We start from the raw sequence: 1,042,687 nt of genomic DNA on the forward strand, positions 1-1,042,687 counted from the left end.
CAATTTGAGAGTCCATAAAGTTACTTTACTCGGTCAAGAAATAGTCTGGCACATAACTCCTCATAAAACGGCATAAAAAGATAAATGTGACCTGTTAATTATTGAACTGGAAAGCTGGATTTGTTCTCTCTGCAAGAAAATGTCTATTGAAGACTTCACCAATGCTGACAGACCTTACAGACCAACATAGGGAAACATCTTGTCACTTTATATTACCTGGTTATGGTGTGTTACAACAAGCTGCACCATAAATGGTCTGGCAACAATTTACATCATCCTAGCCATTCAAAAAAAATAAAAAAATCCCTTTGTACTTTAACGTAACTCCTGCACAAATGACTATGAACCGGCTCCTCCTCTCCAGAGACATGTTCTAGTTTTCACTAATCATTTCCATTTAGAAAAGGTGGTGCGGGTCATGACTCTAGTCCTGCCAGCGTGACTGCACTTTGCTAAAATGTAGAGCTCATTCATCTGAATGTACACCGAGGCCAGAAGTATCATATGAAGTATAATTAAGTTAGTGTGAGCTAATGTGTGTGCTGACAAATTCACGGTGCTCTGATGTCAGTGTGAGAGCATCTGGAGTTTGTAGAGTGTCCCATATGATTTACAGTAGAATACTCAGAAACAAAGAAGGCAAATGAAGCCATAGGAGGGTTGTGGGAGTTATGGGAACACATATTGGTGTAATTTTGTTGATTAAAATTCTTTTGTTTTATGTCAGTTTACAATTGCACAACATCTCCCCTCCTCCACCCTCCTCGTCCTCACAGTGAGGCTCTCTGTGGCAGCACACCTACCGAAGGGGTAACCTGAACCGCCCCCCTCGGTCTGTGTTTAGATCACAGTGTGCACCTTGTTTCTCTCCTCTGGCCGCCACGGAGCAGCTCTGCCGGCTCTCAGGATGTGGAGGGAAAGGGTTGCTCCTGCTGCCAGATGCCTCGGTGCTTCCGAGTCCTCCTCATCAAACCTTTTCTTTCAGCCTCTGAAAGCCGGAGGGAGGGAGACGAAGCTGAGGGAAAAGTGAACCCCTGACCTCAACTGTCACCCGTCCAGCAGCAAACACTGAACCCAGTCATCGCACACCCCCACCTTCACCCAGAGACGCCACACAACACAGCCTCAGCTCTGCAGTGGGCCCTGTGTGTGCAGCCCACAGTGACACAGATTTTCTGATGCCTCTGTGGTGCGAGTCCTCTGGTTAAAGTGGATAATGTGATAATGGCTGTGGGAGGCATCATTCAGAAACCTCACCGTAAAACGTAGCCACTCATAGCGGATAGCGCCAGATGGTGGAGCGTAAGTCATGGCATTATTGTTAATGTAATTTTCATGAATGGTCTTCACACCTTCAGTAGTTTGGCATGCAATCCTCTCAAAGTGAAAGTTAAGAGATTAGAGTGACTGGCAGCGCTTCTCGTGCCGTCAGTGTCGAGGACAGCTGCTACTGAGATTACACTGCAGCTAAGGAGGAACGTGCATTCAGCAGGTGCTAAAGGCAACAAAAAGGAGCTGTGACTATCAACAGCAGACATGAGACAAGTGTGTGAAGGCAGGATCTTGCAACCAGTCTCTAATAGTCCAGACATTTATGATGAGATTTGCTAAACTAAGCACAAAGCGGTGACATGCGCTGCACACCGCACAATGCTCAGGTGTCAGCACGTTACAGGAAGACATTAAGATTAGCTTAAATCTCGCCTGTATGCTTTGGCACGTGTGTGTGTGTGTGTGTGTGAAGCTTGGCGATCACGCTGCAGCCACAGTAGGCCACTGTATCATTAGGCTTATGATGATTACTCTCTCTCCTACTCCTTCTCCCTCTCTCTGTGTCGAGTGAAGCCTGGGATGTGAGGTTAAAAGCTCACAATTTTCCAAATGGAAAATCACAGACACAGATACTATTATGGAGGTGTGTGTTAAAGGCTACGAGCTGTCTGAGGGCAACAAAGCCTCTCTTCACAGAGGACATACACCAGGTCAAGAGCCCAATACACACTCTCTCTCCCTGTCACTGAACGAGAGGCACAGGGACCGCTTGTATGAAGGCTCCACAGAGTGTGGAGGTAAATGGCTTGTCTGTCATTTTTTGGGTCAATCTGTGCATGATTAGTACGTCTTTTCACAGGAATACATTTTTCTATACTTCCTTGTTGGTTCACAGCTATTTGAAGACACTAAATCTTGGCTAACCCAGTGTAACATATCTTGACGTGAGCCTCTGGACAGAGAGGTTTGTCAGAATCTGGCCTTTTATATTTTGTCTCCAAAAGTGGCTGTTGGACTTTAACAATATGCCCATCAACTTTTTGCTCATTTTCAGAAACAGGGCAGCTAATTTGAAGGAACATCCATCTGGCCTGCAGGTGAACATGGCATAGGTCCAGTAACTAAACCCTATTAACCACCTACAACATGTTCACACCTCTTTTTCAAAGGGTTTAAAGTCTACATTCCTGTGACCTGATGGGTCAGTTGATAATTTGGATGAGATGTGAGATGGATATTAAACATGACGTGTCCAATAAGACCTGGACAATGTGATAACTTCACTCCACAGACTCGCGGTGCAGCTCTGAGATTTGTGAGGTGCTCCTCATAAGGTGAAGGTTTCTGAAATCCCTCAGTGAAGCTCACAGTTCATGCAGTGACTTTACCACAGGTACAAAGACTGGACTGTTTTTCCTCTTCCCTCTTGCACCAAAACAGTTCCATGCCTCACCAAGGAAAGCCTGCAGCCGCAGAGATTGTTGCTTAAAATATAATTTTTAAGTCAAGTGCATAATGTTTCAGAGCTTTAGTTTTTTCTGTCTTTCTTTCTGGGTTTTATGAAATATCTCACAGGAAAAGAGCACTTTGTTACTGGTCTTATCTGCAACTATTATACTCAGGAGAAAGAGGCCGCAATGTTGTTTGAAATACTTTTTGGATAATACCTTATAACAAACACCCATAGGAAAAGAAGATGAATGGTTCAGTATGTATTTAAAAGCAAGTGAACACAGGCTCTGTGTCGAGCGATGTGGATTGGTTTTGTGGCTCAAGATCTTTGGCTCTGAACCACATGCAAACATTTATTTGGGCACTGGGTCCGGTTTGCAATTTCTCCTCCAGCGTCTGTTTGTTTAAGCAGGTAACTTATGTAAGTAGGTCTCATTTAGGGCTGAACACACGCCTTTCCCGAAGGAGTCTGCACATCAGTCTTGACACGAGGAGATATTTTGCCAAAATATGGATGCGGAAATGTAAAATCCGCAAATAAAACTCCACATCCTGTTGGGATACGGACACAATTGGATGCAGAGGACGTGGATCTTTTCCAAAGGTAAACTGAAGCACACACTCATGCCCTCAGAGATTACCAAGGATCTTTGAATTGACACCCTTTCTGCCTGGTCCAGATGTTTGATGTCTGACAGTCTGAAGTTTACCTGCAGTAGCTGGCAGCCTTGAAGCACTGTTTGGCACAGTGGAGAGAGCACAGATTGCTTTTTGCTCCAGCCTCCTTGGTCTGAGTGAAAGGTTTGTGCTCTGACACTGGACCCTGGATACTCTCCTCGGGCCTTCTGGGGATTGAGGAGATTAGTGACCTTGCTCCTCTGAGGAGCTACAGCTGCAGGAGGCTGACAAACTGACAACATATCACACTGCAGATCTCTTCGGACATCTCGAGGGAAGTCCACCTGTCCCCCAACCTGATGTGTTGCAACACACGGGCGTTTCTGTCGATGGTGGAAAGGAGTAAACATGCTTGAAACTGTCAGTCAGGATCAAAGTCACATCAAACGAGCATTTCAAATCTCCTTAAAAACGTGTGACCGTGTTACCAGATGCCTGATCAGGGTCGGTGAGGTGACCCGTGTGTGACAGGGGGTTAATGGGCTGCGCCATTATCCTCTCCCTCAGCAAAAACTTGTTATCCTTAAAGATGACCCTCTCGCTACACCTGATGACCCATGACACAGGCCTGTTTGGGCCTAATTAAGAAGGAAGAAGACAACTTTCAAACTGACCTGCTGCCCACTGGGTGAATGTGGCCCCTTCAAGGCCCCGTTAAAACCTCAGTTTGTAAATTACTAAATTTCAGATGAAGCTCAACATGTTTAGAGGATGAAGAACATGATAGAAATGTGACTGGACTAGACCAATTGAATCACCACACTCTGTGGTCTTCGCTCTGTCATTAGATAAACAGTTTCTAGAAAGTTTCTGCTCCCAGCCAAGAAATAGTTCAGCACAAAACCATTCATTAAACCACATGTCATTGTTTTTAAACTTTGTAAACTGTACAAATTAAATAAATATCATTTAATGTCTGAATTTGTGAACTGGTAGCTGTTTCCCCCTGTTTCCAGTCTTTATGCTAAACTAAGCCAGCTCCCAAAATATCAGGCTAGTAGCAAATGTAAATCAGGACGTGCAAATCATGAGGCCATCACGGAAAAGCCAATACAGTTTGCCTTCTGTTTATTGATCCCTGAGGAGTAAATAGGTCACTGCAGTGACAGAGATAAATACTAGGGGAATACGGACAAGTGCAGAACAAGTGGATTCAAGTCTCCAGCACGAGCTGCTCACATTGTAATGGTACTCATACATCATTAGACATGAAAAATGTGTTTAAACACGCAGACACTCTTTGTAAACTATCTTGATGTTATTGTATTGTTTTTCATTCTTAACTAGAGAATGTACTTTCTCCGCATGTCCAGAAATATGCACAGATCATGTGCATAAAGACAGGTAATAAATGCACATGATGTATAGAGATGGATAGATGCCCAGAGTTCATGGTGAATTTAAGGAAACAAGTTCTTAAAAAGTATTTTCAGCTACTACTATCTCCAACTTGTTTCCATATGTGAAGGTTAAACCTTCTGAGGCCTGGTCTCACTTAAAAGGAAGCGCTTCCCTGACCACCTGGGCAACATACCAGACAGTCCTTATAGTGACTCACTTAAGCATTCAACGCCCAGCTGGAGAACACCTGGCAAGATCTGGACTTCCACTTAAAATACCAGCCACATGGTATTATATGTTAACAGTGTGTGTGTTCTTGATATAACAGCTGAGCCAATAGATCAAACAGACACTGTCCTGATCTTCCCTATCTCAATTAAAATCTGTCTAACCATTTCTCATTACAGTCTGTTTCAGAAGTGTAGTTAAAATTTACCTGTCACATTAATCAGGAAAATAACACCACGTAGAAATCAGAGCTGTCGTAAATCTGTTCAATGAAAGGGGAGTGAGGACGGATACAATAAATTTACTGATCCTTTGAGGATCCCAGTGGCATGTGTCCCATAAATAATGCCTCCTGATATTACATCACTCCATTTATTAATCTAATCACAGTAAGTTAAGCTCTTCCTTTCTCTCAGTATTGCACAGGTGAAAGAGCTTGAACAGCTTGAGTACAAACAGTAGCTTCTTTGATCCACAATGTCTGAAATTTGACCACATTATCTGGTTTGAGTTGTGTTTCTGAGCACCTGATGAATATTTACTTTCTTTTCACTCCTTTTTTGGTCTCTACCCACTCCTGAGGGAAATATATGACTCTTTGCTAAACATTAAATACTCTATGCTGCTGTTTTTGTGCTGAGCAGGAAGCATAGAGCAGGTTTCTGAGCTTTTTACTGCCTGCTGTGGCCAAAAATGACGCTATGGGGGCAAAGAGAGATGTTGCAGATTCAGGTGGTAATTCTCTGTAATCTTCATCACTGTAAGTGATACATATTGTTTTCAGAAAATAGCCACATACAGTATGAGCTTAGCAAGCTCTGTGGCGTCTAAGCTTGGATGGCTATGCGACATGACTCCAGTTATCAGTAGCACCACTGGGCACATTGCAGAGGTTAATTCACACTACTCTAATTATATAGTGATTTACACAGGATGCTGCAATGGTGCACATTAAACTTTATAACCCTTGGTTCTGTGCTACCCTGTGATATCTCAAAATCACCATCTCAAACATCTAATAATCACTGCAGTCATTTACTAGCTCAGGTTTTCTTCCTGTTCCTGATGAGGTAGTTTCTCAGATGGCAACACTTTAAATGTAATTTCCAGACGCAGCTTTTCCTGTGACTCAGCCCCTCGTACATCTCTCCTCAGTGACATTTCATCTCAAGTTCAGGTTCCTCAGAAAATCACTGTGTAAGTTGATGTGATAGATTTCCAAAACACTATCCCTCCAAGTGACCCCCTTTCCCCTTCCCACCCCCACCCAGCAGACACTTTGTGGTCCTTTGCAGTGGATAAGGAGACCTCTGTTTTACAGGTCATGTAACAGAGGTCAAGGTCTGCTCCTCAAATGAGGCAACAAGTACAGTTTCAAGGCTTAGGCTTCATCACAATCTGATCCAGCGGTAATAGATTCTCTATCATGGCAGCCACTCCTGGTAATACAAGTTCGTCAAACCAGTGCTAGCAGAGTTGTAAATATGTTTATAGAAGTCATGGATTTTGACCCTAAAGGAATGTTCTTAGAGTGAAACGGAGTACCACGAAGTAAAGATCTACAAAATACCACAAATTGTGTGTGTGTGTGATGTGTGTATTATGTTGTGAGACCCTGTGAGATGCTGTAGGACACAGAGAGATGAAAGAGCTGCAGGCCTGTTCCCGGGCATGTGGCCAGGACAGTCTGCTTTGAAACAAGCTGATGAAACTAAACTTCTCCATAGGCCCATTTCGCCAGGACGTCTTTGATAGATCTTTATGTCCTACAAAAATGGACTCGAATATGTGATCAAATGCCTGAGAACAAGATAAACAGGGACACATGACATCTAGCAGTCGCCCAGAAGGAATGCACAATGTTAAAAGGTCTTGTTGAAGCCGTATTACAGTTCACGTCTATAAATAAGTTCCCTGAGTACAGTATGTTTTATTCGGTCGGTGAGGTTTACAGATTGTGTGCCAACATGTTCAGATTTGCAAACCTGTGAGTCTGCAAACTGCTTCGGTCCTTTCAGGTCTATTGCTAATACCAGGGCAGGAATGTGTGTTTTTAACTGTGTGCTTAACTCCCTCAATACCTGCCAAAGCAAATCATATTCACGGGGCCTACATTTAATTGCTTTCATCTTTGTACATGTGTTGAGTGTTTGGATAAGAACAGCTGTGTGTGTTTTGCGATCTTGATTTTATAGAGTTAGAAAGCCATTAGTAAGACGCTTAAGATATTATTTAAGTGAGAAGAATAATTGATTTGCCGATTGATGGCCCTCCTCTGTGTCAGATCAATCAATTTGCTTTGATTAGATTCAATTTTTAGCCATTCCTTAACCAACTATTGGTTGGTCCACTGCTGTGGTCCAGACTATTGATTGATATGACATTTCATACAGGCATTCATGATCCCCAGAGGATGAATCCTGCTGACTTTAGTGATGCCCTGATGTTTAGTTTTCAGTGAAATATCTATTTTGTAGAGACATTCAAGGCTCCTACAGGATGAGTTCTAACGATGTTGGTGATCCTCTGACTTTGACAGGTCAAAATTAATTTGTCCTGTATTTTGATTCATGAACAAATGCCTGTAATAGCAACATTTCTGTAAAGCCTCAGCTTTACTTAATTAGCATAAAAGTACTTTGTCAAAGTACAGCCTGACAGAGCTGCTAGCACTGCCGTAGACTCTTGTTTAATCCTAGTTTATGACTGACTAGTCACCTGGTCTCTCCTTTTAGCGCTTTATGTGGACGTAGCTATAAAGAGAGGTGACAGTTTAGGACTCTTTGTCCTGTGTGAGTTCACCAAAAGTGCAACTGAAGGTCATCATCACTGTCAGTTGAAGACATTTGCCCAGTGACTGACATATGACTACCATCTCCTATAATCTATATATAATATATATAATGATCATCATTTGTTCTCCTTTTGAAGTATTAGATTTAATCCTGGGTTCAGGGTTCATATTAACCATGTGGTGTGAAATGGTAACCGGCTGGTTGTCTGAACAGTGAACCTGACCGGGGTCAGAGGTGGAGCTGAACAACCGCTCCTGTCCTCACATGAATGACCCGAGGGAAGGGCAACAAAGGGATAAAAAGGGGAGGACAAGGGGAGTGGGAAAGCAGCATGACAGACAGACAGAGCATTATTCTTGTGAAAATGCTCAGTCCTCACTGCACTTTCACTTTTCATCAAGTGTTTTGGCTGCACACGAGTTGAAGGAATGCACCGTGGGGCAGCCTGCAGCTCATCCTGACAGCACACCGTTCCCCTCAGCATCGTATCCCCACCCCTCCCTGTGTCAAACCCACGTCCCGACATGTCCACCTTAGTCCAAAATCAATATGCATCCTGAGCATCATCTGGGGAGGATATCTTCCCTCTCAAAGGAAGGAAATCATTGTTCTTTTTCATTAAATAGATGCCTGTTGCCTTACTTAGCTTTTACACAAACCCTATCTGATGTTTTGTCTAGAGGGCCTCCGGACGTGAGACTGAAAACAGACCTTTTTAGAGATGTGTTGACAAGCTGCATCGGCTAATGTCAAGTCTAATACATCTGCACAGCTCCTATGAAGTCAAAGACAAGGGGTTTGGCTCCTGATCACCTCACAGAGGTTATGGAGATTAATGGCTTTGCAGGTCATGTGCGGGCATGACAGAGTTTGCTCCCCTCTGTCCACCTCTGTCTTTTACAGCTTTGTGGCTGCAGGGTGCAGTGGGAGAGAAAATACATGAGCTTAACTTAGTTCACTTCAAGGCATGCTGACATAAGATAGAAAAAAACCCACCCATGGGCTCAAACAGTCCTCTCCCTCTGTTGATTAATCATCTGCACACATGCTACAACGTTTTAAAAAATGTTGCTTTTCCACAAACTGTTTCCTCTCTGCACCTTGTGATAAAACAAACATGCTGGCCTCCAAATTAGATAGCAAGGCTGTAAGACCAGCTATTACCGACCTTAACACAGACTTATCTCCCTGCTAGAGTGAAAATTTAACACACAGTCAGGCGTTTACTGTAAACTCTTTCCATGAATACAAATGGGCAGCAAAAACAAACATCTCCTTGGGGCTCCTAATGAGCCAAAACCATATACACTACTCTCATTTTAGCTTTACGACATGGCATCTTGAACTGAGAGTGGATGGCAGACTTTCAGACATGTTATTTTTGTTACTGTTTTCAACAATTCCCACTGCTTACACATCATAGCTGACCATGATTTAGATTTCTAATTATGTAGTTTTAGCTGAGTGACAGTCAGTGACAGTCAGTATTTGAAGGGCTACAATCTTTAAAAGTAAAGACATTCTGCAGAAAGACGATGATGTTTATGATTTTAGAAGACAGCTAAAGGAAACAGTTAAAGGAACGGTTATATTTGGGGAAACAGAGTTAAATGAGAGGATTGATAGCACTCTCCTGTGTGCATGGTTAGCCTGTTAGTTTAGCTTAGCATAAAGACTTGAAGTGTAAAAACAACACGTTGCTATTTTACAACTGGTTGCGACCAAAAAGTTGCCTGCCAATCCTCATAAGACCACAAGGTGTCATGTTTACACTTTGTTTTTTGTATAGATTAAACAAATAATATTTAATAGTTAATTAGTGATCTTTAGAAGCGCTTGTAGGCCGCTTTATTACTTTTGGACAGAGCCATGCTAGCTGTTTCCCTCTGTTTACAGGCTTTATGCTAAGCTAAGCTAACTGTAGTCACTGTACAGACATGAGAGCAGTATTGATCTTAATCGTCAAACTCTTGGCATTAAAACAATTTTCCTAAAGATTTGCTTTTTAAAACACTAAACTTCACATGATCTAGTCAGGCTTTCCTTATTGCTCAAAGCTAAGGCTAACCTAACATAAATAAGCCCATGTTCGCATACGTATATATGAACAAATCTAAATACCAACACCCCATTTTTTTCCCTCCCTCACACACCCAACGATACACACTCCATAAATAAACAGTGAGCAAGAAAAATAAATTTGCTCATAAAAGCCAGATGTTGCCATTGGATACAAGATTAGACTTGGCTTCTTGCCTCCCATGAGAGAGAAAGATAACACTCCCATGGTAAATGAACTTATGTATTGGGTGTGCAGACCAGTGGAACAGTAGCAGCCAGTGCTGGAAAGGTGAACACGACTCAGCCCTGAAGGCGTTCCACTGTGTAAGCCCTGAATCACATCTTTAAACCGAGGGTGATAAAAGGGCCAAATCCCAAATTTTGAAGGAAATCCCTTTCCACCAGCTCAACAATTTACAATCAGGCTTTTCTTATAAAATCTCAGAGCCACTCTCCAACATGGTGCTGCACACAGCCAGTGCACTGTCTGTTGGTCTTTCAGCCTCTAATGTACTACTGTAGGGCAGAACAACTGACAAATTATGCCCAATTTATAATTAAGACCTCCACAAACTCAAAGGATAATCCCTTCTAGCAGCCTTTAAGTGAGACACGTGCTCCCAGTATAACAAAACCCTCCCATCCGCATACTGTTTTCATAATGGACCACTTGAAGAAACACTCAAAGACTGTTTGCTCAGTCAGTGAGAGGTCTTCACTGTGTTGACTATTATTTTACTCTCTACAGGGTGGGCTGTTTCACTGGAGGTATCAAATGATCACCTATTCTGTTTTCCCTTGAGTAGATGTCGTGGTCAAAGCATCAATGAGCCACTGTGGAAGTGCAGGACTCTGACACGCAACCAAAAAGGGAAGCTGTCAATCATCTACAAAGTTTAAACCACCTCAATAATACTCTGTCCTCTGTCAGCTACAAAATTTAAAGCACATCATATCCATATGGTAATCAGTTTCTGGTGTAATTACAGGTTATATTAAAAGAAATTACCCACAAGAATGCTAATGTGAGGTGATTAGCTCGTTATACCCCCTGCAGGCACATCTTTTACACTCAGACATGAAAGTTGAAAGGTGGGAAATAACATGACTAAATGGTCCTCCAGCTAGCCCATCATAAAGACCATTTGTTTACTGTGCAGGATGCTCTCAGTGAAGAGTAAACAGAAAAAAAGGTGATGACTAAACCCTAACCCCTAACACTCTCCATTCCTGTCTGGCATCGGGAAAGAAGCTCTTCAGTCATGACAAGTTAAAAAACACACACTCCAGCCAACATTTCTCCCCTGGGGGGAAGAGAGTAGTCCTAGGTGTGGTTGCAGCTCAGGGAGAGAGTGCCTTGCATGAGACTTTAAAAAAAAAAACATTATTATTATTTCTTCTCATGATAACCTCAAGTAGAGGACAAGCTCGACAAACTTTAACTGCGGAAAATGTTTGCATCTGCAGGGTCTGCAAACATCTGCAGGAACAGATGATGCAGCTGCTGGGCCACATAAACCACAGGCAGCACCACCAGCTGACCATAGGAAGGGCCTTTGGGAGAGAGGTGGGATTTAAAATAAAGATCTATGACTGACCACAAGCATTCACCAAGCTTGAGTCAACCACGTCCCTGACAGCTGGTGACCCCTGAGTCTCCAGCCTTATGCGATGGGATCTTGACCGCAATGCGGCAACTTCACTGATCGCCACCTTTTCTCTGCTGCCCCTGCATGTGTGTACACGAGCGCGCCAAGGCTCTTACAAGCGTAGTTATTGCTGCATACCCAGAACTGCAAACTTATTCCAATCTATCATTCAAGCTGACAGGCAACACAGCAGAACATGGCCTTTATTTTCATTAATGGCAATTTACTGCATTCCACACATCTGTAGTTGCAGGCAAAATGTCTTTCAACTTGAAGTCACAGAGAGGACTCAAGGAATGCAAAAACTGAACTGTAGCACCATCTACCTATGAGAGTGAAGCATTTAGAGAAGCTTCAGGAGCCTGAGGTATTTCAAGGTCTGTCCCACGTGTAAATTAGGAGTCTTATGTTTGTGGATGTGTTTTTAAATTTGTAAAAAGATCATTTTCGTGTATGGGTTTAGTGATAAAGGTAGCCATAAAGATGTTGGAGAGAGAGAGATCCCTGCACTTTATCAGGGTAGTTTAAGTTGGTATTCTGATTTGCACATGAATTAACTCTGAATTTTCTTTCCTTTTTCTTTTCTGTGTGTCTTCCAAGTCAAGTCAGATTTTATTTCTATAGCGCCAATTCACAACAGAAGTTATCTCGAGGCACTGTACATATAGAATATATATATTCCATACAAAAAAAGAGATAAGCTCTTATCTGTGTAAAAGCACTACTCTGATGATTCTGCAGTTAGTATAGTATTTTAAAGAAAAGGCCTCTGTTATCAAGGAAAAAATGAAGCTGCAGTCACTTTAATAAATGTATTTATTGATGCATGAGGAAAGTGGGAGGTCATTACACTTCTGCTCAATCAAATACTTTTCAACTAAACATCATAAGACACTATGAAAAAAAAATCCTACTGTCAAATACAAGTGAAGTATTTGTATCTACAAACAGTAAGTGCAAATGGACAAACGTTCTTATAATACAAAAGCACCATACGGTGAATCTTCTCCCAATTATTATCACTCTTGCACATGTACAAGTACAGAGAGCACTTGGTGATCAATACCATCAACATGTCATTACATCAGGAAACTAATGGAGGCGTAAAATGATCTAATTCAGTGAGGTTAAGTCAGGATTTGTAGAAACTTGCTGCCCTCGTGAAGCAAGAGAAAGATCGTTTAGAAATTTGCACGACATTCTTGAGAATAAATAGCACAATTTCAAGTAGCGAGTGTTTTAGGAGTATAATGATACAGTAAAGAAATTCATGAGGATCTTAATGGCAAAGCCTTTCCATAAAACAGGAAATTTACCCATAATGCTTCCAAATGTCATAATATTTATACATTATACCCGTAAGGCTTTACCAAACCCAAGAGGTTTGTTGCAGGTTTTACAGTTCATTAATAGTAATGACATTTTGTATTTGTAGAGTAACAGGAGAATCAACTGCTATTTTATTGTCAGTAGCTTTTTTGTTGTGTGAGAATGAATTATCAAATTCAAAAAGCTGTTGTGTCACCAAAATCTTTGTTCCATTTGGTATACATATCGAGAGTGGCTGGGCTAACACTGGGCTTGATGCGCTTCAGGGAATCCTCAAAGTCTTTCATCTTGATGTTACGCATCTGTGAATGCACACAAGAGCGTTACTCTACAGATAAATATGATTACGTAACAGTAAATGTGTATAAATGTGATATTTGAAGTACCTCATTAGCAGCCATACAGCGGACTTGCTCTGGTCCCAACTCTGTGTAAGAGAGATTTCCCATTAAAATAAAGCATCCAGCCTGTCATGGAGGCTGGATCTGCTGAAGTATGAGTATGTGATCAATACAGTAATGTGACATACCTCTAATCGGCCCAAGTGCAGCATCTTTGGCTAATGATGTCAGATCGCTTCCTGAATATCCCGCAGTCTTTCTGTTAAGTTATACATCCAGAATTTAGTGCAGAGTAACAACAAGAAATGACTTTGTTAACATTTTGTTGTGTAAATATCAAACTCACTTCGCAAGAGTGGACAGCTCATTTTTGCTCAGTGGATTCCCGTGCTTTCCCAAAAGATTTTTCAGCAGCGTGACTCTTGTCTGGAGGAGCGACAGTAACACAATATAACTTAATGAACTGAAAAAAGTGAAAAGCTCACATTTGAAACCTAACAAAAGAGAGTCAGTGTGTGAACTGAGGTGAATTTTCCACAGTAAATACCTGCTCATCTGGCAGTGCCACATAAACCCTCTTAGCAAAGCGCCTGTAGATAAACACAAGAGAAAACTAGTGGTGACCTTGTCCAAATAAACACCCCAGTAAAGAATGTATTATTTTACTGTGGATGCAGGATTACATAATCTACCTTAATACTGCTTCATCAAGCTCCTGAGGCCTATTTGTTGCTCCCATTACAAGCACCCTATCATCCCCTCCTGACTGCACCTAAAACCAAGAGGTACTGCTATGAAAATAATACCAGTGCTCTTTGAGACAACAATGACTTGCATGCTTAGAGGATAGTTCATGATCAAATTTCAGAGGCTGCTCTTACCCCATCAAACTCGATGAGGAACTCGGTTTTTAATCGACGAGAGGCTTCGTGTTCCCCCTCCCTCCTTTCACAAAGCAAGCTATCCACTTCATCTGAGTGTCAAATAAAAACAACCAGAGGTTTATTTATGAGCTGAAATCTGGATGATACAAATTGCTATTTGGGGCACATCTACTCTATAAACAGTAATACAAGTACAAGAGTAATACAAACCGATAAAGATGACAGAGGGCTGTAATTCTCTGGCAACCGCAAAAAGTGCTCGTACAAGCTTCTCACCTTCTCCCACCTGTGATGGAGGTGACAGGAAAGGTTAAAAAACACACAGAGCTACTCTAGGAAAAAAGAGCACTGTGAATGTTTTCTTACATATTTAGAGGTCAAACTGGCAGCGCTGATGTTGAAGAATTTGGCATCGGACTCAGCTGCGACTGCTTTGGCCTTGTAAGAGGAAGTGCAGGCCGTGATTTAATTAATATCAACACAGCACGACTATCAGCAGCTATATGCAAATGATAAAGCAAAGTCTGGTCTGGATGAAACAGTTTGTTGTAACTTACCAGCATGGTTTTTCCATTTCCAGGTGGGCCAAATAAAAGCAAACCACGTGCTGGAGCTCTCAGGCCAGTAAAGAGCTAAATGGCAAAATGTGAGAAGGTATTATGAAAATGTGAAAAAGCATAAACATGCAAGAACAAGATGTTTATCAGTGATTACCTCCGGTCTTAACGCAGGGAGGATGACAATCTCTTGGAGTGCTTGCTTGGCCAGATTCTGTCCAGCAATGTCTTCAAAGCGTATAGACGCTCCACTGCAATGAACAGAGCAAACTATTTTAACTGCAGTGAGTTTCAGTAACAGAAAGATTAATGAGAGCTGCACAGCGTTGGGTTTTTTGATACCTGTCAACAATTTCATTCAGAATCAAATTTGCCAATTTGCTATCCACATTCTTGAAGTTCTTCATATCCCTCTTCGGCGGCGGCGGCCTCGTCGCTGCAGGTTTCCCATTCTGAGCTCTTCCCGGCCGTGGCGTCACCTTTAGCAGAAACAAAAACATCCCGACAGAATTACACACTTCATCAGGAGCAGACATCTTGAAATAACAAATGACTGAACAACTAAATAAAAAGAAACTAAACCTTTGGTTCAGTGAATCTGGCCGAGGGTCTGACAGCACTGGAGGGTCTGGTGTTAGTGGACGCCGCAGGCTGGCTTTTAGGTACAGGCTTTGGTTGTGGGGGGACATGGTTTAAGGTCTTCTTAGGATCACTCCTCCTTTTAGACGCCAGCGTTGCCTCTGTGAAACAAGAACAGTATTGATCTTGTGCAGCCCTCTTCAGCTTGTGAACAGAGTCTGGACTTCAGGATGTCAGAGCAACCAAGATGCCTCTTACCTAAAAGGGCAAGCCTGTCTTTTGCCATGGTGAGGTTGTTGACCATTTTATCTTGAAGTCTCTTTGCTCGGTCATACTGCTCTCCCGCTAACAAAACACGGAGTGTTAGGCTAATGCATGTCAACACTGCACACCATATACATCTGGATGTTTGTTTGCATGTTACCTTGTCCCGTTATCTCCACGGCAATACCCCTCTCAAGCTCAGCAATACCTTTCTTGTACCACTGCACAGCCTCCTCCTTCTCACCTGTCATCACAGAGAGGAGGTGTCCATTACAAGCTGTCACACACCACAACACACCAGCTAACGACTCATAAACTCAAACAAACAAACCTGAATCATCTTCGTCGATCCTCAGGGCCTTCGATATATACTCAAACGCCTGCTTGTGGTAGTTTTTAATAACTTCACCGCTGTCTTTGCCTTTACTCGCGATTGTTTTGGCCGACATTACTCTCGCGTTACTGTCTTCGTAACTGGTTCTCAGAGTTAGCCACTTATAAAAGAGGAAACGGTCGAGTTTACCTTTTAAATCGCATTTATAAACGTCTCTATCCGCAGTTTGTGGTTTGTAAAACAGTCTTTTAGTCACATATATAACAGTAGTATTTATTCCACAGCACTACACAAACATCTCCACAGCTGGCTTCCGCTTTCCCGTGTGTACGCTTGATAACAGTCCCCGGCCTCCCCTTCTGCGAACACACATAAAGAGGACACCTTCCGGTTCGATTTTCAGAATAAAAGCACTTTCCCATCCAAGTTGCTAAACTTTCTTGTATTGCAAAAAGATCAGTTTACAAACACATTTATAAACACTAAATGTGCTCATAGATAAAACAGATTTTTCCTTTTCAGTTGTCTTAAAGCACTGAGATGATTGTCCATGTGATCTTTTTTTAATACAGAAAACAAGGGTTTGGTGTTATTTTATTTAAATCTGTGAATACACAATTTAGGCTAAATCATTTTTTCTTATTATTCTTGCGCAATGCCACCGACCACCACTTTATTTCTGAGGGGAGCACAGCGATGACTTCTGGTTGACTTCCTGCTGACGGTCTTGTTTGTGTCACCACACTGTACCCGCTCACCTGACGGGCAGAGCAACTTCATAACCAAACCATCATCTTAGTAACAGACGCGCCTCCTGGATTTTTTCCACAAATCACCTTGCGTTTGTCAACCTAGCAACCAATCAGAATGCCCTGACGTCACTGTGATTTCCGTGTCAGAGACGCCCCTCACCTGGCTCGACAGACAAACCAGTAATCCTCAGATCCTGAGTGTGACAGCTTCTGCGCTTGGTTTTGCTCCTCCGGCTGTTCAGTATTAGCACAATACAAGCATTTTGTAGTTTGTGCCTTTCCAGATTTGCACGATAATTTCGCCAGGCGTTACACCAATTGACTGTTAGCAGCTCTTTCCGGCTAACTTATTAACCGGTAAACAACACAACGGCCAGCTGACGGAGCACTGAGCTGTTAGCCTACTAGCCCAGCTGTCTTTCCAGTCGGACTGCCCTTTGTCTTTACAAGCAAGTGAGCTAGCAGGCGTTGTTTCTTCTCTGGGTCAGCTAACACCGGCTTTTGCAATTTTATTTTTCGCCTGACAAGAGTTAAGCAAACCAAGATAGGCGGCTTGGGAACCAAGATGTCGAACCGAGTGGTGTGCAGAGAAGCAAGTCACGCCGGGAGCTGGTACTCTGCTTCGGGTAACTGTCAACAGAGCACCGTTCGCGTTAGCAAACTGTATGCTAGCTGGCTGTTGTTGTTTTTTCTCATGGCTGTGTGTTGAATTGATTTTGTTGTTTTTTCGTTTTGTATAACCATCATTATCTCTAAATGAAAAACTGTCGAATCCGTGTCTTGCCACAACAGACGGTGATAGCTAACGTTAGAGCTGTAACGCTAATCCATCTGATGAAAAGTCGGCTAGCTAACATTTAGCTTGTATTGACTGCCTCATCTCTTGTTATCCCATTTGATGCATGGTTGGTTTGAGCTTATTCAGCATTTCCTCCTCGGGTGGTCGATTGAAATGTTTCTAAACAAACGGAACATTTGCTGCTCAGCATTTTTTGACAAGTAGTGAAACCTGTCAACTCAACAACAGCTAACTTGGCTAATATTGCAGAACTTCCTGGCCTACCTGCTGTCTGGCTAGATATTTCTCGACACAGCCTGCCTACAACTGTTTTAACTGAAGCTGCTGGTGTTGCCGTGGTCTTGTTGGTGTTTGACCCCAAGTTATTTGTAGAAATACTCCCTGCCATGGAACAAAGGACTGCGTAGGGCAGGGCAGAAAATTGAAGGTTCATGTTGCACCCCTTCCCCCATTTTACTAGCTAGCCGCTAGTTTTTTCTGTTAAACCCCACAAGCCTGCCTTTTTATCCCTTTAAAACGTATCTTACTGCATTGTTAGTAATAACCGTTTTCGACAGAACATATACAGTGGTGAAACACTACAGAAATGTTTACATAAACAATAGCATGTCCATATGCTCATCTCAAGGCTGAGCTAACGTTAATCTCTCCTGATCCCGATGTCCTTGTTGTTTTTTTGTTTTTTTTACGAAACTAATTATATCGGGTGTTTGTTTTTTCTGCAGATTTAGTTATATAAATCATCGAGCTACATTTGATTTATGTTGACATAACGTTATCAGCTATGGACACAGGTAAAGAGTAGCACTGGTAGTTTGTGCAGTAAAACTGTGCTCTGTCTTCATGTACAAAAACAGTAAGCACTCTGTGGGGAATTATTACAGTGACATACTGATACCGAAAATAACCTTGATCTTAATGATCTGTGTTTGTGGCTTTCCTGTGTCTTATCAAATCCTATTTGCACTGATCAGACAAATCTGTTTTTGGTGTTATTTGTTTGTGCTGTAGGGAGGAGTAGGGAGAGCAGTACGAGTCGGTTGCTCCTCTTTAATAATCCACTGATGTGAAATGAATTGCATTTTAAAAATTAGCTTTTTTTTTAATTCTACCTATTCAGGATCCCAGCTGAATGCACAACTAGAGGGCTGGCTGTCCCAAGCACAGTCCACGATCAGACCTGCTAGAGCCATCATAGCGCCGTAAGCACATGTTGACAGTTGGAAAAAAAATCTATAATCTGAGCAGGTCAGATGGTATCTGTGATGCCATCTCATCCCGATTTGACATGTTTTTCTTTGCAGGCATGCAGGGTATACCTACTGTGGTGCTTGCGCAGCACATGCCTACAAGCAGGTTGATCCCTCTATTACGTAAGTCATTCAGTTTTCTATCTCTTGTCCTTATTTGAGAAAATGCTTTGTATGACCATTTCTTATCTTGCATTACCTCCCCCACAGAATGAACAGATGTTAGGTTAGATAGTAGAATATAGTTCCGGTGGTGTGCCTTAAAGAAAGTGCCTTAGATAAAGTCCTGTTGCCCTTCAGTCGTAGGGTGTTCATCCTGGGACCTTCACACCATGTGCCCCTCTCCCGCTGTGCCCTGTCACCTGCAGACATCTATAGAACACCTCTCTATGACCTGAGAATCGACCAGAAGGGTATTTACTGTTTTCATTGCATTGTGATTCCTTTTTTTGTGTGTGTTTGTTGCTCAGTCTCACGTGACAAAACATTTTTACTTGTCAGTTATTTAGGTGATTCAAGGCTGATGTGAGGGAGTAATATAACCACAGTTTGGTTTGTAGTTTGCAGTATTTATCAGTCATTTTGGAACATTGCACTTAAAAAAAAGGTGAAAAATACAACTGTAGAGCTATGTTTGACCTTCTCTTTATCTTAACTGTTCTAGTCTAGCCTGAATAGAGCTCTGACATGCAGACCTCAAGCAGTCTTGGGAGATGATACGCTTTTAATCATCCTCCAGGGACCAGACAGTTCCCTGACTCTTAGGATACATGCTTTGCTCAGCTAGGCACTTGTCAGGATTCCCAATTTAAATGAGCTCCAAAAACAACTTAATCAGTAGACATGGCCATAATAACATGCACAAATTAAAGTGAAACTCACCTCTGTTTTACAGTTTATGCTGACCTCTGGAAAACTGGGTTGTTTGAGCGGATGAGTCTGCAGACAGATGAAGATGAGCACAGTATTGAAATGCACTTGCCTTACACTGCTAAAGCCATGGAGAGGTAATGTACATGGGAGTGGCACTCACTGAACCAAAGAATTGATACTGCACACATTCACAGGGAACAGTCTCACAGAATGAAGCTTTTTCTCAACTAGTATTGACCAGACAAGAACACAGTAAAAGCTCTTTTAGCTCTGCTCTTTCTTTTTATTGTCTTTCTATACATACTGTGAACCAGAGTCACACTGGTGCAGGAACACATAGAAAGCATGATGCATAATTGATACAGCCTTCTGTTCGGCTGGCAGGAGTTAAAGGCATTTTCTTGGTTCAGAAAAGCAGGGATCAGGTAGTATGAAGTGAACCGAGTGCCTTTTCTCAACACATACTGTCCATTCAAGTTTAACTAAAACCTGTGGAGAAACAGTCATAATGTAGGTGTATGGCTATATGAAGGCGCAACCCACTATCCAACTGTATTAATGCAGATTTTTATTTCCACCCATGCCCACTTGAGACAGTTTAGACTGCGAGGTTCAGGTTGTTAATTCAACTCATTTCTGATGTTGCAGCCACAAAGACGAGTTTAGCATCGTCCCTGTGCTTGTGGGAGCCCTGAGTGAATCTAAGGAGCAGGAATATGGGAAGCTGCTCAGCAAGTATCTGGCAGACCCCTCCAACCTTTTCATCATCTCATCTGACTTCTGCCACTGGGGTAGGTACTGACAAATAAAGGCTAATTAAATTAACACTCCTTCTGTGATATATTATCCTGTCGATAGAAGTATAGTTTGTCTGTGTCCAGCTTTGCACTGATGTCCCTTTCTTCTCTGAAGGTCAGCGGTTCCGTTACACATACTATGATGAATCTCAAGGGGAGATCTACAGGTCTATCGAGCATCTTGATAAAATGGTAACCACTGAGATATATTTTGTTCAAATGTGAGATCACTTGTGGAACAAAATTTGTAAGAAAAACATTTTCACTATCATCAGCCACATGTACAGCTGTTCTGGTAATGAAATACCTATAAATGAGACATTAATGCTACATTGACACCCATATGTCTTATATGAAAGATGGCATTGGCATTCTAATGTGACTGTGTGTTCAGTATACCTGCTATAATTCATGTTTCAGGAAGTTTAAAAAACAGACGGGCACAGAGAAGATTTTTTTCTTGCTTTCCTCTGGCCAGCTTGTTTTCTTGGACATAGCCCACAGGAAGCACTGCTGTTATAAGACCATTAAAAAGTAATGTAAACATAATTACGTTGAGAAATGTGACATAACAACAGAACAGTTTGAAACATGAAAAGTAATAGTTTTAAAAAAATGTTAAAACATATTGGCATGTCAACGTTTTATAACTTTTGTTCCACTTTTTCTCTGCTTGTGAAGGGGATGGGCATTATAGAGCAGCTGGATCCCATGTCTTTCACCAACTACTTGAAGAAGTACCGCAACACCATCTGTGGGCGTCACCCGATTGGAGTGCTGCTAAATGTAAGTACCACAGAAGAAGAGACTCACACAGTCCATATAGAGTTTGTCATGATAACGGTGGCACGTTTACCTCCTGTCCACAGACAACAGACCACTGTGACCAAATTCTTTTTTTCATACAGTATATTGTGCTCAAATACTGAGGCTAACAGCCTGAATTGTATATATGTAATGCTGCTTATACTGCAGGTCTGCTACATTCAGGACTGTTGCTAAGCTGTGATTGGCAAATCATCGTTTGGGGGTTTCACAGTCAATTAACAGTGAAGAACAGCAAGTTGAGAAATGTATCTCCTGTAATGAGAGTGAGACATTCTGTCCTTGTTTCCTGTGTGTGTGTGTGTGTGTGTGTGTGTAAACACACTTGGCATGCCACATGGTGTGAATCCGTGACCAAATGGATGTTTCTGTTTTGCAGGCTGTGGCTGAGCTGAGGAAGTCTGGTTTAGAAATGAACTTCACTTTCCTGAACTACGCCCAGTCAAGTGAGTGCAGGAACTGGCAGGACAGCTCCGTGAGTTACGCTGCTGGGGCGCTCATCGTTCATTGAGGTCGACTTTCGCAGGGGCCACTGCAGCGCCGTCCTGTCCTTACTATCTATCGCCATAACCTGACCCTGACACCCTCCCTCTCACCCCGCCCCACCTCCCCAGTTATGCCCACTATTTGCAGGAAGGACCTACACACTCGAAAGCCAATACAGTCTTCTTTCTCTGTCTCTCCCTCGGCTCTCCTCCACCTTTCTCTCAGTTTGAAGTGTGTCTCAGAGCTTTTGGTTGATACATTTTGCTTGAAGTGCAGTTTTGAGATTATGTTGGAGCAAATGGTTTGAGGAAATGTGAGGAGTACATATTGATTTGGCTCCGAGTAAGCGTTGGGGAGGGGGAAATCTTATTTGGGTTTTTGCAAGGACTGTAGTTGTCCTCTTAGTCCAGGGGTGTCAAACTCAATTTCATCTCGGGGCCACGTCACCATTGTGGTTGACTTCAAAGGGCCAGTTCTAACTATAAGACTATATTAAATGTATCTACTCTCTCATACCACATAATTTCCTCTGCAATCAATTATTATTAGTTTTAATAATAACTTCACTTTCACCAGTCCAACCAAGCCAGTTATTTACTACACATGGCAGGCACGCCATCGATAATAAGCCCCACCAACTTCAACTTGTATTTTATAATGATCATAGTCTTTGGGTCACATAAAATGAAGTGGCAGGCCTTGAGTTTGACACCTCTGTCTTAGTCCCTTTTTCTTTTCCTGACAAAAGATGATGAGTTGTAATGAAATCTTTACATTTGGACTCTTGGCAATCTGTGCTCATGTAATTTGCCTCAGAAAAGGAATGAAAATAAAACTGCAGATCTTAATGGAGAATACTGAAATGTTGCCAGATGAAAATGAAACGAGTCTTTTGACTGACTGCTTTAAGCTACATGCAACTTAAATTTTGAAAAGTGTCATAGGTAATTACTACTGTCTCATAACATATTGTAGTTGCTAACAAAGGGCTGCAACAAAGTTCACTAACCCCCTACTGTACAAAACCAAAAACATTATTACTCTCATATTAGTTTATTAAATATTATCGTTTACTCATATTATATTCCTTTTATTTCTCCCTTTTTTAGTAGTTTTACTAGATGTGAGTATTTACTCAAGTAGTGTGTAGACTTGATGAAAAGCAGTGCTGTCCATTTAGCTCTAAAGCCAACAACATGGTTTACCCGTTAAATTAGTGCGTGCAACACTGCTCCCAGATTCCAATTATACGCTTGTAGCATTATAGATATGTTCTACTAGGGCCAGACTGCAGCTGTGGGTGCCACCAAAATGTAATCAAAGCTGGATATTGTGTAAATGACTCCAACACTTGACACCTCTAGTCTTTGTTTACACTGCCACCTTGAATCTCTGTAGTTATTGAATTGTCCGTATAGGAGACTTGAGCAAAGATTTCCTTTTTTTTTTTTTGCTAGTCTTGTAGAAAATGTCTTTTGTTACTTATTCAGCAGAGTTTTTGTTTTGGCCTGAACAAAGTAGCAAGGTCATAAAGGCATAGACGGTCTGCTTAAATTGTAGGAAGTGTTACTAAATCTGTTTACTAGTTAATAATTAACATGTCTTTTTGTTAATATGTTTTGATTTAAGAATGCCAAATGTTATTGGGAAGATTTAAAGTCTTCATCCTTATTTCCCAGTTTTGTTACCTCTCAGTCAATGAGAATTCACCTCACTCTTGAGGAAGTAAGTTTTAAGATCAGGGCACAGTCATAATCATTTAGGTTTAAAAATCTGTCCAGGAAAGTGACAGCTGTTGCTCCCTGCTCTATTTTGGATTTATTGGATGTGAACCTGTAAAAAACAACAACATGAATTTATGAAAAGTCAAGCAAAATGGTCACAGTCATTAAGAAAAGAAATGAAAATGAAACGAATCTTTTTCACAGTTAGTAGCTAGCTGTGTAGTCCAGCTGCCTGTAATATTTTCATAGGTTAACAAACTGCACACAAAACCTGGTGATTCATAGTGGCAGTACAGGCTTTCAGTGACAGTACATGACAGTCACATCACTCATCACTGACTGACTTTTGCTGCTGAAGTCAAGTATTCCCATTGAAATGATGCAGTCCTCTAACATTGGTCCCCCTCTCTTGGCACCATAAGCATTAAGCTACGATATCTGGCTGAACCAAGTGAGCACAGACTGAAAGATGAATCCCCAGACTCACTTGACCTCTGACGTTTAAGGGAAACTAGTTAAGCATGACACACTGTGCTATTGTGCCTTTTATCACTGTTGCACATATACATATAAAGCGTATTCTCACTTTTAGTCTTATTTTAGAATGTGTATTTTCAGTTTTTGTTTTTCCACATGTACCCCCCCTTACTCCCCACCCCCCTTTTTTGCCCAGTGCCCGACAATTGTCTCCAGCTCACCCAGCACTCCGGGAGTGTTTGACCTGTCCCTCTCATCTGTTGGTCTAAAATGGCACCAACTGTTATCTCCTTTCTCCAGCAGGGAGTGGTGTTCTGTTTTCTCCACCTCACCTCATTCCTGTAGAGAGAGACAAAGGCTGAACCTCAACACTGTTTTTTGTTTATGGATCTTTGTTTGTCTTTTAGAAATGGTTTTTTGTATTATTATGATTTTTTTTCTTGCTTAGAGAATGGGAACTTACACGTCACAAACCTAAAATATACTACTTAACTACTCCATCAATGGAGTTGTTTTGATCTCAGGTTCCACTGACAAAGCATCCCACAAGGCTCTTCAGATGAGGCCGAGGATTCATGTTACAAAACAAGTAAAATGTACTGAAAAGCATGTCTGCTCTGGTGTCTTGTTCTTCAAGTATTTACAATCACACAGAATGTTGGCCTGGTTTATACATTTTATTTTTAATCACTGGCTTAAATGAACATGTTGTTTACTCCTCCAGAGTTGCAAAAGATTAATAACCACCTCTAATTTAAGCACTGCAACAGATGTAAACTGTGCACTTTTCCACCCAGCATACAAAGTGTGAGGCAGAACTGCAGTGCAGTGCTGCATACTGTATACTACTAATGTCTACATTACTCACTAGTATCCTAGTTAGAATACATGTCTACTGTGTTTATCCAGTGTCCATTTACAGTGGAGATATTGAGAAATGTCACCAGCAGATGGTGCTGGGTGGTTGGAGGAATATTGTGAAATTAACACACAGTTCCTTCATTTCAGGAACTAAAAACTGTCCAGAGACTGTATTTATAGTTGGCAGTTTATTAGGTACACCTAGCTCAAATTAATGCAGTCTGAAACAAAATCCTCTTCTTATGGAGATTATATTGTTCAGTGCTGTTGTGCTGGAGTTTGCGTCCTCTTCTATCAGTGAGGGAAGGCTACATATCAGAAACAAAGTTGAATCAACACCTCTGGAAACACTTTGCTTACTTTATTTCCAGATTTTCTAACAGTTAATTGCTTTTTTTTTTTAAATTCTGCCCACTGACGTCAAATCACTAACAGCATAATTGAGTGTATTATGAAAATATGTGTCCTGCAGCTGACACTTAATTATTGAATATAGTTGCTGGGACAACATGCATGAGGTTTTGCAGCAATAAGGCCACCCAAATGCTGCAGCTGCCTTTAAAGTGACTCCAGACTAGCATCAGTTGGAGGCAGGAGGTTGTATAGTACACGCTGTAGTTGATAAGAAATATCCTAGTTGATGGATTATGTTGGATAAGTGAATGTCAAACACAGCACTGGTTCAGTTTTCATATAATGTATAATCACAGCTCACAAAATACAGAATCCCCCTGATTATTAGAGGAACAGTTGTATATCAGGGAATCTTTTTATCATTCACCTACTGATTATGTAGTATGTGCACACCCAGTTAGCAAACTCTGCATCTGGACTTCACTGTGAAGTTATGGTGAATTTAGTCAGTCCCCCTGCTCAAGTGCTCTCCACCTACTCTTTCATAAAGAGTATGGTTGAGATCACTGCAAATGCTCTGCTGTGTGAACAAGATGGACAGGCAGAGCAGGTATGCAGCGGGGAACTGCAGACCCAGGCAGATTTCTAGCATCTGATGTTATTCTTACTACAATATTCCATTAAATTCTGTTTGCCCCTATTGGACCTTTGGGAAATTCAACAACTTAACATGAGCACTTGCATTCCTAGGTGGAAAGGGTAAACATAACCTCACCTCTAGTGATGTTTGTACCCAGGCTGTGAAATAGGGAGCACTCTCATGTTACTGTAGGCTGACACACCTCTCTCTTTGCTTTGGGAGGAGTCAGAGAGGCTTTTATGATCCATTCAACTTCATCCAGAAGCATAAGATAGCATAAGTATAAGCAAGAAAGATTACTACAGCGCTCACTGACTCTGAGGTGCAGACCTGCAAGATGCGCTGCCATGGGGACTTGGTCAACTGTCTCAGCTGTGGGATCATCCTGATAGGACTCTGGCACTTTGTCCATCACAGGAAGACGCAAACCTCCTACGGGCGCCACATGGTGGTCTCTCCTCCGGCCAGGACAGTCCCAGCCAGACTAGCCTGGTTCCTCCAGGAGATGCCAGCTCTCCTCATCCCCTTACTTTTAACACTTACCCCGCACAAACCCTCCAGTGTGGGGAAGTACCTGCTGCTTGGGACCTTTTGCACGCACTACTTTCTAAGGTAAAAACAGCGACGCGAGCCTGGGATGGTGTGTGTACACCGCTGTTCATTCAAAATATCTGTTACTTGTCACACTGGTTTGATGAGGTTCATTGTTTTTAATCGTATGGATCATCATGGATCTAGCATTCATAACAAGATCAATCAGTGAAACAGGAAACAGACTGAATGTTTTTAAAGTTTAAACTCCTGTTCTTAATGCATGGTTAATAATGATTGCAGCCCATCATTTTGTGTTTCTTGACAAAAAACAAGTTATCATCATCATCTATCACTATCATCTGTTCTCATTATTTTGCCAGCATACCTGCAGCTACTTGAACGAACAGTTTGTATTCAGCTACTTTGTAAGTCAGTGCAGGAACAAAATTACAAACATTTTTGCAGATGGAGACAGTGGAAAAAGGAGCTTTGAAAATGAGATCTCCTGCTGTTATAATCTGAAGGCAAAAACACTGTGAGGAATGCATCAGGGCCTATGAAATGCCTACGAAAAATCCCTCCTCTTTGTTGTAAAACATATTCTCTGCTGTACCAGCTTGGGTAAAGAGAAGTATTACCCTCTTCTTTTTCCACCTACTGTATCTTCTATCTGCTCGTCAATCACAGGACGTTTGTCTACTCCCTGCTGACCAGAGGAAAGCCTTTCCCACTGGGTGTGATGGTGGCAGCAGGTTTCTTCTGCTCCCTGAATGGTTTCCTGCAGGGACACTACCTGCTGCACTGTGCTCAGTTTGATGATGAATGGTCAGCTGACTATCGCTATAAAACTGGTAGGAGCACTGTTTTTTCTTTGCTCATTTGAAGTAATTTTTAGAACATAAAATACATATATATAATCATGAAATGTAATAGTTTTTAAGTCAGTATTTCTTCCAGGTTTAGTACTGTTTTACGTGGGAATGGCCATCAATATACACAGTGACCATATTCTACGTAAACTGAGGAAACCAGGAGAAGTCATTTACAAGATTCCTACAGGTAAGAAACAGAGGTTACAAAATTTACCTCAATTCTGTGCCCGTGGTGACCTGTGGTTTTCTTAATCTCCTGCAGGAGGTCTGTTTGAATATGTGTCTGGTGCCAACTACTTAGGAGAGATCGTGGAGTGGTTTGGTTTTGCCGTGGCCACCTGGTCCCTTCCGGCCCTGTCGTTTGCCTTGTTTAGCCTGAGTTTCATCGGACCAAGAGCCTATTACCATCACAGGTGACTAAGATGTTCCCACAAAGCTGAGCAATCCTGACACAACACGCTTGCCTGTCAAACTACCACTATTATCACATGCCATTTCAAAGTGATGGTTATCTCCCCCTCTCTCTGTTACAGGTTTTACCAAGAGAAATTCAAAGACTATCCCAAGTTACGAAAGGCTTTAATTCCATTCATCTTCTGAGAGAAAAAGCACCCGGTGGACATCTTGTCAGGACAGGCAGTAGTTGAACTGACAGCAGAAGATAAGCAAAGAAATCTGTTCTCCTGTTGGTGTATTTTTAAGCAGAAAATTACAGTCATTTTACTGGAAGAATGTGTTTTGCTTGCAGTCAAACATAGCTATTACTACATAGTATTATACAACACCATTAGAAACCTGCAAACAGACACTGACAGAATAACTTGGTGCACATAGGAAGAGATTTGTGACAAGAAATAACGGTTTATTTTTATCCACAATATGCAAAACTAATGTATATAACAGCATATCTCATTACTCTGATTGTAACTTCAGATATTTATAGTCTATGTTGGCAAAAAAATACAGTGTGGCTGCATCTGTTGCAGCACCTCCTTGTGCTGACCAAAGGCAGCTGCAGCACAAACAGGATATTGTGATGGTTTGATAAATTGCTCCATAGAAGCTTCATTTTTGTAAATCAAACTTGTATACTCTCTCAGATATCATTAAAAAGTCCTTTTAAATTGAATGAATTGAATTAGAAACGTTTTTTGGATAGCCTGTACAGATGAAATTAACAAAAAGGTGACAGATTATTAATAGTAATCTGTATTTTTTTAGTAATATTACTGACAAATTAGTCAATTACTTAACATAGAGGTTAAGCATAAGACTACAGCAATAGGATAAAGGTACCTGAACTGTGCCTCTGAAAAGTGAAAACAGCTTTCTTTCCTCACTTTGACCATAACAAACTAGAATCCAACGCTAGACAAAAAAAACTTTTCTACTAGTTCACATCTTGAATTATATATCTCACATCTAGTGCAAGATTAGCAGTTTCTACAGCCACATGTAATGCATTGAGTTTAGCAGTGAAGGAGTCCAGCACGCGTGGCTGCACAGTAGTGTCTCTAGACAGAGTTGCAGGCGAGAACTCTGTGTATTTAGTGTTGAGATAAGTCCACTTATTACTTGGGCTACTTCCCACCAGTCCACAGCCACAAAAGCCCAAACTATCCTCCATATGTCCTCTTGTGACATCTGCAGGGAGGGTCCAGTGGTGAGCATGAGTCAGATCGATTAAGGAGTTCCCACCATTGTGCTCCAGCGCTGTGGCCACAGACTCCAGAGAGTGGCAGAATCTCTCCACACCAAGACGGTACTCAGTCTGTGAGCACCCTAACGCAGACTCTGTTACTTCATGCAGGCTCTAAGACGAAAATATAACAAGAAAGGTTTTAAAGAGAGTGAAGTGAAAAGATGTGAAATCAATAAATACAGATTGGTTTAAATAGTAAGTATTGGATCTCACCTTGTGTCTGATGTAAGCAGCTAAGTGGGTCTCAGTACACCCACCTCCGAGTAAGGCAGATGGTTCCTTTAGGCTGAGCCTCAACACATTTTCTGCTTTCTGGCACACCACCTTTAACAGACAGACACTAACACATCAGTTCAGCTAATGTTTGTGTGTAAAATCATTTTTTAGGTGTCTCAAAATAACCTTTAAATATCTGATGGCAGGTAGAGGATGGTTTCATCAGAGAACTGAATCTCTCCACCTTGCTTGCGTTAGTACAACACTTAGTGGGAGAGAGATCCATCCGGTGTTATAAACTGAACACTCCTCGCTTCGTCTTACCTTCAGCTCACATAGCATTGTCTCGTTCCTGTGGCAGAGGACCATTGTGCAGACTGCTGACTCCCCAGCAGGGTGTAAATGCAGCATTGTCTTGGATCCAAACTGCCTTACACTGATGTCCCTCACCCTCCCATAGGCTTTGACTGGGAGTGTTGTATGTAACGTGGCCACAGGTTGAGCACCTATTTGTTAAAATAGCCAGATGTGAAACAGGATCTCTCACACAGATATACAGGTATATACTGCCTGGACGGGAGACTATGTTTATGTAACACACATGTGCTTATTCCAGTGCTTCCTTAAGGCTACATATATACGCTGAGAGACATATCTTTAGTTCTGTAATATTACATCTGTTACATTACTTTAACAATATCACTATACATGCAATGTGATGATCTTTACCAGCATTAAAAATAAAGTTTCCATGCCTACCTGTCAGCTGAATAAGTGGCTCCATGAGAGTGATTCCCAGTCTCTCTATCACAATAATGCCTTGACTCCTCAGGTACTGTTGCAGGACTGGGTGGATGACCTTCTGGCATGCAAAGAGCTGCACCTCATCTTTAACTGCCTGCTTGCCGAGCTCCAGGAGCTGATCCAGGATCTGTGAGTCTGTGTCTACACCTGGGTGCACCTCAATTATCCCATCTCCTAGTTCAGAAAGGTCTCCAGCGAGGGATGCACTGAACAACACCACGCGCAGTGGATTTGGATTCTGGTTCTCTGGCTTGTTGAGGCAAAAAGCATCAGTAATGTCCAACAGTAAACCTGGAAACACTGCAGAGTTTAGCACAGACTGGCCCTCAACAGGGACAGTCACTGTTCTGCCCAGTGTGACTGTACCTGGGTTGTCACAAGGAACAGTCAGCAAAAAGGCTTGCACAGCCAACTTGCTGATGTGAAGTGTCTCTTGCTCTGTTAGCACACACGCTGGTTTGCTGGAGATAATACTGCGAGCTAATGTGACCAGGTTCTGGCTGCTGCAAAAGTCCAGTTTCACTTTGCAACCACAGTCCTCCCGTTGGAGGTAACTGGTGCACAGACTCAGCAAGTGCTTATTCAGTCTGATAGACACATTTCCTCCGAGGCCAGATTGCTTTGCTTGCTCAATAAGATCCAAACAAAGAATGGCAGCAAACAAACCACAGTCACTGAAACGAGAAACGTGGTTGAGAATCGAGGTTTTGATCAGATTGACAAGAGGCTGTGAGGACGAAATGGCTGGAAGGAGAACCGAGGAGGTCGAAGTGGTAACAACGTGCCCTCCGATGTTGTTATGAACTTGTTTCAGTCTACCTGTAGGACCAAAACAAGATGACAGAAGCTGCCTCAGCAATCTAAACTTACTACAAATATCAGTGTCGTCCAGTGGCAGATCAGTACATACAGATGGAGATTTCTTGACGAGTCGAGACATCATTTACGCTGCTAAATTTTTCGAAACACTTGTAAAGCAAGTTCACCTTGTCGCTTGTCATATCGTTTAACACCAAGTTAAGTCAAGACAAGTTATAGCGTTATTACTACATATGCTTCCATGTTATGCGCCTTTGCTTGCGAAGACTCGGATAGGGAGACCTACAGCATTGCCTGACCAAAATAACGCAAATGTTTTGCATATAACCGCTATTTAGCGCACTAAATCAAACAAAATTACGCTTATTTTATATAATATTGGCTACATTTTGTCAAATTAATATTTATACACTATTTGACAATGTATACGCCGGCGTTTTAAAAAAAGGGTTTTTCAGTACGCAACTCGTTTCCATGGTAGCGGTCAGAGCGTTGGGTCCTACTCGAATAACAGTCGCATCATATCTCTGATCGTTAGAAATTGTTGCTGTCAAGACAGAAAATCGTCTAAAACATTCTTAACTCCAGTTCTCCGCTTTGTAACAGAGGAGGGTGGCCGTTTAGCTTCTTCATTCAGTGTTTCTGATGTATTTTTTGTCGTCAGAAAGCCGCCGAAGCAGCCGAGTCAGAATGGCTTTGCCGTTATAGGACTACAAACGGGATGTGGCGTCATTTCCTGCCGCCCCGTCTCGCTTGACAAACTTTCAAATCCGTTGGCGGTATGAAATCTTTTGTTACTGTTTAACGCACTTACACAACATTATACCAATATTTGTTCATTACGCTTTTGTCGTGTAGTTAGGGTGTCGCTTTGCTAAGTATGTCTTAACATCAGAGCCATCCTGGTGTTTCAAAGCGGTAATGAGTTGAACCTATAAACCACTCGATACTATTAAACCCTGTCGTTGCAACAACCAGATAAAGTCTATTATTGTGCGGCTAAAATGCTTAAGTTTTAATCTAACTGTACTTGCAGGAGCCACGCAATGTAGTGTAGGTTGAACTGCACAACCAGGTCAAAACATGCGTTTACAAGAAGCCTAATAAATATCTGTAAGAAACTGAATAATGTGTCGCACTGCAACAGATGAATGTAGCAGGAATATATGGGTATGGTCGCTATAAACCAGGTCTGTGGTACTCCACAGTAATTTCAAGTAGCAATGATCAGCTAGGGGTTATTTTCCTAGGAGGGTGGTAAACTAAGCTTTTTTTTTTTTACTGTATGTTCTCAACAATGTATAATCATTGGAGAGTTGTTTTTAGGCTAATCCATGATTATATACTTGTTTCAGGTGAAACTGATTGCTGTGTTTACTGCAATGGCTCCTCTCAAATTTGTCATCAAGGTGAGTGAAAACGAAATATATAGTATACAGACCCTTATAGTGCGACGCTGCATTAAATAAATATACTGTACACTCTGGTGTTATTTCAATGAACATACCTAGAGGAAACTGCATTCAAAAACTCAAAATGCATCCCAGAAAAACAAACTTAGATAGCCCTTGATACCTCATAAAACCCAGTGTCCAGTTTGGCATGAAAACTTTTAAATATAAGTAAAAGGTTATCATCTAAACATGTGTTAATCATATTTTTTAGTATCTTGTGAACATGTCATATGTTAGAAAATATTGTGCTCCTGGTCAAAGGAGATTTTGTGCGGCTTTCACTGACCACAAAACCTCATAATTACTTTAAACAAAATGTTTTCCCACATAGAATGCACACAAGATGCTAAAGAATAAAGAATAAGATGAATCTGCATTTGATTAAGGGTTTTCAGCTTCTATTGCCAGCATTCATGATAAACAACTGTGTTTGTGCTACTGCCAAACAGTAGAACTGCTTCACACACTACTTCCAGCAAGTGGTTTAAGTTATTATGGTCTATGTTAAACCACTGAAAAGCTGTTGTGAAGTTAGGGAAAATGTGCAACACAGCAATAAATGCTTGCTTCTCTAACATTTACAGTATTAATATTCCTTTTCAATTTGTGTTTTGCCAGTATTTGTTGTATTCTCCTCCTCAGAAGCAAATTATTTGGCCACTAGGGGGAGGTACAGATACATGTGTGAACTGTCTTATCTCCACATTCTGATGTTGTTATTCACCCCTAAGAAGATGTTATTCAGAGTTTCTGGTCACCTTTTGTAAATCTCAACTGACTGCCTCCCTGTGAGCCTTTTGTCAATGGACGCCGACACAGAGCAGAGGAAACTCATTCCTTTAAAAAGCCGAGCTGTTCATCCTGAGTCTGATGCTCTGTCAGATATAATGCACATCAGATGTTTTTGTTAAGTGCAGGGAAAGCCACTGGTCTCTCCTTTGTTGATGTTTCATTTATTGAGAGTTTCGGACGAGGGCTGCAGACATTTGCGCTGATCTCTCACATCCTCCATAATGCCATGTGTGCCTAGTTGACCAGATATTGCATTCACTCCTCTTTATTTGTTTCATATGCATGCCTGCATACAGGCTGCCCTGACACCCCCCGTCAGTTGGTTGTGGGAGAGTAAAACCCTGGAGGTTCACGGAAGGTTCCTTCCCACTGGGCACATAATGATACTGTTGTGTTACACTGCCTGAGAAAATGCACACAGCCTCTACCATGCTTAACCAACTAACCACAAACAAGTATGTTAGAAGGGATCAGTCCAAACAATAGCATTTAAGGCGCTACCCTGGGCTCCTCTTTTGCAAAACAAACACCACTATCCCCCATGTTTTTTAATGAATGAATTAACTTCTCAGAGTATTTAAGAACAGATATCTGCACAGAGAGAATGTTGTCTCAAAGGCATGTTGCAAACTCTATTTGCCGGCTTGCACAGAGAGCGAGGATTATTGAGGCAGTTAGGAGTTATGTTCTTGGATTCCCCATGCCATGTTTTGTAGGCTGTTCAGCGGTGTGTTTTATGATCCTTTCTCCTAAAATGTTTTCAAAGCAGCTCCCTCCCTGGCCTGTGGAACTGCAGGAGGTGCTGGTATGCTCCTTCTTAAATAGGCTTAGACTATATAGTGACCTGCCACTTCTCAGACCTCCCGAAAAGGGCCTGCGGGCTAAAACGCTGATCCACTGAAGCGCTTGCTCTCTGCCAGGACATTACCACTGCAGAACCCTGCAATCTGCCTTCTATTAGCAACATGCACTGCTGACTTTCTAACCGTCTAATGTAGTAGGTTGAGACGGAGACCAAAGTGTTTTTTAAGAATAAAATGTTTGAGGTATCACAGAGCAGTTTAATGTCAGAGGTTTATGTGCTGTTTAGTGTTGTTGTCACTCTGTAGATGAGCTCATATCGGACCACACATCATGCTTCTGTACAAAATCATTGCAGTCTGATTAGAAACATTTTGACACTTTCCAGCTTGGGGAATCTTTAACAAGAGAAGGTGACAGAAGTAACAAAAAAAGAAGAAGAAGAAGAAGAAAAGAAAAGCCCCCTTTCATCTCAGCACTGCACTACATTGCCTCATAGAATTCACATTTCCTAATGAGGCCAAACACTTCTCTGCCTGCTGTTTCTGTCTATCTACCAGTTTCTCAAGGATGTAACTGCCTGAGTTTCGTTTGCCGTGTGTTACCTGGAGATATTCCTGTCTGTTCTTGCTGCTGGAATTCCACTCCTGGGTTGTGTCTCTTTTTATCATCAAATAAAGAGGACTCAGGTGTGCTAACATTCACCTGAATGAAGGGAGCTTTGCATGCAAAACAGTTCTGCACTCTATCTGTAAATAACATTTGCCTCAGTAATAATCAAGTCTCTAGCTTCACTGCTCAGTATCTGGCAGTTTGAAAAATTGGAAAAGAGAAATGTCTTTTTTTTAAAGGGGAAACCCAGGTGACTCACAGCACAGAGAGAGCTGGGAATGAGGCAAATAAAGCCTGAGAGCAAGGTTGTCACACCCACAGATCTAAAGAGCTCCCCTGGGTTCTTTGCAGACTTGCAGGAAAGAGAGAGAAAGTCAGAAAAAGAGAGAGACAAAGGGAGAGGGGGAGAGATGCAAGTTTTATTGAGTGAGACCGCATCTGCTGCCCCTTCTCTCCCAATGTAAACATCTGTGGCTGGTTAGTGTTAGCCTCTGAGCTAAGTGCAGTCCGAGAAGGTCTGGTTCTTATACGGCGCGATAGCAATGGCAAAGGGCAGCAAGGTGGGGAGGCGGGTGAAGCTGCTCATAGAGTTTGGGCCCCGTGCCCAACTTGGAGCAGCACAGGCGGGAGGATGGAGAGCCGGGTCTGGGAGAGAGATAAGGGAAGGTAGAGAGTGTTTTGGGAACTGAGAGTGATATAGACCAGAGCTCTGAAGACCAGAAAAGGGAAAGGAGACATCAGTGAGTCTGAGTCAGGAGTTGTTTATTTACAGACACGAAATATAAAGTATATATAGAGGATGTTACTGATGTTGTGCTACGGGAAACTTTTGTCTCAAATGTTTCAAATTTTTTTGTCTTTGTTAGGTCTTTTTTTCCTGCAGGTCATAGTTATCAGATTGGCAGTGGAGAGAATTAGGATAGAGAAGTTGAGCTTCGCCTGCAGGAAGACTCAGTGCTATTCATTCAGTGTGTGACGGCACACAAAAGATGGCACAATAAAGGATTTGGTATTAAGTAGCGCTCCTTGCTGCCTCTCATTCAGCCTTCAGCCTCTGTTCATAACTCTAAAAAGCCTGTGCAAGACTGAGGACAAAGCAGTGCTGGCCCACTTTAGTGTGTATGAAAAGAGTAACTTCCTCCAGAACTTGGCCCTTTATCAAACCTTTCTTTCCAACAACAGCGACAGTTGCTCAGAGTATCGTCTTAAATGTGTCAAAGCAAAATACGCAAAACAGGATAGCTTCAGTGAGCATACTGGGTTTTTTAGGTACTTTCAGATTACTTTGCTCAAGGAAGATAGGGTTCTTGTGGTCTGTATTACCACATCTACAAAGTATTAGGCTGCTTGCTGAGCTCTCGCTAAAGAGGGACCATAGCTGGGCTTTGGGGGGGAGGGGGGGTACACGGAGGTCATAGTTCATGGCAGAGTTCAGCTTAGAGATCCACTGGTCAGTCTTTGTGCTGGGAGTTGACAAATTTAGACCACATGATGTGATTGTAGTCAGAGCCTTTGTGTAAAATTAGATTCTGCTGCTTTTTTGTCTTATCTGCCACACTCAACACAAATGTCCTTTGTAAAAGCACCGATAGCTGCACCTAAACAGCTCAGTCTGGACTCAAAGATTGACACTTTAGAGGTAAATTTGCACCTCCAGCCGACCGCCAGATTTGCTGGACAAATTAATTGTTTTCTCATTAGTGTGATTGCATTAGTTTGCATTCCTGACAAAATCCCCCCCATTCCTGAGAGGCTCAGGGAATCACATGCTGTTTTTGTGTAAGGGGCAGACCAATGTTTATCATTAATGTCCAGTTCCCAGTCGAGTCCTGTCTGCTGCTCTAATGTGATAAAAGGAGGTTAGTCTAAGGCTTGCTAGATGTCTGGCGTTCAGCCCAAAACACAATCAGAAGTTCAGAAACCACTTTAGGGGATTCTCCCTGGTGTGCTTCTCAATAAGGGCTGCGCTCCAAACCCTGTACTGCTCCCTTCGTTCCAAGATATTGATCTAATTAACCTTGTGTCACTCTTTAGAGTTTGTATAATTTTGAGCCATATACAGTCCTGAAAGATTTAATGTGCTCCCTGTGAGGCTTCACACACATGTAGGGAGCAGAATATTAGAAACACCGCAGGGCTATTAAACCAGGTAAACTGGTAACTCATGCAGAGAGTGGCAGAGTTCCTATATACATTTCTAAAGTAATTCTTAGGTCTAAACACGGTCAAAAACACATCTACAAACTCAAACACATCCAGCATGTCCAACCCCAAGAAACCACTGTGGTCCACTAGTGGGTCCCCATTTCGATTGACAAGGTCTTGACCCTCTGTTGCTAGGCTCTCCCACACACTGGTAATTGTTGGGGGCAGTCAGCTGAGGCCACCAGTCATCCGTGGACCGATGTGAGACAAAGGGCAGAGGATGGAGAGAATACTGATCTATAGGGACGAGCTGATGCTGACAGGCAACATGCACATATTTTATACACAAGAAGCTGGCACATAAAGGGGAGGGGGCTCTGTTCTGTTCTGGTCTGTGGTGTTTTTGCCTTTGTGAAAGTGACAGCTGGTTATTATTGTGTTTTGTGCAGAGAATATTTACTGCTTATCAATTTTCTATTTTTGTGGCTCTTGATGTTTGGACTTTTGTAGTCCATCATGCTCTGACTCATTTCAAGACATGGAGGGATGAGTCAGAGCATCACAGATTAATGCACTGTCTTTATAAGAGACTATAACAACATTAATTTCCCATTCATCTTGGTGACACTGATGCTGAGACATACTTTACTACAAGTTGGCACACATTAGGGGATTAGGACTTGACATATTTTGCAGAGGAACAGAAAAAGCTTTTACTGAAACAGACTGAAACATTCACTGATCAGTCATATGGTGGCGCCCTATCCTCTATTTGACCTGCAAGAAGAAGTAAGAGAAGCAGCTTCAATACAATTATGATTTTCAGTAAGACAATGAGAGAGGAAAATGCTGTTATGGGAAAAAAATTCAAAATATTAGACAGATTTGCTCTGAGCCATTATGTAGACTTTTAATGCCTATTAATCTCCTCCTTTAAGAAAGGAGCTAACCCAACTCATTCCAAAGAAGAGGAGGAGACAACTGGACAGAGTTTGGAGCTGGGAAATGTAGACTTGTGTCCAGAATTAGGACATAAGTAGCAGGGGCCTTTCCAAACACACCCTGTTCATTCATTCTCTCCCGTCATCCTGAGAGCGAGGCTGTAGGAACATCCCTCAAGTCTGGGTTGTAGAATTTAGTCATTCTGTCTGCGATACTTCAGCCCAGGGGACGAGCCTGGCTCAAAACAAAGCTTTTAGTGTGCATAAGTATTCCCTATTACTAAATGAATAACCTCTTCTGTTTGTCCAGACTCTTTTTCAGTTCTACACTGTGGGCTTGAAATCAGTGTCTGGTTTTGTCTTTATATGACTGTGTATTTTTGCTACCCCATTCAGTTCAATGCTTTTTTTTGCTTCATTATCACACTGGGTTTTAGGGCAGTACTTGTTGCTCCTCTGTGTCATGTTGTGGGTGGTCTCAGTCCATCCATTACTTCCTTGTCCAGGGAGAGGCGAAGTTCACACGAGACCCACATCCATTTGCTCTGTGCAGCGGGCAGCTTTTGCACTCATGTGTAAACCATAATCAGGCTAGCCTGAGAAAGATGTAACAGCAACTTAACCAGCCGCGGCATTTCTGGCCTCCCTGTCCCTTGTAGCTTATTGTCGTTGACACAATGACGTAGTGCTTCAGGAATCCACTCTGCAGCCACTCAGCTTTCTACACCACTCAGAAGTGGTAGTGCAGAAGTGCAGAAACATGGAGTGCTTTAGGGTAGATCTAAGTTTTATTACCACTCTTGTACAAAATAGGATAATCCTCATTTATGTGGTACATCTTTAGACTATTCTGTGCAGCCTGTTGTGACCTGAGGCAGTGACAGCCTATAGAACAGGATAATACTTTTTACGCTGAGAGAGAGGGAAACATGAGGAGACAGGGCTATACTATTTTTTTGTTTTTTTTTAAGAGATTGGTAGCGAGATGGCTAGACAGAGAAGCAGGAGGGAGGGCACTTACTGTGAGAGGCCTGGGGTGATGTTTGAGGACATAGGGGGCCGTTGTGGTTTGTCTCGCTGTCAATCACCCACACTCTGATTTCCTTTGTTGTCTGTGAGCTCAATGCCCCTCAGCAACCTGTGGCTGTCCTTCCTCTTTGTGTTACAGTGTGGGAACTTTGCCGTGCTGGTGGATCTCCACGTACTGCCCCTGGGCGGCCAAGAGGACGCCAGCTGGTTTACTACGGACCACATCGAGGTACAGACGCAGGGAGAAGGGCGTGTGTGTGAATAAGTGTGTGAGTGAATATATGGCTTCTGTTCGCCTGGGGGCCTTTTCAAAAGACAGCAGCAGCGTGGAATCTAAAATGACTTTGAGCTCTCTGTCTTTTCTTCTTTGGGTTTTTCATTGTTGCAAAACTGTTCCCGTCTCTCCACCTTGCCACCTGTGGAGTCTGTTGCCTTACAGGCCTTTCACGTGGTACTGCCAAATCAAAACTTTCATTCTCTCAGCATCTTGATGCACAAAAATATCTCCACACTGTTTGTAGGAGGTTACAGCCCTGGTTAAAGATGCTGTGGACCAGAGGGTTAAGCAGTACACAGAGTCCCTCCACAATAGAAGACGGCTCAAACAGAAGAGGGAGCTGCCACCTGCTCCGGCCTTTGTTGCGAAAGGTAACTCACCATCATGTGACTCTCATTACGCTGCACCACGGCTCAATATTATGGGTAGCTGTCATAGTATAATTCGTTCTTTACAATCCATTATTGTCATTGGCTTTTTCATCTGTTTACTTGGAATATTAATCAATACAATTACATTGTTGTTTGATAATCCACACACATTATATTTACTCTGTTCTGAATTCACTGTTGCTCATTCCTCTGGAATGCAGTCATCTTTGTCTTCCCTTTCCTTGTCTTAGGTGTGTCTGTCATTAACTCTTGAGTGAAATGGTTTATTTTGGATATGAACTCAAAACCATTATTTATTCACTTGGACGTCGGTGTGGAGATATGACTTTGCATGGAAGTGGGCCATTGAGCTCTGTGAGCAGGATGGGAATGAAGTTACAAAACTGAAAAAATATGTCAAGGATACCTTTTTGAGGAGAGTGTGGGTGGAGAGACAACAGAACTAGTTGGGACATGGTGGCTATCTACGCCCAGGGTGTAACCAGCGGAGGCAAGAGCTGATAGAAGTTTTTATATTGTGTTACACTGTTTAACTTGGCACGTCTCAGATGCTTTTGTACATGCAAGATGTTTAGTCCATTAAAATGGCTAATCTTTGTTACCCTCCTCGGTAATGTGACGTTGACACACCTGTGTTTATCTGTACTTGTACCTAACTGGATGACACTAAAAACAGTTGCCCTGACACATACAACCATACACACAGAGAGAAATATCAATAAATTATGCTGCACTGTGAATAAGCCAATTCAGTTCATCCACATTCATCCAATGAGAGTACATTCCCCCAGCCACCCACACACATGCCTTTGAAGCACTGTAAGCCTAGCTTCAGAGGAACCCCCAGCTGCGTGTTGTAAGGCAGAAAGGTTTGTCACAGGTAGCAGTTAAGGGCAGTTAAACTGGGCTCACTCAGCAGGGCAGGCCTGACTGTGAGAGTGGGATTAGAGGGCAGTCAGCTCCATAAAGTTTCTCCTGTGGCTGCAGCTCTGCCTCTCACGCTACTCCCCTCCACTTAAACGGTGTATTCACGGTGTGTGCGTTTGTTTTTATACACACATGCGTGTGCAACTTTTGTCATTGTCTTGATAAACATAGAGTCAATGTAAGCAGGTTCACACGCATGCAACTAGGCGCTCGTACACATCAGACGCAGTGAGAATCAGAAGGAGCGATAGTGTGTTGGAGAGATATATCCTCCCCTTGGGCAAGGTGCGAACAGGCTGACAGTGTAAGGTTACTGAAAAGCCTGACTCATATTCCCCATGACAGACTGAGGAGAGACAGACATGTCTAATGATGGAGATCACAGACTGAGGCTCCACACAAACACACACACACACATTTACGTGCACACATTCACTCCACTGTACGAACAAGGGGGACTATCAGTATTTCAGCAGTGAAATATGCATGTAAAAATGATTAAGCTCCTTGCAACTCTGCCAAGAAGAATGTAACCAGTGGAACATGACTCCATACCATATCTGAGAATTTCCCCTTCTCAGAACATGAAAAGGTATAGCGCCTGAAACAGGCCTGCACAGTTCACGTGCTATAGTCCTATTAAAGGTCTTAAGTGAGTGTAATGACATTCTTGGTCTTTTCATTGTCCCATGTGAGGAAGGCGGCAGAGCAGTAAAGGTGGAGACTGTGACTGTGAGAAGTGAGCAGGCAGGCAGGAGCCATAAAAAGGGGAGGACAGACTATAGGCTTAGGGAGGGAAGCCCAGCAAACCTCAGGGTGGGTATTAAGTATTGGGGTCGCCTGTTCTGGAAGCAGGTCAAACGCTAACCTGCTAATCCTCACAGGACTTTGAGACTGTCCATAGCAGGGAGTGGAAGCTGTTTTCGTTTTTTTTTTTTTTTTTTTTTTCATGTATCTGTTTCAGCAGAAGACCTATTTGCATCCGTGTGTGTCTGTGTGCAGCATTATGTTATTTGAGAGCAGAATTAAAGCTGGATGTCCCGAAGTGAGACGTGTATGTGCTGGAAACACGTGCACATGCATGTTGTTGCATATAGAGAGAAAGGTGTCGGGGTAGTGCTGGTGTCTGGGCCAAGAATAGGCGGATGGAGTGTGGTGCTATGTGTGGGACGGTATGGGAGGGGGGCCTGCGGGTCTTGTATGAGGCGGTGTTTGAGCTGGTGCCAGTGTGAAATCACAGGGGCTTCCGCCAACAGACAGCAGTAAGAACAGCGTAACAGCCTCAGCTGTTGGCACTTCAAATGAGCCATCAACAGCTTTTAACATTCCAAGGCCCTTTAGTGCAAGTGTTTGTATCGGAGTTATCTCTATGGGTTATTGTATTTATGTGCTTATGCTATGTTGGGTGCATATGTGTGTGTGTATAGCACCCAGTGAACATGTCAGAGAGGGGTTTATCCCATGTCTTCTGCCAACATAAATCCAAGCCATTTTTTCAAATCTCAGCTGCAGAGGCCAATTTCCAACTGTCAGTCCCCAACCCCCCCCCCCTTTTTTTTTTTTACCCAGGCTACTTGAGACTTCATGATTAGCTCATAGTGATGTGATTTATTTATGTTTTTAGAGAGATGAACAGAGGGAACTTTTCCCACCAAACATTTTGGCTCCGGACAAGCAGAATGGACTTGTTAGACCTTAGAAGCCCAGGGAAGGGGAGCTTGGGAGAGGCCTTTTTGCATTCTCCCTGGTAGACCGTGTTGAACACACCCACATTTCTCAGAGTAATTACAGATTGAAAATGAGTGGATAATGGGTTCTCTGTGCTTTGAAAAATACATTTTTGTCATTCGATATGTTATTCGAGTAAAGAGGTTGGTGGTTGTGCTCTACAACAAAAAGAGCGTCACAGTTATCTTTATGGAGATGCCACTGTTCTGCAGAAAACCTGTTCATGTCAGACATGGTCTTCCTGAACTGTTAGATTAGATGTCATGTACTTCCAGTGCAGATTGTGCACTATCTTGATTTTCATTCGCTCTGGTATTGTTTTAACTCAAGGGGATATTAATTTTGTAGTTTATAATGGGGCATATATTTGTGCATATGTGTAGAGTGTAAACTGAGAAGGCCCATTTTACACGGATTTAGTTAGCATGCCATTTCAAACTGCCAAAGCACATTACCAGATGTCTTACGTCTACTTTTAGTATTGATACAGCCACATTGATCTCTGTTTGTGAGGCAGAGCTCGGGTATGGTTTAGCCTGGTGTTTCAGAGTCTTCCTGCCAGTCAGAGGAGTTAGAGGAGCCCTGGCAAAGTGGTACCTAGAGTTCGTTTTAGCCCATGGCAGAGCTGGTTCCTTCTTCCTCTCCCTGCACAGGTGCCAGGGCTTAGAGGGAGGGAACACCTGCCAGCCTGTTTCCCCATGGCCACGGCAGGCTGGAGAGGCATTTTCCCAGGCTCCCCAGATGAATGGTCACTAATAGCCGTGGGAGAGGGCTTTGCGAGTGCTGCACAGTGTACCACTGACTCCTCTTGGCAGCCCCATGAAGGGGGCTTAAGGCAGCCTGGCCACGGCCATTGCAGGAAAAGCACAAGTGTTGCTGGATAGCTTTACTGTTGGAGAATGTGTTTACGGATGACCATCTCCCTCGCTATGAAGAATGCGGAGGATGTGTATAGACTAAAAGGGAGATGGTTCATTTTTTGCTCTGCCCTGTCGTAGATTCAGCTTTGTTTATCTTCTCTGGCTCTTTGAAGGTCTGCAGCCCCAGGCTAAAACTGTTTATCAAACTTGGAAAAACTGTTCAGTAAAAATGTGAATGAGGCTTTCTGTGTACAAAGTGCATTTGATGTCCACTTTTTGGGAGAATCGATACCCGCCATCTTCTCAGCCTCCTGCTGTGACAATTCACTGTGCTTTTCTGACAACACAGAAGTAATTTTGTGGAGACAACCTGCATTAACCCTCCTTGTTTCTTCTCAGTGCTACCACAACTATTACTATTTATGTGAGTGGCTGTTATGTGGGGACTGGTCTGTAAATAGAGAGGCATGCCTGTGGCAGAGTTACCTGCCCTGCTCTGTGTTACTGGGCGTGAGGCAGGCTGGGATTAAGGCGAGGGGGAAATGGAGACCTGTGACAGGAACAAAGGAATTCCAAGGCCCAGGCTGGAAATGGATCCTGATCAGAGTAGCCGCTCCAGCCAGCCTGCCCCTCTCCCTGCTCGCCCTCCCTCCTCTAGCCCCTGCTGGGCAACCCCCTTCCCCCTGGTGCATTGTGGTGTTGCTGTGGCTCTTTAAATCCTTCCTATAAGCCCCTGGCCTTACTCAGCAGCGACACATAGGACAGTCTGACTCCACTGTTAACCCCCGTCCCTATTATTGTACACGTACATACACTTTTGTCTCTTTTTTTGTCAATTACATTTCATGCACTCATGCACCCTCGCCTCTCGTCTCCTCTCGTGTGCCCTCCATGTCTGCTCTTCTCCGCTGTCCTCATGTCGACTCTTGATGTTTTCTCACTTTCTCTCCTTTTCCTTCTCCGTCTCCGCAGGGTCAGCTGCAGTCTCTTAGGACACAACCGCAATCCCCGCCATAGCTGTCACACCACACTCTGTTCCCATATAATTAGGGCCTGAGCCTGAGCCTGAGCACGGATCACATTCATGTGACTGTTCCCCTTTACCACAATCTGGTCTGGGAGACGGCACACACTGTCTTGAACTCATGCTAAGTGTTCAGCCTGACCAGAATGCCTTGTTTCAGGAATTACTGAAACTTTTCAGAGGATGTCCATGTTTTTCTCTGCCCTTTCCTTCACTTCAAAAGAAGAGGGCCTTTTGTCACATGCTCTTGTGAGCGGTGTGGTTTTTCCTGTGGGCAGGTGTCGTTGTAGTGCAGACTGGCAAATTTGTCTTGTGTTGTCAAGAAAGGCCTGCCTCGGATGGCCTTAAGAAAAGAAGCACACTTTAATTGTAGACATTAATGCTTTCCAGGCCTTTTGTTTGCAAAAGGCCAGTGCGTTATATCATTTTAACATCTTTTAAAAATAACAATAAAATTCAGATCTTTAGTCAGTTCAGCAGTTCAGTTCTTCTTCTCATTGTCTTGCCCGCCTTTTATCATTAAATACTGGTAGCAAAACCTAGATAGAATCACCATGTGTGCCATGGTTCATCTATTTGGATTTATATTCACAGGCGAGCAGATTTACAGAGGGCCCAGCTAGCAGAGACAGCCTGCTTCCATTGAGACCTTGATCTGAGTTTTAAAGGGCCAGAACAGTGCATAACTCAAGTCCACAAACTGCTCTGCACAACATTAATCCAAAGGAGCTTAATGCAATATAAGCAGTTTGCATCCTCTTCATTCTGAATGCTCTTTAATATAAACAGAGGCAGCACTTTGAGAGATTTGTGGCCTCTTGGGCTAATTAAGATATAATGATGATTGAATGTGACATTTTGTATTGTGACTGCATTTCTCTCATCAGATTATGTTTCTGAGAAATAGATTTTTTTCCCTTGATAATTGTTCTGTGCTCCAAAATGCTCCCCACCACTTTAGTCACATGCTGCATTATGGGTTGGCCTGAGCTACCATGCTGCGGCGTATTTTGTAACTGCGATGAAGGGGTCACCCAAATGTTAAATTGAACACTCATGTGCAAATATTGTTTCAGGTGGACGTTGTGCAGGATGATAAGGCACAGTGCTCCGCTACGGCCGTAGTTACAGTTACACACAGAGTGATGTCCTTCCAGGAAAGCCCCCACTTACATATGGGTAACTTCCTCATGCTCTCTCATCCTTCACCACTCCACCCCTCTCTCTCGCTCTAAGCCCCAACTCTCCACCCACACTTGAGGACAGAGGGAGGGGGTCCACATCAAAGCAGAGATGTCAAAAGAGCAGGATTCTCAGGCACTGATGTCTGACTGTCCTGCTGATTCAACTCCTGTTCATAAAGGGGTTTGCGTGGGAATTGCAGTTCTCCTGACACACAGTCACTACATTTACATGCACACTAGAAACACAGTTAATGAGACAAATCAGGTTACTGCAGGAAATTGGAGAATGGCTTTACATGCACTGCAATAACCGGGTTACTGTAAAGTCTGCATTTACATGCAGCTGGTGGGTAGTCAGATTTCTCTCCTCGCTTTCTCGCCATGTTTTTGAACCAGCGCTGGCATAATTTAAGTGTAGTAATGATATATAATACTTCGGCCTGAAGAGTTGTTTTTGGTGGAAACATTTGGACTAACTGACTGAAAAGCCACTCATTTTTTCCTTATTGTGCACAAGCCTGAATTTTAAAAATAATCTTCTGTTCATCTGTGGAAACTGTCTAATTTAGACTTATTTACTTCAGTTTTGATTTTAAGGCTTTGGATTTAAGAATTTTGCATAGAAGGATGCATCACTGCAAATGATCATTTTTCCCTTGACCCGTTGGCACTGTTGCCACCATGATACTTTCCTCATGTGTCTGGAGTATCATCATGCACATCTGCTTTTGTAAAAAATTCTGTTAGAAACTCTGTTAAGCATGTACACTTCCAGGAAATTGGATTCCTCCAGCAGAAATCTTGTGCTGTGTTAAATAGGTTTTTATTTAATGTCTTACCCCTATTATAGAAATCAAATTTCTCTTCTACTTGACTTCAATGAAGTCAGGTGACCAAAGAAAAATTAGGGTAAACAGGTAAATTATGAGCATATAAATGCACAAGAGGTTATTCCTCCCTTTGCCAGCATGGCAAGGACCTGCTAGGAACACTGGAAAATCCTCCATATATCAGAGCAGAAATTCTTATGGATTCTTGAATGAGTCACAACAGCATGTGTTGTCAGGAATGCAGATTGTGAGAAGAAAGGGGCCATGTTTTCTATAGCTTTTTTAATGATCTCCTCAGGATATGACTGAAGTTAATGAAGTCTTTTCCATGGGGACTTACCTTTGACCCTGGTCTGAATGTTTCTCACCCCTGTCTGTTCAAGTTTACAGTCCCAGTCACTCTGGATGCCTTTTGGTTTGTTGTCTTTTCTTTCCTCTCATTGTTTTCCCAGGAAGTGGTGAAAGCTGTGATGTGTGTGTGTGTGTGCTTGTGTCTATGTCTTAGAAGTACAGTATTCTAGCCTTGGCACCAGCCCTGTGGAGTCTGTGTCTTTTTTCTGCAGTTGTCCTGCGGTATGTTACAAGATGGTAGAAGTCTCTGCATACAAATGGTTACAATATTATCTACCACATTTCTGAAAACATGGCGTGCTAGCTTGTTTACGGTTTGATTTGACCTGTCATAATATTGTTGTGCATTGGGTTTCAAAACAATTAAGCAAGACTATCTTCTCCTGAAGGAAGTACAAATGAAACCCTTTAAAGTCTCTACGCTGCACATTTGGGTATTGCACCACTGTGGGCCACAGTTGCCACAGAAAGGGGCCGCTCATTCCCAGAGGAGGCACCAGCAAACTGTTTGTTAGAGAGAAACATGAATGTAAGCTTAGCACGAGAGAACCCGGGCAGAGGGCCAAGAGCAACTCTGCGCCACGCAGGACGTTATAAAGTTGGAGCAACAGCTGATGTCTCGGGCCATGATGTTGCACTGGTTCCCAACTCTGTGTCCAGACATCCCTGTCAAAGTTGTCCTGGGAATTGGCAAGCTCAACCCACCAGGGAAAGCAATGAGAATAGTTGTAGAGCTAGACATGAGGCTAAAGAGTCCAACGGACTAAATCAAAGCTTCTAAAAACATAGAAAGCCATGAGTGTGCAATGAAAGATGCCTGATTCTTGGACCCAGAATGGGCAGAGAAAACAAAACAGAGATACAGATCTGCATTCCTCTCTGGGTAGACATCCAGAATGGACGATAGATGACCACTACTTTGCTATTTAAAGAATGGCAGAATATCAGAATTTTTTTTCCCAATAAAGGAATGCTGATATTGTTAACTACAACCATGTTCTTCGTACCCATAGAGTGTGTTTATTCAATTTCCCTTTGGGATTAATGAAATGTTCTATTTAAAGATTGTCGGCTTATCAAGTATTATTACATACTTCATGCAAACCAAGTATTAAAGGGACAGACTTCCAAAGACACCAACTCTAAAGACAGTTCAGTGAGGGAGGTACTCCAGTAGCATATGTACTCATATGGTTCAACACCATATCCACCCGCACAGTCCATATCCACTGACACATTTTTGTTGTTTTGGCTCCAGCAAATTGGATTTTCAATGATCATAAGTTAAAGTACCAACATGCAACTTTACATTTAAGGTGTTTACATCCACCTTAGATAAAGTGTGTAGTAATTTTAGCTGCTTTACACAGTGTCCCAGTTTTATGCTATGCCAAACTACTTTTGTAATTTGCTGCTTGCATGTTTCTTTAGAGATTGTGTCTCATTTCATTGTTAATTCTTGCACACACACAAAAGCGTGGGGTTTTTTTTTGTGTTGTCGTTTGTTTGTTTTTTGTTCTACCACTGGACATTGATCTTAAACTTACAGCCAAACAACCATGGAGCTTTTAGAGCTCAACAGTGGAATGTTTTTGCAAGGCCATGTCAATCACCTGACCTCATTCCACCATGTGTCTTACTTGTTGAAGATCAGACTTAAGCCCCCAAAGCCCACCAAACAACTAAAAACTGAAGACGAGTGCTTTAGAGGCCTGAAAGAGCACCACTAGAGAAGTTATCACGCTGAGGTCAATAGCTAATTCCCTTCAGGTGACACTGGCTGCAAAGGATTTGCTATAAAAGGTGCTGTATTTACCGACATACAGAGTTACCTGGGGCCTTGTTTGACAAAACAGTGAGTAAAATGATTCCTATATTCCTATTTATCATCCACCAATGATAAAGGGTGTAGTGTGTAGCAAGGTCCTCTTGTTGCGAGGCAGGTGACCTTAATCCCAGGCTGCAGATCCTGGAGCCAGACTGATTCTCTGCGCTCACGACTAGTTAAATGCTTTGAGTTGTTATCTCAGGTATTGTAATTAGCTGCTAGAATGAAAAATAATGGAGCCTGAGGAAGAAGACTAACAGTTGCTGACCTGACATGTTATGAAACAGATGTGCAGCAAGTTAACAAACAAGCACTGTTTTGAACTGTTGCCAAGTCTCATCAAAGTTTATTCCTGATATGTTACTCATCCTCACGTGTGGGCGAGGAGCCTACTTTTAATTGTTCGGATTGGTGAGGCTGTTTTTGTTCTGTCTCTGAGAGATCTTGATGTATGTTGACAAATACTGACTAAGCTGTCTATGTGAATTTTGCTGCAGGCCAAATTTCGACTTAATAGCTTTTGAGGATCAGATGCATTCCCATCGGTGCTAAACTGACAAGTCTTAGAGCCTGTCACCTGGCTAACCTTTTTACCCTATTCACAAAAATATTGATTGTAATTGCTTAGTATCATAGTAACAAACTGGTATCTTTATTTCAGAAACCTTAACAGCCCTTTGACTTGATTTTTCCCTTTAGCTTCATTTTAATGGAGTTTGGGACGTATCTTTAGTTGACAGACTGATTTGACTGACTGTTTCATTAATTCATTTCTTTCCTTATTCATCTAAGTTTGCACTGTTTTGCTACATTCTTCACTGAAGTAGTGACCCTGGTAGCAAATTCAGCCACACAGAGAAAAAGAAAGCCATTAATGCCATTAATCACTGACCAGTGGGCTTAACTGTATACCTGTGACAGTTTTGTGACAAACTGTCTCTGTAATTGCATGTCATTATCCCGAGAATCACAAGGCGGCTCCTTTTTTCAGGGCAATAATTAGATGCTTGGAGTTGGTGCTGAGATGACATCAGCTATCAGAGAAAGGGGAAATGTTCATACAGGCTCCTTCACACGTGTGTGTGTGCCTGTGCTGTTAATACGCTGCCTGCTCTGTGTGTTGAATGTTCATGCTAACACGCTGCATATTTGTACTAGCTGTAAATTAACCTTTGGAGGAGACTAGTGCAAGTTTTTCTAAGTTTTATTGCAGAGTGACTGTCAGTGTTGTTACCGATGGGTGAAAACCTCCCCCCTCTTCCAAAATGTCAGCTTTACAGAGACCAAGACAGCCTCATTTCTGTGTATCTGACATTATCCAGGGAGTTTCGAAAGAGCCTTGAGTGCAAGAGATCAGGATGTCCTCAAACTGTGGAGGACCTGTAATCCTTTAATTGAAGTTAAAATACTAAAATCCCTGTAGTTAGCAGTTAATGAGTTTTTCACACGGCAACAGCAATATGAGAATGCCAACTAAGAATAAGAAGTAATACAGAGGTTGCGTTAAAGTCAAAAAGGTCTTTACAGTCACTGAATCGAGAGAAAGAAAAGGGCACCAACAAGGTACCAGAGGGTGAGCGGGCTCTGTCAGCTTCCTAGCACTGTTGTCTTGTTTACAAAGAACAACTGGATAGCGTGTTAGCCAGACCCTTGCTTTTAGTCAACAAATTCCTACAAGATTAGGCAACAGGCCACTTTTTCTGCCCAGCACATCTTAACATACCGTGACAAACATTCCATGACAAACAGAGCAGAGGCTCGGGACATGGTTTCTTGCTTGTGCCAAACTGGGAGGTCAGTAAAATCAAAACAGAACGAACAGTTTCTCACTCTATAAATCACTTAGCTGGTTTTGTAGTATGCTGGGCCTTTGACCGAATATTCTGCAGTCAGTATGTCTATTGTGCTTCTGCAGTACATTATGTGGTGGAGTGCCACTAGTGGAACTCATATGAAGGGCTTTATATTGGATCAAAAATATTTGTATAGTGTGTCCTGTGTTTAACCACTTTATCTCACTGTCTGAATCACATTTGCACGACCAAAAAATGATTTGACTGCCAACAGCGACCTTTTTGTGCCATGATAGTAAATTGAATAAATTGTTATCAGTGTATCAGGGGATGCCAACATTTCAGCATGCACCATCCACAACTAAACCACTGGTGTCTGTTGTGGTGCTTTTCTACCCTTGGAAAGCTGTAACATGTACAGCAATTTTGCTTATGTGTCCTTCTCTTTTTTTTTTTACTGTTGGCTGAATTTCTGTTTTGTTTCTTTATAGGGAAAAATTTCAACCTGGTTGCCAATTTTTTGAAGCGGCACTTCAACCTCAGATGTCTTTCCAAACAGCTCTATGGGGGTATGTAACATACGTTGTTTTAAATGAATCAATTTCCAGCTAAATTAATCAGAAATAGGCATCTCAATGACTCATACACGGGCAAATTTCCCACAGAAAGAGCAAGTCATCTGTGGTTTGCATGTTGATTTTTCTCCCCCTCACTTGTTTTTATGTCCTGTCCCTACCTGCTCGGGGTGTTGTTGAGAACAGGCAGTCATTAAGTGGTTCCCTTGAGCGGCTACTGAGAGTGGGAGAGAGAAAGACTGGAGGGCTGTCTATGGAGGGCAGTGAGAATCTATCTCCATGGCCCATCTAGCGCCTGTGACCCTTGGCCACCTTTTCATGGGACCAACATGGCTCTCTTCCTGTCAGTAAAGTTAATATCTGCTCCCGAGGGGCCTGGATGTTAAAGCACTGCTGACCTGCTGCAGACAGAGATGACTGCTTCTCTCAGCAGGTCCGTTACACATCAAATTAGATCCAGTCTTCTGGGGTCAAAGGTTGTGTAATTTGGTCCACTGAGTAAGCTGTACATAGTGGTCAGGTCATGTCAAAATTTTAATAATAATAAGATCTCTCTTCTAACTGGCTGGTTATATATGCCAAATGTTTTAAGACCACAGGGCTAAAACTTTTTTTTACTTTAATCAGAATACAGGCTTATTTTCTGATGCTGCTTATTGTCATCTCACTGCAAGACACAAAACTACTGAAAGAAATGAACAGTAATGCTGCCACTTTTTATGGTCTCAAGCCACTACCAGTGGGGCAGAATTTTCTTAAAATACAAAGGGTCAATTTGGTGGATAAATTTCCCCTTTATATTATCTAATAACTATCTAAATCTAATTCTTGTGAACTTTAAATGTTGACATGGGTGGGTGGCATGTGGAATATCCAAAATAAAAAGGTTTCGTCTTCTGGAAAGCATGAATTTTCTTAGTGAATTTCATGTGGTTTTTCTGTTAGATTTTTGAAATGTGTAAGAGTGAAAATTCTGGCTCGATATTCTGGCTTCAAATGCCAAGAATTCCCACGGCAAATTTCATGGGAATCTGTCAAGTAGTTAATGAACATCAGTCAACGTCCAAACCCTCCCATTTACACAGTCATCCTTAGTCACCATAGCCACATACTCCACACAAAGTATGCATACACTAATGCAAACTGTGCCTGCTTAACAAATGTGCATGCATTGGCTGTGTTTACGAACCACTAATCCACACAACTGAACCAAAACCTGTGTATTTAAAAGTGGCCACTGAGGGAGAATACCAGATTTAACAGACTAAAGTCACCACTGCGGCAAAACCTTTGAAGGTTACGTAGTTTAAGAATGCAAGATGAAGAATATTCTTGGATTTTGCTGCTGTTAATTTGTTCATGCAGGAAGTTCCTACGTCATCAGTAGTTTCTTCTTCTCACTTTACTTCTGAATCAGTATTTTTTTCATCAAACGCTCGATTAGAAATTAGAAATTTTGGATTTGATTTTTGTGTTATTTTTTCTTACACACGGAGGGCTACGTGACAGGTCGTAGATCAGATATTGGCCGGCTTGGCTGTCCAGTTGAGGTGATATGTCGAGCTCAGTTCATCTGGGGAGCTTACGGACAATTAGATTTATTAGAGTAATCTAATAGTTTTATTGTTGTAAATGGTCTTTGCCTTTGAACCAGAAGAAACAGTCAGTAAACCCAGGAGCCACCATTAACATAAAATGTTCTAATATTTCATGCTGTTTACACGGCTCATAAAGGTTAGCAGTTATCTGTAAACTGACATTTTCATTCCTGGTCTGAGGGATAGTAAATACTTGGTGTTTGTAGATGTAAATTCAAACCCCCACCACAATTCCCTCTGTCTGACTGTGATTCATAATTAGAGGTGAGCCCACGTTATTAACTAGTCTGTGCTGTTTCTTTGCCTGCCTTCAGATTTGCGTGTGTTTCCTGAACGATATGTTGTGTGTGTGAGCTGTCCAGAGGATGCCTCAGCACACCATGGAAACCCGAGCCTGGCCGCGGTGAGTGCTGTTTATACTCCTCTATTTCCTCTTCCAGTCGCCTGGCAAAAAGTCCTGCATGGGTCTGTGTGTTATTATAGGGATGTGTTGCCAAATTGTGCTCTCACTGTATATATGCTGATCTTCTTTATGTGAGCTGGGGGGGGCTAGTGAGAAGGAAAGAGAGGATGACAGGAGGTCGGGTGGAGTGAGGTGGGGTCCGATGCTGCACCGTCTGCTCCCAGGTTCTGCCAGTTCACCTCAGTTGTACAGTTTTAGTTTGTCAAACTCAAACATGGAATTGTTGTAAACCTCAATGTTATTGGGTAGACAGAAATTATAGCCAAAAGTAATTTTGTACACTTTAGCTCTTTAGAGAGTATAAATACTTGTAGAAGTTTCATGCACTCAAGATTTGTTTTGGAAAAATGTGGCAGGGAACAGCAAAATGCTCCTACTTTCATCCAAGCTCACTGTGGGACTGCAGTTAATGTGGACATCGTCAGAACCTAAAATTTATCTTATAGAAAAATCATAGTTTTCCTTACCCTTTAACCACCTCACTTTAAGTGTAAATACTTAATATATACTCATTAATATATCATATTTTCCATTACACAGCATTCATGGTTCAAGAAAACAACACTCTTCATCATTCTGCCAGACATACTGTACATTGTTTAGGTTTGTAATGTAATTGTCTGCAGCTCGATGTCATGTGCCTTGATTTATTGGACTCAGATAAAGTTGGGGTCAGTGGGTATTTCCCTGTAAGAGTCCATGCTGTGTATATCATGTCGTACTCTTGCCCATGTCATAAGACCTACTACTATAGTTCTTTTCTGTCTATTCACATTGCAGACAACTGCCCTTCGGCCAGTGCTCACTTGATCCCAAACTCCCCAGAGCATTCTGGGAAATAGTGGTGGAGCCTCTCACCTTGGCACTCACATCAAGGACAGACATCTCTCACATCACATCCCATGATCAGTGACCCGCTGCTTTTCTATGGGGTTTTTGCTATTGTTTCCCTTTGAAATGTCTCTGCACTCTCCACAGTTTGGCTTCCAATGAAAGCAGCGATTGTAATATTTTTAGTGGAGCAATACAGTCGTCAGTGAAAAGTTCAGATTGTGTAACCAATTTTCCAGTTCAAGGAGGCATTGCTGTCGATTGCGTTCCTCTCCTCAGGATGTGGTTCTTTGGGCTCATACACTACAAGCTCTGGGAATTGGAGGGTGGGAGTCTTGTGGTGGAGCTCTCACTAGCCCAGCCTCGAGCGTGGTTTGTAAGGGAAAGATACCAGACAGCAAGGCTGAAGTTTTTCACATGACAAAAACAATTATTTGTTTACATCTCCTGCTCTGTTGTAATTTGTCAGATAGGGGGGTTTTTGCCATTTTAATGTTGCCAAGAAAGTCAAAAATCTAAATGAAAAAAGTTTAAGCAGTGAGTCACAGCTGATGTAAGGCATAATAATGTTGCTGTCTAAAAATAATGGGGTTTTTGGACTTTTTTGTCAAAGCTGGTAATATGTTAAAGAAGGGGTCTTTTATCCCACAACTCTTGACAGCACAAGCCTACTAGTCCCAAAAAAAATGCCACGTTTCCCTGTATTTAGGGAGGTTTCGGTTTTTGTTGTTAGGAATCAGTTTGTGTGACTTGTTGAACAAAAATCCTTAACCGCAGTGGAAATGTAGACTCATCAAATTAGCACTTCTCATAAGGTCAAGGGGTCATGTTGTGAGGGAACAAAGGTGACATCATGGTTGGCCTTTTGTCCTGTGAAAGCCAATGTCTCTTTCCCACACTTGAACATGCTGTGTGTGTCTTGTATACTGTGTGCTCTTATTAGTCATATTTTCAGCTGTGGTTCAGTTATTATAGGAGATGGTGAGATTTAGTCATTTCCAGTAGTGTAGAATGAACTAGGATGACGTTCATTAGTTATTTTCAGTACTTAATACCTAAACCTATGTACAAAGCTATACCCGACTTGGAATTTTATCAGTCTAATCAGATTTGGTTGTTCAATAATTTTTTTCTTTTTTTTTAGTCTTAAAATTGGCATATGCCACAGCTCAGTTATGAAATCCTACCACACCACGGAGTGTCTCTCCTGCCGGGTTGCTGACAGCATTGTCAGCTGGTGTTAGCTCAGCATAACACCAGTAGTTTCTTCTTAAGCAGTACGCATTCCCCTGGACATGCAGAACTCAACATAACACCTCACATTTTGTGAGTCAGCTCTGGGTCTTCTCAATGGATGCATTGGTTCATCAACTTTCGTGGGGAGCCATACTTACATGTTTGTGTCGAGACTACAGTTTGTACAGTAGATGTTTTTTGTTTTGTTTTGGCAGGAGAATAGAACTCTTAATGCTAATAGTCAAATTTATGACAAAAAGCTTTAAGAAAAGGTCAAACCTTGTTTACTTTCTCACCTTTGCACACCTGGCTAATCACTGTATGAAGTGGACATGATTGCCAAATTGTCAGTTTCACAAAGTTGCAAATGTTGTTGGACATGGCTCCCTGAATTCCAGTGTTGGGAACCAACAGGCGGAGAGGGTTTCATGTGCTGTTCAAATGCTTTGGTTTGATCATACTGATGCTCAAAGGAGTGAAATTAATCCTGACATCCACCAGATCTGTGGGGGCGACATTAACTGTTTGATTTGATCTATTGAAAGATGAATATCAGCCTCATGTACTCTGTCTGTCTTACGACCCAGAAATCTAGAACTGACTGTTGGGGTAGGGCTGTTTCAATTACTATGTTTGCATGAGACAGCAGGAAGCAAACAAAAGGCATCTCTTAAGCAATGTTATTTTCTTCTTGACATTTGAAGATTGATGTCCTTCATAAAAAGCTGCTCCTATTGTGAGTCAGCACCAACAGTGCGGAGGGCAGCATGGGAAGGAAGAGCTAGTGTTTAGGATTGCGGCCGTTGTTTTCTAGTCAGGCACAGAGTGGGCAGCTGAGGTGAGTGGCGTGCTGGGCTGCAGAAGTTTGGATCAAAGGCAGAGCAGATGTGTTTCCAGTCCCCCCCCCTCTTCTGAGCTCTGGACAAGCCTGTGTGTTTACTCATGACCTCAGCACGCCTCTGTTCTTCACAGATCGCAACAGCTAGCAGCAGCACTTTCCCAAGCGTCCAGTGTCTGCTGATCTCCTCTCCACCTTGGCCAAATACATTGCCACAATCTCACATACCATGTCCCTTCATTCTAACCTGTCTTAAACTGCTTTCACTCATTTGCACGAATTGAGTCAAAACAGCTAAGAGCTTGTCTTAATCCTTACACATGGGTGGATCCAAAAAACTTTTGTCATTGTTCAGGGATAAAAACTGACCTCTATTTTAGACAAGTATGTGCCCATGCATGTTTGTTGACTTTGTTGCAGGGAAGATGTGGTGAGCTTAGACAAACAGGGCATGTTTCCTCTGTGGGAGTAGGGTGGGTGGAGGGTGAGGGGTGGAATTTGTGGACTTGTTTCACGAACATCTCTGCAGGAGGTATTTCTGCCCTGACAGTTGAATAGTGTTGTTATTTCTTGGTTCATGTTAGAGGGTTTGTATACTCAGTTTTGCCATCACAAAGCTGTTCAAAAGCTTTTCAGTGAAAATAATAGTTGAATTTTTATGCCTTGGCACTGGCAACAGTCATGGCCCGAGGCATTATGTTTTTGGGTTATCCGTCCGTCTGTCTGTACATCCCATTCTCACTAATGTCTTGAGGGAATTTCTTGAAATTTGGGGAAAAAAGTTCACTTGGACTCAAGGATGAACTTGGTAGTATTTGGTGGTCAAAGTTTAAAGGTTAAGTTCACTCTGACATCACAAAATATGTTTTTGGCTTTGTGAACGTGATATTTCCGTAACACAGGGAATTTCTTCAAATTTGGTGTTAACATCCACTTGGACTAAGAGCTGATTTGATTTTTGTAGTTAAAGGTCAACGTCACTGTTACCACACAAAACATGTTGTTGGCCATAATTCAAGAATTCACATGCTTATTAACTGCAGCTGGACTGGTTGGCATACAACCATGAGAGTAATTCTAGTATCGTATAGATTGAATCTTTGGATTATTGAGACTGTTTCATCTGTGTGTAAGTAGTATTAATGTTGTAACTATTAACTGCTTTTTATGCTGTACAGGTTGGGTACTGCCTACTACTGAAAATCAAATGGAATTCTCCCACTTCCTGTGTGACAGTCTGTCCTTTTATGTGGTGGTAGCAAAGACACATTTGGGTTATCATTAATTAGAATAATTGACCATGAATTTAGATTTAAATGTAGTCATAAATGCATATCGTATATCGTGAATGTATATCGTGAAGACCCTCTCTGCCCTTTGTGCCTGTTACTTGGAGTGTGGTTGCTTTCTTTGCAGGTACTGAGAGAGGCATGACAGTAGGGGAATCTGGGCTCATTAGTGACCCTGGCACACCTGGGCCCTGTGTGTCAGTGATCCTTAAAAACCCTCAGTTTTAGTTCTCTCTCCTCCCCGAGACACCCATCTGGTTTTGGTTGGTGTTGCTGCACCATACAACATTGCTGTTTAGACCAGGGCAAGCAAAGTTTGAGGTTGTGGGTTTAAGCCAGACATGATTGCTTAAGTTTTAAATGTCATTGTTCAGTAAGCTGTGTTACAGTGTTAAGATTCAGTTGTGTGACTGCGTAAGGGTTTGATTGCTCTACTGAGCCTTGTAAGATTCGTACCCTCAACCTCACAGTTCTCAAGCAGGCTTTTAAGAGCCTGAGCTACTTGGCCAGAGACACTTAGAGTCTTTTCCTCAGAGCCCTTAAGACTTTCACTTTAGATGTTGGACTAAGATTCAAACCCTCCACCCCAGAGCCCAAGCAGGCTTTTAACCTCCTGAGCTATTTGACCAGAGACACTTAGAGTCGGACTGCCAAGGCTCATAAGAATCGAACCCTCAACCTCAGAACTCTCAAGCAAGTTATTAGCAGCCTAAGTTATTTGACCAAAGACACTTAGAGTCTTTGAGTCTCTTTTTGTGTGTGTTAGGTGAGATACAAAGTCAAACAAACTGTGTGAGTGATAGTTGACTAGAGCGCTCAATGTTGACTTGTCATCTTATTTTCTTTCTGGCAATTTTGTATAATTTTGTATAACTTTACCTCTGTGTTGCTGAGTCCCCATGCAAAACCCAATGGATAAACTGAAAAACGCAAGTCATCAAACTGCAAAGAAGTTTTTTTCTTGCTTCATAAAGCATTGTTATTGTTTTCTGCAGATGAATGACCATTGGCATTTATGAAGCTTATATAGTGCAAAACCCCACTATATGCCAATATAGCTTGGGATACTAAATACAGTAAGTGAAGTTTTCAAATACCAAGAGAGTCTTTGTCATCCTTTGCAGCAGTGGAATATTTTAGACCATTCAGAGACTGTTTGGTCATATCAGTACATTACTTTCAAGTGCAGCTGCATTAAAAGATAACCAGCATAATCTTCCTATCTGTGTTCCTACCTTATCTTCGATGGCAGAGGAGAAACTGTTCATTCCCTGTACTTTATGGAGCCTGTATTTGGTTATCTTTTTGAAGTTGTTTCCAGGAGTCATTCAAAGTAGGGGCAAGCTATGAGATTCGGTACTGGTATCCTTTTAAACCAAATGATTCATTTTTCTGCTCTCTTTGCCCTTTGCCAGGCTTATCTCTATAATCTGACATCCAGATGTACTGTCTTGTTGCAGCTCCTGTGGTGGAGCCATGTTGTTTTGGAGGCTCTGGAGCCTGGGAGGGCACTGTTAGTCTACTCTATGTGTTGCATCATGAGAAGTGTTTTTCAGCTTTGTGTGGGGGCGAGCAGACTGGCTGGCGGTGGGGGGGTTAAATCCTTGTTACCGAGGGAGAGGTGGTAGCGGTGGCTGGTAGACGTTCTTATTTACGACCATCCCTCCCTCCTTTTTCATGGGACTTTGTCCAGCTTCTAAGAGTTTGCATCATTCCGTACAAGATTAGGCCACATCGGTTCCCACACAATACTTACTGCTTTATCCACATAGCTTGTGGTAATTTTTATGTAGTTCATGCACCATCTCTCTCTTTCTTTCCCTCTTTATCTTTAATCCCTTTTCTCTCTTCTCTAGTCGCTATATACAGAATGTCTGACCCCTGGACCCCTGGTGATAATAATTCATGCACCATATCTCTCTGCCTGACTTTCTATCTATCTTTCTTCTAATAGCTATGCATATCCAGCCTCTTCCTCTCCTCATGCATAACTTTCTATCCCTCTGTTCTTTCACTCTCTCTTTTTAAATCTTTTGAAGTCATGCCGACAGGAACAGAAAGGAACCAAACTTTCCCAGAGAACCTCCCATTGGCTTCTTGTTGATTTTTCTTTCAAGTTCATTTTCAAACAGCATTTATTCATATTAAACAGATGAGAATACATATCAAGGCATTACAATGCAAATGATGGCACCCACATCTTTCACAGAATTGTTGTTGTTGGGGTGGGTGTGTGAGTGCGTAGGAAAATGCAAGTTTGTATGTGTGTCACTGTCCCAATTCCAAGGCTAGCTGTAGTTCTGGGTATAACAGAGCGTAAAGACTGAACCTCTGCCCACACTCTAGCATGACTCCATCTCTATACAAAGGGCAGCCTGTGGAGAACTTCCTGTGTGAGGATTCTTGTGTTTGTGGGCATGCTGGAGAGACTGTTGAGGTCAGGCAATATGACTCTGGGGGGTACCTTCTCCTTTGTTGTGCTCTCCTCTTAATGCTTTCTCGTATTCATTCTGTAGTATCTTGTCCCTTGTTTCTTGTCGTCTCCGCCTCCTTCCCTGCTGCCCAGCCTCCCTATTCACTCCCCTCTCTTAGTCTGGCCTCTTTATTCCGTCCACCACACCACAGACCAGATTGCAGTTGCTAGGTCTCAACACCCAGTGCAAAGCCACAATGCCCCAGCTTGCCCTTGCAGCTTGGGACAATTACTCCTCCCTCCCCCCCGTGTGTCGGGTCATACGTTGTCACTGGTATCATGACAAGTGGGAGAGGACATTAATGATTTTTTTTTTCTCTGTGTTCACAGCAACTGGTGCATGCCAGAGCTTACCACATTGGCTTTCCCCATCTTAGAGTGCACATTGATCATTTTACCAACCAGTTTATGGAATAGTAATGATCTGAAAAATGGCTGATATTAAATAAACATAGTGGCCACAACCTCGAATTTTCCAAGATTTAACTTCTGTCTGGTTGTTTTTTCCCACTGAAATAGTCTATAGAGTTTTTAGCCATGCTAGCAGCCTGGCTCTGTGGATGGCAATGTCATTCAGTTCACTTTGATTCAGACTGAAACATCTAAACAACTATTGGACAGATTACCCCATGATGTGGCACACACACGGTGGCCAGAGGATGAATCCTAATGACTCTGGTGAACCCCTGACTTTTTATCAGACACCACCAGCTGGTGAAACTTTTCATTTCTCAGTGAACTATCTCAACATCTACAATGAGGATCGGCACAAACTTTTGTACAGACACTCAGATAAACTTTGGAGATCCCTCACTTTTCCTCCAGCTCCCTAGTGAGGTTTGATCTGAATTGTGTTTTTGAGTGAAATATCTCAACAACTATGAGATGAATTGCTATGAAACTTGGTACACACATTCATATGCACCTGAAGATAAACTATAATAACTTTGGTGATCCATTAACTTTTTACCTAATGCCATCATCAGGTCAAAATTCCAGTTTGTCAACCAATACACTGGTTTCTGACCCAATACCTGCAAAACTAATGACATTTGCATTAGCATCAGCTGTACTGTGTGTTTAGAATAATAATTGTTAGCATGCTAACATCCTAATGATAGTAACAATGCTTGCTAAACATTTCCATGTTAGCATGCTGACATTAGCTGAATGCACCACTGTTCCTAAGTTTAGGTTTATTAGTTTCAGTGTCACTCAAATCATGAAACACTTCACCTGTGTGCTGCTTATTCCGTTTAAATAAGTGTGCTTCATCTCTGAACCAGAGCTACTTTGAAAGTCCCCCACCAACTTTTTTGATGCAATTAATTTATGATAAATTGACAGGCTTTCAACCCTTAGGTTCTGCTCAATTTACCACCAGCGTCTCGTTCTCTCATAAACCCAGAGTCTGTTCTAGGTCAGCCAAGGAAAAGACCTGTGATTAACCTTCATTAGTGGCCTGTTGAGGGCACATGTTGGTGAGATCCAATCTTTGGCCTGTTCCTTGTTCCGCTTCATAGGGTCCTTTTAATATGGGGGTATGTTGAAATTTCAACCCAGAGTTAACCATTTTAGCCAATTTGCTTTTTACGGAGGCTCAGGTGTATAGTGGCATATGAAGTAAAGGTTTTATACCAAGAGGTATTCAGACATGAAGCCCTCCACAGTCATACTGCCTTGCTCAATAACAATGTCAAAATGGTGATTGTGAAGAGTGAAGCGGAGGCTTCTGTCTGTCCAGGTTATTCTACGGTTTGTGTTGAAACTAGTGAACCTAAAACTCAAACAGCTGCTGCAGTCTACCATGAGGCTGCTTTCACTAACTTGTTTATATCTTACCCCTGGTCCTCTGAGATGTTTTTACTCTATTTTTGCATTTTTCCATTCCCATGCCTAAACTACATTTTTTCCTCTGCTTTGCTCCATCGTCTTATTAACAAGCATCCTTTAATCACTGTTTTAACTTGTCAACATGGTTTGACCATTTAGTAATTCTGCCTCAGGCTGCAGCGATCACTCCAAGCCTCAGACAGAGGAGACTATGAAACACATGTCACACTATGACACGTCAGTGATTATTTTCTGAAGCCTTTGAGGTGGTTGTTTTGGACAGTAGTAAGTGGGGGACTAATTCTTTGTGCCAGCTGGGGTGTCTCTGAAGTGTCTCTGAAGTATTATAGAAAACATTCCTCTTGTATGATATCATAGTTCAAATAGTAAGGTGAGAGCATAATTTGGAATTCGGGTCAGAAGAGGATAGATTTTTATAAACTTTATCTGTTGATCATATTTAATTATTTTCACTTATAATTGTATTCTTTATATTATGATTTTTACAGCAGTCTAGTGATTGTTTTTAATGTCCTACAATTCCAGATGATGACAACAGTCTGCTGTGGATCCCAACTTTTCCAGGGGATGCCAGGAATAATATTTTTTGTTTACACCGATTCTGTTTGTCCTCTCTAGACTGAGCTGAGCGAACAAAGCAGATCAGAATATTTTTCCAGAGTGGGAGAAACCCAAGAGCCTTTAAACAGCCCCACAAAAACAAAGAAGACTGTGCTTCAAAAGATGTAAGTATGATCTAATGCAGAACTTTCCAACCCCACCAGTCAGAGAGGACACTCAAGTATCTGTTCATATCCTCTTATCCTTTCAACTTTTTCAGAGCCAAACAAGCCAGTGTCCAGCAAGAGCTCTGTGGTTCCAGTATGGGGGAGCAGCAAATTGACCAGAGAGCCTGTCCAAAAGACCAAAGAGCTGGAGAGTCAGAATCAAGCCCAAAAGAAACTGTGTCCAGCTCTGGACTGAAGGTCCCCCCGGAGGCAGACCACAAGGTGCCTTGTCCAAACGCCTTAACTGAAGCCATGGCTCAGATTGGGACTACTAGAAAGCAGGGCCTGACCCAGGAGCAGCAAACTGAGAATAGTTGTCCAGACAGCATCAACCCAACTGGGGCCTCAGTAGTTTTCTGCCAACAACAAGAAATCAGTCAGGAGACCAGCAAGAGCAAGAGGTGCAAGCTCAGCGATGCAGGGGAAGACCCTCACCCACAGAGGGCCAAGAGGACGTGCCTTGGAAGTCCTCCAGCCGCAATGCAAACTCTCTCCACCGAGTGCTCCACACAAACATCCAAGCATGACCTTCTTCCTCTGCCGCCCCTTCCTCCAGTTGAAGCCAAGGCAGAGTCCAAGGCTTTCCCAGTCTCCAAGTGCAAGAAAACCACACTGGAAGTAGAGCTGCTTACTCCAGGGAAACGGGCCCAGAGGCTCCCCCTCACAAGCAATAACACGGCACAGACAAACCAAAACAGGCTGGCCGCAAGTCTGAGGGGCCTATCTGTCAAGCCTGCATCCTCAGGCTCCTCTATTAGTTCCAGATCCACACTAGGAGAGGAGGGGAGTGAAAGTGTGCCCAGAACCTCTAGATTACGACGACTGAAGAGGTCCTGAGGGGGAGAGACAAGCTACAGTAAAGATGCCTGACGCCACAGAGATAGAGATGATATTGTGTCAGGCTACATGTTTACCCCATGCAGTCTCCTCTGTTGACTTGCATTTGTACACGTGTCACATTTTACTATAATATCAGTTTGGTTCACATGTGCTGTACAGACACATACACATACACACACACACAGATCAAATGCTGAACACATTATGGCAATTGATACACGAGCATTTGAGTTACGCTTTGTCAAATACTTGAAACAGACTTTGCCTCCACCCATAAGTAGTGGTGGTCAAGAGAGGCTCGCAAATGAAAGTCAAAAACCTTTAATTGGAGTTTAGATTTGGTTTTGTGTTAAAGATTGGGGATTTCAGACAGGCAGGAGCCATGCAGTACGTCATGGCTTTCAGTCTGAAATACTGGCTCCTATGTGTCTGAAAAGTGTCCAGTTTCCCCCGCTGAAACTCTGGTGTGATTGATTGCTGTTTCCAGATTTATTTCATCACTCCGTTCTCAAAAATGTCTTTTTGTAGTTAGATTTCATTCATATACAATTTGCCTAGTGCTTAGTTGCTAAGCACCTGAAATGTATCTTTAAATTTGAGGGTATTATGCAGCTTTTATGTTGAACTCAACCCAAATATGTGTGGGTATATGAGCAGTAGTGAAGTATTAGTGGTTTTATTTTGGACGTCTACAGTATCACAGGTTAAAATGTAGCTGCTGTCGTCGCCCCAACACTTGATGGGGCTGTTCATGTCACTCAATTGGCCCCGGCCTGAGAGCATGGGGCAACTAGGGGCCAACAGTCACTCATACCCTGTAAAGCCTGAGATGTTCCATCTGATGACATAATGTTGCATGAATACATTACAGTTTTATTTTTATTTTACTGAGAAGATGTTTTATCATATAAATAAATGTGTTTTCCTTGGGGAAAAAAACCTCTCTGAATATTTGTGGAAATATGCAAACTGAATTTTGAATGTTCTGGAAACAGCAAGCATTAAATAACATCTAGATCTCTGAGCTTTGTTTTGCTCACACACCATCCAGACTGGCTGATGGTTGTGGCATTTTGACAGTGAGTCTGTCCAACAAGAGAGATGTTAGTAATAAACCAGTGCTTCTCTGTTCCCACCCTCTGTCAGTATTAGTGAGTGTAACCTGAGACAAGTCGATAGCAGAAGCCAGTTCTATTCAAGACAGAGACAATGTGGTGGACTAGTGAAACTGGCCCCATGTTTTCCTAAGTCCTAATATGTCTAAAGTTATTCTCTATGCAGGGGCAAACAAATGTCTTCCCCCCTCACATCAGAATTTTAATAGATTACCCACAAATTAAATGCGCTAAAAGTTAAGGCAATTAATCGCAGTAGTTCAAAAGTCCGACAAAGGAGATACCAGTTTTACACCGAATCTCTCTATCCCTCCAATCAGGGGCGGTTGCTAGGCGGAACAGAGTCAGCTGGCCAATTGGCGGTTTTTCTTTCGTCGTTGGCTTGCGTGCGTTCTCATTGGCCGCGTCGTTTGTCGTCATCGGCCATGCGCAGACGCAGAGAGGCGGAGAAACGAAATCGGGAAACAAATTTAAATCAACATTTGAACTGCTGCCTCGGTTTGCCAGTACTGTGAGAAAACTTAATGACCGAAGAAGATTGGATGCTAAAACAAGCTTTGGAGCTGCTTATTTGTCGAATACGACTGAGGCTGGACGCTGAACACACCTGCGGCGCGAAGGTAAGGCTAAGGAGCGAACTAGCTAGCGGCTAGCGTTAGCACTACCCTTTTCACCATATTTCCATCTTCAGTCGTTTTTATCGCTTGGGTAAGAGTGTGTTTGTGTTTCCGTGACTGAGGCGTCCCTGATATGAGTTGTAGACCCCTAAAGAGGACGGATGAAACCACAATGAGCGTGTCATAGTTATAGTTTAAATCCCTTTTGTAATTGTTTACAGTAATTTTACCGATATGCTGCATCTATTCGCAATGTTGAGTTCCATCTTGGTCATTTTAACTCCGTCTATCTGGCTGCTTTACACCTGTATGTCTGCATTAGCAACAGTACATTTGAGGTGCACACGGTCACGCGCTTTGACGAAAACGCAAGCTTGTGATAACTTTTAATCATAAAGGCCTTAACAGTGTACTGACAGAGTTTGAAGTCGATATGATTAAATCTCTAGGGGTTCGTTCCAATACAATGTCCCGAAATGGCGAAAAATGTGTATTAAAGTCCAAATGGCTTCGTAACGTAGTCCACAATACATCAAGTAAGGCCTCAAAAACTCTCATAGTAAGGCGTCAAAAAATGCCATAGCATAGTAAGTCATCAAAATCAGTCCAAAAAATGTCATAATATAGTAAGGCGTCAGAAAATTTAATAATATAGTAAGGTGTGAAAAAATGTCATAGTATAGTAAACTGTCAAAGGTCGAATTGTGAAATAATAATTCTGTATGTGTCTGTGCTGGAAGAAATAATCAGACTTTACTGAAGTATAATAAAGAACACAAGTTAAAATCTGGCATTCAAAGATTTATTTAATTGACAGTGTTTATTATTGTTGTGCAGTTCACAGTAACATACATCATTGCTTCAGTGATTAGTTGATAGACACACAATTAATAATCATTTTACTTTTTCCCAAGTAATTGTTGTTCTTAGTTACTTCAGGAGGTGATGATAGCCAATGGTTCATTTTCTGAAACAGCCCTCTAATGTTTGGAAAGCTGTTGAATATTTATCTGTGTTTTCATGGTTAAACTGTTGATGAGGAGTAGGTAGTAGTGTATTGATCATTTTCCTTCATATGTTTCTATTTGATCTCCTCCAGGTGTCACCACTTTGTCCACGACGGCAGAGACATGGTCCATGATCGGAGAGACATTGTTGAGGATGAGGGAGACATCGTCCACAATCAGAGACATTGTCTATGATCGCAGAGACCTTGTCAAAGATGAGAGAGACGTTGTCCGTGATCAGAGACATTGTCCATGCTTCGTAGAGACCTTGCGATAGAATCGGCGGAGACGGGGGTCACCGATTTGACGGCATTGCCCGCGATCAGGGACATTGTCGATGACCACAGAGACACCGTCTATGATCTCAGAGACATCGTCCACGATCACAAAGACATAGTCCATGATCGCAGAGACATTGTCCATAATCTCAGAGACATTGTCCGCGATCACAGAGACGTAGTCCACGATCACAGAGATGTAGTTCAAGATCACAGAGAGTCTTCGTACAATGAAGAAGTTCTTTCAGACCAGGACAGAGGCCTCCAGGTAAGTCACAAACAGCTTTACATCTAGTAAAACCTCAAAAACTGTTAGAAAAAATGTCATAGTATAGTAAGGTGTCAAAAATGGTCAAAAATATCATAGTATAGTAAGGCATGAAAAATGTTCAAAAAAATGTCATAGTATAGTAAGGGGTCAGAAATGGTCAAAAAATATAGTCTAGTAAGGCATCGAAAAATGGTCAGAAAATGTCATAGTATAGTAAACTGTGAAAGGTTGAATTGTGAAATAATAATTCTGTATGTGTCTGTGCTGGAAGAAATAATCAGACTTTACTGAAGTATAATAAAAAACACAAGTTAAAATCTGGCATTCAAATATTTACTTAATTGACAGTGTTTATTATTGTTGTGCAGTTCACAGTAACAAACATCATTGCTTCAGTGATTAGTTGATAGACACAATTAATAATCATTTTACTTTTTCCCAAGTAATTGTTGTTCTTAGTTACTTCAGGAGGTGATGATAGCCAATGGTTCATTTTCTGAAACAGCCCTCTAATGTTTGGAAAGCTGTTGAATATTTATCTGTGTTTTCATGGTTAAACTGTTGATGAGGAGTAGGTAGTAGTGTATTGATCATTTTCCTTCATATGTTTCTATTTGATCTCCTCCAGGTGTCACCACTTTGTCCACGACGGCAGAGACATGGTCCATGATCGGAGAGACATTGTTGAGGATGAGGGAGACATTGTCCACGATCAGAGACATTGTCTATGATCGCAGAGACCTTGTCAAAGATGAGAGAGACGTTGTCCGTGATCAGAGACATTGTCCATGCTTCGTAGAGACCTTGCGATAGAATCGGCGGAGACGGGGGTCACCGATTTGACGGCATTGCCCGCGATCAGGGACATTGTCGATGACCACAGAGACACCGTCTATGATCTCAGAGACATCGTCCACGATCACAAAGACATAGTCTATGATCGCAGAGACATTGTCCATAATCTCAGAGACATTGTCCGCGATCACAGAGATGTAGTCCAAGATCACAGAGAGTCTTCGTACAATGAAGAAGTTCTTTCAGACCAGGACAGAGGCCTCCAGGTAAGTCACAAACAGCTTTATATCTAGTAACACCACAAAAACTGTTAAAAAAATGTCTTAGTATAGTAAGGTGTCAGAAATTATCAAAACATGTCATAGTCTAGTAAGGCATGAAAAAATGTCATAGTATAGTAAGATGTCAAAAATGTATAGTATGCCATCAAAATGGTCCAAAAATGTCATTGTATAGTAAGGCGTGAAAAAATGTCAAAAATGTCATAGTATAGTATGGCATTAAAAATGGTCAAAAACAGTCCAAAAATATCATAGTAAGGTGTCAGAAAATGTCATAGTATAATATGCCGTCAAAACGGTCCAAAAATGTCATAGTATAGTAAGGGATCAAAAACAGTCCAAAAATATCATAGAATAGTATGGCATTAAAAATGGTCAAAAACGGTCAGAAAATGTCACAGTATAGTATGACGTCAAAACGGTCCAAAAATGTCATAGTATAGTAAGGTGTCAGAAATGATCAAAAAATGTCATTATATAGTGAGGCGTGAAAAAATGTCATAGTATAGTAAGGGGTCAGAAATGGTCAAAAAAATATCCTAGTATAGTAAGGCATCAAAAACAGTCAAAAAATGTCATAATATAGTAAGGCGTGAAAAAATGTCATAGTAAACTGTCAAAGGTTGAATTGTGAAATAATAATTCTGTATGTGACCGTCTGTGATGGAAGAAATAATCAGACTTTACTGAAGTATAATAAAGAACACAAGTTAAAATCTGGCATTCAAAGATTTACTTAATTGACAGTGTTTATTATTGTTGTGCAGTTCACAGTAACAAACATCATTGCTTCAGTGATTAGTTGATAGACACAATTAATAATCATTTTACTTTTTCCCAAGTAATTGTTGTTCTTAGTTACTTCAGGAGGTGATGATAGCCAATGGTTCATTTTCTGAAACAGCCCTCTAATGTTTGGAAAGCTGTTGAATATTTATCTGTGTTTTCATGGTTAAACTGTTGATGAGGAGTAGGTAGTAGTGTATCGATCATTTTCCTTCATATGTTTCTATTTGATCTCCTCCAGGTGTCACCACTTCGTCCACGACATCGTCCACAATCGCAAAGACATGGTCCATGATCAGAGAGACATTGTTAAGGATGAGGGAGACACTGAAGTTCTTTGAGACCAGGACAGAGACCTCCAGGTAAGTCACAAACAGCTTTACATCTAGTAAGATGTCAAAAACTGTCAAAAAATGTCATAGTACAATATGGCGTCAAAAACGGTCCAAAAATGTCATAGTATAGTAAGGCATGAAAAACGCTCAAAAAATGTCATAGTATAGTAAGGCATGAAAAATGCTCAAAAAATGTCATAGTATAGTAAGGCATGAAAAACGCTCAAAAAATGTCATAGTATAGTAAGATGTCAAAAATGGTCAAAAAATGTCATAGTATAGTAAGGCCTGAAAAACGCTCAAAAATGTCATAGTATAGTAAGATGTCAAAAATGGTCAAAAATGTCATAGTATAGTAAGGCATGAAAAATGCTCAAAAAATGTCATAGTATAGTAAGGCATGAAAAACGCTCAAAAAATGTCATAGTATAGTAAGATCGTCAAAAATGGTCAAAAAATGTCATAGTATAGTAAGATGTCAAAAATGGTCAAAAAATGTCATAAAGTATAGTAAGATGTCAAAAATGGTCAAAAAATCGTCAAAGAAACAGTGTACTGAGGCGCCAAAAATATTGTAGTATAGTATGATGTCAAAAATGATTTAGAAAGACTGATTTAAATCTTTGGACAGTTTCTGTGATTAACCTATTCTGTCTCTGCAGGAGGAGAGGACTGCATCACCTGAAGAGGATAACAAAAGTAGTTAGATGTTTAGAGCTGTATAAGTCTTTAACAAGTTTACCCTGAAGTGTGCTCATCATTCAATGTGTGACAAGACTAAAAAAAGTGCCTCCAAGTGGTCAAACACCTGTCATTCGCTGTGTTTTGTCAACTCTTGTCTTGAACAGAATCAATAAAGTTCTGTAGTGAAACTTGAGTTGAGATTCTGTATTTTCGAAAAATTAAGTTCTATCCGCTGGCTACAAATATTCCCTTTCCATAGAAGGTGGCTCTAACCAGCTCTAACAAATGTTTCCTTGTGGTCAAATGTCTGTCATTATCTTTGCTGCGACTTGTTAAATGTTGTCTGGAATAAAATCATTAAAAGGTTCTTTCTAAACTTTTGAGTTGCATTTCTCACATTTTGAAATGATATTATAACAAATAATTTTACTGCATTTTAAGAAAAATGTCATAATTCTAATGTTTTAATTTTTTAGACCTAATTTTAAACATTTAAAAAATAGCTTCTGTTATATGTATTTTTTATGGTTTATACTTAACTTTTAGAAGGTTTTACACTCATCGTTAAGAAATATTTTTAAAGGGAGTTTAATTAATTTTAGTGTCATATGTACCTTTCAAATATATTTTTAAAGGTTTCAGATTTTTTTTAAAGGCTTTATACCTGTTTTTTAGACTTCTTTTGTACTTTTTATGGGCTTGATACTTATTGTTTAGACATTTTTAAGGTTCTAAATTTATAGGTTTCATGCTTAATTCTATTTAAGCTACAGTTTTAAATATATACATTTTTTAAAGGTTGAGTATTTAAAGGTTTTGACCTTATTTATCAAACCTGTTTAATAAGGTTTTTTAAATGTTTTATCCAATTTTTTTTAGACCTATTAGCCTTTAAGGTTTTACATTTAATTTTTATAGGTCTTATACTTACGTTAGACATATTTTTTGAAGATTTATACTTAATATTTAGAGGTTTTCAATTTCAGTTTTTTTTTAATGATTTCTATTCTATTCCATTCTAAACTAAGCTTTTAGAATTTCTGCATTATTTATATATTGTTATACATATGTTTTTAGACTTATTTCTTGCAACTACATTATTGAAAAATACTAATTAATACTAACTAAAACTGATAAGTTACAGCAGCATTTATTTGTTGCCATTTGTTCCAGACAAGGTTTTAAAATGTCAAACTGCAGCTGAGATAATGACAGAGTCAGACTGAAAAGAAGAGACTAACACTGACCTTCTGGAAATGTCTTCACATCTGTCTCTTCTTTCTGTGATATAATGGTTGATGCTTGAATCCTGTGGAGAAAAACACAACAAACATTAATATAAAGATGTGACTTTTAACACATCAAAAGAAAACCTCAGAAAACTTCTGGGTATTGAATTTCAAACTGTCAAAAGATAGAGACGACACTAACTCTACAAAGAAACCAGCGTGTGGACTAACTGGTTCTGGACTAATTCAGAACTAATTCAAGAGTTAAATTTGCTTTATACAAAACAACAGAAGAAGCTGCTCTGACTGAAGAACTGACTCCACCAGCTCCTGATATTCACACAACAGCAGTGGATGGAAATGTTTGTTTCTCCAAAGTCTGTTACAATGTGAACTAAATAAATGACTGTTTCCAATGTGACACTGAACTGAATAGTTTTTTTAAAACATTTTTTTGAGTTAATGAGAAAGACAGAGGGAGAGACAGAGAAAGAGAGAATGAGACACTGGCAAAGAGAGAGAAAGTGTGTGTGTGTGTGTGTGTGTGGAGGGGGGCAAAGATAGAGAGAAAGCGTGAGTGAGTGAGTGAGAGAGCAAGGAAGAGAAAAAGAGAGTGAGTAGGAGGCAGAGAGAATTAGAGAGAGAGAGTAAAGTGGGTTTCACACCAAAAGGTAATTGAGCCGATTATCCTGACCAATCAGGAAGCAAGCTGACTGAAGATGGAAGCACAACAAACGAGACATCGTTGTTCACCATGTTTGTTAACTCTAAAGTTGTGAGATTTGGAGTTGTGAGAGTCCAGACTCTGGTTCTTGTTGGTGAATCTGTTAGTGTGTGGTGTGGCTGTGTTGGTCTTCTCATTGCACATCACACACTATAAGAACAAAACGGTGAAATCTGACATTATTTGTTGTCATGTATGTGATCTCTCACATCTTCTACATCACGTAAGATTTAAAAAATCATTTAGTGTGTGCCAGAGCGACGGAGAGAGAGCGAGCTGATGTTTAAATTCTTCATTTTCTTTGAACTGTACATTCATGAACTATGTAAATACATTTTAATAATGAGTTATGTGTTTCTGTGACAAAAACTATTCAGATTTCAGATCAGTTACTGAAGATATATAATTTAATGTCAGTGCTCTGTGTTGGACAGTTGATGATTAATTACCTGGAGGCCTCAGTCCTGGTTTCAAAGAACTTCTTCATTGATTGTGGCCAAAGTAGTGACACCTGTAGAATATAAAAAGAGAAATATATAAAGGAAAATGATCAATACACTATGACCTAACATTTTAATTATGAAAATACAGATAAATATTCAATATTACAGCTGAACCAGAACATTTTCTAAACGTTAGAGGGGTGTTTACTGTCACATATGACATTGCACCTTTGAGAATCAATAATAATAAATTCTCAGGAAAAATGAACCAAAATGATTATCTTAAATCTTACATTGCTATATTATTATTTTTAATTATACTTCATTCCAGGGCTGCAAGATATTAGGAAAACATACAATATGTGATATCACTGTTGAATACTGCGGTAACAATATGACTTGTGATAAATTAACAAATATTCAGTATACAGTGCTAACGTCTGTCTGCTTTGAATTGAATTGAACAGTGAGCAGGCTTTACTAACACTGAAAAAATTTAATGCATTACAGGGGAGGACTTAATTATATCCTTTCAAGATCACTGGCCCCACCATTGTAACAACTGGCCTGGGAACATTACTTTTAATTTGGCAGATAACAGTAAAAAAAATTACACTCTTAATGAAGAAAATGTTTTTTTGCTGCTCTCTGCCTCTCCACACACAACTTGTGTGAGGTACTGTTCTCATGAAGGTCAAAGCCTGTGCAACACTCTGCTATCTGACCCTTGAAGAGTGCAGAATCCCAACAATAAACAAATGCTTATGAGAATAATTATTACGCATTTTCGTTGCTTACTACCATTGTCAGCAGACAGTATGTTTAGCCAGCCCAGCATTGTGATTGTGCTACCATAGCTACAACAGCAGATCTCCTGATTGATGTACACATCAGAAAACATGCCATTCCAACCCTGTGTGAGCATTTTGTTGTGACACCTCGCTAGCAAAACATAAGCCAGTCATGCGTTGTTGACCGTGAATACTTTTGGAGTAGCACAGAGTTAAAATCTAGTTTGTTTTCAAGCTTGTATGTAGCACAAAACTGAGCTCAATAAATTCTCAAATCACCACAAACAAATTTCTAATCAATAATATACACAGCAGGGAATCAATGGATGACAAAGAGGCAAAAGAAACAGAGTCGCAAAATGATCACAATGAGATGCTTAACTGCCACACTGAAGCACAAAATGATCACAAAGACACGTTAAATTACCTGGAATAGACACAAATCTCCATACATAAAATACGATGCCAAACAACCACAAAGAAGCTGACCATAAGTAAAAGTAGTACAGGAGGCTAGATACGCAAAACGATGCAATACCATTACCAATAGTCACAAAATGATCATATCAACATGATAATCCGACGAAAACTAACGTAAAATGACTAAGATGTCGCACAAAATTACAAAAAAGCAGTCAAATGTTTGCAGAGTAAGTCTGCAGACGGAGTCGTAAACAGACAAATTGACTACTACACAGATACCACCCTCCACACTTAAACCTACGCAAATAAAACGAGGCCAAGAAGGGAAAAGCCTCAAAAACACTATTAAAAGATATGGCTAATGCTAACGCCCGACTCTAATGTTAATTGCTCGCCACTAAGGCTAATGCTAACACTCAGGTGTAAAACAGCCACGTAAAGACGCATAATGATATAAACTGACCACAATTGGGTACCAACGACATGATAAACCACCATAAACTGAGTTAAAATGGCCAGGATGGAACAGAAAATGACAGAGACGCAAAATGTTGGTAGATTGAAAACAAATACTAACAGGGATTCACTCAGATCGCCAAAAGCCCGTTGGGTTAGCATGTGTACGCGTTAGGGGTCCGCAACTAATATCAGGGACGCATCAGTCACAGAAACACAAACACACTCTTACCAACGCGATGTAAACGACTGAAAATGGAGTTAAACCATATCCTTTACAAGGTAATGGTAACGCTAACGCTAATGCCAACGCTAGCCGCTAACGCTCTCTGCTAACGCTAACGCCAACGCTAGCTGCTACGCTCTCTGCTAACGCTAATGCCAACGCTAGCCGCTAACTGTTTGCCTTACCTTCGCGTCGCAGGCGTGTTCAGTGTCCAGCATCCAGTCTCACTCGTATTCGACAAGCAAGCAGTTCCAGAGTTTATTTGACCCAGACCTCTTCGGCAACGACGTTCTCTCACACTACTGGCAAACAGAGGCAGTGATTTAGACTTGGTTTAAATCTGTTTTCCGACTTCGTTTCTCCGCCTCTCTGGGCTCCTCCCTGAAGATCGTGGCCAATAAAAAGACACATTGCCACCGATGACGAGTTACGGAAGAAAAACGCTGATTGGGTGGGAACTTCAGGTGGAGGTACTGCAGGTCCTGCTTTATCACTGTGACCAGCTCCATCCGTGATCTTCTACATGATGAGGATTTACCACACTGAGACAGTTATAAATAAATAAACAAGAATTTAGGTTTAATGAACTTAAATAAGCTACTGCACACTGACATATATCACATATAAGGAAAATGGCTTACCCTGAAGAAAACTGGTGGAAGTTATGAAAAATCCCCTACAGTGTCATATCAGTGAATCCTTATGAGGCGACAAGTGACTGATAAATGCAACGCTAAACCACAAAATCAAAATATAATACTGTATGAAAATAAAGCCTTTGCTTTGAGTCATTTATTCAGTTTGACCTTTAATTTTACACATCACATCACTGTGGTCTTATTGTTAAGTTCAAATTTGGAGAATTAGGCTCATCCAATTGAGAAACTGTGTGTTATGGTGTTAATTGTTAAAATCTAGATGACCCTGGGAGTTATTCCAGCAGAAGTTAGTCTTCACGTGGGCCACCCAAGCTGGACAGGTCATAGGGTCGAGGCCTGACAAAATGTAATCCAATTCTCCAAGTTGGGCGTTGGATTCATAGCTAATAACCCAGTTCCATGGAGAAAACACTGTCATGTGTGTAAAATACTCCCCCAGAAAATTGCTGCTGTAGATTGATATGCACCCATGATGCTCCCTTCACATTTCTGACTGCCCCCTCATATATACCTGCCAAGAACCAACCCTGTTCTCAAGAGGTGTTGATAATCGCCTGCCTTGGCTTTAACGGTCTTAAAATCAGCTCATCTCTAACGTAGGTGTCTCAGGCCTTTTAGCTTGAAAGGTTTTAGTCAAACCTGTTACCTAAACTGGACCAACAATGGCAACATTGTCTAGGGATCATGAGGTGCAAGAATATTTTTGTCCCCAGGATTGACTTAATATGAAGAGGGCTTGCTACAATGCAATTAGCTGTAAACACATTTGGACAGAGACCTTGCTCAAGCCTATGATGGCTCTCCAGCTGCAGCTCCCACGGTAGCTGCATGAGAAACCTTTCATGTGCTCACACATGTTTGATACTCGATGCGTCACAGACAGAGTCTTCACTCGCTCTCCAGAACAAAGACAACTTTAATTCTCTTTTCATACAAAATATTTAATAAATATGACTTTCAAAAATATATTGCCAGATCAACACATAATTCTCAAGTTCATAACACAAAGTCAAAAATAGGACAAAATGTTGCCATGATCTCAAAGAGTTAACAAATGAGATAAAACATGTTTGTCTTTAAGAGCCTCATTTTTAAAAAGAAACAAATGTGCACAGAAACAAAGCAGACTCTTGCAGAGCAAGGCAGTGTATTTTATCGGATTCTACAGTGTTCCCATTGCCCCCCTACTGTTCAAGTACTCATGGTCTAGCTTATGATATTACGCTGACTAAAGCAGATGGGAATTCTGGCGTGTCTCTGTTGATGTGACTTGCGTTGCAAGTTGGTGGATTTTGACAGCCTTTGAAATATGTCAATGGGCTAAACTGAAGCTGCTGAAGGATTTTTGTTCCCTTAAGTATTTATCCATTAGTGGCAAGCAATATGTCTGCCACCATGTCCATCCCTCGCAGCAGTCATGATCTTTTGTTGTCCTAACCTCACTTGCCTTCAATCAAGGTCCTGGCAACAAATAATGAAATGTCAAATGCATGGAAAAACAAACAAAAAATTATTTCTTTCAGGCCCGAAGTGCCTATCTTTTGTGTTCTTTGAAGTTCTTTGAAATTTGGCTTTTATATAATGCGTTAAAAAAAAATTAAGTCACTGAAAGAAATGGTAGGCTTCCACAGCTATCAAAACCTTCAAACTAGACAGAACATAAATAAAAAGGAATGATATCTTAAGGCTCTTGATTATTAAGTTAATAAATCAAATATACACAATGATTAATAAAAAAAATGTACATATCTACATGTTCTAAATCGACACATAAATTCTTCATATTGGCAGCAACTGCTGACATTGAACCCGTCCCTCCCCCTCCCCTCCCCACCCAAAAAATAAAAATAAATAATAAAGTTGATCTTTTTTCTCATTTGACAGTTGCTGAAGTCTAAAGCTGAAAAGGCACTTTCTCCAAATGGAACTAGAAAGAATTCAAACACATACTAAAAATAATTAGCTCTAGTGTTGAACACGTCGGGTAGTTTTAGTCATTGAACAACAATTACACCAGGAGCCCCTTCCATGTGTCCACTAAATTAAAAAAAAAAAAAAAAAAAAGGGAAATGAAATGCATAGGCAGACACTTTTGCACCTAGTTCTACAGTGAAATGTATACCAGTGCCTTGTGTTTCCAGCCAACCAAAGCAACTGTCACTGCCAGTGTAAGCCAGCTTGTCAAAACTTAAATTAACACGGGGAATATCTGAAAATACTGTGGGGTCACGACTGACACGACAGTTTACTAACTACACATGCCAAAGCTCCCCCGTTTCACCCACCACCGGGGTGTGAAGGCATAAGGCTTGGTTGCACAGCAACACAGCTGTCTGCTATACAATGTAGTCCATCCTGTTTATGCTGTTTGCCGTCTCCAAGTCTCTGTTGTCCTGTTTATTAGTCCAATTAGGGTGTTTGGATGTGGAGTTGGGATTGGAGATGGGCGTCTTCTCGTCCCTCTCCACCAGTGTGTATGCTGGCTGTTTGGCAAAGCGGCCCTTCTGCAAGTGCCTCTCCTTGTCGTCCTCATCCCCCTCGGGATGATTTGTCCTTATTTTGGCAATGATGGAGTTCTTGTTTTCATAGTCTTTGATGGCCACCGTGAGGCCCACGTGCTTCTCTATAGGGTTCTTGATCTGGTTAAGTTGCTCCCGCACATTGTTGGTCGTGTTGTCCTCGGAGCCGGCGGCCGACGTCCCGTTGTGGTTGCTCTGTTTCCGCCGGCGGCGCATGCACCACAACAAAATGGAGACCAGCACGAGGACCCAGATTACAATAAAGATGGAGCTGAGGAGGGGCACAAGGTAATCTGATGGAAGAAAACACGACAACCACAGGTCAAAGAGATGCCGTGAATGGAAAAGAATTAAGCTCCTGTTAAACAATACACAATAGGTTTATTATAGGACTACGTCAAGCTTGCTAAATCATTAGCATGCTTTGGCCAGTGCAACCTGACCTCTGAGCCCTGAACAGGGGAGGGGGCTGCTTCTATTTGGCCGTGGCGGCAGTCTGCTGTCACCGTGTTGATGAATGGTGGACACATGCGGGAGTCTTACTACGAGTCCAGCCAGTCACAGTATGAGCCAATCTGAGGCCGCATAGCCAAGCAGCTCTGCTCTTTCCATCGAAATGCTGGCTAGGTTCTTTTTAAGCTCCATTACAACTGCCATGAGATGGCAGACCTGGGCGGCTCGAGTTGTGTGGGAGGGCCAGGAATTATTTTTCATACATGCACATTTTTCTTTCTTCAGTGCTGCCATATTCAGGGCTTGGCTCTATCTCATCTGATCTTTAAAAAAAAAAAAAAAGACAAAAAAATCCTCCCACCCACTTCTACACATGCAAGTGTGTGCAAGTCTGGAAAACTTCAGAGGCAACTTCAGAGTTTGGAGGCGGTTCATACCAGTTTTGCTGGGGCTTGGCACGCGCACTTCTGCGATGGCAGAGATGATGGTGTTGTTCCCGTTGTGTTTGCTAACCAGGTCGATTATCCTCTCTGTGATATCTTTAATGGGGCTCCGATCCAAGCAATGGTCCTCAGTAGACTAGGAGTGCCAGAAAGAAAGTGAGGTTTGAAATCTTTTGGCTTAGGTCTATGTTTTGTCTTGTCGTCTGCCATTGATTGTGTTTACTTGCTGTCAAACTGATGACACAAAACAACCAAACCTAAATCCACCACATTAGAGCATGTCTTGGTGCTGCTAAGAATGCACGCTGCAGGCTATCAGTCAACAAGGATTTTTTTTGACTGTGCATTAATAGAGGCAGACAAACATATGGCAGACTTGGAGTAGGAGAAGGTACTTACGATGCAGACGTGGATCTCGTTGCTGGCTGAGTATGAGGGGTCACAGGTTATGGACACAGAATGCTCCAAGGAGAAATTCTTTACTTCGTACAAGTGCCTCAGCTGCTTACACACTTCCTCCACAGTCAAACCCTGGACAGGAAGAAGGAATGAAGCAAATGTTAGCGCACATGGAAAAATAGAGGGTAATTAGGAGGAAAAAGGAAGAGCTAGGCCTGCAGTTTGGCAGTAGGCTCAACATGCTATCTGGTTGGGATCCACCTCATTTAGATTAAAAACCACAGGCTCATATGCCTGTCACTATCTGCTGTCATGCTTGTTAGGCCACTGGCGAGTGATAATCTTGTGTGGTGACAGAGTCGCCAGTGGTCCTGTTTAGCTCAAATCCATATGATCCTGAAATTAATCTCTCAGTGCGGTGGGGTTAAGAGGGGGTTGGCATAAGCTGCAAAGTCATGAATGCCTGATTTTAAGGAGGAACTTGAGAGAGAAGTGAAATATCCAAGATTTTTTTCTTCTTGGAGCACATTCAAATACATGACTGAATTGTTTATAAGTCTTGGACAAGAAATCTTTTTGCCCAGGAGGGATGGTTGAGCACTTCTGAAAACCTGATCTTTCACAGTTTGCTGCTCCCATTCATTTAAGAGCAGTGGTGGAGGAGAGGCATGAAAAATGACCCCAGAAGCCTTTAATTCAATCTCTCCCTCCCTGGTGCCTAGGTAACTCACTCGAGGCATGATCTCCTTGTTGAAGGTGAAGGTGATGTTGGCGCAGCTGTTGTCTTGGTAACTGGAGCTGGGGTGGCATTTGGTGGGAGGTGGGGGAGGGTTGGAGGGCCAGCACTCTCCAAAGTCAGTGCAGGGCTTCACAAAGCAGTGGCCCTCCCTGATGGGGATGCAGCTCTGTCCTGAAGGACAGCCACCTCGACCTTTGGCGCCCAGTCTGCAAGATGCTGGGCCACACCACATCTGGAGAGAAAAACATGGCCAGGTAAACACACACACTTTTCTTTAAATGAAGCAGACAGGACTAGGACTAGTGTGGGCTCCAGAGTCAACGATGAGTCTTCCCCCCACTTTAGTCCAGACTAAAATGTCTCAACAGCTACAGAATGGCATTCTGTATCTACATTCCTGGTCCTCAGAGGATAATTCACACAGAGTTTAGTGATCTCCTCACTTTTCCCTCCTCACTTACCTAATGATAAACATGATAAACAAACCTGCTGAACATTTAGCTCAAAGGACCTCTGTGCCTCATTCCATTCTCACTGCCCTGCAGGCATGGCTGTGGACTCTTGTTGTCTTGTTTTGACAAGTATAAACAGATTTCTTTCTGTAAAATCCTCTTTTAATAAACAGAAGAAGCCAAAGTTCTCAAATGTTTCAGATTTTCTAAACACAAACAGCCACACAAGAGTCTAACCCCCACCCCAAAAACAGAAAAATAATCTTGTCAAAATATTCATTTAATAGCTGTTGTGTCTTGATTGATTAATATAAATGTCAAAACCCTAGATCTACAGCCTGACCCATTAAAATCTTCAACACTCATTTGAAGCCAGATTTTGAAAGTTTATACCTCTATGGTACCAACTGAAATGTGTCTGTTAGGGACTGAATACCCAGCCCTGAGCAGGACTGTAAACTGGATTGGAATCAGTGACACTGGTTTTTCCCAGTCAGGGATATTAGCAATTTTGTAAAGATTCATTTTTCTCAATTTCACGTCAAGGGATATGCTTCTATAATCTGCATGAAACACATGAGACACTGTTAGAAACAGCACACTAAAACCAACACGTGTGTTCCCATATCGGAGTATGTTAAACATGGTAGCCTATACTGTGCCTTATAGACTTAGATCATTTTCACCCCATGAAGCATTCTCTTCCTTGAGGGGGAGCTGTATCAGTGAGGTGTATTGTTCATTTGGTGGGTTAAACAAGCATGATAATGATAGCAGTACTTCAGGCCCCTGCTGTAAATCACCCAATCTTCTGCACAGTGTGACTTTGGGAGATTCTGAACTAACATCTGACACCTATTTCTAAACAGTGCCATTGTGTTTCTACTCAAAACAAATGGCATCATCTCTGTATAGAATTCAACACTCCCGAACCAGCTCCACCCATTGCCAGAGTGTTACTGTGGCCCAACATGGCTCTACCTGAGATCTCTGAATGCAGTGCAGTCTGAGACACAACCACCTACACACCCTTTGAGTCTATCGCTCTTTATTACAGTTATTCACCACAACCACTCTCCCATTAGTAAACACTGACATCATGTACTTGAGCCATCATAAATACTTCATTTTTCAGCACTTCTACATTCAGTTTGTTTAAGACATACCTTTGTGCACACAACTTTCCCATTGGAACAGTGGCAGGTGTTGCAATCTTCGTCCCATTTGACTCCATCAGCGGTGATGTGTCCGTTAACAGAGCAGGGTTTTCTTGTCACTGTATTAAATACAACCATATCGTTAGAAATACACAAGAAATTGTGTGTTTGTGATGTGGATCTTTATCGTCACGTGAGGATTTGTACCTTCTTGACAGTGGGGCCCGGTCCTGTCTGGTGGACACAAGCAGCGATATCCATTGATCTCATCCACACAAGTTGAGCCAAAGGCACACGGAGAGGACTGGCACTCATTAATATCTGTCAGGGGGAGAGCGAGAGGTAAGAAATGGCTTCTTTATGAAATAAAGAGCACAGCCAGACAGCACACAAATATTGGGTTAAGCAGTCAGCACACAAATCTAATTCCTAGGCTAAATTCACTGAGGTCATGTGTCATTTGAACAGTACATACACATACACACCAGTTGGTAAAAAACAAGCAAACATGCTTTAAATCAGCCCTGGTCGTTTTTGCCCCATGCAGCTTTATTAAAAGCAGCATCATTAGCAGGTATGCAGGAGCTAAAGGCTGGACTTAGCAGAACAAAGGGTTTGCAATGGGAAAGAATGTGGCCATCTGAAAGCCTTTAAGAGGGAAAACAATCTGTGTAATCAGTGTCAGAGATCATGGCTGATTAGCTGTTGGCCTGCTAAGCCGGTTTCCCCCGGGGACAGCAGCAAGGCCTGCTGAGGTGACACCAAAATGGTTCGGCCTGGCCTGCAGCCCAATACACAGATAATTGGCCGGCTAGACCTTCCATTTGGAGCGACTGGGACGGTCCCCGCGGCCTGGGCCTGCTCTAGCTGACGGCTCAAACAGGGATCAGGGAGGAGCGGGAGGCAGGGTTAATACTCACTGATCCGACAGTCTGGACCCGCAAATCCTGGGGCGCACTCGCAGCGGTACCAGTTATCCCCGTCGACGCAGGTTCCGCTGTTGTAGCTGCAGAACAAAAAAAACAGGGGGAGTGAGACTTCAGTTTGTATCTCAGGACACCCCTACCCCCAGGCTTAGAGACTGATGTCTATCCACACTTCTTTTATATCGAACCATTTCAGGCTGGAATTTTCTCACCAGTCAACATATAATAACTATTCTCAAAGGCAATTAAGGCAATCAGACTTGTTCTTTTTATTGGACAAGTGTGCATGGGTTTGGGAGTGAGCTCCAGTGGTGTGTGGTTAAATAAGAGTCGCGCCTGGGAGTTCACAAAAGAAGGTTAGCTGATTGCACCCCAGGAATGACAGGGAAGGGTGTATGCCTGGTTCTCAACAGAGACACGGTGAGAAAGAAAGCCTGCAGGTGAGAAACTACGACACAGGGGGGAGAGGCCTGTTTACATCTGTCTAAATCTACAGGAAATGTTTTGGCTTCTACTTACCATGGGTGGGGACTGCAGTCGTTGGTATCTGAAAGAGAAAAAAATAGAGAAAGGGAGGGAGAGACAGAAAGTAGTGAGTGTGTTGTTTTCTTTTCCTCTTTCTCTCATGTTGTGTTTAGTGCACATGACAGCGAAGAGCACGTCTGAGCTTGCGTGTGCAGAGGCATGTTGGGCTGGTTGGGCCTGGACTGATTACGCTGCCTTATTAACAACACAGAGCAAAAAACCAAGTCGACTCTCACTCTGAGAAAAAAAAAAAAAAGACTTCCCCACCACCAACACCGCCCCTGCTGCCGCCACCTACAACACCTCCACACCCAGATCCCCACCTCAGCTGTTTCTCCCCTTGCAAAAGTTGGGGAATTTATGTTTTGGAGTACATGCATACAGGGCAGGGATCCCAGGGAAGTCAGGGAAATGGAGGAGGGCTGTAGAACAAGCAGACATGACACTGTTTGGACAGGAATGCAACGACGAGAGGGGAGAGTGGGGTGTGTGTTGGAGGAGGAGGAGGAGTGTGGGGGGGGAGAAACATCTGTCTCCACTTTCCTTAGCCCCTTTCTCCCTCCTCCTTCTCTTTCTCCTCTCATGGCCGGCAGCAGCCAGGGAGAGAGGAAGGAGATAAAAAAATAAATAGAAAGGTATAGATCAAGAGAGGATGAGAGAGCCAGATTTAATCAGATGCAGGACTTCACCTCTGCACTGCGCAGCAAGAGGTTTATCATCATTTAATAGCAAGTAACTGTCCACTTTTATCCCTTCCACCGATCCCCATTAAAGAGCACTTACTCTGGGTGCACGTGGGACCCTCCCAGCCTTCCTTGCAGACACAGGTGAACGACTCCCCGGCCACCACACAGGTACCTCCATTCTCACACGGGTTTGGAAGACAACTTGAGTTTTTGGCTGATAGACAGAAAGACAGAGAGAGAGAAAAAAGTTTAGTTTTTGTCAGTTTTACCCAACATTACAGAGGATTATCAGTGCAATCATAAACCTTAAACAGTCACAGGAGACTGCTGTTGGTTTGGCCTTTTTCGGTCAGGTTTCCGTTTTCTCTGAGGGAATCTACATTCCACAACTTTGAAGTGTATTGTCAGTGCAATCAGGGGTTTTAAGCGGATATCTGTCAGCACTCACAGGAGAGGGAGAAATGGGCGAGGGGCGAGATGGGAAGAGAGGGAGAGTGCTGACAGAGTGAAGGGATAAAAACTGTTTGCCAACCTTGCAGACCTGACAGATCTGATTAATATCTGAGACGAGACGGAGCTCTCCCACAGAGCAATCATCTTCTGCTTGTGTGTGTTAATAAGAAACATTAAACCAAACCGCAGTGACTGTGTGACTCACCTATGTTGCACGTCGTACCCTCCCACCCTGGCGAACACTTGCACTGGAACGTGTCGCCCTCGTCGTGGCAGGTGCCTCCATTGTTGCATGTGGCTTCGTCACACTGACTTTCGCCTGGTGGGAGCATTTCAAATCTTAGGGTTGCTTAAGATGCGTACTTACATGAGTCTCAATAAGCACACACTGTACAGAAGCTTGGGTAATTATATATATCTATAAGCACATACCATCAGCCTACACACACAGACTAAATGGGTGTGGAGAAAAAAAGGGCTCTTACGGGAGTGGCACGTCTTTCCCTTCCAGCCATTCTTGCATTCACAGAAGAAATCAGTCACCAGGTCTCGACATGTCCCTCCATTATGACAGGGGTTGGTGCTGCAGTCATCGATGTCTGGTGGAGACATTAGCGAGGAGAGTGATTTATGTGCATGAACACATCAAACAGACTTTTATGTTAGAACAGTAACATGAGGAGTTGCTGTGGGTTTGTTTTGACATCACAGGACAAACAGTCCTACTCACTGATTTCGCAGTGGTCGCCCTCCCAGCCGTCGCCGCAGATGCACTGGTACACGCTGACTTTGTCAATGCAGGTGCCTCCGTTGCGGCACGGGTTACTCTCACAATCATTGATGTCTGAAATTTAAGAAAAGGGGAAAGGTCAAGAAAAATGGGAAACGAGAATGTTTTTTGATACGTCATGATCAGTTGTGCTTTGTGCTCCATATTGTGTGTGAAATCTTACTCTCGTGACAGTAGGTGCCCCTGAAGCCCTCCTGGCATTCGCAGCTGAATTGGCCTCCGGCCTGGCTCCGGCAGCGGCCGTGAGGTCCACACACATTTGACGAAATGTAGCGTTCTCCTCCCGGTGTGCTGTTGGACGCCACAGCGACTGTGCAGCTGTCAATCACTGCAGACAGAGAGGCGGTTAGACAGTAAAACAACGGGCGAAGCCTGTTTAAACAAATCCTTGTTCCAAATCATAATATGTGGTTTGTGTTCCAAGTGATAAGGAAGAATGGGGATTTAGGTGATTGCTGGTAAACAGATGACAATTATGGAAACATCTACTTGTCTATACTAAAAGGGGAAAGAGACAGCTGAAGGAAAGAGAAACAGAGAGAAAGAGAGAGGATGAGATCTAAAAGGAAAATCTATAAGGTAACAGGCCTTTACACATAATAATGGCAACAAGTGGGTGACAATTTCCCATCCTGTGAAACAGTGTCAGTGTTAGAATGTGAAAAAAAACACTGAATGATAACAGAAACAGCGATAAGCTGTTATGCTTTCATAAGCAATTCAGAGTGATCTTTTTCACTCTGCACTGAAATCCCTTCCTTTCCCCCTGTCTGATCAGGTTAGGAGCGCGGGGTGAATTTGCTCCCCTGTAATCACTTAATTCTTGCCAAGAGCAGAGAGAATCTCAACGTCTGGTATCTGACTCCGTGGTTGGTCCACTCACTCAATTACATACACACACTTGCACACACACACACACACACACACAGAAAAATGTGCACATTTACTGAGGGGGAAAAAGAAGAGGTAGCCCACCAAGTCATTACCAAGAACACACACAGTGCTATCAGCCTTTTGCCAGATTTTCAGTGAACTCAGAGGAGGGGAGAATCATTGGAAAAGCTTTGCTGAGGAGATGGAGGGGGGCATTCATCAAGGGAGCTACACTCAAAAAAAAAACTGCTCACCTTGGCCAAGAAACTTCAGCGCACGAAACTAAAATATAGGTATTGCCCTCATGGGAAAAAAGTGGGCAAAGTGCTCAGGCAAATGGTGAAGACCTGGCCTTATTCAGCATTTTACTACAGCACGCTATGCAGATCACCTTTCAGAAACGTTCTGGAAAAAGACAAAAAAGCGAAAGGCTTGTGGTTATTGCCTGCAGGAGACGTACCTTTACACGTGGTGGTGCGACAGTGGTCTTTGAGGTGAGAGCAGTTTTTGCCCTCATAGTCCTCTGGGCAAGCGCAGTAGTAGTCGGTGGCCCGGTTGAAGCAGGGCGCTCCATTCTGACATGGGTTGGGTGAGCAGTAATCGATATCCAGCTAGGGCAGAAAGGTATTGAATAGAGAGTGGTGAACCTGATAGCTGACATAGTTTCTGCTACACTAAACAGAGCAAAACCCACAGCATCCTCCCTATAGGCTGTGCCAGGAAATAACACACGCACAGTGCTTGGAGGAAGGGGAAAAACAAGGCAGAGACATAGGAGCCGTCCTCTGAGTCTGGGCTTCAGCGCTGAGGAATGTATCCCGCTGTAGCCAGGAGCAGCTTCAACAAAGCACTCCCTTTTAAGAAGGAGGACTGTGGAACAACAGCCATTTAAGAGGGTGGGGCAGGAAAACTTTACAACGAACCCAAAGATACAGCAATGCTGGTTGAAAAGGGGTTGGGGGGGGCAGCAAGGGCTTAAGATGCTGAATGATAACAGGGAGGATGCATACATGTGTGCTTAATTGTGTGTGGGATGGTGGTGGGAGTCATGTCTCACCTGGCAGAGATTTCCTGAGAAGCCAGCCAGACACAGGCACTGGAAGCCGTTCACTTCGTCCTGACAGCGGCCGCCGTTCAGACAGGGGGAGCTCGCACACTCATCAATGTCTCTCTCACAGTGCTCGCCGGTGAAGCCAGGGGAGCACATGCAACGATAGCCGTTTACCAAGTCCTGAGAGGGAGAAAGCAGGGTTAACCTCACGCAGCCACAAATTTGATCAATGTTTTCAACAGGGTGGGGTCCAAACAATAACTGTCAAACCAGGGAAAAGAATGAAGAGCGAGGCTGAGGGTAAGGGTGGCGGGGTGGGGAAACTCGCGACAAGTTTAGAGGAACATTATCACAGCTCTGCATTTATTTCAACACATTTTCCTGGCACGGGTTCAACACAATAATGTTTATGGTAATTCAATCTAGTGTGGTGAAGGAACTTGTGTGTCCCTCCCTTAGAAACCCCTCTGAACCCACTCCCCTCAGATTTGATTTCAGAGAGGAATTCCACAACAATTCCCTGTCAGTTTGGAGAGAACAGCTTACTGCAGCTATTTATATAACCACTGTAAATATCTCAGACTTTGGCAAAAAAAAAAAACAATAAAAACAAACAAACAAGCAAGCTGGCAAACAAAACAGTGATACCAGATAAAGCTGGTCGGTTTTTGACCCAACACGTACCTTGCAAGTTCCCCCATTCTGGCACTGGTCCCTGCAGTCGTTTGTATCTGCACGGGAAAACAAATCTGAGGATTAATTCTGAACAGCTTGACTAAACAGTCTGTCTTTGAAAACAAGTCTGTGCTTTATGTTTCCCATGCTAGGGGCCTTTAAAAACATAGTCAGAGCAGAGAGAGTGCTCTGTAAGAGTTGGATAATGTGGCTGCAGAATCAGTGCAACACAGAGTATTGAGCAATCCTGTCTGCTGCCAAGTGAAACCAGTGCTGGGATTGTTTTGAGCCACCTCTAATCACCACAGCCTTGGCCACACACAGGGCTAATAATGATACAGCAGATTCATTTACACTGCAGGAAAAGGCTGTGCTCATTCAACTGCTTCACGCCTTCATGTTACAGCTTTAATTCAGGCTGCACTGAAAGGACAGAGAGGAATAGATAATAGGAGGCAGGAGCTGGACAGGTGTCCCGTTCCACAGCTGCTCCTGACAGCCTTCAACTCACCGACGTCGCAGTTCAGCCCCTCCCAACCAGAGATGCACTCGCAGAAGTATCCACCAATCAGGTTGCGGCACGAGTTGGAATTGACACAGGGCTTGCTGTCGCATTCGTTGGCATCTAGAGGGGAGAGAGGGGGTTAGTGGCATTTGCATGTGCAGTTGACAGGCATGAAGTGGTGGAAAGAGGCCGAGTGGCTCACCTATCAAACACGTCTTCCCTGTCCACTGCGAGGGACAGTGACACTTGTAACCGTTGACCATATCCTGGCAGGTACCTCCGTGATTACAAGGGTTTGGAGAGCAGTCGTCAACATCTGTGCGAGAGAAGTCAATTCTTGTTATTCGACGTGACATTTTCGATGAGAGCGCTGACATTTAATGGGTGCTGGTTGAGTGCAATCTTACTGATAGTGCAGGAGGGGCCGCTCCAGCCGAGTGCGCACTGACATTCGTAGCCCTGACTGGTTTCGGAGCAGCTCCCTCCATTAGAGCATGGGTTGGACAAACAGGCATGTTCCGCTAGAAAGAGAGAGAGCGTTTTGCAAACAGGTCTCACACACACCCTCATGAGTCATTTTACGAGGGAAATATCCACCCCCAGATTACTTTTGTCAGTTCATGGCACTTATTTTGTGACTTAATCACAAAATCTATCTTGTGTTGCATGGACTTTTTGGTAGGTAACTTAATATTTAGGTTGGTGTACTTCTGCTTGTGTAGCTGCCCTGAGAGTATTTCATTGTGACATCATGTGATTCAACATTAGCCATATTCTTCACAAAAAACAACAAACAAATCAGTTTTAAAAATGCATTTCCCTGGAAAACCTCTCACTCCTCTGCCACTCTGTCAGCAGAACACACCCAGGGGTCAACTCACTCCTTCACCCATCCCGTACCCCCCCCCCCCAAAAGCCCGCCCAAATTCCCCCCATCTCACTCGCATTACCCGCCTGGCAGACCACACCACCAGGAAATCATCTTTCATGCTAAGTTGACCTGACCAACGCACCGTGACTTCCCTCCGACTCCCCGCCATTCTTCTTCTGAGAGGCGGCTCAAGATGAGAGAGTGGCGGGAGGGAGAGTGGGGGGAGGGGTGGGGGGTGGAGTGGGGGAGGACAGTGGGGGTAGCTCAGCCCTGGACTTTCCCCTTTATGGACGAGTTAAGGATGAGTGGGTCCCAAATGAATCAAAAATGAATGATTGACTCTGGGAATAAGCAGGCGGTTGGAGGTGATCTGCGGATGGCTCTTGGTATGCCATGGGGAGGAGGGAGGAGGGGAGAGGATGCAGCGTTGTACCCTGGGGCCTCTGTGTTACAATAGCCTGACGTTTCCCCTGGTCTGCGGACCTCCTGTTACGAAGGCCACGGTTTCCTGACATCTCTGCAGTTAAGCTGTCAGCACCCCGCGAGGCTCAGATTTAATGAGGAAAAAACCATCATCTCCATGGTAAGTGTTCACAGCAGCTGAACCTTAGCACCACACCCATATGTCTGGAGTGCCCGAGGAGCAGAGGGATGAACGGCCCCTGAAGATCAAACTGGTGGATTACCTGACTTGGGGGCCACTCATGCTGAAGTGGAAACCGATTATTGCCAAGTTACCACCTCCTCTGATTACAAACTGAAGGCACCTCTGACCTTTTGTCTGAGGGCTCAGCGAGCCAACAACCTTCCCTCTTACTATTACTGCGAGCATGAGTTTATATGCCCTTATCCATAACACAGATAGTCTTAAAATAAAAAAAGAAGTTGGGGGGAATCTTGGCTGTTTGCTGCATTTTGTCTGACAATAACTCTTAAAAATAAGATTGAGCCAGAGCCACATGAAGCGAATTCCTTCACTCTCTGATCCCAAAGTCAAACAGAGTGGTCAAGACTGAAGCAGCAGAGGCCTCAGTGGATCTTACATTTCTAATAATACAACCTGAGAGCATCTTGCACTGGACCCTCCACACCTGTTTAATGTCAGTGTGATTCATACTACCAACTGCAATTCATAACATAAACTGGTAAAGCTTTAAAGGTTTAAGTTCAATCTGAGATAACAGAACTACAGAAGACATTAAACACCAGTTTTCAAAGGATGAGCATGTAAAACTGAACGCCCTTTACAGCTCACTCACACTCACCTCTCTCACAGTTTGCACCAGAGTAACCCTCAGCGCAGGTACACTGGTACTTGTCAGGTCCTGTGTTGATACATGTCCCTCCATTCAGGCAGGGCTGGTGAGTGCCACAGTAGTTCAGATCTGGGAAAGGAGAGTTTCACACAGCTTTAGTTTGTTTTGACACAACACGTACCACTCCTACAGCGACAGCAACTGAAATAAGAGAGAGCAATTAACCTTTATCGCAAAGGTGGCCGCCCCAGTTGGTGTCGCAGAGGCACTGCCACGGCTCCACACAGGTGCCATGCACACAGCCTGGATGGGGGATGCACTTATCGCAGTACTGGCCCTGCCAGCCATACAGACACCTGCAAGACACACAGAGGACCATGCCATCAGCCTGAGAAGTGGGTCATCAATCAAAATCAGCCCAAACACATGCACACACACCACAATGACTCATGCAGAATATTGAGGCCAGTTCTCAACAACAAGATCAAATAATCCCTGTGTTATCTGAATATGTTAATATCTTAAATCTTCTGTTTATTCCAAAATCCTTCATGAGCAGTACTGTGATTATTGGAGCTTAATGAAGTACACATCAGTGTATATAGCATGGTGCTGCACGAATGAAACAAACAAAGAGGCAGTATTCTTGTTCTCACAACTGGGCTGCGTCTTAAAAGACCACAAATGAATCTTAAGTAGTAGGGTGTTTATGCAACAGCTTTTAAACAATACTTGGGGACAGGGAAACAGAGGAGTATTTAGCATTTTACCAAACAGAAAAAAAACAAAACACTAAATTACAGTTCCAATGGGACTTTTAGCACGGCTAACATTAGCATGCGGCCAGACGCTCCCTTTAACAACACTCTGCCTGTGGCTTGGCAGCAGTGACATCCTTGCAGAGAGGAGTGTTCAGCCCTCCTCTCGGCTGTTACACTGCTGCTCATCCTGGTTCCCATGAGTCAAGAGCCCCAAGGCCAAGGAGGGGAACACAGGCTGCTGACCACTGAAATGTCCAGGTCCATAATTACACTGATAATGCTGCCCTTTTCTTCCTGGGCTCCATAATTAAGACGGCAATCCAGCCTGACTGATAAGTCTGCTCTTTAAAGGTGGTGAAGTGGTGATACAGTTGCTGCTGTGGAGCCTAGCGACAGGAAACAAAGTGTCCCTCTGGGGGAGCAGCGCACTGATTAGCCCCCAGAAACGGATGGACTGTAAAAATAAACGCGGTGGTTAAGTAAACCTCAGTCTGTGATTAAAGAGGCTATTCTTAAAAGTGTGCTAATCCTCTCCATGAGAAGCGGAGCAGGATTCCTCAGCAGGATCCCAAATCATTTAGAGTTATTACACAGCCAAATTACTGGGGAATGTGACATTACATTGTGCCGCACTGCTGATGCACATAAAGATTTTAACCCTCAACATGAAAACAGACCTCTTTTCAGAATCTGTGTGTTGTGGCTGTGCAGTTAATGCTTTTCAAACCAGTTTTCTACCGTGGCAATCGTGGTCCACAGGTGCACTGTTATTACTCCATTAGTAACAATGAAAGCTGCCGGTGTCATTAAAAACTTTGGCTGGAAGGAAATCCCACGGCGCGTCATTAGCTGTGGTTCTGCTGACATAAAGTCAGTGACAAGGCGGCTGCCCTAGCCTCCAGCCAATGTTGCTATGTACTGCTGTTGTTTAACACTCTACAACAGTGGCCCAACGATGGGAAACTACTCACTGACTACCACAGTAGTAGAGCTTGCTTGGAGAGTTTGTTGGCAGACTGCATATAAACAGAGTTAAACCCAGAGCTTTAAATATAACCACACCTGTGCAGAAACCAAAGCAATTCAACCTCTTGTTCTGCCAGTGGCCACACAAGCACTTACAAGAAACCTGATGATGTCAAAAGCTTGGGAAAAACAACAAAGCTGGCGCACAAAACGAACAAACCTGATCGTCCCTGTGCTTGATTCACGGCCAAATCAGACAACTAAGAAAGCAACCAATGCCTGAGCTGTGGGAAGAGTCGGGCAGTGCAGGGCCTCCTCCAGGATGAGGATGAGATACAACAGTGACTGCACACAATGCCCCAGCTATGATATCCATCTGCGCCTGGCTTTTCCTCTGGCTGTGTGCATAAACAGCATTAGGAAGCCATTAACTACACAAACAATACACTTTAAGGCTCATCCGAATGTTACACGCGATTTGACTGATAACGCCGGCCTCATTAGAGAGAAACACATTTCCAACATGGAGCCTTGGCACTTCTGGGCCTCTCCTTTCTCCAGACTGGCAGCTCCGGTCAAAAGCTCCACGAGAGATTTACAAGCAGCTCAGGCTGCATCTCTGCTAAAGCCTGGGTACTGATAGTCTCCTGGCCACAAAACCAAGCACGTACAGGGAAAGATCCATGCCATGACAGAACCGGTGCTTGGACACAATCCCTACATATCTGAATGATCCACACCACAGGCCTCTGGCACCAGCCTCCATAGTGAGTAAAGGCACTTGAACAAACCATGTTTGACATTACACACAATAAAAATACAGTAAAATCACTGATAAGAGACTAATAAATCATACAGAGCAGGCTCAGTCACTTACTTGCATCCACCTGGCTCCTTACATGATCCATGTTCAGTGCTGCAGCCTTGTCGACATATAGCTAAAGGAGGAAGAAGAGGAATTTTACTGCCTGGCAACTTGATTCAGCTCAATTTTTAGCACATTTTAATTAGAGCAGTAAATGATATAATTACTACCCTCTATGATATCCTATGAGAGTAAACACGGGTGTGGATAAACAAAAAAGCTGGCTCTGCCATTTAACACAGTAAAATATTTAATGAGAAATTGCCCCTGAGTGCCTGTGGATAAGAGTCTCTTCCTGGTCAATGAATAGCTTTATGTGAGTGGAAAAGGAGAGAGGAAAATGCAGTTAGGAGCTCGGAAACAAAGTCTTCCATTCAATGTAAACCACACAGCAGACAGTGTATCAGTGTGAATCACTGATTACAGTCTGGCTGATAGTTTTAGAAGACTCACTCACACTCATAAATACCACTCAGACTGTCTTAAGCTGATGTATGACCTCAGCAGGGCTTACCTGTGTTGCAGTCAGGTCCGGACCAGCCTTCCAGACAGGTCTTGTTTCCATTGTAGTCGCATGTGTAATGCCCGAAGAACTCGTCCCTGGGTCGGCAAAACTTGTTGCAGCCGAAGCCGTAGTAGTGCTCATCACAGCTGACGCGGATCTGGTACTCGAACTGGGCCACGGGGCCGTTGTGAGTCAGCTTCTGCCAGTGTGGGCTGGGGTTGATCATGCCAGAATGAGAGGCTTTCTCTATCAACTTCCCATCCGCACCTAAAACATCAGTTGTGACACTGTCAGCCTTCACTGCAAAACTGTTGTTATTTATTAATTTATTTTCCCTCAGCTAAGTTTGTCTGATTCAAATGTTTGGGTCAGGGAGTGTGTGGAATGCAGCATCCTACATTGCGCATTTGGGAGTTGCAATGTTCGCCCTGATCACACAGTGGGAACCCAAAAATGCCCCAAAAATTCTGACACAAATTGCAGAAGATCTCTGAGATAGAACATTATATATAATTAAATCAACTATGTGTGCTGGAAAGGAAGAAAAGTACAAGGAGGAAATGAAGAAAAAAGGAAAGGACTGCCTGTAATGAGCACTCTTAACGGCTTTTTTTCTCACGCTCTCTCTCCAGCTCTCCCTGGATGGTTTCTGATTCTCAGGTTTACAGCTTGAGGATATTACTGGTCTCACATGCTGCCTTTTGCATCTGCTCAGGCGAGGACAGAACCGCAGCCACCATAAATTACAGTGTGAGGACACCGATGCCACAGTCACTGCTGGGAAGCCTGCCAGTGTGCCATCAGCACTTTTTTACCCAGGCTGCTTTTCTCACATACATTCTTGTACTAACAGCAGTCAAAACGATCTCGAGTCAGATCTTTTCCACACACTTACAAGTATATCTACACTTGTGGTTGTGCAATACTTAGGGAGACTTACAAACACACAGACTTAGACCCAGAAACCGACCTATTTTCATGTCAAACAAGAAGAGGTCACGGCTCTGTGAAATGGGCAAGGACTGACCTGGGAGCCAAGGACTGTAATGAGCTTCACACACAGGGCAAACACAGTCAAACTGAGCAAACATGCTCGGCCCAATCTCCAGACACCACACTGTACACATACATACAAGCCCTGCGCATTAACACCACTCACTCACTCGCACATGTAGCACTCGCTACTTGATATCTAAATCTTCCACCTGGGAGAGAATGAAAAATGTGTCACAGATGTTATTTACTGCGCTCACACGAGCAGAGGTGGCTGACCGCGGGGTGAATCGCTCCTCTGTGTAGTATGATGCAATGCGATGCAGTGGGGGATGGCCTGCTGTCATTTATTTACTGTGCTGTGGTGTGTATAGGGGGGACCAGGGGGGGTGTACTGAAGTCACAGTGCCTGGTAACATTTCGCAGTGGTCTGGAATCCAGAGCTTTGCTGTGTGGCATTTCTCTACCGACTGCTGGCCTGCAGTGTCAGGAGTAGCACATCCTCACTACCTGATGCTGGGCTCAGAGATAAGCATAAATCAGACAAGCTTTATAAAGCTCAGAAAGGTCATGCCTGAGCACCAGATTAATTTTATACAGAGAAAATCCAAACTTTTAAGCTGTAAAGAAGGAACTACTTTTCTCAAACACTGGACAAACACCGATAAAAAAGTGATCTGAAGCTTAACTTAGAAAATATTAGTGTTTGCAAATTTACATGTGTGTAAAACTAACACCAAGCTTTTTACTTTGATAAGGAATCAAAGTAAGTCAAATATCCCTTGTGATAGTCACGGCATATGAAGCTAACAGAGCTGTGAGCTAGCCTGGTGGAGCTCAGAGGGGCTTAACCAGCATTGACTGTGTACATTCAGGGGGCTTTTCACACCAATGCCCTAATAGCTCTCTGGGGAGCGGCAAATACAGCAGAAAAGGCCGAAACCTTGCTGACCTCGAACAGACCTGCATAAACAAGCATGGGATAAGACCCTCCCTCCGCTGGAATTATCACGCTGTGGCCAATCAGAGCGCCAACCAGCAGAAACCCCCGGCATAGTTAACGACAGAAACCAAACCTGGCAACCAGAATTTAGATGCAGCGTGTTACCACTGCATTCTTCCCACATTGATGGGAGCCACACTCCTCAAGCAGTAGGCTAAGAAGAGCCCTCTTCTTCTTCTGAGCTCAGACGGCAGCCAGAGGTAACTTTAACCTGTGGGACAGCGTAAGCTCAGAGGCCTCGCCCCCCCACCTGGTTGTAGCGGCGAGATGCGCGGCCGGATGAACTCTCTGTTTCACGCCTCAGTGACAGTGAGACAGTGTGACCCCGACCCTGGCTGGCAGCACCTGCCATCAGTCATCGGTTGAATGAAAACATTTTCATAGTCGTCTACCTCCCCACACTTCCACACACACACACACCACACACACACACACACACCTCCCCCACTCCTGTCTGCCCTGTCCCCACTTCTGCTTCTTCTTCCTCCCCTTCGCTTCCCTCTCCTGCTCTCCCACCTCACAGGCACCTGTCAACACACTTTCTTAACACAGACACACACCCCCCCAGTGGACCATGTGGAAGAGGGCAGGGGGTTCAGGAGGAATAAACTTCCTTTTCTGACCCTCGACACAACTCCTCCCAGGCGTTGCCTTGAGGGAGGGGGGTGGGGGGGGACAGAAAAGAGTGGAGAAAAGCAAGATGGAGACGCCATACTCACCGGTGGTTTCATTGATGGAGTCTAAGGCTTCCACTATCAAAGTGTAGGACCTCTGCAGAAGACAAGACAAAGACATAAGAAGTGTTAGCCAAGAGCCAAATCATCAAGCAATCACTGTGTCATAAAACAAATCTATAAACATTACCATTCAGTGATTAAGTGATAAGTATTTTGTAAAAAGTTCTGACTGTGTAGAAAACCGCAGATCAGCTGACATCCCTTTGTTTGTTAGCAACCATGCAAACTAACTTGCAGGGGGTTCCCGCACATGTTTCCACTTTGAAAAATATCACATAAACATAAATCACCTTACCAACCTTATCAACGGTCAGGTTTGATGTTAAATAAACAAAGGCAGGACAAGTTGTCCTTGTTTTCAATACTTACAAAAAAAAATAAAAAATCCAAATTCAAGACTTCCCTGTGACCTCAACAGCCTTGCCAATGAGGTTTCATCTCCCTCTCACTGAGGTAGCTTACAATGAGGCCTAGTACAGGAGCTGCTAACTGTTAACTTATAATAATGGTCCCGTTGATCTGATTAAGAGAGGATAAGCTTGCGGTGGGGCAGAGGTCTCCGGATCGCAGCGATTAGGATGACAGACACATGGGCAGTGGACACCCACCCAGCAGGAGGGCGTCTGATGCACGAATAAACGAGCCCAACAGAGCTGGCCCGCAGAGGATAGACTCTCCAGTAATGACTAGAATAAGTCAAAATAAAGGATAGCACATAGAATAGGATACCTCACCCTGCAGTGCCAAAAATATGTCTTCATCTCAGCCACGGTAACCTTGCGCTCTTTAGAAACAGCTTTTCCCAAACACAGTTTTTCCACATGTTTAGAAAATGTGGCGAGTGAAGTCAGTGGATGATTTCCAGCGTTCTGAGAAAGCACATAGTTGGTTTTTGTTTTGCAATGTATATGGGATTTTCAATTTCATGCTAATTTATGAACCTATGCCAGAGTGCTATGAATGCTGTGAACAATCCAGACTGCAAATGCTTCAGGACAGCACAAAAAAGAAGAAGTGTATGTGGCGGATGGTGAGGCAGTAAAAAAAATTTGCAGGAAAGGAGAGACAGAGAGAGACTGAATAAGTGCTACACTCTGGAGGGCCTGTCTTGATTTCAGCACTCCCAAAAACGCTTTGTCTGATTCAGGGTCGGTAGCGCTCACACCAATATCAGCTTACACATTCACAGTGCCCTGTGCCACAGTCATGAGGGAGTGAACAATGTGTCTGCGAGCACGAACCACACACTCGGAGAGAAAGTATGCGATTGTGAGGGAATGTAATCCACTCACAGTGTTCGAGCATCCACTAGAAACACCTACTTGTTTAAATTCACACACATGCTCGCTCCTAGCAGCCTTGCTTGGAGGCATTTCAGAAATTCTGTGTTGCCGCGATGTCCCTGTTCGCTGTGATGACTTCATGGTAAACAAACCTGCTCAAAGGAAAACCCCCGTTCACTTCCCACAGAAAGAAAGAAAAGGGTATGACTCACTCCTGAAGTTTTTTTTATGGCTTTACCTTGTTTTGTCAGCCATTCAACTTTCCATCTTTCCTGGAGCTATTTGTCTCATCCTGTGCCAGTGTTTCACTGCAATCAGGGCAGCTATTATTTAAAAGGCAGTGCTCATCAGCAACACAGGCTGCACAGTATATCCTGACTCACAACTGGCTGCAATCACTTGACGCAGAGTTCCAGTGAGTGAGTCAGTGGTAATGTGATACCTAATCATCTATTACTACAACCCAATGTACAGCTAGTTATGTTAACACTAAGAACAAGAGTCCTCTGGCTTCTCTTCAAGCATTAAGCTGTATCATGTTACTGCTTTGGTATTTCTCCAGCCTCTGCACAACAGCACTTGAATGCATCATTCCAGTATCTGCACTTCCAACTGCATGTCCACGAAGACTTTTGAAACATTTTTGTTTCAAAAGTCTGCCTTCTCAAGCCTGTTTGAGAAGGCCACCCACCTCTGATCCATACATTTATGACACACAGCGATACCAGTGCTGAGCTCATCCTAAAAACAGGAACTCAAATGCAACATTACTGTCATCCTACTCATGAACTCATGAGTCTATTATCTGTCTCTTTTAGGTTTTAAAATTAGTCATGATTGCAACATTTAATTGGCGTGGTTGTGACTAATAAGAGAAACTATATGTAGTAAAAAAAAAAAAAAAAAAAGCAGAATTTGTACCCTTCATTGACCTCTTGTCTTGAATGATCTGAACATTTTTGAACGGCACACTTCAGTTACACAGGGAGAAACAATGGATCCTTGCCAACTGAAAACATCAACAAGCCTCATTCACCTGCTACACAACACAACTTCAGTGTGTCCAGGACTAGTGGGAAAAAAAACAATGATTAAATCACTTTGTGTCACGGTTGTCAGGAGGCGTAAGGTTGAAAGGGTTAATGGCTGATTCCTTTAAAAGAAGCAGATCTACAACACACCCACATTTTGCACGATTCAGACTTGCCTCAACATGGAAGCTATTGCAGCTTTGTGATCATCATCACCACAGACGAATCATGTATTTGTCCTCTATTAACATTGAGGCCAATACCATAAAACAATAATGAAAAAAGGTTCAAAGTTTTGCTGCTCTCATAATGTTGCTGTATCACTAACAGCATATGGAGTAAAATGTCATAATGGTTTGATCTAACAAGAAGCCTCACCATTACTGGGATATTTAGTTCCAGACCAAATAACTGCTCCCAGAAAAGTGAGATACTGCCTGACTCCTCATTCACTAACACTCCATAACTCCTCAGCGGTTATCAGCTTGGAACCGTCTGCCACTGCCAGGTTCACTTTTCCCAGGCTCCCAGCTGACTCACAACTTCTCTTTGAACTACAGAGCACACACTCTCTCTCTCTCCCTCCCTCTCTCTCCGTCTCACACACACACACACACACACTCACGTCCAAGTGCAATAAGTGTGGCCATATGTCTTCTTATCTTTCCTGGCCAAGCAGACACTGTCCAACAGACAAGCAACATAAGCGATAAAGATCATTCCAGTTCGGATCACAATGACTTGCCAAAGAACACTACTGAATCCTCTCAGTAGGGGAATTTTCCCAATACACACTCACTCAGGCCTTTCACCCTGCCCTCGACTGAAAATGGAGCCATCTGATGTATCATTACAAGGAAATCTAACAAAAAAAAAAGAGAGGTAAGTCTCACGGACAGGCAAAGGCCATTACAGGCAAAAGCCAAAGGTCTAAATAAAGGCAAGGCACAACAGATTAGACTGGTCTAGGCCTCCACTCTGCACAGAGGCAATGTAAACAGTCTAGTCAAAGGGATGTTGACCTTCTGTATCAGTTTTCCTGAGTCAATCACTTCAATAGTATCAAACTGAGATCTATCCAATGATTGGGACGGCTTAGCAACACACCCTGTTAGCCATACAACCAAGGCTAAAGTCATGAAAGGACGACCCACATAATCACCTTCAAAGCCACTGAGTGCACTGATGGACTGGAAGGAAGGAACGCAATGTTTGCCAGGAGATTTTCATCACAACAAGAGCTGGAGAAAGACTGTTGTACAATCAACAGCTTATTAAATATCCTGCGAAGGTTCATCAGTCCGCGATACCTCACCCCGAAGAAAGAATTTCACCTTTTGCCAACTAAAACAAACGACACGGCAAACAGATTTTGGATCTCTCGCAAGGCAAACAAGATCAAAACATGAACCCGGGACCAGGATTGAAAGTCATACCAAGCATTTAACTAAACAAGCAGCCACTCATCTGTGTTTTGCAAGGGTCACCAACCATTGAGGGAAACACAAATAAGGCACAGGTGATCCCAATTAAATGTATTTTCAATGCATGTCACGTTTCCTTACAGCTTGAAACAACTCTGATAAGGTGCAAAGCATCAGAAGCCATTATGTAACGTCACACTGACACAGCACTGACAAAGCCCTTGTTAAAGCAGAGGACTGGGTGAAGTGCAGAGAGAAAAAAAAAGAGAATTCATTTCTTTTTCCTCTTTCACTTGAGTAATTTGCACTTAACTGCCACATCAGAGCACACTATATAAAACAAACATGTCATTACTTCTGCAGCTGCCAGCAGCACTTAACATCAAGGCTGAGCTGACTATTGTTCTGCAAATCACCTGGACCCAGTTCTCAGACTGCTCTGACTTGACAACAAATCAATCATGCCAACGCATCCCAGGTCATAAACGACACGCCACCTTTGTGCTAAATGAAAGATGGAGGAAAATTATGCTATAAAATATTTAGGCATAATTAAATCAGAAGTGAGAATAACAAGGTGCCAGATCAACTCAGGCCTGAGATGAAAGGAGGAGGAGTTAATCAAGAAAGAAGCTTGTTGGCAGTTGAGCAGAGAGGTGCCAATAAAAGTTCAATCTCACCCCTAAAGGAATGACCCAGTCTAATTAAAAAAAAAAAAAAAAAGGTCTTGTCTTTTCTTGTGTAGGTGTAACATGAGTGAAATATGCTGAGGTGGCTACATAGGCAAGGTCACTGTTCACCCGAGAGCCAACTTCATCACTGCTGAGTCTACTACAACTGCTTCCTGTTGCTTGCCCTGCACTGGCATTACAGCTGCACTGTCTCTATTATGCTCTGTAATCCTCACTGTAGTCACTGAGGGCACACTATTGTCCCTGCTTGATACACTGTGAGGACCCGGGTAGCTGGGCCCTCACTCCTCTGTGGAATAAAAAGCATGAGGCAGACACCGGTTGAATCCGTGCAGGCCTCTAAAACACAGATGTGCTCATGTTAAAGATGTCCAGCCGACGGCATTCAGCTGGACGCCCGGCTCTCGCCCTACCTGATCTAAGCACATGTGTGTAGCCTCATTAAGTGCAGCAGTTACTGTGGGTGGCAAGGTTAAAGCGATGAAATGCCTGGGGTCCAACCGAGCGTGACTTAAACAAAGCCCTTGGCCTGGACAAGAGGCCAACTTCATGCAGCTCACAAGAGAGGATGAAGGGGAGGGAGGGCGGGGGGGCGGTCGGGGGCTTCATGAACTCAGAGTACCCAACAACCCAGTGGCACCACACTGCCATCTGTCCACAACAGCCAATCAACTTATGAAAAGGACAAAGAGTGATATCATACCTAACCTGACGATTGTTAATGTGCACTGAAGTAAAGCACTTCAAGTGAAGGACGAGAGAGTTTAACGAGCAGCTCCTACACTTGTATTAAAATGAGTTACTAAACCTGAGATATGTTAGCTGACCCAGTGACTGTACAGAACTTTAACAGAAAAAAAGGTAACACTGTAAAATCTTTACACAATTTTCTACAAGTTTCACTCAGTAGTTCTAGTATTTCTTTGTATCTGCACTTTTTTCTTATTCTTCACTGGTTCAGGGCTGTTTTTTGGAGAGAAGTATTCATATCAGTGTGGAAGAAAAGAAACATGAGTAAAGCCAGAACAGTCCTCAAACTTGAAATGGCACCAGTTTTCATTTCAATGTCAACAAGTGCTGTTTTCAAGTAGGAATGATTTTCAACCAGTAAGATGAAACTAATCTGACTCTCAGCGTTCATGCCAGCTTAGTGTTGCCATAGTTTGAACATAAACAGAAACCTTTGTCTTTTAAAAAGGTGTGAGGCGCCAGCGTCTAAGTGGAGAGCAAATAAAAAATACAGACCATATCAAATTGCATGCTACCCTGCTGAGAACATTGTTTTACTGGCTATCAGATCATAGGGAAAACACAAATACAAATTATCTGCTCTGCCCCTCAGGTAACACACATAAAACTGTATGACATGAAAGGAAATCGCTCCTGATCTTCCAGCTCTTTTCACTTATTCTGGCTGTTTGAGGCCACCTCTGCACAAGAACTTCCATCAAGATTGAGGTAAAAATAGCCTTGATGTAATTGGACACACACATACCAGCGGACTGTGCCTTTCACCCATCAGGCACAGTGGAGGAGTTTGCGGGCCAAGCTGTGGGGCCAGTCAGTCTGTGCACAGTCCCACTTTTTTTTCACTACATCGAAATGCGCTCCAGCATGACAAATCATATCTCTCGCTGAGCTACAACACTCCCACAGTCCTGTCAGGCCCATTTATTTACTCTATGAAGAAGAGCTGACACTTGAGGAAACCAGAAAGTGGGTTTTCACTCTGGAGTTACTGTACTGTGCAACATGAGCAGCTGCCAGGGAGGCAGAGGAGGAGGAAATCTGTGAGAGTGAAGCTCATCCAACTTTTTTATCTGTTGAATCATGCCAGACAATGGGAAAATATTTGTGAGGAACATTTCCAGACTGCAGTGTGTAAAGTACTATCCAACCAGTTTAGAGAGTCATAAACTAAAAATTCATATTTCTCTTCTTCCTTTTGAATTTCTGGTTTGAATTAACTCGAACACTTTTTTATTTCTCACTGCATGGTTGTACCCATAAGCCTATTTCTAAAACCTGAGGTTGTATGATACAAAGTAGTTTTAACACTACCATTATTTAGATAACACAGACAGGTCTAGGCCTGATGGAGAAAAATACCTGCAGCTGGTTAATAGGCGCAGATAATGAGGAGACCAGGGGGTCCTTCCTCAAAAGGATAATTCACAGAGCGCTAACAGCCAAAAAGAGATTTCATTCTTTGCTTGTTGTGCTTTCTGTCCGCTTTTTGGGGGGTGGGAATGACTGATGGACAGTAATTGCACAGAATTGCCCTGAAAACACACATTTTCTTTTCTCTTTTTTTCCGTTTGAAGAAGCGCGTCGGGAAGCACATAAAGTTTTTTTTTTTAACTCTCCAACTCACCGGCCAGGCAAAGTTGAAGGGCAAAACTATCCTGGATTTGTCATTCCTGACAGAGCTCTTGAAAGAAAAGGTATTCCCTCCGAGGACAGGCGTAGTTCCCATTCCGAAGCTGCAGGGCCCCGCAACAGAAACTCTCGACTGGTATTCCTTCAGGCAAACTTTAAAAAACGTATCGCACTCGTCCCGTGTGCATTTTCTATCCGCCGTGTTCCGTGTGCCGTCGCAACACATGCCGTTCAGCAGCTCTCCGTTCACATTGTGCATCGATAAGATTTGCAACTCGAATTGTCCAGATCCCTCTGACACCTGTTGGAGACAGAACAGTGAATGCAATGGAAAACTTTAACCTCATTACAAGAAAAGTTTTTACAACTAAACAGGCAGTTTTTCTGTTGGTTACTCTACATGATTGTTGCACTTGCAGCAGGCTAACTAGACACAGTTTTGCATGAGGCATGGGTACAAGTAATGTTAGCATAGCCGTGCGCGTAAAACGCCACACACATGTAATCAAAGTACATCCACACAGCTGAAGTGAGCGACCCTTCCCGCTGAAGTAATCCACGTACCTTCACGAGAAGGCAGAGCAAAAAGGCAGCAACGACTGAGCCCCGTCTCAAAATCATGCCTCCGGACTGCTGTTGCCACTCGTTTGTACTAGTCGTCTGGCCGACACACGGCACCAGAGCTCTCCTCTGGTTTAAACATGCACGAGTGGGGAACAACACTTTGATCAGCGGAGCACAGGTTCCCGATTCATAGAAGACCTCTTCTTAGTATGTCCCTCAACCTCTCCGAGCGTCTGCGCTTCTTCCTTATCCGACAGTTTCCACTTGTTGTTGAAGAAAGTTTACACAGTAGCCATGCGGCAGCCGAGCCCACTGCTTGCTGACTGACTGAGTGACTGACTGACTGCTGGTCCGAGCTGGAGCTGGCTACACAAGTTCAACAGGGAGGGGAGTGTCTGCGGACCCCTGCGCCTCCATATTCATGAGCAGAGCGCGCTGAGCCCGCCCCTCTCACAGTATGAGGATAATCATACACTCTAGATTGCTGCTAAGGACTCTTTGGCAGTGATGAGTTGGAAAATAAAAGTGGAAATAAACTATGGCCCGCAGTCATATTGATAATCATAAGTCATCACAACCGCAAACCTAAACATAAATGAGTTATATTTTCAGACAAGCATCAATTTATACCTCTGCCCTCCTTTCAGAGACCTTATCTTCCTGCATCCTGCATTAGTTGCATTCTATACTCACCACAATTTCTACTATTATTTTACCTCATAAAGATTTATGTCAGCTTAAAAGGTGGGTAGACCGACTTTAGCTGGTTTTTACTCTCTACATTTGTGCCATTGACTAACGCACTAAATCATCTGGATTATAAAATGAGCTCGCACCAAGGCCAATAGCTGAGTCAAGGGCATTTTGTTAAATGCACGGTATGTTAGACATCTTCCCTCGTGTAATGCAAGCCTTGGAGAAAAAGCATTAAATTCCACTCCAAAATATCCAATATCCAGCATATTTTTCCTGATTGAAAAGACTAAAAATAAACTGTTAACTGTGAACAGCATGATGGCATCAGGAGTGCACACAACAGTGCCCCAGAGTGGCAGACCTGCAGGTTTTATGCCTGCTTGAGGAATTGTTCCCAACAATCAGCCTCTAGTTTATTGTAAAACATAATACCAGGATGGATATGAGTGTGGTGAAACCCTTGCAGACCACATTAACACACTGTTGTGGCCACAGAAACACACAGACACACTGCTGAAAGATATTATTTCCCTCCAGTATCCTTATGGTGTCGAAGGGCAATTGCGACCAGGTGTATCTCTGCAAGAAGGTAATCTGTGGAGTGGATCAGTGGCTGCACACACACACATATGAGAAGATGAGAACCCCCTCCTCCTCTGTGGTTAGTGATTTGTGCGGACCAATTACACAGGTCATTCAATGGGTCACAATCAAGGAAACACAGTCGGGAACTGCGGCACTGCAGAAAGAGGTGTTTATCAATCAGTAACTACATAATGTTTCACCATCATGCTTTACAGCCGTTTATGAGGGTTTCACACGTCTCACCTGTATGAGTTTGTACCTGATAAGCAGTAAGGTCTGGCATTTTCTTACTATTTTTGTTTGATGGCGTACAGGTAACTAAGGTCTTGTTCATTTTTTTCACTGGAGCAGCAAAGCTTATCTTATCTTTAGATGCCTCAGTGACACAAAGATGTGGACAGTAGCTTCTGCAGGGAGAGCCTCAAAGAGCTTGTTTAGAAGTTGCTGTAGTAGTAGCAGTGGAGTGAACTGGATTCATATTCAAAGAGGGAAGTTTCTGAGTGTTGTTTCCACCATCTTAAATCACTGCTGTCAATACTCAGACGTCACGTTTCCTGTGGTTGAACTTCAAGATGAAAGGTACGGCTTCCTCCCCGCGCCCTGCCTCAGTCGCTGCACTGATAGACATCTCAGGTTACAGGCCTCACTGAAATGCTCTCTCTGGGTAATTAGGGTTAATTGAAGAAGTTTTTAACCCTAGGGAGCATTTTTTTTTTTTTTTTTTTGCTTTGACGGCAAAGACCAAATTGAGTCTAGAGATTGTAGAAGTTTTTTTGGGGGGGGGGGGCAGATTCCCATCTGCTGTGCCCCTGTGACCTGCCCAGAGGTGATGCTTGTGTTGGGATAAGGAGGGTGGGAGAGCAGTCACAGTGCATTAAAAAAGAAACTATGAGACATATGATCCAATTGGTTTATTCTAATTGAGAGAACAAATCATTTAGACATCATCTTGTCCAAACACATGAAGTCCAAAATGTGTATACACATTAAAAAATATTTGGTCTTATGTCTATATCTTTGGTAAAAAATATTTTGCATTTGCCAGTAACATGTTCTCCAGGATAAGCTAAGGAGGGATGACCCTTTGGTTTATGCAGCTCTTCCACTTGACTGCCATCTCACCCATCTATCACACAACTAATGGGTATCTAAGCAGCGTGTTCACTGTTCCCTATAAGCATAGTCTATAGTCGTCATGGAGCACAGACAGGGTTTCTCCTCTGAGGCCATGGTGCTAATCTCCTGCAGCCTTAATGTGATTATGGTAATGATCACACAAATGACCCCTGGGCTTTGGGGGATCCGTGGTTCACACATTCTCACACACAGGCTGCACAGGCGCTGTGACTCCACTGGCCCGCATGCGAGACCACCAGACTGAGCCAGTCCTGGTGGCCTGCTCCTGTTCTTCTGTCCTCGCCGGGCTTGGAAGAGTGGAGTGAATGACCAAATAAATTCCAGCCGCCAACAAAAGAGCTGAACGGCCATGAGAGAGATGGATATCTTTTGTTGTCTGATACCCAGTGCTGTATTCCAATCCAATTACCTCAGCCTTTTGCAACCCCTGCTATCGCAGTGCATGGCATTGAAGCCTGCCTGAATTCAGACTCGGACCCCTAACAAGAATGAGGTGGATTAGGTGCTTAGTGAGCATTCCCTTCCCCCACCTTTACTGAAATCTGTGTTGCACTCTCTCCTAAAAAGATTTAAAACTACCAGCCATCTATTTAAATTTTTATCCCATTTGTTTTAATGTCATTACCGCCTGGTTCCCAAAGACAGAGAACAGAATAATAAGTGATGTGGCTCTCTGGCTTCAACAAGGACTTCTGTGGTGGAAGTGAAGTGTACATCAGCTGCTTCAGAAATGCACCCACACATCAGGGCTATGGGGGAGACCTGAGCTGTGATGGGTCATCTGGGGCTACACGAGTATTCTCCCGCTTGTTTCTGCTTCTGGTAGAGATTGTTGATACTGACGACTTGTGTGGAGCAAGTTTAAAGTCTGCCTCCACTTAGAAATGTGGTTTGTTTATTGTTGCTTCATCTGCATGTTTGACCTTCACTGTGCAGAATGATGTGTGTGAGCAGTGTTTTCACATTCATCTGCAGAAGAAATCTCTCTCTAACACACATGACAAATTAGATGAATTTGCGACACTGTCAGTTAGTTGACACTGCCAACACTGAGGCTTTTCAAGTGAAAAATATTTGGATATTCATAGAGTCTACATTTTTCAATGTGGGAGAAGGATGAAAAAACCAGATGAGGCACAAATTATTATTCAAAGCAGAGCATGTTGATCTATTGTCTGATCTGTTTGTAGTAATGCAGTGGTGGAAGATAACTACATATATTTACTTTATATTATATTATATCACTACTTCATTACAGGTTTGATGGACTTTACTTGAGTATTTCAGTTGTATTCTACTTTACAATTCTAATATGCCACATTCCAGATGGAAATAGTTATACCAGTTACTGGTTAGATTAAAATTTAAATTCTACATGACAAACTTCTATAAATACAATGTGTTGTTAAAAATTAAACCAGTAGTTCTCAAGTTTTTTGGCTTCAGTCACTAGTTAGGGCTCTGGTCATAGACGTCTGAGTTGTTTATTTAAATAAATAGATTTGAGGCCAAAAAGGTAAAACTCCCCATTGTTTCATTAAAAAAATCTAAGGATAGAAAAAAGTAAAAAAATAAAAATAAAAACAAAGTGTTAAAGTGTTGCAGTAATGCAGAACTTTGTGTTTTCCTCTTCCATCTCCCATTAATCATCTCATGACCCCTGAGATTTGCCTTCAGGGGGACCTATCCCCTACAGTTAAAACTGTACCACCTCAAGCAAATACAGCAGCGCCTCCTCCACCACTGACTGAGCAGATATAGCCTACGGTATATTTTTTAATCCGATAAAACCATTTCCAGTAAAAAACTCCACTGTCACAAAGCGAATCAAAGAACATGAACACGATCAGTTCAGGTTCACAGTGAATGCTTAGGCCTCATAACGTTCAGCTCTGGTTCTGTGGTGGTGCTGGATCAGTCAGAAAGCCAGAGATGTGTAAGCATAAAGACATATAGTGAGTTAATGAATTTACATGTGAGGAGGAGCTGAGTGTTAAGGTCACTGCAGAGCAAAAAAGGGAGGATCTCTGTGTAGTCCAGCGTTTGGCCCTTTTAAAAGTATCACAGTGTTTACATGGTGTGTTTATGGAAGCTGCTTTTACACAACGTGTTACAGATGGTATCAGCAATCGTCACTCAGATAAATATTATTTTCCACTGTTAAAGGTGGCCGCTTTGTTATTTTCAACATTTATTCGAAAGCCTGCTCTGCGAGGTGATGGTATTTTGATGTTTGAGTGTATGTGGGTAAGTACCTCAGTGCGGTTAGTGTGCAGGGAGTCCAGCTGCTATGTGGAGGTTAAGTAAAAATTGGATTATAGAGGGTTAGGTTGAGAGCATGGGTTTTGATTTTCATTGGTTCAAACTGTGCTTAATTGCTGTGGTGATGCTGTGGGTGAGTCATTTATGTCATGTTTATTCTGGTTGTCTTGCTTTCATTTTTTTCTCTTCCCAGCTTGCGCTGTGTTTGCCTGTGACACTGAGGAACTGCGGGGATTTAGACGGTTACTTTTCATGTCAACAGCATCATATGAAACGACTGGATCAGCACTCTGGATGAGCGCATATGTGTCAGGTTAAGAAGCTGTGAATGGATCATCAGTCTGTGTGTGTCCTTGCACATCCTTAATGGCCAGGGAGGTGTTTGATCCTCTCAGGGGAGGGGAGGCCAGCTGTAGTCAGTGAAACAAATCAGATTATCCCTGCTTAGGCTAGTAGCCTACTACTCACCAGCGTAGCATTTCCACCTGGCTAAGAATACCAGGTCTCATACTGCTGAGCTGACCCTTGTGATCATGTGATTCAGTGATTTGTGTGTGAGTGTGTAAAATGTCATAGCACAGTTGCTTCGCTGTGGAGAGTCAAATCTGTGTTTGATTAGATTTGTCCCCGCAGTGGAAAAGGCAGGCTGAGAATAAGCTGTAATGCTGAGGAATGTTTACAGCTTAAATCACTGATCAATGACACAATGTCTCAGGTGGGAGGACGCAAACTATTCAGGCAGGAAGATTAGATCCTGTGTCCATCATGCCACCCGAGGTGGCCTCCCAGAGTTAGGAGGGCCTGTGTGTGCTGCCCTCAGGATCACTGAGTTAGAACAGTGCTCTCTTCAAACAGGATATTGAGCCTCGCTCGAGGTGAGTGTGGCTAATTACCTGAACTTCCTATCTGGAGGAGGTGACACTGATAAAACTCTTCCTCTCTTTTGTCCCTGTTTGTCGATGACGTTACACTTTGGATCATGCTGGCGTGTGTCAGAGGGAAGAAAGAGAGATGATTATTCTTCCTATTCCAAACTCTCAGATAAATGACCTGTAGACTTGTTGAGAGGAACTAGAACATGTACATAAGCTCAGTCAAAATTATGTCCATTGCCAGCTTTGAAGGAAAATATTGATGCTGGCATCACTTGACGTCCCTTGCACCATGACGTAGCGTTTTTTCCATGACACGTTTGATGATTGCTTCCAAATGGGCCTGTCAGTTTTAATATAGGCGACCCTGGCATTTCACTTTCCTCTAAAGTAAACAAAAATCCACCAGCTCTCCCACACACACACACACACACACACGTACCGAAAGCATGATTGCACACACCAGCAACGAGTCTTGAGATAGAACAGGCATTCGTGAGCTGATGTATGTTTTCATGTTCAATCTTCTCGCTCTTGAATGAGGAGGTTTGAATTGATGTTGTTTTTGTACGTTTGCAGATTGAAAGCCACAGTGTTATTTCAGGAAAGTGGAAGTAAGTCCATGATATGACATAAAAACTAGTATTTGGTGGTAGGAAGTTTAAACAAAGGAACAATATGAGATTTAAATTCAAAAGAAGAAGCCTGTCAGAGTGTTTACTTTACACTTTTCCTCACAGTAATAAATTGAAATACAGCTTCAGCGTGCTCTGTAAATTTTATATGACAATAAACTCATTCCTTGTCGTACTTAGTGCTGGGCTTAGACCCAATGCCAACATTTAGTGAGTCAATATACTGACAATTAGATTATACAGTGTCAACTAACAAGGGAAGGACAAGATTCAGTTTGTTTATAGACGTGTGTGCGACTGCGCCGCAGGAGAAGTGGAGCAGTCACAAAGAGCGTGGAAATATGTGGGAACAGCTCGCTTACAAGACACATGGCAAAGCTGAATACTGGACGGGTCCACTCCACTGGAGCATGTCAACTACCTGTTAATGTTAAACTAATGAGCCCACTTTCATTTCCATTGTGAAGGTTGCTGCTAGTTTAAAAGATCTGGCACATGACGTAAATCACCATGTACAAGTCTAATGGTAGAACAGGGATGATATATGTTTTTTTCCCCTGTTTTATTTTGAGTCTGCAGACAGGAGTGAGCTATTAAACAAACTCACAGCTGAATAACACACAGCCTCGGCCAAGTATTGGAAGCTGCAGTACTAACATCTGCCTGTTAATTTTTTTGACTTGAGCTGACAGACTTTGACTTTATATGTTGTTACCGTGTCCTGTATTTGAGACAAATCACATGTTTTTCAGACAGTTTGTGAAGACAAAGAAAATGTCACGCTCCTGTTCAGTCTGGACAAAAGGGAGCAGTGACACATGATCAATGGTAAACCTCAGTATGGTTAAATTTCACTATGGTTTAATAGGCAGCAGGAGCGTTTTATTGCCATCTCTTTTTTTTCTTGGCCATGACTCTCAATATGCTGTGTGAAGTAGTCATAAAGCTGTCAGTAGAAGCAATATTTTCCACACAGCATGATGACAAATAGCATGTCGGCAATGTATGTGTGGGTGTCATACAGACAACATACTGTAATGTGTAATACTCTGTCTAATTATCAGTTTGGCTCATTGGATTGAACTCTGAAGGCTGCTTGTTTTGGTGGTGTAGGAGAAAATAACAAATAACTGCCTGGTTAGACTATATTACATTACATTACTACAGTCTTCTGGCTGAGCTAAACCTAAATGGAGTCAAAGGTTTTAGTTACTTAATCACACACAGGTTCAGTCCAAAAGGCATGTGCTTAAAGAGCTAATTAGAGGTTAATGTAACTCAGTAAACAGGAGACGGTGGATAAAAATAATTTACACAACGAACAATGAAGAAATACACACATGCCGCTATCTTGTTACCAGTTCTTTTTCACTATCACTATTCAAGTACTGTCAAGATTTTTTTAAAAAAAAAAGTCAGACTTCTCTATCCTCAAGAAATCCTCCATGTTGTCTGCAGCTGAACATGTTGGCTACATGATTTTGTTTCCGACATCACGTGAAGGCGGGGAAATTCTGTGCACAACAGCGCTGCATCCAAGAAATCATGAAAAGTGAGAAATGGGAATGTTCAGGCTCATAATTTCCTTCTTCCTATACCTCAGAGCATTCCAGTGGTTGAAGTGGGAATAAAAAAGACACCCAGAAAAAAAAAGGCTGCAGAGATTTGGCTGCTTTCAGAGCACACAGGTAGAAAAAAAAAGAAAGAGAGGAAAAAAAGGTGTAGAGTAGTATCCTGTTCTCTTGAATTAAGCCAAGTTTAGATGCCTGAACGCGTTGCTGTTTCTTCATTTATAGCGCTGTCAAGCTAAACATCCAATCAGCTTTAAGTGTGAGAACAACTCTTGCCTTTTGAACTCAGGTCAGAAAGAGGATACCTCTGCATGGTTGGCAGAGTTGCAGTCCTTTGAAGAGGAGTCAGTTTGCAACAAACTGGCATCTCTGCCTGGTTCTGTCCTCTTGTGGTTACTCCACATTAAATGGTCCAAAACACCAAAGCAGAGTGTTCCCATTAGCAACAAACGGGACAGAGACAAAAAAATTATATTCAACTATTGATAAGCAAAGTAAAAATGTGACAAGGCCGCATGTGTTAATAGAACGATTCAATGTTTCAAATTGCACTCATTACACTTTTAAGTGAAAGTAGTTTTGGAAAGAGAAACTAAAAGACGGGGGAGTGCATGGAGGAGCTTCACAAACCATTTAACAGTATAAATATATGACTGTTGAATAGACTTGGCTGTATTTCTTACAATGATGAGATATATTGTTCTTTTAATATATTACATATGTTTTCATACACAAGCTTGTGAGGTATATACTTGAATATATAATGTTGATTTTGAGTGTGACAGTGTAACTGTGCCTCGCTGCATGCTGTCTGGGGCTGGCTACAGGCCGGCAGAGGCAGACAGTGTTTTGACATGAGGGTGCCTGTCTGTCACTGGCCGAGTCGACTTGTGCTGAAAGAGAGCGAACCGCTGGCAAGTCTCACAGGATCTGTGAATCAAGGTCGGCACAGCAGAAGGGGCCCAGTGTTTTCTTAATTCACTGACAGACACTGCTAACTCTGTTTATGATGACGGCTAAACAAAAACAGTCTGGAAACCATAGACTCCAAACCTTGTTTTAATTATTTCTATTTGATAATGTTTTTCATTCTGGCCTAATCAGAATCCCTGAATGCATTTTAATGTGGTGTGCGAATGCTCGAATGTCTCATCTCCCTCGGTGCATTATACTTTATGTAAATCATGGAGAAAAAAGGGATATCTTTTGTGTCAGCACATCTGACATTCCTTTGTGCTAAGTTAAAGGCTTGTCTTGTGAAATCAAGCTTCACCGCTATTGTGGATTTGTGGTTTGTGCCTGTTCATTACGAGGAGCTTGTGAGTGACATGATGTTAGCTCTTAGGGTTGAAAGTGAGAGGTTGTGCTCATTAACAGGCTCTGAATGAGTCCCAGTCTGGGACCAGTCTGTCCAGTCCTAACACTAACCCTTCATAATGATGTCTGCTATGCAAAAAATGAATAAATTAAGGACAGCATGAACATTTAGTCATGGTTATTGGATGCTACCAGCAAGTTTCCTTGCCAACTTATGAAAAAACACAAAAAACTTCATATTAATTCTGGCTCAATTAATACAGAGTGCATTCACGTTAACCAGCAATCATTACGCTCCAGTGATCTAAAGGCCATTGTCACACAGGCCCTTGAAGAAGTCTTTTGTGTAACAGAAGAATGGCAAAGTGACCCCCGGCAGAGCAGAGCAAGGCCAGGGAGACGTTTCTTCAGCCCCACCGCCCGCTCCTCTCAGCAGCCCGGAGTAAAATTTCAGGGTCCGAGTGGCCATGAGTGTTGCTGAGTGATAGGCAGAGAGAGGAGACCCTAAACCCAATAGCTTTGATGATTGAAACAAAACACAGAGTCCCCCCAGACGATGGCCTGCAGGTCTGTGACTAAGCACGCTGCCATGCTTGCATGAGGGTTGCAGATCCCCAGGTTTGGGTATATGTGCGCCTTTTCTTCTTGTAAGTGTTTCGTCTAGATGTGTGTACAATAACAACTCACTCCCAAAGCTAGAGATGAGACAGGCTCTAATACAGAGTCCACTATCATCAGTCAACAGTTGCGGCGGTTGTCTCGTTGATGGAGAGGAGAGGACCAGACAGTCTTGACAATGACAGTGATTTTGCGAGGCCAAAGGTGAATCTGCTGGGTCACAATTCTTTGACCTTCTATGAAATAAAATGCTATTTTCATCCCCATTCATTCCGCCTCTCCAATCCAGGGAATCCAGGGAACGTGCTGTTGAGCTCAGGCTACTAAAACCAGTTGTTGAGCTCAGGCTACTAAATACTCATGCATCAAATCAGTGTTGACTTTTTTCTCTTTCTACCCAAGACCATGATCTCTTTCTAACCATAACCAATCATTAAAACGTTGATTAGGGAAGACTAATTTAACACATTGTGCAGAGTTATTGTGAACATTTCAGTCTAACAAACAGGCCCCTTAATGGCAGGATGACATAATGTGTCAGTGTCATTCATTTCAGGAAGGTAACAAAAAGGAAAGTGGGAAGCAGCAGCTGATTTTCATGATGTACCAGAGTTAGAGAAAAGCAAGTAATGCTCTTTTGTAATTTTGTTGCAACTCCCTCTCAACAGTATAGTTAATGGATTTTTTTGGCCAGTGAAATATTTGTTTACCCAACACATGGATGTGAATAATTTTTTCAATATTTTGAGGCATAAACCATGTCCTGTGGGTGTGTTTCCTATAGGTGTGGCGACCAGCACTCAGCTGGTTGTGGCTATTGAGGCTAGTGGCCGCAATGTTGGGAAATCACACAACAATAATAAAAGCAGTACCAAGAAAAAGCATTACGAAGAAGAAAAAAGAAAAAAAAAAAGAAGCATGTTTCACCTCAGCCTCAGTCTGCATGTTGATTCAAAGTTGACAGCTTTTCAAAGATAAGTGGTGTGTGTTGGGGTGGGAGGGGGAGGTGGAGGGGGAGGGGGAGACGTAATGATAATAATGATAAGGATCTTGCTGACTCAAAGTGAAAAACTGAATATTCTAAATGCTCAACAGTCTGACAAAGTTTCCCAGAGGAAAAAAAAAACACTTTTACTATTTAGTGTTTTCTGTATTTCAGTAGTAAAAAGACACAGTATAACATATATATTTATGTGGACTGACTTCTTCCTATAGACTGTGTCACTGACTGATATGCAAGTGTCTTCCAAAATGCATCTGATCATTAATTATTTATGGTTGGTAACAGACAAAAGGTTGACTCTTGTAGTTAGTTGGTTGAAAATCTTGTGTTGTAAGTGATACACTCCACATAAATGCTTTTGTATTATGTTGCTGTTGCATGAGGATTATGCAAACGAAATGATTTGTAATTTTCGTTTCAAATTTTCGTTTTCTTTAAAGTGAAGCTCTTTTACGTGGTTTCAGGCTATATGCACTGTCATTAACAAATGTTCAACATGAAAAGCTAAATGAATCTGAATCTCTTTGATGCTTCAAAAGAAAATAATTCTCCAAGACTCTCAACTCTGCTGCACGCTTCATGTCTTCAGGATATATGAGAGAGAAAACACTGGATGACAAAATGTTCCAGGTTCAGGGGATGTGTTTAAATCTCTGCTGTTGCTCAATCCAAGAACAGATAGCGGCTCCTTCTCATTTTATTACCCTTTAGAAACATACTCAGAGTATTATGTTATCAAACTGGGGAAAGGGAGGGAGCCCACAAGACAGCTGAACAAAGGCAATGCAAACAGCTGTGCCAGTGCAAACAACAGTTGGATTATTTGCGAGGGAAAAGTTAGGCAGGCCGCGCTAACATAACACTGCAATCAAATCACAGCAGCCATAAAGTGCTCTTCAACTGTGTTTGTATGTGGATTTGTTATTTGCATTCTTTCTCAGCAACTTTTCAAGAGGTTGACAATTGTGTTGAATTGATATTGCTCATTAAACTAGACTTTAGTCCTTGGTATCAAACCCCGATTAGTTCAATATCCCACTCAGCTGAATGACAATGGCTTTGCCTCATGTCTGCTCAAGTGCACTCAGAGGACGGTTTGCAGACTCGATGGTTTCTCACTTGACGTGGCTGGCTGCAGTAGGAGGATCAGTGTTGATACAGCTGATCTCTGTTATTCCAAGTGAAATATATGGCCCTGTTTGTTTTCAGAGATAGACCCAATGCTTTGCTTCAAGTTCATATTTATCTATCGAGGGAAATATGTCAGTGCAGATCCAATTTGTGCCTTTTACACAGTCTCTACTCCTCATTCTGCTACTGAAGAAGAATTCATTTGCATTTATTACATTTGAAGGTTTTGCTAAGTGTCCCATTTCTTAATGGAAAAGCTTATACATAAGATTTATGTTCAGACTGTGAGTTCGCCTAGAAACTGAGTAAAAACACCTCAATTACAAACAATTATTCCCCTGTGAACAGCATATGATGAGAAGAGGTAGATTTTATGAGCCATGTTCCAACAGATATGAACAGTGTTACCCACACTGATCTGGGCTTGATAGAAATGACATCCCTCAACACCCTGAAGGTGTTGAATCAGCGCCAGTATCAGTGGAGAGCAGTAATTTTAGAGTTGCGTGCAAGACACAATACCTCGTGGAGCTGCTGCACACCCATGTGATGGATTTCCCCTCAAGAAGGTTTGATTGGTATCTATCAGGGGGAAAAACACGAAAATGAGTAAAAGCATTGTTCGATACTCTTGGCAGGAGTCAAGGTAATGCTCTCTGTTGGAGAACTCTCAGCAGACTAATGTTACAACCAGAAAAAAACATGCACCGTGAGATGTGTTTAGATGCAACAATAATCCAAGAATTATGGTAATGTTATTGCTTTCAATTTTCATAGGACAAATTGGTCTTTGCATATACTCTCACACAATGTGGTTTGAGCACATTAGATGATATTCAGGTTAGATTTTGCAGCATGTGGTTGAAGTAATGATATTACCTCAGTGGTGCATGAGGCAATACAGTATTCTTCTACGTCTTTGGAGGGAAGGGGAAGTCCCCGCGTCTGTGTGCTGTTTGACTGGACGGGTTGAGTAATGCAGCCTGGGATTAGGTGGAGCAGCCTCACAGCAGCAAACCCTCCCTCACACTGATCTGTCTGGACCTACACAAGTGAACGGCTGGATCAGAACCACAGCTGGCCTATGTCCCTCCACTGTGCCAAACCATTCATACACTAGTGTTAAAGTTGGAACATACAAGTGTAAAGTAGTTATAAATGAACAAATAAACAGGAGGTATGAGAGGCCATCTGATTTATGTTCACTGGCTATGTTTTGTTCTGCTGCAGGAGGAGTAACATTCATATCCCACTGAGGATTCATCATGACAGTAAAATATGTAATTGTTGTATCGCCAGCACAAAACGCCAATGCAAATTAGATGAATATGAACAAAATTTTTAGGAGACAGACTTGACATTAACAGCGTGTGCCTCCATGACTCTGTGTGTACACTTCTAATTCCCCTGTAGGCCACAATATGGCTTTTAAATGAGCAGGTTTCCACCTGTTTTATGAGCATTTTAAAATTTGTGTAAGAAAACCTGACTGGTAATGTAAATCAGTTTGCGTGGACAAAATATTTGCATTCTACAGAAAAGTAAATTTGCAAAAATAAATATTTGGGAGATACATAAGTCCAGAATGTGTTGAAAGAGTGAGTGAAGACGCACGGGAGAAAAGAGCTACATATTCAAAAAGGTAAACTTGCAAAAACAAAGATTTGCTGAGCTGCAAGAACCTTTACTCTCTTGTTTTGTTTCACCAGAGTCACAGCAAAGCTAGTGGCGCTCACTGGCAATTTCTGAATGTTTAACATAAGTTGATGGATTTTTTTGGCCAGTGAAATATTTGTTTACCCAACATACGGATGTGAATAATGATTTCAATATTTTGAGGTATAAACCATGTCCTGTGGGCGTGTTTCCTATAGGTGTGGTGACCAGCAGCCAGATGGGTTGTGGCTGTTGAGGCTAGTGGCCGCAATGTTGGGAAATCACAGCACAATAACACATGCAGAAAGCAGTGCAAAGCAGAAAAAGCAGCAAAGACTGACATTTCTTTAGCTGAATGCTAATTCAGGGTTGACAGCTTATCAAGATAAGTAGGATGTTGGGGTGGGAAGGAAGAGGGGGAGACATAATGATAATAATGATAAGGATCTTGCTGACCGACAGTAAAAAATTGGACATTTTCACATCTTACTAAGCAGTCTGGCTTATCATTGTGTTAAGTATATATGACCTTTTTTTTTTTAACAAAAGATTTTGTACATTAACACGTTTTGGTAATTTAAAACACAAAACCAGCCACCCCATTAGTGTAACTGTAGTAAAGGGCCATACACGTTAGTGGACGGACTTTCCAGACGCGCTCGTCACAGAATGTGCCCAGGCTTCACCATATCAAATCTAATACGACACGGAGCACTAATTTGGTTAAGATGAATTACAACGCTTCATTGCATCAAAGCATCAGACTATATCAGTGGCAGAAAAACAACTCACTGTGTAATATGTCAACATTAAATCATTAGACAGATGTTGAGGGTGGCAGTTTAAAGGCACACTTAAAAAATGATTAATGCTGGGATGTGACAGAATGAGAATTAATGAGCAATCCAATCATATACGTGGTTAAACAAACTGCCAAAGACTGAAAACACCCCTCATTTAGTGTTGAAAGACAGCAGCAAATATGTGACAGCCCCCTCCCAGCTTCATAGCTATCTTGCAACATCTCAATGGAAAACTAATCAGGCTGTAATTTACAAATGCACAATTGTGTATACAAAACTGTGTTTGCCTAATTAAAAAAGAAACAATGATTAGTCTGTGAGACAAAGTAGCAGGGAGGAGAAAACTATGCAGAACATCTTGATGAAAGCTTCACCATTCGATTGTTTATACTTCACCACTGGGACTTGTCACATGTGTTTCATGAAGTTGGTTGATACTGAAGGAGGCGTGAACTACTCTGCTAACTCTGCACCAATCGGCTGTATGTAACTATGTGGAAATTGGCTGTATGTTATCAAAAGATTACAATCTAAGCTGTGTGGTGTGTGCATGTAATTCATGCCATATCCTGTGAGGGCCTCGGGTAAAACAAGCCAACTTAAGCTACATGAGCGAGACTTCAATCACTGTGAGGCCCCATTGAGATACTGAGGAGAATTTGCTGCTGGCCGTGTATCATGAATGACTTTAGTTTAGACAGGAATGGAACAGAAATGATTGAGAAAATATGTTAGTTACAGTTTTGAAAGGTGCTTTGATGAAGAAATCACATTTTTACTTGAGATTTCGGTGACTGAAGTGAAGGATTGGGTGTGTGTGTGGCACACAGCTGGTTTGTGTGTTTCCTGAGGCAGAAGTGGCAGCCTCTTTAGGGTGTCTACAGTTTAGCGTCCTTGGAAAGGCTCAGCTGGACTCCCACATTCAGGTCCAGGCTTTAGTCCCAGCATGCAGCAGTGTGGAGTGACAGATTGAAACGCTGAGGGAAGTGTTTAACCCTTGCCACCCCTCCAATTAACCAACTTGTGTCCCATTTCCTAAAGGGTCTTGAGAACATATTTATTGGAGACGGGCTTTATGTGGGCATGAAAGGGTGAGATCTTCCTGTCCCCACGTTTAGCTGGATGGTTTGGTTTGGCCTATTTTTAGTCTTTCGGGTTTGGGTTAATAAAGAAGGGTTTGACTTAAATCTGCTGCAGGTGAGGCAGAGGGGATGTGTTTGAATAAGGCAATATAAACAATAATGATAGGACAGTTATTCAAATGGAACGTGTGAGCAGGTTATGAATGAGAGGTTGGGTACATGGTGCGTGAGCTGAACTGAGCTAAAGGCGTATGGGTGCCAATCCATATAGATATGACACTAATCAGTTGAAAGCAAATATTTACATCGAGAATATGATTTTGGTTTGTGTTCAAACACAAAACAGGAAGTGACAGATGCACTTTCTCCGCCTGCTGTTGCTGAACTAAAGAAGACAAAGGTGAAACAACATCTTTGGTCTGAAGAGGAAATGCAACAGTGTTCAGAGATAATGACCCTTTTCTTAAAGGCTCCCAAGCTGCCAATCAGCACCTGATTAACACCAAAGGCCTCCTCCTTTCCCCTCCCTGCTTTCATCTCCACACTGATCTACCCTCTGAGTGAAACAGAGACTGTGGACTTGTCAAAACCGAGTCTGTGGACAGTCTGCGTCTTGTTATTAGCACCTCAACAGGTTTTACTGAAGCCAAGTAGGAATAAAACTTGGACGTTGTCTTGTGTTTTTTCTCCCCCCTCCTCTTCTCCTCAAAGCTTACAGCGGCAAGGAAATGATCATTATGCTTCATCATAACCCCATCGTGGCTCCTTTGAAAAACGTTCAAAACCCAGCTCTTAAGTTCACTTATTTTCTTGGACCTTTCTACCTACTCGACATGATTGCTTTGAACTTGAGCGTCAGAAAAAGAGAAATTCAATCTGATCCACTCGAATGCTTTTCACCGACATCCAAAGAAAATCCTCAGAGGTTAATGATAGGTCAGCGCTGAATGGAGGACTTAGGCCTATACATTTACCGAGTCCCGAGAGAGGGGCTATCTAATAGTCCATCTGGTTAGCAGATATAATGGGACTGGGTCACAGGTGAGCCACAGATGGTAGATATATGTGTATCAGTGTATTTTGATCTTAATGGTTCCACTGATTCATAAACTACTGTTGGAGGAGTGCAGGCTTACATTTCATTGAAACAGGCAGCTTACAGTACTTTGCTGTTTCATTTTCACATGCTGTTTCATTTCACATGGACCACACAGTGTTTAAAACTGCACCTTAGTACAACATAGAATTAATACAGCTCTGACATACAACTCAAAATTAAAGAGTTGATTTGAGTTGATGCTTTATGTCTGATCCAAAAGTTAAAGGTTTTTGGGCTCACGGATATCTGTGGTATTTCTATCCAAAGGTTTTACAAAACCTGTGAGAGAGAAAAAATGTAAAACATTTGCCCTAATTAACAAAAATCTGGATAATTCTAAAGCTGCATTGAAACAGTCCTTAAGGAGAGAACGTAACTTGCTGAGCTGCAACCACTACAGTAATAAATGACAATTATGGGATAATGCTCAACCTTCAGTAATTGTAACAGAAGTGGAGATACATGAGAATCTGTCAATAATTTGTTAACAGCAGCCACCGTAAGCTAATAGTCGGGCTGTGAATGCACCCCTGAGTTTGCCAAATTATGCAAAGATGCTTTTGATCACTTATAAATGTAAATCCTCATCTGTAAGAAGAAGAGCTCACATGGCTTTGCTTTAAAGTTAAGAGACAATAGAGCAGGGCTATCACGCTCAAATTTCAGTGGCTCTATGCTAATCACAGGTTTATGCAGCCCTATGCTCCCAAAGTGACTTCAAAAATTAAAAACATACACATTTTTGAGGAGAGAAGTCATGTTTTTTTATGTTGTCTGCACTGCGGTATTTCCATATGTGATGTCTAGTTAATAAAAACCTTGTCAAAATATGTGCACGGATAAAGGAACACAGAAACACACACACAAACTGAATGATATTTCTGATGACAGGGCACTTTTGGTAGGTTTACCACATTCAGCTCTATTAGGAGCATGTTTATTTGAGTCCAGCTCAACAACACATGCATATAGTATTTTATTACTAAAGCATCGCCATAGGACTTTAAGGGGAGATTTGGGGTGTGCTTTCAGGAAAACACAACCACTTATTAAAGTCTAGACGCAACATAAAACCATCAGAAGTCCTGGAGTAAGCACTCACAGGACAGAGCTGTCAGTGTCTGCTCAACCACGCTGGTTTTCTGCTGCTGTCTGTGCAGTGTTAGAAGAGATTTAGTGCAAACTTCAGTAGATCGAACTGTAATGGATAGTAACAGAGAGAAAGGAAGGAACTTGGATCAAACAATAGTGTGACAACAAGAGGACAAACAAATCCTAGACCATTGTCTTATCCAACATTTTACAATATAAGCTGTGGTGATAATCATACTGTAAATGGCCTACAACAAAATGATTTAATGCACAATATCCTTCTAATCCTTCAGCATGCAAACATAGAAGCATAAAAACATTTTCCTTGAAGATTACCCAAGCTAACTTGTGCTATTTACAGCCCTAACAGAAAGTTTTTTACTGATGGTTTCCTTCGCAGCAGAGCCAAGACATTCCACAATATCCAGAGGTCTCCCACCTGCAGCACAGCGAAGATATCCGAGCTAGATTTACAAGCTCTGAAACAGCATTCTAGTGGCTGAACCTGCATGCAGAGGAAAATAACCCTGCAGGCAGGGCTCAAGGGAGTAAGAAACCTTTGGTTTCAAAACCTAAGTTTTTATCCCAGTATCTCCAACAGGTAAGGACACATAGAGCTATAGCCTCCTCACAACGGATTCTCTGATAAAGATAAACCCATAAGTTTAAACAAATCATCCTAATATCATTAGGATTAGTCAGGAAAGCTAGAACTTATTTTTGGAGTCTCAGCAGAGGGTGCAGTCCTTAATTTGGCGGCTTCTTATGTAATATAACGACTTTGGTGTCCTTTTTCAACCTGTAGTTCACGTAACAAAAGAGCCGAGAGATTACAGCACAAGTAAAGTGCATCTGATGAGTCCATGAGTATGAGTCTTGTCATTTCAAACTGTGAGTCACCATGGCGATAACCATGACTTGGTGACCTTGAACAAAAGGGGGAAGAACACTGAGGGCTGTTTGCCTCAGCCTCGTTCAGTATCTTGACATTCAAAGAGAAATCGTGAGCACTTTTGGAATGAAAGCATTTCTCTAATCTTTTAGCGAGACATTGAGATAGAGAACATAGCAAGGTGAAAGGAATGGGGCTGCCTGTGTCTGCGCACAGGAACAGGTCTCAGGAGTCCGGAGGTCTGGCCCACTCTTCAAATGGCACAGTGTTTGTTGGGGAATGTGCAATTATGGAGGCCAGGCCTTTGATCCAGGTTTTCCATCAGGGCTAAATTGTCCTCACATTGAGCGCTGCAGTGTATCCTTGGGCACTCCTTTATATTCTGCTGCTCTTTCATGTGCACCCCTCTGGAACTCAAAGCATCCCCTCTTGAAAAGTGAGCTTTGGCCTGTCCATGCTCCAGTGCGGTAGGGGGAAAGACTGGCCACTACATCTATGTGTGTGTGTGTGTGTGTGTGTGTGCAAATGACCATACACTATTTAACAAGTCATCTTATAGAAGAGTTGAGAGATTGTTTGTGTAAGAGGCGAGTTGTGCAGTAACACAGCAAATAAAAGTGCTGGTGTATATGGTTATGTTTGGATGGGTAGAATTTCATATTGCATGTGTGGAATAAGTGTTTGTGGTAGGAAGTTTGTGTGCCTGCACTTGCGTGTGTTTGAATCTGTGATTGTGATTCTTTCCACATGCTCTCATGTGTTATCTGTCCTCTTCATAATAACTACCACCGCTGTCAGATTAACCAGAGGGACTTTCTCTCTCTTTCTTCTTCGTCTAGCGACCTCAGTTACTCCTTTTTTTCCTAACATCAAGGACGAGCAATCGTCGAGGCTATTCATACCCCACGGACACCTCCGATCATTAGATTGGCTTCCTAACAAGATGGAGATTATGTCCTGTCCTCTCTGTGTGTCCTCATGTGACTTAATCGTGTGACATGACACTACAAGTAAGGCTCCATAATGATGAACCGCAAAGTGAGACCAGATGTTTTATAAGGAAGTGAAATAACAGTGCCTATAGAGGTGTTTCACTGGAATGTTCCTCACATGAGCCTTCAGATTGCTGAATGTTGTACGCTTTCATTTACAATCATTTGCAGTCTAAACTTGCTGTAACCATGTGTACTTTGGAATACTTTACTTTGAAGTCTACGTGCATCTGTGGAGGAATAAAAACATTTCTCGAGTCCATCAAGCCGTGACTAATGCAGAGTTTCATTCAAAGTGTCCCTGAGAGAAATGAAGCATTGGTGTGTGTTTTTTTTTTTTTTTGCAAAAAAACAGTTCAGAGGAATGATTTAGTCTTTGAGGAAACTATCTGGCCAAAGGTAATAGCTCTTTAGATGTCAAACTGTCTCTAGACATGCATCATCATCACAGCAACGGCAATGAATCTAAAAACTAAAACATCATCCAACTTCAGATAATACTAAGTCTTATGTTTGACCTTTTTAGTCATGCTAGCAGCACAGCTCCAGGGGGTGACAGTGTCGGTCTATCCAATGGATTGCCATGAAATTATATTGAGACATTCATGGTTCCCAGAGGATAAATCCTAATGACCTCGGTAGTCCCTCAAACTTTGCTCCTTTACTTTTTGAATAAGAGACAATATGCTCAGTAATAAGTCTACAGAGCCTACCTGAGGCACCTGTCAGTCTGTGGCATTACAGACCATTCATTCTCTAAAATAAATACATGGAGAAAAAGTGAATCACAATGTTTTCTATAGGTGTGTCAGTGTATAGCTGCAAGATGAGTACATATGGCTCTCACAAGCTTCTACTTGTCATAGACATAAAAGTTTTATGCCACCATTCAGATTGCTTACCACTGCAATTTTAAGGATGAGGACATCATGTGCCAGAGGGTCGGCTTCTAGGTTTGTAATCATAGTTTGTACTGATTGCAAGTCACTCTGTGCTTTCCTGTTTTTCCTCATGTGATGTGTCGTTTAAGCCTTTGTAATGAGCTGACAGTGATAACTAACACCGTCCAAAAATTAAATTCAAGATACGAGTTTGGCTAGAATACCTACGCAGGAACACACAGCTTCAACAGGGGGCTTGGGGGAAATTACTAGGTTTCACATTTCATCTACTTCCTGTGGTTGAGGTAATAGCTTAATCCCGCAGCCCCTCACACTGTAGCGGCCTCCTGCACCCCGACCCCAAGCAGTTCAACTGCTCTCAGAGTTTGGAAGACCTCAGCTGTTGAGCTGCGTTGAGCCGCTGTGTTAAATAGCTGCAGGAATGTGTTTTAAGTGGTCTCTGAGTTTTGGATGAGGCGAAGGCCAGGCTCCGCACTTAAACCCCCCACCCTCCCTCTCCGCTGGCGAGGTGCCAGGCTCTGCTACAGGGTGGTGGGTCCCCTCTGAAGGTGATGGTGTGAGAGAGTGCGCATTACAAGCATGTTGTTTAGGCCGAGTCTTCGTTAGTGGCTCCCACTGTGGTGAGGAGAGCTCTGACGTGATGTCTCCTGTCTCTGAAGTCTGGGTCTTTGTGCCGTGTTCACTGTCACTCAACTCCAAAATAAACATGTATCTTCTACACACCCAGAGACCATGGGTAACCTGCACCATGTCTCAGAATATCCACTTGGCTCTTTAATAGATTTTTACTGTGCTTTATCCACCGCCAGCTGCACATTACACTCTCCAGACAGCGAACTGCAACAGAGGAGTCAAGACGGAGAAATTAATGTTTTATCTCTCAGGGGAATAAGCCACTATGAGTATTAAATAACAATTAAATGAGTCAGACATCCCTTTTTATCACACTAACTTCAGACAACTGTGAGACAGCGTCATCTTGTTTGGATTTACCAACGCAGCCACAAAGACAGAAAGAAATCCTTGATGCCTCTGCTGTTGCTCTGAAGGTTTCAGGAAGCGTGAATGGAAAGAGATATTTCAGTCCTATGAGACACATTCCCTTGTGATAAAAGTGCATTACCACAGACAAAAGGAGGTGCATGGTAGAATTAGATCGGGCTGGGACTGGTGCCGATGAGAGCTTGGCTGGCTGCCCTGGAAAGCCACACATGAGCGTATTTAATTGCCAGACAGACCAGAATAATTCTTCCATAATCTGAATTTATACAGTCACTTGAGTGGGGCCATAACACGCTGACAGTGTGTGTTGGATATCAAGACAGAGCGCCTGGTGCACATCAGTAGAGGCAGAGAAAGACGGATAATGTGGGTATTGTCAAGTGGAAGGGCCCCATCACTGTACCAGCGACTGTAATAGCCGTGAACAAGCACTCCTTCAGAGACGACCTTCCATGTCTCCGTCAGACAGCGACAGGCAGACATAAAAACGGCCCTCAGCCCTTGACAGAGCACACTTGTCTGGGGACAGCTTTTCAATCTGGTTATCTGGTGAAACGCAGACGTGCGAGGGCCTCTCTGTGCCCTGCAAAGTCAGTGGTAGGAGTGAGAGTGGCCTTGCTTCCTCTCAAGGGTCTTCTGAGTGCCACATTCATTAGAGACCTCCTGTCATGAAAAGAGTATAGACAAGTGTGTGTGTGGGTTACTTCTTTGTGCATGTCCGGGCATCTGTATATATATATGTGTGTGTGTGTGCGTCTGGTAGAGTGCCAACATCTTCAGTGAATGATAGATACCTCCAGTAAGGTCAGCACTCCCCTAGCCCCACGGCGTCCCTGTGTTTTTACTTGACCCTTTCAAGAGGTCGCCTTGCCTTGTTGCATCTGTCCCACTCTGGAGACACTCAAGGAGAGCCAGTGCTTTTTAAAAGGCAGGGTGCAAGGCTAGGTTTCTCTGCCAGTTGTAGATCTCTCATGCCTGAGTGGCTCCGGCCTTGAAGAGCCATGAAGGATTATTCTGTGTGGTCCAAACTTTCCCTGATGACAGGTCTGTCAATGCAACCTTAATCTGCAAGTTCCTTCAAGTGCATCTAGACATGATTCTTGGGGCAAAACTTTAAAACATTTTCAAAGTAATGGTTGGCTAGAGGAACGTGTTCCTTATTTAGATTAGATGATATTCAGTGATAGTCAAAATCCCACCTGCTGGCACTTCCGAAATCCTGAAAGACTTCTCTGAGGGCCTTGGAAACAATTTTATTTCCTTTTCAGCTCTAGTTATTTACATAAGAAGCTGCAGGAGGACATTTACATTAAGAGTAAACAGTTATTTAACCATTCCTAGTTCCATCCAACAAACTGAAAGGAAAGGAAAATGCTTTGAATACTGCATAGACTACTGTAATTTTGATTTCTGTTTCCCCTGCACATATTTGTCATGCAGGTTAGGTTTTCAGCTGAAATCTGGCCACAGACAATTGAATTTGTTTTATATCATTTTCTCCGACATCTTCCAAATGTAATTTTACTGAACATGGGTTGCTCTACAGTAAAATTGAGAGTTTTGAATCTGTGGGTGAATCTTGTCATCTGGAAAGCACATAATAGAGGTCCATCTGCAGGTCCATCTGCTATCCACATCCAGCCCATGCACGACATTAGATATTATCTTCCGGATGAGGTGGATGTGTTCTTGGTTTGGAGGCAATCTGATGATTTTTTGATTTACTGAATGTATTCTCTCCTTGACCAGGGGGTATGTTTTCATCCGTCCCTCTTTTCTGTGTGATGAGTGGTCTGGCCTCAAGTGAGCAGTAAGTAGTTTTCATTGCTGAAAGCAGTGCACAGTACCTACTGTAGAGCCAAACATAGCGGTTATTGCTCAACGCCAGCTATTCCACAGTCTGTATGTTCAACTGAAGGTGAAGGATACACAAGCATGTGTATAAACCTCCCCCCTCACGCATTTTCAGTACTAATCTCTCCCCTGAGAATCAGTCCTAATTAGAGCCCACTACCTCAGGTGGCAAATCAGTAACATAATCCCATCCAGAATTACGACTAATTGAAGGTGGGTGACCAGAGGTGACTCTGAGGCTTAGCTTCCCAATAATAATTAATTTAGCCCACCATCAAGCGATTGCAGAATAAGAGACACAACCTTGCCAACTCAGTAACAAATTCAACTGCAAGCTTTCCATCTTCAAACACTAACGATACAACTCTGAAAATATAAAATATATTAGATATTCTTATTATTCTATTATTGTGGTTAGCCATGAAATTGCAAACTGCAACACAGAATTTTCCAGGGTTGTACAACTACATGATAAATGTGGCTGACACATACAATAGCTTGGCTCTTGGAAACTTCCATGCAACATGGAGCAGAAACTTGAGGCCTCGCTTGTGAAGTGATGGGCTGGACGCTGCAGAGGAACCCCCTGCTTGGAAGCAATTTAGGCTGAAGAGATGCACTCTAAATCATCTGTCTGTGGCCTGCAACAAAGGAGAAATGTGCTTAACAACGATAGCCTTTCAGTGCACTAACCCTCTTGTCTCTGCAGAAATGTTACTGACTTTCTTTCTTAAGCTAATAATAACACAGGGAGAGTTTTCTTTCCTGTATTCAGTCATAAGGCTGTGTGTAGTCTGCATGAGTCAGCAGAATTATTCGCGTTGCTAGATGGTACAAGGATTTCCAAATACAAAACAATTCTCATTTACTGTGAGACTAATAGCCTCTGTTTGATTTGTTGAATTATAAGAGTGCAGAGACAAGAAACAACAGCACATGAAGGAAAAAAAATAACACATAAAGGATTGTGGAATGTTTTAATTACAGTAATTTGGATGAGGAATTACATGTGGCTACTGCACTCGGGGTGAAATGTATTGTATGTACTCCATGGCTAGGCTATCATTAGTGAATGTGTGGGAGGACCTTCACAGCACGGAGCTGACCTCACACTGTAATCAAATGGATCCATAGGTTAATAAATATTCGCTGCCGAGGAGCAAAACAAAGGTGGTTTGCAACCTTCTAAAGCCACTTCTAAACCCCTGCTTTATCATTATGGAGGCTGTTTGGCTTTGTCTGCTGTAGTAGTTTTGCCACAGCATCTTACAGCCCTAGTGTGTTGTTGTCTGCAACAGTGTCAAAGTTTATAATCGGTCACAGGATGTTGGGCTGTGAGAAATCTGCGTACGAGAGAATACATGAAAGCAAAAGCAGGGCACTGCGGTTGACAAAACTACATATTGTGATAGAGATTGAGAGAATGAGGACACGGGCGAGGAAATGGGAGAGAGGAGGGGAGAGTTCAACAGTGAGGGAGTTAGTGGGGAGGGCAGAGGGAGGGATAAAAGCAGGAGGCCCAGACAGGCTAGAACAAGAAAGCAAAGAAAAATATCTAATTGGAATCAAGTGTCCTGACAGAGTGCGTGGGCGACCGAATTCCGCAAAGCGTGCTGCTTTTCCACTTGCAAAAAAGTGAAGTGCGAGAGTGTAAGAGAGAAAGGAGGGAAAAAAATAATTGAAAATCCCCTTTGCATTTGAGTAATTTTATTTCTGGGCGGGTTTGGTTAAAACAAATGATAGAAGGGTGTGGAGGTCGGCCACAACAGCATTTCCATTTTAAACTCCTTTTTTGCTAACAGGCATTGGACACCATGCTGCCTGAGTGGTTGGCTGAAACCACTAATTAAATTTCCAAGTCTCTAATGAATCCTAATTGCTAATGAGCGTAAGGAGTGTGTGTTTCTGTGCATGTCTAGACGTTTGTTCCTGTGAGGAAGGATGGAAGGGGTCAGAGGGCACTGCTGCCTTTTAAGGGGTCAGTTTCTGAGGCTGTTTTCTCTGATTCTACACTCTCTGTTGTTCATCTGGAAAAATGCTGAGGAGGTTTGATTTGTTGGCTTATTCCTGAACACATATATCTCTGGATTAAGATCATAACTGCAAGTGGGGGAGAATATTTGAATAATGATTTAAAAGAAGAGGCATCTGACCAGAACATTAGAGGTGAATCGTAACTCACTGCAAACTAAACTACTTAAAGGAATAACTCAGTGAAAGGCTTGATATCCACTCTTATGTCTGAGCACTAAAATAAAACTATAAAACCAGTGCCTCTATCTTCAGCCTGCAGACCTGAGAGTCAAAATCATATAGGAGAACTTAGTATAAACTCATAGCCACATTTTTGTTTCGACCTGCAGGCATATGTGTACAGTAGGTGGTCGTTGCTGAGCGTATGATCCTTCATGACACATTCATATCTCTTCACACATTCCCTCATGTGGTTAAAAGTAGATCAAGGCTTTGAGCTGCAATGTGGAAATGATATCTCAGCCAAAGGAACGATCTCCTCTCTGTCCAGTGACCTTTCCTTGTCCAAGGTGAAGCTTGCAGTCTGCTTCCAAGTCCTGGTGAGGGATTTGGGGCCCCTGCAGACACCCCTGCCTGACCACCAGGCAGAACCACAGGATATAGCTTTACACATGACATATCGCAAAGGAAGTTGGCCAGATTTGAGCATGATATGTATGTCAGTGTTTTTCTCTGAGTTTCTGTTATAACTGATGAAAATCAATCCGTAGATGTTTTCCCATTGTGCTGTACTGTACTGTTGTTCCTGCTGTGTGGGCTTCCCCTTCAGAGTCCTCTGGTGGAGCACCGTGGTTCTGGTTTAGGAGATCAGACACAATAATCTCTCTCTCTGTCTCTTACTCTCTGTGTCTCTTACTCGTTCTCTTGAGCACAAACCTCCTTGAGAGGGAAGTTTGTGTTCTACTTTGGTGGCTCGCAGCCCCCCCAAATAACACATGTAATACAGATGAGTGTGGCGGGAGAGAGGGGCGGGTGGGGCTTTGTAATATTACTGTACATACTCTAAGACCCCCCCAAAGCAATATGGGGCCACCCTGGCAAATACCAACCGCAAGGTGACAGAAACTTAAAGTGTATAAGCTCCAGTTTAGCTGTGTCAACAATCAAGATAAGAACTGTTTTAACTTTTGCAAACATCAAGAAAATTAGCATCAGTCTTTGCACCCAGTTCTATATTTACAATATAATGAGTGAAATGCAGTGTAATGACAGCCAACTGTATTCTTTGGTTATGTTATGTGTTAATTAGTTCCACTTCTGCTGTAATTAGTGGTTAGAAGAGCAGAGACATTGTTAGTTCGGAGTGACGTTGGTGCAGCAGGAGTCACATCTGTAACCATAAAACATTCCAAACAAACAGGGCTCAGAGCTGAGTTTTTCCCACATATTTTCTTAAATGGAACACCAGGTTTTTGCCCCTCTACATATATCCCACCACCTGTGACAGGGGGAGTGATCAGGGACCACTTTGAGAGTGTAATTGAAAACCTAAGGCTCTCTCTGCGGTGGACACGCTATTTGAGACTCACAGGGCACAGAGGGAAACTTAACTCCAGTTATTGTTCGCCGTATAACCATAATCAAGGGAACACCCTTTCTCACTATAAAGTCAAAAATAGTGGTATGAAGTGAGAGTTCTCTGCTGATAAAAATGCATTACGTGCAATATAGAGTTATTTGAGGACCTTGTGGTTAGTTGGGAAAAAAAAAAGACAGAATGGAAATCTAGCGTATTGGAGCAGCTCTGTGGGGCCACTTGTGCTCCAGCTGCAGACAGGAGGTCATTTTTCATTAGAGACGGTGTTGTTGCTGCATTGTTCTGCAGCATATCCACACTTGACATTCAGCTCTAGCCGTGAGGCAGGGTGTACCTCCCTTTCTCTTAAAGAATCTCAGCCGTTCACTCTCATCCTGACACACCCCTTAAAGCATAAACATTAGGGGATTCCAGGATGATAGCTGGACAGTCCCTCTCGGGAAAGGCCACCCTTGACAGTTCATTCATCCTGTTCAGTCACAGGTCAAAGCGAAGCCCTTGGAGGCTGGTTGTAGGTCATGTCACTTTAGAAATCTCTAAATCTGTGTGAGATGAAAATGCACCTAACAACTCATTTAATCCCTTGTTGTTAAATATTATACTGCATATGTACAATGAAGTATATTGCTCTGGTGCAGAGTTGCTTTTGACCAATCTTTGCTTTCAGTCTCTGAACACCAATAATTTTACCCAAATGAGCCATAAAAATACTTTCTTGATACATGGATTATTAGAGAAAAATACATTTTGCATGCTGACCTACCCACTGACCACAACAGCTGACAGTTGCTACCACAGTCCCCTGAAAAATAGTCTTTGCATGTCTTTTAGATACACACAAGTAAAGACTGTGCTAGTTTCACTGGAAGTGTGACATACAGAGAAAATCTTGCTTTTGTAAAGAGAAATGAAAGGAGTTGCTTAATTATAATCAGTCATTCTCACACATTCCCATTCAGGGAAAATAACCTATCATCAAGAGACTTATTTCATACACCGCTAAACAAATTATTGACATTCTTTTATGCTCATGTGGCAAACACTATTTAGGGCACCTGTAGTGTGTCCTCAAGGCATGCATAGCAGTACACCACAGCTCCAAAAGAAAGAAAAAAGTTACCTATCCTGTGAGGTCCATGTCCTCTGGAATACCTGTGAGAGTTTGCCCCTAATTCTCATTTCCACTGGTTTATAACTGATGCTTTTTTCCCCTACATATGAAGTATATTGCAATATAGCTTTAAAACTACTTTTAGAAAAGCCTTCACCTTTCTGATGATAAACATTTTAGTTGCACTCGGACTGAATGTGAATATGTGAAGGACACAGGTTCTCATTGAGGATTTGCAGTTTGCCGACTTGTTCTACTATGTAGTTATAGAAACACTGCTGCAAGTGTTAAATAAATTGACAGACCTGTTGCACAGCCTGATATATTGTATCCCTGAACATTCTTCTGACTTAATAATCTAATAGACTATCTAGCTTTGTGGAAGCTCAGCTATATTTTTATGAGCAGAGAGGGCTTTTTAAACCTCTGCATTTAACACGACTTTGTCCAAGCTAATTAAACAGTCCCGCATCACCTCTTGAAAACCGAACCGCACTCATCGTGCCATGGCACATAAACGAGCATAATGTTTGTTTTCTGACCTCTGAGGAGAGCTCACCGTGTCTGTTACTGCTAACTAATGGCAAAGAACTTGCGCTGCCTTGCCCCTAACCCTGTCCAGATGGGATGTCTGAACACTGGATTGGAAAAGTTAAAAATAGTCCTCAAAGTAACACTTCATCTATCATTCTCGGCCCTGTGGCAACCAGCTGAAAGAGTACAAACCACGTCACTTTTTCTCAACAATGAAGGAGATGCTGGAAGAGCTCTGACATTTACAGAGATGTTGTTTTCTTTTTTGTGGAGCAGAGAAAAGAAATTCCTCAAACATTTAATTCAGACCATCCCTCCTTTAAAATGTCAGATTCAAGCATGTTGAACGCAGAAGCATTTTTCCAGCACGCTGCAACGGGCTAATTCATTAAATCCAACATGGAGCTGGGATTATTTTACTTTGCTGTTAACACTAACAGCTTTTATGGTAAAGCACTGCTGCCAAGCTGAGTATATTTAAGTAACTGTTAAATTACATGATACTCTAAAAGGGAAAGTGAATCAGGACCATTTTTGTCCTTGACTTGGCTTGTAAGATGATTCAAGCAGGGGGCTGTGTTCACAGGAGTTTCACAGAGGCTCTGTTTTTGCTCAGGTGTGATGGTGATATGTGCCTCAGGCCCAGAGACATGCTATTTTCAACAGCGTGCATGTCATGACATATTTTTAGTACAAGGTTGGTTGGTTGTACATGCAAAATGGCTGCTGCAGGTGTGTATGTAACGTTTTATCTTACAGGAGAGAGCGAGGGAGGAAGCAGGAGGACGAGAAAAATGAAGTGAGGGAGGAAAAGCGAGAGTCGGATCAAGCTCAACACGGTTCACCACAGATGGTTATTGTTTAGAATTCCAGGGTCATGATCTCATGCTGCGCTCTCCCTCTATCTCACAGACCCTGTAGGCTATGAATTAATCAAACGAAACACTAGCCTTGATATTGTAAGTACTCTCCTATCAGATTACCAACTACAGCCCCTGTCAACAGAAATCGGATTACTTCAGCAATAGGCAGAGACACTTGTGATTATAGTTGTAGCCAGCAGCCCTTTGGAGAAGAGCACCAGCCCTGCCAAAGCTCAGGAACTAATGTTTTATACATCGAAGGACATCTGCAAGCACCTCACCTCGAGTCTGTGCAGCAGAGGTAGACTTCCTTTCTCTCTCTTTCTACTCTGTTTACTTTGCTGTTAACCACGGGGGATATCCTGTCGGTGCACGCTCTCTTTCTTCTTTCTCTGTCTCCTCAGCCAATCACAGTCACGGGTGCACTGAGGATGTCAGCAGGAGAAGCCGCTGATAGATAACGCTCCAAAAAAGCCTCTTTGTTTGCACAAGACGACCAGCGAAAAGCCTTTGAAGGGATGAAGTGTCCCGCCCGTCGCCCACCGCCTCACACCTCCCATTATCTCCGTCTCCTCCTCCCTGTGTGTGTTCCCCGTGCACAGAGACGCGGGGCTGAAGCATTTAGCTGCTGTCAGTCAGCGAGAACAGGACTGCGGAAGAGGACATAGAGGGGCTGTCTTGGCTGACTGCTGGCAAACGAGCCACAGAGGCCCCATTACTTTCCCTGCTTGTCAGGAAGGAGTTAACCCCAGGAGGGGAGGGGGGGGAGGCCAAACATTAGGTTCAATGGTAACTGAGTGTGTAATTAATGCCGCAATGTGTCCAGTCCCCAGGACCTTCTCAACCTCGAGACCCTTTCTCAGAGTCTGGAAGAGAGGGAGAGGTCAGCAGGAGGAGAGGGGGGCATCCGGGCCCCCCTTATGCCACTGCATCTGTCCAGAGAGGGGATATAGTCTCGGATGGGGCCTCAGGCAAATGACCCTTGTCAGCCATGAAGTTATGGGAGACAACAGATTGCTCTCTGATGACGGATGTGCGGAGGGAGAGCATTTCATAGTCCCATGATTTACATTGACTTTGTTTCCCAAAACTATTGATGTTTGGTGGAAAAAAGGATTTAATTGCCTGACCACAACATAACTGACTCAATTAAATCACTTTGGTAATTGTTTTCTTGTTGGCGCTTGTGAAACAATTTTTCACATTCCAGCTGGTGTATTATTTATGCTGGCATTTCATGAGCTCTCTTTCAAAAAGCTATTTAAGGAACAAGCATCATTTTGAGAATGTGCGCTTACAGTATGAATAATAGATTCATATAAAGATTTTTGGCACAATTGCTCAGGGTAACAAATTCCTTTGGCTCTATCTCTCTAGACTATTAATATTAAAATAACAGACGGCCCAATCACTGCAGCATCAATCAGGATGAATGTTTTTCTTTTTGGTAGGAAGACTGCTATAAAACAGTTTCTGCTGTCCATCAATTAACACATTGTAGATATTGTCAGTATTGTTTGACTTGGCCAGTTTGATGAAGTAGATGAGTTTAGACATGTTTGACTCTGGATGGACAGGTAAACTACTGAGGACTGTGTGCAGATAGCTGCTGGGCATTGTGTGTCGATGGGTGATGTTGGTCTGCCTGGTTCTGAGTTAAAACGTCTATTGATTAATGTCTTTACAGCTAAGACTGATCTTATCGTGGCTCATATTTTATTTGGCGCTACACTTTGGTTCCTAAACTTCCTTACTTGTTCATTTTTTGGCCAAATCCTGCTCTTCAGGAAGAGATAGTTACGTCTGAGTTAACTTTGGCCTCACGGAGGCTGTGAGAGAATTTCTGAGTTGTATAAATAAATATGGAAAGACGTTCATAGAATTACACTTGATCTGGGAAACGTTGCTGTCGGCCATGTCATTCCATGTTTGTTTCAGATGCTGGTAACTGGTGATTAAGTGCATTTTTGGCCCCAGCCGAGATCAGTCAGCCAGTAAACAATAGTGTGATTGGTTGCTTCGTCAGAGTTTGGAGTAAACAAATAACACGCTTTAGTAAGAGACTTGAGCCAGAAAGGAAACTGGCATCAGCAACCACGGCTTCAAGTCTTGAAGTCAAATGGCCTCCTATGTAGCTCTCCCCACCAGGAATCTTGATGACCAAAAGCCATCTAACTCTCTTGTCAATGGTGGTGAGAGCCGCTCCACCACATGTGAGCATTCCTGGGGCACCACGGCCTCGCCACAAGCTCATATTTATCGTGTGTGGTTGAAACACCACAGAGGAGCCCACAGCCAACACATAGCTCAAGGAACACACACACACACACACGCTGTATTCTGTCTGGCCTCGCTCTGCAATGTCTCTCCTGCTCCTCTCCTTTATAATATAGACAGAATCAGCAATATTGTCAATGTCAGCAGTCCCTTTCCTGTAAAACAAGTCTGCAAAGACGTCTGGCAGCCATGAGCAGCCTCCCATCAAGATCAGTGTGCTGGAACTTGCTTAGAGGGTGACCTACCAGGCTGGTGCAGGGTAATTACTGCCTTTCTGAGTCTTTTGTATTTTAATTAACCCAAAGTTAATGGAGTTTAATCACTAACACCGAAAAAGTTCCCCCTCTTTACAATGCATGGAGTGTGTGTTATAAGAGATATAACGACTGTCAGATAGGTTGTCTCTGACACACACAGGCCATTAGCAGCCAGTAAGAAGTGCGGGGAGTCCTTCCTCTGGGCCCTTTGATTGTGGACTGTCTTAGTAGTTTTAGTGGTGCTCGGCTATTATCATCCTCCAAGGTAACATGCAACGGTGCTTTTATGTCTTCCCTGAACTTTGGACCCAGCTGGATGTGTTTAGAACTGTTATAATGTAACAGAGGTTCAAAAGATTTCACTACCTTCCATTTAGCTCTCCTGCTGACACTGTTGGGCCACTTTAATATGCTTCCACACAGGGTCTGGATCTCATCAAGGCCATATGAGGGAAGGGAGAAAGGTGGGTGGGTTGACAGGGGGCTGGCTTTACAGGGAGAATCAATGTGATAAAGTACGGATCCATTAGCTGCAGTGGTGCTGAAGCCTGACAGATGCAACTGGCTTGCGGCTTGATTAGCACGTCAAGAGAACGGCAATACATGAAGGACATGATGTTGCGATAATTGCCATCGACTGGGGAACAGTCCTTTGTTTTGACTGGATTTTAGCAGCTTACTTCTGCGTTTAAGGTGTGATATTTGACTGCAGTGACATTTGGAGTTGTTTGAAAGAAAAGCAATATCGAAAACCACACTTTCACAGTTTCAAGATACCTCACAGCCCCTGACTCTACCGCACCAGAGTGTCAGCCCAGGCATGAGTACAGAGTATTTTCCTAGGCTATGGCGTCACTTTCCCCTGGCCTCTCTGGAGAGTGTGGTGGGACGCTGTAAAACTTTACTGAGGGGAGTAGTGCGACATGGGAGTGTCTCACCTCCATTAAAGCCCTTGCCAGGGTGCTGTGGCATTTAAACACTCATAAATAAATAACGGTGAGATCTACAAACCTCTAACATGGAGTTCCCCCACTCTAAGGGGGAATAGCAGGGGGGAACGCAAGGGGTAGGAGAGAGAGGGAAGGGTCAGTGAAGGCGTGCTGGTCTAATACCAAACTAAATGACTCTCAAAAAGACTTTACAGTAACCACTAATACCCACTGGCCCTGTGTAGTCGCACAGAGCCTCAGCCAAGCCTCTGCTCCCTGGGAGAACGAGGCCACCAATATAGTCATCATAACCAGGGTGTTTTTCTTACTCTTGTTTTACAGGCGAGGGGTTAAGTCACCAGCATCTGGAGGCCCATGCTGCAATTGAGGGAAGGTCAGTGCAGGAGCAGGCTTTTTCAATACTGTGAAATAAATTGCTGAACCAAAGAGTAACGTTGGAGTGGGTAAAGGCAGCTTGCACAATGTAAATTTCAGTCAGGTGTGACATTAATAGGCTATATCCTGCTCTTGGCAGAATGAGTTTGTGCCTGTTGTTGGGAAAGTGATGAGTGTGGTGGGGAGCCATGGATTAATCTGCTGGCAGGACTTACTTACAGAGTGAGGGGGAGAAAGTGGCAGAAAGCTGTTAGCACCAGAGCAGGCTGACATCACCAGAGCTGATACAATCAAAGTTCTGATTGTAAACGAGGCCCTGCAGTCCAGAGCGCAGGGGCTGGGCTATGTCAGCCTCCTGAGGTAATGCACACTGCTGTGAGTCCTGCTTGCTCTGCAATGAGGAGGATTTGGGGGGATTTTGGGAGGGCCTTTTGCTGTGGCGTCCCTCTGGTGTCTAGATGGACAGTGCTGGTGAAGTGAGATTGATCTGCGGTTGGAGCTGAGCCCTGTGAGCCTGACAGTGAGCAAAACGAAGAATGAAGACAAAAGAGGGCCCCATGCAACAGCCAATGATCTTCATCGGTTGCACTGAGAGACAGAGAGCGAACAGGACAAGAGCTAGAGCGTAGTGTGTTTACCCAGGTGTGTGTTGTAGCTTGCCAGCTGCTGTGGAACAATTCTGAAAGCAGACCACAAGCTTAGCTGTATGTACAAACCTGAGCAAGAAGAGTGTGTCCTTCACAAAAATGGCTTGGTTTATTATTTTCTGAAGGCAAATCAAGGCTGGGCTCTCCCTCACAAACATGCCTTTCTTAAAACCCCTGCACTGTCTTCCCATACTTGCACGTTTCTTATCTAGGAAAAGGACATTTTCCACAATTGAGATGATTTGTTACAAAGTTTGGTCTAACTGCTCAACTTAACACAGGCTGCTTCAAAGTATTCACAGAAGTGACATAACTGAATTGAAACGTCAATTAATCCAAGCAGTTTGGCCCCTTTTTTCAGAAATGCTCCAACTGTGTTATACTTTTCCACAGAACATCTATTCACACTTAAAGCTGCTCAGTGAGTTAAATAGGACCAGAAATGCAGAGGTGGTTTTGCAGAAAAGTTTCTGGCTTGCCTCCTTAGTGTATATCTGTAACACAGTGGATTCATATTCCCAACCCCAAATTTTCACTCTGCATGAGAGAAGTATTGCAACAGCTATTGGCAAAAGAGCCTGACTACAAGCTCTTTTTTCACTTCAGTGTATGAAAGTATTAGTATAGTGGTCATGCCAGGAAAAGTAAATCCTCCAAAGCTCCGTACATGCACATACAAGTGTGTGCATGTACATTCACAAATGCATAAGCATGTACTTATAGATGTGTGTGTGCAGACGGAGACAAAATCAATCTCATCAATTCAGTAGGGTATTTCCAGCGAGTCCACTGCTTCTAATTACAATAGACCTTGCAGTCATTGTCTATGTTCTCTTTCTTTCATTTGTCTGCCATCAGCTTCATATGGTTGTAGTTTGCATTAATTCATATGTGGTCCACATTTGTGTTTGTAGCCTCAGTAGTTTAATCTCAGCCGACTCACAACAGAAAGGTATGTTCCGGATGCTTCTAAGAGTGATCCCATCCCTGCCCTCTGGATATATAGAAGAGTAGCTATAGTCTCACATGCCTATGCAATAAATATGCCAGAACACACACACACACACACACACACACAGACACACACACAGACATACACGCACTTTGCGTTTAAGCAAAACAGAGCACTACAATATGAAATTGTTTAAAACACAAAGATGAGAACTTGAAATGAGAGCAGTTATGGTTTGCAAAGTGAGTAAGTATCCATATGGTACATGGATGCCTTCTTTATGTTAAAGAAAACAATGTACAGAATGTTTTGCGTTGCACAGGGTTCTGAAAGCTGCACACATGGAAGGAGGTCATGCCATTTGCATTCAAAGGAATCTACAAATGAAAAACAAACTTTACTGCAGGCCACTTATTCTGCAAAAATATTATTTCTTAAAGCAGTGTATATATATGTATGTGGACTATGGTGTCCATAGTAAGTCTTCCATGTCCCTGCACACAGTATGTGAGGTCCTGTGGTCCTTGTTCTACTGTATGTTCTGTTAAACTCTGTATATTGTCCATCTGCTTCTGCACTACCGGAGCCAAGACAAATTCCTGTACATTTATTTGTCTTGGCAATTAAAGCCCCATTGCTCCTTTATTCAGAAAGTGGAAGTCATTGCAGCGCAGGCCAAAAATGGAATTAATCCTCCGGCCAACAATCGAATATGACAATGAAAAAAAAAGAAGCAATATCTGTATGATTAGTGGGATTGTAGGGAATCAGATCATTTTATTGCTCTCCTAATGAGGGCCAATCAGGGCAATAATGAATGTTACTGGGGCTGGTGTGGTGCCACATGCTGCAAATGTGACAAATTGGCTCTCGTAGTCAGTGCAGTTTTCCATAGGGTTGATCTGACGTGACATTTGAGGGGGTATTCCTCTTTTGGCAGAGACTGTGGAAGATAATGGCAGCCATATTACATCAACATAGTGCCATGCCAACTGCTCAACTGATGACACATCCCATGATGCAAAGCTTTAATACGCTTCCCGTCAATGGTTGTCATACGGCTCTCAATACTGGTTATTCCTCAAGCTGTGTTGTAACAGATAGTTACACAATAAGTCACTTTTAAAGTGCACAGAGCGAGTTCCAAAGGGATTATAGAGACATTATCATATATTTCATGTCTATTGAATTTGTCTTTATTAAAACATGTATCAGTATTAATGTGTCAGTCTTATAAATCTCCGGTGACACTGTCTGCATATCAAATTATCTCATGTGTGGTCCAAAGTGAAAAAGAAACATTAGCAATGAGAGATGGAAAAGATCTCACATTTATCCAACTAAACAGAGATCCATGTTCTTTAGGAGAGAATTGATTCATCACTTTACATAGACAGAAGTATCTACATCAGGAACTGGGATTATCATGTAAAATACAGTGGTGAATGTATGGATTTTCTGTTGCTCCATCATAAACTCTGACCTTCCATAGTCCATTTTTAAATGTAACAATACATGTAACAAAATACATCTTAAATTGCCTTTATCTACCACAATGTTCTTGCCAGAAAAAAAAAACTACACACAAAAATCCTGTGCTTTAGTTCTCTTTGTGTACAGTAAGTGCACTGCTGTAACACTGGTAAACAGAATCAGTCTGGAAGAGAGTTTATTCAAGGTCTTGTTCCACCCCCGAAGAACTATGCAAGAAGAAGATTATTCTATTTACTTAACCACATTAATCATCCCTGAGCCCTTGTTGGATTTATTCTCCTGGAAACTATCTGTCGATCAGCATTTTGCTTCCCTCGTGAGCCAGACCGCTATATATTGTTTACTATTGTTAGAGCAAAAATATCCCTCAAACCCTGTGGTGAGCTGTTAAATAGTTATCCTGACTTTTCAAGAGTGTGTAAAAATCAAAAAGCAAATCCCTGTTCACCTAATGCCTGCCTTTTTTATTGGATATTACTCTGGATTGTCAGGTGTGGGTGGGCTTGGCTGTTCTTCAGCCTATTAGCTTCAAGCCACAGACTCTCATCTTGCCAGTTTATAAGTCACAGCCAGCCAAGACAAGGTGGTGGTCTAGATTTCCAGAAATCAAAGCAGATTGTTGTAAATCGTGATCATCACTTCCTTTTTGCATCCAAGGAAAGCATTTTGGAGGTGGTAGGAGATTATTCTACCAGACGCTGGTGTAATGTAGTATGTTTGGCTTTACCTATCCATCTGGAACACATTACACAACACAAGGTACACACTGTCATGGCAACATGGGCAACATAGTCCCAGGACCACAGCCAGATCATCGAGGTCGACGTTCAAAGAAAACAACTGATGTCACTCAAAGTGTCAAGTGGAGACGTCAGGTACGTTTTAGATTAGTGAGAAGATCAACGCTTGTGTACCATGTTATCCTCTACATCCTCATACAGTGAATGCATGAAAGTGCTGCACAGTTGCATACTAGTGACCGCAGAGTCTTTTAGCTCAGTGGCTGTGGTGAGCAGACTCCCTGCTGGGTGCTGTTGGGAAGGGGCCACTCTGTGGTTAATTAGCAGGCAGTGATTTGGCCCCAAGAGGACCAGGTCGGCCCACCAGTGAGCTCACTTCCCTTCGTCTTCACACTCACATGCACGGCCGCTCCCCAGCTATGAGTCAGCCTGTGGAGAGCGAGGCAGCGAGAGGGAGAGCGAGAAACAGGAAGTCATTTTACCCACATCGGGCCCATCTCCAGTCTCATCGCCTGCCAACTCTGAGTAGTGTGATTACAGGCGAAACTGATTAAAACAAAACAACTTAGCCTCGTACCCCCCCTTCCTCCTCCACACATATACAGTACACATGGACTGTGACCCCCACACACACACACACACACACACACACACACAGGATGTTAGCAGGATCCTGGATGTGATCTTTTTAGACTCTAATGGCATCCTGATGGAACACAGGTGCCTCCCTGAGAGTTGCAGCACTTACACTGAATACACAAGATGACTCAGTGCCCGCTTTCCTGGTTTAATCATTTAATGATTATTATGTCTTTAGGTATTTCCTCATGCTTGTGCTTTGGTACCGCTCAGGAGCTTCAGTCTGGTTTCTTACAGACAGTTAAAAGACTTGATAATAAAGTGATGAGAAAGCAGGTCTCTGTGGCAGCCACATAAACTGCCTCTGACTTTTAAAGGATTTTCCTTGAGACATCGGATGCAGGTGCTCTACTGAGATCAAAGAGGCCAAGTAAAACCTACTTATGTTGAGAATTCCAAGAGAGCTGATTAATTCAGCCAGTCCCACTGTAAAAATGTCCTGTAGTTTGGTTGAGAACCTCCAGCTAATGATGTTGTATTCCTTCAGAGCAGTTGGGGATGGTTAAGTTTCTTTTACTGTAATAGAAAAAAAAATACAATGGGGAATGTGCTGGTCACCTGTATTGGATTTCTCATTTTTAATGGCTGTGTATGGAATGCACCATAATTTTGGTCATCAGATCTGATACCTTGCTGTCTTACATTTCCTTTCAAAAATACAGTGCATCATGGCACATATGACTTTAATTATAAGCTAATGCATCAATAAACTTCAGTACCTATCACTGCCATGTGCTCAAGGCTGAGGAATTCTGCATTTTGGAAAGTTAAAGGAATGCACTCAGTGAACGCAAAAATGTCACATTATGTCTCCAATGACCCTGTCACACCAGCTACATTATGTTGTTTTTAATACGGCATTTTAGCTTACAGTGTAGACCAGAGAATTGGGTCAGAACTGGACTGTTTCCAAAACGCATTTGCTGTTCGCTCATCAAATCCACCAAACATGTGAGTCCAACCCAAGGCAGTGAACCAGTGAGGGTGAGGAAGCCATCCGGCAAACAAATAAGGCTTTCACTGTAGAGCCTCTCCATTGCCATGGGAACTGTGTGTTTTACTGTGCAAATCAAACATAATAAAGTATAATAATGTGAGTTAATACAAGTGTACAGTATTGCAGTAGACCAGAGTGCATCAGAGCAGGGCAGAGAAGGGGCAAGTAGAGCCAAAAAGGAGTGCAAAGACATGGCAACTTCACCCAAGCTGAGGATGTTTAACATTAACAACAAAATAAAGCAAAAATTCTCTTGTGTAGATGCCACTTTTGTCTTAAAGGACGTCCAGCTTGCTACACAGTCGCATTTGTGTTGAAACCCTGTGTTATGAGAGCAACCAAACCCTCTCCAAAAACCTCCAGCTAATGTTGCATGTGAAGTTTAACAAATAAAAATATGACGTCAACACAAATTCCTCTGTAATCGTAAGTACCCTAAAGGAAATTAATCACCATAGTATGATCATCATCTATTATTCAGTCCCATCCCTGGGGTGATACTGTCATGCCAGTAGTGACTCTAAGTTTTGGCAAAAGCCGATATGCAAGAATGTTTGATCTGTCAATACATGCTTGAATTTCCACTGAATCAGTGGATTTACTGTGTCATTGCATCATAGGCAGTGGGATGGCAGAGCATTCAGGTTCAAGCCATGATGGCAGGGAACGGCCCTGATGAGCCTACGTTTGACCAGGGCACTGAAACTCAAAAAGCTGCAGGGCTGCTGACTGCTACCTTTGGTATTTCTGTGCTGTTTAGTGTATATATGGTATTTTTTCTTCAGTGTGACAGCATTATGTCTACTCTTTCTATTACTGCTAATTTTTTAACAAACTCCTCATTCACAAACTTTCTGTTTAAGGCAAGCATTCAGTGGTCCTTAAAATATTCCAAACCATGTTTCTCATCCTCTGCAAATGAAAAATCCTCTCACTGCAATGTCAAGCAGCTTTTTGAACTGAGATTTATCCTCTTGGTATGTTTATGCCAAGTACTTGGAGTTGGCTTCCGCGTGCACAGTTCCTGTATGAGCATCTGTCAAAGTGGCCATAAATAATATTTATTCAGTACTGAAACGGCTTTTCCTCCTGGAGACTTCCAGTGGGATAAAAGATAAATGCCTTACACAAACTCATGACTTCGAATCAGCATGTACAAACACAAATATGAACAAACACTTATGGTATGCACACACTTGTACATTAACTTTTACCTGTGTGATCTCCACCCAACCCTGTTCTGGCACATTTCACTCAGTGTGCTCACAAATCTAGATACACCCTACTTCTCATATCTGTATAGTAGTGATAATGAAGCTGGACAGATTACAAAAACTCCTTCAACAATGCTTGATATTGTACTCAGCACTTCTATGGAGTTGAGAGCATGAGGATCGTGGACCTAAACACTGCAAACATAAATGAGATCAGTCCCTATGGATGACATGCACCCAGTCATTATGGAGCTTAAGGATCAGAGCTTTGGCTTTGTTCCCATGTCATGGTGTTTTAAGGTTGAAATCCTCAGTACTGTGAGTTGTGAGTTGTGATGAGACCTCCTCACCTCAAACACCACCCAGTTGCATATCACGTCAACATACCACATCTAATGGTCACCTCAGGGATGAGTGGATTTTCTGCCTGGTTTGTCCCCAATGCAGCCTCCTGTAACTGCTTGTATCCCCGCTGAGTGAATGTTTCACAGACATCCTCATAGGGAGTTGACACAGGACAACACAGAGCTCGTACTACAGCCCAAACTGTTTTACAAGGAGGGGCGAACCAGAGGTGAAGTGTTGCTGAGAGCGATAGGGGTGAAGGGACACAAAGCAGCAGCTAGCAATGTAAATACTGCGATGAGAAGGAGAGGAGGCTCATAGGATAGTTACCTGCAAGGACTGAACTTCTTGTTTTGACATGCACAATACATACCCCAGAAGGGAATACTAGAGACATGAGGGTAATGGTGAAGGGTGGAGTGATTGAGCACCTCTATACTATGTACAGTCACCTGAGTATACACGCAAAGCCTTCTGCAGAGTATGCAGTAGCCATCTATTTTACTGTCTATTGTCTGTCTTTTACTTTAAATTCACAAAACATTCTGTGCTACAACCGAAACTGAGACCAGATATAAGATGTATAAGATATATATAACATCTGCTGACAATGATCATGTGATAAAACTGAAAGCTACTAAATGGATCTTAAGGTGAGACTGTTTTGCTTTTGAAACTGCAAGGGAAACAAATGAGCTTTGAAACTCAACTTTTAAGACACTGACCACCGACCATTTGTTGCCTGTCATTTTTAGTCTCTCTCCTCTAATTTCCTGTCAGCTATCTCCTGCTGGCTATGAATTAAGACTTAAAATTCCCCACAAAATGAAGGAAAATGAATCTGAAAAATGGTGTTTATCACTCCAGTGGACTTCTACAGACTTGGCAAGGTGAAGTGAGGCTGTTCTGGAGGCTTGTGGTGGCTCAGCACCTTTCTAAGACACTTTATGTTTGTCATCTCTCTGTACTCATGCTAAATGCCTGTTGTTGATACACACTACTGCAATACTACCACCAGTCACATTGCTTGTAAATATGCACTTGGCTAATAAAGGTAATACTGATTCTTACACATTATTTTTTGTAACCAGATTACTGTAATCCAGTTCCATTAACTTCACAACTCTCAGAATAAGAACAAAGGGGACTTCATGGCCTGAATGACCAGTGGCCTTAAATGGCATGTAATGATAAGCACTCAATTACAGATATACAGATCCTGAGGATGAAGAGTCCAGGCCTAATAGCTAAAGAGACTGGCTTGGCTACAGCCACTAATTTGTAGTATAGCGGTCGTTACTGAGAGACAGCAGCCAGCTGTGGTGTACTGCTGCTTATCTAGAGGTAATGAGAGGTAACATGGGTGTAATGCTGCTCCATGCGCACATATTTGTCTCCACATCCAGAGTGTCTCTTGACTCTCTCTCTCTCTCCTTTCTCCTTCTGTCAAATAAATCCTCTGTGGCTGTTTTGAAAAATCCCTCCACCTTTTCTTTCTGCCAAACATTCTTTCTCCCTCTCTTTCCCCTATTCCTCATTAAACTCGCGAAGAAGAAAGCGAGTTTAGTGCGAGCCCAGGGGCCCCCCAGCTCAGTTGTGGGAAGGGAACTGTAATGGTTAATGGAGGGAGGTCTGACCCAGGGAGTAGAAGACACACACATCCAACGCACAAACACACACACACACAGATCAGAGAGCAGCAATGTTTTCTGGGTGATGTCAAAGGCGGCAGATGAACAGAGCATGTCTCGAGGAGCAGCGGGACCCCTGATGGGACTCAGGTGATGGAGGGGAGAAGGAGAGAGGAATAGCCCAAGGAGACATGGCGCTTGTCTGGCCTGTTTCCCGGCCTCCCGTGTTGGAGCATGAAAAGGAGCAGGTCGTTTACACCCCAGTGAAAAAAGCCACCATAGCCACAGCAGCACCTGGATGTTATTTGGGCTAATGGACTCAGGGCTTACTCAATAGTAATCAACTTGGGGGGGCTTGTCGCTTTGTTTCATGCGCCACCTTTCTCCAGCACTCCCTTTCTTTGTCTTACACAACTTTTCTCTGCACTTTTTTTCCTCCTACCTGCTCCCACTGGCTCCCTCCCTGTTCTTATCTCTCCCCACCCTCTCCTTTCGCCTCCTCATGTGTTTATTTTATTTTGCGGAGTGCTGTGTTATGACAAAGACTTCACTCCCCGGATGTATGCAGTCAGTACTTGTGTCATGCCCTTATGAGGTATGGGGGCCCTCATAGCTCTGCCAGCCCCACCCGGCCTGCCCTTCCCAGGCAGAGAGGGCTGGGAGGAGGGGCTGGGCAAGGGTGGAAGAGGTGACTCCTGTCCTCCTGTTGATGGAGCCTTCACGCACGCACACAAACACACACACACACACACAACCACATAAGCAGTAAGAGGATATCTAGAATCATGCAGCAAGATTATTATTTTTTCTTTCTCTTTTGTTCTCATGGACAGTTGAAAATGCTGACATGAGACTTCCTGGCACAGTCCATTTTCCTCTCTCGCTGCTATTACCTCATTCATGCAAGCTTCAGTATGGTTCAGGATTGTTTACCATCCATCACCAGGTCCCAGAGGGCTAAGACCTTTAGCTGAAGTCATGTAAGGCTCCATAGCAGCATAGTATACTTCATGCAGCAGACTCATTTATCCTGGTTCTTTTCATTCAAATCACCAGAGGGGTTATTTTTGAGTGAGAACGCACGCCTTCTCTGTGGAGTGTTTTCTATTACAGCGGTTCATTCTCGATGTCTATTTCTTTCATCCTCTTTGACAAAAATGACAAACACATTTCTTTTGTTCACCATGAAATTTGCTTCATTTGTCATATCATGTAAGAATCTCTCATCCCAAGACCCAAAGAGCAGAGGCAAGGGGGATTTCTGGTCTTCTGCAAACAGCAGCTCATGAATGGATACAAATGGAAAGTTGAGGTGAAGTAATGAAAGATTGAAATTGGGCTGTAAAAATATTTTGTTTCTCACATCTTCTTCACTTTACTGGTGAGACAACTGGTTGATCTCAAACCCAAGGATGCCACCCAAGACATACCACTTAACATGGACTCTTCAGAGAGCTGTTTAAGAGGGAAAAAAGGGACAGTGCTTTAGAAATAAGCCCAGTATGATAAAAGTTGTCAAATGTGTTTCCATCAGCCTCATCTTCTCTCCCTTTTCTAACAGCTTGAATGTGAAAAAAGCCTTTAGCAAAATGTTACATTTCATCATTTTTCCATTCTTTAATTTTCACCACAAAGCCTGACATGTTTTAAGAGGTGCAACCTAATATTGCCTGAACTCCAGGACCTACCACAAAGATCTCTGGGTAAATGGGAGGGAAGGAAGTGCACAGACAGGAGGATGGGCGTGGATGGAAAAGTGCGCAGTAACTTGGCTGCAGCACACCCTTAAGTAACACCACATGGCAGTGGAGGAATTCCTCATTCGCGGACACTCTGCATGAGCAAGGATGGGAAAGGCTGTCCACTCGGCTCGCACCGAACGGCCGGCCGGTTCCGAATAGGAAGCTGATAAGGCTCTGCCATACCTAATTCCTTTCCATGTTCTCATCTTGAGTAGGCATCACAATGGGCATGATTCATGGGGGTAATTCCGCCAGCTACTGACTTGGCTCCTGCCTGCATTTGGGAAGAATGTGACCTCACAATACGCCTCTTTCAGGCCCATCCCTGTCTGACTTCGACCAGCCTCTCCTTGAAGCCCTCTTCTGTTAAAGACTGCAGAGTGAGGACAAGGGAATGCAGCAGAAAGGCAAGGAAGAGAGGCTAAGTTGAGGGGGAAAAAATCTTGCAAAACATACTCCTCCTTCCCTGATCTTCTCTCTTCCTACATCACTCTCTCCCTCCTTGTCTAATAACTAAATGATGTGCAGTGAGGAGGGGAATTTAAAACAATGAACTTGAAAGTCAACCACCGTGACGACCACAGGGACGAGCCTTGATTGCACAGGGGAAGTTGTAGGTGTGATGCCTGTTTTATGTTTCCATATATCAGCCACAGGGACTACCACAAGTCTAGCCGTGTGATGATCTGAACAAGAACACGTGATGCAAAACAGTGTTTTGTAACATGAGACCCCTGAAGCATTCTCCATCTAGTGCTTAAACAAACTGCAATCATCGTGGGTAATTATTTAGCTGTATTAGGCCATTTGAAGCTCAGTTAATTCCTGGTTACATTCCATCTGTCACAGACACAAAGGCCCTTGTCTTTATCTGCAGTCAGCGCTGAAATATAAATTACACTGCGGAGTGGCTCAGGCAAAAGTAAGCTTACAAAGGATGGAACATAAAAGTGTATAATCACAATCACTGCCAATACTGAGTTAAGAAAACATGTGGTCTACAAAGGCCTTAAAAACGATAAGGATATAATAGTATTTTTTGATGGCCTAGACCAGCGCATTCTTCATTTCAAACAAGATTAACTGAGCAGCCAAAGAGAGGAAGAATGTTTACATTTTGTCTTTTAATTGTATCAAGGCTTCAAGGCTGAATGTGAGGCGATCACAAGCAAACTAATTTAAACTGAAAAAAGAGAGGGCAAGAATATATCTTAACTAGGGGAAACTATATCCTTTAATGCAGAATGCACATTAGGCATAACCCTGGTCATCAACGGCTTTCTCTTGGATGTAGAGCTCTCGCTAAAAATGAGCTATTCTACCTCTTTAAGAAAGTTCAGAGAAAATAGAATAATGGCTCAGTGGTCCAATAAATCTCGTTTTTATTCAAGCCATTCACCCCTGCCCTATTTAACTTCACTACAGAGGAAAATGACTTTACAGACGTGCACCATCATCAAACGCTGAACACACATGATCATAAACACATACAATCTGGCGCAAGAAGCGTCATGCCCACGCTGGCACACACACGCTCTCACACCACACACATATAAAGGGCGTTGACACATACACGTTCATAAGCAGAGGTGGTTTTGTCATGTCACCCTCTTTAACATCCTGCTGCAGTCTGCCTCATAGGAGGAGAAAATATGGTGTGATGTCACCTCTGGCATGGCCCCGGTGTCTGAAAACTTTTCATGCGCCGCCCCAATGAATGAGAGGCAGACATTACTCAGAATAAGAGTGGAGACTATCTGTTCTCTACAGTTAAAGCTGGTATTTGTTAGCGTGGACCGCTGCCAGAGCCGGGCCACTGTCTGTTGACTGCAGATCAACACAATGCAGGATCATTCAGACTCCACAAAACATCCTCACTATGTAGCTGTGCCACTCACAAGTCTTCCCTGTCACTCATACTGGCAGGGTCACACTGCTCCACCAGCACCACTTGCAATGCTAAAGCAGCCTGGCGGCACCGTCTAAAAACCACCAAGAGGGGTTAGTCATAATAGAGCTTCATCTGGCCATCAATCTTCATGCTCTCCCCCTGTGAGCAGCACGGACCGCGTCTTGTGTTGCAGTTAAAAGCCTTGGCACTGGTCTACCAGGCCTGTGATAAATTGATTGCTCTATGAAGCCTGTGGAGAATGTTTGGAGATCCCGATCCATCCTCGCTGTTTGTCACTGTGCATTAGCAGAGAATGAGGGGATTCCTGAACCCTGACTCATAAGCTCCCTGGGCAGGCACCTTTCAAATAAAATTTAGCAAGAAACAGTCAACTGGAAATGTAAATTGCACACCCATTTAGAACCTTTGATATTTTTTCCAAAGTTTGAGTGAAAAACAAAAGCCAGAGGCATTCTGGGCAAACAATGTGTCAGCAGTCGAAAGAAATAGACTGCTGAAGGACCAATAAAATAATAGATTTTGGGCAATTCATCAAATGCACGCACTCCCTGCTTTTCATCACAGGGGGAAGCAAAGGAGAGTGCTCACCCAAGTCTGCTCGTTTTTCATTTCTGAAATCAGTTTTCTTTTTCTTTTCCAACTATTGTTCCTAAGCTAAGTAATTTTTTTATTTGGCAAAAATACTCCCAAGTCGATATAAAAATTATTGTGGTGACATTACAATTGCTTCAGTTCTTTAATAATATGTGCAGGACTTTCCAAAATGTCACAGGCTTATTTCTAATTGTTGTACACAATCATATGAAGCTTTTATTTTTCTGTTTATGTGAACTACGTCTTTGTTTAAATATTTGAATTTAAATCAACACAACTCCTCAATTATGCTCAATAAATCTGTGTGTTCCGTGCATGCCTGCAAATCTAGATCAGATATCATTGTTATCTCACCCGTACTTATGGCTGTATCAACATTCCTATTCAAGCTGACAGGTCTATTGAACTGTAAAGTCAAATAACAGAACGGAAGAGTGCCTTTTTTTTTTTTCTCCAACCATGAGAAAGTACACTCATCCTGTGGGTAGGACAGGGTTGACACTCAGCTAAATCCATTCTGTGTTTCTATTTTCGCGCAGCGTCTAGACATAAAAACATTTTACTAGAGACCAAAAGCCACAGCTGGGTTCTGCAAAGCTGGACTAAACTTGGACTGGCCAGAAAACATTGTCCTACATAAATGCAAGTCTATGCTATTGGTTCTCTGCTAAGCACCTTGCAGGGTGTATATCTTAATTCTAGAGATAAAATATAGATGATGAAGTCATGTGTTTACTTCCTATGATGTCTCTGTGCTGGGGAAAAGATTGTCTGCAGTCATAAAATGTTTATATTAGTGTCTTTTATGGGATGTCCCTTGTATACATAATTGTTCGCAGGGTCATAAAAAACAAGGCCGACAAAGTGCAAATTAAGGGGTTTGTGGGGGTACTGACCACCTATTTTCCACACTCCAGAGTCACAACATCTGTAAATAAAGTAAATGTGTTCAGCCATCAACACACACCCAAAAGTGTGACCACAAATGATGTCATTCCAGGGTAATGAACATTTGGAGCCTGGTACTGTGCATTCAATTAAAGATAAGGTTTCTGATTATTTTCTTTTAAAACCTTTGTTCCCTTTAAATGTATTTTTGGCAGAATAAGCAAGTCTCAAAAGCCCAAACTACACTAATTTAACGTCTAACTGTAGTGTGTATGAAATTTTTATATCCATGCGATGGTTTATACTTATTTGTACTTGTGCACAAACAATGCTAAAGTCATTTGCACCTGCAATGGGCAGAGTCACAGGGAGAGGCCAAAACTGTTGGAAAAACCCTCATTTACAAAATTAAAAGCTGATTTCTAAGTGATGATGAAAGCGTTTGGATGTTGTTTTTTTCCCCAAACAGCCTTTGTGAATCATCAGTATAATTATGCTGAGTGCTTCACTTCCCTTTTAGGGCTTCCTCTGTTTCCTGCAGCTGCTGAGTGAATCTCAAACGTCAGCATCTTCTGAGTCTCTACTCTACACTTCCCCATGTACACATTCATAAAGTGGCACCATTCATGCCTGATTTGAGCTATGATAGAAGGAGGAGCATGGGACACGTCAGAGCCACAGTTTACTTTCGAAAGAAATGCAGATGCACACACACACACACACACACACACACGCACCCTTCTAACATTTGACTGAACTTCCTTCCTGAGCTCTCTTCTTTACATGACTTCACTAGACCACATTTGTGCACACACTGAGGAGAGTAAAAGTAAAAAACCTTACCTCCACACACCTAAGACATGAAAAAAAAAGTCACAGTATATGATTATAGTGTGATGGCAGGCTTTTCACAGTCTCTGTCCCAAGCTTACCTAACACTAAGGTTTTAATATGCAATGTGTAAAAGCACTTCTTAACAGAAAAAGAAAAAGAAGAGAAAAACAGGTTTAGGGATTTCCAAAGTTATTACAATTCAATCTGAGGGGAATGTGAATGGCAGGGGATCACCAAAGTTATTAAGACACATCATCCGAGAACTTTAATGTTTGTACAAAATTTCATAACAATTTGCAGAGATATTTTAGTCTGTCGGCAGATGGCCATCCCTAGCAGCAGTTTTAACCCGCTGATGAGGTTTGAAAATTACTTCATATTCTAAATTCCCAAAGATTGTTTAAAGGCTCCTCTTCTAAATTTTCTCGTTTCAATGTTCGGCAAAGTACCTAAAAACTAATTATTAGCAGATCTACTGTTGGATTGAACATCAAACACAATATGCACTTATATGACTGATTTCTTTCCTCCTGCAGAACAAATTCTATTTTTGTTCTAATCTTGAGGAAACATATCGGTGTGGGTAACCTGCGACCAGCAGAACAATAATGACTGAAATGCCTGTCTTGATTAAAAAAAGACTAAATTAAGCCAAACTCATATACAGTAAATGGGAACAGAAAACACAAAGAGTAAGCAGGAAGAAAGGGCCTCCATTAGCCTTCACCATAGCCGCTGATGATTGATATGATAGCAAGCCCATTCAAACTGCAAATTTTACACATGATTGAGGCTCTATTGGATGTAATGAAATGGCCTTCCTGAATATTGCACTTGAGTGACTGTGTGACCACCAGCACAATAGCTGCTATTATAGTTTTGGGCCTTCAACCCATTTTTTATTGTACCAGGTCCATCATGTTATTATTGCAGAACTCAGAGTGAACCCGCGGCTTTGGTTTCTTGTTGTTACGGATGTGACCGTTCTCTCCACCAGGAGCAATTCACAGAGTGTTAATTGACCACCGCAATCACTCAGCAGATTTATGGAAAGTCTGAAGGGGTCACAGGAGACTTCCAAGGGAGGCTGTCCAGGGAGCGGGGCCAGTCCCAGAGCTGCAACTGGGGGATTTCTGGCCTTAGTGACTACACTACAGGTTCATAAACTCCCTGCCTTCCTATAATGACCTCAGAGGAAATATACATAATAAAGAAATATGATATTTAAATGAGCCGTAAAGGACAACAAAATCATCTTGTGAGTTTCCTTGTGTGGGGTTTTGCATTGATCAACTTGTAATCTTACACTAATAATTCCACAGCCATGATCATGATGCAAAAAACTGAAAAACAACCACTATACACACAACATTTGATCCATTATCTTCAAATACAGGCATGACCCAGTTTGTGTCTCTTTGTCAACCACTCATACAGATGTGTCTCATTCGCTGGGGGAGGAGTTGTAGCACAGACAGACTAGGCGTGGGCACTGGGGTCCATCTGGCCGATTATAATCAGCTTTAAACAACAGAGCTACAGACAAGGAAACGGTACAAGGCGCATGTGTAAAAACAGAGACTTGACTGTTAGCCACAGCAGCTAGCATCCAAATATATTTATTTACATGTGCTGATTTGTGAAGATGCAGCATGCAAGTACTCATAAGACACAATGTGAGGATGGGTATTGGTGCTGAGCGTTGAGAGAATGATGATAATGGTTATGAGCACTGTTTATCCTCCCATGCAGTGTGCCAGTATGTCCTGGTATTAGTTTGAACGGCTGTGCATGTGGCCCTGCATCTGGACACTCTTAATACTGTTTAATCCCCTCCTGTCAGGCAGCCAGGGTTGTCCTCATGCCAACACACTACCTACAGTGTGTCACTTATCTTCAAGCAGAGAAAGTGAGCATCCAACAATGTCTTCACTTTATCTGGACCCTCCTGGAGCATCAACGGTCTAGGACCTGTTTGTATTAAGGTAAGCATAAACCTTCTTGATACATTCACCTTTTAATCCAGCCTTCTCCTGCAGTATTGATAATAATGGATATGTGGAGTGCTATGAAAACAGGAGGCAAAACAATGCAGCCACTTTTCTAAAGGTGGAGTGAAGGCAGTGCACTTCAGCTTATAATAATTTACAAACCCTGGCATCATTTTGAATTTAATGGCTCGTTTTTGTGGACAGAATAGTTAGGAAATTGCTCTGACAGTTTAACATGAAGCATTTGAGAATAATTGCCTTGGGCATGCCAATAATTTTACAGTGATTATGTGATAAGCTGTATCATTTCTTTTGATGAAATGTGTAACTGGCTTTTTGTGCGAGTTGCCCAGATCTGATGATTTACAAGCCTGTAAGCCTGTGTTTTGCTGCATGGAGCCTGCATGGTGCATGGAGCCCGAATGCCATGCTCGCTTACACAGAAACACAGCACTAATGGGTTTGTGTTACATTGCTAAATCAACTCGAGCTGTGAAGCGGCTCCCAGCAAACCTTTATGATCCATTAACCACCAGGCATGGTTTTGCCAGGGTGCCTGTGCCAGCTGGCAGAAACCATCAAGCCTGTATCACGAGCAGCCTCTGCCAGCGATAGCTTTACTGAGGTTTGCAGAATTCCCCCCTTTCTGTTGAGCTGATTACATACATGTTGTTTTCTCATTAGCCAAGGCTCCTCGTGGTCCTGTCTTGTGGAAATGGTTGATGGAACGAAGGTAAATGCAGTGTGTACAATATGGTAGACTTGATGTCTGCAGAGAGCTCGGGAAGAGAGACAAGTCTGTGGAGTGGTTTGAGTTTGGGTGGAGACAGCAGCATTTACTGTAGAACTGCAGACAAATATGCATGGACCCCACCCTAGGCTAGTGATCAACTCCTCTGTCATCAGTGTCTTTATCACGCAGACAGAGATTGATATCCAAGGATCAGATTCCTCGGGATCCTTCTTGCGAAAGAAAGTCCCATTTTTCAAACATTTGGAAACTTGAAAGATTTCTGTAGCGCTGTTTGACTGTTTTATTGTGTTATTCATGAAAGGCTGGCAGTGCTCTGCAACATCTACACACAAATAAGCTCCCGATTTTCCAAGTTGCTTTTCGACAGTTGTCAGAGCAAAGCTTATTTCTGAAAACGCACAATGAAATTTTTATGACATTTTTTGCAGCCATGTAGTTATGAGGCTGTTATTGTTAAATATTGCAATCATATTTGCCAAGCTTTTCTCCTGAGTACACTCGTATCTAAGCTCTTTGTGGATGACTAATTGTCTCATGTTTCATGGCTCATGTTTAATGGGCAAGTAAAGGCAAGGAAAAAACTACAAAAGGCATCTATACAAACTGACAAATTTATAGGATTTTCCTTACATTGTAATTGATAATCATTTGGATTACATGTAATCCTACCGTTGTAATACTTTATTCCTAAATCCTGCTTCTTCCCCTTAAGTGAATGTGATCTACCTACACACCCATGGTTTTCAAATGCATTTGTTTTGTGACTCTGCAGTCAGATGGATGCAGGGGAATTCCGAGTAGAGTTTTATCAGATTAAAAACACTAGCGAGCTGGTATGAATCCTGTTACATTGACATGTATTCATTGAGTGGACACTGTTATCTAGGTCACAGGTAGATGAGATAGGCAAATTAGAAAGAGTGAGCCACTTTCACTGTGTGGGATAGTGGGTGAGATATCAGGGAGCAGAGGAGGAGCAGAGGGTCATGGTGGGCATGAGCAATAGAGGGAAGGAGGCTAACAACAATAGTTCAAAGCCTCTTGGTTTGTATTTGATCCATTGTCCCTGCTGGTCTTTAGAGACCACCACCAACAAGGCATCGTCTTACTCAGGTTGACAGGGTTTTGTATAGCGAAGATGCCCTGGGAGATTAGGTTCAGGTGAAGCCCAGGTTTAGAGAAGAGAGGGAGAAACAGTATTTCATCATTGTTTTAGGACTGTTGCTGTGAGAACTGAAGACAGTTTGGTGAGACTACACTTGTTCACATGATAAATTTTGAGTTTTATCTGCAATGGAAGCTGTAATTACGTACATCGTTTTGTTAGATGGTTGAAAAAAATGTGTGTAATGAGAAAAAAGCCAGATAAGCAAATGACTGTTTCTCTATCTGATAGGGATTGTAAATCCCTCCATGAGGATTATCACAATGGCCCATTTTATTCCCCACCAGATTTCCCTCCTGTGTAATTACCATTTGCCTCTATATCTCTCTCTCTCTCTCAGTGGCAAAATTGATGGGTGGAATATCTTGAGAAATATGTGAGTAAAAGCCAAAGAGGGAAACATCGCAGAGGCACACCACAATGAATGAGAATTTGGAGGATGCTAATTAAACAATGTCATGATTTATTGTCAGTAACAAAACATTTAGTGTTTCAATCCCAAAGGCTTGGCTTCCTGGAAAATGTATCATTTGGTCACAGCTCTGTTAACTTCTTTGCTACAGTTCTGGTTGTAACTGAGGGTTTAGAAAGTCAAGACCTCCAGTGTTCTATGGCTTGTCTCAGGGGACCTATGTATATTTATTTAAACAAAACCTATAAGATAGATTATAGCTTCTAGGTAAGCTTTTCCCTTTCTCTATTAATGACTCTTATCCTCGGGCTGTGTTTGGATGTTGAAAAACTATTCAAGGTAAGAAAATCAATCAGCAGCCACAGAAAGCCAGACTAGTTTAAACAGCCAATGAGTTCATTACAAGCTGTCAAGAAAGATTTCTTATCTTTCCAAACTTAAAACGTGTTGCTGTTGGTCAAACCTTTGTCTAGAGTCACATATTTAAATTGAAAAGACTTCCTAGAAAGCTTCTCTACATCAACATGTGCAGCACCCCGGCTGCAGGACACGGGCTTTTGGCTCATGAATGGATGGGACAGAGATGTTATCTGGCCTTAGGGAGGATGTTTGGAGAGTGGGAGTGGAAGGCTGTGGGGCTTCAGTGTGCTAATGCAGCTAACAGCCAGGAAGGCAGAGTGTTGACTCTGCAGATTTCAGCCAGCTACTGATGACTATGGGGCTAAATACTGACCCCATGGACTAATAAAGAAAATCACCTCAGGCACGAGCCGCAGGGGTCAGAGGTAACGGCATGGCTGGGAAAAACACAGGCCGTGGCTTTCGATCACTCCTCTGCCTAATTGAAATGACAGTTGAAGACCGGTGGGGGTAACAGTGTTTATTTACGTCTTTGTTACGCGGTGAGCAAGCACAAAGATATGCCTGGCCTGGCCAGGGATGACATCGCTCCCGTATGCTGTCTGGCTCCGGGATCTCTGCGCTAGTACAATAAGGACTTCCTGTCTGCCATCAGATTCCCCTGCATTCCACCCGGGCCCGGGATGAGGCGATGGGGCTGCTGGGGATGTGGTTTTGTGAAAGAGTATGAGTCCTAATCAAACTGACAATACGGACCTGTTCCCTTCTTTTCACCCCCGAGCTGATCCTGGGTCTGAGCTGCTATCTATCTGGGGGGCTGGAACAGTAGTGGTGAGGCTGGTTTCCCGTGCTTAAACAGATGTTCAGAGATGGCCTTAGGGAGACGCTGGGTCTGACTGTCAACACCCTGTTTTCACTGTGCTGATACATCTATTTTTATGACGGCTCTGCACCCAGTCTTGTTGCAAGTTAGTTACTGTACAGCCATTAATAAAGTATGTGTACAAACAGCAGGTTGACAACTATTTTTTACTAATACTTCTAATATTATTATAGCATTCATCAAATTGTAATTTCGTATGTCATACTTAACATATTTCATTTGAATTGATAATTCAAATAAAACATTTTTGTGGTTCATGAAAAGACATGAAAAGCCAGGACACTATGAAACTATGTGGGTGGACTTTTTCTTCCAAGTGTCATGTCTGGAAAAAATGTCCGGGTGACAATGAGGACATGCCCCCAGTAGCTCTTAATGACCCAAAGGTATATTGCTGATACAACAAACAGTGAAATATAAGAAGGCTGCACCGACTCAGAGGCTTAACCCCGTATTGCTCTCAATAACAACCAGGGAAAACAGAGAGTGGAGGCAAAGGATAAAAAAAGGAAAGAACAGCAAATAATGGAAAATGACACATACATAGGTGTAATGTGATTATAAGTCCTACTGAGTACACTGAAACAGTTGCTTTCCGGTTGACAATACTGGTGTGAAACAAAAACCCCTGATGTTGCTATTTGAAGAAATGGGGGAAGACCGCATTTGAGCTCTCCTGTTTCAGTGGGGTCAAGGTGAGAGAGCAACCTTCAGCAACCTGAGTAACAAAGCAGCCTGCTGCCGTCTAGCGTGACTAGACATTTGGCATTAATGGCCTCCTGAGAGAGGACCGTCAGCGCGGGAGGAAAAGAACACAAATACTCCTCTCTCACACCCCAGCAGCGCAGAGGACAGAGGAGATTATGTGTGTCTGACAGCACTCTACAAGAATGTGGTTTAAAGGATTACACTGATTTTAGATCCAGTGTCAATTCATTCTTAAAATTAGAGCACAGACACCAAAGTGATGTCTCCAAAGTGGATCACTGACCTAGATGCTCCACACTAACTCTCTGACAGAAACTATTATCTGGACGATGAACAACGTACATGATTTCTCACACAAAGGAAAAATGTGGATGGGATTAATTAATGGAACTGAATTAATAAACCATCAGACAATGTATTTAAAAGGATAGCAATTTCCTGTGTTAAGTGACAGCAATCCCATTTCTACAAATAGGACATTGACAGGAACAGCCCCTTTGTGTCATGCAATTCTGATAGTGGTAGAAGATGAATAAGCTTGTGGTCATTTCAGAGGTCTATTCAGAACAGGAAATGAGCAACTATTGTGCTGCCTTTTTTCTAATTTAGCCGCTGAGAAGGTTCGGGTTTCTATCGACACCTCATTCTGTGAAATTAAAGGATCACTGCCTTGGTTTCTCATATGTTGGTGACGTGCGTGAACATTGACAGTCGTCACAGGTGATTAACAAGTATACAGTACATTTGATCCCATTGTGCCTGCAGGTTTTTGTTAAAGCCATTCTGATTACTTGTGATATTGCGGCCTCAAAGGTGGCCTTTGTGCCATCCTGTGCTGCCAGACCTTTATGAATAGTTTTCAGTGAGAGATGGAGGGAAGAGAGAGAAATGAACTATTCAGTATCAGATACAGATTTTGTCCAGTCTCTTGTTTGTTTTCCAGTCTTGAATGGACTTTTTCCTCGCCTGAGATATATGGAGAGAAGTGCACACATGACACACTTGACATCACAGAACATGCTGTATTTAATGTTTATAGCATAATAATTCACGCAGCACCAATCAGACAGGTTGGTACAGTGAAGTGGATAAACAGGCTCAAACGTCTTCTGTGTATTTATTTTTAGATCTGGTCTGATTTCCCTTACACATGAACAAAACAGTGGCAGAGAAAAATCAGTCCATACTTCACTCATCAACTATAAACAATCCTCTCTCACACTGATGTCTACCACACATTTTAATATTATTATTTATGTCAGACACAAAGTCTTCCTCATGAAGACGACTGCCAATAAGTGCAGCCAGAGAACAGGACCTTGCAACACTTGGACCTTTTTCTTTCACATCCCTGTCATCTGAACACCCCCCCACCACTAATCTCTAAACATATGGCAGTGCAGATACGTCATTATATGTTTACAATACTGAGTGATTATCCACAATAAGCATTAGACTGGAGACTGCTGCACAGGCTGTATATATTTCAGCCACTGTTTATTACTCAAGGTTTTGGCCTCAAGTTAAAGACAAAGGGAGCTATACTGTTACAACAGGGCTAAGCACAGAATAATAGCTGCTTTATAAACGACGGTAACTCACTTTGAAAGTCTGGTAGATAACTTGTCTGTTAGAACTCTGTGAATCTTTCTTTACTTCTTTACAGTCGATGAAAGAGTTTCAGGATTTCTCCCCGGTCCCATTTGTTTAATTCATGGCTATTTCCAAAAAGTAAACACATTCCCCTCTCATTCAGCCGTGGCATGAATCTAATTAGAAGTTTAGCCTGTGCTCCCAAAAAGGGTCACCAACTTTCCAAAAGATTAGATTTATGTAGCCTTAAATGGAGGTGATTTATTTGTGTAAAAAAAACTTGGTCGTTATTCAAATATGGTTCTCATTCTGCTCCCATAGTGGTAGCCAGCAGACAAATTCAGACTTGCCTCCAACTCTTTGTCTTCATAAATGTCTCCCATGAACTGTGTAAACTACAAATTAGTCATCTTATGACCTGATCAAAAACAATCACAAATCCTTGTAGCTTTTAACTGGTTAGCCACTATTTACATTCCCTTCGATTACGATAGGACGACGGAGGATAATTTTTCCTGACTGACCCACATGCTGACATGTATAAACGTTGGTCGACCATGTCAATACTTGTTTAACATGAAATGATATGCAGTCAATGAAGTTTAAAGACATTAAGCACATTTCCTGTACAACAAAAAATCACCTTCTCCCAAGAATCAAACTGACAAAATGTTAGCAGACAAAACAAATCTTTCACGGTGTCACAGTTAGTTTGAATAAAATATTCTGATGCTTTGGACCTCTGTCATGTCTCTAATGCCATTGACCTGTTGGCAAGCTTCACCTCCTAGTGCTAACACTTCAATGAAAACCTCATGAGGCCACGGTAAATTTATCCCAAAGAAAAGATGTCCATGAGCAGTGCTGATTGTGGTGAGGCCCGTGACTGTTGTTGCCATCTGCTCACTATTTCCTCCGGCATAGAAGATAATTGAATCTGAAATCACTTTTCTCTCTTGGTTTAAGAGTGAGGGTCGTGTTTGTCACTGAAGTCTCCACCACAATAGTTTGGGCCCTTGTTTGTATTCATTATAGAGCTATTTCCCCCTGGTTGTCTCTTGCAACATCTGCCCTAACTTTCCAGATCAATATGGACCATCTAATAACCTGCCACACTTAATTAAAACCCCATTGCTGCCTTTATGAGAGGCATCAAAGGGCACTGTGCCCAAAGGGGGTCACGCAGATAAGACTTCAATGGTGTGCTTTGCAGGGCCTCAGCACAATAGAGGATGCTAAAAAATCTTTAAGCTGGTTTGGTGAAAATAGGTCAGTGTTGGCAGCTGTGGGTAATGTGTCCCAAGCCTGGCCTGTGGTCCAGCATGCTGCTTGCCATATTTAACACCCTTTGTGCCATCCTCTCGGCACTAATCTGTCTTTTCACTGAGTGTTAAAATTAATTTGCGGTGATTTCTATGAGGGCACAGGCATCGTTAGGAAACCTCAAAGGGGCTACCAAGTGGAGAAGTTGCCAGTAGCGGGCCTTTGTCTTTGGTCTGCCCCTTTCTAAATGCCCATGACAGCAGCTTTGAAATGCCTGCCTGATGAGGCTCAGATGCTCTGGCTGCGGACATCACAGTGACCATACTTGTCTGGCTGTGAAAAACATCTCATGACAAAGACAAACCCAGCAGAGCAAACAATACCATGGACTGGATTTCAAAACTGCCCGAGTCCAGAGTCCAGCCTGCATAGCTCAGTGATGTATCATGATAATCCTTGTTGGCTCTGAAATTACAGATAAAGATTAATTTGAGTTGACTTTATTTCCTCAAAGCTATGACAACAGTGCAAGTCCCAAAGGGGGACATCAGTGAAAAGAGATAACCGTATCACTTTCAGAGTGCTTGGCATCTACACAAAATTTCCCATGGGAAAGTTGGAGACACAACTGTTTAGTTGAAGCTTTCCAGTGGTGCTCATAATACCATTAATTGTGTGCAGGGAGAGTTGGAGAAAGGACTAGCCATGGAGAGCCCTGGAGGAAGCCACATCTTGTAAAGCAGGTTTGTGTGACCCTGCTGCAGACTGCTATGTTGTATGGAGTCAGAGCTATTGTATCCATGCTTCTCTGGCTCATATCTTCTGTCTTTTATTCTTCCTTCCTCTTTTATCTTTCTTTAATCTTCCTCTCCATGTATATCTCTCTCACTCTCTCCCCCTCACACATAAACTGTCTCTCACTGCCTTGCTGCCCTCGAGCCATTAAACAAGGGGGGAGAATTAATGACACAAACATTTCTGACATCTCTGTTAGCCTCAATCTCACTCTATAAAAAAAGATAAACCTGTAAACTTAAAGGAGAGAGGCAGAAGAATTGGAGATGGAGAGGAAAAAGAGAGCAACAGAATAAAAGTGAGAGGAGGGCAGTTGTGGGTGGGTGTGGTGGGAGAGTTCCTCTCTTCAAATTAAACTTCCATCACCGTCAAAGACATACTCAGATTCCAGCAAGCCAATCAGCCAATCTAAGACAAATGATTTCGTTGAGCTTTCCTGCCACACTGGGCGTGGGAACAGCACAGATTCTCATAAAAAAAAGAGCCTGTAAATTATTTCCCTCCTGCTTCAAAGACCTGAACAAGAAAAAAGGTTTGTGTTTATGTGTGGTGTTTCCCTGTTGTTGTCTTAGAGCCTGTTGGTCTCGGCTGGTTTCTACTGTGCATGAGTGAATGTAAACAATATTTGGGATCTACAGCTGTCCGCTCACGTGCAACAGTTTGAGAGACAAAATACAAAAGGATGCCGTCTTTCATTCTTATAGATAAATAAAACTGTTCAAGGGTCATTTAAACCAGGGGGGTCCTGTTGCGTTTTGCTTTTCTCGAGGCAGCGTTCTGATCAAAGCCATTTGCAGGGCCGCTTTCCTCTCCCTTTCCCCCATGCGCCACCCTCCCAGCCTCCCACATCCCACACTCAAACCCCCAAAACCACGTCTGCCTTGCTGCTGCTAATCATTGGTGGTCTCCTGACTGCCAACAGTAATTGATTAGGGAGCGGAGGACTGGCGGGTGAGGGAGGGGTGGAGGGGAAAGTTCAACGCAGAAGTTCTCAAGGTCAGTGCCCTCTCCTTCCCCCCACCCAACTCCTTTTCTCATGCTATTAGGTATCAGCCACAGGGGAAACTGCAAATATTTGGCACACTTGGTCCAACTTCCAAGAGGTTTGGTGGTGGCGAGCACAAACAGGAAGATCTGTGTAAGCAAAATGGATGCATCTGTTTAAGAGAAACTCCGTGGTGAAAAGGCTTGATTCGTGATGTGTTGATTTATCTGTTCAATCAGTAACTCAACATCCTCGGTTGAATATGCTTATTTTTGCAGACCCCCCTCGCTGCTCTAAGAATGCCGCCGCGTTGTTTGGCCCTCTGCGGTTGCTCAAAATCCTTGACAATATAAAGAGGGCTGTGGATGTTATTCTGAAGTAATAAGTCCCTCCATTCCTCCTGGTTTCACAGGAAGAGGTGACATTCCTTCCCTCTGGAAAGTGACTCATGCTGCTGTCTTGTTTAGTAAATGCAATTACAGACTGGTTGAAGCATTCTCCTCTTCTGTGAATTAGAGCAGAGAAAAAGCCTCTATTTCTTTTCTTTTTTTTTTGGTGAGTGTGTGCCTGTGTGAGTTCTCCAAACAGGGTCATGTTCACCACAGGACTACTGACTAGTCCAGCCCATACTCTGATTAAGGACCCAAGATTCTTGATGCCTATGGAAACATGACTGTCACAGGAAATGTTCGACATGTTTCACAGTGCTGCAGCTGAGCACGAGGTGAGGGTGTTTAAGAAAGGAGCCCTCCCAGAGCTGAGGGCCGGTGTTGATGTTGGCTGCACAGCCGTCTGGGGGCTGTCCAGAATCTACCACTCTCTGGCTGTGAGACCAGTAAAAACACACTCAAGAGCATGCTCACATACTCACAGACCTATGTCTGGACATGTAGACTAATTCACTAAGTGCAATGAAGTCTGGTGATGCAACCTCACAAATGCACGCAGAGAGCAGCACAAACCCAAGAGGCTCAGTTAAAGATAAATAATTGGAAGAGAGTTTACATCGTCACTCAGAGAACAGGGACCAGTGGGTTTCCATGTCTGTCTCAGTCATCTCTCCCTCAAATGGCCTCTGGCTATGGCAGCTGTGAAACATTCATCTTTGTCTGCTCTGTCACTTACACTGTCTCTCAGCATTATTCATAAGGAACTCATTTTTCATAAATCTGCCAGTAAGGTCACAGATTTTCAGCTAATTTCAAACATAACCCGTATAAAGGAGATGGAACATTAATCCTACATATATCTTTTCGTTCCCCTACTGCTTGTGTATATTCAAACAACATGTAAAAAGGATTATGACAAAACTTGATATTCTTGCAAATACCAGATCAAGATATCATGAAAGCCGGCCTCACTAGGCTGCGAATGAAAAGCACTTGTGTGGTTTAACTTTATCCAGACATGTGAATACCAGAGGAGGTTGTTCTAAGAAGTGGTGGGTTCTGTTTTATGTCTTGTCAGTGTTGTGCATCCGTTCTCTACTGCCCCCCGTTGTTGGGCACGCAGTACTGACCAGGATTATGTCACAGACCCCTACTTTACTACTTTTCTCCCCTTTATAGTGTACTGCAGTCTTTCAGTTTACATACATTATATGTTTTTCACTTGAATGTTTAATTTCAAAAATGGTTTGCAGCTGTTTTTAAGTGCAGGGCAGCTTTTCTTTTTCTAATGCATGTCCTCCTCACCTCTGTAAATGTACTGTAACTCTCAGCTTGCAATCTGGCCTTTTAGCTTTGCTCTTTCATGCTCAAATCTGAAGTAAACTGAACCCAAATAGTTTCTCATCTGCCACTAATTTGGAGGCCATGTTGTTGACTTCATGTCACCTTTTCTCCTGGTGGAAACCATCACGTGGGTCTTTGAGTGACATGGGTATAAAAGCACTTTTCACTCTACTACAAAGAGTCTTCAGCCCTGCACTAAGTCTGTCAATAGTCAGCTGGCCTCCCACTGAAATCACCTCGAGGTGCTGTAATTTGTGCCTAGCAACAAAGTCTCTCTGGAACTTTACTACCTGAAAAGCTTGGGGTGGCTAGAAAAACAGAATGATCTACTTTTGCTTGTATCTGCTGCCAGTGTGCAGAAATTATGCTTCTGCACGCCAACAAATTGTTTAGACTTATTTAAGATAGTTATTGTGTCTGAGGGCAGCTTTTATTTGGGAAAAAAATAGTCAGTGTTGTTAAAATGCCAATTAAGGCAACCGTTGTGGTAGATTTTAATTTAAACACAGAGCTGAGTTTTCCATAGGAACATGGGTAATATAATATGTTGGCGCTTACTTTAATGACAGAAGAAAGATATGTAGAGTAACTTTAAAACACTAGGAAGTTAAAATGGATTGGAACTGTCGGCAGGAAAATGTGTTGCCTTTTGAAAACTTGATTGTAAATGCAGGAGCTACCCTTTTTGAAGGGGAGAACCAGCAAGGGACTGAAGAAAGTAATGGCGCACTTAAAGAAACAAACAGTAGCAGCTTCCTTTTCACTATAAAGAGAGGCCGCACAGGTGAGAGGTGGATACTGCCGGAGGAGTAATCATTCCCATCACTCTACTGTCACTTTTGGGCGTGAGAGAAAACCATGGATATCATCTTTTTATAGAAGCCCTCAATGTGGGTGGTGTGGCAAAATGGTTTTAAGCCAGTGCTGGATGACTTATCATGTAGCAGAGAACAGGACTGGGCCTGTGGAATGAAGGAAATGTCATCTGATGCCATAGGGGTTGTATGAGCCAAGCATCCGCCAGCCCATATTCTCACCTGTTTCCAAACATGCTGTAAGTCCCCGACAGACGACCCGCAAAGAAACTGAACACTGACTTATAATAGTATAATCACATGCCCGGACACAAGCGCTCATATGCACACACACTATATAATTATACACACGCATGACTGATTTTATTTTTAGCAATTTACTTTTCTTGTTATTATCTACAATACATGTAGTTTATGCCAAGATTTTATTTTGGCAGGATATTGCTGTCTTATTACAGCCCTTTGAAACCAGAGCTGTATCTACAATGTTGCTGCTTAACATATCAAAGCATGCTGATTAGGCTCAGCATTCATTTCAAGTGTTCACCTGACCCTGTGAGCATGAATTGGTCCATTTTTTTCACTCCTCTCCTAAGCAACACATGTTGCAGATGAGTGTTTGTGTTGTGTGCAGATGCTGTGGCTTCTATCACAGGGCAGTTTTTTCATCCCAGAGGAGTGGATGGTTTTTTATTTTCCCTTCAGTGTGCAGAGGTTTATCTGATCAAACTGAAGAATGGTGTGTTTAGCAGTATAGCTGGTGTATGGTCAGACAGCCACTGCTATGGCGAGTGTAAATGTAGATAAACAGCAGCCTCGTAGGCACCCATGGAGGAAGAGCACTCAGCGTCTTTCACGCAGGCTGCTCTGCTGCTCATGTTTGCGAGGTGAGGAGAAGGATCCTCTGCAGGAGCAGGAAATGAAGATTAATGGGGGCCCTCAGCATCCAAACTTGGATCAACGGGGATCAGGTGAGAGGGAGGCTATCCAGATTACAGTGGAGGATCTGGGGATAGTTAACACCAGCTTCAGTCTGCTTGATGAGGACCCCCTGACCCCGAGAAACAGCATGGCCCGCTCAGCCAGCTCTGTGTCTGCCTGCCCAAGGGCTCTGACAAAGAAACGACTGAAGCCCCTGTCTTCACTCCCTATACAGTCTCAGGCCGAAACAGCCATTACATCTACCAGCGGAGAAGATGATGAAGACGAGGAGGAAGACCCACTGCTGTATGAGAGTGGCACTGATAGCACACCAGCCTCTGGAAGTCTCCTGACACCACCTGTCATTAATCTGATCCCACCCACTCCCTCTGATGTCATAGACGATGATCAGTTCTTTGACATTAATTCTGAGGAAAGTGTGGCACATACGTCCGGCAGTGACGGAAGCTTTGCTGCTGGTGACCAGGAGAGTTACGAGGAGAAGATGGAGAGTGTGGAGGCAGAGGAGTCAAAGGAGGGATTCACACAGGCTGAGAATAGGGTCAGTGCTGACAGTGCAGCTGAGCCAGAAGAGAGCCAAAGTGATCAGTTTGGAGAGGAAAAAGAGGCTGTGCCAACCACAGAGGGGGACAAAGAGAAAACAAAACCTAGGTTCTTACGTGCCTACCAGGTGGCTCCTCTCCCTGAATACCCTCAGAGAAGTGAGTGTAACAGTGATAACATCTCTAGTGCCGTTTCATTGAAATTCACACTCTAATATGCTGGGAAATTTGGTTGTTTGCTTTTTTACTAGGAGATAGATGAGAAGATTAATGTCAGATTAGCTTCTGTGTGTTCAATGGTGAGGAAGCTCTGTGATGTTTAGCCAAACACTCTTTAGGCTAAAAACTCCCTGGACAATTAGGCCTTTTTCACAGAGGACGTTTTGACATGTCACAGTAAGAAAAGCACAGGCATAAATAATGAAATTTCCTATGTGAGAAGTCGAAGTGTCTGCTTATGAAAAAGTCCTATCTCTTGACTTGACATAGGTCTCCTCATCTGACTTCAGGTAAAACAAGCATATTTACCAAAATGTTGGAGTGTTTCTTTACAATTCTTTTTTTATTTGAAAGGATATTTTTGTCACAGTGGTCGTCTTCATTTCTTTCTCTGTCACAGGGAGCTTCAACACTGGAATAAAACTTTTGTCATTTACTGAGCACAACTTGGGTGAGTTTTCTTGAGGTAAATTAGCAAAGTATTTGAATTTAAAGTTTGTTTCCATTTAGACAAACTCTAGGTGAGAGGTAAATGGCACCAGATGATGGTTCGCTTCATCCAGCTGTTGAGCTCATGTGTTGCCTCTTCGTTTTGATCTCAGTCCCCTTTCAGATGAAATTGCAGTCATTATGTGACATGGCTACAGTACCTCGAACGCCTCCTTTGGGAGTTGCAGAAGTTCCCCTTTGTTGGAATCCCTTTTTAGCCATTGTGCGTATTCCCAGTGCGTGGCTGGGCAGGCGGTTCCCAGGTTTTGGGTTCCTGTGACTCAGCATGCTCTCCTCCCTCAGTCATCTCTCAAAGAGCTTAGTTTCTTTTCAAACCAGAGGAAGACAATAATACTGGAAACGATAACCATCGCATTTGACTATCCATTACATAAATGTGCTGAAAAGTTCTGACTCTAAAGCTCTGCTTTGTCATTAACCCTGTGTGTGTCTGTGTGTGAATAGTTGTCAAACTTTGTCACGAACAAAACCTGGATCGCTCAGCCTGTCTGTCTGTCTGTGCGTGCAGGGATGCAATATGTTTGTCTATGCCACCCAGTCAGGGGTGAGAGAACTCACTCATGCTTTGACTTGTCCTGACTGAGCCAACTCAGACTGGGAACAATGTCCATCTCTGCATTTGTGGTGATTTCACCCTTTAAGGCAACATCAGACTGTGTCCCTGAGCATGCCCTAAATTTCCTGTCCTCCTTTGTTTTGATTGGGTTTTTCCTGGAAGACTGTGGCTGTGTGAAGTCTGAACATGGCTGTGGTAGGGTGGGTGTACTGCTACCCTCCATTACCATTCTCAGACAGCTCTCCATATTGTGTCCCTTCTCCCATGCATGGTGAAAAGAAGTCACAGAGTGACTGGAAGTCATTTTCTAAGAATTTCAAAGACACGCTGTTATGTCTGAGGTCAGCTAGATGAGGGTACTCTTACATGTCTTCATGTTTAGTCAAGACTCATCACTTCTCTCTCTTGACTGTTCTAGTCAAAAGACAGTTGTGTTTTGTACTGGGAGTGTTATGAATTTGGAACCCGTAGGCCAGACTTAATGATCCTCGACAGAGTGAGTAACAGGCTAGCCAGGTGATGAAGAGAGTGCCAACTCGCTGCCCCCCTCCTTGTACTCCACTGTCTCTCCAGGACCCAGACAAGATTCCACTGCTGACACACATAAACCAATTACACTGTCTTATCTGATTCTGACTCCATCTAAACTCCCATCCATGTCAAACCAACCTTTCAGAAACAGGCCACTGAAATGAAAAACATGTGTTTAAGAAATTAAGCTAAATTTTTTTGTTAGTGAGCTCTTTGACTACTGTTTTTTCAACGGTAAAGGGGGTCCTGATGCTTCAATTTGTAAAGGTATAAAAGTTGAAGTAGCTACAGCTCAGAACTGAACACATTCCAACATCTATCATGATCACATCACAGTGCTGTGTTGCCTGAGAAAGCCAGGGCCTTGCTTGGATGCCATATTCTCAGCCTCATTCGTCACGCTTGTTATGATAGTAGAAAAAAAAAGATATCTGCTCGCTGACCAAATGACATTTGGAAAATGTACGAATATGTGCTTTCTGTGGGAAAGAACTTGGATTGTCAGAAAAGTATGTCATCGACCAGACGAACAGTAGTGTGTCTGACAGGTTGCCAGGCAACCCCATCTAACTGCATCCAGTATCAGTACCAGCTAATGCACTGCAAATAGACCTGGTGACCTATACGCAGAGAAGGCCTAAAACCATAAGAACAGAGTGACTTAAAAGGGTGAAAACAAAGACTTAATTGAATGGATTAACTAATGTATTCTTATGCATTTGTTGACTTATTGTCTCTATTACTGTGCAGACGACCTGAGCAACAGAGATGTGAGCTGCTCCGACATACTGAAGGCTGAACTTTGCCTGCTTCCAGACGCTACCAACATGGACACATTTACTCACCAAAGGGTAAAGACCATGCAATGGAACCTTTTTGACCAAAGGGTTTTCTCATGATCTGTTCATAGCATATCACATGCCCCATCTACAGCCAAGGCCCACACATGCACCTTTAATGTATTTATAGGTATCTACAGAAAGTCACTACACATTCCTGGAAGAAATGTGCTTTATCTGATTTAGACTGTGACTGTGTATTACGACTCATGAAGTTAAAAATACTGACTGACTGTAAATTGATTAGACTGGTCTGGATTCTAGTCCAACGTTAACTGAAACGTGTATTATGTGACAGAGACCGATAACTCGCTCCTGCAGTCTTGGGGATACGCTGACCAGGAGCGCCACCTTCCATGCTTTAACCCAGACCACAGACCAACACCAGGAAGAGGAGGGGTCGCCACGACAACGACGAATAACTGTTGGTGAGTCTGGTATTATTATATAACAGGGAAAACAAGATTCTTCCAATAATACTACTGTAATGATTGATATATGATTCAAAAACTACTTTCCAATTCTGTTTTTCTTTATGCCCCTTTCATGCAGCATCATATATGCCTCAGTCTAAGGATCAGAATGGAAACTTCCCTGAGAAGGTACCGTAAACCATCAAAGCAGGGCCTTCAGGGTGGCATCAGCACACAGCCCAGAGCTGCTGCAATTACAGAATATGCTCTGTTTATATTTCCCAGCTCCCTTGATCTGTCAAAGCAATGACTCTGCAAATAGTCTCAGGATCTTAGTCTTTGTGTCCAGGATTTGCCAAGCAAGATTGCTCGTATCCTTAGCAATCCATGTGTTAGCTGAAACACAAAACGGAAAGAAAAAGAAACATTTTCTTAAAGGCAAATTGCTCACGTCCTGCTCTTATTATCTCCATGCATTATCAGCTGTCTTATTTTCCTCTGGTACCCCATCAATTACATATGAGTCATTTATGCAACATGTATCTTAAGCGGCCACACCTTACTCTATAGCCCCACACTGGGACCTCAAATTAAATAGAATGACTGAAACTATGGATTATTTATGTGGGTTTAGGTGAATTATGATCTAATAAGATTTTTTCTTTCTTACAGTCTCTGTGTTTTATAACATAATAGTGAAATCCCTTAGACAAGGAAAACCTCTCACCCCAATTTACCTAATCACTCCACAGTCACCTTGTAAAGCCTGTACTGGCAGCAAGGAACACTGTAGTTTTCTTCCCAGGAACACCATAAACAGAGAAACTGTCACTAAGGCAACAATTACATAGAAACCTGTGTTTAGGTTCTCTACTAAAGTAAACATTTCTTTGTCCTTTTTAAACATTTGTTTACAGTTAAACACACAAATGTGTTTATTTGCTGTAATATGTCGAAACATGGATATCCAACACAGTTAGACTCACTTTGAATGAATCAGTGGCACAGACAATGACGAACTGCCTTGGAGTTTAACCATGTTTTGTCTTGATGTCTTGCCACCTACTAAACAGATTTTTGCATGCAGCAGTCTGAGTCTGAATCATCTTTGGGCATTATGTCCCACTCTCTTTGCAATTCCCAACAACTGCTTTTTTTCTTTTTTCTTTTTTGGATTGAGAAAATTTGAAATATACTATACATACTGTATATGAGTGTATCACATCACCACATAACAGTGGCTTAAAGAATATGTTACTTGTGTATAGCTTACTATGATAAAATGATATAGGGCAATACATGTTTTAATGTAGTGTGGTGTTTTCCCTGTGGCTCTTGCCCCATGCTCATGCAGAATGTGGTATAAGCAGCAGGTATGTAACCTCTACTTCTCCCCAGGACATGGACAGACAAGTGGCCAAATCTCTAGGGGAGCTGAACACAGATGAAATCTGCCAGTGGTTTACCAATATTGGACTGCAGAAATGTCTCCCTTTCATCAGAGGTAAAACACATTCTTCTGTCTCCTCTCCCAGCCCTGTGGCTGCATAATAAAGGGAGACATTGCCAATTTGATTTATCTTTACCACAGATCAAATAAACTGTTTTCTTTTTTATGACTGGTTAAGAGGAGAAGGAGATGTGGATAATGTAAAATCAAACCTGACAAATGCATAAGAAAAATCCCATTTAAGCTTAATGTACCAGAGGTTTATGCAGAAATATTTGTCTATCCTGAGTATCTCAGTCTATGTTCTGCGTTACAATATTAGGTATTTGCATCTGTTTCCTTCAGTTTCCTCATTACTTAAAACATTGCTACATTCAGACATGTCTTTGTAATGTGACATATTATCTTACATTCCCCTTAAAAAAATAATTTTCAAAGACAGACAAAATTAAGTTATGCAAAGACTCAAAATTTTTAGATAGAAGCTGCCTTCAATAATGTTTGTCAGGTCTCTTTCAAATGTTTGTTCTGAATTATAGTTTACTGTCGCTGGGACATTACTGAGCTGTCTTGATGAATGTACTGTAGGTGTATGACTAAATGCTTCTCTTTTAGAGGCAAAACTGTGTGGTGCAGACATAGCCTCAGTAGATGTGAACACTTTGGACATCCTCCATATCACTGCACTAGAAGATAGAGAGCAGCTGCTGTCAGCTATTTATAATGAGCTGCACCCTCCCAGCACCATCACCCAGAGACTCGACTCTCTGCTCGGTACACTTTTATCTTTACAGCACGACAAATAAACATTTTTCTTATAGTATTTGTGCAAATGAAAAATGTCCAAGAGATGTTTACTGATGTTTCTTTATTTTGATAATAGAATCCTTAGGGCCCAATAATGTTGAGACATTCACTGCAACATTGGTGTCAATGAGCAAGTCTAAGTCCTCTCCTCATGTGAGCTGCTTGAGCATGAACCGACGTTCCCTCAAACTCAGGTACAGCCTCTCCTTTTATATATATATATATATATATATATATATATATATATATATATATATATATATATTGTACACTACACTGTATACTGAACATTTCAAACCAATAAAACATCAGCTTCATATTCTAATCCCTTGACTTTTGCCATTGCAGAAACAACAGCCAGAACTATATGGTACAGAGGAATTCTCAGCTGATAGAGATCACTATCAATGGTGAGGAAGAGAATCTGTGGGACAGCTGTAGCTTTTATATTCATAATTGATACATATGTGAGGATAACACTTACGTAAGGTGTCTACATTACTTCTGATTGTCATCCTGTGTTACAGCATCAGAGCGGATCGTTCATCTTAGAACCCCAAAGGAAACAACAGTAGGAAAAATCATGGATTCCTGTATCAAAATGATGGGGGTGACAGAAGATAAAAGTCTATTCACACTGAAAGAAAAGCCAGGTGTGCAACACATGAATTACACCACATAATGTCGTCACAAACACACAAAAAAGATATACTTCATGTGTGCTGCCCATATGCTTTGATTTTAAGGCTCTTCAGAGGAGCTCTCACCAAATCAGCAGATAGGGAGTCTGCTGACATCCGAGAACAGACAGCTGGAGCTGCACTTGTGTAAAATGGTATACTTCTCAGACATAAATTTTATTATACTGCATGCTAGATACCAGCCCACATAAAAAAGAGCCCTGTATGCTTCGCATTACAGGAAAAACCAACAAGTCCTGGCCCCAAAACAGTCCAGAAGTCAGCAGCTCCAATGAAAATGGTAACACCAACAAAAATATCCAAGGGAACCAGCCAGCTAAAGAAGAGAGGATTAGGGAGCTAAACCAACAGGTGGACTCACTGCAAAATGTCATCCTGCAGGTCACTATCTCTACTACATCTACAGCCGTATGCAATAGGCTTAGATTTGCACTACAAGTACAAACACTTGATTCATTAATAATAAGTATAATGACCAAGTTGACCTCTTTGACCCCAAAGGTCCAGGAGCTCCACCACGGCCTGGTAGCATTTTGTTCTGAGTTAAAGAACATGGATGGAGATGTGAGTATAGACAGGCTTGGCTCTGCAGAGCTGAAGCAGAGGCTGGAGTTGCTCAGATGCCGACTGAACGACAAGAGGCAGAGCCTGCAGACCCTCAGAGACAACATTAACAACTCAGCTGCTCACAAGAAGAAGTAGGTGGACTGTCTCTGTTAATTAGAAGCTTGTTCAACAATACATAAAAACCTCCAAAGACATAAAAAGCAGTAAAATTACAGACTCCAAGATGCCCATTGATCTGACTATAAATGTAACTGTCTACTGTCTAGTTGTGAGTGTTTGACTGCCATTCCCATTTGATGATGATGTGAAGTTACTGTAAAGCTAAAAAGGAACCGGGGAATAGAAAAAGTTGATGAATAAGTAAATACATAGCAATTTCTATGTAGCTGTGACAACTTCTCTTGGACATATGGAGTCAAAGATACTAAAGCATTGCTACCCCAAGGAAAATAAACCATCTTCTATGTTATTTACCTTTACACAAACCTACCGAACTACACTTGAAAACTTTCACATATAACTACAAATTTCATAAACCATTCTATATGTCTTTGACCTTTGACCTGAAATGTGACCTCTCGCTGTTCAGACAGTTGGAGGTCCGTCTCTTGGAAAAGATGAAGCTGAACTGCCAAGTGTTTAAGGAGGAAATTTCCATGGTGCATCTCAACCGACAAGTGGCTCACCTGCAAAATGCTCTGCAGGAAAGCAAGGTACTATTGATCAAATTACAACCACTGACATCTTACACTGATTATTTGCACTACTGAAGAATTAAATCAAACAAGTTGAAGGTCTGGAGCTCAGTCAGCAGAGTTTAATCAACAGCATGTGAAACACAGTTACACCAAAATGTGGGAAAGCTGTATGGTCTGAGTCAGAGAATGTTTTGATTGCTAAAAATACACAATGAGAACTGAGATTTGCACCAAAACAAGACTAGTTACTGAGAAAAGCATGTGTGGTATGGGATACGAAAATCATACTTTTGCTCAAGAAAGTACAGTCAAATTTGGTGTTTTTGGACCAAGATGCGAATGCTGTTTTGCCTCTGTTTTTAACCACATGAGAACAACTTGTGCAATATAAACAGGATAATAATCACAGAGCCAATGGACAAATTAATCTTCAGAACATGTGACGTTCACATATTTGTTCATTTAATTGTCCAACTGTACAATTAACAGCGACTAAAAAAGGTGAGAACAGCTTCCTGATGTGGTAGACCTTTACTGAACACTATTATGTCAATCATCTTTGATCTTCTCTTCACTGTTCGCCTGATTGACACACACAATGCCCCTTTCAGTCCTCTCTGTTTCGTTAAGCTGTGCAGTTAGTCCCGTTGTGAGAGTGGGTATAGAAGGCTGAGTGAAGTCCTTTGGATGAACATGCACTTTTTCTGAGAAAATGATGTTTAGTGCTGACATCCGAGAGCCTGTGACCATACCAACAATGGAATGTGTGTGACAAAAGCCAGTGGAGGAGTGCAATGGAGAAATGGGCCAGAGTGTGTAAAACTATCTGCACCTATCCCCGGAGGAGCCCACTTCTTTTTTAATGTGGCTCTTTTATCCCGTTGGAGAAGCCCTAACGAGGTGCCATGAAAGGACACACGCGGCTTCAGCTTTGAAAGGTGCCCCGTGTCACGTTGCCGCCCTGGGGCCACGCTTTTTTAGGTGCTGAGTTTGTGGGAAAAGCAGCAGCGCTAATGTTTATCATATGACCTAATCAGAGTTAACACACAGGTCAGAGCTGAGGAGCAGCCTGGGAACTGATGGAGCTGCTGCTCTAATAAGGAGCAGACCGCCCTTTGTTTGGTCTTGTAGGCTGCCCCGCATTACAGACAATAAGGAAATATTTCATCATCAGCAGTCTAATCTCCAGGATCTATTGCAACTGGAGAGCATCAATAAAGCAGCTGAGAGGGAAGGAGAAAGAGAAACAGAGGGAGAGAGTGAAGGACAACAAATGGCGGAAATTATTTTAAATACGCAGTTTAGCTTGGACAACTCAGAAACTTCAGACAGACTATTAAAGAGGGGAAATTGGGAGAATTATTGTTTCACCCGATCTTTAGTCTCACATGTTCTTTGAGGATGGATTGAGGTTTGAGAAAAATCTGCCACCTCTTTGCCACAGCATGCCCCTGAGTTTAAGAAAAGGATAGGGTGTCTCCAGTTTTTATATAGAAACAGCTATGATTTGAGTTGTGGTTGATCAATGTGGTCAAATTGTCTCCCATTACCTCCATTTTCTACCCCAAGGTTGATTGTGTTAAAGATCTCTGCTGTTAGAGCAGCCAAGGCGTCCGCATTCAGAATGACAGCACTGAGTTTAAAACATCGAACACCCATCATTGTAAATGAAATGCGATCCCTTCTACTTAGCATCTATGTTGTCTGGCCTGTCAGAGAATCATTTCTCACACTGGGTGAAACAAAGTCCTTGCACAGATCATGTTGTAGCTTCCTATGATGGAGGGGGAAAATTATTCTCTTTAAGAGATTTGCAAGGGGGAAAGTAACCAAACTCTTTTTTAGTGAAAAAAAAACAGATTACTTCTCCTCTCATCACCTTTGTAATCTTCAGTAACAGTGGTTTAATTGCCTACACTCAGTTCAATATGTGCCCTGTGTCTGGCCCAGGTAGGTTAGGATTTGATCAGATCTTGTGGATCAACAAGAAGAATATGAAGAGAAAATTCCTTGGACTCTTGGAGTGTGTCCAACATTGAGGCAAATTAAAAGGGAAAATGATGTGTATTAGAGTGGGTTTTTTGAAGGGGCTTCAGCTGTGTTTCCGTAGATATATCCTGTCTGGCCCACTTGTCTGAGCAGAGAGAAGCCTTAGCTTTGACCCCTGACCCTGGCAAGGCGGCATCTATTGCTGCAAGGCATTCACACGCCATTCAGGGAGAGGGGGGAGTATGCCAAGAGGCTGGATAAGGGAGCATTGGAATTCAGTGGTCAGACTCACAAGTTATTTCTGATCCCTGCAAGCTACTAGTGGCGTGATCTCTTCCAAAGCTAATCATTACATCTTGGTGGTCTCCTGGCTTTGACGCTGTCTCAGTCTTATCTCTTGGGGACTAAAGGTATCTCTGATCATTAAGGCTTCATTTCTAGGAATATGGTTACAATTTTATCTCAAGGAAATGATAACTTAAGTTAGTTTCATGTTGAAGAGGTACTGAAAAACAGCTTCATCAGTTTTAAAGATCCTTGACTCAACACGGTTGTGATATACATAACAATACACTTGCACTTGGTTACTTTTGAACCTCATTAACTATCTGACATTTCCCATTTGAAAATATACTTATTTGTTTTCTTGCTGATTGTTGGATGAGACAATTAATACCACTCTCATATCTGTCCGTTTAACACAGCGAGCTTGGCTCTGTCCAAAGAAAAAAAAACCTGTGTATGTATATGTATATATATATATGTATGTATGTATGTATATGTGTATGTTGTTGCTGTGTCTGCATTCAGGAGGAAGCTCGGAAAAAGAGTTTGGCTATCAGCAGCCTGAGCCAGCTGGTTTCACCGCAGTCTCCAGCCATGCTGCTGGTTGTGCAAGAGAACCAGGGCCCTGATGGCCATTATGGCTTTGCATGTTGCTACAGAGAAGACAGTGGACTAGTGGTGGTAAAGGTGGACAACACTAACCTCTGTGTCGATGACAGGTAACACACAAACACACAAAAGGAATTTTTCCAGGCTTAATGACGAAAACTTTGTAAGTGTTCACAGAGGCCACTTAGTTAGTGAGAGCAGTATTCAGTGTCTCAGTCATCCCACCCATTTCTTTCTTCGCTCTATTTTTCTATGCTTGGTAGCTATGGAAACCCATCAGATATTGGCCCCAAAACAAGCAAACATTGTAATGTAATACTTGGATACAGAAGAGAGTGAGAATGGGGAGATAAAAAAAACTTCATATAATTAAGCAATTACTGCATTACAACAACAAGTACATACCCAGATACCTAGATACACAGCACTCTCAAACCCATGTATTCACACACACACACACACACACACACACACACACACACTGCAGCTGACATCTCTCTATGAGACAATTCTGCCAAAGGAAGAAAAGTCTGCATGACAGTGCAGAGACACAACCACAGAAGCTAAAAAGAGTCTTCGTGCCTCACTGTGTGGGTTCACTTATCAAATCTGTGCCAATGCTCTTTACACAGCTAATGAAAAAATACAAAGGTTTGCTATTTCCCTGTCAGTTTTATCCGGGTGGCTATAAATAAAAACTAATGAAGGGAAATTTTTTAATGAGCTCCGTGTAAAGGTGATGTTTTTTAATATTTCACACTCAGTGATTTGTGAATCCTATGATATTATTTGTTGCTTGTTAAATAAGCATTACAGCCATCCTGCCTTTACCTGCCAAATAGATATTTGATATATTGCAAGAAGGAGTTGAGAGAGAATTACCCCATCAGTTTTTCAGTTATGAGCTTATAAGTACAATACATTCTTTATGTTATCAAATAAAAACTTCTTCTAACTTTTTAACTCTAATGAGATGACGCCAAACTTCAATAGTGAAAGTTTAACTCTCACTGTTTCTACATTGTTCCTTTGACATGTATGTGTATGTATTTTTGCATGTGTGTGTGTCCACCCGGCCTCATAGACTGGTGGAGGTGAATGGCGTAGCCAGTGGTCAACTCTACACAGGAAGAGCTGACGGACCTCCTGCTGCAGGGGCCCAGCGCTCAAATTGTTGTCCTTCGCCAGCCCCCGTCCACCCTCACCTCCCAGCAGCAGCACCCTCTGCCCCCGCAGCACATGGTCAGCCCTGATCTCATGCAAACAATCTGCCCAGAAAGGGATGCGGTCACCATGGAAACCCCTCCACGGCGGAAAGTGATGGCCATCTGATAGTATGATGGAGAGAAATATAGTGACAACTACTGAGACTGAGAAAAACAGTTGTGATAAGGATTGAGCAATTGATGTCTGTCTGTAGAACGACCTATAATGTGAAATGCCATGTCATCTTTTGTTAGTAAGTTATTTACCTCCATAAGTGAACATGTTATATTATGTTATATTGATAAAATGTTGGTCATAGATCGTTGCCAAATGCATTTTGGTTAGGAATGTCAAACTGTAAAATTACTTCACCTAACTTTGTTCTTGGTGGATAGTAATGCATAATCCATATTGTTTCAATGTATGCACTGAACAATGCCTATAAAAAAACATGTTTTTGGAAAAAAGGAAAGAATACAAAGAAAGACTACAGTCACTTCTTTTTTCTATTTGGATCTCTCCTCATTTTACATCATATTTGTGGCATGAGGGAAAATGAAAAGGAAAAAGAAGAAACACAGAAGGAGACAGAGCTTTGCTCCACTGGATATGTGATAAGCATTTCTTTATTTAGTAGCTATTCCTGAGGGTACAACAATGTAAGCCTGATGAGGACTCTGTATGCTTCACCTTTTCAAAAAACAGATAGAATCAGAAAATATGTGACGTAGTGTAGTGTAAAGACAAGCTTTGTATCCTGTCTGCAAGCTTCCTCTTTGCAGATTAGACACTAAGATGGTCTGGAACAGCGTCCAGGGCAGAAGATTTCTTAAAAAATGAGTCACGTCTCCCCTTTGTATGTTGTAATGTAATCCACTGTGCTGTAGGAATAAACCCTTGGGCCCGGAAATGCCTCATTTCTCAGCCTTGTTCTCCCTCGTTAAGTGGCAGTGGATCATGCAAGTCTGACAGAAAAGCTACCAAACCCTGACCCAGACCCCGGAGGTCCAAAGAGCCTGAGAGGAGAAGTGATGAGACCAGTTTCACTTGTCAGTTGATGAGAAAGGTCACAGTTCAGTCACCAATACATTTGCACGTTAATGGTTTTGCAATCAAAGGCAAATGAGCTCCATATAATCCAGATGAGATGAGAGAGATGGTATTTTCTGGTTGCCAAATAGACCCACAGGGAGGGAGGAGTATGATACTGGCAAGCTGGAGATTTGAGAGACTTAGTCGCAGACATGGGAAATTGAAGTCAACCATGCCACAACGTGTTCATTTACCCACTGACACAGATGAACCATAATCACATACCCCAGGAAGCCTAACAATATAGTGAGAAGTTATCCAAAACCACAAAATAATGCAATAGCAGGGTGTACACATGAACAGCGTCAGAGAGAGGCTGAGGGAAGTAGAGGGGAGACATGGAGGGGAAGAGACAGAGAGAAATTTACAATGATGATCATGCTTATTGTCAAAATAACCATGCAACAGGGACTGAGGTCAATCCAGTCTATTCTTCCATTCAGTGCAGAGACAGGGAGAGAAACTCATAGCTCAGTAAAGTCAAGCCACACAGAGACACAAGGCAGAGGAGAGAATGTGTCATGGCTGCCTTTATGGAAATAAATTAACACTGGAGAAAATGAGACAAAATCCTATAAACACTGCCGCTGGCAAGAGTAGAAAGACACCGTGGGATTCCCAGTGACCAACACACCCCAGAACACACACCAACAGGCTTTGATACTCCAGCTATAAACCACTGCAAGTTGTCAATCTAAAAAGCAGAAGAAATCCATTGGAGTGAGTAACTGAAGTGACACCATGAAACCTTCAAAACCTTTCAAAGATGCTGTCAAGTCAACAGGGTGAACCGCAGGACCCAGCACTCTACTGTATGCTAGTAAGGAACATCTGCAGTGAGTTTGAACTGTACAGTGGCCTCCTCCTATACCTCCAAGGCACCTCAGGTTGACCCAGGCTGTACCTGACACATAGTGGCACAGAGCAACCTTCACTGCATCTGGTTTGCCTTAGCAGCCTCTCCAAAGCTACATCCAGCACACACTGATAAACTCTGAGGCCAGCCCGGTGTGGCTGGATTTCTCTCTTTCGCCCTGTGAGCCCCAGCGTCTCACTCCTCAATCCCCCTCCCTCCCTCCTCCTTCAACTCTCTAACCACCCCATGACATTTAAGGGTGCCTGGCATCCGTTTGAAGTGGGAGAGGGGGCATTAGCTCTGGTTTCCTGCCCAAATCCCACACAAGCCAATAAAATGCATGCAGGTCTGAAGCAAACCAAAGGAATTCCTGTCCACTAAACATTAAACAAACAAGATTGGCATTTAGCCTTATATTATACTTGTTGCTTAATGCAGAAACTATTGTATCTTCCTGTTTTGATAATAATCCCTTGTGTGTTTGTGACTGTGTCTGCTCCATGGGACTCTAAATTAGAGTTAATGAGGCAGAGAGTGAGATGTTAATTATAAGATAATAGTTATTAATATATGTAAATCACCTCACATTTGGAATTTCATGTAGCTTTGTGCTGTAAAGCATTATGTGGTTAATACAGCACCAACACCTCTAGCCTCTTATATTTCAGCAATCACTCAGCAGCAGTGAAGGCCGGGAAGGTCAGCGTCAAATCCCAGGGGCTTCTGATTTCATTTTGCTGAGGTGGAAATGGGACTTCTGCCTTTTCCTCTGGCAAATCTCACACTAAGTAGTGGCACTAGGCACTTGAGAAAGTCCCCGGAGATATTTATGTGTTGACCCTCTCCTGGTCAACACTGCTGTGTTATTTGACCTCTGTCCCTGGTATAGTCTCACTGCAGTCACTGCCAGGTCAGGTCTGCTGGGGAAGTACTGCCATCTACTGGCAGCCTCACACACTTCACTCCATTGTCTTGAATGTGTGTACAGATGAGAATGCCTCTTGGGGTTGATTATGGAGAGATTCTGATTAGATCCTATTATTCATACAGAGGAGGCAGTGTATAGCAGTTATCTTCCATGTCAGGGTGAATACCCAAGGTCTGGAAAATCACATGCTTCACACTATAATCAGTGATGTAATCCTGTGGTAGATTTATCTGATTAGTGTTCAAAACACACACATCGTTCCAGCCCAGGTGCTGAGTCCAAAAACATATAACCTTAATTTCTTAGATAAAAGGTACAATGTTTTGAAACTGGCTCAGTACAGAGGAATCAGATTGTTACGTCCCCTAAAAAAATTCTGGAGAAAATCTGATTAAAATAAAACATCCTCTCATCAACAATGTACCTACCATATGTCCAGACAATATAACAAGCACTCAGCTTTATATGACATGTGTTTTACACTAGTTATTCTAAATTACAGACAGCATTTCATAATGAGATTGTTAAAATCCTGCTGTTAATGTAATTATATTTATTTTCCTCCAATCCTGTGACACACACATGGCTGCTATGTAAATGGTAAGCCAGACTCTTCTCATTCAACAGATTTACTATATCACACAGTCAGATTAAGAATAAAATGGATAGAACACTCATGATTGATGACTTCACTTGGAGGTTAACGTGGGTTTAACAACCCCAAATGAATGTGTATAGGCTGGATCTGACGTGGGGCTACTTTTCAAAAGCTGCTGAGAGACATTTAACGCTCTCTATGCTACTCAATTAAAAAGCTAATGAAAAGGCTATTAGGATTAAGTCTAAGGTGTGCTTTGGATGAGATAAATATGTTGGTGAAATTGCTCTGCATAGCCTTGCCAGCAGGCAGCGAATTGAGAAAGGTCAGCATAAGGTATTAGTCATTTTCCAATCCATTCTCTCTGAAATATAGAGAGGATAATGGCCTGTGTCTCTGTCCAATAAAGGCTTTAATTAAAGCAAGATGAAAATGGTGATTAGGAGAATCATTGTGGAACACAATCAGCAAATAGTGGCTAGGATATTTTGAATTGTGTGGTAGAAGCATAGCACAGACTACAAAGGAAGAAAAATTCGTAACAAGAGGAAGAAATCAAATGGAAAAATGAGGTGGATAATACATCAAAAGGGTTTTAAGCCTCTGATGATCCTTGGCTTTCTCTCTATTTTCTTGGTAGAGAGTGTTGGGTTTACTTGTATAATAAAAAGAAAAATCTTCCCACACTCTGAACAACAAGTAGTTCATTTATAAACCTCTGGGCAATTTCTGGCACCAGGAACTGTTCTGGCATTACTTCTGTGCTGTGTGCAGTAGGCTCATCTAGGAAGGAGGCGGAGAAGCAAAAGTAGAGAAGGAAAAAAATCCACAAAAGACAAAAGAGAAAAGGCAAAATCATGTTGTCTGCTGGAGTAAATACTGTAATCAGAATGTTTCAGATACACAAAGGAGCAAACATGGGGGAAATGATACATGTCTAAGTTAGGACTTGTTACGTGTGCATACACGGCTGAGCTACTTTATTTGAGGTATTACATGCAAATCATTTAAACAATATTAGAAATCTCTTCTAACCTCACAGCCTTCTCTCATGAACCACCTGCAATTACACTCTAGATGGCAGTATAAGTCTCAGTATTCTTCCTGTCAGCTACACTACACACGCTCGAAAGTCTCTCAGTGAAACCCAACACTTGCAGAAAAGGATGTTTCACAAGCATCCACGTTTGAGAGACTGCCAGGCAAATCCTCAGCTCAGGCTGATTATTTTGCTCCTCGATGGTTTGGAAACTAGGCCAAGGCACCACTGACTCTGATTTGCAATAAAGGTCTGACACAAGTGACAGACATAAAATTTATCATATGTTGAAGAAAAACACAATTGTTACATCCTGTTTTGTTTTGGTGTTTCTTGCTTCAAGCTTCACCTTGATCAGCTGATTGACAGGCACCTGCTCTGACTTGTGGGCTGAGGTCCTTTGTTCAGCTCTCTCTCTCTCTCTCCATCCTGCTGCTGCAGCACCTTTGTGGTACTTGGCATCTGCTTTTCATTCATTTATTCATCTATTTCAACAAACCTTCATGCAGTAAACCTCTATCCTGGTGTTGTGTCCATTATAATACTTGGTGTTTGAGCCAACACAAGAACAACGTGAATGCAGGATATTCCATCTGATGCCACGTTCATCAGAAATCAGAAAGAATGACTAAAGGCTCTTCATCCTCTTGCTCAGCTAATTTATTCTAGGTGCACTGCCAGCTAATGGAGCAGCTAAGAGTACAGTAAATGCTGCACTCGAATTAGCAGAAGGGAGTAACACTTGCTAACAGCAGCAGACATAAAGTTGTCACGTAAGAAATCTACAGTCAAATACTTGTTGCCTTCAACACGTGATGTATGAAACATTAAATAAAACATAATTTGCTGCTTTGACATTAAAGTGTGACAGTGTAGATTTTATAACCCAGCTCTGCTTATTTAAAACTGGATATCACAACCCATTTACTTCACAATACACACTGTGTTACATCCTTTTTGTGAGATAATATATATATAGTCACACTGACACCTGAACACACACATAAATAAACAATGTGTATACGTAAGAACAGGTTACATTTAGTAGTATGTATTCCTATACATATGCTACATCTATGTACTACACACTGAGGCTCAAACACACACACACACACACACACACACACACACACAAATAAAAGGGTTTATGGAGAGCGGTTGATGGTGAGTGAACAGGCCAGAGGAGATGGAAGAAGCACACCGGGGGGAATGATGAGAGGAAATGATGCGCATGATGAGTGCTGAATGGTTGGCCAGTGGGACAGACCTTGTCAGACTGTCTGCTGAAGGGGTGGAAGACAGAGAGAGAGAGAGTACTGTAGAGAGGACAAGAAGGAGAGATAAAGCAGGAGTAAAATGATGATCAGTGTCAAAATACTATTACCCTGTGACAACTAAGGTTTTCCCTGTCTTGCGCTTCATGACCACTGTGATTGTGCTGCATTTCTGCCACACAGCCACAGCCAACCAATGAATGATAACTAACTTGAAGGTTTCAGATATGGAAAAGCGGGCCAGCAGCATGTTTTATTCAGCTCTTATTACATAAATTCTGTGTTGCTGTTCCGATTCCTTCTTTGCACAAGTGTTTCTGTAGCCCAGAAATGTCTAGAGCTCCTGGTGCTGTATTGAGCGTCGTTTGCTCCTCTTGTCTTCAAGCTTTTCATGTGCAGAGCGGGCCCTCACACAGAAACAATGATGACCCAGTTCTGAGTTTGTCTCTGTCTTACAGCCAGTTCTCTTCTGTCCTAATCATAGTCCCTCAGCTCTGAGAGCTGCTGCGCTACCAAGACAGGGAGTGAGAGAGGGGGAGGAGAAGACAAGGAGAGATAAAAAGAGAGAGAGAGAGACGGAAAGAAAGTCTGCATGAGAGGGAGGGAAGAGAGCTAATCTCCAAGGAGGAAGAAGAGAAAGGATGACAAAATATAAGGATGGATAGATGCGTTCACAGATAGAAATAAAAAGAGAAAGAAAGACAGAGAAGGTTAAACCACTGCACCTTCTCTGATTCGTTCCCTATGGAGAGCACATCTAAAGGCAGGATTGATTCCATGACAGGTTGTAGAAGAAGGGAAATGGAGGCCCGATGCACCGCACTCCTTCATCTGCACAGATGTCTCTAGAGATACAGGAAATCAGGTCATTCTGTTCATCATCAGGTGTGACTATAGATTTGCTAGCAGGGTTCAGGAACCCCTGTTGTGCTTATGTAATATATGATATAGGACCACATGTTGCATTAGCATACCTGAATATTAAATAAGCAAATGCATATATGCATACAAATGGTCTATTTTTCTGATGAGCTGATTTTGAGAGAATTAAAATAAAGATGTTGGAGTGACATTAAAGGTTGAGACATTATAACCCAGTAAACTAACTGATTGAAATCACTGGATCAGGGCTTTTCTTGGAAGCCTTTAGTGTGAAAAACTGCATCTTCAGTGAGCTAATTTCACAGTTCTCTCTCGATAATCTGCTCAGATGGGTTACATATACGGCACTAAGTCTCTGTTAATTTCACTGGCATGTATTTCAAAGACGCCTTTGAGGTGCGGAACAATGTGGAGTGAGGCAGGAACACAGAGTTCTTATACTCCTGCATAAATATACTGTGCATTGGAGCATTTGGCAAGTGAAAAGATGTAAATCAACAGGTATAAATACACTTCCAATTCCCAATTTGTGTCTCAGAACTTCTGAGTCAAAATGTGTTTGTAAAGTGATGACACTCTGTTGCTGTTTTGGAGGTTTCAACTTTGGTTTTTCAGTTAAAGGAATATTTGGAACATTTTGGGAAATACACTTACATGTATTTGCTTCCTTGCCCAGAGTTAGATGAGAAGATGAATACCACATTCATATGTGGTTAGCTTAGCATAAAGACTAAAGGCAGTGGGAAACAAAGTGTTGACCTCTTCCTTTAACATAAAAAATTACTAGCTTAAGGTTACAGTAAGGTTTAACTTTGAGTGGTGATTAGAGGATGAATGTCATAAATGAAAAGTCCTCATAATACAAAGACACTGCTGTATGCGTAGTGCTGAACACGTATCTTGTGAAATCATGCGTGCAGTACACCATGTGCAGAATTCGGGAAAGGATTTCAAGGCTTACCAAGAAAAAAAAAAGCAATAGCATCCTGTGACAGTGGCTTCATGTTGGTGTCACTCAGGTCTACTGTCGGTGATGCAAATGGACAGGGGAGTAAACACTGGACAAATTGTGCATCCAGCCTGAAAATGTCTCCCTCTCCCAAACACCCTTGTCACTGGGGCTAGTGCCAGCTGGGGACTATGGGGATGGATCTGACCTTGCCTGTCTCCCCATATCTGGCACAGCACCTAGGAAAAGGGTGATGCTGGATGATGATAGAAAATGTGGTGTATTAGAAAAAAAAAGGTACAAAAAACTGAGTGACTCAGTTTGAGAATGCACAAAATGTCCCCTCACACAGCCCTGTCTATCATCATTACATGTAATGTTACCAGACAGGATGGTTGAAGTGGTGTGAACCATACACTGCCTCACTGTATCCTCTGACTCTGGGGGAGGGGAGGTGTGAATGAGACTAGAGTCAACAGTCAAGGGTGCCAAAGCTGGAGATGCACAGAGTTGGCACTGTGCTGGCAACGAGCTGGTATTGGGGGGGGATTCCTTGCCTGGCAGCGTCTGTCTATAGGAGTAGAGGGACCACATCTCAATGACTTCTAAGCTGTCTGTATTATGCTAAGACATGTATCCTTGAGGGAGCATGGCTTGGAGTTCAAAGTCACACAAGGACGGAGATTTAGCAGAGCCAATAAGAAGATACCAGCTTCACGTCCTGGGTGACATACAGCGCTGCATCTGCATTCATTTGTTTGATTAGTTATGTTTATTCATCCTATTAACAAATCAATACGAGATGATACTTTTTATAGTGATGCAATGAAAAGAGAAATTTACAACAATGCATGATTTATAGGAATAAACACAGAATTGACAGTCTTCAGATGCATGGTTTAATGGGCTCATAAATATAGACATCTGTGCTATGTTTGTGTTTGCGTTAGCTGTGAGTTTAACTGCATGTGTTTCGATTGCTACCATGTGATATAAATCTCTGACATGAAGAGATGAATTACACCCTCAGCTCATTTCCTCCTCCTTCCCAACCTTTACACAAGGTGACCTTGCATGTAACACAATTTACAACTGAATGACATGTTTGCTGTTCATAGGGCTGCCAGGCTGCATCAACACTGCTAGAGTTGTGACACATTGCTTAGCTGCTCTGTAATACTAAATGGTACAATTCAATGAGGGGGGGAATTGCCTTTGCTTCCATATGCCTTCCATCTGCTTTGCTTACACTGATCCTTTCTTTCTACAATGAGACTGCAAACAATTATGGCATGTATGGGTGGATAAACAAAGCGCAGATGTCAATTCAGCGTGATCAACAACCTCCAACTCATCTTCCTGTAAAGTGTGAGCTGAACCGCTGCAGAGCAGAGTGACTAAACGCAGATTCACACTGAAACAGAACGAGATACTCCCCAATGACACCCAACTTTTAATTATCTCTACAATACCTATTGTAAGATGCAGACACTAAGCCCTAACTGGACTTCCATGACTTCTCCAGCGGTCTAAATCACTGACAGTATTGGCTGCACCTCGTCATCCTGTCCCCATGCTCCACCAACCAGTGGCTGATGATGTGAAATATTGATTTGCATGTCCACCCATATCACCACGCCTTGGCTTTGCTGTCAAGTTCATTTAGAAGGAGCCTCTTTAATGGCCCTTTGATGCCAAGCTTGTGGCAGTAGCCAGTGCAGAGGTGGAGAGGGAGGGGGAAGAATCCCTCAGGGTGGAAAACATAATGTACACAAGAAGGCAAATAAACACAACATAATGCTGTGTAGAGATTCTCATAATCTAGTGTTGGGTTTAAAATGAACAATACACTGGCTATAGTTCTGCAAGAAGCTACATGTAAGTGAGGTATTTAGGGCATAAACCTGCAGTTATTCATGCAGAGGGAATAAGTTGCTTGGTGCATCAAATGAGGTTGTACACTATATTTCCCAATTAGTCATTTCAGCATGGATACACTCTTCTGCTTCATATAAACAGCCAACAGCCTTGCCTGAACTTAGACACACACACAGACAGAGATACACGCACAAATGGATACACACAGGCACATACACTCAGAGGGTAAGAAACACTGGTTTATGAGTTGCTTTGGAGACAGGATGGCCTTTGCAGAAAACATGAGGTAAAAGGTTAGTCTCCCATCACAGAGTGAGGGTCAGTGTTACGTCCCTGGTTCAGTGGTTTATAGACAGATTTCAGACTGAAAACTAATGCCACAGGAGACCATGTGAGACATAACAAGGTGACCTTTTCATGCACAGGATCTAAATGACAAATTGATGTTAATGCCTTGACTCAAACCCCCTTTAGTCTTGTTCCAAACAGCGAGGGTTTTTGGTTTCATTTTTCTTAACATAGGAGGACTACTGCAGCCCAGGCTGAAGAACCCAGCCTGTGAAAGTTTCACACAAATCAGTTGCTGCTGATAGTTGATGGGTTTGTTTTCCACTTTTTTTTTCTCCCTCAGTGAATTTTAGAGGCTGCTTCAGTCAGACAATGACAGTTCATCATGAAGCGAGAGAAACCAGTGGCCTTTATTCTCACTGCCATGGTCCCTGACATCGTCTGAATGGCAGAGTGGAGAAGAAATCTACTGAGACAACAGAGGGAGGAAGACAGGGTGGAGGGAGGAGAGGGTGCCGACAGAGGCAGAAAAAAGAAGATAGACAGACATGGGTAAGGGACAGAATGAAGGAGAAAGGCCACATCACCGTCAATGAGACAAAGACTCCAGAAACCACCTTGTGTCAACGTCCTGGTGCTTGAAAAACACACCACTACATGAAAGCCAAGGCATTCTCTGTGCTGAGCCTGAAGTGTGCAGAGAGAGAGGTGAATCACAATATACACTTGAACTGGGAGAGGCCAATTCAAACACGGCCATGCTGGGACGGATACTGCAGGCGGCATTGTGGGATAGACTGATAATGGGGGAAGAGGAAAGGAGTGGGTGAGAGAATGAGTAAGACAGGATTGGTCTCCATTACGCTCTCAGTGTGAAATCCAAAGACTTTATTGTTATAATGTCATTAGCTCATTCTGTGTCCCACTTCTGAAGATTTGCATCATCTTCCCTAAACCCCTGTTTATTTATTTATTTTCATGGAAAATATAGGTCATGCATTCATACAGAGACCATACATTTTTAATAGTTTTGCAGCTTTAATTCAAATGTCTGCAATCTGCCCCTGTGAGCCAATCTGCTGCAGACACTGAGTATGTATTAAGCACAAACAACACAAACAATGCACAGCAGTGCAGGGTGTCTTTTCAAAAGCCTGAGGTGTTTAGAAATACCCTTGCTAATACGTCTATGAAGTGATTAAAAACATGCTCCTTTCTAAATGCATGCTATGATATTTGAGGTGAAGAGAGGAGAAGCTCTGCTTATAAATGTAGCTGATGAACAAGCCCAGGATTCTTACTCCATGGTGGACATGTTGCAATTTGTGAGAGTCACATTGGATGACAAAATCAGGCAAAATCCAAACAAGTTAAATAGAAATGTAAAATGTCCATGCACCTCCAGTTTGTCATACAAACCTGGCAATAAACCAGTGACTACCAGGACAAAAAGACACACATTTAGCGAGGACAATTTTTGAACACAACCACAGAGTATTTGATCTGTGTTTGTGTTGATCAGTCAAGCTTCATTTCTAGGAGGCATAAGGGAGCCCAGAGGCAGAAACTGGCCTTTTCCCTCCCACAGGATGCTCTATCATTTCCACTGTTCCATCTATCACTGAAGAGAAATGGAGAAAGGGCACTCTGTCTGCGTCTTCAGCACCAATCATCACCACTGTGATTATATGAGTCTAACATGGATGCTAAGTCAAATAAGCACCCTGAATCTGCCAAGCTAAAAAAAATAAAAAAATTCTGAAGACAGTGTAGAGGACAAGTTATCTTTGAATGTGACTCAAAGTTTCATGCAGTTATGAAAATCCTGAAAGTCATGGAGACTTCCTCAGGCAAGTGGTCTGCTTACATTGTCTATATCAACCATAAAATATGGGCAAGGGTAAGAAGGACAATGCACAAACCAATTCCATGTGGTAGATCAGACAAGATAACAGCTTAAGTGTGTAGAATATGAGCGGTTTGGATGATGCACTAGCACTGGAGTGCTGCTACCACAGCAACATTTCTGTGGTATTTTAGTGGAAAGAAAAGAACAGGATTGATATTGTGGTTCCACTGGTTCATTTTACATCCATTTAAATCTGATTAGTCTGTGATCTGCAGCCCTCTGTTTGAGAATAAGGGAATAGTGTCTTCATTTTTAAACAAGGCTTCTTCTGGGAGGCAACTAAGCGATAACTGTTTCTCAGATGATAACAGGAGATAAAACGACAGCGAGAGAGAGACGTTAAGAATGATTCGATTCCTCATTTACTACTTTTCTCACATCAGCAGTTTGCCAAATGACACTGCATTTCAGTTACCACTATTTGTCCCCTATGGTTAAAGCCCATTGCTTTAAATGTCTGCCAAATTACCACTGTCTGCCAAATTTGTTGCTTCTGATCTCAGTGGACTGGAATTGCATCTGTTTAAAACTAGTTCACATAAGTGTCTATTCTAATCATGATTGATTATATCTAACTGCAAACAAAAGGATGATAATAGGGGAATGCATGCAAGCTTTAAAATCAATATCATATACAGTATAGTTAGTGGTATGCACACTGAAAATTCAACAGGCTCTCTAACATCTTTATGCAGCGCAGGCATAGCCACTTCTTCAAGACAACCATCATCCTTCTGCAGCAACAATGCTCCAAATGAAATGTAAGCTGTTATTTTATGCTTGATAAGAGAGAGATAGACAGGTTCCTCAGCTGAGTGGAGCCATAGTATTATATCTTGAATGCATTAAATGGGCAAAAATCAATAAATGCCTGCACTGTCAGCCTGCCAGACCGGAAAAACAGATTTTTTATTTCACGCTCTGTCTAAAAATGAAATTGCCAAGAAAACAGAATTTAACCATGGTTAAGTTAAGACATTAGAAATGGTTACTTTCACTGTGCAGCCACACTCTCTGCCCACCAATCCTCTGATTGCAGCTTCCAGCTCGAGGCTTAGAAGCACATAAGAGGAGAAATATGATCACAAAACATCAGAATTGCAATTGATTACTTTGGCATAGCAAATTCCTACCATAATAAATTCTGTAGCTTATAAATTTATCATACTGCATGGGTGAGCATTTATCTGCTATGTGTTTCTAAATATTTCTGGAACAATAACACAGTTTTTTCCAGCGTACAATGTCAGGAGGCATTAACTGTCAATTATGTGATAAAGATAACACGTCTTAAACACAATTAGCTACAGGAAAAGTAACTTGCGTCATGACAGAATTACAAAATCAATTATAAGATGTAGTCTTACATTTACAGGATGGTGTTGGCAAGTTGCTCCATCTCATCTCTTCACAAATTGCAGCTCAAACTTTCCTCTTGTTTAAAACTTCAGTTAAAGATATCGATTCCTATTAGCCACAGCTGTACTTCAGACTTAATGCTAACATATATATGCTACATATATGCTAATATATCTACTGTTCATGTAGATATATTTGCATGAGTGAATGTGTCCACGTGTCCATGTTATAATGTCAGCCCACTGGCAGCAACAACAGTGGCATCTGTATCATGCTCGCTTAATGAAACTGGACTGAAATAAACAGTATATAGCATCAAGACAGCTGCAATCGATAGCGTACAATTTGTACTCTCTGGCACAGAGCAGCTTGTATCAGAGAACCAGCAGTCAAAAATAGTAGTGAGTACTGTGTGATTAGAACACGTTTCTGGAAAAGCAGTGTTATTTAATCATTGTTATCACCAATTTCTCACTAAAAAAGAATGATATACATTTGCTTTTCTTGTTTATTTTCATGCTTTACCCCGGCAGCACGGTGGGTGCTCAGTACACGCAGCATCCCAGCTGTTATAAAAGAAAAATCAAAAGCCAGCTTGGTTCACAGTTTATCAGGTTACAGTATAATGTCATTATATCATAAGTTAGTGGGAGCAGCTGGAGAGGAGGAAAAGGGCAGAGAGAGAGAGATCGTACTGATGAAGCACAACACTGATGCTTTGGTGAGTCAGTGCTCTGATTATGTGTGCTCTCAGTCTGAAAGAAGAACAGTGCACTATCTTGTAAAACTCATTCACTAGAGAGGCGTCCTATAAGTCCCTCACCTCAAACTTTCATGTGCAACTTACAGCTGGAGAAAATGTATTGTTTTGTCTGCATTATAAAAGTAGTGGGGAATGTGCTACATTTAAAATCCTAAAAATGAAACCCAACACTTATGGAACAGGCCACCTGTATGCCTCAATAATCATTAGTAAGGGAATGTGGGAATTAAAAGGTAATGTGGAATGCAAAGAATAAAGAGTAAAAATTATAATTATTTTCATATTGATTTGGATCTTATTAAAGCTGTAACTGTCAGTTTGATAACATACTAATTATGATCAAAAAATTATTGAGTGTCACCAGGAAGTGGACTGTTTTTTGTCACTGGATGTGAATATTCTGGTAAAACAAATTATTCTACCTGCAGTGTGTTCATGTATCATTACATCTGGCTGTGACATGACCATGTTAATTCATGAGCAGTCAGTATTTCAGTGTTTTTATACTTGGAATTTAACATTTATGTAACATGATTACAGATCTCGTGTCCATGGCAAAGCTGGGAGAGACAATGATATATTTCATTCGATTATTTTACATGTGTAGGAGAATGCATGTCAGCATCTCTGACTGTGTGGGCAAGTATACATGTGTGTATATGTTTTTGTCTGAGTGAGCGCTGCAGTAAAACAGCAGAGCTGACAAGCGCACCACTGGCCCTCGGTGGCACATCAGGGACAGCTGGATGTTGTCAGGCAGCCATAACGCTGATGGAAATGGGCTGATTGCAGCTCACGGGCCCCTCCCTCTTATAAATCAGCCTCACAGCACTCAGGGGTGGAATACAGCAGCGACAGGCTGCACCACACCTACTGTACAGTACAAGAAACCCTGCAGCAAACAGTATGTGCAAATGTTTGTTTTACTCTCTTGGCAGATGGATGGGAGTTACTGCATCAAGGTAGTTTTAGTGGTGTTGTACTTGGGCATTTAAAATACTCTAAATTACACTCATGTTAGATGTTTTTCACATTTGCTAAGCTGCCTTTTGTTAAAAACACAAAACAGTTCAATCATATTCTATATCTAATACTGAATACATGTATCACAGATTAAACCCCATGTAGAGTATGTTATTTAAAACTGGATGTCTGCTGTTTTAGATATGCAACGCTTATCCTACAGGTTTCAATCTACGTGACAAAAAATAAATAAATCAATAAACAAATAAATGTCTTGCACCATCTTATGCTGTGATGATGTTCTTCTCATAATAAGTATGTGCAGTCTTTTCTTTTGGCATGGCGAATGTGAGCTGCCAGGCACCACCCACATAGGCTGCACCACTGTCAGACAAATCTGAAATTAGAAAGCAAAACTGTAGCATGCAGCTCTAAAAGCAGAATCATTCTAATTAGACACCTTTGGCTCCTATTCCAAAATAAATTAAGATGTGAAAGGTCTGAATAGATTGTTTTGGACCCATTGTGGCGTTGGATTTGACTGACATTAGTGCTTGCAATATGAAGATTTTAGAAACCACAATGCAACACTGCTTCAGGGTAGCAACACTTATCCTGTGTACCTAAACTTCTTGGCAGTCAGGAGTATAAACGAGTGTTTTAATGTGCTTCAGTGCAATCACTCATACTTCAGTGAGATGCATAAAGCATGAGCACATAGATCCATTCATCCATTAGCTATACCGCTTATCCTTGAGGGTCACAGGTGGCTGGAGCCAATCCAAGCTGACAGTGGGCGAGAGGCAGGGTACAAACTGGACAGATCGCCAGTCTATCACAGTTCTGACATATAAAGACAAACAACCATCCACACATGCAGGCAATTTAGAGTCACCTATTTACCTAACCTGTATGTCTTTAGACCTCATGAGAGCATGGAGGAAACCCATAGAGACACACAGGGAGACCATGCAAACACCACACTGAAAGGTTGTGGCTGGCCAACAGATCCTATCCCACAACCTTCTTGATAACCAATGATAACCAGTACACCACCATGCCACCTAAAAATATACAGAATATTTTTAAATTTCCTGCCAGTAAAAAACTGATGGTGAAAATATGCATTGTATTAGTGTCGATTCACTATCTCACTTGGTCACAGAAAAAACATCTTAATTAAAACGAGCCACAATCCATAATTCACTGCTGACCTTTTAACAAAGTTTACTCAAATTAATTGCACTGAGAAATTACCAGATGCCCAGGGACTTAGCACACACAACAAAGAAGAAAAATACATAGAATCTTTGAGTTGGCAGATCTAATTGGCACTGTGCATATGTTTGATTTGCATGCATGTAAAGGTTAGACACTGATTGTCCACAGTGTCACTGCAAGCTCTGTAAACAATGTACAGGTGGGGCAACATGTCAGGAAATATGAGACGTACCTCACTAGAAAAACAACAGCACTGATTATTTGCCCAATGCCTAATCTCTCAGACGCTAAGACAGACTATTATTTTAACCGTTGCCTCAGTATTTCCCTTCCCTGCCCAAATAGTTTCTGTACCTAAACCGAAACAAATTTTGACCACAGAGGTAGCAGTTCAGAAACCACATGACCACATATGTCACATGAGATCATGTGATTCCTTTAGCAATCATTAGCATTTTGGGAGACACTGACAAAAGATGTTGTCCTGCCAATAAGGACAGCAGATTGGAAGGCAATGACAAATGAGCTATTTTAGCATTTAGTCAGGAGGGTTTGTTGGGAGTTGTTCTCCATCAGGGCAGCTGGCCATCAGGACTGTTTAAGTGGCTTTAATAACCTCTGTTCCTACTCCCTCTTTCAGTCCTCCACCAACTGTTTTGCTTACTGTTTTGTTCTCTCAGCCATACACTGCCATTATAATTGACTATCCCTGTTATGTTTATCATCTTAAATCCTTTTTTTTAAATTAATAAGGTAAAAATAAAATTAATTCAAATTCAGGTCAACCTGTGTGGTGTCTGCTGTTGTCACTTATTCTAGCTCTTTTTGTGAAATCGTCACATATAGGATGTCTCTCAAGGGCACACAAATGCTTTTGTTTCAAATAGCCATTATTTTGTCTTTGCCTGGAGCAACAAACCAAAAGCTGTCTTAAAGATGCCTCTGTGCTGCTGGATGGACAATCAACTGAACAAAAGTTCACAATCTTCCACAGCAATCTCTGCAACAGGTTTAGTGCTTTAGTTGTTCAAACTCAGTGAATATAACACATTGAACAGCTGCCAGAGAATATGCTGGAGAAAAAAAATCCTACCACAAAGCCAAAAGGAACATGCATTGAAAATAAAGCTAAGTATATGATCAGTTTTCATTACTGTCATCTATCGCTACAAATCGAAATGGAATGAAATGTTTTTTAAAGGTGCCAGCACATTATCCTTGATTAGTGTCATTTTGTTTGTGTGGCTGATAATAAAATTGGAAAAGGTCAGATTTTACCCCTGTGGGGCTGCAGTGCAGCTTTGGAGAAATCATGAGAAATTAGCCGTGAGAAGGTTAAACCATCCTCTCCCATCCCAGCAGTAGGTAATTAGTATAAATGAATAAATCTAGGTGGTCGTGGCGTACACTAGATTCAAATTGCTGTGAAAAATTTAAATGTTAATGCAGTGTCAGAGATTAAATTGAGGGAAGGAGAAAGGAGGAGGTCTGTGGTAGAAAAAGGATTAAGAATCAGCTTTGAAGGGCTTTTCCCATGTGCTCCACAGAACCATATCTCACTTTTTGCTTTTCCATGGCTGTCTATAGGGACTGTTTTCACTCAGTTCAGACAACCCAATCTCCTCTCTGACCTTCTCTTGCCCAGCGGTTTCTGTTGATTAGCACTCACACACAAACAATTTCATGTTGCAATATAGAATATTGGGGTCACCTGACAGCATCCACATTGCAATAACCTACAGCATCTGAACACAATGCTACAGCATCTCAACAGCAGCATCTCAGTGTATGTAGAGGTCCACACTGTAACATGTTCACTACATGTTTACATGTTATTGCTCTCCACCATTCTATCTCCCTCTCTCTTTGTATAAATGCCATGGATATAATCTAGACAGCCGAGCACATCATTACTGTTATCCCACTGCCATTCTCCTCCCGCTTTGTTAAGACAGTAAGATGTCCCCTCCTCTCTCGACAGAAGGACCCTCATTACAAACTATCTCTATATCTCTGTTCCATCTGTCTGCTCCCTCTCTCTCTCCTTCCTCTCTCTCTTTGTTTTCTCTACGCCTGCATGTGCCTGGTCAGCACTCTGCTCCTCTGGGGCTCTTTTGGCGCAGCTTGAACACATAAGGAGTCTGTTTAGATACTCATATACATATTTATCACAATCCAAGACAGCACAAGTCCTATGATAATTTGCGGCTCAAAAATGTATAAGCTGAAGATACAGTAATATTTATATTATGACAATAGACCAGTTCGTGCATCTGCATGGGATGCAGACATTTAAATCACATCATAGGATGGACCATATGGCCAGCCTCTCCAGCATCAGTGGGAGTCCTGCCAACACTGAAACAGCTTTGTCAACACCTTGCTTTCCATATTTTAGGTACAGTGGAGCATGGTACTGCACTGTAGGGATAGGCAACCATGTGCTTTGTAGGTCTCAGAGCATGCATGTTTTAGCCCCTAAAGATCACTAAGCTGCTGATTTTATATGACAAGCACCTCCTGGTTGACATTATGCTAATCTGTAAAATCACCTGGTGTGATGTTTGGTTGGAATTAAAACTTGCAGGATTTAAACCCTGTCACCGACTTAAATCTTTTAAATTTAACAACTGAGTGATGGTGCAGATGAGTTAATGTTGGTGAGTAAGACTGGAAGTCTGTGAAATCTGACACTAAACCAACAGAGGTCTTGGATGCTAGTGTGGGTGGGATGTAGACCCCCACTACATCTCCAAAGCCAATGAAAAGATGGTAAGCCGTATATAAATATCTGAATGGAAATTAGATGAAACTGGCATCAACTTTGAATAAGTTTGGCTGAAAGCTGAATATTTTAAAGCAGAGTATCCAGTACCCAACACTTCAGTAGCATCTCCTCGTGGAGAACACAGTCCTTGCCTGACATCAAAACTCATGTCAGCAGAACATTTAGTATTTTCACTGCAGAGTTTTGCAAGCTCAGTACCTCAGTGATATATGCAAAGGACATAAGCTGTGTCCAGACTGGAGTAGTATTGCAGAACAACCAATGTTAGTTATGTAATTTAGTACATTCCACGTCAGTGACTTTAATGGACGGTATCAGCTCATAAAGTAGTGCTTTATTACTATAATAAATTAGTGAAGAAGCATATCCTGCAGCCAAATGTATTTGTAATTTATGAATTACATATTGATCTTGATGGTAGTAGAATTAGAGAGAGAATAACAGAGATCCTAGCATTTATATTTCCTGTGTGGGAAAATAATAAGTAATAATCACAAATAATCTTGATCTTCACAGGACTGAGCACACTGAAATTCACCAATAAAAGTTCACACTGCTTGATATTCTTGGCAACACTAAATGCTATTCAGAGGGCTTTTCAGTCACTCCAGGCTACAGCGCTGCTTATTAAGTAGAGGGTGTGTTTGTCAGGATTTGTTCAAAGTGTACATTTCACCTTTTAAAAATATCCCCAGTCAAATTTCAGCATTTCCCCATCCCCACTGAGCAATATCTTCCCTCATACAACGCTTTACCAGATCCTCTTTATGGTATAAAATTCAGAGACTAAAAATGATTAGCCATTACTTTTCTGAACTGTTCCCAGAGCTGAGATGTCCCTTCTCTAACAGCAGGTTTTCCGGTCTCTGTGGCCTGCCTGTTCCTGTGTGCTTAATCAATGCAAACCAGAACCCCCATCTTCTGCTTAGCATCGCTAGATTTTGATGGTGATGGCTGGATTTTGTCTCAATCAGACTTTCAGGTCAGATATTTTGGACACGAGTTATTTTAACCTCATGTCCCCAACCTTCTGCACAAAACAAAATAATCGGATTCATTACCTGTACCGCAACTTGAAAACTTGTTTACTGCCTATCATTACCATCTGTTACAGCTCATCACCGGGTCTTCATCAGCTGCCTGCTGACTGCCCACTTAATTACTCCTGCTATGCTTCTGAAGCTTTGTTCTCCCACAGCACACATGCGGATTATAGTGACAATGGTGGAAGATTTACCATGTGATATAAAGCTACATGTCCCAGGCTAAAAGCCACACAAAAATTACTGAGCACCATTTTCTTATCCTGCATTAATAATACTAAGCTTTTGCCATACACGTATTGCAGTTATGACAGTTATTTGACATAACCCTCTTAGGATGCTTAGTGCCAGGTTATACTATAAAGAGGTGATTTGTACAACACGCTCCAAACGGTCACACTCAAAGGTAGTGAAAACCTGTCCTTCATAGAAAGGGATGAGACACAATATTGTTAAAAATGGGGATAGCAGTACTTATTTTCAGTCTCTGATGACATTCACAGTGATGCACTTGGTTGTTCACAGAAAAAGTGGCAGACATAATTGTGTCTTAAAGGTGTGGGGAGAAGAGGTTTCCAAAGCTATTCAACCATCTGACAAGCAATTATATGGAGTATACTGTCACCTTTAGCTTGGAGAAAAACATACAAAAGCACAGAGTTCAAGATGCTTTGTTGTTCATGTGGTCAATCTGTAAGTTTGGTTCACTTTTAACACTTCAAGAGAAAAGGCTCTGAGAAGGGTGACAACAGTACTGAGAAGCTACCATTACACTACACTCAGATATAGTAACCCGCCTCCACACAGCTAGCTAGCTAAACATGCTAATGTTTGCAGCTTACATTGGGGCAGAGAAACACACTTTCTAATCCATTCCTTACACTTGAGCTCTTGTGTTTTCAGTTGGAGAGGCATGCACACTACTTCAATCAGCATACTGAGAAATCCAAAGCATGACAGACCTGCCATTCCTAGTGACAGTAGTTAAGCTGTGGGTTTAGTGAATAGTCAATAATTATGGTGGACCATCAATTTTTAGACCAAATTCTCCATGTCACAGTCATAAGCTTCTTTGCACCTGAACAGGGTATTTGATAGGAATGATTAAACAGCACCATATCTAAGAGCCAACTGCAACAGATGTCAGTACTCCCTTCATCAGTGAGATTTCATTCTTCTTCTTCTTTTTCTAACATTTTGCATGTCTACCTTTAGTTTTGTTGACAGATTCAATAGTCCTGGGCATGGATGATACCAGTCTTGCACAAATCTTTGGAGAGATGTTCGGCCATTTTTCACAAATTGTTCTCTTCAGCTGCTCTTTGCTGGAGGGGTTTTGTTGCTCTACATTTCACTTTGAAATACTCCAAAGGTGTGCTATTGGATTGCAGTCAAGGGACACACTTGGCCAAGTTGTTGTTTTTGTTTTTTTCCTCTTTACAAACTTGTGTGATTTTTCAGTGTGTTTTTTATTGTCATATTGGAAAAATCCTCTCCTGCAAAGCCTCTTGAGACTTTGACTAATCTTTCAATTCAGTATTTGTGTGTACAAACTTGCATTCATAGTCCCATCTGTAACTGTCATCTCCCCTACAACTTTTGCACTCATATCAGCACACTCCCACCTCCATGTTTAATGGTAGGCACTATGCAGTCACTGTGGTGGTTCTGGTCAAGTCCATGCCAAACATGCTGGACCCCATCTGATCCAAACAAATTTATTTTGGTTTAATTTGACCAAAGAATGTGCTGCCAATATTCATCAGGCTTCTTTTCATGTTCTTTGGCAAAGTTTAATCTTGCAGTTTTGTGCTGTTTTGTAGCAATGTTTTTCTTCTTGGATGCCACCCGTAGAGCTTCATTTCATGCAATGCCCTCCACACTGTCTGATCAGTTGTATAAATTTCCAAAGATGATCCTTGTGCCAAGTCAAGCAGCACTTATCCTTATGTTTTTCACTGCAAGGTTGTGTAAAGAGGCGTCACTTTTCAAGGATGGCCATTGTGCCTTCTGTTATTGGTAGAATGGCTCTTTCTATAGCTCCTAACAACTGCTGCAAATGTGTTTCAGCTTGAGCTCAGTAACCTATTGATGCTCTTGTACCCTCTCCTATCTTTAAGAAGTTGCAGAATCTAGTTTCTTGCTTGTTCAGGCAGTTCCTTTCCCTGTGGAGCCATGTTGCATTAAACACAACCTAGACCAAAACTGCAGAAGCTGTGATATTCACAAGTTATCTTATAAACTTGTTCATGCAATTAGTTTTAACTGGAACTCACAGGTGAAGTCACATTTGTGTAGTCTATCTAACCAGTTTGTTATTAATATACATACAACTATATGTCAACTTAAAAATAATACAGTTACTGTAGGATGGTACATTCTTGAATCATTTAACATTTTGATGATATTACACTAGGGTGTTCTCAGTTTTGTTCCATATTGTAAATATGAGGCTAGAAGGTAAAACACCAATTAGGTGTTACACATACAAACCAAGACGAGCCTCAGACAACTCCCATCTCCTACAGTCAGTGGACTGGCCCCTCTACACAAAAACAACTGTGATATCCTCTAGGGGGGGACCAAACTGTTCTCAAACAAATAAACTGAAATTAACCGCAGGGCAGAATATGTGACACAACTGAAAAGTCCACCTCATACCACGTGCAAAAGATTTAATCACACAGAAAATTATGACTATCAAGTTATGACAGCAGAGAGAAGGCGATGAGTGAGCAATGGTAGAAAGTGTGTGGGAGTCATCGTGTGAACATGTGGTGGGCCAGGGTTATAAGGTCTTCTCTACACTGTCATTACTGTGTCCACGCACTCAGCAGCACACATTAGCGCACACACACACACATACAGATATACAGATACCGTATGGGTGGTGTGAATGTGCCTATGTTAAAATGGCTGCTCTTGTGCATGTAATCCACTGAGGCTCGTCGCTCTTGCAGCCATCGTACAGTCTCTGGCTTCTCTGTGCTCTCGAGGCAAGTGAAATTACCCCCATACATCTTCTGACTGTGACATATTGATTGTAAGCCGAAGGAGAGGCTATCATCTCATCTATGGTGTTGTTGTCTTCTCTGGTCAGTTTAAGTGTGTTAGGCCATTTGCTGGACAAGACATTGTTAAAAAATTCATTCAGAACAATACATGATTGGTCTTTTTAAGTAAATGTTTTATCTTGTCGTTGTTAAAAAGCTGTTATTCAATTCAAATTTTGACAAGCTGATTATGCAAGGGAAGCTAAATCTGAGGTGACTGGCAAAATTACTGCTGTGATGGTCCAGAAAAGAAAGATGGAGACACAGTCCAGAGTCAGAAAGAGAGCCCGGCTCAACCACAAGTTTCAGTTTCATAAACACATTAACTTGCATATAGACATTTACTTTCATATACACACACACACAAACATCACACTGTTCTTGTGCATGACTGCAGGCTCTCTCCCAGACCCCGCTGACTAACAGTTCTCTTTTTCAGGAGTTCTAAGCCCCGTCTCTGGGCAGACGCCATCGCTTCCGCCCCTTCCACCTGTCAGGTGCCCTTGCCTGCTTTAATGGTGGTGGAGGAGAGGGCAGGCGGCTGTGTGGGGGGATGGAGTTGGAGGGGGGGTGCACTGGACGAGCTGCTGGATCCCGTCCCTGCCTCTATGTGCCAGGCCTGCATCACAGTTCATTTCCCAGCCTCCCCTCTCCTCCGCTGCGCTCAGCCAAGCTTCTCAGCAGGCGTCTCTCTGCAGAAGAGTTCTGCCACTACACAGGGACAAGTCTCTATGCTCAAGCTAAGAATGGCAAGCAGTCAACTCCACAACATAACTACTGACTTCAATAATCAGTGACTTTGAGGCAAAATAGTAAGATCTTACTGCCAAACTCAAGGAGGACTGCACCACTTTTGATCACTAAAACAGCGTTTTTATACTGAAAAATTACCAGCACTTTAATTTTTTAAATAGAATTACAAATTGATGTGTTGAATTTTACTGAGAGCACAGGCCAGTCATTATAATTCACCATCTAAAAGACACTAATGCATGTTTTCTTTTTATTCTGATACCAAAAATATATATATTATATATTAAATATACTTATTTAATTATTTATGAATTATCCATTATGCAATAATCTTGAAATATGATGTGTAATCTTTTCGCACACAACATAGAAAAAGGAAGTGCTGGTGTCAACAACAGGGATACAGAGTAACTGTATATATTTGAGATACCTGACTATTTCTACTTTTTCCATCTCTTCTGTCTTGTATGTATTTTGCACCAACTGCAGTTACTTCTTAAAAGATGAAGGTGTCCTGCTGTAACTACTTTGAAGATAAAGGTGCTGCACTGAGTACTGTCATCAGGAAGCAATCAACAAAAGCACAGCCGGACGTCTGCTGCTTTTTAACTTCACCTTTTGAAGTTAATACACTGAGGCTGGAGTATTGCCAAGTGCCAAAATATGAGGGAAATGTTTAAACTGTGTACTTGGGTCAGAAAATAAAGTGATCCAATATCTTAGTGCACACAGTTTTGGTGCCATTATCTCAAAAACCTAAAAGATCTACATCAAAATGGCTACTAAATATATTTTAAATTTTTGCGCATGCTTACATCAACTTGTATTTGTGTTTATTATTTTATCATTAATGATGAACTGAGGACTAGCGGCCTTTGTCGACCATAATGCTGATTGCTGTGCTACTACAGTCGTACTAATGTTTTCCTTTTCTGTGAATATGTGTGACTGCGTGATGACAAAGTGTGAGACAAAGGTGATGTTGACGCTGTGACAACACCATCATTACTTCCTCCTCTCACTCCTACCTCTGAATGTGTGAATAACAAGATTACATTTTCTGCTGATGAATGGAGAGAAAATGCAATTAAAGAAAGCAGGAAGCCATTTAGGCTAATACAGAATGACATCCTATTTATCATATGGGCTGCTAGACTGCAATGCCAGATAAATCACAAAACTGTTGGTTTAACATGTGTACACTGTCACCAGTTATCAATGTTGCTTTTTAAACATTACGGTTTCAGTTTATTGGTTAGTAAGAGCACTGGATGGCTGGATTCACAGCATAAACGTATATCTAAATTAAGATTGCTTGTGGTTCACTGTGAAATAAATAATTGTTAAAAGCTGCAGAGGGGTATTAGGACATCTCCTTTACCATTAACATTGTTTTTATGTCTGTATACCACATTTCTATCCCACTGTTGCTTGTGGATGTGGTTACCAAGGTAACATCTCTAGTGGCCTGCAATTTGAGAGTATGGTGCCCTGTAATGTTGGCTCCATGTTACCATAGCAAATTTCTCTGTTCTACAGCACACACTGTATGAGGGGGCTTAGTGGGCTAATGCTCCTCAGTGCAGCAAACACTAAGACAGTTAATTAGGGTTCATGGAAAAATCAATATTGTGACAGTGGTTCAAGGAAGACCTTCTCAATTAAATCTATTCACCTCATTCTGCTCTTTTTGTAAGTTTGATTTTCAATCTTTAAAATATAATATACCGTGCAAATAAATTATTACTATTTGCAGTGGTAATAGTGCTATTAAAGACAATACTGTTACCAGTGCAAGGTCTACGGTAGCAGTATTAACAAAACATCATAAAAGGAGACATAAAACACCAACCTACTGTTGGACAAAATATGACAGCACTTCAAAACATCTTAAACCACCAGCACCGAAAAGCTTAATCATCCCAGCACTTTAAATAGAAAACCCACGGAGCACAGGCCCAACTAGACAAGAGAAGCAAAGAAACTGTATGCATTATACATTGTGCAAAGAGTGCATTACATTTATAGCCCCATGCACTCTCCTGAAGAGATGACTTAACAAGAAAGCTTAAGTACAAGCACATATTCTTGGTTGGGACCGGGAGCAATTCGCTTTTTTTTAAAAAGAAACTCTCTGGGAAAACGTCTCTGGTATTACAAAGCAGTTTCTCAAATCTGAAATGCAAAATCTGAAAGTTGAATCTAATTAAATATTAAATACTATATATTAAATAAATACTATATATTAAATATTTAAGAATACAGGAATATCAGCACATTGCAATATGCTACGTTATCAAATTCTAGAGGTATAAGAATGGCTTGTGTAGTGTGTATGTGATGTTGATTTTACACATTATGTATATATTTGCAATTCAACTGTTTGTATACATTTATGAAAAGCTCATTAAAAAAGAAGTATGACTGTCAGAGGATGCATGAATTAAGCAAATTCTGCCCTTACAAAGAGCATGGAAATTTGCATTGCCCTTTTGAATTATGGAGGCTATGTTTGCTGTAGTACAAACTGAATACTGTGGTTTCAGGTAAAGCAAACAAGAGGAAGTAAAACTGTAGATGAATATATCATTCTTATGGAGCATGGCTGTCACTTTAATTGAGACGTTGACCATTGAATATTCAAGTATGTGCTGCACTAGCCTGCATTAGCCAATCATAAATGCTGTGCGCTGCCATTGGCTGAGCCCCGGAGAGAGCTGTGTACTGTGCTTTGAGGGGCGGGTGGGGGTTCTCTATCTCCTCTGCACTCTCCCATTCAACCTCTGTAGTCAGCAGAACGAGTAGCTCAGCAGAGTAACACAGCATCCACGGCTACAGCATCCTGCAGATGACTGTGCTCCACGGAGGAGAGGGAGGGGGGAAAAAAGAGCAAGTGTTGGAGAGAAAAAGGGTAGATTCAAAGATGAGTACAGACTGAGAGAAACACAGAAGGAGTAAGAGGGAAATGAAACGAATTGAGTAAACGCCGCTGCCCGCCTGAGGACCACTGCAGCTGTACTAAATCTGGGGCTGTCAGGCCAACGCTCAGCAGAGCAGTGAGTGAGAGCAGAGGGAGCAGAGGAGAAAAAGAAGTGATTTGAAGAGCTGATCACATCACTCTGGACAAGCAGGGATGGGAACTCAGAGAGCCTCTCCATCAGCAGATCAAACTTCACACAGGAAAAGTGCCTTCGGATCACCAGTCTGAACCTGCCTCTTCAGAGGAGTGAAGAAAACGGGTAAAACAAGAGAGTTATTCTCTTAGTTCCCAAAAGGTGAAACCTTGCACAGGATCTCTGACGACTGCACTGCTGAGTTCAGCTCAAGTCTCTGCTGTCCTCTTCCCAAGCCCCCCCCAGGTCCTCCCTCGCACCTGCCTGCTCTCGGTGAATGTCTTCTCTGTGTGCACTTCCACTGCTCGGCAGTTGAACACACTCATGGTCGATGCCAAGGGAAGGAACATGAAATGTCTGACTTTCTTCTTAATGCTTCCAGAGTCAGTGAAAAGCAAGTCGAGTAAAAGCTCCAAGAAAGGGAATGCCAGTGGCAGCTCCAAGCTGCCCCCAGTCTGTTATGAGATAATCACTCTGAGGAGCAAAAAGAAGAAGAAGATGGCAGCGGATATTTTTCCCACCAAAAAGCCAGCATCCACCACGACAGTGCAACAGTACCAGCAGCAGAACCTCAACAACAACAACACCATACAGAACTGTAACTGGCAGGGACTCTACTCTACTATAAGAGAAAGGTAGGCACAACCAGCGAGCATCTGCAAGCACTAGAAATCATTACTGTTGATGCCAGCAGTTTTCACCAACATTACATTCAGGGGAGATGAATTTGAAATTTGAATCTTAAAATTTGTTGAAAGTTCAACAGAGTACAACTGAATTTCAATGTTCTGAACAGAACCTCCAATAAATTTTAAAAATGTATCACAAAACACTTAACTGCTCAAGTATGTGTGTGTGTGTGTGTGTGTGTGGTGTGTGTGTGTGCGTGAGGATGGGTGGGTGCCCTCAATCTGCTGGGGGTATCTCTGTTTACACCCACTCTGCTCCTGCAGACTTTGTCGCTCTGACATAACAGAGGGCGGACAGGCACCGGGTGCGTTTGATATGCACAACAGGCAAAAGCTGCTCTGCACTAAAAGCAAAATATTTACCTTGGCCTATCAGTAAAAGACCCCAGCTGTCCAGAGCAAAGTGTGTGCTTTCTGACCTGGCTTTGTTGTCTCTCCAGAACATCATGGGGCTGTTTACCCACCCCTGTGACATGTTCCACCACTCAATAATATATGAACGCAGCTTTATTGTTGGTCCCATTCTTTCACAGTAGGGATTTTCCATTCAGTTCATTGTCTCATTTGTCTGTCTTTATGGAGATATAAAGAGTCTAAGTTGAAAAATGATTTAGCAATGAACTCATTTTTGTGTTTTAGTGTGCTCTACAAGACTTTTAAACTAATAAAATGTCTTCAGACTTGCCTGAAGCTACTGGGACTCTTTATACAATCATAAAACTCTGCTTTTTAGAGTAGCAGAGAAGATGAACATACAAATAAATTACTATTTTTGCTTGGACATCATCTAAAGACTCTTTTGTTATTTGTTCAAAATACACAATAATGAGTTTATGTGCATTGATCCTCCTTAATATCTTCAACATATGCATTTTGTGCATTGCCACCTTCTTCTCTAAAACAAAGGTACTGAGTAATTTATGTAAAATTCATTTTCTACTGTTTTTTGTGTGTTTCTTTGCCTTTTTAGAAATTCAGTAATGTTCAACAATGAGCTGATGGCAGATGTTCACTTTGTGGTGGGTCAGCCTGGAAGAACCCAGCGGCTGCCGGGACACAGAGTAAGGATTTCATCAACCAGTAAAATCATGGTGGCAGAGGGGAAATTAACAAACAAGCAATCAGCTAGTCTGGGCCAGTGTTCTTCATATCATATCAGCAAAAAAACAATCTTCCTCATTGCCAGCAGTGATGGAACTGAAATCCTTTGTGCTCCCCTCTCACTTCCGCACCATGTGTCTTTTCGAGACAGTCCTCAATTATTTATGTAAATGAGGCTGAAAGATAGAGGCGCAGAGTGAGCGAAGGAGGACGGGATATCCTCTTCAGCAGTCATCTCACACAGAATAGATCGCCTTTGTCTCCGCTTTAGCTCAGCTTTTCAAAAACTGCTCTGCAATTACTCAACTTTTAATCAAACGCATCCAACAGAACACAGTAACAATGATAAGGCATAGAGTAAGGTTCATTCAACTCTGCATCTCGCATGCTAGAAATACTTTTGTGCTCATTTACTTGATTAGCTTTTGAATTTTGGAGTGACAGTTCATTGAATCTACTATAAATAGCTTTGATTATTATAATCGCGCCCACATTCAACCTGTTTATCCCTATAATAACCTGGAGGTTGACATCCTCTGACTTCTTTGTTTAGTCCACCCTCTGACCTCATTGCTCTTTCAAGATGTTCACATAAATGATTTATTAAGGTTTACAGTTGTCTAGACCTTGTACCTCATCTAAAAACGCATCATAATGTCTACTCTATCTGAATATGATTATAACATTCACATTAAATCTGGTAAGTGATTTTGTAGCCATGAATATGGCTCAGCTATTCATTCCACATCCACGCTGTCAGATGAGCCCTCCATGGGTCATCTTTTCTGTTCTTTATATGGGACCCTGATGTACTATCTGTGATTGGTAGCTGCAGTGCACTTTGTGCATTTATAGAATGCAGTTATGGAAGGACATTGTGGATGACTTGACTGCACTTTATGCTGAGACATAATGCCACTGGGATATAATGACGTTCAGCTTAGCAATCTTTCTTGTGTCCATTTGGCAGGAAGTCAGATAACAAAGTTATATCCTTCCAAGATGGAGGCCGCAGCCAGCAGCTAAAAGCAGTAATATATGTGAACATCTGTAAAATACAATGGATCAAGAGGTGGGACTCATCTTATTCTAATATACAATATTTATATACTAGTCCCTAAATCCACATAAAAGAGCTACAGTCTTTCAACTGACCTCTCCCTATGAAAAAACAAACATGAATTTCATTGTGTAACAACAATAACAACATTGTTTTCAGAAATTCATGTTTGCAGGCTTTATTTTAGAATGGGTTCACTGCAATTTAATCACTTTAAAGAAAGTCTGTGTGCCTTTTTTGAGAAAATTTATACCACCCACATATCCACCCACACATGCTTGTGGTGCACACACACACACACACACACACAACACAGACATGCGCGCACAGACCTAAAACATGGATTTTGCTTGAGTATAATTACAGGATTTACAGCGCGTATTACTGAAATTATTAGTAGCTTTGTGTTGCATCTGATTTCATCATAAGTTCAGATAAGTCATTAATTTCAGTAAATTGAACTTTTGTTGCACTCTATTCAGTTGTGTTATTAGGATTTCCTGCTTTTTCTTTTTCTTTTTTATCGAAGGCAATCTTGTTCATTAGAAATCTGCCTCCCTGTCCTCAGGGGAAATAGTAACTGGCTGATTATGTGAGAAACTCAACAGGGTCAATCTCTCCAGTGATTAGAATTGAAGCATTGTTCAATATCCACGAAGAGATTTGTGTTTTTATGTAAAGAGCAAGAGCTACATGTGATCTAATTGGATTTGGTACAATTCCCATTTCAAATAACATTTCTGTTTTATTTATTTATTTATTTTTACTACACATCACGTGGTTTCCAATGAAATCACCAACAAACTATGGCATATTTTCTTTTCTCTTTTCCCTCTGTCACTTTGTTTTCTCTTCTTAATCCAACAGTATGTTTTGGCTGTGGGCAGCTCAGTGTTCCACGCCATGTTTTATGGTGAACTGGCTGAAAACAAGGATGAAATCCATATTCCAGATGTGGAACCGGCAGCATTTCTGGCAATGTTGAAGTAAGAATTCTCCTCCATCTAAACTCTATAATATTCTGTACTTCTGTTCTATTCTGTAAGGTTTGATGAAACTGGTCTGTATCTATCTCTGACACATCTTGGATCAAACTGCTTATCACTTAACCTGCCATACAAATGAGTTTCTTCCTGTATCTCAGAGATAGAATCTATATCTATTTTCATTTCATTATACATTCTATTTTTCATGCTGAATCAGTCCATATTGTTCTCCATCTCCTCCTCCTTGTTGTTCCTCCATCACTTTTATGTATGGGTTTTGTTTTCTGCGTCTTTGCAGGCTGCTGTAGGTGGTAGACGAGGGTGTAGGAGGAATACTGTTTTGTTGGTCGGTTTGATTAGTTTGCACAGTGAATTCACTGTTTAAAATCACACTTCATTGTCTTCCAACGTGTTTTGAACAGATGCAGTGATTCAATTGCTTAAATACTGTAAAATCAGTCAGTTTCAACCATTATTATCTAAATACTTCAAATGAAGTAACAAACATGTTTACTCCATATCACTTCTTTAGTGTTTGATGTGTATATAAAGCTGAGAAAGACACATTTTTATGTCAACAGGTACATTTACTGTGATGAGATTGACCTGAGTGCTGACACAGTGTTGGCCACTCTTTATGCTGCCAAAAAGTACATTGTCCCTCACCTGGCACGTGCCTGCGTCAACTTCCTGGAGACCAGCCTGAGTGCCAAGAATGCCTGCGTGTTGCTCTCCCAGAGCTGCCTGTTCGAGGAGCCGGAGCTGACACAGCGCTGCTGGGAAGTGATTGATGCCCAGGCTGAGCTGGCGTTACGCTCTGAGGGCTTTTGTGACATCGACGCCCAGACCCTGGAGAGTATCCTACAGCGAGAGACACTCAACGCTAAAGAGATAGTGGTATTTGAGGCGGCACTCAGTTGGGCTGAGGCTGAATGCCAGAGACAGGAGCTCACCTCTTCGACTGACAACAAGCGTAAGGTTTTGGGCAAGGCCATGTACCTGATACGTATCCCTACAATGGCTCTGGATGATTTTGCCAATGGAGCAGCCCAGTCGGGCGTGTTGACGCTTAATGAGACCAATGACATCTTCCTGTGGTACACGGCAGCTAAGAAACCTGAGCTGCAGTTTGTCAGCCAGCCCAGGAAGGGCTTGACACCCCAGCGCTGCCACAGATTCCAGTCCTGTGCCTATAGGAGCAATCAGTGGCGCTATCGGGGCCGCTGTGACAGTATACAGTTTGCAGTGGATAAAAGAGTTTTTATTGCTGGGTTTGGACTGTACGGATCTAGCTGTGGCTCAGCAGAGTACAGTGCCAAGATTGAGCTGAAACGTCAAGGAGTACTGCTGGGACAAAACCTCAACAAATACTTCTCTGATGGTTCCAGCAACACCTTCCCAGTGTGGTTTGAGTATCCAGTCCAGATTGAGCCTGATACATTCTACACTGCCAGTGTGGTTCTGGATGGAAATGAGCTGAGCTACTTTGGACAGGAAGGGATGACAGAGGTGCAGTGTGGGAAAGTGACATTTCAGTTCCAGTGCTCCTCAGATAGCACTAACGGCACAGGGGTGCAAGGGGGACAGATTCCTGAGCTCATCTTCTACGCTTGACAAGCCCTGTGCATATATTTGACAGATTTTAAATGCACTTATGGAAAATAGAAAATGATCACTTTGTGCATAGTGTCACTTTCTGTTATTTATTTTTGTCACGACTGTGCAAAAAAAAAATCTGATCTCAGACCTGTGAGAGGGTCTTATGTGGTTTTGATTTTAGTAAATGGTCCACTTGAGTAGGACCAACTCTATTTCAAGATGTTGGATTGTTAAAATACACAGATGAACAAAAGTCCTAAAAGATTAAAAAATATCTTGCACTAGATGTGCATGTATATATATGAATATATGTAAATTCTGAAATGTATATGATGCCACAATTGTGGTCAACTCTGGCCACAAAGATATCTTATATGATGAATATGCTACAGTATGTTTATTATGTCTATGCTTCAGTGACTGATAAAAAGATAGACGATATCTCAGCTCTCCAAAGGTGAAGCCAAAACATCTTGATCGCCCCCTGGTGGCTGGATGTAGTATAGGTCATAAACCCCGCCCTTGCTCTTTAGCGGATGGAACAAAATTTTAAAAAAATCAAGGCACAACTCAAATAATTTTTTCTCAAAGATGGTGTTTGTCATTTTAGGTAGTCCTTATCATGCTGGTGTTTGTTCAAATGTTCATTTTTCGTATAACTTTGGTTTTAATTTAATAGTATAAAAACAGGATGTGACATCATGACTGACAGTTGTGACTGACTCACAGTTAGTAGAGTGGGTGTATGGGTGGGAATTGGATACCATAACAGCACCAACACATGATCACTACCGCCTAGACTCTGGCTCCAAATGACGTCAGTGGCACAAGATGGCTGCATTCATATCTGGGCTGTTTTGGCTTCATTTAGGCAAAGTGGGGGGGGGGGGGGGGGTGGAAATGTGTTGTCCATCTTTATATATAGTCATTGCTATGCTTGCATAGAATGCACACATAGAGCAGCAATACTTCACATTCTATATTCTACAATGAGCATTTCCTGTCATGACTCAGTCTGGACCATCAGCATTATAATGGAAGTCAAAAAGGCTGTATGATACTCAAAGCAACATTTCAAGCCATGATTATGGTTACAAACACTTTTTGTCCTGTTGTAGTGTGTAATACCCATTAGGCATTCATATTTGAGTGGTTTCAATTGAATCTACAGCTTTCTGATACTTTGAATATAGTAATGGGGCACTTAGAGAGGGCTTGAGGGGGTCTTAGATTAGGGAGCACTAGATATAATGACACACATAACCCCTACAGTATCTCTCTGTAGCATGTTGCTCTGCACCTACAGTCATCTCAGTCACTCCAGTGAGTTATAATTTAGATCAGTGTCATTATGTTTACAGTGAAAATTAACTTAAAGTGATCACCATTCATCACTACGAGGTGGAGTGAAAGATTTCTTTGGTTTACTATTGGGATCTGTCTGCACTGCAAATACTTACAGCATGGGCAGAACGGTTCCATTTCATCTGACATATACTACTAATTGTTACTGCACCTTGGTTTAGTTTACAGCAGAAAAGATCAACAACTGGTTCAGTGTTAGAAGCTGTTTATCTTATGGACATTTACTTCTCTTTGTTAAAAACCCCGTGCACTCTGAACTGCTGAGCACTCCCTCTCAATGTGATCATACAGTATCAGTATTTGCAGAAGCATACTGTATATGCTCCAGAATTGCACTGATGTTGGTTTGTAACTGAATTTGTTATTTTGTTTTTCTTGTTATTTTCAATGAGGCAGATTTTTTGATTTAATGTGCTATTGAATATTCTTTCTGGTGTAGGATAAACATCCACAGGCTTGTCTGCAGATGACAATGGATGGGCAAACTGGTGTTCATGTCCTGTGTTTACGTGCTACAGTGCTGGGAGACCAACGAATGTGTATGACTGTTGATGATTCAAATAAACAAAACAAGTGGTACATACTGGTTGTATACACCATCTGTAAAAGGCAGTGCTGTCAAACTCTACATACTTTGCCTGAAATTAAGAGATGGGGACAGATGATGCCCTTCGGCACTGCAGTGATTTACAATGCCAAGGAGAGCTGTCTGTTGATTGATGATCCCTGTCTTGATGTCACTTATACAGCCTGCTTTTTGTCTGTCAAACTCTAACTCTATCTGCATCCCACTGAACTATGCAACACTAAACTTCCCCCTCCCAAATAAGAATTTTAATAGGCTACAACTCTAAAGTATGGCTTTTTGATGTGCAATCACTTCTGTAATGGTGTGAAGTAATAGACAGCACGGCAAGCAATCTCCACAACCTTGAATTTTTACAGACTGCAGTCAAAAAGAATGGCTCCTTGACATGACCATCACATGTTTTCAAGCTTCAGGAGATAAAGAAAGAATGATATTATGATCTCAAATGTCTAAAACTCATGAAGTGTTGAATTCCTAAGATACAGCAGTGGCTGTTTGACCCTCAGTCGATCTTGATGTGTCTGTCTGCAGATAAGAAAAAGACAGCGAGTCTCTAAAGAGGGTTTCTAGTCCTGTTCATATCTTTGTCTTAAAGACATCCTTTAGAAGTGGTGCACTTGTATTGTAGATGGAGTTAAAAATTCTAGTCACAGATACAATTGCTCATACACTGACAAAACAATGAATTAACAAAGACACTTTATAGATTTTTGAGTGGCTGATATGCTGTAAAATTCAAAAACAAGATGAGTCATTTACTGAATCTCAAGACAAATCATATCTCTTCGTGAACTGTATGTTCAAAAAGATAATCACTCCTGGGAGCTTATGGCAGGTACTTGATTACCAAGGCACTCAATAATGCTGAGACCAAGTTTGACATCGCCAATGAGCGTGAAGCCCTTGATGAATTGAACTCAATATGTTGGGGGACTTGGAGCTGTGGTGCGATTTTTCATGATTGTGGCGCTAATGTTGTAAGCAAGATCATTAATTGCACAGGAGGCAGCAGGGAACTGGAATGTGCCAGGAGTCAGAAGCAGGCCTGCTCTCCACTCACACACACTCACAAATTTTCATTTTGCAAATGCAACTGGTCTATGGCAGCAAAAATACAATTCAGGTACCGTTCAGATACAGTGAGATGTAAAGAAGGACACACTCTCTCTCATTTTGTTCGCCCAGAACAATTCCTACTCAAGTCTATTGACTGACATTTTTTGGTGCTGGTCAAAGTCAGTTCAGAAAGCAGGAGTGCTGCCAGAGGCTACCAGCTCACTGCCATAACTGAGGCAGGAACAGCTCTGCTCTTCATGGAGCATATTACCAAAAATACTGCTGAATCAATACCAAGACTTCAATCAGTAGATGTGTTGGAAGCTCTAATTACTTGTTATCGCAAAGCAGATATTAGTCTTTCCAGAGAGATGTAAATCAATCATTGACACATTATGTGATGAGGCTATACTTAGGGAAAACAGTGTATTTTTTAATTTATGAGAGGTGACAATTATTGTGGGAAACCATTTTAATTGTATAAATAAATGCAAATAAATCCTATGGGGATAAGAATAAAATGCATGATTTGGTATCTAATTATGATTAGTTTGTCAGGAAAGGAAAACATAAAGAAAAACCTATTGGTGACTTTGTCATCAATACACTAAAAGTAAAAGTTAAATATCTCCTGCATTTTTTAGGTTTTACTTGCTCACATATACAGTTTCTGGCATCCTGTTTGGTTTTATCACTGAGATTTTAATATATAATTCAAAGTGTTTACAGTCTTACATCTGTTTATCAGAGTATAGAGGAAGATGACATGTAATATTCATAATTAATCACAAATGTGACTGAATTCTTTATATAACAGGCAAACTTTGGAATTAAAATATGGTTTAGCGTTGGACAGGAAAAGTGAAAAATAGAGTTGGTGGATACTGACTCAGACTGGGCACATATTGGACAGGAAAGTCTCAATGAGGGTTTAATTACTGTTCAATAAGAATTAAGGATGAAAAGATTCAGTCTGACTTGAGGGAGGGCTGTGGATTACCACTGATTAACATTCTTAATGCTCTCTCAGATTGATTGTTCCAAGTGCAGATAAGTCTGTGAACAGACCCAAAAGGTCTCACGGTATCTAAGAGGGATGGTGTTGTTTCTGTACTGTATGGTTAAAATACTGCAGATAATCACATCACTACTACTTTTCATATTAATGTGGTGCAGGGTTAAACAAGAGAGGAATGTCTCCTAAATTCACCCAACTGAAAATCACAGTTCACAGCTACAAGGGGAAAGAAAATGGTAAGAGGAACCGCATTCTGTTTTTACCATATTAAACATCAGTCTGTTCACTGCAGGCAATCACATATCCACTCCTCAACATCCTGATAATTTCCATCCTTGCAAAATGTCAATGAATTAATAATGGCCAAAGAGACGAGAGAAACACAGCTGTGGGTTTAAAGAATTCATCAAAGAAAATAATTTAAAAATATGTTTTTTAATTCAACAAATCTCATAGGAAATCTCAAAGCCCTTTTCCCCTACCTCCCCTTAAACCATATGTTTTCTCTAAAGGTTTACACACATATGTACATCAGTGTTGAAAGCACAGGCTATGCTACATACTGTACTGGTGCATTCGAAGTACAAAAACTGCCCAGTAAGTGTTATGAGAGTGTCTGGCAAGGGCTCCTGAAGGTTAAAATGAATTGCTTTAATCCAGACAGATGTAAGGGTATCTGAGCCCCCTGCCACTCTTATGGCACTAACCTCAGCCTATTGGCAGCCAGTCAAACAAGAGCAAGGCAGGGGGTGAGAGGAGAATGGAAAGGGGGAGGCAGAGGTGAGTGGCAAGTCTGGCCCGACAAGTATTCAGGTGATGCAGTCATTCCCTTGATAATTATCACATAGATAATCAGTGGACAGCCAAAGTAGCAATTAATCACATATGAGTATGGCAAAGGGTCACAAAGTTCAGACACAAAGTGCAGGTGGAGGCAAGAGGAAGACAGGGAGTTTGACTGATAATAGCTACCCTCACTTCTCTGTCATCCCCATTCCCAACCCTGCAGTGCTAAAGACCTGCAAAATGTAAAGGATATTATCCCAAATAATCTCCTATCTCAGGGCCGTTGCCTCCAGTCACATGCAGTTGGGATGTGCTGCAGGATTGAGCCTGCGATTGTGTGTCTCATTTATCTATTTATTTATTCATTGCTACCAGGCAGAGCTAAATCGCTTCAACAGGCTGGGGCATTGAGAGGCCAGCTTTTATGTTAGATTAGCCTGTTTATAGCTATGTCGCCCGGCTCCAGATGGATCAATATGGCTGGGATTTCTGGAGGTAAGCGCTCCGAGTATCAGGTGAATTATGATTGCTGAAAAGAGTGGAAATACGCTTTTGTTGGACAATGGTTGCTGCAGAGCCTATTCAAAGCAGCCAAAAATACAGACAACATAGTGACAGGGTATCGGGCACACACTGCTAGTAAATTATATTACCTTCCAATAGTGCAGAGGTAAATACCCTGTTTACATAATTGTGCGTTTGTCCTATGAAAAATGATCCCAGAAGGTATATGAATGCTGTACTCGGGCAAAAACTAGTTCTTTCACGCACTGTGAAAACTGAATTTGTTGGTGATGCATTATGCTAATCAAGCTATTTATTCCCACAACTATGGTCTCGTATACCTGTCACCCACAGCCATTATGGCAAGGCTTGATCAAAACCTTGAATGTTGGCAGCTTCCCACTGAGAGAGGTGATGAGGGCTGAGCATGCTACTTTTTGTATGCACTCTAGAGCCTCTATTCATACTGAAGCATGTCCTCTAAGGCAGCTCCGTGGCTTTGATAGTATGGAGTGAGAGGTCCCTCCTCTCCCCAGGGTCTGATATAATGAGAGTGAGCTTACTAAACATGATCTGCGGCTCTCTCAAATACGCTACTTGAAACAGCTCGAGCCTGGAAGAGTACAACAAACAGCACTGATTCATTTGTACACATGCTCTCACTCCCTCTCGCTCTCTCTCTCTTTCTCTGTGAACTATATGGGGGGGGCGGCTAATGTGTTTTAATGTGTGATCGAGAGTGATACAGAGATAGAGAAAGAGAGCAGAGAGGCACAAGAGTCTAGGTTTATGTCCATTCATTCATAACACAGGAAATCTGGCTTCTCAGTTCAATTATTTCCAAAGAAAACATGAAGTGACAGATTTTAACTGATTGCATTCATGGTTTTCATTTAGACAAATATGAATAGAAATGTACTATATGGTTATTGCCAGAATAATAGTTTAACTGTGCCATTTCTCATATTCAGTCATTATCTTCTTCTGGATCTTATCACATGGCAGCAGGGTAATCAACAGAGACATCACACTGGCAACAAGGTATTTCTTTTGTCAAACAAGTCAGAAATATCAACTAGACTGAGAGTCAGCACAATTGAACAACAGGAATGCATTTCCTGTCTGTGAATACACATTGACAAGAGTGAATTTTATTTGCTGAATGCCCATTTTCTCTCTGTTTAACCTTAAAGTGACCAAACATTTTCTCTCACTGGCAATTTCTGTTTGAATTATTGCAAGGTGTACAATAACATCTATGGCAGAGTGATACTGGCTCTGGGTTCTTTGAAATCCAACTGAGCTCTACAAGCCTGCTTTCCTGGCCTAATTTAAGAAGTGGAGCGCTATCTCCTGTTCCTCTGCCCTTTTTATGTCCTGCTTACCACAGGGAAAACCAGTTACTGTGTCTAAAAGTCCATACAATTAGCATCGTTCAAAAAGGCATTACCTAGGCAATTCGGTCTTAAAGTGTAGTGCAAAAGCTAGCAATTCATTATAACTAAAGGCAGAGATTCTATGTTCAATCAAAGGAGGATGGAGAGTAATCCACCTGCATTCACAGCAGCTCCACATTTCTATAATCTGTCTACATAAACATCCCCACAGCTGCATGATCTGGGCCTAATTGTCAAGCTGATGATGAGTCTGATGTTGGCGAAGCAAAGAATCTTTTCTCATCTTACCAGTAACTCAGATAATTAGCCACAGCTGCCTCAACTGTCAGAGAGAAAACCAGTTTCAAAGTCATTCTCAAGTGTCAGAAGTTATTTCTTTATGTTGAATCAGATAAAGAAAAATAACAGTCAAAGTTTAAATGCACGGTAACAACAAAATATGAGACAGATATCGTGTCTAATTGGCAGGTGATGGTGGGAATTCAATGTTCTGCAGCTTTAGATAATTTCAGAGGTTTATAGAAGCTGCCATCAGTGTTCATCTGACCTAACTAAAACTCTTTCTGCCTATGCTTTTTTGAGTCGAGCCACACACTATTCCCTCACTGCCCTCAATAATGGCCTCAATTTAAGCTTTACTGTGTCTTACCTTCCCCTTATTTTCGCTTCCCTTTGAGATACCAAAGCTACCAAAGCTCGCTCTGAGCTGCTGGAAATAATCACACGACATGAGATGAATAAAAGTGTTGTGTTTTGTGGAAGTTTTCTTGGTTTGACTTTGTGTGTTTTGTATTCTTGTGCAGATGGTCTAGCTCTAACTTAACGTATTAAACGTGCTTTGTAGGGAAGAAAGCAGGTGACAGCTCTGATAAATGCTGGCGCCTGTACTGTGGGTCCTATGAAAATAATGAAATTACCTGTGAATGATAGATAAAGAGAGCATCAGACCTTTATTTGAAGCGCTCATCCCAAACAAACCCGCTGTCTGTGTGACTGTGAGTAATGTGTGTTTATACTGGCAGGAAGACATACATGTACACAGGCTATAACATTACAGATTCCTTCAGGGGAGGTGGAATATACACTTCATATGTTTTTTCACATGCTCATAAAGCAGGGAGAACACTATATGATTACATGACTGACAATGTGTGAGCAGATGAGCAGTCATTTCAGTGGCATTTCCGCTGAACCTATTTTGCTGTCGTGTCTATCTAAAGATAGAAGTGGAATTAAAGGTAAAATAACAACTGTACAGTATAATCATGTACACAACATAAAATGAGTTTTACATTTTTGTTGTGACACGTATCAAACTATAATAAAATCTGGGCTTAATATATCTGTTGCTTACATATTTAGTATTTAATTTAATTGTGATTAATTTGTTTCTGTAAAACAATTTATAAGTTTATGACTGCTTGAGAGGAATATACAGAAAATAAAACAGGATGAATCCTTCTGTTGTGGAAGATCTTGACCACCCCAAGGCAAAAAAGAGTCAGAGATGTAATATCAACCAACCAGTAATGCATCTAATTCCAACATAATTTCTTCAGCTATCAATTATTATATTGTCACCCAAGGGAGCACTAAAGCAAACAGAGCAAGAACAGAACATTTGCAAGCATCCACTGCTAAAATACAACTGTTTGCAGTTCTTGCAGAATTAGCATTCACGAATAAAGGTGGAACAATGGAAAGTAGTTAAATATGCTCAAAATGTGCAAGGTCAGGAAATGTGCTCTGATACAGTAAGCAAGATACTATGTGAATAATTAATATCTTTCATCAAAGTACCAAGAGTAGGTTCATTGAAGAGGCACATCCTGTTGTTTCTTCTCTAACTTGCACATCCACAGTATTCTCAGTTTATTGGGAAAATGAACTGGCATGAATACAGGGTTGCCAGCCCTGAACATCCCCCCTTAGCATCTCTCTGCCCATCCCTCTATTGCATAGAAGAGACACATGAAATATCAAAAGGCCAAGTACGTCAGAGCTCAACAAGATTGGAGTGGAGGGGATTTTCCGCCAGTGTGCAGAGCTGCACCTCCAGCAACACTCATGACCATGAGGAGGAGGAGGGGCAGCTGGAATTCCATTTCTCAATGATGAAATTCTTTTCATCATGCCTCTTTTGCATAACAAAGGTGCATAAAATGTATTACATATGGCAATGTGTAACTGTAAACCGCCATAAGAAGGCTGTCTTCCCAATGCGGTCCTCTTATTCCAGGAACAGAAGCAAACAATTGTGCACAATATCTGCCACTGTCTTTGAGAGGTTAGATATATCAACCCACCACCACCACCACCTCAGCATGACAAGTGTGTAAGAGGTCACTAACCATACATTTAATGTGATTAAAGTGCTCATGTAATTTCAAAAGTAATTTATCTAGTGACTACAATATGTGAGGATTGCAGACAGTCTCCTATTTCCTGATGTTATTCATTCCTGTTTGAATACATCCTTTTAATTTGCTCGATCATTAAAGCCTCATGAACCAATGACTTGTTTCTTTTGACCACACACACAGTTCAGTGAAGCACAGAGAAGGAGATGTAGGATTGTAATATTTCATCAGTGGTCTATTATGCTGATAAAAGGGATGGGATGAAAAGAGGGGCCATTACAGCTGAGGATCCATGCCAGGTGTCACTCTAATTTAATCGAGCCACTAAAGACAAAGAGGCGGCCTGAGGGAAGCCTCTCAATAACAGGCCTGACGGCAGATGACAAGTGGCACAGTAACCTGTGATTGAGGGGACAGACAGGCGGCTTCTGGGCAGCCTCACCCTGCACAAATGACTAGACTGAGTGGATTAACAGGCTCAAAATAAAAAAGTGTTTCTTCTTTTTCAGAGTGACTATAAATTAGAAATAAAATTTTCAGTGTAACAGATTTGCACATTTGTTATTCCCTCTGAAATCAGCACATGCAGTGTCACAGCTTCTAAACAAAGAGAAGAGGCAGTTTGTTTTCATGGTAAACATTAGGGCTGTGGGAGGTAGAGCATATGTGCAGGATTCACTCAGCTCTTGATAAAGAAGATATTTCACTGTCTCTGTGCCATATTGGATTTATATTGGATAGCTGAACCAACTGTGATCAATATCTTCAGATGTTTCTCTATCTGGAGCCGTGTATCATTGCTATTTAGATCAAACTAATCCCTGATAAGGTCTGAACAGATCAGAGAGGCCCTGAAAACAATAGTCTTGGCAAGCAGCAGATAATGCAACACAGGCTTAAAGCTTTTGTGCCAAGACTTTAGTGGGCACTGCAGCCTAAATATATCTTGATAGGAGAAAGGTTGACTGATCTCGAAAAATCACCGGGCACTAGCAGGAATGAATGTGGACACAGGTAGATGCATTACATAAATTATGCTTAAGCAGTGCTATCCGAGTCATTCAAATATTCAATACAGCACTTCAGGACCTCAAGAAGATTTGCAGGATTAGAGGTTGTAAGCCAAGCGAGCTCGATATATTGATCCCCCCCTCACTGAGAGCTGCATTCAATTTCCCAACAATTAGATGCACCTGAAGGTTAATATGGTGCTTTGTTAATCTGTTGTGCGTTGTGTTGTCTAAAACTAACTCTCCTTCTTTCCCTGTTTGTTTTTTCTGCATATGCTGATGCCACTCTGCCAATCTGTGTGGCTAAAAGGCTGAAAATCTCTGGCAGCGCACGATCCATGCTGGATTTTACAGAGGTCAGTTAGTAATTAGTAATTCTATGACAATAACGCATTAGAGGAGAAGCTTTCTCTCACACTACTGCAAGGTAAGTGCTCCAGATCATTTCTAGGCAACATTATTGGCCAAAGTAAATTAGGTTGGTCCCCACTATGACCTTGTAACCACACTAACTCCTCCCATGACCACACTATGTTTTTAATAGGGCTGCCTATTATACCCAAAGGCAATTTTGTTTCCATCCATCCCGCTGGTAGATTTCATATTCTGAGGATGTTGCTAGACTTAGGGCCATGTGAGAATGAAATTTCTCTCATGGGATCTGGGGGATATTTCTCCGGTGTGGCATACATTGGGCTCAGAGAAGTAGAAATGACAGCAACATTACATGGTTGAAATGAAACCCCCATAATGTTATCCATTTTTATTCATAAGAAGCTATGACATGCCTCTCATTGGTTTCTGTGTATGAATGCAGAGCGGTAGAGGGGATTTTGTAGCAATTCTCACTTATAAATCATGTACAACTGAGAATTATGGGGTCAACAGAAATATAAAGTGATCCATGGATGTGCAGCACACATGGCTTGATACAAGGCTCACATGTGTTCATTTTATACAACTACAGCCACAACCAGCCCAATGAATTCATACATCCTAATCTTTGCTGAAAGTGAGCGGCAGAGCGAGGAAGGGGCTGATACTGACCAACTAGGAAGGAGATTAGCTACAGAGGATTTTGCTGCCGTCTGCTATTTTAGGGGAAACTAATGGCAACTGAAAAGGGAAACAATGACTCCAGATCCAGAGCAAAAGTAGCTGGAGTGTACATGGGGAAAAAAGACCTTCATTCAATACCTTTCCAGGTGAAAATGTAAGATAATGCTTGTAGTTACTGTCACAAATGCTCTCATCTATAATTCTTGCTCTGGGCACATTATTACCATTAAGCCAAGCACACCTAACTTTTCCATCAAAGAGCCTTTTTCCATCAAAGCTGATATTTTAAGCAGTCTGTACTAATAGAGTGTAATGATTGGCTGTTTTAAAACAGCTTTCCTCTGTTCCAGCACAGTAAAAGGATTTCACATGCCAGCCATGCAGAGGCCACAGTCATCTACAGTGTTCACGCTAGCTGTGCAAGCTGGGAAATAATGTAGAAATTAGGCCTGATGGAAAATCTATTATAATAACTATCCCTTTTTTGCTCTTAAAAGCCTCAGTTTTATAGTTCCTGGTACAACTATTCACACTTTCTTATTCTGCTCAAAAACACACCTTCAGTGGTCAACCACTTTGAGCTGCTTACCTCATAGAGAAGTGACAGTACTGCTTACTAGTACAGTTAGTATTCATCATGTTTTTTCCCCCCGAACAACATAAACCTCCAATGCAATCAGTGTGAAAAGGTGACCGTAAATCCAAATCATTGGTTCATTGTCCTTGCCGGGTTTCAGTCATTTTCACCTGCACCATCCTCCCCTCAACACCATCATACTTTCACCTCTGCTACAGCTGATTCTGCAAAACTGAGAAATGAGATAGGGTGTGCGGGTGGCTTTACTGCATGTGTATATGTCTGTGTGTGCATGTGACAGTACTCCACAATGTGTGTATATCACCATGGATGCTACAAACTCAAATGTCTCTAATCAGTCAATATTTCAATAAGATTGATCTTGCTGCTTTGCCATTTAAAGGCCGCTGTCCTCAATGATGACTGATAATCCATGAGGTAGTCAATGACTCATGCACAGAAGTGTAAATCCTACATGAGTGTATGACATCTATGTGCTCCCTCAAGGATACTGATTCACATTATATTCTACTTCAGCTGACGTCACACTACCATTTTTGAGGAGCGCAGTGCATGTGAGAGGTCCCTTCAGGGAAATATCTACTGTAGCATACATTTGTCCATGCGCATCAGGATGGCAGTAAGAGCAAGGGTAAATAAAAGTCAGCTCTCTTACTTTCACTGTAAGGTGTATATAGCAGAAACTACAATGCAGACAACCCTCACCTTCAATTTTACTCTATCCTGTCGAACTGCTAATTTAAACCATTAATTCAAACTCACACTGTTCTCTGAATCCTTCCATTTTCTTGTCTCCTCATCCACCCCCCTACTTTGCCTGCTGGTGGCGGATGGAGAAGCAGTTGGGGGTACTGACTCAGTAATTGGAGAAACCTTCTGAAACATGCAGATGAAGAAGGGTGAGAAGGAGAGGAGTGAAAAGTGGAAAAGGAAAATGGACCAGATTCCTAATTATCCATCCCTTTTCTCCTATTCCCTCTTTCTGGCTCTGACAGGGTTAGAGCAGTGCAATGGAGGCTCCTTCTACATCTCACGCTGGCCTCGGCATAATTAGGCGTAGTGTACAGGGCTGAAGAGGGATTGATGCTCACATAAAGGCCTGAGTGAGAAGGGGGTTCAGAGGGAAGCTGGAGCTTTGATGAGAGGGTTAAGAGCACTGTCAGCACACTCACTCATACACATGTTACCATGAAACACCCTGTCAGCTGACACACAAGCTGCCTCACATGAAACTTGGGACACACAGTTGCAATTGAAATGTGTATGTGTACATGAGGCACAATATGGTCTGAAACATCAAATGCATTTTTGCATTAAGAGACCTAAAGGTTATCAAAGGCCAGTGCAGTTCAGTGCATTTTCAAATGGGGGATAGAAAAGGCAGCCCCTTATAGCAAATAGACATCTGAAATAATATTATTCCTCTGCCATGAAAGAGAGCCAATTTCAATGAGGTGACATTCATTTCCTTTCAGGTGGTGAGAGGAGGATGAGATAGGCTGTCTGCTTTTAATATATCTAACAGTGTCAGAGCCCGTGGTAGCACACAGCAGAGGCAAGCACATAGGGAGATACTGTATACTGTAGTCGACTGTATTTTCCAAAGCACAGTACTGAAATTGTTGCTATTTGCATAAACATAAAGTACAATTTGGATAAATATCACATTTTGTGTCAGATGATTGTGTCTCTGTGAGTGTGTTTTGGTGCTTGTGTGCTTGTCTCAGTGTGTACAAAGTCTACTCATGCATATGTGAGTGAATGTTAAATTTAGGATGTAAATTTTCTTTTGCCTTATGAAACGACTAGCAGCAACCAGCTGTTGCTACAATTCAGTGAGTCAGGAGGAGGAGATGCAATTTTACTTTTAATTCTACATAAAAGTCTAGATGCCAAAATGAATTGTGGGAATAAATAAGCCAAATAACATTTGGTAAAGACAGTATTTCTATGAGCTGTGCAGTGTTCCTGAAAGTGAAAATGTAAAGCAGATGACCACTGATATAGCATTATTTTTTGTTCTACAACTTAAAATGCAGTTGTTTTCTCTACAGTTGTGACCAATCTATTTTCTGCCCTATTTTTTTTTTTTTTTTACTTCAATGTCTATTTCAATGTCTTTTATGCTACAAATAATTTGACAGCCCTATTCTGGTTTATTTTTCTCCAGGCAATTTAATCTTTGATAAACAAACACCTCTTTGCAAAAGCTAATTCCAGCTGAAATGATGAGAGCAAAAGCTCTGTGGAGCATTCTTCCCATAGTTAAACCACCTACCGCAGCTAAAGGAGGCTCAGCACTACACCTCTTGGAGGGCGCCAAGCTGCTCTTATCGCCCCACCACGAGGCCGTAGAGGGGTAATAGGATTGTGACTCACGAAAGTGAAAGTGCCATGCTCACCAAGCAGGGGAGGGCTGAGGCACAAGTGTGAAGGGCCTCTGCGGCTGTCCAGCATCATGAAAGCAGAGAGGAGCAGGCAGGGAGGATGTGTTCTCCTCGCTCCATAAATAACCCTGCTAAATTGCAGGCTTTGGAGGGTCAGTGGGACACTTGTCTGCCAGTGTATATCTGAAGGCCTGGATATAACCGGTAATCCTGCAGCCCAGAAAACGAACAGCACAGCAGTTACAGCAAAATGTCTTTTCTGCAAAATGGAAGCCTGGACGTTTATGAGCTTGGAAAGAGGGAGACAGAGAAAGAAAGGAGAGAGAGTGAGAGAGTCGAGGCAGGATGGGGGTGATTTTATAGTTTGTAGTGCAGCGTCTGAGTGGTAGACTCCTTCCTCGGCTGGCTGGGTCCCAGCGGCAGCACAGCATTCACTTTGTACTCAGAGGAGGAAGATGAAAGCAGCACTGGGTCAAATAGGGATGGAAGGGGAGGGGGAGGAAAGGCAGATGCGCGGGGGAGAGGGGTGGGGGGTGGCTTTATTTGACAGACAGCCTGGATCACTTTGGTTTCGGATGCCGGCTGGGTGTGACTGTACCCTTCAGTAAGAACTCTTGGGGTTAAGCAAGCATTCAAAGATTAAATACTGACTTTAAAAGTTGCACTGATTCTCTGTGATGATTTAAAATCAGAATCCTGGGGCACCAAAGTGAAACAATGTTTTTCTGTTTGCCCCTTAACAGTGTGTTCAGCGCTGCAGGGAAAGCCATTCCACCTGTCGGCAGTTAGGTGAGTGGGTCTGTATTTTAGTTACTGTACATCAGTGCCCTGAAGCTCATGGGAAGGGCAGTAAAAGGCACTGCAGGTGGTGGAAGGCTGAGATGCCCGTGCTGGTTGTTTTGATAGAATATAAGTGGCCTGAGGCAGTGAGCAGCGGATGGTGGAATATAGTGAAGATTTAGGGTTATTATTGAGAGGAAGGCATGGTGTAACACTCGGGCATGGACTTGATATCTCTATCAGATATAGAATTCTTTCCCTGCAGGACTGATTACTTTATCTGGAGGACCATAAAGCAGACAACAGGTGTAAACTATGGTAACAGTAATAAATATAGCGTACACCAAGATTAAAAGTGTTGCACACAGAATCTTTAATACAATTACTGATAAGAAATTATATGTGCTCACTCTTGTTTTGCTGTACTAGATAAGCATGATGTGACTGGAATGATTGGAAATGATTGGCGATTTGGCATGCATACAAGTACTGGAATGCAGTAGCATAGTGATGGGCACACAAGCAAGTGAGTTTCTGATTATGCTGAAGTGCCCTCTCATCTGCATGCCCTATTATGCCATAAGCTGTTGCATTGCCCATCTTATTTAGTTTGATTGATGGTACTGTTTACTGCTCACACCCCCATCACAACGCTTTCATTCATATCAAATGCCCTGGATGATGGCAAGTCACTAGCTGATGCTAAGAAAGTCAGTGTCGGGATATTCCTGTCCTCATGGATTAAGGACTGTTTTGTTTTTCTGGAGGACTGTACAAAACACATCTCCGTCACAAAGTATCTGTGAAAATAGGATTTGAAAATGCAGAGAGGGAGAAAGCGCAAGAGTTCATCACTGTGCGCTTAAGAGTTCAACAGTGTGGGTGACCACGTTTGCAGAGCTGCAGAAACAGCTGGAAGCCGGAGCGGTGAAAGATCATGGAATCAGCACTTCCACCCCCCTGGTCATCTATACTGGAGTAAATAAGCTTTCTCAGGAACACTTGTCTCCAGACCAACATTTTTCTGTGAGCAGATATTCTTACTGATGGCTTATAGTGTTCAGACAACTGAACACTATAAGCCATGTGTTCAGTTGTCAAACATGTAACAGATGACTAGTCTCTCTTGCTGACCTATTACAGATTTTTTTAAAATCACGCTTTCTCTGCTTCCTAAATCTGACTTCAGGTACCAAATCTGTGATCTGTTTGAAGAGGACCATTTTAAAACTAGTTGAATTGTCTGTTTTCATCTTTTTCACCAAGTCTGACATACTTTCATAAAACTTATGATTAAAAAACTATAGTTTAAGAAAGATTATTTTGAAAAAAAAAACAAAAAACCTCCATAATCCTAGATCTGTTTTTCCTTTCAGTTCTTTAGCTCTGCAAATTAAAATTTCAGCAGCAATTACATGTGTAATGCGTATCGCATCAAAATGATGGAATTTCATTTTTCACAATTTGAAAGGCAACACCATTACATTATCAAACCAAAGCTGTGCTTCAAACTGTAATTAATCTCAAAATGCACATGCATGAAATTATCGAGGCATTCGTAGCAAAACAAGACCAGATCAGCCAATGTCATATGAGCCACAAAGGACATGGCTTCTGTTTTCCCGGCGTTTGCTACATTCCACTTATTTCTTGACAGGCTTGATGAGATAAAGTGACGAGTGGTGCGAGACGGTTGTCAGGGGGAGACAGGGTCTTTCTTCTGGCTGTTCTTTGGTGGCTATCAGGACTTCTGATCAGGCTGAGAGCATGCCTGCCACACTGAGAGGGTCAATAGCCCTCACCCTGCAACAAAACAGTTTTTTGTTCTGTGACTGACACTGTTTCACTACACATATAAGTGGTGCTAAGTGTATAAATGTCTTAATGGGAAAAAAGGATTTCACCTGCTGTGGATGAAAGAAAAAATAAATAATAAGCTTAAGGAGCAGCCTGAACTGGAAATGCATTATCTATAAGTGTAAACTGGGAGATGACTATCAAAGTGACAATGTTAGAATAGGTAATATTAAAAAGATACACCAGTGTGTCATGGTGACACTGATCAGATGCAGCTCGAGAGTTTTCACTGTTATCTACCAACACATGTGTCGCTGTATGACAGGACCTCCAGTACAGGGCAAGCAGAAAGAGAAGCCTTCAGTGTTACTGGTGGAGTTCACAGATTTATGCAATTACGTGTCAGCGTGTGTTTATATGTATAGTTTGGACATTTAAATAATAAGCTGTCATAGCTATTGTCACATACTGCATTTCAATATTCAAATGTAGCAAGTATACTTTTATACTTTTATTGTACGAAATTGTCATTTGTACATTCCCTGTTTCTATTTTGCACAGTTGTTGATGGTCACTTGACAACAGGAGGTATCTTTTTGTCATCAAAGGATTCAGCTTTCTTTGCACAAAGATTTCCTCTCCTCTATTATTATGTATGGATACATTTTCTCTTTTCATTTATGTCTCCCAACTTGTCACATGAAAGGACGTTATCTCTAAATCTTCTAAAAATTCTACTGTCTCATGTCTGAAAGATCCACTGGTCTGATCCACAGGGATACAATATGACTTTGATATCTTCTGTATAATCGGATATTTGCTCTGTATAGTGAGGCTTCTTTCAAATACATATTATCATATTCATCTTCCTCTTCCTCCTTCTGGTTTTCTTGTCTGTCCCTCCATTTCTTTTTTCTCTCTTATGTGCAAGAAGTAGACATACTGTACTTTGTCACTGGGTGAGCTTATGCTTCAAGACACACAATCCTGTTAGGAATTGGCACAGCTATGTCCATTTGATGCCAGTCAAAATATTACAGTCTGTTCACTGATATAATGAGCTATGGGCATAATGCAGCCCATAATGAGGCTTGTTTATATGTCTACCTGGTGCAGTATGTATTGGAACAATGCCATATTGGTTAAGCACCCAAATCTGTTTACCTTGTTTTACAGTTTTGAGTGTGTACGTGCATGTGTGTGTGTGCATGGGTGTTTGAACCTCAGCAGCAAGACGCGGATGCTATCGTGTCAAAGTGATGGGCTTCACTAATATGGGCCAACAGTCTGATCAGGATTCAGCAGGTGTTCTGCGTAGAGGAGACTGACGTCTGCTTGGGACCATCCATCAGAGCTAAATGGCAGATGGTCCTCTCTGTGGCCAGGCAGGAAGTGCACTAACACAATCGCTGCAGAAACACAGGGAGCACTCTACCTGCTGATAATCCACTTACGCACAGACAAAGCTGCTTTAATCTGCCCGCTCCTTTCCTGCTCACCCCCTCACCACATGACAAGGCCAGGCTCCATGCTGGAGAATCACCACTGATCCACTGCACACATGAACACAGTCTGAGCACTGACAGGCCATGTTATAATGAATCCCTAATCACTCTCATATGTGACAACAGGATCACGGACAATGAACACAAATGCTTAAAAATCATCAGAAGATTACAACTTCAGTTTTTCCTGCTGCTTAATTAATTCATTTTCTGCAAATGCTATGTATGTATATGGTGAGCACTAGACCCATATATTAAGGATCATTTGACAATTACACTTACAAGGTCCCATTTATCACTGCAAAGGTTGATGTGTATTGTGCTATCATCAAATTTCATGTATTTTATGTTGCTACTCTTGTATCTAAAACATATTACTTACAGTTCAGTGCCATTAAAAGACCATCTTACAATAAATGAGTGTAAAAAGCAGATTGACCAGTACTATATGAGCAGAGACGGAAGAGAACTAAGTCTGCAGCTTAACAGACAACTGTGAAATCATCCCTGAATTATGGAGCATAAAACCAAATTAAGCATGTTTTGTGAACTTTGTTGTGCTTGTATGTTTTTTCTGATTTAGTGCACTTTAATTAGGCAGGATGATTATTAGAGAAGTAAGTCTTGGAGTTGGACCCTGAGGTGCATCAGGCCAAGACCTGGAAGTCCCACAGGGAGTCATTAGGTAAGAAGATGAAGTTTGATTGAAATCCTTTGCCAGGTTGTTCATGTTGATTGGGTTTTATTTAACAACACAGACTTATTAAAGCTGAGCAAGAGGGTGTTATGTTTATCATTTTGGCATCAGAAAGGTCTACTGCACTGAAACACTGCCTGGATCAAAACGGATTTATAACGAGTGTCACTGTTTCTGTATCCTGGGGTGCAGAGCCGTTCTTGCTTATGAACTCATCTGTTTAACAGTTTGAATAACGAGTTGTCCTCTTTTCTCAAGGCGTGAGCACCGGAGCTCTACGGGGAGGAGGTGTCAGAGCGGAATAAGAGGGAGAGAAGGAATGAACAATTAGTGTAGAGTGGTGGAAGAGTTCCACGACGAGGCAGAGGCGAAGTGGGGGGAGGGAGCCCTGAAAGAGGCCAGGTGCAATATCACATCCTTCCTGTCAGAGGGCTTAAAAGGAGAGCAGAGGAAGCGCATTTAGCTCCAAGGGACGCATGTGGAATGCTGACCACAGGTTGGAAGAATCGACTATTCAGAGAGCGTCTCTTCCATGTGCCCTATCAGGTCAGGGAGGTATCTGCCAAGTAAAAACTCTTGCCAACGTCTTCTGAGGTGCTTGGAATACCGACAAGGAAAATCAGGTCTGGAGGGTGAGAGCTGACCTTGATCACAACAACTGTGATACTGTGCTGAGGCTGCATGCCAGTCAAAAGAAGCCTAAGACACCATAAATTTGCCCTTTTTTTTTTTGTGTGCTTTACATCGTTACGTTTTAAGGAGAATTTTTCTTTTAACTGTCTTTCTTCTATACTGATCTCTCTGCCATAGTCGTTTCTCTCTGTGACCACATCTGCTTTATTTGCACTGTATTTCATAAAAATCAATACAGGTTACATTTGTAGTATGTCAGCAGATACGCTATAAATGCTTTTTCATACCACTCAAATGATGAGGAATTGTAAGTGCCGCTATATTCAACTTCCTGCCAAACTTATCATCATCCAACATTTGTATCCATGAGGGAAATGTTACCGTGTTACTTTATATATCATATAAAATATGAATTGAATATTGAGACAACATATTCAAGTAAAATTCACAAAAGTGTTGCTTTTATATCTTGAAAACAACCCCACAGAGATTGAATTTTGAAAAATGGCAACATAGGAAGATCAGAGGGGAGGGTATAAGGTTGCAGAAAACAATAGACAAAGATGAAGAGCTTTTTACATATGTCCACATTTGGTGAATCAGACCAAAACTTTTTGATTAGATATTACTTCCAACAATCAGCGCAATTGTTTGCCTGATTATCTATAACTCCTTCAGTTAGAGCTGTCCTTTGATTTCTTGTTTTATGCTTTGTTCATGTATTGTTAAAAAAAAAAAGTGTTGTCATTCAGCTTTTTGGCCTGCCTTATTTTCTGTGTTACAGGGTGTCTATGTACATGGTTGTGCATCAATTTGTTTTCCATCAAACAACTAAGTATAGTGTATATATTTCATATATATAAAATTGTACCTCACTGGCACACATCAAATCTCTCTTATCGACTCTGCAATGGCCATGAGTCCAAGTAAAGGCTAACACTTAATGGTCTTTTAATTTCTGATTGCCTGTCTCTTTGATTGGCCATAAGTGCTACCCCATCTACTTTCAGTGGTGATTACTATGGAAACTTGTAAGACTGGTTAATTGGTTCTATTAGTAGACTTTTTCTTGAAAGGGCTTCCTGTTTCTCCCAAGGGCAGCAGGTGTTGAAAGAGCAACACTTCAGCCCCCTGATGCTAGGAGGACCGGTCCAAATTACATTCATTAAGGCAATTCAAATGTAAGGGCACTTATATAATTATGTGTTATTAAAGAACTCAAATATATCTGAGATTAGTTTAGGCCAAGTCAAACTGGTGCTACAGAGTTTTAGCTGTACCAGGGTATCCAGGGTATTCTATGGACTTTAAATCCTAGAAAATAATTATTTACCAAGTACATGAGCTCACAGGTTCACAGGCTGCACTACAGAGGTTGCTGTTCCTTCAGCATAGCTAGCAGTAGCCACATTGCTGGTGTCACATGCTGCCATTAATGAAGATCTTATAGGCAGGCTGTTGCACATGCAGCATGTTTTACGCTCTTGTTAGTCCAAAGCCATGTATCCCATTGTCCCCAGCTGGAAAGATTTTTGGGGAAAAAAAACAGCATTGAGCCACATGGTCATTGCCTGTAACAGGCTTGACCCACTTATATTTTGGATTCTGCTGCCACTAAGGGTTCTAACAGCACTTAGTCTATTGCCTATTCTGTGGCAATGGGTTAGCTTAGCTTGCTGTAGCGAGGTGTGAGATCTTTTTTAAATGACAACTAACTGATTGCACCAATTCACACAGTCCACAGTCAAGAGTGTAAAGCAACACACTGATGCAAACAGCAGCTGTGCTGACACTATGGTATTTATCTAATCCTTTGAAAGAACAAGACAAAAAATGTAAGACCTTTGTGAACAAAATTCAATACTTTTAAGGCCTTATTTTGAATAAAGCAACAATGCTTTTTTAAAAACCTTTAAGACCCCAAGGTTAGCCTGTTGTAGTCTCACACAGAGAGAAGATTTTAACTTGTGCCTTGAATGTCAAAGGAGCAGTTTTTGTCACGGCCATGGCCGTGCCTCCAGTTTATTTTTTTGTGTTTCTAGTATTACCCTTTCCCCTGTGCCTCCTGTGCACCCCTGTTTGTCTCTCTCAATGTATGCGTGTTGTGGGCGTGGTGCTCCTCTCCCTCTACTGGCTCCCTGGTCGCTGATCAGCCTGGCACGCCTTCAATACATCTACTCATCAACACAGCAGTATATCAGCCCTGGTTCTTCATCCACTCACTGTCAGATTATTATTTCAGGCAGTTAGGTAGATCACATTCTCAAACCACTTAGAACCACGCATTCTAAGCTTGCTGAACTAATCCATGTTTCCCTGCGCCACAGTATCATTCCTACACTGTCCTGCTTCGCCAGCCACCAGCTTCCCTCAGCCCTCTGCCTTCCCTGGCCCTGATCCTCACCTACTTCCACCTTTACTCCCTGAGAGCAGACAAACTTTTTCTTATTCTTGTTAACTCTGAGTCTGTGTCCTGCATTTGGGTTCCCCCATTGATCATAACAGTTTTGCTTTTTAATCATCAATGTGCTTTAAAATATTGGCGGTGTCTTTTGTTTCTGTTCAGTGAGCAACCACAGGATGTCCTTGCTTGGTCCTTTTCTGAAGCAGACCAAAATCCCTGCTGAGAATTTGTGGTGTTTGTCCATCATTGATTAGGTGGTCTGTTAACAGCATGTGCTAACATCTCAATTCTCTGGAGGGATGAGTGCTTCGTTCAATAACCACCCTCTGCTCTCATAGTCAGAGTGTCTTTTTGCTTGTCACAAGTATGCAAAGCATTGTCTTTCAGTCTTCATTGACATTTTTCTTCCAAAGTCAATATCACCCACTTATTCACTCAGTCACAAGTACAGAACAGGTCTTGTGGGTAAAAAAAAAACAAACAAAAAAAAAAAAACAAGGACACAATGTTCTTTAAAAGTTTTGCCTTTCAAGGCAGCTGAACAGTTCTTGTCATTTCTGGAAAAGCCTTTCTCCCTTCTAACAATCTGGGGTGAAAAATAGAAAATACTGGTACTTTCTACAAAAGGAAATGTCAGTTTCATGGCACTCGACAGCTGCAGAAATAACAACAAGAGACCGACAGATTAGTGTTGCCAAGAGAGAAAGTATACCTTCTCACACAGCTGCTTATCCTCAGACAGACTCTGTACATCTATTGATCAGTTTGGAGACCTTAACCGATGAGAACTGACAAGGTAGAGGACGCGTTCTTGTATTAGGCACTGAAGGACACTTACATCTAGTCTTAATGTATCTCATTAGGCTACTATTTTGGACAACAAATGTACTCTCTCTGATGCCTCTGGGCGGCCCCATTTGTTCTTGGAGGACAATGTACAACACACTGAAAACTTTTAGTTAGGAGGGATGAACTGTGGCCCAGTAATACACTAAGCAGGCCACATAGACTAATGACCACACTGACTTGGGATGGGACAAAACCAAAGCCTGGCTTTTCTCACAGTTGGCTTGCTGGTTCTGAGGAAGTTCTTGTGGATCTAAACCTTCAAGAACAATTTTTTGTGAGACAGCAGGACACAGCTCAGACATAATGGGTAAAAGAGCAGCTGTGTAAAGCCCAATTATGCAGCTATAGCGACTGAGTGGAAAAAGAGAGCACTTCATATCTTCTGCAGGTAGACAACTGAAGCAAATGAACTGAACCCTCAAGGGTGTGAAGTGATTATTAAGGACTTATGAGAATCAGTGACACGTATGGCCCACTGCTGAAAAGAAAATCAAACTGCACTGTCCATCAAAAACAGCTTGTGTTTGTCTATGTAGTGATTCCACTCTGAAAGCCAATACATGATACAACTCAAAAGCTATTTGGTACTGGATTTAATGAGCAAACCATAATAGACATTTTTTTCCAGCAGCAATTGAGGTGTCTGCGGATATTCTTTAGGGCTCTCTAATGAATAAATGGCCGAGCAAATGCAGCTTGACTTAGGAACATGCTGCTGCTGGGCTCCAGAGTCAAAGGCCCAAAGTGAGATTAATCACTGCTGCTGAGGGGGATGATACTCTTTGTTTCTGTTAATTTACAGTCTCTTTACAACCAAAACCCTGAACCAACATCATGTCTCTCACATACTGTACATACTCTGCCACTTATCATCAACAGCTCCTTAGGCATCTCTTTAGCAAATTTTCACAGCAACAAGATGAGTTGCACATAAACAAGATATCAGGGCTAATGTGCTGTTGCTTACATGAAAGGTGCTTGCAGCTGTTATTCTGCACTTGTGCTTTCTCTTTATCTATCTATCTACACTATTCTTTCCTTCACCCATTCAAGAGTTAGGTAAGAACTAGTCGATGTTGCTGTAAGATAGAAAGACAAGGCTAGCATAGTATGACAGAAAAAGACTAGCGTATATGAAACTGGCTTGGCATGGGGAGAGACAGCTTTTAGTCAGGAGGCCGAGCAGAGGATCAAAGTGAACAGCGACTCCTCTCAGCCAGGTCTGATCTGGGAACAGGACAGTTGAGCATGGCTCTCCTCACAATCTGAACATGACTCACGGTATGGTGAATATTTCATGGCAGGCGTCACAGAGCTGATGGTAGCGCTGGCCCAAGGGCAGCTCTGATAGAAGAAAGTGGGTACAGTGAGGTGCTGGGGTGTTAATATGTGCCATATATGAACACAAGTGCACACACCACATAAAGTATAGATGGACACATTCAACTCTAACACTCCAACACAATAGAAACACAATCTCACACAACTCAGTTTCTTTCCTGGCTTTATAAGGCAGCTGAGACTTGGAGCAGTCACTTACTGATAAATAAAAATTCCCCTTTAGGCCTATTAAAGAACTTCTCTTGAAAACACTCCTCCTCCTGAAGCAGAGCGTACACTTTAAACATTGTATAACACAAAGATATGCCACATTTATCTGGTTAATAAGGTGCCTGGTTATGTACTATTTCATTGTCACCCACACATTTTCATTTTTGTTTAACACAGAGCTTACATAACTGCACCGCATTAAGCGAAACCATTAAATGCATTGTTGGTCTTCCAATAGTTTCAGAGGCCAGCATTCAGCATTGACTGCGCTGTGACAGCCTCTCTGGAGAGGCCAAATCATGTAGTCTTATTATAGAGGAGACAAATCAAGTGTACCAAAACCCTCCCCTCCAGCCCTACTTTCTCAAGGTTATTTTCAAAGATAGCTCATGTCTTGGTACAGTATGTGGGTTGGGCTTTAAGTAAGCCCTGCCACTAGAGACATAGTGTAACCCTATGCAGTAAAAGTAAGGGGGTTTCAGAGGCCACAGAGAGACAGGGGTGTGACTAATTTAAACCCCTGGGAGGCCTGAATGGGTGCAGACTTTTGTCCTGGCAGAATAAAGTCAGGCCATGTTAGGTCTGGGTATGTTGTGCTTCACACACAGCAAAGGACTGTTGAATCGCATGTCAGCATTATAGCACTTAAAGGTAATGAGATTTAGAATTTCTGCATCATAAAGTATGACTGCCTTGAGAAACCCTTGAGACAATGGTGCCTATGTTCTGCCTAGAAGCACAAAACAGACTTACATCATATCAGAATCGCCACATTCCACAGTGAAATATGATTATGGGCTCGAGAGAGGCATGCTCCTTCTGTCAGTGATATTGTAGCTGTCCCACAGTATATCTCTAAACAGCATGCTGACTAGCTCCACTTCCGCTTGCGGGAAGGAATACCACTTTTACAGCTCACTGAATTCAAAGAGATGAATCTGCAAACACTCTGCCCACTCTGATAAGGATGTTCTTATTTACTCAATTCAGGATCATTCATCAGCAATATCTCTTAATAAAAACAGTCATATTTTCTATTTTTAAACATATTGCACTGTGGACGTGAAAGTGAGCTGACTGCTGCTGCATTGTATCCCTTTTGGTGGGAAGCCAGGCATCACTAACATTGATTTCTTTTATTTTACAGTGCAGTATAATGAGCTACCTTCAGTTAAGATCTGTCACCATGCATTACTGTCTGACTGCACCAAATGAAAGCTATGCTGCCTTTCAGGCACTTTTAAATGTCCATATAATGCCACCCCTAGATGACGACATGCTGGAAAACAGGCACAGTGTGCAAGCTGCTTGCATTTGCTCATCTCTGCTTCTTCATCTCATGTGATTAAAGTCTAATGTTTGTTCAGTTTTATTCATTCCATATATACACAAGGTATTTTGAGAGGAAAACAGAGATAAAGGGCAGCACCTGAGGGTAAGATGTATATGGATGTTCTGTTCCTAACATTATATCACAACTTTAGCTGTGGGAGTCTAACTTCACGCTGTTGGAACAGTTTTCTTCTGAATACATACATTAGTGTTGCCCTGCATTGGCAACACAATGTGGAGACCTGAATTTATTAACTCTTTATTATTTATTTATCAATATAATATGGTTCCCTCATTCATATTAAAATGTTTACTCCTTTCTCTCCAGTGAGTGGACATAATTTTCCTTTCCTCTCTTAAGAAATGACTCTCAAGACTTGAGTGATTAAATTGCAAAAGTTGTAGGAGCTAGAGGACCAGATACATGTGGCCAAGAAAAGGTGCATGCATTAGCATGTCATCAAAGCAAGCAAAATGGGCTTGCCAAATCTGACTTATTAAGAATATGACTTGGTGCGCAAGAGGTTACCTTTTTCGCGCGTACAGTCCAGATTATAAATATTTGGGTCATTACACATTTTTTAATTTTCAAGTTCTGAAGAACATTAAAGGAGTTCTTGTGTCTCGGAGTTGACTGAGAGATGAGAGGTGCCATTTAGATTGAGACTGAAGAAGATGATAATGAAGCCAAAATAAAAGAAAAAAAATCTACCAAAGATAGTGGGTTTGCCAAAAGAAACACCTGGATACACTCTAAAAAAGCAAAAGTGCACAGGAAAACTTGAAAACGCCTCAAAAACAGAAAGGCCAGTTCCAGTTCACAAAACACAGAGAAGATGAAACCAGTAGAGTTGTGGAACAAAGATCTGTGGACAGATGAAATAAAAATCAACCTCTATCAAAGAGAGTCAGTCACCTGATCTCAATCTGACTGAGCTGCGCTCCAACTACTGAAGGCCAGACTAAAGGCAGAGAGACCTCACAAGAAGACCTGAAGTGAGAGTGGCTGCAGCGAAGGCCTACAAAGCATCTGCTACTGTCTGTAGGGTGAAGACTTCAGACACCTACTGACTGCAGAGGATTTTGTGCAAAAATTACTTCTGAACCCCCGAACTCTAGGCACTATGTGTTAAAAGGCTATATGTGACACACAATTTTGATTTAAAGTAATCCCACTCAAATTAAAGCTGAGACTTGACAGTGTACTATCTGTTATCTTATTTCAAATTAAATGTGCTGAAGCAGAGAGTCAGAAGAACAAAAAATGTGTAACTGTCTAAACAGTCGGGGGTGTATATTTAAGAGAAGGAACTTCTCCTAAATGGTGTGAAAACATTAAAACAGAAGGTTCCAAAATGTGGAGGCAATAAATATCTTGAGTGCATCTGTTGTATAACTGTTATATAAAGAACAAAACCAAACTATGCAGCATCTAGATTACAGGAGGGCAGCCCTTCATGGCCAATCTGGCCTGAGGCTGAGATAAGGAAACATCCAGATGGCAAGCCTTTCTCTCTCTCTCTACTAGTCCCCATCCAACTCCAGACTGCTGTTCAAATCCTATTTTGTGTGTCTTGCTTAATAGTGATGCCATGTGGACATATCAATTATAATGCAACTACCCACTAAATGTCTGCTTCTCAGATCTCCCTCACACTTACGGAACACGCTTTTGTCAATGTCACGCATTACTTCCAAGATCTAAAATATATTATTATTAAGCATTTTACTAAATATACACAGACAACACTACTATGTCAACTATGACACATTTGAATCATGTTTATATTTGTTCCAGAACTTACTGAATTATACATGCTGGAAAAAGTAACATCAAACAACACGCTTGAGATGCAGCATGTCTAATGGTAGTTCAGTGGTTGATACTGGTGCCAGGCTTCGCAGCAGATGCACTGGCCTCTTCACGTGTATGCACTAAGCAGGAGTAAAGAATCGTCATCCAGGCAGGTAATTGGCTGCTGTTTACATTGCCGTCGGCATACCCCTCCTCCCCTGCTTGACACATCTGTAGTGTTCATTAGAGCCGAGGAGCTCTGTGCTACACTGTGTTATCAAATCTGGCTTCTCAGGCCGTTCACTTTGCAACGTTCCAATTTCAGTCATCGGATCAGTGCTCAGTGCTCAGTGCTCACAGTCGCATTGGGTAAAATCTAACACTTAAAAGTACTTTTAGAAAAGTAAACATAATGTAAATGTATTATGGTGTAAAATATAGAAGACAGTGGAGGAGCTGAAGAAGGAGGGAAGAAAAACAAAGCGGACAGAAATGGAAAATCGGTTTACACAGGGAGACGGAAAGGCAGGGAAAAGCAGTTTACAGGGAAAGGCTTACCCCAGGTGCTCCAATGCCAGATGGAGAAACAGCTGAATCAAGTCCAAGGAAATAGACTTGTCATCAGCTCCAGCGTCAAAATCTGCATTGAAACCCAAACCAAAGTGAAATAGGCAAAGTAAGGGAGAAGGATAGATGTAAATGCTAACAACAGCTTGTGAAAGGACAAATTAAAATTCAAAGTGGTTTCACGGCAGAGCGATTTGACTCTGAAATCCAAGGCTTAATAGATTAAATCAAAGAATTATGTGCGTGCCAACCTTTCTATTAATTACTGATTTCAGAACATATTAATTATACAACCACAGTTTGTGTGTGAGCAGTAATTCGAGGAGAAAGGGATGAGTGCTCTTTATTATCTTCATTATGGAAGTTGGAATATTATTCAACAAATGCATCCTTTAATGAATTACACTATGTATATCATATCATTAGGGGGACTTATCACACCACATTCTCTCCTGCCTTATTGAGAATGCAAATTACATAGCTTTAATCACTGACATGGCTCACTGTGATTATTATTATTATCACAAAGGTGATGCAAAAGGTGTGTAATGCAGACACAAGTACTATTAAATATATTATGGCTCATATATGGTTACAAGAACAGAAGATGGAAATAAAAATTATATGAGATGCAAAATAGATCTGCTCAGTGACTATGATGTTGTTACCACAAGCCATAAAGCAACTATTAAAGCATAGATTGTTAAACTTTGTACAATTTCTCTGCATGATTTAAAATCTTTTAAATCTTTTTTTTCTAAAATGGTGCATGGTGTCAAATATTTAACTCAGGTCTTTAATGCAGCCATTAACATTATGTTACATTCTGTCACTGGATTATAGTTACATCCAATAACAGAATATCTGTTTAACACAAACTGAAAATTCTCTTTTATACACCAGAACACATTTAGTGCTACACTCTTTCTTCTCTAATGTGTAATACCACTGACAGTACCTTTTTTTTTCTCATTTTCTTCCTCTATACCCGTATCTATGACAATTCATTAGTATCTGCTCCACCTGCTGATATCCCTGGATGTTTTGTATAAGTGATCTGATCAGAGCAGGTACACCTGTAGCTTGTGGTTTTGCCCTATTAATTAAAATCTTTTGTAATTCTACACAAGTGTAGTTTTAATTGGAAACAAACACAGTTTCACTGTAGAAAAACAACATTTCTGACAAGTACTTTCACATTAATTAAATATTACATCAGTGGACTAAGGTGCCTACCGTGCACAGACAGCACTTGCTTGAATGTGCCTCATTATGTTCCGCACAGCAGTTTACGTGGTCCACAGCACTTCGCCATATCTTTCCTGTCTCTTTCTGCCACTCTCCAATTTAAGCAAAATTATGTTCAACAGGCCAGTGGGAAATCATTTCATTTGTGGCTCTGGGAACACAACAATGGGCTGTAATGACACATGACCTGCAAGGTGTGAGGTGACAGCACAAACCCTTTCCAAGGACAGCCAGCCACAGCCAAACCAGCAGGTGTTTGTGTGTGAGAGAGGGATTGCAGGAGAGAAAAAAGAGAAAGAGAGATTGTCATTTTCAGGGCACCATGTGGAGTTTTAATTATAAGCAGCCATGGTTTTGTTCTCATTTAACATTTTTCACAAAAATGCATTGCGTGTATATTGAAGGTCTAACTAACATGTTGAAGTCTTTGTTATTCAATGCTCTAAACGCTGCACCATTACTACACTGACTCTTCTGTTTTATTGGTGTATTGCTACTTTTAGCACACATTACTGCCACCAACTGTTAACAGCCTATGCAGCTGGCAGCAATGTGCATCACGTTGTCCCGTGATCATGTTCTGCACATGCAGTCTAGTAAACACATTAGAAAACATACAGATACAAATTATACATGGTCACATCAGCCTCAGTAGTGGTCAAAATTATATCAGCTTGTGTCAGATTAGCTTGTAAGGGCATAACCAATGCATGTATATGTATACATATGGTGTTGTATTCACCCATATCCAACTAGAAGTCCACATTTACCCATTTGAACCTTGAGAAGATATTTCAGTTAGTTCTTTCCTTTGTTCAAGTCCCTCTCGACAAGGACAGTATACCTGCACATTTTAGTTGCCATTATTGCTAAGGTGTTGCTCATTAGTGCTGCCTGACCCCCAAATGGAAACAAGCATGCTTCTGATGCCGGAATATTGTTGCTTACCTACAGATATCTGTATTTCAATGAATGCAGCCATGTAATTCATATTAGATGTAACTAGCGTAGGTTCAAATTTAACCATATATCCCATATCAGGTATGTGTGAGAGAGTTTGAAAGGACACCAAAAACTGTCCTTGAAAGTCAGTCACAGTCTGGCCCCATCACTGCTATGTCAGGGCCTGGACAGCCCCATTCAGGGACCCTGCACTCATTCTATTTCCTTCCTGATTGCCATGGGAGATTAGCTGACCTCACGACCTGAGAGGGGCTGGTATTACTCACCTTGACCATGCCCTCTCTGCTCTGCAGGATTCCAATCAGAACTGGTGCCAAGCTCCCATTCCCCAGCAACCGCACTCGGAGGTCATGGTTCTCTGGAACATCTGCTTGTGACAAATGGCTGCTGGAGGGCTGGCCCATGGAGACAACACTTGAGGATCTGTGTAATGGAGACAGGGAGAAAAGGTAGAGTATGTGAACAGGACTGGTCTAGTGAGTGGAGAGCCCCCAGGCAGGGGAACGAACCTCCAGGCAGCCCTTGTGCAAAGCACTGAAAGAGAGGAGACAATGTCACAGTTGTAGAATATCACACTGAGCAGTTCACGGAGTTAAACTAAGAAGTAAAACACAGGGTGCTAATAATCTTGTGGTTTTTTGTTCAATTGCAATAATCATCAAATATTCATTTTTGGGGGTGGAGGATTTATACACTGAAAGATTTTATTCTGAGCAAACAGGCCTGTAATTTTTAATAATATCAAGAAGGGTTGAGTAGCTTTTCTACGGTCCAGCCTCCTGACTTTGATCATGCATGCTCACTCTTGAGAATTTCTGGTATAGTCCTTTCTGATTACCATCTTAGCGTATGTCTTACCTTCAGTTCACCTCAAAACTTTCAGAAAACACACACAAGGAAGGAAAGACAAAGAGGGGGAGCAAGAGTGAGACAGGGAGAGATAGCAAGTCCAAAGATGTTTTAAACATGAGCGGGTTTTGTTGCCTGTGTTTTGCTCTCAGCCATAATTAAATTCTTAATTAGCGAGCCCTGTGGAAGAAATACATGAAGATGGAATTCAATTTAGAGCCCTAACTCATTTGGCCAACAGTAAAGGAGAAGAGAGAGGGGAAGTGACAGTGTGGAGGTAAAGAGGCAAACCTAGAGGCAACAAATGAGCATATCGTTTTAACTTTAACTTGCTGTGTTAATGCTCCTCCTGCAAATGAAGTTGTATCTACATGTACATCCTAATGAAGATCTCAGGGAACCTCTGTTGCCTGTATCGCCTCCATCTACAACAGCCTCAAGAGGGATAGAAGAGAGACAGAGGGAATGTTATTATTAATTTCTTGGTGTCAATGACAGTGTTGGTGCTGCATTGATGGACTACTTGCTGTGCACCAGACCTGTCCTGGTGTACTTGGGTACAGATGTGATGGACAGAGAAAATGGTTAAGTTTGAATTTTTAGAAAACTAACTTTAGGCAAAAAAAGTAGGAGTATAAGGTAGTGTTGCACTTAAAATTCATTCATCACATCTACCCCGTCATGCACATCTTATGATCCAGATCATCTCTCTCCTTTTCCCTCTAAGTTAACCATGCCATGCTAGACCAGGAAACCATCAAGGTCTACCTACAGGCTGGCCCGATGACTTTAACTCATCGAAGTGGGAAATAGAGAATCCATTTTTTAATATGTCTGCTGAGGTCTTTAGTCATGCCTGGCCTCTCCCTGCGCCTGTCTGGCCTACCCCAAGAACGGCTGTGACATAGCTGTGAGGCTCTGAGGAGGAGTGTGGATTTGCCGCAGCCCTTTGATGTGTCAGCAGTGCGTTGGCGGCACACCTCTGTGCAATATTGAAATGTGATGCAATGACGATAGGTGAGAGTAAAGAAGTGCCAGCGGCTAATTGAATATGCTCTGCCCTGCACGGTATTCGTTGGCTCTAGGTCCTCAATTCACCCCTTGAAATTGCAGATGTGTTGTGTGTTTGTGTATGCGTGGGTGGGTGTGGGTGTGAGAGTAAGTGTGTGTATGTATACGTTTGTGTAGACATGTTTTTGTACTACAAATGAGTGTATGTTTGCATGTGGCAAGTAAGTATGTAGGAGTTCAAATGCAGTGACTGAAACACAAACTCCAAATGTTCCTCTGACGTGTTTTTTTATCTAAAATATATTTATACTGAAAAATCCTCACTCCAGTCAGAACGCCTGACTCCATGAACTGATGGTGAGCTAGAGGGTCAACTCCCAGGTGATCCTGTGTACACAGAGGCAAGCTGACAAATTTACTCCTGGTCCGACGTTTGCGACCACTGCAGAGCTCTGCTGATCTGGAAGTAAGCAGCCGGCATCCTGGGAGAATGGAGGCCTCATGGCCGGTGGAGTGGAGCTGAGAATGAGGGGGATGATTGTGCAGTCAGATCAGCTCTGCGGAGGCGAGGGTTTAGAGGCTTTAACGTGTACGCAGCACATGTAATCCCCGAACCCCAGGGTAGGACTGTGTGCCAGTAGGATTCTCAGTAGCACTGCCATCCTGACGAGGATAAAGATATTTAATCATAAATATATTCATGTATTTAATTGTTTTAGGATGCACCAGTCTCCCTCTTCTTATTCTCCACAAAGTCCAACAGACTAAGGTTTCTGATGTTTATCTCCTAGCTATATCATAAAGTACTCCTGGAGGCACAGTTTGTCTAGTTGCATCTCTCCTACATGTGGGTTTGCTTTGATTCATCAAACAAAATCAGCAGGTTTAATGAGTGTGTGTAGAGATCCTGTTATAACCACAGTGTGCAGCTCTGCATGATAACTCCATCATCTAATCAACTTATTAGAAATACTACTCAGAACATCATGGGTAATGGATTATTAATACATCATTTCCTCTACAAAAACTGGACTGGAAACTCTGATATCCAGAACAAGAAGATGAGGACATTGTGCTCATTGAGCTTTACTGCGTTCTCTGCCTCCTCTTTCTCCTGTCTCTACCTTTCCCTTGGTTCACACCTCCCAGCAGGAGGGTGAGGAAACCACGCATCAGCAATGCTGCATCGTGCAAGAAAAAGACTCTTTGCAGAATATTGCTGTCTTGTAAGACATAAATATGGTAAGAGTTATTCATTATTTTATGCAGAATCTGTGACAAAAAAGACAAATCTTCTACTTAGTGCATTGCTGCTTAGAAACATCAGCTGCAGGATGCAGTTACACAGCATGAGTCTCTATATCTCAAATTTTATTTTGAGTTCAGTGCAATGCAATTTATGTTACATTCTGCACATAGACACGAAATTCACATTATTTCAGTGCTTTAAATAATGGTAGAAGACTTGATTGTAACAGTCCACTTGTAAAAATCTTTACTTTTCCACCTACTGTTAACACAAGAATATTCTTAAAATTGAGCCAATCAGTCTCCAATGCACGTCCATTTTAACTTTAAGAATTTGAGATGCAACTGAGAGTGCAACTTGAAATCTAGTGAATTTTACCATCATAAGTTTGATTAATCATTGTGAGGAGTTGATAATTTCCTTTTCAAAGCAGCATTACTTCCCCGCCTGCAATCATATCAATCATCCTTGAATTAATTTCCCCCTTTTCTTACTAAGCAGCCATTTCGTGACATATTGTGAGCAACAGATGATCCAGCTCGTAATTTATGCCATCAGATACATGCTTGAGCTACTGAGAGGATTTTGATCTGCTAAGAGGTCTTCAGAGGAAATCAATCTCACAAGAATGTGATCTGATCGGATAGAATACACAGGGGTTAATGTTGGCTCATTTTCATAATAACTATAGCATCCATAAGTCAGTTTGCCATTTTGAAGAAAATGGGTCGAACATGGTATGTGTGTCCAACACAGTAGGAGTTCAAACCCACAGTGATATGCATGAACAAATGAACAGTCACATTAAATCTGATTATTAGATTAAAGGCAAAGTGTAATCAGGATCTTACGCATTGGTGAAGATTCTTAAAAGTGGCGTGTGATGTGGGTGCTCATTCATCTCTAAGGAAATGATGGAAGCTGTTTAGCCAATGGAAAATTACACCTTATGATGTCTTACAAGTGGCTATCTGTGCAAGAATAAATAAAGCACCTTGGTGTTGTGCTGCCATAGAAGCAAAAGCCATGGTTCAGGGCATTAATTGTTTCTCTGCTATTCAATAAGTGATGCTCATTTTGGCAACAAGAGAAGCTCTTATTTTTTAGAATTTATGTGTTTCGTGTGAAGTACCTGTCAGCCATGAGACTGCCTTGAGACAAGCTTATTCATTCTGTCACCTGTCTACTACATTTCTCTGAACATTTGCCCTGTGTGCCGCCAGCTTGACATGCTGCAGGGAGTGCATGATATCTCCCTCTATTAGAAACACAGCTTTAACATAGGGTGCAACTCCATGCTGACATGCAGAGCAGACTGATGGGTGCTGTGCTACTTTTAAATATAATTTTCTACTGGTTTGAGGGGGTTAATTATATCTAGGTCACTGTTTTTCGATGAGATCTAAGGATGTGTACCAACAGACACACAAAAAAGCTGCATATAAGCAAAAACTAAATATAGAAAAAACAAAACAAAACAAAATACAGGAATGTATTTGCATGTGTGCATGCACACATAGACAATGGACATAAACACACTTGTGCACATGCACACAAACACAAGCACATAGACAGTGCATAGTGAATTCACAAATACAACATTCAGAAGCCTCCAGAGCAACTAAGCCACTGGATGGATGCCTGGAAACTGGGTCATCTAAAGCCTTAAATGCAGTCTTTTTTTAAATTCCAAGTAATTCGTCTAATCTTCAACATCTTGCATTTGAATCTGCGCTAGATGCTGGAGAATATGTTGAGCAGTGTAACAAGCAAAGACTGTCCCAGATTCCAGTCAGAGAAGAACTGGTGCCCCACAACAGTGTTGAACTGTGTGACAGAACTCTGTGACCAAGCAAAAATCTGATGTAAGTGTTACCACTGAAGGATACAGATCAAGATCACAAAGTGTAGTATATCCAGTCGAAGATAAAGAGCATGTACTGTATTGTCTGGCATAAGTCCACATCATCCTCCAAGCACTGCAGAGTAATCCAAGGATTACAATACAAAGAGGCAAAAAGACTCACTTTCTGCTATCTTAATATTTCTTAACATACTTAAACACCATAGACAGATCTTTCCACATGCTTTTGCTGTAAAAATGTAAACAGAGCAATCTGAGGTGACATCAGCAGTGTGACCCCTCATGCTGTGTCCGTCTAACATCTCATCCCCTCCTTGGTCAGTTAATTAGGTCATTCTCAGTGGGGGTTGTTAATATAACCCTTGATATTATCACATAGTGTAAGCTTAATAATTACAATTTGCATTGGTTTTCTGCTTAACCCAACAATCTACATTCATATGCAGCTTTACGTTGTACTGAACTCCTTCCTGTGCAATGCTGCCTTTCTGAAGAATCTGGATACATGTATGCACTATATGATCTCTGCTGTTTAACTCACTGTCCTCTGGAGATTAATGTATGGTCCTGCTGTTGCAGCACAATAAAAAATACAATTGCAATGTTCTAGCACTGATGTCACCAAGATAAATCCAAGTGCATTTCTCATACTGGGTAAATAAATTCATATTCTGATTAATGAAACTCAGTACTTTTATGTTCCCTTGAGTAATTTTTAAAGAACATCTCCCTACTTGCAAGTGAGCAATTTTTAGAATAATGAGTACAAAGATCTGTCCTTTAGGGTGGCAAAACACATTATTCTGGACTCTACGATGATCAAAATAGAAACCATCTATAATAGTTGCGCTGATATGAAACACCTTCACCCATCAAATTGTGAGAATGTTGACTTTGAAACACACAAAATGTTACTGAATAAGGAAAGTTAAGTAATGCTATCCAAAACAACAATAAACTTTTTAAAAAATCTTCTAAGTAATTTTATGATGCCTCAAAAAACAGCTCTCACAGACACAGAAAGATCCTATGGTTCAGTTTGTTATGAGTCCAAATATAATCAGAACCATTAGGAAATTAGTTAATTAGGAGAACCCTTCAAGCACAAGCTGTTATGGATATTCTGGGACCATCGACAGATAGCCAGCAGCTCCTAATGTTTGGAAAACTTAGAATACTTAAACTTGCCAAGAGCCAACTTGAAGTGCCTTCTCAATATACAGGCAGAGTATGCCAAGGAGCACATTTGCAAACTCCCTGAAAGTGCTTAACTGGCATGAACACAGCACAAGGTTAATTGGGAGTGCAGACGAATCAGTTTATTGCCTTCAACCACAGTTTGGTCCATAGAAAACAAACTGTAAGCATGATTCAGCCATTAGAGAGGTATAGCCCTACACTCGTTCTTCTCTCACAGGAACATCTTAGCATTTAACTTCACAGTGACAGTAGCCATTTCCCAAATACTGATCACCAACTTCATCAGCTGGAACATCATTATGCAGATACTGTTCTGAATTCCTATCTGCAATTTGCAGACGCACCCTGGAGTGTTGCATTATTAGGTTGCTGCTCTGATTTATTCTCGCTGATGCTGTAGATCAATCTAAATGATGCCTTTCATTTCATGGGTTGTTTGGAATGATGCATGTTACCGCTCTTTAATTGAGATGTTCAGCCCCTCCCCAGTGTCCCTTCCTGACATTTACTGGGGGTTCCAATGAAAAAAGGAATTTGCATATCAAACACTGGTTAAACCATTCTCCCGGGAAATACTTTTTTCCATATAACACAGTCATTTTCTCTGTTGTTTGTTTATCTATTATTTTTCGCATTATGATTATTTAATTATTTTAAAATGAATGTGTCAGGAATGTTTACAGCATGAGGGTAGATGATGTGAGGAGCTGGAATGATCTAAGGGTTGCCGTTTTGATGTTCACTAAACTGTGTGCAACACATGTTGGGAAGAGGTCCCTACTTGAGTGCAATGTTGGCGGTAGAACTTAAAATCTACATAATAATATCTGAAAGGACACATTACACACTGAAAGCACAAATTACACAAAAGAAACTGTCCTCAAACAAAAAATGTCTGTCTGGCGAACCAGGGGGCTCAGTGCATGCCCCTATGTGTACTGGTCAGATCAGAACCACAACAGCTAAAAAGTCAGTCTTTTCTCTTACAGTAAGAATGCCTCATCACATGTGGCAACATCCCCCTCTCTTCTCCTATCACCACCACTAACCTTCATAAATAATTAAAGATTTAATCTGTGATATTTTCAAAGGTCAGATGCACAACAAAGAAAGAGAAATGCCAGTCCCTCCTCTGCAGGAGCACATTCGGTAATCACTCCACACTGGGTTTATGTTTTCACCTGAAACCTCTATCAAGTGGGCCAGAAGATATGATGATGTGTCTGAAGGGGGGTGGAGTGGAGTGAGAAAGAAAAGGCAGGGAGGCCATCATAACCAAACAACACTGAATCTGCCATTGTGGTAAGGACACCTCATGAATGTTTCATTCTTTTGTCTGGAACTGGGCGGGACTGATGTCTGGGGGAGCCGCTGTGTCCCTGAGACCAGAGCTACTGTACTCGGTGACAACCTGGAGAGGACAGCCCCCACTTAGCCTGGCCGCGGGTTCAGAGCCAGAGGCCACGGGTACTTTCATGCATAAATGTCTACTTCATGCATTAAATGGATGCGGTCTTGATGGATTTCTTCTGCTGATGCATTATCAATGAGACTCGCTCTCTGCATCACAGCCCCAGTCCAGACATCTATTTCCCTCTTCAGTGCCTCTCTCAACTAAGAAGCAATGGAAGTTTAAACAGACGCCTCAAGGTGAGGTTTGAATCTTTAAGTAGTGAGGAATTATTGAGGTTCTTATATTTTTTGCAAGACAGCTGTTTTGCCCAGTTGAAATAGTAATTAGAAAATATATCTGCCTATCATGTACATAATAAAAACATAGACAACTGATTGAAAAACACAGAGGAAGTTGCATCTGACCTCCTGTATCTAATCCTCTCATTATTTTTCCCTTTCTTTAGTTAGACATATTATGCTTAAGTTTCAAACTAGTCAATCTGAGTAACTATACTTGGAACTGAAAATCCAGGACTTCTACAGTAGAGAGTTGTTATTGAAATCATATTCATATGCCGTCCACTCTGTTAGTGCAGCTGGCTCATCTGCTTGTTCTTTCCCTCAGATTTCAGCTCAGAGTCGAAGGTTTCAGCTTGTCATGCCACCCTAGCAGTAAAATGTTAGACTTCATGGGAGTAAAAGTTTCCCTACACTTCAGTGGCGTTGAAGGTAGCCTTAGTCTCTCTCTCCCTCTCTCATTCACATTCACACTTCATGACACACTTGACTAGCATTCCCTTTGTGCTGTCTCCTCCATAAAGCTGGAAGAGTGGGATGCTGTCAGACAGATATGAGAGGCTGATTGTGTTTATCTTGCAAACACAGAGTAAAAGACTTTGATTTGATGTTGTTTGTGCCTTTATAGTCAAACATGGCATCAGCAAACTGGTGGAGGTTTTGTTTCAGGGATATGATGTGTGTGTATGTATGTGTGTGTTTGTTTGTCTCTTGTTTTTTATAAATCTGGTAATTGTTATACACATTACTGTCCACCTGCCAAACCAGCACCTCCTCCGCCGCACATTTTCTCACTATTTCATGTGCAATCTCAGTTCACTCTCAAACCCAATTATCTATCCCATTTTCCCATCATCTTTTAATATTATCATTGCCTGCTGCAAAATGCTTCTCGCGACTGTCTTCTTTTGTACTTTGTTCAAGGTGTTTTGTGACTAGAGTATAAATTATAGTAGGTAGAAAATACAAGGAGACACAAAAAGTGTCAGTGGAGTGCAGCTTGTGGGCTAGACTGTAAGAAAGACATTGTGGTAATGACATCTCACCACAGCAGTACATCCTGTTGTTCCCGTTCTCTGTACAAAGTCCCCCTCTCATTTTCTACTTTGTCCTCACCCATGCTTTTTCACTCTGCCTGAGCTTGGCATTTGTCATTGTAGTTATCTAGCTATCTATCTAGTGTTCTTGAGTGATACCTGATGGCATTAATTGATATGGCATGGGTCATACTGCCAGTAAAAGCTGAACAAGGCCAAGGATCCAATTTACAGGGATAAAATGTAAGTTCAAAATGTGTGCATGTGAGCGAGACAAAGCCAGAGTGGGTCATGTCAATGGGTCTGTCTGCATAATTGCATGCCTCCCTCATCTGATACTCACCTGCTTTCTGTGGGTCTGAGGGGTGTTTACTTGTCAGAGGTTGTGTCGGGTGTCCTCTGTTTGTAGCACCCACTGTTTTTAACCTCCACTCTGCCTTTGAGTTAGTATGTTTCTGTCAGGCAGCAAACCTAGCTTGGCAGGCCCAAAACAGCCGGCCTTTCCATTAAACATTCATGAACTGCAGTGTAGTGGCACCAATGCAGAAAGGTCACTCAAGAATAATCGGTTTAGTCAGGTATATCTCTGCAAATCAACACACCAACCTATAATAAATAAATACGTTCCCTACAGACCTGCACCTGGTAGCCTGTTCCTCTCATAATAGAAAAAGAAAATCCTATTGTTGCATGTTGTTCCTACTGAATATGGTATTGATGCAACTGATTGGCTGCAGCCAAATATAAGTCACTCACTCCAATCCAACATCTGTGTCTTTGAAAAACAAGGCCAATGATTGTGTCATTACAATGGAAACTTCGCTCAAAAACACAATGGAACTTATTCTTTCTCAAACAGTAAGTGATTGCTCCCGTATCAATGGACTCATAAGTGTATGATTTATGGCATCAAAAGTCCTAAAATATGCACTTGTAAATTCAAATATTAATGTGTCTTGTTGAGAATAGTTTCCCCCTTCTACATGGAGCTAAACAGCTGGCAGCCGTGATTTGGTAACAAACAGTGCTCAAAAAAAAGATCACAATGAAGACTGTGGATTTCTGTGAGTGACCATGTCATTACATTTAGAAATAGATATGCATATTGACTTTTTCTAAATTAATTCTTTGGCGCTTCAAGCATCAAAGCAGGCATGTTATATTGGGATGAAAATATCACCAGACTCTTCTAACTCACATTGCTGTAGTGCGCAATTATGTTCAGTGAATGATGGTGAATGATGGCTATAGGCTTTTAATGAACTGAGAGAGAGGACTCTCGCTGTGTATACCCTACAAGGACAGGTCTCTGTGTGAGCACTTCTCCTAACTATAGCTCCTTGTTGTTTGCTCCTTTGCTTACACAGATTCACCTGCAACACTCAGAGGGTTAAGTGATTATTTAAGCAAAAAAACTGAAGTAAAAATATGGACATGCACCAGAAGAAAATGGTGTTGCAACAGCATCAGCCCTCTGGCTTTGCATCTGCTGGAACAGTCACTGTATTTAAGGACAGTTATCTTAAGTACACTGCAGTGGTGCTGTAAAGACAGACTGTTTAAACGGTTATTCACTTTGCATTGTGTCATTGCAGCATTAACCTTATCATTTTATCTTCGGCAGTTGTGGGTTGTTTAAAGTACACAGACGTAACTGAGGCCATTAGAGAGTAATCGCAGGGGATCTGATTCAATGGACTGGGAAGGGCTGCTGGAAGGGCCAGCAAAACAAATCACATTATACCTCAATTAACACCAGGGAGGCCTCTGGAGTCCAGTTTCAGTCTCAGCAATAAAACTCCCTCAGTAACACACTGTCCACATGCAAATAATCTACATAGTGTACATCTGATTAAATGAGAGCAGGAGAGAAGAGACACATGTGCTGTACATGCATGATCGCGGCTTCAGCAGAGCTAGTTACAGTACAGAACTGCAGTGTCTCTCTGACCCTGCTCGTCTCACTTGGTTAATTATGAAATGCTGCATCTGGCACAGAGGGCAGCGAGCTGATAAGTCCGCCCTGTGGAGCGGCCGACGTCCCCATCACGAGACAAGGACAGTCCCACTGAGTGCCCACGGTACAGCTCAGGGCCAATTACCCACCTGCTTCATGACTGCGGCTCTGAGGTGTCACTTCATGCTAATACCAGTCCCATAATTGCTGTTGTTTTCCCAGTTAGAGGCTTATGGAAATGAGATCTTAGCAGGTTTTAAAAGCCACTCAAACTGGACCATATAACTGGTTGGCTTTGTTCGGATCGTTAGATTCAAGAGCAGGAATTACTGAGGAGAGACAGTGCCAACTGCTAGTATTAAACAATCATTAAAAAGAGACTGGAACTTTTTGGCGGCATATTAATCTAATTATATGGTAAATTAAGCTTAATTATACCTGTTGAAGCTTAGTTTTGCAGTTATTTGAAAGCAATGTTTAATTTGTATGAAGAGGGAAAAAAACAAGAATAATTTATTATGTAAAATTTTATTATTTTGTCATCAAACTACAATTGTCTACTGCAGCTACAGTTTTATCCCACTGTTGCTGTAGTCAGGGGTGATCACAAAAAAGTAAAGAAAGTGGTAAATACATACAACAGTATCAAGAGCACTTACTATTTCATTACCTGCTTTGTTATCGCTGTCACTATCTGTTTTTCACACTGGTTAAGCAGCGTGCTGGAATAACGTGTCTCCCATTAATTTCACAGTCAATTCCAGAGGCTGCGTCCTGCTCTCCATCTCCTCAGCGTTATTTCCCTCAGGACATCACATGAAGGGTTCTGAAAGAAGGGAACAAATCAAGGTCAGATAGAAATTGTAGATGGTGGAAGGCCAAGACCTGTATTTTATTATGACCATCATGACAATACATGGCAATGCTATTATTACAGGACTGATTCACTTTTGCACAGGTTGTGCAAAAGAGAAAAAAAATATCAGTCCAAGACTTGGTCTCACAGGGTTGCTCTCAGAAATTGCCTTGCAATTTAAATGTACAGATGTTCAATAATTAAAGCAGACAGCTTTGTGTTCAGCGGCACAGTGTGGTACCAATCGAGTGGACGAGTGGAGATGCATCCTTCCCCTGACTCTTGTGACTAATCATTCAGTTCTATGCTTGAACTGGCTTTTGCCTCCAAACAAATTAATGAAGATGATGATGAGTGACATGAACTTTTACATCTCGCCCCAATTAGCGAGCCAGCCTTGTCCCCCCCAACATTTACTATAGGAAGAAGGCTGACACATGCCCATCAGTCACTCACCTCTCCTTTTTCCCCTCCCACTGCCTGCACACAACCCTCCCCCCCTTGCCTCCAGACTCAGACAGACAAGCCTGTTGCCACCAGTGTCACAGCCAGCCGCCATCATTCTCAATGTCTCATGTCCCTTTTTCAACTGCAGAGTGAGACTAAGCAAAGAGAAATCAAAAGTGTATGTGCATATATCACCACATGTGAGAGTCCAGTCAGTACTTTTTAATACTGGAAGATCTTTTTAATCATTAGCTTGTTTACAAATATTTTTGCTAAAATAAAGAAGTGTTACCCTACCACTGAATAGGAGGGGGAAGTTCTGAATAGGTGCTAATTGGTTTCATGCTCACCGAAAAATAAAACACAAACTGAATACTTTCATGTTTTTGCCGTGACAATAGTTAATATCAGTGCAAGGACTATCAGCACACAATACTGGCTATCAACAGCTTCAACCACAACGTGTGTGTGTAGCCATCCAGCAGATGCCCATGGTGATGGTAACATGAGGAGACACACTGCAGGAATGTCATTTCTCAGGTCTGAGCACGAAATAGGGCATTACTCTGTATAAATAGTGAGGTTTTAGCAATCCAGGTTTTAGCACCAAATTAGGGGCAAGATTTTGAAAAACAGCATTTTACAGTGTGAGTTTTTTCTACTGTAACTATGACAAGAAATATTGTAAACCACTTAGGAGTGATGTGATCGGGGGAGGAGAATGTGTTTCTTCATGGTGCAGCTGACATTCAAAGCAAAACATTTTTTAACAAATTCACACTAACTTCATATATAAATGCCATCAAGCCCAACCCCTACTGTCTTTTGTTCTTTTTTTTAAGGACACACCTGACATTTGAGAAATACTGTGTTAAATGCATCCATTTGTGTTATTGATCTCTCTTTCACAGGGTGAAAGTGAACCATTAACTTCTTTCTTTGCTCTGGGAGTTTACCTGTATTGACCTGTTCTTCTCTGGGACTCTTCCAAAGAGAGAATACTGAGAGTGAAGCAAATGGATGAGCAGAAAGAAAGAAAAATTTCATGTCTGTGTTCACCCAAAAAAAAAAAAAAATCAAAATACAGGTCTATTAGTCTATCTGTTGCATTTAATGGACATGAGAGGAGCTGATATGACTGGCTGTTACTGAAGCCCACCAGAAATCCACCTGTTGATAAGGTCTTCCTCCCTCCTCCTTACAATAATTACTTAGTCTTTAGCTTGTGGCCCCAGTTAGCACTACCCACTGCATTTACACCCAGTTTTAGAAAAATAACAGGCATGAGAGTCAAGCTCTCACCATGTGTTGCCTCGCACAAGCCAGGATAAAACCTGCAGTGCAGTGACAAGGAGTCAAAGCTCTGGATGGCTTTTAAGGCTTATTAACATTCCTCTCCGGCTGAAGCTGGAAGAATAACAAATACTGAATGTGACTTTTAAATACAGTAACTATGATATTCCTATTTGAGGACTGGCAGCGTGTTGTAAATGAGTAGAACAGCAGTGTGTCGTAATGTGGATTGATACTCTCATAAACAACTGTGCTTGACTAAGCAGGCTTTCAAAAAAAGAGCCCCTTCAGCTATCTGTCTCTCTTGCTCTTTTTATTTCTCTTTCACTTTTTGTAGTAATGCAAATTTGACAGCATGGCAGACCAGCTCAAAGCACAACTGGTCCCATTTCTCTGATATGCAAGATTGTGAATGACTTCATATTTTTGCTTATTGTGTTCAGTGTCACTTAATTGTCATGTTTTAATAAACTTTTGTTGAAGACAAAATTGTGGTGTGTTGCATAATTAACAGTCATCTTTCAACCTGTTCCACTGATATTTCATTTTAGTTACAAAAGCCATGCATTGATTTGAAATGTGTTTCATTTATTTTTGGACAACAACCTAAAAAACAAATCAATATTTCAAACTAAAAGCCAAATCTTTCATCATCATCCCTTCTCTGCCTGCAACAAAGCTCAATGAAATGTTTTAAATCTCCTTTAAATTCATGTCCTGTAAAAAGACCTTTTCCACATAAAGGAAGCACAAAGCCCCAAAACATTGTTGTAAACTGAAATATTTGCTACTAAAATTCAACAGTCCTCCCAGTCAATTGGTCCCAGATTGAGTACTTGTTATTTTACATTACTGGAAACAAATGGAATGCGAAACATCCACATACCCATCGATCGAGGATATTGTTGATGCTGTAAGCTCTCTATTGTCTTCTTTTCAAGCGCTTCAAGATTGTTTGTTTCAAGATTGTTTTCTACCTGAAACTACATGTGGTGTTGTTGCTGTATTAACCATATCTTCCTAGCAAAAGAAACATGGATCAAACTAATTATAATATATCTACAGCACCTGCACTCATAAAACACATGCAAAAGCACAATGCTGCACATCTGAGCGGTAACAACTAACACCTCCCACCACATATCCTCATTTATTCCTTTTCTTGACAGCCCAGCTCCTATAAACTTCTTTTTACAGCAGGAAAATGGCTGTCTGCGCCACTGTGTGTCTCATCAGCCATGTGTCCAAAAGACAACATTTTCTCCACCCTATCTTGAACACAGCAAACTCCCATCTATTCTCCCGGACACATTTGCCCAGTGTGACAATGACTTCAGAGGGGCCCGGTGTGGGAGGAAAGACCATCCGTTAAAATCAGCCCATGTTGGTCCATACATCAAACACCCTGGGGAGGAGCTCGCTTCCAGGAGGCCCTGCCTTTTTCTGGCTGTCCAGCTACCTATCTGGATGGCTGACTGGGAACATCAAGGAGATTTAGTGCAGAGTCTCAGTGGGCCTGGTAGGGACAATCCCGGTAGATAGGAGACAGTAATTACTGGCTGGGGGGGGGCTCGCTGGGACTCTGTAGCCTTGCAGAGATGTGATGTCACAAGGCCAATAGATTCCTGGGTGCCTGGAACAAATGGTTGCTTCAGTTGTCAGAGCAGAAAAAGAGCTACAGATTTGGGGAAATCTGACTTCAGAGGAGGTGATTTACTGGTTTAGCTGTCTGCTTGTGACATAATTCTAGCCGGATAGGAATATTAAGACTTTGAGTTCACATTCTGACTTATGTATGAGATATTCAACATTAATAACGCTTCTGCAAAGCCCATTTCACTTAAACTGACTACGCTAATAAACGCAGCTACCTATATTATTTCTGCAGCATATGAATATTTCAGATTCTCTTGTGGTAATAATAATCTGCTTTTAGGATCAGCACAGCAAAGTAATGCTTATAGAGCGATAAGGGGATGATGCAGTGGGGAAACAATGAACATACAAATGCAGGACATAAGAAGATATTTTCTCTAGCCCTTCAGTGACTCACAATAATCTGCAGGACTTAATTAGGGTCAGCACAGACAATAAAGCACCAACCTGACCTACAGAGACACATAAATTTGCAGCAGGGTCCACACAGCCTCTGGTGATGTCTGCAACATCATCCAAATCTAAATCTTCTTGCTTCATCTTTATTCTCCACCACCTCCCTGTTTCACCCGACAACTCTGTCATTCTCCCTCTCTGTCATTCTGCCGCTTCCTCTTACTTTAACCTTTCAAGCCACAATCTCACTTTCTCCCACTCTCTCTATAAATATCTGTCTCTGAGTCGTCCCCCCACCCCTCACCCCCCACTCCCGCTCGCATCTGAGGAGAACAGGGGAATCTTCCATCCCCTGTGGATGTGAACACCCACTCAAGGTTAGGAGTACTGCAGCTGCAGGAGCTAACTGTTTCGACAGTCGCACAGGACTAATTGAAGACATTTGTAGAGTCCACAGCATTAATAGCCCATACTGTCAAACACAAACTCACTTATCTGCTAAAAGAACCTAAAGCTTAATTGAATTTTATGGTCTATAAGGCTCTAATACAAAGTGATGTTTCAGCATGTTCCCTCTTTCCCCAAAATAATACAGCGAAACACAATTAAAGTTTTATATCCTATTTAGCTGAGTGAAAAACACTCTCTGTATTCTTATCCCCAGCAAAACAAAACACAACAAATACAACCATTTTATGCATCAACCTTTTATGATTTTCTCATTTCTCTTGGAGGTCCAAATGGATTGAGCTCTTTGCAGAACTATACATAGTCACGCTGGCAGCCAAGACTAACACACATCCGTATCACAACACATAATATCATGCTCCTGCTATTCCAACATCCAAATGTAAAGAATTTGAGCTTATTCTACTTGCAAGTCTTACATGATAAGAATGTCTAAAAAGGGCTTAAATGTAAAATATAAATTTAAGATAGCACAGTAGATACAGAATTCAATATTCCTTTTTTCAATGTTTCTTCTTAATGCTGTCTGATGTGGGTATTAAAATGAGGTCAGCCAGGCCTGACGAAGAAATTACATGATTTAATGGCACCCCAGGGGAAGTTTAAATATAGCTCTGCATTACAACTGGCCTCCAACAGCACAGCATGACATGAGTTCATCCATAAACACTTTAAATCCTGGATGGGTCAAACTCTGAGCACAAGCATTACAGTGAGCAAATACTACATGTCAGTAAGGATCTGTCTGTCTCCTAAGACAAACATATATGCGGTTTGCATATAATCAAATATTTCAGTGTAGGGAAAACACGGGTGAGGTGTAGGCAAGTGAAGATGGGGCTTTATGTTGTGTGTGTAGACTGATGTGCTGTCCCCTACACTGCCACTAGGTGGAGGGACAACCCATACCTCTTGAGAGTTACTCATCAAAAATCTTAATTGGTGTGGGCAGTCTGGACTGGAGAGTTTTCTAAACACACGCTGTCTTCTTTTGAAATCAATGAACATCCAAACACAGAAATAAATTCATGTGGCAAACTAATTCTTAGGAAAAAATAGATTTTATCCAATCCAGTAGAATTGTGAACATACCAAAAACATGCAAGCAGATCATAGATGGATTAGTATTCATCTTGTACTTAAGGAAGGTCCATTTTACGTGACATTCACATGAAAGCAATGTAGATGGAGACATCCCACTGAGAGCTGCAGGCAGCGTATTCCCTATAGACACCATTTTCACAATTCATCTGTATTCAAGGTAGGAAATCTCTTTCATGGAGGCTTCAAAATAATTTTCCTCATCATATCTTAAAAAGGGAGACTGCATCTAATAACATTAAATGCTGATGTGAGAAGCTTAGGTGAGAAATACACGGATCAATCCTGTTAGGAAATTAAAACATCAATCAATATCAAACGGGATACATTTCAAGCAAAGAAATGAAGTCCAATCTTCAGTCGCACTGAAAAACATGAAAGCCGCCTGCTGAAGTGTAAAATGGAGAATTTCCCTGTAGAGATTAGCCTAATTTTGCAACCCTCCTTAAACTTTAGTTAAACTCACAATGACAGTTTGTTTAACCACAGGATAAAGTGTGACTTTGAGTTCAGTGCTGGAAACTTTACATGGCAAATCATAATTGCCTAAATATGGAAACTGAAAATAAGTTTTAACAAAAACAAAACATTTGTGAAGCGAGAATGAACAGTGCTATCCAGATTGACATAGCTAATGAAGCCTGGCAGATGTAGGTTACATCTGGTCCCACTGGTAAAAAGCAATCCTGTAGTGAAGGCAGGGAGGCACCAGCCGCTGTGACAGCTCCATTCAAGACTCCAAGCTGAGCTAAGAGGAGGTGAGAGCTGCGGATACCTTTAATTAACTAAGACTGCGGTATGCTACCCTCCATTCAATCATTCTCTCTGTAACAGTTGGATGCAGGCCGACTAATCCGGATTCACAATGTGTCGTTTTCTCTCTGCTTCACTCAAACTGCAATACCCAGGATCTCCCAGCACTCTTCTGTCAGCCTTCCTAGTTTACCCTCATGCAAGTGTCAGCCTGCGTTCCCCCCCTCCCTCCCTGACAGGGGTCTTGAGTTATTAGACAACACCAACCCTCATCAGTTCGTGTGAAGTGAAGGCAGCTCTGAAGTGATGGCAGATGACACGTATCATCCCACAGGGCTTGAGTGTTTTCAGCCAAAACATCACACAATGCATTCAAAGAAAGCCTGTTTCTACCAGCTTTGCAATTTAAATGAAGACTTAAGACCTCTAGACACATGTCAAAGAGACAGCACTATTTCCGATTGAGGAGGGCTGGGAAAGGAGGAAATGATGCCTGTCAAAGGGTGAACAGTTGTGAAGGATAGAGTCTCCTACCTATAGTGATAAATGATTTGCGTAAAAATGACATGGAAATGGAATATATCAGACAGGTTGTAAAATGTTCCATATTGCAGTTGTTCAATCTAATGTACACCCTGTCCAAACACACACACCAGCGGGAGAGCCCAACAAAAAGTAAGTAGAGAGTGTACGGCGGATACTGTCATCCAAAACATCTCATGGCATAATGTTCAGACATGCACTTGCATTCCAAACTTCAGCTTCCCTTTAACATTATCACTTGGCCTATCTGCTTCTCATATTCTACTTGTGCACACCCACCAAGAGGCAAGCTCTCCAAAACAGGAATAGGTCAATGTCAGAATGCAAAGAAAACCCTTATTAAACTTACTGTCACCCCTCTGTGCATATTCCGATTTACTGTGCACCCACAAACTAAGTGCACCACAAGACTTCTGTGTAGGCATTGACCTTTTACCAACAAACAATCTCTTTGTGTTTGCCCAGGGGGGAAAATTTCAACAATGCAGCAGACACCAAATTGTCAACAGCCTGCATACAGAAGTAAGTTTACAAGGCAATGTTGATGTGACCTATGCCAATAACTGTCTGATTTATGACACTTCAGTAAATCATCAACTACAAAGACCAACCACAGCAACAGCAAATTGTACACTTTTGTGCTCTAAAAGTGGAGGGTGTTTGTGCTCTGCAAAAACAATACCACAGAGCTAGACTGTTACATATTACTGCTTAAAGCTGTAGCATGTATCATAATCTATCCGCACATACATGTAGCCAATAATATTTTCTTTTTACATACTATGTGTTTAGGACAGCAGTCCAGCACACTGAAAAGGTTCAAGCAGTTCAAGTAGCTCAAGCAGTTCAAGTCCTGACAAGCCCCCACATTAGTCCTGAGGAGTCCGTGAGCCAGATATTGATATTCTCAGCTCCAGATGTAGCTAAGCCTGACCACTGACCTGTGAGAGCATGAAGACAAGTTCTGCATCAAGATCAAAACAAGTACCATAATAAATCATAGACAACTCATTTTTCAGCAGTTTAATTATTTTTTGTTTATACTGTGTAATCTGAATGTCAGTGCACATGCTTAAACAATCTGTTCATGTGACTGAGAGGACTATTATTATTATTACTTTACAAATCAAATCATGCACACTACTAATGATGCATTTGGGTGTGTACTGCTACTGTACCACCACTGGACTGACCATACTCTAAGATAAGGCTACAATAATTTACATGTGCAAACAATTCATGGGTGCAATAGAATATTCTACATTCACCAGTCCTTTCCTTTTTAGTAGCCTGACCTGAAACTAGATGAATAAATGACAATATAAATGTTTACTTTTAAATGCATTTTTACATCACTGTAAACATACTCAAGTATAAGTAAAAGCACCAAAGTATTATTAACAAAATTTACTTTCAGAATTAAGAGTATAAGTACAGGAATGTACTTATGTACAGTATTGCTGTAGTTGGTTGATGTGTAGCTATTTTTAACTACATATACTGTCTAATAGTTGTATAACAAAGCATCATATTTCAGGAGATCATATTATGTTTCGTATGTACAGCCTGCAACAACTGACTCCAGGTGTCTAATAAATGTAGTGGAGTCTAAAATTTAGTGCAGAAGAAACATTAAAAGCATTCAATTGAAATATTCAAGTAAATGTCTCAAAATTCAACTTAAATAATTGAACAAAAGTACTACTTTCCACTGATGGAAAGATAAGAATATCATAGCAAGATAAACTGTAGAACATACACTCAAAAACAAAACAAAAATTAGACGAACAGTATATGAGAAGTGGGGAGTTGGAATAAGGGGAAGAGGAAGTTGGCACATTTGCACGATATCGAAACAGTAAGGTGACTGAAACTGTAACTGAACGATGTTCAGGCAACAATTCTTAAGAGGCTGGACCGGCGCAACAAAAGGAGGAAGTCACCTTTCTAAGTTCAGCAAAGCACACCGGTTTATACCTGGCAGTCAAACGGAGGAGGCAGTCGCAGCTGTGCTTTCAGGAACATGTCAAGAACTGCTGCCAACAGCAACTCAAAAACACATTTGAATCAGAATGGACTGAAAAGCGAAGATATCAAGAAAAATGTCTACCACAACAACAGAGAGGTACGTCTGTCAGCGGCTGGGTTTATTTACAGAAAATATACTTGTGCGCCACAGTACGCCCGCTTTACGGCTCTAGGAGTCAGGTACTCTACAATTTCCGTGGGACTGTTTACCTGAAACGACCCCTGTGACGTAGGCATACTTTATACCTGACAGAAACTGATCACCTGCTGAATATGAACAGCTAAGGTTTACATCTAACTCACTGCCATATGCTACATGCATGTAAAGGATAATTATGTCATTTGGTTTTGAATCCCCTATGGAAGTTGTAGAATGTACATATAGCTGGCTCATCAAATGTCTACCTAATTTGATTTTTTTTTTTTTTAAATGAAAAACATACTATATAAGGATACCGTTGTGTTTACAGAGGTTTGAATCGCTCCTTTTTTTTTTTTTTTTTTTTTTTGGAAACGAACAACCTAAACAGCAGTGAGTGAACTGGCGACCCCGCCCCGAAATTCTTCCTTTTCTCTAATGCAAATAATATGTGCCTTCAGGCCAGTTAGGTGAGGACGGTACTAGCTCTCTGTGTGTTTATCTCTGTACACTGTAGCCTATATATAATTCTGACATGTGAGCTACCAGTGAGTTAGCTGTAACAAGTGGTTTGTCTTTGCAGAAAATACACCTGGCTCGTTCACCTGGTTTGTTCACCTGGTTGTTCTAGTTTTGTTTTTTACGGATGTGTGAATTTTGATGTTACACAATGTCCACATTACTCACCAGCTGTGATGAAATGCAACACCACCTGTATCTGCTTCGGTTACTCCTGCAACGTAGCTCGTTAATGTGTGTTTTTTTTTTTTTTTTTGATACGCCAGACATTCAGGCTCTAATAAAAGCATAATATTTAGCCAACAATTGGGGGGTAGCTTATCTCATAAGCATAGACTGTATTAGTCCTCCATCTAGAACCCACAGAGCATTTAAGAATCTTTGTTTGTTTGTTTGTTTTACATTTTATTCATTGATTACATGGCTGTTAGCATTTTAGCGATCTCTGTTAAAGCTAGCTGGAAGAGTGACTTTTAAAAAAACAGTTACATGTAGTAACACTTACCGCTGCTTAAAGACAGAATTTCCTGCCAAAATGCTTTAAAAAGATAATTATTCCGTCTGCTGCTCTTGCATCGACGTTTTATTAAAGCACGCAAGTCGCGGCTGATAAACCAAAAAAACATGGCAGCCGGAAGTGACATATCTATGGTGGCGTCTAACGGCGTATTATCATGCGCAGATTGCAAGTGTTCCCTCATGAGTCTTATGTAAATATTACTGATATTTTCATATTCATATTTTGGGTATGTATTCTATAATTGCATATTTTTTTATGATAGTCATATAATTTACATACATTTTAAAAAATCATAGTTTCCCATAGAGTCCTTATGACACTTCTGGTGTCCATCTTTGGTTTAAGTAGGATTCTTACTTCAGAAATGGCTGAAAATATTCTTCATTGTGCATCAGTAGGGATGTTTCTGTTCAAGATGGACAGAAATGACTTTGAAAACTGTGGAAATGCGGTCATAAAAACCAGTCAATTATTTTAATCAAGTGACAATTTCTGAAAAACAGTTGCTAGCTTTGTGACTCCGATGCAAATGCCTCACTGTAAAAAAGTGGCACAGACTGGGGCTACTAACCCAGTCATCTGGAAATTTGCTCTGTTGAATAGTATAGGGAATTTTTGTAATATCTTGTTTTAGTTGCATCTTGATTAGTGATAGCTGCCAGGAATGTTTCACAATAAAAACTATTTAACAATCTCTGTAATTCAACAGTTTTACATGTGATTTTTGCTTCCCAAAGGCAAGACTTTGCTCCCTTTAAATTCCCATAGAATTTTTTTGAACCCACTGCATTCCCAATGCAAAATGCAAGTCTTAAATTGAATTGGTGTAGTATTACTGAGGATAGTCCAGTTTGTCTTGCTTCAGTGTTGAATAATATGTTTTAGTAGTCACTTCTGTAAGTGTAACAGTGTCTGTCTCCTTTTTATTCAGGTTAATTGGTGTGTTAACCACAACCCTTTGCTTTTATTCAAATGGAATTGTTTTCTCTTGTCTCATCTGCAATGTAAGACAGCTCATGTGGGCCTCTTGTTGTATAGAAAAATGGCCCAGGGACTGGTGTTGCCTCCGGGCAGCACAGGCAGGAGTCCTTTGAACAGGCGCCCATGTACGTGGCTGTCATGACATACCTGGGCTTTGGCATTGTCACCCTGTTTGGCTACCTCAGAGATTTCCTCAGAGCTGTGGGCTTAGAGAAGTGCCACCTTGCCCAGGAGAGAGAGGAACAGAAGGTAGGTAAACCATGCAGTCAGCACAAACATAGGCATATTGTCAGGCATACTCACAGACTGTAGACACACACATGCACCCAAACAGTTGGAGGAGAGGAGCATGCCTTGGGTGTCAACACATATTGTTTTCCCCTAATTATTTCAATTTTTGCTCTTAAGCTCTCCCTCAGCCCTCTCCCTTCATGTTCTTCTGTGCTACAGTGTTGCCATGGGTGAGACAGGACACCACAGAGAATATCTGTTGAAGACCTAATTAAATCTCAGAGGATTCAAGTTCTTTCCTTGTTACTGTGCTTAAGATTGTAGATAAGGCCTGAACACTGCCACATACGAGCCATTGTGTTGCCATAGATTTCATTTCTAAAATCCAAAGATTGCAGTTAAGATAAGTTGTTAGTTGTTAATGATTTGTTTTGTGCAGCACATATCAAAAAAGCTATAAACTTTAAAAAAAAAAGAAGTGCTGTGTCGATATTTTTTGGTAAGGCAGGTACTGTACGTCTGAGACAATAAAGAAGTCTTTAGGAAGAGAAAAGAGCTGTGGGCTCTGTTGTGATGGTGACTTAATTAGATCAGACATACAGAGAAGGTTACTGAAGGCAAAGGCGCTAATAATCTTGGTAAATACTGTTGTTAGGGCATCCGTGTGAAGATTGTCTTGAAGTACTACAAAAATATACGGTATGTGTAAAGACTACAGTACTGAAAATCTGACTTTTCTATCAACGTAATAGCTGAAGATGTGGCCTGAGTGATTGTAAGATAATTGCAAAAGATGTAGTGTAAAGCTGAATGAACCTTTATGGTCTTGAAGGGTTAGAATATCAAATACAAATTATGAACTATATGTATGGAGGAGCCCTGCTCACATGGCAAACCACCAAAACTGGGCATGTGTTCTTTTGTTATTTAAGACCACAATTACTAAGAAGGTGTTAGAATTTATTTCAATACAGCTTTTTGTAATTTTATTTTATTTTTGTTCTTGATTGTTGGCTTTGTTCTAGAGCTTGCTCAAGTAGCTCTTAGTGTAACCAAAGTGTTCAGAACTCAAGAAGTCACTCTTCTTACTTTTTTTCTTACTTTTTCTTCTTCCTTTGTGACATCCTAGTTATTAATAATGTTCCTCTCTGCCTTCAGGATTTTGTACCACTTTACCAAGATTTTGAGAACTTCTACACTCGAAACCTATACATGAGAGTACGAGACAACTGGAACCGTCCCATATGCAGCCTGCCTGGACCAGTCTTTGACCTGATGGAGAGGGTGTCTGATGACTACAACTGGACATTCAGGTGCTGTAACCAAGTCATGATAAACATACTGTAGGTGAGACATACTGTTGGCTTATAATCATTTATACTATGCAACTGAAAGAATTTATTTCAGTTTTTTCACCTTGAGACAGGCCTGCACAATCATCTCGCTTCTGGTGCTAGAAATTAGGCAGCCAAGATTTAATTGGAAAGATCAAGCTCCTCTCTGATGAGCTAATAGGGGAAGATAGAACATAAAACACATGGGCATTTGTCATTAGGAAGGATATGTCAGTCCTGAATGTCTGGACCACAGTTGAGATTACTCTGTGCTGCACGGCAGGGTCACAGAATTTATCATGAATAGGAATATGAAAAGAGCCATGGGGAGGGGATATGACATTATGAATCAAGAAAGAGGGGTAAGCATGGATTACATGTTTAAAGAGGTTTAATGTGACTGGAAAAAGTAGAAATGGGGCAGTCAGCTTGTCTTTTGTGGTGAAGTGTGGTGAATGGGTAAAGAGACATGCAGATGGGTTTTGTAGTGGTGTGCAGGTTTACATGAGCAGTGCAAAGAAGTAGGTCAGTTGATGAAATGAAGCAGCTCCCTTAAAATACTTTTAAAGCTCTGATGATGAACAGCAGACATGTGCACTGTTAACTAACCATGTGAACTTTGATGTTGATGGTTACCCGAATGTGCGTTGATTCCAAGACATTATTACACTTGGACTTTCCATCTATTATCAGTGTACTGACAATGGAGTAGCGTGTGTAATTTCATTTTACAGGGCTGTGTTGACACCAAATCTCTTGAGTCTGGCTAAAATGAGTTGTGAATATTTAATCATGTACATAACATCCAAGGAAATGAAAATGAGAAATGGCTGATTCTGCATGCAGTCACTGTTGTTTACCTTAAATAAACATTATTATAATTGCACTTCTCATGAACAGAACTCTACTGATGAAGTAACAAGTTTATGATAAGCAATTATATTTAATTGAATGCTGATTACTTTTTACAGCATCTAATTAATTCTCAGAGTGCGCGTATGTGTAGAAAAAACAGAAAAGCTAATTGATTCCTAATGTTTACATGCTTGCAGGTTAACCGGGAGGACGATACACAATGCCATCAACATGGGCTCTTACAACTACCTCGGTTTTGCTGAGAACAAGGCTGATTTCCTGAAAACTGTGGCAGACAAAACGCGCCAGTATGGGGTTGGGGTTTGCAGCACAAGACAGGAAATAGGTGAGATTTGTGGTCAGTGTAACGTTAAACAGGAAAGAAAATGTGTTAAAAATGTGTGGCACATTTAACTCTTGAGCTAGTTTCTGCAAGGGCAATCATTTTATCTTGAGCAAAATGTCCACCTCACGACTGAAGTTAATCGCATTGGTGGTGTCTCTTTTATTTAATCTTACAGTGCTTCAAATTTCTTACACGTGCATCCATTTTAAAAGTTTCTGGCAGACCCCAGTGACACTGAATAGGTTGAGTATCAAACTGGAAATAAAACTCCATCTCCCTCATCACATATGCCATCATTTATTATCTATCTCCTGAATTATACTGCCCACATGTTTAATTATCTTTCAGTGGCTACAGTGTAATATGAATTATTCAACCTTTGTTAAATTATGTACCGTTTGGGCATAAGCTGAGATCATTACATACTGGTCCACACTGCAGAGTGCTGGAAATGATATCATAGTGGAATGTAACATTATGAAACACCCTGGACATTAAGAAGGGTGCAAAAAGAATATATGTGATGAAAGTGTTAGAACAGCAAGGATCAGAAAGTAGGATCTGGGGCTTTAGATGAATTTTGAATGGTGTTTTATCCTCTGAACTTGGGCCATTCCTCCAATGGTGTTTAAGTGGCTGTGTGTGCCAGGATCTCATGTTACAGCGTATCAGTGGTTCAGCTGTGAAATCTAATGATTGGCTGTCAGCTGTGTGTTTTTCTTGGTCAAAACCTGTTGATGGGTTAACATTTTGGAGTTCACTGAACAGGCCACACTTAGAGAAGTTTAGGCTAGTGCAGTGCAGGCTAGCAGGAGGTTAGCAGGCTCAGAGCGAGCTGAGTCACTGCATAGTGCTGCATGATATCAGCAGTTTGACAAGAACAGAGAGAACCAGAGGAATTAAAGGGCATGTGATCATTAGTTATACGTATGTTTGTCAGAGTGCAAGTACATCCACCCACCACACACACACACACACACACACTCCACACCATCCATTATTCATTTGTGTGATTTATTTATATGTTTATTTCTCTTTCGAAATGGGTCTGTTTTTCCCTGGGTTTGTAATCTGTGTTTCAGCTGGCTCACTGAGAGGGTTAAGGAATAACAAGTATTTCTCCCATGAGACCTTATTAAAGCGTCAATTATTAAAGACCACAGTGTCTCTGTAGCAGGAATGACGGCATCATCACTAGCGTTTTAGTTCACATGCTGCAATTTGTATAGGTGAAAATCCTCAAAACCTAAATTTCTATATTTCTTGGAGGTGTCTTTACTGAATATGCCAACGACTCACTTTATTCAAACCGAAAACCTGATTGAAAAAATTATTTAAATTCTTCTTACACTTCACTCTTCATTGTACTCCTGACTTCCTCCCAAAGTCATGTTCAGTTCAGTCAACTGAACTTACGAATCATTTTCCCACACTGTGCTAAGTGCACAGAGTGCAGTTTGAGGTGTTTTATTTTAATAAGCATGAGTAACTGGATTCAAAGTGCACTGAAAGCACGCCTTGTGAGTAAACACACGTGTCAAACATTCCTGGATTTGTATTAATGGATAGCTCACTGTTCCTGCCTTTCCTGCAATCATTAACATACCATAAATTTGATAATGATGTCATGGATTCAAATGAGTGACAAATTAATGGGAAATACTGTGTACACCATAATACACACACTTGCAGACTATAGGCTGTTTTGCATTTTTACCAAGCCATATGTGCTGTATTTGTCTGATGATTAACTCTTCTCTCTTTTTTGCCTTGTTGTAAAGGTTTTGATGGAAAATCTCAGTCACAGGTTTACAATGAAACTGACGATTTAGCTGTGAGGTTTATGAGCACAATCTTTATTGTCTCCCCACAATAACGCTTTCAACCATGGCAATAGTTATTTAGCTTTCTCAGCAACAAGTTTTAATGATTGTAGAGGCAGGAAGGTGACTTTGGTAATTCAGAGGAAAAGTAACCATGTTTAACGGGATGTATATGACAATGAAGGCACCACTTTATTTCAGCTAACTCAAATAAGCAAAGCTGATAAGGCCTCCGTTCTCTCTTAGCTGAAGAGTATGCAGACCTAAAGCAGCCTTGTGAGGTTACCATATCAATAAGTAGGCAGAGCATGCCTAGCTACAGCTAGGTAAAATGTTCTATAAAGAGAGCAAATGCCAGTGCAGTCTGATTAAAAAAACCTGCACATGCAAGCAGGGTCTGTGAGTGGTTGAGGAAATGTATGAATCGATTTGACTTGGTGCAAGGCCTGATGGAAGGCACCGAATGGGAATCACCATAAAGACAGAGCTGCTTCACTGCATTATGGTTTTAAACACATCACTCAATACCCATTTTCTAATCCTTCCTTAAACATTTGGTCTGTTTAAAACTTTTTACTGCCTGCTCTCCTTGGTTACTGATTATTATTGATTATAACTACAATGATAACTGTTTCATGTATATGTATTTCATGCATCTTTTTCTTATGAAGATAGCCTTAAAGCCATCACAACATCTTAATACCAGGCTTCATTTTCATTTACAGTGCTGATGCTATCTGAAATAATGGTTTTCATTTTGTAGTTTTTCAAATAACTAGATATAAATATGTTTAAATCAGTATCTCTTTAGTGAGAGTTTACTATATTTCTTGTCTGTGATTGTAAATGTACAGTAACAGTCTCTAAAATATTGAGGATGAATGGGGTAATGTACTGTATTTTTGAAACAACTGCTACTACTGCTATAGTATGGTATAGTATACTAAGTATAGAGTGTATTAAAGTTTACTGTGCTCATATGTTACTATTTCTATCATACACAGAGCCAGCAGAAAAAATAGAGTATATGAACCTTACTGCCCATCTCTATAACTCACAATTATAACAGTAATTCTTATTTTACCAACTGACCACAAGAGCAGTGGAAGCACTCCAGAGATACCTGAAACCTCCACTTTTATTGCACAAAATAGAAAAACACCATGTCAGGTGACAGATTACAATCTGATCAATTTTCTAAATGAATTCTGGTCCCAACCTGTCACATTAGGTTATAACCAACTGCCTCAGTCCCAGACTGTGCTGCAGAATCATTTTAGACCTTGCAGGACTTGCCTTGAAATTGCCTGGGATGAAAAAGGGTAGTTGAACAAAATTACAAATTGACCACATCTCGAATCTTTATAAATCTCTTACAATCCCCAGAGAGCAAGAGGCGCTGACTCTATATGTGCTGATAGTCCAAGCTTTTGTCTGTGGGTCTTATGAAACTTGTGATTGGAGGACAAAGACCAGTAAAATCCATGGACTAAAGGACTACCAGATAAATCAGCAGGTACAGTGACCATGTCAGGGTGAGTTATCTTTTTGTGATCTCTGTCTTGTAGGTAACCTGAACATCCATGAAGAGCTGGAGAAACTGGTAGCCAGTTTCCTTGGAGTAGAGTCCTCCATGACATTTGGGATGGGTTTTGCCACCAATTCAATGAACATTCCAGCACTTGTTGGCAAGGTATGCAATTTTACACACTAAATGCCACACAGTGTGTATAGGAAATCCTACTGTACGTGGGTGTAGTATTCACAGCGCAGCAGAAATTAATCTAATTAGCTTAGCTTTTGTTCCTTTCTTGCATATGGCCTAAATTAATGAATAACAGTCAACTAAACTCAGCTGCAAGCAACTCCTGATCCACCCTCATTAATTAAAATCATAATTAAACATTACAGTAGCCAGGAGGGCGAGGCTCTGGGCATGCATAGCTGCTTTCAGACACATTGACAAGGAAGGGCAGGTTTTGTTAAGAGCACCACTCAAGGGGATGATTACCCATACTCTGGCCTATCGGCACACCAGCCTGGCTCACACAGAGGGACATGGGTTACCAGGGGCAACACACAGCATGAATATCTGTGATTGAACTGGACAGGAGGAAGGGGAGGTTGATGGTTTAAGCGACGAGAATGGGGTCACTTATGCAGCCCCTTAGGCTGCAACCCCCACAGTAACCCTGCAGGGGCTGGGTCAACCCACACTGCCAACTCTGTCCTACAGGGACAGGCTGTGCCAGGACAGGCCTCACTGTGCAGGCAGAGTGGCAGCTGCTGGTAGACCAGGGACAAGGCCAGCTGCACCCCAGGCCAAACCAAGGGTATCTGTCACTGAGACGGTGTCAACATACTCTCTACAAGGGTTCATTCAAACTAATGCAGTCAAATGCTTGGAGCTTCAGTGTTAAATATGTTAATGTACTGGGGAACAGCTGAATTCATTTGCATTCAGATTTTTATGGAATATGAAGTACCGTATTCTCCATTATGAAAATTGTGATGTGTCTGTTGGTCAAAACTTCATTAGACATGAAAGAAGTGAAAAATGACATTTACATCACATACAACCATTACCATACATATAGGACCCTAGACATTATGAGTCATTGTAATTTAAGCCCAGATGGGGGCAGGGCAAGAGGAATGGGCTGATAGATAATTGGCCTGGTAAATCTTTTTAGCACACGTTATACAAAAATACAAAATAAAAGCATGAAAGATATGTTGAAATACATTTTTTTTTTTAAACAGTTTTTTAGAAAACAAATAAAACAGGTAGGTGGGTAGAACACACTGCTATGATTTTAATCCATGATACTGATGATGGTGTTTACTGTTTTCAAGGTAATTATTTTTTCTGTACCCAAGGGAGAGTCTAATTGGCTCTCTCAGTAAGCATGAACCACTAAATGCAAAATGCCATCATACACCATCTATTCAAACCTATCCATATTCAAAGATTACTACCCGATAGAATCAGAAACGTTGTGGAATGAAGAAAATTTTAATTTCAATGATGTAGGAACATGTGCTTCAGCTAGTACACTGCAACTGAAAATCTTTCCTAAGGAAATTTGAATGAAGTCTTTTCTCTCTGCTGGTTTTCAGGGTTGTTTGATTTTGAGTGATGAGCTCAACCACACATCTCTCATCTTAGGGGCCAGACTGTCAGGAGCAACCATCCGGGTATTCAAACACAACAGTAAGTGCCAGTAACTGTCTAATATGAACATGAGTCATAGTGTTTCTTGTTAACAAGAATACAATACACAGCACTATTGAAGTTACAAACAGTGTAAGCCATATTGTTTCCACTTGCCAACATTTGTGGTGCTTAACACTCTTCTTGCTCCTGCCTTGTACCTGCCAGAACATAAAAACTCTACGTCTTTTTTGTCCTGAGATTATCTGTTGATAAAATTTGAATTTCTGTTCTGCATCCTCAGTGAATACTGCTGCTCACAGTATCCACTTTTTCTTCTAGTCATTCCAAACTGTTGCCACCCTGAGAAATACATCACTTTCTGTGCAGCACAGGATTTGCCTTAGGAAAGACCTACTTAACATTCTGTGTTTAGAGCAGCAAATGTAAAAGCTTTAATGAAATGGGTTCAGTTTACAGTCACGACTGTGTTTTATCCACCAGCGAGCAGAGCAGCAAAACAGAAGTTAACTCAGATGAAAATGTCATCTCACTTAAACTTTCTGTTCTCTATTATAATAGCAAATTACATATTGTGAATAGATGATAAGGGATGATTATTAGGCATGAATGATACAACATTCATTGTGCTTGCATTGGAAACATTCCCCTGCTCTTTCAGGAGACGGGACAAATGAGCCAGTCCTCTGGCAGCAAATGTGTCCTGACAGGTACAAGCAGAGTCAGTTATGGGTCCTCCAAGCAGATCCCAGAGGCCTGTCTAAAGGCAAAGAGCCCTCAGGCACCTGAGTAGTTGACCCCTCCCTGTCTCTATACCTCTAGCACCGGGCTCATACACTCTTTTATTAGTACAAAGCCAGTATTTACTAACATGGTTTAACCAGTCAATGCAGCTACAACAAAAGATAAGCAAAAATACAAAAATATATAGTGATTTTTGCAGCAATTGGTGTACTCTCTCTGTGATCCTCTGTTTATGTTTTGAAATGTTAAAGGTTTTAAGTGGCTTATCTGTAACAGAGATGGAATGTCATAGCAGAGAGAAGATGAACTGGTTGGTCCAGTCTAGCGATATGTAGGGTGTGTGTCAGGCAGAAATACTTAAAATACTCATAGATAAAGGACACTCCTTTTGATGGTTAGCGTTATTCTTTCAAATAATTCAAATGTTTTTATTGAAGGTTAGGCTTTGTTTATTAAGCTAGTAGCATTTGTGCAACCCCATTATCAGCACAGGATAATACAATTTTACAGATTTTCTCAACTGTATGCATGTCGTGTGTAGAAACAAAGACAAATGTTCTACTCATTCCAGACAGACAGTATCTCATATCAGACCGTGTCTCATCTTAAATCACTGCTTAACTGTGAAACAATCTTTCTCTCATTCTTGTATACAAAGCAAGCCACTGTGGGTTCCTCTTTCACTAGCAGGTTTCCCCATTGCTGACACTGAGAACATTAGATTTATAATAGCGTGTTGAGCTTCAGGAAGTGATTTTATGAGACCAGCATCCTCTGCCTTTTAAGCAAATCTGTTTTTGTGTGGAGGCAGCGATATCAATCATCTATAACAGATTATTAGATATGACAGGTTTACTAGCTGCTCAGCTGGAAATGGTTGGATTGCAGTCATACTTTGAATAGTGCTCCCTTTAAGCTACAGCTATTCAATACTGCCATCTGCTGGCGTGCAGTCAAGGATCATTAATAGTGTCACTCGTACCTGTTGTAAACTCTAAATGCCACTGGGAAATTATTTAGTTGAAGCCAAAATTTCAATCATAATCTTAAGCAACCATGCAGACTGTGCTGAACAGACCTTTAGCCAAAGCCATATTTAGCTCTGTTAGTAATCCCCTCTGATACAGATTTTGCAGGTGCTCATTAGCATCAGAGTGCCAAGGTATTTCCTGTGTGTGATGTTTGTGGAGGGTGTTTCTGTCAGATAATGTAGTGCCTTGTGTACTCTGTGAACTGCCCTGCCCTGCAGAAATTATCACTGTTGTTTGCTTTAGTTGGTGTTCCTCTGATTTGATAATTGAAGTTTTTATACTGTATGTTTTGTACATATAAAGTGTTTGGTTGCATATGATTTCATTGTATAAGCCTAAAGTACTATTTAAAATGTGGTTTGTCAAAGATCTATAAGACTGTTGAGTTCTTGCCTGCTTTTATAAACTCTCTTTCACCCTCCTCTGTGTGTGTGTGTGTGTGTGTGTGTGTGTGTCTGACAGACATGCACAGTCTGGATAAGATGCTAAAAGAGGCGGTTTGCTCAGGGCAGCCTCGGACTCACAGGCCTTGGAGGAAGATCCTCATCATGGTGGAAGGCATCTATAGGTCAGTCGTCATTATACAACCCACACACATATTAGTGTAGTCTCTCTCTTGCAGACACATATCAGCTGAGCTGATGTATCAGTCTTTGTCAGTATGGGCCTCCAGGTGGATTTGAGCAGAGTTTCACACAGCCCAACTCAGGTAGAAACCTTAATTTGTAACCTGAGGAGAGCTTTCAGCCCGTGTTTAGCAGTCCCTGTAATGGTCTCTTTTTCAATTGCTTCCCTCTCCACCCTTGAATAATAGATAGTTTGTGTGTGTGCGTATGTGTGTGTGTTCGTGTGTGTCAGTGTATGGTTGGGTACCGTTTGATTACTGGAGAGAGGAGAAAGGTATTGTGTGTCTCTCCCGGCAATGAGCTATCCTGAGTCTTAGTGACCCTCTCCATCTGCTCATTAGCTCCAAATCAAGGCCAAATGAAGCCACAGAGATTGACTTGGCTACACCCCCAGCTCCAACTGTTTATCATGGCCGTTTTCTTTTCTCCTTTCTTCCCTCTTTTTGCCCTCATTTGCCGCTTATATTTCAGGCCCTCTGAACTAAAACCTGACATATTCATTGTGCTTTTTATCAACATTATTTTTTTCCCCCAACACATGTATTCATATTCAGTCAGCTGTGACCGTTACTTAATTGTTTTATGCCAGTCCTCTTATCAAAAGAGAGGAAACTTTAAACATGGCCATTTGGTATTTATACAATGATTAGTTCCACAACAGTCCTGGTAATTTGAGAGACAGCTTAATTGCACATCATCAGACTGCCTTTATCAGGCAATAATGTCTAATGTCAGGCTCAAACATTAGAGAGAAATGCTGCCTTTCGGTTTGGCACTGAAAGAACTAATTCTAATCTATCATCTCCCGGTGACATCAGAAAGCCTGGATAAGGAGTAAGCATGCTTTAGCTATATCCTCGGCCTGTCTTTGATGTCCACATTGGTCCTGGTGAAACCCTGTCTTTTGTCATTTGTGCTGCAGACGGTCTTAGCTGTAGCAAGGATCGCAGGTCTGGGATTGCTCCATTCCCCAGCCATATACTCACTCATGCTGTCTATTTGTAGCCTTAAAAGGCTTGCATCAGAGGGGAGGAAGAGATTGGAAAGAGGTGGGAGTAAGTGGAAGAGGGCAGCGGAAAGATTCTTGGAAGATTGGGGCATGTCAAATTATGTAATATGCATTTACAGACATACAGATGCTCTGCAGTGGATAAAGTGATGTCTGTTCAGGGTCTTTTACTTTCAAATTTTATTATTTTAAGAGTTTTGTTTATAATTGATGAAATGTGTGCGTCCATCTTGTTCCTTTTAAGCATAGTCAGTGTTTGTGTGATTCTCTGTCATTAGCATGGAAGGCTCAGTGGTTCAACTACCTGAGATCATCGCTCTGAAGAAGAAGTATAAAGCTTATCTGTACCTGGATGAAGCCCACAGTATTGGAGCAGTGGGACCAACAGGCCGGGGAGTGACTGAGCTGTTTGGAGTGAACCCAGCTGATGTGGACGTGATGATGGGAACCTTCACCAAGAGCTTTGGGGCTGCCGGAGGCTATATTGCGGGGAAAAAGGTTCCTGTAGATCTTTGGATTTTCTCTTTCAGTTTTCTCTGCCTTCTTTTTATCAATTGTAGTAATAAGTAGTAATATATTTATATCACAGTTTTGTCACTATGAATGTATCCAAATATTGGAAATTTCCCACAGATTTTAATCATATTTAACACAACACTTTTATACCTGAGATATTTTAAAGACTTCATCTTCTTCCATGCATGTGTTATCAAGGTAGGCCTGCTCAGAATACTTTGTCACCTCAAATTAAAATAAAATAAAATAGAGCAAAAGAATGAGCTACAATTGATAGTTCAGCTCTAGTTGGAGCAGACCTCCAGGGGGGGGTTGACATGCAGTAAAGGTCCTCAGCAGAACACTGCTGGAGGAGTCACAGGTTTATCAGGTGTCACTGGATACTCTGATATGAAACAGCAACCTATCTTCTCATAGCACAACATGATATTGATAGAAGCAGTGGTGGATTACTTTTTAAAAACCCTAAAGTTTAATTACCCTCCATCATCACTCTTCATTTGCCTCTATATCAGTCATAGCTCACCTGTAAAACTAGTTGATTGCTATGCAAAATTAATCATCTTGGACCAAAACACGGTTGAGATAAATTTAAGATAAGTGTTGGTGGAATTAATCACATTGAAACAATTCCAGCAGCCTTGGGTAAGTTACCATTCTTAGAAAGTCAAATGAGCTGAGTCTCTGATACTCGCTGATGTTGTTTTAACATCCTGGCAACCACTGTCTGTGTAACAACGTTAACCTGTTTGGCTCCAAACCAGGTTAAAATACATCACATACTATTTTACCCAGGTCTGTTTTTAAGTGTGTTTGGGCCTCAATCAAATATCCCACCTCTCTCGTAGCTATCATGTGTCCAACAAATGTTCCCCGGGCTGTGACTCTGGCCTTTGTAATTCCTTTTTACTCCATTAAAAAGTACACTTTAGTACATAACCACATCGGTTTTGTGGCAGTTGATTAGAAAGCAACTGAGGAAACGGCCATGTTGTTTGAATTATGTATTCAGAGAGGGACCTTTCCTGCTGTTGCCTTATGTTGGCTCAGCCCTGCTCTGCCATAATAAGAAGGTAAAGCTGGCAGAGGGCCAGCCCCTTCTTGTGGCAGGCGTCGGAACTGCGCTCCAGATTTAACAGGATGACTTTTAACAAGCATGATAATGTTTGAAGTATGAACACTCTGCCTGGTTTGACAGCTGGCTGTAGTAAACTGCTGAAAGAACAGGCAGGAAGAGAGAGAAAGCCTTTAGATTTGACGCGTTTGTTGTTGTGGTGAAATCCCCCAAATCTTACATTAAGTACATTTGGGTTGACCGACAAAACACTCAGCAGATGTGTTCTGGAAAACAGTCATGTTATAGCTATTTTATGAGAGTACCAAAAATAAATACCCCAATAAATACACTCCAACCTCCTTCTAATTCTCTTCAACCTTGCATGAAGAAGACATTACTCATTCACTCTTTACTTAAAGCCTGGATTGCACTGAAGGTTATTAAATACATCCATTCAGGAACCAAGTATGTGTAAGCATGTGTGCTGCTCTGGCACAGCTCCACCTCTGTGGCATTGTGGACATGTATTGCCACATCAGTACTGTGGCCACAGTGTGGCTAAGGAAACACTCTGAACTGTCACTCCACGCCCCAGACGTGAGATGGATTTCGGACATGTTCTCTTAACTGGTTTATCTTGGTCGCAACAAAATCCTGCAGGGCCCTAAAGCGGTGAAAATCCCCTGCCTTAAACGAAAACAGATGTAAGGTTGTTTCAGGGTTCTTATCCTACGTTTGAGCATTTCCCCCAAAATCCCTTCCCCTCGTGTGTGTGAGGAAGCCGCAGCCGCCGCCCAGTGGGGACAGATGGCAGTGAGTGGAAATGGTGGCCAGACAGCATCTCCGGCTACGTGTCATCACCCCACACCCGCTGGCCACCACACAGCCACCGAGCAGCAGCCCATCACAGCTTCAGGCCTGCTCCCAACCTCAGACCACTTACACACACGTGCTTTGGGGACCCATAACTGAATCAGTTTCCTGAAATCCTGCTCTTCTCTTGACAAGCACTAGCAGAATTAATCTCCTGCTGACATTTAGGAATAATGAGCATGACAGTCCTCATTCTGGCTCATTTCAGCATTGGTTCTTTCTCAAATTAGTCTACTGGCTGCCTCAGAGAAGAGAGCAGGAAAGGATCCAGAGCTATTTTACAGCCAATGCCAAGATTGTTATAGTGACAGAGAAATGACCTGAGGTATTTTAATTGATTCTCAGGTGCAGACTATACATGAGCTCTCTCTAGTGGTACTAAAAGACAAGTGCAGGGCCTCACTCCTGTTTCAGAGAATATCTGAGAGTAACATTTTGTCTAAAAATACATACTATAGTATTTCTGCTGGTTATCTGTGTGACACTGTGTGCTAAATTGCAGGAGCTGGTGGACTACCTGCGCAGTCATTCTCACAGCGCAGTATACGCCTCAGCCATGTCCCCTCCTGTCACCGAGCAGATCTTACGCGCCATGAAGTGCATTATGGGAAAAGACGGGAGCACAGAGGGTGAGTTATCTGAGCACGCTGGGTCTCCATCCAGTGAATGTCACCCTTAATCCCAGTCTTATTATCCATGTACTTGTCAAGCCTGATGTTCTTTACACAGACAAATATTATGGCTGGCATATAAAATTTTTTACACCTTTTATATAATTTTTATGGAAACAATAGCAAACCAAACCCAGAGGACAGTACCAATGTTAACATTAGGAGTAAGTCCAGACCTGCAGGGAAAGACAAACAGCTGCTTGGTCAGAAAATGTGGTAGCAATTACAGGGGTCTGCAGCAGCAGAGAGAGGGGGGACGTGCAGTCCCTGAGCACACGTGACCCTAACGTAGAGGAAATCATTTTCATGTGTGTGTTGTGAGGAACGCTGTACCTCTGAAAAGTTTCTGCTTTAATGGCATCAGACACTAGGGCAGGGAAGTAGTCATTACCGGACTAGTCCTGATACCGCCAGAGCAATTCTTCTTGAGTTATTGTAGTTGTAGTCCTGGTAGTGGCTGTAATAGAAGGAGTATTAATGGCAGTAATGTTAGTTCACGTTACCCAAATCTGTGGGACGGAAGGCAAAAACAGGCAGCCATGTAAACTGTGTGGCAAACAAAAATCCAGAATGTGCCTATCGCAGAGTGCTATGATGGGTTAATCACTCTAAGGACTAAAGCCTAGTGTCTTATGGTTGAGCTATATTGTAGTTTCATGTCGAGATGAGTAACTTTCTCATCTGGCTCTGAACCAGACATGCTTTGGATCTGACGTAGCCCAGTGAAATAGCTGTTGTGGAGAAATCAGTCTTGACCTGTCTGATAGAAGGGAGGGAACACAGCAAACAGTGCAGTCTTTCAAAACATCAGATCCAGTGTCCATCAAAACACTATAAAAGCGAACCATGACAAGAAATGTCACATACTGTTTGCACATATGTCTGATAAGTTTTTAATTCCTCTCTCTCTCAGTCCTTCCTCTGTCCTCACTGCCTTTCCCTTTGATGTTGAATTTCACACTTTAAAGCAAACTGGTGGTAACAGTTCTGAAATGGGGAAAAACTCAGACAGACAGACACATCCACGCATTCTCACCTACTCATATGATTTGTGTCTGACAGCAGGTTTTTGACCTCCATGCCCTCTATCTTAGCAGAGAGGAACAATTTACAAAATGGGGCCTGTGCTTTTTGGCAGATGCCCGAATGTTATGTCCCCCTCCTCTCTCTCTGCTGAGATAAGGGGATTTAAAGTGCTCTCTTACATCCCTTTGAAAGAACTGCCAATCTGTTCCCAGGTAATCAAAGGGAAACAGAGTTTGTGTTCCAAGGCTGGGCCATGCCAAACTCTGCTGCAGCCACAGAGCAACCAGGTTCCCCAGCGATTCACATCATTAGGGAACACAGGGGGTTAGCAGAACATATTGCCTCTGCTGACTTTGATTTGTTTTCTAATATATTTACAATATCTGTACTACATGTGATGCTTAAGCATTATTTGTATTCAGTTTCAGTCATGGCTACGCTCCAGTGGCAGTCCACAGTCACTCATTTTGCGCAAAATCCATCGTATCCAATTTGCAAACCCTCATTTTGGCACAGTGCAAGTGCATATACCATGCCGTCAGGCAGACAAAACTGAACCATCTGCTGGCGCAGCTGAGTTGTAATCATGAGCAAGTTCATAGTGGAGGCTGGAATGGCCCAGATGGAGGCGCAGGACTCAGGATGAGATGGCACAGCAAAGAACGCTACACACTACATTAGCCACGACTGACAGGTGATGTCCCTCCATGCAGGGGACAGTTGAAATATGGACGGAAACAGCAGTGAGTTGGTGCTTTACCCATGTACATCTGGTGGTGTCCTTTCTTTAATTGGAGGCATTAGACGGATCCGCCAATTGGCAGAGAACACCAGATACTTCAGGGCCAGACTGAAGGAGATGGGCTTCATCATCTACGGCAATGATGACTCACCTGTGGTTCCAATCCTGCTCTACATGCCAGGCAAAGTGGTGTAAGTACATTTAAACTTTCCCCAAAAACATTCACCTCTTTTAGAGGAAGATTATCAGAATATTTATTGTGCACAGATGAGTTTTAAATCAATAAGTACTCTTCTCTATCGGTTGTCATAAACAATTTCAGGTCAGCTCACCATGAAACATCTGAGTGATTTGGATGGCTGCCATTTTACACACTCCAAAGTTTCCATGAATCAGTAGTGTAGACCATGTAGACTGGGTATCTGTAACCACTTTAGAGAAAACATCAGGTATTGATTAGTTATAGCCTGGGATTTTTTGAGCCACTCAGGTGTAATCAAATGGGTATAAAATGTCTGTCAGTGCCAGTCAATGTTAACATCCACGAGAAGATCAGTCCAGCCCAGTCACCACCATAATCAGAAGCTACTATCATATTTTGCCACAGTAGTAGCTTCTGATTTTACATCACTTAGCAATGGTTTCACCAGCCTTATTGTAAATGATATTTGGAAAAACAGACATTTCTCAAACAATTACAGTGTTACTTTTTGTTATTTAGAGTTTTCAAAATCTACAGTATTGTTTCTGTATCTACCCTATTACCTATTAGCATTGTTTCTGGCCTTTACTTTGTTAACCGTTTTGGATTACCATTGTCCTGATGATATATAGCAGGTCTTACAGATGCTGGTGTTAGATTGGGGTTCTGCACACCCAGCAACAGTTGTCTTGAAAATACAAAACTGTAAAACCATCTAAACCATTTTCTGAACTTTTTTAAAGGTCTGAACTCTCTAAACTGTCCACTTTGCCACAAAATGAGGAATCATTCATTGCCTGGCCTCAGTGACGTAAAAGACATCAATGATGGGAATTGATAGTCATGAGTTAGCTTTTTTTTTTTTTTTTTTGAAAAAATTATTGTGCTTTGCAGGAATTATTGCAAGTCATTCATACCACACATCCCAACCACATGATTAAGGATTTGGAAGGGACAGAAAGAGCAACATTCTTTATGACTCTTTAATGTGATGAGGCAAAGCGGCAGATGCTTCCTCTTTCTGAGGAGGCTTGTAGGGTCACTGCACATTTTGGAGGCTTCAAACCTAAACTGTGATAAGCATGTGAGAAATGTGAGATATGTTGTTGTATAGTTTTATATTTGTTATAACGCCCCGATCCAGCTCTCTGGTCAGTTGGACTTTGTACAAATCAGAAAAGACATAAATAGGAGAAACAATCCTAGTTCTGCACATTTAGCATTGGTAACTATAAATTTGATCAGGATATTTTAATTCAGTCATTTTAAGGAATATAATCCTGACATTTATACACATTTATACACTAGAAAATATACAAACTTGTAGTTTCTTTTTTTGCTGACCAGGGCTTTTGCTCGAGAAATGCTGGAGAGAAAAATTGGTGTGGTGGTAGTCGGCTTCCCAGCCACACCGATTACAGAGGCCCGAGCTCGCTTCTGTTTGTCTGCAGCACACACCAGAACCATGCTGGACCAGGTACACACACACACACACACACTGAGGGAAATTTACCAACAGTTCCTCTCTGAGGCCTTGGAAATTTTTTCCATCTGAATCAAGCATTTACTTTTCCCTTGTCCTCAGGTGCTGCACCATCTGAACGAGGTGGGAGACACTCTCTGTCTGAAGTTCTCACGGCGAAAATATTCCCCTCAGCCTGACCTCTGTGATGAGACAGACTTTGAGCTGGACAGCTGATATGACCCTTGACACCTTCACTTCACAGTGTCAAAATTAAGTCTAAGTGTCCATGCCACAGAAGACCCATAAATGCACAACATAAAGTAACACCCATGTCTCACTGCAGAAAAGGGGCCAAATGTTTGGCAGCTGCTTTTTATACATTTGTAAAATATTGTGATTTAACAGAACGCTTATTTTTGCTTCTTAAAACTATATGAACTCTTGAAATACATTTATTTGTGAAAACATACATGAATTATTGCACAAGAATTGATGTATTGGTCTCAAATCTTAGTTATTTTTCTTTTTATACTGAGACAAATCACACATTTAAAGCTCAGTTTGGAAGTCCAGTTAGTCTGCACATTTGAAGATTGCACATTTAAAATTTTAGATCAATAGAGGGCTCTTCTTTTTACACAGTGTTTACTTGTCTATATTTAGACGTTATAAACTTTATGGAAGCATTTTTTGCTTCTCATAAATCCATATTAGACATATTTCTTTAAAAAGCTTGTGGTGGTTATTATTAGAGAGTGTAAGAATTAAGATGGAAAGATCTCAGTTACTAAAGTAATAGTATGATGATGAAAAAAGCATTTGTAGTTTGAGTTGAATTTCCCCTCTGGTGTGCAGCTGCATTACTAAAATTTTGAGTCTGCTGATTTTCATTTTCATTTTCATTTCTATCTAATAAAACACAACCATCACACATGAGAACCTCCTGCATGTGTTTTGGAAAAGGAGGGTTGATTAATTATCCAAACAACAGGTTTCTAAAAGTCCTGACCCTTCCCCATGGAACTGTATTAATTTCCTGACACACTAAATTGAATGATCAAAAGATGACAAAGATTCCTTTCCAGTGTTCCATAGTGAATCGGTTTTATAAAAAATGTCCTCTATGTAACACCACTTTCATCTCAGGATTAAATGATAACCTTCCTGTAACTAATAGATCATGGAGCAATTACTTTGTTGACATACCATTAAATCTCAACAACTCCTGCGCAGAATAAAAAAGGTGTTATGGCTTGTTTTGTGGCGAGACTGCTCATATTCACCAAGTCTTAAGAGCTTAATTGTTGATGTGTTAAAGACCTGCTGTTCTCTCTCACACACAAAACTGCGTAACAGTTGTGAAGGTAAGCATGCAGAGTATGCAGCACCTGAGCCAACAGAAACCTAACCTAGCAATTAGCACTGAACTTTAAATTCTTGTGGTATGGGGTAATCATTTGATTAACACAGAGAGGATTATAGATGCATGATAAATGTGTTTTCACAGTGTGTCAGATTGGGACTAGTCGACACTTGTTTGCCCTCAGGATGTTACCATGTTTGTGTTTTTGCCCCCCATAAACACACCGCGATAACATTTTTACAACATGGAGCAAAAATACAATATGTAATCTTTGGGGAAAACATGGTAGATGAACTGCAGACACCAATGTAGTGAAAAAAGTAAAGAAAAGATAAAGAAGAAAGTCCTTTATCCCTAAAGGAGAAAAGTATTGAAATGCTCTATAGTGGATCACTTTGTTCTGTAAGTGAATAATCAACATCTGGCTCCTATAGCCAGAAACAATACAAAACAGTTTCTTTAATCCTCAGATCTGTGATGTCATACCAGTGTACTGTTCCATAAAGATCTGGGCGAGATGGGAAAAGGTGGCCTCAAATGTTGCATTGGGGTGCACTGACGCCCTCAGGATGTCTGTTATTAATTTGTGTTTACTTTCACCTTTGGACTAAATGTGAACATTGTTAAATTCATTGCAGGTTTACAGCAGAGGACAGATGTGTGTAAAGAGAAACTCAAAAGCTTGAATTCATTCTCAAACATAACACGATGTGTTACAGACACACGGTGTTTAAACACTAAGCTGCACTGTGATTATGCAGAAAGGCAAACTCTAACTTGCTGAGATTTACCAGCAACATTTTTGTACAGCTGCACAGCAGGAAAATGCTTGTTCTAAGAATCTCATGTTTGAGAATTAAATTCAGTTTGAAGAAGATATCACATTGATCACTTTTTAAAAACCGCTTTTTGCTTTAGATAGTATTCAGACTTAACATGTGAGTAACTGAATCACAGTAACTTCTGGAAGACAAATCTGCATGCAGGCCTTACATAACCCTCAACATGAAAAATGGCTCTAACAGAATTTGACCTTTATCTACTTCAGTGTTTTTAATTGCTATTTTTTGGAAAGCGCAGAGAAATTTGGTCAAATATATCAGACCCTGTATATTAGAACATTCGTGCTGACAGTCAGCCCATTTCAGTCTTTCAAAAAAAAAACTATATATTTTAAAATATATTTCTGATGGATTATTAAATGTACAGTTAGTGGCAAAGTATGGTAATACACACTGACTGTCAGGCAAGGTGGGAAACATGTGTCTTGCCAAACTTCCCTCCCGTCACTTCTAACTGCCCTCAGTTTCAGCAGAAGTGGCAAATGGTCTGTGCTGGCATTCAAAACATCTGTGCAGCCAGACTACTGGTGGCAAGGCCCCAGAGACCTGCCTGCCTGCACCAGCCCCTTTTGAACTGCAGATCCGAATACACTGCACTTATTGGAATGGCATGTAGCTGCTATTCTGAAGGGGGATCCTCTGCTACGCCTTTGATGTCCACCACTGTGTCCAAAGCAGGCAAGCCATTCTCAGTGCTCTCTGTTTTCCATTTAGACAGAGATTTTTCTATTCTGGAAAGAGATTTTTGAAGTGAAGCAGACAAAAGACAGATTTACATGGTTTAGACAGCAATGCTGTGCCTGGAGTAAGTAAGACTGAAAGACTGTGTAACTGAAGACTGCAGTAAAGCTGTATACTGGGAACCACTCGTTAACTGGGGCCATAATGAAGTTGGTCAAGGTGGTGTATTTCATTAGTACAGAAGACTCTTGGATATTTTCAGCCTCACTCAGACATTTGACATTCAACGTTTTTCATCAAAAACATAGAACTGCTCCATCCTGTTCATCACCACTGACTCTTTAGAATAAAGACTGAGCTGCTTCCTGACACACATGGGCATCAGATGGGCTCGTGGGAGTTACAGTATATCTCAGCTGCAGTTAAGTTTCAGGGCCCGAGTTTACAAAACTTGTCAGAATTACGATGGATTCAGTGAAAGACATCGTCGTTGAATAAAGAATGAAATGAATGATGATCCTTAGTGGGTTTTTCTTGGCTTGTGTTCAACATGTTCATTACTCAACACACTGGTCAGTTTATATAGAAACTGTGATGCAGGAAACATGACATTAAATGCGGAAAATAACGCCCCACTCATTCATTTTTAAGTTTAAATAGTGCTATAACTGTGGTGATTCTCTGGCTCTGCTGCTCCCACTGTCAGGATCCTGCCAGAGCTGTGCGTTAAGCGCCATTTGGCCATAACATCAAGGATCATGTGTGCGCACAACCAAATAATCAGGGTGTTCATGCTGTGGATTGGAGTATGTCCTCAACTAATCTCTGAAAAGGGATTTTGTGCCAGTTGTTATGACACTTACAAATAAGCTATGACACTTAGTTAGTCACCGTCAGTAACGTTATTGTTCCACTTGTGCCCAAACGAAATGCGTTGACTTCAAAGGTGACAAATGATATTAGAGGCACAGTCTTTTTCCGTGCCGCGGGGTTCAGTGAACTGTCACCCATGCTGGAGCAGCAGCAGCAGCAGCAGCATCCCTGCTTGGTGCATAATTTGACACAGCGACCTGTCCTTTGAAGAGGACAATAAAAAGTCCCACGAGGGCTAATCACATTACGCACCATTTGTCTTGCTTAAGTGAAGTGTCACAGCACCTTCCGTAGTGATGCTTTAGTCACAGGCTGAGACAAGGCTGCTGCTGTACACATGTCAACAGGAGAGGCAGACCTCCTGTAAAGAGCCTCCGGGTGTCCTCCTCTGCGCCACGACCTGCCGGTGTGCCCAGTGCGCCTCCGGGGACCACCAAGGTTTCTTAAGGTTGTTTCGGAGGGTCATTATTGTGCTTATACGGAGGTATGTTTTCAATATCAAAGCGGGTAGGGATGACTTAATGGGCACAGATATAAGTGATGTAATGTCTATTTAAATGGGAAAATAATGCTCCTTAGGATATTTATTCGTAGAAGGAGATCATGTCATTTTGATCTTATGACTAGAAATAAATGTGTGTCATCTGCAGCAGGAAGTGGAGCATAATGTTTCTCACTCAAACTTCTTCAAGAGTATTTGGTGTTAAACCTGGTTGGACTCCAGTTCTGGGGAGGACTAGTCGAGAGGGACGAAAGAGTTAAACAGGGGGGAGGGCGCCTGCACAGGGGCGTATAGTATAAAACCACCTCAAGAGCGCACAACAAGAACAGCGTGTGTGTTAGTAAGCCGTAGGTGGATATGGTTTGACTTGTTTCCTCCAACAGGACTTCTTAGAGACGCACACCAGCCCGCGTCTTCATTTCGGTGGGCTCACAATGCGCAGCATAATGGATGAATACTGTTTTTGAAACAGAACTCCACCGTTAAGTCTCAACTGGGACGATCTATTTTTAACTACCTGTACTTTTTTTCTCCTCCAAAGGTAATCTCGTCGAATAACGCGTTGGATAGAGCAGAATGTGGACAAAACAAGAAGTGCGTAAAGCGGCTGAAGTGGAAGTGAGGAAAAGTGAAGTGTGAGGCTGAGAATGTGACGGGGACACCACCGGGCAACTGGGCTGCAAGTTTCCTGAGCTTGGAGATTTGGCGAGGGCGCAACAAGAGCGGAAAGTGTTAAAGCTGCGCGCTGGATCAGTCCTGCACTACTACAGTACTACACTGTGTTAATTGGCAGATCAGCGCATGAACTCATATCATATTTGGCTTAATATCAAACTTTATGAACAATCAGTAAACGGGGATAAATCTTAATTTTGGATAAATTCACAGTTTACAATCCACTGAATCCACTGGGTCAAATTCATCTAGGCTACAGCACTTTTTTCCCCCCCAAATTATTCGACTTCCCCCCTTCGATCCTTTTCCCTTCATTTTTGCAATTCTGATTCCCGAAGTGGCTCCGAAGTGGTGTTGCGGCTCCTCGTCCCCGGCGGATCCGGAGATTGGAGTCTGTGCACCGGGAGGAGGCGGAGTCGGAGCTCCGGCCACACCGCAGGCTCCCAAGAGCGGCCGCGTCAAAAGGATGGTGCGACTGGCGGCGGAACTGCTGCTGCTCCTGGGACTACTTCTCCTTACCTTACACATCACGGTGCTGCGGAGCAGTCCGCTGCCCCAGGGAAATGTAACTCTGAGCTTGGATCAGGACACAGCACTTACAGAGGTAAGTTAGGAAATCTACTTTTAGAGACGTGCCTTCCATCAGAGAGATTTCTTTGGGGAAATTAGATGCAAAAGGTGATATCTAAGGAGACTCGTTTTGGTCACAGATGGGTTTGATAAAACGCTCATATGAGCCAACGGCCCAGGTAATATAAATCATCCATTCCTGTGAGTCTTTGGGCATTGTTGACATACACACGGATATGGTCTCCCTAGGGTGTCCCCCGGGAATGGCAGGGAGCCAGTGGAGGGATGGAAGATGAGGCAGGGTCAGAGATCAGCCCCTTAAACCAGACACACCTCCCTATTGTTGGGAGTTAAATGCTAGCTGCAGGCACTTCTCTGTCATCATGGGCTCATCACTGTCACCCAAGTGTTCAGTTGATGGGGCTGAGGGTCAGAGCTGGACCCCTGTGGTTGCCCCCCTGTGTCCCCCCCCCAAACACCCATTCTCCAGAGTTATGTTTGGGAGAAGAGTCTAGCATCAAACTGACCTCAGATCAAACCTTAAACCTAACTTGTTGTAGTTGAACTTGTACTATACTCAGGTGTGGACAAGGCCACATGAACGCACATTCAGTGTTGAGGAAAAGACAACAAATGCAACAATATAAGAAAATCAAATTAGTGCTGGAAATCTTTTTGATCTGGTGTAGTCTGGATTAATGAGGCCTTTTTGGGTTCCGGTTCACTTTAGACTGTGCCGCAACAAAATTTCACAAGGAGCACATTTGTCAACATGACACCACTTAAGACAGGTTTAATAGTTTAACTGCCCATTTTAACATCAGCATAAAGCACACAGACTCCAGCAGAGCCCCAAATCCTGACCCAAGGGTTAAGACGGGTCTGGGATCAACAGGCTTTTTAGAGAGTGTTAAGCATCCTTCAGCTGCTTTTTGATGTATATTTAGCATGCTACTGAAATACTGTCTTCATGTCCCAGTGATAAATGGGTATTTATGTCAACTGGAATGGTGTCCCTTTATAAATGCTTTATTGGGGTATGGGGGGAAATGAATGGAAAGAATTTTTCCTTCAACAGATGATGGTGAGAGTAATTTCTCTTATCTCTGTTGTGACTGCCATCACTGTAGACTGAGTGTATGTGCAACAGCAGGCCTGTGTTCAGCTGGATATTAGGACATGCAAAGCTGAGGAAATATTCCAGGAATTTATCGAATATTTGTCACACAGCCAAACGCTGGATCGGACAAGCAGGATGAGCACCAGGAGGCGGTTTCTCCTGAGGAATCACAGTGAAAAATACTGAGCGCATGCCGCCCATTCCAACCTCAACATAAGTTTACATTTACATAGAGATTCTGGCTTGTGATGAAAGAGCCCGACATTGCCACCCATGCCCCATGTTGAGGCAAGCACTGAATGTTTTTTCTGCTCATGAATGCTCTGACTATGTGCAGATATGCTTCACTGGTCTGCCACTGAAGACAGTGATGTCATCTTTCAACCGGGCTTGTCACGGCCCAGGGGGTGTATTGTCACCCCAAGGTGTCATATTTAAAATGCCATTCACAGAAACACAAATGACAGGATGCGGCTCCATGCACCTGTGGTGAAGAGAGAAAACTCTTTGGTCTGAGGCAAATTATCATCACTGACCCAGGGAGGGGGATTCATCCCCTGTAGCAGTGTATAGTTAGTGTGATATCAGATTTGAAAAGTTCCTCAGACAAGAGCTGCAACTACCAGAAAAAAAGATGTGATTAGTAATGTCTTGAGTAAATGGTGTCCTTCTCAACTGCTTTTCTATCATCAATCCTCCAAGTTTGATAATGTAAATAAACACATATGAACATCCAGTATGAGGCGTGTGACAGGGGAAAGATAGTTTTCTCTTCCACCTACATAAGTGTAGTGCTGAAAAGCATCTGGCACAATGTGCACTGCCTTCATTTCCTGCCAGCGTCCCCGGGGGGAAGGACCCCTGAGTTGCTCCCAATTGAAAATGGAGTCATGCCCCTTTAAGCAGCCCTCACAAAGTGAAAAAGGGGGAAGCGGGAAAAGAAGAGGAGATACTGTGAGGAGGGAGAGGGGGTGGCTTGTGTATGCAAGTGTTCATTCATGGCTTTTGAGAGTGGGGGGTGACATCCTGGGAGGCCCCAGATGAACTGAGGAATGGTGTGTCACTTTTGATCTCCAAATTAAAGCACGTTCCTCGCTGAGGAAGATCTCAGACGAGTGATAGGGACTGTAAAGGAGCCCGCCATCAAAGTTCAGAGTTATTCCTGTGCACGGTTACAGTCAGAGCTGTATCAGAGAAAAATGAGCAAACTGCATGTTTTTCTCATTAAGCTTTGTAAAAAAGCTCCACTGAGTCATTTGGAAAAGACAGAAAGCGGTGTTTATGTCGACATTATCAGGAACTGACAGACTTTACACAACTGATACACAACTGCCATTCCTTTCTGATGAGCTATTCCTATGTTCCCTGTGCATTCTTTCCATTATTTTCAACTCAACTGACTGTCCTCAATCATTCTGCTGAAAAACTGATTGAGACAAAAAACAAAGTCAGTAATTTGGACGTATAAAATTTCATGGTTTGTCCTTCTCACTGCTGAGCTCCCAGATGGAAATATAGATTTAGTGAAATCTCAGTGCTTATGGGACAAAACAGCTTAGATTTCCCTGTTTCTGTCCAGTTTTCAGCAGCGCTATCTCACAATTTTCCTATTTACATTTTCTGCTTAAGGCTTTAATGAACAGCATTTTATTTGAGGCTGATATTTTTCTATGCATTGGCAAGATTATATGAAGAAAATCAGCATCTGTTCTGTTGGCACCAAAGAAAGTGAGACAATAACACACATTCCTGTGGCATCTATTGTCTCAGCTTTGACTGTTTGGTGCCCGAGAACAAAAATGTTTATTTGTACAAATATGTACAAGGAAAATGATCACAAAACATTACTCTAGTCTTGGGTCCTTTGTGTATGATACTTATAGATGAGTGAAAAAAGTCTTGTATATTTGAATTTAATCACTGGTATTGGACAGCTCTGCATTAGGAAAGATTCTAACTCACTTAAATGTAGCTATGCTAGGCAGCTCTCATATTTATGCATTGGACAAATAAAGGTGGAAAAAGTGATAGGATACATTGTTAAGTGGCAGCTGGTCTTTTTCATTTTTCTGGCTCACTTTGTAACCTGTGTAGCCTTTTACAGCTGACAGTCCATGTAAAACTGTCCACAGTGATAACACCTGCTGTCAGCATAGCACATCAGAAAATACCAGACAGTTCAAAGGAGCGTGATTCAGACAGTTTAACACATCATTTTAACATGAAACTCACTGCACAGATGACTGGTGGTCACAGTGGTTTATGGAAGATCAGTTTGATCTATGTTTCTTTCCTAGTTCCTAACCAGTTTGATAACAAATTATTACCACTAGTTTTCTTCAAACTTGCAGCACTTCTGCAATATTCAGTGTATATTTTTGTTTAAAGAATGTACACTGAGCAGATAATCTACAGCTACACATAAATCAAATCGTGTTTGTGCTGAGACTCCTGCACTTGCCCACAAACTGACAAACTGTCTGTGTTTACAAGCGGGCTTCAGCTCCCAGACTGAGTGAAACATCATCACAAGTGCAGCTCTGGGATTAATCTGAATACTTTGAAGTTTGACTTTAAATAAACCAAATTCATGTCAGGATTAGATTATCTGCCTGCCATGTGTAATACAGCATAATATGACACAACAGAAGATTCAGATAGGATTAGACTGGATAATGGAGGATTAATCTGCCTGTAAACACTCTGACTGGGTTTCATGACCTGACAGTTTGCTGAAACATTTGTGGTGGCATCTGCTTTCTTTTAAAAGACCAACTCATGAAGAAAGTAGTAAGTCATTACTCAATAACAGTCATTTTTTGTTTTAGTCAGTAGCCTGAGCATCTCTGTATGACTTCCTTTAAATGACAGGTGTTGTGGATGAAAACACATCTCAGTCTTTTGATGGCATAACAAGAGAAACTGTCTGTCTTCATTGGCTGTGAAATGTGTGATAGTTACATGTGTTCTAGTAGCTGATTTAAAGACTATTTGTAGTATCAATATCATAAAACAGTAATGCCTGGACTGAAGAGCAGCTGCAGTTAAACATAATGCAGAAAATAGAATCCAGAGAGAGCTTAACGACACCTCTATTTACAATGTATGTACTGTATGTATTTACATTGTGACTGAAGCTGTGAGTGTTGTGTTGTGTTGGGGCTGCTCCCTCAGTGGAGCTCAGTTACAGCCACTGAGTGACTTCTGAGGGCTGGGAACTTGAAAGGCAGGGTTATCACATGGTCATCTCAAAGCCCAAGTACTTGCGATAGAACCGAAGAGGTTCCTGTGATGTTCACAAAAACGGTCGATAGCTGACACACAGGCTATGCTGCTGAAATGATCTTCTTCTGAACCAAACACTCAGCCATAATTGTCTGGGTGTGGAAAAGACATTTGTGGTTTTAATTGGAATCTTTTTTGCTCTAATTTTTTAATTTTTAACATAAAAATCCATCATCGTATCTACAGTAAAACCTTTCCGTCTTTTTATTTGGTGGGTACAGACCAAATGTAGAATCATCTACTCTTCTTCCTCAAAATTACAGACAATTGTATAACCATTGCAATTATGGCAGTTGTTCACATTAAGAAATATGATGTGAAAGTTTTTAAGTTCTTTGAAATGCATCATATTATCATATTAACTCCATCTGGTCTCTGGGGTAGTTAAGAGGATTCCTAAATGGATAGGGAGGTCTTTCTGTTCAGCCAGCCGCTGTCCCCTCTGTGGCTGAATTCAAGTTACATGTACATTTATAATCCTTCCTCCCGTGCTGTGCAGCTCCATTTACAGCGCCTATATTGTCCCAGAGTGCACCTTGGCTGGACGCAAACAGCTCCACTGGGGGCTTTTATGCCCACCACAATGTGGCTGAGCTGACACTTTGTCTGTGACTGGCCACCGCAACTGTACAGCACTGCTGCCATATTCTCAGGCCTCAGCCCGGCCACAAAAACACTAGGGAGGAAGAAAGGGGACATGAAAAAAAGAAAACAAGGAGCATGATTGATGGCATTCTTTGATCTTATTTTCTGCCACCCCACAATGGATGATTGCTGACTACTTATGGCTATCTGTCCTATTGAGGAGTAATTGTTCCTTCTGTGCATACCTGACAGGGGACATATGCCTTAACTGCTCTTTTGGGACGGATTTACAACCCCCCTGTCAGAGGACCAAATGTTTTTCTGTCTACGAGAAGGCAGATGTAATTATTTTGCAGTGTTTGCTTACGTTTCTCTGCATAACCCCAGTGCAAGAAAACCATCAGTCTTACATAGCTCTTTTCTGCCAGCCAGCACCAGCACGTGCTATATATGTCCACATCATATTGCTATGGTAAAGCAGCAGCATAGTCAGTTAAAAATGGAAAAATATACAGTCTAACTGGCTCTAAAAGCAGGCTCTAGACGGATTGTATTTTGGTGGAAGCAGACAGTCGCCCAGAGCTCTGGGTGATGTTTGTCCCACTGTTTCAGTGGCTCCTTCGTTTTGGGTCCCTAGCAGTCGAGAGTCCACTGTCTGCAGGATTTATGACAGAGGTCATGGCCACATGAACCTCTGTCAACATGAGAGATCAATCTAATGTTGCTGAGTGTGCAGACTCTGTAGTGACATACAGGGCCATGACTCCTAACATTCACACAAATGATTTTTATTTAATTTTACTTGGTACGCATTCTAATATTTTATCATGAACGCACAAACCAACAATAAATTAATATAATGTTCCTTTCTCTCCTCAGCAGAACAACATAAATGCAAAAAGCAGCTCGTCTGCCCAGCTGGTTCCTGAGGACCGGAGGTCTGGTCCAGAACACCGGTTGGCCCTGCCCTGGGCACAAGGCAGCAACATACACAGGGATGGCCCTGGCACTTTCCTCCTAGATCTGCACAATTTCCCCGACCTCTCCAAAGCAGATATCAATGGACAGAATCCCAACATACAGGTGATCATGTGTGTCTGTGCACCTGTCAGTGTGCTTTGATGCTTTCACTCACTTGTAAGACATGGCTACCCAAGCACATAGGAGAGGAAGAGCAAACAGGAAGAAGGAGAATAGTTTGGTGCACATCACTACCCCCTTTTTCTCCCCCTGTCCCCTTTCACACTTCCTGGCTCATAGTGAAGCTTAAGATCGATACTGAGGTCTCACGTCCATCATAATGACAGCTAAAAGGCAGGCGCTAACCACCAACACCTCACTACTAACCCATGTGCAGGAAGACAGACGGCAGCTTATGTAAATGTGTGGTAGGCCTGTAAGTCCCTCAGTGGTGCAGATGGTCGAGTAACTGCTGCCATGTTTAAATCATTCTCCGGTCTAATCCAGCTAGGGGGTCTTTCCATTTCTGAGAGCATCACTGCTAAATCCGAGCACGAACAAAGTGTATTAACATCTCAAGATGTGGGAAGAGAGCGGAGCAACCAATTGAGCAAGGGCGTGAGGCTGTGGGAGAAGGGGAGGAAGAGGAGGGGGGGTGTCTTTGATCCTGGGATTCATCTGGCTTTCATGGTCTGGAGGAGGCTGAGTAGCCCTTTGAACTTTGTGTTTAGGTGGAGAGGGCCTGAGAGGTGGGAGGGTGGCTGTGGGGCAGGGGTGGTGGTCCCCCCTCATCTGGGAGGCACATGTGTTAGGACAGAAAGGAGGCGGGGGTAATATTGTGTTGAGGGGGTATCAGAATTTGTCACCTCACAGCACCCAATCAACAAATGCTATTTAAGTGTCTTCTTTGATGACTCCGTATTGAAAACTGACTTTAGATTGACTTCCGTTCTTTAATACAGGTGACCATTGAAGTGGTGGATGGACTGGAGGGCCACGAGCCAGAGAAAGGCCTCCGTAAGGAAAGCAAACCCAACTGGGCTTCTCCTAACTGGAGAAACTGGTGGCCTCATACCTCTTCATCCTCCTCCTCTTCCACCACTCATCAAACAGAGGAGCACGATCGCTCCTACGGGAGCAACAGTGAGGACAGCAACTTCCTCAGGCCACCGGCAGACTGGGACAGGAGAGGAGGCACTGGGGGAGGAAGCAAAGCTCAAACTGAATACGGTGAGACTGACAGGAGGGTGTGTTGCGTGTTTGCAAGGAAATGAATGCACAATGCCTATTGCAGAATATTTAGCAGGATCCATAGGCTCTTATTCGAGTGCTGGTCCAGCGTTTCCACAGATGGTTATGGTCTGATGTAGAATCTGTAATTTGCAGATTTGCTGATTTAAGCTGTCACTATAATAAGTGCAGTCATCCCAGGCGAGTCTCTGGGAGCCCCTGATTGAAGCCTTTAACACTCTTTTATGAGATGGATTCCTCTGTGGTGCGGAGCTAGCTACGTGACACAGTTTAAACGCCTCACGACATCAAAGTTCAGCAGCAGGAATGGGGCCAGAAGCACTGCCACACCATTCTCACAACACTCTCCAAAAGTAACCCCACAGATAAATCTGCCGTGGAAGAATTTACACTCACTGTCATACAGTGTGCGTCCGGCCCGTGTTGCAGCATGCCCAAACCAATATGGTTGAACAGGAATGCTTGTGCTGTGGAAAATGTCATTTTATCCACTTGCACTTGCACTACAGCGGTTAGGAAGGCGATTTTATAATCTTTTTTTGTCAAACCAAAGCCCATGTTTAATGTTTCTGGCTTATCACTGCGGTCAGCTCTCATTCATCGTCTATTTCATACCACACTAATGGACAAGGAAATATTTTATCATCATTACTGTCCTGGTTTTAAACCTAATAATCATAATTGTGGACAAGCAGTGAGGGTCATCTATCACATGCCATTCATAACACATTCAGTTGTGGGCTGAGGGCAGGTTATTATCAAGTTTTCTAAATTCTGAGTTTTGTCTGAGTGGCCACCAGCTCTTTGGCTGTAATAAGCTATGAAAGGGGGACAGGAGCGGCACTAGACAGCTATCTGGCCTGTATTCATATAAAATGCTCATAATGAGGGGCAGATGGCAGCAGGGGGAATTACTTCCATCCCAACATGCCCACATTAATTCTGCTTATTGATGGAGTACTTCTTTCAAGATGTGTGTGTGTGTGTGTTTGCGTGCGGTGGAGATGGGTGATGGTGGTGGTGGGGTGAGGTGGTCGTAGAGTCTCGCGTAACCATTTCCATGTATACCCATTACAGTGATCTACTCAATGATAATTGGAGTTAAAGAGGATTTCTCGCCATTTCACTTCCCATTTTCAAACCAATGAATCACAGATAGAGCAACTGAATGGTGTCCTGTGTCAGGGATACTCAGGCAGCGCAGAAAATTTCAATTTGTAAATTGCCTGCTGGATTCCCTGTAGCTTTGTTGGAATTTGCAAAATGCTTCCCCTACTGAACACACACACTGTGCTCTTTGCCTTGAACTCTTTGGCTCAATAACGCCTATGTTAGCATGTACAACATAGTGTATGCATGTGTGTGTTTGTGTGTTTGTGTGTGTGTGTGTGTGTGTGTGTGTAGACAGGCTTGCGTGGTGTCTGCTTTGAGGGGCAAAGTCAAAGAGAACTTGGAGCTCCCCTACTTCCCCTTTCATGTCCTCCCCCAACTTATTATTAGTGAGGCATGCTAACAGGCCTGAGTAAGTTCAGCATGTGGCCTGCATCAGAGCTGAGGATCTCTCTCGCGCTTTCTCTCCAATCCAGACTACATGGATGGAGAGGGGGACTGGAGTAACTGGTCTGCGTGCAGTGTGACCTGTGGAAATGGCAACCAGAAGAGGACCAGGTCATGTGGTTATGCCTGCACAGCCACAGAGTCCAGGACTTGTGATATGCCCAACTGTCCAGGTAAAGTCTGTTTAAAGTTAATAGATGTTAGAGAATAGTTTGCAAGTGTGAGTGTTGATTCTGTGGATTTAATCTTCTGATCCACCTTTCACTGTTCATCTCTCTAAAGGTATTGAAGATGCCTTCAAGACAGCAGCTACTGAAGTCAGCCTGTTAGCTGGAACAGATGAGTTCAATGCCACAGAACTCTTTGGTGTTGGTAAGATTCTGCCTACTCTTGTCTTACTGCAGACTATCCTTCATTCAGATGTTCTTACATTATCAAAGGCAGTTCATCCATCTGGCAGCAGAGTTCCTGCACACACTTAGCATTCCTCATGCTCAGGCTGCGGTCCATTACTGTGCAGAGATGAAAATGTGCAGCAGGGCAGGAAGAGCACAGTATGCTGCTGCCACTCTGTCTTTATCTGTTCTTCATCAGCCCAGTGAAAACACACCTTCATGTTAAACATCACACCTTCTGGTTTCGTCTCTGGTGTTGGGGAGTGATGGGAAAGAGATGTAGCATTTAATAGTGTCTTCTTTTCTCCCAGACACAGACAGCTGCGAGCGCTGGATGAACTGCAAGAGCGACTTCTTGAAGAAGTACATGACCAAGGTGGCAAACGACCTTCCCAGCTGCCCTTGCTCTTACCCAACTGAAGTGGCGTACAGCACAGCAGACGTACACGATGCTCCCACGCGCCGAAATTTCCGCTGGAAGGATGCCAGTGGGCCAAAAGAGAAGCTGGAGATCTACAAGCCCACAGCCCGTTACTGCATCCGCTCCATGCTGACGCTAGAGTCCACCACGCTGGCCGCACAACACTGCTGCTACGATGACAACATGAAGCTCATCACTCGCGGCAAAGGGGCCGGCACGCCTAACCTCATCAGCACAGAGTTCTCGGCCGACCTGCACTATAAGGTGGACATCCTGCCCTGGATCATCTGCAAAGGGGACTGGAGCCGCTATAACCAGGCCAGGCCGCCAAATAACGGGCAGAAATGTCCAGACAACCCTCAGGACGAGGACTACTACAAACAGTTTGAAGAGGCAAGGGAATTCTAGCCCGCTGTAGAGTGAAAGGAAAAAACACACTGCTTAAAAATTCAGCTAAACCTCAAAAATGGTGCTGAAACCATTTTTTATTCTGTTTTAGGTCAAATAACAAATGAACTTTTAGGCTCTGAGGAACAAGACTTAACTGCTCTTTTGAACTGGGAGGAATAAAAATCCAACAGAGTCAGACCCCTTACTTGGTCACAAGGAACTTTTCTTGACTTAACTAAAAACAGGCACAAAATGTTGCTTTGTTTTTAAATTTTTTTTATAAAATATGCCTCTGAAATTTTGCCAGTAATTGATTTGCCAATTATAACTCAGTCAGATTTGGTCACTAAAGGGAGAGCTTACTTTGTATTCTTAAAAAGGGAAAATTGTAATTCTAGGAATGTCCGTTTAGATTGTGTCTGCGTTCGTCTCCATAGTTTGTTTATGTTTGGTGAATCTGAGAAGCCTGTGATAATAGAATAATGAGATCCTTCAGGAATGGGCTGTGGTGGGGACAGAGGACAGAGTGCAAAACTTCCCATTTTCTCCCATTTTATCAATTGCAATATCCAGGCTCTCATGTAAGCTTGTGAATATGTTTATTTAGCATGCATTTAAAAAAAATGTTACCAATAATTTACAACTGTGTCCCTCGTGTCTCTGAGGCAGATCTTCATTGTAAAAAGCCTGCATTATTTTTGTAAAGTATTTATTAAGCTGTAGCTGCGTCTGAGTTGGGTGTCTATGACTGTGGTTTCTGATTCACATACTGTATGGCTGAATGCTAACTTGAGATTCCTCCCTAGCTCAAACTTTGCCATCACCGTGCATATCCCTGTCTCAAGTTAGGATTAAACCGTTATAGACCGTAAAGAATGTGTGAATACAACTGTACGGAAAGATGAAATATAAATCTATAAATAAATGCTAAAAAATGCCAATGAATGTGTTGCTAGAAAGAAAATCTTTGCATTGCTGATCTTCATAGTAAATATTGACAGAATTTAAAGCAAAGTTTCATCAGCTGCTGTGAGATTTCCCTCCTGTCGTCAGAGGAAATTCATCTGCAGGGGGGAAAAAAATCATCTCATCTCATCAATTAAGCTCCTCCAACAGGCTTAAGCCAGTGCACAAGACTTCCATTAGTTCCATCCAGTGAGGCTCTCAGGCCTTTTGATGGGATTGTGATATTTCTTCAGAGGGAGAGGAGGGTAACATTCCCTTGAATGCGACTCAAATTATTTGTCTTTGGCATGTATCCTCAAATTCCTGAGTAATTTCTCAGTGTACACACGCACTCACATACGCACACACTCAATGCTGCCTGTCCATAGCAGGGACCTCTGACCATTCCCTCTCTGCTAAGTGCTGCAGTCATTGTCACACAGAGAAAGCCATTCATGGTGCCCTCATTCCTGCAGTCTTGTGTGCGGCACAGCTGCCCGGGTGCAGGGCTTGTCTTTATAATGAAGCAGGCCCCAGCACGTTCCACACCCCTGAGGCGCTACTTGCAACCGCCTAGTTGCTTCACTAGTCATACAAAATTCCTCCACACGCGTCCTTCAACCCATTTATCCCAAAAAATAACCTTTTGTCAATAACCCATCCTAAAAAACTCACTGTACATCACTCAGATACTCTTTTGAAGTGTAGACACACTCCTCCCTCAGACACACAGTATAAAATATAAAGCACAGTTACAGTATAAAGCTCTGTTTTCTGTCCGTCTCTCCAGTAAAAGCATGGTTCGAGGCTAAGATTACAGTAACTGGCATGGATCGTTATCTTAGCAGACTGTCTGCTGAGCAGGCCATGAAGATCAAAGCAAGGTGTTCGTCTTTATTTTGAAACATTAAGGCCAAGCTTAAATTGATGACATACCCCCACCAGCCCCCCTCCAAGCCCAGTATCTCTTCTCCAGACAGGCTCCACGTGTCTCGAGAGCAGGCAATTACTCGTACACCCTCCTCACTTTTCATCTCTCATTTCTTCTCCCCTCCCCTACAAACACTAGCTCGACTTGCAATGTGATTCCTGTGCCAAAGCGCAGGTAGGAATACAGACACAAGAGTTGAGAGTCTGAGGTGCCTCAACTGGTGTGAAAATGTGTGAGAGGGCAGACATATTGTAAAACGAGCGAGTACAGAAAGTACAGAGAAAACTTGTTGCGTTGGCTGTGGGATGTCTATGAGGCCTCGCTTTTGTGTTACTATTTCTAGGACTCTACTCTGGTATGTTTCAAAGGATGCAAAGCACCATATTAGTGGTATATTGTCAAGGATCCGAAAGGGCTCATTAAGCATCACCAAGATATGATTGTTGGTATTTTGCCTCTATTTTTGTTATGAGAAGGAAATTATGTCCAATGTACTTACACTGTTTTAGACCAAGTTTGACAGGGCTGGCTCTGGGATTTCTCAGTAGATCTCCACACAAGAGCTAACATGGGAATATGAAAACAAGAGGAGTTAAAAAGAAGAAGAAAGCAGTGGAAACTTGGATGGTTTAATGTAGCAATAAATGAGGAGAAAGCTCAGCTGTTCTCCAGCTCCCTATTTCACATTAGAACAAGGTGGTTTGTCCATGCTGGAGCTCACTGTAAGGATCTCCATAAGTAAATAACTGGGGTGTATGATAGCAATCAGGCATCTCTTTGTTTTGTGGCGTGGTGCAGATGTGGCAGAACCATTTTTAGCCTCACTCCCTCACTTTCTTTCACTCACTCTCTCTCTCTGCTACTTTATGGGTGGTGTAGCACAATGCAGGAAGTGTCTGGGCCGCAATACCGCAGGGCCCTAACTGCACGGCAAACCTAATTAAAAGGTTTTTCTTTGGTCTTCTAATCTGGAATAGCTGACCTGGACCAGGAGGCTGCTTATCTAGCCACACTGTTCCTCCCTCTCAACCTTCACCCCCAACGTCCTACCAGCAAAACAGGGGTGGGGCCGCTGGCTCTCTGCCTGCCATAGGCTCGCATCTTTGGCACAGCACAGTCAAGGAGGGGAGGAGTGGGGGTGGGGGTGGGGGGGCAAACATGTGCCTGGGTGTGCAGCTGAACAAACAGGTCAAGTAGCTGTGGAGCATCTGAGAGGGCAGACTTCCTTACTTAACCCCTGCTGCCAGGACATCGCTGAGATGCTGCAGGGATCTGCAGCCACACCATCTATGGCAGAGCAGTGACAAAGCACACAAAGTAAATGCTCCAATTCACTTGGACATATAGAATCACCGTGCAATGAATATCATCTTGTAAGATGGCTGTTGTGGCTTGAGTGGTGCCTGCCCCGGCTCATGTCTTCTATACCAGTTCAAACAAAAGCTAAAATAACATGCATCCGCTCATAAATTCACACACACAAAGCTGTCAACAGAGGAAAAAAAAATCTGCTTTGCCCCCTCATAAAAGACTTATTATATTCAGTCATGCTTTTCATTGAGCTAAATGTATGACTAATGTACCACCACATTTTATATGCTCTGCTAGCATCATGTGCTAATAGAAGTGAGTGGAAATCACTTTCACTCAAATGTAAATTGACTTTTAAGAGGCAGCTATTATTTTAAATCCAATGGATCATTACATAGAAAAATAATCTACATTTTGAGTCTCCATTCACATACACATACATTTCATTATGAGAAATAAAACAGGAACAGTGAAATTCTGCACCATAACCTGAGAGGCGAGTCTGAATAAACCACTATGATACCACTGAAATGCTGAGCAGTTTGGCTCACTGCTCTGAGAGTGATAAGAGTAAATCCTGATGTGGATAAAGGTGAGAGAAGTCTGGCTCCTCTGATTCCTCAGGGTCAGTTCTGGCTTGGTTTGACAAAGGCAGCTCCACACACTGTCTGGTTTTAACCCTGTGTTTGTGTGTTGATGTTAGACACTGGCATAGACAAGCGGTAACAGTGTCAAAGGGGTTGGTGGCCCTGAGGTGGTGAGGGAGGGAGGAGGGTACGGGGGGAGGGTGTCAGCGTGAGCACGGAAGCTGCATGGCTGTGATTCACTGTGACAGCACCGCTTGGCATGTGAGGACAGCAGGCCAGGCAGGCAAGGCTGCTGCCTTTGATCTTTATTTGCTCCACCGTCTGTTTTGCATTTAAGAGCCTTGCTGAGCGCGAGGCATTGGATACACCTTGAATGGCTCAGGACCCCGTCCACTTTTTAAAGACCCAGGATCCTTTTTCAAAGCTAAGGGGATCCAGGACAGAGAGGGATGATGTTTGAAGGGGAAGGTTCTGTGCTGAAGAGGACCAAGGGTCTCCCAGCAACACAGATTAGCTCTGAGGAAAACAGAGCACTCTGTAATAACATATAATCAAGCTAATGGAGAACGGTGTGAGTGTGGGTGAGGGGCAAGGTAACATAGGTCTCCTTTTAGATGGACCCTCAAGATCAAACCGGGGTCACAGGGCTGCAGGAACAAAAACAAACATGCACAGCACCTCCCCAGCCAACCTTCTGCTGCTCCTCCTGACCTGTCACATACATTTTGCACGTTAGTGACGTCAAAAGACTGTGACATCTTACACCTGAGAGGCAAAGCGGCTGGATATCATCAATACTATCCCACAGCCAGACATAATGCACTGACAGGGAGGCATCCCTCTCTTCAAACAGTGAATATATTTATCTTCTTGAACATCTCTATTGCACATTCCTCTCAGACACTACAGTGGCCATGATCCAGAGCCAGCAGCTGGACAAACTCTTGCCCTGGGGACTGATAAAATTGATATAAATAACTGCCCCCTCTAATCAGCCTTTAAAAGTATATTTATGAGGAATCAAATCAACACAGCTCAGAGGAAGAAAGTATTGTGACAAACACTGGAGAGTAGAAACTTGTGGTTATATAATCCACACTTTTTAAATGAGAAGAGGGCTGAAATGTCAAAAAACAGTAGCTCAGAGAAAGGAACATCTTGTGTGTGTGTGTGGCAGAAATGCACAGCACACATATTTAATATTGACAGAGGTTCCTCAAGAAACATACTTCTGTATTCCCCCTCTCACGTTGAAATATTTTAACATGCTCACAGGTCCCTCTGCAGAATTCTTTCTCCACTCCAGTTACTGTCCAGCATGTAATTTATTCCCAGACTATACATTTTTGGCAGTCCACAGTTCAGATGATGATATTTATGCTGCCTGTTGGGGCTTACACAAACTGCTCCCCAAATAGCAATGTATGTCTTTTTTGGAAAAGGTACAGTTGGAAGAATATATCTCATGTCAGGGAGTTCAAAAGACTAAAGATAGATGCAAAGATGTAGCAACATAAATTTTATTTTCTTATTGAGCACTGGAGACAGCTGTGCACATAGCTTATACCGTTTTATATTAGTTGCATTTCAAGTAAAGAATATTTGTTGAGACTGGAATTCTTAGTAGTAACTGAGTGAAACAGCAAAACCAGAGAAACTGATTATCCCAACAGACGTATCAATTTTAGGCCATTTCTCCATTCAAGTACAATTCTCAACAGCACCATTTCATGGGCTTGATGCATAAATTAGTTCTTAGTTTGTTATTTTTTAGCAAGAAAATACATGTCTCTGTCAATGTGACTATACAAATATAAATTGTATCTTTAAATGATGACTAACAGTCATGTTTGGCGGTGGGGTCAAATGCTGCTACCTGAGCACTATATATATGTATGTATGTATCAGCTTCACTCTGGAAGTGCATAGCTTCCTTCTTCTGGATCAACTCTATGCCTGTCAGAGAACACAAAGTGGCTTACTGTAGATTTTGTACATGCAATAGCTATGCATTCACATTTTAAAACAATCAAAGCAAAGCATCCTATGGCTGAAAAGGTTAAAAAAATGTGTCATGATCTAAGATGCACATTATGCTACATTATACGGTATGCTGGAGGATTAATAACAATACATAAGCACGAGTACATGGAAGTTGGTCTGTACATGTTTACCTTGTAAATTGCTTTTCTCATCATTGTTCAATTCTCGCAGCTATAAATGCTTCATTCATCACAATTATTTTTAGTAGCAGGCATTCCGCAAGGAGCAATCTGACATCTTTTTAAATGTGAAAAGTACTTTAAGAACAAAATAAGGTCTTGCATTTGAAATTCCTAAAAATTTGAAAATAGTCACATCTGTTCAGCAATACAAAATAAAATGAACATCCACCCTGTTTTCCTAAATCATAGCTTATATACAAAAGGAAGGACGCCACTTTTAGTTGGAAAAGAGTAACAAAGAAAAAATGGTGCATCAAGTCTAATCCAGGTGACACCAGAGAGCCTGGGGCGGTACGTTGGCATAGAGTACATGCTAGAGGCAGAGAGAGGCAAAGGGAAGTCCTGTAAGTGCACTAAGTAGAAGCTAACACCCCTCCCTCCATCCTGGACACCTGTTAAAACAGCTAAAGCTCATTACTTCTGGCATCAAAAAGGTGGTGGGGAGGTAAGGGTGGTGTGTGTGTGTTTGTGGGCGGGTGGAAGGGTAATGTATTGGAGTATTGCTGAAGAAGCCCAGAAGAAGGGCGAATGCGGCTCACTCCACTACGCTCATCAGTCGACACACACCTCCCTCGATGGCCAAAGACTGTCCAGGAACAGTCCCGGGTGGTAATCTGGATATGTGTGTCTGCAGGCAATAAAAGAACACACACACACAGGACACACACACACAATGAGAAAATATCTAAGGAAATACATGTTGAGGCAGAGCCATGAAAGATATTGAAGAGTACAGCAATGTCCAAGTTGCTCTGGAAGTGATCTTATGTCCAAATACGATGTAATGCACAGTCCATGCCTAGTACAGAAAGTCTTCTAACAAACTACTGTTCAGGTTGTGATCAGGTAGGTTGTTCCTCCCAGGCATCCTCTGTCAAGCTTCTGTGTCATTGCTGTTAAACTTTTCAAGCAGAGCTATGGAGTCCCATCTCCAGGACCCCACTCAGAGACTCCAAGATCAAGACTAGGACCAACTGGGAGACAGTTCTAGGAATTATTGTGCCTGGCACTGCACAACTCCAAGGGGTAATGGGTACACCCAAACCCCACAACCACAACTGAGTTTTTAACTGCTTGCTTGGGAAAACAGATATGTTTTTCAGAAAAGATGAATCTTGGTGTTAAAACAATTGAAATCTAATTTAAATAACACCACAGAAGAGGGTGATAAATACAATGCAACCAGAGTATGTAGTATGTACGAAGATGCCAAGTGAACATTTATAGAGAGGGAGAGAGGGAGTAAGTGGAGAAAGGGAACACACTGCTAGTGTTTTGTGTCAGACTGGAGACAGAGAGGAGTAAGAGGAGGAGGGAAGGGGCAAACACAGCTGTGAAGACGGGAGTGATACTTCCACTGGGGGATCAAAGGTGACTGACTCTCCCTGTGCCAATAACGGCTGTCATCCTCCTTCCTCTCTCACTCTCTCTCTCTCCACAGAGGGTAACACTGGCTCCAGCCTTGGGGGGAAAAGAGTCCATCCACTTATCGACCAGACCACTGAATTGGCCTGACATCACTCCTTCAGTCGCAGGAGCCTTCATCTTCACTGGACTTCTTTTTGTGTAGGCCTGAACTATGGCCCCTGGCACCCTGAGGGCAACTGCTGTCACTACAATGGGACAACAGCCAGACAAGACCATGCACACATGGCAACACTCTCAGGGGCTATTATGCCTCCAGTACCCCTCTCTGTGTTCATCCTCTCCCCTTCATCTTATAAAAATGGGGTTAAAGAAAGGCCTTATTTAAACTGTTCTGAGTGAAGGTCCATAGCTGAGTCATAATCGACTAATGGTGACATGCTAAATGTTTTCCTTGTGATGTCTGGGGGAAAGAGCTTTGCAATGTTCTTTTAAATTCCTACCACATTGAATACACAGCTGAAAATACACTACTAAGCACAATTAGCAGCTAGGTCTATGACTTCATATATTTTGCAAGAAAACCGTGTCTGACAATGACAACAATGTGCCCTGAACCTCAAGACCTTAATTTTTGTTTCATATCTTTGATAGAATGGACAACATGAGTGAGTAAGCAGGAAGGGTTAAGGGCTTACTAAACCAAACAAGTGAGTAATTATGCCACAACAGTGCTAAGAGCACCACGTGTCTTTCACAAGTTGTGGTGCTAGTTCATAACTCCAGGTTACAGGGACACAGGAGTGAGGATGAGTATAGTGCTTTAGGCTCAGAAGTCACACAACAGATGTCCTGACACTTGTGTGACACCACACAGTCTGGTCAGCATCAGACAGATAATGCTGTAGCTTTATGTGTAAATTCTAAATGCCAAATTATTAAATACGTTTTTTTATACTGTGCCAACCTTTACTATCACTCTGATTTTATCTTTTGATTATTAGTCTGCAACTGTGATTTGATTCACATGAAGAAAAAGCTTTTAAATCTTTTGGCAATTCTGCTCAATGTTCAATACCAAAGGACTTAAACTGTCAGTTGCTGTGCTAGCCCCAAAACATGGGAAATTTTTTGATTATTTCAGTGGGTTATTATTATTACCATTGCAATCACAAACATGATCTGTCCATTTATACACCATTTTAGCTGCAATGTCCATCTCAACATCTCCATCACTATGTACCGTGTCATAACTCCTGTTCCCATTTACTTGCTTAATGAAACCTTGTTGTGTAATCCATGTTTACAGAAGCAGTGTAAACTAATTATAAAGTCAGTGGGGTACATAGGAAAAAAAAACTGAACACGCAAACCTACAGTGAGCCTGTTGTCAGCTTGTTACCCAGAGACTGAAGTGACCACATGACAGGACTACGGCTGAGTCAAAACATAATGTGAAAAACACAGTTCCATTGTATCTTTCAGAGAAAAACAACATTCTTTGGTGATATGAATGTGTTTAGGAGCTAGAGAAGCCGCACATTAACACCACAGTGTAGGCCAAAGGATAATTTTAGCTATGACTATGCTGCTGTTTTTGTGCTGTGGTTTTGACATTCTTTTCTTTTAAAATAAAAAAACACAGACACAAAAAAAAACAATCATATGCTATTTATTCTCCACAGCAAAATGGATAATAAAAACAAAATGTACCATAATAAAAACCATTTATCGTGTAATATACAAAGCAGACAATAACCAGGTCTGAACTGCAAGCCATTTGATTTTCTCTGGCCTTACACGATTTGAGCAGCAAAAGCTTTATAGTGGTAATGACCAGTGTCCAGGAGGAGGGACCTGAGCCATAGTGGTGGTGCTGTGTATCCTACACTTCTCTTTCATCTGTCTGATAATGAAAAACAATAAGTCAGAAGTATCCAGATAATATGGCTTGATGTTGTGATGTCCTATCCAGTGCAGACGCAGGTGAGTGTCTGAATAAAACCAGATGATCTCACACTGCAGCAGTGCTGCTTTGCAGTCTAATGTCAAAAGGAATAGGGTGCAGACTCAACTTGCCCCAGAAACAAACTCTGACTGGAGAGTAAGAAAAACTGAGAAGAGCTGCCAGTACAATGTCTGAAAAACTGCTCTGACATCCAACACATTTTGGACGGAGCTACATCATTCTTCACTGTTCTCTCACTGGTTTTACAAAAACTATCTGTCAGAAAAAATATATACATAAAATCTGAGAATTTAAAGACTGTGGAAGAGAGGTAGACATGCCTCAATACAAATCCAGCCTGACCTCTGTCCTAAATACTCCTGCTACTGTGTATCAGCCCTTTTATGTTCTTATCACAGAAAAGCAGTGGAAGATGGACTCTGACTGGCTGGTTAGAAACGCCCAGTGGGATGCTAATAGGAATGGGAGGAATGTCTGTGGAATAGCAGCTGAGGCAGTGGATGGCTGTGGCCCTGTGCGCTTAGCAATCTCTGCAACTCAGTGCACCGGAAAATCTGTACGAGCTCAAGTGTGGATGAATTATTCAGGCAAATATTAAAGTGCAATGGGAACACTGATCCATATCAAGTTTTGTTCACCAAGTGTTTATGACAACACAGGAACAGGGAAGTCTTCACTAGAAGAACTACTGCTGCAGCCTGATCACCAGCATCACGCCTCACCAGCACTGCTCCCAGACAGTGAAAAATGGCAAAAACTTGACACTAATGAAATAACATTTTTGTTTATCACCCCAGAATATGCCCAGGTGCCAACTCCTGGGCCTCCATGGCATACAGTCCACGTGAGTGGAGCATTAAGTTCTCATCCTGGTTTTGAACTTCACCAGATTGGAGAGAAAACAGATGCTGTCCTCTCAAAGGACAACATGTTGGCAGTGAGTGGTGGCCAACTCTGGGAGAAACCTTGTTTTGCACCCAGTCTGGAGCCATGAGGGACAGAACAGACAGATTCTCTGGTATGCAGATGGTGTGGGCCACAGAGGCGCAAGGGGGCTTCACAGCTTCAGCCCCACAACTAGTTGCTCAGCCTCTGACAGAGCAGTGTGAGGTTTGGTGGAGCAGCTGTGTTCTTGGCTTCACTCTCCAATATCACTGTGTCACCAATGGCCCCCTCAAGAGGAAGTGGATACCCTCTCCCAGGAGATCCAGAAACCACTACTGACAGATGATATTTCTGGATCTGCACCCACTGGGGCCATTAATTTTATAAAGAACATTGTGCATGCACATCTTAATGAAGTGATCCTGGACAACTAGTTCACCACAATAGATTTTATTATTTTATAGATGCTTACTTTAATGCTTCTGTGGTGCCCAGACCCCAGATGTTTCTGCAGTTTAAGTTTTAGGGGACAGTCTGTGAGTGCTATAGATTGCTGTTCTTTTCCTCCCTAGATCTTGCACTATTTCTGTGTGTGGACAGAGCAGCTTGAACTATAGTGGGGAAAAAGAAAATTTGCACGAAGAGTGAAACTGAGAGCGCAGGATTTGGTTATTCCTCTAATGAGGACAACATTTGCAACCAGATTTTCCACTCTAGTGGAACTCTAGTTACTATCACAAAATCTTCTTCTGACACCAGTCACAGGATGTTATTTTTAACTTCATTTTTATTAATATTTTTAAATTTTTAAATTTATTCATTTATGTTAATAATATTAACATAAATACCACTGTACTCCTGTATTTTTTACTGTGACAGCCATAAAGGCTGTTGTCACATTCACAGTAAGGCTAACTGAGGGCACTAGGTAGATTGCTAGATAACAGTAGGGACATCAAGGAGAAACTGACATTATAGGCTTATGTCTTCTATATACTGCCAGTAATACCACCCTCCACTAATGCCTGCTACTATATATACATTATATTAGAATGGAAACTAAACAGAAACTTACAAACAAAAGCAATGTTTGGTGACTGAAAGTGCCCCTGAATTGTACACAGTTCACTGTGTTCTGCTCGCCACTTTACATTGGCACAGGCGTGAAAGGAGAGCTTGCACGCTCACATTCCACCACAAAGCCCAATACACAGAGCACATCTGACAAATATGCAGATTGATACTGATATCCCCAGTGGTACATGACTTTCAGTAAACTTTATGGTACTTTAGGACCAGGTAGGGCCAGAGAGGGGGAGTGACGAGAGAGATAGACCAAGAGACAGAGAGGAGAATGGGTGAGGGGAGCAGGGAGGCGGAATGGAGGGCAAGGACTTTGAAATATGAACCAGGCTTGAACAACAGTGCCCTCTCTTCATACAGAGTGACAGCGATACATTAGCCAAACAAATCAGTCTGAGCTGAGACTCCACTTAGAGCCAGGGGACCAGAGCATTAAGCTCTGCTGCTTAAAAGGGAACACAGACTGATTCAAATCACAATTTATGTAGCTGGAGGTTTTGCTAATCATTTTTAGTGAGTTAAGGTCCTGGAGGAGGATCACAAAGCCAACCTCAAATATGCATGATCTAGTCACTTACTTTACACAAAACTGCAAACATAATGTCTACTTAAAACAGTGCAAAGATTTTTAGTTCCATATTCCAAAAGCCAAGGTCACCATCAGACTACATACCAAATAAGACAGCAAGCACAGGTGGTGCTGGGGAAAGATTCTTGTCTACGACCACAGGGACCTGGGGTTTGGCTTGGTTGTGCCTTCCAGTGACACAAAAACCTTCAGTGTTTGCAGGGGGGAAGGCCGTGATGGATTTAGTACTTGTCATTACACTAGCAGCTCCTACTGGTTGGGAATGATGGAGATGGTGTGATACTGTGCATTACACCCTATCTGTAAAACCCATGGTTAACAGGTGAAAAGCAGTAGCTACACCCTTTGTATCATGATCTTATACTCTCACCAGGTCAACAGTGGAGTTAACAGGGACAGGGCCTGCTTTAGAGCACTTTGACCTTCTAAATTTGGAGCAAAAAGTGGTAGCAAAAAAGGACAAAAACAGGACAATGTAAAAGGTGAAAAAATATGAGTAAGTCATAATTCAGATTCATCCCTGTTACAAAACATTGGCAGCGACTACCTGTAAAATCAACATAATGACTCTGACTTGTGCTAGTTAAATTCAACAATCAGCACAAAAATGATTTTAAATAAATAAATCATGATTATGTATTTCTATATATGTCAGGGTACAGGGTATATGTCAAAAGTACACAGACGTGAAAAAGATGCTAACAATCCTGAAGAAAATACAATAAAATACTGTTCTTCGTTCACAAATCAAATCACTAGTGTGTCAGTCACAATTTTGATACTGGTCCAGATATAAATGACATTTACAGGCCAAGACATGTGACCTGACTAATATATCATGCATCCTAATATGAAAAGTTAAATAATTTCTTAGGATGAATTCAACAGCAAACAACTGCCAGGAGTCTCACTCTAATACACTTCTATTCATGCATTCTGAAATATATTTCTGGAATGTTAGTTAAACCAGCATTTTTAAATGATGTTTTACCAATTAACATTAATTATCCTGTAAAAAATTATGTAAAACAGTCAAATCTATGGCTTTAACAGCAAATCAAAATGGGAGAATTATCAAAGGAACAGATTTATGTATCACTGGTCAGTGATACATAAATATTATACAGTACATTTTATGAACTCTATAATATGAGACTACACCCACGGACTGTGTTAAAGTTTTGTTAATTAGGTAAAAAATGGATATAATCTTATATATAACCTGAATGTCTTTGAAAGATATTTTGTCTGTCAAGCTAACTGGGAGGCTCACCTTTGCTTTGCTGTCTTGGGCAGACATGTAGCCAACACACATGCTCTCTGTGGTGTGACTCCAAAGGAACTCCACTGTGAAAATGTACAGATAAAAAGGTTCATTACAGAAGTGGAAGAGTGAAAAAGAGAAAACTAATTATAAACAGACATGTATATAAATGTCATCACATAAATAAAAAGAGCATGGAGACAGAAGGATGGGTGGGGAGAGAACAGACTGTTACTAAAGTTCAGAAAATGAACAGAAATCAAGAGCATTTCCATCTGCTAGAGGAAAAAAAATGGCAGGTGACTCAGCATGTTAAACTGCAGTAAACTCTGAGCATGCCCATGATTATGAAAATATATGACTTGCAGTTGTGACAAAACTGCAGAGGAAGGTAGAACTTGTGAGTTGGATTAGAAACGCAATTGCAGCACCAAAAGGATGTGGTTGACACACTGTTTATTCTTCTAAATCAACACAGAGCCCTTTGCAGTCCACAGTAATCTGAGGTAGTCCACAGTCGAGTGCACAAGGCTTACACTCCTTAAAGAGCATCAAACAGGGCCTGGACATTACTGAGTAAGCTGTACTTTGGAACACTTGTATTTTTCAAGCTGACCTAATGTATCATATAAATAGCAATTCACCTCACATTTGCCATAATGTTTAATTTGAGATCAAGATGTCATCCCCTCCTACATTAGAGAAACATCTGCTCTACTCTGAGAGTGAATTTGAACTCATCCACTGGTTTCTTTGAAACTGAGGGTTTGATGCACATTACATTGAAATTAACACAAGAAGTGCAAAGACAAAAACCTGCTAGTGAGTCGTATGGCCTAAAACTCAGAGCTCAAAATTCCATGATGATAGATTTGTGAAGGGAAGGAGCTCCAGGTAGAGAAACAAGATCCACCAATACAATCAGCCAAACTGGGCAGTATTCAGAAGGCCTCCATTTGTCTGAAGATTAGCGGTTGATTCCATAGTGGGAGGTCTCTGTTTGAATCTGAGATGAAGGGTGTGAAACCAGAGCCTGATTGTGCGAGTTAAAACACAGACCACCCGCCAGGAAAGCCGCAGTACCTCCTCCCCCTACCCATCCCGACAATCTGAGGATGGATTTTAAAATATTAACGGCCAAATCTTTGCCAACCATCAGCTGTAGCATGGGAGTTTGAGAGTGATCGGGCTTGAAATGATTAATGTCTTACCCAGTATACCCTGAATATTTTGAGATGGTGGAGCTTCTACACATCTGCAGCACCGCAAGACAATTACTCCACCCAAAACACGATCTTCACTGGCCAGAAAGGGGGAGCCTGGACACACAAAGAAAACAGCACACTTGAGATGACTAAAAATGGCATAAATATGGTAAGAATGACAAGTTTCTCCTCAATCAATAAAGCCTCTTGTATACTTTTAGTTCTCCACTCTAACATGTCGAACCAAGGATAACACATGAAAAGACTAGACAAAACACAGCCATTTTAAATCAAATTCAGGTGATCTATGAGAAAAAATCCTTCTATTCAAGTTGTTTGCCTTTTTGGCCAAGTTAAACAACTGAAAGCAATTATTCTGTCCTGATGTATTTATTTTATTTAGCAGGCTGTTAAATAAAAATATTTCACTCCATTTGTATGGGCAGGTTTTAGCACATAATAGGTTAATGACAGGTAGTGTAATTTTTAACTCCCTGTACTGTATGCATTACTGTAACTCAATATATAATTTAAAGAAAAACATCCAGCTATATAACGCTCAGAGACCTTTAAGCTTACTTTCAAAAAGCAAGCTGGAAAATGCTTTGTGTGGAATGAGAACCTTTCCTGCCCCCTGACTAAACTTCAGAAGAGGCAAACTTGAATGAGGTGTTTTGTATACAAAAAAAGTTGGATTGGCTGATTAGTGTGAGCAATAAAAGAAAAGAGGGCTTGGCTTGGAAAAGAACAAACTAAAAACAGCCACAGTATGTTTTGAAATGTCTCCTCAAAGCAACAAGTAAAAGAAAAACAGGTCCAATTGATGAAAATATTGTTGTGTCTGCATGCCATTGTTTCTTTGTTGCATTTCACACAGATTTTGGTTCCATGTTGTAATGTTCCCTTCACTCTATAAAACACTTTTTTCAGTGTAGCTTGGACAACATTCACACAAAATCCCGGTATTTGTTCTACATTTAAAAGGCTCTTAACTCTCTTTTGTTAAACATTCCATAATAACTCTGACACTCACACACTACACTCACTGAGCATTTTATTAGGAATACCATACTAATACTGGGTAGGGCCTCTATTAGCTGTCAAAGCTGACTCAATTCTTTGTGGCATGGATTCCACAAGATGTTGGAAACATTCTTTTGGGAGTCTGCTACATGTTGACATGATTGCATCACATAATTTCAACAGTTTTGTCAGCTGCACATTCATGCTGCCAATCTCCCACTCTACTATATCCCAAAGGTGTTCTACTGGATTCAGATCTGGTGACTGGGGAGGCCACTCAAGTACACTGAACTCATTATCGTGTTTATGAAACCAGTTTGAGATGAGTAGTCATCAGTAGTCATCATAAGATGGGTAAATTGTGGACTTTGCAAACTGCACCCAAATGATGATTGCCTGGTATTAATGGGCACAAAGTGTGCCAAGAAAACATTCCCACCATCATTCCACCTCCACCACCACCAGCCCGGACTATTTACACAAGGCAGGTTGGGTCCACGGATTCATGCTGTTGATGCCAAATTCTGACCCTGCCTTCTGCATGTCTCAGCAAAAATCCAGATTCACTGGAACATGCTACATTATTCCAGTCTTCAACTGTCTAGTTCTGGTGAGCCCGCGCCCACCAAAGCCTTAGATCTCTGTTCTTGGCTGACAGGGGTGGAACCTGATTTGAGCCTCTGTTATTGTAGCCCATCCACCTCAAGGTTTGATTTGTTGTCCATTCTGAGATGCTTTTCCACTCACCACAGTTGTAAGAGTGGTTGTGTGAGTTACCATAGCCTCTCTGTCAGTTCCAACCAGTCTGGCCATTCTCCTCTAAGCTCTCATCAATAAGAAGTTTCCACCCACAGAACTGCCGCTCTCTGTTTTTTGTTCTCTCTAGAGAGTGTTGTGCATGAAAATCCCAGGAGATCAGCATTTTGAGAAATACTCAAACCAGCCACCAACAATCTGGCACCAACAATCATGCCACAGTCAAAGTAATCGAGATCACATTTTGTCATGCTCCTGACCTGTATGTGCATGATTTTATGCATTGCACTTCTGCCACATGACTGCTTAGCTCAGCTGATTAGATAACTGCATGAATAAGCAGGTACAGGTGTTCCTAAGTGCACAGTGAGTGTATCTGCATGTTGTAAACATAAGAGAAGTTCAACCATTACCTTAATGTTCACCATCATCTTAACCATGACAATAAAAGAAGCATAAATTGATGGGATTTAACTATTTTGTGTGTCTGTTTGACAGGTGTAGTCATTATATTACACAAAAATACTGATGGTGTTTTCAAGAAAGATTCTGTATTTAAAGAACCTGACTTAAATGTCTCATGGAAGTGGAGTGAGAGGCCTCCACATCACAGACACTGTCATCATTGCTCCTGCTAAGGCAGGATTTATGGAGCTTTGTTTAACTTAATGTGAACCTTGAAGGGAAACAACAGAAGAATTAACTTCAAACTGACTTCATCCAGCCTGTCCAAATGTCTTGGTGTTACAGATGTCCATGACAAAGCCAAACTGGGACGGACTTCTAAAGGAGGCCAGAAGAAGGCAGAAACCACCACATGTTTCCACATGTCCTTTCTTCCTCTGCTGTCTTCTCTGAGCTATCCCAGTGGTCATTCATAGGCGCAGCAAACATAGTTAACAAGACTTTCTAAAATTGACCACTTCTGAGAATATGGTAAAAAAAAAATTACATCTTCACATGAACTTTCAACAAAACAATTATGTCTTCCAAAATTATCTGTGGCTGTCAGCTATGATGTGTGGAACATTTGAAGGCCTTGTTTAAAGAGTGAAAAGGATCCATAAATCAAAAGCCGTCTATTCTGATTCCATTATTTCAAATGTTTCCAGTTGTTAGCTCATTCCTTACGTTATGCAACATCTGTTTGTTAGTTTTATTCTCTCTGTGCATAACTGTGTTCTTTGCAAACACGTTCTTGGCTGACAAATCTGTGTGTATGGAAATGAGTGGGAATCAGGCTACATGTGGGTGACTCACTGATGAACTTGTTTTGCATAGCCTCCAGCAGTGCTTGGTGGGCATCTTCAGACTGCATGGCAGCAGAGCATTCCCGTGCCAGCATGGTGCGAATCAGATGCTCTCCACAGCCTGGCAAAAGACACACAGACACAGCAGAACCTGTAAAATTAACTTATATTAACTAATTTCTTTGCTCGAAGCACGTTTTTATAGCACAGAGTCTCCAGTGAGTTAACACTGAGTGAGTTGTAGCACATGTAGTACAAACCATTTACACCCAACAATCTGAGGCACATAAAAAACCTGACTTTTAAAACATTAGTTGTGTATGGTATTAATCACATTTTGATGTTTCACATCTTGATGTTTAAGTAAATTTTGAAGAGATCAGTATGTACAAGCACTTCCTGATTACCATTTATAATGCTACGCTTTGATATTCAAAACCTATTTAAAAGATCACATTTTTCCTCTATATATTGTTATTAAGTTACATAATGGAAAATATTGCAAAATTAAAGGATTTACTGTTTCAGCTCATACTAAACATTTTGTGTTACTGCAGTCATTCTTCTCAGCATAATTAAGCTTTATTATTTCAGGTAAAGTACAGTACAGCTGTACAGCTGCCTTGCTCAAGGGCACATTGACAGTAATTGCTGAGGGAGGGTTTGAGTTTCTCATTCAGTTTCCCTGCCCAGATTCCCAGCTGGTCTGGGAATTTGAAACAGCAACCATCCAGTATTAATTCCACCTCTGTAAACTCTGTGCTCTGGCTGGCTCACTGTGTAACTGCAGTTTGTGCATGCCTACCTGCAACATGTATCACCATTACACATTTCTGCATCAATCTTATGTTAATAGGTTTTATATTCAAGTGGTACTATTAAATGTATTCTTAGAAACATGATTTTCCCAGAAAGGCTTAAATGGACAAACACCAAAAATATTATTTATTTAAATGTGGAGGCAAACAAGAGGAAACTATTTTTATATTGACTAACAGTAGGGAGTTAAAACATGAAACAATGGTAGGACATAAGTGACTGCATGCCAAATGTAACACTAACAATTTTATCTTAACTTCTTTTACAATACACAGAAACAAAACTCCAGTTTAGAAGTTGTGTTAAAAGGTGATTGTGTTAAACCCTAATTCTCTGATTTAATTTAATTTAAATCTGATTTAATTTAATTTAAATCAGAGAAGTGCCAGCAGAGTGTGCTCCAGTGGACTCCAATTAGCACCTGAATTTGTCTGAGGCTCTTTAGTTACGCTGCATGTGGTATATAGAAAAGTCCAAGGAGAGAAACAAAGCATTTCATTAAGCATTTAAGCAAACCGGGAACCATAAAAAGCATGGGCAGCTTATACTAATGTCTCACTTCTCAAATGTAAACTCAGCCCATACTCAGGAAAAAGACAAGAAATCTAAAAGTGAAAACAAAACACATCTGGCAAAAGCTCCTGTGAGAACCCATAAAGACTTAAGAATATAGCCTTGTTTTTTCTGTAAACACAAATGAAGGCCCCATAAAATATCAGGTAACTACAACAGAACTGAGTGCAGGTCTGTAACTGTGGAGACCAGATGCCTGGAGCAATCTGAAGTTCTTTTTAATGAGAGCAGAATGTCGGATTGGCCAGGTACTGTGCTTTTTGTACTGTGTTTACCATAACCCACTCTGTCCCAGGAGGACTCGATATTATGGCAGCACAAACACAGGAGAGCTGGAACTGGAGCAAGAAGTCCAGACTAAAGCAGCAACGCAACAGAAGAGAAATGTAAAACTTAAAGGGCCAACAAATGAAGATACAGTGTGTGACAGCCAACAGCACCAAGAGTAAACAGTGAAGTTCATGAGCTGTTCTTTCACTGGCCACAACAAAGAAAAGGCCAGATGAAGCAGTCAACACACATAAAACAAAGACCCACATGAGCCGCACATTACAAAACAGACAAGAAATGAGGGGCAGAGTGGTGGTGAGGTAAAGGGAAGGAAGAGTGACATATAGGGTGAGGATCATACTCTGCGTGTCAGAATGAAAATGATTGTTTTTCTGTTTCTTTCGATGGGAATGCCTTTCATGTTAGGAAATTAAAAACAGGTGTTGCACTGGAACACACATTATGCTCCCCATACCCATAAGGAAATCTTTTTTTAAGTAACATCAAAGGCAAAGCCACAATATAGGAAGACAGGATGAGGTAAAAATACATACACAGCAAATACCTATACTTCATTTACTGGAATAATTGATGAACAGCAGATTATTACCAAGATGATGGCTTTATACTGCTTGTTTAATATTATAAACACAGTATGGATCAGTTGAGATCAGGCCAGACTACTTATCACCTTTAGACTGCAGACTACAAGTGAATGACAGACCTTTAATACCAAATGATACAAATATACATGGAACAAAATTAAAATCACTATTTATAACACTATTTACTTCTCAGGCCATGTCAAACACAAGTAGATAAAATAATAGAAACTATCTGTTTGTAAACAATGTAGAAAAATGATTTAAATGGACTAAATATTTGTGATTACAGTACAACATCTTAAGAACTGTTTATACTGAATAATAGGTTTGGTGTAACTGTTGTTGTTACATAGGCCTAGAATTATCACCAACTGCTCATCATATAAACAGGCAAGCTTTACAGTGCAAAATGCTGGCTGTATTAGTGGTCGAAGTACATATGGCTCAAGCTTTAGCCTGTCTGATCAAATCAGCCTGTCTGCACTGAGATGCATTAGGCTTCAGATCCACATCAAAAGGTTTTAATTTCCCCCAGAAGCTATGTTGCAGACGTCGACTCATTTTAAAGAAGTAGGCTAATATACTGTAGTCTCTCTACCTCACATACAAAATCATACAGCTCACAACCAGCATTGTTGTTTTCATCTAAAACATGCATTCATTTTGTATATGTTGTATAAATATGCTAAAGAATAAAGGAAAGGATGTCTTTGTGCAATTGTCTCTCTGTATTAGCTTAAACCCAAAAGAGCCACTGCTTCAAAAGACTCCCTCCATGTTCCTGTGTGTTGTGTCAGCAAAGGATAGGAAGAAGCAGGAAATTAGCTGCTGTCTAACAGAGTTTAAAAGTGAAAAAATATTTTCTGAATTTTAAATTGTTTGCTGTAGTTGTGAATGTATCAAGATAATTTACATGTTTTTTTGCAATCTTCCTATCATTGAATATGCAGTTTAAAAGCATTGTTCTGTGTGATAAATGTGATATGACAACAGGTAGCCAGAGCTCTGATTGATTTCCAGTGATAAATTATTGACGAGGTTTAACAGATTGTGAAATCTTAAACCCTGATGACCACTACTAATCACAACGGAGACCCAGCAAGATTTGTAGTTCAACCCAGTTGGAGTAGTTCAGCTGTCCACCTCTGCATGAAGTGAAACAATAGCAACCACCTACTTCCTCCCACTCCTCCTCCTGAAGCTGACACTGCAGACACAGCAGAAAGAAAGACAGGGAGGAGGACAAGCAGTATGTGACAGGTGACAACTATAAATCATTGCTGTGGCACAATTTGTCTTTGGTGGTGGTGGTGGTGGTAGGGGGGTGGGGGTGGGGGTAGTGTGAGGTGAGAGGCTGTCTACAAATAAAACAAGAGACAGAGCAGAAGATCTGAGTTAAGCACTTACTATACATGAACTGTACTAATTATACAAAACTGTAACTGCAATACATTACAAGTAAAGGCAGTAAAGAAATACATTACCTCAACTGGCAATTCTGGGTTCAAGTCTTTTTGTGCTCAGCAAAAAGAAGCAACTCAATAAGGCCAAAATTAAAGCTATAGGCACCAGTTTAATTCTGTTTAAAGGAGTGAGGCCAAGTGCACACCTATTTCATCATCACAAAGCCTGCAACTTTTCAATAATTGCACACTCAATGTTCAGCCATTTGTCACCCCTTCATCAGATGTGAATGAAAGTCTATTCATTCTATATATTCAGGAGATAAGGCAGGATGTTTCCGGTGAGTTTAATCAGGATTGCTTAAAGGCATCTTGAGTTATGAGCACATATGTGATATTGTATCAGTGACTATGTATCTATCTCTCTGCCCCATCGGGGCTTGAACCCTAATACAGCTGAATGCAGAAATTCAATAAAAGTTTTTCCTTCTTGTTTTAAACTTTGCACTGGCATAAGCATATTGTTAATAGTCTTTTTAAAGCAAAACATCTGTTTACTGTAAACTGCTGTGAACAGAACCCAGAGGCAGCAGAAAACAAAACATTCTGATACTAGGAAAATACTGTAAAATCTGCATGAATCTTGATAGCTGCAGTTTAAGTGTGCAAATATACCATCTTTCTGCTGCACTCTGAACGGTTCTCCTTCTATCATATCTACAACAGGTGTCCAATGTCAAATGTCATGGCAAATCCAAAGAGCTTTGCAATGCACCTGGCATGCAGCTGACTAACAAAGAGCGGAGAATGATGACTCAATCAGCTGAGGAAGTGACTGATGAGAATCACCCAGCAGGAATGGTTGGAGGTCATTGGAAAGTATTATCAGCCTTTTTGTAGCTTGACTCACTGAGGCTAAATAAGAGGCTTCAGATTCATATAATCTCCAAAACAAAAAGTAGGCTAGTGGTAAACATTAGCAGTGAGAAGTCATATACACACAATGGTGAAGTAGGTGTAGAGAGTATGCTGTGGTATACCTGAGGTACTCACTGCTGTAGAGTAAGGGTTCATATTACAGGCATTTTCAGCCCAGCAGCCACATCCATAATGAGCAGCCTGTGAAAAGGGAGAACACAAAAGCATTTTAGATACCATGAAGTTGTATTGTTGTTTTAGTCTTAATATTTCTGTTTAGCAAATATTATAAATATCATAAATTCTCAAATAATAACTTGGAGTAAGGCATACTCTAATATCAACAAAAACAGCTAAACTAAAGGGTATGGGGTGGCCATTTCAGCCTAATTTTTACATTTCCACATCATTAACTACATAATAATTGTGTGCTATACTCCCTTATGCTCTTTTTAGCATTAAAAGTGTTAACAAGGTTAGGGCAGTAAATCCAACTGGTTCATTCATTCTGCTCAGCTCCTATTGTTAAGTTGTTGATTTTTCCAGTTAAGCTCCTGTTAATGCAAACTCATAACGTCTTGCAGGTGCCTCAAAGTAAAAGACTTCCAGCAAGAAATATTTTACTGAGATTGTTGAGTTTACTGTTAAAAAATGGGGCACAGGACATGAGGATGATAAGAGTGAATTCTACTATGTTAGCTTGCCTCATTAAGTAAAAGTTTGGCTCAATTAGCAGTAATGTCAGATTAACACAGCAAAGAGGAAAATAAAGCTGATGGGCTTCTTTGGTAACAGCTTCTCTTTGTTTGCAACTCTCTCTTTGCTGCTTTGAGTCTTTCTAAAGCTGCACTAATAAGTTAATTTTTAGCCACTAGAAAGTATAAAAGCTCCAAAACAAAAAGTCCTGGCACATTATCATCTTAAACTGTTAAAGGCTAATTTGATGGCAAGAAAAAGTCTGTTTACATGTCAAACAGACACAATTTTTTCACTGGCTTTGTGTTTATGGCCGCTTGAGGAGTCTAAAGGGCAATCTTTATAGCTCTGGTTTGGTTGTATAATTTAGTTTTCTCAGTACTGCACTGTATAAGCTATGTCTTTACAAAATAAATTATACATTATGGTACAAAACTTTTTTCTTTAGAGGACACACTGAAATAATGACATTTCCAATAATAGTTCAATTCAATCTTTACTTAAGTTACATAGAATTTCCTATTTACTGAATAACAAAGACAAAGGAGAAGACAGTCTGTACCTGGCCAACCCTGCCGGAATGTTTCATGGCCAGGCCTCCACTGGACACCGCTGCAGCTACATTCCCCTCCAGGTCTACCACAACAGCTCCAACTGTGTCAAGACATCCTGAACCATTTTCCTACATCAGAGACATATAAAGAGAAAAAACAAATCGTGTATCTACAAATGGATATTTTCAAATAAGAAATGTTTTCCAGTGACAATATAGGCACATTCTGAAGCAGAGACATCTGTGTGACTAAGGACATTTCCAAAATTAAGAATGTATTGCATGAATTTATCACTCTTACTTGCCCTTCATATTTCATCAAAAAATGTGCTTTTGTGATTTCATTCAGCTGTTTTCCATCCCTGATTGTAGTTTGCATTGGAAGTGGCTTGTTTGTGAGCCATCATGACTCAGACTGCATGATTAATACAGCTCTAAAGAGAAAATGTGCAAAATGGCATCATGATATATGATCAGAGCTCTACTCCTACCAGAAACTGAAAAATTTCATTGAACCCTGGATGAAAAAGGCAGAGAAAAAGGAGGCAACAGCATTTCTCATGTGTCTTATACTCTGCTAAATCAGCCCTGTCTCCAGGCTTTTGAGGCCAAAATGAACCAGAGCCAGCTATTTCAAAATGCCACAAAGACCATCTTGTCACTCCTTATCAGTGTCCTTAAATGAAAGAAATCCATAGTAAAACACCAGGGAATCTTTGGAATTAAAATGATATGGTTTCTGTTTTCCTAAACAACACTGCAATGATACACCATCATGAGACAGGTGTGTATATTGCCCTGAAAAAAGAATGGAAAGATTTTATTGCTTGGCAAGAAGGCAGAGGCATTAAAAGAACACTGTGTATGAAAATTAAAACCAGATTTGCTGCAATAAGGTTTTCTGTTGAACTCACAAGTCTATAACAGCCATTCTTAACACAAAAATTATTTATTTCCTTTGATTTCATATGTCAATGGAATAGTAAAAATAAAAGATAAGGTTGTTGCCAAAGTCTGAAACATCTAAAACTCTGAACATGGCATGCATGTGAACAGTCATCGTCTGAGTATCATGTCCAAATCAGTGGTGGCTTAACTGCACAAATTGTCACATATTAATCTTTAATAGGTCATGCAGTTTTTTGTAAACATGTAAGACACAGATGAGAACAGAGGCCAAATCAAACCTTAAATTCTCATTAGGCAAACCAGCCATTTGACACAAAAATCAATCATTTAATCATATATCACTTTAACATGCCTAAGTCAATAAAGAGTCCATCTTGGTTGATTTTCTTTTTATGGGTGTATCATTAATATTGAGGATTGATGTAACTTACCTAAAGAAACAATAATGCTGTTCAAGAACAGGTGTAATGAAGCGTAACAGGCTGTGGCCATTTACAAGTTTTACGCCACTTAACACAACTTGCACCCGAACCAAGACAAACTCTCCCACCCTCTTCTGTGCTGCTGCCACTGCTCATGACTTGAGAGCAATCTACTCTCAGCTGCTTTCAACTCAGCTCATCATCAGGCCACTCTCCAGTTGTGCTGCTCAGTGCCCTGTAACTTTGCACTACCCCTTGTCAACACTTTCATCATTTCTTGGAACCATCTGTGCAAATAGTAATGACATTACCTTTGATGACCCTGTGAGAAGGTGAAATCCTTAACTGTCAAAACATATCTTGATGTCTTAGTTGTGTGTAGTTAGTTGTTTAATTCTTTTTCTATTTTTTATTTAATGTTTCTTGCCATCTCTTAAATTTGATGCCATATTTCCTCATGCAAAACTTAGAATCTGGACCATAGGGACCACACCAGTTTCATTACTAACAATAGCCTCAGTTTGTTCTGTTCTTTTCTTCACATAGTGGCAAGTGTACTCAGTAGACCTTGCCTTTAATAGCTTAATTGCCAACACCTGCTGCTGTGAGAAAAACAGGTTTGAAAGACTCACTTACTTTCTTAATAATTCTTAATAATTAAAAAGAGTGAGAGTTTTAATTCAAGAATACACTTAATGCCAAAAAATAAGCATTCTTACTAATAACAAAATACTCACATTTTCACTTGATTGTCGCCTTTTCTTTGTCTGATTATGTCCCGTATCCATTTTCTCTGCCAGCTCCATCTTTCGCTTGTTCCTCTTGTATGCAGATAAACTGAACTCTGTGGGTGACAAAATATTCTCTTTCTACTGCATCCACATGAGTTGATGTTTTTAAAGTGTTTGGCTCAGTTTTGCAGCTACAGAACATGCATTTCTTAGATGGAGAGTATTTCTGAGTCAGTGCAACAATACTCACTAGTGGCCATTTTCTCTGACAGGCATGGTGGTATTCCATGGCTGACGGCCCAGTCATGTGCTCCTCGTCCCACTAAAAAGCTGACAAAAGAAAAAAAATTAACAAGTGGATATAGTCACGTTAATACAACATTAGTTAATAACCATGATAATCACCAGGGTGGTATTCTGCCAGCCGATAGTTTCCCTTTCTGTGCTTCACTCAGTAGACGGTTTGCAACTAAGACTGGGTTCTTAATACCTGAAGGAAAAGTCAGAGTTATCACAGGGCTGGCAGTTCATTCCATGTGTAAAAAATTCAAGATACTCAACTCATGGTTAAATTTTGCCAAAACATACAGTAATCTTTTGTTCAAATCAATATAGGCAAAATAATGGATTCTAAATCGAAAGACCAAATCCTATTGATTTTCTGCATATTGTTAATATTTGTTTTGTTTATTTTCACACACGGTGTATTCACTGACATTTCTAGTGTGGCACATTTTCCTTACTTTGCCATTGTTACACAAGCACTTATGAATACTGGGTTGCTTTCAGTGTACTTAAACACATCTTATTGAATTCTGAGACCATATGAAGAACACGAGTTGGCAAGTGCGCACAAAATTTCATTCATCATGTACAAATTATATGGCTAACTGTTACATTACGCAGACGTGGGAATAAAAACAATCTGTTGTCGTTTGGACTGGATTTAAAATGCTTGCACTGACTTCTGGGGCTGCTTGGAGTAAATAAAAAAATGCTTCAAGCCTTAAAGGAAAATTAACTGTGAGTATGATGATGTGTACATATTAATAGCATTTATTGGTTGTCCTCCAAGTAGAAGGTGGGTGGTCCCTCATTGTAAGGATTTGTGATGCCAATTCTCTCCAGTAATCTCTAAAAACTCTGAGATAGTAGAATGTAAATCAGTAAAACATAAGACAGATAGAGCCTTGGCCTGTGGCCATTACTTCCAGGTGTGTGAACTTCACTGCCACAACTACATAGCAGCATTGCATAAATATCAACACATACACAGTAACTTACCACTAATTGAGCCTACGGCTCCGTAGTGCAGTGATTTCCCATCCATGATACTCGCATCACATTCAATTTCCCCTGACAAATTAAGGTTGGAACCCATGCCCGCGTTTGTAAAAGGAGAATCCTGAGAAGAATTAAAACACGCAGAATCTAGAATAAAACTTTATTCGCAATGAGGCATACTGTCAATGTTAATATGCTGAAGGAAAGTCATTCTTTTGTAGATAGTTTAACCAAGACAAAAAGAGTCCATCTTTGTTATGGTCCTTAGTCTTCATGTAATGGCATGTTTCCCAGACAATACAGAACGAGCATGTACTGTTCAATTTATGCAGTTGTCAATGTGCCTGGGTTCAGACTTTGCATGTTACAGTATAAGGTTAATCTAATCTATTCTAATCTTAATCTAGCTCTGAGAAAACTACTCCATGCTGCACATGCTCTGCACATTTTTGCAGCTGCAGAGAGTTCATCAGAGTCATTATTCTTTATTCCAACTCTACCCTGAGGAAAATAATCTCTTACATCATCCATGTGCGTATATGCATCAGGGGCTGGAGTTTTGAATAAACACATACACATGTCAAATTAAGTTTCATAGATTAGATTAGATTGATACTTTATTAATCTGCAAGAGAAATTCTTATCTTTACTGAACACTTTTTGGATGATGTTTTTTTTTTTCACTTTGATCTGGGCCTAAAAAAAATACTGTTCCACATATGTACATAGATTGTTAGTAAATTTAGTTTGAAAAAGTTAATGAAAATTATCTTTATATAAAGACACCTGGATCATAATCAACCCACCTCAAGTTCAACCAGTGCTGCAGCCACTGCTTCCACTGCAAGTGCCCCTGCTTTGAGCTGGTCCACAGCCTGTAAAAGACAGATAGAGACATCTTACTGAAAGCACAACAACTTCCAAGTCAAAACACCAAATCAAGTCAAGTCAAGTCACCTTTATTTGTCAGTTCTGCCATATGTACAGGACATATAGAGAATCGAAATATACAAAAACAGCAAACATTTAACATCATTATCTAGAGTATCTAGAGTATAAACAATATAGAACATAAAGTAAAAAAAGTATAAAACGGTAATATCAGTATCAATACACCCTCATGCTCATTTCAGCATTTGTACGGTAGTTTCATTACCTACCTTCATTGACGTCAGTTACATATTCGATAAGATAAGATATAGACAGAAATGAAATATTTTTATTTTTTCCATGGCACTTACTTTGTTTCCTAGAACCTACACAAACACACTACAGTGCATTTATTGGAATATATATCCTGCCACTACCTGAACACCTAAAAACATAATCTTCTAATCATAATCTTTGGGAAAGGTAATTAGGGTTTAGGCTTCATCGAAAGGTCAAACTAAGATAAACCTATTGTAAAGAAAGAATGATGGTAGAACCATGGGGTTGTTTTTCAGTTGTAAGGATGTTAAGAGCTAGAAAGAACGGAAGGGACAATGAATGAAACTAAATATAAGGAAATTCTTGGGAAGAACCTGTTTTAGAGTGCCAAAGAACAAAGACTTCACTTACAAATGTAAAATGATCTTAATACAGCCAAATGAACACTGGAATGACTTCAAAACAAGAACATCACAATGCTTGAGTGGTACAGCCAATACACTGATTGGAATCCCACTGACAATATACAGAATGACAGTTGTTAACAGATGCTCTTCATTCAATATTTGTAAAACATTCAACATATGCAGCAGGTTAGGTGGTTTGATTGAAAAACGATACACTATCTGAAGACACTGGGCCCAGTGAAAAAATGTAGCAGAGAGGAATTTAAACACTATTCAGTATTTAGCAACTTTCAGTTACCTAACTGAATTTTATGTTGTGAGAGCAAGTAATTTATATTATATCTAAGTTTTAGACTTACTTCATTGTATGAATGAAAGTATATTAATTCAATTTTTACCACATTGAAAAACACAAACAAAAAACATTTATTTCTGTCAGATGCATGGGTTCTTTGGTACTGTGATGTTACTCTTACCAATATATTTTTAATATTTTAGACTGTAAAGTGCCAAATTATCAAGATTGTTGTGACTGTGATTATCACGACTTTATTTCCATTAAGAATGAGACAGTTTCCCTGCATGAGAAATACAGGGTTATGTTGCTTGTTTGCATACATACACATACAAATTACTACAGTAATATCCATAAAGTAAACTTACTCGCTGGCAGGCTCTTTTGCAAACATGCTTGTACTCCTTGGCCTTTGATTCAGAATGGTATCCTGCTCCTGAAAACAAAGAAAGAAAAAAGCGTTGCTAGTTGACCCACTCAAGGGAAGAGACTATATTGGGATAAGTAATATTTCAGTCAGTTTAGTTTCTCTCAGTTCTACTTGTTAATTAAAGTGTGCACACACACTTACCTGCATGCACTAAGACAAATCCACCAACACTTTTTGGCTTCTGATTCTTGCTTGATTCCTGTTTTTTGGACCATGAATTGGCCAGGGGAGAGGAGGGTTGCTGCTCCTCAGCAGAATTCATTAGACTTTCCATAACCCCTGCATAGCTTGACAAGCCTATCATGGCCTATCACACAGTGGTAAGAAAATCATTTTCATGGCACACCTGTGACAAAAAAGGGAATGCAAATATCACAGGATTAATATAGGACATGACAATTCTTAGCTACAGTTGTATGAAAAAGTTTAGGCAACCATGGATGAATAATGAATAAATATATTTTGTTGTTTTTTAAGTGAAAAGAAGTAAATATTTCTACAGCAAACAGACATTTTGTAATTTTAAAAAAATACATAAATAGTAATTGTGGCATTTGCAAAGTTTGGGCACAAAGTCAGCACTTTGAACCCCCCCCCCCCTTCTTTTGCTTTGCTGTTAAGCACGAGGGTGACACAGGAAACACTGCACAGATAGAGGGAAGAAAGGTTTCCACTTAACATCACCACATTCTGGATTCAACTGTTCTGCAGTCAATCTAGAAAGTGAAACTAAAATGTTGCAAAGCAAACCTGAGAATCCACCATGAACTACTTAAATACACACAAGTCGAACATTTTTGAATGGTCATCACAGTCTACTGACCTGACACGTTACATTTACGTTACTCAAGTACCAACAGGTACATAGACCATGCTCGTAATGTCTTCATTGTAACTAATATCATCTAAAAACACGCTATTCGCCGTCCCGATCCACAAGACTACAATTCAAAGCTCGCATCTAACATTACGCTTTCACACATCTCGTTAACGTAAGTTGACGTTATCAACTTTCCAAGCAATCCGTTTTTAGAGAATCTTTACATGTCATTTTAAAGTATGCGATGTTTATCAAGCAGTACTTAATTCATGTTACTTCTCCGTTTAACGAATAAAGAATGACAGTATATTTAAGACAAATAAGTTATGTCAAGTCAAGCTAACTGTATTATGTTTTCGTTAGCTTGTTAGCTAACAGCTCGCTAACCAACAAAACAATCTCAACTTACGGTTTTCACTCCTCCCCTCTCACCGACACAACTGTCCGTTAACCACGACGTTACCTGACATGTGTTTAACACACACGAACGGTAGCTGGACTCATTAATCTAACTAAGACAAACTTTGCTGTCACACACTTTCACTCCTCTGTGCTAGCCATAGCTAGTTAGCTACGGCGTACAAAAGCACTTCCTGGTTCAGATACACGTTGCTAAGGAAGTGCGCTCAGTGCAAACATTGGTACACGTGGATGAAGCGGCACAAAATAGACTTTGGTGTTGTTGGAGGAGAATGAAATAAAGTAAAATTCGCCTGCAAATGTACATTCTACTCCTTCTTACAGCATACACAAAATATACACACTCAGTGAGGAATACACTGCATGGAAAATAAATATAAATCAGGAATCTAATAAATGAAGTAATTTTCTTTGTTTTTCATGTACAGTCTAAGGGCACTAAAATTAAAGTGTGAGTCACCCCAGTTACCGAGAAATAGATTTTTTAAAGTAATAGTTCCATGCTGTTTGGACAGGGAAATAATTCATAACAAAGTGGGGATTTGTTCAGGATAATTTATAACTGCAGTATAGTGTGGATTCTGCTTTACATTAAAGTTTGACTTTAGTAACAACAGCAGTGTGTTTTTCCTGCTGTGACTGACAAAATGCCTGCAGACTATTGACTATTGACTATTGACGGTGAGGGAATTAGTGTCCCTTATATGCTTCAACAACACATTTCTCCCTGTATGACTTTGAATGTCACTGAAAAATGATAAGAATAAAAACATGTTCTCTGTCTCAGATTCTGATGATTTTGCACCAAAATTGGAGCTGTTAAAAACAACACCACAACAACAAAAAACTTCTCCCATCAGGACATCTCAGTGGGTGCCTGTGACATCTGTGTGGGATCTGAAAATGATTATATTCATGTGCACTAGCTAGCTTGGAATCTAATGTCTACCATTATCAGAGTTTTGGTGTTTCTTAGTTATGTTTTCTGTACATTCTGGACCTGCAAGTTGCCTGTCAGGTTAGATAACTGAGTATTTAAACAGAGGCCATATTTTTAGTGCAGGTTTAGGTCCCACAGCTGCAAATCAAGCCTACAATAATGACTTTGCTTTCTTCAGGACAATACATATGGGGGTAGGAAGAAGAATGGGATGTGCTTTTAGTGAGATATGGACATTCTGAAATTTTGTGCTGAGCCTGTGAGGCAGCTGATAACTAAAACCCTGAAGAAAAATATTCTTGCTCATGGTGAAGAATGACTAAGTATTACTTCAGACACAGATAAATGCACAGCCTTATAAGTCAGTTGTTACTATGCAGTTAGAATTCTCCAGCCATTTTCCTCTTTCAACTTCTCCCTGTCTACACATGAAAGATGTTTTCTTTAAATCATAGTTAAAAAGACGTGTTACAGTGAGGTGAACTGGAAAGGACAAGATCCATAGCAGTCTTCAATTTTCTCAGATATACTGTAGGTCTAGTGATGAATTTAAATAACCAGGAGTTATGAACTGAATATACACGACTTTGCCGCATTTTGTAGGAATATTTCTGAATGTGGTACGGTATAGACCAATGGTAACTGCTTTTTTCACTGCAATATCTGACATAGAAAATATGACAACAAAAAGGTATAGAACAGGATGTCAGTGAAAGATCTTCAGTTTATTCAAACAACATTTTTATGTCCTTGAAGAATCTCATGGGGGAGCAATATTATTATTGATCTGAGACAGGCGCTTTTAAGTTTATGGTCCAAGCAGAGGTTGTATGGGTGGACCAAAACAAGCACATTCTTTAATCTTAATGTGCAGCGTAATGTTATTTGCTTTGGATCAAGTCAAAAGAGATGAAAGAGTGCCGTTGAGCAATTAATGGAGGGAGAGCTGGGGCCAGGGAGCAGAGTGCTTAAGAGGGGCCAGCAAGCCTTTAGGGGGTGGCTTTAGTATCGCATGCCATCAAATCTCTGTGGAAACTTCTTCTTGCTGTTGTTAATGGTGTGCAGAGGAAAACGGCCAGTCCAGTTTTAACAGATGTGTTATCTGTTATGACCACACAGATTGCAGACATGATTCATTTGAGGCCAGCTCCACTTGAGATCTCATCTCCAGACAAATTCACACTCACACAGGCTATATGTGAGCCGAAGCAAACTATACTGTGGCTATAGAATGACCCCATCATAGCCTCTAAAATCAAGCACCTTAACAATTTGGTTGCCACATAACCTGATCTTTTAAGATATCATGAGAAAGTGCAATGGTAGTCTTCCCACCAAAGAAAACTTAGACCTGAAAATACTTTGAAAAACAATTTCTCCTATAACAGGCAGATTGCTGAAGCATAGTGTCATTGTGTTGTGTTGTATTGTGGTGTTCTGGCATGGATCGGAGGTCAGAAGCAGAAAAACAGAGGTCAAGAATCCAAGACTTCTGCAGTATTAAGAGTGAGCGATATAGTTTCTGTGATGGCATTTTTCCTGTGGAATTTCATCTGGCCTCAAATATTCTGCTCAGGCACCTAGCAGAGATGGTAGTCATTGGAGAGATGGCTCATTTGGATAAGTAAGTCTGTCTATGAGTATTTGCATAGTCAGAGGGATCACGTGATATTTTGATTTGTTTCAGAAATAGATCCACCTTTCTATTAATGCTTTAGTCTTTTGTTTAATTTAAGAAAAGGAAAAAGTTTAAAAAAAAAAACACCATAGCATCATATATAAAAGAATTATTGTACTGGGAAAAAAGGAAATGTAATGCAACAGACCAACACCGTATGAGCAGAATTATCCCTCTAAGAAAATTGTTGATACATAGAAGCCATAACAGTTTAGATCATTTTTGTGCATATGCTTTGAACATCTGAACATCTATCCACACTAAATCTATTCAACTTGAGTTCAGCCAGCGAGCAGGAAGGAATTCCTGCTGCTTTAAGCAGGCAGAGAGCAGGCATGCTCTGGTGTGAAGAGACATGCTGGATGGGGGCTTTATTAAATAGAGTAAAATAAACAGAGGGAGCCATTGCAACACATTTTGCCAAAGCTACAACCCACAGGAATCCTGCAGGAAAAGAATACTCACAGTGTGATGCTTTTTTAATCCAACCTCAAACCCATTCTGAGGATGTAGACTAAACAAAGTACCACTCAGTAAACCACTACATTCACATCAATACAGCACAATGCATCTCATGACAAATTGCTCTTACAGATGAATTACAGACTAGAGGCGATGGAGACCTATGACAAAAATTGCTTGTAATCATGAATAAAGCAGATGCCAAAGCCAGAAATAAGAAATTCTGTAGGAAATTGGAAATATAAGACTATAATCTCTAATTCTGAGATACAGAACAGTAACCAGAGCAACAGAAACAAATGTAAAACAGACCAGAATATACTGAAAAAAACCTTTGTGACAAAACATGTAAAATTGTGCAAAAATTATCAAAAATGTCTTTAACACCCTTTCATGCAAGTGCATATGTCCATCAGATGTCTAATTTTGTAAGTTACTGGAGCTTTTGTTTGGTCTATAGTTAATAACATGTAATTCTATTCATTACTCCCTTTCCAGATGAGTCAGGGCACAGGTGCATGCTGCAGAACATCACTCCTGAAGCTTATTTTGTATCTTTGGAAAAGACAAAGTTTGAGCAACAAAACACAACTGTATTTTTACATAAGTCATTTACACACACACCACACACACGTATATGTGTATGTATACGCTATATATTTATTTATTTATAAATATATTTTTTTTCTTGTGTACTGCAAAGTACATAATGAGCTCTTAACCAGTATATTGTTTGCAGACAGGTGTGTATCAGATTAAGTCTATTATTATTCTATGCACAAATAAGCTAGTCTCTGTGGAGTTACTTGATGAAAGTTTTTGGCTCTTTTTGATCAGAATAGTGAGCCGCTGCTCACATCTGTGGAACAGATGAGCATAATATATAGCAGGACACAATAAATGATATAGGCAGACAAATGTTTGATTGAGAAGGTTGAAAAGAACCCACACAAACCACCACACTATACAGTGTTTTCATGTTCAGGGTAGGCAGTGCGTCAAAGACAGTGCTAAGTGATCACAGTACAGATTCTCTCAGTGTCTCTCAGACACTCAGGAAGCTCTACAAAACCACTTCCCCCTCTATTGACTGTTATTAACTAACTGTTAACTATTATATATGCTTACAAATTCACGTGAAAAACTGTGGTATGTCTATGTGTATGCAAGGAACTGGCTGAAGAATTGTTTTATTTCCCAGAAATCACCTTTACAAACAGGCTCTAACATGCTTTCAGGCTCTAACATGCTTTCTATGGATGCACACTGTCAAACCTTATCTAAGGCTAATAAAAGATGTTCCCTGTACCCCTTTTATTATCATTGGCAGGATATGAAAAATTATGTAAACATTAAATATTTCAAGGGCTCCGCTGAAAGCCTTGAGGGCCAGTTGCACATAAATGGCTTAAGCCCAGTTTTTCACTGGAGATCAGCATTTATTCTACTAGAGGCTTGAGCTATGACTATAAAACCACCAATTATTGCACTAAACAAATCAAGTGTTTTATCATTAGGCACTGACTGAGAACAGACATGATGATATAATTTTCCTTCACAGAAAATTATACTTACGGATATTGACATAAGAACACATAAACAATTGCCATAATTATGATTCCTACAGCCTCTGGGCACACTTTAATTTAGGGATCAGTTTGTGCATTTGTCTGTAGATAATTGTGTTGCCTACTGTAATTATGTTGCTATGATCATAAGTGGGATATGAAAAACATACGTATCAAGCCAACAGCAGATTAGACGATGCAATGTTCTTGCTAGTGACTTGTAGGTGCAGCCGCTGGCTTAATCTCCTTGTGCTGTAACCATGACAATAACAATTGCCTACGCAGTCTTACACAAATAGATCCTTCTCTGTTTGGAGTACACAGATTGCCCTGCAGAACCAACTATTCACTGGGAGTAGTCAGCCAAGTTTTATATTTTTGCTGCTCATCAGACATCAGAACAATGACTGAGCTACAAAGATCATACATACAGTATTTAGCAAATGCAAATGACCCTGAACATTGTTATCTCAAATCATTCTCAACTGAAACAACAAGAATACAGAGTACAGTTCAGACAGCACAGTATTATTCTTAGTTGGTTTGTAATTGGTGAAAAAAAAGCCACTTATTACGATGGTAAGTAGATTCACAACACAGCATTTAATAACATGTTAAGGCCCTCTACACCCACACAAGTGCTTTAAGTTACTCTGACTGATTAGACCTCTCGTCAGTTTAAAACTGGTAGAGCTATATTTGAAATGATGTGATGCCACAGAACCCTGAGGACCAAAAAGAATGATAACAGAGTATAGTATCCCGAGTCCCAAGAAGAGGTCTAATTAGGCAACATAAGAGAAAACACCTGTGTGAGTAGACTATGAGTGTGAGCTTGAACTTAAATTGCAGTTGTAGTATAACTGACCAACATGTTAGTATAGTTCAGAACAAGTGGTCACTGTGACAAGCCTCAAAGGTCAAAATAAGAAGTCAGAGGTCAGGATCACACAATTTGGATTCAGATTCTTTTCTCCTGTAAAGGAGTTTGAGCCTGGTTCCTCTCATTGAAGTCCGGTCTCTTACTTAATATATTATACATTTCTAAGTGGTTTCTGAACAGGTTCACTCTCACTGTACACTGCTGCTTATAATGTTGCAAGATCGACATCTAGTGGTTTGGTTTGAATAGTACAGAGGGAAAATTGCAATGGCCACTTCATTCAAATCCCACCTTGGTGAAGATACAGGACAGCAGAAAACACCTTAGAGTTTGATATCCTCCATGTGCAATATGGGCTGTACACAAAAAATTATGGCAAATATCCCATTAGGGTTTTAATTACAGCAAACACTAATACATTGTTCTAATATTTTGTAAATCTGAATTAGGTGGTTAAAGTGGAAACTAATTAAAATATTACAAGAACAAATTAAGAATTTCTGTGCCAGATACAAGAGCTGATTGCTTTGTCTTAATTTCCTTAAAAAGGGCAGCAGCTCAATGAGATACAGATCTTTAATTTGACTGCAACACAGGATGTCTTGTGAATGCTGTAAGAGATTATTGCCGCTGTGGTCCAAAATGTTAATCTTTTTGCCCTTTGTAATATGAGTTTTAGATATAATAAGCCCAAATGAAAAAGAACAAAGCCTCCACCTATACTGACAGTTTGCCGTTAAAGTTATGAATATATTTACGCAATATTTTCATTTGGTTGTAGTGGCTGAACTGTTCAAATAAACCCCAATTTTTTAAAAATCTGGATCTGGATCAGAGTACAGCTTGGATGAAAGGCATTTTCCACTCTCAGATAATGTCAGCGGTTTTAGGGAGCAGATGGGTCTGGACCAGAGCAGAGCTAACACAACAGATGACAGACGGTGGTCTCTGGAACCAGGCTCTCACATATGACAGCCTGATTTACTGGTTTGATCTGGTTTATCCTGTGAGATGCTGTCTTCTACCGTGAACAAGGGCAGGTTACTATGCATCTGTGTCCATTTGTCTTTTACGGTCATAGTTATTAACAGTCACATAATAACAGCTATGTCAGATACTACTAACCAGAACTGTCATCAAAACTGCCATCATTACACAGCGATTTGGGCATTTTGTGCAAGTAAACCCATCTTATCATAAGCGTTCTTCTAAACAGTGAGAATTTTAGTTGTTACTATCAAATGGGTTGCAACTTAAGGCCAATAACTCTTTAGAAAGGGCTCCTGTTTCTATAGTTTTAAATTATCTGCCTCTATTCTTCTTTGATCATTTTTTAATTTTCAATTTTAAATATAAGACATAGGTTTTAAGGTTAGAAATAGCAAGAAGTATAGGATATATATGGATTATAAATAAATTAAATTCAGTGCAAACTACCACTATTATCAGTGTACGCACCTACAATGATACTGCAAAACACACTGAGGTATGTTGCACAAAATAAACCTATAAATAAAGTATTTCTTTATGAATATACAGGACTGTTTACTTGCAGTGACACAGAGTCGGATCAACTCTGTGCTGCTTACATCCGACTGGCCCGGCGTTACTAGCCCTGTACCGCCTCACGCGCCAGGAGGACGACCCGCCGGAAACAACCTACCATTCCTCCCCAGTGTGTGGACCTTCTCTGACTGACTCAGCGGCTGGACCAATCGCACGCCTAGTTCCCCATTCTCGCGGGCCAATCGTTTCGCCAGAATTTGTACACATAATTTACGGCGCATTCACGCTAGGTTGAGCCGACACAGCTCCATAGAAATTTGACAGCTTCACAGGTGAGACAACCGTCCAGAGGCTGTTTCACTTTACATTTCAGTTTTTTCCCGGAACACCATTCACTGTGAGCCTGGGGTTGCCACAGTCAAAAAACAACCTTTCGAAGTCTAATCATTCCGGCAGCATGAGCAAAAAGAAAAAGGACTGGAAGACTGAAAAAGGTAAGGCTTGTTTTGGGGGGGAATGAGGCTATCATGTCCATGGCAGACAGCATGAATTCTAACCATGCCAGAGGACTGACAGCCACTCTTCCTGTTTTCTCCGTATTACTGTGATACTACTCACTCACCAGACTATTCGCTAATGCCACTCGGTGACTGTACAGATGTTAAAATGATATTGCGACTCTGTTTGGCTGCCGTAATGCATGTTTGACATTCGCAGCAACACTGTTCACATAGTGCCCCTTGCCTGCTCATTAGCTTGCATTTAAGGTGCTCACTGATTTTTCCGGAATCCTTACTTTATCTGTTCGACTAGCCTGCCCCTAACTAACACGTCTAACCTTCCACCTGTGTGATACGCCAACAGTAGCTAACGGAGTTGCAAAACAACCTTCTCTGCAACTAAATGTTTCTGCAGCCAAACAGCAGTCACACCTCAGTATAACAATGGAGATAGCTTAAAACGTGATTATTTGTAATTTGTTAGAGGACACAAAGAGACGGTTTCCTTGTTACGAACACACAGCGAAAGTTGCATTCAGTGCTAAGCATGAAACTTGTCCATTTGACTCTAAAGTGCTTTGGGTTTCAGGGACATGTACAGTATAGACCTGCTGTGCGTTAAAGGGCAAACAAATACAAACAAAACCCTGTCTGTAGTTACTATGCTATTCACAGGTCATCTGTTTCTTGATACAGTAGAGTTTTTTTCATGCTAGATGTTTTCACTTGTCATAACAGACTCGGCGCAGGTGTAATTAATCACATTAATTAGTGATGGCTCCATTCTGTTAATGCCACCTTATCCATTCATGTCACTGAGGGAGCATGCGCAGCCCCAGAGCCTTGAAACTAGTAAGCCAAATTGTTATGCAGCCATCTTTAATGATATTGATTGCACCTGTGGTCTTCCTGCTTAGACATGTTAGACTGTCTGTCATAATAAAGATGTGTTCACTGCCACTTTTAGTCTGAGACCTTAGTAACAGAAACAGGACTGTATGTGATTAAATTGTGTTTCTCACTGGGTGAAGTAGACCACTGCTGCAGACAAATTTTCAGCCCTGACCTCTATTAACCAGGGATGTGGCTTCAATTAATAACCAAAACAAAGCTTATTTGTAATCATTTGTGTCATTGTTGGTGAAATATTACTTTGAATTTTATGGTAGTTAAATTTTTTTGTGAAATACTACAGTTAAGTCTTGTCATCAAACTTGCTGACTCACGACTAATTTTTTTGAGTGTATTGGGAACTTTTCATAATGGCTATTAAAATTCTCTCAGCAGAGGTAATAATTAATCTTAGCCAGTCATTTCTAGTCCTAACAGGTAGCAGCACAGAATGAACATCAAAGTAAATCAGATTTCATATTCTGAGCATATACACCTCTAGCTCAAATTGCTTTAAGAGGAGATCAAGGCAAGTCAAAATGTGAAAGAAATTCTGAAACTTAAGGAATCTAATATGATTATTTTTTTAGATAGTGGTTTGGCCCAGGGCTCGCTTGTAGGGTGAAATTGTAACATGTAGTGCCACCAAAGGTAGATTATTGTAAGTCATGTTGGCACCTGTGGTTTATTCTTTGGCAAAGTCAGCCTTGTTTTTAAAATGGGCAAAAACATGCAGAATTGTACCAGGATGCAGACTATTCTGAGGTGGGAGAACTTTCTTAAACAAAATGAATAAGGAAACAAGAATTTTAATACTTTAAAAAAGCACTCTGTAAAAGGAGATTTTATGTGACAGGTAGTTACATCTCGCTCTCTGTTTGTAGAATTTGGTTCAGGGATGTCTGCAGCATTACGGTGACCGGTCTTCCCATCTAGAACTCAATAGGTACAGAAAGATCATATAGGGCTTTGCATTAGTGACACGGTGGCTCCTGTAACACAACCTTTGTATACAGATACTCATATTTTATAAAGCACATTTTGAGTCCATCTTGTTCTCATGACAACTAAGCTAAGCTTTGGGATTCTTCAGTGACTAAAAGTTCCACAGAGTAACGAAGTGCTTTAGTGTAGTTCAGAGAGCTTTGTTGTGTTCAACCTCAGAACTGCCTTTTTATTCATCCATGTAGAAGAAAAGCAGCCTTGGGAATGACAGGAGTGGGCAAGAAGGAGAGAAAATACATAAGGGGATAGAACAGATATCCCCCACTGTAGAAATACCTTTGACATAAGCCTTACCTACTGTGGGATGTTGCCAAATGATGACTTAAGGAACCTTGTATTTTTTACTGAAATATAGTCAGTTACTGCCTGAATATTTCAGACTTTCATTTGAGCCAAGTCTCATAACTCAAAGTCCCTTTAAGAAAAACAGTACAGAGTTCTTATGATGCAGGCTATTGTTATATGTGAAGCATCAAAGCCTAGACCTCAACATGTTTTAAAAAGAACCTAGTTTAGTAAACTATTATCCTGTGTTTGTGTGGTGTCATATCACATCGAGCTTACTTAAACTGTTCTACAGAGGGCATGTTTTAATTGACCAAAGTCTACACTGTGTGCACGGGAGTATAATGTGGTGAAGACTTCACAGTGAAGCACATAATTAGGATGAAGCTTGTTTTGCAGAGCAGCTCAGTGCTGTGTGGAGAAACAGCAGCAGGCTGAGGATCTTTTGCAGTCAGTGGAGATGAACATGAGGACACAAGCGGTGAAGACTAAAGAGTGATAACAGCAGTGCATAGGTTAATTATCAGCGTTGTGATCTACTACTGTCAAGCAATTATGTTGGAGTTTGTCTAATAACAAAGTACTTATGCTGCACTGTTCAGGAGCTTATAACGTACAGTACAAACAGCGAGTCACTACAAATTCAAAAACAGCTCATTTAACCTCTTCAGCACTATTGATGATAAAGTTACAAAAACCTAGTGCAGGAGCAGAGCAGTACAGAGTTGTAACAAGCTAGGACAAACAGTTCAGAGTGCAATTAAGCTTAGGTAATATAGTGCAGTAGTTCTCAGCTCAGAGTCATGGAGACCATGGAGAGTCATGGAGTATGCACATTTCATTCCAGCTAATTCAAGCGACTTCCAGATTCACTAATTAATAAGCACAGTCAAGAACCAGGGACTAATGAGCAAAATCAGCTATGGTGTCTGATTGGAGCAAGAACCTGCATTGTTTTGGGTCTCCATGGCACATTGCTAAGGACACAGATGTAGTAAGCACGATAGACCATCATTCAATCACAGCCCTCGTGTTCAGACATCTTGGATGGCAAGCAGCTACCTTACTGAAGTGTGTTTGAGCAATACTCAGAATCCCTACCACCTCCAGGGGTGCTCTTTTATTTCTGATCCTTTACTTTGTACCATGGAAGCCAAAAGAGGATTTCAGTGCATGAAGCAGGATCACATTATCAAAGATCACATTATTAAGCATCACATTTTTCATAAAGTAAATTTAGAGATTCAGAGAGGGGTGGAACAGAAGCCATGAGGAGCAGGGCACAAATGATGATAATGACGATAGTACTGGTTGAGTGGTGGAGGAGGAGCCTGGTTCAAAGCAACACCTGCGACTACTGCTGATATGGATGGTGGTCAGTTAAAGTAAAGGAAAGGCACTGGTAGACAGTATGATGTGATATTAAGGGAAGAAAATAGTCACTCAGCTAATGGAGATTTAAGATTTAAAAAGTTTGTGACCTTGTTATCACCAGTCTCTGCCAGTACCAAGTTTATTTCCATCCATTCATCCATTATTCATTCTTCCTAATCTTTGAGGGTTGTGGGGGGGCTGTAGCCTGGCAAGAGGTGAGGTGCGCTCTGGATAGGTTGCCAGTCAGTTGTAGGGCTGGCATGTAGAGACAGACAACCATTCATAATCACATTCATGCCTAGGGGCAATATAGAGTCACCAATTAACCTGCATGTCTTTGGACTGTGGGAGGAAGCTGGAGTGCCTGAAGGAAACCCACTCAGACACATGGAGAACATGCAAACAGCACACAAAAAAGGCCCAGGTAAGCCTTTTCCAACTCAGAACCTACTTGCTGTGGGGTGTCAGGGCTAATGGCTACGCCACCATGCTGCCCTAAGTTTTTTCCCTCTTTCTTATCTCTTTTGATCTTCAGTGTAGTGTACCAGTGTTATTCTTGCTAAAATATCTGGTTACTTTCCTCTACAGAGAGACTGCTCCGTCTAGATCGGGAGGAGAGACGTAAGGAGTATCGTCGTCAAGATTTTATATCTCTGGACAAGATTAAAACCTGGAGAGAGGAAAACAGAGGTAAAAGAGCTTGTTGTTTGTCAATTTTGTGTTTTGTGCTTGAATATTTCGCTTATTCTTGTGCATTTAGCCACACCTTTTTTATCATGTACAGTACAGTAGTACACCATAATCCCCATATAAAATATAACAAGCAAAAGTACTTCTTTGTCATAGATTTCTGTAGACAGGCAAACAGAATAGGCCCATTAATGAATTGGATGATGTGGAAAAGATGATTTGTTGCCAAAACAAAACTATATAAATATATAAATCTAATTAATTGGAAAACATAACATAAACCCTGTATATCCAGAGTTGAATTAAAGGTAAGAGTAAAGGTAAGTGTTGTTATAAAGGGGACATGCAACAGTAGAAAGTCTTAACACAGTAACAAAAATCTATAAAATAAAAAAAAACCTCTGAGGAATATACTTCTTAAATGAAGCTTTGTTACTGTTACTTGCCAGCCAACAGTAACATTTTCAAAAGTACTTACAGTATTCTTAAATTGTTTAATTATTTATTATAAATCATAACTAGTGATGCTGCAAAGTTACTCTTAGTAAGTTGCTTAAGTACTTTTGCAACCACCTTAGAAATATCTAGTAGCATTGCATTTTGTTCAAGGAACAGCATGTTTTTGGTTTGAGACTCTATAGGAGTTCTGCATATTTCTCCCTTTAAATAATGTGTTTCAGTAAAAAGAAAGAAGTTATTAAAAGGGAGCAATAACTGAAAGACTGATATAAAGTTATTAGTTTACTTAGCTTAACATGTAATGTGAGGATGCTCATGTGTACCTGATGCTGCAGGTAGATCATGTTTAGAAAAGAATGAGGGTATTAGATGATGTATGCAAGGGAGAAGTTTACAAGAACTTCAAAGCATACGGTAGTTTATAGTTATGGAAATTTGTAGGACTGTTTAGTGCTTGGTGATGACATCTGTCATAGTGTTTTTCTCTACATAAAATTAAACAAGGTGTAATAACTTTATATGGCAGCATGGGGGGGTCTTAGCTGACATCCTTCTTGGTTCAACTTTTACAAGAAGAATGCAAAACAGTCATGGCAAAACTGAGTTGTTATCCACAGTTCTTACTAACTAATGGAATGGTAGCTCATATTACAACTCACAATTTGAATTTAGGAGTATGCAAATTTAAAGTTCCTGTAAAACACTGTCTGGACTCTTGACTGTATAGTAAGTATGTTATTGTCTATTTTTAAGTATTGCTACACTGATGGAGAGGGGGGTGCTTTATCTGCAATAGTGTTTAGTTGCATGGTACATGTAAAAGTGACACTCAGATGAATACCAGGACCCAACTGAATATTTTGTCTTTTCAACTATACATGAACCTACTCTGTGTGTATTCAAAGGAACAAATATTGTGTTGAATTATTGAGTGACTCCTCCTTATGTTTATGATCTGTCTTGAATTAATACATTAAAGTCAAAGTTATTTTTTTCTTTTTAAGCCAATGACAAAGAAGAGGGGAAGGAGACAGGTGGAGGAGGGCTGACTGATAAAGTATCTCTCTACAAAGGAGATATTACCGTCTTGGAGGTGGATGCCATAGTCAATGCTGGTAAGGATTCTATCCTTTAACCTTTGGGAGCTAGTGGATGTGTTTGCTGCTTCAAGGCAGCTGAGCTGTTAAATTGTCTGTGACTGCCCTCTACTGTTAAGATTCAGAAAGTGCTGGTTCATGAAGCATTGAACAAGTGATGATTGTGACTGAGAAACATTCAGAGCACAAGTCTTAACTGGACATGTGCTCATGTTGATCTGACTTCTCATTGACTGAAATCCAGTGAATGTTACAATCAGGTTCAGTAATTTTTCTCACTTACTTAAAATATTGGCAATTCCAGCTCTTTCAGCTAAATGTTGATGACTGAATTAATTTTGATTTAAAGATTTATAGTTTATAGACAGTTACTGTTCATCTCATTTGTCATTAATGTGGAATGTGTGTGCTGTGATGATTAGTAGTCACAAAACCAGTGGTGCTGTTGGGAAAAAAACTTGGTAAAGATGTGTTATAGTGAGTAAAAGACAGGATGTAGAAGCAGAGATTTGTGCTACTGTTATGTAATTTTCTGCAGTCTGCTCACAACCTACACACTGTTAGAGGTGCTAAAAGATTGCTTTACCTGTTGCTCCTGCAGCTGATGCTCGGGATCATTTTGCTGCTACTGTATAGAGTTCACAATCCCACACCATGGCTGTACAGTTGCTGCATATTGACATGGTATACTTCTGCTTTCTGCAGCTCAGTTTTATAACTTTTCCCTCCTCCTGCAGTGTTTGAAAACGTGCACACACACACATTGCAGTCTACTAAGCAGTGTGCATCTTGTGTGAAATTAAGGCTTTATAATTTATGCAAGATTAATAGATGTGAAAAACAGACTGCTCTGTTGGATAAGGCTAATGAATTTAATCTATTATGTAAATACTCATCCTGCTGACGATAGGGTGACATGACATTCTGAATCATCATCATTATCATGTAAAAGACAAAGATGTGGTTTAATACACCTAACAGACTCCTGACACCTCACACAACTAAATGTCATGGCAATTGTCTTGTTTTATCTAGTTTTTGACCTTTATAAATGAAACACCTTTAGTAGTTATTATACTGTTTAGGTCATAATGCTCTATATCAACAGTCACTGTTTGTATTTTATACATGGAAACAGTACATACTGGTGTTCATAGTATGCATTTCTGATATTGTATACACACTTTCCCCCCATTTTATTGTATGCAAATCTTGGGTCCATGTCCTTTACAGTCAATATTTTAAACAAATCAAGGTTAAGGCAGTGGGTGAAGTGAACAGTATTTCTATAAAGTGACTAGAGAATTCAGTCATATGACAATGGAAATGAGATTCAGGGGGGAATAATGCAGGTTTTTGTTTTAAACTAGTGAATACCTTTGTCGCCAAGCCTGGCAGTTTACTCCAGCAGTTAATGCTGTCAGACATCCGGGCTCTGATTGAGCTACATATTAGCCAGGAGGCAATTCGTTCTGTTTAGGAGACTGTCAGAGGCACTGAAAGGTTGAAAGAACTGCTAAAGCCTTTTATAATTTTCAGAGGGTCTCAGGCAGTTGGCCCACTGCTGCTCTATTCATACTGCAGAACTAGTTGATAAGAACATATAGCAGTGGATGTTGTTGTCCGGTGTTGTGGCAGCTCTGTTCAACAACAGTAGTCGGGAATGTAAATTTTTATGTCAATGGAACAACCTAGACCATGTTTTTTCAGTTTATTGGTAACAAAAGACTTTTGGAAAAGACTATTAGACTAAAATCATTTTACAGTATGACACAATGGTTGCAAACTATTTATTTTTTAAATAGGCTGGATATGCTCTGGCTATGGTGGCACTTGTCCAGATTTCAGTGAGTAACACAGTCCTGAGCTGCATGTGAACAAACATTGCGGATGTTGGGCAACGTACATTGATAAGATCTTTGGATAGTTTGTTCAACTTCTTTCCTTTCATCTATTCACTGCTTCCAATCTCCAGTCTGCAGTACTTCCATTTTCTCATGCTGTTTTTCATTCAGGTTTGGCACCAGGACACTGCCGTGTATGAAGTGTAGGGACTTTTTGAGCACTGTGAAAGTATTAGTCACAAGCTTAATAAACTGTCAGAATGTCTTTTTCTCACGAATCAGAAGTGAAGTGCAGGGATACTAATTATGTGTATTGTAGGTAAATGTAAAGGTCGGTGGAAAAAACTATGGAAACTTTGTCTACTTGTTATACCCTTTTGTGTGTTCAGTGGACATGAATTGAGTAACAGCCAGAGTTTGGACTGTTTGGTCCTGCAGTTCCTAGATAACTAGATAATTCAACATATTACTATAATAGTGATACTGTAAAGTGTGACACAGTATTGAAATTTTGGTCATGACACATTATGACACAGCTTAAATGTTGTTTTCTTATCTTTAAGACTGCATTAGCATTTTCCAAATACATTAAATCTAATTCAGTTGGAATTAACAATGACACATCTTCAGGAAATAATAAAAGCTGCAGTGTTTCTGCCTGTGTGCAGCAGACATGTTATTTATTCATTTATTTTTATCACATAACATTTTGAATATATTTTATAAACCAGAGGCTCTTTGAAAATTAATGCAACAAGGTTTAGTCATGACAGTAGCAGTATGTGGGTAAAGGATTGTAGGGAACATGAGCCAGCTTGGTACTGCTGTTATGGTGGCTGCCTATAGCTTTTAGAGGGTGTCAAGTTGCTTTATGTCCTCCATTAAAGTTTAATTATTAGGCTCATTGAGTTTTTAATTCTTCCTTAATTCTGTTTGGCTGGAGGTTGGACAGAAGGTGCTCAAACTGTCACCTGGGTGAGAGCCTGGAGAGAGCAGGACAGAAGGGGCTGTGGTGAACTGCAGGGGTGGAGGGCAGGATGGCCATATCATGAGAAGGTGGCTTGGGCTGTGGCCCAGCAGATGGTCTAACTCAGTCTTCTGTTTAGAATGAGCCTGAATTGGCCACCACTCTGCATAAAATGTTTGACCAACCATGCTCATACTCCTTGTTTTCCTGCTGTTCTTAAAGGATGAAAGCAACAGGAAAACAGCAGCTCTTTTGTCCAGGGCATTGATTCCCTTGGTATGGAGGACTTTCTGCCCAGATTCTTATGCAGGGTGTGTTTTTCTCTTGTGTATAAACGCTGTAGTGTATTCAGTATGCAATTGTTTATACCCTGTTGTTCTGTAATTTTGTCAAACACCCAGCAATTTCCCTGATTGCTAATTCATCGACTCCAGTAGCCCATGTCTTTGGCATATACTGTATCTTTGGATTGGTATCGGACAATGATAAATGGAAAGAGCAGACAATCACAGTTAATCAAGACATGTTTAATAGAAAATTGCTGGGTTCACTAAAAGTTGAAAGGACACTCAAACTGGGTTTTAAATTTAATGTCTGTCATTACAGTTGCTTTTACATGGCAAACACAAGATGATGTCTTCCATTTTTCACTTTGTGTGTGGAGTTCACGTGAGTGTCACCATTCCTCTCAGATTAGAATGAGGTCGTAAAGATAGCTGTGAGAGGTGGAGAGGACTTCTCTTATCATGATGACTATGGTAATTATGCAGAGGGGTTGACTCCTAATCCATTACCTGCTGTAAACCTTTCCCATCTTTCTGTATTAGATCATTTTTTACAGGAGCCAATTTAGTGTGCACAGGGAATCTGGTTATGAACACTATAAAGAACCTGAAGGGTTTGAAAAGAGTGCGAGAGAGGCAATTGGTATTCCATTGTATGGAGTCACTTGTGCTGCAGTCATCATAGGTTTGATGAGAGCGATGACCCTCAGAGGGCAGAATACCATGATCCACTGGAGATTGACTTTTATAAGTTCTTGATATGCAGTCGTTTCAAACAGTATTTGCCTGCGGGGTTACTTGGCACACAGGCAGCATTGTTTACCTTCATGGCCATTCATGCATAATGTACAGGGCAGAAGGCCACATGCCCCGTTCAATACTGATTAGGACACAATGTTATTCTATAGTCAGAGCAAGGTAGCATGTATCACAGCTGTTTTTTATGTTTTATGGGTAATGTCAATCAATATAAAACTCAAAATTAATTCCTGACCAATGTTTCAGCCATTTCAAGGACTGAAGCTTTCCCATGTGTAACGCCAGGTGAGTGTTTAAGAAAACAAAATTGGCTTCGGGATCTTCTAGTCTAGATCTTCTTGTGTAAATGAAACCAGAGCATGACATGGATTTTGCTATTTGGTTGTCTGAGATAAGTTTTGAATAAGATGAACAAATGGAAAAACAACAAAATTGCAAAATCAGAGTCAGCCAGCATCGTGTGTTATGAAAAACAACAGTACAGACGAGCATCTCTTATGGGGTTACTTTGTTTTAGAAGTGAGAAAAGGGTATGTGGTGGTTGTGGTTCATCCTCCCTTCTTATTGAAAACCTCAGTAGTTGTGGCAGCCCAGCAACAGTGCAGGATAATGGTGTGTAATGTTCAGAGAATATTATGTGGTTCTCTGAGTCACAAGCCTTAATGGAGAGCACTGCCTTATTTATTAGGGAATGACTCTCTGAGTGCTCTGGTAATATTTTAGCCTCTGCAAAGCAGAAGGCTTTCCAGAATGAAAAGTAGATGTGGCATTTTTATTCTCTCGCTGAGCTCTTCGTCTATAGACAGACTCTAAAAAGACAGGCATTTCATTGTCACTCTTCACAACTTTAGGGTGCTTTTAAAGGTTTAGTTGTAATATATGACAACATATTCTCCTTCTCTACTTTGTGAAAGCCAATGCTCTTTTGTGAAATTGATTTGCTGTCCAAATCCTTATCCTCGATCTGTCTAAAATGTTGTTGCGACACTACATTACTCTGAAAAAACAGGAACATTTTTTCAATCATTAGATAGCTTGTCTCACTAAAAAGTCCATATGAACTAAGATCAGACTGTGGTGTGAAAGTCCAAGGAATTGTGTCAAATTTACGATTTACTTTTTACTTTTTCATTTCCCCTAGTGATTGATAAAGCCTATGACTTCTGGTTTGCTTCCTACTGTTTGGGGATCTTGTCAGCGTCGACTCTTCATTAGATTTTCTGTCAGGCCATGGATGTGCTGCACAACACGTTCAGCCCCTGGAGAATCTGGCTCGACGGGTCTATCTGTCTCTCTGCAGATTCACACCCTGTGCCATAACCTCCCTGAGTGATGCAGCCATGCTCCCAGCAATATGACTGCAATTCAGCATCTCTCACTCTCTCTCTGTTCTCTCTTTCACTCTGCTGCCAGTTGTGTATACATGAAAGTACACACTGACACACACACACACACACACACACTAGAAATCATGACAGAGGACTGGTAACTTCTTGAGCAAACTTGTGATTGTTGCACTGTCACACCAAGAATGAAAATCAATGCCCCTGGCTGAGAGAACTTGCTGCTCTGTTGAACAGTGAAATGACTCCGGTGAGTGGGTTGCATTGGGTCCTGCACTAAAAGGTCCAGTTAATCGTATCAGTTCTGAGAGAAATACAGCACAAGGACAGAGTTTTCCCTGCCATCAGGGTGTAAATGTGAACTGAAGTGACAAACCAGCTGGAGAGCTTCCCCTTCTTCCGATTTCAGTTCGATTTCTCCCTTCCCAGTGTCCAGACTGTGAGTAGCCTTGCAGCCTGCCTCAGTGTTTGGTCAATGTCAAAACTGTTTACCTAATCTCCTTGGCCTGCATAGTGCCAACATGACCAAATAGAAATAATTTTTCATGAGGTGTGGCTAATGGAAAGTAATCATGGGAATCTTTGCTGTCAGTGTGTATCTGGCTGGCACTTAGAAAAATGTGTCCCATTGCTTGGACTGCTAATGGTCTGTATTGAGTGTTTGGGAGAATGAGCCTCCCTTTCCTTAACAGTCACGCATTTTCTGACCCAGCCAGCACCCTCACTCTCTAACACTCACACTTAAACAGAAACACCACACACACACACACACACACACACACACACACACACACACACACACACACACACACACACACTCACAAAGTGGTTTTCAGGCCATGAAACTGTCTCTGTCTTTGGAGACAGTTGCCATTGCTCATGAAGAGGCCCGTCATTCAGGTCAGATCCTCACTTGTCTCTCCGGTCGACAGAGAACTTAAGTCATTGTTGTCAAGGTCAGAAAGTCGCTGTTTGCATCCCTGTTTTTCTTCCTGCCCCCTTCCTCTCTGCTCTGTTCCATCTACCCCTCCCTGTCCTGAAACAAACATTTCAAAACACCCTGCCTTACGCTGCACACACGCCAAATCCCATCTATCAGGCCTGTGAGTAATTGAGAGGGTATTCAGATGGGAACACAGGGGAAGAGGCTCTCACCACCTTCTGTTTCTCTTTTCCTTTGTCCCATACCAGTTGAGGATCTTTGATAATAATTATAGCTGTAGAGGCCATTTATAAGACATGGAGAGGCTAATACGAATTTAAAAAGAAATCTAAGGATTATTTTTACAAAAACAAAAAACATAATGGTTTCTGAGTGGGACCATGGTGGTTGCAAAATGAATCACGTCCTACCCCTGTGCATGAAGTACAAGAAGGCCCGCCTGTGTGTGCATGTATGTGTGTGTTTGCTGGGGATACAGTCCTCTCAAGCAGATTAATAAAATGTTTTGTAGCAGTATAAAGCAGGTAAAGCTTTCATTTAGCAGTTAACATAGCAGGAAGATCTCCAGATGAATGGATTCAGTGCTCACAAAACTTATGCATCTATTGACCTGTAGGGGGCACTGTGGCTCCACCTAAGAATTACTGGCATCTGATAGCAGAGTAAGTTTGAGAAGTGGGATGACTGAGCTGGTTCTGCATTTCAGATGGATAAATCCCTTTTTTCTGCTCCCCCTTCACAGATGTTTGCGGTGACAACTAGAAATTCCAAGGCATCTTATAGATTTTCAGCATCTGCTTCTTCAGTAGCCTAGAAAAATGTCCAATATTGTGCTGTTTTTGGAACAAAATGAAACATTTTCAGATGTTACAGTATTATTAGCATGGAAGAAGTGAGAGTGAGGCTGTGTGTTTGTGGAGATAGAGCATGTGTGCTGCTGTGTAGTTTTATGCATGAAGGGGGAGCAAGTTTTTTTTTTTTAAGTCTGTAAGAGAATGTGGGGAAATGTTGGGTGAGACTAGCTAGGGGTGAAAGAAGAGGGTTGGAGAAATCAACCCCTGACTACTGACTGTGTGTCTGCACAATCCCCAGGCAGTTTGCTCTGCATGGTCGTCAGCAGGCGATTCACTGGTCTTCACAATACCCCACTTTGAACACCAGTTCATTTGCCCTGCCTCTGTTCTCCCAGTGTTTTCCTCACTACACTCATTTCAGTTATACTCCGAATACTGTAAACCTTTGTGGAAACAAACAAATGCAAGCCATGTACACTGAGAGCCGAGAAAAGTGTGCACCTTAGCAGAAATACTGATGAGCTACTCGGTTACAGGCCTGCAGTGGCAAGGTTTTCTATAATGGCTTCCTATGTATAATAGCTAGGTAATGGTAATGGTGGAGGTAATGAGCAACATAATGTAACAAGTAAGTAAAGGAATATAAAGCACACATTTTGGCAAGGGCATTTTCTTTGAGGGATGTAATTTTCTTTCACCAGACACTCCATTTGATAATTTTATGCTTAAGCTTCACAGTATCCATTTCGTCAGAGGGGATGCAGTGGTTAAAATAAATTCATACTTTTGGAACATGTAGTCATGTTGTAGCAGAAATAAAATAATCCAATGCAGCGTTACTGTGACTAAGTCTCTGTCAAAAATTCACCTAGAACATCAGTGCTTTATGGAGATATGAAATTGTGTCCTCCTCACTATTTCCCTGTTTGCTAAACAGAAAAGTCACTCCATATAAGAATGGCTCCAAGCAACTGAAATGAAAGACTGTGATGTTTGCTGAGTAGCTTTAAATGAGAATACAATTCCTATAACCCAGGGCAGTTCATTCAATATTTGTGAGCACGTTCAAGTTTGTCTCAAAGCTGAGGAACCAGGAGCCGTGTTCATAAAAATAACTCTCAGCTGGCCATTTTGAATGCATTTTAAAATAACTGATGTTTCTCTCCTAGTTTTAAAACTTTTATTAAAGAGTAATTCTCAAAGGAATATGGTGCTGTTACATTTCCAGAAGCTTATTCATAAGTCCTTCTAAGGCGAAGGTTTGCCTCTAACTAAGCAATTAGGGAATAAACACCATGAGGAGATGCCATTTCACTTCTTAACTACAAATGTTTCTCTCAAAGAATTTTGAAGAGACTTAGCTGGAAGTACTCAAGCATATAGTTAACATTTTCAGTGGTGTATGTAATAACAGTGATGCTCAGAAGCCTTAGGTAGATGTCGTTATAAGGGAGGATCATGACAATGTTAGTATTTGTTTTCTCAAATCCAAGATTCATCTGTCTCATAAATATAAATCAAACAAAATATTCAGTTTGTGACAATGCATCTTTTCTTTCAGTATTTTTAGACTTAATTAAGGTGTTTAACAGCTTAGTGTTTGTCTACAGAATTATCTTCTGTGTGACAGGTAATTTTGTTACTTAAACTGTAAAACATGATTATCCACATAGATGCACGTAGAGCATAGCTGTCACATGTATCTCATATCAGGTTGACTCATATCAGTTTCTACTTTTATACAACAGATAGAAGAAACAGCTGCATGTGTTCATTAAAACTTCATTTCCAGAATCAGAAAATGCTAAATTGAACACTTTTAATCACTGCTACCATAATATTTTTTCAGACTCCTGAAAGTTAGACTAAGTGGCTAGTTTTTAAAAATAGGACCTTAGAATAAACATTAAGCTGGACATACTATATGTGTCTGCTGCTTGACATAACGTCAGACTGTGATCGGTAATCTATTAAAATGCAAGGTCCATTGTGCAGGATAAGTTTACAGATTCTGAATATTTTTAGACTGTTCTGTATTGCTAGTGCTGTTTTATAGCAGCACTAGCAATACAGAACCAGAAATCATACACATTATCCTAGAAAATCACCCTAAGGTAATATCAGAGAGACCTTTTCCATTCTCTGTAATGAACCTGGTTCATAACAATAGCAGCCTTTCCTAGATTGAAGTACAGAAGGTATAAATTCAAAACAACATAACTTTTGAAACCTTGCAAAAATACAATAAATATGAGATGAAAATTTGTCGTAATGCTGTTTGGGAAACAATCAGTGGGTTGACAGTGACAAAAAGCTCTAATCTGTAATGGCCCTGACCTTAAAGAACACTGCAGAATGCTCATCAATAGAAATTAGACTGTTCCAAGGAAAACCTGCTGACTGTCAGTGGTTTTTATATGTACATCTATATGTATACAGGAACTTAATGATTCTCGAGCTTGTCTTAATTTCTGCCAGTAATGTGGATCTTCATAAGACATGATGAATTACAGAAATAGAACAGTAATCTTACCTTTGCTCTGTTGCTCTGTTTGTTCTGTCTCTACCATACCTCTGTAATATGAAGTTATGTTATGGTGTTGGAGAACTGGTATGATGCAGCATGACATTGTGATGAACTGACCTGTGATGACGTTTTTAATTGACCATACTCTTATCTATTGTGCAGTCATAATGGAAATACTATGCCAAATGCACTGACGGACAAATGTACTCTCAGAGGCTACATGGCTGTGCAGTTGTTGCCCTTCTGTATGGTAATGAAGCACTGACTGGACATCCTGATGAAATGGATTTCCCTTCTGTTGACACAAGTGATTGTGTGGTTACTGTAGGGCTTAGTGAATGTGGACAAGACCTTCTTTCAGCGGAATGGTAATAGAAATGAGGCTAGGTTCTGTTAGCAGTGATGAACGGTAAGCTGTATGTGAAATGTCGGGAGATGTGATTCTATTAGGCATGATGGAGTTATTATTTTGACAGGACTTACAGCTTCCAAGTCAGTGTTTGATGTAACTACCCTGCAAACAATGAGTACTAATGAACTCCATTAGTTTTCCAAAACCAGAATCCATTTGGGCTCATTTATGACAAAATAATCTCAACATTGTTCACTGAATTACAGGAGGTACTGTATACAGCAGGATTTTATTTCTTCACTTGGTTATTTAAGTCAATTATTAGGGTAGCAAGGTCTTGCATATTGAGAATATTCAGTCAGATTTTTGGCATGTCATACTGTAGTACGAACATTTGCAAAGAACAAAGAGATTTCAGGTTGACCAAGAAGTTAGATTGGATTTTCATTTCAATAACAGCCACTACATGAGAGGGAATTTTCGATAAGAGCAGAGAACAAGGAGACTGAAAAGAAAATATTCATGTCTTGAGTGACAGTGAGCGAAGAGGTGGTTAATGCAGCAGGGTTCAGAGGGTTGCTCATATAGAGTAGTTATAGACAAGCTGATGATTTGTTGTGATGTACAGGGGGAGAGCAGTGAGACCTGACTTGGAGGCAGTGTGACCTCAAACAAACTGCATTTGTTTAACCTCGCTCAGCTGTGGCGCTATAATGGGATGATGGCTGCTGCCATTAGCATGATGAAATGGACAAATAAGTGACTTTAGTGAAACCCACTCAAGTAAGGGGCTGCAATTTGGTTGGCCTTTGATGCTTCAGTTGGCTATGGAAACAATTTAATCTCTTTAATAGAATCTTACCCCCCCTCCATGCACAAACAAAGCAGATTAAGGTTCCCAATAAGGCGAAGCTTGCACAGTCTTTGTGATGGAACAGAATTCCCAATACTGTGGGTGGTATTGGGGTTCTTGTGTGCCATGTGTAGACACTGGCGAGAGACACCCTTGACACAAAAGCAATGCTCCAGTTTTGGTCCATTGTTATAGCTCACTTTATTCAAGTTATTTAAGCAGGGTTATGAGCTTGGATTTCTTTTATGAGTGAGACCCCACTAGGACAACGGCGGGGCATTACGTATTACATTAAGCTATGGAGAGAACAATATACGGGTTGAGCAAAAAATAGTTGAGTTGAAAGATAGGATATAAGATACATAAAACATGAAATAGATTTTTACACAGATAAAATAAGGCATATTACCGTGTCTGCAGAGCGATGAAATCTCCCTGTACTATAAGCTATATCTAGGTTACTGCATTATTGTGTTGTGCTTCAGTATGATGGTGAAGCTAATTATATCTCGAGTGGCTGAAACTCAGGCTGTTGTAAATAGTCAGCTCCTAAGCAGCTTCCACACAGTTCCTGTCTTTGATATGAGCACTGAGGAAGCGATCCACCATCCTCTTTTTCTTGCCTCTCCTGCCATGAGCAGGTGTTGATTGATTTGTAAGAATGTAATTTGCTGTGGATGAATGTAGAGGAGGAAAAGGTAGAATAAAGGATAAGATCTTGCTTTTGTCATCTGAGTTTTTTTTTTGTCATGGGTTGTGTCACTTAGACAAACATGCAGACAAGGTGCTAAGACACTGTATATTTATAGGTATACTTTGAACTGATTGATCTGGTGGGTTAGGGAAAAGAATAAGAAGGAAGAGAGATAGGGGGAAGTTATAACAGGCAGAAGACTCGGAGGAGAATGTTGTGTGTTCTCAGCAGATTTAATTTCTCATTTTCCCTGGATAATCAGGCACTACTTGGCCATCCTCCAGCCACCACAGTCCCTCAGGGGCTGTGCTGTGTTGTTGATGAAACACATCACATTACACTTGATATAGGTGCATTTATCATAGACTGGTGTCTTGAGTGGTAGAAAAGACAGAACAAGTTAGCTTCATACTGTTTGTCCAAACGCTTTGAAAACTTTTTGCCAGTAGACACAATTACCCCTTTAATCACAGGATATCTGTTCAGGATCTAAGTCCAAATCAACACAAGGCAGAAGCACAGACATTCAGATACAGTATTGCTGGCTATTATGTATATTTCTGCTTGCTAATTAGAGTGGGAAATAATTTTGGCCCTAAGATTTTTGATTGATAGAATTTACTCTGATCTTTTCATCAGCTGCCAATACTTCTAGCTATTACAACTTGCTATCTAACCCACAACAAAAATTCACTGTTTGCATGTTAGGATTCTCCCCTTTTCCTCATCTTCCCTACCCTACTTGTACTCTCTTTCATAGTTGTCTTTCACAACAGTGGAAAGCCATTGAGTCATTGCCTTGTTGACAAGTCTAAACAGAAAATGACAAATTATTGCTTATTGCTTATGTGTATTATAGACAACTGTAACTCAGGAGTTGCAGGGTTGAGATATAGTGACATGAATTTTAAAACACTGCATACAGTATTTAACTGTTTGTATGACTATACTTTTTGAATGCAGGTATTTAGGTATGTACACAAATATTTCTAATTTTGGATGGGTACAATAAAATACAGCTATTGCTGGTGTTCTTTCCACATTCATAACTGTAGGTTGGGGCATGCACATTTAATTACTTGTACACTTACTTGTCACTATATCCACAATCCACTCTAAGCCAAAATACAATTCCACTTACATCACAAAAGCAACTTGTCACAGGGAGAGTGTATCATGATCTTTGGGGTACAATTTCATGCATTCATATCAAAAAACAATTACTTCATTGTATCATTTTACTACTGACTGCAGGCTCTGTTAATCATGCTAATTGTCATCTGACTGAACTCATGAATTCCGAATTGAAATATAATTAAATTGAAATGATACAAAACACAGGGTAAAACAATTCTGCCTGTCTTGTGTTCAGCAAAATAACTTTTTAGAGCTTTCCATCTGATGCAAGGCATTGCACATAGTTACAGAGCAGGTAAACATATTTAGGAGAGTATATCAATTTTGACTGCACTTTGAGCTTGAATATTGCAAATTACTTACTCTGACGTCTCCCCTCCTTCTTTTCCTTTATCCCCCTTGAGGTGGTCCCTCAAGGTGGTTCACAAAGAGAACTAGACATCACACAGACTGAGAGTTTCTGCAACACATAAGATATCAGTAATATCTGTATGTATGCTACTGAGAAAATCAGTGCTGTGAATCATTATAAAGGTTACTGAAGTCATGGAGTCATCACATTTCAAGAGCTGTTTTTACCTCTTAGTGTAAGTTTCCAGTTTACAATCTTTATATGTCCAACAGGATAGCACTGCAATAATGCTAATTTGGCATTACTATTGTATTCGACAGAATTGTATTGAGATGCATTTCTAATATCATGTCCATTAATGCATGTAAATGGGTGGGGATAAAACACTACGAACACTTCTCAGTATGATGCAATGCAATACAACAGCACCACTAACTATATAGTTGGAAAAACAGTCATAGAGTTGAGCATCTCTCACATTGTCAACAACAACTGACCAAGTTTCACAAAGGTTTTATTGCACAGCTATTTTTTGAACAGCAATACATTGTTTGCTATTAAAGTACTGCAGTAACTGTGCATATACCACTGCATTTCTTAACGTAGCTTTGTGGCATTGAGGAGCATTCAAACAACATTCTCTTAAATTTCTCTTATTTTCTTCTCAATTTTCTGTCAAGAGAAATGATAAGAGCCGTCTGCTCTTACCCTGGCGTACTGAATGATGCATCCCACTTGATCATAAATTAGAGGTGCATAGTTGGTATAGGTAACGTGCCCTAAACACTATGTTATATAAGGGCAGGTGTTTTGCCATGTGCAAGTATTCTGGCAAATGCCCAAGACTTGGAGATTCCACCAAAAAAAAAGGCTGTAAGAAGGATAACTTCAGCAGTAGTGGAATTGAAGTATTGTTAAATAAACTTAAACATAGTAAATGTGACTTTCCAGAATGTCAGTACTGGCATTACAGGAAAATCTCTGTAAGGCCTGGATGACCAAAGCATCTCAGAGTATGTAAGCCATTCAGAAGCTGAATGCAAGCAATATCATCCAAGGGATTTTTTAGTCTTAATTGGCATCATTGGACCAATATTATTTCTTTAGCTCACAACTTTGATAATCCAGTCATTGTCTAAAATTGATTATATAATATTGCTACCCTTTTTTCAGATTTAAAACTTAAATGAGGCCCATTGTCTAAAACAGGTGAACAGATAAATCACTTAGTATGTGATTTCACTGCAGAGTTAAAAGGGTTATGTGGACATAGTAACCTGTGATAATTGTTTCTGTAAGTGTTTTACATTACACAGGAACACTGGTATGTTAATGGAGTAAAGTCCTGAAAACAGCTACACAGTGATTTCCATTTAGGAGACAACTCAATTAACTGCTGGCCAATTAATGCTGCCAGTGCTCCTGAAATTAATGAAGAGGCATGTCAGTGCAGGCCAGCAGGATGGAAGGAGAAGCAGAAGGTCAAGCAGTATTTTCATTGATGATTTTGTCCTGTGCAATGCTTTGTCGAATCTGAAATTTTTGATGATTTGTAAACAGGACATGTTAAAAGGGATTCTAAAATGAAGCTAGAGAGGTCAAAATGTCTGTGATACAATAAAGTGTCCCTGTCATAGTTTTCAAGTAATCACTTTTCTATGCCCCACCACAACCAGCAACTTAAACTTTGCTTAACTAACAGAGGAGACTGAAAGCATACATGAACGAGGGATGAGAATACTTAAGTACTTAATACTACTACTCAAGTACTTAATACTTAAAACAACTTGAAACATAAAAACACCAATTCTTTTTTCCAGTAATAAACTCTAACTTTTTGCTTTGTTCTAATGCTAGGTGTGTGAAGAAAAAGGATTTCACAGTTTGCCTGAGGCAGCTGATAGCTTAAAGACAGACTCTGACTTTTCTGCAAGATACTGTTCTGGGATTTGCCAGAATGAAAAACCAGAGATCTGGATTGTGTGTCATGGGATGATACAACTTTTAGGCATTTTGCTGATCTTGTAAATTTTAAAAAAAATTCTTACATTCTTAAAAAAAGGAACTTGCTTTAAGAAGCTAGGTTTGACTGACTGGCGGGCTATCCCCCAAATGATGTCTCTGATGAAATAGAACACAACAGTCAGAGTTGAGAAGCAAGTGGAGGTTGTCAGCTGGCAGAAGATTGATGTGATTCAAAACAATGAGTAAAGTCCACTGTCCCTTTGTGGCAAGTCAGCACAGCCTAGATTCAAAGTGTGAGAGTAAGTTAGAGTTTTGGGATTTGGTCATTAAGGGCAGAGAGGAGCAGGGCAACATCATTTTAGAACAGATACTGTGATGCTTGCTGTTAGCCATAATAAGCACATTTTAATTCATGTTATTTATTGTAATTGTCTTGGAACAGACTTTCTGTTCTGAAGAAGCAGTCCATAAACAAACAAATAAACTATGTCCAACAGAGAGAGGGGCAAAATTATGTTTACCCATCCTCAGACAATTTGGCACCACAAAACACATTTTTTTGTTGTTTTGTTAGATTCATGCAAGTTGGCATCAAATCGTCAATCATTTTTTTAGTGGAGCTTACTCAAGCTGTGCAAACACACCCAGCGCCACTTTGTAGTAGCAACCAGGGAGATCCTGTGTTTGTCCCAAAAATCCATGTGCGTATGTTTCAGGTTTGGAAGTGTGAAGAAGCCAAGTAAAGCAGCATGGCATGAGGAGTGCATTGCCTCCCTCTGAGAGCTTCATTATGGTAAACTAGGTTTAGGCTTTCACTCTAAACACCAGCTGGTGTCTCAATCACAGCCGTCTGCTGTGTGTGTCAACATATTTAGATGTTAACAGTTTCTTTTTTGTGACAGTTTTTTTTCCAGACAAGAAATGCCTGGGACAGAGTATTAAATTTAATCTGCTTTACAGTCATTTTTAATTTGAATACTGGAACATGATAGTTTTGTATACTGCTGTATTGTTAGATTAAGTTTCCATAAGGTTTGTTAGGAGAAGTAGTCACTGTCAACAGTAATTTCTCCACAACTTTGGCTTGTGAGTTACTATAGAATTTCCACAAAACTCCAGACAGCACCATTGACAATATTGACAATATTCCTGATGTTGTTAATTCCGAATCGGCTCAATTACTCCTGCATCGTGAAGGCAATTATCTTGTATGCCATTGAAAGCAAGGTGTAGCACAATCCAATTTCAGCTGATATATCCCTCATTTATTCATGGTATTTCTGTCAGTTAAGGTCAGACAGACCTCTGTTTTGTGCTGTGCATGCTACTGTACAGTCAACATTAGCCCCTTCACTTTCATTTGACCCAGAGCTATGGAGCTGCAGGCAGTCATGGAATGAAATGGTGACAAAGTCATCTGATGTTGATTCTGCTGAGTACAGTAAAGCTGTTGTTAGATTGAAATCCGTCTCTATCTCGTAGTTTTTCTTGAAGGCAAAACTTTCTAAAATGTTTTCAACTTAGCTGCTGCTGTGTACATTTCCCTCTTGTTTTCTTTCTTCAAGGGAGCTGGGTTGTTTTAAGAGTTACACATATGAGTAGCCTAGATGGAATTTTGTTTTCACTTTTACCCCATCTCTCATAGCTGTGTTTGTTCCTCTCCCCTGTGAAGAATCGACTTAACAGCCTTGTCCTTGTCTGAGACATGTTCTTCTTTCATAGCAGGGTGTGAGGAGGGCAAAGATACATGTGCACACATTGTTTTTCAGGCTCATTCCTGAGTTCCTGCAACCAGAGAGTTGATGGAGAGGTCTCGAAAACCTGTGTGCTTGGAGATTAATCATCATAAAAGACAACAGGCTTATACTTTTTACTGCCAAATGGCACATAGGACAATACACTACTCCTGCCTGCATTCTTTGGCTGCGTGTTTCATTCACTTTCTTTCCTTTCCCACGGCAAAGAATTTGTAAAAACAGCTTTGTTGGTTACAAGTTATGTTAATAATCTAAAAAAGGAATATGTTGGCATCTCATACCAACAGTTACAAAGGCCAAGAAGCACATATTCACACATGCCCACATAATATTTTGCGCGTAGGCAAACATTAGGGTCAGGTCTGGACTTCATTAGGGAAATGCACTCAATTGCAATTAGTGGTGAACATATTCTTCCGTTCACTTACCCTTTGATTGCATTGTTATTGCACAAAGGCAAGATAGATGGCTGTATATTTGACGCTGTGTACTTTTCCAATTAGCAAAGTTTTCTGGGTCTATGGCTATGTGTCCCATGGGCACAGTATACGTGAAGCAGACAACCTGACTAGAGCAAAGTTAGGTTTGAATTCATTAACAATTAGCTGAACTAAAACACATTGGATGTTACAAATGGAGATTAGATGGTACAAATGGAGGATTTTGTGGTTTCTCCCAGTCTTTTTAGCACAAAGTTCACCATCTTCCTATATAACCAGCCTTCAGGTCTGAATAATTTAATATGCAGGCTTGTCCTTCAAGAGACTGCAGTCAAGTGGCAAATCTGACAGTTTTTGACAAATGTGACATAATTATTTCATCTTCCAGAGCATGGGAAGCAAAAAACATTCAATATTAAGCAATTTCAGTGGTGGCAGTGCTAATAAAACAATTTGTTGCAGTAGCAGCAGAGCGACAGGAGGTTTTACTCATTCATTTGTACATTTATGACTGTGAAGCAGTGTCCTCCCAGTCAGGGCCACAGCAAGAGGCCAGGAGGCGGAAGATGAATACCTGATAGCTACACTCCCCAGACATTACTAAATGAGCAAACTGGCAGTTTACAGCTACCTCTCAACGTAACCTGCATGTTTTATAGATGAGAAGAATCTCACTAACTGTCAGAGAATGAAAGCACCTCTCAGGATGGTACCATAATGGCCTCTCACTAAAATGAGACAGGGCTTTATGGGTGTTTATCATTGCACATTTCACCAACTTTCTTTTACGGCCCAAAAGGAGATGGCAACAAAGCTTGAGAGAATGTTGAAGCTTTTATTTCATTAGCCAATATGTCAGATTGATCAGAGAGCACGAGGAATGTTCCGGTGCTTTATCATTCAGACAGCAATTAAAGGGAGAGCACTACTGTAAAAAGATCAAGTAAATACCTACTGGTGTCTACTAACTGTTCCATTCCCCACAGGAGTTATAATGTTATGCTTGTTTCATGTGCTGTTTACGTGTTCATGATGAGGAGCCTTGGTGTCTTTGTGTTTATATTGCATTCATCAATTCTGTCACTCCTCACTTGACTTTGCATTTACTAGTGATGAGCAGCGATATTAGTATGCAAGCAGCGCTGTTCTTTTTAAATGGTGGTGCTAATAAAATTGTTTTTAGACTAAATTCAAAGATGGCCAGAATGTCAGTAATTGAAATCTTTTAATTTGGCTATTTGCATGTCAAAAATATGCAGATTTTGTCCCTGAGCTGTTTTCTTGTAAGTGTGAAAAAACAGAAACTGCATTAAACCTCAGGACAAAACTCTGAAAAGCTCTGTCAATCTAAACTAATGAAATTCCCTTATGGTAAACTGCTTCTTAAGGCAGGGTGTTTTAAAAATAACTGTTTTACAAAAAACATTACATACCAGTTACACCAGTGAATATAATGTGAGGGAGGAAAATTAAGTTTACTTAATATTTTCAAGATAGCGGTATGGAGCTGAATATGAAAAATAAGAGCCTTCTAGCATCTTTTAATCATTTACCATCAAGATTTAGCCTCCCATATGACCCTGTCTGTTTTGGAAACAATGCAGGAAGTATCCAAAGGTCACAGGATAAATGGTCACAAGTTTCCAGCCAAATCATAAGGTCTCCATACATTTTACTCCTTACCACTGGGAGGTCATCAGGAGCTCATATGCTTGAGAAATGCTGAATTAGCATTGAGTGGACAAAGATGGAGACTCACAAGGAATTAGCAAGCAGGTAGAACAAAAGGGCTTTCTTGGAAGCTAACAGGGCTCATCAGTTTTCTCAATTAGTTGGCTGCTAGGAGACAGCCACTGAAACGACTTTGGCAAAGAAGGTTTATTACCGTTACTTAAAATGGATGGCCAAGGAGGTGGAGTCTTAATAATTCCTACATTATAGGATAGTGGTGTAATAAAAGCATAATCAGTAATCAGTTTGATGGTTTTGCTGTATTCCAGCATGCATAGCAATTAAGCAGCAAACCTTATACAGATACACACATTCCATGTGTGTGTAGAAATTGTAGTTTTCTATCCAAACTTAATGTAGTGCAGTTCAGGATCTTTCACTTAGCGTCAGTGGTAACCTTGCATGTGAAGACTGAGATTGTGATCAACATTAGTCCTTAACCACTGTCAGAGTCAGGTGTGAGAGGGCAGATGTCACATGCCTGTGATACAGACCAGGCACCAGTGGGAGAAAGACTAGAGCTGCTGGCCCTGTTATTGCCTCACTAATGCCTCGAGCCATCAAGCAAACATGCACCCCATCACAGTAACTCAATAGCTCTCTCCACACCACTCTTCAATGTCTCAACACCTTTCCAAGGTTGAAAAATGCCTCACACCAGTTAGCTCTCCAGGATGTTGACCCGGCAGTGCAGGTCATCACTCTGAGACAAAGAGATTCTTATCAGCCCAGTCGCCCTATCCTCACCCAACTCCATCCCCTGCCCCTCACACGGTGAGCGATGACTTCTCTGAAACTTAATATCAGTGATATCATCAAGGTGCTTCTTTACCCCCCCCCCCCCTTAGGATTGAGAGGGGTGTTGTGAAAAAATACCATCAGGCTCTTGGCTGACGGAGGGCGCCTCCAGGGAGTGTTGGTCAGTTTGGTGCCATTAAGTGCTGTGTAATACAAGACTGAGAGAGACAGACTGAGAGAGGCAGGGGGATAATTGTGAATGAAGAGGTTAATGCTCCATAACTCATTTTCCTCTTTTCTCCCCCCAGTAATTCAACAGCAGGGAGAAATTACAAGCTGTTCAGTCCATTATGTTTCTCTTTGAAACTGTTTTGCATTTTTAGTATGCCTAGCTCTACCACTGTATTTTTAAAGCAAAAAACAAAAAAAAGAGAGATGTGGATATTTCTTATGCAGTTTCCCACAGTACATGAGGTGAAAACCTGTATATTTCACTAAAACTGCGAAACATATGCCCCTCACTTCACTTCAAACATACAGTATTCCTTTACGTGAGCTAACAAAGTTGTCCGAATATTAGCATGAAATATTACCACGGAAATCAAATTGTGTTGATCGTAAAACACAACAGTAATTGGGCTAAAGTGTTTATATGCCTCAGTATACCAGATAATATCCCAGCTCTTATATTCAGGCTTCTAGCAACTGGGATATGAATTTAACTGGGTTATTATAAACAGGACATGATGGTTGGCATACGGAAGCATCCTAGATATTGTGGAAACTCTGCCATGCATGTAAATGTTTCTACCAAGACTTGAATTAAATAACATATTTACAAGATTTTTTCCCCTGTGATACCACTGAGATTAAATTCTTATTTTTGTACATGACTAAGAAGAATATGTGTAGATATACAAAATCTTTTGATGATGATAGTGATGAACTGACTGCTGACTGCTGTTCTCATGGATTTGAAGAAAAGGTTTATTTTAGTGGGGACAATGCTTTGTTCTTTGTACTAAACTCACTTTGTTGTTCATCAGTAGCAAAGCACAATGCAATTTACCATTTACTCATTATCCAAATAAGATATGCCTGCCATGGACAGGCACATTTCTTTGTCTTTCTTTTAACAACTTAACAACACACTTTCATCCTCTTGCACAAATTAAAACTGAAGTTTTCTCCTCTAGCCTTTCAGATGAAGTAATCACGTTAATAGCAGGATAATATGCAAAAATGAGGCAAATATTATCCATCAATATTTGTACTATGATGCATCTGTCTGCCTCCACTGTGCACTACCTCTACAGAGTATCCACATTTATATTCAGTCCCTCAGAGTGCATTCATAAAGTTTTCATGAGGGGTGAATTAATTTGATCCCTGAATACTTAGCTATTACAACTCGTATTGTGGCTGTCAACATGCATCGAAAGCCTGGACAGAAGAGATGTCTAAGACCCAGGCAACCTCATTACAAATCGCTGAGAGCTCCTTTCAGAGATATTGTTTTTATTGCAGTCATCCTCAGTTGAAGTATGAGACTCATATGTTTTTTCTACATTATGCACCAAAATGTTAAAATGATTTAATAATAAATCTCTGTGCGTATCAACTTGTGGCTCATTGGAAGATCAAAAAGTGCCCATTTTTCATCCCCTTTCACAACCACTCATCTGATCTGATGAATCCACTGTCTTTAAGTCAATCAGCCAAGCTCACACAGATTATGTACCCAATATCCACTCTGCTTATCAACTAATCACAACAGAGTGCTATAATCAAATAATCAATGAGCCATTTGACCAGAGTCCGTATCCCACCTTCTGAAGCTGCCAATTTAGGTTTCCATTTATCAGCCTGATTTGACAATTCGGTCAATAAAACATCCTTTCATACTATATAGCCCAATTACATGATCAGTTTGCTTTAACCCAGCTATGTCTGCTAAACAGATAACTGTCATTATGTGGCCAATTTGTTCTCTGGAGAGCTTAGAAAATGGACAGTGTGTAAAAATTGACAGACTTTTCTATTTGGCTACCATTTACCCCTGAGGATCAGTGTAATGTACTGTGGATGGGAGGCATAATGGGCAGTTACATTTGTCACACTAATCTAGAGTGACATACAGTGAGGAAAACAACAGCATGAGCTCAAATGCTTTGTTTACTGGCATTATAAGTAGTGCAGTGTCATAAGAGAACAATGGCCAAAGTCACAGCTCAGAAACTATAGATCTAACACTTGCAATATTCGTGTTTAATGGTACAGGGGAATAAGTAGGGGCTGGGCAGAAAAGTGATGTTATTTCTTTTCTTTTATCTGTAGTGCTGGAGAGAAAAGTGGCACAGGACATCAAACACATGGCTATTATGTCCCTGAGGCTGTAGACAGCTCTGAAATTGAGGAAAAATAGCAGGCTCCCCATCTCTGAAAGCTAGCCTCAGCTGTCTTTTCACATGGCAGGTCTTGACATTGGGATGTCTCCGCTCCCTCGTAATGAACACGGCTGTCTGCTTTGGTTGCGGGCCAGAGGTGGTGTGGCGTGGATAGAGAGCTGGTTTCATTAGCAGGGGTGAATAGCCAAATTTTGGGTCTCTGATGGACTGTGACATGGTAGGCCAAGTTTTTCTTTTGGGTAGCACAGGGTCTGAACTCTCTGGAACTAAGCCGCTGTCAGTCCAGATGGGGTCTGGCCACAGCAGATTACCACTCCTTCACTAGAATGCTATTGGCTCTGAAGAATTATTCAGAAAGTAATACAGTGTAATCCCTCACTTCACCATGACATTTGCCATTCATGGCACACAATCCCTTTGACACCTGTCACAGTCCCCAAAACATGGGACTACTATGCCCAATGCAGAATTTGAGATGGAAGTGGTTTGTAATTGTGTGGATAGTGGTATAAAATAGCAGAAAATACAGAAATCCGTAATAACTAATACCATGTTAATATATTTCATTACAACAAAGTCTATTCATTTTCTGAACAGGTATTAATGGAAGGTGCAAGAGTATAATGACATACTCAAATTAGTTTTAGTCATTAGTCATTTTCCCATTGTGAGTAACCATAGCAGACATGGATAACAAAAAAAAAACAGCCTTAGAATTATGATCCAGATGGGATCATTATAAAAACTTACCTTTTTTCATTTAAACGAATTTGTGATTTTATCTAAACGATGACACATAAGTGCACCCTGTTTGTTAGAGTGCAGCATAACGTTTGTTTCTTAGGTTGACATGATCACTGTGGCATTACTGTACTACTCAGTCAGTCTTTCATTTTCAGCTCAGTATACAGTATGAAAAGCAGATATCATTAATTGATTACCTTGCCATACGCTCGCACACCGGTACGCACCTAGCTTAGCCTAATGCTGGGTTCTAAAAGAGAGTGTTAAAAATTTTTTTTCACTAGATATCTTATATGTTCAGTAGCTCATCAGGGAAACTCCCACTACCCCAGATGGCCTGTCCACCTCTATTCAGTACAAAGTGAAACAGGAATTTTGAGACATATGGCTCCTCTGTAGTAAATGCGCTAAGCAAAGATTGAAGCACAAGCTGGACATGCCTCATTGTTGAGGGCTCTTGTTTGGTTTTTCTTCTTGTCACTGAACACACCCAGGACAGTGGAAGACTGTCTGAGGTTAAGCTCTTCAAAACAGATGGCTAAAATCTGCTCAACTCTAGGGTTAAATACCCTCTTTATTTCCACAGGTACTCTAAGTGGTATTTGTGTTTTACGGAAAGCTAGTGACATCAGGGTCAAACTATTGGCGAGTTGAGTGTTTGTAAATACTTTACTGCCTCAAGTTAATCTTGGCATTTACTTCTACATCTCTGTGTTCCTGGAGTCATATGGCCGGGGGGAAGCATCTGAACTAAAGCCACATAAATAAGTGTGAGGATGCCTTGTACACTGAATAAATACCACCCATAGTCTTGTGGAGGTATACATCTTTGGGGAATTGTGGGAAAGCATCTCCTCTTGACAGAGGAGGGGAGCACGGAAGGGTGAGCAGCTCAGAGAGCCAGGATGGGAACTAGTTAAAGGGGTTAGTGCACAAGGGAGGAGGGAAATAACAGAGGGCGTGGATGGACTTTTACACAGCCTGGGCTTAGAGAAAAGAACCTGGAGGATTTCAAAGAAGCTCCTCCACATTGAGCGGTTCAGTGCCTCTCACTGCATCCCCTTGTCATTCACACAGCAGAGCAACTCGATGGACAGCTGGGCTTCGGCTCAACCAGTAGCTGGGAGTGATATGGGCTATGAAAGCGATGGGCTGAGTCCAAGTCATGCTGTGGTACTAGGAAGAAAGGGAAGATGAGTAGAAGAATCAGGGGATTTGTCAGAGTGGCCATTAAGCCCAATTGAACCTTTAGTTTGTAATAACCATGATTACTGGCTGGACTCTCAAGCAGTGTAGAGTGACAGGGCCATGACCTGCTCACACTCTCTGTCTAGCATGAGTGGCATCACAAGGAAAGACACAACAGGGCACATGAAAAAAAACAAAACAAAACAAAGCATTCTTAGACTTCTTACAGTAACATACTAAATATCTTGTAGCATGCATTGTAAAGTGAAACATTGGATTTTCTCTGTGTGTCTTAAGCCAACAATCTTTTAACCTTATTCATTTAATTTTTCTCTTGTATTTAATCAGGGTAGGTTTTTTGAGCTCTAATGCTCTTTTTAGCAACACCTTTGCTCCCAGAATCAGCAAAGTAAAACCACAGTGTTGTTTGACCACTGAGCAGTTTGGGGGTTAAGTGAACAATAGTACTAATCCTTGCCCAGATTTATCCCTCCAGTCTGGGATCAAACCAGTTACCTTTTGGCCACAAGCCTGCTTCTTTAACTAGGCTACCAATAAATGTCTGACAAGTCTTTATAGCTGCAAACTTGCTTTACGATTTTAAGAGAGACAATAGGATCAGATTGGTAATCATAAATGTCCCAGTGATTTGTATTTGTGTGTCAGCATGCATTTCTACATTTGAATTTGTGTTGTTCCTCTGTCACAATTTGTCCATCATGTATATCAGTAGTGTTCAGTGGGTAGTGTACGTGATGTGGGTGACGCTAATGCTTATCCCCCTGATCAAAGCAGACCCAAGAGAGCAGTGTGAATGATGCAGGAAAGTAGTCTGTCATGGAACATACATCATGTCCAATATGGTTCTGACGAATGTCAGACTAGCAGAGCTCGAGTGGGAGAAGTAAAAGGTTGTCAGGAAAGGTCCCTGCCCGGTGAATTAAATAAATGTTTCATGAATTTTAAACAGCTTGCTGTTTGTCCGCCTGCAGTTTTAAAAGACCAAAGGTTTAGAAAAAAACAGAGTACAGGCTGATAGAAGGAATCTGCATATATTTGCATTCATTTTGCAACATGTTAATTTGCCTCCTTCTCTTAGAAGTGCATTTACAGTGTATGTGTCTCCTGTGCTTCTTTCTCCACCGTGCCTCTATATTGGAACAAAATAGTCTTTCTAGCATGTCATTCTCCTCTCTTAATCTCAGATCTTTTAATTTGTTGAGAAAATTGAATCTTTCTACTCTGACTTTTATTTGGCTTTTCAAAATGTTGCTTTCACTTTCAGTCAAGGTAAAATCCTGGTTTGGTTGTAGTAGAGGTGTGAGGGTCTGGTGCAAATTCATTCAGTTGTCTTCTGTCTCAGTCCTTATAATTGCTTTAGTATTATGTTTTATAATATCAGATTCAGCTCTCATAAGAAGTCAACTGTTGGTTCCAGTTAAAAACTATAAATACTTACCTTATATCTTATAGCTAATGCACTGCTCTTTGGGTTACAGGTACCATTAGGCTACTGTGACTCATTAGACAAAGAAACAGATGCTGCTGAACTTTATACTTTATGCTTATACCCATACCCTCCTCCATCTTGCTTATCCAGGCCTTTTTTTTTAATGCATGTTGCTTTTAAAGAGCTTCCCATCTCACCTTTGAGGAATTCCAGCTCTGTGACCCAATTTACTTTGAAACATTGCCTGTCGGTGGAATGCTATTTCCCCTTTAATTCTGAGGCTCCATTTGTGGTTACTTAGTTTAGCCATTCATATACTGACTTTATGGAGAGATCTAATTAGATATCTTTTCACATTATCTGTAAAAATACTATTACTAATATTACCTAAGAATAGTTGGTTGTTAAATAGGATACCAGGGTTCATACCACCAAGTGCTTAAGCTGTCCCATGAGTAACCACATCTCTATAATACTCGACAGGCAAAACCTGATGAAGCACGAATAGCTAAACTAAATCAATATATAAAAAAATGAATGCATGAGAAGTCACGTCATTATATATGTGAAGACAGTATGGAATTTGGTGCTGCCATCCTTTTCATGTTCTGTAGTAGTCCAGATAGAGGGGCATGATCGTGTTGACAGCAGGGAGGGGGAGGTCTATACAGAGTTAATACTGATTGCTCCTTGATTATAAGATCTCCAGCAGGTGCAGATGAGAGCGCTCATTTTCTGCTTACTTGAGTCTCCCCAGAAACTGTTTTAATCCTTAATAGCTATGTTTACATGCACAGAGAATTCTGATCTTTAATCTGTTAGTAATATGCTTTTTTTGATCTACACATGTAAATGTGTAAATGTTGTGACATAACTTGCGTTGAAGGGACAATTGTTTGTTGTGCATCAAGATAGACTTCATATACTGTTACTGTAGACAACAGAAGATTTAATATTTTTTTAGGTTGGAGGCGGATAAAATAATAAACATCCCCTCATGGGCTCTGATTTCTGGCATTGGATGCTATGCCAGCTACATTTATACCATATGAACACACAGTCAGGTTCCAGAGACACTTACTCAGTTATTACTGTAATTGCTTTTCTGTTGTCTTTGGCAGCAGTTGTTTCTTTTGTTTAATCTTTGAAGAAGAATTCAAGGTCCTCGAAGTTCCTCTGTTCCAGCATCAGCAGCAGAATAAAACATAAATTGTGAGATGGAAATGGTTGTATGATATCTGAATTAGCTGGTAAAAGACAATATTCTGCACCTGGACAGAGAAGAATCTGGACATACTCCCCATATCACTAATACACTTAAGACTGAAAATTGAGATATGTTCTTTTTAGAATATACTCTAATGAGGAGAAACAAGATAAAGAAGCCTGATTTTGTTCTTCACTAAGTTTAGGGTAACTTGTGAATAAATGCAAATGCAAAGGTTAAATTAGCTCTATGGTGTCAGAGGAACAGCTTTTTGAGGTCCCCAGTTGTACTCATAATGCTGTAGAAACATTCATGTGCATGACGTCCTAAAATTGACCTTCTGCCCTTTGCTAAGTTTATTCATCAGATAAAATAGAACATTAATTCAACTTTATAATGAAACAAAATTGAATCTGAAATTGCTTCAAGCTCATAGGTTGGTTTTTGTACTGGATTTAAACACTCATTCTTGTCTTCTCCTCTGCCCAAGGGACAAAGGATACGTCTGAGCCAGCCACATTGAACCCTGACACATCTTACTCTTATTGGGTAATGGCTTGAGACAGGCCTTATTGACCTGCCTGACTGATGCAGCTCCACAAGGTTTTCATTACAAACCTTCCAGCTTACTAAAAGGTCTTTTATATTAGCTGTGACTCTATCTCTATTTGAGAGACATACTTGTAATAACTATTTGAGGGGAAATTACATTGCTTTATTGAACCACGGGTTAATTCAATAGCCAAGTGTTGACAGAACCTGTAACTCCTGTTTCTGCCGATGACCTCAGACTGAATATGTGCTAATGCCAGTCTGCAAGTATTAATATTGTAGTAGCACAGGAAGTAGTTAACCATTTATGTTGGTCCTTTGACCACATGAACTCTGTTGTACATTACACATTATTAGATTGACTCAGTTTGTGTCTCAGCACATATTCTCTAATGGATACCAGGAAAGGCAAACTTGTAAGGACTCAATAAGTTTCAATTCAGCCATCACTGAGAGAGATGTGATGAAATATGATGTGATACATTACAACATGATTTAGTTAAAGGTGTCCCGGGTGTCCCAAGCAACCTGTACCCACATGTTGTTTTTCAAATGTTTCCACTGTCAAACTGGCTCGCTCAGAAGTAATGTTGTCCTCTGTGCATTACACAGAAGACAACATTACTGTTTGGGCTGATGGACTTAAATATAGTCAAAAAAGTGAGCAAATTTTCTATCCATCTGTTTTGTTACTGCCCATGTGTTTCTGTTTATCTTGTTTTTAAATTATACAGTACAAAGCCACAAACCCTGGAGAACAATATGCATGCAGTGTTATTGTAATTTGTCTTACCATTCAAACATGGGAACATCTGAATTTAATTCCCTTTTTAAAATGAAACCATTAAGCAAAGGAATGCAACTGCATGAGTATTTTATTATGTTTAAAACTAATCTGGATCTTCAGTATCACATTTTATTTGTTTAGGACTGACACATTATCTCATTTGTCAGTTTGTTTGTATTATATCTAGTGTTGAGACATCACTTTAGAATTATGAGATTAACCTAATACATATTTTTACTGTCAGTTGTTTTTGTTGATTAAAACAAAATGAGCTTTGGCATCACTTCTCTATTTAACAGTTTAAAACTGAAAATATGTTCCTTTGCAGAGGAGTAGACTGTTTCTTCAGTTCAAGAAGAACCCAAAGATGAAAGTAAAATTACTTCTGTGGCTTATGGTATAGAAATATCACAGATATGAGAGAGGATAATAGTGGAGTGAATGCAGAGTATAAGTGTTAAAGCCAGAGTGAAGAAGGTGGGCTGATATCAACCAAATGCATAGTTCAGTAATGTCTGCTCTAGTGTTGGTAAGGTTGATAAGCTACCAGCCATGTGATTTCAACTAATCTATTTTTGACATTACTTTTCTCGTCTAGTGCATCACACCAAGTCTGATAGTAATGTCTGATATTTTAGCTGTAAAACAACCACAGTCAAATAGCATAAACTGCAGACAAGGGAAAGAAAAAAAAAGTATTTATATGAAGTTCTCAAAAGACCTGTGCATCATGCTGAATGTATCAATAACAAAGACATATATACACAGATTTGGGGAACTCGTGTCCTCTTTAGTCACTGTGTTATCTGTAAGTTGTGTTTCCATTAACATAAATCAGCCATTAATCATTACATTTGTATACAATACACACAATAGAACAGTGATAAGTGAGAGATCGACACATCTGCAAACAACCTCACTCACTTGGACTTGCTAAACATTGCCTATTAAATGAATAGTGAGGAAGATTATAGACATCTGAAAGTATTCTTTTGCAGATGAGTTACAGTAGCACTTGTGCTGCTATGGGTTACAACCTTCAGCACAGCATGAAAATGCTGGAAACTGCAGTCACTGAGTTTTTCTCAGGAACAACTAGAACAGGAGACAGTATTTTAAGGCAAATTTGGTAATATAGGTGAGAGACAGCAGGTGTTAATGAGACAGAAATGTGTCTTGTCTCTTCTGCCTCTCATCACTGTAATTGTAGGAGGCCTTTTGTTGACAGTCCCTGGAGGAAAATTGCAGGCACTCTCTGACGCCTGGGCAGTCTGATCCTATTACCTGACTCCATGCTAACATCAGCTTCAATCAGCAGGTAGCGCACTACCACATACTCCCCTCATTCTGCTACTCTTGTCTGAAAGGCCAGATATTCTGTGTAGAGTAATTAGAATAGCCTACTGTTAAATTACAAACTACAAAACCTGTACCTAGATTTTCTACGCCATCAACCATCATTAATTTCCTCTTGTGCATATTTGCACCTGTTAAGATTTGTCAGGTAATAATTTTTTTCTCTAACCTGCAATTTTGATGTAATTCCTAATTTACTAAATGTATTAAATACTAATGGAAGAAAACAAACCATTTTACATACACATGTATACCGTATAAAATATGTCTTGTCATGCCAATCGATTAAGTTGCTTGGTATGGCTTAACTTAAAAAAATTATTAATTAAATACTAATAAAATACTAATTAATAAAAATCAGGGTTGACTGATACATCGCCTAATACACAAACAGTCTACTATAAACTCCTCTGCTCTTAAAAGTTATTTATCTGTGGTACTTTTGATGATCCTCTAAGTCATCATTTGTTGGATTGGAAAGTTGGAAACTTACCCTGTTACTCAGTTGCAAGACAGAATAACTGAATTAGATGACAGTTTTTCCTTATTTTCTCCCTAAGCTGTCACATTTGATTTGTCAGAATACTCAAGAAAAAAAAATCTCAAAACACTCTTTCGCTCATGTTATGTAAAGCTTATATAATAGAAGGATGGGAGAGGCTTGTCTGAGAAGGTGACTCTGCTCTGGGATGGGGAACAATTTAAATGTCCCTCCTCATGACTCTTCCAAATCCCTCCATTAATCATGAACTCCCTTCTATAAAATATTAAATCTGGATGTAGTTGTGAGTGTTGGAGCAGAACTGCCTGGCTTTCCCTTGGCCCTCTCCTTTGTTATCTGGTACTTACTAGGCATAGACGTCCAAGATGGTTCAAGACAAATGGACCAAGAGGGAGGCCAAGTAATCAGCCATGAATTTCAGGTTTGAAAGAGTGAGGTCTAATTAAATTTGACTTGGCCTGATAAGAAGTTTAAGTCCAAGGTTAGCATGAAGAATGAATGGAGTAAAAATAAAAACTCAATTTCTCCCTAAAGCCAGAGGCAATTGTAAATACAACTGTTGGAGGTGTGAAAAGGTTTTTTTTTTTTTTTACTCATCCTATTAGATGTTTTCAAAAATGGTAATGATAGCAATGTAATGAGCGAGATTGCTATACCCCACATTTCTTTTTAAACATATTGTTAATAAACTGCCTTCTGTGGACCATGTGTTCACGCACCCAGGCCTAGTCAGCCATCGAAACAAATAGCTGCGTTGTGGTTATTAGCTATACAATGCACTGTATGTCATGTGAAAATGCATTTCTCAGATGAGTTGTCTTGGAAATGTATGGCTTCTTTCTCTCTGTGCAGCGATGAGTCAGTTAGAACAGTAATGAAGTTATTTTTCCACAGAGTGAGAAATGGGAGAAAGAAAGGGAAATCAATAGTGATATCTTGAAGCTAGAGTCTGCCATCTAATCTCTCAGTGGTACTGGAAGTGCTTCATTTGGCCTTTTTGATGCTTCCCCACCCACACTCTGCTCACAAAACACCTACTCCCCAGTGTTTTTTATAAGTAAACATGCATAAATGGACCTCATACAAGTTTGAAATATCAGCTTACCCATGCAGTGGAAATGTAGGGAGGTGGAGACAAGTTTCAAATGGAAGTCCTGTAAGAATTCAGCACAGACTGGGTGCTAAAATATGAATTCTTTTTATCTCCTCTGTTAATCATATTTTATTCAGTTGCAATGTTTCCACTTTATCCATTTTGGTGCCCAGCTGCAAAATTACTTATATTGTATTATCAAAGGATTTTTACACATTCAGGAAAAGAAGTTTGACAGCAGTGGTAAATGACCTAGCACAAACATGTAGGTCCTGTCTGCTGTATGTTGATTAACCCTTTCCCACACATATTACTGGCTGCCTGTGAAGAGTCTGCACAGCTCTGGTTACAGCACTGTGTCAGCTGAGGAATGTAAATCAGGAGTAATGGATGAGGGCCCATAAAAGCACCTGCACATGTGATGTTAATGCTCTGCTTCACATGATCCAGCATCTGAAAGGGTGAATCTAAAGGCCATGAATAAATCACACGCTTTCCGGCAAGTAGATCTTTTGCTTTTTACATTTGCTGGCCTTTTTCATTGCGAGAACGGGCAGAGTTGTTTTGGTTCTCTGCCTTTACACAAACCATAAAGCACAACCACAGTCTTGGTGTGAGTGTCTGGGTTGAGCTGAGGCAGGCAGCCAGCACCAATGTAGCCTTTAAGTAACATGACATGAAAGACTAGCAGATCCTCTCTTAATCTTTGTGGCAGGAGTGGCTGTGGTGTTGGAAGACAGCAACCACCATATCATAATATGAAAGCTTTCTGAGAGGCTGAGAAATACTAATGCTTTTTTTCAAGAGCCTGTTTCCACTCAGGCATGTCTACCTCTGAATTTCACTCTCAAGTTGCTCATAGCCAATAGCATAAATAAGAACTGCCATAGTTCTGAATTAGTCGACTTTTGTCATCTGTGTTTCTCACCTTGTACCCGTTACTGTTAACCTCACAAGTAAGACACATCTTAAAGGGAACTGGATGGTGTCAGTAGACAAGGAAGATTTTATCTGCTGTGATCTACTGAGCTGAGCCAGAACTGTGTGACTAATTGCTTGGCACATAATTTACACTGAGACAGTGACAGTTGGTGTCCAGTCATTCATCAGAGAGAGCAACACAAGTGAATGATATCAACCGAAGCAAGATTACTCAGCTCAGAAGGGGCGTACTCCAATCAGAACAAAAGCAACCTCCTCATTACTGATTAGGTCCACAAGCTGTCAACTACATGTTGTTCTGCTTCCTCTTCTTTCTTTTTTTTCTGTTTTTTTTTTTTTGAAAGGGGCGGGGGGTAATGATCATGTCAGGGTCAGACTAATATATTTGCTATTAATCCAGTGACAGTTTAATTTCTTAACTACCCTTAATGGAAATATCGTAATGTTTAAACGATTATTTAGTGCAAAGTACTACTGTTACTCATACACAGCCAAATTTAATTCTGTTAACAATTACTGTAATGAAAAAATGGGACTGAGAAGAAGTTGGTAAAGCAATCAGCTTGAAGGCTTTACCCTGGCAGTTACTGCCCATGTCAACTTATTAACTTATTTAGAGGAGGAAAAGCTGTTGGATTCAAATTGTGAGGCCTCGTTCTCAAATGTTATAGATGTTTCAGTGGCAGAGAAGCTCTTACCTACTCTGTGTGTGAGTGTAGAGCTGAATACTACTGCTGGTCCTCAGTTAAAACTCCATGTCCAAGGGGAGATTTCAGACACTCACAGTGAGGTGAAGTTCTCGGCCTCTCTTATCAAGCTCCCTTCCTCCTCCTCCTTGGCTCACTTTCTTCTGAATTTTTCACCCACTCCACCACCTCCTCTCTTCTCTGGTTGCTTGCTTTCACAAAGTCCTCAGATTCAGGTCAGAGGGAACTGACAGTCTGCCTTTAGCAGCTATTAAAGTAAGGTTCAGCAGATAAAGGCCTCCAAGAATAGCCATCCATCAGGGAAGGTAAAAGTGGGAAAGGTCCATTCTGGTTTCTCATTAGAAAGGTGTTGTTGGAAATCACAAAATATAGGATTGTTCGGTCTGAATACTTTCACCCCCAGAGTTTAAATGTTTCAACCTTTAAATCCCACATTTCTCCCACCACCTCCAACCCAGTGGACTATACATTTGAATGTCATTATGGTCTGATCCACAGAGCTCAACATCCCTGGCTCCGAGGGGCTATATGCCTTAACTGGGGTTCTTGAGGACTTTGCCTCTCTACCCACGGGACCGAGGTGACTTCTTCCTCTTTTCCTTCAGGCCACATGTTAACTCAGCCTCTCTATCTGACTAAACTCAATTTCCTCCTCCACTGCCTCGAACTGCATCATCAGAATAGGGCGCAGCAGAGCCAGAGTGTATTCCCAATGGCCAGATTTGCATACGTGCCACTGTACAAAAATCCACTCTCTCTCAGAGTCGTTTCAGAGGCCTGTACCTCTGCCTCTTTCATTCCACTAAGCTGTCTTTTTTCCTCTGCTCCTTCATTTCCCATGTCTACAGATTTATCTTATGGGTAGCAGATTGTGCGTGAACTTGCATTTATAAGTTTTTGTATCTGCAGCCAATTCATGTCTGGATTGCGATGACTACCAGAACAGGAAGGAGACTGGCAACAGCAAAACAGGATGTAAGCCAATATGAGTAAACAGTTTTTGCAGGTGCCACATTAGACTGGGAATGTCTGCTGGCCACATGCCTGGGAAAGCCCCAATTAACAACTATGCTTTGTGTATGCCTCAAAGTGGCTAAAGTCGACAGGCCTTTTGTGGAACAAAAGAAGGTCACTACCAAAAGCAGCCTCATAGACTACAGAGATTCCCTTAAATACAGTCCTTGTAGCTGCACACTGTGGAACTGATCTGACAGCCAAACCTCAACAACTCAACTTAATGTTGATGGATCATTACACTAAAGTTTTAATACGATTTTAATGTGCAGGAGATGATTGTCCGATTAGACTGGCAGCTTTTCTGTTGCCAATGCCTTGTAAAGGCATTTGCAGTTGATTGTTGTTTTGATCCTCTCAACTCTATTGCACGTGTCTAATATAATTTAAACAGGATGATGCCTTTCCAAGAGGCAAAGAGGCATCCTTTGAGGCAAAATAAAATCTGATAGAGCATAAAGGGTAATTTGATTTCTGCTTAGGAGCTATCAATTGTGTTCATCTCTTTGGAGTCCTGGTAGCTTTGAGCGCCCTTTCAGTGAGTGAAGCAGGGATCTCCAAATAAAAATGAGCACATTGTATTTGTGACAGCTCAGAATGTCCATGGGAAGCCTTGAGTATCCAGATGAGCACACGAGTGATGTTTGAGGTCCTTGGTGTTAGACCTCACAGAGTGAATGTATACGTGTATGCAGAAGTAGAGACAAGGGGGTGGTGATGGGATGTGGAGAAGGTAGCAACAGGACCAGTCTTTGACTAAGTCATGGACACACACACACACACACACACACACACACACACAATGCTTGCTGCATGGGTGGCAGTCCCAGGCGTACTCATATTTTTACAGCTGGACCCACATCCCATGGCTTCCACAGATGCTCCAAGGCATTGTTCAAAACCTCTGTTGAGGACACATGCATGTTGGCATGTTTCACTAAAGGGACATCAAGCTATCCCACAAACTGAACCTGAATGTGTATCATTTGTATCGTTAACCACTGAATATGGACCATGACAATACATAAAATCCTGTCTATTGACTGACTTGAAATATGCATTAATCTCACATGCAAAACAAATGCTTAAGCAACTGGCTATAGGCTATTTTATTTAGTTACATTTCAAATTGCTTAGCAATGCAACTTGGAAGGACACATTTGAGCTTGGACTTGTTCATTGATTCCTCTGAATAATTATGCTGCATCAGGCTCTGTGTGTTTCCTGATATCTAAGTGTGGGTGTATACCTATATGTGGCCTGTTGTATTTAACAAACTCCCAGGCTCTCTCCGTCAATGGGATTTGAGTGCAGGCAGGGGAGACTGAGATATGAGCTCATGAGAGATTAAAGTTTAGTATATTTGATTGTTTCTCTTGTGTGGTGGGGTTTTTACAATGGGTCTGGCCAGACGATTCAGTCTGAATTAGCCGTAGCAGGAGGGAAAGAAGGGCTGCTGAGAGGGGCCACAGCTAATCCCAGGATATTGAGCAGGATTCCTAGGTTGAGGCTTCGCTCCTTTGCTTTCCCAAGTGTGACGGTGGGGAGTGCGGGGGGATGAGGGAAGAAGGTGGATTTGGGGTCTCTTTCTCTCCTCAGTCCCTATTGTGCAGAGAGTTTTCACAGTTTAGGGGCACAGTGTCTAGGATTCTCTGTCCACTGAAGTGAGTCTTTTTTGGGGGGAAACGGCCAGGCAGTGCTGGCCCCTGAGGATTAGGCCTACTGGGATAATCAGGATCAGTTCACAGTGTCCTCGAAGGGGGTCTTAGTCTATGTCCAACAGAGTAGGAGAAGGGACGCCACTGTCCTGTGTAGTTGCTGGCTCTGCCCACATCCCCCTCATACCCTAATGACATCTGCTTCCCCTTTTTTCCCCTTCATTGTGTCCAACTCCTCAACTATGAACCTGTTCGTATTCTGAATGAAATCAAATCTAGTTTGGCTTTATAAATAATATCTGTCCAGTCCTCCAATGACTGAAAATTATATGGTAAAATATGTTAAAGATTGATAATTATCCAGATTTTCGCTTCATCTGAATTAGAATACCAGACTTTCCTTAAATGCTGTTGGGTTTTTTACCTTTTGTGTAGAACGTAATGTGGCATTTATGTCAAAAATGGACATCCTGTCCTCTCCTTTGATTGTAATAACACATGTTATTTTCCTCTGTGTGGACCTAAAAACAAAAAGTTGCATGAGTAACAGATGCCATTTTGTTGGTTGCCACATCTGTTTTTCATATCTCTCCATACCTTTTCATGTCCTATGTGAAAAACTCTACTCAAAACAAAAGCCCGGGAAATGCGTGGAACTGAACAAGACAGTCACCCAGCTTGTACAATAAAGGGAATGCTGACGCAAACTGTTACCCAGGTGGTGCAACCATTTTCATTTCTTGTAGCATTCACATCTAGAAATAAAGCAGGAAAGTACACCTTTTTGTATGGCACCATTGTTTTAGTTTGAACCTGAATTTTGAACACACCCTGTGCACAAACTTGGCAAAACCTCATATTTTCAGTGGCTCTCTGACATTTTATCAACAGTTTTATTTTCTCTGAGATAGACAGCAGACTTGGTTCTTTGACTCTGTCATCCTCAATTATTTCTACAGTAAGATCCACCACGTAATGTCACACAGCCTTGTACTGTTACTAAGATACGGGCGCGAACAACCGCAAGTATGCAGTTGAGCTGGTGAGCAGCTCCAGCACGCGCACAGACAGAGCAGTTTGCTGCACAAAGGCCAACAAATAAGTGCTTTCATATCTACCCCCCCTCCCCCCTGCGGAACAGTTGAGGGGTTGAATGGAAAGCAGGGTTTTGCGTGTGGGGGGTCACTGGGTAGTATAGGGAAAACAGTGTTAGGAACATTGTGTTGTTGGATTTCATGGCTCTATGTTCATCTTCTCTCTTTGGTTGCATCTCTGTGACGATGAAATCATCTTGTTTATCTGTTGTACATCTTTGTCAGCATTCAGCTGCCACCATTATTCAGTGTTAATCATCATTTTTCAAAACTCAAGACGCAAATTAACATCTCCACGCTCAAATGTGTTGTTTCTTTGTGAGGGTGACAACACTCAAAACGTGTGGCATTTTGTGGTTGCTCTTATGACTCCCATTCACATAGCAAGTGATGCTTTAATTAATGCTGTAGTTTGGTTTGTATTAGATTTTTCTCTCAAAACCCAAGTCCTGCATGTCAGTTTCACCTGATAAGACTTAGGTTAGAATGTAGATGTGTAAAAGTTTTATGTCATATAAGCATCTGACAGCAGGTTTTTGTTAATAGAGAAATTAAACAATCCCAGACTGATGCATTGAGGAATTTTACTTCTTAGTGTCTGTGCTGCACACATGACTGAACTATGACTGAAGAGAAATGTATATCTGTAGCCACATGTACATCAAAATTGTACATGAATCTGAATGTAACTAAATCTAAAATACATCTGAGCATGTAGTAAAAAATTACGATTTTCTTTTTATTTGTAATTTATCTACAGTGCATCATACGGGTATACTACTTGTTGCTACTGTCAGTTTGTGCTGCATACTGTTCTAAAATGTCGCAACAGCACATCTTGTGGTGTAATTTCATAGCAGTATAGCTATCCTTTGGGGCAGGTGTAACAATATAAGCAGAAATGGCAGCATGCTATTAGTCTTATGCTCTTCTGGCAGGCACTCTGTCTCAATAGACCCCACTGCAGTCAGACAGTGTAGCTTATGCAGCATTGAGAAAAGGGTTGGTGCTCCCCTAACACACAACATCTATTCTATTCCCTCTGCTCACAAGACCAGACCCACTTACTGGATGTTGTCAGAATCACGACTCCGAGCATTGCAAGTTTTTAAATGTGGTACTTTTTCATACTTCTGTGTAATTTCATGATAAACAACACTACCAAGGGCATTAAAGTAAAACATTACATGTATTATGTATTACTTCACTTTAACTGTAATAAATTGAATTACATTAACCATTGCTCCTTGGGAAAAGTATTTGACTCTTTACTTTTGTTACACCCTAGAACTCATACAATATGCTATTGTTCCTGCACCTAGCAGTCTCAAAATAATGTCACATACCTGCACCCTTCAATTGTTACCACTCCTGTCGTTGCCATTTCTTGTCCTTTTCATCTCATTGTCTCTCATGTCTTGTGTGCGTCCTGTGTTTGTGCATGTGTAAATAGGGATAAGATGAAAGGAAAACACAGCCTACATGAAAATATTTTTCCACTGTAATATTGATAGCAATGACATGAAAGTTAAAATTCTGAATCTATAGGACAAGTAATGGGGCCTTGACGTTAGCTCGTCTGTAACTGTAATGTGATTGGGCCACTGAAATTTGAACAGTAATGCCTTTCATTATTCCACTCCCGAAAAGGTAATGCAATTACACTTTCTTCTTTGTGTCATATTACCCCCCTACACTAATAATACTCTCATCACCACAATAAATATAAATCTTATCCCTTCTTCTCCTTCACTCCCACAGCAAGAGATTTCATATTTTTATATCACCTATTCCCCACATGATATATTTTCAATTAATGTTTGCGGTGTAGGCCTCTTCCTTTGCTGAGTACATACAGTAGGCAGCATGTATGCTACATTTCATCTTGTAAAAGTAGTTTTGGTTTGTCATTCCCATCCTTTCTCCCACAGTGGAAATAACAGAGGGCCAGCTTCAGCGTTGGCTGGTCTGTGATGCACAGCTGCTGTATTGCCGCTTTATTAATGGGATTCAGGAGCTCATCTGAGCGTTCTGATAATGGAACAATGGAGGACCCCGCTTTGACAATCCTTCATCTCTGAGATGCTACAATTGATCACCAATTCAATTGCTAACTGTAGAAAATTGAATTTCTAGCCCTAACATTGTTCGTTAACCACGGTGCCGATGAGATGGCCATCCAGATTAATGATAATGGGAGGCTGAGATGGCTTCTGAGACGGCCTGTGAATTTGATTAGCTCCAGACGGCTGTGGAGACAAAGAGCAGCCAGTCAGACTCTTATGTGGAAGTACTTAATGAAAACCCTGCATGGGAGGTAATTGGGAAATGTTTGTCTGGCTGCACGCTTCTCAACTTACTGTACGCAGTCTTTAAACCTATCTCGCTTCAATCTCACTCTCACTGTTGCTTTTGAACACACACATACACACACAATTCATCTTTCTTATTAAAATAAAGAAACCATCTTAAAAAAACAATACTACACAAATGAAATGATCCTGTTTTTTTTTTGTTTTTTTTTTAGCTCTGGTGCTGTTGATGGTTTTGGTTTTCATGCTCAGTGGCAAGTTTAAGTATGGTGCTTTTAAATAGATTCACCAATATCAAGATATTATATTTTTCATAAACATTTTAAATAGGGCTGTAGAGTAATTGCAACCTAACAATTTTTTTTTTTTCATATGCTAACCCGAGTCTTTATTTATAATGACTATTTTGGTTAGTGTTCATGGCTGACAATTACTGTTATTTATAATCAAAAATCATATTTTAGGCATTTCTGAATGATGTTCTTTTTCTATATTTTTCCACTCCACTGCATTTTCTCTCTCTCATAGCAATGATGAATTCCTCCAGCAGTGCTGCCCTTGCCCCTAACTCTTTCTCTCTGCTTGGGGACGGCCACATTCCTCCTCCTACACATGGAGTTATGTGGAGTCACATCCTAACACCTGACAAACATGTATGCCATGTATATAATGCCTCTTGGGTTCAAGGGTTATACAGTTTAAAAAAAAAAAAATCTAATAAATGTGACTAGTGGCAAATGGATTAGTTGACTTATCTTTTGTAGCTCAAGTTGTAGCAGAATTGGAGCTGGAAGAGGTTGTGTTATTGTTTTAATGTATCTCTTTGTATTTTATTACACTCATTTGACATGTGTTGTCCATTTAATGCTTAATCATCATTATTAGAATATTCTTTTTTCAACCATTATTTGTAGATAGATTTTATAAACAAAAAACCTGTTCAGAGGATTTTCCCCAGAAAGGTTTTGGTCCTTATTCCCTTGCTGCAGTTTAAGAGAAGCACCACTTTGTGTGTTTGTTTAATTTTTATATGGTGTCTTTGTTCTTTAATTGCTGGTAAATTTGTTTTTAGGGCTGCACTGATAGAACAAGGAGGGCAGCATAATACAATTTTTTTTGTATACATTTTTATATCTGTGGAAGTTTATGACCAATTCAGCATGACTGTTACATGTCTGAACTGCTTTACAAATTGTTGTGAGGTTGCTCTAAAAACAAGCCAGTTCTATGTCATTTTCCAGTAACAATTATTATTATTTTATTAGAATTTGTGTTTAAGACAAAAAAGATGAGTGACTCGTGACTGCAACAGACTTACCCTGTTTCCCTGACAGTCCTACTCCTGTGTCTCAGCACTGACTGTTCTCCCCTGGTGTCAGCAGTGCTAGTCAAACTCTGCCAATTAAGCAGTGGTAGAAATGGCTCATATTCCCTTCCCCTCTCCTCAAAATGAGACCGACTCATTTAGACTATTGAACAGAGGGATAGTGTTTAATATGGTAATTCTACCTCTGTGTTTGACAGGGTAGAGCAGATATCTCCAGTGTTTTGATGTGATCTCAGAGTGCCATTTCATTGTTATATGTGGGGGCAAGCAGCTATGAACAGCTTTCCTTTCATCGTAGAAACACATCTATATTTTATTTATGTACATCAATACGACCCAATGAAAAATAATGACATTGAACATACTTCAGCTGAGATAAACAAATTCACAGCTGAGGCTGGTACATGCTTCTTTGACCCTTTATTACTACAAGAATGGAGATTCTCTGCATTGGAGATTAATTGTCTTGTTTAATTACACCTTAGTGATTAGAGAAGGGAGGAAGTGAAATCCCTGTTGCTGAATCTGTATAATATACGCACCCTCAAAGTCAAAGCCTGTATTTTCAAGGATACCGCTTCCTAAATCTGCACTTAATGGACAGAGACAAGGCTGTAGTCAGCACCTCTGAGGAGCATGCAAGTGTGACAAGTGGCATGTGAGTTTGTATTTGTTTTGCGTGACTGTGTATTAATTTTGTGTGCTGATGGTGCAAATAGACACTGCAGAGAGTTGAGAGAGATGGAGAGGGTGGTGCTGCTGTGGAGCAGAGACCCCTCACTGATGACGAATGCCTGTAGACAAATGTTCTTTCTCTTCTGACTGGGATTCATCCAGTGTGGGCACATCTTAAGATGGGACACACTGTACATTGTTGCTGTTCTCATTGTTACATCTGTGTCTATTTCCTCTGATAGAGGCTGCTCTGTTTTGACCACCAGGTCATTTGACTCCAGGGGCAGAACCACGGGATCTGTGTCCTGACAGTTTTTTTAGAAAAGTGTCTTTTGGTTTGGAGATAAGTGTTCAGCTACTTTGTAATCAAGGCACAACTCATGCTAAGCATCTTTCTTCTCTAAGCTTGTGAATAGCGTTCTGGAGCCAAAATTGATTAACAAACCTGTTACATTTTGGGTGCAGAAGGTAGCCAAGGTTAATTTACTGGATGAGGAGGCCGTTATAACCCTCCCTTCAGCAAGTCTCTTCATTGGCCTATTTTAAATCCCCCCAGAAAACAGGAGTTAATTAGGAACACCAACAGAAGAGAAATCCAAGGCAGGACACCAGCTTTTATTTTAGACTGAAAAAGCACAAATGCGTTTGCATCCGCACTCAATTACTTGCCAACACATTTTTGAAGTGCTTGTCTTGGACAGTGTGTTTTGCACTAATTCATTTACATGGGGCAATATTATTAAAAAGTAAACACAATAGAAGCTCTTTGTGAGGTTAAACCTGCTTCTAATTAACAAAGAGCAAATTTGAAACGGGAATTAGTCTTTGAAAGGGAGCTTGTTAATGAAGTGTGTGAATAGAATGAAAGAAGAATGCACGCAGCCTTCCCTGCTGGAGAAAGGTTAATGACTGTATAGAGCAGACCAGGAGAGTCTTTCCTCTCACTGTGCCCTGGGTCCTTATCCTCAGGGCTTCCAGTCTTGTTGGACCTTTGTTTTGCATGAAACATCACTGTTTCAAAACACCCCACTATGTCCAATTACTATCATCTTAATATTAATAACATGGCTTCATTATTTAATTATATGTTTGTTAAGCAGGTCCATGTCATATAGTACTCAAACTGATATTCTGACATGCTGGCACAGTTTTTACATTTAACATGCAGTACTATGAAGTGAATGTGTGGATCTGCCAAAAGAGTCGCCCTATGAACAAAATATCACATACTGTGAGTTTTTTGTCATGCTATCAGTCTTGCTCTGTGGATGGCAATATTGGTTGGTCACCTCACCTGAGGTAAGTAACAACTATTGGATAGATTCCTTCCTTTTTCATGGTCCCCAGAGGATGTGGCCAACTCACTTTGGTTATTCACTGACCTTTTTTCTAGCACCACTATTAGGTTAATATTTTTGTTTTTTAGTTAAATGTCTTGATAATTATTGGATGAATTGCAGTGAAATTTGAGCCTCACAGAAGCACAAGCATGGCTGTCATCTCGTTGCCTTGTTTTGTATATGAACTAATCAAGAAGCTGTGACAGTCTGAGACTGTATTAATTTAAACAGCTGCTGCCAGCTTTTGACATGTTCCCATACACATCACTATATCAGTCTTGCTTCACAAACGCACATTCATCTCATGACGCAAGAGTGTTTGGACACACTCTGAGTTTATTATACTCATTTTAGCCCGTAACAAATTGTTAGGTAAATCTGGATTTCCAAAAGTATGAAAGTTTTTAATATTGCCAAAGCTTGTGAATAATACCAGCATCATAAATGGATTACCAAATGGTTCTTGCAGATATGAAAATGCCTTGTCTGTCACAACAAAACACTGTATGAAGCAAACTGTAGTAGCAGCTTTCTCTCCGTTTTCTGTCCTGATACTTGGGCTGCTAATATAAGATTGTAAAGGGTAAAAGAGTTTTTGAGGAAAACAAAACCAAATCATTAAAAGTATTGGTAAGACTAATGTTTAGATTTGAAGCTGCATGTTAATAGTGAAGCTATGTGTGAATAGTGTTTTTTGCTGTCACCTAGAGAGACTGATTTAGTGACTGAGAAGAGAAACAAGAGACTTGTAGATTTTTTGATTTCTTCTGATGGCAAGATAGGTTCTGCAATTTCCATGTATATAAATATCCTATCATGGTTCATACATCATCAACCTATCCCCCTTCCACTGCGTTAATTTTACATTGCTTATGAAGTTGTTACAGTCACTGTTTTTAATGAATGCTCACTGTCAAAACTTTGCTCATTTAACTCCACCACACTGTCTGAAGTCATGCTGATTGATTTTAATTGTCCCTGACTCAGAGATGAAGCTGAACACAGACAAAGTATTGAATTTTCATCCTTCATTTCAAACAATAAAAAGCCACTGGGCGTAGTTTTCATTAGGATGGTGATTGATTAAGCCCATGTGCCACAGGCATAGGTGAGGATCTCAGTTCTACCTGTCCAAGATTTTCACTTTTTTCACTACTTAAACCTGAGACAATGGTTCATTAAATAACCAGCAATGGTAACATATTTAACCTCTCCAACACCTCTTACATCCTACCTTCATCTGTTTAGAAGTGGTTAGAACCTGATGAAGAAATAAAAACCAAATACATATTTCTAAGACACAACACAATCTGACATGTTGAAAAAAAAAAATGTAGATATTGGAGTGTCAAGTAGTAAGTGTCTACATTGTACCCTGGTAATGTACCACTGTTATATTTTGTACTGTGCATTTGCCGGCAGGCCCAAATATTTCAATTTAACAGATGTCAGTACAAGACATTCTTGCCCATTCTCATAATCCCCTGATGATAGATTAGTCCTTTACTGGTATTTTACAAATTTTTGCCTTGTTTCACATCTCACTGCCAAAGCCTCTGTTGGATTTCATCCATGTAAAGAATTTTTGAAATCTTCATTTTGGCAACTTGTAGCCCTGAGCTTTGTTTCTTGTCAGTGTGGGTTTGATGTGCATAACCAGTCAATGTAGACTTTACCACTAAGGATATTGGGATATATAAGGATAAATTTAGAAGAGTAATGCGCTCTTTAGTTGGCAAAAGATCATTTAATGGCTTTTGAGTCTATCAAAGAGCCCTTTAAGGACAAGGTTTTCATGCCAAAGATTTCATCTTGCAGTTGGCACAGTCTGCTATTTTTTAGTACGGCTTTTGCAGTGGTGTATTAACCATAACTGTGAAAACTGCATGCATGCTATTCCCACATACTTACTATGCATATAAAAAGTCATAGCGTTAGAGGGAACACCTGTAAAGCTTTGCTCTGGATCTTTTCTTCGTCCTCTATCCAGCTGGCCTTGATGCTCTCGCTGAGGCCAGGCACACTCTCACCCTGGTTTTCCATGTTGGCAGGGATGTCTTGTTGTCTTAGGAGAATACACTCTTTAACTACGGCTTCTGGGGCTCAAAGCTTCTGAGGTTTCTCTTACAACTTGGCCCACCTCCTCATCAACCCCATTGCAAACCAAAATAGACTCTATAATTTATCCCAGCCAATCCAGGAAGAACGTAAATAAAGAACAAAAGTTGCCTGTTCTACACATATCAGTGGGCCTCACTGGGAATAGAGCTTTCTTAAAACTGATCCTGCTGCAGGCCTGACCCTGGCCATTTCTCTCCACTCCATTTTTCTAAAGCAACAGTACAGGGCAGCGCGCCATAGTCTCTGTACTGTCCTTATCGCACATTGGCAGACACTGGGTCTCCCCGTAGTCTGGATTTCTGTCTGAGCCTGAGCTCTTGTGGCCTGGCCGTTCCTCTCTCATCTGCATGGCCATCTTCTCCTTCAATCTGCCTCAAACTAATTGACTTTAATTTGTCTTTTTTGCCCTCCTACAATGAAGTGTACCTTATGAATTCGTCAGTCGTAGCAAGTGTCAATTAAAAAGGCATCACCCAATAAAATCTGTGAACAACTGATGTTAATTAATATCAGAGGTTTATGGTGTGTGGCATAGGTCCCGGTATGGCTCTTAGCACTTGATAACCATTTGGCCATGCAGTTTGAGTGCCATTTTGGAGGCTGAGACTAATGAAGCTTGTCGGCTAACATGAAGCCAGACTTAGAAATGGCCTCATCAGGTACATTATCTTAACACAATCGGAGCATTAGCACATTCATTTGGACGTAGTCTCATTTTCAATTTTTTTTGTCTGCCATCAAAATCACAGGGCTTAAATTAATATTGAAACTATAAAGTCTTCCTCAGGAATCTGTGTAAAATATCATCCAAAAGTATTATATGAAAGAAGATCTAGGTAATGTATTACACAGATTTTCATGCAGTTATTTATTACTCCTCCATTATTTTTCTCTCTGGTTAGTGTCTTAAATGTCCCACTTTTGTAAGAGTCAAATTGCCAGTGTCATATTTCAATGTTATATAATAACACATTATCAATGTTATACTAATCACACTTGCAAAATCTCCATTGATGCCTAGTGAGTGCTAGTGCTTTAAGATTAGGCTTAAAGAATTTTTCACTACTCATTCAACACTTCCTGAAGTGATTCATAATATTGCAAGAAGCATAATGCATATGTTGAATAACTGCAAAGGGTGAACTAAGGGTGAAGGGCTTGACGAAGAAGTCATTTAGAGAATTCAATCTGCTGCTTGTACTGAATAATTGAATAACTCACTCCTTGGCCTGGCACCAGTTTATGATGATTCCACATAATGAATTTTCAAGGTGCAGTAGACGACACAAAGCTTGTTTTTTGCATTCTGCATTACTAACATAGTTTTTAAATACTACACTAATATTAACTCAATTTAACAGTAAAAACAGAAAAACATACTCAATCACAAGTATATGATACTTCACACTTGTGTGTTCACAATAAATACCAGAACAACGCACCTTGAAGATCTGCCTGTGCAGCATGGCGTCTCAAACATCTGACAGGAAGGACAGTTGTGACCCAGCCCTGGTCCAATTCATTAGCTCCTCAGCACCAGCCTCACCAGCAAGCTTATCAAAGATTTTCTAACAAAGGAAATGTCAAAGAAGATAATGTCTACAAACACTGTGGCTTGCAGGGAATTTCAGTTGTTTTGATTCATTGTCTAGTATCAAGTAGACGTTTTTAGAATCTTAATAGGCCACACTTTACATGAGTCTTGTTTCATACTTTCTAATATCCATAAAGATTTGAACTTGGCCAATTTTTGGAGTGCTCAAAACTGAATCTTTAGGCTGACGTTTCCAAGACGGCTCTGTATTTTGTAACATGAATAAGTTGTTGAATAGTTGGTTTCCCAACATCCAAGACAGATTCATAAAAGCTTTGAAAATAAGAGACAGTCTTATTCAGCAGTTTTTAGCAGAACTTTCTTAAATCCTAATGTCTGCAATCTTGTCAGAAAATCACAGTCTGTCTTATAAAGTCAGATTTGAATATATCAAAATTTTAGTTGAAGAGTATACTAAGTGTATAATGTTTGCAGCTTCATGGCCGTCATTTAACTACTTGGTGAAGCTGGTGCTAGAGATATCACTCATGTTCAAATAACAACACGTTTACAGTTAATACACAGCAGTAATTACATGTTTCATTATACTTGATTATTATAATGAATATGAATCAGTCACTGAGCATGAGTAGTCATTTATGAAGCACAATGTCATCCATAGAAACAAGGTCAACCATTTCTTAGCTTAGATTTCTATTCATTTTCTACTAAAGTTGATCTCAGCATCTTCTTGAATAGTCAGAACATAGAGAATAATAGAGGATAAAAGAGAAACTCTTAGCTAGGAACTGCTATTAGAGAACTCAAGTGTAAGATAAACCTGAGTTTAATGTATTGCCAACTTAACATTTTGAAGTGTGCATGCCTGGAGGCTGAAGCCAGAATGACCATCACTAGGGACATGGTCTTGTTTCCATTATTCCTCAATTTAATGTATCACTCTTCTTCTTCTTGGGCACATCACCATGTGTGTTTTCACAGGTTTATATTAATGCTGTATTGCAGCCATTTCTTCCCACAGGGACGTATGTTTGTAACAATATCTTATGTTATTCTCTCCCTTTCTGTGCGTAGTGGCTGCTATGACTGTTCTCATCCATTAACATATTTTGCCATCCACTCACCCTAGCTGAGTGTGTGCTCACTTGTGTGTTTACACACAAACACACCCACACAAAACACATGTACAAACATCCCTTGGTAGGTTGTACATAGTCTCTCTCCTTGACAGGTCGACTCAGGAAGGGAGGCTGTGCATGGCTGTAAAACTAAACAGTTTCTATTTTAATGCTCAGATCCTCTTCTCTCAATTGTTCTTGTATTCCTTTCATTCTTAGTCTGCTGTTTGCAAGCCATATGTTTGTACTATTTACAGTCAACCAAAGATGGTTTCCTTTGAACTGAAAAGATAAACATTGTGCTGTGTAAGTCATATGGAATGTTATTGAGACAAAGTGGTGAGTGTTTATGTCTTAGCTGATTGCATGATGTGGGTAATTAGTAGCTTGCTACCTACAATAGCTGTCCCTTATGAGCAGGTTGCCAGTATTACTGTAAATGGACAGCTGTGTAACCAGTAATTTCATGTGTCAGTAAATGAGGGAAAAAATGGGTAACTGTTCACACTATTTTCAAAAACACTAAGTTTACTTAACACGTATTGGCTGACTGACTCAAAAAAGAAACCCTTGCAGAACCTTGGCAACAAGCATCTTAATCATCTCTGGTGACTGTTTTCATATAGAAACAACATATGTTGTGATATGTGTGTGTGTGTGTGTGTATATATATATATATATATGTATGAGATATACTTTCATTCATTTCATTTATATTCTTATCTCCTCTCTTGCTCTTGGTCTCACCATTTTTCTACCCTTCTGTAGCTTATAATACTGCCACGATCATCTGCTGGCAGTATGAGAGAAGCACTCTGACAGTATTGTAAACTAAAGCACTTGAGCCTCTGAACAAAAGCTGCCTTTACCATTTTACATTCCTCTGTGTCTCTTATTTCACAACAGCTAAGTGAGAAACCTCGCTCTTTTTCAGCAGCCTCTGTGATCTGCTATAAAACCTGTTAATTGCTGTCTCTTAAATGACAGGCATCCAATGAAGCCCATTGTCTTGGTCAAGCATCCAGTCAATACATCAGCCATTTGCTCTGCTGATTGTCAGTCTCTAACAATGTTGCCATGTGGCCTGTAATACTGATGTATATTTCTGTTATAATCGCTGGCCTCATTGCACATGACCATGTACATTTCAATCTAAGACTGAAAGACAGATGGGCCACAGCCTTGAGGGTTGGAGGGGCAGATGTTATTTGAGTACCCTATGCACTCGTATGTAATCATGCCACTTATTGGCAGATAAGTGAAAAGTGCATTTCAGAGTACAGCTATTATTATTATTATTGTTATTATTATTATTGTTATTAGCAATAGCAGTAGTAGTAGTAGTATTCATAATTCCTGATATATGTCTTGCTTTGCCTGTTGACCTTACACTGTGTGTGTCCGTATGTACTGTGAAACTTTTCTCCACACAGAAATTTGTCACTGAGACAAATTCCTCTGCATTTATCGCACTTATCGCTTAAAGTAATTCTCAGTTGACTCGGAAATACAATTTTCTCATAGTGACATGGTCATACTGTTCACCTTCACAGTGTTTAGTATTGTGGCCAGACATGATTAAGCATGGACAAGCCGGCCCACATTTTTACTCTTAACGTGTGCAGTCACCCACCCTGGCCTGCTCCAGGGCATGAAACAATGGCCACTACATTTAAGGTTTCAATTAATCACCTCAAAGAAGATTTGCATTTCTCAAGGATTTCTTTAGATGTGTAAATGTATGACCAACTTTATATTCAAATCACACTTTGTGTGAAATGTGAGCTCAAATGGTCATTGAAATGACAAATTTCACTAGGCAAAGAAACCAGTAGTAATAATACATCTTCTACGCTCTGTCAGATAAACATTAAAGCTGTTCAAATTAACTGCACCTCTGGACAAGACCAGGAGTCAGGGAAATGAACAGGCAATCTTAGCAAACTGCCAACTGGTACATTTCTAACCTGTCATAGAAAAGGCTGAAACGTAAGTAAATGTTTGGTTTTATTGTACTCATTAGAAATTCATAACATTTACCAGAGGCAACTCAGGCCATGTGTTTCTCCCTTTCTGGTCATGCGCGTCAGATTTGTGGTGACAGACGGTTGCTTTGTGTGGTTAGGGAGTTGGCGGGTGACCCCAGAAGGAGCACCTGTCCAAGAGTGGACCTGCTGCTCGCTGTGTTATGCCTTTGGGTGGGTTTGGCATTAACCCCACCGTCATGTTCCTCTCTCCTCACTACCCTCTCACCCCAGCCCTAAGACATACATAACCTGCCAGATCCACTCTGTCATCATGGATTCATTAAAATGCTACACAGCGAAGGCGCTGGATCACTTTAGGGCTGTGGTATATGCATGAATGACATACACATGTGTAAGTGCCCACACACACATTGAGTGCTGTGTGACACAGTGCCACAAGTTGTTGTGATTAGTCACCTCAGGGGACATGTAACCAAATGATCACCTCCAGTGATGGATGGATCGGTCTCACCTCAGCATCTCTTTTTTTCAGATGTTGTCCAATCATGCATTGGCCATATTTATTATGTGAGACATTACTTATGCCTGACTAAGTGAATTTGCCCAAAACTATGACCATCTGGCTCATGCTGAGGATTTGCATTTGCATAGTTTTTTTTGCAGTGACAACTATGTTGTCAGAGGTTCCAAATTACCTACTCTCGTTGTGTTTAATTCATGCCTCTCTCACAAGGCACGCTATTCATTTGAGGGGGTTCAAATAAATTGAGAAGAAAAGGGGGTTACTTATTTATCCCAGGCCCCAGTGATGCCCCGGCAAAGAGACAATAGGGGTGAGGGATACTAAATGAATTCTGTTGTCCTGTGTGCTATCCCTGGCTATCAACATAATTTGATTAGTGACCTGGTAACTGTGAATGTGTGGGACCCCTTCATTCAAGTCCACTGGGGCTCCTGGGGCAAGAGTCCATGTTACAGGGCTCCACCCCTCATCCATTGCGATCCTGCCCTCTTGTCATGTATGCATACAACCGGGCGACTGGGTGATTAATGACCAAGCTCGTGGTGCCATTGACAACTTCTGGTGACTCTACACAAAAGCCATCACCCTTGTCACATTAGCACCGGTCTGGCAACATTTGGCCGTATGCTGCTGGCCTGAAACACAGCAAATATGTTGTGGACAGATGTATGTATAAAATAGTGTGTCTGCCTCAAGCTCAGAAGTGTCATAGTAAAAAATAAATAACATTATTCCAGTATTTTTTGAATTTCAGAGAAAACTCAGAAAAGGCTCCAAGTTGGCCTCTGCACCATGAACAGTAGAATCCCTTTATAATAACATCATCTGCTCTGCATGAATTTCCTGGCATCTCCTGATTTCATTAGTGCACTACTTCCATCAATGTATGTCTTCTTCGTCAGTTGTGTCTCCAGCTAATAATAATCCAGCATAATTAGAAAATGAAGAATGGGCCTGCCAGCATTCCCAGCAGTGTTTTCTGAAACTGGAAACTTTCCTCTTCTGCCTAAGTTTTTGTTTAAATGAAATGTCTGCATATTAAAGGAGATGAATAATTAGTAGCCTTAAAGCTTCTGGTTATATTAAATTTTCATCTGACTCCTGAAGAGCTTTAATTTGTGAGATGCTCACAATCTTTGGTTTATTAGGTGGTACGGAGAACAGTCTCACAAATGGGGAAAAAAATGGGTATCATTTAGTGAGTGTGATTATTTTTCCCTGATGAAACAGCTGCCAAACTGAGATCACATACATGTGCGTGCGTTCTATTTTCCAAACTGTCTCAGTGTTTTTAGATCTATCTTCCTTCTACAGGAAGACTGAAGTGTGAATTAATAAGCCCCATTGCTGCCTTCCTCATCTACAGTATCCTGTTTTCACCACAGCTATCACCTTTAACAAGAATTGTTGTTAATGACATCTGTGGCTGGGGTGTAACCTTTAGCACTCCAACCCGGTTGCTGTATGTCTCACTCTGACAACACTAAGAACAGGTGGGATGTCTTTCAAAATTTCCCAAGATATTTTCATTTTACTTTTCAACTGTGCCATAAATGGATCAACTTAATCTGCAATTAAAACCTTCAAAGAAATGCAGACAGAAGTGCTAGAATCTGGCACACTGCGTATGGCTGATGCATGTAGATGTCAGCTGGCTGTTCCACCTGTCTGTGAGGAGAATGTGATGTATGTTTTACAGATTGTAAACATTACCAAAACAACCAAGCTCTAGTTACATAAGGATTATGTATCTTCACATTATAGGTGGTAAAACTGGAGAATGCTTTACCTTTTTGCTTGAAAAAATGTTAATTGATTTTCAAAATGTTGTTTTGTGATTTGACAATCGTTTCAGTATATTGGTTGCAACAAAGGGATTACTGAGCAGCGCAACAAATAAGTGGAAAGTTAGATATGGTAACATTGCCAGATGTTAGTTTAAGCTGCATGAGTGTGATCGTGTCTATAGACACACATATCACCCTGTTAACTTGAGCAGGTTTTAAGCAGCTGCAAGCTTAGGATTACAGTGGCTTAGATCCTTTGACCTCCCCCTCCCACGGGCCCAGTGTACCACTCGATTGAAATAGATTCAGCAGACTTTTATTCAAAAACAAAAGAATTTCTCCTCATCCTTCTTCTCCCACCCCCTGCCCTTTCCTTCCTTTTGGATTTTCAAATTCCTCTGAATGAAAAATGATTCCCTCTTTCTTGGTATTTTGTACAACAGACGGTCCCATTTTGCTCCCCCCTCAGTGGGGAGGAAATGAGTTGTGGGAGCAGATTCTTCTCACACAGAGATCTCAGTAATCGTGTGGCTCCGTGTCACCAGCGCACCACAGTGACAGCAGCTTTTAATTAATCCCACATCTCACCACCCTACCCTGCCCATTGGTGGCTTCTCCCCCAAACTTTTTCCTCTTAACTTTTATCTGTGTTTGTCACTGTGTGTGTTTGGTTGCTGCGGTAGGGGCATTCCTCTGACTGCAGTCTCTCAAACCGCTGCAGCGTTGTGTGCATAACTGGTATAGTTACAAGATGACACTGCTGTCACTTTTCCACACTTCTGAAAGCGAGTGTTAGTCTGCTAACTGCATTTACTTGTTTAAACCCTCTGATGCCAACTCCAACAACTCCAAGAGTCTCCAAGAGTTTGGTAACTGACTGAAACTATGTGAGTGCACCAAGCCTACATGAGATCTTAATTACCTTTACTGGCCTACACTGGGTCAGGAATGCTACTCCTTTGCTGCACTGCAGTGATCTTATGGCGAGGTGTTTGAGGACGCCGAAATAATGAGGCCTTGAAGTGTCTGCGTTCTCCTTTTGGTGCCCTGATGAATGGTGACAGGTTGTATTTACAATCCTAAAAGGTGCTGACACTGTTAAATTCTGCACTTCTTGGAGAAGTACCAAAACATTGCTACCCTTGAGCAAATGTCTATGTGTTCGCCCTGGCTGAGGTGTGGAGGAGCTGTTGTCTGAGTGAATGAAGGGAATGATGGACTTCTCTGGAGAGATGGACTGAGCTTTTGCCTGAAGGTCAGACTGTCAGAAGGGTAATATCAGACCTGCTGAGGTAGAGTTCTGCCCTGCTCACAACACCTTGGGAGACCAAAGTCAGGCTGAACGCTTCCTGTCATTTCTGATGAGCTAATTATGCTAGGTTGCTATGTTCTCTGTGTTTTCCCCCTGATAGCCAAAGTGAATAAGACAGCTGCAGCCGAACATTGCAGATACAAGCCTTGGCTTGCTGTTCAGTATGACTTGGCTGTAGCAACCATTAGGTTAGCAAAGCGGGCTAAACTTGCATGCGATTAGGCTGTCAACATCTGAAAATAACGAGCTGCAGACAGAGCCACACTGGCATGCAAATACTGTACTGACATTTAAAGCTGGCTTAACATAAATGAGAGAAGAGAATGGATCGAAGAGGAGCTCTGGCTTCCCACTGCAGAGCTGTAGATTTTCTGGGGGTAATGGACAAGTTGGACCCCTCAGAACCTTTAGGAATTAAATAATTATTCCTCTGCATCAGACTTCATGGACAAATGGGACTGAGGGTCGATTAAGTTCTAGGGGGGACGTGGTGTTGATCTCATAAAGGGCATCAGGAGATGTATGGCCTCTTCCAAGATCATTTAAACCACTTAATGGAGGACAGGAATTAATGGCTGCCATAGAGGAGAGTCAATTATATGGATATTTTCATAACATATTGTGTATAATTCATAGTGTAATGGCACTGACACCAATCAGCCTCTCTGCTTTTGTTTTGGTTATAGCCTGTTTTAAATGAGATTATTGAGTGTGTTTTGGGGTATAGAATAAGTTGCTGTTCTCATACAGTGATTTAGATGTACTGTCATTGTCTGCCACTGTGTGGTGGCACAGTCTTGATGGCAGTGGCTCTTGTTAATTTGTATTAATGTCAGATAATTTAGAGTTTCCATGGATGTATGTGCACGCCTTGTGCTCTCAGGCAAAAAATTGGATTCATTAAGAAGACGAAGGAGCTGGTTAGGTTTTTTGGCCCTGTGGTTTCAGGTCACTGAGTAATGTGAAGAGATGGAGAGGGTCCTGGCCTGGAGGATGGGGGGAGCTGGTCAGAGACAGAGGGGAGAGGACAACACCCTCACATAGGAGCACATCACTCACACTGACACAACTCTCACCGGACATCGCTGTTTTCGCCCTACGCTCTTTTAAAGCTAGAACAGACTGTGCTTGTGACGGAAAAAATGACAAATTCACGTGACAGTCTTGGGACAACTGTAGGATGGAAGGGAGGTAATAGCTTTTGGTTCATCTGCTTACACGCATATCAATCAGTATCTGTTTGTGTTAATTAGATGTGTGGACAATGTGCACTGGTTCACATGAAAACACAAGCAATTATAACCACTGTAATTCCTAATTGCACATATGTAGACAAAGAACACAGACGTGTGCATAGTTTAGAGGGAACATCTGGTCAAATGCAGACATGAATGTGTGATGAAGATGCCTTGAAAATCAAAAGTAGCCTGTGCCTTTTGTGTAAGACTTGTTTGCTTGTTAGTTTTCACCTCCTTTACTTCATTGCAAAATGTACAGGAATAGTCAAATGGCAGTTGAAAGTCTGTTGACACATCCTTGTGGATTCCTCCCCAGTCTATAATTCCCAGCGTAGACACTTATTTGCATGTATCATCAGTGACCACACCTAGACATTCACACGCATATTTGCATTGATAACCGCCAATAAGAAGATTGAGAGCTAAAGATATTAAGTATGTATGTATGTATGTATGTATGTGAATGAACCATACACACAGTGCCAAATGATAAAAGTAAAGGGCAAATACTTCACATCAGGTCATCAACAGTCATAGTTTCTTCTTATGCCTAACTTTGACTTGAACACACAGACACACATACATACACAGACACACAATATATGCAAATTTTACACACTGGCAAAAGTACAGACTTTGTAGGAGGCCCTGAGCCTTGGCTTGGTGTCTGACCTCAGCACTGCTCTGCTCAGCATTTAGAGGCCATTAAATCATGGATCTGTTTGATGTGCAGGCTGTGTGCAACAGGATGTGAGGGAGAGGGAACAGCAAGCACCCCTTTTATTTTGTTTGGTTGTTTTTGGCATCCCAGTCTATGTGCTGATGAAGCATACTTTTTACAAGAGTTTTAAAACAAGGGGCTTTTATCCTGTGCTAAACTTTTTATAGAAGAAAATGCTTAGATTTTGTAAGACACCCTCTTTGATTGTACATTACGACTATTAGGCTCTAGCCTAGTGTGCCTAATCAAGTTGATAAACCATTCCACTTGAAAATCGCAAAGGAAAGAAAAAAACCTCAAATTGTTTCTCTCTGTATCAACTCATTGGCTTAACCTTATGCTGTGAGCCTTTTGTATGGTTCTGAAGGCAATTAAGCCATTAGCTAAACATCTGACCTTTTCTTCGAAGTGTTTTTCCCCATGATTTCTGGCATTTCTTCTAAGAATGCTCTATAATGAATGCCAGCGGGTTTCTCCTGAGCAGAGCATCCTTATGGTGGACAGGTTGCCTATCAGAGTCCCTGATGATTGGTTGTATTTTGCGGGCACTAATATGCATCTATTTTTCATCTCTTGAGATCCTTGAACTGAGAATGACCTGACTTCACTGACCTCTAATCAGTCATAGGGTCACATGACCTGTGCTTTTTTGATCCTGCTAATGGTGCTGATGGAGAAGAACCATGCCCAGCTACTGGCCACGATGAGGTCATCCAGGGGTGCTTTGATACGAGCATCTATAGGAATGCAAATGTGACCGGCTGCCTGACCAGTACATTACAATGGGAATAACAGCAGCCTGGGGCAGACAGTGCAGCTGCCCCCATTAGTTTAATCTCTAGGTTACATAAAAGACAAACATAATTAGGTTCTGTGTGTGTCACACAGGAGACAAATGCATGTGGCATCTTGTGTTGTCTAAAGACTTGTCTGTCCCCAGTGAGAACAACAAGAGTGATTAAATAATTGTTTAAATGGACTGATAGGTCAAGGGTCATGAGTGATAAGTGAGGTCACAGAGGGTCGTCAGCAGTCTGGTTCATCAATTTTGCCTCATACTTGGGTCAGCCAAACTGCACAAAGCCGCTCTGTTTAATGTATTATTTTCAGTGAAAGTCACAACAATAGCATGCTCCTTTCACCATTAACTATCATTTATCACACAGGTGAGAGAATATGTGAGAGCGGCTGGCTCATTCTCCGAGCTTTAAAGTAGTCAGCATACATCAGTCACTGCAAACCCATGTGAGTAATTTACTCAATCTCAAAAGTCAACCAATAACGTGAAAGATCGTTGTCCTACTTAAAGAAATTTCAGTGATCTCATCAACACACTGTTTGTAGTCTCTCTAGCTCAAAAATATCACTTAAAGAGGTTCCTGCTATTACTGTACATATGGATGCTGTAATCAAGAAATACTAAGCACATTTCCATTTCTCAGCGTTTGCAGAGCCGTCTAATTCATCAGCGAGAAGCTGATGCTGTGAAGCCAGCTGAAATCTCTGCTTACACATTTTCATTCAGGCTGATAAACTGTAAAACTTTTTGTTTAGTGCAATTTACCTAAAAACAGATCATAGTATATTATATTATGTCATTTATATTTCTGAAGAGGGCCACTATAGAAGTATGATTAATGTTATCTTTTTTAGGATGCTTTCTCACTTTAGCAGAACAAATTACAACATTCAAGTTATATCATGTAGTTTCCTTTTTGCCCAGAGGTTCTTTAATCAAATAAGAGATAGGATTAAGGCTGAACAAGAGCAAAAAAACGTTGACAGCATTCATATGGAAACTATTACTATTCTAAAAGTAGTCCCTCTGCTTACTTTAATTCCAAGTTAATGTGATATATATTTAGTGTACAGGGCATGGTTAGCGTATACTTAAGGTTTGGATCACTTGCGCAGCTTTTAGCGGCTCCCCTTACAGTAATTAAAGCTTTCACTGTGTTAAGAGCTTGTGGGTGTGTGAGAGTGGGTATGCAGTATTTTTTGTGATACGTAGTGAATACTCATGTGCTTTTGTGTAAGAGTATGGTCAGTGTTAGAATCTAGAGAGTGTAATCTGAAATACATTAACTGTATCTTAGCTCTCACAAGATATTTTGTTTTATACATTTGTAAAATGGGGAAACAGACTATTTTACCACTTTTGCATGTGCACCTTTTGTGGGCCCTTGCCCGGGTGAGCTGCAACCATGTCATTAAGTGTGCTGCCTGGAGCCCGGAGCAGTGTATATATACTCTGTCCTCTGCAGGGACGGGCATCCCCAGCAGGGTCTGCCTGTACCACCCTCCATATGGTGGCTCGTCATTAGTTTTCTGTTGCCCCAGTGCCTGGGAGGTTCATCAAACCCTAGAGTCCAATCTCTCCACAGCCCTATTTCTACTCTACTGTGATATTTCTCTCTCTGGCCAATCGGATAAGTCACACATGGCTTCACTGCACGAAAGAACAACAGCAGCCTCAAGCAGATGTTGCTCTGCAGACTGCTCATAGAGTGGAAACTGGTTCAAGAACACTATTGGAGTTATTGGTAAAGAGTTCACTGTGTCTTGGATTGGGAGATGTGGTTTCAAGGCTATGAGCTAAGGCCTCAGAGTTCAGATCTTTGTAAAGGATAAAAATGCAGTAGGTTATGTTTTCATCTCCAAGCATTTTCAGATTGTGTGCCTAGATAGTAATTTGAGATATGAATTAATAAAACAGGTCGCCTGTAGCCTTCTCTTCCACTGCAGGGCAGTTCACATTCGTGCAAAGATAGAATTCTTTAGTAGCAAAAAATAAATTGAGCAATCACTGCAAAGTAGTATTATTTTGAGTGGGGTTTGTTGTATTCAGTTTAAGACAGAGCAAAGTTATTTTTGTCCACTTTTATTCTGTAATATGACCAATATTTTTCATATTCAAGTGTGTATGAAAAAAAGTCACTGGTTTCTTAAAAAGCTAAATACAATAAGCATTGGATCAAGGCACATACAAGACTGGCCAAAGGGCATACAATGCACTTTGGTTTTCAATTGTAAAGAACAGTTAACTTCAAATTGTGGCAACATAAAAGTGTGTCATTTGAAAAATAATACAAAATAATACTCATAACAAGGAGTTGCTGACACGGTGGTAATTCTAATGAAAGCCAACATGTTTTGTCTTTTTGGCCTGGTGACTAGAATGACGTATGGTACATGGTACTAAAGAATGCCGCCATTGTCGCTTGGCCATTGTTGGCTTGTACAAATAGAGATAGTGGGGGGTCCTCTGTGTCAGCCTGTCCAGTCTGCTTGTTTTGAGGAGCAGAGCTCCTTAAGGTCAGTGTGCTTTATCTGCCCTGTGCTGTGGCCTACAGTCCATTCAGAAACACCGGAACCCTGCTTGGGTTGCTTTGCTGTGTTTCCTCTTCTTGCAAACAGAAAAAAATCACACACTGAACAAAGCAGAGAAATAAAGCATGGCACCTCATCTTTAGTTATACGTTCTCAATACCAGGTGAATACTAGCGCAAGACATTCTGTCCGTAGTGTGTGGAGACAGTTGCTGACTGCTCGTTCTTTCAGAGGGCAACATGCCTGCTTTGCAAATTAGTTGATCAGCTGTGCCTTAGTTTACGTCATGTCATTTTTTTGCCTTTTTGTTTTTCAGACAGCCACAAAGTTAAAAGAATGACCTGTGCTTATACTACAAGGTTTTCTAAAGTCTGATTGTTCAACACAGCAATGAAAACCCACTTTCACAGTTGACAAGTCATCATATCTCAGTAGAACACAGAGTTTCTTTTAGTTGGTCGATAACCTTAAGCAAAGGAAATACAGTACAAATTACTACAAATCCCTAAAATATAGAATTGCAGTTAGTTACAATACCCACTGGTGGATCAGTGATGGCCTGCAACTGGAACGTTCTCCGTCTTCATAAAATGTCCTTAAATATAAATTATATGGCAAATGTACAGAACATTGCTTCCTTAGTCTTATAGATCCAGTGTTTTGTGAGAGTCTTGCCACTCTGTTTAAATCACGCACTCATCATGAATGTCCATGCGCAATATCATGAATGGGAATGGTCTGAATCTGGTATTCCACTGTCTCTGTAGCTCCTGTTGTTAATACTGTTCTCGGTATGTGGGCTTTTGTATAAACTCAGGCCATTGGGTGGGAAAATCGTGTGTATCACAAACTCCTCCTTGGACACAGGCAGGTGATTTATAGGTATCATTTGAAAAGAAGTCTCTCGTATTTCTAGGATGGAGTTGTCCTTCTTAGTGCCAGCCTCAGCATAGTCATCCTTTCTCCGACGACCTTTGTTGTAGGTGCAGTTCCTTGAAAAAAGTGACCCATTCCTGTGGACGTACCAACACACCAGTGCCAACATGATTATTGCCAAAAGAGCCACAGCCCCTCCGATGATAGCAGCCAAAGGCAGACTGGAATTTTTGTAAGGCTCTTTCTCCTGCTCTCTGTTTAAAGTTGTAGTTGGGTTGTAGGATTTATGAGAACCGGTCTCTGTCTCTATGCAAACAGGGGTCTCATCTGACAGGTAAATGTTGCTGGTCTCCATGGGAACCATGCATATCCGATAGGAAGACTCTGGCTCCAGTGCAGTGAGCAGGTACTCCGTTCTCTCCCCCTGCACAATGGTCTCAGTGATGGAGCCAAAAGCAGGGCTGTGTCCCAGCTTTAGCCAGCTAAGCCGTAGGGCAGTCATGGGCTGTGACACCCTCCATGATATGTGTATTGTATCTGCACTACTTGACTTCACACTGATGGTGATAATCTTTCTGCCTGAAGAAGTGGTAGTGCTATGGTAATTCTTACCAATGTCAGGCCCTTTTACTACAGGCCTCCTAGTCACAAACGAGGGCCACTGGGGCTGTGAGGGGTGTAAAGTGTTGGAGACTGTGCTGGTCTCATACGTGGGGATGAGCTCTGAATCTGTGCAGTCAAACATGTCTGTAGTTAGGTCTTTAATTGCCATGCCTTTGACCTTATCAGGACCCTGGCACATGAAGCCACGTACATTCACCTTAGACGGCAACGACCGCAGCCAGTCACGCACCCATTTCATCCTGCAAGTGCATTGCCACGGGTTGTTGCGTAGGAGAAGCTGTGTGAGATTGTCCAGATCTTCAAATACACCCTGTGGGAGGCTGCTCAGGTTGTTACCGGACAGGTCCAGGCGATACAATTGCCTAAGGAAGGCAAAAGCCCCGGGCGGGACCCGATTAATGTGATTATCTTGGAGCTGCAGCTTCTCCAAGCTTGTGCCTGGCAAGTTGGCTGGTGGCGATGTCAGTGAGTTTCTCACTAGTGAGAGCTCAGTCAGGTTGATCAGGTTGATGAAAGCCATCTCCCCAATCCCACGGTTGTTGAGCAGGTTACCATCCAGGATTAGTCGCTTCAGGTTGATGAGATCTTGCAGTGACTGCTCTGAGATGGAGGAGATGCGGTTGTCATCAAAGCGCAGCTCCTCAATGCTCATGGGTAGGCCTGAAGGGATAGTACTTAGGTGGTTTCTGGAGAGAAAAAGGAGTCTGAGGTGATTACTGTCCCTGAAGGCCCCCTCCTCTATGCTGACTGCTGATACAGAGTTATCATCCAGGTGCAGCTCCTCAATGTAGGGAATTTGGGCTAAAGAGGAATGGGTAATCATCCGAATGTTGTTCTCCTGAAGGTGGAGCTCTTTTAGCCCAAGAGGAAGGTTAGTGGGGAACTCATCCAGATTGTTGCAGTAAAGGTAGATCTTCTCCACATTTGTGAGCCTGCGGAGCTCTGCAGGAATGCCTGAACTCTTAATGCGATTGTTTTGCAGAAAGAGCACTGTAGCATCCTGGGGCATACCAGTGGGGATAGAAGTCAGGCCACGGTCATTACAGTAGATGAAGGTCCCATCACAGCGGCAGGCTGAGGGACATGAGGCGGAGGTCACCAGGGGGTTAGCAAGACCCAGCAGCAGCCCGATCCTGATGAGGAAGAGGATAAAGGCCTTGCATTGATGCACCATCTTGAAGCTGTGTTGCCTGGCAGTCTAATCACTCAAGAGCCCCTGGGGAGAAGACACAAGGGTACATTTAATGCACAAGGCCTTTAAAGGAGAGCCAAATTCCTGTTCTCATAATTGCTGGGTGTTTGAAATGCTGCCTGCAGCACTTTCTAGATTAAATAACAGCTGAAAGAATTCAGTTTGTATTCCTCTTATTAAATTGATATGAACTGATCATTTGGAAAGCCAGACAGTGAAAATATAGTGTATTGTGTTTTCAAGAAACAGTTTTCCTGCAGAGATAACTTTACATAATTTACTAGATTATAGATTTCCTTGGATTAGAACCTGCATTAGAAAAAGCTGCTTTTTTGTTTGCTTCGTTTTGATAAGAAATGTTCCAACTTCTAAACTCTGTGAATTGAATCCCTGTGCTTTTTGCCCCTGACTTGTGAAATGTAATAGCATTCCCTAGTTGTTTTACACGTTTCTGTATCTCAAGGCTGCCTTTCATCACTACAGACCATGAGGGTGAACAAAGTCAGGCTTTGTTGATGAACTGTTGTAGAACCGACATACTCTTAAGTCCTATTAGACCATTACCCATGCCTCTTGCCATTCAAATTCTGGGGTTTAACTGGCCTCTTGCAAGGTAGGGAAGAAATATCTCTGCTCGCAGAAGAGGTTTTTAGCACATTAATATCCAAAAAACATGTTTTTTAAGTCAGTTTCCTGAGGGTACGCTTTGATATGTGATCCTCATTTGTCCTTGCATAGCACTATGTTATTGATCTTTGCTGTAATTATGGTATGTTTAAAATTTTGAAAATGTGCCTCAAATAAAATTTTTAAATAACAAGATATTGAATTTCACAATTTATAAACTTACAGCAGATAGCCTTTAAATTAACAAAAATTTTGCGCAAAGCAGAAGGTGCCAACTGGTTGTCTGTCTCTTTTTTCTTTTTTTTCCACCGTCAGTGCATAGTTCCCTTTTAATTAGGCTAATACTGATTTATTGCTTTAGTTATGCACTCCTGCCATGACCTCTCTTCCTGCACGTCTCATTAGAAATTGTGGTCTGGTCAGTGAAGTAGAAAGAAGCAAAGCCATCCGTATTTGTCATACCTGATTTATACGATGTGGTAAATCCTTTCCAGCCACCAAAAATCCAATCAAGATTTCCTCTTGAATTTCCTCTTATCCTTTCTGAAAGGAAAAGTTTGTCCAAGGGGTTTCTAGTGATATCCTGACCTGGTCAGTATTTGCTGAGCTGATCCTTGTTTGGACGATGGCCTCCTCTCTGTTGTCAGAGGCTCATGCTTTCAATGCCTTTACCATGGCAGATAAGCCTGTAGAAAAAGCATCCCCTCTCACTGACAAAGCATGCCCTCTCAGGTAATATTAAAAATCCTAATGGGTGTTGAAATTGTCTAGCTCAACAGCCATAACCGCAAATTAGATTTTTTGGATGTTGTATAGTGATCCGTGCACAGGACGGGGTGAGTTTTCGGGCTCCTTTCTGCAATCAGGCCCGACAGGCATGATGAGTTGACACAAAGCTGGTCTGAGCCATGCCAATCCCCTGTGCCACAGGCTCAATCCAGGCCTGTTCACTTGTGTACTCCAGGTCTACAGGTAACCCAGAATCCTCTGCTCCCTTGTCGAGCCTGTATACGCATTAATCCAGGGCTCTGGTCCCTTTTCCTGGAGCAGATAACCAATGTTCTCTTCTCATCTAAGGGGCAAAACAGGGCAAGGGTGCTTATCCTTCTGGGCCCAGCCTCCCTCACTCATGTGCAACTTGACTCATACTGCACCCTCCACACACCTGGGTTTATGTTCTGAAAAATAAACAGAGACAAACATATTTAGTGCCCATATACACTTATTACAAAATAATGTTTTGATGACCAGACAACAAGAGAATAATGTCAAGTTAAATTAAAGAGTATTTATTTTACATTTAAGTAAATACCACATGCTATAAAATGTTGGTGTACATTATAATTTTGTTTTTCATTATCTCTCTCATACATTGTTAATGCCCATTTAGGAATACGCTTTCTTCTTGGCTATGATTTAGCCTGTTGACCTTTTACAGCCAGTTACTCTACCAGACCACATTTCCTTTCTATGGTGACACAAGAAAGAATGTCTATGCATATGAAGGACAACAGTGATGTAGGCCCCATCACAATGGCTGAGGGTGGAGCCCCTGTGCCCTTCTCAGCCCAGTTCACTGCTTAGCTGGGCTTTTGGTGTTTAACAAGAGAACTAGTCCTGCGATTAAAAAATGCAGTCTGTGCGAATTTTAAAATGAGGCTAGTCCAGATTCCACATGAGATTGAAAAAACGATCCAGTCGGTGCTTACTGAATTGCTCACATTGTTAAAAAGCATTCATGACAAATGAGGCCCATTTGAATTTCGTATGGAGAAGAGGATGGTTGTTGCATACATCTCTGTCACTCCTCTCTGTGTCTCCTAACCCCCACACCATCCTTTCTCTACGTTCTATGAATGTTGTTTCTGTTAGTAAAAATAGAATTTCCTTTGCCAAAGAAAATGCTATGTTTCCTATTACAACACAATAGCTTTGTGTCCTTATATGTAACCATCCATGTGACCTGCTGGCAGCCACAGAGTGCTGTAAAACATGGAAAGGTAAATTAGGAACAAGGGGCCCAGCCATTTAACAGTTGTAGTCCATGACAAGGAGAAGATTAGGGAATTGAGAGGCTTGTAACTCGATTACAACTCCTGAGATGCTGTCTAATAATAACGCCCCCCTTCCTTCTGTTCCATCTAAACATGGGCCCTTAGTCCAGTATTACATTAGTAGTAGATTAGAGTCTGGGGAAAAAGCACCAGATGTGACCTCTACCAACTTCTGGAATAAAGGAGTCTGACAAGGGAAAAAAAAAGATGAAATTCAGTAATGGAGTTTTATAAAATGGCGGGATGATGGAGGGATGTGTGCTATCTGTCTGCAGAAATGAACTTTTAATGCAGCACTTAGTCAAGCTATTTCAATTTTGAATAGCCCTTTTCACCTCATTTTGTAAAGTTCTCCATCCTCTGAATATTGTTAAGTATGTGGTCTTTATTTGAATCCTTGAATTCTTAACATTACATAAAAGAAGGTAATTGTCTCCGCATTTCTGTCTTATCAAGAGAACTATCTGCAGCACGAATAACAGGCGTTAGTGTTGTTTGACAGCATGATTCTCTGCATAAGTAGCCTCATGTATGATATGGTGCTGCATTTTTTGGTAGCTTGCCTTTCTTTGGCCACGGCAACTTTGAAAAAACAGACTCTGCCTCAGTGTCCAGTGGAAGAGGCAAGGGACATGATTATTCATTTATGAATGCTGGTGTAAATATAGTCAGAAAGAACAAAAACATACTGTATACTGCATCATAGGTCTCTGTGTGATATGTTATATTGTGTGTGATTTATCAGAAGTCTGCTTTGAACTAAGCACATCATGCGTACTTTACAAGGAGCAAAGGCGGCCTTGATGCTTTGCTATTTTTTCCCCTTTTCTTTTTCCACACTCATCGGATTTCAGGAGAGTGGCCCCTCTCTATTGTTTGCTACAAGGCAAGCATGTGGGCCTTGTAGTCTCAACAGAGGGTGTTTATGTATTAAAATGTATTATTCAGGCAATTTAAAAATTCCTCTACTTTTAACAGTTTGTTTAGCAAGTCTTTCTACTGCTTTTACTAAGAACATATACCCATACAAATGTGTGCACCCGCCTACACACATGCTACGTTCATGTGCACACAATCATTTTGAGAGCAGTGAGGGCTGAGTTAAACATTTTTAGTGATGGATGTCTTTCTCCATCGTTCTAATAAGCTCCGTCGGCCAGACAGGAGATTTCTTTAGCAGTCAAAGTGGCTTCTGCTTCATTTAATCTGAACTGGCAAAGTTAAATTGAGCATCCTGGTAAAGTTGTGTGTGTGTACAGCCAGTTACCTTTCAGTGGAGAGCGTGGGAGGCTCACACAAAGCTGGACACTGATAGCCATTGTGAACTCAACACGCATAAATGCACATTAGTCTGCAATAACAGAGCCTTAGACTTTGTGCCCCCCAGTCATACACTGCACAAGAAAGGCTTTGGAAAAACTCAAATAGAAACAATTTCATGCCTGTCAAAAGTATTGCAGATTATAATGACTTTTAGTTCCATAAAATACAGAATAATATTACATGGGCTGCATTTAGGGAGGAAAGAGCTGTAGAAGTAGTAATGGCTGCCTGTTAAATTATTCATGAGCCCTGAAATTAATTTTGAACCACAGTACAGCTCTCCATTGGGAAATCAATGCTGTTTGTATCTGCTGTTGATTATTCCTTCTAATTCATAATATAGTTTTGAAGTATGATTGATTGCACAGAAAGTAGTTATTTTGGATTATATATTTTCAGGTTGTGGTCTAAAATTTTGTATTTTGTCTGCCATGTTGGTTGGTTTTAAGTAAACACTCAAATAAAACCTGAAAACGTTACGTGTTTAGGGTTGTATGATCATGCAAATATGTGTACTTAACTAACCTAATATGAAAGCAAAATGTTGTGTATTTTCTTGTATTTAAATTTTTTGTTTCATGATTTTCTGCTCTTAACTGAGGTGAGTTTTTATTTATTTTTGTGTGTGCAGTGAAATGTTGTGTCTGCTATTTATTTACATATTAGTAAGTTGTGTGTCAGGACATTGGGCAGCGGCCTGCTGTCGTGCTGAGACACAATGGAACATTCATGGTCACATCTGACTTCACAGAGACACAGAACACATTTCAGCCAAAAAGAAAATAGGCAAAAATCTCTGGTAGTTTCACAGATTTGGTATGTGGCCTCCTGGCGCTGTTTTTAGATGGGCTGAACAGATGATACTTTTGCTGGCCCATTAAGAGCACAGAGAAGCCTGCAACAGACGGGGGTCTCTCTTTTGTAAGAGCCTGAAAAGAGAGATCTGTAGCAGCTGCAGTGGTTTTTCCCCACATGGGGGTGGTAGGCACTACCGTTTTTTCCTGAGTCATATTGCTTGCAAAGGTTCCTCCTGCAGTGTTTATGCTTTGAAGCCATATTTACACCTTTACTTTTAGTCACCAGTGTGAAATTATTTGTCTTTTAAAGTTTGGAGTAGATGGTAAAAAAGACACTGCTCTGTGGCTAAATAAATTATGAATAAAACTGATTTAGGCCTCCTCAAAGTACAGTGTTGAATCTGAAAAGCGTCTTGGTAGTTATGTCTAATTATTACTTTTTTCCTAACATGTCATTCATATTTTATGCCGTAGCGTTTCTGCCAATAGAAGATTCTGTCTGTAGTGACCTGGTTAGTTGTTAATCTGCAATGTGAATTCCCTCTGAAAGCAATTGATGGGGGACTTCTGCCTCAGGCAGTCATCAGTGAAGACAATTGGGTCTGTCCTAATGTCTACCACGTTTAACAGGCTATTTATTTTTTGTCTCTGAAAACACACTGAACAACAAAGAGATACCGTTACAAAGCTTGACAGCTGAAGTCAGGTTTGCATCCACTATTGGCGATTAACTGAAATCAGGCTATAGCTATATTTATCAGTGATTTTTTAAAGCCTGGATGACCTTATCATTTCATGGAGATAAAAGGCTATGTTAAATTGGATTAACAAATGTCCCTGCCCTGGTGTTGCCTCTAAGACATACAGCTTATATACAGTGCATGAGAATTGAAGGCGCCCGCTTTATTGTATTGATTTAATGTGGTAAATATCATGTTTGTATGGAGAAACGAACAGGGTACTTTGATTGATTAGCATCATAGATTTACATTAGTGTGGAGATTGTGCTATCAGTCGGCCATATGGGCAAGCGCTATTATCTTACTGTAAACCGCGTTTATTTCTGGAAGCTTATAAATACGACAGTCATAACAGATCTGAAACTGTACAGAAATGTCAGATGTGTGTTTTGAGTGGCTGCTAATGTAACGCACAGTGTGCTATGTGCGTGAAATGAGCCGCTGCTTGTGTGCGAACTGGTGTGTATGAAACTTCAATTGATTTTATTCTGTGGATTTTCAGGGGACCGTCATGACTGCGCCCCAGCAGCATATAGCTCTCTCAGTCTATGCTCAGTCTTTTTTTTTTTTAGGATGGACGTGTATTATCGGCAGACAAGCTTATAGCTGTACACGGTAAATTTCAGTGGGGTAGATGTGAATAGGAGTTGGTCAGAGTCTTCCAGACAGTGACGCCGGAGACGCATTTAGCGGAGTTTCTCCAGCTGCCCCTTCATGTCCAACTCCGCGGGATCTGCGCTGCAATTTCGGCTGCACGCCGGGGTGCCTCCTCGAGCTGCGACACCGAGACTAAATCACACAGTCCCCTAATCCTATCAAGTTTGCGTATTCGCCACTGTTTATTTTCCCACAGCTTAAGGAATATCAATAGCTGTGTTAAGGAACGAAAAGATTGTATCACGTTCCTGTTGCTCTCTGAGTGCTTTACACATGTTTTGACCAATCTTCTGAGGCCGAGTATGAATGTGATCGAAAAGCAAATTTAGTGTGTCGCAACAAGAAATTCATTTCTACAGTCCGAGTGGAAAAACGGGGGAAAGGAAACAGATCTGATGCCTGTGGTCTCTTTTAGTCACACGCAGAGTAAAGAGGGACGCATTTCAGGATCGAAGCAGCAACTTGAAGGCATGAGAGAAGCTTGTGATGACGAGATAGATGAACAGTCTGTTTAAGTCTGGTTTTTATCTGCCGAGCTGAGCAGAATGGTTTACTCTGCATAAACTCACGGAAGAGCTTAATGGTTATATTGAAAGAAAAGTGCACTCACGATTTTTCATCACTGTCGCTTAAAGCGTTAATAAGCCTGTGAGACAACCACCTCAGAGATACCAATATTTTTCGGCTGGGCCAAGCAATAAAAAATAAAAGGGGGAAAATATGGAAACTAATTAGATATAAGCAACTCCTGAGGATTCCGAATGACTTTACATTCCGTCTGCCAGAAAGAAGATCCAAAAAGATAAAAAGGATGCATTCCCAACAGGACTGTACCAGCAAAAAACGCACTTACCTCTATAATCAACCAAAAAAAGGAAAGTAACAGGTATCCTCTTAAATTGGGGTTCACAACGGGGAAAAAAATAATAATCCAATCCGGGCTATGAGGATTTAAATTCAGATCCAAAAAAGCTCCTCTCACTCACAAGGCTAGAGCTATTTGGAGTTTATCTGTAGCAGTACTGCTGTGTTTGCTGGTGCCCCCCCTCAAACACACACACACAATCTGTAGGCTGTGCAAGGGCATAGGTGCACGGGTAGATCTCAATACAAATGTGGAGTTGTGTTTGCCTCTAGCTTTGCTTCAATAGAGCACTGATGTCATCTGGAGGAGGGGTCTCTCTCTCTCTCTCTCTCTCTCTCTCTCTCTCTCTCTCTCTCTCTCTCTCTCTCTCTCTCTCTCTCTCTCTCTGGGTGTTTGGGAGATGCATAGGAAAGATGCAGTGTTGAATGGATACACTAGGGGGAGTGGAGGAAAGGGGAAAGGCACTCACATCCTTGTCAGATGTGTGCACTTGAGAGGAGTGAGTAGTCACTGGTTGGAAAGCATTGCTCACTGGCAGAAAAAGAGGGAGAGGAAAAAAAAGTGGAAGTGTACAGTATGTGTGTGCATGTTGGTGAGAAAGAGATACACCAAACCTTTTACTTCTAGTGGTTTGTTTTAGGCAGCATGTGGTTTTGTTAGCTCTGGTTAAAATCTAATTTGCATATTTGTTTGAGATGTGTCAGGATAATTTATAATTTGAGTTTTGGCTTCATTACAGAGGTTATGATTTGTCAGTTAGCTCTGGTGCTCTTTTTATCTACACATTGTATAACATTTATATCTATCAAAATTTTGATTAAAAACATTGCTTTCATGTTTAAATGAAGCCAAACAGTGAATTTGCTCCCTTTGAGGCCCAAAGCAGCAGTGAGTCACCCTGTTAGTCAAAGGGTTGTACAGCAGAGCTGACCCAGCCAACACTCTCTCCTGCCCTGCGTCATCTCCAGTGTCTCCCCCTCCGGCTACCTGACAAGGCAGACACCACAGCCCAGCTCACTGAGCTGCAATGGAGCAGCTCTGTTCATCTGTTGCTGAATATCAGCTTCCTGTTGATGCCAGTGGGTCAATGATCAGATCTGTGTGACGTATGCATCTGTCTGTGTAATGTGGAGACTCCTCCCTGACATGTCATTCACTACTGCCAATACTACTTTTTGTTAATTACGTCAGTCCTATTTTGTCACTGGTGAATGCCTGGAGGGTCTGCATTCATTTTCAGTAAACAAGCAGGTTCGTTAGAGAGGCATTATTCACTTATTGTGGGGATGGTAAAATATCTAGCTGAAATTTATCATGTTTTCTGTTTGTTGAGAAAATAGCTGCCCTGTAATAATTAATGACAGTTCAGAAAGACTAAAGAGCAACGTTTGTCAGTAAACTGGCATTAGAAACCCAACAATATTTTACTCTGACAAGAGAAGCCAGACTTTGCAATATGCTGCAAATAACCCCAGTTTACACAGACTGGTATACTGTAATTCTAAATGCTGGTCATGCTTGTAACCTCCTGACATTCAAACAACAGCACAACTCATTTAATATCACCATTTACACTCCATAGCTCTCTCTCTATTCTGTTCTCATATTGTCTGCTCATGAGCTGATGTGGACCTTTACTCCTAGCAATTGTTATGGCCTGATTAGAATTGTGCATACTACACAAGAGTGACTGTCTAAGTATCTGACCACCACTGACATCCCATGCTTTGTTATTTTGCCAGGACAGAACATGGTCCAACTCCACCCTGAACACATCAGCACTCGGTTAAACCACGATTGTCATCTTAACTGGAGTGCCTAATTGAACAGACACTTAAGCCTGGCGCATCTGCCAAAACTACTTAGACCTCCAGTGGAGTTTTTCAGATTTGTTTGCTTTCCAGCTGGAGTGGCTCTCACTTTTGTTCAAAATCCAATGGGATTCCGAGACAAATATAAATTGTCTGACTGTATGTTGTTTATTTGCAGGCATATCAGTATGAAATAGAATTTCTGTTGTGTCATAAAGTTTTCACTGAGGCTTAATGTTTTGCTAGCGTGTTAATGAGCTTAACTATCTTATCACATTAGTCCAGGTGTTGTATGCCAAAGACTGCAAGGTGAGAAAAGGTCAGTCTCGGACATCCTGAGTTGATCCTTGTCTTCCCTCCAGCAAAACAGAGCAGAGAAACCTGTGCCTGACCTCACTGTGGTTTCCTCTCCTAAATCAACTGCAGACACATCTGTCAGCAGCTGCTGATTGGCCCTCTCTCAGACATACAAAGAGCCCCACTGGAGGACAACGGTGTTGGGTTTCTGTTATCTCAAGACCAGAGAAAATCTGTTGCCTTGTTCATCTTTTGTTCAGCGGGATAGGTGCTCTTCTTTCCCAAGGATGCACTCCAGTCTGTCTGGCCAATTTCACTGCGTTTAGACAACAGACAGGTTGTTTCCTACCCTGTTGTGTGTGTTTGCAAAGCAGGACAGCATAGCTAAATATATTAAGCCACTTGATTTTGCTAAGTGCTGGCTAAAGTGCCTTTTGGCTCTGGTGGCAACAAAACAACTGTTAAGTGTGCACTTGGTCTTGTTCTATATCAGACTGTCCTTTGCCCAGTTTTGTCTCTCATGACAAACATTCGACCAGATAATTGATTTACTTCTTTGCTCTTGCTGTGGTCAATAGACAGGACTTGCAGTTGGCGGCCTGTGGTGTCCTACTTCCTGGACTGTTTGCAAAAACACACAGACACAGTCTGATTGGTACTATGTAAGCTTGCTGTTATGGATATTATTTTATCTTTCTCAATTTTCAGTTCATCTGTCACTTAAGCTTAGTGTGCATTCGTTGAAAAGCTGTGAAATACAATAGGCCCCAAAACTGCTCAGGGGCTCACAGGGGAAAAATGGAGACTGATTTCCTCTCATGTCTACTTCCTTGCTCTGACTTGAATTCATTATTGATAGACTTTCCGTGTTCTTAACCAATGCCAAATTAAAGGAAACATGCAAAAGGCTGCTGCCAAAACCCCCGCTTTGTTTTTCATTTACCTTCTGCTTTATTTGCATATTCATCCTCTACAGGCAATCAGCAGCAATCTTTGCTGTGGGCCTTTCATCTCCGCTCTGCCATCCTGACAGGCAGCTTTTCAGTATCACAACAGTTTAACTAGGATTTGTGGATGAGAGGTGCTGTTGGTTATGCTAGAGTATTCACATTTTTGATTTGCAGAGGATGTAATGTGTGTGACAGGGATAGAAAGAGGGTTTATGGAAAAAATATAAATCAGTGAATGGGTAAATATGTCGGCAGATGATGGATTTCATTAGTGTGGGTTTGTATAAATGTAAATGTAGGCATCATGATTTTCCTCAAAATGGAAAGCTTTGACTGATGCATCTTTATGCATAAGAATGCCGATGTCAGTTGCATGAAACAGGCTCTTGCTATAGGCATGATTGTTACTATGCCACGCAGTAAGGTACTAGTCTTTTTTGATGCAGATCCCAGATGTTGAGGGATAGGTTGACCCCTTCATCTCTTGGGAATAGGATGCATCCCAGAGAAAGAAAACAACATGCAGAGACTAAAGGGGCCGACATCCTGCTGCTCTGGCAAGCCCGGGGCCTCGGTCAGTAGTCATTTGGGCTGTGTGTTTGTGGAAGAATGACAAGCCATGCAAATAGCTCCGTCGGCTGTTTTTCCCCTTGTCTTTTGTTTTCTTTGGTTGTTTTTGTGGTTACTGTTGTGTTGTCTGTAGAGATAGAGGAACTCAGGGTTGACTGAGTTCCATAAAAAAGGTAGAGGGGGGTGGGAGCTGACTTGTCAACCTTAGGACCTCCCATAGGTTAATGACCCCAAACACAATGCTCTGTGATCAGATTAGATAGAGCACTCTCCCCCCACTGCACTAATCAGCACAATAAAAGGGATAAAAGATAGAATTACCATACAGTGTTTTCACAGTCCAGCATATATCTAATGTTGCTAATTGATGCCCTTCTCTCTCGCTTTGTAACTGGTTTACTATTCCTGCACTAAATCTGTAATTAGCCAACTTAGCATCTTTTCTCCAGCCTTAGTTAAATGGTAGCATTTATCTTTACAATAGACTCTACATGCTTGTGTAAGCATTGACAGAACCTTAAAGACAAACATGCAGCTTTCTGGTTCCTTAACTCAGTAGCACATTCCTGCAGTATATGGGTGAATGTAGTGCTTTAGTACTTTAGGATTAGGAGTTTGAGTGTTTTATGAAAGGGTCAGTTAGGGTTTAGAGCTGTATGGAGAGGAAGTCAGGGCTAATGTTATCTCGTCAAGCAAACTTTGCTGCTCTAAATAAGATAAGATACTTTATACAATACCTCAAGGTCTGTAATGGCCCTGTTGATTGGAAAACATACAGGAAGTAGGCAACAGCATTTTGGGTAAAGAGAAGGGGGTTACTAGAGAAGTGATTTCTTGTCACACAGACCTGCCATCACCATGATCAAAGTGTTCACTTATCTGTGCCAAACACTGACTCTGACTTTGGTTTCTCTATGATTCTCTATGACTTTGTTTACTCTCATGAGTCATGTCTAAAAATTACCCTTTTTAATGATTTCTCAGCTCCCCTTTTTCCACTGCTGAACACAAAGAAGAACTGCTTGGAAAATACAAAAACATGAGAAATTTTTATATGTTTATGCGTTTTTAGAGCAGACTCTGTAACATCAGTGCTCTCAACTCAGAGCCAATGCTTCAATCACTGGCTTAAAATACTCTCTCATTATTCAGTTCCACAGTTGTATACGGTTGTCTAGAGTGATATAATCCACTTTGCATCATTATGTTGTTATCTGTCAAAGCTGAGTAGAGTAATGTTGACATTTTGTCTTTGTGGTGGTGAGAAGCGTCTTCTGTTTAAGCTATTGTGAAAACCAGAGGAACTGGAGCCACTTAATTGGCATTAAACTCCACCTGAAGGTGTTTTTAGGTAACACCTCCAAACATCCCAATAACAGGAAGGTGTCTACACCTCAGCGTCTGACACCAGTGCTTTGGCTCTTATCCTGAGTGACTTGGATATCAGATATCTTATTCCTCTCCATCTTGGAGCCACATTCAAAGGAAACCTATAGAGAGTGATGATGGGGGAATAAAGGCCTGGTTGAGATGAGGGGACGTCTATGGATTTCCTGAAAGAAGTGCGCGTAGACTGCCCGCCCACCTATTAGCGCAAGAGTGTAAGGTGCTTGTGGTGGAGTTGTGAATGACATGTTTTGGGTAAAACTGGATGTAATAGGAGTAGACCCTTTTTACCTCACTCTTTTGCTGAGGTATTTCTGAGGTTAACCTTCGGCAAGAGGAGGTGCATGTGTGTGTAGGTGTGTATTACATTGGTGGTTATGGGGATGAGGTGTGGTGGATTGGTAGTGTGACACTGACATTCTCCTCTACATGTGTATAACATCACAGAAACTTTGGACATACCTATTTTTGTCATTATGTCATTGCTACAAGGAAGAAACTTGATTTCTTCCACTTACTACCATGTAAATGAGTCATTCAATATATAAGATATCATGGTAAGTTTTATGTAATAATTCATTTTTGTTAAAAAGAGCATATAATAATACCATTAAGACAGAAGTGACAAAAACACCTCCCCAATCTTTTCTAAAATGAAGAAAGAAAAATGCACCAAAACCCTTTTCACAGGAGTAATGGAGCTAGGCAAACCATGGGAAAGGATCACAGGAGGACTTTCCTCACTTAAGTGCTGATAGGTGCCAGTTGCACAGAATGACAAAAAGCAGATCACTGATATAGATGAAACATGACAAGTGTACTTGTATATAGCCCTTTGCTGCTTACCTGTATCATTTAGTGATAATCAGCAGTAAGAATTTTTATTGCTTATTAACATGACATTTTTTCACATGTTTAAATTCTTACATTTTTGAAGATGTGGGAAGATGTGTCCCTACAAAGCGACAGAAGTAGAAAAGATATGTGGTGTATTTTGAGGTCTGGGCCCAGAGCAGGGCTTTCCACTTTGCAGATCATAGCCTTGAAATATACCTTTCTATGCTCCAATTTCACAAACGAACTATAAAGACGAAGCTGTGACATTTCACAGGCCAGTAAGAACTCCTTTAAGCTGACCCATCAAAGACAACTAATAAAAGGTAGAGGAAGTCAACCAGCAAATCACTGACAGAGGAGATGGGTAGATGTGTTGGGTAAATAGAAGTAGTGTCATTATAACCAACATCAATCACACAGGCAATAACAGAGATGTGAATTTATACGCAGCGATAGGGAGAAACACTAGTGGCAGGAGCTGCCAGACTTTGGCAGCCGCTGATGCTGTCTCAGTCTTAGTGTGAAAATGGCTGTGATTTGAAATGGAAATGGTCCCTTTACTCTTGCGAGTGTTACTGGTGAACAGTCTTTCTGTTGATTGAATTGTATCTGCCTGCATCAAGTTTCTGCATAACATTGCTATAGGCTCTCAAAAACACATTTCTCTCCTGTAAAGGTCACTGTTAATGCAGAAAATGCCAGCATTTCCTGTTTGGAAACATTCATCTCTGTGAATCATTTGCAAAAGCTATTCTGTCTGTACCCAGCAGTTCACAGTCTACATTTCCACATCTTTTTATGATCATGTTCGCTTATAATGCATTTTTGCACAGTTGCACACAATCTTGTTTATTTTTTTATGCTGATAGTATGAACAGCTGCAAACATAGAACATAGGTATTTGCTAAATTCTTTGACTGTGTTCTACAAAGCAACACAGTTGGTGAATTATTATTTTGTCTGCTGCAGTGCTCCAACTATTTTCTTATTGTACTCTTCTCTTGTCTTACTGTGAATTGTTTTGCATTTAATTTTCCATACTTACTTATCTATAACTACCTCTCTGCTGCTCCAGTGACCCAATTTCCCCACTGTGATCATTAAAATTTCATTATCATTCTAGTCATCAGCAGCATTTCCCTTATTCTTGCCTATCACCTGGGTATCTGCCATAGGAAGCCTTGACTGTAAGCAGATACAAACCCCACATGAACTGTTTTAACACTGTTTCAACGTTGCATTACTAGTTTTGAGCTAGAATTCCTTTGTGCAGTTTATAAAAGTTGAGCCAAAATTCTGCCAAATACATTAAAGTTCAGTGTGCGCTGCAGCAGCAGCCGCCCCCAGCTCTCTCAGGATGGGGAAACCCCAGAGGAGGCTCCATTTAACCCCTAAGGATTAGTGCTCATGCCTACTTTAGCAATGGTAAAAGGGAAAACGTCTCAGCACATTGAGTCAATAGGGATTCAGGCCCGCTCTACTGGCTTCCCACACAAAAACAGACAAAGAAAGAAAAAAGTGAAGCTTCAGCTCTGCATTGAATAGGGCTAGATGTTTGCCCAGCCTGCTTCACCATTTGCCCTTCCCCTGCCTTCACAGTACATTACCAGACCAAAAATATGAGGCTGTAATCTCAACAATATATTCAAAGCGAGTACCTGCAGCCTGCGTTGAATATTTTGTCTGCACCAGTTATTCCATTTAAAACGGAAGGAAGATTTCTAATTGTGTTTTGTTTTTTTAATACCAGCACAGTATGGAAATGGACATTCTCATATTCTAGCTGTACTTGTTCAGTGGTTTGTTTGAACAGTGTCTACCCCTGGCCTTCTATAATCCTGTATGCTGAGTTGACTTGCTTCTGCTTGGAAGGGTAAAAAAAGAAAAAAAAAAAAGGCATTTTTGTGCTTGTATTTTGTCTCCTTTCTCTGTCTTCCCCCCTCTCTCTGTCACATAATTCACATTCTCCTCACATGTCTTTATACTCTATCAGAAAACATAATTGTCCCTGTGTTGAATATTCTTCTGTCTTGCTGGTAGAGGTTGATGGAGAGGAACGGTGTGGAGAGACAGTCCGGTGCCGTGTTGGAGGGCACGGCCTCTCTCACAGGGGTCCCTGGCAGAGTCGAGGCTCTGTCTGTTGACTTTAGTCCTCGGATGACATTCCCTTGTGTTTGTCAAAGCTTTCAAACAAGTGCCAGCAACTGATAAAACACATGCTCTCACTAACTCACCCTGAAGTACACACACACACACACACACAGTGACACATGGGCAGACTTTGATTTGACTTCATAGCAACAGGTGATGCCCCATAATGGAGTCATAGCTATAGCAGCTGTATTGTGTGTTTCCAGGACAATTCTTGTAAAAATGTCATAGGACTTTTAAGTTTGAGTGCATTAACAGCTGTTCAGAATGGGGAATGATATCTGTCTCCAGCATTGTCCTCCATTGTCCATTGTCTCCTGCTGCCAGAATACAGTAGCTAGATGTTTTTGCTTGTTAATTTGATTCTGAGATTCTGGAGAGTACTGGAGTAAAATATCAGAGGACTGGTTATGTCTTTCATTCTCTAGGAGGGAAAAAAAACAGCTGTGTTTATACATTTGGCCCCGTTACTCTGCCTTGTGCATTTTTTTCTGTCTGAGTTGAAGAGTTGGAGCCAACCAACAGGAATTTATCTGCCAGTCAAGCAGGAAGAGTGTCTTCTCCTTGTGTGGATTGCCGTCTGTTCTCTTGTGTGGATGGCTTTCCAGCCCGCCAAATTTCACGCCTGCTCTGGTGCCTCAGAGGTGCAGTAGGAGGAGCAGAGAACGCAGGGTGCTGGGTCGGTAGCAGTAGGGGTGTAGGCTGAGAGTGACGTCACAGCCGCAGGAAGGGAGAGCGTTATCATCACAGTGTGGTTGTGATGTTAAGAAGCGAGGGTTTCACAAACCAGGTGCAACCCACACCTGCTTGTATTCCTTCCACCTTGCTTAATTAGAGTTCAGTATCCTCCTAATAAATATTCTCTCTCCTGTCTCTTCTGTGTTTGTGTGTGTATGTATGTGCGTGTGGGTGGGAGCCGATGGGCTCAATTGGGAATTATCTACCATTCCCTTGAGGAAGCCTCTTTTTCCTCCTCTCTGTTTATCCACAAGAGCATATTCACTTCTGAATTATCTGTGCAGACTCAATAGCTCATTACTGATCTCTTGATCTGTTGTCAGAATTGGTTCAGTGTAAATATGTCTTGTCTATGTTCTTAACCTTACTTTTCTTGTTAAAACCCAACTGTCATCTCAGACTATGTGGAGTTAGAAATGAATGCCTGGTGTAAGTGAGTTACAGTTGCATAGTCAGACTGCTTTCACTGTTGTTTGCTATGCCAGCAGGAGATTCTTATTCTTGCACAAGCCCAAGTGCAGAGAGAAACAGTTCTTGTCTGTCACCAGATCTGTCAGCAGGTTGGTGGGGATCAGTCACATCACTTGTCAGATCTGAGGCTGAATGTGGCAGAAGTAATAGAAGAGTATTCATTTTTCCCCTTACCGTAGTGTAATATTGCTCTGTATGAAGTGCAGTCATTTACTAGGTTATAATTGGGGCTAAGGCTGCTGAACCCCTGCATGACTCTTCTGAATGTAGTGACATAGAATACTCCATTGAGACTCAGTGTGTGATTTTTCTCATAGTCTGACAGGCATTTGAAGCTTCTCACATATCCAGCAGTCAGTTTACCTGAGACTTTACGTCTGTTTTTGTCATTGTGAGACTTGTGTATGACTGTGGGGATACAAGTGTCAAGCATCAGTTTACGCCACACAAGGTCTACTAGGTGTTCTGCTCATGATGTCAGTTAACTACAACAAAAGAAAAGTTTTCTCACATTGGCTCTCCAGCCTAGACTCTGTAGCAGCAACATAAGGTTATTAAGTCAAAGAAGCTCTTTTATTACTTTTATGCAACCACCGATTGCTGCCACTACCACCCACATCACATGGTCAGCTGACCTTGCCCCCGCCATGTTTAACAAACTCTCTGCCTTTGTTCATTCAGCCATGTTTCCATGGTGACTGGGCTGAATCTATCCAAACAGCATGGCCAGGCAGTCTCAGAAGGCCTAGCCTCACAAGTCCATGGTTTCACAATATTCTTGGGACATGGTATTAATGTACTGAGGATGAAACACATCAAAGCCTTGTAGCACAGTCGAATGGCAATGAGCACTCTTTGAGATACCCTTGTGCTTTTGATAGCTGTCTGGAGACCAATATGATGGTCTGCGTTGTTGTGAGAGAAAGAATAGCGAAAGCCAGTTGTGTTTACGGTTCACCAAGTGGGCAATTGCCAAGCTGTTTGCTTAGAAATGTGGCTACCTCTTTCTAAGCAAGGGTTTCTTTGGTCATCTCAATGGTGCCTCATGGAATATGATACAGATTGCACTATGAATTTAGAACCCTGCTGGCTCATCTATTTACCCATTGCCAGTGGGCTCTTTCAGTCAAAAAATGCAAGAAACACACAGCAGTCTGGGTTTCTCCTGAGCTGGAGCTCCTAGTGTGGTGTTAGCTGAGACCGGGGAATTGAAAAGGGACCAGAAGCCCCTGATGTACTCAAACAGGCATGACACTGATAGTTGTATACTACTTGGACTGCATAGGCAGACATGCACATACATGTTCACTTAGGGAGTATGGATTGTACGCTCATAAATTTTATGCTGTGGACCCTTGCAGACATGGGCAGATAACAAAATTTATGTCATACACCCTTGTGACTGTGTGGACACAGAATTATTTGAGCTTAATGCCCCTGTGAAACATGCTCCCTAAATGCACCAGCAATTTCACAGTACTGTCTGCTGATAATGAATAATGTCTGCATCATTTTTGAAAAAGACTTTGAGTCTGGTTTTGTAAAAGTCACACAAGTAGTCTGACTTGCAAAGACCTTTCCATTGAATTGAATGCAGTCACATTAACAGAAAGGCCACAGCATTTACATGGTTAAATACACATATTAAAGAGAGATATTTAAAGTGATATTTTGCCGTCTTGCCACTGTGATAAAGTTCTCATTTTTTATCATTTGGAAATTAAATCAGTTTAATAAACCATGAAATACTGCAAATGAGCCAATTTTAAGTTTTAGAGGAGAAGCTCTTCTTGCATTAGGTAAACCTATTTTTAGAGATGTTTTTTGATTTGTTTTTTTTCTCCCTTTGTGTTGCAGGGGAACAGAAAAAAAAATGAATTTAAAAGTTTAGTTCATGCCAGCTACTTTTAGGATAGAACTTTAGCAAAGCACTGTATATAAACTATGTGAGCAAATACAGAAATAAGAGCCATAAACTATCCTTGAGCTCTGTTGGACTTTGTAAAACAGGCAGCAGAATTATGAATGTCACAACGAATAGGTGATGAAATTGATGAGAAGATGTATGGGTTGCTAGAGTGTGCAGTGTTGTGAGCCTCCTGCAGTGCTGACATTGACTGTTGATCATGGTGATGAACAGTTCAACTGCAAAATTTATCAAACTGTGAGGGAACTGGGGACACACTTCTTCTTTGATATCATTGTTTTCTAACTCTCTGCTGTTCTCTATCAGTGCTGCCTACAGTGAGATCAGAAAGGGTTTTAGAGCTCTCTCTTACATGCTAGATACCAAATATAATATATCTCTTTATTTTTATATATTAGTACATATATTGGGCTCTTTCTTTTATTGGACTGCCCTTTAATCTTGTAGTTTTTTTTCATTCTCTGCTGATAAAAAGCTTATTATACATCTCTGTGGAAGAGTTTTCTTTACTTTAATTCTATTTATGACTTTGTTATTTAACAGTGTTGAAAGACAAAGCTAAATAGATTCAATAAGGGATTTGAAAATACTTAGATTTGATGAGAAGATTCAATAGAGGATTTAGATTTGATTAGATGCTATTGAACTCCTAGCCTAATACATCCTCTGTTGCACCGAATCAGGTAGCAATATAATGACTTTTTGTATAAGAAACTGATTTTGCATGAAGTATTCTGAGATTTACAGCTTTACCATGCTGATAGTTAGCTTTAGTGTTCAACAATAGTTAGAATTTTACACTTTTGGTTGTGTTGGCTGTCAGCTTTAATTCCACCAGGTTTCACATGGAAATTGCAGAAGAGACAGTTTTTCTCATTAGCTTGTCAGAGTTTGTGCACCACTAAACTAGCTGTTTGTTTGTGGCACTTCTGCAGGTGTGTCTTTGGCTTCACGGTGGCCATGGTGAGATTGGCTGTGTGACTGTAATTACTAATTTCGCTAAAGTGCAGGGAAAACAAACAGAGCAGGAAAAGCTGGAATGATCAGACGATAGCTCTCTCCAGCTGCCTCCAGCTCTAATCTGCTCAGGTAATTCTCCTCAAGCCCATTGATTCCATGCAAGCGATTGAATTTCAATGCATCTCTGATGAGATGGGGGGGAAAAAACAGACAACCTACCTGAGCACTCAGATGGATTGGCAAGCAGATGCTTGGTCAAAGTGACAGGTGATAAGTGCTTTGGCAAGCTTTAAGTGAAATCTTTATGCATGTATTGCTGTATGTAGCCCTGCTGTCAAAGCCCATCTTTCATATGGCCCCTCTCATTTGCAGTGCCCCTCAGAGCATTTTCTCAGCTACAGAGCAAGCAGCCCTCAAAGTCTGATAAGCACCTGTGACCTTTCAGATGAAGTGTTCTGTTTATTTAAGTGACTACTTCACAACTGTCTACTTCACAAAGTGGTGTGTAGAGAAATGAAATAGGCAACTCCTCTACTCCTGGCACTTCATCAGTGTTGACCCTACCGGCCTTATATGGTAATTTCTTGTTGAAATGGATTTTAATTTATACTTCTAATGCAAAGATAATAATTCCAATCAAAGCCTGTATCAGGGAGTTGCTCTCAGACTGAATGGAAGAAATAAACAACAGTTGGACTCAAAGTTGTTGTGTTGGAAACCAAACCAAAGGTGAATATACCGTAAAGGCCATTTGAGTGTGGCATGAATAGAAGCTTGTCTGCGTTCGAGTGCATGCAGAAACCATGAAGTGGCCTTCAGAGGCAACATGCTATCCAGCTAATAATTTGATAATCAGAAAGCTTTATGGGACTTGTCCTCATGTAGCAGCTACACAGCTATTTTAACCCACACTCCACACATTACTCCTCCAAACCAGCAACCTTAATTTGTATGTGCCCTGACTTGTATTTACTATGAGAGGTAAATGCAGTCCTTTATCTTGTAGTGGTGCAGCTTTACTGCTTGTGCATACACTATACAGTATCTTTCACATTTGCCTCAGGATTATGTGTGGAACAGGCTGCATTTTATCCTAACTGCTGCATCCTTTTTATTGGAATGCAGAGCACCTGACAAATTTTACACCTCTTATAGAACAGTGGTCAGTTGAGATAACACTTTCTCTGGGAAAAACAACAACAATGCATGTTTACTTATTGGCTTTAATCTCTGAAGTGTAATTTGCTGCAGTGTATGTACTCAAACAGCCACACGTCTAATAAACAGTGCTCTTCCTGTCTTTTTTGACCGTTACTTTTCCTTTTATCTGTGCTTTCTCTGGTTGTGGTAACCAGAGGGCTCATTTTTAAATACTTAATCACCTTTCTCAATGTATTTGCCATGGAACCAGCAGGCACTGCAGCACATGCAGAGCAGCTTAAGATGCTTTGGCCTGTATTTAGCCTGTTGTGTATGGCAATTTGAAGCCCCCCTAATTGGAGTCCAGGGGAGAATCTCTGGGAGCGCTCTCCTAAGTACTGCCCTACAATTGTCTGCAGGTCAGAGGGCAGCTCAGAGATTTGCATGAAGTTCCAAGCCAGAAAGCGCGTTTAAGCCAAGCGCTTCATTTTAAGCAGCAGCCAAATGCAGTGCAATAGCTCTTCATTCCTCACACGAAATGGCCTCAGCCACCTTCATTTATTTCCCTCCTCACTTCATCTCACTGTATGCGTTTTTCATCTGTGTGGATCAGGAGCAGTTGGTGTTTTCAGCTGGAGACCCTGACACCAATCATATCGTAACAAATCTCTGCAAAATGGACGACTCAAGGCGCTGTCTCAACATCTGAAATTGATGGCAATCAGTAAATTGCTGTCTTAAGTGCAATGGTAATGCATTAGTAATGGGTTGTGATCATAACCAGAGAGCTGTGGATCAGAGCAGCTAAGCCTATTGTCTCTAAGGACAAAGCAGGGGTTGGAACAGGCATGGGTGACTATTCTAACTCCTTTCCTAAGCCCACAAAGTTGAATTTCCCTGATCCAAGGGTCTAATCCCCCTTTTCCCAGTCCAGCTCTCAGTCAGTCAGCCATCTCTTTTTTCCTGTGGACGCTCGCGCTTGCATGGCATCATTAGCTGAGGCTCAGTCCTACCCTGTCTTTAGCCCCCTATGAAGTCCCTGTTGCTCTTTTTAGGAATGGTCACTGTCTCCAGTAGCATTAAGTCTTTGGCTGTTGGACTGTAAAACTCTAATACCAGCATCTTAAGGAGTTTTTAATCCTCTTGAGCAAAGACCCATAAAACATGGTGATGAGACAACCCATGCATGTATCCCTCACAGCTGCCTACATCCACTACTGTAGCTGCACCATTATTCAGAAGGAATGAAAACCTTTTTATCTGTGTGTTTTTCATGTTTCCATTGTCCAATCTGTTTCTTTACCTTGCATGCTGTTAAAAGACAAAGTCAGGTCCATTCAGACGCTTTTGAGAAAGAAATATTTTACAATGTATCAGGTTGCACAATGCTAATGGTTACCATGCAATTTAGACAGATGTAAAATGCAAATGTAATGTTTGGATAGAAAAAATAAACACTGTATGTCACACACTCTCAGTCTGTTCCAGATTTGTGCATGTGGCTGTAATGTTCTTTACACCAGAAAGGCAGGAGCTTTCTCAGGGCATTAATGCTAAATAGAAATTGGATTTAACAGCAACACATAGATGTTCTTTCAGGACGATTAGGGCTGCAGCCAGGCATGGTGTCCTTCTACACTCGACTGTTTAGTGTGAGACTCAGCCACTCCAAACCTGCACATTCACCTTTCCTTCCTACACCAAAGTGTTTTTGGAATGTCTCTTCTTCCCTTACTAAGGGGTTGGGTCATTAAGGAGCATATTGCTATACAAATGAGAGTGGAAATGAAAAGTGCATTATAGGACACATGGCCCCTCTAAGCAGCTTCTCTTGAATTCAGTCATCAGATTTAGGTGCTTTGCAAAGTGATACTCAAAGTTCAGCTGAGAGGGGTCACCAGACATATTTTTGTTTGATGTGACAAAGTAGCCATTCATTTGTTAATGGTTACTATTATCCCTCTGGTTTGTTCAGATTAATGTCTTCTGGATTGTTCAGGGACTTTTTTCAGTAAAATCTGTAAGTGCTGTAAATGAGTTTTTACTGGTGCCAAGAGCTCTTATTTCAATACTGTAATTAGGAGCACCGGTACTTTTCATGAGGTGGTGAGTGACTCTATGTGTTGGTCACATTTTTGCATCTGTTAAGGACTTAGACAGTGAAGGTGATGCATTTACAGCGGGCTGAGCTCTAAATAGCCTGCTCATATTGTAGGTGGAACAAACGTCCTGTTGTACTAATTCCCAATCTGGCCTAAAGCATTATTTATGTAATGTAATCATTTGGGAAACAAGGACGTGGTGCATGCTGGTGACTGCAAAGCTGTTAGCTACACTAATAATCAAAATAATATGGCAGAGGTTATTTAGTCATTAGCTGGTAATTTTTTAAATTAATGGCATATTTTTAAAATGCGTTTGAGATATAGCAGGTGTATTATCACAACACAGGAATCTACACAGTGTGCAACCTAATTTTGACTGATGAAGAATATGTTTTTTTATATTTCATTCCTTTTAATGAAATATAAAATGATGGAAGTCTAAGGGATACAGTCTGATTTATCATATTTATGTATGACACAGCATACATATTATATGGTATGTTTAGCATAATGTGTACATTTCTCATTTCTCTACATCATTTACACACTCACTTAATACATCTGCATTATTTCACTTTGTACACTTTTCTGTCATATTAAATCATATGTTGTGCCACATCAAATCCATCTGAAAGGAATAAGAAACACAATTAAATCAACTATTTATCCAAGAGATGGTATGTTTATTAGTGAAAAAGAAATGTCGGCTGTGTGGTATCACTTCCATCTAAATGGAACCATCTGCACGAGGATATACTACTAATAACAACACTATTGCTGGTGCAACAAAGTTGATATATTTGTTATGGCAAATTGCAGTAATATACAATGTGCCCCTTTGCACACAGAGAGCTGATGACTGTTTTTTCAAAACTGTGTCGAGGTTTCTTATTGCCAGACTCTCTCCTTCTGCCTTTCTATAATAAAGACATGAAATAAAATAAACAACCATGCTGCACTCAATTTTCTTCCTGTTTTGCATAGCAAAATATACAGAACAGAATCCCATAGAGGGCTAGTAATGTGGTTCAATAGTTAAGTTTCCCTCACTGAATAGAATAAAGATAAGTACCTCTCAAAAGTTGAACCTGATACAGTCAGACAAGGGGAACAAGAAGGAGAGTGAAAATACCTCCAATGTTGCCCCATTTTGTAGAAATTCCGTCATGACTTTAGGAGGCAATTAATCTCAGAGGAAATAATTGAGCTTGTTCTGCCAAAAATACTCAAGCAGCACTTGAAAGATGACACAGCCCGCTGAAGATAATGTACCACAGAGTAGGGTAAACATGGAAGTTGATGGCTTATATATCTCATTAATTAGGCAAGGCATTCTTATTTTTCAAAAGCTGAAGGCATCTCACTGATTTATTTAAATCCTTACGTTAAACTCAAGCCATTACAACATATCAAACAAAGTGGCATGACTCCTTTTTGTTTTTGATTTTAATTATATACAGTATAATGTCCTATGAGGTATCCAACAATAGTATTTAAATTAATACTACACATAACATTTGATTGTCTTTGTATGTTGGCCCAGTGATGGACTGGCGATCTGTCCAGGCTGTACCCTGCCTCTCGCCCAGTGTTAGCTGGGTTGGGCTCCAGCTCCCCTGTGACCCTTAAGGATAAGCAGTATAGATAATGGATGGGTATACACACAACATAGTGTGTATAGTTGTAGATTATATTTTGGGAGCATTGTTTTAATGAAAATAAGATTATAGAGTGGGGCCAGGATCAATTGATAGTGTAATAAATTGAATGTACATAATTCACTTTCTCAAAAAGTAGATTTAGTGTTAAGTTCCTCTTTAACGTCAGTTGTTGCCCCTTATCGTTTACTCAAATGTCTTACATAAATGTAATAAAACCGCATTGCATGATTGGTTCAGGACTGTTTTCTATGCATTGGTTGGGAAATTAATGCGTACTATTAACCTGTGCTCTGCTGTGGGCAAGATAAAGATGGTTGGAAACCATAAAATGCTGTGCAGGATCTTCCTACATTGACCACATAGATCTGACCCTTGGTTCCCTGCCACATGCTCTGCAATCAGATTGTGAGCATAGAAAATCTGGTATTAGCTATTCAGAGTACATCTGTGATCATACCAACTCAACAGGGTCCTTGTTTGTGTGTAAATAGTTATTCAATTATTACCCCTGCTAATGAGCATAATTTTACCAATCCGAGGAAATGTTTAGCAGAGAGATAATGATCTGCTGATATTCAGTATTCTTGTGTTTCTACATACTATAATTATTGACTTGGTGTCAGCTGTACCCATTCCTAGAAGCTACAAGTTATTTCTGTGCTCCTCCCACAGAAATACAGTATGTGTATACAGTATGTTGAATATTGAGTTAGGAGGTACAGAGAGTAAGTGACCAACAAAATATGGCACATTAACATATTAACAATACATTTCAGCCATTTCATTTTGGGTAATTTGATGCCATATTTCTCATTTCAGAGAGACTGTATACAACCAGGCCAGGACAAGTTGCAACAACACTGACAAATCTCTAATCTTGCACCCGACTCTTTCACTCCCTTCACATCCAAAATCATTAACTTGGTATTATTTTATTGCCTCCAAAATGTCTTTTAAATGTTAACTAAGCTTTTGGTGTGTTTTGTGTTGTAGGCCACGAATCAGGCACAAATATATGGAAATTGCAGGGTTGTGTACTTGATAAACTTGATTACCAATACCTCTTCCCTTATATAGGCTAGGTGAAAGCTGCTGAGGCTGCATACTGACCAGCTGCTTTGTGCTATTGTTTTTGATGAGTCGGTGCATGTGTACAGCTGTGAAAAATCAGCCTATATATTTGATAATTGTCTCTACCCATTTACTTGAGTCATAGGCACTAACAAAGAAAATTATTTGTGTTGTGTTGAGTTCAGCATTTGTAGAAATCTGGAATTACCATATGTATTGTTATAATGTTCTTGCTGCATTGTTGATGACACTGAAGATGGGGAAAAATAGCTTTGGTAAATGTTTGTGCTTTCAATGAGCTGATAGAGGACAGATTTCTTTTCAAGTCACCTGAAATTGATTCATCTTGGTGTCACAGCTGTTTCATCTACTCGAGGTTCAAGGTGGGAATAATATGAAACAGTAAAATGGGAAAAATAGAGCCCAAGCCAACATGTAAAAAGTGTTACCAGTCACATGAAGCTGTCAACCAGTGGCAGACAGCGGTGTACCAGGAGAATGGTGAGAATAGTGATTGAGATTGCAATTCAACAGGTTCTTAGAGAGTGTCTGTGCTGTCTGATGGTCATAGCAATTAGCATTTTCAATAGCAAATCAACCATCCTGCCAATGTGAATACACCAGTTTGGATTTTGATTTTCAAATCTTTACATTTTTGATACAATAGCTTTAAAATAACCTTGAATCAGCACAAAGAAAGTCACAAGTAAAAAGATTTTTTTAAGCTAATTAAAGGACAGATCCAAGAGAGCAGAATATGTCACAATCCAAAATACTCCAATAATAATATTGAGTTATCATTTTTTTTTGGCTTGAAGACATATTGTGTTCTCAGGTTGTGTGTGTTAGGATGCCAGACGCTAACTTATAGCACCACACTTCATCAAAGAATGGCTTTTTGGGAGTTAGATGGGGAATTAGGCCTGTCTTGAAAATACAATTTGTAGGGAATGTGTGTGCCAAAACAGAGTAGGTTCTGGAAAGTGAGTTTTAAAAAGCCAATAGTCTCTTCAGCTGGAAAAGTAGTCATTTGTCATTGGTATTGATCAACAACTCTATCAAGGCCCTCAGTATATTATCAGATATAAAGTGCATTAGCAAAATATTTGTATTGTCCTCATGCATAGAAGTCCCAAGGTCTCCTAGAAGTCCTCTTTAATTACAGTATTCTAATATGTTAACATCTGAAAAAAATGGTTTGACACACAAAGGCAGCATTGCTTAAGACTTGATCATAAAATGACCTCATGGAGACATGACATAATTATAAGAGTTTACAGCTCATTTTGACAGGAGGGATGAACATGTATGGGCGTGCTTCCTGTTGAAAGCCACTGAACAATGGAATTATCTGATCAGATTTGCTAAAGTGAACATCCTTCCGCTGTCTTACTACACAAATGTCATTTCATTTTTTACTGGACCTCCTGTTCCCTCACTTGGCAGCCCATTTCCTGGCTGCATGCACTGCTGTTTCCTGCTCTTTGAGTCAGAACGAACAGTGGTGTGTTTCTGCTGGACCGACTGCAGAGAGATCTGAAGGGAAGCTACAGGCTGCTGGTCTTGAGAAGTTAAACAAGTAAAATCGAATCACAGCTGAGTTAATTTTAATAGCTTTGGGAATCACACATCACTCATGCACACAATTAACTTGGGCTTTCTGTTAGGGCATTCCTGCACAGGTACTCTGTTTATTTTAAACTTTGTACCTCAGATGACTTCAGGATTTTTAAAACCTCAGCACGTATTATTTACCAGTGGAAATCAATTGATTATATATACCACACCATACATTATTAGCAACCAAAGCTTTCAAATATACCGTTATCTAATTCAATCAGCCGTCACTGTGATTTGGGCAATGAAATGTTTCAGGCCAGACATGTTTATTATTGCTGCTGAATAACAGCACTTTGATTGAATGTTTTAAGAGCAGTGGCCACTTTTTTCCTCCATATATTGATGTTTACTGAGCCCTTTGCACCTCCTGTGGTTTTAGAGTTAAATGTCTCCAATTTCAATTCAATACTTAATATATACACATACATTTCAGTGAGGAATTTGTTATGGTGAAATCAGTGAATGTAACCAGAGTCAGTCTTGTTGACCTCAAACAAAGTTTGCTTAAAATTTAAAGTCAAAGGTGTCTCCTGACTTGAACAAAACAATATGCGTGTCAGTCGATTGTATGAGTGTTGCTGCAGCGCTCCAGATGGGCAGGGTTGTATCTGCTGTTAGCGGGCTCGGAGGCATGAGGCCTGCGTGGAGCCTAAACAGATGCTGCTCTTTAAACGAGACTTCTGACATTAACAGCGGTTAGTGCACTCCTGTGAGGCCTCCCTTTACAGCTGTTCTGAGGCCATTTCGTCTTTTAATTGGGATGGGAGAGATCATAGATTACATTAGTCGAGCAGGAGACACTGCGGGCCAATGGGCTCCCACAATGGGACCCCTCCCTGTATTTCTTGTCCTTTGGGCTGCTAGCTTAAACGTAGCCTCCTGCTTAATCAGCCTCCCATATGGAGCATTGGCCCGCACAGACCAACAGAACTATTAGCGTGCGAGAGACAACTGTATGCGAAGGTTTTGCAGGGAGAGCGTGTCTGTTCGCTCCCTATGTATGTGTATGTTGGCAAGAGGGGAATATGTGTGTTTGTTTTAAGAATGTAATATTGGAATCAGTGCTTTATTTCCACCACATTTCTGTTACAAAATGTCACCCTTAAAGAGAAGATACATAAATACATATCATTTTTCTCAAAGCTAGTATGCCGCCTGTCTAGACTGGGTGGCTGTAACCAATACCTGCTGTCTGGCCAGCAGTGACATATTATATATTTGCAGGAGACAATCCCTGTATTTATGTATGAGTTAAATGTACCCAAGAGACAGCACTGGAGATTACATATCTGCAACCAGAGTGCTAGAAAAGATTGACACACGGCTGTTAACTCGATTCAAACTTGATTAGGCCAAATTGAAGAATGAATGTCCCCTCTCTTTGAGCAATGAGGGGGAGGAAAGGAGAAGAGAGGTATTGACGGTGTATCAGTGCTGCCTGTGCAGCCCACAGAGCTTGAAGACTGTGTTTTATACCTCAAAGGCTTCAGGGAAGGGGGTCAGACTTTGTAACTAGAGCATACTGTATATCCACTGAAGTTGTAGAGCAAGTGTTTGTACACCCTGTTAGTTGGGGGGAAAAACAACCAAAAAATCAAAACAATGTCAGGATATCCAATCCCATCAGTCAAGAGTGTATCTTTCCCAACGCTCTTTCATGTGGCGCCAGAGAGATACACGTCTGCCCCACCAAACAGACACGCTAGCACAACAGATAACACTGACCAGAGGACAATGAATTTGGGCCGATCCATTTCATTTAAGCACAGGGTGCTTGGAGAGGTTAATCCTACACTACTGGCATTGCTCTTGAGTTTCCACCTCCCCTGTCTGTATTCTGGTTCTACTTCAGTTAGCTCACTCTCTCTCTCACTCTCTCTCTCTCTCTCTCTCTCTCTCTCTCTTTCTCTCTCTCAAAGCTTTGTCTGAGGGACTGCCACAGCTAACCACAAAAAATAATTTGTTGCAGTCTTAATGGTTTGTGTATATCACTTTATCACACAGCATCTATTGTGTTAGTATGTGCAGTTTGGCAGGCCTGCATTGTGTTCTTAGCAGCTACCACAGGATCCTGCTTCATCCTGCATCAGATCTCATTAAAGATTGAAGTGAAGATTAAACTGCATCCTCTTTTGCACACTGCAGCACTGGGCAGGAGGCATCCACTTCCCTTGTATTACTCATAAATAAGATTGAACAGACAGTTCCTCCAGTGGCAAAAATAATAGTTATTTGACACACCAGGGTTTATTTCATCAGACAATCTGACAAATGCTCTGGACACCATAATCAGGACTTTACTGTAGCAGCCCAGGAACACAGTAGGTTTTGCAGAAAGACATAGAATGAATCACAGTTGGATTTAAGCTTGTGGTGAGAATTATATCAAGAATGCATTTGAAAGCTTCTCAAGAGGTATCATGCATACTACACCACCTCTCTAAATTATACTGATCTGGACCTAGTCAAGATTTTTTGCTGTCTGCTACCTTATGTTTTCATGAATTATGCTTTTTCTCAGTCAATACTACTTAAAGTATTAAATATCCAGTCTTACTGATTAGTAAGTTATGTGACTTTACTGTGTAACACAGACTTATGTCGGTTTGTCAGACAGTGTTCCTCTGAATGGAGCTGAAGCCATGTTTCTTGTGTGCCTCTATGTAGCAGAAGAGATAAGCCAATTAAACACTTTGGAGGGTAGAAACCGTAGTCTAGCTTTATAAATGATAAATGCTGCAAGAGCTAGCATTGGTCCTTTCCTGGTGTCTCCTCAGTAATTAGAAGTTCCATTAATGATCACAAAGTCCCTCTTCTTTGAAGTGGTGCCTTAATCCAGACAGTGTCACATTCTTTCAGTGTATTCATGGGGAAAGCTCAAAGACACTAATCTGATGCCAAATCTGAATTTACGGTTATTATGCTGTAAGAGGGATGCCTCCGTCTTGGCATTTAATTAAAAAGATTGAAAGAATTTGGCTCTGCTTTCAATAATCTTGTCAGCTTTCGTTAATATTTTGTGGTTTCTGTTTGTGCCCAAATTCTTCATGTACAATGTGAAATCCATGCTCAGTAATTACATCTTTGGTTTAATCATTGGCTTAATTTTTTTCAGATTTTTAACTAGCGACAACTGTGATACTGTGGGGCAAATCGAAAGCCAATGATGTACACCAGTTTGGTCAGACTTAGTGTACCTGTGCAGCTGCAGATTCCATTTAGGTCATTCATCCCTCTCACCCTCCCCAACTGAATTGAATTTTAATCATGTATACTTTTAGCCATCTGTGGCTTCAGTTCTCTCTCTTCTTCACAATGTACTTACATTTACTATTTAGAGACACATAAACAGGAGGCCTTTTGTTCACTGACTGGACTGCCTCATGGTTGAGGTGACCTTGGAAAACAGATAGATCTCTGCCTCTCATAGAGGTCACAGCAACATATCCATCCCTCACATTTCTAAAAAAGATTTTTTCAAACAAATGTTTCACAATTAGATTGTATTTGTCTAACATGTGGCTGACTGACCTGTGAGATCTTTCAAGCAATTTATCATGTTTGTCTCTTGCCCTATGAGCTGGTAAACATATAAAAGGCAGACAGAGGAGTGCTATGTATTTGTGTGTCGGGACTTGGGACCTGTCCCTACTCATACTCCCTGATTGGTTGGTGACAGGAAAGACTAGCTGAGGTTAATTCTGGAAAAAAGGATATATCACAGCACTGTGGCACCCAATGCATTTCAAATGATGTGTCCTTGGGATGCAAGGGTACTACTGAGTCCTTCTCTCACTAGGAACAAGCTATATAACCAGAGGTATTATTGAATGGGCCTGACAACGAAAAGGTCTTGTTGACTTGTGCAGAGTGTGTGGTTACACAGAAGGTCTGTCTGCCCTCTGACATTATTGTTGGGATGAATTTTCCAAAGCTCATTTCTGTGCAGTGATTCACCTTATTAAGACTTCCACTGCAAAAGCTTTCATGTGCTATAAGTAGTCCTAGGGCCAGCTGGTTGAGTTTGGCTTCTTTGGCCATACTGGTGGGGTACTCAGTGATAGAATAGAGCAGTGGTTACTGGCATGATTGGTCTTTAATATTATGACTGTAGCAATATTACCTCTAGTATATGCACCAAAGCAATCATACTGTTGTCTGTAAAATTAGTAATTATGTCACACTGGATAAAAACAAACAAACAAAAATATGGTGTAGTGCATTTTATTTTATGGAGTTCTTCTCAGCAAACTAGGAGAATTAATCCTCTGCCTCTGTCAGTTTTTCTCCTTCCATTTTTGGCCTCTCAATCTGAATTACAAACAAAATCCTGTACACCTCTCCTGGCTTTTATTTTATGACTTTGTATTTGATTTTATGCATAATTCTTCTACAGGCTGTCTGGTGCTGTCATTTCATCCTTTCCCACATTTCCAGATTCAGGTTTTTCCTCATTTCCAGGCACCTGCCTGCAAGAGATTTTTCTTAGTCTTGTGTGAGGGTGAGGAGGGATTTATATTTTTTTCACTGGATCTAGTATGTCTTTAGAAAATGTCCAGTTAAGGCCATTAAAACTCAATGTTAATGTTGGATTCTTCATGCTGATTTCACGTTGCATTCTGTGGCACTTTTCCATCTATTAAGCTAAATGCAAGGAAAAGGAATTATAAAGAGTAGTGAGTTAAATTAATCTTCAAGTGGTGCCTCCCCACATTTCCTTTTCCTTTAACATTAAGCTCAACAGTCAGCCTTACAGTTAGTGTTTCTGCCTCATAGAACCTTTTTTCTTCAGCATGTGTAAAAGCCACATAAATTGGCTCTCCAGAGGTGACAGTCTCTTCACAACGTAACTAGTGTGCTATCGTGATTTTAGTGTTTGATTAGTGTTTTGGAGCTGCCAAAGTGAAGCAGCTCTGTCTTCACTGCCCCACCTCCTATTGTAGGGACTCTGACACAGGAACATTAAAGCTCACAGTCTCATGTAAAACTGGCCTGAATTGGCTACAAGTACCAAAGGGTTTGCGTCATTACCCATATCCTCTCTAATGGTAGATGTAAACTGTCGAGTTAGTGCTATTTTAGAAGGACACATTGTAGTCCTGTACTGGACCTTCCTGACAAAACGGCTGTCTATTTGTGCTGGCACCCTCACTTAAACTTTCCCGGTGGGAAAGCCAGTGGCTCTCACAGGGGGTTTTCATAAACGAGCAGGAAATCCTAAAGCCACACTAACACTCGTCCATTTATTTTCCACACAATTGTTAACACACATCCTTTTCAGCAGTACATCAGTGGGAGAAACTCTTGTGTAAATCTTGACTTTAGCACATAACCCAACATTAAGATGGCTACAATTTGTGTGTGTGTGTGGGGTTCAGCGATGAAATAAAGAGCTTGGAGGCAAGCCAATTGACGGTTGCAATTAAGCAACACTGCAAAGTTCAGCAGGAGGACAGCAATATCATTTAGAGAGATATAACCATTGTCAGTCTATTCTCCTAGTTAAGCATCCCCAAGATAACTATTTCAGTCTAGCAGCCTGCAACACATCTGTCAATTATTTAGTTTGGTGTGGTTGATTATGTGTCCCATTCTCATGTGTGTATGTAAGAGGAAACGGTTACAAAATGCTGAAGTGAAATGCATTATTTGTATAAACAAGCTGAGGTAGGCTTACCTACTTTATCCAGTGGAAATGATGTGTAATTAGCCATGTCCTGGTCACACCTAGTTTTTCAAACATAGATAGCTGAGGAGTCTGGTGAATATGTACAAAGGATGATTTTAGTTGTTCAGGCAAATGTGAATAAAAGACTTCACATTATTCTTTGGCTAATATCCTCTGATGAGTTAGAGAGGTTCTATTAAGCCAGACTGTGTCCGCTGTTTAAATCTCATTAAAAGGTAGTCAAAAGATGACTTCAGACTGGATAATGAGACAAAGAGAGGTTCTAATACAGAATGAGAGTCAGCCAGACAGCATGTTTTCAGATCAGTGAGATGTACTGTAAACGTGATTTGAGAAGACCGGTGAATTGAATCAATGCAGTCAACATAAACTGAATGAGTCTTAAAATGATACATCAAGAACCACAGTGGGAAAATCCTGAAAGATAGAATATTTAACTCTTTTACACTCTTCATCTTGCCAGTTCAATGTTTTATTCAAGCCCAGATTTATTTGGTGACAATGCCAAAAGGAAAACACTCTGCATGTCTGATTGTATAATTCTCATGGTGTCAGTGCTGTGCTTTACTATTTCATAGGGTGTGTGTGTATTTTTTTCAAATCTCCTCGAATAAGCAGTTTAAGCAGGTTGTCTCTTTGTTTCGCTGTAACAAAAGGCCACAGATACCAGTAAGCAGGAATTTATCCGTTGGGATTCTGTGTGGATGTGTTTGTGGGGAAAAAAACAGATGCTGTTTGAAGACGCACTGAAGTGAACATTGTGTGATCCATATGCGATTCAAAAGAAACAAGCTCAAAACAATAGTACGCTATTATTGTTCCAGACCATGACATCTCTGTACCCAAGCTAATTCCACTGATGTTCAAAAGGCAGGAACTGAGAGGTAATTATGTGTGTGAAATAGATATTTTGCTTTTAGTGTCCTAGTATCAGTAAGATGCAATATCTTACAGATTTCATGTAACAGAGAGACACAATATTCAATCCAGTCTCTTCTTTTTTGATCTTTAATGATTATAGGGCAAGAAAGAAATAACCCCAACAGCTTCAATCTTCATTTAAAAACATGTTTGTAGAGCTACACTTTTTTGCAGTTTTGTTGCCTGTTAATGTGGCCAGTGATTTGGGACAACTGTGATTTAGAGATGACACAATGGAAGACACTGTCTTTGAGGTGCAAAATGGTTTTATTTCCATCACAAAGTAAAGGAAATAAATAACTGTCTCAAAGTAAATACCTCCCATTATGATCAAACCATTACCACTGTCACTGTTAATGCTAATACAGGTATGATTATTTATGAGATCATCTCTCATCCAAGAGGGACTGGCCTGTCTTGGTAAGAGCTTTCATCATGTACTTCAGTAGACAGGACTGACGTGTCTTCATTTAGACTCTGTTACACATGATTTAGGAGCAGTTTCTACAAGTGCTGTGTTTTTAGGCTAAAGGAATGTCTGATATTTTTGCAGTAAAACCTCAATATATGCAGCCACCCATCATTTTATAATGTAGTCAGTTTCTCTGTTACATACTGTAGGTTGTTGTTTATCGTTGTACATTAGTAAGTCATTGGAGCTCCCCAAACTGCATGCATTAAGTACAATACAACTTGTTTTACTAAGCAGAGAAGGAGATGCCTTTGTGGAAATATTTTTTCACCATGGTAACATGTTTAATTTGGTGTATCTCTTCTGGACTTATGATTGAGTTGCTCCAGCCTGATTGCCGTTGCCGCTCCAGGGAGATGAGTCTCTGTGACATAAATGCAGTACTTCTGGAGCCAGGGCTTACTTCACACATCACCTCAACACTTACACCACTGTGATCAAATAGACGCTGGTGGGAATGGATTCTCTTAAGTGCCGGTTAAGTGCATTTTACTAAGGAAGTAAGAGAAGTTAAAATACAGTTAGTGTTAAAAAAGACATTGCACTCTTCCTTAATGCAATGTTCTGCACTTAAGCTATATGGACTCTAATTCTGAGTGTGTATACCTTGGTCTGGCTATCAAGGGCAAGACCCTCATTTCCAGACTTCTATTTTCTGCGAAGAGAAAGCAGTGATATGTAAAAAGGAAGTCGATTCAGAAACCACACTTCAGTTGCTGAGGATCTCCAATTTAATGCTGTCCTGGCTCTTCCGTCTGGAGAAATCCCAGCCATGTTATTTTGGATATAGTGTGGGGAACTGTCTGGCTGCCTAGTGGGTACCTAGCTGGGGGTAGTGGACTGTGAAGGCCCTGAGGAGCCATGCAAGTCTTTACCATACCAACAGGCCTGATCATCAGTAAGGAAGAGGCTACATTAACGCAAGGCTGATAAATCCAGAAATGAGACTGGATAAATCCATAATATGCAGCTGCTGGCCCAAATCCTGCCCCTGCTCTGCAGTGACACTGGGCCCTGTGAAGTTTAGAGATAACCTATTTCATCTCAACCAGAAAATGATGGTGCCTCTTCAAAGTTGGCACACATGCACAGAGTTGGAGAATATCAGAATATCTTGCTGTTATATGACATTGTGCAACAAAGTGAACAAAGCATGACTTGATTTGGTAATGGATTTTTCTCAGTATGCATTAGTCATTAACAGTTATGTGCTGGAAATGTCTCATGTGTCTTAAGTGTTCTGAAGGATTGCCTAAGGCCTGTGAGCAATGAACTGCACTGAGATGTCAAGACTTACGTTGAAATATGTGAAAATATTCTACTGTAAACATAAACACGTGTCATTAACTGGTTTAATTTGTGTACTTAAATCTGAGTATTAGTGTGGATATTTGTGGCACTTGCTATCTCCGGCAGACATTATTTCATATTATCATTTAAGTTGTCAGGCATTTCTTTGCAGGGCTCTCAACACCCTGTCTTTATTAATAACATGTGGAACTCAGTTCCACATTTCCAGATTCTCTAAACTCAGCTTTAGTCCTAGTGTCTCAGTGTGGTTGAAATATAATAGAGCAAATAAATAATTGAATGTGTTGTTTTTCTGAGATTGTGTTTGTGGTTTTCTCACAAACCGCAGATATTTTTCTGTTGTTGTGACAACCACAGCGTGTTTGTGATTAAAATAGTGGGAATGGATCGAAACAACTTCATTAATGAACCCTGCTCTCTCCACTGTGCCCCAGCATCCTGCCTTCAGAGCCCTTGCATTGAGTCTTTGTCCTTCTTGTTCTTAGATGGTGTCTTTAGTGTTGAAAACAATTATTAAGTAACACTTCAGTTGTTAGAAAGTTGTTTTCTGTGTCTAACTTTGGTGGCATTGACTTTCCCTTGGTGTCAACTTCAGAAGAAATACAAACTTGTGCTTTGCGGAGCCCACCCACAGCTTTATTTTCTTGTAATTTCTCCAAGCTTCCTTCTCAGGTTTGGGGGTTGAGCAGATGCAGGTAGATGTATATTTATGAGGGGGATGTGTATTTCAGGGAGAAGCAGTGTTGTGAAAGGTGACCTTGTTAGATAAAAGGAGGGCTTGGAAGCCAAATGATGAAAGAGAATGGGATCATCCTGGGCTCATTAATGTGGATTTGAAGGTCAGGTAATTATAACAATAGACGTGTGGGCTGGCTTTGGCATCTGGTATTGTTGCTTTGTTATGAAGGTGACAAGCCTGCGGAGGAAAGGGATTAATCACTGTGACACCAGCCTGTTGTCACATTGATACATTCAGACATCATAACACTACTGCTATAGTTCTTGAAAGAAGCTGCAAAAACAACATAATTCTAAGCATCAACAGCATATGACAAGTACTGTTAGAAATATGAATATGTTTAAGAGGCCACCTACAGTCTTCTGATATTGTAATAAGTTAAATCAAACCAAAATAGAATTCACATTACTCTTACTGCATTGATTTTAATCATTTAAGCCTTGGTTTTTTAGACATAAAACAAGTATATGGCAAAGCATAGTGACAGTGTCACAAGTCAAACGCTGTTTCACATACCAACAAATCCACACAGCTGAGGCTGGTATGGTAACACACAAGCCATGGTATTCTGCAGTGAAAATAACAAGAAATTTCACAGTCATCAACTGCACCTTGGAGTGAGATGAGCTTTTAATAGGTTGAACTTAAAATACTACAGAGCAGCTGAAAGTTCAACCCATCATGCAACTTAATGGATATTTTGTTTGTGCTTGACGCTGACAGAGTATCAATACACATGAGAAATGAGACCTGCGTTATATTTCCCACACCAAATCAATTTAACATAACGATCTAATGAATGGGAAAAAAGGTTTGCAGCACTGTCCCCTTAAAGGTTTTGAAAGCAGAAAAACACTGTAAATGACTGTAAGCTGGGGTGGAAGATGGGGGATATAAGGCTTGCAGTATACTCTAAATTAAATTAAATGTGGTATGTTCTGCTGGCGAACATAGTGCAACTCCATTTAAGAGTTTTCTAAAATAGAGAAGAAGAAACAGAAACAACTTGCAAGTTTATGAAAACAAGTACTTAAAATAGATTAAAACAGTAGAATTCACATTATGTGAACACTCACATTTTCTTACGCATACAGATTAAACTACCAGACTATGTGACAACCAAAATATTAGAACCTGTCAAGATGGTAATAGGTAGTAGTAGGAGGCTCTGAAATTCTAGCTGCTCAACCTTCATACACTAGATATTAAAGCAAAATATAGTGTTTCTTTTTGGTTGCAAACCCACAATTTTTCCATTGCTGAAATGCCAAATTCCATTTGTTTGCTGTAAACTTTAAGATTTATACTTTCACACTTCTCTTGATTTACAAGCTCCATATAATTATTCCACAGTCATTTTGTCCCTTGTTCCTTGTAGTCCCCTTACCACTGACATTGGAAAATTAAGTCATGTCAGTGGAATGTGATAAATATTTCATTTAATACTTGGTGTCAATATGGAGAAAATGCTTTGATAGTTATTGTGTGGAACACAATCTTGCTTACTTGTTTCAGCCACAGTTGCATCATTTTGACACCCCTGCATTTTATCCCACATGAAACACGAGTCAGGCTTTAGGCTTTTTTTGTGTGAATTTGCTGCTGGGATCGCACCAACTCTACCACAAGTTTGTCTGGCTCAGTCAGGCTCCTCAGGGACCACTACAAGCTATAAAGAACAAAAATGCCAACCAGTATTATCAGGCAAGGCAGCATGTGTGGTGTAGCATGCATTTTTAATGTGCCACAAATAAGAAATACCACTGTTGCCTCTCTTCTCTCATCCCACAACTGGTGGCTCTTTAAGTTTTATTTGTATTTGTGTGAATTTCGGCAGCTACTAAAAGAAAAAGGAGCCCCCATCGTGAAAGGTTAGAATTGCCTCGATTTAACACAGAGTTCCACAGACATGAGATCGGTTGCTCTAGATATCAAACCCTAGCCTGAATATTTCCAGTTGTGTTGAGTTGTGTAAGTGTGCATGTGCACACTTATGCATGTGATGCTGTGTCTGTGTGTGCACAGGCAGTAGCAATGCTTGTTAGTGGCGCTGGTGAAGTGGAAAAGTGCCTGTGTGTGGAGCAGCACATTATTCCACTCAAAAAGAATTTGCCAAAGTCTTTCACTCCACTGACTCTTTGAACATCGACATTCAGAGCTGACATGTTAGACATCAGAACACTGTGAAGAGGAACATCTAATGACCATCTAAGTGTCAACCAAGTCTACAAATGATCGTCTTTTTGTTTCTCTGAACAGGCCTTCTATTTGCAGTTCATTGTGTAGTAGATGCTAATTTGCGCCTGTCAAATTAGCTGTGAATGTGAGTTCTAATTAAAGCAGAATAATAAAAGAAAAAAAGGTATGACTTGCAAACAAAGAGCAGCTCTGTTGACCTACTTTGTGCTTTTACTTGGGACAGTTTTGTGAAATCAGAATTTTGTCTTTATGGACAGGTACGATGCTTCAAAAGCAGCAGTGAGTGATACTGAAATCTGCTGATATAAAGCACCATACAGTTGCTATACAACACAGCAAAGATCATCCACATCACAGTAAAATTCACTCAGATATATTTACTGAAAATCCTGCTAAAATACCTGTAAGATTTACAGACACAGATAGGCTGGTAGCATTATATTGCAGTGGCAGCCCTGGTTGATTTGAAAAATTGCAACAAGATTTTTTTTTGACTCAGCAACCTATCTATTTGCAACAGAGCAGGCAACCTGAACCATAAAACTTTTTTATTAGTTTCTGTACCCCACCTTTTATCCTGGAGTCACAGCAGAGTACACTATTAACCTCTGAGCTTATTGAGAAGCATGTGAGAGGCTGCTAAGGATAAGGTGGGTGTGTATTGGAAGGAGCGCATTTAAAGGGTTCATTGAAGGCGGCAGGGACCAGAAGGTAGACAGTGGATCTGTTTACTGCCTTGAGGTTTTGTGGTTATGCACTAGCACTTCCCATTTAACTGCATGATCTAGGACTCTGCTGACGACACATAACACGCAACCCAGATCCATGCCTCGCTGCCTCCTGTACACACAGGGCTTACACACTGAAGTGCACACAAGCCACTTTTATGAATGCTCTGCAAATGTATGGTCACACTGAGACAAGAAGGTGGTTTCAGCATTCCTTTTCACTGTGTTTGTGTCTGTGCCGGCTTCTTGACGCAGTGCCATGATTCATAAACTGTGCCTGTCACACTCTCTGGCTAGTGCTCTGTTATCAATATTTTCTAACTGACAATATACAGCAGTAGCCTCACTGCATTTCCATTGGCTGAGGGATATAGGAGGTTGCTGTGAGGGTTAAGAGTTCAAAGGGCAGACAGGAAGTGGGTGTTCCCACAGTGACAGTTCAGACATGTGTTTGATGCGCCACCCTAATGCTGTGGACCAGCAGTTCCTAATGACCTGCCATCTCCAGGGCGTCTGGGGAGCCCCTCCACTGAGATTTATGGCCCATGTTGTGGTTACTACTGGGACGACTCTCAACAGCACTCCTGACAAACTCTAAGTCATGCCCTACTCCTTTGGCTTTGCTCTTTCTTCTCATTAACTGGGTCATTGCAAACCTTCAAGGCTTATCTTTACTACTACAAGAAATATTCAGGTTCTAAGAAATATTAAAGCTCAAAAATCACTGCAGTATTTTGGATCCTTGTAGTTGTTTTATAAGTGGAGATGTGGTGTGTTCTGTCCTTGAAGAAAATTTGATTCATGAAATTCTTTAGGGGTCACACACTGGCGGACATTAGAAAGAAGTTAGCAAAGTCAAAAACCCATTAAACGTGCATTCAAAGAGACAACTCCACATGTAGGCGCTGTAGAAGAAACAGATAATGGTCTTCTGATAATACTAATTGTTGGCTCTCCCACTGTTTCCCTAAAGGCAGAAATGTGTTGATCCACCACAAGATAGCCAGACTGAGCCCAGGGCAGGCATGAACAGCAAGGAGAGCTAGTTTATAATTAATACACACACTATAAAATATACATCATTGGGTGGATGTGGCCAAATATGGATTTCTGTTTTGATTTTCACTCAGGATAATTGAAGCACTTTTCAGGCAAGTCATACTGAATAAGCTCACAACCTTTGGTACCAAGAATGTAGTGCTTCTGCTATAGGTTAGTACCTCTCACAGCTGTTTCTTATTTGTCTCATGCTTGAAGACAGATTGTTAAAATAAGTCCCCAACCATTTTTGGATTTTAATATCTCCCTTGATATGTATCACTGTGGGCTGATGTTATGAATATTTTGTGCGCAAAAGCGGCACAGTGTGCTTAAAGATAAACTGCCAAAACATATGTCATGACATTCTGATCATTAAAGCAGAAGATGCAGGGAGAGCTGAAATGAAAAGGCATAAAGCAGCATTTTTCCCCCTCCCTACTTCCATATTTATCAAACCCACCGCAGAGATGAGATAGCTGTCGAACGCTCTTCATCTCCCAGCGGGCAATTGCCGTGATCACACCAAGTCACATGTGGTTAGAAAGCATCTAACATCTCAACCTCCAGACTACCCCGTTCACTACTACACTACCCCACCTTACACACATACACACACAGGAGAGTTGTGTCAGACTGATTAGCAACCACATCTCCAATCCCTGATTAGGTGTAGAGTAAATGAAGCGCCCCCCTCAGGTATGCATTTCCATAATGTCAGGTAATTAAACCCCAGTGTTTTAATAGCTCAGGAATAGGAAGACTCCCCAGGAGACTAGACAATGATGATAGACTTTTCTGAAAACTAGCATACTATTAGCTTGCTTTGAACTGGCTCTGAAACTACTACTTTCATTGTACTGATAATAGATGACAACAAGCTTAACACATCTACATCATACTAAAACTGCTGCTTGGCATGTCTTACACTGCATGTTTCTATGCATTTGCCTTCAAATGAAAGGTTTCTGTGGTAATAAAGCCTCAAAATCTTCACCACATTGGTCCATGGTTTTAAAAATGTGAACAGAAAAATTTCCAAAATGCTTTCCAAAGGCTGTTCTGGACATGATGCACATTTGAGTTGTGTGCTTGCTGTTGATAGCTGACAGATTCCAGAGCTAAACAAAAGCAGGGAGAGCATCATCATCTTTTTCATCACAGAAAAACCTGGAGAGGTGCTATTGTAAACATGACAGTGGATTGTCAGTACACCCCTGTTTGAGTTGTTGTTTTTTGTGTGTGTATGTTATGCTCATCCTGTATGTGCACACACATACACACACATACATAACAAAAGCCCTTTGATGAAACAGATTCTGCAGTGGGAGAGCTTTCTTTGTCCCTGTGCCCACTCAAATGTGTGGTGCTCAAATGAGAACAATGCAAAGCCATAATGGTGCCACAGAAAGGTGTGGAAACTGAGTGAACTCCAGAAGGTCCCCTTCTACACATAATCAGGCAAAAAATAATAATAGCCACGGGACTGTGCTGTGATTGGAGAGCCCTCCTTGATACCACATGTCCACTATCTGTTGCTTGTGCACCAAAATGGTTTTGAGAAATAATAAGCTTTTAATGGGGCAGTGTTCACTGCTAATGATAGCCAATGCTATTGCTGTAACTGAAGATCATTAAAAGTGTGTTGCAGTGTATGATTCTTCCAGTGCCCTCTGTATGAACTTCACTTCAAACACATAGGCTACCTACTTTCAGTAGTAACCAAATTAACAGATGTACTTTAAATCCTCTCTAATCTTTCTCCTCTTATGTGCAGTGGATGTCTCTAACTGACAGATAGAGCAAAATGAAAATAGTTCCATTTTTAATGATGCACTCCACTTAGCAGTGTGATGTTACCTTCTGTTGAACTGATAAACTGTGGTTAATGTTGGAGCACATGAACTGTACAGTTGAGTGTTTGTGAACTAAACTGTCTTAAAGCTGACAGGAGAATAACAACGAACAAGGCTTTACTCTGAGGGTGTTCTACGTATCTATGTCACATGTGAGAACTAAGTCTCACTCTGTACGATTGCAAGCCTTGTGCTGAAGAGCTCCTCTCAGCTCATGTCCATCAGTTTGTCTGATATGTCTCTCTAAGAAACAACCATACCCCACAAAGCTTGGGTGAAATCTGTATTTCCCTGCTGTACAGCAGTAGATACAACTGTCTCAAACTACAGGCCACTGTTAATTGTTTTTAATGAACCACATGTTTTATTGAGCATAACCTTTGTCATATTGCCAAAGAAGAAATTTGCCAAGGAGAGTATATTTAAATTAGCTGCTGACTGAATCGCACGTTTGATGCCAACTTGTTAATTTAATATTGAAAGAAAAACATCACCACACACAATGATCATTTCTGTCTATTGGAGATGTGATAAGCAAACTATTGGATGATATTCTTGTTACTTGTTATCATTGGATGACTGTGGTGTTGTTGGAAGCTACTATCAAAATGCTAAATCATGTACTGCTAGACACAGATATTCAAATGCGTGATTACACATTTAGCTGAGAAAGTGATATAAAAATTTGTAACATAACTGCATAATCATTTGAGCCAATTTCAGGCTCTTCTTGGCACTTTATACCAACACTATCCTCATCTCTTCCCCATATAATCCCCCTCGCAGCTACTGCTGTGATCACAAAAATAAAACAAAGCAAGACAATAAAAGAAACTTCTCTAGTTTTCTTTTTAGTGCTGTGAAAACATACTGAATGTGTTCATGAATCACTGTGTTCTCTTCTCAATCTCAGTGACTTTTTGTCAGTAGTAGCTCTATTCACTAGGTGATATATATGACACACCTTATAAATTATGACTTCGGGTTTAGATAGTCAAAAATGTGTTTATGAAAAAATCAGACTTATGCAGTTTAAGAATCCAAACTAAAAATGGCTGACTCAACTGAATTATCCATATTTGCTTACTCTTTGAAGTTTACTGACTTATTTTTTCCTCTTTTCAGCAAACTCCAGTCTTCTGGGAGGAGGGGGAGGTGAGTGAGCGACTTTGTTTTTCATTATATCATCTCATTGTTTGTTCCTCTGATATTAAAGCAATTAAAGTTGCACTCATCAGATCTGGCATATGGCACATCTGTAGTCTTCTGTGGGTTCATGGCAGACCTTAGTGTCTATTTAGTTTCAAGTGTCTGTGTTAAATGTGGCTGAACGTAAGGCCAAAACATTGGAGCGTGGTGCAGAGCAACCTTGCACTGTGCCACACTCAGAGATGGTCATTACTTTAGTGGCCTGCCGAAAAACATTATCATCAAAGCAGCGGAGGAAATCTGAGGCAGCCAACCATGGTGTGGGAATAATGGGTAGGGAACTCCAGTAGAATGGTACTGCCCAATCCCACTGTTCTTTTCTGAATTTGACTTTTACAGTGACATGATTGAAATAATCGTTCTTCACTATGGTAAGATGAGTTGGGGTAAAACGCACCCAGTTAGATGTGGAATGTTAATTTCTAGTCTAATGGAGAATTTTTGATGATATGTGGGAATGGTATGACAATGAAATAAGGTCACTGCTTTAGCCTTATCTGTTTATCCATCTGTGCTGGCTGTCACTTTGAATGCGTCACTGTCTCCTGACAGCTTCAGCTGTACAGACCGATTCATCTGTCGAATACATCTAATACATCTTATCAAATATAAAACATACACAAAACAACACACTGTCCTTCCATACAGTAGTTTTGGAAAGTGGCTTTTACCTAAAACAGTATGTCAGGAAATAATATTTCACTTTGCTGCTGCTCTTTTTTCTGTACTTATTTATTTATTTATTTATTAGGATGTGACCACCTGGCATGAAATATAACTAATCAGAGGCGAGGGATGGGCAGAGAGCAACATCAAAGCCACAGCGTAGTTAACCGCTCAGTGCGCATAGAGTCCATTAGAGTGTACACAGAGCTGTTGAACACCTAATCATGCAGCCTGGAGTGGCCCTCATCTTGTCTGATACATGGTTAAGACTGCAAACTTTCCAGCCATTGTTGCATAGCGGTGCAGCATCCCAGTCTGAATCAATGACAAGGAGAGGCCCTCAGCGCGCTACCATCTAAAGAACTTCTGTGATTGAGGTCAGAGGTCACGAACATGCATCTCCATAACCAAGCCAGGCCCTGTAAAGTGGGGTACACTGTCCTTCTGATTGGTGTCTATCTCTGCTGCAGTCAACTCTCAGTATTGATTTGCCACGTACAGAGAAATACAAGAAGCAATTTTCTTTGCTATTATGTTTTCATTATTGTTATTTTGTGGCAAATCACCTTTTTATAGTTCTCTGAATCTTTGAACACGCAGCCTTGATGATTGATCCAGGTTCTTCTTCAACTGATAATAGATGTCAGGGAATTACAGACTGCTCCGTTCCAACACAGCCACAACAAAAATGTAGTTGAATTTGCAGCTGGCAACACTGGAACATGAGATCTTATGCGTCAATTAATGTCATACTTTGCAAGAAAACATTTCAGTTGATTGTGACCTGCAGCTGTGCTTATTAACTCCAGAGGAATTCTAATTGTAGCAAGTGCCATTTTTTTGAGAGCAGAGCCTCCTTTCATTCTTAATTGACTTCCAGCGATGCTATTCCTGCCAAGTTACTGGCACAAGATACAAGGTCAATTAACTTTAAAATGTTTAGACTCTCATTTTCTCGTGTTAATAATGACCACAACAAATCTCTGTTATTTTATTATTTCTTGTGTGTATTCTTGTGCAGCTTGTTTTTCTTATTTTGGCCACGCTTAAAAATGAGGAGATGATTATAATCGGGGAGAGATAACTTATCTATCAGAGTGCTGAATTTTTTTTCTCTAAAACAAAGCTCTACACCGTTTGTCTTTTATCTGCATGGGGCCAAGAAGGGTTTTATCTTCGTGTCTTTATCACTCGAAGGTTGCTGCTAAACCTGCGAAACTGTTCTCTCTCTTCTCACCCTGGCCCTCCCTCTACCTCTATCTATGGTTTGGCATGTGAAGACCTCCTGCCTTGGTGGCGGCGAGGATCGATGTGAAGAGGAGATGTGTTCTCATACAGGGCCCTCCTTATCTCCCAGCTGTCTTCTCAGGCCTCTGCAGAGGGGCAGCTTCACAACAGGATGATCCATCATGCTGGCCTCACACACCTGAGCCATGTTTAGTTTTCGCAGCTCTGGAGGTGGGCCTCCCGCCAGTCTGTGAAAACTGGACAAAGTCTTTGTGTATGGAAAGTTAGTCTACCACCCACACACTTTTGGAAGTTCTCCTGACTTTACATGGCTTTTAGGACTTTTTGTTACTCCACTATATGTGTGGGTATATTTTGTGAGAAAAGTTTCACCTTTCCGTATACATTAATTCAAGTGTGATATATGTGGTCATAGTAGAGAAGTAATCTTTTGTTGGCTTTCAGCCACAGTAGCGTGAATACGGTGGAAATAAGTGAGAATTTAAAGCCCTGGGTGAGATTTGTCCTGTACCCCAAAAAAACCACATGATCATATTCCTAGTGTTAGTTATGGAGACAAAAGAAACCCTAGAAAAGATTGTTATGCCCTGATGCTCTATTAAATCCTTAGAAATCACTGATAGGAATTCTCTCTGGGTTGTATGTCTCAAGTATTATGTACACAATGGGGTTAACGAAAATAGCATTGTTATCTATGTTAGACATGTTGGTCTCACTGGGATTCCATACATACATAGAGGGAAATAACAATGATCTCTGATAATAGCACGCTAAATGAGGCCTCTGTGAATAGAGGGTAATTAAGAATGGTACCAGGTTGCTCGTGTGATGTGTGTCACAGCATGGCTGGATGCTGGCACAGTCCCAAAAGAATAGACCAAATGTAAACATTGTGTTGTCTGTCTCTCCTTTCCCCCTATTTGTCTGTTTCTCACACACCCACTGAGACACACAAACACAAGCATACAAGCACACACCGAGCCATGTAATGATACCATGAAGCCCTGTGTAGCCAGAGAGAGGGAGCTCCACTTGCCTTTGATGTCTCCATCCAGGAGGGGAATTGGCTCATTAGCATTCTAACCAGAACCATTGCCCATTTAGCACTAGGCTTTAACTAGACCACCCATACAAATCGTTCTTCTCAGGTTGGGCCTCCTTTCTCTGCTCCAGTCAAGCAGCAGGGCACATGCACGGTTGTTTTGTACGTTCTGACTTGAGCTAATTTAGCCATGGGCTGCTAACGCTCACTGAACTCACCAGCCTTTGTCATTGCTTACATAACATAGGCTGTAGCGCTGTGTGCCCCCAGCCCTCCTCTCTCATAAGTTTCCTAAACACTGGTGTGAGTCATAGCAAGTACCAACACATTCATATATATGGGATTAATTATGCTTGCTGTGATTATGCATGGCTGTAGTGGTGCTCACATAGTACTTAATGTTCCATTACAACTTAAGATATCCTTGGATGTAGTTGAGTCACAATGACATGACTCTGCTGAGAAAATGACGTGAACACAGGCTTGTAAATTAGAAATCTAATTAACAGAAGGAGTATAATGTCCTATCTGTGACCTTTGTGTGAAATGTGAGAAGAGGTGCCTATAGTAAATTTATCTAACCACAAAACCACAACATCAGCACTGCAATTTCAGCAGACCTACACAGTAACTGTGGGACAGGCACTTCCTACAACAGAGTGCTCCACCATGCTTAACAAAAGAAAATGTATCCAGTTTTGGACATTTGGGTAATCCTTTATCAAGATTCCTAAGTGCTTCACTGTGCTTATCTCTGTCGCCATTCGTTATGCAAAGAGCTCTGTTTTCTTTTCCTGTCACCTCCAGGTGAACCATTATCCTCTGTCTGGCTCCTGCCCGAGGCTTGTTTATTGAGTAGATTGGAGGGGGTCGGGGCATGGTGCTCTGTGCAGGGGGAGGGGAGGTTGAGATATAGGACAGTGTTGGGTGACGGTTTAGGCTAGGTGGCCTTATGTCCCTGCTGCAGCCATCTCAGCTCTCTGGAAGCACCAGAGCTCCCCTATATGATTAATCACTCAAAGATGACATACTGTTCTCATAACTCATAGATTGCACACTATGCTTGACTGATGGTCCTCAGTTCACAGATGGTAGTAACAGCCATTAGCATAACTTATGACAGAGATAGTGTATTTCCCCATGGAGTAGCCTAAATAATGTAAAATGATAAATTGAATGCAAAGATTCCTCAGTCAGCACAGTTCCCTCGGGATTTATTTATCTCCTCATATTTAGCGGGCAGTTAGTGACACTCTAATCTAGGTCCACCTTGTGTGTGCTTTTTTGAGTGTGTTTGAGACAGCATCAATATAAATGTGTCTCTGTCCTCCTCTTAATAACCCTGCTACAAGGAACTGTATACAAGGTAAACTCACAGCATACATACATTTGTTTTCTCTTTTCCTGGCTTTGTATATGTGATTTTAAGTAAATATATTTACATCTCATTTCAGTAGGTTGTGTTCATGCCAGGGATTTGCAATTGGACTTTTCATGGTTGCTTTTCATTGTGCCATCCAAGTATGGGAGTGCCGTTGCTGTGGCTTGAGCCAGTAATATTCATTTAAATAATTAAAATAAAAAAATCCTTATTTGAATTGGCCTTGTTCTTGCATAAGCAGAGAAGTAATTTTGTAAATTGCACTTACTTAGTAAAATTATAAAACAACTTAATGCTACACATCAAGTGTAGTGCACTTCTAAGTGAGTTTATGCATTAACACTGCACTGTAAGCTACCATTCAAGTGTTGCCTTGCCCTTAATGTGTAACCCAGTATGGTGACTGCATAATATATAAGAAAGCATCTTTGGCAAGTAGATGTATTTATTGTTTTATCAACAAAAGTTCACTCAATGTCTTGCAGGAAATATGATAGTATGTTCTATAATATTGCTTGCATTGTTAATGGAAAGTGGTAAAAATTGACCATCAGTATACAATTATGTCATGATGACATCTCTGTGGATAGCTAAGGGGAAACATCAGTCATCATATTGAAAAATTAGTATATGGGAAGTACCCCATGCTGTCAGATCATTTCACCCAATTATTACTGAGATGACGTAATTTAGAGGGCATCCCACTGAAATTAGCAAGACAAGGTCATCTGGTGGACAGCAGTTTGCGGTACCCAAATAGTGATGGAAATTGCATTTCAGCGTGAAAGTGCTCTCTATTGCCATCTCTTTCTCCCTCCTGCCACCTCAGAGAACAGTCACCATGAACACCCCCCCCCCTCCAATCAGTAGTGATGGATGGACTAATTGATGCAGAATGAGTAGGCCATTCATTTTAGCCTACAACAGTGGGTTCCATATTTAGGATTAGCATTGCATTATAATAGAAAGGGAAGAAGAAATGGTCAGGGAGTCAGTGAAGAGGGACAGTTATAAAAAAAAGTAGAAACAAAAGGAGGGAGAGAACGATTATGAACAGTGATAACAGGACTGGTCAGTTGTGTAATTCTGAGCTTATGAGACATAAGAGAGTGCTCCAAGGGATTTATGGAGAGGTGTGTATCTGCAAGCAAGAGGGAGCGAGAGGGGCATATAGCTGCCACACGTCCTGGTATCCCTCTCTTAGCCTATGAATCATTCATCTCTGTCCCTATGTATAAATCAAGCTGCCGGCCGTCGCCTGCGGCAGTCATGTCATTAGCTAGTTGACGGCATCACTTGATCTCTAGCACTGCAGTGTGGGTGAGGGAAAGGACCTAAGTTTAAACAGCACACATATCAGCATATCAAACTGCATGGAGCCTTCTGTGTCTGGCTGTGTTGTAGCAAGCTTTGTGGGGCTAACCAGGACCACACAGAGACACTCTTACTTCTCTGACAGTTACAACAGTTACGCTTTGCTATCAAATGGATATTTTCCTGGAAACCACTCTAGAGTATATATTTGTGTAATTCAGAGCTTTTAGGAAGTGTCTGTGTAATGCACATTGTATTTTAGTTTGTTGTTGATTGTACTTGACAGCTGTATTTTCCTGCATGTGTAAAACAGTTTTTTTAACACTATAATTTAAATGAATTAGTGATAAGTGCTTTTGATTTCTGAAAACACAAGCGGACTACAAGGCTCTTATTGACTGGATAAATGTATTTTTTTCTTTTGCTCAGGCTCTAAAACATATTAAAACATGCAGCTTTTAGTCTTTTTTTTTAGTTTGTTGTGAATTTAAAAATATAAGAAACTGAGGGGGGGAAAGAGGTTGTATCTGTGATGGAGAATTGCACCAGAAATTCTCAGTATCCTACCCATCTATTTTCTGTATAATTTTCAGACCAACACAGAATCTCAATGCCTTTCGCCACCAAGGGGTCATTTGAGGTGGAGGAGTCCACTTCTCTAGAATCTCTCCCATCGCTTATTGAACCAGAGGACGGACAAAGTCTGGAGCTTTATCAGTTTGAAATGCTAGCCCTGCCAGCTGCAGCTCAAAACCTTGGGGCAATAGCCAAGCCCCGAGGCAGTTGAGGCTAGGTCTAGGCTGAGTCTCTGAGTGTTGTAACATTTTGGCTTACTGTCCTGTTACAAAGTCTTAAAAATTATCATAAAACAATTTATATAAGCAATTCCTGTTGTTTTGAAAGTTCTAGTATGTTCATTTTTCTGCTTATCAGCCATAATCGGCCATCTTAACTTCTCAGAATCATTTAGTTGGAAAAATAAATACATGTGATATTGCAGTCAGGTCCTTCCCTTCCCTCAGGGTTGCTGTTGTAAACATATTGCAGCTGCTTGTTTTCCTTTGTGTTTGACCTCTGTAGCCTCTCTCTCTGTTTTCTGCTCTCTCTCCTGCTCTCTCTGTAAGGAAATGAACGTGACCTTTGATTTTAGTCAGGGGACAAACAGAGTGATATTCTTCAATCCCACAGCACCCTTACATATATATCAACCAGTTAGTTATTCACTTGCTTTTGTACAACAAAGGACTGGCACCCCAGTTTAAGGACTGGCCACCTTATTCTGTCTCCCCTCATTGTACGTAAAGTGAGAATACCACCACAGGGCTCTAGAAGTGGGCAAGAAAGTGTCAATTTAGTTCTCTTCCACATTGCATCACACGACCCCCCTTCCACCGCCCAATCGCTCTGTGCACCAGCATTTCTGGGTCAGTTGTTGAGATTTTAGACAACTCAAAGCATTACCAACCCCAGTGTCAGAGCACATTTGTGTCCAACACTGGCTTTATTGTGGCTGTTTTGGGGGTAGATCGTGCATTTGGTCTGTCCATTTTCTTTTGCATGCAAGTATCTGTGTGTATGTGACTGCATGCCAGTGACTGTGAGTGTGAACCTGACTATGCACGAATTTGCTCGCATGAAGGCATGTCTGTGTGTCTGTCTGAATTTTAAAGTGAGTGTGTGTGTATGTGTGTGTGTGTGTGTGAGATTCTTATTCTGGGATAACGGGATGCTGAGCTGTCTTGTCAGTTGACTCAGTGGTCAGTTTTGGTCCCGCTGCCCCCAGCAATGCAGGATGGAGTGATGAGATCTGACAGACGGGGACAGTTCTTAGCAGGGCACTACCCTATCCCATAGTCTCACCAATCATGGCAAGGCTGCTACAAGGACATCACAAGAGGCTCTGAGAGCTTAGCCACATGCTCACAAATGATTCAGAGACGACTGACATGCCAATATACCAATCATAAGAAACCCTATTATTTTCAAAATGTTTACTTAGATTGCACAGTGGAGAAATTCTTGCAAAGTATATATTAGGACGACAGGACACATCCAGTAACAGACAGGTCAGACAACAAGGTAAACAGAAATTGAGAAATACACACTCCACCATTTGATGAAATCTGGATTGTATTTGGATGTACAACTTGAACAGAACACTGAAACTCTATGAAATGTGGAAGAAGTTTAACATCACTGTTTTTTGCTTTGCTTTGAAGTTTAATAGAATTCCTTAACACAGGGGGTCCCTCTGTACCATCCACTCTCAATATCTAATGGTGGTGAAGGTAATTGAGGAACCAGTGGAGATCAATGGAAGAAATTAGCAGGATGTTGCCATTAAGCAGAGCCATTAAATCAATAAACACCCACTAGGCCAGGCCAAATAACCTTGTTCTATCAGCAATTAAGTTTGGAGAAACTGGTAATTCTACTGTTTATATGAATATTGTACGCACTTTACACACACACATTATGCATTTTTTTCATTAGATGAAATGTGCAAGAGTTGTCTGCTTTGGATTCAGTTGACAGGGTCTGCTGTGCTTGTCCTGAGTCTGGGTGTGGATGCTCCATAATGTGATGGCATTGTTCTCGTTTATAGTATCAATTTGAGCATATAGTATGAGACCATGCACGATTTGTTGGAGGGAGGAAGCTACATTGACTGTTAACATCAAATGGGTGTGAAGGCGCACATTTTATTTAATTACAACAGTTACTAAATTGCAGAGTTCTGTTTTGATGGAAATGTACCATGTACCATTCTGGTATGTAAACTAAAGCTGGCTTATGAACTTTTATTGTATTGCTCACTTTATAGCAGAGGTATCCATGAACACTGCTCTTGGGGTTTCACGCTGTCTAAACAGCACATTCCATTATTCCACTAACTACTAGGCATCACAAAAGCATAAACGAACAAACACAGAGTGCTGATTGCTCTCAAGTACCCAATATTTACAGTAGCGCTGGAGTAGTACATAGATTTGAGGCTTGAATATATGGCAGTGCATGGATAATAATGGGTCTTAATAATGGAACTTGCAGCTGGTGTAGAGGATGAAGAATATTTACGTGGACATCTCTAAAGAGCTGGTTAGTGGATGATTAGTGGCACTTCTTTGACACTTTCTGTGCAGTGACTGACCTGCCTTTTGCCAACTAGTAACCAACTGTCAAGATTTCTGCATCTCTCATGGGGCAGCCTAGTTAGCTGTGTCTGACAGGCCACTTGCCTACAAGTGAGGTTTCAGCCCATGGAGGGCAGAGCAAGCTCCAGAGGAAAGCTGTCATCTTTTTGTCAGACCACAGGGAAGAGGAGGAGTTTCTTTCTCCCTCTCTTCTTCTGTCTCTCTCTCACCCTCTATCTATCTTTTTGTCTGTGTCAGCCTGTTCCCCTGGTGAAGATCTTCACTTTCCCTGTGCCTGTTATGCTCCTCTCAGCCTGGCTGTGCAGAATAAACAGACGGGTGTCAGAGGATGAAACGCCAAGTGTCCCTTAGGAGCTGGGCCCGTCGTTGCGTTAACCCCCTCACTGTTGCCTCCTGAGGGCCACAGCAGCCATCCCAGTATGCTAGCTGAGAGTGACACAGAGACATCCAGTTGGACTGAGGTGAAAGACACTCCATGTGTCCTTCCTGAGGGAGAGATGAGCGTTTATACCGCAGGGATGATGCCCACCACTCCACCTAATCCTCTTTTCCCAGACACTTCATTATCACTCGCACTCTGTAGCTGCAGTATGTGTGTGCAGAAAGATCTCAGAGGAGAGCCACAGAATCTCATGTAAAGGTGGAGGGAGAGGAAGAAGTATTGAAGAAGAGGGAAAAAGGTGAGGAAAAATGAGGGAGGAGGAGGGTGGTATGAAGAATGACAGTGGGATACGCAGAGTAAAAAGTGTGGTGGAGGTGGAGAACAGATGTCAGACGTAGTGGGTGGTAGTGAGAGGAAAACAGTTTGCGTAATGTCTTCTCATTTTCCCTTGCATATTCATGTATTTTCACTACAGAAGCACATAGCAGGCAAAACTGAAAAGGAATAAGGGGAAAACAGATCCTCTCTCCTTCAAACACCAGACTTAATCAAATATATTACACAGACTGTTTTGATGATTGACTAGCTTAACAGTCAAATAATGAGCAGGTTTTGTAGGGTGAAAAATAATACCAGTTAAATGTACCATCTATGTGTAGAATCCTGTGTGTTCAGGGAGCAAATCTTTAGGAAGAGAGGTTTCAGAAATTAAGTTTTCAATTTACACAAACCAATTAATGCTGGTATATGTGTTGCTTTCTGTGTTGGGCATGTGCAGAGGTGTCTGCTGGGAAGAAGATTAATTTCTGAGTGGGAGAGTGCAGCAAAGCTATTTGAGCCCACTGAAACATGTTGGCTCTCTACTGTGAGACTCGCATTAGCACATGCCATAATTGATGGAGGAGCATACTTAGCAGTAATAATGGGCATTATAGGGGGTGGTATCAAGACATTATTTTCAGAAAGCTCTAATTAAGCTTTTTGCTGTGGCTTTGGCATAGCACTAACTGTCCAGTATCATCAGGAATGCTTTCTAGGCTTCTGATAAACACACTGCTTGCCAATCAGCTTGTTCTGGGCCTCCCATGTGCAGGGAAAATAAACAAGTTCATCAAACAGTGAGAGACAGAGCTCCTCTCCACTGACTCTAGTCCTGGCCCTGATGAAACAGCAATCAGCTCAGTACCATAGGGAGCCATTGTGTTTACAGTCGGTGGGTGGATAGACTGCTAAGGGAGATTAGACCTTTGAGACCAGCTGGGACATTCCCACCACCAGCCAGCTCCACCTGTGAAATTGCAAACAAGACCTTGTCCCTTCCCGTCAACCTCCACAGCCGCTGGAGTGATCAGCACCATACTGACACTTTCCCAAGGCACTTCAATCAAGTATTAGGGGGGTTGGTGGCTCAAATAAAATAGAGAGCTGGCATACATGTGCCGGCATGTGATTGTCTTGGTGGTAGAGGCAAAGCACACACAGCTGTAGTGCTGATCTCTGATTGTATCTAAAATGTGTGTATGACCCCCTCAAAAGGTCAAGATGTGGGTGGGATAGGGTTAAAGCAGAGGAAACAGTTGACCTTGATGCCACTTCTCCAACAACTTTACCTTCACTTCCCCCCTTGTTAATTGTTCTACATTTGCTTCTTCAAATTTTCCTGGCAGTACCACAAAGACTGAGCACACATTATTCCACAGTAGCTGTTTTCAGACACTGTGTTCTGTGTATCACAGAAAAAAGTAAGCCTGAAGGAAATACTGCAGGATAGAGTGTGAATGCAAGCCTCAGCTGACAGCCCATGGAACGTGTTTCTACCCCTCGGTGGGCAGCGGAGAAAACCTCACCAAGCGTGACAATAACAGAATGCCAAAACATGGATTGGGCCAAATGAGCTGTGAACGCAAACAAAGTAGCGAATTTGTTCTGTGGCTTTTGGGGTGGACATGTGTCCTCTCAGCATGTTAAATACTGCACACAGTCTTACTGACAGACAGGCAGGCAGTGAAAAAGGAAGAATAATTAAGGAGAGATAAAAGACAAGACAGAAGGTAAAGAGAGCACAACAAAGCAGTAATGACGATGTCAGCCCAAGGATGTGTATGTTAATCATTCTAGTGCTGCAGTGTTTGAGAGCTTTTGTGTAGGAATGCTATTTGTCTGGATCCCACCTGAGATTTGTCATGCCTTATGGTAAATTTTTGAAGCGTGAGCTACGCCATTGGAATGGCTGTTCTGTTTTGTCGTCCCCCAGAGAATCTCTCTTTTTTTGGTCTGTGTTTAACTTCTCATTAACTTATGAGAATTAATATATGTTATATGTGTCTGACTTGTCTTTGAGTGTCTCTGTTTCGATGAGCTCTATGTGCTATTCCTGGGCCAGGCAGGATGCCCACACTGTCTCTGCAATTCTGAGTCTAGCGCAGCTGTTAAATGTTTTATTTACTGAGCCTTGATGAGATAAGAGCCGAGTGTTTTGGAATGTCTGTCTGAGGACATCAGCCTGCTTCTCTCTGTGTGTATGCTTCTTTTAAGTGCTGATTGGTCATTTGGCATCCATCCCCCAACACCTAAATGGACTCTTAGAGCAACTCAGGAAGGCCATAAACATAAGCAGCTGATGGTGGGGTTAGCCTGAAAGAAAAAAAAAAATCCTAATAATACACAACTCTTCTGAATTGTTCCGCTGGGCTATTCTACAAATGGATTTTCAAACTTTTAAGTGTGTTGCTGTTTAGCTCAGAGCTTCACATTTTGTAGGGCTGGACTGTTGTGCATATTACATTGTTTTACTCCCTCTCTTCCTCCATGTGAGACTGAGGCAGACCAGTTAAGGAATCAAAAGGGCCAAACTGCATGGAAAATGGATCTGTGCTGCGTGGCTTGTTAATTCCCCAGCGTGCCTCCTGAGGTGAATCGCTCTCGATGCGGACGCTGCCTTTGATCATTCACAAAGCATGTCGCAGCAAGGTCCGCACCGGCACCCAACAGCTGGTCATTAAATCATGCGTTTTATTTTACTGGAGCTTTTTACATTCCTGCAAGATCTGTGTGCTTTTATTGCTGCCATTTAGGAAGGCTACCATGCTGATTAGAAACATGCAGAGGCTTTTTGTGAGTATGCCAATAGACCTGATAGAAAAACTATGTGCATACTAACATTTCATTAATTCTCTCAGCACTGTTTTCCCTATTGCAGGGGTATTTTACTCTCAGAGCACACATAGGCGTAGGTGTTATACAGGATTAGCCAGTGTTTTTTTGTATTGATTACTGGAGGTGCTGTAGGTACTTCAGAATGAGTCCTTAACATTTTTATCCAGTATATGTGGAAATATGTTTAAGGTATGCATTGTAAGCAGTATGAAGTGTATTGTGGTCTGTTCTGAGGAGGGCTACAGATTCAATGCCATCAAATCCTACAGAACCTAGTTCATCATTGGGATGATAATGACAGATTTCTCACCTCTAGCCAACTGTCCAAATCCTGAAAATCTTAATGCCAGTCAGCTTTATAGAGACAGAAATGCCTAATTAACTCTGCGTGACTGGCTGCTGAGCAGAATAGGAAATCCACCCTAATGATGTATGTCATCTGGTAAGCATTTAAATCGCTGACCTTCACTGGCTACCTCAGTGAGGAAAGAAACAAACAATCAAATCTTCTCAAGTCAATTATGGTTTGGATCTGTAGGCAGAGAAAAGGAAAGCTTGTGAGTACAAATACGACAATTATAGGAAATAATGAAAACATGTTGATACAGTAAGTATCAGAAGTTATAACAATTTGTGTACTATCTACAACCTGAGCCAGTGAGTTTGTGGTTTAGTGGGAATTTGGTGCTTATAGGAATATAGGAATTGGTATTTTCACTGGGTCTCTTCAACATAGCTGTTTATCTCCACATATATCCAAGGATTTGTTTTCATTTGCTCCTGAATGTGATGGTAAAGCAGGATTTTTGTTTTTTCTTTTCCAGACCTCTGTTCATAAGGAATTTGGAATATTTACCACTTGCTGTGTTTGTAACCAGAGTTTATAATCATCTCTTTATATTCTTGCTCATTTAAAAGCACATATGCGTGTGCCTCCCTCTTTTATCCTGCTTCAGTTTGAATATGCATTTATTTGCATCAAAAGTAAATCTTTATTGCATGTCAAACTGTTGCAAATGAAATGTTCTGAAGCAAACACCCACACAACCTCCTCCACTAAGTAATGTTATTGTTTTGTAGTGAGAATTGAGTTGCACCATATACCCTCTGCGCCCCCTTTTTATATTAACAGGCAAGATGAGGGACAAAAGCAGTGTATTATATTGGCATGGGGGCCAAGGTTCCTGACATGGCAATTTGCTGTCTTTTCTTTTGGGTGAGTGGTGACAATAGGCCGCTGTAGGCTCATTCAGGTCCCCATGTACTGCAGTGTGAAAGCGGCTTGGCTTTTTGCCCCAAGGGTCAGTGCAGGGATCTCAAACACCACGACTGATGAGCACTAATCTGGCCTCCTCGGCAAACACAAGCCTTTCTCTGTAACCTTCAAGCCGTGAAACGCAATTTACAGAGGTGGCAGGGGGTTGAGGGGACCATGATGTCAACAAGCAAATGGGGGAAGGGTTTTAGAGTGTACACAATTCCCAGTACATTTACATGCACTGTAGCAATCTGATGATCTCCCGCTTTCAACTGCAATCTGATTTAAAAAATGTCAATGTAAATAACAGACATTGTAACCTGGATATACCATGAGTAGAATATTTTTGGAGAAACCCGCTTATTTGACAATAAAATCATAACTGGTTGCAGTCACATTTTGTTAAGTGTTCACATTTTCATGTAAAAATGTGTTGGAAAGTTGCTTTGTTGTGGATACGCTTCATAGTATGTTGTTTGGCAATAATTATTTAGAAGGTATCAGTTATTTTAAGTGTTTGCTTGTGGTTGCTAATTATGGAGTGAAACATAATTGTTACAGAGGACTGACACTAAACTGGTTCATGCAGTCCAATACAATAGCCTTGCAATGAATACTAATTTGTAAATGTGATCCAGTTTTGTTAGTCCACTTTTTTCCAACTATCATAAAGAGGTTGGTTCATCTGTGTAGTCATTTTTGAGGTTGTAGCTTATATTGATGCTTTCATGCATTACATTATATTGTAAGTCATTTCTAACATTCTCTCCTTCCACATATGCAAATGTGGGTGTACAAACTTCAACCTCACAGAAAAGTGTAATTTAAAACAACTCCACTATATTATAAGTTCCACCAATGTGGAACTTATTGAAGGTCTTTTGTATTGGACTTTATGTCTATGTGCACCATTAGTGGAATACACAGTATATTGTATATAGATTTTGTTTTACTAGTGTCAAGTAAAATAACAACTTGCATCAGAAAGAAATTGTATCAGTGCAAATATAAGTAAGTAATTTTTCTCAAAAGTGCAAGTAGTGTGTATTCTTTTTCTAAATATCTGTTAATTAGAGTAATAAATCTAACCTTTATAAATATATATTATTAAAATGCAAATTGTGACATGTTTGGAGAAGCATTAAATAAAGATAAAAATGTTCATTTTCTCGGTTTTACTATTGTGCCCACAGATAATCTTCAACACTGAAGTTAAATGTGGCTCACGTCTTTTTTGTGTTTTTCCTAGTAACCATTTTGGTGGGGCTTTGTGTTAACTCCTTATTTGATATTCATGGAAATGTCTGCACCTGCATATATCTGTAAGGAGCAGCACTCCCCTCATGCAGCTAATACAGAGGTTGATTAAAGAATTTAAATGGTCCATTTAACCCCTAACACAGGCGAGGCCTACCTGTGTGATAGTACCATTACTTTGCAGTAATTCCTTCAGGCGGCAGCTCGAATTGATCCCCTCTCAGCCATCAGGAAGTTTTAGTGCTGCTATGTGTGTGTTCAAAGCCCAGTTTAATAAAGCTAGCCGGTCATGAGCCGTTAAAGCAGAGAAGGACAATAAATAAACAGGCCTGCTCTGTCCTGCTCAACTCCTTCCCCCACTTCCTTCTCCACCACACCTCTGTCCAACCACATGGTGGATTTGTTCCATGCAGTGTTCAGCATCTCGTCATGAGTGGCTTACAGCTGCAAGCAGGCACTGAACCCCTAAGTGCTGGTGTTCAGATAGCACAGCAGGGTGCTCACTCTTTAAGAGGGCTCGATTGTCTCCCTTTGGAAACAGACACAGATCATACATGTATTACAATAAAAAAGTTTTTTTAATCTAAAATGACATGCTGCATAAAACATTGGTGTTTTTATTATTATGCATAAGCAGGGTGGTGGGAATGTGTTATGAGACTGCCTCCACAACACTGGCCATCAGCAAGGCAGATTGATGTTGAGGGGCCTGGGCGATGGAGATAGAGTTTATCCTGCTGCAGGCTGGGATATGAAATCTAATCACATGAGTGCCAGGTGAGGAAGTGCAGCCACAGATGAGCCTCTAACGCACACCATCACACTTGTATTCAACAAATGGCGAGGAATTTCTCTTTGCAGGGTTGAGACAGGCGATAAGACAGCCTCAGACAAGAACTCTCTCACTCTATAGATCTGTCTTTCAGGGAGAGCATAGAGAAATAGAATGAAAGAGGACAGTGAGAGAAAGCATTAGAGAGAGGGAGAGAGGTACTGGGAAAAGGTTAGCCATGGAAAATTGATAAGAATTATCTGAATTCAGACCAGTTAAAATAATGCGAACAGCCTAAAATAATGAACCTCCTTGGCCTGTTTTTTGCATTGTTGATTCTCCACATCGTGATTGGAATGCTGACCTGATGATCTGTTTTTCTCTTTGCACTTGGCTGTGGTCAGTGAGTGGCTTCTATCACTATCTAAGATAAGTGAGGGTTATAAAACACTCTTCATTGTTGAATAATGGATTTTTGTTTTGCATAGTACATCCTCCCAACAAACATACAAAGACCCCTATACATATGCGTTAACCCAAGGTTCACCCACAGCTCAGCACCACTGCAGCTGGAAGGGCTTCAGTTGTCTGCACTTCAGTTGTATTGACAGACACCACAAATGAGAATTGAGTGCTCTTCAGTCTCTCAAGTACTAGTCTAGCCTACTCATATATTATTTGAAACAAACAAAGGGGGTCATCTCAGTTTTTCCAATCACCTGCATTCTGTGTTACATCTTTATTTGAAAGGCACTATAACATCTTAACTGAGATATGGCAACTGAGATAGGGTTTAGCCCACCATATCCCATAGTCATGCATAGGGCGTATACTTCTTAGGCTAAAGGAATTGGTTGAATTTTTGAAATAAGGTGATATGGGTTACTAAACATTAGTTATATCAGTGCATTAACATAAGCTCACGCAAGTAGTCACAGAAATTAACACAGAACACAAGGGCAAGTCATAAAAACCATCCACCAAAACCACAACACAGAGAAACCTTAGGTACCTAGACAGACAGAAAGACAGACAGACAGACTTCATTGATCCTGTGAACAATAAAAGAGATTAAAAAACGTAGGAGCTACTGCTCTCTCTACTGCTGCTGCCACTCTTATGGCGCCATTTTGCTAATCTTGCTAAGCTTCACCAGGAGGTCATAATGTGTACAGAGGTTCACACTTTCCTCAAAATCCCACTGCCCAATGAGAGATGCAGTGCAGTGCCAAGAAAGGATCTCTCGCTGGCTTCCCACCTACAAACACTGCTAAACATGTGTTCGATGGAGGACCTAGCCAAGCCAAGCCAGAGGCAACAAACTCAGAGTTTTAACCTCTGATCCTTGCTTCTCCTCTCAAACATCTCTGTATCTTGTTTTTTTTTTTTGAAAGCATGCTGGTTTATTACCACTTACTGCAGCCCCCTCCCTTATAAACATGATAGTGAAGCCTGACAGGAAAGTAAAACATTGAAAACACAACAAAGATGTATGATATAAGATGGTGGCCTGTCTGTCTGTCTGTCTGTCTATCTATCTATCTATCTATCTATCTATCTATCTATCTATCTATCTATCTATCTATCTATCTATCTATCTATCTATCTATCATTAGGATTATTAAGATTACAAGATTACAAATAACAAAATACACAGTAAACAAGCTTCTCCATATATATTGGACACATATTATCTGCTATGTTTTAACTTAATCTTTATTGTGATGTTACAACACCACTATATAAAGAGGCACAGGAACAGCCATTACCAAACATATTTCCATTCAGTAAGTTCATCTCTCACTGAGGTTACTACTTAACAGGTTTTGAATGTGATCCCATGAATATTATAGTAGGGCTATTTATAGCTGGACCGCAAGGCTATGAAAATGCTGGAAAACACTTATATAACATGAAAGTGGGTGAAAAAATTGATGGCTAAGGACAGTGGTTTTCAAAAACTTTGTACCAGTCTGTGAAAAGTTGGCTACAGAGATGTTATGTAACAAATTCAGACTACTCAGTTAATGAGAGTGATCATTTGGACAGGACTTTCAGACAGCAGGAAGGAGGAGAAATGTAACTTCAGAAGAAACATGAACAAATTAAAGAAATCAGTTTTACGGAATCCGAATTTAAATTTTTCCCTGAATGTTAGACCTGTAGTTTCACCATGAAGCTCTGTGATTTTTCGCCTTGATGAAATTCCTAAATAAAGAATGCATTAAAATGAATTATTTAAAGTTCAGTGTTGTTGAGAATTAAAATGAGAATTTCAATGCAGTAACTGATGCCTGGTGCCTTGCTCTAAGGTGTTAGGTTTCTGGACTGCAGTGTTTTGGACACAGTTGTAAATCTTTAGAGACAAAAAGGTTGAGAGCCCCTTGGCTAATATATTTGTCAGAACATGTACTAGCTATGCTGTGTATTAGCTACTAAATATTTAATCCCATTTGTCCCAAGTCACTGTATATAGTGTACAAAGCGAGGGAGTGTTAAAGGGCGTGAGAGTGACGATGACCTCTTCACCTGGTCAGAGACAGAGCCATCTGATCTCTTTAGGGAAAACCTGCTGGACACATCTCTATCCGCTCTGCCTTTCCAGAATTCCTACCCTTCAACACCCTTCCACACATCCTTCAGGCTCCTGCTGAACTGACGACCCCAGAGTTGGGGTGCTATGCCATCCATTTGCCAACAGGGAGATTGTTTTCCAGCCCTTGAAATTCTAGCCCACAAGATCAATGTTGCAGCTGGCTTGAGAGTTCAAGGCACAAAAGGCCAGAGGGTAGGGTCTTCTCTGAGGCTCCCCGTGGTGTGTTTAGGGAAAGATAGGTAACTCTGAAATCACTCTTTTCACTGACAGCTGAGGTTTAGTTTCCAACCAGGTTGATATTCTTAGATCCTCCTGGATATAAACTGCCAGCTATAAATGTTGCTCATGAACAGCTCAGATGACATCTTACTTTGACCAGCTGTACTGTCTTAGCTTGCAAATAAACCAGTTAATATATTTTTTTCTGTGCTTAGGCTGGTAATTCCCAAACTACAATGCTGTGATATTCCCCTCCCCTTCTCATTAACTAATCTGTGTAGGAAGAGGAATCTGATTTTGCTAGGCCCTCTTACATACCCACCCGGCACCCATCCCCCACATGTACTCTTATACACACACACACACACACACACACACACACACACACGCACTCACTTTTTATCTGCAATTATAAAACTGGACTGAAGCAGAGCGATTTCATGCTTTCAGCTTAGTAATGGCATTATGCAAAATACCATTACCCTGCAAAGGACACTCCAACGTGTGGAAGCAGGTCAAGTGCTCATTTTAAAAGGGGGAATCTGTGGAGTTGTACAAAACAACACAAACAGCCATGTCTTCTTACTCTGAGCTTTAAGAGCCATTTAAGAGGGAGACATTTTAGCTAGAATGATGGTGAGCAAAGGTTTCTTGTAACCAATGGTCATTGTTAGTTTTCTTTAAAAAGCACACTAGATGGAAACACCTAGAGCTCCCATACAATATTTCCCTTTCTGCTTTCACTCTCTTCCCTTTTCTCAGTCTCACACTCAGTGTGTAAAGGTGCTGTCGAGATTTTGGTGAATATGGCATAATGGAAGCTCTTTGTTTGCTCAGGTGCCGATCCTTCACAATGTGGGGATAATAGAGGAACCCTTTAAAGACAGATGTTCCCTCTTCATCACACTCTTCAGTTTGACCCTCTTAGGAAGCAAAGTGATGGAAACAGAGCACAAGATCACTTTAACCCACTAGGCTGTCCTCAATTCTTTTGCACCAAGATTAGCTGTTAACATGTGGAAAGTTTAATCTGACGTAGCTGTTTACATTTCCTGAAGGAACAGACGACCTTAGAAATGGCATCAGACTGCCCATTGCTCATGTCAACCGCATTAATTTGTTTAAATCAATCAACCTTTGTTTTGCACTGTAAATGAAAGGTATCCCCACAGCTCAATGAATGTTCAATAACTAAGTGTAAATAAACACAGCTATAGACCTAGACAATGGCAAACAGAGGAATATTTTTAGGTTGCTGCATGACACACTTTTCCAGGAGTGTTTATTAGTTATGGGTCACCTTGAAGGCAGAAGACTAGATGGAGGGCAATCAATAGCTAAGCCAATAAGGAAGCAAGAGGCTAAGGTTAAGAGGGTAATCCTTGATGGTAAAGCAGGAAATCTATAAAATAAATGATTTCTCCACTCCACTGCAGGGTGGAGGAGGCTATTTATTGGAACAACTTTGGGCACTGACTGGGTTACACAAAAGTGAAAACAAATAGACAAAAACCATGAAATTCAATCTGAACACATGGCAATTTGCAGGAAGCAATACAAAAACCATTACACCATGTCTTTCAAAATCCTTCACAAAAGTTTCAACAGCCATAAGATAGTCAGATAGCTGAAACTGGAGGGAGGTTGGCTGTGGTAGGAGACAATGCCTGTGATTCTAGAGGTAAGAATTTCAAGCTGCATGTCGTTGTTTTTCACCAGACAGAGGTATTGTCATGAAAAACAGTTTTTTCAGAAGATTCTTAACTTGATTTGTAGCCATGGTATTTGTAAACTGATAAATGATTGCTTACCAGCCAGTATAAAAAATCCACACTGTATATCAGTATAAAAGCAGCATCAGCAATATCCATACTAAGTATCTTGTCCGTAAATAGTCTTTCTACTGTTAAGCTTTTTAATACTTCTAATAATAACAATTGATTGTCTCTAGCTCTCCTCAGCTTTACAGAGCTTCATACTGAGTTCAGCTCATTGTTTAGCTGCCCGCACCTTCACTGTTTATCACTCTCCCCGCTTTCATAGTTTTTTTTCTTTTCTTTTTTTTGGCCTTTAACCTTGAAACTCCTGACTGTGATACTAGAAGAGGTGCTTTCTGGTGCTTTTAAGCCCCTATGAGCTCTAGTTTTTAATGCCAGCATGAGTACATGTTTTACAGAAAATTATCAGCATCTGGCTTCACTTGTTGAGTGAGGGTGTGTCTTATAAAACCAGTCTTAAATATCTCTGCTCTAAAAGTAAGGTGTCCTCTTTTTTCTCCTAGTCAGAATGTTGTTATACTGGGTTTTTAATTGAGCAGCTGGGATGAGGCACTAATGGTTTTTTCAGCAGCATACGTTAAGTGTCTCAGCATTTGAAGTCTGACCTGTCAGTGAAAGCAACAGGGCAACATTTTCCTCAGTAAATAATTAACATCACCATTCTCTCTTTCGCTGTGCTCGATGCATATTGATACAAGCAATTTGTTCCCTCATCTAAGCACTCAGGTTTCTTCTGTTAGAGGAACACATGGCATACTCAGTGTATAATGGCCACAGCAATAGCTTGTTAGAATAGCTACAGAACCTGTTTTCCCCCTGTTTTCTTATACAACACTTTTGCAAATGGTCTGAGACAAGCGGATATTGCAGCCATCATTACTACAATCTAGAAATAACATTTTCCACTGTATCTGGGCTAGCTTTGCATTAACAGCATTGATGTGGATTGACCACAGGGTGACGAAAAATGTGTTTTCAAGTAGACAAGACAGACAACCTGAGTCACAGCATCTCATGGCTGGTTGAATAATCAAAACAGCACAAAGAATGCCATATCTGGACACATCAACCCAGGCACACCAGAAACAGGGTAGAGGTCCTCAACGTCAGAAATGATTCATTTCCTTTGATAGGAATGTGCACAGTGTAATCTACTGCATTTTTTCTCTTATTCTGTCAAATTCTTACAATGGCATGCTGTGAATTACTTGTGCCATCAAAATATCCTGTAACTGAAAGAAATCATCAGATAGTACCAGCATGCTGGCATCGATTTCAGTTCTCTGGATAGTAATTAACAACTCTGAAATTACAACTGTAGCACAAAAGAACTGCAGCTTTCTTCTGTCTTTGTCAGACGAGGATGACAGATGCAAGACAAGTCTTGTCTCTGTGTCGTTTAAAAAATTTGCTGCCTTTCTGGCTGGTCGCATGTGCTTTCCATTGTACTTCTAGAGTAGTGTTTTGTTCAGCAGGCTGAGTGGCCAGTGTGGAGCTGACTGTCAGCTCCTGTCAGTTGCAGCGTCAGTGAGTGGCTGGGTGTCTTTTCGTGCTCCAGTCATCTCACTGTCTGAGATGGCTGCTTCCACTCCACAAAGCCTAAGCTCTCAAACATCCCATTAGCACCTGCTAAGTCAACCCGAAACTTTTTAAGGCCAGTCTGACTTTGTGCATGTAATTACTCTCTCTCTCTTGCTGTTTAAACCCAAAGACCTCTTATTCCCTGTAAAGACATTTGGCTAGGTCAATGAAGATTACTGACTTAACTTTCTCTCTCATTCATTAGCAAAGTCATTCAAATGATACAATGCCTTAGACTTAAGACCTGTACTACTTCTGATTCTATTTTTCCAGTCACTCCATTTAAAAGAAATAATTCAGTGTTTAATTTATTTGAACAGGCTATGCTGCTTTTAAAGCTTGTATCTGTTTAAATATAAACATTGTGAGGTGTTCAACAGGATACCTAAGAAGATACACCGGCTTGTTCACTGATATCTTTTAGTTATGTAGCTCCTTTGCAGTACTGCAGTGGAACATCTTCCTTTGTGCACACCTTAGGGACTTGTACCTGTCAAATCAGCCTCTCTGTCAATTGTAAAATGATAAAATATGTCTTTTTGGCACAGCACAGCGCTGTGATAGTAGACATTTATACTGCATAGGTTATGTGGCATCTGAAGTTGTGTTAGTGTTTTATAGTGATGCTTTGGCCACTGAGCTACAACAGTTGACAACTCAGATTGTGAAATACGTTGCCCTCATTAAATAATAACAGACATGTAGTTAGATGTTGTCCAAACAGCATCGTTTATTTGCTAAAATGAAATACAGATTTTGATTAAACTTTTGCTGGAGGATTTATTCACCAGCCACTTGAGAGTAAAGTGATTCTACATTTGAACATTTTCATTCACATTCTCATTAAGCAGTTGGACTGCTCAGTTTATGTGAATGAAGATTCCTGTTTGCATGCACCAGAATGTTTTATTTTTCACCGTCTCTAATGAATGTCCTTGTGTGCTTGAGAACCACTGATGTACTTGTCACAGCTAATTTTTCACCAATTCTAATCTCATTGAAAAAATGCTTGCCAGATGCTAGCGGTCTTTTGACACATGATTTCAAATGATGCTAAATGGCCTCATGGGCTGATGTATCCAGGGGTTAAGCAGGGTTGTCCTGATCAACCTCTGACACCAGGGTCATTCATAAGGTTGTGCTCCAGGCACGGCTCCATTGATAAGGGTCATTGAAAGGGTCATCCTCTCTCCCTCTTTAGTTCTACCCAGTTAAAGCATCAGCAGCTGAATCAGTGCCGGGTGTTCATTGGAACATTAATTGTGCTCATTGATTGGCATGTAGTTCAACTAAGTGTCCTCTGAGCGCTACACAATGACAGGGTTGTTTTCTCATCTTGACCAACAGTCATTGTGTTGTCAGCTCTCACGTAAAGGCTTGTAACATGGTTACTTGAAAAAAGTATGCTCTAAATCAGATGGGCGTCACAGACTGCAAAATATGAGGACACTCTCAGCTTTTCTGTTTGCCTTTAGCCTACTATTAGATCCCATATCCTGGCTGTGATACTTTCTTCAGTGCAGGTGAGGGGCTGTCTGGCATCACTTTGGAGTGATTTCCAATCATCCACTCGATTTACAAGCCATGGGGGAGGCACAGCCTGTTATTGTACTCTTCACTTGAGCACATATTGAGACTGAAAAAAGACAAGAAGCATAGTCTGTATTTTTGTCAGCACTTTGCTCAACCATAAAAAAAGAAAAAAACAACCATTCTAAATTACTGACTGATTTATGGATTTCTATTCATTATGGTGTATGCTATTGAATTTGGAACCTGAGGATGTCCCTACCAATCCCCCAAATTAAATTTTTGTCAACTCTCAAATGAATGCCATGAATAGTGTGCAGAGTCGATGACATAAGATGACTGTTATTGCCACAAAATTTTAAAGTTTTAAAATGCTTACACATCGTAACTTTTCCTCAGGAAGTTAAATCATGAGGAACTAATGTGTTGAATTTGTAACTGTAGAGAAAGTTTACTACTAAACAATTTGATTTAATTACCTTGATTTTTACCATACTATTTAACTATTATATGCATGCGTAGTGATTATAGGATGACATTACAAAGGAAATGCAATGTCCTTTGAGATACACCATTGCATGAACAGTGGTGTATGCATAATAATGATGTTCATGGAGATGGGTTTTGGCTTGTTTTGCCTCACACTTCTCAAGCTTATTAAAATGCACAATTATCATGTATTTTAGAGTAGCCTATGCGCCAAAGCTTTTAAATGCAACTTCACAAAGACTGTTCAGTTTCAGAACTGGGACAACACCCCCACCCGTTTGAAAATCTAATTAAACTAAACTAGTTTTTATCTGTTCTAAATGACTTCAGAGAAGCCATTCATTATGCCTGCCCTCCAGTCCTGTCACAAATACACTCCAATATTACATTTATTTAATAAATAGGTTACTAAATGTTTTTTCTGCCCCCCCCCCCTTTTTGTTGTTTTCTCTCACGCCTGCTTTGGAAGCGGAGACTCTCACCCTTGATGTCACCACTTTTATTGAACTTTTTAATCTAGCTTGTTGTGAGGCCACCAATCCAATAACACATTTCACCTTAACCACCAGATATGATGAAAGTATAACCAAGTGATCAATGATGGGATTTACACTTTGCCTCCCATTTTTCCTGCCGCACTGCAACCATAGCAACAGGACCAGGATAAATCTACTATTTAGTGAAACGACACAAGAATCACCCCTGGATTTGATCAGCTGCTTTTCACTATTCCTCTTTTCCCCCTCTGCCAGGCTTCAGCAGAAATTATGTGGGAGACAGATTGGAGAAAAAGAGAAATGAATCACTTGCCTGATTTTAGGAAAAGCAATGTGAACTGGAATGATTACATTTAGCCTGTAACCAGGAAACCTGGTTCATCTTTTCCTCTGCTGAGATGGAGAGGGGTATGCACATCATTTCCTAGGATATCAACACTAGTGGTTCAGAGTGACTTTGTTGTAAGTGGCAGACACACGTCATGAAGCAATGAATGAGATAATCATGAGAGGCTAGAGGATAAATAGTGGAAATGTCAAGATTCTTTAGTCTTTAGCAGCCAAAATCTAGTTGAGCATTTGTTGGTGAGACTCCTGACTCCTCTGTTGCACCATAGTGTGCTAATAGTCAGTTTATATAAAACTGGTCTTCTCTGTATTGACCATATACTGTAGTAGATCTGCTATGCTGCTAACAAATTAGTCACTAACTTTATTGAGTAAACTGAATAGACTAGTGACACTACTAGTAAAGTACATTTCATGTATATGTAATTTCAGCTGTTTTGGGATTGTCCAAAATCTGCAACAAGAAATTCAAAGCCATGGTTAATCACAGTCATACTGGAATGTAAAGAAATGTGTAAATGCTTTTATCTGTTAGTAGGCAAGTAGTTCTCAATAAAAGTATGCTAAAAGCACTAGCCTTCTCTAATATTGGCTGTGCAGTCTTTAACATATTCAGCAATTAAGCCATCTGTTGTAGCAAAAGAAACTAAAAAGAAATCATTGTTAACAACTGATTGAGATGATGGTATATTGGTGCTCCTGTCCTCCATCACGCTGCCTGCTCCGGGGATCCCCGTCTAATTAGAGCAATGGCGATGAGATGGCTACAGCACCTGACAGAGAAGGATGGCTACTCAGGAAAAAAGAGATCATTTCAACACTGACTGCTCAGTGTCAGGCTGTTATGCAGTGCTGCTACACTGGCCACACACTGTTGATTGATTTGCATTGCAGATTGCATAGACTTGGAGAGGACCTGGCGAGCTTTCCTGGCTGTCGCTGTCTTAAACCCAGCATAATCCTTGGCTGGAAGCCCAGTATGTTGCTCACCCCTTCATTAACATGGGAGTGCCATACACCTGGCCACCAGACAAACATTTGAAGCAGCCGCAAATGAAGTAAATCAGTCATGGCATCTCACTGGTGACTGGTGACATTTGTCCTCTTCTGTTTGGCTTTTAGTCTCCATGGTAACCATTCAGCTGCAACTTGTCCAGAGATTTCCTTATAAAAACAAACTTATGTAGAGGATAGCATCATTATATGACTTTACAATATAACTTGTCTTACAGTTATCACCACTACTTCCACTACTACCAATAATATAATTCAATTACACTTTATCAGCCTTTATGAATATAAAAGGTCATCTCAGTCATGATTTGTGAATATTAACACAAGGTCAACATCATCGACATCTCAACATTTGTATAAACAAAACACAGTAAACTGTAGATTAGCGTGTCAGAGAAACATTATAGGTTGTGAAAAACAGATGCATTTTAGGCAGCTTTTTTAAAGGTTTGTGTGTAGTGTGCTCTCCAAAGCTAGAGTAAACAAAGCTGAAGGTTGGTGCACTCATTGCACTGAGATAGTGTAGGTCAGTGGGATGGAGAAGGTCAGCTGATACTAAGTGCAGAGAGCAGGAGGGGATGTATTTCTGGAGAATGCCCAATTGGATCTATAGTATCTGAAGTCTGTGTACAGCTAACTTATGCAAATTGGAGTAATGTGGTTATTTAATTCAGTGCAGGTTTCATTACTATTGTTGATGCTTAACATTTATCTGTGTATGTACATTTAGTTCAGTACATACAGTTATTAACAGTGCAGTGTCAACCTTCAAGTTGTATATTTTGTCTGCTGACATGCAACTTTTGATTTATCTGTTTTAAGAGTCAGAGAGAACAGCTCATTTTCATTAGGCAGTGCTATAGAGAAGTGGAATTGCAGTGAGATATAAAGCATGTGAAAATTAAAAATTTGTGTCAGTTTTCCTTATTGCACAACTTATATGCCACTTTTCATATGCATACTAAAATATACACATGCACTTTATCCCATAGGATGTAAGTTTTGGATGAAAAGAAGAAGTGGCATCAGCCCCTAGTTTTACAACAGTGTAATATATCTTTTCATAGACATTAGTAATGTATTTGTATACATAGTTATTTTGATAAAATCCAGATCCAACTGACATTTTATTAGTATGTAGTTGTAATAGTAAGTACTGCCTGTGCCTAATTTGTTGTTTTGTTAGACAAAGAAAGAAAAACTGGTTGAAATACAAAAGAAATGTCAGACAAATAAATGATGGTGACACATCAAATGCTTTATTTGCATTTTGAGCACTGTAGTACAGCACGCTGTCATCTTTGAGTAGTGAAGCTGACAAAGTGAATTTCATGTGCTATTTTTGAGCAATTGATGAACACATTGTTGCCTATCTAAATTTTGATACTGATCAGTAAAATATTTGTGTGCCAAGGTTTTACTGCGCCAGTCATATGTTCAGGAACATAAATGTGGCCATCTATCAAGCACTGATAAGTAACCTAATGAATGTTTAAATTGGATAAGTTAGAAAACAATCTCTTTGTTGTTATACAAAGGAAATATTTTGGGATGTCACAGTGTATAATGTTGGAAATTGCTCCAGTAATGCATACTGCACCAATTTTCAGCCATAACTGTCTAAAATTGAGGTTTATTTTCTGTCTAATTTGATGGTCTAAAGCCAGTTGAAGTATCATGCTTTGATATGCACACTGGCTTGAATGGGTTGTTGATTACCAGAAGGCAAGTCCTAACATAATAGCAGAGAAGCTTGATATCAGCATTCTCACGCTGCAGCAAAGTGCTATTGTTGGGCTTTCATTCACACTGACTAATTAACTTTACAGCTTGCATCTCTGGAGCCTGTCATGTTGAATTGAGTGAGGCTGATACAGCCCATGGTACGTGGGATAGTGCAAACAGTTCCACCTTATGTGTCCTTGCAGGAGATTAAAGTTTATCTGAATCTGCCCATCCAGGAATTATTTGTGATTTTTCTGCTTTCTCTGGTTTGGTTCATTTTGTACTTCATATGACTTGAGATATCTCAAAGATGTGTCGCCTTCTAATTAACATTCAGTTGGCCAACACCTCATTGTGTTTGACTGAAGGCCCACTTTCTGAGCTGTAAAGCTCATATGCAGGTGGTCACAGAATCTCATAATACAAGCATAATTGGGCATGAGAAACAGTTTGGTGATTTTTTGATTAGAGGTTCAGGTGCACCTGCACTACTGATGAAGAAGAGACTGGATAAGAAGGTGTAAAATATCTGGTAGTGTTGTAGTGTCTGGCATCAATTTTAACCAATCAAATAACATCCTGTCATTCCCTTCAAAAGTAGGGCACTCACCTCAGTGCTGCATGATTTGTATTAACACTCCCCCCAGCAGCACTCATAGAATATGACCCATAATGTAAATAGTAGTCATTTCCCAAGTTGCTTATTTTGTATGAACAGTTTAATAAACTGAAGGTATTACATTTACAATTTGCAGTATATCCCTTGAATACTGGACCATTAGATATGGTGTCAAATTGCCTTTAGTTTAAAATATCAATTAAATAAATTGAATAAAATATGAGAAGAAATGTAGTTACACCCCCTGTTTTGCTTCACCAGAGAGAGAGGAAAGAGCCAAACCTCTGGTCTCTGTCTGTGAGCTGCTTTGGCACTTCCAGTCTGATTGGTGTTTACCAAAGCTGTGCCAAGTCTGTGTGCTGGCCAGCTTTGTGTTTGCCCCTTTCTCTATTGACTGAATCTCTGGCTATAATGCTAAATGCCAAGATCACAAACTGTAAAGGCTCATTGCCCTTGCTATAAGAAAAGCCACACACTATTCTATTGAATACTACACATGGATTCAAGAATGCAAGCGTTTACACACTATAGCAGGACACATTACCATTGTCTGTTTGATGCTTAGGGTTGCAAATGGACACTTGCTCTGTTTTATATATGGTACAGTATGTATGGTGCATTAGAGATCACACACTGGCTTGATTTTGGAAGCTTGAAATTGTAATCTGTGTGTGCATATTATTATAAGCTCAAAAGGAAACATATGTGTTAGTGTAGGGTTAAAGCTTTTTATGTGATCCAGAGATTGTCTGGTTTACATTGCACTAGTCTTCCTGCCAGGTGTGTTCAGTCTTGTACAGTGTGCTTGTCTTTGTGTAGAAAAATATCATGCAAGACGCAAAAATATCACGACTCATTCTGAAGTTTGCCATCCACTCAGCTACTGTAGACATATGAAATCCAGCTCTCTCCTACTAGCTCTCATTTCCTACAATGGAAAATGGAAGTAATGACTGTTTTTGTCCGTTGTTGAAAACAAGGGGCAATAAGAAGTACAGGCTGCACATTTTCTTATCTGATGTCATGGTGTTCACCTTATCTGTCAATGTGTCCTGTTCCTCCTCACCACCTGCTCACCCACATTTTAGTAAAGCATGACCATGCTCAATTTGGGCATCAGGTCACATTGCCACAGCAGCAGATGCAAAATATCAGATGGTAATTCACAGAGGTGATCATAAGTTGATCACTGTCCAAACAGTACATTTGGATACAGATCGTATTTCAATGCCAGATTTAAATGGTGCCAAACCCATCTTTTATGTCCCCCAGACCCACATGAGTAAGTACATCGGCAGTCTTGAATTCTGGCTTCTGTTTGGATTACACACTAACCAGAGATCCTGTCACCAAAAATCACTTTACTCTGACAACTTTCCAACCAAATATATAGCCTATATAAATATACAGTTCACTGCAAAAAAGTAAAACTATGCAATGCAACAAAATGTCTATACCCTCTCAGGGGTAAATCAGCTCATCAGTATTTTCAGTTTCCCTTTTTTCTGCCCTTGTGTGTGTCTTACTTTTTAGGTGCAGTCAGTCTTGATATGCAAAATAATCTGATTTTAATAATATCTTAAGCTCCTCTTTAATGACATTAGCAATTATGCCATAAATGGATTTCATATATCCTGTCTTAGTATAAGACATGAAAAATGGATCATAACCTGCTTAAGAGGCTGTAAGGAAATCATCAGATTAGCTCCAAAACAAAGAACGTAGTCTGCTATTCTTTTGACATCCATCACTGCTGCTCTACCGCTTAGATGACATATATGCTGACCTGAGAGATTTAAAGTCAGAATTGATAACTAATATTCTCAGAGGTGACAGTGCACTGTATTGTAAGTCCACATATCATCTCGCGAAGGTCAATGGCTTCCGTCATTGCCTCAATAACTGATATGCAGCTCTGCCAGCTTGTGATACAGAAAGTGTTGTTTGATAGAATTGTGTCATGTTTAAATGTAGCAATAAGTCCTCTGTTATTCAAAAACCAAACTGACATGGAATGGTATGTATTTCATTCCTCTAGATTTCCTTTAAATTGAGGGTGGAGTGGAAAATAAGAAATTACATTGACTCATCTTTTTTTTTTTTTTTTTTTAACCCCACAAATGTTTGGCTTGGATAATATCGTTCATTCGTCTCCAAATGACCATATCCACTGCTTTTTCTGTTCTTCTTTGGATGAGGGGATTAGGGAGGGGGTTGGAGAGTGTGTGTGTGTGTGTGTGTGTGTGTGTGTGTGGGGTGGGGGTGGATATAAAAATTAATGGGCAGTAAGCCAAGCTATGAACAACCAGCTATCTGAATGCTGTCACTGTAGAGGCCATTATAACGTTCCATTTGAATTATAAAACCTCTCCAGAGTAAGGTGGGTGCTGCATGGGTGTGTGACTGCCCACCAGATAGCAGACATATATCCCTTTATTGAAATGGTTGAATAGGAGGGTGACCAGGCATCTCCCTCGTTATTAGACATGTCACTGTCACTCACAAAGGCGTGAGTGACAGAGGATCCTATTACCCTGCAAGATTCACCTCTAGCCTTCAGAGATAGGGCAGCTTTTACAATCGTCACTGAGATGGGGGGAGACAAAGAAAACTTCAATGGTTGCATTAAAATCCCCCCTCTGATTAATGTTAGTTTCTATCACATAAACGTTGGCATACTCACAAATGTGATATTTCTTTTTATTAAATCATAACAATTAATAGTCTTTATGAAGAAGATCTTTGCCACAGTTCTGAGAAAAGTCTGCTTTTGAAATAGCCGGTAAGTATGTTAAAGCTGGTCTTCCCCAGAGAAAAATTATCTTCTTAATTAAAAGGACCAGCAGGAAAGGCCTGGAATCATGACGGTATAATTATAAAAGCCCCATTTCTGTTAATCCTTGGCTCTGCAGCAAGGAGCCTCACATGGTGAAGCCAGGCCATGGCCACTAGTTAAGCACTGAGACCACACAGGGCTTTTACAAGTAGAGGCAGTGGGAGGACGACAGGCCTTTAACTGAGGATGTGGGGAGCTGAGAGCGAACCCAGAGGTCTACTAGGAGCCTTTTACTGCAATGGAGCCCGGGGAGAAAAGCACAGCAAGATCATTTATGAAGGACAGGGAGTCAAGAGGCAAATCATAGGCATGCTTATAAGTCAAGTCTATGAACAGTGTGCCAAGTGCTGATGCATTGTTTGACCCATAGGAGAATAGAGCTGTACTACTGCAGTTAAGTTGCTGTAGATCTATAAAACAAAGCAAATATTCTCTTTTATCTCCCAGCTCAGTAGAATTGATCAGAATCATAAGTGAAGTGTCAAAATGTAACAGATTTGGATTACAGTCATAATCAGGCATAATACTAGAGATATTTACCAAACAGTTGATGGGATGGGATATTTGTGCTGAGCTTTGTGTCTTGTATGGAGGCAGACTCTGTGTTGTGCTGGTTCGTCTCAGTGCCGGGGCCTTTGATTTGTGTCTCACAGCTGGGCCTGGGGAAGACGTTTCACTGGGCAGCTGCGGACGCTTAATCTCCCCTGTGCTGACACAGGCTCAATTAATAGATAGCACACTTTGGGATTCTGCAAGAAAGTTGTCAGGACCCCGTCAGATAAATCACTGGAGAGGATTTCACGCTGGCTATTGCAAACTCTGGCCCCGGTGGCCTGTTTCTCTTTGTTTGCTTACTTTGAATCACAGAAGGGTAATGATTCTATAGCACTAAGGCATGCTGGGGTTATTTTTTCTCAAGTGCTTTGATTACCCTGAATTATAGGCTATAAGGGGATCTCTATAATTATGTTTTTGTTTATGATGCAAAAGCAATCAGTGTAACTACTGAATAACACCAGAGAACTTAATACATTTTTGAATTTAAACTTTTGTGTAGTCATTTTAGACTCTCATACCTCTGAAGTCAACATATAAATCCACTCTCTCCTAAAATAAGTTGAAGATCATTTTGTACCCACCAGCCATTTTCACTGATTTTATTCAATTTTCACTCATTTTAATCATCTTGTTTACAGTTTCACCATAATAGAAAATGGATAATCACCTGGAGAACTCTGGTAATCTCCTTTTGAAAGAAAAGAAAAACACTTACTTATGACTGTATTGATTTTGAGGCTTAACCTTAATTCTTTCAGGCTTCTTGTGTTTTCAGGCAAACATCACAGTGATATTTATAATGAAAGACCCACATTAATTTAAGTTTGGCACATCTTTAAATCCACTTTCTTACCCTGCTGGTTATGCAGATAAAATGTATTTAAAGGTAGAGCTACATAGAACAACTAAATAAACATGAAAAGTCATTTACACTGGTCCTCTGCTTGAGGTGTATATTACACGTTTTAATGCTAGATTGTGATTGGTGGTCACACTGCATATCCAATTTACTTTAAAAAAAAAAAAAACTTTTTTGAAAAATCCACAGGCTTTATTTTCATAGGTAAATATGTTAATGATAAAGAAATACAAGAATACAAAACTACGATGACCTTTTAATTCCATAGCTCTCTGTGGTTTTGACATGCCTTGCATGCTGCTTTGCAAATGTTAATGTATTGTACAAGGCTGTAGGCTTTGCTGAAGAAGCGCCTTGCACCAGCAAACCCAAAGAACCATGCATAATAGCAACAGCTGTTCATGCATTTTAATCCAAAGCAGTGGCCTTTCATTGAATGGTTCCATCTTTCTTCATTTCCGCAATTACAGACTTGCCAGACAGTTTGGCCTGAAGATCCGAGAGTCTTAGGCAGCAGCCACACTTGCTTTCTCTCCTCACCAGGCTTAAAGCTTGCTATTCAGATTGCTCAATAATTGCATGCATTTGTCCTGTCCTGTCTACTGTTTTTGCTTCTTAGAGCAGTGTATGCATCGAACAAAGTGCTTCTGTTCCAACTCTCACCTCTTGCCAGGTTGTTCTTAGAAAAGCCATCCTTTACCATCATGCAGCAGGCTCTCTTGGGTGACTCAAAGATGAACTTTGTGCAGGGAAGTAATTTATGATGAAACTGGCCTGGATCCGCTCTGGGGGTTGTGTTTTCTAGCTGTGTTTTCTCAACATTAGTGTGTCCCTTATTAGCGTAATTTCTCAAAGAGGGCAATTTCTTCAGGAGGCGACATTTAATTATGTCTGAATGAAAATGTGTGTGTGTTCTATTGATTCCAAATAATCCCTCATCTGAGGAGAGCTGGCTGTATGTTGTTAAGGAACAAAAAGATTCCTCTGACTGATACAGCTTCCCGTCATTAATGTAGTTGTGAAAACACACTAAAAACATGAAAGATTCCATGAAGCATGTTAAGTAAACACATGATGTATCTGATCAATAATTCACATCTTGTTCTGGCTCTTGATCTAGTCCAAGGGGAGCCCTTAGTGGTCAGCAGCAGGACTATACTTTGAAATTAGTAAAAAGCATATTTCATTTTACCTTCTCTGGCAGCTGGGTTGCCCCTCACCCACTGAGATAGGTGGCAAGCTTACCGATAGATGCTTCCTGGCAGTGGTGGGTTACATGTTGACTACCTTTGTGCCAGAGATGTACTGCTCTGGTAAACCCCTGCTATGAGAGCTCTTTGATGTCAGAATCCCTTACAGGGAGGAATTAAGCACATGCCATGTTGTTCTTGTAAATAATGTTTCACATTGTTCAGAAATGCTTTGATTCCTCTCAAGAACTGCTTTTCATTTTATAAACAATTTAACTTATAGATAATAATGACATGAAACACTTGAATGAGAAATGGCAGTTTTTATTTATGTTGTGGTCTAATGCAGAATTTACAGGAGGTTTAATGACTTACATTACTCTACAAGCAAGAAAGACACAACAGCATGCAGACACAAGTTGCTTTTCAGATTGGTTTTGTTGAAGGAAAAAGATCTGAAAGTCTCTCATACCGTACTATCTACTGACACTCTCTTTCACTCCCTCTCTCTTCTGTAGAAGTAATAGTAAAGCTGGGGTGCCAAAGGTAATCTAACCTAGGAGACGAGGCGATAATAGCCACATTGACAGAGTGCTTGTTTGTAATGAGAGACTGGATGAGGAGTCAAAGGTGAAAAATGAGTGTGATATTGAAGGAGGGAGAGAAAGCTGTAAGAGGAGGTTTGTGTTTATATGTGATTATTAGGGCACCTCACAACCAGAAATGAAAGGTTTTGAGTCCTAGATAAAGTAGTAGGAGACACAAATGGTGGATTTCCATCAGGCAGGATACCATTCTGTAAGCAGCTGCAATCACAATCTGTGATATGGGACGATGCCAACCATGTTTCCATATGACAGGACCGGTATCTTGAAAGATGTTGCTTACAGTGGTAGTTTGATGATGTCCTGGTGCCCTTCTGCTGGCCACCTGTGTGTCCACAGATACTGAGCCAGTCATTTCACTATAACATCAGTACAGCTTAGTCTAAGGCAGAGAACATGTGCACTCACGCCCATGTGGGTCGGTACAGTTTCCCTGTGCTGTGAAGAAATATAAATCATTATAGCTAAGGCATGAAAACTACAAAAGTGACCTGGAAACCTAACAAGGCAGCTGTCACACCTCATTTTTAAAATTTAAAGTAAAACCCATAATTGTGACTGCAGATACTCAATGTCTGGGCTCATTTTAAGGTTGGATTTAGGATTTAAAATGGGATCAGGTTTATTAGTTACAGTAGTACTGAGCTGTTTGAGAGCTTGGTACAGGAAAATCACCATTTGACTATCAAAATAAAGTGTTAACATGCCTGGAGTTGCTGTGAAGAATAAACAGTACCCCTGTCATGTAAAGAATGCAGACGGTGTACTTAAGGTTGTCTATTGGACAGAATGACTCCGATACCTCAGACAGTGAATCCTGCAACAACAAGACAGAGCAGTTAAAACAACATTTTTAAATGTGAGGTCCAGGGCCGTCACCATTGTCCTATGGGTTCAGCACAGCTGGGGTCTGGCACCGAGTCGTCCGCAGCTGTCGACCTCCAGGTTTCCAACGACAGTGTCACATGAGCTGTGGTAACCTAACCTGGCATTCCTTTACGGCTCTGGGAACAACAGCATGAAGAGTGTGTGTTCCTAACATGTCTAACCTCAGACGCTGCCCCTCATATCCGACTTGTAGTGCAGTTAAGTGGTATCATGAATATACTACATCAGTATGTCTGTTTTGCGCTTCACTGTCCATTATTGTTCTAGACGGTGAAAATATTTCATTTTCTGAGCTACATCTGTCTACAGTGAGCCAAATGCTAGAGGGCTTAATCTCAGCACCATCAACAGATCTACGTATGACCATAAGTGCAGTGTAGAAAGATGAGCTGGCTACCATGGTAACATTAGTGCAGCCATCTTATATGTATATATGTGTGTGTGTGTGTGTGTGTGTGTGTGTGTGTGTGTGTACATTTTTTTCCCTCAAATTAACTGTATTATGGTACACTGAAATAAATTCAGACTAACACACTGATCCAAGAATTACGGTGTCAGTAAGAGGTGGAAAGGTTCTGTGAATGCTGCCAGAAGCTCTTTTTAAACAACTGTAATAATTCTGGCTGTTTTAGTTGAATATGTATGTGATATGATACAGGAGTCATTAATAGTAACAGTGGAAAAGAGCAGGTTATGGCATTGAATCAGAGCCATTAATTGTCATAAACTGTGAATATAATAATGTTATTTTAAGTGTATTTTTTAAACATTGCTTGTGGGGAAATGCAGCCAAATTAAAATCACATTTGAGAGTCAATTTTTAGGTCTTTTAGGTCTAGGTTTTCTCTTAATCATTAATTTTAAGCTCAGATATTCCCTCTTCAGCAGTGACCTGCTTGTTACTTGTAATGTAAGACACATTCACAGCTGGGAGGTGTGCAGTACAATCTATAACAGTGGGTTACTATGCTGCTTCACTGAGAAACTGTAGATTTAGTGCCTTGCTTAAGGCACTAAATCTAGAGAGGTTTCTCTTTCACCATTTACAATTTCTCTGAATTCATACTGGTAAACTTCCAGCCACATGTCCAAATTTCTAAATTACACTTTAACTGCTTTGTTATTGATGTGTCTTGCCATATATTATAGCAGTCAAAGCTGAAACTGTAATATACAGGGTTTCTTTATGCTGTTTCAGAAAAAAACAGTTACAGCCTTAGCTGACATATTTGTCAACTTGGTCTGAAACGTAACAATAATAACAACAGGGTTTCCACTGCGTTGTAGTGGAACCCATGATTGTTGTGTCATTTATTCTGGTGCCTGCTTACATAGCAGTGTCAGGGGAATTATGAGTCATGTAAGCCTGAGGTATTTTATGTCACTTTGGAGAGTAACATCTGTGACTATCTGCCTGGCATTCTATTAGTCCAAATCCCCTGTTTACCTGGGTATTATAGGTAAAATGGAGATTATTATCCCTTTCCTGGGAACTTGGTTACAGTAGAGAGCGGGCTCCTGTTGCATCCAAAATTGCCGTGATTAGGACACATAATCCAGTATCACAAGGGAGTAACCACAATAGCTTGAACATATTCCACCTGACATTTAGTTCAGCCAGATCTCTGATTGGCACTTGATTAGCAACTAATCCATGTCATTATCTCCTTCGGTGAAATTAGTTGAGTAGAAAATGCTGTCGTAAATCACAGAGGTGGAATTGTGGAGGGGCTTTGATCACTGTACAGCTCTGAAAGTGCTGTGAGGAGAGAGGAAATATGTTGTTGCCATGGATACTACAAAAAATAGGTGAAAGGGAATATGTGGCTTAATAGTTCAGGAATATGTTGGTTTTGTGTGGAAACCACAACTCTCAATGTGAGAGAGTACTGATAAAAGTTTTGGTTCCTGCTCCCTGACCTGCCCTCAAGAGGAGTTTGGTATATGAGATCTCAGTGGTTCAGCAGGTATAATGCCCCATAGGCATGTCGGTTAAAGATTAGGCCTACCTTGATATAGATGACTACCTATTCCCCTCTGTTAGATTATGGACTGATTTTCAGACTTCTCCATATCCTGCCAGGTAGAATCCAGCTCACCCCCCCCCCCCCCCTCCTGCCCACCATGTGCTGCCTCCTCTGGCTCCAGTCCTGAACCTAACCCTCAGAGGAGCAGAAAATAATTAGGAGAGAAAATTGCAGCTGACACTATTTCTGAAAAGCAGGGTATTGTAATGAGAGCAGAGCAGGTATTCATTGTGTCTGAGGGAGCGATTGAAAGCCCTTGGTTTTCGGGCTGCCTGGGAGAAGCCCAGGGAGAGTAAGCAGAGCTTTGCTGAGTCCCTTAATGCATGTGGGAACGGAGCCTTGAGAGGACGAGGCAGAGGTGTCTTCAACAATGGCAGGAGCCAAGGTTACAGCTGAGTAACTAATTCAAACTGCTCTAGACTGACACACAAGCTCACATGCACACACACTCATCTTCTTTGTCTCCCTCAATATGTCTCTCCCTCTGTCTCTTGCTCTCTCCTTGTTCCCATTATGAATACAGAGGGATACCGTCCAGCCACCTGCTCAAAGTTATCTTCATTAGCCGTGCAGACTTGCTGGAGTGGCTGCTTGGGGAAGCTTTCTCTGAGCAAGGCACTCAGAGAAGATGAATAAATGTTTTGTCCCACATAGGCCCAGCCTAAAGCAGTGGCAGGCTGCAAGGAGAGATAGATGAGGTATTAAGTGTTATATTTTTCAGCAGGGACTGTGGAAGCCCAGTAGTGGGGTGGACAGCAGCAGATGCTGCTGCCTGAATATTAAGCCTGTTAAATGAAATGTCCTCCATAAAGAAGTCTTAACAGGAGTTGAAATATAGCACTGGGTACTACTGATTGTGCATCACATAGCCACGCACATGTTCATCTTAGGGCTGCTGCTTGACATGTGAGTTAGGCTGAGAGCTGTAAGATGAGAGAGGGGTCGCTTTGATCACCTTTCAGTACTGTAATGCAGGGTTTTTTTTTCATTTCAATGTAATTATTGCCTCTAAATATAATGGAATATGAACCCGGGCATCATGGTGTTCAGAAGTCCATTTGAAACTACTCAAACACATGGGGCCAAGGATGATAACGAAAGTTGTTAATCCACATGAAATTTGTGAAGATTGTGAGTTTAGACTGTGTTGCTGCAAAATTTCACTTTAACAAAATTCACGTGAAAATAGAATTTCATTTGCAGATGATCAGAATTAACTATGGACGTAGTGATCAAAATCCAGAACTGTTTATGATAATGGAAGTTTTGATATTTCATTGTGAACAGCAGGAGATTGAGCTGACTTGTCCTCCTTTCTGAACTGAATGTAAATGCCATTCTTAGTTAATGAGAATCTGAGGCTGCCTTTGTAATGATGCAGGCATCCATAATGTAGAAATCTGCAGGGAATAATGCTGAGATCCCACTTAAACGAGAAAATAAATTGATACCCAAATTGCATGTGGATCATATCTCCACTTATGGGGAACCCAGATCTGCTTTTAGTTGCCTTAATAATGGACACGGAAAAATGTAGTCACATTTATATAGCTTCACAGCCCACTCTGCGATTGAATTTTGAATTACAAAATACACTCTGAAACGTCTCTCTGTCTCTGTGCTTCCCTACCCCTCTCTATATCTCTTTTCCAGACAAACAGAAATACACACACATATTACCCATAATGTATCTGTTGTACACCACCCATTCCGTGAAGCAGTCTAAGTAAAGCAGGTAAATTAAATCTGTAGCAGTATCATCCAAGACTCTGGCAATCAGCCAGATCAGTTCAGCATCTTCCTCTCTATTTACGGGCACTGTGAACAAATTTCCAGGCCTGTAGGGACTCGCTGACACTAGATGTACAGTGACACAGTCAGTAGCGTCAGAAAAAGAGTTTCACAGTAGCTTATGCAACCATGAACAGGAGGAGCAGTGAAATGGAAGCTGAAACTATTATCTACAATCTCATTCTTCAGCTACTGAGATGAAACACAGAACCCTGTATGCTTTTGCTCGCTGGGTTCCTTAGGTGCTCCTAGGTAAGAGATCAGCCATGCTTGGTAGTGATGAGAAAAAATGTCTGGGGAGGATGGACTCCTGGGGGAACACTGCAAACTGGAGGAGGGCATGATTAAATTTTCCTAACCTGTCTGGCTTTTTATGACCATGAAAAGACCACAGTTTACCTTGCACCTGTTTGAAGATATTTTTCTGCTCTTGAACTGTCTCTCCTGCCTGATGCCATGTTTAAGCAATGTATTTTTCCAAAAGGACACTTTACTTTATAATAATACATAAAAACAAACTGAAATATTCAGTCCTCCTTGACCAGTAAAGTACAGCACATATACTCTCTACATATTCTTATTTTCATATTAGTGTACCTAAATGACAGGATGCCAGCTTTGTTGAAAGACTGAATCCAGTTGGCGCGTTTAACAAGCGGGTCAGCCAGTAAAATTACTGAGGTAATTAGCACTTGAAAATGGCCAAGTTTTCATCTGCAGTAGCTGTGATGTGCAACCTTCACTGTCTCATTTTTTCATATTACTTTCTGGTTTTCTCCAGTTTAGTGGTCAAAATGTCAAGAGCCAGAAAGTACAAGGTGTACAGTCTACTTACAAAAGCAAGCACCTGCAAAATAACTTTTCAGTCAGTACAGGTTACATGTGAGATTTCTGTCAGTCCAAATGCTGACAGGATTATGATAAAAGATATATTGTGCATACAGTATCATGCAAAGATTACAGACAACAAGCAAGGGAAGTGTCTATGAAAAAAGTTTTAGCTTCAAATTTACCCCATACTAGAACCACACATAAATGGTTAAACTTTTGTAATGCTGAAACCTGGGGGAAATGTGCCTAGCTGGCAAACACTGACTGTGAAGCCTGTCTGTAGGAATGGAGATAATAGAAAATATTGAGTGCCTTATCACTGCTGTGGTACAGATGCATTATCAGGTGAACACATTTAGGTGCTTATATTCTATTAATTCAGTGCTGCAATAAAACAACAGAATAAGCTTTGCTCTATGGGAGGAATGACTTTATGTTGACATAAATGACAAGCATGCTCGTTGTCCCTGAGCTCTCAGTTCAGCCTGTGCATTTAGCAATTCATGTTTGCGAGATGTTAAGAAGCAATTATGATGCAAATAAGTGTGGTTGATGATCATAGACAATCTTGTTTGCACAGTGGATATTATAAAAATGCCAAGCCTAGAGCCTGCACTACATCCGTTCTGTGTTGTGTTAAGTAGCTTTCATTGTCACCAGAGCGATCCCTCCTCATATCCACATCACTGTCAGACTCATGTTACTTTTTCGAAAAGCCATCAGGATTCGTCTCTGTCAACTGCCTGTCCCTCAGTCCATTAAAGATGATTGATAGAGCTAGAAAATCTTCCGCCCAGCTGTTGTCGTTGACTCATCCCTGAGAAATTGAAAGGAGCTCAGAAAAGGACCATCCCTCATCAAAAGACCTTTTGTCTGTGCTGATGATGTGAAGCAAAATACATTTTTGAAGATAGTGTATAACTAATCTCCAGCTTTTTTTCACAGTTTTTTTCCTGGCTCTGTATGTGACTAATTATTACACTACAGATGAAGACTGTGATTAGAGTCACTTCTTGCCTTTTATCAGGGAAATAAATTCAGATATTTTTATATCTGTTCCTCAGTTCTTTTCTTTCATCAGCTCAGAATATGTAAACACTGGTTATCCTGCAGGCTATCTTAACTCTCAACCATTTTAGCTTTGATGGATAAAGCTAGTCTGACGGTCGTTCCCTCCATCGGCCAAGTCTTTACAAAGAGAAAGCAAAGAAAAGACACGTCTGTTTGTCCAACTGCTACTGTTCCTCCTGCTGGCTCTGTTATCCTCTAATGGCTTGTGAGGATTTTTACAGGACAACTTGAGGAGGATTTTATGATGTTTCAGTGTGATTGATAACATGCTCTTGGAGGGATGTCAGGCTTTCAGAGACGGATAATGTGGATTTCTATCTCTCTGCCTTCTTGTGTAAGACGTGCCATCAATCAAGTGTATCACGGCCTTAACCTGGTAAAATTAAAACCTTAGGGGGGCGGGGTCTCGGGGTCTCCTTAGAACCAGGACACACACATCAGTAGGGAGTGCGACAGATTCAGAACACAGATCCACATCGTAACAGGCTCACCACAGAGAACAGAACAGATATAAGATTCCCACCAGTGGGCAACAAATACAGTTAATGATCTGACTGTATATTGCTGTTGACAGTGGAGAGGGATTACAGGAAGAACAGTCTCATTTTCACTGTGTGTGGAGGCGGTATTAGATCCTAGCCCAGCTAATTTCATTCCTAAGCTCGTCAATATTTACCAGCAACAGGCGCAGCACGCTATGGCAGACCCAATCTCCCTACAGACAGAGGATACAGAGCTACAGAGATAATTTTAGAATGTAGAGGTTCAGTAACCAGAATCAAATTCATGAACATAATTTCCAGCTTTTCAGTTTGTTTTGACATGATAAATCACACACACTGCTAATTAGCTCACTTGGTCTGAGATATGATAAGTCTTTTGTATGTTTCTCCTCAGGTAGGTCTTATATCTCTTTGTACATCTGTTTGTGTTTCAGTCGATGGCTGCATACACAAAGCCGCAGGGTCCTGTCTGTATGATGAGTGCCACTCACTAAATGGTTGTGACACCGGCAAAGCCAAGATCACCTGCGGCTATGATCTCCCTGCAAAATGTGAGTATCAGTAATTAATATATTTTTTGTTTGTTCTGTAAAGTGTGCACCAGTGCCTTGCAGGATATTCTCTAATCAAAACTGCTGCCATTGAGGGCTACATCACCTGACTAGTTAGTGAACATTGAGATTTAGTGGTAAACAGTGGAGCAGTGAAACACCGGATAATTCAGCAGTTTGTATTGTTTTTACAAAATAGCCTCAATTATTAAAACTTAAGGCTCCTGAACCTGTAGACAGCACTGGCATTGCACTGATGCAGAAAATCACAGATAATGAAAAAAATATTTTATTTTTGCATAACAGTTGGATTTTACACAGGATTGTAATTCATGCACATGTGCTGTGTTGTGAATTGGGGTAATAATGTCTATGAAGTTTGGATAAACAGAATTACAAATGAAACTCTAAATCTACACACACATGCCCACTCATAAATGCACACATGAATACCTGCACATAATGACTGGGGTCATTCACATCCAGTCCAAAAATGGAGCGGGTTGCTTTTATTGTCCAAAATAAAAACATTTTAATCAGAATTTATTAGTTCTGAAAAACTCATTTGAAATAAATGGGGAGTTGTTATTTGGAGGATAATTAATATGATTGGTGCTTGTTGTATGGCTGGATGAGAGTGTCATCTGCACACAAACAAAGACATTAAGGGAGCTATTAGTTGCTTAATTTGATTGATTTTTCATCCCTGATTTAGTCTGTTAACGGATCACATAACTCTTACTGTCACGCCATCCATGATAAGAAGAAGGACTACACTGGTTTCTTTGTTTTCTATCTATCATAGTTGTAATGTTATGATATCAAATCTCAGAAAGTTTGTGGTGTGTGTTGTGTGTCTGCATCTCCTTCTTGCAGAACTGAAAGATTTTTGTAATACAAATTTCCGGGCTAATTTCTTTTGGTAATTGTCAGTAATACTGGTGTCACTTTTAAACTTTGTCACCAGCCTCTTTCCTTGCAAACTTGAAATGGAAAACATGATGGGATAGAAGAAATGTCACTTGGTGTAATTCGGTCGAGACAAACGTCCCAGCAGTCCTAACCTAACCCTGAAGGATTTCCATGAGACAGCCAAGAGAAGACATTGAGGCCCAGATGAAATTAGGTTGTGTTAATACGGTATGTCGTAAAGATGTCAAACAAATGGAGCAGATAAACTGTGAGTCAGTCTTGTGGGCAGCCAGTTCAAGTGTCTGCACCGCCAAAACAGGGTGCACTGTGACAATTTAATAACCTACAATGTCACCTGGGAGCAATCATACTGCCACTGGGTACTGTTATTGTAATTATCTCTGGGCAAAACACCTTTTCTGTGCTGATAAGTTGTTATAGATTGTGTAGTTCTTTACTGGAAACAGTCAGTTCTTTTTTTGAACGTGATGTTATTTCATATTAGAGCTATCTTTACTTCCAGCCGGTATCATCTTCTTATCTTCCAACTTTGATCACTGTCATCATCAGCATCGTCTCTCTCGTCTGCTCTTGGAAACTGACAGCCGCTTGACTTTTCTTTGCGAGTGCTCAGCTCTGACAAGAGATCTCACTCGTTCCCAAAGTCTATCCACTTGATTTTGTTCTTTTTCCATTAATTTCCGTCTCTGACTTATTTGTTCCACCTACACACACATTATAAAGCTGCCGTGACTGTAAACAACAATCTATTTGGTTTATGAAATCTCGAATAATAGTCTGTCCACCTCCTCACCACTGAACAAAGTAAACAAACAGACAACAGACAATTTTCACATTTTGAATTTCCCTAAATTCAGGGATGCTACATGTAGGTGTAGCAAGAAAGGGTAAGAGCTTACAGTCAAGTGACTGTGTATAATAGATTAATTGAAAGTTAATGTTGTGCTACTGGCCCTTGTGGCTAAAGCTCAATGCATAGTATGATTAAAATTGACATAAAATTAATTTCGATATTTGTATAATCAGATAATTAACTTGAGCAAACAGCCTCATGTCATTATTCAGCGTAGATGGATCATCATGATAATTGACAGAGGTGGGTATTGAAACTACATAAAAGTAGTTTTATATTTATAATAAGCAATTAAAAAGCTACATGGCAGCTTTTTTACTCATAAACAGGAATTGAATACGCTTTGAGAAAATCTCTGTCTAAATTAAGAGCTACATCGAGAGTTGCTTGTGGAGTTGCTTTTCACATCTCATTGTGTTGTCTGTCAAAAGAGTTAGACAGCTGAAATATCATTATGGCCATAGTGGGCGTTTGGAAAGTAAAATATTTGGAAGTGCTATTAGTGCTTTCAATGACTGATTTCTGTAGACTGACAGATGTCAAATGCAAAGATTTTTACATTGTTAAATGGTACAACCAGACAGTGTGTGTCAGGACACAAGAGTCAATTGGTGAGATTCAGTTGCTGAGTTTCAGTTGTAAAAATGAATGGATAACTTAAACTTCCTAAATATATTAGTACATTGCCAACAACATAGATGATTTTTTTTCATGTACCTACAAATTGTAATGCATACGTGTCTTCAGGCCACTATGTGCACATTCTCATGCAAATTGCTTCTGCTGACGCATATCTGCAGATGGTGTCTTGTCTACCCTTCCAAGAGTGACAAGAACACAGACAGATGGACCATTTACTGTTGACATCTTGGCGAAGCCCAATATTTCCTACGTGGGCATTCTCTTTCCAGTTTTGCCTGAACATTAAGCATCTTTTCACATTTTTCTATAAACGCATAAATCTCTCAGAGGATAGCACTTTTCTTTGGGGACCCCCTGTCTTGAATCCATTCCATCTCATATAATTAGAAATAAGTAAGTCTAAACCCTGAATAATGCAGAACAAACTGTAAATCATTTTGCTTTTAATTAAATTTTAGGAATATGGGATTGGCTTTATACTGTACCTCCAAAGTCATCTTATGACTTTGCCAAAAATGCGTGGAAATAAGCCATCCGTCATACTATGAACACAGAAATTTCTCTTGATCTTATAAGTGTTATTTGAAGGTATTTCTCACAGTGTAATATATGTCATTCAACAAAGGATTCCGCTGGTGAGTTTCGTTATTTTTGTAGGAAATGGAGAAATTGCAATTTAAACCTAATACTCAAAATAACTGGTAAGCAATAAAACACTTCCTTGCGTCCTGGAAAACTACTTACTGCCCACAGGGAAAAAAGCAGTTGATCTGAAATCAGAGTTGTCCTTGTTTGGAGATTTGATGTGCTGAGGCAATGGAAAATGACCCATCCCATCTCCGACTTTTTTTTTTTTTCTCAAGACAAGAAAATTGCTCTCCATTACATCCCACTAAGCAGTTTAGGCTGTGAATCCCAGTGGCAAATGAGCTTTTCCTTTAAGAGGGCCAAGCACATGTGGGACTGATTATTATGGGGCTGGCCCAGGATTATTAATCAATGACAGTAATTACCCACCTACCATAGCGGAAAGGCTAAAAAAAAAAAAAATGTTATATCAATCTGACAAGGAAATTGTCTATTTGCCCCCATGTTAGACAAGTTACTCATCTGTTCATAGATTAACGATCAAATGAAAATACAATGTTAAGTGTAACAAGCTAAGTCACATATTTATGACTATACCACTGGAGTGTCTCTCAAAATAAGATCTTTTGAATGATTGAAATGCAGTAGAAAATTTACAAATTCCATTGATTCAGTATTGCTGTATAAAGTATTTCCTTCAGTGCTCTGGCTGTCTACAGCACATATGCCTGTCTCCTTACCACCTGCAGTTGTTTTGTGCCACTGCTGACATCTTGCTGCTGGCATAATGGTGTTTATTATATGTATTCTTGTGTTTTGTAGATACAAACATCATGTCACCTATGAACATTTGCGATATACCTGTTTTTTTTTTTTTTTTCTTTTAAAGTTTTATAACTCTCACCTTATGAGATTCAATGAATAAGCTGTTTGAATGACTGTCTGCTAGAACTGTCCAAAGGTCCAAAGGCACCATGCCTGGCTCAGGTACCTTTTCTGTGAGCACAAAAAACATTTTGCATGGTGTTCTAATTTGTGGTATAATTTCCATTTTGTGTTTTCAGACCAGGCATTAGAGGACATTTAACAAACAGGGAGAGTGGGCACATTGATAATGTATAATCACTGCATCCAGCATTTGTTCTGGACAGAAAGGAAAGTAGAATCAAAAGAACCCACTGGAGGTATTTTTCACATAATCATCCTGGATATTGGTTGATAATATACTTGAAACTTTGGTACTTAGTAAAACAAACGCTTTGCGTGTGACAAGGTTAGTTTAAAAAAAAAAAAAGTTCATTCAAATGTGTGACACATCTGATGATGATCTCCAGTGACTGAACTCTTCAATGGAGTTGTCTAAATCTTATCGTTATTATGCTGGTCCACACTAATAACGTTTAGCAAAGACCTTGCAGGTTAATCTGCACTTGCGCATTTCAGCCCTAGCTGTCACAGCAGACCTAGAAAGTATTTAGAGTTCAAACTAGGGGTCTGCTTGAGAAAGTTAATGTCCCAGAGGAACTTTTAGATAGACGTCGGTTGTTTTCACTCTACAGTTTCAGCTGAAATCTTTTACCCAGTTTTGTTTTCCTCCCTAGGGCTACTTAGATTGACAGTTCAAAACGTTTGTACCGTTTATTGTTTTGCTTCTTCCCCCCTACCCATTATTGCTTGAGCTCTAAGTATATGCTTTAAATAATGAATTATATTTGGGTACATGAAAGAAGGGACACTGTTTTTTTTATCATGTTGCTGTCATAACACTGTCCTCTTTCCATTTTAATCTTGGTTAATTGTTGTAATAATAATAATTGTAGTAATAGTTGTAATACTATGTTCATTTTCAGCTCTTAAATGTGACCAGTCTGATTAAGTAGAGAAAATACTATGGTTTGGTCCTTAACTTACCGGTCCTTCTAGAGAAATAGTGTTCACTGGGATTCATATTGAACTGCTTTTCACTCTGACTTATCAGTTGTAAGCTTATAGATTTTAGCCTTTGGAGTACTGCCTCCACCCTGCCCACTTTGATAGTACAGAGGCACAGCCTTATCCATGCAACACTGAAACGCTGGCAGACCCTTGATTACTCTCTAATCTGAAACTGGATGCTAACTGTTTTGAGCACACTCAGCTGGCTCTCTATCTCTACAATGACCAGACACTTCCCTGCACTTCTTCAGTGTGCACTCAAGCTTCAGTAGAACAACACACAGCTGGGCTATTTATTTATTTTTTTCCTTTCTGTTGCCACATAAGCCTGCTGCTCTCCTGTATCCAGTGAATCCATACACATACTGTTGCATACTGCCCATAACCATGTTGTTGTATTGGGAGTGTTTTAAGTAATTAGGCAGAAATAGGTATATATTGTATATTTATCTGCTTGGCAGAGACTACAACATATTACTAAGTGATGCTATACTGTGTTTGCTTTCGCCTTCAGTCACCTGCTTATTAAAATGAGGGTTATCAGTGTGATAAATCAAGGTCACGTTTATCCACTCATAGTGTATTTAAGAATGAGTATCACGAGGCCTCATGACATTAGATTTATCAGGTTCGTTTTCATAACTTGTGACCTAAATGATCAAGTACGGGACAAGTATTTATATTTTTTAATATGACAAAGCTGAATACCTCTGACAGAGCAGTACTATTTTTATAAGCATGACAGCTATACACATACACCACACAGCCAGAGATCCAGAGCTGTTGTTGCAGCAAACTTTGTGATAACTGCTTCAAATGTTTGTTTCAGCATCAGATATTCAGTATTTTTGGTTGCAAGCTTCAGTGGAACTTATGGGACCATAGTTAGACAAAGCACCTTTGGGAGATGCACCCTAGTTCAGCTCACCTCCTTCTTTATCTACTGCTCAGTACAAAATGGGAGTCTCTGGTGTTTACTGTAACTGCACCTGTGCTAATAATACTAATCATCAGCCTGTGATAAATTTTTCTCCCTGATAGTGTGAGGAATCTTTCCCATGCCCTATTTAATCTAGGAGACCAGGCCGTCTGTTCCATCTCTCTCCACTCAGCAAACACAGATAAATCACAGCGAAGTACCCACTATTAGTAAGTGACATATAGCTCATTCTGATTAAATTACCCCCAGAACATTATCATTCTGCCGAGCTTGTTTATCAGAGCAGTCTCTGCCCCATCACATACAACAAGGCTGATACTTTCAGAGGGCCAGTGGACAACCCATGATTTGTTAATTTGGGTAAAACATGTTGCGTACAAGAAAGGATTTTGTGTTACTGAGGAGCTGCTTTGACCAATATGTTTCTGCTTCAAGTTTGGACTTCATTGTGTTAATGCACTTTAATGTGTCCTGCAGCATTAGCAATAGAAACATCATTTGAAAGTACAGCTGTTGGCTTGAAAAGAAAAAAAGAAATCAGATAGTGGAGGTCTGAACTTCTGCCTGTTTCTCATAGTGTTCATCACTATTTTAGGAACTGTCAAAACACCTTGTTTTTAGATTGACCACCATACTTTTTTTTTTTTAATTCAGTGTGTTTTAAAGGTCCCATAATCCCAAGGGTTCATTTAATTTTCCAAGCACACAGGAGGACTGTAACCCTTAAAACCTAAAATATGAAAATAACAAATTTTATGGGATTTCTGTGCAACAGCAGTGCATTGTTAACATTGTTATCCTGTGCTTTTCACAAATGAAATGGCTAACATAGCAGACAGCTGAACAGACTGTACTTTATCGCAACATAATGGATCAAATAGACGCAGTGTGACTGTTACAAGGTGTTTTTTTCTCTCATTGTGGATTCAAGGCTAGAGTGAAAGAAATCCTTTGTTGTAGTAGATAAATTAGTGAGGCTTAACTCAACTCTGGTGGCCATCACAGTCCCAACCACGCACACAGTGCTAAATCAACATCTTCTCTACTGCTCACTGTTAGCACTCACATCATAAATGTCACTTCATCACTTCATGCACACTCCATTTACCAGATGGGGTCTACCTCAGACTTTCTCAGACAGTTTTGATTGTTTTAGTATTTTTGTCTGGCATCTCAGTCACTCAGTCTGTCTGTCAGTTATTATTGTATAAAGTAGTAACATTTTGAAATGTAAAAGTTGTACATTTTGCGGTAATAGTAGCTGAAGTACTCGTTTAATGATAATCTTTCATCTTTATTGTTAAGATTGCAAATCATACCAAGCAAAAGATTCAATCAATTTTTTTTTTTTTTTTTTTTTTTTTTTTTTTTAGAAAAGTAATAAAACTTAAAAGATAATGGTCAGACCTTGCTTTTGGGATGAAATTTTAAGCTGTTTGTGATTATACTCTCCAAACTTTTAAGATGAATTAATGATTGAATAAATTGAGTATGAGAAGGAAGATCGGATATCAAGGAGAGGCCAGATGTTTTTTAGCATTATTAATGAGAGAAAAACTGCCTCTGCTTCTCCAGACTAATAAACTCACTCTCCAGCTTCTCAGTGGCTGTAATGGGCGTACTCTTAAGGAACAGAACAAACCTAATTTCACTGCTTGTCTGTAAAGGCCCAAGTGGTACGCTGTGTTCCTCTCTTTTCAGATATTTGTGTTTCCTTTGTTGGCTGGCCTGTCAGTCTTCCAGGCCTCTTGAGGACTGGAGTAATTTGGTAATTTTGCCTAAACGGTGATACTGTAATTATGTGGCATCAGCTGCCTAGCTGTCAGTGAGACGGCCAATGGTCATTCATCACCAGGAAACTAGAGAGGGGGGGTGGCATCATGAGTGATTGAGTAAACACTAGCAGAAAGAAAGTGTGGTGGTCTTACCCGAAAAATGGCTGAAAATAGGAGGTGAGAGGCCTCTGGAATAATGGGGTGCAGGAACAGCTCCAGCATGTGTGGCGGGCTGGATGTGTCGTTGAGACTGGGGGGGCAGGAAGGTACGCCTGAGCCTCAGAATGACAGTGATGTGTCAGGAGGGGGTGGGGGGTGGGGTGGCCGATGAAGTGGGACCACTGGAAGGTCAGGTTTGAAGTGGAATGTGGCAGCAGCTTTAATGCAGTCCTGCCTTCCCATCACACACAGCTCCCATCTGTCCATGAGTAGGCCTAGTCTAATGAAGGCTGTCGTTATAAAGGGCTCATCACCCAATAGCGGCACATTTACACACACAGAGAGCCATCACTGCAGCTGCCAAAACCTGTTTTTTTTTTTTTTTTTGATTTAATGGTATTTTTTCATGACACAGTAACAGGGCACACTCAAGCTGGACCATGATTGTGGATAGATAGAATAAAAGAAATCTGGCTATTTTACCAATATGTATGTGTAATGTTACCTCAGGAGATTAAAGAGAGATATTACAGTGGTTGATGCAGGAGTTCTAATGTAACTTATATAATGTGCCAGTTGAAACAGATGTGAATACTACCATCAAAACATTTTACTTGGTCTGTTTACTATTGTATTTGCAGCGTATTCTAGACCATGTTTATTTTGTCAAGTAAGACAAAAGAAAATAGTCTGCACTTTGACCTTAAAGAGATATTTCAGTTTTATTTGACATTTTGTTTATAGCCTCATAGGAGTTCCTGAGCAATTTGATCTTACATCGATCAATAGTGAACTCTTTCACTAATGGCTGCTGAGTCAGGAGGCATGATGTGACACCACTCAAGAAAAAGACATTCAAACCAATGTGGCTGCATAGTTTATTTAGTTTATTCACAGTTTATGTTTATTCGGTTTATGTTAAGTTGACACAGTCTACAATGAAACCCTTACAGATGGACTAGAATGCAGTGGCGTGTCTGGTTTTTGATTAGCCTAAAAGGGCACTTGTCACTCTGCTGTTCATTGACCTCCACTGGCTACCAGTGGCCTTCCAAATTAAATTCAAGTCACTGATGCTTGTTTACAGTGCGTCTTCTGTCCCTGCACCCATGTACTTTAACTCAGTCATGCGGGCTTATGCTTCTTCTCGGCCACCATGCTCCTACAAGGAACATCGTCTGGCACTACCACCCCTGTATACAAATGCTGTCAGAGCAGGAGTGTCCCTCTCTGTCATCAAGAATCTCTTGAAGACTCATTTCTTCCTAGAGCACCCTCTCTCCTAACATCTCTAACACCAGTCTTACTGAGGGCTGTGGCTCAGGAGGTAGAGCAGTCGCCCACCAATCATAAGGTCCGTGGTTCGATTACCGGCTCTTCCAGTCTGCATGCTAAAGTATCCTTGGGCAAGATACTGAACCCCAAATTGCCTCCGATGTATGTGAATGTGAATTAGAAAGCACTTTGTGTAGTATGAATGAATGTGTGCGTGAATGGGTGAATGTGACCTAATGTTAAGCGCTTTGAGTGGTTGAAAAGACTAGAAGTGCTATATAAGTACAGTCCGTTTACTTTGACTAAGACCAATACAGAATGCTGCCACTCATTCCCCAAGGACAATAGTGCACAGTTTATGGTTAACACTAGCATGTCTCCACTGATGAGTGTTGTTGTCTCAGGAAGAAAAGCAAAGTTTCAATCGGATGGCTTTGTTTACCTCTCATCCAAGACTAAGGATAAAAACTAATTAAGAACAGGGAGTAACAGACTCCTGTAGTGCCATTTTCACAGCTAATTATGCATGAATACAGCCTGCCTAAATAGTTGCTCCCTAGTCTTTGATGTTCTTTTCACTAAATTGCTATGGTTACTTCCGCTCATTAGGCTTTTAAGATTGTAAACGTTGACAGGTTTTGTCTCCTTTTTTTCCCACTTCACATCTGAGAATCCCTCTGCTGAAGATACAGGGGAATAGAGACGTTGGTAGCCAGTTAGTAAAGTATATGCTACTTTATTCTTAAATGTAATCACATGATCTGTGTATATCCCAGGTTGCCATTCTTGGGTTTAATGCTGTGGATTTAGACCTGCACCGCGGTCCTTAAAATCCATTAACCTTCCCATAAAAGTGCATATGGCTCTCTATAAACCCTAATGGGGAATGGGACCAATACACAGGAGCCTATGTGTGCTTTCAGGGACACCACTTTTGAGAAATACGGAAATGAGACTCCATAAAAAGGCAAATAAAAGTCCTTTTTGATGACATTATAGTGTTGGGGGGTTCCCAGATTTGTGTCTACCTTGGTTTAAGTGCTGTCCCAATCAATATGTTCCCAAGAATTTAAAGTTTGTATACCTGTGTGCAGATTTTATGGTCCAAATTCTTAACCTTTAATTTATTTCTTTATTTCTTTGACCCTATTATTGCTCACCCCATGCTGCAATAACACAAAGTTTTACATCTGTACAGCTTTATGTCTTGAAGTAGTTTTTATTAGTAATAATAAGTAATTAAGTAATTGTCTATGATAATTTAACACTGCACTTTAACAACAAAACCTAGGTTAGGGAAACTAATCAGACATGATGAGGGGGTGTTACTGATGACTGTGTAGTGTGTAGTATCATAATGTCTTATTAAATATTAATAAATAAATTTGATTTTTTGTTCAGCAATATTAAGAGATCTTCAGAAAGGCATTATGTAGGCTGTTTAATCACGCTTAACAACAATCAAGGGAAAATAGAGAAAATAGTCAATTTCTGAAATTGCTTCTTAGCCTACAGCAATTATGCATGTAATTGTTACTCTATATAATCACATATATCAAAGATTTATTTTGCAATGACTTTAAAGTGACTATAAACCTGAGCATGTTAGCTCAGGCCAGCATGACATAAAAACATATGTTGGCTTGAGGTGCTGGTGTTCTTGCCGTCATGCTGCCTCTGTTTCCCAGGTTGTTTTAAAGGCATTGCAAGGTGAGAAATGGCTCTGTGGCAAGTAGTTTTATGGTGATCACCTTGAGTCGTTGCCCTGGCCAGGAGACCAGTGAGTGTAATGGATCTGCTGGGAGCCCTCAGTATGGATTTCTGAAAGTGCAGGGCTGGAGGGAAGGATCAGACACCTGCCTCTGTTTTCCACAGACCAAGAAACACCAATGAATAACATCAGAGAGCTAATCCAAGACAACAAGGTTTCAAAAAACATGCACAGATACTCTCTTTGGCAATTGTTACAATCTGCAAAGTTCACTTATCCAGCACCTCTCAGAACTTTGTAAAGTCCAAACTATAAGATGCTATGTTTTTAATTGGGAACACGCCTCTGCTGCACTGTCTGAGAAGTGATCTCTCCATGTAAATCTGCAATCTCCATTCCAAATGACTGCACACACAGACATGCATACACACACAATTTGTCATGTTATGCAGCACGTGGCTGTGCACTGTAGGGAACCAGGACATGTCGGTAAAGGTCCCCTCCATGTGTGAGGTGGTTATGGTGGCAGGGCAAGCAGGGGAGCGTCCGGATCAAGTTTCCCCCTCCTGCTGTCTAATTATTGACCCATCTGGTATTGTCTTTTCAATTGTTTCAATTATGATGGCACTGGTGTTGCTCAGCACCCTGGCGTCAAGGCATGCATAATTCATGTGTAACACCCTGGACTCCACTCAGAGCTGTGGGTTTGAGCTGAATGTCAATACTGCCTCATGCCCCCAGTGGAGCAGAGGGTTGTCTGTATTGACAGCAAGGCAGATAAGGAGAGCAAAAGCAAGTGCTGCCAAAGACAGTGGATAGTGATGCTATCATGAAGCGTATAGGTGAAAAGAATTTCTTTGAGAGTGTGTGTGTCTGTCTGTGTCTGTGTGTGAGACTGTGTGTGTGTGTGTCATCGAAAAGTAAGCAGTCTCCACAGCTTGTGTTTGCTGTCGCCTGATATGTGACCTCATTATTGTCACCCCCAGACCTTAGAATCGATAGTGTTCAATTACTCATGAACCACAGACACAGCACTGTTTACTAGGAAATCAGAGCAAGCCAAGGGTTAAATCTCTCATCAGGGATTTGACTTCAGCACCCAAACCACCACTTCCATCACAGTACTGTACAGAGGCAGAGAAAAGGTAGAAGTCAATCAAGAGGAAATGGTTCAGAGAGTGTGACTGTTCATTAAGAGGTGTGAAGATGAAAGAGAGACGGGGTCATAGTTTTGACACCCTGCTGTAATGGAGGTGCTTCTGGGAAGGCGGAACATGACATCTGTAAAATGTGTCATTACTGGATGCCACTGGCAATTGTTTACCCACAGATTGGAGCTCAGCAGATGATCAAAAGAACTTCATGTCGTTCCCAGTAGCAGACTTATCCACCACTGTCTTCTGACAATACTTTTATTACTCATGAGATGTAGGAAATATTCATGTGTATGCAGACTGCATGAGCGCTCAAGACCACCAGCACCATCTGTATTGCTTTTAAAACATTATTTAACAGCTTAGAATTTTAAGTTTGTTATTTTTGCTTTTTTCCCAGTTGAATTTGCTTCTTCATTTTTTATCTCCATCATCATGGTCACGAAAGACTCATTGATTCAGTACTTGTGGACCCATGTGACTCATTCAGTATTCATACAGTGACCTCTCACAACAACTCACCTTCAATTGCAGAGGTGCTCTCATTCACACTGGCCGACTGGCCTTCAGCTCTGTCTCTGGTTCCCCTGCAGTCACGGTGGATGTGCGCAGAATAAGCTGTCAGAGCTGTAACAAGACAGAGATTTCACCCTGCTAAATGCATCTCTCAAGACCTCAGCCTGCAAGAGCTAAATGATGCCCCTGCCTTTAGGGGAAAACTTCACACTGGGAATATTAACCCCCCCGCACCTCATTCAAGGACATTTGTTTAAGTGAAAAATTCAATTTTCTAGTGTGCTGACATCAACAGACATCAGTATCAATGATTAGAAAAATGAGGGATCCAAGTTAGTGTATTTCATTTCCTGCTGTTCTGAAAGATGCAACAATTGTTGTGTGATTTTATAAAATAGCCAGTTTCCATTCTAACAGCAGATCCTAATTGACACCAATTATACAGTATAATTAATAAGGCTAATGAATTGCATCCATGGAGTGTGTTAATTTAAAATGGATAATGTAATAATTCTTTTTAATCTCATTAGTTGTTTTGCTGTTTGTCACACAAGCCACCCATTTTGCCTTCTGGGCCTTGGTGGCTACTGTTCCACAGACATGTCATGGACCTTGTTGCCCTGAATTAAACCTCCCTGGCAGCTCTTACTCCCAAGCTGTTGGCTTGTTGAGGCAACACACAGCCTGAGAAGAGGTGTATGTTCTGAATATTCTGTACAGTGTACTGTCCAAGTAAATGAGAGCACCCAGACTGAAACAGTGCTGTGACAGGGAGATTGGTTAAAAAGATAACATTGTCCGGGGTTGCTGGATATTGTGTCTTTGTAGGCAGGCTTTTGTGTCGACATGTGGACTATGTGAATGTTTGGACAGACACTTTGGTCTTTTTGTTTTAAGTTATGAAAAAAGTTAGGTAGACTCAAACAAAAAAATCCTTCTCCTTTTTTGACATTGATTTGTGGTGTTAGATGTTAAGATAAGAGGTTTCTCTTTTGATTTGTACTCACTGATGTATGGAAGTTTTGATGTGGGCAAGAGGTAATAAGTGTGAATTTTTCAAAATTAAACCAACTATCAGTCTGTTTATTCTCTGTCTCAAAAGGTTGTCCTGTTTGAATTTGAGGCAGCATGTTGTATGAATTGTAACGAGGCAGGCATATTTTTATCTCTCCCCGTGTCTGAAAATTTTCCTGTGATATTTAGACTGTGTCTAGCCTAGCTTTTCATAGATATGTGAAAGACACATACTTTAGTTGGTGTGACATTTACTACATGGACTTTGTGTACATGGAAGAAATGACAGGAAAACATCCTGCCTGTGACAGAAGTTTCAGAGTAGATCTACCAGTGAAAACTCTAATAAGCTTTACGTCAGTAGTTACTCATGACAGTGAGGCTCAGACACCCTACAGGAAGGCAGAAATAGATAAAATATGGAGACAAGACAACCATTCCTCAAACCATTGTGCTCACTCCTGTGGAAACATTATTTTTCTGTTGATGTAGGACACAAAGCCAGACTGTTGTCACCCTCTCCTGGCATGGCGACACACGCACAGCTGCACACCCCACCCCTCTGCTCATCTGCCTCCTGCTCCGGGGCCATCGATCCGGAGCTGTCATACTCTCAGGGGGAAGTTGTATGGGCTTCTTCTCTGGCACAGCGCTGCCCTTCCTAGGTAGAGTCGCAGAGCGGCAGGGGGGCAAGGAGGCTGCAGTGGGTTGTTGGGGTGGGAAGAGAGTGGTGGGCGGGGTGTGGTGAGCAGCTGCTTTCCTATGGATCACTTCATTAATATCCCAGGGCAGAAATTTGAGGGGCTGCTGCAGACTAATTAGCCCTGTCTGACCCTCGTGTCTCGAAGAGGTCGCTCATCTCCAGTTCCTACAGAAGCAATCCAAAGCCATGTAACCCCCCCACCAGCATTCACTGTCATTGTTAGTCTTCTTTTTAAAGAATACAATACAACAACAGAAAAACATACCGTGCCATTGTCTGCTGCATTACAACTTGTTGAAAGCTAAAAGTTTTGGATGCCTCTTCTTTCATGGTGAAGCATCAAATACTCAAATACTTAAAATACTGTTAAACTGTCCAATTTCTTTACTTACCTGTCTCTGTCCATCACTGTGTGTATGTTTGCATAATGAGTGGTGTCTGTGACTCCCAGGGGGCAGCAGGGACAGTGTAGCACAATGGGAGCAGTGTGTGTGTTTGGTGCCAGGAGACAAGGAGCCATCCCTCATTAGTATCATCTGTTTTCCCAGATGGCAGGGTCATGGTAAGAGGGAAGCTTGATGAAAGGACTCGTCCTGCAGGGTGACACTCATTCTGCCGCGCAACACTCACAATGGTTCCCGAAGCCAAGTTCCCAGCTCTCACAGGTGATACTAGGGCTTTAGTGGGATTCACAGCCAGGGAGAAAGGGAGCTTCATATCCTCAATCCTGCTGCACAGCCTTGTACCCAGGCTGCAACCTGATGAGTTTAACAGAGTGATTCTGAGAAGAAGACAAAAGTTAACTTAAGTAGGTGACATTTCAACTTGTTACTTGAAAAGCCAAAAAAGAATGCAAATAGGGATGCAATTATGTTGACACCTGCTATTCTCAAACACAACTTTACTTCTCACCTAAAACATTTCCCTCTAACATGCTTTAATGATTTTTCAATGGCTCATTAGAGCGGAAACTGAGTCCAACAAAAAGTCAGGAAGCCTTGTGTCAAGTCTCAACACTGAATGAAGGCGGAATCTATCTCTGCCATGACCTGCAAGCCAGCAGCAGCTTCTGCGAGAAGGAAAGGATAATGAGTACTTTCACATTTTACCTTGAAAACTCACCAAACGGCCCTTATACCAATTAAGAGATTGTTTTCACTGGAGTTCCTATTATCAAATCTGACCTTCCAATTATTTTTCTCATTTTCCTCCTGATTCTGTCACCTCAGTGTGCCAGGTCGGCCCTCAGAGCCTCAGAGGATGGAAAAGGAATGGGTAATGGTTCTCCAAGCTGAGATCCAAAGACCCAAGACACAGATACACTGCCACTATAGTGCTGTAATCTCACTGCCTTGTTATCTTTATTTTACTCACTATTGTCAGTTGAAGAAAACACATTGCACTTGTTTTTTTACACACGCTATGCTTGAATATGTTGGATTGACTTTTTTTTCTTGTACCATTAATTTTGATATGCTGAACTTGATTCAAGATTTGGCTTGAGGGAAAAAAACGCACAAGAGGTGGAATGTAGAGTGTTCTTACAGCTGTTGTAACTTTTTAAACGGTTTCATCGTGAGCTGGATGCAGGATTAGTGGACGTTTTAGGATGTGCAGTGAAATGTACACTAAAGCTATTTTCTCATATGAACTCCAGTCAATGTCCAGAGGATCAGGTCTTTTATACACATAGCACACAACAGGAGAGTATCCATGTCAGATGCGTTCTCACTTACTGGAAATACTCTGTTTGGTTTAGGTGAGGGGTGGTGCCTAGGTAGAGCATGCAGGAGGCAGAGCAGAAACATCATCAACAGGGTTGCAGTGCATGTGTGAAAACAGCTTTAAAGCAGTTTGTTTCAGATCTACATATTTTTTTCACATATGTCTTGTATCTGGAGTCCTGTTGGTGTGCTTACCTGACATTGACAGTTGTTGAACAGCTGCTGCAGAGTCACAAATCCTCCTATCTGCCATTGGATACTCCCTCTTAGGCCCTATTGCTCACCACAGAAAGCACACACACAAATTGCTGTGTACATGTTGACCCTGATGGAGAGGAGGCAGTGGGGAGATAAAACTGTTCATAGTAAACAGGGTTAAAGACTTAAGGGTTAAATGCAAGCAGAGCAGGGATTTCTGTTTTTTGGCAACGCTTTTACTAATTTAATATTCATTTTGATCCAGTAACACACTGATCAGAGCAGGATGTCATGCTGAGGGTTTGATGCCACCTTTTCATCTCTACTTACCACCTCTGCCAATCTTAAAATGACATTGTAGTTATTTATTTTTTTATTTTAGAATTGTGGAAAAAAGTGATTTTTACAGTTGATACACAATAGCAGTTATTTCAGAATCATCTTCATGTCCGGTGATTTTGAACTAATAGTGAAATAAGCCACACACATAAATAATTGATATGGTAAGGTTAGGGTTACTTTATTCTACATCATTGGTTTTCAGATTTATAGACTTTGTTCCTGATCTCTTTTTGTATTTCATACTTCAGTCATATACCTACAGAATCTAGAGTGTATACAATTTGAAAATGTCAGTGACCAAACACCTTCATAGGACATATATACCATCCTGTGAATGCAAAGATGTATGGGTTGATACAGAATACCATTAAGTTAGAATGAGAGGAGTAATGATTAAATGGAGGCATTGAATCATTGAATGAGAAGAAATTGAATAGAATAAATTCAAAGATCAGTTGAATACAAAAAAACAGCCCTTGAAACAAGGATGAGAGAACTCTATAGGGAATGACTGTAAGCCAATAATGACAAGGCTGTTTTTCAAAAGCTGCAATTAAAACCCAACCACAAAGACTTTTATAAAGCTACACTAACCATCCCGTGTTTCATTCAGATCAAGACACAGGACTTCGTCAACTATTCTCTCACCCTGCTTTGTGAAATAAAACAGTAAATTTGAACTTAGACGAACATTTGACCCCTGGCCGTGGTTCTAATGCTTCAGAGGTCATCTCAAGTCCCACTACAAAAGAATACATTGTTTAATTCATCATCCCTGGAACATTGTTTCTGTCAGACTGCAAGTAATGACTCCATTAGCATTTTCAGCAGAGCAGTGATACAACCTGGGACCAAAAGCATAAAATTGAGATTCCACAAAACCACACACCGTAATTAACAAAAATCTACAAAACTATGTAAAAGACCCTGCAAGTAAATTGAAACAGTCATTATAAATAAAAACACAGGGTGACAATGGAAATGGAATAAATCAAATAAAACCAACTATCATGTTCAACATTGTAGACATTCAGATTGAACAGTATGGGCAGAGTTTCATTAATATCCAAAGCACAGAATGACAAAAAACCTCAAGTAGTATGAGCTCTCTGCACACATTGTTACTGAGTATGTAATTAGCCTCACTTAAATAACTATTCACATAATGATTCACATACAACCCACAAAACACTAAACATCATTTTAGGGTTTTTAACCTTTTTTAACCAGCTAAACCCTCATTTTTTAATCCTGTGGAGTGTCATTTAAATCATTGAGATGAAAAATGTCCTGAGAAAATACTGCAAGAAAAGTTCTCAATGACCCTTTTCATGTAGTACATCTTAATAGGTGCCAGGTATAATTATTCTTTACAGATTATGTCAACGCCAAATGTTGTCTCTCTCAAACTGTCTCTACGTCAAGATATAATCAGCATTCAAAATTTTATATGCATAGCCTTTAAAAAAGAAAATATTTCATCTCTAAGTTGCCCATCATAGAAAATCTGAAAGCAGAGGATCAGGGCAGTTAATGGAATTAAAAATACATTCGAGAGATGTCAATACTATGAAAGCTCTATAAAAACTACAGCCCGGTGGCTAAATGCACATTGGAAGCAAGCGAAGCCGCAGCTGGTGAGATGAGTGCCTGCAGTTTTGATTGTGGTGTGTGGGATGAGGAAGAGATTAAATGAAAAGATCTGAAGGTATTGTCAGACATGTATGCTTGAAGAAGTTCCTAGAGGTATTTACATTGATTTCTTTCAAAGTACAGAGCAGTCTCATTGTGTATGGCTACTTGGACTGATTGCGACAGTGAAGAAAATGTTAATAAGAGATGAGCTCTTGGGGGGGGTCTCATGAAAATAACAGTATATAGTGTAAAGACACTTCATTTACCCCAGTCATTCACCACTTGAACACATAGAACACTGATTGCACTGTTACACAAAAGCATTTGCTTATGGTATGTGTGTGGTTCAGCACATGCAAAATGCAGGCAAAGGTAATGCATATCAGATGGATGAACAACAACAGCTGAGCTTGTTCTGTTATATTTTAAAGGAAGTAATACACTAGCTCCTCTCTGTCAACTGTTCAGTGTGAGCCATCTGCTGTAGGAAAAGTACCAGGATAAAAAAGCATTGATGGTGCATGTGTTAGGAGGACAAAATAATCATCCTAGTTGGAAGGAGGTTCATTGCATTCACAATCTATTTGCTTATTCTTGTTTCATTTTTGCATTTGACAAAACCCCAGTGCATTATTTTTGATTAACACTTGAAATATTTAAAGCTGAGCGCCCAGATTTGGGCAGCTTTATAATTCCGTTGCATATGCAACAGAATTCCAATTCAGTGGAGTACATTATGAAACAGATGGTCCCTTAGCAACCAGACACTTTGATGTTAGATGATGTCTGGTCTCTGACTAGCTATGTCATTTCAATGAATCTACTGATGTGAAATGCACCAGGGCCCCCTTAACTACCTCATTCAGAGGGATCGTACCTTCTTTTTGACTGAGCGAAAAAGTAGCTCATGCCAGAGAATAGATGCGCTCACTGCACATAATTAGTCCTACAGTATTAGTGTATTTTTACAGTCAGGATTGCTCATTAGCATGTACCTGAGGATGAATTGAATATAACAAATCAGGTCATTAAATGTTAGAGTTCTAGTTCTACTGTTATGGTGACACAGTAATGCATTATACTGATCCTTGTTTTACCAGTAATTGAAACCACAAAGAACACAGTGAAATGAAATACTATAGCAGTGTTAGCAGGTCAGTTTGTAAAAAAAAAAAAAAAAAAAAAAAAAAAAATCCCATATCAGTTATTATGGTGTATAAATTTCACAGTATAATGCATGATGAGAACATCCATATTTTTCCATCCAAATAAAGTCACCTCAAGCATGTTTTCAATGACAGCTCCATATTTATGTCTTTTTCAAAAGAAAATAGTAAAGTGATACTCATTATGGATTCTTTTAAAAAAAAAAGGCCATTTTACTTGTAATATCATCCAAGTAGATATTTTGTGCCATTGATCTGACCAGCAGCCACTGTGTTCCAAGGTGAAATACTCCAGGTGGCCCTCAGCTTGTCAGGTATTTAGCAGTGACAACATTACGCCTTTTAGTAAACCGGGTGAATTGAGATCAACAGTATTGCTGGTCGAAGCACTTCTCTAGAACTTTTATTTCATTTCCGTTCAGTTTTATTGTGTTATCGATGGAATTATATGAAAGCAATATCTCTCCCTGACTCCTTGTGCGGTCTTTGTGAAAGATGAGATTCTGGCATTAAACCCACCTGTTTCGCCTCAAATCAGCGTGTGTGCAATGTGGCTGTGTCCTTTCTCCATGCACACACACACACACACGTGTATACATTTGTATGTTTTGTATGTTTTTAGACATTAGAGCAGGCGTGAGTGTGAAATTGACCTCAGCCACAGGGAGCTCAATGTGGATTATTTGCCCTTAGAGAGATGGTGTGGCCACCCACATATCAGCCAACTCCAGTGTGTGTATTTAGTTGACAACAAAATTACCTGTTTAGTTTCATTCTCTGACTCAACACATCCACTTTACCCCTACCTTATCATTGGTTTGGGATTGCTATTGTTGGAAGGGTTTATTTGTTTGTCACTTTTTTCATGTGTGTATTTTTGGATTGGTCTTTTTTTCTCTCTCTTTCACAGACTCATCTTTGTCACATTGTTTTTCAATTAGCTCTGATGAGACAATTGTAAGCTTCTAAAATTGCATCAGAAAGAGCAGGAATGGAGAGCTTGAAGTGCAAATAACAATTAATTTGCCCATTCGCTCCCATGGTACAGTATATGCTTATTCATAAACAGAACCAATCCTATATAAATACCTAAAGAAACGATCCATGCCAAGCCGAAATGTCCCAGTACAAAGCTGTAGCTGTTCATGCCTCGTCAGATACGCTTATTGACCCTGCCCTGTTTGCTTTTCTCTCTTGGTAGAACTACTTCATCTGTTACAGACAAAGCTGACATCAAATGGCTTTCTTTCATATATTAGCAGAGAGTCTCAATCTGAATTGACAGATGGTGGATGGCTTCATTACACGTTTGAAGCACTTTCTAAGTGGAATTAAAGGAATACTGTCTCATCCTCGAGTTCTCCTTCCTACGCAAAAGGTCTCCAGTGTAGAAGCCTTTGAAGCTGGTCAGAATGATCAATCAGCTGCAGTCAAACAGCCCTGTTGTTACTAATAATTGTTGTTGGTGTATATTGCTATTGTACATTGTCTCTCTTTTTTAGATTATGTTAGTATGTATTTAAATTGAAGTACCAGTGTATCAAGATACTCTGAGAAAGCAGGACTAGCATGTGTGCATTAAAGTGAAATTTGTGCCATAAAGTCATTGTGTTCAGTCACAGTAGTGCATTGTAGGTGTGTATCTGTTACCTCTGTGTTGATTGCATGTGATATTCATCAACTGTTAATGAGATGGTGTTGACCTTTCATTAATCCCTGAAATTAAACATTTTACCTCAAGTGGTAAATGTGACCTTAACCAGATCATTGTAGTTTTAATGTTAACTTAGTAATTCAAAGTAAAGCTGCTGTTACAGATTAGTTGTAGCGAATTGGGTATTTTGACTTGGGTGGGTCCCACACACACACAACTTTGTTACATGAGGAACAGTTTCACCAACAGCTCTAGTGAATGATTTAATAATTCATCATCTGGAATGTGCCTGAAGCACAGTTATATTCTCATTTGGAGAGTATGCATGTTCACTTTATATTTATTTGTGTGTATCTGTATATGTGTGTGTGTGTGTGTGTGTGTGTGCTTGCGTAGTAACTGCACGATACAAATGTAGGGCCTTTGTGATTTAAAAAATTCTGTTGCATTTCCATTTTGTTGCATATGATTTATGTGTTAATTTATTTATGCATGTGTGTTCCTTTCACTTTTATATTGCACATTTCTCATCTTGGTGGCTAGTCTGAGTTAACAAGCTTCTTTACAATAGTGATGGGATCTCTTTTATTGCCTTTCATTTCAGTGTGAACAAAGATGAAACCAATCCATTCGGCCAACTTTGTATTTGTCACTATAGTGAGTTTTAAGTTAGCTGACTAGTTTGAATCTGACACTATATCTGGCCTTGGTAATTTATTGAAATTCTCAACTCTGGAGTTTTCATCTGCATCACTTTTTAAATTACATAACTGTTCATCATTGTCAGGCATGGAATATCTTCACCAATAGGAAAAGTATTCAGCTAGCTATATTTCTGGTAGATTTCCGTGAAGATTATATATTTTTCATCAGCAGCGCTCATGGAGCATATTAAGGCAATATCCCAGAAGGGTGGAATTGCTTATTTCTCTGATGCTATTTTGAACACAGTAGGATTGGACACGTGGCATGTTGCTGGTTAAAGAGGCGGATTACCCATGGAGGTATTTCTGTGTTGATTTCTCCTCCATGAGAAGCCATTAGCCTCCGGGGGCAGCGACGAGGTCTGCCCATTATTCAGGGACAAGGTGGTGGAAATGGAGAGGGATAAGACACAATGTGCTCAGGGCCAAGCTGCTCACTCCCCTGACCTGCTTCTCAAATGGCTTTTCCACACTCTCATAAAAGCCATTGCGCTGCATTTTAAAGAATAATAGAATCGCTGCCTCCTCCCCGAGAAACTATTTTAGCTTTGTAATTCCTTGGCACTAGGGCATTTCTTTGAAGGTGACTTCACAGCAAGTTTTCTTTTTACACCTTGCAAATGCCTATAAGAAAAATCAAATGCTCCCTTAAACAAGGGCAGGGTGAGCATTGCTGCTTTTGTCACTACATCAAGCTCTGCGAATGAGGCTGCAGAGAAAACGAATTGCGTCTATGTCTTTGAAACACAGGTGTCTGTGAGGGCCATGTAGCATGTCTTTGTAATGCTTTCATCACTATTACACTTGATCTTTGTCTCGCAGTATCCTGTATGCTTCAACACCTTTAATTCATGCTATCTTAACCAATCTTCATTCTACTACAAGGTGGAAAAGATCCAGAGAAGCACCATTTAAAAATACTGGGAAAAAAAATGCTATGGGATTTTCATCTGGCTATTTGTAAATTGTTTTTATTGGGGACTACCATAAGACATTACTTAAGTGAATTGAATCTAAGCAAGGTTCTACTTAACCAGGTTACATTTAGGGACACCATTTAAGAGCAATACATTACAGTTTTTTCCCTGTCTGTTAACTGTGTTACTGGACAGTGACTTAGCAAAGTACAAAGACATCCCAACATTAATAGTCATTGCTGTAAATTAGACTCTTTTGCAGTCTAAATGTTATTGTTATTCCTGCCCCCTCTGCTGACCAGAGCTGGTGCTGTGTTATGATCTCTGCATGTGTTCCTGTGTGTATTGTATGCTTTTCAAGATCGATTATCATGTTAAGAAGTGCTTTGTGCATACAACATTTGGCCAAATCAGAAAACCTAATTTCCCCCATGACTGGTTGACCACAGTTAGAACAGGTATATAGCCTACTGCTACATAACCTGTGTGAGCCACACATGTGGTCTTTACCTGTCTCATGGCATCATCTACTGCTGACTGCTGACCTGAACGGCCCACTCATAAGAATTTTTGGATTGCTGTGGCAGGAGAGTTGTTTTTGTTTTTTGTTTTTTTTTGGGAGAGAGTTGGCAGTTCATTTTATTGTCACTGCAGGACTATGTGAGGGAGAGAGTGTCAGAGAGTACTGACAACACTGACCATCACTGGTAACAGGTAGAGGGTTGTTTGCACAGTACAGCAGGTGCTTTTATGCTGTTAAGACCTGATTGTTGTGATAGTTAAGTCTCACTGTCTGTCTCACATACACACACACTTTCTCACATCTGATTCTTTCCCCTCTGATAATTGATTATTGAGAAATTAAAGGGGACATATTTAGTTGCATCATCTCCAAAAATAGCCTCAAAATGTGAATCAATTGTTATTCTCTGGGGCCATGTGAAGAAATGTAGCCATTCTGTGAAGCATCTTACACCTGAGTGAAACATCACACACCTGGTTGAATTTATTGTCAAGTACAGGTTGGCCTCGACCAGCTCTTGACCATGGAGATATGTTTTCTTATTTATTGAGAAATAATTGTGAAATCCTCGCCCCCCCTTAAGCTGCAGGCAGTTGGATAAGGAGCTTAGGCAAATATCACCTGCTGCTTTCCCTCCTTCTTTCTATTCTAAGTAGCACACTCACTGTGTTTATAACAGAAAACACACCACTCCTTTTTTCCCCTCTAATACCAGGGGACCCTGAAATTGCTCTTATTAATCAGAGCAGTGATAATGAGCAGTGAATAATAACCATGGGTGGAGGCCCACTGAATGCAATGAGATGGAAAAAAGGGGAAAAAAATCCACTCCCCTAGAGAGGTGTTTATTTGAGATTTGAGGATTTGAATGTTTCTGCGGTTGTCCCTAGAGACTCAGTGTGGGTATTTCTGCCACTGACCTTATCCCTCACAAGTGTAGTACCAGCTACCATTCCCCTCCTCCCCCTGTCCTTCCCCCTTTTGCATCTTGTGTAATGCAATTTCTTTATTCCAGTGCTGGAGAAAGTAAGTTAAAAGGTTTTACAGTAAGACTTCCATGCCTTTAACCTTTTAGCCTTAATATGCCTGCATAAGCATGCATTATGGAGGCACTGGAGGCAAGGTGTGGAAAACCAAAAAAGTTAATTTATGATTACTGTTCTGTATATGATAACTCATACATAGAACATAATAAAAACTGTTTCTAGTTAATTGTTGGATCAGGATGCAGTACCATTAACCAGTACCATTGCCTAAATACATACATTATTCTATTATTCATCTATACTGCCAAAATCTATACCTGACAGCTTTTAACACAGCTGTGCTATGAACACAATTCATTTATTACTGAAGTACTGAAGAAAAAAAAATATTACAAAAATTAAATTTAAAAAACTCTATACGGAATATGTAAATATTAATTTATTGTATACTGAATATTGGTGTATTTTCATCATTTTAAAATGAAATTTGGATGCATTTTCTGCAAGCTTTACTACTACTACCCCTACTACTACTACTACTAATAATAATAATAATAATAACAACAGCAACAATAATAATGACAAAAATGCACCAAATGTTGCTGCTTTTCCTATTTCTAGTGTTGTCTTTTAAAATTTTTTTCATCAGTCATTTCATTGTCATCAAGCACTCTAAAACTACTAATGGACTTTCTCACTGAAAGGGATAATGAATACCTCCTGTTTGTGTTAATAGTTTGATTAATAATAGGGCCTGATGTGTCCAGTGTTTCCCATGATGTATGAGGCAAACTTTGGCCCAAACCATCACAGGTTGTTCTTATGCCAGATTTCCTCACTAAGGGATTTATCGGTGCAGAGTTTACTTGGCTTCAGAGTTCTGGGGCACAGCGTGGAATTATGGTATTACTTATGGATGATGTTTGTTTCTGGCTCCTGAGGTTTCAAGGCAAAACACATTATCCTTTCTCTCTCGCCCAGTGTTAGTGGGTGAGTGGACTTTTCAGTTCTTTTTTACTGTTTTTTTACTTTCATTGTAAAAGAACAGAAGTCAAAATGGAGAAAGTGGTGCCCGCAGTGTGTTTTCACATGTTGGGGGTAAGAGGGGCAGAAAGGGAGTCATACAGTGCTCTTGTCTAAACCATTATTGCAGACCTTTGCCTGGGCTTGTCTCCAATCTCCTTCAGATTGGAGCTTTAGAGATGGTAATTGTTATAATAGCCACTTCGAGCAGCAGTAGTCCTAAACATTGAGAACTGCTTTTTCATCAACTAAATATTCTGCTGCCTTTTAGGTAAATGGAAATCAGAAATCATACATGCAGAAGATCATCTGTAATCCCTCTATAAAATTAGCTTTAGAACGAATTTGCTGCACACTCAGTGGTCCCTTTATTAGTCACATTTGTTCAGTCGACAGTGCAACACTTCTGCAACAGGTATCTCTCTTTATGCTGCTCACAATATTCAGGTTTGGTGACATTGTTTGAAATGTGTAAAATCAGTTATATGTATGTTAAAGACGGTGTTTACGGGGCTGTGTTATGATGAGATTTTTTCCTGATGTTCTGTTTATAAATATAAAAGACACTCAGCATGTTCAACCAACACACACAGAATGGACTTCCCTGTTGTGAAAAATATGAAATGCAGTTTTTAAATGAAAAAAGGGACATACGTATTTTAGGGCATTTTTTTGCATATCATTTCCCATTGTGTGATCATTGGCAACTATCCTATAACTGGTTGCGTTCTCTCTTGTATTGTTTTGGTTAATTGGCTTCTGTATCCTCAGTGCCCTCAGCTATCTCTGTTTCTCATTCATTGTAGCTTGTTGTTTGCTTAACTCAGTGCCATTTGTAGTTCGTTGTGGTGGCCTCCTTCATGATTCATCCCCACTGGTGTGAAGTGTGAAGATTCAAACAAAACAAAGCTGCGGTCAGTGAGTTATATGTGGCAGCATATGTGCTTGTTGTATGATCAGTTGAGAGTGTGACTAGCAACACACACACGCACAAAATACAGCCACCTTTTAATAGGGCTATTTCAATATATTATTTAATTTTATATGTCTTAATAACAGTCTTTTTTATTTTGTACTTTCTTCCATACTGTTTCTAATGTTTAGTGCTTTGCTGTTGGATCTTAACTTGTCATTTTGATATAGGTTAGTTTATTTTTGTTTGTTTATTTTTTGCGTGAAGTTCTTGTGCTTTTTTTCTCACCTGCACAGTGCTTTTTCTCACCTGCATAGTATTTTTCCTCTATAACTGCATTTTATCAGTGTATGTGATTTTTATCTCTTTGCTTCAGCATTTAATCACCACAAATAAACTAGAACTGCAGGTTTATTAGAAATGTAGAAACGTGTGATTCATATACTCATTTCCTTTATGTCCTCCTCATCCAATAGTCTGCCTTGATCTGCTATCACATGTACAGCTTCATTTCAGTGACTGCAATGATGGGGTTTAGTAAATGGTAGTTGTTCTGTGGAGCCCTGTCTTTATCCTGACAGCCTGTTTGTTTTTGATAGCACATGATTAAATTTAGCTCAGATTTGCACCGAGTCTCCCTCCTTTCACCTTTTTCACCAAGAGCCAGGGACTGCGTGAAGCTTTTTTAGATGCAAGTTGTGATTGATGAGCTTTTGATTGGAATCGCGAATGAGACACTTTCATTACTGTCTGTCGAAGTGCATCCTGTTAGGGGCAGTAAAGTCTATGGATGCCTGTGAGTGTGCATGGGTGTGTGTACGTGCCATGCTTGTGTGAGAGTGAGAGAGAAAAAGAGAGAGAATAGCACCACTTGATGATGAGACCCACTTAATGACATTTCTCATTTGGTTTCTACCAAAGCCACGACTGCTCAGAGCCTGGGGATCTGGAGGCCCAGATCACCTCCGTAAATGAGACGTCTGATGATTGAGTTCTGACTAGCTTTTCCTCACACTTGTATAGACAGAAATCTGGCCAATAATTTCCCCTTCACTCACACTGAATAAAACCATTAGTCAAAACTGTAGACACAACAGGTGGATGGGTGGGGATTGGGTCCGAATGCTGGTTGTGCAGATGTGCTGGAAGTCTGAACAGCAGATTGCATTAAGGGTATTGTGAAGTAGCAGCAGTAGGGGCATAAAAACTGTCTTTATATGCTGTTGCCTTTGCTGTGTTAGAAATCCATTTTCACTTAATAAGTAAACACAGTCTGGTTTCTGAGGAGCAAAGTAAGTCTATGTTGACCCACAGGGACACTTTGAGATGTGTAACTTCATTAGCCAAGTTGCATGATCATGTATGAAAATAAGAGTGGAGAGATTGTAATATATGAGTTACTTTTCAGGTCTAATTTGATTATGCTTTGTAATTAGATTAAGCTATAATGCAAAGGTCCCTTGATATACTTCTCAGTTTGTGTAAAGTATTTATTATGCCCCCTGCTGTGATCAATTAGGTTGTCAAGACAAGTTTTATGAGATGTGTTCACCTCATAATCACCTCACCGGGAAACTGTTTGCATCTGCTCGCTCTTCTAGTCAGGGGCCAGTTGCTAGTTCGCGATGACACAAATGCATTGTGGGAAGGCTATTGATTGTTTTCCACATTTTTAATAGTAGTGGAGCCAGATTTGTTTGCAAAATAGCACTCATCATTTCCTCATATTAAGGAAGCGTGACAGGCCATTTTGCTCCTGGCAGCATCCCTTTTTCATGTCACATTATTTCGTGTTTTGTTTGGGTCACCTTGGCACTAAACAGGGAAGCAGTGCCTGCAGCAGCTGTGATTAGAAAAATGTTTATCAGCAAATGATGTTTCTTCAGCAGAAACAAACGGCACATCACGATTACTGCTCAATTAGCAGGCGCCAACTCATTTATTTTCAGGTTTAGCCTTAGGTTCTCTTCTTCATCTAAGTCGCTTATTAAAAAAAGAACAAAAGGCTACAACTCAGTTTAAGAAGACAATGATTGTGTCCCAACATGCTATAAATGAATACTATAAAGTAACAACATACTTTATGCTAATCTCCACTTTGGCGGTTAGTATCCAAGAAATTAACCTGTAACCTACTGATTTCATATAACAGAAACTGATGCATTATGTGCTGTTACCAAACAAAACAGAGATTTTATTGAAACATTACCACAACATAATTATCTTCTCTGCAAAAGTCAGTGGATTTGACAAATTAATTTAGTTTATTTATTGATGTACTAGCTAAGTTACGCGCCAAGTTGAAATCAGCTCAATTTTTTTTAAACTTTTACTCCTTTTTCAAACGTGTGACAGTGTGGGACAGTGTCCATTAACACTTCACTCAAAATTCTGGCAATTTAAGTAGGAATGTTGGCATTTTAGCATTTACTTCTTTTTTCTTTTTCTGGTGCCTAAATACTACATTCTCAATACATGGTAATATTAATATAATATAAACCTGGGATCTTTGCTGCAAATATAACACAGATGCCTGTCACTGTGCAGTGCATGATGTGCATATCATATCATGATGTGAAGATTCGCATAGACTGTCTCACCTGTAATTGTTACTCAGAAAATAATTGTCGCAGTCTGATGTAACTCATCCCTGTTGGGCAAAGCAACTCATCTTTAGTTCAGAAGTGGGAAAAAACAGTAACAGTAGCGGTGCCTTTTTAGTTGTGGCAGAATTGGGAGTTGGTTTGAAGCTTATGTGAGCAATGTCGTACCAATCAACAGAAGATTGCAGATAGGAAAAGGCACAATGCCCTCATTGCAAAATGATACCTGCAGCATGATTGGATCTGTTGATTTAGATTATACCAATACCATGGTTCAGATTACACACACACACACACACACACACAGCTCCACCCTGTGTATTCTAGTGTGATTCATGTGAAAATGAAATGATCCAGTATGACTGACATTTTCATCTCGACATTCCCTCAGACTGCTCTTACTCTTTTACGAAGTAGCTTTTCCAGAAGCTTTCTCTTCTTTGTATTGTTTGTATTTGACTCAGTGTGTGTGTGTGTGTGTGTGTGTGTGTGTGTGTGTGCGTAAAACAACATGCATTATTTAAACTGGATTTGTGAACCTGACATCCAGCCATGTTTGTCTGTATTGGGTGCAAAAGTGTTTGGGGGGAGTTTTAGTGATTCATTTTGTCAAAGGGTGCAGTGTACGACCCGTATCTGTGTCTGCATAACACAAGCAGCATCCCAGTGGTTGTCTCGTGCCTGTTTGCACTGAAAAATGAAAGCACATCTCTCCAGCTATCACTCCACAATGACAGAGCACAAGGTAATCCCTGTTCATAAATGCTAGATCCCTTGCGTCATGTGCATAAAAATGATTTCATTCTTCATTTTTCTCTCCTTTTCCCCTCTGATAAGTTGTATGACTGCAGGCCTCTATATCTGCCTCTTGTCGTGTTGGAGTGATGCAATTAGGTTTGTATTCTCTGTGGTCTCTGTTCTTTTGCAGAAGAGGATTGCTTATAAAATACCTGTCTGCGCAAGCTGCTCATTCTGTGTAATGAGCTGACACCAGTGTTGGTCTTAGATAGGTGATGGTTTTAGCAAAGCAGGCATCTCAGTAACAGATTATTTGCAACTCTTTTAGTAAAAATATAGAGTTGTGTGTGGATGTTTGTTTTGGGTTGGATGGATAACAGATAATAAAATGACCATAAATAACTTTTCTTTATGCTCCTACAAAACTCAAATTCACTAAAGTCTCAATATAGCTCTTTTTCCCTTCCCTGCTCCCAGCCTTAACAATGTGTGGAGTGCCCCTAAACTAGCCTTATCAGACGCATCGTGCCAGTGGAGGTCAGGGCTGAGGGGTCAGGGTTTAACTAGCTCATGTCCTAATGGGTCTTTTCTGTGACTTGACCTTAGAGTTTTGGTGTGTTTAGCATTCCCCAAATGTTCGGAACAAATCTACCTTCAGAGCCAAAAAGGCAGTGCAGTTAAAAAGACAGAGTGTGCTGTTGCAGCAGTGCAGGGTCACCAACTACATCCCTGTGTAAAGATTAGATGCTTGCAGATTACTCTGTAAATAGCTCATAACAAGACATTTCTCCTGACAAGTAATGATATGAAGACTGAAAGACAATCGTTTTGAAGTGTCTTCAGAGGTTCTTAGTTCATTTCTGCAGTTGCTTTCTGAAAAGCCAGCTTCAGCTGTTGGAGTAGCATTGTTTCTTTACTGATCTTTAGCATAGCAGCAATATGACTTGAGTTGTCACACTCCACCTGAACTGGCAAAAACAGTTTTTTTTTTTTTCCTTTTACCAAGTGGTGATATATTATACAACAAGACCAGCATTTGTGCTCCTGCTGATTTTTCCCTCTGACTCTAATTCTTCAGATCTACAGGAGGTTAGCACCCACTGTGAACTCCCTCATGCATGTGAACTTTCTCTCACATGTGTCCTCTGCCTCCCTCTCCCCTCTTTCCTTTCTCTATCCATCTCTCTACATTGATTTTTCTCTTCACCTGTATGTGACACCATGTTTCTCTTGCTTCATCACACTTTGTCTGTAAGTGTGATATATTATATTTTCGGATGAATTAAGATCCCATTATGTATCCTTCTGTACACTGTGAGTCATTAGTTTCTTGCCTGTATATACATGAATTGGCACAATTGTTTAAACTGAATTAACACTAATATCAGTATGCTTATGTTCATCTAGTTATCTTTTATTTGAGCGCTATCACCTCTCTGAGCTAAAACCTGATAATCTGTTCATTGTAGATGCTCCCTTACTGTCCATATAAAAAATAAACCCATGACCCATATCTCCTAAGCTGGCTCCTTCTTTCTATCTGGCATTACAGGGTCCTAATAGTGTTGATTCCCCAAATCCTCCAAACGATATCATCTTGACCGGCCCTTTTACAACCTTTTTCTCCTGGTCAGCACATTGCTCTTTGCCCAGAGCGGAAGAAGCCATTCTACCGACTGTCACCTCACACACAAGAGCTGTGCTGCTCTTGTCTGAATGATGGATCTGGAGTAGTCAAAGAGTGCTGACTCCTCACTGACCACCTCTCCCTCACCACCACATGTCGGCTCCTTAGCCCACCAGCAAGGGCCGCCATGATGGATAGGGCATCCATCGCTCAGCCAAGCCCACCACCCCCCTCCACCCTGCAGGGCCTTTGTCAGTCAGGCCTCCGGTGGCAGCTCACCGCTTGACACGGCAGAAAAAGACAGACAGGTTAACACGGCAGCCATATTGTTCTCAGTTTACCCGCTGTCACCCTTCTGAGGTCATTTACAGTTTACCAGCAGGTTCAGAGAGAGAATTACAGATGCCTGGTGATGGATGCAGTTTCCCTCTTCTTCTTGTATGCGTATCATTTCATTAACTTTCTTAAGATAAGACTCTTAAAAGGATTTATATTAGTTTTATAATATGGATCAGATTAATGCCATGTTTAGATAGCAGAAGGCTTAATGAATTTCATAGTGCATCTGAGGTCTACTGCCCTTATTGTGCCCTTAAACTGAGCTCAGTCTTATTAGTACCAAGATTTGTTCTTTAATGTCTCTTTCTTTCCACCCATCAACACATCAAACACTGCAAGTTTTTTGTTTTGTCCACTAACTTGCTCAGTGGTGAATTGATTCAGGTTCAGTTTCCATCAGGAAAGGTGGAGGAGAAACAAACCTGGAGCAATTAAGTGCTGCCAGTTGTTGAAGTGGCTGATTTCCACTGGAACTGGAAAAGACTGGAAGCTATCACCGTGTTTGTAACAACTGAGTAGATAATTCATGTATTTTTCCTCACAGGCTGTTGCTAAGAGCAATTTATCTGGTTTCTTTTAGTCTGTCTATCAGTGTAAGCTACATTAACACCCGTGGACATTAGAGGCATCATTCACTGTTCCGTCTATCTGTACAAAGTGTTTACCTGGCAGTACTGACTATATTATTACAAGTCTCCTCCAGCCCCTTTAGAGTGTGTCTCATATTGTTTTCTACCACGGCTTCAGAGACAGAGGATTCAGAAAGTTAACTTTATGATATGACATGCTAAAGAAACCTTTCAGTGCATAAAATGAAAAAATAGAATAGCCTCTCTGGTTGTGTTGCATTGTGGCCAGTCAGATACAACCACTAAAATGAAAACCTCTCAATAGTGCACATTGCACAGGCAGCTGGTCAAATTATATTGCATACTGTTTAAGTCAGTGTATGTTTGCATTCATGGGAGTATGATTTTTGTTTTGTCTTAGTAATACCACTTGACCTTGGAAATGAATTGGTCGGTTTTCAGTGGTCTGCCCATCAGTTTAGTTAAATGTACTTCTGTAATGACTGCTGGATGTTTGGGCAATATATACTAAACTACACTAAAAGGATCAGGATCAGTCTTAAACCAGATCAGACATTCTAGCCTGTATAGCTAGATCAGACATTCTAGTTTCGTAATGCATCTTATTTGCATTTGAGATGTCTCCCATCTATTCAGATAAGTTGGTAGCATAAAGCACAATGTCCTTTTCACTTTAGCTGGAGCCCCCCAGAGTGTCTCACCAGGAAATGTTATTCTGCTGAGACAAGGTAATTCTCACTTGCAGCACATCCAGTCTCTTGCTTTAATACAGGCAGCCAGTCACATTGGTTGTTGAACACTCAGGAGTTCTTATCCCACTGAAACAATTAATGTGAACGTTAAAGTGACACTTAACAGGTCTGCTATCAATTTATGGCAGTCAGTGTCAATTACCAGGCACGAATCAAGACTGATTGGTGCTCTCTTTGATTTTTCAAAACCTGACATAAAAGTGGAACAGCCAGTGACGCTGTATTGGTCTTTTTTTGAGCCTAAGAAACACAATCCCAGTCCAGTGGACATAAAAGTAGAATGTGCATAAATATTTTTGTTTAAGAATTGCAGAGATCCTGCAATAAATATTCTAACACTAAAGTAAAAGTAGCTGTTGTACAGACAAAATCAGGTCCTCAGTGTTGTAGTTAAAGACTTAAAGAATAATTCTGTTTTCAGCCTGGGCTTTATTGTCCTAGTTTTTGTAGTCATGCTAATAGGGTTCAGTGCAGCCAGCAGTTTGTTAACTCTAAAGTTTTATAGCTCTGAAGCTCTGCTGCAGCCATTGCTGCTCTCCAGTACACAACCGCAGTGTTCATGCAGATTTCACTAGTTAGCTTTATAGTAAAGTTAGTGGCAACATTCTGAATACAGTTAACATGATGATGATATAATCCAGACAAACCCAGCAGAGATTATGGAAAATAAATTTTATATAGAATAGAATAGTTAGTTATATATAGATTGTTTTATAAGAATAAAGGAAAGCCATCTTAGTACTCTCTCATAATCTCATAATAGTGTATATCAGTGTTTATACTTTAGCTGGGAGGATGAGGTTGAAGAGAGATAATGATACACAGAAAGAGATAGGGTGAGTGAGAGAGTTTGGAAACTCGTGAGTATTTTTTAAATATAACTATTTAACCAGTTTTATGAGGAAAAAATCCAACTTCAATCTTTCTATTACATCTCTTTAACATTTTATATTGAGTAAATGACTCCCCTTTTAAACTAAACAATTTCACCAACTGTTTTTTGTGGAAAAAGCAACCAATTTAATAGCAGATAATAAAGTCAAGCCCTTCAAAATACAAATTCATATTCTTCGCAGTCCTGTGAAATCTGAGCAGAGGACTGTTGATATCTAAAATAGATAAAGCAAAAACACTTATTTTGTTAGTCATGCTTTATTTTCAAGTGGGCTTACTGTTCCCTTGGAGAGAAACTACACCACAAAAACATAAAGAGAAAAAGATCATACTTTTATTAAAGAAAGTTGATGCAACAATAAAATCATATCCAACTAACTGTTTATGTATCAGCAGAAAAGTCAAATGCTCTCTGATGAAATTGGTATTCTACAAAAGCAATGTTTATTGGTTGTTTTGGAGTTGCCCTGGATATCCCAATCAGAGAATGTAACATTGGAAGTTGAGAAAGTCTATGAAGTGTGTAATGAGGTGACACCTGATATTCTCTTGGGTCTATGTTGCATCAGGCTGTAGGGCCTCCATCTGTCAGGGGCTACTAGTGGCTAATCTCCCCCTGCATACAAGGAACTGATCCCACTCACCTCCACCCTGAATTATTCATTATTCACACACAGACTTTAGCCCACACTGAACTTTATTTAGTCAGAGGAAAATGTCCTGTTCTGCAAGACAAACAGGAAGACTTACTTAAGTGTGAGGTAGCTGTTTTGGCTGTCCCTGTCTCACTGCACTTCTTCTCTTTGATAATTCACACCTTCTGCTGCTCCTTTGTGCTGTTCAGATGACTAAGTGGGGAAATGGGCTGTGGAAAATGATCATCAATGCAGCTGGCCCGCTGACAAGAGAGGAACATTTTCTGTTCAGCTCTCAAGAAAAGGAACATCCATTCAAACCCTGCACAATTCATTGCTCTCTTTATTCATTACATGCATCTCTCTACAATTGTTTAGATTTCCAGAGATTTTTTTATTCTCTTCATACCTGGTCATTTTATGCATACTTTTTTAATTTGCTCTCCGGGCTTTCATAATAATACCATTTCACGATTTCTTCAGTCACATGTACAGTGCAATAGTTTTATGAATCATGGAAAAATACTTATTGTTAGTTACTTTGGCATATAAATCATGCATTCTGTTGTTCCGCTGGATTCTTCCCTCCAGCTTTTCAGGAGAAATTCCATATGAATATACATTCTGTCCATTATATTCAGAGATCCCATAGCTGGTGATTGGACAGTGGTATTGAGTGTATTATGGGACCACAGTTTACTTTTCAGTTATGCTGCTTCTGCTGTTCGTTACCAGAAACAAAAGGAGCAATTTAAAATGATAATGAAGCGTTTATTGTCTTATGGGGACGGGAAATGTGGCGTGTGGCACGCGCTGGCTCGTAAATCTCTAGATGTCACCCGCAGCGTGTAGATGGATCTCCTCTCCTGTGGGTGTCTCCAGCCCCATAGAGCGCAGCTTCGGCAGACTAATGAACACAGAGAGCCTTGAGAATGGTAAACAAGTGCCTGATTAATTGGCCCTCTGCTTCCATTATTTTAGCAGTGGAATACAAAATGTCCTACAATGGACCATTTCTGATCAGTTTTAATTTTTTGTTATATACTGTATCTGCCTTGCTCCTCTGGAAATGCAGGTGGCTTCTCTGTGAAGTACTGAGTCCCAGTATGCTCTGTCCCACTCAAAAGAAGGAAAAATAAGCAATCTCAGAAAACAGGCGATTGATTGTAGTTCATTTATCAGGGCTCTTTTAATCAGCAATAGCCTTCATTTTCAATGACAGCACTTGTTACTAAATTAAGCAATGAAGAAATCTTTGAACCCTGAGATGTCCACTGTAATTATTCAGTCAAGCACAGCAACTTTGAAATAGTTTACAATGATCAAAAGATGAGCCACACTGGATGTCTTTGGCTGTCAGAAAACTCTGGATCATGATTTATTAAATTATCTTTTGATTTTCATTTCATGAAAAATGTTATGTGACCATCTTTTTTGCCAAAAAATCCAGGCTTTTCCTTGTAGTGCTTATCAGTAATTTGAAAGATGTGGGATACAGCGGCTTGTTTCAGAGATCTGGTTGAAGAGGTGAAGATTGTCTCTGCCAAGACCTCGATGTTCCAAATCCTGTTTTAGTTTACTGAAATTTTAAAAAGGCCCAAAGAGCTTGAGCCTTTGGCTGCCTCTCCCCACATTACTTACTGAATCATTGAAGGGCCATTGGATTATCAATGCATGAGAAAGTCCTTAGTACCAGCACTTTAGAGAAAGCCTTGAAAAAAATAATTCAATATCCAAACAAGTACAACTCTGCTGTGTCTCCAAGACTATGAGTGTACTTCTGTGAGCTTTAAGGGTGCTTCTGTGTCATAGTGATCTGATGGCTCCTGTCAGTGTGAAGCCTACAGCACACAGATATTATTCCAATGGCATTGCTTGGAAGTGCCTTTTTATTTTATTTGTCCTTGGTTATTCTTTAAATATTATTCTTTTTTGTTTCTGTTTCCTTTTTTTATTTATTTCTTTTTTACACTAGATTTCAGTTACATTAAACAATTGATCTGTTAAACTTATAGGGTTTCTTGGATTGTAATTTTAGTGCTTCTGCAGACAGTTGAGGTGAATTGGCTTGAACTTTCATCAGCTGCTTGCTCAGCTGCGACAGGTGGTCAGGGTTGACCTCTCTGCACCACCTCAAAAATGTTTTGTCTTCATCTCTGATTGAAAGAGAATGTGAGCCTCTGCAGACAGATCATTTTTCAGCTTTATGTCCTGATATTCTACAAAGTGAGTAATTCTCTTTCATATGGACATATAATACTAATTTTATTTATTTATTTATTTATTTTTTCATTCAGCAAAAGCAGCTGCACCATTGTAAATACTTAACAGGTTGCCTGCGGTACAAAGGATTGATGCTGAAAGAAAGAATGATCAAAATGCAGGCTTGTGTTCAAACCTCTCATATTAATTTTGGCAAGAATATTTTGGCACAGAGGAGACATTGTATTTTGAATGTTCTGCTCCCCCCTAGCATTATCTCACACAGTTACAAAAATCCACACAATGTCACAAAAATATCACACTATTACTCAAATTTTTATGCATCTGGTCCATCATTTCTTTGAGCAGACAATGAGCTGCAAATGTCATGCTACACCATGCTTTACTTTTTGTCTGATTTGACACTCGTAATGATGATTGTCACATATTTTCCATATATTTGAGATGATAAAACAGACATTTAAATTTTTAGATCAAAAGTTAGTAAAGGTTGCATGTACAAGTCTTATCAGTTGTCTAGTCCAGCTGAATGAGCAAATAATGAACATGTATTTGGGTTTAACAAGAAGCTTTTCACCACAGTGATTCACTGTGGCATTAAACCTGTGTTTCTGTCTTCTATACCTCTTACTGCAAAAGTACTGCTACATCAAAATCACAGCAGACAGGCTGTGTATATCAGTTGTATCCAGCATACCCTAATGATAAAATCATACATTTCTCCAGGATTGTAGAGAGTCTAGTTATGCAGCAGTTTGAATTCATTTTGTCTTGGGACCCATCCCTTCAACCTACCTTACCTTGTCTCTATTATACTGAAGACTTTCTTGTTCACAGTGAGTTAAACATATTGGAAAACACTGATTATTATGTGAACTCCTGGTGATTCTGTGAGGTTGCGAGATCTGCTGGGTATACCACACTGCTCAACAAAGCCAATGGAACAAGGACTTTTTGAATAAGTATGGTTGTTCTGTTGGGATTACTCTTATCTTTTGTAGAACCACAGAAACATATTCCTCAGGGGATCTGTCTTTTCATGATCACAACCAGCATCTGAATGTGACACTGAAGGAAAAGGTGAAGTCTGAATGTAATGCAGCATTTTTGTAGCAGATATCTTGCTCTGCACTTCTTGGTAAACACAGTTTGCGGCTGCTGAACATCTCTGATGGGTGGAGAACAGAAGGTTGGATTTCTCTCTTGCTTCCTCACTCTTTTTCTGAGAGTTTGCAAGAAGGTTTGTAATGCAAATAAGGACACTTCAAAGAATGGCTTATTAACATTTTCAATGGGAGAAATGTTCCATTGTGTGGAAGAGTTGATGATTTTTTTTTTCTTCATTTTGCTTGTGAATCGGACAGACATGCAGCATTGTTACTTGTTGAAGGTTAAATATATGACCTTTTTAACTCTTATCTCCTTATTTTGCTCATGCACTAAGCATTAGTGCGGGAGGGATAATCAGCCATGTCTGATTTGGAAGCACAGAGATTGATTGGTGCTGTGTTTTACTCAGTGTTTTGGCACCTCAGGCTATGTCTCTCCCTTTGTGCTGAGGGATTCGGCAGCCCAGGCTTAGTATCATTATTTAGTTCTATATTAAGACTATTGATTACACTGTAACTGAGGCAGAAAGGCTGAAGCTGGTGACAGGCTGGTGGCATTATTGTTTTGTTTTTTGGTCAGGCATACTTGTTCTACAAGTCTGGTAAGTGAACAACAACCCTCACAAGTACTCCAGTTATAAGTGTGACATTTATGTGACATTATTTTATACTAATGTACAATAATGTCACACAGTTCTCTGCAGTCTTTCCCTCTCAAACCACCATGAATGAGCCAAATAACTCAACATTTGGCATAATTGCTATAACCTGTATGGAGTATTGTGCGTTGACAGTGATGCCTCATCTGAGTGTGCTGAGCAGATGCCAGTATCCCCTGCAGCCCTGTTGATTATGACTGGTATCATAGTAATTGAGTTGCTGTCACACTGTTGCCTATGCTGAACTTCACGGCCTGACTGGTGCCTGCTCTGTCAGAGAGCCTTGGGCAGGGGGGTGACAGCTGACAGTGACACCAGAGCAACCACAGCGGCACATCAAAGAGCACCAATTAGGCTCTTCTGAAACATTTATGATGCCTATTGTTTTCTGAGAAAGAAAAAGGAAAAGTCCTCACTTCACATCTCCACAGTATTTTTTTTTTCTTCTTCCCCAAGTTTAACCTGGCTGCTGCTTCCAGGAGAGGCCTGGGTGAGAAATGTCATCCACTACATTTTAGCTGATCCTCTCTTGTCCCTCAAACAGGTGCCTGTGAATGAGTCACCCCTCTTGTGCTAGAACAAATTTTGAGGGGGGAGTAATGGCTGTTAAGAGCTTCACAAACATATGCAATGCAATTATGTTCAATTATGGTTGATCAACATTTGCATAATCTTTATCCCAGCTACTCCTTAAGAACCAATCAGATGTTGTTTTTCAGCCTGAAAGTGACATGAATAATTTATGCCAGTAAAATATATCTATTCTGTGGGTCTCAGTGATCTCAGTGGCTATTCAGCCTCCTCAGTCATCTATCATTTATGATGGAGAGAGTTAGGAAGGCTCCCTGATTGAGCTAATGAATGCAAATACAGTGCAAGTCTAGCATGGGTCAGTAGCCACACTCCTTTCTCCCTGTACCTGTTTTCTTCACTATCAATTCAGTCTAAGCCCATAAACAAATCTGGCATGTCATTTACTGTGGCCGTGAAACGATTAATTTTCATAAAGAAGAGAAGAAATGGCCATCTCTTAGGTACTTGGGGCACCTGGTTGTGTTTTGACAGTGATGATAAGCGTACATGGCAGCTCAATTATGCTCTCAGCACTCGTTTTCTGTTTTATTTGGGTGATGGGAATCCTCTGTGAGTGACCCTTGTGGTTAAATACATGGAAAGATGCATTTGTGGTAGCACCTGTGCTTTTGCTTTTTTTTTCATTTGGCACCCTAGTGTGTCACATGACACTGGTGTTCGCCTACATACATAAAGAACATCTGTAATAGGGGCGGCTGTGGCTTAGGAGGTAGAGCAGTCGTCCACCCATCAGAAGGTCGGTGGTTCGATTCCCGGCTCCTCCAGTCTGCATGCCGAAGTATCCTTGGGCAAGATACTGAACCCCAAATTGCCTCCGATGTGTGTGTTTCACATCGTGTAAATATATAGAATATGTGCTGTATGAATGTGTGTGAATGGGGTGAATGTGATCTGTAGTGTAAAGCGCTTTGAGTGGTCGAAAAGACTAGAAAAGCGCTATATAAGTACAGTCCATTTACCATTTAATAGATGGAAGGCACATGGACACTCTGCACTCCAGGATGCCTCATCCATACATGCTGTGATACATCTATTGAAGTAGTTGCCTGATTGAGAGAATCACAACTAAATAAATGAAAACATTGCTATAAAACAAATTCAGAAAAACGTTCTAAGAAACAATGCGTTATTTTTTCTTTTAAGTAAATAGTTATTATTAAAATTGTGTATTGTATGTTAGCTGTCTGTCACTAACTTATGCTGTTTATGTATCATATGTTGAATTTCATATGATACAAATGTTGTTCAGAGATATAGTTAATTGCTTTGATGATGAATACATAAATTAAAATGGACATTAAAAATTAACAGTTTACATTATAATGCACCTCTAATTGCTGTAAAATTTGGATTTAGATTCTACTCTCTTAACAGCTTAATTTCTGGTTGCTGCGTACGTTGTCATTTTAATGAGGCAACTTAAATGGCAGCAGAGGCTTTAAATCAAGAAACGGTGCTCTTCTTGTTTGTTCTGCACTATCCCAGTGACCTCAACTGCTGATTATGAACAGGGAGATTAATTCTTGCATGCGGAATTGGAGGATCTGTTCTTGATCTCAGTCTCAGGTGAAAAGAAGGCAGATAATATTTCTTATCTTTGCCAAAGTCTTTATCCAGTGATTGGTGGTTGAGTTTTTGATGGACACTGATACAAAAGAGTAAATCCTAAAAACCCTCTGGACATCTGCTCTGTGCTTTTATGTGTCTTGTGCTACCTGCATATTATTTGTTAGTAGGGTAGTGCACAGACTGTGTCTAATTGTTAGGCCATTTACCCATTGTTTCAGTAACAGATGGTCGTGACATTCAAGACAGTACAGTTTGTGCCAGTTTTTTTAGTTGCCAGGAGGTAAATTACTTTAAATTTATCTTCATATATTTTATTGTTCTCCTTTAAACTTTGACACTTTGTTTGGTATTGTATTACCCTCTGTGTCAAATAACACAGAGGCTGAATCAAAGCTTAGAAACATGGACTGACCCAGGTCTTGCTGTGAAATTGCATCTCAGATGGTAGATTCTCAGTGGAATGTGGTCAGTGAGATAAGACTCAGTCCTTACCATTACCTCTCCTAGTGTTGTCACCACAGTAACACCTCATGTCTGTTTAATATAGGAATGATCATCATAGATTTTGAGGTGCTGTCTACTGTCCTTCATCTCAATCTTTGATTTAGATCAAAGGGATGATCAGAGAATCAAAAGCATCGTCTGGTACAGAGAACACTCATCTAGAGGCTTCTAATGGACAGTGTCTCTTCAGTGCACAGCAGTGACTGGTTTTATTCTTCTTGCTTATTATTGGAAGGACACATAATGGACAACTCAGGACATTATTCCTTCATTCTACACTGCAGTGCTTGTGTGCACCATATTCATATATTTTAGCCATGCAGCACTGAAACACCCGTTCCTAAATACAAAGACTGAGTGACATTATCTGCTGGCAGTGGTTATATGCTTTCTTTTTCATCCCAAGCTTCCACAGCTTTGACAGCACAAAGCACCCCCACTCCACACAAAAATACACACACACATACACACTACCACCTCCTTTTCCACACGTCCAAATGTGAAGCTCTACCAGGGTTGTCAACTATTGCCAACATGGCCCTACTTTTTTTCCTCAGCAGGCAGCCATCAGAGCCTGTTCTGACAGCTCTGCTTTTGATATTTATATTTCCACAGAATTTTAATTATGTTGTGCTTCATCTTTCATGTCTCTCCATTGTTAGTGTGTCCATGGCCACGTGCAGTTGTGCTGTTGTACAATGTGGCTCCCAGATATTGACTTTTTCATTCTTCAACACATGCGTCCCTTTCTAAGTGTTTTCCTCAGGGCATTAGCATGCTGTGTTCACCTGGCTAACAGGACGACGCATGGTGTACCGTAGACATAACACGTGCAGCTTGTTCTTTGACATTTTCTGTTGTTACTCATTTCCTGTCTCCCCAGCTGGCATACATGTAAAGGCTGCCTCCACTGCAGGTGAAGTGCAGACACTGTTTGGAGCAGCAGTACATCTGAGTTTTACATCTATTTTTATTTATTTATTCAGTTGTGTTGTTTGTTGGTCAGAATCTGACTTAGAACTTGGGATGCTATAAGGAAGGGAGAATCCCCAGAAAGGTTTGCATTGAATGCACAATGCAAAGACTGATTTCAAGTGTGTTATACAGTACTGCATCTTTTAGTGTATTATTTAATCCTTTCCACACTTCTGGATTACACCATGTTCTCTTGGCCAAAAAAAGAACATCTTCATTTATTTTTGTTGAACATTTTAGACTCAGCAGTTTATGAAACAATTCATATTTCCTATTTCCTATTATCACAGTGTTGATCATTTATATCAGTAAGAAGAAATAAATTGTTTTCTACTGTTGTATCATGTTGCTATGATTATACATGATAAATAATAGCTTTATGCCAATGTATGAAAAAGGACTCTAACTTCAATCACAGTGTTAAGTGATTTTACATCACATGCCGCACCCAATCAAAGACAAGGATAATTCAAGCTCCTATATGAGCTGGACATTTTTCCTTAACTGACCCAAGAGCAGCAATGATATCACTGTCTTTCTCTAGAGATGTTTGCCCAGACAATGTTTTTTTTTTGTTTGTTTGTTTGTTTGTTTTGTTTTTTGTTTAGCTAGTCAACTCAGCCTGACAAATGCTGGTCTTCTCTTCTCCTCTGAAGGACAAGGTACTCACTGATTCAGGATGTGAGGTAGTAGTTGTAGTGGTGGCCTTTTTTGTGTTTTTAATCGTGTGGATGATGCTAGAGTTCTGTGGCTCAGATGCTTAAGCTACATTATATCAGGCTGTGGCAGACAGTACATGTATTGTTGGTTTTGATCCCTTCAGGGAAATTGTTGGTAAAATATAAAAAGATAAAATGAAGCCAGCATCAACCAGTGTCAGTACAGGAAAACAAGGCATGCACAATTGTAACAACCACACAAATCATATACAAATAATGTCATTATAACAAACAAAGAAACAAACAAAAGTTAACACTTAACTCTTGATAAGCAGTTTTCATTTTGTTGAATTCAACTCTGTGTTTTCAGTAATTGCACTGTAATCACAACAAGCCAATTTATGATTTTTGTCGGCTGCCTGTGTGCTGATGTGATCAATCTTTACACTTTACTAATGAGTGAAAAACAAACATAATTGAACCAACACTTGAGGAGCACATCAATTCCAGCTACAGTACAGGTCTATAAAGCAATCCGATGAGGAACCACTTTATTATCCCCAAAGATTTTCAGTTTTTGTCACCTGCCATTTTTTCTTCGTAAATTTCAGTTGATCTACTTTTCTAGCGTCATCATTGTCTCATTTTTGTTGCATTCTCACATCCATAATGCCCAGGGAGGATCTTTTTGAATATCAAAGTTGTACAGATAAATGAAACTATATTTTCACTTTAACATAAAGAGAATGCAAAACTGCTTTGTATTGTGACTGAGCATCAAGTAATTATGAGTGCCATTTATCATTTGCTTGGCTTTCATGGTGCCTAATATATGGTGTAAAATGTTTTCTTTTTATCTTTCTGCTTGTAACATGTATGTGGTTTAAGCTGTGTTAAACCCTTTAAAACAGTGTTTATTTAATCATATGCATAGTTTAGAAATATGATAAGTTTGTCAGTCAGTCTTGATGTGATGGTTTGTTTTTAGATACTAAATTTCCAGACAACCCTGTGGGTGGATGTAATGGGCACTCAGGTTGGGCGTGCATAGTATCAGGTCTGTCATGTCAAAGTACATTGTTTGTGGCAGCTCAGAGACAGACTCTCACTCCACTTCCCCTCATGGCTGAACCCAATCCTTCCCTTAGTCCCTGGTGAAATGTTCCTCCTGCAGTCTCAGGCTGCCTCCCATGGGAAAACTATCAGGAGAATGTTCAGGTTTTCCATGGAGCTGCATTTTTGTTGAAAGCAGGCGATCTGTAGTCCTGATTGTGTTACTATATTTGCTTCTACCTGCTTGTTTATTCTGCTTGTGACCTGTGTAATTATGTAAATGTTAATAGAGGTATTTCCATGGATGTAGTATCTTTTCTTGTTTTATTTAACTTAGCACTATTTAAACTGCAATTCTATCCAGAAAACTCACTTTCTGCGCAACCTTGTCATCAGGTCATGATTAACAAGTACTTCAGCAGCAGTAGAGACTGGTTCATCCAGAGGGAATATTGGTCATGTGCTCATGGTGTCCTGCAGGAGTTTTAGGCAAGTCTCTGCTTGGTAGCTGGGCTCAAGGTGAGAAGAACAAGATGGACATCATTTTGGCACAGCTTCTTGCAGAGAGAGGCACTCTGTATTACTGCTTTAGCATCAGCAGTATAAGTGAGGCCATTTTCTCCTTCCCTGACAAGTTAAGCAGAAACATTAAAGATTCATTAACTACTGTCAACTTGCAGCTTATTTTAGAGTGGCACTCTGATGTGTCTCAATACAGCTTCATCTTGAGACAAATTCATATTCTCCTTTGTTCCTCTGTATCATGGATTAAAATATAGACTCTACAGTAGCAGGATTCTGAGAACCACATGCACTGCACTCTGCACTGCAATGTGATGACACGCTAATCAAAAATGTATTCTGTACATCAAGTCCATTTACACTGTACATACAGATAGTGTGCAATTCAGTATCCCATGTAAATGATAAAATCAGTGATCATTAAGAGCCTTTTTGCACTCATCCATGTGATAGTTAAATCTATGAGCTGACTGCATCAGAGCAAATACCTGTGCATTTTGATAAAGATGATGTCTTTGATTGGAGCTGCATTCAGACACAAAACACTTCTGTTGTAGAATCTCCATGAGCTCATGTCCTTCAAAAGTTTGAAGCACGTGTGAACCCTGCTTTTTAATCACAGATGAGAACTTTCTTCTTGATTCATGCAACCAACTACAGTCAGGATCTTCTCATTATTCAGACAAATGAGGACTTGGATTCAGAGCACTGTTTTTTTTTTCTTTTTTCCTGGCAGTGTTACTAGTCTACATCCTGTTTACCTTCTGTATAGATAAAGCTTTTTGATCCTCTTTAACTTGTCTTTTCTTCTGCTTTTCCTCACATTGATAATGAATGAAACTTTTTTATACAGTTGTGTTGCAAAGCAGACACTCCTTTTTGTATCAGGCAATTATTTGCAATTAAGAACACATTTCCATTTTTACATGAAATGGAAGCAATTTAGGTCCAAGTCCATGTTCATATCTTTTCTTTAGGATGAGTTTTTATTGTTTCCTGAGACATTTGTGTGTCAGGGAATGAAAAACGAAAGAATTCAAATAAAGTGGAGCTGACTAACAGCTGCATACCCTACAGTTAACTTTACTTCAATGTATTATTTTTTATCTTACAGCTATTCAGTAAGCACCTCTTTTCTACATTGTTTCTATGGAAAGCAAAGACCTCCTCAACCTCTCACCACTTAGACACAGTGTGGGAAAGGAAACATGGAAAGACTTTTGTGGCAAAACATCTCATCAGCTGTTCCATGTCATCCAAGTCATTTTGCATCTGGGCCCTCTCGGGTGCACAGGAGAACACACTTTGCATTATTTAGATGGGCAATCACTCAGAAATCCCTCTGTGTTTGTCCCAGCAGAGGAGCACGGGTCTAAAAATATCACCTCAGCAATGTGTGATTTTCTGTGTCATATCAATGAGACCTCCAGGTATGTACATTGCCTCTGAAGCCATATTTCAGTGTGAAGGTGGCAAAGGGATAAATGTCTGTGAGAAGATTCGTGCTGCAGGTTTCCTCAAGAGGTGTCCTAGATTCCCCACTCTAGTGCAATCATTTGTTTGATGGACAGAATTATCCGTGACAGAATTGTCAAAATCACTGACGCTAGTAGATGCAATCATTTGTGCCAGGTCAACATTATCATACGATCATTACTGTAATTTACTATCAGTCTTTTGAAGAGAAGAATGAAACTGAAAAATAGAGTCCCAAATATGTTAGCACAAGATAATTTTGGAAGAAGCATGCACCATAGCTAAATGTCAGGAGCTGCATATTCACTCAAGAATTTATTATCCTCATCAGCATCATCATCACAAAGCCATTTTCCTGGCATATTTGAATGCACTTGTGTTGTAACTACTAATAATTTGGCAGGGTAAGTCACACAAGTCGACCAAAATTCATGATGTTTCCCAGTGTCGTCTGTTATTCATTACCATAGGAACACTCTAATCCAGACCCCTCAGGAATTAAAGCTGTTTGAGCTGGATGAGTTCAAATAAATTGCTGCTAATATCATGTATCAACAAAAATAATAAAATAAGAATAAGATAAGTATTGTCTGTTTGGCCAATTATTCAAAATATTTGCTTAGAAAAAAAGCTAATTTTTCTAAGAGGAGTTATTAATTACTTACTTTCTGAAATAAAACTTTAGTCCCTTGAGGCTGTTAAGATCCAAAATGTTAAAAAGCATTGTATCTCTAAATGAGCATGAGTTAATGAATAGCATCCGTAATTTTAATGTGAATTTGTTTCCCATATTTCCAGTGTAAGTGACATGGGAGGATGAACAGAGCCCATTCAACCAGAAGTGTGCGTGGGTTTAGAAAGAAGCATGTAGCCCCTTCTGAATCATGTTTTTTCCATGGATAACAAGCTCCACAGCCACGAGGACCACATCTCCAGACACTGTGGAGGCTTTCAAAGAGCAACCACCCTCTTTCCCCCCCGAGCCCAATCTTAGTCGTCAAGACATGTTTCAGCAACGTACCCTCTGGCATGTCCCCTGCTGCTTCAGCCCCCTGCTATCTTGATGGAGCTGTAGCCTCTGTCTTCCACATTTTTGAAAATAAGGAGGAAAATGTAAAGGCTGTGTATGCGAGAAAGAGTAGAAAAAAACATAAAATGATCAACAGTCAGCGAAAGAGTTGAAGTAAAGAACATCATTATGACTCCTCAGCTCTGGCCTTGTGAACTGGTCCAAAGTGTTTGCACAGGTTGTTGTCATGGTTGTTGCTATAGTGTTCAGACAAGTTAATTATGGTGCACAGTGCATAGCTACAGACTTAGGTGAGCAGTCTCCCATCTTGCGTGTGGCCTTGATGAAGGCAGAAGTAGAGGAAGATGTCGGTGTTAGTGGATTTTGTAGTTTGCAAATACGTTTAATGCCCAAGCAGCATGAAGGTACACATTAACACGCTGCTGTGCAGTGACACTGTTGATGCCTGTGAGCAGAAACAAATTAATTTCTCCTTCTACTACTCCAGTTTTGTATCCTTCTGTCAGTTGCCATCACAACAATTCTGAAGAGAAAATGCTAACTTTACACAAAAATGACAGCAGCCCACAGAGAGGTTCGAGTGCAGAGGCAGTGAGGAGCAATGCCCTCAGAGAAAGAAGGGCTTTGGTGTCTTTGTCAGTAGTTATTTCACAGTGATGGATTCTTTGACCACAAAACAACAATAAAAAAAACTGGAAAAAACATAGATCATATAAAACATAATTTAGGTTTCAACTATACATAGAAAACACAGTTGTTAGCTCAGTATCATTTTCAATAAATGCTCTAGGCTGTGGTAATTTATCTTATTTTGTCTCAAGGGAAAGATGAGGGCGATGCATCTGATTCCCAACATCTCATCTGGGGCCATACTAAAATATTTTTCTGTCTGTGGGTCACAATTACCATTCTAACACTCCTCTAGCCCCTTGGCGTGGGTGTGCCAGTTTAATGTGACTTTTTAATTAACACGGGCATTTCATGGCTCTGCTTAACATTTCGGGTGCACTGTTCAGGGTGCATCTTGCTGCCTCTTACTTACCCCTCAGCCACCAGGCAGATGGTCAGTTATTAGCAGTAATTAAAACTCCATCATTGATCATGGTTTGTAATTGTATTTAATTTGAAATGTATTAATGATTAAAAGCTGCAGCTGCATGGTGTGAATGTTAATGTGGACGGGGACCAACAGTGGGATACCAAGCGCCAGTGGAAACATCTCACTGGGCTCTCACTCTTTGTCACCAGTAAACTATTCCATTGCCATGTGCAGGTAGGGCTGCACATGGCATTACCTCTGTTTCACAGACAGCAAAACTCGTTAGCTGAAGCTTGTTTCATCATCCCTCATTTGTTTATTTGTGTAGCTGATTTGGAATTAAGGCGGTAAACACATTGTAAACAAAGCTAATATCATTTGGAGGCAAACTGCATGCAATGACATTTTCTGGATCTAATGAAGACAAAATGGTGTCTTTGTTATGAAGGGGTTCTTGAGGGAGCTGTGAGACCTTACACAGAATAAAGTAGGTCAGCTGGCTGACATAGGGTGCCTGTGGACATATTCTTTATGCTACTACTGCTTTGCACACAGCAGCCTTGCACAGAAAAGAGAACCATATTTAACATTGGTAACAGCTTGTCATTAAAGGAAAATAGCCTGAAGGTATTTATTTGATCAACTGAGTGGTTCTTGTCCATCACATTGTGGAGTAATAGAGATATTAAGGCAATGTGCTGAATCTGTCATGGTGCAATTTGTAGCTGTGTAGTGGCATGCTTCTTGGCATCTAACCTGATACAATACTACACATCTGATTTTATATAATGTGCAATTGTTTGACAGCTGTTACAGTACAACATAAAGTGATGAAGATTGTATTGACATTGATCTGTTTCTACCATCCTTTCTTGAGTTCTAGATATAATTATTCTACTTTGTCTATATTCTATTACTTATTTTTATCAGTACTGGGGGAAGATGTCAACACTAGATTGCCTAGAATTAGTTAAGAAATGTCGCTCTGTCTCTCTGGGGAAAAAAGCAAAGATATCTAACCTTGTGACAGTCATTTCAAATGAAGTCTGTTCAGCAGAATAAAAATATATCTGATATAATGAAAACAATCAACAAACTAACTTTTTTCTACCTTAAGTAGTCCTAGATGTCATAATTATTTCTTGCATGTTGAGACATTCAAGCAGCAAGTTAAAAGACTTAAGATTGTGTTGTGGCCACTGCCAGGCAGGAGGAATCATGAACAGGGCTTATTCTAAGAAGAGACAGATTGACAGCTACAGTTAATGACAGGAAGTCTCTCCTACTGCTCAGATTCTTGTTTATTGATTTGTTGTCAAGAATATTATAAAGGAATCTGCAAAATCCTAGTGTTACTGTTGACCCCATGCTATGAGTGACAGTCAATTAAAATAGGAATGGGATCCTTGGAGCGACACTATCCAGATGAAGGCTCTGTGTGCCAAGAGCAGCAGTCTCCAGAGTCAACAACAAAACAGATACTTCTGAAACTGTTCTGAAAGAAAAGAGCTTAATACCTCAGCAGTGGAAATATGGGATTATTGCATTGTAAAGCACTGATTAGTCTCAGTATTATTGCATTCTGTAAGCCGAGGTTCAGATTTAAATTGATGTAGATCAGGGCAGATATTGATTTTGTATTTAATTATTATGTCATACAAAAATCAAAGCTGTTAGGGAATAACTACCTTGTTTTCTGGAGTATTTTTGCATCTTCTTGGAAAGACACAGAGCTGTGTCTGCAGCAGGTTGTTTATATGCTAAGACCAACTGTCAATGTTCACACACTTAAAGTGCTCAGCAGTGGAGTTTGGTGGAGAAAGCAAAGTATCCTTTCACCCTTGTGGATTTCTGAGGAGAGGGAAGGCGAATGTAATGCAAGCCTTTTCTCGTCTTCTGATATCTCTAACAGCCACATGTTTGTATTGAAAATTATTCAGATTTTTTTTTTTCTCCTTTCGCAAAACACTTGCCTCTGAAAAGCAGCAATCCCCTTTACGGCCTAGTTCTCCACAGTGCAGCACTAGTGCTTTTGTGTGTCGATAAGAGTTTGTGAGTGCATGCGTCTTTGATCTGCCCTACCGGAGAAGATGTTGACGGTTTAGCAGAGAGATGCCGGTGTTTACTGTTGAGCTTAGATATCGCCCCCCTGCGTACTCCACATGGAGCGCCTCTGTGTGCTGCTGTACTGTGGTTAGCCCTTTTCAAGCATGTCTCCAAATTCTGTCGACTAGCTTGTTCTCTTTTAAAGAGAAGGCTTTAAACACAGACGAGCACATCATGAGAATAAAATGATTCAATGCAAAGCAATACTCCTTGGTAATTGAAAAGTGAGACCTTACCAGCAGGTCCTGCAAGGATGCCAGTCAGTGAACCCTTGAAAGCAAACACACTTGCTCAGAAGTCCTGATTTCACACAAGTATATCAATTAATATCCATTTATATACTCTTTTCCAAAATTGTTTATGAAGAAATGTATTTCCTTTTTTATTTAGCTTTGCATTCTCTATGTGAAGCAATTAGCAAATTTGAGAAACTAAAGCATAAATGAATAGACCTGAGTAAAAGTCATATAATCTGCCAGTGAATGTGCAAGAATTCTCTGTTGAAATACAGACGAAGAAGAAGAAGACCATTGTGACCATTGTGGAGGCTTAAGGGGATAAATACCTGACTGTCTGGTTTGATAGCTGTCTACAGTCGACTGCTATTTGAATATGACAACCATTTCACCCAGTTACTCATGGGGGTTACATACTGTATCGATTTCCATTGATGATTTCCTTGTGTTCCCTCTGCTTTGCACCATGTGACCTTTGGACGACTCAGGCACACACAAAGACAAAGGGCACATCACAGCAAATGAGATATAGATTCTTTGCAAATGTGCACACCATAGCATGGATTATTGCAGCATTGCGGATCATGTCGTTATAGTTCTCATGTTCAATTTGTGAGAAGATTGCTGACCACCAATGAATGTGACCTTCACAAGGATTCCAGAATGAGGGGATCAGTTCCAACAGTTTGACAAGTCAGTTGGCTTATCATGATTAATAAAGCCATGTGCCGACAGCAAGATATGTAGGATGTGAAAAGCTCTCATTACAGTCATGTCAAGGTCCCTTTGAACTTACCAACAAGTAAATAATGTTTGATATGTTTTAGCCTCCATCCTTCACCTTGACCCTTTAACTACTGTCATCAATTAGTGGTTGTAGTCTTACCTTCCATGCTAGATACTCTATTTTCCTGCCTTTTGAGGTTTACAGATAAAGAGAGAGAGAGGATGCAGCAAACTTCCTTTGCGCTCATTTTTGCTGTGCCCATGATAATCATTGCAAAGAAGCCTCAGTAGTTAAAAAGTGTGCCCATCTGGTGAGGAAACTGGGACAAAGTGTACTTTAGAGGGAACAGAGGATAACTCTCCTGGCCTTTAGGGCTGGAGCTGGGGAGAGCCAAGTGCTCTGAAATAGTTAGGTAAAGATGCTTATTTTTTCATTCTTTTTTATTTTTAGCTATTCCTTAGGGAGGTTGCATTTGTGTGGTTGCAAAGGTCATCAATTTAAGTTTCCCTTTTACTTGTTAATAAATGCTTGCACTGTGGAGAGAACTGTAACTTTACATATCTCTGGTCAAGATAGCCCAAGACCCCTCTTGAAAAGGGTTTCACTAGATGTCAACAGTGTTCAGTTCAGTGTTCAATGAAGGAGAGGAATCTGCAAATTGGTTTTTCAACATCTAGCCCAATCCTGAACTCCTCCTCTTGCAATGCCAGAGTCTCCCAGGATTCAGGCCATCCCAGCTGAAGCACTCAGAGCATCATTATTCTCACATCTCTTATCTGGAGATGGGATCAATAAATCTATGGATCCTGCCCTGACCGGACCCTGGTGTCCACCAGCCTCCTATTTTTCCTCTTGTCAATCCGCAAGAACACTTATCTGCTGGAACACGCTGATGCATTGTGTGACGCCTTTGTGAATGTTCATTAAGTTGTTTCTCAGGGATCAATAGCAGATCATGGTGATTCATGTATACCCACCCCTATGCATCTGTGCTGAGGATTAGCATGCCGGAAGAAACAGATAATATAGAGTCAATTAGGAGCTCATGAAATATAAATGATTATGCAGGTAAAAGCTGAAATTGCTTTTAGATTTTTCCCATTTGCAATTAAAAGTTTTTTATCCAAAGGCGTGAATAGTGCTGTCGTGATAATCTTACACTTACAATTTTAAAAGTGTTAGTATTGATGAATAATGTATTGTAATGTGTTATAAATGAGATGAGCCTTTGAAACCCACATCACCTCTTTGTTGTGACTGGCTTGCTCTAAGCTCCTAAACAATATTTAGCTCTTGCTGCTATCAAATGTCTACACAGAAATATAGTGGACAGCTAATTCACAGTCTTGGCAGGCTTAACAGGGTTGTCTCCTCATGTTATAAACACAGCACAAACCCATGGGGCTTTGAACCAAAATACCCACATCCTGTACTTTTTTTTTCATTTCTCCTTTTTTCTTTCTTTTTTTCAAAATTACATTTGAAATGTTATCAAGGTGAACCAATCAATACTTTGCCGACTCTGCCTCACAAAACCTAGCTCAGGTTTAACTGGTTTGAGGATATAATATTCTACAAATCCACAACTGACAAAAATGGTTTCTCTTTTCTATAAAACATAGGATTGAGTACATGTATTCTGCTCACACTGACTCACCTGTAGTATGTATATGTTGCCAGGAGGAATACTGTTCTGTCATCAAAGCAAACACCATTACAGCCTCATTTCATCAGCCTCAAGGTGCACTCCTTTTAACCTCCCATTGTCTCATATGCCTCAGTCCTCTACCTATGACTAGCACCTAGAATAAGCTTAATTGTTGTATTCAGAACAACCCCAACACCTTATTACAGTAATAAGCTGTGATCTTTACATTGCTTTTAGGGCAATCCACAGTATAACTGAATGTTATTGTTGTATATTTATGTGTGTTTATGTTTGTGTGTATGTTGTATGTTTATTGTTGCTGAGTCACTGTAAGTAAGAAAATTGCTAAAAACATTTTTTTAGAAAAGTAACAGTTAAGTTATATTGAGCTGTTTTCCAGTATGATTTTACTTTAGCTGATATTATCCCACATTCAGAACAAATATACACATGGTGTACATGGTTGGAAATGCCCTTATTATGGAGCAATGCCAGTTGTAATATGTGTATTTTTTTCTGAGAGGATGGTTTACTCCATCTGTTAAATGAATCTAGGACATTTTGCTTGTCTCTCGGTCTGAGGTGCATACCATGTAACTGTAAGGTGGAGAGTTCGGATCAGGCCATGAACCTTTGGTATATGTCATCCAACTCTCTCTTTTTCCATATTTCCTGCACCTAGCCTCTGTCAGCCAGCCAAGGAAAAACAGCATGAAAATAATCTCAGTGAATGTTGTTTTTTCTGCCACATGATTAGTACTGTACTTGCAGACTTCCATACAGTATTTGTATGATTTTTTATAATAGTTTGTAGGATTATGATACCAATGTGTGGGAATATTTTTAGTAAACATTTAGCTGATTTTCTCATACAACAGTGATTTGGTTACTTGTTTGCACTTTTTACCATATTACATAATTTTGCAGACATTTACAGCATCATATCGTTGCTGAATACTTGAGTAAAATGATTAGATTAATCCTGCTCATAATTATATACATGGCAAAGGATCATCTATTTATACTGTAGATAGACATGTTGATAGTTCTCACCGGGTTGTTGTGGCTTAGGTGTGGATGTGCATATAGTGCACCCTACAGTCTACAATCCCTTATTTCCGAGAGGTAAATTTTGCTATTTTTTGTTTTCAGTCAGCGAATATGAGTCATTTTTGTGTAACCAGAGATGTGCTCAAAAAGCAGCTGGACTTATTTTGCGGTTATTTTGCTGATCAGCAACGTTCATCTCTTGCTTCTCTCTTAACCCTGGTGCTGGATCCTGGTGTGTTGGGCCTGGAAGGCAGTGATGTATGGCACCAGTGAGACTGCTGAGACAGATGGGCCTTCTGTTTAGTATAGTGGACCAGTGGGGTGGAGATCCGCAGATTGTTCTTTGTTGCTACATGGGCGTGGAGCTTCCTAATCTAGTGTAACTGATGACATAAGATGTCTTCCTCAGCTGCTTTCTCGTAGGGGCTCATCATTTGCTCCTTCCCTGTATCAATCACCACTGACTCAGGCCATTTGGTCATGCCCAAATACCTCCCATGGTGTCTCCGACTGTACTACATTATACTGTATGTGGTCTTCTACATAAATCCTGTATCCCTCCTCCACACAGTGAGTTTACATCTATGTGGTTTCATGCTGAACAGGACACATGACAGAGTGGCAAAATGGGAAGAAAGAGAACAACAGGTGGAACTTAAAGAGTTAACAGTTAATATTAGTTTCACTTGTTTCCTGCTAAACAATGAAGATGAAGGATAACCCATTGTCTGATCAGCTCTGCTGTGGTTGTGTTTCCTATTCATGCGCTAATTTGTACATCCCATTTATCTCTGGCTCAGTTTAGCAGGAACAGGAAATGATCGACCTCCTACCGTCAACCCTGTGGGACACTGCTGACCACAGCACTCAGTACCAACCAGCATCACAAAGACAGCATTACAAACACCATATGTGTGACTGATGGAGACCAACTGCCTTTGTTCAAAGAAACATTAACATGGACGACGAGAGCATCTTTGAAGCAGCACTGTCATGTGACAGTTGCAGAGGCCCTTTGGGGCAAGCAAAAATTCTCTTAAGTGAAAGGGATGAATGGAAGGGAAAGGGGAAAAAGGGGGACAGACTGACAGTATGATCTAATGCTCCGTCAATTTATGGATCTGGCTTTAATGGAAAAGCTTGACTTGTTTTTTTAATCTCACAGTCAGGGTATCCATACAAATAGCTGTTTTTAACAGTGATTACATTTATGTACCAATGGCAGTTTTATGTGATGCAGTGCAAAGGGAGGGACTATGAGAAACTGCAATACGGAGTCTAACCTTTGAATGACAACCTTCTTGCCTTCACGCAGGTGGCTCTTTAAGATTTATGAGGTCTCTCACCAATCTTGTTCATCATGAGTAGTTATTGACTCTCAGAGTGCCAGCAGAGCAAGTGCGGTGTTTGGACTGCAGCTTGAAAGAGCTGTCATTTTGCAAATAATCTGTAGTCGCTGACTTTTGATTAAATGTATTATTAGGCCTGTCTCCAGTGACAAAGAAGGTGTTCATTTTCAATGTTTGTCTGTATCGACCATATCATCCTTATACTTTAAAGAAATGTTTCCAGTACTTCATATTCAAACAGAAATATTTAGCTTTTTCATGTATGTGGGATTTTTTATTTGAATTCACTTGCCTCTGCTCTTGCAAAAACACAATGCTATTAGAAAAATTAATATTTTGTCTCAGTACAGTGTCCTGGCCTCAATCAATGAGGTCTTTTTCTGGAATCACTCAGCGTATTGGAACTGTCAAATCCATCTTGGTGGCCTCTGTAATGAGTAAAGGGGTGCTGGCTTAAAGTCATTCATTTTGTTTTATTGACCATTGAATTCCATAAGGAAAATCACACTCTGAAGCCTCAGTCACATGTTAATGAAAACACAGTGGACCTTGAATATATTGCTAGAGGTCCCTCCAGAGTCATAGCTATAGAGCATATTTGGACATGGCTGAGCTAAATCAAATCAACAGCAATGCCATGCATGGTCATATACAGTTGGTTTTGCACAGAAATAATTTGTCCCCCCCATGATTTTCTTCTCTGAATCCTGCTCTGGTGTAACCATTTCACTGTGGCTGAATGTCTGCTGGGACCTGAATCATACTCCCTCAAGTAAGGTGTGAGTCAGAGAGCCCAAATGTTAAGTATGAGGAGAGTGGGTACGACTGAGTGTAACTGCAGTATCTCTGCTATCTTTCCTAAAGGGATTCTGTAAGAAATATAGTAGAAGGCTAATATAAGTAGTTATTACCTGGTGAAACAGCTTACAGACATGTTGCTGTTTTGTGTAGTTTTCAGTGAACCTGTTTCTCTGATATCCCTTACTATACTCTTGGCGACTACCATTTATTTAACAGAAAAGCTTGATTATCTGCAATTCACACATGGGCCGTTTCTCCACAGAGGCATAATCAAAGGTAAATATACTTAAGTGCCCCTTGGGCCAAGGACTTCATTGGGCCAAAGGGTACACTTTTCTAAAGCCCACTATTGGACCAGCATATGGTTTAGGCATTTGGAGAAAAGAAAAGATGTGCACACAATGAAAGAGCCGGGTAATTCCATTTGCAATTGGACGTAACACTTTGCAACAAGATACATGGGCAGAGAGGGGATTGAGTGTGTATTCAGCAATAATCCTGGAGAGGAGGAGGGCAAGAGGACTCAAGCTGTGCAATTACTAGAAGAAAGAAACAACACAGGACTCTTCACATCTGCACAGAACAGCACAGTTAGTTCTTAATTTCCTAATTCAGCACAACAAGCAGGCTCAATGTGCCCTGAAAGACTTTCCTTCGGGCTGAATCATTGCCGTATGTGCTCGTCACTGTGATGCTTCCAGCTGTAGGCTAGATAGTGTAGGTGATTTGATATGCTGTATGTACATGATGTTGACTGAGTTCTGCTTCATTTAGTCCAAACGACAATTTTGTTTTAGGGAGGTTTGTATAGCTTTTACTGCTCAGCCAGCAATATGGCAGGTATACAACTGTGTTGTCGTTTGCCTTTTCCAGTGACCCTGTTTCCTGTAGCCTGAAGCAATACCCGGGCTGTCCCTTAGATTTGATTTTGCCACAAAGGAGTCCAGTCAGGAACCTGGGGCCCGCAGGGGAAGCAGGCAGCGAGGCCTAATGATGAGAGGAGAGGATCTGTGGCCAGCAGTATCAACTCACCCCCCCAACCCCCCACCCCCGATAACACACACTTGCACACATCTTCATGTAGCAGCACGGTGACAGTAGGAAGGCCCTGGAGTGTCAACCCAGTTGTCTCTGAAGTCTGTCTACAGAGCCAGGGATGCTGTATACAGGTCAACATGGCGGCTGCAATCTCATTCATGACGCATGCTCTTTATCAAGCAAAACTGAGTCTCTGTAGACAACAGTGATTAGAATATATGACAGGAGCTACATCCAAAATCATTTTAACATGTACTACAGCACAAAATTTAACATGCCTGCTGGAATTGAAAGTTATTACAGTACATAAAATGAAACTACATTATTCCATTGAACATGAACCTCACTGAACATTACTAACCAACAGCTACAGTATATGTATATGCCAATAAGCAGTATTTTATTCATTTAACATAATCAGACTAACAAACACAGAAATGATTTTGCCAAATACCACACAGGTGTATGGCTTCAACGTCTGGCTTTATTCATGACAAAAATGCTGGGTGCTTGTTTTTGACACAGGCTTTAAGTGGTCTGACTGTATGTACACTGGAGTAGTGACATAATACTAAATACATCCTATTAGTAGTCTGTAAGTATTTATTCATTTTCATCCCTTTAAGATGACATATTCTAGGACACAATAACTCAATGAGGTTATTCACAATATGGAAATCTAAAACTTGTTTTTTTCCAAAATATGACTTAACTAAATCTTAAAAACAACATCAAAGCCAAAACAAAACATATTTTTTTGTTCCTCTTGGAGAAAGAGAGGCAGTGTTTTGGTGCTTTTGCCGTTGCTTACCTTAAATTTAGTGTAGCAATTAACAGATTTTTTTTTCCTTTGCATAAATTTATTTAGTCAGGTGAAAGTGAAGACAAGGCTGGAACAGACAATATGAGCAATTTGTATGTTAATCTTGTGTTGTCAAGAAGAAGAGTCTGTTGGTGCTGTACATAATAAAACTTTATGGGGCACGTCACCAACCCTCACAGGATTTAGATATTACCTATGTGATATATGTGGGCCGGATTGTTTTTTTCTCTCTTACTGAAAAAAATAGCATTATACACTGTTGTATAAATCCCCAAATGAAAGTATATGCTTTGGTCAGCATTTGTCTGAATATCCCCATGATTAAAATCGCAGCTACTTTTCTTCTGCATTGGGATTAAACTAGTTAACAGCCAAGAACAGGCAAGATTCTTTGTTTCACATCACTGTCACTCTCATTCCTCCAGGCAGTTTGACAGCATCTTAGTGTCAGGATTTTGAGAGTCCCTGGCTTTTAACCATCTTAGCTGACAATACCTCCATCTCTTGACAGCTTAAATTCATCCATTCTGTTGCCGTGTGACAACAGGAATTTTCTCCCCCCTACCCCTTCACTCTTTCCTCTTCTTCTTTTGCATGGTTATGCCTTTCTCTATTCTACAATCAATTATCTTTAATGGCATTTGATGAGCAAAATGAGGCATATCAAAAAATGTCAAGTCACTTTCAGTTTTTAGTGTCATTTCCTCTTCCAACTGCAAAATGGAAAGAGTTTGAGTTTCTGCTGTCACCAAGGAGGGACAAGGCAGGATTTGGAAGATGGCAGGCATGGAGGCATTTCTATGATTAAAGTCCTTACAGAGGCTGTCCTGCCTATCTGTGAACTACAGTCTTAATATAGGCTTAGGCTGTTAGTATTGTGTTTGCACAAAATGTCTCACTTGGCACCAGAAACAAATGGCCACTGCTGGTAATGTGTAATGGTGAGAAAATATTCCTGTGCTCCCTCTTTTCACCTCAGCTTGGTTCAGCCACTGACACTTTTCTGTCTATCATTAAAGGCTCAGAGCCTTCCTTTTTTTCCCTGGCTCTGCAGGTGTATGATATTCATTTATGGTACAGGAATAGTATTTTGAATATTGCCTACAAAATAGAATGCCATGTGGTGTCAATATTGCTTTTCTGGTACAGAGGAGAAGATGCGAGCTTCCCTGCAGATCCACGTCTAATTGGCTTGCTCTATAGTTTGGCGAGTCCTGTCCTGTGACTGTTCTTCAGTGCCCATTCACACCTTACTCCAGCATCTCTGCAGGTGGAGTGTGAAATCCATTTGTTTCAAGGCAGGAACCAAAGTGCTCTCTGCCCTGTGACAAACCATTTTGTCTGCAGTCCCAGACAGTTCCTATTGAGCTTAACAGGTATAATTCAACGGTATAAGTCAGGCAGCTAATAGCGAGTCATTAGAGAAGCTTCAACCTGAATCCGAAGCAAGTGTTTCTGCCTTTGTGCAATGGCCACCTATTGTTCCCATGTTGTCCGATGATAAGCAGACAATTAGTGGTTCGACTAAGCATCAGCAGGGGTCATGAATCATGAAGTCGCATCATGTCAACTTGGCTCAACCTGGGCACTACAAAATTAACCCCTTAACCAGTTTAATAGCAGCGCTTCCATTGTGCGCCTTTGCTTTTTAGGAGCTTCACCAGTGGACTTGACATAAATAGGTCTTTACCCAACAGTGAAGAAGGGGCACTTAAACGGTGTTCTGTTCTTATGGCATGGTTAATGACTGACCTTTTGAAACCGTGTACAGGGATAGCCCTGAGAAATGAGTCTGCCATCCAGAACCACTGATAACCTGCAAGCTGACCTTGACAGCAGGTAAACACCAGGTTTGTTTGTGACTTTTTGTAATAGTCACAACCATTAGCATGTTCTGAAGGCATTTGGGATCTGCCATTCCTCAGAGGCTTTGTGTGAAGATTTAGTGCCTAGTGCCACGAAGTTTACTTCCTGACTGAGGAATAGCACAGGCCTAATGAGAATGAGGAATTCAAAATGCTAAATCACCACAGTTAGGGCACCACCTGTCTCTGGTGTGCCCTGGTAATTATCTTGCATCACTACTTTCTCATTTCTGCCCACCGAGATGACATTAGCATAGAACAGGAATGGCTCTGCATACGCTAGATGAGGCACTTGGCTGATTGCATGCCTGTCCTGACCCCCATGTCCAACACACAACTAGAGGAAGCTCTCTAGATCATAATGAACCCATAGGATGTTTTCTAGCTTCTCACAAATAAACAAAGGGCTCAAATGTTAGACTTAGTATAAATTAGCATTAATGACTTCATTATGTTTCTGGACACTGTTCTGTTCTCACAATCAGCACTTCATTAAGTGGTGTTGGACACTTAATTGAAGTTCCTGTTTTGTTTAAAATGTAGTTTGACAAGTTGCACAAGTGAACACCTGGCCCCATTTAGAGCAGACACAACAGATAAATGTTTATGAGCGCCATGTGTCAGCTTAATTTGCTTGAACTAAGGTAAAATCTTTTAGCTGAATTTAAATGTGTTTTGTGATCTCATGATATACATTTTTGATGTTGACTACAGTGCTGTGTGTGTGTGTGTGTCTCATCCAGAGTATGTGTTAATAGCCAAAGGCACAATAAATTGCCTGAGGACTGACTAAGATTACAGATTAGAAACTTGCTCTCTCTTTGAAATAAATTATATCTAAACATGTTTCATGAACCTTTAAGTTGTATTGAATTAGCCTGGGTGCTGTATTCAGTGTTTATTACCATTGCATCATGTATGTATTGACTTGTATTGGCTATCTGAATATCTTTTCTCTGCTTTAGAATAGAAAAAGTCTATGATGTGGATAGGTTTAGGAATTGTCACTGGAGATAGGGAGTGTGGGCTGCCTCGTTTTGTAGCCTGCCAATGCTGTTGGCATTAGCTGTCAACATTAGGAAGTTGTCAATCTCAAACCACTGCAAAACAAATCACCTTGTGTGAGGTGCAGATGAGACAGTTGATTATAGGAACACCTGTGATCAGAATACATTATTTGACAGGATTTATAAATAGTGTAATAGATGAGTAGTAGTACAACACATCACAGCATCATGTGTCTAGAATGAAATGATAAAAACAAAATAATGCTTTCAAGGCCTCGGTCCAACTATTGTATATACTGTAACATAATTTTCTCTTTCTGTGGTTGTTCTAAAATGAAAATATTCTGTAGCAAAAGAGAATAAAGAGAAACAGCCACTGTTTTTATGGAATAGGTAGCTCTGCAGTAGTACCAAGACAATTATTATTTGTGTACCATTTGTCTATTATTTATCCAGTGTTGACTCTGAATGAATTACCTGGGCATTTTTTCGGCCTCTTTAGTCTTTCCTGGGCCTGAGTTCTGTCAGATGTGCCTTAGGGACTTGGACCTAATAGCCTTTATCGATTTAGGCAATAGCTGAATGAAAACCTGCTTTTCCCAGGTCTCATTTTAATGTGGCTTTTGCACCTATGCCCACCAAACTGTCAATTGGTTTCTGCCTCTTTATGGAGCTGTGGGGTGAGTTAGTTAATGATATCACCACAGTGTGAAGATTAGAACTCAATTATCTGCCTGTGCCATGGACCTGAGTTCTGGTCCAACATATTAATCATATTTCTTGATAGAGTTGCAGTAAGGTGGAAAAGAAACTCACATCTTCATGAAAAGAATGTGCTGTGCAGGGAAGGATATATAGTGGAGAAGAAGAACTTGACAGTCTTTTGCTTTCTTTTCCACAGTACTGTATTTAGAATCGTTTCTTAAATACAATGCATCTTGCTTGCATCGATGCATACATACTGTCATTCATTAGTTCTTCACTCCTAAAGCTCAAGGATCAAAAGCTTTCAATTATTGTAAATCTTCTCAAAAACCTGTGTGGACTAATTGAGCCCTGTAGTCCAGATATAAAGTTTCATTTTAATATTCAAATCACTAAACTGTCCTGAGGCTCCTCATATAGTTCATTCACATTAGAGTTGTGCTTTGAAAAGAGTCTGAGAATAGAAATGGACTACTTTTCAAAGTAAGCTTAAAAAGTACTAGCTCAGATGGACTAAATGGTAACATTTGAGCTGTGCTGAATACCAGAGGATACAGTCGTTGTGGATGTCCTGGAGCACTGGGGGAAAAAATCTCTGTTTTAAAATCTGTTTTCAATACAAATCAAGCTGAGAATTGAGAATGTCATTTTCTTGGTGCAAGTGCAGCAATGCACTTTATCTTGTCTCTCTTCAAAATACCGGCTCACATTTGTTTTTGTTTTTCTAAAAACTCTGAATCTTGCAAACCTGGGAACTGATGGAATTAACTCACCTTACTGGCAGAATTTTCTCTTGTCTTAAGGAAATATAGAATATTATACTAAGTGGCATGTCAACATGTATCTTTGCATTTAATACTAATTGTCACAATAATAACCCATGGTTAAGACTGGAGACATTTGACAGTTTGTCAAACAGCATTCAACATAATGCACAGTAGTGTAATGGTTTGAAAAAGAGCATGGTGAACAAATGTTACAATATGTTATAAAGCTATTTTATTTCTGCAGGACATTCCACTATAACATTCTTCTTTTTATGGCATTAACAAAGGCAACAGAGGTAGAGAAGCACAAAAACTTCTTTTAACATAAATTTGGATTTCTAATCCAGTTTTTCTTGCTTTATTTCTTATCCCAACGGATGCCTTTGTTTAGTATTCACCTTGTTTTTTTTCTTTAATCATTAAGGATCATGCAAAAAACCTTCATATCTTCTGAAGGTCAGAATCTGTAGCAGTCTGTAGTCAGAGTCTGCCTAATAGAGGTGTGTTTCATCAGAGGACTCCTGCTTCCTGCGAGGCACATACAAGATGCACTTTTGATGTGGTTTTCTTTTGAGAAAAATACAAGACTGGTGATAGTAATGACATCGCCTGCAGTCCGCTGCAGACACTGATTGAAGAGTCTATTTTGGCTTCAGGAGCTCTGTCAGTGGGACGTACGCTCCTGGAGCAGGTCACTGTGATCTCCCTGGCACCCGCTGGAGCTCACAAATAGGCCCCCCTCCCAGTCCTCCACCACATGTCCTGATGGAGGGATGTGAGTCCCCAAAGGAGGCTGCTTCCCAGCCAGATGCCAGCCTCCTACTGCTGTAGCACCTTCATTAACATACTGGCAGAACTGACAAGGATAAGAGAGCTTTATAAACCAATCATCCCACTCTAGACACCAACAGAATTGCTTCTGTTGAGCCTCAACACTTCAGTATTACATTACTTTTTCTGATGTTTTCTTTCTAATGTGTCCGCCATGCCTCTCTTCCTCTGTGGCTGTGATGAGATCAGACAGGAAAATCAATAAAGAAAACATTGTGGTTTGACAGTGACACAAAACACCCAAACTCATGCACGTCTGTAAAAGTGCCAATTGTCAGAGGAACTTTGGTTGACAAAGTAGCTGTTTTTTATTTGCTTTTTTGGAGGAACAAGTCTTGTTTAGCCAATGGCAGTGGCTGGAACAGTCACACATCATCAATGACATTTATGTCAAATAGAGATTGATTATATTTCAGATATAATAAAGGAAATAGTTTTGAAAACAATACAGCACAAAGTACAGTGCATGACTAGAAGAGTGACACTTTCATAGTTAGAATATGCTTTACATACATGCTAATGACAACATCAGGCCATGTTATATCATTCATATCATTCATGCCTACAGTGTTTATCTGTATTTACAGACGTTTGTGCCCCAGCCAGTTTGTTAAATTACACACTAAGAACCCAAATGCTCTGACTGATTAGCATTTTTGTGTTGTTCTAACAGGTGTGCAGTGTACTGCAGTGTTACCAACAAAGAAAGTAAAAGCTTCCCACCCACACAACAGGGTGACTTTCAACCCCGCATTGCTTTGAAGTCTGATTCAAAGCATGAAACACAGAGGTTGGGAAAAGAAGAGGGAGTGATTTCCCTTATTTTTTCAACCATTATTTCTCTTTTTTGAGTGAGTGCAAGTTCACTCTCTTTGGTTAGAGCAAGTTCACTTTTCATCACAAAGCCATTGTTGCCTCTCATCTGCCTGTGTGGAAAAAATATGGATAATATGGAAAAATATGGAACCAGTGGCACAATTTGCATTTTGATTTAGGATTTGCATTTCTGCCTATTTGGCTAAAATTCAACATATAATGTATTTTTACTCTGAATCAAGTGATATAAATACACTGTGTGCTACACACTTGCTTTAAAATTGTCCAGCTTGAATTCTGTCTGACCATCTCACATTCACATGGTGGTGGTTTATATTCAGCTGAGCGGCTGAGTGCCTCTGTGTCAGGAGGTGAGGACAGTAAGAGGTTTGTCAGGAGAAGAACACCTGTAAATAATTTAACTAGTCAGGGAGTAAAGGGTGATGGCTCCTGCATACATTGGAAGATTCTGAAGACACTGTTGGGGCTGCAGGCAGGCTTCATACTTCTATACTTGTCTGAGATACCTAGACTGAGAATTATTTCTCAGTCACAAGCTCAAACAGATATGTGTTTTTGTTTTCCCAACAGAATCTCTAGATTATTGAATTGATCTAACGTGTTGGCATGTCTGTCAGGGTAAAGTGGAGTTAAGATTTAAATTTCATCCTCACATTTAAGTTTCTATCTTCAGACACACTGATGCATCACAGAAAAGTCATGATGAGAGAAAAGCTCTTACAAACTAAATGATGTTCAGTATTTTATATGCTGTATCCAGTTTCCTAATGATGCAAAAGTACTAATGTCTCCATTATCCAAGTAATTACTTCAAATGTACAGATTTAATAAACACATTGCTGGTTTGTTAGAGTGTCACAGAAAGCCTTTTGAAGGCTATTATTAGACAGCTATAGTCTACATTAGTAGCATCTGTTCTTCTTCTCATGCTCTCTTGCTGCTATCTGTGCAGGCTAATAAATCACATAGCAGTCTACAGCATCGTGCCACAGGCGAGCGTATAACAACACCAGTGTTGATACAGACACACCTATGTAGCAAGCTCCAGCTCCCTATGATCTCTTTCATTTCACTCCAAACCTCTACCCTGCAGCACTCAGGCTTACACAGAGGACACTATCAAAGCATCAGCTACAAAAAAAGGCAACGAGCGCAAGCACATATATTTAGGAAATGCTGCAGTGTTCAGAGCTGTGGCAAATTGGTATTGTTACAGTTCCTCATTTTAGTCTGCTGTGCTTCACTGTGCCATTGCCCTGGTGGACTTTGAGGGTGGAAAAGAAAGGATGAGGCTGGGATTAGTTTAATGCTACTAATTAACAAAAGACAGAGGAGAGGAACACACTATCTGGTGCTGGATGTCATGCAGCCCTTCAGCACCTCCGCTGCTGTTAATTACCTCTGGCGTTTCACCATCTCTCCCAGGAATGGACAGGGCTTGCATCTCTTGAGCTGCTGCCTGCACGGTCATTAGAAAGAATAGATTTATCCCAACCAACATGTAGCACATGTGCTATTTTTTGCTGTTGGCTGTCAGGATTAAGGAGAGTGTCAGTCATATGTTGGCCTGTGTGAAAGTGAAAAAAACATCTTTAATTATTCTGTTTTAATGTAATTTTTCTTTGACATCTGAAATTTGTTTTTAATCCTGTTAATAGTGTACTTGAGTTATTTGAAGTCTTTCAGACAGAGGCTGTCTCCACATGTCCATGATTCTCAGCTTCACTCATCATTATTCTCTACTTATTTTAGTGCCAGGCATGACAATTAATCAATTTCTTATCAACGTCCCTCACATTTATTAAATGGATGATCTATCAGGTGCTCGATATCCAATTAAGATAACATTTGTATGGAGCTAGATGAATAGTGTTAGTAGACAGCCTTTCCACTGTACAATAAGTGGAAGCAGCAGCAGACTTTTGTATTGTCCAGCAGAGCTAAGTGCTGCTATTCATTTTTTCTGTTGTGTTGGAGACTCTAATGCTCCGTCTTTATCCTGCTGGTTAACCAGATGGAACTATTCACAGAAGAACTGTTCTCCATGTATCCTCAACAACAGTGCTACTGTCTCCAAAGGCAAAGGACAACTGCTTACATAGATAAGGTAGCAAAGAACACATTCCTGGAGCAAGTTTCTACATACTTATGACAATAATGTTGGCACAAATATGCTTCAGTTTGTATCTCCTTTAGCATGTATTGCCATCAACCAGATGTAAATTACCAGTAGCTGCTAATATATTGTTTGACAAAGTCAAGACTTTAAAATAGAGTGTCTGTGTTAATTGGTGGTTGAGACATTTGCATCTGTTTTTAAGCCTCATCTGTTGTGCCAAGAACAGGAGCATCTGACTTTAAATAATTAGTGCAAAACTTTCTAATCGCCACCTTCAGAAGTTTATTTTGAAGGTGTAAAGCATCCTTGACAATATGATGCCACTGTGTCACAGCTTTGACTCATATTTCTGTGACAATGAATTCTCTCATGCTGACCTCCAGAGAATACATTGTGGCCAGAGGGCCTAATCCAGTTACAATGTGTGCATCCACCATACTTTATCACAGACAACAGTATCTACCTCTCCTCAGGCTGTGAGACCACACTCTTGAGAAAAGATGCCTCGAAGCTCTACTGTAGTCTTGGATCACGTTGCTCTAATCCATTCTAAAGCGTAACCACTACATCCTAGGAAAACAAAGTTTGCCCTTGGCCAGAGCTGAGGGGTAGCTCACACCTGTCTTCTTGGTACGGTTTCTGTTCTTGTGTGTGTCCATAAGGGAGAACTAAATAAACAAAGGATGCATCATTTCTCCCAGTCTGACAGCAGAATAGATTCAAAAGTAGAATCATCTTTGTTGTCTCTGTGAGAAACAATTGTTGAATATTTTAGGAAGGTTTCAATAAATTAAATACTGGTGTATGTTGTCTGACTTATATGATTCATGACCTCAGCAACAGGTATTTATTCATATATTTTTTTTTAAATGAAATGCATTCTGCTCTTGTTATCTTTGGTATTTCATAACTTTAACTGTTAAAATTTTAGCTTGATTAAATAAATATTCAGTACTTAAATAATTTATTTTGGTTATTGAATGTTCATGCTGGAGTAACACAGCAATCAGTGTGCATGGAAAATAAGTCCCTATTTAAAATCTAGACTGGTTTCAGGTGACAGGAAACTATTGGAAATTTAGAGCAAAAAGTCTGATTATTTCTCCATCTGTGATGAATTTAACGCTTATCACAGTGGACGTTGATCTCAGTGTCTGTGCAGGCCAGACACTGTGGGGTAGATGGTACTCAATCAGATAGGCTCATTTGGGGATTTGTTTTTCCTCCCCCGGGCATCTGGTGCCAATTATCAGAAGGGTTTGGACCAAATTGTGGCTGGAATGTGGATTATCAATCACTGCACTTATCTGGCCATTCGTGTCCCAGAAAAACAACCTGTACAGTAAATACTGAAATATTTTTCACTGGAGCTTGTTTAAAATATTGCTCTAATGTTTAGTATGGTTCACACAAAGGACCATATCAGAAGAAAAACACTCTCCTCACTTTTCTTCAGTGTCACTAATGTCTGTCTGTCCTCTTTTCTTTCATGCGGTCATCCATTTGGCCCAATCGACTCTGCCTGTTATATCACCTTTCAGGTAAGTCATACACTAGCTGCAGTGTTTCCATTTGTCACTGTGTTTTTGATTTCACATGAAAATTATCTGAGGAACAGCTCATATCCTCTAGCTGTCTTTAGTAGGTTGAAGCAATCACTTCTGTTGCCTCCTTGTGGCTCCTTTTTATCGATTGAGTGTCTGTATGATTCCCTGCTCTGCACTCAAAAATTACCTGAGCTAGAAGATACAGATAAATTAAAGGCCTGGCATTTTGAAGTAATGCAATTGCAGAAGAAACTAAAAGACTCCTCTCCTCTCCTCTCCTCTCCTCTCTCTTCTGTTCTCCTCTCCTCTCCTCTCCTCTCCTTTCCTTTCCTTTCCTTTCCTCTCCTCTCCTCTCCTCTCCTCTCTTCTGTTCTCCTCTCCTCTCCTCTCTCCTCTTTTCTGCTCCAGTGAAGTTTAGTAATTAGATTGTCATAGCACACACTGCTCTTGGGCTTGCTACTGTTTTAAATGCAAATGACTCAAATGATTTGTCTCATGATTTCATTGTCACTGTTTACTTGACTTTGACTATGTTGATGTGACAGTGTTGTGGCTCAGGAGGTAAGAAAGGCTTAGGGGAAGTGCAAATCAGAGAAAAATAAACAGTGTTTACACGAGAGTGCTCTTGATGAATAATTAGTCCTTTTTATGTTCTTGGAAGATAATCCAATTAGAATATCCAATAATGATTAACTCACTGTATATTAATCAGTTGCTGACACAATGGCACCCCAGTTCTTAAATTGATTGCCAGTGGGACTCATAACATATCACTGTGTGTATGAAGAATTGTGGAAGAGCAGAAACTGTTACTTTGTGAGATATACAACTTTTCATCCATCATGTGTACTCAACTAAATGTCCTTACTTGTACATTCACGCTCATGTCATGTTATTAGGGAGGAGCATCAGATGCACAGTACTCTAGGGGAAGATCAAAAATAGAGTTTATGGATTGTAAATACCGTGGGAATGACCTTTTCTCTGTATTTTAACCATCCCACTGTCCAAAGCCCAGAATTCCGGTTCTATTCCCACATTTAATTGCTGCCGACAGTACTTACAGAAAAGTCCTGTGTAAAGTGGTCTGGCTGCTGTACAAGCGTGTTTGCTAAAGCTTGGCCAAATCTGTGCTGTGGTCCAGAGGAGTGGGCCAAAACCAACAGATGGGTAGAGCAGAGGAAACGCTGCTGCAGTGTTTGTCCCGAACACCATGCCGAGCGGGTGTCCCTCCTCAGAGACTGACCACTTGGCCCTACATCCACTGGGCCGATGCCAAGAGAGTCAGAGAAAGAGGGAAAGAGAGGTAGCAAGGGGCAAATAATAGGGAAATAAGATGAGAAGGGGCCCCAGACCTCAGCTAAAACATTATCTTGTGGGTAACCTCTCTAACTGTCCACCTGCAAAAATATGCAGACGCATGCATACACAGACACACACGTTTTCTGTAAAACAAGCTGCAGATTTTTCCCAGGAGCAATTACTCGCTGATGTCATGATGCAGCCTCTGAGATACAGCCCTCTTAGTACGTGTCATTCTTGTCCCACCTACCACAGCCTACTGTTAGCCAAAGTCTGCGGGTCAATGCTGAGCCAGGGGCATGCTGCCCTCTCAGCGAGTGGGTGGAAGTAGTGCAGGGGGAGCACTGATGCTTAATATGAGCTGCCTCCCTTCTCCCTGTAAACAGGATATAATATCTCCTCTTCATTAATGATGCAGGGCCCAGCCCGTGCAGCAGAATGCATTAGAGCTTTAATCAGCAGATATGATTGCTTTGTACCCCGTCTCACTGCACTAGGGGGCCTCGTGGTGGTGGTTTATGACAACTAGCTGTCAACAGAAGAAAAGAGAAATGAAAAGAAATAAAAAGGTTTAATAATATTCAATCTGACAGCACCTTAGAATAGTTTTAAAGGGATGTAGAGAATATAATCTTGTTTTTTTTTCTTCCCATAACTTTTGGATTTAAATGTAAGGGTGTGAAGAATTGCTTAGTCAGGACTAGCATTTGTTTATTTCCTTCACTGGTAGGTGTTCTACTGGTTTGGCCTGAGAAATCAGAATTCACTCCAAAAGCAATAAAAAGATGGCAGAAAGAGTGAGAGGAGACTCAGTGCTGTCTTCAAAAAACTCTTCCCAACTTGCCAACGTGGCTATATCCTGCTTGATTTTCAAACCACATTTCATCCTTCTTTTTCTTTTTCTTACCGTTAATTTTCATGCCAAAATAATCAAACACAAATATTTCTCATCAGCTCCCTGGGAGCAGCCTTGTCACTAATTAGAGATTGTTTCTGGGATGTTGAGAATCCAACAAGGGACAGGATTTTTTTTCCTCTCCCTTTTGGGACTCATCTGGTTCCCACTGTTATTCTTATACAGCATGCACACAGAGGGATGACTTTGATGTGTTTTTTCCTGACCAAAATGTGCCCCAGCTGTCTTTGCTGCATATATTAGACAGTATCTATATCATACGTTCTCTCCAGCATTTCAAGCATTACTATCTCTTGTTATAGGGTTTGACATCAGGTTTCAGATCCCCTTATATGTGAAGAGGTGATAAAATGCATTGGTTGAAAAATAAAAACCTGGCTCTGAGGCATGACTCTGTCTTTAAAACACATCATGTGGTTGTTTTTACTGACCACTTGATAACTGTAACCACTGACAATCAGATGCTCTGCAGTAAGTACCTAAGTGTTGTTAAAAATAAGGATATCAACATATTACTGGGTTTAAGTAGGTCTATTTTAAACTGCAATTTATTCTGATACCAGTGAGGAGTTTTCATTCTGACTCTGACTGCAACACGTCTTCCTATAATTGGCTTATGCAGACAAACCACCAAAGATTGCATAAATTGCTCTCTCTCTGTCTGTTTTTTAAAATTGCTGTGAAGGAAGTTTCACAAAAAACTATTCATTGGAAGACGTCAATTTCCAAACGTTATCTTCATGATACTTGTAAGAGAGTTTAAATGTTTCATCCCAAATAAGGCAGGAAATTGCTAACATGTCCATTCTCAAACACATGGAGTATTAAACAGTGTGATGCTGCTTCAGTGGTAGCTGAAAATGTCTTAGTATAGGTCCACATTACAGTATTATGGATCATACAAACATTATTGTGAATCTGCCACTGCTGTGCGGGGATACTCTCATTGTCCTCATTCTTGAATCCCAGTCAAAAGATTGGTTATGCAGGTGTTTGGGCACACTTGTGTCCTAAAGTGAAAAACTGCTGAAACAGTGAACTGACTCAGAATGTGTCTCTCCACACTGGGGTCTAAAGCTTTGGGTCCAAGGTGAAGGATCAGAGCTGCCAAATGTGGAGCTTGTGCATGTCATATCTGTCTGATATCTCCCTGAGCCAGTATGAGTTTAACCATTACATGTCTTTTGATTCTCAGTCATGGGTGAAATAACATGTAATACAGTGTCTAATTTTCTATATTCAAAATGCACTGTAATTCATGAATGCAAGGCCTTTGCCAGACCAGCTAGTACTCAAAAACCTCTCATGTAGACTTTATTAAAGAAGATTCTAAGGTGCCATTTCATGTTATTTCAAGTGGTATTAGAATGTGAAGCACCTAAAAAAATTCTGTGACTAAGTGAAAAAAAAAAGTTTGAAACTCTTGAGCTTGTGTCAGGAGACTGACTCACCATTAGCACACAATGCACAGTAAGGCATTTTAATCAGAAGAAGATATGTACAGTCACTGGCAGTAGATGCATCTTTTTCAATCAAAATCCACCATAGATGGCACTTTCCAGTGTAAAAAAGCTAACATACCATGGCTAAATGCAACCAGAATTCTATAATTAAAATTTAAATTTAGGTAAAATGTAAAGTCACTGTTATAATCTAATTTAATAATCTGAGAAAATCCTTTTGATGGGCTCTCTTTTTATTTTGAAGCTAAATTCTGAATGGAAGTCTTAGCCACCACAGAGAGATTAGCACAAATGTTCATCATCAGTAAACAGACTTAGTATCAGTTGGAGATACAGTTGTGTCCAGAGGGTGTGATTGTGTATTTGTTTAATCTAGAGGTATTGGATAGCTCACAGTGTGTGATTTCAATCATCTTGGTAAACTGAGACGATCTGTTTTCTATCTTCCATTCCATCAGGACTTCCCAGCTACTGTAGATAACAACATTAACCATTAACCATACTTCAGTGCTTACAGTTCTCAGTGTAGCTGAGGGTATTGCAGGTATGACAGTTCTGCTTAAAGCTGTGATTACCAAACTTTTAAAAAACCCTGTTACATTACATGTAATTTTTTAAAGATTACTTTTTTACCATTTGAAACAGAACATACCACCTTGATACTCACAGCATGACTCGCTCCACTCTTAAAGAAGAATGGTGCTTTGTATTTATACCACCCCTACCTGAGACATTTGGGATAAAGAACAGGATGTTCTCTCCTTGATCTTTTTTAGGATGAAAATTATCCAGAATGGCTGTTTTGATCCACTGCACATCTTAATCCATGTCAATAAGCTGTATAGGTCAAGACACTGATGTACCCTCTCTATTGTGTATTTCTTATTAAGATATCATCCACAGGTGAGGTAATAGTCCTTCAAGGCTCCCCTCTTAAACCTTCCTTACTTCTTGCTGTCAAGTCCATGGCTTTAATAGCACTTCTCGACAAGATTCATAAAACACTCCTCAAGTTTTTCATTGGAATCATTATGTCCTGACCTCACTGTGGTTGTCCTTTTTAGATAGACATTGAAGGTATGAGGTGCCAAGTAGAACTTAAGTGCATTAATACCTCCTACTGCACATAGCAAGGTAGAATTAATTTCAGTCATACACTTAGTGGATTGACTTAGCTCAGTGATGTCAGTTAGCCCTCTACTGAGGTGGCAGTTTGCCTGGCAACATAAAAATGTGTTTGTTTAAGAGCTCATCAGGGATTATTGGCTGTTATTATGTCAGAGGAAATCATCAGCCTGGTGTGGAAATTGCCTAAATGGATTTTGTGCATTAGCCATCATGAGGGATTTATGTATCTGATATTTGATAGGTATGGTCAACACAGTTTTAACCAAAGGGTTACTCCGTCCTGTAAGAGAGCTGTCTGCAAGAGTTCAGATAACCGTTAACATGGAAATCCCTCACTTGCCCATTCTTCCCTATCTCTCTTGTTTTCTCTGTGTCTAAGCAGTCTGGCACTGTTTGTTGTCATGAAAGCATCTTATTAGTTGTGACAGCTTGTGTCTGTTTTTGTACGTGATGGTGATTTGACCTGGGGATGTTACTGTGTCTGTGTTTCTTTATTGTAGCACCACTGGCCTCTTTGTCAGATGTTCGTCCATCCTGAATGTGATGTGACACTCACTTTCTAGTGAGGAACCTGATACAAAGGCATGTGAGTTCCCTGCTCTCAGGGTAAAAAAAACAACGACAACTAATAGATGAATTCTATAAACCCAAATAAGGTATGATGCCTGCCTCCCACACATTATCCACAATAGCTCAAACTGTTTTCTGCCACAGGTAGAAGCCAGATATAGTTGGAGACTGTAACACTGAAACGGGTTTCATTGTTTGTGTCTGTGGCGCCTTCTAACACCCTGCCAATCAAACTGAAAGAAACATGTTCCTAAGTAGTGTTTTGGGCTCCAACTGCATGGGTCACTAATAACAGGCTTTTATGAGAGGGTGCTGGGCCAGGTAGCACCATGCCCTCCCTGTAATTCACCTGCAGAGGCCCAGCAGAGAGCTGACTCCTTCTTTCATGACAACAGAACTTTGACTGACAGGGAGATGTTCTGATGTGGAGGTATAGCCAGAATACACAGGTGCACCTCACTGAACACTTGAAACCATAGGGGGCTTTCTGCCCTTGGGACATGAGTGCTTCCACATATAGTGGAATGAATGTCAATTGTGCAATTTTAAAATCCCCAGTACTGAAAAATGCCTACAGAGGCCCCCCTTCCTGTTTGCTGTTATACAGGCACCCAGGAGCGAGCTATCTCTCTCTTTCTTTGACACACAAACACATACAAACACACACACAGTATTGTACAGTGCAGTATTTTATTTATTTCTGTTTACGAGACTCCTCTGTCTTCCTGAATGCTAAATGTAGATAAGCTAATTTTCCTGAGCCGATTATCAGCTTCAGAAACAAGTGGGCAGACCACAGTGAACATTCAAACAGAGAATAAATTGAAAGAGCAGTAGAGAGGGGAAGAGGACTGTTTAGTTCCCCTCCTACGTAGCTGGAAATGGATCTCAGCAGTGGCATTTCTCTCTGGCTCAATCCTGAGATCCCCCTGGCTTTAAGAGACGCTGCTGTTTGCCATACTAAATGCCCAGTAATTCATTTGTCCTGTAACTCAATAGGAATAGAGCAGATATGTTGGCTTTTAGAGAATTTCATTGTAAACAAAAGAAAAGTCCTCTCCTTGTGGGGATTTGGGCTGTAACCTCAGCTGCTTGGATCAACAGTTCTTCCTCTGCATGCTTTATGCTACTGGATAGATGCTCTGTTTATGTATGCAAACCATTAGACTGTTGTTGTTGAGCAAATGTTTTTAAGGCTTGTATATACAGTACAATTTCCAGTCTGAAACTTGTAAGGCAAGACAAGAATATTTTCCCTAGCTCTTCTTATTAGATTAAGCATGAATGAAATGTTAGACTTCACTTTGACTGTTGTCAGTCAGCAGTCTGTAAAGAGGCTTCAATGCTGCTGGACTTGTGTCAGCTTATCTGCCATAAAGCCTATCTTTACACTGCTACTCTTGAACTTTGTGGCAGAGTTTTTCTCATGAAGTAAGCTAAGCAATGTAACATATATTGTCTGGAGGTCGTCATGACCTTCAACTACTTTTGCAGAGTAAGTATTCAAATCTATGCAGCATGGACACAAATATGACTCAAAATGGCTGTGCTCGCCTGTTTTCCTGTCACAGCAAGGGTATGCCTGACGATGACTTCATCCAGGGGACATTTACATTAGTAAATAGCACAAAACTGACAGGCTCCTCTATAAATGAGCGAGTATGCTGTCCTATCAAACGGCGGGATGGTTGCTGGTGGGGAAATGGGACGTGTTAGGGGCATATGAACTGTATATGCCTGCTGACAATGATGAATGTTGGCTCCAAAATATAGTATAAGTGATTTCCTCCGCCTTATTTATTTATATACCCACTGAAATTGGGGCCGGTTTTGACCAATCTGATTAGGAGAGTACCGTATGGGAAAGGAGAAGGGGGTAGATAGCTGCAGCGAAGGACACTTACCCCATGTGATAGGTCTCTCACAAATGGATATTGGCTTCCATTGGAGTGCCTCTAACAGCAATAGTAAAGTGTAAACAGTGACCCTCTGTGCCACCTGGCAAACTCCTCCGGAGTTATTACATGGAAAATGTTGAGTGCAAAGACACTGTTAAACTGCGCCAACTCACAGTGAACAGAATGATAACTAAATAGCTGAGGGAAGGCCTTTTTGTTTACATTCTAGGACATGAATACACATAAATCAACATTCTCACATTCATACAGCTGTATGCATCTGTAACGTGATCATTAATCAGTGTTGAGATATCCAGGCTGTCCACCACACAGATTTCTGCTATGCTGTGTATTATATTGAAACTGTGACTGGAAGTTGTCGCAGTTCCATTATCCTGTCATTCTCATAGAGGTAGCAACAATGGGCACGTCATACATTTTAGGAGCCATAGTACAAAACCTGTAAAGTTGCCTCTTTACTTCATAAAAGTGTTTTATAGGCACTGATGTTTTTATGGTGTTTACAAGGTTTGGATTAACGCAAGCTTTCTGTCAGAGACACATGGCCAGTACTGGTGAGCTGTTGCAGTCTAGCACTCAACTTTCTTCAAACCTGGTTTATGCCTTGATAAAACATAGCAGTTATTCACATAGTGCACAGCTTGAGAGAGTTTGCAGCCAAGACAGAGTAGAGAGGAAGCTGCGGCATGGTAAGGTTGGGGGTGTTAAGAATTAAAATATCTTTTTCCACAATTCATTCTCAGTTGTATTCCATGGAGGCGTGTTATTTGCTTGTTAAACTGATGGCAAAAAGGTTTCAGTCTCCCTTTGGAATTCCACACTGTATGATGTGTGTTGTATTTGTGAAGGAGTAATTATCAGTAATTATACTTTTTTTCTTTGTTTGTTTGTTTGTTTTGCCTAACATGCCTCGCTCTGAGTTAATAGACTAACTTTGCATGTTATACATTTTGGGCAAACTTAGAAACTAATTGATAAAAGTGAATGAATTTTAAATTATTTAAAATGTACTTAAAAATTTACAGCTGCACACATTTGTTGTAATTGTGTGCAGGAGTTTTTTTAGTGACAGTAACTGATAAACAATTACTGTGTAAACAACCAAAAAGAGGTGATTTGTACTGCTTTGTTGTGTTTACTTAAGTGAGAAAAAAGCAGCACAGCAGCAGGCATGCACAGAGGCCAGCTTCACATACTGGATACCTCATGTCCACCATGGCAGTGTCTTTGCTATTTTGACTTGTTTGGTAATCCTTTTTTACCCAAGCAATGTCCATTTCAAACAAACAATTCAAATGCACGATATACTGTAGTGGCATTAATAGTACTGAGTCCAGATAAGTTTGTTTAACTCTGAGGAAATGCACTGTTTTGATGTTTAAAAGGTTGTAGTCTATTCGAGATTTTGCACGTTTTGAGCCAGTTTTATTTATAAAAGTGTATCATGCACAATGTAAAAGTGAAGGCATACATGAAGTACTTTTTTTAAAGTCAAAGATGTTTGAATATTCATGATAAATGATCTTTGTATTGAGCAAAATAATTATGATTATCATTTCAGCCATATTCATGTAGCCTAATGCCTGAATGTAGAGTCAATCTTTGGGTGGTAAGATCCTAAAAAAACATCATCTTCAGTTGTATATTCTTATGGGAAAACCAAGGAAAACACTGCTAAAATGGTAAAGAGCTTTGGAACCGACAAAAAAAAAAAAAAATTTTTACAAACCTGTCCACAGACAATTCAAATATCCTTTGAAATCCTCCTAATCTGGTCAAAAAGAACAATTCTGCTTTAAAATCACATCAGGTACTTCTGGGCCTTTAGGCTTTGTTTAGGATAATGTTACTTTGTGCCTGAACTGTACATGCTCTCCCAGTCAGTGTCTGTATGGCCTTAATGACACCTACAGGCAGGTATTTTAACCTCCACTGACTGTCCAGTATCTCATACAGATCAATTCTGCCGGCCTTCACTTTTTCAGGATATTCATTGCAACTCTCCTGATTTATCCTAGCCGTGAGGTGGTTAGGGGGGTAACAGGGTTTTAGTATGAAGAAGTCAATACATACCCTCGATATTTGAAGAATCGAAATTAAATTAATATTTATCAAGTCTTGGCCACCTGCTAGCTGTTTTAAGTGAAAGTTTAAACGTTGAACTATTAATCATTGTGTCAAAGTTGCTATGTCTGTTTTTGGAGTAAAACTCTGAAAATACACATGCTGTTCTTAACCTTTCTCACCTCTCTTTATCCCTGTTGTCCCACTGTGCTGTATTAATGTGTCTGTTTGTGAGGTGCATCACCAGTGGCCTATTCATTCTTTAACAGTGGCTGACACTTGGTCCTGTGTTTATATACATCCAAAACACTGTCAGTCTCTGTGATGATGTGTTGTGAGAGACTGAGAGACTGCAATGGAGCATATCCATCCTAGGTATGGGGCTCCATACCTGGGATGGATATGCTCCATAGGCCCAGTCCATTAACACACCCAGCACTGACCCATAAATCACTGTCCAAGGCCTCCTCAGACATCCCCAGCCTGTTGGAACATTCTGGCCTCCTCCACTATTCACATATGAACCACTGCAGATAAATCAGGTCCTTCTCTCCAACAACTTTCATTCTTTTCCCCCTCCTCCTATTTATCTCCTCTGCTCATCTCTTCTGACTGGCAGATTTTTATTTTCCCACGGAACATGATTAAAGTGGACTACTCAGAGGTTTCTCTTTTTTATGTTTTTTTGCTTTGCACTCTTTGTTTGGTTTGCAGGTACAGACATAAGAGATTCTTTTGGGAGAGACAAATGCCATGGCTGGTCTTTTGACAATAAATTCATTAAAGAATGCCACCTGACTTTACCCACAATCAAGTCAATTTGAACATGTACACATGGTTTGTTAAAACAAGTGTGGAGATAATCTGCATGACTGACTTATTGTGGCACACAGATCATCATCTCAGTGAGGCCAGAAATGTGAACATGAAGTGTCTCTAGCATCTCTGCTTTGGCCTCTGAAAAGCAGGCAGGATGCAGTTAATTACCAAGTTCACAGTCCTGGTGTCAGCATGTCTCTTGAAGTGCTACACATGCGATTCTCAGACACTGAAGCTGCCGGACCCTCTTACACTCATGAAGAGGCAGTCAGCCAGCCGTCCCCCAAAGTCTGCTCTCCCTGTCAAAGAAATGGAGTCGTTGTGGTCTCTGTGATGAAGCTTTATCCTAACCCCTCGACAAATTAACTCATTAATGATTGATTTAGATTGAACATGTATGAAGAAGGCATTCATCTATTCATGGAATCTCATTTGTCCTGTTTTATGGAGTGATGCTTTTGACAGGAAGTAGCAAAATGGAAAAACCCAATCGTGCAGGGAAGATAGGCTTTTTTATTAATGCTTTTCTCTCCATCTGCCTTACAATCCTCCAACACAAAGGATTCATTTAGTTTTTTACTGCACAAAAATGATGATGGTTCCTGATTAGAACTATTCTTGTACTTAAATTGAAATGCAAGATATGCCATTTTATATGATTATCTTTTCCACATATGCACAGGTCTGTGAACCCCAACTTCAGCAAAGTTCTTAAGCTTTTATTCACTCCATTGTTACTCCCACTAAAATGTAAATTTTTCCTGCATACCTCATACCCTTGGCATGGAATGTGGGACAGTAAATGTTAGCACCAAGAATGTGAAGTACTGTGGTAGAAAATGTCTCTTCATAGCAAAGGATGGTAGTGTTCCTCAGTTCCTTCTGGAACACTGTGAATGCCAGCGGGAAGAACATTGGATGAAGAAGAAAAAGAGAAACAAGAAAAAGCGGGCATGGAGGGGAAGTGATGGAGTGGAGGAGTGTGCGTGTTTGGGGATGGGGGTGGGGGGAGTGATATAAAAACTGAAAGAAAAGATGCCAGCTCATTAAACATGTACGGTTGAGAGACAGGGAGTGAAGAAAGGGGTAAGAAAAAGGGAAAGAAAAGTTTGTCTCTCCTGGGCTCAGAAGCAACCAGCCTGGGCATGGCCGTACCCTGTTGGCCTCATGCAGAGCAACAACCCTCTGTTCTGTCAACACAAGTACACAGCATGTCATCACTGATAAACCCTCTGTGAAAACGAATACAGTCTAGTTCACAGCGAAAAATGATAATGTGGTGGTGGCAAGATCAGAGAAGAAAAGGCTCAGATTTAGAGCGTTTTCATGCAGGGGAACTGATTACTTTCCTCCTCTCATGTGTTTCTAAAACATACATTAACAAGAAATGCTGTAGCATTTGGATGTGGTCTTTAATGGAGAGGACCCCATTATTTCTTTTTACAGAGGCAATGTGAGATAATATCAGCTATTACATTTTCTCAGAAGTCATAGAGGCCTCCGCACAAAGAAAAGTGACTCCTTTCTGCAGGCTGTGTGTGTCTGTAAGGGCGTTATTGTGCAGTCTGGGACTTCACAGCACTAGTAAAAGCTGGTGGGAAAGCTACTTAAAAAGATTTAGTTTGAATGGAACTTACAGGATTTTAAATAGTTTAGTAATTCTTGCAGTTTGTTAATAGTAATTTTCTATGTCTTTCATTTATCCTCCTTCACTCTAAATTTATCAGTGTAGTATTAGTGTTATGTGTTCTCTGATAGTTTGCAAGGACAAGTTAATCATTATAATTTTGGGGATTTAAGCTTGATGTGTCTGACAGTCTGAAGCCTGTTTAATGGCTTATTCAGAGAATGGAACAGGATCTTTTTGAAGCAAAATGTGTCCTCATAAGTCTGTGAAATAACTGCCCTGATAGGACTGTAATTACATTACAGAGCCATTATCAGTTGGCAGGTTTCCTAAGCAAGCAACTGTCCAATGATATGATCCACTATGTTGCCCTGTATTCCACCAAGCACAGTGTTGTGCTTGGTGGAATACAGGGCAAACATTACATCACTGAACTGCATAGATAAGTGTTATTCTCGTCAGACCAGCGTAACAAGGATCAAATGCTGTGAGCAGTTATTAATGTTATAAGGGTCTGATGTCATTAGTTATCCTCAAAGCACTTTTCCTTTTGCAGTAACTGGATCAGTGAATGCTTCTGCATACTGGAAGTAGAAGCATCATGTGTAAACAAAAAAATGTGTGTAGTGTGTGTCAGGGTTTGTGTATATTTTGGCGAATGCTGCAAGAAAGTCCTGGATTTGTATTTTTTGGATTCTGGTCACAGCTTTTTTTAGGTGGAGCTTTCTATGGTTTTCTCTCATACTCCAAAGACATCCACGTGAGCTGGACTGAAGACTCCAGAGCATCCTGAGTCGAGTGTACGCTGTGTCTTTCTTTGTATGTGTGCTTACCATGTGATAGACAGGGTGTTTTCTTGCTTCTTACCTAATGCATGTTGAGGTATTCTCCAGTCCTGCCTTGACCTGTGATGAGTGAGTTGCTGCCATGCTGACTGACTACTATCATCTATATCTGCATTTTTGGCATTGGCGTCTCCCTCCTCTGGTGCTGTGGTTATCATAATGAAGGAATGAGCAGAAGATAGGATTCCTTGTATCCTTGTTTAAGCGTGATATGCGGCTGCATGGGCTGAAGAATGTGTGTTCGAATGAGTTTTGACATTCACTTTGCTGCATGTCCAAACTGGTAGCACAGTGCATTATTCACTCATAATGCACTCTTTGTGTAATGCTAATGCCTTCTCCCTGTTCCAAATGCCAACAACATTTTAGCACACTTGCCACTGCATAACCCAATTTAATGCCAGTCGACTTGCCAAATACTGAATGACAGTCAAAATGTTGTTGCTCTCTTGCAAAAGAGATTGTTGTTCATAAGATTAATGCATGTGTGTGTGTGTGTATGTGTGTGCTCTTTTTTGTGTATCTGGGAGAAAAACACTAAAAACTTTTGAGTAAACCTCCACAAACATTCCTCGATAAACTTTCCTAGAGAAGTAAACATCCTAGACTATCCACTATCTATATGTGAATTTCTGTGACACATCTTTTGAGTGTCCAGTATAATTTATCTTTACATATTCCTTGATTTGAGTCAGAATCTTGACTTCAGTGCTTTTCAGTACATCTGGGGCACTTTCCAGGTAAGAAATGTTAACCATGGGACATAAAGTTTCACTCCTGACTGATTGTTAGGTCAATGACAGCAATGCAGGGAGCAGCAAACAGATGCTTGGCTAAGAAAAGTAGCCCAGGATTTAGTGGCCAGAAAACACTAGGAACTCACATTGTGAGGAAAAGACTTGCTCTCACATTATCAGCATTCACATTACAGGCTCATTAACAAGAATAATGGAGCTCAATAAAAGCAATCAGGCTCTGAAATAAACTACAATTAAACAACCTTATTTTTCCCCATTAGAGGAGGAGCACCCCTCTGGGCTGAAGAAGAAGGACATTGCTTCAGTCTTTTCCCATCTGCTGCAGACAGACATTATTGCTGTGCACTCATGACAGTCACATACTGTAAACATCAGACGAAGGCAAACAGGACAAAGAGGATTTTTGAGCACTCCTGTTGTTTGAAGGCTTCATGATGCTTGTGCCATGCTAAACAAACACATCCCAAAGCTTTTAATGTCTAGTTACGCTGCACAAACACATTGTGTACTGTTGTCTTTCTGCAGAGTATCATTCCCTTCCATAAATCCATCCAAAGCCCCAGCATGAAGTGCGGACTGTAGTGCGCAAACATGTCGCAGGGCTTTGCTTTCGGAGCTGCAGCTCCAGGAAAGGCCTGTCTGCTTGGGAGCTATAATTTAATTGAGGGATTAGCATTACTGTGCAGGGTATAATATACTTCTTTCAGCACCTGCCATTTAACCTTGCTGGTGGTGAGCAGGACTTGCAGGAACAGAGAGAGGGGTTAGCTTTAATCGTCAACATGCTGGAGCCCTGATCGGTGGCTGGGGGTTTCAAGCCCCCCTTATTGATTCCAACAGATGGCAGAACCAGAGAGAGAGTTTTTCCGCTGACTCGATGCCCAGATGAACAGCAGTGGAGAGCCTGCCATGGCATCATTAAATATTCACTCATAGCGACAACACACCAAAAAAACTAAGCACACACAGACAAGACACAAAAGAACCACAATAAAAGTGCCACTGTGCGGATATATGACCAGAACATAGAGCCATATCCAAGGAAAAAGACATTTACCTCATTCCCATGCCTTTTGAAATATTGAACAGTCAGCAACAATGGCTTCCATAGCTCAGTAAGCTTGATAATACAAGTCAGAATTATATTAATTATTCATTCTGAACTTATTGTGTTTTTTTTATTTTTTTATAATACTTTTCTACTTGGGAAAAATCATACATTTGCGCGCATATTTAAAAAAAAAAATCATTATCAATCAGTCTTTCAATCATGCTGTTTTAGAGAAACTGTAATTTAGCACTTCATGAAGCAGCAATAGAATGAGTTGTGATGAGTCTTGGGAGAATCTGACGGTCGTTTAGTCTTTGCTATGAGACTGCCGTTATGCATGCAAAACATTGCCTATGAACTTGGACCACCTGAGGATTTGTTTATGTTAGCAATTAACTGGAGGAAAGATGATTGTTGGGCAGGTCAGGAAAATAATTACAGGGCTTAGGCAATGTCAGGCATCACATTAGGCCACATCAAGACCTGTCTCTGCTGTCCAGAATTAAATATGAAAACATGCAAATGAGGCTTCAACGCTTTGCAGGGATGCACTTCCTGTAGCACTGCAATAACAAGCTCATTGTGATGCAGTGCCACTAGTATGTGATAGCTGCTATTTATTCTTGCAAAATGCCTATTTTAATATGGACTGAGATCTCTAGACCTGCTTATTCTAAGGCGACAAAATGGTGTTAAAGCTTAAAAAGGTTTAAATTGCAGTAAATTATATGAAATCTTATGGGGTTTGTTGAGTTAAAAGAAAGAGAGCATTGCAAGCTTACTGCGGTGAGAGTGGCAGCATGTGGTTTATGTATTTTGTAACTGAATAGTGTAGTATTTGGTTAGCAGTTTGATTCCTGCCAGGATCTATGCATCTATACATGTTAGGTATTTGTTAAGTATTTACTCACTTAAAGTGTAATAAAACACATCAGGTGAGGCTAAGCACCAAATTGCATATGAGATAATGTGAGTATTCACAGTGTAGGGTTTCCCACAGACGAACACCAAATTACTGAAATAATGCTATTCGTAACATTAAAGAACAACATGTCCTTGAACCTAATTTTCTATTCAGTGATCTTATGGGGACAGGAAGATGTAAAGTTGAAATTTTACGGGTTGTGTTTTTTAATGTCTTTTATTTGGCAGATGCGGTTAAACAGAGCTTGGAGCTAATTTAATTGTGCATATCTGTTCATGCTTGATTTTCAATGTGTGTTTTAGAGAAAGAGAGAAGCAGTGGGAGAGAGAGCTTTGTAAACACATACAGCTGTATCCTCTTAAAGCAGGCCCTGTGGCTGTCCCCTCTTCTTCTCTGTGTGTAAGCTATCATGTATTTCTGTCATGATAAGGGGTTATGAAACTCAGGGCTTGAACGCCAATTATTAGTTATGTTCCACAGTTTTCTCTCTGTGTTACCCTCTCCTTCTGTCACTCTTTGCTCTGTTTGTTTGGTTGAGGGGGAAACATCTTTTATACACCATCATTGTGGTCGAGGCTGAATATGATTAGTTTCTGTTTTGGTTTCTGTTTTTCTGAAGTATATTTTGTTTCTCCATAAATTTATTGTGCTGCATGAGCAAAGACTAGACCCAGACCCACAAATCAATGTCTTATATTGAAATGCCCTGGTTATTGTTTGATGCTCATTATTTCAAGTTGTGTCTCTATGTGTTTATTCAAAGCCAGGACTTTGTCATGCTGTACTGGATTCTGTACAAGCAGCTTCAGTCTTAGGGTAGTGTTCCTCTCTGCCTCTCTTTATCTTTGTTTGGATGTCTCCCTCTCCAGGATCACCAGACTGTGCAGCATAAATCTGATTGGCAATGCATCACTGCAGCAATGTGTTTTTCTTTCACACAGAGATACTAAGTGTAAACTGCTAACAGAGACACGTTGAAATGGCAAATGTGAGGAAAGAGATGTTAGAATTAGTGGGGATTCTTTAAAAACAGTTGTTCAATTTGCTCTAGTCAAATATTGGATGTTAACTTTTTTCCAAAGCTTTTTCTACAATGGAGAACCAGACCAACACAACATTTACTCAGGGAGTCAGTTCAAAGGCCTCAAAGGTCAAAACTGTTAGAACTGCTTCCACTGTGCTGTGGTTTGGCAAATTTTAATAGCTTCCAATTTCATGTCATTTTAAAAGCTTTATTTAGCAATTCTGGACAGTAGAAAGTGAAAAACTCAAAAACAAAATGGTCATACAGTGGATTTATCAAGTTGTTGCATCTGGCAGATAGAGAGCAAATTGTTAAGTCTAGTAATAGTCTAAAGTCTTGTAATAATTTTATGGTCTGTGAGTTTTATGTGATACATCTTGAGAAGCAGTAATTTCACATTAGAGTCATTTGATTCACAGTCAAAGGATTTACTGATTTTACTGATTTTATTAGCCATGAGCTCAGGGGAATCTTTATTTATTTTTATTTTTTTTACATTTTTAAGCAGGAATTAAATGTTGTCACCACTAAATGTAAAATGTTTAGACAACAGGTGATTTATTTACTATGTCTAATTTGCTATAAGGAGCTTTACAGTCTGTATAACACATGACACTCTATCTTTAGACCCTGGATGGTGTGTGCTACAGCGACTATAGCAGATGTCCTCTGTAAAAGCTGCTCTGGGCTCATCCACTAGAGATATTCTCCTGGGCAATTAGGCCCCCAACAGAACCCAACAGAGCTTCTTTTTTGCATGGGATACAATTGTCTAATACTTCTTTTTTTTTATCCTGGCTTAAATAGAGGGATGGTGTCCTCTTTTTCAACACTTCATTTGTCCTAATGCTCTTTTAAATAGGGTCCAGCTATAGAGATGGACAAGTATTCTTGTGGAACTGCTATGTGCGATAAGTAGCCTCTCATTTGACCGCCCTTGCAGGCCAATTATAAAGCTGTAACAGGGCAACACCTCTTCAGTCTTTCTGTTATTGAACCTCTCTGGTCTCTCCCCCACTTTCTCTTTTTGTCTCTGTCATTTTGCCTCCTTTCCTTTCCCTCTCTGTCTTTCTCTCTCTCTCCCTGCGGCAAAGAGTAGAGAGGGCAGGCGTGGTGATGGCCAGCCCTAGTGTCCTTTAGTGTCCGATAACAGAGCCTTCCCATCAGCTGCCTGCCTCAGCCAAGCAAGGCCTGGCTAATGGATTTGGCTGGCAGGCATACATCCCTTCATCCCAATTCAGCCACCCTGCTCTCTCCCACACCTCTCAATTATTCAGTCTCCACTTCTATGCAAATGGTTTCCTATTGAGGGAAAACCTGCCATCATTTTCATCTGGTTGTTATGTGTGCTGATGCGTGGGACTCCAGAGACTTGTCGACTGTGACATATGGTATAGCTGGTGAGATGGAGCATGCTGCCTGCTTGCCGATCCCTCATCTCCTTCTAGGCGAAGCTCCATCAGACCTGAACCATTAGAGGCTGATATATCGAAGCGCTGTTCACAAGTGGTAACACTCTCTAGCAGTTCCCTAGCAACCGCCGCAAGCGCTGGTCTCTTTCACTGTAATGCTCAGTTGCTTAGCTACAGAGACTGACAAAACTACACATGGCTGATCTCCCCAAGGAGTCAAGGGCCAAAAAAATTGGTGGTATCATTCAGAAACTGGATCAATGAATGGAAGTGCACAGGAATAGAAGTCACAACACACCATTCTCTAGCTGTCTGTGAAATTTCAGTCTGGATATTACAAACATTATGTTGGATGTTGGATATTGTCTGTAGTTGAAATACCACCAACTCCCTCACATCTTGATGTTATAGTGTATTAACCCAACACCTGACATTTGAATGGAAATGATTGCTTGGCAGAAAGCTAGCATGTGCCTGATTACATTTGTGTATGTGTGTTGCTCCTTGGAGTCAGAGGGTGAATGAAGGGCAGTGGGTGCAGGGGGAAGAGAGGATGGGGGTGAAGGTTTTGGAGGACTGTGTAATTAAGGCACATAAAACAGCCAGCCTCGCCGGCAGCAGGAAGGTGTGCTGCTGATTTAGCCCTTCCCCTCCATGCTGGCCACCTGTTAAAGGATTTATTTCCCAGGTCAGTGGTGAGCGCCTGCCATCATCAGGCAACCTGCTTCTTTCCTTGACACAGTGGGAGGCCAGCAGAGGAGAGGGAGAAGAAAGGGGTTATACTTATTGTATGGTGAGAAAACCTGAAGCAATTACCTTTGTTTTCCTTTTTTGTCATATGGGGCTGTGACTGCCAGTTCAGGGCAGACTTTAGAAAACAAACAATTTGTGTCTTATGATACATTTTGAGAGGTGTTGAAAGTTCTAGGAAATACATTGTTTCCCACTGCTCTTTTCCAATCGTGTGGAGAGCAATGTGTGAGAGAAACTTCCCCCCTAAGTCATCTGGGAGACATTGTGCCCTTCCAGTAGCCTACCTCAGCAATGTCACACCCCACCTTAGCAGATGCTTAAAGAAAACACCAGCAAGTGCATTTACCCCCATTTCACACTCTCATATTTCATTTTCACGTCCACTGAGGTTACCTTTCCATTTTCTTCTCCACTGCAGATACTGCAAAGTGAAAATGGTATGTTATCTGTTTATTTATGAGAACTGCAGTAAGGGCAATGTATTTACCATAGCCACAGATCTGTGTGTATTTTGAAGACGTCTCAGAGGTAATTTCATGAATCTGTAGTTAGGTTTATGCTAACAAGGCCAGGGTAGACACACCCCCAGATGGCGGCATGTCTCTGCCCCCCTGAGAGGCAGGCACCGCTGGGCACCACCAGGCAGTGGCAGGGCCTGCTACAGCCAAAAATAATTAAGCACGCTGTCACAGGCTTTTTGCTGTATTCGCACAAAATTTTCATCCAAGTCTCAACATGGGAGAAGGCCCCTGCCTCCAGTCTTTTCTTTTCCAGAGACTCTCTTACACACACATACGCAAACAACCACACACACCCACTGCAGCACTCACTGTTTACACATGATGTCACTGCCAGTGCAGAAGTAGTTGTCTTTGATCAAGTGTCTCAGAGGAACGGTACTTTGTAAACAACCAATAAGATTAGATCCTCATAGAGCTGTAATACCTCATTTATTATTGTATACTTTATCAGACAGTGCATAATAATAGAAATTTATGATTATACTTGTGCAACCTGCAAGTACAACATAGAACATACAACACAATTCATATGAATGTAATATGTGCGTGTGTGTGTGTGATTGTGCACAGTTGCATCCTTGCAGCTTCATGCATTTCTAAATTAATGATTACACTATATTGTGCTGTAAACCACATGAAGTATTAATCCCAGTCATAGCTGTATGTTGGCAGACTATGATTTCTGTGGCTACTGTTTCTATGACAACGTGGTAATCAGTGTAAAATAGATCATGCAGTTTAATGCTAAGCAGGTATACATTGACGTGATATTTATCTCGATTTACATATCTGTATTATTAACTGTGACTGGTGTGAAGGTTGTGATAAGTAATTGCAGCAAAAGACACATGGAACAGCTGCTGCCTCTGGAACTGCTCCTATACTGAATGTGAGGCTGCCTATGGATTTATCTTCATTGTTTTTTATTGTTTAAAGGCAACGCAGTGTTACACATATTCTGTGTTGCCATCAAAGTGCCAAAGTGCCAGGGTATAGGATCTTTTTAACAGCATCTGCATGTCTCTTTGGAAGTCTGTTATATAAAGGCAACAATTGTGCTATCCCCTTAACACTAGTCGCAGTGGGTCCACATCATTCATGACAACAAGAATGTCTAATTTGTGCTGTTCCATACACAGAGCAATAAAAAGCAAATATAGTGAGGGAAACATGGGGCAGAGTACAGAAACTCAAACTATTCCTCATAGGTAGACAGATGCTTTGAGCTGAGCTTTGGATTATGCATCAGATATCCCATGGACAATTTACACTGCCAGTAACCCTTAGAGTTTAATGAAGTTATGAATGTATCCATATATTACTACTTGCATCATCTTTACCTCACCTTACCAAGTTATATAATTGTCAGCTGCAGGGCTTTGGAGTGTAAAACTCATCTGTATCCGTCATTTATCCTGAAGTGTACAGGCAGACCGACATTTGCTGTCCATCCTTTAGACTCTCTCTGTCTCTCCAGTCAGGTGTGGAGAACTATTTTCAGCTCTGTATGAGCGGCGGCACTGATGTGTGCAATGTTTTTCACCTGCTCTTCATCATTTCATTTCATATCCTGAGCGGGTTTACTTTGAAGAAGTGCTATCTGGCTGATGTGTCTGTGTGTTTTTGGCTGCTTTGGGGTGGATTTAAGAGGTTGTTTTTATTTTTTGCCTCTGTGCTAAAAGAGAATCCTCTCGGCTTTTACAAGCCTTCTGTCCCACACGGTCAGACTGCCCAGACATACCTGAATGGAAAATGGTGTTTGTTTGTTCTGCTACCTGAAAAATAAAGGTTTTCATAAACTGTATACTGTTTGGAAGGAAAAGTTTTTGATAGCAAGAATCTCAATTGATTATCCCTGGATAAGAAAAGCATCACTGGCTATGTGCAACCTGGATTATTTTGTGATTTCTTTTCAGCATCTTTCATTTTTTTCTCTCTCTCTTTCCATTTCTCCATACTCCTCTGTATTGGTGGCTCTTTATGTTGGGCTTAAAACTGAAATCAGATGGTGAGGCATATTTTAAAGGTCACCATGGTAGTAGTAGGCATCTGCTGGATCTGGCAGAGAGGGAGACCTGCTTGTGTGCTTCCAGGCTCTGGGCTAAATGATTTCTCTTAGCTGGGGTGAAACTGATGGCTGATTGCTCAGCTCACCTTGTGCAACCTAGAGGTAAAAAACATTTCCCGTTTGTCCAACTGTGTCTTCCACCCACGAGTACAGTCCCATGATTATTTCTCTTGCTCTCTTATGTATGCGTCAGCTAAAAGAGCTAGCATGTGCCAGTTATTGCACACAAGTAACAAGTTCTCATACCCCTGACCTGTACTCTGCTTGTGTAGGGACCACACATTGAAGCTCTTCTGCCACGTCAATCTAGCATCGTACCCCAAATTACCTCATTAAGGCCACATTTTTGTGAAAGTAAGATAAATGTTCATGGGGCATGTGGCTCTGATTCCCAAAATACTCTGAAGAACAAGAGACTGTTGTGCAAAAGGCTGGGCTGCTATGAATTATGAGGGCTGGGGGAGGGAGCAGGGATAACCTCCCGTCCATCATGCTGCTGCACTCTGGCCAACACAGTACTTGTGTGTGACCCAGCTATACAGGGCCTCCCATGTTTGTTGAACATATGGAAACATCACCCAGCTACCTGTGTCATCAAAAACTAACCCTAAAGTGCAGTGTGCCATTAGTACCATTAATGCAGGCCTGCTGAGAGATCTAGCGGCACTCTGTTATCTCCTGTTTGCTTCCCTTATCTGATGGCTCTGACTGGTGCAGCTGTGAGGCCAACAAGTCGCTGCCCTCTGCTCTTAGCCAAAGATGAGAGCTACTCCAGCAAACGTTTCCCCTCTACATCTAAACTTCCCTCCCAAACTCCATTTTCTGTTATGTAAAAGTTTAATTTTTTACATTTGTTATGTAATGTACCCTGTCTGATGGCATGACTAGATATCTAAGCCACTCCTAGGAATGGGAAAAAGAACATTAATTATCTATTGTTTAAAACAGTCACTTCAGCATTTTTGAACAGCCTGTGCAAAGCAGTGGCAAGGTCAAACTCTGAGTTTAGTATAGCGCTCAGAAACAGACACCATAAATGTATATATTTCAGCATTTCCCATGCCACTAAAAGGCAAGAGTTTATATGCGCTCTACTAAAGGCTTCTCCCTAGTGAGGCATTTCTGTCGGGGGTAACAAAGTGAGCGTATGCACAGTGTGGCACAGCCCTCAGTGCAGAAATGGCTGCATCTGTGATAAATACACACAGCAAACGAATTGCAGTAAAGCAGGTGGGGAGCCAACCGATGCTAAGCATGACCTTGCGTTTTCTAGACATAAACCTTTGCTAAATTCAGCGATTCAACAGATTTCATTTACAACACCACTGAGAGACAGATAGACAGAGAGATACAGGAAGAATTGGAGGGACGGAGAGAAAGAGAGATTGACAGAAGCAAAGAGAAAAAGACAAAAAGGAAGGAGAACTGAAAAAAGACAGTGCGGGGCCAGGTTCCAGCAAAGCACCTAATGAGTTTTTAGTATACCATCAGTCCAAAGCATCAACACCCAGTGCCTGTGTACTCACTGTGTGGTAACTTCAATTATATTCCAGCATGTTTGATCTGTGCTGCACCATGTGGCCATGTGTTATACTATGAGTAATGTATTCCCATAAGAACATGCTTCTTATACCTTTCGGTTGTGTTGCACAAGCAGGCATTCAGCACACTGTGTATGTGTTCTCTGTCTTTTGAAGTATTATGTGGCAGGTGTACTACTGCTAGGTAGGTGCATTTTTTTTGTCGAGTCTCCCTCCCTGGGGGCACTTGGTTGCAGTTCTTCTTCATCCACATGGGGCCCTGAAACTGTCTCCATGGGTGTTTGGAGGGAGGGGTGAAGAGGGTTGAGAGAAGAGAGGAGTGTGAGGATGACCTCTATTTATTTCAGTGGGGCCCTCTCATAGAAGTTGCCAGTGCTGCCTCACACTGATGGCCAAGTTTTGATGTTGTTGTAGATAATCCGTCTTTGTGAGTGCATGGAGTAGTGTACCTTTCAGGACCCAGGTCCTGTGAGGCTGCACTGACTGGATGGGTCCTTGTCACAGCTTCTTCAGTGGCGGTACCTGAAAAAGGCACAGATAAGAGCCTGCTCTGGTGGCCCTCACAGATGGAGCAGTAATGGGGCCGTACCCCAGTTCCACTGACTGAAGTCTGGGAAAAATAGGACCGCCACAGTCATTCTTCTGTCATTTCTGGGAGGTCATACTCTGAAGTAGCAAAGTGGCCACAGGTGATACAGAAAAAGATACAAGAATTTTCTGAATGCTGCTATTGTGGTGGGCTGTTTGGTGGTTAGCTGCATTGCATTCCTTCAAGAAGAGCCCAGGCTTGTCTCCCAGTCTCATCAGTATGGAGGTTTTTTAATGTTGTCCCAGTGTTTGCATTGATTTCTTCTGGCTTTTGCTGTTTTCCCATAAACTGACCAGTGCTGTGAAGGGGAGTGTTTATTCTTAAACTAGTCAGGAATTGGCAACTTGATTTTTTTCCGCCTACTGCACAGAGTAATTGCACAGATGGTTTTACTTCTCTTAATGCATTATGACACTGTTAGTCAATATTAGATAATATGTAGAATTGAACTCCATGTAGCTGCAGTGGTAATCCTGAAGAAAACAATGAACATTGAATTGATTAGCTGCATTGAATCCCTCAGGCCCACAGCTGGTTCAGTAGTGAAGGAGATAGTTTGTTGTGATTAGTCTTGTAATTAAACTGCAGAGGCGATGAATACATGAGTAATGAATGGCACACTGGATGTGAAAGGAGTTGATAAGTGGGCTGTCTGTTTGGTGCAGCTTTGGGCTGAGAGGAACCTATAAGCATCACGGCTTCCTGAGTGCAGGAAATAGGAAAAGGGCTGACCATCTTGTTTCAACTCAGCCATTGCTCCTGAAGGTCACAGCCCACTACTTCCATTTTATGCACACTTACTTGGAAGTAACAGCAATATGACTAATTGATTTATTGATTTTTACGGCTCCAAAATCTTGTGTCAAGTGAATTTATCAGTAAATTGATGGGATATTTTCTAAAATACAATTAACATATTTGTAATGTGCCCCTGTCCTTTCTGTGCTGATTCACACAAAAATAAGTATAAAAAGCATTGTTATTTATACAGAGAAAATGCTCAAGTACTTTCCGGAACATGGCCAGATTAAATAACCATTTCACATTCACATGAAGACAGGCCTCAGTCCAGCCCCAGGGAGAGAGCAGCTCTTTCAGCATGAGATGATGCAGCCCCCTGCAGTTTTGTCTTATTGCAGCCTTGTGAATGTCAGCATGTTAGCAACTGTCAGACATTTTTTTATATGTAGTAACATGATTTTCAAAGGCCTTGTGGCATTATCATATTACTTTGAACTCCAAAAATAAGAGAAAGCCAAAGAGAAAAAAATTGTCCTCCCTCTGAGTGCTTCAGGGCCATACTTAGGTCTACACTTGCCAAGATTGTAGAGTTCATCATTCATTTGCAAGAGCAGAAGGTCAAAAGTTATTATCTGATTAACAAAAATATTTATTTGCTTCAGGCTACAATATAAAGCATCCCTCTTTTTCAAGTCTTTTAGAAGCAAATGGGAGCACAGAAGTCAACAATGTTGAAAGCACAATAAAGACAACACAAGCTGGTGGATCAATTTGATCATTTTCAGCTTCATTTTATATTTGTAAACAAACAAACTTATTATTATAAAAATACACACAGTCATTTTCATTTGTTGTGAAAAAACATATTTGTGGTTATTTTTGTACCCTGACCTGCAGATGTTTTCTGTTTTGAGCTGATTTGTATAATTAGTGAAGAAGGTTTATTTCCCTGTATTTCAAAATGCACGATCTCCTTTACTGAGATATTCACTTATATTTTCACATCAGCTTGTCTTTTCTGGCTATTACTGCTCAATTGTTATCTGTTTTCATTATTATCTTGTACAGAAAAAACACTTGCCACAGCACGTTACCCTACATTTCATTAACACTTTTTTGGGAAAAGGAAACATGCTGAGTGCTGAGTATGAACATGTTAAGTACATTAATCAACACAATACTGAAATATCAAGTGAAAAGTCTATTCATACGTTTTGGAATTATACATATGGTACTGCACACTGATTCATAGAGAAAGTAAAACCGCCTTCCTTTTTTGTAGGAGAATTCAGGATTAGAGTAAATCTCTATTTAACAAAACTCACAGCTTGATTGTTCACTGGTCGTGTGTTTATTGGTGAGGGTAAAATACAGTTGTGCCACACAATACGATTTATTCCCATTTCCTAACCCTTACTTACCCAAACACAGACTTGAATGTGCCTTTGTAATTACTGTCATTAGGATAATTTGGAGAGCGTGTGGCACATGCTGCTGGAATGAGAGCGTGCTTAATCTCTCCACCCGCAGTGTCTTTCTCCATCACATACACGTCAGGCGCATATGTCTTAATTTAAATGACGGGTAATAGCATCTGTGAAGGCCACATCACTTTCAGTCTCCCTGCAGCTGTGTCTCCACAACTCTGTGTATGCATGTGTGCAACTGTGTGGATGTGTGTGTACAAACCTTACTGACATTTGAAAGATTCATGAAGCTCAGCTCACCAGCTCAAGGACCTGCTTGCACAGACCTCCATAGAATTATGATGTACTGCCCCAACTATTTGGTGCCCTAATCAGAGAGATGATGAGAAGCAGTTGAAGTCAGGTAACAACATCACAGTCTAATGTTAAGAGGCAGAGATGAAAGGCTATATGAAGCTGTATGCTGTATTTTTGCATTTCATACAAAACAAACCGAGCTTTAAAAGCAGGTTGCTTTCAAAGCTCTGCCAAGCAGGGCACCATGCTGCAGGGGCACCAGCAAGTAAACAATAAATTTAGCAGATCCCTACAGTAGGTGGTTGTATAGATTACTGCTTGTTGAGTTCAAATTTAGTCGACCTGTCTGTATTTTGTCAGCTCCATCAGTTGTATTGTCAGAAAAGGGGGTCCATGTTGTACAGGAAAATTCAAAATTCTATTTTCCTCGCAACATGATGTTACCCAGCAGGTCTGATTCCTCTTACACACAACAGTGTCATTGCATGCTGGCTCTGGTCTCTATCACCACATATGTAGCCATGTCGTGCCTGCAGAGCTATGACAACGAAATTGAGACCTGTGGAGTAAGTGAGATGCTGTGGTTGTAGTTCATGTGACAGTTAAGCTAAAATGGCCTATGATTTCCTTTGTTCACTCACAAAAGTGTTGATTACATGTCAGTTGTTAAAAATAATGTTATATGCATCATGTGCTTTGTGTGTGTGTGTGTGTGTGTGCGTGTGTGCGTGCGTGCGTGGATTTTTCCTTTAAAACACTGTATGCAAGTCCACATTTACTATCATATTTTTGAGCACTTTGACTCATACAGTATAATACATTGCTACATGTCGTATTGTGTTTTCTTGGTGTACTCTTTAAGTCTACAAACTGTGTGCATGACTTGTTTTGTGCATCCACAGTCTCACCTCAGGCATGGCAAAGCTACTCTCATATTCACACTTTATTCAAAACATGCAGAGAATGCTCTGAAAAACTGGAAAAAGAGCAAGCGGCAGAACTAGCGAACTCTATTGAGAGCAGTGTCACCTGGCAGCTCATTCAAGCTTAGAGGAATGTTATAGAAAGCCCAGAGCAGTGGAAACAGCTGGCGGTGCTGCTCAGTGACTTTCTCCCTCTGTCTTTACTCTGGGCCTGTTGTCCCTGTAGACACTAGCAGGGCCATTCTTACAGCATGTGTACAACAAAACAATCATCACCCCCCAGTGTTCTTGTCCTTCAGTGTGGGGCTAATGCATACACACACACACACACACACACACACCTCACCTTCTGTTCAGTACAGTAAAGCAGGAAAAATGTGTGCCAGCAGGCTGAAAGATGGCTTTCCAATTAAGTGGTCTTTTCTTTCACTCAAAGAGCTTCTTGACATTTGAAGGCAGCATGGATTGCATTGTACTGTACTTTATGCCTGTATGTGTGCGTGTCTCTGTGTGCATTTGTGCTGGATATAATATCATTAAGAATATGTCTAGAGCTGCTCTACATGAAAAGTAACCTAGCCTCTGTTATCATTTGGTACTATATAGATAAAACTGACTTGACTTCTATGTGCATGTCTGTGATCTGGAAGATTTAAATGTCATTGTAGCTTACTGGCAGGTGTAAATATGGAGAAGGACTGGTCAGTGCTTCATAAAATGTCATGGTTCTGAGTCACTCAAAGGGTCAACTACTCTCACAGGGAAAAATGCTACTGAAGGTGCCTCAGCACTCCAAAACTGATTTATTTATGAAACATACAGTAAGATCTATGCATAAAACGTGGTGAAATTTTGAACTATTCTGGCTCTGTATGAACTCTTGTATTAAATAATTATCGGTCACAATCAGCAAAAACATTCCTGTGATATTGCATGTGTGCATGATGCTCTGTCATCATCCTTTGTAACTGCTCCTCTCCTGCTCCTTACCCCTTAGCCTGTTTAAGTGTGACAGAATCTCAGTGACACTCACAATGGAAAAGCTCTTTGAAATCCAAGTGTATGAATAATCACTAAGACACCCTTAATCCATTTTTAAAGAAGGGAATATTAATGCACTAACAACTGTATCTGCTCGGCATGAGGCAGATGATTCCAGGTCTGCAAAAAGCCCCCTCTCTCAGGCTGGAGCTTCAGTGAGCATTAGGGGATCACTCTGCACTCTCTGTCACCATGACAACACCAGTTCCATGTCCGAGTGGGTGTACACACTTCATTTAGTAATCCTCAGCGACCAATATGGGAACAGCTGTGTGCATGCTGAGAGGGTCCAGGCTAGCAATCACACCGAAATACATATAATTACGGGAAATGCGATCACTCTTGTGGGCATTATGGAATTAGAATTTGAGTGACAATGGCTGGCACCCTCTGTATACAGCGCATACAATTTTATTGGGAAGTTTGTCATTGAGTTGCACTGCTTGTTATTTACTTTGTCTGAACTATACAGCGTCTTCAGGGTTATGTACAAATACACTCACCTGATTAATGTTCAAATCTTTTACTGCTGAGCCATCAAAGAACCATCAGGGAGCCATGTTAACCTGCCCTGAGTCCCAAGACCTCAACTCTGTCACACAACACATACATGTACTGTTCACTATACTACACACTATCACTTCACGCTGAGAACCCTAGTCTCCCCTAGTCTTATTGTGTACTTGTAATGTGTAACTCCCAAGCTAAGCATGTCTTTCAGTTGTACACAAGTATGTGATACTGATACTGTAAGAAAGTATCAGTGCGTCAATGTCCAGTTTGTCATTTGTCTTTTTTAAAATCTGGCAGAGATTACAGCAGTTGTTACCTCTCATTAACCCTCTACCCCTGTTCTCTCTCTGACTTTTCGTGTATTTTTAAGTTGCACAGTAGGTGAAGAGAAACCTAAACCGGATGCAGTGTTACTCCGTAATTCTACACCACAGTTGTATCCCCTGCGTTTACACAGGCGGATCCTCACCTGCCAAACTCCGTAACATGTCGTGTACCACTCTGACACACTGACAGTGAGTAACTTGTCGTGATGAGGGAATGGAAAACGCTGGAGAGCCCTTTGAAGCAAGATGCCATCTCATTTTTTTTCCTTTTTTTCTCCACGGGCCATTGAACGCTTTGAAGAGACAGTGTCATGTTTGACAAAAGATAGACATGTTCACTCGGTTCACAATGACTTTTGCTTATTTCCTGTCATGTTCAGATGTGTGGAAGCAGTCATTAATTAAAACCAGCATGTATAGTAAAGTTAAAGGATTGACTGATGGTTTGACTGGCTGGCAAAGCAAAACAGTGTTTAACAAGAGCATGAACTTATACAGCATTGAAGTACACAATAAATACCAATCTACTACTACTGTTATTACTACTACTACTGCTATTACTATTACTACTATTAATGCTATAATAATAATAATGATAATAATATAATAGATAGATCTCTGTTCTGGGACTCTCCTGTTGAATACAGCACAGAGTCAACGGTTGTCTTTCTGTAAGTTTAATTCATATGTTTGCAAACTGACCCACTGCACTCCTCACACATGAGATGCACAATGAGTACTGAGTATAATAGATTATAGATTAAATGCAATTCAGAGTACACACTATCTAACAGAGTTACGTCTGTAGGAGAAAAGAACCACATCTTCAGGAGACTACATAACAGTGTAGCCCTGAGAGAAAGGCACCAACATCCTCAGGACACCACACAGCTGTGCAGCCCCTTATCACTTCCTGTCCTTGACAGGGCAAGGAGCCCTGCCAGTTTATCCTTGCTGGTGCACAGAGAGTGATCTGATTATTTGATTATTATTTCATAGATCTGGGGTCTCCACTATCTGTCCACTTTGCTGACGTGTAGAACAGTCTGCAAAGAGCTGGACATTTTATATTTCATAAGGCACAACTGAAGTACAATACAAGTGAGCATCTCTTAGTGTTTATGATGTCACAGCTTATGTTGCCCGTCAACTGTGTAAAGTTCCTGTTTCAACATCACAGATGGCTAAAAGTGAAATACCTTCAACCCATAGAGAGCAGTGTAGCAACTATGTACTTTATTGTTGAATTATTCTTTAAATGAAAATCTGTTCTCCTGTTTTTTGTTTTGCTTTTTGTTTTTGTTTATGTTTTGGGGGGACGAAATTCAATACTAATAGCACACAGACATGATTTTAGAGACTGTTGTATAACTTTATTGATCTTTATTGATTTATTCTGATGCATTCTAATATAAAGTCTTTCTAAACCAAGTCTTTAAAAAAGACAAAGTTGTTGCACAACACCAAGCGTCTTCTCTTGGATTTAAATAATCCCATGGTTTCATGCAGCATGAGCTGCTGCAGCTACAATTTCCTTTCCTCAGGGACAATTTTCATAATAGACCTACTGTTTTTTGTGATGGTGCTTTTACTGATATTATTATGCAAAGACCTTTTTTCCCCTTAATGAGGAAACTATATATAACAATATATTTAAATTACTTCAGCATTTTCATCATTCTGATCCACCCTTAACAATGAGAGTTAGAGAGTGACTGAGCTACCTCTTGACTTTAAAATAATTTGAAAACAGCTCAGCCACCACAGTGAAATCAAGAGCGCAGCGAATAAAACGCAGCCGCTGATTTTCAGCATCAGTCACAGAACTTTATAGAGACACTTAATTCTATTAGCAAGGCTCTCACAAACTATTATAAGCCCACAGTCCACTCTCCATACAAAATCTGGCTTAACCCATAAAAATTGTGACTACATTCAAATTCAATTTTGGCTGAATTTCTTAATGGACTGTAAGTCATTATGCGCTTTGTTGATTCTTAAGTGTGGAGAATAATTGCCATGGGCAGCACGAAACTGGTTTGATTATTGTCTGCCGGCTCTTGTGAATTATAATAGACCTGGATGAGGGTTCCATATCTACATATCACTTTGGTACTCATGGTGTTGATACTGCACCTCTAGGGTTGTTTGCAAGAATGGGAGTATTCAGGAGCAGCCACACTACAGTAAACGTGTTAAATTTTCAGCCTTTTGGAATTGTTGTAATGTAGAATGTTAAAGCGGTCTCAAAGTCAGTGCAGGCAAGTAAAAATGAAAGATTGATTAGGCTGTGAAGTGCCGGTCCCTCTCTGAAATAGCACAGCACTTCGCTTTAAATGAAGTCTAGATTTTTCAAAAGATTTTTTAGTTGCTAAGAAAGTGGCGTCTTTGAAGTGAGCATGTCCCCTTGGTAGTTATTCCTCAGCACTCCCGGAGCTGAGGAATATTTTAGTAGGCTCATCTAAGATGTTCACACACTTGCTCTGCAGTTGGTGTGTTAAGGGGTCATTTTGTGCTCAGTCCATCCTGAACAGTCGAGACGTACTGAAAATCACTTGCCACAAGAAATGTCTCCATCAGTATTTATTTTTTATTTTATTTCTTAATCAGGAATGTGCCGATATGGAGTCACCATCTGATATTTATATTTTCTTAAATAATGCATCTGCACATTGCGCAGTAAGGCCCTTGCAATTTGGAGGAATATGTCAAGATAAATTAGACATCTGAATAGGTCTGGAATTAAAAAAAAATAACCTGCATTAAAGTTGTCTTTCAGTGTTTTCCTATAGTGTTTTGTGCAAAATGATCTCATGTGATTGTGTACAAATAGTGTGTCTGGCATGTAGTATCTGTGTCAATTTGGAACTGAACAGGATACGGACATCCTCTCTTCATCTCCAGTATGAACAAAATAGGCTTACAACACAGTTGATCATTGCACTCAGGCCCAAGAGGTCCCTACCTCCATTACTATCCACTGAATTGGTTAAATCAGTTAACAAACATCAACTATGTAACACTGTATTCACATGATTTATCCTTTATATGTATGTTGGCTGACTGAACCAATTTTTTGTCACACTGTAGTGTATTAAAATTGTGCAGTGATATTTCTGCTAATTCTTTATTTATTAAATGTGCAAGAGCATCTTTATCTTTATATCCATGATTTGCCTCAGTATTCTCCGGCGTCCTTTGCTGTTACAGAAAGATGACACGCCCCCACCACAACCTAAAGGAAGAGATAAGTCACACACTTGGAGAGTATTCAGACAAAGGCTGTGTGCATTTGAAATTTGTTCCTTTGTAATTGTATCCAGTAATGCGTTTGCTGTGATTTCTTTCAAGGCTGATTGATTTCAAACAACAGTAGAAACAGCAATAGTAGTTTGTATACCATACATATGCATAGAGTTGGTTTTTGCTTGAATAGGAGATGAGTAAATGTGACCAAATATTTTGTTGGTATGATAGTCCTGAATGGAAAAAAAGATAAAAACAACAATTTTCTGTTGACTGTGCAGCTTGCTACATGTTTCCCCATTTCAGTGCTTTTTCATTGACTTTCAAGAATTAATGGGAGAAATGTGTGCTAATCATGGCACATTACCAGTCTAGAAGCAGCATAATACATGCAATGTGGCACATTTCCTCCATCAGAATGAAAAAGATTGAGCAGAATGTCAACAATTAAAAGACTCCACCTCATCCCCATCCTCTGCCCATCCCGAGTGCTTATAGTAACAGAAAGGAAAGTAATTTGCTTATGTTTCCCTCATTACTGTGTAGAGTGTCATCACAATGCCAGATAATGGCAGTCAGTATCAGGTATTTAATTGGGTCCTTACTTCAACTTTTATAAAAAGAGTAAACCTGCAAGAATATTTTTGTTTTGTTGTTCTTTTTGTTTGTTTTTCTTTGCAGAGCCTTGAGGCTCACAAAGAAAGAAAGCACGGTTTGAATGGCAATCATCAGTCTTTTCTGGTTCAATTGTGTTATTGACCTTGTAGCCTCAAGCAGCAGACCACAATGAACAAATCCAGTGGAGACATTGGTGGAAAAACTGCTAAAAAACGTTGCTGGGAATAAAGCTCATTAACCACTGGTGGAATTGGCAAGGTGGAGTCTTGACGGAAATGTGTGCAGCAGTGATTTTGTGGTATGTGTGATAAAGAAGAGTTCTGTTTAATTCCTTAATGACTTATTTTGTATGCTCAGAGCAAACTATGCTCTGCTGTGTCTAGTAATTTAGCCTTTGTAGTTAAGTTCTGTTTCTTTACAGGTTAATTTTAAAATGACAAGCCTTTCATTTCCCAGTCATTGGCATGTTTCTCAATTTTTCACAAGTGAATTCCTCTTCTTCACTTTTCATGTGAAGATTTGATATTTTCTGATATTGGCTGATTAATTTCCTCTTAACATACGCACATAAGCCAGAGCTTTCCTTTAATGTATTTCATCAGAACATTTCTCTTGATGTTTTCAGCATCCGTTATCATCTCCGCAATCACACCCTACCCCCGCACTGCAAGAGGACCACTAGTCATTTTTTCTGCCCTTCTAATATAGAGATTTATGTGCCCCTTGCACAAAGGTTGAACAGAGATAATGATATACATGTGTCGGTATATGCTTCTCAATAACAAAAAAAAAAAAAACACTGATACACTGGAATGTGTCTGCCAACTAATGGATGCAAATAATGATAAAAGCTGAGGGATCTACTAGAAGAAAAAGAAAAATGATGATAAAGACTTGTGCTGGATGGATTATTTGCCACAGCTTTCCAAAATCTCATTGCAAAGAGCACCCTTGTATAATTTATGTATTGAAAAACAGTATGGTCATAAATAACTGTTTCCTGAGTCTTCAAACACACTGAAAAATAAAGTTTTTTTTATGTATTTAGAGAAAGCTTTAACCTTAAGGTAAGAGTATCCTCAAGGTTAAACTGTCCATAGCTAAATTAAAACTGTCCATAGTCAAGCAGTTGAGAGGAACATAAAAAAAGCACTATGAGGGCAGTTGTTATGATTACTGATTATTTAAATCTGTACTTTAGAATCTTTGCAGAAAACTAGACTGTATTTTTTCAGTATGCTCACCAGTCTTCAGAAATTTATTCAATAAAATTCCTGTAATTTTTAAGCAGCTTAATGGCCTGTAACACCTCACTGCAAACAATCATTGGATTTTGTTTGATTTAGAAAATGACTGTCCCTTTTCCCCTGAACAAAATAAATAACCCCAGTTTCTCCAAGTCCAAGGGTGGAGAGGTCATTTGTATTTGTTTACAGGGATACTGAAGCAGCTGTTAGAGTGTTTTGGAGCTGTCCTTCCTGTAATGCTCCTCCTTAGTTACAAAGTGAGATATATCTTTCACCTTACAGAAACACAGCTGTATAAATATTTATTTGATGTGGAAGTGTTGAGGATGCCAGTGGAGACATTTGCACTGGTGAGATAAGAACTGTTTAAAATTTCATGAATTCACCAGTAGTCTGGTTTTTGGCGCTTGCCCACACTCTAATTGGCGTGTTGCCGTTCTTGTAGTGAAAAACTTCATGAATTATGCACGAAAAACAACTTACCACGTGTCCCATTATAACCACATTGTCCTATGCAATTTTCAGCCTGCTATTCTGGAAAAAGACAATACTTCAGACAGCTCCATTCTCATTACAGCCCAAACTCAGCTTAGCTGGGGATCACTCAAACCCCTTGTTTCTTACCTTTCCCAAACACAAAATCTCACCCCTTAAGCAAAGCCAGTGAAAGCCATTTGATTATAGCTGTTCCCCATGCATTTTATCATCCTGACCTATTAAGCAACCAGACATACAACTGAGAACTAAATTTAATCTATTAATGATTTATGGTCAAGTGGAGTAGTAATATAGCTAAGGGAAAGTGAGGCTAAGTGTTTTACATTAAGGTAAATGGTGAGGTTAGATGTAAGAAAACACATGAGGTTACTACATTTTAAAACACAGGCTGTTGCTCTTGCACCTGAACCAGGTGTAAATTTTCAGAATTCTTACTTCAACAGGGTTTAATATTTTAGAGCACTGAAATTCAGACTTGATGTGTTAAATTGCAAATGTGTGAGTCATAGTTGATTTATATTTAATAGGCCATGAATTGAGATTTACCAGCCACTACTGCTGAATGAAGTAAAATGCTGTTATTCTGGAGTCTGAGACAGTCTGCTTTTGAATAAACAGAAAAAAAAACATTCATCAATCATCGCTTCATGAATTATAGTTCACAGTGGCAGGATATTGCACCTAAACCTTAATGACTTTTTTGAGGAAATATCAAGAATATGTCCCAGTATTTTTTTTAGTTTATTTATTTTTTTGTAAAATTGGAATCCTTGCAGTTAGTCACCTGTGATGAACCACACTGGGAAGCTCTGTAGGCGATGCAGAGTTACTTCTTGCATATTGATTTTGACCTGTCCTGTCCAACATTGAGAAGGCCAAGGGTAGTCAGGCAGAATGTGGAAGATTTCTGTTTCTGTCAAGTCACTGCTTACATTCTCTTATTTTCCTGTCTTCACTCTTATGATTCAATTAAGAAGCTGCATTCCTCAGTCTGGCCAGGCCAGACAAGGAGACCAGTGATTGACAGGTAAAGACATTACCATGCAAAGGCAAGGAGAGTACAGAGAGAGATATGAATATTTGAGTAGATGGCATAAAAGAATCTTGTAATTGATTTTCTATCTAAGCTGCCGTTTCATTTACTGAATAAATGCATTCATTTCAGGCAGTGGGTTGGTCATGCTGTTCCCATTGTCTCATTGTGAAGACAAACTTTATCAAATTTTGTATTTGATGATGATTTTGCAGATTCTAAAAACGTTGTCTGGACTGCTCAGCTGTATGGCAGACAGCTAAAAGGTTTTACAGCATTGTGCTTTTCCTTATACTCTCATTTGCACCACTAGAAACACTGCCAGCTACGTAACCTTGCTAGAAGTAGGCTGAGCTGAAATGAGCTTTGTGTGTTGTCCCTTTCCAACAGATGTGATCCACACCGTGGGCCCAGTGGCCAGAGGTCATGTAGGCCCTATTGAGACCAATGACCTCACCTCCTGCTACCAGAACTCCCTCAGGCTGATGAAGGAGTATGGCTTGAGCACTGTGGTGAGTACAGTACACTGCCGCACTCACATTCATCTGAGGAGAAATTTGTTTCTGTTACGTGCAGCTTGAAAGAAATAAATTATGTACTTCTGTGTTTTTGTTTGACAGTGAGTAAGCCTTCAGTGAGAAAAGCCATGTTTGAAATTTTTAGGAAATTGGGAAAAGGTACAAGAACAAAAGGATTTAGCATCTTTCATTTTAGATACAGTTCTGAAAAGCCTTAATCTTCTTTATTTAAACAAAAGCAACAGAGAAAACAACAAAATGGTAATGTTCCATATTTGTCAAATGAAGGCTTTTCATGTAGACTGTTTTGGCTTGTGATTAAATGAAAGGCAGGTCTTTGTATCCACCTCTGCTTATTGCCACAGTGAATAATGCAGTATTTCTTTTTTCATTATTTAGAAAGCCATTTTTAGGTCAGAAAACTGTGCCCTTTCTTAAATTCTATAAAAGCTTTGACATCGATATATCAATTATTATTTTTTTGTTTCCATGAAATTAAGTGTGTAGCACCAAGTAGCTTCAGATGTTTTAATGTCTGTGCCATTTCTTCCTAATTTTTTTTTTTCATCTTTAAAATGCAGGAAAAGGTTTAGTGATTGTGGTGAGTCATAAAGGCTTTAGATGAGACAATACCCACAAAATCCTCAGCTGGCAGCAGGCAATCATTCACATCCTATCCCAGCTTCTAGCCTGCTCTGGACCATATGTTTCAGTCTGGTCCACATGATATATGGATTTGCCCTGCCCACAGAGGGTAAACAAATCAGTATCACACCAAATAGCCACAAATCACATTTTCTGTGCCAACCTACTGCCCCACAGCCTCATCAGAGGCCAATCAATGGAGGTACTTACCAACAGAGAGTGGAGACATAGATGAGTGCCAGTTTCATTAAAGATAATTGTGACAAATTCCTGCTCTGATGATGACTTATTGTGAGTGCACAGACACTCACCTCTAGGTAGCAATTAAATAGATTGTGAAGCCAAATGACTGAAGTAGTTATGGTAAGTGTTTTGAAGTTATATCAAAATCAGCAGCATGCCTACTGATCTTTAAACTTCCCTAACAACAGTTACATCCACTAAGATATGATGAGCCACAATGACATTATATCAGAATGTCATTTGCACAATAGAATAATTTGCCCTGGTGCTGGACTGTTGAGGCTTTGTGGGCAGAGGGGTCACCAAAAGCACTGGGCCCCTCAGGCCTCAGTGCAGGAACACACTATTAGCTTGTCTGCTTTTTTCAACAAAGCCCCAATCCCTGCTTTGTTTCTGACACATTACAAAGATTTATTTAGTTTAGACCTATCTCTTGGTTTATTTATCCAACAATCCATATATTTATAAGAACAAAGTTTCTGTTTTTACTGGGAGCAGGCTGGATCCTGTCTAATGTATTCATACAGCTGCTCTGTGTTGAGAAGGCCTTCAGTGAAAACAGTGGTGTTCTGTGATTGACTGGCCTTGTAGGATGAGCCTAGTCATTACATTATCTTAGCCACAGTCCATTTCTTCTCTCCTTGCTGCAAGGACAACAGAAAACCTTTTTTACCAAAAGCAAAAGGAAAATAGTTGTTTCTTTCTCAGAGCAAGGATGTGGCCTTGATTTAGTTTTACTCTAGTCTGCCTTGATATGCAAGACTTACTTGAAGAGAGGCTCTAAGGGTTCTCTAGTCCTAATTCTTTGTTAACAGACAGTCTTGCAGTCTCTTGGTGCAGAGCACAAAGAGTCCAAGTTTTTGGTTAGCTGATCAGCACTAAGCTCATTTTGACTCATCTGAAAGGGTCTCACTCTGAGCTTTGCTGTGTGAGGGAAACAAGAGATCCCACCGAAGACGGGCACCCTGCCAAGTGGGTCTACAAAGTGGGCAAAAGAGGGGTGCTACATTTGGGAATCCTAGACAGCTGGCTCCCTAATGGGGATTCCAGGGTATTATAAAGGAAAAGGAGTCAAAACAAAGCCTAACACAAAATAAACTTGAGCATGAAAGATTAAAAAGAACCAGAGCTTGGTAGTTAATCCCTCTTTCTTAGAGCTCAAAGCCAGCCTTTAGGCTACGAAAGAGTACGGCTACCACAATCATCACATCACAATCTCCTTGTGACTGTAGCATGTCAAGGCAGATAGTTTACAGGGAATACTACTGCATTTCCTTTACCTTAGGGCAGCTCAGTGTGTATGACTGAACATTTACTATTATCCCCAGAAGTCAGAAATTCGATAGAAGAGCTTTTCCTGTCCCTAAGTGATGCTGCACTGATTTACAGCTCTACTGGGACAGAACTAGAAAAGATGGAAAATGTGGCTTTTATACAACCTAAGGCAATTCCTTCCTGAGTTTAAGGGTTGTTTCTGAGTTTCTAGGTGGTTTTACAATCATAAAGTACCATAAAATAACTCATTTGGAAATAACAGCTTGATTACATATCTATATGTTCATAGAGTCATAAAGCCTTCCTTGTGGGGCAACTCAGAAACAAATTACAGCCTCATTTCTTTATTTTAGTTTTGAGAAATAATTGGGTAAATTTGTGAAGTTAGACCATCTCTGGCCAGAGAAGTATCCCCCCCCCAGTAAGGCATAACATTCTACACAAAATTGTAGTAGCCTATTTTTTATCTAAAGTCGTAAAACTCAGGCTGGATAGTTTGCCAAGCCCATATTGGCTGAAATGTAAAGGCAGATGTGCACATTTTGTTTATATGACTACCCCTGGCCCACAGGGCAAACTTTAAGTATAGGATGCACTTCTAAGCCTTAGTGAGGGATGGGTTTCAGATGAAAAATGACGATCTACCTGAGCCAAGAAACCTGCCGTTTAACCCCCACACTGAAGTTGAGAGCTATCTGGAACAGTCCAGGCTTTAACACTCTCACTCTGTCTTAGTCTCCGGATAAATATCAGATAGCTGAATGGCCTATTGAGTTGTGTTTTCCAGATCATTTGGCTGGGGTGCATGCTGGAAACTGATACGTACATTTGTGCCCATGTGCCTGCATTTTACATGAATTTTCCTTGGGCATATATGAATGTGCCTGTGCTGTTGCAATGTTCTTTGCTCATTTCTTCTCTGCCTAGAGGACTCTTATGCTTCAGTGCTTTTTTTTTCTTTTTTGCTGCGCCTGAAAGAGCAGCAGGCTGTCACAGCTCCCTGGGCTCTGACTGACCACAGCCCACAGCCAGGATGCCAGCACTGCCGGCTGGGTTTTGCAACATCACACAGGGGAGCCGTGGGAGCTGTGCAGCCTGTAAGTAGAGTTGCAGCTCTGGACTGATGAGCAGCGCGTTGTCAAACAGCCCCCTCCTCTGCTCACTGCTTGTTACACTACAGTATGTTGTTTGCTTCCAAAGGAGGCTCAGGTGAGGAGTCAAAAAGGAAATAAAGGTAGAAATATGGATTTTTGGTGGATTGATTCTAGACATGAATTGTGATAATAACACTGCCCTGCTGGTCGATAGGAGTGAAGACACTCTAGCAGGCTTTCAATATTTGTTTGAGCCAGGACATATTAAATAGGTCTCATCATAGTTGCTCTGATATATGGAGCATGCCATGTTATTATCTTCTATTTGGAAACAGCTGAGATTGTTGGGGGAAACTCACTACTCAGCAGTACTACAAAAATACACAGACAGAATTTTCAGAAAACAACAGACAGGAAAAAAAGATTTTCTGTTATTTGTTTGTGTGTTAAGGTGCCATGCAGTGTGTAAGACATGCATATTTTTCACTGCTGACTGAGACCTGCCAATCACATTGTCTTGTGATGGAAAAAATCATTTCTTGCATTAAAGATTAGTTTGTTATTATCTGGTGAAAGAGGAATTATTCACCTGTGCGTATGTGCATTTTAACGATACGCTCTTGGGTATGTGTGTACACTGTATCCATGTACAGTCAGACCCTGGGGGAGCTTCTCTCCAAAGAACTGAAAAGCCATACAGTACGTGGAACTGAGGAGACGGTTAATGCAGGTCCCCTGTCTTGGTTAGTTATGGAAGGCTGCTCGGATTCTTCCCCGGAAGCAAGTGTAGCATCTGTCAGGCAGAAACAGACAGACTGTGTGGAGGGGGACGCCACCATCTGGAAGCCATTCAGCCTTAGACTCTGTTTCGTTTAGAGACCATATTAAACAACCCTTAGACTGTGACCTTTAGAATAAAAGAATAGCCATGTTTACCAAAACATCATTATTGTTTCATTTAATTTAGCTTTCTCTTTGAGTCTTTGGGGAGTGTTCTGCTGAGACAAAATAATAAGGATTTTAGTCTTGAGGGGATGTGGCATCAAGATACAGCACACATTTTAGTTGTTGACTAATGATGCTGTGGACAAGTGAGCCTCTTTTTTGTTCCTAATTTGATGCTGACAGGCCACAATTTGATGCTTTCCGAAAGTATCTGTCATTAAGCTATTTCTGGCAGCATGCAGTGGGTTGGCAGCTGTCAGTGTGGACAGTGACAGGGTCGCAGACTGCATTTAGTGGCCTCCTCTCTGACTCCCAGGCGGCCCTGGAAGTGTTTTGTAGTCATAACACACTGGCTTCGAGGAGATCCAGCAGGGAAGCCACAAATTGCCCGTTGAGAAAAATACTGAAAGCCAAGTGGATTGGAGATGAATGGTGTAGAATGATAGGATTAGCCACCCTTCTCTGTAGGCTCATTCCAAGGCTGCAAGGAGCATTAGCTTCCATTCATTTTGCCCGACAGTTGTTCCCAAAAAGCATTCCTACAAACAATATCTTATAGCAACACATCAGCATGCACACACGGCTTGAAGATGACAGCTGATAGCCCCTACGAGATAATCTGTTTGACATGACAGGGACAGCCAGTGAAGAACAAACAATCACTGTATCAAAGGGATAAGTGACCGTGCCCCCAAGGTGTCTCTGAGATAGACAACATGCTGGGATTTGGGTTGCAAGTTGACTTTAATCTCGTTTTACATTCTGTTTTGGCAGACCAGTTTTAAAAGCATCTCCTCTGTTCTCAGGAATAATATAAAATACGCTGTAAATAACTTTTACTGTTCCACCTTTATTAATGTAGGTCACTGGTGATATTTGAAAATGTGTTTTTTACTGCTGTATTTAAGTGCACTGGAGGGTCTTTGTCATTATTTATGTTTCCAAATACTACCATATCAAACTTAACGACTTTGTACTCCACCCTATTCCATTTTGGTATGCCGACTCCCCAAGTGATTAATTAATTTTCATTTATGCACTGAACAGATCGTGCACAAATTTTCCCTCTATCCACTTCTCTCCCTTTTCTCGTAAATTATTGTCCACGAGTGCAAGCGACTCGAGATTTAATTATATAATGGCTGAGCAAAGTATAGAGGCTTGATTGTGCATATACTTGGCTTCTGATCATAGCAAAGTAAACTGTGCCATTAATTGGGATAGAAAAAATAAGAGGTTCACCGTGGATCTGCTTACACAACGCAGTTGGTCTTTGTGTCTATATCACACAGTATTCCATTTAGTTCATGCTTTGAATTCTTCTGTAATAGAATCCATGATCATTTTCTTTATAAAAATATTTGAAATTTGCAGATTAACTGTGTACTTTATATCGACATTCACAGTCAACTGCAATTACATAGTAAAGTGAAGGAAAAGAGGTGATTCGACTGATGCTCCCCACAGACCACATGTATTGTTAATGTATTTCCAAGATTCTACCCAATATCACTTTTTACAGTCTGCACTCTTCTACTATGCTGCATGCACCTGTGCTCTATAAAGATAAAGCTCCATATGTCACAGGAGAGTATTATGGCTAAAAGCTGTGACAGAAAGAGATAATACTAAAACTGTTTGCTTCTAATGTCAGGTGAATATGTTTTTCTTCAACCCATGTTTTGTCTCACATCTGAAAGTGAGCATATTGGCAATGCATTTTTTCTCACTTCTCAGTGCCAGCAGATATTGTTTATTTATAAATGTGAAATTTAGCTCTACCAGTTGAGATTTTTACTCAGTTCTACCTGGACACATGCTTTACTATTTTGGTTTGTCTTGGTTCCAGATGCCTGGCTCGAATGAAATTCAGTATACTATGTGCCACAGAAGATTTTATCAGGTATCATTTCCTAATCAGTGATTAGCTACAATATGTGATTATAACCCAGCCTTCTCTGCTGCTAGTAGCCCACTTCCACATACTGTACCTGCATGCATCGACAAAGGTTAATTAGCCTGAAGCTTTCAAAAGGTCACGCCGCCATTTAAATTAGTCATTGCTATTTGTCTGATCCGAATCACTGACAACACTGGGCCAATTAGATCCAATTACACCAATAGTAGTTGTGGTTGTCTGCCACCTAGCCTGAGTTAATGACCATTGGAGCCCCAATTACCCAAGTGCCCTAATGCAGAAGGAAGCGACCACAGCAGTAGGAGGAGCTTCAGGTCTTGATAAAGGGGACAGCCCTGCCACATCACCCTCCCTTGACATTCCCTTCACTCCAGGGAAGACTGCAGAACTTTATGTGAGGTGAAATATTAGGATATGTAAAATGTGACATTTCCACACACCTCGAGAGGGGTAATCACAGTTGATGGGGATTGAAGAGGTAATCTCCAGAGTGTCTGTGTGGAGTGGGCTGATGTGAGCATGCTACCGTCTTGATTACAAGCACAGGAAGCCCATAGCAATCATCAGAAAGACTAAACCCTGTCTCCTACAAAGGCTACTCCACATGGATGTTCTGTGAGGGAAATGGCAGCAGTTTCGTTCTAGATTAATGTGCTCTGACAATAATAAAGGCTCTTCAAATAATTTAAGCACTAAAGCATAGTCAAGAAGCATAAGACTCAGGCTCAGCACTCAGGATGGTTTCACTTCATCTCTTCTTTGCTGCTGTACCTGACTGTGAGGAGCTCCTGGAGACGGTCTCCTGAATTTCTATGAGGCTCTTATCCCTCTGCGGTACCATCTGAGAATAGAAGCGACAGCTCACACCCAACTGAGGGACTGTCAGAGGAAGTTGTTGATTAAACAGATGTCTTTCCTGCCATGCGCCATGAGACAAGAACACTATAATAAACATGCATTAATTAAACATACCTGAAGAATGTGGGCAATACAGAGCAGAACAAAAGCCATTCTATCTATCTTTGTCTCTGCTTCACAACAGGAATGAGAAAGTGACTCATCTCCTACCTCTGTTTTAACTTAAAGAGAATGCAGTGAAGAGGAAAAAAGCATAGGGATCTACCCAAGGAAAGAATTGTTAGTGACAATTAGTTCTGATTAGCAGCATCTCATTCAGATAAACTGCTGTGTTGGAATGAGTCATTTGCAACATTGGTGATTTTCAAAGGAAGTCTCAAGTCCTTTGCCTGAGGGGAGATACTTGAATCACAAACTGAAGTTGAGACGGTACATGAACATGGGTGTCTTGTTTTGCTTTGAAGCCTCCTCAGCTAAAGCAATACATGCAAAGTTTCAGCAGAAAAAAACCTAGTGCTGTACACCTGAAAGCCTGTTTTTCCTTCGGTAGGCTCCCATCTGTTTAGAGTTGTACTCAAGTCTGAAACACTAGTGTCATCAAACATTTCCTCCAACACCTGATAAACGCTTCTGCTTTGATCTAAGGAGCTGAGCAAGAAAGGAGGATGTGAAGTACATTACATGCAAAGCAGGCCTCTCTCATAGCTTGACAGTTGCTCTTCAACTGAGTAAATCTCCACAATCTCACAGATACTATAACAGCTTGCTGCTCATCGGCAGCGGACCTTGGTGGAATGAGTTCTTGTTTACATCATTATGGCTAATTACCATGCAGATTCAGCCCAGCCAACAGCGCCTGTACTGTACGTGTGTGTGTGTGTCAGTGAAGCTGGACAGAGCTGTCACACTCTAAGTCATCTCATTACTATGGCAGCTCTGTCCCCAGTGTAACAACTCATGCTGCTCTTGTGTGTTTGGTCATTCTTGTGATCCCTTTGAGTGCTCACCAATGGGTGGGACAATCCAACCAGTGTAAATAAATGAATTACCAGGGAAACCCTCTGTATCTAGTCATGTACAAACCATCCAGTAATCTTCTCCCTCCAACTGGTCCACAAATCTTGGTGACACATTATGCTACACTTGTGATACGCCTGGCAACTCACAGATGGATATTTTAATTATTATTGAGTGAATAGTAATGAGAACACTGAATCTATGCGTTTCTCTTTATGCAATTAATTAAAGTTACAAGACTGCATCAGAAAAAATGCTCCTTGGACAATTATGTATTAAGAAAGAAACAACACGATAAAGCATGCAGTTACTGTGATGTATTTGCCCTAATCAGGTTAGTAGCTCCACCACAGCTGTGAATCCCTATTTTACTCCACTGTTGAATTTAGTTCAGTGGCCTCAAAACTCTTTCTCACAGCCTTTCATTTGTAGCTTTTATGAAGCCAGGTGTTGAACCCAGTGTTGACCTTGCCAGATTCGTGTCCATGAAACTGGAATTTCCTGGTCTATCACAGGGTTCCATTTCAACAAGCTTGCACCCAATTATCCTTCAATCATAGTCCCCGGTCTTACAGATGTGTTTGGTTGGAGTACAAGGTCTCTCTATCGTAGTTTTATACACAGGGGACACTCTCTCGCTCTGGCTGTACACATGAAATGTTTTCAAGGGCAGAAATCAGATGGCATCTCAGATTAAGATGAATGTCACCCAAAAAATTATTTATTTGGTTATTTTTATCTTTCAGACTGAATAAGTAGCAATTATGAGCATGGCACCAAACATGACGATACAGCAGGGTATATTACATTAACACCTTTAGACATACAAATTAATAGTCTGTCAGGCTGCTAAAGGGCTTGCTAACTGTCTCTGACTCTTTTTTATGTCCCTTTTTTCACCTAATGTTTTGTTTATTAACACAATGTAGTTATTGCTTTTACACGATGTAGTTTATTGCTTTTAAAAAAATGGTGAATAATGATGATACAGAATGTCAGCTCTTCAGTTCACTTATAATATTTTGCAACGAGTCCTCCAACCTAAACGACCGTCGCTGGGTCACTGATCCCTATCCTCAGATATGACCCCGAGGAGTGTACCAGCACCAGGTGCATCGTACCTTTAAGATTCTAGAACAGTCATGGTTTGATTAGGTTTTGACACAAAAACTAATTCATTAGGTTTATGGAAAGGTCATGGTTGTCATTATGGGTACAGTAATAAACACTTGGTTTAGGCCATAGAAAGGCCATGGATAAAAGAAATAATATTGATAGGTTTCAAATATGAAACAAGTCCTGTGTTTTGTCAAATCATGCATCCACCCCAACCTCTTTCTAATACTGACATCGTTGCTGTATATGTCACTTAATTCTCTCCTTTGCTTGCGTCATTCTTACTAAGGAGTTGCCTGACAATAAAAGGGAACTATGGATTATAATAAGCTGCTTTCACAGGTGACCTGTGGTGTTGTTTTTTTACAAGAGGACAGTGTCATATTTGGTTAGTGATGAGCAATGAGAGAATGATTTAATAGAAGAAAAGTGAAGGAACAAAGTTGTCTCTTTGTTCCCCTGTGAAAAAAGATGAGGATTTGTTTTGTTCAATGATATTGTCTTGAATAGGTTTTAATCCTCTTACATTTTATCTTGTAGTTGACATATTGTTCTTTCTAACTTATTGACTCTGTTTTTTCATTGTCTTCCTTTATCGTAACTTATTTCTTGTGCACAAACTGGGAGTTGAATCCTAATGCCATACAGCCAGTTCTTGCCTCTGCTCTGAGATTATTTACAGTTTTTCACTGCAGGTTTTCTTCAGATTTTTCAGGCAAGCCTTTTCCTCTCCTTAAAACATACTGAGCACATCTCTTTCCTGTGTTTTGTTAATGCATTGGTTCCCGTGTGTTTTATCAAAGAGAATGCATAAGGAAGAGAGCTGACAGGTGTTGGGAGCCTTGGGAGCGTTTGTAGTTCTTTGTGTGGTTCAGAAGTGCACAACTGCACGTCTACTTCCAGGATATGTATAAATTCAGAAATGAATATTTATAATCGTCCCCATCTGCTTGGCACATATTTATGATTGGCATTGTTTGGTGTTACAACAGCAAACTGGGAACAGTGCAGTGCAGTGACCAATTGGCCAGCCTGCATTTATGCATATATATGAGAACATCAGGACAGCTATGAGACTCTCAAGACTGTAGTTTTACTGACTAATGTACACAAGTTACAAGACTTGCCCCCTCAACATTTTGTTATCAAAACCACAGCAGTCTTCCCACAGGCTCAGGTGAATGATTGTGTGCATTGGCAGACATGCCAGTATTTATGCTCTCCTACATAATTCTTTAATCATGGTGCTATTACCCCACACATACACCCAGTTTATGCCATTATTATCTCCCAAGGTCACAGCTAACGAGGGCTGACGCACTGTGCCTGGCCTGAGCTGATTGACTCACAATTTTAAACTGGCTCAATCTAGACCTACTCAGCAATTCAGGGGCAATGCAGCACCTTGCACAGGTTTATGAGAGAGATATATTAGCTCTAACACTGCAAGATTGTCTTGCTTTGATGCTGGAGATTGCCATAGAGGTATAAGATACTTTCTGGCCCAGCAAATGTTTTATTCCTTGGACTGGCAGTGACATTTGTGTTCTGGACTGAGAATTCACATTTACTTGCCAAGATTACTTTACTGGTTAGATTAGTATTGTGGAAAAAAGTGTGGCCTTGTTGTTGACCATACACCTAACATTTACCTAAATGATGTGCAGTTTTTGCAAGAAACAGGTGATTCCTCTTTGGGCATGTGTTTTGTTCTTATTTTTGTTATTTAATTTGTGATAGAGTAAGCATTTAGCAGCTGAATATCGGACACCTGATTTTGAATGTGCAGTCCTTGAGTTACACCCCCACCTTCCACATTTTCTCCTGTTCCAAGTTAATTAAAAATTATACAACATGTTAGCAATAAATCATTATGAAGTGGGCCTACTGAAGTAATCATTTCATGGGGTAATTTAGCAGATTAAACATTTCTTTCATTGTCAACCAGTGACCTTAATATCGTAAATGTCACACTCGCCTTTTATGAATGATGCCACAACTGTCAGGACTAGAGAACAGATTTAAATTGAAATCACCTATTACTGTAGCTATCTACCTTTTTCATTTCAAATACAGATGAATCTAGAAAGCCCAAAGATTTAGTCACCATGCTATATGCCGAATGGAGTGCCTGCCAGAGTAAATACAGGGATGAATCCTGTTTCATGCTTTGACTTTTTGCACACAGCTTGGAATGACAGATAACCTCCAAATCTCACTCAACCTAATATCTAATGTCACATCCATAAACCCCTGGTAATAACAATATGCATGGAATAAAATCTGGGGCTCTCTATCATTAAGGTCTTACACCCCTCACAGGAGAGCAAAGAGTGGGAGATGGAGATCATGGACCAAAGCAAATGTGTGTACAATCACTTTTAGATATGTCTAGTAAAATGCCAAAAGCAAACGTTTCACGAGATTTAATCTGTCAGATGTAAAAGACCAACAAGTCTGAAATGCAAAATTGCATAATTACCAAATTATGCTTTTAAGGTGTTGTATTTATGTATGTTTTTGTATGTGTGTGTATAGTGTTGGAAAGAGTTGGACACAGTGGGTGGAATGTACTCTTGATCTGGAGAGCATCAAACTCTCTGGAGCAACGCCAGAGGACACCAATCAATTTGGATATTGAGAAAGCACTTCATCTGATAATTTCCCTTACAGGAAGTTTTCTTTTTTATCTGGACTCAGTACAGCAAAGTCATTGAGCAATTAAAAGAACAAGCACACTACAGTATTTCCCATTCAGTGGTGCAGTGAGGAGGCTCTATTATGAAATTGGAGAGAAGTGATTTGAGATAAGTGTTCACATCAGATCGCTTTGGTTTAATCAAGACCATCACTCCACATTCCTGACGCAAGGATTTAATGGCTCCGCACCTGAGGCCAGTCCTTGGCTTTTCCAGAAGGAGGAAAAGTGTATGTGTTTGGCATAGAGCTCGGTCTGGCATAGTGGTGATGACCTACATGATGGTCTCCTACACAAGCATCAGCATGATCCACACGAAATACTAATCAGGCCTCTCTGAGTTGTTTTGTGCTTGTATTACATTATTGATAAAGATATGGTCTAGACAAACATACCATATCTTGCTCTGGTTTTCTCTTTTTTTCCTAAGAAAAGACATTTCTTGACTGACTTGAATTGTTTGGTTACATTATTTAATGCAGTAGAACATGAATCCTCCCTCCTATAAAGTGATGCAGTACATTTTTGCTCCAAAAACATGTGATGTATTTGGTGCAGAGAAAATGGTTTTCCAGTTTTAGCAACTAATTAATGCTTTATCAATATTCATGATGAACTCCACATTTAGAAAGCTGTAATTAGCTATATTATCCTCTGGCCATTTGTGAAAAAGTTATCCATATAGTTCAAGTCAAACCACAGCAACAACTCAGGTTTCTGACCAACCGCTATATTCTTATATAATAGATATTACCTAGAATGGAATCAGATATCATTCCAGAGCACATGACAGGACCACTTGAAACCACCACTCAGTCTGCATAGATAGAAAGAGCTGGATGGACAGTGTCATAATTCACAGGAGCCACCTGGTGATTCCCTCAGTCACCTTCCTGTTTCCTCTCAGCCAGCTGCTCCCTGTACTCCCAATCAATCTGCAGTGCCACTGTGCCTGCTGCAATTCACCATGACCTTGAATGGCACGTCCCCTCTCGTTCGTTTGGGACATTGGTGGGCTTTGGGTCCCTCCTCATTCCTCCTCATTTAGAGTTGCACCTGTGCTCAGACCAAGATAGCACCACTTTGCAGTGCAGCTCTGGGATTTGACTACATTTAATAAAAATCTCATATATACAGTTAGTAGCAGGCAGGTCCTGCACTGCTCTTTTTGTTACTTCTGCCTTGTGTTGCATATATTAACAATGTTTAAGTAAAAGTAAAATATTAAAAAGACAGTACCTACATGTTTTGGTGATACCCCTGCTTTCTCAGGTTTTAGTTACTGATTCTAATATTTTTTCTGCAGTAGATGGTAACATGGAAATTAAAACACATAATTGTGTTGTATGAGCCTTCATATGTCATAGTAATAATGATTATTTGGCTGTGAGATGAGCTTGGAGTACCATTTTATGCCTAAATTCTCTCTCTCTGAGTCTCTTTTCTTTTTTTGTTTTGTTTTTGTTTTTTTGTTTTTTTGTGGTCTAGGGGAGGTGGGGGATTTATTGTTCTGCTTGGTTGACCATAGACATGTATAGTCTGGGCCAGGCCAGGGTGGCAGAGTGGCTCCCTTCACAGCCCCAGTGTGACAGCGCTGTCTCTACATGAAGGTGACCCTCTCTCTGGATCCTCCACTCTGCCCAGCTTGCCTGTCAGGTCCTACAGGCAACATGGTCTATTAAGCACCTTAATGATGACCACATCTTCATGGACTCTCACAATAGACAATAGACTCTGTATATTTTCAATACTAAATGTATCTGAATGTATCAGTATGTTTTCTTGGTACCACCATCCTGGTACAAAAGAGTCTAACTTGTATCGAGCTACTGTCTGAGGGGAGATTTTGATTAGGCTTGGACGCTTGGTGAAATAAATCTCCTTTGGGATTTAAAGGTGGATATTTTGAACAGGCAATCCCTCAGAAGGCTTTTACACTCAATAAATCCACTAACGCCCCATTGTTTCAAAACACTGCTTTTACAGCCTCATGCTTTATATCCTGCACTGTAGTGTAAAAGTGACAGGACTACTTGAAGATGGCAAGAAGCCTTTGGGAGCACTCCTACCAACACTTTCACATCTGTTGATCCCGCATATCCCTGTACCTTCCATGAATAAAGGAAGTTTGCGACGTGACAAGGCAGACGTATTATGTACTCTCCCCTTGAGCTTGGCAAGAAGAGACCACAAGGTTCAGATGACTGCCACTGGGCTTGGTGTGTGTACTTTCTCAGAAGAGTGAAAATGTGGGGCTAGAGGATGAGATTAGGTCTCCTACGGCATCCTCACTGCAGTTTATCCTGTCATAATTACCTTCATGCAGTGTTTACATCCGGTGACCGCCAGGAGTCTGCAGCCTCCTGATTCTCAAACAGGGTGGATTAAGAACAGGTGGGGAACAGGGCAACATTGCCACCTTAATGATGTTGTAGTCGCAGAAATTTAAATATTTACACCACAACTGGTGAAATTTTTGTCTCTTGATACACAGTTTAATAGTACAATTAAACAGTAACAGTGAAATCCCATGTATTGCAGTTTTAAGAACAGTACTCTGTCCTATTGTATCTTCTGTGGCATCAGGTGAGAATTTTATGTAATTTCACAGAAAACCTCCAATAAACTTCCATGGTAACCTATTATTGTAGAACATCATTGACTTTATATTTTGCTAACACTCACAGGACACATTGGACAATGGCTAATATGATATAATATAGATTAAAGGCATAGGCCACAGGGTTAACAGCTAGGCAGCCACCATGTGTGTATTCACAGCAGTAGCTAAGCAAGCATTTCAAACAAATTGTGTTTATTTTTGATGATTAGCTTATAATATAATATAATATAATAAGAATCAACTTCAAAGTTGCTGAGGAGCAGCATGTGTCAGTGCTGATGAGACTTAAAAAATAAACCCAAACAAGCTTTTTTTAAGTATTTTTTCTTGTGGCATTCCTTGTCACCTTATATAAAATATGTCTGCATTACTGAATTCATATTCTGTCTGTAATGATAATGATTTCTGAGACATCTATGCTTTTATGTAGCTTCATATAGTTCTAGACAAGCAAGGCTAAAAGCTCATCAAAGAAAGATGCACTATACTGAAATGCATTCATATTGTCACCTTTCAAGAGCCTTTTCATATGGAGACAAAGAGATACAAGGCCCTTTGTTTTTGCTGTAGGTGTGAATATCATTAGATGTACTGTGAGTGCAATAAATGTGAGTAGGTGCAGTAGCCTTTGCCCATGAGACAATAAAACACATATGGAAATGAGCCGACAGCATGACTAATAGCTTGCAGTTTGAACCACGCGCCCATCTCAGCAAAATGCCTGTTCTCTCAAAGTGAGCCATTATACAGTTATCAATGAGCCTGCTTCCCCTTTGATCTCTCTTTTTAAGAGTTTAGGATTTTACCGCCAAAAAAAGAAGTACCTTAGAGAAGCTGTTGGTTTGCACGCCGTCTGCCGTTATGCCCAAAATGAGGATAAAACGAATACAAAGGAAGCTGTCACTCTCTGTGTCCCCTCTATCCCTAATCCTTCCACTCCTGAGTCTGTGCCTGCCACACCATCATCAGAGCTCAGATCAAAGTGTGAGAGAATGGCCCAAAGGTTTGCACAGAGGGAGAGCTGACCTCCTCAGAGCTTACTACGTCCTTGGACCAAAGTCCTTTTAAGGGCTAGACATATTCATTGAAAACTGATTCTGTGCAGTGTGCCTAAATTGAGCTTTACTTTGGATCTGCTATCTTGCTTTGTGGATATTCCCTTAGGCAGTCATCGTACCTATAGTGTCAGCTGTATAAAGACAATTTAGTCATCTCATTTGAAAGCCTGTACCCTTTTCTTAATACAGCCGGGATAAACTGAGGTTGGAAACATGCATTATTGTGTGTACAGTAAATGTATTTGTACTCATGCCAGTGGTGTACTGCAAGCTTAAATCTTTATTACTTAAAGCACATCAGACCAGTATATAGTGTAAATTGAAAAATAGTGTTTTCTCACGCTAATACGACACAGGCCTTGACCTCTCATCCTGCTACTGTTAATTAGTGTTGGTTGTTCTTACCTCTGGGCAAGCTCAGATTTATGGCTTTATGTTGTGCGGAGCTTTAAAGTGAAAGTACGCTGCTGGGTCCCAGTCTGCCCACGGACTGCATAGATAAACAGGCTTTCATACTCTGAACCGAAGTTCTTCTATACACGTGGATTCATTAATTGCAGATGTGTGTGCTGTGCTACACTGAAATACCTACAGTTTAGCAAGTAGACCTCAAATAAGCTAGTGAATTTGGACCTTAATTATGTGGCTATGTCCTAGTGTCAATCCAACTCTATGTGTGCATGTGTGTGTGTGTGTATATATATATATATATATATATATATATATATACACACATATATATATATATATATGTATGTGTGTGTGTGTGTGTGTGTGTGTGTGTGCGTGCGTGCATGCGTGTGTGTATATATATATGTATGTGTATATGTACGCGCACACATATATATATGTTAATACAATCCGTACTTTAAAAGGATACTTGGACATTTTGGGATTAATCGCTGATTTACAGAGCATATTACACAAGATCAATATCAGTTTCATCCCTGCACATTCAGTACAGAGATACATCAGTCACGTGTTTAGCCTACCCAAGCACAAACACTGGCAGCAGAGGGAAATAGCTGGCCTCCAACAGAAGTTAAAAAAAAATCCTTCCAGTTATCCAGGGTTCTAGTTATCCGTCTGCCTAGTTGCACCATTTTTTCTCATGCTCATTCATCTCACCTCAGACTACCTTGGCTCACAAACATGCGGCAGCCTGCCTTTTATTCCCCCACAACACTGCATCACAGGAGTTCACACAGGCTATGTATCACTGGAGTTGTGCAAATGGGATGAGCTATCATCAGTGTTGCGAAACTGAGTGCGATGGAGGCAATCACAGAGCACCCTGAGCTTCCGTTAACAAAGAGAGTTCATTAAGTCCATTAAATTCCCAGTTGACAAAAACATCCCAGGCTTCAAGTCTTGGAGTAATTATTCCTAAAGCGCAAGGCCGATGAAGAAATAAGAAGAAACAGACAATCTTCAACGCTACACTGTATGTTTTGCCTTACAGTATAGAGGAAAAATACAAACACGCACTATTCTAATTGGAAAATGTGTCCCTATGATTCAATAATAATTATGTACTTACCATGCTTCCAAGGGGTCACTGCTGCACCAGTGCAGAGTGCTCAATTCGATTTACAGTTAATGAGGTTGGGTCTCTTAACGAATGTTGGTTTTTATTTTGTATGTAGTGCTTTGGGAAATGTGGTTATGGCCTATTTTATCATCCCTTATGACTCTGTGCAGATCTCCCATCCACATTCATGTGGGTAATATTTTGCTTAGATTTTCCATTTTATATGAGAAGACCAACAAAAGTCCAACAAAAATATGTTATAGAATCGCTTAATTAGCTGTAATGTTAAGTTAGCAATTTTGTATAATTACTGCGGACCATTTTTATATGCAAACATCTTATTACTGTATCTGTTTTGCTAACAAAATATGACTTTGTCACTGCCAGTCAACCTTCAAAGGCTGTATAAAGCTGCAACTGTGGGAATGGCCTGGAGGCTATAAGGAGTCCATATCCATTGGGATTTCAGTGCTCATACCAAAGTCCTGATGCCAGTGAGGAGTACCCTTCAGTGACAGCCCTCCTCTGTTCTGGGTGACCATGGGACTCTAGCTAAGAATAATCTAAACTTTAACATCAGCTATATTAATTCCTGCCACCATGTTGACCACATGCTAATGCCCTCTCTCTGTTTTACCTTGATACCCTGACTCCATGGTAACAACTGCACAATAGCTCTTAGCCTTCTACAAGTACAACCAAAATATTAGCATACTCCTAACCACATTCATCAATAAACCTTTAATGCTATAAATAATGCAGGGCAACGAAGTAAAGGTTGATTTGAATCATCAATCATCCATGCTGTCTTTAGATGGCAGTGGTGTTTGTTTAGTAGCTCAGTTCAAACCACTTTGGTCAGGATGATAGCAAGGTTTTTGTCACTGAATACAACTTTAGTATGGCCAGGCCTTTATTTTTGAAGTTTTCCAGTGGCAGTCCTTAGTATGCAATATGCAGCAGTCATGATTTTCATCTCACACTGGACCTGCCACAAAGACAGGGGCCATGCAGCTAGTCACTTGTCCTCATATGTATGCCATTCTGTCACCTCAAAACTCCAAGTGGGGTTTTGACTTTGAAGGCCCTTTGATATGGTGCTTTTGAAATGCTGAAGGACGTCTTGAAAGGAAAAAAATGTTTAATTAGTAGCCTTACATTGGAAGGGTACCATAGGCTGGCTTTCACATTGCACGACCAGAAACCCCCTTTTTTCCTTTCTCTGATTGAATGTGCTGTTGAAGTTGATTTATGAATAGAAATTAAAGTAATGTCTCATGAAAAATGCTCCCTAATTATTATTTTACTTTCATTTAGATCAACCACTTGGGAATCTTTTACTCTTGTGGCACAAATCATGAGCTATATTTTAGGATTACTGATAATTCTAACCTCCAGCTCCGCATGCTGTTAATCTCTACAGAGACAGTTTGACATGGGTTATGGATATTTAAGAATCCATATGTGCCCTGGTTTTACTTTGCATAAACAGATATACAGTAAGGCTTGGCCTGTCTCTTTTTCTCCATTTTATCTTTTCAGAGGCCCTCTTACTTTGAGGTACCTCCTGAAGCAGCAGTTTGATAGATTCAGACAGAATCCTCCCATTCCTTGCTTTGATCATTTTCTTTATGCCCACCTGTAATTTAGGCCTCCAAAATGCAAATGACTTCTAATGCTACACACTATGCAAACATGCTCTACATTTCTTAAGCACTGGAATAATCACAGGCTTTAGAGGCCCTGAGGCGTATTGAATGATGTCTTCTACACTGCTGAGTGTCGATGTTCAAATATTCAAATCAAACATTTTGTTCAGAATTACCACAGATACATTTTTCCTTTATTTGCTGCTTCCTTTGCCTCCATCCATGTAATTAAATCAAAATGCCTCCTACAGTTTATAATGTCATGACTCTTGTGATAAATACAATAAAAATTTCATAAGACCGTTATAATCATGTCAGGGTGAGGATCTTAATCAAAAGTAAAGTTCAAGGCCTTAAAGGAAGCGGATGTTACATTACATAAATTGTCAAATAAAAGCTGGTATTCAAATAATAGTTGAGGCTGTGGTCTGTTGGAACAAATAAAAAAGAAATTACTTCTACTATAATGGCCCATGTGATAAATTTGGGATAATATACAGTTTTAATATAAGATATAAGATTTCCACCAATATGACAATGTAGTCATGTTGTACTTTTTTTTTTTTTTTGTAGTTTTCAACAGAAATATTGTTTGTGGTTAAAAAATGTTTGCAATAACAGCAAATTTCCACAGCAAATGGGAACAGGAAGACTTCTTACTAAAAGTATGATAAAATATAAATGTTAGACCGTAGAGTTCTCTGTCTAATAACAGCTTGTCTCAAATAAAGTCCCGGTTCTCCCTTCAGTTTGGGTAAATAAAGGCCCCAGCCACTATTACAGAAATAGTGTAGTGTGTAGTGTAGTGTAGTGTGTAGTGTATTTCATGATAATTCCTGATCAGACAACAAAACCACAGGTCTGTTATCCTGTCAGTCTGAGGCTCTTTCCACTCCACAGCCTTTCAGATCAGACCTGCACAGCAGTCTTCATTTCACCTACCACAAGCATGCTAATCTAATCAATAAGTTATGTTTTAAAAAACAGAAAATATCTGACTGGAAGTCTGCCTGCAGCTGTACATAGTAGTGGTTGAGCAGCAGGAATACATTTTGTTATTGAGTTTACCTGACATGTTCCCCGCCTTCTCATTTGAATTCTGTCAATCATGTGTGGGTCATGAAGAGGTCAGCCAGTTTGTCTCACCAATGTGAATTTCTTTCTTTTGTCTTTGCTTCTCTGTTGCTTAGTGGTCATTGATATAATTTCAACTGATACTGAGCAGGAGCCCTCATACATAAATATGAGCAGACGTCTGGTTCTGTGTGCCCTCGGTTCACAGTACTATCATTTTCATACCAGTCTAAATGCTCCCTCTTTAACACTGAGGGAATCAGTGTCACCAACAGACCTCTGTGGAAACTCGTGGTGATATGAATAATAAAAGAGACCAATTTCAAACTAGAAGTGGATGGTATTTATTCATTTAATGTATTGAAAGAATACAGTATATATATGTTTTGCAAGCACTGCACATTAGTATGTTGTAACTTTTAAGTTTTTAAAGTTCCATTCTAGTTACCAGTGAAATGAGCATATTATATTCAAAAAAGCTCCTTAGTGTACCTGTGCACTGTAGCTTTGGGTTTCAGGGTGAACTGTGCTCGATCAACCGTACAGCTGGTCATGGACCAATGAATCAAGCAGCCATCAGTTCAGTATCTGCTTGTATTTGCTCCACTGCTCTGCCCTATCCACAGGCTGCAGCATTTACACCTTTTTTCTGCCCATTCATCTCACCCCTGTCATGTGTTTGGCTGACGGACATGCTGCAGCCTGTTTTTTTTTTTTTTCCCTGAAACACTGCATCCATTGCATGCGCAGTTGGAGTCAGTACTGTGGCACTGAGTGCTATGTAGGCAATCATGGAGCAGCCTGAGCTTCATTATATCCAAAGAGATTAATTATTTCCATCTACAGTACTGTGTCTGTCTTTGGTCCAATCCTAGTGCATGTCCTTGTGGACTCACAAATTTGTGTTTCTGATAAGTCAGCAAAGGCTCAGTGCTGACCCACTGTAGGAGTGGCAAGTGCTTAAAGGCTCTCTTGTGAATGTTTTAAGCCATTTGTGGACACCTTTCTTATATCTACAGTCCTGCTGACTGCTTGACCAAATAAGCTGTAGTTTTTAACCTTTTTTTTTACATTGAAATGTTTCTTATTATTTGTCAAATTGTGCTAATATATCTCTAAGTTTATGTACATGCACAGAGGACTCTGATAATAATTTAAAATAACACATTTCCACATTGTATTTGGATTAGAGTAACTCAAAAGACCAAGTAAAGGTGGCTGACATATTTCAATATTAAATATCTTACTGTGAGATGATAACGTCTTACCCCTTCTTTTTTGAAGTTTGTTTTCATTGCTGCTACAGACTCACACTCTGTACAATAAATAGTTGTTGATGTGTTAATGGCAGCGAAAACATTGTGGTGAGCACAATGTACAATTTCAGTAGTCTGGATTGTCATTTCTCTCCCCACTGTTAGATGTTACCTAGTGTTGCTTAAAGAAAGGATTTACTTGGCGGCAGCACATTTTCCTACTTTATTGCAGACAAGACCCTAGAGGAGGACAAGAAGGTTGTGTTCTGGTTTATTCATAACAACAAGGATTCTCCAACAAAGAGAAGCAAAGGCATATGCAAACAGCTTAAACTATACAACCTGTTTTCCAGAGTGTCATGGCCAGTAAGTCACCTCCTGCATGTAATCACAGCCAGTGATGTTGAGTCCTTAATGGACACTCAGATATTATTGTGATAATAGTTACACTTCATCACAGCAGATATAAAAACGGGTGGTGAGACTCGGGCCATTAGGTTCCAGGTTTCTCACCCTCTGCATTTCTCCATCCTCCATTTAGCATAATGACACTCAAACAATCAGCGCTCACATTAGAATATGGAGTGTGGTATTATGCAGAATAAAAGGGTGTTAACGTGTCATATTTGAATATCCTGATCTGTAACCATGACATGCTCATCCCAGCAGCAGCAGGTAGCTGATTCAGACAGCGAGACCAGGCATGACCTACATGCTTAAAGAATTACAGCAGTCAACAAAGAGGATTGTCTTGGATTCATGTTCTGATACTCTGATGTGAGCCCACACTGTGGCAACAGTGGTGAATAATAACATACTTCTGGTTGCATTTGCACAAGGTCTCCCCTCGCTGCTGTGATTTATAAGCATAGCTTCCATCTGCAAACAGACTAGGAGGCTTCAAGCTACGGGGGCAGCACCCCGGGTCCAGTGCTATTTACTCAGCCAGCCGAGACGAGGTGCTCCCCCGGCAGGATCCTGCAGTCACTGTGCCCATGCATGGTTTTCTTACCTTTACCTGAGTGCTCATGGCTACTCTGTGGCTGCTGCAGCATGGGAGGGTGACAGCTACAACAGGACAGCCACATTTTGCCACAGGTTGAGCCATCTTTACTGTGTCATTTCCTGCTGCTTAACAAATGACTGAAAGCTGCAGGCTATCATGCTCTCAGTGGAACAACAGTGAATTAGTTTTATGAGCACTGTCTTTGCAAAAATCTAGTCACACTTTGAAGTTGATAAATCATTGTTTTAATGAGATGTGTATATCAATTTGAAAAATTCAAATCCACTGTCATATGTAAATATTGCTGTAAATGCATATGAATTATAATTAACATCCTGTTAATTAAAACAGAGCATTAATGTAACATAAGTATAGTCTTTCTGACAATAAACACTGTAGCCACTGTTGCTGTATTTAATATACTGTGAGCCAAATAAGAGAGCAGAGATGCTGAGAGGAAAGGTGCTCCACTTTAAAGCTATGTGATAGATTAGGGAGGAGCTCCAGCAACAGAATAATTTCCCTGGTGACCAATTTTCGAACACTCCCTAAGCAAAGAAAATCAGCAACAAGCCAACATGTCAGGCACAGCCGCATGCCAGGGTGCAGCCGGACATGCTGACTCACTTCTAATGAGCAGCCAGAGATAGAAATAATAACCTAAACTAGGAATCATAGGTCATGACTGCAAATATACTGCTGACTGTCCTAATTAACACCAGACCTAGTTCAATGTAAGCAGATGTACAGGTATGTACACTAACAACTATCAAAATAGCTTCTACGGTGGGCCAGTGTTGATGAGGTAGTTGCTTTACTGGGCTTACAGTGTTGTGAGCAGTGGCAACTTTTGAAATTTACTGTAGCTTTTTATTATATTCACTTGGAGTATTCCTGGCTTACGTGCTGCACTAACAAATTATAGGACACTGATAATCATTTGTCTTCTGTCTCTAAAAGAGCTACATTTCTATTTGATAATAAACAGTTCCAGTGACCATCTGACCATCAGTACTCATATCCTCTGCATGTGAATAATTGCATTTCATAAGCAGCTGCTATAAGTGCTATAGTTCTCCCCATGCTCTCAGTAGGAAAGTTTTATATTTAATATCTAAAGATTTTAATGATTAACAAAACTTGAAGCTTATGAATAATATTGAGCATGTTAATATTTACAGATATTGATTAGCAATAAGATTTATGCTTTGTTGCTTTCTTTGTAGCTGATTTTATGAAAAGGAGATGCACCTGCCAAGATGCTCTCCAGGCTTTACAGTTTTATTGGATATATATGTCTCTTCACTTTTTGCAATAACCGTCCTTTAAACAAGTAAGTGACATCTTCATGTGTCACAAAAATATCAGATCTTTACAGCAACCCGTTAAGTGATTACCTGATGCATTTTTACACCAGAAAGATCGATACTCCTTAATGGATCAGCCAGGGAACTAATAAAAAAGATTTTAATTGATTATGCTGATGGTACGTCATTGCCACAGTCTGAGATGTGTTAAGGTTTAGTCACAATAAGAGCAGAAGTTCAAGTGGAATAGAATGACATCGTGGCCTTTCAGCTGAGAGAGGATAACAAGGCTTCTGGCTCAGGATCAGTTTGGCAGCTGAGACTGGCTGGAGGCACTGACAGGAAATAATGCTCATCTTGTCTGAAGATTAAATTCATTTTACTTTCTCCTTATTACTACACAGTTTTAAATAGATTCCTCTTGCTAAAGAAAATTTTGCCTCCTATTTGTATTGACCGATTGACTATTTGTGTTGCCAAATGTAACTGGCATAAGTTGGACAGTACCTAAAAAGTATTGAGATTTTCTCTTATCTAAATGCCAGTATGCTGCTAATAAGTCAATGGATTATAAGTATACCTATATGAAGCACTGCATTTCATTTATACAGTTGTTTACATCCTCTGGGAGTTCAAAGACAAATTATGTCTAACATCAGCTTTGCACAGCTATCATTTCTGTTTGATATTATTGGTCTGTTTTGGATATTTGGCCATTTTGTGTGTAAGTGCCATGGGCAGAGCTTGGCACAGGACTAAAAATGGCCATGCTTTTCCACGCTTCATCATCTGTGGTTTGTGTCAGACCCAGACAGTCATCTGGAAAGGTCAGAGCTTCAGTAAAAGATTTAAATCACCCCACAGAAGAAAGATTCACCTTGACAGCCGGAACCGGAAAACTGGTAAATAAGAATACAAACAGAGACTCATTCCTCTTCGCTTAAAGCAAGGACAAACCAGCCATTGCATTTCAAAGCAGGAGTCATAGGTTGCTTTTAAGAAAAAAGTCTGTATATTTATCAGTCTTCAATCAACAAATTATTTAATTTCTTAATATGTGAATTTTGTTTATTTCTTCTGTCAGTTGAAAAGATTAGAGCCACACAAGATTAGAACCCTGACTACTTGTTTGTATAATTATATGAGGTGACATGTATTTGCTGTCTTTCTCTTTCAGATCTATTAATTGTGTTTTTAGTTCTAAAATGAAGTGATCTTGGCACAGCTGCTAGCAACAGCATGTTTCTAAATACAACTTGACAGGGTCAGTGTGGCAAAACAAACTGTTGGGCTTAGTTTTGGCGCTGGCAGAATCTGACATATGGGTGTTATTTTTTGATGAATCTCTGTATCGTTTTGTTGTTCTATATTCATCCAGTTGTGAGCTGCTGCTGGAAATGTTTTCTGTTTTTTTTTAAATTTGTCATCTTATTATATTAATGTTGTGGCCACGCCTTTTGATGAATGCAGGAGCTAAAGCACGTATTCAGCTGCTTTTGAGGACAAATGGGACCTTTGAAAAAATCCTTTCTCTTTACTGTTTATTAATATACTTAAAAAGATGAATGTGAAATAGGGAAGCTTACAGCGAGGCCTATGTATCATAATATATTTGCTCACAGAAGTAAAGAATAATGAAACTATTTTCAGCAATAAAGCCATGCTTGAATAATATGTCTGCTGCAAAGTGCTACAAAGCAAGGACTATTACAAGGTGGTTACTTTTTATAATCTTTTCGGAAAAGACAGCCATAAATATGTGTAGGTTTTTGCTCTTTAGCTCATGAAAATATTTAGAATATTTATTCGGATTCTCCACATGTCTGTTTTGTTAAGTGTATGTGTGTCCCTGGGCTTTGGTGGTTGGTGGGATATTATTGATTTCTGCTATTGATCCAAATGTAGCAGCAATGACTCTGTGATTTTGTGTTTAGTTGTTTCATCATGTGAATCAAATACACTGAAAAGCCCCCCACTGCAATGTCCTTGTTGCTACTGAGACACAGCTGTTGGCAGTTTGCATCAACTTTACACAGAATGAAGTCTGTCTATCTAGCTATCTAAATTCATTAAATTAAAGACATGTATCAGTGGGCTGAAACAAAATCTGATAAGTAGAGTAGCCTCAGTCCTTGGGTAAGTTCTATAAACATCAGTGGAGAAGAAGACTGTGTAAGTTTGGGCTGTAGGCGACAGACAGGATCAATCGGCTTCATTTGAATATTCATGTGCTGGAGATTATTAAGCAGCAAGCTTTATGTGCACCTATGAATTCACATGAGTCTGATCCACTGTTCCCTCAGGCAACATATGCAAACTACAACTGTTATGGACATCAAGTACGGCCATTAAGTACTAATAGGCCATCTCGTTTATTGGGGTAACAGTACACGATTGAATTTTGTCCAGCAGCCTCCTTAATACAGCAGTGTGATGATGCTAATCTATCTAATGTGTGTGTAAATAGGGGTGTTCAAGGCTAGGATGGATTTAATATGTCTCTTATTGGAAGTCAGCAGAAAAATACACAGTATACTGTATATGTGTGTTTGTGTTTCTGCATTGTGCATGAGAGCTGGAATGTGGTTTATAATACAGTTGTGCATTAGCATCGCAGGGATTTGGGCAAACAGTACTGTAAATTGGTCCCCTCAGGAATGAACAAGTGAAGCAGTAGAGATAAACAACAAACACACAAAGGTAAAGAGTAGGTGTCCTACATTGTGTACAGTTTAACGCAGATGTATGCAATCATACAATATTAACTTTTAGCTGCTGATGTTTGAATTTTTCAGCTGTGGATTTTATCATATTTAGTTAAGTGGTGTGTGTTTTACAGTGAAAGGAAATGAAATAACAGACTGACAAAAAGGCAGAGAGGGGAGATCGCAGTTGCAATTTATTTTGCACTCCTCAGCACACAGTTCTTTCTTAATGAGACTTGTAGAAGTTAATATTGTTTTGTCACATTTTACTTGGGATCGTGCTTTGACTGTTGATCTCTCTCTTTTCTTTGCACAGGCCTTCCCATGTATATCCACAGGCATCTACGGTAAGATTAATTTCTCCTATCTGATTTAATTTACTTGATTCTTGTATGTTTTGCTTTTCAGGTCATACAGATGATTTTCAGATGTATAGATCATAAATATGTGTTTTATTTACATTTGTCACTGGACACATGCTTCATGCTACAAACTCATTTCAATAGGTTCAAAATTCTGCATCAAGGGAAGGGTATACACAAAATAATGTAACTACTATATTTACAAAGCTTTGACTTTGAAGAAGAGTACATTATGGAGAAACATGCCAACAAGTTCACCTTATACCATGTTGCACAAAGACACAACCTAGTATAAGGTGAGCAGAATGTAGACCCTGAACAATGCTTGCTCTCCCTTATGGGACCAGGCCTGATATGCAGCAAGGCATCGCTGGCGAAGAGCTGGTGTGCTCATTAGACTTAAACAAAGTCACATTGAAAGCATGCCAAACTTGTTGATGTCAACAACTTTGAAGTTTTGATGGCAAAAGATGTGAGATGCAGGGAAACTACTGGATTATATAGAAAATCTGCAATCCCCCTGCTGAGAAGAAATAATTATTTTTTTCACTGTTCTGACATATAGCACTTAGTATAGTATATGCCATGGACTGAATTTGCACACAAGTTTTAATAATTACAGTGGGTGCCAAATATGTAAGGATTAATTAACATGTCAGCTTCCATTGGCTGTCACTGACAAGAAGTCAGCACGAGTACAGTTCCATGAAAGATGTCACAACTCTGGTAAACTTATGATTAATTTAAAATTACCAAGTTGCTTATTTTGTTTACCATGGTTCTTTTACAGGTGTTAATGCAAGGGCTAGTGTAAGCCAGTAATGGTTAAACATGATCAGAGATCTGTAATTGTTTGGGCAGTCTTCATGAGAGTCATTAAGTGCTCTGATCGCTCTCTGTGACCATATAACAGCCAAGAAAATTAAGAGTATATTACAAGACCAGGTGCTCTCTATGGTGCAAACAGTGTTCCCTCAAGATGATCCCATATGCCCATATGCGTGTACAGGGATGATAATGCCCCTGTGCACAATGTAAAACAAAATCAAAAGCGTTTTCTTAAACACCAACATGGTTTCATGACCCTTCCATGGCCTCCCCAGTGACTAGAACTTAACATTAAACCTTTATGTGGTCTCCATCATTGCTCAAAAAGATGGAGACTTTGCTCCAGAAAAGATGGTGTAATCTGTCTCTCAGAACAGATTCAAGACGTTTGAATCTTCCAGATTGGGTGTTTTGTCCACCATGTGTATGTTTCTTAGCCATATTTTCTGTTGCTGTAGATTCTTTTAGCACAGTATATCACAGACACAAAATTTTGTGATATCTTTCACTCATTGTTTAGGTTGTGTTCTATATGGAGTTGGCAACCTTTTCAAGTTGTAATACCTCAGGGTTAATTTCCTAAACCTACTGTAAATTAGTCATGGCTGCAAAGCTTTGCATCACTGCATTTTTTCAGTTTAACTGGGTACTTGGTAGTGTAAATAAGCACAGCCACAATTGAGTTATTTAAATGCACTGCCACTAATTAAGAACTGGTGCTGGGCCGTTTAACTGTACATGCAGACATTTGCAGCTGAACTGCACGCTGTAAGTGATTTTCATTAGATTTTTCCAATTACCATGCATTGCATACAGCTCTGCTTCCAGGAGTTGCATCTTCTGGCTGGAAAATAGTACTATACCTTATTTCTGTCATGTAACTAGCCAGTCACTGCCCGACATGAAACAAAACCTCTTTAGTCTCAAAGTCTCTTTATAAAAAACAGGTGAAAATCAGTGGCAGTTGAACCTGACTTGTGTGCTGCTTATATTTGCAAATGTATATAAAATGTAGGTTATTGACTTATCACAAATTCCCAGACTATTAATGCACAGATGGAACATGGAAACACACACTGCTAACACATAACTCAGTACCAGCAGCAAATATAAAATTAAACATATGCCAGACATCTGGTGTAAAAATCCATTATGTTAAATTTCTGTTATGTATCTAGGATGAATTTTACTAATTTGTGTATGCATAATTTAAAAAATGTAATAATCTATCAGCCACAGGGAAGCATCTAAAAAAGCTCCTTTGTATACATGTGAATTACTAATCACCTTAGATATATTTTCCTCTGAAAAGTCCATTTCCATCCAAAACCATCACTCTTCCTCCTTTATCAACCCTGTATTATGACTGCCATTATAACTGGCAGCTGTCACCAAGTTGCACACTGAAATATTAAACATCTCAACATACAATTACTGATTAGAATGCACTAATTATAGAGCCTGACTGTTGCTGTGCTCATTAAACTGGCTATAAACACACACTAACTGAGTGATTTCCCATAACTAGGTTTTTTTTTTCTTCCTCACCAGAATCTGAGCAAAAAGCATCCACCACATGACTAAATTTCACTGTACTGATCCGACTCACTGAATTAAAGAAATAAATAGCTAATTATGGTGCAGTAGTTATTTTTATTATGGAGTCCAATAAGCTGCCCATTTATTCAACAGCATTTGAAAAACACACAGCTGCAGATCTATACGCAAACTCCCAGTCAACACAGTTAAACTGCCCTGCATGTGAATGGGTACGAAACAGTCCAAGTGGCTGTGCATCCTGATATACAGCATAGCATACACTTGTTAGTGAAGCCCAGTGTGTGTAGTAAAAAGAGCCTTTGTGCTTATAAATCACTGGATGTTTATAATTACGCGCTCTGTGCTGGATAGAACATTTCCCTCTTGGGATATTGAACATTTTCCAGCCATCACTTCTGTGATTCGCACAGTTTACTGCACAACAACGCCTCATCATGTCCTCTCACCATCTCTCTCTGCAATATTGTCTGTTTTCTGCCACCTGTCTATACACGCATCTCAAATTGCTATCACCGAAGTGTTAATGACAAGAACGTCTAAAACCATTGTTTCTTTTTTACTCTTTTTCTCTCATTTTCTCTCCCTTCTCTCTCCTTCCCTTGTGTGTTCTTTCACTGCAAAATTTACAGTTTGTGATAAGTTCAGCAGTCATCTCTGTAAAAATGTATTCCCTTCTCTCACATTTTCCTTTCTTAGATAGGAATTTCCTACAGGACATTCTGGATTAATCTGAATGTGTATTATGTTGTATTAACATTTTTCTGTTCTGTTTTTTTTATTTTGCCAGCACACATCTTCAGTGTGACCCCACAGTAATTAAGAAACTCCTTAGTAACTCATTAGTGACCAAAAATTGCTGCAGATCCTCAATAAACTGGTTAGTCCCTGACTCTTTAGTCCCTGACTAAAGACTTAAATAAAAATGTGTTGGTTGGCAGTGACAACACTATTACAGGTTGAATTAAAGAGATAAAATTAAGAATATCAGGTGATGGTTTCATACAGGCCTATTTTCAAAGTGGGTTTGTGGCATTTTGGAGTAAAACAGCTCTATTGTAGTGACACAAAGGCAGCCGAAATCACTGTTTGTACTGTGGGTCACTGTTTGTACTGTACGCTGCTGACGAGTGCACTGTTTATTGCTGTTCACTGTGGTGCTGTGTACTGCATTGCTAGTGGGAACCTGTCATAGCACTCCACCAGCATCCCGTCACATCAAAGGGATAGGCTGTGCAGAGCCAAGCATGCAGTGGAGGGGGGTGGGGGGTGAGAATTAAACAGCCTGTTCAATAAATAAACAGCTTAGCGCTTCCCATAACTGCATCTCCACAGAACAATACAGCTGATTAAGACCGAAGATCTTCACACAGCAGAGGGCAAATAGAGGAGGGACTTTCAAAGGAACTACAGTATAGTACAGGGCTATGATGTTATTCTGTATGACTCCTCCCTGTGCCCCCTGAGTACTGCCATGTTCTGAAAGGGGCCCTGCTCTCTTGTCAGGCATTCTGACATTTTCTGTACATTTTAGATAACCTTTAAGGTCAGCTTCCATTTCAGCATGTAAACAAAAGCTTTTTAGTATGAAAGGCACATCTTCCCAATCTCTCTCTTGTTACATCCCTCTCTCTCTATCTGTCTTTCTGTGTGTGTCTCTCTATCTCTTTGTCTCTGTAGAATCCACATAGATATAGCCTTAGAGTTAAGTTTTGTATGTGTGTGCGTGGTCTGCACCAAGGTACTATACTCATGCACATGTGCTTGACCCATTTCCACACTTGTAATGCGGTAGGAAAACAAATTCTGTGCCCCCAACATTGTGACAGAGAGGAATCAGGAACAAGTTATCCAAGGCCTTTGTGGAGAGAAAAACAGATTTGTCAGGGAAGCTAATGCTAATTGACACTCTCTCTCACGCCTCCATATTCCAGGAGACTCAGTCACCATTGACAGATGATGGCAGAGCAGGGAGGTTGGGTGTAGCAGGGGTGCGCGGGGGGTACCTTAGACGCTTGGAAAGAAAAATGAGGGCTCACACTGCGCTGACAGTCCAATCCCTCAGTCCGGCCCATTAGCCACAACAGAATTTCTGCACGGATAGTGTGTCAGAGGTACCACCCATAAACAAACTGGTGCCCACCGTGGGCCATGAGGTCACCCAGCATGGTAGAGGTTATTAAGTGCTGCTCCTGTTTGCACATCAATCACAACCATGCGACCCAGGTTTAAATGGATTATTCCTTCCAAGGAGGAGACACTTCTCAATGTCTCACAAGATCAGTGCCAAGAGTCCAACTACCTCGACTTAGAGAGGTCACTTTCTCTTTTTGTATCCCTTTCTTTCTTGTCTTCCCTCCCAAACATTCTCTTGTCTCTGGTAGTCCTTTTTCTCCCTCACACGTCTTTCTTAGACTAGACACTGACTTGCATGCTCACACACAGGCAGAGATACTTGCTCAAGCAAGAACACATACATACATAAAAATCCCATTTTATGATGCATTGTGGACAATTTAGCCTTGTAGAGATCACATCTAAGCTAGAAAGAGCACTTTCAAAAAAGCATTGTAATGAGCTGTACAGTTTAGAAGGCATCTGCTGAGATCAATCTTAGCATGGAGCAGAGGGCTCACTGGCACGATGCAAAAGCAAGGGCATGAACATTAAGTCTACTATTTACCTGACAGATGCCATCGAACACATGCAGTTATAACCCTATCATAACAATCAGAGGCCCTCAACATAGCAATGCTGCTGCTCCTCTAAGGACAAATATCGCCCTGTTCACTGCTCACCCTCCACCTTTGGCTCATCTGTCTCTGTGACGGATCTGAGGATTGTTGACAGAGGAGTTTTAGCACTGACTGGTGGCTGTGGGAGATATGCGGATGTAATCCACCCAGGCTTTACTGGTATGTCCACACTGCCATTCTACTGCACTGTCCAGATCAAAGGTGTCAAGCAGCTAAGAATTTTTTCCTTCAGCCAGCATCATGCTCTGGCTCTCTTCATCGCTGTCTGGGATTAGGAAGGTTGGAGACATCCATGGCACCTTATCTCTCTACAGTGATGGCTTCCTGCTAGCTAGCCAGAGATGGCCTGGGCAAGTTCCCGCTTCTCTTAAAACCTAGGGTTTACTATGGGGAGCTTAGCCCAGCTGGGTTGGGAATTTCAAGGTACATAGGAACAACGTGCTGTATCAGTGGGCAGCAGTGTGTGTGCTCAGAGAGTACAGGAGCTTTGTAGCCCATTTAACTGAGTCACACAGTGTGCATTGTACTCAACACTAGCCTTGCTCTACCATTTTCATGGATGATAAGCCAAATGTAAAAATACTTCCCACCCACAGGACAATAGATTTAGGCCTTTGAGAAACTTGGTTGAGCATTAAACTTTTGCATATCATACACTCCTCAGAATGTTTTTAAAAAGTGAAATGTCAGGTGTTAATTTTAGCATGTAGGACAAAGCATGGCATCACCTATATGGAATGTTTCCAAGGAAGGTCATCATCTGTTGTGCCACGGAGGCTGCTCTCTTTCTTCCTGCCTCTTTTTCTGCCTGTCTTCCTCTCATAGCACCCTCCCATCCCTCTTTGTCTCTGTCTCCTTCTGTGGGCTGCAAAGTCGGTCATGGTCACAGCCCTGCCTTGTCCCAGTGTTGGTGTAGAGAGGAGCTGTGGGCCATTTGACACCCACGCTTTGGCGTCTAGAGTCCTGGGGCACTACTCTGTCCTCCACCCCGGGTCACTTCACCTCTCCTCTGGGCCCTGATGGGGTGACAACCCTCTTCCACCCTCCCTTTCCAGATGAACACATAGCACTGTTGCCCTCAACTAGAGCAGCCCTCAGCTGAGCTACACTTAATGATTTCCTCCTGCTGCCCAAACCACAATCATCTAATCTACTTTGTATTATAATGCATTTAAATGATTCCACCCTGCCTGTCTATTATAACAGTGGTCTTTAGGGCAGCAGTCAGACTGTTTGTGCCCTATACACATTAATTTTCAGATGAAAAAAAAAAACACTACACAAAAAATATTTCTTTACTAAAGAAATTCAAAGACATTTCTGAACAGCATGGTAAATAAAATACTATGTATTCAGAAACAGATAAATGTTGGCATATTATGTTTTTTTATGTTGTTGTTTTTTCCATAGTAGCTTTCCTATGTTTACTGTGCCTTTTCAGGAACTGGTGTCAGATACCTCAGCCTCAGGCTGTATGCTACTTCAAAGAAGACAGCTCATCAAAATGAATGACATGTGTTGAGTCATGAACTTGACCAACTACAACTGAGGGGAGGGAAAGTAGGACCAACAATACAATTCTTGCCTCAAGGGGAGAAGAGCTGTACTTTGTATCAAGAATTCAGTCAGCATCTGTTTATCAAACCTAGGCCTTAACAAAAAATCAGTATGCTTAAAAAACTGTAGAAATGATAATGCCCTAAAATAACAGCAGGTTGTGGTATCCTCCACACAATATAAGCCCACTCAGGAAAAATAAAACTGGTGTGGTCTGCAGTATGTGCCTACCCATATATTTGCAAACAAAGAATGGGAATGCATCATAGTGCAGACATGTATTCAACTTGTTGACTTACTTCTACTTGCTTTATCAGGTGATGCAGCTACTTCTCACTCCTTCTCACCAGAGAAAAACACCTTAGCTACACAAGTTTGTTTTGAAAGTTAACTCTGTAAATTTAGGATATGAAAGAGTTGCCATGTTGGCAAAAGAGAGCAATGGGCTTGCTTCTTCTTAAAGCAAAAATTCCCCCTAAGGCAGAGTGCACATTTATATTATTTTTCCTACGTTCCAGTTCAGTGGATATTTTTGAACATGGACTTTCCAACTCTCACAGAGCTGAGACAGTGTTGTCTGTGATGTAAACTGGGAGCTGTTTCATTATGAGCTGAATATCTATGTGTATTTTTAAGCTTTAACATCTAAAGCAGTGGCTTTCCTCTGGTTTCTAGGTTCATGTAAAATACATAAAACCATATTCCTTAAAAGTCACTCAGGGTCCTATACACGTGTTCATAAAGGTGTTTTGCATATCACTAAGAGAGGGGCCAGAGACTGTGTCTCTCGGTTGCATCAGAGATTAGAGAGGGCTCTCTTTTTCTTCATATTAACAAAGGTCCTACATGCCCAAGATCATAGGAATAAAATATGTGAATTCTGTTTTAAGATGAATCTTCCCTTTGGCATAACTCACTGTGCTGACGTTGAGACATGGATGAAAATGTACCTTTCATTTAAAAGGAAATTAAACCAAGTCATCTTTCTCTACAATATGATCATGCTTTTTAATTGTGGCTTAAAATGAGTCAAAGGGATGAAATGATTGAAAGACCACTATCTAAAAAGACCTGGCTTGTGGTCTTCTCAGGTCAGATTCAGTGATTATCTAACTTAATTCTCTGTGGTCACAAAATCCAAATTTGTTTTGGTGACTGAACCCATAACTGCTATTGCCGTCATCTTCACTGGATGTACTGGCAAATGTTATGTAAGCATGTTGTGCCACTGTAAGTCTTTGTTCACATGGTACAAGCCATAGTCTCTCTCCACTCTGTCTCTCTGGATACTGTGCTCTGCCTGGTGATGAAGTAGAGGAGCCTTCAGCAGAAATAACACTGCACCACCTGAGTCCTCATCAGCGGCGCTGCGCTGCACATATCCCATCAGTGCACCTCACTAAGACAAATCTCCCTGAGCCGGCCATATTCCCAGCATAAGAGAGAGCGAGAGAGCAGTGCAGGGACCCTGGAGGGCCCACCATCACTGCGCCTGACGCCAGCTCTCCACCTCCTGACAGATTAGCTTTCACTGAACCCTCCACACAGCAAATGGAGCAAAAGAGAATGAGGAGGGGGTGTTGAGGGCAGGAGATGTAGAAGTAAAAGACTGAACTTTTTCATGTTGTGTGTTCTTGAGCATATAAAAGTGTAGGCTCACTCAGTCCTTTTCTGAAGATTATTTTTTGAACACCTGTAAGTGGACTGTGTCAGCTGTACTACCAGCAGTGCTGTGGAGGTGATGATCGAGGGTATTTTATTGTATCTGTTTTTCAGCATACTTGGCCAAGCTGACAGGGACGGAGAGGCACAGACAGATGTTAAGAGAGGCAAAGGTAGATGATACTGTGAAGGAGACAAATGATGAGAGAGAGCTGCCGATGCACTTGAGCTGCTGCTGTTGACCTTGGGCCATTAATGTTGCCGTCGAGCAGAGTTCTTCTGGCAGGCTGCCCCCAGCTGCACTGACCCCCTTTTCCAGCTTTCCATCTAACTCTTTCTTTTCTTTTGTTTACATCTATCATTTTACTTTTCCTGTTGTCTTTTTTGCTGGTTCTGTAGTTCACCTCTTTTCACCTCTCTCCCTCTCAGATCTGCTATGATTAATAGGTATAGCTCTCAAATCAATAGAGCATTTGTAGAAACTCTACACTGAATAGATTAAATGTACTCAATGCCATCTAACCACCGCTGGTGACCAGAATGTCCTATTATTATGATTAAGACCCTTTTTTTAGCCTGAAAATAAATGTGCCTCTCTTCATCCCTCTTAATCAAAATCAGATTTATTGGACAAGTATGTTTACACACCCAAGGACTTTGGTTGTGGTTGTTGGTGACTCTCAAGCACCACGGACAGTGTACATCATAACAATACACAAGTACAACTATATAAAAGACAGATAATATACAAAAAGTGTAAGTGTGTGACCAATTTGTGTGCATCATGTATGGGAATGAAATTTAGATGTATGGGTATTTGCACAATACAGCATTTATATATATGAAGCAGGATATAATACCTGTCTGAGGAACAAAGAGTAGCTATGGCATAGCAGATAATACCATGCAGTTATTTATTAGTGTGCTTGCATGAGGAAAGACAGTGTAATGACAACACATGTCCTTACTTCTTTAACAATTTACTTCATTTGTTTATGTGCTTACTTTTGTGACACCTGCCATTGTGCTTGCTACCTCTTAACAGCTGGTCCTATCTCTCTGTATCTATTTTTCCTCTTCCGCACATCTGTTTGCCTATGTTACTTGATGTGTGAGTTGGAGTGTTGGTACACCTGCGTATGTGTGCAAACGGATTTTAAAACGGAAACATCACCAGACAAAGTGATATCACTGAAAAGGTTAAGTGTGTTTGGGAGACAAGAGGAGTCGGGTGACCTGCAAACTGATTTGGCATGCTGGATTAGGTTCTGAACACACAGCTCTTGGGGCAGCTTTTAAGGGGCAGGAGCCGTGAACAGGCCGTGCACTGTCTGCAGACACTGCCTAACAGAGCCATAGGAGCAGACTGGCTGTCACTGCCGGCTGGTATGCAGCTCACATCTCGCTTCACCTAGGGCTTGAACAGGAGCTCAACTCAGCCCCTCTCCTCAGTGTAACTCAGCCACTCCTGTCAGGTTGAAAAGGAGGAGGAGAAGAAAAACAGAAAAAGAGAGACATCAACAGTTGTCAGATAGGTGAGAGTGGTGAAGATGAAGCTACATACAGTATATCTTAACTGTCAAGGCAGTTGATTTAAAGCATTTACAGAGTAGTTATTTAGTGGCCTTGACAGCAGGTGGTCTAAAATGAAAGAATTGAGGAAATGTAAGGCTACGTCTTTGTGGCTTTTCATTTTTCTTTACATCTGACTTAAAGGGTAGAGGTTGTTGCAGTGCTTGTAAGCCTGTTTCATAGGTCATAGAATGTTATAGTTGTGGCAATGACCCAGGAAAAGAAAAATATTTGAGAATGTGACCGATGCAATAACCAACAGGTTACAACTGTGGCATGGCCCTTGTATCATTTGATGTGGGTTGAAATTGAGGTCTTGACCCCTGTTGTTAGAGGAAGACGCTGTCTGCTACAACCTGCAGTCCCTTATGGAGGTCAGTGGTTATAATATGGAAGAGTGTCTAGTTTTAAATCCTGATCCAGGTCAGTCGTGGCTGAAAAAATGGACTGTGTTTGTTTGCTGGCTTCTAGTCTTAACTTTGCATAGGGTATGCGGTATTAAGGTTATACTTAGGGCAACTTCAAACTTGCCCCAGGATTTGTACAGAGGCTTTAGAGTAAAATGCTGTCATCGAGTTTTGTGAAAGGCACAGAAGAACAGACTCAAATATAATTACTTTGAAAAGAAGACAACTGAAACACTACACTGTGATGGAGTAGCAGATTGTCAGCGCTTTTGGTAATGGCATATATACTCTCCAGCTGGCCCAGTAAGGCTGGCCCAAGGGCTTTTGTAGTCAATAGCTCACTCTAAGTGTTGGGTCTTTGGAAGTTCTCTACTATGGCTGCAAATGATCTTGAGATCAGCAGCCGGCAGTCTTTCCTTAGCTGGCCTTATTAAAAATTAATCACATTGCAATCTGTGTGTTTGCGATCAATACATTGTGTTAACGCAGTGTTGGGGTTCCTGAACTGGCACAACTGTTGTGATTAATTCAGTCGCTAGTCACATTGCTTCTTAGCCACACTACATTTTCCCCATAATGGCAAAATATTATTTAGTTCTATCTGAGGTGGTAATGAGCACAGTTGTAATTGAAATAAATAAATAAAATATGTAGTATAGCTCATATAGTTATGTAGTATGTCATATGATTCTATACAACTGTCCAGCTCATGTAGCCTGCAATTCATATATAGCTCGTAAAGTATATAGGAGGTAAGACTACACACAGTCTACACTGTGTTTTCCTAAAATATGACTGTGTATGTATGTGTTTTCCTATCAATGTGCATCTAGCAGCACACATCAGCAGTTTATCAGACAGCTGGTCTCATCTACCAGAAACAAGCAGCCTGTGCCCCTTTCCATTGATTTAGGCGAAATGCTGTTACCTGTGGAGATATCGGTTTGTCTGTCTGTTCACCTGTCTGTTTTTGTCTCCCTCTTTTATCTGCATGTTGGATATAACTGATATTGACACTGTTTTTTTCTCTACTAGGCTTCCCCAATGACCCTGCAGCTGACATTGCTCTGAACACGGTAAAGAGCTGGATTGAAGAGAATCCTGATAAGGTAGGAAATGCCAGGGTCATGCATGTTCAAAACAAATAACTGTCAATCTGAGACCACCTATGCATTTGTGCAGGCACTGTTGCTTTTGTTGATTTGCTGAGTGGAGATTGGAACATTACAGAAACACAGAACACTAATTCCCATGCATCTCCGTATCAGACAGACATCTTATCCACCTGCTTCGCTTGATCAACCATTTAGTTTGTGGTCTGCATGCATATCAAATTAAAAGCCAGTCTGAGACTAATCAGGCCTTAAATGGTCTGTTGACTGTTTAATTGGTCTGTGCTGAAGAGAGCTATTAAACCCAGAAGAACATAAACACATCAAATGAAATAATCTGAGATTGGTTTTTGTATAAGATAAATTATAATCATGCTTTCCAAAGACGGAAGGCTCTTATAGAAATTTTCAGTCATTCATGCTTGCTGATCTGTTGTGCCACCAAAATTTATTAGGTGAAAAACATTCATAAACACAGCCATCTCAAGTGAAAAGCACAAGAAATGGTATAATCTGACAAACAGACAATCATCGTCAATTTTAGTTATTAGGTGATTAGCAAAATAGTCATCATTTGAAATAACCAGCACAAAGAGACATAATATATCCATCTCCCCAGTGGGAGGCTTAAATGGATGTGGACATTTTAATTTCAAAGCCACTTTAGCTGAAGATTGAGCTGCATGTTGCTGTAAGGATTTCTACCACAGTGAGGCCAACATTGCTCTTATTATCCAGACAGTGAGAAAAATAAACACTGCTGTGCTAGTTTACAAAGCTACTTCTTTATACTGATTTTCTATATATGGCTTTGATATCAGTATTTCTCTGAGGTAGATAAAATGGTGTAATTTTTTGTGCTTCACCCAATGTGTCAGCACCTTTCTATGTGACACCCTTGTAATGTGTCAGCATTAATTAACCAGATCAAACTCTATGTTATAATGACCAATTAAAGCTAGGCCTAATTTTAATATAATCAATTATGAGTTAGTTACATGAAGCTTTTACAGCAGCATTATTATGTGTAATATTCATTAAAAAGAGTATTTATCACCAATTAGTATTTTTCATTTACAGTTCATGACAAAAGAAATTGTCAGGAGGTTGTTTCAGGCTGTACAGAGCATTTATCAGTTTGTGAGTCAGTGAGTGATGGCAACCTTCGGGGGGTCATCTCTGTTTACTGTGGCAATGTTTATGTCTGTCACTGTGGATTGAGGTGTTTTATAAAGCTCACAGCTTGATGTGCTACAACATCCCTCAGCTGGTGTTATGGATGTTGCGAACAGACAGCCAAATGATACCGAGCTGCTGGATTACTTTGCAGTTGATGTGCTATGTTTGCCGCACTTGTTTTGTGCCTGATGATGGCTGTAACATGTACTTGGGGAATCCATCAACACTCTGGCGTAAAGAAGGTTTTATATAGCTCATTGCTGTCCGTAAATAACGAGCTAATGTGCAAAACTGACTTTTGTGGTTGTGTTGTTCCACATCCAGGATCGCTACTTGGCATATGGAGGCTGCACTGTCACACATAAGAGACAATTTTGTGATGCACTGACTGATAGTTATCTCTGGTGTGGGTAGATCAAGTGGAAAGTATTACAATTCACAGAGTGGGGTAGATGTCTACGGAGGCTTCCCTGAACACTGTTTGGCAAAGCTCCGCCAGCACAAGCAGCAGATCCTCAACTCTAACTAGACCAAGAGTGAGTAAGCTTTTAATGAGATCAGAGAGAATAAAGTGATACATTTTACCCACAAGCACAGCAGTATTTCCCTTACATTGGAAAGTCTTCCAATCAAACCGCAGAACAACATACACTGAAGCAGGATGTCTTGTCTCAAGTTTTCAATTCATTCTCTGTTGCTTGGCACTTAGTCACTCCTGGTGCATCCTGAAACTGACTTTTAAAAATGACTCATGATGTAAAAAATATCCTTTTGTAAGTAATTATGTCAGTTCATTTTTTAACAGAAGTAGACTGAATTTAAATAGATGTCTAAAATAATTTCATAATGCCTGAAGGAACAGTATGATGCCTCTCCTTTCAGCTGTGTTAGAATTTTGTTGCACATTTAATGTGAAGAATAATGCCCCTTGCTTTGTCTGATAGTTAGATCCAGTTATGACTGCAGCATTTACTCGAGTGACACACCCAGTGTCAGTATTATTAATCACTGACATGTTTCTGTTTCAGGCTCTATGTCAACTCATAGTAAATTTATCAGCTGACAGTTGTTTACTGCATGTTCTGCTCTTGAGAGCTTACAGTCACTAAAGATATCCAGAATAAAAGCCTTGATTGGGCAGCGTTTTGAACGGTGATGTAGTATGTTGTATGTTATCCCATCAAAAGGCTTGCAAAAGTTCAGTATTGCTGCAGTAGCTCATATTACAGATCGCACACAGCTTTCCAAAGATAGAACGAGAATGAGAGGTCTGAAGCCCAGTTTATCATGCATAGAACAATAGGAGTAGATTGCTCTGCTCACACACCTCCAGCTCTGTGCATGCAGCCCCGGGGAGCCTATGTCGTGGGCGTCCACAGAGGCGAGTCATTTCAGGGCCATGATAAGGGCTCTGCTTTGGGGAAGATACTGCGCTATTGTGGCTGAATTTCAGCACAATGGGCTGGCTGAGGATCTAACACACTGGTGTGGCAGAGTACAGACCACAGCCCCCCTCTGCAACCCCATCCACAGACACACATATACACACTCTGACATGATAGCATTGTCTGTACACGTCCATCTGTGAATGTGTGTGTATGTGTCGTCTAGTTGAGATACATATGGATCAGGCAGGTTGTAGCAGCACACACAGCAACTGGACTGTAATTGTCCGCTGATTGAAATGTGCTCGCAACAGGGTCTGAGGTCTGAGGACACTGTTGCATCAAACAGCAGAGGACTTTGTGTGCATAGTGTGTATATGAGCGTGTATGTGTGTTTGTGCAAGGCAGGGAGAGAGGATAAAAAAAGTGGAAGAGGACACTGCGTGATTGATTAGCAGTGAGTTTATCTCCCAGGCCAGCACACTGTAGCCCTGATGCACTCACCAGCGCACAAAGAGCCTCAATGCCAGCGTGAAATTCACTCTTAAAAGCACCTAGACTTCCATTGTGGAAGAATAAACAGCCTCACCGTGGTCAGGGAGAACAGATCCTTTAATCTAGAGAGACTTGAGTGCAGGAATGATCCTTCAGATCACAATAGATGAAAGAATAAGGGAGGTCAGCCTCTGCTTCCCTGTATCCTCCACACAAATAAATGAAATAGAATATGTGGGTATGTGTAAACAACAGACCAGAAGGCTGTAATCTCTTCAAAAATGCATAAGGGGCTGCAGACACAGAAGCAGTGACAACCCAACACAACCAGTCCTCCATATGGTATTGGAGCAGTTCCCCCTGCTCTCTCATCCGCCCCCCCTCACTCATCTGGCTTTGGTTTATTTCTCATTTTCAGATCTAATTTGGTTTAATTCAGGCTTACATAGGTTTAATCTGCAGATGAAAAATGCGGTCTGACACTTTATTTGGCTGCCACGGATGTGCTCTGGATGGCCAAGCTTTTTAATGAAGCGTTTCGAGGGCCAGGCAGCCCAGCATTACTGACACAGACTGAACACTTGAGACAGATTGGGAGTCTGTAATAAGCTCTGCTGCGCTGTGCTGCTCAGGACAAAATTGATGTGTAGAGATTTCACCTTTCAACTTCTCTCTGGTTTGGGCTTTAGTATTAAGCACTCCACTGTGCCGATGACGCTCCCAAAACAGGTGTTTACATCCCTTTTCCTGTTCTGTGAATGATCTGTTTACCTTCGTAGCATTTGTCATTTAAGACACCTGATAATAAATTCCATCTCAGGCCATGGCTGAAGACTTAACAGTGATTTGTGACAAATGTCAAGTGACTATTAGGAATAAATACAGTATGGTATGTTTTGTGTGATTGTGTTTTTCTGTGTGAATGGATATCAGTTTAGGAGGCTGTCTGGATTTTGGCAGATGGAGCTATAACTTGACAACATTGAGGCATTCATTGTCATTCAGCTGAATAAGATGGATGGTTGCCGCTATCATGGCTATATTGTGCTGTTCACCTTTAGAAAATGTGAATTACATTTTTGTGACATTTATTATGACCAGTTTTATCTCACAGACATAGCAAGCAGCCAGAAAACTACATATATGCTCCCTGCTTGTTGATCACATCCTATACATGGTGGTTAAAATGACAATGAATTACCTTAGAGAACACAAAGAGAAAATAGTCAAAATCTCAACACTTTTTCAAGCTTGTGTTTTTTCTATTAGCCTCTTTGAGACAGTGTATTTTTCAACTGAAGGTTTATTTCATTGCTCTTCTGAAAAGGCTGAAACATAATGCTGCATGTTATACTAATAATGCAAATTTGGGCACTTCATTATAACCAAGATAGGGACCGTTTTGTTAGTGTCAACATGTATACATCCCATGGGTTTTTGATAACAACTCATGGAAGTTGTTAAATGATTTTTTGATGTGCATGTTTACAGCACTGAATATTTTATTACCTTGCACCTGAAAGTGTCTGTTTAGTCTCTAGATTACATATAGAGCACAGTGGCTGCAAACATTAAAATAATACAAATACTACTCCATCTCAGGCATCCTTTGCAGCTCTGATGGAAATCTTTTTTCTAATTTTTACAAAATAATGTATTTTATTGGTAATCTGATCTACAGTACAAGGCTGTAACACCACTTAATCTGCCATCTGTTTTCTTGATTAATCAATGAATCATTTGTTGTATAGAATGTCAGATAAATAGTTAAATATGAAATTATAACAATCATAACAATTTCCTAAAGCCAGAATTGACTTTCAGATTTCTTGTTTTGTCCAACCAATAGTCAAAAAACTAAAGATATTTAGATATAATTTTGACTACAGTATACATATAAACCTATACACTGTTTATACACATACAGATAACTCAGGTATTTGTGACTGATACTGATTGCACCAATGACAAGAGATTTTCCTTCCTTTAATTTATTTTATTAGTAGTAGTGATGTTTCAATTTTTCCTATATGTATTTATATATTTCCTCTCCCATAATGAAATCATTGCTTTATCTTGGTTAAATTGTGTTTAAGAGTTACTTTCCGGTACAGCAGCAGACATCCATTTAGATTCGGTTGTGGACTGAAAACCCCAGTAAGTTCATCTTAAAGTGATAAAAGAAGCCCTCTGTTAGAAAAATGACAGTGACTGGAACAGAAGCTAACACTAAGTGGGGCAGTACTTCAACTCTCTGTTGCTGCATTGCCTCTTCATAGTGTTTTTGTTGTCTAGTACCCAGTGAAAAGACTTTGCCAAGTGTTGCATCTGCAGCCGAGAGAGGCACAAATTTGCTCTGTGCATGCCTCGAGGACGCTGATGTGCCGCTGATGGTTTGTGCAACTGGCATGGTGTTCAAAGCCAGCACTGGTCTTTTGAAGTCAGTGTCTAGCCCCTTTGAATCGTTTGCTGTGACTGAGAGCATCAGGGAGATATGGCCTGATCAGGGGCTGAAAGCATGACTAAACGCTCAGCTCTGCGTCCACATACTGTATTGTCTCGTGTGGATGGAGAGGCACTGTTTGACCTCAGAGAACCGTATTCTCTCCTCAGACTCTGTCAAACACCTGCAGATTTGGCTGTAGAAATGGTTTAGAGAGTGTGTGAATGCCTTATTAGTTTTCTCTGTCAGAGAATTACTTTTCTGGCACCAGTGCTAATGCATGCCATGTAGTCTAATACATTAGTGGCAGCCATTTGGCCCAAGGCAGCAGAATGGGGATTTTATGACTTTTATGATCTGAGGATTTTATTATCTCGCTCACTCCGGGTAATATGATGTGTGCTCTTTGATTCCCTTGACCTCAGGTTGATGTAGTTAAATACTACTAGTTTCAGTGTTTAAAGAGATTTAAGATGATATTAATCCAATTTCTGAATTGACACTAGTGAAAGTTATGTCTTAAATGTTTAACTTTTAGCAATTTATGTTATCTGCTCTTTCGATTAAGCACTTACACTGTCAACGATAAAGAAAAGTTTATCATGAGCAGCAAATACTACAGTATTTTCAATGTTTATCTGAATGATTTTCTTGAGCTCTTGCCTTCAGAGAGAAATCCTCTGTGCACGAATGGGGATTAAGCCTATCATCTCTCTATCTTGTCCAGTGACCAAGGTGTTGCTTTACTCCTGGTAATTGCAGAATAATCACTGTATTCTCTGATGTAAGGTGACTTTGAGTCCTCTGTTCTGAAAGGGCAGAATATTGAATGTTCTGTTAGTGCTTTGTGCCCACTTGGAATTAAAAGAATTAATAAAGGAGTAAATAAAACTCTACTCACAGGATTGATTACAGAAATAAGTGAAAGCTGTTTGTGATAAAATAAAGCTTTGAATGTAATCACTTAGGCTCTTATTGAGGGTTACAGAGAAAACTAACAAGGACTAAACACCTTATGAAATATTAAATAATGCATAATTTGTCTTTATGGTTAATACAGATTTCTCGTGCTCGCTTGAGACAATGTTAAATGTTTTTTGTGGTTTGAAAGACCTTGATGTTTAGTTGTTGGAAAATCTCCCCTATCCAGGTGCTCCTGGACACATGCACTGAGCCCACCACTAAGTACAGCCTACCGCATGCTAACACATGGACACTGAGATATGATGCCCTCTGAGTTCAGCTCTCTCCATTCGAGCAGATACTGTAGTCCCACCTCCATGCTTACTGTGCTGGAAACAAGCTATCTTAATGACATGCTAATTGATTTAGTGTAGCTCAGATAGCGCCTAGGCTGGCACACCGTGATATCGCAAGAGTGGGTTGAGCTATTGGTTCAGAAGAGGACAGGACGCTCATCAAACTCCAACTAGCTCATTCACTCTATTTGAGCACAATTTTACACTGCAGTACCCCATGCTGAAGCATGGAGACCTTTATTGTGGAGGTGTTTTGTGTGTGCACAGTATGTGCGTGTTCAGACTATTTAGTGTATGCTCTTGTATGTACGGTACATGCCGCAAGTTCAAACAACACACACACACAAAATCCTCTGCTGTGTTGTTACAAGAACATTCATCACAGCCATTAATTATGTAGTCTATCTATGGCCTCCAGAAACAGATAGTGATGAAAAACATTATGACCACTCCACTGTCCTCTCACTCACTTGTGATGACATTAAGCCATAAAGTCTGGGACACGCAAATAACCTTGGTGTGTATTGCCACTGTAATGAACTGCTTATTGACAGGCACAGCAAAGAAAAGTCAGTTATGAAATGAATGTACAGTTAAGTATATCTGCTATAGAAGGAATTGGCTTTCAATAAAGATTAAATACATTGTAAACCAGTTTCAAATCTGAATCCACTAAGTCACAAGTTAACTGAATCCTTTTTGAATACCTTACTGAACATTTTTAAATTCAGATTTCCACAGTTTTAAGTGACAAAAGTAATAAATGACATATGCATAGAGTACTTACATTTTGTCCTGGGTAGTTGTATTCTGTAAGGAGAGAGAATGTGAATGTTTTTGCAGTTGGAATGTTTTACATTACGGACAGCACTTCATAGGCAAAATGTTATGGTATTTATGTTGCCTTCATATTGTAAAAAGAGAAAAGAGCAGAAGTCCATTTATTCTACAGCTTAGTTAAAGAGTTTGCTACAGCTTAACTTTTCACAGTCATCAGATTCCCATGCTTTCTTACTTCCCTACGAGTTTATTATTTTTCAGAAGTCTACTAGTACTTGCAAAATAAATGAGAGGTTGAATATAGTCCCAGATTTCTACTTCTGTAAGCTTCATTCAAAAAAAGTTAAAGGAAGAAATATCTCAAAAATAAAGCTGAAGATTGGCTGTATCCACTATTTGGGCAACATATGGAGCAGTGGGCTGTAACATAATGAAAGGCAATATCTAAGCAGCAAAAAATGCTTGACCTTCCGGTTCAGATATTTGTAGCTGCATGAGGTCACTATTCATGCAGTGGCAGCCTCTTTCACCATTGGTCATTATTGCCCACCCCATCAACAGACTTGCTTACAGTGTGAATATTGGGCTACAGTGCCACAGGCTATAGTGTGTCTGTTTCTGTATGGGGAGCACATATGCAGGACTTTCCAGTGCTATTGATGTTGGGGCTCGGTTCAGGGAAGAGGGGAGGAGACCACCATAGTTATTACTTTAGCTGTTGCTGTGTGATTGCACGGTCTCTGGCATGTGATTAGGGGGAATGGGCCGTATCTCTCACCATCTCAAAGGGGGATCAAATCAGCCTCAAAGCCTGGCTTCAGGCGGTGATGCATTTGAAAGTCAATGTTTTATTTCTGAGCATAAATTACTTGATCAGGGCACTTATTTGCCCAAGGTTGTATTTGTAAGGGTTGCCACAGTTGCAGGGGAGGAAGGTGGGTCTAATGTTTGCATATGTCACATCACCCACGTCCCCATCAAGTTGATTTGGTTTTATTTCTACATGAATTCAAAAAAATGTCCAGAACAGACACATAAACATTTTGCCTGTGATTAACAAACTATCAAACTCTGACACAGTCTTTGTGCAAACCAGCAGTACACAGAGAGCTTTTCAAGATGAGATGAAGATACACATATTCCCACTGATGCCCAGTTTATTCAGTGAACCATAAAAGGGTGTAAATGCTCTTCAAAGTTGTGTTAAAGGTTAAAGCTGTGGTTCAGTTTGAGTCATGCTGGGTTCTGAAGAGCTAATCCCCCATGCAGTTTGCGTAACCTGAGAGAGCTTTCTATTGAGCAGCAGGAGGAGAGATATTTAAAGCTGTGGGTCAGTGTATGTGTCATTACCAGGTGTGATTATGGACACATATAAGCAGAACTATCTTTTGCAGCCCTTGCCGTACCACTCCTGCATCCAGCAAGCCTTTAAATTATGTCATTGTTTGACTGTTATATTCTACTTTACTGATGATCTTCACAGTGCTGAATGACAAGGGCGTCTGTCTCTGTGGGGCACAGCCAGCAAGGCTGGTACAGTAGGAGTGGTACATGTTGTAACTCAACAGGGTTTCAGAGATAAGGCCGGGCACTGGGGTCAGCTACATGGTAGAGGAGGCTGATGGATAGAGCAGGAGGCGCCCGCTGTGTGAAGACTGAAGGGCTAGAATTTGGATAGTAGAGGCTTTAGTGTAGTCTGAGAACCTTGATTCTTAACTGGAAAAAAACACTTAGAGCCCAACTCATGCTGTCAGATGCTGTATAAAAAGTATTACCCATACAGATGTAATATTAACTGCACAGATGAGGTTGGTAAAGTTGGTAAAGCTGCAGGCAGGGGTGACAAGGCCTAGAGACAACCAAGTGTGTTTATGCTGCATTACTATGCAAATGAAAAAATAATTAAGCAAAGATACTTCCTTTTTCTGATGTTTGTAATGGCTAGGTATGTTAACAATGTGACCCAAGCTTGAACCTTCATCAGAGCTGTCTCCTCTTCGCCTTGTGCAACAGTCCTGGACTGGATGCTATCTGCTGACCTGCTGTATCCCCAGGCTGTCTGAGGTAATCAAAGGAGGGCAGCATTAATTGCTTGACCCTGGCAGGAAGCCAGGTGGTCTGGGATGGGTCTTCACCTGCCCCGGGAAAGGTCGCCCCCACGTTCTCTCGTCGCCCAGCCTTGTTTCCCTTCTTTCCCTTCACCTTCTGCCACGACCAAGCACCAGGAAGTTACAGTCCATTCTCTGAAGGGATGCTGCAAAGTCACCCCAGCCAAATGGCCATCTTATTTTCCAAGCAGCAATGCATCTAACCTCAAAGAGTAATAACATTCTATTTGAAATAATAGCTAGAATTGGAATTGGGCCTGCCCGCTTTCCATAAACCTATTTCAGACAATGGTCCCATTCCTATTACACAATGTCTGTCTCTATACCACGGCATAAACATCTTAGAAGGTGCTGTTCCAGGAAGGGCAGGGGTTTGTCTGACTTATGGCTGATACATTCATCAAGCTCGTGCCAAGCCAATATCACACTGTCAGAGGGGACCATGTGGCATTCTATCACCATGAGAGGCTGTGACAGAACAAGTCCTTTTCCATTACACTCTCTCAGGGCAATTTCTGATATTGCCTCTCTGCTCCTCTGTAATGCTGTTTATTTCAGTTGTTTGCACTGGTGGATTCCATATTGCAGGGTATCCCTCTCCAGGCCCTAATCAGTGTGAACCTAACTGAATTTGAGCATTACTATGTCAGTAATGTATTATGTAATGTAAAGAGTGTGGAGCTATTCCCCTTGTTTTGTTCTAAACAACTGTGAGCCATACTCATGTTGCGTATTTATTTATTATTTCTGATATTTCAGTGTGAAACATTGTAATAGGGTAATAAACTGTATTAATATTTCAAATCGATAAACTGGCTTACATGAATTCCTGCACACTCACCTGCTTTCTCATTACATGCAGGCTGCAGTGCAGGAGAGCTCAATGTTCTTTGATCTGTAACTGCCTAAATTCCTCTTTCTCATTTAATAGGCAGACAAAGGTTTCTTCCTCCTTATCCCAGACATATTAAAGAGAGCAGCTGATGCACCCAGCCTTTTCCTATCACTCTGTATTCTCTGTATTTCCTATTTTTTATTCAGTGGAGGCTGTTAAGAAGCTGTCGTCCTGTAGAGTGGTCCCCAGTACTCTCCTGTGTTCTCCTCGCCTGAAGCACTGAATTACTATTTATGTGCTGAACTCTGACAGTACACTAGAGTCTGTCCCTGCTCAACTGGCATAGCTAAAGCAGTGATGCTATGAAGTTTTACTTGTCTTCTTCTCCTTTTATGACTTCCTGTTCGCTGAGCAAAAGGTGGACTGGAGCAGCGTGGGACAGAGTAAACTGTGAGACTACATCATTATCTAAACATTAGGAGGCTTTGGCTTGCTGAAACTGCACAGTGAAGACAAAAAAAAATACACCCTCAACTTTCTTCCAATTCCTTTGATAAGCTTAGATAATCTTTAAAGCTCATGTCCTGTACCAGCTTGTTTCTTCAACTGCAAAAATCAATAGGATTTGTGCCTATATTTTAATCACTGTTAACAGTCTCTCCTGAGTGCTGAAATGAAAATGTACCCCTTCATGAAGTCATCGGATTAGATTTGTTCACCGTTATGTGATAAAAAGCACTCTCACTCTGTAATGTGAACACCACAGATAGAGTTTTTCATAAAAGCTTTGATGGACATCAAATCTAATCTGAAGGATACAGAGCCAAAGTATTCTGGCAAATCTGGTGCGATTTTCTGCCTTTGATGCGCAGTAATTCTGCTTTCTCATCTGAAGAGGGCAAACCTCAAACTGAACAGACAAAGAATGAGGTTATACTGCAGACATTCACTCTCCAGTGGGAACTCTATTGATTACCTTGCATGTCTGTCTGGCAATGGGATTTTGCAGCACTTTCATATTGGAGTTTTCTGTCAGATATTTGTCCTTACTCATAAAACCTAGAAAGTTCATGTTGTCAGTTGAATGTCGATTGCCTTCTCCTTGTTACTCTGGTCCATTAATGCAAGATTGCGAAAGCCATATTTTTATCCAGCTGTCTCATAAATTTTGGAAATGTCAGAAAAAATAAAATGTAAATGAGATTAATTCCTCTCAGCTGCATTAAAGAGAATAAAAAGCCCCTTTAAATATGAGAAATCACAACCTTTGTGAAAATGGCAGTCTTTGAAGAAAATATATTCTATTAATTGTGCTTGGGAGGCTTTCAATCATTAAATGAATATGGATTCATTTACAAACGTCCCATCAGAATTCTTAAAGACACTTTGTTTCTATTCTGCAAAGTGATTTTATTTTTTAATTATAATCTTAAACTGTAACCAATACTTCTTAAACTTCTTTGAAAAATCAGAAGATTTGTTTTTACAAGAGTAGTGAAAGGGGTAAGGCAGAAAATTATACATTGTTTTGTTGTAAATTGTTGGCTTGTTAGAAGACAATATAATACTGCACTACAGGCATACTGTAGAATAAGAAGCTTTAGATAAAACAGGTTCATCACGACAAACAGTTGAAATAAACGGACTCCGCTGAGCCAAACGGGATAATGAGTTATCTTGGGTATACTGATAAACCGATACTGAGAATTGAATTATTAATTTGTTCTAAATGCCTTTAGTACCTTTAGTCAGCAGATAATTGTCAAGCTTGTATGCTGATACAGTAATAGCTGTAGTTATGAATGCTGCATTGTAATATGACTGATGTCAATGACGAGAAGAGTAATCAGCAAGATGCCTGTGTCTGATATTGTTATTGAAGTGTAGTGAAGATCCCTGTCAACACCTGTACTGTTGTTTGTGACTATCCTGGTCTAATGGCTTCTTAATGCAAAATGATGAAATACTGTACCAGGTATAGCTTAGTTTAGCTTCTAGCGGTGAGGCTGAATGCAGCCTGTGCTGCAGTTCAAAGCACAGTTATTAAATATGCTGTCAGCCAGGCTCTCACACTCACAGCCAAGCTCTTGGTCTGAGATGTTGCCCTGTATATCATAAAACAAGATGGGTTGTAATGAAGATAGACAGACTGCCTGAGCCGTGACCTTCAGAGTACACTTGAGCTCTCTTCACTCTCCACACAGTGTTTAGAGTAGTTCTTCTCTCTGTCTCTGACACATCCTCTTTGCATCTGGTATCCTCAGATGTTTTCGGAGCACACTGTTTATGTAACACTGCCTCCAGACTGTAGAGAAACAATTTACACAAGCCTTTTTCAGAAAACTACAATGCAAAATAATTACCCACTTTGTGTCTGCCGCTGTCAAGGCAAACTGAATGACATTAAAGTATGAGCACTGGGTAGCCTCAGCATCGGTACTTTTCATCCTCATCTGACAGACAGATTGAGAGAGATCTCTGGAAGGCTTTGAGCTTTTTTGCCATTTGAGTTCTCTCAACACGACCTGATAAGACCCTATTCATCCTCTCTCCCTTCATCAGCCTGCCAGGGGTTGGACCATAACCAGATTCAGCCTGTCACATCATCACCGAGACCTCAGACGTGCTATTGTCTGAACGTGCCCCTGACAGAGTGCTCAGTGGCAGCTCATGGTCTGGCTTTAGCAGAGAGATGATTTCTTAATGCAGCTAACAAGACATCTTCAAGGTTAGCTTTAAGTATGGCTTGTGCCTGCATGTACAGTATGTGTGTGTTTGTGTTTGTGTTTGTGTGTGTGTGTGTGCGTCAGTGCTATACAGCAGGATACTGCTGTATTACATTACATGGCATTTATTGATTTCCATTTGTACTAGGAGTCGATTCTAGTTGCCTAGTGCCTAGTTTGAGTTATACAAACAAATCATTTCTTTCTGGGTTGCTTGCTGGGCCTTGTTTTGTAGGCCTGAGAGGGCTGCGTCATCTGACAGCTTTGTGGTTTCTTCTGACAGAGTAGACTTATTTATGTCTCTCATCCTCTGTGCAGCCTCTCTGAAGGCCCATGGTACAGACCACAGAGACTGCACAGCTCTTGACAGGGTATCACACTACAAAGCCCTCACACTCATTTTTGACTGGCAGCAGCCAACCTCCAATTTCCGTGTTTCTGCCGCCATGAAATCTAGCTCTTAGCAGGTTCTTGACATGTTTGATGTAGAGATTTTAAGGTTTTATTATGAGTCTGTAACTAGTGGAGACTAATGTTCCAGTCTGTGCCCTTGAATTTAGTAATGGCTCCACAGATCAGCAGGGGATATTTCTCTGAAATTTAACTTTGCAACTATGCTTATTAATTTTGTTTTCTTCTGATGTTGACTTTACAGCAAGAAGAGAAAGAGTAACAGTAACATTGCAATAGCATTTTTCTGCATCAAAGCATTAGTGTTATAATATGTAAGTCTCTGTGTTTGTAGATACAGTGGCTGATGTGGGTATCATAGTCTAATATTTCAGACAAAACATTGGATTTTTTGGATTTCTGTTTAATATTCCATGAATAATTATGTCACAAAAGGGCTCTAAGATGACCAACTGAATGGCTTAAGAATAATATAATTCGTCTCATAGTCATACCTCAGTCTACCATTCATCTTGGGGGTGCAATTCCGGGAGGAGTTTTGAGGAGAAAATTAAAAAGAAAATTAAAAGAATTTCAATTAAGTGATTTGCTGAATTGGAGGGAAAATGGCAGTGATGTGGAAAAGGCTTTTAATCTTGGTGAGCCACCTCTTGTTCCATTAAGCTCATATCCCCTGCTTATCTCACTAATCATTCCTCCCAATGCCAGCAGTCTTGATTTTTAATGAACCCATTATGTCCTGATTCAGTCCACCAGGACTGGCAGGCACACCATACGCTCATGAAGTGGGCTGGAAACAATCAAAGTACAATCAGGCCCTCGCAATGATGCTACAGCCCAGTTAGAGATAGAGAAAAATTACACAAGAAATGCCCAATGTGGCTTTTGGGAGGTCAAAAAGCCTACAGCCAGGACAAGAAAAATAAATACTCCGCTAAGAAAACTCTATAGAGTTCCTCTGCCTGTGTGAGGAAACATGGCCCAAGAGTCGTCTATGTCAAGCTGTTTGCATCATTACAGTGTTGTTACTGGAAGAATGTCAGTGCTAGACAGGCTGTGGTAAATCATGTCTGTGAGTGAAAAAGACATGACTACAAGACAGTAGCTCAGAAGCACAAAGAGAAAATGTGGCTAAATGTAGTCTCCAATGCAATAGCACCCCTAACTGTTTAACAATAGTCTAGTGTGTCATGTAGATATGAACAGGACAGAGATAAATAATACTGCTGAGGGACAGAGAGGGAAAGGATTGACTGCTGTTACTGGTCAGGAAAAAATGTTTATAATACTTTATGACCCGAGGAGTCCTGTGCTGTAAATAAAGTGCTGAAATTCAGGGCTGTTTTCAGACATCCAAGACTCCACCCTCTGTCTGACAGTTTACCATACCACTACCTTTCAGCATCCTCACTTCTGTGCACGGTCTGATCTGGAGCTCTGTGCTGCTGTGTGGGCCAGCACACTTCAGCCTGCCGCCTGCAGTAAAAAGCTAAATACATGCTTTGTTTTTTCATTCAGCTGTTGTCTCAGCAGACTGCCTGTGAGTGAAATTTCTTTGTTGCATGTTGTGGTTTGGATGTGAATTCAACATGTTTGATTCCCTGTTCTGATTTAAATAGATAAGTATGGCAAACTTCAAAAGGCTTCAGATGATGCACACTGTCTTGCCAGCACAAGCAAGGACACACATCTGCTCCTTTTTGGTCTTAGAGCTCAATAATTAACTAGGTGTTATATGAAAATAAATTGGATTTTTTTAAGGTCATACAGGAAAAGATAAAGCAGTCCATGTGATGACTCAAAGCCGGTGTTCTCACCTCATAAACCCCCAGTTGCTATTTTAATAACTGAGTGTAGCCTGTACACAGATCAGCCATAACATTATGACCACTGGTGATAAAGTGGATAACATTGATCATCTCGGAATAATAATAGAAATGTCTCGAGGAACATGACAAAGAGCCAAAGCTGTTGACCTGGGCTCCAAACTTCCCATTGTTGTCTTTAATTAGGAGATTCTGGTCAAGTTGCAATTTGCTGCTATTTTATTTTCTCTGACCTGTCAACTGTGTTTAAGACTCTGAACTCTAATAGTAATGATGTTTAAAGATGTTCTGCACTGCAGAGCCACACTGAACCTCTTTGGCTTTTGCCACTGTTACATGGTTTTTCTATTTAATTCTGTGGAAGTGGGAGGAAACACACTAATTACATGCATGTCATAAACTAACTTTATAACAATAAATCATTTGTTTTCATGCAGTGTACTAAGAACTCCTTAGTGCATCACACAAATCAACTTTTCTATTGCAAGCTATCAAAAGAAAACTCATCTTTAGGAAGGTGAGGTAACCAAAGAAATGTGTCCATGCATCATTAGTGAAACATCAACAGGGCTTCTCAATGTTATCAGTAATATTTTTTTTACTGTTGTAATCATAACAGTATAATCTCATCTTACTTAACTTACTTTACTCACTTTTAACTATGAGCTTTTTCTAATCTGCAACTGCCCTTACACGGTGTGTAAATACTGTGTATTTTCTCTGCCAATCTAAAGCAAAGTGAAACTGAAACTGGAATGTCACCTGAATTTTAAGCACTTTCAAGGTACAAATATATACTCTGCATTTAAAGAAGCCTGTGTAAAAGTTAGGATGTTATGATTAAAATTAACGTATTAACAGGATTTTTGTGGAGCTGTTAGAAAACACATATCTAAGTCAAGAGCGACCAGAATATTTCAGTTGTGACTGGATTTAGGTCTTTGAGTAACTTGAGTATTTTACCTTCTCACTTTTTCAAGCGTGGTGCCAACTCATAGCAACACCTCATTTCATCATCAGTAAATGACTTGAGACTATACATGGGAGAATTTATTTGTTTCAAAAATGATCTGCTGCATTTGATGAGGCCATTCAATTGCTATAATTTTTTTTTAAAACAATCGCGCGTACATTGTTCTAGTATGTGGTGCACCAGAGTGGTTATTTGCTGTGCCACGCACCAAGATTGATATGCTTTCCGAGCTGCGATAAGAAGTGGTGCTGTGCCTTTTGTCATTATGCACGCTTCCCAATCGATTCTCCACTATTCCATCCAATCGGGTGACTTGACTTTTATTCATAATTAAAGCTATCTAGATGCAAATCAGGGAAAGTCAGAGGGCATATTGTGCCATATGCATAGCAAGTCTTACTATCCAAGGATGCATCATTTTTTAATTTTTGTTGCAAACACATACTAATCAAATATGCACATGTCCCACACAAATGCACTCAAAGCCCATTTACCTTATTGTCAAGAGATCAAACAATCATAGCAATGATTAAGACTTAATGTAAATTGTAAATGTTAATGTGATTACTTTTTTATGTTAATATTGTTTCTTGCCCATTTCCATGTTAAGTAGTATTCATTTCAAAAGTGTTTCTAGGGGTTTCCCTATTTATCAACCCACAGCTCCATTATGGAAAATATTATCAGTGTTAAGTGTGTTTTTGTCCCTCTTCTGTTTCTGGTAATGACAATTAAGTTAATTCATCAACCCAAGTTCATCTCAAGTAACCTGCAAAAAAAAGTTGTGGATTGAATTAGTCATATGTTTATATCCCCATATACATACACTTTATAAACAACAGCTCTTCAGTGAGTCCTTGTTTCGTGAAGGTTATAATGTTCAGTTTTTGTTGAAACTGTTTCAGAGAGGTGTTGATTCAACCTAATTATCACTTTGGAGGATGTAGTTTGTGGTGCTGTTAATGCACAGACATATTTCTGTTATTTAACCTACCCTCATTAATATAAATAAAGTGGACAGAATAATAAAAACACCTGTTAGTGTTACACACTACAATTCAGCAGCACCACAAACTACATCCTTCAAAATGGCCATGATGTTGAATCACCTCTCTGACATAGATTCAACAAAAACTGATAACTGACATGTGTGTAAGGGCTCAAATATAACAGGTGTATGTACAAACAGACAGGAAATGTAAACATGATGACTTGAAAATGATTTTGCTTTCTTAAAAGACACAGAAATGTTTCTTACTGGCAATAGAGCTGACATCATCAGTTTCAAGACACAAGATTGTGCAGTGTACTGAAAAAGGAACAAAATCTACCAAGCAGCCAAGTGTGACTGGCAAGTAATAACCCCACATGCCAAATCATATAGCTGTGTCAGTCCCAAACGTGATTGATTATTTTGACAAGTGTATCTTTTTTCCACTGTTTCACACAGAGAATATTCTGACTGCCTAATTTACAGGCAGAATATGTCAGATAGCACATACTTAAAGACATTTTTAAACTTTAATTTGATACTTTTCATATTTATGTGAAAGCTAATATTGTAATGACGAGAAAAATAACTGATTTTCCTGCTCATGATCTATTAATGCAGTCTAGGGAATTGAAACCTGGAACCTTTGAAACCTCTCCAGTTTTCACAGTCCAATATAGTTGCTGTGTTAGCTGAATAGTTTATTGTGTGATCTGTATCTTCCATGGTGTGTGTCTGTGTGTGCGCGTATTTTTATTTGTTTGTTTGCCTTATCAAGTGTTTACTGTCTGCCTTATTTATATTAATTTTTAGTAGCTGTTATTGCAGCTCATTTGAGATTGAGTGTGTAACAGGGTGCAGGAGGCAGTTTGTGGGTGCATGCTTGAGTGTGCGCGTGTATGTGTATGTTGTGTGTAGTTCTCATATCAAGTTCTGTCTGCTCACAACACACGCATCATTAGAAGCATCCAAATAGCTCAACATGAGTGCAGAAAAGACAGTCATTAAGTGTGAGACATGAATGAATTAATGAGTCATTTTTCCTTGCCACTGAGGTATTCTAATTATTGTGTCCATTTGAAACCTGTCCTAGCTCAAAACTCTTTTCACATGCACGTGCACACGCACTCATTCACTCATCCACATTTGACAGGGTAACAAGGAATTGTCCTCTAGCAGGCAGAAAATACAGTGCTCGTCATTTATTCATTTTAAAGAAGCAGCGTGTGCTTGTTATAGCTTGATTTCTGTCCACACCACATCAGTGTTTTCAACTGCAAAACTAGTGTGAAGAAATGTTCTAAGAGGTCTCTGACCTGAGATGAATAGCTATGAGGGCCTGAATTAACAAGACAAAGGTTAATGTTATTGTAATTATCAGTGTGGGGTCTTACGGGAGATGATTTCCTCATCACTGAGCCTGTGTGATCACATCTAATGCATTAGACTAATAATTAGATTCAAATGCTGCCTTTTTCATACTTTATTAATACCGTTGCCACCCAGTTTGTCATTGCTATGCCTATTTCAGGGGTCATAGATGGCATCAGCCAGCTAAATGTGAATTGAGTAATGACCGACACATCAACAGAGATACATCAACATGCTTGTGGAAGCGCCGTGCTTACTTAACAGTGTCCCTGCAGCTTGTTGAGTCACACATAATTATCATGCATGGTTTGTCTCATCAGGCCAAGGTGTCGAGGTGCAAAAATGGCCTTGGGTGAGACACAGCAGTGAGGCTGAGACTTCCCATTTGCCTCAGGGGAAATGGAGAGGAACTAGAATTACTGTCCAACACAGTGCATCATGTTGTTATGTTTACCTATCACCCACAACCAGTGCGTATGGTTTAGGAACAAGCCAGCCTCACATTCAGGAGTATAATAGGATATTCTTGGACATATCTGTCACTGCAAAGTATTTATGGCGAGGAGTTCTTTTAAAGGTAGCTGTACGAGATGGAATTACACTTCGATATTTATTTGACAGTCTTTGGCCTAGCCAATCTTTTCTCTAGCAGGAACAATACCAGAGGTACACATATATCAGTCTCAGGATAGGAGAGCGACTGGCCCCTCTGGCACTGCTCTCTCTGCCACTGACTACAGTCAGATGGGCACTATGTGTTCGTCAGAGTTTGTGTGTCAGTGCTGTTCTGTCAGGGAGACAAACTCTGAATGGATAGCTCAGAGTGCTTGCTGCAGATGCCCTGACTGTTGCGTCTATCATCTCCTCCCCTCCCTATGGGCAACTTAAAATGCAGAGTCTGCAGAAAAAAACCCTCCTCTGATCCAGAGCTGCAGACAGAAGCAGCTGTGATGAATGAGGCCTGGGGGCTCAGACCTCAGTAGTGACCAAGACCAGACCGTCGCTCTGGACCTGCTGCTGGGATTTTGGGACTGGCTTAAAGATGTATGAAATGTGTGTGTGTGTGTGTCTGTAAATTCAAATCAGGATGTCACTTTTGTGTGATGGAGTGTCAGAAAATGTCTGGTAATGTTTGCTATTAGACCAACAATCCTATTAACTGGCATCTTACTAAGCATCTATCAGTACAGTAGCTCTGAGCCATTTCTGTTCAGTTAAATTTATTGGTTCATAATTCAGTGGAGGTGGTATACTATAGTGAAAATAATCTCATACACTGTTTTAATTTGCATCACGCTGGGATTTGTCAGTGTTACAGATGATGCTGTGTGAAACCACTAGAGTCTTGTTAGGTAGAGTTGTGTGAGGGCTGACACAATTTGCATTATTCAGAGCACACTGCATAAGTGTGTGTTAGCTCCTGTCACTCCATGAGGGCCCAAGGTGCTCTCCCACAGTGCACAGGGGGCTCCCTGTGCAGAGCCGCCACCAAGGTCTACTCAGCCCTGGTAGAGATGGCTACTGTTACTTGCCTGTGGAACTGAAAGATAGACTCCCCTGCTTCGTACAGGTCCTTCTCCATGTCATTGAAATGCTGGATGGAGGAGAATACTCATGGGTGAATCCTGCCCTTAGTGCTGCTTTCATTTCTATTTTCCCTCATCAGAAATGATTTCCACCTGCTCATTTAGGACCTATTAAATGTTAGAAATGAAGCTATCTACAAAGGGCAATTGTTTCATCGCTTCACAATTACATTTTTCTTTCGAAAGAAAAAAGTAAAGGGGGAAGGCACAACTAGTATGTCTTTTCCAATTAAATCACTGTATTGGATTGATATTAGCAGCCCTCAGTGCCCAGCTTTTTTTTCTTTTTTTTTTACCTCAAAGACAAAGCAGTGACGGAAGAAGGAGCCAGTGGAGCTCAAGCTGTTGGTGAGAATTGTTTGATTAACCAATCCCAGCCTTTCATCAACATGACCCAGATGTCAGTGGTGGCCCTGGGGCTGATCACACCTGAGTTAGTCCCAAGATTGTGACAGAAGGTGCTGCCTCTACCTTGCTGCATGTCTAGCCATTCACACCATCCTCTGCTCCACCTGTTCACACGCCTGGCCATAGCAGGAACATATGCCAAGTCACATCCCTGCAAATTTGGTGGGAAACTGAACCAATCAGGAGCTGTGTGTGTGTGTGTGTGTATGTACATGTATGAGAGATCTTGGGTTGGTCCTTTTTCCACTTTGACGCTTACCCACTCAGCGTGACTAAATTAAAACTGGAACCAGGGCAGAGTGCCCTCCTTGATGTGACTCACAATTGATAGTCATAATTACAACGAATAGAAATCAATTAGTGCAAATGAAAGTGATTTGTTGCTACCTTTGCCTCGCTAATTGGATTGTTAAAAGGCAAGGATCCAGCCAACATACGCATTAACCCCTCTTTGAAGAAAATCTATACGACTATCAGAGGAAATGGGTTAAAGCAAACATGTCTTTCATCAATAGTGTGGCATCAGCTTTTTCTCTTTGTGTTTTAGCAGAAGCGTCTGTGCATAGACTCTCCAAGGACTTAACACAGCTGCTAATGATTCATTTGCCACGATTCTTCTGAACTAGAGCTGGGTGTGAAAATCATACCACAACGTCCCCTGTTCTATATCCAGACAAGGAGGAGTTGACCAAGGTCATTCCCACATGAGATTCTACTGTGTGTATAGAGTATGTTTATTCGCTTTTACACATACTCTGCAGTGATTTTACTGCGTCAACCTGGTATTGGCATCATGGTTTCTCATCACTTTTTCACTAGCTTTGAACCTCCTCAGCCTACATCTTGGTCTCTCACCCTGACACAAGGGGAAAAAAGAGGCCTTAAAGCAATGCTGTTTCTAATTGGACCACTAATCGAATGTCACTCTGGAAAGCCACAAGGAGCTGGATGGATTAAACTGTCCAGGACACAGGTGAGACTGAGATAAAGAGAGGATGGCTACCATGACAGCAGGACCTGCAGGCCTGCTCTTGTCTTGTCTTTTACTGTTACTTGTGCTGTCTTCAGCACAGAGTACAGAATAATGCTACCTGAATGCTGTTAGTTTACACACTGTAGGATAGACGTGGACAGCAAACCGAAACTACACTGACCTCACCAGTCTCTCACTAAACCTGCTGTTTGCTAAAAACTCTCCCTGCTTCTTGTACTGTGCATCCCCCTCACCTCATCCAGCTTTTGTGATTCATCCAGAACAGTCTCACAACTACATTGTTGCTGACTTTAAGAACCAACATGCTACACATACAGTAGATTACTAAAAGATAATGAAATGGACTAAAATAACAGATCTGGTATCCAGAAAAGACTACTTTGATTCTTATTAATCTTTTGTCTACATCTAAATAAATCTAAACAGTAAGTTGTTATGGGAATCTTCTGTTGAATGCAGCACAGTCAACGGTTGTCTTTCTGCAAACGGACTCACTGCACTCCTCACATATGAGATGCACAATGAGTACTGAGTACAGTAGATTATAGATTAAATCCAATTCAGAGTACACACTAACAGAGTTACGTCTGTAGGAGAAAAGAACCACATCTTCAGGAGACTACATAACAGTGTAGCCCTGAGAGAAAGACACCAAGATCCTCAGGACACCACACAGCTGTGCAGCCCCTTATCACTTTCTGCCCTTGACAGGGCAAGGAGCCCTGCCAGTTTATCCTTGCTGGTGCACAGAGAGTGATCTGATTATTTGATTATTATTTCACAGATCTGGGGTCTCCACTATCTGTCCACTTTGCTGACATGTAGAACAGTCTGCAAAGAGCTGAACATATGATATTTCACAATTGAAGTACAATACGAGTGAGCAAGATTATCAATAAATCACAATTATCATGAATCATATGAGAATTTTCATTACAAAGTCTAAAACAAAACAGTAAGGTGAAGTTAGGGTTTAATGAGAAATAGAACATAATTGCACAATTACATTAATTGCTTTAAACACAAAAGCAGGAGCTGACAAATGCTGGCAATATTTATTTTTTAAATCCAGTTTCCATTTTAGAAAACATTTCAATACATATTCAAAAAAGTTCATGAATGAGCAAAAGTGCTCCTACAGTATGTATGTATGTATGTATACATGTACACAGTAAATGTAACAACATGCTGTTTGACGAATTGGATTTGCTGTCATGTTTCCCTGCCAAGCATGGATTGTGTGAAGTCCTATTTAGAATACAGCATACACTGAATCTCTTGTGCATGTGCTCATGAGATTATGTGCCGGTTTACCGGTCACTTCGTCACTTCTCTTTGAATATGAACAGAACATGCCCGTAGACATGTGCTGACAATGATGTTATTTTACACAACTGCTTTGACAAAAAGCTAGTCTGATTTTCATTCCACTTTCACTTCATCTAATGGGGAAATTGGGCGAAATGGAATGCATGTAAAAGTCAGTCACTGAGTTGAATGTCAAGAGTGACAAATGTGATTTAAAATATCATCTCCTGCCTTCATCACAGTAAATGCTTTTCCCGTGAATGTCATTTTATTCCCAAAGTTTGCCTTTCGTGCAGTGTGACTTGACCAAAGCGATTAATTTTGCACTGTTGTTGTTTTCCTCACTGCCAGTCTCTGTGCCCTGGCACAGAGTGTTAATGTAATGTCAGTTCAACTGCCTTGGGAGCTGAGCCACTCCATCAGCCAGTGCTTCCGTCCCTGAGCTGGAGAGTCTGTTCACTCAGCTCCCAGCATTACTGCTGATAACTGTATCAGAGCCACAAGAACTGCTGCTTAATCATAGCAATATCAGAGATAGAGTGACAGACGACATCTTTCACTGTCCCCCTTTGTAGCTACAGAATGTCTGATATAGAGGAGATGAGTCTCATCTGCTGTAGTTGACAGGATACAGTTGTTTTTCCCTTTCCATCCAGATAAACAGGAAATAATAACTGCCTAAAAATATCTGCTAAATCACTTTGGTTTTTGATGACATTTTAGAAGGAACACATTTTTTTCTCTTGCATACTATGCAAACCCAATGCATAACAATTTTTTCCTAGCTCAATGTTTATGGTAAAATGTAGAAATGTGATGACCTAACTTTGACCGGGCAATGTCATAGAAAGAGGCATCTTAAGAATTTATATTTTTTTCTTTGAATTTGGTGCCTTTCCAAGAAAGAGTTGCTATGTGAGTCGTACTCAGGGACAATGAAGGATAGGACCTTCAGAGACAGTAATTCTCAAATGTTAATTTTTCTTGACAATGTAATTGTCCTTTCTAATCTTAACTTCGTAACTCAACTGCTAAATCCAATTGCAATATAAAACAGAGGTAGTTTAACTGATGGTAAAAATATGACAATTGTATTTTCTAGTTACACGCAGCATAGGAATATTCAAAACAATGAAGAGAATAAGCTTTTAACTAAGATCTGTTATGTAACTCAGAACTGACCCAGAGCAATAATTCCTTCACAGCTGCAAGACATTTACAAGCAAACTGCGTCTCCAGTTCAAGCCTAATATTCTAGCAACCACACATAGATGTGCACTTTGTTAAGTGTTGTCAGTTTCTCTAAATGTTTGTTTAGCCATTTGTGTCCTAATAGAATGCTCCACCAAGAAAGATCACAGGATTTGTTCAGTATGTGTAGATATCAGATGTTCTAAGTGACTGCAGCACTATATACCAGTAAATACTGTGCACTGACTCTTTGAATAAACAAGCTGTGCTGTAGGCACCTGTTTAAAGTAATGCACTATGAAAAGCTAAGTGATACAGGGTATGAGCCACAGATGTTTAAATATTCTTTTTCTTTCTACTGGCTAATATCAGAGTTAAAGCCAGTTTTCTCTGGCCTGCCTTCCATGTTAGCGGTTAGGCATGAGTAGCCTCTCTGGCCCCAGCACAGTTACAGATGAGCTTTTACCACAGCGATCAAGGGACCAGCAACTCGGTCCTGCTGCGATGCCCAGGGCGACATGGCAGTGATGACAGCCCCTTCAGCAGCAGCCCAGCTGGGAACCAGTCTGCCCACCATTCCCTGGACAACCCACACTAGTGACTGGCACTGCCCTCACCCTCAGAGGGGAAGGAGAGAAGAGAAAGAGGCTCCTCGGGCAGGACAAACCCTGTGGAGCATATGGTAGAAAGTGGGGCAACTTGGTCACATCTGCAATAGTCACTCTGCCTTCTAATGTCTCATGTTTATCCTCTCCTACAGTTGTGACCACAGCTCAGTTTAAAGACAATAAGAAAAACTGAGAGAGTATAATGGCAGGTATTCAATACAATTGAGTGAAATCAGACTGATCTCTTCTAGCCTCAGCTCTGTGAAATCACAGTGATCTCATCACCAATTCAAAGGTTAGGAGGAAGAGGCAATGATTCATCCCTGTTGTGCTGTGTTGTTGACGTCCTCTGGCGAACAGTCCTCTCAGAGGGTTGTAAATCTGTGACAGCAGCGAAGGTTATTTGTTTGTATTTTATTCCAGGCAGGCCTGTGGACTGTGCTTGGTTGTTTATATGTTCCTGAATAGTGGAAGCTGTATTGACAAAGTGCTGTGACCAGGGCAAAAAGGAGTTAATCAGGAGGTCGCCCTCATTGTGAGGGGACACTAGACCATCACCTAGTGGGTAGAAACACTGTTAGAGGCCTTTTTTGGGGTATGTTCAATTCAAAAGTAATTTTCCTGATATAGTCAATTTATTTGCGGTGGCTATTGTGTTTGAACTCTTGTACAAAGTGGAGTAAAGATCACAGCCTGCAGACAAATAGAAAATCAAACAATTCTCAATGAAACATATCATTGCGAAGTGTCAAGTGAACAGTGTTTTGATCTTTGGTGTCTTTCAAAGACACACAAATCTATACACACACAAACACACACACACTCCTGCAGAGAGGGAATTGCTTGCTGTCACAGTCACATCCCCCTGAAGGTCAGGGAAAATGGCACAGATGGCCTTTTGCACTAAATCAGCAACTTTTCCAAAGTGTGGTCAAACAGTCACACATGGAGTTGATTCACACACTATAACCCATTTACACTTTGTTCTCCAAACGTCATGTCCAGCCATACACATATGTCAAGAGACCCTGAATAACACGTACACACACCAATGGACACACAACCTGACACAGGCCATTGGCTTAAATCTCATCATGATTTTTTAAATCACAGACACAGTCACATTTTTTATGGGACTGCATTTGAGGAGTTTCATTATAATATAAGATAATTAAGATTTAAAAATTGCTGATGGAAAATTAACTAATTATGGATTAATACTGACATTATAATTCACATTTGCTTTTAGATAAAATTAACATTTGAGGATGGAGTTATTCATGTTTTAACTATTTTGTGATAAATTTGTGACAAAAAATTGCTTTGCTTATTTAATTTTAGGAAAAATTAAGAATGTACATTTGCATGTTTTTGTGCTTCATAAACAGTGTTTGTAACACAGGATGTGAATACAGGGGAGAGACCATGTGGGAATCACAAGGAAGCATACTCAATTATCTTCCGAAGACACATCTGAGTCATGAGTCAAAGGTTCCTCTGAGCTTCTGTATTGTTGTGCTGTGTATCAGACCTCACCCATCTGGCACATAATTAGGATTAAACAAACCAAAAAATTCTGACTGCTATTTTACCCAAGCTTGATTGTCTCTCCATCAACAAAGTGACGTGGGTGTAAAAGATAAAAATGGTTTTGATTTGAACACGCTGAGGTCCTGCGGGGCCTGCAGGTGAGGATCCGAGGCGCTGTGGTTGAGTGCTGGTGTCAAGGGAGGAAGCGTCATGGCATCATGGTAGCGAAGTGAGGTGAAGAAATGGAGTGTGACTGGGTGGATATGACAGAAAGTCTAACTGTCACCTGGGGTCCCTGAGGCCCAGCTGTTTCATAGCCAGAGTTTAGAAGACAGAAACAGTCATTAACCCTGTCACATTGATTCAGCTCTGTTAGCTTCTTTCTTCTGACCCATACTGTGGAATAAAGCGAGTGAAGGGCTGTAATAATATCCTTTTTACTGTCATTGCAGTGTCTAAACTCTGTTTTGCTCAGTGTACTTGTTTATTGTGTCGTCAAAAACCCAATATATGGTGTTTTGTTATTACTGTGACATATTTGATTTTCTCCTCCCTGCGTGGCTGCTCAACTGCCTTTTGATTTTCTGACACCTGGGATTGTTAGGAAATACTGATAGAAACCAATGTTGTGTGATAATGAACGAATCTGCTGTCAGTCAGCGTTAGATCTTTCCACTTTTGTTGTATTGCATGTCAGTCAGGATGTGTTCAGACACACAGATGCACACAGAAACACACATCCGTGCTTCCTCTCTTCGACTCTACCACTTCTCTTATATTTAGAGGATGCTCTCGATTCCTTCTACCTCTCCATCTCTGTCCGCATGCTGTTTGTTCATCAGACAAACCATCTGCTGAAGTTGTGTGTTTTTCTCTGCACGCTGTCCCTTTGGCGCACTGCTTCACATGGTGGTGTTCTGCCAATTATCTGATGCATGCGGGATGCCCAGCCTGAGCTGCTGCCCACTGCACAGGCATGAAGTCTGTGTGTTCACACCAGGTAGCCTCTCTGCACGTCACCGGATAATGGGGAGAGCGAGGGGGGGAGTCCTTTATTCAGCTCTCCTCATCATTCATTTGGTGAGCTGATTAGCTTCTCTCTGTGAGCAGCAATAATCTACAGTCCTGTGTATTTCATGGCCCATTTCAGAATTAGTGCATCTTTATATGTTCAAGCCAATCTACACTTGCAGCACTGTTTGTACTGCGTAATAAGCATTGTCCCTTTGTGCAGTGTACCATGTAAAACAATAAGAATGGAGCTGTGAGCAGTTGTAATTACACTCATTCCTCGTTGTTTTATTGAGTAGCATTTGGGTGGCTTCAGTAATATTATATGAGAGGAAATGTGGCTGAATTTAATGAAAATAAAATGATCAGAAGAGTCTAAAAGTCAGAACATGACCACTAAATTTCCCCTCCTGATTTACAGTGAATAAAATAGGAAAGTATAGAGATGAATGTGTGGCAGCATACCACAACCCCATCGACCCATAGACAAAAACAATTAATTTCTTCATAAAGAATTTATATGCCAACGTTTAGATCTTTCTGTCTGTCTGACTGCTGTCAAGCGTCGCAGCAGACTTTCATAAATTCCTTTGTGTTAGAAGATGAAAAACATCTCTCCTTCATCATCTACTGCGATACTTTCCTATGCCCTCTGTGTATCAGTCACCTCTTTTTCCCCTAACCCAATCCTTATCAATACTTCATCTAAATTGATGTAGATTTAGTTTTAAAGCTGTGAGAGTGTGTTGTGTCCTACTTTTTGGATTGATCTTTTATTTAGTAATAATTGGGAGACTTGAATGGGGGAGATAAGTATGGTTGTGTTTTTCAAAGGCTTTATCTGGCGCACAGTACAGCCCCAGTTAGTGCACATGTGGTAAGAGTTAGAGGAGTGAACCCATGTAGTCTGCTGAACACTGAGTGAAACATACAAGTGTTCCTTCGGGGTATGGGGGATATTAGAAAAAGCCTGAAATTGAGAAATGTGATATGGGGGGCTCTGTAGAAGAAAAAACAAAGTTATTTAAGCTGCAAGCCTTTCCTCTTATTAAAATAGTATCAAGCTTTTATTGAATTTAACATGTTTATGGTAGGGGCAACATAAACAGCCTGTGTGAGTGTGGATTTAGCTGCACCTCTGAGATAGTCATCTTTATTCACATTTTCATGCAAAATGTGATTTACCTAGTGTGGACGTGCATTTATGACTCTGCTTTTGTCTGAAAGTGCGTACAGGTATTAGTTAAGTTAGTTTTTTTCCCCTCATACAGAAGGCTTTCCAGTGCAGTCTTCCTGTTATTTGTTGGCATTTTTGAAGGTGTTATCATTGAGCCCTTTCTTTGGCACTCCATTACATTCTCACTTTGTATCTGATAATCTTGTCATTTTCCACCACATTTCCTCTACTAAGCAGTCAATTAGTGATGCAATACTTAGCCGCCTTCAGAATCCTCTGAAAATCCTGTCTAAAAAGGTTAATGTAATTTCAAAAGCATAAAGTGGATGGAATAGCCTGAATGTAAGTGTGTCTTATTCATTAGAGTTCATCTCCAGAGCTGACTATCCCAGACTGGAATCTGATTGAAAACAGGCATTGAAGGAGTCAAACTAGTGTGAACTAGATAGCATTTGCCCCATGCATAATTTATACTCTGGGAAACAGTGAAGTAGTAATTAAAAAATATGGATTTAAACTGTGGATTGTAAAAATGCATGTAGCAGTGCTTCGTTTAACTTGTGCTCTGGCACCCTCTCGTCTTGTCAGGATGTTCTGTTGTTTCAGCAGAGCCTGACGAACTGTAGCCATTATGTTCTTTGCAGTTTATGTGACATTTATCAACATCATATCTGACAATAAAAGTTGAAATGTTATGAGGATATATAATTGAAAGGTTACAAGGTAACACACAAGAGAACCTATGTCTCATATCTTATTTGGAAGTATCTATCAGGCTGTTACAGTTTACAGTAAAAGCCTTGGCTCCCTGAGGGCTCTGTGTCTGTATTTGTTATTTTCAAATTGGCACAGTTGCTTTAACCTGGAGAGACCACAGATGCAGTTTCCATGAAGAAAGGTGTTTATTCTTTTCTCCTGCAGCAGCCTTATTTTGCTCTGTGAAGTATTTGTAAATATTGAAAGATTCAGTGTGATGACGGGAATGTCAGTCAGTCTTCAGGTAGTCTGGATTGTCAGATTTAGTGTGACCCATCACACGGGATTAACTGCTACATTTGGAAACCACACACAGGTTGTAATTATTCAAGTCTTATGTTGTGACACCCAGCACCATTTCATATCACTTCATTTTGTCAAAGAGCACTTATGAGAGTTCATATAGAGAGCACTTAATGTTTTTCAGATGGTGAATGCACTTTTCAGAGGTTAACTTTCAAACTGAGTTTAAAAAAAACTGTGAGGCAAGGTTATTTTCATAGAAATCCACACTGTACCGTGCGGGCCGCGTGGTATGAACAAAACCACATGAGCTGCCAGCTGCACATATTTACATCAGGTTTCCCCACAATCCACTTCTAAGGACTGTGCTCACGGCCATCTCTCAAAGAACTGGTTTGTGATTCGTGGCATACAGGAGGGATGGAAAGGACAATTTAAACATTTCAGCTGCAGGCAGAAAACAGAGGCAGAGCCGGAATCTCCTCTTAATCTTTGGAGTCACTGCTTTATGTCTGAAAGTGACAGGTCACAAAGCCTGGACCCAGGTTGATTCACTGCATCCTGCTTATGTTATCATCAGTATTGATTCATCTCCAAATGGGTGTCTTTGTCCTCCTCCTGAAAGCTCATTGGCTCAAGGGCACAACCTATTATCCGCTGCTAGAAAGAGAATAAATATTTTCATCCCCTGGGCTCACATGTATAACCAAACAGTGGAGATAAAGGCATAACATTTATGATAGGTTTATATAGCTGCAGACGAAAACTGATAAGTAAAACAAACTTGCATTTGGCATAAATGCATCTTGAACCTTTGACTCACTGTAGCCCTCTCCCTACCTCCCTTACTGGAAAATAGTGATAAGATGTCTAATTTCCGTTGACCTTTCAGTATTATTCATGATTATGGAGGTGTTTTGTAGTTTTGTTCCCAGTGCTTCCTCAATATGTCTGTGCTAGAAAAGCTTTAGAGCCACATGCCTTTTTTTTCTTCTAAATATGGTATTCTAAATACCATTTTGTTTTTGATTATACAGAGAGAAATTTGAACTATAGCTTCTCAGTTAAGTGCAATTTATATCCTGCAAAGAGCAGAATATTCCAAAATACACTACTTACTGTATATCAATAAATTCATATCATTAGACGTCACTAACGCATGTGATTAGACTGTCATGGATGCCAATTAACCTTGTAACTGGGGTTGTTGGTGCTAAAGGGATTAGTACCACACAGATGTTTCCCTGAATGGATAACATGGATGCTAAGTTTTTGGTTTTGAAAGCCTGGCATCCTAATTAGTTCCCTGATGTACTTGTGTCCAAGCAGATGAAAGTGGAAACACCTTAGGTTGTCCTGCAGTAGCACATACCCAAAATTCAGATTGTCACTGAGAGTTTTAGTTTTATTTTTCAGTGCTCTTCATATTAGATGATGGCTGGATGTTCAGCTTATTAGTATTTTTTCTCAGATAGAAGAGAAACATCAAAAAGTAGTCCCATTTTGATCTCATACCTACTGCAGCGAGTCAGCGAGGCAGACACACGGGAGTTGCTCTCTCCTCAACAGAGCAATAAAGTCTTGTGTTACATCCATGAGGCATATAAACTGATATGAAGCAGAAGCCCATCCCAGATAAATTAGTTACCAAATTAACCCATGTAGTGCTCACACTGGATGTGTGATTGATGTGATCCCAGGTCTGACTTCTGACCCCCTAAGCCTGTGGTTGTTGTAGGGGCTGGGGCTGTAGATAGGATGTCTACCTCTCATCAGTGGACTGCCAATCAGAGAGAGAGAGAGCCAGCATCAGCCCCTGCCTGGCTCACCTCATTCTGAAACAGCATGATGGTGCCTTTATTAGCCTTTAACGGATTATAATTGTCTGCTAAGTACTCATCTGTCTGTCACACAGACGGAAGTTGAACCTTAATCCTCATTCTGGAAGCTTTCCTGCAGTTTTAGGTGGAGAGGTTTTCATGCACGTTTTCTTGTCTTTTCAGGAAACTTCCAAATCCTCTTTTCCCTCACAAAGCCCATGGGAGTCCAGTAAATGTCTCCTGACACCTGGATAGCTGGGCATTTTTATAACAGGCCATAACCTGGGATGTTTTAATGACACCGTCCAAAGCACATCAACCATCGACTTTGGAAATGCCTTACAGATGTATGAATTTTTTTTTCTCAGGAATGTTGGCAAGTGAATCCAATAAGCGCCAAGGCTGAACAACTCTGAAGTGTAAAACACATGAGACGATTTATTATTTCTACAAAATACACACAGTCTCACATATGGGCTCATAGCCTTGTGCCGATGGGACATCCACAGCTCTTTGCACTTAATCTGAGCCTCTCATATAAACCATCTAATTAGAATTAGTTTGACTACACTTAAGCTCATGAAAAGCATATCATGGACGTTTATCCAATGCTTAATTGACACCGTAAAAGAAATACATATTCATAAACACACACCACTGACTGCTCAAAGCTGCCTCATACAGAATGTCAAATTTAATTGGGGCGTGCTGAAAGACAGATGTGCTGCTGATTTGAAATATAGTATATCCTATGGTAGCTTTGTTCATTCATATTCATACAGTTACCACAGATTACTAAACTGTGCCAATTACAGCATACTATTGAAGAAAGCTGAATTTCAATAAGTTAAAAAAAATGTAAATTTGTGTTATCAGTCTAGGTAGTGATAATTTATAGTAATTAAAAGAGTCTCAGTGTTTAGATTAAACATGCAGGCTGCCTACCGTATATAACACAGTAGAGGTTACTTTTAGCAATTTCTTTTTGGTTTAACAAATTCTACCTCAACCATTTCTTAGTGTGTTTTATAGGTGTTTTACTTCTTCAAAGAGAATATTCTGAGGAAAACAAAGATTTTTGAATTTCTGCTGAGCAGTACAGAGGAAGAAGTGAAACACTGTGTTCCTCGTTTTAAAGATCAATAAGAAACTAAATTCTTTCCTGATGGTTGCCCTCCTGTTCACAAAAGCTCAGTTTCATTTTGCACTAAACTGGTGCTACAAAAACAAGAGGACTTCAACATGTCATACCGAATCTTAATTAGAAAGAATACAGTGAAAAACAAAGGGATGTTATCCACAAAAACCCATTAAAGCTCAATCAAATGAAATAAGCAAGTGGCAGAAATGAAAGTGCTGTCAGGCTCAATGCCTTATCTGGGAAAGTGAAAGCAGGGGAGATATACCTCTGGGTCTGCATTCTCCTTGTGCTGCTGTGATCTTTTCTCAGCTGCTTTTTCAACATGCCTTGGTGATAAAAGAGTGACCCACTCTCTTCCTGTGTGCGCAGCATGGGCTGCAATCGATGAAGCTGTCTGTTGACCCTGCCGACCTGTAGTCACGACTGCAGGCAAAACAGGAAGTGAAGTCTATTTGGAATTCTCACATGCTGCCATCTGCCTCAATTCTTAAATGCACCTAACCACACCAAACCATACTACACCTCCATATCAAAACCCCTCACCCCTCCACCCCCATGTCAGACTGGCAGCCATCGGCCAAAACACGGCAAGGACTCGGCACAGACACAGCACATGAATTAAAGATTTAGTTCAAGCAGACAAGACAGGATGCACACAGGACAGCATGTTACTGCTGTGTGTGCACTATTGTCAACATGCGTCTCTGTATGTTCAGGTCGCAAAAACAGTGGGACACTGATACACTATATGTCAGAACAGAGCCACAGCCACTTCCCTGTGGAGAGAGACATATCAGAACACACCACTGCTACTCTGAGCTATAAATATCTGATAAAGAGATGTGCTGCAGTCATTTTATGCCCGTCGGAGTTCTACTGTTTATTTAACCTACTTAAATTTTCTAGAAACCTCTATTTTTAATCGTTAAAATGGAATAGCATTGTGTTCCCGTCTTGGAAGAATTAACAATAAGATTGGAGTGTAGATGAGCAGATGAGATAGAGCAGGCAAAACAAAACCATTCCAGGAGAGAAAGGATATCAGACTGGAGATGCATTTGTGGAAATAATTCTCCCAGCGCACACAGATAAAGCGAGAGAGTGTTTAGACTACAAATGTGTCATAGCCCTCTCATTAGTTTGCCATGGTTCCAGTAAGTATCTTAATTAGATTATTGGAGGAATTATGGGGAACTTGTGGCTCTGTTTGCCTTGGGCTTTTTTACTCTTGGTTACAGAGTGTTTGCAGCTAATTGTTTTGTTTTGTTGTTAAATCAGAGCTGCCTGATATGATATGGCCTCCTCTTTGGTCAACTGTAGCTTGGAAACAAAATAATTTTCTATTTTAACTTTTATTTGCTTGCACAGTATGAAAGTGCTAATCATTTTGAAGGAATTTATGTAAAACGTGTATACTGATGCTCTGTGGCACTGTAACCACAACTGGTAGTCAACCACATGTGTTCACAGCACACCAGGATACTGAACTGGGGGTGACAGTAGAGGTACTACTTCATATAATTACTATGCCTGTGAGAACATATATTTCTAGTCTGTATGGTTAACCATTCATTGTTGCCTCTTCTTTGTAGCCTTTACTGTTAGTCCAAAGGCCTTCATTATCTGCCATCTTGACAGCTTAATTCAAATTCTTTCTTTCAAAAGATTTAAAAACTAGGCTTTTAGTTTAGACCCTCAGGTTAACCCTTTACTCTGTCAGTGTTTCTTCACTGAAGGTTTTAAGATATGTACCTGTACCATTTTCACCAGATCACACAATTTCCATTTTAGAATCTCAGTCTTAATAGAAGAAATCGGTCAAAAATAGGCATCAGTTTGAGAGAATCTACAACTATGTTCATGAGAACTGATTACAAATTCAGTGATGGCTTGAAAAAAAGAAAAGATTGACACAGTCCCATTGTAATCAGCAACTAGTCTTGGTCCATACCGGCTCAGCTGTGTTTCAGATGGCCCAGCACAGACATATCACAGACTGATTAAACTTTCAGTGGCTCCTGAATACCATTTTCACCTCTCAAAGCAGTCAAGCGATAGGGTTTCTTTTCAGAGATCCCCCTAACCAATCGTGCCTAAAAAGCTTTTCAAAGTGCTGAGTGGAGGAGCACTTGAGTTTGAGGAAAGGTTATGTTCTCTGTGCAGCAGGTAGAACAGAGTGGTGTGGAAAGCGGTGATAAATACGGTTCTTTTAATACAATAGCTTTGTAGGTCACTCTGTGGAGAGGCGAGGTGCGCTCACTCAGTCAGCTGCTCCTGCAGAGCCTGCGCAGCCCACAGACACAGGAACATGCAACCTTTAAAGAGGGATTTGAAAAGGTCAAAGCACAGGCATGTAGAATGGTAATATAGGAGTGTGCTTCCAGAGGTCACAGGGTCAGTGTGGGCTCTACTCCTCTATGTTCCTCTCATCCTGGAGAGATGACTTTATGGACTGTGTTAAGATTGATTTTAGCACCATTTGCCAGTGCTGTGTTAGATGGTCACAAACATAACAGCATCCTTCTCAACTGCATTATGTTTCTCCTTCAGAGCTTTTTTCCTCTCTTGTGTTAGTTGACCCACTTCTGAGGATCTGGCACTGAAGAGAGAGTGAGGGTGTCCACCTGGACCTGGTTAGAGGTGTGGTTAAGATAGGCTTACTGGGGGCTGGTGCGTCCCAACACACCACCCTGATGTTTTTCTTCACTCCCTCAAAGGCCCTGTCCCTGCTCCTCTTCACAGCCCAGACGCTGTTTTAAGTGGCCGTTTGCCATGTAAAGACGGATCACATTTCATTATTCTACATCTGGTTTTTCCACTGGTTGTTACTTATGGATCTCAAGGTATTATATTAGCCCTAGGTTTCCTCTTGATGGAGCTGGGACAGTTTCCTTAAGACTGAGCCAGCTGGGTCTCCACCATATGACAGAGTGGGTGCTCTCCCTCTTTACTCGACAGTCCCACGTGATATCACTGCCAGCTTAGCGACTCTTCTTCCACTGATCTAATTAGTCCCTCGACACATCTTTAACGGTCTGTATTTATCAGGAACATTAATTAGTACCTAGACTGGATATATTACTTTGAAAATAGTGGATGTCCTTGTTTATGAAAGTATTAACAACAGGGGGGAAATACTCTCTCTTATCCCCTGGTATTAGTCACTTAGTGAGCCTGCTCATTCATCATACCCTTTCTGCAGTGTGTTTTCTTCTCCTACTTATCCTTGTTTGTCTTTTTCTAAGAGCACATATAAAGTGATGTTGGATTAGCATTATTAATTACAGCAGCGCTCTGTGGCCCATGTTACACAATTGTCACATTAACAAAGTGTCACCCATCTCTTGTGGACAGTCACTTAGGTACGAGGCCGTAACATATGCAGCTCTTGCTTTGGCTTCAGTCAGGTTTAAGGAAGCTTACAAGAGACAGATTGGAAAACAGTGCTAGAAATGGGGATGTCATTGATTTTCTAAGCGACAGCTAGACCGAAACAGAGACTGTATTGATTGGAGACTTCCTTAGGATAGTTGTAGAAAGCTAGAGGAGAGTTCAGAGACTGAGAAACACTACTCTGTGGGGCTGTGCTGTATGACCGTCCATCATGCGTGACACAGACTACCTCAGCACCTTGTGCTAATGTGGGTGCTGCATAGAAAAAGCATCTTCTGCTATCCAGCTCTTTCCCTTCCAGCAAAAGAACATTGCTATACTGTAGTTCTTGGAGATTTTTGTTTTCTTTTTTCACAAGGTCATCAGCCTGACCCACTAAAACTCCCAACATGACAAAAATAATGCATGTCCAACAATACCAAATAATATTCTTAACTAAACTCTGCACATATCTGCATACCTACATTATTTTTTTCATCATATTAGCTCAGTCATATTAGCTCTCAATTATTCCACTAAAGTCAACAAGTCTATGAATATTTTTTACATTTGTATTGTTTTTATTTGATCAGCCAACAAGTGAGTTTGATTCAAATTCAGGAGTTGAGCACAGCTTTCTTCTACTAACCATGCTAATTAGACCCACTTTAGCAATTTTATTATTACTCTGGGGGATCTTTTGAATGTTTTTTTTTTTTTTGTGGATTGGTGTTTGAAAAGCACAGTGCTGCCTATTTTAGTAACGTGCCACACTTAGGAGCTCTCTGATCAGTCTGACTGAAATATGTCTCTTAGCATTAATGACCTGACCTGAAAGCCCTTATAGGGATTCTCCTTGTTTTTAAATTGCCTTCACTGTGGTTTAGTAGCATCTAGCTCTATCTTTAGGTGCAGCACAGCAAACATGCATAAGGACACTGACACTAATATAGATATATTACAGTCTGTCTCAGTGAAATCATGCAAATCAGGGAGACTGGGGAGAACTACTTCTCTCCCTCTCCCTGCTGCACTGTTACGCCTGTGCTAGACTGTAGCTGATGACAGAATCTTGTCTTCATTTGGTTTCTTCACAGATTTGGTCATAGATTATTTCTAACAGGCTTTCTTTAAATTGAATTTTGTGTTAAACTCTTCCGGATCTAAGATTGTGTAGTACAATGAGATGTGCTTTGTTCCCATTAGTTCCTACAAACCAAAAGCTCTTTGAGTTCTTTGGTCTTATTTTATAAGTAGTTAAAAACTGAGTTTGACAGCACTCTGGTCTTCTCTTGGTATTTAATAAAACTGTTGTCATAGCAGGGCTTGGCTAATTAGAAGTTTTCTTCCTCCCACTCCAACCCTAATCCTGATTTCCCCATACATGATTTTTGATCCTCCTTGCACCTAGCATAAACGCCAAAATAGGTAATCAGATTATATTTGGATAAAGATGCAGCAAATCCATGAAGGAAATGAAGGTTGATCTAAGGGCCTGCCAGTGACACATTCAGTCAGATTGACAGTAACTTCCAAATGACATTTATTAGCACCCATGTAAACATCATTAAGCTTTCACATGTAAATCATAGGAGACAGGTAGCATGGGGAGTAATGTTGTCATAGAAAGCTCATAGAGATACACACAGAGAGGGAAGAAGCAAAAAAGACATAAGGAATAAATATTATCTGAGGAAATCAGCCTTTAGCCATCTATGTTATTTTAAGGGGAAGCTATATCAGGTTTCAGAGTATGTGCTGGAATAGAATTTTTATTTTAGATTTATTACAAATACAATCCAGACATTCAGACGTGAGATGTGCGTGTTAAGGCCAGCTGTTAAGGTAACAATTGTGTCATGATAATATAACAGTTCGTGACTGGGCCTTTGACTAGATCTACTATTACACAGATGTTTGCTGTCAGTGGATGACACTCATTTACACAAATCTCCATGGTTTAACTCTCCTTTAGTTGATTAACCTGCTATAAGCCTTGTGAGCCACTTACATGTACAATATCTAATCAGCCTCCCATCTTCTGGGCAAACACCTTCAGGCACCTCCTATTGGTGTGCTGCTGCCAGCTAGTACAACACAGAGGAAACCAAAACCAGACAATTTTATCTTAATCACTATTTTCAAAGACTCTGTTTTGGCCACTTTCTGTGAGAAAAGAATTTTATCTACAATCCAGTTACAACATTAACATCTGTGTGTGTCTACTTTGGTTGATGATATTATTTTGCTGCATTTACTTTTTAACTGCGCAGGCAATGGTGACATGTAACATGTTTTAGTTTCCAGCAAATATTCTGCCCTGTTATCACTGTTTATTAATGATTTATGCATCTTGTAATGTTTAACTATTTTCTCTACTTTCATGGTAATCCTAATCCTCTGGCCCCTCAAGAAGCATTTTACCTTCTGCCATTCTGACATGGCAAATAAATACCCCCGACACTCTCTGCAATTCACATTGAATGAGAGACTGTAAATTTGCTTGATGCATCTGACAAACTCCAGATCAGATCTTCATTCCACTTTGTAAGTTATGTCAAACAGCACCTTTGCTTTGAGGCCTGCTTTCCTGTTTGATGTCGCCCACACAGCCATATGGTATCGCTCTCAGGATCAGTTTTTCTGTTTTTTATTTCCTACCATTACACTCATCCTGTGCTCTGTGCAGCAGTGTGTAAATCTGCCATAACCTCACAGTGGCTATTGTGGCATTTTAATGTGAAAAGGCTCACATTTTTTGTTGTAACACACGTTCACTGATATTTGTATTTTAATTTGGGGGGCCTTTCTTTATCCTTTTTTGTTACCCTGTAAGATGCATATAGACACCCTAAAATCTGCAGTAACTATTCACACTATCACAGAATGGTTTTATTAATATAATGAGAGGATTTAGATTGAGTGTGTCTTTGTGGGGAAAAAAAATAAGTCCACCTCTAAAATAATGAGTACTACAGCTGATTGTGTCACTGTTTGGATTTGAAAGCAAAAAGGGCTTTAATGAACCTTTTCTTCAAGGGTTCGGTGCCAGCTCTTACACAGACAGGAAGAATAGGAAAAAAACATTAATATTTCTGCCTGAACATTGTGTTGGCATCTTGTATGGGCTCTGTTATAAAAGTAACAAAGGGGTAAAAGCTTTAGCTAGAAGAAAGTGTACGTGAGGCAGAGCACTTTCTAATGAGTGTTCCTCCTGACCTCGTGGCATTAAGCTCCACAGGAAGGGAAAAAAACACCACATGTAGGTAAAACCTTAGAGAACTGACTGTTGTTAGCATTTCTGTGTAGCAAGGGATAGCACAGCCCACACACTTTCTCACTCATCTGCATTCTCATGTTCAAGTACTGACTGGATTACAAGGATAGGAAATGATGGTTAATAAGAATGCACAGGACAAAGACAAGGGCTGACTGGTAGTGGCTGTAGCACATCCGTTCTCCTGAAGAAATTCAGACATTTGTTAGATAAATTGCAGGTCACCGGTGCCTCCTCTGTGTCTCTCTGTGGCTCCTGTTGTCTTTACATACAAGGCAGCCAGATCCAGGCTTGTATGCAGTTCAGGCAATTTTGCCATGGGAAGCAATGATTGGATTCCCATTCGTCTGGCAGCTTTTGTGTAATACTCAAACTGGAGAGGACCTGGCTGGATCACACCACATATTTCCTCCTAGGAAACCCCCCCCCCAGAACCAGTCAGGCCCAGACAGGGCAAACATGCAGCTGAAAAGGAGAAGTCATGTGTGCCAAACAAGCACAGAGACACACACTGACTACACCAAGTCCTGCATACACATGAGGGAAACATCAAAAATGATTTATCGGAGACATATAAAAGAGACACATGTATTGTTTTATTTTCCTTAGTACACATCAGTAGATTTCACTTGTCTGAGACAGTGTTTTCCCTATACAGTCTCCCCTGATGGACCCAGAGGGTTTTGCCCCTGTAGTGTGAAAAGTGTTTCTATCTGACAGATAACACACATTGTGTAATGACTTCATCAACATGAACTGGGCATAACAGGTTCAGCTTAGAGGATGTCTATAACTGGCTGCACACCGCCAGTCTTCCACAGAGAGGGCTGAGTTGGCTCTTACTGGCCTGCTTCCACAGACTGAGCCGCTATTGACTAAATAGAAGCAGGAGAAATGAAAATATTAGTGGATTTGACAACCAAGCAGGATAACCCGTGCATGATCCTGGAGAGCAGATGAGCAGACACAGAGCCTGACACATCCATGCGGAGCACTCATCCTTCAACTTGACACGTAATACTGCCTATTGGTGGTCAATATGGGCATTGGGAGCATAGCAAATGTGTCAGAGGGCAGGCATTGCTTTAAAGGTGCTCAACAAGAGAGAACTCACTCAGGGGAAGACTGCAACATCCGACACTGTTAAAAAATTTCCCTTCAAAAAACAGTAAACAACTGGCAGCAGGGTTTCCATTATGTTACTGTTAAATTAACAGTATCTTGTTATTAAAGCTACAGTTACTGTTATTTTCTACTTTTACATTAAAATACTGATGAAAGGATTTGCAGTGTTATATTTGTTATATTTTAACAAGAGGTACTGTTTGTTGTGTGTGTCACATTTGGCACTACAAAGTCAACATGGGATGTTAGGTCTACTGCAGGGCACAGATAAAATCTAGACTCCATCAGGCTTTGTGATGTCTGTAAAGTTGTGATCTCAAACTTTCAAATTTTCCTACTACAGTCAGAGATGCAATACATAAGGGCTAAGTTGGAAGAATTACTCTGAATTCTCATGTGTTTCACAAAGGCCACTATAGTAGACTGGTGTCCACAGATCTGACATGAAAACATGCTTACAATTTCTAAGTGAACAGCCCTAAGGCTTGAAAGAAAACTAAATCTAAACAGAAAATCTGAACAGTAATGGTGCTACCAGGGCAGCCTTACAAGCTCCATTGAGCTCAAACTGCCATTAGCATTCTGGGCTGGGCAAAATGACATTAGAATACAAACCAGCTACAGCTGAACAGTACCATAATCATATTAACAATTCTGTCTGAATATTCTGCCATCAGCCTTGACCGACACAATTCAATTTTGCAAGCACAGGGACAGTTCAAGAGAAATAAACGTTTTGTCTGTAGGCTTAGGTAATTTCCAAACTGCCACTGAAACAGGTGTTGAAAAAGTAACTGCTAACATACCAGTATCACCGAGCCGATCTGTGCTGTGTGGCCGCCTGCAGTGTGTCACTACTACTGCTCTAATCTCAAAAATGACTCAAAAACTATTTCAAGTTTAATGCACTTTGGTTGTAACAGCTTTAGCTGTGGGATTCCAAATATAAGACTGTGAATTGGAGATGTATTGTACTTTGCCTGTGCTAACAAGTAAAACAAAAACGCACTCATTTGCTAGGATGTAGATGAGTGAAAGAAATCCCTGTCCAGTCAAATGTGGGGTAATTTGTTCTTTGTGTTCCCAAAATCCAAAGCAAAAAATACTGTCAAGTCATGTCTTTTTTCCTCTGTAAAATACCGTTATGGATGGTGGTCTTGAAGGTTCACTCATAGTTTCATTTCCCAAATCACTACGACCGTTCTGAGTACAGAACAACACTTGTTTGTGATTGGGCAGAGTTTGTTTGCGTCCTGACGTCAACGAAATACCGGAATTACTAGGAAGTGAGTCGCCACGTGGAAAGCGCCATCACGGACGCTGAAAATTGTTTGGCGTCGTTTAGGGTTGCTTAAACCGATCAAAACCGAAAAACCACTCGGAGTTTTTATCGAGTCGTAGCAAATGTCGCTGTTTGTAAGAGGAGGATGCAAGAAATTGACGGACAAACGGCGTCAAAAAATAAACTTGCAAGTCTTCACCTGCGGTTGGGGGGGGAACGAAGTCGGCTAATAACTCCTGTGTGCAGTTACCACTCCGTTAAAGGTAAGTGATATTTGTCGGTATATTTATGTCGCTCACTGTTTAGACTAATAACGTAGGCTACTTTGGAACATTAAATATTGTTTTTTCTTTGCTGTGCTGGAGTTTGTACCCATGTAACTGAACAACACTGGTTAAGGACAAGTGTTTGGTAGGGTACAACTAGAAAGCAGAGAATTTATTTTAATTTGTTAAACTTCCCATTGAATCTATTTTTTTTTTTTAACTTACCGTTTTCTGTTAAAATATGCTAGTTATGACAAGATTTGTAGATCAGAGAATGAGTTTTAATACCTTCTGATATATTAGAATTCATGTTGCCCAGTACTTCATCATAGTTTAGTTTATTTTGTTCTGATAGTTAAATGCTTTTAAACATAATTTTTATAATGTTTTTACTATTTTGGGATACTGTGATTTTCTCTTTATGAAAATATGTTCACCTGAGTCCTGTGTGATTCATTGGTTCAACACAACCTTATTGCTAAGTGTTTTTTTGTGGTTTTGTTGTTCTCTTTAGGCTACCCCACTTGTGTTTGCAGAATGTACTCCTGCAGTTAACCTTGGTTATAAAAAAAAAAAGTTTAATCCATGTCGGAGAGACCACATCTTCAAGAAGAGAGGATGAAATCCAGAGATGTTTGATAAAGACAGAAGGGGTAGAGGCCTAACTGGATCTCCATGAGTCAGCCAAGAACTCAGAGCCAGATGACATCACTGAGATGTTACACAATTGACCAGGTAAATTACTTATATTAATCAATGTAGCCACCAGCCAGTGTCTTAGATTCTAGTTGTATAAGGCAGATGTGATTCTGACAACAAATAATCCTGCAGCTGTAATTTCACTTTAATGTAAAAACAGAAAGCATTTAAACAGCGGAAAGATTTTGCCATGCCTATTTGTTTACATGGTTAGTTCGCTGATTTCTTATATTAAGTCAGTATGTGTGTTTTCAACTGATATGGCCTGACTGCCAGAAAGAAATGTAGCTGAAGCTTCATGTCAGCTGATTTATGTAGTAACAGGTAGGAGGACATGTCCTCCATGTCCATATGAATCAGCTGACGGGAAGCTTCAGCAACACCTCAGCCAGAGACTGCAGGCTTTGCAGTTGAAACATGTCTGTGTTTTTGTTTTTTGTTTTTGTTTTTTTGCTGTTTTTTTAAAGTCTTATTATAAGAAGAGTGAAATAATAAAAAAGTGAGTCTGTTTACATGTTATTTTCACTGTGAATTTTAGTGCCCACACTGCAAAGCAAGATGAGGTTAATCTGCACTAACTGCTGGGGACAAGGGATTCTGCCTTATCAACGATGGAGATTACACTGGACTGGAGCCATGCTTACTCCTTCCACATCCAGGTACAGCCTCACTTTGCGGGTTACATTTTTGTTGAATGAATTTTGCCTGATATGGAATTTTAGGATGATGTGATTCCCAAAGTTAAGAATTTTCTTCAGAAACTGTAACTTCCAGAAGAGTTTGGACAGCAAGTTATAATGTGTTGACATGTAACATGACAGGACACAAGCTGACATCAGCTCAGGCACTAGATTCAGTCACATTTTGCAAATGAAAAACACAACAGGAGTTTGTCAGATGTTTATTGAGAAGATGAAATAATACCACAGAAGTATTTGTGTGTTCTTAGTTACAAGAACTAAAACAGTTTACAACTATAAATTGGATTCAGTTTTATGAAAGTCAGAATTTCTCAGACCTCTGCCTAAATTCAATCAAAGGTACTGTGGAACATGGCAGTGTTTCTTCTGTGTTTGTGCAAATATGGAATTGTGAATGGCTAGATGAGCTGTTCTTATTTCAATTAAATCGATCATAGCTAATTTGGGGTGTATTTCCACACTGGTAACTTTGCAGGACTCTGTAGTAACTTTGATTGAATTTAGCCCATAGGCTATATAATAGGCTATATATACAAACTTCACAAAACTGTGTATTATTATATTTTATTATTCAAATAGTATACCAGCCAAGTTTTTTAGACAGAAAAGTTCAAAATAATAATTACTAATGATCGATTTTATTTCATGCTTTTGTCATTAATTCATAGGTTGTTCACATTCTTACAAATGTTCATGTCATCTAGTGTAATATATTTTGCATTACACCCTTGCTTAACTAGGAAAGTTCATTAGGAATTAGTAATGGAAAGTAACATTAGTTACATTTACACAAACAAGTACAATTTTGAGGTACTTCTGCTTTACTTGAGTATTTACATTTTATGCTACATAATATTTCCATTCCAATACATTTCAGAGGGAAATATTGTACTTCCTTTGATAATGACCATCAATAATGGAACATTTGATTTTTAAACAAATTCAATGTATCTGAGAGAGACCTGAGCCCCAGAAAACCACTGCCCTTACCTTCAGACCTGAGACACACTGGTTTCTTGGTGGATTTGGTGATTGTAGTTCTTTTACTTTTTATCTTTTGACAGTTTTTGAACTTCAATACCCAGAAACCCCCTGTGCTATAATTTTGATGGTATAAAAGTTGCTGATGTTTGTTGTTTCTGATTTTTCCCCATAGGACTCAAACTTTAACCAGGAAACATTAGGCTTGTGGAGAAGAAACCAACATGAAGACGTTTACAGGTCAGTTACTTTATTCTTTTTATTTCTAAACTGTGCCTCTGTCATTATCTTAGCTGCAGTTTGACAGTTGTCTTGAGCAAATAGCACTAGGTTAAAGCTCCTGTAAGTAATCAGTCTTAATTACTTTGAATTAATGTTTTTCCAAAATGTAGCTACAAAAACATAATCTAAAACATCAATCCAAAAGTTTTATAAAGTACGTTTAATAAGTCTAAAAGATTAGTTTAAGTCTACTAGAAGTGTCTAAAAACTTTAAAATAGATCTAAAAGCTTTAAATAAGTTTACAAGATGAGTTGAAAAGTAAGTCTGACAGACATGTCTAAACACTTTCAAAATTAAGTTTAGTAAAGAAGTTGAAAAGTCTAATAGATGTGTCTAAATATGTCTAGATTTGTCCACTACTTTCAAAAGTAAGTTTGATAGACAAGTTACTAATAACTAGTCTAATAAATGTGTCTAAGTCTTGTAATATAGAAAAACTGGTACATTTTCACAATAGTGTATATTTAATTCAGAAGCTACAAGTACAGAATATTTGTATGACATTAGAGCAACTCAAAGTAAGAAACCTTTAATGATTTTGTCCCAGACGATACTTAACAAACCACAGAAAAGATAATGACAGACATTTCACCACCAGGAGTGACTGTGTTTTATTCCTCCACCTAACATGTAATGTTGTTATGAGCACATTTTCTGAAGACCAACATGTCTATCAAGAATCTTCAAGAACTACTTATGATACAATAATTACAATAATTTTATGAAGTAGTTCTTCATAAAATTATTGTAATTATTGTATCATAAGTAGTTCTTGAAGATTCTTAATAGACATGTTGGTCTTCAGAAAATGTGCTCATAACAACATCAGTGTTGTTATTAAGGTGGTGGGAGCTAAAACAAAGTCTCTCCACTTAAATGACACCAACACTGAGCAGCAGGTCCTATCAGCCTGATACATAAAACAGTGATGTTTGATAACGCTTTCATAATTTTCCATCCACTCCAGGTCCAGAGCTGCCACTGCGTTGTCATCTTCTCCCCCTCCTGCAGAGACAGAACACATGTTAATCACTGATTAATATCTATCTATAGATTTTCTAAACTGTCTACAAATCAGTCATTAGCTCTAATTATTAGTGACTAATAATTAGCTCTAATGATTGAGTCCCTGTCTGAATCTTAAAATAGTCCTGAAATTACTGTGCTATAAAACAGTCCATTTAATTGTTTTACATGTAGAATGATAAGAAAATCTACTACAATGCCACTTTCTGCCTTGTTTTATTATAATTATTACCGATTACTTTCTATTGTTATGTAGTACTTCTGTTACTACCATTACATGGTTTATGTTTATCTGTAAAATTTGAGACTTAGTTTAATTGTCTTTTACTTTGCTGTTTATATGAAGTTTCAGTATTTTGTCCTCTATTCTGTTTTTAAAAAGAAATTAAAACATTTTCTTACCTTTTACCTTCAGTGCATTGAGTCGTTTCTGTGAATTCACCTGAAAATACAAACATGTGTTTAGAACCAGGCTTTTTTCAAAAATACATAAATTAATTAGATAAAAAAAAACAATACTTAACAGTCCTTGTCCTTAGATTTGGGCAAAATATAATATGATTGGTAATACTGTACTCTTGTATTAAATTCCTCCGGTTCTTTCTACTGTTCAGATCTGAACTATGTAAAATATGTACAATTTAATGTCAGTGCTCTCAGGTGGACAGTTGATGTAATGCTGTTTCTGAATTACCTGGATGGAGGCCTCTTGTGGATTTTCTGGTCTGGTCTCTGCACTCATGGACAAAGTGATGACACCTGGATGAAATAAAAGAGAAATATACAGAGGAAATTTAACCCACTAACATAAATATTCTAAATTATAGCTGAACCAGAAGAGTAGAAGGGTAGTTTACTGTGATATTGGACAAACCAAGATATGACAGACATGATTAAAAAACAAAAGGCATGTTTGTTTTTATATTAACTTTAAAATTCATGGGGATGGGACCTGGGGTGACTTTCCACTGTGTATCTTAACAGACTGAAAGCAGTTGCTGTAGTTAATAATTCAGCAAATGAACAGATTATTTTTTTTCCAGACTGGGTAAATCTTTAGGACACATACCTCTTTGGTCTGTAAGGTGAGAGGTGCTATTTCCACCCAGGCTACTGCAACTCAGCAAGTAAACCTGGAAAACACAAGTACAAGACTTGAAAAATTAATACAAAGTTTTCACCAAAGAATGTGGGAGAACATGACAGTATTTTATTTTTAATGTAATGGTTTAGTGGAGTTAAAATGTAGTTTTCAAGCCTGTATTTAACACAAGTGTGCTCAATCAAATAAACACAAAAATTAGTTATCACTAAGAGATTACTATCCTGAAAAAGACAAACCTGACCACAGAGATAAAACATTACCAGGTGGATGACCACACAACCACAAGGACAAAAAACAGTACTACTAGGTGTCAAACGACCAGAGGTCTTTACTACGAAGCGAGGTTACTGGCTTATCAGGGTAACTTCAGGAGTAACTTAGTGACTTTAGGTGTAACTTCCCGGTTAACCTGTACTACGAAAGGTTGATACATTTTACCCGGGGTCTGCTGCCATGGTAATTTACGCCGCATCTCTAATCTGCTCCGAGGAGTTTATGTTCGTGGTTAACTCAGTGTTACCGGTGTTACTTCTACCTAAGCTCCGCCCCACAGGTGGAGCAACCAATCAATAAATGGTGTTTTTTTAATGCTCTGTATTTTCCATTTTCAATTTCAGTTATTTAATTTGTATTTTTTCAAGCGGCAGAATTTAGCGTCATTAGTGTTGCATATTATCGATTTGAATAATAATTTAAATTGGGGGGGGGGGGGGGGGTATCGTCCTGAAAGCCAATATAATGCGACAGGCTGTTGTAATTGTAGACTACAGACCAGAACATGCAGTATTAATGATGGGGAATGTGCAGCACTTTATAGAATGTTTCTATTTCATCCAGGTTCAGTTTCCACTGAGGCTGAAATACTGTTAACATGAAGTTCATACTGAACATAACAGCATTACATTCATACATATACAGCCTGAGTGTTCCAGGCAGAACATCATTAACAGTAACAGCTCATTCTCAGGCATGTGACCCACGTGTTGACTGTAATCTAAGTATCCGAAAAATCATCACATATGTTCCGTGTCCTTACATCTCATATTACACATAAAGAACATGTGACAAGTCTCCCTGTCTTTGTTGGCAGCCGCAGTTTTTACTTTAAATTACTCACAAACTGACAGAATTAACGTGCGCTCTTCATCTGAGAGATACAGTGCAGGCCCGTTTCATGCAGACACACTAACTCTGATTAAGTTAACACCGACTCAAGTTACCGACATCTGAACCACCGTCGTAGTACCGTTTAACACAGATCGAGGCAGTCAGGGTTTGTCAACCACGAATTTCCTCGATAACTCAGGTAGAAGCGCAAAATCATGCAAAATGATGAATAAGGATCATAAGAAGACGCTAAACCGCCACAAAGACACATGAATTGACCAGGAACTGACACAAACCGTCAAAAACACGCAAAAAAGACCACAAAGCGGCCACAAGGAGCCAAAATATATCTGAAAAATCAGAAAATTGCGAAGATACACATGGTGATATAAAAATACCCCACGGAGTTGTAAACCGACCACCAGTATGTGGCGATGAACGCTTTAGCCATAGAAACACAACCACACGCAATAAAACTGACAGAAATGGATATACTGCGCAAGGATATCAATAAAAAAGAAGGCTACTGCTACTGCTAATGCTAAAGCTAACACTCACCGATAATTTGTTAGCTCATTAGCCTTACCTTCGCGCCAGGTGTGCTCAGCTTCCAGCCTGAGTCGTGTTCGACAAAACAGCTCCAAAGCTTGTTTTAGCATAGCGACTTGCTCAGTAATGAAGTGTCACACAGCTAACATCCCCAAGCGACGACTCAAACGTTGATTTTACTCCATATTTTCACTCGTTTAACAGACTTTCTCCACTGCTTCCCTGTGTTCCTCTTCTCTACTATCGGTCACAATCAATGACAACAGACGCCAGCCAACATGGCGGAGCAGAATCCACCGACCAATCAGCAGATTCTACCTACTTCGCCTCTGATTGGTCGAATCCGCGGAAGTTGTTGATTAAAAGTGAAGCCTGAAAAACGCAAAGAGAGCAGCGCATATTATGACTAAATGATTTAAGTGCACCAGTTTCCCAGTATCGCTCTCAAATTCCTTATTTTCAGGAGTAAACCAAGGAAGACCTCGCCAGAAACACAAACATCACCGTCCTATCATCTACAAACAATACGAAACATGCAGGCCAAAGCTCAGTCCCCTGCTCAGATAAACACATTACTGGATTTGTTGAGCTTCCATGTATTCTCAATTTATTTATTTCCTGCTTAAACTGGCAGATGTAATCCGTTCCCCACAGCTCAATAGGGAAACGCTGACACCTGCAGGTAAAATCCAGAGGTAAAAGAGGTAAAACTGAATAGAAAAGAAACACCAGAAATAACTTCCAGTTATTGGGATATGCTGTAAATAAGTACAGGAAATTTTTATGATACACCAAATGTAAATTTCTGGACTTAGTTTGGTTCATGAGAAATTATTTTCTCAAATTGCCTGTATCTGAAGTCTAACCAGTGCACCAGTGCAAGAGGACACACATGGACACCCTTGAGCACAGGCTGAGATGCTAACATTCCTGAAGAATGCAGAAGGACACAATGTATATTAACAGTTGGTGGGCCATAAAAGCTAGCAATGAACCAATAAAAGACTAGAAAAGGACTGTGAGCTTACAGAACAAGCAAACAAAGGTTTTATGAGGTAGGAAATGCATTCAGCATGTTTATCGCCTTAGGGAGACAAACAATGCATTTTAGTGAGAAACGTTGAATGTAAACAAAACTAGGCTTGTTGAAAACTCCACAGGATACTGTTAACTAGAAGCAGACAAACTCAGTGATTACTTTTTTACACATGTGCATACAGTCTGAAGGTAGGCACAAGCCTCAATAGCATAGTTTGGTTTTTTGACATCTATTGTCCAACTGGCAAAGATCTCGTAAAGGTAGAAAATGCACAATTACATTTCTCTGCAAATTGACTTTGTGGACTTTTTAGAGGATTCCTCATCATTCTAAACACATCCATTAACTTAATTACACTCACCATTCAGGATAGTTTTAAGACACTCAGAGACATAAGAAAGGCATCCAGGGAGTTTGTCTGACTCTGAGCAAGAAAGAAAATACTGTATTTCTATTTTTAATACTAACACTAAGTTTGAAACTTAAATTTCTTGTATATTTGAGCAAGTTATCACATTAGCACTCCACACATACACACACATACCCTGCCTCATCAGCAGAGATTGTTATAGACCAGTGGCTGTCCAGAGGTCAAATCATTACCAATGCAGTCATGGATCATAGATACAGCCCTCATATTAGTCCTTCCTTCATCATTCCCCTCTGACCTGGTCCGCAGCTGCACCGCCTCTCATCTTTATGATTAGAAAATGGCCCAATCCTTCTTCACTATCCCCCATAGAACACAATACAAGTATTCAATCATTATAATTGTTTTACCATCCATATCAATTGACAAATTTTTCAGTGGTGTCTATTGCATCATTGGTCATATGCCAAAAAGATGCCATAATATAGTAAACCTCAAATCTCTAGGCTCTGGTGGAATTGATATTTCCCTTAGAACTCCTCCAAGGTAGTTACCAGTATTCTTGTTGGTCGGGAAGGATTTTCATTACTGCCACTAGTTATATACTACTTCACGTTTAGTTGCAGGCAGGTGATGTCAGTTACTGTTCCTGTGGGAGGTTATTGACATTTTCCTTTAATCTGGTGGAGCTTGCTGTGGTAAACAGCTACTTTAGAATATTTTCAGGCACTGTGTGCTGTTATTGGCAGAATTGCTGGAGAATTTAAAGTCCATGTAGCCTGCCCTTCTCTTTCAGAAAGATTAAATATGAAAACCATACAAAATACGGGGGATGAATTATGAGTTTTTCCTGCTGAAATTGTGTCTGTCTTTCTTTTCTTTTTTTTAATCAGATAGCACAGTGCTTCTGCTGCTGGCAGTGGAAGCTGGCAGGAATGGCTCAAAGCCTGTGAAAGTCAAATGCTGTGTCTCTCAGTCTGAGAGAACAATTTTTGAAAATGTGAGCTAAAATGCTAGATGCCTCAAGCATGCTGTACTCCAATTTTTGTCTACAGTGCCGTGCAGCAATGAAGCCTGAATAATACAGTCAGAACTATTTGTTCAGCTCTAATGTGTAAAAAATGTGAGGCACACGCAGCATTTGTTGAATTAACATACAAATTGCTGATATATTATCTTATGGATTTTTTCAAATCTAGCAAGACAGCAGTTTCCTGTCAAAATGTTTTATATTCTGCACTGCCTACAGCCTGAGAAGCACCACGGTGATGTTTTACAGTGATGAAATAAGCAGGCAGCTTACCAGAATGTTATCACTTCTATTTAGTCACACTGTGCTGAGCACTCATACATAATCGTGTACATAATCATTTACTAAAATCTGTCGTCTGTTTTGCAATATCAAACTGACTCCATCTTATTGCTCTTATCATGATATAACGTGGTGGGCATCTAATGTTGACCAGCTTTGGAAAGTAAGAATTAGGGCTCAGCGCTTTCTTCCAGGCTTTGGTCGTAACCATGCCTTCTCAAAGCCCAATGTCAGGCTTCTCCTTTGATGTATGGATGGAGGCGTTTTGTTCAAAGGGATAACCTTTTCTGGGCACTTCTTTGAAATGATAATTTAGCAGCTTGCTGCAGGTGGAGCTGCGGCTCTCTCAGCAGACAGGGTCAATCAAAGTCAAATGGAGGAGCTGCTCACAGCTTCACCCGAGTAGCAAGTGCCAGTGCCTGGCTGCTGCTGTCAGCCCTGCCACCAACGTAAAGTCTACCTCTGGTAAAGGGAGTGGACATCAGGGATGTCACAGTGATGAGCACATTTTAAGCAGCAGAACATGGACTGAGTAGCTGTGCTGTCCTGATCATGACTGATCTAGGAATGTTTATGTGTGTTTGCACAGCTCTGACTATAGATACCTGTCAGACCCAAGCTGAGGTTTTTGCTGCTTTTCCAAGCTGCAGGCTCTGTGTAACAGTGGTGAGGGGGACGCAGGTGTGTGTAATTACATCAGTAATAAGGCCTGGATATGGTCCACCTGCCTCAAAGTGAACCCTCTAACCAATCCAGTGCTGCTGACAACAAAGGAGACGGGCGCTTACTGATTATGGCTTTGATGATGCATCTAGAAGGCTGTTTTATGGGGAGGTATTTCTGGCTCAGGAATAATTCGCTGAAATTATTCAATCTGTCTGGAACAAAGACATGTACTATCAGTGTATGATCACAAACAGCACTCATATGTCATATAAGTCACATCAGAGATGAATAAATCCTAAACAAAACAAACAATATATATTTACTTTGTGTATATGTGAGTGTTTGATATATACAGTTCATTATGCCCAGCCTCTGTGATGTATTGGTGACCTGCCCAGGTTCCCTTCCATCCAAAGCATACTAATGTTTACTATGACATTGAACATGAGCAAATAAAGTGAATGAATCATTTCAGGCAGTGTTATTATTGCATATCTGTCTCTTGTCTCTGTTGTCCATCTGGATGCAACCATTCTGGTTTCTGCATCAGCCGGTGGCTCGGTAACGAGGCAGCACAGGACACATAGACACAGAGCTCCCTTGGGTTCGGGCTCCAGCTGGAGCAGACATGCTAGGGCAACCTGTCCTATTATTGTTTGTGACAGAATCAAGAAGGAAATGCAAGTATAAAAAGTGCGTGCGTTGTGCCTGCACGTCAGATTCTACTGGCAGTGCCCCCAATGTAATTATGGGCATGGGTGGCCAGCTATGACAGCTCATCTGTTAGCCAGCCAGTTGGAGTCTGAGGCACCTGGTGAGCCCTGCACTAGAATGATGAGCCACAGATACACACAAATTAAAAACCACATACAATATTTCATGAAACAACAGATATAAGTAAAGGACACATATCGTTTCATGCTGCTCATTAACATTGTAGCACATGCATCTACCACAAAATGACACAGCTAGCCACTCCCAAATCTTGTTTCCCTGCATTACATGTCTCATGCAAATGAGTTACAAAGGCGTAGGCTGAACCCCTGGCATTATCATTTTAATTAGTCTCATCTTATCATATATTCAGAACTCAATTACAACTAAGAGGCATTGGTTTTGAATTGATGAGGCTAGATGAGCAAAGTGTTCTACAGAGGATTTAAATGAAATAACTGAAAAGAGATCTTTAACCTGCATCATTAAATATTTCACAGTACAGCACAGTGTTGACAAATAACATCCGCACCATAAATGATGTCTTCACAGTGTAATAGAAAATCGCTCTAACTGGAACTCTGCTGAGGAAGAGAGTGGTTCAACTGCTTATCAAGATTTCACATGTCTTCTAGGACTCATCAGGGATGAAATTATTAATTAGGAATATTTCAAAAATATCACATTGACTTGTACTTAATTAAAGATTTGCATATTTTCTTGATATTAATAAGCTCATGCACAATGTCTAAATAATACATTTAGACATGCTATTTACATTTTACATTAATACATACATTTTAATGTTCCTTTTTTGAGGAAAAAGCCTGTTTTTGTAGAAAACCTTTGAGTCTGCTGAACTCTCATCTTTTCCCTGAGTTGGTGGGTCTCTGCCAAATACAGCTCAAAGAGTGACAAGTCAAGCCAGCTACTTAGTCTCGCATCTTATTGTGCAGAACACGTTTCTGTCAAGATGACCATCCTTCCCATACGCAACCAGGGGACCCAATCATATTGTCCTCACCCTTTGGCAAAGGCCCTCCAATCAGGGATGAGTAATGACTAGGCAGGCTAGCATGCAGTGATCCCAGCTTTCTAATTAGTCTTCCATTAACTTTTTCAACCTTGGCGGCTGCAGGGTGCACACTTAACACACACACACACATATACCTCACAGCCTCCTCTACAAAATCAAAAATCTAGAATTAAATATTTAGTAACATTTTCTACTCTGCAGCACTCATTTTAATTATGCTCACTTTCACCATAATTGGTCAGAGAGGTATATTTTGTTTATTTTTTTCTTGTGTTATTAAATTATATCCTCTAGCTTTAAATATAATTACTCTCATATAGTATAATCATACATCATGTAAACAATATTTTCTGTATGCATAATCATGCAAAAACATATTTCACAGGTTTGACAGTTATTTTATGTGCCAACTAACAATGTATATAATAAAAAAATGGTGTGTATACTCCTGTACGCACACATACGCTGTCTCTGGTTGGCATTGAAAGAACACCCTGTTTAAAGTACAGACTACTGGAATTTACTTTTACAAAGAAAAGTCACAGATCACCTTCTCTGTTGTACTTGATTCATTTTACAGTTTTACGAAGCCTCAACCAACGCGGTTTGTTTGGATACAGACAGAATGTCAATGTTCTGCACTGGCATCTCTGGTTTCATTTGGCATCCTGGTCTGGCTTGATATCTGTCAAAGATCATATGATGTGTTTCAGATCTGGAGAATAAAAGAACTTGCCCAAGCCTTCTGCAGAATGTGGAGAAGCTATAACAGAAACTAGACAAAGAGACTGACAGAGGGGGAGAGGGAGCCATAGAGAAGAGTCTTCATGACACAGATACTAAGATTTTCTGTTTGGTTTTGTTTAAGTTGTCAGTTAACTCAGAGTAATATTTCTCCTTTGCATTATTGCATTATCACATCAAACACAACTGAAATGTAATCAACATCAGTGGTATCTGTGCATGTGTGTACACATGATGTACAAACCATGTGTTTCAGAGCAAGGCATGAATTCATGATTCATCCTGTTTCACAGTGGGCAGTCAGTTTCAGAATGGAGTTCCATAAAAGAGTAATGGAAATTCCTGGGGAGCTGCTGTCCTGTGGCCTTCCAGCACCCAGTGGTATGCACTATCTTGGCATATTATCACTTTTCACACAATCTGTTTGTCAGCTAGCCCATAACTTCAAAGGAGTCTTGAAGCTTTCTTTCATTTTCTGGCAGGGGTTGAGAGGTTGAGAGAGTGAGTCTACATTTTATGAACAAAGCCCCCCCAAGACATCCAGCGAAATAAAATGTTACCGTCCTGGATGCAGCTCCTAACATTTACTCCAAAGCATGGATCATAAACTATTAATAGATATATGTCTGTATGAGCACCAGAAGGGTGCCTCTTTGAATCGGATCCTTGTGTTGGGCAGGGTCAGAAATGGGGCTAAAGCTGGTGAGCCCTCTTTATTCTTCCATAACGCCACTATCCTGCATGGAGGAGGATGGTGGGCGGATAGCTACCATTATGGCTGTTGTGTAAAATAGCCATTATTCAGTCAAGCGATTATCTGCTGCCGTGGTGTGTAATGCATCTCTGTGACTGTGACTGATGTCTGCACATCTAAGACTCCACTGGAGAAGAGTCAAAGTGAAAGAGGTGACCTCTTTCTCTGCTCAGAGTATGGCTCTTTTTAGACACATTACAGTATGGAAAGTGTGCATTGCTAGTGCACAGCTTTATGTCAGTGTTTACATAAAGCAAAACATTTATTTAACAGTGTACATTAAATAAGAAGAGTTAAAGAAAACAGCTGTTTAATGAATTCTATCTGTATTACTTGCTTGGCCATTGTTGGGTTGTTGATTAAATCGGTGACATGTTTACAAATTATTTACATGTTTGATTTTTTGGCTGAGTATCTCAAAGCACTAGAGACTATGATGCAGTCCAGCTTTATCATCCTCTTGTGCATTAGGGCCAGAACTACAGAATTCAGTTTAATATGAGAGGGGTAGAGTTTCCCAGAGGGTGAAAAACTAAATGGTTGTCAACTGAGCCAATAAACACAAGTAACATAACTCAAATATGCTAGAGGTTAATTATAAATTGCTTGTTAAGTCTAAGAGCCAGTAAGTTTGCTCAGAGTTTTGTTTTACATTGTTGTTAGTTGTGTTCATCAAACACAAATTTATCAAACTCTTACTTTGTTTAAGCATCTCTCCAGTATACAGTACATAGATTGATTCTCAACAATAAGGAGTGACTCCTCTGTCACAGCTGCCTTTGTCTGTCATCAACTTATAACAGATAACACATTACAGTTGTTGTTTAGTGTTGACTGATTCACTTTTTGCAGAGTTGACATTAACTTAATTTAGTGCCACACAAGCTACACAGCTATGAAAAGGAAACGTACTCTAAGGCCATAAAATGACAACTGGCCTGTAGTAGTTTCTGGATTGAAACCTCAATCAATTTTTTTTCCTTTTTTGTTTTACAGCTATCTAATTCCAAAAGCACAAAGATATATTAATTCCATCATTTGTAATGTTTGTTATGCCACTGAAAAAGAAAATAAGTCAATTCTTGTTTTCTATTGAAGCTTTTCAACTTCACAAATTGTCTTTTGATGATGCTTGTTTGAGGTTTCAAAATCAAATTTACTTGTTATTTTTCTCTTCAATATTTAATTCTGGCTTTATTATCCTTAGTAGTAGGGTAAAATCATTTATTTACCATTTTCTCTTGTAATTTTCAATTTGGCTTAAAGTATTTTCCATTGTTCATCTTTAATGTTGCAATTTCATGTTGTTGCACTTTGTGTGATACGGAGGCATATTGCTCTGCTCTAACCAACACATCCATTCAATAATTCTTATTCTGATGTAATGTGTTGTAATATTCTCTAAAAGCTGTCTCACAGGGTATCATTTGGGTGGTCTTTACTGGGTGGGTAACTAATTAGTTTTCTTAGATTTCTGAATGATTATGATTGTTGATGCAGATTGCTACCGTCAGATCTAAACGTGTCCTGTTAGTTTTTCTGTCATGTCGTTCACCAGAGAGACCTTTGTGCAATGAGCTTGTACACTAATTGCTTTTCCATCTCTTTTTTTTCCCCCATGCAGATCACACGGGTCATTTTCTGCGTCTTCCTCGAGACTGACTTTGCCATCTACAAGAAGAAAATGTCTTTCATTTTTCAAGGTATGTGTATTTAACTTCCAAGTGACTCCGCTGCGTCATCAATACTGTATCATTACATTTCCTCTGTTACCCTTTGCTGTTTTGAGTTGAACTAGCTAATGGATTGATGAATGATTAATATGCTGTTTCTCCAAGGCCTCCTCAAAGATTTTGTGTACTATGAGATGTCACCACTTACTTAATCTTACGTCCATCTATATAGAGCTAGGCAGCTTTTCTACCTTGTGTATCCTGGGAAACATCTGCAGCAAGAGATATCTTGTTCCTTGAAGCAGTGGTATCAAGACCTGTCAGGCTTGGGTGAAACCTTCAAATGGAAACAAATTCAATGCACCTGCACAACTATTTGGGAGATTAACAGCAAGAATGTACTCTGACGGTTGGTAAAACAAGTGTCAGGTTCTCTGTGGATTGCCTTAATAGGATTGGAATAGTTAAGACTTCTTGTTAGTGAACCAGCGAGCTGATATTTTACATAATTGTTGATATTCTGATGAGACTTTAATGTCAGATTTGATTGACTGTAATAATGGTCCTCAGCAGTGAATGTCTTCTGTAAAAACTAAAAAAATTCAGGGATGCATAGCAACCACTGATCATCCTTGGTTACTGCTCCTCAGTTCTGTATGTGAAATAAACAAACATCCATTATCTTCAGCTCCCACTCTTTTCGTTCTCTCTCTCAGTTCCCTCCCCCCTTTCGTGCCATCATCTCTTTTCGGGGGCCAGGAGCAGTCACCAGCTCTGATGGGGCCTCCACGGAGGATTGAGCTGAATAGCCGGGGAGCTGAAAGAGGCTGGCTGGCTTCACCATCCTAGCATTACCTCCCATTTACCTCACTTTTCCCTCCCTGCCTCCCCAACGGAATACCGGCTCGCAGGCCTTCATCTCGCTGCTCCCTAGATGGAGAGTGTTTTGTTCTCCCTGCGCTCCTGTCATCTGTCCCGCTCCCCGCCCAGGCTCTTCCCTGAAAGATTACATTCTGGGGAGAGACCTTAATTATATTGCCTGCCCCCATGCACCCAGCACCCGTCTCATCATATTAGTGCTCTGAGATGAGAATCTGGAGCTGTTGTTCTCCAGTTATCACTCTCGCCATTTACAAGTGCTGTCAGTGGATAAATGCCCTACATCTCTCCATGACTGGGAAAAGGGAGGAAACAGAACAACAGGCTCTGTGCGTGTGTCACAAAGGAAAAATCAGGAAAGTTTTGAGAGTTACATTATTAGAAAATAACTCTCTAAAAACTATTGTTTACCAACATACAATGAGCTGCTAATGAGGATGCCAGAGGTCATTCTTTGATTAAATATGGGTCGTTCCAGAAGGCTACCACAGCACACTTTCTGATGCCAGCCCAAGTGCTTTTCCTCATCAAGGTGTCTCGCCTGTCACATGCCCTTTGACCTCTGGAAGTCAGGGCCACCTTTATCACCGCTCTGTGTGTATGTGTGGGCTAGAGACAATATTAATTCTATTATAGACCAAGTGGCTAAATAAGCCTGACATTCCCACTCAGGGTCAAGTGAGACAAACACTTTTTTTTTTCCAAAACTCTCACCTAAGCCATCTTCAGTCTTTCACCTCACATCCATGTTCAAAGCTTTTACCATACTCGCTATGAAAAAAACTGCTTTTTTATGCTGTTCCACAAGGAAGAATTCAAAGATAACATAATTACTGGTGCTGTGATTGTAGACTAGACACTCAGGCAAGGAAGTGAATTCGAATGTTTTATCCAGCCAGGCTGCACCACGTAGATGAGTTTAACAGTAGTTGATAGATGTGCTTTAAAGAAAGAAATGCTGATTGGTATGATTGCACCATGTAGGGAATGCATAACCTCGTGGTGTGAAAAGACTTGCATTTAGCCTGCGCAGAATGGTAGTAGTGAATCAGAGACTGTGAATTAGCTCTGCAGGTGTGCGTGAGCACTTTCAGAACATCTCATCATCCTCCCTGCTAGAGACAGACAGTCAGGTAGATCTTGCGGCAACACTGAAAGCATCACACAGAGGCCTCAGCCCATTCTGTCTCCTGCAACATCCTCTTGCTTTCAATAACCCTCTGTCACGTCGACCCTGCCTATTCTCTCTCCTTCTCATCTTCACTCATTCTCACTTACACATCTCCTTGTTCCCATGACATCCATTACCTCATCCCTCCACTTTCTATCATTTTTCCTCATTATATCAAGGATGAGCTTCTCCACCACCTCCTCTATCTGCTGCTATAGAGCTGTTGTGAATACTGGTCTTGATCTTTCTGTAATTTGTATGTGTGTGTGTGTGGTTGTGTGAAATTCTTCCCTGTGACATCAGTTTCAAGCATGTCTAGTGCTAAGAATAGTCACAATAGATTCTTTATTGAGGTCTTACTATTCTCATTTTTCATCGTATAGCTGCTTTGCTCATACGCAAGCAATCCGTCAAGTGACAGTGACTGGAGCATGAACGTGTAAACAGGGCATTTGCATACAGGAAATTGCTTTATCACAATGTGCATTCCCACATGCTGTCAACCAAAGTATGGTTACATCTCTGCAGAAGAAGGAAACTGAACAATAGCCTGTGCTGACAAGAATACTCATGCACACCTGCACACAGGCACATCAGCCACGACACACAAACACACATAAAACAAGACGTTGCACCTAGCAGAATACTGAATATTACGTGCCCAATGGATTCACCAGAGGAGCAGCTGTATGATGAGTAATGATGAAATTGCCACAAACAGAATAGAATATCACTTCAAAGTTGTATGCCTCTGCCAACCAGTCCAGTAACAGTTAATATTATTAAGGTCTCAGTGACCTTAACCTTTGAGCTTTGACTAATCTACAAATTCTACAAATGAATTCTAATCTGTTCATCCATGAGTCCAGGTGAAAGTATAATGCCTCCAGCCATGGCTGTCACAGAGGCATAAAAAGTATTTTTATGTAGCAGAAGTTCAAGTAGCACTTCAGTTTTTTAGAGTTGTACATTGTGTAAAGAAGGCCTCTCAAACATACATATGCAAATAGACAAACAAGCTAAAACACACTACATCTACACATAAAGAGTTTTTTCTCTGTAGTACCATTCACCATCCATTACGCACCTCACCAACTGAGCTCATAACCACTGATATAATGACCTATTCATTACTCTGAAAAGCCATAAACTGTACACATCTCAAAGGTGCTATGACAGTCCCACTATCTTTGTACGAGGACCATCATTGTTTGCATTGTTTGAAGGAATAGACACCCACAGAAACAGTAACTAGATCTAGAATGTGAAATATTTTTAAAAATATAAAATAAGTAAAACCATTACTTGATTAACACACAGAGCTTAATCAGTACAATTAACTATATGACATGATTCTATTAAGTATTCTGATTGGTTCATAGATAGTGATTGACCACATGCTTGCCATGGCACATATTATTTGTGAGCATGGAAGCAGTCAGGCAGCTGTGGTTATAGAGAGTAAAAGCATGTTGAAATTGATTCTGGTTACACTCCTCCACTAATATGATCCGGGTGGCTGCCCACAAGCTGGGTTCCATCTCTTCTTCTCCTCAATCAGCCACAGTGCTGACAATATTAACACAGCCCACAGATCTGCAGGGGCTGCTGCATTCTCTCCAACTGTTTCACTGACTTTCCAATTGACATTTATTTACATGGCTCTTAATACACTCCATACTCCCAACCCCACAACCCACACACCTACCACCAAATGTCCATAATAGAAGCATCCCCTCAACCTCCCACTGCTTTGGAAGAAGTAGAGCTGTGGTATGCACATGCTTCTATCACACACATGTAATTTGTTGACAGAGGATATGAACGGCTACAGAAACCCTGTGAGGGGTGAAAATGAAGTCTGTGTTGGTTTCGTGAGGCTATCCCTCAGGGCAGGGAAATGAGGAGACCATGGTGTGTTAGTGATGTGATTGCCAGAAAGCACAGTGGCTCAGTCTCTCAGTCAGCTTTAGCAGACACAAGGATCAGCTTTACCTCATCATATGTGAAAATGTTCATGTTTGCACATAAATCACAGACATGTCAAAAATGTGCAAATACATGTCCTGACTACCAGTGTTTACAATACTGGATAGTCGTACTTTTTGATCCTTTAGAGGTTTAGGACTTGGTGGGCTATAGTGCAATCCAGTTTAAAAATCTAACAGCATCCACACCACCTCTCACACAATAGCAAACTATTCCAATGTATGAGTGAAAAATGTAACCTTAAGGAATAGCTCTTTCACTTTCTTGTCAAGAATCTGATAAAAACATCTTTCCAAGAGTTACATGAGAGGATTGATTTAAGTTGAATAAAAAAAAATCTGCCTACCAGCTCACTAAAAAAACATTACATCTCACCTGTTTATTTCATATAAAACCCCAAAATCAAGTTATTGGTTTTACAGGGTTTGTGAGCAAGATGATTTCTTAGTCAGGTGGAGAAGACTCTGAGTGTTAATTAATGGTGTTTCAATTGGTGTTGGTAGGTTTATGCTAAGCTAAGCTAACCATCGTAGGGCTCTAGTTTTATATTTAGCACAGACTTGAGAGTATTGATCCTCTCAGCTAACTCTAAGGAAGAAAGCAAACTTATATAAGCATATTTACTCTTATCTTAAAATCTCAAACGATCAAACAGCTGGTGCTTTCTCGTCTGTTTTATACAGTGAGTTATCAAATAATCCTTTGTGCAAATGTAACCATGTGATTGTGTTGTCCTTGTTCCAAGAAAGAAGGAAAGAAAGGTGTCATATATTGTTACTATTAGATAATTCACATACGTTTCCTGCATTGACAGCAGTGTTGAGCAGTGTTAATAACATTATAAGATATGGCAGTAGCACTCAGAGACACTCCATGTTTCCTTTCTTATGCTATTGTTATACTGTATCAGTGGGCCTTCCTTTGTTTCCCCAAGCAGGGTTAGATTAATGCACTGTACCCTTTTATTCAGTGTTATACAAAAGAAAAGCCTGTCGCTGGATCCACAGGGAGCTCTGATGGTTACATTTCTACAGAACAGATGACAACAGCCTTTCATCAAGCCAATGCTTGCTTTTGGTTGTTAACCACAGTGCAATCATTGCTCAGACTCACTCATAGCCATACACACAGATATATCATACATGTGTCTACACTTTTACTGAGTATTTTATCCATACAGTGAGAACCGTGCACACAAGCACACACACATATATGGTGGCATGACTCAAAGCATCTCGAGGCATGCTGAGCTGTGCGAGATCTGAGTGTGTACGAGTGTGTGTTTGTATGATGGGAGCCGGGAGCAGGCATCCACAGTTGCTCCCTCCCTGTCTCTCACTCTGCAGTTCCTCCTGAAGTAGCATCCAAAGCCTCCTTCTCATCTCCCACTGTGAGACTCAACTCATCCACCCAGAAACACCTCTAGTTCACTCTGTCTGTCTCATACAATAGACCTATAGAGAAAAGAAGAGAAAATCAAAGGGTTTTTTTTTAAAGGCGCAGTTGTCCACCCCAGCCTGCAGTCCTTGTAATTTCAGGAAATGGGAGGTTTTGTGTCATTTATGCTGAGAATACCAGAATAGATTTAATTGAAAAAGAATGTCTCATGAAACACACCCACATACACAGTCATTTGGCGTAATAACTCACTAGAGCCAAGGCCGTCTGGTGGGGGGAACTGAGGGAGGCTGTGATGGGTTGTTGGTATGATTTCTGAGCATGGCAGCTGGTGTGATGAGGAGGGAAGAGGTGAAAGAATTTCAACAGCCAGCTTTTGGACATGAGAATAGGATTTGTTTTTTTTTTTTCTTTTTGGACCAAAATAAAACCATATTTCAATCATGTTCTGGAGTAACACTACAGGTTCTACTTTCATTGTTGGCTGGTTTAAACAGACAGAGTACACAGCAGTATGGCATCAAAATACTGTGCTCTAACACTATAATCAAGGAGACAAGTTATGATGGCTCATTGTATCATACATTATAAAATAGCATGGTTTGACACGCTGTCTTTTTCCCCCTCTGCCAGACAATGACATGGAGGTTACAGAGGAGCAGCTGAAGGGAGGTGAGTGACAGAATATTTCATGGTTGCCTTTTCACCTTAACACCTACATTAAAGCATACAGAGTCTGAGTGAGTGGCGTAGCTTTGGCTCGTGACAGTGATTTCCTAGGTTTTGTGCAGCAGATGAAATTGAATGTTTATTCGTTTGGTGACAAGTTGAATCCCAGGCCTGACACGTCGCAGTTAAAAATACTTCATGTCAGGTACATTACATTATAAGAGCTTACATCCACAGCTAATTCCCAACACCATTCTCTTCATCCGGCTTATGGGCACAATGCCTTCAGACCACCTAAAGCAACTGACAAAGAAACAGCAGAGCAACGTCCCTCCACAGCATGTGCCAGGCGATAGCACAAACACAACTGTCAGCGCATAATGCTTTTATCACCGCACCATCTTGGCACACGGCCTGAAACTCCCAGATACAGCTTATCGGGATAAACTATTGACATTTGTCTGCGCAGTGATGTCCTGAATAAGCAATGACATGAACAGAAAGCCTCATGCAAGTGTGTATATTGTCAGAATAGCAGGAACAACAGATCCAACAGAGTTTAACAGCAGTTATTTTGATTTAGATTTTATGAAATGTACTGCCTCTAGCAGTTTTTTCCAACGTACTGTTGGTCTTAGAAAGTACTTGATGGCAAGTTTTCAGTTATGGGGTTTTCCAGGTCTAACTGCTGCGTCCCTCGAAGACGTCACAGTACACATGCAACCAACTAAGCAGAGAGCAATGTTAGTTTTACTGTCTGTTGAAGGAAGTGTTCAGATTACCATTGATGTAGAACCCAGGGTGCTATCAAAATGTTGTTCCTCCCAAAGTCACCCCTGTGATTTGCCAATTACACGCATCTGTGTTTTCAATGAGATTCTATTTTAGGTGAACATAAAAGGGCTGTTTTATAAGTGCACTGTAAAATGTGATATTCCAAAGTGAAACAATGTGCATGTAATGGCTAAATCATAAAGACTTGGCTGAGAGGGACTACATTTTAGAGTTTGTCCTGATGTTAGCGCCTGAGTGACTACGATGTTTTTTGTCACGTTCTTCACCAGTTATTTTACACTGCATACAGTATAATAACATAGCACTGGACCATATCAAGCCAACTGAAATAACCCCTGATAATTCCTAGCTCTGTTGTATCATCATGCCAGCCCTGCCCTGGTCCAGTTTGGCCTTGTTTGATGGGACTCTGCACTAGTGCCAAGAACTGGCCTTTTATTCTGCTCCATCAGCCAGAGTCTGAATCAGTGCAGCCTGGAGCCTATTCAAACGTTCAGATGACTGCCACTCTCACATGGAATAGCGCTTTTGTCCCAGACTATGCTCTGGAGTTGGTCTCAAAGCCTCACATTCTTCCCTTTTCTCTCACAGGAGTCATTTTTTTGTCAGGCAGGTATAAAACCAAACAACCTAAGAGCCATCGAATTCTCCCACAGGCTCTTGTAGTGTGGTCAGCCGAGTCAGAATGGCCAAGTTAGAATAATCACTGCTATGAAGAGTTTGGCTTGCCAAAAGCCATCTCATAGTATCTTTTTCATCTAACAATTCAAACTGACAAGACGTCATGCCCTTTGTATCCTGATGGTGTTTGGGGATAAAGATGAGTCACTCCTATGTCTCTAAATGTCATTTAATTGTGTTTATTTATAGATAGCACACCACCATCTACGAAATCCACAACCAAGGAAGAAAGTGAAGAGAGCAACACAGGTACGTCTATTTTGAGTGTGTGTTTGTTTGTTTTGCTTGTTAAGAACATGCCAAGTACCATTACTGGCAGAGGAAACATTGTACATTCAAATGTGTGTTTAGAAAAATTTGTTATGTCTGTTTGAAGTAATGGAGTGTGTTCTTGGTCAGTAATCTCTTGCTCTCTGGTGCCAAGTTCCTCTTTGGGGAAATGAATACAAGATGAAGCTTGGTCTTTTTAAAAAGAATGTTTTCTTAGAGGCAAACTTGTTTAAGAAGCCATTATCTGGCTATTCTGCAGTTTCAGCCCCTTTGGATGTGTAATATTGAAACAATTATAGGCTTCTCCGATACGATGGACCAGAGATAATTAGATTCTTACACTGGAGGGTGTTAGTAGGCAATTAAAATCGTACACCATCCATTTGTCTTCAAGCCTTAAGGTTGCAGGGAATTTTTGAAGATAGCAGTCATGGTTGTTTTCTTTAGGGAAACAGTTCCTCTCTGATTGTGAGAGGCTGGACTAGATAGCACAGTCACTTCAAGGGCGTCAATACATTCTATGTTGTTAAACAAAGCACAATAAAAGTCATTTCTCTCTGCCTATTGAACATACCTTTCCATAATCCACAGCAATAATTCAATATGATTCACAAATTCAATCACCAGTATTAGGAGGGCATAAGTATTTTGTAATAATCTTTATAAATCCTAATTTATCAGGCCCGGCAGCTTAATAGTAACTAATCCATTCACAAAAGGCCTTGGCACAGCTTTCCAGCATGGGAACACTCAGTCCTTGAGACAACCTCTCTCACAGGAAGAGAATGAAATGATTTTGTACTGCCTGCACTTTAAAGGTTAGGTCTGGTTCGATGTAGCACATAGGACGGATTAATCATAGAAAATGCTCAGATGTCAAGATAGCACAGTGCACAGGAAACGCGAGCTGCAAAAACAGACTGTCATCTATGTGATACAGACATATAGATACTTGAGAGTCTCATACCACATCTGTACACCTGTGTAAGATCTTCTGTCAACAAAAACACATCATATTTCACCATCATGTCTACAGAGCCAGCGAAGCAGGTCATCTATTTGGGATAGTCAATATGTGGAGCACTTTTTAGAATAAATTACACTCTGCAGCAGAGTTGGTGGAGTGTGTCTGTCAATATGCCTCAGTGTGATCCATCACATCCATCACACTCCTCAGGGGATTCACTCTCCCCAGTCTATGGGTCAGGCGTGAGGGGCTTTTAGCCACGGCACTGATGAAGAGAAAACATTAAGGCTTTCTCCACTGTTGTTCCATGATAAATACACTGGCTAGTGGACTGGAGGTAATTATAGGGCTCTCTGTCACACACACAACAACTGCTACATTTACAGTTTTGTCACCCCACAAGCATAATGCTTCTTCAGCCTCCGTGGACTGAAGGAAGAAAAGAGCAATAAGCACAAAATTAATTTATTTTATCTTCTTTTTTATCATTTTGTATTCTATTTTCTAAATGTTATTTCACTGGTTTTTTTTTTTATCATTTTATCATTTTATTTCTTGTAATCTTTTCTAAGCACTTAATGTCCCATAATGTTTCACATTGGTAAGACATTCCTGTCAATGTTAAAACACTATATAAATGAAGGTCTAATTTTATCTACATTAAAACGCAACTGGTGAACAGGGGAGTTGTTCAGATTTGAAAAACAGTATTTCAACTCTTCTTCAAAAGAAGCTGAACCACGATCCCTCGTCAACTACAAATAACCCCGAAGTGTATTTGCAAAAAAAGGTCACAGATTAACTGTGTGTGTGTGTGTGATGAGCTATGCTGTGATGTAATCCACATGAAACAGAAGCACAGCATGCAGATGCTGCGAGGCATAGAAAGAAAAAGAAACAGAAAGGGAGAGGGTGGGTGAGACACAGAGGCAAATGCTGGCACAGAGGTCTAGGGCAGGAGTACAGCCTCTTTAGAGCACACCTGAGTTGGCAAGCAGCCCCACGGTGTCTATTATTTGATATCAGATTGGTATTAGTGAGATTAGTGGATGTCACAGGGCACAGTAAAATGTGAACACTGAGCCAGAAATCAATGCCTGGCTGGGTCTGTTTGCCTGGCATGCTTGAGCTTTTTCTGGGAAAGACCTGAGGAAGAGAGGGGGAGATGGTGAGAGATGGTGAGAGATGACACACAGCATGGATGGACATTCAGATTAATAATGCTATGTGTGGACAGACAGTGATCTGCTTTATGGGATGCCATCCTTTACACAGTTCCACCTTGTCAAGCATCGCTCACATACACACTTGAACTTTGCTTACAAACACACATTACACATGCAAAAGGTCTTTGAATGATAGCTGTTGGTTATCTCAGAGCCCTTTTTCCTTTACACGTCTCATGAATTTTTCAAGTTCCCCCCTTTTTTTTCTTTTTCGTCCTTTGCTCCAGTTGGCTTTAATGGAAGGAATAGGAGAGACAGGGCTGGGGGAAGAGATTGAGAGTAGCTAGGCTGTGTGGGTGTGTGACTGTGTGTGTGTGTGTGCAAGTTAACTTGTTCTCATTTCTACTCATCCCTGAATATGAAATACTGCTTTTACTTCCTACAAAATATCATCTGTAGCTGATGTTTACTCAACGGTCATGCAAGTAGGACACACAGGGAAGGTTGTTTATCAGCATTTAAATTGTTTATGACCTTGTGATAGTGTACCTCTGAATCTGATGTTGACATAAATAAATCATTTCAGTGTGTGTGAGACTAACATTTTATTCAACAAGACACTACAGTGCTGACACTTGTTCAGCTCAAGAGCAGTTAAACACCTGAAAAGTCCTTTTTGTCACTATATTTATGAGAGTGGAATTAATGGGAGATTTGACATTAACAGTGTTGAGGTGTGGACTTTGGCTGGAGCCCCTCTATGTGAAGTATGTCAGACCCTGATTCATGGTGAAGACAGTTTAGTACAGCTGAGTGTTAGGTAGGAAACTTGTGACAATGCTGCCACCTGCTGTTTGGAGCACATGGTGCCTGGTGGAGACTGGTTGGGTTTTTACTCTGTAGAGACACAGTGTTCTAATTGAACTTAACTTGAAGTCATTATAAATCACATCTGCCCTACATAGAATCTTTTGTTGTCTGTTTTGTGTGTGTTTACCCACAATCTGTCCCTTAGCATCCTTTATCACAAATTGAATACTGTTCCATTCAATGAGCCAAATATGAATGATCAAATAACAGGGAGGAAATTGCATTCAGCCTTTTGCCGTATCTGATATATTGTTGTTTGGGATCACTTTAGACAGATACAACAGCCATGCATAATTTTTAAATGCAGAAGAAAGGTTTAGGGTGACCTCATGGCCAGTGAAGCATTCATCTTAACCTGTTTTTCCCAATGAAGTATTCTTTTCAGCCCCCTGTCCGTGGCTCCATCTCAAAATGCCAGTCATGATTAATAGAAAGGATTGCCATCTACTGTGTGTCACCAGCATTCTGCGTGATGGACAGGGGCACTTGAGACAAACATGCAGCACTGGTAGAACTGGCCTTTTTCCCATTTAATAGAGGCTGGCATTTTTATTGTTCTGAGAGCAGGGCAAAATTGCATAGATATGAAAAAATGGTTTCTCTCTGCAGCTTGTTAAAAAAGCAATTATGGAAGCTGCACAATAGCCATTGTAGAGCATGTTCTCTTATTGGTGTCATGGCTTTCATTTACTCAATTTGTCCCAAATGTCATTGATTGTGTGTGTGTCTATGTGTGCATAAGAATTTGTGAGAGCGAGAATAAGGTTGAGGAGGGTGGGGGTAACAGATATGATTCAGGGATTAAAGTAGTTTAGTGTCACTGCTAAAATCTGTCTTTTGTGCACTGGACACATTTTGCTGTGGTGTTGTACAGTAAGTAGGTAGCTATAGTTCGGAAGATGTTCTCACAACTCTAAATCTGAGGTTGATTAGAAATTATGATGTCTGTATGTAAACTATGATGAGTACAAGACTTTGGCTTATGACCAAAAAGCCATCAGCCAGTTTATGTTCAATGCAAGTTAGATGAATTAGCATGCTAACACTGTACATTAAAATGATAAACATGTTAAACATAATCATGCCACCTTTTAACTGTATTCATCTACACTGTAACAGAGACACAATGTAACAATAAGTTTGTAAGCCTCAAACACCTGAAGCCTAAAGATGACTATGTCGATAGCAAAGCTGACAAATTAGCTGTTTCATGTTAAATGTTAGTAGCAAGAGCAGAAGCAGGTTTCCTTACCAATAACAGCAAACATGGACAGAAAAACACATTATCACGTTTGAGTTTTTCTGATCAATATAAACTCTAATGTAAAAAGAGAAACAGGAGCTAGACAAGATGTTGCTTCTTTACAATGTCAGGCCAGCTCTCACAAGATGAATCTTTTGCCTTGACATGAACAGTTTGTGATCATTACTATGACTGGTAGCTTTGTTTTCCAGAATTAATGACTGGCATTACTCCCATGCATGCTTGTGTTTGGCTGATGATTCCTTTCCCTCCCTTTTCAGGTAAAGAGGAAATACATGATGAAGAAGAGGGTGACAATGGTAATGTAGCTCTACGGACCATTAACATATGTTCTGAGCCTCTCAGCTTTACCAGTGCCTCTTGATGTCATTTGTCATCAAAAATTGAATTTTCTATTCACTCCAGTTCAGTTTTTCCATCCTGTGTGCTACTACTCTAACAAGAAAAAAGTTCTCTTATCACAGAAGCTTGGAACAAAGAAATCCCTCAATTATGTATGGCTTTAGAAGTGACATTCTTTTTCCCTTCTTTTCTGTCACTTAATTTATGCATGTCTTTGTGGTTCCATTGCTCTCATACTGCAGTACAAAGACAAAGCTACACAAAGAGATGGAATGAAAAGGCTGTTTGAGGTGATATCGAAAGCCAAGTCAATTCAACTCCAGGCTCTAGCACTGAACTCAAATGTTTTCCAATCTTTTGAATTCCTTTTCTGTTTTTCTAGATGCTGGAGAAGAAGATGTGGACATGCCGAGTCAAAACCAAGGTACAGTACAGTTACAAGTCAAGACTCCAGCATGGATGGGGGCGTCATTCTGGGTTTCTGTTAGCGTGCAGATTGCTACTATTCTACACATCGCTCACTGAGAGGGAAGGAGCACACACTGATCTAACTCTTATCTCTCAAGGAGATGGGAATAGTGGGAGCTGAGCGACGTGCAGCTCATTGCTCTGGTTTTCACTTCAGCTCAGAGTCTGATTAAAGATCTACCCTGATCAGTCTTGTTAGCAACAGAGGAATAACTAGTATACAAAGCTCTAAATGCATCTTTATAACAGATCCTAAGACTCTGATGTGTTTTGTTGTGTTGACAGAGAGAGCCTTAAATGAACTGAGAGTGTGTGTGAGTGTTTTTAAGTGTGTGTGTGTTGCAAAGGGGCAACCATTAACTTGGAGCTAGAACCATTCCTCTTTTTCTGAATATCCTCTCTGCCACTGGTATATAATTAAGATTCTGAATTTGCATACTGGCAGTGAGCAGCGCCTCGCCTCTCTTCTGTTTTTGTTTTATTCAAATCCCATCCCATTGACAAAGGTTTGACAGATAGAGCCTCTCTGAACATGAATTTTGTAGATATTCTATGAGAGAGTTATAGCAAATGCAGCCCTGGGATGCTATCCAAGACCTGAGATATGTAATTACTTTCTCATGAGACCCAAACAGAGAGGTAGGAGCTAGGAGGAGCAAAGATATACGGTTTAAAAACAACACCTGCAGGCTAATTGAGCCAGAAATGCAGCAGTTGCGTCATTCTTGTCTATGTCTATGTGTGTGTATGTGAGTTGCATGTGAAAACCAGAGAACACAGATCAATATGCTGTTCAATTATGTGGTCTTGGTTACTCTCTAAAATATAACCTTTGTGCACAGACCTTTATTAGCATGTTTATTTACTGAGAACTGTGTTCCTTCACATCCTGCTTTGTGATATTCCTTTTATGCTCACATTTTTCTTTTATTACTAATACTGTACAAAACAACACCCTAGCAAACAGTAGCTATTTAGCTACAACCAAGTCACATCCTTATAACACCAACCATTACAAATTTTATATCCCCAACTGCTTCAAACACAAGTACTGTAAATCAGCTCTTTTAGAAATCTACATTTAAACTTGCTAATAATTCCTAAGTCAAACACTCATTCCTCAGTGGCTTTTGAGTCTGGCAGCTCTCTTTCTTTCCTGACAATATCTGTGCCTTTCAAACTGGAAAAGAATAACCTATTGGTGTGAAAATGTTTCTGAGAGATTTCTGTCAGCAATAATGAAGAGAGGGGTTGTTTTTCTGCCATGTGTTACATGATTTAATATGAAGGCTTTGACTCCCTGTGCCTGAATTAATGCTTCAAAACTTCCTTCTTTTTGTATTTCAATGTTTGTGTGCCTGCAGACGAAAATCTAGGAAACAAGGAGCCGAATCAAGAAAAGGCTACAGAGAAAAATGAAAACCAAGAGAAAAAGGAAGATATGGACGTTGATGATGACAGAGCTGAAGAAAAAGGCATAAACGATAAAAATAAAGAAGGAGACAAAGGTATTTACACAAGGGTACATGTATTTGTTTCTATCCGTTTACATCAAAAACTTTGAAGTTGATGAGGTGTCAGTCAGATATTAATGCCAAATGGAAAAAGATTCAGGTGATTTCCTTGAATTTAATTGTATTTTCTCACCGTATGTGGTAAAATATCCACAAGGCACAGAGGCGGACAGATGTAAGTCAGCTCAATGCATGAAACCCTGATGGTTGACTTAATGACACCATCACAAAATGAAAACATAGGTGTTTACATTTGGTTTACCAGCACTCTTAAATTACATGGTTGAGAGATAGAACACTATAAATAAGGGCACAATAAGCCTTTTCCACGCCAGAGTGTTTTTTATTTCTTGCTGCTGAATCTATGCAAATTTAACTCCCAGCAAAGAATAAGCAGAACCAAGAGAGGAGGAATTGGGGCTGAGATTGTGTGCGGTGTTACAGATTGGACATACAGTATTCTATCACAGGAGCCTCACAGTCAACAGCACATACACACACTAAGGCAACCGTACTCACACATACACACATTAACAACACTGATCTAGCTGAAGACAGCAAGTCAAGCGTCTTTTTGCAGACATGTGGGTGCGATCACCTGTCTGCAGAAACACTGATGTCACGTATATTTGTAGTATAACAAGCGTCACAGCTTTGCTTCCTTTTCCCAGCAGAGGAAGAGCAACCTGCTACGAAGACAGAAGACGACGACACAGCCAAGTCCACTGTGGAGATGGAAGGCAAGATCTGATTTTCTTGGATTTGATTTGATTTGATATGATTTGATTTGACCTGATTGAGAGTCTGACTGACTGGCTTTCTATCAATGTGATTTTCTCGTCCAGTTTTGGTGTATTTGTATACTTATGTATTGAATTAGTGTGGTCGGCGTTGTTTTTGTTGTCTGCTGTTTGTCAAACTGGTTTTCCCCGGGAATCAGTTTCAGCCTATATAAGATGTACTTTATCACCCATGCGTCACTTTGTACAGGAAGTCCTCAGGCATAGCAGGGAGGCTAAAGCTGGCATAACTCCATCTTGGAAGCCATGATGGTGCAGAGATCAGCCAACCACTGCAGATTCTTAAATTAACATTTTTGACATATGCATCTGGTGAGGAACTTAAATAGGACTGAAAGGAGAACCTTCTTCGAACGCAGTATCCAGTTCTCCATTATACATCCATGCACATACCTTTCAACCCAAACAGGCCAGTATAGTAATGTGGCTATTTTCCTCATAGCAATATCTTGTGTGGAGTTGCTCTTTAATGCATCTGATTCACACAAGAACTAGCTTAACATAGTGAGTGGCTAGGATTAGTAGCAGCTGTTTGTGCTTCAAAACAGCTTTGTAACGAATAAGGCTGGAAATATTTTCAGTATTTTTTTATTGTCAACAAATGCCTTGAAAAGTGTTGTCTCTGTATCCAAAGTCTAATGAATTATATACCTCTGTGCCATAGATGTCCACTGTTAACCAAAACACTGGGTGACATGTTCCTTCCATACAAGGAACATGAGCATTGTAGTTTATTTTGTGTCAGTCCCATATATACCATCCTACTGCTGTAAATACTCACTATTGCAAAATTGAATCTGAAAATAGTCCCCAACAAATACACTTTTTCTTGTGTGAGTTGAAAACTGATGTTGCCAGCTGTTTTATTTTTTGCTTGTTAGGTTGTTGTTTATTTTAACTCCTTTTTAGTTTATGTGTGACCAATTGATGTTTTCAGTAGGAACAAACTGGCTGGGGGCTCGGTACCACACACAGGGTAGAGATGTTGCAGTTGCATTGAGAGATGTATAAGACAATAAGAAAAATATTGAATAACTCGGACTAAAGAAAACAGTCAACTTTAAATTATTTTGCATAGATCTTTTTACTTCTCCCTCATTTAGCTGGGCTGTCATATATTTAGCCTTTATTTGTATTCACTCTCTCCAAATTGAGCGCAGTGATGAAACAAGCAATTTTGTAACAATCAAACCTCTACTCTTGCTGTGCAGCCCTCATTAATGTTTTTTCGTTGACCGCATGGGATAATCTGTCTTTATTTCTCCCCATTTTTTTCTGGCACACACAGTCACTGATTAAAGGTATTCTCTGGAGAAGTTGAGGGTTAGATTTGTGAACCCCACCCTCTCCCACCACTGCACTAACACAAAGGTCTGAGTCACTCTCTCACCTCTATTTCACTTTCTCTTTGACTGACATTCAATTAATTTAGGGTGAGAGTGAACATTCCAGATAGATCTATCGAAGATAGCCTTCTCCATCCTCTGTGAAAAGCCATTGGAATACGTCCTACAAACACTACAGGCTTTCCATCACTGGAAAGCTTCACTCCAGCTGTTGATGGTGTCTTGCCTGTGCCCGCCAGTGCCTGTCACTGTCTAAGGTTACCATGGGCTGTGTGCTGTGTGCTGGCACTGTCAAGTGGTAAACAGCAGTGTCATTCATGATTGCAGGCAGATTGCATTTTGTATCAAGGAGCAGGGCCTTGGACAGAGTGAAGACCTAAAATGTCTCGGATATTGAATCTCATGCAGGCCAATACAGCTTGGCTTAGCCATGCATAACCAGTTATTCACAGGACAAGACCAAATGATTCCAGAGCCAATACCCTTTATTAAAAATAATAACTGTAATCAGGCTGCCTGCTCGTGGCTATAGAGGTTAAATCTGCTTCATTGAAAGGAGTAATAAAATGGCTCATAATGATGGGAGGAATGAGTAATGAATCAAACAATCGGAGGACAGCGGAGTTTGAGGCTGCTACACACATACACACACACATGCATGCATATATTATTTTTCATATGTATGATATTATATGAGATTCAAAAACAGGGAGTGATTTGCAAGCACAAATAACTCAGGGATAGTGATATATGTTTTGGATTCATTCTTCCTCTCTTGTCTGTCTGATGTTGTCTTTACAGAAACAGAGCAGTGGCTTATTCTGAATGTAGGCAAAACATTTATACATTTGAGTAAAACCTTGCCAATCATTTAATTTAATTATGAATCTTTGATATACTGATTTTTTTCCCCTTCTGTGTCAAGGGCAGACACCGCACCTTAGACATCACCATTTCAGAAATGAACTAACACTGCCAACATGCTAACAGTGGCCAAAAAGAAAGATAAATCTGATGCTCTTAAATGCAAGAGCAAGGTAAAGCAATTCACAGTGAAAGAATTTGCTGCCTAGTGAAGTCTTTTCTCTTTAAACATCAGTAAAGGCTGTTAATACTTTCCAATTTGTTATTTGGTTAACTGTTTGGTCATGTGCACTGATTCTTAGGGCTTGGAGCAGTATCTACAATCCTGTGGCAGACATCAAATATATATATATACTATACTTGCACCTGTGGCTGTGGATGTATATGACTTAAAAATTACCAGCTTGATACCATCTAGTCTTCTGAACATTTACACAGCAGAGGACTCCACTAATTAACCTCATAATGAACAGGCTGTGCTGTACATATTAGTGATCCCACATTCAGGATGTGTCATTGACAGGCATGTCAGTGTTCTCAAATATCGTCCTTTGCATTTGCACATTTATATCCACGTGCTCCCAGTTGTCGGCAATGTCTGTTGACACCCTGCTGTTCTCACATAGCTCAATATTGCACATATGGAAGTGAGTTTCACAGCTGAGCATCTCAGTCCCAGCTCAGCCACACAAAATAACACAAAGCTAAAGAAAACATCTTTGTGTTTTGTTCATTTTCACTCTCGTCATCATTATAACTTGTTAATGTAATAATTTATTCAGTCTACACACATTCCTCTTACATCACATATAGGCCTAGTTCATTTTGCCAAACTATGACATCTGTTGTTTACATTACAGGTCTGTTCATATACATATGCTCATGTTTAAGTATTTAGTCCAGTTGTTCTTACTTTAACAAAAGACTTTGATTTAATGCAAGATTATAAGCAACCAAGCCATGAGATCCAAAAAATATATATAAAAACTATTATATCCTGGGTATTTTATTTAGTTCTCTAGAATATCCATGTGGAGTAGAGATATGTGAGAAGGTAGGTAGAAGAGAGATTTTGTATTTTAAATCAGGCTGCACCTCCACTATATGAATCATAAGTATTAGATATGTCCCTGCACAGGCAATGAGATTCTCAGTCTGATATGTGGGATGTTATAAAGGCTCCCCAAATTGAATCAGAATCCAGGCAGCCTTTATTTATGAATATTCATAACATACTTTAAAATGGAAATTGAGGATACAGTATATTGTTATTGTATTTGAAATATCTGTCCAGCAAACCTTGTTCTGGTGACTTGTGAGAGTGGGCATCCGCTTCAGTAAGCTTGTGGAACACCCATAAATTAAAATAAGACTGTCTTTGCCTAAAGCTAGGAATAAATAAATCTGAGTTGTGAACAGAAATTGTTTTTCCTTCATGCAGAGTGATTCTCCTACAGGAGTCGATAGCTATTGTCTTAGCTCCAAAGGTAAGATTTAATGGCTGCACAGATTCAATGCCACTCAGTAAACAGCAGCTCTTCCTTCTGTCCAATCAAACTTGGAGCAAGTTTTGACTATTAAGCATTTGCAATGTCATGCAATGCACCAACACAAACTTGAAGATGATTTGTAAAGTGAACAATTACTGTGTGGTTGCATTTCTATTCCACCACCAGTAAGTTTAGTATGTGCTTATTATCAACACAACCTTTTAAATGTGGCCCAAAGACAGTCTTTTTCCTACAATTCTACTTGTTCATATATATGTGAATAAAAAGCACAGACAACATCACAATTTGGGGAACCTGAGTCTTCAGTACATCACCCTTATATTTTCCTGCCTTTGATAAAGCGTCTGCTAGAGGCTGACTGTGGGATGAAAACAGCTCCTTGACTACGAAAGGATGCTACAGAGAATACTCTGGCCTCTACCTGTGCGTGGCTGGGTGCAGACCAGACGGACGAGTAGGGGACAGACTGTAATAGCATACTAAAGCCAGGCAGGAGGGCCCCGCAGGGGAGGTGGAAAGAAAGAGGATGGAGAGACAGACAGACCCAGCAGGCCTTCACAACAATCTCAGTCTCAACACAGCAGAGAGACAAGCCACCATTACATCAGCCCAGAGGCTGCTGGAGCTGACATTCCTACTGCTCAGCTCTCGCTTGATTTTTCTTTGATTCCTTTTCTCTCCTTAGACCTGTTGTGAAAGAAAAAACATCATAGCAACTCAAGTAAACTCCAGTTCATCCTTATTATGAACAAGTTTTCACTTGTTTACAGTTACGTGATTGTCTTAAATTTCTTGACTTTCTATCTCCAAATGTTTTTTTACCCTGATGGCCAGGATGTGTTGAGTGTTGATGACTGAAACTGCTTTATTTAGCATTGTGACTCTGCTGCAACCGCTCGCAGCTCACTGTATGTGAGGCTCTGAGCAGAAAGCCCAGCTGCATCCACAAGTGCCATATGGTGCCCAAAAAGCGCATTAACATCATGTACCCACCTCTCCCTTTTAAGATCCACAAACAATAAAAAAATGCATCAAAATGAAGGCGCAACGAATCCCCTTCTAACAACTGTCATGAGAATTGGGTTTATTCTAATGCGAGTGTTGTTTAGGGGATGTTATTGATTGCTATGTATTTTACTCTCCCAGTGGTACAGCGTGTGTGTACCAGAACAACACGCCGACACAAATGGCTCCTCTGAAATCCAGCAGACTTGCCATTGGCAATGTGAAGGTACACACAAAACTATCACAGCACAGTGACCCTGTGTGGTCACTCTTTTGTTAAAGCATCAAGTACAAAGAGCGGAATTTCTTAGTAATCGATTGCAAATCAAAAGAGAGAGGTTTTTTTACTTAGCCACTTGAATAATTTATCCTTGAATTCATTGGTATATTCCTCTCAGAATTTGTTGTTGCTGAAGCACGCTTTGCATTTATATTCTTTCATCTACAATAGCAAAAAGGATTTGAAGCTTTGCTTAATTGGTTGTTTTGTGCCCTTTGTCTTGGTCTTTTGTGAACAATGGGGAATACTGGTGATGTAAATCTAATTCTAGAGAGCACTGCGGTCTTTCCCATGGCTAAGAGTTGTCAGCACACAATTAACTTTTGGCATAACATTGTATACTGTAACACTGAGTGGCTCCTCAGGGAGCAAGCTGCCACTGGCTGAAGACATTAGGCTATGCTTGTGTTTTATAGCTTTTTACACTGATGGTGAAAGTCCAGGAACAGCAGCTAAACCAATCACAGCCCTGCTGAGGCATTGTGTGTGAATGCCATGAGGAGACTACCCACAGTCTTATCTTTATCTGTATTAACACAGCTTTTATTGTTGAATTCCATTTGGCTTCGTGCTTCGTTCTTAAACTCAACTTGACTCCTTGTTTTGACTTGCTTTGTTAATTTTAGGGTTACTGGATATCAAATCGAGCCTGTTTCCCGCAGATTTCAAAATGAAAAAGTTTCACTTTTCAAAATAATGAAATTTTTTCAGCCTGTTGATTCCTCAGAGTCTGAGTGAATTTAGTTCTTTGCCATTATTCCTCAGCATGAGAGCACCCTCCATCATTTTGTAATGTCTTCCTACTGATGAGAAACATAGGACTCTGGTCATTTAGCTGGAGATGGAGAATAGACCAACAATGTGCACAAAGTCCATTATATTGGTCACCTCTGGCCCAGAGGCCTGCTTCAAAGATGGGGGTCCTCATCTAACAGGCTATAAAGGGACATACTTTTTCTGTCGTCCTTTGAAGTTCCTCTTTTGATCAGTGCTCTTATCCCGTCTCCACCCCTCTGTTTGGTTCACAGAAACAGCAAATGAATCAACTCTGAGCAGAGTGAGAATTTGTCAGCCAGCAGAGATGCAACAAATGTGTGTTTGAAAAGTCTCAAACACATTTTAGTCTTCATCACATACCCACACACACACACATCCTTGAAAAACACACACATACAAGACACTGTTTGAGTGATGAGTGATCTCTGTAGGGGATGCCTGTCTCCTGGAGGCAGTGAGAAAGATTTGATGGTAGCGGGACTTCAGTCGGAAACAGAAGTAAACCCAGGCAAGATATTGACAACAATGGTGTCTGAGACTCAGACATGATGACTGGATTTTAAGTCTTTAACCCTCTGGACTGCAAATGTCATTGTGCACTTAACGCGCTAGTATTGTTCAGATATTGACCTCCTTCTCTCTCACCTCACCAAGTTCACTCAGAATCTCTCAGGGCATGATGCTATAATAACATGATGTTAGAGCTGCAATGAATAGTCCATGAATCGATAAATACATTAACAAAATATTAACTGGCAGCCATTTTAATAATTTTGTGATCACTTATTTTTTTGAGCAGAAAACGCTCAATCATTTACGGGCACAGTTTATGTTTTAGTTGTAGCTGTAATAATATGATGTAATGTAATGCTATGACTATGTTACAAGTAAATGATAGTTAAGAACAAGTCAACACAGAAAACACTACATCGGACAACACTGAGTGAAGTGAAATCATGTAAACAAATGTCATAATATCTGATACAACTCCTCCATTCTCTATAATTATATCTCTATTAGCCTGCTGACACACACACACACACACACACATACAGTGCTTCTACTGAGATCTACCAATCAAGCTGCTCTCTTGCTGACCTTTAAATGACAGACAGCTGCTCTGCCAGGGCTCCTGGTTTTCATTGCAGTCTAGACGAGTTCTGTGATTATATTGACCAGGCTAATCCATGATCTCCTGTTGAAAACCTTGGGCTGTCGAGAAGAAGCATCAGTTCATAACTGCAAATCAGTCAGCTGGCCTGAGCCATGTCCTCAGTGACACACAAACATCCAGGCCCTCCTCTATAAACACACTGCTCCTACACCTCCCTCAGGCGTAGTGTGTCCCATTTTAATGTATGGCGAGGGGGTTAGCTGGATCACCTCGTGTCAGATTCACCAGTCCCCTGCAAGACTGTCTGTCTGTGCCTTGATAGAGTAAACCACAATAGGTATTGAAGACAGCAGCGGGGCAGCTTCCTGCAGCAGGCCCACTAGCAGCGCTGGGAGAGTCTAAAGATTATGTAAAGTAATTCAGAGAGTGATGAGAGAGGAGCAGGCCACCACTGACAGCAGGTTTAGCAGGTATGTAGGTCACATAGGGGGAGGCCTCTTTTGCATTTTTTCCCCTCCATGTCTATTTTTGTGTTGTCTCACTCTCACTTCTTAACTTAATCAGTTATTCACTTACTCCTTTCATCTCTGTGTATCTCAGTGTTCTTGCTCTTTTTTTAATCTTCTGACAGACTACTGTGACTGTCTCACTCTACCTTGGACAAAGTGGGGAACAGAAAAAGACTAAAAAGAGAGATCAAGAGTGAGAGACATTGCCAGTGGAGACAACATTTTTTACTAGCTTTCCTGTTTCTTTTTACCCTGTGTCTTATCAAAGGTTTGCCAATGGTCATTTTCCCTTCATTTTTTGCAACATATGTTGTCAACTGTGCACTCTCTTTTCTCTTGCCATCTCTCTCTGCCTTCTAATCATCCTAACTTTCTCTGAGTTGTAGCTTAACCCCAAAGCAGATGGTGTCCTGTTTTCTTTTAAGTCATTCAGAGTACTTTGTGTTTTCTCATCTTGTCAAGCATGGCCCAGGCCTGTGTAATGAGCTTGGGCCTTTTCAGTCTGTTTAGAGGACCCTGACCCAACTCGGAGCCGCCCCACCACATCCACCACTGCAAGGTTACCCAAACCCACAGGGGAGCACAATGCTACTTAGTGTCCACAACCCCTCGGCCTTTTCTTAGGGAGAAGAAAGGCGGAATATTAATGAAGACTCTTGGCTCTTCAGGAGGATAGCAGTAGAGAGGGGCGGTCACAGTGTTTACTGAGCAGGCTTGTTTTCGTCTCCCTAGCCTGCAGGTCACAGCTCAGTGCTCTTTAATTGGCTCAGATTGTCAGACAGTGTTCCATCTCATAGCAAAGAAAACTATGGCTATCAAATGCTGACCCCCCCTTCCTCACAAAATCCTTTTTTCCTGTTTTTTAGAGTGGCAGCTCATGCAGTTAAGCTATTTCCACAATCCTGCACTATAAACTTAACATTAACATATGAAAATGGGCTGCTTTCCACATTTACCAGCTCATTAGTTCTTTTGGTCAGGCACTTGTTGAGGTCCACCCGCTCTTGTTTTGCTCGAGCAGGGAGATGTCTTTAATTATCTTTGCACTAGGCATATCAGGCCCAAAGCTATTAGTCCATGCAAAGTTCAATGAGGGGCTCTTTGATACTTGTTTAATATACATAGCCCAATGCAGACCAGGCCCAAGTCCCTCAAAGACCACCCAGTTTGTACTCTGAAATTAATTCTGCTCTCATCTTCTGAAAGGAGATGGTGCCTCTCAGTAGATACTGCTGCTGACCTTGATATTTTCCTATCTTATTCTCTTAAGATCAAGTGCCCTCCGTCTGCTTCATAAAAGCTGCAGAAACCAAAGTCATTTACCAGATATTTGATCAACTCAAGCAAAATAGAAATACTTAAAGCAATCAGCAAAAGAGATAGAAGAGATAGAAGATACTGAGGTAGTGTTGGGAAGTGAAAGTAAGGTTTTCGTGATTTTCAGTAGCTCCTGGACAGAGGCACAGAGGCTGTGATAGGTTACGTCCATTGTTTGAGTGGAAGCAGCTGAACACCTGTGTGAATTGGCTGGGTTCAAAGCTCCAGGACCTGTTCAGACACAACAGACCAGCTCGCTACACCATGGTTTGGGGATCAAATGAACACAAGAAATTCTCTTGGGGAACTGACACTTTAGGGCACGAACACTTCTACACCTCCACATCTCGATCGATTTTTTTTTTCTTCCACTGCTCAAGAAAAGAGGAGTTGAATAAAAGACAGTGAGATGTCCTGTGGCTGAGGGACAAAAGGAACCTCCTGTTCTGCTCAAGGCTCCTGTCTGGAACATTAAGCAGAGACAGTTCCCATGCTGCCATGTGGGTGACCAACAGGGACTGCCTCCCCTGTGGGCTGACTGAGTTAGAATGACAACAACAGAACTGCTGCAGATCGTTGACAAACACTGCTCGAGAATGATGCAAAATAATAAGAAAACTTATACCAAAGCTACAGCTAATCAAATATCTACTTCTTTTATTTATATGATGTTTAAAATTTTAACTTGCCATTGCTGTTCAGTTCAAACACATCTTCTATTATGGCTGAATATTATACTGCAGTACACTAATGCTGACCAACAAAACGCTAACTACCTCTTGTCTAATAAATGAATGGAAGGTGGGGGGATGTAATTTTCTGCTTGTCTGCATACGAGGGTGACTTATGCCCAACTCTCTTCCTTCCTCTCCCTTCTCTTATGTGTGTAAATGTGAAAACACACACACATTCTCTCGTCCTCCCTCTTGATGGGTTCTCTCTCTGGGATGTTTTCACTGAACTTCTGAAAGGCTGAAAAGTTAAAGAATGTGAAAGTCTGGCCAATGTTTTGATGTTTTTGATCTTCTGTGTGACCTCTGTTTACTTGTAAATTAGGCTGTTGTGAAATCTTAACTGAAATATTATAACTTGACAGATAAGATAAACAGATTAGAGCTTATGATGAGAAAAAAATGCAGATCAGATACACTTTTAAAACAGCCATAACCAGTCATCCTTGCTGAGGTTGTCTACAGTGTTTTCATGAAGAAATGTCATGCACGCCTTTTGTTTATGTTAATTTGAGTATTTCATTCCCTCTTTCTCTAGACCCCCACTTATATATAGTACAAATTCTCTTATCATGCGTGCTGGTAAATTACATGCCAACATGCAGCCATGGACCCCTCAGGGTCCGTGGTCCCAGCTTTAAGAACCACTGGTGTAAGCTGTCTAGTTTCCTGCTGAGGGAGTCAATTCAGTCTACTGTTTTTCTCCTCTTTTCCTTATCAGCTCTCTGTGGACTCTCTCTCCTTCACCAGAACCTTGAGAGCAGCCCGTTTTTCTCTCTCCCCCCATCTTGTTTATGTGTTTACCACAGCACACTCACATCCTCCCCTAAATGATAGCCCCTATACTGTCAGCACACAAGAGTCAAATTAGAGAGCCAGACAGACCAATGTTGATGTACCCTCTGTGCTTCAGGCAGACAGGGAGAGGCTGGGGCTGCAATCAATTGAAATTCTGAGCTTTTGGCTTTGTTTTGATCAGTGCTGGATATTAGAGGAAGAGGATGCTGCCCTCACACCAAGAATGCGTTGTTACCTGAGAGAGAGGAAGAAAGGAGCATCTGGAATGAAGCCAGTGCTTCAGTGAGCTCCTGCTACTGCACACAGCCGTGCTATGCTAGCTCGTAAAAGAAAAAAGGCAGAGATGATGAAGGCTCTGTTTCAACATGAGTCGCAACATCAGGCACTTTTCACATGTCCCACCATCAGCTTTAATATTTGGAATGTAATTATGTGGAAAAGTGTTAATGCATGGCATATCATTTCATGGGTATGCATAATTTATTGCATACCGCATATGTCTGCCTCTCGTTCATATGTGGTACAATGTGTGTGTGTTTCTTGACAATTTATTCCATTACAGTGAAGATCTGAATGTGGTGGTAAATTCTGGATCATTATTATTATTCTCATTGTTTTGGCTATTTCTGTTATGATAGCACTGTACTCAAAATAATTTCTGAGCACACAATGACATCGGTAGAGCAGCAGGGTAAGGAACACAAACCACACCTGAACCAAGTAAGGTAGGCCTCTAAACTCTATGTGTTGCAGAGACAATTCTGGCATTTCTTGTGCCGTTGGGAGTTCCTTATAGCAATGTTGCCATGTTCCTAAATCTCAGCAATTAGCTTGAAAATAAGATCCAAGTTGTAAAGAAACAGAATTATCCTTTAAATTGTTTTCTATTAAAAACCTAATGTTATTTCACCCCCTGGACAGCTCCAGGTCTCAGATGGATGTTGCTTCATCCTTCCTGCTTTGCACCGGTCCTTTCTCCTCCCTGAGAAACCACTGGGACTCAGGAAAGAGAAATTTCCTTCCAAAATGCTGCAACAGATTAAGGGCTCGGTTTAACAATCCAAACACACAGTCTAAAGCACATGGAGCAAGTGCACTTAGGGCATGTCCAAATCCACTTTTGCCAGTTTACCGGTGGGGAAAAAAATGTCGCATCACCAGGCACATAGTTCAAAAGGGTTGGTCTCTTCATTAATCATGGGTTTGTTTTGGATGCAACATGCAATAAACCAATCAGAGTGCCATTTCCCATTCTCTTTAAAAGCCAGGTGTTCTTACACCTTGGCAGTTTGCTGTTATACTGGTGGATTCACCAGCCTCCCCTGCCAGCTGATCTCTCCTCACCTGTGCTGCTGTGGCGTATTTGGGTTCACCAGCATCAGCACATGTAAGTCAGCATCAGGCCTTCTAACATCCCATGATCTGTCCTCATTTATGTCCAAGAGACATCCATGACATATGGCAATGTTATGCAACACACAACATGCCCTCTTTTGCATGTTTACCTACTGCTATACATCCCTGTGTGTGTAACAAGCAGTGTGTATGCACATTGTGCACAGGCACATATTAGGTTTTTGTTGGTCACTCACACAGTCACTTTCCGTTGCCTCAAGATAGCAATGCACTAACACTGCACCAGACCACACCTCAATTTAAGACCAACATGCCCATGGGTGCTCAGATGAGTACAAGTGCATTTGCAATTTAAACAATGAGGATGCTGGACAGGAGAAGGACAGATGTGCTGGTCTAGAACCAGAAAACACACTTGCAATGTACTTGGTGCCACTTTGCTCCGGGTGTAAGATAGGGCCCTAAATCAGTTTTATGTTGAAGAAGTGTAATATATGTTCTCCATAGGTGGCAGCCTACAGGTCCAAATTGCCAATGAGGCAAAGGTAATATGTAATGCCCAAGCTGTCTACATGTTTTAAGAATCTCTGCAGCCTGATACGTGTATCCAAACATGCAATTACCACTAGGGAACTTGCTTTTCTATAAGAGATTAAATGACCTTGACCACAGACTTGTTGCAGTATATATACAAAACAGTGAAACCATGTTCGATTCCACACGTCCCTCTATCGTGCCTAAGCAGTTGTATTTGTTTACATCATCACTGGATGCCTGGGGAGAGCAGTTATTTTTATGGTATGCTTTGTTTGGATGATTGTTGTTGCAAAGGGGGAAGCGCGGAGCTTTGCCAAGCGAGTGACGAAGAAGGAGTTGTGTGACTACAGGGGTGGGGAGGGTTGGGGGTGGGGGCTGCCTTACAGGGCTGGCAGACTGTAATTAATTTTGCATGTGTCTCTCTCCCTTCTCGCATTTGTTTTGTTCTTTTTTGAAGTACAACTCTTTAGGAAGGCGCTGAATTTCCAGGCATGAGATACTGTTAAACATCACCACATATCTCTAAATGTGAGGCTATGAGAATGAAGTTGCTTAAATTCCTGGACTGGTCTGGGGATGATCTCCCTTTTTTTTTTTTTTCTTGGGGGGGGGGCGGCGGCAGCAGAATGTAATTAGATTTTTTTAAGCTGCCAAGAGGAGACTTAAAAAAAAGCTGAATAATCTTGCTCATTTGATTACTTCTACTAATACCTAAGCCCTTTAATCACTGTATTTGCATGCATCAATTGACTTTCAAGATGAGTAACATGCCTTTATCTATATGTGCTCCTCATTGCAGATGTTTCTGAGATCAACGACACTGGCACCAGCAATGGAGGTGAGTAAAGATCATGTTTTTCCCCATGAACTATTCGCCCTGGGTGCTGTGACACATCACTGAAACCTGCCACTTTATAGAAACCTCCCTGCTGCCTGCTGCCCCCATCCTTTCCTCCATTTCTGACTTTCCTGCTACTCACGGGTGGATGTATCTGTCAACATACCTGCCTACATTTATAAAATATCATAGCACATATCAGCACTTTGATTATGTGTTGAATGCTCTTAAATTTCAGTGGTAAGAACTCCAGCCAGCATCAGGGTAATGTAATGCAGATTCTTACTGAGGTTTAAAGAAATATTATTATTAGATATAATAATATAATGTTCACATCCAGGTCAGTCCTGATGTCAGAAAGCAGATAGCCACATTGTGACTATAAACCCACTCAGCTTGATTCACGAGCTTGCCAGGGCAGAAAGATTGTTTAGGTAAATTGATGCTTTTCTACACAGGATGAGGGGCAACAGATTGCTTGATTATCATTGCCTTGCCTCATATTTTCCCCTCTTTCCCTCTCTATTCTTCTAAAGATCACATCGAGAGCTCAGAAGTCCCTGATTCAATTCCAACCGACAGCATTCAGTCCAAAGGTAAGGGCGTGGAGGAAGCACTCACACCACACTCATCTCTATTTATAAGCAGATTCTTATAAGTAGCCACAGCTGCTGAATTAAAATTCACTTCATCCCAAGAATCCTCAGCGCTGTGCAGCCGAGTGTTACCCGGCTTCACCCTCCTCGTCTCAGTGTTTTCCCCCGTCTGCCTCCATCTCCTTGTCTCTGTAGGGGCAGGTGGCAGGCAGGCAGTTTGTATGTGCTCCTCCAGGGCCAAATGCATTTGTAAATCCTCTACCCATTCCAGGTCTGCAGCTATGACCCTGATATTTTGGTATAAACGTGTCAGCATGTCTTTGGAGATTGAGTGTGATGAATTACCTGCAAACTCATCTGTAAGACATTTAATAAATCAAGTGTGCAATGCATATTATTTTAACATGCAGCCAACACAGACTGTACGGGTGGTAATCATGCCAATAAATCATATTTGATAAGGATACCACACTGTTGTTATTCTCAGGGCTCCGTTGAGATTTAGGGCAATAAGACGGCATGTAATTTGAAAGTAGACATCTGTGAAGAGTGCTATGAATTTCTCTGTCTGCACTTGCTCTGTGTGTGGCTTTATAGAGTTGTTGAGCCAAAGAATGGGAGCCAAAGAATAGGATTCAGCATCATACATTTTCCAGGTAGAAAAAATTCATTGAGCAACTGCTGTGAACAGATTGGCGGGGCTGAATAAATAGGACAGGCTAGCAGCATATGAAATAACTTGGCAGAGACTAACGGGTTCATGTAGAAAGGAGAGAGTTTAAACAATGCCAGACAAAGCACCACAGAAGAAGAAGGTTGTTGTCAAACAACCATGTGGCTTAGGGTTGGATCTAGGGATGTCACGATTCATAGTCAGTACCAATATCACTGATATTCCACAATTCTCATTAGCAAAGTCAATACCCCAGCAAAAAGTAAAAAACAAAAGAGGCTTCACACACACAATATGCTACCCCACACACACACACACACACACACACACACACACACACACACACACACAAGCAGTAGTTTAAATTGACTGACAAATTGACATAGTGTGAAAATATTTACATAAAAAGTCAGTGATTTTAACAGACTGAGAGGTGATGACAGTAGCCTAAAGAAGACAGCATTAGCCTTTGTGAATGTTGTGTATGGAGCATTGCTACAACAGCTGTCGCAATTTGCAAATAATAAAATTAACGTTTCAGGATATGAACATTTTGGCAACATATTGTTAATATAATATTAACAACTGACTCATTCATCCTGAATTCTATGTAGAAATGTAGATGCCCGTCTGTGAAGTGCTAAGAATGAGGTGTTCCTCATTTCATTTTAAAATGCTCTGTGATACCATTATATACTGGCTTATGATTAGCTATGACTTAAAACACAAAATATCTCCATATACATCTCTCAAATTATTCCTTTGGTCTGTAAAATATCAGAAAACAGTGAAAAATTCTCCTTAAAAAATTCTTAAAACTGAAAACAATGTCATCATATTGTTCTTTATGTCTGACCAGCTGCCCAAACCTCTAAGATTGACAGTTTACTATCAGATATGACAAAGAACAGCAGCAACTCATCACCTTATTCCATTTCATTTTGGGAGTGCTCTGATCATTTCAGCCTAGCATAACTTGTTCTAAATGAAGTGCCCACTCTTCATTTCACAATCATCTCTACTGCAGAAATCAGAGAAATGAGAACCAGTGACATGCAGTGATATCGAAGACACAGTTTTGTGTTCTAGGTCTGATATTATCTGATATTATTCCTCGCACCAGTAATTCAGCAGTACAAAATCTAAATCTATGGATTTGTTTTCCATCCAGACACTGTTGAGAAGAAAGAATGACCAGCTGAGGGAAAGGACAATCAACCTCATCTGACAGCCAGCAAACTGTGCGAAGGCCAACCACACTGGTGTCAGACTGGCCCATGTCAGTATGGGCTCTGACACTGGACCAGGGCAACCAGTTACTCACAAGATGCTCACATTCCCAACTTTATTTAGCCTTTTCCCTCTTTGTTATGAAACTACTCATCTCTGAAGTATGTATGTACTGTATGTATATGTATGTATGTACAAAACCTTATTATAGGACTTGAACATATCAACCAGAAAAGATGAGCCATATCTCACTGTGTGTTAGAGTCATACATAATTTTTCCAGCGGGGTGTGATGAGATAAACCAGGTTCAAGTCTCTTTGTTTGATCTAAACCCACTGTGAGAGCATGGTGAAGCTGTCAGAGGACAACAGCCACAGCTCCTACATGTTGACACTCCAGGCTGGGTGATGCTTAACATCAACCATCCTTTTGTTCTTACAACTCAAATAACACCACCACAGTCATGATGACATCCAACAGTGGAATACCTGACATCATCCTGCATTTGTAAGCCTCTTTGGAGTGCAACACACTGACACGTGCCATGTCTCCTCACACGCTACTGCAGCTCAAGCACCATTGTTTAGTTAAATCAACCAATACTAGATTCAGTAAGGCAAGTGCCACTCCCAGGCTTTTCATCTATGAACATCACTGATAATGTCTCATCTCCGCTGCTGCTGTAACTGCAGCTTAACTTGTTTTACCAGGAAATTGTTCATCAGTGCCCACGCACACTAAAGAGGATGTGAGTGTCTTTTAACAAATTGATTACTCCTTTTTTTCTCCCCCTTTTTCTTTGCCATTTCCAGTGCATGCCAGAAAACTGCTTTGAACTTCACCAACATAAACAGGAATTACAGTCTTCTTCACTTTCGCTTGTCTCCTTACCAGACTGTCTATAATTGTATCGAAGGAATCTGCCTTATTTCATATCAAACTACAAAATCACAATCACAGACCTAAGGAGGTGGTCCAAGTATGAATTCTTGGTTGTGTATTGCTTGCTGATGATTTGTAATTTTAAGTACATCATGTAATGGCTAATACCTGTTGTTAATGGTTTCTTGGTTTTCCCTCAGTTGATTTAAAAAAATGGTTTTGGTTTCTTTTACATGTTGATTCATATATTATTTTCAGTGGTGCCATACTACAGATCAGATGAATTAAAGTTCTATGAAATGATGCCTTCATACTTTGATGTTTGCTTTGCTAAACTATAACAGAAACAACTAATAAAGTTTAAGGTGGAAGCCATGTCTCAGCTTTTAATGTACCTTGTCATGTGTCTTGCTTTTACTTGTGTCATGATAGTAGCTAATATTTTATTCAATTTTAGTAGCAGCTGGTGCATTTAATTTCCCCTCAATTCATATGTGAGAAATTGAACAACTGTAACAGAGCGATCAGTCGTGTGTCTCTGGGTAGACAGAAACAATTAGTCTGTCCTGTGATCTCCAGCGTGCTCCCTCTCTGGCCCTAAGGCTCCTTCCTGTATCAAATGAGAAGAGATATCTGGCAAACCCTCCCACCCCAGAGCCCTCCCTCCCTCTGAGAAACTCACTAATGACCATAGACCTCACAGGCAGTTCGTTATCAAACAACTTGGCAGCTACAGACCAACTCTCTATCAGTCACCTCTCAGTGAAGAAAATGTTATCAGGGCAACTTTTTTAAATCTTTTGAAATCTTATGTTCATAACTCCTTGTGGACATCAAACTTCCACAACTTGTGAATGTGATTTACCAGGAACACCTGGAGAAAATTTTATTACTTTATATATTTAAATTATTTTTTATATCTGGCACAAACATCAACTTGGGCTCAGAGAATTTGGTGGTCAAAGGTCAAGGTCACCTTGACAATATCTCAAGAATTCATACACTAAATTTCACACAAATGTCTAATAAGATAAAATTATGAAGTGATGACATTTTATATTAAAAATGTCTGATGTAAATATTGAGGTGACACATTGGGAAATATGTAGTCTATGATTACTTTCATGTTGCCAGGTCAACACCCAGTGGCCCAGGTTGGAAAAGGCTCACTGCAGCTTGGTCCAATCAGTCATCACATCCAAATCATACTTTAAAATAAAGTTTGCACAATGAACAATTTGTAATTAAGACTTTTTCCTTTGCCAACAAAGGTCCCTGACTAGAATTAACTATAAGACTACCAGGACAGCCCAAGACTCCTAATTCATAACACTGCAAAACCAGTCCACTACAGACGAGTGACAGAATTCTAAACACGTTTCTGCTCATCCAGACACAGGAAAATTAGTAGTATAAGTATAAGTATGTTTCATTCAGTGAAACATCTACCAAATACAGGAAGCAGTGTTTAAAACTTTACCATGTCAAGAGAGTTGTTTATAATTGGGTTAGAAAGAACAATATTCAGCCATTATTATTATTTTTGGATAACATAATGGCAAAAAAAGCAACAACAACAGGTTTCTTATCTGTTGGTGTGAAAAGCCAGTGAAAACAAGTTTCACATCGCTTTAGTAACTACCATGTTTATGTTCCATTAACTTGTCGCATGCCAAGCGGATGTCAGGAGTGATTGTCCCTGGAATGGAGACAGTTTAAATTTTAATGACTTCATTTAAATGTTGCATGTCAGAGCGGCAGGTTCCCTGAACTTGAACAGTAGGTAGTGTCAAGGAAACGGCGTCATTGCACAGGCTTGCTGCTACAGACCAGCTCCTTGGCATACAAAAACACATCAGTGCTAAAATAACAAACCGCCAATTCCACAAAAACATCCTGCCATCCTAGTTTATACCTAACGATGTTGAATTTTCAGGCTTACAGAGTTATGAGGCTGAAATTGTTCGCTCACATCCTTAACAACACTGCAAAAACATCTCACAGGCACTGTATCTGTGTCTACAAAATTAAAATACAACACATGATAACACATGATGGAGTATTACGGTATGAGACAGTAGTGTTAGACATGTTGTAGCCCTGTTATTGTCAGTTTCTATCTGACAGGTCTTATCAAGCAGCTGTGGGCTGACATGATGCGATGTGCTCCGTTTATTCCATTTTCCAGATGAAAGCCCGGTGGACCTCTCCTTATATAAACATGCATTACCATGTTCTCTCTCCTTCTTTCAGCCCTTCCCACTACTCTCCCGCTGCTACCTCCTCCCACTTTCTTCCACCTTCCTGCCACACAATGGCAACCTGACGTCACACAAGCTGTTAACACAGCACAAACAAATTGGAGAAAAATAATTCCAGCTCTAAAGCTTTAAATCCCAGCGCTAGATAAGCTGTTTTTATCTGAAGTACAGTGTTTGTCCTTCATGAAAATTCATCTCCCCCACAAGAGGCAAAGGCAACACTATAGGTGAACTAAGCCGAGATAAACACTCTAATTGGGATGAAAATTGACGCCATTCATTATGGATGCCTGTCTTCAAAGGCAGCGAGAGCCACTGAAATGTTGAAAGGAAATTGACTTGCGGCGTTGCTAGTTTGCTTTGAACAAGTGAGAATATGTCGATTAAACTCCACCAGCACAAGACGGTTATGCAGATTACATTTGTTGTCTGACTAAAAAAGCATGTTTGTCTCATGCTGATGGCCCCTCATGACACGAGAACTGAAGAGACAGAGGATTAATAAACTACTTCTATCTCTCTCGCTCTCTGTTTTTGCTCTAATTATCAACTTGATAATGTGCTTATTCAGGTGATGTAGCAAATTCTCTCCATTATTGTAGCTCTAGTACAGATAAAGCCAGATGGAAACTGTTTAGTGTCTCTAACATACAGTACAGAGTTATCAAAGTTTACCTTTTATATATGTTCCACGTTTTTAATCACTGAGCAGTAAATTAGGGTCGAGGAGAGCAGTTCTCTAATGGTTTTTCCCATCAGCTTGCTCTGAATAACAACTTAGCAATAATTCACAAGTGACATCCACACCTGAATTTAATTCACTGCTGTTTTCAAAACAAAACACAGCTTGTTCAGTGTAAAATAAGAAATTCTGATGGGTTATGAAACTAATGTGTGCACTGACTGTGACTTATTTTGCTGCTTTATGGGTTGAACTGTTTACCACCAAGACTGATAAAGCGCAGCTAGGATCAATATAAGGTCCTGTATTTATTTTAACTGGAGACCCATCAGCAATATCTGTTGATAACCTTCTGTTAAATTGGCATCATTAGCTCTGAGCTGTCCTCGTTATTTATTATTACCGGTCAAAGCTTTAACGATGGTGAACAAGCTTCCATTTGGATTACATTTAAATTAATGCATGCAGTGTGTTTGTGTGCAATATGCCCTTTTTAGGAGAGATAAACTGAAACAAGAGATTTAAATGATAACATCTCTTTATAGAACACTCATAAACTGAGTGCAGTTGGAGAAGGAATGAGGACTGCTCCCCTTGTTAATGAATTTACTTCAGAAGTCATTAAAATTTTTCCGTGTTGTTTTTCCAGCAGGAAAAAACACAGCCTAATGAAAGAAAATGAAAAGCAACGGCTCTAAAATGCTCAGTAATTAAATTGGACATTAATAAATGCATTAGCCTTATTTAGCTATAACTTTGTGAGCATTTTGGTCATGCTGATGTTCTCTAACTCATTAAAAGCTAAATGAAATGTCACCTGGATCTTAAGTTTCCAGGGTTTCGGGGGATGAATCAGCAATGCATTTAAAGATCAGGAACTTACAAGTCAAGCTGAGGGGAGTGCAAGGTTTCCCTGGGAGCCCTGCTGCTTTTCACTCTAGCCATCTAATGTGGATGCACTTAACTGCAAATACTGAGCAGGATAGAGCACAGGCAGAGCAGTGGGGAAGCTGGGGTCAATAGTAAAAATGTTTTTCAATTTCCCAGTTTGTCTAAAATCAGTAGGAGACCCTTTTTAAAAATGTGAGATGACATAAAGATAGAAAATAGTGATATGTGTCAAGAAATGTTGAAAACCAATGATTTTAGTTTAAAGTAAATCACTAATCAAATGATGCTTAATTCTGTGTTATAGAAAATTATACTTTCCTACTGGTGTCTCCTGTTTCTTCCTCTGACTCTCTCTCTCACTGATGATATATTGTTGAAAGACATGCCAACAGTTTGGGTGACTTACCACTTAAAAAGGATAATTAATAAGACTATTAATTGGTTATCAAAGACGAGAACTCCTCTTTAATGCTTTCTTTTGCACTTCTGTGATGAAGTTTCTCTGCCTTTTTCTATTACAGTGTCAGCCATGATGAATCATGCCCTAGCTAATCAAAACACATGGCACAAACTAACCACATTAATGGATAATGCCTGAATTTGAGAAAAACTTAACTGAATCACTCCTCTCTGCCTCTTACAGTCTGATATATGCATGCACCTTGACATGCTCATGTCTGTCAAAGAGCAGCAGCGACACCACTCCTCATCCACTCAGACCTCACCAACTAGTAGCACAGCAGTGATTCGATTGAGGGCTTCACCTGTGATCACAGAGCAGCAGTTAAAGCTTTGTTTCCAGTATCTCTGGCCAGTCAATTGCGCTGTTTGCTCTTGAGTCAACATCTATTCCTGAGGAGGAGTTTGACCTTCCTTCCTGAAGAATAAACCTATGTGTAGTGTGGGCATTTATATCCAAATGTACAAAATTATTGATTCTGTAGTTGTATAATTCACAGAGACAGTTCAACACTGAGCTTCGTTATGAATACCAAAACTGTACAGACTTTACATATGTGACTGTCATTCATAGTCAACTATGAGTTACAGCACTACAGTATGATTTTTTTAGTGCCCTTGAGGTCAAAAATAGTCAATAAGTACCCTAAGCATCATGGGAACTTAATGCCATCAGTTTGGCAACACTATATTCCGCTTAGTGTTTCTCAGCTGTTAAGTTAAGAAATACGTTTTTAATGGATTGTATATTTGCTAAAGCTGCTGAATTTGCCAGGAACCTTCTGGGAATATTTTCCTGAGCTCTGTGAGTATTTTTAATCAAATTACTGTTTGCTGAATGATCAGTGTATCTTATATTCTCACATTATACTGCAAGATACTTACATTGAATTGGTTTGTCCAAAAGAGTGAAAAGAGCATCATGCATTTGTGGCACATAGGAAAACTCACAGCACTAATCAACAAAATGAGCCACTGTCTTAAGAGCTATTCAAATGAATCCTGGCAGCAACCTCTGCCTGTGTGATTACCCTCGACACTCCAGGCAAATTCTTGGCCACTGTCACTAATCAGTGTTGCCAAAAAAGTTGCCACAAACTTAAAGTAACAAATGTGCTGAAATGTGCTGCGTGTCGTGTCACATAAAATCTGCTGGTAATCTCCTGTTAAGTTTGCAGACTTTTTTATGTTGCTGTTTGTTGCCAGTGCTGTGAAGAATTACATTTACTTTACATTTATTTTCCCTAACAAATTTGAGATCACATCTTCACGAGAAAAGAAATAGATAAGCTTGATTGCTTTTGCATTTCAGCATCTTGCCTGTCAGCGCTGACGGAGCCTTTGGGGTCCTCCAGTGCTTTGGAGAACTGTTGCCGTAGCAACAGGCTGTAGTAAATGAGGCCCTGTATGCATTCACAATCAGGTGAATGGAGTTAAGCCACTGAACAGAGTAAAGTGAATCCCAACTACTGTCTAATTAAAAAAAAAATGATGAGTTGTTTTAATAGTAAAATATTTTACAACATAAGATTTAAAAAAGCAAGCACAGCTGTGATGGTGGACTACAAAAATGTCCTATTTCACAGGTGAGCTACAGCACAGTTGTGTCTCCGCCAACTGATCCTAGTAATGGTAGCTGCTGGTTGGTGGTCTTTTTATTTAAGCTATTCTTATTTGCCCACTGTGAAAGGCAGAGTAGGGAAATCAGACCATTAGATGGTTATGGTGACATGTTCCTTTCAGAATCCTCTGTCTGCAGACCACCTTTTACTATCACATGTGCTATTACATTCATTTCTCACGAAAGAAAGCCTTCAGTTAACAATGAGGAACGGCCATAGAGTGTAGTAAGCATACACTGGAGAGTACACAGTGTGACCCTTAGGTGCATACTGTATGTGTATTTATTAATTCAGAGATAAGGGTGGAGAGCGCTGCTCCTTCTCACCAGGATTCATTATTTTCTGTTCCGATCTCCTGCTGGTTATGTTAATGCATCGTGAATTTCCATAACAAAATAGGCATCAAGGTAGGCAAGAAAATCACTTCAACACAGCATGCAATTTAAATGTGCCATTTCGCAACCAATCATTCAGCAATGAAGTGTGGATGGTTACAGATAGGCACGCTAGTCACCTCTGCAAACAACTGCAGGGCAGGTGAAAGGTAAAGGACAAAATGTAAGGAGCTTTGTTTGACAGATTTGTTTGATTGTCATCAGTCCCTCTGCTTTGTCCGCTATAGTCCCTCCTCTAAAGCCTTCATTCTCATTAAAATGAAAAACTCTCAATACATTCTCCACCAAAATTTTCACTTTTGTTTACTATGACAGTAATGGGAAGACAGTTCAAGAAAAAAAACAGTTGATTTATGTAGGGGGATACATAACTGTATGACCTCCATTAATAAATATGATTCATTTAGCATCATTGTCAAATTGCCTGAGTCTGCCGGAGAGGTGTTAACAATTTAAACGAGCTGATAGAAATGATTAAAACGACACCAAGAAACACTTTTTAGGCTTTCCCGTCACAGAACGCCACAGCTTCTCTGCAAGATGCAACTCACAAAACACCTCAAACTGTAACATACAGGGAGATTTTCTCATTCACTGTTAATTGGCTCGTTTATTCCTGCATGCAGTGGAAAAAGAAGAAAAAAAGCTTTGTTGAGCTTAAACTTGACTAACAAAGTTTTAGAGCATATCTAAGTCGAGTTGTGTGGATTGGAACAGACACTGACATTAATGGAGAGAGGCTAGAGCGTCTGCAGACAGTCCATGCCACCCGTCTCTCTTGTCTCTGGGCTAAACGCCTCTTGTCACAGCTGTCAACTCCTCCAATTGATTAAGTCAGTCTTGCTGACAGGAAGACACAAGGTCACAATTATGAAGAATGCTCTGTTGATTCTTTTGATATTACAGGGACTTAGGGAAAAATACTTTAATTTACTTCTGTTGAGCTTCTAATAATTAGGATTGGTCAGTCAACATGAGATAATACTGATGGCTCAGAGTAAATTAAAAAATTCATTTCTCTGAGCTTCACTCGGATGAATCTCAGACACGTCACTGAACATTGCAGCAACTTTTCCCACTGGCTGTAACAAGAGGAATGAAAATTCAATTTCTGGGGCTGAGTCAGTTTATTCATCACACCATTCCATTGTGCATCTATCAGTTCACCAATCTATTAATGTAGGCTGTCAGATCTAAGCTTAGGTCCCTCTCACCTTCAGCGTCTGAGGGCCTCAATATCTCCCATCTCTCCAGCTCTTCACGGCTCAATACTCTCTGCTCTAATATATATGACCAATCCTTTCAGAAGCCAATTCAGAAGCTAACCACCACATTCCGGACTTCTATCAGGCCCTGATAACGTGAGGTTTGACCATCTGTCAGTGCTGTGACTGTTGGCTATAAACTTCACACTCTGTCTTTTTATTCATCTGTTTTTCAGTGGAGAGATGCAGCCAGTGCCTGGGAGCCACGGGCAGAATTGGAGGTGGGAGAGAGAAATCAATTACTGCCTTTGCCTCTGCCTAAAACAAGCCATGTCGAAGACCATCTACAAAAGGAGGACAAAAGGGGCTGGTGGCCCCTCAAACTCCCAAACCTCTGGAGACAGGGCGGAGAGCATCCTGTCACGAGCTCTGACACGCAGCCATCACTGCCACCAGCACAAAATAGGCCCCTGTCACACCTCAAAATGGGATCCAGCCACTTCATGTGCAATCAGGCCTACATCAGTGATTGATGACCAAGAAGTGGAATATGAGGGAAGACAGCAGAGAAGTGGATATGGCAAAAAAGTTAAACCATTTTGAGTAGTAACCTTTACAAAGCCCATACACTTTAGGATCCTAAATACAATGGTCAATCGAAACAAATAACTCACTCTATAATAAACTATTATTATAGAGGTCTAAAAGCAATATGTTGGAATGAGAAAAATTCATATGGTCATGTGCGTGTCCATGACTTGTCTTGTGTGTTAATGATTTAATCTCTGAAACATGCACCTTGAAAATGATTATCTGTTAAAGCTGAAGCTCACATCTCTTTCTGATAACCAATAATTCTGTTACATTTCAGTGATAATGACATACAGTAAAAGTTTTCTTTGTCAGCATATACGTAAAGTTCTTTTGTATATGACATGAAAAGTCTCATGAGTGAATTTCTTGTGAGTTTTGTATCATACAGTGTCTCTCAGCTGCAGGTGAGACAGCTGAAATTAACTAAAAGCCATTAGAGAGCGAAAATAACCTCAAATCACTAATCTTTCTCACACAAAATAATCTTTCAAACTCATGAAATGACTTTGGGCTGTCACAATTTACTGAAAGACTTTTCCATATCATATTCCCACGAGCGATAATGAATGCTAAGTGAGTGAATATGAAGCCAGAAAGCAGAACTATTTCAATAATACACGAAATCCATATTGAAGAAGTGAATACACTTATTCTACAGTTCCTAGCAAGCTCTGATTGCTCCAGACTTTTTGAATGATACCTAATTCCTCCTGCCACCTTGTCTCTAAAGCCAGAATGTGCTTTGAGGGGGTGAGACTTGAGCAGAGCCATCCCTCACAATAGTTCAGCCACTGAGATATGAACTCAATAACGGACTGCTTTATTTTCTCCAGCCGTTTGGTCCAAACCAGCTGGTGAGGCCAGAGACAAAACACAGCATCTGGCAGGGGAGAATGTGGACCTCTCAGACACAGCAGTGTGCATGTGTCCGTTTGTCTGTCTTGGTATGTGCAGATGCAATAGCATGGATGTGCATGCGTAGCGTCCGCGGAGAGAGGACGTGTCACAAATCACTGCTTCCATCCCACGCACCAGGGACAGTGTGCCCATCAGTTTGGCATGATTACGGGCGTGAGAGAGGCTCTGATTGTGGGATGCTGGAGCGTGAAGCCACCGGAGAGGAACAGAGAGGGACGTGGCAGGGCCAGAGAGGAGGGATGGAAGAATGGAAGAGAAGCCCAGCTGGCGGCTGCTTCTAATTGGGCTGAGCAGGTTTCCATGGCTGACCAGACCCATATGCAGTGTGGATCTAAAGAGAGAGAGAGGGCCATAAGCAAAGTAGCGGGGCAGGCTGGGCTGTAGGGGTGGAGGAGGGGGGTCAAAGGCGGGCAGGCGGGCGAGAGGCTGGTCACACTCCAGCAGTCACAGCCTCTTTGTGACAGAGGGAAGAGAGAGCCAGCTGTCACCCCCTGACAGGAGCACACACACTCCTCCATGTATACTGACAACACAGGCTCAGTGAACACACAAAAACAGAACCATAACAAAAAAGACACTTATGAAACAACTACTCTAATCAAGGCATCCGGCTCTCACTGAGGGAGGGAATGAATGGGCCAAAAAACAAAAACCATGAAAGACAGAAAGGGACCTGATGAGAAGAACCAGGGTGTGTGAGTGTATTGCATTCTTCCCGCTGGATATTTACTGCGTGCCATTGGAAACAATTAGAAGTGATTAAAGCGGAGGTGAACTGACAAGGGGAGAGTAGATTCCCCCCCACCACTGCCCCAGCTACCCCCCACCATGCCTGTTAGATGGGGGTGTTAGTGCGTGTCGTGCTCAGGGGGCGAATCGATTCACTTCACACTCTCTGCAGCATTAATTAATGATCTGTTCTCTGTATTGTATAGTGACTGGCTGTCACGCTTTACTTTCTTTCCTAACTTCACTCCATCTTTACTTGCCTAACTCCCCCGAGTCCCCTCTTTTCCTTGTACGTCCTCTTTTCATTTTACAAACACATAACGCGACAACATGGATGCACTTAAACATAAACGCTGACACAAACAATAAATGTACCAATATGGATTATAATATTGAAACACAATATATGTTTGCATGGAACATAAATTCTTGGCGCGTCATTCATAGGCCTTTGTTTTTATTTATTCATTCCATTTACAACCGAGCAGATGTCTGGAGGGCAGACCACAATCCTGTTTATGAGAAAAGAGCGAGGGAGAGGAGAAAGGTAGGAAGTCAAACCTGATGTTCAACCCATGGCTCACTGCTGCCCCCTACTGCATTAACAGTAGTACTCTACACATAATGCACTACTCAGGTTTATCATCAAAGAAGCTTTAATGCTGCAGCAGGACAAAAAAAGTTGTATTATTAATATTTTCTTTTAGCCTAAGGTCTAAAGTTTGATCTCTCTGTGCACAAATGTGTCTACAGTTTTTGTGTGCACAAATCACACATCCAGAGAATATGCACAGTAAAAGCAGTCCTCAGACTTCTCATGAATTTATTCAGTCTACATCCTGCAGCAGTTTGACATTTTCATTGTCATTCTTTAAACATCAATAAATCTCTGAAAATTTTACACTATTACTCAAGAAGCTTAATTATATGTGAAACACCTGTACTACATTATATTCATGCACACTCAAACTGACATATCTGTGTAGGCAGGGAGGTAGAAAGATTGGAGTGACTACAGGAGTCTCCAGGGGGCTGAGAGAGACAGTAAACTAAGCCATGAGAAAAATCAGATCACCTTGAATTTGCATAAACAGCCTTCAAATGGCTGCGCAGAGGGTATAAGTGTTAGCAATCCAAGCCTGAATAACTCCCAGCCGCGGATTAGTATTGGGTTCACCCAGGTCATTTAACACTTAAGACAGTCTCCAGGGAGCCTATTCATGTTGGACAAATTGTTTTGCCTTTACGGCAGCTCTGCGCTGCACAGGGGTGTTAGTGGAGTTCTGAGGAGTAATTTGCCGCCTGTAGTGAGGGACACTTTGCACCCTGTTCCTTTCATTCAGAAAGCGGGGCCATATCAAAAATACTAAATGGCAACAGGAGCGACATCAGCACCAATTACATGGAAATAGTCCCTGTCTGGGTTAAGGTCCCAAGGATGGGCTAAAGATGTGGGAAATAATGAGCGAACACATTTCCTTATTTTTGCTTTAAGCAGAACAGGCTTTTAAAAGCATTCAGATGAAATATAGAACACGGAACTTTGTGAACCGGAAATACAAAAACTTTGCAAAGGTAGATGTAGCATGTCAAGTTATGAAGGGAGTCAGAAGGTTATCAAGAAACTCAGTGTGTGTATGTGTGCGTGTGTGTGTGAGAGAGAGAGAGAGAGAGAGAGAGAGACCTGGAGAAAATTGCTTTTGTTGGCTCAGAGTCAGTGGAGTCACTGAAGATGAGAGAGACATCCCTACAGCATCCTGCCAAGTGGGATTCACTGCGTATAAACATCCCTTCTGTTCTACATGACACAGTCACCCAAAGGACACCTGAGAGGGCAAAGAGATGCTGGACGGTCAGCAATGTGTTATTCTTATTCCTCTGCTTTTCAATGACTCCCATCACACTTCCAAAGTATTTTCTGATCTCACTTTCATCAGGTGAGCCAGCACCACTTCTGGTCCAAAGCAGTGATTATTATCCCAGCAGAAAAGCAATTGGAACAAAATGCACCGCCAACTGAATACAGTATGACTGTAAAATAGATTTGTTGCTAACTAATTATGCATTTCCCATGCAATTTATAACACAGCAATGCCTCCAGTAACACTTAACTTCTGGAGCTTGATTAATGACACCATGCTGGAAGCTGGAAGCCTAGAAATAGGAGGTGTGGAGAAGGAGCTCACATCGCCAACATCAGCAGTCTGGACCCGCTCCGTCTGTCACCGCTCTCGCCTACTTCCCATAAAAGTAAAATGCAGCAGGTTTGGAAAACAGCCTTGTCCTGTTTGTCAGAGGGCTTGTCGTAAATATCGTGTTTCTCAAGCCCCAGAGGAGAAAGCTTTGGTGATAGCACTCATCACCACCATGGCACTTCATCTGCTGGTGCCAGCCACACTTAGTGCGAAGGATTGTTTCAGATAGCGCTAATTTGTTGTGCCGCAAGGTGATAATCATTTACTTACAGCGTCAATGAGTTTGATTCTTTTTTCAGTCGTACTGCGCAAATGACCATGCTGTGTCAGCAATGCTTTGATAGGGTTGTTGATCAACAGCAATTATGAATGATTACACTAGGTTCTGGGATTTTAGACTTTGATAAGTCACTGTGTAATTCTGTTTTGGTACAAAAATTCCAAATTAATTCACCTGCTCAGTGATGGAGGACCTTGCTACAGCACAAGCCAACGATCAGCATCACAAGGCATTTTTTCAAGCTAAATGACAAAGTACTATTATTACAGTATATTGCATTTGTGATACATCACCTCTATTTTTCTTGGGTTTCTAATTAAATAGCTTACTCATCTCTACTGTGAATATATGGCTTTATTATTAGTTTCAATTACAGGCCTGTACATGCTGTGGCACAGATTTATTTATTTGTGGGTGTGTGGTTGATTTCTTAATAACCTTCATTGATTTTTTGAGAAATAAAAAAAACTTTTCCTATCTGCCTTAGTGAACCCAGCAGATGCTGCACTGGTCATATAAACAGTCCTGTGTTAACTTCATGCTTCCACCCTCAGATGGAATGCAACAATGAGAATTGAAGAAGGCTGTAATTGGTAGTGAAAAGAGGACAACTCAGCCTATTCTTATGGACAATTTACTAATCTAACTTAACAGCGCTCCACTGATTTGAGACAAGACTGAATCACCATTAACATGACAGAAGTTCAAACCCAGCTGCTACTAAAACAAGAAGTGCCAGACAAGTGTGTTCTAAGTGAACCATACAGACACGAGGTGCATATACAAGTAGCAACACCATACTTATCATTCACTAGTCCCTCAGCCTTTTTATAATGAGCTGACTTTTTAACTGGAGCCCCATAAACAGTAGTCAGGACTGAGGCTTACTGAAGGGCACACAGATACAAAATGCTAAAATTATATTTCATTTGGTTCCATCTACAAAAAGGCACATCCTACAAAACGAAGTCAAACACATTAACACTTCAAAAGCATTTTATGATTGTTGTAAACCAATACAATTCACCAAAACACTGTATGGCTCTTATTTGCAGAATATGAGGTCTTTAACTCCTTTGCAAGTTTATTTTGTGGAATATGTGGAAAGCTCGTCCGTTAAGAACTACTCATGAAAATTTGAAGTTGCATCCTTTTCTCCGACTTTTATGGGAGTCTTAAGAAAATCATGTGAAAGCACATCCACTCTGAGCAGCTCCTCATCTGTGTGACCTGCTGCACAGCACCTCTATCTCCTTTTATTAGAATGTAATCAGAAATACTTGAGGTCTCAAAGGACTGCAGTACCCTGCCAGCAGCACAAATATGAACTGGGCTGCTTTTATCAAAGAGCTAGCTTGTATGCAGCACATTCAGTTTATGAATAAAAGAGTTACACAAAGGCAGCCACTTCGGCAACTCATTAAGTTGAAAGCTAATTAGCACTCAGTGTCACTGAAACAAACAAATAAAGGCAACTAACGTACCTGGATCTGTGAGCAATTAAAAAATGATATGTTGAATTTCTTCACTAAACTAAACACTAGAATTAAGTCAGTCTCAAGTATTCCTCCTCTACTCTTTCCTTAATCACTTCCTCTTAAGCTTCTATACATTTATACATTTTATTATCTCCCTGTCAGCCCATCAGAATTCAAGAAACAATGTCTTCATATCATCAAATCAAATAAGCTCAAAACTCTCACCCCATTACCCATAGGAGCCAATCATTTATCAGTGGGCTTTTCATTAAACCAAACAGCATCATCACCATCATCTCAAGCTCACCCCACTGAAGCCAACACCCAATCACCAAAACCTGCATCAAGACCCTCTACAATCAGCACAGTTACATTAAAAAGTTGTCGAAACAAAGGCTTTAGCAACAGAGTTAAAACAATCCAGTGAGGACTGGAGCTAATCTGAAGATTAAAGGCTGAACACAAGAAGTTTGACCTCTAATAACTTTGTATCGTTTTTCATGTATGTCCAAGAATACGGCAAATTTTCTACCTCAAATTCTGGGACAAATTAAATATCTCAAATAAAATATTCATTTCTTATGTAGATACCAGAATTGTCATAGGGCTGTTAGCAATGGCAGAAAGGCAGGCCTCTTATGGAAGTGCTGGGTACAGTCACAATCAACAGATGGTGAGCACTGCCTCTTCCCCCCCAAGGCAACAGTAAAATTGAGCTTGTGAAATCTGTCACAATCCATGGTGCTAAATGTCTCACAGTTCCTGCAAATGCTAATGAAGCTCATGTGAGGTCCAAAACTGAGCAGGGGTGAGCAGGGAGAGATGGAGCCCAATTTAAAAATGACACTGTGTGACAAACTCATCCTTTCAGAGGGCAGAGAGTTTTCTCTGGCCCGCGGACAGACATTCACAAATGAGTGCTGCTCAAAGATGCCAGTGACATTAAGGTCGCCATTGTGCCTGTCTCCTTTGAGACTCACTCCCAACACGTTCCATCAGAGGCCTGGATAAAACCTGCCATTGCTGGCAAACACTAGCCTTCATTAGATGGGCTATAGTAATGAAGTTAATTGCAATGTGCTGCTTTTGAGTGAAATGAATTTAAAACAGTGGGGTTGTACATACTGGACATTTAAAAAGACCTCCACTCAGCTGGAACTGAACTTGAAAAGATGCCCTTGACATAAAGCCTTCAAAAAGAGAGTACTGATGTGACTTTGGTTTTTATCCACTAATTAACAAATTCAGAAGTCCTACTGTTTCACATCACACATACATACATTGAACTTTTTAATAATTAGCACCAGTGTTTCAGTCACTAGCTCAAAGTTTCAGATTAATGCAGAATAGCTGATTAAATCCTGTAAGTAAATACCATGTACACCAGAACTGCAGTGTGTGCACAATAATAGCCAGATGATGTAGAACAAATTATGCAAATGTTAAGAGTTCATACTTTCTCACTAACTACAGCAGAGCACACTTATGACAATTATAACCTGTGCCCCAAAACCTGCATTAGATGCAGAGTCCAATGACAACTATTGTGTGTAATCTAGTATGTGAGAGTGTGGCCATTCCTCTCCTGAGCACCTCCAACCACTAAAGGAATGGCATCTAGTGAACTGAGATGGATAAACCTAAACCCAACAATCCACCTGATATGCAAAGTACATCAGCAGGTACTCACAGTATTTATTAAAATCACAAATTAATGGACAGGAACAAATCATCTCTTCTGATGAAAGGTTATGTTGCGTGATGAACAGATAACCATTAGTACATGGGTATATAAACTTAAATTGGTAATTGGTGCAGCTGAGTGTAGCAGCAGCACAGACCATAGAACATGAGCTCAGCAGTTTAGATGTAACTGAAGCACGTGGAGAAAATGTGAATATAACAACCTATCGTGTGACAAAAGCCATGATTATTTCACCCTGTAAACACAGGAAAACAGTTTTCTCAATGGTGTCAGCAAGACAACAGTCAAACAGTCACAACCTCCAAAACCTCCAAAATCAGTGACAACCTTCAGAGGGAATACACAAAACCAGACCAGAAGCTCATAATACTCATTCATGAGTGCACATATTTAACTACTAGATACAATCAAGAGCATAAGAGCATCACAATGTACGCCAAACAGCCAACCAACCAGAAGTAAATGAGCTCTGTAATTCACAATTAATATCATTTCCAGTATTGCACATAGCCAGTGAGATAGAAACTGGCTGTCACTGTAGGCCATGACATTGCCCACAAGTAAACGTGCAGAGCAGCAAATAACACACACAACAGCACTGGCAAAATCATCAGCAGGAGCACTTCAGTTAAATTATTTATCAATGCACCGAAGTTTATGGCTGAAGCCCCTGCTAAGTGACAAAGTGTCGACCAAGAACAGGTGTGTTTAATTACATAATGAAGTTGAGCACTGTAACCAACTGAGGGTACATCTGTGTTTGTGAGACAACAGACCTCGTACTTGGCAGACATTTTGACAAGTCTAAGCAAGAAAAGCTCAGGTGTAATTAGTAACATTACTAACGACTTCTTTCCACAAATAAACTGAGCCACGACTAATGTTATTAAACATACCTGTGTTTTTCCTGCGGTGACAAGTCGGGGTCCAGTCGGCGGGTGATCTGAGGAATGGCCTCACCTGGAGCTGCTGCAGGCCGGGCGGCAAACAGACATCTCTCCTCCATAACGCTGTCCAAGAATATTGGCAGTCAGTCATTTATCAAATATCCGTTCGCAAAGAAGAGAAGCTTAAACATATTTCCAGACCCCGAAGGATGCGTTTGATAATTTGTAGCTAGCAACATATGACGTGTGAATGCAGCTGTGTTTACTGGGTTAGCTAGCTCACTACTGAACTCCACTCGAGTGAAGTTTTTTTTTCCCATGATGCTTGGTTTTCAAACTAGTTTATATTTTTACTTCAGTATTTGGTCCAAGGTTGTACAAATTGCATTTATCCACACATTGGTTTGCTTTTGCAATATAGGACAAAGTCACCACCAGCATTATAAATGTTCTGTTCTGATCTGCTGGCCTCTTTTGCAAAGACCTTGTATTAATACCAGGTTAAATTGGGAAGCCAGCCTCCAGGAAAGATTATTTCTTGGTTTAACAAGATGTTTTTTATTCTAGAGCAAAACTTCATTTGTAACCAGGAAATTGATTCTCTAAGCAAAGGAAACAAAAGGAGATGGCTTAGTTTTAAGTTTGTAAGTCCAAAAGTTATTTAATTGTGAAACACCATCAGGCCCAATTTACACCGATGCAGTAGGTAGTGGATTAGCCTCCAAAACCTCTAAAGAAAACATATGACTCAATCACTGAATTTTTGTGACTACAGGCTGCCCGAATGATCAAGATTGACATAAAAAAGATTTAGCACATCAACAGCTAAGCAATGAGAGAACTGACTGGGTCACGTTCAAATGCTTCCAAAGGAGGCGGTAAACAAATTATCCTGTTATATGCTGTCAATGACGTGCGTATTAGGGCCGGAGAACCCGGTGGGAAATCACACAGTGTAATGATTAGAGATTCAGAGCCTGCTGGTGAGTATTTATATCTGCAGTCTGAGAGTGAGCACTTCCCCTGAAACAGGCTGTGCCCAACATGAGCTTCAGTCTGTTTCAGACACAAACCAGTCAGTGAACTCAACATAAGCAGTTTTCTCATTTCAACAGAAAAATAGATTCAAAAACTAAACAGAGATTTACCTCCATTAACACTTTTTGTTGTCATTGTTGAGATATAATTTACCACTAGTACCAACTAGAACTCTCCAGCCCCCACTCCATATGAAATACCTAGAACAATCTCTGAACCTTCGAAATCACCAGTAATCAGTGTTTTATGATATTGGATGGAGAAGCCTGCTGAACCCTCTGTTTCCAAATACTGCCACAATTTATGGACTTATCTGCAGGAGGACACTTGCAGTCTCTCATTTTGCAGTTGATATTAAACTATTCATAACGTGCAAAAATATTTGCATTACATTAGCCTTGATGTAATCTGAAAAAGTGGAAATTAACCCATGGAAAATTAAATCCATAATTCTAATCTTTGTCCTGTGCACCAGACGGCTGTATTCATTTCAGTATATCAGTGTATGACTTGTCTGCCTTTTGTGTTTTATTCACAGGAAGACATGATACACAGAAGATGGCTTGAATGCCAATTAACTGTCTCAAGCAAAAAGGAGAAAAACAACCCTTTAACATCCCTGAGCTTTCATCCTGGCTTGAAACTCCCTCGCTACGAGGTGTGATGTGTTTCTTCATTCAGGGCCAAATCTCCATCCTTCATGCTGGAGCAGACAAGAGGACTGATTGCACTATATTGCCCCTGTAATTTTCCATGCCGGATGGGGTCACTCAGTCAAGAAAAGGAGCAGACAGTCTTTAGCTCCAGCACTCAAGATGTGAATGTAACTCGAGTTCTTTCTCAGATGCAGCATGATCAAAAAAAATTTCCAAAATTTAAAGCAACTCCTCCAGGAGTGGACAATGCTAACCAGCAGGGGTAAATCCATTGAGCCATAGCGCAGATAGTAACTGTGTAAAGTGGAAGTTCAGTTTGACCTCAGACACTATGATTGCATCTTTTTAGTGGGGAGTTTTGAAATAAGAGTGGAATGCAGATTCATGCAGAGTCTAGTGAGGAAGAGGCTGAAAGTAAAAAAGGAGCCTATGCCAAAGATAACATCAGAGAGGAGGGTAGAGAGAGAAAGGAAGCCTGACGGAGATGATAGGAAAACAAAATATTAGACATTAGAGAAAGCAGTGAAATGCATCAGACTCTGAATTCTTTGTTTCCCAAGTTAAAAGCTCAACTATCAGAGCTTATCTGCATTCAAAGTGGTAAACAAAACTCCAGAGCAGCAGTGGATTTACCTTCCTTTTATTTTTACAAACATACTCATATCACTTTCAAAAGAGCTATTTTTATATAAAATATTTGAAACTGGCAACAATTTGACATACATGATATACAACTTAAGAAACCGTGACAATGATATAATTTGGTCAGATTGGTCATCTAAAATTATCCAGAAATATTACAAAAAAGTTTTTAATCATCAATGCTGAACCTTCAGCCCCTAATTATTTAAAACCTTACATGTTAAACTGACAACCTCTTTGACAAAAATAACAATGGGAAGGGTAATGGGTAAAGAACAAAAACAATGAAGAAGAAACAAGAACAAAAGACATTCAATTGTTTTAAAGATAAAATATTAAAGTACTAAAGCCATGTAACATTAAAATGACCAAAACTTCTGGAGAAACAAATCAATACGGAAACTTCAAAGTAGGTCATAGTTTTCACTGTCATTTAACGTGAAGCTGTACTTTGAACTGTCTGATTGGGATGCACTTTTGCCATCACTCCCTATGAGTGAGTTTTCAAGCTGGGCTGTTCATTACTGGCTGTTCAGTCCTTGATCAGACATTTGACAAGTGATTAATCAGGCAGGCGGCCTCAGTGGAGCAACTGAAAGTTAATTTCCACACTTCTGCATGCGGAGATGAATTTGAAGCATGTGCAGGCGGGGCAGCTGCCTTAGTCACGCTTTCAGGGTGACCCCTGCCCCTCACATTTGCGAGGATTACATCCAGTCTGACAGCTCCACGGTTGTCTTCATCGTGCACCAGCACACACCGCACATCTGAGCGCTGACGAAGAGTTAAGTCGTGGAATAGGGGACGGCAGGGCACTATGGTTACAGAGCTTGGAGTTGGGTGAAAGATAACATCTTCCTGCACCAGACCAATGTGGGTATCAGTAAGTAAAAGCTGGGCAAGAGGCTCAGCGCGTGTCCTGGGAATGATGCACACCCCTACACTTGTGTACAATAGCAGCTGTACCTCTCCCAGAGTGACTGTTTCTTGATCCATGTTACAATGAAGAAGGTAAACCAGATCAGCAAGACTCTTCTGAAACTGGCAGCAAACCCTTAAACCTGCATCAAGCAGCAGGTCAGGTACGTACACCTGCCAGTCTAGAGACATCTTCATCAGGTGTCCATGGAACAGTGGGTGCTGAGAGACCCTGCTGTCCTGAGGGCAGATGACACCAAGTATGGCCCTGCACAGCTCTCTGGTCAGCTTCTGGCTGTGGGTATAGATACCCAGGATGCTCTCCTCTGTCGTGCCGATCAAACGCAGACTGTGGCCTGCAAAGCCTACCTGCACCTCCTTCAGCTGTAACAAGGGGAGGTGATGGAACAAAACTAGGGGCCCAGAGTCAGTGGTCAGAGTATAGAGGCCAGTCTCTGCCAAGATGAGGAGGGCGGGGCGGGGCTCAGGTTGGTCGTATTTAGCCACATTCAACCAAAAAAGAGCTACAATATTCTGGGAGGGGATCACTGAGGTGGAGATGAATGAATGTAAAGCATCCATCATGTCTAGTAATGGCAGAGTTTGCAAGTCCAAAAGGGAATTGGGAAATGCTATCAACATTTGACTGAAGATTTGAACATCCTTTTTGTTCCACACAGTTCTTGAGTTCTCCAGTACCTGTTCTTTGTCTTCAGACACAGGGGTAAGCTCCAGCTCACTGATGTGTTTCAGCTCTGTGATCAGACTGTCTTCTTGTTTTACATATGTATCAGCCATGTCTTGCTTTTGTGACAGATCCCCCATACTTTTTTTCCTTGTCCAGATGTCTTCTAGGATTACTGGCATGTCATCTAGCAATTCGTCTGCTTTGAAAAAAGTTTGTGTTGGTGTCAGGACTGGGAGATGTGTGGTGTTGGGATTAACGCAGCCCTGACTCATCTGAGCTGCCTCCTCAGGCTGAAGGTGTTGAGTTATCTCCATCTGGATGTGCTGTATGAGTGGCAGTTCTTTCACTATGGAAAAAATGTGACTATCCCTCAACAGGGAGAAGACAAAGCTCCCTTTAACCATTGAGAAGACCTGGCTGTCCCTCACTACAGATACAACATTACTTTCCCTAACCAGAGAGACAACACGACTGGACCAGCGAGCCCCAACAGGCTGTAATCCCTCTTCTCTAACCCGCTGCAGTACTGTGCGAGAGTTCCAAAGGAGACGTCCTGCATCCTGAACCATCCAAGAAACCCTGCCGACCAAAGAGCCCAGCCCTGATTTTTGAGCTGTGGCTGCTGCAGTTTCTGTCACACACACTCCCGGGATCTCCACCAAACCTGCAGATTCATCCATCTCTCCACAGCTGAACTGGCACTCAAAGATAGTTTCCTCAGGTGGACAGTGGGGTGCCTGACTGCCGGGAGGCTTTTCGTTGAGCTGAGAATGAGTGCTGGTCTGTGGGACGACAGACATGGAGCTGGTTCCTCTGCTGCTCTGCAGGTGGGACATGGTGCCTAATGAGCTCCCACCAGAGCCAGGTCTCCCCTTGTAGCAGTCAGCCACGACACCTTGGATCTCGTTAGCATTCCCCTCTGGCTTCATGCCACATCCATCACCCAGGCCCAAGACACTTGTCTGCTGGAGGCTGACATCCCCTGACCAAACCTCCTCTCCCTTATAACTTGCAACCCCAGTCCCACTCTGAGCTTTTCTCCACGGCCTCTCAGACATGAGCCCTGATTTATGACACAGGTCCATCTCCTGATCATGGCCATCCCTGGTGCTTACCCCACTCTGTAGTGTCTCTCCATCCAACTCAAAACCAGTGTGAGGGACAGGATATTTTCCAGGTATGGCCTAGTTTACATTGTGGTTAAGAAAAGGAGAAACAATGAGAAGAAATACAACTTTTATAGAGAGGCTGGTTTCCCAATTTAACCTGGTATAGAAAAGATTTTGTTTTATGGAATTTACAACAAAATAATTACCACCATTGCTCAAAAGGAACTAAAATTACTATTTCACCCAGGTCCCTTTAAGTTTATTTATGTATTCAATTATATTTGAATACATAAATACATGCACGGGAAAATGGAGTGAAGAATAACAAGGTACATGTATAAACAGAAATATTTCAGAAGTGCTCTCATCGCAATATGCTTTCACAAAATGAGTGCCATTTCTTTGAAACCCCTACAGGAAAGTGTAATAGGGTTTAAATATGTGCATAATAAACAAACAGAACAAGCTGAGGGAAAAAGTATTTCATGCCTCATAAAAATCTGTATTGGGCCTGGCTGGAGAGAGTGGTAGGTATTGACATTTGCTCTGTTTTTCAAAGACAGGTGACTAATACTTCAGTTCCATTGTGGCAATATAAGAAAACAGCAGGACAAAGTCTCATTATATGCACACTGTGCTGCTATTTTCAGTTTCTTAAAATCAATTAAAAGTCATATTTCATTCTACCCGAGGCTTATTCATTAAATCCTCATTTCTGTAATATTTAATCAAGAGAGTCATTTATTGTAACTGTAGAAAGAAAGTGAATACATACTGAGGTTATGAGCTGTGTTGTGGCAGAGGTAATACAGCAGCTTGGCACTTTGGACTCAGCTGTCTCTGCAGCCAGCATATCCATCAGACTGAAAAAGGACACGGTGAGGACACAAGAATAAAATAATACATTTCACATTCTATCAGAAAACAGAATTTGTGTCTTGATATGAGCAGGCGTGTTCACAAAACAGCTGTGGTTATACGTACATACATGCTGCCAGGCTCTTTGTTTTCAAAAGCAAATGTAATTATTTGCTGTGGTGTGACACTGGAGACTTCAAACAGTTTGCAGGCAAAAGACAAGACTGCAATAACCCCCAGCCCCCCTTCACAAAAACCATCCATTAGATTTGAAAAGCAAACAGCCCAAATGGCTGGATGAGATTAGAGCCAGTCTACTAGCTGTGAAATTAAATAGAATCTGTGCATGTTGATTTGAGGATTTACATACAATACTCAGCACTCCGGGGGGGGGGGGGGGGGGGGCAGAAACCAAATATACAGCTCAGAATGATTTCTGACAGTAAACAGCAGCTTTGGCTAAGCTTTGCAGGTTGACGACTGGGGAAAGTGGGAGCACTAAAGCATCAACATCATCAACAAGAGGGACACAGTGCAGGTCCTCATGACGCTTAAAGGATTTTTGCAGATCCTGAGGATCAGTGGAGAGGATGTCCTGTACTCAGTAATGTTTGTCTGCTCGCATGAGTACATGGAGAAACACTGATCTGGGATTCCCAGTCGAAGCTGAGCAAATTTTCTTGATGCCATTTTTTTCTGTGGCAGACACATCACTCACACAGAGGTTTATGGTGTTCTTGCTGTAGAATGACTGTGAACAAAACTGGTGCACAAACAAAGGATTCATTAACATCAGCACAGAGAGCAGAGGTCGCCTCCCTCTAACTTACCCATTACCAGTCTCTTCCATTTCTGCACCATTTGTCTTCTCTCCTGCTCTCAATTGATGGGGAGCCCCACTGTTTTCCTTTGGAGGTCTTTTGATGTCCTGGTTACATTTGTTCAGGCTTTCTTGGACCTGCTGCCATGAAACCTCCTGCTGGTTGAGCGTATCTTCCAACCTCCTAGTCGTCACATCATACATGAACACCCACACACACACATATTTTACAGATTTTATGAGGTATGCCATATGAATTCCATAAGAAGTCCTACATCCTTTCATACACACCCTTTGACACATCTTATACTATACTTTCAAACATTTCCAGTTTTGTGTCTGTTTTATGAAACTCCAACCCAGATATTTGAAAGAGGCACCTAAAATTATAACTAAAAAGAGCAGTTTAAAGTAAAGTGACACACAAGAAGAAAAAATATCACATCCTTCAGAGTTAGATAGGTTTGTAAGTAAGATCATTCTAGCTGCACTAAAGCTTGTGGCAGGAGGTGTAAAGTGGCACAGGGGCTCCTGGAGTGATGGATGTTAACCTGTGTAAAAACACTATTTCAGGAGATGCAAGCTCCTAATAACAGCCTTTCAGTGGTCTGAGAAGGCAAATCGTAAAGTTGCCACTTGGCCCTCTGGCCAAAGATGGAGGATACGGAGAGGTTTGTCAGATGAGGGACTTTCAGTGCAAAGGTGGCCATTAAAAGCAGAGTGGGTCAAACACTAGCTGGCCCGTTCCATCACTGGGAGCAGTCAGAGTCCAAACTTGCTGGGTTTGAAAGAGCTGCATTTCAACTTGGCTTCAACATACTGTCTTTGTTGTACAGTCCATTTTATAAAGAATGAATCAAACACAGTGGGTCACCTAAATTTCTACACAATACCCTGATAATAACAAACACAGTACTTTCTTACCTCTGCTAATATCCATTTTTGGGGTTTCCAAACTAAAACCTCAGGGACTGACATTGTTAAACATATGTTTTGTTTAGACTTATCTACCATGCAGCCTCCAAAATTTATAATTCTATAGTGTATACAGCATAACTAACAACCACCCCATTTTTAAAGCCTGAATATCACATACGAACAAACTGAATGAAAGGTCTGGATAAATACAAAAATGTGAAGTGGTTTCATGCCCTCAGAGCAGGTCAGATTCTTTGTTAGTGTAGTTAGCCTCTTCCTGTCAGAAGTCTCAAGTGAGAAATAACATGATCCAACTGATGTAGATGATAATGGACAGGTTTGCTTTTGTGGCTATGGAGCATCCCCTCAAGCAAGCGCAGGTCAGTTCATTGATATCTTGTGTCACTCCCAGAGCTGAACAGATAGCCACAGTCACCACCTGAATTCAAATCATCTGCTCCTATTTACAACAGTGTTATTTCCAAGATCATTGTGCAAACTTTAAAATATATTCTGTCCTTGCAGCGAGGGAGTTCATGCTATGTGAACAACAAGCTCAACAAGGATGGAATACATATCACAGCAAGAGATGAAAAAGACCTCCCCTTATTGCCTAAGTCGAGTTCTTGAACAGATGATGGGGCAAGATGAGGAGGTTAAAACAAACAAACAAAAAACATGAGTATCAGTTGAAAGCACTATTTAATATTTTATGGCGCATGTTCAGCAAAATCTGAGAGCCACAAAAGAATCAAATAAAGTACATTTGGCATTGTACTGTGCTGAGATATTCGCCTCTGTGTATTCTATTTTCTATCTCAAAAAAAGTTGATAATCCTGGGGTGATCTGCCATTTAACACCTACAGACTTCAATCGAGCTCTGCCTCCATCCACCACTAACTCCCATGGACTTCTATTCTTCTCCATCTTCCACCCACTCTGTAATACCACTTTCAGCTTTTAGTTGTGTAGTCAACTAATAGCAGCCTTGCAGTAATCCTCTATATACACGAACACCTGTATTCACCCTTTTATATCTCAACAGTGTCTGGGTTGCACAGGGTTGCAGGTGTCGGACTGAAAGCAGTATGAACCACCTGAACTGAAGCATTGCTTTTTTGGGGATACAGCACTGTGAGGGAAATTACATGTCAGACAGCTCTGCATGCTGTAAAACATCAGTGTTTTCATGTCATGAGAAACCACGGGCATGTCTCAAATTGCTCGCTGCTACTTCAGTAGGTGGTGAATCACTAGAGAGTGAATTGGATTTTGGACACTAATTCAATGAACACTGGGACGCCGACAGATCAATGACCTGTCATGCAGTTCCAAGGCAGTGGCAGGGTATAAAGATGTCACATTAGCATACTGTCTCTCAGAGTTTGGAAGGCTATAATGCATTATGTCTTTTATATAAAATTATCCAGATGGCACACGGTTACAGAAGAATTAGACAATCCAGATGAAAACTGGTGCAGTCTATGTTTTACTTTCAGTCCACAGAGGTTTTAACTGACCTAAATCCTGATCATCCAATATTAATTTTATCAGTTGCAGCGGTGTCTACCAGTTGTGACACAAGGTCTCTCTCAGTACAGAGTAAGCCAAGTTGAATTTACATCCTTGGGAGTTTGAACTTTGTCATGACACTTCCAACATATTTGTTTGCACCTGTTGTGTGACAAAATAACCTCAACTCAAAGTTTACTTAACAAGCTTTCAACAATGTTAACTGTGAGATGCCATCAACGGGCACAGTTGTAATCCTCATAATGAGAAGTAAAAAAAAAAACAAAAAAAAAAAAAAAAAAAACATCCTTGATATATTATAACACATTGCCTCACTTCCAGTCAGTGCTTATTTTTTGTGAGAGCATTTTGGGAATTTTCTGGGGAGCTGAACTTGAGGTGCACTGCAGTGACTCTGGGAATGGAACACAGGGCAGTTCACTACCTACTGAACTAGAAGCTGTTTTGGGACACGCCCTCGGCTGTAGGAGAAATGCCTTCTGTGATTTCAACTGGCTCAGCATGAAGCACTTCAGAACGTGCTTATTGCATGTGCCCACCTCTCCTCACAGAGATGCTGCCGTGATTTATGGCTTTGACTTGGTTCACACGCTTGATGAATGCTGCTCAATAAACAGGTGTATTGTGGAGATTGAGGTGGAGTGGGTTCAGGTATGCTTGGGTCACAGAGCGCACACATGTCTGCACAAGTCTCACCCTGGATTTTGCAGCATCACTTTGGACAGATTCTCAGTAGATTTGGACATGTCAGTCAAGGACAAGCTGAAGGCAGACAGCAGCCCGCTCTGCAGACAACAGAATGAGACAGCACTGTGAAATAAAAATCTGTGTAACAAATGAGTGACAGCTGAAATTATACAATGGCTTAATTACAGTATATACTATATACTATCAGTATTTGTGACACTGTCAAAGCACTTCAAAAAATGAGGAGAAGCAGCATGAAGCTATTACATATTCCTAAAATAAAATGGTCATAAATGTTGGCTGGCAAGAGAGCAGCTGTAACGCACAACCTGGTACATTCCTGTGGTTCCAAATAGCTTTTACAATTTATCAATAGTGCCAGTCTTTCAGAGTGTTTCCACATTTTCCATTCTAAAACTGGGAATGTAATACTTTTTGCTACTATTGAAAGAAAGTGTTTTAAAAGCCACTTTTTACACAACAGTCCACTGAAACACAGTGCATGCTAGCACATACGTACTCAGACTGAGCGAATGTGGAACTCTTGAGACCAGCTCATTTGGTATTGATGTTAAAAATGAATGGCAAAGTCTAGAACCACAGCGGGCCTGAATGTCTGTACTTTACTTGGCTGTAATAGTGTGCAATTTTCAATAATGCAGAGAGCGGGAAGCTGTCAAAACCAGAAGTAGAGCAGTGTCTATACAAGGGTGTGTGAATTCATTTTATAAAATGTTATGAAGCAAAGAGGAAACTCAAAGGAGGGGACTTAATTTAAGTTGCAGGCTTCACAGTCTATTCACTAAGTCTTTTTCTAGAACTAATTTATTTCACTGATAATGTATACAAGACCAGAACTTCATTCTAAAATATAGTGAGTATTACCAGTCATTATCAATGCTCAGAAGCCAGTTACTTCAGCATAGTCACTTCATTAGCAGCACTTTAAAAACATCATGCTTTGATAATCAATTATCCAAATATGTGATGTTTATATGTGATGTTTAACAGCAGCTTTCTCTCTGCCATAAAACTCTGAGTAGTGAGGCACCGACAATATTTGTATGCAGTGTTTACCACCTCAGTACCTGTAGCTCCTCAGACTGTGTCGGCCTCTTGGTGACCTGCTTCACTGAGTCTCCCTCACAAGGACGCTCACAGACAGAACTGCTTGTTCTATGCGTGTTTACAGCTGTACCAATATTTTTTCCTTTTTTTTGGATAAACCTTACTGTACTTTTATCTTTTCCCTATTCCTTAATAGGTATTTTTGGAATATCTCCATAACTGTTGTTATGAAATAGACAAACAAAGCAGTTACACCTTGCAGCTTCTTTTCTTCTGTTGAGTCATATAAAAAAAAATATCCTAACTGAATGTATGATGTGATGTTGTAAAGCAACAGTACATGAAGTCCAAAGGGGTGAATACTTTTCACAGATACCATTCATAAAATGACTCAATAGACAGGTCATTTTTGAGGAAGCCTTTCTCCACATCTCTGTAGATATAGACAGAACATGCTATTTTCAGACATTGTTTACTTATGTCAAAAGGATCTACTTATTTCTTCACAGCACATAAACATGTGAAGGTTTTTCATCCCACACCCATTCTAGCTTACGCAACCCAAACTTCAAGAATACTTAAACATTAGTATTATTGGAGAGAAATCCTGGTTGCGATTTCTTCGGGAGAAAGGGTGCATTCACGCAATACTTCTTTGAAAACACATGAAAGTGGATGAAAGCCAAGAGCTGTTGCAAGATGGACAAAAAGCAGCCTTTTTTGAAAGCTGCTGCACCTGGCCTCCTCTCAGGAACAGTAGAGTGCATTTCTAGGGTTGAAAACAGTTCAACATTGTGGAGACTGTTCATGATGTACTGGTCTGCCACATTTTTTGTGAGCCAGTTAATCAGAGTTTCATGCTCGACAGGCAAAAACAAGCAGCAGCAGCTGAGAAGCGGGCAACAGCTCTTATTCTCATCAGAATGAATCTGCATGGATCACACTGGTGGCGTTTTTGTTGAGTTTGTGATGTGGAGTGAAGTGTGTAAAGTGTGAACAAGAGTTCCACATTAGCAATGTTTGCTGAAGGAGGCAGGTATTACAGTTGGTAGTTATGGAAACAAAGAGCATGATGCTGACTTGCTTTTACATAATTATCAACTGAAAATGCAGTTGAGACAGCATTTTTTTATCTAAAAGACTCTCTCCCACAGCTTTAGAAAAACAGCAGCACAGTATAAGAACATAGCAGGGCTTGTCTGTGGTGATTTTGAGTACTGTCTGTACCTGGCATTTCTCTCTGAGCTGGGCAGCTTCAGTTGGGTGGTTAAACCTTAATATGGTTCTTCTTCCTAGCTGTATGATGGCACCTGGAGGAAACCACAGAGGTAAAGCATGAAAAAAGCAGCAAATCACCAACTGACTTACCAACTTAAACTTTGCTATTTTGTTTAAGTGCTGCAGCAACGACTGAATTATGTATTACACTATGAGAAAGACTGGCAGAGGCAAAATGTGATGTGTTTCAAGACAGATGCAAGTGACAGTAATGGTGCAGAAAGTCTGCCAGGAAACCTTGGTAGGTGTGGCACAATATTTATAATGCATAAAAAGGTGAGGAACAAAATACTTTGGCCATGGGAATCTTCCTGTCATTGAGGGATTGCAGTGAACTGTCTCGGCACTGAACTCCCTGAAACTTGACAAATAGTGCAAAAGTTCTCCAACATTCTCCTCTGCTGAGGTAAAGTGAATGAATTGCCATGAGGAACACAATCCCCAGTGTGATTGGCAGTGACCTGGACCAGGGGATGATTTACCACAGAAAATGGTCCAAGGAAACTTTAGAAGTCTTGTAAAGCTATAGAATTGAAGCGATATTAGAGTTTATATATCAGACTCACGCTCATATTGCCATATCCACAGATTTTCTCGAGGTCTCCTCTCCATTCTCCACCTCCTCTCTCAGCACAGCAAATACTCATCTTGCTGGTACTAATGACTTCTGACGAGTGACAAAGCACCTGAGAGGCCAGCCAGTGATGGATTCCAGCTGCTTTTGGACTGAAAATTACTATCATTTGTTCAAGAAAATAGCTTCAGATGCAGCCGTTTCTGAAGGGGATATTGGATAAATTGAAATGGTTATAAAAGAGACTAGCGCAGCCAGGCCCTACGTTGCCTGGCTCTGTGTGCAGTTTTTATCTCTGGAAAGCAAAGCAGTGTAGATGAGGAGGCAGTAAGCAGTGAAAGCTCCCAGCCCCGGCAAGCAGGGTCGGCTCAGGGGGGCAGGAGTTTCAGCTTGGCTTGGCTCTGTCCTTTGAAAGGTTAATGCTCTGGCCCACTTCAAACCTGTCGGCCCTATCAACTCCATCTGCCAATTAAATGGAGGGCCTAGGGCTTTGTCTGGAGCTTTGTCCAGGGCCTCTCGCCCTTCAAAATGTTTAGTAAGAGAAATGGCATCTGCCCTGTGGAGAGCTGTGTTCACAATCCACTCATGTCCTGAGTGCGCCACTGTGAGAGAGCCAGGGACATAAAGTGGATTTCATTTGCAGATGTGATGCAGTGATCTCATAACTTCATTCAAAATGGATGGAAGTGTTATTGCCTCCCACTAGCAAAATAATTGTGAATCTGAAAGAGAAATCTTTATTAACAGATACACCCCACCCCACCCCACCCCCACCAAAGTTCATAAAAGAATATCAGGAGCATATTAGTTTTGCAGAAATTCTCACCCTGAGTCAGCTGGCAGGGATTGGTGACCACAGAGCCATTGACTGAACACAGTGCACCATCCTGAGGGATCAGAGTCACGGTCCCAGCACGGTTCTCAAGCACACAATGTTCACTGAGGAGCCCAGGCCCGCAGAGTACTACAATGCAATTAAATATGAAGGCAATAAATAAATAAAGAAAAAACACTTATTTTCATCCCAGTGGATAACACAGCAGTTGGAAGTATACAGTAACCTTGACTCACCAATATCCTGACTGCAAGATGCTTTGTCACTCCGGATCAGGGTTCTCCCCTCCTACAGTGGAAATTCAGAGGTTGTAATACAGAACACAAGCTGTTATTCGACAAACAGTTAACAAAAGCACTGGACCTTGGCTGGTAAGGATTTCTGGGGAAAAAAAAAAACAGTGATGTGTGAATTATATTAAATTCAAATGTTGTATTTACTTTCAAATAATAGAGGACAATGCCAATGCTCAGTAGATCTTCCTCAAAGCCTATCAGGTGAGGTAACTGGCAGTCAAGGACTACTCCGCTCCCCTCCTTCCTCAGAGCCACAGTCTCCTCCTATAGAACACATGAGAATATACAGTGAAGGGATGAAAAAAAATCCTTTCAATAGCCTGTAGCTGAAATGGCACACAATAAAAAATAAAAATGCTGACAGACATTTAATGGCAACCAGCAGAAAACTGAATTCTTTATGACTGCTCTTCCTTGCCTGAAGGCCACGCAGAATAGCGGCGTTCCAACCATGTGTCGCCATGAAGCAGCAGAGTGGCTAATGGCCAGAGAGACACCATAAATCATTCAGATTATCATGGTGAGAGTCAAAATGTACATTGTGTTCAGCGAGTGAAACAGCCGCGGTGCCAGCACCCACACACACATACACACAGGTGGGTTGTATACCATGCACCATTGCCTTTATTGATACATAGCTATCAACACTGTATGTTGCTATTAAAAAACTCCCGAGCTTGTAAAGTATGTCAAGTTTCAACAACAGCAACAAACTTCATATAATTCTGTCATTTACAATGTCTCGGAAAAGAGTTTTGTGTGGAAGGTCAAACTAAAGTCAGTTCCTGTAAAAGCATACTATGGATTAAACATAAAGCTACAGGGCTTTTTTTTCCCCCATACATAGTGTATTATTAGTTGAGGAAACTTAATAACTGTGGTAAAATGAGTCATTATAAAACTTTTGTGCAGTTTTGTAATGATTATTTTTTTCACACATGGACTGTCAACACTGCACTATACTGACACATTAGGCAACATTACAGTTAGATCACACCTCAAAAGTCAGACAGAAATTAATGTCCACATAGAAAAAAAAAATTCAGCTTGTCCAGAAATCCCTGCTAAATATACATTTAATGGTGTTACAGCACCTCTCCACAGAAATGCGATAAGAAGTAGAGAAATTGATTTAATCCTTGAAAGCCATTTCTAAAGTACAGGGCAGCTACACTTAAACCTCTGATCTGCTCCATACACCGCTTCACTGCCTCCAACAATTATTGCTGAGGAAATTTAAAGCATGACTCACACCACCTTACAGCATGTGTGTCTGTCAAGAGACGATATTCATTTAACTTTGTATGAAATGTCATTGTAGTATTATTTCATTCTTAACTTGACTGAAAAAGTATGAGTTAAGCTTTAGAAAAGACCAGGCCGGCTGCAAAAAGAATGAGCTTGCTGAGCAGTTAATTTGCCAATTATTCAACAAGAAATGAAACACTTAGCCTTGGATGACCTGCAAGGTTCAAAAGACACACTGAGTTAAGCCATGAAGAGAAACTTAACTCTCTAGGCATGTGTTTAAGTCCGGTAACCTTTTCCTCCCAGTGCAGTGGCTGTGGTTCAATAACTGAGAGTCTAACCAAGTATGAGTGGCCCTATCAGAACCATTCTTCTGTTAAGCTGGTGGACTAATGCCTCACATTGCCATGGATTATCATAAGTACCTCCCCAAGAGGAAGAGCAGAAAATCTCACATATGGAGGATTCAGAAGCAACACTCTACATAAACTAGTTCCCCTCTCTCTCATCCTCCTCCTGCTCTCTTTCGTATAGATTGGACCATGAAGTGAGAGATGTGTCCACCACCAGCACCACCTCACTCATTGTGAGATGGGAGAAATCCTTTTTTCTAATGAAGAAGGCGAGGCATCGACCCCAGCCCCTGTACTTAATTAAAAAGGATTCTTCACAGACTTCATTAAAGGTGAGGAGCAGCAGCCTGGCAGATTAATGCACTGTGTCACTTTCCTCAGACACCAGGAACAGATGAGATCCTCTTATTTTCTCCTCACATCCCCCACACCACAGAAAGTTGCTCCTCACCACACCGTGACAGTCAGTCAGTCAGTCTGTGTGTGCTATGAGGACAAGAAAGTCTGCATTCAGAGGCAGCTGGTGAACATACTGTAATTAACTGTGGCCTGGACCAGCAGCCAGGCTCGGGCAGCATTTAGGCTTCCATTAAAAGCCATCATCTGCGGTTGGGCAGAATTTTTAATGGATTTTTCTCAGCACTTTGACAGTTCAGGTGCCCGACTTGGTTAATATGCATTTCAAAACACTGCCATACTAGGCCAAGTGATGATTCTTTCCTGACTGCCCATCAGCCTCGTCAAGTGGAACAACATGCCAGCAGAACAGATAAGCAGGTACTGAATGTCTTCTGAAAACTTCTACTTGAACTGATCTGTTAGATTAAACGGTTAATTTCCTTGAAAGAACTGCATTTATACCCCAGATTTCTGCTCTTTATAAAAGTTGAAAGTTGACTGAATAACACATTAAGGGGAAAAGCAATTACATGGCCGGTTTCCAAAATGGCAAGAAGCCTTTTGTTTGTAGTGATTGGTTATATTCCACAAAGTTAACTCACAGAAAAGAACTGGCATCTTTTTAACAGTCGTTTCTGTTTCTACCCTCAACTTATTTGTGTGTGTGCTATACATAAAAGCAGGTTCTCATCCAGAAAGCTGTTGTTCTAGTTGTAATATGAATGCATTGTGTAATTAGTTTGATTTGCACTGCAGCCATAGAGGGATTCAGACTGATGATAGCACCAATCTTGCCACATGTCACTGCAGCTCATGTCAGTGACTCATTTTGCACAGGTGGACAATATGCTGACATTTCACACATTCTTCTACATAATCTGTGTCATTCATTTGCATAAAGAATGTGAAAATCAACTGGACTGTTATCTTACCGAATCTCTCTTTATTATCTTATGTAAAGTACAGTTGATTTTAGGGCCCCGGCAAGAAGATTTTTGTCCTTGTATGCGCAACGGACACCAATTACACATTTGCTCACCATGTGCGTTTCATACACAGCTGAATAATAACACATTTTCATGAATTAAATGAAGTTTTAAATTAAGTTAAGCTCTATTTTGGAGCCAGGACTTACTGGCATGTGAAGAATTGAAGGCAAAGCTGCTGATAAGAATATGTAAAGGTCATGAAATGCTGTAATGACGAACTATGATGTATAACTGCTGACAGTATGAGCTAAATTGACATTAACAAGAACAAGGCTAAGAGCTTTCAGGGCTTAAGCTGTGCCTTAGTGCTGATTGTAGCATGTTTGGGAAATACAAAGACTACCAGGATCAAAGAAACACTGTGGTTCATTTTATCTTACTGAAATGGAGGTTCCTCCCACCACGCTGTGTTACATGGGGACCTGAAAGGGTGGCTTGGGGAGCAAAATGCAACTCCACTGGTAAAGTAAAACTACTCAAAAATCTATGTGTGTGTATGTGCGTGTGTGTACACACACCCCTGCAGTAGAACAACATTTCACTTTACCCTCTTCCTGCCTTTTTTGTTCTCTCAATCTGTTGCCGTCTAAGAGGCTGCTCTGGAATCCATCTCATATTAATTACTTTCTCTTCCCCACATGCCCTGTAACCAATCTGGGAAGCTGACGATGAATAACTTTGCATTCTAAATCTGCTTTGAATACTGAATTCAAAATTCTGTTTACACCGCTCTTGGTCAGCTTGTCTCCGTACTTGTCTCCTTACAGCCCAAGCAGAAATTTTCATCTAGCTCTCAGCGAGAGAATCAATTGAATTAAACACAAAATATATGAGACTTGAAGAGTTGGAGAACACTCGCTCAACTTAAAATATGCACTATGTATAAATTCATACACTGGAAGTATGGTTATATCAGGACCACTCCTTTTAAACAAAACATGCTGAAAGCCATTTGTTACAAAAAAAATACTTTAAATAAAATTCTCAATAATCAATAAGGTTTTTGTTTTCCAAGTACATGTGCAGAATTTTGAAATGGACAACTTCAGACAGGTTGAATGTGCTTATCTGTACTGAACCGAGAAAAGACACCACCTCTAATGTCTGTGCAGCAGCCCATGCGGGAATCCCACTTATTTTTCACCCGGGCAGAATGCAAATGCGCAGGAAGACAAATGTCAAATCCATAAAGTCATTCATCAAACACTTCAGTTATGGCAACACTAGTGTGCCTGCCGGGCACCAGTACAGTGGCCTTTTCACCTAGGTGTCACGTTGTATCATGCGTCATAACAGATGCGTTTACATGGATGGGCACAGGTCTAAATACGGCAGATTTTTCAGCTCTGCCAGTAGAGATGGACGATGTTGCCTCTGAGCATCGTCATCTCTGCTCAAACACGCAAATAGATTTACAATACAGTAACTTTAATTAATATGCCGGACAGTCAGAGACGAAAGTGCCATATGTCAATAACCAAGACCTCGTAATTAGGAGCAGTGACAACTGCTAATGAGTTCCAATACACTGTCATGAATAAAGGACTGTCGAGCCACTAAATGTCACCTGCTAACCACTGTACGGAGCAGAATGTTAATTATCCAACTGGCACATATAGTATAATATTCATTTTAGGGGATTTAAAATTCTCACAGAGCCTCTATATATGTATACCTTCACAAAAGCAGTCACTACTTGCTGCTATGAGTCAGGAATACACAGAACTATTCAGATCAACACAACAGTTTAAACCCATGCAAAAACTGATATGGGTATGTATTGTTGGCATGTATTATGGAGGCAAGAAGTCACTCCATACTCTTCATGACTGGCACGCTTCACAATTCAATGCATAATGCAACAGGCTACTTGGCTGAACACGACGAGTCCCAAACAGATGACATTTGGTGTTATTTGGGAGGTTGGGCACAAATTCAACAAAAGTATTCAGTGTAAACTCCGTGCTGGCAAACTGTTTTTTTTTTTCCAGCTTGGGGTCTTGCGAGGATGCTGCCACCCTGTCCCAGCCTCAGAGAAACCATATTGGGTTGAAGGAGAAAGAGGCATGTCTGTTCTGTTTCTCTCTCTCTCACATTCCCCAAATACTGTCACACACTAACTTCACGATCATTACAAGAACTCGGCTTTTGGATGCCATTTAAATCTAAATAGATGGAAAATTAAATTTAAATGCCAGGTTGACTCTACTCTCATTACCATTTCCAGTCCATGAAGTGACTGTGGCTGTTCACAAGACCTGCAGTGACACCAGCTGGTAGGATGTCTATACTACAAACAGTAACTTCTGTCCAAACTGCTGCAGAGTTTGCGGTTTTCCTGATTGATATTGTAGTATAAAATTAACCAGGCACCCATAGCCTGTGTATATTCTGTGGCCTTATATTTTACTCACTATACATCTTTCTGCATTAACCCTCAAAATGCATAATTTTACATTATTCTTCACTAATACAACTTTGAATGTTGGACTTGAAAATGAAACACAGATTTGACATATTACTAAATTGAAAATTGTGGCATAAAAAACAAAGTAGGCAATAAAAACATAAGCAACAAAGGCACCTAACAAAATCGTCTTGTCTAGAAACAACAAAACTCCAAAGAATGTAACTAACTAAGGCTACCCCACATCTTGTTATGAAATGTTTACCCAACTGTGCATAAAGGAAAAAGGTCAAACTACAGGGTTTTACTGCAAGGTTGTCTTTACAATACTATCTGATTAAAGCACTACCAACTGGGTCACAGCATAGTTCATCAAACATGTCTCTCCAGTTACAGTCTTGTTATCCTGTAGCTCATGTCCAAGAATCAAACGCACAGTACCAGGCTCCTGTGAGTCAAACTAGCCAATGTTAAAATGGCTCCAGGATATTTACTTAAAAGCTCACCTGGGCTTTTTATCATGTGTTGGAAGAATAGTTTATTTCAAAAAACTGGTTAATCAAACTATTACTGCCTCTGGCTAAAAGTACTGTGGAGGTTTCTGGATGAGGCTATAGACTCAAGCACATGTACAATTATATAAATAATAAAAAAGCAGTGACTTCGTAAACTGTGGTTGATCTTTCACTTTTAAAACAACAAGCAACAACAAACATGCAGTGGTGTATTTTTATGTAAGGCTGGGTGTAGTTTTACTAAGTTTAAAGTCAGTTTAAACACACAAATAAATCATTATTGTACCTGCAGAATGCTCTGGGTCTCACCCCATTTGCTGGTCCACTCCTTGGTCAGTGCAAGAACCTGGGGAAATAGCAGGAGTAACAGCTGTATTATTTACAGAGGAGGACATCAAAACACCTCTGTTCTCCGTTTGACAGATGATAACTCACCTTTACCTCATTCTGATGCAGCTCCTCCTCCACTACTATAGAGGAAGACAGCTCCCCACGGGAGACCTGGAGTAGTAGTGAAAAGACACCCCAACCTATAATATAACCTTTGAATAAAAGACTGTCAACATATATATTGCAGAATCCTTGATGGGCTTTAATATATGCAGGACCTGATTGGCTTCTTCTAGTAGCCTTCGGAGCCTGGCAACCTCTGCCTGCAGCTCCCTGATAACCTTGACACTGCCATCTTCATTCACTGTGGGAGAGTTGACTATGTTTTTAGCTCGACTGGCATAGCGCAAAGTGCTCAGGGTCTCCCCGTAGTTCACATCAGCAGGAGAAACAGCTGGCATGAGAGGTCACCGGGGAGAAATAAACACAGGTTAACACTGTGGTTAACAACCTCTTCTTCAAGGAAGGAATTAAGGGGTGACAAATATGCTCTGGAAACAGCCTGAGATCCCTTTACAGTACATACTTGCAATCATAGTAGTCATAGAGTTTCCACCCAGACTGTCTTTTAGTAGCCATGTCAGCACAGAGTCTCTGTAAGGAATGAAGATCTGCTGCTGCTTCTTTTTTGTTGACGGTCCTCCCACGCTAAGATCAGCTGGGAGGTCACACAGAAAGAAAACACTGACTCAGAGAATGAGAATCCCTGTAATATATGAAATGTTTCCTAAAGCTCAATAGATCCATTTTGGGAGCAAAGGGGTACTAACAATTTTAATCGGAGCAGAAATATTGTTTTCCTTCAAATGATGAAAAACCAATTTGGAATGGAACCAAAAATCAAACTGCAAAAGCATATTTATAATAAGTACAGTAAAAACTGGCCAACTAGAAAAGTAGTCCTTATACTGTGTCTTATTTTGAAATAGATGGAGTGACTCCACAGTGAACAAAATCACAGTCCCCACATAGAATATAATCATGTTCCCATCTATTATTGAGCTGACTATCTCACTACTAGATAAAGATGTGGTGTCGTGTCGCGTCTGTAACTGGCCATTTACCCAAAGTTGAGATCACACTGCCCAGGGTGACCAGGGATTTGTTGATGTTGGCACCTTCCTTTAGCCTGGTGCCTGTGGTGCGTGTGGCATCAGCTCTCTCACTGCCTGCCAGGTCTACCAGGTGGATCTTACTCAGCGTCTCACGTGGCAACTCTGCATCAAACCATGCCTGTGGCATGAAAAAACATTACCGAGCAATCCTCATTTAGTTCAAAAGAGGCAACATCACAGAGGAATACTTAGGCGGTATCACGACAAAAAGTGCTACTTAAGATGGAAAAAACTAAAAAGCCTTTGAAGATGAAAAGACGTGTTAAAAATTATCACCACACAAAACGGATGCACAGGGCTAATTAGAGCTCTTGAGGGATGGCCTTTACTAACACCCAGAGTTTTCAGGGAAACTTTAAAAAAATGTTTACACCAATTGAAACTGACAATATGACTCATAGCAGCATGGAGAAACTTCTCAACACTGCAGTTCACCTGTGTGAAGCTGATGGTTAAGATGGCATGTGACCGGCTGCTGAAGTCATTCATGCCCGTGCTTGCTGTGGTGCGGCTGGCATTGCCGAGAATGATCAGGTCCTCCATGTCACTGTGGTTATGTATCGAGTGCTTGGACAGATCTACAGAGAAGTGTTAGTTTTCTGCATTTCACACAAACTCAGCTGGGGTGATCTTGGGATGGAGAATAAAACTCTGTCTTACTCTCAACATAGGGCCCATCTCTGGGGTGCTCTCTCACTCTCAAACATCCACCCTCTGTGGGAGTGGTTCGTTTTATTGAGAAGGTCCCGCACACGTTCATTGTAGATCTCTAAATAGCTAGTGTTGAGACAGAAACACAAATGTAAAATCTGATCCAAATCTACACTAAGGCCACAAAGGAAAAATGAATGAAGGGCTTTAGTGTTGATATGTGAATGGCACAGCACCAGATGAGAACAAAACACGTTGCTATTCACTGTTTACTATGAAAAGAGATGCACAGTGGGTTTACAGCCAAATTATTGTGCTTGCATTGTTCTGCTTGCATTGGTTATGAATAAACAAACATATGCAAAGTAGGTTTTGGCAAAGCTTTTCAATCACTACTGTGGTGGGTGTGTGCAAAAAGCAAAAGGACTAGTCTGAGTGGCTGATTCAAAAACAATGTGAGGCATGGAGCAATTAGGCTTTATGAGTGCGTGACAGTAATGAAATGGCAAGGCCCATATCCTGTGGATGTAGCCATGCAGATTGTTTTCTGGCACAGTGCTGAGATCTCAAATGGGTTACAATATTAGATGGTTAGATGACTAGAGGCATAGCTGGCATTACAATAACAAAAGAGTGAGGATTATTAATTCAGTTACATATGATTCCAATGATCATAACCTCATTGCAGAATACAAAATATTTGATAACATTTTACAGTGTTGGGAGGACATGGCTTTTCGCACAAGCCACCAACACATCTAACAAATAGAAAAGATTTTTTTAAAAAACAGTCATAGATTTCAGTAGAACTTAAGTCCTCATTCTCATTCCTGCAAGCAGTGGAGACCATGACCTTAGGACATGACCTGACAGGAGGGAGATGAACAATACGGTTCCACAGAAAAAGTAAAGGAAAAAAGGAGTCTCTTCAGAAACACCACATACACACATCCAACCCAAATATTCCTCTAATAAGTTTGAATTATAATAAAATCCTACACCTCAACAGAATTTGATGAGAATGTTGAGCCTCAGGAGGTTCTGCTTGATAAAGTAATAAAGGAAACTAATCTATGTTGTGCTCATGAGGAATGTTAAAGCATCTTTAATAATAACCATATCCTGACTACTTAAACACTGAAGTTCTGTACTTTAATGTTTTTTTGTAAGTAACACTGACTGTAATACTTTAATTTAATTGATAATAACATGAGCAAAATGTATTTGGAGAGCAATTTGTAAGTCAGATCTCTGCTGGATATAAACCAAAAATTATATTACAAAAGGTTTTATTTGTCCAAAGCTCACTCATTTTCAAGCTATTCAACATGTCTAAAAGAAGGCCTGACAGAGCCAGTCAAATAAAAACCCAATTCTAGAGCTGAATTAAACACAAATAACGTGCCAGCAGCACAGATATACCAAATGGCTGAACAATGGTTTCACAGAAGCTAGACAGGCTTAAAATCCTCAATTTTATCTCTGAACATAATCGTTTAGGAGCAGAGCTGAGACATGAAATGGATATTGCGATGGGACTAGATATCATCTTGGATTTTGATTATTATTTGATTATAGTAATGAAGCCTTAATGTTGTCTTTTTCAAGGGGGGGAAATCAACAACAACTCATTAACTGGAGACAGCATTATCTTTGCCATGCTTTGTCATTCTTATTTCTGACTGAAGAGCTAAATCAATGTCAGCTACAGGAAGGAGAGGCTAGCACAAGGTGCATTTGTTTTTTCCATGTATGCACTCCTTTTGGTTGGTCACAGTGCCTTTGGTTGCTCACATGAAATGTACTGCAGTTCAGTGTCATTTTGAAATAATGACATGCCAAGTGCACCTGCATATTTTTGCAGCATTGTTTTCTTGCAGTCTTCACAATAGCACCAACTGACCTTGATATTGCACCATCTCTATATGCCACTTCAAGTTACATTATGTACATATTTTCTTTTTTTAAACACATTTTACTAAATTATGATGAGCAAAATAGTTGTAGCAGTGACGAAAAAAAGCTTGCAAGAGTAGTCTCTTAACTCTTATAACAGTCACACGGTTTGCCTTTGTTTGTTAGCATTAGTAATATTGGGTTTAGTCTTTTTTAGTATAATAATACTAGTCTAAGATTGGAAAATAACTCAGAGTGTCAGCACAGCATAAGCAACAATAGCTATCAGTGCTGTTACTGGACCACTTTGCCATCAACAAATTTTCCGTGTCAGCTCTCTATGCTCAGAACCAAAAAAATATACTCAACCGCCCACCCCCTGCTGAAACTCTAATACTTTCATGAGCAAAATACTTTGAATATTTATTAAGATTAAATGTGAAAAACTGTACCAGTCCTACACCATGACTTTAAGAGTATCAACGTATGTATGGTGGTCCCTTACCTGACCTCTGTACGGAACGACACTGCATCACTCTTGCTTCTGTGAGATATCTCCCAGAACAAGCCTTCACAGATCCGTGGGATTAAACCTTTATCTTCCTGGTGCATTAAAAAGAGAAAATGTCCCATTTAAAACTCTTATTACAAAATGATAGTGTTACACATAGTGTACTTTTACACGACAATTTCATTTTGCTCCAATTATGTTCTCTTAATTTGAGTGTCTATGCTATCCTGTGACCACAGTTCAGCACATGCAAAGACTGCTGAACAACACAAATAACAGCTCATCTGATATGGAGTTACTGAAGCATAAAAGCAATTCCACTCTGAGCTCCATGCCCTCTTGTTTTAATTACAAAGTAACAGATAGTAAGCATTAAGAGGCATATATAATTATCTGGGATGTTGACAGCAGCTCTGCTGATGACCTTGCACAAGTCTCCTGGTAGACAAGCAGAATCCTCATTGGTAATGTGAAATTTCCATTGCTGTGCAAGGTGAGGAGAGAAAAGCTGTGGGTTGCTGCCCTCATTACATTTTCTGATTAGTGAGGAGAAACATGTAGATAAATGGACAGAAAGAGGGGGATGTCTGATGAACCTGACATCAGTCACTTTCTAATGTGGTACTAACCCAGTACTGAGGTACTCTACGATGAGAGCTCTACAATGTTGGGAGTATTTAGGCATCTTGTATGATGATTCTTGATGTTTGAAGGGCTCATTCAAAAGGCACATTTGGAATTCATGTCAGAAATAATCTAACCATGCTTATAGAATGCTTATCCTAGTAGACAAATTAAAAACGCACTTTATAGTGTTGAGGAAGCTGACAAGACCTTACTTACTGTATGACCCATCATGGTGTAAGATTTTCCTGAGCCTGTTTGGCCATAGGCAAAGACACAGGCATTGAAACCCTCAAATGCCGCTTTCAGTACATCAGACCCCAAGTCATGAAAAATCTAAATCAGCAGTGAAAAGGGTTAGTTAAAAAAAAAAACATCAAGTAAAAACACTGCATAAAACACGTAGCACTGTTTGACGGATAAAACGAAAACCAGAAGAAGTCATACCCTCTCCTGGGATGCAAATGTGGGGCTAGCTCTGTCAGTTGAATCATAAGAGAAGTCAAAAGAAAAAGTCTTCCCTTTGTCCTTCAGTCCGTCTCCTCGAACAGGTGAAGGCTAGAATTTCAAATTGAAAAGAAAACTAAAACTCTTCAGGAACTGTGTATGAACAGTGTGTTTCTCTTTTGTGATAAAATACCTTGTGAATAGATGTAGTACTCTCGTTCACGTGTATTATCACCTTCGACGATAACTGCTTTTCTCTGTGGAAATGTGAAAGCGAGTGTCATAATTGAGCGCTTCTTTTGAAAGCTTGGACAAAATAAAAAGCAGTCGTTCTGTCTACCTTTTGTTCAGCGGACGGACTCGGACCGCTACTCTCACTGAAGCCATTGTTAATCAAAATCAGACAAGACACGTCTAACAGCCAGTCCTCCCCAGCCTGTTTCTTCTCCTTTGAAAAAGTAGTCTGCCTCCGCGTGAACGTCAATGCAACGTATTTCACACCTAATTATCACACCTGGGGCCTGTCCTCACTTTCTCGATGCACTAGACAGGCTAGCCGCTGGGGTGTATTAGGAGTCAATAACCTGTACCCCAAACAAAAGTTTGTTTTTCTCTTACTTTTCTTTCTTTCTTTTAAGGCAGTGTCTTTGAATGCACTCTGACAATGTTCTGCAAGAATAAACTGCAGGTACATGTCTCGGGTTTTGTCAATATAATTGCTGGCCAAATAATGTATGGAAACACTTCGAGTTACTTGTCAATACACCCACTGAGTGGCATTAAAATCCATATATCCCTATCATTTGAATGTCTGAGTCAATATGCTGCATTTGAGACACGCAGGGAAAATACAGCGCCAAACTGTGAGTAGTGTAATGACTAAACCGATACCTGCGATACCTGAGGAGTTGGGCTATCGCGTGATCTTTGTTCTTGCATTCAGGAAATCTACTTTTAGTTCTAGAGCCAGTGATTATCACGGTTTGCTGATCTGTTACCAAACGACACAATTAATTCATTTTTAATCCGGTGTCATTCCAAATTAAGCAAGCGGTTAAAAATGGCTTGGTCATCTACAAACTCGGGCCTCACATCCGCAAAAATCGTATTTTCATGAATTTGATAGCACATAATAGTCAGATGAACGGCATCTTCGAAATAAAACTCTGTTTTCGATTTTTTTTTTTTTTTTTCCATGTAACGTGAAAGCGGCATTGAGGAAGATCCACGTTTCCCATGATGCAGTGCGGTAAAGACCCGGCGGGGACATTCAAAACTATGGCAGAAGTTTCGAATATATTTAAACCAATACCAAACTCAGAAGACACGGACAATGCGTCCACTACTAACATAGGAGAAAAAGAAATAAAGAGGTGCCTCTCGTTTTCGTCAGAAAAAGATTTTAGTTCATCGGAGGAACCGAATATGACACGTAAAGACTCAACGTTACAGAGTGTTCCCGACAGCTCCAGTTCATGCCGACTCTCTGCGGAAATCGCCGAACAGCTCTCACCACCGGCTGTACACACACGTTTAAAGGCGAAAAATGCAATTGAATTGTGTGATGTCTCCTCTGAATATCCACTAAATTCAAAACAGCAGAGTGCAAACGATACCGAGGACAAGGAAAACAACGCTGCGCCCTTTACAACCACTACTCAAGGTAGGTAATGTGAAGACAACCGGTGCGGCCCTCATGTTTTCCTAATGGGGGCGGTATTAAAGCGATCTTACCAATTCCTAGTACAAATCCAGCGAGGAAAATTTGTGAAAGGCATCAGTTTCTGCATCATAATAACACTGCATTTTCATTTTGACAGTAGAGTGTAAAGCTGAAACAATTCGTCGAATAATTGATTAGGGATAAACTATTTTGATGAGGGATAAATGGTTAGAAGTCTTTTGTGAAGCAAAACAGTTGTTACAATCTAATAGAAGTGAGTATCTGAATTATGTGTGCTTTTATTTTGATAATACTGTACTCAAGCAAAATACTGAGTATTTACCATATATGCTTAAGCAAAGGATCTAAGTAAATCTTCCACCACAGCCAGACTGTTGCTGTATGTAAAATTTATGTGGAGAATGGGGACAATGACTTCATTGGAAGACTGGCCTTGCTAGATTTCATTAACATCTAACTAGCTGAAATTGAGCAAGACAAGTCCATTGCTCACTCCACTGACCTTATTCTGGTTCTTTTTGGACAGATAATACCCAAGAAGAAGACACTTCTGGTCAGAGAAGTTTGCAAGATTCCAATGTGACTGCCAGTAAACATCATGACACAGAGGACAGTGATGAGGTGATAAGAAGAGCACAAGAGGAAGGCTGTGTGAATGTTGTCTTCCCAGGCACTGTAACTCAGGAAGGCTGCTGCCGCTTTGTCAGTGAGATCCTCAAGTGCATTCTTTATCAGCGACAGCAGCTACCCATGACATATGACCAGCTGGTGTATTCCCAGAAGAAACAGCAGGCCTCATTGCAGGTGAATAGGAAACATTATCATTGTGCACATCAGATGCTAATGAATAAGAAAATGTTTGTTGAGTTTAACTAAAGGTTTCTGGTGAATGTTTTGCTTCTCAGGATAAAGATACAGTGAGTCGGAGGCCGGTGCAGTCTGTAGATATGGACTGGCGGAAATGTCAACAAACCCTTCAGGAGCTAGAGGAGGTTCTGCAGCAGCTGGAGGTGCTGTTTTCCCTTAGCAGGGTGCCCCGTGTGCTGCTCCTAATGGGTGGCTCCATCGTCCTGCCCAAAGAGCTGTATGAGATCAACATGGAGGCTCTAGTATTGGCTGGTGGAGATCAAAGTCTACGGGTATCCTCATGCTTAAGGCAACTCTTCCGCACTCTTTTTGTGGCTGACCTTTTGTCTGACACCAGACCTGTTCGTTTAATGCCCACCACAGTCTTAGTACTGGCTCACAGGGATTGTGGCGTAGGGTGGTTCCGCCCTAAACTACAATTTAAAGTGCCAACTCGTGTGAAGAACCAAATTATTGCTTTGTCTTCTGATCCCAGCGCCTGTAAGGAACCCAGGGCTGACAGGTCAGACTGGCAGGATTATGTGTGGTTTCAGGCACCCATGACTATTAAGGGCTTCAGCAACTGACCCAAAAAGTTAAATGCATAGTCAGAGAGTGGAGATCTCCCTTTGTAAACTACAATAACAATTTAATGGTGAATCAAGTGAATTTGGGATTGAGCTGTATATATTTTAAAGAATTATGTTAATTTTTTTAAAAACTTAATTAAAAATGCGTTGATGCAAACAACAGTGGTTCCATTGACACAAACAGTATGGTGTATTATCCTTTTTTATTGTGCTCTGAAATATTGAGAAAATGTGTTTGGTGCAATATATTTTTAACAAGAATAACTTGAGAGGTTTGATACATTATATTGCTTTTTTTTAAAATCCAATATGTGGATGCTTTGGATTGCCAGTTTCATCTGTGTATATGTTTACATTTATTAAAACTTTAATATGATTTCAGCAGTGTTGCAATTTTGTAGGCACATCAAGCAATACGATGTGTTGTGGAATGGCAGAGATAATAGAAAAAAGGATTTGTATAAATGTCAAATTTGGAATGAATGATGATCAATCAAAATCAGACACAACAGCAATCATAGAAAACATGTACAATAACTAAAGTGGTTTCAGAGTGTATCCAAGTCCTCAGAGCTTCTCCACTTTTTTGGCAAACTGGATGAGATCGTTAGCGAGCAGCTGGGGCTCCTCAAAGGCAGCGAAGTGACCACCTCGAGGCATGAAAGTGTAGGAGTAGATGTTTCGATACCTAATTTGTGCCCACGACTCAGGGCAATGCATCAGCTCTTCAGGGAAGGCAGCCAGGCCAGTGGGCACATATATCCCCGTCCTAAAACAAAAAACAAGATTTTATCAGGGTCATCACATGATAGGATAAAAAGGGAGTCAGATCTGCAAAATAAAAGTTTTGACAGTATGAGCCCTTGGCCACATACTTTGCATCCACCCTTTTCTCAGGATTAGTCTTGAAGTTCTCTTTGTAGAAGCGCATGGAGGAGACAATGGAGCCTGTGGTCCAGTAGATCATGACATTTGTCAAGAGGTCATCCAGGCTGAATTTCCTGTACAGGTGCAGTCGTTTGTAAGTTAATACAGCCAGCACCCACCTTGCTGAATCTACCCCCATATAACTTCTATGCTGACAACATTGAAAACGTGAGATGGAATTACTTCTTTTACCTCTCGAGCCCACCATCTGCCAGATCTCTGTTCCTCATGTCAGTCCAGGTGGAGAATTTCTCCAGAATGTAGGCAGCCAAACCTACAGGAGAGTCATTCACTCCACAACCTGTAAACACAGTTTAAACTATATTAAGTGCTGAAATAACACAATAGATGCTTTGAAGAACACTTAAGTGTTAGTATGATCATCAGAATCACTGAATTTGCTGAATGTCCCCACCTGCAGTGTCTGGTTTAGTGGCCTGAATGTGGAAGTAGCCTGACTCCCTCAGAATGTCCCAGACATTCTTCTCAAAGAAGGGGAACAACCGGCGGACATCTTCCCAACTTAATCCCACCAGGAAGGGCAGATAAGGACCAATCATGAGGGACAACAGCACTTTGAGTCCCTTTGTTGATGTAAACATGTTTAAGTGGAGGCCTTTCACACACCTGGCAAAATAGGTTATGAAACAGATTACAAAAAAATGTCAACTTAATACATCTGCATTAAGTATCAATTTGTAGCTATTAATGTTCATGTTTTTTCTTGCGACAAAATCTCTTTTAATTGCTCCAGGAATTTGTAGTGTCAGTGGTTTTTGGACATTTGTGCTCTTTGCACACTGCAAACACTGTTTCACAATGTCACAATGCTTGCTTTAAAAAACAAGTAGGAGGTGGAAATTCCACTGCAGTGATAACTTGTTTTCAGTAAGGGCTTGTTTTCCTGACTGTCTTACTGAGGCTTCATCTGTGCCATGTTGGTGGTGATGAAGGAGCCCCAGTCTCCTCCCTGCAGATAGAACTGGGAGAATCCTAAACGCTCCATCAGTGTCAGGAAAACTCGGGCAGCAGCAAGACTGTTAAATCCTGAAGAGAAACAGGAGGCACATCTGTTGACATTTGCTGCTCAAGCCAGAAATACATATTGTATATACGTGTATTTAGAATCATCTACCTTGTTTGTGAGGGGCCTCGGAGAAACCGTAGCCCGGGATAGATGGGCATATGACCTCAAACGCAACACCATCCTGGTTCTCTGTGAGAAGTGGCAGAATCCTGTAGAACTCATAGAAGGAGCCAGGCCAGCCGTGAACAAGCATAATAGGCAGAACCTTCTGATTCTCACGGTGTGGTGGCCGCACATGGATGAAATGCACATCCAATCCTGCATTGAAGCGAAAGCATTGGAGGCATTGAAAAGAAAGAAATAGCATGTGGATTGACTCTTGGCCAAATATCAGAATTATTAAGGATCACTGAAGACCAAAGCAAACCATGGTGATTCAGCTAGATCTATGTGTACCTTCTATTTTGGTTTTAAAGTGTGGATACTTGTTGAGCACTGCCACCTGCTTTTTCCAGTCAAACTCATGTCTCCAATAGGAAACCACTTTCTTCAGATAAGTGGAGTTGAAGCCATACTGGAAGCCGCAATCTTCTACAGGATCAGTGTAGCGGGTTCTGTCAATGCGCTCATGAAGGTCCTGTTCAATAAGAGCACTGCTGATTAAACACCTCACTGTCTTATTATAAGAACATTTATTACTTTAAGTTTGGTCATTGGTGTAATTAACAGTTCAAAATTACCTTGATCTCTTCATCTGAGGTTTGCACTTTAAAGGGGTAGATTTTCTCATCCTCTGACAGTGGTTTCTCTCCTGCTCCCCACCAACCTTCACCAAGAGGAATGGTTTTGACTTGTCTCCTTTTGTGTGCTATGTATGCCAGAATACCACCTGCTGCCACAGCTGTACCTATGAGAACCTGCTTCTGGACAGGATCCAGGTCAAAGAAAGTCTCCCTGCAAAGTGTACAAAAGTCTGAAGAAAAACTCTGTGCAGATAATTACAGGATTGAGATCACTGCAAATATTTTAATCTCGATATAAATTAGTGTTCATGCTACAAGTCTACTTACTTCAAAACTTGAAGTCTTTGCATAGTGCCGTTCCAAAGGAAAACGCCCACAGGATTTTTTTAGACCTGCGCTAGGACAGAGTTAAAAAAATGTTTAATTAACCGCGCTGCGCTTCATAACTTGTGTACAAACATACCAAAGTCCATCCACCATGAATTTCAACATCGGCTACCTCGTTCTCCTGTATCAAGTGTACTTTGAGATAATGTTGGCGACGACTACGGGAACCACGGGTGTACAAAATGAACTCACTCGCGTCTGGCTTGGGAAGCAACGACCTAAATCAGATGAGGGTTTTGCGTTGCAGAGATTGCTGATTGGCTGCGAGATAGGCCACGCCCAGGGCAGGAAATAACCGTGACATCGCTGTTTATATAACAGGGAGGCGACGAAGCCGAAGGTTGTTGTTTTGTCTGCGTGCTTTACTTTCAGCAACAGAAACATGATGTGGAAGATTGTCTTTTCTCTTCTTGCGGCTGTCTTCGTCGTCGGACAGGGTGCTACTATGCCGGGGGGACGCATAGATATAGATATCAGTGACGCAGGAGCGCAAAATGCCCTGAACTTCGCCGTTGTCCAGCACAACAAAGGCACCAACGATCTGTTCCTCAGCCAAGTGGCAGAAGTGGTAAAGGTCCAGAGCCAGGTTAGTTACGTTAAATGTGAGCTTGTGAATGTCGACAGGATTGTAAACTACTGGATTTAGACACAAAACCAAAATAATCCAGTGTATATTTCCCCACCATATAAGCCAGCTACAGCAGGCCTGTTGCTGTCCCCATCTAACCTTTCATTTTCAGCCCTAAACTACCTGAAGTCACAATAACATGACTACAAGAATATACAGTTTTCTATCTATTCATTTATTCCCTGTGCGTGCATGGACACCAACGCTTAACATTGGAGACCGTGACAGTGAAATAACTTTGGCTTGAATATGACACATTAATCCTGTCTTATCCTGTTTGCCAGGCTCTACCAGCTGTAACATGTCGAGGCAGCTGCAGGTCTCCCAAGGCTTTTTCTAACAAATACATGAGCTGGAAACTTGTTCTCAGTCTCTTAAGCACACAGATCAGGTCATTTGTATTTACCGGATTTTTGTGCCCCGCTTGAAACTTCAAAAGAGGGCTAATATGGAACTGCCTCAGATCATTTGTGTGTTTTGGCGTTTAAACATTTGTGTTTGACTAACAAGCTGATATGGACAAGTGTTAATATTTGAGTGAAACTTAATGACAAGGAATGTCCTGAAATCTGCTACTGTGTGTTATTATTAAGGTTTACCCTGATCTGTATATCCAGTATTTCTCACCTACCTTTCCCTCCAGGTGGTCGCTGGCACCTTGTACACCATTACTGTGAAAATGGGGAAGACCTCCTGCAGAAAGGGCAGTGCAAATGAAGTGTGCCCCGTCCATGAAGACCCAGAATTGGCTCGGGTAATGACCTTAATAAGGAGCTACAACTGCAGCTTTTTGCGAGGGGGGGTCCCATTCCTTTTTTAGACTGGACACAATGTCATACAGCAGACTTGTTCTAAAACACTTCAACAGTAGAAACAGTGTTTCCTCAGATTGTGAAATGGCTGTATACTTCCCCTTTCTGAATCATCAAGCTTTGTTTGTTGCTGTTCCCAGAGAGAGAAGCAGGAACTAGCCAGAGTAGAGTGAATCTAAGGGAGTTGGCATGCATACTTGCATCAATAACACCATACAGAAATAGGACAATGTCATTGTTTGCAAATGATTACACTGCGTGTATAATAAATCACATGCATTTCTTAAACATCAAACACTAAGATGTTGAACCATAGTTATTTTTAAGATGACTAAGTTTACCCAAGAATTAAACCGTAGTCTATTAATAATAATACAGCCCTGAAAGAGGAAAATCAGGAGTTAAATATCTATTTGTTTTTTGTTTTTTATTAATCAATTTGATGAAAATTGATGTGTATTCTGAACTTTCCCCCTCAGCCCTACCAGTGCACATTCACCGTGTGGAGTAGGCCATGGTTGAATGAAATCTCACTGCAGAAGGAGATCTGCCAGTCATAGAGAACTGCGTGGGAAATCTTCAGTGTTGGCACTGTTTGTAAAACTGTCACACACAAGCAATATGCATTTTCTTGTACACAAACCACAAAAGTATTAACATTTCCATCTTCCCAATGCTATGTTACTGTGTGCTAGGCTGAATAACCCCTGATAGTCTCATTGTTTTGGAGTTCAGACTAATCTATGCAGTGCAGACAGACATTAATTTTTAGAGGAGCAGCTTCATTATGTATAATCATTAAATCAAGCAAGCAGATATTAAATCATTGTAAACCAAACTGTTTAATAGGGTTTTAAAAACCACAAGCTGTTTTAAAATTATTTTGGAAATAAAGTAGCACATGAACTTGAAAATGTGTCCATGGGTGAATTTTGTTTTTCTATTTACAGAAGTCAGTTTTAAATGTTTCTTCCCCCTATCTCTGTCATTTAACTTTGACCAAAATGGTATGAATGTTGTAAATACAATTTAGAAAGGAAGAACTACATTTTCATCGTTAACAACAGCAATAATAATAAACCCAATAGATTTTGTAAAATATATATTTTTTTAACTTCTCAGATATTTAGAAGATATTAGCTGGCTGTAACGAAATGATACAAATTCACTGATCGAAAAGGAGCACGAGGAGAAAGATATATAACTGTTTCCATTATGTTATTTTCTGGACGTGTCGGTCAATACGGATTTTATTTTGAAAGTCAAAAGCGGACCATTATGCTTCTAAAATAAAGCTTTTATTTTTACATTTCAGACAGGAAGTAGCCTACTAGTTCTGGTTTGAGCAGACAAGCCAGTTCGTACGAGATAAAAAAAAAAAAAAACATATGACCGGCAATGGCCGTCCGTAGTAAATAATTTATAAAGGCTGAACTCTTGAAACATTGTTTTGTGGAAAAGTGTAACTGTCACGAAGCTCCACTGTCCAAACATGAAGGTCCTGAACAAAGATGAACTGCAGATTGCTGAAGGAGTTCTGCTAAAACAGTTACCGAAGAGTCTCAAGGTAGACGGCTGCAAGCCATCAAAAACACATGCATTGATATGTCAGTATTTAATCGCAATGTACTTGTTGACTGCTGTTGCTCTTGCTTTTTTTTAAGGTCTATGGATTTCTGTATGCTATAAACAGAAACAAACCAAGTACACTGGAGGTAGTCGTTGATACGTGGCCTGATTTTAGGATCATCATTTGCCGACCTGATCTCAAGGTAGGTTCACATCCCATCTGAGAATTTGGATACGTTGTTGCCTTACCGGACTGTGACATTTTTGCATGGCATGTGATAGTTTCATTTTGTGGTTGCTTCACAGAACAAGCACGCGCTGGATTTAAGGAAAAAGGTGACATACTACAGCATGGATGACCAGGTGTTGAGGAAAATGCTCTTAGGGGAGAATGCACTTGACTGGAAAACGAATTTCCTTGTTGGAGGTGAGTTTAGAGCGCTGCGGAGAACAAAGGCTTTATTATGACAAGTTTATTGTTGGAGTGTGTAATGACCCTAATTTCATTTACTCAAGACCTGTACTTAGGTACAGTTTAAAATTATTGTACTCGTATATTTCTGTTTCACGCCACTTTATACTTTCACTCTGGTACATTTCACAACTACAAACAAAATTTTAGACATGAAATGTATGATGATCTTATGAAATATGATGCATTATTATGCAGAACAGTAAAGTCGTAGTTAGACATCCATACATCAGTATTAATCTGTGTAATATCATATATAAAAGTTTAATAGGGGCCATTTTTCTACATTGAGTCCTTTGACATTTAAGCACATTTTGCTAATAATATTGGGCACATTTCAGCATTTTCAATGCAGGCCCTTTGCCAGTAATGGAGTATTTTTGCAGTGTCTGTTTGCAGTTTTTACTGAATTAAGGGTGTAAATACTTTTTCCACTACTGGTGCAACCCGTTGCAGATTCAAATAACAGAATATGAATCATTTTTGTTCTACAGGATTTGACTTTTCCCATGCCCCCATGCTCAAAGAAGTGTCTTCTGACAGAGGAGTTAAACACAGATGTTATACTTTGGTGCATCTTCTGTATCTGCCAGACACCAACCATCTTGTCACAACAACAGCTGACAGGTATTCTCAGATAATTAAATGTCCTTTAAAGGATATATTTCACATAAATCTGCATCAGAGAAAAGTAAAATCAAATATTGTCTCCTCTCAGATGCAAGGTTATCATAATATTTCTCTCTACAGTGAGCTTGAATCACGGATTTCATCTCTTAACCTTTCCCATGTTGACTTGGTGAATAAAACCTGGAAGTTTGGAGGGGATGAGCGGGGTTACAATAACATTAAGAACCTCATTGGCAACTTCCCGTCATGCTGCATCACTGATAGCCAGGGTCTGCCTGTGTCTTGGATTCTGGTGTATGATTATTGCGCCATGGGCATATTGTACACTCTGCCAGAGCACAGAGGGAAAGGCTACGCCAAAGTGCTGGTCAGCACCATGGCCAGAAGACTCCATGCTGAGGGATACCCAGTTTACTGCTTCATAGAGGAGGAGAACATGGTCTCTCTCAGGCTCTTTAAAAACCTGGGCTTCATTGAGGATCCCACTTACAGGGCAGCATGGTTTGAATTCAACTTCTGATTTTGTTACTGGTGTGATTTCTAACAGGTTGTGAATCATTATAAACATAACTTGTGGGTTAATGAATAAAAATCTGAATGAAATGTAATGTAACCGGAATTAAGGTAATTATTAACACTTACTATCGTTACTGCAGAATGTTTCCTTTGCCTGCACATTTTAAAGATATTTTAAAGAATAAAAATAAAGTCTCCACGGTTATGTTGACTGTGCATTGTCACATTTAAATATGTGGTATTACAGGTTTTACAGGCTCTCCAAAACATTGCATCCAAATGTAGATTCTAATAATGGGGGTAGAAGTGACATTAACTAACATAAATAACACAATAATAATATCACATTTTTATAACAATTACTGGTATTTGGAGAAGTGCCAAATTAAATGTAACTGTGTATTTATCTCAAACTATATATCACATTATCTAAAATACATACATAGGCTACAGTATAGATGCTATAGAGACTATGTCATTTCATATACACCAATGCAATTATTAGTAACCGTGATTCCAAAAAATAAATATATTTCATGCATTTTCTGTGTTATTCCTGTTCCAAAGAGAGTGTGTTCTCTTTTTCACATTAGCTACAAAGCTTCAGCAGTCAGTTAATTTTTTTATTTTGTATTATTTTTTACACTTCTCCCTGGCTGCTGCACCTCTATTCTTATCTGTCAACAGACAAATTGTGACAAAGGAAAAAATAATAATAAATTACTGGATAAACATAATGAATGATCATGCTTCCAGACAGGTGATACAATTAAGCTGTTAACATACAATTGTTGAACTGTATCAGGATGGCAAGAGGCACGGATTAACATACCGAAGTTTTTTCTAATGGCGAAGATGAATAAAGGTTTTACAAATCTGAAATTGGGTTTACACGAGTTTGATTTGTTTAACTAGTTGTACGTTATAATAAACCGGGCATTGGAGGGTATGGAAGCGATTTTTTACTTTCGTTTTAGCTCAAGTTACATTTTTCCTTAGGTGTCGCAATTGCGAACTGGAATAGAACTACAGCCTGTTGCCAACCCGCTGGCATTTCTTCTCACTGACTCCAGCACAGTTCCACGATCCAAACTGGCTGATCGCCTGCGAGTCCCCTGATATTCCAGACCGGAAAAATATCTCCAAATATGAGCGTGGAACTGACCGGAGAGCAGCTGAAACTGGCTGAGACTCAGTTGACAAGATACTTACCACGGTCTCTGCAGGTCTGTTAAAGCCGTATATGCTACATCATAAATTCAACGAATCTGACTTTATCTTGTTAGGGTCACTTTTGAACATATACTTCTTCATTAATAACTAATAAAACTATTATTTGATTTACAATGTAGCTTTTTTTTTTTTTTTTTAAGGTTTACAGTGTTTTGGTCCTCAGAAACAGAGTCAGGTCAGACCCTATAAAGGTTTACGTGGATAGATGGCCAGAGTTTAGTATTATTGTCTGCAAACCACAATATGAGCAGGTAACTACTTATGTAACTGTTTAAAATACACATACATACATACACATAGTTTCGCTGTATGTCTGCACAGTATCTTCATTTTTCTTACAGAAAGGTGATCTCTTCAAAGACATGACTGTTTTTGCAAACGATGAAGCTATTTTAGAGGAAATCATAAGGAAGTCCTCTGTTATTGACTGGACCAGGTACCTTTGTCTCGGTAATAGCCATAATCACTTTTGTTCTTCCAATAGTCTTTTGAGAAAGAATGTGGAAGTCAGTTCATTTAACTTATTCTGTTCTTTTCCTAGCACAAGTCTTTCTTTAGTAAGGAATTTGCTGTTAAGTCCTACAATGATTGATCACAATTTAAGTACAGTGGGGTCCAATTGTGTGTAGCTGTTGAACTTGATCTTTTCTTTCATTGTGTTCAAAGTCCTCACATTGTTGATGGCATATCATTCTATAATCCAACACCACAAAAAGTTATGAGGGCAAAGATTGTTACTTTAGTACCATTACTGTGTTGAGGCTGCCCTGTAAAAGCAAAGCAGTAGGGAGAAGAAGTAGGTAAATAAGAAAGAAGGAATAAAGGAGAAGAGTCTGATGAGAGGGAATTCAATTCACCATCTATTCTAAGATTACTATGTAAACATATATAATTTATTAACTGCTTGTTATATCACTGTAACTTTGTGATAGTTTTGTCTTCCAAATACATCAACATTTGCACATTTAAGGTTTCAAAGCAAGGTGAAAATCACTGACACTGGAATCTTTACAGTGTAACAGTTTAAATAATACAGTGCTCAAAAGAAATACAAATACCAAATCAAGTTTCACACATTTGTTAATAGCTTCTCCATTTAAAAAAAAAAAACTTCCTTTCTTCTCCCCAAGCAATGAATCTTCACCACATGGAGATATTCAAAGCAGTGGCATCAGAAAAAGATGTGCCAAGCCAGAATGTGGCAGTGTGTCACATGATGATACTGGAAGATATATCCCAGCTTCCCGCTATAGACAGGTAGAGCCTATCCATGCAGTTATATCTTAATTCCAGTGTGAGACCCAAAATCAGTATTTCAGCTTTCATTAACAATATAGTTTACTTTCTCCTCTCTGTTCTCCATCAGCTCAGGGATCTCCCTGAGCTCTCTGGATGAATCGCACCTTGACTTGGTGAATCAAACATGGAAGTTTGGAAAGGATGAGGTGGCTGTGAGGATGATCCGCAACATGATTGCAAACTTCCCCTCCTGCTGCGTGGTGGATGCAGAGCGCAAGCCAGTGTCCTGGATCCTGACCTATGCGACATGTGCCATGGGCATGTTGTACACTCTGCCAGAGCACAGAGGGAAAGGCTATGCCAAAGTCCTGATCAGCACCCTGGCAAAGAGACTCCATGCTCAGGGATACCCAGTCTACTGCTTCATAGAGGAGGAGAACTTGGTCTCCTACAGGCTCTTTAAAAACCAAGGTTTTACTGAAGATCCCTCATACAGAGAAGTCTGGTCTGTCATCAATAATTTTTAGATAATTCAAGGATAATGTATAAATGTAATATATCTTAAATAACAGATGAGGCCTTTGTATTAACAAATTAGGTTCAAAATGGGATCTAATTAATTTACATTTGTTGCACAGAGGTGGGGTGAGAGGAACTGAAAATGTTCATCTAAAATTAGGATTAAAAAAATAAGATATTGTTTTTGTCTCCACTACATTGGAGCATTTGTTATTTTCACCTCAGGTTCAGCTGGCCTAAACAAAATAACCTTTCTTCATGGACATGCCCTTGTAGATCTCTCTTCAAACATCTCATCTCTTCTCTGAAAAAGCACTTGACGCATGACTGGATCTGAAATGAGAAGAATAAATTCAACATAAATAATGTGTGTATACATTACCCTATATTTAACAAAGGGGAAATAGTGGGAAATCTAAGCAAATTAAATTAAAACTTGTAGATGGTAAAACAAATGCTTATTATTGAATATTCAAATAATGATCTGGTTTATTAATAGTTTGAATATAATGAGAAACTGTCATAAAAAGTAACTACAGTAACTCTAAACTGCAATCTAAGATATTTGAGTCACCAAATTTTTAGTCAACTAACCATTTTACCTTTACTAGTTTATAAAGCATTTATTTCTGAATAAAAATCATGATGTATTAAAAAACTAATTGGAGATGAAACTGAAATTTAAAAAACTGCCTCTGACTGCTTCACCTCTGCTCTGTGAACACTTCAAGGCGTAGCAACCAAGTTTTCCAGTACTCCAACATCAGCTCTGACTTCAGCTGATGGGCATGGGCAGGTGAGCCATCCTTGTAGGCCACTACAATAAGTCCATTTTCAACCTGCAGTGGGAAGAGAACAGTCACATTGCCAATGTATGACATACTGTGTCAGACATGCAGTAATCCTAAAGATTAGGATTCATTTAAAGATTTTATAATCTATCTTTTGAGCAAGGACTTAAGACTGAGAGACAGTGAAACAATCTGGGTGAAAATCAAAGAATTACAAGGTCATCACTTCATTTATCTCAATACAACACCTGGTATTTGTAGTTGTAATCACTGTTCAAAGCCCCAGCATAGGCTGCCACTTGAATAGGGTTGTCATATGTATTACTCAGGAATGGCTTGGGCTTTTCTGAAGTCTTCCAGTCAATAACACATAGTACACCTCTGCGAACAGAAGAAAGAGTGTGGTGAGGGCGGTGTGAAAAGTCAAGTCTGGTACGGAAAAAGTACACAAATTTACCATATCTACCTGTAACGAGCGACACAATCCACAATGCCCAGATAGTTCAGGGTGTTATGTTGTACAGTGGATTCAGTAGCTCTCACAGCACTGACATCTTCCAGTATGTGAGAGATGCTCTCCATGTATCCCTGTATCTCTGGTGGATACTCTTTTGTCTCTGAAGGATGTTCGTTCTTCCATTTTTCACCTGATGTCAGAATGTCCTCCACAGCTGAATGGAAACAGTGCCCTTGCCTAAATAAATCTGATTGAAAACAATTTCGGGTCACTTAATAATCACACTTCTAAGCACAGATATCACGGATATACAAGTAAGAATTTGAAATTACCACAGACACACGTTAGTAGCATGTTACATTCATGTTGGAAAACTCACTCTGGCAGTATTCTTTGAAGCCATCCTCTCCGAGCTCTGCGATCATCTTCCTCTTCCATCTCTCCAGGTAGAAGATCTGCTCTGGGGAAAGCGTCTGCTGAAGAATGCGGGTCACACTTGGTACTGAAGACCTGCCTTGTCCTCTTTCAAGCACAATCCGGGCTGGAGGTCCTGACTCTGGCTCCTCTGTTTCTAGAGTCTTTTCAGAGTGTAAGAAGGGATGAAGTGATCTAGGCTCCCTCATCTCAGGTCTTGTGGAGGGTGTCTGAGCTTTGACAATACGTCCATAAATATGCTCGTCTTCCGCTTGGAGGGACTCTGGCGTTTGGGCACTGACCCTGTTGGATATGACAGACTTCACAAGAGAAGAGTAGCGCTCACTGTCCTCTACGCTGTACGGACTTCGTCTTTTGGGGGAACTTAGACAGTGGCAAGCAGAGAAGTTTCTCACAGGGAGGGGGATGCACTGAGGGACCATGACGCCTCCGGCAGACACTATACGTTTAAGAATGAACATTCTGGCGACTTTTTCACAACAACCTTGAAAAACACTGACTTGTTGGCTTTCTAAATACACATAACCACGGAGGTTTAATTGATTTTACAGTACATTTTAGCGGTGGTACTTGCCCCGACTTGTTCCAAACTCGTCCAGAGTTTCTGAACGATGCGCCTCTTCCGTTGCACAGACTTCCGTAGCTGGGAATTGAAGTTCCGTGTGTCGATTTACGACCGCATTTGAAATGGTATAAACTACATTACCCATAAGGTGCAGTGTGTCATTGAAATACATCCGTGTCGGCATTTACTCGGCAGCAGTACTCATTTTTGTTACTTTCTTGTACTTTTTCAACTCCGTATGACACATTTGTTCGTTAACGGTAACATTGCTGTTTAAAAGGAAGTTATCGCAAATCCTGTGCTTTATCAAATACCGGTACAGAAATATGATATGACTGATTGAGTCAAAAACCAATCGTAGCGTTTGTAAATTTGACATTGTCCAATCAGATTCACTGTAAGGCGGGATTTAATCTTTCATCACCAGAATGGGGGCGAAAAAACGATTTGACAGCTCGTCAGCCAGCTAACCAGTCAACGGAGGTAGAGCTTCCTGCATATAGTTTTGTTATTTGGGTTGTTGGCCTGTCCTTGCCATTCCGTCGAATTCAGTCCCACCATGACATCCACCTTAGACGAAAACAACAAGGAAAAGGTAAGACACATAGGTCTTGGCATGTAAACTGCGCCGAAAGTCAGCTAAAGATAGCTAACAATAACGGTTGCTTTCTGACACGTTATTACCGCTAACTTTTCTGCCTTCACAACGCTAGCTTCCGGCTAAAGCTAGCTAACGTTTCTTATCGTTAAAGCTATCTGGAAGTGTGTAGCGTTAACGTGACATGAGTAATGTCAGTCTGCATGTATGCAGAAAAATATGTTGTTTGCTAATGTTACCTAACTCAATGAGCGTGTTAAAACATGCGAAGGTTATCGCTGATTGTTCGCTGCAACATATGACGTTAAAGTTACAGAAAAGTAGCATAATCTGTATGACATTAAGCTGTCTCTTCCACTACGTATTTACTCCAAAACTGCTGTATTACTGTGCAGCCGGTGATAACAGAGCTAATTTTATTGGCACTCCCACAAGTGTCAAGAAATGGTAACTCTGCCGTGACTTTCTGGATTTAATTTAGCAGGGTCTGGTTTTGAGAGTAGAGTGTAGTCAGAAGTTCTTCTCAATAGTACTGTTATACTAAGATCAGTTTCTTCTATTTTGTCCCTACCGTGTATGCCAATGAGGTAAGACTACAAACTGCATCCTCCAAAATGAGACAAAGTCGCATCAACATCTCTGTAAAACGGTTTCAATAATAACTGCATGGTGGATGTATCCATTAAACTGGCAACTGGCAGCAAGAGAGTAAATAGTCAAAACTATGTTTATTTTTGTCATAATATAACAGATCAACATGGGCGTGGAACTAGCTTTTAACTGGAGTCTGCACTTACTGTTAGATCCAAAACATAACTGCCTCTGGACCTTTTACCCAGCACCACCTAAGTACCTGAAGCTCTAAACCCATGTCTTTCAGTGCTACAGTTTTGTGCATTTCTGAAATCTGAGGGCTGAGTATTGTTGAACCAATATCCAAATGCAACGGTTGTGAGCTGTGACTAGTGTTTCTGCTACATGCGGTCCCACTTTTTATGTGGGACACAGAAACGTCAGAGATAAAACTGAAACTAAACTATAAAAGCAAACCAAAATAAAGTGAATCACTTGGCATTTGTGATGGGTTCAGAGTGAGGACTAGATGAGAGACCAGCTGGATATTTCTTTAAAGCAGCAAACCAGCAAGGAAAATTCTATTTGTTTGTGACAAGTGATTTTTTTTGTCCTTACATATCATAACCCTGGTGTATTCTTTCTCTTTAGATGCGCTCTGTGTCTGTGGATCTAAACAATGATGCCTCTCTTCTCATTGACATTCCTGATGCTCTCTGTGAAAGGGACAAAGTCAAGTTTACTGTCCATACAAAGGTATAAAACTTGTTTGTACCCTGAAACCAGACTTACTCCTAACCTTAAAAAGATTCTAGAGGGTATTTGCTGCCTCACTGACAGGTTTCCTCACACAATTCTTCTAATATAACTCTGTTTCCAGACCACACTCAGCTCTTTCCAGAAGCCCGAGTTCTCTGTTCCCAGGCAGCATGAAGACTTCATCTGGCTACATGACACTCTGGTTGAGACAGAGGACTATGCTGGCCTCATAGTAAGTTGCAGCACTTGCATACATAGACAGAGGCTATTTGTCTTTGGTGTCTGTGTACTTAGTGAAGAAAAGAGAAGTTAAAAAAACAGGTTTGTTATATGTAAATTCCAAGATAATCCAGCAGTTACTCATTTGAAGAATACTTTCACAAAAGTTTTAGAGTATGTTACACCTTAACACCATTTAACCTATATGAATCTTTAAAGTAATTTACATCCTGCCTTATCATTCATAGATTCCTCCAGCGCCCCCAAAGCCTGACTTTGAGAGCCCAAGAGAGAAGATGCACAAACTGGGGGAAGGTGAAGCTACAATGACCAAAGAGGAGTACACGAAAATGAAGCAGGAGCTGGAAGCGTGAGTGTGATGCTCCAACAAAACATAAAGATACTGTATTGTATTCCTTAGACAGTGTCATGTTAGATCCTTAACAAAAGCTCCATTATCTGTGTGATATATGCCATTTTATTCTTATTTCAGTGAATACCTGGCTGTGTTCAAGAAGACTGTCCAAGTGCACGAAATCTTCCTGCAGAGACTGTCCTCTCACCCCATTTTAAGCAAAGACAGAAACTTCCAGATTTTCTTAGAGTATGACCAGGATGTGAGTTCCTCATAATGCTGACTTCCTTTCCTGAGTTGTTCGTTGGAAAGAGAGGAAGTAGAGTTTACTGGACACTTGTGACACATGGCTTACATCCTGCTGTGATCAGCATTTATGCTTATCTGTGCAGCCTTTGTCAGTCAGTAGCAGTAGCGTTTGTTTACAGAGTTCTGCTAAGAGTTACACACTTTATATATTTAGGTAGCAGTCTGATAAAAGAATACACTATACATGTATTTGTAGGCCATGCTGTGACACACACTGATGCAAAAACAATGAATTCTTGCTAGCAGCACAAACATTACTTCAGTCCTTACTTTCTTCCAAAACATCACAGAATACGTTTGAACAAGTAAATATTCTTCCTTTCCTAGATTTAATATGCATCCTTTCAAAATTCTGTCATTATAGCTGAGTGTGAGAAGAAAGAATGCCAAGGAAATGTTTGGAGGATTCTTTAAAAACATGGTGAAGTCAGCTGATGAGGTTCTTATCTCAGGAGTAAAGGTGGGGTCTCTGCATGATCTGCTTTCAGCATTTATATGACATGACTGTATTATAGATGCAGTGTCGTAGCTACTAATTACTGTAATTTCTCTGTGTTTGTTTCCTACGCAGGAAGTTGATGACTTTTTTGAGCAGGAGAAGACCTTCCTGCTTGACTACTACAGCAAGATAAAAGATTCCACTGCCAAGGCAGAGAAAATGACCCGCTCACACAAAAGTATTTAAGGGTTTTTGCATTGTAATATTGCATTATATATTTGCATTATATTTGAGTGGTACAAAACACTTCAGAATGAACTTGATGGGGATATGTGGTGTTGAAGTGAATTCATTTATATTTGCAATTTGCTCAGTTTTAAATGATAGTTTTTGCTATTACAGATATTGCGGATGATTATATTCACATCTCTGCCACTCTGAACAGTATCTCTGCTGATGATAGTACAGCAAATAAAAAGTGAGTATAACATATAATTTAACATTCTTTGTACTAGTTCAACATTAAAAGCAATGGTTCTCATTCTGCCTTATCATTAGGACTGAAACAAATGTATGGGAAATTTTCAAGATGTTGGGTTGCAGTGACAGTTGCATGCCCTCTATATTCACATCTATATCAAAGACATAATTGCAGAGTTTTCTCTGTTATGCCTTTTAATGTTTTTTCTCAGGCACCTGGAGAAGTTGTCAGACCTGTTTGAGAAGCTCAGAGTAAGTAGAACCTCGTGTTTCAACAAACTGAGACAATTTTGTTTTGAGTTGTTAGAGCACTGTGGTAACTCCTGTATGTTTTTTTACTTGTTTTCTTGCAGAAAGTGGAAGGAAGAGTTGCATCTGATCAGGAGCTGAAACTGACAGAGCTGCTAAGATATTACATGAGAGACATCCAGGCTGCTAAGGTGAGACATGTTTATCTTCTGCCTTCATACGCTATGCAGAGGCTCACAACTGGGCTGCTTGTTTATGCAGTTCACACATCACTTTGTTTCAAACACTTTATGCAACCCTTTACAATTCGTCCAAATACTTTGCATTTTAATAACAAATGTGCTGCGGTTTAACTCAGATCAGGGCTCAGTATTAATCCTTATTGTTTTATGAGTAAATCTGAATGATTGAAGGATAAAGATAATAAGAAAGTAATCTCTATTATTTTTAGCTGCAAACCAGCCATTTTCAGTCATTGTAGCATTAGAGATATTTGTTTTTGTTATATTCAGCACAAGGACCAAATTAGTATTATTATTCAGATTTGAATAACTGCATTTAAGGAGCAGTAATGAACCCTGATATACAAAGCAGAAATGCATGTATTTTGCACTCTCTATTATCTTCTGTCCAGCACATCTTCTGTTAAAATCTGTGTTTTGTGAACATGAAATTAGATATTAAATAATTAGATGTTGGGCTTAAAGGATTGGTTGATATTTTTCAAATGAAGGCAAATTATTTTTAAAGTGCTTCAAGTGCAAGTTCCCTATTCATTGTTCTATTTCTCATGTAACTATCTGGAACATGTCTGTTAGGACCTTTTGTACAGGCGAGCCCGGGCGTTAGCTGACTATGAGAACTCTAACAAGGCTTTGGATAAGGCTCGACTGAAAAGCAAGGATATTCCCCAGGCAGAGGAGCACCAGCAGCAATGCCTGCAAAAATTTGACAAGCTTTCAGAGTCTGGGAAGAAAGGTTTGTGCATCCATGTGTAGTGGAGATTCATTCTCTGCTTTTTACTTTGTGTGTAAACTGGAATGCACTGGGCAAGCCCTTTTTAAACTGCACAATGTTTTCCTCCCAGAGCTCACTGGTTTCAAGGGCAGACGTGTTGTGGCCTTCAGGAAGAACCTCATAGAGATGGCTGAGCTTGAGATAAAACATGCCAAGGTGAGCAGCACAATACAGCTGAGGGCTGCATGAGATAGAAAACCATCCTCAGATACATTTATACTTTGTGATTCTGTCTGGTGGTGTTTACACTGATGGAAAGTACTTTCACAACATTCCCATGGGTACGCTCACTGTGCACACCATACTAATACTGGGTAGGCCTTTCATTTGCTGTCAAAACAGCCTCAGTTCTTTGTGGCATGGATTCCACAAGATGTTGGAAATATGTTGGGAAAATGCGCAAACACATTAGATAAGATACTCAAAAAGCTAACTATAACTGTGATACAAGCATGCATGTAAATGTTGTAGTTTGTGAGATATTTGTTGGAATTGAAATAAAAACATGCACCACAATGTAACAAAATGAGTAGAAACAGAAAATCGGTATAAAAGAGGATACAGTAATAACACTTGGCTAGTTTAGGACTTCATCCCACTGACAATAATATGATATGCAACATATAGTGAGTATTATTCATATCATAAAAGTATTAACACCATTTTCACCTGTCTCCACAGAACAATGTGACTCTATTGCAGGGATGCATTGACCTGCTCAAGAGCAACTGACATGTTTTCAAGTGTTCCTGTCGTACCATCACCAAGTGACCAGTCATAACAAATGGAAATCTGGCGTCCCTGGGGCCTTGCATGGACATGAATTGAAGCCCTATCTCTGCTCCCACCCAAGGGCCTGATGCCACTTTAAAACCCTGCACGAGACCAAGCGTCTTGTAAGCACAATGTCCTCATGTTTACAGAGTCCCTGTCCTCTGGTCTGTGGTCCATCGTTTTCCATTATTAATGGAAGTCATACTCAATGTGAATACCTTCAGGCTGCCACCATTAAGGTCTTCCATACTCTGACAGCACCAGCAGAGGTGACTTTTCTGTTTTTTGGTTATTTTCTTGATTTCTCAATTTAACATTATGCACATAGTAAAAAATCTTGCCTTTTTATCATATGTCTGCCTCTATGAATTTGGACTCTAACCTCCTCCTTCATGTAAATACCCTTTTAAAGAAGCTTAGAGAATCTTTTTTACATAGTGATAACCTCAGTTTTATGATTCATCTGTTGCTTGATCTTTTGGGGTGTGTGTTGTTTTTTTTTTCTTTTTTGGCTAATGGAATGGTTTTACATAAGAAAAACTGGTGCCTGGAAAAAACATCTTCATGCTCTGCATTCCTGGGCTCTGAGATTAGTGTGCAACCAAACCAACCCTCTAGTAATGAAACCCATGACTGACTTAGAAGACAAGACAGATCATCTTCAAGTGTTCAAAAATAGCTTCACTTCACCTCAGGAATGGACAGTTGGATTGGTTCCTATGTTCTTGTTTGCAAGAAGTGGCCTCAGATCCCATAGTTGTCAAAGATGCACAGTAGTTTTGCAAAAATGGATGAATCATGGAAGAGTTCAGCAAGAGATTGGTGAGGAGAATAAGTCAAATAGTAGTAATGACTATGAGTCTGCATTTTTGGTTTTATTTGCACAGGGCACCTGTAGCACCCCTTCACTACATTTATTATGTCCTCAGCAGCTTCTTCACCCCAACCAACTCTGCTTATTCACCCCTTTCCTCTTCAGTGTGTAATTGTTGTTTTTCTTTATTTTGCCTTTTATTCCCCTTTTGTTATCGACAGGCTCCCATGTATCAGACCTGACATATTCACCAGTTTGTTTATTTAAAACAGTTAGAAAAAGATGCACTAAAAAGATGAAAAATACTTTACAATGATGACCAGGCTGGCTCAGTGGAGTGTTAAGATGCATTATAGTTTTTTAAGAAATTGAATGTATTTCTAATGGATTCCAACTGTGTGAATTCCTTTACATTATGCTTTTCTTACAGAACATTAGCATTTTATAAATTTGTAATGATGGCATTGAATAAATCCTACTTTCCCAAGTTTTTCTTTGCTATTGTGTATTTGTTTTGAGTGTTTGTAGCTTATTTTAGTTTTATGGTACATATGGAATCTGTCTGTTTGTCCTTATAACTTTTCTCTTGTAAGAAAATACAAAGTATTGTATTTTATAGTGCCACCCAATATACCACTAGGTGGCACTATCCATCTAACCATTATATCCTGTTTCCACTAAGTTTCTAGTGTGTGGGCCCTTGAATTTAAACACAGCTGTATGCATGTTTGTGTTAAATCCATTGACCACAGTGGATCCTGGGATGGGACAGTGTGGTGTATTAGGTAAGCTTTGAGGAAATGCCAGAGTGCTCATGGGAATCACCACCACCAAAATGCACATTTCATGTCCTATTTTATGAGCAGCACTAAGCAACATGAGCTAAACAAATAATCTGCTGTGAAACACTACAGCCCATGTGAAACTTAATATTTTTTGTGCACCAGGTCAATTATCAAGTACTTTCTGTTACTCTGCATTATAGTGAAAGCATTTTTATCTATGGTATGGACATGAAGACCATTTACCAGCACATAAATAATGCCACTCATTGAGCAATTAAAGGTTATACCTGAATAAGATATGGAGGAGAAACGTTGTAATGATCATGTGCATAGACAGAATATACCTGTCCGTAAGGGATTTGTCAATATTGACATCACCAGCAGTGCAGACACAGTGACCTGTCGGGTTTGGTCGATTTGCTGATTGGATGAAACTGCAGGCTAGAGCCAATGAAATAACAACACACTATCAGTACAAACAGATTAGTTTGCCAACTGGGATCAGAGCAAACAGGATTTGAAAGCATGGCATGAAAGAATTACTGCTATGATGAATCCAAAGAACAAGCCCTCTTTTTGGAACATCAAGAGGAATGTGTAATAAAAGCTTGGGTGTCTGTTTTAAGGTGCCACCCTTGAGGCATTTACTTATATAGAACTTATTTCACTTCACTATCCAGACACTGATCTGAGTGTATCAGTGTGAAACAGAAACGTATCAGTCCCAAATTCAGGTTTTTTAGAGTTCCTTTTGTGTAGCTGCTGTGTTTATTGTGATAAAGAATTTCTTTAGTTCTTGCTCCTGCTAATCTCAAAAGTAAAAGTTCTGAGGCAACAATGTACTGTGTGAAATTTCTCTGCAGTGGTGTAAGGCAACAAATCTGCTTGCTTCATTTCCTTATCTCCCCTAAGGCACACTTAGATAATTTACAGGCTTTAAATGCATGATAAGCAGTGAGATTTTTCACATTTCAAGAGCTTTTGGAGACATTATCACTGATTGGCCATTAATAATTAATTCAACATCATCTTTATGGTCCTAAATCTTTTTACTAGCATGTCAAAATCTTCACTCCTACACACACCAGTCTTGACAAACAGGCCCAGGAATTTGTGAATGCATAATAGAAGGCAGTAATGTAATAAAGAAGGGAAAAAAGCATCAGTTGACATGGTCTTTCTTTTGCTGTGTCATGTCGTGATGTAAGTACTTCTGAGTCTTTGGCCACTTTGGTCATGGATAGGTGAACTGCAAAGAACAAACATCTTATTTATGCTGACTGAGCCTGTGAAAGCACCTGCTGTATGTCCCATAGCTCTGTCATTGTTCAACTGAACAGTCATGATAAGTACAGACACAAGCCATGGAGAAGGACTGGAGGCATATAGCATGAAGACTACCTCAAATAGAAACCATGTCTTCTGAAGGGACTCACAATAAGAAGGTGCACCTGCACAGCTCTCTGGCGTAACTGAACTGTCAGCTCTTCCTTAGTGAAACAGAACAGTGTGCTATTTCCTGGTGCCCATCAGGTAAAATTTGCACACAGTCACAGATTTCTACCTCCTTAGTTATGTGATATATGAGACACCTCTGACACACCTCCTGCCAGGAGACCTACAACAAGTGTTTCTTACAACATGGTCTCCTTTGGTGTGATATGTTGCAGATTGCAGGTTCAAACGTATGGAAAACAAATTGCTGGTGCCTACCATGGAAGCCTCTTGTCAGTTTCAGTATTCAGGATTTAGCAATCACGTGACAAATGAGCAGCTCCCTTATGTCTGTGAGTTAAGATCTCTAAATATGGAAACATTAATGAGAACTGATGTAATACTGAGGGAATCACTCATTTTTTTCAGATTCTCACTGATTCTCACAGTAATTTTATGCCCAAACAATGTCTTTTTCCTTCAACAATGAAATTGTGTCATTAACACAACACTAGAAAGCTCACAGGACCAAAAGGTTTTGGAAGTTGCAAGCTTTGACCAAACCTTTCCTAGGTTAGTGTGCCCTGCCCTGCTCAGACAGTCATTTGCTTTCAAGCACACAATACAAATACACCATCTAAAATAAGTATTTTATCTCATCACACAACAGAATTACTCTGAATGTAACTGTTTATATTTCACAGCTATTTTATCTAATGTAGTTATAAGTAAAAAGCATCACATTATATAAATACTAGAGCAAGAAAGAGCTGAGTGAGAAAACTTGACCAACACTGAACTTTCAGTAGCTGAGAGAATACAGAGTCAGTGTGAGAAAGGGGAGTGAAAATGCCATCAGTTACAGCAGCAATGCAAAGTGAAGGCAAAATCACTGACTCTGGTTCATGTGCATTAGATGAGAAACATCATACGTGATTATTAAGAAAGAATTTATTTGTAAATATAGAACCCAAACTGCAATCCAAGGTGCCAGGGAACATTGTTGACTGTCGGTCACATGTGGCACGGCAGTGCATGAGGCTCATTATTATTTATATTTACTGAAAAGTCACCTTAAAACACAAAAGTTACACAGCTATATTTTAGTGCTGATGTAAGGATTTCACACTGAAAATGTAGTATATTGTGTTTTATTTCTACTGTATATCAAGTATCATGAGGTTGCTGTGAGGTTCTTTACTGTATAGTTTGATGAAAGCTGACAAGGACCTCTGTGACTAGACTTGAGAAACAAGTGCCTCCACTTAACAAACTGTTTTATTAAACAGTTTGAGGAGAGGCTGTGTCAAGAATGTCTACAAAAACAGTTTTCAAATGAGTGACCTGGGGTGTGGACGGAGAAATGTTCTATTGTTAGTGCAGAGGAGCTCCTCATTTCAGTGAGAGAACTCCCACACGTCATAATTAATAACTCTAACGCCTTACACTAATACAATGTCATTTTAATTTCCCTCTGATTGTTTTTGGGCGTTAAAATAATGGAAGGTGTGGTAAACAAGCCTAAGTCTTGAACGTCACTAATGCTAACAATCTTATCCTGGAACTTGTAAGTGACCTTTCAGGTGTGGCTGATGATGATAGTTTCTAGGAGGCCTGTAGCCTTGCTTGAAAATCTTATATTTGAATGTGAAATGATCCTGACTCTGGTCTGTCTAGTACTTGAAAAAACTAAGACTTTGCGTAAAGTGGCAAGACTTTATTAGATAGTAGTCAATAAAAGTAGAAGTCCTGCTTACATGGGTAAAAACAGAGAGCACTGTGGTATTAACAGTACATTGTATTTATGCATCAGAGGTACTTACTGAAAAGAATACTGTGCAGCCAGGCATTGTTCAAACCCACAGAACTCTATTTTAAAGATACCAAATGAGATACCTTATTTGAATATTTACATTTGGTGAATGGTGCAAACCACAGAAAACATCCAGGGGTTTGCATAGGCCCGTTTCTCTCAGTGTAAACATCATATTGCTTAAAAGAACAGAACCGTAACATAGGTCTGTGTGATACAGACAGACTGTTTTGAATAATATGACGTATTAATCTTTAGGCTAATAAAGAAAAAATTATTGCAGGGAAGCTATGTGATTTTTACAAACAAAGCTACTACTGTTACTGACTGTATACATACACACGAAAAGGAAAAAATCCAGCGTTGTCTTTGAAATGTATGAAGTAAGATGTCTCTCAAAATGGCTAAAAACGCTAAAGAAAAAGGTCGGTAACCCTTGATAATAAAAAAAATACTTCCGCGCTTTACTTGAGTAAGTACTTAGTTACTTTGCGTTTCAAACAAACCACTTTTGTTTGACTGAAAACTGCCTGACTCAATGAGCCTTTTCATTTCACGTAGAAGACTACAATTCCCGGCGTGTTCATTTCCGGATTGAGGGCATTCTAGCCAATCAGAAGCACTCTGGATTCATGGTAGTTATCTGGGGCACGGGGCCAGCACGTCTAGCCAGCTCGAAGTGCCACGACTTCACAGCAGACCACGGATTCTCCAGCGGAGTGAGGAGGAGAGGACTGGAAAAAGGCAACTTAGCAACATAGCGGGACAAATAGGTAGCTTTGCGCAGAAGTCACTTCATCGTCAACTCAAAGCTTTTTGCCCTCTCTTCTACCATTTGAAGCAAACAGACGCAGCTACATCACCAGCGAGGTAAGTGTGGGAATCTTGGAATTTTTTATTCATTGAGCCAGCGCTAGCTAGCTCGGGAAGCTAACTCCTGCTAACTACTAGTGCAGAAAGAGAGCTGATTAAAGTTATCGAAAATTAATATAGATTTTTTCCTCTATAGCCACTTAGTTCCCATTTTTATTAGAGCTCGTGCAGTGGCGTTTTGTTACGTAAACCGACTCTAAATACCATAATATGTACGTTAGCCAAGTTCATTGATTCATAGTGTTAGCTACAATGCTAGCTTGCAAGTGATGATTAAAACCATACCATAAAAATAATTACAGAATTATATTGTATGTCTTTGTTTTAATGCATGTTTGAAAGTCTAACGATGAAAGATGTCCCCAATGCTTCATAAATCTTAAAGGCCCGTTTCAGTTGTGGTCTCAATATCACAGATTTAATATTAGCCGATATTAAATGAACTATCTTGGAAGTTCTTATAAGTCAATGCTTATGTATTAGAGTTTGGTATAAAAAGTGGGTGATTCTGTGCGATTATGTCTTACCCTTACAGTATGTCTAATACCAAGCGTAATGAAACTACCCTCTTCAAAGAGAAGAAAATATAGGCTATGCATGTACATATTTTACCTCCATGTCTAAGCAAACTCAATATATTTTTTAAATTAATTTAGCTGAAGATAATTCTATGTCCTAATGCACCCCCTGTAGGTGTTCCATTGCCCATGATTAAAAGCCAGGTATTTTAAAATTAAGAGTTATGTATGTTAAACAATAGTAAGCTTTATTTTTAGTCAAATCTCTCATGGACCTTGAGATAAACGTTTATCTTCAGAGAGTCATGCTGAGCCGGTTTTCTTGAAGTCATCTTTTTCAGTTCTGTCTGAGTGGAGATGCACTGACGTGTGACATCACAGAGTAGGAGGCAGTACTAACTCTTCCCTTTCGTTTCTCGCTTTTAAACCCTGCAATGAACAGGGACTCTGGACTCTTGTTTCGATAATACTAAAGCAGCTCAGCAGTTTTCGTCTACCACATCACAGGACTGGTTTGTTGTAAAACAATAAAGCTCAACATTGTATTTCTTCTGCATCTGTATATTTTCTGATAGGATAACATCTTAATTAAAAAAAAAAAAAAAAAAAAGTTCAAAAAGTGTTTTAGTGTCCCTAAACTGCCATCCTCTCCCAGCCAACTTTCCTCCCCTGCAGGCTAAACATTCTTGTTCAGGGGCCTTTAAGAGCCTTAAAAGGATTGTTGAGAGACCCTTTAAGGTATGTTTTTTGCAGGACAGGAAATTAACAATTACCACCAGCCAACTGCTGGAAATTTTGGCAGTTGCTGGTAACTGTGTGTACTTCATCCACTTTTGTTTGTAACCCTGTCTTGCCTCTATGATTTGGGTTGCTCTCTCTGCCTTAAATTCACATTTAGGTTCTTTTATAGTGTAAGTAGTTGATTTACCTTAACCCCCTTTTTCATACATACATCTAACTCCATGGTAAGAATCAGATTCCTTTATTAACCCCTTGTGGGAAATTGTTGCAAGTACAAGTATAAGCTCTGAAAATTTGAGCATATGTATCAAAAGTGAAAAAGTGGCATGAGTAATTTTTGTGTAACTGATGCTCTGGCAGTTTGCCGACACAGGATCTACTAATTTTTCCATAAGTCTTCGTCAGTGGTTGAGTATGAAGGCAATTATGAGGATTTTGATTTTTCAGATTCTTTTCATTTTATGTGTCGGGGGATGGGAATTCTCAGGCTAGGATTTATTTCTGTTTACTTTCAGCTTAGTTTGTGTCAGTCCTGAAAGCTTAGAGCTGGACTTCAGTTTAACTTTGGGGGTGATTTTGAGCTGTATGAACATGTTTTGCCATTGATAGAAGGCCGTATGACGACGGTGTTTAACCAGCTGCTATTTGCTACAAAGTTAGCTGATAAGATGTGCTGCTTTGCATTATGCAGCCAGCCTCAAGGCAAAAGTTTATGGGGATAACGGAGACACCTTGAGGCCGTTGATGGTAAAGGCTGTGGCAGCAGTCATCACAGTTCTATCTCATCAGCTGCTCTTAATACAACAGCTGTCAGTTTCATTGCCCAAAAAATGTTGTTGTTGTTGTATTACAGCTGTGCCTCATCTGTGTATTGCTATTTACTTTCTCCACACATAGAAATTCCTGGTCTTTGATTGTCTAAGCTAAGCAAGCTGTATCTTTTAGAAAATAATCTTTTTAGTTTGGAACTGTGTTGACTAATCCCCCACTCTCTTTTTAGGTTTACTGAAATTGAACAATGGATATCTATGACCCCCAGACCCTTGGGATAATGGTGTTTGGTGGATTCATGGTGATCTCGGCTGTCGGGATTGCCCTTGTCTCCACCTTCTCCATGAAGGAGACCTCTTATGAGGAGGCCCTGGCTAAACAACGCAGAGAGCTAGGTAAGATACAGTCTGTTCGCTCCGAGAAAAAGAAGAAGGACAAAGTATCTGAGAAGAAGAGCCGTGGAAAGAAGAAAGAAGAAAAGCCCAATGGGAAGATCCCAGAGCAAGAAAAAACTGAAGATGCTACTGATGCTGAGGCAGTCATTGAGCCTACCACTGCCCCAGTTGTAGCTGCTGCTCCTGTCCCTGAGCCTGTCCCTGCATCTGAGGTTAAGCCACCTGCAGTACCAACACCAGCAGACACCCAGCCCAAGACTGCTGCTGAACCGAGTCCTGCTGCCGAACCCTCACCTGCACCTTCACCTAAAGAGAAAAAGAAGAAGAAGGTGGCTAAGGTTGAGCCAGCCTCAACCCAGCCAGCTCAACCTGTGTCTGCCCCTGCAGCAGTCAAGTCCTCAGCAGTCCCTGCATCAACTCAGCCTCCTGTGTCTGCCCCAGCTAAAGCAACCGCCCCAGCCTCTGCACCTGCCCCAGCCAAGGCTGCTCCTGCATCAACCAAGTCTGCACCTGCATCAGCTAAGTCTACTCCTGCATCAGCCAAATCTGTCCCGTCGGCTGCTCCTGCATCAGCCAAATCTGCCCCTTCTGCCGCTCCTGCATCAGCTAAGTCTGCACCTGCCCCAGCCAAATCTGCCCCAGCACCCGCGAAGGCTACAGCAGCCACAGCCAAGTCTTCTGCAGCCCCAGCCAAGTCTTCACCAGCTCCATCCAAGACTGCCCCAGTGCTGGAGGCTGTTACTAAAGACGTCCCAGTGATGGCAGTGCCCCCAGTGGGATCGCAGCAGGCTCCTGCTGTTGCAGCAAAAGCACAGGAGCCCAAGAAGAAGTCCTCCAAGAAGAAGACTGAGCCTGGTAAGCAGATATGTTTCAGAAATATCTACATACCATTTTAGTGCTGCTGCCAGATATCTCTCCCCACTCATTGTTTGTTGTTATGTATAACCTTTAGTTGGGACCTTTAGCAAGTCTCTGTAAACTACACTTACCCACAACCCTGTCTCTGCATATCATGGATTCAAGCCACTGTAGTATATCAGTATGTTGTTGCACCAGAACCATGACTGTTAAAATTAGCCTTCTCCCTTGAATTGAGGAAATGGTTGTCTAGGCAGGAACTACATTAGCCATAACACTGGTGATAGTAGTTGGACTTGAACATTTGGAGGTAGAATGGGGGCATGTCTGTACATTTGAGTCACACACACATACACACAATCTGAGGCAGTAATACCCTGCCAGTACTAATGAACTTCTAGCTGTGTACCCGCGGAAAGTCGTGCCAATGGCAGTGGTGGGTAATGTCTGGCACTCAGCTCTGAAGGGCATAGAGCAAGCCAGCTTGTCCAAACACCACTGCCCTGTTTTGTTAGCTGACAAAGGCTTTCAGTGCCCTGACAATGGGTAGGGAGGAGGGAGGGTGGAGTTCTCCCTTGCCTGAGGCTTGTCTCTGCCTGGTGCCACAGTGCCCCATCATTTTACCATCCAAGGCTGCCCAGGGCCCCGGACCCAAAGGACAAGTTGCAACCTTGTCCTTTTCCTGAGGCCATGAGGGAATTCAGACTTCATTGTGACAGTCTAATGAACTTTAAAACTGTCTGGCTTTTTAGTTTTAAATGTGAAAAATAAACTCACCTGTTCGTTTTATTGAAATGTTTTGTGTTTGTCTCTTCAGTGGCAACGGTGGATTCTGCTGATGCTCCTCTGTACCTGCCCTACAAGGCACTGGTGTCCACTATCAGTAGCATGGTGTTCAGTGAGGGGGAGGCTCATAGGCTCATCGAGATCCTGTCCGAGAAAGTTGGCATCATTCAGGACACCTGGCACATGGTATGAGAAATTATTGTCAGTGAATAAGGAAAAAGACACCTGCTAGACTAGATGGAATGCATATGCACTCCTTGTTGAATAGGCTAGTCACTCTGTTTTTGTGTCTTTCTGTGTACATTTACATTTTCAGGCCACTCAGAAAGGCGACCCAGTGGCTGTGCTGAAGAAACAACTGGAGGAGAGAGAGAAACAGCTGGCAGCAGAGCAAGAGGATGCTTCTGCAGCAAAGAACCGTCTGAGAGAACTCACCAAGGTTAGACTTTGAGGTGTCACAGATGGTGCCTCACTCCTGCCACATCACATCATCTGGTCTGTGGCCATGATGGCAGCCCTGTCAGACGCCAATAGTCACTGCATCAGAAAACAAAATTTTGGGATGGATGAAAATCTTTCCTACTGAGATCCTTACTGTTAGTGTGGCTGAATTGTAGTTTGGCCTTAAGGTGGCAGCAGAGGAAAAAGCCTTGTTGCCTTAGTTGAAAGGGTTAAATCTTTGTTGAGCATGAGGGTGTACTGACAGTTGGACTTCACTCTTCTTTAGTCATTTGTCCTGAGGGTGGCACTAAAAGAAACAAAGTGATCAGAATACATGGGCCACATCCATTAGGAAACAGGCTCACCCCATTTCATGGTATCCCACCTATTACATAAGATACGTTACATATCTCATGTAATATCTATGTCAGACTACGGGTGGTAGTAGATGAAAGGTCAAAGTCCATCCCCAGGCTAGCATGATATTACTCAGCAAATGCAATGGCAGCCTGTCCTGTATATTTTAAGATTCAAGGTAAACACAAAGGTTGCTGCTTAAGGAAAGGCCAGGGGAATTTTTTTCACGAAAATGCATTCATTCTTTTTTGTGTAGTGTTGTACAAGTCTTGTACTTCAGAATCTCCTCCCTCACTATGCTCTGTATTTATCAGGAGCTGTCTGCTGAGAAGTCTAAGGTGGCCAGCGTGGAGACGAGGCTGAGTTCCCAGCTGAGTAAGAGGGAACAAGAAATGATTGCTCTGCAAGCTCGCATGCAGGCCAGTTACCAGGACCATGTAGCCCAGACCCAGAGGCTCAATGCAAAGGTCAGTTCTCATACACAAGTTTTACATTAATGATAATGTAAAATTCAGATTAGTGCACTTTAGTTTTCATTCAAGATGCAGTTCTTTCTCTTTAAAAATTCACTGTTCTCGAGAAAAATGTAATACCAAGCAGCTGCCCGCGGTACAAAAGTCTGATGTGTCTAGTTTATTAAAACAAAAAATTACAACAACAGAATTACTTTTCCAGATTCTCAGCCTGCAGGACCAGCTGGAAAAAGGCCCCAATGCCCAACTTGCCCGTCTACAGCAGGAGAACTCCATTCTCCGTGATGCCCTCAACCAAGCCACCAGTCAGGCTGAGAGCAAGTGAGTACCAGACTTAAAAGTTGTTTAAGTTTTATGAGGAATGTGTCCTGACTCTATCCCTCCCTGTGTCCCTCTCTCCCTCTCTCATTGTGTCCTCAGACAAAATGCAGAGCTGGCCAAGCTGCGTCAGGAATGCGCAAAGTTAACCAAGGAACTTGGAGAGAAGACTGAAAGTCTGCATTCTGATGAGCACATCAGGAAAGGGCTGGAGGCCAAGGTCTCCACTGCTGAGAAGCAACTCTCCCTGCTGCAGGTTGGCCTGGCCTGTGGGAATACCACATCATCTCTATTATAAATAGCACTGGACATCATCAAGTTTCCACATGAGAAAAAATAACATACTCTAGCTTTTTTTTAAAAAAATGCTGTGTCTTATTTGAGCATCCATTTAGTTATAGTCTCTATAAAATGCAAGCCTTGACAGTTTTCAGCTATCCCCTGACCCTCTAATGTTATGGAAAGTTTAATTGCCTTGTAATCACAGAGCCCAGGTCTGGGCAGGAATGCAGCCATACAATAATGGGGCTGTAGGGAAAATGCTTCGCAGCACCAGCTGGAATGTGTGCGTGTCTGAGCATCTCCTCTCCAGCCGTCTGTAACTGGCCATGAAAGAGCAGGAAACAGTCTGATGCTATTTACAACACGTGACTTTCGGACATGCAGTACATCCACGCCTAACGTGATCTGTTCATTTGCCGTTCTTGTGTGTATATATACTCTTAGCTCATGTAGTCTCTTACTGATGGAATGCTGTTTGTCTGTACCATTATGTGTTATCTGGAGCAAGTGAGTCAGCACTTCCTGACAGTTGAGTGCTTATTTAGTTTAATCGTTTACTACCATCTCTTCCAACAGTTTAAGGTCTTTGAACATTTCATTCAATAGCATGGACCATCAGTCAGTGCACAGTAAGCATGCTCAAATTATGAAAGATGTTTTTTTTCCTATTTTCTTTGACTTGAGATGAGTTTTTCTGCCTTTGTGAAACTTTTATGTGTTGCAGGACTGTGATCAGCATTCAGTCATCATCAACAATTAGCTGCTTTGACACAATCTGTCATAGAGGCACAGCCAAGCTTATCATCAGAAAATCCATTCAAGTTCAAAGCATTTCCCACAAAATACTTTAATGTGTATTTTTATTTTCCTTTTGCACAAACTCAAGCCAGAGGCTTTTCTAGTTGTCTGATAGGTGGATTGTGTGTGTAATGTCTTTTTTTTTTTTTAATGTCTGCCTTGTGAATTAATGCTTTATGAAGGATAATTCAGTGAGTCTTTGCTGCCCTCTGCCGTTGGACACATTTTGATCCATTTTCTTTTCAGGCCAGCCATGCGGAGAGTGAGCAGGCATTACAGAGGAGGTTGGAGGAAGTGTGTGAAGAGCTCAGAACAGCACAAAGTAGAAACAGCAGCCTGCAGGCCACTGTGGACAAGGCCCAGCAGGACAGCAGCACACTCTCAGGTCAGAGATTTGGGGAACAAGGTCTTAATGGTTACCACATGTTATGGCATTTATCTTAATTTCACATCTTGATTGTAAAAATGAAAAGAGGAAATTCAAATGACATCTTGGGCATTTCTGGGACTTCGCTGCATCACAGAATATAAACTATGGAGTAAGTTGTGAATGCTTTGTTTTGTCCCTGCAGAATTTCAAGTGCGTATAGGGAGACTGGAGGCTGAGATCACTGAGCGCTCTGCTCAGGTAGATGCCCTCACTGCCCAGCTAGAGGAAACACAGGCAGAGAAAAGCCAGCTCGTACAGCAGGTGGCCTCCATCAACTCTCTGCTGGAGGCCAGTCAAAACAAAAAGGAAGAGGATAACAGTCAGGTAGGACAGACTTTGTCAGTTTGACTTTTCTGATATGGCTAGACAGCTCACCCCACATGGTCACCCTTAAGGATTTTTGTCATTTCTGATGCAGCAGGTGAACTCTGCAGAAGTGGAACAGCTAAAGCTTAGGTAAGTGTTTGATCCTCCTTTCCTTAGAGTCAATATCACATCCAGAGTTGTTCCGTCTTGTTGATTTTGAAATGCTGTACCTTCTTCTGCAGCCTTCAGGAGAGAGACAGCCAACTGAGCACGCTACATGAGGAACTAAAACAACTGCAGATAAAGCAGGGAGCTGCTGTAAGTATGGCTGACATGTTTGGTTTAATCTGTAACCAAAGAGTATCACTTCTGGATTGCATGAGGATTTTTTTTATTTATGCAAAGATACAGACAGTGTCACTGCTAATCACAAACAATCTTCTGTTCTAACAGGAGAACACAAATAAGAGGTATGTTGCTTTTACTGTGCATCTACCAGGCTCAGGCTTTGTTTGTCCTTCTCATTATTTATATTTTTCTATCTGAACATGAATCATGTGTCCCTTTAGTGAGGATGCCAACCTCATCACATCACTTCAGGATGAACTTAAAAACCTCAAAGAAGAGATGGTGCTACTTAAGAGCACACCAGTGAGTGTACCTCTTTGTCATGATTCTACTTATAGAGCTGCCCTGCAGAACAAAGAATCATCTCCATGACTCATTTGCCTGTTGTCTCTGTTTCAGCAGTCAGATAGTTCCACAGAGCTTGGACAACTACAGAACAGGTAAACAAATGTGGCATATGAAAAGGACAATCTCACCTATTGTTAGGTCTGTTATTTAGATCTGTTTTGTTTGTTTTGGTTCTGTGTCCAGTCTGACTGAGAAGGATGCCCTTGTCACATCACTACAAGAGCAGCTGAGAGAAGTGAGAGAAAAGTTGACCACTGATGCAGTAAGAGAGCCTCTTAACATGCTGATGGCATATCAAGGCTGCTTTGCTTTTAACCACCTTATTGATAGTCATTTATTGTTTTTGCAGAACATTATGGCACAACTGACAGTTTTTCAAACTGAAATCAAAGAAACTCTCCAGACACTGTTCCCACAGATACCTTTAGAGTTGGAGCAGGTAAGAAAAGGGTGGAGTTGCTGAATGATCTTTTATTGTGATGGTCATTATGATTTTTTTATATCTGCCTTTCTCTTTATCTAGTCCAACTGGTTACAAGCATTTACGCAGAAAGCTCAGGAGGCTCTCAGCCAGCAGAGCCAGGAGGCGCAGTCAAGCACAACATCACAGGTAAGCCATGTTATACTGTTAGCATTTACTGGTTTGAATTGACCTGGCAGAAGAGGCTCTGAATGGGTTTTGTTTGTTTCAGAAGTTGCTTGAGAAACTGAAGGAGGCTGAGGAGAGCCATGGCTCCCTGCAGGCTGAATGTGAACAGTACAGGACAGTCCTGGCTGAAACAGTGAGTGACTGAGATTGTAATTATTAGATATTAGATATAGATATTTGTATTGTTTTTTATGTGAGTTATGTGAATATGGGGTAAATTCATATAGCTAATTTATTCCTGGTTTCCCTCTACTAGGAAGGAATGCTGAAACATCTTCAGAAGAGTGTGGAAGAGGAAGAGCTGGTATGGAAGTCCAAGATGGCTGAGTCAGAGGAACAGCTGAGGGTGGTAAGTTATAAAATGCCCTTGAAATCACTGTGACTTTAAAATCTTTTTCACTATGTGTGGGTCCCCCTACATTATTTTTTTAAACCTAACAATAGTCCCTCTCACACGCTACCAGGCTTTGGAGAAAGTCAGCAAGCTAGAGGCAGAAAACCAAAGTGTAGAACAGGTGGGTTTTTTTACACACACAAACAAAAGTTTCAGTAGCTCCTTTAGGTAAGATAACAGATTGGAAATGTTTTTTGTTCTCTCTGCAGTTGAAGGAGCAGACGATGCTTCTGGAAGCCCAGCTGGAGAAGCAGTCAGACAACCAGGCGACCTCAGAGGAGATAGAGCAGGTACATGAGCAGGTTCAATCTACATATTACAGCATCTTCACTGAAACTGGCATTTTAATCTGTGTCGTACTGTTGGTTACTTGGTTAGTTTGTAGCATAAATATCCAGATTATTAATAATATAGTGGTCAGTGTAAAGAATTAGTAGTCCATGCTCTTTAAACTCTTTGAGTTTTCTATGAATACCTACAGACATGCAGACATGGGCTTTTGTGGTGCATTTAAATCAATACATGTCTGACATCTGGTCATTTCTATGCTGTACTCTGTTCAGCTGAAGCTGCAGCTGTCAGAGAGTCAGAGTCAGTTGGATGCGGCCCAGAAGGACTCCCAGGCATACAAGGAGGAGCTTGCACAGGTGAGCTTACTGACTTAACCAGCTTTCCCATCCTCCAGTTAATATTATTTATTTAATCATATACCTGTGTAACGTAGGTGAGATGGAGACATTTTACCTGTGAGATGTCACATTTCAAGGAATTAATTTAAATCCCTCCTTAACCTACACAGCCAGTTAGGTAAGGTGTCAGTGACATGTAGCACAAAGGGGATTCGAGGATGCAGGTTATGCAACCAATGACTTGCGACGGCTTCCTGTTTCAGGTCAGAGAGCAGCTGGGCGAGATCACGATGCAGGCTCAGCGCGAACAGAATGGCCCAGCTGAGGCTCAACCCAGTCAGGTCAGGGTGCAGAGGTTGTAGGGCACCCTTCACTTCCTGTCAGAGAGTACTGGACAGTGACTAGGACACTTCTCCAAATATCTTCTTTGTTTTGTGTTTGTTTTTGAATTTTTTCTCAAATGAGCTTGGATCAATTTAATAGAAAATCCTAAAAGATACATTTGTTATTGATATTTTTACTCTATTTATTAAGGCAGGTTCTTTGTGATCTGGCTTATGTAAGCAGCACGTAGTCAATCCCATGTCCTAAATCAAGGATGTGGCCACAATATGCGGATACTGAGTAACCAATGATAATAAAGTTCTGTATTTCCAGTCTGTCCAGTTCTCCTCTGACACAGCGGCTGTTTATGCTAACCATGATTTGCTCTGACTGAGTGGATGTGACTCTTAACACTGCTCTTTTCTCACCTTTTTCGGCATGCTCACCTCTCCTCCTTTATTTTCAGATATTTGTTTGTAATATTCGTAACATCAGCAGATATTGTGTGCTTGACTTGAGCCTTTCACCTGAAATAGTCCAGAGGAAACTAACATGGCACACAGGTCAAGCAGGTTTTGTGTGTGTGTGGGTGTGCAGTGCTGCTGCTTTTGGAACAAGAATGTTTGCATACACACACGTGTGTTAACCATTTGTCTCTGTCTTTTTTTTTTTTTTTTAATTGGGTGTTTGTCCACCATCAGGTCCAGAATGAGTTGAGTCAGACGACTGAGAAGCTGCACGGGGAGGCGGCTCAGAGGCAGCAGCTGTCTGAGGAGTTTGAGCAGGTAGCGACCATTGATGATGCACTCTCTTCAATCTTTTCACACTGGAAAGTTACTGAAAAACTCTCAGTGGATAACATAACTGTGTGTGATCAAACCCTAAGGCCCAGAAGACTATCACAGAACTTCAGGCTCAACTGGATCTTGTGAAAGCATCTGCAGAGTCACCACAGACTGACACAGAGGATGCTGCTCAGCTTAAGGTGTGTTAACAAGTAACAGAGAATCCAAACTTGGCTGTGATTGATGTTTTTATATTGTCAGTGCTGGATTATTAAGTCTAGTTATTATGAAGTCTCTGAAGCACATGTCCTTACTTGGTTAATGGAGACCCAAGTTAAATATCACATAAATGAAATAATCATGAATATTATCAAAATATATAGCCATGAATTACTGCAGTAATCAAATCTCAGCTCTTTGTTATTATTGTCTTGTTTATTTTTACAGCAGCAGGATGATTTGATTTCATTCAAGCCATTTTTATCTCAAAATGTCGCTTTTTAAAGACTGTTTTTACCTCACACCATTTTTCCCCAGTGACAAGTTATGTGTCATAATGCCACTCGGTTGTTGCTGAATGAGTCTGAAAGAGTGGACAGCTGGTTATATAACCAGCTTTGCCATGTTTGTCCTGATTGACAGATAAGACTTTGGGATGAAAAGTGTCATAATGAAATAGAATAGTCATTGGGAAAATGGCAAAACGACTTTTTTCTGAATTGTTGCGAAAAGATGCAGGATGAAGTAACATTTCATAATAATGATCTGTTGTAACAGGTTACTGAGTAATTTCACAATGTCATTGGTCACCAATGTAATTTTTGCCTTGAAGTAACGTTTGCTATTGCTGTCGCAACAGGAGCGCCTGGAGAAGGAGAAGAAGCTGTCCAAAGACTTAGGCCAGGCAGCCACCAAGCTCCAGCAGCTTCTCAAAGCCACTCAGGAGCAGCTGACCAAAGAGAGAGAGACAGTGAGAACACTACAGGAGCACCTGGAAGGCAAGGTGAGACAATTTACACTGGTAAGACCACACACACACACTTCTTGCTTTTTAGTATACTTGTCTGTTTGACTCTAATCATCTTCTTGTTTCTGTTTTTCAAGGGAGATTATGTAGAGCTGAAGGAAGGAACGTCCGTCTGACAAGTTTACTGCGGACACTACAAAAAACTGCCAAATATGCCTTATGATTACCATAGTTATGCATTCCAAAACAAATTCTTTCTTGTACTGTAGTTGATTGCGTTTATTGCAACTGTAGGAATCATGTTTGATAATATGAACATTTCAAAGTAAGATTAGACTCCTGCTGCAGTCTTTACTGAAACCCACATTCCATCAACAATTCTGGCTATGTCAGAAATTATTTATCCCCCTGCCTTATATTCCAAACATTTCCCCATAGTTCAGTGTTAAAAGGGAAACCGATTGTACGTCAAACGTACGTCAACCTGTGCAATTACTTTGTATGTCTTTTCTATGTGGTTGAATGATGGGAACATTTTATGGTTCAAAGATGCAGTACCTTTAGGGCCTGCTTTCCTCTGTAGCTGCCTGCCAGTAACACACAATGAATTTGAATTTGTATGAATGAATAAACTACAGTGTCATTCCTGTCCAGTGTCTGTGTCTCAAGTGCTGTAAAGGTGCAATGAATGTGGGCAGGAAGCACAAGGTAAAAGTTTGCTACTGCGAATTATGTTTTGATTTCACATAGTTTCAGATCCAGTGTGAATCAAACAGTAAATCTGCAGGTAGGTGAACTGTACATCTACCTCATGATGCTTAAAAGTAAACACAGTCGGCTCATGATGATCACACAGTCATTTTTATACTCAAACCATCCTGCCAGGGTAAAAAGGAAGTAATACTGCATGGCAACGTCCTCACAGTATGGTTATGAATTCTCCCCATAGCACACCCAATAGCTGCTCTTGTTTAAATCACAACCAGTCGTCTGTGAAGGATTTTTAAAAAACATTGTATTGCGTTTCTTGAAGCTTTAAGCACAGTCATGATCAGATTGTCTCAATTTGTCACAGACACCAGGAAATATCTTAAATTTCGTTTGCGAGCTGGAGTGTTTTTTCTCTTGGGGATGGTCTCTGATCTGTCACCGCCCCCGACCACATCCACAATACTGTAAAACTAAACAACAACAAACCCAAACTGAAACAGAAGCTTAACTTTATTCGGCTCTTAGTCCACGTGTCATTTGCAAGGTGGACACGCTCTGATTTGAATAAACAAGCCGTTAAAATATCAGGGTGCAGGTCTGTAACAGACGGCAGGAGGCGGAGCCGCTGCACCTGGGCTGATTGTTGGGCTTGCGCCAGGTGTGTGCACACAACTGTCCTCATGGCTTCCAGGTTTTGCATTAATTAGACGACATTTCAAACGCAAGTAAATGTTTGGAGCAAGAGTAAACTTTTTATGGGGAAAATTACGCAAAGAAAATCACAATCGGCCTTGTGTAATTAAAAAAGTGGGAAAATGATAGTTGGCGTTTTACGGGAGGTTTTATCTGACTTCTTTCTTGCCTTCTTTTGCAAGCTTTTATGCTAAGCTAAGCTACCTAGCTGCTGCATGGCTCCAGTCACATATTTAGCAAACAGACTTGAGAGTGGTATCAATTTTCTTATGATTCTCGCCATGAAAATGAGTATTTCCCAAAATGTTGAACTATTCCTTTAATTTGTAAAAGGTGATGCTGGTTGTGTTGTTGGTCTGTGATGTGACCATTAAAGGTCTCTTGTAGTTTTATTTAAGGTATTGGCATATCATTGAGTTCATAGCTATCTTCTTAGTAAGATGGTCCATGTATGGCTGCAGTGATGGAATATGAATTTATTAATTTCATTCATAAATAAAAACTGGCATCAGAACATTGCGCAGAAGGAAAAAAAAAGGCATGCACTTGATTGCATTGGATTTATTTGACAGTACTCAGACAGTGCACTGACTGCTGCATTTTCATTGAAACATTTCTTTTTAAAAGTTATACTATTCTTGTACATCAAAGTGTAACTGTCTAGAAAAACAGATTTATGTCAAATTTACAGATTCAGCCATTTTGACCTAGAAAACTTTAACAAGGTGTCAAGGATGTAGCTTAATGTAATCATCGACAAATGGTATATGTTGGAATATGCAGGGGTTCAAATATTCATGAATGTATACAACAGAAAACTACTGATTTGAGAAATACAAATGAACCAAGAGTCAAGTGAAAGAAAATAGGATCAATGTATGAATATGTCAAAAAGTGAATAAAATTACATCTGAACAAGTTTGATTCCATCGCCAAACTGGTATCAAACTAGTGTGACTGGACAGTTTAGAAGGGCACAGACATCAGAGGTTTATGTTACAGGTTACAGGAATGTAATCCCATCCAGAGGCCAACCCTTCCATTTAAGATTCATTGAACCGATTCAAAAACAAAGTCGATCTGGAAACGTTTGTGTTATCATCTCATATCCCTTTAAATTGACCTTGTTATGAAACAGGAGAAAGATGGTTTGTTTAAAGCTGCTTCTGCTGACACACAGGATTCAATCCATGGCCCTCAACAGCGGATTATGCCCTTCCCCATTTTTTCTGCAAAAACATCCCTTGGGTGGCAGTCTGAAAGGTCATTCACCTGCAGCTGATGTTTGATACCTGTTGAAGATATACGAGTTACTTAAAAAAATAGGGAACACTATTGAAGTTGAACTCTAATGTTATTGGTGTCTATGGAAGTCTAATCAAAACAGTGTTTGTAAAAGCTTATGAATGCACAGAAATAAAGATGTGATTGTAGCATCTTGAAAGTTCATAACAGAATCAGTATATTTTTAAAAAGAAGAATGAAATTTTTGACAAAATTCAATAAAGTGGAAAAACATTTACCTGTCAAGACTTTCTGGAGGGCTCCTTTTGAGCTGGCGTACTTCATTTTTTCTTTGATGCATGCTGAATCAGGAGCCCTGATATGACGAGAAATCATTATCATCATTTTGTCATTAAGTCTCCCACATGTGAGACTGAGTTTACTGCAACATAATTATTCACATACACACGTTAAAATATGTATCCTCAGCATATGGTAGGCTCTTGAAGATGTGTGAGAATTTTACCAAGATTATACTGCTAGTCAACTCCCTATAGTCAGCACTCAGGTACAGGGTGAAGATGCAAAAATAAATTTAGTAGTCATGCTTCAATTGCAAGACGAGGACCTACCACATCACAAAGACCAGCTCTTCTTTTCTACTTGATTCCTTGGTTTCAAAGTGGCAGTCGTACAGCATGTAGCGGCACTGTTTGTCTTTTAGCAAACCGATGAAAAATTTGTATACATCATCCACGCCTTCCAGATCCTTTTCCCGGTAGATTTTGTTGTCCTCCACGTCGATGAAATTGTCGCTGATGTGAAATACCACCAATCTTATACGTTCACTCTGGTCGGCATCATTTTTCACCACTTTCATTTCATTGTAGAGATCCTTCACCGAATCAGCAACAGCTGCTCCAGATGCCTGTTTTGAGAAAACACATAACATTACATGTCAGAAAAAAAATGAATAGAAGACAACCAAACCTGTTTTCATGACTTGTTTTGTCATCGCTATTTTATTAAATGTAATCTTTGGAAGGTACTAAACCTACAGGTCTCATGTAATGTTGGTGAGTTAAATAAATTCAGCATCTGTATTTAATGTTCCACTGAAAAAAAACACACAGACAGAAAATGCAGCTATAATCACTTTTGTAATTTACATTGATGTAAATTTCACTGTTCCAACTGTAAGATTTTGTATTTTGAATGATGAGAAGAATGTTACGTCTGAAGAGAAGGTGGAAATGGTTGAACTTCATTAATTTCATACAAGAAGGTAATAAAACTGTCCTTTTGTCTGAAGACTGCTTCCATATAATTTTCATCATTAAATTTAGTAAATTCAGCACCAAGTGTAATCTGGCTGTTCAGTAAAATGACGGAAGACAATCATATTATGAACACTTGAGGAGGATTTGGTCCTTGACTCATGTGAGCAGATGATGTTCACTTATACTTTGATTTTGAGACAAAAAGCAGAACTGAAAGATGAAGAAACAGGAAGTTATTCAAAACTAGATTTTGGAGAGAAGTGTTAAGGCCATGTAGGCACACTTCAGTGTGCAAATATTCTACCAGCAGCAACATGCCGTGAGTGTAGCTTCCTGATGAATTTTCATGGCCTTGGTGCTGTCACATTCCAGTCATTGTGGAACAAGTTAGCACAAGAAAGACCGCCCCAAGGGATTCTCTCAGAACAAGTTTCAAGCACGAACAAAGCTCCCTCCATTTTGGAGACCAAACCACACCTTGAACAAGCCCTTACAAACACCAAACTCTCTATTCACTCAGCAAACCCTTTTTTCCCTCAAAAAACAAAACAAATCAAACAGAAAACCTTACAATCTAAATACATTTATAACCAGGCTTCTCTGAGTTTCTCTGAGTTTACACATTTCTTTTTATAAATATTGTTAAAATGAGGACAATGACATTTCAAAGTTTCATCATCTCTAGACAACAAGACCAGTGGTGCATGCAAATCACAAAAAAGTAAGTCCAGTCAAATTCTTTGTGGAAGCGACTCACCATTTTTGCCTCTGATGTGTTAAGAAGCTGGCAGCAGAGAAAAATGGCAGCAGCAGTCAAAATGCTGAAGGGTCATAAGGAAGGAGAGCAGGTTGACTCATGAAGGAGGAGCTGTGCTAAATGAGCACACCTCCAAAAGTAGGCCCGCCCACCTCCTCTCAGGTGTGACAGTTTCAGCTGCAACCTCGGCATATGCAATTAATCATATTACATTTGAAGCTTAAATCATTTTGAATGTGTGTGTTTCGTTGTCTGGCACAATACAAACCTTTTTTTGTCATTCTATCCATCTGCTGTAGTTTAATAGAGATGGATCTTCCTTTTTAGGTAGAAGGCCCAGGTGAGCTTGAGCAAGTCTTAGGTGGGAGCGGCACATAACACCCTTATATGGAGAACAAACCTGTCCACATTTTTAAGTCATCTACTCCTGAGATGCAGTTCAATGGCCTTATAAGGTAAAAGGCAGGGTGAGCACACAGATGTGCCAAAAGGATTTATCTATCTACCTGAGGAAAGAGAGATGTTACGTCTGCATCTGATTCCAATAGTCAGTAGTCAGATGTACAAAAACATGATTGGTTTCAATCCAGTTCTATGCTAATCATAATAAATGTTACATGTAGTTACCAAATAAGAGCATCAAACTGCACCATATGAACTTCAACTGTAGATTCCCATTTGTAAACTCACTTTCATAGATGTTTTGCTCCAGTCTCGTTTGGGAGGACTGATGAGTCAGTGCAGTTTATATAACTCACAAAAAGTGACCCTGGTGTCCTCAAAATTGGAGGCCAGACTCAGTGCCAGGCCCGGTCTTCTATCTGTTATACCTTAATATTTGTTCTGCATAATTTAAAATACAGAATGTCAGTCAGATATGATCCCTTGCAAGTGAAGATTTTAGGGATTAATATATATTTAGAGATAACACACATGGACACAAAAGATTTCCTTAATGTTCTTATGTGGCACAATGTGTTGTCCAACATTTGCAAGGCAGCACTGCTGTCTGCTGTCAGGTCAAGTCAGGTTATCTCAGCGCACATCAGACTCTAGACTCTTTACCATACTATTTACAGAGACCTTACATTTCCCCATGAGCAAGCATTTAACTGCAGTGGCAAAGAAAATCTCCCTGTAACGGGAAGGAAACCTCAAGTAAGATCTGGCTCTGGGTGGGCGGAGAGAGAGAGAGAGAGAGAGAGAGAGAGAGAGAGAGAGGTGTATCAACATGCTTTTGCTTGTGCTGTAACAGCATGCCTTTGTGGGAAGCACTGATGAAAAGTAACCCAACAGCCAATGATAAAAGAAGTCATTTCCTGTGTAAATGACTGAACTGGCTGATTGGCAAACAAGAGAATAATATTCTTCATCTTTTTTAGATGATATACATGGCTTAGGTCCTTTTGTTGGAGAATTTATTAGGCTACATTATAAGCCCCTCCTCTACAGTGATTATTTTTAAATACAGATACTCTGCTTCATCATCACAGTAGCTTTCCTTCCTCTGTGTGGATTAGTAACTCACAGAGTCAGAGGCCTGTCCCATATCCTGCTCCAAAAATCAGGGTGTCATAGCTTACACTGCAAGCACCAGAATCTGACCTCTAACGAGAAACAGAATTATCATTAATATATATTAAACAGTTGACAGTCTGTTTAGCAAAACTATGATAGAGTTATCCACAGAAAGCTCTTATTTGGTTGTTTCTTAGCTCTATTATCATAACTGTGGTAAAGTCAGGCTACTAGAGCTAATGGCGGCCAGCAGCAACTTTTGAGAGTAGTAAAGGGGAAGAGACAATCCTGTACCAACCAGGGCAGGAAATGGCTGCTGCATAGCTCTCTGTGAGTTGAAAACTTCATGCTGCTACAAACACATTGGACGTTTGGCCACAGCCCAGGCAGTGACGTCAAAGCAGCAAACCCAAATCTATGAGAACTCTGACATCTACTGGTAAATTATTGAAGTGTCAATGTACTGAATTTGCTAAGTTGCATGAAATGTGTCTTGTCTGCTGTACTTTGTGTAGCATGACACCACCTGCCAAAGACCAAGGGCAGTATGTATGAAGAGTTACATTTGTGAGCCAAAGTTCTCAAAGAAAAATCTGGCAAATTAAATAGTGTCTACACACATGAATGAAATCTTTTATGGAGAGGGTTTATTTTTCAAGTCGGCTCCTGTTTTCTCTGTTTTGGAGAGAAACAAAATCAATTAAATGCATATCTAATTAACATGCAAACATTTTGGAGGCGTCCACAGAGGATTCTTATTTAAGGCGGTTCCTGTACCCTTCTTGAATTAATTAATTTGTTTATGAATTATTTTACACTTGTTGCTTGTGGAAAATTATTCTTTCAATGAATTATCCAAAAACCTTCCTTAATTTTTCATAGTGCAACATATTTGCAAATATAATTTGGAAACAGTGAATGAAGTATAATCTCATGTCAAAGTTTGTATGAGGCTGAATCACCTTTTGAGGCCTGCTGTTGGCTGAATCACTGCAGTTGTCACTTAACAATCACACTTATTATTATTTGATTCCTAAGTGAAAATGAGATTGTTCTTAAGACCATGTCTTAGACATACCAGGGCAGTTGAGAAATCTGTATATGTTATGCTTTACACAGATTTGGGTTGGTCTGGAGAGAGTAACTCTACACTAAATACTGCATGGAGACAAGCCATTGTTGTTCTCACCTCAGTTCAAATTTCAAGCCTGTTGGACTATTGTTGAGTTTGGCTTACCTTAGCATAAAGACTGGGATAAGGGGAAAACAGTTAGTACCTTTAAGGTACTACTTTTAAAGAACAGAGGACATATAAACTGTATATCTTTTTTATTTTGAAATTAATTAACACATAATTATTTTTCAACATTGTTTTATTATGTTTGTGGATGACCAAACCATTGGTCATTATTTTCTCCCAAGATTAGTATCCATTGATTAGATTGTACACAAGACACAAACTAACATTCACCAGAAAACATGCAATCAGATATAATGACTCTTCAACACAAGTCTTCATCTGTAAGCAGTCAGAGCTCTTCTACACCATGGCCAGATCCAGCCACTGTGGATGGAAACACAAGCACGAGTCACTTTGTGGTCTACAAACCATTGCTTCATATTTTTGTTTCATTAACAGAAACAGGCCATTACCTCCATAAAACCTAGCTCTATCACACCAGACCCATCTTTGTCCATGGTCTTGAAGGTTTCTGTTGTAAATGAAAGTGAACATCAGAACTCTACATGATGTCTGCATGGGCAGAAGGATAAAAATGCAGTGACAAGGTCAAACACTCACTGAAGAGCATCCCCAAGCGGATCAGACAGCACACAAAGTTGTCAAAGTCAATGGTGAGGCATGGTTCACTGTAGCGGGCCACAATTATCTGATGCAGAGGATTGTTGAGAGAGAAACCTGTGTGTAAAAACACACAATGGAGAAAAATGTGAACATGCCTTGATACTCTCTTTAGTGTTAGAGGAATGAGTGTTGAGAATACAAAATGTCTCACCAGCAGCCTCAACAGCCATTCGCATCTCAGAGGAGTTCATGCAGCCACTTTGGTCTGTGTCTCTCTCTTTGTACAGATCCTAATGTAGAGACTAACATGTTAATATGTGCTATAACCTTTCTACTAATAATCTACTATATGTTACACATGGTATGTTAATGCCAATACAAACAGAACAAAAAGAACGCACAAGGAATTTCTCAATCTTTGCCCACAGGATCTTAAATTCTACCAGTCCCAGCTTGCCACTTCCGTCTTTCTTTGAAGAGAATGTTAAGGAAAATTGTAACATGCTTTCATACAGTCAGCAAACTCATGCTGTGCAGCTAAACTTTATTCATACACATGGAGCACAACTGTAAATTCTAGTGGAAATCCAGAGATCCAAAGAAAGTTCCAAAGACACCAAGTCTCATCTGCAGGTTTTTATGCACAATAAACAAACAAGATACAAGTACAATGGCTTAATGAGTGAGCTTTAGAGGTTTTGGTAAGTGAATTCTGTTATACCCTGGAACAGAGCGAGCCTCCTTACTTGACTTTCAGCAAGAAAGCAAGTGAGTGTATTTCCCAAAGTGTGAAATGGAACACTATTCCTTTCAAGCAACCGAAGGGAAACCACAATTTCTCCTGACATACAGTAACTAAGAACTGGAAGGATACATCCAGCAGATTGACCATGTTGTGGCAGGTCGACAGGCTAAACCCAGTGGTTTTGATGTCATCTCCTGAGAATGAATAAAACAGGGATTCATTGCTGTGAGTGTCAGGTGCACACTGATACACATGCCTGAAAGAAGAGAAAGAAATCATTTCTCTTACTCTTGACCAGCACTCTGTTGAGGATTCTCTGCAGCTCAAATGCAGAAATTTCCACATCCTACAAAGCACATGACAAAGACACTGTGTAAATCACAGGAACAATGACTGGAGACCATGATGAATGAATGATGAATCAAATCCAAAGCTTACTTACATGTCCTGCAAGCTTTTCGAAGAGTCTCTTGAATCTGTCACAGATATCATCTTCATCAATATCAACCTGGAGAGGACAAAATAATTATTTTTTCTTCTTCATTGAAATAATAATCTAACTGGTAATCATAAGGGATATGATTTACCTCCTCAACATGGCAGTCCACAGGATCATCAATCTCTCTGAAAGTGAGAGGTCACAGTTATGTGATCATTTTGAATGATACGATTATTAATATTATAGTGTCGGCCATTATGACATTGCATTAATTTGTTTAAAGAACATACTGGAAATCAGCCTGTTTCTCAGAGAACACCCGCATATAAAAGTCTCCATTCTTGTTGGGCTCAAAGGTGGAGGGGATGATGAGGTATTCTCCAGGAGGAAGACAGAAGCGGTTGCACACTTCCCGCAAGTTGATGAAGGTCTCGGAGCGTGCTGCTGAACAGTTGTACAGGAAGAAGTTTTTCTTCAGGTGCACTTGCCTTTTGCCAGAGTACTGGAAAATGACACACATGCAGTATGGTCACAGAAAGGCGCTGTATACTGTCCATTTGACCTCCTACTTCTTTATATTGTGTAAATATCTGCACGACAGTTTTCAGCCGTACTCATGCGTCATGAAAAATGAGGGCTCCCAGTAACAAGTTCGTCAAGTGTTTTTTTCTGTGCATACATACCTCCTCAGGCAGCTGGAAAAAGATAAGAACAAATAAAATGTGAGAATAGGTGAAAATGTTGTAAATACAGCACAATATGCAGTCTCTGCTGACACATAATAATAATAATAATAATAATATAATAATAATAATAATAATAATTGTGTCAGTAGAGACTGTATATACTATATATTATTATCATCTTAAAAACAGCTCCTAACCTCATAGATGGCAAAGCCGATGGTCTCCATGTCCTCCCCCTTTTTCCTCATACGGCGCTTGTTCTTCTGCATCAAGCCCACAATGAAGGTGCAGCCCTCCTCACCATCATCAGGGTCATCATCCACCTCATCCAGCTTTATGACAAACTGAGGATTCATCCAGAAGGAATCTAGGAAGGGAAGCGAAAGTCAGTAAGGTCTGTATGTTGGTTTATGACACATATAAACCAACCAGGACTCAAATCTGGAGGGAAGACTGTGAAACTGATTATACTTGGATAGTTTCTGCAGCCACCAGCAGACACGCCCTTTCTCCATGTGTCTTCAAACTCTGATTCTGCCCATTTCTTGTACTCGTCGCCTGTGAGAGCGTCAGGGGTGAGGTTGCAGATCTCAAGGCGAGAATATTGGCGAAGGAAGTCAGAAAATGACATCCTGTGGACATGACATCTGTTCTTTTAAATGCTGTTCTCATTGGGGTCAGTGCTAGAAAAATTTATTGTTTTTTGGACATTATGACCTTTGACCTTTGAGCATTATTGTGAACCTATGTTTGGAGTTTGGTGAAGAAAAATGGTTTCACTGAGATTTACCAGAACTCTCCGTCCTCAGCACGGTTGGTCAGCCTCCTCCTATCATCATCACTCACATATCTCCATTCAGAAGACCTAGAGAAAAAGAAAAATGGAAAACATAAACTGAAATATTTTGCAAAAATGAACATGGCTTACTCTTGGAGCCAAACATAGCCAGCAGTAGGTAGGTATCAGTTGGCAAGGAGCTACAGTGAACACCACACACTTCTCCACCCAAACCCTGAGCACAAAAATAAGCTTTAAAGCCAGAGTCTGAGTAATAACCTTTTGTTTTTATGACAGGCTTTACCCACTGTTCTGCTGGGTGTGTTTTTATGTCTGTGTGTGTTACATGTGTGACAGAAATAAACACACTTAATGCCCTTGCTCAAACAAAGGCTATAGGTGTTTCAATTAGGCTGGGTTCTCTTACATGTATGAACAAAGCAAGAGGCCTGATGGCATGTACTTGAGAAAGCCCATTTAGTGCACTTGTGTTTGTATGTGGCCAGTAACAAGACTACAAGCTACATCCATCCTAACCGTTACTGAGGGGTCCTGCTGAGTGTAAATGTCAGCATGCTAAAATTTGCTAATTAGCAGTAAAACACAAAGCACGGCGGAGGCTGACTGGAATGTTGGTAGTTTTGCAAGATTCTGGTCCTAAAACAGTGTTAGACAAACAAAGTATTGGACTAATTTAAATGGAAATTTAAATAAGTCAGGGGATCATCAAAGTCATTCAGGTTCATCACAGCTGTACCAAATTTCGTGGCAATTCATCCAATTGTTGTTGAGATATTTTAGTTGGAGCCAAAGCTGTGGACTCGCTGGCATCCCTAGAGCCACCTGCTGCTAACATAACTAAAACCTCTCTGGAGTGGTTGCTAATAAGAAATAGTAGAGCTGGTTACTTCGATCTAGTTTATTAGTGTGTTTATTGGATTTCCTGCCCTTACACTTACGTGTCACTCCAGGCTCCATTCCACTCCACCTGACCCCATGGGTTTCTAATCCTGATCAGCTGCACCGTGTCTCCTCTGTACTCCACCTGACATAGAGTTAAGTGTCAATTACTCTCAATAAAAGAAAAACATATAAAAGGGAAACCCTAAAAATAATATAGACATGACAAAAGGGATGACCTGCTCTGCTCCTGTCACCGAATAGGCATGACCCTTCACCAGCTTGCGATATGTGACAGCTTCTGAGTCAGCTGCACTGGTGATCTGGGATGGAGAGGAAAAACTTGTGAGGTAAAAAATATCAGATTCCAAGAGGATACCGACCATGCCACATGAGAGTAAAACAAGAAGCTCAGACAAACATCAATGGAGCATCCCAGAAGGGAGCCTCTGTCCAGGGCCTTCTTAATGATTTTGAAGAGATGGGGATCTGCCCTGCTGAGGTCGTGCCTCTCAGCGATGCCTCCAGTGAAATCCTCAAAACCCTCAGTGGTGCTGCCTCCAGAGAGAGCCTCGTAACATCCATTCAGCCTAAAGAGAAAAGGATTCATTATGGACTAGACCAGGCAGAGAGACACTGACACAGACAGAAGGTATCCAGGTGTTCTAATCCTCCATACTTAGCATAAGCCTTCTCCAGCAGCGCACTCCAAAACTCTGAGCCCTCTGCTGAGTGAACAAACAGCAGCTTCCCATCTCTGGTGGGCAGACGGTCATCGACCACCACATCCACCCACTCACCAAACTGCCAGAACTGAGAGTCACAGAGAAGATAAAACAATTAAAACCAGATTTTGTGCCACCTCAGCTCTAAAAAAATGTAGCTGTGGTTTGTGTCAACATACTGTACCTCAAAGTGAAAGATGCCAGCATAGTTCTCCTCAAAGCTTTGGTCATGGGGGACAACCCGAGACAAAACCTGTTTGTTGAGGGTCAAGGAGGCGATAGCTGCCAGGAGCCAGCAGTCACCTGAACACAAATTGACTGTGTTAGAATAGGGAGGGAAGACTTGTGTAAAATCTCATGTAACACACAGAGGATTTCATGTTGTAACATGTTATTTTCATTTTGCCATTATGACACATCTCCAAAACATAGTAGGTATGCAGTTTGTTTGCACACACACCTGAGAAGTGCAAAATTATGGCTGTCTCACATTGCCCACATTGCTCAGCAGCTGCTAACACAACTCAGTCTCACCCACATACTGTACGTATCCACTCTGCCAGACTGGGTGTAGGCCGCGAAGACTGATGGGGTTGCTCTGAGATGTTTTGTATGCAGTGACAGCTGATGTCAGTGTATAAGAATTTACTAAGCATTTCAATGTTTAGATGTAATTTTAATGTATAAATAAATAAATAAATACAAGCAAAAGGCTCCAGACATGCAAGATGACAGTGAAGAACAGAAGGGAGCCAATATAAAGAGAGCTCTTACTTAACTGTGACTGTCTAAGATATGCACGCAAAGTCATTCAAATACTTGGAATTGCTGAGAATGGAAATCTATGGAAATAAGTACTGTAAATGTCTAATTGTGCCATCAAAATACATGTATGTGTGTGTGTCTCACCAAGTGCTCCTTGGCAAATATCAGTCCTGGTAGCATTTTCAACAATGAATTTTGGATTGGAACATAACTCCTGAGGAAAAAAGGGGGGGAGTCAAACACCTTTTATTGATTTTATTTATTGGGTTAACTGTGCATTTCTTTACTTATATAGCTAAGGTATGAAATGTAGCATCTTGTGTTTCAGGAAAACAATATAAATGCATTGAAACACACCTACAGGCTTTTAGGCTGTAATGTTATAAACAAGACTGCAGTTTGCAGAACTTTTCATCTTTTAAAGCCAAATTTGAGTAGGGAAAAATTATATTTGATTTCCAGCTTTAAAAAAACAACTTCCAGCAGCAAGTAGATAAAACTAAGCCTAATGTAGACCTGGGATAGTATTTTTCCAGCATGTAAAGTAAGCGCAGCAGAATGCCAGCAGCCTGCGCTGTCAGCAGATGTTTCCATCTGCCTGCTGTACGCACCGTGGGTCTCTTCCAGGTGATGCCCCGAATTTTGTAGGAATTTGGTCCCAGCTCGTTGTAGCCTAAGGATGAGGGCAGAGCCTCAAAGCAGTCATCCTCAAACAGCCGTCCTCCCTCCAGACAGCTTCTCCTCAGCGACTCGTAGTCCTGGTTCAGGTACTTCACCGCGTGAGAGTTGGATCCAATTCCATGTGATCGCTCTCGGTTGTGCTGAAGCTTACTTGCAATGCCTGACATCTTAGAGGCCTGTGTCCCGTCTGTCTACCACTCTGTCTTTGTCTGTTGTGTGGTTGGACAGGCTCTGTTGTATATGTGCAACTACCAACTGTCTCCACACCCTCATCACCAGACAGACAGCTTGTTCTGATAGACCTGTTTCATCCAGCCCTCTGTACATCTGGCCCTGATTAGTAGCTCATGATGTAGACCATTAGTTTCTCTGTAGCTGAAACTTGTGCTGCTCCAAAAAAAGGCATAATAAGCCCAACAGTCACTTTTAATGCATTAATAATTTTTTACCAACAATTATAAACTGTGAAAAAATCGCAGACTATATGAACATCTCATATTTCAGCCTATTGTGTGATCAGTGCAAAATTGTATAAACAGGAATAGTCCGAAGTTTCTTATTTTCTTTATTTTCTATCATTTTGCAACAGTTAAAGAGCAAACACACCAAAGGAAAAGGAATTATTTCTAAAATGGAATAATACAAGTGAGTGACACAACACATCTGCAAAAAAAATGTCCGTATCCAGCAAATATTAAAATTCCCAAATAAACCTCAGCCATTTTAATCATTTGGAACATACAGAGTGTATCTGAAAAACCACTGGGTTTACTTGATTTCTAAAACTGACTGTGAGTTGTAATGGATTGTGAACTGATGGAGCCTTGTTTTCCTGCTGATGGTACAAAGGGGTCTTTGCTTGTACTGTCCTCAGAGCTAGTAGATCGCCAGGCACAGCCACTGTAAAAGGGGACAAAATAACACAATAAGCTGTCTGAACTAGGAGTGCCGACAAACCAGCAGCTTTTGTTACTCTCTCACACACCTGTTGCATGTCCAGCTCAATCTTTCCTGAGTCATCTCTCTCCAGAGCCTTAAACATTTCTGGTTGAGAGACAGAAAAAATACACTGATGATGTAAACATGCCACAGCTCTCTGATACAGATCAATATGAGATACTGAAGTGGTATTGTCACATTTGCTGAGACTTACTGAAGAGCATTTCCATTTTAATGAGACAGCCCACAAAACTGTCAAAGTCTATGGCATACTGAGCATCAGCGTAACGACTGACGATGGCCTGCAGCACAGCGCTGTTGACTTGGAAACCTGCAGAGGAAAAACAGCTGTCATCATTTCCCATTAGTTTGTGGGGTCAGTTTCATTGATGTGGATTATTTCTGAATCCTGGGGAAGTATAGTTTTTGTAAAGGTGATAATGGGTGGATACAGAGTTATGTTACACGGCCTCACCCATGCATGTTTTGTTCCTTTTGCAAAGTGTGCATGAATGACATTTATGTGCAGGGACGAAGTCCTCTAACTGGCTTATCCAGTCTGCCAGTAACTGGCTTCACATGTTACATGCAAACACACCATCAGCAGTGTCAACATGCACTTATTTGTTCCTGCTTAGTGGTCAGACATGTCATAGTCATGCCCATTTGTAACATGATTCCTAACTTGGTGAACAGGTATGTCAGCTACAGTGGCGTACTCTACTCAAAGATAATTAGAGTCTGAAGGCAATATTTCTGCATAGTTAATTTTGATCCCTGAATCTCATACAACAATTTTGCGAAATGTAACAGAAGATGATCTTTTTTGCAGCAAAGCATATCTGAAGTTGTAAGGTAATAAGAATAGAAGTCATCTACCATTTAAAGTATGACATAATTTACAGTTTTTGTTACCTGCTTCCATGGCAGCACCTCTCATCTCATGGGAGCTCATGGTGCCAGAGTTGTCTGTGTCATGATTCTTAAAGATCTCCTGCATGACCCAGACATGAGTTGTGTTAACAGATACAGCCAGGTATTCCAACATGACCATAATTTATTTCAGACTACACTTAGACCTTACCAGGTATTTCTGGATTTTGTTCCAAAGCAAGTGGAATTCCAGCAGTCCCAATGTGGCACTTTCATCTTTCTGCAGAATGTTAGGGTTGATAAAGAGCTCCACAGCCTTTGATTATTCATGTATTATCATTAACTTATCTCAATTCCAAGGCTATAGTGCAGTGAGGATCTGAGGTATTATTTTGCATTATAACAAAATCAGTGTATCTTTAATCGTTCTTATTTTAAAGAGGATACATCCAGCAGACTGACAATAAGTCGACCTGTCTCAAGGCTGAATCCATTTGTCTTGATATCAGACCCTGCAAGAAAGTGACAAAACACAGCTAATGCCAAGACTGAAGTAAATGAAAATAATGTGTCTATGCTCAAACTTTTCAAAGTACTTACGGTGAGAGACGACATTGTCTAGAATTTGAACCAGCTCAAAGACAGACACCTCCATGTCCTGTTTGAAAAAAAAAAAGCATATTATAACATGAATTTTAATTTGTAAGTCAGGATAGAGCTGTTTCATTTACTGTCGGTTCTCATGTCCTTCCACCTACGTCGCCAGCAATCTGCTTGAAGAGATGCTTGAAATGAGGATCCACATCGCTCTCAGATATCTCCTCCTGTCAGAGAAAGACACCGGGAAGTCTGTGTCACTGTTGGCTCTTCAGATTTTCAGCATTTTGAAATAACTGTGCATGTTAAGCATATGTTTAAAATCTAATTTGACAACTTTTCTTCAAACTCTGTACTATAGTGGGAAAAAAAAATGTTTCACATTACAGACAGCAGGAGCAGGTTATCATTCTGTGAATGTTCTTACCTCCTCTATTTCAGCTTTAATGTCCTCCTCCAGTGGACTAAAGAATAGAAATGCACAGACTGAGCACTCTTTAGTGGTGGAAATACTGTGAATATTGTGTCTATTCTGTGACTAAGGAAGGAGCTGCTGAGTTTTGTCCACTAGATGGCTGTATAAGCTAAATCTCTGAGGTCTACATTAATCTGACAACATCAATCAGTCTGTATATGACTGTATCACAGATACCTGGTTGCAGCCTGTTTCTCTGAGAACACCCTGAGAATGAAGCTGCCATTCTTGTGAGGATGGAAGGTTGAAGGAATGATGACGTATTCCCCCGGAGGAAGTTTGAAGCGGTCACACACTTCACGCATGTTGATGAAGGTGCTGCTCATGGCCACAGCTCTCTGTCGCAGCAGGACATCTGGACCTAGATGAACATTGCTTTGGCCTTTGTACTAAAGATTAACAGGGGAAGAGTTTTATTACTGGGATGTGAGACAAAAACTCAGAAATTCACTGTACAATCAAGCAATCCTCTTGATACCTGTGATGTCTGAATTTGCATTTAAAATGTCTGTGTTAAGTATGGGATCAATACTGGCATGTACCAGTCCAAATACAGACCTCATCTGGGACCTGTAAAAAGGAAACAGACAAAATTTTTATTTTATTTTTATTATTATTATTTTTAAACAGAGTACTGATTTCAGATGAAATATCAGATTATTCCAAGACACCTCATAAATGGCAAAGCCAATGGTCTCAAGATCCTGGGCAAGCCTCTTCTTCTGTCGACCATCCTTTTGCATCAGCCCCACCAGAAATGTGCATCCATCCTCCCCATCCAGAGGATCATCATCCACATCCTCCAGACGAACCACAAACTGAGGGTTTGATGAGAATGTGGCTAGAACACATTAAAAAAGTGTTTCAGTCTTCATATGAAGTAGTGCAATGGAACTTCTTGCTCAAAAGTGTTTTCTCTCTTACCTGCGTGATTGCGGCAGCCTCCGGCAGTGGCGCCAATCCTCCACATCCCCTCAAACTGCTGATGGTTCCAGTAGCCCACACTATCGCTCATGAGCGTGTCTGGGGTCAGGTTACAGATCTCCAGCCTGGAGAAATGTCTGATGAAGTCGGAGTAGGCCATCCTGAGAGGAGGACCACATTTCTCATTAAGGAAAGCAGTTTCTCACATATTAACTTGAGGTCAGTTTTTCCTAGCCTGAGTGTGAGCCTTCATTGTTGCTGTGGTGATACAGGAGCTTGTGATCAATAATCCATACTCTACTATTAACGCAATATGTAAAATATCATATTTATTGTAATGTCAGTGAAAGGTTAAAGACAGTAGATTTACCAGAACTCTCCATCTTCAGCCACATGATTCAAGTTTTGTTTCTCATCTCTACTGATGTAGTCCCATTCACTGGATCTAATTTTGATAAACAATAATGGTTTTAGGAAAATTCTGGAATTAACCAATGATAGCTGATAGTTTATGGGTATGAAATGTAATTATTTACCCATCACTCCAGGGCCCAGTCCACTCCACCTGGCCCCACGGGTTCCTAATGCGGACCAGCTGAACCAGTCTGCCTCGGTAATGAACCTGAAAGAGAAAGGAAGAGTTGGCGATGGAATTTGCATGAAGTAAAACAAAAAGGAAAAAAATAACTTAAATTGTACCTCCTCTGCACCAGTGACTGAGTATGCATGTCCTTTAACAAGCTTGAGAGCTGTAACTGCCTCTGTCTCATAGGAACTGGTTATCTGAAAGCACCAAGACGTGTCAATACTACATCATTGTTCGTGTGTTTGTTCGCAGATCAGAATGCAAATCAGTAGGAAAATAAGACTTACATCAATAGCGCAGCCCAGGAGTGAACCCAGGTGCAGGGCTCGCTTTATGATTTGGAAGAGATTTGATGGAGCCTTGTCGAAGGTGTATATCTCTGCGATTCCTCCTGTGAAATCCTCAAAACCCTCAATAGTGTTTCCACCTGCCAAGGCCTCATAGCAGCCATTCAACCTGTCAGACACAGAGGGATGTGAATAGATTCACCAACTGTATATTGTGCACTCACACTGCATTAATGTATTGACAAAACAAAAGATGTAGCAGGAATAAATCCATACTTAGCATAAGCCTTCTCCAGCAGCGCACTCCAAAACTCTGAGCCCTCTGCTGAGTGAACAAACAGCAGCTTCCCATCTCTGGTGGGCAGACGGTCATCGACCACCACATCCACCCACTCACCAAACTGCCAGAACTGAGAAGAAAATATTCCAGTCCATGAGTAAACTTGACTCATGAATCAAATATTGACAGACTAATCAATCAAGATCAATTGTGGTTCAAAAGTTACAGAATGAAACATGGCACTTGATGGATCAGTGCATTTGCCCCCAAATCTGTTCTTAGGTATCTTGGATTGCAGTGTGCAAGTTTTCATTGAAATAACTCATCAATCTGTGGTCTGACGTGTCAGGAGAAAAGACAATGAAAGAAAGAAAGAAAAGCCCACTGGATGGTCAGTACTGGGGGCTAGATGAGAAAAGTCTTGACCTCTGACCTGGAAATGAAATATCCCGGCGTAATCTTCAGTGAAACTCTGTCCAGGAGGCACCACACGAGCCAGGATCTGGTGGTCTAGAGTCAGAGAGGCTATTGCAGCCAAAAGCCAGCAGTCACCTGCACAATGAGAGCAGATGCACACATGCTCAGAGATTGGGCAATGTGTGGTGTTCACCACAGTGCTACAGTGCTGTAAACAGCATGTGCCAACAAACAAACCTCCTTTTGTAATCTTAATTTCACAAAGCATGGAGGGTTTATCGCTCATCCATCTTCTTTCCCCTCACTTACCCAGAACCCCTTGGCAAATGTCTGTCCTTGTGGCTCCATCATCAATGAACTTGGGGTTGGAACACAGCTCCTATAAAAAGCAACAAACAGTGACGGAAAATTGAACATTTGACAGTAGTTTATTCCTTAATCATGAGGAGTTTAATTAGTGTTTAACAATATAAATGACTATTTCAGAAAAAAAAGAATTGAAAATATAGGATGAATCATTGCAAATGGATTGTTTGGTATCACGCTACTGACACAGAAGGAAGAAGTACACATAATGATTTTGATGACTGTGTTTGAAATAAAAATACAACCTTGAAAAGACTTCACACATAGAGTGTTACTAAGATCCAACACATTTTGGTTAAGTATCCCCCAGAAAAAGAAATTAGCAATCCAAGATTATTTTCCTTTTGTTCTCAAAAGACAAAATTGTGGATCTGTGTTTGAGCATTAATATCCAAATCAGCTTTGTGTCATTCACACACAGCAACCCACACACACATCATATAAGTAAGCTCAGAAAAAGCAGAATAAGTCCTCACAGACTGCTGTGTACCACCAATATTTGGTGCAACCCACTCTGACCCACAGCTACTATCTTTAAATGCATTGTCTTCACTTCCTCTCACACAGTTCTTCCTATGACAAGATTAATAGATAAAGTAAAAAAAAAGAACACTGAAAACTCAACAAGTCTCTTTCAGGTTCACTTTCAGGTACTTTGTTTTTGTTATTGTTTTCATTGCTTTGTGTTTCTTTTCAGTGGTTTCCTACCGTTGGCCTCTTCCATACCACACCCCTGGTCTTGGATGAGTATGGTCCCAGGTCATTGTAGCCCAGGGATTTCCTCTCAGCTGGAAAGACGCTGTCCTCAAACAGACGTCCACTCTCCAGACACTGACGGCGCAAACTTTCATAATCCTGCTGGGAGAACTTCACTGCATGCTCGTTGGTGCCAATGCCTTGTTCCCTCTTCTGCTGACGGGCCAGTCGATCTGCCGTGGATGTCATTCTCACCTGTCAGTTGTACACAATGTAGAATCCCTGGATGGTGGCGCTGGACTTCCCTCTTGGTGAACTGAACTGAGTTGGTTTGTGAGCTGATCTTCCACAAGCGGAACACAATCCAAACGTTTCTTTGTCTCAGCTTCCTTTATACCTGCCTCAGGTGATGGGAAAACAGGGTGGGATCACAGACAGGGTGTGGCCTCCAATGGACAGGTGAGGCGGAAAGAACAGACAACAGCAACCCTAAGCAATGAGATGGCTGTGACCACAGCTGAAATACAAACAGAGACACACCTAAAGTCACCTTGATGCATTGCTATCATTGCCTCATTTTGATTTTGGCTATGTGTTTTAGTGGTGGGTATTGCATTTATTGCATTTATTTATTTAAAATCAAAGGAAAGAGCCAATTGCTTGACTTATGTTTGAAGGCATGAAGGTGTTATCTTACAATATAACAGGCAACATAACAAAAAACTCCCACAAAGATAAAAGGAAAAATTAGTAGTGTTTTTTTCTCTTCTAGGTATCAGAGGGGATTACATTCAGTACATACAGCTAAAAGTTGGGAAAGGGAAGCTTAAATACATTTAATGAAGCAACTGTTAAATTGAGCAAGGCTAAGAGTAGGATATTAACATTGCAACACTAAGCCTGGAGGATGTCTGCATCCTAGTCAGCTTTGGAGCGTGTACCATATGTCCCAAAGTATCATCTTATATCATATTCTGTTCTTACACCCTCTATGCTGAGAAAGCAAACCTGATCCTTAGACAAACAGTTCTGATGTCAGTTTGATCAGCAGGTTTATTCAGAAGCTACACTGAGTAGTAACTATTCAAAGTAACACCAAATCAGCAATGTTTATTTTAAACAAAGATGATTTGTCAGAACTACCATATGCACGTATGGTAAATATGGATATGCATTAAGGGTAGTGAGTCCACCCTTGTTTAAGTTACGTCAGAATGGAATGAAAACAGAAAGGACAGTTCCTATAATGGTCACATATAGAAGAGTGACTAAAGTGCAAAGAACAGTGAGAAGAGTCATCACAAGTTGAAGAGATGACTTCCACAGCAATATCAAAGCTCTCTGTGGAAGCTGTAGAAGGTGAGTCATTAAGCATTAAATGCTGTGTGTACTCAGTATTGTTGTGAAGATTACAATAAGTGCAATACTAACATAACCTCTGCTTTTGATCACCGTGCTGCTGTGATCACTGACTTCTCTGGATGGTGTTAAGTTAAAGCAATCACTGTTAGTGTTGATGAGACACTCAAAAAGACATGCAAAGTTGAATTCATATACAGCAAGTACATACTCAAGTATCTTTGTTCTAAAATTTAGTCAGAGCAGGAAAAAAATCCTCTTCTTGCTGATTTTCTTGGTATTGATCTGTTGAGGCAGTTTGCTGATGTACTGGACAACAACCACAATCACTACTCAGTGATCGACTGGCATTAAGAACACCAGTAATAGTAATGAAAGCATATTGTATAATGAGTTGTAATGTCATATAAGACATTTTCTTAACAGTCCTGTTATTATTTATGTCTCTCCTTATATTAGTGCTACTTCACTAACTTAAATGACATCACAAATAATTAATTATACATGTACTGTTGTTTTTACCAAACATTTAATAGAATCATCAGAAATCCTGATTGATGTGCAGAGGCATGTAATTTATGTGATGTAACTGTTTTTCCATCTGATGCACACTCATTTCAAAATAAGCAAGAGGGGCACTGAAAATAAGTTAGTGGGCCATGTTGTTTATTTAGTCACAGCTCTAAAGATTCTGAGACAAAGACTACAGTAGGGCTGTCACTCTTGCTCTGATTAAATCAGCTCATACACTTGCTTTCAAGCAACATTCATATATTTAATTCTCACTGACTAATATGCATACACAGCCAGTGGAGCTACACAATCTCTTGGCTGCAGTATTAACCTAATATGGGACAATAGCATCTCTAGCCAGTTTAGATTTCAGCCTGGTAGATGTAGTGGCTGGTGACCTTTAACCTTTTACTGCAAATTATCTCTCCCAGGTGACTCACAATTGTTTCAGTTTGCAGAGGTTATCAAGAGGATTGACATAGATGAGAGCTGAATTACCGTTAGATAACAATGCCATGTGAGCAAAGATTAACTTTTATAGTGATCATATTTCACATTGACCTGTCACCAATGTAGTTTCTATTCCAGTGTGGTTTTGCTTTCTAACACATACGTGTGTATTAGTAGTTTATATAGCCACCTCTTGTGATTTTCGTTACTTAGGAAGGGATGGTCAATTCTACATTATTATATTAGTGCTTAATATTAATTAACACATAAGTAGAAAGAATTCAGCCTTGTCTTTGGATTTAAATTGATTGCTGAACTGAATATTTCTTTGTTTGACCAAAACATATTTAATATCCCATATACATACAGATACTACAGTAGGGACTGTCACTCTTGCTCTGATTAAATCAGCTCATACACTTGCTTTCAAGCAACATTCATATATTTAATTCTCACTGACTAATATGCATACACAGCCAGTGGAGCTACACAATCTCTTGGCTGCAGTATTAACCTAATATGGGACAATAGCATCTCTAGCCAGTTTAGATTTCAGCCTGGTAGATGTAGTGGCTGGTGACCTTTAACCTTTGCAATCTTTTACTGCAAATTATCTCCCAGGTGACTCACAATTGTTTCAGTTTGCAGAGGTTATCAAGAGGATTGACATAGATGGGAGCTGAATTACCGTTAGATAACAATGCCATGTGAGCAAAGATTAACTTTTATAGTGATCATATTTCACATTGACCTGTCACCAATGTAGTTTCTATTCCAGTGTGGTTTTGCTTTCTAACACATACGTGTGTATTAGTAGTTTATATAGCCACCTCTTGTGATTTTCGTTACTTAGGAAGGGATGGTCAATTCTACATTATTATATTAGTGCTTAATATTAATTAACACATAAGTAGAAAGAATTCAGCCTTGTCTTTGGATTTAAATTGATTGCTGAACTGAATATTTCTTTGTTTGACCAAAACATATTTAATATCCCATATACATACAGATACTGGTTGTATATTATATGCAGTACATCCAGCATATATATTATATGCATACAGTACATAAAACATGACATAATATAAAAGATATAGTTGCAATAGCATCTTTCATATGATATTAGTTAATTTGATATATTATTCCTTAATGTATTTATTGCCAATCCCACATTATCTTAAAGTTTTGTGAGTAGCATTGTTTATTCTTGAATTATTGTGTATTTGTTGAACTGCATTTAATTGGCTGATATAGCTATGGTTTTATGCTATACTATTGTAAAATATAATTTGTATGATTTTTTTATTTTAATTCTAATCTTACATTGTATATGGTGTGATCTTTATGTTTGTTTTCTGCGCTCTATTTTGGCCTATTAAAGATACTAACGTTATGAGCGCTATCTTCAGCACCTCTAGCGGAAGAGTGTGCGGTGCTAGGTGTGGGCTGTGGGTCCTCCTCCAGTAGGGGCCGGTGTTTCCTGCAGTATGGGTGTGGGGGTGGGTGTGTGTGTGAGAGAGAGTGTGTGAGTGTAGCGGAGAGGGCTGGACCTGCTCTCCTGCCTATCAAAACCAGATTGCCAGATTTACACGATTATCAACACCCGACCCATTTAGAAGGAGCTGAACGTTGCCTTGGAAGCGGTGGTGAGTCTAGTCGTCTTGTTTATTTGATTCTAGTGAAAGAGTTAATCAGACCGGCTTAAGGTTAACGGTGCCTTGTGTTTTTTTTGTACGGCAGGCCTCCGGTGCGATGTGTTTGATTTAATATACTGCATGCTGAAGCGGTAATAATATTCAGCACAGTCACAGCTGTCATGTTCAGACCCACAGATTTAATTCACCTGTGACATCCAGCGTTGGCTGAGCGTGACTGTGTTGTATATGTTTAGTTGTCAGAAATCTTTGAAGCTGAATGCAGGCCAGTGCGCATAAAAAGACAGGCCTACTTCTGAACAGGTGCTGTAAACAGTCTGAGGCTGTATTACCATGCCTGCCATGCTGTGCCTTTTAGATAGTAACAGGTCTATCACTTCACAGTGTGGTCAACATATGCGCAGCATGATTCTATCTTTTTAGAGGAGTGTAGTATTTTGACTGTTAGGTAGTGGGTTGGTTTAGATTACTGTTGAGGTTGAAGTCCTGTGGGTGACATCATCATCATCACAGGACTGCAGGGATCAGCTTTTTTCTGTCCACTGGGGTGAAAAAGAGATATCCTTTTGGTCATTAGCCAGCAGTAGCCCCTCTAGCTGTTTTACAGAGCAGGGGGACATTCCTGCAGACTCTGCAGGCATGTGGGGCCTCAGGGTGGGGGGCTGGCCCTATGAACAATGTCCTTGCCTGCAAGATTGTTTCTGTCAAAAGCACAGTGTGTTTTGCACAGCAACACATTAGAATTTTTTAACTATATCATTTGTCTCATGTCTCTCCTGCTCCCTAGCCACTGTAGCTCCTACCAAGCTTTCCCTTGTCACTTTGAACGCCTGGACTGTTTACTGAACTCCGCTCATTAGGATTCCATTCGAGAGGCGCCGAGTGGCATAAAAGACTAGCCCATATCCCCAGTTTTTCCAGCATTGGTTGAGATTGACTGGGATTGTCAAGTAACAACTGATGGTTTCTCTCACAAAGCTGTTATGTCCTCCCTGGAGACTTGGCTGACAGTTGTGAACCTCTCCAGCAGAAAAAAGCAAGTGCTTTCATGGAAGAGATAAAAGACCCCACTGATTCGCAAACATTAATGTCCATTAGGGCCTGCTTTTCCAAATGTGGCTGTGCAAGCTCCATAAACTCAGGGCAAAGAAAAACACTTTATATTTACCAGTGCCAAAACATCAATGAATGACCTTTGTCTCTCTCTTTTGTCTCACTTTCCCCCTCAGCCTACCTTTACAGCCAAGGTATCACATTTCTAACTTGTTTTGTTATTACTTGAGTTTGCTGTGTTTAAGGTAGTGGCGTGCAGTTCCTGTCTCACATTTCTCAGTAATCACTTTTCTTCTGCACATGCTTTGTATACGTCTATGATTTCTTTGCAGGGATTTTATATGTATCGGTTTCTAACTAAAGCTTCCATAGCACTTTGATTTCATATGTCACCACTCACTATTACCATCCAGTCCCCATTATTGTCAGGAAGAGCAGGATGTGCCTTTTGCAGGGCTGTTGTCAGAACTTAAGAAATATCGAGGTCATGAGTCCCACCAACAAACACCCACCACTCTTAGAGATGAGACCAAAAATGAAATAAATCTTTTTTGTCAGCTGAAGTTTTTACATTTTATTTAGTCAGTTAACTGCTCAATTAGACTTTTTAAAAAATTTCCCCTCATGAAGCTCATGAAAGTTTTGTGTCCACTCTGTCCAGAACAAAATTCTGGAGGAAAAAATGCTGAATCCTTTATTCCCTTATTATTTTATTGGCAATGTGTAAGTTATTATTTGTAAACTGATACATCTCCTCAAGTTGTGAAACCTACAAATTCAATAACTAAATTAAGAGAGTAACAAGGACCTGACCTCAGTTTCTTCAGTGGCTGAAGTTGGGCTTCTGGTTATGATTATTCAGAGAATTCAGCTTTGTACTTTTAGGCTAACAGCATAATGTAGAATCCATATGGAATTAGACTCATCAGTTGAAGACAGATTCATTCCATTATTTCTCTGTACACGTTTTCACACTTGATTGGTGTGCTGTAACTCTTAGACAAGAGTGTGCCGCTGATTAGCTCTCTTCTATTTATAGACAGCACTGTGCATACCCACCCACCAGCGCCATTATTTTTATCTTGCACCAGTATGTATCCAACCGGAGGGATATCTGCAACAATATACGCCAACAGGCTCCGGGCAGAAGGCATGGGCACCAAGGAGCAGGCTGTGTTCTTTGCCAACCAGGACTATGAAGCACTGAAACAAGAATGTGTGGAATCGGGCTGCCTGTTTGAAGACCCCTGTTTCCCTGCTGAGCCTCCATCTTTGGGCTTCAAGGAGCTCGCCCCCTATTCCTCCAAAACTAGAGATGTGGAGTGGATGAGACCCACGGTGAGAAAACTGAGTGGGAGTTAATCATTAGCAAATTTTTTTTAACAAAAAAGAGATTTGTTAACTACTTACTACTAAGTACCATCAAACAACTTAAACTTACATGTTAAGTCAGAGAAAAATGAACAAATATACATTTTATACAACACACGTACAGATGAATAGATGTTTCTAAGACACCTAAAGCTTGATACCTGGAAATAACTCACTCATTACTCTGTGGAATGCCTCTCATAAAAATATTTCACAACAGCAATTTGTTGCTGTTGATAACTTGGTCTTAACAGAGCACCATTTGTAAACAAACCTATCAGTGACACTATCTTATTCCTTGTCTGCAAACTCAGACAGAATAGGACAAGTAAAGACAGGAACCTCTCGGACCACCGTCTGCAGCTGTTGGCATCTCGTGGCATTCTCTGACCACTCCCTGCTGTGACATTTTGTTTACAGTACCTCATTAAAACACAGGAGGTTGACATATAGATGCAAGAATAGCTGTGGTTGCCTTAAAGTGGACCATTAGATGCATTGATTGGTCTGAATTCTGTGTATTTGATTGTCTTCAACAAGATTTAATTTTAATTTCTCCATAGGAACTGACAGATGACCCTCAGTTCATTGTGGGTGGTGCCACTAGAACAGACATCTGTCAGGGAGCACTGGGTATGTCCTTGTTGGTTAATGTTAAAATTGTCATGAAAAAACAGTAGGAAAACACACTTGGATGGAGGTTCCTAAATGCTTCGTCTCACTCACAGGTGACTGCTGGCTCTTGGCAGCCATCGCTTCTCTCACGCTGAATGAGAAGCTTCTTCATCGAGTTGTCCCGCACGGGCAGTCCTTCCAAGATGACTACGCTGGAATTTTCCACTTCCAGGTACCTCATTTTGTAGCCTTTGCTTTTACTTTTTCGAGAGTAAGGAAAGCAATTCAGATCAATACAGCTCTTGATTATTGCTCTGTGTTGCAGTTCTGGCAGTTCGGCGAATGGGTGGATGTTGTGATTGATGACAGGCTGCCAGTTAAAGACAGAGAGCTCATGTTTGTCCATTCAGCGGAGGGCAATGAATTCTGGAGTGCACTCCTGGAGAAGGCTTACGCTAAGTAGGTATTCAGAGAGCCAGCATTGTTGCTAAATTATTCAGTATGAGTGTATTTAGTGGGAAGCTGTAAATCGTATTCTGAAGTGTTGCTGTTGATGACAATCAAACTAAAGTATGTTTTTTTAATATGGTATCAGGCTGAATGGCTCCTATGAGGCTCTGTCCGGAGGAAGCACCACCGAAGGGTTTGAAGACTTCACAGGTGGTGTGTCTGAAATGTACGAGCTCCGCAGAGCTCCCAGGGATCTGTATAGGATAATAGGCAAAGCTCTGGAGAGAGGCTCCCTGCTGGGCTGCTCCATCGATGTAAGTGCTGAACACCCTGGCACACCACCAAGACACGTAGATCAATGTTACACCATCTTGAGAAAGTCTATTACATTAAAAGCACCTCTATTTAATTCTGCACTGGATAAGTCATATTCAGATGCAGTTATCATATTTTTATGTTGATACAGATCACCAGTGCCTTCGACATGGAGGCTGTTACATTCAGGAAGCTTGTGAAGGGCCATGCCTACTCAGTCACCGGACTGAAGGAGGTCTGTATGACTCTGTTATCTTTAACAGGTTAACATTATGAGTAAGAGTTCTAGTTATGGTTCTAAGTTTCCCATCTTATGTAGGTTGATTTCCGCGGCAATATGGAACGCCTTATCCGAGTTCGTAACCCCTGGGGCCAGGTGGAGTGGACTGGTGCCTGGAGTGACAAGTGAGTGCACTGAAGCATAAATGCCCCTGTTGTACTAGAAACTGTTCATCCCTAGTTTATTTTTCCTATTGTCTTCTTTTATGAGTATTAAATCTCCTCCTCATTGTTAATTCCTGTCTCTTTGTCTTGTTGTGTGTAGTTCTCCTGAATGGGATGAGATCGACCACTCTGAACGAGAGGACTTACATCTTAAGATGGAAGATGGCGAGTTTTGGTAAGATGTCCCAGTATGGGAATTTGATGGAACTGGATGGACTGTCTGGATTTTTAGGAATACTGGGATTGCTTATTTGCAAAATATTAAATTACAGCCAGGAGACAGTTAGTTTAGCTCTAAGAGTAACAAAATCCACCCATCAGCACCTTTAAAGTTCACTAATAAACACATTGCCTTGATATTTTAATCTGTAGAAATACATGTAAAATGTGGTTATGGGCAGGACTATTTCTTGGCGAGCGACTTCCTGTGTTTTATCATCATTGTACAACCACAACTTGCTGTCCTACTGTGTTTTTGTATGGATTAAGCAAACATCCAAGACCTAGCCTGTGTGGTTAGTTGTTTCCCTTATTTCCAGTCTTTGTGCTAAGCTAAATGAATCACCTCTTGGCTCCAATTTTGTAATTAACTGACAGATCCAAGTTTGGTTTGAATATTTTAATCTAACTTATAACCAGAATTGATTGAGTACAGTGTTGAAATATTAACTTTTAAAAGCTGCAGGGTTTTGATTAAAAACTGGTTTTAATCTTCCAGGATGTCCTTCACTGATTTCACAAGGCAGTTTTCTCGGTTAGAGATCTGTAACTTGACTCCTGATGCTCTGAGTGACGAAAGTCTCAACCACTGGAACACCATGAAGTTTTATGGCACATGGAGGAGAGGCAGCACAGCTGGAGGCTGCAGAAACCATCCCAGTGAGTCCTAACCATACAGGAAAAATACCTTTCATGCACTAGTATAGACACTGACATGACATTTTACACAAACAGCAAAACAAACAGGTTCTCCAATGATACTTGGACTATGAAACATACTAACAAAAATGCACTGTGTAGATACGTTTTGGATCAACCCTCAGTATAAGATCACGTTGCTGGAGGAAGATGATGACCCAGAGGACGATGAGGTGGCGTGCAGTTTTTTAGTAGCTCTCATGCAGAAGGACCGCCGCAGGTACCGGCGCCATGGTCAGGATATGCACACCATTGGCTTTGCTCTCTATGAGGTGAGAACAGTGATGAAAAATCACTATTGTCTCCTTGACCCTCTCATGGTTTTCACCTGTTTACTTAACCTGCTTATACATGTTCAATTTTTCTTTTCTTTTTTTGCAGATCCCAGAGGAGGTAGGCTGAGCATTAAGTACTACCACTACTCATTTAACAAAAGAATTTTGATTATGATTGATTAAGCAGGATACTGGTGATTTGGCCTGCTTTAACCCATTTACTACCAAAGTAAACTCTGTTATGCTGTGTAAAATGATTGGCATTAACATATGGTGAAACATGCAAATGTAACTCAACAAAGTATTTGATCCTACTGTCCTTAGTACAGAGGCTGCCAGAATGTCCACTTGAAGAAAAAATTCTTTTTGACCCATTCATCGTGCGCACGCTCAGAAACCTTCATTAATCTGAGAGAGGTGAGCACGCGGCTGCGCCTGCCTCCTGGGGAGTACCTCATCGTTCCCTCCACCTTTGAACCTGGTAAAGAGGCTGACTTTGTCCTCAGAGTCTTCACCGAGAAGCAATCAGAAACAGAGTATGTGACTTTTATATGTGATGTTAACGTCAGCTTATGTATTTAGAATGTGTAGAAATGGGAATCTCATACTAAGATGTTTTGTTCATTCAGAGAACTGGATGATGAAATCTCTGCTGATTTAGGAGAAGATGTACGTATAAGTGACACATGACTAACACTGAGGGGAAAAAAGAATCTACAATATGAATATCATCGAATAACTAGGATTCTGATGAGAAATGAATGTTGTTTCCCCTATTCTACAGGAGGAAATAACTGAAGATGATATTGATGATTCCTTTAAGTCAATGTTTGCCCAACTAGCAGGAGAGGTGGGTTCTGAGAAATATCTGCCTTACCTTTGTTGAATAAAGTAGAAAAGGCTGCTCTTACTTGAATTGAAAACATACAAACTCTCTTTTCTTATCCACTGTGCTTCCCAGGACATGGAGATTTCTATTCGCGAGCTTAGGACCATTCTGAACAGAGTCGTCTCTCGACGTGAGTTTTATTTTTAGTTAGCGATTCATAGAAGCTGGAAAGTTTACATATTAGTAATACATCTACCATTACTGTATTAGATTCTACTGTTGAGTGTACACCACACATTTACTGGACTGCCTCTCTTACAGACCTCTGTGTAACTGAGTCATTGTAGATCAGACCGTTTCAGATGAGTGTTATTGCTATTTCAGACAAAGATCTGAAGACTGATGGCTTCAGCATGGAATCATGTAGGACGATGGTCAACCTGATGGACGTATCTTTTTGAATTGTCAAGCATGAGTTGATTGAAACTGATTTTATTAGAAACAAAACTATCATGCATTTAGTGTGCTACTCATTGTTTGTGTGTAGTTTCACCCCTTGACACTATGTTCACCAGAAAGATGGCAGTGCTCGTTTGGGGCTGGTAGAGTTTCAGATCCTCTGGAACAAGATCCGGAAGTGGTTGGTAAGGATAAGTAAAACTGTTACAATGTCAAATGAACATTACGCACACACTTTGTATTTCTGTTGACAATTCTGTCACTCTCTCCCAGGTCATTTTCAGACAGTTTGACCTTGACAAGTCAGGAGCCATGAGCTCATATGAGATGCGTCTTGCTGTGGAGGCAGCAGGTATAATTCTCTTGAGTATCATTTTCACAGTCAGTTACTGTACACAAACTCACAGATGAGAACTGCAGCTCTTTCATTTATCTCTGCCGTGTTCCTTTCTAGGTTTTAAACTAAATAACAGACTGAACCAGATCCTGGTGGCCCGGTACGCAGAGAATGAGATGATTGACTTTGACAACTTCATCTGCTGCTTGGTCAAGCTTGAAGCCATGTTTAGTGAGTAATATTGCTGTAGATGATATTTGAAATATATACAGCATATATTTATACTACATTAAGTATTAATACAGTGGGAATTATAAAACGACTGGTAAATTATTAAAACGTAAAATGTTTTAACAGGGTCTTTCCAGGAGTTCAACAAGGAGGGATCAGGAGAGGCTGAGCTAAACCTCACAGAGGTGAGTTTTGTTTAAAGAGAAAACCTCTGTACATTTTGTCTGCCCTACCTTTGTCTAACTTAATTTCTCACATTGCTAGTGGCTTTACCTGACAATGTGTGGTTGAAGAGGAGTCTCTATTTGGAGGAGGGTATAGAGTAAAGGTACAGACTGCCATGAACTGGGAGCCCTCAAGATCCCTCTGCCTTAGCGACCTACTGCTCCTTTAACACATCCCACCTCAGCACGTAAATTAGCAAAAGAGCTGTATAACAGAAAACCAAAGTCCAATCAGGACTAAATTTTAGAAACTATGCAAACCTACAGTATGAAGCAGTCATTGTGCCACATTTATCTGTCTTCTCTGTACAAACAGCATGAGTCTGTGCATGGCAAAAATCACTAGCTGTAATGTGCATTCTAGAAGTTGATTTTTATAATTCTTCCTTTTAGTTTTGCTGTCTGTATGAATATTAACTGAGTTATTACTAACTGTACTTTTTATCTTTCATTTGCATCTCACAATAGGCTTAGAGGATAAATAATTACATAATTTTTTGAGGTGTTGAGTATGTTACTGCAGTGCTTTAAAAAGCAAGTCTTACAGTTTTTATCAGTCAGTCATTCTGCACTCGTATTTCCATTCTCCTTGATTTTATCACTGAAATATTTTTAACAGGAAATCACCTCCAGTATTCTTGGTAGTTTAATTACTGCACCTGTAGGTGGCAGTACAGACCTAATCTGATGTCAGTGAAGTTTTTTTTTTAATTTGTTTGGCATTTGATACTGAAGTTTAACCTGTTTTTATATTACACCAGTCTTTTTATTTAGTTGAAGTCAAGCAGCTGTCCTCAATTGTTTTCATTTTGCACTAGGATTTTAGTTTAAGGAAGCTGTTAGTGAAGATGCCTCACATAAGTGAGATATTCTGTTATCAGTTCATCGGTTCACTCAAGTGATATTTGCAGGGATCACATGGTACTGAATGCCTTATACATGACACCATGATGTTAAAAACTGCTATTAAAAATGTGCCAGTCATGTGTTTTGTGTTGTGAATGTATGTTGTGCCTTCAATAAATACTTCCCTCATAGTCTATGCTTTCTCAGTTCATTAATTGTGATCATAACAACATGAACTTGCCCCACATTAGCTAGAAACTCCAATGCGTTCAAGGTAAAGGTTATATTTATTGTAAGCATAGAGAGGCCTCTGCAAAAGTCAAACATGTTGACAGAGACAGACTTGAGTCTTTCACATACATTAATAACAATGAAAATCTTAAGACAATAATTGTTACAGGGCATATGCTCCTTCTACAGTTAACTGAAGAAAAAAATAGTATAAAATGTTCATATACCCCTCGGTAGAGATTTCAAAAGTCGCAGCTGAATGATTCAGTTATCAAACAAATAAACTAGCAATCGCTAACACTTTTGAGTAGTCTCCCTCCAGTTTGCGTAGATGTGTGGGTAGGGGAACCTTAATCCTTGTTCCTGTAGGATTCCCATTTTCCTCAATCAGAACGACATTGTTCGAATCAAAGCGTGGACTCATGCGCTCTCCAGGCATTTTGTGTCCAACAATTAGCGCTTTCTTCTTCTGTCCTTTTATGGCAAGCAACACTTTGTCACCAACTTTCCCTATGCCATTCTTGGTATAGACATGGATCACTCTTGGTGGACGGTGATATGATGTATTTCCGAGAGAGCTGTTGTCCACTACACGGACTCTAGTCATTTTCTGAATGGCTGCTGCAACAGCAGACACGCTGGAAAGACAAAAAGGAAAAAGGTCATCTTCAACTTACAGGACCTGTTACTAAGTATCATAGATCATGCTATTGATTCCAGTTCTTCCTCAGAGACCCCCTTCAGTCACCGGTCATACAAGAAATTACCTTAACTATGTGTAAAACAAAACTTCACCCAAGTCAAGCATCCGTTACCCAGAACACACCGAGCCAACGGGCTAACTGTAAAATCTTACACAATATTTGGTTTTAAGATTGTCAGAAAATTCTCACCTAAAAGACCTCCGATTAATCATGGACGACGAGTTTACGAGGAGCCCAGTAAGGGATCTTGAAAGCTGGGGGAGAGCCATTACTACAGCGAATACTGTGTCAGCTAGAGAAAGAAAGTATACATAGTTAGCTTCTAATAGGCTAAAGGGTTAGCTAATGATCTCGCTTGCATCGGCTAAAAAATCACAAATCTTACAACAGAACCTAATATTTTTTAGCTTTTATAGTCTTTATCCTGAACAATGAAATAAATACAAGAATAAATTAATTAGACGCGTCAGTTTAAATTTAAAACGTCTGTCTTGGTAGCGTTACCCTTCTGTCATGCTCCATGCCAATGTCAAAGGTATGGCGTCAGCAATACGCGACCGACTGCCTTTAGCCGAGCTAGCTGATAAACACAATATTCTTGGCATATAAGAAATAATTATTCCTCACTTAAAATAAGACGATCCGCTTTGTTGTGGTATTTTTTGTTGACTCTCAGCTATTTACGCTCGTACAAACAAGAGCACCTAAACAAACCACAAAAGCGGCTGCTAGCCCTAGTTAGCTTGTTTGTTACTTTGTTGTACGTCATCCAAAGGCGCTGGGGCGAGGACATAGAAATAGAGGAGCATAGATGCTACACAACGGAAAGTCTAAAATGGTTCAGCGTTAATGGCAAATTGTGTGTCGTTACTCTATATGGTCTTCTTCTATGCACGTCACGCTGTACACCTGATAGACTTCGCCTGCAGTTGGACTGGTTGGGTTAGCGAGAGTTGTTCAACCGGCTGATAGACGCAACCGCAGCAGCGGAGACTTGTCAGTACCAACAGACCACTTGACTGAGTAGCTCCACCTGGTTAGATTTAGTGTTGTGTCCGGGGGGAATCAACTAAACCTAATTTAATGCGGGAATTAGCCGCTAGTCGTTAGACAGCCTCCACCTGTTATTTGCTACATCGAGCCAAGTTAGCTAACGTCAACGTTACGACTGACTGCTAGCTCACATTAGCTAATTGTGACAGTTTCTGCTCCCGCTGCGTATTATTGCAAGGTAAGTTGGTTTTCATATTATTAACCCCGTTTTACTGGTATTTCACTTCAGACGTGTTTGGTTGTTCTCTACAGTTGCGACAGCCAACCATTCGTTACTTCGCCGGTGAACTTAATGGTTGCGGTTAGAACAATAAACGAGTAAACATCCCCATTACCATTAGCATTAAGCTAACTGAGCGAACATTAATGAGCTCTTGTAAAGTCAACAGCAACACGAGCTAGTTTTCATGATTGGCCCAAGTTAGACTCCATTACCAAAAGTAGGCTGTTACTTGTGAGAATTCTGGTTTTGTTTATAATAGATGACCGTGACGTTCAAGATTATTTCATTATTTACCCCCCTCTAGCCACAAGCCCCAGATTAAGTTCGCCTGTTGGTTCTCATCATACCCGGGGATGTTTGGTTTGTTGTTACTGATCATATTCTGCTGCGCGTGATGAGGTAGATCGATTAAGACGAGATGTTAGGACATTTTTCTTTTATATTTGAAAACTGTTTGGACCTCTGTAAGCTCGATTATCTACTGTCGGGAGATTGTTTTTGCATGGACATTAGGACATCAACAGATATTAGGCTATGTAGTCTTAGTCTCTAAGTATGCCTATTTAGCGCTAGGGTCCAGGCTAGGATATTGACACATCTTTAGATAATCAGCGCAAGGTCAGTAATTCCTTACATATCTCAGCTATCTAACTAACACTAGTGGTTGAGCAATGTTGTATTGAGAGAATCTCTTGACAGTAAGTGGTTAAACTGTGCTGGATTCACAGACATGGGCCTCATCATGGACTAGTCATAGCTTGGCTGTGACAGTTAATGCCCTAAGTGTTTCCTTGCGCATAGCCTATAAAGGGATAAACATAAGCTGGCTGCTCGCAATATTAAGTACATCAGCCATACTGTGTTCCAGTGACACGGATGAATATTGATGGGAAATCATTCGAGAAGTATCAATCTGACATACATCTGCTCATTTCGATTTCATAAAAACCTAAATGCCTCTCTAACTTGAGTCCCCACCTAATGCTCAGCATGTTTTTCCTATGAATAATGTTTTTACATGTACCATGCTGAAAGCAATGGTTGACTATTTGCAATTAGATTAAATTTTTTGTGGCATCTATAAAGTGTGTTACAAAGTGAACCAAGCAGAGAGGCCATCACAAGTGAAAAATGATGCTTAATGCACATTGCGAACTGAATGCAAAGTGATGCCATAAAATTGCCTGATTACTCTGACCACTTAATTAAGATTAACCCTTCACATTACATGGAGCTTCTCACATTCATTAGATTTCAACCATACAGTGTGTGGTATTATGATACCTTATGAATCACAAAAACAACCAAATGATTGAATAGCTGCAACTGTTTGTGATCTTTTGGATTTAAATCTATTCAGATTTCGCTTGACAATCAAAAGATGGAATGGAATACACACCCCAGTCTTTTGAAGGTAGAATTCAGTTACAGTAGTAAGATTACTGTTACAGAGATAAAGTAATACATTGGTTTCATACAACCCAGATTAAGACCTTATGTTATGACGCTGATTGTAGATAAGAAGCGAAGTGGACATATGTTCTATTTCGTGTAATAGTCTCTTATCACATAGCATCAGCTTCATTTTGTTGTGTTGGTATGATCTCCTTTCTATTGTTGAATCTATGAGGTTTTAGTATAAACATTTTTGACCAACAAATACTAATTATGAATGCGTGAATCTAAGATACTTAATATGAACTCCAACATTTAACTTTTTTCCTCATTCCCATATTCTTATATTGTGTATATTCTTAATTTTACATAAATATTGTAACGTGATTGTGAAACTGTACCCTGATATCACAATCTGAGATAATCGTTGTCAATGATTTACAGTCTAATAGCAACTAGGCATTATCAGCCATCAGCATTTTTGCAGAATTAATGCCAAGTTTCATATTTTCATTAAGCAGAATGGATACTTATTAAAATATAAAGTAGGTTTATGAATTCACAAGATGAACAGGGCTCATAATTGATTTAAAACGGCTTACATATAGTACTGATACTTTGACATGCAAGCACAGTTTGTTTACATTTGAATAAATGTATATGGAAGTATGTAATTAATGTCTTCATCTTCCAGGTGTCCTTAGCACCTTCCACATAAGGTTTCTTGTTTTCTCAGTAGAGATAAATTTATCACCCTCCCTTAAAAACATGACAATGAAGACTTAAGTAGACACATTTATTGAAGGTGTCTTATTATGGTTAAGTATTTTGTCTTATACAGTAGATGTACTCACAATGTTTGTTGTAAAAAGAATGTATGATCTCAGGTGATTGTTTTAAACCAACACTTAATATCTGTAAATATCTATCACAGAGTTGTTTTTGTTGTAGGAAGTACAAATGAACATCCCAGGAGAAATATTAGTGGGCCTGGAACTTTGAATGATTTCTTATGTCTTCCCTGCAGTGAGCACACAATAGTTTTCAACTTGAAGAGAGTGACTGCCTTGACTTATCCAACCATATAATCATAAATATCATATTATGTTCTGTATCTGGATTATAGGCCAATTTCCTATTGGTACCTAGTGTTTATTTCTCCTTTGCTGAATTTGGTTTTATTTGTTTGGCAAGAAAGGTGGAGCAACTCAAGTTGGTACTGCTTGACTTTCACTAAAATCATTCATACGCCACTGTTAGTATTGGACAAACCCTGTTTAAATATTTAACGTATGAAGATTAAAGGAATAATGACTCACATACTGATGGAAAACATTGTATGTTTAAATGCACAAAGTCATCAGTGTGTGTGCAGTTGCTAATTGTAGCTGGAAAGCATGAGTCCTGTGCATTTTCCATTTCATTTTGTCCCTGTATTAAGATGGAGGTGGACTAAAAAGATCTACATCTGTATTATTGGCATGTAATTAACATGCAGCTGCTTTAAAGGAATTGAATGAGGCACTGTATTGTATGACCTTTTTCATTTCATTTGTCCTGGTAGATGTTTTTCTCTGATGTTGTTTGTCTAGCTGAAAACAAAAAGACATATTATTCCTGACAGTCAGAGAAACCACATTGTCTTGCCTGCTTAAGCTGTTGAGCAAACGGCAAGCTCACTCTAGATTGAGTTTCGAATGGACAAGCATAGGATTTTCTCCCTCACTGCCTTCATCCCTTTATGTTTATTTGTATTTTGAGAATGTGAGCCAGTCTGATGGTACCATAGCAACCAGCATCAGGTGGAAAGGTGGCACAGTATTTCTGTGCCACTGAGTCATGTTGTAATCATACACTGCTGTTAAAAAATATTTTTGTTGTTGAAATGACCTAATGATGATCTAAATTAGTTTTGGTATAAAACCGTTGCCTGCAATGCTGACTGTTAGACCGAAGTTGTAGAATGTGAAAATTAATTAATTTAGTCATAGAATTAAAATAGATCATTTGTGATACACACAAAAACACACCCCTTGTTTTATCAGGGTGTGATCATATTGCTGACTGAAAACTGAAGTTTTTAATTAATATTTCATATGTCAATGTAGTAGAGGACTGCAATTAAGCAAGGATGTAAACAAATGATGATTTAAAACAATTTTAAGGATTGGCTTTACAATAGTTCTGTGAAAATGGAAATGCACTCGACATGTTTGTAAGACCTTAATACAAACGTTGTATTTTGGTGAGAAACACTGAATGTATTTTTTGGAAACTTTTATATGTCTAAAATAAAGCTCTACAGGGAACCTTAAAGAGATCTAAGTGGCAAGAAAATTTGGAATAAAAGGAATTAAAAGGAAATATCAAGACTGGTCAATATAACACAATCCTGTAATCCATAAATATCACCTTTAAAACAACTTAGAGCACTATTGACTCAGCTCTACTTTGCCCATCAATTATAAACCTAATGTGCGGCAAGTTTGAACCTTGCAGCTCAAGAAGCCATATGATACTTGACCTGTCTCTGTATTTCCATGACACTGACATTACAGCCAAGGGGTGAGCTCATTGGAGGTAACATCTATAACTTTACATTAAGTTGTTTTTGAGGTGTGCTGAAGTCCCTTTTAAGATGTTGGCGTTGAATCTTAAACAGCTGGAACTGTGGCGATGGGTCCAGGATGTGCAGCAGTGTTGCTGAAGGCACAGGGGGGTATGTTGTGTCCTCCTTGGGTTGAGACCGGTCCATTTGAACCCTGTGGTTTCTATCGGCTTATTGTTCAGCTCTGGCTGCGTCCCTCTCCACTGATGTCACAGCATTCCAGGGAGCGGATAAATGAGTTAGTGTTAGGGCAGATGAGCAGCATCGTGAATGCTGCTGTTAATAGTGGGTCGAAGGGCACAAGTATAGCAGTGCAACACACTCACCAGCACTCTCTACAAACACCTACGCACTGTCTCCAAACTGTTTGTTCAGTCTGTGTGTAATATGACACCTTTTAAAGTGAGATCCCCTGTAGATCAGGATAGGTCCATTTTATGTTTACAAGATGGAGAAACTACTGTAGTTCTTGAGGGGTTTTTTGTGTCAACATCTCAAACTAATATATGTATTTTGGTTCACATCTGTTCATGCGTCAGTAGAATTTCTCTCATGTTTGCCTGTTTTGACTGGTGTTTTGTTGAAGCAATACTTTTGCTCTGCCCCTTGTTTTTGCAATGGAGTTTAAATGGTCATCTAAGTCTGTTTCCTGACAAAGAGTTAGGAGGACTACCTGGGCTTACACAGGATGTTATAAAGATACATTTCTCATGTTACTCTCTATCCCTCATACACTATTCATGTTTTGTCGATGTTTTCCATCATTAGCCCTTAGGTAGCTCATTAGGGCAACTGCCTGATGTTTCTTATTGAGACTAGAAGGAAGAGAGTGAAGTAACAAAATATAATGGTAGCCAAAGTGAGGATACCAACAAGCCAAATCTGTTTAGTCTAACCTATCAGGGTTATACACACCCTACTCCTTAACCTGCATTAAGAGTTAAATGACCCAATGTAATGAGAAAAAGCTTCTCCTAAATTGTATGCAGCCCTGTGGCTTTTGGCTCATTGCTTTGGTCATCTGACCCAAATATAGACTGAGTCACCATTCTCATCAAACCCGCAATGCATGGCTATACCCAGCAGTGTCCAGCAAACAAGCTCAGGCAAGGTTAGTGTATGCTATCAGCTTGTCAATAATAATAATATCAGTAATAATCATAACATAATAATCATGACTGAATATTGGACTTTTGTCATTTGGCCAGAAATGTCTCCAATGAAATGCCATTGTTGCTCATTAGCTGCATTAGCTGTTGCTAATGTGATGGCCTTAGTGCTGTGACACCTAGGTTGAATTAGAGCAAAGTTAACTATGTGTCATTGGCACATATAGTAGTCATGGACAAGGAACAGAAAGTGTACAGTGATTTAAAACAAGCAGATTTCAATTGTCATGCATGTGGTCAAACGCAACAGCAGAGCATGTGACTAATGACAAGGCAGAAATGTCAGCCTCAGTAAGAAGGGACAGAAATGTAAGTTTCAGGTTATTTCCAGCTTCTCTGTATTTTTGTCTATTAGCATGTACAGGTGGGTGGTATTCTTCAGGATTTGTCAATGATAGACCCATACAGTGTGACCACTATGGCTTGAACGGAATAGTTATAATCAGCATACTTTGTGTTAAAACAGGTTTGTCTCTTCTCTTCTACAGGTTGTCAGCATGCTGCAGTGAGGGATGCACCGAGTGTTGATATTGATAATGCTCGTGGGGGCGGCGCAAGGATGCTCCGATTCAGAGAGCTGCCCGTCGGCCGCACCCAATACCACCAAAGACTACTGTTACTCTGCCCGAATTCGCAGTACAGTACTCCAGGGCTTGCCTTTTGGCGGGGTACCAACTGTCCTTGCCCTTGATTTTATGTGCTTCTTGGTGAGTCCCTCTGTCCATCAAATGGAGTACCCAGTTACTACAGCTAATGAGTATATTTTTGCACCTTTGAACAGTATGTCCTAATCATCATGCAGTGCTAGCCCTTCAGTTTTTGTCTTTTCTTTGTTACTCTCAGAATTGAGGTGAAATGCTTTCAGGAATGCATATTTAAATGATAAACACCTTCAAGCAGTTATGTAACTTTGTTCAGTAGGTAATGTAAATAAACACCTACTGTTTATTTTGTATTTGTAGGGCCTGCTGTTTGTGTTCTCCCTCTTGAGAAAAGTAGCATGGGACTACGGGCGCTTGGCTCTCGTGACCGATGCAGACAGGTAATTAACATCACAGTTTTTTTACACACATGCACAGTAATGGTTAATGGCTAATATTTGGCAGGCCAAAATATGTTGACCTAAATTACCTTCCAAAAATATTTTCCCCATCTACAATAAGTGTCAATTCAATTGTTGGTGCTTTGTGTCATTTAGCCTTTACTTCATCCTCTTCAACAGAATTGATTGTCAGTGATTTCAGTGTAGTTACACACAGTTCTAGAAGAAATAAGCATACATGTAACATTTACCTTACATAAGACAGCAATTTCTATAGAACCAATGTAGCAGGCAGCAAGTCGAGAGCCTGATCGTGCAAAACTGGTGTTAAGAAGGCCCTCAAATACGCCGCCTTTGTGTGTTCACTTGGAACTATAGAATGCTGCCATGGTGTGTGATATATAGCATCCTAGCTGCTATATGGGGGTGCCTTATTCTGCCTCCATACCTTTTGTTTATTATCAGGTCAGAAAGTGTATGGTCATCAACAAGGGCAAGATGTGACAAAAGCTTAGCACCAAAGGGTGCCTATGATAGCCTTGTTGGCATTCAAATGGTGGTGTTTCAGAAGGTACCAGCCATTATGGCTTTTGACCCTTACTGATTTATCTGCCTGAGACACATTATATCAGTATTTGGCCATCTGGGGGCGTTCATTCTGGATCTTAATTAATATAGAAAAATGCTGTATTCTCGTTCTGTGGGTGGAGTTATGTAGTTTTTCGACAGAAGCAGACATCACAAGGATGGTAGTCCAGACAGGAAGTCAGTGTCAGCAGTTTTCCTTTTAATGGCAATAAAGCACAGTAACATTTTCATGCTTTGTCACTTGTTAAATGGTTTGTTCCCTTTGAGTCAGAAAGGCCAGACTGTGGTTTCAATAAGACTGAAGTGGAGGAAGAAACAATGATAAGTCACTATTATCAATTTAAAAACCCCTTAAGATCCATTTCTCAGACCACTTTAAAGTCACTGTCTGCATCAAAGCCCCATGGACTGCAGTTTCCCACTATTATATGATGGTATCCTTCCAGATATATTAGGATAATTTGAGATTAATGTCTGCACACTGATCAAATAAAAATAATAGTTGTGAAAGACACCTGTCAACAGGTGCTGATTCCACCACTGTCTTTCAACTGCTGCACTGTGAGATGAAACAAGAGGTCTGAACCAAATTGGGAGAGAGGGAGATCAGAACTCACTACAGACCTATTTGACTGTGAACCCTGGAAAGTGCATGACACAGTGCTCCATCACCTACATTCCCCTGCTATGTTTGTGTGATGTTGCAGCTACACTATTTTTGCAGCTGCATGTGAGCAGGGAATGGGGTTGCAGCATGGTGGGAGAATGGGAGGGGGTGGCAGCATGGGACACTTTTGTAACAGACAGGAAATGTAGTTTGTTGTCTCATGACCCTTGCTGACTTGAGATCATTGTGTGTCTTTTAAATTCTTGTAAGTTCTGAAAAGCAACTGTTACCTTATTAGGAAGCATGATTGATAATTGAAAAGTAGGTCATAAAACTTATGAGTCTATATAAACAATGACTCTCAACTAAAATAAATGAAAGAGTTATTACCTAATCATAGGTCATAAATACATTTGTAAGCTGTAACCTATACTAGAATGAACAGAAACCTTCATTGGTATGCCTGTGGTGTAATATGCTTCCCAGATTTTCTTTGAACCAGCACCCGTACTGGCTGACAGGGCCATTTCCTCTTAACTGAGCTGAATGGCTTTGTTTTACTTCTCTTTTTACCAGACGAATGGATCAGCGATACAGTCGCCTGGATGATCGGGAATAGTATGTTATTTCTCCGTATCGTAGACTCACTGCCTTTTTCTTCTCTCCTATCCTCTCTCCGTAGTTAACCTAACTCATAACTCTTGTCCATTCTGCCCAGGCCGCTGTGGGTTTCAGTCTGTTTTTCACTCTTGATGGTTTAGTTTTTTTCTTCCTTCTCCAGGCGTTTCCCAGTGCCAGGCTCCTAATTTATTCTCCCTCTCCTTGTCACTCTTGTACTTCTGCTATTGGGTGTCCCTGTCCTCTCTCACCATCCTAATCAGATCTGTGTGTGCTAATCTGTGTATTGACCTCTTTATGAAGCTTGGACTTCTTCTGTGTGAGCGCACCGCATGAGCTGCACAGACGGGATGCTTATGGGGAGAGGTAATGCTTCCCTGATCTGTGGTTGTTCATAGACAGGCCCTAACATGGTGCACATACACTTTATCCTGTCTACTAGAGTTGAGATGAGCCATTCCTACTTCTCATAGGAATGTGGGAGAGGAGGACTGATGGTGGATTAAAGCCGCAGGCTCTCTACTCATTCCTTTAGAGATCTGGTGACGTCATCCTCTCATGTAGTATTCAACTCTGAACCAATGCTGGAACTCCTGCAGAGCCTGGCTCCTCTTCATATTTTCTAATTATGTATAAATTGAACTGACACGACCTGCCTGTGAAGTGCAATCAGAATTGTAAATGGTTAATCATACGGTTTTAATGTGTTACGTCCAGGAGAACCCGTGGCTCTGCTGGACAAACTTCATAAATCTCTCTGTCTCTTGATGATCCTTGTGTTTGCGTTGTTTTCTCTGTGAGTGCTCTTTTGGTTAGAGCTTTGCCCTCTGTCTTTTTTTTCACAACCTTTCCTCTGACAGTGATGGTGTATACTCAACCTGGGTGAAGTAGGCTCTTTACTCCTAATGCTGCATGAAATGTGGCTGCAGAGATTGTTCCTGTGGTTGACTGGTTTACCAATCTAAATCCTGTGTGCAGCCCACACAGGTTAAACAGGGGTGACTCTCTTCAGTCCATTTCAGAGCGTGTGTTTGTGTGTGTGTTTTGTCTTTTCAACTATTCCATACTGATGGTAATCCCACTGTCCCAAGGCTCAAAGAACTAACATCCCCCTTGTGGTACATGTTGATGTTGGTAGTTGGGTAACATCATGCAAATACTATACATTGTGTTTTCTGTGTACAGCGTGGCCTCTGCCATGACATCAGACACACCTGAACGCTATGAACGCCTCACCTCAGTTTCCAGCTCTGTGGACATTGATCAGAGAGACACAGTAAGGATGCTATTGTTCTTATGGGATAAAATATGATGAAATATCATGAAAATATGTTCTTTCATATAGGACAATACTATATGTTGCATGTGAAAACTGGTACAACAACTTCAGATCTCTGCTTTCATCTTTCTTAGGGTTTCTGCTCCTGGCTAACTGCTATCTTCCGCATCAAGTGAGTCAACCTACTTACAGCATATTTGAAATAAGAAAAATTGATGTAACATTCAATAAAATGGATATAGAAATTTTGTCTACTTTGAATTGCTCTTAAGTATTTGACTTGACTGTTGTGTTATCTCTGTAGGGATGAAGAGATAAGGGAGAAGTGTGGTGAGGATGCAGTGCATTACTTGTCCTTTCAGCGGCACATCATTGGCCTGCTGGTAGTGGTAGGCGTCCTCTCTGTGGGCATCATCTTGCCTGTTAACTTCTCTGGAAACCTACTTGGTGAGTTTAATTTAATTTATTTTTTTTTTTTCTCAGTTTTGCTGTCACTGTTACCTGACAAGGGCATCCTGCTTTGTCACCATTATGTTTGTTTTAGCTGTTTAGCTGTTTCTTTATTCTTGTTCCTCTTTTATCTGTCTTTTATCTTTTTCTGTCTTCTGACTAGAACTGACTCTCATGAGCAAAAGCATGCAAAGCATTGCAGCCTACTTTAGGATGAATACACTGTGTAACCTACAGTATTATGTTGTTATTCTGTAAAATAATAAGAACACATCAAGTAAATATGTTGTGCATTTTTTTAGCTTCCATATAAAATTACCTTCTATTAAAATACATGTCAATCTACATCATACCTGTCTTTATGCCTCCACACTTGCAACAGCTGTCACTGGAGGCATTATGTTTTTGGGTTGTCTGCATTGCCGTCCGTCCCATTCTTGCAAATGCGATATCTCAGTAATGCCTTGAGGGATTCCCTACAAATTTGGCACAAATGTTCACTTAGAAGGATAGTGCAGATTAAAATTTGGTGGTCAAAGGTCAAGGTCACTGTGACTATACAAACACGTTTTTGGCCATAACGCACACACACTAATTAACTGCACTGGTTAGCCAAGGCATACAACTGTGAGGTGGTAACTCCACTTTCTCTTTGTCTTTTTATCTTGTGTCATGAGTTTGTTCTGCCCTCCTCCAAAGCAAACTTTTCATTTTGTGTTGTTAATGGGAAATTACCAAATGTTGTTTTACTTTTCCATCAGTTTAAACCATGTTCCACATTCCTTGCTGTATTATTTGCAGTGCAGTACAATAAATACAGTACAATTAATAATATTTTTTCAACAGAAAACAATGCCTATAGTTTTGGGCGAACCACCATAGCAAATTTGGATTCTGAGTGAGTAGTCCTTCAATTTCTTACACTCTACTCTGAAGATTTATGTTACACTGTTTAAGTGAACTGTTGCTCTTTCTAATCCTGATACTAAATCCTTTTTTTAACCTTCATTTCCCCAGTAATGCACTACTGTGGTTGCACACAACCTTTGCATTTCTCTACCTGTTACTGACGGTGTACAGCATGAGACGGCACACCTCAAAGATGCACTACAAGGAGGATGACCTGGTGGGTGACAAGCTTTCAGAAAATCTTCCCTTTAGACATTTAGGCCTGAATGTTGTTGGTAATTAACTTCCCTGTCTTATTTCCATCGCAGGTAAAACGTACTTTATTTGTCAATGGAATCTCCAAATATGCGGAGGAGAGTGAGATAAAGCAACACTTTGAGTAAGCACTCCTCAAGATCTTCCTCACTGGTATCTTGGCTCCACAGTTAATAACTCACAATGCTTAAATTTGTCTGCTTATAAAAATGGTACACCGCACTGTATTCATGGCTTAAAGCTGTGCAGTAACTGTATTATGGTGTATGAGAGCCATGCCTTTTCCTGTTAAAGCAGCTGCTTTGTCCTTGACCTTATGGCTGGGATCAGACAATGACGGGCCTATATTTGTAATTGTCCATAATAGAAGCCAGATGAGCATGATTATGCAAGTCATGTGTCAAGACTTAGGAGGGGGTGTTTGGCTCAACTCCTACTTGGCCAAATAGTATTAAAATCTTATCTAATGTCCTACACTGCAAAAAGCCCTCCACAGTTGAATACCGCCACGAAACCGCCAATGAAAAAAAAATGGTGGAAGCCTTTGATTATTTGTGGCTGTTGCATTCTTACCTTTTTTGACTTTCCAATGTTATTATAATGTAGAGGAGAGATGTTATCCACTGCTGTTGTTGTCAAGAATGTGTAAGAACTCTATTATGTGTGTATTTATGCTTCTGTAAATGTATCAAGTCTTTCACTTTCTCCTTCCTTCTCTTCTTTCTAGGCTTGCATATGAAAACTGTGCTGTACTGGAAGCTCGAATCTGTTACGATGTGGCCAGGCTGATGTATCTTAACTCTGAAAGGTAACAATGTTTTACCTGTAAGTGCACGAGTGTGTGTGTTTTGCTCTTTCATTTCCTTTTGGGGTATATCTAGTTAATGTCTTACTGGCTCCAGGACTGAGCAGTCTGACCTCAGTCTGACACAGCTGATGTTTTGTATGCAGGAAGAAGGCAGAGCGCAGCAAGAAATTCTTCCTTGACCTGCAGGCCAAGGAGCATGTTGACACTATGATCAACCCAAAGCCCTGTGGACACCTTTGCTGTTGCATCATCAAAGGCTGTGAGCAGGTCAGACTAACGTATTGCAATTTTATCTCAAAATAACACTTAGTATCAGCTTGTAAACATAAAACATGTCTACAAGCTGGTACCAGCAGTATTTTTGAGGGGAGATAAGGGGGACATCTATTTGATTCTTGATTTATGAAGAAGCAAGACTAGAGCACAAAAGAAGTAGGCAATGTATCATATTGGTACTTGCTCCTAGAATAGCCAAATAACATCACATCTAACACATAACATCACATCTAAACATAATTTTGCATTTTGTAGCCTGTGTTTTTGTTTTTGCCATGATGCTCCTTGTGCTAACTGAACTACATACATTAACTACTGTGATTTACATTGTGTTTTCAGAGACGCTTAGCTAGCTTGGTGCTGTGTGCCAAACTAATGAAACTGAGACCAGGTCATGTAAATGATCACCAGATTAACTAGTTACCAACAGTTGTTAAGTAATCCCAGTTTCCGAATTCAATAAGTGTTGGGTCTTTTCTTATTATTACATATAAGAAGTTTGATTTTATTTTTGATTTGTATCATTATATTTATAGCTAATGCATTTAACCCCGTGTACAGACTGATATTCACCATTGCTGTAATGTAAGATAGTGGCAAATAGGATTAAAGTAAAATGAAAACAAATGTCCCAGACTGTGCTAAAAAAATTTATGTCCTTCCCAGGAAGAGGCAGTGAGTTACTACACCAAGCTGGAAGGGCAACTAAAAGAGGACTACAGGAAGGAGAGAGAGAAGGTCAACAGGAAACCCTTAGGAATGGCCTTTGTTACCTTTCAGAATGAGTCCATAACTGCCATGTAAGTACATTTACACGTGGTAAGATAAGTGTTATAACAGGTTATCTGTGAGATTGTTTTTAAGTGGACATATTAGATGACTCACTGCATGTCTTTTCATTATTTACATGAATGTTTGTTCTCAGAATTTTGAAGGACTTTAATGCTTGCAAGTGTCAGGGCTGTCACTGTCGCCGGGAGCCCAAGAGCTCTCAGTTCAGTACCAAGCTGCACACACACAACTGGACTGTCACCTACGCCCCTGATCCACAAAATGTCTACTGGTAAGAACACAGTCAACTCAGCATATTCTTTACTATACTCTTAATGTCGTGCTGAGATGTAATTAAACTTCACTTTACTTTGAAGAGATTTTCTCACACTAGATGACAAACTGTTTTTTGAGCTGCAGTATCAGTTTACTAGCCAGCTGTGTCCATAGCTGCAGGTCATCACCCAGTGTCAGTCTAACCGCTACATAACCTTTATCCCACAGGGAGCATCTGTCAGTGGGAGGATTCTCCTGGTGGATCCGCTGCTTTATCATCAACTGTGTCCTCTTCCTCCTCCTGTTCTTCCTCACCACCCCGGCCATCATCATCTCCACCATGGACAAGTTCAATGTTACCAAACCAGTGGAATACTTAAATGTGAGTTACAGTCATTAGAATTTTGAAACAGGAATCACTGCAAGAGGAAGAAAAAAAATAAGCTTTAACAGCATTGAGTTCAGAACCACAAGTCTACATGCTGTTGCAGAGGCGCAGGAATTCCCCACTGTTTCTTGACACGACATGTCTGTGTCTTTCTGATCTGTCCTCCAGAATCCAATCATCACTCAGTTCTTCCCCACCCTCCTTCTGTGGTCCTTCTCCGCCTTACTTCCTACCATTGTCTACTACTCTGCCTTCTTCGAAGCCCACTGGACCCGGTATGATTTACACTAGTTTAGTATATTCAGAGTTGTAATGTATTTATTCCCATTTGACGTTTAGGTTCTTTGAGTGTGTTGTGTCTGTTTTTAATATGTGCAAATATTTCATTTGGCCTTATAGCTCAGGAGAGAACAGGACCACAATGCATAAATGCTACACTTTCTTGATCTTCATGGTCCTGTTGCTGCCCTCCCTAGGACTTAGCAGGTATAGCATGTTTTTATTTCTCCCTGCAATGCAATTAAATGTAAAGTTATTTCATCAGTTAATTTTTGTCAGCCTAGATATTTTGATTAATTTCTTTCTGTCTTTGTATCTTTACAGTTTGGATGTTTTCTTCCGCTGGCTTTTTGACAAAAGATTCTTGGCAGATGCTAAAGTGAGATTTGAGTAAGTAGCATAATATTGCTGACAGTTTTTTGAACAAACCAGAACAGGATGACATGTTCAGGCTGTATATACAGTGTAAATAGTCCAGTTTGTTTGGTACCATAACCAATTTAAATGTATTTTGAAATATCATTATTTCATGCTTATGTCATTTAAATGAATTAGAAATTAAATTGGCTTTAGTTTTTAGTGAGACTGACTTTTTTCTTTCCTCTTTAGGTGTGTGTTCCTTCCTGACAATGGAGCCTTCTTTGTGAACTATGTCATTGCATCTGCATTCATTGGAAATGCCATGGACCTGCTGAGGATCCCCGGTCTACTTATGTACATGATCCGTCTCTGCCTAGCTCGCTCTGCAGCCGAGCGGAGGAATGTCAAAAGGGTTAGTCCCTGCCCTGGTTACCAAATTAAAATCATTTTTAGGAATATATTAGTTTAAGACTTACTAGCTGTATATAAGTGATGTTTTAAATGAACGTCTACTCTGAAATGAATGGGGAAGTAAATGTTTCAGTGTCATGCAGTACAAAATAAATGGGAACCTCTGCTATGATTTCAGGTTGGAAATGTTTTTGTATTATGTTCATTAGCTACATGTGATGTAGACATTGAAATTAGGATGTTTAGATTGAGAATTTTCTCTAACAGCCTGTCATTATGTCTCCATAGCACCAAGCATACGAGTTCCAGTTTGGGGCAGCTTATGCCTGGATGATGTGTGTCTTCACTGTGGTTATGACCTACAGCATCACCTGCCCAATCATTGTCCCTTTTGGTAAGTGGTGCCTTAGTATCCCCGCTGGGTCACTGCTGTTTCACATCATGATAGTGTGCTGATTAAATGACTGCAGGGGAAACATACAGAGGGCAGGCAGTATACAGTGGTCCTGTTCTTTATACGGAGGCTTATCAGCAGGACTAATTGGATTACTTCCACTGATTGTCTTTTCTCTGTGCAGGGCTGATGTACATGCTGCTGAAACACCTAGCAGACAGGTACAACATGTACTACGCCTATCTGCCATCCAAACTGGACAAAAAGATCCATTCTGGAGCTGTCAACCAAGTGGTGGCCGCTCCCATTCTGTGTCTCTTTTGGCTTCTGTTCTTCTCCACTGTTCGCTCGGGTAAAAAAAGGACTCATCTACAGGCTACTAATGTCCTAACAAATGCCCAGATTTACTGTATTTACAAAAAGTCTGCCACTTTGAAGTACAATCACCTGTTAAACAAGTGTCCCTCTACTTTCTTTCCCCCAGGGTTTTCAGCTGCAACATCCATGTTCACATTCATAGTTTTGATCATCACAATTATTGTCTGCCTCTCTCACGTCTGCTTTGGACATTTTAAATATCTGAGTGCTCACAACTACAAGGTAACAAAATAGTTACCCCTATTTCTTTCATGTATTACTGGCGTTTTCTAAATTCTCCATGCCAGTATTTCAGACTAGCATGTGTTAAATGTCTATTTTCTGTTTCAGATTGACACCCAGGAGATTGATGGATTGGAGAATGGACGTCCCGTGTGCACTTCTGCCGCCAACAAGGCAGCGGTATGTATTCAGTTGTGTTTATTTATATATATTTATATATATATATATAAATAGAGTATCAAACAGTGGAAAAGAGGCATGGCATAATGCCAAAGCTTGTAGGTGCTGAGCATAGGGTCGGTTTGACAAAAATAAATTAATACCAGCTAACTACCTGCTGCCTTTATGGATGAGTCTCAAATGAATAATGTTTTTTTCTCAACTTCAGCAGTATTTTATAGTGAAAAGAAGACTGTTTTAACTTTGAGGGCAAAAAAATTATGTTTTTGGATTTGTTGATGATTTTATTAATGAAAAAGTGCAGGATGTGTTAGAACCCATAGAAACAACCTTTTTTTCATAAGGACAGTGTATTATGAAGTATGAACGAGCATTCAGACTTTAACATTCTGTTTTCTTTTATTTTCTCCTCTGCAGCAAATGTACATTGCTCAGGTACTTCAAGACCCAAATTCAGAGGAGGCTGGGTCAGGCAGTGGTGAGGACGACGGCCAGGGGTCCTCGCAGGACGAGGAAATAATCAATGTGGAAAATGGCCTGAATGCGGACTTCCAGTCGGGTGAGGACAGCCTCATTGATAATGAAGTGCGGCACTGATGCTGCCTGGAGCAGAAAAAGAATCCCCTAAGTTACCTTGAGGAGTGCACTGAACATGTGAATTAAACTAGGAACTGGACCAACAGTTCTCCAAAGCATCTCAACCTCCACTGAGGTACTTCACACTAATGTAAGCACACTGTCTACTAAGGATTAAATGGATTGTCGCTCAAGGACTTTTCCTTCACTGGGTCTCACTAAACCACATCTGTGTACCTGCAGAGGGAATGTACAACAATGCAAGGGCAGCAACATCTTTCTGTCCCAATGTAGCTGAGGCACACCCTAAAACACTGCACATGGACCCATGAAAGAAAGACACTAATGCACAAATGAAGAATTTTTGCCTTGTCTTGTAAGGGTAGGGATATTCTGTCTGTATTTCCTTAAAATTATTGCACTTCAAAGAGAGGATCTGTCCTTTGAGCTCGAATTTCACTAAGGTACTGTAGTACAGCATGCCTTCAATTTCAAAGGGTGGAGGGATTTTCCCATAATCCTTTGCCAATATCTCCAGTTCATACTAGATGCTTCCCCTGAATAAACAGCTTATAAGAAAGGAGAGCAAAAGAGGAGTTTTCCACACCAGCAGATAGCTTGTTCTGGGTAGATCTGGTGGTCTGAAATCAGTTCTTCCAATTCCATAAAAGCCTTCCAAAAAAAGAAACAAAAAAACAAAAAAGAAAAAAACATTGCTACTAACACTCCTGGATGCTTTGACACTGTACAGCTACAAAACTCTGGATTTGTTAAATAACCAGTTTTGAGGTGGTATTTATTTGTAGGCATGGAATTGAAAATGCTATCAAGCTCGATACAACCTTAAACTGAGGAAGAAGAGAATTCATATTTTGGCACACTACACTGATGATGGTTGTTTTGGTGTTTAGTCCCTGAGCCTTTGTCGGTACTGCTGTCGGACGGCTGCTACTGATGCTGCCCCCAGTAGGGGACAATCCTTGCACAGCTGCTGCAGGAAGACTGGAGGCCAAGAGCCTCCTGATCCTTTTGTGTTGCTCAGAGGATGGAGAGAAAGGTCTTTGGGGGTTTTTCTGGGTCAGTTTCAGATGATACTCATTGTGACCAGTTCTTTTTATGTTGTTTTCATTGTTATCTTTTTTCCTCCATATGTTTACGTATGTACATAGAGATTTTCAAATTAGCATTCAGTTTAGATGACTACTGATAGTTTTTCAAATGAGGTAATCCATATCTTACCACTCAGCCCTCTGTCAGGTCCTCTTCAGTGTTTTCTGTAGATACTTCATCATGTAGGTAGCATATTTTAAGTTCCACTTGTCATTGAGCATTGTTACAGTTTGCCAGTACTCAATGCCAAGTTTTAGATTGTAGAACCCAAATTGTGCAATTTTGGTGATAACATATCAAATCTTGGGCTAGGCCACACAAGAGAGTTTAGCAGTTACACCAATGGATGGAAGTCCAGTTTTATTTATAGTCACACTAATTTTCAAACTTTAACTTTATGCTTTTGAATACAGCCCTCACTCCCAACCACCTATTGATAACAGAATGGAAAATATATTCATTATGTTGCTTTGTAAGTTGTTATGAAGTAATTTCACACACACACACACACACACACACACACGTGTACATTCCATTTGCAGATCTAGTTACCGGCTTTGTAAGGTCTCTGGCAGAGCAATAGTGATGCACTACAACTCCACACTTGATCACAGAACAGGCGGATCAAGTTAACATTCACTTGATCTGTCTCTATGTGAAGCAGTTTCTTTTCAGGTTCAGGAACATTCAGACAAAAACTTTAACAAGACAAACACAAAGAAACAAATTCTTATGTGAAATGCAGTGCCCGTGCAGTTATGACCACACTCAGGATTTACAAAGCCACCTTTTTTTTCTTTACACTACATGCTGCCCCAGTAAACATAAAGACAATTGTTGGTAAACTAAGCCAAGGTGCTGCAGACAAGGTACCACAACAGTCTGTCACTATGGACCAATTATTATTATTGTTGGACCACAATATGAAAAATGTATTAGCTGCTCAGAGAACCATTGTGGGAAATGTGCACTAATCTTACTTTCACTTATATGATTGACAGAGAAGGGCATGCCCCGTATGGGTATGATGACGACAATGGTGAACCTAAACTGTTTCCATAATTTGTCCATGGGTATATTATTATGGTAATAACACGAGAATTGTTTGATGCCATGAGTCTGGTGCTCTTCTAGTCATGATAAGGTGATTTTTATTTTTTTATACCTCTTCATTTTTATACCTCTGAGATGTCTTGAAATCTCTGAATGTGTCCTGTCAGAATAACACACACTGTCCAGCTCTGAGGGAGATAACTTAATGAATCTCATCTTGTCTAACAACTTCAGTTTTTAATCACTGAATGTAGGTTTATTTCCACAACCTTTGGTAAGCTGAAAGGGGCTAAAGTAATAGTGTGACTGCTGTATTTAAACAGCTTCAAAAGGATTGTTCACTAGCTAACCACAAATTGAAAGTTTTATATCACAACAAAACTTACTGCTGTCCAGTCCCATGTTATGATATTTCATTTGAATACAGATCTGCATTTGTCGTCTGATGGTTGCAGTGATTTCCAGTTGTCTCTCAAGTCTGAGATCCCCATGATGAATTATTTTATTTTAGATTATCTTCATAAGATCTGTATAGACAGCGGGACTCACTGGAAATAAATGCATTGTTTTTGTTTACATCAGTCAAACACTCTCTAATATAAGTTCTCATTTTGTTATAACGCTGCATTCAATATGAAATGGGCAGTAAAATGTGTCTGCATCTCAAAACTGTGCACAGTTAGAATGTGTTTTTGTGTGCTTTGCCTTTTTTAGTTTTGCAATTTCCTAGATAGGAAGAGTAACAATAGCAGATGTCAGCATTTGACTCTCGTTGTTCTTTCCAAAGGGCCATCTGTACAACAGATATATATACTGTATATATCTACTTTCCCCCAGCTCTTTGAACAATAAATCTGTATTTAATCAAGTTTGACGGCAATGAGTTTCTATTAAATGGTGACAATATGTAACCTTTGAAAAAAGAAACACATTTTTCAGGCTTGATAGATGTTGCTGTATAATGAACATTACTTAGTTTGCCAAATTTATATCTCTTCTCTACTTGCGCTTCTGTTATGCTGTGGCATTTAATATTATACTGTAATGGTTACATAGATTGTGGTCACACTGACTGCTGTGAAGCAACAATATTAAAAGACTGATCACTTTTTGACTTCCTAAAGCAGTAGTTGTGTTCCCAATCCATACTACATGCTAATTCAACAGTAAAGACTAAAAGTCTATATACTGGATGGCAAAAAGAAACTTCTGGCCCAACATGCCTGAGTCCTCGTCCTGAGTCTGGTCCACGTACTTTCACATCTGGGCTGATTCACATGTCCTGACAAACAAAGCTAAAGGCAGTAGTCCATTCTGATTCGGATTTGGATATTTCCTACCTGACAGAAAGACCCACTCTACTTTTAACACTTACATGGGTTGTATGTGTGACCTGAAAAGCTGCTAAACAAATGTTTTTTTGGGGCCAGACTCGCGCTATGGAACTAGGTGTATACTGGGCCAGATGAAAACAAGCATGTGGTCCAAGTATGGGCTGGATTTATTAGTGGTGTGGAAAATAATCAACCTAACAATTTTATGCAAAACATGCATCTTAAAACAATCAATCAAACTGTAACTCTGGTTTGTTAATATTTCTTGTTTTTGTCTCACCACAGTCCACATTTCCGGCCCAGCGTTTACCAGCTCTTCCTTTTTCTGTGTTATACCAACCATAGACTTTTTCCCTGTTTTTCATTGTTGAAGGTCTGAAGAGGTAAGATTATCTCAGAATTCACTAGAGGGAAAGGGGGAAAAATTGAAGTTAGCAGGAACAAACTAGGTTCTGTCGGTGGGGCAATAGAAGAATGGAGGTAAATGATTGGAGGGCTGGAGGTTGGCGGGGGCGGGTTGCAGTTCTGAGTGTCCGACACTGGGTGCTGCTTGGGAGGGAAGTTGCTGCCGTGGTGCGAAGGAGCAGGGAGACCGAGGTGCGACGTGGAAAGGCAGAATGGCATTTATGTCTTCTATCATCCCACATATAAAATGCACACTTCATGAGAACAGACAGTCAGATTTTTGTAAACAACACTAACATGTAGCGCATCGGGAAACTGAGTCGTCGTCGCCATGGACGAGGGATTAACTGTTACTTTTGTATCGGTTGCGATGTTTATAGGTTGCTTTTTACTTGGATTCATCCCACTGTTGTTCAGACTCTCTGAGGTAAGAGTTTGTTTTTTTTATTCTTCTTATCCTCAAGCCCTCAAATTATCCAGTCACGATGCCACAGTGACTGGAAAGGCATCAAACTTCATTTTAAGCCGCCGTGTTTACTTTAATTTGTGCTCCCATACACTTGGCCGCATCACAGTGATGTTTCATGTGTGTGAACGTTCTTGTGAATGAGACTGTGAAGAATTATCTTCCTGTTGTCGTGGAAAACCGAGAAATCGGCCCATCTGCTTTGTCTTTCAAATGAATCGCTGATACACTGTGAGGGAGGATCCGACTAATCAGCTGAAATCATGTGTCGATTCTCAGAAAAGTCTGCAGTTTGTCTCCATCCTGGGGGCAGGACTCCTGTGTGGGACCGCGCTGGCCATCACCATCCCAGAGGGAGTGGGCTTACTGGATGAGTCATGGAGAGGTGAGCAAGGTGTATAACCCTCCCTCCCCAAATACAAACATGAGAACAAGCTCAAGGAAGACCTGGCAGGATTTATTTTTATAGGCCCTTCTGTTGGTTGTCTTGCTAACTGATCAGACACTGTCCCCCCCCACATGAACATTACATCTGTGTTTGACTGAGCCTTTGAAAAGAGTGATGAAACACATGGGCATAAAAGTGGCTCAGTAATTAAATTTCATTTATGCCTCTCTACTTTGTTGTCTTTTATGTGGATGTGATCAAAAGCTCTTCCTGTCCCTCATCTTCTCTCTGCAGCATCCTCCATCTCTGATGTGCCCCCCGCTCTGAATGGCAGTGAGAGAAACTCAACTTCCACAGAGGGAGGCCTTCCACCTCGTTTTTTCATCGGAGTGGCTTTAACTTTCGGGTTCACCTTCATGTTTGTAGTGGATCAGATCGGAAGTTACATTTCCATGCGTGGCAAGTTGGCTGAACTCTGGCAGCAGCTTCGCGTTGCACACTCTACACGCTCCACGTCTTTTTTTAATCATAACATATGCAATGTCCAATTTCAGACCAAACGACTCGTTTGCCTAACAGTGTCGGCATCACGGCCACCTTAGGGCTTGTTATCCATGCTGCAGGTATGTATATAGCAAATATTTACTGCACATCTCTATTGACTTGTGTTTGCCCAGGGAACATATGATGTTTCAGGGAATTCCAGGTCACAAGCATGGAAAATTCCCAGCAAAGCACTGGAGCTGTTAAAGTCGTCATGTGACTCAGCATGTGATTCCCTCACTGTTTGAGTCTTTTATGTTTTGAATGTTATCATTTTTCTGAGTTCAAAGTGTTGCCTCGTGGCTTTATCTCAGTTCAGATCAAGCTTGACATAAAGCAAGGCAAAATCAGACACATCAAACCAGACTTTACCCTCCATCAGTTTGATGTAATATTGCAGAGAAAATACACAAACATTGCCTGAAGCACAAATGTGACCATTAACCAGATTTTTGTTTGCTTATAGCTGATGGGTTTGCTCTGGGTGCTGCTGTAGCCACGGGCCAAGTGACAGTGCAAATCATAGTATTTTTTGCTGTGATTCTACACAAGGTGAAGTTCTCTGAGAGAAATATACATTAGTACTGATCACAAACAAGCTGCAACAGACTGAATCATCCTTCTTGTCTCCTAGGCGCCTGCAGCTTTTGGTTTGGTCTCCTTCTTGATGCACGCAGGCCTTGAAAAGAAGTACATTCAGGGACATTTGCTGGCCTTTTCTGCTGCATCGCCTATAGTTGCCATCACCACCTACTTCATATTACATGCAGTAAGAAAGCAGCTAAAAGTTGAAGTTGAATTATGCAGTCTAGTCATCATTATTTGATTTGACTTGATTGATTTGTGTTTGTGTCTGTAGTCTGGCAGTTCATCTCAGAACCAGCTCAGTGCCACAGGTGTGGGAATGCTCTTCTCAGCTGGGACTTTCCTCTATGTGGCCACAGCACATGTTCTCCCAGAGATAAGCAGCAGCAGCAGAACAGGCCAGCCCTCCCCTGACCTCCAGCAGCACACCGGAGCTGAGACCCACCAGCAGCGCTACCTGGGGCTCCTGGAGAGCCTCACTCTCATCCTCGGGGTCGGGCTCCCGATGGTGCTGGCTCTCGGGCTGCATGACGACTGAGACAGGAAAGTCAGGGCAAAGGACAGGGTGCTACCACGCCTGAAAGGAAAACTGTGAGCACCTGTATAATCTACAGTGTAAACTACCCATATTGCACAATGATGGAGGAGATAAAATATGCCTCTGGAGAGAGTTTACCTGGCGTCTTCTGTCCAACTATAGTTTGTGTATCAAAAAAATCAAACAGCTAATATATTGTTCTCAGTGGACTGAGTATCCAATCCAAGAAAACAAAGAGGGGGTCATTTGTTGCCAAGGCTCTCTGAGGACATGGCATGTTCAATGGTTAAATTTGAGCACCTGGATAGATTTACAGGAACCACCATTTTCCATATCTGTAACCAAATCACTGTCTGTTGCCCAAACAAAAAGAGATCTAGGTCACACATTTTTTATTTCTTCTTAGATTTTTTTGTACAGTCAGGAGCTCAAAAACAGGTTCAGACTTTCAGTGCTGAGTACACATTAACAAAAGACAAATGATGTGAAATTTCTGAGCGACTGTACAAATTTTTTTTCTAGTTTTGAAGGTGAGTTTTTATCAGTACAACTTAACTGGAACATCTGTAAGAATGCGTAGTTCAGCTGCTCTTTACATCTGTTAGATGATCTGTGAGTCAAACAGAAACAGATGGCAGACAGTAGGCACTGTAAACACATCTATCTGAATATCTGCCCTGTGTCACTTCAACAATTAGGGTTATCTAAATCTTGATGATTTTTCCTGCTTCATTGTCAGTTAATTATTTAGTGAATGCAGAGGTTGAAATAAAATATGAAATAAAAACATCTGCTTGTGTTACAGTTGCTATTTGACAGCTTCACGGCTTGCTGTTTTTAGTTTTCCCCTCACGACACATTCTCTGGTGCAGAGGTAAATCATCTGATGCTAATTCATTTTTAATAGTCAAAGTGTCATGTTGCTACCTTACTGCCCTACAGAGCTGGACATAGAAGAATCATGTCAGTGTTAAATACAGATATAGAAACAAATTGTCAAGATGAAGACATTTTGCACTCAGTATATCATTTATTCATATGTAAAATATTATAAAACACATCCAAATACTATAAAGTTATGGCAAATAATGAAATATACAAAACAATATCTGTGCTATTCATATATAATCACAAGACTAATGGCTAAATTCAATTTCACTCCATTTGTCATAGTCCAGAACAAATCAAGTGCTGAAGCAGTAACAGCTGTTTATATTCTACATCTACAAATCTCATTCTGCTTAACATTGATTCTGCTTTAACTCTGTAATTTAATTAAAAGTTTAGCTTAATACATACAATGTTTTTTTAAAAAAATGAAAAAAGCTTCTAGCGAGACATGGTGATGTCAGAAGATCACACTGGTGAATTAAACATTAAGCAGTAGTGCTGCAGCTTGGCTCATCTTCAACCTCCCCAAATTCTCCCATAACCCCTCCTTCCCTATCTGCACTCCACTGGCTGCTTGCTTATATCAAATTCAAAACACTGATGTCAGCCTTCAAGCACCCCAGTGGCTGCAGACTATAATTTAACCCCTCACTCTCCGGTCTGCAGCCTTCACCTGTGCTGCCCAACTTTCCAAGTTAAAAATTCAACCCTTCCCCTTCACCAGTAAGAAAGGGCTGTAATACTACACAGTGTCATGTTGGATCATTCAATACAAACCGTACTGCACATTGAGCACTAAATTCTGAGGCCCTGTGAAAACAGCTCTGACATGATAATGATCCATGGCATGTTCCAGGATCCCTATGCAGCTTATTCAGAGCAGCACCCCAGTTATAACACATTCACATACTTCTATGGCACACCCTTGCTACATTTTTAGATTGCTGATATGCAGGATGTTTTTTCTGTGTTGCTTCTAGAACTTTCTGAACTCACTTATTTTACTGCAGCTGCTACTCTAAACTGCTCTGGAGGAGTGTGAGAGATGTGGAGAGTCTTAAGTCAGGATAGGAGTAAATCATTTCCTTCATAGCTTCATGTGGTTCATGGAGGCAGTCAGCTGAGCCTCCAGAGCCATCTGATCAAAGGTTCGACTGTGTATCTGCTGTCTCACTCTCTCCCTCATGTGAAAGGAGGCCCGCGCCAGTGCCTGCGCCTCCATCTGTATTTGCTCTCGCTGTCTCCGCAGCCTCTCCCTCTTCCACTCCTTCATGGAGAGGTAGCTCTCTTTGACCTTCCTCATTGCCTCCTCCTCTCTCTGCATCCTCTCTCTGAGCGTCTGGTGGCAGAGCTGCCTGCGTTTGTTGCGCTGATGTGTCTGCTGAGCTCTCTTCCTGTGCTGGTCCGAGGCGTACAGGGCGGCTCTCTCCATGCGACGCTGGCTCAGCTGGACCAGGATCTGTTTGTGTGTGAGCTGCTGGACGCTCTGCAGCTTGGCCCTCAGCTGCGCTCTCTGAATCTGCTCCTCCTCCTGGGCGGCCCGCTCGTGCAGCTCCCTCAGCCGTGCCTCTACAGCCTGCGCACGTTTCTCAGAGGAGAGCCGCAGCTTCTTCTCAAGGGTTCTCCTCATCCGTGCCTCCTCTTCCTCCACCTGCTGCTCTACCTGCTGTTTCAGCAGGATGTGTCGTAGCATCTCCTTGTGATTTTCCTCTTGGAGCCTCCTCCTCTCCTTCTTCTCCTGCAACACTTTGCTCCTCCTGGCCCTCTGCTCCTTCTCCATTGCTACCTGTCTCTCCTTCTCTCTCTCCCATTTCTCCACCTCCTGCCTTTCTCTCAGCAGCTTCTCCTGGTAGCGTTTGCGCTCCTCTGCCTCTTTCTGTGCAGCCTCTATCTTTTCACTGCGTTGCGCCTCCACCTCCTCTTTCAGCCTCCTCCAGCGGTCCTCTTGCAGCAGTACCTCCTGCTCCAGTTGTCCCGTTTTTTCTTTCTCTTGACGCTCCCTCATCCTCCTGCGGGCCTCCAGCTCCTCATGCCAGCGTTGCATACTCTGCTTGAGTTTCTTCCTCCTCCTTTTCTCTGCCTGAGCCTGCTGAACTTCCTCCTGCCTACGGGCCTCCTTTCGCTCCTGCTCCTCCTGCTGAAAGAGCCTCAGGCGAGCCTGCTCCTCCTGGTGCTTCACCAGCATGAGAGCTGCTATCTTGCGGTCTCTCTCTGACACTGTGACACACATCTCCTTTTTGATGTCCTTGGTGAGCCTCTCCAGTGTCTTCTCAGCAGCTGGGGAGTGTCTGAGGTCTCCCAGACTGAGGCTGCTGACTGTGCTTCTGTCTGGCTCTCTGTTACCAGCAGCAGAACAACAGGAGCTGCTAACAGGTTTCCCTTTGATGCACAGATCTGCATATGGGATGGACACTGTTTTCTGTGAGTGATCCTTCGATTTAGTGGCAGGCACTGCTTCCAGGCCTGAGACTTTGTCAGTGCCTGGCCACCTGTCCCCCTGGATAATCCTCTCCCTCTCCTCTCGGCACATTTGTAAAAGCTTCATCCTCTCCTTTTCGTAGGATTCGTGCATGACTCTCACCGCCTCGAAGGGCGCGTCTTTCTGCTCAGCCATCAGCTCGTTCAGTGATTTAAGTAGAAGCTCAACAGGTTTGATACCGTGCCGCGCACAGGACTCCAGTGAGCGGGGGCTCATTAAAACATACCGACTCCTCTCTGCCTCGGCCAAGTCGAAGTTGTTCAGGTCCAAACGAAGTACAGGAGCAGTGGACCTCGGCTGCCCCATATTCAAACACACAGTTAAAAACACCTGAATGCAACGTTCAGATGTGCAAAACGTGTCCCGCTCCCGTGCTCCTGCGCATTCCGTCGGGTTTCCGACACGAAGAGGTCATGAAGGGATTACAGCTGCGTCTCCACCTCGGCTCTAACAAATTACAGACAGCGAAATGTAGACTTGAAATGTTTCCGCTAAATGTTTCAAAACAGCTTTATTTATACAAACAGGAGAAAACAGCAGAGAAGAATCAGGACAACTGTTTTACCTTTTTTCCCTTGTAACTAAATTCGAATTACATTTTAGCATTATAAGAAATACATTTCACTTGTTTGACCAGAAGAACTTCACATGTAGCGTGTTGTGTTGAGTTAAATAATAAATACGTGTAGGCTATTAGGCTGGGTATAAAACAATAATGTATCTATCATGTAATGATAGATATATAACCTAAAACAAATTATGATAAATCAAGAAAGACTCTACTAAAAGGGAGAAGTTTAGCAACTTTTATCATACTAAATTTTTAAGACGCTTTTATGTAACTTTGCAAGCTAAAGTACTCTCAAATCAATAAACGTGAAAGATTGTGTTATACTTAAAACTAAACATGGTTTAACTTCCTTTAATTAAAAGATAACGAAACAAAAAAGTCCAAAACAAAATAAAACTAAACAAAAACATCAAAACAACACAAACCATTTTAAAGTTGTGCCGTGGTAAAGAAAACTAAAGAATCCGTAAAAACGCAGTAACAGCTTGGGGTGACGGAGGGGACGCTTCTGGCTACCATGACAACAAAACAACTAAAGAGTGGCTCCCTCACGTCAGATACTTTCGGGCAGCCGTTGGTGCGCCATCTACCGGTGAGTAACCCTGGGATGACCGCCTCGTTGATGATGTATGGTGACTGCCGGCTGATGTAACTGAAGTTAGTTCCACTTTCGTCAGACATTCGTAACCTCAGAGGAGAGTATTTGACTTGAAGCCTGCCATAAATAATATATATATTAAATGTATGTGATGCTTTTAAAATATAATAAGTTTTCAGCCGATTTTGAAGAATTTGCTTGTTGAATGTTTTTTAAGGGCAGTTTCGTGAGGCAGTTATAACTTCCAACTGATGAAATTTTAGTTTTACTCACTCATACAGTTTATGAGTGGACAGTAATGCTGTGAATTCCATTTTAAGAACGTATGGCAGTTATTTCTGCTCCAAACTTAAAAAAATAATAATACAATTTTCATGTTAAAGCACTGGGGAAGAAAACTGATATATACAATCCGCCCTATTGTAAATCCTCTTTGATTATAATGTGCTCAAACCTGAGACTGAGATCATCTCGCATCAATATCTAATTCAAAAACATCAACAGTGAGCCCAGATTACTGGAAGTTAGGGGTTTGATAACAATATCACAGATTGGGTTCTCGGTGATGCAGTAATTGCTTTATATGTTTATCTAATCGCTTTGAAATGTGGCATTATAAGGACAGCACACCAAATAATTGCTTTTCTTTATTCATTATTTCACTGCGCTTTTCATTCTTACTTGTGTGATATTCAGTATTTCTGTTTGATATATGCATTTTCTTAGTTTTATGCATTTTTATGAGGCAGAAGTAACTTGTCTGTTGTAAAAATTTTCACTTTCAGTTTCTTCTCGCGGATTAGAACCATTAGAACCACTAATACAAAACCAACTTCATCTTCAACATCGACGAAATGCTCCTGGCGCGCCCTGTGTTTGTTTGCTAACCAGGTACGTTGAAGTTATTTAAAGAAAAATTGGTAGGCCTGGTAGAACAACAACCAGAACATACCATGAGTTTACTTTTATCGTGATCTGTCTTTGGACACCAGCGTCAAAAGTCTTAACGCACGGCTGAGTTGCTAACACAACTGATCTTGCTAGCTAACATCAGCTAACGTTAGCTCACATCAAAGATGCAGGCGACAAAAACGAGATGGTAAATTGCTCAGTACTTCCGGTTTGGCGTTAGCTTCTGGCCAGGCAAAAGTTACTTCTAATTTGGCTAGTTATTGGTCAGGGTTTGTTATTTTGTTTGTTATGTTTGGAAGTTTTAACTACTTTGGCATGTTTCCTAACCTCTTATTACTCTGTTTGCACTTACGTCAAGGCTGTGTCGTTGAGAATTATTGTAACGTTAACTTTATAGTTAACTTTAGGTAAGTAGCAATATCGTTTTGCGTTAGCTCATGTTAGCTATGGACAATTCTCATTTAGCGCGAATGCAGTACGACACCGGTTAGTCTAATGAATGATACTGAACACATTGCGTTACTCGTTTTTTATTTAATCCGACATCTGCAACCGTTTGCTCTCGCCCTACCATGTAAATAAGATAGAATAGCGGATTTTTATCTTGACTTTTCTTTTCGTCTTTGGCTAAACTTTAAGAAAACCGGCTGTTAGTGCTGCACACCGCAAAATAACGTCGAAAAACTTGACAGCATCCCTCAGAGTAAAGATTATCTCTACACTCAGAATTGTTCTGACAAACGGACAAATCTTGTTTATTTTGCGTCAGCGTGTTTCCCTTTCACATCACCCAACTACACATCGACTAGAGATGAAGAGAGCAAGAGGCGGTGGTGACGAGGAGGGTCCCCGGCAGAATGGCTCTGCTGGCCGCAGGAAAGGAGATCAACAGCAAAGTGATGGGGACGACGGTGACTCTGCCTTCGGCCCAGCTGACCTACAAGACGACGATAATGATCCGGGTCTCAGGAGAGAAATACGGAGCAAGTACAGAGACCTCATCAACTCCGTGCAACGTGAGTAAGACGGACAGGAAGGCTGAGGTTGTTGTTGTTTATTTGTTGACAAGTCTCTGATGTATGTGCTTCTTGTGTTTATTTTTCCCAGAGAATAGAGAAGACATGCTGAGTCCCTCCAACAACAAACTCACAGAAGTTTTAGAACAGGCAAACAAGCTTTTTAAAGATGGTATGTATGATTGAACCACAGAGGAGAAGCAGGTGTTTGCATGTTCTCACCATGCCTGACTGTCCCCAGGGTGCTCTGGTTTTCCTCCCACAGTCCAAAGACATGCAAATTAGGTTAATTTGTAACTCTAAATGGCCTGTGTGAACCCCACATTTATATGTAGTTTAATTTTGTGTAACAGTTCACATGTGAATTACATATCATTCTCATTGCCCAGCACTACAGATTGGTCATTTTGATTTTACTGTGTTTCCTTGGCAGTTCGGCAGGCGAGGGAAGCAGCTTTAGATGCCCAGCTCCTTGTTGTAGCCACAGACTTGGGAAAGGAGAAAGCAAGCCAACTGTTTGCTGAGGGCACAGCTTTTGATCCCACGGCTTTTGCTGAACATCTTGTGAGTATATTAATAGAAGTCACACTCTTTTGTATTCAGGAGTCATGACTGCTGCAGATGGGCATGTCATCCTGTTATGTAGCCTTGTGTGAGGTACAAAGACAAGGAGGCCAAAGAAGAGCTGAAAGAAGAGTCTGTAGTGGACTTGCTTTCATCAGGTGGCCAGAAACACGATTCATTAGCCATATACATTAACCAGTCCAAACCAACAGTATACCTTCACAGTGATATGATTGCAATGCTTAGGTTGTTTCTGTTACTACGCTCACCCTGTATTTTACCTAAACTAGCGGTCCAGTGCCAACAACCTTAAATGTACCTGCAGTATAACAGGTAGAGATATTTTCTGATAATTTAAGTGAATAAGAGCAGTTATACCTGCTATGTAAATGTATAACATAATGTAACATGCATCATAAGACTAATAAAAACATTTCAACTGTGTTACAATAGCTAAAAACATTGAAACCAAAAATATGGCATCGACACTGTATCATTATGGGGAACCTCCTTGTTCTAACTAGGGCCATTTGGTCTTATTATTTAAAAATCTCACTTAAATGTCAATTTCCTTAACAATAAATCAATCCAAATATCTTGCAGTATAGTTTTGTATCATCACAACCATATTATCAGCTGTTTATTTAACCAGATTTGGTGAGATTAAAATGTCTTCTCCAAGACATGACATGAGCTTTTGCTCACTGCTGTGACAAAAAGAAAGCAGCGACATGATCATAATATCATACAATGAAAAAAATATCAACACTTGTGTTTGTAATGCAGTTGTTATGAGGAGATGTCTCTGCTTCTCTGACAGTTGTCCTTCATGGGTCTCAACCGACTAGAAGACGGGGAGGAGGAGCAGAACGGAGGTGCAGTTGATGGCTACCTGCCCCAGGATGCCTGGCACAGAGTGGCCAGGAGGGCAGAGTGCTGTTTCAGGACTGCACCCTCCTTTCACTATATGTGAGTGCCTCAGCATGTGAAGTATCACCACTTATAATGGGGAAAGGCACAGTCATGGTACTGTGATGCACCCCACCCAGACAGTATATTGTTAATTAAATTCTACAGTTAAAAACCACACAAGCCAGTGCACATTAAACCTAAAATTAAAAACTGTTAATTTGTAACAGATTCATTATTACTTATATTTTCATTTTTTGTTTAATTATTGCATTATTACTGTTGCTCATCAATATTTTCTGTCTCAAATGTTTCCTGTGGTTCTTTTCATCAGGATGGGCTCATTCCATGCAGAACCACCTCCCCCAAAGCAAAAGACTGAACGGCAAAGGAAAGCACCCAGCAAGGAAGCCAAAAGGATAATGCCTACTCAGGTAGCTAAATTTACACTTTGATGGCTACAGTTATCTATGTGTCTGTGACTGTGCTTTTGCAAGCAGTTACAAGTATGAGCAATGACTAAAACACTTACCTCTTACTGCATCATGTTCATGTTGTCTGTCAGCTGAAGAAAATGGAAGAGTCCCATCAAGAAGCAACAGAGAAAGAGGTGGAAAGGATCCTAGGATACCTGAAGAGTTATTACCAAGATGACCGTGAGTTTAAAGTTGACCTTGCAGACATTAACCAGTATTTTGTAATTTTTATTTGCCCACGTGTCTATGCTTCTCTTTCAGCAACATCACCAATATCGTATTACGAGTTTGTCATTGACCCCAGCTCGTTTTCCCGGACAGTAGAGAACATTTTCCACACGTCTTTTCTGATCAGGGTAAGCTCTGCCTGTTTTCCAGTTTGTTTATACTGAGCTTGTCTGCCCTCTAGTGACTGTCAGCAGGTGTGACAACATTGCGTTGTCTGTGTTGCAGGATGGTTTGGCACGAATGTATCTGGATAGTGCCAAATTGCCCTGTATAGGTGAGAAGATATCACATTTTGTTGTATTATACTGGCTGAGGAGTTACAAAGGAAATGTTCCCGGGTAAACTGTTGTGTATTTTTGTGTCTCAGCACCTGTAGAGGAGGGGGAGGTGGAAGCTGGAGGATCATGCAGTCGTAAACAGTGCATCATCTCTATCAGCCCAAAAATGTGGAAGGTTTGCAGCTTTTGGCCTGAACACAAGAGACTTAATCTAGAGTACCTTCTATTAATATCTTTGTTCTATGTCTTTGGTTTTAATTTTATTCTTCTGTTTGTTCTTTACCAGGAGCTTATAGATGCCTTTGACATCAGAGACACAATGATTCAGCCTCCAAACACAGAATAAGCGAGGGAATACATCTCTCTTTGTTATCTGAAACCAGAATTGTTTTTAGGTGTGTTGCTGGTAATTTTAAAGCTCTGAATAATGACTAAATTACTAAATTATAATTGTTTAATTTTTTTACTGTTTTTAGATGTTACAATAATAAAAGAGAAAAGATAAAGCTGGCATTGTTATCATTTATTTTAAGCATGTGTAAATGGAAGGTGTTGAACATTATTGATTAGTCTTCTGATTTCTGATACACTTACCTTAATATATAGTGGGGTCTAGAGGTCTGAGACCACTGTCCAATTCAAGTGAATGGAAACATATTCTGTTAATGTTAGTAGAAATGACTGGGAAACCTGGGTCACTAGTCAACTGCATCACAAATACAGTACTATTTAAAGAGACGTGCATTTCCCCAAAAGACAAAGAACATATAAGCATTTGTGTGAATATTATGTCCATGATTCATTTCCAGAGAAATAGTAAGTGCTATGCAGTATGGCTGATAAATAATATTTCTAGTTTTAACTCTTGATTAAATGACTAAACAGATTATATTTTAATAATTTATACACGCCTGAAGATTTTAACAGTCCAAACATTATTTAATTGGTCAATCTGCCACAATTTTTTGAATAGTTATGACAAATAGGTAGAGGGAATTTAAAAATAACAATAATAAAAGAAACAATAATGCCTTTATTTGTGCAGTCTAATTTGTATAATTTTCATTTTATTATAATTTTCCTCCTGCTCTATTTTGGCTGAGTGAACTGAGTGATCAGATCTAGTTGGATGAACACACTGGTATCTTCGTGTGTTCTCATCACGATGATGTATCACCATCCTTCCCATCTCCTGGGTCTTTTAAAGGCACAGGCACCCTTTACGCTGCCTCCCATCTCTTCCTCTCTCCCTCTCTGAGCATTTTTTCCCTCCAAAGCAGTCTGCTCACCCATGCAGTGGGCTGAGGCTCAGCTGCGTATGAGGCTGGAAAGAGTAGCTCCCTTTTTCACACTCATTTTATTAGGTTGGATTCCTTATGCAGTGTAGATTTTTTTATATAACAATGCCTTGAAAATATATGTCACAGGCGCACCACGGGCAATGCAGTGCAGAGCATTTATTAGTCACTGAGGCACACACTCACACAGACACAGAGGCGTGCACACACTCACTCTGTAGCTCCAGCAGAGATCTGCCTGCTTTGGCAATGCTGAGTCTGACTGATAACGATGCAGTTCTGCAGAAAGGTGCTCTGCCAGCCGTGTAGTGCAAGAGTCACTTCACCAGAGGAGGACATGGAATACAAGATGGGGAGCTGCATCGGAATCTCACACAGACAGGTAAACAGAGGAGGGGGAGTGTGCTGAACAGAGAGGCTGTCTGCGGTGTAGCATCAGTGCCTGTCTGACTGAGCAGGGAGAGTGTGCTCGAGGAGGCAGAATAGATTTTACTGGTCCAGAGCTGAGTCCTTACTCAGGCAAAAGCAGAGAGAGAGAAGGTGCACTCTAGTGTTGGAGGAGGGGTGACGTCAGCAGGGAAAAGGAGCTGTGGAGATGCAGAGCAGGGGGTGAGGAAGGGAGGAGCTGAGTATAAAGAGAGGGTGAGAGGCTGATGCTGATTGTAGTGGAGGAAGATGGAAGGCAAGTTGGCAAATCTCACAGAGAATGGATAATGTACATGTGTTAGATTCATTTAGACAAAAGCCTGAGTTACAGTTGAGTAAGGTGGAGCCTGCAAGGCAAAATAGGAGGGATGTTTCTGCTGAGAGTGCCGTGATGTCTGTCAGAAACAAAGCTGATCAAATCAGTGTTATTTATAGGGATGATAAGCCTGCTCTCTCCACAGACCAGGCACTCAGCTGAAGATGGCTTGTGATGATGGCAGATAATAGAGGGTCCAAAATACATTTTAAATCTGCACATTTTGCTCCAGTTTGCATGGTTGCTTTGTTTTTCTTTGTTGGAGCAGGTTTGTGGTTGTGTGAATGTGTTTCCGCTGCTGTCCTTACATGTCAGTCACTGCCAAATCTAGCAAGACATGGCATAGGGGAGGAGGAAGGTGTTTCCCACACTAAAGATGAGATGATCAATGAATGTAAAAGGTTTGGATAGATATAAAGCAAAGCTACAGGTGGATCAATATTAGTGCAGCATCTGCAGCCTCTTACATGCACAGTCAGGGAGCCAGGAGTCCCGACACCTCGTCCTCCTGTCTGTCTAACGTGCCTGTTTGTTTACAGTTTTGCCGTAGAACTCGTGTCCCCTCCAGCTGACTGACAGGCCTCCTGAGCCTGTCAGAGCAGGTGCCCCCCACCTCCCACCACCACTACCACCCTAAAAAACAGACATGGCTTCCCCAGCTCCAGTTCGCTCTCCTCCCCTCAGTCCTGTCCCCCACTTCTGTTCCTGTCCTGTGTCCACCCTCCGTCCTCTCCTCCCACTCGACATGCAATAAAAATAGCAACTGAGAGACCGGGGCTCCTCAGAAGAGAGGACAGAAACAAACATTGGCCTTGAGTCCAACAGTAAACAGACTGGAGGGGTTTGACAAAAGCTTGAGGCAGACAGTGCGGAAAAGTCTCTGTTTTGCTGTGGTGAGTAGTTTATGAGTTGCAAGATTGGTCAGATTTTGGATTGTTTGTCTGGTTTATATAGAGTAGTGCTTCAGATTTAAAAGTCAATATATGAAAGTGGAGGGTAAAAGGGTAATAGGTGGGGACTGTTAAAGCTTGTGTGGAAAGTGTTTTGCTTTTACTAACATTTTATTTGATGTAGAGTGGTGATTTCAGTGTATTTATTACACCTGCCTAGGTCAGGTAGATTGACATGGTTTAAATAACAGCTTCATCTACTACACTGTATGTTCACCAGTTTTTCTCGGCGTCTTACCTTCCTGAATTACAGTATGTATATTATCTAAATTACATTAGAAACACAGCACTCGGTTTAGTTTGGAGGTTGCGTTCCTGTTGGGTTTTCGTGCCAGTGGAGGGGTCAGGTACAGGCCAGGAAATAGTAACCTCATGCTGTAGGTGTCTAAGCAAAGACATAACAGTGCCCATCCAAACCAAAGAGCTTAAAAGATGGCTCTTGTTGAGTGATGGACAGGCTGATGATGAGGTGAGAAGAGACCTGGCAGCAGTCTAATCATATGATTTCCCCCAGTGTTTTCAGCTACTGCCAGAAAGCCCCGAAACACCGCTGCCAGTTAAAGTGCACGCTCGTCCACAGTGTACAGGGTGAAATTACACCCCATTCACACAAATAGCAAACAGGCAGGCATGAGAGATGAGTTGCCACAGCACAGAAAACAAGGAGGAAATACAGATAATCTTTCTTATTTCCTCATGGCATTATCACTGAAAGCCCTCACAATCTAAAGACAATAATTCATTTTTTAAATGTTTTTGACTGGACTTAACAGCCTCTACATTTGTTTGGCAATGAAGTGTGAATGACAAATTGTGCACAAGACTGGAATAAAGTCTAACAGCAGTGGGTAGAGGGTAGATCTCTATTTATAAAGTCTTACATATTCAGGTCAGTGCTTTCTGACTAAACACAGTCCCTACAGTCATATGAGGAATGCACAAACAGCCTCTCTATTGCTCTGTATGCTTACTGCTCAGCTACAATACATACAATAAAGGAATGTTCATATCAGAGAGATAGGGTTATGAATGTATGATATTATATTTATATGATATAAAGTCAGCCCATTGTTAAAAGCTGCTTTTCCTCAAATAATTCAAATGTCTTTACAGTGTCTTTGTAAAATGTCATGCTTACATGGAGCTGACAAATAGGATTAGAGAAAGCTCCTGGATCATTTTAATTGCCTCGATCTGCCCTCGTGTTTAAAAACAGACTGAATGCTGCTTGAAGCCAAGAGATCTGTCATCTGTCGATCTGCCACAATCTGTCATTTAACCCATGAGGATTACCTTACAGGATTACCCAGCCTCAGTCACTGTGTCACTATGCAACAGTCACTCATTCACATCACATATACAAGCACAAAATGACAGGCGGCTGTGTAGATATTCTCATTTTAGGTCATTTAGACCAGAGGGGGGCTGCTGGTCATGGTAATTTGTTGCAGAAGGAGTTCCATTTGTCTGACATGCCCTTAAAGTAATCTACTTTTATAATGACATGAGAGTCATTCTGTCAGTGGAGATGCTGTGATTCCTGCTTTTAAACCCACACCTGCAGAGGCAGTTTGGTGCTGGGGGGGAGGTCTTGCATCACAGGTCCCTAATCTCTCAGACAACACACACTTACTATTCTCTCTCCCTGCTATGTAAACCTCATACCAAAGATCTTTAATCCTGTGGAGCATGAGTCTACTGTGACTACTAAGGGGATACAGCTCCTCTGTTCACTCTGTCCTTCTCTCTCAGCCTCTTTCTGTTAAACCTGGGAATGGCTGAATGCTGATGGTCCTTTTGTGCTAGTGTCTTTCAGCCAGCTGATGTGAGGGGCCGTTGGTTTGGGCAGTCGTGGCCCTGCAGCTGGTTGAGCCATGGGGAACGAGAACAGCACAACTGAGGTGTTGGTAAGGCCAAGCTTGCTGGCACTGGATGGCTGGGATTGCTACTTGCTGCCCCCTGTGCTACTATAATGTACATGCCTTGAACTCTTTCGTGCACGGACGACTAACAAAACTAACACTACTGGTATGATTACAAACCGTTGGCTGCAGTAAAATACAGGGGATGTCCATGGTGCTGTAGACTTTGTGTACATTCCTATGCTTAATTGAGGCTTGTCTAATAAGCATTTAGATAACAAGGCTTGTTCTATGCTGTGGTTAACCTGTGTAGACAGAGCTCAACATTAGACATTTATGCCACGACTCACAAGATTTGCCATGATCTATGTTTACTGCTACACATGCTGATACTTCCAAGCTTGCTTTCTTGCAGCTTATAAAATCCATCACTGATCATCAATGATGGTTGGAAAGCCATTATGTATGCCTCCAATTTGCATGTAGAGGTATGCAGTAAACTTATTTTAGGAGCCTTTTGTTATGGCAATAATTACAAAAGACAACTATAGAAAAACAGTAATTTCTACATGTGACTGGAGCTCCAGCAGTGGAATGCAGGATTATCCTAATAGGATTAACGTAAACATTTGTCTCATGAGCTATAGACTTTACAAACCCTGCACACTGGAGCTCACTTGATGTGACTGTGAGAGTGAACATTGTTACTTTTGCCTCAAACAAACAAACAAACAAACAAACAAACAAACAAACAAAAAAGACAGTGGTGATTCGTTTTCAGTGCATTAGTGCATACCACTACAGCAGTATACTGTACAATAAGTACTTACCTTAAACATCTCTTGTTGAACTCTTTCATTCCCCGTTACAGCCAGAAGAGGGCGCTCCAGAGAATGTTGTTCTATTTCCACCACAGGAAAATCAAAATTACTCCCTACAGGTACAATATCTGTGCGTGTGTGTGTGTGTGTGTGAGAGAGAGGAGAGAGAGTGCAATCCCGAGAGAGTATTATCTTGTGTGTACTGGTCGATAAAATATTCAACGCATGTTCTCACAAAACATTTACATTTACTCATTTGGCGACGCTTTTATGCAAAGCGACTTTCAGGTGAGGGACATCACTAAAGCTTTAGTGTAGTAGGAAACCTTGGATTAAATCATCTGTTAAATTTGGCAAAGTGCACGGAGGTAAATTAAAGAAATGCACCGGAAGTGCTAGTTTGGCATGTCAGCATGTTAGAGGTGTTAGGAGAGGGGTCTCTACATGAGATTCAAGAGATTCTTGAAGATAGAGAAGGACGCTCTGATAGCATTTGGGAGCTCGTCTCACTACCGGGGAATCATAAACGAGAACAGTTTGGACTGTGAGTTCCTTGTGTGCAGGGATGGCAGTGTCACACGAAGTTCCTTGCAGGAACACAGTGGCCGAGAAGAAGCTTAAGCCCGCATGAGTGAGTTCAAGTAGTTGGATGCAGACCCTGAGCTCACTCTGCAGACAAGCTTTCACATGAAACAGATTTTGTTATAGTGCTCAATAGTGCAGTTAAAATACCAACGTTTCCTCCCTGCTTGCTGTTGGTATTTTTAAACCCAGAATCAGAAAGTGTGTTCGTAAGTTTACTTTGCAGACTGATTTACAGTCAAGATGAACAGATTTCAAACATCGTATAACTTCCAGGTTTATCATTATCCCATCAGGCGACACATTTGTATGACTGTGTGGAGGTGTGCTGTGGTCAGCCAGTTAGATGTGGTTTATTCCCTTGAACATAATGCGACACTCTTTACGACCGTTGTCTGGTCTTATGACCTGGTTGTGTTTTATGTACGTTCCACAGAGGATAATGCTAATATTGTGGTCAGCTTAACATCCTGTGAAAGTCAGCCACAGGAGACATTTAAACATAAAGGTTATGTTTGTGTCTGAGAGCCAGTTAAGTGAGTGGGGACTGTCAGGTTCATGTGTACTGATGAAGACAGTAATGATGTAACGCCTTAGCAACACAGAGAGGTCAAAGTTGGATGAGGAGGGAGCTTGTGTGGTGCAGGAGGATGTTGTGTGTCTCTGTGTGCATGTAACCAAAGCTCCTTGGAGTGTAACCTGATCCTCTCAGAGGGGGTCACCGCAGGTCCGACCCTTGGCCTAATTCCCAGCATTCACCTGCAGAGGCACTGTCAGTCAGTCAGTGCAACCATTCAGAATACACGGCAGCAAGGGAAGGTGGGGGAGGAGGAAGCTGGAGCAGAGGTGGATAGAGAAGGACTGAAGAAAGAAAAGAGGGACGGGAGATAGAGGAGGAGGAGGAGATAGAGAGAGAGGGCTGAGTGGAAAGAGTATACAGGGGAGGGGGGGAGGAGAATTGTCAGCACTTCCCTGTGGCCAGCCCAGTCAAGGCAGTCAGTCTCAGCAGCAAGCACTGTGTTTGTCAGTGCGTGGTAGTGTAGTGTTTCTAGACTCTACACACTCACACACACACACACTGCAAAAAACAGAGGAGGCTCATGGAAATTTAACAGGGGAGCGGCAGCAACAGAGGACAGGACAGGACTGTGGAGAAGGAGGAGGAGGAGGAGGAGGAGGAGGAAGTTAGCTGAGTCAGTACAGGAGAGGAGAGGGAGCGTCAGCAGCATGTGTTGCAGCATGTTTGTGTCGTCGTCTGCCCCCTTCACAACACAGAGCCCTACAGAGGCTGACTGTACACTGAGCAAAGTAGAAGGGTAGCAGAGGATCTGCACTGCACTGTAGAGTCACCTTCAGCACAGTGGAGCACACTGCTGGGTAAGTGCAACACAGAGATGGTGGGATGAAACTTAAAGGCTGTGTAAGCAAAGGAGAGATGTGTATTATTTTACACTGGCTAGAGAGAGAGGACAAGCTGAATGTGTTTAATGTTTCTGTTAATGTGAGGGCCTGTTCCTGTTTAGCACTGTCTCCTCTGTGTTTACAACAGTCATGTGTAAAGCATTAAAGTTTTGTTAGCACTTGGACACTGACACATTCAATTAACAGTAAGTGTTACTTACTGACTGTTGGACAAGTAGCAGTTTCCAGGCAACCTCATCTTGCTTTCTGTTTTGTTCCTGTGGGTTAATTAATAACAGACGGAGCTTTCTGTGTGGGGGTCAGACTAACTGAAACAAGGCCTGAGCTTTTCCACCTCACTAAGCTTCAACGTGTTTTATACAATGACCCCTCTAATGACCTTTTAAAGAGCCAATAATATGGTGAATGGGTGTCAGCTGTAAACTTGGGCTTGGTTTGCTTGCTGGTGCCGTTTCTCATCAACTTTTCTGAGTTGAGCCTAGTTTGTTGTAGGCATTATATGTTCACAGTTTCCACTCTGACAAGGTGAGAGAGTTCAGGCAGGAAACAGGAAACCCAAAATACGTCAACATACAGCCATCTTATGTTAAAACTGTGTTCATCTCTGCATACGTGACTGTTAAGGCTGAGAGGTATTCAGTTTTTTTTAATCTGGTTGTGTTACATTAATAGAGAAAATAACAGCAGGAGGGAGATCACAGGCATTCAGAGTGAATTCTTACCTGCAGAAGCGCTTTTTTAGGTTCACTTTCTTTCTCTCTGTGATGTCTCAGAGAATTCTAAAATAGTACCTTTAAAAATAACCTAATATGGTGCTTGAGCTCTGCATACACAGATGTGAAGAGAGAGGCTACACGTACAGTAATTGGCCAACATCTTTGTAAAATCAGTCTTAAAGGCCTAGCACAGTCAAGATTTGTTTTATTATTATTATTTTTATTATTATTATAAGATTTATTTTTCTGATGTTTATGTGAGCAACATTCATGTTTGGGATAAAAGCAACAAGATCCTCCATCTGTGTTGAATGTGTCACACAAAGCAAGCTCTTTGTAGTGGTGACACAGGTGAGGCCAGTGACTCAGAATGTCTACACACAGAGCTTTATTTGTTAGCCTCCAGTAACTGCATCCAGTAAATACACCACTGAGGTGAAACTAGAGCAAGAGGGGGCATTTTGTAGTCTGTCCTCAGGAAGAATCACATCATTTGATTGTTAATTTAATCAGTGTGATGCAGATTTGGCTTGAAAATGTATGTAAATTGATGTAAAATGAATGTACTTAAGTTAGAAAATAGCAGTTAAAAGCTAAATGTACATATATTTGTCTCCAAAAAAGTGTTTTAAAGAAGTGATTTAATCATCTTCATTTGTACTTCTCATGATAGTCACCTCTGCTTGTGAGCAGCCATGTTCTCTACTACTGATTCATAAATAATGAATGAATGGATTCAATTCTGAATCTCAGCAGACTCTCAATGGACAGCATTACCACAGCCATGCTACATCCTCCTGTACTCACACTGTCAAATCAACTCTCACCCTTATTCACTAAAACAGGTTCTCTCAGAAAGAAGCAGCTCATACACACATGTTCCAGATGTACTGAATGTTAAATGTGAGTTATATCTGCATGTTTGTATGTGTCTGTACATGTGCAGATGTGTTTGCCTGCACCTGTGCACCTCATTTTATATCTGAGTGGGTGAAATGAGGTAAAACTTTCCATCTATAAACTGAGGCAGTCTATGCAGGAGAAATTCCATCACATAGTGGGTTCATGATTGAATGATGTGTGTTGTGAAGGCAGTGTTGCTGCAACATGATGCCACAGCCAAGTGTTGTGGTGTGTGGCTGAACTCTGTTGGTGTGTTCCAGATGAGATTTCAAGATAGAAGAAGTCACGTTTTGTTCTTTACAGGTTGTTAATGAAAGCGGCTGGCTGAGATCAAGGGACATCTTAATCATTTACTCAAGATAAAGGAAAGAATTAAATGACTGAAAATGTGTGCTCTAAGTAATTATTAAACCACATGTGTGATTATGCTTGTCACCGTCCAGTAGGACTGGTTTGTCTGTAATGATTATGGGTAAAAATGTTTTGACTCCCTGTGGGAGGGAACATTACAGCAGATGCCCTTGCGAGGTGTTAAGGAGGAAAACACCAAACAGTTGATATAATCAGCTGCTTTTTTCATTCAGAATAGTAGTTATGTGATGCTCAGGAATGAAGTGCAAACAAAACTGCAGAGATAAGAGCTGGGCATATATTCTATAGTGCTGGAAATAGTCCTTTAATTTGAGTAATAGTATACTAGGAACTAGTTGAGAGACAAGATGAGGTGTTTGAGTGGAAGGGGCATACTCCAGTCTGTATATTAGACCCATGGATTGCCATACAAACAACAATTAATAGTTTAACACATGGGTGGAGTTATTTGTTCATGATGTTTGGCTTTGGGCATTAAATCTGTCAGTGCTCCCATGTTTGCCCTCAACATGCTCAAGCCTGTTTGAATACACACTCTATCATACATAGTACAGCAGAGACTCCAGCATGTAGTTCACTGTGGTTGTGTTCCACTGTCCCACAGGCTGAAGCTCACGCTGAGAGTTTGACCCAGGGGGACAGCAGAGCGCTGCTGACTGAAGCCTCGACCAGCAGCCAGCAGAATCTGCCGTCTCAACCAGTGCTCCCAGACATCCCAGTCGTCTCCGGAGTGGAGGAGAGCAGAGGTGCAGCTGGAGACCAAGAGGACAAGGAGGAGCTTGAGTTTCCCCATGACCTGCTGCCCAGTCTAGACTTCAGCAGTGAGCTCAACATCTGGGAGTCCTCGCTAGGGTGAGCTGTGGGGTTACACACACACACCCACATGCATGCATACGCAATAATGACTATCACAGTTTCTCTCATAATGTTACTTGAGCTGTGACTTGATATCACAGAGAGAAGAAAGACGAGTTTGCCTTGCTTTTGGTGGCTGCTACAGTTCTGAGGAAGTCTGAATCATGTAAATTACTACAGTTGTTTGCATTCCTCATCTGCTTCCTGAAAAAAAATACACTGGGGAAAGTAAAACTAGTGTGTTTTTTTGGATTCTCTATGTTAGATACACAGTATATTTACTGTCACTGTGTAGCCCTGATGACCAATTTTCCCAGCCAGCTACTTATTAGGAGAAATGAGGTCCAATATGAACCCACTATTTTCTGCTGCAGTTAGAAGAGTTTTGGTTACTCCTGATGTGAATAGTTTGATTCATGACTGTACAGGTACAGATTTGCACCAATAACTCAGTCAAGGTGGAGGCTAATCTGATATTGATCTGTTGCATGTGTGAATGTATGTGCAGAATACAGACAAGCTCAGGTGAGAGGAAATGTGAGCAGGTGAACCCCCTGCTGGTGGGCCTGCAGCATCACATGGAAGTCAGTCAACCACTGGTGGTTCTAGATACAAGGTACCACATAGACTTAGCATGATGGTGGACAGTGGGGTGTCGTGTGTGTGCTGTGGGAGTGCTGTGGGAGCCCCAAAGATTAAAACCAGGGAGCATGGAGTGGAGCAAAAAAAAAAAAAAAAAAAAGACAAGATGACTGAGTGTTTCTAACTTATACTTGAGTGTGATGGATATGGCAGTTTGGGTGTTGTCTGTCTAAGCAGACATGGCTTGAGGCGTGGTCATTTGTTTTGTTTCATGCTTGGGTGAATTATCTGCAGACTCACTTTATGATCTGCCTCAAGTGTTGCCTGGCATTCAGATTTGACTGAGTGTGGAGGTTAATTGCACTAATTTGTTTAAAGCTTGAATGTGTTTTGACATCCTGACTCATTGCAGTAATGTAATAATTATTACTCTGCTGTTGTGTATTATCAAAACTTCTACTGGACAGATTAGAATTCCCCTACAGACAAATAAGAAAGATACAACTCCTGCTTTTTAAGGCAAACACTGCAAATTTAAATGCAGTACTATGAGAAGCACTTGTTATTTTCCACCTCAGGTAGATATGACAGCTAGCTGCAGAGCAAAACTTGCCTGCTGTAAGCAGTTTCATGTATTTTGCTGCTCCGCCCTTTAGGAGGGAGTGCCAAGTGAAGTAGATACAGGCCTGAGTGGCAGGCCAGCTTTTATGGAGCAGACATGTGAGGTTATCTTATACCTGAATAATGATCTATACATGTAATGCTACTTAAACATTAAGATGACCCCATACCATTTTCCTGTAATGCAGGCTAATGGCTTAGACAGTGACTCATCACAAGGGAAAAAGCTAGCCTGATTGTGAAAGGCATTTATTCCGAGCACTCAAACATCATAATGCTGCTGTGCACTTTGGGGAGTGTCACTGCTTTGATATCTGATTTATGAGGCAGGCAGTATTTGTATATGAGCATGTGTAATGTTTTTGCTCCCTCTTAAGGGTATGAAGGAAATATAATTATTTATGTAACACAGTTCTTGTAACAATTTAATTGTCTTCATCTTTTACATTATATTAGTGTATTAGAATTTAAAAACACTTAATAGTTCCAACACATCATTAACTAGTCAGAGTATTTAAATTAAACAATACTTTTTGTTGTTAAGCTTTTGGTACAATTAGAAATTCAGGCACATCAAAATAGGAAAATTATATTTGAAGGCTTGTTGCTGAGGACTTAATAAATGTTTAAAATTGCAGTGCACTGGATGGCTTGCCTAAATAAACCATGTGTTTGGGTGTGTATGAACAGACCTGCATGTTCGTTAACAACCATATGGTTAGAAACAGCTGGTATTATTTCTTGTAGCGCAATGCACATCTCAGAATAGGCATCCCGAGTACAGTTGTGTGTGCATATCAGCTCAGAGTGCAGTGTCTGAGCATGGGCTTCTGCTCTGTGGCATCGTGGAATGACCAGCTGTCTTCCTGCCAGTCCTAACTCCTTAACTCTGTCACCCTGCCCTCGTCTCAGGCCTCATGACAGTGACCCACTTCTCACAGATGTCCCACCCTCGTCTCGGTCTGCTACCACACCTTACCCGGGTGTTCGACCCCTGACCCTTCCCCCCTCCACGCTCATAGACTGGGAGCTCCAAGAGGCCTTCCAGGAATGTGAAGAGCAAATGGCCTCACTGGGCATACTTAGTCCCACGGAGCAACACAGCACCACGCATGAGGCGGTGCATGATGTAGGAAAGAAAACTGGAGATGTGATGGTTAATAAGTCCAGTGAGTCATCATCCCTGCCTCCAATCATAGTCCAGCCAGGACATAGCAACGGGGGCCATGGAAACAAGAGTACACACGGAAACAGTGAGGCAGCAAACAGTCAGAAGGATACACTTGTGTTTAGTTTCAGGGATTACATACTGGGTACTGAGAATAGTGCCAGAGCAGTGGAGACGGGGAGTGAAATAAGCACAACACAGAGACCGAATGAATGTCCAGAGATTAAGCCAGAAAAAGAAACAGAGATAGATGAGCAGAAGGAAACACCCCCGCATACACAATTAGAAATGGAAACAAAGACAGATTCATTTAAAGAAACCCTCAAAGATGTTGCATTCACTGAGCAGAGAGACAATCTGAATGTTTATTCTAATGTGGCCATTGAGGAAAATGGCAGTCTAGATTGTAAAACCGTGATTACAGACAGAGGCAAAGAGGCAATAACAGAGACTGCAGATATAAAGAAAGAAAATCATAGTGATGAGTGCAGTATTAATGTTTGTATAGGTGAAACTGAAAAGAAAGATGATTCAGTTAATGAAATATTAGGGTGCAGTAATCCTCATTTAGAGGATAAAGAAGCATCAGAGTTGCAGTCAAAAGCACAGCCTGGAACAGGCAGGCAGAATCAATCAGTGTTGAAAACAGACAAACAGACGAATTCAGTGAGTGACAGACAGGATGAGCAGGACAAAGAGGCAAAGAGGAAGGAAAAGAAGAAACAAAGGAAAAAGAAAAAGACAGAGAAGAATGCAGAGACTGAGCAGAAAGCAAAGATGGTAGTACAATCTGAAAATGATTTACAGGCTGAGTCACTCATGAACGCAGGCATTTACGCAGATTCAGAGGCAAATGTACAATCAGTATCACAGGCAGATGCTCAAACTGTGATTTGTGAGGAACAGCCTGATAATGGGTTTGATTACAAGCAGCAGCTGAGTCCCACGGGAAAGCCCAGCTCCAACCCCCCACTGTCATCCTCTCATAGCAGGCAGGATCATCTTACTGGCTTGGCCTGTTCACCTGCGTCCAACCAGGCTCTTTCTCATCAGTCTGATAACCACAACCATACAGATGCCCCATGTGGCATGAATCAGAGGTCAGATGAGAGCCCACAGCGGAGGCAACATGTAACTGGGGATGTCATCAATAACCAAAATATACCCATGACAAATGTCCAAACTACAGCCATCAATCCATTTGCTTCTCCTGATAAGAGATCAGATGCACAAACACAGGAGGCTATAGTTACCACAGAAGCAGCAATACTCACACAGGAGAATCAGGGCCCACTCACCAACAGCCAAACTTGTGTGGGAGAGAGTTGCGTGGAGAGTGCCCTTGAAGAGGCTTTAGTGGTGGTTGCTGCGTTGCCACGGACAACACCCACGATGCCAGAAGTGATAGAAAGCAACGGAGAGGGAGAAAGCGTGAGGTGTGATTCACTGGAAAGAGTAGCCACTGTAGCAATTGCAGAGAGTGAGGAAGCAGTAGGAGAGAGGGATTTGGGAGGAATAGAAAAGTGCCTCTGCTCTGCAGACGGAGAGAGAGGAGGACTCCTGGACAGCCTTCCTCAGCTCTCATTAATCTGTTCACAAGGAAAATGCTCACTTGCATTCTCAGCCAAAGAGGGACAGGCTCCGTCTGAGAAAAGCTGCAGCAGCAAAATGCCACACAACTCGGCTGAGACTGAAGTGAAGGGACCGAGAGAGGCAACCGTTCACAGTGCAGATGCAGAGACCTCACCAGCTGAAGAGGGAGACAGAGAAAAGGATCCACTCCGGATAGAAACCTATATCAATATTTCTCCCCTTGGGCTACTCACTGGTCTTGATTGTCAGGCTCACAGTGCTGTGGGATTGGAGGGAGCGGGAGAGGGAGGAGGAGGGGGAGGAGGAAGAGGAGGAGGAGAGGAGGTGGGAGAGAAAGCAGGGCTGGCTAGAGAGCACAGTTCATTCAGCCAGCCAGAAGGCTCTGCTAGTGGGGTGTCATCAGCTGAGACTGAGACGTGTCCGCCCACCGATGTTGCCGAGTCACAGCTGAAGTCACAGAGCTGGAGTGAGCCGATTTCTACCATCACCGAGAGCATCTGCACTGAACAGGACCGTCTCTCTCACCCCTGCCAGAAGCAGCACGGCGCAGCAATTTCACCTCTCCCCATTCACCCTGAGCAGAGCTCCAGCAATACAAATGGAGGGGTAAGAGCTGATCTTACACAGAATTTGATTTCTGAGGAAGTACCGTCTTTGGGACGCACTTGCGAGGAGTCATCCATCACAGAGACAGAGAGAAACTACGGCCAAGTCTTGCTGTCTTTAATCAAACCTCAGCCTTTGACTACTTCACAACAAATCCCAGTCAAGCGTCAAGCGAGCAGCAATCAACAGGTCCAGCCTGAAAGTAGCACAACAGAAGCCAGGACAACCGAAAGTGCAGCTGAGTTCCAAGTCCAAACCCAGGCCCAGAGCAATAGTGGTAGCCCTGCAATGTCTGGAGTGGGTGTGTATGTATGTGGCAGTAGTGGAAGCAACAACAGAGTTCACTTTGCAGACACTGTGAAACAAGAGGACTGTTCCTCTGTGGATCTCAGGAACATGTCGGTGCCGGTGATGGACTGCGCCTCTTTACCCCCGCTGACCGTACATGAGAGTTTGCATCATCCTGTTGTTGAGGCCAGCTACATCTTCCCAGACTTCCTCAGCTTGAAGAGGACCAGAAATCCCAACAAATGCAGCTCCTTCCATGGATGAACCAGCAAAACAGAGCTCAGATGACTTTTCAAAGCCACAGAAAGATACCCAGTTGGATAAAGGAGACTTGGAGAGTAAAGATACCAAGGAGAACAATGCCATAGATCAATCACGTAACGACAGCTTGGTGACAAACACTGTGGATTTACAGTTGGTGACCGAGGCCTGCACAAAACAGCTTCCATGTCATACAGAGAAGAATCAAACTGGTAATGAGGAATGTTTTGACCTTTTACAAACAGCAGGAAATGCCATCTCTAAGGCTGATCCTGTAACAGTTGAACAGGTGTCAGCAAAGGTGATGAAGCAAGAGGAGGCGGAATCAGTGAAGGGTCCTATAAATCTGTGTTTGTCAAAGGATGGAGAGAAGGAGCCAAATAAGTTGCATGCTGAGTCTACAGGCTCAGTCAAGCTGGACCAGCCTCAGGAGTCACCTTTAGTAAGTGATGCTGCTATTCTTGAAGAAAAAGAAGGTAATCAACATCCTCTCTCTTCACGTTCCGTGCTTCCAGCTGATGATGTTACCTGCAAGCCTTTAAATGATGTCTCCACTGAGTTGCCTGTTGGACAGCTTTCCTCTGACCTTGACCCCTCTTCAGAACCTGAAACTGTCACCTTGACCTGCACAGCAACTTTTCAGGCAATGCCTAGCGATCCCAGTTATCAGCTTCCCACCCAATTAGATCAAACACCTCCTTGTGGATTAGATACCACAGATCCCATGAAAGATAGTGAAGGGCGTAAGTCCACAATTCACTCTGCTGATCTGACAAAGGATGAATCAGTGACTTCAGAAGAAACAGCCTCTGACCAGTCAATTCCTGTTATCGAGCAATGTGCCCGTAATCCTGCTTTTGTACTGCAGCCTCCTGGCCCAATGTTGAGTCACCTGGAGTTCATTACTGACTGTGATATCTCTCTTCCTGAGCATACAGATAAGCGCAATGCTGATAGGTGACAGCACCAAAGTCCCTGGAGAGGTGAATGGCATCAAGAGCAGGGAAGTGACACAGAAGTCTTCAGCACAGGATCTTGAGCCTGTTGATGTCAGTGTTAAAGCAGATGAGACTTGGCCAAAACTGCAAGAGCGACATTATGCCACAGAGTCTGATGCTGGGGTTGAGAATTCTTCGATTAATAATGTAAATATTTCATTTTCACAAGAGGAGAATCTGTCTCTTCCAATTCAGCCTCCTGGTGCAGTGGGCACACTGGCAAAGGATGAATCTGATAATATAATTTCTCTATCTCAAACTGAGCCAGATTCTATTACCATTAAACCTGTTATTTCTGAAGCATCCATTAGCGATGGCCTCATAAATGTTAGCTGCCCACTCAGCTCTGACCTACCCACCAACGAGGCTTATGATGAAATTAAGAAGGACAATATGAAAGAGAAACACAAAATGGCAGATCAGACCTCCATGTTGTTTCAAGAGAATGAGAAACAAGTCGGAGAAGCAACAGTGGATAATCAAAAGGAAACAGCAATCAGCAGCAAGCTGCAGACAGGAAAGACAAGCACATCACCACAACAGAGTAATGGACCAGATAAAGAGGCTGTAGGGGAAACTGGAGACCTGCAGTCATCACATAAACATAAAGTTCAAAAGAGTGAAGTGCCAATAAGGGATATAAAGGAGGAGAGAGAAATGAAGAGAGGAATTGCATCTGAAAGTGAGACAGAGACGTCTTCCTTATCCCCCAAGAGACCTGCAGGGTCATCTGAGGACATGCTATGCACTGAAGTAGAGTCTGGCAGTGAACCTCAGACTGTTTATGATCAGAGTTTGCGCCAAACTCCGACAGCAACTCTGGAACGCAGCGCTGACAGGGACACGGCACCAGATTTGAGTGCAGCTCTTGGCCAATCACTGTCCTCACCAGATCCAAGCTGTTTTGCTCAGCAACAGGAGCAACAGCAGCAGCGTCTGGGATCCAGACATCCCACAGAGGAATTGTCAGGTGGCTGTCTAGAGGGGGTAGAAAAGACTAACAGTCAGGCCCAAACACTGGTTCCAGGGGTACAAGTGGGGGCAGACAAAGGAGACGGCTCTGTTGGGAGTTTGTGTCAGTCAGGAAGCAGGGATGAGTCGACACGTGATGACAGCAGAGGCAGTGAACGAATGATAGGTGTAGAGAAAAGAGACGGAGAGGGAGCACAAGCTGCGAAAGGGGTTGACAAGATTTATGTGCCATCTCACATCGGCAACGACTTAAATCAGAGTGGAAAGGCTGCTGAGAGAAATGCCTCAGCTGACATAGTGATAGTAACAACTTGCTCTGATGTTAGTGAAAGAGGACAGGCGATGGATGAGAATAAAAGCCCTGGGCTAGGGGGGGTTGGTTCAAATGCAGATTTGATGCTAGGCACTGAGTTTGAGAGTGGTATGAGCGGTAAAGGTCAACAAAAAAGCAAACTATCAGGTGCACGTCAAGACCAACATGGAAAACTTGAGACCTCAGCAAACACTGCTGTATCTGTTGAGTCTGCGTCACAGGGACATGAGATTTCACCTTTCCAAATCTCTGTTTCATCAAAGGTTAGCACAGATAGTCAAGACATTCATACAGAAGTTATTTCAAGTGCAAACCAGGCTGAAGAAATTCACACAAAAATATTCAGCGCCCTGCCAGATTCTGTTGGGCAACCAGAAACTGTCGAAAAGGATTTTAGTGCTGCCATGGCTGTGAAAAGTAACAGTGGTGAAACTGAGGAGTGTGAATTTCTGCCTCTTGAGCTACAAAGCTCCAATAAAACCTCAGCCACACAAAGCAGCCCAGTAGTACAAACACCCATAAAAGGCCCTGATGTAGAGGAGATCACAGGGGAAGATAAAGCAGCTTTGGATGAAGAGAAAACTAGTAGCCAGGGGAAGGGACAAAATGAGATAAAAGTGATAAACAGTGAAGCAACAGAGAAACGGGGGGTTGTAAATCAAACTCTGGAAGCTAAAGACAGTGGCTCAGAATCAGTTAAAACTTCAGACCCCTGTGAAAGTGGGGTGTCACACAGCAGCACAGAGACCGCTGATTGTCATTCTGATGAGGGAGGCATTGCTCTCTCAAAGGCAACAGAAAATGACAATGATATAACAGATAAAATAACTCCTGATGTTATCACAGACCCAACGGTTGTTTCATCAAAGTGCCCAGAAGATTTTGCATCACTCCATCTTGAAACCCCCAATGAGCTAGAGAAGCTACATGATCAGGTGTCATTATCAAAGCCCCTAGATAATATTGTGGTAAACCCCATTGGTGCTGCTTCCCGTTGTGAATGGAAATCACACGATGAAGCTCCAGCCCGCATCTCTCCTGTTGAACAACTGTCTGTGAAGGCTCAGTCTGCTGATGTGTCAGAGAGTCCTGCTCCAAGACTCACAGCCCAAGAACCAGATACAAACTGGATAAAAGCTCTAAAAGAAGCTGCATCCCAGTCTCAGAGTGAACAAGTGAACACAGTGGAGACCACAAGGTAAACACAAGCCTGTGTTTGAAGTATATGTAGTGGTATTATATGAACAAAATGCCTTAAGAATTGGAGATTAGAAGAGCACACGCACACACACACACAAATGTCACTATGATAATGACAAATAAATGCCTTGCATATGTGCGTCTAAAAGGTTAGTGGAGGTCATCATGGCCCCACCCCTTAGTGTGTTTCACAAAGTAGCGTGTTAGTGTGCTGTCACATATCATCTGCTCAAGTACATCACATAGAGAGAGGAACATACATAGTCTGTTTTTCCATTTTTGTGTCACCAGCCACAACAGTCAGAGCCACGACTAAGGAATAATGAATTGGGTAGATGAATGGCTTCATTTTTATTAATATTTCCATGGGGTGTAAATCTGTAATGTTCAGCCTGTTTACCAGTTGTTATGTATTCAAGGATTTCTGTAGTTTTTTTCAACTTAGCATTCCAGTAACACCATGTTCAGGGCTTGTTTGGAGTGATATTACAGAGAGCAGTGTGACAATGAATATGAATGAGGAGGTAAACACAGAGCTGCACTTTGTATTGACTCGGGCCCGGGTCAGATGACTGTGCCTGTTGAAGTCTAATGGAAGTAATGCAGCTCTTTATATTCAAAGGATGACATCAGCTGTGACATCGTCCCAGCTCTCCAGGGCAAGAATGAGCCTTTTCTCACACAAAACACACTCCTTAACACAATGCAACAACAACACAAACACACACACACACGTACCTACAGTGCTTCTGCACATGCACACACACACCCTCTTGTAGGGAAACAAGCCCCCATAGCTACACAAACAGTGTCATTTGTCAGTCATTCCTTGTGCACATGCTGTAAACTAAACAACAAATCCCCCAACCCCCTCTTCTCTATTGTTTTTCCAGACCCCTCCCATCTCTGGAGTCTCCTCAACTTGAGTTTCTTACTCCGACTGAGGAGGTAGCTACTTCTTTGAGACAGGAGGAGATCCCATCACCGGAGCAGGCAGCAGAGAAGACAGCGGAGATCCCACCTCCAACTCCTGTGAAAAAGCCAGTGGATCTTCCTGAACCTTTAAAAAAGTCAGCAGAGCTCCCAGAACCAACACAGCGCACAGTAGAGTTTTCCAAACCAACACAGAGCACAAAAATACAACCAACCAAGGCAGAAGAAGAGCCTCCAGAAGAACTTCCAGAAGCCCAGAGGGGAGCCAGTAACTTCTTCAGAAAAAGTAGAAGAGCCAGCACAGCTACTAGAACCAGCAAAAAGCACAGAAGAGTTCCCAGAACCAAAAAAAAATGAAGAACCAGAACCTCCAAAGGTGACAACAGAGCCACTAGAACCAGAGAAGAAGCTGATCAGTGAGCTGCCAAAGGAGGTAGTGGAAAAACCTGTAGAGTGCCCACCTGAGGAGCCATTTAAAGCACAGACTGAGGAAACTGCAGTTACAGAAACAATCCAGGATCCTGCTGAAGACCTACAAGACAGGTGAGTCTCTCTATAAAATGTTGGTGAATCTTCCACTCATTTCATGAAACTGAATGATCATTTGTTATTATCTTTTGGCCAAGGTTATGATTTTATATCTACACTTTCCAGCCTACCTTACCTTTATGAATAAAGTAATGTTTCTTTATGAAGCTGCTGCCAAGGATCAGTTCTCTCTTAGATCTCAGTCAGAGTCTGGATTAAAAAACATGTCCTTTTAATCCTCAATCAACTAAAATCAGGGGATTATAGCCTTTTAACCATCAAGAACGGTTTACAGGGGGACCGGTAATTTTGTGGTTGACTGGTTCTCCAACAGGAAACCAGACATTTGAATGATTTGTATATGACCTTTTAGACCTGATAGTTTCCTAAAACCTATCATATCATTTCCATCACAGAGATCCATCAGAGACATTTTACTGTAGCTAACTTATTTGTAAAACGGGGGAATCTCAGGGGGGGCATGTGCTTTACAGCTCAGCAGCTCACACACTGCCCTGCCTGACACATATTTAAAATGGATTTCCATGTGCTTACAGAGTCCCCTCGGTGGCTTTGTTTGCCTTTCAGACACCTCGAGGGCGTCTGGTAGGTTGTTGCTGTCTGCAGTGGTTTAACGGTGTCTGATTGGACGAATGAGAAGGAGCCTCACAGATTTGTTATGGCCGCTGTAATGGTAGTGAACCCTTTATGTTGTTAAAACTCCTGACTAGTTAAATGCACATAGTAAAACAGTGTGTGGTTCAGTTCGACCTCCATATGGCCATTCAGTATTTATTTAAGCATTTTAACAGCTCTAGCTTTACTAACTTTCCATATATGTCATTCTTTGACGGAAAAACTTAGTATGTCACTAGAGTGTTCATTGTGCATCTAAGGATGTGTTGTGAAAGTAGAGTGAGTCTCTCCTGACTCTCTAATGTCATTTGCTGCATACCCAGGAGCCATCCCACATGGCAGAGTAGCACTTGTTGCCTGTCAGTCACAACACTTGTCCCATCACTGCTGTTGGGGACATAAAGGTTTGTTCAGAGTAGGAGAGAGGAGGAGTGACAGTGCTATTTCTACTGTAGGTTTCATCAATAGATAAAGTTACACTTGCATACATGTGGCAGAGACAGAAATGTGACTGCATGGTCAATGTGTGTGTGTGTGTGTGTGTGTGTGTGTGGTGTGGTGTGTGTGTGTGTGTGTGTGTACATGTGGTTCTTTCCCCGCCCCCAGAGGCTGTCCTAGCTGTCAGTCCTGCTCAGTCTGTGCGGCTTTGTGAAGTGAAGCCTGTAGTGGGAGGAATTTGGGCAGGCACTCAGCCCCACTGAAGTCATTTGCACAGACCAGACAGAGTGGAACAAAAGCCAGAGTTCAAGAGAAATACTTGAGCATGTGCTGCAGCGTGTGTGTATGACAGTAAGTCAGAGTCACAGACAGAGGAGAGAGGGACTGGGACGTACAGTTATTGGCCCTGGTGTTGCAGCAGGCACTCAACAGAAGTCATTTCCATCACTTACTGTAGTTACCTCTGAAGTTGTGTGATGGATTCCTCCATGGCTGAAATCTGGGTGAGTTGGCAAGAAGTAGCTGCCCTGTTTTTTTTCTGTGTGTGTCTCTACTGTAGGTGTTTGTGTTTAAATCCCTCCAGGTGGATGCAGCAGATGGTCTGTAGGTAACTGGTGCTAATTACGCTCTGCCTGCGCTGACCTCACCAGATGGGCAGAGGGGAGGGACAGATATAAAGACGGAGGGACAGAAGGCGGAAAAGGAGGAACAAAGTTGCGAAATAAGCAGTGCTCTTTAAACAAAAATGTAACAGGTTAGAGCATGTTGTGCTCCCCTCCCCTGACAGTTGGCAAGAAATCTCAGTAGCAGTAAAACTAACGTTTAATTACTGTCTGAATTTTTACAAAATCTAGTAGGTATTGTGGACTTTTAAAATGAGGATGTGAATTGTTAAATGGTTTTGGGCCTAACAGGAAATGTAAAGGGCCACAGGCTGACTTGCTGTATGACATATGGTATAAATGTGCTATGAAAAAATAAATTTTTAAATATTACACAGCTAGTTTTAATTAAAAATAATCCTTTTTAAAGACATTTTTACTAATGAAGCAGTATGGGAATGACTGTTGATGACTCTTTATTTAGGTATGTAGGATATTTCTCATCCATTTTTGGAGTAAAAATGAAGTAGGATGTGCTATTGCCCACACTGTACTGTAAATAGACCAGTTGCCATGGTGATTGTAGTTTCATATGCCTTTTCTGGCACAAGTGAAGTGGATAATCTCACGTCTGTCATTTATTTAACCACACTAAACTTCCTTTAAATGATAATTTAATCTCAGTAGTTGCAGAAACAAATTAGTGGATTATTTATGATGTCTGTGTTTGTAATATATACAGTGTGTTCCTGAACACAGTACAGTGTGTGTGTCAGGACAGTATGAGCAAGCTGCTGGCTGCAAGACAAAAATGGTCCTCCCATCATTACAGCAGTTATATATATATAAAAAAAAACACTTCTCAGTACCTTCAGCTGGTTTTCTTTACAGCTTTCTGTTTATCATTAAACACCCTACCAGCTGTTTCCTGTAGATTACACTAAGTGTGCATGTGTATATCTTGAACACAGAACAGACAAAGTCCCTTTTGTTTACTTAATACTCAGTCATGCAAGTGAAGGTTCGAGAATCAGGTTTCTTATCTGTACCATGATAGAAAATTACTACTCTGTATTTTTGGACTGGCCCTGTAAAATCTGGATTCGCTTACTCACAAGCTCCTCATGAGGTGCTCTTAAGTAATGCCCTGCACACTTATGAACTACCAACAGTAAAAATCTGAGTTGGATAGCCTCCAGGTGTTCATTCCAACAGTAAGACTACACTGATGTGAAGAGGTATGTTGCTGAAAAAGAGCACATGTGCTCAGTATAACTTGTTGCATTCATCCTGTTATGGTAAGAAAGTCTCTGTTAGTTCATACACATCATATCTGGAAGCAGGTCGGAAAGCTTCAGCTGTTACGCTAAGAGTCAGCTGACATTATCTCCACATAAAAGCTACTGAACCAGTAAATACTCCACACTTCCCCAGTGTCCAGGGTGATCTTCTTTTCTGCCAGTTGTCTCTTCTCTCTTAGCTTGTTTTTGTCCATCTTTGGAGGCAGCAGTGAGTCTTATGACAGTTTGCTCAGACCATGTTGTGACTTGGTTGTTTCTATTTCCAGGCTGCATGTGCCAAGTTGGCCGCAGATGCTGACATATGTATAGCTCTGGCCTGGTGGTTTAACTCACTCACTCCGGATTTGTAATGAGAAGAATGGGACCAAATAAAAATTCATGTATGATACTTTGGGATGTTTCCTCTTCACACAACCATCGTCTATCAATTAAAAATTCTGTACTTTTATAATGGAATGATGAGAACCAGACCTGTGTTAGATGTAAACTGTAACTTGTAACGCCCTTAAGAAAAGCACACACCCTCATTAAATGTTATTAAGTTCTGACTTTTACTGGAGAGGGAGCAGCAGAGAATAACAGAGCTCAGTTTCAGTCTGAAATGAGCTGGAAGAGACATTTGGAAAGTGCAGCTCAGCAGACAGTCGACTTGATGCTCGAGTACTGTAAATGTGCTTTAGTTGACTGAGGGATTGTTGAGGCTCTGTTCTGCAGAAGAGGCTGCTGAGGTATTTTTAGAGCTAAACATGAGGCATGCCCCAAGTGGGGAACAGCTGCATGGGTGTCCATCGCATTGCCTGTCAGATTAGAGAGCCTACCACTCCTGATAAGACTGGCCTGAATCAGGGCCAAATCCCCTCCACCAGGTGGCCAATGATGACAGAGCCCGACACCCTTAGACAGGCTACTTCACTGCAGAGGGCAAGTAGAGCAAGCAAGGGAAACATGGACTATCATGTGAGGGGACTAAAGAGTGAAGTTACATTTTCAGTTTCATGTAATTTCAGTGACAAAGCCTTCTTAGGATGGTCGAAGTGAGCATTTTATTTTTCAAGTCACTCCTAGGTTTAGGCACAGAGCTGAGTGCTCCATCTTTTTCTGATTTGGGGTAAGTTGCCTTCATGGTTCATTTGTATTGTGGGAAATGGAGTGCACCCTCAATAGGGCTTTCCAAGTCGCTGTACTTGGCTGCCTTGTTTCGGTCTATCTGTTGATGTTTTGCATTCCCTCCCCTCCAGGCCCTCCCTTACTGAGCAGGCAGAGAGAGGTGACCGTCCCCCTGCCTCCCCCCTACCTCCTACTTCCGAACACCACTTCCTGCCTGCGTCCCCTCCTCACCTCCACGACAGCGCAGAGTTCCCCACTCCTCCTCCCACACCCCCAGAGAGGCACGCAGCTGAAGTTCTACCAACCCCACCTGCATCCCCCTGCTTTCCTCCTCCTCCTCCACCTCCAGCCCCTGCCTCCCCTCCTGCACCTTCTCCTTACCAGTGTGAGGACCACTACCCTGCTTCTGCACCCCGCCACCCCCCAATAAGGTATGAACCTAAATGGTGTCCCTGCTCTCAAACTTGTTTGATATATTGTTTCCCATTTCACTATGACGCACTCATCATTTATCTTCAAAAATGTAATGAGGATATGTATTCTGCCTCACTTGTAATGCCTTAAAGGAGATTTGTCTGTAGTAGATTTGGGCTGACAGTAGTCCTTTTAGCCTCCTTAATGAAAAGAAGCCATGTCCTTATCCTTTCCACCCCAGTTCAGGTCAAATTACAGCATTAAATCGACATCTGGCACACTGAATCTTGTAGGTGTAGATTCTCCAAGCTCCCAAACAGAGAGAGAAACTACCAGGAATGTAGTCAGCCATGCTGTTTAATGTTCTAACTTAAAGGAATAGTTTAATCTTTAGTCTTGCTGAGAGTTACATGACAAGATTGATACCTCTCTCATGAGTACACAGTAAATATGTAGCTGGGACAGGCAGGTGGTTAGCTTAGCTTAGCATAAAGACTGGAAACCCTTCACATTTGGCATGAGAGTGGTATCAGACTTGTCATCTAACGCTTGACAAGAGAGTAAGTAAGCATATTTCTTTATATGTTAAACTGTTCCTAATAAGGAATTGTGAATTGCCACAGTGCAATCCAGAGCAACTGTCTCACCAGCGACCCTTCCTATTATCCCACTCACAAAATTACAGATTAGCATTGCTATGTATGTCTACCACATGAAGTCAAAGCAAACAGGATTTGTTAATGTATGAACTTAGTGGTCATGGAAACTCAAATGTATACTGTGTAATTGTGGCTGGTTAATGGTAGATATAGCAAATGCATTAGGATTAAATGTTTATGTAGATTTTGTTTGAGTATAAAGTAGAGCACTTACACACCAGTCTTTTTCACAAATGGCACAATCTGCCCTATCACAACCACTTGACGTATTATGGCTCATTTCTTGCCAATTAAACTGCTTGTGGAGCACCCTAGTTGATAGTACACAGCTAATGTTTCAGCCCAAAACACAATGGTTTTCATTCATAACTCTGATGCTGATTACACTTAAATGTGCCTCATTATTTTGCCATCAGCACAGATTATCCACTTATTATACTAAACAGTCCTCTGCAGTACTTCTTGGCTTTACAATTTATTTCACAGACTTTATTTTATAGGAGGGAATGACTCAGCCACTTTCGCAGTGCAGTGTTATGTACAACCAGCAGAGGGTGTTTTCTCTTTGCAGAGTCCAGTGTTCATTTTTCACTGCCAGCCTGTGTCTGCACTCTGCTGTCTGAATGCTGCAGTCACCTGGTGCATATATGAATGAACACAGGGAGACACACAGACCCCATGTATCTCACTGTGTACATCAATATTGAATTGAAAAAGACACTATTGTTTTCTGTGTAAAATTATACACATTTGCCGATAACTTGATGCTGTTTGGCTTTCCAACCACCTCGCTTGCTCAGAGTAGACCAGAATTTTGAGAGGGCTTGGCAAGCATAGTGTTGATATATTATTTATATCTGAGAGGCTATTAGATAGCAGTGAAGAGGAGTGGAGTCCCAATACCGTAACATGGACTGAATATTCTGATTGGATGTCACAGATTGCCCTGCTTGCCTGCAGACACACAGATATGTGTCTATGCCAATGTATGTGCAGGTAAAAACAGCCCAAAGTCTTGAGCCTGCCTCCTCCAATTAAAAATTTGCTTCCTTCACCATGTGATAATGACAGTTATCTAAAACCAAACATATTTTATGTGCATTTTCCTGAATGTTTCATTGAGAGTTATGAGCAGTAATAATGAGATCCCTCTGTAAAAAAAACAAAGCTACCTTCCTTTTTAAAATAAATAATTATTCAAAATGATTAATCCTTCAGTGACTCCCACACATTTTTTACACATGTTTTCTATTGTGAAAACAGTCCCTGGCAGCTAAGAAGTGAGGAGTGTCTTGACTCTTTTGTTTTTGTGGATTCCCCTAAAAACCACCAAACACATCCACTCCTCCCCAGCTACTTCATTTGTGATTGTGTTAAGAGCACCCTCTTTCTTTTATTTGAGACTGTAGAGGGAGCCAAACATAAAGCACTGCATTTTATACACTACACTATTTAGACAGCTAAAGCTTCTCATTAACTTATATTTATGACAAATGTGTTCTCCCTGTTATCTTCTCTTACCACAATGCACATCTGCAAGTACGATAACAGGTTGATGGGTATCTAAACTTTCATTTCAGGGGATATTTTGGAGGTGTCCCATTGAAGTGCTCTGATTACTCCAGTGATTGCTTTTGTCATTTTCTTTGATGATACAAAGAGAAGGAATGCCCTTGAATATCAAAATATGTTGCAAGAAGATATGGGGTAAATGCAGAGTAAGTCTGAGAGTAGATGTTTTGTAGACACTGCCTCGGGAAATCGATCCCATGAGTGATTGTTTATGGTAGCAATGCAGCTTTTTCTTGGCAGATGAAAAACAAAGCTTCAGGCTCTCAACCTAACTGATCAGCGGCTGTTCAGCAGGATGGTCCGAGGGGCAGATCAGCAATCACCACAAATATCTAAAACCAGGATACCCCAAAACATGTATTTCCACCCTGTGGTTTATTTGAGGCTTTTTACTCAAAACAACAGTGATCTGTCTCACAAATTTGGACTTAGAGGCCCACTTTGTTGTAAATGTGTGATCAGTGATGTGGTAACAGCAGTTTCATAGTTTTACAGCAAAGTATGTATTGTATTTACAGTTTTTTAACTCACAGAAATAAAACCACATTTTCAGTCTAGCTTCAGAACCTCTCATGTTTGTGTGTTATAAACTGTTGTGCTCATCAGAAACTCTATCTTTACACTGTATTTTTCAGGAATCATTGTCAAAGTGTATCTCTCATTTGCTATTTTGCCATTCACCCACTAAGTCAGCACCTATAATTTGTGGTCCTTCCCGTGGTTTGTATGTTTTTCACAACTCAATTTCCACTTCAACACATCTAAAGATTCTCCTGATGCTTTTAGTGACAAGCTGTCAACAACTGCTGTTAGCATTTGAAAGCAAAACTAGAACATCTTTGATCTGTGACTAACAGCAGCAGTGAGCATTTAAAAAAGACCCTTAAAAAATCATATGTTTTAGATTTGTACAACACAGCTAAAATCCATTTCACAGGCACAGAGTGGTTATATGTTTTCTACCAGCGTCTTCTTAAGTAATGAGAGTCTTGCAGGCTACACGTATGTGGATCATAGTGACCCTGATTCCTCTTGAGCGCCGCTATGAATCTTTCAGATGTATCTTCCAGTGCCTGAGTTTGCTGAATTTTTTATTTCTTCATTTTCTTCAGTCTAGAGTTGAAACTGTGGTGCAAGGCCAGGCTCTTTCAGCAGTAACAAAGAGAGGATGTTTATGCTGGTCAGTCATCAGAATAGGAAGTTGTACTTCACACATACTGAACATGCTTTGCTGCCCTAGATACATCTTTGAACGGGTATGGGGGTCTGGATGGTATTAGCAATCAATATTTTAGCTTTAGCAGGGGTCTGTGTTGGGTGTTGTGAGTGCAGCATTTTTACTTGTCCCCTCGGGCTGTGAAACATTGACCAGAGACTAGAATCACATCAATATTCTTTGTAAATCAGCTAATGGACTTCATGTTTACCCTTTTTAAATGTGGTGTTAGGTTGCACTTGAACGCTGGCTTTTGTGTTTTTACATTTTGCAGTGGAACTTCATTTCATTCTGTCTTTTTAGTAGCTTTGGGTAGAGGACACCTGAACCCTCCATACAGCAAGTTTGTGTGACTACAAACTGCTGCAGGCTGGAGTTTCTATTGTAGTGAGTCCTCATTTCCTCACTTTCCCATGAGTGTACAATAGATTTATTCTTCTCATATTTCCAGGGAGTCTCTTTCCCATTGCTGCTTGACAATCAATGGGAAATTTGTAGAACCTGTTCCTGCTCTTATTTCCATCCCACAGGACACATTCTCTGCATATGTCACCCACAGATGACTTTTTAAAAAAAGGGCTAAATTGATAGACACGGCTAGACAGGTCATTATTGCTCTTCCGGTCTTTGATGCAATTTAAGGTTTGGTCAGAGTGCCAGTAAAATAGATCACCAGCTCAGCCTGCTGCCCAGGGACAGTGATGGAGACACTTTTCATTTAGAAATGTAGATACTCATATGTCAGGAAAGATTTTGTCTCTTTGTCTTTCCTCTTATTGGATAATAATAATAATTGGATATAATTGTTTTTTTTGGCCTTATTAATGTGGTGCAGTGTTACTGCTTGCATGGTTTGAGTGAAAGTGAATATAATAGGATTGGAGCTGAATAATGCACATACATGCGAGTTTCTCAGGGTCTATTGTTTACCTCAGGCAACGCTCCGGTTGGCCACGCTGAGTGGTGGAAGCTTCCACTGAGGGAGAAGGAGGCACAAAAATGACATTGTCACTATGCAACACACAGGGTAAGAGAGGGGGATCCTGGCAAGACAAAGGCAAAGTCTAGAGGTAGGGTTACCATAGAGGGGAGGAAGAAGGGAACTGATGGAGTGAAAGAGAAAGCGTCTGTTTATCAGTGGGGTTTTGGGGTCTGCTATTGTTTGACTCCCCTGCATAGTCGCAGTAGCAGACGAGAAAAAGCTGCTTGTCTTTTTAAAGGCACAGGAGGCGGGTGTCAGGGGAGAGAGTGGAGGAAAGAGGTGGGGGAGAGAGAGGGGGGAGGAGGCAATGAGAGCAGCAACACAGCTCAGCGATATCAGCAACCAAACAGAGAGGAGGCACCTCAGACACTCATGCAAGACAACAAGAAAGTAGGATTTGTTTTTCAGCCCATTTGTTGTGGATTAATCTCTTCTGGACGTTTTGCTCTTGGAGATTTTGTTCCTCCTGGTGTTGCATCATTTTACCACCAGATGAGACACAGGAATATTCACAGTCTGTAGAGGACCAGAGGATCGGGGATGCTGTGCATAAAGTGAGGAGCCCTTAATCATCAACAGCTTCGCTCCTGATACAAGCAGGGCTCGCTCATCCTCTGCACTGCAGCACAGTAAGCTCAGCCGGTGCTCTGATCCTCTGACACAGGCTCCCTCCTCTGTAAAGATCGGAGCAAAAGGAGAAGGAGCTTTTTGGGGGAGAAGCAGGTGGATGTGCAGGGTGGCTGGAAAGCAGGAGCAGGCAGGGGGGGCAGGGGGGGTGGCAGAGCTAGCCGAGGATGGGAGCCAACGAGTCCATGGAGCAAGGACAGACCCCCTGTCCCTCTCAAGAACACATGTGAGTCTAACTTAACCTGCATTCCTGCTCAGTGTTCCATCTGGAAACGTTCAGAGGTGTGATCAAGCAAATTAAGAAGCAGAAGAAAATCTAAAAGCTGAAGGTCTGTAGAGCAGCAGCAGTAGCTCCGGCTCCAGCTGCCTCTGCTTTGCTGTTGTATGTAGTGTTTTATTTATTCATAAATTTAAACTAGCCCCCTATGCAACATAAATGTTAGTTATGGGTGATTTATTATGCAGATTGTAATCACCTGTGAGTAATATTATGGGTATGTGATATCGGTAACTGTTGCCAAATTAAGCCCTGCAAACATCTCTGTGCTCTGTTAGCTTTCTCCATCTTTCTTCATACTGAGCACGGATCATTGTTGTTTTCTTTTGTCATGTAAACAAGGATGAGCAAATCGGAGCACGTGCACAGTCACATGTGCGTCAGTTTGCCTTCAACAGTACATATGGATGAAACGTATTAGTGCTGGTTTTGTGGGAACCGGAATTAGGCAATGAGTACAGTAGGTTCCGCTGGGAGGCTGGTGGGGTGATGTTTTGTTCTGTGTGAAGGAGGACGTGACTGCTGCGCTGGGAGCAGGAGCTGGTGACGTTGGTAAAATAGAACACGCTACGTGGGGGGTGGAAGAGGATAACTTAGGAATATCAGTCAATGACAGAGAGTGAGAGAGGGAAAGAGATGGAGCAAGAGCACTCCACTTTGCTGTGTTTTATTTATATCTCAGACACACTACTGCACAGGGGAAGAAAGACCTGGGGAGAAACAGAGCAGAGGGATGAGGGAAATGGAGTGAATCTATGTGTGCGCTTTGTGTAATGCAGAAATGAATGATTTATAGCATCATACAGTAATTTTTCACCTGAAAGCTTTACTAAATCCAGACCTCCGAGGACTGAAATGCCAGTGAAGTGCAGGTTCTTATTGCAGGGAGGTTGAGTCAGTAGCTGTTTTCTTACAGGTGTGCAGAGCAGAGGCACCATGCCCACCATCCTAACCATTACTAATAAGGCTTTTGCTGAGTTCACTCACCCAATTGTGTAAGACTGTCAAAAGCACCTTCAGTATATAAAGCATTCACACATCAAAGCACTGCAGGGCTCTGATGTGGATGTGTTAAGTGATGGGTAATGGACCAAAAATCTGTTTACGCTGAAGGGAATTTTTATTCTTTTCATTCACATTTAATTATGAAACCTAAAATGTGGCCAGATTGTGGTATTATCTGTATTATGTGTATAATACTCCCACATCTTTCCTGTATTGATTTGAATGAGCCAAACATCTGATGTCATCATCAAAATGGAGAAATATCTTAACCCACTTTCCACTGGTGCTCTAACTCACAGACCTGGCCTGTTGTTGTTTAATGTGCCATCTGCTTGCAGTCAAAGTCTCAGATTAGGCTAGATGAGGTATTACACATAGAGATTATCTTAGTCTGACACTCTTTTGTCTGTGTCAGTGGCTTCTTTGTTTTGTTGCTGGACTGAGTAGGTATCTTGGACAAAGGGATAGCAGACTCCAAAGGGGAGGTTTCTTGCTGATTGAAGTTGACAACAATCTGGATGGAGATAAGACAGACATCGCAAGACATCTGCTCTTTGAGGAAAAAACCTCCCACTCCTCTCAGGTTCTGTTTATATGACCTGCAGAAAGTGCAGAGTGATGCTCCATAAGCTTTCATTTCCTGAGATTGAAGAATCATTTGCAGAAGACAGAGCTGCTTTGTGCTCTTTCCTCCATTACTAAGCCTCTACAGGCTGCTCCCTGCTCACCTCATCACATCTGTGTAGAAACTTGAGGCTCTTGTAAAGTGATAATAGGTTGTTGTGGTGCTTCATAGGGTGTACAGTGGCTATGATGTAATATTTTATATCTGGAGACTCTGTGGGGGGATAGAAGCACAGGAGCTCCCTCTGTTGGTCTCTTCATCTCTGCCTTGCAAGAGACCATAGGCTGGTTCCAGTGTAATGAAGAATAGACACATAGTTTAACTCTCTCTTTACAGTACACAACAAAACAGACATTTACCCACATAAACAGACATCTATTAATGCAAAGCATGGGACCACTTCATGCTGACGAAAGCCTATCCCCAACTAAGCTGCTCTTTCCCCTTTTTGTCTGCCAGGCAGTGGATTCTTTAATGCCCAAAATTTCTAACAGCAGATTGCAAATCCACCTGATATTGAAAGCTCTAGAGCAACTGAGAGGGAAGGGGTTGGTACATTAGGAGAAGGCAAAAAAAGATGATGATGAATTAAAGATAGAGCAGGAGGTGAGAGAGAGCGATGGTTTTAAAGGTAAAGGAGGAGAGGAATGGAAAGAGATGACATTCAGACAGAAAGGGGTGTTAAAAGGTGTTAAACGTTGGAGGGAGTGTGCCGCAGTTAATCCATTGAGGCTAATCACACAGCTGCTTGGAGACCAGCAGCCAGCCGCCATTCATCCATCCCCTCTTCGTCTTTTCCCATCAGTTCACATCTAATCATAGTTGCTTCCTTATCACAGATCTTCATTTGCAATCTCAACATCTTAAAATGTCTTGTTTTTTTGATGTGCATATAAACTATACATGTAGGGCAGACAGGTGGTGTTGGGTTTACGTGTCAGTGTAGCCCAGTTTCCCCCTCTTCCCTGGGGCTAGTGCCTCCAGTACTGTGAAAGCTGTTTAGACAGGCTGAGTTGGATTTGGCTGTGGAGGCAGAGACACGTCTGGCTGTCTGAAATGCACCGTCTCCCTGCCTCACGTTGCAGAGTCCCTGTCTCCAGGCAGTCATCTCAGCCTGTGAGAGGCTGCTATTAACTGCTGCTCTCTTTGTTTCTATTCGCCCCCATACCCTGACTGCTTACCCACACGCTGCCTTTCCTCTTTCTATGTTTTGTCTGCTGAGGGGCAGCACAAGAGCTGCTGAAGATGCAACTGCATTAACACAAAAGGCTGATTCATTTTTACTCACCTTATTCATTTGTTCTGTGTCTACTTTCAGTCATTTAGTGTATGATTTCATCTCTGTCAACTGTCTTAAAGCTGTTTGCTTTATTTCCAAACCACTGACATGTAGCATCACTAAATAAAGATGATTAATTCTGGGAGGATTGTAAGCGTGGAACAAACAAAGCAACAAAAATGATGCCTTTTTTATTTATTTATTTTAATCAGTTCTGGAGATGTGAATAGAATGATGCTGATACAAGCAGCTGCTTGCCTCATGAATTTGCAATGTGCCTTTATTTGTCTTCACTTCACAGATCCTTGTTGGTTAGGCAGTCCTCAGTTGTGTGTGTGTATGTGTTGGACTGTGTGCATCCAGCCATTCTGTTTTTTTTTTTTTTTTTTTCATCCACCATAGTGGAACATATGGCGGGGACAACCTCTAGTTACCATAGCAACACAGTGTTTGCAGCTGCATGAAGAATGTCCTCGGCAAAGACATAAATGGAGCACTGATACGAGCCCTAATTACCGTATGATTCCACTGTTTTCAGTTTTATTTTCGTCTCAGTATACTCAGCTAAATCTTTTTCATCGATGAATTTGTTGTGTAGTTTTATTTCCAATATATTTATCCTGGTGTGGTGGATGCTTATTTGGTTTTTGAATATTACCCTCTGTATATGGTTCCTGTCCTTAGAGTGGTCTGTGTCACTGCCTGTCTTACCATCTGACAATATGATCCTGGTTCCCAGTGACTGATCCAGATGGATCTCCAGGCAGACCAGTCTGATCCTGCTGGGACCCTCAGAGAGATTACAGCTCTGGCTCCCTTCTTAGCCATGTGTTGTCTCATCTTGCATCACAAGCACCCTGAAAGTAATGGGGGTATTTTGAAGGCTTTTGGTCTGAGGAAGTAAACAGGTACCACCTATTATTTATTCCCCATTGCAGCTTTAACATGTCAAAAAATGTATGTAGCCTGGTGAGTTATTTAGATTTATCAGTGAGGCACAATGCTGTGTTAGTAGACTGTGTTACTCCTGCTGTATTGCTGACTTAGAAGAACCTCCATTCCTGCTGTGATATGACCTCAGGGATAGTGGACATATTGACCATGGCAGCAAAAAATATTTATTACCAGCCTCTTCTATAAACACTAATGTCTGAGCTCTGAATTTTTGTTGCATGGCCCATATTGACTTGATGCTGTTTTAGACCCTGAAGGTCTGTCATGGTACAGGCTTTTATTTGAACCATATTTTGTGTGTGTCTGTGACAAAGGAGCCCCATGAGAAGCTGAATGGCCTCAGTGATGCCTCGAGTTGAATCCCTATAGATTAGCTAGGTCAATATACTGTATAGATATGGACTTGTCATTTAACTGCAGTGTTTCCTCTAGGCATTGCTTTTTCCATGACCATTTTTATTGTTCACTGTAAAAGACTCATTTCATGATACTATCCAAGGATGTGTTGGAGAAGCCATCTCCTGCACCTCCACACAGTAATATCTTTTCAGGTATTAGCGGTTATTAAAAGATATGTTTCTTCCGTTTCAGTGTGTCTGTGAAAATGACCTGGATTTGTAGAGCAAAATCTGGGTGTGTCTTTGCATTGACCAAGAAGTGTGTCAATTTTCTTAAGTAATTTAGGCAGATTATGACGCTATGGAGGAGATAAATATACAGGAAATATATACCAGATGCAGTGGTAGTATAGGTAATCAGGAAGCTTTATCGGAACAGGTTTAGCTGGTGGGCAGTAGACTGCCTTTTCTTCTGTGAGGGAGGGAGGTAGAGGGAGGGAGGAAAGTAGTGAGAGAGTAAGGCTGTGAGAGAGAGAGTGAGGCAGAGAGAGTGCCAGAATATACAGTATGCAGGAGGTGGGCTTCTGCAGCCAGTCTCGTGTAGATTGGGAGACATCATTTCCTACTGGGGAGGAGTGGAGACGTCCTGATATGGATACAGATGACAAAGAGGAGCAATGGGAAAGGATTGTAGATTGGAAACAAGGAGAGCTGGTTATTAGACTGTAGAGAAGGGCAGAGTAGGAAGCAGAGGAAAGGTTGGATCCGGTGCTGTTAGTCATCTGAGGAAGAGGCGGTGGGTGTCTACCTGTCTGTCAGGCAGTAGCATTCTGGTGTGGAGAGGTGTAGCCCGCCGGCAGCCATGGCAGTGAGTGCGTGGCAGGCTCTATCTCCACTGCAGTGGGCTCGCTGGGGCTGGGACACGCTGCTGGGAGGGGCAGGAGACAGGGACAGCCCGGGCTCAGATCCGGCTCTGGGGCTCCTCCGGCGTCTCTCGTGGGGCTCACGTCATGACAGCATGATCAAGGCTGCCGGAGAGCCGGTCAGACAGAGGTGAGACAGGATGGGAGGCTGGAGCCACACATCGTCAGATAATACAACAATCAATGGAGCATGGAGCTTAGTAGCCAGGGTGTGTGTTGAGCTTTGCTACCATATGTGTGTGTGTGTGTTCATATGGTACTGAGGAACATCAATCAATATTGCTTAGGATGCTTGCTTAGGATGATAACATTGTGATTTTATTTGTTGCCTGTTGTCCTGTAGAAATCAGTCATTTCTCCATTTGTTGCTTCATATATTTCCCTCAGTCAACCCCTGTCTATTTCATAGCTGTGACATCTTTGGATCTTAAAGTAGTGTTGTGTGTGCATGGTATGTGTGTGTCGACGTGGAGGGATTCTGTGTCTCAGACGTGCTGTTATCTGCCACCTCACTGCAGAGCCATTAAAGTCCACTAGAAATGGAAACAGAAACGCACACACACTTCAAGAAATAGATTTTGCTGCCATTCCTACTTGACGTAACATATATCACAGAAAAATTTGAATACTGTAAGATAACATACTAACACAATAAATTGGCTCGGTGAATGATATTTGACCCGCTTAAATGTGTCGTTCGTGATATGATGTGGAGAGAAGTTTAGCTCAGTTTCATGTGATGTCATGATCCCGATTCAGTAGCTAGAGTCATTACAGTTCAAGTGATTCACAGCAGCCTCGACTTAGTGTGTCCTTATCTTTTGTTATAGGAGCTCAGACTCTGATGGAGCGTTTGAGACCCCTGAATCCACAACTCCAGTGAAGGCTGTTTCTCCTACAGATCCCAAGACCCAACAGCTGACATCTGATGACAAAGATACAGAAGGAAGTAGGTATTCCATGATGTGTGCTTAGCTCAGTATAATACTCTGTCACACTACTGTAAGCCGGGCATTAAGGCCAAAAAAAGAACAGGTAACACAAAGTCTTCTTGCAACACCTAGTGGAATGAAGCAGTATTGCACATCTGGTTTTGTTTGCTGAGGCAAGCATCTCCACTGCACAAAACTAATGCTTTTGGGATATCTAGGAAAGGCTGACCAGTCAGTTCAGTCTCTCTCCCTCATGTGGTTATTTTTCATGGCTTTCTGTCCAGCTGAGAGACTCACTGAAATATTTATAGCACGTTCATCTCTATAATTGGATCTGTCCAAAGCCAGCTGCAGCTTTTATCTCCATGCAGGCTGTCTTGTTCACACTTGAACCCACCCACACAACAGCTAAGATATATGGTCATCCAAATTTCATTTCAGATTTTATATTTTGTTTTAATTTTGCCTTTTTATAACAGCTGGAGTAAACTTTTCTCTTCACAACATATGTCTTTTTTGCAGTAGCAGACACCTTAGTCAGTGATCCTGGCTCTGACTTCACTTCAGGGGAACCACCCTGCCATTCTCCGTCTACTACTTTTGATGAAAACAAACCCATTGCAGCCAGCGGCACATACAACATTGACCTTTTTGCTGCAGATTCAACCAGTCACACACTGACTCGTTCCCTCAGCCTCCAGGGAGGAGAACTAGACTGTTCTGGTCTGTTGGACAGCTCCACAACAGGAGGTTTCCGACCACATTCTGAATCCTTCAGCGTTGGCACTGAGAGTGCCCCAGGGACACTCCACAGGCCCAAGAAAGTCCGTCCTGGGTCTGTAAAGAAGAAGCCTCTTCTCAGGCAGAACTCCAACCCAGAGAGTCCAAGACCAGCCTCATCCAGCAGCACCCCAGAGATCAAGAAGCGGGCAAAGCCTCGAACTGCCAGTCCTCTCCAGGCTCAGGAGGAAACAGAAGGAGGAACTGCAACACCGAGCCCTGGAGGAACCCTCCGAAGGACCAGGAAGAGCCGTGTCGAAACTCCACCTCCTCTCCCAGAGGAGACCAATCATACCAGCCAAGAGGAGAGCCTTGCCATCCCTGCCTTACCCTTGTGCCACGAGGAGACACCTCTTCCTGGTAGTTTAACGGACAAAGAGGAATCCCCCATCCCCCCTAGTGCCACCTACAAATGGGATCCAGATAATTTTGAGAACATCGACCCTTTCAAGACTGGAGGAAGTAAAATTGCCAATTCCCCTGTTCTGGGTCGTAAAGATCCTGTGTGTGCCCCCATTGCTGCCCCCGCAGAAAGTCCCCCTGTCCCTGCTGTGGAACCACGTCTTCCCAGTCCCACAGCCCCTCTTGATGAGCCAATCACCAACCCTGAAGAGCAGCCCATTATCCCCAAGCGTCAATCAGTAAGGCTGGAGTTTGACTACTCTGAGGAGGGCAGTGAGGCATCACACCAGGCCTCTCCCCCACCCAAGAAAGTGGGCAAGAAGCCCGGTGCCAAGATGCCTCTGAGGAAACCAAAGCTGGGACTGAAGAAGGCCCCTCCACCGCAGACAGAGCAGCTGGACAACAATCCTCCGGCAACCCACAATGGCAATGAGGATGAAATTCCTGTTTCTAAAGCATCCTACAATTTCAGTAGTGACAAGTGGGATGATCCAAATTTCAATCCATTTACTTCTAAGAAAGGAATCGCTAACTCCCCTAAACTGTCAAGGCCATCTTATAGCTTTGACCCCAACAACTTTGATGACTCCATAGACCCTTTCAAATCCTCCAGCAATGTGGCCAACTCCCCTCCTAAGGCCTCTGCTTCCTTTGAACTGTCATCCAATGACTATGAAAATGAAAATGACAATGACAACATTGCAGAGCTGGAGGACCAAAATCAAAACAAACCTGCCAAGAAGAAGAAAACTCCTATCAAATCGTAAGTTCACAAAGTATTAGAGAATCCACACTCACTTAGAGGACATTGTATTCATGTGTAGGAATGTCTGAATCTCTGTCGGTGTGATTTGTTTAGGTTAGTCTGTGTGCTTGTGGTCCACTTGTCTACTATGCCAGTGTCCTCTGTCTGTCTCTCTGTCACCTGTGTCTGTGTATTCTCATATGTCACAGGAAGTCCAGGGGTGTGTCCTCTCTGTGTTGTCTGTTGTAAGTACAGGGGCAACACAATCATCCACCCTTTTTGACCTAATTCCATGTGGCTCCTTTTCAGTCAGCATGTAGCCCTGTTGTCCCTCTTCCTTTTAACAGAAACACCACAATCCCTTTTATCCGCAATCCCATTTAAACTTTTTTAACTCTCTCCATTTCAACTGGAAAACAAATGTTTTCAATTTTTTATTCTGTATTATGCACAGTACAATCCCATCTATCAAAGTGCCGACTGAAAAACATTCCAATTATCATAGCCAAGTATATTATCCCAATAATTGCTGAAAAAAGTGTAAAATGTGCAAAGACCATTTAAACATAATTTTTAAAACAGACTGTAAATTCTACTTGTGGAGCCATCTGGTGCAATATACCACACTGCACAGAAATGCAACATTACATCATGGTTCAGTGTGGTCAGTAGTGTAAAAGGCTTGAAATCTTCCACCGATAGAGGTCAGTACAGCAGTGCTCGGTGAGGTACTGAATTATTAGTATTATGATGGCAAACTGAACACAAGGAGATATATTATTGTGTTTTTTGTACTCACTCTTAAAAAGATTTTAACTGATTCTGTGATTTCTGTCAACACTTTTCTTTCAAATCAGAAGTTTCAATTCTATTAGATGGCCATTAACTTTTTGCCATTGAAACAACAAATTATCTTTCTTTGTGATACATGTGTTTACTTACATGCCAAAGGAGGTGCTTTGTGCTCCCTCTTGTGTTCATTGTTGGCTATTGTTGAAAGAACTAAAACTTTATGGTAATGGTTATGTTTTTTATAGGGATATATAGTTTTCTGTCTGTCACATTTATGTTCACCCAACATGAATCCAACATAACTACTATGAAACATTGCCTAAAATATTTATTTGTGACAGAGTGCAGAAATTTACAGATAGAAGTAAGCACTAACACTGGATAAAACAAGATGATTGATCCTTAAAGTTGTTGTGAATTGCTATCCAAGGTCTTCCCAACCTATATAAACACTCACTGAGAATCCCTGTATTATGACATCTGTAAATTGAAACTGAGGTAACAAAAGTAGACACATGCCACTAACACTTAATCTACAGTAATAGATTACATTTGCATCAGTGTCCTAACTAACCCACTACATAACTAAATACATTCTATGATCTGTGTTATTTGTCAGTATGTGTATAAAGTAAACTATTCATAACATAACAGTTGTTTACCACTAGTCCTCACTCTTCACCATTCAGTTACTAAACACATTAAACCCTGTTCACAAACATTTCACTGTTGTGGACATTTCAGCCACACATAGACTACAGTAAGTTGTACTGTTACACATATCATAAGGATGCTCTAAGCAAATTATGCTGTAATTTTACGCAAAAGCATTAATGTTATTTATAGATGAACCTAACCAGTTTCACATTTCAGTGTTTGTGATTATTCACGTTTGAGATGTGTAGCAAATACAATATACTTGGACAGTGAATGTTATGCGCTGAAGACGCTGTGACTCTTGATCCTGATGATTGATCATTTTTCTTTTGCTCAGTAATACTTTCAGAGTGAAGAGGTCGCCAAAGAAATCACCACTGTCTGACCTGTCCCAGGTGTGTCCCTAGTGCTCCATATTTGTATTCTCTCACTTTACGCTATTGACTATATTTCTCCTTCTTCCCCCTAACTCTGTCACGGCCATCTTTTTTGTGCTGCAGGATCCTACTGCAGATGAACCTCCCTCCCACCCACAGGACGACCACGCCACAGATGAGGAGAAGCTGGCCTCCTCCACCAGTCATAAGTGGGCTGCTCCTCATGACATGGATGCAGATTTGAACTCTGACCAACAAGACTTCCCTCAGCCATGTGACCTTACATCCTTTGTTAATGAGAACAGTCTCCCTGATCAGACTCTAGGTGAGGGATCACTGTCTAACTCTCTCAGCTCCCTCTTTGTTCCTCCAGCCACCTGTGTCCAAACAAATGCTAACAAAGATCAAAGCATGCCACAGACAGGCAGTGCTGAAAGGAAATCCACAGCTTATGTTTGGATAAGCCCTTGTGTACAGTTATCAGCCACTTTACTCTTTATTCATCCAACCACGTTATTGATTTTTCTTATAGCAGTGAAAAAAAGCCTGCTGGCCCAGTTCTCTACTGCCCTCTGACCTCTAGAAGAACCACCTCTTCCCAGAGGCTGTCTGGCTCAACCCATCTGGGTCAGAGATGAAACAGACAGCCCTGCCTCCGCCTCTGTTCCCACCAGTCTGGAGCTCAACACTGGCTGAAATGTTTTTCCATTTGTTCCTCTGCATCTAAAACTTCTCTTTGTCTTTCTGTGTCAGGGCAAGACTATGAAATTGAATACATGGAGAAGATTGGCTCCTCTTCACCTGTGGGTATTTGATATAATTCAGAGATCTTGTTTGTCTAATCTTTTCTGAGTTGCTTTCTTCATTTATAGCAGTATGTTTTATATGGGCTATGTATTATTCTGGCTGTGTAAAAATTGAAATCATTTATGTTTCATTTTTCAATCATTTTTCTGGTGTGTTTCTCAGCCACTGTCTGTGAAGAAGCCATCTTTGTACCTGAAGTTGGATTCAGTGTCTGACAACTTAACCAAGACTACGTGTGCACATGGATCTGAGCCCAGCTCCCCCTGCACAGGGTACAACACACTCTACTACAATTTTCACAACTTAAATGATCTGGTTAACCTAAATCTAAGCCACAATGATCTGGATTGCAAATTGCATGCAGCTCAGCTGTTTTTCATTAACACTCTCATTCATCAAACACAGTACATTGCATGTCATGTGCCTCTGTCTCCCTCTCTCTCTCGTTTCCTCGATTCTGCGCAGGAGTTTTGAGGAGATGGAGGCCCAGATAACAGCAGGTATGAAGACACCAGTGCTCAGCTCTCGTCCTGGTCCTGAGGGCTCTGCTGGAGAAAAAGGCAGGAAGAGAGAGAGCGAGTCACTCAGCCGAACACAGAGCACAGAGAGGGATGAGCAGGTGAGCCAGATGCATTTATAAAGATGTGTCACTCCTGTGTGTTGTCACCATCATGAGAAGAGAATCTGTCTTTCTATCTTTTGATTTTATAACATTTACACCATATCATTGTTTAGTCACAAGGGGGAGACAGAGTGCCACACAACATATGCTTTATTGTAGGCTGTGACTTGGCCCACTAACATGAACACCATCAGTCATTTTGATTCTCATTAAAGCCATGTCACTGATGACAAATAGCCATTTCGCTACACTAAGTTTCCAGCTTGAACTCAGAGACTCAGCTCCCAATGCTGCCACTCAAATGAACACTCAGCGCTTGCTTTGCCATGCTGACCCCTGCCCTCCTCCCTTGCCCTCTGCCTACTCCTCCTGGTGCCCTTGTAGTCCCCTAGCCAGGGCCCCATGGAGGCCCCTGCTCCTGCCCTGGCCATGCCCCCGTTAGACAGGCTGTCTGAGTGTGACGACCCCCTGCAGTACCTGGAGCCTGACCTGGCTGAGACCAACCCCACAGCATTCGCCCAAAAACTACAGGTGTGTTGACAGACCACACATGACCTCTCTTGATAAAACATATAGGCCATTCCTTTGGTGGCCCATTAGCAGCCCTGATGTGTGATGACGTGTGTCTTTGTATGAACGTTATTCCCATTGTGTCACCTTTTTACATGCCTGCGTATTCATTCCCATTTTTTTCCTCCTCCAAGTTCTTTTTAGCTTACTATGTGAAATAGATTGATGGTGTGGGAAATGTAGACAGCAGCAAGTGTGTGTGCTCAACTTTCTATATGTTCTCCCTTTGCTCTCTCATCCTTGGGCCGCAACCCCCCTCCCTTACCCCTGAAATCCGTCAATCCCCCCAACCCCTGTGTGTGCGGCCCAGGAGGAGCTGGTACTTGCTGCCCTGAGGATAGAGGCTCTGCAGGTAGCCAAAAACATCTCTCAGTGTCCCTCCCTCTCCACTGTAACCCCCCAGGTACTGCGCTGAGTCAGCCTGCACCTGCTGTATGTGTGTGTACGTGTCTGTGCAAGAGCAAAGATGCATCATGAATGAGTGATTACATAATAGCAGGTGTGTGTGTAAAAGGCACATGTGCGTGACTGTAGTGTGTGTGCATGAGTGTGTCTCAGCCTGCGTATCCTTCTCCCTAAACACACCATTGTGAGTGTGACTGTGAACCCATGGCCTTATCAACATGGTGGCTGCACCACTACATCCGCAGTCCTGCCACCTCCTCAGTTCCCACATATGAAATCTCTAACATGGCTTAACACGTCCAGCTCCCATCCCAGACTAGCAGCGAGCTCTTCCAGGTTAACTCTTCAGGAACAGAGTGCTGTGCCTCCTTAGTCCCCTGCCTTTATTATGCATGTTGGGCAACATCCATGTTGTCTGTTCATGAGAGGCTTACATGAGCATGAATGTGACTGGGAATGTCTCACATTAGACCTAATCTCGGCAGCTGGATAACTCATTTGTTGATGGTTTCCTATCATCACTCCAAATCCCAGTCACATTCTTGTTTTGTGATTTGGTCCTTTCCCAGACTAACAGCACTAACAAACAGCTACATCAGTTAGGTGTCAGTGTTCAGTTTGGCTGGAAGATTAGACAGAACTTGGGAATCTGCTAGTTGGAGGGCTTGTGTTGCAAGAGCACATGCCTAGATATGGGAATGGTGAGATTTTTTTTGTTGATCAGTGGTGAATCTACAGTTTGTTGTAAGTGGAAAAACTCTTACAAGCGTTCGAGCAGGGCAGGCGCTTCCCAGTCCTCCTTCCTTCCACATCTCATGCTGTTGTCCAACACATTTTACAGTCTCGACTCAAGAAACCAAGCACTCGGCGGTGGAATATCAACGGTTCACCCTTATTCAAAGTAAGAGTAACATTATCCCCCTGTGATCTGTCCACATTTTGAACCGACTACAGTGCAGTCCCAGTGTTTGGTCATTTTTCATTTTTTCTGCGTCAGTGAACAAGCAGACAAGACTCAAAATGAGGCTTAAGTGCTGACTTTTAGCTTTAAAGGAGATTGAAGGTGTTCACATCCACACTGATTAATAGGGTAGTTTCAACAGTGTTTACTTAATGTGGTTATTAATGCCCTAAAATTAAAGCTGGAATTTAGCACTTTACCCTAGCCAAATTGACTGTCCGAATACCTACAGGCTGCACTGTATACTCTAGCTCCCATAGACCCCAGAAGTCCAAGATACAGAGACTCTGAGACCTTTAAGGTGTCCCTACATTTGCTCCCTATCATAGCTGTACTTTGTCTTTGTGAGCAAATTTGTGCGTCTGAGTTCTGTTTTCTGCAGTTATATTTAGTATCTCTGTTGTAGTCTTCATATATCTACTACTAGGTTATTTTTGTGTTTGATGTAGTGTTTGTCTTGTTGTTCAACTTTTGTCTTTGCACATGTTTTCCTCACACTAAGTAGCTTGTCCTTAAGTCTGTGATTTTTGTCTGTAGCACTCCTGACAGTGGTGGTAAAATGTTTGATGTTAAACATGATAGTCCATGGTTACCTGCACTTGACCAGTCTTTACCTTCAGTGGAACAATGAATTTAATGCTCCAGCCAGACCAAACACTTCACTCTCTTTTCCATGTGTATTAGTGGATCTCAGTCTCCTTGTCCCCTTTGAGCCCCCACCATTTCATCAAATCCTCTCGTAATCCGGCTCTTCCAAGGATGACTAAATCCTTTTCAGAGTAGATTTTTAGGGGACCAGAAATGGCACTAGAACAAGGATTGTTTTTGCATTTTGGCATGATGTTTTGTGCGAGGAGTTGTCGGTAGAGTATTGTCATAAGTTGCAATGGTCAACTCACCACACACACACACACACACAAAAAAAAAAAAAAAAAAAAAAAAAAAAAAAATATATATATATATATATATATATATATATATATATATATTTTTTTTTTTTTTTTTTTTTTTTTTCAATGTTTTACTCTAGACAGACTCTATCTAAATGATAAATCCTGTGAACTTTCTAATTGCAAAAGAATTGGGCAATGACTCTAGCTGCAACAGGTAAGACCGGTTTAGTATGTTTCTGTATGCTTTAACATGAGACTAACACCTGTGTTCAATGCTGCCCAGTTTGCTACCCTATCCTCCCTCTTCTGTATATGATGCAGTCCTTGCTGTATCAACTGCTGCCCTCCTTCCCTCCGCCTTGCCTGGACTCAATCACATTCAAGCTACTGCAATGAGCAGGTGATCATGACCGCTCAGCTGGGGGCAGCATCAGCCAATCACTTGGCTTATACTGTGGCTATGAAGACTGTTTCATCCAATCATGTGGCGGCTGACCAAGTCTTCAGGAACATCACTACCCTGCCTCATTTACATACTGATTTTGCTGCGTGGTACATTTTAATAAAGTTTGACGCTGCCTTGCAGTTTGGTTCAGGAATCCTGTTGAGAATGTGCGTGTGGGCCCGAGGGTGAGGGTGTTCCATCTGTAGCTCAGTCTGGTTTGTAAATGGCTATGTTTCCTTTCCTCTCCCTCCTCTCCTTTGGTTCCTGGAAGCAGCACAGAGACCTGTCATCTCCAGTAGAGAGTGCTGTATCCAAGAACTCACTGTATGCCAGGACCACCACCTCCACCACCAGCTACATCGAAGGAGAGAGTCCCCATCTGCCCAGAGATCTGGACCACTCACTGGGTATTGCACGAGAAGAGGTGCCCAAAAATATTTCTTTTTGTTCTATAAGTCATGAATACTCTGTTTACTTTAATTTAATGTATCATACTTTACTTAATGTGTCACTCTCCTCAGATTGTGACAAAGGAGAAAGAAGTGCTGGAGTGGCAGAGGAAGTATGAAGACAGCCGTCAGGAAGTGGTGGAGATGAGGTGAGAAGCAGCACCTGTTACATAACAGCGAGGTCCCACCCATACACAACAGCATGGATTAAACACCTCCGTGTGTTTCTGTTTAACAGTACTGTGTCATGATGCTTAGTGTCTATATCCATTACCACCATTTAACCCGCCAATTGGTTTATCATGCTTAAACTGACAAACAAAGCCATGGTTAACTAATAATGTTCATCTTATTATCTGCATTAGTGCCAGAGAATTGAGAAATAGATGCAGGTGTTATCTTATAAATTCTAGAGTTAAAAAAATCTCTATGAAAAAATATGTAAGGGGTTTTTAAGTTGCTGTCATTTGGACTATACTGTATATATATATATATATATATATATATATATATATATATACACTGTATTTGGACTGCTTGACAAGAGCTCAAAACTGGGATTAACTAGACTCACATTTACATCTACAGAAGATCAATCTATGTGACAAATGGCTGCAAATGGGGGTTCAAGGAGATAGAGCTATGTAGTACTGAAAACATGTCCTCTGTCAGCAGGTGGTGGGTCCAGGTCCAGCTGGCCACAGCTCAGTTAGTGTGGATAAGACAGAGCTTACTTCATTTGACTGATTGGGCTCAGGATAAGGAGGGGCTAAGAGGCTATGGGGAAGGCATGGCTAATCAATCCTCTTACCTCTGGCAACATGCTTTTCCCAAAACAAGACCCTATTGGGCCCTGCTGGTCCTTGGCTTGGAGGGTAGGGGAGAGTCTAACAACAAGACTCAGATGGAAACTGGACACAGAGTGAAGATAAATTAAAACAATACAAACTTAATGATGATTGAGGACACTTTTTCCACTGAACCTTCTAATATCAGATGTTACTAGCAGCACATCACAATATCAAAATTATCACCAAAGGGACAGCTATTTGACTAATATTCACACACTTCCAGCTGTATGGTTTTATTTAGACAGGTAGGCAAACAGGTGTTATATGCAATTTTCTGCATTCGTTGGAGCAGGGAAATATATGATTTGCATAAAATAAGATTGTTTATATATAAACCCACCAATATACTGATGATCTACAATTTCTCATCCATAGGAGAATTGTTGCTGAATATGAGAGGACAATTGCACAGATGATAGGTGAGTTCAATATTAAATACAGTTTTCAGTTGCTAAAATGACCCAAATACTGGTCTCCGGTTACTGTACCCTCTGTCTTTTAGTTCCCAACCTCTGCCACTACTTTGTGCTGCACTTGTTTATTTGCAAACTAAGCAAAATCTATAAATTCTTTGTGTGTCCTAATCCATTGCCACTGATTTCAGAGAGCCATGTATTTTTTTAATCCTCTGACACAAGCTAGCTTTGGTATTTGCTTGCTTTCATGTTTGATTGATATGAACTGAATCCTGCCGTCACTGGAGGGGGAAGTGCTCACCTTTGCCCACTCGTGTCCAGCTTCTCTGGACTCATTAAATTCCACCGCAGGCTGACTTCTCTGCATTAGTCCTGCTCTCACCTACATCTCCTTTGCCACCTCTGGACATTCTAGAAGATTTGATTTTCGCTGCTCTTTGATTTCATTCCCTATTCTCATTAAAGCACCTTCACAAAAAGGAACAATCTGTCTCTGCTTGTGTCTAACACTCGGCTCTGTCACGTGTCTTGCCCTCCCAGCTTGACTTAACACAGTCCCTTCTTTTCTGTTCTGCTCCCATCTTTGCCCCTTACTATTTGATAACCCTGACAGGCATGCCAGGTGAGTAATGAGGACTTGTCCTTCACTTTTTTTGTGTCAGCTCACATCTCTCCATCCATCCGTCAGAGAGGGGAGCAGATGTGCTCACTTTCTCATCTCATTCAGTGACATCTGTTTGTCCATTTTGTTGCATCTCATCCTGTATGTTGAGACACTATTTTTTGAGCGAGTAAAAAGGACAGCAGCTTTTGGTATTTTCTATCCACCTGCCCTTTATGTGGTCTCTCACTTGCTGATATTCAATACAACATTAAACAAATGGGATCAAAACCTTTTAGATATACATATTTCCAGTGGAAACCTTTACATGCACATCTGCACTTCATTTCTGTAGCCTACTATAGAGGGTTATGTCACTCATGCAGAATTAGTCAGTTAAGCAGGCTGCTTATCTAAGCTTGTGATTGGAAAGGAAAGAGAAAGCTGGGGGGGGGGGGGGGGGGGCGCTGAAATACTGCAGGAGCTTTGTCATATAATACCAAAGGAAGCTGGAAGCTCTAGAAGCAGCTAAAAGCAAACCAGCCACCAGCTCTGTCTCTATGGTTTGCAGGTCTTTTGTAATTCTGCCATTGTTCAGTGTTTTTGTTTGCATGCTACACTGGTTTATCAGAAATACTAATATAGTATAGTATAAAAAGTCATACCAATTCATAAACCCATTTTGATAGATCATCCAAAATATAGTGTTTGTTTGTGTTTGTTGGTGCAGGTCTTAAAGCTGTATATGCACCCTCTACAGCAGACTCTTCAGTACATATATTGATGATCTGATCTACAGTATGTTTGTGTGTGTCCACCAGAGGATGACCAAAAAGAGAAGTCTCTCTCCCACCACACTATCCAGCAGCTGATCATGGAGAAGGACCAGGCCTTGGCCGACCTCAACTCTGTGGAAAAGTCTCTGGCTGACCTGTTCCGACGTTATGAGAAGATGAAGGATGTACTGGAGGGCTTCCGCAAGGTGACTAACACACGAATTATTCACAACTAATGAGTGTTTTCAGCATGCCCAGCCTCATAAGTCATCAACAATTTTGCTTTGACAGCCTTATGGCAAGCAATTAAATGATTTCTCACTCTGCTCAGAATGAAGAGGTTCTGAAGAAGTGTGCTCAGGAGTATCTGTCCAGAGTCCGTAAGGAGGAACAGCGATATCAAGCCTTGAAGATTCATGCAGAGGAGAAACTAGACAAGTGAATCTATGCATACTCTCATTATCTCATGTTCATTCTACCATGACTGTGTAGTTTTTCCCCAAAGCGAAATCACTTCAATAGACTAACTACACAATAACTCAATGCCCAGCTGAAATATGTTTGGATATAGGCCAATGTAATTAGCTGTTTCTATAGATTATATACATTCCATCTATTTGATATTCCTAAAGCTTAATTCTGTGTTGGCTTTGCAAATGTGAGGTTGTGCTTTCATGAGACTTCCCAGGCTTATAGGAGTTGATTCTCATTGTATTACTTGTGCATCCCCAGGGCCAATGCAGAGATAGCTCAGGTGCGAGCCAAGGCCAAGCAGGAGCAGGCTGCCTACCAGGCCAGTCTGAGGAAGGAGCAGATGAAAGTGGACTCTCTGGAACGCACTCTTGAGCAAAAGGTCAGTGGTGGGAGGGGTTGTAAAAAGATAATAAATCAGAGATGCAAACAGATATATACATTGTAATTTTAACTACTGTTTTGCAGAACAAAGAGATCGAGGAGTTGACAAAGATCTGTGATGAGCTGATCGCCAAGATGGGGAAGAGTTAGCAGCCAACCCACTCCCAGGCCAAATCTCAAAGAACAGAGGAATGGTGTTGGAAAAACTACTTGGAAAATGAAGCAGATCAGTCATATTTATCACTCTTCCATGGACTGATCTAAGGCCAACGTGGTCTTTGGATTTTATTTCCTACTGACTTTGTGTATAAAGGATCCACAGGAATGACTTCCTCTTAATCACTCTGTACATTTTTGATGTGTCAATGTATTGTACTGTATCAGGGGTCTGGTTTAAAGTTTTAGAAAATGTACCATATCACTAATGAGTGTGTCTGTGTGTGCGGGTGTGTGTATGATAATGAGAAAGTGAGAGAGTATTGTTTGTGGGTTAAATTATCTGTAATGATGTTGCCATGACAGCCATTGAGGGAGAAGACTGTTTACCCACTCCTGTTGTTGTCTCCTCTTTATACAAGAGAAACATAGACTTTGAAAAAGAGTTCCAGAGAGTTAGATTCATTCATAAAATGTTGATACACCACTAAGAGATCACAAACTATCACAATAGCTTATTGCATGTGTGAGAGAAAGAAAAACTTGTAATGTTAATGTTTGTATATACTGTAGGAAATTCCAAGTAACTGCATTTTTGATAGTTATTCTGTCATCCTCAGTCCGCTTCCCTCATGTAACCTTGTAGATATTTGTCATACTTGTCATAGCTTTCTTGATGAAATCGTGGGACTTTATTTTTTGGATTTTATTTTGATATAAAGCAAACTAATCGTGACTGTATTCAGTTGTGACCAGGAGTAATTTAATTTTGGATGGATATGTCATAGTCCTGCTATGGTCGTTGTGTCACACTGAGGAATAACTTCTCTGCACAGCTACTGTACAGCATCTGCTTACAAAGTGCAATAAAAGATGGCAATACAGCATACTGGGTTTACTCAGCTTCTTTCCCTGAATGTGATTTTCACTGGATGGGTCCAAATACCACACCCTGTGATGACATCATTTCCTTCATTTCTGTTTTGTTATAAATGTGGTGAAAGTGAGTTTAGTTGACCTAGCATTATAGCTTCCTGCTTCCAGTCAGTGAAACAAGATACACAAACACAAGTAATTTTGCTTCTGTGTAAATGACTGATGCATCATAAACCCTTGATTTTGAGTTTTTGTTTTCTTTTTTCTCTTTAGATCACTGATTTCCAATTAGGGGTACATCTACCACAGAGGGTACTTCTGGACTTGCCAGGTAGTAAGTGGAAAGATGCTAATTTAACACACAAATATAATTACAAATTACTGTGAGGCTGATCTTTTCCCACTATAGTCAATTAACAGCCAGCCAGCCAACTACACAGGATATCCTTCACACCATTTGTTGTGAGTCAGTTTGTGAAAACTAGTTAAAAGGCAAGCAGAGAGGCTGAACGAAGCATAAACATCAGTAGGTCCAGAACCACACAGTCTTGCTTTAGATGACTGAAATCTTTCCTAAACTTTTTGACAAGTATAACTACTGTATCTTGGCAGCAATTAGTATAGCATATTGAGAAAAGCAGTGTCATTTGTACAAAAATGATTTACTGCAGATCTTGGAACTGTAATGCTCAGTCTCTGATTTGTATCTGAATTAATCTTTCCAAATGTCTAACCAAAGTAGCTGCAACATTTATATTAAGTAAATCCCTATGGAATAATGGATTATACACAAACAGCAACAAAATGCTGCTGAGTGCAGTTTATACTGATCTTGGGCAAATGTATGTCACAGGACAACAACCATCCTGTGGCTAATAAACCTGATTCTGAGGAAACTAAGTGTAGGGCCACAGTGTCAATAAGGGTTCAGAGATCAGTTTTGTAGTGGTCAGTCCTTGTGCAGCAGGGTTGGCTGTAAGGGCTGGATCAGGTGGAGACAGGGACAAGGAAGGGATGAGCCAGAGTCAGGGTGGGTGTGGCTAGAACACAGTGGGAAGGTGAAAGGTGCAGGGTGAATCCTAATATGCATCTTTTGCCTGTCCAGGCTAAAGAAGCAACGACTGACACTCAAACGAGAGCTGAGGGCCCCAGTGGAGGGGCTGGTAATCTTCTGGTCAGTTCAGAAGGGGATATTAGCTCATTTGATAGCTCAGATTAAGCTCAGGGGGCTTTAGGAGCAAACAACCTGCTTTTCATTGTCTGATCAGGACGACCGAAGACCACCGGCGCCATGAGAGCTGTCCAGTACTGTCCGCTACTCCTGCTTTCCCTGGTCCTGCTAACAACCAACAGTAAGAGCTTGGGTTTTTTTTTTTCTATAGTCCTTCTCTTTCCATCGTCTTCTTACCCTTTCCTTCCATTGGATCACTGCTCAACCCTCTGTCCATCTGTCATTTAAACTTCTCCCTTCAGGTATTCTTCCTTACCACTCTTGAATTTTCAACAATAGCTAACACTTATTGCTTTTCTTATTTGTGTATTTTAGTCTTTTTGTGAGAGACATTAACCTGTTGAGTGGTAGAGTGACTCCAAAATGGCTCTGCTCTCAGACATCAGGACAGGGAATGTTGAACATAACAACATTACAGTTCTTTATTTCTCAGAAAATTCCTGGGATTTTTTATAGTTCTAATAAGACTATTTCACAGTAAGACCTTATGATGACACTTTATTTATGCAAAGTTTGCTAATGGCTGTTAATTTCCTTAATAATTCTCCTGTGTTTTGCCTCCTTTCAGACTGTCATTCTCCTTTGTAACTAGCATGCAATCCCACCAGCTAATCTCTTAATAGGCCTGGAGGCTAATACTTAGCGTGTGTGTAGAGCAGCTGTGCTGTAGGGATAGATTGGGGTCAACTACAAACAGCAGGGGACATTTACGTGCCATGTCAACACACAGAAGAGCACACAGGCAGCAAAGGAAATAACCCAACTACTCAAATTCATACAAGAAATTATGGTTTGCTGTTGTTGCCATCATTTTACTGTTAAAGCTGTTATTTTGTCAATGAAAGGGCTGGAAGTCAGACATTTCAGCAATTTCTAGCTTGATTTCCTGGAGACAACACTTTTTGGTACTCCCACCATAATAACTGAATTATAAAAGATACAATTAACAGAGGTGATTTGGAAGGCCAAAACAAGAGATGTGCTGCTGCAAAGAGTGTTTGAAAGTTTCTGTTATTCCCTTAAATCCAGCTATGCTTGATCCTCTTAGGAAGCTTTTTCTGAAAGACCATTTTAGAATTTAGGAGACAGATAGAGGTTTTCACAAGGAAGCGTTAAAGTGATATTTCAAAGGTCAGCTATTTCTCAAGTAACTACTCCTTCCTCTGGAGAACTTTACAGAGACATTTAAGTGTTTGATGTGCAGAAGTGGACACCTTAAACTTTAACTGAAGGTTAGAAACATGTGTTTTTAAATCTGAGGAGGGCACCCATTTAATTTATTGCTTTACATGGGGAGATATGTGTGAAGAGAGTGAGTAATTAGTGCTCTCTTTTCACTTTCTCTCACTGTTGCTGTGGAACAACATCACACATCAGAGCCAGCCAGGTGTGAATTTGTCATCCTTGTGTGTACATACTCAACAAACCCATAGATTCTGTTAATAAAGGATAAACATAGCCAGAGTTGGGGCTCTGAATTTGTGATAAATGGGGCTGAGTTACTTTAGACATGGCACGGTGTAATACAATCTTTGCCATGCACAAGCAACTGCAGATGGCTGTTTTAAGAATCACATAAACTAGAGATTAAATGTGGGTTTTCAAAGGACATTTCAATAACAGTATTACAACATACTTGTAATTTTTATTAAAATATAACTTTTGTTGCCATACATCTCTACTCCACTGAGATATAATGCTTTAGGAGTTACTATACCATTTTCTTTCAACATGCCATGACGTATGATTTTACTGTTTTAGTCAGTGTGTAGCATGTGCTATAGCAGCATTTCTTTTCTGTTTCCATCAGGTGAGGCTCTGCAGTGTTACACCTGTATGGGCTCCAATAATGACGACTGCAACCGGCAAGGCTCCAAATCCTGTCCCAGCTACTCTGATGCCTGCGCTGTGGTGGTGGGCCATGACAGTGAGTCCAACAGTGACAGTGTAGTAGCCTTTTTTACTAGTTTACTCTCTATCTTTTTCCCACCAACAGTAAAGATACATTAGACTCTGTTTGTATCGGCATGTGTGGGTGTGTTTGTGTGTGTTTAATGGAAGACAGGCTGCTGTCTGGAGACACATCTCAATCAGCGGGGGGTCTGAGGCTTTTAAGGGAATGAAGAGCTTTGCTGCTCCTACTCAATCAATATCCTTAATTAGGACACCATGTGTTCATGGCACCAAGACAATTCCTCCTCCCAGAATTAAGTTAACTCATTTTCCTCATTTAAACATGCACAAGGCAGGAGTTTCACACATAACATACCTTATTAATGATAAAAAATGACACATTGTAGATGCACCAGTTTACCCAAATTAAAATCTGATATACAGTAGGTGGTGCATGTGTACTGGATACCCACAGGCAAAGTGACAAAATCAAAAATTTGAAATTAAAAACAAGAGTAAAGCTCTATAGCCCGAATCAGTCAGTCATTCAAATGTACATTGTTCTGTGTAAGATAGCTGCTAAACCAGTGTAACTGACTTCTATTTTTGTCTGTTTGTCAGGTGGGGTGATGAAGTCATGCTCTTACAAGTCTTTCTGCAGTCAGGCCAACAGCCAGGGCTACAGAGCACCAGGTGTTAAAGTTCACTGCTGCTACAGTAATGACTGCAATGTGACAGGCTTCGCCTCCCGGCTTCCAGGACTGAACTATTTGCTGCTGTTTCTGCCTCTGTTGTTCCACTGCTTTTTCAAGTAGATGTATAGCTCAACTTCATCATGCCAACAACTATCCACCCACAACACAAATGCCAATTACTATTGTTGTCATTTACTCCAAAAATGCCAAATAACCCTGCCTAATTTAACATATGATGCTGTCCTAGTTTACTGTTGCACTCCACTTTGATTTACTTTGTTTATCTAAACACTAACATTGAGGAGTTTCTGTACATAGAAGAGCTTGAGGAGCTAGATGTGACTGCGTGGATTATATGCACCATGTTGGATTGAATCCATTAAGCAGTACTCAAGTAGATGCGACTTCCAGTGGATTTCACTAAGCCAATAAGTAGAGGATCCTAAGGGAAGTGCTGAAATAACAGGCAGAGATAATTTATTATTTGCTTCCTACATTAAAGAGGAAGTTTGAGTTCATTAGTTTCATCACTATGGTTTAATGCTCAGCATGCTATTTGTGCAATTACAGAACAATTGGATCAAAACTATCTCTTGGAGTTTATACTAATCACCTTTGAAGTTACATTTTACTGAATCTATTATCTATTTTTTTTACTTACATATCCACACACCTAAGCATTTCAGCACAGCTTGTGTTACAGGAGATGTTACTGTGGTTAAATATGGCACAGAGAGTTCAGTCATCTGGCGTGCTGTTACATCATTAGCCCTTTAACCTGTCAATCACACATCTGACGAGCTGTGTGAGATAATTTGGAAGGTGGTGAGAAAACACTTCTCACATACATAGCCAGGTGCGTTACACCGATGAGGTTAATCCACTGTGTTTGAAGACACAAAGAATTACTGAGTCTATAAACAGAGTCTGGGCACTACTATACATACTGTATACTAAATATCTGTGCATTAAAACCACATGTCAGGTGGGTAATATGTAATTTTTGGGGGGCAGTAATTTGTTTGGAACTCAGTGTCCTATATTATAATAAGTATAATAAGTAGCACATCTAACATAAACTGCACACTCAGATGCTACAGTGTGTGCATTCTTTTACTTGTTTTGTGTCTTATTATGAATTAAATTTAAATTTTAAATGTAATTTAAACTGAAGAAACTGGGGATTCCCATCCTTTGTCCACTGTATATAAAATATTGTACGGAAACATATTCTACTACTGAATGGTACAATGGAACTAATGCTGGATGTACATATTAATTCATCATAATTCTATGTAAATACAATTAATATAAAAATGATTTTGTAACTGCCCCTGTGTGAACGTGATGCTTTCATTTCTAAAAATGAAAATAACATGAAAACTGTCAATGATAAAAACTTACCTAACCTAACCTAATGCCAGCTGACAGAATGAATTATAATTCATAATAATTTATAATTTAATGTACTTAAATCTTTTTTTTTTTTTTACAACAGTTCTTCTTTTATATATAATGTCTGACAATAATATAACATGAGTGCGACCAGCTGAATCAAGAAAACGTGAGTGCACATTCAAATTATTGTACCGTTTCAAGAAGATTGTCCCAGGAATTTGATATCTGAATTACTCTAGTGATTATGTTTATATGCACATTAGCAAACATGGAGCACTTATACATCATTTACGCAAGCTGATGCATTTGCATGTGTCTTAACACAATCCCAATATTTGCAAACCCAAATATAACAGCTGGATACAACAGCTGCTCACAAGATGAATCATGTTAATATGTTATAATCACACTTGGAGAAAATATAAGACTGACATCTGTTGGACTGATGACTGTGACTGCTTACACAACAGCGTAGTTTGATGCATTAGTGAGGTGGGTACAATGGTAAATACTAATAAACATAATAAATATTAATTTGAGACTCAAATTTTAAGTAACACAAAGAGTATTGTACACTGTGTGATAAAGCTAAACACCATCAGCATTCAGCCTGTGTGTGAGAGTGTGTAGACTACCATAGCATCTTCTTCCCCGCACGTCAGCTTGTAGTTCACATAGCCTCCACTAGGAGGCAGTCTAGCTACACTTTTGGCCTCAGCAGATGCAGCCAAATCTATAAGACTGTTGCAATTCATATTGACCAACCACGCCTCATGGGTACTGCTGAGATTGGCTTGAGTCAATAGTGATAATAATTGTACTGTTTTATTGCTGTCTGTTGGGGTTTGTGCTTTATTTAAAAGTTGAAAACTCTCTCCCTCTGCCTCTTGCTTTGAATGACTCTCTCTCTCTCTTTCTGTTTTCCTGTTCATGTCCTGCTGCTCTCTCCTTTGACAGGCAGGTGTGAGAGTGTGAACGGAGTGCCCTGGAGGGGGATAGACACTGACCCCAAACCGTGAGTCTCCTGGCCTGTACAGCCAGAGCCTTTTCTGGATGTTCAAATCCACAGACAGCCAAGAGAGCGACCCCACGTCAGCCCTCATCAGATTTTTTTTGAAAAGCTTCTTTCACTTTAATTAGGATGGGAGGGGAAGGTTTGCCTAAACTGGAAGGGCTTATGGAGGGTCGACAGGTCAAAGTGCTGATGAGGTGTAGCTGGGGGTGTCTAAAGTTTGTCTTTTGGGGCTCGCAGTTCAATTCAGACTGTTCAACAGTGTTACGGTCATGATTCAGTGAAGTGGGACTGTTTGTGCACTGTGCAATTTCCCCGATGCGTGACTGCTGTGTGAAATGTCACCTGCACTTTTCACCAATAAACATATTCTAGGACAGAGTTTATAATTTGATGGAGGATTTGAAAGTGCAATCATGGCCAAAGCCCCTGCTGAATTGGAGCGTCTCTGGACAATAACACCAGTCACTGTACTCCCCATGTGTACACCATCTGAGCTAAAACTGAAGGTCATCACCATGGCAACTTTGCTGTTTAAATTAGAGTATGTGTAATCCCAATCCTCTGGCACCTGAAGACATTATCACCGCAAATCCCACTGTCAGTCATCAAAGGGATGAGCTGGCTGCCCTTTAAGGGAGGCTGCACAAAAGTAACAGGGCTGCAAAAAAAAAAAAAAAAAAAAAAACTTGTGTCTACAGTGGTTTTTTAAAGTAAACCAGACAGGTTTCATTCCTGGAGAATGCCACTGAATGTCCCACACACCAACATATCCGTGATTAGTTTTCATGTGTGGGGGTTTGTGTGTGTTTTGATGTTATCAGAGAGGATTTATCATTTAGTGAGTGTGTTTCTATTTGGCAGTGCCCTGGAAAGATTGACATCTTTCTGAGAAACTCGCCTGCCGTTTCAAACAATCACGCTTCTGTTTATTTGCTTGCTTGAGAGCTTGCTCTGTTAAGGCCTTCACTTCATTTTTCTTATCATATTTATTTACCTGGTGTATTGATTGCATGACCTGTTTTTGTAATTACAGAAGGCTGTAGCAGGACTGATTAGACTGGTCAATAGAAGAGGTAAAAAGAAACTTATACTCTTTGGAAGCAGCAACTGTATTTTGTAATGAATCAAATTTTGATCATTACAAAATCACTCAGTTCATTTCTACATGAGTTGTGATGATAACATCAGGCAGACAGCTCTGGATGGAGGCTCCTCCCTAATAGGGATATGAACTTATGAACCACTGGTGGAATCCAGGTCTGGCCCATATAAGCAAACCTGTTCATCTAGGACAGTTGCCTCTCTGGAGAAAGAGCAGTTTTCAGATGTCCCAGGACAGGTCAGACTATCTTGGCAACACTGAGCTTTGGATGCACTCCCTCAAAATAACCAAAAGTGAAAGAAAAACAACTTAATGAGTTGCATATCAAGGCCAGCAATCTACCTTTAAATCATTGATCAGCTGTTCTCTGCCAAGATACAACCAATATCACTGGATGGACATGATGAGCAGTGGCTGCAAAAACAAACAAACACAAATCTGAACTAAAAGAACGCACACTGCTCTACATAAAATGCTTGTGCCATTGTGGGGAGGGAACAAAAGCGCTCAGGGGGAATGAGAGCGTGTGAGACGATGGCTGTGTTTACAAGCGTCCGGGTCCTGGCTGGTCGGCTCGGGTTCACCCAACGGTCACCGGTTCTGAGGTCTCCGGGTCTTGAGTCTTTTTGAAAAAGATCTGTGAAGCAGAATTAAAGTGATCTACCTCCGGACTCCGGATGGAGGACCATGAGCACTATTGGTCTTTGAAACAGTGAAGTGGAGAGATACAGAGAGCGAGAGAGGGAGAGTGGGGCGACTAAAGAGGGAACCGGGGGTGGGGATGGTGGGTGGAGAGGAGAAGAAGAATTATGTGTAATGAGTTTGTTCCCCTGCCTGAGCTACTTTGAAATGTGACTAAATGGCCCACCTTCTGTGAGGCCGGTCCCTGGCTTGAGGGCAGCGAGGAGCCCACCGAGACAACCTGAAGCTGACAGGAAACACAGTGTGTACCCTCCAAAATTGTACAGCATGTTTAGATATTCAGAGATGTAAAACAAAGTGATTAATGTGGATGTTATGTGCTTGAAAAGAGACAAAAGTACTATTTTTCAGTGAAACAGTTTCTCTATTTTTGCCTTAAATATCTGCAGTAATTAACTCAATGCAAATGCTGAACCACTGACTATTACACTGCCTGAGATGTAAACGATAATTATTTCCTTTGAAAGACTTTTTAATTGAAATAAAAGCAGTAACATAAAAAAGCACTGCTCTGCAAACAAATCAGTATGACAATCTTACCCGGTAAACAACATATTTTAGATGTCATGGCTGTTCATTAGTGGATAACTTCCAAGTAAACATGCTTTGAGCCAATATACAGCATCTAACGACTCCACCATATGTTCTCTGCAGTTTTCACCTCCTTCCTGATCTCCTCTCATGAGAAGATGGTGTTTGCACCATTTCTGTTTCAGCTATAGCTGTGGTACAGGCTGTCTATTTTTGTTATCCCCCACAGGATGAACAAAGGAGCAGGATTATATAGAGAGGGCTCCTATGATGAGCTTTTTGTAGAATTACCACAGTTCTGCTAATTCTGTGTGTCTTACAGGAGGAACAAGATCTGCATCTGCTGTATATGTAGAGGCTCTTATGTAGCGTTTTTAGTGGGAAATGTATCATGCAAGCATGACCTCACAAACAATTAAAAAAGATACACAAAGGATCAACAATATTATGGAGAACTGTAGGAGGGGAATGGACTATACTGAGATGGCAGGGTTGACTGGTGTTGAATGAGTGTTGAGGGAAAGGAGGACAACAAAAGAGAGGAGAGGAAAGCAGACCTTGGAGCCAAAACTAAATCACATCAGTAACCGCTGCGCCCTGGGGTGAGGGCAGGCTCAGTCAGCCGTACCATGCAACTGGGATAATTAGTTTTGGAAAGGAATATCAACTGATATAATTGAGCATTCTCCACTAATGAAGATCCTCTGTGTTGTCACTGGTGAGGCGCTAATTGACGGGAGAGGGATGGGTGGGGTGGTTTGCAGTGGGGGGTGGAGGGCTGTACAGGATATGATGGTGGAAGTGCTGCTTGTGCTGGCAACCAAAACTTTTTCAGGTTCGTTGATCTTTATTAGACAGGTTTTATTTAGTAGTCAGTGACTCACAGTCTGCTTCCACTCACACAAATGGCTGTTAGAGTGTAAGCTCACTCACCACCTTCTGCTGTGCTCCATCTAAAGTTTTGCCAGGAAGTGAAAGGAAACTTGCTGCAGCATCTAGACAGATAAGAGTGGTACAGAGGGTCTAAAAAAATCTCAGGAGTCCACAGGTTGGGGGTGGAGGGAGTTTAGGGGTTGCACAGGTCGTGTTGGGAGTTTCGATTGAGGGAAGCAGAGGGTCGAGGATTTGTGGAGGGAGGGCTGTGAGGAGGGGTCATGGTGAAATCAGTTGAGGGAATAATAGGAAAGCAAATTGGTTTTGACAAGTCTGGGGAGCTGGAAGTAATGCAGTCCTTTTAAAGGGGAGATGAGGGAATATCCAGCAAAACTATGAGATAATCAGGGGTACCATTCAGCAGTGGGGTGAGGGGAAGGACCCAAGCCAGAACACAGGGCCTGCTGATGACCCTGCAGGGCCCATGGAACAGGGTCAATGCTCATATGCAGCCTACAGGGGGCGACAGGTTGAAAGCAGAGATGAACATTTGTGGAAAAGTGTGGAAAAGTTTTGTTGAAGCTTTCACAGCTGGTGCAATCCTTACCATATGAAACACTTGGATAACTTTCTCATAATCTCCAGACATCCAAGAGACAGTCTTCAAAACATTTCAGGAGATTAATTTTGTATTGATTAAGTATGTTTTCAGTCATGAATAAATCAATTAAAGAAAAGCCACCCAAACTGATAATGCTTGCTATCAATATGCTTAAGACATCCTCGGTAACTCAGACACCAACAGGCATGCGAGACAAAAAAGATGTGCACAGTAGCAGACATTCACAGAGAAAGACAGAAAGGCAGGCAGCAGGGAAGACAGACAATACCAATCCACTATCCGCTGTCACACATCTCTGGAATCAGGCATCGTCCCCAACAGCAGGCTGCCTGCCAGATCAGCTTCACTGGCAGCCAGCTACACAGACTGCTCACAGCAGCCAGCATGGAGACAGACTGACGCAGAGCAACCAGCTAAGGTGTTTGAACACAAACAGAGGATTAACAGAGTTCTGGGCATGGAGGTGACGGTAAATAAAACACCAAACAGGCCCACTCCACAGGACAGCAGGTCCAAACAGACAAATGATTTCACACTCATTTCAAATTAATGTCAGAGGATAATGGAGTCACAGTTCGGCTTTATGCTGTCCAATTTGCTGGGGCTGATTTAATATGCAGAGCAGGGAGGGATGCATCCTGTCAGGGTTGTGCTTTTAAAAAAGGAAATATTGTACTTTCCCCAGCTAGACAGGAAAAGCAGGGATGATCTTTTGTAAGGCTGAAATTGAAAATTCCAGATAGGGTCAACATAGGAGAAGTAAATGGCTGAGATAAAGTCAAATATCCTCCCTGCGCCTGCTGACACCTGCATGGCTCTCTTTTCTGATAACATCATATATACAGTGAGAGAAAAAGACACACGGGTCTGATGCAAGAATGCTGCCTCAACCTTTCAGTCCTTAAGTGTCTGAATCAGAATGCAATTTGCTGCTGTTGACAACCATGACAATTTGTGAATGTAACCGAAACAAAAAATACACACACACACACACACACACACACACACACAATGCCATGACACTGTATGTGCACACACCTCCTTAACATCCAGCTTCATCTCCTTCTAAATCTCAGTCAAATATTTGCTAAAAGTGCAATTGATTGAGGTAAGGCCCATCCATTTAGTATGCCAGGGAAGTAAGAACAAAAGAGAGGAGTTAGTTGAAATCATTTGACCAAGGTCAGCATCTCAGGCTGTTACTAACAACTCAATATATTATCACTCAGTTGCAGCCAGGATGACAATTTTTCTCAAAAAGGCACCACCTGACCAAGTCTGGGTTATTTTACTTACAGCCAATATTGAGAATAAAAATGTTATTAAGGGGCATTTCCATGGCTTTTTAGATAGGATATAATACAGAGCCTTGATACTTTGGCTCAGTAGTCAGGAAATGTTTGCTCCACACTTTCTGGGCAACAGCCTCATTCTCCGTGTTTTCCATGTGACTCCATATCCCTTCACATTAGTGCAGTCCGCCGCAAAGTAGCTGCAAGAATCAGCACGCGGTCAACTGTGGCAGGGAAAAAAGACAGGAAGAAAGAGAAAATATTTAAGGCCTTGCTCCCTCTGTCAGCTTTCACCTCCTTTCCCTCCTTGTTCTTGTTTTCACAGCCCTTAATCCTGGCGGCTCCAGTGCGGAGCGGTCACAGGTTTTGACAGCAGACTGTAATGACCTAAGCTGTTCTCTGCTGGGGGTGAGGAGGGTAGTTGGGGTAGATGGTTGGGGAGTGGTGAGGGGGGACAGAGTAAAGTTTAATGAGAGGTTACTTGGCATCTTCAAGAAGTAACAACTTATCATCATGAACTACTGCAAAGTCAACACTGACATGGGTAAATTAAAGATTAAGAACATAGCCAATTACATGAATACAAAACTTTCTGTGTCACCTCCGCACAATCTGTGGTGAACAAAACATTGAGACTAAAAAAAGAATTTGAAATGCCATATTGAAACATGTTATCACACCCATGTTGACTGGCAAGTCCTTAAACAAGCAGACTGACAATGAGAAGCACCAGTTGTTTATCACCTTTAATTTATTGAGAACATGATGAGTGTAAGTGACACAACAACAGATGGATAAATGGATTTGATTGAATGTATTAATGCTACATTAGGTTATTTAGGACCACTAGGGAGCAGAAAGAAACACAGTCTTGATATACAGCAACAGTAGCTAAATTGTTAGCAAATGCAGCAAATGCCAGTTTACACATTCAGCAGACCACTGACATCCATTAAAGTCATGTTTTTGGCATCTTGGTGAGTGTCAGTCCAATATTTATTCACCTTTTTTCCATTTGATCCACTGACACCTCAGTAGTGGAGTATCTTCACTAGCCAACTGATTATTAGTTTCTCTGCTGCTGTATTTTGGGCAAGGTAGAGTTTAATCAACTTATCTGAGCTTATTTTCTGGAAGAGGTTTTCAACCTTTTTATATGAGGAGCTGGTGCTGGTTGGTTGGTGAAAATCAAAACGGTGAGTAATAGGAGGCAGAGAAAGGTTCAGATCTGCAAATAAATCTCAGTGTGTTTGGCACAAAGAACATCCCCATGATACACAGGGTGATTTGATTCAGACTGATTCAGACTACTTGATAACCTTCTGATAACCTTATGTCTTCTCAAAAACAGTCCTCCCTTTCAGGAGATGAATTTTGTATTTAAGCACTTGTTCAGTCGTGAATAACTCACATAAAGAGAGTCTGCTAAATAGGTAATACTTCTTATGAAGATGTTTAAAATATCCTTGTTAACTTAGAGCATGCAGACATGCAGTCATGCAGACAGAGACAGGGACATACAGTAAGAGACAGACACATGTTCAGAAAAACTACATTTCATTTATGTGTATATAGTGGCTCTCTGAGTTCTGACAACTTTGCATTCATGACCTCCACTGCAGAGACACAAGGAAACAAGCTCATGTTGGGGCAGTTGGCGTTAGCCTCCTACAACACTCCAAATAAACATGATTTCTACATCAGTCATTTGTCTGACTGAAGACATACACTGATTGTAGCATATTGTAACCTAGGAACTACCATTAGGCTACATGCAGTATCCGGGCAACTTGCTGGCTGCTCTCACCCCGGAACCTGAATATTCATTCAGTCGCACATGACCGGTTTGTTTACATGTTTGGGGCAAACTTTCACTGGAGTTTTACAATTTTCTGAGGAAACTGAGGAATATTTTTGAGGAAGAAACTAAACGCAATGACGGACTGTGCCTTGAACTACTATGAGGAGGAGTCAGTGTGATGGTCACTTTATCCGGTCAGGACTAAACAAACGAGGAGCAAATCAAGCAGGTAGACCGAGGACCGAGGCCACCTGGACAACTACTCAGCTCTCTGTACAGGTAAGAGAAACCACGATGTTTTTTCTGTTTGATTTTATACACGTGACTTATTAAAACCCCGAACTACAACAACATAGAGTCTAGCAAGAACGCCATACAAGACTCATATTTATACCCTGATTTACCATAACCCTCAGTTATGGTAAATCCTATTTCTTGTGTCCATGTGGATAGTTAATTGAAAATTATTTAAATCAGTTTAATCCAGCTCCAATATGAAAATAATTCTTACAGGTTAAGGCTGTGAACATGTAGAATACAAATTTCTCTTGCTCAAATGCAAGGTGAGAGTGTGAATGTCAGTGGCAACCCTGACAGCTCAATGGATGCACAGAGCACTTGGTTGCCATGCAACTGTTAGCTAACTTAATGTGAAAGTATGGATGATGCTGAAAAGGTAGAAAAATCAAGATTAGCAGTATTTAAAGATGAGAAGAACTCAATGTGCAGACCATATAAGTACATATAATTATATAGGTTATTATGTGGAATGAAAAGCTTCTGCTCTGATTTTCTATTTAGTTATTGAAAAATATGGCACTTCTGGCCACACTTCAATCAGTGATGTAACAGCAGGTGCTATAATTGACAAAACACCTGCAGCGGGTGTGGCCAGTTATTTAAAAGTTTCTATCTACAAAGAACAGTAACAACTGTGCAGGATTTAACTTTAAATTGCTCACCAAGAAAATGACTGGGTGCAGCTATTTTTTCTTGATGTGTGATGTAGTGTTATTGTGCATTCAAAGTGGAGGTAGCAGTGGTCAGATAAATATACTGTGGCAAGAAAGAATAAGTGAACCCTTCAGAGTTGCCTGCATTTATGTATAAATCTGTCTTAAAATATGGTCAGATCTTCATCTAAGTTACAAGTATGAACAAACACAATATGTTTTCACTTCAATAGCTATGGAATAAAAAGACTACTGCATACCAGAATGAAAACATCATCCCAGTGGCGAAGTGCGTGCAGGGGAGCATCATGATTTTGGGCTGCTTTGCTGCCTCTGGGCCTCGACAGTTCACCATCAATGAGGGGAAAATTAATTCCCTAAACATGAATTACCCTAAACAAAGGGTATCAAATCAATATATAATCAAAACTAAGAAATCCACTATTTGGAGCGCCCACTCAGAGCCCAGCCCTTAACCCAATAGAGATGCTGTGGAATAAGCTCACGAGAGCTCTTCACATCTTAAGAATATGGTTGAGCAGAAGCCCTTCTCTTAGGAAGCATGGCCAAAATTTCCTCCTGAATGTTGTGCAGTGCTTGTTTGAGGTTGTTGCTGCCAGAGGATGTTTAACCAGTTAGTAAATCTGAAATGTTTAATAGATGTGTTCAGTAAATACGAAAAAGTTTAGAATTTTATCTGTCTATACTTGTGACATAGGTTATAAAATGTGATCTAATATTCATCTATCAGTGCAGAAAACCAGGTAATTCTAAAGGGTTCACATACCTTTTCTTCCTTCTTCTCAGTTCAACAGAACGTTTTAGTGCCTCTCAGCTCATTGTTTTGGTTTTAAAGCCTTCAACCAGAATATTGGTTTAAGGTAAATATTTCTTTAAGTAGTTTGAATACTGGACTTTAAATGTTATGTCAGTAATGGCAAAGGACATGAAAACTTATTCCACTACTGACAAGCTAATTTGCTGAATTTCTCGGTCTCCCAGCTGCTTTTGGTTTTTGTGTATGCATTCAGTTTTGTCAGATTGTGTAGAAGATTTACATTCTCCAGCAAGGTTTGAGACTGTCTGTGACCCACCACTGATGGTCAAGGGTGATGGTCAAGCTAAAATAAATTGAGGTGAAATTTGGCAAAATGGGGAGCAGCAATGTGTGCAGGTCCAGTGACAGTCTGCATAATTTTGTGCACAAACCCTGACCACGACAAATCCTGAGAACTGAGCCAATAAGCAGGTGACATTTGATGCATATTTCATAGTAATGCTAAAAGTTCTAAATGAAAAAAATGCATCAAACCCCAACTCCCAAGTGCTGAACAAATATTCCAATATTGAAATTCAGACTTGTTCACCTTCAAAAGATTTGTTCTTCACTGCTGTTAGTGTAATTGCTTTCTGCCCCCCAGCCACTGAAATAAAATGTCCAAGGTAATAAGGCTTGCTTTTCTTCCATAGTGTGCTAGTATGAAGGTACTGTGATTTAGCCCCAGACAGAGGCATTTTTGCATTATTTCATCCAATAGGTAAAAATATGAGAATCTTTATCAGGTCTGAATTGCTCTGTTTTGTTTATCATTTTCATTCCACCTTCTGTTTCTCAGTGCTATCTTTACTCCCTCCCCTGTTTTCACAAACCCCATCTCATTAGTTTCCATCCCTCCACTGCACAACTGGCTGTCTCACCTCCTTATTATTAAGCCCCTAGCTTACATGCCTATGCAAACTACAGCACTCAGTGGGCCTGATGTTCAGATTATAAAGACCTATTCCCTCAGGGCTAAAACCAGTCAAGTCCCAATATGAGATAGAGAATCACTGACTTAACCCTGTCCCTTCTTATATACCAATCAAGTAGATAAATAAAGGTTTAATTAAGAAATGCTCCTCAATGGGGTTATTAGGTCTGGGGGGTGGTGACTGATGGGGGTCAGGGATATGAAAGGCCCTTTTGACAGGAGAGGCAATACTTGAACTTCACCTATGCAATAAAGCACAATAAAGGAATAATTATTAAATATCTGAAAGCCCACAGGCTATTGAACATCACAGACATAGAGGACTATTCATAATGGAAAAACTCCATTAAAAAGAGAAAACCATTACAGCTTGGTCATTATAAAAATATATAAAATAATCAATTCAATTATTTTGCATTTTATCACTTCTCCCAAAGAGCAGAATGCATCTTATAGGTGAGACATCAAGATTAATTGCTGTGGAAATTAATTTGGAGAGTAATTCTCATCATAAACAAAATTACATTTTGCTTTATCAGGATGAGTCAGAGCAGCAATGTTTGTTGTGTGGATGTCCTCTCTCCGCTGTTGCTGCTGCTACTACTCTGTGGGCAAAAAGACTCAGACAGAATCCAATCTGTTATAAGCTCACTATTAATTTGGATGTTTTGAAATGCCTAGATGAAAAATTCATCTCAGTCAGTCATCCACATTTAATGAAAAATGCAGAAAAGCAAACAAACTAAACTAACTAAAAAAAAACAACTTATGTTTACAAGTGGTAAAAACAGGAAACAAAAATTTATAGGAAACAAATCACGGACATGTTATACTATTACTATACTATTGGTGTTATAAACACCAGCAGGAGCCAACTAGCTGTTTTTAAAAGTATTACAAATGTAGTGACGCTGGATAGTTTGCACATAAAGTGATGCTTTCTACTGAGATGCTACCGATGCTAGGAAGATCTCCAGACACCATCTTCTGCAAAACATTACCTTCATATACCTATACATAACCTGATCAGACCTACACATCCATAGTCAGTGTCAGGGTTATTTGGCAGATTTTTTTTCATCTCCACATGGGTTAGCATGGCAACCATCTTATCAAAACTTAATGGTAGACTTCACCAACCTCTCTGCCATTATACAGTACTTTCCATAAGTAGAGGCTTTCTGCTCTATTGTGCTCAGTGATTACAGTGCCTGTGCGGTGATGTGCAATTGGCAAGATGTAGTTCTTTTCTACTGATTTAACTATTGACTACAGCTCTAAATTGCAACAGAAAAAGGACGTATTTTTAAGTGCTGTGTTTTTCCCTGGAAATATAGTCCTCTAACTTGAGATGAGGACACATGTGTCAGAAGTCTGATGTGTTATGGATCTATGTATCCAAGGTGAGAATAACTTCCTTTTGTACAATCACACATCTATGAGTTCTCACCTATTTCCCATCTGGTAGCTCTTGGATAATATGTACCTCCTGTCTGTCTGTTTCTCTATCTCCATCTCTCTCTCTCTCTCTCTCTCTCTCACACACGCACGCACACGCAGACACTACGATGCATTCAATCACTCAAATGAGTATTGTGTGGTCAGATCCCACTGCCGCGTGTCACACAGTTTATGGGCCTGCTAGCTTTTAAGTGGCCTTTTAAGATGTTCTTCTGAGCCATTAGTAGCACTTTACCATAAAACTATCTCATTTAGGGAGCTGACTCGCTGAGTTGTGCTTGTGCCCTTAAAGACTGAGGTTACTAGTAGGACTAAAAGTAGGTCTGTCCTCTCTGAAGTAAGTTTGTCCCTGTGCATGCACACTTGTTTCTGCATTTATGTATAGATGTACTGTGTGGCTATGCTTGTGAGTGTGCAAATGTGTAACAGAAACAGTGGGATGTATTTTATTTATATATTTAAGAGTAGAGGAAGTGAACAAATGGCCTGGCCGGCCTTTGCCTGAGGTAACTATGGACCTCCATATGTAGCATGCCCATCTCCTGGCCCTCAGTCCCTGCATCATCTCCATCAGGGGCCCCTGGGGTCCAAGTGACCCACCTCCATCCTCCATCCTCCGTCCCTCCATCTCTGTCCACAGCCACGCTACGCGTAGCACACTACTGCCCCGGGCCACGGCTGACTTTCTCTGCAGTTTGCCATGATGTAGCACGCAGTGCAGACAAGCCCTCTCCTCCTCTCCTCCGTCCCCTCAGAGAGGGGGGTGTGCTAAGGTTGACCGATTTAACAGCTGCTGGGTAATACACAGAAAGTCATTCGTTAAAATCTAATTGATTGCTCCATTTCCACCTCTACACTCAGTGGATGTTCTATCCGCTGTATGAGCGTGGCTGAACAACAGATGCTGTCTGTCCTATGGAGACAGGGAAAAAGAGCGCAGCGGTGGTAGAGAACCAGGATGAGATGAGATGAGACACTGTGTACATTGTAATCCAGCGTGGCTTCATAACATCCAGAGCTCACAAGTATGAGCTTGTTTTTATGAATGCAATAATATAGCTGATGTTGAACAGCTTGCAACGAAAGGCTTGCAGGACCTACTCTCTGTTAAAAACAATAAAAATAAAACAATAAAAACAGCCGATTGTGATGATTGCACTCACCTCTAAAGTTTGCTGTTTTATTGCACACTGCTATTTGTTGTAGCACTTCATTTTATCATGTAATCTACAGTCTTTCTTTAACTCTCTTCACTGACATTGAAGGGACATTTCCTTAAGGGACTGAGGAAGCGCCCTTGCTAACCCTTCCTAGAGAGACCTTTTGTCTGTGTTTCATTTTCACCTCCTTGCCAGGACCTGGCCCTTTTATCAGGAGGCATTACCTGGAGATGCAACCTGCAGCTGGGTTCTCACTCCTCATAACACATGTATGTACCAACAGCTACATCGCTCCCCGGTCCTCTGGACCCTTTGGGACCCAGCGTGGTGCAGCACTGGCTAACCTAAGCCCAGCTGACCATGTAACAGCAAGACCAGGGCCATGCCTGTGGTCTTTGCACCTCAGAGCCACTTAAAACGCAATCATTTCACATCAAAGCAATCACCCAACAGCCGGCGGCACAATTCTCACCCGCTGAGCGGTGAGCTCTATCTGCGCACGATCGCAACACCGCCCGCCTCCCTCTCTCACCTCGCTCCAGCCTGTCACTGTGACCCCAGTCAACATATACTGCTGTACACCTACATCTTATCATCAGTGGTGGCTTGCACATGCTGAGTGCCTGCCAACCATACACACTCACAAGGAGGCTCTTGCTCCCTGTACATTAGTGGCAGAGAGCAAGCAGCTAATTATAAAACCACTCCAGGTGCTTGGTTGTTCCTAGGCATGGCTGCTATGCTGCTCCATGCAGAGTGGGGAAAATGAGCCTGTCAGCCCAGTCCCAGGTTGCTGTGATGAGTGCAAATGAGGTAAGGCCCTGGAAGCCTCTTGGGGAGCTCCATGAGGCGAGGTGGCGCTGGAGGGTGAGGAAATACAAATACACGCAGACATGCACAGAGCACATGGACTGATGGCTCTGATTTGTGAGCTGTCAGGCAAAGTGGGTCAGTATGTGACAAACAAGAGGGACTTTCAGATCCTCATGCCAGCCAGCGCAGTGTGATCGACCAACAGGTCTGTGGCACACTGGGGCTAGGTTCAGGCACCCAGATACCCACAGAACATCAAGTAGTTTTAGGCTGTAATGAGATATTGTCCCCCCTTCATATGGAACGTGTGAAATTAGCATCCCTGCTGAATGCCTCTGTTGTGCTACTGTTGTTAAAAAGAAAGACTTTCTGAGAGTTCTGATAAAAAAAGAACAGCACTTTGTCTGAGTTCCTGTGTGAACGGTGATGTGTAATGATGGTCAGGTGCAGCTTGTCATTATGTGAACACACAGGAAGTCGCAACGCTGTCCTGAGGAGACAAACAGGTGACAGGAGACAGCCTCTGATGATGAGGAGTGTCCTGGCACCCCAGCCCTTCCTGTCATTAACTCCTGTCAGTGTCTGGGCTCATTTCACACAGACTGCCTGAATGCCTGCCATGATCACAGCCTCACATGTGCACAGACCAGCTGGCTTTGATTCCACACTGCTTTCATTTATCCTCTCTATACTTCCCTATTCCCTGTCTCTCTTCATCTGCATTCCTCCACTCCCTTCCCTCTGGCAAAGTATTATTAGCGGCTGTACAAGAATTTTTTATTTAATTTTGGTGATTGACAGCCAAGGTGATACCTTCCTCTCATTTGCGTATTGTGCCGTTTACTCTCTATACCTGCCACTAATGGTGGTGATTCCCAGACTGCCGTTCCCGAATTAGTATGCTCCAGCCTGGGAGTCGGGGCTGCTAATCAGAGGCTGTGGTGAGAGGAGAAGGACAGCTTCAAATTACATCCTTCACAGTCAACAGGAGGTGCACATAAAAGTGCGACGTCCCGTCGTTTTTCTCCGCGCTGAGGAAGTTTGCAGATCGACAGTGACAGCACCCCGCTTACCTCTGAGACACCCACTAGAGCATCTCCAATTAAAAGCCTCCTATGATTTCCTCTATTAATAATAAATGGCTCTGAGCTCGGAGGAGCTGTGATTGGTACGTGTCTGTGAGGCTTTTTAGTACATGTACACATTTGTGTGAGCGGTATATTTGCTCGCTGCTGTGGTTGAAAGTGTGTGTGCCTTTTTTTTCAAGGGGAGCATCCATGTGCTGTGCCTTTTCATGTACATTCACTGCGGTGTATTGTTTCATGTGGTCGCCACCTCCTGTCTGTGGTGGTGGTTACCTCATAATCACGACTGAAAAGCCATAACACGCCTCTCTGGAAACTGAAGATGCCACATTGGATTTCAGCAGGAAATCCGAAGAGGTGTCTCTCTCTTCACTGCTGAGGTAGATGCCGGGAAGCCAGAGACAGTTTTCCAGGAAAAAATGTGTTGCTGCAAACACTGTCTGTCCCCGTGACTTCTGCACAAACATTGATCAGGTTCCAGAACACCTGGAGTGCTGCAGCTCTTTATTAAAGGCATGACTGCGCTATTGTTACCATGATTACAGATTATGGGCTTCATAACCACCTCAGACGTAAATAAAAAGGACATCATACAGTAGGTGGAAGCGCACTGATAGCCGTAGCACACCACACCTCATCATAATAACAATAATTGAAGAGACACTGACATCTAAGTGGAGGCCGAACCTTTTTTCAGGGTAATTTGCAAAAATGAACCGAGCCAATGAAGTGGATAGAAACTTCCCCATAAATAAGTCTAGAAAATGTTTTCACAGAGGACAATGAGGCCGTCTGTTGAGGGCATGACTTCAAAATGACTCATGCACCTGGTTGCACTGTTCCTCATTTAACAAGCTCACAGAGTGGTGTATCGTAGTTACTCAGGCTGAAGCTAATGCATCCTGATTGCTGGTTTATTTACATCTCCTATCACTACAGCACAGCCCTTTGTATTCTGATGTCTTTAACTGTCTTTTGCTCACTGTTGCAGCAGCATTCACACCACCTCTCCATTCTGCAGATCCAACTGATTTTGCTAATGCCTCCAGGACTTAATCAATATGCATGACTTAAGGTGTCAGTTATCAACACACGAGTGGTTTTTCAGGAAACATTACCCTTCTCCGGCTCCTGATTTGTACCTGAATAATGTTGTCTATGGATCGGGTGGTGAGTGCATGTGGCGGGTAATCAACACACATTCACTGTGGCTGTCATGGTAAAGGAGAAATTCATCCCAGAGCACAGGGGCAAGATGCACATTCATGACCATATAGCACCCTATAGGATGTAGGGACCGCTGTGACAAACACTGGTGATGAATGGAGAGGGTTTGACCTTGGAGGAGGTCTTTCTGTTTTTGCTCCTCTCTTCCACACTTTCATCCTTAACACAAACAAGTCTCTAACCCACAAAAGTGAGAGTTCCTTTTTGCTAACATTCACTTTTAGTTTTTCTTAGAGATGCAATTTGAAAAAAAGTGACTTCCCAGACCTCAATTACAGGCGGATGTTCCGAAAGTAGGTGGATATAAGCAGGGAAGCGATGAAATTGCAGATCAGGCTATTGTTGCTTGTGTTTATTACCAGACCGTGTGTATATAGACTGCGGATAGATTTAATCCTGAGTGTCACTGTTGATCTGTGTTAACAGGAAAATGCTCTTAGCAGTGTGATGCCACAGTCAGCTGGGATCTGTCTGTGCTTGGCCAGGCCAGGCTGGTCAAACTGCCATATGTGGACATTAGACATAGTTGGACTGCAAAGTGGATTGAACAAACAGAAGGATAGTGAAGCAACTGCACAGAGGCAACATAAGGGATAATGCTGCTGTTTTCTTGGTAGACAAGCTTTAACTCTAGCAGATTACAGTAGATGTTTACAGCAAAAGATTTAAAAGTTTTGAAATAAAATGGTCTCAACATGATCAAAATACATCTCCGTGGTAACATGACATATGTCTCAGATTAAACCAGCAATATTCATTAATGTCACTTCTCCGAATCTCCTTTTCACTGACGACAAATGTCCTGCTGTAGCTGTCAGTGACTCACTAATTATGCCCTACTTAAATCATTAGTGAGCGTGAAGTCTCCATGGTTCTGTGCATGGCAGGTATAGGGATGCAAACACACACACATGCATGTACACACACTGACACACTTGCAGTGGTTAATAAGGGAGGGTGGGAGAGCCAGTTATTTAATGCCCATTAACAAAGTGTAGTACGTTGAAAAGGTAAGAACTGGAAAAACTGGATTTTCCTCTCTCACCTTCTAGAGCTCTTTTAAAGCTTGTAAAGCTCAGCTGTGTGTTTGTGTCACCTCCTTGATAAGACTTAAGACTTGTGTTGTGCAGCCAAACCCTTCATTTAATGGACAAAGTCCACACTTACCTTCTTAATTTGAACAGAAAACACTAATAGCACTTTTCTTATGGGCTGTAAGCCCATTTATTGAAGGCTTTTTAATTTTTGCTTTGGTATTTTTTGGTTATGACTTATCGATCAATGCAACATACAAGTATAACCTCTCTCTTTTTTAGTTTCTTGATGTAACATCACATTAACATAATTCAGGAGGTTTCAGGTTTAGATGACTCTGCCTAGTTATGAAAGCTGCTGTAATTTTACACTAATTTCAGCAGTAATTCAGAGAAAAAAGGTCTATTATGGAGGAAGCAGGGATAAATGTTTTTGAGCTGACAAAACCTCAATAGACCAAAAACAATCCAGTCACCGGATATGAGTAAGGGGGGGCCATGCCTCTCACAGCTGCTTTTACTATGACCTACACCTACAGTATACATAGTGAATTCAGGTTCACACTCCCTGCCTTGTCAGGGGATTACTGAATATGATTTGTCCATAATTAGATGGAAGGGAAGAGGGTACTCCAGAGAAGTAAACTACAATATAATCCTAAAATATCTCCTGAAATGTACAGAATTCATAAGAAGGATAGTACTGAGGACAGATTTCCCCTATAAGCTTTTTAGCTAACTTCCACTAGCTTCTATTTGGCACTAAAAGAGACTGGCAATTAAAAATGACAAAGCTTATCTTTTTTCTCCAAAACGCAATGAAGAAAGAAAAACATCACAGACATAAGAATGCCACAGGTCAATTGGCAGTGTTTTCAGTGTTAAAATGCACAAATACATTGCCACATATGAAGGCTTAATTTGGCTGACTGAGCCCTCACAATGCTGCTGGGTTCCCATAAACCACCACAGGTTAATTAAATTAATCTCCCAGCTCTGATACAGCAGAATGTAAATGTCAAAAATGAAAGTGTTCAGATTAATCTGACATTGCATCATGCACTAAAATGTTTCGGGCTAAATGTGCTTTCATCAACATCATGTTAATTTGTCACATTTACATACAGTATGCATACTTAATACCTTACAGTAAACAAACACATATATACTGTTTACAACAAAACAAGTGAGCAGGAACAATGATAATACTCCTTTCGCACATGCACAGATTGTTCTCCGTTGAAGTTCGACTATGGAAATTCTAATTAGCTCTATGTTACATCATACACATCTAAACATATATGTTTATGCACTTTGAGAAAATGTGTGGTGAATTAAATTTGTATGCCCTTTCAATTCAGATACTTAAAATGAAGGATATGGCATGTTTTTGAATTACATCTTCGAGATGTGTTTTGAATTTCAGAGTGTTTTTGCAGAGCCCTTAAAAGAGAAATTCCAAGAGGGATGTTGAAAAGATGTATGTAGTTTGAGCTGTGATTTTGTCATTATCTGTAAAAAATGTTAACCCCCTGTTCTCTTAAAAGATTTACTGTCACTTACAAGCAAAAAAGGAAAGAAAAAAGAAACAAACAAAAAACAAATGAACTAAAATCAGACATAACTGCCACTTAGTGGAAAGAATTCTAGCCACTCTAAACATGATATATAATAGTGGACCTGTGCTAATGTTATCTTGTATTTGATAGGTTTTCAAAACAAAAATAACATAACTTGTTTTCATTACAGCTGATGTCATTTACTCTCTATAAAAATACTGATAAGATTTGAAGGCACTGCAGCAGATGGTGATCATTTAGTGAAACACTGCACAGGAATTCAGAGCTACCTCTGCGATGCGGTGACTTTAATCATTTCGGTGGCTGTAGGACAAACCTTTATATCTGCAGAACTTAGTGTTCAGAGAGCTTGCTGTGAATTTGGTATGACAGCATGTAGTATAATAGAAGTGTCTGCTCTTGTGGTCCTTGTTAGATGAAGAATGGTCCCCTCCACACAGAGCCCTTTGCCATCTTTTTGTCTGCAGGAGAGTAGTATGATGTGACCTTTAATGGCTGGCAGGCCAGAGGAGAGGACAGGACTTATAAGAAATGGCAGATCTGCAGCTGACCTTTAAAAAAAAACCCCTCATATTGCATTAAGACCCTTTGATCACTTGGATTATCCACTGCTGTCTGGGACCCCACTGGATCATTTTGACCAGCCAGCCTGCGTCAAGGTGCTGAGAAAAAGACCATTATGCACATCATAGGAAGGACAGAAACCAGTGTCTAAAGTATAATTTATATTGGGTATGTTATGTACGTTTCTGTTAAGACCGATCATTTTAAACATTTCTATACATAATCACCAAGACCAACGATGTCAGACACATCAGCTCTACATGTATTATGACAATAAAAAGCATTTGCCATTTCTGGGTAAATGGACAGTTCCCAGGATTAAAGCTGATTATTTCAAGATGTTTTTTGTGCTTCTCTGCTCTATGAGTTAGTTGAAGTTGTGACGGTCGACAGATGATCCAGTCTGATCACACTATCAAAAAACGAAGCTGTAAAAGCCCTGTCAGAGCGGCTGAGAAGATAATAGACTATTATGTAAAAAACAAAGTTAAAGGTCATTTTCAATGACGTTTATGTCAACAACTCAGCTTCATGTAACTGAATCAATTAACTTGAAATCTGCCCAGTCTCCTTTTATTAGAAGAAAATATGTCAACCTTGTCACTTGGCTGCTGGTTGGTATACTGAAATTTATCACATACATTTTATTTGAGGAGCGACACAATTTCTTCTTAATATACAGAAAAATATTATAACTGAGCTCTACGGAAGAGGAAATTTCTAATTACCTTTACTATGTCAGGATTAATTAATAATAAATTGATTGATCAAACAACATGTATCTTTACAACAAATAAGAAGCATAAGTGGGGAAAAACGCCAGGGTTTTCTGTTGTGTATTACAAGCCTGGTGGCCTTCTTGGCCTTAGTTGACCTCTGCTAGGCCTAAGCACTTGGCCGTCAGCCACAAACCACAAAAATCTCTATCCTTTTCTTCCCTCTCTGTAGGTCTGTGTTATTGGGGGTTCACACTGGTGTGTGCTGTGCCCGTGTTTCAGCACAGGCTGTTGAGTTAAGTCACCTGTTAAGCTGGTATGGCTGTTAAGCCATGACAGTTGCCTATTTACACATCCAACTAATATAGAATAACATGCTCATTCATTTTGAGTCATGTTTTTGTTCATTTGATGAATTTAAGTTCAGTATTATACTTTCTTTTTAGCTCAGTTTTTGGTTTCCACTAACTCCTGAGTGGTCTGGCTCTTAAGCTGCTGAATGCTCTATGGTCAGCACCCAGCACCCAGTTTCTTGTTACAGTGGGTTTTCAGAGCTTTTTTGTTGAAAACACCTGCCTGCTGAAAACAAACACAGCACTATGACAGCTGTGAGCATCAATCAAAGCATAAAGACCGGAAAAACTAAAACAGTAAGCTAAAATATGTTGGGTGATAATACCACAAGGGATGAGTGATTTCACATTATGTACAATATATCCATTTGATGCAGTGCTATCATTAAGACATTTATTGAAGCAGCTTTAAATACTAGTGCTATCTCATGTCACATCATTATATCTTACCTAAGAAGACCCTGTAACACAACTCTCGAACATAATGTTTCTTTAACGCTGCAGAGTGTGAAATTTAATGTAGGTGCTGACAGACACAACAGTATTCTTAGAGGTGCTATGATGCTAATTATGAGAAACCCCTGGAGATGTTAACAGTTCTTCTTGGACCAGGTGCCCCATCTCCCATCTCATCTTAACCTGCTGCCACTGCCAAAGCTATCACAACCGGCGCAGCCCCGAATCAGAGTCAGTCAGGTGTTCATAAGTATAGCCTTAAGGGACACAAGATAGCTTGGGGAGACCTCTTTGATACAGCCCCTTCACTCTCAACTCCACCCGTCTTTAATATCCAAATCACTGCTGTCCCATATGGACAAGGTAATTGACTCAGTGATTTAAAGTCAACCTGACCACCTCCATTCTCTGCATGCGTCTTGGAGATAAAACATAAAAGATTGTTCTGTTAATCTGTTCACGGACCCCTTCCCTCTCACTGTAGAAGTCCAGCGACCCGTCAGCAATTCTAGATTAGTGCAATGTGAAAATCTTCCCATCTGCCATAATTACCATGTTACAAAGGGCTGTCTTAAATTACACCAGGAATAATGGCTTTGTGCAGTGGGAGTTACAGCCGCCGCCTGTGTGCGAATGTGTGTGTGTTTCTGTAGTCACAGACATATATGTATTGAGATGCACACAATAATGATTTGGCAAAGATGGAAATGATTGTTTGGGTTGTTGTTTGAGTGTTTGAAAAGGAGAATGCAGAAATAGCATGTGGGAGAGTTAATCATTGGTTTGTTGTGTTTATAGAAATGATTCATGGAATTTTTAGGAGAAGAAAAATAGAGTAAAAGTACAAATGTAGTGGCACAAACAGCAATCCAGTATCATGTGCAGACACTAAACAAGACTTGTCAAAGACTGGTCAGGTCATTGTTTATGATGGAGAGATAGATAGACAGATGATGGGCTGATACATTTTTCATTGAAGTGAAATATGATGTGCAGCTAGACATATTTCAGAAGCACATGAAGTTAAGAAAATCATGCTTCTCATTAATAACTATGTTTTTTGACGGCAAAGAGTGTCATCTGCCCCTCACATCTGTCTACGTTTAATGAAAATCAATTCTTCAACAGCTGAATGCTTGCGGTTTGAAAGTCCCTGTCCGTCGTTCATCCTCCTCCAATGATTTATGTGCTCCCTGTTTAATTGCAGGTTTGGGAAATGCCCAGTGCTCGTGGCAATTGGCATATTCTGACCTGGACAGAAATTACAGCCATTCAAAAGCAATGAATTTCAATCACCTTTCTTGTCCTTTCTCTAGATTGGCTCTGCGTCAAACTGTCATTAGGCTCACCCAAACATTTCACAAAATGTGGGTGTTGACATTATTCATGAGGACCCGATTAATCAATCATTTAATACAAGGTGAAATAGAGCAGGAGCACAGATACAAATACAGACATGATTTTCTGTGGAGACACACGCACACACAGTAGATATTCATTTACACTGTGTATGTGTGTGTACTGCATGCATGTATTTGCTTCATCTTTAACATTTTAAATGATAGCAACTTACATAATAATTTAGAAGACATAATAATCAATATTATGAAGCAGTGCGAAGCTGTGTGATGTCTCATTTTAAAGTAAAAATTCAGGAAACGTAGGAAAATATTTCTTGTCCTCCTTGCTTATTCTACTCAATTGGTGGTATAATGAAACAAATTCAATTATCTTAAACAATCAAAACTAGCTTTTTTATAGACTCATAATTTTGTACAAATATTCAAGAATAATAAAAGGAGAAATTTGTTGTAAAAGGAATGGATTATATTATCTTCACTTGACAATATTAAATGATAAAAGCCCCATGCAGCCATGAGACATGCTGTGTTTTTATTTAGGTGTAGCTACTTTACTGCTCCTTACTGTGGAAGCTCTATCATTCTGGCTGTCTTTCTTTCAACATAAACATGCAGTAAAAACTGCTTCTCCCAGGGTTTAAGTCGCAACTTCAAATGAAAAATACTCCTTTATTAAGAGTTTGGAAATTTAGCTGAAAGCAGGATGTAAGAAGCAGCAATGTCTAATACAATGAAATGTGTCCAAAATCTTTGGGCAACTTGCATTGTGAACTATTTTTTCTGTATATTGCATATGGTGAAAAAAGCCACAAATCTGTAGCAACTGTGGACTTCTCTAGCATTCACAGGTTTAAAATTGTGTCCATTGTGCATCTACTCAGCTTGGTGTCAAGCCTCAGGAAAAAAAAGGAAAGTCCAGCAGCTCCGAACTTGCGTTGTTTATGCTGACCCCCCACCTGTGAGATTCTACCAAACACGACAGAATAAAGCTGGCTCTAAGCTCTTAATATATCTCCCTCCTGCTCACAGATCTGTCTGGAAAGAATGACCCTCGTTGCACAGTGGGCAGTAAAGCCAGCAGGGAATCACTGCCTCGACTGTTAATGACACTGCTGAGATCAGTCCCCTATGGAGATCTGTATTTTTCTCCTTCACTCTTGTTATTCTGTCTGTCTCCTCTTTCTTTCACTCCATCTCCTGATTTCTTGTCTGTCTGCAGTTCACAACAGAAATGTGTTCCAACTGAAGATGTCCTGTTGACCTGCGCTGTCCATTTTACTGTTTGCAGTTACTTACAATCACACCGGGTCTGTCTCTGTCTCCAGACAAATCGAATAGGCCAGCTTGTCTCTCTGACTATGTGCAGTGCTGACCGATCGATGGGCATCACAGTTAATACCCTCTCTTGTTTTTGTCTAGTTGTGGAATGTTTGTTGCTGATGGACACACCCATCGGCTGCTTTCCTCTCTGCCCGATCAAGGCTTTGCTCCGCCTGGGGACGGGTTGTCGATCCTAGGCTGTTCAAAGTGATCAGAGTCACTGTCCACAAAATCAATAGGCTTCTCCTGCTCCCCCTCCTTCCCCGTTTACTATCTCCTTACAAGAGTGGACAAAGTTTTCCTGTACCTCTTAATGGAGAGAACATCAGTCGGATCAATAAATCAAATAATCAGTTGGCTCAGGGGAGCAGGCAGGATAGAGTCCCAGGGAGGGACAACCCAGTGGGACTGAGAGTCAGGTTCTGTGTTTGACAAGATGGCAGATCATCAGAGATAACAGGATTGTAGGTTCAGTCATTTAAAAAGAATAATAAACATCTTGGAGAAGGGATTTATTCATATTTTAAAGGCAGACATTATCAATTTCTCTTGAAACAACAGTGCTAAGTTGCACTGCTCAGTTTCATATAAATGTTTGACAAATCATCTTTACAGGATTCTAATTAAATTTTTAAAGGACAATCCATCAACTATTTGAGGCATACATTATCTCAGAACTGCACAAACACACAGTTGTCTGTCTAGGACGGTGCCAGAGAGGCTGTGAGGCAGGGAGAAATATAATGGCCTGTAGAAAAGTGATATCAAGCATAAATGGGCAGAGGTGGTGTGACCTCTCCTCTTCTCCATGGCCCCGTCAGCAGGAGATCTACAGCCATACAGAAGGCCTCACTACGGAGGTGTGAGTTTGTTCAAACACTGTAAGCCAATTGTGCTGCTTTTAATCTCATTTTGTCCAAAGCCTGAAAGGCCTGCAGAGGTTCACAGAGTTGATTGCATTAGGAGGTTATTTGGTATGTAACCTGTTGCAAAGACTGTTTGGTTTTGGTTTGCAAATTGACTTCAAATATGGTAAATAGTGCAGTGGGTCGATTTGTACAGTGTATGTGTTGCACTGGAAGTAGAATAGGTTCATTGTGTAGTGTATATAGGTATATACACTGCTAATGAATAACAACACCTTGTGTTGCATTTTTTGTGAAATCTGAAGCCCTGTTGTTGCAAGTCCAATTTAAATACCTGTGAATTAGAAACAACACCTGTAAGGTGTAGATAAATTAATAGACTGGCTGTAAGAATGTTTATTTTATTGGAAAACTAGGTGTGTTTGGAATTAGTGTCAGGCACCTGTACCAAACAAAAACTGTGAGTATGTGACCACTGTCTGTGTGTTTTTAACACAAAAGATTAACTAGGTGACCTTTCCAGTGCAACTGCCTTTAATAAATCACTAATAAAGAGCCCCATTAGGACCTGAAAGCTTCCCAATCAATAAGTCCACACATTTAGGTCTTTGGTGAAACACTCAGCAGTCATCACGGGGGGCCAGTGACAGCTCAGCAGAGAAAAGGCAAGCTATTTTTACTCTGAGGAAAGAAAGTATTGTCTTACAGAGGAACTGCCAACAAACTTAAAGTATCTCTGAGCACTGCGGCTTAGACTATCAAAAGGTATCTGGAAACTGGGGCGAACTCAGATCAAGAAAGGTCTTGCAGATCTACTGTGTGTTTACAAAGCTGAAGGTCTAAAGTAACCACTACAAGCTGCAGTGTTCTCTATACCAAAGTTTTGAATCATGGAAAGTTTTACCTCATGACAACTAGAAAGCAGATCATGTAATCACTGGATTTGTAAAAGTTCTTCCTTTGGGGATCATAAATGTGTCCAGTAATTTTTTTTTCCAGTTTACCCATTAAAAGTTAATATTTCTTATCCAGTTGAAAAAGATGGCCTGATACTGATGCCACAGAAAGGGTCCACTTTTCAGTTCTTGAATTATTTTTTTCAAAACCTTCCTCCTCAGAGCCCACCACTAGTCGGGCAAAACATGTAGATATTACTAGGAACAGTTGTAAACCAAATACACAGGATGTTGTCTGCTGAATGGGCCTCATTAGATTGATCAATATCTAGGCCATTTCCATACGCAATAAAATAGACAGTATTTGTGACGGCCCTCTGTCTGCAGGCTGTCCTGCACTCTGTCTCTGACTGTGCTCCATTGTACATCTCTCTTGTTGTTGTACTTGAAACAAAATTATCTGCAAATGTGTGTGGAAAGTTTTATCTTGTGTGCATACACACTAAAGCAATCTGCAAATGTATCTGTTTCAAAAACTGAATGTGAATGGAATTTATTAATGAGAGGAAACTGAGAATTTAGCTTCAAGAGCTGGAAAAACAGCTCTTGAAGCTAAATTCTTCATCTCCTCCCCAGGCTTTCTTCCATGTGATTTTTGCTACACTCCTTTCACGGTTTGTGGTGATTTGTCTGTGGCTCAGGGTTTTCTTTACCCTGAGCTCAGACTCTCAGGCTTAGTTTGCCAGGTTGCACATAGTGGTTTGAACTGTGACATTGCTGTGCCAGAGAGGTTGTGGTCGTAGTTTTGCTGCAGCAAGGCAGCTCTATGATGGTGTCTGATTTCCTGTAATAAGTAGTAATGTGCTGTGCTTTCTTAAAATAAAGTATAAACTAAATAACTAGTGTTAACTAACTTGAACTGTAACATTTACTTGTCATCAAACAGACTGAAACATCAAGTGGAACTAGCCAGCTCTCTTACACCAATTAGCTCAAAAGGACTGAAGAAATGAAAGGAACAGCAACACCTTGCTATGTATGACAACTTACAAAAACTGAAATTCTGCAGTATATGAATGTGTAAATTAGTACATAGAGCACATTACATTCTTTTCTGTAGCTTTGTGGATTGCACAAACAATATCTGTCAATGGTGATTAACACCTTCCTATGAATAATTACTTGCTCTCTCACCTCTCTTACCTAGAGTCTTTGTGGTAATGGTCTCAACATGGAAAATGATATGTCTCTAGTTAATTATTTATCTCTAGTATATTATTTATCAGTTCATATGTACTGTAGTGCAATGCACATCTCTTCAAAGCTACCCACTGCTCTGCAGTATGCACAGCACTTATCTGCTTACTTCTTTTGCACTGTGTACTGCTGATTACATGAAGTGAATAGAGGTGCTATAATGTAAAGGGCTGGTCTTATAAGTCTGAGAGAGTTGACAACAACACAAGACCTCTGTGTCCTTATTAGAATGAAGTAAGGATCGCTAATGCATCAGATTAAAGAAACCAGCACAGCCTGCAAATGCTCGGGGATTTAGGGCACACACTGAACTTTAGTCTGCAAACAAACAGCAAAACAACATCATCCACATCAGTCTTTCCCACAGGATTTTTTCCGGTAATTCTTTCATCTCTGTATTGGACTTTTACATCTGAGCAACTTCATTCATAGTGTGTAAAAAGGAAATCCATCCACGCTGTTTTTGGATGTGAAAAGCAATATGGTTCATGCTCATTCAGCTTACCTTGCCGCTACCTTTTCCACAATAAAACATTACTCATGCTAAAAGCAGCTTAGAGAAATTAAATCACCATGTGGCCTGACAGCTCAATAGATTTGCGTCTTCACTTGGATACACAAGAAGACACGATTAATCCTCTGGTGTTTGGGTGCCGCACAGAACTCTAAATCACAGTAATTACTATCATCTATGCCAATTTACACCACATGACAATAGAAATCTGAAATAAATAAATAAATAAATAAACAACTCAAGTAATTACACAACAGTCCCATCATGCACACGTCTTCAGTGTTCTGTTATATTTTAGTGCATAAGCTTGTGTTTGATTCAGTTTGCAGGCCCTGCTATTGTCTGTGATATGCTTAGGTTTACGTGTTTGTGTGCATGCGTTTGTTTCTTGTGTGTGTGGTCAGTCACCCGCTCTTAGTGGCATTCTCAGTGTCAGTGCTGTAGTCATTCTGGCTACAGGCATCCTGTCGCTGCGGTGGATTTACTGGCAACATGCCCCCCTCCGTCCCCGGCCAGCTCTTTAATTACCCTGGCCTATTGATCCTCCCAGGGACACGGCACTCTGGAGCTGAAGCTGGGCCTGCACCAGTTAATGACTGATTATTCCTTCGTGGGCCCTTGGGAGCAGGCAGGCGGCGTAGGGACAGAGCACCAGGCCTGTTCTGCTCTGCAGCAGCATTCGCACTTTTCACCAGCTCACCTGATTGCAGAACTGGCTCAAAATAGCACCACTACAAAATAGCAATGTTTCTTGCTCTGCCAGCTTGAGGATTTAGCCAAAGAGGACGAAAGTTTGTGAAAGTTTATACAATCATAACAATTTATTTGTGAGTTTTGATAACTCATCCTAACTGTCCCAGAGTGAGAGACACATCTGTTTCTCCAAGCAGGTTTAAAAAAACAAAACAAAATTTTGCCTCATATGATATCTAACTCTAATGTATCTTTGCATAGCTTTAAGTTTCACAATCCCACAACACAGCCTAGTATACATCATAGCGAGGGGCATCAGTATTAATACATTTAAGACAATGGGGGTAATAAGTCAAAAACTTTTTACTTCTCTGAAGTCGAACCCGCTGCACTGTTGTATCTAAACAGAGTATTTCTGTAGCTGCTGTCCTATCGAGAAGCAAGTGTGACAGAGAGACATGGAAGCTAATGATGATAGGCAAGCATGTGAAAGGAAGGAAAGGCGGTTGTCAGACAGTGAAGTGTGGATGTAAATGTAAAGAGTCCTACGAGGCCATCATGTTAATTTTGTTTTTCCCGATAATCATCTCACACTGTTTTCACACCCCGACACCTCGTCACATGCGACTCCCTCTCAAGTCGCACAAGTAGCATTTAAAACCAGAGAGAGTTCTAATCATTGGCAGCACCGTTAGTGTTCAGGACTATTAAAGGTCTGAACTTTATGTTCACATACTTGCCCATTTTCTCCTCTTAACAAATCTTATCAGCATGATGTGTCCAGAAATGAAAAAGTTGGAGTGCTAAAATGAAAGGATATGAGAATTCCTGGGTCTCTTTAATGAGAGTTGATGATGAGTAGTTGATGGGGCTCTGTGTCACTTTGAAACATGTCTTCAGAGGAGACAGTTGTTGGGTGAAGTTGACGTTCTACCTTTGTGGCACAGGGAGAGGGATGTCAGTGAATGACATCTGACTGACAGAATGAACAATAAAGTCCTTCCTTTTTGCTCCTTTCCTCATCTCTTTCTCATTCTTAACCCTCTCTTTTTTCCCCCTCCACGGCCCACAGCAACTTTCGTCTTTTTTTCCCCCTCTGAGAGATCACCTGAGGGGAAATAAGGTAGTGTTCATGAGAAGTGATCTTTACCCATCACTCCTCTGGGACTGACATGAGTCAAGAAGATGAAGGGATGAGTGCTGAATATTTCAGAGGTGAAGAAAGAGGAAGTGACACACCCAAGTTAGATGAGGGGAGGGTGGGATGAACCTGTGAGCTGACCTAATCCCATTTTCTGTAACCCTGACCACCATTATAATACCAGGGCCTTGAATGCTTGAATGATAAATCCCAGGGGCGTGTTTCATATCCTGCATCACATCATTACTGTGGAACAACAAAAAATATGACTTTTTAATGTATTTCATTCTTTTTCTCAAAACCCGTATAGTTGAACTGAAATTATATCAATTTTTTGATAAGAAGTGTCACAGTTCTCAGAAAACAGACCCAAGAGCATGACTCAGGAGGCAGATGTAAAAGTAAAGAGTCTGACTTAGGAAGAAGCAAGGATACAAAATCCAAGCAGGCAAACAGTGTACACCAGGTCACCATTAACAGTTTTTCCTCACCCAAGAGTCAGAAGAACTAAAATTTGTGCTTAACCCTTACTGGCCAGTCCATCATGAGGCTGAAACCATGTAACAGACAGACTTAGTACATTCATACTAACAATTTAGAGTGTCCAATGTACCTGCATTTCCTGAGGAAATCAGAGCACAGAAACCAGCAAGACATCATCGGGGTATTGATCATGGGTCCTTCTTGCTGAGAGACATGACTTAGAAACCACAGTGATGGTCCCCTGGGGTTCGGATACCATGGACACATCAAAGTTAACCCAGGTCAGCTGTGGCAGGGAGCCAGATGGAAGTGAAACTGTCCCCACTGAGAAGTCAGGGGGGATAGTTCTATCTATCTATCTATCTATCTATCTATCTATCTATCTGTCTATCTGTCTGTCTGTCTGTCTGTTTGTCCATCTATCCGTCTGTCCAGGGCCAAAGGCAGGAGCTTGTCTTTCTGTTTTGTGCTAATAGTTCGTTCCATGCTGGAGTGATGCAAATCATGTATGAATGTGAGTGCGAACATTTGCATGTTCTGTCGGCTAGCAAGTTGCCTGACTTTGTGCGACGCTGCCCTTGTTTCGTTGCACCTCTGCTTGTCTGTGACTAAGAAGCAAAAGTAAAGCAGGCATAGCAGCCCGGCGGCACAAACAAAAGGAGAACATTTTGCAAACACGTGCATATGATTAATGTTCCCACACACATCATCCATCGCAGCCTCCTGCCGCCGTATGCTATATTACCAAAAAACCAAGGCCTCACAAGATGGAGCATGCTGTAGAGGAAATATATCTTTGACTTGTACACTGAGAGAATATTATTAGAGTAAAGAATTAACAAGCTTTAATAATTACTTAAACACTCACAGATTCACAACTTTTTCATTTAGTTTAAATGTGTAAGGCTATGAAATACATGTTCTTTTCATCAGCCAGCACAGTTTGTTACCAGTACACTGGGTATTAATGTGAATTATGTGATAAGCAAATAGTGGTTTGCTTTGCTGTTAATTGTTGATTACAAGATATATACTGCTGTGTTAATACAGTGTGTTTTCTCCCATGTCTATGAATTTGTAATTATTGTGCACTATTCCTAATTATCATTAATCACAAACAACAATAGAGATTAAATAATTAGCTGTCCAATCTTGCTTTTCTCCTTTCTCTCTTTCAGTCCCTCTCATTCACTCTCTTCTCTTTGCCTCCTCAGTGTATAAAATATTCATCAAAACAATTTATCTACTATCAGTTCAGCCAACTAATTTAGATGTTTATTCTAACAACCCTCTTAACATAACAACGGCTTCATTTAGCTGTGAGAGCAAAGTGAATAAAATAGTCGCTGAATTAAACAAGCCGCAGATCAACTTGTTATGACTCATAAAATCTATTTGCAAGCACAAAATGTGTCATCCTCTTTCATCTAAACACCATTTGCCAAATTTGTAATCCATTTGACAGATGTAGAAAGAAAATAATGTGTCATGTGTGTTTGTAGATTTGGCATACATTTATTGGTTGTAACATTTTGCATACATTCAAAATTGGATGTTGAGAAAAAACCAAAAGCAAACAAAATCACTCATTGTCAACAAAATGATTAAAACAAGAAATTATAAGAATAAACGTGTAAAAAAAAAAAAAAATCAAATTTACAAAATTACTAGTAAATACTTGGAGCTCTAACAAGAAAAAAAACAACAATAGTATGTCAAATTTTTGCAGTGTAGTCTGTGCCAGGCTCTCTCTCCCTCCTCAGTGATTCACAATGACCCATGGGGGAAGTGACAGAGACAGTCTGTACAGATGGATGGACTTTTAACGATGCTGTGTGTCTGCAGTCTGACGAGTGATGTGCAGCTTGACAGTGTGTGCAGGCGACCTTACTGAGACTAACTGGACTGGCCTAGGCCACTGGCAGCTGTCAGCCTGTAGTAGTGTAACCAGGGCTGTAGAGTAAAGTAGAAATACTGTGTTTCTTAAGTTGTTTGTTGTCATTGTTTCTTTCCTAAGAACAAGTGTGTGTATGTGTGCTAATTTGCACTTCTACTGCACTAGCAAAAGTATACTTGTCAGTTTGACTGTTAAGTTCATTTAACATCCTTCTTTTCAACTGTTTCTGTAATTGAAGAAAAGAAGTTTTCTTTGTTTCCATGCAAAAGAGGGCATGCATTATAGTACAGTCTGTGCTGCCTGTGCACTTTCAGTCCCTGGTTGGTCTGACAAACTCTGCACCTGTGCTGCTGCCATCAAAGTGGAGGGTAAGGAGGCCAAACTGGTAGATTCACACTATGTTTAGGAAAACATTTATTAGGAAGACAGGTGGGCTTTTTATTTTCCTATTTCACAACAGACATTTTGACTTGTCATAGTAGGAAAAGCACAGGTGTTACCAATAACTGCAATAACTGAGAAATAACACAACAGCTTTTAGACTTACTATACCTGTTCTTTGTCACAAACTTTATTTTTGCTATATGCCACAATTTACTACAAGGTCACGTATGTGGGTTTTTTCAAATTGAGTGGTCCCTATTATAAACTGAAAGATATCAGTTCAGTCATTAAATCACAGACAGTTGCATTTTTAGGGCAGCAGATATAAATATTAAAATCATAAAAAATAATAGTACTGTCAGAGCAAGGTACAATCAGAGTAGCTCAAACCAACCTTCAATAGAATAAATTAATTAAACAAATAAGTAATGGTTTGGGATTTACAATATTTATTTTTACTTTTGTGATATCAGCTTCTAATTGTTTGCATACAGTATCTTAACTTACATTGAACAGTTGTATACTTTCATTACAAGACAGTAACAAAGAGTTACATTGCTGGAGGATATTATACAGAGATAATGAACAGATTGCAGGCAAGGACACAGAGAATGGACAGAATAATAGAAATACCACATGAATAACTAAATTATAATTTCAAAGTCTAGGGTGAGTCATATCACAGTCAGTTCAATGCCACTGTACACAGCACACGCTACTTTAAAAGGAAAACAAGTTACTAATAGGCTGAAAATGCTGTTAATGAAATGAAGATTCTAAACAGTACAATCATTTTACGTGTCAAGGGAAAATGTCTTTAAAAAAATGCCAACATTAAGCCAGATACGGTCAAACTGTCTCAGCAGATAGGAAGAAGAACTCAGCAACAACAGACACTAAATAAGATAGCTGCTCAACACTGCAGTGCTACAACCCTAAATATTACCATAATATTCAGTAAACATGCTGTGACACAGTGTACCAAAACTGTACTCCGTGCACTTCACAAAGCTGCTGCAGCTTTTTGCAAGGCTGCTGTTAGAAAGCACCCTGTATCCAGGGCCAACAAATAAAGGTATATAACCAGCTGTAAACCTGGACCCTGTGCAACAGCAAGAAGCAATATCGTCTAATGAGTCATCTTTCACCCTCTTTAGATTCTGAGAAAAGCTAAATGGTGCTTTCAACCCACAATGTCTGTTGCCGACTGTTAAACATGGCAGCAGAGCTGTAATAGTAGGGGCAGCCATCTACTGGGGATCATTAGGTCTGATGATTGCTTTGCATGATTGCATAACAGCCAAGGAATATGAAGCTATTTTACAGAACCAAGTGCACCCTGTGGTGCAAATGCTGTTCCCAGGTGATGTTCCCATATACCAAGATGATGACGCCACCTTGCATGTTGCTAAATAAATTAAAAAGTGGTTTCATGAACACCAGGAAGAAGTCACACATCTTTAATTTAAAAGATCTAGACATCATTGAACTTTTGGGATTTTTGAAGAGGAGTGTGTGATCATTTTCACCTCCGTGATCCCTCAGAGACTGGATCCTGTCGTTCTTGATGTGTGGTTTAATCTTGCACTGTGTGACGCAGTGACGGGTAGCTGCCCTCCTTGAATGGTATTCTAATTCCATATACAGTTTTGTGTTTCATTTATTTCTTTTCTATCTTCTGTATGTCACAGACATGTTGCAAGTTTTAGTCTGTTACTGATGAAATGGCGACATATTCCACAAACAGCAGTCTTCCTATGCTTCCACAGACTTCGTCTGCCCCCCGAGTCCAAATATGAGTAGGTACCTGTCTGCTATAGGTGCATGATTTATGATAGTGAAGTCTCATTTGTGCTCTCTATGCAGAACAGGTGCGCTTTGTTTGTACCTCTATACTTCCCTGGACTTGTCACTTGGCAGTTCTATTCTTTCCCTTATTTTCCATTAAGCCGCCACTCTGCCTATGGAAAGCTGCAAGTCACCGAGCCGATTCATATTTCTGTCTCTGTTTCTCTCCGGTCGAAGGCTCTGGGCTATCATGAGCAAGAACTCTCAGTTTCTTCTTTAACCTGTGAGTGATTCTGTAAACTCAGCCAGCTCTTTATTTCATCGTACTGACATTTTTCACTCAGACCTGTAGAAAGTTACCTTTATAGACAAATTTTTAAAAGTGATTAAAATAATTTACCACATCTGAAGACTAAATAGATGTCTCAGAAACAGCTAAATTCTCCTGCTGTTTCCATTTGAAAGTGAAATACGTGTAAAAACCCATCCAACCAATGAGGTGTTTGAAGCACCAAGTCTGACTGCTACTATAAATCACTCCCAGCCAGATGTCATGGGGGCCAGTATAGGAGGAAAAAGAGATGTGTCATTATTTGCGTCACGTTGAATTTTTGATGCCTATATTCTAGAAACCAACATCATGAGTAATCATTTAAATTTGGATGGTTCCTAAATTTCTATTTTTTCTATTTTTAACCTGATTCATGCCTACTGAGACCTAAATCTTTAATAAATTCCATGACCCAGTCAGGCAGTTCAATTTTTTAAACAACTGTCATATGTATTTAATGGGATCTTATGCCTGACTTGAGCACCCACATGTGAACTCGAACAACAACAACCTCCAGAATCTTGCATGTTTTATTTATTGTTTTTTTTTCTGTCAGCATTGTGGTAATTGTTAGTGAACAGAAAATTCTATTACAACACTGCTGTCCAGACACCAGAGGCTGCTTTGAAATATTGGGCTACATTTTGGAGGTCTCTCCTGTTGTGCATTGCAGGGGGCGTGGGCTCTACCATAGCAGCACTGCCTCCTAACAGGAACTTATCATGTTCAGACAAAGTGCTGCTGACAGGCAGTTCAGGGCTTAGCAGCAGCCTTGCTGTGCCAGGTCTCCCCTGGGGTATTTCATCAATGCCTCCCATAGAGACACCCAGTGCCACACAGCCGATCCCATACTCTAATGATGGCACACAATGCTCTGTGATTGGCTGCAAGGAGGCTGAGGTGAGCCTGCCAAGGTCCAGGATAGAGCAGCGTGGGCGCGGTATGTGGTTTGGAGGGGGAGGGGGGTGATGTTGGGAGTGGGCATAATTAGACTGTTGGGAGCCATGGTGATAATGGCCATGCTCAGAGCAAGGGAGCACGGGGAAAGCACTTTAATTGAGATATAAAAGACTTGGTTCCAAGGGCACTTCACAGGAAAAGAGATGCCAGCTACAAATGCTTGCTCAGGGTAAATACTAAACAATGACGCACAGACCTTTGGTCTGTATTTAGAGCACTGTTTACAAGACAGTATGTAATTAATTCCTAATTGATGTTGACAACAAATGCTAACTTTCTTAATGTTTGTAGAGGGGAAGGAAACAAACAAAACATGATTCATCAGAGATTGTTTGGATAGGCTCGTTTGCCTGCCTTCTCAATCAAAATTTTTTTTTCCATGCAACCACTGTCAAACCCTTCTCTGGATTTCACCGAGAAAGTCATAAATGTGTTTAGTGAACCAATCAAAGGGAAAAGCTCTGTGTTTTGTACGGAGAGTGTGTTTAGGTGGCAGATGGGCTTTGCCTGGGACAGCAGGACAGTGGGTGGGGTGTGGCACAAAAGAAAGATGCATTTACTTCCTGCTCCTCCTCCTACAGACGCACAGCTGCAGCCCATGACAATGAGCCATGACATGATGGGGGACAGGTACATCTGCAAGTTCAGTTAATCTGTAATTCAAAAGACATCCAAATCAAATGATTTTTGCAAATACTAATGACAAATATTTGCTTGTTTTGTTAGAGATTTTTGCATTTGTCCTTAGGCTGAGAGAAAAGAATCATTACTATGTTCCTGTTTAGCATTTTCAGCCAGTGTGGTTTTGTTTTTCTGCATTTGCATACAAATATTGTCTTGTCCTGCCTGGGCACAATTTCTGGTAATCAAAGCCTAATATTACTTAATTCCTGAAATAAATGTGTGTAGTCTCATGTATTCCAGCTGACTTAATTTGGATATCAAACCACAGCAGACAAATACAGCTGAATATAGCATTAGCTGACATGTTGCTTAGATACAAACATGGAGGTTTGGTACATTTCCAAACTAATATTATAAGATCAAATCTCATAGGTATTCTGTTTTTTTTTCTGTGCCTGCCTTCCTTTCTCTCTTCCTGTACACATACACACCCACACTCCCACACACTCTGAACATCCCCCCCAAAACACAAGCCCTTTTAAACACACATTAACACATGCAATCACAAGCGTTCTCTTCCTCTCCATCTGTCTCTCTCTTTCACACACACACACACACACACACACACTTACCCTCACTTTTCTCTGAGTCACTTTGGTTCAGGACTTTGTTGTTCCATTGATTGAACAAGGCCATCAATAGCTTTCAAATACAGCTACCTGTCTGAAGAGGAGCTATGGAGCATGAACAGCAGCACCTCAAAAGATTTCCTGCTAATACTCTCCTTCCCTGGGTAGCAAAGGCGCCCTACTATTATTTCCAGGCTTTTGCCTTTGGCGATTTCTCTCTGTGTTGAGGTGAGAGGGCTTTGTCGCCGCATGAACGCAGAGCCACCAAGACACCTTGCAGTGTCAAAGTAGAAATGTTTCCATGGTACCCAGCTCAAGGTCATCTGGACAACAATATAAAATTAGCCCTCCTGAGACTGAACCTCCTCTGACACCTTCGTGTACGAGTCCCATTTTGCCACCAGTGCTCTTTCACATTTATGTTCCATTTGCCGACCCCTCCCACACACACACACACACAGAAGAACGGGGTTGACTAGATGGATTTTTTTCAGTGTGCTCCAGTGGGATCTAGCTGAGCAGAAGAGTTGGCACCTGCGGGGGGAAGAGAAAAGAGGGTGGTGGTGGTGGCAGAGGTGGGCAGAGTAGTCTGAAGCTTGAAGGAGAGTGGAGCAGCTTGGCAGTGGTGGCTGCATGGGTCTCCCAGGTTTGGTCTAATGGCCCCACTTGGCCCAACCTACTGCTGGTGGTCAGATGGCCTGCTCCACTACAAGGCGACAAGGCCAGGGGCACGCTTTCACATTCACTTCAGCCTGTCTTTGTCAAAGACTCTCAATGACTTTCCAAAAATAGGCAAGTGGGAATTCAACAGAGGGGGAGCAGAGTGTGCAATAGAGGGAAAAAAGGGTGAAATAAAAGCCAGTCTTAAGAGTCGAGGTGCAAGGGAGTAACATATGTTGTTTTAATGCTCTCATTACAGACCCCCTTTTCTTTCCCCAGTGCCCTCAGAAGGGTCCTTCAATTTACAACAGGCTCCAAAATGACAAAGGAGCCTATTTTTTGTATGAGCAGCAAAAGGGAGCATTTACCTATAACACTTTCAACAGCAGCATCAGCAACCAGTGTGGCCAAGGATGCAGAATGAAATAAAAGGAGATAAGCAGCAGGGTATTCTTAAGCCAGTCACATGAAACAAAATAAGTTGATGCTATGTCTCAAACTGTGCTTTTTAACCGTGCATTTGGGACATCTGACGTTTTTGTAACATATGTGCCTGGCAGGCACCGTTTATCTCAATGTGGCAGACCAGTGTTCAAGATGGAGACATTACCCTGTGACAGCCAATGCCTTGGCTACCCCCTCCTCTGCCTCAGGACCCCCTGTCCCCCATCAGTTCCACATCCCTGGAGTACAAGGCTGATAATTGTTAGAATTCCCAGCAGGCAGTGGTGGTGGTTTAATCTGGTGTGGGTGTAATCCTTGTGCCCTATCTAGTACTGAAAGGCCCCCACACACACACCTGGAGCACCCCAGAGCTTTCATAAAGAACCATAGGAGGGAGAAGGCTTTCAAGTAAGGCAGGAGTGTGAATCCACTTTGTGCACACATTTGTTTGAGTGAGTGAAGGAGAAAAATTGGAGAAAATGTGGTGACGAATAGAGTCATAACAGAAAAAGGAGCAGCTAATAATATGTGGAATTGCTGAAAATTAGGATACATATTTTGCCTAAGGATATGGGAGATGGGATGTGACCTGTGTTAAGTCCATATTCCAGCCAGTTTGGAGCCAATGCTCCCCAGGCTTTGCCCTAAGGGCTGGATAAATGTTGGCTTTTGTGGGCTCAGTGGATAGAATATCTTGGGTATCACCAGATAATGAATTACTTGTTAGAATAGCTGCACTTTTTCCTAATCTATGCCAAATATTCTATCCTTTTTGTGTGCGTGGAAACAGTGCAAGTCCCCTCACTGTGTGGATAAATTGACTGCTGGCATGGAAATCACACAGGCTTCACTTGGATACACATGCATACACAGTCACCTCAATCAGCATGTCTGTTTCCTTCTGCAGTCACATTCAGTTAACGGTAACAAGCATGAGGGAACACATCTCCACTCCCCTTAAGCTCATTCTACAACAGCACAAGATATTCTATTTGAATGGCCAGATTTTCACAAGCCACGATTTGCTATCTGTTACAACCTGTTTTTCTTGTTGACCTTCAAATCTCCTGTGGAGACCCTGCACCATCATTGTGTCAGTGTGGGTAGGCATTAGTTGGACTCTTTCCTGGATCCTGCTTTTCTAATGAGGGATATCAGCACTTTGGCACAGCTTACTGGCAGCATGCATAAAAATGGATGGGGATGGGGTGCAGTTCGACAGACCTGTCCCACAGTCTTGGTCCAAGAAAATGGTGCCCAGAAGGATTGGGTTGCATTATGAAATTTTAAAATATGCCCATTATTTTCCCAGTTATATTTAATCCAAAAGCACCTTTGGGATTCTGGTTATTTGTAGATAATAGGGGCCACATTGTTTGCAGAGAGGTATTTTTTCCAATGTCACGGTATGCTGTAGGTATCATTTTCTGTTCATTTTTTTCTCCCCCTGTGTTAGTAGGTACAGAATATCCACAAATAGCTTCTCTTGGTTTTGGACATCATCACATCTAAAATAGAGGTGCCTTTGACTGGACATCTGGTGACAGTGTTCACGGTGAATCTTAAGAAAGAATATAGTAACACTCCTCTGCAGAAAAGATACACAGGGATAATACAACCATGGGGGATATTTTCAGGGGTGCCATAGACTCATTATCTTGTCACGTATCATAAAAAAGACAACAAAGGCCGGCATCTGGGGGCCTCCGCGAATGTGTGTCCATACTCCCCTGGCTCTTCTTCAGCCAGCAGCCTCCCTCGCCTCGCATAACGAGAGAGGGCTGTAGACGCACACCTTGGTGAGCAGTATTGATTGTCTCCCCAGCACCTTCTGCTGAGAGGTCTCATTCTGTCTGTCACACTCCCACACAGGCGAGGCACACGCACACACAAACACACAAACAAACCCGCAGATACATAGGCACACACGGTCAAACACACACACATGCACGCATGCATCTTAGACAACATATGCCACCCTGGAGGGCTCTGCTGTTTGACATCTCGCTCACCGAGTGCTCAATTAAAGTGTGAAAGTGTGGCGTTAATGCCTTAAACCATTAACATCTCTAGATTCTGTCAGTGAAGGATCATTCTGCGAACCCCCACTCTCTGTCCTGCATGACTTTGTGACTTTCTAGCAGGCCTCTCTGGTGCCCAATCTTTGTCAACACTGAGCCGGAAGGCCATAAAACACAGTGGCTTTACTGGTCTCTGCCAGTCAGAGCGAGTGCAAAATATCCCCCTGTTAAATAGGAAAGAATGGAGATGATGGGAAGTTTACCACCACCATTTTCTCTCACTCTCATTTCATTGGTCATGGGTCTGTGCATATGCGTAGGGGCGCTCTCAACTGATGACAACTGAATCACTGGGAATATTTTTTTTATTAAATCCTCATTTTACCATTGAGCTTCCTTATAGCTTTCACTCTGCAATAGTGTAACCTCTCAAATTAAGCTTTTACTGCTTTTGTGGCCTCATAATATACGTCAAACTGAAGAAGTATGAAACACACACTGCTCCCCTTGTCTGATATGCTAATATCCTACCATGTGATTTGCAGTTCTCTAATGTGTGCTGAATAAATCAAGCAAAGGAAAGAAATTAACACGTTTATGAACCACTACATAAAGGTACAACATAAACATGTGCATACAGATCCAAACACATGTGGGAGAAAAGTGTTAATTGACCAACCTGCCAGGCAATTATTGTCGGTTGACCTCATAACCAAAATGTGTTTCTGATTATCATGCTTCAGAGAGTCTGTTGTCAAGGAAGCCATGTTTTAAACTGTTTAGACAGCACCTTCCACAGTCCACAGGGGACTGTTCTCAATCAGGCGAAAATGTAATCTAAGCTGCAAACTAATGAAAAATGAAAATGAATATTTTTTATGCCTTTTCAGTATTTGAATTTGATTACTGAATTCTAATTATATAAAGCTCAGGGAATGAAAAGATGATTTGCATGTAACCAAATCATTTGCCTAGTGGACCACAGACCTCTCCAGGACTCACAGATACCATGTCTGGATTCTTATGCAGAACATTTCCCCAACTGTGAACTGATTATTGAATATTTTATTGTATAGGTCTGTGTAAATGTCTAAACAATGCAGTGATAAAAGTGAATGAGATACGACTCAATCAAGAAATGAAACTGATGGCTCACTGATGTCTTTTTACATTCTGAGGTAATTTATTCCCAGCGTTAAGGTGTTAGGGCTGATGGCTCAGCAGCATGAGCGGAAATGTCAGCGGCCAGACAGGCAGGGGTTGAGCTTTGTGAGATGAAGATAGCTATAGCAGAGTAGGAGGTTACAGTGTGTTTGTCCGGGAGATTATTATCCACACACACACTCCCCAGGGATAAACACAGCCGTGACAGCGTCCTAATAATGTTTCACTTTTATCAGGATGCACAAATGTGCACTTTGTGTCCGTTTGCTTTCCGAAGCACAAGTCATACCACAAACGAAGACAAACATCAAGTGGTGCAGTAAATTGGAAATTCTTTTTTTCCCATATCTAAATCCTTTGAATTCTCCAGGTCCCCAAAGTAATTAGAGTCTCAGGCGAGTGGGGCTCATAGGGGTGCCCAGAGTCCCTCTACTCAAATAGAGGGAATGCCCTATGCCTGGCCATAAGAAAATGATGTCCCAGCCCTTCTCCATCAATTACCCCTCACAACTTCAATTTACATTAGGTGCTACTGGCTGCAGGAAAAATTTGCAGTCCAATGCTTGCCTTCGGGCGTTCAAACAACTCAACAAAATGCATGGTTGTATCTTTTAAGATCACTTTGCAGATAGATTCCTTTGAGTAATATTAGCATCTTGTGTGTAAATGCTGGTGATAAGCCTTCTACAACTGTAGGCTCAATGTGAATGATTTGTCCAGACTGGGAAGGCAGTAGCTAAAACCAGGATGTCCACAGGGCGAGTGTTATCTGCTGGGCAGTAGGCGGGTGTTTAACAGGACTCTGATAGCCTCTCCCCACCTGGCCTGAGGCACAAGTATCAAACTCCCTGTTAAAAAAAGATGGAATCAACACAGGCAGTCTGGCCTGGGTTAATAGCACTAAAAGTAAGGGTCAGGACTTCTATTATGGACTAGTGCCTTATCAAACTCAGACCAGGCACCTGTCAATCACCTGAGTTACCTGCTATCCATCTGACTGAGTCCTCAATTAAGAATGACACGTGTGTACAAAGGAACACTATATCTGTGAAGTGCAGCTGGTCATTTTTTCACTTTTTTTTTGACAATCATACAGATGCAACGGTGCAAGGCAAAGTTGACAGATGAAATGGACAAATGTCTATCAAAGAGAGATGTTTTGCCAGCCTTGTCTGAGCAAAAGAAGAAAATGATAAAAATAACAATAAAAGTAAAAAATACTAGCACTGTTTTATTTTCCTCTGGAGTCTCTCTGGCCTCAGCCACTTCACCCCTCTCTTCAGTCCATTGTTTCGCCATAGATCACACTGGTATTAACTCATTGTTACTTCTTCTTGGTCTCTTACACCCTCCTGCCTCTTATTATCCCCAGCTGCGTTTTTCTCTATAAGAAAAAGCTCAATGTACATTCAAGTGGACCATGAGTATATTTGCTTTCTTCCACCTCTTTCATCCTTCCTCCAATCTCTTTACCCAACCCTCCTCCTTTGCCTCTTTGTTCCTGTTTTCAATTCTTCCCCAACCCCATCCCTCTTTTTCTATTTTTCTGTCAATGGACTGATTTCTTTTTATCCAGGAGCGCTGCAGATTAACAGATATTGTATCATGGCCAAGACAGGCAAAGCCCCTCTCTGTCCCTGACATCTAATTAATGGTAATCCTTTAATCTGCTGCTTGTAGTGCGGACCCCTTGGTTGCTGTCCCATTTGCAGCAACAGAAGCAAGTCTGAAGAAGGGACAGAGATAGAGTAGGGAGAGAGCAGGGTTTGCTCACTCAGCAGGTCGAACTCCTGGGCTGCTTTGGACAAAGATGCATGAAACACAATGAGATACAATGTCTTTTTCATTTCCAGAGATTACACATTTTTCATTTGTACTGTATAACTCAGTAACTGTCTGTTCCAGCAGCTGTTTTGCACCATATATTTAGCACTGATGACACTGTGCTTGCACATTCACATGCATACAAACATGCGTGTGCAAACACATGCTGGGCCTAATCTCTAACGTTGGCTGTGCAGAGATGACATCTGTATTTACGGCATCAACCTTGTGCTGCAGACATAGATGTAATTAACAACAGGGGCGAGGGAAGCAAATCCTCCCATCTTAATTAACTTAATTAATAGATATAAATAATCACCTTCAGCCTGTCTTCATTTGTTAAGCAATAAAACAGGGTATTAAAACCTCATCTTGGTTCTGTCATAAACAATATGCAACCTCGCTCTCTGATAGTGACACCGCAGATGGTGTTTGGATGTCATCTAATGAATCTGTAGTGTAGCCTTAATGCGGCGGCACTGTCTTGGACTTCCAAAAAAGATGCTACAGCTCCTAACAGCCAAGTTTATGTGACAAACTTATGTATAACCAGACTGCAATGAGTAATCAGCTGCAGAAAAGTCTCATACCAAAATAAATATATAACACTTATACCATCTGCATGGTATTATTCATTTGCTGAGCCAACAGGGCAAGCCCCTCCAAAATGGGCTTTTGGTGTTCGCTCATTATCAGCCAGGTTTGATTAATCAATTAACACCAAAAGTTAATGATCAGTAGGAGAGCAGATTCTTGTATCTACGCCAAGTCCAAGCACAGTGTCTTTTACTGGCAGAGCCACAAAGGTGGTGGACCATATCCAAGGGCAAACACAGAAAGGACAGTAGCACCTTCGCCACGCAAGCTCCAGCTATTTTCCTAACAACACACGTATCCACGCATACAGACAGGTCTGTAGGTGTGTCTGTATGCACAAACACACACGCGTCCACACTTTTAAGTGCATGAACAACAGGCATACTTGCACACACACACACACACACACACAGCAACAGAGGGGGATCAGATACTCGCAGAAGGTGGCTGTGATTAATGCATCAGGCACGGGGCCCTGCTGTAGTAGGTGTCTGTGTCTTAATCACTCTTTCAGTGTGTTTCATTAGCTCCTGATGGTCTCTGATGAATGGACTTGCCCTGGGTGTCCCGGCATCTCTGGTGGTGCTGTCACCCAACAGGCTCCAGGTTTCAATCGATCCCACCCCCGCCCCTTAGCCGCCCCCTCCCCACCATCCCCTATCCCCACCCCGTCCCCCGCAGAGGGCCCCTGCTACACATTGACAGGTGTGTCTGTCAGGTTGTTAAAGATATGATGCTCATGAGCACAGCCTGCTCCTGAATTCATTAACCTACATTTGAAGGATAATTCAGGCGCCGGTCGCTGGCCGTATGTGCTGTGATTGCTGGATTCTTTCCCACTGTTGGGATTTAGTGCAAGGCGATGGGCAGTTTAATAACACATGCAGATGGCCTCTGGTGTTTCTTCATTCTTACTACTAGTCTCTTATCCTCATCTCATCTGGGAATGCTGAACTTATGCTGCACTCTCAAGTTGCTGCACTTGCTTCATCTCTAATATACTGTAAATCCTAACAAATGTAGCACTAGATATTCTACGGAAGCCATGCATCCAATTACACAACATGTTGTTATATAATAGGAGTGAAACATAATTGCTAATCTGCTTGATATTCATAATGTGTGAAGATAATAGTTTTTAGGGGTGAAATGGACACATTTTGCCACGTTTCATTCCACCTGAGAAGGCTGCGTCCTTGTATAATTTCTCCTTTCTTTCTCTTCTTGATTGTTAACATGTCACCTGAGGGCTGTAGAGGCTGTGTCAGCTAAAACACATAGGGACCTGAGGACGATACTCAAACAGCAAAGAGATCTGCTGGATCCTTAGTCACTGAATGACTTGGGGTATTTTGAAATCTGGAAAAAGACAGAAAGAGATGTCGATCTGTTGCATTCAAATGTGCCTACATTATCTGAATAAATGCAGCGTCAGGGTATGTTTTGGACTATTACCTCCTGCTCTAAATGCTGTTGCAAAGATTGTTGCTGAGACAGGCAGTGCAGTGTCGAGGAGAGAAGGAGGCTGCCAGCTTGGGCTACAAGAGGCTGTGTGGACTCTGATTCTTCCAGTGTGTTTCAAATTAACCCAGCGCTACACCCAGCTCCGCCCTCTTCCCCTCCAACCAGAGCAGAGCATGGCCATACGCACTACCATCATTCATCAGTGTTGGCTGGAATGAAATTCACATGAATAGTAAGCACACATCCGTACTGCTGTATGTATTTCAAATGATATCAGATAATTAAGTCATTGAATTTGTTTATTCGGAATCAAGAAATTTCAATCAGGTAGTGTGAGACACCCACTTGATGACCAGTGAGCACTTCACATTGCCTGATCTTACTCTCTTGTCTTGATGCTAGCTAGAGAACCCTTTAAGACAGGTCAAGACACAAGGAAGAGGAGTTTGAAGTGGTGGATGAGAGTGTAGCTGTAACCTGCGATAAATAGCTGTTTTCAAACCATAACCACAGTCTTTATCTAATGTCAGTCAAGCATTTTAATTGCCCATTGCCCAATTGCTCAATGTTACAAATGGATCAGGTGACTTCTCTTGAAAAGAGTTGCTTGTAGTGATGAACCCATTGAGAATTATCACACAGCTCTGCAGTCCCCTCAGCTCTATGCACCTATATAGTGTGTTGTAGCTCACTGTTTTTGTTTTCTGGCCAACAACTTTACTGGTTTGAATAACTTTCACTGCTCTTATCACCATTGTTTCCAGATTCATCAGGCTGCTGTTTTCACCTAAAAATCTGTGATAAATTCACTCTACACTAGTTAGCAGTTAGCTGCCGAATATAGTGGAGCATTTAGCAGCAAAAGAGCCAGATATTTCCCTGAAGAGCAAAACACTGAATGCTAATTTTGCTTCATATCTGCTGGAAGTGCAAATAAGCATTCTCCACATCAACTTAACTGTCTAAGTTGATAATATGTCACAGTTGTGTTTAAGACTGTTTTTTGGTGTCTCAATTGACCATCAATCATTTCAAAGTTTTTTGTCTAGCCAGAGTGTTGACACCACAAATAAGTCACAAGACAAGCTTAAAAGTATAAGTTTTTGACCTCTGGTGGCGCTGTAGAGCAATTTTTGGTTTTATCAGCTAGACTTTTATTTGTGGATGAGGATACACATGTATGTAAACATGACTAATATCATACTCAGCCCTACTAGTGGGTTCATATTATTTAAGACTAAGGTATTCAGGAGAAGACAGATAGTGAACAGTGATGTAAACAGTGCAGGTTTGAAAATGCTCAAAAACATCAGCTTTACAAATGTTTTATGAGAAAGGCATTCAACACATTTGCTAGACCTCAAGGACGCACACAGTGAGGTTTGGTGGATTGAAACATAACTTTTATTTGTTTACAAGAAAACTCTAGGAGGCTTCCTTGGATGGGGACGTGATAAGTGGATACTGTAAAAATAAAACAAATAAATAACACAAAAGTTTGTAGACAAACATTTTCTAAAGTGCTAAACCCATAATTTTTCCTTAGTACCAAGATGCAAGGTTAAAAACGCCTGAAATGGTCATGACAGTACCTGAGGAAAACATCAATACTGAACAACTCAAAAGGTTGAATGACAAAGGTTGTTTGTTCATGTGAATGTGCCATGTTAGTCACCTTTGCTTAAGTTCTATTGTGCATTCTCTCTCATCTGCTTCTTGTTATTGTTGCCCTTCATTAGCATCTCCTGTTGTTGCAACTCCCACTTGCCCTGCAGTTCCCTCTTTGTTCCCGCCACCTGCATCACCTGACCTCCTCGCCCACCTGCACACCTGTTGCCTCATAGCCTCATTACCCTCTTAGTATATATACCAACCGTGTTCCTGATGTCCTTTACCAGATTGTCTTTGTACATGTGTAGTTGTATAGCTCTCCTAGCCTGCTTACTAGTTCTTGCCCACCTGATCTTGACCTTTGCCTGTACCCCGTTGCCTGCCTGCTCCTCGCCCGACTCGTATGACTTCTTGGACTGCCTGCTGGTTACAAACCCAGCCTGACCCAATAAAGACCTTTTTTGTCTTATTACCTCCAAACTTCAGTTTTAGAACAATTAGAGAATGATGACACAGAGTCAAAATGTGGTTTGATTTTAAAAAGTGCACTGTTTTCAGCACTGTTCCTATTTCATATTCTGACTCTGTTGATCAATTTTGCAGCTGACCTAGTAATTATGTCAGAAAATGAGTGAATGTCATTGATTTCAGTGCAGTTGAAGTCTGAAAGGATTCATAAATGAAGCAATAAAAACATTGCACAATAGGACAAAGAGAGCAAGAGATAGACGTACTGTATATTAGAGCACAGCTATAGGATAGGCTGATTAAAAAAGAGTCTTGTAAAATGCTCTACCTAACCACCTCCATGTGTCTCCTCCATCCTCTCGCCTCCCCCCATGCATTTCATGTTCTCCCCTGCTCTCTCAGCCCCATCACTCCTCCTCTCTGCTCATTTGCTTCCCCCTTCCCCCCACCCCCCCTCCCTTCCCCTCTTCTGTGCACTCTCTGCTTCTTGGAGTCTCACCAATCCCTCGTGTTGTTTCACACCAGACTGTGTAGAAAAGACTAAAAATATATGTGTTTGGTCCTGGCATCCCAAAAGGCAACTTTATAGAGAACAAAGGAGATAGCAGGATGGCTCAGATAACTCATGAGGAGAGAGAGGATGCTGCTCTTGGGGCTCTGTTGCCCCACTGAAGAACATTATTACTAGATTATTGATTTACAGCACAAAATAGATGGAACATAAGTAGGGTTAAGCTCATTAATCCCTCTCCTGCCTCTTTTATGAAAATGGACTTGTTATCAGTGATTATTCTAATGGATTGTTATGATCGAACACTTACTATACCGTGTGCTGGCTGCCTTAGCAAAGACACAGAGCACAGGGACAGCAGTGGTGAGGTATGGGGATGTGCAGATAGGATGAAAGAGGCAGGGCAGTGGCAAAGAACAGAGGTATCTGCTAAAATGAATGCACCAAAATAAAAGCTCAAAACACAGACAGTGGAATTGCTGACATTCTGGTGACATTTGGTGCGTCAGTGGCATTTCGCAAGACATACGAGCAGGTAGCTCAGTTCACATCACTCCCAGCATAAGATGGGACCACACACCCTCTGAAATATTCAAGCTGCCACACAGAAGTGTTCATTAACATATCGAAAATGACTTTTGTACTTCATGCATACTGTTCATACAACAAAGTGATCTTCATTATCCATTGTTTTGATATGGTTTCTCTTCTATGATGCTCAACGAGTAGTTTAATTTACAGTAATGAAAACTGTAAGACACCCCGACCTCAATCTTTGTCTTCCCCACTCTCCCTGTCTCCCTTTCTCTTTCTCTCTCCTCTCCCAGCTCCATGTACATCCATCAGGGAGTGCTCCAATGGAGCGCGGCGGGCCTGACGATTGTCCTCATAAATTGTGTGTGTGTCGGGGTGCAGAGGGGCTAAGTGAGCAGTAAATAACAAAGGGTCCTGCCGCCATCCGCTCACCATCGCCACGTTTCCGGCCACGCAAGATTACCCAGGATGCCCCTGGAGGGGTGTCTTCTTCCTCTGTGTGATGAATGGACAAGAGGAGGGAGGTACACGCCTTTCTACCACCCAGTGTTTGACAGAGAAAAGGTGAGGTCCAGGAACCCTGCCGATTTAAATTGATGAGTGTCTTTATTTCGCTGTAAAAAAAGAAAGAAGCTGTTTGTCTCCCTCTTTCTGTAATAACAGATCGCTCGGCAGATATCTTTAACTGCCTCCATTCTTCACTGTCAGTCCCTTTTCTCTCTGTCCCACTCACTTTCTCCAGCTCACTTGTGCCCTTTTCGATTTTTCCTCTCCTGCCTATTCTCTGTCTCTCTATTGACTGTGCATTCATAACTGCCTCTGGTCACTTATTTCTACTCTGTGTCCCTGTACTTTACTGCATCCCCACATTTTCCATTCCTGCTCCCTCCTCTGATGTTCCTCTTAACATTTGCAGCTATAATGGTTCAACAGGCTATCAAAAAACACCATCAAACCTGAGAGTGCCACTCATAGTTTTCTTATTCACCACTCTGGTTGTATAGATGAAACTCCTTTCTTTTTTCACCTTTGATTGATGTAACTATTTCTCAGGTTCCATTCCTGTATATTTTTGTTCTCACCCATTATCATGAAGCTATATTTTATCCCAAGTAATCACACTTTTTTCGGGTACATCTATTACCACCAGCTGACTTTTTCTGGCACCTGATTCTTGACTTTTTGCCTCGCCTTGCATTTTCCTCTGTGCTTCTGCATGCTGTACCATTCACCTTGATACTCAATATCATGCCATCCATCCATCTTGTTCACCCTTTCCTCTCTGTCATTCCCCCTTCTCTCCCATTTGCCAGATTTACACCTGGCTAAGTAGAATCTCCTTTCTCAACAACACCTGCTTTTGTTTTTTGATTTCCCATTTCCCTACTAATACAGATTGTGGCAGGTTTATTGTACATTTTGTGATTTTGGTGCAGCTGTTTCGTTTAGATGAATGGCATGCGGCTGGCATGTGAAAAAGAAGTTAATGTTAGGTTTTGAGATAGTTGGGTTTGAGGAGAGAGATGCTGTATGACTGCCTCAGCCTCTCAGCTAGAGGCGTTTTCTCTCCAAATGTTGACAGCTGTAAGAAAGAAGATGAATAGGTTCAAAATGGGATGTTCAGCCTGTTTTCTGAGATATTCTTAACATAGCTTATGTAAGGGCTGAGTTATAGGTAGGCCCGTTAAATGTTGCCTTCCCTCTTTCTGTTTTTGTATGGGAGAGAACATCATGTCAAACTGCATGCTGGAAATGTTAAACTGTCAAATTTTTGGCACTGAGTTTGACAGGATGTTCTCAAAAGAGAAAGAGTGGCAGTTATCAAGACATGTGGCCAACTGAATGAGAATTATTTGCCTCTCTCCCACACCTACTTTGCCATGTGATACTGTAGGAAATCAAAATAATGAGAGATATTTCTTACTTCTGTGCCATAGGACAGGGATAACATATCTATGGATTTCTATATAAGCACTACATATCGCATATGGATCAATAAAGTATTTAATAGTTTGACGTGTAACCTTTTTAAGAATATCGATTTGTGCAGCGTTCTGCATAAGGACTCAATCTGGAGTGTATTGACTGTGGTGTTGTTGTGATATGGTGAGGGAGGGCCTCGGGCTCCGGGCAGACGCTCTCAACGCCGCAGATATTGACCCTCTTGACCTTCTCCCTACAAAGACACTATAAGCATGTCTATTGTGGTCCCATTATATTGTAACAACACTGCAGTGATATAAACAGAAGCAGTCTACATTTATTAGAAGCAAGAATACTTAAAATGTTTCTACTCATAACCTCTTGAATAGTACTCCCAAAAGGCCTGTGTATCGAACCACACTACTTTTTGAATACTGATATACTGTTCCTGTAGCACGCAGTATCAAAAACTGTCAAGTTAAGTATTATACAGAAGCATTTGTCAGCTTATTATTTATTATTGTTTTCATGTTCTTTAAAAAAGATAGCCTGATTTATGTAAATTGAGCCATCGTGTTCTCAGTTGTATACTGTATTTCTTTAAACCCCTTATGGACTAAACCCATAAATGCAAACTAAACAGTCATTCCACACAGAGAGAATATAAACACAGATTAGAACAATCACTCTCAAATGGATTGAAAAATTGAAAAGACAATGAATATCATTACAGACAAACTTAAATCTAAGTATGGATTTTTAGGTTTTTACTTCCAAGTCAAACTCTGAAATTAGGTGTGTAAATTCACCTCAATTTGTTGCAGCAAGAAAAAAAAAAAACAGACTGAGGCTTTAAAATTGTAGTTCACTTGTTTGACCAACATGCTTATTTGCTTTCTTGCTAAGAGTTAGATGAGAGGAATGAAGTCACTGTCATGTCTGTCCATGCATATGAGGATAGGGGCAGCTTTATCTTAGCATAAAGACTGGAAGGGAGAGACGTTTAACAGATTGCTATAACCTGCAAAGGTCTCATGAGCAGAGCTAGCAACACCATTGTGGGTAGTTAATGGTAGTGATGGGCAGTGGCAGCAGTGGCAAGTGAGCTTGTGACTGGGAGATTGCTGGTTCAATCCCTGGACCAGCAGCATAAATCTGGTTGGGGAAAATGAAAAAGCAGGGCTTGCCCTTCTTTAATTACCACCACTGTGGTGCCCTTGAGCAAGGCCTTTAACACCAACCACTCCAGTGGAGTTGCTCTGTGGCCAGCAGATCAGACTGTGGCTGTACTGCCAGGTGTGAAGGTTGTGGAGCTGTGCGAATGTGATCCGGGTGTTCCTGCAAAAGAGGGGCCTCCTTTCAGTGAAACTTTCCTAGATAAATAACGGTTTAATATGTTAGCATGTTAGGTGCAGACTGACTACGACCATCTGATAATTACAAATATTCCTATAGGCTTTCTGAACAGAGCTGCAGGTAGTTTTTAGCTGGAGGGAGGTTGTGTTATGTTCTTCTTCACTGTTTACCTTCTTAGGTTAGGCCAGTGTTATACTTACTACATCTGTGAGTATGCAATCGGTGTGATCGGTTAATTTAATCATTGCAGGGTGTATGTGAGGTGCTGTGTGGATATCAGCTAATATCTTGTGTCTGTGTGGGTTTGCTCACTAACTGCGCATGCGTCCTTCAATCAAACTCCAGGCTGACTAGAAAGAGAATCTTGTCTGCGGTGTCCACAGCTGACTGTGTGGTCCTCAAAGGAGTATAACTGAAGCTTTAAACAGTGCAGGCAGACAAGCAAATAAGGCTACAATAAACTAGACTACTGATGTCTTTGACTGTGTTCCTCAGTCACACGACCTTTATCTTGCTGGTCCATGGAGAGTCTCCTGTTTGCTTTTTGTTGTAAAGTAAATATTTTTGTAGAAAAACATGTTAATACACAGCAAAGGTATCGAAAGTTTTGGTATTAGGTATCTCTGATATTTATAAGCTTTTTGAAATGTCTGGACTATAGCTTTCCAGCCCCAGTTCCCAATATGCTGTTAGCTTTGAAGCTAGATTTAAAAGAAAATCCACTATCTGACGATATTCTGCTTGTTCCAGCACTTCATCGAAGCTGTATTACACTACTGAGCATACTGAGTGAAATCTTCAGACCAAAGATGACATTTATCTGACTGTGCTATTATATGAAATGGAAAATTTGAATGTTTTGTTCATTATTTTAGACACATTTCCCTGTAATTTAGCCTGACATTTTTGGTATCTTTACAGACCTCAGCTTCATCCCTACGTTTAAAGCTCTGTGGGCTTCAGTTGTGCCTGTCCTCACAACATAAGGTTGTAATAATGGACCCACCAAGAGGTCTGTATGGTTGAAAAGGCAAATGCTTTTATTTCACCAGCATACCCTGTTTAACTGTGCAGCTGTGAAACCACATAACAATTACTTTTAAAAGATGACCAGCTGTACTGGGTGAGCAATATCGTATCTCTTCAACTCTCTTATCCCCTCTCCTCCCATCTCTCTCTCGCTGTCTGTCAGCCTTCATGTTCACCCTCCGCCCTCCCACTGCTGACGTGGGTATCAGTGCAGAGGTAAGCAGCCTCCCTCGGCTAGAGGTGACCCCCTGGACCCTATTAACATCACACATACTCTGAGTGGCCAAAACACACTCCCTAAATGAACTCGCCTCTCCCCCTCAGCCACCATTGTTGAGAGAGCCCACCGCTGGGTGAATTAGATTGCAGGCTTTTTAATACAGCTCTTAATGGTTTATAAATTGCACGTAATGATTCCTCCTTTCCTCTCTCTCGCGGTGCTTTTTATGGCCCCTTGGCTTTCTAAGGGAGTGGGTGGGATTTAATATGTGGTGGAGGAGGCAGAATGAGGAGGTGAATCCAGACCTGCACAGCTTTCTGCCTGCCCTTAACGCTTCCCCTGGCTACCAAGAAGGGAGTCTCAGAAATAATGCTGGACACTGATACTATCAGGCTGTAGCGTATAACGGCTGGGACGTGACAATGCTGCATGACGAAATGGTCAACAGAGAATTGCAAATAATCAGGAGTTTTGTTTGGTGGAGGATAGAAAGCGTGATGAGAGGTGCGATTTGTGGAGGAGGCCTCACCTAAGGGGAAGACAAAAATATGCACTTCCCAACCAGGTGCAGAACCAAAATATGAAAAAGGAAGGAGTAGCAGTCAGAATATCACCCCAGTGTAAATGTTAATGTATTTTTACACCTTGCCAGTACAGCCCAAACACCTTAAGCCTGAATAAAGTCTTCCGGTGGTACAAACTCATCTTTTGTCCATGTATACCTTCCTCAGTGATGTAGCCAGCGAACCTGAACTCCCTTTTGTACTGAGATGGGACAGTGGATGTGCTCTAGCTTCACTTTTTTTTCCCCTTTACAGTTCAACATTTTTCTACTGCAGCATTTGAAAGGTTACTGTGTACTCTTGGTATTACTCCGGAAGAGTGATGGCATCTGCTCCTCAAGCTCTTGGGCTTGAGGAGAAAAGATTACAAAACACAGTGATTACAGCAGTATGAACATGTTGTGATACATTTAAATTAATAAGATATTTATCATGTTTATTAAAATAGACAGTGTCTTCTAATTGTTAAATACATTCCAACACTTCCTTCGCTAGCAAACTGTCTAGAGACTGGTAATTAGAGCAGTGTGGGAGGTTTTCAGTTCCTAATGCAGCACAATATGAACAGTGGCCAGCATAAACCCAGTGCCTTACTTGATGGTTCTTTGGCACTAAGTGAAATTCCAATTAACTGACCCAAATGTCTGCAGGGAGTGTTTGACTGAGAGTGTGGTGAGAACGCAATTATGTTTTCCATCTTGTGCTTGGACGTCATATGTGTACTGACCAGCAACAACAGCAACAACAACTTCTAGTGGGTCCGTGTGTTATAAAGGCAGTTTTACAAACCTTTACTTTTTATTTCTCCATTCTGAAACTCTGGGAGCGTAAAATGTGGCTCATTATGCATTTCCAATGGTCCACTGGACAGCAGAACTGAGGGAGCACAAGAGAGGAATCATTTACATTGTGTGCAGTGAAGCCCTCAAGGTAGCAAGGCTCAGCTAGACTCCCTGTTACACAGCCATTGTCATATTGACGTGCAGCATTTGTAACAATGACTTCTATCCACCTAAGAGTCTCTTAGGAAGTGGGGCACCATGGGTAGTGATGAAAAAATACCTGCTACCAAATTCCCCTATCCAACTGAGAACAGGTGGGAAACAAATGCTCTGTAACTGCCCCACGCTGTGCTTTAAAGAACGGTTCAAACAATTTAGTTTGTCAAATAGGGACTCCTGCCCTACTTTCCCCAGCTTTCTGTGAATCTTTAGCTATTCCCTCTACTGCCTGCAGACCTTTGCTGAGATGAGAACAGCTCCAGGGACAGAAAATTGTCTATATAAATAAATACCTCTGTGTTTAAATACCCTGATGGGGTGGCTGATTAGGTTAAAAAAACATAAAATGAATGTGAGTCTCATACTTTCACTACTGCTATGGCTTGCAGAGGCATAGCAGAAATGTGCAAAAATCGAAACAAGGGAGAGGAAGAGAGTAATAAAGCAATGGCAAAAGGGGGATGTGGTTTTCTAAGGGCAGATAGAGTGGGGAAAGGTTAAGGAAAACAAGAAGCGCATAAACACACAGGTACACACACACACACATAGAAATACGAAGAGATAAGGAGTGGTGAAAGAAAATGCTGATCCATGGTTCCTGTCTGGGAAGGCAAAAACAGAACATTGATTCTGCAAGGTCCACAAATGAAAAATCCATGGGGGTAAGGAGCTCGTCGGCCCTGCGGCAGAGACAAGGCACCAGCGGTCAAGCTCTCGTATCGCAACTGACACCGAGCCCAGGCCACTCACTGGGTGGCAGTGGGTAGTGCTGGATCAGCTGGACAAGGGCCAAAACCAACCTAACCAGCAGGAGGCTTGGTAAGAACAAGATAGAAAGGAGAACATTTAGTTTTGGGCTTAGAAAAAAAATAAGACAGAGCTTGTCTTTTTGTTGGAATAAAACCAAAGTGATCACATAATTTGAGCAAAATACAACCAAAGCTGCAAAGAAAATGTGAGCCTGTTATTTTCTATTCCTGCTTTGGTTGCCTGGCATTTTGATCACAGTAATCCCTGACTGTACATCTGACCATTGTGCCCAAAACCCAAAGAAAACATGGCCACTCCCTCTACCTGTAAAGAACAGATAAAGAAACCCTGCATCTCTATCTGTGGTTCCATTTGAATTCCCTCTATTAAACCAGGGGATAGGAATCGGGCTGGGGGAGGGAGGTCCTTTTTTTCTCATTACCACACTCTGTCAGTTCATGTACACACCACAGGAGCACTAATCTGTACCCCTGATATGATAATCCCCACCCCCTCAACTGCTTTTAGATGGCAGCCACACCTAAATGCAGAGATGGGAAGGCGAGAGGAAGTCATTAAAGCATGCCCTGCAGGAGCCTGCCTGGGCCTGGGCTGGGTGAGATGGGATGGTGGCAGCGCTTTGGGTGTGTATCCACTGGGGGAAGAGAAAAAAAGTCTCCAGAGAGAGGCAGATCGGTTTTGTCACTCTGCTCTACCCTGGTTCCCCCCGGGGTAGTCCCGGTCCCCAGCAGACAGGATAGCAATCAGACATGCAGAGGGTGGAGCAGAAAAACTATCGTAGTGCCAGTAGTGGAAGTATTTGTGTGTGTGTGTTTGTGTGTATGTATGCATGTGGATTTGGGAGATTAAAGGTGACAGTCATCACTTTGCTTAGACCTGCTCACCTGCCACAATCTGTCAGTAACCAAAGCTGCTCAGTGAAGCGTACTGCACCTGTCATCAGTGAGTGTGTGTCACAGCGAGCGCATGTGTGAACACTTGGTGGGAGTATGTCTCGCTCTTTCTGTCATCTCACCTGCATTTATATTGATATAGTATACATTCTCAAAAGAGGTACTTGTGGCGTCTCTATGCAGCTTTGGAAAGCACAGTCCTCCATCAGGTGTGCTGCCTGTACGCATTATTACAGCAAAAGCAATCATGTGCATGTGTGAATTCCATCATTATCATTTCAATTGATGTTGTGTTTCGTGGCACTTCAAAACCTACAGATTAACATACTTTTGAAAAACGTGTTCTGGCTGGTTATGTGTCTGTGTGTATTTGTGTTTGTGCATATACACACACAGACATTTGTATTCATATTTATGTGGGAGAGAGAACAATTGATGATATTGTTTGCAGTATTCTCTGCTTCCAACTTCAAAAACTGCAGATTAACATAATATAAAATATATAAATATATCTATCTTCGGTTTTACACTGAGAGATTGAGAGAGAAGAAAAGGAGAGGAAAATAGACAGAGACAGACAGACAGCATTTCTCTGCCTGAAGCACCTTAACTGATCATATATGTCTCCTATCAAAAGCTATGAGCTGTTTAATAGTTTGAATATAACCTCTTCATTTGTCACAGGCAATAATCACATTGTAACTCAGCTTTAATGGTGATGTGCAAAACCATAATGTGAAATCATACTGATTACTGTGTGCGCATGTGTGCGTGCATGCGTGGGTGGGTGAATTTCTGTGAGACAAGGATCTCTGCACATCCCTTATTAAATTTGGATATTGTGACAACTCACTTTTTTGACATATATTAAAGACTGTATCTCATCTTTAAAGGCCCTCCGTGTTTTTTGCAGTTTTTTGTGGAACACAGCTACTGTGTCTGACTATCTTAATTGAAGACAGGATCCTTGGAGGTACAAAATTGCAGTCATGAAGGAAAGAAATGTTTAGATGTAGGCTATGCAGTACATTCTAATGAGCTAACAGGAGATGAGAGTTGCATTTATATGCCCACTGCATTCACATCCCTGCCTCATAACTGCATTCGTTGTAAATAAATATGAGCAATCAGCTAAGAACGGCAATAAAGAGCCCATAAAGAGCTGCAAACAGTGAGATGGGAGGAAATTGCATTTCTACACAGACAGACAGACAGACAGAGAAGGAGGCAGATAAAAAATACAAAAGAGAGCTACAATCTTTTTTTTTCCTTGACCTCCATATCTAAAGACTGGGTGGAAGGTCAGGAAAAAATAAAAAGGTCGTGGTATTTCGACCATTTGAGCACAACCCTAGTAACAAAGAGCTAACAACAGGCAGCAGTAGTGGTCCTGGAAACAGAGAGAAAGGGAGTCAAAGAGAGGTTAAAAAGAAGTGTTGTATCCTCGGCTCCCTCAGCCCTGCGGCGTGGGGTCACCTCAGAGACTGCAGACTGAATTACCCAGCAGCCCCGGCCGCTTGCAGGATCAGGCGGACAAGGGGAGAGGACGAGAGGAGTTAATGAAGGGAAGAGACAGTTCAGGTCCCTGGAGGGCCTCTAGGCACCTGCCTGGCAAGCTCCCACCAGCCCAACCTGCTCTGATTGGCTAATTATCAACATGGATTTAGCCCAGAGTAAAATCACTGATTGATTGGAGTGTTTTAAATCTGTCTTTGGTCTCTCACTGTCTCTCCTTCCTATCTCTTGCTCTCTCTCTCTCTCTCTCTCTGGAAACTCTCGGTCACTGGAGTCACACTGTGGGGACTCATGCAGCACAGTGGCAGCACAGTAGCAGCAGGTGACCGGTCCTTCTGCACAGTGTTGACACGCGGCCTCAGCTGTGGTGATTTTGTACCTCAGTGGACATATAATTAATTTGTTAAGTGCTCAAAAAGAAATGATTTGACTCTACAGATAATTACTAATTACACCCTAATAAGTGACAGAACATTTTTCAAATGGGAACAAGGGAAGAAAGGCCATGGTCTCACTCATATTGGGTCAACGTAATTCCAGTAATAGATGTTATTTGCCATTACCACGGAGGCTGTGGAGGTGTGATTAAATAAATGTTGCTGTTTGCTTATATTCATTCATCAGTGATTAAGTGGCTCCTGGTCCAGTAGGAATCTTGTGCCTGGTTCATTAGACTTTACATTAAAAGCCAAAGGGAATTAATGCTGTGCAGCTTATGACTGTTGGCATTAGTCATGACTGTTAATGTGGCTGTTGTTTCTCTGTACAATCCTTTTTTCTTTCCCACAGATCCGAGGAAACTTGTTGGATTCAGCTTAGCCTATATGGCTTACAGAAATTTCTCTTCTGTTAGAATTAAAAGTCATTAATTCCTACAACATAAGCTGACACAGTTAATATCAAAGCAGTTGAGAAAAGCACAAAATAGGAATTTAAATTTAGTTTTGCTGGATATTTGAGTCATACTCAAATACGTAACTATGTGGGAGTGCATAAGAAAAGCTCCCTTTTTGTTTCCTTATCTTCCTCCAGTTCAAATGGAGTGCATGAGACGCTGTGGTACTCTCACTGAAAGAACAAGAGATGAAGGAGCAGTGAAAACAGGCTGAGCACATGTTGCTTGTAAAAGTATGCAAGTAGGTATGTCTCCCTATTTTTCCATGTGTCAGATCAGTCAGATTCCTATTTCTTTCTGCAATGGGAGAAAATGCAAGAGGGTGCAGACGCTTTTTTCACAGTGGGATGGAAACACTTTGCCTGTAAACAACCACAGCTGAGAGCTTTACTGGGAAGTTAGAATCCTGAATCCCAACCTACATTGGCGAAAAGAAGGCGAACGAAGAGAGGTCTCCTAAGAGATCAGATTTAGCTCCACAGTGATAGTCCACACAAGTGTTCAGGATGTCTCCCTCTATTTTGCTGCAGTGCATCCTGGGACAGGACATCTATAGCAGTCCCGGGAAGCCCCAGGGGAGGCTGGGGGATTAGCGTTGGCCTATCTCTTTAGAGCTGAGAATTAATTAAGTAATTATGAAAGCCAGGCGGGGGGATGAAATATGCATGAGCCTTGATTGGGACTTTTGTGATTGTGTAATCTAATTTCTACCGGCCGACCGTTCCTGTCAGCCAGGTAGAACACACACCACAGGGCCACACACACACACGCATGCACACACACAACAATAATGCTTTCAGAGTACACAAAACATAACCAAAGATCACACTCACAGTTGGCAGAATGGGTATTTTGAGTGTATCATTATGTTAATTAAAATGAGGTAATCAGTGTGGATTAATCACCATAGTAATGAGGATTGAACAGCAGATTATGTCTTCTTACCTAATCCATATAATTGTATTTGTAGAAGCATGAGATTAATATGCTAGCATCCAATTAATGATAAAATGATTGATTAAGCAGTTTCACTTTGGAATTCTTATAGAGTGTGAATAGTGGATTTTTGCTTTTGTCTCTTAGATTGTCTTTGTTGTTGTAGGTGCTTCTGGATGCCAGGGGGGTTTTCTGTTTCACTGCTGTTTCTCCACTGGTCTCTCTTTCTCTTTATTGATGGACTTGAAGGTCTGTTTGCAGCAAAGAGCTCTCTCTGTTCTCCTGAAAAATACTTCCTGTAGAAGACTCAAGCTAAGTCGATAGCAAACAAGAGATCAGTAGCCACAAGATACACCACAAGAAAGACTGTCACATCCTCAGTGCATATGTGCAGGACGGCCGTGCAATATAGGTCTTATGCATAACCACAAACGTGCACGCAATGAAAACACACACACACATGCACAAAAGGCACAACAAGGCTCCCATTTCCTCTCAATCACCTGCTAGTCTATCGACCCAGGTGCATCCTCCTTCCTTTCATTTATTTTGCTTCTTTTTTTCATGTATTGATTCGTTCATTGGTGTATTTGGAAAGCTGCATCAAATAGTGCTGGAATATCGTGTTCTAGGTTTCACTATTTGTGTCCTTTTGCATCTATCCAGCACTCTCCTGGTCTTTAATAGCCTCATCTTAAAAGTTAACATTCGGTGGAACAATGCTGCCTTTTATATGCTTTAATTAAAAGAAGGGGAGACTATTCATATAAATGTGAGGCTAACCTAAAAAAAAGGGGGAACTGAGCAAAAGCCTGAGCTTTTTATGTTTCACTATATGCTCTAGTTCACTGGAGCACTGCAGTGGGAACCTCCAGTATTTAAACTGGTCCCCAGTGTTTGAACTCTGCTCAGAAAGCAGAACATAAAGCAGAGAGATGAGAGGATAGATACAGAGGGGAGCAGAGATGAAAGACTGCAGTGTGCCCTCCAAAGGGAATGTGGGAGCCCGGGAGCACACTTATTCACAGTGTTAGTTGTATGATTGTTCCTTTGTCTCTTTTAGTTGTAGAAGGAGCTGCTTTAAAGCCCGAACATAGGAAATGTGACAGGAGAAGGACTGCAGGTCTGATGCTTCAAATTCTCACCCCTGCTGCTCCTCAAGTCGCGGGATTGCTTTCTGCAGGCATTGTTGAACTTAGCGTAATATCGCACAAAGGGGGTCAGAATTCATAGAGATAGGGTTTTTGCCCAACTGACACCCACCACCTTGTGATTCTTCAAATAACTATCATGTAGAAGACAAGAGGAGCAGGTGTGTCTCTGGCATCAGATGTCCATCTTTTCAACCCCTGTCTGTTCCTTACAAGCAGGTGTGACACTTGCTCATTAATTTCATCTCGGGTTATGACCGGTTACAGTACAGTGGTGCCCTATTTGTCTTGTCTGTCTCTTACAGTGTTTCTTTAGAGAGCATTGTGTGATATAGGTCACTTAAGACAGAAAAAAAGGCAGATGAAATGTTTAAAGATCAACTTTCTGTCATTTTAGTGAGAGCATATTGTAAATGTTTCCATGTGACATTTTTTGTAGATAGAATTGGTGCTATGTGCACCGTGTAGTCTTTGCCTTTTGTTTAAAAACCTACTATGTTGCTCTCTTCTCATTTACACCAGCAGAGTAATATTTTGTCCTGTTTCTAACGCACAACTTATCATCACAACAACATGATTTTATTCCATGCTGCTTCTTAACCTCTGCCTCCTGATTTGAGGTTTCTGTGGATTCAACCCCAGCTGACTGCTTTGCATTGATTTGACTGCACCACAGAAGGATTTGCATCCCTTAAAATGAAAAAGTACATCAACTGCCAGAGCACAAAGGTCAGGGGAAAAAATCTCATGCATGGAAACAAGATAAACTCACAATTGTCCCTGTGGCCTCTGGTTACTCCAAGAACTTGCCAATACATTGATTATCCCCATTTACAAATGTTCATTGCAATTTGTCGGAAGGCCAAATGCTCAGAGTGCTCTGTTCTCATGGAGAATTTCTATTCATTCATTAAATTTTATGTAAGAACAAACATGACATAGTCGCATATTCATCAGAGATTTTTAGTACTGAAAAAGTGCTACTATTTCCCCTCAGCCTATTTTCCATCCGCCCCCCTCCTCCTCACCTCCCCTCTCCCCCCATCTCCCCCTCCCTGCCAGTGTTTTCTCCCACCTCGAGAAATGAGGTGATATTGGTATGATGGGAGACCATGTCCAGGCAAACAAAGCACGCCCACACCTGAGCTTTTTATAGGCTAATAAGATGACCACTGGCTGGCTGGGCTGTGGGGTCAGCTCCTGTGTTCATCCATCCTCTGTCTGCAGAAATCCAACCTATTATTATCAACTTGATTGGCTGTCTAGTCAGACACCTAATAACAGTGTCCATTCAGCTTACATGAGGAATATGGAAAAAATGTCTCTATTGACTTTTCTCTGTCTTTATGCTTGGAAAGGTAAATCATAATATTAAATTCTTTTGACTGACTGATTTTTTGTTGTAAGTCATGATGCCACCCTGCTGTGCTTTGTTGAATCATGGGATGTCAGACTGAGTCCTGTCCAGGCTAGCCTCACATGTTGTGAACCAAACAATTCATCATGCATTTGGTAGAAAAAAAAACCCTTTAAATTCACCAATTGATTGCTGTGATAGTAGAAGTGATATTTCCTGTTTTTGTCACCAAATCTTGCAGTTTTTGTCAAATGTGTAAAACACTGTGTTTGCTTTGTTTTGTATAGCTGCTGAAAACCATTCAAATGTGCCAGAAGAAACTCTGTGGTTTCATTTCATATTCACTAAGATAGCTGTAAGAATCGGAATGTGAAATCAGAAATGAACTGTTAACCAGTCCTTACTCCTCCTACATCGTGACATATTGCATGACTATATGAAATCAAACTGTAATTTTTATAAATTTCACACCTTCAAGTATTGAGCAGTTCCTACGTAGCATGCAAACTATATTCTGCTCTGTCTCACTAACAATAATCTGCTTGTGCAATTATATCAATCACCAGTGACACACATATCATGCCAAGACAGTTTTTTGTTTCCAGGGGAATGTTTTGCCTCAGTCTCCACCCATTCTCTGTGGCAGGCAGAAGTGCAGTAGCGGCAACTCTTGAGTATTATTTCCATCCAGAGCTGTCAGCGTTTCCCACCAGATCAAGCCTGTGATTAATAAAATGGGCCTCCTGGTCCCCTGCAGCCTAGTCTCACCTTCTCCCTTTACACTGCCTTTGCAGCACATGCTTGTCTCTTAGTGTCTGTGCCTCTGTCAGCTTCTCTCCTTATTCTCATTCTCTCCTTCTGGTTATCGCTGTTGCTCCCTCTCAGCCTTCCCACCTACATGACAAGGGAATTTCTTTCTTTCTCTCTTTACTTCTCTCCCGTGCTACCTCTCTGGAACTCCTGGTAAATGATGCATGGTGGACTCACAGCCGCTGAGCAATCATTAGTGAGGTGGCACAGGTGAACAGCAGCAATGGATGATGAAGAGAGGGAGGGATGGAGGGAGTAACAGAGGACAGCAAAAGTCATGTTTCCACCCTGAGGCGTTTCCCTATATCGTCACAAAACTAGAAGCTGTTTGTGTACAACGCTAGTCTGTGGCATTTCCTATGCCAGTGGTCATTAATCTAGACACATAAACACACACGCGTACACACTCACACACACACAATAACACACTTAAGTACATACAGGAATGAAGCTATAATGTTCCTCTTACAGATGAAACCCTGACTTACAGTGTCCTAAAGCCCCACGCTACCATAAAAAACAAGTCTGGACTCGACTACCATAGCGAATGTGCTGAGCAGTCAATATTATGAAGTGTACATAATGCTTCCCCCATGAAATATCATCACTCAACAATGCCCTGACGCCCCTCATCATAAACAAAATTTGGGTTTATAGTTTATATCAGGACTAATAAACTGAGACATTACCTGACAGAGGCCCACAGTGGGTAGGAAACTCCCACATGTGAGGCTTACTGAAAGCAAGATTCAGCATGCAGGATGTGCTTTTTTTCCCCCTCGATCAATCAACTAAATGTAGTTTGTTTGATATAAAATGACAGTAACATTGAGGTTTCTAATAGCCGATGATTTGATTGTCAGCTCTGTAGCTGCCAGTGTCTCCACTTCCAACAGATGTTATGTTTAATTAGTGTTCACGCCCACTCTTCGTTGCAGCTCTAAGTCTCACCACCTCTCAACACTTACATTTACACGCATCTCTCCCTGTCTCTGTTTCTAATAGCTCACACTGTATAAACACTTACAGTATTTCAAACACTTTTCTTCCTTTTGTGTGTCTCAATAAGACAGCAATAATGAGTAAAATAACACACACACACACAATGAAAATCATCTGTAGCCGATGAGATACAGCTGAGTTTCATGTCCTAATAATTATCAATGCCTCTCAACATGCATTGCTTATTTTCTACTGGGGGATCCCTCATGTGTGCGCCTTGTAGTCATATCCCTTATCTTAACAGAGTGGAGATATGAAACAGTTGTAATCTCCTCTGGGACTGGTCTCTCTTTCTACACTCATCCAGATATTAAGCATAAAGAACCATCATGTTACTCCTTGGTCTGCTGTTTACAAATGATACCTGAGAGGAGAGCTCAATCTGATTATGACCATTACAGATAAGATGAGCATTAAGCTTCCTATCTTTCCTGAATATCAACTACTGATACAATTTGCACATGAAAGTAATCTAACAGACCAATCATATCGACTGTGATATTTGTGGCTGACAGATTCTCGCCTTAGAAATATGATTTTATGGTCTTATGTGAAGTCTAAATTTTAATTATCTCAACTAAGTTTAAATAAACTCTGGTAAAAAGTTTTCAATCCACTGGGCTGGCTTTAACAGAACTGACCTTTCTGTATATGAAAATCATTTTCATTTGTTTGTCAAGGTGCTGTTTCTGTACTGTCTAGTAGAGCTAGATGTATATTAAAAGCAGCTTGCAGACATTTTCTCACATTTTCTGCATTGTTCTGTCACCTTTAATTTTATTAACACCCCCCCCCCCCAGAAGCAGAGAGTGAGCAGAGTTTCTAGGGCAACAATCAGTGTAATTGTCCTAAGTCTGACACATGCAATCTGCTAAAAGCCCTGAAGCCCAAAGGCCCAGGTGTACCCAGGGATTACAGTGGTGGAGGACAGGTGAAGTCAATGCACACTGACAGGGACATACGCACACATATCACATACATTCTGTCTTGCTCTCAACACACACACACACACAGACGGGCATGGACACATACAGTATGCACACACACACACCAACAATCAGTGGCATAACAACTCTATCTGCCCATAATTACATGTCATCATACACAACTGAATATTGGCTAGTTTGGATTTACTAAAGTGCTTACAGGCAAATTTCTGAAGTTTTCATTGGCTGTGTTTAGGTCTGTGGATTATCCAGAGCAGTGGTGGAAAACATATTCAGATCATTCACATAAGTAAAAGCAGCAATACCACTATGTGAAGCTAATCACTGACAAGTAAAGGCCCTGCATTCAAAATACTACTGAAGTAAAAGTATAAAAGTATTATCACCTTACTGCATCTACAGTAAAAGCACTTGTGTATGATAGTTTTTATTGTTATATTATCATATATACTGTGTATTGTATCATTGTATTATTATTAATAATTTAACATGTAAACAGCATTTTATGTTGCAGCTTGTGACGATATAGTTTATAAGCTGTTCATGTTTTTGTCTGTAAAATATTAATCTGTAAAGTAACAACTAACAGCTGCCATATAAATTTTATGAAGCTAAAAGGCCAAACTTTTCCTATCAAATGTAGTGGAGTACCATTAACTGAAAAAAACATTAAAGAACTATATATTAAGGTACAGTACAGAGTAAATGTACACAATAACTTTCCACTACTGATCCAGAGTAATAAAGACGTTGTTTTTTTAAACAAGTTTTTCAACGGCACAAAGGAAATTTCATTCACCTTGATTCCAGAGTGGTGGAGGGATATTTCTCAAAAGCTTGGCAGATAAAAAAGTTTTTTTTTTTTAAATCAGAAAATGTGGGTAATTTTAGTGATTTGGATGACCTGAAAACATTCCAAAGAAACTGACAGACACCACTCTTTAAATACCACAAGATAAATCTATGATCACCCCGCACACGAAAATGTAATGGGTATTTTTCATTTTTCCACAGATGATGTTTTGTTGGTCAGCAGAAAGCCTGTAGACTGGCTGTTTTATTTTGCCTTATTCACTGCTACCAAAATCTATTAAACAAGATCTCCTCTGGCCTGCAAGAAATAATTAGTCTACTGGATAGGTCAACTTAATCATTCCTGAAAATAATATTCAATTATCTCCACAGCAACTTCTAGAGCATGCCTCCTATTTTTAGGCCCCCTCTGTTTTACAGAGATAGGCAGCTTGATCCTTTTTATGTCAAGCCTGCATCACAAAGCAACGGAGAGTCGGTGGTGCTAAACAGTTCTCGGCGGATAACCTATTATGCCTTAATAATAGCTTTAGCTTTCTCATTGTCTCTTCCTCTGTATGGTGCACCACATATGAGTTCCATCCCACTTGATTATGGCTCGCCTTTCCCCCAGCTCTCCTCTCCATTTTTCTATCGGGTGCCCTTGACTTATAACTTCAATTAGTCTTAGCAAAGGGCAGAACAAAACAATAAATTATGGCAAGTTCAATGTTGTCATCATCTAATAATTGGGGATACGTAATGGAAAGAAAGAACAGAGAAAATTGTCTAATTAGAGCTTGCAGAGCGTAAACATCCTGTATGACCTCATCAACACAGATCTGTCACCAAAGTCTGTCATATAAAAACTGTCAAATAGGCTCCACACCCCAAGGTACTCTGCGTCACTGCTAAGTGACAGGATTTGAAAATGACCAGGGATAATGACATGCCAAGTATGTCCTCAATACAGTTATAATGTTGAGTACAGGGCTATTATATGAAAGAACAGACCAGTAAAACTGGTACAGAAACACAATCAGAAAGTACGGCGTGCACAGACATGTAAACAGAAAATGCATTTGCAGCTTCAGGAGGCAAATCTGTCTCAAACACAACCTGTGAACTCCATTTCACGCATAACCTCTCTCGCTCTTGCCGTCTCCATCAGTGTCTCTCTTCTCTGTCACTCTCCTCCTACCTCTCTTGCTCTCTCACCAGTCACAATAAAGACTTAGGGAATAAATAAATAATCCAGAGTGTATTCTGTGCTCCAGGAAACAGCATAATTGTCATCGGAGGAGGGATGTACTGGGAGTCATCACTTGTCCAGATGGATTATGACCTTTGAAGTTGGATTTGAGCAAAGTACGGCAATGCTGTTCTGTTGCCAAATACTGTCACATCTCAGAGAAGGGCCTGGCTTTAGGCTCAGCAGCATGCGTGCATACATACTGGCTCTCTGTCTGCCTCACCCCATGCTTAAAACTCTGGGCTTCACTTTGTTTTACTCCTAAGTATCTTATTTAATCTTGAGCATTTTACACTTAAATCCATTTGCAAGTTGCAAGTCAAGCAAGGATAAACCTTCCCCTCATTGACCATCAATGTGACTCAGCAACAGAAGGAACAAATGTTAGACTCGGTATGAGCCGGAGAGTGTAATGCATAGAGAGTAATGTTGGAGAAAGGCAGGAAGTAATAATCTGAGACATTCTCATAGGAATACATGTCTGTTTTAATTCCCTTTATCACCAAATTACAGTAAACGGCTGACAAATTAAAGGAAAACCAACATTAAGTTTCCAGAACAGCTTCAGTGCTCTTTGACATAGATTTTCAGAGCCTTTGGAGCTCTACTGGAGGGTAGGAATATCATTCTTCCAAAAGCTGTTCCCTAATTTGCTGTTTGGATGATGGTGTTGGGAGTGCTGCTCCAGAATCTCCCATAGGTGTTCAACTGGGATGAAGGCTGGCGACTGTGAAGGTTATACCATTGTATATATACCATGTAAGGTTATACATCATTTTCATCCTCATCAAACTATTTAATGAGCCTTCATGCACATTTTTTCTTGAATTTGTCACCCATCTGTACATCACATGCTAAGTTAGTGAAAGCATTTACAGAGATTTGTTGGTCTATAATCAAATTTTGTGTAGGTGTCTCATGGGAAGAGTGTTTGTAATAAACTGTAGAAGAAATTAGGAGTTAGCAGGAGCTGTGATTGTCTCCACAGGTGAACAGACAGAACGGAGGATCACCTGAAGAGACTCAAACTTCAGCGACATCAAATTCATTCAGGCACTGTTTTAAATGACATGTGATCTCTGGAAAAACTAGAAGCTATTCCACAATTTAAATAAAAAATAATAAACCTTCTTACCAATCCTACATTGATGAGAATCTGAGGACTCACCTGCTCAATCACTGCTTTGAAAAAAAGCTGCCAACTTCCAAAGCAAAGTTCACCTCTTCATCGTACCCCCCCCCCCCCCCCCGGTGTCCACTCACCAATCACACACTATCAGCGCCATCCAGTCGAACAGGAAACGACTTTCATAATGAAGGGTGCTGCAGGAGATCCAGTCAGTTCTCGCCCTCATTGGAGACAGGCTCGTTTATGAAAGGCTGCTCTCTTGTGGCCACCGGTAGTAAAATATGATCCAGGGATGGAAGGATGGATTGACAGGAAATAATATGCTCTCATAAACCAAGATTGGTGCTGCTGGACTCCTTTTATAGACTCAAGACAGCTATCTACAGACCATTCGTATCATGGGCAGCAAAGAAAATGGAACTGTCAGTTAATGCATTTAAAGTCACTAGATTTGAGAATAAAAGGTAACTAGATTTGAATAGATAGATAGATAGATTCTTATAAGAGAAACTTTCCGTGTCAACCTCATTTGTCTGCAGCAAAACCTTGGCTGAATCCAGAGCGGTGCTGTGCGCTCTAGGGTCCGGGTTTTCTATCTCTCCCCTCCCATCTATTTCCTCCTCGCTTGCTACTAGTTTACCTTCACTTGTTCAGCCTTCACTCTGAGAGGAGGAGGAGGGTGGTATATGATTGGCCAGGCGGGGACTGGTAGTCCGGAGGCTGGCGTTGTGCTTCGCGTTGTTCCCCGTGTTCTTGTTTACACCTTGCGGACGGGGACGGGGACGAGACAAGCTACCCAGGGGCCCAGAACAGACTCGGGAGTCCAGTCTGCAGTGTTCGCGACAGCACCATCTCCGTGGCACTTATTTTGTATGGTCGCAAACCAAGTTTCTGTTTGCTGGGAATCGGACTCTCCCGTCTAATTTAATCTCTCCATCCAGAGCAGCGATGCGTCAAACTTTTTGGTGACTTTTGTGGCACCTCTGCACTTATGGCTCCCAGTCAAGCCGGGCACAAGTGGAGCTGGAAATGAAATCTACAAGGAATAGTCCCGACAAAATTGTTTCTTTATATCCACAGGGTGTGATATCTGCGGACCTCTTCAAACTTTGATTACAGACGGAAATTACACCTCTTCAATCTTGAAGCTGCTTGGTGATGGATGTGTTTTGAGCGTTGCAGCCGGTTTGCGTCAACAGTCGAGAAATATTTACAAAAACAACGGCACCCAACAGCAAATACTGGACTCGTTAGTATTTCCGCCTTCCCTGAGAAATCTATCAGGGTTTAAAGACTTTGTTGGACAAGAACCACTTGGTGTGACAAAAGCACCGCAGGTGTGTGAACAAACCCCGGGACATTTCGCAACGGCGTAGCCGGAAAAGATGCTCTCTGTTCGGATGCAGCGCGACCAAGGTCTCGGTCCTCTGGTTCTTCTCCTCCTGTTCGGGGGATATGTCGCGTCTGGCACTGGTAAGTTTAGAAATTAAAGATCACTTTGGACTGTAATCATTGTACGTTACATGGCACGATACAAAACGATTTATAAAACGCACATGTCGCCACGGTCACACACACATGTTTTTTTTTTTTTTCAGATTAAGTCAAACAACCAAAAAATATTCAGACTTTTTACTAAAAGTATCCAACATCGAAGTCACCCTCACACCTTAACTTTTGGTCCATGTGAAGTATGACTTGGATTAAAGCGTACCTACAACCGCGCAGGGGTCTCGGGTGGCGTGCTGACCAGCGCTTTACCCTCAGTCTTCAGCCCACAGTAAACTCGAGCTCAGAGTACTGTTTTCTACTTGGAGCGGAAAAATCAAACTCCCCCGGTGCGCAGGGAGTAATTAAGGTTTTGCTCCATGCCTTCTTGGCCTCTCCGAAAAGAAAAAGCACAGCCCTGTGAAAAGTAAGACAGAGCACTTGAAGTGCTCCGGGAGAAGAGTCTCTTTTATTTTTTTTCTTTCTCATTGCAAGATACAACATCTAAATATAGTGACACTTGTTTCAAGCTTCAGTGTGCAAGTTGTTTTTTAAAATACTGAACTCGCTCAGTTCATCATAAACCATTTATACGTTTTAATCGTTATTTTATTCCACATAGTATCTCAGTTTGAACAGAGCAGGCTTTGATCAGGGAAGAGCAGAGTTTTATCAGTGAATTGCCCAGTGTTAATGCCATCAAAGACTGCAGCCAGCTCTCAAAGAGATGAAATCACTTGGCACACAGGTCACTGTGGGTGAGCTTATGGGACAGGACGTGGACACCAAGGTGCCCATCTCCAGTGTTAGATTAATGATTTCCCTCTGTGTGGCCTGTTGGAGGGCGAGCCTGGACATTTCCTCCCCTCCCTTTTCCAGATCAGATTGAAATACAAGGCAAAAATCTGAGGTTTTAGTGGATTGTGGATTAAGCTCAGTTTACAGTAGGGGGGGAAAAGAACAATGTGAACAACAATGAGTGCAGAATCTACACAAGCTTTGCTGAAAGACCACTCCAATAAATAAATCTGACCCTCTGGTAAAGAAGTCATTTTTTTACTTAATGACAGCAGTAATCTTTGAAAGGACACACTGACTGTCCGCCCAGGTCTATGGCCATTTCTTTTGAATGCCAATAAGAAACCCCTCCTGTACATCCCAAGGTCCTCGTCTATGTATTATTCCCTGAACAGTCAGAGCAGAAAAGCAGCTTACGTTTATTAAAATTGTGGACCGTTCTGAAATCCTTGCATGAGAAATGAGAAACGTTGATATAAACAGTTGGGGATTGAGCTGGGAGGAGGGGGATACCAGGAGACAGTAGCTCAGTGTGCCCCAGTAAAGTTTCTGTCTGGGATAGAGGAAGGTAGAGATATATTTAGGGAATACATGATGGGACAGACAGATTGCATTTATCTTCTCTCCCATTGTGTGTATGCCCCCCCACCACCACCACCAGCAGCCTCCAACCCATCCCATCTCTGCCTGTATTATGGATGTGCTGAGCTCACATTTCTGCTCTGGAGCTCCTCTTTCTGTGTTGACACACACATTAATTACCAAGACTGCCAGGAACACTTGTCTGGAGTAACTACCCTGCTGTCCACTGTCTCTCTCTGCATGTGTCATTATTAATGACTTCATCAGAATTAGAGAACCGACATACGGGCAGTGTGTTTACGCACTGTTTGTAACACATCAGGATTAAATGGAAACGACCAGGTGCCCAGTAAGCTTTGAGGGGGGTGGGGAGGGGGGACAAGACTAGTGTCCGGACCAGGAGGTCAAGACAGGCGGAGAGCGAGGCTGAGGGTAGCGAAGGGGCAGTCGAGTGTTCAGAGCTAGGGAGCGTAGCATGTCAGACACTCCCAGAGAGGGCTGGATGAATAGTGACACTCTTCTAGGATGTGCTGTCTCATTTGTGTTAAGTGTGGGAATCCTCTTTCTCCTCGGTAACACTGCAGCGGCTTAAAGAGGACTCAAATTCTTTAATATTATATATGTGCAAGTAAAAGGCTACTGAAATATTTGTTGCCCTGCTGTGCCGCTTGGTCAAAAGAATTCTGCAATTTTCTGTTGGAAAATGAATGAATTTTAGATGCACGGAAAGAAAGGAATGTGACAACAAAGCTAACCTCAGACAAACACCAAAGTAGATTTGGCTTCAAAGACGCTCAACAGATTGAGATGTCAGATTAGATTAAAGTGTCTCTGAAACATGTAGTCATAACAAAAGTACTGCCAGGCTGTTGCATCTGCAGAGATTTGGACAGGTGGTTGGGCACCATGATAAATAAACAGACAGACAGCTCTCTTTGGGGCAGGCCACAGGCCAGACTAGTTCCTCAGGCAAGTCCTGCTGGCAGACCTGACCAGGCCACATTCTGTCCTGGAGCAGTGCATTAGTTTTATGGCCGTCAGGCGGCAGGGGATGGGATCGCTGGCCAGCCACTGCCCTCTCTGCTGTATTATTCATACGTGCAAAGTGGTCTTTGTTAATATTTAAAATGTGCTTATGATGCTCAAATTCTTGACATCAGAGACAGCAAAGGAAAAGGAAGTGGGAGGTGAACAGCTGCTCAACTCTCATTGGCGTAACTGACCCGGATGGCTACAGGGGGTAGTGAGGGACTTTAGGATACCAATAGGCATTTATAGACTAGATAAAAGAGTGGCAGTTCAAGCAAGTGTGCCAATTGCAGCTGGGGGCTGTTGCAGAGGATGTGTATGAACCAAACAAGGAGAGGGGTTACGCGGGGTAATGCTATCCATCTGAAAGTGAAGAGGGAAAAACAGAAAGAGGAGATGGAAGAGAAATGAATCCGTGAGAGACACATTGAGATAGATTGATCTCAGGGCATGGCTTTTAAATATCCTTTATGAGAAAAGAGCGAAGAAGAAAACTCCATAGCAGTGGCATTCAAGCGTCATTAAACCTCTGGCACAGGCTAGAGAATGAGGCGGTGATTTGGGGGGGTGGGAGAAAATAGGTGGAAAAGAGTGAGAGGAAGGCAAGTGATGTGCAGCAGGACCAGGTTAGAGCTAGCAAAACAGCAGAGGAAACAGTGGTTAAGAGAGAGGGATATTGTCGAGGAGGGAGGCAGAGGGTGGAAAGTGAAAAAGAGACACACAAATCCACTAGGGGGATGTTTTTATTAAGGCTCTTATCGATGGAGAGAGCTCACAGTATTAAGAGTAGACATTAGTATGTTAATGCTTCGCCAATACTGTGCATGTTAGACTGGACCATAAATCTGCAGCAAACAGCAAGGGCTCTGTAGGAGGGCAAAACAGCGAGGTAAATGGAGGAGGGCGCTGACTATACAGAATGGAAAGCAGAATTAGTAGGAGAAGAAAGTTTTGAGCAGAGATTGGCAGTTCTGAGATGAATATAGTTTTAAGCACAAGTCATTATTTTCTTCTGCAAAGAAAATATGTTCCCATGGTATTTAGAATACACAGTAATAATGATTTAATCTATATTGTAGAGCCATGTGCCAACTAATTCAATGCGTGTTATTCAAAAAGCACACAAAAATTCTGTACATGATTACCATCAAGTGAAGCTATTTAAATATTTCATGTGATGTCTTTATAGATTGTGGTTAAATATTTCTTGTTTATCTCAGACCAGATGGTCTCTCCTACCTGTGTGCTTTCATAGAAAAAGGAATGTTTCAATTTAATCCAAACATTTAAAGCCATTGATGTTTGGAATTTACATTTTTTAGTTTATCCCAAGGTCAAACTAGTCTTTTTAATAGTAACGCAAAATTCATTTTATTCTGTCAATGACTTCTGAAGTCAATGCTTCAAATGAAAACACAAAAAGGCATCGGTCTTGAAATGGCCAAAGAGTGGAGTAAAAAAAAAAAGAGTTGAGGCTGGAGTGAGAGAGGGGGACGGATGGATGGATAGACCTGGAGTGGAGGAGGGAGAGTTTCGGTGGCAGATGGGAGCTGAAGTTGCTGTTGGGCCGGCAGGACAGGGTACCCCCTGCCCCTCCATCCTGCCTGTGTGGGGGTGATGGGTGGGGCAGACAGGGAAACAGGAAGAAAACCTCTGTGGGGTTCCATTGTGCTTTAGATGAATAGGAGACTCCAGAGAGCTTTCTCTGCCCCTTTGTGTGGGGTAAAGGGGGGGCAGCAACAGAACACACACACACTCATTTACAACTTACTCAAGAGCTATACTTGTACAAGCATGTGTGTGTGTGCATACTTCTTTAGAGGTGTGTTACTGTTGCATAACCATTCATGCGCAGGAAAAGACCATTTCTTATTGTTTCAGCTTGAAAATCACTGATACATTTAATGATTGATTTGGTAAGACATGCTCAGTGACATCTGACATCAAAAGGACAACACCCACCCACGCACACACACACACCCACACCCGCACACACACACACACACCCACATATGCAAAACGGGGCCGCATCCTCTGATGAAGAGGTAGCATTTACGTGTATAATGGTGGGAGACCTGCTGGGTCACTTGGGAGGAGTGAGTGAGTGAGTGCAGGAATTTTCATTTAAGATCTCAGCAGCATTCTGAGCATCGTGACCAATAGGATCAGGATTCACTGCGGGGGGTCGCGCCAGATCCTGAGTCAACCCCCTTACCCTAAGATAGACGCATGCACACACATATACTTTGGTACAAGTGGTTGTGCTGAGGTCCACAGATCAGAGGCAGTGTCAGCACTTGATTGGCTGTGCTGTGGTCCAGCGCTCTGCGTGTGTCCTTGTCTATAAAGGGAGGTTTTTCAGGCCATGTAGATTCCCCTCATCTTCTTAGCAGAGGCTTTTTTGTCTTCAAAAGGCAGTAGAGCCAAGTCCACTCAGAGCTTAGACCACAGCCAATCTGTTAATGCTTGTGTTTGTGTCTGTTTGTATCTGAGTGTGTCATGTGGGCTTGGCTAACTGGAGGAAAATTCGGCTTAAAGTATGTTAATAATACACTTTCCACCAGGAGAGGAAATGTGCTTCATTGGAGAAGGCAATGGCAGCTAGTGTTATTCTGACTTCTTTTTTATGAATTTGGCATACAAAGCTACATTCCCCCACATCCACATTAATAAATTGCCTTCACTTGTCCCCATTTCCCCTTCCTCTGCCTTCAATCACTTGATAGTCTCATCAGGCGTATTTATAGCTTCATAGTCTCACATATACCAACCTCTGTCATCCATATCTCACTCACTCCATCATTTTTTTTTCTCAGCCAGCTCTCTGGCGGAGTTGGGGAATTGCTCTTTAGAAGGCACTGTGAAGAATCCCATTTCTCTGAGTGTAACGCTTATTAGGGTCCCATCTGCCCTCAGGGTACTTATGAATGTGGAGGGGGGTGTTTGGGTTGCTGTGGGTAGGTAAAGGAGGGGAGCGAGGGGAGCTTTGTCATGCCTGTGTGTAAGTGGATGTGGGTGCCACTGGGGCCTTGTGCGAGGTGGGAAGGGGCTCTTAACACTGCAGAGCACACACTGAGCAGCTGGTGTGTCTAAAGTAGGGGAATGACACACAGACCTCCCCGGAGAGACAGGCATATTGAGCGTACGTGCACATATCTTCGGCTGAGAGAGGCAACGGAAATGATCCTGCATCCTTCTGTCTGCATGGCAGGCAGCTAGGCAACAGCAGGACTTTCAAACAACTTACGCTTTTTTTCCTCCCTTGTGTTTTAAATCAAGGCGAATGATGCTTAATGAGTGTATTTGTGGGTGTGTGTTGGGGTGGCTTAGTGGGTTTTGTGATTGGCTGCATGTCAACAGTGTGCCGCCGCGTTACTTAACATAGTGACTGTTGTGGAGTTAAAGGACCATGTTTGTCTCTTAAGCTCATTGCCCCCGTCAGTAATGGAGAGTGATTGGCCACTTAATCAGAGGTCAACAAGGACACATCGAGACATCCCCTGTCTTGTCCTTTCTGTTCCTTGTATTTCCATTCCTTGTATCTTGTTTCCTTTTCTTTTCTTGTCTCTCCTTTCCTTGCCTGTCAGTTCCTTTCCTTCCCTCTCCTCTTTTCAGTTTGAGCCCTAAAGATCATGCCAAAGGAAAAGGCCTGCTATGTAGTATCTGGCTTCATCCTGAAAACATATGCAGACACATACAAACATGCACAGTAGGAGCTATAATCCCTGTTTCAGCTCAGACAGCCTTGGATCACAACCATACTAAAGAGAAGAGTGAAAGAATGAGATGTGCCCTCATCCACCCTTTAATTCCTCCACCCGTCTTCATCTCCAGGACTTAATTCTTATTTCTCCCCCAGAGGCTTTGACTGGGAGCCTCCAAACACACAGTAAAGATTCTGTTCTTGCCTTGGATGCAGGTCTTAATCAAGGGCTGACAGGCTCCTCTTGGCGCGGTTTGTGTGTTTGGCGTGGGTGTGTATGTGCAGTGGGTGCACGCTGATGGGAAGTCAGCCATATTACTTAGGTATTACTCCCTTTTCTGCATGGGTCACAGTGGGGTCACGCTCCCAGTCTCAATCAGCACACAGCTCTCGCACACACCCCATCTCTCTCGCTCTGGCAGCCCTTCTGATTGCACAGGAGGAAACCTGGTTTATCCTCCTGGTACATTCACTATGCCAGGTGTACACGGTGTACGCTACAAAATGCCACCAGACATCAGTCACTGAAGAGTTAGGAATCGTTTTAAATGAGCGCCATGTGTGAAGTAGCGGGACGAGGTCTGGTCTAATGTGGCAGATGTACCTGCATGTAATTAAGGTTAGATTTAAGTGTATGAGCTCACACACGCATCAAGTGTGTCAGCGGGTGTGTGTTTCAAGCCTCTTACCTGCTGCTGACCAGATGGGCTCAACAGCCGACCTCACGTTCACCTCTCCCCGCCATTCTGCTTAGATTAGCTGGCGAGCTGAGCTAAGGCACACGGGCATTATAATGGACACATCAGCGCCCACTCTCCTCCCCCTACAACACCCTGTCCTGCGTACACACACACACTCATAAAGCACATGTACAGTCCTCATTCTTCACGTAGGATATTTAGGATGACGACATGCTCAGTGTGTGTGTGTGTGTGTGTGTGTGTGTGTGTAGCTGGTTGGGCAGTACCCGTGGCCTGCTGTTTATGGGGATTATGAAAGCAGATGGACAGCCATGCTGACTGGTGAGGGTTCATTAACTCTGGGTGTCTCTGCTCCGACTCTGCTGCTGCTGTTGCACAGCTTCACTTGCCTCCAATCCTCTCAGTGACGAGGCATGCTCTGTGTGTGTGTGTGTGTGTGTGTGTGTGTGTGTGTGTGTAGAGGCACAGCAGGTAGAGAAAGCACCTTGCACAAGCAATGGAAAGCCATATAGATGTTTATTGATTAGGGATAGATGTGAGCTTGAAATTTGTGCTTGATTGGTTAATGTGGAGACGGTGCAGCAGCTGACACTTTTTTGGTTTTGCGCTCTCTGGTGTCATTATGTTAAACTGCTGCCAGAATAACATAATTTGTATTGAGCCATTCCTTGTGCCATTTTGTGTCAAAAAAAGGGTTTTTATGCATAAAAAGCTACAGGGGAAACATGTTTCCTGTAATCTCGTTTTGAACTATAGCCGGCTGAAGAGTTATGATTTAGCGTGATGCAATACCTTTACCAGAGGACCATTTCCATGGCATTTCACTGCTCTGCCAGGGGAGATGAATAGGTATAGTTATAGTGGGTCATTAAACATTGAGCTCTGTACAGCTCTGTCTCTCTGTCTATAGCTTCAACCTTCACGCTGCAGCCAGCTCGTGCCCTCCGCTTCCACTGCTTAATAAAAGAAACATGGATCATGTAGCGACAGACAGACATACCTGTGGAGAGCCAGACAGACAGACAGACGGACTGGCAGATTCCTGGGCAGATGGGTTGTTTGGTGCCCCTCAGAGGCCTCAGCGCCATCAAACAGACAGAGGAGTAGTCAGTCACCCAGCGTCATGCAGGCTTAGTGCATGTGACCAGGAATGTAAAAACAGTTTAAAAAAGTAAAAATAGTGGGAATATACTAGTGATATGACCAATTATAATTTTTATTATCAATTATTTATTTGTATATTAATTATTTATTATTAGAAATCTTTTGATTACTATTCTTATTCATCTTATTATTGTAGTCTATTAAATGTCAGTGAAAATTCACTCATTATAATTTTCAAGTGTTTAAGGGGTTGTCTTTAAATTGTTTTGTCCATTCAACAGACCAGAACATTTAATGTTTAATGTACAACAACATAAAACAAAGAAAAGTAACAAACTGTCGAATTTGAGAGGCTGGAACAAGCAAATGTTTACCAGTTCTGTTTTATAAATGACTTAAAGGAACACTTTTAGGTGTTTTGGAAAATACCCTTATTTGCTTTCTTGCGGAAAAGTTCTGTGTATATGGTAAGTGTATAAGTGTTCCTTTAAAATGATTATCAGTTATCAAAATTGCTGTTGATCTGTCGATCACCTAATTGATTGATTGAATCGAGTGACACCCCTTTGGAAAAAAATGGTATGACTCAATATTTTAGGTACATTCTGTGTAATTGTGATGACCTTAGTGTGATTCTTGATTTATTACTATCGTCACATGCCATCCTCTTTTCTCACATTACTGTCAAATGTACAATATGATGAGCACTTTGTTGCTCTCAAACTACACAAAGGTTGCAACTCAATGTAACCTCAGAAGCAAAAAGAGATCATTAACAGGTACCTTTCCAGTGTTTTTCCCCCTGTGCCCTTGAGAGTAAATAATGCCTGTAATGGAAAAAAAATTTGAGTTTTACAGTCAAACAGCGACATTGTAACTTTACTGCTGCTCTTACTTAAGCCCTTTGTGATGAGGTGAGGGAGGCTTTTTGCTAGATTTAGGCAAGGAAACTATGAATGGCAGAAAGAAAAAGAACATTTACGCGTGCATGTCAATGTCCACCCACGCCTCTGTCAGTGCCAAAGAGTGTGTGTGTGAGAGTGTGTGTGTGCATGGTCTGCTGAGTGGATGTGCTGAGTTGCTGTCGCTCATGGCGTCCCTCTTCATGCTCTCGTGAGCGTGAGTTTGTGAGTGACAGTTATACAGTGGTGTGGAGTGTGTAAATCTCCTTCCCTCCAAAGCTCTCAGCAGTGGGCCTTACATTAGCACAATTTACACATCTGTCCTGAGGCGAAGAACAGGCAACTCTGAATAATGAAAGTCTCAGTCAAAGAGAGAGTGTGCATTTGTGTGTGTGTGAGAGAGAGAGAAATCAGGAGAGGTAGGAGAGACTCTGTAAACAAGAGACAGAGGAGGTTTATTAAAACCCCACCACCACTCACCATCCTTTTGTCCTTCTATTCTCTGTGTCCCTCACCTCCTCTCCCCCTCTTTGAGTCAGAGGAGCGATTACATGCCTCTGTCTCTCTTGTCTTTCATCTCTCTCCGTGAAGAGGAGAGGAATGAAGGTCTTCTGTGGCGTGTAATTACACAGAGACATCCTGGATGAGGGCGTCTGTCTCCACAAACAAAAAAGCAACCCCCTCTCCCCCTAAATACCTCTTGATAGGGGGAGATCTAAAAAAGAGACATTTAACTGCCTTTGATCCACCACAGGGCCCTTGTCTTTACCTGCCACTTATGGAGGCCTAATAAGTACTATCACTAGTATCACTACTATCAGTCTATTTATTTCATTAGAAGCACTGACACTAACATATGCGTGGCTCAGCTCCAGCACCGTGGGAATGATATACACAGCTCCTCCATTCATTTTAAGCACAGAGTCATAATCGTGACACATTTACAGGCCGGTGTTCCAATCTTACCCATGAGTCATATTGCTCAATGATTATGGAAGGGCGGATTTTTATGGGCTTACATTGGTATTGGCTCAACCTTTAATTGGCCCAAAGCACATTTGCATTCTGGGAAGGTAATAATGGGGCTCTTTGGAGACACTTAAAACGAGAAAGTCATTGCACTCTGACTTAATTCTGCTCATAGAAGTGCTGATGCCTCCAGATGGCTTTTTTACTGAGTGTGATATGGCCATTTTGTGTGTACATGATCATACACTTACCCAATACTTTGGAAATAGCTAAGTTGCTAGCGCTGGTCTCTTGTTATCCATTTTTACATTGTTGTGTTTTTATTGCTTTCCATTTCATACTCGCAACAGAAGAGAAATGCAAACAGAGCTAGCCATAAAATAGGTGTTGACACTAATAGGTTGTTTGTCATGAATCTTGTGGATAAGTGTTGAAATTTACAAAATCAGACTTTTCTCTCATCCTTTAGTACCTCTGCTGTTTCCTGCTCTGTTTCTATCTAAATGTATGTTTGAGTGTCATGCTGGGAAGTAAGCAGGGGTCATACAGTGTGGTTTGGCATTCTGCAAAGGCCACTGGGGTCAAGCAGCTCTCTCTTTGAGAGCTGGAGTCGGTCTGAATGTGTTTAACGTGTCTTTTTACTTGTGTAAATCCGCCCCTATTCACTGAGACCTAACTGTTTCTCTGAACTCGCTGGGAGATGAAGTGAGCGTTCTGTTGCAGCTCAAACAGAGTTGGTGTCAGACAATAGGCCGGGGTCTTCTATTGCACTTAGCTGAAGTTGCTGAATAGACTCTGAATAGACCTGTAGTGGTGTGGTCATGCAGCTGCTGGACAATAGCCTGCTCAGCAGAAAGGCAGCCGGTGACCTCAAGGTCTGCTCGGGCGCTGTCCACTCTGATCCCTGAACCCTGAGCACACAGAGTCAGCACCGCAAACGCCACAGCCGAGACCCTGCAGTAAACGGAGCCGGTCAGTTTGGAGCTGTAAACATGGTTATGCAGTATGGCTTTTAGTCGTTGGCATGAAATGAAATATGCTTTGTTTTGTGGAGAGTTAGAAGAGAAGGCCAACACCCTTCTCATATCTGCACCCTAAATTTGCAGTGAGAACCAGTAGGTGGTTCTCTTAGCTTAGCACAAACACTGGAAGCAGGGAGAAACAGTCTGGCTCTGTCCAAATATTACAAAATACACCTTTCAACGCCCCTAAATTTTACTAATTGACACCTTATATCTTGCTTGTTAAATCCATACACAAACAGAGATGCAGAAGTGAAAAGTTGGGGTTTTATGGGGAGTTACATACTGGAAATGGAATTTCTTGGCCAGACACATTGACTTCTTGGAGTGGTGTTGTCACCATGAAGTTGTCACACATCCAAAACCTTTCCCAAAATATCAAACTGTGCTTTTAATTTAGTCTTAAACTGGATGTTTTCTGCAAAAAAAACAAAGTGCATCCTTTTCTGGGGCAAGGAATCAAGAAAAGAAATCTTGCCCTAGCTACACTGATCAGTGATGTCGGGGTTCTTATTTTGTATTTTGGCTCTGCAATCAGTCTCCAAGTAAAAATACCTAAATTTCTACCCTTGTATCCCATCTTCCTTTTTTTAAGGGGATTGGTAGAAGGCGAAGTGTTTACACACTCCTAAAACTATGTAGTTGCATCCAAAATGGATAATGGGTTTTAGTTCTTTGTCTAATCGTGTGATGATATATTTTAATAAATCTGGATCCCATTTGGAAATGAATTTATTCAAATTGGCTTAGAGACTGAAAATGTTCAGGAATCCATCACACTGAGGGAATCACTCTGTCTGTTTGAGCAGGGAATAGGAAGCATTTTATTCTGCTTTAATAATAGCAACTCTTTGAGCCTCAGACATACTCTCATTTCCCAAAATAAACACCGTCACCACCCTTAGACCCCAAATCAAACACAACTTTACACAAATCCCACTATCAGGAATAAAAACATCCACACACAGGCGATGCAGCTCTCCTCCCTGCGTTTGATCACGAGTGGCCTCCCCTCCTCCCCATTTGTGTTTATTCTGGGGATTATTCTGACCTAATCTCTTTAGAGCATAATTCAGATTAGATTTTGTGTTATTATTATTGCTATGTCCATTCCCTACTGTCCTCCTGGGATTTCCTGACTGCCACAGTGCTCCTGTGTTTGGAAAATTGATTAAAACTGCTGACCACTGCCCTAGATAGCGCAGGCTCTGGAAAATGGATGAAAAAATAAAAGCAAACACAAATGATACACTACTGCATTTTCTTAAAACATGTACTTTCTAATAGAGCTGTGGGAGTACATGCTCAGCATAGTGGCAGCCAGCATAGAAATCCCCCTTTGATTCATTTATCCTGCATCAATCTACACTAGAGCAGCAGGCATATTCTTATTCATGAATGTTTAACTGTACACTGAAGCGCAACTTTTGCTTCGACCAACCAGTTGCCAGAAGTTTGCTTTGAACTTCAAATAGCCATAAGAAGAACAAAAACACCAGAATCTTCTGCTAATTACCTGAGGCGAAAGTCTGTGTGCATGCAGTTAAAGCCAGGGTTCCATCTGTATTTGAGCTGCCTGAAAGTTGCTCAACAATTTGATATTCAGATGTCACGTTTAGTCTGCATTTTCAAGATAGTGTTTAAACACCATCTGCCATTTACCTCTGTCTCTAAGCTCGGGAATCTAAACCAGAGAACCCTGAAATAAATAACAGTATAAGTGGAAAAAGAAGTGAGTGCAGAAAATAAAAACACATTTCCTGTCCTTCATTAGCACCAAGGGTTTCATTTGTGTCTCTATTTCCTTGCCAATTACCTTTATAAGTGTTATGTGAGTAAAATATGGCCTCATATATCAATATTTGATAACAGAAATGAGCCAAATGACAGAGAATCATTACATAAAAGTACTCCACTCCTTTGTCTGTGTTGTTCCCTCTTCCATGATTCGTCCCTGCTTTGTTTTCAACCTCATTAAAGGAAAATACCTTTAAAGGAGAATGGTTACATTACATTTTTTGCAGCAGTAAGCGCCTACAGTCACCTTTCACAGACACACTAGATCCCTCAGGCCCAGAAATATACGACCTGCACTTTTCATCCTTCCTTTGCTCCCCTTTGCTTACTTGTTTTTCTCAATTAAGATGAATTATAGAATTGCATTGGGGAGCGGGGACAAGGAGCGCTTATTGTGATGTTACCCTGAGGCACTCAGTCAATGAGTTGGAGAGAGAAACAGAGTGCTGTGGATATTTTGGTCTATGTGCCTCACACCCCTCAGATTCCTAATGGACCACGCAATATGCAAGTTTAGCCAAACATATGAGAGCCCCTGCATGTGCGTAAGAAGGAAAGAGGGAGGGGAGAGTTAATTTTATTGCTCATATGTTGAGATGGAGGAGATGAGGGAAGTGAAACTGGGGAGGTGAGAGGGCTGTGTTTGTGCTAGCTGTTGGGGACTAGCAGAAAGGCCGGGCTGCAGTGTACATTTCATTACTCTCTTCTCCTCCAGAGGCCCAGGTGTGTGTCGCAGCTCCTTCTATGGGCAGCCAGAGCGCCAGATGATTAGATGAGCTGCACCTCAGTAAATGGATGCTATTGATCTCCACACCTTGTTATATGGAACACCTCAGAACATGATGATTCTAAGACAAGACGGCATGATGAATCTCACGCTGTCCAAAATTGCCTCTTCTGCTCAGCTAACTTTCGCTTTTTCATCTTCACACTTCGTAGGTACACGGGTAGCTTCACTTCATCCTGTCCACTTGGCTTCCCTGTGTCTTTCTATCCCTCTTTCCTTCTTTTTTTTATTTGCTCCACTGATTGCTTTCAGTGTCTCAGCAGCCATTAAAATGATTGGAGACTGTGTAATGTATATTAATGTGCTTGTACTTTTAGAGTAGTTTCGCTGTGCATGCTATAATATTTCATGGGGAGAAAACACAGTAGCGAGCCTCTGTGTCGGGTAATTAAATTGAGAGCTGTTGTTTTTCTACATACGTATGCAGAATAGTCGTGCTGTCTCAGGCTCAGTCTGGCGCCACCTGTGGGGGAGCCTATCACAGATTGAGGTGAGAGGTCAAGGGTCACAGAAAGGTGAGGCCATAGCACAGGCTGAGAGATGTGTCATAAGCATGTTGGTGAAGCCCTGAATGCTGTGCAGGTTTTATCAGTGAAGGGGGAAGGTCTTAATGCAGCAGAACCATGAATGTATTATAACATTGAGCAATGAAGCCTGGGATGTGGAGTTAACAGAGGGCTGTGACCTCTGACCTACAGATTTGCCCTAGATAATTTGCAGTGTTTGCTGATGTTATGAGGCACTAGTGTGAGCTATGATAAGAGAAGCCTCAACATGAATCCTGACTGTTATTAACAACTTCAGTATGCTGCCGCTGCGCCTGGCAGAATTTTTTTTCTTCATGCATATTTGCAGAGAAGCTGTGCACACACAGTGTCTCATCTCAGTCACATCAATCATTTGCTGTTTGCTTTTTGGTCTGGTGCTAGCGTGTTAACTATTCAAACAGACCCCGTCTTATTGTTGTGCATATGATGTAATTCGTGATGCTAACAGAATAGCGTTGTACATCTCAAATGGTTTCTATAATCTGGTTGGTCACGCCGACACTACTCACCTATATGTTCTCCAGTACATCCTCTGCACTCTGTGTACACTCACACACAGCGAAAGCTGGTTCTTTGTTGTGGAAAATGGAAGTTGTGAAGTCAGTCATGCTGAATAGATTGTAAATTGTGGGAAAGATATAAACACCTTTATGTTTGCAGCCGGCCATTGTGCTTTACAAATGACCCAACTGACCACAGCCATATGAGGGTCAAGCAGTTCTATTCTTATGGTTTCCAGCACTGTATGGCCATTCAAGAGCTGCACTGTTGTTGTTCCATGGACCATCAATATTAGGGAGGTTGAACTAAGAGACCTCTTGGGATAGAAAATAGAAAGTTTAGAAAGTAGGTACTGTCACAACACCTGAATTCTTTAAGATCGCCCAAACTTTATCTATTTAAAGCTCCTATAACCACTATTTTTTGTACAAATGTATTGTGAAAGGGGTCACTCATAATGACAAACACAGGGAATTATCACCTGAATGCCATTCCCCTTCGCTGTACAGAATTTTAGCATCTTTGAGATTTTTGGTTATCTGGCCCACAACTTTAATACTTTGGCCCGGCGTCACTGCTTTCACCAGTCTCGTTTTCAGCCGCAGGAGTAAGCTGCTTTGATCAAGAAAGCTCTGATAAACCCACTGTAAGCTACTTGCTCAGCACCAAACAGCAGGAAAATAAAGTTAGCCACCAGCTAGTGAATATAGTGAAACATTTAACAGCTGAAGAGTCAAACCTTTCCCTCAGGAGTTGGTGGAAAGCCAAAACAGAGCTAAAAGGAGAGTTAATATTGGACACCTATCAGGTGTCATTACTGACTCCAAATAAAAAAAATATATATATATTATATCCAGCTAAAAAAATATGTGAAGGTAAATTTAATGCTATTTACTACTTCACAACTTTGGTCCTTAAGAGTGTTTGCGTTTAACAATGCTACCTCTGACTTTTTTGAGTCAGTTTTGAAATGACAGAAGCATAAGTACTGATACTGTAGAGTCAGTGAGATCAGTGTCCACTATTTATCATAGATTTAACATTAATGCTTATCTGTGTGGAACTGAAGAGAGTGTACTGTTTGGCAGGAGTTTATGTTTTACCTGTACCCTCATTTTATTGTACCGTGAGCCTTTGATGGTGCATTTTAGGGTGGCGTTGGTGCTTTAAACACAGAATTCTCAAAGCGATTATACAAAATTAATCTATGTGAAGCAGAATAATCCAGACTAGTATGGGAGACGGGACTCTGTTTTGTGTATATAAATGCGTATGTCCTTGTGGCTTTAAACCCACATACCTCATCTATATACATTCCATAGATAGCCGCATAAATCCCTGCACAGAATAAAATCTAATCAGATCATGTACTCTCCCATATGCTGCATGTGTGTTCATGTTAATGCTGTTTGTGTGTGAATCCAGCCTTCACACAAATTCCACTCCTTACCTGTCACACAGATTTTTTATCCATCAGACTGTATTATCCGCCATAGCAGTGGATTAAGTTGCTGAACTTGCTTCCACCTTGTCAGATTTAAGGCAAAACAGCTACAATAGTTAAGATTCATACCTTTTGTTTGTTACTTTCACCCAGTTCTGTCTTTCCAGGTCTCTGCATGTGAGTTCATTTATCTAGTCTCTAAGCAGAGCTGTTTCTTCAGCTTTTCATCCTTAAGTAATCAATACTGGTCCTATGAATCCAGGTCATCTTGGCTCCTGTGGCTTCTCTGTCTCCCATTCTCTCTCCTGCTCCGTCTTTATCAATCTCTGTCTCTCTCACTCCCTCTTTCCCCCTCTCCCTTATACTCTCTCTTTATCTTTGTCTTCTTCCTCTCTATTCCTGTCTCTTTTTTCCTCTTCTGTCCTCACGTTCTGTCTTCTTCCTCCCGCTCTCTTCCCCTCCTGAAAAATGACTTTGCCCATCTGGACGGAGCCCTGCACGGCCGTTACACTATTAGTCCTCGTGTGGCAGTGATTAAAAATAGATCAGAGTACCGAGTCAGAATTAGTCAAGACTTTTCTTCCTCTCCATCCCCCTCTTGTCTCCCCTCTTTGTACACTGAACTCTTATTGGCTACTGTTAAAAATGGATAGATTGAAAGTGAAAAGTTAGCAACAAAATGTCTCAGTCTTCTCTTTTTTTCTTAGCTCAGAGCCTGTGTATGTGTATGTGTGTGTTTGTGTGAGCAGCAGTGAGTGTTTGTCAGTGAGTATGTGTACCGCCTGCAGACCTCTTCACTGGGTGCTGTCTCACGTTGAGCGGTGTGTTTGAGAGGCTTGTCGAGGTAAAGCTCCTGTCAGCGCCTGGCCGGAGGGAGTATACTGATGAAAGGCCTCTTCATCATCCTAATGGGATACACAAACCTCTTAACCAGCACTGCTGCCATGGCTTCGGCTGGGTGAAGCCAGAGAGAGAGAGAGGATAAGAGAGCACTGAGTGACTAGCTGTGCCACACACATCAAGGATCCACACTGAAAACATACACAAGTACACAGGTCAGAAAAATGTACAGTGTAAACAAAACAACCCTTTGGGAGTCAGTGCAGGGGAGGAGTTGTGACTCTGGGCGGCCTCTGGTTTGTGAAAGGTTCAGTGGGCCAGAGCCATTAGGATCTGGGACAGAGAGTTAATGCCCTTCTGTCCACTGGAGCCACAGCCATGTGCCCCCACCCTCCACCCCCCAAACTCAACTATAAATTGTTGCATTTGATCATGTCAATCCACTTTATCTCCTTGCACATTTGAATTTAACCTGAAAGGAAAACAAAATTGGAAACAGAAAAACAACAAAACAAATAACATTCAATACATTTACATATATATGTGTGTGTGTGTGTGTGTGTGTGTGTGTGTGTGTGCTTATTTCAGTTTTACAAAGGCAGCTCTTTCTCATCACATTTACACACATTCACACCTCAAAGCTTTTATTTTAATATCCCAGTAAAACCATCTGAACATCTGAGCAGCTCCAGTAGAGCAGTTGGGAGTTAAGAGCCTTGGTCAATGGTAATGAGAGGGGAGTAAATTCTCATGCCAGAATCTGAAGCCCATTTGTCTAACATTTCATCACTGTCCAGATCATTTTCAAGGGATGTCAATGTCAGTCTGTCGGTTGGTTGGTCCACCACTTTGGTCCAGGCAGAAATATTTCAACTACTATTGGATAGATTGTTATGAGATATTGTGCAGACATTCATGTTCCACAGAGAATGAATTCTGCACACACTGGGTTTTTTTAAATAGCCATACTTAATATTTTCTTTTGATGACATTTCAGGTATTTGCACACTAGGATGGAAAAAAAAAACTTTTTCTGATTTCTGTTCAGTGGAGTTTGCAGAATTTGAAGACTTTCTCTGCCAATGCAGTTTGACCCAGGCCAGAGGAGGACACACGGTGAGGGTGTGGCTGAAGGCACAAGCCTGCTGCAGGGGGTGACAGAAGGAGGAGAGAGGGAGAGAAGAAGAAGAAGCCAGAGAGAGGGATCGGGAAAGAGTCTCTCATCATTATTGTCACAGTGTCACACACTCTGGCCACTCAGTGTCACCATCAGTCTGTGCTGGCCCTGGGCGTCTGGCGGGTGACACTCTGCCTCTCCTTCCATCCATCCATCTCTCCCTCTTTCAGCTTATACACACATACACAAGCACGTTTTCTCTCTCATTCACAGTCGCCTGTTTTATTTGTCTATGCCAAGGGGATTGCGTCATGCTCTCTTCATCACTGCTCTCCATCACCGCCATTCCTGCCAGTCCAGTCATACTGGTCCTGGCCTGAGGCTCTGGGATGTCCTCTTTTCTGTTCCAGCCCAGTCCCCATCCTGTCCCTGGGTCAAGGACACGTTCCTCTAGCTGCAGTGAAGAGCAGCGAAAAAGTTTGACATCAGACAGGAACCATAGCCTCATGAATGATTGACGTGCAAATGCTGACTCATCACACAGGGGAAAGAACCAATATTTTGACCTGAAACATAACAAGATTTACATTTGTAGAGCAGAGCAGAGAGATGCACATAGGCTGCCCAGGTTGCAGATAACTTTGCAGTGATGCTTCCAGTCCCTTTGTGCAATGAAGAGTTTTCAGTTCTCAGTGTTTCACAATCTGTTAGCAGCTGAGATTGCCAGATAAGGAAAAGTTGGCCTGGCCTGAAGTGATAGTCTGTGAGATGCTTGTGCATCAGTTATAACTTTTATGTTTTGGTGCTGCACTGTGCTGAGATTACCTGGCAGTCAAACAGTGTGCTGTGGTGTTTTTCCCTTCCTATCTTGAGCTGCACATTTCCTTCTGAAGTTTGACTTCCTCTGGGTCTAGATTTTTTTTCACTTGCTTGCTTGTTGGATTGGAAAGACAAAAAGTACAACAATACCAATTAGAAAACTGCAAAATCAACTCCTGTTTTTGAAAATGTATGGCATAATGGCTGAAAATTAAAATAGGATAAGACGCATGCAGAGTAGATCCAGATTTAGTTCACTGAAAGAAGAGGCTTGGATGGAAACCTCGTCTTTCTCCTTTTCTCCTTTGGCCTGATTTGAGCGAGTGAGTCTGAGTTGAGGCAGGGAGGGAAATTTATTTTGAGAGAATGATGAAGTGAGGTATAAAAGGAGTGAAGGAAAAAGATCAAAAGGATAAAACAGCCATTAGCTTCTGCACAGGACTACTTTTGCTTACAAGCCCCCAACATTCTGCGGGGTGAGGAGATTGAATTGCACCTCTATCTTCGGCCTTTCCATTTGTCCTCCTCTGCTATCGCTACATCACCTCCCATCATCTGTCTCCTCCAACATGGATTTTCTGCCTATTAGTGCCCTAATCTTTTCTGTTCCTTGTCTACCTCTCTGTCTCACCTCGCTATCTGACCATGTCTATCTATCTGTCTTTCCCATTTTTATTTTAATATCTCATTAAAATCAGACTTGTTTTAATATTGTTAGAGGAGCCTTGATTTAACCAACAATTTAATATCATTGTTTATATATATATATATATATATATATATATATATATATATAGTTCTCAAATAAGTTTTTCAGATGTTTTTGCTTGTAGCCTGTTTCCTGAACATTAGTACACTTTCATCATTTTAAATGTGGTACATTTCACAAATTTTTTGCCAAATTTCCAAAGCTCCCAAACCGTACCTCCCTCTCTCACACACATACACACTCACAGAGGCTAGCCTACAGCATGTTGCTTGTTGTGTACTGCATATCTAGGGATTTCTCTGATGCAAGGGGACGCAATGAAGGAACAGAGTGACGCCAACTCGGCTGTGTTTGTGTGTGGTGTGAACATGCGTTTGTGCATACACATGTGGGGTTTTTTCATCTCACTTTATTTGTCTGTGTGTCACCTCTGTCACATTGACTTGGTAACTAGTTATTTGTGAGTGGAGCTGTCTGTATCAGCATGTCATGTGATGTACACATTTATGACTGCAAGGTCTGCACGTGTCTTCCTATATACCATCCAACCCTCTGCTTCTGTGTGTGTGTGTGAGTGTGTGCAAGTGTGTGTGAGAGAGGTCATGTGCCTGGCCCGTCGATCCACTGTCAATCCGACTCATCTCCTCATCTGTTCATTAGCATGACAGAGGAGCTCTCCTGCCAAAGCAGTTAGTCACAAGAATCAGTCCCTGTCACAACACATTACAGCAGCAGGCATCTTTAATAGCACTGGCAATTGTGGCAACCATAGCCAATGCCCACAGTACACACACACACTCACACAAGAGTTGCACTCGATCTGCACCCAGGGAGTGTTTCTGTGTCTCTCTCCATCTCTTCCTCCCTTGCTTTTTCCACTCACATATCCTCCCTCCTTCCCTCCCTCTAGCACGGCTACTCACTTATAGCAAAGCTCACAGCCCCACCCCCCCTCCCTCCATCATCGGCTCACATTAGCCAGGTTACCTGTACTTACCCCTCCATCCTGACTAGCTCTATTTCTGTCTCCCTTCCTCCTGCTCTCTGTCTTCATAATGCTCGAAGACATCGAGACGTTTCATTTTTAATCCATCTATCCTCCCCCCACCATGATGTTTCCTCTCTCCAGCTCTTTAACCCCCCCCCAACACTCTCCACTCTCTCTTCATTATCACCTGCTCAGGGTGTCTCATGTGATTTGTACAGGAAGTTTGATCCGATCGCCTTCTTGTCTCCGAGGAGCCGACTTGTCATATCAAATAATAGAAAACGCATATGTTGTGACGCCTTTTGCCGACTCCTTTAACGATCGCAGTTCATGCCCCTCGACTTAACACATTGTCACTGTGACAGCACCACATGACAATATCTCAAACTTGAACTGACATTTTCTAAACAGCAGAGAGTCTTGAAACTTCTGAAGGCTTTAATGTAAATGACAAACTGTAAATGAGTTCCACACTGAATATGTGCTTGAGTGCAAATGATAGGGCAGCAGGGAACTCAGCAACAATTGAGGGAGTTTGGGTGAGGGACATGCAATTTGACTGTCTGTGTGTGTGTGTGTGTCTCCAGTCTTACCGGAATCCCTGACTGGGATGGACTGACTGGTTTTGTTGCAGTTTGTGTTTGTGTGAGGTCATGTGCACAACCTGATCTATACGTTGTGTGTGTATGCAAAGGAGACAAAAAGTGCTCTGACACAGAGCAGGGATTTACCTGTAAGGCAGGAGCTGTCAGGTCTTGTCTCAAGGAGTGGCCATGAGGCAAGACTGACTAGCATTTGTCCACAGCCCCTTTGTCTGTACACATAGAAACACGCTTGCTGGTAGTAGCAGCGGTTGTATTAGCAGTCATTAAGAATTGACCAATGTAGCTTTTATTGTGAAGTGCACTGTTTATATGCATAATGCAAGATCTCCTATTTTCAGAAATTCAAAGAAAAGATGCTTGATACAATGATACAAAGAGATTTTGTGTGCACTATGTCCATGATGTCACAACTGCTATTTGTCCTCTGAGTAGTCTTTAAGTGTGTGTATGTGCACGCGCGCGAGTTCGTACATGAGTGGTAATCAGTTTGAGGAGCAATGAGAGAGGACAGAAGAGTGACCTGGTGGTGGTGGTGGGGGGGTGTTGTAGAAGTTGGGAGAGAGGTGGATCAGAGGATCGGGAGGGGAGGGGTTGGCTGGGGGGGTGAACTCGTCTGTGGCCCCGTCGAGGCAGAGCAGAGCCGATGCAATACAGCAGGATGTAGGGTGAGGTGTGTGTGGGGGGTGGGGGTTGGTGGGGGGGTAGAGTAGGTAATTACAGGGGCCCAGAGAGGAGAGGCCTGTAATCAGCCTGCCCTCAGGAAGGAATGCAGCTCATCTTCTCATGTAATTACTGCCATTTAAACGGCCCCAGCTTCCAAACACTCATCCCACTGTACTGCTCACCTACGTAAGTGCACAAACACACACACACGGCCACAGTCACACAATCAGTGACAGAGAAGGACAGAGTTTCAACAAGACTTCCAAATAGAATAAGTGAAGTGGCAAAAGAAAGAAGCGATGGAGACTACAGACAATATTTGTGTGTGTGTGTGTGTGTGTGTGTGTGTGTGTGTGTGTGTGCGTGCGTGCGCTGTGGTGTGAGCACCATAGTTAATGGCTGTGTAGACTACAGGCCTCTAGAGGAGCTGGCTCCATGTGAATACCCACCATGGCAACCAGCCACTCCGGGTAGATTTACGCAAGTCTCGTGAAGCAGCTGCAAGCAGTGGCGAAGCAGACAAGCAGTGGCGCCTTACAATCAACACATACAGTTTTGTCCACACACACACACACACACGCACACACACAGCTCATTCTACCATATGAGTTTGACCTCCTCCAAGTAATAGTTGTGACATTGGTCTGTAATTTCAAGAGGATAATAGGAAAACAACATTGTTTCACCCACTCTGTCTCTCTCTCCCTCCCTTCCTCTTTCCCTGTCTCCTCACCCCTCTCTCGCCCTCTCTCCCTCAACCTCTGATAGTGATTGATAGTGGTGCTTGTGTACGCCTGTGTTCCCATGCAGTAGGTGGCCGTCGGGGCACACACAAACAGCACAGGGCCACTTTTTGATGGGCTATGATTAATGAGCACTGTGGGGGGTGGCGCCCCCTAGCTGTGACAGAGCACACTTTCAGCCACAATGTAGGCACCCCCCTTCACCCATCTACTCAAATGCACCAGTAGCAGCAGTGGGATCACAGCTACAACACAAGCGCAAATCCTCTTAGCGCTCCCACTCTTGCAGTCACACTCACCCACACATTCAAAAACACAGTCACAGAATCTCACTAAGAGTAGGCTGTCCCTTGCATACACAGTGAGTAAATATAATCCATAGTCTGTTACAAACACACCCGCCCTACCTCTCACACACACACTTTGAATAGTGTGGGTCCATGTGAAACAGCCACAAAATTCTCCAGTATTCACCCAGTTATCAGTAAAAAACACTGCTGACTGTCACTCTGTCATTGGGCCTTACTTAGCATCTGGAACCACGTACTTAGATAACATGTTTATGTGTGTGTGTGTGTGTGTGTGTGTGTGTGTGTGTTGTGTGTGTGTGTTTCCCCCCTGACATACCCTATCATGGGCTGATTAAATGCCATTATGACACCAAGGGCTTATGGGAAAAAAGAGACAGAAGATGAGTCCTTTGAAAAAGTGCAGGTCACACTTCATTTACCATTAAAGGGTTGTAGGGCAGCACACCTTGCAGCTAAGAGTGTGAGATAACATTCTCTTTACGAGCAGATCTGTAAAAGAGGTCTTCCAAGCCTCTGCATTTGTTGTGTGTGAACATGTGTGTGTGTATGTGTGTTACCATGTCCTCAGGCTTGCTTTCTCTCCCCCTGCCACCCGGACATGCTGGATGGACAAGCGAAGCATTTCTGTCACTCCGCATCTCCATCACCTGCTCGGCCTTCCCCCTCTGCCAATCTGCTTTCCAGCCTCCTATCACCTCCCTCTTTCTTACACACACGCACACACACACACACACATTATCCATCTGGCTTTCTGCCTCTCTCTGGCTCACACACAGATTCAGTCTTTCTTACTTTCTTTCGCAAGCTTGCACAATCAATTATACACTCACGCTCGTATCTTGATGTAGCAGGATAGGTTCACACTCCATAGAAATAGCCATTCTGCAGGCATCCATCATCTCATTAACATGTTGGAACCAATCAAAGGTGTGACTTTTCCACTGCTATGATGAACTTCCAACAAGTGGCAGCTCACAAGTTCCACGATAACGCATCTTATGTGATTGTTAGTTGACAATATTTGCTCATTATTGCTTATTTATTTATTTATTTATGATGACTTTTGATTTCGATAATAGGGGAAGAGTAGAAAAACAACATGAGTGCTTGTTTGTCTTTTTCCTGCCCAAAATTAGTGTTGATATAGCAGACACTTGAGAATAAGATAGCAGCTAGCATATCTCAGTCATAAATGATCTTATTTTTCATGTTGTGTATATTTAAAAAAAACACAAAAGTAAAAATCTTACATTGGGGAGTTGTGCAGATGGAGTTGTGAGCTTACCTAGCTGCTTTCCCTTGTTTTCACTTTATGTGGATAACACATCTTGGACCTGTTGCTGTGCTGGACACGCAAAGATGAAACTGATATTGTTCTTTTTATTTGACTCTTGGCAAAATGGCAAGTAAGTGGATTTCTCATTCATCATGAGGCTGTTCCTTTGGTGGTCTGCAGCTTGGGTCTCTTTCAAAAAATAAAAAACCTTGTCAGTTTCTAGTTAGAGTGAAAAAAGTAAAAGAGCTGCAGGCAGAAAAAGGAAAAAAAGGTAAAAAAGAAAAAGGTAACAAAGAATCAAGGAGGACCTGAAAAGGAATGTGTGTGCCTGTCTGTGTGAGGGATAAAGTCTGTTAGTTAGAGAGTCACCATGGTGAGTACAAAGAAACAGGCTGCAGAGCCATGCGGAGCCGCTGCAGGTGCACGTCTTGGTGGTAGTATCAAAATATCCAAACAAGAACTTTCAAGGCCAACGTGTCGCAGGCTTTATGAGAGCACACACAGAGTTGGATCTGTGTCCCTCGTAGCGGGACGTCAAATGCTTCCTGCCTCCTGTTGTCTCACAGCTACCTCCAAGAAATGAAAATAATGGTGTCTGTTAGTCACCGGTGAATTTATGACATCTCCTATTAAAAGATGACCAATTTTCCCCCCGTCTGGGCTCCAAAGGGTTGCTTATACTGTAAGTGTTTGCACCAGTGTGTGTGTGTGTGTGTTTTCAGTCAGATGGGTGAACTGCATGACTCCTCACACTCCGTCTGCCTTTGTTGATGTGAGAAGTGATGCTGCGCCGCTCCAACCTGCATTCATGTTGCCTCATGCCCTGCCTGATGCCAACACAATCTCATACACACACACATACACACACTTACAGACACTGTTCTGCTCACACATTCAGTGTTTTTTCCATCAAATGTCCAAATCACACGTCTCTGCACTTCATCTTTCCCCTCCTTGCTGGGTTCATCTCTCCTCGTGTAGCAGGTTGTTTTCAGGCTGATGAGGATGAGGTCAGTCTGAATATCAATCACTCAATGTAATTGTCCTTTAAGGAAGGCAAGGAGAGACTGTCTCCCTCCATCCATCTCTGTCTCTTTCAACATGCCTCTGCGTGTGTGTGCGCGTGTGTGCATGTGTGTGCGTGGCGTGCACGACTCCACCTCAGGGCTTTCTCACAAGAATGATGATAATGAGGTAAATTGAGTGAGGATGATGGATATATGGTCAGCAAGTCAATGTTACATAATGGCTTCTGATCACTCTATTTACTGGCCTTGTTTCCTCTGTCACCAGCAGCATTGTCATATTTGACTGTCTGTTCCCGCAGCTGTTTGTCCTTAGTGGGCTCAGTGAGCCGGTTGCGCTTTGTAGCTGCGGGCCATAGTTCTTTTCTCTATGCATGTATGTTTGCATTTAAGGCTGGATGTCATTTGAAGTCGACTGGAGCTGCACAAAGTGCTTTGAATCCAGCAGGCAGGAGGGAAGGGGACCAGAGTCAGGGGAGGGCAAGAAGAAAAGCACTCCCATGTCAGACACCAAACTGGAAAGCGGAACGGAGGAGCTGGGACACTGTGCTGTTATTTGTTTGTTCTTTACCTCATAGGACACCTAGGAAAAAAAGAGATTTGTGATCCTGCCAAACACAGCCTGACCCCATGTCTTTTATAGGGTTTCTCTGTTGTTTGGCTGCTTCAAAGTATTCTTCTTCCTATGCTTTATTCTATCTTGCTCTATTTTCCCCTCCACTTCTGAGAGCAGTGTTGGGGTAGTGAGGGCACTGGAGGGGACAGTAATGACTAACTCTGTAAAGGTAATGATAAAGTACAGACGCTTTAGACTCCACTTTGGCTAGAGGCGCTGGGGCTAAGAAAATTACAGTCATCCCTGTGTGTGTTTGTGTGTGTGTGTGTGTGTGTGTGTGTGTGTGTGTGTGTGTGCATGTGAGTGTGAGAGAGAGAATGAAAGGCAAGAGAAAAGAGACGGTGGAGAAAGACAGGGCAGAAAAAACAACAGAGACAAAGACAGACATTGCTGTGATTTGTTTTCCTCGCCAGTTCTTATAGCAGTCCAGTGTTGTGTGTGTGTGTGTGTGAGTGTGTGTGTGTGTGTGTGTGTGTGTGCGCGCGCACTCTTTGTGTGTCCTACATCATCTCTGTCCTCTCCACACTTGAGTAGATAAAGTGTTCCTTGACCTGTCTTTGGCCAGCCCAGTCTTCCCATCTTGTCACCTCTGTCCAGATTCCCTCTCTCTCTCTCTCTCCCACGCATTATTGCCTTCTAGTGTGGCCTCACTCCACCACTGTCACTCTGACTCTCAGTTACACTGTAGTGAAGCTCTGCACTCCAGCCACACAGTCACCAAAGGAGGGAACTCCTTCAGTTACACTATTTGAGTTTAGCATACATGAATAAGAGCCGGTGAGAATGCACTGCATAACCATAGGTTGTCATCTCATGTCTGGGTGTACGTGCGTGTGTTCGTGCGATTGTGTGCTCCAGAAAAGAATACCCAGAAGCTTGTGTTTGCTTTCTAGCTGTCTGCTGTCTATCATTAGAGTAATAAAAGACTTGCTGTGCTGCACGGCGAGGAGTTCTTGTCTATAAGGCTCCTCCATTCCGCACAAATTGCCAGCTGCTGAGTTCTGATGGATGTTTGTGTGCTGGCCCAAAAACACAGGTTCCACTTTAAACCCCCAGCTCTATTATCCCACAGGGAGACAGGAGGAGAGAAAGAAGCTGTCTGTCTGTCTCCTACCTCTGTCATGCAGAAGTGTTTTAATTAAACTGTGCGGGCCCCAGAACACACACGCACATACTGCACAGAGAGAGGTTTATCCAAACACGCAGGGCTCTCCTCCCATTCTGTCTCCGTCTGAACCACCGTCTCTTTCTGTTTGTCTGTCTCCGCTGCCATTCTTCCTCTGCCTTCCTCTTTCTCTCTCTGTGCCCCCCTCTCATCGCGGCTGAAGAGTGACAGGCTGTGTTTTTCAGCCAATGTTTGAACACCGAGCGATCAATGCCGGACAAAGGGAAAGAGCGGGGGTGAGGGGAAGGGAGGGGCAACACAATTGGTTATTGACAGAGAATTCAAAGTCTGAAAGACTGGAGGCGACAGCTTAGTAAGAGGAGAGCAAGGGGATGTGAGGAGAGAAAACAGACAGGAGGAGAGGATTGTGAGGGAGGCACGACGATGAATGTGATTCATGTTCATGGTTAGGCACTTTGAGATGTGTTAACTTTCATTATTTGAACTTGCTTGTGTTTACTTGGATGAGTACCCACTTGCTGTATTGTACGTGCTTAATTGAGTGTATGTAAGTGACATAAAGTGTGAAACTGCCAGGGTGTAACCTGTGGAAGAAGAGACAAGTGTGCGTGCACCTTGTGCGAGTGTGTGTGCATGTTTTTCTCTGTAAATGTGGATGTAGAGCAAAAGTGAAATTTAGTTTCAAGGTTTAAATGTTTTAGGTCATCAATCAAAAATATGGTCTTAGTCTTTTAGATCATACAGAGCCTCAATATAACAAAAAACACAATCAGAGCGAATTGTGGGACTTAAAGACAAGACTGATGTAACAACTACTAAAAGCTGCATGATTAATTACAGAAAATCACATATCACAATGTTGTGTTCCCACTGTTTTTTAAAGTGTGATCTTGTGATATTAAAGATTTGTAAATTTGAGTAAATTGTAAATTCTTTTCTGAAACTGATTTTTATATTTGTGATCATCACCAGAATAAGTATTTCTGCCTTTACTGCACAGCCTAGGTGGGGAGAATGTGATGCGTGCAGTGGTTAGGGTTCAGTTTGGGGTCACAGATTATTGAATAAATGTCTTCAGTTGTGGAAGAAGTGACTGTAGAGGAACAAGGATGTGTTTGAGAGAGACGGACTAGACAGAGAGAGAGAGAGACAGAGGATGACAGGTCCATGCTGGATGGCTGTTGGGCCTGAAGCAGCTGTTGCCCTTTCTGTCTATCCTGTGGCCACAGCACTGCCAGGCTCTGAGCTGTGGGCAGTGCTGCTTCAAACTCTTTTTTTCCCCACTGGCTCTTTCATGGTGAAGGAGATTTGGGTCAAGAGATGGAACCATCCCTATACCTAAAGATGGTATAGCCTCTTGAATCCACTGATTCCCCGTTGGCTTAAGTTTGAATCCTGCCACAACGTTCTCTCCGACTTCCCCTTCGTGCTCTGTGTTCCTCTTTGCTTTCCCCTAATGTCTTGGACAGAATCTGTCAAGGGGAACAGCGGGATGGGGTGGGGAAGTGCTCACGTTCTTAAAATAGGAGATGGTATCTTTCTAAGTAGTTTCTCTTGTTCCCTGGTTGTGGCATAACTGATCAAGTTGGGCTTGATTCATTTTGAAAAGTGAACACTGCAAATTAGCTTGGTTTAAATCTCATGGTGGAAAAGCTGCTGCATGTGCCCTCACACCTCTTTCTTTACCCACTCAATGTAGAGAATGAGATTTAGAGACTAAAGCGCTGTGAGACTGTTGTGTAAGAAAAGCACAATTACCCGTGAGCTATGTTCATCTGCACGTGTGTCAAGGGAAGAAAATGCACTGGACCGGATTAGCCCATACCTTTTTGGCATCCCCTGACTGGAGCCGACCCTGTCAATCCCATGCACTCCGCTCCAGTCTTCCATTTAATGCTTATCGAATTCAGATCATTTTCGTAAGCAGAGCAAAGTTTTCTGCTGGAAGGTCAGATCCATTAACAATTTATAAGAACTTGGATTTACCCGAAAGGGAAAGTCAGAAAGTGATGATAAGAGTTTGATAGTTACTGTGTAAAAAGAGAGAAAACATTTCAGTAATGGGTTTTTAAACTTAACAAAGTGTATAGTTGCATTTGTGTGCCACATGTGTCAGGGTTAGGCTGGTCATTACAGCTCTACTGTGGTCAAGGTATTCTTCATGGCAGAAGATGCTGCAGTCCTGCTGTTTGCAAGCGTTATATCACAAGGTCTTCTTCAGTTTTTGCTCAAGTACACAAGGGTACAATCCAACTGATGGACGTACATGAATTGCAGTTGAGCTTGCATCATAGCTTACTGCCCTGCAGCCCTGTAAACAGACAAGTCTGATACAGAATGTGTCCAAGGCCAATGTTAACAGCTGGAGAATTAATTATTAAATAATGATCAATTATTAATGATAAGTGAATCTATGTGTTGGACAGTTTCATGTCTCATTATATTATATCATTATAATACTAACTGTCAAATCAAAGTCAGCTTTATTTACATAGACCAAAATCACAAATTTGCTTCAAAGAGTTTTACTATCTGTACAGTGAATCTGCTGACCCCTGAAAATTTTTAAAACAATGTAGCACACATAGATTTGTCTACTACTTTGAAAACAGTAGTAGCCAATAACATTGCAGCATTGATACACTGCCTGGGATCTATTCGTCACTATTAGAGTAACAAGTCCGAGTGAAAGGGTCAGAAATATTGTGTCCTTCCTGCCAGGGGAAGCTCTTGGCAGCTTTGCCAGGAGGGATGTGTCACATCGAAAATGTCAGGGGATAATGTGCGATCAACAGGACCTGTCTGTGGAAGGTCAGCAGCTCTCCTCCCCAGCTGAGAGGCATGGACCCATCCAGGGAGACCAGAGCAGGAGGCTTGCATTGACCAGATTACTGGCAATACAAGGAGGCGAAAATGTCACAGTGCGCCTCTGTTTACAGTGCAAACTGTCAGCACCTTAAATGTCTTCTTGAAATCCACTAACAGGGTTGCCTTAATGTATGCAGTGAAACACTGCTGACAGACCCATTCATACATGCCCTAAAGCTGGATTGAGAGCCACAAGACAAGCTGTCACACACACATTTCTCCCCTCCAGTTATGTGATAGCTTATTGATTCCCATGGGACAAATTTGTCATTTTGTTTATTTCTTACCTCCCCAACAGGGAGGTCAGGGAGCAGGATCAGCAACAGAGCAGCCGTCCAAATGAGGCTCTCTGCACTGCTCGAGTACGCCTCCAGCAGGCAGGCGCTTTAGCTCAGATCTTTCCACTGAAGGACAATCATCCTAATCACTGCTGTGTTCCGTGTTTTCAGAGAGCAGCGACTACAGCGAGGCTGAGGTCCTCCCTGACTCCTTCCCATCAGCACCGGCGGAACCTCTCCCAGAATTCCTGCTGGAACCAGAGGACGCTTTCATTGTAAAGAACCGGCCGGTCCAGATGCGGTGCCGGGCGTCACCAGCCACACAGATCTACTTTAAATGCAACGGAGAGTGGGTCAATCAGAACGATCACATCACCAGAGAGAGCCTGGACCAGATTACAGGTGACACACAAAGAGAGATGTACTGTAAACACAACTACACACACATAGTAATGTCACCTTGTATTTCACAGACATAAACATCATACCTCAATTACAAACATAATTTTCAACTACATAATCCATTAGCTCCTATAGGGTTTTATGTGCACATTAACTGCTTTTGGCCTGCAGCCAATGCATTATTTATATGCACTGTGAAAAATACGCCTCACTAATCTCTCTCTCTCTCTCTCTCTCTCGCTGCACAGGTCTGGTGGTGAGAGAGGTGGACATCTCAGTGTCGAGGACCCAGGTGGAGGAGCTGTTTGGGCTGGAGGACTACTGGTGCCAGTGTGTGGCCTGGAGCTCGGCTGGCACCACCAAGAGCAACCGTGCCTATGTTCGCATAGCATGTCAGTATCAAGGATGTGTGTGTGTGTGTGTGTGTGTGAGAGAGAGAGAGAGAGAGAGAGCATGCTGATGTGTGTGTTTGTGTGAGAGAGGAAAAAGAAGAAAGGAAGGAAGGGAGACAGCAGAAGGGCAAATGTTTCCGACTTTTTTCTTGTCATATGTGTCAGCTTAAGTATGTATGCAAATAAATTTGCTGTAGCACTCCATCTTAGTCCCCCGTGGTTATGTGGGGCATAGTGTGATTGACACTGTGCATGTTTATGAGGGTATCAAGAAAAAAAAGGACTTAGTGACAGAGGCTTTTTGTGGCTTTGCCTGGTGTGTGTGTGAATATATGTGTGTGTGTTTTGTGACATCCAGTGTCAGTAAGATAAACAGGGTGTCACTCTGCTGTCGTGAGGCAGCCTTCACTAACTGCTGACTACATCTGTGTCGCCCACTGTAGACCTGAGGAAGAACTTTCGAGCAGGAGCCGCTGGGGCGGGAGGTGCGACTCGAGCAGGAGGTGCTGCTGCAGTGTCGCCCCCCAGAGGGCATGCCCGCTGCTGAGGTACATCTCTCCCTGTTCTTCCCTGTTCTCATCACCTGGTTATTTCATTTGTTGGTCTCTCATCTCCCTCCGGGTTAAATTTGTGCCGATAATAAATAGCTCAAATATATTTATATTCTGTGGAGTATTGCAAGTCCATCTATTTTAGGGAGACAGCAAAGCAGAGATCTAACTAATCAATATTCAATCATACAAATTTATGCACTACAGTCTGCAACAACATAAAGGAAAAGGGAGCAAAGGATGAGCCATTGAAGTTTGAGAGATTTATCCAGCTACGTGGCACCATCAAGAAAAAAACTCCCTAAAACATATAACGATCAGCAATAATATGCTCAGTTATTTAAGCAATGAAGCAAAAAGGGCTGTGCTTAAATCCACTTTGTGTCATGTTTTAACACTAAGCTGCTACGGCACTACAGCAGACAGTTTTATTTCTCTCATAAAACAGCAGCGCAACAGTATATTTAATATATAATATATATAAAAGAAAACAGTTTATTCAGAAATTTTGATTTTTATTACTTAGTAAATATTTATGCTCTCTCAAGCTGTCTTATTCTTTTTAGTGGCTTTAATAACATGGTTATTATGTGACATAAAAGTGTATAGCATTAAAGTGTAAAAGCACATTATGATCATCATGAGCATTTAACTGGAATTACATAATGAATACTAATTGTAGTATTTATGGTGTTTTCTATGATATTACCTTAGTAAGGAGGATATGTCGAAAATAAAAGCGAGTTTGGCCAAAAGAAGCCACAAATTATATTTTTCTAGACTAAGAATGATCAAATATTGACAGTGTCTGATCAATACCAAATTAAGTTTCTGAGGCATGTTGCTATGGCTTAATACTCTGCAGGTTTATAGTGTTTACTGAATGGGTGATGTGCTGACTCGTGTTTATGCATACACACCTGCTGATTTGTACAATGATTTATGTGAAGAAGTATCTGCCAAAAGAATTAAAGGAAGGTCCATCATTCAAACCTGAAAAAACACAGAGGGTTGAGAGTTTTATATTTTCAACATCTCGTAACAAATTTTGTAGTTTTTATTCCAGTGGTGTGTATGGTCTGTTCCTGACTCTCTGCAGGTGGACTGGCTGAAGAACGAGGATGTCATCGATCCATCGCAGGACTCCAACTTCCTGATCACCATCGATCATGATCTGATCATTAAACAGGCCAGACTCTCAGACACCGCTAACTACACCTGTGTGGCTCGTAACGTGGTGGCCAAAAGACGCAGCAGCACTGCTACTCTCATTGTTTATGGTAACACTCTCACACCTCACACACACCACTTGCCATTCATTGAGGATTTGGCGAGATTGGTCTATTAATCATGTCAATGTGGTCACTACTTTTTTGTGTGTCTGTCTCTGTCAGTGAGTGGAGGTTGGTCTTCTTGGACTGAGTGGTCAGAGTGTAATGCTCAGTGCGGGCGGGGCTGGCAGCGGCGAACACGCAGCTGTACCAATCCTGCCCCTCTGAATGGAGGAGCCTTCTGTGAGGGTCCACCCTTCCAGAGAGTGACCTGCACCACACTGTGCCCAGGTGAAGATCTGTATTATTTAAGATGAAGCAGTCACACACTGGAATATCAGGAATTTTCCTAAATGGGCCAAAAAATACCAGAATGAATTTTCAAAAATTTAGCCGACAGGAAACAGTCTTCCTGTCGGCTAAAAAAAGTCTTGTATATCAGGAACACATTGTTATGCTTTACTGTCACACACCATTCTGGCTCTTATTGCTGTGCCCTGTGTATCAGACCACCCTGACTCCAAAGTCGTTTAAAAAAAAAATACAGAATGCATTTTCCAAATTGCTAAATCTTGCACTTCAAACCATTACATATGCATCATCATGTCATGCCCAGTATTTAGCTGACTCACACCTCTGCTGTCTCATTCCAGTGGATGGAGGCTGGACAGAGTGGGCAAAGTGGTCCGCCTGTGGGACAGAGTGCACCCACTGGCGCAGTCGCGAGTGCCAAGCCCCCCCACCCAGGAACGGAGGAAAGCACTGCAGTGGCAGCATGATGGAGAGTAAAAACTGCACTGAGGGGCTGTGTACACGAAGTAAGTCACCAGATCAATTTATTTGAACTGTGGTTGTTAAATGTCAAAAGAGAGTAAATATTTGGCTCATATATATATTTCCTGATGTGATGTATCCTAATTCTTCAGTTTGCCCTTTAGTACAGATCAGCATCTGTTTAATTTAGTTTCACCTGTCTAATATCTGAAGGAGTGCAGTGTTTCTGAGGAATCTATAGGGGTCACTTCTCTAACAGCATATTTACTGCTTCAGGTGGTTGTTGAATTGATAAAGGAAAGTCTTGCAGGCAGAGATTTCTTTGCTCATAGCTCACTTTTATATGGTGTATTTCATTTCAGAGCTATTTTGTATAGAACTGTATTGCCAAGGTGTTTAGCCATTGCAGCATGGTGAGAGCCCAAATGTTGTAGAGAGAGATGAAAATCCCAGACAGATGTTTCATGAGGGAAAATGTAGATTCACAAAGAGAGAAGGCAAGTGATCCACATCTAAAAAGCACAGATGGGGAGAGAGAAAGAGAGATTGAGCAAGTGCATGCTAACGGAGTGCATGGAGTGGGAAGTGAGCATGACACAGCCAAGTCGAAAAATTAGCACAGGGAAGAGCATATGAGAGTGAGTCAGACTCACACTGACACCCAATGTGCAGCCCGTGATGAGCTGGGAGGAATCCAGCTGACAGCGCATTAGAATCTTAGAGACGCACATCCACAGAGGCAGTGAGATACATTCAAGTACACGCTTAAAACCACATACGCACACAAGACACAAACCAACACTCCCAAACATACAGACAATCCTCGTAATGCACGTGCAACGGGGGGATCATATCCACATTAAGTGCAGCACTGTGTTCCATCTCTATCAGACTCACACGCGAGTCCTGACATAAACAGGCTTCCACGGAGCAGCCAGATTAGACAAATACACACTGTCTGATTTGGCTGTAGAGAGCTGAGCGATCTCAGGAGGCTGTCAGGAAAAAATGCACTCAAGTAGCTCTGACAGAGAAGGGAAGATGGAACACATTGTGATGTAGAAAATCTGTAAAGGTGTCACTTGACAAGCTGCAGGTTACTGACTGACTTATTTATTTTCCCGGCACGTTAATGTGATTTTTCTGTGGTCACATATATCCTGATGACATTATGACTCCTCGCATTCTTCACATGCTTCAGAGACAAAACAATAGAATAATGTCTCACTCATTGTTAATCCCTCTGAGCATCGGCTAAAAACCTGGCATAAATGTAAAATGCTTTGACATGCCACAAACCATCATCCTCACTGCATCCTAGTGGATTCTAATTGCTACTGGATGAATGGGAGATTTTAGGAGATCATTTGGTCTTTTGATGATGCTTGGGAGACTAGGGTTATTTGGTTTGAGATCTAGTACGTGACACAGTCCTGAAATATGGTCTCGACATTCATCCAACCACTCAGCGATGATTCACATTGGTGTTATCTTGGTAAAGACTGTTCCCATCTGGACGTCTATGTTTTTCTTTTCATAGGATGAAGGTGATAACATACCCCGCGGGGTGTATAAAAGCATTGTTCCAATCTACGCTGTCCCTCATGTACCACACAACACCAGTGTCCTTGTTCATTTTCAGAACTGTCTTTAACTTTGCCACTCTCATCCAAATGATCCCGAGCTCTTTCACACCCATTTCTAATAGGCTTTTATTCTCATTTCTCCTTGTACTGTGCATTATGTAAACAATCATACCGAACTTCATTCCACAATGCTGCACATTCTCACACATTCCCACAAGAGAGGCTTATTACTGGTTAGATATAAAGTATGTTTTCTTGCTTGCAGTATGCCTTTTATGTTTACATTTTTATTTTCATATTGATGAGCTATTGTTTACTTTGCCGTTTCTGCTTTTGTATTATGTTATTGTATCTCTCATTTGCATAACAACTAGTCCATCCATTTTTATGTTCTGTGTTTTTTTCTTTTCCTCTTCTCTTGTTTTTTCTCCTGTTCAAACAGATAAAAAGATTTCTATTGAACATGCAAGCCATCGTAAGTTCACCTTCCCATGACTTCACTCTTTCACTGCTTCATACTGTTTGTACTGTACGTGTGTCTGTTTGTGTGCTCGTACAGGTTAGGAGTCCTAACATCTGTGCTGGCACATGGATTTGAACGTGTTCAGTGTTCTGTGTTCAGTCTGTCCATCCACACTTAGTTGTCATCTCAGATCGAGTTCAGAGAAGACTCAGCTCACCTTCTTGTCCATCTGGCTCATGAATGTTGCTGTTCCATCTTATCTATTACTCTGTTGAAGTATAGCATAGGTTTCTGAGCTGGTGTCATGTTAGCACATTGCATCATTTACATAACAGCTTGCTGCAACTTTAGATTTGAAGAAAACAATTACAATTACAAGGAATAGATTACTAAATGTTGGTATAATTCAACAAACTGACCAAACACAGTTTATCTGGCTCTGACCCAACATGACAGAGAGAAAAAAAATGTAAGCTCTGTTAGGGAGGGAGCAGAATGACATTTCTCTAAGCTGAGAGCCTTTGATCCACAGGCTATGCAGAAAAACAGTTGATTTCTTTCTGACTTTCAGTTAATCTGTGATATAGTTTACATTTGAAGTGATGGTAATTCCTCTGGCTCAATGTGACGTGGGCTCAGGGGAGAGCAGCCACGGTAATGCACCTAATTCGCTATTGTTCCGTTTCCTGGTAATAAGTGCGGACGGCTGTCGGATTCGGTTCCATCGCGCCACGTGAGCATGGGAGCTCTCCTCTGCCAGCCCATCTGCCTCCGGCTTTCCTCTCCTCCACCCCTTCTCTTCTGCACTCTCACACTGCTGCTCTGTAGTGTCTGTGGCTTCCTCCAACTTCTTCCCCACTCTCTCCTGCTCTCTTAACACAGGCCTTTTTCCTCAAGCACTGCTATCCTTATCTCCTCTCTCCTCCTCACCACACTTATAATCCCTCTGTCCTCTCAACAAATCACAACCTTATCTAGCTTCTTCCTATCACTTTTTGCCAAATTGCCTCTCCACTAGCTCTCTTCTCCTCTGTTTATCCAGCCTGTCTACCCCTCTTCTTTTTTGCTCCTCATTGTCTCTCCCGCCAACCTTACTCCTTGTCTTCATCTCTATTCTGGTGTGGTGTGACTGGCTCACGTGTCTGGGTTGGGTCTGGATCTGCTAATGTTGGGGAGTTAGGGCTAAGCAGCCTGTGGTATGCCACAACCAATCGCCCAGTGGGACAGAAGAGAGGGAGCTCAACGGGGAGCAGGTGAAGTTAAGGCCAGCTTCCTCATGCATAGATAAGACACTCCCCCTGCGAGCTATTAGGAGCTGTTTATTAATGTTCCTTTCCCGAATGATCTCTTTCAATCAAAAAGCTGTAGCTGCAGCTGTCATCACACTGGTATATCCTAGCAGGTATACAGCCATAGTTAGAGAATGGCTTCACATTTTTTAGTCTATCTTAAAACACATGCCCAAAAGTATACTAAAAGAGTTGTCTGTCACTGTGATCATGTCTCCTTCCTATACTGGCAGTGAACTGATCCATTCCTTAATTTAGTTCCAATGTAACAGATGGAGGGCAGTCTTAGTTCTGTGTCAAAATGCATTATAAGGTTTCAGCTGAAGTGACGCACCGATCCAACTTTCTCTCTCCTGATACCACTGCCAATACCTCATCTCGGGTATCTGCAGATGCTGACTGACTAGGGCTCATTTTTTGTCGCAACTTTTAAAACCGTACACCCCACTGCATGGAACTCATTGGCATAATTTTTTATGACTGTAACTTTGGAAGATACACACTTAACTTGACTTCCTCAGACTGCTGAAGCCTCACATTAGCTTCAGCAGAACTTTTTTTACACAGAACAAACACAGTGGATTTCATCTCCATCTGTTACATTGGAATCAAGTTAGGGAGGGATGCCTTCAAGCCCAGTATGGACATGAGGAGAAATGAAAGGGACCAATATTTCATTCAATGTGCTGGTTGGCATGTCAGTTTCATTTTAAGATACATGAAAAAATATGAACCTATTCTAGAAGATTCTGTGAAACAAAGCGCTGCAACCATTTTCTGATTCATTTAACTGATTCATTTATTGATCGTTTTTTGATCAGTCAGGTGGTCAAACATGTCAGTGTTGAAATATATAGTCGAAAGTTCCATCACTAGAATCGCTGGAGAGAGATTATTTGATCATCAGTATTTTTCAGTATGTTTATAGTCTGATCAGGTCGACTAACTTAGACTACAGTAACTAATTTATACTACTTCCTGCCATAATGGAAGTGTAGTAAATTAGATGATACCTCATAAATGATGTTTTCTCTCCCCTTTATTTCCCTTGCATTTGTGTCTGTATGTTTTCATATGTGTCTCTTTACAATGTCTGTCGTTGTGTCCTTGTTTCAGCACTGGGCCCAGGTATGGGTGTAGCCGTCTATGCAGGTCTGGTGGTAGCCCTGCTGCTGTGTGTGATCCTGGCGCTGTGCGTGGGAGGGCTCGCATATCGCCGCAGACGCCGCCATCTCCACGGAGATATCACTGATTCCTCATCCGCTCTCACCACCGCCTTCCACCCTGGCAACTACAAGCCTCCCAGACAGGGTGAGTTCTCACACACACACACCTACATACACACACACCATTCAATACACATTTCTCATCTCATTTTTCTTTTTATCATTGTGTTTATTTTCACAGCTTTTCCTGTTTTTACTCGTTTTAATGGCATAACGTCTTCACAATTCATTTCATTATCACTCTGCTATTTATAACATCCCATAAATGAATTCTCTTTATACCGTTATCTCCTCTCACTTAATCAATTCTCTATTCTTTGCTGCATCACTTTTTTATATTTTAAGCATTTGTTATGGTATCCCTTCTCCTGCCATCAAATATTAATTAACAACATTAATCCATTTCACTCGCGTCACTTTTAGCTCTCTCAGCTCTGCCTGTTTCTTCTCTGGTGATAAGAGAACAGCTCCTCTCTTCTCCTTTTCTCACAGATAACCCTCACCCTCTGCATCCCTCAGCTCCTCCAGATTTGACAGCCACAGCGGGGGCTTTCCGTGGACCGCTCTTCTCCCTGCAGCAGGCGGTCAACGACAGCCCCCACAAAATCCCCATGACCACTTCTCCCCTGCTGGACCCGTTGCCCAGTCTCAAAATCAAGGTGTACAACTCCTCCACTCTTTCCTCCCTGGAGCTCCCCGCTGACATGGGCTCAGGTGACGGGGAGATCCTCAGCCTGAAGTCAGTGGGTACTGTGGGTAGAGAGCGAGAGTACCACAGTCACACCCTGTCCAGAGAGCCTGGGCTGAGCACCAGCGCCACCATGGGCAACCTGGGAGGACGCCTCACCATCCCCAACACAGGTAATAACAAACCCTGCCACACCCAGCTGTCTTATCATGCACAAATGGGAGGATTTATATGCTCTCATCGTGAAGTTATAATCACACATAAGACAAGTCATGATGCCCTCTCCTTTAGGTGTGAGTCTGCTGGTCCCTCCTGGCACAATCCCCCAGGGGAAGTTCTACGAGATGTACCTCATTATCAACAAGTGGGACAAAACAACGTGAGTGCTGTTCATCTCCTCTCCCTCTATTTCACTCATCTCCTTTGCAAACACGAAGCAGAATAGACCTTATTCTAACCTCAATCAGACATTTCTCATGCAAGACTCACCCACTGCGAGCCACTTGAAGGTTATTTGGAAGTTCTATCACTTCCTCTGAGGATAAAAAATTTATCAAATTGACTCAACTTCTACACGAATATTGGAGTGGATTCATTTCTTGCCAATTTTCTGAAACTGGAAGTTTGATATTCGGTTTGCCTCACAGACCAATACCAGCGTGTTCCAAACTGTGACGATGTTCTTTCATAAATGAAGCAACTGTTTAAAATGCCTGGTGTTCTCCCTGTGTGTGTGTGTGTGTGTGTGTGTATGACATTTACAGGCTACCCTCTGAGGGCAGTCAGACTGTACTAAGTCCTGTTGTGAGCTGTGGCCCATCCGGCATGCTGCTGAATCGTCCTGTGGTCCTTACGTTGCCCCACTGTGCCCAGCTAGATACACCCACACCTGACTGGACCCTCACACTCAAGACTCAGACGCACCAGGGAGCATGGGAGGTCCGGCAGCTTAAAACTAGCATCAAATGATGGAGATCTGACTGGCTGATGTGGCATCACTGAACCCTACTTAAATCTTATTTTTCAGGAGGTGTTGACAGTGGGCGAAGAGACTTTGTCATCTCCGTGCTACCTGCAGCTGGAGGAGGAGTGTTGCCACGTTCTCATGGAGCAGCTGGGAACATATGGCCTGGTGGGCCAGTCCTGCCCTCCGCAGCCTGCCTGCAAACGCCTGCAGCTGGCACTGTTCGCACCCCGAGCACCCTGCCTCTCCCTGGACTACAGCCTCCGGATCTACTGCATCCATGACACACCACATGCTCTTAAGGTGTTGATTGTGTGTTTATCTCTTTTGTCCGTGTGGATGTCTATATATCTGAACCTCTATCAGTTTGTCCTGCTGTTTAAATTTATTCTCCATGCATCCCTGTTTCTGTTTTCACTTCTATTGACTTGCTTACTTCATATTTTTTAAGTGCGAGTCTGGCATTATCATACTTGTAGTTTAAATATTAAAATAGTACTCCACCGATTTAGCATTGCACTCCTATAAAACTGTTGGACGCAAAGAAAGGATCAAAATCAATGCAGCAGAGCCAGCAAAATGTGTTCTTTATTCCACATATTCTTCTTCCTTGTCAAAACCTGGCACCTGCGTTACTCATAATGTAACTCTCCTGCTGGAGATTCAGGTATGTTATGCAAGTGACAGCTAATGTAGCTTTGAGCAGCTAGCTTCAAGCAGAGATGACTTTTACACAGCTCCCTCTGGAGCCCCAATAGACTTATTTTTTCACAAAAAAACTTTTTTTCACAAATGCACAACACACTTCCAAGACACTGTAAACGGACTGTGATTGGTTAAATTAGTGGAGATCTCCTTTAATGCAGTGCAGTACCAGTAATTTACAAAGCTGCACTTGCATTTTCTTTTTATTTAAAAAGTCATCCATCATGTCAGTTGTTTTTGCAAGGTCTCTCTGTAACAGAGCTTAAGTATAAATAGAATATAACACAAACAAGGTGTTGTGAAATCAAAGCGTGACACAGAATAATAGCAAGAAAACTCAATATAACTTATTTCCATAGCGGTTCAATAGAGGAGTACCATCCCCTCTTAACTGACCCTGCAGATCCACCCTGTTTTATCAAATTACATTCTTGTGTCACATATTGAATCTTCATGTCCCACTAGAAACTCCTCAAAATAGTACAGCACAATAAAAGCTCCACACTAAACAGCAAGTGGGGACTCCATCCAGTGAAAGTTGGACTCACTGACGTTAAATATTTTCCTTCTCTCAGTCCCTTTTGTATGAAGTGTTCACAGACCAGCCGGGGTAGTAAACATGAGCTTGCTGTGTGCAGCTTACTGGCATCACATTACATGATTTCTGGCTGCTAAAGTTCAAACAGCTTTCAGACTGTTAGCTCTCACACATTTCCATTTGGAGACCCCCACATTTAGAGAATGCACAACACATTTTAATTTAGCATTTTAGAAAGTATGCTCTCAAATCTCTTATAATTATACAGTAAACCTATAATGAAACTGATCAAATAAATGTGTCCCTAAACCGGTCTCGTCTCTGACTGTGCAGGAGGTGCTGGATTTGGAAAGGAGTCTAGGTGGAGTTTTGCTGGAGGATCCCAAGCCACTGCTCTTCAAAGACAGCTACCACAACCTGCGTCTGTCCATCCACGACATTCCTCACACTCACTGGAGAAGCAAACTACTGGCCAAGTACCAGGTGAAATAACGTGGCTGATAATTTGTAATTTGTATGTTTATAATGTAGGTCTGGAGGAGAGCAGCCTGGCTGTGTTTGAATAGAGGACACATCATCAGAAGCTTAAAGATAGTATTGATACTTAAAAATTAACAAGCAATACCTCATAAGTATAAACCACAGTCTGATAAACTCTTAATTTCACTTCAGTCGATAGGCTATTTTCTTAGTGAATACAGCCTGTGGGCTTTATAGTATTCACTGCTGTTGTAAACATCGAAACTCTCTGCTGCATTCTCTTGGCGGCAGCTCCGAGATTGCAGTCTGAACCTTCTCTGAATAAACAAACAGGGAATCTGATAGCAGTTCTAATTTATGGACAGTGTGCTTTAGAAATAAATTGTGCCCTGACACATGGAGACCTAGTTGGTAGAAACACCCAGTATCAAAATAAAGCATATTGCACATGCCTTGAATGGAAACTGTGTTCTAGATCTTTGCTGATTGTGCTGCTCAGGACCAAGACACTTTAATCACAGTGTGGAGACCCCTTTTCATCCGGCTTTTCGCTTTACCATTTTTCTTCGCGTGACAGGAGATCCCCTTCTATCACATTTGGAGCGGCAGTCAGAGACCTCTGCACTGCACCTTCAGCCTAGAGAGAGGCAGCCTGGCTGTGTCACAGCTCACCTGTAAGATCTGTGTCCGACAGGTGGAAGGGGAGGGACAGATATTCCAGCTGCATACGGACATCCAGGAGGTAATGGTAACAGCTAAAACACATTTGTGCAGACATAGGTAATAGTGCTATGGAAGACACACAGTCATGCTAATAAAACACAAAATTATGTCTTCTCTCCATCTCTGTCGATCCAGACTCTACCACCGCACTCGCCCCTCCCCTCAGGAGGCACCTGCCTGCCTTCCTCTCAAGTGGGACCCTATGCCTTTCGCTTGCCTGACTCCATTCGCCAGAAGATCTGTGCCAGTTTGGATGCACCCAGCGCTCGCGGGTGTGACTGGAGACTACTGGCACGTAGTCTGGGCTTTGACAGGTCAGATCAGCCTCACATGTTTATGTGTGAAAGGCAGCTTGGTCACACTTAAGCTGTAGAGTCCAGAGCTGATAGTCAGGGTCTCAGTTCCAACTAGCGAGTGATAAACCTTTTTCTCTAACCACAGCCAGGTATTAGGTTTAAATTTGGAGTTTGTTTTGGGTTTAGGTTATGTGTGACACTATGAACACAAATTTAAACAGACGACTTAAAAAAGAAGTTATATCCTGGTCATATTGAATAGAATCTTAAAACCATGACTTGAATATTAAGTTCAGTATGATTCAGTTATAAATGTTGCACGCTGCTAAACAAAATTTCAGACAATATTTCATCTTGCCAACTAGCTAGTCCTGCTGTGTGAAGTATGTTGGACATGAATATTGGACTGTTGAAATAAAGTGTTACCAGCAGTATTTGCAATATGTATTAATGACTTTAAATGTTAAGTGTGCTTCCTTCTCGTCTTACAACTTCCCCCATCTTTCTACTCCTCAGGTACTTGAACTACTTTGCAACAAAGCCCAGCCCCACAGGTGTTCTACTGGACTTATGGGAAGCTTGTCACCAAGGTGACGCAGACCTGGTCTCTCTGGCGACCGCGCTGGAAGAGATGGGCAAAAGTGAGGTGCTAGTTGTCATGACAACAGATGGGGATTGTTGATTGGTCAAGGAACAAGAGAGCAAGCAAGACATTTTTTTTTCTTTTCTTTTCTTTTTTTTTACCACCGTGATGGAAATAAGAATACCTGCCTATGAATATGCACACCCTGGCACACATCATAAGCCCACAGAGCATTTTGGTTCTTTCACTTACTTTATCACCTCTGCCTCATCTCGCTTTTCACTCGCCCCTGATCAGCGACTGTAGCTACATCCGCCATAACCCATTGCCATGCAAGCCATCCTACGATAACTGCTAACCTGATTCAGCTTGAATCCTCCAAAGCAATGTTGCATCTGCAAGATGTGAAACCATTTTAAGTGTAACGAAGGTACAGAATGGGTGTAAAATCTGTTACGTGTGGTGTTGACTGTGCTCTTCAGAGATTGAAAATGACAATATTCTTGTATATAAATAACAAAGCTTTGGGACAAACACAAAAAAAATCCATGTATTCAGCACACTGAAGCACGCACAATAATACAAACACACAAACGCTAACACAGGATTACTAATGTTTCAGTAGCAGCATGAAAGTGCATGATTTCACACCATCTCACCTCATGGCAGGGGCTTTTGTTTTCTCCATTGTCATTCTGTGTGGGCAGTGAATGACAGGCAGCGCTGACCTGTCTGCAACCTCCTCAGGCTACAGACACACTCCAACACACATGCGGACAAACTGGTCATTAATCGGCTCAGAATCAGACAGGTTAGGTTTTTTTCTCTTAACTGTTTCAACTGTCAACAAATCGAGGACCGAGCTCTCAAGGTTTCAGGGCTTGAGCTTATCGCTTTGGGCTGGAAAAAAAAGCTGCCTCTTCTTTGTGGTGGGAGGGTGAATTGTAAAGTTTGTTTCAGAATTGGTGGACAACTAGATGGACTGACTCTTTATATTGTACCAACAAATGCCTCAAAGCCTTGGCATATCATTCCGACTCACAGGGGTGTTTCTCTTTCATCTCTCCTCGCATTCCTCTATCGCTCTGCCACACTCCTCCGATCTGTTGAGAATAAACTGCAGGAGAGCTTTCTGGTCATCCCTTAAAAGTTTCCTTTGGGGAACGCTCTTTAAGTTATTATCCATATTTGTGGATTCCTTTTTTTGCATTGTCATTGCTGTTATGATCATATAGAACCAGTTTTATCATTTGTGCTTGTTTAGGCTACTGAGCTGCTGCATATTACTTTTGATTCTAGAATAGCAGGCCAAATGGGAGACTTAGGTGCACAGTGGATGTCTCAGTTGTGAATAACAGAACCATGTTTATTTGTCATTTTTAATATTGTGTATCTATTCAAAATGTTAAATATGAGCTGTAAAACATGATTAGAGGTGATCAAATGTCCAGGTGAATATGCTGTACGCTTTATTTCATAGGCATTTTGCTTTGCTGTAACTGAGGGGGCAGTTTCCACTGTTCAGAGATGAATATTGCTGAATACATTAGCCTTGCCTTGAATCAACTAGGCAGCAAGGGACCATAAAATTTACCTCAACACTAACTGCTTATGTTTAGATGTATTCTCTGTCCACCACTTATCTATGTGTCCATCTGTCTATCTATCGCTGTGAAACTCATTACGTCTCCCTTCTCCCAATTTGATAACATATTGTTAACCTTTTTACTAAGCCGCCTGCTTTGTGGTCAGGGTCCTCAAGCTATTTGCATTATCAATATTGTTCTGTCAGTTATTGTTAGACGGGAATTGAAATGCTGTCATTTGTAGTATTTTCTTTACTTAATTTCTGTGTGTTACTGAGTCTTTTTCTCCCTCAAAAGCAAAAACAAACAAAAAAAGTGTTCATATCTTGGAAACCACAAAAACCAAAACACAATCAGTATCCCTCCTCTTCAGCAGTGAATCATGTCACTGTTCTGTGTGAATGAACTGAAAACATAAGTGTGTGTGTGAGTGTGTGTGAGTGAGTGAGTGGGCAGGTGAGTGTGCAAATACAGTGTGTGCACACGCTTAAGGTCTGTCATTTCTCTTTGTAAGTGCTATGCAAGTACAAAAGAAAAGCAAAGCATTTTGACTTCTTTTGTTTCCTGGAAGAGTAATTCTATTTTTTCAGACCAGGGCATTGACAGGGTTTTGATTTTGTATCCTGAAGTGGTTTAAGAGTGGTGATGGTAGTCTGTGTAGGAGCTGTCCATCTGAATCAGAAGAATTACTGACTACTGAAAAAGCACACATGGAAGAACAACACAAAGTATGGTGCAATGGCTACAATACAAGTTGGGACTAATATGAACTCATGCCCTGCAGATCTTTGTCTGTGAGGAAATCACACTGAACGTGACCGGTTCAGTACTTTGGATCCCTGAACACTGCAGGACTATTTTCTTTCCTCAAATCTTGTTACAGAGACTGACTAGCTGTAGACTACAGTGTTTATTCATCCAGATTTCTTGAGTATCTGTTGGATCTTTGGCCATAGCTCTGGATAATTTGTTCTGGAACTGGACTGGATTCTACCTTGCTCCCATTAAAGAGAAAAAATTTGCCTTTTGTTTAAGAAGTTTTTACAAAAACACAAAATGGATTCAGTGACATTATTTTATCTCTGTAAAGTACCAATTGTAAATAAACGTCTAGCCTTCTTACCTGTAACTAAATATAATTTTTATGCAATAAATTATATTTCTTAGTTTAACAACAGTGTTTGTGTTGTTTGTTTTGTTGTTGAAAACCTGTTGTTGCAAAATCAAACAACAAATAGCTAAATTATCCATAGACCAAAATCCATAGGCCAAATGATAGGATTCTTTGAAGCTCCTTGGCACGACAAAGTCACCGTTAAATGGAATCTCTGTTTTTATCAATTACACCTCATTTTCACAGAAAATGCAGAGCTACTCAACCTGTCCCTCTTTTCCTCACACCTCATTGGAAAATTCCCTTTAGGTCCATTTAGCTTTGAAAGCTTTTAACTGGCAGGCTGTCCAGTCTTCAAATTAACAAGGTTTTAGAGACACTAATAGTGGCCTTTAAGGATCGACTATGGGCCTTTAGATCTAAACTCAGTTTTTTTTATGAGTGCAGGACGTGTGGGGATTCATCAGATTAGGCTCTTACAGCGGGAACAAATATGCCAGTGAGTCATCTGTAGTGAATATGTACTGCAGTATATGGTCTTAATAGCAGGCAACACTTTGCACCTGTTTCATTAGATGCACTGCTAATTGAGGACTGATATGCCACCCTTCAATGCATGAGTTAATTGAACCTTTTATAATGCATAAAGTGGTGGTATAAAAGCTGCTTGCAGCTTCAATCTCACCTCTACACACAGTGTTTTTGTTACATTTTAGTGAATAAATCAGCAGTGATAATAATATTATTTTGAAGGCATGTAAAAATTATTCAGAGAACATAATGCATGTGATATGGCATATGGTGTTTACAACAAATATTGTACTTGTGCATCATGAAATGATAAAAATTTTTGAGCTCAGGAAACACTGGGTATCTAAGATCTGTACATCTTCCTAAACAAAAAAACAAAAAAAAAAAAAAAAAAAAAAAAAAAATCAGTGCTTAGTTTTTAATCTGTAGAGTAAGTAAAAATAGGATGCATTTGATTTTAGGCTTGTGGTGGAAGGAAATAAACATTTTGTAGTGTACTACTAATACAGATTGGTCTTGCACAATTAGATCTGTTGTTACCAGAGGGAAACAGCAGTTCAGCAGCTGTAAGCTGGACAGGCTCCACATTTGGACAGTGGCTCATTTGATAGTGATTAGTTTAGTCCAGTGGTGTCCATTCATGTGGCACAGACAGCCAAGTGTCCGCAGGTATTCACACCAGTCAAACACACTGCATCACCAGATGGTGTCATGTTTAACAGTAAAGAGGAGTGTAGGTCTTTTTTCCCCTCACAGGTACTGTAATTGTCTTCCTATCCCAGAGACGCAATGATATATGGCTGAACTTGTTGTCCTCTGGTGCCCTCTACTGGTACATATTATGAGTAACCCACACTTCTCCACATGCACTGTTTTCACTCAAACTGACATCTCTTACTTTTTATCCCCAAATTTTTCAGGACCATTGGTTTCAACAGTTGTCTTTTTTGTAAGTTATCCCCTAAAACATTATGTCCATTTTATCTTCATCTGATTTGAACAAAAAAAATCTGATCAATATACACCAAATGTAACACCAGAAATTAAGCTGCTTGTATGCTTTAAATTTTATAATTTGAGAGCTCAATAGTAGAGACTTGCATATACTCTCAGTGAAATTTATTGCACTATTAAACCCCACCCCCCCACCCCACCCAAAAAAAGGTTCAGAAAGCTCAACTTTTTTCTGTGTCTGTACCTTTGAAAGTGGTAAATATGTACATTTTGCTGTATTTCTTCATTTTGAATCAGATTTCAGAATTGCAACCATTTATTTGATTTGTTTTTTTCTTCAAAAAGTACATTCAAGTATTGTACGTTAGTAGCATTTGTAGGAATCAGCGTGCATTTCTGTATAACAATTTAGTATTACTTGGACAAGTAATATCTCTAACTTTATTTTTTATTAACTCAGTTTTACAGAATTAGTAAACATGTGCTTTTATTTTTAGAAAAGCTGCGCCGGAAACAACAAAAACTTCCGGTATGTGTATCAAGCTGTCAGAATAATAGCGTGTGCTATTTCTTGCTTTAAAGATTTAGTTTTGATTTCAAAAATACGATTAAAATAAACATACACCTAATATAAGTGTTTTATTAGTGTAATTTTCGCTGCCATGCTGCGAAATATACTTTTTGAGCCGGTCTGGTTCAGGTTTGTGTAGATACGGGTTTTATTCTGAAAGACTCGTACCGGATGTCTTACTGTTGTTGCTGCTGGTGGTCAGCTGACCAGAAAAGAAGTAATTTGCTGTGAAATGGATTTTTGTGTCAGTGTTACTCTTCAAGAAAAGACAGAAGCTACAGCCAAGGAGTCTCCGACACTGAGGTACGATTATATTATATAGCCGGGAGTCGAGTGGGTCAGCTACGTTTGCGCACAGTCGGTTCAAGGCTGGGAGACCCACTTAGTTAGCCTCGTGTTTGATTGTATACACAGGACTCCACACTGGACAGATAAAACTTGACATGTATCTATTCGCCTGAACACCATGATAACGAAAACCACGACAGAATGAGCAGAATATTTTTGCGATGGATAGTAGTAGAAACAACTCCGTGAAACCAGCTGTCCGCACTGACCATAGACACACTGCGCTTCCTTGAATGAAACTGTAGGCTGAGGTTTCAGCTCGTGTAATTGTTTTTTCTTGGGTAAGCATCATGTGAATACCGGTTCCTCATTAGTGGCACACATGATGCTTTAGCATGCAATGTCAGCTTTGTACTGTCAGGTCAGTCTTGCTGTAACCTCTTTAAATAGTTCAAGTAATGACCTCTAATTGTGCAAACAAGTGAAAACCGGTTTTTCTATTTTCTATTTTCCACTTAACTCACAGCACCTCCGATCGTGTCTCATGACTGCTCTTCCATCATTCACTGCTTATTTTTTGTGCACATAATGGATGAAACAAGTGACTACTGAGAGTCAGAATAATGCGTCAAACAATCACATGCATGAGAAAAAGACGTGTGGTGACATACTTAGTTGCTCTACCTGATGAGAGTATTTAACTTAGAAGAATTCCACTGTGTGTGGAAATGGCCAAGCCCTAACTCCAGTTACTTAAGTCAAGGGCTGATTCCTGCTGTGGGAGAGCAGTGGGTTCACATCCACACATTGCTGCCAAATAGTAATGATGCCAGGGCCCCCCATCAATGTTGCTGGTGCAGTGGTAGCACAGTGAGAAAGGGGCAGTGTGTTCATGTCACATTCACTCTTCATGTGAATCATGATGATGAGTCACAATTTAGTTGTGTACCTTAATGATCCACTTTGAGGTAGCAGTTTGTCATGTTCAGTGTTTACATTTGCGAAGTTATTATACAGAGAATTGAGTGATTGTTCTCAGAGTTAAATCTGACTCCTTGCATTGCAGCATCACAGGATCTAGACGATTGGATTGATCCTCACCAGCTCCAGCACAGAGATCTCTCCAGACTATGGCTTCATAACATTTTCCTTTCCAGACAAACACAAGTAAATGTAAGTCTCTTCCAAACCCCACTTGTTGCAATAACATTATAATGTTACAGTGATGTTTTTAACTCACGTTTTTCTTCACCTTGGCAGCTTTCTGTTCAACACCTCGTGTCTTAGTGGTCTTTTACTGTCTCGACCCTGTACCCTGTCTCTGAAAATGGACGGCACAGAGCCTGTGCAGCCCAGTCTCAACTCCTCCTATATTCCAACTGCTCTTGGCAACCACAACATATCTGAGGACGAGGAGAATGAGGACCAGAGTCCCTCTGCATCCCTCCTGCCCAAACATTCCTCTGTGCCTCTTGCTGTACGCTACAGTCCAGAGGACTCTTACTGTTTGGTGTACATTATCTTCTTCCTGATGGGCATCGGCTCCCTGCTGCCCTGGAACTTCTTCATAACAGCCAAACACTACTGGCTCTACAAACTGAGTAACAACACTCATCAAGGTGGCAGTGAGGATCACCGTTCAGATCTCAGCGTGAGTGAGAGAGAAACTAAATACAATGCCATGTTTATTGTATCTGTGTGTACACAGGAAGATGCACATTTATGCCATTTGGAATGCCTTTCATGGAACTGACGATCCTGTGACAGATGTGGGGACTGAGTGTCCTTTCACGTCTGACAGAAATTCCATTGTAACACAATTATACAATTAGAAATACTAAAGGCTTTTTGAGGAAAGCTAAGTTAAAGTCAGAGAAGGTAAAAGAAAAATGTCTTGCAAACAAATATTGTAGCTGAAAGTCAGGATGGTAAACACAATGTAGGTAATCTAGGATCTGCTTTGAAACTTGTAGTAGTTTTACATATCAACATGAACATAAATGTTGCAACTGCTACAAAAATGTCTGTCACTTTTATGTAGTAAACTGAAAGAATCCATCAACTCAAGAAAGAATGGTCGATTGTCTTAAATACCTTCACAGTTGAACAATTAATTCTGATTCGCTGTATCTGCACAATACACCTACTAAAGCTTGCATTTCCTGATGGGATGCAGAAATAAGATCATGGTGACATTTAGTTATGATGTAATGGTTGAGCAAATAACAGAAAACCTATTTCCAAAGGAATTTCAGTTAAGATTGACCAGTTTGTAGAAGCAAAACGATAAGTACAAGCCTGTTATTTTAGACAAGACAAACAGCTGTCAGATCAGTGAAACAGTCTGGATGAGTTCTACAGATTTCTGTTATTCTGACATTAGTGTTTGGTGTGATTTGACTTAAAACAGTATCACAGCAAATATAAGGAAGGAAAGAATTAGTTAGATTTTTATATTTCTGCCCTCTCCTTTCACTTCCTCTTTCTTTGAGTGAAACACTATGTGAATGCATGAGTGCATGCTCTCATATTTAAGAAAATTCAGATTTTGTTTAATCTTTTCTGTTCACAGGACTACTTTGAGAGTTATCTGGCCATTGCCTCCACGGTGCCGTCTGTGCTGTGTCTGATTCTCAACTACGTCCTAGTTAACAAGTTGAGATCCCATACATACACAACACACATCACACAACACACACACATGGTTGTCGAGTCTCTCATTGTTTTAACCATCATATACAGTATAAATTATATTTAGAACAGTATCACATGTTCTGTTTTTTTGTCAGTGGATGTTTTTGTAATGGGTGTTACAATGGCACATTTGACTTCTGTGAGGCCTTACAGACTACAGTAATGTCATTTACTTTGGGACTCTAAATGCTTGTGTGTTTAAAGTGTGTTTCTGTATGTTCTTCCAGTCTGTCCTGGTTTGCGATAACAGGGAACAGAGGGGATGTTTTGTCATATCTCTGCAGCAGAATACATTTTATATTTATTATCTGTGTTGTCTGTGAAGGTTCTCAGTCATCCAGGTCATGGTAGTCTTAAGTGCTAAGATTGGAGGCAACTAGAGAAATCCACTTGCCTCCAACCTTAGCATTTAAGATTATCTGTGTTTGTAATTAATAGCTTACTGTCTCACATTGGTGTAGACACAGTCAGCATTGTTTGTATATTTATATTGCATCCAGAGTGTGCACTTTCTGACTTGCATAAACACACAACATCAGCCTAATACCTGTACATCTGTATGTGTTCGGTTTGGTAGGTTGTCCTCGAACTTTCGGATCCTGTCATCTCTCTTTGTGATCCTGTTGGTGTTTGTGGTGACCACGGCGCTGGTGAAGGTGGACATGTCAGAATACAGGGTGGATTTCTTTGTCGGCACGCTTGCCAGTGTGGCTGTTGTCAGTGGAGCCTCCAACCTCTTCTCTGGCAGTGTGTTTGGGATCAGTGGGCATTTTCCCATGAGGATCTCTCAGGCCCTTATATCAGGTACTGTTCTCATTAAGGTCAGGGGTGTCTCTTGTTTGCACTATTTATACTGTACCATTGTACAAATACTTCTTATGCTGTCTTGATATTCATAGATTATGTGCTATGTAGCACTCTGATCAAATACAACAAAAATACAAAATAGAACACTATAGAAATGTTATACTTGTACAACAGACTTCCCTGACAGGACAAATGATCCTGTATTTTGGTGCACCTTGTTGCATATATTTTCATGTTAATGAATAAACATTGATGTTCCAAAAAATACTTTAGATTTCTAATGCGTGAAACTTCAAGATCGCTGTGTAACTTATCATAATGTGCCTCTTGTCTGGTGCAAGACAGGAATAAACAGTTATAGAAAATGGTTGAACTTATGGGGTGGCATGATGGGTTTAGGAGAGTTGTATGCTGACTAACAAAATTGCAGCATTCCTGAGTCAACTGCAAGCACAAGCACAATAAGCTGAAGTCCAGTTTTTGTCTCAGGCCAGGCTATGGGAGGCACACTGAGTGCAGTAGCATCACTAGTGGACCTGGCAGTCGCGAAGGATGTGACAGACAGCGCTCTGACCTATTTCCTGACAGCTGACGTCTTCATTCTGCTCTGCATCATCTCATATCTGCTGCTGCCTAAGCTGGCATATTCAAGGTCAGTAGCAAACAAGGATACTCTGGTTCTATTGCTAGAAATGTTGAAACCTACTCATAGTGGGTTTAAATTCTATATTTAAAAAAATATGTTCAAATGTACCTGTTCCAGTCGTTTTGCATGTGCATTTTAAATTTGCAGCTGCTGTTTGATTTAGGTCAGTACCAATGCTCATAATAAAACAATGACAAAGACGAAGATTTTTTAGGGATTTGAGATAAACCAGCTATTCTAAAACATGCTGCATTCTGCTTCTCTTTTCTTTAGACACTACATGCTGGCAGCAACATGCACCAGTACAGGAGCGTTGAGTGAAGGTGGGGGCGCTGCAGGCACAGAGAGCAGAGTCTCCGTCCCACCATTGCAGCCTATCCTCAGGAAGACATGGGTGCTGGGCCTGAGTGTCTTCTATGTCTTCTGCATCTCTATTATGGTGTTCCCCGCAGTATCCTCAGGGATCCAATCTGTCCACAAAGACAGCGGCAGCCCCTGGACAAACACTTACTTTGTGCCCCTCACCAGTTTCTTCCTGTACAATGTAGCAGACTTCTGTGGCAGGCAGGCCACAGCCTGGCTGCAGGTCCCGGGCCCCACCAGCCGAGTTCTGCCAATACTGGTGCTGTGTCGTTCCTTCATGGTCCCACTTTTCATGTTCTGTAACTACCAGCCGAGGGACCACCTTCACACAGTGCTATTCACACATGATGTGTACCCTGTGGTCTTTAACTGCCTGCTAGGCCTCTCAAACGGCTACCTAGGCACTCTACCAATGATCTATGGCCCAAAGGTGGTACCTCGGGAGCTGGCAGAGGCCACAGGAGTTGTCATGTCCTTCTTCCTCACTCTGGGACTTGCTGTTGGATCTGCATTCTCTGTGCTTATTGTGCACTTTATCTGATCAGGCTGTTGGACAATAAACTAGTCATGTACAGTGGTATAGTGGAGCTACAGTGTCCCCTCAGTGGATGAATACCAGAACCTCTAAGTACTATGATGCAAAATGCACCAGTAAAGCCAGTTGTCTGCTATGAGGGAAAAGCTTTGATAAGCTTGTCATTGCCACTCTTGACCAAAAGCCTTAACTCCTTCATACCTCACATTAATATGCGCTGTGGTTACACGGATGTGGCTAATGATGTAAACCTTAGGGCTGTATATTTGAAATGAGGAAGTGCTTCTATGAGAAACATTTACATGGAGTGCAGTCCATAAGGAACAATGCATTAAAAACAAAGCTTTTATTTTATACAGTATTTCATCTAGCAAAATACATTTGGCACAAATTTATTTCAAAAATCTGTGGTATAGAAGTTGCTTTGTAGCAGTTGTTGATTGTTATTTTAGTTCAACTTTATCCTTGCGTCATCTTACTGAGGGATAAATTCTTGAGTTATGGCCAGTTCATTCTTGAGTCCAAGTGAACATTTGTATCAAATGTTAAGAAGTTTTAGGAACAATATGTAATGTTGTGGTTTTGCAGTCAATTATGAACATTATAGAGTAAAGTAATATAGTTCTATTCAAGTGATTAATTAATATAATAAAGTAACATAGTTCTAGTAAAGTAAGTAATTTAACACAGTGGGATTCAAACCTGCTGACTCTGTACCACATATAGCTTTTGAGTCACTGCCAACTACGATATGCCACCAGTCTCATTTGCATGTTTCTCGGGGTGCTCTTCAATGTTACTTTGGGTGTTGCCTTCAAAATTTCCTGCCACAGGTAAGAATCAAATTCCTGAGTTGTGCTATGCTAGACCGAGGACTATCAACTTGAGCTTTTGAGTTCTTGCACTTGCTGTTGGACTTTAAAATTCAGTGCACCAGGTAATATGCAACCAGGTTCTCAACAACCCAGGGCCGGTTCCAGGCAAACATATATGAGGGGGAGTCAGAAATGTGAAGGGAGCATCGTGGTTACACCTCACTCTACAGCAGCAATTTTCTGGGTGAGTATTTTACACACATTTTGTGGAGAGCATTTTTGCCTAAAACAGTGGTTTCTCCCTGGAATTGTGTTATTAGCTATGTATCCAACCCCTGACTCTGGAAAAGTAGATTGCAATTTGTCAGGCCTCGACCCTGCAACCTGTCCAGCTTGGGTGTCCCATCTGAAGACTAAACTTCTGCTCTCTGTAAATTTGTAATTAAAATCCCTCATACAGATTTTAACAATTAACACCATAACACACAGTTTCTCAACTGGATGAGCCTAATTCTGAAATCTGAACAGTAAGCCCATAGCCAATATTAACAAAACTGAAAGTTAGCCTTATAAAAGATCATTTTTGAGAACCTTAAACCCACCATCAGGAGCAATAAGCTGATGTAACTAACTACAGGATACATATATTTTACAGGAGCATGCTCATTAGCTTGGCTATTACAAATTACATGTGGCTCATGTCCAGTTTGTCAGAAAAGTCACAAATAAAGGAGCGTCATCTTCAGATTTTGTGCACTGATGGGGTGGCACATTGCTGTACGCCAGATTTTATAATATGCCTAGCTCTAGTAAAGTAAGTACATCTCTCGTTTACGGTTGATGTACTTCAAGACCAATCAGAGGCGGATGCTATGCGGACCAGATTCGGCCAGCCAATCACCGTTTTCCGCCAATGTTAGTTGACGTATGTCGTCATCGGCCACAACGTGTCTTCTCATTGGTCACAATCTTGTGGGAGGAACACAGAGAGGCGGAGAAACAAGTTGGAAAACAGATTTAAACCAAGTTTGAAACATTGCCTCTGTTTGCTAGTACTGTGAGAAAACGTCCTTACTTAAGAGGTCTGGATGCTAAAACAAACTCTGGAGCTGCTTTTTTGTCGAGCACGAGTGAGACTGGACCAGAGCACACCTGCAGCGCGAAGGTAAGGCAAACAGCTAGCGGCTAGCGTTAGCATTACCGTGTAATGATATGGTTTAATTCCATTATCAGTCGTTTATATCGCGTGGGTAAGAGTGTGTTTGTGTGACTGAGGCGTCCCTGACATGAGTTGTGTACCCCCAACGTGGAGGGATGGTAACACAACGAGCATTAGTAGTGCTGCCGAGCGCTAGCATTAGCGTCGAGTGTTAGCATTAACCATACCTTTAAATGAGGCCTTTCCCCCTTTTTGTCGTCGTTTTGATTTGCGGGAGTTGAAGTGTTTTTTTGCTCCAATCTGGTCATTTTAAGTGAGTTTTATGTCGGATTATCGTGTCGATGATATCAGTCTCTGTCTATTTGTAGTGGAATTGCATTTTGTGTCTTTAGCTGGCTGTTTTACATCTACATATGGCCAGCTTCTTTGTGGTTGTTTTGCATGGTATTGTGTCTTCCTAGTTTAGTGTCTATTCCTGGCCATTCAACTTGTGGCCATTTTGTGTTTCAGTGTCGCTGTCAAGCATTACATTGTGATCGTTTTGCGACTCCGTTTTTTGCCTCTCTGTCGTTTTTGTTTTGTTTTGTTTTTTTTTTGGTTTGTTTGTTTGTTTGTGGTTGTAATCTGTCCACATCCATCCATTGATCCCCTGTTGTATATATTATTGAAATTTTGTATATTATTAGAAATTTGTTTGTGGTGACTTGAGACTTTATTGAGCTTAAATACAAGCTTGAAAACTTGATTTTCACTCTGTGCTCCTCCACAAGTTTTAAGCCTCAAGAATAGGTCACAATGTATGAGCTGAGACTACTATCAGTAATTATTAGAAAAACTATTTCACAAATAGATTTTCTCTCTGAGATATAAGATCAAATCATATTCTAGTATTATTCACCTCAAAACAAAGTGTGGTTGACAAAGTTTTCAGTGTTGTATCCTTCTACACTGTTCAAGTTTTAGAGATGAACTATTCTTTATAATGGAAATACCAGCTCTCACCTTAAAAACAGTATGTGTCCTAAAGATTTACCCAGTCTGAAATTAGTAATAGTGTTATTGTTTAAATCCTTAGTATTTAATGAGTTTAGTATTGAATTTAATAATAACTGATAAATCATGTCCATAAATTGTCAGAAAAATAGTACTAGTTATAATGACTTTTAAAAACTCAAAATAGTTGTCAGTTAATTTTCTGCCCGTGGACTGAAGTATAATTAAAAATACCACAAGTTAAAACCCTGCTGTCAAAAATGTACTTAAGTAAAAGTTTTTATTAGGCAGTTCACAGTAATACACATGATTCCTACAGTGATTAGTTGACATGCTTTTTCTTGTCATACGTGACAGTAAACAGCCAATTTTCTGAGGCACTCCTCTAACGCTTGAAAAATGTTCTGGTTCGGCTGTAATGTTGAATATTTATCTGTGTTTTGGGGTTAAATGGTTGTTGAGGGATAGGTCATAGTGTACTGATCATTTTCCTTTGTATGTTTATCTTTTTATTCCCGCCAGGTGTCACCACTTCGTCTACAATCGCAGACTCTTCATACAATGAAGAAGTTCTCTGAAACCGGGACAGTGACCTCCAGGTATTTCACAAACAGCTTTACATTAACTGTCCAGCACAGACTGATTAAATTATATATCTTCAGTAATTGATCTGAAGTCTGAATAGTTTGACTTGTCACAAAAAGACTTAACTCATTATTATAGTTTATTTACATAGTTCATGAATGTACAGTTCAAAGAAAATGAATTTAAACATCAGCTCTCTCTCTCCCTCGCTCTCTTAAGCCTGGCACACACTAAAAGATTTTTAAAATCTTTCCTTGGTGTACTCCAAGATCACTCTGAACACACCTCACACAACAGGAGAATCTGGCAAGATCATCTTTAGAACTGGACTTTGCTGACTTTGATCAGGAAGGGGGTATTTGGGCCAATAATCGCCTCGATTATCTTTTGTACCTTGCTTTACTCTTAATCTCAAATTTTTCTCCTTCCCCCTCTTTGTCTCTCTTCCTTGCTCTCTCACTCACTTGTATCTGGCTTCTATCAACCAAATTTAGTTCAAATTTTAACTGACTTTGGAGACAAAAACATTTCCATCCACTGCTGTTGTGTGAATATCATGAGCTGGTGCAGTTTTACTTCTCAATGTTTTGACAGTTTGAAGTTCAATACCCAGAAACTCTGTTCTTTTATTTTGATGTGTTAAAAGTTACATCTTTATATTAATGTTTGCTGTGTTTTTCTCCACAGGATTCAAGCTTCAACCATTAAATCACAGAGAGAAGAGACAGATGTGAAGACACTTCCAGAAGGTCAGTGTTAGTTTATTCTTTTCTGGAACAAATAGCAACAAATTAAAGCTGCTGTAACTTATCAATTCTGATTAGTTTTAATTAGTATTTTTAGCTGCAAAAAAGAAGTGTAAATACATAGACATAAAACAAACAACATAAAACCTTAGTATAGATCTAAAAAAGTAAGTATAAAACTTTTAATAAATAAATGGAAAGACTTTAAATGTTAATTGTAAAACCTTCAAAAAATGTATAAAACCAAATATAAAACCTTAAAAAAATACATTTCAAACCTTAAAATGTAAATATAAAATCATTTAAAAATAAATTTCAAACCTTAAAGGAATAGGTATAAAAAATAAGGATAAACTTTAAAACCTTTAAATATTCAGCATTTAAAAACATATTAAACAACTTTAAAAATAGGTCTAGGAATTAAGCATGAAACCTGTAAAAAAATAAATAAATAAATAAATAAAAATTTAGAACCTTAAATGTCTAAACAATAAGTAACAAATTCATAAAATGTAAGTACAAAACCTTTAATCAGTCTAAAGTTAAAACTTTAAAAAAATATATATTTAAAACTAAAACATATGTAAGAAACTAAGAATAAAAAAAAATTTAAAAGTTAAATATAAAACCTCAGAAAATATATTTTCAAACTGTTTAAAAGTGAGTCAACAAATTAAAACATGAGAATTATGACTTTCTTATAATAAAAAGCAAGAAAATGATTTGTGTAACATCAGTTTCAAAATAGAAAAATGCAATTCAAAAGTTTAGCAGCACACTTTTAATGATTTTATTCCAGACAACATTTAACCACAAGGAAACACTTTTTAGAGGTGGTTAGGGTTAATGTAGTTATGAGCACATTTTTCAAAGATGAACACATCTACTAAGCATCTTAATGATCATTTAACTGCTTCCAATTATTAATTAAATAACTGTATTATAAGCAGTTGAATGTTCTCACATGTGTTTAATAAAGACATATTGGTCTTTGGAAAATGTCCCCATGACTACATTATAGATAAAGTGTTTTCACTTGAACAACAGAAAACCAGTACTGTTTACAGCAGTTAGATGGTGGAGGTCTTTATCTAATTAACAGCTTTGTAACACTTGACTTTTGTTTCTTTCATCCACTTCAGGTCTTCAGCTGCTGTCGTCTTCTCCTCCTGCAGAGACAAGAACATGTGTTAATCACAGAAACTGATCAGTAAATCTATTTTTCCCTTCCTAAACTGACCTTATTCATTGTTGATACCTGATCACAGTGATTTAAACTTAACTTTTTACAACTCATTCCGTGTCACATATTTTTTTAAAATGTTTTTTGAAGCCTTACTATATTATGACTTCCACCCCCCACCCCACTATTCTAAAACATTTTTATGCCTTACTAAGACAATTTTTTGACTGTGTTTGATGCCTCGCTGTACTGTGACATTCAGCTTAAGACAGGAACCATTTTAAAGCAGCAATCTTACCTTTGTTTTCCACAGACACACATAATCACACTCACGCCTCTACACAGTATTTGTGGATCAAGTTTGATTTTGTTTTTGTCATTTGATTTTGGTATTTTGCCATTTTAAACTGTGCATTATCAGTACTCAAATCCAAGCTATTATTGTGTACAAAGTCCTGTTTATATTGTTCACAATGTTAATATGTTGTTTTATATCATGCCCTTTTATATTTTTGCTGCTCCAACACAGAATTCTCCCTGTTGTGAGACTAAAAGGATTGTCTTACTCAAATAAATACTTCTGAACACTGACTATTTTGCCAGTCTGTTTAATATTGTATGAAAGTAAATATTTGTAGACAGGGGTTAGGGTTACTGCTTTAAGCCACTTTTAGCCAGAGGTTAGGGTTAGGGTTAGGGTTACTGCTTTAAGCCACTTTTGGCCAGAGGTTAGGGTTAGGGTTAGGGTTACTGCTTTAAGCCACTTTTGGCCAGAGGTTAGGGTTAGGGTTACTGCTTTAAGCCACTTTTGGCCAGAGGTTAGGGTTAGGGTTAGGGTTACTGCTTTAAGCCACCTTTAGCCAGAGGTTAGGGTTATGGCTCTTAGCCAGTTAGTTTTTAGCCTCAATTATACATTGCAAGCTGCAATATTTGGGATTTCTGCATTTCTAAATCACTTCTGTGATATTAATTGCTATACCATGACATTTTTTGATGTTTTTTTTTTCATACTATGACATTTTTTGACCATTTTTGACACCACACTATTCTGTCACATTTTCTGACCATTTTTCATGCCTTACTATACTATGACATTTTTGGTGGTTTTGACCCTGTACTATACTATGACATTTTTTGACCATTTTTCATGCCTTACTATATTTTGACATGCTTTGGTGGTTTTTGACCCTATACTATACTATGACATTTTCTGACCATTTTTCATGCCTTACTATACTATGACATTTTTTGACCATTTTTGACCCTTTACTATACTATGACATTTTTTGACCATTTTTCATGCCTTACTATATTTTGACATGTTTTGGTGGTTTTTGACCCTATACTATACTATGACATTTTTTGACCATTTTTGACATCTTACTATACTATGACATTTTTTGACCATTTTTGACATCTTACTATACTATGACATTTTTTGAGCGTTTTTCATGCCTTACTATACTATGACATTTTTTGACCATTTTTGACGTCTTACTATACTATGACATTTTTTGACCATTTTTGACGTCTTACTATACTATGACATTTTTTGACCATTTTTGACGTCTTACTATACTATGACATTTTTTGACATCCACACTATTCTATAACATTTTTTGACCATTTTTGACATCTTACTATACTATGACATTTTTTGACCATTTTTGACATCTTACTATACTATGACATTTTTTGACCATGCCTTACTATACTATGACATTTTTGAGCGTTTTTGACCTTACTATACTATGACATTTTTTGACCATTTTTGACATCTTACTATACTATGACATTTTTGACATCTTACTATACTATGACATTTTTTGACCATTTTTGACATCTTACTATACTATGACATTTTTTGACCATTTTTGACATCTTACTATACTATGACATTTTTTGAGCGTTTTTCATGCCTTACTATACTATGACATTTTTGGTGGTTTTTGACCCTGTACTATACTATGAGATTTTTTGACCATTTTTCATGCCTTACTATATTTTGACATGCTTTTGGTGGTTTTTGACCCTATACTATACTATGACATTTTCTGACCATTTTTCATGCCTTATTATACTATGACATTTTTTGACCATTTTTCATGCCTTACTATATTTTGACATGTTTTGGTGGTTTTTGACCCTGTACTATACTATGACATTTTTTGACCATTTTTGACACCACACTATTCTATAACATTTTCTGACCATTTTTCATGCCTTACTATACTATGACATTTTTTGGTGGTTTTTGACTCCTTACTATACTATGACATTTTTTTGACCATTTTTGACCCTTTACTAT

The 1,042,687-nt window shown here is 40.9% G+C and overlaps 36 protein-coding genes and 6 long non-coding RNA genes across 64 annotated transcripts; 26 read left to right on the forward strand and 16 right to left on the reverse strand.

The window, feature by feature from the left end:
* Positions 1–12,274: 12,274 nt before the first annotated feature.
* Positions 12,275–16,117, reverse strand: spast (spastin). Its single transcript, XM_018680298.2, has 16 exons — positions 15,762–16,117; positions 15,591–15,674; positions 15,425–15,511; positions 15,170–15,327; positions 14,930–15,066; positions 14,745–14,838; positions 14,588–14,662; positions 14,397–14,468; positions 14,241–14,316; positions 14,028–14,119; positions 13,839–13,918; positions 13,694–13,736; positions 13,493–13,572; positions 13,335–13,405; positions 13,192–13,232; positions 12,275–13,107 (listed from the first exon to the last, which is right to left on the reverse strand). The coding sequence occupies exons 1-16, from the start codon at positions 15,877–15,879 to the stop codon at positions 12,982–12,984; spliced, it is 1,434 nt and encodes a 477-aa protein (XP_018535814.1). The 5' UTR covers positions 15,880–16,117; the 3' UTR covers positions 12,275–12,981.
* A 541-nt stretch (positions 16,118–16,658) lies between these two features.
* On the forward strand, positions 16,659–24,356 carry memo1 (mediator of cell motility 1). Its single transcript, XM_018680299.2, has 9 exons — positions 16,659–17,142; positions 18,436–18,517; positions 18,620–18,688; positions 18,866–18,978; positions 19,461–19,572; positions 20,087–20,229; positions 20,351–20,427; positions 20,917–21,021; positions 21,440–24,356. The coding sequence occupies exons 1-9, from the start codon at positions 17,082–17,084 to the stop codon at positions 21,569–21,571; spliced, it is 894 nt and encodes a 297-aa protein (XP_018535815.1). The 5' UTR covers positions 16,659–17,081; the 3' UTR covers positions 21,572–24,356.
* A 1,300-nt stretch (positions 24,357–25,656) lies between these two features.
* On the forward strand, positions 25,657–28,137 carry srd5a2b (steroid-5-alpha-reductase, alpha polypeptide 2b). The gene is made up of 5 exons (XM_018680302.2): positions 25,657–26,214; positions 26,824–26,987; positions 27,094–27,195; positions 27,271–27,421; positions 27,542–28,137. The coding sequence occupies exons 1-5, from the start codon at positions 25,940–25,942 to the stop codon at positions 27,606–27,608; spliced, it is 759 nt and encodes a 252-aa protein (XP_018535818.1). The 5' UTR covers positions 25,657–25,939; the 3' UTR covers positions 27,609–28,137.
* On the reverse strand, positions 27,571–30,987 carry mkks (MKKS centrosomal shuttling protein). Its single transcript, XM_018680300.2, has 4 exons — positions 29,686–30,987; positions 29,251–29,432; positions 28,924–29,034; positions 27,571–28,821 (listed from the first exon to the last, which is right to left on the reverse strand). Exons 1-4 carry the CDS (start codon positions 30,671–30,673, stop codon positions 28,399–28,401), a joined length of 1,704 nt encoding a protein of 567 aa, XP_018535816.1. The 5' UTR covers positions 30,674–30,987; the 3' UTR covers positions 27,571–28,398.
* A 221-nt stretch (positions 30,988–31,208) lies between these two features.
* Positions 31,209–63,221, forward strand: slx4ip (SLX4 interacting protein). The gene is made up of 8 exons (XM_018680301.2): positions 31,209–31,328; positions 31,905–31,958; positions 38,463–38,552; positions 38,845–38,971; positions 50,009–50,086; positions 52,005–52,093; positions 61,293–61,399; positions 61,495–63,221. The coding sequence occupies exons 2-8, from the start codon at positions 31,932–31,934 to the stop codon at positions 62,276–62,278; spliced, it is 1,302 nt and encodes a 433-aa protein (XP_018535817.1). The 5' UTR covers positions 31,209–31,328; positions 31,905–31,931; the 3' UTR covers positions 62,279–63,221.
* Positions 63,222–64,489: 1,268 nt separating this feature from the next.
* LOC127143389 (uncharacterized) lies at positions 64,490–68,738 on the forward strand. The gene is made up of 4 exons (XR_007814756.1): positions 64,490–65,566; positions 66,198–66,630; positions 67,673–67,793; positions 68,429–68,738. It is a non-coding gene; the product is annotated as an uncharacterized LOC127143389 (long non-coding RNA).
* On the reverse strand, positions 68,380–70,913 carry LOC108877110 (uncharacterized). Its single transcript, XR_001960068.2, has 3 exons — positions 70,853–70,913; positions 69,698–69,759; positions 68,380–68,447 (listed from the first exon to the last, which is right to left on the reverse strand). It is a non-coding gene; the product is annotated as an uncharacterized LOC108877110 (long non-coding RNA).
* A 3,386-nt stretch (positions 70,914–74,299) lies between these two features.
* jag1b (jagged canonical Notch ligand 1b) lies at positions 74,300–101,753 on the reverse strand. Its single transcript, XM_018667084.2, has 26 exons — positions 101,378–101,753; positions 100,809–101,114; positions 93,987–94,038; positions 91,281–91,538; positions 90,779–90,839; positions 88,400–88,530; positions 88,184–88,303; positions 86,455–86,568; positions 86,250–86,363; positions 86,054–86,167; positions 85,552–85,598; positions 84,874–85,047; positions 84,277–84,427; positions 83,107–83,271; positions 82,884–82,997; positions 82,639–82,752; positions 82,359–82,472; positions 81,798–81,914; positions 81,009–81,036; positions 80,484–80,569; positions 79,771–79,884; positions 79,573–79,682; positions 77,947–78,186; positions 77,216–77,347; positions 76,811–76,952; positions 74,300–76,213 (listed from the first exon to the last, which is right to left on the reverse strand). The coding sequence occupies exons 1-26, from the start codon at positions 101,432–101,434 to the stop codon at positions 75,738–75,740; spliced, it is 3,651 nt and encodes a 1,216-aa protein (XP_018522600.1). The 5' UTR covers positions 101,435–101,753; the 3' UTR covers positions 74,300–75,737.
* A 64,897-nt stretch (positions 101,754–166,650) lies between these two features.
* Positions 166,651–167,340, forward strand: LOC108877123 (uncharacterized). Its single transcript, XR_007814806.1, has 3 exons — positions 166,651–166,753; positions 167,040–167,169; positions 167,294–167,340. It is a non-coding gene; the product is annotated as an uncharacterized LOC108877123 (long non-coding RNA).
* A 34,533-nt stretch (positions 167,341–201,873) lies between these two features.
* Positions 201,874–209,594, forward strand: btbd3b (BTB (POZ) domain containing 3b). Its single transcript, XM_018667071.2, has 4 exons — positions 201,874–202,850; positions 203,875–203,965; positions 205,933–206,051; positions 206,633–209,594. Exons 1-4 carry the CDS (start codon positions 202,540–202,542, stop codon positions 207,663–207,665), a joined length of 1,554 nt encoding a protein of 517 aa, XP_018522587.1. The 5' UTR covers positions 201,874–202,539; the 3' UTR covers positions 207,666–209,594.
* Positions 209,595–237,240: 27,646 nt separating this feature from the next.
* tasp1 (taspase, threonine aspartase, 1) lies at positions 237,241–323,934 on the reverse strand. Of its 4 annotated transcripts, XR_001960074.2 has the most exons (15): positions 323,737–323,934; positions 322,649–322,853; positions 322,446–322,513; positions 321,033–321,101; positions 320,227–320,347; positions 319,348–319,432; positions 319,193–319,272; positions 318,949–319,055; positions 316,890–317,009; positions 315,754–315,832; positions 311,054–311,164; positions 308,021–308,128; positions 306,819–306,892; positions 249,430–249,585; positions 237,241–238,323 (listed from the first exon to the last, which is right to left on the reverse strand). XR_001960074.2 is itself a non-coding variant. In XM_018667077.2 (14 exons), the coding sequence occupies exons 2-14, from the start codon at positions 322,809–322,811 to the stop codon at positions 296,762–296,764; spliced, it is 1,242 nt and encodes a 413-aa protein (XP_018522593.1). In that variant the 5' UTR covers positions 322,812–322,853; positions 323,737–323,934; the 3' UTR covers positions 296,643–296,761. The 4 variants fall into 4 exon arrangements, 3 of the variants coding, with proteins under 3 accessions (XP_018522593.1, XP_018522592.1, XP_050932381.1); XM_018667077.2 differs by lacking the exons at positions 237,241–238,323; positions 249,430–249,585 and adding an exon at positions 296,643–296,818; XM_018667076.2 differs by lacking the exons at positions 237,241–238,323; positions 249,430–249,585 and adding an exon at positions 298,934–300,282.
* On the forward strand, positions 258,168–279,441 carry sptlc3 (serine palmitoyltransferase, long chain base subunit 3). Of its 2 annotated transcripts, XM_018667070.2 has the most exons (12): positions 258,170–258,397; positions 260,517–260,708; positions 261,849–262,003; positions 263,077–263,225; positions 266,617–266,741; positions 268,169–268,262; positions 270,461–270,566; positions 271,912–272,131; positions 274,582–274,708; positions 276,574–276,709; positions 278,068–278,197; positions 278,306–279,441. In XM_018667070.2, the coding sequence occupies exons 1-12, from the start codon at positions 258,296–258,298 to the stop codon at positions 278,417–278,419; spliced, it is 1,650 nt and encodes a 549-aa protein (XP_018522586.1). In that variant the 5' UTR covers positions 258,170–258,295; the 3' UTR covers positions 278,420–279,441. The 2 variants fall into 2 exon arrangements, with proteins under 2 accessions (XP_050932380.1, XP_018522586.1); XM_051076423.1 differs by lacking the exon at positions 260,517–260,708 and having other exon boundaries at positions 258,168–258,397.
* ism1 (isthmin 1) lies at positions 282,743–294,600 on the forward strand. 2 transcript variants are annotated; one of them, XM_018667074.2, is made up of 7 exons: positions 282,743–282,869; positions 282,988–283,725; positions 289,561–289,764; positions 290,604–290,871; positions 292,479–292,622; positions 292,732–292,821; positions 293,156–294,600. In XM_018667074.2, exons 2-7 carry the CDS (start codon positions 283,588–283,590, stop codon positions 293,671–293,673), a joined length of 1,362 nt encoding a protein of 453 aa, XP_018522590.1. In that variant the 5' UTR covers positions 282,743–282,869; positions 282,988–283,587; the 3' UTR covers positions 293,674–294,600. The 2 variants fall into 2 exon arrangements, with proteins under 2 accessions (XP_018522590.1, XP_018522589.1); XM_018667073.2 differs by having other exon boundaries at positions 282,745–283,725; positions 289,564–289,764.
* Positions 323,935–331,062: 7,128 nt separating the features above from the next.
* macrod2 (mono-ADP ribosylhydrolase 2) lies at positions 331,063–711,180 on the forward strand. 3 transcript variants are annotated; one of them, XM_018667034.2, is made up of 18 exons: positions 331,063–331,278; positions 335,428–335,529; positions 336,993–337,103; positions 440,143–440,172; positions 481,847–481,963; positions 584,588–584,709; positions 611,050–611,080; positions 622,470–622,543; positions 679,134–679,212; positions 685,253–685,291; positions 686,954–687,013; positions 691,562–691,600; positions 692,026–692,067; positions 693,476–693,619; positions 694,300–694,365; positions 707,370–707,408; positions 707,945–708,004; positions 709,849–711,180. In XM_018667034.2, exons 1-18 carry the CDS (start codon positions 331,242–331,244, stop codon positions 709,869–709,871), a joined length of 1,215 nt encoding a protein of 404 aa, XP_018522550.1. In that variant the 5' UTR covers positions 331,063–331,241; the 3' UTR covers positions 709,872–711,180. The 3 variants fall into 3 exon arrangements, with proteins under 3 accessions (XP_018522550.1, XP_018522549.1, XP_018522551.1); XM_018667033.2 differs by having other exon boundaries at positions 331,064–331,278; positions 694,297–694,365; XM_018667035.2 differs by lacking the exon at positions 691,562–691,600 and having other exon boundaries at positions 331,064–331,278; positions 694,297–694,365.
* Positions 394,150–404,689, reverse strand: flrt3 (fibronectin leucine rich transmembrane 3). The gene is made up of 3 exons (XM_018667028.1): positions 404,358–404,689; positions 398,396–399,111; positions 394,150–397,330 (listed from the first exon to the last, which is right to left on the reverse strand). The coding sequence occupies exon 3, from the start codon at positions 397,286–397,288 to the stop codon at positions 395,336–395,338; it is 1,953 nt and encodes a 650-aa protein (XP_018522544.1). The 5' UTR covers positions 397,289–397,330; positions 398,396–399,111; positions 404,358–404,689; the 3' UTR covers positions 394,150–395,335.
* Positions 664,135–668,521, forward strand: LOC108877108 (uncharacterized). Its single transcript, XR_001960066.2, has 5 exons — positions 664,135–664,420; positions 664,938–665,158; positions 665,661–665,781; positions 666,980–667,044; positions 668,055–668,521. It is a non-coding gene; the product is annotated as an uncharacterized LOC108877108 (long non-coding RNA).
* LOC108877109 (uncharacterized) lies at positions 667,815–671,129 on the reverse strand. The gene is made up of 5 exons (XR_001960067.2): positions 670,912–671,129; positions 669,183–669,246; positions 668,808–668,872; positions 668,516–668,555; positions 667,815–668,092 (listed from the first exon to the last, which is right to left on the reverse strand). It is a non-coding gene; the product is annotated as an uncharacterized LOC108877109 (long non-coding RNA).
* On the reverse strand, positions 679,404–727,377 carry LOC127143431 (uncharacterized). Its single transcript, XR_007814828.1, has 2 exons — positions 727,101–727,377; positions 679,404–684,675 (listed from the first exon to the last, which is right to left on the reverse strand). It is a non-coding gene; the product is annotated as an uncharacterized LOC127143431 (long non-coding RNA).
* Positions 727,378–729,438: 2,061 nt separating this feature from the next.
* Positions 729,439–753,707, reverse strand: kif16bb (kinesin family member 16Bb). Its single transcript, XM_018667027.2, is given in 21 exon segments — positions 729,439–732,217; positions 732,918–733,005; positions 733,831–734,004; positions 736,969–737,057; positions 739,255–739,337; positions 740,706–740,843; positions 740,951–741,002; positions 741,155–741,274; positions 747,208–747,267; positions 747,357–747,422; positions 747,530–747,705; positions 747,838–747,969; positions 748,376–748,544; positions 748,862–749,004; positions 749,087–749,159; positions 749,161–749,203; positions 751,479–751,576; positions 752,328–752,444; positions 752,556–752,666; positions 752,749–752,812; positions 752,896–753,707. Coding segments are annotated over 21 exon segments (4,290 nt in total). The 5' UTR covers positions 752,943–753,707; the 3' UTR covers positions 729,439–729,970.
* A 53-nt stretch (positions 753,708–753,760) lies between these two features.
* mad2l1bp (MAD2L1 binding protein) lies at positions 753,761–756,056 on the forward strand. Its single transcript, XM_018667032.2, has 3 exons — positions 753,761–754,218; positions 754,766–755,043; positions 755,145–756,056. The coding sequence occupies exons 1-3, from the start codon at positions 753,792–753,794 to the stop codon at positions 755,670–755,672; spliced, it is 1,233 nt and encodes a 410-aa protein (XP_018522548.1). The 5' UTR covers positions 753,761–753,791; the 3' UTR covers positions 755,673–756,056.
* ephx5 (epoxide hydrolase 5) lies at positions 755,860–759,000 on the reverse strand. Of its 2 annotated transcripts, XM_018667029.2 has the most exons (10): positions 758,872–759,000; positions 758,700–758,769; positions 758,370–758,583; positions 758,086–758,266; positions 757,738–757,947; positions 757,520–757,649; positions 757,018–757,229; positions 756,795–756,903; positions 756,551–756,676; positions 755,860–756,444 (listed from the first exon to the last, which is right to left on the reverse strand). In XM_018667029.2, exons 2-10 carry the CDS (start codon positions 758,720–758,722, stop codon positions 756,243–756,245), a joined length of 1,407 nt encoding a protein of 468 aa, XP_018522545.1. In that variant the 5' UTR covers positions 758,723–758,769; positions 758,872–759,000; the 3' UTR covers positions 755,860–756,242. The 2 variants fall into 2 exon arrangements, with proteins under 2 accessions (XP_018522545.1, XP_050932835.1); XM_051076878.1 differs by lacking the exon at positions 758,872–759,000 and having other exon boundaries at positions 758,700–758,865.
* A 62-nt stretch (positions 759,001–759,062) lies between these two features.
* Positions 759,063–761,113, forward strand: cst3 (cystatin C (amyloid angiopathy and cerebral hemorrhage)). The gene is made up of 3 exons (XM_018667042.2): positions 759,063–759,345; positions 760,031–760,141; positions 760,679–761,113. Exons 1-3 carry the CDS (start codon positions 759,142–759,144, stop codon positions 760,757–760,759), a joined length of 396 nt encoding a protein of 131 aa, XP_018522558.1. The 5' UTR covers positions 759,063–759,141; the 3' UTR covers positions 760,760–761,113.
* Positions 761,114–761,513: 400 nt separating this feature from the next.
* On the forward strand, positions 761,514–763,927 carry si:dkey-76k16.5 (uncharacterized protein LOC566887 homolog). The gene is made up of 5 exons (XM_018667040.2): positions 761,514–761,766; positions 761,864–761,971; positions 762,075–762,195; positions 762,735–762,867; positions 762,991–763,927. The coding sequence occupies exons 1-5, from the start codon at positions 761,692–761,694 to the stop codon at positions 763,388–763,390; spliced, it is 837 nt and encodes a 278-aa protein (XP_018522556.1). The 5' UTR covers positions 761,514–761,691; the 3' UTR covers positions 763,391–763,927.
* A 451-nt stretch (positions 763,928–764,378) lies between these two features.
* si:dkey-76k16.6 (uncharacterized protein LOC566817 homolog) lies at positions 764,379–766,533 on the forward strand. The gene is made up of 5 exons (XM_018667041.2): positions 764,379–764,612; positions 764,760–764,870; positions 764,961–765,069; positions 765,750–765,876; positions 765,986–766,533. Exons 1-5 carry the CDS (start codon positions 764,535–764,537, stop codon positions 766,383–766,385), a joined length of 825 nt encoding a protein of 274 aa, XP_018522557.1. The 5' UTR covers positions 764,379–764,534; the 3' UTR covers positions 766,386–766,533.
* Positions 766,534–766,562: 29 nt separating this feature from the next.
* Positions 766,563–768,811, reverse strand: mgme1 (mitochondrial genome maintenance exonuclease 1). Of its 2 annotated transcripts, XM_018667037.2 has the most exons (6): positions 768,635–768,811; positions 768,005–768,499; positions 767,635–767,872; positions 767,417–767,549; positions 767,086–767,216; positions 766,563–766,710 (listed from the first exon to the last, which is right to left on the reverse strand). In XM_018667037.2, exons 1-6 carry the CDS (start codon positions 768,807–768,809, stop codon positions 766,671–766,673), a joined length of 1,212 nt encoding a protein of 403 aa, XP_018522553.1. In that variant the 5' UTR covers positions 768,810–768,811; the 3' UTR covers positions 766,563–766,670. The 2 variants fall into 2 exon arrangements, with proteins under 2 accessions (XP_018522553.1, XP_050932837.1); XM_051076880.1 differs by having other exon boundaries at positions 768,005–768,768.
* A 268-nt stretch (positions 768,812–769,079) lies between these two features.
* On the forward strand, positions 769,080–775,698 carry snx5 (sorting nexin 5). The gene is made up of 13 exons (XM_018667039.2): positions 769,080–769,220; positions 770,448–770,552; positions 770,677–770,787; positions 771,023–771,144; positions 771,268–771,391; positions 771,803–771,898; positions 772,010–772,115; positions 772,280–772,355; positions 772,570–772,609; positions 772,711–772,797; positions 773,425–773,584; positions 773,694–773,779; positions 774,305–775,698. The coding sequence occupies exons 1-13, from the start codon at positions 769,185–769,187 to the stop codon at positions 774,353–774,355; spliced, it is 1,200 nt and encodes a 399-aa protein (XP_018522555.1). The 5' UTR covers positions 769,080–769,184; the 3' UTR covers positions 774,356–775,698.
* Positions 775,699–779,902: 4,204 nt separating this feature from the next.
* On the forward strand, positions 779,903–792,683 carry rrbp1a (ribosome binding protein 1a). Of its 4 annotated transcripts, none has more exons than XM_018667078.2 (27): positions 779,903–780,113; positions 782,376–783,396; positions 784,217–784,371; positions 784,502–784,624; positions 785,298–785,450; positions 785,659–785,777; positions 785,877–786,030; positions 787,101–787,239; positions 787,427–787,608; positions 787,703–787,740; positions 787,833–787,908; positions 788,044–788,060; positions 788,160–788,241; positions 788,338–788,378; positions 788,470–788,548; positions 788,636–788,725; positions 788,810–788,896; positions 788,979–789,068; positions 789,192–789,284; positions 789,400–789,450; positions 789,539–789,619; positions 789,893–789,976; positions 790,222–790,299; positions 790,984–791,067; positions 791,169–791,267; positions 791,927–792,070; positions 792,172–792,683. In XM_018667078.2, exons 2-27 carry the CDS (start codon positions 782,394–782,396, stop codon positions 792,208–792,210), a joined length of 3,381 nt encoding a protein of 1,126 aa, XP_018522594.1. In that variant the 5' UTR covers positions 779,903–780,113; positions 782,376–782,393; the 3' UTR covers positions 792,211–792,683. The 4 variants fall into 4 exon arrangements, with proteins under 4 accessions (XP_018522594.1, XP_018522595.1, XP_018522597.1 ...); XM_018667079.2 differs by having other exon boundaries at positions 788,341–788,378; XM_018667081.2 differs by having other exon boundaries at positions 787,706–787,740.
* Positions 792,684–793,984: 1,301 nt separating this feature from the next.
* On the reverse strand, positions 793,985–796,867 carry cfl1l (cofilin 1 (non-muscle), like). Its single transcript, XM_018667083.2, has 4 exons — positions 796,700–796,867; positions 795,295–795,590; positions 794,962–795,038; positions 793,985–794,730 (listed from the first exon to the last, which is right to left on the reverse strand). Exons 1-4 carry the CDS (start codon positions 796,700–796,702, stop codon positions 794,636–794,638), a joined length of 471 nt encoding a protein of 156 aa, XP_018522599.1. The 5' UTR covers positions 796,703–796,867; the 3' UTR covers positions 793,985–794,635.
* Positions 796,868–799,529: 2,662 nt separating this feature from the next.
* LOC108877132 (calpain-2 catalytic subunit) lies at positions 799,530–805,965 on the reverse strand. 2 transcript variants are annotated; one of them, XM_018667085.2, is made up of 21 exons: positions 805,671–805,965; positions 805,204–805,273; positions 804,479–804,597; positions 804,249–804,382; positions 803,991–804,159; positions 803,809–803,892; positions 803,629–803,714; positions 802,682–802,756; positions 802,363–802,523; positions 802,089–802,258; positions 801,889–801,900; positions 801,496–801,707; positions 801,354–801,390; positions 801,209–801,274; positions 801,055–801,112; positions 800,896–800,960; positions 800,423–800,491; positions 800,233–800,311; positions 800,019–800,135; positions 799,871–799,929; positions 799,530–799,781 (listed from the first exon to the last, which is right to left on the reverse strand). In XM_018667085.2, the coding sequence occupies exons 1-21, from the start codon at positions 805,905–805,907 to the stop codon at positions 799,758–799,760; spliced, it is 2,103 nt and encodes a 700-aa protein (XP_018522601.1). In that variant the 5' UTR covers positions 805,908–805,965; the 3' UTR covers positions 799,530–799,757. The 2 variants fall into 2 exon arrangements, with proteins under 2 accessions (XP_018522601.1, XP_018522602.1); XM_018667086.2 differs by lacking the exon at positions 801,889–801,900.
* A 323-nt stretch (positions 805,966–806,288) lies between these two features.
* Positions 806,289–812,578, reverse strand: LOC108877133 (calpain 8). Its single transcript, XM_018667088.2, has 21 exons — positions 812,193–812,578; positions 811,428–811,497; positions 811,135–811,253; positions 810,698–810,831; positions 810,422–810,590; positions 810,248–810,331; positions 810,085–810,170; positions 809,919–809,993; positions 809,549–809,709; positions 809,296–809,465; positions 809,183–809,194; positions 808,802–809,013; positions 808,577–808,613; positions 808,311–808,376; positions 808,153–808,210; positions 808,000–808,064; positions 807,764–807,832; positions 807,595–807,673; positions 806,894–807,010; positions 806,726–806,784; positions 806,289–806,640 (listed from the first exon to the last, which is right to left on the reverse strand). The coding sequence occupies exons 1-21, from the start codon at positions 812,427–812,429 to the stop codon at positions 806,617–806,619; spliced, it is 2,103 nt and encodes a 700-aa protein (XP_018522604.1). The 5' UTR covers positions 812,430–812,578; the 3' UTR covers positions 806,289–806,616.
* A 3,431-nt stretch (positions 812,579–816,009) lies between these two features.
* Positions 816,010–824,718, forward strand: LOC108877119 (calpain-1 catalytic subunit). Of its 4 annotated transcripts, none has more exons than XM_018667060.1 (23): positions 816,010–816,148; positions 817,387–817,404; positions 818,302–818,548; positions 819,145–819,214; positions 819,310–819,428; positions 819,522–819,655; positions 819,792–819,960; positions 820,113–820,196; positions 820,281–820,366; positions 820,506–820,580; positions 821,124–821,284; positions 821,426–821,595; positions 821,705–821,716; positions 821,923–822,134; positions 822,228–822,267; positions 822,383–822,448; positions 822,560–822,617; positions 822,812–822,876; positions 823,003–823,071; positions 823,160–823,238; positions 823,341–823,454; positions 823,581–823,639; positions 823,719–824,718. In XM_018667060.1, exons 3-23 carry the CDS (start codon positions 818,303–818,305, stop codon positions 823,743–823,745), a joined length of 2,115 nt encoding a protein of 704 aa, XP_018522576.1. In that variant the 5' UTR covers positions 816,010–816,148; positions 817,387–817,404; position 818,302; the 3' UTR covers positions 823,746–824,718. The 4 variants fall into 4 exon arrangements, with proteins under 4 accessions (XP_018522576.1, XP_018522575.1, XP_018522577.1 ...); XM_018667058.2 differs by having other exon boundaries at positions 816,013–816,148; positions 818,250–818,548; XM_018667059.1 differs by lacking the exon at positions 817,387–817,404 and having other exon boundaries at positions 818,250–818,548.
* Positions 824,719–824,792: 74 nt separating this feature from the next.
* On the reverse strand, positions 824,793–826,231 carry mrpl14 (mitochondrial ribosomal protein L14). Of its 2 annotated transcripts, none has more exons than XM_018667065.2 (3): positions 826,087–826,231; positions 825,649–825,751; positions 824,793–825,393 (listed from the first exon to the last, which is right to left on the reverse strand). In XM_018667065.2, the coding sequence occupies exons 2-3, from the start codon at positions 825,726–825,728 to the stop codon at positions 825,027–825,029; spliced, it is 447 nt and encodes a 148-aa protein (XP_018522581.1). In that variant the 5' UTR covers positions 825,729–825,751; positions 826,087–826,231; the 3' UTR covers positions 824,793–825,026. The 2 variants fall into 2 exon arrangements, with proteins under 2 accessions (XP_018522581.1, XP_018522579.1); XM_018667063.2 differs by having other exon boundaries at positions 825,964–826,111.
* A 148-nt stretch (positions 826,232–826,379) lies between these two features.
* On the forward strand, positions 826,380–846,005 carry tmem63ba (transmembrane protein 63Ba). 2 transcript variants are annotated; one of them, XM_018667056.2, is made up of 24 exons: positions 826,381–826,690; positions 832,396–832,614; positions 832,870–832,949; positions 834,721–834,762; positions 835,948–836,038; positions 836,176–836,213; positions 836,346–836,488; positions 837,338–837,389; positions 837,509–837,617; positions 837,709–837,779; positions 838,383–838,463; positions 838,607–838,730; positions 839,406–839,539; positions 839,665–839,802; positions 840,015–840,168; positions 840,343–840,449; positions 840,574–840,660; positions 840,778–840,843; positions 841,063–841,225; positions 841,513–841,618; positions 841,803–841,970; positions 842,103–842,218; positions 842,327–842,398; positions 842,816–846,005. In XM_018667056.2, the coding sequence occupies exons 2-24, from the start codon at positions 832,420–832,422 to the stop codon at positions 842,993–842,995; spliced, it is 2,517 nt and encodes an 838-aa protein (XP_018522572.1). In that variant the 5' UTR covers positions 826,381–826,690; positions 832,396–832,419; the 3' UTR covers positions 842,996–846,005. The 2 variants fall into 2 exon arrangements, with proteins under 2 accessions (XP_018522573.1, XP_018522572.1); XM_018667057.2 differs by lacking the exon at positions 834,721–834,762 and having other exon boundaries at positions 826,380–826,690.
* A 1,010-nt stretch (positions 846,006–847,015) lies between these two features.
* On the forward strand, positions 847,016–850,185 carry LOC108877120 (zinc transporter ZIP9). Its single transcript, XM_018667062.2, has 7 exons — positions 847,016–847,303; positions 847,622–847,727; positions 848,025–848,189; positions 848,285–848,353; positions 848,740–848,825; positions 848,908–849,042; positions 849,133–850,185. The coding sequence occupies exons 1-7, from the start codon at positions 847,208–847,210 to the stop codon at positions 849,394–849,396; spliced, it is 921 nt and encodes a 306-aa protein (XP_018522578.1). The 5' UTR covers positions 847,016–847,207; the 3' UTR covers positions 849,397–850,185.
* A 221-nt stretch (positions 850,186–850,406) lies between these two features.
* On the reverse strand, positions 850,407–853,910 carry LOC108877116 (coiled-coil domain-containing protein 177). The gene is made up of 2 exons (XM_018667049.2): positions 853,763–853,910; positions 850,407–853,213 (listed from the first exon to the last, which is right to left on the reverse strand). The coding sequence occupies exon 2, from the start codon at positions 853,070–853,072 to the stop codon at positions 851,375–851,377; it is 1,698 nt and encodes a 565-aa protein (XP_018522565.1). The 5' UTR covers positions 853,073–853,213; positions 853,763–853,910; the 3' UTR covers positions 850,407–851,374.
* nsmce4a (NSE4 homolog A, SMC5-SMC6 complex component) lies at positions 853,911–858,824 on the forward strand. Of its 2 annotated transcripts, XM_018667051.2 has the most exons (12): positions 853,911–853,929; positions 854,721–854,826; positions 855,617–855,863; positions 855,955–856,035; positions 856,297–856,427; positions 857,248–857,396; positions 857,671–857,770; positions 857,902–857,992; positions 858,074–858,168; positions 858,266–858,314; positions 858,408–858,493; positions 858,605–858,824. In XM_018667051.2, the coding sequence occupies exons 3-12, from the start codon at positions 855,659–855,661 to the stop codon at positions 858,662–858,664; spliced, it is 1,047 nt and encodes a 348-aa protein (XP_018522567.1). In that variant the 5' UTR covers positions 853,911–853,929; positions 854,721–854,826; positions 855,617–855,658; the 3' UTR covers positions 858,665–858,824. The 2 variants fall into 2 exon arrangements, with proteins under 2 accessions (XP_018522567.1, XP_018522570.1); XM_018667054.2 differs by lacking the exons at positions 853,911–853,929; positions 854,721–854,826 and adding an exon at positions 855,053–855,254.
* A 2,268-nt stretch (positions 858,825–861,092) lies between these two features.
* LOC108877112 (uncharacterized) lies at positions 861,093–875,602 on the forward strand. 4 transcript variants are annotated; one of them, XM_051076674.1, is made up of 6 exons: positions 861,093–861,251; positions 863,115–863,215; positions 864,042–864,110; positions 868,591–868,838; positions 869,350–869,457; positions 870,957–875,602. In XM_051076674.1, exons 2-6 carry the CDS (start codon positions 863,183–863,185, stop codon positions 873,961–873,963), a joined length of 3,465 nt encoding a protein of 1,154 aa, XP_050932631.1. In that variant the 5' UTR covers positions 861,093–861,251; positions 863,115–863,182; the 3' UTR covers positions 873,964–875,602. The 4 variants fall into 4 exon arrangements, with proteins under 4 accessions (XP_050932631.1, XP_050932632.1, XP_050932633.1 ...); XM_051076675.1 differs by having other exon boundaries at positions 861,099–861,251; positions 863,125–863,215; XM_051076676.1 differs by having other exon boundaries at positions 861,112–861,251; positions 863,061–863,215.
* On the forward strand, positions 874,908–878,737 carry LOC127138919 (uncharacterized). Its single transcript, XM_051076678.1, has 2 exons — positions 874,908–877,441; positions 878,337–878,737. Exons 1-2 carry the CDS (start codon positions 874,908–874,910, stop codon positions 878,731–878,733), a joined length of 2,931 nt encoding a protein of 976 aa, XP_050932635.1. The 3' UTR covers positions 878,734–878,737.
* Positions 878,738–888,156: 9,419 nt separating this feature from the next.
* On the forward strand, positions 888,157–908,238 carry LOC108877113 (transforming, acidic coiled-coil containing protein 2). Its single transcript, XM_051076677.1, has 17 exons — positions 888,157–888,684; positions 894,690–894,808; positions 895,314–896,736; positions 898,505–898,562; positions 898,668–898,869; positions 899,298–899,347; positions 899,514–899,623; positions 899,817–899,970; positions 900,358–900,504; positions 900,854–900,946; positions 903,519–903,671; positions 903,769–903,845; positions 904,923–904,966; positions 906,386–906,546; positions 906,672–906,778; positions 907,073–907,193; positions 907,280–908,238. The coding sequence occupies exons 1-17, from the start codon at positions 888,626–888,628 to the stop codon at positions 907,343–907,345; spliced, it is 3,144 nt and encodes a 1,047-aa protein (XP_050932634.1). The 5' UTR covers positions 888,157–888,625; the 3' UTR covers positions 907,346–908,238.
* Positions 908,239–909,416: 1,178 nt separating this feature from the next.
* On the forward strand, positions 909,417–913,307 carry ly6pge (lymphocyte antigen 6 family member pge). Its single transcript, XM_018667044.2, has 3 exons — positions 909,417–909,579; positions 911,269–911,385; positions 911,973–913,307. The coding sequence occupies exons 1-3, from the start codon at positions 909,519–909,521 to the stop codon at positions 912,164–912,166; spliced, it is 372 nt and encodes a 123-aa protein (XP_018522560.1). The 5' UTR covers positions 909,417–909,518; the 3' UTR covers positions 912,167–913,307.
* A 67,335-nt stretch (positions 913,308–980,642) lies between these two features.
* On the forward strand, positions 980,643–1,027,417 carry unc5b (unc-5 netrin receptor B). The gene is given in 18 exon segments (XM_018667090.2): positions 980,643–981,992; positions 1,012,050–1,012,280; positions 1,012,529–1,012,672; positions 1,013,116–1,013,129; positions 1,013,131–1,013,220; positions 1,014,323–1,014,503; positions 1,014,618–1,014,785; positions 1,015,148–1,015,312; positions 1,017,297–1,017,329; positions 1,019,723–1,019,917; positions 1,020,325–1,020,693; positions 1,020,812–1,020,899; positions 1,021,285–1,021,459; positions 1,021,548–1,021,787; positions 1,023,061–1,023,210; positions 1,023,785–1,023,949; positions 1,024,066–1,024,244; positions 1,024,743–1,027,417. Coding segments are annotated over 18 exon segments (2,841 nt in total). The 5' UTR covers positions 980,643–981,904; the 3' UTR covers positions 1,024,909–1,027,417.
* Positions 1,027,418–1,029,731: 2,314 nt separating this feature from the next.
* Positions 1,029,732–1,034,950, forward strand: slc29a3 (solute carrier family 29 member 3). Its single transcript, XM_018667089.2, has 7 exons — positions 1,029,732–1,029,868; positions 1,030,920–1,031,026; positions 1,031,114–1,031,504; positions 1,032,426–1,032,508; positions 1,033,125–1,033,351; positions 1,033,844–1,034,006; positions 1,034,274–1,034,950. The coding sequence occupies exons 3-7, from the start codon at positions 1,031,181–1,031,183 to the stop codon at positions 1,034,902–1,034,904; spliced, it is 1,428 nt and encodes a 475-aa protein (XP_018522605.1). The 5' UTR covers positions 1,029,732–1,029,868; positions 1,030,920–1,031,026; positions 1,031,114–1,031,180; the 3' UTR covers positions 1,034,905–1,034,950.
* Positions 1,034,951–1,042,687: the final 7,737 nt, after the last annotated feature.

The sequence above is a fragment of the Lates calcarifer genome, linkage group LG16_LG22 (genome assembly GCF_001640805.2).
Source record: "Lates calcarifer isolate ASB-BC8 linkage group LG16_LG22, TLL_Latcal_v3, whole genome shotgun sequence".
Taxonomy (NCBI): domain Eukaryota; kingdom Metazoa; phylum Chordata; class Actinopteri; family Centropomidae; genus Lates; species Lates calcarifer.

Excerpts from the sequence above, each read along its gene's own strand:
- spast (XM_018680298.2), bottom strand. The coding sequence starts at position 15,879 with ATGTCGGCCAAAACAATCGCGAGTAAAGGCAAAGACAGCGGTGAAGTT. Across the intron at positions 14,469-14,587 it reads GAAATGGAAAAACCATGCTG|GCCAAAGCAGTCGCAGCTGA; the intron begins GTAAGTTACAAC and ends TCCTCTTACAAG. Across the intron at positions 13,573-13,693 it reads TGGCACTGCCAGATGAGCAG|ACAAGAGTCACGCTGCTGAA; the intron begins GTATTTACTGTG and ends TCGCTCCTCCAG.
- memo1 (XM_018680299.2), top strand. The coding sequence starts at position 17,082 with ATGTCGAACCGAGTGGTGTGCAGAGAAGCAAGTCACGCCGGGAGCTGG. Across the intron at positions 18,979-19,460 it reads CCTGAGAATCGACCAGAAGG|TTTATGCTGACCTCTGGAAA; the intron begins GTATTTACTGTT and ends TCTGTTTTACAG. Across the intron at positions 21,022-21,439 it reads CGATTGGAGTGCTGCTAAAT|GCTGTGGCTGAGCTGAGGAA; the intron begins GTAAGTACCACA and ends TCTGTTTTGCAG.
- srd5a2b (XM_018680302.2), top strand. The coding sequence starts at position 25,940 with ATGCGCTGCCATGGGGACTTGGTCAACTGTCTCAGCTGTGGGATCATC. Across the intron at positions 27,196-27,270 it reads CATTTACAAGATTCCTACAG|GAGGTCTGTTTGAATATGTG; the intron begins GTAAGAAACAGA and ends AATCTCCTGCAG. Across the intron at positions 27,422-27,541 it reads AGAGCCTATTACCATCACAG|GTTTTACCAAGAGAAATTCA; the intron begins GTGACTAAGATG and ends TCTCTGTTACAG.
- mkks (XM_018680300.2), bottom strand. The coding sequence starts at position 30,673 with ATGATGTCTCGACTCGTCAAGAAATCTCCATCTGTATGTACTGATCTG. Across the intron at positions 29,035-29,250 it reads CAATGCTATGTGAGCTGAAG|GTGGTGTGCCAGAAAGCAGA; the intron begins GTAAGACGAAGC and ends TGTCTGTTAAAG. Across the intron at positions 28,822-28,923 it reads CTGCTTACATCAGACACAAG|AGCCTGCATGAAGTAACAGA; the intron begins GTGAGATCCAAT and ends TTTTCGTCTTAG.
- slx4ip (XM_018680301.2), top strand. The coding sequence starts at position 31,932 with ATGGCTCCTCTCAAATTTGTCATCAAG. Across the intron at positions 31,959-38,462 it reads CTCTCAAATTTGTCATCAAG|TGTGGGAACTTTGCCGTGCT; the intron begins GTGAGTGAAAAC and ends TTTGTGTTACAG. Across the intron at positions 61,400-61,494 it reads AAGACTGTGCTTCAAAAGAT|AGCCAAACAAGCCAGTGTCC; the intron begins GTAAGTATGATC and ends CAACTTTTTCAG.
- jag1b (XM_018667084.2), bottom strand. The coding sequence starts at position 101,434 with ATGATTTTGAGACGGGGCTCAGTCGTTGCTGCCTTTTTGCTCTGCCTT. Across the intron at positions 81,915-82,358 it reads GGGTACGACGTGCAACATAG|CCAAAAACTCAAGTTGTCTT; the intron begins GTGAGTCACACA and ends TCTGTCTATCAG. Across the intron at positions 79,683-79,770 it reads CGGGCCCCACTGTCAAGAAG|TGACAAGAAAACCCTGCTCT; the intron begins GTACAAATCCTC and ends TATTTAATACAG.
- btbd3b (XM_018667071.2), top strand. The coding sequence starts at position 202,540 with ATGGTCGATGCCAAGGGAAGGAACATGAAATGTCTGACTTTCTTCTTA. Across the intron at positions 202,851-203,874 it reads TACTCTACTATAAGAGAAAG|AAATTCAGTAATGTTCAACA; the intron begins GTAGGCACAACC and ends TTGCCTTTTTAG. Across the intron at positions 206,052-206,632 it reads GCATTTCTGGCAATGTTGAA|GTACATTTACTGTGATGAGA; the intron begins GTAAGAATTCTC and ends TTATGTCAACAG.
- sptlc3 (XM_018667070.2), top strand. The coding sequence starts at position 258,296 with ATGTCAAGAACTGCTGCCAACAGCAACTCAAAAACACATTTGAATCAG. Across the intron at positions 266,742-268,168 it reads TTCCAGCACTTGTTGGCAAG|GGTTGTTTGATTTTGAGTGA; the intron begins GTATGCAATTTT and ends GCTGGTTTTCAG. Across the intron at positions 268,263-270,460 it reads CCGGGTATTCAAACACAACA|ACATGCACAGTCTGGATAAG; the intron begins GTAAGTGCCAGT and ends TGTGTCTGACAG.
- ism1 (XM_018667074.2), top strand. The coding sequence starts at position 283,588 with ATGGTGCGACTGGCGGCGGAACTGCTGCTGCTCCTGGGACTACTTCTC. Across the intron at positions 283,726-289,560 it reads AGGACACAGCACTTACAGAG|CAGAACAACATAAATGCAAA; the intron begins GTAAGTTAGGAA and ends TTCTCTCCTCAG. Across the intron at positions 292,623-292,731 it reads TGATATGCCCAACTGTCCAG|GTATTGAAGATGCCTTCAAG; the intron begins GTAAAGTCTGTT and ends ATCTCTCTAAAG.
- tasp1 (XM_018667076.2), bottom strand. The coding sequence starts at position 322,811 with ATGATAGGCTTGTCAAGCTATGCAGGGGTTATGGAAAGTCTAATGAAT. Across the intron at positions 319,433-320,226 it reads AGCCGTAGGCTCAATTAGTG|GTATTAAGAACCCAGTCTTA; the intron begins GTAAGTTACTGT and ends CTTTTCCTTCAG. Across the intron at positions 311,165-315,753 it reads TACAGCAGTGAGTACCTCAG|GCTGTGGAGAGCATCTGATT; the intron begins GTATACCACAGC and ends GTCTTTTGCCAG.
- macrod2 (XM_018667033.2), top strand. The coding sequence starts at position 331,242 with ATGAGCAAAAAGAAAAAGGACTGGAAGACTGAAAAAG. Across the intron at positions 440,173-481,846 it reads TCTTCTGGGAGGAGGGGGAG|TCGATGGCTGCATACACAAA; the intron begins GTGAGTGAGCGA and ends TTTGTGTTTCAG. Across the intron at positions 691,601-692,025 it reads TGAAGAAGAGGGTGACAATG|ATGCTGGAGAAGAAGATGTG; the intron begins GTAATGTAGCTC and ends CTGTTTTTCTAG.
- flrt3 (XM_018667028.1), bottom strand. The coding sequence starts at position 397,288 with ATGGTGCATCAATGCAAGGCCTTTATCCTCTTCCTCATCAGGATCGGG.
- mad2l1bp (XM_018667032.2), top strand. The coding sequence starts at position 753,792 with ATGATGCAGTGCGGTAAAGACCCGGCGGGGACATTCAAAACTATGGCA. Across the intron at positions 754,219-754,765 it reads CTTTACAACCACTACTCAAG|ATAATACCCAAGAAGAAGAC; the intron begins GTAGGTAATGTG and ends CTTTTTGGACAG. Across the intron at positions 755,044-755,144 it reads AACAGCAGGCCTCATTGCAG|GATAAAGATACAGTGAGTCG; the intron begins GTGAATAGGAAA and ends TTTGCTTCTCAG.
- ephx5 (XM_018667029.2), bottom strand. The coding sequence starts at position 758,722 with ATGCAAAGACTTCAAGTTTTGAA. Across the intron at positions 757,650-757,737 it reads CGAGGCCCCTCACAAACAAG|GATTTAACAGTCTTGCTGCT; the intron begins GTAGATGATTCT and ends GTTTCTCTTCAG. Across the intron at positions 756,677-756,794 it reads GCAGATGGTGGGCTCGAGAG|GAAATTCAGCCTGGATGACC; the intron begins GTAAAAGAAGTA and ends GCACCTGTACAG.
- cst3 (XM_018667042.2), top strand. The coding sequence starts at position 759,142 with ATGATGTGGAAGATTGTCTTTTCTCTTCTTGCGGCTGTCTTCGTCGTC. Across the intron at positions 759,346-760,030 it reads TGGTAAAGGTCCAGAGCCAG|GTGGTCGCTGGCACCTTGTA; the intron begins GTTAGTTACGTT and ends CTTTCCCTCCAG. Across the intron at positions 760,142-760,678 it reads AAGACCCAGAATTGGCTCGG|CCCTACCAGTGCACATTCAC; the intron begins GTAATGACCTTA and ends TTTCCCCCTCAG.
- si:dkey-76k16.5 (XM_018667040.2), top strand. The coding sequence starts at position 761,692 with ATGAAGGTCCTGAACAAAGATGAACTGCAGATTGCTGAAGGAGTTCTG. Across the intron at positions 761,767-761,863 it reads AGTTACCGAAGAGTCTCAAG|GTCTATGGATTTCTGTATGC; the intron begins GTAGACGGCTGC and ends CTTTTTTTTAAG. Across the intron at positions 762,196-762,734 it reads AACGAATTTCCTTGTTGGAG|GATTTGACTTTTCCCATGCC; the intron begins GTGAGTTTAGAG and ends TTTGTTCTACAG.
- si:dkey-76k16.6 (XM_018667041.2), top strand. The coding sequence starts at position 764,535 with ATGAGCGTGGAACTGACCGGAGAGCAGCTGAAACTGGCTGAGACTCAG. Across the intron at positions 764,613-764,759 it reads ACTTACCACGGTCTCTGCAG|GTTTACAGTGTTTTGGTCCT; the intron begins GTCTGTTAAAGC and ends TTTTTTTTTAAG. Across the intron at positions 765,877-765,985 it reads CAGCTTCCCGCTATAGACAG|CTCAGGGATCTCCCTGAGCT; the intron begins GTAGAGCCTATC and ends GTTCTCCATCAG.
- mgme1 (XM_018667037.2), bottom strand. The coding sequence starts at position 768,809 with ATGCCGACACGGATGTATTTCAATGACACACTGCACCTTATGGGTAAT. Across the intron at positions 767,873-768,004 it reads CTTCAAAGAATACTGCCAGA|ATTTATTTAGGCAAGGGCAC; the intron begins GTGAGTTTTCCA and ends GTTTTCAATCAG. Across the intron at positions 767,217-767,416 it reads ATTACAACTACAAATACCAG|GTTGAAAATGGACTTATTGT; the intron begins GTGTTGTATTGA and ends TTCCCACTGCAG.
- snx5 (XM_018667039.2), top strand. The coding sequence starts at position 769,185 with ATGACATCCACCTTAGACGAAAACAACAAGGAAAAG. Across the intron at positions 772,356-772,569 it reads GATAGTACAGCAAATAAAAA|GCACCTGGAGAAGTTGTCAG; the intron begins GTGAGTATAACA and ends GTTTTTTCTCAG. Across the intron at positions 773,585-773,693 it reads TTCAGAGTCTGGGAAGAAAG|AGCTCACTGGTTTCAAGGGC; the intron begins GTTTGTGCATCC and ends TTTTCCTCCCAG.
- rrbp1a (XM_018667078.2), top strand. The coding sequence starts at position 782,394 with ATGGATATCTATGACCCCCAGACCCTTGGGATAATGGTGTTTGGTGGA. Across the intron at positions 787,609-787,702 it reads AGGAAGAGGATAACAGTCAG|CAGGTGAACTCTGCAGAAGT; the intron begins GTAGGACAGACT and ends TTTCTGATGCAG. Across the intron at positions 790,300-790,983 it reads CTGAGGCTCAACCCAGTCAG|GTCCAGAATGAGTTGAGTCA; the intron begins GTCAGGGTGCAG and ends GTCCACCATCAG.
- cfl1l (XM_018667083.2), bottom strand. Across the intron at positions 795,039-795,294 it reads GAGCTGGTCTTTGTGATGTG|GGCTCCTGATTCAGCATGCA; the intron begins GTAGGTCCTCGT and ends TCGTCATATCAG. Across the intron at positions 794,731-794,961 it reads CCTCCAGAAAGTCTTGACAG|GTATCAAACATCAGCTGCAG; the intron begins GTAAATGTTTTT and ends TATCTTCAACAG.
- LOC108877132 (XM_018667085.2), bottom strand. The coding sequence starts at position 805,907 with ATGTCAGGCATTGCAAGTAAGCTTCAGCACAACCGAGAGCGATCACAT. Across the intron at positions 802,259-802,362 it reads TGGCTGCAGAAACTATCCAA|ATTCCTTCTGGATGAATCCT; the intron begins GTATAATCAGTT and ends TTCCCTTCCTAG. Across the intron at positions 799,930-800,018 it reads CCGCTTGGGGATGCTCTTCA|AAACCTTCAAGACCATGGAC; the intron begins GTGAGTGTTTGA and ends CATTTACAACAG.
- LOC108877133 (XM_018667088.2), bottom strand. The coding sequence starts at position 812,429 with ATGACATCCACGGCAGATCGACTGGCCCGTCAGCAGAAGAGGGAACAA. Across the intron at positions 809,994-810,084 it reads ACTGGGCCCTGGAGTGATGG|ATCCAGTGAATGGGACTACA; the intron begins GTAAATAATTAC and ends TATCAAAATTAG. Across the intron at positions 808,377-808,576 it reads TTAAAGCTGAAATAGAGGAG|GAGGAGATATCTGAGAGCGA; the intron begins GTAAGAACATTC and ends TTTCTCTGACAG.
- LOC108877119 (XM_018667060.1), top strand. The coding sequence starts at position 818,303 with ATGTATCCAACCGGAGGGATATCTGCAACAATATACGCCAACAGGCTC. Across the intron at positions 819,215-819,309 it reads CATCTGTCAGGGAGCACTGG|GTGACTGCTGGCTCTTGGCA; the intron begins GTATGTCCTTGT and ends TCTCACTCACAG. Across the intron at positions 822,618-822,811 it reads GAACAGAGTCGTCTCTCGAC|ACAAAGATCTGAAGACTGAT; the intron begins GTGAGTTTTATT and ends TTGCTATTTCAG.
- mrpl14 (XM_018667065.2), bottom strand. The coding sequence starts at position 825,728 with ATGGCTCTCCCCCAGCTTTCAAGATCCCTTACTGGGCTCCTCGTAAAC. Across the intron at positions 825,394-825,648 it reads ATTAATCGGAGGTCTTTTAG|CGTGTCTGCTGTTGCAGCAG; the intron begins GTGAGAATTTTC and ends TTGTCTTTCCAG.
- tmem63ba (XM_018667056.2), top strand. The coding sequence starts at position 832,420 with ATGCACCGAGTGTTGATATTGATAATGCTCGTGGGGGCGGCGCAAGGA. Across the intron at positions 837,780-838,382 it reads GAGATAAAGCAACACTTTGA|GCTTGCATATGAAAACTGTG; the intron begins GTAAGCACTCCT and ends TCTTCTTTCTAG. Across the intron at positions 839,803-840,014 it reads GATCCACAAAATGTCTACTG|GGAGCATCTGTCAGTGGGAG; the intron begins GTAAGAACACAG and ends TTTATCCCACAG.
- LOC108877120 (XM_018667062.2), top strand. The coding sequence starts at position 847,208 with ATGGACGAGGGATTAACTGTTACTTTTGTATCGGTTGCGATGTTTATA. Across the intron at positions 848,354-848,739 it reads GCTTGTTATCCATGCTGCAG|CTGATGGGTTTGCTCTGGGT; the intron begins GTATGTATATAG and ends GTTTGCTTATAG. Across the intron at positions 849,043-849,132 it reads CCTACTTCATATTACATGCA|TCTGGCAGTTCATCTCAGAA; the intron begins GTAAGAAAGCAG and ends TTGTGTCTGTAG.
- LOC108877116 (XM_018667049.2), bottom strand. The coding sequence starts at position 853,072 with ATGGGGCAGCCGAGGTCCACTGCTCCTGTACTTCGTTTGGACCTGAAC.
- nsmce4a (XM_018667051.2), top strand. The coding sequence starts at position 855,659 with ATGAAGAGAGCAAGAGGCGGTGGTGACGAGGAGGGTCCCCGGCAGAAT. Across the intron at positions 856,428-857,247 it reads CGGCTTTTGCTGAACATCTT|TTGTCCTTCATGGGTCTCAA; the intron begins GTGAGTATATTA and ends CTTCTCTGACAG. Across the intron at positions 858,169-858,265 it reads ACACGTCTTTTCTGATCAGG|GATGGTTTGGCACGAATGTA; the intron begins GTAAGCTCTGCC and ends TCTGTGTTGCAG.
- LOC108877112 (XM_051076674.1), top strand. The coding sequence starts at position 863,183 with ATGGGGAACGAGAACAGCACAACTGAGGTGTTG. Across the intron at positions 864,111-868,590 it reads ATCAAAATTACTCCCTACAG|GCTGAAGCTCACGCTGAGAG; the intron begins GTACAATATCTG and ends ACTGTCCCACAG. Across the intron at positions 869,458-870,956 it reads CTGGTGGTTCTAGATACAAG|GCCTCATGACAGTGACCCAC; the intron begins GTACCACATAGA and ends CCCTCGTCTCAG.
- LOC127138919 (XM_051076678.1), top strand. The coding sequence starts at position 874,908 with ATGCTGATAGGTGACAGCACCAAAGTCCCTGGAGAGGTGAATGGCATC. Across the intron at positions 877,442-878,336 it reads AACACAGTGGAGACCACAAG|ACCCCTCCCATCTCTGGAGT; the intron begins GTAAACACAAGC and ends TTGTTTTTCCAG.
- LOC108877113 (XM_051076677.1), top strand. The coding sequence starts at position 888,626 with ATGGGAGCCAACGAGTCCATGGAGCAAGGACAGACCCCCTGTCCCTCT. Across the intron at positions 888,685-894,689 it reads TGTCCCTCTCAAGAACACAT|GAGCTCAGACTCTGATGGAG; the intron begins GTGAGTCTAACT and ends CTTTTGTTATAG. Across the intron at positions 899,348-899,513 it reads AGATTGGCTCCTCTTCACCT|CCACTGTCTGTGAAGAAGCC; the intron begins GTGGGTATTTGA and ends TGTGTTTCTCAG.
- ly6pge (XM_018667044.2), top strand. The coding sequence starts at position 909,519 with ATGAGAGCTGTCCAGTACTGTCCGCTACTCCTGCTTTCCCTGGTCCTG. Across the intron at positions 909,580-911,268 it reads GGTCCTGCTAACAACCAACA|GTGAGGCTCTGCAGTGTTAC; the intron begins GTAAGAGCTTGG and ends TGTTTCCATCAG. Across the intron at positions 911,386-911,972 it reads TGTGGTGGTGGGCCATGACA|GTGGGGTGATGAAGTCATGC; the intron begins GTGAGTCCAACA and ends TCTGTTTGTCAG.
- slc29a3 (XM_018667089.2), top strand. The coding sequence starts at position 1,031,181 with ATGGACGGCACAGAGCCTGTGCAGCCCAGTCTCAACTCCTCCTATATT. Across the intron at positions 1,031,505-1,032,425 it reads ATCACCGTTCAGATCTCAGC|GACTACTTTGAGAGTTATCT; the intron begins GTGAGTGAGAGA and ends TTCTGTTCACAG. Across the intron at positions 1,034,007-1,034,273 it reads CCTAAGCTGGCATATTCAAG|ACACTACATGCTGGCAGCAA; the intron begins GTCAGTAGCAAA and ends TCTTTTCTTTAG.